This window comes from Rhinatrema bivittatum, chromosome 8 (genome assembly GCF_901001135.1).
Source record: "Rhinatrema bivittatum chromosome 8, aRhiBiv1.1, whole genome shotgun sequence".
Classification (NCBI taxonomy): domain Eukaryota; kingdom Metazoa; phylum Chordata; class Amphibia; order Gymnophiona; family Rhinatrematidae; genus Rhinatrema; species Rhinatrema bivittatum.
Genome location: NC_042622.1, coordinates 17067424 through 18036767, shown reverse-complemented (window position 1 = coordinate 18036767; position 969344 = coordinate 17067424). Strand labels below are relative to the sequence as shown.

At 45.9% G+C, this 969344-nt stretch overlaps 3 protein-coding genes and 1 long non-coding RNA gene across 14 annotated transcripts; 3 read left to right on the top strand and 1 right to left on the bottom strand.

Moving 5' to 3' along the window:
* Nucleotides 1-10697: 10697 nt before the first annotated feature.
* SYCP2 (synaptonemal complex protein 2) lies at nucleotides 10698-762721 on the bottom strand. Of its 8 annotated transcripts, none has more exons than XM_029611556.1 (46): nucleotides 762557-762721; nucleotides 762379-762481; nucleotides 761529-761577; nucleotides 758061-758124; nucleotides 743348-743488; nucleotides 732190-732318; nucleotides 716905-717012; nucleotides 700856-700880; nucleotides 674838-674923; nucleotides 643667-643755; nucleotides 629271-629305; nucleotides 612396-612538; nucleotides 601885-601937; nucleotides 598917-598962; nucleotides 588827-588925; nucleotides 561255-561315; nucleotides 536684-536832; nucleotides 525750-525824; nucleotides 512627-512785; nucleotides 500215-500314; nucleotides 423584-423753; nucleotides 398890-398965; nucleotides 398726-398783; nucleotides 325415-325554; nucleotides 324100-324563; nucleotides 313547-313677; nucleotides 312680-312707; nucleotides 270693-270766; nucleotides 270445-270502; nucleotides 234530-234585; nucleotides 186680-186728; nucleotides 182919-183093; nucleotides 182113-182174; nucleotides 180727-180912; nucleotides 164904-165102; nucleotides 127872-128113; nucleotides 105085-105255; nucleotides 91064-91154; nucleotides 65795-65971; nucleotides 61369-61502; nucleotides 46889-46983; nucleotides 46697-46796; nucleotides 45919-45977; nucleotides 44598-44676; nucleotides 43152-43208; nucleotides 10698-11077 (listed from the first exon to the last, which is right to left on the bottom strand). In XM_029611556.1, exons 4-46 carry the CDS (start codon nucleotides 758082-758084, stop codon nucleotides 10964-10966), a joined length of 4767 nt encoding a protein of 1588 aa, XP_029467416.1. In that variant the 5' UTR covers nucleotides 758085-758124; nucleotides 761529-761577; nucleotides 762379-762481; nucleotides 762557-762721; the 3' UTR covers nucleotides 10698-10963. The 8 variants fall into 8 exon arrangements, with proteins under 8 accessions (XP_029467416.1, XP_029467415.1, XP_029467421.1 ...); XM_029611555.1 differs by having other exon boundaries at nucleotides 762379-762459; XM_029611561.1 differs by having other exon boundaries at nucleotides 180754-180912; nucleotides 762379-762459.
* On the top strand, nucleotides 163830-275920 carry LOC115096642. Its single transcript, XR_003858121.1, has 3 exons — nucleotides 163830-163932; nucleotides 272825-272944; nucleotides 275761-275920. It is a non-coding gene; the product is annotated as an uncharacterized LOC115096642 (long non-coding RNA).
* A 91-nt stretch (nucleotides 762722-762812) lies between the features above and the next one.
* On the top strand, nucleotides 762813-787813 carry FAM217B (family with sequence similarity 217 member B). Of its 4 annotated transcripts, none has more exons than XM_029614069.1 (5): nucleotides 762813-762864; nucleotides 772393-772569; nucleotides 780646-780742; nucleotides 780849-780934; nucleotides 785245-787813. In XM_029614069.1, exons 2-5 carry the CDS (start codon nucleotides 772475-772477, stop codon nucleotides 786431-786433), a joined length of 1467 nt encoding a protein of 488 aa, XP_029469929.1. In that variant the 5' UTR covers nucleotides 762813-762864; nucleotides 772393-772474; the 3' UTR covers nucleotides 786434-787813. The 4 variants fall into 4 exon arrangements, with proteins under 4 accessions (XP_029469929.1, XP_029469930.1, XP_029469928.1 ...); XM_029614070.1 differs by lacking the exon at nucleotides 762813-762864 and adding an exon at nucleotides 771849-771984 and having other exon boundaries at nucleotides 785275-787813; XM_029614068.1 differs by lacking the exon at nucleotides 762813-762864 and adding an exon at nucleotides 771849-771984.
* Nucleotides 787814-837685: 49872 nt separating this feature from the next.
* LOC115097866 (cadherin-like protein 26) lies at nucleotides 837686-959168 on the top strand. Its single transcript, XM_029613997.1, is given in 19 exon segments — nucleotides 837686-837805; nucleotides 908148-908270; nucleotides 909273-909356; nucleotides 909358-909432; nucleotides 910442-910589; nucleotides 927539-927705; nucleotides 929329-929457; nucleotides 930413-930598; nucleotides 932337-932608; nucleotides 934868-935010; nucleotides 936279-936500; nucleotides 937945-938166; nucleotides 942119-942249; nucleotides 942633-942698; nucleotides 943367-943432; nucleotides 946675-946734; nucleotides 947116-947169; nucleotides 952535-952621; nucleotides 957418-959168. Coding segments are annotated over 19 exon segments (2469 nt in total). The 5' UTR covers nucleotides 837686-837763; the 3' UTR covers nucleotides 957610-959168.
* The last annotated feature ends 10176 nt before the right edge of the window (nucleotides 959169-969344 follow it).

Below are 969344 nucleotides of genomic sequence, written 5' to 3'. Positions count from 1 at the left end.
TGGAAACAGGATATTGGGCTTGATGGACTCAGTATGGGTCGGACCAAGTTCTTATGTAAAGATCCCTGGCTTAAGATTATAAGGGCAGGGGTGGCTCAGGGTAATCTGCTGTCTGAGGTGAGGGATGAGATTGGGCTCTCTTGTCCCAAAGGCATGGAGTTGATCAAATCACTGAGAGCGCCAAGATGTGTGCGGGTGCCCCCAATCAGTCTGGACTTTGTGCTTATTTGAAATGCTCGGGAAGCGGGAAGACAGGGGTGAGGATTCCCAGAGGAGTGGCAGATGGAGTGTCACTGATAATATTTCTGGAAGCTGGCAACACTGCCATACTCCCAGAAAAAACCTATGACCTGCCTCCACCTTTCCCCAGCATCTGCCCTGGAGATGTGGGAAATGGTGAATGGTGGGGTCTGTGTGTGGTGTATTCACTCAGGGCTGGTGTAAAAGGTGCTATTAGGTGCTTAGGGTGGAATCTTGCAGCCCTGAGCTGGCCACCCTCCCCGTGCTGCCGGCCCTCTTCATAACACAATTAAAAATTAAGGGGTACATTTTAAAAGACAGCACGCGTGGGTACTTTTGTAGCCGCGCGTATCTTATAAAATCCGGGGGTCTGCGCGCGCAAGGGGGTGCACATTTGTGCAACTTGCGCGCGCCGAGCCCTGCACGCGCTGCCCGTTCCCTCCGAGGCCGCTCCGAAATCGGAGGCGGCCTCGGAGGGAACTTTCCTTCCACCCCCCCCGTACCTTCCCTTCCCTCCCTACCCACCCTCCCGGCCCTATCTAGACCCCCCCCCCCTACCTTTATCTGAAAAAGTTACTACTGCCTCCGGGCAGTAGTAACTTACGCACGCCGGCGCAGCAGGTCCCAACACAAGCTGCTGTGTCGGGGCACTCGGCCACGCCCCAGACGCGCCCCACATGCCCCCGATCTGAACCACAACCCCCTGGCCACACCCTCCGACCGCCCCTTTTTGCAAGCCCCAGGACTTACGTGCGTTTCCGGGGCTAGTGCGCGCCGCCGACCCTATGCAAAATAGGCTCGGCGCGACGCAGGGGGGTTTTTTAAAAGGGTTACGCGTGTAACCTATGTGCGTAACCCTTTTAAAATCCGGCCCTAAGCATTTATTTAAAAATTTAGTATTAACCACTTCCCTGAATCAAAAAAGGGAGGTTTTACATGAAAAAGGACATAGAAACATAGAAATGACGGCAGAAGAAGATCAATAGGCTCATCCAGTCTGCCCAGCAAGCTTTCACACATTTTCTCATACTTATCTGTTACTCTGACCGCTGAGTTCAGGGTCCTTATTGGTAACATTTTTTATTCTAATTTCCTTTCACCCCTGCCATTGATGCAGAAAGCAGTGTTGGAGCTGCATCAAAGTGAAGTATAAAGCTTAATGTTTGAGGGTAGTAACTGTCGTATCGAGCAAGTTACCCCAATGTTTGTATACTCATACTGCTCAGATCAATGCCTTGTTTGATGTTGTCTGGATGTAAATCCTATTTCTTCATTCCTCCCTGCTGTTGAATCAGTGAGCTGCGCTGGATATGTATTCAAAGTAAAGTATCAGGGTTAATTTGTTTTGGGTAGTAACCGCCGCAATAAGCAAGCTACTCCCATGCTTATTTGTTTACCCAGACAGTGCAATTCAGTACTTGTTGGTTGTTGTCTGAATACAAATCATCTTTTCTTCATTCCCCCTGCCGTTGAAGCAGTGAGCTGCGCTGGATATGCATTCAAACTGAAGTAACACACTTAATTGGTTCGGGGTAGTAACCGCCCGCAACAAGCAAGATACTCCACGCTTATTTGTTTACCCAGCACTGTGCAATTCAGTCCTTGTTGGTTGTTGTCTGAATGTAAATCCTCTTATCTTCACTCCCCCTGCTGTTGAAGCATAGAATCTACGCTGGATATGCATTGAAAGTGAAGTATCAGGCTTAATTGGTTTTGGGGTAGTATCCGCCACCCACAAGCAAGCTACTCCCACGCTTATTTGTTTACCCAGACTGTGCTACCTTGTTGGTTGTTGCTGAATGCAAATCCTCTTTTCCACATTTCCTCTGCTGTTGAAGCATAGAGCAATGTTGGAGTAGCAATAACCGTGTGAATGTTTATTGAATAAGGATATTAATCACCAGGTAGTAGCCGTCATTCCCGCAAGCCACCCCATACCTCTTCTCTTCATTCCCATCCTCCAGACTTTATGGATCCACAGTGTTTATCCCACCCCCTTTGAAATCCTTCACAGTTTTGGTCTTCACTACTTCCTCCGGAAGGGCGTTCCAGGCATCCACCACCCTCTCCGTGAAGAAATACTTCCTGACATTGGTTCTGAGTCTTCCTCCCTGGAGTTTTAAATTATGACCCCTGGTTCTGCTGATTGTTTTCCAACGGAAAAGGTTTGTCGTTGACTTTGGATCGTTAAAACCTTTCAAGTATTTGAACGTCTGTATCATATCACCCCTGCTCCTCCTTTCCTCCAGGGTATACATATTTAGATTCTTCAGTCTCCCCTCATAAGTCATTCGATGAAGACCATCCACCTTTTTGGTCACCCGTCTCTGGACCGCCTCCATCCTGTCTCTATCCCTTCAGAGATACGGTCTCCAGAACTGAGCACAGTACTCCAGGTGAGGCCTGACCAAGGACGTGTACAAGGGGATAATTACTTCCCTTTTCTTACTCGATATTCCTCTCTCTATGCAGCCCAGCATTCTTTCTGGCTTTAGCTATCGCCTTGTCACATTGTTTCAACACCAACTTCAGATCTTTAGACACTATCACCCCAAGGTCTCTCTCCTACTTCCGTACACATCAGCCCTTTCACCCCCCATCGAATACATTTCTTTTGGATTTTCCACACCCCATATGAATGACTCTGCACTTTCTTGGCATTGAATCTCAGCTGCCATAACTTCGACCAGTACTTCCAGCTTCCTTAAATCCCGTTCTCATTCTCTCCACTCCTTCCGGCGTGTCCACTCTGTTGCAGATCTTAGTATCATCTGCAAACAGCCAAACCTTACCTTCTATTCCGTCCGCGATGTTGCTCACAAAGATATTGAACAGGACCGGTCCCAACACTGACCCTTGAGGCACTCCGCTCAACACAGCTCTCTCTTTAGAGTAAGTTCCATTTACCATCACACATTGTCTTCTGTCCTTCAACCAGTTTACTATCTAGGCCACCACCTTGGCACTCACACCCAAGCTTCTCGTTTTATTCACAAGCCTCCTGTGCGGGACCCGTATCAAAAGCTTTGCTGAATCCAAGTAGATGACATCGAGCGCTCTTCCTCGATCCAATTCCTTAGTCACCCAATCAAAAAAGCTGATCAGATTTGTCTGACAGGAACCTTCCCTTGGTGAAACATGCTGCCTCTGTTCCATCAATTCTGCTGCTTAAGAACATAAGAACATAAGAAAATGCCATACTGGGTCAGACCAAGGGTCCATCAAGCCCAGCATCTTACAACTTCCACATGTAAAATGTTATTACTAATGTAAAATACCTATACCTAATGTTATTCTCTCCCTTTTCTTCTCTCCTCCCAGTTCTTTTACCTTGTTATTTGTAACTGCTTCCTTCTACACAAATAGGTTATTGAATTGTTCACTGTATACCCCTGTTATATGTAAACCCGGCATGATGTGTTTGCAACATGAATGCCGGTATATAAAATTTTAAATAAATAAATAAATAAAATAAATCCTGTTTCCAACAGTGGCCAATCCAGGCCATAAGAACCTGCAAGTACCCAAAAACTAGTTCTATTCCATGTTACCATTGCTAATGGCAGTGGCTATTCTCTAAGTGAACTTAATAGAAGGTAATGGACACTAAGAAGATCCCATGCTACTAATGCTAAACTTGATTAATAGCCGTTAATGGACTTCTCCTCCAAGAACTATCCAATCCTTTTTTAAACACAGCTATACTAACTGCACTAACCACATCCTCTGGCAACAAATTCCAGAGTTTAATTGTGCGTTGAGTAAAAAGAACTTTCTCTGATTAGTTTTAAATGTGCCCCATGCTAACTTCATGGAGTGCCCCCTAGTCTTTCTACTATCCGAAAGAGTAAATAACCGATTCACATCTACCCGTTCTAGACCTCTGATGATTTTAAACATCTCTATCATATACCCCCTCAGCCGTCTCTTCTCCAAGCTGAAAAGTCCTAACCCCTTTAGTCTTTCCTCATAGGGGAGCTGTTCCATTCCCCTTATCATTTTGGTAGCCCTTCTCTGTACCTTCTCCATCGCAATTATATCTTTTTTGAGATGTGGTGACCAGAATTGTACACAGTATTCAAGGTGCGGTCTCACCATGGAGCGATACAGAGGCATTATGACATTTTCCATTTTATTCACCATTCCCTTTCTAATAATTCCCAACATTCTGTTTGCTTTTTTGACTGCCACAGCACACTGAACCGACGATTTCAATGTGTTATCCACTATGACACCTAGATCTCTTTCTTGGGTTGTAGCACCTAATATGGAACCCAAAATTGTGTAATTATAGCATGGTTTATTTTTCCCCTATATGCATCACCTTGCACTTATCCACATTAAATCTCATCTGCCATTTAGATGCCCAATTTTCCAGTCTCACAAGGTCTTCCTGCAATTTATCACAATCTGCTTGTGATTTAACTACTCTGAACAATTTTGTGTCATCTGCAAATTTGATTATCTCACTCGTCGTCGTTGTAGATAGGTCACTATTCTTTCCTTCAGCAGCGACTCCAATACTTTTCCCACCTCCGAGGTGAGGCTAATCGGCCTGTAGTTTCCAGCCTCCTCTCTGCTCCCACTCTTGTGAAGCGGGACCACCATCGCTCTTCTCCAATCACTCTGCACCACTCCCGTTCCAGGGATCTATAGAACAGGTCACACAGCGGAGCCACCACCACATCTCTGAGCTCCCTCAGTATACTGGGATGACCCTCATCAGGCCCAATGGCTTTGTCCACCTTCAGTTTTCCTAGCTCTTCCCATACATTTTTTTCCATAAATGGAGTTTCATCCATTCCACTCCCCTCTAGTTTCTTGTTAACTAGCGACAGTCCTTCTCCGGGGTCTTCATTAGTGAACACCACACTGAAGTATTCGTTAAATATTTCTGCCATTTCTTCATCTGTCTCCACCCATTGATCCTTTTCACCTTTCAATTTCAGTATACCACTTTGGACTTTTCTCCTTTCACTGATTGTATCTGAAAAATATTTTGTCACCTCGCTTTACCTCTTTGGCAATCCTTTCTTCCGCTTGACTTTTCGCTTTCTTGATTACTTTCTTCGTTTCCCTCAGTTCCACCAGATATTCTTCCGTATGACCCTCCCTTTGGGATCCTTTATATTTCTTAAACACTGTTCTTTTATCTTTATTTTATCAGCCACCTCCTTTGTGAACCAGATAGGTTTCATTCTTTTTCATGCAAAGTATGATCTTCTGAGATAAAAATGCCACAATAACATGTATATTATATTTTGCTGTGGTGCAAAAAAGAATTTGGAAACCCCTATGGTAGCAAGCCTATTGTAAAATGAATTAGATGTAGGCTTGGTCTTCAGAAAGTTATGAGTAAACAGAATATAATTACAATATAGTAAACCTCCCATACCGAAACAGAACTAACTGCAGCACTCAAACAGTAACAACCCTACCTATGAAAGGCATTATGCAAATATTACACCAAGCCCTAAATACCAATATACCTCCTATTAGGAAAACAAAGTCAGGCTGCTATAGATCCCTACACAGAAACTATAAGACAGTAACTTTAAGACAGACGTGCCTGTGCACTTGTGCGCACATTTGCCGGCTATTTTATAACATACATGCGTTTATGCACGCAGTTTATAAATAGGATGACCGCATGCACATGCGCGCACAATTTTAAGTGGGTGCGTACAGAGCAGAGTTGCTTACCTGTAACAGGTGTTCTCCCAGGACAGCAAGATGTTAGTCCTCACATATGGGTTGACATCATCAGGAAGGAGCCCAATCACAGAACACTTTTGACAAAGTTTCTAGAACTTTGACTGGCACACTGAGCATGCCCTGCATGCCACTAAGCCTGCATCCAGCAGGGTCCCCCTTCAGTCTCGTGTGTAGCAAAGTACGAGTGAAAAATTAAATAATGAAACGTAAGCAAACCCAACTCTGAGGGGTGGCGGGCGGGGTTTCGTGAGAACTAACATCCTGCTGTCCTGGGAGAACACCTGTTACAGGTAAGCAACTCTGCTTTCTTCCAGGACAAGCAGGATGGTAGTCCTCACATATGGGTGAATAGCGAGCTACAGGATGCCCGAGTAAGTGAACCAAAAGCACCCAATGACGTGCAACAGGCACAACAACAGGGGTGGTTTGGGTAGGAGGGCAGCCTGAGATTCACTGTGGGTTGCAGGAAGGAAGTTGGGTTATTAAACTGGAAACAAATTACACAGGACAGACTGGCCAAAGATGGAATCTTGCCTGCCAGCCTTGTCGAGACAATAATGAGCTGCAAAGGTGTGGAGAGAGCTCCATGTGGCAGCTCTGCAGATGTCAGCAAAAGGTACAGAACAGAGGTGCACTACTGACTTTGCCATGGCTCTTACTGTATGCGCTTTCACGCGTACATGTTGCGGAAGGCCTGCTTGTTGGTAGCAGAAGGTAATACAGTCCGCCAGCCAGAAGGACAGTGTCTGCTGGCCCAATGGAACTCCCATTTTGGTTTTATCGAAGGAGACAAATAGTTGGGTGGACTTCCTATGGGCTGCAGTGCGGTCCAAATAAAAGGCGAGCGCACATTTACAGTCCAAGGAATGCGGGGCCCACTCACCTGGGTGTGAGTGGGGTTTTGGAAAAAATATGGGTAGTATTATGGATTGATTTAAGTGGAAATCAGACACTATCTTTGACAAAAATTTGGGGTGAGTGCAGAGTACCACACGATCGTGGAGACATTTTGTGTAAAGTGGGTATGTTACCAGCGCTTGTAGCTCATTGACTCTGCGAGCTGATGTTAAAGCAAGTAGAAAGAGCACGTTAACCCCTGACATGGCCTGCTGGCAAAGCTCCTAATTCCCCACACTTTCCAAGTGAGATGACGTAGCTCGCAGGAGTGCAGGGGCTCGAACGGCGGTCGCATGAGCCGTGCTAGTACCACATTGAGGTCCCATGCCGGAACCGGAGGACGCAGTGGAGGCTTCAGTTGTAACAAGCCTCTCATAAAGCGCCCTACAAGGGGTTGTGCCGAGATCGGAGCATCTCCTATACTTTTGTGGTAAGCGGCTATGGTGCTGACATGCACTAGGATGGAGGAAGTTTGTAGGCCAGACTCCGAGAGGTACCAGAGATAGTCCAGGAACCAAATTGTGGGGCAGGAAAAGGGCTCTATTTGTTGTGCACCACAAGGAGAATCTTTTCCATTTAGAATGATAAGATTTCCTAGTAGAAAGCTTTCATGAAGCTATGAGGACCGGGGACACATTGTCGGAAAGGTTAAGGGATTGCAGTATCAACCTGTTCTGCGTTATCTGAGTTGGATCTGTGCCCAGGCGAATTGGTTGCTGGACTGAGAGGTCGCAAAGGATGGGAAACCAAACCTGACGCGGCCAGTAAGGGGCTATGAGGATCATTGAGCCTTGGTCGTGTCGTAACTTCCATGAGAGTCTTGCTGATGAGTGAAAGTGGAGGTTAGGCATACAGAAGACCCTTTGTCCACAAGTGGGTGAAGGCATCCCTTGGAGGTGTCTTGTGGCTGTGGTATAGAGAGTAGAAGTTGTCCACTTTGCGGTTGTGAATTGAAGCAAAGAGGTCTTTGTGTGGGTGGCCCCACTGGTGGAAAATTCTGTTTGCTATAGTGGAATCCAGGGACCATTCGTGGGGATGAAGGTCCGGTTGAGATTATCCGCCATCACATTGTCCATGCCCACCAGGTAGGTTGCTCTCAGTAGCATGGAGTGTGAGAGAGCCCAACTCCAGATCTGCGCTGCCTCCTGGCATAACAGGTAAGAGACTGTGCCCCCCTGCTTGTTGAGGTACTACATCGCTACCTGGTTGCCTGTTTGAATTAGGATTACCTTGTTGGACAAGCAATCCTGGAAAGCAAATAGGGCGCATCGTATTGCTCTGAGCTCCAGAAAATGTATCTGGTGCTTTGATTCAGCTGTGGTCCAGGTTCCCTGGGTTTGCAGGATGTTGAGATGGACTCCCCAACCGAGGTTGGAGGCATCTGTTGTCAGTATAATCTGAGGTTCTGGGGATTGAAAGGGTAGTCCTATCAGAAGATTGGACTCATGTATCCACCAAGCTCCTTAGGGAGCGAGGCCATGAGTGGCCCTCCCATATAGATATAAATACCTATCTAGTGTGAGGGCATTATGGCTAGTCTGTCTCCTCTCTCTCTCTCTCTCCCCCTCTCTCCAGTGGGTGTAGGAGGGCTCCAATAGCTAGGCTGGCTCTCCAGGAGCTTAAAACATCACACCATACAATAAAGCCCTATCACATGGCCTTACACAAATTAAAAGGTGTAGTTAAAATTCACATTAAAGGCCATGTGATACAGCTTTGCCAAACTGTGAGCCCAGCCCACTTGGCCAAAATATCCTCCCCTTTTTCTCATTTGCATCGCACCAAGCGTTATGGTTCTTTTGCACGCATTAATGGCATTTTCGCATGCGTTACAGGCATTTTTTGCAAGCGAAAACGCCATATAGCACTTTGATAAATGACCCCCTTAGTGATACGAGCTTATCTGCACCATCTGCCAGAAATACGGTTTTAGTTCAACTGTCATATCATGTGATTCCTATCTGGGCACATACTTCTTCAACATCATGTAAACAACTTTATTTATTTATTTAAACATTTATACTCTGCTTGTGGCAAAATTCTACTTGAAGCAGATTCCAATATTCATACATAGAACATTAGTTCATAAGACATAAAACCATAAAAATTCATATAAAGCAGAGCTGCTTACCTGTAACAGGTGTTCTCCAAGGACAAGCAGGGTGGCAGTCCTCACACATGAGTGATATCATCAGAAGGAGTCCCGGCATGGAACTTTGATCTCAAAGATTCTAGAGTTCGTATGCTCTACTGAGCATGTGCAGCTGTAGTCCCCCCCCCCCTGTCTCTCAGACAGAGTCCTCAGTTCCATGATATAGCAAATGTTGCTTACCTGAACAGGTGTTCTCACAGGACAGCAGGATGTTAGTCTTCACATATGGGTGACATCACAGGATGGAGCCCTGTACGGAAAACTTTTCTGTCAAAGTTTCTATAAAGCTTTGACTGACACTGGCACACTGAGTGCACTGAGCATGCTCAGCCTGCAATTATCCCTGTGAACCACAGGTGTCTCTCTCAGTCTTCTTTTTTCCGCTCTGCAGTAAGCATAGCGGTTAGGAGCTCTGTGAGAAATTCTAACACTTTTTCCACACGGAAACACTTAAACGTTTACTTCACAAACACTTTTCCCTGCACGGGTCTCCCTTCGCGTATGTTTATTCGATGCTCGGTGAGTACTATGCCCTGTTTTTTCGGTCGGTTCCTGTCACCTCCCTGGCCTGCCAACCGACTGCGGCCTTCCCTCTCCCTAAGTTTTCAGTTAGCCACACATAGCCTGCAAATGTCCCTCTGTGACACTCTGCCTGGTTATTAGTGCTAGTGGGACAGGGACTTCCACAGTTTCCGTTGCCGCCAGGGTCCCTGCATCGTTTCTAACAATGCCATCCATGTTTTTCATCCATGGCACTGATTTTTCCTTGGGTTTCATCGGTGCCATCATTGCCCAGATGGATGCCATCGACCCACACCTTTGTCTTAACCACTTCCCTCAACCCCAAGTCACCTCCTGAAAACCCACTCCAATCAAAGTATTCCTTTACAATGTTCCATATATTGAGTATCAGCTGAGCCTTATAAAGAGTCTCTCTCTTTGTAAAGCTGCAGACATTAGCGCATATCAATGCGCACGTGCAATCCTTTTAAAATTTACTTGTTAATTCCTTTGAAAATGACCTCCTTATTGTTTTAAGCTAAGAGTCAATTTTAGAAGATAAGCAATTTAAAAGTTAATAAGAAAATCCTTAACTTCCAGGCCAGCTCTATCTACTCTATGTAAATTAATGGCATGTAGGAGAGCACAACATTTTTAAAATAAATTATGATATGCTGACAATGAGAACATGAGGTCAGTACTATGAGATAGAACATTCAAGTGTATTTCTTAGGAGATATTTAGTACATAGAAAATAACTGTTTTCCCTCCCCTTAATCAAGCCCCAAATTAACTCACATAAACATGGCACAATAAAACAATTTTAATACATATCACAGTGAACTGAAATTATACAAACAATTATGTAATTTTAAAAAACATAGATTACACAAAAATTTCACAAATACACAATATCTGAAGTGCACCAAATATGGTGAATAATTGAATATGCTTGTAACTGTTTCTTTCCTGAACATGGCCACTAGTGTTTTAATAAAACCCTTTATTTTACAAATCTCCCAAAAAAATGTAATTGATTTCAGTTTTTATTTATTTTCCCTGGGAATTTATCAATGTTTTTTATAATGAACAAAAATGGAAGCAAATCAGTGCAAAAATAATTAGTCATTTTCTACTGCTTTTCTCCATTGTCGTTCATATAATAAACACTGATAAATTCCTAGGAAAAATAACATAAAACCTGAAAACAAAACTCTGTACTAATAAACTTCAAAAATGTATATATTTTCTGTAACCTTTTTTTAATAAAAGCAAAACAGCTGACATCTACGGAACAGATTTGGATATGGCATACCCATCTTATTTTTGTACAGTCTTACCAAAGAAAAATACTATTTTAAAAAGCACTAGTTGCATTAGTTTTCAAGAAACATACTGTGACAAGCAAATAGTAAACATTTAGAATCTTACATTGTACAAGAAAAGTTTCAAAAATATTTATTTCACAAACCCATTAGTGGTATTGGAAATGGCTATCATTACATTTTTCTGTTTCCAGACATAAAAAGCGACTGCAAACTCTTGCGAACATTGAGGCAGCTCCTCTTCTTGCTGTGATAAAAGGTATCATTTATCAGACATCATCATGCAAACTTTAAAAAAATATGAATCATAAAACTATAGCCAGAAATCTTTCAAGAGTTACTGCCTTCTTTTCTTTCCTATCATCCAAGAAGGTTAGCACAGGAACTAACACATTAGAAAAGTGCAGAATATATTCATTTGCTTCAACAATATTTTGGGCATGTTCACAAGCATATTCTGTTTAGACTTTAAACTGTACTACATCCTGTACCCAAGCACTAATATTATGTTAACAGAGGATACACAGTCAGTTCACCAAATAGTGATTACGATAATATTTTGTATTTCATAGTAATACAATTGATGGGCTTAAGAACCCTGCCTATAGTGAAAAGATGGTCTTACATTCTTTTGCTGTTCAAATAATTTCAAAGACAGCAAATAAGCTCTCTTTGTCAGGAAAGCATGGCTTACTTATCTTACCCTCATCAATATGCCATATCTCATGGAAGGAAGGAAATACACATAAGTAACATGGGGCAGGGTTGAACCTTGCTCCCTCCCAACCAGGTTAATAACACATAGGACACAAGCGAATTGGATAGTATGGCTGTGACTTTATTAGATACCTGACAGAGGAATCTAACTGGGTGTTTGAGACTTGCTATTCTACCCTCCCCCCCCCCCCCCCCCGACCCATCCCCCTTTTGTTTATTCCTTAAAAAATGGGGGTTGGGGGTGTGATAAAGCCATCAGGGATTGGTATTCTGTGGACCACACAGAGTATGCCAGGGCCTGCTGCAAATAGCAAAGCCCCCAACATCACACTACAGGGGCCACTGGACATCACACAGATATGTGAGGCTACCAGTCCTATCACGGCAGGTTTCGGCCTGCCTGGCAGGTACAAGGCCCAGACCTGTAACCCACTGAACCTAGTCCTTGTCCAGGGCCTGCAAGCAATTTAACACGGCCTGATAACCCAATCCCTTCAAGTTCTCCCAATTCCTTAACCCTCAAGCTCAAATACCCTGCAGTGACATTTATGAGATACAATAACCCCTGACTTCCCATGCTTATGACACAATTCAGCATATTGAAATTATTACATATAATTGGTTACACCTTACAATATGCTGAACTAAACCAATGTATGCAGCTACAATGTACACAGATAAGAACATAAGAACATAAGAAAATGCCATACTGGGTCAGACCAAGGGTCCATCAAGCCCAGCATCCTGTTTCCAACAGTGGCCAATCCAGGCCATAAGAACCTGGCAAGTACCCAAAAACTAAGTCTAGTCCATGTTACCATTGCTAATGGAGTGGCTATTTTCTAAGTGAACTTAATAGCAGGTAATGGACTTCTCCTCCAAGAACTATCCAATCCTTTTTTAAACACAGCTATACTAACTGCACTAACCACATCCTCTGGCAACAAATTCCAGAGTTAATTGTGCGTTGAGTAAAAAAAGAACTTTCTCCGATTAGTTTTAAATGTGCCCCATGCTAACTTCATGGAGTGCCCCCTAGTCTTTCTACTATCCGAAAGAGTAAATAACTGATTCACTTCTACCCGTTCTAGACCTCTCATAATTTTAAACATCTCTATTATATCCCCCTTCAGCCGTCTCTTCTCCAAGCTGAAAAGTCCTAACCTCTTTAGTCTTTCCTCATAGGGGAGCTGTTCCATTCCCCTTATCATTTTGGTAGCCCTTCTCTGTACCTTCCCCATCGCTGGGTGGGGAAGCAGCTTCCTGGGGTGGGTAGGATGAGGTGGAAGGTTTGTCCTTCCCCTTTCAATCTCCCTGCTGCCCCACCTATGAACCCAAAATGTCACACACAGCATGCCAAGCGTAGGTGACATTTGGACAGGTCATGGATGTCAATCCCCAAGGGACTCACAACGGCCTGCCGGATAGACTAGAAGTGGCTGGACAGCCAGGTGGGCAAGGACTCCATGTGGCTTTGGGGAATAAAGGAATCCTCTTGTGGTCAAATTCTGCTGAAGGAGTGGGGACATGGGAAATGGATAGCCCATGTCCCAAAAACTGGATCCACAGATGGGGATAAGAGGCAGCAACCCCCACCCTTCTCTTTGTAGTACCAGTGAGTTGATGGGTGTGTGTGTGTGAAGGAGTGAGTTATCTGGTGGCCCATCCCATTTCTGGCAGTAAACTGTGCTTGGGGGAGTCAATGGTGTCACTCAATTTCAGAGCGCAAAATGAATAGTCCCAACTGTAACATCATTATTAATTACAGTTGTTAGGAAATTAAAGAGCTTAATGTAGAATCTACTCAAGAAGGGGGAGGAGCTAAGATGGCTGCCTGTTGAGACGCATGAAAGACTACTCGGCGTTTTCCTAAAAATGACTTTTACCTGATAAAAATGCCTCACACAAAGCGCAAAGCCAAGGTAAGGGAGATAGCAACTAGTTCTCCTTTGCCTGGCCCAGCACAACCATGGATTTCGGAGTTTTTTGTGACGCCAGATTTAACTCCCGTTGAGACGGCCGCAGCGACGGTGGACGTGGAGCAGAAGTCCCCCGAGCAGGCCTAAGAGATCTCCTTAAGCCCGGGAGCGCTGGCTACACCATCTCCGCCCCAGTATGGCCCCGCGGTTGCGGTGGAGCAAATGGAGGGAATGCACAGAGTCTTAAGTGATTTGGGGGACCCCGGGATGTCACTGAGACTTCTGAACTGAATGATATGGTAAAGGAAACTTTAAATGGGGTACATATTCTCCCCACAAGTGAAGAGATTTCTGTTTCAGTTGCATTAGCTTCAGCCCAAACCAGGGTGGGATCCGAAACACCGACTAAAACTGTGCTTGGTAGAGAGCCTGTTAAGGCCTTGGTTGGGAAAATTTGTTTGCCTAAACCTGCAGTCATAACTCTGGACATTTTGTGGAATGCCTTGGTAAAACTGGAATCATCGATTGTGGGGCTAACTACAGCTGTTATGGATACAAATAAATCCCTTCAGGATAACGCTAGTAAAATAATGTCCCAAGAAAGCAAGATAAATAATTTAGAGTCTCAAGTGGAGATGCTGGATCAAGTTCAGAAACAACTGGTACAATCAGATATAATATTTACTAAAAAGATAGAAAATATAGAAAATGAGATATGATCTCTTAATCTGAGAGTTCTTAATTTTCCCATTGTACAGAAGATCGCCCCGATAGAATTATTTCTGAATTATGTGATCCAAAACCTCAAGGTTCCATCTGCTGCAGTGCCTATTCTAACTAAGGCCTACTATCTTCCCCAAGCTCAGAATGCAGAGGTTACTAGAGAAGATATACCCTTGGAATTATCTCTGGATTTAATTAACTTGTTACAAGATTCTCTTACAATGGAAATTAAACATTGTGGGACTTTATTGGTGACGTTTGCTTTTCCCACAGATCGAGATACCACTTTGCATTTTTTTCTCCGTATCTGTACCATGCTGTTGTATGGTCAGAAGATCTGGATGTATCCAGATATAACTAGGGTTACACAACTTCGTTGTAAGAAGTTTCTTGTTATGCATTCAGTTGTGGCTAAAGGGGGTCATTTTTTGCTTCATTATCCTTGTAAATGTTCTGTCAAAATTAATAATGCAAATTAATTATTTTTTGAACCATCGCAACTAAGGGCCTTCCTTGACTCTCTACCTTGATTAACCGGCAAGCAAAAGTAAAGTAACTGGCTGTTCTCAGTATTACTTTTTCCTTCTATTTCCTTTATCCACTCCATTGTCTCCCCACCTTCCTTTTTTCCTTTTAATGTATGGGGTAAAAATACTTTGGAGTAAATTATTGCCGCATCTTGATGGCATGCAATTTTTCTGTATACTTCATTATTCAATGGAAGGAATTCTTGTATGTATAATTAAAACTGCATAAATAAAAAACAAAAAGAATCTACTCAAGTAATCTGATTGGCCAAATAATTCATGATCCTTACAGTAACTAATTATAACTGCTGATATTTTAGTATAGAAATTAATTTTGTAACTAAAAGAAGTAAAACAATTTGGGTAAAGCAGAGTTGCTTACCTGTAACAGGTGTTCTCCCAGGACAGCAGGATGTAGTCCTCATATATGGGTGACATCTCTGGACGGAGCCCTATTACGGAAAACTTTTCTGTCAAAGTTTCTAGAACTTTTGACTGGCACACTGAGCATACCCAGCATGCCATAATCCCTGTAGCCACAGGGGTCTTGCTTCAGTCTCGTTTGTAGCAAAACATACGAGCGAAAAAACCCCCAAAACGTTTCGGACCCAACTCCGCGGCGTGGCGGGTGGGTTTCGTGAGGACTAAATCCTGCTGTCCTGGGCGAACACCTGTTACAGGTAAGCAAATCTGCTTTCTCCCAGGACAAGCAGGATGGTAGTCCTCACATGTGGGTGATTAGCAAGCTACAGGCTGACTCATATTTGTTTGGACCAACAGCGTACAACTTGTGCAACAGGCACAACAACTGGCGTACTGTTGGGAAAAATGAGGCAGCCTGAAAATTACAGCAGATTGGATGTGGAAGGAGTTGGGATTATACTGGAAATAAGTTCTTCAAGATGGATTGGCCAAAGGCAGAGTCTTGATGTCCTTCCTTGTTCAGGCAGAAATGTGCTGCAAATGTGTGAAGAGAGCTCCATGTTGCAGCTTTGCAGATGTCAGCAATCGGTACTGAACGATAGTGTGCTACTGAGGTTGCCATGGCTCTCACTGAGTGAGGAAGGCCTGCTTTCTAATAGCAGAATTCAATACAGTCTGCTAGCCAATTGCAGAGAGTTTGTTTGCCCACTGCAACTCTCGGTTTGTTTTTATCGAAAGAAACAAAGAGTTGGGTGGATTTCCTATGGACTGCAGTGCAGTCTAGGTAAAATGCAAGTGCACGTTTACAGTCCAAAGTGTGTAAAACCCTCTCGCCCTGATGAGAGTGGGGCCTTGGGAAAAATGTGGGCAAAACTATGGACTGATTCAAGTGGACGTCAGTAACCATCTTGGAAAGGAATTTAGGATGAATACGGAATACCACTTGGTCATGTAGGAACCTTGTCTAGGGTGAGTATGTGACTGCTTGTAATTCACTAACCCTTCGAGCAGATGTAATGGCTACTAGGAAGTATCATATTAGATACTGAATTCTCTATGAAGAAACACATTCTAATAAACTAAAGGATGGCTACTTCAAATTATTGACTTTAAGAAAATTAAAGCCTTTTTTAGAGCAATATGATTTTGGAACGGTTTTATAAACCTTGATTTTTGCAAATATAGATTACTGCAATTCATTGCTTTTAGGACTTCCAGCTTCCACACTTAGGCTGCTTCAGGTATTGCAGAACGCGGCCGCAAGGATTTTAACTGGTCAACGAAAATGTGATCACATAACACCTACTTTGATCTCACTGCATTGGCTCCCGATATCCCATTGTATTCAATACAAAACTGCATGTCTAATCCATAATATCATTTATGGAGAACGTACTGAATGGCTGAACACAACCATGCGTTTGTACGTTCCTCAAAGAGACTTGAGATCAGCTAATAAGGGACTGCTAGCAACTATTAAATATGCTAAGCTCAGCCAAGTAAGAGAACGTATATTCTCAATAGTAGGAACAAAAGTATGGAACTCATTACCTACCCCATTGAGATTGAAGGCAGACAAGAAAAATTTTAAGGCAGAGTTAAAAACATGGTTGTTTAAGCTCGATTATACCGAATTTGAGCACTAGAAACATATGGACTTGTTTAATCTTTTAATGCTAACAACTATTGGAAGGTTTATTCATTTATTTTAGCATCTATTTTATGAATTTTAAGGTAACTTTTTCGTTTAAAATGTAATAGTATAGTGATGTCTTTTAACAGCTAATTATTTTCTGTGCTTCATCTTTTTAGTATTTTTAGCTGTTATTCTCTTTTATCAGTTTATTGTATTTCCATGTTAAGATATAATTGTATACCGTTGTGAAGGCTCCGGCTGATGTGATGGTTTAGAAAAACAATAAACTATAAACTATAAGAGGACTTTCCATGTAAGAAATCTACCATCGCAGGAGTGCAAAGGCTCAAATGGGGAGCGCATGAGCCTTATAAGTACTACGTTTAGGTCCCATTCGGTAACTGGTGGCCTTAGAGGGGGCTTGAGTTGTAGTAGGCCTCTCATAAACCTACTCACAAGGGGTTGCGCTATTACTGAGGCATCCCCAACTCCCTTGTGGTACGCTGAGATGGCACTCAGGTGAACCCTCACTGAAGACATCTGGAGACCAGAGTCTGAAAGGTGCCAGAGATAGTCTAATAGAGATGAAGTTGGGTAGGAAAAGGGGTCGATACCTTTTTGCATGCACCATATGGTAAATCTATTCCACTTAGAACGATAAGATTTACTTCTGGAAGGCTTTCGTGAGGCTACAAGCACTTGAGAGACATCAGTTTATTTATTTTATTTATTTTAAATCTTTTCTATACCGTCGTTAAGCGGGTGCCATCACAACGGTTCACAATAAGGCACAAAAACTATGTTGCATAAAGTGTCTGGAATTCTAACTCTTAAACAGGTGCCATCAAAAATACTGTAACATTATATCATAATAAGTACTATTTGGTGAGTGTTATAAGTTATATCTAGTTTTTTCTAACTCTGCTAAAAGTTTGGTGATACTTAACTTTAGTTCTTTGAAGTTTAAGATAAAGGTGGAGATTAGAATATAGGAGAGAAGACACACTTTAAGAAGGAAGGAGTGTGTTTGTGTGGGTGTTTGCTTGACCGCAACTAACAGTTCCCTGGGTTCTACTCTTGATTCTCTTTGTGGTATGCTTGCTTAAATAGCCATGTTTTTAAATTTTTTCTGAATGTTTTGATGTCTCTTTCTAATCTGATTTCTACCGGCATGGTGTTCCATATTATCAGTCTTGCTAGGGATAGTGCCCTGTCCCTTACTTGTGTTAATCTGGCTGTTTTGACTGATGGTATAGTTAGCAGTGCTTTGTTTGCTGACCTTAGGTTTCTGTGTGGGGTATGTAAGCGGAGGGCTGTGTTCAGCCACTCTGCTTTTTTGTCGTGTATTAGTTTATGAATGGTGCATAAAGTTTGTATTGTATTCTTTGTTCAATGGGTAACCAATGTAATTCTATTAAGGTTTCAGTGATATGTTCTCTTTTACTTTTCCCAGTTAGAATTCTAGCCACTGAGTTTTGTAAAATCTGTAATGGTCTTATTGTGGTATATGGCAGTCCCAGTAGGAGGGCATTGCAATAGTCGGTACTGGAAAAGATTAAGGCTTGTAAGACTGATCGGAAGTTGGTGGGCATTAGTAGTGGTTTTAATCTTCTGAGAGTCATAAGTTTGGTGTATCCTTCTTTTACTTTTTGAGATATATGTTGTTTCATACTTAGTTCTGGGTCGATTATCACTCCCAGGTTTCTTACTTTCTCAGCTAGATGTATTTTTTGGTTGTTGTTGAGTGTAATTGGGTTCTGGATGATCGTTATGTTTTTTCGTTCTAGGTGTAAGAAATCGGTTTTCTCTATATTGATTACTAGTTCCATTTGGTTTAGAAGTTGTTTTATTATATCTAGGTACATGTTTGCTATTTTTAGTGTTTTTTCAATTGTGTCGTCAATTGGGAGTATTAACTGAATATCATCGGCGTAGATGTAGTGCGAAATTCCTAAACCTGCTAGTAGGTGACATAACGGCAGCATGTATATGTTGAACAATGTGGCGGATAGGGCAGATCCCTGTGGAACTCCTGTTTGAAGGTTTATTTTTTCTAACATTACTTCTTTGATTTGTACTTGGAAGTATCTGTTATGTAGGTATGATTTAAACCATCTGATTGTCAAGTTGCTTAGTCCTATTTCTTCTAATCTATTTATCAATATGTCATGGTTAACTGTATCGAATGCCGCTGAAAGATCAAGCATTACAAAAATGTACTGTTTACCGCTGTTGAATCCTCTCATGATGTTGTCTGTTAGTGCAAGTAGTAGTGTTTCAGTTCTGAAGTTTTTGCGGAAGCCATGTTGTGATGGGTATAGTATATTGTTGCTCTCTAAGGGGTAGATTTTCAGAGCCCTGCTCGCCTAAATCCGCCCAAAACCGGGCGGATTTAGGCGAGCAGGGCCCTGCGCGCCGGGAAGCCTATTTTACATAGGCCTCCCGGCGCGCGCAGAGCCCCGGGACTCGCGTAAGTCCCGGGGTTCTCGGAGGGGGGCGTGTCGGGGGGCGGGGCCGGATTGCGCGGCGTTCCGGGGGCGTGTCGGCAGCGTTTTGGGGGCGGGTACGGGGCGTGGCTACGCCCCGGGGCGGTCCGGGGGCGTGGCCTCGCCCTCCGTACCCGCCCCCAGGTCGCGGCCCGGCGCGCAGGGGTCCCGCTCGCGCGCGGGGATTTACGCCTCCCTCTGGGAGGCGTAAATCCCCCGACAAAGGTAGGATCGGGGTTTAGACAGGGCCGGGCGGGTGGGTTAGGTAGGGGAAGGGAGGGGAAGGTGAGGGGAGGGCAAAGGAAAGTTCCCTTCTAGGCCGCTCCGATTTCGGAGCGGCCTAGGAGGGAACGGGGGTAGGCTGCGCGGCTCGGCGCGCGCAGGCTATACGAAATCGATAGCCTTGCGCGCGCCGATCCAGGATTTTAGCCGATACGCGCGACTATGCGCGTATCTACTAAAATCCAGAGTACTTTTGTTTGCGCCTGGAGCGCAAACAAAAGTAGGCTGTTCGCGCTCGTTTGAAAATCTACCCCTAAGTGTTCTGTTAATTGTTTTTGTATGGCTTTTTCTATTAACTTTGCAATTAGTGGCAGGTTTGATACTGGTCTATAATTGCTCATGACTAGATGATCGCTGTTTTTTTTTCTTTAGAATTGGTTTTACTATTGCTCCTTTTAGTGAGTCTGGCATGTTTCCTTCTTTTAGTGACAGGTTAATGATTTTTGTTAGAGTTGGAGAGACTACATTGGCTACTTTTTTTAAATCTGTGGTTGGAATTGTGTCTAATGCATGTGGGGCTGGGTTTAGTTTTTTTATCATTGATTCAACTTCAATTTCTGATATTTCGTCGAATTCTTCCCAATGTTTAACATCTCTTTTTTGCATGTTAATTTTCTGCTTATTTGTTCTAGGGATTTTTGCTTTTCGATTCGTGATTTTGTCGTTAAAGAAGGTAGCTATTTCATTATATTTGGTTATTGGTAGTTTCTGTGAATTGTCATTTTTGTCAGTTGTGAGATTTTTTACTATGGTGAACAGGGTTCGTGGATTGTTTGCGTGTTTCTCTATCTTAGTGCTTTAATATTGCTTTTTAGCGTTAAGAATTACTTGTTTATAGTAGGCTAGCTGTTTTCTGTATTTAGTCAGGTTGTCTGTTGTTTTATTATTTTTCCAGTCCTTCTCTTTTTTCCTAAGGTTTCTTTTGATTATCTTTATTTTTTCATTATGCCATGGGTTTGTTTCTTTGGGTTCTTTTATGTCAATCCTTTTTATTGGGTTGATCTCGTTGGCTAAGTTTTTGGTTGTTTGTGACCACGCTGTAATGGCGAAGTCACAGTCGGTGCAGTCTATTTCGGTTAGTTTTTCTGCTAGTTTGTCTTTCAGGGAGTCTATGTTGAATGGAGGGCGGTATTCAAAATTGATGGGGTCTCTGTTCTGTATCGTTTGTTTTTCTGTAAATTTGATCGAGGATTTTATTAGGAAGTGGTCTGACCATGGTATCGGAGTGCATTCTGATTTGCTATGTTCTAAGTGGTCGTGATTGATAAATGTTAAGTCAAGAGAGTGTCCTGCTTTGTGGGTGGGTTTATCAGTTGTCAGGATGAAGCCTAGCGCTGTCATGAAATCTAATAGTGTTTGACATGTGTGAGATAAGGGGTGTTTGTCCATATGTATGTTGAAATCGCCTAGTACAATTGTGGGTTTGGAGGTGTTTAGTTGCGTTATTAGGAATTCAATTAGTGGGGAGATGTTTAGTTCTAGGAGGGTGGGGGGCAGTATATAAGACAAATTTGTAGTCTATTAGTTTCAAACAGGGCGATTTCATGATTCTTTGGAGGCAGTGTCGGTATTAGTTTACATTTTAGACTTTTTTCGATTATTAGTAGTAGTCCCCCTCCTCTCTTATTTGTTCTTGGGATAGAGAAGATATCGTAGTTTTTATGTGCGATTTGGTTTTTTAACACAGTGTCTGATTTTTTTAACCAAGATACGGTGATTGCTATGAAGCTTGGTTTTTTGTCATACAACATGTCCATGATTATAGGGAATTTCTTTGTAATAGATTGCGCATTTACTAGTAGAAAGCTTAACATTAGTAGTTTGCTTGTGGTGGTGTTAGTTGTTTTGGTCTTTATTTGTATGAGGTTGGTGGATGGGTTTTTTTTAGTATTGTTTGTTTTGTATCTGGTTTTGTTGAAAGATTGAGCAGTTGCAGGATCAAGCTGTCAACATCCAGGATGTGAGGGATAGGGTCTGAAGGTTCGGATGGCGTAACATGCCTTGGTTCTGAGTTATGAGAGTGGGTACTGTGCCCAGGCGAATGGGTTCTCTGATCGAGAGGTCGAGAAGTATGGGAAACCATACTTGTCAAGGCCAATACGGGGCTATGAGTATCATTGACCCTTTGTCCTGTTGTAGCTTCACTAGAGTTTTGGCTATCAGCGGTATCGGGGGATACGTGTATAGGAGGCCTGTGTACCAGGGGCGCGTGAAGGTGTCCATGGTTAACTTGTTTTGTTGCCTGTGCAGGGAGCAGAATCTGTCCACTTTGTGATTCAATTCGGATGCAAAGAGGTCTATTGTTGGTAGACCCCAGCGTTGGAAGATTCTGGTCGTTACAACAGGATCCAGAGACCACTGATGGGGATGGAACTGTCGGCTGAGGTGATCTACTACTACGTTCTGTATGCTTGCCAGATAAGTGGCCCGGAGATACATGGAGTGTGCAAGGGCCAGGCCCAGATCTGCACGGCTTCTTGGCAGAGGAGATAAGGGCCTGTGCTGCCCTGCTTGTTCAAGTACCATATTGCAACTTTGTTGTCCGTTTGTATGAGAACAGTCTTGTGTGAAAGGCAGTCCTTGAACGCATATAGGGCATAATGTATAGCTCGAAGCTCTAGGAAGTTGATCTGAAATGTTGCTTTGAGTTTCGTCCAATTACCTTGAGTTTGAAGATTGTTCATGTGAGCTCCCCAACCCAAGTTGAAGGCATCCGTGGTTAAGGTCACTTGTGTAACTGGTTGCTGGAAGTGTAGACCCGTTAGTAAGTTGGCTTTGTTTGTCCACCAGAGAAGTGACTGACGGAGCTGGTGGGTTACATAAATCTGGGTTGACAGAGGTTGAGTGGCTTGGAGCCACTGAGATTTCAAAGTCCATTGAGTTATTCTCATGGCCAATCTGGCCAAAGGAGTGACGTGGACCGTTGAAGCCATGTGGCCCAGCAATGTGAGGAATTGATGGGCTGAAGCTGCGTGTTTTGTGCGCAGAGACGTAGCTAACTTGGAAAGTGTGTCTGTGCGGCCATTGGGCAGGAAGGCCTTTGCCACTATGGTGTCCAAATCTGCTCTGATGAAAGTCAGGAGGTGAGATGGAGTCAGGTGGTATTTTTGGTAATTGATGAGAAATCCCATCGAGTGTAGCAGATTGATAGTGAGCTTGAGAGCGTCGAGAGCTCCTTGCTTGGATTGGCTGTTGATGAGCCAGTCATCCAGGTAAGGAAAGAGTGTGTTTTTCTTGCGTAGATGGGCCGCAGCCACTGCTAGGCACTTGTAAATACACGGGGTGCCGAGGCAAGTCCGAAAGGCAGGTCCCGGTACTGAAAGTGTTGATGTCCCACTAGGAAACGCAGGTACTTGCGGTGATGTGGGAATATTGGAATGTGAGCATAAGCATCTTCAAGATCCAGAGAACAGAGCCAATCTCCTTTTTGTAGAAGGGGAAGCATGGTGCCGAGGGACACCATCCTGAATTTTTCTTTTTGTAGAAATTTGTTGAGATTGCGGAGGTCTAAGATGGGGGCGGAGGCCGCCTGATTTCTTTGGAATGAAAAAATAGTGGGAATAGAACCCTCTGCCCTGCTGTGCCTGGGGAACAGGTTCCACAGCCCTGGCACCCAGAAGGGTGGACATTTCTGACTCTAGAAGACTTGTGTGATCTTTTTGCCTCCACAGAAGATTGGGTGGTGAGTCGAGGGGTACCATGAGGACATTTAGATGGTATCCCTGGGTTATGATGGATATAACCCATTGGTCTATGTTGAGCCAGTTGGTTATGAAGTGAATTCGATCTCCTACTGGCAAATCCGGATCTGGATTTGTGGAGTGGCTGCTGTTCTCTGGATAGATCTCAAAATCCAGAGGCTTGGCCTGTTTGCGGTGGTGGCTTAAGCTGTCGAGTATGTGCTCTCTGAGACGGCCTGGTTGGCCTCACGTGAGATGTAGGTGGGTAGTATCTGCTTGGGCGATAAAATGGTTTTCTAGGGTCCCTTCTGGTGGATCTCCTTGGAGAGGACGGGGCCTCGGTGGTAACTGTAGATAATTGCTGCAGGGTCTCATTGTGGTCTTTTAGTTGAGCCACTGCATCTTGTATCTTGTCTCCGAATAGGTTTTCACCGTTACATGGCAAATTAGCAAGTTTGGCTTGGACTTCAGGTCTCAAGTCAGATGCTTTCAGCCAGGCCCACCTCCTGGCGCTGATTCTCGTTGCCGACAAGCGAGAAGCTGTTTCAAAGGAGTCGTAAGCAGCATGAACCTCATGTTTCCCAGCCTCAAGGCCTTTCTTTAGTATGGCGTTGAGACTATATTGCTGTTGTTGGGGAAGAGAGTCGGCTATTCCCTGACAGTAGCATAGAGCCCTGAAACATCTTGCGACCCAAAATATCAAGGAATTTTTGGTCTTTGCCAGGAGGTGTTGAAGAGTGAGGTCGCAGTCTTCTGGCCTTCTTCTGTGCAGACTCAACCACCACTGACTGATGGGGAGTTGTGGCTTTTGGAATCCAGGAATATGTTGGACCAGATAAGTTGCATCTTGCCTCTTATTCACTGGCTGGACAGTACAATGATGCTCCCAGAGACGATGCTGGAGATCCACTAGCACTTCGTGGACAGGGATAGCCATTTTTTTCGGAGCATCAACAAATTAGAGAACTTCCAATGTTTTGTGGCATGTGTCCTCCTCTGTAATCAGGTCAAAGGGGATTGTCTCTGACATCTCACTTACAAAATTAGCAAAGGAAAGATCTTCTGGGGAGATTTTCTCCTTTCTTCTGGAGGAGACGGTTCTGATAAGATGTCCTCCGTGGATGTGTTGGTGTCAACATCTTCCCATGTGTCAGAAAAGGTCTCTAGTCGAGATCCTGAGGAAGGGAAGAAGGTTGGTACTGTTGGACATGTTGGCAATAATGGATCCTTTGATGGCCTCAATGAAAGATGCGGTGTGGGTTTCGGCGGTACCGAAGGCATTGAGGGGAAACATGGGCTTCTCGGTCCCGAGAGCCCTGATGGACCAGGCATTGGTTCCGGCCTCGGTGGAATCGGTGTTGAAAGGGGACTGGAGTCCGTGCCTTCGTCCTCTGAAGATTCCGGAATGGGAATCGGGACTTTCAGAGACTTTGCGGGTTGCTTTGGCATCGGTGGCCCGGGCTGTGTCGGAAGGGCACTGATGAGTGCATTCAGTCTGGTTAGCAACGGTGTAAATATTGATGGCTCCGGTGTCGGTATGGAGGCTGGCATCGATGGTTATAAATCTCAGAGAGCATCAAGCACTGCCTGGTGGATGAAACCGTCCAGTTCCTCCCCTAAAGCTGGTGTAGATATCGCGGCTACAGGGGAAGGCAGGCTAGGCGCTACTGGCACCTCCACAGGGACTTGTGGGGGCTCAGTCCCCAGCACCAATATCAGTGGGGATTGCATTGGTTTTTCAGGCGGAGAGGGTATTAAAGGCTCCTCTACCCGTGTCCTCTTCGCAAGCGGCTCGATAGCCATCGAGGCCAATGGGATGTCGGTGCCGGCACCGGGAGTAGACTCATGTCGGTGCCGGTGTTTCCCTCGGTGCTTGGTCTGGTCTTTCTTCAGCACCGAGGAAGATGATACAGATGCCTTAGACAGAGTCGGTGACGGACGGTCACCACTGCCCTGGTGCTCCCGGCGAGGTTTGATGACTAATTTCTTTGATGCTCCTGCTGGTGACGATTGGGTGGACATCGATGGAGTCAGCTTGATTTTAAACAGGGTCTCCATCTTGTCGAGGCGAGCCTGCATACCCTTCGGAATCATCTGGGCACAACTTGGGCAGTGAGAAACGTCGTGTGATGAGCCGAGGCACAGCACACAGACATCATGTGGGTCGGTAATCAACATGGTATGGGGGCATTCCGGACATTTTCAGAAACCTGTTGCCATGATGGCAGAGGTTGAGACCCAAAAATGGTCGATGGCCTGCGGACACCGAAAAAGGTAGGGGCAGGAACCAACCGAGGACTGTGAACTTTACTCACCGAGCGATGAAAAAAAATATCGCGATGGGAGATCCCTATGAGGGAACCGTTTAATGAAGTGATATTCAAGTTTTTTCCATGAGGAAAATTGTGTGAGAGAATTCTCACAGAGCTCCTAACCACGAGGCAAACTGCAGCGCGGAAAAAAAGAGACTGAAGGGAGGCCCCTGTGGCTACAGGGATTATGGCATGCTGGGCATGCTCCATGTGCCAGTCAAAAGTTCCAGCTGCGATATCTACACCAGTTTAGGGGAGGAACTGGAAGGTTTCCGTGATAGGGCTCCGTCCAGTGATGTCACCCACATGTGAGGACTACCATCCTGCTTGTCCTGGGAGAAAACTAAATTCTCTGCCTGTTTTAATTCAAGTTTATTTATGTATTTAAAAATTTCTTTGCATTATTCAATATTCTAAGCAGCATACAAGGCATATTCATAAATAAAACAAATAAAGCATATACATAATAAAAGTAACAGCTACACCTTCTCAACCTGCTAAGTTGGTAAAGAGCACACATTGAAAACCAATCTGTCAATGAAAGGCTAAGGCTCAGGAGTGTGGCATTGTGGCAATGAAGACATTTTTACCTGTTAATGTTCTTTCTATAAGCTGCATCCTTCTTAGCAAAAACATCCAACTTGTAATGCCTCACAAGTGAATGTAAGGATAACCAGATCGCAGCTTGGAAAATGTTCACTGGTGCAACAGCAACTACTTCCACTCATGGAGACAACTGCGCTCTAGTAGAATGAGTGCAAAGAATCTCCTGGGCCATAATCATGTCCTTGAGTAGCTTTAGAGGCCACTTCACCTTACATGGCCCTCCAAATAGCCTATTTGTCCTATGAAAGGAATCAGTTACCTCTAAATCTAAAGATCACCTGACAGACTTCCAGGTATCTCAAAGGCTTATCACCATGACGCTCTTCCTTCAAAAAGGCCAGCAGGGAGACAAATTGATTTATATGGACCACCGATAACACCTGTGGTAGGAAGGAGCTTCAGGTTGGAAGGAGACCAAATTGGACAGAGTGATCAGGAAAGGATGTCTTCAAGACAAAGCCTGAATCTCTAAAAAATGGCAAGCTAAACAGATCGCTATCAAAAAAGCCCACCCCGATTCTTTATAATCACGTTATCTTCTACATATCATTTTTTGCAATCTTTGTAGATATGTTCATATCCCTCCACTCCCCCCCCCCCCCTCTTTCTTTCCTAGCTTGTTATCTGGCTCCTCCTCATAGCCTCTTCGCTGTTGTTTATTGTTCTCTTGTTACCCCCCCTCCCTGTTTAATGTAATTTCTACCTTCGTTATGATGTAAACCGATATGATGTGTATTTTAATGTCGGTATAAAAAAGCTATTAAATAAATAAATAAAAGCCATCTTCATGAAAACATCTTTAGTAACATCTGTTTCAGAGGCTCATAGGGAGGCAAAACTAATGCATTGAGAATTAGATTACGGTCCCACTGAGGAACCAAAGGCCTGAAAGTTTGTAATCTTTTAACTCCCTGAAGGAACCAGGACACATCCAGATGACCAGCTACTGAAACTGCACGAATCTGACCTCTGTAATGATAGACGGGTGCATCCTGAACCTTCAGGGGCGGATTTTAAGAGCCCTGCTCGCCTAAATCCGCCCCAAACCGGGTGGATTTAGGCGAGCAGGGCCTTGCGCGCCGGTGAGCCTATTTTACATAGGCTCACCGGCGCGTGCAGACCCCGGGACTCGTGTAAGTCCCGGGGTTCTTCGAGGGGGGCGTGTCGGGGGGGGCGGGGCCCGGTCGTCGCGGCGTTTAGGGGGCGTGCCGGGAGCGTTTCGGGGGCGGGCCCGGGGGTGTGGTTACGGCCCGGGGCGGCCCAGGGGCGTGGCCGTGCCCTCCGGACCCGCCCCCAGGTCGCGTTCCGGCGCGCTAGCGGCCCACTAGCGGCCCACTGGCGCTAGCCTACCCCCGTCCCCCTCCGAGGCCGCTCCGATTTCGGAGCGGCCTCGGAGGGGACGGGGGTAGGCTGCGCGGCTTGGCGCGCGCCGGCTATACAGAATTCATAGCCTTGCGCGCGTCGATCCAGGATTTTAGCGGATACGAGCGGCTCCGTGCGTATCTACTAAAATCCAGCGTACTTTTGCTGGCGCCTGATGCACCAGCAAAAGTACGCCTATTCGCGTTTTTTGAAAATCTACCCCTCAGAGAATTCAAGGCCAACTTCTCTGAAGAAAGGTCAAAATGCAAGGGATATCAGAATGCCAGGAAGAAATTGACCAAGCCTTAATGAATGCCTGAAATATGCGCCAAACCTGAATGTAAGCCAGAGAAGCTGACGTCTTACAGGCTTTCAGTAGGGTGGAAACAACCGAAGAAAAGTAGCCTGTCTTCAGCAAGTGTGTCCTCTCAATTTTTATATTTATTGAATTTATATTCTGCTTATTCCATAGTGGATAAAACACACAATATAAAAATAAAAACAATAAGACACTAAAAATGGCAACCTAAAAAAAATAAAAATCATATGAACAGCAACTTAAAAGACCATATCTACCATAACCCTGCAGATTAAAAGCCACCTGCCACAATTTGAGGGGGAAATCAAATCTCCAGAATCTCAACCATCTCCAAATGCTGTCTCAAATAGGAATGTTTTCAATGTTTTCTTAGTTTGAAACTTTTTTATTAAGAAAGAAAATCATATATATCAACCCTCAGAGTGCAGTGGCTCTTATACAATCCAAAGGCAATTCAACAAAATAATCAAACATTTCTATCAGCACCTTCATGTTTCCACTCCCTCCCTCCCTTAACAACTAAGATCAACCCCCCCTGAACCCCCAAACCACCCTCCCTCGATCCCATCCTGATCCAATAGTTATAATTTCACAGATGACACATGACACAAGGCATCAATCTCAAATGAATAATGATATATCTCCCACCCATATGGCCCTCCTCTACATAAGCAGAAATCAGGGAGTACTGGAGGGTGGCCAATGTAACCCCAATATTTAAAAAAGGCTCCAGGGGTGATCCTGGTAACTATAGACCAGTGAGCCTAACTTCAGTGCCGGGAAAAATAGTGGAAACTATCCTCAAGATCAAAATTGTAGAGCATATAGAAAGACATGATTTAATGGGACACAGTCAACATGGATTTACCCAAGGGAAGTCTTGCCTAACAAACCTGCTTCATTTTTTTGAAGGGGTTAATAAACATGTGGATAAAGGTGAACCGGTAGATGTAGTGTATTTGGATTTTCAGAAGGCGTTTGACAAAGTCCCTCATGAGAGGCTTCTACGAAAACTAAAAAGTCATGGGATAGGAGGCGATGTCCTTTCGTGGATTACAAACTGGTTAAAAGACAGGAAACAGAGAGTAGGACTAAATGGTCAATTTTCTCAGTGGAAAAGGGTAAACAGTGGAGTGCCTCAGGGATCTGTACTTGGACCGGTGCTTTTCAATATATATATCAATGATCTGGAAAGGAATACGATGAGTGACGTTATCAAATTTGCGGATGATACAAAATTATTCAGAGTAGTTAAATCACAAGCAGACTGTGATACATTACAGGAGGACCTTGCAAGACTGGAAGATTGGGCATCCAAATGGCAGATGAAATTTAATGTGGACAAGTGCAAGGTGTTGCATATAGGGAAAAATAACCCTAGCTGTAGTTACACGATGTTAGGTTCCATATTAGGAGCTACCACCCAAGAAAGAGATCTAGGCGTCATAGTAGATAATACATTGAAATCGTCAGCTCAGTGTGCTGCAGCAGTCAAAAAAGCAAATAAAATGTTAGGAATTATTAGGAAGGGAATGGTTAATAAAACGGAAAATGTCATAATGCCTCTATATCGCTCCATGGTGAGACCACACCTTGAATACTGTGTACAATTCTGGTCGCCGTATCTCAAAAAAGATATAGTTGCAATGGAGAAGGTACAGAGAAGGGCAACCAAAATGATAAAGGGGATGGAACAGCTCCCCTATGAGGAAAGGCTGAAGAGGTTAGGGCTGTTCAGCTTGGAGAAGAGACGGCTGAGGGGGGATATCATAGAGGTTTTTAAGATCATGAGAGGTCTTGAACGAGTAGATGTGACTCGGTTATTTACACTTTCGAATAATAGAAGGACTAGGGGGCATTCCATGAAGTTAGCAAGTAGCACATTTAAGACTAATCGGAGAAAATTCTTTTTCACTCAACGCACAATAAATCTCTGGAATTTGTTGCCAGAGGATGTGGTTAGTGCAGTTAGTGTAGCTGGGTTCAAAAAAGGTTTGGATAAGTTCTTGGAAGAGAAGTCCATTAACTGCTATTAATCAAGTTACTTAGGGAATAGTCACTGCTATTAATTGCATCAGTAGCATGGGAACTTCTAGGTGTTTGGGTAATTGCCAGGTTCTTGTGGCCTGGTTTGGCCTCTGTTGGAAACAGGATGCTGGGCTTGATGGACCCTTGGTCTGACCCAGCATGGCAATTTCTTATGTTCTTATGTTCTTATTCAGTATTAAGCTTCTCACTCTAAGAGCAAGATTCTGAATATATTTCTCCCAAGTCTCAAAAATAATTGTTGACATTTAAAGGTGACAGCGGATGCTCTATTATTCATTTGCCTCATATCATGCAAAAAGTTATGCCATTGCCAAAAAGATGGACCACTTTCCTCTCTCCAAGTCATCAAAATAGTCTATTTGCCTAGCACATAGGCCTTCCTGATGAATAAAACATCCCTCTTATTCTTAAATTGTAGAGGAAAATGCTCAAAAAGTATAGTCATAGGAAACATTGGTATCCTATACTCCAGCACCTGTGGTCACCTTGGTCAAAAAAATCTGAGACTGTGAGAATGATTAAAAAATATGAGATAAGGTATCATTATCTGTCTTGCATTTACTGCACATCTCTGTGTTAGATATTCCCACTTTAAATGCCTCGGCTTGGGATATGTTAGCTCGACTTAAAAATCTGAGCTGTAAAAATTTGTCAGAAAGGTCCTTAATGTGCTTAAAGCAAAATTTCAAAATTCAGTCTGTAATTGCAAACCCATTCTCGTGAGTCCAATGATTCACCATAGATCACAGACTCATCACAGACATACATTTCCACACTGCTTTCTGAAGCGTGGACATCGATTATTTATTTATTTATTAATTTATTTAAAAACATTTACTACCCGCCCTTCCTATGTTCAGAGCAAGGTACAATATAAACATACACAGACAAATGAGAGGAGGGAACAGGACAACGCATAAATCTTAGGAGAAGGGGAAAAAACAAGCACCTGGGGAGTAAGTAAGTTCATTCGCGATTGGGGCCAGAGGTGAGGGGAATAGAAGACATGTTGGGAGTAGTCCATTGTCATTTACGTTTGGGAACGCTTTCTTGAAGAGGAAAATTTTTAGGGCTTTTTAAAAGAAAGTTCTTTCTCAGAGACATCTTACTCCCTTAGGTAGACTGTTCCATAGGAGTGGTCCTGCAGGGAAAAATGCACATTCTCTAGTTTCCTCAAAGTGGGTGAGCTTTGGAGGTGGAGCATCTAGTAGCATTAGGTTCAACGATCTGAGTGGTCAGGAAGGGGCAAAGATTTTTATTGTTGATGAGAACCATGGGGAGTTTAAGTTGTGGATTGATGAGTGAATAATCATAGCAAGCTTATATTGAATTTGGTAGGAAATAGGGAGCCAGTGAAGAAATTTGAGTACAGGAGAGATGTGATCGCACATGGGAGTGCTGGTAAGGAGTCTTGCTCATGAATTTTGTATGATCTGTAGTGGACGGGTAGCGTGTAAAGGTCAGGAGGGAGTTGCAGAAATCTATCCCAGAGAATAGTAGAGACTGAAGGACTGACCTGAAGTCTGAATGTTCGAGAAGGGTCTTAAGTTGACGAAGCAAGCGTAGTTTGTAGAAGGAGGAGTTGGTAATAGTTCTTATATGGTTATGCATGGAGAGAGAGAGGTCAATTTTGTACACTTTGGGAGATGGAGATGGAATGGGAATCAAAAGAGATATGCTTGGGAGTGTCAATGACTGGATGGTGTGATAACACAATGATTTCCATTTTAGATATGTTGAGGGCTCAGAGGTGTCAAGGAGGAAGTAAAAGAGTCAATTTGGACTTGGGTCCTGTTGTTAAGGTATGAAGAGAACCAGGTCAGTACCGAACCAGTTATTCTAAAGGAGCACAGTTTTGAGAGTAGAATGGAGTGACTGACCATGTCAAACGCAGCAGAGATGTCAAGTATATATAGGAGGAACGAGGAGCTGTGGTCAAAACCCCATCTCACAGTATCAAAGCTGGATAGCAGCAGCAATTCAGTGCTGTGGTGCTTCCTGAACACAAACTAGTTGAAGATATTAGTAGTATCAATGAAGTTGCAGAGTTAGTGGAGAACTGCAGTTTCTAATCCTTTGGCCATGAAAGATAGGGCGGAGATTGAGTGGTAATGGTCGGATCAGCTATTGGTTTTTTGATTATGGGTGGGACTGAAGCTTGATTTAGATCAGGGATGACGCCATGTTGTGGTGATGAGTTAATTAATTTAGTGATAAACAGTGCAATATCCATTTATATCAATTTAAGTAAAGATGTATGGCATGGGTTAAGGGGATTAGATGAAGGTTTTAGGTTACTGATAATCTTAGTGGTGTCCAATGCTGTAATGTTGTCAAAGCGTTCCCAGGTTGGACCTTGAATGTTCAGATAATTGTCGGATTCTTCAGAATAGGAGTTATTGAAGGTGCTATTGACAGTTGCTGTCTTGTTGGTAAAGTAAGAGGCGAATGTCTCCACAATGTTCATCCCCGGGATGATAGAGGGGGTTAAGCTGAAGTTAATTATATTTTTTACGGAGGTATATAGTTCTCTGGGGTTGTTTTGTGTGGCTGACAGTTTCTTGTAGATAGCAAGTGTTGCTTACCTGTAACAGGTGTTCTTACAGGACAGCAGGATGTTAGTCCTCACATATGGGTGACATCATCAGGATGGAGCCCAATCACGGAAAACTTCTGTCAAAGTTTCCAGAACTTTGACTGGCCCCTACTGGGCATGCCCAGCATGGCACTAACCCTGCAGCCAGCAGGGGGTCCCCCTTCAATCTTATTTGATAGCTACAGGCAGTGCCGAAAAAATAAAACAACAAAACGTTACGAACCCAACACTGAGGGGCGGCAGGCGGGTTTCGTGAGGACTAACATCCTGCTGTCCTGTGAGAACACCTGTTACAGGTAAGCAACACTTGCTTTCTCACAGGACAAGCAGGATGGTAGTCCTCACATATAGGTGAGTACCGAGCTGAGGATGTCCGAACATGCACCAAAGATACCCAACGGCATGCAACAGGCACAACAACTGGGGTGGAATTTGGTAGAGGGCATCCTGAACCCCACCCCACGTTGGAAATAGGTTACGCAGGACAGATTGGCCAAAGATGGAATCCTGTCTTCCGGCTTTGTCCAAGCAATAGTGGGCTGCGAAAGTGTGGAGAGAACTCCAGGTGGCAGCCCTGCAAATGTCAGGAAGCGGCACCGATCTTAGGTGTGCTACTGAAGTCGCCAAGGCCCTTACAGAGTGTGCTTTAACATGGTCTTGGAAAGGAATGCCTGCTTGCTGGTAGCAAAAAGATATGCAGTCTGGCAACCAGGAGGAGAGAGTCTGCTCACCCACAGGTTGCCCTAATTTGTTAGGATGGAAAGAAACGAATAACTGAGTGCTCTTCCTGTGGGCAACTGTACGGTCTAGATGGAACGCTAGAGCCTGTTTACAGTCAAGGGTATGCAGAGCCTGTTCCCCTGGGTTGGAGTGGGGCCTGGGAAAGAAGATAGGTAGTATGATGGATTGATTAATGTGAAACTCCGAAACTACCTTAGGCAAAAACTTAGGGTGAGTGCGGAGTACCGCCCGGTCCTGCAGGAGTTTAGTGTAAGGCGGATAGGTAACTAGGGCCTGTAACTCACTAACCCTGCGAGCTGAAGTGATAGCCAAAAGGAAAATCACTTTCCATGTGAGATATTTTAGGTCACAGGAGTGAAGAGGTTCAAATGGTGGTTTCATGAGCCGCCCGAGAACCAGATTAAGGTCCCAAGAAGGGGCCAGAGGACGTAAAGGTGGCTTGATATGGAGCAAGCCTTTAAGAAAACTTGTTACGAGGGGTTGTACCGATATAGGGACATCCCCGACACCTTTATGGAAGGTGGCTACCGCACTGACATGCATTCTGATGGAAGAGGTCTTTAGACCTGACTCCGATAAGTGCCAGAGATAGTCCAAAAACCTTGGGATTGGACAGGAAAAGGGATCAAGGGATTGCGAAGAACACCATGATGTATACCTTTTCCATTTATAGGAATAAGATTTTCTCGTGGAAGGCTTCCATGAAGCAATCAGGACACGAGAAACCGAATCTGAAAGGTTAAGTGGTTGAAGGATTAACCTTTCAACATCCATGCCGTCAGGGACAAGGCCTGAAGATTGGGATGGCGTAGACATCCGTCGTTCTGAGTGATCAGAAGCGGGTGCATTCCCAAGGGAATGTGCCTGCGGATGGAGAGATCCTGGAGTATGGGAAACCACACTTGGTGTGGCCAGTGAGGTGCTATCAGGATCATTGTTCCCTTGTCCTGATGGAGCTTCACGAGAGTCTTCGAGAGAAGAGGAAGTGGAGGGAATGCATAAAGCAGACCGGTTGCCGACGAGAGGGAGAATGCATTTCTGGGCTGAGAGCGCAGTAGTTGTCCACTTTGTGGTTCTGAGGGGACGCAAAGAGGTCTATTTGGGGATGACCCCATTGCTGGAAGAGAGAGGTCGCTACCGAGGGATTGAGAGACCACTCGTGCGGTTGGAAGACATGACTCAGTTTGTCTGCCAAGACATTGTGCACTCCCGGCAAATAGGTGGCTCTGAGGTACATCGAGTGGGAGAGCGCTTCCGCCCAAATCTGCGCAGCTTCCTGACACAGAAGAAGGAGCCTGTGCCTCCCTGCTTGTTGATGTACCACATGGCCACCTGGTTGTCCGTCTGAATCAGGATGACGTGATTTGATAGGCAATCCTGAAAAGCTCTGAGAGCATATCGCATTGCTCGAAGCTCCAGGAAATTTATCTGGTATTTGGCTTCCTCTGGAGACCAAAATCCTTGTGACTGTAGATCGTTCACATGAGCTCCTCACCTGAGGTTGGAAGCGTCAGTGGTGAGAATGAGTTGAGGGTCTGGCACTTGAAAGGGCAGTCCCTGGAGGAGATTGTTCTGATCTTTCCACCAGGTGAGAGACAGACAGAGTGCTTCAGTGATGTGGACAATGGTTGACAGAGGCTGAGTCGCTTGAATCCATTGTGATATCAGTGTCCAATGCATGACTTTCATGGTCAGGCGGGCCACTGGTGTGAGATGGACTGAGGACGCCATGTGTCCGAGAAGGACAAGGAATTGCCGAGCTGTTGCTGTATACTGAGACTGCAACTGGTGAGCGAGGGACACGAGGGTTTGCACTTGTTGTTGAGGTAGAAAGGCTTTTGCCTGTAAGGTGTCCAAGTCTGCCCCAATGAACGACAAGGTTTGAGATGGGACTAAATAGGATTTCTCGTAATTGACGAGAAATCCTAGAGAAATTAGAGTGTGTAGGGTCAAATCCAGGGACGATCAAGCGGCTTGCTGGGTTGGGGCCCTGACTAACTAGTTGTTTAGATAGGGGTAGACGTGAACACCTTCTTTTCTGAGAAAGGCTGCGACAACTATGAGACATTTGGTAAAGACTCGTGGTGCCGATGCTAGGCCGAATGGAAGCACCCGGTATTGATAGTGCCTTGGGCCTACTAAAAATCTGAGGTACTTGCAATGAGTTGGAGCTATCGCAATGTGGGTGTATGCGTCCTGGAGGTCCAGAGAGCAGAGCCAGTCTCCTCTTTGTAGAAGAGGTAGAAGCGAGCCCAAGGTTACCATCTTGAACTTTTCCCGGTGAAGGTACTTGTTGAGGGCACTTAGGTCCAGAATTGGATGAAGCCCCCCGGATTTTTTGGGGATCAAAAAGTACCGGGAATAGAACCCTAGGCCTTTTTGCGAAAGAGGAACGGGTTCTATTGCCCTTAACTGGAGAAGAAGGGAAACCTCCTGCTCCAGAAGGACAGAGTGGTCGGTTACTCTCCACACTTGTAGTGATTCCAGTGGAAGAGCAAGAAAGTTCAGGTGGTAACCCTGAGCAATGATTGTTTGCACCCATTGGTCGGTAGTGATTGATTGCCACATGCCGTGAAAGTGGCACAATCGACCTCCCACTGGTAAGCCAGGCAGAGGAATCAGGCTGCTGCTCTCCAAGGGGAAAGTCAAAAACCTGAAGCAGGCCCCGGCTGGGGAGCTGCTTGTGGCTTTTGCTTCCGGGGCTGGCGAGGCTGAGATTTTTGATAAGGCCTCGTAACTCGGGACCTTGTTGGTGGAGGATAGTACTTCCTTGGGCGGAAGAATGACTTCTTAGATTCCTTCTTGAAGGGCTGTCTAGAAGGGAAGTCAGAAGGTATCGATGAGAGCTGTTTGAGGGTCTCATGATGGTCCTTTAATTCAGCCACTATTTGCTGAATCTGTTCACCGAACAGATTATCTCCTATACAGGGCAGGTCAGAGAGCCTGTCTTGTACAACAATAACATACTCTACCCATCACAACATGGGTTCAGAAAACACTATAGCACCGAAACATTACTAATCTCTCTTACAGATAATGTACTACGCGGATTTGATAGCGGAAAACACTACATCTTGATATTACTAGACCTGTCCGCAGCATTCGACACCGTAAACCATAACATACTATTAAAAAGACTGGAAGAGATTGGATTACAAAAAACAACACTTGATTGGTTCACATCCTACCTGACAAATAGATCCTATCAGGTACAGATAAAAAACACAACATCAGTCAAAATCGACCTAAAAACAGGAGTCCCCCAGGGTTCAGCACTCTCAGCAACCCTGTTTAACATCTACATTCTCCCCCTATGTCACCTGCTGGCAGGGCTAGGTATCATACACTTCATATATGCAGATGACATTCAACTGATTCTATCAGTAGAGGAATCAATTGAGAAAACACTGAATTTTGCAATGATGTACATAGACATAATAAAACAGCTTTTAAACCAAATGGAACTAGTAATAAACATAGAAAAAACCAAATTTATACACCTTGAACGAAAAAACATTGTAAGAATCGAAAATCCCATCAAAATTAAAAATGACAAGACAATCGAGCTAACTAATAAGGCTAGAAACCTAGGAGTAATTATAGACACCAAATTCAGCCTTAAGCAACACATATCAATAAAAGTGAGAGAAGGCTATGCCAAATTAATGATCCTTAGAAGACTAAAACCCTTATTAACTCAAGATCACTTTCGCACAGTACTACAAGCACTAATATTTGCTAGCACAGACTACTGTAACACACTTTTCCTAGATTTACCATACACCACAATCAGGCCACTACAAATACTACAGAACTCAGCTGCACGAATACTAACTGGAAAAGGAAGAAGAGATCACATCACCCAAACACTTGCTGATTTGCACTGGCTCCCAATAGAACAAAGAGTCCAATTCAAAACACTTTGCACAGTTCATAAACTAATAAACGACGAAAAGGCCGACTGGCTAAACACTGCCCTATGATTACATGTCCCTCAAAGAAATCTCAGATCAGCGAATAAAGCACTACTAACCATACCCTCAGTCAAAACAGCAAAATTGACCCAAGTTAGAGAGAGAGCGCTATCCTTGGCAGGACCGTTATTATGGAACACATTACCACTTGAGCTTAGACTTATGAAAGAACTAAAACTCTTCAAAAAGAGCTTAAAAACTTGGCTATTCAAAAAAGCATTTCACAGTGAGGTCGCTGAATAACAACAAATTCCTACAGCTGAAAGCCACCTATAAAAAGCAGAATGTTACTTTTTTGTTTTAATCATAATTAAATTTTAAATTAAAACAGTTATCACATATGATTACCACAGTATCATATAAACAGTATCTCAAACACACTTCTCATTTAGAGTATATTATGAACTATGTAACCGTAAAATATTGGCACCCCATGGATAACTTAGAAAGCAAACCAAACCTATTTTGTGCCTAAATGTAAACCGTTGTGATGGTGCATCACTAAACAACGGTATAGAAAAGTTTTTAAATAAAATAAATAAATAAATACTTCTGGGCGAAGGTCAGAAGACTTGAGCCAGGCCCAGCGTCTTGCCGAAATGGCAGTTGCAGACACTCTAGTGGAGGTGTCGAAAATTTTGTAAGCTGTTCTTATCTCATGCTTTCCTGCCTCAAACCCCTTGTTGACAAGGACTGAAGATGTTCTTGGAATTGGTCAGGCAGGGTTTCGGAGAAGTCCTGTATTTGCTTGAAAATGACCCTGTTGTATTGGGTCATGTACAGCTGGTAAGAAGCAATTCTGGAGATGAGCATGGCCCCTTGGAACACTCGTCGACCAATATTGTCTAGGAACTTGTGTTCCTTGACAGGAGGGGTAGAGGAGAGAGGCTTCGTCCTTTTTGCTTTCTTTTGAGCTGATTCTACCACAACTGAGTGGTGGTCGAGCTGAGATTTTTGAAAGCCAGGTGCTGACTGTACTAGATAGGTAGTGTCAGCCTTTCTGTGTACTGGGGCATTGGATCCAGGGTTTTTCCAGTTCTTTTTGAGGAGGTCAAGAAGAACTTGATGAATGGGAATAGAAGTAATAACTTTAGGGGCATCAAGGAACTGGAGAAGCTCCATCATTTATTATTTATTTATTTATTTATTTATTTATTTAAAGCTTTTCTATACCGGCATTCATGATACAATCATATCAAGCCGGTTTACAAATAACAGGGGGGTGCAATAACTTTGTTCTTTTTAACCAGTGCAGAGGAAGCAAAAAGTTACAATATAACAAGGTTGTTGAAACTGGGGCAGGAAGAAGACATTCTGCCCTGGGGGTTTGAAGTACCTGAAGGTCCTGGCAAGGCTGAAATGGATCCCAACACCATCTTCTCCCTGCACTGCTAATATGGGCCACACAGTCCTAAAATACATTTAAAAAACTCTGAGACTCACCCGTACTGTCCTTGAAAGAAGCCCCCAAATCTCCAATATTTGTGCCTGTCACTGCACAGCAAGCTCAGCCACTGCACAGTTTGCACAAAGGAAAAAATAACAACTCTTAAAAGGAGAAGGCAGATCAAGACCAAAGGGGGAGGGGAAAAGGACCAATCCTGACCCCCCAATCCTGGACACGCTGTCCTGAGGGAGGGAGCCTAAGGCTTTCTCCTCAGGAGCGCTCCTCTTTTTTTAATTAAAAAAAAAAATCTCAGATCTCAAGGACCCTGATCAACTGAGGGAGTGAAAGCTAGTCTTTCACCTCAGGAGCCTCTCCAACCTTTTTATTTTCGACACAGGCCTGCCATCTGCAGGAGACAGAGAATACGTCCAGGCTGGTGTCAACATGGATGCATATAAGGAGTGACATCAGTGAGCTGTTGATTTCTGTCTCCATCTGCTGGATTGTCCTGATTGTAAGAAGATGATACTGAATTATCATAGTACAGGGTTATAATAATCAGAGCCTGAAGTACTGTACGGAAATTACCTAGCCCTAAATATGGCTTAATTTTTCAGAGCATCCAAAACATGAAAAAGGAACTCTGCACCACAACTTTCACTTGAGTCTATGTAGCATGCGCGCAGAGATGTGTAGGAATTTGACAGGATGTCTGCGCGGTTGTTGGGCAGGAAGTTCATTGTGACTGTAGTGCCCAGAACTGCTCCATATGGGATTTATGGTAGTTAAACAGAAATCCCAGGGAAATGTAGTAGATTTATAGTGAGTCTTGGAGAATTTAGAGCTCCTTGCTTGGATTGACTCCTATTAGGCAGTTGTCCAAGCAAGGAAAAGCGTGAATGATGTTTTGCTCCATAGAGAAACAGCAGTCACTGCTAGGCATTTAGTGACTTACACAAGTTGTCGAAGCTAGTGCGAATGGCAGAACTTGGCATTGGAATGCTGTTGACTCACTGTGAAGCACATAGAAAGACTAGAGGAGAGAGGCAACCTACTTATTGCGGTAAGGGAAGCACGGTGACGAGAGATACCATTTTACCTGTCCCTTCTGAAGAAAGTTGTTGACATTTCTGAGGTCCAGGATGGGCAGACAGCATCTACTTTCTGTTGAAAGAAGGAATAGTGGGATTAACCCCCCCCCCCCCCCGCCTTGTAGCGTCCGGGGGACTGTACCCCGAGCCCTGGTACTAAGAGGGATGGCCGCTCTGATATCCGGCAAGGTTGAGAGACCAGGAGGCTGTCCAACTGGCGGAGCTGATGTAATCTGGATATCAGCTGGTCTCACGCAGGAGCGTGAGCGGTAAAAGTCTTACCTGCATCTCTGTCTGCTGTGCAAGAAAACGTCGAGAGCTGTTGCTAGGTCTCGAGGTGGGCTTGCAATTGAGGCAGTGACTGCTGGATCTTGTGTCTAGCAGATCAGCTAATGTATCTGGGACTTTGGGCCGTGATTAGGAACCACAAGCCAGAGTATTATCGAGTACGGAGTCCCGTTGCTGGCAACGGGAGGATATCTCGATGCAATCCCAAATTATTGGTAGAGAGGTTCTCTTGGTGTTGTGTCAAACATAGCTGGCATTAGCGATATGTGACACCAATAAGGTTCTTGGAGAATACGACCTAGAACCTTCCGAAACCATGTGGTCCGATTTAGTGATCAGGTCTCGATGGGATTGTTGCTGAAGTGGGATTAGAGTACTTACCGTCCTTTGTGGTGGATCGCAGAAGGACAAGTCGGTGAATATCGATGGCTCCGTGGATTTCAGGAGGCATCGAGGACAGCCTGAGGGATGTAAACGTCCGACTCAACTCTGTAAGCTGGTAAGGTAGCATAGCTACAGAGGAGAGAGGCTAGGTGTTACTGGCGCTTCCACATTATTTTGTGATGACTCAGTACCCGGCACCGGTGTTGGTGGGGAACGTCTCGGCGCCTTGGGTGCAGAGGAGCACAGGCCTCATGAACCTTGGCCCGCTTCGCAACTGGCTCAATGGACATTGACGCCGCTGCAGAATAAGTATCCCTAGGAGCTTGGTCCGGTCATTCCCCAGCACTGAGAAACTGCCACCGATGTGTGGAACAGTGCGGTGGCAGTAGCAATGTCTCCCTCGGTGCTCAGCCCGGTCATTCTCCAGCACCGAGTAAGATGCCACCGATGTCCTGGATTGTTTTGGTGGGCGGACGGTCACCGTGCCAGTGACGATGATTGCCATGGTGCTCGGCCCGGTCTTTCCCCAGTGCCGAGGTGGATGCCCTCACTGTCTTGGATGGCGAGTGGTGACGGACTGTCACCATGCCTGCACTGCTCCTGGCACTGTCTAGTGCCCTAGGATTATACGGGGCTTTGGTTAAGAACCCGAAGTATGGAGCGTTTTGTTTAGTCAAGGGCATTGCGTTTAGGTGCGCCAGTAGTATTGATGGTATCGATGGTGGCATTGAAGGCGGCATCGAGGGTATCGTCGAAGGCATCGATGGCACAAGCAGAGCACTGATAACATCGACGGAAGCACCGATGGTATCGATGTAGGTATTGATGGATTCGATGTGGCATCGATGAATCGATGAGTCATTGATGGCATCGGTGGAATCGACGTCGGCATCAATGGAATCGATGGTGGCATCGACGAAGGCATCGATGGTAGCAATGGAATCGACGAAAGCATCGATGGTATCGACGAAGGCATCGATAGAATCAATGATGGCACCGATGGAAACAACTTGGTCGTCGATGGCATGGACACGGGCATCAATGGCATGGATGAAATCGACACTGCCATCGATGGCATCGACATGGGCATCGATGGCATCAACATAGGCATCGATGGCATCAACATTGGCATCGATGGCTTCGATATGGGCATCGATGGCATTGATGGAATCGACCTGGGCATCGATGGAATCGATGTGGGCACTGATGGAATTCATGGAGGGATCAGTGGCATCGATGTAAACACTGATGGCACTGACAGAATCGATGCGGGCATCGATGGCATCAATGAAAGCATTGATGGCATCAATGGAGGCAGAATGGCATGGATGGAGACACCGACGGTATCGATGGGGGCATCGACCACAACGAAGGCACCGAGGGAATCGATGGAGGCATGGATGGAATAGATGAGAGCATCGATGGCCTTGACAGTGGCCATCGATGCTCTCATCTATCCCTATCCCTCTAGCCCCAATAATCCAATGGAGGATCGCAGGAGGACACTCGCAGGCTTTGTGGGGCTAACTGAGGATGAAAATATAGGGAGAAGGGAGGCTGCAATTCGGTTGGTAAGCCAGGGAAACTGTTAGTGAGGTGACAGGAACCTACCGAAAAACAGGGCATAGAACTTACCAAGCATCAATTAAATATACGTGAAGGGAGACCCGTGTAGGTAAAAATTATTTGTGAAGTAAAACGTCAAGTATTTCCGTGAGGAAAAGTTGTGAGAAATCTCTCACAGAGCTCCTGAATGTGAGGCAAACTGCAGCACGGAAAAAAAGAGACTGAAGGGAGACCTCTGTGGACACAGGGATAATGGCATCCTGGGCATGCTCAGTGCACTCAGGGGCGGATTTTCAGAGCCCTGCTCGCGTAAATCCGCCCAAAACCGGGCGGATTTACGCGAGCAGGGCCCTGCGCGCCGGTGAGCCTATTTTACATAGGCTCACCGGCGCAGAACCCCGGGACTCGCGTAAGTCCCGGGGTTTTCAGAGTGGGCGTGTCGGGAGGCGTGTCGGGGGGCGGGGCCGGAGCGCGCGGTGTTGCGGGGGCGTGTCGGCAGCGTTTTGGGGGCGGGTACGGGGGCGTGGCTACGGCCCGGGGGCGTGGCCGCGCCCTCCGTACCCGCCCCCAGGTCGCGGCCCGGCGCGCAGGAGGCCCGCTGGCGCGCGGGGATTTACGCCTCCCTCCGGGAGGCGTAAATCCCCCAACAAAGGTAGGATGGGGGTTTAGACAGGGCCGGGCGGGTGGGTTAGGTAGGGGAAGGGAGGGGAAGGTGAGGGGAGGGCAAAGGAAAGTTCCCTTCTAGGCCGCTCCGATTTCGGAGCGGCCTAGGAGGGAACGGGGGTAGGCAGCGCGGCTCGGCGCGCGCAGGCTATACGAAATCGATAGCCTTGCGCGCGCCGATCCAGGATTTTAGCCGATACGCGCGACTACGCGCGTATCTACTAAAATCCAGCGTACTTTTGTTTGCGCCTGGAGCGCAAACAAAAGTAGGCTGTTCGCGCTCGTCTGAAAATCTACCCCTCAATGTGCCAGTCAAAGCTTTCTAGAAATTTTGACAGAAAGTTTTCCATGATAGGGCTCCGTCCAGTGATGTCACCCATATGTGAGGACTACCATCCTGCTTGTCCTGGGAAAAAGTAAATTCTCCATCAGTTCAATCGAAACAAAACTATTTTAGTACTCTGAATACTTCACATATCCAAATAACTTAATTCAGCCAAAATCAGTCTATCAAAACTGTTTAGACTTGGAGTGGGTCTTTTAAGAGCATAAAGAACAAATGCAGGTTTAGGAAAAATAGATTCATTTACCATTTCTTTGAGAAGTCTCTCTTGAACTACTTTCATATCTTCCCGCATCAGATGCATCTAGAAACATATATCCATAAGAAACTAATGTTTGTTTTGTATCTGATATGAAACATGTTTTATAATGAACAAAACTGCAATATGAAATCAGATTTAGCACTGAAAATGAGACAAATCTTTAAGTCACAGAATGGGATATGCTCATGCCACCCAACTTTTGATATATGGGGTCCATATTCAAATGCTACTTAGCCGAATAAGTAAGACTTACCCAGCTAAATGGTGGCCGCTGAATATCCAGCTATATCACATAGCCAGAAAAGTCACTTATCCAGTTAAGTGGTTAGCCAGATAGTCACTGGGCGGACAGTGGATTTAACTGGACAGTGCTACTTATCTGCTAATTTACCCCAGATTCATCAAAATGCTATAATAACACATGGATAACACCTGCAGTAAGAAAAAGGGGCATGTTTATGGTAATTTTTGAATTACCACTAGACAGAGAGAGAGACAGAGACAAAGAGACTGAGACTATTTATAAGACCTTCATCGTACTCAACTATTTATATCTCTATAGAAGGGCCAGCTAATAGCTCGAGGTGAGGTGTTGGTGGTGGTTTAGAGTTTAGGGGCCAATTTTACATGCAGAGTGAGACGTACGAACAGCACAGTACACTTCAGTGAAGATTTGACGTCATTTGGAGTGAGGAAAGTCTCACAATGTTCTCTCACCTTGGCTTGATGGACCTTATGACAGGGTACCATCAAGCTAGGGCGAGAAAACATAGTAGAAATTTCAACTTTGTGAGACTTTCCTCACTCCAAATGACGTCAAATCTTCACTGAGGTGTACTGCGCTGTTCGTACGTCTCACTCTACATTTTTTTGTTCTATCTACCTTGCATACTATTTCAAAGAGAAATACTTAAATAGGATTTCTGTAGCTTAATCAGAGTGGCTGTAATCCAGTGTTATCTTTATTAACATTTAGGAATCACCTTTAAACACGGCGATGTACAAAATAAAACAAGAATATATCTAGATTTGGTAGATATACAGAGACTTCTTGAGAACTGAAGACATAAAACTGCATACCTTATGGTATCTGTGTATATACCATGTACCAAGACACCCTATCAGGTGTTATTGCTCAACAAATGTCCAAAATGAAAAATCTTCAACAAAATCCTAGTAAGTCCACCACAATGAATAACAGTCCAACAAAAGCACCATGGATTAATGCCATTGATCCCTGGTGATTTTGCTCAACAAACATCCAGCTAGAGGTTACTAGGCTTAGTGTAGAAATCCCTTGTGTAAGTGACCCAGGACTTATACTGACAGGGTCCTGTTTGGTTGGACTATACCATACAAATACCAACCCTTAACAGCTACCTTCAAACAACAACTACACTTAAGTACAAAGATAAAAAATAAAAGGCATACCTCTGATGTAAAAATATTTTCCTCATAGTCAATGCAGTTGAAGATATTATTTTCAAATGATGATTTAAGATGATGAATCCTAATATAATAAAATATTTACAAAGAACTTTCACTGATAGAAATGCATAATTTCTATCTGAGCTATTATGATAAACTGATTTATAGGTTTCTTTAAGGAAACATACATGAAGGGGGAAAGACTATCATAAACGCTAAAATCACTTCTCACAGATGCCAGTACTAGTCAGTTTCTGCAAAATATTTGTCTGTTTAATGGCTCTATTGCTTCCACTTTTGGTCTTATTCTCATGTTTTCTTTAAATTTTGCCTGCTTAGGATGATGATGGGGATCATCAGAGCTACCTGATTTATTTAGATTCATGACAAGGATAATTATGTAGGAGGCATTTTTGGAAAACATTACACACTAAGAAGAAGCATTATCAATTTTTACTCCAAAATGTTTCTATATTTATCAATGGAGCTATCTTAGTATTTCCAATGTAAAAAGAGCCAGGCAAAACTGAAGCAACGTTTGCATGGGAGAAAACCAGAGCAAATACCTGATAAATTTGCCCACAGATTTGCTCAACAGTACTTAAATAAAAATCAGAAAGAAAAAGTGGCATCTTAAATTGTTTGGTCTATAAACTAAACTATCTAAACCAGTGGTTTCCAAACCTATCCTGGAGGAACCCCATCCAGTCAGGTTTTCAGGATATCCACAAAGACTATGCATGAAATGCCAAATTAGCCACCAACGGTTGGTTCTCTCCCAAATACTTTTCTACACAAAACGCTGTGTTCTTCTCAGCATAGAATGCCTATCACTTCTCAGCCCGACACAGGACCGTGTTCATTCAAAATATCATATTTTGAATAAAGCACCCTGATGAAGAACGGTTGTTCGAAACATGGTCCCATGTCGGGCTGAGAAGTGATGGGCATTCTACGCTGAGAAGAATATAGCGTTTTGTGAAGAAAAGTATTCGGGAGAGAACAGACCATTGGTGGCTAATTTGGCATTATTCAGATAAGTCATGGTGTTATAATTATGAGACTGAAAAAAATCAATATTTATTAGTTATAATTTTTTAAGTGCCTAACAAAAGAAGAAAAAAAATATTGGGACATTTTCAGAGAACTATAATTAAATGTAAGGCCAAAGATTTTATGATTGTCTATGTTATAATGCAGTAAAAAATTGTTGGTGAGGTGGAGTATTGAGGTATTAATTTTATTTTCCACCCACATTAGATTATTCTGGGACAATGTTGTTGGTCTAATTAATAATTTATAGATACTAACAAACCATACTGACCTCTGTTGTTCATTCCTCTGATAAGCACAAAATGTATTTATTTGTTGTTTCATAAAATTCTAAAAATAGCAAACAAAATTATCTATAATAAACACTAAAAATATGCAGTAGTTCTTAAAAACAAAAATTAAATGACCCCAATCTTTGTGCGACTGATAGACATAGCTTTTTATATTATGTCATACCGGTACTGGCTAGTCTTATTACAATAAAGAGAAAAAGTTATAATGCAATAAAAATAAGAACAATAACTGAAGGGTTAGAAATGATCCTTTTTACTATAAAATTAAGACACTGTTAGGGTGGTCTTTATTGTACAATCTAGACATCAGTTTTGTGTCTTGGAATAAAGTCAAGCTACGTTACAATGGTTTGTAAAATGGATACCAAAAGGCTGTGGAGAACCTGTCAATATCCCCTATCTACTTTTAAAAAAATGTCTTTATTCAAGAAAGCTCAGCTCATTAGAGTATTTATGTTTTCCATCAGGCTGCTCTTTCTCACATCTACAGCTTGATCAACAGGACCAAACAAAAAACAAGAGATGGGCTCAAAATCATGCAACAAGTCAGTGATGGACTCGACTTTCATAGGACTAGAAAGACACTTAACATATCTCCAAGCAGAATTCACAAGGCTGTAAAATCTATCACCTATACATTTCAAGAAAAATCCTGATAGAAAAGCAACACTAACCTATGATAAAAAGGCAATATAAAAAGTCAGATGACATGTTTAAAAATAAGTTATGTTGCAATATATAATTTTAGGAACATACTGAAAATTCTTTCTCCATATTTTTTAAAAACTGTGAATCTTTTTCAAAGCTTTCAAGCTCATCCAAGATGGTAATTTGGAAGTTGTCCAGCCGTTTTATCCTGTTATAAAAACAAACAGATAACCTGTTTAAGAAAAGCAGATGGTATATAATATTAAAGGGAATATGTCTCTGAGGTTCTCTCCTACTAACCTACTTTCGTGGATCTGAATGCTCATTGAAGCCAAATGCTGCTGAGCTGATTTTAAAGATTGCTTGGTAAAACAGTCCAGTTTTCTCGAGCGATTCTATAAAGAAGTGTTTATATTATTTGTTGAACTATTCATTTAGTTGAATCTCACTAAAATGTTACACAAAGCAAGTTTTCAACTATGTATGCATGTGCTACAATCCATTCATGTGCTACAGCTGAAAAGAGACAGAAAACCAGAGACAATCCACTAAACAATGTATAAATGCCGCACCAAGAATTAGCTATTTTATTTACTAATGGGGGTAATTTTCAAAAGGAGTTATGCCTGTAAATATAACTGCTATTGTAGAAATTTTCAAAAGCCATTTACTTGAGTAAAGTGCACTTACTCAAGTAAATCCTATGGACAATTCAATGGCATATATTGTAGCAATTTTCAAAAGCCAACTTACTCAAATAAAGCAGAGTTGCTTACCTGGACAGCAGGATGTAGTCCTCACATATGGGTGATGTCACCGGACGGAGCCCTATCAAGGAAAACTTTCTGTCAAAGTTTCTAGAAACTTCTGACTGGCACACTGAGCCTACTGAGCATGCCCAGCATGCCATTATCCCTCGAGCAACAGGGGTCTCCCTTCAGTCTCGTTTGTAGCAATAAGTGTGAGCGAAAAATAAATAATAAAACGTTTCGGATCTAACTCCGTGGAGTGGCAGGTGGGTTTCGTGAGGACTACATCCTGTTACAGGTAAGCAACTCTGCTTTATCCCAGGACAAGTAGGATGGTAGCCCTCACATATGGGTGATTAGCAAGCTGAGTCATATATGTTTGGACCAACAGCGTTCAACTTGTGCAACAGGCACAACAACTGGTGTACTGTTGGAAAAATGAGGCAGCCTGAAATCACGGCAGGTTGGATGTGGAAGGAGTTGGGATTATACTGGAAATAAGTTCTTTAAGACAGATTGTCCGAAGGCTGAATCTTGTTGTCCTTCCTTGTCCAAGCAGTAATGGGCTGCAAATGTGTGAAGAGAGCTCCACGTTGCAGCTTTACAGATGTCAGCAATCTGTACTGAATGATAGTGTGCTACTGAGGTTGCCATGGCTTTTACTGAGTGCGCCTTTACTCATTTCTTGAGAGGAAGGCCTGCTTTGTCGTAGCAGAATTTAATACAGTCTGCTAGCCAATTGGAAAGAGTTTGTTTTCCCACTGCAACTCCTGGTTTGTTTTTATCAAAAGAAACAAAGAGTTGGGTGGATTTCCTCTGGACTGCAGTGCAGTCTAGGTAAAATGTAAATGCATGTTTACAGTCCAAAGTGTGTAAAATCTTCTAACCTTCGTGAGTGAGGCCTTGGGAAAAATGTGGGCAAAACTAGAGACTGATTCAAGTGGAAGTCAGTAACCACCTTGGGAAGGAATTTAGGGTGAGTACGTAGAACCACTCAGTCATGTAGGAACCTTGTATAGGGTGAGTATGATACAAGTGCTTGTAGCTCACTAACTCTTCTAGCAGATGTAATGGCTACTAGGAAGAGAACCTTCCATGTAAGAAATTTAACATCGCAGGAATCTATAGGCTCAAACGGGGAACGCATGAGCCTTGTTAGTACTACATTTAGATCCCATTCAGTGACTGGTGGCTGTAAAGGGGGCTTAAGTTGTAATAGACCCCTCATAAATCGACTGATAAGGCGTTGCGCTGTTACTGGGGCATCCCCTACTCCCTTATGGTACGCTGAGATAGCACTCAGGTGTACTCTCACTGAAGAGGTCTGGAGGCCAGAGTCTGAAAGATGCCAGAGGTAGTCTAATAGAGATGGAGTGGGGCAGGAAAAAGGGTCCATACCTTTTTACGTGCACCATATGGTGAATTTATTCCACTTAGAACGATAGGATTTTCATGTGGAGGGTTTTCGTGAAGCTATAAGCACTTGAGAGACATGAGTTGAAAGGTTGAGCAGTTGGAGGATCAAGCTTTCAACATCCAAACTGTGATGGATAAGTTCTGGAGGTTCGGATGGCGTAACATGCCTTGGTTCTGAGTTATGAGAGTGGGCACTGTGCCCAGGCGAATGGGTTCTCTGAGCGAGAGGTTGAAAAGTATGGGAAACCATACTTGTCGAGGCCAATACGGGGCTATGAGTATCATTGACCCTTTGTCCTGTTGTAGCTTCACTAGAGTTTTGGCTATGAGCGGTATCGGGGGATACGCGTATAAGAGGCCTGAGTTCCAGGGACGAGCAAAGGCGTCCATGGCTAACTTGTTTCTCTGTCTGTGCACGGTGCAGAATCTGTCCACTTTGTGATTCAATTTGGACTCAAAGAGGTCTATTGTTGGTTGACCCCATTGTTGAAAGATTCTGGTCTTTACTGCCAGATCCAGGGACCACTCGTGGGGATGGAACTGACGGCTAAGGTGATCTGCAACTACATTGTATATGCCTGCTAGATAAGTGGCCCGGAGAAACATGGAATGTGTTAGGGCCCAGTCCCAGATCTGCGTGACTTCTTGGCAGAGGAGATAAGAGCCCATGCCTCCCTGTTTATTCAGGTACCACATGGCAACTGTGTTGTCTATTTGTATTAGAACAGTCTTGTGAGAAAGGCAGTCCTTGAATGCATAAAGAGCATAACGTATAGCTCGAAGCTCTAGGAAGTTGATCTGAAATGTTGCTTCGAGCTTTGTCCAAGTACTTTGAGTTTGAAGATTGTCCACATGAGCTCCCCAACCTAAGGTGGATGCATCTGTGGTTAAGGTTACTTGCGGAACTGGTTGCTGGAAGTGTAGACCTGTTAGCAAGTTGTTCGTGTTCGTCCACCAGAGAAGAGATAAACATAATTGGTGGGTTATTTAAATTGGAGATGACAGTGTTTGAATGGCTTGGAGCCACTGCAATCTCAAAGTCCATTGCGTTATCCTCATGGCTAATCTGGTCATAGGAGTGACGTGGACCATGGAAGCCATGTGTCTCAGTAGTGTTAGGAATTGATGGGCTGAGGCTGTTTTCTTTGTGCGCAGAGATACAGCTAGTCTGGAGAATGTGTCTGCGCGGTCGAGGGGCAGGAAGGCCTTTGCCACTGTGGTATCCAACTCTGCTCTGATGAAATGCAGGAGGCGAGATGGAATCAGGTGGGATTTTTGTAGTTGATGAGAAATCCCAACGAGTGAAGCAATTTAGAGTGTCGAGAGCTTCTTGCTTGGATTGGCTCTTGATGAGCCAGTCGTCCAGGTAAGGAAAGACGTGTATGTGATTCTTGCATAGATGGGCCACAGCTACTGCTAGGCACTTTGTAAATACAAGGGGTGCCGAGGCAAGTCCGAAAGGCAGGACCCGGTATTGAAAATGTTGATTTCCCACTAGGAAACGTAGTTACTTGCGATGAGGAGGGAAAACTGGAATGTGAGCGTTTCCCACTAGGAAACGTAGTTACTTGCGATGAGGAGGGAAAACTGGAATGTGAGCGTAAGCGTCTTGCAGATCCAGAGAACAGAGCCAATCTCCTGTTTGTAGAAGGGGAAGTATGGTGCTTAAGGACACCATCCTGAACTTTTCTTTTCATAGAAATTTGTTGAGATTGCGGAGGTCTAAGATGGGGCGGAGGCCTCCTGTTTTCTCTGAAATGAGAAAATTGCAGGAGTAGAATCCTCTGCCCTGCTGAGGTCGGGGAACAGCTTCCACGGCTCTGGCGTCCAGAAGGTTGGATATTTCTGACTCTAGAAGAGTTGTGTGATCTTTGTGTATCCACAGTGAGTTGGGTGGGGAATTTTCCTGTATCGTGAGAAAATTTTGATGGTAACCATGAGTTATAATAGAAATTATCCATTGATCTGTGGTGATGTTCATCCAATTGGGTATAAAGTGATGAACTCGACCTCCTACAGGTAAATTTGGATTTGGATTTTTGGAGGGGCTGCTGTTCTCTGGAATCTCTTCAAAATCCAGATGCCTGGCCTATTTGTGGTGGAGGCTGGGGTCTGGATGCTTTAGGCTGTCTAGGATGTCCTCTCTGAGGTGGCTTAGTTGTTCTTTCTCGAGAAGCAGGTGGGTAATACCTGCGAGGGTGGTAGAATGGATTTTTAGCATCTTTCCTAGATGAGCATCTGGCAGAAGATGGGGGTTCTGTAGTGATCATTGGTAGTTGACGCAGAGTTTCATTATGATCTTTAAGTTGTGCAACGGCATCTTGTACTTTATCACCAAACAAGTTTTCGCCAGTGCAAGGCAAGTTAGCTAGCCTATCTTGAACTTCAAGCCTGAGGTCTGATGCTTTCAACCATGCCCATCTCCTGGCACTAATGCCCGTTGCTGACATTCGAGAGGCTGTTTCGAATGAATCGTAAGCTGCATGGACCTCGTGCTTTCCAGCCTCAAGGCCCTTATGTGTAATGGTATTAAAGGTGTCCTGATGTTGCTGTGGCAGAGTTTCTGCTGCTTCTTGAACCTGTTTCCACAGGTTTCTTTGGTACTGTATCATGTATAGCTGATATGAGGCAATTTTTGACAACAGCATGGAGCCCTGGAACATTTTGCATCCTAAAATGTCCAGAAACATTTGATCTTTGCCAGGAGGTGTTGAGGAATGCTGATGAAACCTCCTTGATTTCTTTTGTGCTGATTCTACAACTACCAACTGATGTGGGAATTGTGGTTTCTGGAAACGGGGTATGTGCTGCACCAAGTAAGTAGCATCTGCTCTTCTGTTCACTGGAGGAACAGTGCAGGGATACTCCCAAAGTCGATGCTGCAGGTCTACTAGTACTTCGTGTACTGGAATAGCCACGATTTCCTTTGGAGCATCAATAAATTGGAATACCTCCAATGTCTTGTCTTATATCCTCCTCTGTTTTTAGATCAAATGGGATTGTTTCTGACATTTCCCTTATGAAATTTGCAAAGGAGAGGTCTTCAGGTGGAGATTTTCTCCTTTCCTCTGGAGGAGAGGGTTCTGACAATATATCTTCTGTAGAAGAGTCAGTGTCCATATCTTCCCAGGTGTCTGAGAAGGTTTCTGGTCGAGGTCCTGGACGAGGAAGGAAGATTGGTGTTGAAGGACGTAAAGGCATTGATGGATCCGTCAATGGTTTCAATGTATGCTTCGGTGGCATCGATGGAAATGGTTGTGGCACCGATGGCATTAGAAGGAAATCTCGGACGTCTCGGTCCCAAGAGTCCTGAAGGTCCAGGCATCGATTGAGGTATCGGTGACTGTGGACCATCGTCGGTGCCTTCTTCATCCGATGACCCAGGAATAGGAATCGGGTCCTTTGGAGGCTGCACCTGTTGTTTGGGTATCGGTGGCACAGGCTGTGTTGGTAAGGCACCGATCAATGTATCTAGTCTGGTAAGCAATGGTGCGAACATCAATGGCTCCTGAGTCAGTGCTGGTATGTGGACCGGCACTGGTGATGTATTTCCCGGAGGGCATCGATGACTGCCTGGAGGATAAATCTGTCCAGTTCCTCCCGTATAGCTGATGAGGACAGAGTAGCTACAGGGGGTGGCAGATTAGGCGGAACTGGCTCTTCCACAGATCCCTGTGGGGGCGCAATACCCGGCACCGATATCGGTGGGGATCGCCTTGGATGTTCTGGTATAGAGAGCATACTCGGCTCCTCTAACCTTGTCCTCTTTGTGAGCAGTTCGATGGCCATCGAAGTCGCTCCGGCATCAGTACCGGCACCGGGCATGCAGTCCCATCGGTACCGTTGTTGATGTTTTTCACGGTTCTTGGCCCGGTCTTTCTCCAGCGCCGAGGTAGATTTTGTCGATGACTTTGATGGAGTCGGTGAAGGGCGGTCACCACTGCCTTCATGTACCCGGCAGGTTTTTATTATCACCTTTTTGGATACCCCTGCCGGTGAGGACTGTGTAGATGTCGATGGAATCAATTGGAGTTTAAACAGAGTTTCCATTTTTTCCAGGCAAGCCCGCTTACCCTTCGGTGTCATTTCGGCACATTTAGAATAAGAGAAGACGTTGTGTGTAGAGCCGAGGCATAAGACACACACGTCATAAGGGTCGGTTATCGACATAGTGCGAGGGCACTCTGGGCATTTTCTGAATCCTGTTGCCATAATGGCAAAAGGTTGAGGCCTGACAGCTGTCGATGACATGCGGACACCGAGGGATGGTGAGATCGGTATCGACCGCAAAATTTGACTATTTTACTCACCAAATCGAAGAAAAAGGTTTTTAAATGGGAGACCCCTATGAGGGGATATTTTTCTGAGGAATCCTTAATATTTTTTCCATGAGGAAAATTGTGTGAGGATTCACACAGAGCTCCTAACCGTGAGGCAAACTGCAGCGCGGAAAAAAAGAGACTGAAGGGAAACCCCTGTGGCTTGAGGGATAATGGCATGCTGGGCATGCTCAGTAGGCTCAGTGTGCCAGTCAAAAGTTTCTAGAAACTTTGACAGAAAGTTTTCCGTGATAGGGCTCCATCCGGTTATGTCACCCATATGTGAGGACTACCACCCTGCTTGTCCTGGGATAAAATGTATTTACTCGAGTAAATGCTTTTTAAAATCAGGCCCTAATCTGTTTATGTTTTTCTTGAATTCTGAAAACTAATATTTTAATAAAATGTCACAACTCTGAATAAAACAGCAGATTACAACCAAGTATAAAGGCTGAGGTTTAATAAAATTAGTCCTCAAAAGCAATATCTAACTGATATTTTCAGTTTCTCGGGAGGCATAAGTTATCACAACTTTATTGGCTTCAACCATTTCCTTAATAAATGAAATTCCTAAAGTCTCTTTTGTCCTGTATGTTTGTCTTAACTAGATTGCAAGCTCTATGGCGCAGAGACTGTCTCTTTTGTGTATTTTTACAGTGCTGTGTACAAATATAGTAGTGACATGGTGTCTAGGTCCCTGTACCTCAAAAACACAGAAGTATGAAAATCAGTAACCTCTGAGCCATTCTGAATCTCTGAAATGACCTGTGCTATACTGCTGTTTCTAGTTCTATTTTATTTTTTTTTTCTTCTGTACTTATCTTTTCCATCGACCACCTGCAGCTGTCAGAACTGTGAAGACAGCTGAGCTTTGTTAAGATAAGGAACAGAGAATGACCTTTATGACTGATGTATTGTACTTGGAAATGCTCTCAGAGTTTGTCTTAATTAGCATCAAACTCTAGATAAATGATGATGCCTTTTGACTTTTACAATTAGTATAGACATATACCTATTGCATGCAGAATTTCACATATTTAGTTATTAGGAATTTTAGATGCTTGCTGCCTATGTTATTTTGATACTTCTTTACTTTGTATTGAAGTTAGTAATATGTAATCAGGAGCTCTTCTATCAATTAAATAGATTGATGGAAGCAAGATCAAAGCACCCAGCTAAATTCTCCTGGCCATGTAACCTGACTTACATATGTAATTACAATACATTAGGCCAAGTGATTCTGAGATAGTTTAACTTGACTTATATTGAAATAAAAAAATAGTATTTAACTTCTTCTGTCATAAGCCCATGAATGATCAATCAGAAAAAGAGTATATATACCGTGTGGTCCAGAAGATTGGGGCTGCTGTGCTATCCAGAATATGGCATGCCCGAGATCCAGGCAGATTTAACTCATGGGTAAGAACCATTTTTATTTTTCTGAATCTATTATATGACTTCATCAATTAAATACTTTCCTCATGTAAAATAAAAATCATATTCTTTTTTAAGAATATATCTCTGACTGAGTTATTGAGTGCCTCTGATCTAATAAATAATTAACTGAGTTCAAAATGATGAATCATTTCTAAGGAGCACTGTATTCTAAGGTAAAGAGAGTAATCTTTAAGGGAACCCCTTACTAATGTCTGTCTTACTTAGAATTAACTATCATAGCAGAACCGAGACAGTAGCACTATAGAAATAAGTATTATCAGTTGTAGCAAATCCAGTCCACTTCCTAAACTATCTTGGTTATGATATTTTAGGAACTTAATACATTTGCCCATAAATGTAAACCTTTCTTTGTAATTCCACACAGAATGTTTGTTTCAATTTGAGTTGGTTTCTATTAGACAGTAACTTTCAAATGGTCGCGCGGGTGCACATATATGCACGTGCATCGGTACACACCCAGATATGCAGCCATTTTATATGCATGCACATATGTTATAAAATAGGCCCAGAATGCATATCTGTGTTCCTAATTTTGCAAATTGGTGCGTACATCTCTTGGCCCTGTCCTGAAATGCCAACGCCCTTTTTTGCTTTGACATGAAATATTCACGCATGGGCATTTGTGTGTGTATGTGGACACCTTTTAAAATCAGGTGGACACGCTCATATGCATGTGTAAATTGCGATGCATAAATATCTCACATTGGAGAAAAAAGAGGCATGTGTGGGTGGGGCATGGGCATTCCAGCCAGTGTTATAAGATGTGCCCATAAGTACATATGTGTCAGGGCATGCGCACAGGTCTAGTGCTGCATAACTTTACTTCTGCTAAGGAGGAAATGCAAGTCTAAATAAAACTGTTAGGCATCTCTCGGTATTTGAGGGGTCTGGGTCAACTGGAGGGGATACAAGCTAATGAACCAGAGTGTTTAGAGGATCTAACTGTAGACTGGGCAAACAGGTGGATGAACTGGTGAAACTGGTCAGTGCATGGACGCATGCCTGTTATAAAATTACCCCACTTGAGCTGCTCTAACCCAACTTTACGTGACTGTGAGTGCCCATTGTAAAATTGGGCGCAAATACACGCATGCCAGGGCTAATGTATAAAATATAAGGCAAATTTTAAAAACCCTGCATGTGCCAAAACCGGGAGATATGCGCACAAGTCGGGTTGGTGCATGCCGAGCAGATTTTAAAAGCCACCCATGGATGCACGTACCTCCCTCTGCATGCACAAATAAAAAGTTTCTAAAAAGGAGCAAAGCATGGGCATGATCGTGTTGGGAATTGACCTTCTGCTTGACAGTCAGCCAGAAATCTGTGCTATAACAGAAACATGGTTCAAACATTCAGACATAGTCCTCCTGAACCAACTCCCTACACATCTTTACGATATCTTCTCCCTACCCAGACACAAAAAAAGAGCGGAGGTCTCTTATTAGCTGCCAAGAAAGAACTCAAATTAATCTCCCAGATAGTTAACACCGCCCCCAAATACGAAATCGTCCTTTTCAAATTGTCCCAATTACAAATCTGCCTCGTCTACACTCCCCCAGGTCTCCTTGATAACAACACCTCTCCCCTCATACTTCACGCATACTCCCCTCATACTCCCCTCATACTCCCCTCATACTCCCCTGATACTTCACGCATATCCAGCATAGCTCTCTGCTTCAACGGCAGGGGAGAAGAAAAAAGGATTCGCACTCACAAAGCGGGGAGTAGCTGGCTTGTTACGGCGGTTACTACCCCAAACCAAATAAGCCTGATACTTCACTTTCAATGCATATCCTGCTTCAACCGCAGGGGAGAAGAAAAACTGATACTTCACGCATATCCAGCATAGCTCTCTACTTCAACGGCAGGGGAGAAGAAAAACTGATACTACACGCATATCCAGCATAGCTCCCTGCTTCAACGGCAGGGGAGAAGAAAAACAACCAATAAGGGCTGAATAACACAGTCTGGGTAAAACAAACATGGGTGTAGCTTGCTTATTGCGGCGGTTACTACCCCTACTACCCCTAACTAATCAAGCTTGATATTTCACTTGGTTGCAGCTCCATCACTGCTCTCTACATTAATGGTGGGGGTGGAAGGGAAATAGAACCAAAGAGCTAAGAGAAACAGATAAGTATGAGAGAAAAATGTGAAGCTTGCTGGGCAGACTGGATGGGCCGTTTGGTCTTCTTCTGCCGTCATTTCTATGTTTCTATGTTTCTATGTTTCTCATTGAATTTATTGCCGACCACATAGATATGGACATCCCCGCCATTATCCTTGGGGATTTCAACCTCCACATAGATTCTATTCCCCCTCCCCCCTCCTGCGAAGCCTTTCTATCTTCCATGTCAGCGATGGGCTTTAAACAAATTATAACAAGTCCCACCCACAAAGCAGGCCATACTCTAGATCTGATATTTATAAATTCCCACCTCCTCCCCACTGACTCGCCTGCCTGCACCCCTGTTCCCTGGTCAGACCACTCACTTATAAAAACCAAGCTCACCATAAAGACGATCTTATCTCCCCCTCACCAAAGCCCTCAATAATTTAGACGTCTCTAACTCCGACACAGCTCTCTCCTCCTGGAACAAGATAACCAATATTATCACTGACAAATTTTGCCCACTTGTGACTAAAGAACTAAACCCTGCATCTAATACAAAAAAACCTTGGTATTCCCCTGACCTTAAGATACTCAAACAAGAATTAGGAGCCAGAGAAAAGAAATGGCGCAAGGATCCTTCCCCTACCTTACTAGCCACATATAAATCCGCCCTCCACTCCTACAGAACTACCATCCTCAAAACCAAAAAAGACTATTACTCCCTTAAAATCCATAATTTCCAATACAACGCCAAAGCCCTCTTCTCATATGTCTCAGAGCTCACAAAAACGGCTCCACCCCCATCTCAGATAATGAAGCCAAAAGCAAATGTAATGAACTAGCAGACTTTTTCCACAACAAAATTGCCAAGCTTATGTCACGATTCCAACCATCCCCCCCATCCCCCCCAAGGTCATTCCTAAAAATCCTAATATCACTCTGGATTCCTTTGAAACCACCTCCTCCTCTGAAATATTATCACTGCTAAAGAAAATGAAACCATCCTCACACCCCTCTGACACCATCCCTACAAAATCCCTTCTGACCATCCCAGATATTATAGCTAAACCACTAGCAGAAATTATCAACTGCTCCCTCTCCCTTGGATATGTCCCCACTGCTTTGAAACAAGCCATTCTCAAACCCATTTTAAAGAAACCTAACCTTGACCCATCAGACCCGTCAAACTTCCGGCCAATCTCTAACCTTCCGTTCCTAGCTAAACTTATGGAAAAGATAGTTAACCTGCAACTTACTGATCACCTGGAAAAACATAACATCTTATTCCCATCCCAATTCGGCTTCTGTAAATTCTTTAATACTGAAACACTGTGAAAATCCCTCACAGACACCCTCCTCAAAGGACTTGACAAAGGCCAATCCTACATTCTAGCTATGTTAGACATTTCATCAGCCTTTGACACCATCAGTCACAACATTTTAATAGATTGTTTATCTTCTGCCCCTTTGCCAACTCCTTGCTGACCTAGGTCTTACACATTATATCTACGCGGACGATATCCAAATCCTGATCCCCGTCACAGAATCTATACCTAAAGCCCTCAAGACCTGGGACAACTACCTCACTTCGATCGACCACCTTCTCTCAAACTTCAACCTTGCCCTCAACACATCTAAAACAGAGCTACTTATCATCTCCCCAGATCACTACAACCCCTCCCCCTTGGACCACTCCTTCACATTCTCCCAGCATGTAAGAGATCTAGGTGTCATTCTTGACAGCCAACTCAATTTAAAAAAAATGATCAATAACACCACCAAAGAGTGCTTTTACAAACTGCAGGTTCATAGACCCCTCCTTCATTATAATGACTTTTGGACAGTCCTCCAAGCCACATTATTTACAAAAATTGATTATTGTAACACACTACTCTTAGGCCTACCCACAACTACCATCAAACCTCTCCAAATGCTGCAAAACGCAGCAGCCAGAATCCTCACCAATACCCGCAGAAAAGAACATATCACGCCAATTCTTAAAGACCTCCATTGGCCTCCGATCCACTCCAGAATCATCCATAAGAGCCTCACAATCTATATAAATAAAAATGTAAAATAGTTTGGACGTAATCGATAATCTCAGAAACTATTGCACCAATTGCTTTCAAATTTGGACACAACCATGCTTTCACTTTCGGCAAGGTTCTTCTCTATCTAGATTACATAGATGTCACATGGTTACAGAGAAAAACATGTTTTTACATGTGTGTGGGGAAAACAGCGACATCTGTTGGACAGACATGCAATACACGCTATCTACCTTGGGAAATGAAGCTGCTGTACTGCGCATGCGCGGGCGGGAGCGCACGTCGGGCACAGCAGGACCAACATGGCGCTGGGAGGAGCAGCAGCGGTGGACCGTCGGCGATATTGGGCGTGGTGGTGTCGGCCAGCCGAATTTCGACACCTGGGAGGAGCTGCGGTGGCGATCTGGTATGGCTCACGTGCACGACAGGGAGGGATCCTCGCTGACCTCGCGTCTTCGGGAGCGGGCCTCGTAGAACCGCACAAGAGGGAGAGGGACGGGGGGGGGGGGATCAGCTGGGAGGGCACTGCGAGCGGGAGGGGATCTGAGTCAGGGAAGGAGATTCAGAGAGGGTGTGCTGTCTCTGACGAAAGGGTAGGGATTAGGCGGGGAGAGGTGACAGTGAGGGGAGGGAGAATGAAGGGGGCGGTGAGTGTCAGGGGAGAGATACAGAGGGGAGAGGTGAGTGTGAGGAGTGAGAGTTGGAGTGGGGACAGGGGAGGAAAGGGGGGGTGAGTGACCAAGGGGAAGGACGATGTGTGACTGAGGTATATGAGCAAGGGGAAGGGGGAGGGGGGGGGAAAAACCTGACTCTGCCACTCCAACGCGTGGTGGGCCACCACGACACAGAGGGGAGAGGTGAGTGTGAGGGGTGAGAGTTGGAGTGGGGATAGGGGAGTGAAGGGGGGGTTAGTGACCAAAGGGGGAGGGGTGAGTGTGAGGGGACAGAGTTGGAGTGGGGACAGGGGAGGAAAGGGTGGTGAGTGACCAAGGGGGAGGACAAAGTGTGACTGAGGTATATGAGCAAGGGGAAGGGGGGGGGGGGGGAAAGAACCTGACTCTGCCACTGCAACTCGTGGCGGGCCACCGCGACACAGAGGGGAGAGGTGACTGTGAGGGGTGAGAGTTGGAGTGGGGACAGGGGAGTGAAAGGGGGGGTTAGTGACCAAAGGGGGAGGGGTGAGTGTGAGGGGAGAGAGTTGGAGTGGGGACAGGGGAGGAAAGGGGGGGAGTGACCAAGGGAGAGGACAATGTGTGACTGAGGTATATGAGCAAGGGGAAGAGGGAGGGGGGGAAAAGAACTTGACTCTGCCACTGCAACGCGTGGCGGGCCACTGCTAGTTATTCATAAAACTCTTCACAACCAGAATGTTCACTGGCTTAATGACTCTTTACACTACCATATCTCTAACAGACCCACCAAATCCGTCTACAAAGGATCCCTTGCAATACCCTTGCCCAAACTTATCCAACATATTTCCACCAAAGAACGAGCGCTATCCATAGCTGGATCATCAATATGGAATTCTATGCCCCCGGACTTATGCCAAGAACACTGCACAAGGACTTTTAAGAAAAAATTAAAAACTTGACTATTCAAACTGGAATTTACATAATCTCGACTCTCTCACCTCGCCTCCCTCCTCCTTCTGTTCTAGCCCCCCAGTACTCACCCTCCCCCCTCCCCCCCTTACCCTACAACATAATGGTTTATTTATTTATGCCTTCAAGTTCAGTTATAAATGCCTGTCCTTGGTCCTCCTGACCCTCCTTTTTATCTTCCCTTTTCTTCCCCACCTTGTTCCTTTATCTCCTTGTTACATGTAACTTTTACTTTCCTTTCCAAAGTTAAATTTACCATTCTTTGTAAACCGATGTGATATGCAAATGAATGTCAGTATATAAAAGTCTTAAACAAATAAATAAATAGGCCAAGAAATGTATGCGTAAATACGTGTTCTTGCAAGTGCTGGGGTCACCTGCCGTGTAAATTTACTTCGGCTATGGATGGTGTGTAAGTATTAAACCAAACAAATCTATGAAAGTCAATGGGTTTTAAGGGTCAGGGCTAACCGGGGGTGGGGGTGGGGAAGGAGGTTATTAAATTAGGGGGTTTGGAAGTCCTATCCCTTAACTGGGCAAAATGGGAAAACTAGCTATGGCATCGGCGCGCATTCCTTGTAAAATTCCCCCCACTTACTCGATAGATGCGGGATTTGCGCATACATGCGCACATGCATTTAAAATTGAGTGCACATGTATGCATGTACAGGCTGTTTTATAACATGTGCCAATATAAGCACATATGTTATAAAATGGATGCGTCTCTGGATACGAGTTCATGAATGCGCGCACATGTGTGCCCGTGAGCCTGTTTAAAAGTTAGCATACCAGCGTGTATGTGTGTGCATATTACAAAATGGCCAAGTATCCGGGCGCATGTTGACACACATGCGTATATATGCACCCATTTGAAAGTTACCGTCCCTGTGCACACTAAATCTAAAGTGGACAGTAAAAAAAAAATGTAGTATGCACTAAAAATGAACATAATAAAAATGGAAAAAAACAAACAAAAATGAAACAAAATGACTGCACACCCCATAGTCCAGAAAATTGTTTTTTCTATTAAGAACAGAGAAATATGAAAATGACTTGATCTTTAAAGAATAAGTTACCTGAATTTTTCTTGTAAACTCTTCACTGATTTTTTGACACATCATTCCTACATCTGAGCTACTTGCCTCCCAGACATCCCCTTCAGCAAGACAGATGTCATTTACAGACACAGTGGATAAACTCTCCGATACCACTACAAATTAAAAGATAACATAGCATGACATGTCTTTGCATAAAATTCCCCAGTCATATAACATTTCATATACAGCTGGAGAGAGTATACTATAGTAATGACAGTAGAAAAAGACCAAATGGTCCATCTAGTCTACCCAGCAATTTGTTTATGATAGTAACTGCTGCTCCTTCCAGATTAACCCCACACATTCTGTTAACTCACCCATGCATACATACACCCCTACACACTTATACTTACTTTCTTTTGAACCAATGTTTAAACATGTTTTTTTTTTCAATTTAAAGTTTATTGAATGTTGTAACAGAACAGATGCATAATAAAGGCATAACAGACAATCAATTTCAGTTTTAAAGATTTAGAATTACCATCCTTCCAACCCCCCCATCCTTAAGGGTAGATATTCAAAACCTATGTGTGCGCGCGCTACCTGGCATGCACACATGGATGCGCAATTTTATAACATGCGTGCGCTGGCGCGTGCATGTTATAAAATGCCGGATCGGCGCACGCAAGGGAGGGTCAACTTTAGTAATTATGTGTGGCGACACATCAGGGCCTTTCCCAGTTCCCTCCCAGTCCGCTCCAATTAGCTTAACCTCCCTTCCCCTATCCTGCCCTCTCCCTATCCCTATCCTAACTTGCCTGAATTTTAATATTTCACCTTTTTCTCCTGCCTTGGAGCAGGGGCAAGTTGCGCGTGCTGACACCCTGCTGGCAAGTGATTCCCTGGCACAGAAGCAAATGAACGCTGTGCCAGGAGCCTCTAGCCCCACTCTGCCCCCAGACCGCACCGCCCCTGGACCGCCCCGCCCCTTTATCAAGCCCCGGGACTTACACACATCTCGGGGTTTACACATGTGGCCAGGCCATTTGAAAATTGGCCTGGCACGCGTAAATCCCTGGATTTACATGCGATAGGGTTTGAAAATCTACCCCATAGGGCCGGATTTTAAGACGTACACCCAATTTTATAACATGCGCGTGCAGCTGTACGCATGTTATAAAATCCAGGGGGGGCACGCGCAAGGGGGTGCACAATTGTGCAACTTGCACGTGCCGAACTGCGCAGCTTTCTTCCGTTCCCTCCAAAGCCGCTCCGAAATCGGAGCAGCCTCGGAAGGAACTTTCCTTCTGCCCCCCACCTTCCCCTCCCTTACCCGCCCCCCAGCCCTACCTAAATCCTCCCCTACCTTTGTTTTGTTATTTACGCTTGCCTCTGGGCAGGTATAGGTTGCATGTGCCAGCCAAGTGCCGGCGCGCATTCCCCAGGACCAGCAGCAGTGGAGAGGTCTCTGGCCACATGCACTCCCTGCCCCCGGACCGCCCCGCCCATTTTTTCAAGCCCCAGGACTTACACACGTCCCGGAGCTTGTGCACGTCGCTGGGCCTATGCAAAATAGGCTTTGAAAATCTACCCCTTAATGTTTAACCCAAGCATATATAGAGAGGCAGATAGATCATCATTTATACCACTTTCCAGTTCGTGCGGTACAGGATCTAGTAGCGGAATACACAATTCAAATGAGAAAAAAGAATAAGAGAGAGCACAATATTCCAGAATACCCAGCCCAGTTTTACATCATTCAAGTGTACAGTATACAACCAAAACGGATATGTGTTGATACAGAGAGGTGTCACAGCAAATACAAAAATAGATCCTGATTTGGGATTCTAAGTTGACGACTGGGATGCCCTCCATCTCATATAAGGCTTCCAAATCTTCCTGAATGAAGGTAACAGATTATGCAAAGAGGCCGTGATGAAAGCCATTCAGTAATGAGTATGTAGTCTAAGAGGAACGTCCGAAATAGAAGGAATGCTTACTTGTTTCCAAAAAGCTGCCAGTTCGCAGCTGGCCGTTATGAAGACCTGGAGACAAAAACTTTGTTGAAATTTGTTGAGTCTCACTGGGAATATTGAGCAAAATATGGCGGGCATCCAAGTCAACTCTTTCCCCCAAAACCTGAGAAATCCAGTCAATGATTTTTCCAAAAATCTGTGACTGATGCACATGTCCACCAAATGTGGATGAAGTTGCCAACTTGCCCACACTTTCTCCAATAATTTACCTCTCCACTGGGGTACATAGCATGCAGTCATACTGGGGTTAAGTATCAGCAAAACAGTAATTTATAGCAGTTCTCTTGCAATGTGGATAGGAAGAGGGGGAGAAGGTGGAGAATGCAATGGGGAAAGTGCCCATGCACCACACACCACTCACACCCCCATACCAACCCAACAACACCTACACCACCACATGCATGCACCCCATCCATCACCTTCACACAGCCTCTGCAAACCTTCTGACTTACACCTTCCTTACTGAATGATCCTCCCCCCCATGCATCTACCTCCTTTCCGAACACCCAGCAGAACAAGTACAAGATACCAATAATGTACACATCCAGCTGATGGAGTCATAAAACCCGCTTTTTGATGTTAGCATGTAATTATTACTCTTTTTTGGGTGTTCCCTTAACACCCACATGCTTTCAGTCAAAGGGGAAAAAGGAAGCGCGAGGTCAAATATTCTGTAACTCTTTCTCTGCCCTTCCTTAGAAACACCTGCCCCATCCAGCCATTCCTTGCATTGTCCACCTAGGCACAAACATGAGTGGAGAGCTCACTGGCAGGGTTGGCGATCAAAGCAAGCAGGAGCACAGCACCTAGTAATAATATAGTATAATAGGCAAAGTATACATTCCTTACTGACGTTGTATAAGGGCCCAAGGAATTGTTCTGCTCTGCCACTTCTGGAAGTCTGGAATGTGAAGATATCTAACCTCTTACAGGTGTGATCATTTTTATGCAGTTCTGTGTTGCACGCAAAATAGCTGAAGCCCAGCAGTAGAAACATTCCTCTCCCTTTCACTTAGCTCAGCCTAACCACAATTTGTCTAACTTCTTAGGCCTTTACAGGCTCAGACACATCTGTTGGTTCTTCCCTCTTAGCTTGTCTACTGCTTTCAGGATTCACAAGACTTGCAATTTCGCAATATTTTTATGAAAATCTCAGCAAATATATCTTATGATTTCAGGGTCAGTGCCTGGTCCTTCTGAAGCCCACAGGCTTCACTAACTTTATTTGACATGAGTTGATCAAGCTCAGAACAATCCCATAACATGGACATAAAAAACAGTGATGTACAGACCAGAGTTGGGCTTCTAACATTCTGTGGTGACCTCCCCATATGCCCTGGACAAGATCTGCAGAAACTAAAATAATTTTTATTTTGTAGAATTTACTATTTCCCTGCACTGCTTGGGTCTGCATTTATTTATTTATTTATTCTTAATTAACTGTTTCCCAAACTCTCAGTATAGAATTGCTCCAATATTCAGAGTTAGCCGGATATCTTATTCGGCTAACTCTGATTGTTCCGTAGACCTGTCCTAAAGTTAACCAGATAAACTTATCTGGCTAACTTAAAATATCTGGATATATTCAGTGGTGCTGCCAAATTTATCCAGCTAACTAGCCGAGCTGCACAGTGGCTGAATATGGACCTCCTAATCAATGCATGGACCACAGTTTTAAAGGCCCCCTTTTCCAAGAATGGTCGTAATCTTTTCATCATATATCGCAAAGCTCTGAAATCGGCTTTCCCACTCTCAAAACCTTAGACTTGTTAACATTCTAAACTAATTTGCTCTCCAAAAATCAATTATAAATAATTTTAAAATTATCATTCAATTGGGAAATAGCCACCACTGCACCTACTCCTAAAGAAACAACAATTTGGATATCATTCACATACAAATATGTTCTTAGACCAAGTTCACAACATAACCTACAACCAATGGTTGTGAAATAAAATCTGAGCAACAATGACTCTTGAGGCATCCCACAACTTAGTTCCTGCAGAAAAGAAAGTTTATTTTTAACCATGACCTTAGTACTTCTTTCTTACAAATAAATCAGTAATCCAAGCTAACACATATCCATCTAAACCTATATTTTTACACCAGGACATCAAAATAGTATGATCATTTGCCTTTTCTTTCATAAACAAACGGAGGTGTCTATTGAAAAGAGTGGTGCTTTATTACTGTTGGGACAGAGTAAGGAAGCCTGCATTGCCACTACCAATGCTATTGTTCTTGTATGGAAGTCTTCAGTATTCAGTGCTTTCAATCTGGCACTGTTCATCAAGACTAAAATAAGTATAATATTTATGCATTCTATATATTTTACCAAAATTCCATTCGAATATCAACATCTGTATTTATTTCTTGTCTTTGATAATGAGTGAAGATTTACAGTGGATGTAGCCATGCTTTCAATTCACCTCTGTATGTGACATTCTCCTTAGCTGCTTTAAACAATTTTCGTGGATGCAGTTTAGCTTTTCTGTCTACTGCTTCATTTTGTTCCTCTTTCTCAAAGTCATTTTCTTCAGAATCACTTTCATTAACATTGCTGTACATGCGCTTAAGTTTAGTATCTCTTACGCACAGTGAAGGCCCTTGAAATTTAACAGAAAAGATTAAAGTTACTACTGCAAACAAAAGCACTTCATAGCCACAATTTCAGTTGATCTCCTTAGTTGCTAACATGGAATTAAGTGGGATAGGTAGCTATAAGTTATTATTAATTCTCAAGTGTTGCATATTACAATATTTTAGCACTCGAAGTATTAGTATTAGGCACAAAGTATTTTAATACCAATACCATTTTAGTTACGATCATCTAACAAAAACAGTATTCAATACCTGCTCTTAGATAACAAAAACAGTGTTTGACATCTGCTCTTAGATACCTATTTATAATGTTCAAAAAATTGTAGATATACATATGAAAAACTAGTTTAACAGGACCACATTCTATATAACCCATGAGGGAGGAGAAGGTCATCATTTCTTGAATCTGACAGCAAAAGCAGTTTTCCACCATTACTGTACTAGATAATACCATTAAACCTGATTCTGCTTTTACAGATATAAGATTAATGATTTAAGAATAACAGTTTTAAACCTGCTCATGTTAGCCTGAGGAAAAGTAGTAGATGACAGATCTGCTTATTAGTTTGATGTCTTTTTACATGTAAATATGATGGAATATGCAATTAGATACTGCATTAAAGGCCCAGGAGACACACAAAAGAAGCCATCTTTTAAAATAAAGACAATATTTAAATATTATTATGCTATTGCCAATAAAGAAAGTATCTATGATGACAAATTAATTTTATATTAGTTTGTAGTAAAAGCGGTACAATACATGTTGAAGAACTATTAAAAACGGGCTTGGTTCATCAAAATTCTATACTTGGAAAACTTTCTAGTAAAAAGATATTCAGTGACTTCAATAAATAAAACAATCAAGTAATCGCGAAACTATTGAACTATGCCCAGAAGGCTATAATCTGGAGAGCATACCGCGGCAAGCGGGAAATCAGTTATAAAACGCACAAAATAAGGATTTTTCAAGATTATTCGATCCGGGTCTCGGAACAGCGAAAACAATTCTCCACAGTCTGCAACCGATATTTCACAAAGCAGATCAAGTTTTCGTTGCAATTTCCGGCGAAAATGAAAATTTGGCATCAGAACGCTCAACATACTTTTCTCACTCCGGAAGCAGCGCAGGCCTACCTCGACTCTATCCCGGGCTGAGGAGCGGCTGGTATAGCTTTGGAAATGCAGGAGACCTGAACTATACAGGATACGCATCGGAGGAATGAATATCTATTGCCTCATCTTACAATGGACCCCTGCCTAATTGTGAAGCTCCAGCTTCATTGTTTTTCCCCGTTTACACATTCTCATTTCGATGGCTTCGAGGGGGACTATGGAGACTCTGCATTCATCAAGAGCGAGGGCATGCTGGAGTTCAATGGGATTTCATCTTCCACCATTACTCGCTCTTGGACCCATAGTAATGTGAACTGGTAATATGGGGTGGAAAGGGGGGCTGGCGCTTGAGCACAGGTTACGTGATCTCACATTGCCTAATTGGCGGTTTGTTTGGGAAAGTGGGGGGGAAATGGGGGGGGGGTACAGGGGGAGGGTGGAGAGGGGGAGGGAGGGGGGAGAGGGAGAGGGGTTCAGGTTTTGTTTTTTAAGCAATTTAGTGTCCAAATGTCGGTTCTCCACTTTACATTGTTGATAAATCATATATTATGGACTTATTCTTTATGGATTGTTTTGTACCTGAATGGGCTACTGGGTTCCCGATGGGTTCTCTGCCATCCCAGACTCTGGAATGCATTTCAACGGGGGAGGGACAGGGCTGGGGTCCCCCCTTATCTTACGGGCAGACTGGCATCATTGACCCTGTCACTTCTATGACAATCTGACGAAATTAATATCTTGGAATGTCAACGGTCTGGGGACGCCTATCAAACGAAAAAAGGTTTTGTCTTATCTTAAACGCCTCTGCGCAGAGGTAGCATGCATTCAGGAAACGCACCTTTCAGCGGCAGAGAGCCAGAAACTCAGACGTGAATGGGTGGGTAATTGCATATACTCTGCTGCAGCTCGCCGAAAAGGGGGAGTCGCTATCTTAATTAGCAAAACTGCGAATCTACAGGTATTAAATACTATTTCTGATTCAGAGGGCCATTATATTATACTTATAGGCATATGGAACTCTATCCCTGTAACTATATGTAATGTATATGCCCCTAATGCATATAGTCACACATTTATTACCCATCTCTGTAATGAACTGCATAAAAGTACACAAGGCAATCTTTATCTAGCTGGAGATTTTAATTGTGTTCACGATCCATCCATGGATAAACATCCCCCACAACAATTGGTGACTGGTTCCAACCTCAAAGGCATAAGATATCTTTGTCACCACTTGGGTTTATTGGACACCTGGCGTACCCTGCATCCGACTGAGAGGGACTTTTCTCATGTTTCTAGATCTCATGGAACGATGTCACGGATTGACTACATATTAGCTCCTATAAATAACTTTTTCGATATAGCCTCTGCGGCAATCGAACCTCAAGCTATATCAGACCACTGTTCAATCTCCATACAACTTATGCCTAGAACGCCTGCTCATAAAGCTCGCATTTGGCGATTCCCCAATTTTTTAAGTAAGGATACTCACTTTCATACATTTCTACGGAATAAATGGCAAGATTATGCCTGCAACAATCAACAACATAGGGATCAGCCCCACCTATTTTGGGACACAGGGAAAGTAGTCTTAAGAGGGGAAATAATTTCTTATGTCCACTCTCGCACTAAACAACTAAACCAACACATCTTACAATTGGAGGCTGACTTGGGCAGGGCGAAAGAGGCGCTTATCCAGCTCAATTCGGAACATAATCGAACATGCTTTCATGGCATCCTCGGTCGCTTGAACACTATGTTGCACACTAGGGCTCAAACTTACTTACAGGTGGGTCAGCGCAACTTTTTTAAATTTGGGAACAAACCTGGTCGCTTACTAGCAAATCTCACCAAACCATACAAACCAAAGACGTTTATTACAAACCTGAGGACGGGTTCAGGGGCCCTTACCTCACAAGAGCCGGAAATATGTGCCATTTTCAAACAATTTTACGCTTTGCTATATGCTGGGGAGCAGGACAGTGGACGGCTCCTCGAGGACGAATTCTTTCAGGGCCTTCAGTTACCGAATCTGACTGCTAACCAACGGGATTTTTTAAATCGCCCTATTCAGACATATGAAGTTTCCCAGGTAATCATGGCTGCGCCAACAGGGAAATCCCCTGGACCCGATGGGTTTTCATACGATTTTTATAAAACACTCTGTCAAAATATAACCCATTAGCCAATTATTTTCAAGCTGGATTGCAGCAAACATCCTTCCCGACTAGGTTCAATGAAGCCCATATTACCGTGCTTTTAAAACCGGGTAAAGACCCATTATGCCCTTCCTCCTACAGACCCATATCTTTACTCAATTGCGATTACAAAATACTCACAAAAATTTTGGCTACGAGGTTGAGTGTGGTACTACCTCGTTTGGTTTTAAGTTCCCAGACAGGCTTTGTTAGTGGACGGAAGCCCACTGCGAATATTATAAAAATTCTCACCGCTATGCAAATATGCCAGCAACAAAATATACCGGCTTTGGCTGTTGCGATCCTGCCCGCGAGGAGCGTGGGCAGGCTCTTACCTTCTCACAGCCAGTTGGGCTGCTGACGCTGCTGCTTCTCTATCTCCCTGAATCAGCTGGGGCTGTCCCCGCAGCTGTTGCCATGCGGGCCGGCTCCTCTGCTCCTGTTTCTGCCTTCCCCCGACGTACTGCTGCGATCCCGGGACCTTTCAGCCAGCAGGGAGGCCGTCCTTGCCGGTGCCTGCTTCAGCCCGGGTCCTTGCCCAGCAGGGAAGCCGTCCCCTGCTGGTGCCTGCAGCCTGCTACAGCTCTCTACTCTGCCTGCAGTCTCTCTGTTCTCCCTGCAGCCAGCTTACCTCGCTTCTGCCTTCCTGCTTCAGCCTTGCAGTGTGGAACGGTGCCTGCAGCCTGCTACAGCCCCCTGCTTCCCCTGCAGCCAGCCTTACCTCTCTCTGCTTCTTCCTGCTTCAGTCCTTGCGGATGGGAGCTGCTCCAGCGACCTGCCTTCACCCAGCTCCAGCCCAGGGCTGCTTCACTGCTTCCCTGGGCCTTCCACATGGCTGAGGACGCCACCAGCTTCCAGCTTTTCTCTCCAGCCTCCTAGGGCGCGAGCGCGCGCCTCTCTGCTCCTCTTCAAGGGCCAGCCAGGTGTGGCCCCCTGCTGACCCCTCCCTGGGCGTTGTCCACCTCAGCTCTACTAAAGGGCTCAGCGTTCAGTCTGTGTTTGCCTTCGCAAGGAGTTGGTCACTCCTGAGATCCTTCGCTCCAGGAAGTCGTCCGTGTTCCAGCACTTCTGCAAGGTCCTGTGTTTCTTGTTCCCTGTCGGAGCTCCTCGTCCAGTCCTGATGTCTGCCTGCCTGCCGTTCCAGTCCCAAGGTCTGTCTCTTCATCCAGTACTTGTGTTCCAGTCCTGATGTTCCTGCTGTTCCAGATGTCCATGTTCCAGCCCTGAGGTGTGTCTCCTGTTCCAGTATCCGTGTTCCAGTCCTGATGTTCCTGCTGTTCCAGATGTCCTTGTTCCAGCCCTGAGGTCTGTCTTAATCCTTGTTCCTGATCCTGATGCTTTAACCTGCCTTGACCTGCCAGGAGTGCAGCGTATCCTTGCCTTGAGCTGCCAGGAGTGCAGCAAACCTGCTTCCTCTTTCCTGTGCTCTCCCGCTCTCAGCGTGGTCCGCGACCAGCCTTCCAGGGCTGAGTAGGGCGCGCATGAGGCAGGGTGGTCCGCGACTCAGTCCCGCGGGTGGTCTGAGTAGGGCGCCCTGAGGGACGGTGCCCATGTCTTTCTTCAGCCCTCGTTCCTGATTCCACCTCTGTGCATCCAGTCCTGAGTCCACGCCTGTGCCTGTCCACGTCTATGCATCCTACACCTCGTTCCTGAGTCCACGTCTTTGCCTGAGTCCAAGTCTAAGGATCCTGCATCTATGCCTGAGTCCACGTCTATGGATCCTGCACCTCGTTCCTGAGTCCACGTCTATGCCTGAGTCTCGTCTGAATCCATGTTCCAGTCTTCGCTGCCCTGGCCTCCATCTGGCCTGCCGCTTCGTGCCGTACCCTGCGGCAGGTCCGAAAGGGCTGGGAACGGTCGGAGGACTGTTCACAAGACCAACATTGCGTTGTTGGGTCTTCCGAAGCGTGCAGGTCCGGAGGAGGGCCTGTCTGCCAGTCTTCACTCCAGCTTGCCTCCGTCCAGCCCATGCTCGGGCATGCCACGCCTCCCGCGGCACCTCTCCAAACCCCTCTGGCGTCGAGCCGTGGCCCAAGGGCACACACATCTCCCAGGAGTGGGATCGTTCTCCTAGCGCTCCCCAACATTGGCGGTGGCATTAGACTCGGAAAAGGCCTTTGACCGAGTAGCCTGGTCCTACCTTTTTTCTATCTTACAACGGTTTGGGATACGAGGGGAATTTTTACAATATCTCACGTTACTATACGATAACCCCACCTCACGCATATTAGCTAATGACTGCCTGTCTGGGGTGTTAGAGATTAAAAGGGGGGTCCGTCAGGGTTGTCCCCTTTCCCCCCTCTTATATATTTTATCTTTGGACCCATTGCTTCGGAAAATCGAGGCTAGCACTCAAGTGAAGGGATTTGGAGGGCCTAATCACATTTTCAAAATTGCTGCTTTTGCAGACGACCTGTTGCTATTTCTCACTAAACCCCTCCAATCCCTTTCTGCTGCAATGGACATCCAAAACTGTTTTGGCGCTTTTGCAAGCCTTAAAATTAACTATTCTAAATCAGAGGCTATAGATGTTACAGGGCAGCTTCGTGGCAATTGGCAGGGGGAATTTCCACTCCGTTGGGTGACGGACTCCTTGAAATATTTGGGAATCCTACTTCCCACGTGCATAACTAAATTATACAAGACAAATATACAACCCCTTATTGTACAAACCCTTGAATCATTGGACAGGTGGACACTGCTTCCGCTATCCCTGTTCGGACGAATACATTTGTTTAAGATGATACTATTGCCTAATTGGCTGTATACTTTTCAAATGGTACTTCTTTACCTCTCAAAGTCCGATCACACTCTGGTTAAAAGAGCTCTCCGGAAGTTTATATGGGGTGGCAATAAAGCTCGGTTAACGATGGACACACTAACTAGTTCAATTGAAAGGGGAGGGGGTGAAGTGCCCCAATTTACTATTGTACAACTTGGCGTGCAACACTCGCTATGTGAGAGACTGGCTCTCCTCCACCTCCACTTATACCCCCCTAGCGCACCTTTTGGAGTGGTATGGGGTGCATTCTCTAAACCCCCTATTGCAAATAGAAACCCAACTAATACCTAACCATCTTAAGGTTCATGAGTTACTGCGCACATGCCGCCAGACCTGGTTGATGTTATGTAGAATGGGGCACGTGCCAACTCGTCTGACTTCCTTGCTTCAGATAACTGGACACGCCTTGTTTCCCCCGGGAAGGGAGACAGAGGTATTTTTTAGATGGCAAACGGTTGGCCTTAATTATATTTATGATATGTATGATGAGGCGACGGGATCTCTCCTTTCTTTTGGAACCCTACAACAAAGATATAACTTACCAAACACGGATTCCTTCGCATATCTCCAGTTAGTGCACTTTATAAATGCCATGAAACCGAGGATGCAGGAAAATCCGCATACACGGCAGATCCGCGACATGGTTCACATTAGCGGCATGAGAAAGCCATCTCTTTCCTTTTTTTATAAAGAAATACAGAAATTGGATACCATTTCTAAATTGATTCCTGTCTACACCAAATGGGTTGATTGGACACTCTTCTCATTAACACTAGCGGAATTTACGCAGTGCTTTAAGGAATTATATGCCATTACAGAGAATGTTATATTACGAGAAGTCCAATACAAGTTTCTTTGGCAGTATTATATTACTCCAACAAGCGTCTCAAATGAAAATTACCACTTCTGCAGCATGCCCTAAATGTGCGACTATGGAAAGTCATTATTTTCATTGTTTCTGGGAATGTGGGAAAATTATTCAATTTTGGCAGCAGATAAAACGCCTCTGTTCTGCACTACTACATAAGGTACTACCTTTAGACCCTAGCCTATGGCTGTTTGGTGTACAGTCCTCGCCTCACTTGCACTTATCCATGTCACAGATCCTATTCCTTAGGAAGGCGGGAGTGCTGGGGAAACAAATCATATTAACCCATTGGTTGGCCTCTCAGGGTCCCCCATTTGAACATTGGTTTAGAAAAATGATAAGATTGTGTGCATTAGAGTACTCCATGATAGACCAAGCTGTCTCACAAAAGCGGGTACGTACTTCTCAGATATGGGCGGGATTTACAGCCTATTTAACCCCCACTACTGGACTTGTCTGTGACCCTTGGAATGAGACTCCGCATCTTACGTCATTTGTGGACCCTTCCGATGATGGTAGCTTATCATAATAAGGACAAACACAATCCGGAACTTTAAAGCTTTATTATTGCCGACTTGGACATAATCAAGGACATTGGTTAAGGAGGGAGGGGGGGGGGGGGGGGCAATTCTTCTTATAGAAAAATATTGTTCACTTCGCTGTTTCTGATTGTTATGGTTGTTTATTGTTCATATATAAATAAAGTTTCAAAAAAATAAAAAATAAAAAATAAAACAATCATTTCCTATTTCAAAAAGACCTAGGCAAAAGGTCTTGTGTAGATGGGAAAAAACACTTTCCTGCATATTTTTACACCACTTCCTGATTGTACTTGCATAATACATTAATATCTTCATTACAATACCCATGACTCTCATCCCTTTTCAGATATGTGAAGTTGCTCTCCTAACATCAAGATCAAGAACTGGGCAGAGGAAGGCCAGAAATCAAGCTTCCTCTGATGCCAGCTCAAACTTATGGCAAGCTGTTAAAAATTCTCTCTCATACTTCAGTCACCACACTGCCTCATGTAAATATACTCAAAAATATATACGCAGCCTAACTCAGTGGGAATAAAGGAAAAAAAATAACTTCATTCTTGTGGAAAAATTACTGTTATGAATAGAAGGAAGTTAAAGAAAATGCTATATAGAAGCTAGAGAAGGCTCACATGTATGAGCACCAGTGATCATCAAACAGTATGGTTTGATATCGCAAATAATATACAGAGAAATCACACGAAAACCCGAGTTTTGAATTTCAAAAATGGGGATGTACCTGGAGGAAGAACTAAAAGACTGGGAGAAAATACGCAAGGTGGAACAACAGTGGACCGAATTAAAAGGAGTTATTACAAAGGCAACACATCTATATGTAAAACAAATATACAAGGAAAAAGAAACTGATTTGGTTCTCAAAGGAGGTGGCTGAAAAACTAAAGGCAAAAAGAAGAGCATTCAGGAAGTATAAAGGATCTCAAAAAGAGGAACACAGGGAAGAATAACTGGTAAAAATGAGGGAAACAAAGAAAGAAATCAGGAAAGCAAAAGGTCAAGCGGAAGAAAGGATTGCCCAGGAGATAAAGAGAGGTAACAAAACATTTGTTCAGATATATAAGAGAAAGAAGGAAAGCCTGAAGTAGTATAGTGAAATTGAAAGGTGACAAGAAGAAATGTGTAGAACAGATGAAGAAATGGCAGAAATATTAAATAAATACTTCAATTCACTACCCCCTACCCCCCCCTCCTCTTACCCCCTTACCCCCCTCCCACCCTCCTCTTACCTCCCTCCATTCAAACCTGATACCTAAATTATTTTTATCAACAAGTCATAATGTATATATGTTATATGCTATAATTTTATTGCTCCATGTATTTCTGTTATAATTGTTACCATGTTATAATTGTTATCATGTTATAATGTAAAATAGGGCAGAACTCGCCCTATTCTCTTAGTTACCTGGAAACCGATGTGATATCTCGATTGAATGTCGGTATATAAAATAAATAAATAAATAAATAAAATAAAGAAGAAACTGGAGAAGGACAGTTACTGGTTAATAAGACCATAGATGGGAATGGGGTAGACACAACTTTTACAGAAGAGATGTATGGGAAGAGCTAGGAAAACTGATAGAGGACAAGGCCATGGGGCCAGATGAGGTACATCTCAGGATACTACATGGGTCCGCTGAAAGATCTGTTTAATAGATCCCCAGAAACAGGATTGGTGCCATGAGACTAGAGAAAGCAGAGTTGCTTACCTGTAACAGGTGTTCTCACAGGATATCAGGATGTTAGTCCTCACATATGGGTGACATCATCAGGATGGAGCCCAATCACAGAACACTTTTGTCAAAGTTTCTAGATCTTTGACTGGCACCTACTGGGCATGCCCAACATATCACCAACCCTACATCCAGCAGGGGTCCCCCTTCAATCTCGTATTATAGCAAACAGTACGTGCGAAAAATAAAATAAGAAAACGTAAACGAACCCAACACCGCGGAGTGGCGGGTGGGTTTCGTGAGGACTAACATCCTGCTGTCCTGTGAGAACACCTGTTACAGGTAAGCAACTCTGCTTTCTCACAGGACAAGCACGATGGGAGTCCTCACATATGGGTGAGTACCGAGCTGAGGATGCCCGAGTAATTCACCAAATGCACCCAAAGACGTGCAACAGGTACAACAGGGGTGGCATTCTGGTTAGGAGGGCATCCTGAACCCTAAATGGGTCGGTGGAAAGCTGTTGGGTAATTAAACTGAAAACAAGTTGCATAGAACAGACTGGCCAAAGATGGAAACAATAATGGGCTGCGAATGTGTGTAGAGAACTCCAGGTCGTAGCCTTACAAATGTCAGCAAGCGGCACCGAATGGAAGTGTGCTACTGACATCGCCATGGCCCTGATAGAGTGTGCTTTCACACGGTCTTGTAACGGAATGCCTGCTTGCTCGTAGCAAAAAGAAATGCAATCCGACAACCAAGAGGAGAGGGTTTGCTTTCTCACAGGATTTCCAAGTTTGATGGCATCAAAAGAAACGAACAATTGAGTGGACCTCCTGTGGGCTGATGTGCGCTCTAGATAGAAAGCTAGGGCACGCTTACAATCCAAAGAATGCAAAGCCTGTTCTCCTGAGTTTGTATGGGGCCTGGGAAAAATAGGTAGGTAGGATAATAGATTGGTTAATATGAAATTCCGACACTACCTTCGGTAAAAAGTTAGGGTGAGTGCGGAGCACTACCCTGTCATGCAGAATTTTAGTGTAAGGCGGGTAGGTAACTAATGCCTGCAACTCACTAACTCTGCGAGCGGACGTGATCGCAAGAAGAAAAACTACCTTCCAGGTAAGATAGCGTAGATCACAGGAGTGGAGAGGCTCAAACGGAGGTTTCATGAGCCGTCCCAAAACCACATTAAGGTCCCAAGCAGGGGCAGGAGGGTGCAGTGAAGGTTTTAAATGGAGCAAGCCTCTCATGAAATGTGATACTAAGGGTTGTGTTGAGATGGAGACATCTCCTACACCCTTATGGTATGCATACATTGCACTAACATGCACCCTGATAGAGGAAGTTTTTAGGCCTAACTCTGACAGGTGCCAGAGATAGTCTAGGAACCTCGCAGTGGAATAAGTGAAGGGGTCTATGGACATGGAAGTGCACCAGACCTTAAACCTCTTCTATTTAGAGTGATAAGACCTTCTTGTTGAAGGCTTTCGTGAAGCCACCAGGACTCGTGATACCAACTCTGAAAGGTTAAGAGGTTGGAGTATTAACCTTTCAATATCCAGGCTGTCAGAAACAGAGCCTGGAGGTTGGGGTGATGCAGGTACCCTTCGTTCTGAGTTATTAGAAGGGGATCCTTCCCCAGAGGAATGTGCCGGCATACTGAAAGGTCCTGGAGGATTGGAAACCACACCTGGCATGGCCAGTGGGGAGCTATCAGGATCATTAATCCCTTGTCCTGCTGGAGCTTCACGAGAGTCTTTGAAATGAGAGGAAGTGGAGAGTATGCATAAAGGAGACTGCTGGCTCAGGAGAGGGCGAAGGCATCTCTTGGTTGCGAGTGGTGAGTGAGAACGAGAGAGCAGAAGTTGTCAACTTTGTGAGAGGGGGCACTGGCTCTATTGCTCGTGATTTGAGGAGGGATGAGACCTCTTATTTGAGCAAGGGAGAGTGGTCGGACGTCTTCCATGTCAGCCGAGGTGGAGAGTCCGCTGGAACAGTCAGGAAATTTAAGTGGTAACCTTTAGTGACTACTGCGCGTACCCATTGGTCTGTGGTGACTGACTGCCAAGCGCTGTTGAAGTGGCAGAGTCGACCGCCCACCGGTATGGATGGAAGAAGAGGATGGCTTACACTCTCTAGAAAGGAGTCAAAATCCTGACGCTGGTCCAGGTTGAGAAGCTGGCTGAGACTTTTGAGGCCGAGACTGCCTGAATTGACCTTTTTGGTAAGGTCTGGAAGGGCGTCCTCTAGAAGCTGGAGGATAAAATTTTCTTGGCTTGTAGGCAGGCCGCTTAGAGTCACGTCTGACAGTTCTCTTAGGGACAGAAGGGAACTCAGACGGCACAGAGGAAAGCTGGCGCAGAGTCTCTTAGTGATCCTTCAACTGCGCCATGGTCTCTCGGATCTTTTCCCCGAAGAGATTATCCCCCACATAGGGTAGATCTGCTAACCTGTCTTGGACTTCTGGTCTTAAGTCTGAGGATGTTAGCCAGGCCCATCTTCTTGCACTGATCCCTGCTGCAGATACTCTAGAGGCTGTGTCGAAGAAATCATACGCAGCGCGAACTTCGTGCTTTCCAGCATCCAGACCTTTTTTGAGCGAGAGCATAAAGTTGAGACTGGAGTTGCTCTGGTAAAGAATCAGAGAAATCCTGGATCCTCTTAAATAGGTTTCTGTTATACTGGGTCATGTATAACTGGTAGGAGGCAATGCGAGATATGAGCATTGAGCCGTGGAAGACACGCCTGCCAAAAGCATCCAGGGATTTTTGTTCCTTCCCTGGAGGTATGGCAGAATGAAGTTTTGAACGTCGTGCCTTCTTCTGGGCTGATTCAACAACCACAGAGTGATGATCCAACTGTGACTTCTGGAACCCAGGAGCTGACTGCACAAGATAGGTGGCATCTGTCTTGCGGTTGACAGGTGGGACGGAACATTGGTGTTCCCAGTTTCTCTTCAGGAGATCAAGCAGGATTTCATGAATAGGTATAGACATGATTTCCTTAGGAGCATCAAGAAACTGGAGTACCTCCAGCATCTTGTGCCTAGAGTCCTCTTCTGTCTGAAGTTGGAAAGGAATGGTTTCAGACATTTCCTTGATGAAATTAATAAAAGACAGATCCTCTGGTGGAGAACATCGTCTTTCGTCTGGGGGAGAGGGCTCTGATGGTAGATCATCTGTATCCTGGGACGTATCATCTGTCCAAGGATCATAGGGTTGATCTCTAGCACTTAGCGGGTCTCTAGCAGGGAGAAAAGGTGCTAATCCTGAGGGACCAGGCCTAGGCATCAGTGGCATCGGAGGTGGCACTGACAGCATCGGAAGTGACACCAACGGCATCGATGGAGAAACCGACGGCATTGATGGAGGCACCGAAGGGTCCGGTGACATCGATGGACAAGTCGGTGGTAAAATCCCAGATGGTGGAATGGGTATCGGTGATTCCTCCTCATCCGATGATAATGGAATCAGTGTAGAAGGCATTGGAGGTACTGGTGCTCTCGGTTCCATCGATCAACGCATCCAGTCTTCCACTAGCGGTGCAAGGGTTATGGGAATCGGATCGGTGACCGGCTCGGGGACCGGTACCGGTATCGAGGCTGGAAGTCCTGAAGTGCTTTACTGATGGCCTCTTGGATCATCTGATCCAATTCCTCGTGGAAGCCTGGGGCGTGGAACCCCGGTTCCGGAGTAGGAGGCAGCACTGGCGTAGCCGGAGGGTCCACCGGTGAAGGTGGAATCGCGGATCCCTGCACCACTGAAGGTGGGGAAGGCCTCGGTGACCCGGTCACAGAAGAGGATGGGGCCTTTTCTGTATGGGGCTTCTTTGTCGGTGGCTCTGTCGACGCCGATGCCAAGGACTTGCCTGGATCGGCGGACTGAGCCTTCCAATGGCGGTGTCGACACTTTTCACGATGATCCCCTCGGTCCTTTTCTTGAGGAGGCAAGGAGGGAATCGACACCTTTGGAATTGTTGATGCCGGTCGGGCACCAGCGGTGTCCCGGTGCTGATGAGAGGTCGATGGTACCGGCTCGGACGAAGTCGAAGCTATCGATGGAGTCAGGGTTTTTACCTGGAAGAGAAACTCCATTTTCCCTAAATGAGCCTTACGACCCTTAGGTGTCATTTAGGCACATTTGGTGCAAGTAAGGACATCGTAGTTCGACCCCAGACACATAACACAGACCCCGTGCGGGTCAGTGATGGACACTGTTCGAGTACAGTCGGAGCACCGACGAAAACCCGACGCCATGACTCCGACAAAAATTTAGCCGCGGTGCGGTTGATGGCCACTAGGCCCCGAAGGGAAAACTCGACGGGAATTGACCGCAATTAGGGTAAAGCCTTAGCTTTCGACCACTGAGTACGGATATCGATGGGACCCCTATGGGGGTAAAAAGTTTTTGAAAATTTTGAAAAAGTTCCGTGAGGAAAATTCCTTCAGGAATCTCTAAAGAGCTCCTTAACCCGAGTGGCTACTGCTGCGTGGAAAAAAGAAGAGTGAAAGGGGACCCCTGCTGGATGCAGGGTTCATGCTATGCTGGGTATGCCCAGTTGGTGCCAGTCAAAGTTCTAGAAACTTTGACAAAAGTGTTCCGTGATTGGGCTCCATCCTGATAATGTCACCCATATGTGAGGACTACCATCCTGCTTGTCCTGTGAGAAGAATGGTTGTGGTCCTGCTTCACATGAGTGGTAACAGAGGAGGCTGGAAATTTACAGGCTGGTTAGCCTCACCTCTGTGGTGGGAAAATTAAGAACATGCCATACTGGGTCAGACCAAGGGTCCATCAAGACCAGCATCCTGTTTCCAACAGTGGCCAATCCAGGCCATAAGAACCTGGCAAGTACCCATAAACTAAGTCTATTCCATGTTACAGTTGCTAGTAATAGCAGTGGCTATTTTCTAAGTCAACTTAATTAATAGCAGGTAATGGACTTCTCCTCCAAGAACTTATCCAATCCTTTTTTAAACACAGCTATACTAACTGTACTAACCACATCCTCTGGCAACAAATTCCAGAGTTTAATTGTGCATTGAGTGAAAAACAACTTTCTCCGATTAGTTTTAAATGTGCCACATGCTAACTTCATGGAGTGCCCCCTAGTCTTTCTATTATCTGAAAGAGTAAATAACCGAAAGAATAATGAATTATCTACAATCCAGTAAGTTGCTAGATCCAAGGCAGCGTGGATTCACCAGGGGAAAGCCATGTCAGACAAATCTGATTGATTTTTTTGATTCTGTTATTAATCTGTGATTACTTGGATTTCAACAAAGCTTTTGATATGGCCCCACATTAAGAGGCTTGTGAATAAAATGAAAAGCTTGTGAATTGGCGCCAAGTTGGTGGAATGGATTACAAACTTGTTGACTGACAGGACAAAGTGGATCACAGTAAATGGAGAGAAAATAGAATTAAGTGGAATGCCCCAGATTGGTTTTGGGACCAGCTCTGTTCAACATCTTTGTTAGCGATATTATGGAAGGGATAGAAGGTAAAGTTTGTCTATTTGCAGATGATACTAAGGTTGGCAACAGAGTGAACACGCCTGAAGGAGTAAACAGAATGAAAAGTGATTTAAGAAAGCTTGAAGAGTGGTCAAAGATTTGGCAGTTGGGATTCAAAGCCAAGAAGTTCAGAATCTTACATCTGGGAGGCGGTATTCCAAAAGAGCTGTATGTGATAGGGGGTGAAAAACTGATGTGCACTGACCAAGAGAGGAATCTTGGAGGACAGTATCTGGCATCCTGAAGTCGGTGAAGCAATGTGATAAGGCGATAGCTAAAGCCAGAAGAATGCTGGGCTACATAGAGAGAGGAATAACCAGTAAAAAAAGAAAAAAAGGGAGGTAATTGTTATTTATTTATTTATTTATTTATTTATTTAACGGCTTTTTTATACCGACATTAAAATACACATCATATCGGTTTACATAATAACAAAAAGGTGGAAAATACAAATAACAGGGGGAGGGGAGAACTGGGAGCGGGGGGGGGGGGGGGTCGGAGAGGAGGACCCCAAAACTAAAGAGAAGGAGAGAGGCGAAAGGAGCGGAAACAAAAGTTAACTAAAATGCAAATATACAAAATATACAAGAGTTACGGGATAGCAGGGGGACATGGGGGAAAGTTGTAAGTGTACAGGATATTCAAGGGTTACAGAATACAGGGGTACAGGGAGGTCATAGGAGTTAGTCCGGGAATGCTTGATGGAAAAGCCAGGTCTTTAGCAATTTTCTAAATTTAGAGGAGCAGGGTTCCATACGAAGATTGGGAGGTAGATTATTCCAGTGCATGGGGCCGGCAATTGAGAAGGCACGGTTCCTTGTGGCTGAGAGGCGGGCTTTTTTAAGAGAGGGAACTAGCAGTGTACATTTTTGAATTGTCCTAGTGGGGCGGGAGGGATGTGCGGGTTGGAGGGGTTCATTGAGCCATGTAGAGTTGTGGTTGTAGTTAGCTTTGTGTATAATGGTGAGGGTTTTGAACAGGATACGGAAGGAAATGGGGAGCCAGTGTAGGTTTTTAAGGATGGGGGTGATATGGTCTGATTTGCATGTGTTACTAATCAGCCTTGCTGTGGCATTTTGAAGTATTTGGAGAGGTCTGATGGAGGAGGCAGGAAGGCCAAGGTACAAGCAGTTGCAATAATCTAATTTGGATGATAAGGTGGCTTGGATAACGGTTTTGAGGTCGTGGGTATGGAGGAGGGACTTGAGCTTTTTCAAGACCGTGAGTTTGTAAAAACCTCCCTTTATAACGGAGGTGATGTGGTTTTTGAGGCTCAGGTGTGGGTCAATTAGGACACCTAAGTTCCGTACAGAGGGTTGTGAGAGGAGAGAAGTGGTCAGAGGGTCTGTAGGTGTGTCTAGCTTGAAGGTTTGGTGGTTATGGATGAGGAGGAGCTCAGTTTTAGCAGAATTGAGTGCAAGTTGCATGGATGTGAGTAGGGTGTTAATAGAAGTAAGGCATTTCTCCCAAAAGCTTAGGGTGGAAGCTAATGACTCATGGACAGGGATGATGATTTGGACATCATCTGCATAGATGTAGAATTTGAGTCCAAGATCCGTTAGATGATGACAGAGGGGGAGGAGGTATATGTTAAATAGGGTGGAGGAGATGGAGGAGCCTTGGGGTACTCCTTGGGGGAGAGTGAAGCGTGAGGATTCTGAGGTGCCCAATTTTCAGAGAAGCATCTGTTGGTTAGGTAGGATCTGAACCATAGGAGTGCAGTGTCTGCGATGCCGATGTCAGTTAGGCGGGCAATGAGAAGGTCATGGCTTATCGTGTCGAATGCCGCGGAGATGTCAAGGAAGGCAATAAGGAAGTTTTGGCCTTGGTCGAGGCCGGTGAGGAGGAGGTCTGTGAGGGAACGGGTCTCCCCGCGAGCAGGCTGCACTCACCTTCCCTTCATGCTGCCTTTTGCCTGAAGCGGCTGGTGCCACTGGAGTCGGGCCTCCGGTGCGGCTGGAGCCACCGACTTGCCTTCCCCTGCGGCCTGGAGGCTGTCCATCGGGTCTCCTCTTCACCGCGGCTGGAGCTGCGGACTTTCTGCTCCTCTTCGCGGCACAGGAGCCGCCGCCGACGTCCACGTCATCTTCGCGGCACGGAGGCCGCAAACCCCGGGTTCGATTGGCGGCTGGAGCCGCCCCCGAAGTCTCCTGCAGCGGCTGCCTTCTTCGGGGCCTACCTTCCAGGCCAGCCCTGCGTCTGCGACGTCGACGCTGTGCAGGTCGCTGTCCATGGTCCTGCACAGCCAGCTTCCTGCTTCCCTTAGGCGTCGGCGCGCACCTCTCTACTGAATTTAAAGGGCCAGACACAGGAAGTGTGCTGGCCCCACCTTTGATTGGACTTCCTGCTCCAGCCCTATGAAGGGCTGCTCCGTCACTTCCTGTGCTCCTGAGCCGTCATGTCCTGCCAGCCTTTGTGGAGCTCCGGATGACATCTGGCTTCATCGTCGGAGTCCAACCTTGACTGGATTCTTCCCTGCGCTCATCCCGTTCTCAGCGTGGTCTGTGACTAGCCTCCTCGGGCTGTGTAGGGCGCTCAGTGGGACAGGGTGGTCCGCAACTAGTCCCGCGGATGGACTGTGTAGGGCGCCCTGAGAGACAGTCCCAATGTTCACCCTCCCAGTTCTCGTCTTGTCTGGACTTGTCAAGTTCCTCATGTTGTTCTGGATGCCGTTGCATCAGTCTTGGTATCATGTCAACATCTTGTTCCTGATGTCGTCGCATCGACCATTGGTCCGTGATGTCTTCGCATCAGCCTTGGTGTCATGTCTTCAACTACACTGGTGTCATGTCTTGTTTCAGCCCTCGTCTCTGATGCCGTCTGCATTAGCCTTGGTGTCATGTCTTCGTCTGTGATGCCGTAGCATCGACCTTGGTGTTATGTCTTCATGTCAAGGCTGGCCTGCCCACATCCTCAGGCCAGGCCTGCTGCTCCATGCCGATCCAAGCGGCAGGTCTGAAATGGTCGGAGGACCATTCACATTCCAACATCATCATGTTGTTGGCCTTGGGAGCTTGCAGGCCTGGCAGAGGGTAAGCCCGTCAGCCATGCTGGAACACGCCGTCAACCCTCAGTTCAGTCCTGGATCCATCTGGGGTCAGGCTGAGGCCCAAGGGCACACTAAAACACTCCTCTTCTAACAGAATGCAAGGCCTTCCGAGGCCGTTTGCCATCATGACAGTAATAATGCCCTTGTACAGGTTCTTGGTGAGGACTCACCTGGAGTAATCTGTTCAGTTCTGGAGCCCGTATCTCAAAAAGGATAGAGACAGGATGGAGGTGGTCCACAGAAAGGCAACCAAACTGGTGTGGGGTCGGTATCAGAAGACTTATGAGGAAAGGCTGAAGGATCTAAATATGTATACCCAGGAATAGTGGAGGTACAGGGGAGATATGTATCTGAAATGTTTTAATAATGCACAAACTTCAAACCTTTTCCATTGGAAAGAAATCAGTAGAACTAGAGGTCATGAAATGAAACTCCAGGGGGGACAACTCATAACCAACACCAGGAAGTATTTCTTCATGGAGAGGGTAGTAGATGCCTGAATGCCCTTTCCTCAGAGGCAGTGAAGACGAAAACAGTCAAAGAATTCAAAGAGGCATGGGATAAACACTGTGGATCCCGAAAGGTTAGAGGATGGGAATGAAGAAAAGGATGCATGGGGGTAACTTCCTGATGCGATGTTTACTACCCTTAACCAATAAGCCTTGACACTTTTGTTGCAACTGCAACATTGCTCTCCACTTCAACAGCAGGGGGAAAAGGGGAGTTGGATTCAGACAACAACCAATAAGGGCCCCAACTTTTATAGTCTAGGGAACTGATAAGCATGGGGTAACCTGCACGAAGCAGCAATTTCTATCCTTAGCAGAAGGCAAGGGATTATTACCCTTAACCAATAAGCCTTGATGCTTTTGACACAACTACAACATCGCTCTTCACTTTGACAGCAGTAGGGGGTAGAAGAGGAATTGGATTCAGACGACAATCAATGAGGGCCCTGAATTTTTTGGTCAAGGGTACTGATATGCAGCCATAAGTGAAAAAGCACAGGACTGTTTCTATGGCCAAGTCCATAAGCAAAACATGTCACACTGTCTAAATTTTCAAGAAGGCTCATCACACAGTAAAAACATTGCTAGCAGTATATTTTTTAAAGGGCTATCATTATTTTATGACTGTTTTTATTGTAATCCATGCCGAACTGATCTCTGGAGGCAGCAGAATATAAGTATTTTAAAATAAATAAAATAAAAAAATAAGGCCTGGGAATAACTGCAGGAGCGGCAGTTGCTACCCTTAAGAGAAACATGGGGGTACCTGCATAGTGCAGCAGATACTACCATAAAGAAGCTTGCTGGGTAGACTAGATAGATCAGTTGATCCTTTTCTGCCATCATTAATATGTTGTTATGAAAATGTCTCATCCCCTCATTTCCTTATCAGTAGCATTACAAATAAAACACTAATAATCCCTCAAAAATAACACATCTGAAGCCTCTTTCTCCACTCCACCTAGAACAGGATGATTTGACAATTTAGAACTTTCACAGTGTGCACAGCGCAATCTAATACAGAAAGGATAGGTGGATGGGAAAAAAGATGCTCATCTACTTTACACAAAGTCATCCTCAATCTTCACATTCCATAACTTGAAACAAACTTGAATGCTGTTACTTATTATGAGGGTAGCAACAACTGCAAGCTCTCATGTCAAAATCAAATTGGCCAGCAGCAGGTGCTATGAGAGCAAGTTATGCAATAAAACATGGAATTGGCTTAGGCTATGCAGAACACCATAACCAGGCCACTTCTCTTGTCATCAATAGTAATTAAGATGGCCTTGGGAGAAGACCCTGATTGTTTCCTGAAGAACTTTGAATGGACAGCTCGATTGGCAGGATGGGCAGAAAATCAATGGACTGGGAAAACAACTTACAGGGAGTAGCCAATTTGCTTTTCAAACCACCAACCCATAAGAAAGGGCCACATATGCTGAAATTGAAAAAGCCATCCTAGGAGGGCAGGACTTATCCTGGAAGCCTACTGACAGCGATTTCAGCGAGTTCTTCAACTAGAGGAAACCCCATGGAATTTTTTCCACAAACTTAAGAATGCAGCTTGGAAGTGTCTGTGCCCGGAAGGGAAGCCCAGGGGTCAAGGTAGCCAAAATGATTTTGCTTGAACAAGTCCTAGATGGCCTATTTATTATATATCGGGGACCCATGCTAGGCAGATTACAGGCAAATAAACAGTTTAAAATTGACATAATAAAAAGTTAATATACAATATTTTAATACAACATCTTTACAATATAATGTCATTCCATGCTGATAGTAAGCAAAGACAGTACTGACATCCAGTATCTACTGTTTATTAAACATGAAAATTTCAGCTGCCTGGAATGCCCTATGCTGCAGTGGGTGTGCTGACACCTGAACCTATTGCTAGAAACAGCGTTGGAAATGGCAGAAGCCTAGTCTTTGTCTGAATCACCACAGTCTCAGGGGAGACCACCTAACTTGGGTAGAGGACACTGGAGCCCTAAGGGCAGAAGGCCCCAACAGCCAGGAGAGCAGGACCACAAGGACTTTTCGCCTCATCTGCAAACCCCAATGGGACCTCCATGTTTCAGCTGTGGAGGAAAGGGACATTTTGTACAAGACTACCCCCGCAGGAAAGATGAGTCAATTGTCGTTAATACCATAGCACCATACTTTTGTAATTTTGTGGATGTCCCCAGCCAAGAAGATTCTACTTTTATGACTGCTGTTGAGGTAGATGGTGTTCACCCCAGGAATTAGTGGTTTATTTGAAGAGAGTTAGTGAAGCGGTCCAGATTGACTATGACAGGACCATGACCCTGTCCTACATCCACAGGGTCCAACAGCAGTATCCAACAAGCCATGTACAACTGAAGACTCTGGTTGGCCAAGACAGGTTAAAAGTGGAAATTCTTCCTTGGCTTCTATATTGAGTAGTGTTAGGATGTGGAAATCCTGTGGAACCAACTCACTTCGGTTCATCCATACCCAGCAATGAAGAACTGGCATTTCTAGAGCTCCTCCCTTTAGAAGATCCAGACCTGTTTTGTAAAGACTCTAAAATCCCTAAATCCCAGAGACAACGGCAACAGTAAAAGAACAGTTATGCTACTAATTCCAGGGCAACCGGGGAGGATGGGTCAGTCAGAGGAAGGGCAACTACCTACCCAGAATAGCATACCTAACCCCTTTGAGTGGGATAATGGGCATGACCTAGAGGATTTCAGATGGTCCCAAAGGGAGGATGAGACCTTTAATTCTGCACGGGAGCATATCCAGAGAGTAGATGGGAAGCTAGTCCCTGCAGCAAAAGATAAGGATCCTACTGCCCCTTATTGTGCATTGAAGGGAGACCTACTTTACCAGGTAACAAAAGGAAATCTGGAGGGAGAAGCAATAGAATAACTCCTAATTCCCAAACCATATCACCAACAGGTCCTCCAATTAGCACATAGCTAACGTTTTGGGAGCCACCTGGGTGAGGAAAAAAACAGAGAGAGAATATTAGTGCAGTTCTATTGGCCTGGCACACACCAACAGGTCAAGTTATTTTGCCAATCCTGCTCAACGTGCCAATTTACTAAGTCTGCCGGGATGTGGCCGGTGGTCCCTTATTACCCTGTTTGAAATGGTGGGCATGGACCTAGTGAGGCCTTTAGAGATATCTGCCTGGGGAAATAAATACATCTTGGTTATCCTTGACTATGCCACCAGATTTCCGAAACTCCCTTCTAAAAGGGGGTTTCTACAAACTCCAAACCCTGAAGCCCCTCCTCCACGCCCATGACTTCCGCACTGTTATGCAAACCACCTTACTATCAAAACTTGACTATTGCAACTCCCTTCTCTTAGGTCTCCCAGCCTCCACTATTAAACCCCTTCAAATCCTTCAAAACGCTATGGCTAGAATCTTAACAAACACTAGAAAAACTGATCATATCACTCCCATACTACAAGATCTCCACTGGCTCCCCATTACCTTCCATTCCCAATACAAAACACTCACCATTCTCCATAACACATTATACAAAAACAACTCCCCCTGGCTTGAAGATATGCCACAATTCCGTCAGACCAATCGCCCCACTAGAAACTCCCTTGCTGGCATCCTCCAAACCCCCTCACTCAAAATTGGTCACCTTACTACCACCAGAGGTAGAGCCTTCTCCATTGCTGGTCCCACCCTCTGGAACTCCCTTCCCGCCAAACTCCACTTAGAACCATCCCTGAGCCATTTCAAAAAAGGAATCAAGACATGGCTCTTTAAACAGGCATACCCCAACTCCTCTCAATCCTAGTCTTTTACCTCCCCTGAACCACCTCAGCTCCCGCCTGGCCCACTTTCCTTCTCCTTGACCACTCCCTTACCACCCTGTACCCTTCCTGCCCCATCCCCTCCCTGCCCCTTCCCCTACTCCCCCTTCCCCCGCAATGTTAAGACCCTCCCTGCCCCTTCCCCTACACCCTCTCCAGCACTCTCCCCCCCACCCCGCCCTCTCACCCCCTAGCAACTTTTCCTTGAAAGTACCCTGCTCTAAAAGTACCCTTGTTCCCCTTGCCCCACTTTCGTCCCCCGCACCTTTCCCCCCCACCCCCCCCCCTGCTTTTCTCCTTCCTCACTCCCTCCCCCCCTGCCTCCCCCTGCCCCTGCTTTTAATCGTACATAGGTGCACTTGCTTCCTTTATATTGTTTATAAGTTCATTGCTAAATTCATAAGTGCACATGCCTCCTTAATATTGTTTATAAGTTCATATGCCTATCTAATCTTGATATGGATAATCAAAATCCACTTTGTTCAACAAAGTTGTATTTCTGCTCGTTGACTCTCTCTCACTGTACTTTCGTATATTATCTAGTTAGCCTACTATCATCGTTCATTGTAATTTCCTTTCACAGTTACCTGTAAACCGACATGATGTGTCCTACGAATGCCGGTATATAAAAAGCGTTAAATAAATAAATAAATAAATTTATGGAACATAAAGACCCAGACAGTGGCATCCGCCTTAATGGAGGTTCTTTCCCCCAACTTGGGCTGCCCAAGAAAAATCTAACTGATCAAGGAACCTTGTTCATTTCCAAGGTAATGAAACCGTGTTCAGCGTAAAAACTCTGCATACCTCTGTTTATCATCAAAGACAGAGGGATGGTCTTGAATTGGGAGCACTGAGAGGAAAGGATCACCTTCCTGGTGGCTGAAAGGAATCAGTAAATTTTGCTTGAGAAATTTATTTTTTTTTAAAGTATTGGGGGAGAAGTAAACTATTGGGGTATATTATTTAGTGTGTTTGTGCTTTTAATAGTCAGTAAGGCAACTAATAAACAGAAGTTAGAGTGTTTATTTTTAAATAGTGAGTAAGTTAGTGTGTTTGTATTGCCCAACCCTCACACCCCTCACCCACCCACCCTAATTCATCCTTTAATTTATAGGCAGGTGTCACTTTCACACTAAAAAAAATAAATCTGCCTTTTAACTTCATTTCACAAATTCCCCACACCTTATTGAGAGTTTGATCATTCTCCTGTAGGCCACTACCAGACATATAGTGAATTCACTAATACATTTATAGGACGCTAATTAGACACATTCCTACTCCCATAGCAACCTAAAACTTAACTAGGAACAGAACAAATTAGAGATGAAGGCAGCAGTCCAGTAGTAAGAGGGGGGCCTCCCAGTCTTTTGCATCGAGTGTCACATGACTTGGCTGAGTTAAAGTGCTGTGACCCTCTAAAGCACCCCAGGAAGAGCCGATACGGATCCACCCACCTACTATCCCCAAGGGTCCTACCTCGTCGAGGTCTGGCTGCAAGATGGCTAGATCTCCTCCTTGGCTACCAACCTTGCTAGGAACAGAGGCGAAGAGACTGGCTCATGGTCCCAAAAAAACAATATAAACCCTGGCTTTCTTGGTTCGTAGCCTACCCCTTTAACCATTGTGCTACTCCTTGTTTCTTCTTTGCTGCTGTCTCTCTCTTTTTTTTTTGCCAATTAGCGAAACTGCAGGTAACTAATTATTAGGCAGCAGCAGCAGTTTCCCCAAGCAAAGCAAAACGTACAGAAGTCAGAAGGAAAAAGTGACCTGGGCACTGCACCCCGTTCGGATACCTTCCCCCACCCAATGTGATGGCCCAGGGCCAGAGTTGGCCAATGAGCCATCTCTAAATCATTCACACACTCCCTTTGACTGAGCCCTCCTCCGAGCCACTTTCACCCCCCCAGCCCATAACCCGAGGGTCCTGTGGCTGGGACCGGGCAAGCTCTCATTGGCAGGGGAGGGGGGGGTGACATCGGCATGCATGGGCCATGTCATCAGCCCGTTCCGACACCGCACAGCCGTGTCTCCCGCCCCCTCTTCAGTGTTCCTGGCATGTGCAGCGCTAGGTTATTGGCGGCATCCGCGCATGCTGCAGCGCCACATTTTTATTGGAGTCCCCAGCCCATTAATATTCCAAGAGATGAGTCTTATTATGTCACTCATTTATACTGTAAATAGAAATGGTATAGTGCTGGAGAATCACAGATCCTTGTAGTGAGTTAGTCAAAAAATGAAAACTTAAGGCATGCGTTTCCACCTTTTATTCATACATTTTGGAGTGTTGCTCACAGGTTTTATATGGTCACTCATAGGTTATTTTCTTTGTACTATATACAAAAATGCAACGCTAATACTCGTGCTCAAAAATTGTTGGTTTAAAAATATTGTGCTCACACGAAAAAAAATTTGCACACATCTCATCACTCCTTGTAGGGAACATTGGAGTTAACTGGGTTCCTAGAGAGATTGGAAGCAGACCAGCATGTACTGGTACTATGGTTATTACTTGTGTACTTGAACCTGATAGATTGGTTATTTAAGATGTTCTTGAAAGCTAAGGACGATTTGTTTTTGAATTGTGGAGTTTGAATGTTCCCTGATGTTTCTAAGGAAACTCAGAAAAGGAGGCATTTCTTCTTCTAAAGTCCAGTTTTACAACTTGGGAGGAAGGGTTGTTTTTTCTGCATTATCCTTGCAAATGTTTAATTACATTTTAGGGAGTTAGATGTGTTCTTTTTTTTACCTTCTCAACTCACCTCTCCTCAGCAAAAAGTCCAGATTAACTATTAATAGTTTTGGCCATGGTACAATTTGCTTATTTTCTTGCTTTAAATTTTCTTTGTATTGTGAACTGGATCCCCCCTTCTAATTTTGTGGACTTGTAGAATTTCTGAGTTTTTGTTTCTTTCAAAATTAAATTTCTTGTTCTTCTCAGAAGTTGATTTCATCTTACAAGTATATAACTTGTTATTTGATAATTGCTAAATAAAAAGATTTAAAAAAGGTAAAATTTTATAACATACCAGAAACATGTACAGAACCATCAGGTATTTTAATCCATGGTTGTTCTTTATTCTCACTAGACATGGATGCAGGGGAAGGAGGAGAAATTTTCTAAAGAAAACGAAAGTACATATAAATTTATAAGATATTTCTTTTTCTTTTTTTTTTTTACAAAAGTCAGTATAATTGATCTGTGTTATCAAAGTTTTAAAAATCCAATCTTTTCACCAGAGTACACCCAGGATTCTACTCACTAGACCCTGCTGCAAGTTATTAGACAGAAAATTAAGAACAAGCTCACAAATTTCTTTTACTAATTTGAAATGATGGTGAAATTACTTCTTACCTGAAAATTTCCTTTCCTTAAATATAGTTAGACCAGTCCACCCAAATGGGTTATGCACACCGACCAGCAAATGGAGATCAACAGGCTTGCTGTCACTCCTTATGAGCATCTGTGCTGACAGCCTGCCAGTATTTCTGTAACAAGCTAAACCACCTTAATGTAGCTAGTCAAATTAATCCACTGTAATATTACATGTTTTTTAACCAGTGGACTTCCAGAATAATAAGGAGATTAAGATACAAAAGTTAGGTAGTTATAGAAGATCTTCAACTTTAAAGAATATAAAGATGTTCAATCTTCTGTTCACGTTATGTCCTGGACTGGTTGGATTGTATTCAGGGAAAGGAAATTATCAGGTAAGAAGTAATTTCACTTTCATCTTCATCCAATAAGATCAGTCCAGACAGATGGGATGTACTCAAACTACTCTCAAATAGGGCGTAGCTTAGAAAAACTTTGCAAGGAAGACCATGTACCACCTTACAGATCTCCAAGGGAGATAACAAACGCAATTCTGTCCAAGAGGTAGCTTGAGCTCTAGTGGAATGAGCTCGTACCTGTTTAGACAATGGAGTACCAGAATCCACATAGGCTGCTATAATTACCTCTTTAATCCACTGAAACAGTGAAGCCTTTGAGGCTGCTTCACCTTTCTGTACTCCACCATACAGAACAAAAAGATGATCTTAGTCTAAGATACCTCAAAAGGAGTTTCCTGACAACCAGGGCTCAAAGAATTTTGCTCTCTCCTCACCAGTCTGAATGAGGGCAAAGAAACAGTCTAATACAGATGAAAATCCGAAACCACATTTGACAAAAAGGATGGAAGTGTACAAATCTGGACCACTTCCTTTGATATCAAAAGAAAGGGCTCTCTGCAAGATCTGCATGTACTTATGGGATCTGAAGGTACTTGTGACCTGGATTGGCCACTGTCAGACACAAGATGCAGGGCTTGAAGGACCTTGGTCTGACCCAGCATGGCAATTCTTATGTTCTTAAGTGCTTGCAACTCCAAATCCTCTGAGCAGAACAGATCACCACCAGAAAGATGGTCTTTTGTTACTGTTATGTACATTGCTTTGATTTAATTAATTAATTTGTCGTGTTTTGTATACCGTCATTCGGTTTCACCATCAGAACAGTTTACAGTGATCGGGATGTGTGTTAGATAGACATCATCACAACATATTGCTATCAAGTTGGTTTACAGCTTCGGTATTTGTGTGTTAGTTAATACAACAGGTTCTAATACACATGGGAAGGGGGAGGTTATATGGTAGAGGAGAAGGGGAGATCTGTAACTGGGATGAGTTATTTGGGTAGGGTAGTAAAACAGTTTTTCTCGGTTTAGGATATAATTGAAATATGGTTGTTTATATATTTGCGGTTAGTTGAAATTAATGATATAACGCTTCGAATGGTAGTAGGTTAATTTTAAGAAATTTAAATTGAATAATTCAATTTAAGCAACCTCACAGAAAGACCCTTAAGGGGAAGAAATTGAGGCCCTCCTAGGAAAGACAGAACAAAATTCAAGTCCCAAGATGGAATTGGGAACTGCAGTGGAGACCTAATAAGTTTAACTCCTCTCAAAAATCGAGAGACATTGGGATGTGAAAACAAGGGCTCTACTTGAATATGTCCTCTCTAACAGAAGAGAGAGCTGAAACTTGTACCTTTAAGCTATTAAGGGTCAAACCCTTAGTCAAACCTTCTTGCAAGAAATCTAGGGTCAAGGGGATTGAGGCCATCCAAGGAATGCACTGACGTCCTGTTTACCAACCCTAAAAGACTCTCCAGACTCATAAATATGTTTTTGTATGCATATATCAACCAACAAGAAACCTTAGATCCCAAGAAAGAGGAATTCTTGAGATACCATAGAAACACAGAATATAGAAATGATGGCAGAAAAAGACCAAACGGTCCATCCAGTCTGCCCAGCAAGCTTATGGAAGTATCTGCTGTGCCGCACAGGTCACCCCATACTTACCAGTTTCCCGGACTGTAAAAATCAGGGTCCTTGTTTATTGATGTCTGAGTCCAATTCCCTGTTACCTCTTGCCGTTGAAGCAGAGAACAATGTTGGAGTTGTATCAAAAGTATCAGGCTTATTGGTTAAGAGTAGTATCAGCAGCATCAGCAAGTTACCCCCATGCTTACTTGTTTTCCCAAACCGTAAAAGTCAGGGTCCTTGTTGGTTGCTATCTGAATCCAATTCCCCTTTTTCTCCTGCCATTGAAGCAGACAGCAATGATGGAGTTGCATCAACAGTATGAAGGCTTATTGGTTAAGGGTAATAACCGCCACACCAGCAAGTTACCTCCATGCACTCTTTTCTTCATTTCTATCCACCAGCCTTTAGGGATCCACAGTTTTTATCCAATGCCTCTTTTAATTCTTTCACTATTTTTGTCTTCACCATCACTATCAGTGAAAGGAAACTGCGATCTATCTGTGGCTGTTCCTGCTATTTGGAACACAATATCTGAAGTACTAAGACTGATGGAATGTACTAAAAAGTTTAAAACACTCCTAAAGTCCTTTCTGATGGGACTAGCTTTTAACTAATATGACACATTCTGGCAATGATTGATCTTGCTCCATTACGTTAATTGTCTTAGTTGTATTATTTTGATTTGCTTTGGATTTTGCAACTAATGTGTACGTTTTGTATGTAAATATCTTTGGGTCTTGGCATACGTGATTAATACATTTTAATAAATACAAATGAAAATTTTAATAAATACAAATAGAAAATTTTCTTGCCTTCGGTAGAGTACTACCACTGCTTGAGAATATCTTTCTTCACCAAATGTGCCCCCTCAAGGGTCAGGCTGTAAGAGAAAACTGATGTGGATCTTTGTGAAGAATCGGATTCTGCAAAAGCAACTTCCTGTGTAACAGAAGCTTTAGAAACCTGCTGCACTTCAGTTGCATCAAATCCGCATACCATGGGCGCTGTGGCCAGTCCAGTGACACCAAAGTTACCAGCCCTATATGACTCAATTGTTGTGGAAGTGGACCCTTAGACTGAAGTGGAGTTGGCGCAACTCACAGGGAGAAGCCCTGTAGGTCCCCACAGTCAGCAGGCAGAGCTGGTTGGAGCAAAGGCCCATCAGGAGCTTCACCAATACCAGCCCTCATTCCCCTTAAGTTGAGCCCTTGAGTGCTGGGGCCAGCTGGACTTAGGCACAGGCCTCTGTGGAGATGTAGATTCATCACGTAGAGTGTTACAGGCCAGCACGGAGAGAAGCGAAGGCAGTACAAACAATGGCCATGGCAGGTGGCAGGCAGCAGAAACTGGTGCAGGCTGTGGTCAGGGCAGGAGGAGTTCGTGCAGTGTCGTGGTCCGGGCAGAGTTCTGGGGAGGCAGAGTTCAAGCAAGTCAATGAGCAGGCAGAGGTTGAAAGGCAGGCGGAAGTCAAGCAGCATCAAAGTCCAATCCAAAGTCAAATCCGGGAGTCCAATCCAAAGTCAAAGTTAGGTGTCCAATCTGAAGTCAAGAAACAATAGTGTGTTGCAAATAGGCTCCAAAGGGTAGGCAGGCTTGCCTCAACAAGATGGAGACTCTATTCAAAACCAAGTTGACTCCATCGATGTCCACCCAATCGTCACTGGCAGGAGCATCAAAGAAGTTAGTTATCAAACCTCGCCAGGAGCACCAGGGCAGCGGTGACCGTCCGTCACCGACACCGTCTAAGGCATCCACATCATCTACCTCGGTGCTGGGAAAAGACCGGACCGAGAACCGAGGGAAGCACCGGCACCAACGCGAGTCGACTCCTGGTGCCAACACTGCATCGGCCTCGATGGCTATCGAGCCGCTTGCGAAGAAGACATGAGTAGAGGAGCCCTTAACACTCTCTCCACCCGAAAAACCAAGGCGATCCCCATTGATATTGGTGCTGGGTACTGAGCCCCCACAAATCCCTGTGGAGGTGCCAGTAACACCTAGCCTGTTACCCCCTGTAGCTGCGATATCTACACCAGCTTTCAGGGAGGAACTGGACGGTTTCATCCGCCAGGCAGTGCTCGATGCTCTCCGAGACCTACAGCCATTCATGCCGGCCCCCATACCGGCACCGACACCGGAGCCATCGATATTTGCACCGTTGCTAACCAGGCTGGATACACTCATCAGTGCCCTACCAACACAACTGGGGCCACTGATGCCAAAGCAACCGACAAAGCCTCTCAAATCCCCAATTCCCATTTCAGGGTCCTCAGATGATGCCGGCACGGATTCCAGTCCTCTGTAACCGATGCCTGAACCGATGCCTGGTCCATCAGGGCTCTTGGGACCGATAGGCCCTCGTTTTCTATCAATGCCTCCGGTGCCATCGAAACCCGCATCGGTGCCACCACATCTTCCTTTGAGACCATTGAAAGATCCATTGGTGCCAACCCGTCCTACCGTTCCAATCTTCTTCCCCCCTTCAAGATCTCGACAAGAGACCTTTTCTGACACATGGGAAGATGTTGACACCGACACATCCACGGAGGATATCTTATCAGAACCATCTTCTGCAGAAGAAAGGAGAAAATCTCCCCCAGAAGATCTCTCCTTTGTCAATTTTATTAGGGAGATGTCAGAGACATCTTTGAACTTATCACAGAGGATGACACACGCCACAAAACATTAGAGGTTCTCCAATTTGTGGATGCACCAAAAGAAGTGATGACTATACCGGTACACGAAGTGCTAGTAGATCTACAACATCGTCTCTGGGAGCATCCTTGTGCTGTTCAGCCTGTGAATAAGAGGACAGATGCAACCTATCTTGTCCAACATATTCCTGGGTTCCAAAAACCACAACTGCCCCATCAGTCAGTGGTAGTTGAGTTTGCACTAAAGAAGACCAGAAGACGACGACCACACTCTTCAACACCTCCTGGCAAAGACCAAAAATTCCTTGATATCTTAGGTCGCAAGATGTTTCAAGGTTCTATGCTAGTGTCACGAATAGCTGCATACCAACTTTATATGACACAGTATCAAAGGAATCTCTGGAAGCAGGTTCAGGGAATAGCCGACTCTATTCCTCAACAGCAACGCCATAAAAGTCTTTACTATATAAAGGCCTTGAGGCTGGCAAATATGAAGTTCGTGCTGCTTACGACTGGCGCCAGGAGGTGGGCCTGGCTAAAATCCTCTGATCTCAGACCTGAAGTCCAAGACAAACTTGCCGATCTACCATGAATGGTGAAAACCTATTTGGAGACAAGATACAAGACACAGTGGCTTAAAAGACCATAATGAGACCCTGCGGCAATTGTCAACAGTGACTACCGAGGCCTCTTCTTCTGCAAGACGATCCACTTGAAGGGACCCCAGAAAACCATTTTATCGCCCACGCAGATACTCCCCACCTGCATCTCGCTTGAGGCCAACCAGGCCGTCTCAGAGAGCACATCCTCAACAGCCCAAGACATCCAGGCCTCAGCCACCATCACAAACAGGCTAAGCCTCTGGATTTTGAAAACTATCCAGAGAACAGCAGCCGCTTCACAAATCCAGATCCACATCTGCCATTAGGAGGTCAAATTCACCATTTCATAACCAACTGGCTCAATATTACCACAGATCAATGGGTGATATCCATCATAACCCAGGGATACCATCTAAACTTCCTCATGGTATCCCCGGACTCACCACCCAATCCATTGTGGATGCAAAAAGATCACACAAATCTTCTAGAGTCAGAACTGTCCACCCTTCTGGGTGCCAGGGCTGTGGAACCTGTGCCCCGGGCACAGCAGGGCAGAGGGTCTACTCCCGCTATTAACTCATTCCAAAGAAATCAGGTGGCCTCTGCCCCATGTTAGACCTCCACAATCTCAACAAATTTCTACGAAAAGAAAAATTCAGGATGGTGTCCCTGGGCACCATGCTTCCCCTTCTACAAACAGGAGATTGGTTCTGTTCTCTGGATCTTCAAGATGCTTATGCTCACATTCCAATATTCCCACATTACCGCAAGTACCTGCATTTCCTAGTGGGACATCAACACTTTCAATACTGGGTCCTGCCTTTCGGACTTGCCTCGGCACCCCGTGTATTTACAAAGTGCCTAGCAGTGGCTGCGCCCATCTACGCAAGAAAAACATACACGTCTTTCCTTACCTGGATAACTGGCTCATCAAGAGCCAATCCAAGCAAGGAGCTCTCGACTCTCTCAAACTCACTATCAATCTGCTACACTCGTTGGGATTTCTCATCAACTACCAAAAATCCCACCTGACTCCATCTCACCTCCTTACTTTCATCGGAGCAGAACTGGACACCACAGTGGCAAAGGCCTTCCTGTCCAACAACCGCACAGTCACTCTCTCAAAGCTAGCTTTGACCCTGCGCACAAACAGAACAGCCTCAGCCCATCAATTTTTAACATTGCTGGGCCACATGGCTTCCACGGTCCATGTCACTCCTATGGCCAAGCTAGCCATGAGACTAACTCAATGGACTTTGAAATCTCAATGGCTCCAAGCCAGTCAACTGTTTATCCCAGATTCAAGTAATCCACCAGCTGCGTTTATCACTTCTCTGGTGGACAAAAAAAGCCAACTTGCTAACAGGTCTACCATTTCAGCAACCAGTTCTGCAAGTCACTTTAACCACAGACGCATCCAACTTGGGTTGGGGAGCTCATGTGAACAACCTACAAACTCAAGGTACTTGGACACAGCTCGAAGCAACATTTCAGATCAACTTCCTAGAGCTTTGAGCTATACGCTATGCTCTATATGCGTTCAAGGTCTGCCTTTCACACAAGACTGTTCTCATACAAACAGACAACACCGTTGCAATGTGGTACTTGAACAAACAGGGAGGCACAGGCTCTTATCTCCTCTGCCAAGAAGCCACGCAGATCAAGGCCTGGGCCCTTGCACACTCCATGTACCTCTGGGCCACTTATCTGGCAGGCATACAGAATGTACTAGCAGATTGCCTCAGCCGACAGTTCCATCCCGACAAGTGGTCTCTGGATCCTGTGGTAACAACCAGAATCTTCCAATGCTGGGGTCAACCAACAATAGACCTCTTTGCATCCGAACTGAATCACAAAGTGGACAGATTCTGCTCCCTGCACAGGCAACCCAACAAATTAGCCATGGACGCCTTCGCTCGCCCCTGGAACACAGGCCTCCTATACGCGTATCCCCCGATACTGCTGATAGCCAAAACTCTAGTGAAGCTACAACAAGACAAAGGGTCAATGATACTCATAACCCCGTATGGGCCTCGACAAGTGTGGTTTCCCAGGCTTCTCGACCTCTCGATCAGAGAACTCATTCTCCTGGGCACAGCACCCACTCTCATAACTCAGAACCAAGGCATGTTATGCCATCTGAACCTTCAGACCCTATTCCTCACAGCCTGGATGGTAAAAGCTCGATCCTGCAATCTCTCAACCTTTTGTCATTTTTCAAAATGCGGTAAGGTGTTTTAGCATGCGTTAAGGGCTTATCGCATGCGATCGCACCATATCATATGGTGCGATGCAAATTCCAAAAATGGGAGGAGTTAGGGGTGGAGAGTGGGCTGGGTTAGCCTCTCTGCGAAGAGCTATTGCACAGCCATAATGCAGATTTTAACTACACCTCTTTGAAATGTGTTAGGCAGTGTGATAGTGGCCGTGACCATGTGGTAAGGTTTTATCACCATTTGTGATGTGTCCTGTAAGGCTTATTTCAGATGATTTGAAGGCTCCAGAGCTCTCCAGGTAGAGAGCTCCAGAGCTCTCCAGGTAGAGAGTCCATCAAGCTAGGTTGAGAGAACCTTGCCCAAATCTCATCTTGGAGTGAGTTTCCTCACTCCGAAGGCCAGCAAATCTTCACAAGTGACCACTGTTCTGTTCGTAGGTGTCACGTAGCATGTCAAAGTGGCCCCTAACCCCCTACACACTTACCTAATCCCCACCTCGAGTTACTAGGTGGGCCTACCCTAGGGATACAAATATCTGCCTATGGGCCATGATATTATGGCCAGGCACTCACTCACTCTCTCTCTCTCTCTCATTGAAAAACTGGTCCCCCAGTGGTTGAATGCAGGAAATACATCAGGTTTGGCACTTATTGCAGAATCTGAAATGGTATCACAATGTGCACTAACTTAGTTCTTTGCACAGGTAATTATCACAAATTGTGATAAATACTATATTAGCATAAAACATGCCCCTTTTGCTATCGCTTACCGCATTTTGATAAATCCAGGCCAATGTCTCTCAAGTGCTTGTAGCTTCACAAAAACCTTCCTCACGAAAATCCTATCTTTCTAAATGGAATAGATTTACTATACGGTGCAAGCAAAAATATATCGACCCTTTTTCCTGTCCCACTCCTTCTCTATTAGACTATCTGGCACCTTTCAGACTCTGGTCTCCAGACTTCTTCGATGAGGGTACACCTGAGTGCCATCTCAGCGTACCACAAGGGAGTTGGGGATGCCCCGGTAACAGCGCAACACCTTGTGAGTATGTTTATGAGGGGCCTATTACAACTTAAGCCCCCTCTACGGCCACCAGTCACTGAATGGGACCTAATTGTAGTACTTACAAGGCTCATGCGCTCCCCGTTTGAGCCTTTGCACTCCTGCGATGTTAAATTTCTTACATGGAAAGTTCTCTTCCTAGTAGCCATTACATCCGCTCGAAGGGTAGTGAGTTACAAGCACTTGTCACATACTCACCCTACTCCAGGTTCCTACATGACCGAGTGGTCCTATGTACTCACCCAAAATTCCTTCCCAAGGTGGTTACTGACTTCCTCTTGAATCAATCTATAGTCTTGCCCACTTTTTCCCAAGGCCTCACTCTCACCAAGGTGAGAGGGTTTTACACACCTTGGACTGTAAGTGTGCACTTGCATTTTACCTAGACAGCACTGCATTCCATAGAAAATCCAACCAACTCTTTGTTTCTTTCAATAAAAACAAACCGGGAGTTGCAGTGGGCAAACAAACTCTCTCTAACTGGCTAGCAGACTGTATTGAATTCTGCCTTGAGAAAGCAGGCCTTCCTCTCCAGGGCAAGTGAAGGTGCACTCAGTGAGAGCCATGGCAACCTCAGTAGCACACTATTGTTCAGAACCGATTGCTGAGATTTGTAAAGCTGCAACATGGAGCTCTCTTCACAAATTTGCAGCACATTACTGTCTGGACAAGGAAGGACGTCAAGACTCTGCCTTTGGCCAATCCATCTTGAAGAACTTATTTCCAGTATAATTCCATCTCCTTCCACATCCAATCTGCTGTGATTTTCAAGCTGCCTCATTTTTCCCAGCAGTACACCAGTTGTTGTGCCTGTTGCACAAGTTGCACACTGTTGGTCCAAACAAATATGAGTCAGCCTGTAGCTTGCTAATCACCCATATGTGAGGACTATCATCCTGCTTGTCCTGGGAGAAAGCAGAGTTGCTTACCTGTAACAGTTGTTGACCTGGGAGAAAGCAGAGTTGCTTACCTGTAACAGTTGTTCTCCCAGGACAGCAGGATGTAGTCCTCACGAAACTCACCCGCCACCCTGCGGAGTTGGGTCCGAAACGTTTTATTTTATTTTTTAGCTCACACTTTTGTTACAAACGAGACTGAAGGGAGACCCCTGTGGCTTCAGGGATTATGGCATGTGGGCATGCTCAGTGTGTCAGTCAAAAGTTCTAGAAACTTTGACAGAAAAGTTTTCCATGATAGGGCTCTGTCCAGTGACTTCACCCACATGTGAGGACTACATTCTGCTGTCCTGGGAGAACATCTGTTACAGGTAAGCAACTCTGCTTTCTCCACAATCTAAAAAGATTAAGAACTAATTAATCACCTAAATATATATCAATTTATACTCTCACCAAGTATCAAAACTAACTTACCCCTGAAAATATGTGAAGGCTTGTAAATAATGTCCATATTCTATAATTCAACAGCCTGGAATCAATCACATCTACAAAAGAATAACCATCCATAAAAATCATCTAAACATCTAAACAAATATAATAACCTGCATGACAATGTATAAATTGGCAAAATACCAACCTTATACACACTTCAGAGGATACAACCGACCTGGGATCTTGCCACCGTATGGTCACAAAAACACTGTGCATGCGCAGAGTCACATACCGGTTATAAACTAAAACAACTGGAAGTTGCAATTTCTCATTACACCTGATGGCGTCTATCCAAAATCTGAAATAAGCACAATACTTCCAAACTCAAGATTTTTTAAACAAACTAAATCTCTCTGTGTCTCCCGACTACATTAAAAAACCACGCAAAACATTTTCAACCTCTTCGTTAACAAAGAGCAAAGGTAACTCGCTCCACAAACTGACCAGATAGAGAGCTAACAATTAAATAGTCCTGCATTAATCTATCTATGTCAACCAAAAAGAGGACTATATAATTGCACAATGATGTGCTATTCTATCTGAACTGAACGAACTGAGAACTCCCTCACAATGAGCTATTCCATTCAACCTCAGTATTTCCCGACCGCATTAAGCAACCCTACAAAACATTTTTAACCTCTTCATTAACAAGCAAAGATAACTCACACCTCAAACCAACCAAATAAAAGACTAACAATGGAGTAGCTATGCAGTAGTCTATCAGAGCTGACCAAAAAGAAGAATATGTAATCACATAATGTTACCAAATATCTATACATAATTCTTTTTTTTATCCCTTAAAATTCTCTCTCTAAATTGCTTTATAAATACCCCGACAATGGGCCCTGCTGTTTCGCCAGCTTGGCTTCCTCAGTGGAACTGATGTATTGTCAGGGCATTCATAAAGCAATTTAGAGAAATATTTTTAAGGGATATAATAAGGAATTACAAATAAGAACATAAGAACATAAGAAAATGCCATACTGGGTCAGACCAAGGGTCCATCAAGCCCAGCATCCTGTTTCCAACAGTGGCCAATCCAGGCCAAAAGAACCTGGCAAGTACCCAAAAACTAAGTCTATTCCATGTTACCATTGCTAATGGCAGTGGCTATTCTCTAAGTGAACTTAATAGCAGGTAATGGACTTCTCCTCCAAGAACTTATCCAATCCTTTTTTAAACACAGCTATACTAACTGCACTAACCACATCTTCTGGCAACAAATTCCAGAGTTTAATTGTGCGTTGAGTAAAAAAGAACTTTCTCCGATTAGTTTTAAATGTGCCCCATGCTAATTTCATGCAGTGCCCCCTAGTTTTTCTACTATCCGAAAGAGTAAATAACCGATTCACATCTACCCGTTCTAGACCTCTCATGATTTTAAACACCTCTATCATATCCCCCTTCAGTCGTCTCTTCTCCAAGCTAAAAAGTCCTAACTTCTTTATTCTTTCCTCATACGGGAGTTGTTCCATTCCCCTTATCATTTTGGTAGCCCTTCTCTGTACCTTCTCCATCGCAATTATATCTTTTTTGAGATGCGGCGATCAGAATTGTACACAGTATTCAAGGTGCGGTGTCACCATGGAGCGATGCAGTGTCATAAGTTGGATATGTTTTTATAAATGAGTATGGATAGTTGTGAGTGATAGCGGGTATGGAGAGTATGGCTGTTTAGGAATTTCACTGTTAAGAGGAAATGTTTTGGTATAATATTGTATTTTTACAAAGCTGTGTATATACACTAAGATGTGATTTTTGATATTTTTTCTGAACTTGTAAATCTTAATAAAGTAACTTTGTTTTTTTAAATCTAGTTCACAGTATGAAATCCTATAATTAGTTAGTTACAGCTTCCTAAGATTGACCATAATAGGATCCTCAGTGGAACTTAAAAGCCTCTTTCCTCAAATCCTCTACAATAACAAGAGACAATACGCAGGGATTGTGTATAAGGGATGATAACTCTTCCTTATGAAAGAGGTGCAGCATTGAGAATTCCTCCGGCTCTGAAGGGCATTCCCTATTCTCTAAGGCCTTCTCACCAGGCCCCTGGGGTAGCCCATCAAGACCATCCAGGGAATCCTCAGGAGATGTCCTCCTCTAACCGTTTGCCCTCCTTTGCCCTAGGTTTCTTCCTAGCCTGAGTCCTTGCAGGAGCCAAAGGCACTGAAAGCATAGAGACATGTCCTTGCATTCCCTATCTCATACAAAAGGCCTGTAGGTCTTAAAAAAAATATTTTGAGACTGCAAGCCAGGGCAAAGAGGAAACATCAAAATTAGGTCAAGTCTGCACTAAAGCTGCTGAAACCGCCAATTTGGAGACCATCGGTTATTCCCTACACATCCCTTGGGACTAAGAGCAGAAGGCCAGAATTCCCCTTGCTTCTCCGTGACTCCAAAATGGCTTCCGAAGCTCCTTCCAAATCCAGTACACCCAAGGAGGAAACATGCTGTCCGAATCAGCGGCTGTGTAACCACCTATAGGCATGAAATGGCTACTTCAGAGTTCACCTCGAGCTTTATAACAATCGGGGCACATTTACTGCTTCCCTATACTTGTGCATACAAGCCTCACTCAGCTTGGTTCATTTCCTGTGCTCCACCACCATTACCAGCGCCTGTGTGCATCATCCCAGCTCTGCCAACTCTGCTGCAATCCCATTGCAGCTGCATTCTCCTAGAGCTGACTTAGTCCCGTTGCAGTCTTTCTTTTTTTTTTTTTTTACTTTATTGGTGATGAACAGCCAATAATGGAATGAGCAGCACTGGAAAGAAAGAAATGAGCCAAAAGCCTGAAGAGACAGCAGGGAAGGGGAAACAACAAGGTGGAAAAAGATGGAAAAGGGGAGGAAAAAGTTCCAACCTTTCCTCCTGGAAGTTCCCTGGTCCTGCTACGCTCTACTGAGGAAGGGAGCCAGGCAATCTTCCCAGGAAATGAAATGTTCTATTTCTTTCCTGATTTTCTTTTTTTTTTTTTTTTAAATTACGAAGGACCTTGCTCAACTGAAGGAGGGAGCACAAAACTTTCACCTCAGAAGCCTTCCTTAGTTGTCGTCTTCAGCCTATTAGTCTGCAGTCCACAGCATGGGATGCTTGCCAATCATCTGCTAGAGACAGAGAATACTGGCAGGCTGGTGGCCGTACAGATGCATATAAGGACATCAATAAGTCTGTTGATCTCTTTCTCCATCTGCTGGTCGATATGCATAACCCATCTGTCTGACTGGTCTTATTGGATGAAAAGGAAATCATTTTTAAATCAAAAAATCTATGCTATAAGGCAGCTACATAGATTCAGAGCCTGACTATTACCATACAGTCTTTTTGAAATTGTTTTACGCTTGTGATTTTTTATGAAGTACCCAGCTATACATAGTACATACTTCAATCCAGTTTTTCATTTATGATGTGCAAAATTTATGCAAATACTTGAAATAATATAAAGAAGCTTATCAGGTATATTTTCAAAGGAGTTACGCATGTAAATACAACATTTTTATTTATTTATTTAAAACTTTTATATACCGACGTTCAAATGGATATCACATCGGTTTACATTATAACAGGGGTAACATGCACCTAAAACGGGTAAAACCTATGACAATTCAATGGAATATATTATACCAATATTCAAAAGCCCATTTACACAGGCAAAATGCATTCATACATGTAAAACTCAGTTTTAAGCATGTACATGCTTTTGAAAATTAGGTCCTATGCTTTTTGTAGTTGCTATTAGCAAATAAAACATGAAACATACACTAAATATTTTTTTTAAGGAAAGTTTGATAGTCTATAAGCCCATACCTCTGTTTTCTTTCCTCTTACATTTTTCCATTCTATTTCAACTGATTGTTTTCCTGAGAGGTAATCGCTAAGGTCCCCTTCAGTTTCTTGCATATAAAATGGAGGTACAGTAAGGTCCAAATCTTTTCCACTCATGATAGATTTATCCATGTTTACAGGAGATAGCGAAGGCTACAAATGAAACCAGAATACAACCATTTATTTATAAGGTAACAAATGACAGAGTGCTTTGGTACATGGGGTTGATTCAAACCGTTTATGGAGTCCAGTATCTGAATGCTCATCAAAAATGTCAAATTTTTGGATCTGAATTCTACAACTACTATTATTTACCATTTCTATAGTATTACTAGATGTATGCAGTACTTTTAGACTGCCCTGAAAAAATGGAGCCAGTTGGCAACCCTATCATTGTATGGAGTACTCACATAAAACAATAATACCAGAGAGACCCTCTTATGCTGGCATGTAAACTTGTGAAACAAAGTTGAGGGATTCTGATATGGTGAGGACAATTTTCAAAAAGCATTTAACCAGGTAAAATAGCCTGTCTTAAAAAACTGCTCTCCTCAAATGCAGCACACCTTCCATCGTGCTCAAGCTTTTAGCCACCTTAAAAAAAACATCCTTTGGTTCTGTTTAGGTCAAGGGTGTAAAATAGCACACTTACAGTTTATTTTAAACAGTACATGTGCTATTCTGTCCCACCTGAACAAATAACAGGTGCAAAATATGCAGACTCTTTAGGCATATACCTTACACGTACTAATTTTTAAAGGGAAATAACATGAGTTTATCTGCCTTTCAAAATTAGTGTAAAATATGCAGGTTAAAAGAGCCTGTATACTTAGGGCCAGATTTTAAAAGGGTTATGCGCGCTGGGCCTATTTTCAAAAGGTCCAGCGACACGCATAAAGCCCCGGGACGCGTGTAAATCCCGGGTCTTTACTAAAGGGGTGGGAAGGGGGCGGGGAGGTCTGGGGGCAGGGCCAGAGGATCGCCTGTCGGTGCGCACAACTTGCACCTGCCCAGAGGCAGGCGCAAAAGGTAAAATAAAAATTTTTTTGGGGGGGGGGGGGGGGTTAGAGTAGGGCTAGAAAGGGGAAAGGTTAGGGAAAGGGGTGGAAAGGTCAGATTAAGAGGAAGGGAATGGGGGAAGGCAGCATGGCTTGGCGCACGGAAGGTGCACAATTGTGTATCCCCTTGCGCGCGCCGACCCCCAATTTTATAACGTGCGCACGCATGTTATAAAATCGGGCGTACATGTGTGCGTGCGCTGCATAGCGCGCGCACATGAAGGCCGCACATGCTACCCCTTAGCATCTATGTGGGTTATTTGAAAATTGCCCATAGACTATTTCGACCACCATGATTAATTGCATTGGTTTGCAGTTAGGTATATAGTTCAATTCCTCTGCATTCAGGCAGGCCAATATCCACTAGTGGGTTGTGCACTTCTACCAGCAGATGGAGACGGAGTATAAGCTGACGTAACAGACATATAGCCCTGCCCCATCAAGCCACCAGTATTCCCCATCTCCAGCAGATGGTGGACATGCATTTCCCTAATGGGAATTATTTGCAATAAAAAAAAAAAAGAAGGAAAATTCAGAAGAAAGGATAAGTTTAATAGCACTACTTGAACTCCTGAGGTGATATCGGTGGGTTCCTCCCTCAGTTGAGTGCCTTTAGTCCGGCAGTCTTTCAGTTGGGGACATAAAAAACAAAAAAGGCAAAATGGTTGAAGGACGAGGGAGGCTCGGCAGTGAAGGCTTTAGCCCTCTCCCCCCGTAGCCGGAGACTTGGTTGAGCTCTCAGCAAGGGAGGGCTGAGCTCAGGTAATATAAAAAAAAAGAGAGTAGGGAGGTTTCTTTTCCCCTATTCCTTCCTTACTGGGTCTTCTGCCCTTGGCATAAGTGATCGGTGTCTTTCCCTTCTCCCACTCACATCTCTGGGCAGTTTCAGTGAGGTGCAGAGGCGGCACAGCCTCGGCAGGCTGAGCAGCATTTGGACTAGGCCCCGCTCTTAGGCTTGAGTTTATCAAGCTGTGTGGTAGGCCACAGCGGTGTTTTTATGCGCTTTTGATGTGTCCTTTCGCCGTGCGTCGGTTTAGAGAAGTCAATGTATACTGAGCAGTTACCTGAGCTCCTACCAGAGTGCGTACTGAGCGCCTGCTTGAGTGTGGTCTGAGCGCTTGCTTGAGTACATACTGGGCGCTGGCTTGAGCGCATACTGGCTTGAGCGCATACTGGCTTGAGTACATACTGGGTGCTGGCTGGAGTGCATACTGAGTGCCGACTTGAGTGCGTACTGAGTGCAAGCATCCTTAAGATCGTACTGAGCACACATCTTATTTCGGTGCACATGAAAGTCGAGGTAGTTTGGCACCAGTAGCAAATAAATCTAAGCGCTTAGCGATTTGTGCTGCTTGTCATGTATGGTCAATACAGCCAGGAAATTTTGTGAGTCTGTGTCAGCGCTGCCTGGATGATCGAGGTAATTTGCCTCCAACTGATTTTGCTGCCACTGGTCCATCCCCTTGGTCAGGGGGAACTGGAACCTAGGGCGACACAACAAGGGTGTCCCCTTCTTCAGTTAACCCTATGAGAGAGATCTCTTCAAGGAATGTTTGGTCAGAGGACATCAAATTGAGGCCTATGGGGCCTGGTATGGACCCATCCGCCTTTTACTGGGTGGAATTCTTCCAGGGACTAGAGAGCATTCTGCAGGGTCATCCAATGTAAAGATAATATAACCTCCGTCACAGTATCAAAAAAGTTATCTTGTAAACCGACATGATACCCATGGGTAAATATCAGAATATAAAAACAAATAAATAAATAAAAAATAAATCCTAGAGCAGAACTTCCCAAACTGTGGGTCAGGACCCCAAATGGGGTCCCAAAACCTCCAGCTGGGGTCACAAATGCCTGAAAGGGCAGTCCTCTTCACACATCACCAGCAGCAGAAGTAGTGGAAATCAGCATGGGATCTTTAACCAGCATGCACTCTCAGGTCCTGCAATGGTCTCACCCTCACTTGAGTTTCCACACTAACAAGAAGCCATGTGTGAGGAGGGACTGGGACCACTGCAGGGCCTGTGAGTTTTTACTGGCTCACAGATCCTGTGTTGACTTTCATTACTAATGATGCTGCCAGTTGCACATAAACATCAGGCATTGGACCAGCCATTGGGGAAGAGTGGGCAGAGTGTGCACAGTTCTGTGTAGGTTGTCACTTCATCTCTATGTTCTCCCATCATTGAACTTACCTAAGAGAAAAATGTTGCCCCTGTCATCAGCCTGCCCTCTCTTCCCACTAGCTGTCATCCACTTATTGTCTGAGGCCCAAAGGAAAACGTTGCTGCTGATCCTAGTCAAGGGGGTGTTTGGATGGGGGCTGTTTGAAGGGAAGGATCAGATACAGGAAGGGTTTGAGGGTTGGATCAGTGGGAGAGGGAATGGCCGTGGAAGGTGAGAGGGGGATGCAAGAGAGGAGCTAGGGGTGAGAGTATCAACTGGGAGGGTATGTGAGAAAAGACAGAAGAAAGGATGACATGATCAACTGGGATTACAAAACTGGCTTGGAGGTGAGAGAGATTCAGTGGGGAGGATGTAATAAACTGGAGTGGGTGAGAGAGAGGCTAGGCTGGGAAGGGGAGAGGAACTGAAGGATGTAAGAAGGGATCCGCTGGAGGGGCAGAGCTTGAGAGGCCCTCTGGAGAGGGATGGAGGTTGAGAGACGGGATCAGTTGGAGTGCAGGAATGGTGAGTGGAGGGATTGTTGAAGCAAACTACACCCCCACTAATTAGGTTTGGTTGTTCTCTGGAGTCGTGTGAATTTTCAAGTGCTAAAATGGGGTCAACATTGGCTAAAGGTTTGGGAAGCCCTGTCCTAGAGAGACTGCAATACCTTCAAAATCAATGTCACATACTCAGGGTTCCCAGTTGTCTGTCACCTGTGCAAGAGTGGCAGTGCAGTGGTCCCTAAGGATGTTCAGAAGGAAGTAGATAAGCTTGACTGATGAAGATTTGGGTTTCTCCCTTCTGGAAGAGCCTCACAGAACTCTACTCTGTTTCTTTCATAGAGATGAGTTATGAGCCTCATATAATAGACCTGAAGATGCTTGGTGTAGCTGGAGGTGACTCTACGAGTGCACAAAAGAAGGTTCCTCTTTTGGTTACCCTATGCAAAGCGTCATTCTTCTTTCCCCTCCTGGATGTAATTCAAGAATTGATTGACCTTGAATGGAGTGCTCCCGAAGAAAACTATAAAGGGGGATGTGCTTTGGCGGGTCTGTACCCCCTTGGATCCCTCGGCAAGAGAACAGTTGCTTTTCCTGAAGGTAGATGTGCTGGTCTGTTCTGTGACAAAATGAACCACCATTCTGGTGGAAGGAGGGAAAGCTCTAAATGATGCTCAGGATAACTGAAGCTATTCTTAAGCAGGCCTATGAGCCTATCACAATGAATTTGCAAATTGCCTCTTGTTGCTCCCTGATGGCTCAGGCTAGTCTGTGTCTCTCTCAGGACACTTATGGAGCAGGGTCGAATAGCAGAGCAGTAATGGAACTGGAAGCCACCTTCTTGGCTGATGCGGGCTGTGACTTTGTTTGCACTGCTGCCAGAGGGGTGGCATCTGTAATAGCAGTTAGACATCAGCTGTGGATGCGAAATTGGTTGGCAAACACGATTCTAAGTCCAATCTCACGAGATTACCCTTGAAGGATTCTCTTTTATTTGGCAATGAGTTGAAGAAACTGACAAATAGATAGGGGGAACCCCAGGTCCCTTGTTTATCAGAGGATAAAAAGCCGGCATCGCATCCTTTTGAGGCAATGGGCCAGACTAGAAACTACAGGCATTTTCGTCACCATAGGGGAACAACTACTCAGAAGTCTTGACTTTTCGGTAGGACTCAGTCCTTTTGGCCCAGAAAGACTTGGAGGAATGCAGGCTTCGGAAGAGTAACACCTCGATCTTCACCATGAAGCACCTCCCATGGTTTAATGAGACACAGCCAGAATGGATTTACCCAAGGGAAGTCTTGACTCACAAATCTCCTATATTTTTAAGAAGGGGTGAATAAACATGTGGACAAAGGTGAATCGATAGATGTGGTGTATTTGGATTTTCAGAAGGTGTTCGACAAAGTCCCTCATGAAAGGTTTCTAAGAAAAATAAAAAGTCATGGGATAGGAGGCGATGTCCTTTTGTGGATTGCAAACTGGTTAAAAGACAGGAAACAGAGAGTAAGATTAAATGGTCTGTTTTCACAGTGGAAAAAGGTAAACAGTGGAGTGCCTCAGGGATCTGTACTTGGACCTGTGCTTTTTAATATATTTATAAATGATCTGGAAAGGGGCATGATGAGTGAGGAGCTTAAATTTGCGGATGACACAAAATTATGCAGAGTAGTTAAATCTCAAGCGGTTTGTGATAAATTGCAGGAGGTCCTTATGAGACTGGAAGATTGGGCGTCCAAATGGCAGATGAGATTTAACGTGGACAAGGGCAAGGTGATGCTTATAGGGCAAAAAAACCCTTGCTGTGGTTCCACGATGTTAGGTTCCCACATTAGGAGTTACAAACCAGGAAAGAGATCTAGGCGTCATAGTGGATAATACATTGAAATTGTCAGCTCAATGTGCTGTGGCGGACAAAAAAGCAAACAGAATGTTAGGAATTATTAGGAAGGTGTTATGATTTGTGGGTATGTGGGCCCTTGGCCCAAGATGCAAGTTGTTACTACCTGTGGGAAGGACCCCCACAGGTCTGCACTGTCGGGAGGTGAGGTCAGAGACAGTGGAGAGCTCTGGGTGAGGCAATGGAGAGGTCCTGCGGTACCAGGAGGGGACCCCCATGGACAGTAGACTGGAGGCAATACCTGGGCAGGGACCCCGAGGTGAGGAGTTCCAGACAGACTGCAGAGTGGGGGGCGTGAGGTTTGGCCAATCAGGAGGAACTCCAGAGGGCAACTCCGAGGGGAGGAGCTGCACAGCATAGGATGATGATGCAACGCCATAGGCCAACCCACAGGACAGGGAAGCCTGAGCTGAGCCTCTGGTGATGACATAGCACTGCCCCGAGGAGCGGGGAAATATTGGCAGTCTCGATATAGTACGTAGGCGCAACCCCGAGGAGCGGGTAAATGTGCAAAGTCCCAGAGAAGCCAGAGGGTGCTACCTCGAGGAGTGGGGAAGCTCTGGTAGTCACTGTAAAACGTAAGCGTGGTCCCGAGGAGCTGGGAGGCACTGACAGACTTGTTCAGGTTGCGGGCGCAACCCCGAGGAGCGGGGAAGCCCCCCTGTAGAACTCACGGACAGCTGAGATGTCCCAGAGGTAGTCCTGAGGAACGGGAGGCCTTGCAGGTTAGAACCCAGGAGACGCAGAGCCAGCCTGAAGAGCAGAGTAGGCGAGGAGAGCGAGTCCCCAATGCATGCACTGGCCCCTGAGGAGCGGGTACTAGACAGGGTCCAAGTCCAAGGCTTGAAGCGTAGTCTTAGGAACACGTAGGCAGTAGTCGAAGACATACGGAACTTGTTGCCAAGTCGCTAGCTGAGGGCGAAGGTGGAGTTTAAATACACCGGTCTGATAATGTCATCAACCGGAAACGCCCCAAGGTTCCCGCCAATGAGGCTTCAAAGGAGGGCCCGGTGGAGTGCGCTCGCACCTAGAAAGGCCCAAAGTCGCAGAGGGTGATGGTGGCATCCAGACCCCATGAGGAGTCCCGGGGAATACAGCGGTGAAAGCTGGCCTGAGCCATGAGCAGCCCCGGGAAGGGCAGGAGAGCAGTGCAGGAAGTAAGTACACGCGGTCGCAGCCGTCTGCGACCGACGGGCATAACAGAAGGGAATGGCAAATAAAATGGTGGATGTTATAATGCCTCTGTATCACTCCATGGTGAGACTGCACCTTGAATACTGTATGCAGTTCTGATCATTGCATCTCAAAAAAGATGTAGCCGCACTGTAGAAAGTATAGAATGATAAAGGGGATGGAACGGCTCCCCTAAGAGAAAAGGCTAAAGAGGTTAGGGTTGTTCAGCTTGGAGAAGAGACAACTGAGGGGGGATATGATAGAGGTCTACAAAATCATGAAAGGACTTGAAAGAATAAATGTGAATCAGTTATTTACTCTTTCGGATAAATCAAGGACTAGGGGGCACTCCATGAAGTTAGCAAGTAGCTCATCTAAAACAAACTGGAGAAAATTCTTTTTCACTCAACGCTCTGGAATTCATTGTCAGAGGATGTGGTTATGGCAGTTAGTATAACTGGGTTTAAAAAAGGTTTGGATAGGTTCCTAGAGCAGAAGTCCATAAATTGCTATTAATCAATAAGGATTAGTAGCTGTTTTGTCCGTCGGTCTCAGACGGCTTCGTCCGACATGCCTCACCTCTATTTCAGCCTTCTCCACCAGCCTCGGGAGAATGGCGTCCATAGTGTCTCCTTGCCGCACCCTCCGGCTTCCCCGGAGCGGCTCTGGCATGGCGTCCCGCCATGTTGACCTGAGGCCTCCTAGGGCATGCGCACACCTCACGTCTTATAGCAGTGCTGGCGCGAACCTCGGGGGCTTCCCCCTCGACTGATGTCACTGCTTCCTTCTTCAAAAGGTTGCCCATTTGCTGACTCTTACCGAGTTAGCAACAGATTGAATTCGTTCCGGTCTGAAGTTGCTCTGCCGCTTCTACTGCTGCTGGAAGCTACCTTCATCCTCCGGGGTTCTACTAACCTGGGTACCCGCTCCTCGGGGGCCCTTTTGCTTATTTCCAGGTACCTATCCTATTTATAGGTACTCACTCCTCGAAGGCCTGTGTGTCTAACCTGGTGCCTTCTACCAGTTCTTCAACCTGCTGGAACACTACCTATCAGCTACAGAGAGTGAGTACTACTTCTCCCAGTCTGGCCATTACAGCTCCTTGCTGTCCATCTGCATCGGACCCTACACCACCATTGTGGAACGGGTCTCCTCTGCCGAGGATCACAGACTGTTGATACCCATCCTCTTTCTACTGCTCATTGGGAACTCTATCTACTCAGCTACAAGGGAGTGGGTTATAACATCTGCCTGTCTGTCTCTCCTACAGTGCCTTACTGGATATCTGCATCGGGGCCTTACACCACCATTGTGGGATGGGTCTCCTACGCCGAAGATCACAGACTGTTGTATCTAATCCACTCTCTACTGCCACCTCTGGTGAACCAGACAAGCTGTATAATAAAGATATATTCTCTGTGTTTGTGCATCTGAGTCTAGCCCGGTGCTACTGTTCCCTAAGGGGCTCCTCCCCGCGGGAGATACCATCAACGTTGCCTGTGAGAATCCACCAAACACCTCGAGATCATAACAGTAGCTTGGGATCTATTCATTTAATGTTTGGGTATTTGCCAGGTACTTGTGACTTAGTTAGCCACTGTTGGACAGAGGATACTGGACTTGATGGACCCTTGGTCTGACCCAATATGGCATATCTTATGTTCTTTTGTTGACCACTGGTGCAGGAGATAAGCGGGCATCTTTTTCACTTTTATCAGAGGTGGTATCCAGATCATGTCAGACCAATGGGTCCTGGAAGTGATACAAGAAGGCTATGCTCTACAGCAGTGACTCTCAACCTTTTTCCCATCGTGACACACTTGACAGCCCATTCTCACATCTATGACACACTGCTCATTATAATTCATGATAAAAATAAAAAATAAAGGCCGAGTTTTATTTTTATTGTTATGACACAAGGGAAAGATAAGAACTCTGTCTGAACAGGAATTGCATAAATAGTAAACATCCCATTACAAAACAGCACCAAACAATAACCACCTTACACGGAAAAACCGAAAATATTAACCAGGCCTTAAAACTCCAATACTCCTCCAATTAGGAAAACGGAATAAGCCAGGCTGCTATAGAGCCCTACACAGAAACTACATGCCAGCAGAATACCTCACCTCAGTCACATGAGCAGACCCTCACCAAACAAAGAATAAAGAGTTCATAAAGCATAAATATAAATATGCACACAAAAACTGAACTGGAAACCGCAACAAGCAGTTTAACAAAGAAAAAAGAGAAACATCACCAGTCCTCATAAAACAAATCAAGAAATATAAAATCAATAGCAGTAAAACTACAATAATAAAAAGAACAGATTATTTTGAAACAGCAGATGAATGGAATATCCAATAATTAAAAACTCATACTAAAAATTTCTAGAGACCAATAAAATATTTCAAAATAGCAAGCACAAAGACCCAATAATGAAAAATAAGGATAAAAATGCTTGGCTCTGCATACCTGGGAACGTTTGATATCCAGGTGCCCTGAGATTGTTTTGAATTGCAACTTTCTCCTCTCTCTCAGTCACACACAATCTCTCTCTCTTTCACACTGGCTCTCAGTCACAAACTTATACATATGCTCGCTCTCTCACTTACATAGGCTCTCAATCACACACATATACAAATGCTTTTACTCTCTCACTTATATACTCTCTTAACACACATTTACACACATGCTGTCCTTTCACACATACACATATACAGGCTTTCAATCACACACTTACATACATGCTGTGTCTTTCATTCACACAATTACACATGCACTCTCTCTTTCTCTCGCTTACACACTTGCTCTCAATCACATACTCTCTCACCTACACCGGCTCTCTATCACACACAGACACACATGCTTTTAATTACACATACACATGATCTCTCTCATTTACACATACAGGGTCTCAGTCACACACTACATTCATGCTACCTCTCTCACACACAAAGGATCTCAATCACGCACAGGCTCTCAATCACACACACATATTCTCTTTCACACAAACAGGTTTTCAATCACACACTTACACATACAGGCTCTCAATCACTCACTTACATACATGCTGTCTCTCTCTCTCTCTCTCTCACACACACCCACACAGGATCTCAAACATATGCATGCTTGCCCATTCACTCTCTCTCTCTCCCTCCACTGAACTAGTGACAGCAGCAGCCTTCTTCATTTCCTGCTTTAGCAGAAGCAGCAGCCTCCTCCACTTCCAGCCTTCGCGGCCTTGAGAAAGGACTCACATAGGCAGCGGGGACTGACATGCTCCACGCTGCTCATTCTTCAGGCTGTACCTCTCTTCTTCGGGCTGATGCTGCCCGCACTGGCATGGTTTCTTCTTCCCACACGTGCAACTGTTGCATTCCACTTCCTCTTCCAGGCTGTGAAGAAATCATGCTGGTGCTGCTGACTCCAGCTCTCCTGTTGCGTTCCGCCCGGGCTATCAGCATTTTAAGCCCAGGCGGAAGATAAGTTCCTATTTTGCTGGGGGAGCTCTGGGCCATCAGGGAACTGGGAAGTGTGTGACACACTTGCGTGTGCTTGGCGACACACCGGTTGAGAACTGCTGGTCTAGAGTTTCTTCGCATTTCTCTGGATGCCTTTATGGTCTCTCCCTGCAGCTCTCTGTGGAAGAGGGTGGCAGTGAAGACTACCTTAAGGAGGCTGTTAGACTTAAAGGCTGTAATACCTGTTCCCGAATTGTAAGAAATATGTGTCGCTATTCCATTAATTTTGTCGTACCCAAAAAGGAGGGATCCTTTTGGCCCATCATGGATCTTAAAGAAGTCATTCAGCATTTGCTGGTGACTCATTTCCATATAGAAACTCTGCGCTCAGTAATAATGGCAGTCCAATCAGGGGAATTTCTCACATCTCTAGATCTGACGGAAGCATATCTGCATGTTCCCATTCGCCGGGAACATCAACTGTTCCTGTGGTTTGCCATTCTGGGACATCATTAACAGTTTCATGCACTGCCCTTCAGACTGGTCACTGCACCCAGGACCTTCTACTAAGTAATGGTGGTGCTAGTGTTGTCCTTGCACAAGGACAGAATCCTGGTTCATCCGTATCTGGACGATTGATTGATTTGGGCCAAAAACGTGGAAGAGAGTCACCTGGCAACGTGATCTCATTACTGCAAGAAGTAGGCTGGATGGTGCACTTGGCCAAGAGCAGCTTACCGCTGTCTCAGACACTGGAGTATCTTGGCGTTCATTTCTACACTTGAACTATCTCTCTCCACCATGCCACACTCCCCTTCTAACTCCTCCTCCCCCTGAAGTCTACAAGCAATTGTATTATAGTTATTGTTTTATCTCTTGAAAAATCCTCTCCTAGGTCACTTGACCCTTTATTTTCTCCTACTCTCCCAAGTTCTTCTATATCCCTGTTACGTGTAACTTTATCTTTCCCTCTCGGTTCAAAATATTATTCCCCTGTTACCTGTAAACCGATGTGATATGTCTATGAACGTTGGTATATGAAAGTTTTAAATAAATAAAAATAAATAGATATGAAGCAGGGCAGAATGTTTCTGCCGGAGAGTCGCATTCAGAAGTTGATTGCTTAAGTTCAATCTCTGAGAAGGGCTATTTGCCCAACAGTGTGGTCGTATATTCAGCTGCTGGGTTTGATGGCAGCCACCTTGGAGGTTGTCCTTGGGCAAGAGTGCATATGCAGTCTTTTCAGCGCCTGTTGCTTTTCTGGTGGAGTCTGTAATCTCAGTACTACATGGTAAGGCTTCACTTGCCATTAGAGGTGGGCATCCACTTACAGTGGTGGTTGCAGGTGGATCATCTCATGAAGGGAGTTTCCTTAGAGATGCTGGAATGGTTCATGACAGATGTGAGTCTTCAGGGTTGGGGGAGGGGGCTCACTGTCAGGAGTTGCTGGTGCAAGGTTGCTTGAGTGCCGAGGAATGTCAGTGGAGCATCAATTGATTGGAAACAAGTGCAGTTTGGCTAGTGTGCTTGATGTTCGCCAACTGTCTACAGGCTCGGGCGGTCAGGATAATGTTGGACAATGCAACAATGGTAGATAGCAAAATGTTGCTTACCTGTAACAGGTGTTCTCACAGGTCAGCAGAATGTTAGTCCTCACATATGGGTGACATCACAGGATGGAGCCCAATCACTGAACACTTTTGTCAGAGTTTCTAGAACTTTGACTGGCACCTACTGGGCATGTCCAGGATGGCACTAACCCTGCAACCAGCAGGGGTCCCCCTTCAGTCTTGTTTGAAAGCTAAAGTAAGTGCCAAAAATAAAAATAAGAAAAGGTAACGAACCCAACACCGCGGGGTGGCGGGTGGATTTCGTGAGGACTAACATCCTGCTGACCTGTGAGAACACCTGTTACAGGTAAGCAACATTTTGCTTTCTCACAGGTCAAGCAGGGGAGAGGAAAAACTGATACTTCACGCATATCCAGCATAGCTCTCTGCTTCAACGGCAGGGGAGAAGAAAAACTGATACTTCACGCATATCCAGCATAGCTCCCTGCTTCAACGGCAGGGGAGAAGAAAAACAACCAATAAGGGCTGAATAACATAGTCTGGGTAAAACAAATAAGCATGGGTGTAGCTTGCTTATTGCGGCGGTTACTTCCCCTACTACCCCTAACTAATCAAGCTTGATATTTCACTTGGATGCAGCTCCATCACTGCTCTCTACATTAATGGTGGGGGTGGAAGGGAAATAGAACCAAAGAGCTAAGAGAAACAGATAAGTATGAGAAAAAATGTGTGAAGCTTGCTGGGCAGACTGGATGGGCCGTTTGGTCTTCTTCTGCCGTCATTTCTATGTTTCTATGTTTCTATAAGCAGGATGGTAGTCCTCACATATGGGTGAGTATCGAGCTGAGGATGTCCGAATATGCACCAAATGTACCCAAAGACGTGAAACAGGCACAACAACTGGGGTGGAATATGGTAGAGGGCATCCTGAACCCTAACGGGCAGGCGGAAGGGTGTTGGTACATCAAGTTGTAAAAAGGTTGCGCAAGGCAGATTGGCCAAAGATGGAATCTTGTCTTCCAGCCTTGTCTAGACAATAATGGCCTGTAAAGGTATGGAGAGAACTCCAGGTAGCAGCCCTACAAATATCAGGAAGTGGCACCAAGCGAAGGTGCGCTACAGACGTTGCCATGGCCCTGACCGAATGTGCTTTAATACGGTCCTGAAGTGGAATGCCTGCTTGCTGATAGCAAAAAGAAATGCAGTCTGCTAGCCAGGAGGAGAGTCTGCTTACCCACAGGTTGACCTAATCTGATGGAAGCAAAGGAAACAAACAATTGAGTACTTTGCCTGTGGGCAGCTGTACGGTCTAGGTAGAATGCTAGAGCCCATTTGCAGTTGAGGGTATGCAGAGCCTGCTCCCCTGGATTGGAATGGGGCCTGGGAAAGAAGGTGGTAGTATGATGGATTGATTAATGTGAAACTCCGATACTACCTTAGGCAAGAACTTAGGGTGAGTGCGGAGTACCGCCCGGTCCTGCAGAAGTTTAGTGAAAGGCGGAGAGGTAACTAGGGCCTGTAACTCACTAACTCTGCAGGCAGATGTTATTGCCAACAGAAATAACACTTTCCATGTGAGAAAGCAAAGATGACAGGATTGGAGAGGCTCGAAAAGTGGTTTCATGAGCCGACCCAAAACCAGATTGAGGTCCCAAGAAGGGGCCGGAGGACACAGTAGAGGCTTGAGGTGAAGCAAGCCCTTCAGAAAATGTGTTACAAGGGGTTGTACCGAAATAGGAACGTCCCTGACACCTTTATGGAAGGCAGCCACCGCACTGACATGCATTCTGATGGAGGAAGTTTAGACCTGATTCTGACAAGTGCCAGAGATAGTCTAGAAACTTCGTGGTGGAACAGGTAAAGGGATCAAGGGACTGAGAAGAACACCATGAATTAAACCTGTTCCATTTGTAAAGATAAGATTTTCTCGTGGAAGGCTTCCGTGAAGCAAGCAGGACACAGGAAACTGGCTCCGAAAGGTTGAGAGGCTGCAGGATTAACCTTTCAACATCCAGGCCGTCAGGGATAAGGCCTGAAGATTGGGGTGGCATAGGCTGGATTAGCAAATGTTGCTTACCTGTAACAGGTGTTTTCACAGGACAGCAGGATGTTAGTCCTCACATATGGTTCATTGTAACCATATGTTCATATATGTTCATTGTAAGACATTTACTTGTAAATGTGATTGTTCTGTTATAATGTAAACCGAGTTGATCAGTAATTCTGTTATTGGAAAGTCGGTATATAAAAATGCTAAATAAATAAATAAATATGGTTAAGTGTTTGAAGGATTAACCTTTTAACATCTATGCCGTCAGAGACAAGGCCTGAAGATTGGGATGGCGTAGGAATCCGTTGTTTTGAGTGATCAGATGCGGGTCCTTCCCCAGGGGAATGTGCCTGTGAATGGAGAGGTCCTGAAGAATCGGAAATCACACTTGACGTGGCCAGTGAGGTGCTATCAGGATCATGTTTCCCCTGACCTGACGTAGCTTCACGAGAGTCTTCGAGAGAAGTGGAAGTGGAGGAAATGCATAGAGGAGACCAGTGGCCCATGAGAGGGAGAACGCATCTCTGGGCTGTGAGTGTTGGCTGCGAGTGAGAGAGCAATAGTTCTCTACTTTGCGGTTTTGAGGTGACGCAAAGAGGTCTATGTGAGGGTAACCCCAACGTTGGAATATCGAGACTGCTACTGTGGGGTTGAAAGACCACTCGTGTGCTCGAAAGGTGCGACTCAGCTTGTCTAACAACACATTGTCCACTCCCGGCAAGTAGGTGGCCCTGAGGTACATTGAGTGGGAGAGGGCCTCCACCCATATCTGCACAGCCTCCTGACACAGGAGGCGGGAGCCTGTTCCTCCTTGTTTGTTGACGTACCACATGGCCACCTGGTTGTCCGTCTGGATCAGGATGACTTGATTGGAGAGACGATCCTGAAAAACCCTGAGAGCATATCTGATTGCTCGAAGCTCCAGGAAATGTATTTGGTGTTTGGCTTCCTCTGGAGACCAAGACCCTTGAGTTTGTAAATTGGCAATGTGTGCTCCCCAACCAATGATGGAGGCATCTGTTGTAAGGGTTATTTGAGAGTCTGGAGCTTGAAAAGGCAGGCCTTGAAGGAGATTGGCCTGATTCCTCCACCAAGCTAGAGATAGACGAAGTGGGTTGGTTATGTGGACAATAGCTGATAGTGGTTGAGATGACTGAATCCACTGTGACCTTAGAGTCCACTGTAGGATCCTCATGGCGAGACAAGCCATGGGAGTGACGTGTACTGAGGACGCCATGTGTCCTAGCAAGACCAGAACATAACGTGCAGTGGAGTGCTGTCGAGACTGCAGCTGGTGGGCAAGAGAGGAGATGATGAGAGCTCGTTCTCGAGGAAGAAATGCCTTTGCCTTGACGGTGTCCAAGTCTGCTCCTATGAACGACAGGTTTTGCGATGGGAACAAGTTGGACTTTTGATAATTGATGAGACACCCCGGAGAGATCCGGGTGTGCAAGGTGAGACATAGGGACGTCAAAACAGCTTGCTGTGTGGAGCCCTGATCAACCAATCGTCAAGATAGGGGTAGACGTGGACACCTTGAGTTCTGAGGAACGCTGTTACTACAACGAGGCACTTGGTGAAGACTCGTGGAGCAGAGGCTAGGCCGAATGGTAGTACTCGATATTGGTAGTGCTTTGGGCCTACGAGAAATCGCAGAAATCTGCGATGAGACGGAGTTATTGCGATATATGTGTAAGCGTCCTGGAGGTCTAGAGAGCAGAGCCAGTCTCCCCTTTGTAGAAGGGGGAGGAAGGAACCCAAGGTCTCCATCTTGAACCTTTCTCTTTGGAGGAACTTTTTTAAGGCCTGAAGATCTAGTATCGGGCGAACGCCACCTGACTTTTTTGGGATTAGAAAATACCAAGAGTAGAATCCGAGGCCCTGTTGGGAGTAGGGCACTGGCTCTATCGCTCTGGACTGGAGGAGGAGGGAAATCTCCTGTTCCAGGAGCGGTGAATGGTCTGATGTTCCTCACATCAGTCGAGGTGGGGAGTCCGGTGGAACGGCAAGAAAGTTAAGATGATAACCTTGAGTTATTATGGTGAGCACCCACTGGTCTGTGGTGACTGAGTGCCAGATGTGGCTGAAGTGGCACAATTGGCCTCCCACTGGTACATGCTTTAGTGGAGTCTGAATGCTGCTCTCTAGGAAAAAGTAAAAAACCAGATGCTGGACCTGGTTGAGGAGTTGTTTGCAGCTTTTGCCTGCGAGGTTGCCTGGACTGGCCGTTCTGATAAGGCTTAGTAGAGCGACCTTTGGATGGAGGAGGATAAGATTTCCTTTGGCGGTAAAAGGATTTCTTGGGCTCCTTTCTGAATGTTTGCTTAGTAGGATATTCAGAAGGTAGCAAGGAGAGTTGGCGAAGAGTCTCATGGTTATCCTTGAGTTGCGCCACTGTCTTTTGTATTTGCTCACCAAAAAGATTATCTCCAGTGCAAGCAAATCAGATAGTCTATCCTGTACCTCAGGCCGTAGGTCGGATGACTTTAGCCAGGCCCATCGCCTTGCAGGAAGGGCTGTTGCTGAAACCCTGGAAGCGGTGTCAAAAACGTCATAGGCATATCTTATCTCATGCTTTCCCGCTTCTAAACCCTTTTGAGCTAGGGCATGTAATTGGTCTTGAGACTGTTGAGGTAGGGATTCAGCAAAGTCCTGTATTTGTTTAAAGAGGACCCTGTTGTACTGGGTCATATAAAGTTGATAAGAGGTGATGCGGGATATAAGCATAGCCCCTTGAAAGATACGACCACCTATAGCATCCAGGAATTTTTGTTCCTTTCCTGGAGGATAGGAAGAATGAGGCTTGGATCTTCGGGATTTCCTTTGGGCTGACTCAACAACCACTGAATGGTAGCCCAATTGGGACTTCTGGAAACCAGGAGTTGATTGGACTAGGTATGTAATGTCAGCTTTCCGATTGACTGGTGCCACAGAACCAGGATGTTCCCAATTTCTTTTGAGAAGATCCAGGAGGACATCATGGATGGGAATAGATTTTAGTTCTTTAGGAGCATCTAAAAATTGAAGAAGCTCCATCATCTATCATCTTGTTTTGTCTGAAGTTGAAAAGGAACCACTTCAGCAATTTCCTTCACAAAATTAATGAAGGACAATCCTCTGGCGGAGATGATGGTGTGATGTAGACGGTGTCGGTTCAGACGACGTCGATGCTATGGACGGCTTTGGGGTTTTTGACCAAAAGAGAAATTCCATTCTCCATTCTAGCCTTGCGACCTTTAGGTGTCATAAGGCTACATTTGGTGCAAGTAAGGACATCATGCTCGCTACCCAGACACATTACACATACCTGGTGAGGGTCAGTAATGGGCATTGTGCGAGTGAAGTCCGGGCATCGACGGAACCCCGAGGCCATGGCCTGTGAAAAAATTTAGCCGTGGTGCAGTCGACGGCCAGTAGGCCATGAAGGCCAAACTCGAAGGGAATTGACCGGAATCGGGTAAAAAACTTACTGGACCACCGCGGATGTAAAAATGAAAGCGGGAGACCCCTGTGGGGTAGAAAGTTGTATAGTAATTCCGTGAGGAAAATTCCTGTCAGGAATCTCTGTGGAGCTCCTTAAGCCGCGTGGCTACTGCTGCGCTGAAAAAAGAAGACTGAAGGGGGACCCCTGCTGGTTGCAGGGTTAGTGCCATCCTGGGCATGCTCAGTAGGTGCCAGTCAAAGTTCTAGAAACTTTGACAAAAGTGTTCCATGATTGGGCTCCATCCTGTGATGTCACCCATATGTGAAGACTACCATCCTGCTTTACCTGTGAGAATACATCAATCATCAGGGTGGAACCAAGAGCCAATAAGTGTCGGAGGAGATAGATGTGGTCATGGAATGGGCAGAGCAACATCTCTTAGACATATCCACCTCCCACATTGCTGGAAAGGATAATATAAGGGCAGACTTTCTCAGCAGACAGGCTTGGATCCAGGAGAGTGGGAGTTGTCGGATAAAGCCTTTCAATTCATAGTGGTGCGCTGGGGTCGCTTGCCTCTGGATTTGCTGATGACCTCATTCAATGTGAAATTTCCATGCTTCTTTAGTCACAGAAAAGATCAGAGAGCTCTGGGTATCAATGCTCTTGGTCAGGTGTGGCCGTGGGGCGGGGTGCTATATGCCTTCCCGCTATGGCCGCTGATAGGCAGGATCACTCAAAAGATTGCAAGCCAAGCCGAAATTGTGCTTTTGGTGGTTCCAGATTGGCCCCGAAGGTTCAAGAAGCAACTCTCGCTTGTTATAGGGGGCAAGTCAATGGTGGGCCTTTGTCTTTCCATCTGGATATGTCCTGGTTCTTGAAGTGAGTTAAGCATTTTCGTCCTGCCTTGCAGCTACGTGTGCCTTTGTGGTACCTTAATCTTGTCTTGGATTTCTTGGCGGGGCCTACTTTTCGACCGCTATGTAGCCTGTCCTTGAAGCTACTTACCATGAAGTTTTTCTAGTGGCAATTTGCTCTGCACTTTGAGTTTCTGAGTTGCAGGCTCTTTCTTGCCTTAAGTCGTTTCTGCATGTGACTACTGGAACGTACAGCTTTGGACTGTGCCTTCCTTTTTACCAAAAGTGGTTTTGGAGTTTCATTTGAATCAATCTATTTCTTTGCCCACGATGGACAGGATGAGAAATGAGAATGAATATTGTCTCTTGCATGCCTTGGATGTCAAGTGGCATCTGATGCAGTACTTGGAGGTTACTAAACCTGTCAGGAAGTCTGATCGACTGTTTGTGCTCCATGGTGGATGCAAACAGGGTGAACCAATGACACGGAAACTCTAGCCCATTGGGTTAATGAAATGATTACAGCAGCCTATGAGGATGCTGGGATTCCTTTGTTGAAACAGATCCGAATGCATTCCACAAGGGCCCAGACAGTATTATTTATTTATTTATTTATTTATTTAGTGTTTTTATTATACAGACATTCAAGACAAGTGTCACATCATGCCGGTTTACATTTAACAAGGGGGCGAGAAACCAAAGTGAAAATACAATAAACTTTAACAGGTGCGCGGTTAGAAAATTGCAGTTACAATAAAACAGGGAGGTGCACAACTGGGAGCAGAAAAGAAAAAGGCAATAGGAATTTAACAGAGAGAGCAATTATTTACAATGTTGTAGAATTTAAGTTGTGATGGTAATTGTTAACAGTTTACTGGTGAAGTCTGCTAGTAAAATGTCAGTGAGATAAGGATCAGTTGGGGTCTGGGAAGGCTTTTTTAAAAAGCCATGTTTTGAGCTTTTTCCTGAATGTTGGTAGGCAGGGTTCCTGACGCAGGTCCGATGGGATGGAGTTCCATAGTGGTAGTCCTGCTGTTGAGAAAGCTCGGTCTCTGAAGGATTTGTGTTGAAAGGTTTTGGCGTGTGGAACATGAAGTGATTGTCTATATGACTCTCTGATGGGTCTGGTGGAGGTATGTTTTTTGAAAGGGATTTGTAAGTTGAGTGGGGCATGGAGATGGATGACTTTGTATATGGTAGTAATGGATTTGTAAATGATTCGGTAGTGAATTGGTAGCCAATGTAGGTCTTTTAGGATTGGGGAAATGTGGTCAATTCTCCTTGAATTAGTCAGAATTCTGGCTGCGGTAAAGGTTTGGTATGAGATGCTGGGAGACCTAATAAGATAGAGTTACAATAATCTAATTTAGAGAATATTATTGCTTGCAGGACTGTTCTGAAGTCATGAGAGTGGAAGAGTGGTTTAATTCTTTTGAGGACATGTAATTTGTGGAAGCAATCTTTAGTTGTTTGGTTGATGAATGATTTTAGGTTGAGACGGTTATCAATGATAGCTCCCAGGTTTCTTACATGAGAAATCTGTAGGTTGGCCGATGGGATAGAGGTAAGGTTATTGTTTTCAGGAGATATAAGAAGGAGTTCACTTTTTGAAGAATTGAGAATTAAATTTAGACTGGTGAGGAGGTAGTTGATCTCTAGCAGGCATTTTTCCCAGAATTCTAAGGTTTTATTAATGGATTCTTTTACAGGGATCACAATCTGTACATCGTCTGCATATAAGAAATGTTTCAGGTTCAGTTTGGTTAGCAGCTGGCAGAGAGGGAGAAGGTAAATATTGAAGAGTGTGGGTGAGAGGGAGGAGCCCTGAGGAATGATAGCTGTAAGATTCTTTGTTGTGTATTTTGACCTTGTATCCTCTGTTCCCGAGGAATGTCGTGAACCAGGCCAGTGCTGTGCCTGTAACGCCGATGTTCGCCAGTTGATTTAGGAGGATGGAGTGGTTGACTGTGTCGAATGCAGCCGAGAGGTCCAGGAGGATTAATAGATAGGCCTGGCCTTTGTCAAGGCCCAAGAGGAGGTAGTCTATGAGAGAAAGGAGTAGTGTTTCTGTACTTAATGCTTTACGGAATCCGTATTGATTAGGAGACAGAATTTGGTGGTCTTCAATGTAGTCTGATAATTGTGTGTTAGCTAGTTTTTCCATCACTTTGGCTAAGAATGGGAGGTTGGCGATCGGACGGAAACTGTTGAGGTCATTGGGATTTAGGTTCGGTTTTTTTTAGAAGCGGTTTGATGGAGGCCATTTTAAGGTCGTCTGGGTGGATTCCCTGGGATAAGGAACAATTTATAATATCAGCCAGGGATTAGCAGAAGCAGTTTGGTCGGGATTTGGTCAAAAGGGTGTGAAGATGGCTTCATTTTCTTCAAAACAGTTTGGAAGGAAGTGGAGATTCGATCATGGGTGGAGATTCGATTTTTCTCCTGTAGAGATTTGTCGAGTGGCGATGTGGTCTTCTTTGCATACCTTTTCCAAGCATTACCGCTTGGATGTACAAGCTCAGGAGGATGCAGCCTTCACAAGTGCAGGCAGCCTCCCGCCTTATTCGGGGGTAGCTTGTGGGGATTGGCCTCCCTGAATGCAGAGGAAAGAGAAACTACTACTTACCTGCTAATTTCCTTTGATCTAATGAAGGCAGGCCAATCCCCGACCCACTCTTGGCTGCCGACTTTTGCCTTTTGGTTCGCTCTTTGGGGGCGTATGATACAGAGTGTTATGTCTGCTACTCATTGGAGAACTGGTAAGTGTCTTAACTAGTCCCTCAGTTTAGTGAAAGTTAATTCTTTTGTCCGAGCTCAGTATTTCCTATTGGTTGGAAGCATGTGTGGATGAATGTTAATAGTCATGTTCAATTATAATCAAATTGTACACAGTCTGGCTTGTTCAGAGAATATTTGCAGGCTGATGTCCGGGCAGGGCTGTATGTCTGTGACATCAGCTTTTATTCTATCTTCATCTGCAGGTAGTGGTGCACAACCCACTTGTGGGGACCTACATGCCTTCAATAGAGGAAAGAAAATCATCAAGTAAGTGGTAATTTCTCCTTTAAGTATCTAAATATTATTTTCAAAGATTTTCATGGGTTTGGATATCTAAAAGAGACAGTTATGGTATTGGCCTTCTTGAACACAGATCTTTTCAGGCAGTACAATTAGTGATTCCTTTAAGGAAGTGAAACTAAAGCTGACAAACAAATGTGCATTTTCATTTGCTGCACCACATCTCTGAAATATGGATCCAAAGAAACTGTGGCTTATGAAAAATACACTATAGCTCAGATGGTTACTCAAGATCTGGCTCTTTACTCAGGCTAGTCTATTAGTAGTCATCATTCTCATAGTTGATTCCAACTTTGGGTTTTATTCATTAAATTTATTTACTAACTTACCACCCTTGAAGATGAGGTTAGAGGTGTCCTGTTTGGTATTTAGGGGATAATGGGGTTACAGGCGTGATAACACATTGTAGGGCTATGTGAAACCACAGCCAGGTTATGGCAGACTTGAGATCATAATCTGGGATACCTGTATTTTGAAGGATTTATATTTATTGATGTTTACAGGGTATTGTTTTGTTTGGGTTTACTTTGTGTTTGATGTATTTAAGTTGCGTTTTTTGAATCGAGTTATTGTATGTTTGTTATTACAGATGTACTATTCAGTGGTTTATGTGATCCCAGCACATTCCCCTTATGCCCAGTCATTATACCCACACATTCTGTTCTGCTAGGCCCAAGTGAGGACCCAATTTATCAATGGGTTGTTACATCCTGTGTGCTTTATTTTGAAATGTTTACCAACTTTCGGCACTGGAAGCTGGAACAGTGCATTGGAATTCTGAATGCCCCCTCCTCCATTGACAGGGTGTGCGAATTCCTGGTTACACGCAGCATCCGTGTACTGGGCACATCACCGCAAATTTAATTCCTCCTTTTTTATGTTACCTTTGCATTTAATTAAGAAATTTTAGGTTGTTTTTTGGCTGTTGTATCTCTTTATGAGATATCACTAGAATAGTGTGTAGCCAATGAGCTTAAATAAATAATTGCAATGACAGTAACATTTGCATAAGATGATGATCTGGCATAATATCTACAAGGCATATGATGATAATCTGTCATAATATCTACAAAATCTTAAATGGAGAATAGGAAGAATCAACTGATATCTTTTGCTGGAGATATAATGGGGTGGCTTTTAAAAGGCCTGCGCGCGTAAAGCCCCGGGACGTAACTTTGCCGACAAAGGTAAGGGGAGGTTTAGATAGGGCCGGGGGGGGTGGGTTAGGTAGGGGAAGGGAGGGAACGGAGGCAGGCTGTGCGGCTCGGCGCGCGCAGGCTGCCGATTTTGCGCAGCCTTGCGCGCCGACCCCGGATTTTATAAGATACGCGCGGCTACACGTGTATCTTATAAAATCCAGCGTACTTTTGTTCGCGCCTGCTGTGCGAACAAAAGTACGCGCTCGCATATCGTTTGAAGATCTACCTCAATGTGCATAACAGTACACCTGAAAATTAATGAAGGCACTAGATTAAGCTGAAACTTGATATTTAATGGAAAAATTGAATGAAAATACAATTCTTACTATCCGTGATCCTCTTAAGATTGGTGAAGAATTTTCTTTTAGAAACATTTTTCTCACAGAATTCTCTGTGAAATTTGCAAGCTGCATGCTCTGATTTTTTGCCATTGCTGAATAGAAATTTCCAGCTGAGATTCCACTCTTGATTTGGAAAGACGTGCTTTTTTCTGGTGATGAATCAGGCAGAGGAGAGGAGGTTCTTGACATGTCAACATGTTTGTAAGATTCCAAGGAATTTTCTGCAACTAACATTCAAATATTAATAAATATTTGCAACAACTGCTCCTGGGTCTTTCTGTAAACTAGAACAATGGTAGGAATATGGGGTATGTGTTCCCCATCAGAACTTAAAAGCAAATCGTACATTCCAACATTCATTTTGATAGTTAACTTGTATGGCTTTATAGTGCAGTGTTTAAATTGAATTTGTCTGATACAATTTCCTCCTTGTTTTTTTGCATACTATACAGTTTTGTCAACAGTGGTAGATTCATGGAAAAATTGGTTTCTTACCTGCTAATTTTCTTTCCTTGAGTCCTACCAGACCAGACCATTTGGTAGGGGTTTTTCTCTCCTACTAGCAGATGAAGACAGAGAATGAAAGATGTACTGCAACTGCCTAATTAAGGCACTGTGCCACCTGAAATTCCTCAGTATTTTCATATCAAAGCCAAAAACTTAATACTCCCCAACGAGCAGGGGTTAACAAACTCTTAGGTGAACCAAAACCTAGGCCTGACCCCTTTAACTGGGGGGACCTGAAAAATAGCAACACAAAATAAACATCCCCTTCTCTGAAAAATATACAGTATACATCACATAACAGCAGCCTATAAAATAATCGGCTGGGATTCTGGAATAGTTTGGCAGTGTTCAAGGAAAAAAAAATTAGCAGGAAAGAAAACAATTTTTCCTTTCTTATCATTTACCAGACCAGTCCAGATGGATGGGATTTACTCCAGCAACCCTCACTGGGATGGATTCTGAAAAACCTGCTCTCAACACATCTGCCCCAAAAGCAGCCATATTGGATGTTTGAACATCAAACTTGTAATGTTTGGAGAATGTATATAAAGAAAACCATTTTGCCACTCTACAAATGTTCTGTGGCAACATCAACTTACACTCAGCCCATGAGGCTGCTATGCCTCTGGCTGAATGAGCTCTAAGTCCTTCTGGCACTACCAGATCCCTAGAAATATAAGCTGGAGCAATAACAACATAAGAACATGCCATACTGGGTCAGACCAAGGGTCCACCAAGCCTAGCATCCTGTTTCCAACAGTGGCCAATCCAGGCCATAAGAACTTGGCAAGTACCCAAAAACTAAGTCTATTCCATGTTACCATTGCTAGTAATAGCAGTGGCTGTTTTCTAAGTCAACTTAATTAATAGCAGGTAATGGACTTCTCCTCCAAGAACTTATCCAATCCGTTTTTAAACACAGCTATACTAACTGCGCTAACCACATCCTCTGGCAACAAATTCCAGAGTTTAATTGTGCGCTGAGTGAAGAAAAACTTTCTCCGATTAGTTTTAAATGTGCCACATGCTAACTTCATGGAGTGCCTTTATTCATCTGGAAACAGAAGACTTAGACGCCTTTTCACCATTCTTAGAACCACTGAATAACACAGAGATGATATGATCTACGAATAACACAGAGATGATATGATCTACGAAACACATTCATTACCTTCAAATACCTTAAAAGTACTCTACACACATCTCAAAAAAGTTATAGTTGCACTGGAGAAGGTACAGAGAAGGGCGACCAAAATGATAAAGGGGATGGAACAGCTCCCCTATGAGGAAAAGTTAAAGAGGTTAGGGCTGTTTAGCTTGGAGAAGAGACGGCTGAGGCGGGATATGACAGAGGTCTTTAAAATCATGAAAGGTCTTGAACAAGTAAATGTGAATCAGTTATTTACACCCTTAGATAATAGAAGGACTAGGGGGCACTTCATGAAGTTAGCAAGTAGCACATTTAAGACTAATTGGAGACATTATTTTTTCACTCAATGTACAATTAAGCTCTGGAATTTGTTGCCAGAGGATGTGGTTAGCGCAGTTAGTGTAGCTGGGTTTAAAAAAGGTTTGCATAAGTTCTTGGAGGAGAAGTCCATTAACTGCCATTAATCAAGCTGACTTAGGGAATGACCTCTGCTATTACTGGCATCAGTAGCATGGGATCTTCTTAGTGTTTGAGTTCTTGCCAGGTTCATGTAGCCTGGTTTGGCTTCTGTTGGAAACAGGTTGCTGGGCTTGATGGACCCTTGGTCTAACCCAGCATGGTAATTTCATTATATTCTTATGTACTTATGTTTAAATGTATTAGACTAAGGAATTTTACTTCCTGCTCATTCTGTTTCATTGTAAACCGGTTTGATATGCATTTTATGCAGGAAAATCGGTATAAAAAAACTTAAAATAAATAAATAAATAAATACATGCAGCTCCCTAGACCAATCCCTAGAACCAGACTTTCTGAAGGATGGCAATTTGACCAGTTGATCCAAATGGAAAGACAAAACCATCCTAAACAAGAATGATAGAACTGTGCAAATAGAAATTCCTTCTTCTGAAATTTTGAGTACAGGGTTTCTGCATGTCAAAGCCTGCAAATCCAAGATATACCTGGCTGAACACATGGCAACCAGAAAAACTCTGCTGAGTAATATCCCTCAGAGAAGCCTCCCTAATGGCTCAACAGGACACGTACACAAAGCCTTCAATACTAAATTAAGATTCCATGGATGAAATAAGCTCCTAACAGGAGGCCATAACTACTTCACTCCAAAGAAAACAATATTAAATTCAGGTGAGAAGCCAAAGCCTGCCTCGTGCCTTCCCTCTATAACAAGAAAGTGCCCCTACCTGAATTTTAAGCAAATTCAAGGCCAAACTCTTTCACAAAAAGGAAAGAATTGGCACTGAAGCCTGAAATGGGGAAACTCTCCTTCCAGACACCAAGCCTCAAATAGCCTCTAGACCGGAACATGTGTGTTTTAACAATTTTTATTGCAAAATTGACAACAGCTCGGCTGGGAGAAAACTTCCCCCACCTATAAGTACAACATCCAACAGTGTACAATAGTTAATATGTGTAGGTTTCCAAATCCCCCCTCCCTACACCCTTTCCCATGCTCATGCAGTCCAATACTAATTCCAGCACCTCACAATAGTTAACAGTTCTGTAGAGCAAGACAATCATGCCTGTGGTACTAGAACCATGCTTCCCTAATACCTCCCTACTCTGCACACCATTCTTTCAGTAGCCAAGGGGGAAATACATACTAAAGACAATGCTGAGGCCATGGCTGAGAAGAGTGTTCAGCCCTTCTGACTCTGTTTCTCTTCTGCAACAGAAAAACCAAGGTTGCTTGGCATTTTTCCTTGACAAGTTCATCTGGGGCACCCTCATGGAGAGTGCCACATCTACAAGCTGCCATTCTCCGAGATCTAACATGTGCCTGCTGAGGAAATCCATCTGCACATTCTCCACTCCAACAATGTGCGATGCCAGCAGAGATGATCTTCTGCCCACCTGAACAGAAGACTTACTTCCAAGGACAATGCCTAGCTCTTGGTCCCACCTTGCTTGTTTATGTAAGTCGCTGCCACCGCATTGTCCAACAGCACTTTCAATGCTCTCCCTCTGACAATAGGAAGAAACTTTACCAAAGCTTTCCTGATTGCTTTTGTCTCCAAATGATTGATACACCATGCCACCTTCAATGGCCCCCAACAATCCTGAGTCATACACTTCTGGCACAGAGCTCCCCAACCATTCATACTGGCATCGGTAGTCACCACTATCCAAGGAGGCGTTCCTGCAACAACCGTGCCTTCTGCATCCGGATCCTCAGTGGTCGTTTGTCATCGAAGTGGACGCGTCCTCAGAAGGCGTGGGGGCCGTTCTGGGCCAAACTTCTGAAAGTCATAAGTTACGCCCTTGTGCCTTCCTCTCCCGCCAGTTCTCTCTGGCAGAGCGGAACTATGCCATAGGCGACAAGGAGCTCTTAGCTATTAAGGTAGCCTTAGAAGAGTGGCGCCCTTGGCTAGAGGGGGCACAACACCAATTTACAGTCTTCACAGACCATAAAAACCTAGAGTACCTGCATCGGGCATCAGATTCAATTGTATTCTCCGTTATAGACCCACCGGGGAAGAATATCAAGGCCGACACCCTATCACGTGTTTTTGAGTCTACGGAGAATTCAGATGAACCGCAGTTCATCATCGAGCCGTCACGCATCCTTTTGTCTGCCACCACGACCATCCTTCCCGGGAAAACTTTGGTCCCGCCGCACTTGCGGAAACAAGTCCTGGCGTGGGCTCATGATTCCCGCTGTTCTGGTCATCCAGGACAATCCCGGACCTTACAGACCCTGCACTGATACTACTGGTGGCCAAAGGTCAATAAAGATGTCCGGGCTTACGTAGAGTCCTGCCAGTCATGTGCTCGCCACAAGAGGATCCCCGGTTCGACCCCAGGCTTGCTTCAGCCTTTACCAGCGTCTTCGGAACCATGGACTCATGTGGCAACCGACTTCGTAGTTGATTTGCCACTATCCAGTGGCAAAATGGTCATATGGGTGGTCATGGACCGGTTTAGTAAAATGGCACACTTTGTGCCACTCCCAGGATTGCCGTCCGCACCACAGCTGGCCCAGCTGTTCGTCCAGCATATGTTCAGGCTACATGGCCTACCAAAAAATATCCTTTCAGACCGAGGGCCTCAATTTACTGCCAGGTTTTGGAGGGCCCTCTGCCAGAAGTTCGACGTTACCTTAGACTGTACGTCTGCTTACCACCCACAGACCAATGGCCTTGCAGAGAAAACGAACCAAACCTTAAAGCAGTTCCTCCGTATTTACGTCAATGAGAAACAGGATGACTGGGCGAGCCCGCTACCCTGGGTAGAATTTGCACTTAATTCTCATCTCTCCACGGCTACCAGATCCTCGCCATTTCAGATAGTGTATGGGAAGCAGCCACGCCCCCCGCTGCCAGTTCCTATTTCAGTTACGTTCCCGGTAGCCCAACTCTCTGCAGACGAGTTACACCGCCTGTGGGTCTCCACACAACGCGCACTGATCAAAGCCAGTCAGGCGGCAAAAAGGTATGCCGATCAACAAAGAAGACCATACCCGCCTCTCAGGCCGGGCCAAAAGGTATGGCTGAGCACACAGTTCTTCCGCCTGAAGCTGCCATCGGCACGACTAGCCCTGCGATTTATTGGGCCGTTTCCCAACATCCGACAGGTTGGTGCCGTTTCATATCAGCTTCGTCTTCTGCCTTCCCTCAAGATACACAACACGTTCCATGTTTCCCTCTTGAAGCCTCTGGTATTATCATGGCCTTCCAGCACGCCTCCGACTCCCCAATCTATTGCCTCCGAAGATGACCTCACCTATCAAGTCCGAGAAGTCTTGGACGTGAGGAAGCATAGAAAGAAATGGGAGTACCTGTTAGCATGGGAGGGGTTTGGCCCCGAAGAAAACACCTGGGAGCCGTTGGCCAACATCTTAGACCGGGGCTTGCTTGAGCAATTCCACAGAGACCATCCGTCTGAGCCCAGGCCTCCGGGGAGGCGCCCTAAAGAGGGGGGTACTGTTGTGTTCCTCGGTCGTGGAAGGCCACGACCGCAGTCCCCTACTGTGCCCGCGACGGCGACCCGCCACTGGAGCTACAGGGGAAGCCCCTGACCCTATGCCCTTCGCTCCGGCATGGGCTCCAGTGATGGTCGCTGGGTGGGGAGCCGTCCCTGCTCCTCCCTCGCGGCGTCCAGCAGCATTTCCTCCTCGGAGGAAATCCAAGATGGCCACCACCATCCTTAGGAGCGAGGCCGCGCCTCCTCATCAGATTTAAAGGGACCTGATCCCTTTAACTACACTCAGCTGTTCCCTATGAGCCAGAGCAGAGGAAGTATAAAAGGAGGCTTCCTCTGCTCATTCCTTGACTTGGCAACGTCTTCCTACGCTGTCTAAGTCTGCTTGCTTCGGTGAGTCTTCTAGTGTCTTGAATCCTTGTTCCTGGTTCTTGTTTCGTCTTTGTGTTCCTGGTTCCTGACTTCGGATTGGCTAGCGGTGATTCCTGGTGTGTGACTTCGGACTGGCAAGTGGTGATTCCTGGTGTGTGACTTCGGACTGGCAAGAGGTGATTCCTGGTGTGCGACTTCGGACTGGCAAGTGACGATCCCTTGGTGTGTGACCTTGGACTGGTAAGCGACGACCCTCTGGCACTTGACCTTGAACTCCTTCTTGACCATCGCTTCCAAGGGCCCACCTAAGTCCCAGCGGCCCGGGTCCCTACGGGCTTCTCCCGGGGGGACCGCAGGCTTCCAGGGGTGAAGCTCCAGTCAGCCCTTGCACCGAACGCTTGTCTCCTTGACCTCTCAAAGGTCCACTTAAGTCCCAGTGGTCCGGGTCCCTATGGGCTCCTCCTGGGGGGACCGCGGGCTTCCAGTGGCGAAGACACAGTTCCTCTCCTCGACGTCACGACTCTTCGTCTGCCTCCACAGTCGCCTCAGTCTTCAGTGCCGAGGGTCATTGGTCACATCTTCTGTTCTGCCTCGCCACCTGACGGGAGAACCTACAGATCCTCCTCCTAGGTATACCATCCTCCCGTCGGCCCAAGAGTTCACAAGCCTGAGCATAACACTTTATCCTCAGGCACCAGGCACTTTCTTCTCCTTTTTACCAAACTCCACTAGAGCCTGGGATATCATTGATGGCAATTAATCTCTTTTAAACAATTGAACTACCCTAGAGTCACTCCCTCAGCCACAGGGATTTAGCCTTCTTCCAAGGGATCCTTATCTAGCTCGCTTTCCAGAATGATCCTTCAGCGATTTCTTCCAAGACGTCCTCCCAACTCCTGCTCTAACCTTGCACATTTGTGCCGTGATGGAATAGATCCAGCTTCTGAGGATATCCTTGCTGGGTGGGAATACCAGAGAAAGCCCCCTTCTTATGCAAGAAGGCTTGATACATCACAACTACAAATTCCAGCAAAAAGGACTCCAAGGAGGAATGCCTGAAGGAATCCTCAAAACTAGAGCCTACCTCTGCACCTTCTCTCAGAGCCACTGGGAGGGGGAAAGCACTGATGGCTTTGGCTCACCCTCTTCTACCGCACTGACAGAAGAAGCAGGCAAAATGGCCACCGCTCCGCTATTCACCTGCCAGAAGGGAGAAAGCTAGGCAGCTCAGCCTGCCTGTTCCACTTGTGCATATATTAGGCTCATCAGAAAGGGAGTGCCTCGATCGGCCTTCCCCATCCCTGAAGCAGGCATGGCAGACCTCTGATGTGATAACAATCCCAAGCCACCTCCACAAGCCAGGTATTTTTTCCCATGCTCTGCAGGACTCACTATATTATCAGTGGTACGCAGCCACACTGAAGCACCGCATTCCTTCTCCTTCCTCACTGCATACCATAGAAAACACTGTCCTCACACTGCCAAAACTGTCCAAGACTCTTTACTTCTCTCTCTTTTCCTCTGATGAACTTCCTCTTTGTAACCAAAATGCCGGATCTATTCCTTCTTTGATATTTTTTGTAATTTTTTATTTTTTATAAGACTCCACAACACAAACCATATCAAATCACAACTACATATCAGAACTGATAATCAAACAAGGACTCGAGTATCCCGATTCCAAAGACAAACACATCCTTCCCACCCCTAGAGAGCCATACCCATTGTTACATATCTCAAATTTATCATCCTCCTTTAAGTATCTAGTCCTTCCCTTTGTCATGACCAATAAGGTCCCTAGATTGTTTCATATCTATCTGTCTGGTTCCGCAACACAGAAGTCAATTTCTCCATGATGATGATCTCAAGAACCTTCTTCTCCAAATCTCTCACATCAGGAACATGTTTCCAGCAATTTGCAATTGTCAGCTCGCAACATGTACGAGGTGACCAACCAGCTTCCTGCGACTCTTCATCAACCCACTATTGGGCCACCAACCCAGTAGATACAGTCTGCACTTTCCTCTAGCCGCTGGCCACTCACCTGGGAGATATGGCCAGTTACTTCAGTCCAAAAGACTTAAATCTCACTGCAACCCCAATCTGCCCCCATCCTCGCCAACAGTTATCATCAGCTTTACTAAATTTGAAAAAGAAGACTGGTGTGCGATACATTCTATACAACAATTTATACAATAATTCTTGCCCCTTATTAGATATTGAAATATTCCTGGATCATATCTATATAGAATTTCACATATTCTTGTCATAACCCCTCCCCAGATCTGAGTTCTAATGCTGGATCAAATCATTTGAGATAGCTTTCCCACATGCAACCACCTTAAATGATTTGTAAAGCATAGAAATCAAGTGACGTGCTCTTACCCTGCAGCTAAGCAACCCCTCAATCACCACACTCTCTTCCAGAGAATCTGCCATCTCAGTCAAATGGGACAGAACTTTACGCAGATGTATATACAAATATCTAGTATTTGTAGGAATTTGAAATTCACCCCTCAATTCTGTAAAGATTTTAAATCGCCTGTCAATCCATAATTGCCCTAAGAAACATAAATTATTAGTCTCCCAATAGCTAATATCCAGGGATAAGGTACATGGGGAAAGATATGGATTCTGCATCAGTGATATCAGAGATGTACCAAGTTTCTCCTCAGAGTACCACATATGCTGCACTTGTCTCATACCCTGAGCTTGTGTGCTATGATGGGATGGTCCTGAGTACCCTCCTCACTGTCAGGTAGATTTTAAAAGCATTGCTTGCGCAAAAACGGTCCCATACATGCGTATGTGGGCTGCGCACAAGCAACGCAAATTTTAAGAAGCAGCATATACCAAGATAAGGGGCGTGGCATGGGTGTGGCCAGCAGTTATGCGCCTAACTCCGAATTTTAGAAAAGCTGACCATGGTGCACATTGACATGTTATCCGCGTAACTTTACTGCTAGTCCTGATGAGAAGCAAGTCTGAAGACCTCGAGTTTTAGGGATTTCAGCACAGCATGAGGGTTCATGGTCAAATAGGTGGCTTACATGAAGAACCAGAGGGAGCTTGAAGACTGCTGAACTACTATATATACTTGTTGAGGGAGAGGGAGGGGGAGGGGGAGAGAGAGAGGGAGTGTTATGATTAATGTCCGCGGAGATTTCAAAAACAAATACAGCAAATGTATAGAAAATTGCATATGTTGCATACACAACATTTTGTATAAAACGTACATTTTCCCCCCCCCCGCCCACCCTCTACCGTTACAACGAGGTGTCTATTCATGAATGAAAAAATTGAAATATTAAGATTTTACATGGCCTAAACGGTTTTAAGACATCAATACATAAATATGAAGATATAGATTGACAGCATCCAAGTCAGTACAGAAATAAGAGATTAACTCCTTAACATAGCACCCAGTACTGGATTAATAATCGTTAACAACAAAACATAAGGCTAAGGTAATAATAAGAGTACTGGTATTCATGCTACCGCTCTCAGGGTGTTAATGTTCACATCTTACATCTTACTCTTGTTCTTTTAGCCAGTTATCATAAGGGCCCCACACCAAATTTATTATTTATTATTTTTATTAATAATTTTTATATACCGACTTTTCATGCAGGCATATCAAATCGGTTTACAGTAGTTAGCAAATATTCATTTAAAAATATTTACATTTCCAAAGAAGAAAGGAAGTAAATACATTGTTTTGTAATATAATAGTTAACATAGCAAACTAAATAGTAGGCTAAATAATCAAAATTTAAACACTTAGAGAGGTAGTATAGTTAGAGTACAGACAGTATAATAAAAATAAAAATATACATTACCTTGGTATAAAATAAAAAGTATAGGATAACTATGCTAACAGCTCTTGGTAGGCTTGTTTAAAAAGTCAAGTTTTAATCCCCTTTTTAAATGATTTGATGTCAGCTTCTAATCGTAATTCCTGCGGAATAGAGTTCCATAGTAGGGGTCCAGCAATAGAGATAGTTCTTTCTCTGACATTATTTAGATGCGCAGTTTTCAAGCTGTCTTGTCGTACAGCTGTCAAGCGCTCTAATTGATAATAGCCAAATAGTCTGTGAAGTACTCGAGATATATGGGGAACTTGACTCTGTTTCCAGTGAGTTGCTAACTCCATACGAGCAGCTATAAATGCTGTGATGATTTGTTCAAATTGGCCATAGGCAGATTTAGTAGAGTGTGACAAGGTTTCACACATCAAGGGACTTCTTAAGAATTAACATAGAAACATAGAAATGATGGCAGAAGAAGACCAAACGACCCAACCAGTCTGCCCAGCAAGCCATGTATTTTTTTTTCCTTTCCTCTCTCTCTCATACTTGTTACGCTTGGCTTCTAGTACTCTCTAGTTCTGTTTCCCCTCCACCCCACTATCAATGTAGAGAGCAGCGCTGGAACTGCATCAAGTGAATATCCGGCTCAATTAGGGGTAGTAACCACCGCAATAAGCAGGCCACACCCTTGCCCCTGTCCACCCAGACTATGCAATCCACATACAGATCCTCCCTTCCTCATTCCCCCTGCCGTTGAATCAGATAGCCACGCTGGACATGCATTGAAAGTAAAGTATCTGCCCAGCTACACCTCGCTTCCCTGTGAATACAAATTTTTTTTTTTTTTAATTTTACTTCCACATTACCTCTTGCCGTTGAAGCCCAGAGCAATGATGGAGTCACAACCGTGTGTATGTACATTGAACCAGGATATTATCTCCAGGTAATAGCCCCCATTTCCGCGAGCCACATTAACAAACAAATATTGAACAAGCCTAGTAATTGGCAATACCTATATCCTATGACCTCACCGGTAATTTTACATACTCTTACCCACCCATGGTTTTTTTTTTTAATTATTTGGGAGATGGCAGCCCTCCATCTTTCCGCTCCGTGAAGGTGGTATACCATTGGCATCCCGCTCCTTGAATGCCACTCCATCCTTCCGCTCCGTGAAGGTGGAACACCGACCATTGACCACTGATATCCCGCTCCGGGAATGCCTCTGTGGCTACTGCCGCTCCGTGCAGTGTTCTGCTGCCTCCTTCCACCCTAGGGCTTGCGGGCCCCGGTTGTTGATCCCTGTGTCTGCTACTTTTCGTGGCTGTGAAAACTCCCCCCCCCTTCCCCCACAACAAGACCTTTAATTAAGGCTTCAAGGGCTGCTGTTTCTCCCTTTCACTGCAACAGGTCTGATGCGATCTCTAGCTCAGCCTTTCTGCGCACTTCGGCGGCGGCTGTGGCAGCAGTGGCTTCCTGTTCTTCTATTCTGAGCACTTATATCTTGAGGGCAGGGGGAATGCTTGTTCAGCATTCTATATTCTCTTTATTCACGTCCTCTAGACTTGATGGATCCACAGTGTTTATCCCATGCCCCTTTGAAGTCCTTCACAGTTTTTTACTTCACCACTTCCTCCAGAAGGGTATTCCAGGCACCACTCTCTCTGTGAAGAAATACTTCCTGACATTGGTTCTTAGTCTTCCCCCCTGGAGCCTCAGCTCGTGACCTCTAGTTCTGCTGATATTTTTCTGATGGAAAAGGTTTGTCGTTGTCTTAGGATCGTTAAAGCCTTTCATGTATCTGAAAGTCTGAATCATATCACCCCTGCTCCTCCTTTCCTCCAGGGTGTACATATTTAGATTCTTCAATCTCTCCTCGTATGTCATTCGATGAAGACCCTCCACCTTTCTGGTCGCCCTTCTCTGTACCGCTTCCATCTTGTCTCTGTCTCTTTGTAGATACGGTCTCCAGAACTGAACACAGTACTCCAGGTGAGGCCTCACCAAGGCCCTGTACAAGGGCATAATCACTTCCCTTTTCCTACTCGATATTCCTCTCTCTATGCAGCCCAGCATTCTTCTGGCTTTTGCTATCGCCTTGTCGCATTGTTTCGCAGACTTCAGTTCATTCGGATTTCCACTCCCCATATGCATGACTTTGCACTTCTTGGCATTGAATCTCAGCTGCCATATCTTCGACCACTCTTCCAGTTTCCTTAAATCCCGTCTCATCCTCTCCACTCCTTCCGGCGTGTCCACTCTGTTGCAGATCTTAGTGTCGTCCGCAAAAAGACAAATCTTACCTTCTATCCCGTCCGCAATGTCGCTCACAAGGATATTGAACAGGACCGGTCCCAACACCGATCCTTGCGGTACACCGCTTAAAACCGCTCTCTCTTCAAAAAAAGTTCCATTTACCATCACACATTGTCTTCTGTCCGTCAACTAGTTTGCAATCCAGGCTACCACCTTGGCACTCACTCCTAAGCTTCTCGTTTTATTCACCAGTCTCCTGTGCGTAACCGTATCAAAAGCTTTGCTGAAATCCAAGTAGATGACATCGAGCGCTCTTCCTTGATCCAATTCCTTGGTTACCCAGTCAAAAAAATCAATCAGATTTGTCTGACAGGATCTTCCCCTGGTGAATCCATGCTGCCTCTAGTCCAGCAAATCTCCAGACTGTAGATAGTTCACAATTCTCTCTTTCAACAGTGACTCCATTACTTTTCCCACCACTGAAGTGAGGCTAACCAGTCTGTAGTTACCAGCCTCCTCTCTGTTCCCACTCTTGTGAAGCGGGACCACCACCGCTCTTCTCCAATCTCTTGGCACCACTCCCGTTTCTAGGGATCTATTGAACAGGACACAGCGGACCTGCCAGCACATCTCTGAGCTCTCTCAGTATCCTTGGATGAATCCCATTAGGCCCCATGGCTTTGTCCACTTTCAGAATCTTTAGCTCTTCCCATACATTTTCTACTGTAAAAGGATTTTCATCTATTCCACTCCCCTCCAGTTTCTTGTTGTGTAGAGATGGTCCTTCTCCAGGGTCTTCTTTAGTGAACACAGAACTGAAGTATTCGTTTAATATTTCTGCCATCTCTTCGTCTCTCTCCACACATTGATCATTTCCACCTTTCAATTTCACTATACCACTTTGAACTTTTCTCTTTTCACTGATGTATCTGAAAAATGATTTGTCACCATTCTTTATCTCCTTGGCAATCCTCTCTTCTGCTTGACTTTTTGCCGACTTGATTAATTTCTTTGTCTCCCTCTGTAATCTGTAATTGCCAGCCAAAAATACTTTAGTTTCTCGCACTGCCACCATATATGGATATAGCAAATGTGGCTTACCTGTAACAGGTGTTTACACAGGACAGCAGGATGTTAGTCCTCACATATGGGTGACATCACAGGATGGAGCCCAATCATGGAACACTTCTGTCAAAGTTTCCAGAACTTTGACTGGCCCCGACTGGGCATGCCCAGCATGGCACTAACCCTGCAGCCAGCAGGAGTCCCCCTTCAGTCTTGTTAAAAAGCTACAGGTAGTGCAGAAAATAAAATAAGAAAACATTACGAACCCAACACCGTGGGGCGGCGGGCGGGTTTTGTGAGGACTAACATCCTGCTGTCCTTTGAGAACACCTGTTACAGGTAACAACATTTGCTTTCTCACAGGACAAGCAGGATGGTAGTCCTCACATATGGGTGAGTACCGAGCTGAGGATGTCAGAGTATGCACCAAATGTACTCAGGCGTGCAAGGCACTAGGCCTGGGATGAAATTTGGCCGAGGGCATCCTGAATCCCACCGGGCAGGCGGGCGGGTGTTGGTACGTCACGTTGTAAGTAGGTTGCGCAAGACAGTCTGGCCGAAGATGGAATCTTGTCTTCCGGCCTTGTCTAAGCAATAATGGGCTGTAAAGGTATGGAGAGAACTCCAGGTGGCAGCCCTGCAAAAGTCAGGAAGCGGCAACAAGCGTAGGTGTGCTACTGAAGTTGCCATGGCCCTCACAGAATGTGCTTTAACACGGTCTTGAAGTGAAATGCCCGCTTGCTGATAGCAAAAGGATATGCAGTCCGCCAACCAGGAGGAGAGAGTCTGTTTACCCACAGGCTGCCCCAATTTGATAGGATGGAAAGAGACAAACAATTGAGTGCTTTTCCTGTGGGCAGCTGTACAGTCTAGGTAGAACGCTAGAGCCCGTTTGCAGTCAAGGGTATGCAGAGCCTGCTCTCCTGGATTGGAATGGGGTCTGGGAAAAAAGGTAGGTAATATAATGGATTGATTGAGATGAAACTCCAAAACTACCTTAGGCAAGAATTTAGGGTGAGTGCGGAGTACTGCCCAGTCCTTCAGAAGTTTAGTGTAAGGCGGATAGGTAACTAGAGCCTGTAGTTCACTAACTCTGCGAGCGGAGGTGATTGCCAAAAGGAAAATCACTTTCCATGTGAGATATCAAAGGTCACAGGATTGAAGAGGCTCGAATAGTAGTTTCATGAGCCAACACAAAACTAGGTTGAGGTCCCAAGAAGGGGCCGGAGGACGCAGAGGAGGCTTGAGGTGAAGCAAGCCCTTCAAAAAACGTGTTACAAGGGGTTGTACTGATATGGGAACATCCCCGACACCTTTATGGAAGGCGGCTACCGCACTGACATGCATCCTGATGGAGGAAGTTTTTAGACCTGACTCTGACAAGTGCCAGAGATAGTCCAGAAACTTCATGATTGGACAGGTAAAGGGGTCAAGGGACTGAGAAGAGCACCATGACGTAAACCTGCTCCATTTGTAAGAATACGATTTTCTCTAGGAAGGCTTCCGTGAAGCAATCAGGACATGGGAAACTGGTGCAGAACGGTTAAGTGGCTGAAGGATTAACCTTTCAACATCCATGCCGTCAGGGACAAGGCTTGAAGATTGGGGTGGCGTAGGCACCCGCCATTTTGAGTGATTAGAAGTGGGTCCTTTCCCAAGGGAATGTGCCTGCGAATGGAGAGATCCTAAAGTACTGGAAACCACACTTCGTGCGGCCAGTGAGGTGCTATCAGGATCATGGTTCCCTTGTCCTGACGGAACTTCACAAGAGTCTTTAAGAGAAGTGGAATTGGAGGGAATGCATATAGGAGACCGGTTGTCCATGAGAGGGAGAATGCATCTCTTGGCTGATAGTGTTGGCTGTGAGTGAGAGAGCAGAAGTTGTCTACTTTGCGATTTTGAGGTGACGAAAAGAGGTCTATTTGAGGATAACCCCATTGTTGGAAGATCGAGTTTGCCACTGAGGGGTTGAGAGACCACTCGTGCAGTTGAAAGGTGTGACTCAGCTTGTCTGCCAACACAGTGTCCACTCCCGGCAAGTAGGTGGCCCTGAGGTACATCGAGTGGGAGAGGGCCTCCCCATATCTGTGCAGTTTCCTGACACAGAAGGTAAGAACCCGTCCCTCCCTGTTTGTTGATGTACCACATGGCCACCTGGTTGTCCGTCTGGATCAGGAAGACTTGATTGGAGAGGCGATCCTGAAAAACCCTGAGAGCATATCTGATTGCTTGAAGCTCCAGGAAATTTATTTGGTGTTTGGCTTCCTCTGGAGACCAAGATCCTTGTGTCTGCAGATCGGCCACGTGGGCTCCCCAGCCGAGGTTGGAAGCATCGGTGGTGAGAGTTATTTGAGGGGCTGGAGCCTGGAAGGGCAAGCCTTGGAGGAGATTGACCTGATTTCTCCACCAGGCGAGAGACTGACGGAGTGAGTCGGTTACGTGGACAATGGGCGACAGGGGCTGAATGGATTGAGTCCATTGTGACCTTAGAGTCCACTGCATTACTCTCATGGCCAAGTGGGCCATTGGGGTGACCTGAATTGAGGACGCCATGTGTCCCAGGAGGATGAGAAAGTGGTGTGCAGTCGTGGAGTGCTGAGACTGCAGCTGGTGTGCAAGAGACACGAGAGTGAGAGCTCGCTGTCGAGGCAGAAAAGCCTTTGCCTGCAAGGTGTCCAAGTCTGCCCCAATGAATGATAAGGTTTGAGATGGGACTAAGTAGGATTTGTCGTAGTTGACGAGAAATCCGAGCGAAATTAGAGTATGTAAGGTAAGATGTAGGGATGACAGAGCAGCTTGCTGAGTGGGAGCCCTGATTAACCAATCATCTAGATAGGGGTAGACGTGAACACCTTGAGTCATGAGGAAGGCTGCAACTATGACGAGGCATTTTGTGAAGACTCTTGGTGCAGACGCGAGGCCGAATGGAAGCACTCGATACTGGTTGGGGCCTACTAGAAACCTCAGGTATTTGCGATGGGATGGAATTATCGCGATATGAGTGTATGCATCCTGGAGGTCTAGAGAGCAGAGCCAGTCTCCTCTTTGTAGAAGAGGAAGAAGAGTGCCCAAGGTTACCATTTTGAACTTCTCTTGCTGGAGGTACTTGTTGAGGGCATGTAGGTCCAGAATTGGACGAACACCCCCCAATTTTTGGGGGATTAGAAAGTACTGGGAATAGAACCCTAGGCCTTGCTGAGAGCAGGGTACTGGTTCTATTGCCTTGGACTGGAGGTGGGGAGTCCGGTGGAATGGAGGGAAAGTTCAGATGATAACCCTGAGCAATTATCGCCAGGACCCACTGGTCTAAGGTGATCGAGTGCCACCTGTTGTTGAAATGGCACAATCGACCTCCCACTGGTATGTGGGGCAATGGAAGCTGGCTGCTGCTCTCTATGCAGGAATCAAAAACTGGAAGCAGGACCTGGTTGAGGAGCTGCTTGCGGTTTTTGTTTTCGTGTCTGACGAGACTGGGTTTTTTGAAATGGTCTCGTAGAACGGGTTCTAGCTGGTGGTGGGTAGGATTTCTTCGGGCGGAAGAATGATTTCTTAGAGTCCTTTCGGAAGGGCTGTTTTGAAGAGTAGTCAGAAGGCATCAGAGAGAGCTGTCTTAGGGTCTCATGATGGTCCTTGACTTTCCCCACCGTTCGTTGAATCTGCTCGCCAAAAAGATTATCTTCTACACAAGGCAGGTCGGATAATCTGTCTTGTACTTCAGGGTGAAGGTCGGAAGACTTGAGCCAGGCCCATCGTCTTGCTGAGATAGCAGCTGCAGATACCCTGGTAGCAGTGTCAAAGATATCGTAAGATGATCTGATCTCATGCTTGCCTGCCTCAAAACCCTTGTTTACTGGGGTTTGGAGTTGATCTTGAAATTGCTGAGGCAGGGAGCCTGTCAAGTCTTGTATCTGCTTAAATAAGACCCTATTATATTGGGTCATATAGAGCTGATAAGAGGCAATTCTGGAGATGAGCATTGATCCCTGGAAAACACGGCGACCAATGGCATCTAGAAATTACTGTTCCTTGCCTGGGGGAAAGGAAGTGTGAGGTTTTGATCTCCTTACTCTTTTCTGGGCAGATTCTACAAGCACAGATTGGTGATCCAATTGAGGTTTGTGAAAGCCTGGAGCTGACTGTACGAGCTAGGTGGTGTCAGTTTTCCTGTTGACTGGAGCACAGAGCCAGGATGTTCCCAGTTCTTTTTGAGGAGATCCAGAAGAACCTGGTGGATAGGATGGAGGTTATTTCCTTGGGAGCATCCAGGAATTGTAGCAACTCCATCATTTGATGCCTATCGTCCTGTTCCGTCTGTAATTGGAAGGGAACCAATTCAGACATCTCCTTCACAAAACTTATAAAGGAAAGGTCCTCTGGAGGAGAACGCTTTCTGCTTTCAACAGGTGAAGGTGGTGAAGGCAAATCATCGGTGTCTGGTGACGAATCATCAGTCCAGGTATCATAGGGATCAGCACCTGCTCCTCTAGGGACTAGAGGAGGACGGGGCGGTGGGATCACTGAAGGTCCTGGTCTAGGCTCTGAAGGACTCGAAGGAATAACTGGAGGCACCGATGAAGGCATCGAAGGCATCGATGGATGGCTCGGTGGCACCGACGGACGTAACGGCACCGATGGCTGAGGCATAGGCAAAACTCCCGATGGAGGGATGCGGAACAGTGTTTCTCCTCCCGATGACAAAGTAAGCGGGGAGGGCACCAGAGCTATCGGTGACCCAGGGTCCATTGGTGGAAAAGCGGTCATGAGCGCTTCCATCCTCGAAAGCAGCAATGCCTACGCTGCTGGAATCGGGTCGGTGTTCGGTTATGCAATCGGTACTGGTGTCGGTGCCGGAGGAACTTGGAGTTGATGCATCACCTTGTCGATGGCCTCCTGAACTATCCGGTCGAGTTCTTCTCGGAGACCTGGAGCAAGCAGCCCCAGCTCCGGAACAGAAGAAGGAGGCAGAGGCATAGCCGGAGGGACCACCGTTAAAGACGGAGTCGCGGTTCCCGATCCCCTGTCGGGTGAGGGTTGCTTCGGTGACCCAGTCGCCGAAAAGGTCGGTGCCTTTTCTGGACGGTGTTTCTTCGACGGCGGCTCAGACGATGGCGAGGTCGATGATTTTGCTCCCTCAATGGCCCGAGACTTTTGATGCCGGTGGCGATGTTTATCTCTACGATCCCCACGGTCCTGAGGGGGAGTAGAGGATGTTAAAGGCCGAGAAGTCGTTGATGCCGGACGGTCACCGGCCGGAGGTCGATACTGGCGCGAAGTTGACAGTGCCGGTTCTGATGACGTCGATGCAATAGACGGCATCGGGTTTTGAGCACAGAAGTTAAGTTCCATCTTCTCCATTCTGGCCTTGCGACCTTTTGGTGTCATTAGGGCACCTTAGGACATTGTGCTCACATCCGAGACACATTACACAGACCTTGTGGGGGTGTGTGATGGACATGGTGCGATTACAGTCCGGGCACCGGCGGAACCCCGACGCCATGGCCATGAAAAAAAATTGAGTCCGGTACGGTCGACGGCCAGTAGGCCGCAAGGGCCAAACTCGATGGTAATCGACGGAAAACAGGTAAAAAACTTACCGGAGTACCACGGCTTGAAAAAGTTGAAGGAGGGACCCCTGTGGGGTAAATTAAATTTTAGTAATTCCGTGAGGAAAATTCCTGTCAGGAATCTCTGCAGAGCTCCTTAACCGCGTGGCTATTGCTGCGCGGAAAAAAGAAGACTGAAGGGGGACCCCTGCTGGCTGCAGGGTTAGTGCCATGCTGGGCATGCCCAGTAGGGGCCAGTCAAAGTTCTGGAAACTTTGACAGAAATGTTCCGTGATTGGGCTCCATCCTGTGATGTCACCCATATGTGAGGACTACCATCCTGTATGTCCTGTGAGAAAAGAGCCCACACTCCCACTCTCTCCAACAGGTGTCTGATACAGAAGGGATTAAGTGGTGCAAATAAACTGGGGTCAAGTGCCACCTGTAGAGCATTTTATAGCAATTTTCCTGCCAGCTGGCTGAGAAAGAACACTTGCCCGCAGTCAAAACCCAGATCCCATTCCTCAGTACTTAATAGTTGCCCTAAATCCTCTATCCATGCAGTCTGTTGTCTAAACAAACCAGGTAGTCTGCCATTCAACAGAGCATAAATTTTAGAAGTTAGCCCCCTCATGATACTTGCATTTAAACAATAGTTTTCAAATAATGATCTAGATAGACTTCCTTCCCGGTCAATATTTTGCTCATTCTTCCCATATACTGTTTCAACCCCTTTTCGTTTTACATCCAAGTTTTACTTCCTTGTTTAATGTAAAGTATCCAAGTTTTATTTCCTTGTTTAATGTAATGCAATTCTTTTGCAATGGTTGTCGTTATTATGTAAACCGAGGTGATTTGTAACTTGTTACATGAATATTGGTATATAAAATTGCTAAATAAATAATTAAATAGATAGACTGTTACGTTCGGTGTGCCTTGAACTAGTAGTGGGCCCTTGGGTTGTGGCGAGTGAAGACTCCGCCCACAGGGAGGAGCCTGTGGGCCCTTATCACAACAGGCAAGGTCTCAGCAGTGATGGACAACAGACGACACAACTTTATTATACAGCCAATGGTGATCCGAGGAGCGGATCAATAGAGTCAGTCCCGAGAGAGTGATCTGCAGCTGGTCGGTCCGAGTAGTAATCCTCAGTGTGGAGTAGTCCGGTGAATACCTTCTCTAGGCGTAGCTTGTGCTGGCAACTCCGATAATGGTCTGCAGAGTGGGGTAGGCTGGAAGCCGATGGGAAGTAGCACAAGACAGGAGGGATCCGGTAGTGGCCCGGAAGCAGGGTAACCCGAGGATCTGTGCCACAAAGGTAGAAGAGCAGATTCTGTACTCACGCCAGTACTGAAGAAGTAGATGGAGGATCAGGTACCGAGGAGGTCCGAACAAGAACAGCGAAGGTCGTCCGGGGACGATGCAGGAACAGAGAAACAGAAAGTAATGGCTCTCCGAGGAGCAGATAGCCCTGAGTGCGGCAAGGCCCCCAAGGAGCGGGTACCTAGGTCACCCAGTAGGAATACGAGATGGAGTCCCAGTGTGGCGGAAATAGCAGGACAGGAATCCTTGCTAACTCGTCTTGCAAGAAGTCAGCTGAGTTTAAGTATGGTAGGCGGATGAAGTCATGCGGTGGGGACGCCCCCGAGGTTCCCACCATGTCGTGTTTAAGAAGGGGGCAGGCGTGCGCGCATGTGCCTTAGGTAACCCTGGATGTAAATGGCTGCCGGGAGCGCCCACGCCATCCTGGGCACGCCATGAGGGTTGGCGTGTGGAAGCGGGTGTCGCCATTCTGCCTAGACTTGGAGCTGCATAGAGAAAGGAGGTGAGCAGCAAAGGTCACAGCCGCCTGCGACCGACAGGCGCAACATAAACGGAGGCTGTCATCTTTTAATGAGGATGTTACAAAATGTTTCAGTTGTGCATATGCCAGAAAGTCTACTTTATCCAGATTGTAATGGGATCTTAATTCCTCCGCAGACATAAGTGCTCCCTGAATACTTATGTGTTCAACACGCATAATGCCTGCTTTCAACCATAATGTAAAAGCCCTAGATAGAGCGGCTTGAGAAAAGATAGCATTTTGGAAAAGATGAGTTAATAAGGTATATTTTTCCTTGCCTACTAACACTGATTTCCATTGATGCCAGATCTTAAGTGTTGTTTGTAAAGAGAACGGAATGCAGTGAGTGGTTATCCAGGAGGATTTAGGTTGCCAGGGAACGGCAGATAGTGGCATAGTATTTATTTATTTATTTATAGACTTTTATATACCGGAGATCATGTACAAGTACATATCACTTCGGTTTACAGATAACCAGCATTAGAAATACCATATTCATGGTGTACATAGAACTGTAAACAATCAACAGAGCGCAGTTAATAAATAAGGTATACATTAAACAGAGAGTATTATGAATTAAACTTTAGATTTTTACAGAGAACAATTAATGAATGAGTATACTTTAAACATGGCGTAATATACAAGTGAAACATTGATATGTATGGTGTATTATAGGTAGTGTGGTGCTTTAATGGTAGCATGTGAATTTAAGTGAAGGCTTCGGTGAATAGTCAGGTTTTCAGATTCTTCTTGAATGTTCGTAGGCATGGTTCTAAGCGCAGTTCCGAAGGCAGATTGTTCCAGTGATAGGGACCAGCAATCGAGAAGGCACGTTTCTTCATTGAGGACTTAGCAGGGGGTACATAAAGGGTGCCTAAGTACATTGATCTAATGGGTCTGGAGTCTGAATGAGATCGGAGAGGGCAAGTTAATTCGAGTGTGGTTTGTGAGTGGATGGTTTTGTGTATTATAGTTAGCAGTTTGTATATAATTCTGAACTTAATGGGGAGCCAGTGAAGGCTCTTAAGTATAGGAGTGATGTGTTCACCTCTGCCGGTGTTGGTTAGAATCCTGGCTGCCGAGTTCTGTAGCATTTGTAGTGGCTTTGTCATGATTGCTGGAAGGCCGATTAGAATGGAGTTGCAGTAGTCAAGTTTCAGTTGTGTATATGCCAGAAAGTCTACTTTATCCAGATTGTAATGGGATCTTAATTCCTCCGCAGACATAAGTGCTCCCTGAATACTTATGTGTTCAACACGCATAATGCCTGCTTTCAACCATAATGTAAAAGCCCTAGATAGAGCGGCTTGAGAAAAGATAGCATTTTGGAAAAGATGAGTTAATAAGGTATATTTTTCCTTGCCTACTAACACTGATTTCCAATGATGCCAGATCTTAAGTGTTGTTTGTAAAGAGAACGGAATGCAGTGAGTGGTTATCCAGGAGGATTTAGGTTGCCAGGGAACGGCAGTTAGTGGCATAGTACCGAAAATGGCCTGTGCCAATAAGATCCATTGTTAGATATTCTTGGTATTGTGCAGTGTTACTAAAGCACGAAGTTGGAACGCACAAAAATACCAAGTTAAATTTGGGACCCCCAGATCCCCATGTGATTTTGGTTGGTATAAGGTTAACCTAGACAGTCTGGGTGGACGCTTCCTCCAGATGAAGTAAAAAATCTTTCTTTGGCAGCTACGAAGAATGGTTGCTGGCAAGTAAATAGGGAGAGTAGAAAAAAATAGAGGAAATGCGGGAGGATGTTCATTTTAATTATGGCTATATGCCCAAACCAGGAAAAAGTATCTCGAGACCATCTATTTAAGTCACGATCTATTGCTTTCAGTTAGGGTGAATAATGTTAATTCAAAGAGGTTCGCAATATTTGGATCAATATGCACCCTTTGATATTTAAGAGCTGTTTTGAAAGGAAAAAGGCGCTTAAGAGCCAGTACTTCATTTTCAGCAAGGTTTATATTTAAAATTTCAGATTTTTCGAAATGGTACTTTTAGGCCCGAAACTTCACTAAAGGAATTTAATCCTCGATAACTCCCTGCAATGTGTTAAAAGGATCTGTTAACGTAAGCATGATGTCATCTGCAAAAAGAGAGATTTTAAATTGATGGCCCCCTAAATGGACTCCTGTTATTTTGGAAGAAGAGTGTATTCGAGTAGTAAAGGGCTCTAAGAAAAATGCAAATAGCAGTGGAGACAAGGGGCATCCTTGCCTCGTGCCCCTCTCTATAGTGAAGGAGTCCCCTTAGCTGCCATTTATCTTTACTCGAGCTAAAGGATGTTCATTGAGCTTCATTAGCCACCGTAAAAGAAAGAGACCAAAACCCATTTTAGCAAGAGTTTTGACTAAAAAGGACCAGTGGACCAAATCAAATGCGTTCTCAGCGTCAATGGAAAATAGAACTGAAGGTATATGTTTGTGTTGAACCAACCAAACGATATCAATTATCTTTCAAACATTGTCCACTGCCATCCTACCAGAGACGAAACCCACTTGGGTCTGGGTGGACCAGATTTGGTAGGATCCCATTTAATCTCTTAGCTAAAACCCGTGCCAGAATTTTTAAATCCAGGTTTATCAGTGAGATTGGTCGATAGGAACTGCATAACATGGGGTCCCTCCCTGGTTTTGCTAATACTGAAATGCCAGTAATGTTAGAATTCTTAGCAAGTGAATAGTTTTCCTGAAGAGAATTAAACATTTCAGCCAGAGGAGCTGCTATTATATACAAGTAGTTTCTATAACTTGCGCTAGAAAAACCATCCAGTCCTGGAGCTTTCCCCACTTTCAGCTGTTTGATCGTATTAAGAACTTCTAATACAGTACTAGGACTGTCCAAATATTGCTGCTGTTCTGGGTAATCTCGGGTAAAATGATCTTTTCCAAGTATTCCTTTATCTTTGAATCCTGAATTGACACATCTTGTTTATAAAGGGTGCAGTAAAATTGTGTTAAGCTTTTCCGAATTCCCTCTGATGTGGTCTCGAGGATGCCCTGCTGATTACATAGAAACATAGACATGATGGCAGAAGAAGACCAAATGGCCCATCCAGTCTGCCCAGCAAGCTTTCACACTTATTTTTTTTTTCATACTTATCTGTTACTCTTGGCCCATATAAATAACTTTTTGGCTCTATTTCCCTTCCACCCCCACCATCGATGTAGATAGCAGTGCTAGAGCTGCATCTAAGTGAAGTATCTAGCTAATTGGTTAGGGGTAGTAACCGCCGTAATAAGCAAGCTACTCCCACGCTTGTTTACCCTGCCTGTGCAATTCAGTCCTTGTTAGTTGTCTGAATATAAATCATCTTTTATTCATCCCCCCCTGGCATTGAAGCAGTGAGTTGCGCTGGATATGTATTCCAAGTGAAGCATCAGGCTTAATTGATTCGGGGTAGTAACCGCCGTAACAAGCAAGCTACACCCATGCTTATTTGTTTACCCAGACTATGTAATTCAGTTCTTCTTGTTGTGGTCCTGGCCGCGAGCACCGCGGCCAGGCCCTTACCTCTTGATTCCCGGACCTGCTCCCGCCTCTGGAGTCCTGGCCTGCGGCCTGTTTGGTGGCGTCCCCGCTGGGGCAGCGCCACCGGGAAGGTTCCGGTGGGCGTCCTGTTCCTAGGCGCGGGCGCCTTTGTAGCCCGTTTCCCACCAGTACAGACTCCGCCCAATTCCTGACGTCAGACGCCGCGGCCTTGATAATCCGGCCGCGGTCATCCAGCCTTTGCCTTGCAACCGGTTAGCATTCTGGTTTCCTGTTGCGTTGCGCCCCGGAGTGACCCGCTTGGCTACATCGCTCCATTCCTGCTACAGTACCTGCTTGGTTCCTGCCTGCTTGCTACTGTACCTGCTTGGTTCCTGCCTGCCTGCTATAATTCCTGCCTGGTTCTAGTACCTGAGTCCTGCTACAGTTCCTGCCTGGTTCCAGTACCTGAGTAATCTTGGCCACAATGATTTGGGACTGGAAGGCCTTTAAATATGCGCAAGATAGTGCCCAGCTTTGTTTCCCCCCCTCATAGAAGCTTTGTTTGAGTAAATCCAGTTTATGGCTAAGGGAAGCATTATTGAGAGACTTTAAAGTATCTTTAACCCTCAGTAGGCGTTTATAAGCTCGTGGGGAGTGGTTAGATATATTTAACTAGAGAGGCGTGAAATTTCAGTTAATAAAAGATTCCTTTATTGCTCCAGCTATCTTTTACAAAAAGAAGCTCTGGAAATAAGTATTCCCCCCGGCTACTGATTTTGAGCATTCCCAGATCCCTGCCGGGGACATCCCTTCTGTTTGGTTAATTCAAAAATATTCCTGTAGATGTTTGCCCAGTGATTGGGAGAAGGATTTATATTTCAATAAATTGTCATTCAGCCTCCAAACGTGCAGGCCCGGGTCAATATCCTTAAATTGGACATCCACCCAGATGGGGCATGATCCGACCAAGTGATGTTATTTATTCCCAGATTTCACTATTTTGTAATGATTTGTCAAAAAAATAATCAATATGAGAATATGTGCCTTGTGGCAATGAGAAAAAAGTATACGTAAGGCCGCAAAGTGGGGAATCTTTGCATCCATATGTCTACCAAACTGTAGAAATAATAGCCAGGCTTTGCGCATCCCATGAAGTGTCGCTGACGAGGTTGAAGAATTGTCCAGCATGGGGTTTCTAGTGGTGTTAAATTCTCCTCCTATTATTATCACTCCTTCTGCATGGTTAAGCAATAAATTGTCCACTTTCTCTAAGAATAAAACCAGTGCAATATTAGGGAAGTACACATTTAAAATAGTGAATATGATTTTGCCCACTCTTATCTTGATTAACAAGTAGAGATGTGAATCGTGTGCCAGATCGTTTTAACGATCAGATTCGGCTGGGGGGAGGGAAAAATCTGATCGTTAAGATATGTGAATTGGAATCGTTTCCGATTCCAATTCACATCGCAAATTTTTTTTTTAGGGAGGCCCGCGCCGCTAAAAAAAAACAACCCACCCGACCCTTTAAATCGACCCCCCCCTCCCGACCCATAGGGCTGATGAGTAAAGATGGCGCCGGCCATCCAGTGCTCCTACCATATGACAGGGGCCGGCCAATGGCACGGATACCCTGTCACATGGTAAGGGCAAAGGGGCATCGGCGCCATATTTTTTTTAGAACAGCTGATGCCTGGGAACGGGAAATCTTTCCCCGAGGCCCCCCTGGATCTCTCCCCGAGGCCCCCCTGGACCGCCAGATAACTTTAAAAGATTTTGGGGGGTCGGGAGGGGGGGGGGGTCGATTTAAAGGGTCAGGTGGGTTGTTTTTTTTTAGCGGCGTGGGCCTCCCTAAAAATAAAATTAGCGATGGGTCAGGTCGGGAGGGTGGGGGGTCAATTTATGTTTAAACGTTTTTTATTGAGCAGTGAAAAAAAAAACCACATATCAGAGTGCATTCTGCCCGGGAGGCCATAGCCCTTAGCCCCCCGCTACAGTAACTTTAGAAAGAAGCTCTTTTACATATAATCATTTCCCCCCGAACAGTAATCCTCCATCCCGACCCCCCCCTCCCCGCACTATCCCTCTCCCCCCTAAGGAGTCCAAACAGAGTTGACATAGTGGTTGTTGAGGTCATGCGTCTCGTGGTCCATGCACGCCACCAACCGAATCAGTCCGTCAGCAAGGAACGAGGGTCTTCAGAAGCATTGAGGATATGACTCCGTATCCTATGTGGTAATGACTGAATATAAACCATCCATATCCGAACAAATCTGCGGCGAAGAAGAGGAGAAAGCCGCGATGCCAAAAGTTCCAGCTGTAGTAATTTATGAAAATTATTCCGCCACATCCAGTAGGTCGGCACTTCAGAACCCTTCCAATGTAACAAGAGAAGTTTTTTCCCCACATAGCACGCCTTCTGAATAAGAAGCCGTGTCTCCATTTTCTTAATCTGGTTGGGATTTGGCAACCCAAACAACAGAGTGGCCGAAGAAAGTGGAACAGCGACCGCCAACAATCTCTCCAGATAACGCACCACCGCTCTCCAAAAACAACGTACTCGTGGGCAATCCCAAAAGGCATGTGAGAGGGTACACTCCTCTGCGAAACACTTTGCACATTGACTGGTTTCTCGCAGGTTAGCCCGAAAAAGAAAACTGGGGGAAAAATATGCTCTCCACAGTATTTTATACTGCATTTCCCTGTAATAAAAATTGCTGGTCACCCTGGAAATTTGTTTAATGCACGAACAAAGCATGCTCGCGGACACCTGGAAGGTACCATCGCTGTTCCACCTCTCCGCCAGCCTCCCCAATCCCTAACAACTGTTACTTGAGTTAGCCCCCGATATGCTTCGGCAAGAGACAATTTACGTGCCTGCCTGAGTTTCAAAAGCTTAGTTAAAGCCTCAAAGTTAGCTAGGTTCGTACAGTTCTCCGGTAGAGAAGATATATAGTGCTTTAACTGTAGGTAGGGAAATGTCTGCTGCGGTCGCAGTGTATACATTTGAACAAGTTCAGCGAAAGGTAGTAACAAACAATCTCTGTCCAGAACATGACCCACTAAAGTAATACCTTTCTGAGCCCATAATCAAAAACCCATCGTGGTGGATCCAGGCAAAAACTGTGGATTCCCCTGCAGGGGCATTAAGCAGGCACAAATCGTCGGAATGCGCAAATATTTACATAGATATTTCCATGTTTGCCTTATAGGCTCCGTAAGTGGGTGTCCCCGCAGGGTATCAGGCAACTGGGAGCCCGTACATTGAAGCACAAACCGAAGATCAAAGGGTGCAACCAGTGTGCGGTCTGCCGGGAGATGGGTATAGTGGGCACTATCCAACAGCCATTCCCGAATTATACGCATGTTGCAGGACAAACTATACTTCAGCAAATCCGGGGCACCCATCCCTCCACACCCCCACTTTCCCTTTAAAGTCGTCAGGGCAATCCTGGGCTTCCTACCCTGCCAATAAAATTTGGTCAGCATGGAGTCCAAAAGTCTTATATCTCTTCGCCTCAAAAGGAGCACCATGTTCTGGAGAACATAAAGCCATTGGGGCAGCAGTATCATCTTAAAAATATTGATAAAGGCAAGTTACGCCAGCTGAAAAGTCTATCTTTGGTGCGTTGCAGGAGGCGAGGGATGTTCAAAGAGTAGAACTCACTAGGGTCCGTAGACAACCACACTCCCAAGTACCGAAAAGGGCCCTCCGCCCACCGCAGGGGAAAGGGCCCATCCCAGCCTGAGCGAACAGTATGTGGGTAACCCAGCGCTTCAGACTTAGTCCAATTGATCTGAAGTCCAGAGATTCGGCCATACAAGGAAAAAAGCCGCAAAAGCGCTGGCAATGAAACCGTGGGTCTCGTCAGAAACAAGAGTATGTCGTCCGCAAAAGCAGCGTACTTAAACACCTGAGTTTGCAACTTAATTCCCCGTATCGCCGGGGTATCCTGGATCGCACGCAGCAGGGGCTCCAAAGTTAGAAGAAATAATAAGGGGGAAAGAAGGCACCCCTGCCTTGTCCCCCGCGCCACTGGAAATGGCTGGGACTGACTGTTATTGGCGATGATTACGGCTACCGGGTTCCGATATAACAGCTGGAGGCTCCGGAGGAAAAACCCCTCAAAGCCCATGTGCTATAAAGTAGTGAACATATAACTCCAATCTACCCGGTCAAAGGCCTTCTCCGCGTCTAGACTGACCACTAAAAATGATTCTGCTACTCTTCTACACAGAGCCATGGCCGTGGTCACCCAGCGGATATTGGTAAAGGCATATCGCTCCTTCACGAACCCCACCTGCCCAGCCAGTATCAAAGTGGGCAAAATTTTACTCAAAATCTTGGGGGAACGTGGGCCATGTTGGTATGGGCTGGGTAAGATCCCCGTTGAACCAAAGTATTGAAAGTCAATGCTAGTAAATCCCCCAGTTCGACCGACAGAGCCTTGTAGAACTCCGCGCTGAACCTGTCCGGGCCGGGGGCTTTAAGCCTGGGAGCTGCCTGAATGGTGCGGACTACCTCCAAGGCTGTTATAGGGCCATTTAAATACTCCGATTGTTCCCTGGTCAAAGAAGGTAAGGGCACGGAGGACAAAATGCTCTCCACGTCCTGTGGTGACGCCGCCTCTGCGGTATAGAGAGCAGCATAATACCGCTGAAAAGCCGCTAAAATCGCATCCGTGTCAGTTAAAAGGGGGCCCCGAGGGGTCTCGCAGGGCCGCTATCCGACGGGATTGGCGATTAGACCGGAGCAAGTTGGCCATCAACTTCCCAGTCTTGTTCCCATATTGAAATAGTCGGAATTGGTAATATAGTAAGCTTTTTTTCCCCCTTTGATGTAGAAGGGTGTTTACCGCTGCCTGTGTAGTCAGCAATTTTTCCCTATTGGCCAGTGTAGGGGTCTGTATATAGTTCCTCTTGGCAGCCCGCAATTCCCCAGTCAGGGTCAGTAGCTGTTTATCTAGCATTTTGCGACGGTGCGCCACGTAAGAAATAATATCGCCCCTAAGAACCGCTTTCCCCGCGTACCAAAAAAGAGCGGGGTCAGTCGCATGCCCAGAATTAACCCTAGAGTACTCTGCCCACCGCTCCCTCAAAAAGTTCTGAAAGGATATGTCGTCTGCGAGATAATAGGGATAACGCCACACTCGAAAAGGTGGTGTCGGCGAGCCCCAACGAAAATCGAACCAAACTGGGGCATGGTCCGAGATACAGATATCACCTATCTGGGCCTCCTCCACCTTCCCGAGCGCAGAAGTGCTAAGAAAAAGGTAGTCTATACGGGAGAAGGATGCATGCGCACGAGACAAATGTGTGAAGTCCCTCTCAGTAGGGTGGAGGGTTCTCCATACATCTAAGAGATGGAGGGAGTTTTCCAGAAGTGCTATGCCCTTGCTCTGCGGGCGGTGTATCGCCGATCCCTGGGAGGCATCTAGACTGGGATCCCGCACAGCATTGAAGTCTCCCCCAAGGACCAGAATATTGTCCAAGAGTGGCAATAAGTGCCCATATACCTCTCGAAAAAAAGAAGGTGTATACTGGTTGGGCGCGTAGATATTACATAAAACCACCGGTGTTTGATACAGGTCAGCCACTAAGATCAGATACCGGCCCTGCAAGTCCTTGATCTCCCGATGAATACTCAGCGGAATCCCCTGCCGGACTAATATGGCCACCCCAGCAGATCTATTTGTGGCCGTCGCATACCGGACCTCCCCCACCCATCCCTTCTTCAGTTTTTCATGTTCGAGATCAGAGAGATGCATCTCCTGTAAAAGGACAATATCGGCTTTCTGGCGTTTCAGGGCTGAATAAATTTTGGTACGTTTTATGGGGGAGTGAATACCCCCCACATTCCAGGTAACTATTCTAGTGGTGTTGACACTCATTCTTAACTAACAGAAAGGCACATGATAAATCATTAACCTTTTGATGTACAGGAGACACCCTCCCAGCTGGAGCGTCTCCTATAACCCATCGGAACCACGGCAATGACCAAAATATTACACAAAATTCAACATTTCCCCAACAACCATAGCACAAAGACCCCGTCCCGTTTCCCCCCCTCCCACCCCTACCCCATCCCCCTCTCCCCCTACCTGCCCCCTCCCATCCCATCTCCAGAACCTAGCCTGCTGCGCTGCGCAGCAAGTGAGATCTAACGACACGTTCCAGGTCCCCCCTCCCCCCATCCAACCCCCAACCAAGGCCATGATAAAGAGTATTATACATATTCTGTCCAGATATGGCCCAAATGATAAAATGAACCGCCTGAATGGCACATAATAACAGCCAGAGCTTAGCCTATGTCTGTGTAGAAAGCTGGGTACCAGGTTCCCCATCTTGGCAATGGAAAAGAAAAGAGAAAAGAATAAAACAAACAAACAAAGAAAATCCAGGTACAAATCAATAGTCCAGCCCTTTTCTACATCGCAGAAGGCTCTGTAAAAAGAAAAGAAAAAAAATAAAGAAATAAAATTTGTAGAGAGTTCAACCTGCTAGCTCCAAAAAAAAACTTAGAAGTCTACGGCTCAAACTGAAATCCCTCGTTTCACCGCACTGTCCCCTGTAAAACGTCCAAAACAGGAAGGGGAGGAAGAAGAACCATTTATACAAAACAGTCCTGTAGGAACTCCTAGAACAACGCAGAAGAAAAACAATAGAAGCCCCAACTCGAATCCTTGCAACTGCAATATCGTCGAACCCGCCCTTACGGGCCGCCAAGGTCCATGTCGCTCCACACCGGCCTTATGGCTCTCCCTCTCGGGGGCTGCTCGCACCGGAACCCTGTGCGCTCCCTCGGGTTCGCAGGAATTGCTCCACTGCTGAGCCATCTGTGAACCAGTGCACTCCTGTCGACGTCTGTACTCGTATTTTCGCCGGGTAAATCATTACGGCTCTCATCCCTTTTTTAATCAGCTGAGAACAATATGGGGCCAAAACACGTCGCTGTGCGGACAATGACGCAGAAAAGTCCTGAAAAATTAAGATTTTCTGCCCAGAGTAGGTCAGGGGCTCACCTCTCCTTGCCGCTCGTTGGATCGCCGCCTTATGAGCAAAGTTTAAAATCTTTGCTATGATGACCCTTGGTCGCTCGTTCCCTTCCCGCCGAGGGCCGAGTTGATGAGCTCGCTCCACGCGGAGTGGGCCGGAGACCTCTAACAGCTTCAGATTCTCAGTCAGCCATTTTTCTAAAAACCGGGCTAGATTATTTTCTTCAATTTCCTCCGAGAAGCCGACAAACTGCAAATTCGAGCGGCGGGGAGCGATTTTCCAAATCTTCAAGCTTTACAGCCTGTTTTGCCACTGCCTCTTTAAGAGCCTGGATTTCCCCCTGGGCCACGAGGAGGCCATCTTGGTTAGCGGAGATACGCGCTTCTGCCTCAGTAAACCGGTTCTCAAACCCTGCCATACCTGCGGTAAGCTCAGCAAGCTGCGCCGAAATTTTTTTTAGTTCTGGGGTAAGGGCCGCCACAACCGCCGCGGTCATCTCCGCCGAGGTCGGCAAGGTAATTGCCGCGACGTCCGCCGGCCCAGCTTCATCTTCCGGCGGCGGGTCCTGCAGCCGCGTCTTCTCTCTGTCTTTGTCCTTTTTTGCGGTTCGCGTCGCCATCAGGGGCTATTTTCCTAGGAGACCAGGTCGTGCAGTGCAAAACAACCTCCCGCGGGCAAAAAAGAGGCGGCGAAACGGCGTGATGGGGTTGGATAGGTGGAAGTTATCCCCCGGGAAGGAAGAACACGTCTTCTTCCTTCAGCGTGTCATGTGATCTCCGGGTGGGGGGTCAATTTAAAGGGTCGGGTAGGTTTTTTTTTTATCGGGCCATCAGCGCCATTTTAATTAGTGGCAGCCAAAATGGCGCCGATGGCCCGAGAGAGGGAGATCGCGCCGGGACCCCCCCCCCCCCACTGGACCACCAGGTAACTTAACATTTTGGGGGGGTTCGGGAGGGTGGGGGAGGGTAAGGAATTGGTTTTAAAGGGTCGGGGTGGGTTTAGGGGTTGTTTTGGTGTGCCGGTTTTCCCGCCCTCCCCCAAATAATTCCTGTGCCCTTTTTAACGATACAATACAAATGCCCCTGACGATAAATAGGGGGCATTTGTATTGTATCGTGCACTCTAACGATTTAGGACGATTTTAAAATTATCTGACGATAATTTTAATCATTCAAAAACGATTCACATCCCTATTAACAATAGATTGGAAATTAATATTCCCACGCCAGCATATTGAGAGGTCTTATTACTGGCAGCCCAATATCTGTAGGGGAAGGAAGAAAAGGATAATAAATGCTCATGTCGTTTTTGTACATGAGTCTCCTGTATTAGAGCTATGACCACTTGTTGGAAGTTCAGCTCCTTATTTAATAAAAAGCGCTTTCGAGTGGTATCTTTACATTTAAAGATATTATGCGAAATGCCATTTATTATGTAAAAGGGATAACACAAGAGGATAATGTGAGGCTAATATAAATATAACACCAAGTGAGCTTGTAGCTAAAAGAAAAATCAAGTGCTGCAAAACATTTGAATACCTTCTTTCTTGGGAAGGTTTCGGCCCTGAAGAAAACTCTTGGGAGCTTCAGGCTAATACCCTTGATAAAGAGATGCTACATCAATGTCATCTTGCGCATCCTTTGAAGCCAAAACCTGGTACCCGCAGAGGAGACCGCCCTTTGAAGGGGGGTACTGTTACGACTGTCGCTGCCCGACGTCTCCACTCCGCCCACCTTACCTTTTTTGCGACTCCTCCCGCGGTTGATGGATGTCTGGCTGCCAAGGCGTCTGCCTGCAGTCCTCTCCGGCGTGTCCGGTCCGGCTTGGGCGCTGCATCCCGCCATGTTGTCCAAGTACCATAGGGCGCGCGCACTGCGTGGCCCTGCTTCTTATTCTCTCTTTGGCGCGAACCTCAGGGGCGTCCCCCTGTGATGACGTCATGCATCCTGGATACAAAAGCCTACACTTTTTGCTAGCTAATTGAGTTAGCAAGGGATCTCCTTACGGATACGATTCACTCTCCGTATCTAGGTACTCTGCCTCTCCAACTTTTGGACTTTATCCTAACGGGGTACCCGCTCCTCGGGGGCCTCTCTCATTTCTTTCAGGTCGCTATCAGGAACCGGTACTTGCTCCTTGAGGGCCCATGTTCCCTGATTCGCTGCCTGAACTTATCGCTTCTGCTTGGAAGAAACCGCTGTCTACATCATCAGTGAGATACCAACTTTATTTCCTCAGAGCTGTTCTCTGGAACCAGGTACTCGCTCCTCGAGGGCCTGCCTCTATTCCAGTTTCTGTGTCACCTTCCGGGAGAAACCGCTGTGTAAGTAACTTTACCAATGAGGTTCTATACCAGAACTCTGTGTATGCTCCACTGTACTCGCTATCTCAGTTTTCTCCATTACCGCACAGCTATAGAGGGAATCGCTGTTCCAGTATCCTGAGGAACCCTAGCCCAGCCGGGCTTCATATCTACTCACTACTGCCACCTCTGGTGGCTTCTCAACTCTGTCTAATAAAAGATATAACTCTGTGTTGTGTCCCAAAGCTGAGCCTGACCTGTGGCCCCTCACGGGACTTCCCTCCGTGGGCATGGTCAGCTGCCACAGTGTCCAAGGGTCCACCAAAAACCTTACAAACAATAACATTCTTCCTGCCCCTGTGGGCCAATCAGAAGCCTCCTCCCTTCTTCCTGCCAGTGGGAGGAGGAAGCCTCTGATTGGCCGGTGGGGCAGGAAGAAGGAGGGCATCTCATAGCCCGGGGGTGGGGTGGTTTGAAGGGGGCTGGGAGGAGTGGTAGTGTCCAGGCCCATGGCGGTGAAGAAACCCGACCCTGTGGCCGGGATTAGATGGGACTTTGGGTAGTTGATGGCCCTGTAAGCGCCGAGACTTCCTCCTTGGAGGAACTGGCGATGGGTATCGCCCAGGAGGGAGGAGGCAACGATGGCTGCAGGGGGACTGAAGAACCCCCGGGCACAGGCTGCATATGGAGGATGCACAGCAGGACATTAAGGTGCTCCAGCAGCGGTGCTAGGTTCGAGGGAGTAGGCTCCAGCATTGGCAGTGGCACCAAGGGGCTGGTGGTTCGATACCCCTGAGAGCTTGGAGCACTGCCAACTAAACCCTGCAATCCAGCTCCTCCTCGAAGGACACCGTGGATAAGGCGGGTGGAGGAGCAGGCGCCACTGAATCGCCCTTGAAACGAGGAGGATTGGTGCCCGGCACCAACATGGACATCGGTGGGGAGCGCCTTGGACTCCTGGGCTTGATTGAGGGCGAAGCCTTGTCTCCATGGAGCCGTTTCGGGGGCAACACAGCCGATGCCGGTGCCTTCCCGGAACTGGTGCCATGCGTCAATGGCGACCGGTGATGTTGCTTCTTCAGTCCCCCACAGTGCTCGGCCTGGTCTTTCCCTGGCACCAAGGAAGGCGAGCAATCTAACTTCCTGGAATGCGAAGACATAGACAACGGTCGATCCCCTGTACCCCTCTCTGGAGGGGGGTGGTGGACATCGATGGTTCGGTGTCCAAGGGCTTCCCCCAATCCCACGGCACTGACAGGGACGCCGGTGTAGACAGCCCTTACTTCCTGGAGCCAAAAAGCTTTTCCATTTTATCCAAATGTGTCTGACAACCTTTCGGGATCATCTGGTCACAGACCCGGCAAACCCGGACATCGTGCGATGCCCCAGGCAAAGAATACAAACATAATGTGGATCCATTAAGGACATGGTCCTCGGGCAGTAGGGGCACCAAAGAAAACCGGAGGAAGCCTTGCTTTGGGCTGGCAAGCGGTAAGTGTAGGGTGGACACCGATTCCAAAAAATCCCCGGAACCGACTGCAAAGAAGGTAGAAAAACTTATTGTGCCGCCCTACTGTCAAGGGGAGTTAGGGAAGAGGGAGCCCGGCGCAGATGTGAAGCGAAAAACTGCAAACAAAACTAGATGAAAATTCTGAAAAAACAGAGTAGAGCTCCATAACCGTGAGGCAACAGCACTATGGAAAGAAAGAGACTGAAGGGGGACCCCGCGTGGCGCGTGGATAGTGGCAAGCTGCGCAAGGTCAGGGTGCCGGGCTCCATCTGATGATGTCACCCACGTTTGAGGACTACCATCCTGCTTGTCCTAGGAGAATGTAAGTTTACTCCACCTTAGACCCAGAAGTTAAATTTCCAATGTGAGCTCTCTAAGGCAGGTACCAATCACAGGTTTTCCTTGTTATCCTGAACAGTTGGACAGTATGCACACAATACTAATGTATGTACTATTCAGCTGTTGATGCCCACTCAGACAGCCTATGCTTTGCTCATCTAGCTGTAGGTGCCTTCCTGGACAGCTTATGCTTTTATTTTACTTGTCATTCCTTGTCAAAATGGACTTGAATGAGAGAAGGTACCCACAAGTTACACATGCACCAATCTCACATGCAAAACCATTTTGGCAAAGCATGGCAAGACAAGTCAAAACATAAGCTCTCTTGAGTTGGCATCTTCAGCTGAACAGTATGAACTTTGGCACTAGGCATCCAACTTTGGCATCCTGTTTATCTGCAGGCATCTGTGTAATAGAAACAATCTTTTTAAAAATTAGGTGCACAGACTTCAGTTTTGAAAAACTGCCAAGCTGAATACACAGACAAATATCCAGAGATATTTAGGCAATAACATTCTTTCTCATACTGCAAAAGGGACATATTGGCTGGTCTAGGGGACATTCATCCCAGTGTGACGGGGTCACTATGCTAGACTAAGATAGGAACTATAAAGCTAGGAACCAAAGATTCAAGGAAAAGGGGGGAAGGAAAATACAGTAACACCAGGCAAGAGATGTCCCTTGGTTCCTTCCCCCGGATGTTACAAGGACAGAGGAACCACAGGTGTGGGGAATTAAGGGTGGGACCTTCCCAGAGCCAATCAGTGGGCAGAGGAGGAGGAGTTTCCACAAGATAAAAAAGACTCCTAGTAGAGCAGTCTCAGTCTCTGGGCGGGGACTGAGGAGGAAGGAACGGGCTGCTTGGCTGCTCGGGGAAACTTGGACACTGGATATCCCTGACGGTGTGAAGGCCTGCAACCACTATCACAAGGAAGGTGAGCGTGGGGACTTTTGTTGTTTGGACATACAACAAGGATACTTTGCCTGGAGAACTGCCGGTGGGTGGCTGTATCTCTGGGGAAGTGAGCTCCCAGAGGTACGGAGGGAGGCAGCAGTTAGGCCCAGTGGGGCCGGACTTTGAATTATGGACTTTGAGAAGGACTTCTGAAGCCAGTGGTTGGAACTTGAGTTGCTGGCTCAGTGGGGAAGGCATCTGCCTTCTATCCAGGTGGTGAGGGTTCAAATCCCACCTGAGGACTTGTAAGATAAATACAGCTAAATTGCTATTTTGAGTTTCCAAGCGACCAGCAAGCGGCAGTATACAGACCGGTGAGAGCATCACACCCAGTTTCAGATATTTACTCCTGTGCAAGATTCTTGTTACACCTCTGAATTGTGCAGATTTAGGGTCATACTGTTGTCAGCTGAGACTGACAACGCATGATACATTAAAATTAAAATTGCCCAACTGGATATCATGAGACAACGTGCATTCTCAGTGGCTGATCCTCAGCTCTGAAATTCCATCCCAGACAACATAAGACACCTTGACAACAGGAAAGAATTTAAAAAGAGTCTAAAAATGTATCTCTTCAAATGCGCATTCAACATCAATGACGCTACCTAAAACTTCGGCTCTACTTAGATAATGTCTCCGTTTTTAGTATGTTTTTTCCCTTCTCCTTTCCTCGTTATTTTTATACATTGTATTATTTTAGCTTTTTTACATCGTTTTTTAAATGTCCTTAGCTTCAGTATCTGTGAATTTTATTATGTATGTTATATTGTAAACCGTTTTGATTACACCCCAGTATAAAAAACGATGTATTAAAACATTTAATATAAATAAATAAACAATAGTTTTAAATGTAACTTTCTTGCTAAACATTGACATTCATAAGTTATTAATCCCTGTTTTTTCATTCTGACTAAAAATGCATTAACTAAGCTATAAAGACATACGTACATCTCATCTCCTCAATGGATTCTGAGGTCACAGGTGAGGGAACAGGAGATAACATTTTTTCCTCTTTTACAGGATCCCTTGGATCAGTGACCATTATTGGTGCCTTATTCTTTTTCCCCTTTTTTAGCTCCTTAGGAACAATGTGCTGAGCTCTCTTCTGTTTCTCCACTGATTTGGTACTGATAATTTTACATTCAGTCTGGAGACAAACAAAACTATATTATTTTTCTCAATGGATCTGTTTAAGAGATACAGTATAGGTTTATATTTTATCCTTCAGTATGTCCCATTCTTAAGTGCTGTTAACATACACAGTGGTATATGGTCACATACAATTTTGCCAGCACTTGTCTCAAGAACTTTATAATCTAAGACCTCTACTTTGAAAAATTATCAAGTCGAATAAGAGGGTAATTTTTAAAAGCATTTCTGCAGGTAAAATTTGCTTTACTTGTGGAAAGCAAGTTTGTTTACTGTAAACAGGGTTCTTCATCGGCATGACACATGGGTAACGTCATCTGACAATGCTGAATGGACCACTTTCTCTGGGCATCTGCAGAAGTTCCTGCATGAACAATTTCTCGTGAGCCCCTCAGTCTGTGTAGACCTCATATTTAGCTTTATAGTCGATTCTCCAAGGAGGAGGGTGTGTATTAAGCATGGCTAATTCATCCTTCCATTTATGGTAAGCAAACTCGCCTTTTCTGTCGACAAGCAGGGCTGAATTAAGAACATAAGAACATGCCATACTGGGTCAGACCAAGGGTCCATCAAGCCCAGCATCCTGTTTCCAACAGTGGCCAATCCAGGCCATAAGAACCTGGCAAGTACCCAAAAACGAAGTCTATTCCATGTTACCATTGCTAGTAATATCAGTGGCTGTTTTCTAAGTCAACTTAATTAATAGCAGGTAATGGACGTCTCCTCCAAGAACTTATCCAATCCTTTTTTAAACACAGCTATACTAACTGCACTAACCACATCTTCTGGCAACAAATTCCAGAGTTTAATTGTGCGTTGAGTGAAAGAACTTTCTCTGACTAGTTTTAAATGTGCCATATGCTAACTTCATGGAGTGCCCCCTAGTCTTTCTATTATCCGAAAGAGTAAAAAACAGATTCACATCTACCCGTTCTAGACCTCTCATGATTTTAAACACCTCTATCATATCCCCCCTCAGCCATCTCTTCTCCAAGCTGAAAAGTCCTAACCTCTTTAGTCTTTCCTCATAGGGGAACTGTTCCATTCCCTTTATCATTTTGGTCGCCCTTCTCTGTACCTTCTCCATCGCAATTATATCTTTTTTGAGATGCGGCAACCAGAATTGTACACAGTATTCAAGGTGCGGTCTCACCATGGAGCGATACAGAGGCACCACGACACTTTCCGTTTTATTCATCATTCCCTTTCTAATAATTCCCAACATTCTGTTTGCTTTTTTGACTGCCGCAGCACACTGAACCGACGATTTCAATGTGTTATCCACTATGACGCCTAGATCTCTTTCTTGGGTAGTAGCACCTAATATGGAACCTAACATTGTGTAAATACAGCATGGGTTACTTTTCCCTATATGCATCACCTTGCACTTGTCCACATTAAATTTCATCTGTCATTTTGATGCCCAATTTTCCAGCCTCACAAGGTCTTCCTGCAATTTATCACAATCTGCTTGTGATTTAACTACTCTGAACAATTTTGAATCATCTGCAAATTTGATTACCTCACTTGTCGTATTTCTTTCCAGATCATTTATAAATATATTGAAAAGTAAGGGTCCCAATACAGATCCCTGAGGCACTCCACTGCCCACACCCTTCCACTGAGAAAATTGTCCATTTAATCCTACTCTGTTTCCTGTCTATTAGCCAGTTTGTAATTCACGAAAGGACATCGCCATCTATCCCATGACTTTTTATTTTTCCTAGAAGCCTCTCATGAGGAACTTTGTCAAATGCCTCCTGAAAATCCAAGTACACTACATCTACCGGTTCACCTTTATCCACATATTTATTAACTCCTTCAAAAAAGTGAAGCAGATTTGTGAGGCAAGACTTGCCTTGGGTAAAGTCATGCTGACTTTGTTCCATTAAACCATGTCTTTAGCCATGGCATATGTGGAGTTCCAAGCTGAGGGTTGCACTGTGGAGTACCTGCTGGTTAAGCAATTCCCCTGTGGAGAGTGGACTACTGGGAGAATAGGTTACACAAAACTGCTTGTCCAAATTTACTGTTGCTCCTTGAAAGATTGTCCAGACAATAGTGAGATGTGATTGTGTGCAGAGATGACCAAATTGCAGCTTTGCAGATGTCTTCGTTAGATACAGTTTCGAGATGGGTCACAGGACCTGCCAATGCCTGTACCTACTGGGCCTTTACCAACTCTGCAATCTGGAGGTCAGCCAGGGTAGAGCAATGTGTAATGCTGTGTACTAACTCACAATGATGTATCTGAAAATCAAGAAGCAATTTCTCACGCAAATGAAACTGGTTCTAAATATCGACAAAACAGAAATCATTCTCTTACAGAGAAAAGTCTCACTTAGGAGTCCAAGAATGATAACACTAAAGATAATATCACTTTTACATTAGCTGAATACATACATGACCTAGGAGTTATTGATCCAGAACTATGTTTTAAGAAACATAATGAGTAAAATAAACAAAGGTTATGCCAAACTAATGATGTTGAAGCGACTAAAACCCTTATTATCTCAAAATGATTTTAGAACAGTCCTGCAATCATTGATTTTTGTGAGTACGGACTATTGTAACTCTTTATGCCTAGGTCTCCCAGCCTTCTCTATTCAACCGTTTCAGGTTCTGCAGAATGCAGTGGCTAGAATCTTAACTAGCAGTAGAAAAAGGGATCATATCACTTCTATTCTGATAGCTTTACATTGGTTACCTATTGAATCCCATATTAAATTTAAAACACTTTGCACCTTACATAAACTAAATGCTGTCATTAGGCTCCATGTGCCCCAAAGAAATTTAAAGTTCGCCAACAAAGGTTTACTGTCAATACCTGCTGTACACTCCGAACATTTGAACGGATTCCGAGAAAGAGCTGTGTCGCTTGTGGGGCCTAAACTATGGAACGCACTACTGATGAATGTGAGACTACAAACTGATTTTAAGAAGTTCAAATGGGATTTAAAAACCTGGCTGTTCGAAAAGGCATACACGGCTGGAAAATGAGACCGCATCTAACTTTAACTATCAACTTCTTTTAACCCTAGTACTTTTTTATTTCTTTTATCTTTACCTATTTATTCTTTTTATCTTTAGTCACTGTTTATTCTTATTTCTATTGTTATTTTAAATGCCAACTGTTTATTCACATTGTATGTTTTATCCTATGTATTTTACAATTTGTAAACAGTTGTGATGGCTCGTCTTAACAACGGTATAGAAAATTTAATATATAAATAAATAAACTAATTGGCCAGAATGGGTCAATATTCAAAGCGCGTTCAGCGCTATTTAGCTGGATAAGTGGGACTTGTGTGGCTAAGAAGCGGCTGCTAAATATGCATCTATGTTCAGCTTCCATTGCTTAGCCATTTAACAGGCCGATACAGTACAGTGCGCTCCTGCTCTTGGACGCGCGTTTTCCCTTACCCCTTATTCAGTAAGGGGAAGAAAATGCGCGTCCAACCCGCGGCACCTAATAGCGCCCTCAAAATGCAAATGCATGTTGATGGCCCTATTAGGTATTCGCGCGCGATTCACTAAGTAAAATGTGCAGCCAAGCCGCACATTTTACCTTCAGAAATTAGCGCCTAGCCAAAGGTAGGCGCTAATTTCTTCCGGCACCGGGAAAGTGCACAGAAAAGCAGTAAAAACTGCTTTTCTGTGCACCCTCCGACTTAATATCATGGCAATATTAAGTCGGAGGTCCTAAAGAGTAAAAAAAGTTAAAAAAAAAAAAAATTTGAATTCGACCCGCGGCTGTCGGGCCGAAAACAGGACACTCAATTTTGCCGGCGTCCGGTTTCCGAGTCCGTGGCTGTCAGCGGGCTCGAGAACCGACGCTGGCAAAATTGAGCGTTGGCTGTCAAACAGCTGACAGCCGCCGCTCCTGTCAAAAAGGAGGCACTAAGGAGGCGCTAGCGTCCCTAGCGCCTTCTTTTGCCCATTTTTACCACCGGGTCTAATTTAAATACTGAATCGCGTGCACCGGCGAGTGGCCGGTGCGCGTGCCGGGAGAGCGGGCAAACGCCCGCTCTCCCGCAGACTTTACTGTATCGGCCTATATGTTCCTTATATGGCCTATATGTTCCTTATATGGCAAAAAGTAGGTATGTACTGGGTGGATCAGGAGCAGAGTAAGTTACCCATATACTGTAACCTATACGGCTAATTATTTACGGCTTGTTATTTGTAACTGCTTCCTTCCACACCAATAGGTTATTCAATTGTTCATTGTACACCCTTGTTATATGTAAACCGGCATGATGTGTTTGTAACATGAATGCCGGTATATAAAAATTTTAAATAAATAAATAAATAAATAACTGATATTTGCAGTTAGTTGCATAATTATACATGTAAGTTTAGACGCCCCGTAGACCAGGTCTAAACTTAACTGGGTAGACTTACCGGCTAAGTGCGTGTGTGTATATATATATATATATATATATATATATATATATATATATATATATATATATATACATATACTCAATGGCTTTGCTCTGCCACTGACTATACATTGTAACATAGCTGGATAAGTTCTAATTGACTAAACAGGGCCAGCTTTGAATATCTACCCCAGTATGTTTAGATACTTAGCTTTCCCCATCCTGTTGGGGGTCATAGGAGACAAAAAGTTGGAAAGCCCGATGATGTGGCTGAATCCTTTGCAGGTAATAAACTATAGCCATCTTACAGTCCAATGTATGAAGGGATGTCTTATCCCATGGGAAAAAAGTTAGTAGATTATGTGAAAGGAAGACTCAGTCTTTTAGAAGAAATTTTGGGTAGATATGCAATACTAACCTAATGTGAAAAAATTGCAGGATTTGTTTCTTGCTGAAGTGATTGTTACTAGAAATATCAAATTCCAAATGAGGAATCTCAGTGGTACCAAATCTGATGGGCCAAGTGGATGTTTTATTAACTGTGCAAGGATCATATTGACATCCCACGAAACTGCCGATTTGGAGACTAAGGGGTTTGTATGCCATGATCCCTTTAAAACGTCAAGGCTAATGGGTGACCAAAGACTGGCTTTCTGTCTGTGCATTCAGGTGCACCCTCACCAAAAATGTACAAACACCTGAGGAAGGTAGGGAGAATAAGTATTAAAGAAGATCCCTTGAATGGCAAGCAGACGGATTTAAAGAAGATGACTGGTAGCAATTGAGAATCTGTTTTCACTTAAAAGCATATGATCTTCCCTGTTGATTGATGGTTTTCTTGCAAAAATCAAAATATCCTTGGGTAGTATCCACAGAGAGATTAATGAGCACTCAATCTCCATGCCACTAGATTGAGATGAAGTAGGTTTAGATGCTGTAGACAACCCTCCTCCTAGATTAACACAGATGGTGAGGTTTTCAACGGAATTGGATACACCAAAATTTGACTTAGGTAAGAGAACCACATCTGTCTAGGCTAGGTTGGGACAATGAGTATTATCTCCATTTAATTCTGACTAACCTTTTGAATCATTCTGGCTACCAAAGGTAGTGAGTGGGAAAGCATACAGAAGACCAACATCCCATTTGAGTAGAAAAGCATCTGGCACAAAGCTGAACTTGCTTGGAAGAATGGAACAGAACTCTCCACTTTCCAATTTATCTTCAACGCAAACAGGTCCATGGTCAGTCATTCCCATGAATGTTTACCATCTCTTGGTCCAATAATCACATGTGTGATTGAAAATCCAACTGAGGTGGTCTGCCAGAATGTTGGTCATTCCCAGGAGGTACATTATCTGAAGGTGAATTCTGTGACTAAGAGCTCGTGCCCAAATCTTTTGGGGCTCCTGACAAAAAATCCAAGAACTTGTTCTGCCTTGTTTGTTTACATAAAGTATTGTCACTAGATTGCTAGGATTAGAGTCCACTTGCCCTGCAGCAGGTGAGTGAATGCTCACAGAACGTAATGAATTGTTTCCTGTTCCAAGAGGGTTATCTGACAGTGGTGCTCCATCAAAGACCATGTCCCTTGAATGTAATATCGCCCTGTGTGCACCTCCCCAGCTCATGGTGGAGGTGTCTGTTGCCAGTGTTACTTGATGCGGGAGGATTCTCCAAGGGGACCCTAATGTGAGGACTTCTGGCCTTAACCACTTTCTAAGAGACTATCTCACACCCACTGGTAGCTTGTGACGCTGTAACAAAGGTTGTCATAGTTGGTCACTGTGACCGAAGGGCCCCCTAGAGAGGTTTCATATAAGACAAGCAAATTGTACCAAGTGAACAGTGGCTGCCATATGACTAATGACGATAAGTTGTTGATTGATACCGCAGTACAAAGCTTTGCAAAAGAGTAGATAGGCAGGTTGCCCTGTTCTTCAGAAAAATGCCTTCTCTCCTATTGAGTCTTTCCAGGCTCCTATGAACTGGATTCTCAGGGTTGGAACTAGATTTGATTTGCTGAAGTTGATGACAAACCCCAGAGACTGAAAAAACTGTATTGTTTGACCTGACTCCGGTTCTGGAGGGGCCTGTCATTAGCCAGTCATCCATTTAGGGGAAAAACTGATACACCCTGGCAATGAAGGAGGGCTGCTATAACTGCCAGGCACTTGGAGCTGCTGATAAGCCGAAGGGTAGAACCTGAAGTGACAGTATTGATCATTTACCCTCAATCTTAGGTATTACCAGTCAGTTAGGTAAGTTGAAATGTGTGTAAGCTTCCTTCAGGAATGCACATCCAGGTCTCTGCCTGGATACAGGGAAGATAGTTTGGAGGGAGTTTATTTTGAGTATCTCTTTCTTCAGGCACATATCCAACTGTCATAAATCCTGGATGGGTCTCAGAACTCCTGATATCTTGGGAAGAGGGATTAGTTCTACTACCCATTGGTGAAGGAACATGTCCACCTCGGAATGAAGTTGGGATGAATGAGACATATCTGGATTAAATGAACAATGATGGTGTCCTGGAAGATGGAGACAAATGTATAGGCGGTACCTATACATAATCCTGAGTACCCAGTGATCCTCTTCCACTCCTGGAGGAACAATTGAATTGGACCTCTCACTGAGGGAGATGGGGGCTTTGCTTGAGACTACTGGGCCCATCTCTGGAAGGAAGTGTTTGTTGCTGCTGTACTTAAGGGGCTTGGTAGTGCTGGTAGATGCAGAAGGGATGATGCTGGAAGTATGCTCATTTGTATGAGAAGTACAGGCGTCACTGTGTTGATGGCTGATCAGTGATGGTCGATAGAGACTGGAGAACCATTGTAGTTCCTTGATTTGTGTCATGGTCTCCCTGATTTTTTTTTCACCAAAAAGGTTGTTTCCTGAGCATGGAACATCCACCAGCTTGTCATGGACATCCTCCTGTAGCCCACTAGCTTGCAGCCATAACATTTGTTGAGCTGCAATAGCAGGGGCTGAACTCCTAGCCGCTAAAACAAGACACAGCTCGAGAGCAAGAGATGATGTTCACATTCCTTCGCTTCCAGAAAAGTCTGGTAATATGCCTCATGTTCTTCATCCAGGTAGTTCATGATAGGTCTCATCCTATTAATACAATCATGCGAGTTTTGCATCATATACAGCTGGTGGTCAGCTATGCATATGTTGAACTTTGAGCTTTGGAAATATTTCTTTCCTAATGAGTCAAGCAGTTTTGGGTCCTTTCCCAAAGGGTTATTCAAATGGCCATGAAGAAGACAAGATTCTGATTCCACCACCACCAACTGATGGGGAAGCTGGACTACCCAAACAACAGGCAATTGCTGCACCCTGTATTTCAGGTTCAGTTTCCTTGCTACTGGAGTACAAGAAGCCAGATCTTCCCACATTCTGGTCTGGAGGTCCTGAAGAATTTAATGAACCAGCAATGCTGCTGGCTTTGAATTCTCCAAGAAAAGGAGGATATCAAACATATCTTTGTGAGGAACTTAATCCCTCTGTATGTGACTGCTGAGGGTTTTTCCCTAGTTTGTCCGGGAATTTTGAGTATGATAAATCTTCTGGAGGCAAGAAATATTCCAGTAGCTTCAGTGGAAAGTCTGAAGGCATGCTTGTTGAATCCGCCTCTGAGTCAGATGCATTGCTCACCCACGATCCTGAAGAGGACCAAGATGACCAGGGACCTTGATGTTCCCAGGTGTGAAGCCTCCTGTGGGGCCTGGGAGTTAGGCCTTCTGTGTCCTTCCTCCTCTGAAAGGTACTGAAGGAGCTGACCCTTGGGGGCTGGGATAGTGAGTTGCTGCACTGGGATGGACATGGCTGGGACTCCTCCTTGAGGGAACAGATTGGCTGGAGTTAGAATTTCCTGGCTGCCGCTGGCATAAATTGATGTAAAAAAAGTTCTAAGCAACTCATTTGGTTCAGTAATTGGGTCCCCTGTGCCAGTGCTGGGGAAGCTTTATCTTTTTCTGTGACCATGATGAGTTCATCACTCTGGTAGGCATCCCCTGAACTTCAAGGAAGTGCCCCTGTCTGGATCTCCTGAACTTGCCCTGATACCGGAACTACCGGTCAAACAGTGCAGTTGGGATCTGGGGTTTCTAATTTTCAGGTCTGTGATCCATCTCCGATGCCACAGGAGGACCCATAGTGGCGGATCAGTATAAAACACATGAAAGGGAGCCATGGAAATCTTCCTGGCCAAAAAGAAAGTCACTACCCGGCTCTTGCCAAGACTCCTGCACCAATTATGTTGAGGCCTCTGACACCTGGCATCTTGAGTACTTCTCTGTTGAATGCTTTGACAGTGTCGACAGCATCTTATTCACCGATGGCACTGGATGCATCAGGGATGCTGAACTGTTCTGTGTTGATGGTACTAATCGAACCACAGCCTCATGCTTCAATAATGCCAGACCTTTTGAGCTCTAGTGTTTCAACAGTGCCGACCTATGGTGATTTGATGGCACTAACCACATGAGGCTGCTGGTGCTGATGGCTCCAGCCTAGCAACAGAAGACACTGGGTCTTTCACTGGTGCATCAGACCCTGTGCTGGTGGTGCCAAAGAACCTCGGGCCTGTTTCTCATGCCCTGACAAAGCCATGTCTGCTGATGCTTGGCGCATCTTGAAGCCCTTACTCGATTCATTATACATAGAGCTCACAGATGAGAAACAGCTGGATAGCCTGATTTATTTGTGATCTATGGGACATCCAGCCACAGTTGTAACAGTTAGAAGATTCATGCTATGACTCAAGCACTTATAACAGAGGTCATGTCCATCTGTCATATGTTTTGCTCGAGATTCAGTTCTTGAAGCCCAGGCATGTTCCTGTTCTTTATTTCTTCTTTTTCAGTAGCATTGAAAGGAAAATTAGGACTTACCTGATAATTTTCATTCCTGTAGTACCAAGGATCAGTCCAGACTGCTGGGTTATGCCTCCCGTCCAGCAGATGGAGTCAGAGAGAAACTGAAAAGGCACCACTGATATACCCTGGTGCGCCCCCTGCGATCCTCCAGTATAATCCATAACAAAGCAGTATGAAATTAGAAAACAATGGCAAATTCTGTGACTAGCTCAATATAAAGATGAAACGTATATGAACATGTGGAAAAAACGAGGAAACCATGAAAACAAGCAAGTGCCCGTAAAAAACGGAACCCGAAAAACACGAAAAAACAACAGTTGCGGGACTCTACACTCTTCACTGAAATGGGCGGGCGTCTGGACTGATCCTTGGTACTACAGGAATGAATTATCAGGTAAGTCCTAATTTTCCTTTCCCTGTACGTACCAGGATCAGTCCAGACTGCTGGGAAGTACCCAAGCTGCCCTAAACGGGGTGGGACCCTGACAGTCCCGCACGAAGCACACCACTGCCGAATGAGTCCACCGTCGGAGCGCGCACGTCCAAACGGTAATGTCTCGCAAAGGTGTGCAATGTCTTCCAAGTAGCCGCTCGGCAAATTTCCTGCGAGGAAATAAACCCACTCTCTGCCCACGACGCCGCCTGGGAGCGCAGAGAATGAGCCTTAAGACCCTCCGGAACGGCGCGACCTTGGGAAATGTAAGTAGACACAATCGCCTCTTTCAACCAGTGTGCGATCGTAGTTTTTGAAGCTTTATTTCCCTTCTTTGGACCACCCCACAAGACAAACAGATGATCAGACAACCGAAAGGGGTTGGTAACGTCCAGGTACCGCAAGAGTGTCCTTCGAACATCCAACTTGCGAAGTTCCGGTTGCCGCGACGCCTCAGCCCCGTCCACCGCAAATGCCGGTAGGTCCACCGTCTGGTTGACGTGAAAGGCGGAAACTACCTTAGGCAAAAACGAAGGAACGGTACGTAGAGAAACCCCCGAATTAGAAATACGGAGAAAAGGTTCCCTACAAGACAACGCCTGAAGTTCCGAGATTCGGCGAGCTGAACAAATAGCGACGAGAAAAACAGTTTTGAGAGTGAGATCCTTGAGAGTAGCCCTTCGTAGAGGCTCAAACGGAGAAGTACAAAGACCCTGGAGAACCAAATTTAAACTCCAAGAAGGACAGATAGGTCGCACCGGGGGTCGCAAATGTTTAACTCCCTTTAAAAATCGTGCAACGTCCGGATGCATGGCAATGGAAACTCCGTCAAGTTTACCGCGGTAACAGCCTAAGGCCGCTACCTGCACACGCAGAGAATTATAGGATAAACCCTTCTTTAGACCCTCTTGCAAAAAAGTCAGAATATGAGACACCGTAGCCTTCCGCGACGGCACTTCCAGACCCTGACACCAGGAGTCAAAAACCTTCCATACCCTGACATAAGCAACCGAGGTAGAGGGCTTACGAGCCTGCAGAAGAGTAGTAATGACCGACTCGGAATATCCTTTCCTTCTCAATTGCCGCCTCTCATAAGCCAAGCCGCTAGACAAAAGCGATCGGCCTGGTCGAAAAATACTGGACCCTGCCGAAGGAGTCGAGGCAGATGACCGAGCCGCAAGGGGCCGTCCACCGCTAGATTGATGAGGTCGGCGAACCACGGCCTCCTCGGACACTCCGGAGCTACGAGAATGACGGGTCCCGTGTGGGATTCTATGCGACGCAATATTTTCCCCACCAACGGCCACGGTGGAAACACATACAGAAGAACGTGCGCAGGCCAGGGAAGAGCTAGCGCGTCTACGCCCTCCGACCCGTGTTCCCTTCTGCGACTGAAGAAGCGAGCTGCCTTGGCATTCAAACGAGTTGCCATGAGGTCCAACCAGGGAGTTCCCCACCGGCGACAGATGAGTCTGAGTGCCTCGGGAGACAGTTCCCACTCTCCCGGGTCTAGTCGTTGCCGGCTGAGATAGTCTGCTTGAACGTTGTCGACTCCTGCGATGTGGGACGCCGCAATCCGAGACAGGTGCTGCTCTGCCCACACCATCAACTGGCTGGCTTCGGTTGCTACCGGTAGACTCCGTGTACCGCCTTGCCGATTTATATACGCTACCGTGGTTGCGTTGTCGGACAGAACCCGAACTGCTCTGTCCCGAATCAAAAGCAGAAAGTGCTGTAATGCTAGGCGAACCGCCCTTGTTTCCAAACGATTGATCGACCACTTGGTCTGAGGAGGCGTCCAACGTCCCTGAGCGGACTGAGACTGACAGACTGCTCCCCAGCCCGTCAGACTGGCATCGGTCGTGACAATGATCCATTGAGGCGGATCCAAATCGGTGCCTTGGAGCAAGTGGACCGGATCCAACCACCATTGTAGACTGGTCCTCGCTGGGGGTAAGAGTGGCAAAGGTATCTGAAACTCTTCCGATTTGGGGTCCCAACGAGACAGAAGCGCCCTCTGTAGCGGCCGCATATGCGCAAATGACCACGGAACCAAATCCAGTGTGGATGCCATATATCCAAGAACCTGTAAGTATTCCCATACCACAGGCAGGGGAAGGGCGAGGAGACGGCGAACGTGCGCCATCAGACGCTCCATCCTTGCCTGTGGGAGAGAAACCTTTCCCACTTTCGTATCGAACGAGGCGCCCAGAAATTCCAAATTCTGGGAGGGGATCAGATGGCTCTTGGTGTAATTGACCACCCTCCCCAAGGAGTGGAGCCGGTGAAGGACTGCCTGAATCGCATCTTCGCAGAGACGTCGCGATTTTGCTCGGATGAGCCAATCGTCCAAATACGGGTGTACCAACACTCCGTCTCTCCGAAGACTCGCCACCACCATTACCTTGGTGAACACCCTCGGAGCTGTCGCCAGACCGAACGGAAGAGCACAAAACTGGAAGTGAGATCCCAGGACCATAAAGCGCAGAAATCTTTGATGGAACTCTTGTATCCCTATGTGCAAGTAAGCCTCCGTGAGATCTAAGGAAGCCAAATACTCGCCTTTGTGTACCGCCGCTATGACCGAGCGCAGGGTCTCCATCCGAAACCGCGGTATGCGCAACGCCCTGTTGACTCGCTTGAGATCCAGAATCGGCCGAAATGTGCCCTCCTTCTTGGGAACGATGAAATAGATGGAATAACGGCCCGTGTGTTGCTCGGCGGGCGGCACAGGCACTATTGCACCCAGCGCCTGCAATCGCTCCAGGGTCTGAGCAATTCGCTGTTGCTTTACCTGAGAACCGCTGGGAGAGATAAGGAACAAATCGCGCAGGGGCCTTGCAAAATCTAGGGCGTAGCCGTGAGATATGTCGAGGACCCATTGGTCTGAGGTAATTGTGGCCCATTCCTCCCGAAAGTAAGAGAGTCGTCCTCCTACCTCCGGGATGGAGGAATGGACCGGCGTCCCTTCATTGAGCCGCCTTAGAGGTGGCGAAGGTATGAGACGCCCCTGCGCGTGCCGGCCTTCTACCACGAAAGGAAGGAGTCCATGACTGGGAACGCGGAGACGGCTGTCGGGTAGCAAAAGAGGACCCCCTTCCCGAGCGAAAACGGCGTTGCCCGCGAAACCGTCCGCGGAAGGTACCCGAAGGGCGAAAAAATCTAGGCTTGTCCTCTGGCAACTTAAACACTTTATTCTCCCCCAAAGATCGGATAAGGTCTTCTAACTCGGTGCCAAATAACAACTTGCCCCGAAAGGGAAAGGAACCGAGTTGGGCCTTGGAGGAAGAGTCCGCCACCCAATGACGCAGCCAGAGTAACCTCCGTGCCGACACAGCCGAAGACATAGACCGGGCCGAAGTGCGGAGGAGGTCATAAAAGGCATCCGCGGCGTAAGCCACCGCGGATTCTATACGGTTTGCTTGCTCTGCTTCATCCGGAGGCAGATCTTGAGATGTCAACATCTGTTGTACCCAACAAAGGGTAGCCCTTTGTACCATGCAGCTGCAAACGGCCGCCCGTACTCCCAAAGCCGAAACCTCAAAGATGCGCTTAAGCAACGTCTCCAGCTTCCGATCCTGAAGATCCTTAAGGGCCGTACCCCCTGTTATGGGAATGGTGGTATGTTTAGCCATGGCAGTGACCGCCGAATCCACCCTTGGCACCCTAAGGAGCTCCAAGGAATCCGCAGGGAGAGGGTAAAGCTTATCCATAGCGCGGCTGACCCTAAGAGTTGCCTCCGGATTATCCCATTCCCGGGATACAAGCTGAAACAGTTTATTATGAAAAGGAAAGGCATGCGCAGGCGTGCGGAGCCCGTCTAATTCAAAATCCCCTGGCTGGGAATTGGAGTCAACCTGGGGTACTGGAATCTTTAGTTCCCGAAGAACATGGGCAATCAAGGGATCCAGTTCTTCCTTATGAAATAAGCGGAGTATCTGAGGATCATCCCCCTCAACCGGGTCCGTACCCCCTACATCCATATCAGGATCCGGCATGGACGGATCCTGTGAAAGGGGGGCCGGAGCTACATGCTGAGGAGGTTTTGGAGGGGGAGCCGAAGGAGCTGGAGCAGCCTGCTGCGGAGGTTGAGGAGGAGCCGGGGCTGCATCCCCCAAGCCAAAGAGACCAGTAGAAAGTCTCCCCCGTTTATCTGGGGCAGGAGTACCCTGCTCCCATTCCGCTTCGGCCTCCATATAAGCCTTGTGGAGCAAAAGTACAAATTGTGAGGAAAAGGGATGAGGCCTCTTCAAAGAACCTCCTTTTGCTCCCACAGGTGGCAAATTAACAGGCCCTGGTAACCCGCGGGGGCTAAGATCCGGTGGGGACAGGGGGGGGGGGAGTCATCCCCTTCTTCCGACGAAACCGCATCGCGATCCGAGTCATTTAAAATGGCCGCCGAATTTTCTAAAATGGCCACCGCCCCCGGTATCGGCAGCGCGGACTGCCGAGATTTGGCCGACGCTGGCCGTGCCCCACGCCGCGGGGAAGGGGAGCTCCCGGCCGCGGCTGACCCCCGCGAGGAACCTTCATCCCCGGGAAGGCACCGGGAGCAAAGGCCCTCGCGGGAGAGCCGACGGCCCGGCTCCCCACATGCCGTACAAACAGTGCCTCAGGGCATGGTTTTTTTTTTTTTTTTTTTTAACACCAAAAAACGGCGCGAAAAACGGCGCGAGTAAGGGCTGGGTGACAAGCCACCCCTTCCGGAGACCACAGTGAGGAACGCAGGCAGTGGACACAATTACCTCGTTTTTAAATTTTTTTTTTTTTTTTTTTTTTTTAATAGCGCTGCCACCGGCAGCTAAAGTACCTCACAGACAAGTGGCTGGTGGAGCCTGCAGGGGGTGTAGCACACCCGACTAAACTTTCTTCTCCGAGGAATGAAACTTCTCAGGAGGCGGATAGGGAGAGTGACCGGCCCACCGATTAATCCTCCCCTCCTCTCACTGGGTAAGACTGAAAAAAAAACCCCGGGAAAAGGCTGTAGGGCAGTGCCCTGCCTGGCCTGCTATGGCTCCACTTATTACCAAATTAGGTACAAATCACTAATTGATCTAGTCACAGGATTTCTCCTCTATATTAAGTCAAACCTGATAGGGAAATCCCTTCACAATTCAATTTACAGGAGATCAGGACCGCAAGGTTATGCTCTCTCATCTGCTGGAGTCAGAGATATACTGGAGGATCGCAGGGGGCGCACCAGGGTATATCAGTGGTGCCTTTTCAGTTTCTCTCTGACTCCATCTGCTGGACGGGAGGCATAACCCAGCAGTCTGGACTGATCCTGGTACGTACAGGGAAAAGTGCTGTTGTGGTAGCTACTGAGGCAGTGAGGCATAAAAAGTTAGATGCAAACTAGAGAAAATTTAGAGAAATATTTTCAATGACAAACAAGAGATAAACATCTACACAGCAGTACAGTCAAAAATTGGCTGACAGGCACAAGAGTCAGTGCTCATGCAGGAACTCCTGCACATGCTCAGTACTGAGCTCGGAGAGAGTGGTCCGTTCGGCACTGCTGGATGACATTACCCATGCATCATGGCTAATTCAGCTTTGCTTGTCAATGGAGAAATGGCTTGTTATAAAATTGCCAGCCCAATCTGCATGTAAGTTTATGTGGATTCAGTGGAGGTGTTTCCAGGGATGGATCAGAGTAGGGGTTTAGACTTTGCACATATACTTTTGGTGTAATTTATGTGCGTTTTTGCCACCTCTCTTATGCAGATAGTTACAAAATTATCCCCTTAATGATTGAATACCTGGAAATATTTAGACAATAACATTTTATCTCATACTGCAAAAAAGATATTCGGAATAGCTCAAAGGAAATTTGTGTCTGTCATGTGAGGCCTAAGACTAAATGATATTCTTACTTGTAGGAAAGAGAAATAATTAGATTAGAAAATATAGTTGTGTACTTGTTCTATAACTGTCTCGTTCCTCACAGGTAAAGGTATTGCAGGTTGCTCCTCACTCTCTGCCTCAGAATTTGAGAGATCTTTGTAGCTTATGGCTTTTCTTGCTGCTCTTCGAGGATGTTTTGCTCTGTTTTGCTCCAAACTTTTTTCAGTGATAAAAGCCTTTGGACTTCTCTGGGCAGGTACCTTTGAACATTCAAGATTTATAAACCGTTCTAAATCATAATTATGCACATTAGTATAGACTAAACATAAGATGAAAGTTTTAGAACAAGAAAATTAAGAAATGCTAATTTGGAACTTGCAAACTAAGGGGGTCATTTTGTAAGCGTATCGCATGCGATTCCTAGATTGGGGCGAAGTCGAGGCAGCGTCGGCACCGGAAGAGGAGAAGTTGGGGCGGTGTTGGGGTGGACGCCGCGGAAACTTCACTGACAGCGAAAAGGTAAGACCCCTTATCGCCGCCAGTAGTGCGCCCAATAGCACCACCTTTCACAGTGGTGCTATTGGGTGCAAAAGCCGGCAGCGATAACATCGCGGTGGTGCGATCGCTGCCGGCTTTCACAGGCCCACCCCCACCCCCTGTTAGCACCGGGAATAGTGAAAGGTGGTGCTATTGGGCGCGCTACTGGCAACGATAAGGGGGTCTTACCTTTTCGTCGCCAGCAAAGTTTCCGCGGCATCCACCCCGACGCTGCCCCGACTCCTCCTCTTCCGGTGCTGACGCCACCCTGACTCCACCCCTATCTAGCTATTACGTGCGAAAAGTCCCTTTTCGCGTGCGATAGGGATAGAAAATGACCCCCTTAGAGCCTCATTTACTTAAGCTTTATCCCCATTCCATGTCTATGAGAAAAATGCTTAGTAAATAAGTTATTGTGACTTTTCTTCTTCCTTTATTAAAAAACCACAATTATATAGTTGAACTTGATTTACTTGTTTCTTCTTATAGCAACAAAATCAATAAAAATATCTTTACTTACTAAAGACATTTCATCTAATAAGGAATCTGCAAGATTTCATAACAATTCTATACTGTTTTGTGAAACATACCTATCTAATTTTACATACTGATTTTGTCAGCCATAATAACTTTATGCCAAATCACAAAGCATCTAAAGTAAGTGCAGAGCCGAAACATAACATGGTGCTGTACCTTGGGGACTGCACTTCTTTCCAATGCATGTCAGAAGGAAGGACTGCGATATTATATTTGTACCTTGTTGTGTAAGGAATAGGATATATACTGAATGCACTGCAAACCTCACACATCACTTTCTATGCATAGCTAACTGAATAATCAAACTCAAACAAAATTAGCAGCTTATAGAAAATGACAAACTCTTAAAATATAAATCTTAAAAATATATTTCAATTTGGTATTACCTTGTTTATTATTTTTCTTTCTTCGGATTTACCCTTTGGCAGACATGATTCAGGGAATTTAGCTGTAGTTAGAACAAACATTTTTAGATTGGAAACTGATTCTCTATAGTTACATAGAGTTCTTTAAATAAGAATTTCCACCATCTTTCCTTTTATTGAATATGTACTATAAATCGAAACCTAAAATACTGACCATCAATCAAAGGAATGTGAATATGTTTATACTTATACATGTAGATCATATGCAAATAAGAGGTGGCTAAAGCCACCATACTCTCGAAAGAGTTTTATAAAATGAACAAGAAGCAAATTGTCCTATTATCAAGTTCTACCACTAAGTTCAATGATTTCAAATACTCCTAAGCAAATATTACACTTTACCACATAGAAATCAAAGTCTGAGAAATCTTTCTGCATTATGAAGATTTATATTTTGAAAAAAACAGCCTCCCTCAAGCAAACTGCAATGACTGTTTTCACACCTTCTATAAATAATTTATGAATATTTCAGCTATAGCTCAGAGTAATGGCTTACAAATTGTAAAAATGAGAGCACTAGTGTTTTTCAGTAGTAGTTTATAAGGAATCATAAAAATGCAGGGAAGTTTGTGAAGGGGCCATTACTCCTCTATCAAAGATGGCAAGAATTATGGTATTTTTGTGTGTTATGCTTTTGGTAGTATTCTACTGTGGGATTTAGAAAATAAGCCACACAAGTGTTTTGACAGTCATCAGTAGAATAATACAGATTCAAAGCGGTGGGAAATTATTACTGTACATAGAAATGTCCTTAGATGGTTTATTACATTGTTCCACAATTGTAGATTTCTTCATTATCCTTTGTCTGCTGTAGCCGAACAATTTGGGCTTTTCTTTTTTGTTTGAGTCTTGTAGCCAGCTGATATCAGTCTTGCTGTCATCACATCTGTTATCTGTATCTGTGTCACTAAAGAGATGTTTCCTACTACTCTGTGCTTTAGGCTGTAAAAAAAAACACAACACAACCTATTCCTATTTTCCTTTCATAATGTGGTTTTGATATTTTTTTTTCGGTGAGGGGGTTGCTAAAGTGGTCAGTCAGATAGTGCCTTCTTTGTCACATTTTAAAGTGTCATTGTAATTTATTATTTATTATATCACAATTCATAATTACATCAAAGTGGTGTACACTTAAAAATTTGAAATAGTCTACAATCTCAGGAGCATTCTAACAATAAAACATAACACAAATAACAATAAAACCAACAAATTAAAATATATAACAACAAAATCATACATCAGGATCAATAAAAAGCAATTATTTTGAAATTAGTCGCAAAGCTAGTTTTATGAGGTTCTTTAATAAAAGGAGAAAATAATGCATGTTTTACTTATAAAATAAATTCATACTCAGTTTGACAATATAGAAAATTGAGGTATAAGAATCAGTAAATGCTGCCTATCATAAACCTTTTAGATCCTGCTCAATGAAGGAATTATTTCCTGATGCCCCTTTTTACATATCTTAGTTAACTAAGACCCAAATATGGTATAAATATGGTATAAAAAATTTTGAAGTAATTAAAAGTATATGAAAAAAATGTTCCACTTGAGGAATGTTGGTACCTAAAAGGTTAAAGGAAAGGTAACTCTCTGGGGATTCCTCTCCTACATTATGGGGCAGATTTTCAAAGGGTTATACGCGTAACCCCGAAAACCTGCTCCTGCGCGCGCCGAGCCTATTTGCATAGGCTTGGCGGCGCACGCAAGCCCCGGGACACGCATATGTTCCGGGGCTTTGAAAAAGGGGTGGGAAGTTGGCGGGGTCGTGATGCCGGTCTGGGGGCAGTCCGTGGGCAGGACCGAGGCCTCCGGCACAGCGGCTGTGCCGGGGGATGGCGCGCCAGCAGCTGGCCAGTGCGCAAAAGATACGCCTGCCAGAGGCAGGCGTAAAAAGTCAAACAAGGTAGAGGGGGGGAGATTTAGGTAGGGCTTGGGGGTGGGTTAGATAGGGGAAGGGAGAGGAAGGTGGGGGGAGAGGAAGAAAAGTTCCCTCCAAGGCCGCTCCGATTTCGGAGCGACCTTGGAGGGAACGGGGAAAGCAATCGGAGCTCCCCTAGGGCTTGGCACGTGCAAGGTGCACAAGTGCTCGCCGACCCCGGATTTTATAACATGCGTGCGCATGTTATAAAATCAGGTGTACATTTGTGCGCGCTGGGTAGCGCGCACAAATGTACCCCGTGCGCACTTTAAAAATCTACCCCATCTGTATAAGTTACTGACTGTTCAGTGAAATTTTCAGACTTATTTTGCAGCCTTGGCTGCAAGAATCAAATGGTTCAAATAGTCATTGATGCCATAAAAAGGGGAAGACCTAGGATGAATCAGGCCCCATCTCATTTCTATAATGTGCTGGTGCACTCAGAGCTCCTTTTTAGTACTGATGTGCAACAGAAAATTAAGAGAAATAGTTATAGTAAAAATATTTATTTATAGTCAATTAGGTAGTAAAGAAAGAGAATTATTTTGAGTTGTCACTATTCAAACCAGAGGGGATTCCTTGGCTTTGCATCTGCACAGGAACTATAGTACTAATATACATTTTATTTTTATTTTTTCTACACCACCGTTTGAGTCAAGAAAGCTGTCCATGTTATGGCTCATATCAGGAATAATGTAAGCTCCTGAACAAAGAAACACATCACAAAATATATGAAAACAATTAACTGAACACTAATTAAATTATTTAGTCATTTTACACCAGGGGTCAGGAACCTTTTTGGCTGAGAGCCATGAACGCCACATATTTTAAAATGTAATTCCATGAGAGCCATACAATATGTTTAAAACTAAATACAAGTAAATGTGTGCATTTTATGTAAGATCACACTTTTAAAATACAATAAGTCTCTGAAAATATTACACCAGGCCTTAAGACACCAATACATCTCCTATTAGGAAAACTGACCAAGTCAGGCTGCTATAGAGTCCTACACAGAAACTACACGCCAGCAGAAAACCTCACCTGAATCACATGTGCTGACCCTCATCTAACATAGAATAAAGAGACCAAAACGCATAACTAGAAGCATGCAGAAAAAACTGAATTGGAAACTGCAGCAAGCCAGAGTCTCTGTATGCAGTGTAACAAAGGAAAAAAGAAACATCACCCATCCTTATAAAACAAATCAAGAAATATAAAATCATCAGCAGTAAAACTGTACTAACAAAAAGAACATATTTCGAAACAGCTGATGAGTGGAATATCCAATAATTAAAAACTCATAAATTTCCAGATACCAACAAAATATTTCAAAATAGCAGATACAAAGACCCAGTAATGAAAAATAATAAGGATACAAAAAATGTTTTGCTCTGCATACCTGAGAACGTTTGATATCCAGGTGTCCTGAGATTGTTCTGAATTAGCAGGAGGAGGGGTGGTTTGCTTGGAACTTTCTCCTCTCTGTCACATACCAGCACTCTCTCTCTCACTAGCTCTCAATTACACACCTATACACACATGCTCTCAGTCACTCACATATACACATGCTTTTTCTCTTTCACTTATATAGGCTCTTAATTACACATTTACACACATGCTGTCTATCTTTTCACGCTTACACACACAGGCTTTCAATCACATAAATACATGATGTATTTTTCTCTCACACACAGACTCTCATTCACATGCTTACAAACATGTCCTCTCTTTCTCTCATTTACACACAGGCTCTCAATCACATACTCACATGCTCCATCACCTAAACCAGCTCTCAATCACACACAGACACACATGCTCTCTCTTACTTATACACACAGGCTCTTAATCATACATACACATGATCTCTCTCACACACAAAGGATCTCAATCATACACACATACTCTTTCACACAAACAGGTTTTCAATCACAAACTTACACATACAGGTTCCCAATCGTAAACTTACATTCATGCTCTCTCTCTCACAGGCAGTCTCTCAATCACAGACATACTCTCTTTAACATATACAGGCTCTTAATCACACACATACATGCTATCTCACTCACACACAGGATCTCAAACACACATGCTTGCTCGCTCATTCACTCTCTCTCTCCCCCACCCCGGGAACTCGCAGCAGCAGCCTCCTCCCAACGCTAACCTCCTTCATTTTCAGCCCTCGTGGAGGAGGAGTCCCATCGGCCGCGGTTGAAGCTCTTCTTTATTTTCCTCCGAGCCGCGCTGCACAGTCTTCTTTTCGTCGGACCGACGCTGACCACACTAGCGTGGTCTCTTCTTCCCATGCACGCACCCGATGCTCACCACTTCCTCTTCCGGGCCGCGGGGGAGGGAAGAAGAGAGCATGCCGGTGCCGCTGACTCCAGCTATTCTGCAGCATTCCGCCCAGGCTGACAGCATTTTAAGCCCGGGCGGAGGAGGACTGGGGAGCAGCTGGGTCAGCAGGGGACTGGAAAGTGTGGCGACACACTGATTTAGATTTGTCTGCGAGCCAGAATCAGCCATCAAAAGAGCCATATCTGGCTCGCGAGCCATGGGTTCCCGACCCCTGTTTTACATTAATAGACCTCAGTTAAGGAAGCTTACCCTTTTCTCTTCTTTCTTTTTCACTTCAGATGTGTTTCCATCAGGTTTCCTTAAACAAAACAAAATGGGCGTTAAGTTAGTAAAAGATTTTTATGTACTAAGGAGTAGGTTCATCCTTCCCATCTGGCTGCATACCAGTTGTACACAGGGATTCTTCGTAGCAGAAATGCCAGAACCAGGAAATTTTAAAAGCACCCACAAATGTAGCAAATTCTATTACTGGTTTAGATATAGAGATGGTTCAGCAATCCAAATATGAATCAGTCAGCAATTCATATTTTACTTAAAAACTTTTTTATAGATTAGATCCATAAAAAAATTAAATTTTACTTTACAGTTTCAAAAGAATTATTCCTTACCTGCTAATTTTCATTCTTGTAGTACCAAGGATCAGTCCAGATAGTGGGTTATCTTCCCCTTCCAGCAGATGGAGACAATTAGAACGTTGAAGGATGCTTCCTTATAAGGTAGTGCACCCTCTACTAATCCTCAGTTTGGAGTATATCAAAGCAAAGAGGAAAATCAGGATGGATCAAGAACAATAGAATTAAGTAACAAATAACAGTGCGCAAAAGACACAAAACAGTGTCAAACAACAAACTTGCAGAATGAACTATTAACCAGCCAAAGGAAAAAAGGCACTGAAGAACAATTTGAGCAGAGAGGCACTCCCAAACCCAAGGACTGATCCTTGGTACTACAGGAACGAAAATTAGCAGGTAAGGAATAATTTTCTTTTCCCTATACATACCAGGATCAGTCCAGACAGTGGGATGTACCAAAGCTTCCCTACGTAGGGTGGGCCTCGGAAAGCCCTGCTCGAGTGACCCTAGAGCCAAAGGAGCCAAAAGTAGGCGACTGTATGTGTAGACGATAATAACAAGCAAAGGTATGTAACGATTTCCAAGTTGCCGCTCGACAAATCTCCTGGAACGAGACCGATTGCATCTCCGCCCAGGAAGCAGCCTGAGCTCGAAGAGAATGGGCCTTGACACCCGCCTGAGGTTGTCGACCCACTGCAGTGTAGGCCACCGAGATCGCCTCCTTCAGCCAGCGAGCAATGGTAGTTTTTGATGACTTCCTCGGACCATGCCAGAGAACAAAAAGATGGTCCGACAAGCGAAAATCATTAGTGACTTCCAGATAGCTTGCGCAGATCCGCCGATGCGTCCGCTGAGAAGGATGGAAGCTCTACTGTCTGATTCAAGTAGAACTCGGAAACCACCTTGGGCAGAAAAGCAGGCACAGTGCGCAAGGAAACTCCCGAATCCGTAAAACGAAGGTAGGGTTCTCTGCACGAGAGTGCTTGAAGCTCCGAGATTCTGCGGGCAGAACAGATAGCTACCAGGAAAACTGTCTTGAGAGTGATATCCTTGAGGGTTGCAGAATGCATGGGTTCAAAGGGTGGACCGACCAAGATTCGGAGAACGAGATTGAGACTCCACGAAGGATAAAGAGCGTGGACCGGGGGTTTCACGTGCTTCACCCCCCTGAGGAATCAGATGATATCCGGGTTAGAGGAGAGGGAAGTTCCCTCTCGTTGATGAAGTAGAGAGCCTAGGGCAAAGACTTGCATTCTCAGCGAGTTGTAGGCCAGACCCTTGTCCAGTCCCTGTTGAAGAAAAGATACGACCTGAGCCACTGAGGCAGTCCGTGGCGACACAGGTATGGAGGCACACCAGTTCTCAAACTTTCCATACCCTGATATAGGAGATGGAGGTAGACATCTTTCTAGCCTTGAGGAGGGTCGAGAGAACGGCCTCTGGGTATCCACGCCATCTCAGCGGGTGCCTCTCAAAAGCCAGGCCGCAAGACAGAAGCGATCGGCCTGTGTGAAAGATACCGGACCCTGATGCAGCAAGCGTGGAAGGTGACCCAGACGAAGTCGTCCACTGCGAGGTTGATCAAGTCTGCAAACCACAGACGAAAGGGCCATTCCGGCGCCACCAGCATTACCGGACCCTGGTGGGACTCTATTCTCCGGAGCACCTTGCCCACCAGAGGCCAAGGGGGAAACACAGAGGAGAACGTGACGGGGCCAGGGGAGGACTAAGGCATCTACTCCCTCTGCGCCATACTCTCTTCTGCGACTGAAGAACCGAGCTGCCTTGGCATTCCGGGAGATCGCCATTAGATCCAGATAGGGGGTCCCCCATCTGAGGAACAGGAGATTCACTGCCTCCTCTGAGAGTTCCCACTCTCTGGGATCTAGATGTTGATGACTGAGAAAGTCGGCTTGAACGTTGTCTACGCCTGCGATGTGGGAAGCCGCAAGGCGGAAGAGATGAGTCTCCACCCACGTCATCAACCTGTCTGTCTCCTGAGAGACATGCCGGCTCCTTGTTTCCCCTTGGCGATTGATGTAGGCCACAGTGGCCGCATTGTCTGAGAGTATTCGGACTGCGCAATGATGGACAAGAGGTAGGAAGCGTTTCAATGCCAGATGCACTACTCTGGTCTCCAAGCAATTGATCGGCCAAGTTGCTTGGGACGGCGTCCACTTCCCTTGCGCAGAACTCATCGGACTCACCGCTCCCCAGCCAGAGAGACTGGCGTCCGTCGTGACAATTACCTATTTCGGGATGTCCAAAGGAATACCCTGGAGAAAATGAGACAGATTGAACCACCACGAGAGACTGTCCTTGGCTCCCTGCGGGAGAGGAAGGATGGCGTGGAAGTCCCGAGACACCGGCTTCCAGCGAGAGAGCAAGGCGTGCTGTAAGGGACACATATGTGCAAATGCCCAGGGGACCAGATCGATGGTGGAAGCCATGGATCCCAGGACCTGGAGGTAATCCCATGCCGTTGGAAGCGAGAGACCAATGAATCGCTGTATCTGAGCTATGAGTGTATGAGCCCTGTCCGGGGGCAGACACCTTGCCCAGCGCTGTGAAAATGCACCCCCAGGAAGTCCAGAGACTGAGATGGAGAAAGGCTGCTCTTGGCGAAGTTGACCACCCAACCGAGGGAGTGAAGAAGCGTCAACACCTTGTCGACCGCCCGGTGGCACTGGGTTGAGGACTTTGCCCGAATGAGCCAGTCATCCAGGTATGGGTGCACCAAGACTCCCTCCCTCCGGAGAGCGGCAGCTATTACTATCATCACCTTCGTGAAGGTTCGAGGAGCAGTCGCAAGACCAAAGGGTAGAGCCTGGAACTGGAAATGCTGTCCCAGAATCTTGAATCGCAGAAAACACTGGTGCGCTTGGAGGATGGGAATGTGTAGATAAGCTTCCATCAGATCCAGGGAGGCCAAAGATTCTCCGGAGTGTACCGCTGCTATCATGGAGCGCAAGGTTTCCATTCGAAAGTGGGGAATCTTGAGGGCCCTGTTGACCAACTTGACATCCAAGATCGGGCGGAAGGAACCTTCCTTCTTGGACTACAAAGTATACCGAATAATGTCCCCGGCCTACTTCCAAGGGGGGATTGGACGAATTGCTCAGAGAACCAGAAGCCTGTCGAGTGTCTGCTGGACTATGAGTTGTTTCTGGGCTGGGCCACATGGAGAGAAGAGGAACCTGTCTCTTAGCGACCGAGCAAATTCTAACGCGTAGCCGTGTCTTAGAATATCCAGGACCCACTGATCTGACGTGATGTTGACCCACTCCTCAAAGAAAAGGGAGAGATCCCCTATCCTGGGGATCGGGGAGTGGGCCGGCATAGCTTCATTGTGAAGACTTGGAGGACGTCCCCTGGGCCGGACCAGAGCGGGGCTGTCTTCGGGCACGAAAGGACTGAGTCCAGGATTGAGATTGAGAGGACGGCTGTTGAGGAGCTGCAGTCCTTTCCTGGTGGAAACGACGTTGATTCCTGAATCAGCTTCTAGTGGAATTAAAAGACCTAGAAGAACGAGGGCGATCCTCTGGCAGTTTGTGTACCTTATTCTCTCCTAGGGTCTTGATAATCTGGTCCAGATCCTCCCCAAATAGTAGCTTGCCCTTGAAAGGAAGGGATCCCAGCTGCAACTTGGAAGAAGAATCTGCCGACCAGTTGTGCCAGAGGAGGCGTCTAGCCGAGAATGCTGAAACCATAGATCTGGCCAATACTCTCAGAATGTCATATAGAGCTTCTGCTCCATATGCTATGACGGCCTCCAGGTGGTCTGCCTGAAGTGCTTCCTCAGGAGGCAACTCCTGGGAGCTGAGCAGCTGTTGAAGCCAGTGGAGGCCTGCATGCTGAGCGAAGGAACTACAAATGGCTGCCCGGACCCCCAGGGCAGACACCTCAAACTCTCTTAAGATAAACTTCCAGCTTTCGATCTTGAAGATCTCGCAAGGCTGCACCACCTGTTACTGGAATGGTGGTTCTTTTCGTCACCGCTGAGACTGCAGAATCTACTTTAGGAACCTTAAACTCCAGGAAATCATCCGGGAGAGGATATAGCTTATCCATGGCTCTGCCGTCCTTGAGGGAGGTCTCCGGAGAATCCCATTCCCTGGATAACAGTTGAAGGAACGTGGGATGGGAAGGAAAGGACCTACACGGCGGACGTAGACCAGCCAGAAGGAGGTCCCCTTTATTCGCTGGTGGATTAGGCTCAGGCGGGTCCTGAGGGGCCTCAATGTCCAATTCCTGTAGGATATGTGGAATGAGGGGGTCCAGCTCATCCCTCTGGAAGATCCGCAGGACTCTAGGATCATCCCCTTCCAATTGAGCTGTAGTTGAAGGTTCATCGGGATCCTGGTCCTGCTGAGGAACAGACTCCCCCCGCAGAGGGGTGTACCAAATGGACCCTCGGAGCGCTTGAGGTCGTCGGAGGTACCCCTGGTCCCGGGACCGCTGACCCTTGGGCACTCCTCACGGTCTGGGCATTTCCCAAGACCTCAGTGGAATCAGCCATTCTGGGTACCTTAGGAGGAGGTCCCGCCAAAAATTCCTGGTGCTGGCCCATTCTGGCCAGGTAAGCATTGTGAAGCAGGAGAACAAAATCCGTGGAAAACGGAGGTGGCCCCGATGGAGGAAGAGTGGGAAGATCCCCTGACAGAGGAAAAGGCTCCAGAGGTGGAATGGGTGTCAAAACCGGCGGCTGAGATGATAAAGGAGCATCCTGCTCTTCTCCTGTTAGCGCTGGAGCAGCCGAGTCTGGAGACAAAATGGCTGCCGTTCCCGCGCCAGAAGACGAGAACCAGAGCGGCCCGGCAGTTGAGAGGGTCCCTCCCCACCAGGGAGGCAAGCTGTGCAAATCACCTCACGGGTGAGCCTCAACCCGGGCTCTCCACAAGCACAGCACCTGGACGAACGAGGCATGGGAAACCCCGACGGAGCCACGAGGGAACCAGCTGTTCTTAATGCGAGAAACAGGCGAGGTTTAAAGCTGCGGGAAGCGGGAAAAATCTCCGCTTCAGCCTGTTCTTCCTCACGCTCACCAGGTCCGTGGCCGTAAAAAGCGGGTAATAGCCTCCGCTTCAGTCCTGCTCTCTCTCTCTCTAACCCTCAGCAACCCACAGATAGAGGCACAGAGGAATAACGCCTCTCTGTGCCAGCTGCCCCGAAGAAAACGGCAGCTCAGAGGCAGCGGGTCGGATAGCAGCCACAGGGGGAGAGGTCGGCACCACCAACTTACACCCCGGAGAGAGGAAGAGAGGAAATAAAAACAAACTTACCCCGACAACAGAGATGGGAGGGGTGGGGAGAGCTGCAAATAGTACTGCCTGCAAGCAATAGAATGCTCCCACTAAAGCAGGAGCGGAGGCTACAGAAAAGCTCTCCAAATAATTCCCTCAGAAAATTCAAAGATTTTTTTTTTTTAATTAGACTTGATCCATCCAAAAGAAAGGAAAGCTGAGGAAAATAGAGAAAATTCCTAAATTAGCTTTCTAGTCATCTCAGCGGGGAACGAAAGCCACCACAGTCATCTGCTGGAGTCAAGACAATACTGAGGATTAGTAGAGGGTGCACTACCTTATAAGGAAGCATCCTTCAAAGTTCTAATTGACTCCATCTGCTGTGAACCTGGAAGATGTAGTAGGCCAGATTGACAAACTAAAGAGTAGCAAATCACCTGGACCGGATGGTATGCATCCTAGGGTTCTGAAGGAACTCAAAAATGAAATTTCTGATCTATTAGTTCAAATTTGTAACCTATCATTAAAATCATCCATTGTACCTGAAGACTGGAGGGTGGCCAATGTAACCCCAATATTTAAAAAAGGCTCCAGGGGCGATCCGGTGAGATCTGACTTCAGTGCCGGGAAAAATAGTGGAAACTATTCTCAAGATCAAAATTGTAGAGCATATAGAAAGACATGATTTAATGGGACACAGTCAACATGGATTTACTCAAGGGAAGTCTTGCCTAACAAATCTGCTTCATTTTTTTGAAGGGGTTAATAAACATGTGGATAAAGGTGAACCGGTAGATGTAGTGTATTTGGATTTTCAGAAGGCGTTTGACAAAGTCCCTCATGAGAGGCTTCTACGAAAACCAAAAAGTCATGGGATAGGAGGCGATGTCCTTTCGTGGATTACAAACTGGTTAAAAGACAGGAAACAGAGTAGGATTAAATGGTCAATATTCTCCGTGGAAAAGGGTAAAAAGTGGAGTACGTCAGGGATCTGTATTGGGACCGGTGCTTTTCAATATATATATAAATGATCTGGAAAGGAATACGACGAGTGAGGTTATCAAATTTGCGGATGATACAAAATTATTCAGAGTAGTTAAATCACAGGCAGACTGTGATACATTACAGGAGGACCTTGCAAGACTGGAAGATTGGGCATCCAAATGGCAGATGAAATTTAATGTGGACAAGTGCAAGGTGATGCACATAGGGAAAAATAACCCTTGCTGTAGTTACACGATGTTAGGTTCCATGTTAGGAGCTACCACCCAGGAAAAAGATCTAGGCATCATAGTGGATAATACTTTAAAATCGTCGGCTCAGTGTGCTGCAGCAGTCAAAAAAGCAAATAGAATGTTAGGAATTATTAGGAAGGGAATGGTTAATAGAACGGAAAATGTCATAATGCCTCTGTATCGCTCCATGGTGAGACCGCACCTTGAATACTGTGTACAATTCTGGTCGCCGCATCTCAAAAAAGATATAGTTGCGATGGAGAAGGTACAGAGAAGGGCAACCAAAATGATAAAGGGGATGGAACAGCTCCCCTATGAGGAAAGGCTGAAGAGGTTAGGGCTGTTCAGCTTGGAGAAGAGACGGCTGAGGGGGATATGATAGAGGTCTTTAAGATCATGAGAGGTCTTGAACGAGTAGATGTGCCTCGGTTATTTACACTTTCGAATAATAGAAGGACTAGGGGGCATTCCATTAAGTTAGCAAGTAACACATTTAAGACTAATCGGAGAAAATTCTTTTTCACTCAACACACAATAAAGCTCTGGAATTTGTTGCCAGAGAAGGTAGTTAGTGCAGTTAGTGTAGCTGGGTTCAAAAAAGGTTTGGATAAGTTCTTGGAGGAGAAGTCCATTAATGGCTATTAATCAATTATACTTAGGGAATAGTCACTGCTATTAATTGCATCAGTAGCATGGGTTCTTCTTAGTGTTTGGGTAATTGCCAGGTTCTTGTGGCCTGGTTTTTGGCCTCTGTTGGAAACAAGATGCTGGGCTTGATGGACCCTTGGTCTGTCCCAGCATGGCAATTTCTTATGTTCTTATGTACTTAAGGGGGAGATAACCCACTGTCTGGATTGATCCTGGTACGTACAGGGAACTATAAGTTAAAATCAATATTTTGAAACAATTATTTCTTATTTCATATTTTCATATATTTATTTATATACCATCATTCTGAGATTAACAATCATGGTGGTTTACAATAAAACAATACATAAAAACCTAAGATCTATACATTCAAATATATTAGAAAACATCTTTGTTGAAATAAGTGCACCTGTAATTAGTAGTATCCTAAATCTATGTTAATAAAATTTTTCTAAAGAGCACTTATTTGTTTTTAAACAAATTTTGCAATGAGCAGTGTATGTGAAACAACCTTTATTATTAAGATATACCGATTATCAAAACATGGTGAGGATAATTTTCAAAGCCATTTGTGTGAATAAAGCAAAATTGCTTACCTGTAATAGGTGTTATCCCAGGACAGCAGGATATAGTGCCCTAGAAAGGGAAGTTTGATTTGAATTGAGAGTTTTTGCTCTAATTTGGCTTGGGTACCAGTCAATACTAAGGGACTGCAGATTGCACTCTCGGTTATGTAGCAGTAGGAATGTGCAGAAGAATGCGGTTTTTGCTTCCTTGCTTTTTTCTGAGCCGATTCAACAAAGGAAAATTAGTTCTTACCTGTTAATTTTCGTTCCTGTAGTACCACGGATCAGTCCAGACAGTGGATTGAGCCTCCTTTCCAGCAGGTGGAGACAGACTAAAACTTGCAGGATGCCCTATATCAGGACAAAGCCTATCCTCTAACCCTTCAGTATAACGTATGTCAAAGCATAAAACAATAAACCCAAGAATAGGATCAAGCAAGTAACCAAAAAGCTCAATGGAGCAACCATAGATTAATGTAGAAGCATGGTATACCTATACGCTCTTGCATAAACTTGATATAAAATAACCACCAAGGCTTCCGGTGTAAATGCTCAGTAATCTTGCACCAAGGAAAATATGAAAATCTGCAGACCTGCAAGAAAACAAGCTTCGAGAGGACAGAAGACAGACAGGGAAGGGCGTCTGGACTGATCCGTGGTACTACAGGAATGAAAATTAACAGGTAAGAACTAATTTTCCTTTCCTGTACGTACCCGGATCAGTCCAGACAGTGGGATGTACCAAAGCTTCCCTAAACTGGGTGGGACCGAGACAGTCCCGCTCGAAGCACTTGCCGCCCAAAGGAACTGAACACTGGAGCATGTACATCCAGACGGTAGTGCCGAGGAAAAGTGTACAGAGATGTCCAAGTGGCGGCCCTGCAAATCTCCTGCAGAGAGACAGATTGACTCTCCGCCCACGAAGTAGCCTGAGAACGCAGAGAATGGGCCTTCAGACCCTCAGGAAGCGGACGACCTTGACAAAGATACGCCGAGGAAATGGCTTCCTTCAACCACCGCGCAATCGTGGTCTTAGAAGCCTGCTTACCGCGGTTGGGACCACTCCAAAGGACGAAGAGATGGTCCGATACCCGGAAGTCATTGGTGACCTGGAGATAGTGAAGCAAGACTCGTTTCACATCTAGCCGACGAAGGTCACCACCCGCCGTACCCGCAATCTCCTCCGGAGAGAACACTGGGAGTTCGACCGACTGGTTGACATGAAAAGTGGAGACAACCTTAGGCAAGAAGGAAGGAACCGTCCTGAGAGAAACCCCGGAATCGGAGAAACGCAAGAAGTGCTCCCGACAGGACAGCGCCTGAAGCTCGGAAATACGGCGAGCAGAGGAAATAGAGACCAGAAAGACAGTCTTTAGAGTAAGATCCTTGAGCGAAGCATGGCGAAGAGATTTGAAGGGAGCCGCACAGAGAGCACGAAGTACCAGGTTGACACTCCACGACGGACATGTGGCCTGAGAGGGGGGGGGGGGGGTGGAGGTGTCTAACGCCCCTCAGGAATCGAAACACGTCAGGGTGAGCTGCTAAGGCATGACCGTCCACCCGACCCAGGAGAGAGCCGAGCGCCGAGACTTGAATGCGTAGAGAACTGAAGGAGAGGCCCTTAGAGAGACCCTTCTGAAGAAAAGAAAGAATCAAAGGAATCGAGGCGGAGCGCGCAGGGACCCCTGCCTCCATACACGCGGACTCAAAAACTTTCCAGATGCGCACATAGGCCAGAGAAGTCGACTGCTTCCGGGCTCGCAGCAGGGTGGAGATGACCTCCTCCCTATAACCTTTGCGCCTCAGGCGACGCCATTCAAAAGCCAGGCCGCAAGACAGAAGTGATCGGCCTGGTCGCAAAATACAGGCCCCAGCTGGAGGAGACGAGGGAGATGACCGAGGTGCAGGGTCCCGTCCACTGCTAGATTGATGACATCCGCGAACCACGGCCTTCACGGCCACTCGGGAGCGACGAGAATCACAGGTCCCCGGTGGAGCTCGATTCTCCCGAGAAATTTCCCCACCAGTGGTCACGTGGGAAACACGTACAGAAGGACATCCGCTGGCCAAGGTAGAGCCAGAGCATCCACGCCCTCTGCGCTGTGCTCCCTCAGCGGCTGAAGAACCGATTGGCCTTGGCATTGCGCAGAGTCGCCATGAGGTCGAGGTGAGGAGGACCCCACCTGTCCACTATCAGAGCCATGGCCGCGTCCGAGAGCTCCCACTCTCCCGGATCGAGCGACTGCCGGCTGAGGAAGTCGGCTTGAACATTGTCTTTTCCGGCGATGTGAGAAGCCGCAAGGCACTGTAGGTGACGCTCCGCCCAAGCGAGGATACGGCTGGCTTCTATGGCTACCAGGGACTGCGAGTGCCCCCTTGGCGATTGATGTAGGCGACTGTGGTGGAGTTGTCGGACAGGACTCGTACCGCCTTGCCGCGGATCAGGGGAAGGAACTCCTGAAGGGCCAGGCGGACCGCCAAAGTTTCCAGTCGATTGATGTGCCAGCGTGACTGAGTCTGGGACCATGTCCCCTGGGTGGACTGAGGCAGACCGCACCCCAGCCCAACAGGCTGGCGTCCGTGGTTACTATCGTCCACTGTGGAGCTTGAAGAGGCATCCCTTGCAGGAGATGAGGAAGAGACAGGCACCACTGTAATTCGTTGGTAGTAGACTCCAAGAACGGAAGGACAACGTGGAACTGCTCCAACACTGGTTGCCAATGAGACAGCAAAGCTTTCTATAATGGACGCATATGAGCAAAGGCCCAGGGGACCAGATCGATGGTAGACCTGTTCATTGTAAGACATTTACTTGTCAATGTTACTGTTAAAATGTAAACCGAATTGATCAGTAATTCTGTTATTGGAAAGTCGGTATATAAAAATGCTAAATAAATAAATAAATAGAAGCCATGGAGCCCAGGACTTGCAGATAATCCCAGGCTGTCGGGGAGCACAATCAGATTCTGGACCTGATCGATCAGCTTGAGGGCTCGCGCCCGAGGTAAGAATACCTTGCCTACTTGGGTGTCGAAGCAAGCTGAAGCTTGCTCTTGGAAAAGTTCACTATCCACCCGAGAGAGGCAAGGAGCTCCAAGACGCGATCCACCGCCCGCCGGCAAGAGGTCTCCGACTTGACCCTGATGAGCCAATCGTCCAGATAGGGATGGACGAGAATCCCCTCCCGGCGCAAGGCCGCTGCCACTACTACCATGACCTTCGTGAAGGTGCGAGGAGCAGTCGCGAGGCCGAAGGGGAGAGCTCGAAACTGGAAGTCCTAGTTGAGAATGTGGAATTGGAGATACTTCTGGTAGACGCGGTGGATGGGAATATGAAAATATGCTTCTGCGAGATCGAGGGAAGCAAGGAACTCTCCGGGACGGACCACCGCAATGACCGCCCGTAGGGTTTCCATGCGGAAGTGGGGGATCTTGAGGGCCCGATTGATCCTCTTGAGGTCCAGGATTGGGCGAAAGGTCCCGTCCTTTTTTGGCATGGTGAAGTAAATAGAATACTGGCCGGCGCCAATTTCCCCTTTTGGGACTGGGACCACCGCCCCCAGATCCAGAAGCTAGGAGAGAGTCTGGACCACCGAGTCCCTCTTGGCCCGGCCGCAAGGGGAGAACAGAAAGAGATCTGGAAGTTCCCTGACGTGGTTGAAAGCGTACCCGTCTCTGATAATGTCGAGGACCCACTGATCCGACGTGATTTTGACCCATTCCTTGAAAAACAGGGAGAGGCATCCGCCGAGGTAAGGGACCGAGGAATAGGTCGGCTGAACTTCATTGCGCAGCAGGTTTAGCTGTGGTATGCACGGGCTGGCCCTCACGAAAAGGCCGCCTGCCATGAAAGGACTGCAACCAGGACTGCGCACGAGAAGACCCCCTCGCAGCACCACCCCGCCCGCGAGAAGCAGAGCGACGCTGACCCCTGAAGCGAAAGCGAGAGGCCGCGAAGGACCGGGAAGACTTAGGGTGGTCCTCTGGAAGCTTATGGACCTTGTTGTCAGCCAAGGAGTCCATAAGCTTGTCGAGGTCCTCGCCAAAGAGCATCTTACCTTTGAAGGGAAGCGTGCCCAGCCGGGTCTTCGAGGACTGATCAGCCGACCAGTGGCGTAGCCAAAGGAGCCTCTGGGCAGCCACTGCCAAAACCATCGCCTTCGCCTGCACACGGACCAAATCGTAGAGGGCGTCTGACACGTAAGCGATTACTGCCTCCAGACGTTCGGCTTGTTCTGCCTTACCTGGCGCAGAGTAACTGTTGGACCCACTGGAGGCCCGCCCGCATCATGAGACTGCTACAGCAAGACGCCCGAACCCCGAGAGCCAGGGCGTCAAAGATGCGCTTCAGGTGAGCATCCAGCTTACGATCTTGTGAATCCTTCAAGGCCGTGGAACCTTCCACCGGAATCGTGGTGTGCTTGGCCACTGCAGAAACATAAGAATCCACCGATGGATATCGCAACAGCTCCAAGCCCTCTTCCGGGAGGGGATAGAGCTTATCCATCGCACGCCCCACCCGGAGCGCACCCTCAGGAGCCTCCCATTCCCGCAGGATAAGGAGCTTAAGCATGAGGTGGAAGGGAAAGGCCGGAGCCCTCCCAAAACCAGGTTCATATCCTTAGGGAGTGAGGCCATGAGATTATCCACGGAGGGACTTTCCAGACCCAGCTCCTCCAAAACAAAAGGGAGGAGGGGCTCTAACTCCTCCTTACGAAAAAGACGAAGGGCTCTGGGGTCATCCCCCTCTAGGGGGGGGGGGCATCCGCCGAATCCGAGGAAGCAGCGAGGTCCAAGGACCTGGGAGACACCGGGGGGGGGGGGGGGGGGGGGGGCGAGGGAAGGTCAGGACCCCCCTCCTGGGGACCCACAGGGGCAAAATCGGGGGTTAAATAAAAAAAAATCCGGCCCCCCCAGCCCCAGGGAGCACTGAAATCTGCCCCGATGAAAATCAAAGATGGCGGCCATTCCTGGGCTCTGCCGACCCGGGAAAGGCCTAGCCATGCCGGGAGGAGTGGAGCCCCGGGCTAAATTTGCTTGTCCTGCCGAGGAGGGACCTTCCCCACCCGGCAGGCAAGCAGTGCAGAGGCCCTGACACGAAAAACGCGAAGAGGACAGCCCACAAGAAAGACAGGCTATCAGCCGGGACATAGCTAAACCTCGGCTGAAGAAAAAAAAGTTGAAATAAAGCTTGATTGACAGCCTGCACAGCAGGAGAGAGCAGGCGGGAAACCTGCTGCCTTCTGCTTCTCTGACTGCCAGTTCTAGCCCTACTCTGACCAGAAAAAAATAAAAACGCTGGTCAACTGCTGCAAATAAGTTAGAGGTAGGTGAGTACCTGCAATTTATTGAAAGTTTAACACCTTTTAACTCTTTTTTTTTTTTTTTTTTTTACTGAGCACAGCAGCAGGTTCAAAACCCTCTCGGCAGCCAGAGGGGGAACGAGGCCTAGAAAGCGTCGGTCCCCACACCTGGAAGCATCCACGGACTCAGGACTATGCAGGGAACCCCCTCCTGCAAAAGGGGACAAGCCCCCCTGAGCCGGACAAGAGCTGGGAGACGGACGTCTCCCACACAAAAAACAGAAAAGCACTAAAGAAGGCAGAAATTTCCTTCAGAGATCCTTTTTTTTTTTTTTTTTAAAACAAGAACCAAAAGAAGTACTTGCTTGAGCTTAAAGAGAAAGAAGAGGCTGACTAGCCTACAGCAGAGAACCGAAGGGGAGATGCTGCACCTGCTGGAGACAGACGAATACTGAAGGGTTAGAGGATAGGCTCTGTCCTGATATAGGGCATCCTGCAAGTTTTAGTCTGTCTCCACCTGCTGGAAAGGAGGCTCAACCCACTATCTGGACTGATCCGGGTACGTACAGGAACCACTGATTGGTGTGTCAATTGTGGCTTCTGAAAACCTGGAGTATGTTGAACCAGGTATGTCGCGTCTGTTCTTCTGTTGACAGCTGGTACAGAGCAAGGATGCTCCCATAAGCGATGCTGAAGTTCCAGAAGGACTTCATGAATGGGTATCGCCATTACTTTCTTTGATGCATCTACAAACTGTAGGACTTTAAGTGTCTTGTATCTTCTTCAGTGAGTAACTCAAAAGGAATGGTATCTGCCATTTCCTTTATAAAGTTTGCAAAGGACAGGTCCTCAGGAGGGGACTTCCTCCTTTCTTCTGGTGGAGAAGGTTCAGATACTATATCTTCAGCATCAGTATCAGTGTCCACATCCTCCCAAGGACTATAGTGAGGTTGGAAATGGGACCCAGAGGGATCCAAGGTGTCTTCTGTAAGAGGATGCTTTGTCTTAGAAGCAGACTTCGATTTATGTTTTGGAATCTGCTTTGGCATCGATGGAGGCAGAAAAGGCATCAATGGAGAATCGAAAGGCCTCGTTGGCATCGATGGCAATTGGTGGCCGGCATTGCCCAATGGACCTGGCTGTGACAGTATCGATGAACCCTGGTGTGGCATCGAAGGCACCGATGGTATGCGGGGTTTCTGAAGGCCCTGGTAAGGGATCAGAGTACCCTTCATCATCCTCTGATGAGCCTGGAATGGGAATTGAAGGGGTCATCAGTGGATGTTTTGGCATGGATGGTGTCTATGGCGGCTTTGGAAGATCCATCGATGGAATCTGTGCCGGTGCTGGAAAGGCATCGATTAAGGCATCGAGTCTGTTGAGAAGAGGCTGAAAAACCGACGGTTCCGGTGTCGGTGGTTGTACCGGTGCCGATGGAGGCTGGAATTTCTGAAAAGCCTCGATGATTGCCTGTTGAACCATGGAAGTCACTTCTTCCCTGGAGACTGGGACTGGGTCCACTGTCGCAGGAGAAGGTAAGATTGGTGCTACTGGCACTTCCACATCAGAGCGTGGTAGCACAGTCTCTAACACCAATCCTGGAGGAGAGCGCCTCGGTGTCTCGGGTATAGAGCGGCATGGCAGCTCTAATACCCGGACCCGCTTCGTCATCGGCTCAACGTCCTTCGATGCCGATGCGGAAACCAATTCTCCCGATGGAACAGAGTCAGACCGGTGACCATGGCTTCGTTTCTCTTGATGTTCTTTACTCGATATCGAGGAAGACGCTATTGAAGATCCGGATGGGGTAGGTGACAGACGGTCATCGAACTTTTTCTTTCCTCGATGTTTTTCAACAAAGGATGACGTTTTCTTCGGTGACGATGTTGAACATGACGATGGAGTTAACTACTTAAAAAGTTCCTCGATTTTATCAAGACGGGCACGCCTATCCTTCGGTGTCATCTGGGAGCAGGTAGAACATGCGTGGACATCATGGCCTGATCCCAGGCAGAGAACACAAATGTTATGCGGGTCTGTTATTGACATTGTTCGGGGACAACTTGGACATTGTTTTGAATCCGGTGGCCATGGTGAACGAAGGCCAAATAATGGTCAGTGGCTGCGGGTACTGGAACGAGGTAACTGGAATCAACCGAAAATTGATTTAAAGTACTCACCGAACGATACGTCGAAGGGAGACCTGAGTAGATTATTTTCTGACAGAAAAGTTATATTTTCCTTGAGGAAAATTTTGTGAGAAACTCACGGAGCTCCTAATACGCGAGGCTTACAGCAACGCGGAAAAAAAAAGACTGAAGGGAGACCTCTGTGGCTGCAGGGATCATGGCATGTTGGGCATGCTCAGTGGCCTCAGTGCCAGTCAAAGGTTTCTAGAAACTTTGACAGAAGTTTTTCCGTACCAGGGCTCCATCAATGATGTCACTCATATGTGAGGACTATTATCCTGCTTGTCCTGGGATAATGCCACTTGCTCTGCTTACGTTTTGTATTCAGCTGAGTTGTAGCCTTTAGCAGGACAGGAAAGGAGAAATTTGAGCTTTGTCTGGACAAGTCCCAAATTTAGCCTGGCAAACCCCTTTGAATATTGACCTTCATATTCTTATTTGTAAACAGTTTTCAGACATGTAAATCATTGTTTCCAGAGGTATGGCTTAAATTTACCCAGCTATGATGAATATCAGTGCTAGCCGGGTAAAGTTAGCTGGCTAACTTTGGTCGGGAAACAGATAAAGGAAAACTGGTTCTTACCTGTTAATTTTTGTTCCTGGAATACCAGATCAGACCAGACTAGTGGGTTTTGCATCTCTACCAGCAGATGGAGGCAGAGAATAAAAACGTTTCAGGCACTGCTACATAGGGATGTGCATTCGTTGTGAACGAATGCGCAATCCACAACGTATAGATCCTTATTCGTTGCATTCGTAGGTTCGCGAAACGCATGGCGAACCCCCACGAATGCAACGAATCCTGAACAATGAACCCCCCACCCTCCTGCCCCCCCAAGACTTGCCTAAAGTCCCTGGTAGTCCAGCGGGGGCCCTGGATCGATCTCCTACACTCGCACCGTCGGCTGCCGGTATTCAAAATGGCACCGATAGCCTTTGACCTTACTATGTCACAGGAGCTACCGTTGCCATTGGTCGGCCCCTGTCAAGTGGTAGGAGCAATGGTCGGCCGGCGCCATCTTGTGCTCCTACCATGTGACAGGGGCCGAGCAATGGCACCGGTAGCCCCTGTGACATAGTAAGGGCAAAGGCGCCATTTTGAATACCGGCAGCCAATGGCCTGAGTGCAAGAGAATGCTCCAGGACCCCCGCTGGACCACCAGGGACTTTTGGCAGGTCTTGGGGAGATCAGTAGGGTGCGGGGTTGTAGTTAATTACATTTAAAGGGTTGGGATGGGTTTTTTTTTTAACTTTAATGGGAAACGAATACCATACGTAACTAATGGACGAATCGGGGTCCCCTGAAAACGGATGTAATGGATTTGGGTCCCGATGAATACGAATCGAACCTTTCCGTCCCTGTTGCACATCCCTACTGCTACATAACAGAGAGTGCTACATGCAGTCCCTTAGTATTGACCGGTACCCAAGCCAAATTAGAGCGAAAACTCTCAACTCAAATCAAACTTCCCTTTCTAGGGTGAGTAGAGAACCCAGGTTGGAGCCCCCTGAACTGAAGCCCTAACATCTAACAAAGGAACCGAAAAACCTTCCAGCCCTATAGATTCTATATATATATATACACATAGTAATTTCTACAATAACAGGCAATCTCAGCCATATTGGTCTTTCGAAAATAAGGGGACAGGCTTCTAGACTCATCTGTGTTATTCCAGGAATTAAATTTAGCAGGGAATTTTCCTTTCCTGTTCATTCCCCAGATCAGTCCAGACAAGTGGGATGTGCCCAAGCTCCCCTATACAGGGTGACACCTGAAAGACCCGCTCACAACTGCCTCATCTGGAGCTTGTATACCTAACTGGTAAAGCCTGGTGAAAACGTGAAGCAAAGACCATGTCACAGCCCTACAGATCTCCTGTAAAAACACCAACTGACACTCAGCCCAGGAGGCTGCTTGTGTCCTAGTAGAATGCATCCACAACCTCTTGGGAACCTTTTGACCTTTACAGAGATAGGCTGAAAAAATAGCTTCCTGTAACTAACGAGCAATCATGATTTTAGACGCCTTACTTCCTTTCTTTGTTCCACCAAACAAGACAAACAGTCCGACCACTCAAACTGTTTGTGACCTTAAGACACTGCCACAGAATCTGACGAACATCCAACAAGTGCAGCTTCCTCCGAAGTACAATTTGGAAATACAGGAAGCTCCACTGTCTAGTTAAGGTGAAACGAGACTACCTTTGGTAAAAATGAGGGCATTGCGTATATATAAAGACACCCCATTGACTGTAAACCACAGGAAAGGCTCTCTTCAGAGCAAGGCTCGAAGCTCTGAAATCCACCTGGCTGAACAAATCGCCACCAGAAAAATCGCCTTCAAGGTGAGGTCGTTCAGTGACACACTCTGCAACAGCTCAAATGGATGTCCACAGAGGACTCTCAGAACCAAGTTAAGGCTCCATTATGGACACATCCTACACACTGGCAGTTGCAAGTGCTTGACCCTCTTCAGAAACCATACTACATCCAGATGTGAGACCAACAGCTTCCTCTGCAGCTTATCTCTAAGACATCCTAAGGCCACCACTTGTACCCGAAGAGAATAGTAGGCCAGTCCCTTTGCTAAGCCCTGCTGTAAAAAGGGCAAGATGTGAGGAATGTCCACACTCAAAACTTACAGACCTTCCTCCAAACACCAGGACTCAAACACTCTTCACACCCTGACATAAGCCACTGCTTCGGTGTTTACTGAAGAGGATGTTGGGGAGGTACCCGTAATGGAGAAGCTTTTCATGGGTAATGATTCAGATGGACTGAATCAAATCTCGGTGAACCTAGATGTGGTAGGCCTGATTGACAAACTGAAGAGTAGTAAATCACCCGGACCGGATGGTATACACCCCACAGTTCTGAAGGAACTAAAAAATGAAATTTCAGACCTATTAGTAAAAATTTGTAACTTATCATTAAAATCATCCATTGTACCTGAAGACTGGAGGATAGCAAATGTAACCCCAATATTTAAAAGGGCTCCAGGGCGATCCGGGAAACTAAAGACCGGTTAGCCTGACTTCAGTGCCAGGAAAAATAGTGGAAAGTGTTCTAAACATCAAAATCACAGAACATATAGAAAGACCTGGTTTAATGGAACAAAGTCAGCATGGCTTTACCCAGGGCAAGTCTTGCCTCACAAATCTGACTCACTTTTTTGAAGGAGTTAATAAACATGTGGATAAAGGTGAACTGGTAGATATAGTATACTTGGATTTTCAGAAGGCGTTTGATAAAGTTCCTCATGAGAGGCTTCTAGGAAAAGTAAAAAGTCATGGGATAGGTGGCGATGTCGTTTCGTGGATTGCAAACTGGCTAAAAGACAGGAAACAGAGTAGGATTAAATGGACAATTTTCTCAGTGGAAGGGAGTGGACAGTGGAGTGCCTCAGGGATCTGTATTGGGACCCTTACTTTTCAATATATTTATAAATGATCTGAAAAGAAATACGACGAGTGAGATAATCAAATTTGCAGATGACACAAAATTGTTCAGAGTAGTTAAATCACAAGCAGATTGTGATAAATTGCAGGAAGACCTTGTGAGACTGGAAAATTGGGCATCCAAATGGCAGATGAAATTTAATGTGGATAAGTGCAAGGTGATACATATAGGGAAAAATAACCCATGCTATAATTACACAATGTTGGGTTCCATATTAGGTGCTACAACCCAAGAAAGAGATCTTGGTGTCATAGTGGATAACACATTGAAATCGTCGGTTCAGTGTGCTGCGGCAGTCAAAAAAGCAAACAGAATGTTGGGAATTATTAGAAAGGGAATGGTGAATAAAACGGAAAATGTCATAATGCCTCTGTATCTGTTGTGAGACCCGATCGCGATTGCACACGATCGGGTCTCCCTACCTGTTCCCCGCAGGTCACCCGGGACTCCTCCACTAGCGGTCGGCAGGGCACGGGTCGCGGCGTAATGGCGTCCTGCAGCCCGAAGACAGCATCGAAGGAGCCGCGGCTGGCCCCGCCTCTTAAAGGGGCCGGGCCGCGGAAACGAGGTCGGCCCCGGAGATGACGTCGGAGGGGAGGGAGATTTAAACCTCCTCCGCGGTGATTCAGACGCCTTTTCAACAGGTCCCAGTGTTGTTCGGTCCGGTTTTCCTGCTGTCTCCTGCCTGGCCTTGATCTTGTTTTGCCTGCCGCCTGCCTGATACCTGGACTGCCTTGATCTTGTTGTGCCTGCCGCCTGCCTGATACCTGGACTGCCTTGATCTTGTTGTGCCTGCCGCCTGCCTGATACCTGGACTGCCTTGATCTTGTTTTGCCTGCCGCCTGCCTGATACCTGGACTGCCTTGATCTTGTTTTGCCTGCCGCCTGCCTGATACCTGGACTGCCTTTGATATTGTTTGCCTGCCGCCTGCCTGAACCTTGGATTGCCTTTGACCTTGTTTACCTGCTACCTGCCTGGACCTCAGACTGCCTTTTGACCTCGTTGCCTGCTGCCTGCCTGGACCTCGGACTGCTTCGGATTTACCTTGTCTGCTGGAATCCCAGATTGGAGTTTACAGTACTTCCTGGGAACTCCACTATACCCCTGCCTGGAACTTGGACTTACTTCTGACTCTTCTGGCCTGTACCCAGCCTGCCGAGGACTGCGACGGGTACTGAGGGGTAGCAGTACCGAGACGTCCACCATCCGGAGTCGTGGGGCACCTGGTTCCTCAGGTGGGTGTTTCTCTTTCTCCGGGGCAAGGGTCCACAGTATACCGAGCATAACAGTATCGCTCCATGGTGAGACCGCACCTTGAATACTGTGTACAATTCTGGTTGCCGCATCTCAAAAAAGATATAATTGCGATGGAGAAGGTACAGAGAAGGGCTACCAAAATGATAAGGGGAATGGAACAACTCCCCTATGAGGAAAGACTAAAGAGGTTAGGACTTTTCAGCTTGGAGAAGAGATGACTGAGGGGGGATATGATAGAGGTGTTTAAAATCATGAGAGGTCTAGAATGGGTAGATGTGAATCGGTTATTTACTCTTTCGGATAGTAGAAAGACTAGGAGGCACTCCATGAAGTTAGCATGGGGCACATTTAAAACTAATCGGAGAAAGTTCTTTTTTACTCAACGCACAATTAAACTCTGGAATTTGTTGCTAGAGGATGTGGTTAGAGCAGTTAGTATAGCTGTGTTTAAAAAAGGATTGGATAAGTTCTTGGAGGAGAAGTCCATTACCTGCAATTAATTTCACTTAGAGAATAGCCACTGCCATTAGCAATGGTAACATGGAATAGACTTAGTTTTTGGGTACTTGCCAGGTTCTTATGGCCTGGATTGGCCACTGTTGGAAACAGGATGCTGGGCTTGATGGACCCTTGGTCTGACTCAGTATGGCATTTTCTTATTTTCTTATGTCTCCTGGACTGAAGCAAAGAGGCAATAACTGGCTTTGAATACCCTTTCGGTATTAAACGTCTCTGAAAAGCCAAGCCACGAAACAAAAACAATCTGTCCAATCCTAGAGGATGGGCTCCTGCTGAAGTGGTGGTAAACCTTCTTTTACCACCTCCAACACCTAGTGATCAGAGGTGATCCTGGCCCATTCCTCGTAAATTTGGGACAACCTGCCCCCGATCATCCCGTCCGAGGAGTGGATGGGCCTTATTTCATTGGGCAGGCTTCCCAGTTCTGGTTCCCTGACCAAAACCACCTCTGGCAGGATGAATGGAGCCGCGAAAGGACTGTGTAGGGAAGAGGTCTGTCTGGAACCAGAGGGTGGAACACTCATTCTGTCCTCGATCCCGAAAACGGTATCGAGGACAGAATGATTTCCTGTAGGGCTTTCTATCTTCCGGCAGTTTATTGCCCTTGGAATCCCCAGAGATTTCATCAGCTGATCCAAATCCTCTCCAAACAGCAACTTCCCTCGAAAAGGCAGACTGCACAGTTGCAACTTGGAGGAAGCATCCGCTGCCCAATTGCAGAGCCATAGGAGTCGCCAAGCCGCCACCAAGGAGACCATACTCCGGGCCACTGAAAGCACCAAGTCATATACGGCATCCGCCACATATGCTACCGCCACCTCCAGACAAGCCGCCTGAGAAGCTGACAAAGTCCCAGAAGACAATGGGTCCTGCGGTTTTTGAATCCAACAAATCACGCTCTTTGCATCATGCTGGCACACATAGCCGCCCAAAGTCCTAAGGAGGAGACCTCAAACACCCGCTTCAGATGCAGCTCCAGCTAGTGGTCCTGCACAACTCTGAGAGCAGCCGCTCCCGCCACTGGAATGGTAGTCTTCTTGGTCACTGCTGATACAGCTGCATCCACCTTAGGTACCCTGAGGCGTTCTAAATGTTCCTCCATGAGCGGGTAGAGTTTTTGCATCGCCCGGCCGACCTTAAGCCCTGCCTCCGGGGATTCCCACTCCCGGCTGTGAATCTTCTTTGGGATGGGAAAAGCACTAGGTGGACCCCGGAGACCGTCCAGGACTGGGTTCACTCCCTCACTGTCGGAATCTTCCAGCGAGGGTCTTACTCCGAATTCCTCAAGCACTTGGGGAATAAGGGGGTGCAATTCCTCTCTCTTAAACAGCCGGACTACGCAGGGGTCGTCCCCTTCCATATTAGATACTACCGGATCCTGTTCATCGTCGCCCATATCTATGTCTGGAGGGACCTCACCCTGATCTGCAGCGGTGCCCCTCGGGGGCGGAGTGGAGTCGTTCCCCTGCTAGTCGACTGCACCCGCTAGATCCTCCCGAGCCAAAGTTGCCCGGGACGGACGACCATCAGTTCGCAGATGGGGACGCTTGGGAACTCCCATGCTCCCATCCTGGGCTCTGCGCTTTGCAAGCTTACGAGCCAGAAATGCTTCATGCATGAGCAGCACAAATTCTGGTGAAAATCGTATACTCGACTTAGTGCTCACTTAGTGCTCACTAATAGATATAATGTCTCTGATGTCCAGATGGGTGCCCACCTCAGCACCAGTGATCATCATACTGTATGGTTTATTATCACAAAAAGGATACAGAAAAGAAGCACAAAGACCCAAGTTTTGCAGTTCAAAAATATGGACTTTGATGAAATGGGGAGGTACCTGGAGGAAGAACTAAAAGGCTGGGAGAACGAGAGAGATGTGGATCAACAGTGGACCAAATTAAAAGGAGCAATTACCAAGGCAACTAATCTATATGTTAGAAAAGTAAAGAAAAGAAAAATAAAAATGAAACCTATCTGGTTCTCCGAGGAGGTGGCTGACAAAATAACTGCTACAAGAACAGCGTTCAAGAAATATAAAAGATCCCAAAGGGAGGAGCACAAAGAAGAATATCTGGTAGAACTGAGGGAGATGAAGAAATTAATCAAGATAACAAAAAGTCAAGCGGAAGAGAGGATTGCCAAGGAGGTAAAGAGAAGTGACAAAACATTTTTCAGATACATCAGTGAAAAGAGAAAAGTTCAAAGTGGTATAGTGAAATCGAAAGGTGGAAAGGATCAATGTGTGGAGAGACGAAGAAATGGCAGAAATATTAAACGAATACTTCAGTTCTGTGTTCACTAAAGAGGACCCTGGAGAAGGACCGTCGCTAATTAACAAGAAACTGGAGGGGAGTGGAGTAGATGTAACTCCATTTACAGTAGAAAATGTATGGGAAGAGCTGGAGAAACTGAAAGTGGACAAAGCCATGGGGACTGATGAAGTTCATCCCAGGATACTGAGGGAGCTCAGAGATGTGCTGGCGGGTCTGCTGTGTGACCTGTTCAATAGATCCCTAGAAACGGGAGTGGTGCCGAGTGATTGGAGAAGAGCGGTGGTGGTCCCGCTTCACAAGAGTGGGAACAGAGAAGAGGCTGATAACTACAGACCAGTTAGCCTCACTTCGGTGGTGGGAAAAGTAATGGAGTCACTGTTGAAAGAGAGAATAGTGAACTATCTACAGTCCGGAGAATTGCTGGACCAGAGGCAGCATGGATTCACCAGGGGAAGATCCTATCAGACAAATCTGATTGACTTTTTTGACTGGGTAACCAAGGAATTGGATCAAGGAAGAGCACTCGATGTCATCTACTTGAATTTCAGCAAAGCGTTTGATTCAGTCCCGCACAGGAGACTGGTGAATAAAATGAGAAGCTTAGGAGTGAGTGCCGAGGTGGTGGCCTGGATTGCAAACTGGTTGACGGACAGAAGACAATGTGTGATGGTAAATGGAACTCTCTCTGAAGAGAGAGCAGTTTTAAGCGATGTACTGCAAGGATCGGTGTTGGGACCAGTTCTGTTCAATATCTTTGTGAGAGACATTGCGGAAGGGATAGAAGGTAAGGTTTGTCTTTTTGTGGATGACACTAAGATCTGCAACAGAGTGGACACGGAGAGAATGAGACGGGATTTAAGGAAGCTGGAAGAGTGGTCGAAGATATGGCAGCTGAGATTCAATGCCAAGAAGTGCAGAGTCATGCATATGGGGAGTGGAATTCCGAATGAACTGTATTCGATGGGGGGAGAAAGGCTGATGTGCACGGAGCAGGAGAGAGACCTTGGGCTGATAGTGTCTAATGATTTGAAGTCGGCGAAACAATGTGACAAGGCAATAGCTAAAGCCAGAAGAATGCTGGGCTGCATAGAGAGAGGAATATCGAGTAAGAAAAGAGAATTAATTATCCCCTTGTACAGGTCCTTGGTGAGGCCTCACTTAGAGTACTGTGTTCAGTTCTGGAGACCGTATCTCCAAAGAGACAAAGACAAGATGGAGGCGGTCCAGAGAAGGGCGACCAAAAAGGTGGAAGGTCTTCATCGAATGACTTATGAGGAGAGATTGAAGAATCTAAATATGTACACCCTGGAGGAAAGGAGGAGCAGAGGTGATACGATACAGACTTTCAGATACTTGAAAGGTTTTAATGATCCAAAGACAACGACAAGCCTTTTCCGTCGGAAAAAAATCAGCAGAACCAGGGGTCACGATTTGAAGCTCCAGGGAGGAAGACTCAGAACCAATGTCAGGAAGTATTTCTTCACAGACAGGATGGTGGATGCCTGGAATGCCCTGCCGGAGGAAGTGGTGAAGACCAAAACTGTGAAGGACTTCAAAGGGGTGTGGGATAAACACTGTGGATCCATAAAGTCTAGAGGAAGTGAATGAAGAGTGGGTGGCTCGCAGGAATGACGGCTACTACCTGGAGATGCTTGTTATGGTGGTTACTACCCCAAACCAAATAAGCCTGATACTTCACTTTCAATGCATATCCAGCCTAGCTCTCTGCTTCAACGGCAGGGGAGAAAGACTGATACTTCACGCATATCCAGCATAGCTCTCTGCTTCAACGGCAGGGGAGAAAGACTGATACTTCACGCATATCCAGCATAGCTCTCTGCTTCAACGGCAGGGGAGAAAGTCTGATACTTCACGCATATCCAGCATAGCTCTCTGCTTCAACGGCAGGGGAGAAAGTCTGATACTTCACTTTCAATATATATCCAGCATAACTTTCTGCTTCAACGGCAGGGGGAATGAAGAAAAGTGGATCTATATACAGACAACAACCAACAAGGACTGAATTACATAGTCTGGGTAAACAAATAAGCATGGGTGTAGCTTGCTTATTGCGGCGGTTACTACCCCTAACTAATTAAGCTAGATATTTCACTTAGATTCAGTTCCAACACTGCTCTCTACATTAATGGTGGGGGTGAAAGGGAAATAGAACCAAAAGGTTACTATGAGCCAAGAGTACCAGATAAGTATGAGAAAAAAAAAAAGTGCAAAACTTGCTGGGCAGACTGGATGGGCCGTTTGGTCTTCTTCTGCTATCATTTCTATGTTTCTATGTGTCTCTCAATTCTCAGTCCGTGTCTCTAGTGTTTCAGAGTCCATGCAGTGGGGAAGGGTCATCCTGGGAGACCTTTTCCACAGGGTGTGCAGTGGGCGTTGGGCTCCTTCTGTTAGACCGAGCTGCCAAGCCTGACCTACATGCAGACTTTTTAGGTTTGGTCCTCTTGTCTGAGGCCCCTTCCCCAGGGGGTCTAAATAAGCTGACCATACCCCGCAAGCCTTACAGGATTCCACCAGAGGAGTTTCTGCCCTGCTCCTCCTGCAAAAAGGGGCATATAACTCCACACCCCAGAAGAAAATAGGTGCTGCAACCCAGCCCTGGTGACCCCCACCAAACGCTGTGAAAATTGGCCCCAGGAACGCTGGGGAGCCGTGTGGGAGGTCAAGAAAGAAAAAACAAAATGGCCACCACGGTAAAAATAGCTCCGAAGCCAGCAGTAAAAATGAGGCAGCGAGCCTAAAAACGTCCTCGGAGGTTCTTACCAGGGCTGAAACACTCTCCCCTCCTCTTCAGGGGTCTTCCTGGCTCAGCACCACCGAGCAGACTAATTTACCCCTGGAGCCGCGGTGAACAGGGAACTTGGAGCTGTTTTTTGTTTTTTTTACACAAAAACTTTAACTTCTAGTAACAGAAAAAAATTAAGCCTAAGCTAAGAATAATAGAAAAAAATCCACAAAGGGTCTACTTCCCTGTACCGCAGACACTGAGGGGGAGCCTTCGGGTCGCTGAGGGAGCCAGTCCCCTGGTTATCAGGGGACCCGGAACCACAGGGGCTAGCATTGCCTGGCTCTACCTGAGGGATGGCCCAGACACTGAACCTAGCACCTCAGGGAGCAAGAAAAATACATCTCGCACAGAGCTGCAGGTATACTCAACTACATCTGCTGGAGTCAGAGAAATACTGATGAGCTGCAGGTGCCACACTTGGGATACCAGTGCCTTGAAGCTTTGCTCTCTGACTCCACGGGAGTGCATAACCCACTGGTCTGGACTGATCTGGGTATGTACAGGAAAACCAATTTACATTAACCTGTTCAACTCCTTTCATGATTTTGTAGACCTCTATCATATTGCCCCCTCAGCCGTCTCTTCTCAAAAGCTGAACAGCTCTACTTTAGCCTTTCCATGCCCCTTGTCATTTTGGTTGCCCTTCTCTGCACTTTCTCCAGTGCAACTATATCTTTTATGAGATGCAGCGACCAGAATTACACATAGTATTCAAGAGGCATAGGACTCTACCCACCAGACTCTGGGTGTAGTATAATCAGTTGCTCAGCAAGTGGTAATCAAGCTAAGCACTACTAAGTTCTGTTACACATGGGGTAGATTTTAAAAAGAACACGCCGCATCTATGGTTAGCCCATAAAGAGAATTTTAATACACTTTACATATAGCTTATAATATTGAATCATGTATCTGAACAACTGCGGCACCCTCTGGTTAAAGTACAATCCATCTTGAATTTATTTATGTGCCTATTTGTAAACCGTTGTGATGGTATATCACTAAACGACGGTATAGAAAATTTTTTAAATAAAATAAATATAACATGTACGTGCCAGCGCGGACATGTTATAAAATCTGTTGGCCATTTATTGAATGGGATTTTGCCTCAACCATTGGGACACATGGCAGCCTGGGAAAAAGATATGGGGCTCTCGTGGACAGAAAGGGACTGGGATGTTTGTTTCTATGCGGTGAGCCGTTGTTCCATTTCAGCACAGATGGTGCAGCAAAGTTATAAAATTCTGTACCGTTGGTATTATACTCCATCTAAATTATGTAAAATGAAGGTCAAAAAAGATGCTTTATGTTGGAAAAAGTGTGGTTTAGAAGTAGACTTTAAGCATATGTGATGGCAGTGCCCTGTAATTCAACGGTTATGGGGTCAAGTGGAGAAATGGTATAATGGTTCTCTTCTAATAAAAATGACTTGGACAATGCAAGGGGCTCTACTACATACCCCAGTGGAAAATGTGACCACGCCACAACAACAATTCCTCAGAGCAGTGGCCCATGTGGTGCGCGGAGAAATCGCGAAACACTGGAAGGAAGATAGGGCTCCGACATGGTCAGAGGTTCTTCAGAGACTTAAATGGATACATCACATGGAATATATCACAGCGATCCGAAGAGACAGACTATCTAGATTCAATGACACTTGGCAGGCTTACAAGAGATGGTTACAGGTTCAGGATGCAACACAGACATAAGAACGGAATAGTAAAGGGGAGGGGGGAAGGGAGGGGATTAAGGGAGGAAGGGGGAATGAAGGCACATTATTCTCATTTTCATTGGAGATTGTCATGATAGAGTTTTGATCGCATTGTACGGTTCACACTGTATTATTATGAGACTGTGTTTTCTTTATGTATGTCATATGGTTGTTATTATTGCCTTAATAAAAAGATAATTACAAAAAAAAAATCTGTTGGCCACACACACATGCATGCCGTATTTTAAAATGAATGCGTGCATGTGCGGGTAGCGCATGCAGGGAGGAGGGTGAATTTTAGTAAACTACTAGCAACGACGCAATCGGGCCTTCCCCAGTTCCCTCCCAGTCCGCTCCAATTAAGGAGTGGGCTGGGAGGGTTTCCTATCCCTAGCCCTACTCTTTCTACCTCTTCCTCTCTCCACTCCGACCCCTAACCTAACCCTAACTATCCCCATTTTTTTTGTTTTTTACTTACTGCTCTGTTGGAGCAGAAGCAACTTCCACGCGCCTGCCGGCTGCTGGTGCGCACTTTCCCGGAACAGCAGCTAACGGCCAATGTCCTGGCCGGCCTCCATCCTACCTCACCCAGACCATGCCCTCCGGCCCGCCCTTTTCAGGGCCTGGCACTTGTGCGCGTATCAGGACTTACATGTATGGCTAATTCTGATTTTTACGTGCATGGCCCTTTAAAAATTCGCCCAATAATATTCTAGCACAGTGTGCCTGGTTCCAGCACTGCTTACCTGTTCCTGCTTTTGCCTAAGTTTAAAAGTCTAATTTAATCTAACTTTACTCTGTATTTTCCCAATATAATTTGCTTTTTCTCTGCTGTTTATTCCCTCCCACCCCTAAGAGTGTTTCCTTCTTAAATATTTTTTCTAAGGACCTAGGATAATTGAACAATATAGGCCTGAAATATTAATCTCTTAACTAGCTTATTCGTCTCTATTAGAAAAATGTATTTTATTCAGTGCAACAATTGTGGTGCTTATATCCCAAGACCTATTATTTGGAGAATTAAAGGTTGTCTAACTTATTTTCAGCTGTCTGCCATGAATAAGGAGCTAATGCACCTGAAGGAGATATTATGCAAGATTCAAATAACCTCCCCTTCCTTGCAGTATCCAGTATATGTCTCCTAACTCTCACAAATGATTCACAAACCCAGGTATAAATGGTTTACAGTGGGCTCTGGTAGAACAAGACCTGTGACTCTGAGACACCCAGTTTCCCCAACTTTGAAGCATCCTGAGTATTTACCCTCATTCCCACAGAGAAGCCAGTCATCAAGGATTCAGAATCCCAGGATAAATTGGATTACAAAGGGCTCGGGCAGAATAAGGCCTGTGACGAAGAGGCACACACTTTTCCTGCTGGTGTCCTTACATAATGCATTTTCTGCACTGGAAAATGAAGAAGTCCAAATAACAGAATATGAAATGATGCCTGAATGGGAAATTTTCATCCAATGCATCCAGAAATCCATCAATATGATTAAATGTCCTAAAAAAATATGTTTCTGCTGGAAGATTCAATCATCAAAAGAATCAATTTGGGGACTCATTATGATGGGGGTCACAATAGTTAATGCCTTCCAGGATCCTCAGCTAACAGAAATGCAAACAAGTTGGTCAATGCAATTATAGAAGAAAGTAAGAAATAGGATATCAACCTGGGGATTATAACATTGATATATTGCTAGAAACGATGCCCATAAAATACAGAAAGATTTCCAAAATCTAGGGAAAAAGATTAGACATATGGCAAAGACTATTGCCTTTTCAGAAGTATTACCTGTTCATGGAAAGAAAAAGAAAAGATCATGCCATATAGATAACTTCAATGTCTTGTCAAAACCTGGTGTAAAGAATGGCTTTGGATACACTGAAGGCTGGGGCCATGTATGGAACAATAAAAGATTATATGGTAATGATAGCCTACATTTGTCAATGGCAGGAAAGAGGAGCTAAATGAAAAATTCAGATTATACATTATCAGGCATTTAAACTAAAGAACAGGGATGGCAGGAGGAGGCCAGGGCACTTGGCATGTCACCCCCAAGCAAAACAGGAAGAGGGAAGAAAAAATAACAAAATCTTTCAGTTCAAAAATATAGAAAAGTTGACTAGGAAGAGCAGCTGGAAAGCTATGAATACAAATGCTCATAGTCTGGATAACAAAATCCCAGACTTGCAGGCCCTAATGGTGGAGGCGGACTTGGACATTGTTGCGGTTATGGAGACTTGATTCACTGAATCTCATGATTAGGATTTGGCCATCCTGGGCTATAATTTACTAAGAAAAGACAGAACAGGGGGAGGAGTAGCTCTTTATGTCAAAAATAATATCCAAGCAACTGATTTGCAAGGGACGTGGGGTAGAGAAGAAGCATTGTGGACTGTCCTAGAAAAAGAAGATAGTACTTCCATTTTTACTGGTGTGATCTACAGGTAGCCAACTCAAACAGAAGAAATTGACAGAGAACTCATAGAAGACTTCCAAAAGGTGAGAAAGAAGGGCGAAGCATTGCTCGTTGGAGATTTTAATCTGCCGGATGTGGATTAGAGTATTCCTTCTGTGAAATCTACGAGAAGTAGAGAGATAGTGGATGCTCTTCAAGGGGCTCTGCTCAAACAAATGGTAATGGAACCCATGAGACAGGTCTGATACTTGATCTAGTGCTTACTAATAGTGATAATGTCTTTAATGTTCAGGTAGGAGAGTTCACCTGAGCAACAATGATCATCAGCTGGTATGGTATGATTTTGCAAATAAGATACAGAGAAGACACATGAAGACCCGAGTTTTGAATTTACAAAATATAGACTTTGTTGAACTGGGGATGTACCTGGAAGAGGAACTGGTAGACTGGGAGAAATGGGTGAAGTGGAACAACAGTGGGCCAAGTTAATAGGAGCTATTACAAATGCAACAACTCTATATGTTAGAAAAGTAAATGAACAAGAGGAAAAAGAAACAGATATGGTTCTCTAAGGAAGTGGCTGAAAAAATAAAGGCAAAAAGAACAGCATTCAAGAAGTATAAAGGATCCCCAAAAAAGGAACACAGGGAAGAAAGGATGGCCAAAGAGGTAAAGCGAGGAGACAAAACATTTTTCAGATATATCAGTGAAAGAAGAGAGGTCAGAAGTGGTATAGTGGAAATGGAGAGTAACTAAGAAATGGCAGAAATATTAAACAAATACTTTAGTTTGGTATTCACTAAAGAAGTCAGGGATCTGCATTGGGACCCTTACTTTTCAATATATTTATAAATGATCTGTAAAGAAATACGAGTGAGGTAATCAAATTTGCAGATGATACAAAATTATTCAGAGTAGTTAAATCACAAGCAGATTGTGATAAATTGCAGGAAGACCTTGTCAGACTGGAAAATTGGGCATCAAAATGGCAGATGAAATTTAGTGTGGATAAATGCAAGGTGATGCACATAGGGAAAAATAACCCATGCTATAGTTACACAATGTTAGGTTCCATATTAGGTGCTACCACCCAAGAAAGAGATCTAGGCGTCATAGTGGATACACATTGAAATCGTCAGTTCAGTGTGCTGCGGCAGTCAAAAAAGCAAACAGAATGTTGGGAATTATTAGGAAGGGAATGGTGAATAAAACGGAAAATGTCATAATGCCACTGTATCGCTCCATGGTGAGACTGCACCTTGAATACTGTGTACAATTCTGGTCGCCACGATGGAGAAGATACAGAGAAGGGTGACCAAAATGATAAGGGGAATGGAAAAGCTCCCCTATGAGGAAAGACTAAAGAGGTTAGGACTTTTCAGTTTGGAGAAGAGATGGCTGAGGGGGGATATGATAGAGGTGTTTAAAATCATGAGAGGTCTAGAACGGGTAGATGTGAATCATTATTTAGTCTTTCAGATAATAGAAAAACTAGGGGGCACTCCATGAAGTTAGCGTGTGGCACATTTAAAACTAATCGGAGAACGTTCTTCTTCACTCAGCGCACGATTAAACTCTGGAATTTGTTGCCAGAGGATGTGGTTAGTTCAGTTAGTACAGCTGTGTTTAAAAAAGGATTGGATAAGTTCTTGGAGGAGAAGTCCATTACCTGTTATTAATTAAGTTGACTTAGAAAATAGCCACTGCTGGGAGATTCAAGATGGCTCCCTGAATGGTCACATATGAGGATGAAGGAGTCTGAACGCTTCAACCTGACAAAGGACTTCATGTACCAGAATTCCCTGCTTCATGACGGGTTTACTTACAGTCTGCAATACAGCTGTAATTAGGACATTGAGAAACTCTCTGTCAGCACATTGCACATTTTCATTTTTTTTGGCTTCGCTGTTCTTATTCTCTGATAAGCTTTCACTGCTGTAACCTAGATTAGAACAATGGATGTATTATGTGATGGGCTGTATTACTGCAGACTCGCGAATTCCTTTCCAGAACTGCAAGTCCCAGCAGCCTCTCCTGCAGAACATGGGAGAAGTTTCACGAAAGTTCCAGGGTGTCTAGGGAGGGGGTCAGTAGCCCCTTCAGCCGGAATATGCTTGCTCAGCAATGCTTAGAACGCATGTGTAAAAGATAAGAACTGTAAAGTGCATAAGAGTCTGCTCCTGAAGGGGAGGGGCATGCAGTTGTACTGAGCCTTTGTCTTAGCTGCATCTTGCTGGCAATAAAAGTCTATCTTTACGGATCAGTTGTCTGGGCCTCCTTACTGACTAAAAAGAGACGGTTACATTTGGCGAGCCAGCCAGGAGGTACCGGAGACGCTATTTTAGCTCTCCAGAAGGTCCGGTAGTTTGGTGGCGGAGCAGTCCCCCTGATACACCTGGTGAGTGGCCACCGCTGAGTTCAGCGATCAGGTTTCTGAGGGGATCGTTCCAAGGACGCCTCCGAGATTTCTCTTGTGAGGCATAATAATATCAAAGGTAATTATTTTCTGAAGAAATTATAAGAACATGCCATACTGGGTCAGACCAAGGGTCCATCAAGCCCAGCATCCTGTTTCCAACTGTGGCCAATCCAGGCCATAGGAACCTGGCAAGTACTCAAAAACTAAATCTATTCCAAGTTACCATTGCTAGTAATAGCAGTGGCTAATTTCTAAGTCAACTTAATTAATAGCAGGTAATGGACTTCTCCTCCAAGAACTTATCCAATCCTTTTTTAAACACAGCTATACTAACTGCACTAACCACATCTTCTGGCAACAAATTCCAGAGTTTAATTGTGCGTTGAGTGAAAAAGAACTTTCTCTGATTAGTTTTAAATGTGCCATATGCTAACTTCATGGAGTGCCCCCTAGTCTTTCTATAATCCGAAAGCGTAAATAACTGATTCACATCTACCCGTTCTAGACCTCTCATGATTTTAAACACCTCTATCATATCTCCCCTCACCCGTCTCTTCTCCAAGCTGAAAAGTCCTGACCTCTTTAGTCTTTCCTTATAGGGGAGCTGTTCCATTCCCCTTATCATTTTGGCAGCCTTTCTCTGTACCTTCTCCATTGCAATTATATCTTTTTTTGAGATGCAGCGACCAGAATTGTACACAGTATTCAAGGTGCGGTCTCACCATGGAGCGATACAGAGGCATTATGACATTTTCCGTTTTATTCACCATTCCCTTTTTAATAATTCCCAACATTCTGTTTGCTTTTTTGACTGCTGCAGCACACTGAACCGACGATTTCAATGTGTTATCCACTATGACTCCTAGATCTCTTTCTTGGGTAGTAGCACCATGGAGATATACAGAGGCATTATGACATCTACTGTTTTATTTGCCATTCCTTTCCTAATAATTCCTAACATTCAGTTTTCTGAGCCAACAATTTCAATGTATTATCCACTATGATGCCTAGATCTTTTTCTTGGTGGTAACTCCTAAGATGGAACCTAACATCATGTAACTACAGCAAGGATTATTTTTCCCTATCTGCATCACCTTGCACTTGTCCATATTAAATTTCATCTGCCATTTGAAAACCTAATCTTCCAGTCTCACAAGGTCCTCCTGCAATTTATCACAATCTACTTGAGATTTATGTACTCTGACAAATTTTGTATCATCCGCAAATTTCATCACCTCACTCGTCGTACCCCTTTCTAGATCATTTATAAATATATTAAAATGCACTGGTCCATCCCAGGCGTGACAACTCAGGCAGAGAGAGAAGAGTTACCATCGTTGGATATATTACCATCGTTGGATATATCCCAAGTATTGGAACTTTCGATAGAAACTGAAATAAAGGAAAGGAAATCAATGCTAATATCTTTTACGTTCTTATCTGAGCGTAATCATGTTTTGAAATTGTTTTTGCGAAATAGACAAGCTCTATTTTATGGAGCAAAGATTTGGGTGTACCCTGATCTTACTAGATCAACACAGCTACGCAGGAAGGAATTCCTTGCCTTAAAAGAAAGGGTCACAAGTATGGGGGCCCGTTTTGTATTAAAATTTCCCTGTAAAGGTTGTGTTCGGTACCAAAGTAATAATTATATCTTCTTTGACCCTAAACAACTGCGAGATTTCTTGGTGGGACATCCTAATATTACTCCAGAAGTGTAATTGGCAAAAAAAAAAAAAAAAAAAAGGGGGTACCTTCCTATCATTTTCCTAGTATTCTTTTATTGCAATTTATTTGCTCCTTTTGTTCTACTTGCCCCCAAATTTCCTATATTAAGGTATAATTTCCTTTGCTGCATATTGTATGTTTCAAAATGAAGAAAGGTGTGTAACCTTGTTGTCTTATTATATTACCGTATTTTCATTGTGCTTATTTCATATATTGTATGTGAAAAAATCTGAGAAATAAAAAATTAAAAAAAAAAATAATAATGCACTGGTCCAAGTACAGATCCCTGAGACACTTTAGGCCGGTTGGGGGTGCAGGGGTCTATCTGCTACAAGACCCTGCAGCTGCCTTCCCACCTTTCTTGCGATCCTAAGTCAGGCAAAAGAGAAAGTGTATGCTCCTCTGAAATAGACTTTTATTTATCAGATTTGGCAGGACGTAGCATTTAGATAATAACAATAATTCCTATCTTTAACATCCTGGCTACTAAGCACCAGTTTTCCCTAAAGAAAATTCTGTATCATGGGTGGTAACAAAACATGCCATAAACCTTAGCCTGATTTGATATAAATAATTGTGGCTAACTTACTTACCCCTGATTCCAACGTTCTGGAGATTCCTCTGTTCATCTCTGAAGCAGGTTCTGGATGGAGCGCTAGAGAGCATGAGCAAGGGAAAGACTTGCTTTCTGGCTTGGCTGGCAGAGTGGGCAGTGTTGGTTCTCACCCTTCTTAGGTAACCTGGTGACAAGGGAGATCTGGTCGGCTTTGGACCCTCCTTTTGCCCCACGGGACAACTCAGCACAGGGTTCTCGCTCTCAGGGTTTTCTCCCCGGGTTTGCGTTCAGGATTTGGTCCCCCTCTTCCTCCGTACCTGTTCCCTTTTTGGCTTCTGGGTCACTCTGCTAGGAGGTTCCTTCTTTCTTTTTCTGGAACCAAACCTCTTTTCTTTCTGAAACTGAGCCTCCCTCCAGCCTCCTGACTCCCTGTCTTATACTTCTCTGCTGATAAATATGCATAAGCTCATGTATACCCTCGTGGTGGGTGGAGGATCTCTTGCCACATTGCAGGTCTTTTCTCCCCCTTTACATTACTTTGTTAAGGGGGGGGTTACTGCTATGTTGGCAGGTCCCCCCCCCCAGTTTCTTTGGGGAAGAAACTGTTACGTAGTCATACCAAGCTGTGTCAGAGTATCAACATTGTCTCAGGCTGCTCTTTTGAATGTCCCTTTCACCTGCTTAGGATCTTAAGTCGTATTGTCTCTTCTGAATGGTTTCTTTATTTGCACACGAACTGCAAGTTGGAACATCTGATAAGGCCCCCAATACTGCTTGAAACAAGGACTCTAGTTTCCACTGATGCAAGGTGATTTAAAGTTCACCTGGTTAAAAGTCTTTCTTCAGCTATAGCAGAGTCTGGGCCTGTCAGAATTTATCCTGTGCATGGCTATTACAATTCATAACTGGTGCATCATTGGTAAACAGGAGATATCACCCTACAGCACTCCACTGTTTACCTTTTTCCACTGTGAAAACAGACCATTTAATCCTATTCTCTGTTTCCTGTCTTTTAACCAATTTGCAATTAAAGACATCACCTCCTATCCCATGACTTTTCAATTTTCTTAGAAGCCTCTTTTGAGGGACTTTGTCGAACACCTTCTGAAAATCCAAGTACATCACATCCACTGGTTCACCTTTGTCCATATGTTTATTCACTTCTTCAAAAAAATGTATGAGATTTGTGAGGCAAGACTTCCCTTGGCTAAATCCATGCTGGCTGTGTTCTATTAAACCATGTCTATCTAAATGTTTTGATTTTAATCTTTATAACACTTTCCAAGATTTTTCCAGGCACTGAAGTCAGGCTCACTGGTTTAGGGTTTTTGGGATCACTCCTGGAGCCCTTTTTAAATATTGGGGTTACATTGGCTACCTTCCAGTCTTCAGATGCAACGGATGATTTTAATGATAGGTTATAAATTAATTGTAATAGGTCTGAAATTTCATTTTTTAGTTCCTTCAGAAATCTGGGGTGAATACCATCTGGTCCAAGTGATTTACTACTCTTCAGTTTGTCAATCTGGCCTATTACATCTTCCAGGTTCACCATAATTTGCTTCAGTTCATCTGAATCGTCACCCTTGAAAACTGTCTCCAGAACCGGTATCTCCCCAGCATCCTCTTCAGTAAACACTGAAGCAAAAATTAGTTTAGTCTTTCTGCAATAGCCTTATCTTCCCTAAGTTCCCCTTTAACCCCCAAATAATCTAATGGCCCAACCGACTCTCTTGCAGGCTTTCTGTTTTGGATATATTTATAAAAGTTTTTATTGAGTTTTTGCCTTTATGGTCAACTTCTTTTCAAATTCTTTCTTAGCCTGTCTTATCAATGTTTTACATTTAACTTGGTCAAAAGTGTGAGAAATAGAACTAAAGTACTAAATAAATCCTTTTAGATAGTAGGTACTGATCAAGTAGTCAAGACTCTTGGTCTGTTCTAAACATTCCATCTTTATTTAATTATTTCATAATTCAAGAGGTAAGCTTATGAAATATCACTGGGGGACCATGTTGTGTAAAGTATGGACTTATCATAGTGAGTTTAATGGACTTGCCACAGTGAATTTCCAGAAGCTTGCCTCTTGTTTTGACAAATTTACATTTAACTTGCTAATGCTTATTCTTTATCCTATTTTCTTCTGATGGATCTTCTTCCAATTTTTGAATGAAGATCTTTTGGCTAAAATAGCCTCTTTCACCTCATTTTTTTAACCATTCCCAGCACTAATAACATAAGAACATAAGAAATTGCCATGCTGGGTCAGACCAAGGGTCCAACAAGCCCAGCATCCTGTTTCCAACAGAGGCCAAACCAAGCCAGAAGAACCTGGCAATTACCCAAAAACTATAGCTGGTGGATGTAATTAATAGTAGTGGCTATACCCTAAGGGGTAGATTTTCAAAGGAGTCCGTGCTTAGGATACGCACGTACCCCCCGAAAACCTACCCCAAACCCCCCCTGTGCGCGCCGAGCCTATTTTGCATAGGCTCGGCGGCACGCGCAAGCCCCGGGACGCACGTAAGTCCAGGGGCTTGCATGGAGAGGCGTGGCGCGGGTGACGCAATGTTTCGGGGGCGGCACCACGGGCATGGTTTCGGCCCGGGGGCATTCTGGGGGCGTGGCCGCGCCCTCCGGAACAGCCCCCGGGTCGGGTGATGGCACACCAGCGGCCCGCTGGCGTGCGCAGATTTACATCTGCCTCCAGCAGGCGTAAATCCGGCGATAAAGGTAGGGGGGGGGTTTAGATAGGGCCGGGGGTTTGGGTTAGGTATGGGAAGGGAAGGGAAGGTGAGGGGAGGGCGAAAGAAAGTTCCCTCCGAGGCCGCTCCGATTTCGGAGCGGCCTCGGAGGGAACGGAGGCAGGCTGTGCGGCTCGGCGCGTGCAGGCTGCCCAAAATCGGCAGCCTTGCGCGCGCTGATCCCGGATTTTAATGGATACGCACGGCTAGATCAGAAATTTCATTTTTGGGTTCCTTCATTTTTTAGTTCCTAGGATGCATGCCATCTGGTCCAGGGGATTTGCCACTCTTTAGTTTGTCAATCTGGCCTACTACATCTTCCAGGTTCACAGTGATTTCATTCAGTTCGTATGACTCATCACCCCTGAAAACCATCTCAGGAACTGGTATCTCCCCAACATCCTCATTAGTAAACATGGAAGCAAAGAATTAATTTAGTCTTTCTGCAATGGCCTTATCTTCCCTAAGAGCCCCTTTAACCCCTCGGTCATCTAATGCTCCAACCGACTCCCTCACAGGTTTCTTGTTTTGGATATATTTAAAAAAGTTTTTATTATGAGTTTTTGCCTCTATGGCCAACTTCATTTCAAATTCTCTCTTCGCCTGTCTTATCAATGTTTTACACTTAACTTGGCAATGCTTATGATTTATCCTATTTTCTTCAGATGGATCCTTCTTCCAATTTTTGAAGGATGTTTTTTTGGCTAAAATAGACTCTTTCACCTCACCTTTTAACCATGACTGTAATCGTTTTGCCTTCCTTCCACCTTCCTTAATGTGTGGAATACATATGGACTGCGCCTCTAGGATTGTATTTTTAAACAATGTCCATGCCTGTTGAACACTTTTAACTTTGCAGCTGCATCTTTCAGTTTTTTTCTAACTATTTTCCTCATTTTATCAAAGTTTCCCTTTTGAAAGTTTAGTGTTAGAGCTGCAGATTTACTTATTGTCCCCCTTCCAGTTATTAGTTTAAATTTGATCATGTTATGATCACTGTTGCCAAGTGGCCCCACCACTGTTACCTCTCTCACCAAATCCTGCGTTCTATTAAGAATTAAATCTAAAATAGCTCCCTCTCTTGTTGGTTCCTGAACCAATTGCTCCATGAAGCAGTCATTTATTACATCCAGGGACTTTATGTCTCTAGCAAATCCTGATGTTACATTTACCCAGTCAATATTGGGGTAATTGAAATCTATAGTACCTACAATGAAAGTGCAGACCTTCTGTATTGAGTCCCAATCAATCTGATTCAATAACAAATTTGAAAATCAAGTTCTTTTATTGTTTAGTACGGCAACTCCACTGACTTACAGTTCTCCAAAGTCTTGTGGACTTTAGGAAGAGTATAAAACACAGGTGTTATTGGAAATTCGCTTGTATATGTAAAATCTAGATGGACTCCACCCAGACCCATAGACCCGCTAATTTTAGCCTTTGAAAAATTGGTGAATCAAGATGTACATAGTCTGGTGTCTGACCACCATTACACACACTTTAACTTATCTAAAAACGAACATTTAGCTGTTACTAACCTTGAGAGGGATCGTTCTATTGTAATTAAACCCGCCGATAAAGGGGGCGGGATAGTTATTCAGGACAAAGACCAATATGAGGCAGAAGTGTATCGCCAATTAAATGACCCTTCCTTCTATCCCCCTTTACCCCGTGACCCCACCTCAGATCTTCTGCAGCAGATTAAAGTGGTGGTTCAACAGGCGTTAGAGGCTAGAATAGTTACGCCCCGGGAGGCTAAGTTTTTGTTGGCAGAATTTCTGATAACACCTGTGTTTTATACTCTTCCTAAAGTCCACAAGACTTTGGAGAACCCCCCGGGTCGGCCTATTGTGGCGGGGATCGGGTCACTTCTGGAGCCCCTTTCCCAATTTGTTGATCTATTTTTAAAACCATTTGTTCCAAACATATGGTCTTACATTCGGGATTCATCTCACCTCATTTCAATTTTGGAATCCACACCAATTCCAGTGGGGTCCTTCTTTTTTGTCACACTGGACATTGTCTCACTATACGAACATTCCTCAGTTGGAGGCATTAAAGATTGTAGAAGATGTTTTGAACTCACGTCCGGCTCCACAATGGGTTCCCACACCTTTCCTAGTGACACTAGCCGAATTGGCTTTAACAAAAAACTTTTTCCGTTTTAAAGACACCTTTTACCATCAGATCAAGGGCACCGCCATGGGGGCCACTATGGCCCCCAGTTTAGCATGTTTATTTGTGGCGAGATTTGAAGAATCATTTGTTTACCCGTCTGAATGGTTTCATTTCATTCCTTTATGATTGCGGTTTATCGACGATGTACTTCTTATTTGGCAAGGGACGGATGTACAGTTCTTGATGTTCCTAGACTGGCTTAACTCCTGTGATCATAATCTCCAGTTTAACTTTTGTATACATCCTTCGCGGATAGCCTTTTTGGATATTCTAATTTTGGTACATGATGGCCAATTTGTGACCACCATATACCGAAAAGAAACTGACAGAAATACCTTGCTATTATTTTATAGTTGTCACCCACGGGCCCTAAGGAATAATATTCCCACGGGCCAATTCTTAAGGCTCCGTAGACTTTGCTCGACTCGTGTTGAATTTTTGGAGCAGGCAAACTTGATGTCTACACGTTTTTTATCTAGAGGTTATCCCAGAAGGGTGGTGAGAAATGCTTTGAAGCGTGCATTATTTGTAAACCGTGACCTGCTTTTTCTTCCGCAGTCTCGTTCATCTGATATTGTAAATAACTGTATTTTACCTTTCTCTGTTCTAAGTCGGCAAGTCACAAATATCATTCGGAAGCATTGGCAATCCCTTTCTTTACACCGCTTGTTTCAGGGACCTTTACGTTTCACGTATCGAAGAGGGAGAAACTTGCGTGATAGGCTCATTCATGCGGACTCTAATTCAACCAGTGTGGTCCGCATATCTTCAGCTATACATAAACCTTGTGGTAATTGTTCTATGTGTAGTCATACGGCATCCCTCTCGTCATTCACACACCCGGTCACACAAAAATGTTTTCCTTAAGATCTGTTTCTGATTGTACCACACAGGGAGTTGTATATATTATTAAGTGTCCGTGTCCTCTGCTGATCGTTGGGAAAACGTCAAGAATGGTAAAAACGCGTATGATTGAGCATTGTTCCAACATTCGGAATGCCCGTGAAAATGAACCTCTGGTAGAGCACTGGGTCCAGCATTCACACACTATTTCTGATCTCTTCTTCTTTGTAATTGAAGTGGTTCCCCGTTCCCCCCGGGGTGGAAATTATGCTGCACAACTCGGTCGGAGAGAACAAAGGTGGAGCTTCTTATTAGACACGGTGGTCCCTAAAGGTTTAAAGCATGAGCTAGAATGGTATTTATTCACGTAATTATTGGGGTTTTGAGTGACACCCATTGATCTGACTGCTAGTTGCGCTTCAGGGATGAGGGCTCTTTTGATTGGCCCCCCGGAACCACATGACCGGTTCACCTGAATTCGCGCCAACTCTGTTGGGTTCAAATACCTGTCTGTTCTAAGGTTTCATGCACTCCCTGCCAAGTTTAAATAAATTCTGCATTCAGGTAGGCTGAACCTGTGTATATTTGATATGCTTGAAGTTTTGTCGGCATTAAGTCCATAGTTTTGTCCTGATCTCTTTGTCTTTTACAGCTTCACTTGTGAAATACGTGTTCCTTCCCGATGCAGCCCTATGCGAAACACGGGACCGTGTCGGGGGACACTTATAAGATATCTGTACTGTAAGTCAGTGGAGTTGCCGTACTAAACAATAAAAGAACTTGATTTTCAAATTTGTTATTGAATCAGATTGATTGGGACTCAATACAGAAGGTCTGCACTTTCACTGTGGATACTATTGGCTGAAGTGCAGCGGACGCTCTGTTGTGTTTTGGTAATTGAAATCTCCCATTATTATTGCACTGCCAAATTGGTTTGCTTCCCTGATTTCTCTTAACATTTCATCATCTGTCTGATCATTTTGTCCAGGTGGACGGTAGTATACTCCTATCACTATACTCTTACCCAACACACATGGGATTTCTACCCATATAGATTCTACTGAGCATTTAGTCTCTTGTATGATCTTTATCCTGTTGGACGCTATACCCTCCCGGACATAAAGTGCCATACCCCCGCCAAGTTGATCCTCCCTATCATTATGATATAATTTGTATCCTGATATAGCACTGTCCCATTGGTTATCCTCCTTCCACCAAGTCTCTGTGATGCCAATTATGTCAATCTCATCATTTGTTGCTATACACTGTAACTCTCTCGTCTTACTTCTTAGACTTCTGGCATTCGCATACAGACATTTCAAAGTGTGTTTTTTGTTTGTATTAATAACCTGCTTTTCAGTTGTTAGGGATAATTCGGAAAACATTAACTTTGGTGATTTTTTACATATATGCACATGGACTATCAAGTGCAACATGTACAAAATGCCTTCTCTGTATTAAATACTGAAGAAGTTCTTGAGAAAAAGATTGAAGTGTTGTCTGAAAAGAGAGAAGAAAACCAATGTATACAGAAATTCCAGATCAGTAACCAAAGGAAAAAGCTCATTGTGCTGGATGAATCTGACATCAGAGGCACTAATCTTGCGAAGGGAAAGGGTGAAGTGGATAACAAAACTCAACTAAAGTCACAAAAGGAGTCCAGGAACAACAGTAACCTGAATGATAAAATCTGGAAAGCTATGTGCACAAATGCTCGTAGTTTGGGCAAAAAAATCCCAGATCTGCAAGCCCTAATGGAGGAGGTGGACTTGGACGTTATTGCAGTCACAGAGACATGGTTCACGGAATCGCATGATTGGGATACGGCAATACTGGGCTATAACTTGTTAAGGAAGGACAGAGAGGATAGGAAAGGGGGAGGAGTGGCTCTTTATGTCAGAAACAATATCCAAGCATCTGAGCTGCAAGGAAGATGGGGCAATGAAGAGGCTTTATGGGCCAACCTAAAAAAAGATGGGGCATCCATTTTTATTGGAGTGGTTTACAGGCCTCCAAACCAAAAGGAAGAGCTGGACAGAGATCTGGTTGAAGACATCCAAAAGATGGGAAAGAAGGGAGAGGTGGTGATCGTTGGAGACTTTAATTTGCTGGATGTAGACTGGAGAATCCCATCTGCAGAATCTAACAATAGTAAAGAAATAGTGGATGCCCTGCACACATTTTCCTATGTCGTTGGTGCCCACATGTACCACGATAGCCAGCTCCTCCCCAGCACTGTCTATAATCCTATCTAGGTGATGCATGAGGGCTGCCACCTTCGCACCAGGCAGGCAAGCTACCAGGCGGTCCTCACGTCCACCAGCCACCCTGCTATCTACATTTTTAATAATCGAATCACCAACTATGATGGCCAGCCTAAACTTTCCCTCCTGAGCAGTAGCCCTGAGAGACTTGTTCTCAGTGCGAGAGGACAATACATCACCTGGAGAGCAGGTCCTTGCTACAGGATCACTTCCTGCTACACCAGGGTGATGTTCTCCTACTGGGAGACCTTTCTGATCCAAGGCAGCACTGGGGCTGCCAGACTTGATTAGGGACTTGGCTACTATGTCCCTGAAGGTCTCATCAATGTACCTCTCTGTCTGCCTCAGCTCCTGCAAGTCTGCTACTCTAGCCTCCAGAGACCGGACTCGTTCCCTGAGAGCCAGGAGCTCTTTGCACCGAGTGCACATATACAATCTCTCACCGGCGGGTAAAAAATCACTCAATGCAAAAGACTGGAAACCCCCCTCTAGCTGCTGGACTGCTGCCTTCATCTTAGTTTTATTGAATCCCTAATTAAGTTCAGGAGACTAAGGGAGTTGGAATGAGAGTACTTTAAATTTACAGGTGAATTTACTAATTAATCAGTTAGTGTCCTACAAGGGGATGATTAAACTTTCAATAAGGGCTGATATAATAGTATGATTTAGATAAGACCCTGATTGATTTTTTATGAGAAAGTGTGTCGTGCCTAAAAATCAAGGGTTGAGTGGGTGGGAAAGACAGACACTAGAATTAACTATCTCTGGCTTGCTTGTTACCTCAGACACACTCAAACTCTAAAGAAAATATCCCTTAATTTCACCAAACTTTTATAAGCCCAAAAATTTCTGAAAGCTATACTTACCAATCCTCTTTAACCACCGCTAAATTAATCTTCACTCAGTTAATGGAAGGGTTTGAGAATCGTGCGCCATTAGGTACGCGCTTCCGGTTCTCCTCTACTGCAAAGGGTGCGGGGGCCTCTGGAAGCTGGGGTTATGGAATTCAATCCCTGGATCGCTTGCGATGACCTCTGGACTCCTCTCCCGGGGGATGCTGGGAGCAGTATGCACATGAGCCTTCCAGTCCTCCTCTACTGCAAAGGGTGCGGGGCCTCTGGAAGCTGGGGCTGTGGAATTCAATCCCTGGATCGCTTGCGATGACCTCTGGACTCCTCTCCTGGGGGATGCTGGGAGCAGTATGCACATGAGCCTTCCGGTCCTCCTCTACTGCCTGTCGTCCAGATAAGTGTGGACATGAATCCCCTCCTTTCTCAGAACCGCCGCTACCACCATCGCTTTTGTGGAAGTCCGTGGTGCTGTTGCTAATCCAAAAGGAAGGGCCCAAAACTAGAAATGCTGCCCTAACACCATGAACCGAAGAAGCTTCTAGTACTCTGAGATTATGGGGATATACAGATAGGCCTCAGTCAGATCTAAAGACGCCAGAAACTCTCCTCTAGGGACCGCTGCTATCACCATCCACAACGTCTCCATACAAAACTTGGCACTCAGTGTCTTGTTGACTTTCTGGAGATCCAGAAGGGGCCAAAAAGTGCCTTCCTTCCTGGGAACCACGAAATAGATCAAGTACCTTCCTTGCCCCAGCTCCAATGGTGGAACCAGTACAATTGCATCCAATTTTTGTATACGGTGCAACTTATCCTGAACAGCCTCCCGCTTGCTTTGGGATGTGCAATGGGACACCATAAAGACTTCTTTGATTGGATGAAAAAATTCTAAAGCGTAACCATCTCTTATCATCTCTAGAACCTGCTGGTCAGACGTGATCTTGGTCCACTCCTCATAAAAGTGGGTTAACCTCCCACCTACAGCAGCTCCGGAGGAGTGGATCAGCATGACTTCATTGCAAGGACTTTTCTCCTCTGGTCCCCTGACTAGAACTATCCCTGGGAGTCCTGGGGGAGCCCTGAAAGGACTGCTGCCTTCCCGAGCCCTGCTTCTGCCCTGAGGCTGAGGCAGTCTTGCAAGAATGAAAGTGCCTCATATCCCGGAAATGGGAACGAGGCAGGAAAGTATTCTTGCCACTCTTTTTAACCTCCAGCAACTTATTCCCCTTTGACTCCTCTAAATGCTTCATTAGCTGCTCCAGGTCCTCTCCGAATAACTACTTCCCCAGTTGCAACTTGGACCACACATCCGCAGACCAATTATGCAACCACAGGAGTCTCCGAGCTGAAACTGCTGATACAGCGCATTTGTCACATAGGCCACACCCTGACTTCCAACCGGGCCGCCTGTTTAGACTTTTACGCCGGGACAGCTTCCTTCTCCTGAGCCTTCTGCACCCAGCACAAGCAAGCCCTTTCATCAGGCTACCTCAGACTGCCGCTTGGAGAGACAAGGCCGAGACCTCAAACATTCTTTTTTAACTGAAATTTTCAGCTTTCGATCCTGAACATCCTTCAGCGTGACTGACCCTGCCACTGGGATGGTTGTCTTTTTAGTCATCGCTGAGACCAACACATCTACCTTGGGAAGTCTCAACAGCTCCAAGGCTTCCTTTGTTAATGGGTACAATTTTGCAATTGGTGCTGACTTTCAAACTGGTCTCTGGAGTATCCCACTCCCAGTTCACCAACTTCACCTTCTTAGGCAACGGAAAAGCCTTCGGTGGTCCCCGCAGTCCATCCAGGACTGGTTCAACCCTGTCATTATCAGATTCTTCTTAGGTGATCTTGATAATCAGTTCTTCCAGCACCTGGGGACTAAGAGGTCTCAACTCCTTCTTCTGGAACAGATGGACAACCCTTGGGTAATCCCCTTCCATAACCGGAACCTCCTCCGGGTCAACCGTGTCCTTGCTCACCCATGGTGACATGGTTCTGGATATGCACCCTCAGGATCGTCCCCAGGATCACTCCCCAAATCCTCTAGTGGATCATCCAAATCCCTGAAACCACTTTCCTCCTCGCCTGAGAAGCATCCACATCCCAGGCGGAGTAAGCTCCCCGACCCCTGGATGGAGCCACCTTAGCCTCTTAGGGGTCACTGCGGCTTCCTGGCCAAGGGCTGCTTCTTCCACTTCCCCAGGCACCTTGTCTAGCTTGTCCTCATCAGGATCCCCTCCACTACCAAAGTCCTCTAATATTGCTTGAACCTTGGAAGATAACTGAGGAGAAGAATCCCTGGGCTTCCCGGAAGCTGCCTGCTTCCTCCCGCATGTATTAGCAATGGCTGATGTGCCCTTAGCACCCCAGGAGCATCTGTAAGAGGCCCTGCTGAGCCAGTGACTCTCTTAACACCTGATGCTTCTGTGGATGTTCCTCCCCCACTCTCCTCCCCAAGGCAGAGCTAAAACAGAGCGTGTTCGCATTGAGACGCATGAGTCTTGATCCATATGCCTGATAGCCCTTCCTGAGCTCTGATGCCAGTGCCATTAGAACCTCCCACTCGGAACCATCACGCTCCCGCCATGCTCCTTAAAATGCCTGCCAACAGTGCGAGTTACTAAATCAGACATGTACAGGACCCCCAGAGCTGTCGAGAACCCAGCAAATCTTCTCTCCGCTGTGCTTGCTGCCGCTTAACCCCACACCTAATCGGCCCTCTTTTTTTTTTTTTTTTTTTAAAGGAGCAGCGGCACTGAGAAGAACCCCAGAAGAAAACTTATTCTTTCCTGCTCCTGACTGTCAGCAGTGGGGAGAAGACCTCAGAGGGAGTAAGAGTACCAGGATCCCTGGCTTTCACTCCCTTCAGATGTTGCGGGATGAGCCAAACCAGGGATCGCCAACTCCCCACTCACCCGGCTCAACCTCAGGGATGGCCCACAAAGTTACCTAACACGTCAGGGTGTGCCTCTTCAAATTTCTTCCTGTCTCTTTTTTTTTTTTTTTTAATATCTAATTCTTCACAGACTGCAGGTTTGCAACTCCACCATCTGCTGAAGACAGAAAAATACTGAGGGATTGCAGGTGGCTTTCCCGGTTATGAGCAGTGCCTGAAAAGTTTTTATTCTCTGCCTCCATCTTCTGGTAGTGATGCAAAACCCACTTGTCTGGCCTGATCTGGGATATGAATGAACAGGAACATAAAAACCCTTCCAAAATAAACCAAAACGCCCTCCCTCTGCCCCTCCAATAAATGTTAAATTGTAGTTGGCTGAGTGGGCCCCTCTCCTGATCCCAATATTTATTTTATTTATTTATTTAATAATTTTTCTATACCGACGTTTGAAGCAAACATCACATAGGTTTACAAATTATCAAATGCCAAATTAAAACATTTGACTTTCCAAAAACAAATGAAATAAGAAATACATAAGTTATTTGATAAAAGATTTAAATTAAATTGAATAAATGCCTCTCAATACAATAAAAACATAGTTAAATCTTAGAAGAATAAAAATATCTAACAGTATCAAATAATAGAGTTTAAATCTTAAAAGGCATCTAAAAGTACATTAAAAGTAATAAAGAATTTTTGCAGGGGACTTAGGGATTATAGTTCAGGAAAAGCTGTAGCTGAGCAGTTCCACTTCTGCCCCCTAACCCAAATTCCCAAACTGCTAGCCCCCAAAAGTGTCTATGAAAGCCAGCAGGAGGTAGAGAGGCTGGTCTGATGCCAGTACAGCTCTCAGCTGTTCCGGCATTAATACTAATTTATTCAATTCATTCGCCACTAATTGGTCCCTGTGAGCAAAGTGAATAAATCAATATTAAATACCGGAACAGCTGAGCGTTGCACCAGCATTTCCTATTAAGACCAGCCTCTCCACCTCCCACTAGCTTTCATAAATATTTCTGCAAGCTACAATTTTATACAGATTGGGACTGGGAGGTGGGGTTTCATAGCTATTCGGCATTAGTTGGGTTTTTCTGAGAAATATTTAGTAAGCTGGTGAATAGCAAAGTTACTTGGAGACTTATCTCACTGAATATTCAGCTAAAGTTATTTGGTAACTTTACCCAGAAAGTTTTGCTGTTCATCTGCTTACTGAATATGGACCTAATGGGCTTTATGGTAACATTTTACATCTATACTTTTTAAGAAATACTGTAGAATATTTCAGAGGAGGATACAAAAATAACTGAAAAGAAATAACTATGTAACAATGCATTTAAATGTTCTCTTATCTCTTATGAGTTTTCAAAAATATTTACTTCTTCCAGAAATAAAGTATAACATGATACACCATCCTTACATTTTGCTTGTTAGTTCTGGACTAAATTTCTGTGTAGTAGTTGGCAATTCCTGAACCTACAATACACATAAGGAGACATTTTTACATGTTAAATTTTCTTTCCATGAATCCTGCTACTCTAGTCCAGTTCAGACAAGTGGAGACAGAGCACACAGTTTTCCTTTTGTGATATCATTGCCACTACATACGGGTGGTGCAGCACAGAGAAAAACCAGTATTACTATGAGAAAGCTCTGAACAGATCACAAACATTCAAACTGATAAAGCAAATGTTGCTTACCTGTAACAGGTGTTCTCACAGGACAGCAGGATGTTAGTCCTCACATATGGATAACATCACAGGATGGAGCCCAATCACGGAACACTTTTGTCAACGTTTCCAGAACTTTGACTGGCCCCTACTGGGCATGCCCAGCATGGCACTAACCCTGCAGCCAGCAGGGGTCCCCCTTCAGTCTTGTTTAAAAGCTACAGGTAGTGCCGAAAAATAAAATAAGAAATGTTACAAACCCAACACCGCGGGGCGGCGGGCGGGTTTCGTGAGGACTAACATCCTGCTGTCCTGTGAGAACACCTGTTACAGGTAAGCAACATTTGCTTTCTCACAGGAGAAGCAGGATGGTAGTCCTCACATATGGGTGAGTACCGAGCTGAGGATGTCCGAGAAATGCACCAAATGTACCCAGGTGTGCAAGGCACTAGGACTGGGATAAAATTTGGCCGAGGGCATCCTGAATCCTAATGGGCAGGCAGAAGGGTGTTGGTACATCACGTTGTAAATAGGTTACTAAGGACAGACTGGCCGAAGATGGAATCTTGTTTTCCGGCTTTATCTAAGCAATAGTGGGCTGCAAAGTTGTGGAGAGAACTCCAGGTGGCAGCTCTGCAAATGTCAGGAAGCGGCACTGATCGTAGGTGTGCTACTGAAGTTGCCATGGCCCTCACAGAGTGTGCTTTAACACGGTCTTGAAATGCAATGCCCGCTTGCTGAAAGCCAAAGGATATGCAGTCTGCCAACCAGGAGGAGAGAGTCTGCTTACCCACAGGCTTCCCTAACTTGTTAGGGTGGAAAGAGACAAACAATTGAGTGCTTTCCCTGTGGGCAGCTGTACGGTCTAGGTAGAATGCTAGAGCCCATTTACAGTCAAGGGTATGCAGAGCCTGTTCTCCTGGATTGGAATGGGGCCTGGAAAGAAGGTAGGTAGTATAATGGATTGATTAATGTGAAACTCCGATACTACCTTAGGCAAGAACTTAGGGTGAGTGCGGAGTACCGCCCAGTCCTGCAGAAGTTTAGTGTAAGGTGGATAGGTAACTAGGGCCTGTAATTCACTAACTCTGCAAGCAGAAGTGATTGCCAGAAGGAAAATCACTTTCCATGTGAGATAGCGAAGATCACAGGAGTGAAGAGGCTCGAATAGTGATTTCATGAGCCGACCCAAAACCAGATTGAGGTCCCAAGAAGGGGCCGGAGGACGTAGTGGAGGCTTGAGGTGAAGCAAGCCCTTCAGAAAATGTGTTACAAGGGGTTGTACTGATATGGGTACATCCCCGTCACCTTTATGGAAGGCGGCTACCGCACTGACATGCATTCTGATGGAAGATGTTTTTAGACCTGACTCTGATAAGTGCCAGAGATAGTCCAAAAACTTCATGATAGGACAGGTAAAGGGGTCAAGGGACTGAGAAGAGTACCATGACGTAAACCTGTTCCATTTGTAAAAGTAAGATTTTCTCGTGGAAGGCTTCCGTGAAGCAATCAGGACATGGGAAACTGGTGCAGAAAGGTTAAGTGACTGAAGGATTAACCTTTCAACATCCATGTTGTCAGGGACAAGGCTTGAAGATTGGGGTGGCGGAAGCACCCGTCGTTTGGAGTGATCAGAAGCGGGTCCTTTCCTAAGGGAATGTGCCTGCAAATGGAGAGATCCTGAAGTACTGGAAACCACACTTGGCGTGGCCAGTGAGGTGCTATCAGGATCATGATTCCCTTGTCCTGACGTAACTTCACGAGAGTCTTCGAGAGAAGAGGAATTGGAGGGAACACATAAAGTAGACCGGTTGCCCATGAGAGGGAGAATGCGTCTCTGGACTGAGAGTGTATGCTGCGAATGAGAGAGCAGAAGTTCTCTACTTTGCGGTTTTGAGGATATCTGAGGATATCCCCATTGTTGGAAGATGGAGTTCGCTACTGAGGGGTTGAGAGACCGCTTGTGCGGTTGAAAGATGCGACTCAGCTTGTCTGCCAATACATTGTCCATTCCTGGAAAGTAGGTGGCCCTGAGGTACATCGAATGGGAGAGAGCTTCTGCTCCTTCAAAGTATCATACAACAACAATACTTCGGATCTCTCTCCTCTCCCACTAGGCGTTCCTCAAGGTTCATCCCTTTCTCCCACCCTTTTCAACATTTACATGCTTCCATTATGTCACTATCTAAATAAATTAGGACTCTCATATTTCCTTTATGCGGATGATGTCCAAATTTTGTTACCCATCAAAGACAACATCCACAGTACATTGTCACAATGGGAACTATATCTCTATGATATCAATAATATCTTATCTCAAATGGCACTTTCACTCAATCATAACAAAACAGAGTTCCTTCTTCTCTCCAAAAAGTTAACGCCTCCACCTATAGATCCATCAGTACTCTCAAATTATAGATTATCCACGTCAGTTAAGGACCTTGGAATTACCTTAGATAAAGAACTTAATTTCAAAGCCCACATCAAAAATCTAATTAAAGAAGGTTTCTATAAACTTCAAGTTCTAAGAAAATTGAAACCGTTACTACATCCTCCTGACTTTAGAACAGTACTACAAGCCTTAATTTTTGCAAAATTAGACTATTGCAACTCCATCTTAACAGGATTGCCTGCTTCCACAATTAAGCCACTTCAACTGCTTCAAAATGCTGCCGCTAGATCCCTATCAAATTGCAGAAAATTTGAACACATCTCTCCAATTTTGCACCAATTACATTGGCTTCCCATCGCTTTTAGATCACAATATAAGATACTTATGCTTATTCATAAAGCATTGTATGATGATGACTCATCTTTGTTACAAAAACCACTTTATCACTGTATTTCTACTAGAAATCTTCGTTCTACAGACACTGGTTTACTCTCTATTCCCTACAGCAAAAAAATGCTCAAAACTGCTACTATAAATCGAGCTCCCTCTATAATTGGTCCTACTCTATGGAACTCACTTCCACCACCACTAAGGACTGAACCCTCCACATCCACCTTTAGAAAAAACCTTAAAACATGGCTTTTTATCAAAGCTTTCCCCCAATAAACTTGATAGATTTCTTCCCCTTATACACGGTTTTGTTCCTTTTGTTATTGATGAGATACTGAATTTTGATTTCATAATGTTAGCTTATTATCTTATATAGTTCTATGTTTAATTTATTGATAATTATTAGGGGGTTTTTTTCCCCCCTTATTCCACAAGCTGTTCAACTGTTATACTGTATCAGGTCTTCAATAATATTTGTTTCAATGTAAACCGGTGTGATATTTTGAATTGAATGTCGATATAAAAAAGCAAATAAATAAATAAATAAATATCTGTGCAGCATCCTGACACAGAAGGAAGGAGCCCGTGCCTCCCTGTTTGTTGATGTACTACATGGCCACCTGGTTGTCCGTCTGGATCAGGATAACTTGATTTGAGAGGTGATCCTGAAATGCCCTGAAAGCATATCTGATTGCTTGAAGCTCCAGGAAATTTATTCGGTGTCTGGCTTCCTCTGGAGACCAAGATCCTTGTGTCTGCAGATTGGCCACATGGGCTCCCCAGCCGAGGTTGGAAGCATCGGTGGTGAGTTAATTGAGGGTCTGGAGCCTGGAAGGACAAGCCTTGGAGGAGATTGATCTGATTTTTCCACCAGGCAAGAGACTGACGGAGTGAGTCGGTTACATGGACAATGGTCGATAGGGGCTGAATGCTTTGAGTCCATTGAGACCTTAGAGTCCACTGCATGAGTCTCATGGCCAAACGGGCCAATGGTGTGACTTGAACTGAGGACGCCATGTGTCCCAGGAGGATGAGAAAGTGGCGTGCAGTCGCGGAGTGCTGAGACTGCAGCTGGTGTGCAAGAGACACGAGGGTGAGAGCTCGCTGTCGAGGCAGAAAAGCCTTTGCCTGCAAGGTGACCAAGTCTGCCCCAATGAACGACAAGGTTTGAGATGGGACTAAGTAGGATTTGTCGTAGTTGACAAGAAATCCTAATGAAATTAGAGTGTGTAAGGTTAGATTGAGGGATGACAGAGCAGCTTGCTGAGTGGGAGCCCTGATTAACCAATCATCTAGATAGGGGTAGACATGAACACCTTGAGTCCTGAGGAAGGCTGCAACTACTATGAGGCATTTTGTGAAGTCTCGTGGTGCAGAAGCTAGGCCGAATGGAAGCACTCGGTGCTTGGGGCCTACTAGAAACCTCAGGTATTTGCGATGAGATGGAGTTATCGCAATATGAATGTATGCGTCCTGGAGGTCCAGAGAGCAGAGCAAATCTCCTCTTTGTAGAAGAGGAAGAAGCGAGCCTAAGGTTACCATTTTGAATTTCTCTCACTGGAGGTACTTGTTGAGGGCCCGTAGGTCCAGAATAGGACGAATGCCTCCTGATTTTTTGGGGATTAGAAAGAACCGGGAATAGAATCCTAGACCATGCTGAAAGTAGGGTATAGGTTCTATTGCCTTGGACTGGAGAAGGAGGGAGACCTCCTGATCCAGAAGGATGGAGTGATCGGATGTTCTCTACGTCGGTAGAGGTGGGGAGTCCGGTGACACGGAGAGAAAGTTCAAATGGTAACCCTGAGCAATTATCGCCAGTACCCATTGGTCTGAGGTGATTGAATGTCATATGTTGTTGAAGTGGCACAGTCGACCTCCCACTGGTATGTGAGGTAATGGAAGCTGGCTGCTGCTCTCTAGGTAGAAGTCAAAAACCTGAAGCAGGACCTTGTTGAGGAGCTGCTTGTGGTTTTTGTTTCCGTGTCTGACGAGACTGGGCTTTTTGAAAAGGTCTCGTGTAACGGGATCTGGTTCGTGGCGGGTAGGACTTCTTCGGGTAGAAGAATGACTTCTTTGAGTCCTTTCGGAAGGGCTGTTTTGAAGAGTAGTCAGAAGGCATCAGAGAGAGCTGTCTTAGGGTCTAATGATGGTCCTTAAGTTCCGCCACCGTCCGTTGAATCTGTTTGCCAAACAGATTATCTCCTACCCAGGGTAGGTCGGATAACCTGTCTTGTACCTCAGGGCGAAGGTCGGAAGATTTGAGCCAGGCCCATTTCCTTGCCGAAATAGCAGCTGCAGATAGCCTAGTAGCAGTGTCAAAGATATCGTAAGATGATCTGATCTCATGCTTGCCTGCCTCAAAACCCTTGTTTACTAGGGTTTGGAGCTGATCTTGAAATTGCTGAGGCAGGGAGTCTGTGAAATCTTGTATCTGCTTAAAAATGACCCTATTATATTGGGTCATATAGAGCTGATAAGCGGCAATTCGGGAGATGAGCATTGATCCTTGGAAGACACGGCGACCAATGGCATCTAGAAACTTCTGTTCCTTGCCAGGGGGAAAAGAAGTGTGAGGCTTTGATCTCTTTGCTCTTTTCTGTGCAGATTCTACCACTACAGATTGGTGATCCAATTGAGTTTTCTGAAAACCCAGAGCTGACTGCACCAAATAGGTAGTGTCAGCTTTTCTGTGGAGTGGAGCAATAGAGCCAAGAAGTTCCCAGTTCTTCTTGAGGAGATCCAGAAGAACCTGGTGGATAGGGATGGAGGTTATTTCCTTGGGAGCATCCAGGAATTGTAGTAACTCCATCATCTGATGTCTATCATCCTGTTCAGTCTGTAATTGGAAGGGAACCAATTCAGACATTTCTTTCACAAGATTTCTAAAGGAAAGGTCCTCTGGGGGAGAATGTTTTCTATTTTCAGTGGGTGAAGGTGGTGAAGGCAAATCATCAGTGTCTGGGGAGGAATCATCTGTCCAGGTATCGTAGGGATCAGCACCTGCCCCTCTAGGAACTAGAGGAGGACGGGGTGGTGGGATACCAGAGGGTCCTGGTGTAGGCTCCGAAGGAATCGAAGGAATAATTGGAGGCACCGATGAAGGCATCAAAGGCACCGGCGCAGGCATCAAGGGCATCGATGGATGGCTCGGTGGCGCCGAAGGGTGTATTGGCACCGATGGTTGGACCGGTGGCGATGGACGTATCGGCATCAATGGCTGAGGTAGAACTCCCGATGGAGGGATGTGGAACGGTGTTTCTCCTCCCGATGACATAGTAAGTGGGGAGGGCACCGGAGCCATCGGTGACCTGAGGTCCATCGGTGGAAAAGCGGCAATGAGTGCTTCCATCCTGGAGAGCAGCGGTGCCAATGTTGCCGGAATCAGGTCGGTGGGCGGTTCCCCAATCGGTACCTGTGTCGGTGCCGGAGGAACCTGGAGTCGTTGCATCACCTTGTCGATGGCCTCCTGAACCATCCAGTCCAGTTCTTCTCGGAGACCTGGAGCAAGCAGCCCCGACCCTGGAACAGAAGAAGGAGGCAGAGGCATAGCCGGAGGGACCACCGTTAAAAGCGGAGTCTCGGCTCCTGATACCCTGTCGGGTGAGGGTTGCCTCGGAGACCCGGTCACCGAAAAAGTCGGTGCCTTTTCTGGACGGGGTTTCTTCGATGGCGGCTCGGTCGATGATTTCGCTCCCTCGCTGGTCTGAAACTTTTGATGTCGATGGCGATGTTTGTCTCTACGATCCCCTCGGTCCTGAGGGGGAGTAGAGGGTGTCGAAGGCCGAGATGTCGTCGATGCCGGATGGTCACCGGCCGGTGGTCGATGCTGGCGCGAAGTTGATGGAGCCGGTTCTGATGACGTCGATGCAATGGAAGGAGTCGGGGTTTGAGCACAGAAGAGAAGTTACATCTTCTCCATTCTGCCTTGCGACCTTTTGGTGTCATTAGGGCACATTTGGTGCAGGTCAAGACATTGTGCTCTCGTCCAAGACACATAACACACTTTATGGGGATCTGTGATGGACATGGTGCGATTACAGTCCGGGCACCGACGGAACCCCGACGCCATGGAAAGAATTGAGCTGCAATACGGTTGACGGCCAGTAGGCTGTGAGGGCCAAACTCGACGGTAATCAACGGAGAACAGGTAAAAAGCTTACTGGAGTACCGCGGCTTGAAAAAGTTGAAGGAGGGACCCCTGTGGGGCAAATGATCTTTTAGTAATTCCGTGAGGAAAATTCCTGTCAGGAATCTCTGCAGAGCTCCTTAACCACGAGGCTACTGCTGCGCGGAAAAAACAGTGAAGGGGGACCCCTGCTGGCTGCAGGGTTAGTGCCATGCTAGGCATGCCCAGTAGGGGCCAGTCAAAGTTCTGGAAACTTTGACAAAAGTGTTCCGTGATTGGGCTCCATCCTGTGATGTCACCCATATGTGAGGACTACCATCCTGCTTGTCATGTGAGAAAAGAAAATTCAAAATTTTATATTGAGAATGTCCTCTAACAGCACACTACATGTCCGTTGCCTGTGGAAAAATAGCACTAATACATGACAAAAAGGGAGGATAAGACCAGAGGGTGAGAAGGAAGAATTACCCCTCTCTAATACATATGAACTTGGCAGTTACATGACAACAAGACATTCTCCTCCTTAATATGGCTCTTCCCGGTAGAGCCTTGTCCTGGTTTAGCAGCATTCATGGAAAGAAAATTAATAGGTAAACATTTCTCCTTCTCCTTCCATTCCATACTGCTACACCAGTTCAGTCCAGACAAGTGGGAAATACCAAAGCCCAACTAACTCAGGAGGGAGGAAATAAGGGCCACTTTGCAAGCTCCAAGGGCTGCATCCTTCTTAGCAAACATAGCCAATCTGCAATATTTAGTAAAAGATTACAAGGATGACCAAGTAGCTGCCTTACAAATGTTCTCCAGCACTATAGCAATTGCTTCCACCCAGAAAGAAGACTGTACTCTAGTAGAATGAGTATGAATAATCTCAGGGGCCTGATTGTTCTTCAGCATATATGATGAAGATATTGTGTCCTTGATTTATCTTGCCAGAGTAGCTTTATAGGATGCCTAACCCTTACACGATCCTCTAAATAAAACAAATAGTCTGTTTGTATAACAGAATGGAGCAGTAACTTCCAAATACTTAATGAGCACCCAATGGACATCCAAGAATCTCAAGGACTTGCTGCTGTCCTGAAACTCTTCCTTAAAGAAACTGAGATGAAAGAACGGCTTTACCTTTGATAGGAAGGAAGGTACAGGGCGAAGAGACACTGAATCTAGTGCAATGACCAAAAAAGGATCCCTATAGGAAAGAGCCTGAATCTTGGAAATACGTCAAGCAAACAGATTGTGACAAGGAGAACAGTCTTCAAGGATAGATCTTTAACGAAGCATGTTTCAAAGATTCAAAGGGAGGCGAAATTAGCACTTACAGAACCAAACTAAGATCCCACTGAGGAACCAGTGGCCTAAAAAGAGGACACAGCCTCTACACTCCATAAAGAAATTTGAACACATCTGGATGGAAGGCTACCAAGACCCCTGAACTGTACCCCTGAAGCAGACAATAGCTGCAGCCTGAACTCTCAAAGAGTTCCATGTTAAATCATTATCTAAGCCTAGCTGGAGGAAGGCTAAAATACAAGGGATATCTGAATGTCAAGGTGAGACCGACATTCCTTGCAGCACACTTCAAAAAGGCGCCAAACCCAAATTGAGGTCTTGCAGGCCTTCAATAGTGTAGAAATCACTGAAGAAGAGTAGCCTTTTTCCCTCAAGGGTGACCTTTGAGGAGCCAAGCCATAACATAAAATAGAGAGGGATCCTCCATGGTGACTGGACCCTGCACCAAGAGACCGCGAGAATCCAGAAGATGGTAGATCTGGAGTCTCATCAGATTGGCATAAAATGGCCTCCATGGCCAATCTGGAACTGCTAGGATCACATACGTGTTCTCCATCTCTTCCTGCATAGAACACTTCTTACCAACAGCCAATCTGGGAATATATATAGCAACTCCTCTCTTGGCCAAAGCTAAACCAGGGCGTCTATTCCTTAGGTCCCACCCTCCCTGCAACAACTGAAAAACTGATGAACCTTGGCATTCTCGTGAGCTGAAATCAGATCCATTTTCCATTTGGAAAATTATCTGCTGAAAGACATCTTGGCTGAGCTCCCATTCGCTTGAATCCAGAAGATTCCTGCTTGGGAAATTGGCCAAAGCATTCTCCTGACCTGCTGTCAAATGCTGTAAATTTTCCTCTGCTCAAGGGAAAAGAAGATTGGTCTGTTTCGACACCCCTAGGCTTATGATACCTCCTTGTCTGTTCACATATGCCATAGCTGTGGCATTGTCTGAGAGCATTCTGACTGCCTTTCCCCTTATTGCTCTGGTGTCCAATCACTCTCTTTGATGCTTTTAAAGCAACTGCAACATTTCTCCCTGTTTACACGGCAGGGAAAAAGAGGAATTGGATTCAGATGACAACCGAGGGTCCCGACTTCCATGGTCTGGGATACAGTAATGCAGACATAAGGGAAAAAGCAAAGGACTGCTTCTACAGCCAAGTCCTAAAGGAACTTTAGGACTTGCTGGTGCGATGGTTACTATCCTTAACCAATAAGCCTTGATACTTTTGATGCATCTCCAACATTGCTCTCTGCTTCAACGACAGAGAAAAAAGGGAATTGGATTTAGACAGCAACCAACGAGGGCCATGACTTTTATAGTCTGGGGAACTGATAAGCACTGGGGTAAGCTATACAGAGCAGCAGTTACTACCCTTAACAGAAGGCATTAGATTACTACCCTTAACCAATAAGCCTTGATGCTTTTGATGCAACTGTAACACTGCTCTCTGCTTCGAAGGAAGAGGGTGGTGGTGGAAGGAAAGAGGAATTTGGATTCAGAGACAACCAACACAAACCCTGACTTTTTTACAGTCTGGGGTACTGATGTGTAGACATTATGGAAAAAACACAGGACTGCTTCTACGGCCAAATCCATAAGCAAAGTTCATCAGGTAAAACTGACTGATACATAGCGGTTATCTGCACGGCATGGCAGAAACTACTATTGGGAAGCTTGTTGGCAGACTGGATGGACCATTGGTCCTTTTCTGCCATCATGACTATATTTCTGTGTTTCTATTGATGGACCAGGGGTCCTCTTCTTGAGACCAGAGCCCCTGGGCCACTTGATCTAGACCATGTGTTCCCCAATCTGATAGACACAATCTGTCATGATAGTATTTATGAGGTATCAATCTTACCCTCCTCAATATTTTATTATTTATTTATTTACGGATTTTTTTGTATACCGGGGCACGTAAGTAACATCACCTCGGTTTACATTCAAACATTAATTCAGCATAGTGCTTTACAATATAACATTATAACTGAAAGAGTACAAAACCATGTATAACTTTGTATAAAGAAAATAAATATCAAATATGAGTATCTGTGGAAATAAACTAGAAAGCAAAGAATAGGACTCAGTTCAAGAATAGTAGGCTTTTTTGTATAACCAGGTTTTTAAGTTTTGTTTAAATTTTTTGTGGCAAAATTCCTGGCGTAATTCCGATGGCATGGTGTTCCATATTGTGGATCCAGCAATGATGAATGAACGTTCTTTTGTAGTAGAAAGATTAGTCAGATTGGGTGCAGGGATCTTCAGTTTAGCTAAATGCTGGAATCTGGTTGGGCGGATTGATGTTTTGAATTGTAGATGATCGGTGAACCAGTGCATATCACTGTTGTGAATGGCTTTATTCTGGATGCCACGGGTAGCCAGTGTAATGATTGAAGTGCTGGAGTGATGTGCTCGTGGCGGCTTGTGTCGGTAATGATGCGGGCAGCTGCGTTTTGTAACATTTGCAAGGGTTGAATTGTAGTTTTAGGTAGACTTAGTAGCAATGCATTGCAGTAATCAATCTTCGATAAAATAGTCACCTGTAATACAGTGCGGAAGTCATATTGGTATAAGAGAGGTTTAATACGTTTTAGTGTATGTAGCTTAAAGAATCCACTTTTAACTGTATCCGCAATGAATTTTTTAAACGTGAGATTGCTGTCAATGATGATGCCAAGGCTGCATACTTGCTGTGTCATAGAAGAAATGTCTTGTGAAGGACCAGAATAGCTCGGGGTTGCATTTTTTTGGAGGTGAAATAATGATAAGCTCGGTTTTATTGGTGCTAATAGCCAATTGGTTGTCCATGAGAATTGTTTTAATTTCTAATAAGGCTGCATTCCAAGTGTTCAAGGCATTTGTGATTGTGGAATTCTTAGGAACCATCCAACAAAAAAGACTGCTCCCCATCATCAAGGCAAGGGAAAGCAGCGATCGTAATCCTGAGAATGAGGCATCCATCAAGACAGAAGTGAAGGAGACGTCTCATATGAGCCTTGGCCCATGGAACTAGATCCAAGGTGACCGCTACTGAACAGAGAAGCTGAAGGTAGTCCCAAGCTTTTGGGGCTCACAAAGCAGCAAACCTGCACCTGTTGCATGATCTTGGCCATTCTTTGCACTGCTAGGTATACTTGACCTGCCTTTGAGTTGAAAAGAGCCCCCAAATATTCCAAGGACCAAGTAGGAAGAAGTTTGCTCTTTGCAAAATTGATCTCCCAGCCTAAGCCTTCTAAAACCTGAACCACTCTGTCAGACGCTTGAAAACCTTTTTAGTAAGGCTTGGCTCTGATCAGCCAATCATCCAGATAAGAATGTACCATAATGTCCTCAGAAACATTGCCACAACCACCCACTGAGATGACGTCACTCTGCTCAAATATTTAAGCCTACCTCTTTTGCTAGTTAATCGAGTTAGCAACAACTCGGATTCTACGGATGGGATTCGCTCTCCGTACCGAAGCTACTCTGCCACTCCAGCATTATCTGGAACTCTTACTGCTAACGGGGTACCCGCTCCTCGGGGGCCTCTTCTGCTTCTTTCAGGTGTTATCAGGAAACCGGTACTCGCTCCTCGAGGGCCCATGTTCCCTGAGTCGCTGCCTGCATCTACAATCCTTTCTACTTGGAAGACTTCACTAACAGTATCCATCTGTGAGTACAACTACCATCTATTCCACAGTACTGCTTCCCTGGAACCAGGTACTCGCTCTTCAAGGGCCTGCCCTCTGTTCCAGTGCCAGACCTCTCGTCTAGTGGAACTGCTGTGTGAGTACAATACCACTGAGTCTCCCTGCTCTAAGGGATCAGGTACTCGCTCCTCGAGGGCCTGCTCTCCCTGTCTCGGAGCTTCTCCTATTCTACCTGGGACTTTGTATATTTCTCACTGTGTACTCATAACTCTCAGCCAAGCAGAGGATCCGCTGTAAGGGATGCAGAGATTTCTGGTACAGCCAAGCAGAGGATCCGCTGTTCCAGTGTCCAGTGGGATACTCGCCCAGCCGGGCTCAACATCTACTACTCACTACTGCCACCTCTAGTGGTTTCCAAAACTGTTTAAATAAAGATTCAATCTGTGTTTGTGTGTCCAGAGTCTCTCTAGCCTGACACCGTGGTCCCTCATGGGACTGCCCCCTGTGGGCGTGGTCAGCTGCCACAGTGTCCAAGGATCCACCCAATCACCAATAACCATAACAATAGGGTCCTTGAACTGCCAACCTCTTAGCAGCTGAGACACAGGAAGATACCATGAAAGTGTTGTGAATGGGAGGGGCAAATTCCAGGGCATATATAAGAAAATGCCATACTGGGTCAGACCAAGGGTCCATCAAGCCCAGCATCCTGTTTCCAGCAGTGGCCAATCCAGGCCATAAGAACCTGGCAAGTACCCAAAAACTAAGACTATTCCATGTAACCATTGCTAATGGCAGTGGCTATTCTCTAAGTGAACTTAATAGCAGGTAATGGACTTCTCCTCCAAGAACTTATCCAATCCTTTTTTAAACACAGCTATACTAACTGCACGAACCACATTCTCTGGCAACAAATTCCAGAGTTTAATTGTGCGTTGAGTAAAAAAGAACTTTCTCCGATTAGTTTTAAATGTGCCCCATGCTAACTTCATGGAGTGTCCCCTAGTCTTTCTACTATCCGAAAGAGTAAATAACCGATTCACATCTACCCGTTCTAGACCTCTCATGATTTTAAACACCTCTATCATATCCCCCCTCAGTCGTCTCTTCTCCAAGCTGAAAAGTCCTAACCTCTTTAGTCTTTCCTCATAGGGGAGTTGTTCCATTCCCCTTATCATTTTGGTAGCCCTTCTCTGTACCTTCTCCATCGCAATTATATCTTTTTTGAGATGCGGCGACCAGAATTGTACACAGTATTCAAGGTGCGGTCTCACCATGGAGCGATACAGAGGCATTATGACATTTTCCGTTTTATTCATCATTCCTTTTCTAATAATTCCCAACATTCTGTTTGCTTTTTTGACTGCCGCAGCACACTGAACCGACGATTTCAATGTGTTATCCACTATGACACCTAGATCTCTTTCCTGGGTTGTAGCACCTAATATGGAACCCAACATCGTGTAATTATAGCATGGGTTATTTTTCCCTATATGCATCACCTTGCACTTATCCACATTAAATTTCATCTGCCATTTGGATGCCCAATTTTCCAGTCTCACGAGGTCTTCCTGCAATTTATCACAATCTGCTTGTGATTTAACTACTCTGAACAATTTTGTGTCATCTGCAAATTTGATTATCTCACTCGTCGTATTTCTTTCCAGATCATTTATAAATATATTGAACAGTAAGGGTCCCAATACAGATCCCTGAGGCACTCCACTGTCCACTCCCTTCCACTGAGAAAATTGCCCATTTAATCCTACTCTCTGTTTCCTGTCTTTTAGCCAGTTTGCAATCCACGAAAGGACATCGCCACCTATCCCATGACTTTTTACTTTTCCTAGAAGCCTCTCATGAGGAACTTTGTCAAACGCCTTCTGAAAATCCAAGTATACTATATCTACCGGTTCACCTTTATCCACATGTTTATTAACTCCTTCAAAAAGTGAAGCAGATTTGTGAGGCAAGACTTGCCCTGGGTAAAGCCATGCTGACTTTGTTCCATTAAACCATGTCTTTCTATATGTTCTGTGATTTTGATGTTTAGAACACTTTCCACTATTTTTCCTGGCACTGAAGTCAGGCTAACCGGTCTGTAGTTTCCCGGATCGCCCCTGGAGCCCTTTTTAAATATTGGGGTTACATTTGCTATCCTCCAGTCTTCAGGTACAATAGATGATTTTAATGATAAGTTACAAATTTTTACTAATAGGTCTGAATTTTCATTTTTTAGTTCCTTCAGAACTCTGGGGTGTATACCATCCGGTCCAGGTGATTTACTACTCTTCAGTTTGTCAATCAGGCCTACCACATCTTCTAGGTTCACCGTGATTTGATTCAGTCCATCTGAATCATTACCCATGGAAACCTTCTCCATTACGGGTACCTCCCCAACATCCTCTTCAGTAAACACCGAAGCAAAGAAATCATTTAATCTTTCCGCGATGGCTTTATCGTCTCTAAGTGCCCCTTTAACCCCTCGATCATCTAACGGTCCAACTGACTCCCTCACAGGCTTTCTGCTTCGGATATATTTTAAAAAGTTTTTACTGTGAGTTTTTGCCTCTACAGCCAACTTCTTTTCAAATTCTCTCTTAGCCTGTCTTATCAATGTCTTACATTTAACTTGCCAATGTTTATGCTTTATCCTATTTTCTTCTGTTGGATCCTTCTTCCAATTTTTGAATGAAGATCTTTTGGCTAAAATAGCTTCTTTCACCTCCCCTTTTAACCATGCCGGTAATCGTTTTGCCTTCTTTCCACCTTTCTTAATATGTGGAATACATCTGGACTGTGCTTCTAGAATGGTATTTTTTAACAATGACCACGCCTCTTGGACATTTTTTACTTTTGTAGCTGCTCCTTTCAGTTTTTTTCTAACAATTTTTCTCATTTTATCAAAGTTTCCCTTTTGAAAGTTTAGCACGAGAGCCTTGGATTTGCACACTGTTCCTTTTCCAGTCATTAAATCAAATTTGATCATATTATGATCACTATTGCCAAGCGGCCCCACCACCATTACCTCTCTCACCAAGTCCTGTGCTCCACTGAGAATTAGATCTAAAATTGCTCCCTCTCTCGTCGGTTCCTGAACCAATTGCTCCATAAAGCTATCATTTATTCCATCCAGGAACGTTATCTCCCTAGCGTGACCCGATGATACATTTACCCAGTCTATATTGGGGTAATTGAAGTCTCCCATTATTACTGCACTACCAATTTGGTTAGCTTCCCTAATTTCTCTTAGCATTTCACTGTCCATCTCACCATCTTGACCAGGTGGACGGTAGTATACCCCTATCACTGTAGTCTTCCCTGATACACAAGGGATTTCTACCCATAAAGATTCAATTTTGTATTTAGTCTCATGCAGGATGTTTATCCTGTTGGACTCTATGCCATCCCGGACATAAAGCGCCACACCTCATAAAGCGCTCCTCTCTGTCATTGCGATATAATTTGTACCCCGGTATAGCACTGTCCCATTGGTTATCCTCTTTCCACCATGTCTCTGAGATGCCAATTAAGTCTATGTCATCATTTACTGCTATACATTCTAATTCTCCCATCTTACTTCTTAGACTTCTGGCATTAGCATACAAACATTTCAAAGTTTGTTTTTTGTTTGTATTTTTATTCTGCTTTTTAATTGATAGGGATAAGTTAGAATTTTTTAGCTCAGGTGAGTTTTTAGTTACAGGCACTTGGACTACTTTTCTAATTATTGGAACCTCACTGTCGGGATGCCCTAATTCTAATGCATCATTAGTATCCTTTAAAGATACATCTCTCCGAACCATGCGCTGCTGAGCGACTGTCGGCTTTCCCCTTTGTTTTAGTTTAAAAGCTGCTCTATCTCCTTTTTAAAGGTTAGCGCCAGCAGTCTGGTTCCACCCTGGTTAAGGTGGAGCCAATCCCTTCGGAAGAGACTCCCCCTTCCCCAAAAGGTTCCCCAGTTCCTAACAAAACTGAATCCCTCTTCCTTGCACCATCGTCTCATCCACGCATTGAGACTCCGGAGCTCTGCCTGCCTCTGGTGACCTGCGCGTGGAACAGGGAGCATTTCAGAGAATGCTACCCTGGAGGTTCTGGATTTAATCTTTCTACCTAAGAGCCTAAATTTGGCTTCCAGAACCTCCCTCCCACATTTTCCTATGTCGTTGGTGCCCACGTGTACCACGACAGCCAGCTCCTCCCCAGCACTGTCTAAAATCCTATCTAGGTGACGCGTGAGGTCTGCCACCTTCGCACCAGGTAGGCATGTTACCAGACGATCCTCACGCCCACCCGCCACCCAGCTATCTACATTCCTAATAATCGAATCACCAACTATGACGGCCGACCTAACCCTTCCCTCCTGGGCAGTAGGCCTTGGGGAGATATCCTCAGTGCGAAAGGACAATGCATCACCTAGAGAGCAGGTCCTTGCTACAGGATCCTTTCCTGCTACACCTGGTTGGTGCTCTCCCATTATAAGACCTTCTTCCTCCAAGGCAGCACCAGGGCTGCCAGTCTGAAGTTGGGACTGGACTACTATGTCCCTGAAGGTCTCATCTATATACCTCTCTGTCTCCCTCAGCTCCTCCAGGTCTGCCACTCTAGCCTCCAGAGATCGGACTCGTTCTCTGAGAGCCAGGAGCTCTTTGCATCGCATGCACATGTACAACTTCTCACCGGTGGGTAAAAAATCATACATGTGACACTCGATGCAAAAGACTGGGAAGCCCCCCTCTTGCTGCTGGACTGCTGCCTTCATCTCAATTTTGATCAGTTCCTAGTTAAGTTTTAGGTTGCTATGGGAGTAGGAATGTGTCTAAGTTCCTTTAAATGTATTAGTGAATTCACTATATGTCTGGTAGTGGCCTACTGGGGTCTGATCGAATTCTCAATAAAGTTTTTGTTGATGGGTTTTTTTTTTTTTTTTGTGCAAGTGGCACCTGCCTATAAATTAAGGGATGAGCTTGGGGTGGGTGGGCAAGGGGTGGGAGGGTTGGGAATTACAAACAGTCTAACTTTAGTTAATCAGCCTGAGTGACTCACAGCTCCCTTGATTAACAAATGTTGTTCCCTATTCAAACCTAATCACACTACCTCAACACCTTTCCAAGGTGAGTAACTGAGCTGAACTATTCAACTTTTTTACTTTGGTATATACTGCTCCTAGCTTATTTCTAGCTTCTGGCTACTTTTTTGTGGGGTTTTTTTTTGGTTTTTTTGTGGTATTTTGTTTTGTTTTTCAATACAAAAAAGCTGTTTAAAAAAGCTTTCCCGGACACCGATTAATTCTATTCAGCCAGATTCTACCACTTCCACATGTAAAAATGTTATTACTAATGTAAATACCTATACCTAATGTTATTCTCTTTCTTTTCTTCTCTCCTCCCAGTTCTATTACCTTGTTATTTGTAACTGCTTCCTTCTACACAAATAGGTTATTGAATTGTTTACTGTACACCCCTGTTATATGTAAACCGGCATGATGTGTTTGCAACATGAATGCCGGTATATAAAAATTTTAAATAAAATAAATAAATAAATAAATACAATGCACTCAGTTATTATTAAATAAAACACTTAGGTCTTTAAAAGTCTGGAGGACACTTTAATAGTCAGGCAGACTTTTAAAAAATAAACACATTACCTACTGCTACCTTATTGACTGACTAAAAATACAAACAGTCTAACTTGTGTATTCACTGCCTACCTACTGTTACCTTATTGACTGACTATTTAAAAATGCAAACAGTCTAACTTGTTTATTCACTGCCTGACTATTAAAGGCACAAACACACAAACACACTAAATAATATTCCCAAATAGTTAACTTTGCCCCAATACTTTTAAAAAAGTCAATGTCCCAAGCAAAAACTTACTGATTCCTTTCAGCCACCAGCAAGGTGATCCTCTCCTCTTAGTGTTTCCATTGGTCTGAGGTTATTTGGTCTGAGGTTATTTGGTCTGAGGTTATTTGGATCCACTCCTGCTAAAACGTTTGTAAGCCCACTATGGAAACCAAAGAGTGAATCTGCCATGCTTCATTATGCAGTCTGACTGACTCCTGAGGAACTTGGCTTTTTGGATCCCCAAAAGGACTGGTTCTTTCCCTTATTATTTATTTATTTTTTATTTAAAAGCTTTTTTTAGACCGGTATTCGTGGGTACATCATATCGGTTTACAGAGAACTTGAATATAGTACAAAGAACAGGGTGCGACCAAATTTGGAAATTGGAGGAAATAACACATTTGATTAACAATGAACTTGATAGGGGAGTAGGAGATAGAGAAGAAGAATTGTAGGAAGAGAACAAAATTTATAGGGGAGGAAGGGTAAGCTTGATACAGAATAGCGGGAATTAATGCAGGAGGAGAGAGAGAGAGGTCTGGGGGTATGAAGGGAGGAGGAGAGGGGGAAGGGTGTAGAGAGTAAGGGGGGAAGGCTGGGGAGGCAAGGAAGAGGAAGAAATACAATAAGGGAAGGGCAAGGGTAATAGGTGGAGTGGGTTGTTAGAGCATAAGGATGGCAGGGGAGGGTGCAATATATACGTTAATAGAGCATACAGGGGGTAGGATGAGAGGAAGAATATAATATACATTATTCAGGGTTGCAGATAGGGACAATAATGGGAGGGGATATATATACAGAACAATGTCAGAGCAAGTACAATACAAGGGCAAATAAAGAGTACTATTATAGTATATACAGCATATTATTATAGCATACGGGGATAGGATGAGAGGAAAAATATAATGTACATTATTCAGGGATGCGGATAGGGGCAATGATGGTAGGGGTTAATTATACAGCATATTATTATATCATACAGGGGGTAGGATGGGAGGAAAAATATAATGTACATTATTCAGGGAGACGGAGTGAGGCGAAGATGGTAGGGATATATATTCGGAAGTATATTAGAGCAAGTACATTACAATGGCGAATAAAGAGTATTATTATAGTATATACAGCATATTATATTATAGCATACAGAAGGTAGGAAAAGGGAGATTATATAATGCATATTATTCGGGATGCAGATTGAGGTGAAGCTGGGAGGGGGTATATATATATATCTTTAATAGAGCAAGTGTATTACTCGGGCATAACCATAGAGATAAAGCAGAGAGGGTGTATATGTACAGATCATTAATAGAGCAGGTGCATTACTCGGGCATAAACAGGGCATTAATAGAGGAGGTAAAGGACATTATTAGAGCTTATATGTTGGGCGAGGGAGGGGTGGGTGGCTAAGGTGGAGGGGGTGAGATGGTGTATGGGGAGTGCTTGTTTATGAAATTGGGTAGGTGTGAGTTATTTATTTATTTATTTAGTAATTTTTATATACCAACATTAGAAAGGCACATCATGTCGGTTCACATATTAACCAAAGCGAGGAGAATACATTATAACGGGTAAAGGGAAGATGACTGAATAGAATAACTAAAGCAGAGGCAAGAAAAATAGGAATGTAAACATTGGTTAAATAGATTCAACAACAAATGAAGAGCAACTATATATATATATATATATATATATATATATAAGTAACTATATCTAGAGGGATAAAATGAGTTCAAATGGCAAATGGTAAGTTACATAATCCAAGGGGGGCAGGGTTAATGCTATACAGGGGGAGTTACAGAAGGTAAGTTACATATTCCAAGGGGGAAAGCTTGCTTAAAGAGCCAGATGTTTAGCTTTTTTTTAAAGTTTTGGGTGGATGGCTCTAGTCGGAGGTCTGGGGGCATGGTGGTCCAGAGGGTGGGTCCTGCAATTGAGAGGGCCAGCTCTTTAGTTGAGTTAAGGCGGGCAGTTTTAGGAGAGGAAGTGTGCAGGGTTCCTAGGTATGCTGATCTAGTTGGGCGATTTGGAGTAGAGAAGCGAAGGTTGTTGTCAAGCCAATGTATTTACAGTTGTGTATGGTTTTGTGTATAATAGAAAGAGTCTTGTATAGGATTCGAAAGGATATAGGGAGCCAGTGGAGTTCTTTGAGGATAGGGGTTATGTCTTCTGTTTTGCGGGTATTAGTTAGTATTCTAGCGGTGGCGTTTTGCAGCATTTGGAGTGGTTTAAGGGTTGAAGCAGGGAGGCCTAGAAGCAGGGAGTTTCAGTAGTCGATTTTTGAGAAGATTGTGGCTTGAAGATCTGTGCGGAAATCATGGAGATGAAGGAGGGGTTTCATTTTTTTAAGGACATGGAGTTTGAAGAAGCAGTCTTTCAGGGTTGCGTTGATAAATTTTTTTATCAACGCATTTGATAAATTTGCGTGCATTTTGCTGGAAGGAGGTCGAGGGGGGGGAGAGGGCTGTTAATGGGTGAGTGTGCTGTGTTATTGTGTGCCGAGATTATGATGAGTTCGGTTTTTGCTGTGTTAAGGGCAAGGTGAAGGTTGGTGAGGAGGCGGTTTATTTCATTAAGGAGGTTTTCCCAAGTCTTGAGAGATTTGGAGAGAGATTCTTGGATGGGAATGAGGATTTGTACATCGTCTGCATAGATGGAGTGGGGGAGGTCTGAAAGAAGTTGGCAGAGGGGCAGGAGGTAAATGTTGAAGAGGGTGGATGAGAGGGAAGAACCTTGGGGAACGCCGTGGTTAAGTTGGGTGGGTGAGGATTCTGAGTTTCCAGTCTTCACTATTATTATTATTATTATTATTACTTTAACTCTTTTCTATACCGACATTCATGATACAGATCATATCATATCGGTTTACAAGGAACAAGGGGGTTATAACATTAACACTGAAGAAGAAGTAAAGTTACAATAAAACAAGGTCGTGGAAACTTGGGAGCTGAAGTAGCTAGAGGCAGAGGTTTAACGAGGGTATATTGGAAGTGCCTTGAGTCAGATAAAGAGTGCTCTGTATAGTGGCACTTATATACAAACCGTAAACTGGATACGAAAGATGCAGTGTCAATAAGGGGGATTGGCCGGAGAAGGGGGAGGCTTGCTGGGATTAAGGAGTGGAGGGGGGGGGGGGTGGGCTGGGTTAAGGGAAGGCTTGTTGAAACAGCCAGGTCTTGAGTTTCTTCCTAAATGTCAACAGGCAGGGTTCCTGTCTGAGATCTGGAGGAATGGTGTTCCAGATAGCTGGTCCCGCTGTCGAGAAGGACCGTTCTCTAGCGGCTGTACGAAGGGTGGATTTGGTTGTGGGGGCGTGCAGGGTTCCTTTGTAAGCTTCTCTGATAGGTCTTGTAGAGGTGTGGAGTAGGGATGTGAATCATTTTTGAACGATTAAAATTATCGTCAGATAATTTTAAAATCGTCCAAAATCGTTAGAGTGCACGATACAATACAAATGCCCACGATTTATCGTCAGGGGCATTTGTATTGTATCGTTAAATAGGGGGCGGGAAAACCGGCACACCAAAAAAACCCTAATTCCCACCCCGAACCTTTAAGACAAACCCCCACCATCCCGAACCCCCCCCCAAAATGTTTTAAATGACCTGGGGTCCAGTGGGAGGGTCCCGGCGCAATGTCCCGCTCCCTGGCCACATCAAAAAAACCCTAACACCCACCCCGAACCTTTAAAAAAAAAACCCCACCCTCCCGAACCCCCCCAAAATGTTTTAAATGACCTGGGATCCCATGGGAGGGTCCCGGTGCGATCCCGGCGCGATGTCCAGCTCTCTGCCCACGGCTGCTGTGAAGAGAAATGGCTCCAGTGGCCCTTTGCCCTTATCATGTGACAGGGCAAAGGTAGCGCCGGCGCCATTTTGATTCCTAGCTCCCGACGTCACACGTCCAGGAGATCGCTCCCGGACCCCCGCTGGCCCCCAGGGACTTTTGGCCAGCTTGGGGGGGGGCCTCCTGACCCCCACAAGACTTGCCAAAAGTCCAGCGGGGGTCCGGGAGCGACCTCCTGCACGCGGGCTGTATTGCCAATCTTCAAAATGGCGCCGGCGCCAGTGAGGGCGTAGTGAGGGCAAAGGTGGCGCCGGCGCCATTTTGAAGATTGGCAATACGGCCCGCGTGCAGGAGGTCGCTCCCGGACCCCCGCTGGACTTTTGGCAAGTCTTGTGGGGGTCAGGAGGCCCCCCCAAACTGGCCAAAAGTCCCTGGGGGTCCAGCGGGGGTCCGGGAGCGATCTCCTGGACGCGTGACGTCGGGAGCTAGGAATCAAAATGGCGCCGGCGCTACCTTTGCCCTGTCACATGATAAGGGCAAAGGGCCACTGGCGCCATTTCTCTTCACAGCAGCCGTGGGCAGAGAGCGGGACATCGCGCCGGGATCACACCGGGACCCTCCCACGGGACCCCAGGTCATTTAAAACATTTTGGGGGGGTTCGGGAGGGTGGGGGTTTGTTTTAAAGGTTCGGGGTGGGTGTTAGGGTTTTTTTGGTGTGGCCAGGGAGCGGGACATCGCGCCGGGATCGCACCGGGACCCTCCCACTGGACCCCAGGTCATTTAAAACATTTTGGGGGGGTTCGGGAGGGTGGGGGTTTGTTTTAAAGCTTTGGCGTGGGTTTTAGGGTTTTTTTGGTGTGCCCGTTTTCCCGCCCTCCCCCGATTTATGATTTTTAATGATTTCAAAGCAAAACAAAACACGACGATCCGATTTCCCTCCCCCCCAGCCAAAATCGATCATTAAGACTATCGATCACACGATTCTCACCTCTAGTGTGGAGTCTAAATGGGATCTGAAGGTCGAAAGGGAGCTGATTGTGAATGGTTTTGTGGATGATGGTGAGGGACTTGTGTAGGATTCTAAAACTTATTGGGAGCCAGTGCAGGTTCCTGAGGATGGGTGTGATGTGTTCTCCACGGTGTATTGTCTGTCTTCAAGACAGGACTTGAACCAATGTAGGGCTGGTCCTGAAATGCCGATTTCTGTGAGGTGGCCGAGTAGGATGTTGTGGTTAATGGTATCGAAGGTGGAGGAGATGTCAAGTAGGGTGAGTATGTAGGAGTGGCCATGGACTAGTCCTTTGAGTATGGTGTCTATGAGGGAGAGTAGGAGGGTTTCCATACTGAAGAACTTATGGAAACCAAACTGTGAGGTGAATAAGATGTTGTGGTTTTCTAGGTGTTCTGTGAGCTGGGTGTTGACGATTTTTTCCATTATTTTGGCAAAGAAGGGTAGGTTGGATATGAGCCGTTAATTGGAGGAGTCAGTGGGGTCGAGATTGGGTTTTTTTAGGATGGGTTTTACTACTGCCTGCTTTAAGGATTGAGGGACTTTGCCGCGGGAAAGGGAGCAGTTGATTATCTCAGCCAGGGGCTTGGCGATAGTACTTGGGATGGATAAGAGGGATTTGGTGGGGATGATTTCAGAAGGGTGTGAGGAGGGCTTTAGTTTCTTTAGAACGGATTCAATTTCTGAGGCAGATGTTGTGTCAAAAGAGTCTAGGATGATGATGTGATTCATAGGAGGAAAGTGTGGGAGGGGGGTGGGTGTAGGGAAGCGTATAAGAAAATTATTACTTACCTGCTAATTTTCGTTCCTGTAGTACCATGGATCAGTCCAGACAGTGGGTTATGTCCCCAATCCAGCAGATGGAGTCAGCACAAGCTTTGAGGGGGCGTATCCATATATACTACTACCCCCTCTGCAGGAGTTCAGTATCGAGTATATCAAAGCCAGAGTAGAAACCCCCGAAGGATCAAGTTTGTGGAAACAGATAATGAAAACAATTGTAACCGCAACAAGTAACTGCAAACATCCTACCAACTTGTAGGGAGCTGTGAAAAACAGCGAAAAGAAACGACTGTGAAGACACAGAACACTGCGAGCAAGAAGTAGCGCAGAGCTGAGCAGGATCAAGAACCCAAACGCGGTGGGCGTCTGGACTGATCCATGGTACTACAGGAACGAAAATTAGCAGGTAAGTAATAATTTTCTTTTCCCTGTACGTACCTGGATCAGTCCAGACAGTGGGATGTACCCAAGCTTCCCTAAATCGGGTGGGGTCCTGCGAGGCCTGCTCGGAGAACCTGCTCGCCAAAGTGTCCAGAGACCGAAGAGGCGAGGTGCAGACGATAGTGCCTCGAGAACGTGTGTAACGATTTCCAGGTGGCTGCCCTACAAATTTCCTGCGAGGATACCGAGCGAACCTCCGCCCAGGAAGCCGCCTGAGAACGTGTAGAATGCGCTACGATTCCGGGTGGGGGAGTCCGACCCGCCCCAATGTAGGAAGCAGCAATGCCGGCATTCAGCCATCTGGCAATGGTAGTCTTCGAGGCCTGAGACCCCTTCTTAGGACCGGCCCAGAGTACGAAGAGATGGTCAGAGGTCAGGAACTCATTTGTAGCCTCCAGATAGAGGCGCAGAGTGCGCTTGACATTCAAGAGACGGAGAGACTTCGGCTCTGAGGAAGAGAAGGATGGCAACTCCACCGTCTGGTTCACATGGAATGCAGAAACCACCTTCGGAAGGAAGGAGGGAACGGTGCGAAGCGAAACTCCAGAGTCGGAGAAACGGAGATAGGGCTCTCTACACGACAGAGCCTGCAGCTCCGAGATGCGTCGAGCGGAACAGATGGCCACAAGAAATACAGTCTTGAGAGTGAGATCCTTTATCGTTGCGCTGCGCAGCGGCTCGAACGGTGATCCCGACAGGGAGCGAAGCACAAGGTTAAGACTCCAGGAGGGACAAGGGTCCCGTAACGGAGGACGCATATGCTTGACACCCTTGAGAAAACGAGCAATGTCAGGATACTGTAGAAGAGAGCCCCCATCGCTCAACAGCGAACCAAGGGCGGCCACCTGAACCCGTAGTGAATTATAGGCGAGCCCTTTTTCCACCCCCGCCTGTAGAAACTGAAGGATCTGAGGTACAGAAGCCTTAGCGGGTCTCGTGGCCTGGCTGGTACACCACAGCTCGAACACCTTCCAGATTCGAACATAGGCCGCCGCCGTCGATGTCTTTCGTGCCCGCAATAGCGTGGATACTACCGCCTCCGGGTAGCCCCAACGCCGGAGGCGGCACCTCTCAAAAGCCAGGCCACAAGACAGAAGAGTTCTGCCTGCTCGAAAATACCGGGCCCTGATGTAGGAGCTGGGGGAGGTGCCCCAGCCTGATTGGCCCGTCGATCACCAGCTGTAGCAGGTCCGCAAACCAGGGTCGCCTGGGCCATTCTGGGGCGACGAAAACCACGGTCCCCTGATGGCTTTCTATTCTGCGGAGCATCCTGCCCACCAGGGGCCATGGTGGAAAAGCGTAGAGCAGAAGATGTGGCGGCCACGGGAGGACCAGGGCATCCACTCCCTCCGCGCCGCGCTCTCTCCGGCGACTGAAGAAGCGTGGAGCCTTGGCGTTGAGAGCGGACGCCATCAGATCCAAGTGGGGGGCCCCCCACCGATGGACGAGAAGTTGCATCGCTTTGTCGGAGAGAGACCACTCTCCGGGGTCCAGCAGTTGCCGACTGAGGAAGTCCGCCTGGACGTTGTCCACACCGGCGATATGCGAGGCTGCTAGCCGGACGAGATGACACTCCGCCCATTGCATCAGCGGCGCCGCTTCGAGCGCGACCTGCGGGCTGCGCGTGCCTCCTTGTCAGTTGATGTAGGCCACGGTGGTAGCGTTGTCCGATAGGATTCTGACTTCCCGGTTCCGAAGAAGCGGGAGGAAATGTCGCAGAGCTAGCCGGACCGCTCTGGTTTCCAGAGGGTTGATTGACCACTTCGCCTCCACCGTGGACCACATCCCCTGCGTGGCGCTTCGATCGCAGACTGCACCCCAACCTGCTAGACTGGCATCGGTGGTCACCACCACCCAATTTGGCAGATCGAGGGACACGCCACGGGCCAGGTTCGGCGGATCCAACCACCAGCCCAGACTGTCCCTGGCATTCTGCGGGAGCGGGAGAATCATCTGGTAGTCCTGCGATACTGGTTTCCAACGGGAGAGGAGCGCCCACTGTAAGGTCCTGAGGTGCGCGAAAGCCCAAGGTACAAGGTCGATGGTGGACCCCATCACTCCCAGGAGTTGCAGGTAGTCCCAGGAGGTGGGCTCTGGTAACGCAGAGAACCGTCGTGTGTGATCCCGCAAGGATTGAGCTTTGTCCTGGCGCAGAAAAACCTTGCCCAGTAGGGTGTCGAAGGTCGCCCCCCAAAAAAACCCAAGCGTTGCGAGGGCATGAGGGAGCTCTTGGAGAAGTTCACTACCCATCCCAGGGAATGTAGAAACCGTACTACTCGAGTCACCGCTGAGCGTCCATGATCGAATGACTTCGCCCGGAGGAGCCAATCGTCCAGATAAGGATGAACCAGGATGCCCTCCTTCCGGAGAGCTGCCGCCACGACTACCATGATCTTGGTGAAGGTGCGCGGCGCCGTCGCCAATCCGAACGGGAGAGCCGTGAACTAAAAATGCTGGTCCAGAATTTTGAAACGAAGGAAACGGTGGTGGTCCGGGCGGATGGGAATGTGCAGGTAGGCCTCCGTTAAGTCCAGGGAGACGAGGAACTCCCCCCGATGCACCGCCGCAATCACTGACCGGAGCGTTTCCATGCGGAACCGAACGACTCGAAGGGATTTGTTGACTTCCTTGAGGTCTAGGATAGGCCGGAAGGAACCGTCCTTCTTTGGTACGACGAAATAGATGGAATAGTGGCCCGAGCCCACATCTCCGAAGGGCACGGGCGCAATAGCGCCTATCTCCCGGAGTCTGTCCAGAGTCAGCTGCACCGCTCCTCTCTTGAGGTCCGAGCCACAGGGGGAAAAGATGAACCTTCCCTGCGGGGGGCGGACAAATTCCAATGCGTAGCCATGTTTTATGGTATCCAGGACCCACTGGTCCGAGGTGATCCGTGCCCACTCCGCGTAGAAATACGTTAGTCGGTCCCCAATCCTGGGGACAGGGGAGTAGGCGAGACTGGCATCATTGTGAAGACTTGGTATAGGGGTTCCCGGTTCCGGGAGTAGTGTGTGCGGGCCGACGCCCGCGAAAGGAGCGCGACCAGGAGCCCGCCAGCTCTGGCTCTGGTCCGAGAAGAAGAAAATGCTCTGGATGGTCGAAACCTATCCTCCGGCAGCCGATGAACAGCGTTCTCCCCCAGGGACTTGATGATCTGGTCCAAATCCTCCCCGAAGAGGAACTTGCCCCTGAAGGGAAGAGAGCCCAGACTCGACTTAGAGGACGTATCAGCCGCCCAATTGCGTAGCCACAGTAGTCGTCGTGCTGCCACTACCGAAACCATGGATCTTGCGAGGACCCGAAAAAGGTCGTACGAGGCGTCCGCTCCATACGCCACTGCGGCTTCAAACCAATCTGCCTGGGCAGCCTCATCGGACGGCAGGTTCTGAGACGTGAGGAGTTGTTGTACCCAAAGGAGACTAGCCCGCTGGGCAAGCGAACTGCACATCACCGCCCGCATACCCAGAGCGGAGACCTCGAAAACCCGCTTAAGGAAAACTTCCAACTTACGATCCTGTGTGTCCGCAACGCCGCACCTCCCGTCACTGGGATAGTCGTCCTCTTCGTGACCGCCGACACTGCGGAGTCCACCTTTGGGACCTTGATGAGGTCCAGAAAATCTTCGGGGAGCGGGTACAGCTTTTCCATAGCCCGGCTGCTCTTCAGGGAGGCCTCCGGGGTGTCCCATTCCCTGGTGAGAAGTTGTAAAAACGAGTCATGAATGGGAAAAGCCCGAGCCCTCGGCCGGAGTGCCGCCAGGACAGGATCTCCCTTCCTTGAAGAAGTGACGACAGTGGGAGCTACTGGGGCAGGCGGGTCTGGTGGCGGGTCCAAATCTAATTCTTGGATGATCTGCGGGATGAGGTCGTCCAGCTCTTCCCTCTGGAAGAGGCGTAGGGTACGCGGATCACCCCCCTCCTGCGTGCCGTCCCCTTGTCCCCCGTCCGGGAGGTCAAGTCCATGTCCCGCTGGGTCTGGCACCGCCCCCACTGGCGCAGGCGTGGATCGGACCCGGGTAGGAAGGCGGGAGGCCCCCACTCCTGAAGGGTCGGGGGGGGCCGGCGTTGAGGGCGACATCCGAGGGATCTTAGGAGGGGGGGATTCCACAGGTACTTCCACCCCCTGCAGATAAGCGATATGCATGAGCAGGATAAACTCCGGAGAGAACCCCGGCCTGCTCGGGTGCGCTTCGGGGGCAGCGTGGTTCCTGCTCCCTGGCCCTGGGTGCTTGGTTCCTGCACCAAAATCGGGGGAACACCCCCGCTGGTAGAGTCCTCCAGGGCTCCGTTCTCCCTCGTGGCCTCCAGGGATCCGTTCCCCCTCGTGGCCTGCGCCTCAGGGCGCTCAGAATGTAAAATGGCCGCCGTTCCCGCCAAAAATGGCGGAGTGGCCGGCCCGCGCCGCCCGGGCAAAAAAAGAGAAATCAGTCAGGGACTGTGAGGTACCTTCCCCCCCCGGGAAGGCATCGTGCACAGATGCCCTCCCGGGAAATCCGGGACCCCGGGTCTCCGCAGGCCGCACAGCGGGACGGCCGCGGCATCGGGATCGCTGTAGGAGAAAAGAAAAAGCCACGGGGGGGGCCACGCGCACAAAAAGCGCCGCTGCGGGGGGGCCCGGTCGGCCCGCACTGCCCGCTGTCCGAAAATAGAGGAGGGTGCCGCGGGGGGGCCTTCCCGGCCACACGACCCGCCCCAGACATCTTTCCCTAAATGGCTCAGCAGCCCATGAGAAGCTGTAAAATGGCCGCGGGTGAGGGAGTAAAGAGCGAAGAGGCCGGCTCCACCAGCTTTCGCGGGCACCGGGGGCTGAGCTGTGAAGGAAAAAACTACAAAGGAAAAACAAACTTACCCCTGGCTGCAATGAGAAATAAACAGCAAGGCCGCAGAGAAGAGACAAGGAAGATAAGCCACTCCCCAGAAGTTGAAAGAACTCTGCCTTTTTTTTTTTTTTTTTTTAAACTTAATACAAACTTGATACAAACTTGATCCACAGAAAAAGACAACAACAAGCCATAATCAAGCAAGAAAGTGAAGAAAAAGGAAAAGGAGGGGAAGCCTGATTCCCCTACTCGCATCTGCTGGAGTCAGAAGATACTGGACTCCTGCAGAGGGGGTAGTAGTATATATGGATACGCCCCCTCAAAGCTTGTGCTGACTCCATCTGCTGGATTGGGGACATAACCCACTGTCTGGACTGATCCAGGTACGTACAGGGAACAGTATTTTTGTGATTTTTGTCATTTATTTTATTTATTTCGAGATTTTTTATATACCGCGGCACGTTAATAACATCACCTCGGTTTACAATAAACAATAAATCAGCAACAAGCTTTACAGTCAATAAGAATTCAGGTGTACATAAAAAATATCAATTAAGAATAAATTAAGAACCAATTAAGAACAATTAACAAATAAACTAATGATAAACATATTCCATAGTTAATGGCGAGTCTAATAACTGGGAGGAAAGAGCCCGATCAAGTAAAATTTAGCAGCGGGGAATAAATAAATTGGCGTGTGGCATTGGATCAGAGAAACATAAGCAATAACTGGCATTTCAGGAAAAGAGATGGTCATTGAGTGTAAGCTTGTTTGAACAGCCAGGTTTTGAGGTTCTGCTTGAATTTCTTATGGCAGGGTTCTAGACGCAGGTATGTGTGGGCATTTTGTTCCAGAGGTTTGTTCCCACAATCGTGAAGGAGCGGTCTCTTGTAGTAATGTGTCTGATGTGTTTAAGGGAAGAAGAAACGAGTTTGGCTTGGTGCATTTTTCTTATTGGTCTCTTTGATGTGCGGAAGATAAAATGATCGGAGAGCCACTGCATATCTTGGTTATAAATCGACTTATGAATGAGGGAGAGAACTTTGAATAAAATCCTAGATGCTACAGGCAGCCAGTGAAGGAACATGAGCACTGGTGTGATGTGTTCATGGCGGTGAGTATTAGTAAGTAAGCGTGCTGCAGCATTTTGTAGCATCTGTAATGGTTGTATGGTGTTTTTAGGGAGACCTAGTAGTATGGCATTGCAGTAATCCAATTTTGACAATATTGTAGCTTGTAGCACTGTCCGGAAGTCATGTGGATGTAGAAGCGGTTTGTCATGGAAGAACCAGGCGAGTTCTTCACATTTAATTTTGGAGTCCTCATCGGTGGTGGGGTGGGTGATGTTTTGGTGAGGGCAGCTACATATGTGAATAGGGTTTGGGGGTTGTATTGGTAGTTATGGATTTTAGCTGCATAGTGGTTGCGCTTTGTTTTGAGAATGGTGGTTCTATAATTGTGTAGTGCAGATTTGTATAAGAACAACCGAGTGGGAGAGGGGTCTTTGCGCCATTGTCTTTCTTTTAATCTAAGGTCTTGTTTAACTTTTTTTAATTCGGGGGTGTACCAGGGTTTTTTGTTGTGGTGTGAGTGATTAATCTTTTTGGATGAGAGGGGGCAGAGATTATTGGCAATATTGTTTGTGAGGCTGATCCAGGTGGAAAGTGCTGAGTCGGGGTTTGATAAACCTAGGTGGTGGAGGGAGTTAGTGATTGCGGTGATTAAATCGTCTTTGTCGCAGGGTTTCCTAAAATGAAAAATATTGCTGTGTTTGAAAGGAGGTGGAGGGGACTGATTGATGGATAAGAGAGTTTTTATGAGTGAGTGGTCTGACCATGGGACTGATGTGCAGGAGGGAGGGTAGGGGGAGTGTATGCTATCATTTATGAAGATCAGATCAAGTGAGTGTCCTGCTTTGTGTGTGGGAGAGGTGATAAGTTGTTTGAAACCTATTGCAGTGAGGGATTTTAGTATGGATTCGCAGGAAGCGGAGTGGGGAGTGGCGTTCACATGGAGATTGAAGTCTCCTAGAATGATAGCTGGGATGTCGATGTTCAGGTTGACTGTTATAAATTCTATGAGGGGTGAGGGATTGTGTTCTAGTAGGCCGGGGGGGTGCTTATATTAAGCAGATTTGCAGGTCTTGAGACTTAAATAGACCAATTTCCAGTCTGGGTGGGGTGCCAGTGTTAATGAGTCTTAATTTAAGTTCTTTTTTGGCCGCAAGTAGGAGGCCTCCGCCTCTTTTTTTGGGTCTTGGGATAGAGAAGAGGTTGTATGAGTGGGTGGGGAGCTGGTTTAGGAAGACTGTGTCTGAGTGTTTAATCCAGGTTTCTGTGATTGCACATATGTCCGGTTTGCAATCTAGGAGGAGGTCATTGAGTATGGGGGCCTTTTTACCCAGGGATTGTGCATTGAAGAGAATGATGGATAGGGCAGAAAGGCCAAGGAATTGCGTGAGCGGGGAGATCATGATTGGTATGAGGGATTTGCGGTGTGCTGTGGGATGGTTGAGGATGTGTGAGGTGTGTCGATGAGTGAGGTGTTTGAGGGTGGGGATGGAGTAAGCTGACATGGTTGGTTGGGTGGAGGGAGTGGTGGGTGGTGGGATGCTGGGAGGAAGGGGGGAAGGGGGGAGTGGAATAAATTAGTGACTTGTTGCAGCGAGGGCGGGGGGCTGTTTAGGAAGATTTTTTTGGTAAGGGGTCTGAGGACTGTTCAGGGTGGTTTTACTATAGGGGGGTAGCGCCAATGGTGTTGTTAGATAGGGTTAGGTGTGGGGGATAGAAAATGCGGCTGGAAGACAGTTTATGTAATTAGGATGGTGGAAAAGTGTCATGGGATGGAGTAAAAGTAAGGAGTAAGTTATGGTTCGAGGGTAATGTGTGCTGGAGGAGGGGTTATTGCAATTGAGGGGAGCGTGCAGTCAGTGGGTGGTCAAAGAGGGTAGAGGGGAGGGAGGTGATTTGAGGGCGACATGAAGGGGCACACAAAGAGGCACGCTCCTTTGTCGCACACCTTTGGTGCGCGACACCAGGCCTTAGCCCTTAAGGAATAAACATATGATTGCTTGCCAGTTCTATAACATCTGGAGTCTCAAAACTGACCACGACCACTGCCAGATTCATAAAAGGACTGACCTCTGTCCTCAGGGAGCCACTGTGACTTTGGATATCGGAGATTCTTAACTAGTTGCTCCAGATCTTCTCCAAACAAAAACTTTCCCTTGAATAAAAGTGTTATGTTTAAGGAAGGATGTGAACCCAGGGCTGAGATGAGAGATGTCTTCTCCCACAGGGAGGAGCCCTGTGAGCCTCACTATCCGCAGGCGCAGTCTCAGTGCGTGGGACACAGCTAGAAATGGAGACTTTTATTAAGTAGGAAGGAAAAGTAATGTCCACAGAATTGGAGATATAGTAGTACAGTCCAGGGCAATGGGAATTACCTACAGTGAGACACAGCTGAGAAGATCCGGTAATGGCCCGCGGAGCCCCTCTGACGCGCGTAGGAACCTCAGGAAGACAGATATGCTAGTGGCCTGTGGAGCGGGGTATGCTGAGGATGTCTGTACAGTAGATGTTGAAGAACTGGTAGCGATGCTGGAACCCGGAAGTGGCTCCTGTAGATGGTGTGTAGGTATTCTGTAGAGCAGGAAAGCTGAATGACGTCCACTGAAGAAAGGCGGTAGTGGCCTGAGGGTCGGGGTACGCCGCTATGCAGTCTGTATAGTAGAAGTCTGTATAGTAGAAGTCTGTATAGTAGAAGTCAGTAGAGGTATTCACAGTAGATGGCTCCTGGAGAAGGATAGAAACCTGAGAAGCAGATCCAGTAGCAGGCAGGCAGGAAGGCCCTCCAAGGAGCGGATAGCCAAGAACGCAGGGGAGCCCCCGAGGAGCGGGTACTCAGAGCGTCCGGATGCCAAGACCGAGTCAGGAACAGGAAGCCCTTGAATGTGGAGAATTCAGCAAGACAGAACTCCTTGCTAACTCGAGGAAGGCAAGGGCTGGTCAGATTAAATACACTAGTGGGTTGACATCATCGGGTGGGGACACCCCCGAGGTTCCCGCCATGACGTGTTCAAATGAGGCCCTTGCGCGTGCGTCTAAGTAACTCCGGGTCCAAGATGGCAGTCGGCAGCACCCACACTGTCCCGGGAACACCGGAGAGGTCAGTGGGGACTGGCAGAGACTGCCACTCTTCCCAGACTTGATGGAGCGGGGAAAAAAGAGGTAAGCATGAGAGGTCGCAGCCGTCTGCGACCGACAGGCGTAACAAGAAGCTTGCTCAGCTGAGACTTCGACCAAGAATCTGCTGCTCAGTTGCGGAGCCAGAGAAGTTTTCTGGCTGCTATGGCTGAAGCAACTGATCTGGAAGAAATTCTGAGAAGACTGTAGAGGGCATCAGCTAAAAACACCACTGCTGGTTCCATTCAAGCTGCTTCTTCATCTTCTACTAGCTGCTGAATCCATTGCAATAGCATCCATATCATCAAACCTCCACAAAAAGAAATTTGGACTGCAAGAGATGCAGAAAAGCATGTGTGTTTTTAAACATTTTTTTTATTTATGCTCTTTTGATTAATATTACAAGAAACATATTGGTTAAGAAAAGGAAAAGAAAAGTGATTTATATAATATTACAAGTGGGAGATCAAACCTCCCGTCCTGAGGATCTTTAAGAGAAGTACTTCTTTCGATAGGGATAGTGGTTTATCTAGTAACCACTTTGACCAGAGCATCTACCTAAAGCATCTGGAATAAATGCTGAACTGCTTCCTGAGAAAGGGGATACAGCTTGATAAAATTCTTCTCTTCAAGTCGTTCTCCGAGGACTCCCATTCCAAAAGTGCCATATCCTCCACATCTGAGTGAAGCAAAAATGCCTTAGTGTACTTGCGGACATCCTTAATGATGAAGCCAATTGATGAATTAATGCCAGAATTTCATCTTGTCTCATCCTCTCTATCTGAAGTTACCTCTCCCTCCTCCATGGAAACACAGCTGGCCAATTCTTACAGATCTTCAGGCTCCTCCTGTGCTTACTCTAGGATAGGAAAGGAAAAATCTGCTACTACTTTGGGTCACTTACTGGGAACCTGGTCTCTAGAGGCAGTGACCTGTGCTGAATCCCAGGCCAGCAGAAAGTCTCCTCTTGCCATCAGGGTTCTGAATAGTACAGAAAGTCTGATGTAAAAATCTAAAGAATTCTGAAGTAAACTCCTTTGAATTCCTTGGCAGGCTTGAAGGAATCTTTTAAACAGAATTTCCCATGGGATCCAGGATTATAGGGGGGGGGGGGGAGGTTGTCTCTGAAATCCCCCATGGCATCAGCAGAATGCTGTTGAGACTCAAGAGTCTCCCGCAGTGGAAGAAATCAACATAGCTGCCTTTGCCCCCGAAAAGGCTGTTTCAAGTGCCTCCCCCAACAAGCACTCTGCTCATGAAGCAGACAAGGATTTTTTAATTGCTGCAAGGTAAATGGAGCTGACTGCTCAAAAGCCTTGGAAGGCTCCCCGAGGATCTTCCCCGACCGGATATATGGGGCACAAAGAGGTCCCATGGCTGTGGTAGCCTATTTGCAACTGCAGGTCCCAGAGCAGTGGCCATAAAGAAACGTACCTATATGTGGGCTGAAAACACTCCCCCCAAATAGCGTGGTAGAGAAACACCAGAGATAGCTAACAAAACACAACTCTCCAAAGGCACTTACCTAAAGGTCAGAATCCTAGCCCCTTTGCTTCTCTCTGCCCCGATTCTGAAAACATGTTTCTATTTATTTTTTTCCCCTGAAACTTAACAATGGCTCTGGGAGCATGGGAGTGTGGGCCAGGAAGTTTTTGCCTTTCCTTTTTTTTGTCAAGGGAATCCCCTACCCCCCCCCCCCCCCCCTCAGGCTCTACTAAGTTCCCTCTGGGACCAGGAACCCATACAGCAGACTCACTCTCCTGGTGTACTATGGGCTTGGCACAATACTCTATCAGCACCTGTAAACAAAATCTTGCTGTGCCACCAATGAGTCCTATCATCTGCTAAAGACAGAGAATATTGGTTTTTCTCTGTGCTGCACCCCCTCCCCCAGCTAGTGGTGATGATATCACAAAGAAAAACTGTGTGCTCTGCCTCCATCTGCTTGAAGGTAGACATAACCCACATGTCTGGACTAGACTGGTATAACAGGATAAAATGAAAACATATTATCCATATGCAAATTAGATATAACAGTATCCTAAACAGCGTGATATGTGACAAAAGACAAAAATGCAGAAAATATTGCACCTTTACTGTAATTTTGTTATAAAAAAATTCAGAGCTCATAATCTAACACAGATTCTTGTATTTTATCAATTATTATTTGGGTTTAAATTACAATCTGGACATTATTACTGAGTCTGATGTTCTGACACAGGAAAGTGCTATTCTGTCATGAGAACAAGAAGAAATACAAAATAAACATCCAAGAACTATTTATACTGGCTATCATTTTCTACAATTATCTGAAACCATTCCCAATCTGTGGAATATTTTAATACTGATATTCCACAAAGAGCCCCATGTATGAAAATACAACCTGTTAAATGCTTCAGGTTCATTAACCTATTCAAGTGCTGGCCCAGTGAAGTGCATCTAAGAACAGAGAGGTTCATGGCCACTACAATTCTTTTGTACAATCCTGTCAAAACCTAATTAGTACAAAACTAGTTGAATGTCACAGGTGGTGCAATTGTATCTTGCCAGCAATGATAATTACTGCCAGACATCAGGGTAACAAGGTAGCTGATATGACCCTTATAAAGTTTAACAATTCAGCTTACTGTGCACCGAAGCCTCTTCTTTATAAGGGCTTGGTACAAAAGACCTCCCCAGCTTCCCCCGTCTCATTAAACTAAGCAGGAAGTGCATATGCTACACTGTAGCGATGTCTACCACAAGGAGAATAAAATGTGATCTTCTTACAAGTGCCAAACAATTTTCTGTGCTTCAGGTTCCAGGTTGTACAAAAATATCATTAGAAAACTAGCACATGAGAATAAAAGACATTTAATGGCACCTCATGTCCAAAATGGATTTAGAACAGTTATATGCTAAAATCGACATACCTCATTATACAGTCACACAAATATTATCTACAGTTAAAAATCTTACTCCAAGCTTTATAGTAGGCTCCTCCATTCCACTTAAATTAAAGCTGTAAACATCATCCCTGTAAAAAAATGAAACCCTGCATCACTGACTTGTTTCTCAGCAGCTATATTCATCAATATATTACCATACTGCCAGTTAAGAGTCCTTTTCTGAGAAAGAAATAACCATACCGTAGTACCTGAAAGTAATCTGCTTTGAAGTGGTTAAAGGCTGGAATATAAATACAATAAATAAATAAAAATACTTACATAAATGCTGTTTCGGTTGTATGAGTATCTAATGTTGTTTTTAGATGGCTTAAGCTTCTAATCTGGTCCTTCTCCTAAACCAAAATGTAGAAATGTATGTAACACTTTTACACTGTACTTGTTTAGTTTTGTCTATGCATACACACACACACACATACGTGTGCGAATATGTGTGAATGTGTCAGTTAGCTATAATCCTGATTTCATTTTCTTATCCGACATTTAAAGTGCTTTCTTGACAAAATCATTTTAAGTTTCCAGAACTTAAACTTCTTCTTGCTTCTTGGGGCTAGTCAGCAGGGTTTTAAGGGTTGATGCTAACAGGGTAAATGAGAAACTATTACTTACCTGATAATTTCCCTTTCTTTATGACAGTCCGATGAATCCAGAACAAGTGGGTTATGCACCTCTACCAGCAGATGGAGACGGAGCAAACTGATATCACAGTATTATATAGTCCTGCAGTGACATCAGCCTGCCAGTATTCTCTTCAAAAGCAACTGTGGACAGACTAGCAAAACTTGATTAAACAGATAACCATGTCAATACTCAGCCAACAGACAACACTGAGCTCAGCCAAGCATGTATTAACACTAGTCTAGGGACTGAAGGAACACTTACCAGTAATCCCTGTAACATGTAGCTATGGAGGAGGACCATAATACAACCATTCGGCAGCCAAGGAAGGGAGGCTGGATTCATCTGACTGTTCTAAGAAAAAGGAAATTATCACGTAAGCAGTAATTTCTCATTTCTTAGCGTCCAGTCAGATGAATCTAGAACGAATGGGATGAACCCAAGCTACTCCCGAATAGGGCAGGATGTTGCCTGCGGTCCAGTCAAAACCAGATGTGCAAAGGCTGTGTCCTCCTGTGCTTGCACATCCAGATAATAATACCTGGAAAGTTTAATGAGGACCATGTTGCAGCTCGGCAAATGTTGACGGGAAACAACAATTTCACTTCCACCCATGACACTGCCTGAGGCCTAGTGGAATGAGCCCTGACCTGACTAGATAAAGGCTTCCCAGCATCAACGTATGCAGCTGTGACTACTTCCTTAATCCAGCAAGCTATGGTAGCCTGCGAGGCTTGCTTTCCCTGCCTAATACCGCTGTGAAGAACAAACAGGCGACCAATCTTCCGTAAAGGCTCAGTAGCCTCCAGATACTGGACATTATGACTCTTGACATCCAAGGTTCGCAACAGACTATACTCCTCTTCATCTCTTTCTCTGTCCAGAGATGGCAGGGAGATGGACTGATTCAAGTGAAAGTCAGTGACCACCTTAGGTAGAAAAGAAGGAACAGTTCGCAGTTGTACTGCCCCTGGAGTCACCCGGAGGAAGGGCTTCCTGCAAGACAAGGCCTGCAGTTCGGAAACTCTACGTGCAGAACAAATTGCCACAAGAAACACCATTTTCAAGGTCAGAAACCGCAAGGTCAGGCTATGCATCGGTCTAAATGTAGGGCCCGCTAAGAAATCCAATACCAAATTAAGACTACATAAGGGTACCGGAAACCACAAAGGAGGACGAAGATGTTTCACTCCTTTCAGGAAATGGGCCACATCAGGCTGAGCCGACAAGAATTCACTATTCAACTGACCTCTGAAACAGGCGAGAGCCGCTACTTGTACCTTTAAGGAATTAAGTACCAAGTCTTTATTCAAGCCATCCTGCAAAAATTCCAAAATGAGCGGGATCTTATTTTTTTGTCATTTAAAGTTTTATTATTAAAAATATCAACAATACATGTCAGTAACAGATGAACCGAAACATGAACATAAGCATAAGGCATCCACAATACAGAATGCACATCATTGCAAACCAGTACTATAACCTGCTCTTAGGAACCTACATGACATGACAAAAGATACCCCCCCCCACCCAAGCCCCTCTGGGTGTACTATTTCACTATTATCAGTATAAATGAAAAGGATAGATGATTAATGATTTGATGAGCCACAGACCCACTAGTTGATGTGCTTTGAAATAAACCATGGTTCCCCAATCAGGGAGAGGAGTTGCAGGCCACCCATTGTTCATAGGGCGCCCACAACTTCTGTTCCAAGCGGTCTTGACGAAGAGCGGTTAACTTGCTCAGATAATAAACACTCGACATTCTTTTCCAGACAGTCGAACTCTGTGGACTATTCGCTTGTTTCCAAGAGGCCGCTATGGTCATCCGTGTGGCCAAAACCACCTGGGCAATTATCAGACCATGCGTCCTACCAGAATCCGGGTAAAGAAATGTAAGTAAACAACATTTTACATCTTTTAGCACTGTCTTTCCCAATATTTCAGATAATGTATGGAATACCAAGGTCCACAATTCACTGATTCCGGGACATTCCCACCACATATGCAAAAATGTTCCAACCTGTTTGCAGTTTCGCCAACATTGATTAGAAAATTAAGGTACATCCTTTGCATTTTATAGGGAGTCAAATACCAGCGATATAACATTTTGTATCCATTTTCCACCAACATAGCAGATATAGAACTTTTACCAATATTTTGGTAGCAGATATCCCAGTCCTTCTTATCTATGTCCACCCCTAAGTCGATGGCCCATGCCTGGGCATGTTTAGGAATGTCCCGCATATCTCCCAAAAGAAGCAAATAGATCTTAGAAATCACTTTTTTGACTTTCCCCTCTGCACCACATATGCCTTCAAAAAGTAATTTATCTGGGGGAAATGGTTGCCTAGATTTGGCTTGCATTAAGTAGTGTTTCAGTTGTGAGTACATAAAGATATCAGTGGAAGGTAAGTTGTATTTCGCTTGCAATGTGGCAAAATCCATGAGTTCTTTATTATTAGTATGAATAAGCTGTCCCACCACCCTTAGGCCCAAAGTATGCCAATGTATAAAATATCCACGTTGTAGTCCCGGAGGGAAATCCCTGTTATCACATATGGGAGTATTTCTATGTAATGAGTGTGGGCCTATCAATGCTCGTTTATGTTTATCCCATAGACATAAAGTATGGTTCGCATAGGGAGATAGTATCGGCCCACCACCCTGTGTGTGCGTAATAGCCAACTCTGCCTTGCTAGGCGCAGACAGTTATCAGAGGCTTCCTCAATGGCCACTCACTGCTTTTTCGGACGCTCTAAATGCCAATCCACAACTGCCTTCAACTGAGCAGCTAAATAATATTTTTTAAGATTGGGCATGCCCACCCCTCCATTTATTTTTGGGTGGTACAATATCTGTCTGGCAATCCGTGGTGGTCACCTGCGCCAGATATAATAAAAAATTCACCTCCGCAGTGACTTAAAGTAGCTATCGGGGACTTCAATGGGCAATGTTTGAAAAAGGTATAAGAGATGAGGGAGAATGTCCATTTTAACCGTTGCAATTTTACCCAGCCAGGATAAATTTAACGAATTCCAGGCCACAAAATCCAGATAAATCTTTTTTGCTAAGGGATCATAATTGAGCTTAAATAAATCCGTTCCAGTACCTGTCAGATTGATACCTAGATAGCGAATACTATGTTTCACCCATTTAAAAGGATATTGTGATTGTAATTGGTTACGTACGGAGTCATCCAGGTGAATCGGCAGCAGCTCAGTCTTATCATAGTTCATTTTAAAGCCCGATACCCTACTGTATTTTCCTAATTCCGCCACTAGAGCTGGAAATGTGGTTGTGGGCTGGCTTAATGTGAATAAAATGTCATCTGCGAACATTGAAATTTTATACGAAATTCCCCCTACCTCTATGCCCCGAATCATGTCCTTTTGGCGTATTGTAGTGGCAAAGGGTTCCAGCACTAAAGCAAATAATAACGGTGAAAGAGGTCACCCTTGTCTGGTACCCCGCTCCACCAAGAAACTGACTGAGTATCCCTCATTGACTTTGATAAATGCTTCTGGGGAGGTATAAAGTTGTTGAATCCACTGAATAAAGCGATTCCCCAATTGAAACTTTTCTAAAACTTGAAATAGAAAAGGCCAATGTACTCTATCGAAAGCCTTTTCGGCGTCAACAGACATAAATATTGATGTTGACCGTCGACTTTTTGCCAAATGAACTAAATTCAATACCTGACGAACATTGTCGGACGCCATTCTCCCAGGGATAAAGCCAGATTGGTCTGCATGTACCAAATCCGGCAAGAGGACACCCAATCCAGTAGCTAAAATTTTTTGCAAGAATTTTCAGATCAATATTCAGTACTGAGATTGGGTGATAAGAACCACATTGTGTAATATCCTTGCCTGATTTAGGCAAAATTGTTATCCCTGCTGTGTTAGTGTGGGGACCCAATGGAGATCCCTCCATGAACAAATTGAAAGCCTTCATGAGGAGGGGTGTTATTTGCTCCGAATATGATTTATAGAATTTCCCTGTGAAACCGTCTAGCCCTGGGGCCTTGCCAGATTTCAAGTCGCCGATTGCCCTAGTAATTTCCATTAAAGTTACTTCCTTATTCAGTCGGTCCCGTTGTTAATGGCTATTAATCAATTATACTTAGGGAATAGCCACTGCTATTAATTGCATCAGTAGCATGGGTTCTTCCTAGTGTTTGGGTAATTGCCAGGTTCTTGTGGCCTGGTTTTGGCCTCTGTTGGAAACAGGATGCTGGGCTTGATGGACCCTTGGTCTGACCCAGCATGGCAATTTCTTATGTTCTTATGTTCTTATGATGGGGAGAGTGACTGATGACAGATAGTCCGAAAGGTCATCGTGCTGTATCGTTTTATCCAACGAATACAATTCTTTATAGAATTGTATGAAGCATTCCCTGATGTGATTAGATTGATAAAGAAACTTACCCAGAGCATCCCTAATTTTCAAAATCTGGGCCTGTAACTGCCGTTTCTTTAGGGCATGGGCTAATAACCTACCGGCTTTATTACCACCTTTAAAATATTTTTGTTTGAGGAGATTCAAATGATGAGCGGTTTTAGATATATTTAATTGCTGTAACTGCTGCCGAACCTGATAAAGCTGATGAAGGTCATCTATTCTACCATATTTTTTATGCTCTACCTCTAATGATCTAATTTGGCCTTCCAAGGATTGTCTATTTTGATTGTTGAATTTTTTCTTGTAGGATGCCTGTGTAATCAAGTGTCCATGAGTTACTGCCTTGAGACCCTCCCACACTGTCATCGGGGACATCTCACCTGTATCATTTAGTTCTATGTATTCATTTATTACTTCTCATATTTTTTGTAAAATTGTCTTGTCCTCAAATAAAGAATCATTACATCTCCAAAAGCGCTTTCTTGTGTTTCCCTGTAAAGCATTTAAATCACAGGTAATTGGTGCATGGTCCGACCATGTAATAACATCTATAGAAGTATGCAAGGTGTCCAAAATGAGTGATTTATCTATAAGGAACATATCAATTCTAGAATATGAGCAATGGGCCGCTGAATAAAAAGTAAAATCTTTAACATTGGTGTGCATAAAGCGCCAGATGTCTATAAGCTCAAAGTGTGACAGTTCCCTGCACTGTGTTGATGGTACAGAGCTCTTTCCCTTAGAGGTATCCATGATGGGATGTAATGTAATATTGAAATCACCCGCCACTATAAGGTGATCCCCCGGAAACCAATTCAGCTGATAATATAGGTTCCGATAAAAGGAATCCTGATCATGTGTAGGGCTATATATGTTTGCCAGGATATAGGTCCCTTGTGGGGTGGTCATTTGTAATATCAACAACCTCCCTTCTGGATCTTGGTGCAGAACCTTAAAATCCGCACAGACCGTACTGGCTATCAATATACCCACCCCACCATATTTATTATTAGCCCTACTGGGAGTCAAGAAGACTTGGGGATAGTGCCTATTGCCCCGTAAAAGCTTGCCATCCCTGCCTCTTAAATGCGTTTCCTGCACAAAGAGAATATCTGCTTGTAGACGTCGAGCCTCCTTGAATAGCATATTCCTTTTAAATGGGGAATTTAATCCCTTTGTATTCAAGGAGGCTAGTCTGAACATACCCATTGGGATTCCTTATCCATGGCAACACTTGATGCGTACCTTGCATCCCATTATATCGAGTAAGCCCAATGGTAGGGAAAGAAATGAACCAGAAAAACATGCTATTCCCCTGTGGAAAACGAACACTCAAATTAGTGTAAAAGTAATAACCTAATGCCCAAAAAGCAAGAATGTGATACATCAAATCCAATTTTAGTACAACCCAGAACTCTCCCCCAATCCCCTTTGTCATAGAAGGCTGATACATGAACAGCCTGTAGTAGTGGCAGGAGGAAAGGAAACACCTGCACAACCTGCCCCGGTTCCCCCAGCGTAGTAAAATTGGTGTTCAATAAGCAAACAACAGGCGAAGCCCAACTTAACTCGGTAACATTACAACATGTGAGAGCACTTGGTCCCACGACACTCAAACCCAGATTAGCTCATCAGCATGATAGCTCTACACTGATGGGAACCCACCAAAATAGGGGGCCCATTTGAATGCAAGCTATTATGCATCCTTAGCCCCTATAGGGACCAGTGCTGGTATAAGGCATATCCAAAGTTAGCATAAAAGTTGTCAGAAGCCAAAAGAGAGCTATTGTGAAGCTATTAGTCGGACTGTGATGATCCTCGCTGTCCTGTAAGCCAACCAGAATGTTTCGCTGAGTGGACCAAGAGCGCCTTCAAGAAGGTGCAGTTTTAGATGAGGTCATGCTCCCTGAATGCCTCCGCAACCGTCATCTTCCTGAGGAAGCTCTCTGCCATCTGGGTGTTTCTTTTGTAGGGTCCGAGGCTCGCTCATGGTGTTCTGGCGACGTTTCTACCTGCATGCCGGCGTCAGTAAGGATATTTGCAGCTTCCTGTACCGTCTTCACCCGAGAAGTAGTACCTCCCATTGTGAATGCGAGCTCAAAAGGGAACAGCCATTTATATCTTATGCCCTCACGTAGTACTTCAGTGATACCATGAAAGCTCTTCCTTTTCTGTAAAGTCAGTGGGGACAAGTCTGTAAACACAGAAATGTTGTGGCCTTCCCATTGCAATTGATTTTCTCTCCAAGCCGCTTGGTATATCTCTTCCTTCTGGCGAAATTCCCGGTAGCAAACAATTATGTCCCGGGGAGAGTTGTTCCTCCTGGCCCCCAGGGCCCGATGCGCCCTTTCTAGATGTATAGAGTCCAGGTCATAACTCTCCCTATCTTTAAGTAGGAGGTAGCTGCTGATTTTTTTGACCACTAGCGCAGCATCTTTATATTCCTCCAATTCTGGGATCCCCCTGAAACGTAGATTGCAGCGGCGATACCTGTTCTCCAAATCTTCAAGTTTTTCTTCTGTCAGGTCATGTACGGACTCCAGCTCTGTGATTTTTTTTGTAAGCTTGTCCACGGATACAAATTGCTCCTCCATCTGTGTCTCCACATCGTCCACCCTTTGCCCGAGAGCCCCCATGTCCTGACGAAGCTCTGCAACTATCTGAGACAATTCAGTCTTAATGCCACCAATGTTTTTATTCAATTCTTCAAACCAATGTATAAAGTCTGCCTTAGAAATATGCTCATAAGTGGCCGGAGTTGAGAGCGGGGCCTGAGACTCACCAGCCTGAGCGAATTTTTCCAGTGCTGCTCCGGACGCCATTTTGTCCTGAGAGCTGGTGAGTTTTTTTTGGGTCTGCTGCCTCGTGAGAATACTGCCGAAGGTCCACTGAGCGGCACGATTTAGACATCAGAGGAAGGGGGGCTATATCTGCTCCAATGCACCGTCCGAAAGAGCCGCGATGACCCTCCGGTTTTTGGTGGGTTTTTTTGGCTTTTGTTTTTTAAGGCTGCTTACCCTTTGTGTGCCCTAGTTGGGAGCCAGGGGCCACATGTCCTGTGGTCTACAGTGCTAGTGGCTGCAATTAGCGTATATCCGACCACACGCCTAGTCTGCCTGTGCTGTAGATTGCCGTCAGGGGAGCAGCTCTGCTTCTGCCCCCGAAGCCTAATCCGTTGCGCTGCTGGAATCGCCGCTGAAATCACCGTGAGGTTAATTTTTCTGAGCGTGAGGGGCGGGTTGTTCACTGTATGCGGCCTCAATTGAGAGAGCTGCCGTTCCCGGGCAACCACCGCTGTGCAGTATATTTAACGGAGCACCCCGCAATTTTGATATCGGGTCGCCGGGAATTGTGCTCTGTCTCAGCCACCGGTTCAGGCTCGTTTTCGCCGCGTTTTCACCTGTTGAAGAAAGGTTTTTCGCCGGGGGACCGGGAGTTCCTCGATCATGCGGCCATTATGCAGGTGACGTCACTTCCTCCTCCAAAATGAGCGGGATCTTGACTGAACAAGGAAGAGTACCTTGATCCTCACACCAGGCCTCAAACACTCGCTAAACATGCACATAGGCCTAGGAAGTGTTTTATGTCCGGGATGGCATAGAGTCCAACAGGATAAGCATCCTGCATGAGACTAAATGCACAATTGAATCTTTATGGGTAGAAATCCCTTGTGTGTCGGGGAAGACTATAGTGATAGGAGTATACTACTGTCCACCTGGTCAAGATAGTGAGACTGACAGTGAAATGCTAAGAGAAATTAGGGAAGCTAACCAAATTGGTAGTGCGGTAATAATAGGAGACTTCAATTACCCCAATATTGACTGGGTAAATGTATCATCGGGACATGCTAGAGAGATAAAGTTCCTGGATGGAATAAATGATAGCTTTATGGAGCAATTGGTTCAGGAACCGATGAGAGAGGGAGCAATTTTAGATCTAATTCTCAGTGGAGAACAGGATTTGGTGAGAGAGGTAACGGTGGTGGGGCCACTTGGCAATAGTGATCATAATATGATCAAATTTGATTTAATGACTGGAAGGGGGACAGTAAGCAAATCCACAGCTCTCATGCTAAACTTTCAAAAGGGAAACTTTGATAAAATGAGAAAAATAGAAAAAAACTGAAAGGAGCAGCTACAAAAGTAAAAAGTGTGCAAGAGGTGTGGTCATTGTTAAAAAAATACCATCCTAGAAGCACAATCCAGATGTATTCCACACATTAAGAAAGGTGGAAAAAAGGCAAAACGATTACCAGCATGGTTAAAAGGGGAGGTGAAAGAAGCTATTTTAGCCAAAAGATCTTCATTCAAAAACTGGAAGAAGGATCCAACAGAAGAAAATAGGATAATGCATAAATGTTGGCAAGTTAAATGTAAGACATTGATAAGACAGGCTAAGAGAGAATTTGAAAAGAAGTTGGCCATAGAGGCAAAAACTCACAATAAAACCTTTTTAAAAGATATCCGAAGCAGAAAGCCTGGGAGTGAGTCAGTTGGACCGTTAGATGATCGAGGGGTTAAAGGGGCACTTAGAGAAGATAAGGCCATTACGGAAAGATTAAATGATTTCTTTTCTTCGGTGTTTACTGAAGAGGATGTTGGGGAGGTACCCGTACTGGAGAAGGTTTTCATGGGTAATGATTCAGATGGATTGAACCAAATCACGGTGAACCTAGAAAATGTGGTAGACCTGACTGACAAACTTAAGAGTAGTAAATCATCTGGACCGGATGGTATACAACCCAGAGCTCTGAAGGAACTAAAAAATGAAAATTCAGACCTATTAGTAAAAATTTGTAACCTGTCATTAAAATCATCCATTGTACCGGAAGACTGGAGGATAGCTAATGTAACCCCCATATTTAAAAAGGTCTCCAGGGGCGATCCGGGAAACTACAGACCGGTTAGCCTGACTTCAGTGCCAGGAAAAATAGTGGAAAGTATTCTAAAACATCAAAATCACAGAACATATAGAAAGACATGGTTTAATGGAACAAAGTCGGCATGGCTTTACCCAAGGCAAGTCTTGCCTCACAAATCTGCTTCACTTTTTTGAAGGAGTTAATAAACATGTGGATAAAGGAGAACCTGTAGATGTAGTGTACTTGGATTTTCAGAAGGCATTTGACAAAGTTCCTCATGAGAGGCTTCTAGGAAAAATAAAAAGTCATGGGATAGGTGGCGATGTCCTTTCGTGGATTACAAACTGGCTAAAAGACAGGAAACAGAGAGTAGGATTAAATGGACAATTTTCTCAGTGGAAGGGAGTGGACAGTGGAGTGCCTCAGGGATCTATATTGGGACCCTTACTTTTCAATATATTTATAAATGATCTAGAAAGAAATATGACAAGTGAGGTAATCAAATTTGCAGATGATACAAAATTGTTCAGAGTAGTTAAATCACAAGCAGATTGTGATAAATTGCAGGAAGACCTTGTGAGGCTGGAAAATTGGGCATCAAAATGGCAGATGAAATTTAATGTGGACAAGTGTAAAGTGATGCATATAGGGAAAAATAACCCATGCTATAGTTATACAATGTTAGGTTCCATATTAGGTGCTACTACCCAAGAAAGAGATCTAGGCGTCATAGTGGATAACACATTGAAATCTTCGGTTCAGTGTGCTGAACAGCTCCCCTATGAGGAAAGGCTAAAGAGGTTAGGACTTTTCAGCTTGGAGAAGAGATGGCTGAGGGGGGATATGATAGAGGTGTTTAAAATCATGAGAGGTCTAGAACGGGTATATGTGAATCTGTTATTTACTCTTTCGGATAATAGAAAGACTAGGGGGCACTCCATGAAGTTAGCATGTGGCACATTTAAACTAATCGGAGAAAGTTCTTTTTCACTCAACGCACAATTAAACTCTGGAATTTGTTGCCAGAAGATGTGGTTAGTGCAGTTAATATAGCTGTGTTTAAAAAAGGATTGGATAAGTTCTTAGAGGAGAAGTCCATTACCTGCTATTAATTAAGTTGACTTAGATAATAACCACCACTATTACTAGCAATGGTAACAAGGAATAGACTTAGTTTTTGGGTTCTTGCCAGGTTCTTATGGCCTGGATTGGCCACTGTTAGATTCAGGATGCTGGGCTTGATGGACCCTTGGTCTGACCCAATATGGCATGTTCTTATGTTCTTATGAAGTGGAGAACTTTCTAGCTCTTAGCAAAGTGGAAATCACTGCTGCAGAGTATCCACTTTTCAGCAAGCGAGCCCTTTCAAGGGCCATACTGTAAGACAAAATCGAGTTAGATATTCGTGAATAGGACTCTGCCACAACAGATCCCTGTGTGCTGGAAGCTGAAGGGATGATTTTGCCAGGAGCCGCCGCTGATCCGCATACCACAGTCTCCTGGGCCAATCTGGAGCAATCAAGAGCATCATCCCTCTGTGGCGCTCAATCCTTTGGACTAATCTGCCTAACAAGGGCCATGGAGGGAAAGCATACAGCGATTTGTCTTTCGGACACTCCTACACCAAGGCATCGATCCCCAACAACTTTGGATCCCTCCTGCGACTGAAGAATCATGAAACGTTTGCATCATGAGAAGTTTCCAGAAGGTTTAGAAATGGGAGGACCTAGTGATCCAGAATCAGCTGAAATGCCTCGTTTGATAGTGTCCATTCTCCTGGGTCCAGATTTTCCCTGCTGAGAAAGTCTGCTCTTACATTGTCTTTTCCTGCTATATGTGAGGCTAAAATCATCTAGAGATGTAGTTCGGCCCATTCCATAAGTTGTTCTATCTCCTGCGTCACTTGTTGGCCTTTGGTTCCTTCCTGCCAATTTATGTAAGCCACAGTCGTTACGTTGCCAACATTATCTGGACCACTTGACTGCCCTGGATTCCAAATTATTGATGTTCCAGAGACACTTCTGCATCCTAGTGCCCTTATGCTGTCGGCTCCTGACATTGAATTCCCCAACCATAGAAGCTTGCATCTGTCGTCAGTACTAGCCAGTCGGTGGTGCTAGGGAAATTCCCTTCCTTAGATGATCCAGCTGTAGCCGCCACTGCAGTCGGGAGGAGACCTCCATCGGCAGGTGGAACCAAATCAAATAGTCCAGAGACAGCAGAGTTGCTTACCTGTAACAGGTGTTCTTCCGGGACAGCAGGATGTTAGTCATCACATATGGGTGACATCATCAGATGGAGCCCTGTCACGGAATACTTTTGTCAAAGTTTCTAGAACTTTGACTGGCACATTGAGCATGCCCAGCATGCCACTAACCCTGTGGCCACCAGGGTTCCCCCTTCAGTCTCGTTTGTAGCAAAAAGTACGAGCGAAAAATAAAATAAGAAAACGTTATCGAACCCAACTTCGCGGAGTGGCAAGTGGGTTTTGTGAGGACTAACATCCTGCTGTCCTGGAAGAACACCTGTTACAGGTAAGCAACTCTAATTTCTCCCAGGACAAGCAGGATGGTAGTCCTCACATATGAGTGAATAGCAAGCTACAGGCTGAGTCATACGAATCAGGCCAACCAGCACACAACATGTGCAACAGGCACAACAACTGGGGTGCTGTTGGCAAGGATGAGACAGCCTGAAATTCACAGCGGGTCGAGGAAGGATGAGTTGGGTGTCTACACTGGGAATAAATTCCTTAGGACAGACTGGCCAAAGACAGAGTCTTGTCGTCCAGCCTTGTCTAGACAATAGTGAGCTGCGAAGGTGTGGAGAAAGCTCCATGTCGCAGCCCTGCAGATGTCGGTAATCGGTACTGAACGGTAGTGTACTACTGACGTTGTCAGTGCCCTGACTGAGTGCGCTTTCCCTCGTCCCTGAAGTGGAAGGCCTGCTTGTTGGTAGCAGAATTCAATACAATCTGCCAACCAGTTGGAGAGAGTTTGCTTGCCCACCGCAACTCCAAGTTTGTTTTTATCAAAAGAAACAGAGTTGGGTGGACTTCCTGGGGGTGGTAGTGCGGTCTAAATAAAATGCTAGCGCACGCTTACAGTCCAAGGTGTGTAGAGCTTGCTCACTTGGATGAGCGTGAGGCCTTGGAAAGAAAGTGGGCAAGACTATGGACTGATTTAAGTGAAAATCTGTTATCAACTTAGGAAGGAATTTAGGGTGAGTTCAGAGAACCACCTGGTCATGGAGGAACCTTGTGTAAGGTGAGTAGGTCACAAGGGCCTGTAACTCACTTACCCTGCGAGCAGATGTGATTGCTACTAGGAAAATTACTTTCCATGTATATTCAGTTTTATGATTGTTTTATGTAAACCGTGATATAGTGTGAACGACGGTATACAACCTTTTAAATAAATAAATAAATAAATATAAGATATCGGAGTTTGCACGAGTGCAGTGGCTCAAAAGGAGAACGCATGAGCCGTGCAAGTACCACGTTCAGGTCCCATGCGACAACCAGTGGTCATAGAGGTGGCTTAAGCTGTATTAAGCCTCTCATAAATCGACTCACCAGGGGTTGAGCCGTTATCGGTGCATCCCCTACTCCCTGAAGGTAAGCAGAAATAGCACTGAGGTGTACTTGTATGAAGGAAGTCTGTAGTCCAGATTCCGAGAGGTGCCAGAGATAAACCAAGAGTGCGGGTGTGGGGCAAGAAAAGGGGTTAAGGTCCTTTTGGGTGCACCACCCTGTAAACCTTTTCCATTTAGAGCGGTAAGATTTCCGCGTGAAAGGCTTACGTGAAGCTACAAGGTCTTGAGAGACGCTAGTAGAGAGGTTGAGGGGTTGTAGTATCGAACTTTCAACATCCAGGCCGTCAGAGATAGGGTCTGGAGGTTCGGATGATATAACATGCCGTGATTCTGTGTTATGAGGTTGGGTGCTGTGCCCCGGCGAATGGGTTCCTGGACAGAGATGTTGAGAAGTATGGGAACGCTGCACAGCTAACAAATATCAGAGATGACCATCATACTAGGCTTCCTCGTAAGGGCTTTCGCCTATTCAACTCGGCCTTATAAATAATCATAGGTCATATTGATGAAACTAATTTTTTAAATATTTTTTCTTATGCAATTAAAACTCGCAAAATCATAGGCTGTGTTCAGCCCAAAATCATATTATGCTTTGTGCAAATCCATCATTAGAAATTTCAACTTATCTTGAACACTTCGATATGTGAATGGAAATTATCAGTCTTAAGCCATAACGATAATCGCAGTGCTGATGACCCGACACGGAGCCGTGTTTCGGACTGCTTTCACCATCTGCCAGTCCTTCTTCAAGGGTAGTAATTACAGTTGTTGAACCTCTTCAAAAATGGCGCTTCAGCGTTTTTTTAGACCCCTCCGTGTCGGGTCATCAGCACTGCGATTATCGTTATGGCTTAAGACTGATAATTTTCATTCACATATCGAAGTGTTCAAGATAAGTTGAAATTTCTAATGATGGATTTGCACAAAGCATAATATGATTTCGGGCTGAACACAGCCTATGATTTTGCGAGTTTTAATTGCATAAGAAAAAATATTTAAAAAATTAGTTTCATCAATATGACCTATGATTATTTATAAGGCCGAGATGAATAGGCGAAAGCCCTTACGAGGAAGCCTAGTATGATGGTCATCTCTGATATTTGTTAGCTGTGCAGCGTCTATAATATTCTGTTTAAGGTGAAGAGCACTGGGTTATTTTTCACTACTGGTTCATTCCCAATACTTTTCGTCCATAATTCTAAGTCCTACTCTATTGAATCTGAGAAGTATGGGAAACCAGACTTGCTGTGGCCAATACGGGGCTATGAGTATCATTAAGCTTCGGTCCTGTTGTAGCTTCACGAGAGTCTTGCTGATTAGCGGAATCGGAGAATATGCAGGCCTGTGTTCTAGGGGCGGGCAAAGGCATCCATGGTTGGTGCTCTTCAGTCCCTGTGTAGGGAGCAGTAGCGTTCCACTTTGCAGTTCTGTTCAGATGCAAAGAGGTCGATGGTCGGTTGACCCCATCGGTGGAAGATTCTGCTCGCAACAGAGGGATCCAGAGACTACTCGTGGGGCTGGAAACTTCGGCTGAGTCGGTCCGCTATTGCATTCTGTGTGCCTGCCAGATAAGTGGCTCGCAATTGTATTGAGTGCGACAGGATTCAGGCCCAAATCTGCACCACCTCTTGGCAGAGCAGATAAGAGCCCATGCCCCCATGTTTGTTCAGGTACCACATTGCTTCTCGATTGTCTGAATCAAGACTATCTTGTTGGATAGGCAGTCCCTGAATGCATAAAGGGCGTACTACATCGCACGAAGCTCCAGGAAGTTGATCTGACAGATCGCTTTGTTTTTTGTCCAAGTCCCTTGGGTTTGAAGGTCTTCGACATGGGCTCCCCAACCTAGGTTGAAGGCATTCGTGGTTTAGGTCACCTGAGGAGCTGGTTGCTGGAAGAGTAGACCTGTTTGTAAGTTGGCCTTGTGCGTCCACCAAGTAAGGGACAAATGAAATTGACTGGTTATGTGGACAAGGGACGTACGCGGCTGAGTGGCTTGATGCCACTGAGACTTTAAAGTCCATTGTGTCAGTCTCATGGCTAAGCGTGCCATTGGGGTGACATGGACCGTTGATACCTTTGGCCATGCAACTTGAGAAGTTGGCGAGCCGAGGCTGTTTTTCGAGTGCGGATAGAGCTGGAGAGACTGGACAGCGTGGCTGCACTGTCGTCGGGTAAGAACCCTTTGGCTACAGTGGTGTCTAGGTCTGCTCCTATGAAGGAGAGATGGTGAGATGGTGTCAAGTGGGATTTCAGATAGTTGATCAGAAATCCCAGTGAGTGCAGTAGCCTTATAGTGAGACCGAGGGAGTCGAGGGCCCCTAGTCTGGACTGGCTTTTTAAGAGCCAGTCATCCAGATATGGAAAGACGTGTACGCCCTTGCGGCATTAATGTGCAGCCACTACTGCCAGGCACTTCATGAACACTATGGGCACTGAGGCGAGGACGAATGGCAGTACTCTGTATTGATAATGCCTGTGACCCACCACAAATCGCAGGTACTTGCGATGAGGAGGGAAGATTGAAATATGAGACACCATCCTGAACCGTTCCTTGTAAAGAAATGTGTTTAAGGCACGGAGGTCCAGTATAGGCCGGAGGCCGCCGGTCTTTTTTGGAATTAGGAAATACCTGGAGTAGAATACTTTCCCCTGCTGGGTCAAGGGAACCGGTTGTACGGCCTTGGCATCAGAAAGGTTGAGAGTTCTGACTAGAGAAGTGTTGTGTGATCGTCCCGGCTCCACGCTAGACTGGGTGGGGAGTCCAGGGGTATAGCTGAAAAATTTAGATGGTAGCCATGGGTTATGATGGACCCTACCCACTGGTCTGTGGTAATTGGGTGCCAATTGGTTGCAAAGTGGCAAAGGTGGCCTCCCACTGAGATTAAGGGGAGATGGCTGCTGCTCTGGAAAGGAGTCAAAATCCAGTCGCAGGACCAGCTTGTGGAGCTGGCTGCGCTCTAGGTGTCCTCTCTTGGCATATATGTCCTCTCTGAGGGGCTCGAGCTGGTCGAGAACGGGATGTGGGAGGATAATACCTACGCGGTCTATAAAATTGTTTCCTGGTGTCCCTGTGCATAGCCCTGCAGACTACGGAGGGTGCCTCTGAGGTGACAGTTGAAAGTTGATGCAGGGTCACATGATGGTCCTTTAACTGGGCCACTGCGTCTTGGATCTTATCCCCAAATAGATTTTCTCCTGTACAGGGGAGATCTGCAAGTTTATCCTGCACCTCCAGGCATAAGTCTGAGGCCTTGAGCCAGGCCCGAAGCCTAGCACTAATGCCCGCTGCTGAGACTCTGGTTGCTGTCTCAAAAGAGTCGTAAGCAGATCTGACTTTGTGTTTACCTGCTTCCAATCCTTTTTGTAGGATGGAGGTCAAGGTCTGTTGCTGTTGTTGTGGTAAGGTCTCTGCAAATTCCTGGACTTGTTTCCAGAGATTTCTGTTATATTGGGTCATGTATAAATGATATGCTGCTATTCGCGCTATCAACATGGACCCTTGAAAGACTCTACATCCTAATCCATCTAATGCCTTCTGTTCCTTACCAGGAGGAGCAGAGGAGTGTGGACAGGATCTTTTAGCCTTCTTTGGGCTGATTCCACCACTACAGAATGGTGGGGAAGCTGGCTCTTTTGAAAGCCAGGGGCTTGTTGAACCAGGTACTGGCATCTGTCTTTCGGTTGACTGGAGGTACAGTACTTGGATTGTCCCACAAGCAGTGCAAGAGGTCAAGCAGTACTTCATGTACTGGTATCGCCATTACCTCTTTTGGAGCATCTACAAATTGTAAGACCTCCAGCATCTTGTGGCAAGTATCCTCCTCTGTCACCAATGGAAATGGGATAGTTTCAGACATCTCCTTGACAAAGCTGACAAAGGAGAGGTCTTCAGGAGGAGATCGACGCCTTTCTTCCAGGGGTGAAGGCTCTGAGAGCAATTCCTTGGATGAGGAATCATCCGAGGATGCATCCTCCCAAGGATCATACGGAATTTCTTCCTCACCTGCTGGTAATTCTGAGGGAGGAAGAATACCAGAGCCTAGAAGGCGAGAAGGCATCGATGGATATCAAGGTGGCATCGATGGATGCGGCACTGGCATCGAAGGAGTCTGTGCCGGTCTCAAGGGCACCAAAGTGGATGAGGTATGCTTAGGCACTGACAGCCCCGATGGCCCTGGAACGGGCTCCGGCATCGGTGGATCCCATGCCAGGATCGAGCTGGAAGTCCCTTCTTCTTCCTCCGAGGAACCCGGTATGGGAATCGGGACCTGCGGAGGCCTCAATGGTTGACGCAGTGCTAGCGTGTCCGATGGCACGGGTTGATACGGCAGGGCACCGATGAGGGTGTCCAGGCACTCAAGGAGCAGTGCGAACATTGAGAGCGCCGGTTCCGGTGCCGGTGGTGACTTAAAGCCCCGAAGGGCATTGAACACTGCCTCTTGGACCAATTTGTCCAATTCTTCTCTGAAGGCTGGCTTTGATAGCACTGCGCCTGGGGTAGGAGGCAGGCTAAGTGTTACTGGATGCTCCACAGCGATCTGTGGAGGCTCAGTACCCGGCACCGATATCAGTGGGGAACGCCTCAGGGTCCCGGGTCCAGAGGAGTATGGGGGCTCCTCTCCCTGGGCCCTCTTTGCAGGTGGCTCGGTAGGAATCGATGCTGCTGCGGTATCGGTGCCGGCACCGGGCGGGGATGCACATCAGTGCTGGTGACGATGTTCCCCTTGGTGCTCGGTCTGGTCTTTCACCAGCACCAAGGACGATGATGCCGATGCCTTTGAGGGTGTAAGTGATGGATGGTCACCCACTCCGCAATGTTCCTGGTGAGGCATCTCCGAGGTCGATGGACCCTCTCCGGTCGGAGCCTCTTGAGCTGGAGTCGATAGAGCAGAGTGTTTCGATGCAAACAAATGCTCCATCTTGTCCAGTCGAGCGCGACGGCCTTTGGGGGTCATTTGTGTGCAACTGGGGCATCGATGGACGTCGTGCGAGGGGCCTAAGCACAAAACGCAAACATTATGCGGGTCCGTTATGGACATGGTCCTTGGACACTCGGGGCATTTCCTAAACCTGGTCGCCATGCCGAAAAATGGTGGGCGTGTGGTTGGTGACCGTCAGGCATCGAGGTGGTAAGCTGCCAGGAACCAACCGCACAGTACGGGAAAAACACTTACCAAGCATCGGACGGAATGGAGCGCGATGGGGGACCCCGGTGAGGGATTTTTTAAGAAGTTAAATTTCAAATATTTCCGTGAGGAAAGTTGTGAGAAATTTCTCACAGAGCTCCTAAACCGCGAGGCAACTACTGCGCAAAAAAAAAAGAGACTGAAGGGGGACCCCTGGTGGCCACAGGGTTAGTGGCATGTTGGGCATGCTCAGTATGCCAGTCAAAGTTCTAGAAACTTTGACAAAAGTATTCCGTGACAGGGCTCCATCTGATGATGTCACCCATATGTGAGGACTACCATCCTGCTTATCCTGAGAGAATGCAGGTTCCATTGAGACAACAGGGAGTGCTGAAGAGGACACATATGCGCTCTCGCCCACAGTACCACTTCCAGGGTTGCTGCAATTAAACCAAGTACCTGCAGGTAAGACCATACAGTCAGGCGCAGAGTGTTCATCAACAGACGTAACTGTGCCATCAACTGAATATGCGATTCTGGCAGGAAAACCTTGCCCTGCTTCACGTAGAACCAAACTCCAAGGTATTCCAATGACTGAGCAGGCTGAAAACTGCTCTTGGCCAGGTTCACCACCCAGCTGAGCTCCTGCAATAGGGAGATTACCTTGCGGGTCACCATGCAGCTCTCTTCCAGCGACTTGGCTCGAATCAGCCAGTCACCCAAATACGAATGTACTAGGATCCCATCCTTTCTCAATTCTGCCGCAACTACCACCATTACCTTGGAAAATGTCATTGAAGTGGTGGCCAGACCAAAAGCCAGTACCCAAAACTGATAATGGCATCCCAGAACTGCGAACCGCAGAAAGCGTTGATGCTCTAATCGAATGGGAATGTGAAGATATGCTTCAGACAAGTCCAAAGAGGTTAGAAATTCTCCCAACTGTACGGCCATTCTCACCAAGCGCAAGGTCTCCATGTGAAAATGCATCACCCGCAGATGACGGTCGACACCTTGAGATCCAGGATGGAACGACAGGATCCCTCTTTCTTGGGCACAATGAAATAAATTGAATATCGCCCCGTATTTTCTTGAAACGTGGGCCCCGGGATCATAGCCCTCAGACTGAGGAGCCTTGCCAATGTATCCTCCACTACCTACTTCTTCTGCACAGAGTGGCAGGGAGAGGCCATGAACACGTCCCGAGGAATACTGCGGAACAACAGCGCATTTCCTCGTATCACAGGACACTTTGATCAGATGTGATCTCGACCCACCTCTGATAGGAGAGAGGTGATCCCCTATCTCCTGTTCCTGGGGGAGGGGGGGTCGGCAAACTTTCACTGGAAGCCTCGGAAGGATCCACTACCCGAGCTCGCGCCCCTTCTGGGCTCTCTGGGACGAAAGAACTGAGACCTACCAAAAGATTGACTCTTCTGAAAGGTTGAAAATGCTTGGATCCCCTGGCACGACCTCTCATGCTAAAGGAGCATGGCATCTGCTTCTTATCTTCCGGTATTGAGGAACAGGTGATTTGCCCCACTTACTGGCCAGTTTCTCTAACTCGTGCCCAAACAAAAGCGAGCCTTTAAAGGGCAATTTCATGAGGATAGCCCTGGAGGTTGCATCAGCCAACCAATTTCTGAGCCATAACTGATGCCTGGCCGCTATTACCGAAACCACCCCCTGGCTGAGGTGCGGACAAAATCACAGCCTGCATCTGCCAAGAAGGCAGCTGCTGGCTTCATAACTGCCCTGGAATTCACCCTAGAGTCATCAACCTCTTGAGAGAGAAGCAAACAGGCGAGAGCCACCAGGGAAAGTAGAGTTGCTTACCTGTAACAGGTGTTCTCCCAGGACAGCAGGATGTAGTTCTCACATGTGGGTGACATCACTAGATGGAGCCCTATCACATAAAACTTTTTTATCAGTTTCTAGAACTTTTGACTGGCACACGGAGCATGCCCAACATGCCACGCTCCCTCGAGCCAAAGGGGTCTCCCTTAAGTCTCATTTGTAGCAAAAGATGCGAGCGAAAAAATAAAATAATAAAATGTTTCAGACCCAACTCTGCGGGGTGGCGGGTGGGTTTTGTGAGGACTACATCCTGCTGTCCTGGGAGAACACCTGTTACAGGTAAGCAACTCTGTTTTCTCCCAGGACAAGCAGGATGGTAGTCCTCACATGATTAGCAAGCTACAGGCTGACTCATATTTAACTTGGACCAACAGTGTACAACTTGTGCAACAGACACAACAACTGGCGTACTGTTGGGAAAAATGAGGCAGCCTGAAAATCACAGCAGATTGGATGTGGAAGGAGCTGAGATTATATTGGAAATAAGTTCTTCAAGACGGATTGGCCAAAGGCTGAGTTTTGATGTCCTTCTTTGTCCAGACAGTAATGTGCTGCAAATGTGTGAAGAGAGCTCCATGTTGCAGCTTTACAGATGTCAGCAATCGGTACTAAACGATAGTGTGCTATTGAGGTTGCCATGGCTCTTACTGAGTGCGCCTTCACTCTTCCCTGGAGAGGAAGGCCTACTTTGTCATAGCCGAATTCAATACAGTCTGCTAGCCAGTTGGAGAGAGTTTGTTTGCCCACTGCAACTCCTAGACTGTTTTTATCAAAAGAAACAAAGAGTTGGGTGGATTTCCTATGCACTGCAGTGCGGTCTAGGTAAAATGCAAGTGCACGTTTACAGTCCAAGGTGTGTAAAACTCTCTCGCCCTGGTGAGAGTAGGGCCTTGGGAAAAATGTGGGCAAAACTATGCACTGATTCAAGTGGACGTCAGTAACCACCTTGGGAAGGAATTTAGGGTGAGTACGCAGGACCACTCGGTCATGTAGGAACCTTGTATAGGGTGAGTATGTGACAAATGCTTGTAACTCACTAACCCTTCGAGCAGAGGTAATGGCTACTTGGAAGAGAACTTTCCATGTAAGAAATTTAACCTCGCAGGAGTGCAAAGGCTCAAACGGGGAGCGCATGAGCCTTGTAAGTACTACATTCAGGTCCCATTCAATAACTCAATAATTGGCAGCCATAGAGTGGGCTTAAGTTGTACTAGGCCCTTCATAAACCTATTCACAAGGGGTTGCGCTGTTACAGGAGCATCCCCGACTCCCTTGTGGTTCGCTGAGATAGTACTCAGGTGTACTCTCACCGAAGAAGTCTGGAGACCAGAGTCTGAAAGGTGCCAGAGATAGTCTAAAAGAGATGGAGTGGGGCAGGAAAAAGGTTTGATACCTTTTTGCGTGCAACATATGGTAAATCCATTCCACTTAGAAAGATAGGATGTTCGTGTGGAAGGCTTTCGTGAAGCTACAAGCACTTGAGAGACATCAGTTGAAAGGTTGAGGGGTTGCAGGATCAAGCTTTCAAGATCTAGGCTGTGAGGGATAGGGTCTGATGGTTTGGATGGAGTAACATGCCTTGGTTCTGAGTTATAAGAGTGGGTGCTGTGCCCAGGCGAATGGGTTCTCTGATCGAGAGGTCGAGATGCATGGGAAACCATACTTGTCGAGGCCAATACGGGGCTATGAGTAGCATTGACCCTTTGTCCTGTTGTAGCTTCACTAGAGTTTTGGCTATCAGTGGTATCGGGGGATATGCTATAGGAGGCCTGTGTTCCAGGGGCAAGAGAAGGTGTCCATGGCTGATGGGTTCTGTTGCCTGTGCAGGGAGCAGAATCTGTCCACTTTGTGATTCAGTTCGGATGCAAAGAGGTCTATTGTTGGTTGACACCAGAGTTGGAAGAGTCTGGTCATTACTACAGGATCTAGAGACCACTCGTGGGGATGGAACTGTCGGCTGAGGCGATCTGCCACTACGTTCTGTATGCCTGCCAGATAAGTAGTCCGTAGATACATGGAGTGTGCAAGGGCCCAGTCCCAGATCTGTGTGGCTTCTTGGCAGAGGAGATAAGAGCCTGTGCCGCCCTGCTTGTTCAAATACCACATTGCAACTGTGTTGTCTGTTTATATGAGAACAGCTTTGTGTGAAAGGTAGTCCTTGAATGCATACAGAGCTTAGGGGCGGATTTTAAGAGCCCTGCTCACGTAAATCCGCCCGGATTTACGCGAGCAGGGCCCTGCGCGCCGGTAAGCCTATTTTACATAGGCCTACCGGCGCGCGCAGACCCCGGGACTCGCGTACGTCCCGGGGTTTTCGGAGGGGGGCGGGCCCGGTCCTCGCAGCGTTTCGGGGGCGTGTCGGGAGCGTTTTGGGGGCGGGTACGGAGGCGTGGCTACGGCCCGGGGCGGTCCGGGGGCGTGGCCGCGCCCTCCGTACCCGCCCCCAGGTCGCGGCCCGGCGCGCAGGAGGCCCGCTGGCGCGCGGGGATTTACGTCTCCCTCCGGGAGGCGTAAATCCCCCGACAAAGGTAAGGGGGGGGTTTAGACAGGGCCGGGCGGGTGGGTTAGGTAGGGGAAGGGAGGGGAAGGTGAGGGGAGGGCAAAGGAAAGTTCCCTCCGAGGCCGCTCCGATTTCGGAGCGGCCTTGGAGGGAACGGGTTAGGCAGCGCGGCTCGGCGCGCGCCGGCTATACAAAATCAATAGCCTTGCGCGCGCCGATCCAGGGATTTTAGTGGATACGCGCGGCTCCGCGCGTATCTACTAAAATCCAGCGTACTTTTGCTTGAGTCTGATGCGCAAGCAAAAGTAGGCTGATCGCGCTTCTTTTAAAATCTACCCCATAATGAATAGCTCCAAGTTCTAGGAAGTTGATCTGAAATGTCGCTTCGAGTTGTGTCCAAGTACCTTCATTTTGCAGATTGTTCACATGAGCTCCCAAACCCAAGGTGTTTGCGTCTGTGGTCAAAGTTATCTGTGGAAGTGGTTATTGAAAAAGTAGACCTTTTAGCAAGTTGTCTTTGTTCGTCCACCAGAGAAGCGATAAATGTAACTGGTGGGTTACTTGGATCTGGGATGAGAGCGGTTGAGTGGCTTGGAGTCACTAAGTTTTCAAAGTCCATTGAGTTATTCTCATGGCCAACCTGGACATAGGAGTGACGTGGACCATGGAAGCCATGTGGCCCAGCAACGTCAGGAATTGATGGGCTGAGGCTGTTTCTTTGTGCACAGAGATACAGCTAGTCTGGAGAGTGTGTCTGCGCAGTCGTTGGGCAGGAAGGCCTTTACTACTGTGGTGTCCAAATCTGCTCCGATGAACATCAGGAGGTGAGATAGAGTTAGGTGGGATTTTTGGTAGTCGATAAGAAATCCCAACGAGTGCAGTAGAGTGATAGTGAGCTTGAGAGCGTCGAGAGCTCCTTGCTTGGCTTGGCTCTTGATGAGCCAGTTGTCCAGGTAAGGAAAGACATGTACCTGTTTCTTGCGTAGATGGGCCACAGCCACTGCCAGGCACTTTGTAAATACACGGGGAGCCACGGCAAGTCCAAACGGCAGGACCCAGTATTTAAAGGGTCGATGTCCCACTAAGAAGCTCAGGTATTTGCGGTTATGTGGGAATATGGGAATGTGAACATAAGCGTCTTGAAGATCCAGAGAACAGAGCCAATCTCTGTTTTGCAGAAGTGGAAGCATGGTGCCCAAGGACACATCCTGAATTTTTCTTTTCGTATGAAGTTGTTGAGATTGTGGAGGTCTAAGATGAGGCGGAGGTCTAAGATGGGGTGGAGGCCGTCATAGTAGTGGTAGGGATCCGCAAATGTTTCAAAATGAAATTTCCCCCTGCCCCAGAGTCTACTAAGGCAAGGGTCTGATATTCCAAAGGCCCGCAGATTAACAATACTGGAAGAGAGAGTGGAGGAGAGGGTGCAGTTAGACCTAAGAAGAGTCCTCCCACAGGACTTAGGTCTGCCAGTTTCCCAGACATATAGGGCATGTTTGTACAGCATGACCAGCTTGTCCACAATACATGCATAGCCCCGTCCTCTTTCGGACTGTGGCCCAATTGCTTTGGTTCTTCTTCGCCAACAGCAGGCCCTGGGAGTGTAGGCCTGGGTACAGACTTGACACGAATCTCTCCCTGGAGTGGTCTTCTGGGACTCTTGACCTCTTGAACTTTGGCGTGAATTCAGCGGTCAATCTTTGCTGCCAACTTCATAACTTCCGCTAAGGTCTCAGGCATCTCACGAGTCACCAGTTCATCTTTCAACTGGAAGTTCAGACCCTCAAAAAATAGGGTTTTCAGGCACCTAGGGTCCCAATGTAATTCAGAAGGCAATGTCTTGAATTCAATGGCGAAGTCTGGAAAAGGTTTGTTATCTTGTTTTAGATGAACCAAAGCTGATCCTGCTATCGAGTACCGGGCAGGGTCATCAAATACTGACTTAAACAGTTCAAGAAACCCGGCAAGATCATTCAGGATAGGGTCATTGCATTCCCACAGCAGTGAGGCCCAAGCCAGCACTCTTCCGTCCAGATACGAAAGGATATAGGTGGTCTTGGCATACGCTGTAGGGAAATGGTTAGGTTGCAGAGAAAAGTGCATGCAACATTGATTAATAAATCCTCTACACTTCCAAACTTCACCCACGAAGCGTGTTGGAGCAGATAGAGGCACTGTAGACATGCCCGTCACTTCTGGCGGTATAACTTCTTTACCTGCGGCAGTCGGTGCATTCATCTGTGCGTGTAACTGGTTAAAGGCAACAGTCAAATTGTCTAATGAATCCTGTTGTTCGGAGATTTGCTGGGCCAGGCCCGGAATGGCCTGCAAAGCAGTGAGCTGAGCCGAATCCATGGAGCTAGCAATCTGTTATGGTTATGAGGTGTTGCAGTGGATTGTTGGGTACTGTGGTGATGGCCACTCCCACGGGGAGGAGCCCAGTGAGGAACCGCAGTACTAGGCTAGATTCTATACACGCAGACACAGAGAAGTTGTATTTATTGTACAGTTTGATAGTACTGCCCGGGAAGCGGGAGGCAGTGGAGGTAACCCAGTGAAGTAGTCCAGGGGTCCTCAGCAGAGGAAACCAGTCTCACACTTGAGTAGGTGATAGGCAGTGCGGCGTAGTAGGGACAGGTCTTGAGTGTAGACACAGAGCGCTGAAGCTGAAGATGAGACAGACTGAAAGAGTTAGTACTCACTGAAACAGAAGCTGTATAGCTGAAGGTCCAGGCAGGCAGAAGTAGTTCAGTGGCAGGCACCAGATTAGGGAGAGCAGGCCCTCAAGAAGCGAGTACCCGTTATCCCAAGATAGGTACCTGAAATAGAGCAGAAGGGCCCCCGAGGAGCGGGTACCCAAGTTAATGAAGAATTACCCCGAAGGGCAGAGAGAGCTTCCTGCGGCAGCTAGGAAGCGGCAGAGCAGCTTAGACTGGAGGCATTCCAATCCAATCCAATCCAATCCAGTCCTTGCTAACTCAGTTTGTTAGCAAACGAAGGGCAAGCTAAATACCAGGATGTGATGACTTCACTCGGAGGGGACGCCCCAGAGGTTCTCGCCATGACGTGGATATAGATGTGGGTGGTGTGCACGCGCGCACCCTAGCAGGCCCTCAGGAAAATCATGGCGAACACCGTCGCCGTTGCTGATCTGGGGACACCGGAGAGAGTGGCACGAAGACGTGGCAGCAGCCATCTTCCCAAGGCTTGAGGAGAGAGAAGGAAGAAAGGTGAGACACAGAGGTTGAAGCCATCAGAGACCGATGGACGCAACAAGCAGGAGTAGAACCCTCTGCCCTACTGTGCCCAGGGCACAGGTTCCACAGCCCTGGCGCCCAGAAGGGTGGTCAGTTCTGACTCTAGAAGAGTTGTGTGATCTTTTTACATCCACAGTGGATTGCGCGGAGAGTCCGGGGGTAGTGTGAGGAAGTTTAGACGGTATCCCTGGATTATGATGGATATAACCCATTAGTCTGTGGTAATGTTGAGCCAATTGGTTATGAAATGATGAATTCGACCTCCTACTGGTAAATCTGGTTTTGGATTTATGGAGAGGCTGTTCTCTGGAAAGGTTTCAAAATCCAGATGCTTGGCCTGTTTGTGATGGTGGCTGAGGCCTGGATGTCTTGGGCTGTTGAGGATGTGTTCTCTGAGACGGCCTAGCTGTCCGCACGCGAGATGTAGGTGGGTAATATCTGCATGGGCAATAAAATGTTTTTTTAGGGTCCCTCCTGGTGGATCTTCTTGCAGAAGAAGGAGCCTCAGTAGTCACTGTTGATAATTGACGCAGGGTTTCATTGTGGTCTTTCAATTGAGCCACTGCATCCTGTCTCTTGTCACCGAATAGATTGTCACCAGTGCATGGTATATTGGCAAGTTGTCCTGGATTTCATGTCTCAAATCAGATGCTTTCAGCCAGGCCCACATCCTGGCGCTGATACCTGTCACTGACATTTGAGAAGCTGTCTCAAAGGAGTCATAAGCAGCACGAACTTTATGTTTACCTGCCTCTAGGCCTTTATGTATTATGGCATTGAGGAGTCTTGCTGCTGTTGAGGAAGAGAGTCAGCTACTTCCTGAACCTGCTTCCAGAGATTCCTTTGGTATTGTGTTATGTACAGTTGGTATGCAGCTATTCGTGACACTAGCATAGAACCTTGAAACATTTTGCGACCTAATATGTCCAGGAATTTTTGCTCCTTACCAGGAGGTGTGGCAGAGTGTGGTCGAAGTCTTCTGGATTTCTTTTGTGAAGATTCAACTACCACTGACTGATGGGGCAGTTGTGGTTTTTGGCATCCAGCGATGTGTTGAACCAGATAAGTTGCATCTGTTCTTTTATTCACTGGCTGAACAGCAGAAGGATGTTTCCAGAGATGGCTAAAACTTCCTTTGGAGCATCAACAAATTGGAGAACTTCCAATGTTTTGTGCCTTATGTCCTCCTCTGTAATAAGATCAAAGAACATAAGAGCATAAGAAATTGTCATGCTGGGTCAGACCAAGGGTCCATAAAGCCCAGCATTCTGTTTCCAACAGAGGCCAAACCAGGCCACAAGAACCTGGCAATTACCCAAACACTAAGAAGATCCCAATGCTACTGATGCAATTAATAGCAGTGGATATTCCCCAAGTAAACTTGATTAATAGCCGTTAATGGACTTCTCTAAGAATTTATCCAAACCTTTTTTGAACCCAGTTACACTAACTGCACTAACCACATCCTCTGGCAACAAATTCCAGAGCGTTATTGTGCGTTGAGTGAAAAAGAATTTTCTCTGATTAGTCTTAAATGTGCTACTTGCTAACTTCATGGAATGCCCCCTAGTCCTTCTATTATTCGAAAGTGTAAATAAACGATTCACATCTACTCGTTCAAGACCTCTTATGATCTTAAAGACCTCTATTACATCCCCCCTCAGCCGTCTCTTCTCCAAGCTGAACAGCCCTAACCTCTTCAGCCTTTCCTCATAGGGGAGCTGTTCCATACCCTTTATCATTCTGGTTGCCCTTCTCTGTACCTTCTCCATTGCAACTATATCTTTTTTGAGATGCAGCGACCAGAATTGTACACAGTATTCAAGGTGTGGTCTCACCATGGAGCGATATAGAGGCATTATGACATTTTCCGTTTTATTAACCATTCCCTTCCTAATAATTCCTAAGTTTCTGTTTGCTTTTTTGACTGCTGCAGCACACTGAGCCAACAACTTTAAAGTATAGCAAAATTGCTTACCTTGTAATAGGTGTTATCCCAGGGCAGCAGGATGTAGTCCTCACATATGGGTGACATCAGTAATGGAGCCCTATGTACGGAAAAACTTCTCTCAAAGTTTCTATAAAACTTTTGACTGGCACCAGAGTGCCCACTGAGCATGCCCAGCATGCCATGATATTCCCTGCCACAGGAGTCTCCCTTCAGTCTGTTTTGTAGCAAGTAGTGTTAGCCAAAAATAAAATAATAAAACTAATCGGACCCAACTCTGCGGGGTGGCGGGTGGGTTTCGTGAGGACTACATCCTGCTGTCCTGGGATAACACCTATTACAAGGTAAGCAATTTTGCTTTATCCCAGGACAAGCAGGATGCTAGTCCTCACATATGGGTGATTAGCAAGCTAGAGGCTGAGTCATTTGGAATTGAGGCAACAGTGAAGTATTGTTGTTGAAATGAATCAGCCAAAGATCACAGCAGGTTGGCTGTAGGAGGAGTTGGGATTAAACTGGAAACAAGTTCTTTAAGACAGATTGTCCGTAGGCTGAATCTTGTCTTCCTTCTTTGTCTAAACAGTAGTGAGCTGCAAAGGTGTGAAGAGAACTCCATGTTACTGCTTTACAAATGTCCAGAATAGGCACAGAGCGAAGGTGTGCTACTGAGGTTGACATCGCTCTGACTGAATGTACTTTTACTCGCCCTTGAAGAGTAAGGCCTGCTTTCTCATAACAAAACTGTATGCAATCTGCTAGCCAGTTTGATAAAGTATGTTTTCCCACTGCTTTACCTGGTTTGTTTAGATCATAAGATACAAATAGCTGACTGGATTTCCTTTGGACTGTAGTGCGGTTTAAGTACAATGATAGCGCACGTTTACAGTCCAAGGTATGTAAGGCTCTTTCTCCCTGGTGAGAGTGAGGCCTTGGAAAGAATGTTGGTAAAACAATAGATTGATTCAGGTGGAATTCCGTGACTACTTTTGGAAGGAATTTGGGATGAGTACCGAGGACCACCTTGTCATGTAGGAACTTTGTAAAGGGTTCGTATGTGACAAGAGCTTGTAGTTCACTGACTCTTCTAGCTGATGTAATGGCTATGAGGAATACAGTTTTCCATGTAAGATATTTAACATCACAGGTATCTATGGGTTCAAATGGAGAACGCATGAGCCTGGATAATACTATGTTTAGGTCCCATTGTATGCTTGGGGAATGAAGTGGAGGTTTAAGGTGAGTTAAACCTTTCATAAACCTGCTGACAAGAGGTTGTGTAGAAATTGGTGCATCTCCCATCTTGTTATGGTAAGCTGAGATTGCACTCAAATGTACTCTTACAGATGAAGTCCGAAGACCAGAGTCTGAAAGATGGTATAGGTAATCTAGTAGTGAGGTAGTGGGGCAAGTGAAAGGATCTATAGATTTCTGAGTGCACCACAAAGTAAACCGTTTCCATTTGTAGGAATAATTCTTTCTAGTGGAAGGTTTACGTGAAGCTATCAGCACTTGAGATATAGTGGTTGGAAGGTTGAGTGGTTGTAAGATCAAGCTTTCAACATCCATGCTGTCAGGGACAGGGATTGAAGGTTGGGATGGCGCAACCGACCCTGATCCTGAGTTATGAGATTGGGAGCTACTCCCAGGCGAACTGGATCCCTGACTGAGAGGTCTAGCAGTGTGGGAAACCATACCTGCCGAGGCCAGTAGGGGGCTATGAGTATCATGGTCCCTTTGTCCTGTTGTAGCTTCACTAGAGTTTTGGTTATGAGTAGTATCGGTGGATACGCATATAACAGGCCTGAGTTCCAATGGCGAGCAAAGGCATCCTTTGGTAGGTTGTTCTCCTGTTGTAACAGGGAGCAGTAATTGTTCACTTTGTAGTTCAGATGGGATGCAAAGAGATCTATTGTTGGTTGACCCCAGCGATGGAAGATCTTGGTTGCTATCGTTGGATCCAAGGACCATCCGTGTGGTTGGACTGACGACTGAGGCGATCGGCTATTATGTTGCGGATGCCTGCTAGATAAGTGGCCCGTAGAAGAATTGAGTGTGCTAGGGCCCAGTCCCAAATCTGTGCTGCTTCTTGGCAAAGGAGGTAGGAACCTGTTCCCCCTTGTTTGTTGATGTTCCACATGGCTACTGTGTTGTCCGTTTGAATCAGCACAGTCTTGTGTGAGAGGCAGTCTTTCAACGCATGTAGCGCATAACGTATAGCTCGAAGCTCTAGGAAGTTTATTTGAAAGGAGGCTTCAGCTTTTGTCCACGTCCCTTGGGTCTGGAGATGACCAATGTGTGCTCCCCAGCCTAAGGTGGACGCATCTGTAGTTAATGTTAGTTGTGGAACTGGTTGCTGGAAGGGCAGACCTTTGAGCAAATTGTTCATTGATGTCCACCAGAGGAGAGTGGAACGCAGATCCTGCGTTATCTGAATGGGAGTGGACAATGGTTGAATGGCTTGAATCCACTGAGATTTGAATGTCCATTGCATTAGTCGCATGGTCAGTCTGGCCATGGGAGTGACATGAACTGTGGAGGCCATGTGATCGAGTAGGGTGAGGCACTGATGAGCTGTAACTTGAGATTGATTTCGGAGAAAGTGTGCCAGGAGAACGAGTGTTTGAGCACGGTCTCTTGGAAGAAAAGCCTTTGCTATGGTGATGTTTAGATCTGCACCTATGAATTGTAACAAGTGAAATGGTGTGAAGTGGGATTTCTGGTAGTTGATGAGAAATCCCAAGGAGTGAAGCAAGTTGATTGTGAGCTTGAGGGAATTGAGAGCTCCTTCTTGAGTCTGACTTCTGATGAGCCAGTTGTCCAGATAAGGGAATACATGCACCTTTTGTTTGTGAAGATGTGCCACCGCTACTGCCAGACACTTTGTGAAGACTCGAGGTGCTGAGGCTAGGCCGAATGGTAGCACTCGGTATTGAAAATGTTGACCTTTTACCAGAAATCGCAAGTACTGGCGATGTGGAGGAAAGATGGGAATGTGAGCGTAGGCGTCTTGAAGATCCAGAGAGCAGAGCCAATCCCCTCTTTGAAGGAGAGGTAGCACGGTGCCTAACGACACCATCCTGAATTTTTCTTTTTTGAGAAATTTGTTGAGATTTCTGAGGTCTAGGATGGGACGAAGGCCTCCTGTTTTCTCTGGAATGAGGAAATAGCGGGAGTAGAATCCTCTGCCCTGCTGAGGGCCGGGGACTGGCTCTATGGCCCTGGCTCTCAGAAGGGTGGATAATTCTGCTTGTAGAATTTTGGAATGTTGATTCACTGTCCAAGATGAGAGTGGTGGAGAGTCTTTTGGTACAGTGAGAAAATCCAATCGGTAACTGTGAGCTGTTATGGAGAGTACCCATTGGTCTGTGGTTATGGAGGTCCAGGTGTGATGGAAAAAGGTTACACGACCTCCTACCGGTAGGTGTGGAGTGGGTTGGTGGGTTGGCTGCTGCTCTCTGACTTTCTTTCAAAAACCTGATGTTGAGGCAGTTTGAGGAGGAGGTTGAGGCCTTGCAGGCCTTTGCCTAGCCTGTGGATGCTGAACTGGGCGAGATGGTCTTGCCCGGTTTGATGGGGGATAATAGCGGCGTTGGCGGTAGTAAGGGTGCCTTATATTCCTTCTAGGAGGTCTTCTGACCGGGGGTTGAGGCTCCTGAGGCAGTAAGGAAAGTTGCTTAAGTGTCTCAGTATGATCTTTAATAGTCGCAACCGCTTCTTTAACCTTGTCGCCAAACAGGTTATCCCCCAAAGAGGGAAGGTCTGCTAGTCTTTCCTGTACCTCCGGCCGGAGATCTGATGCCTTAAGCCAGGCCCATCTACGTGCTGTTATTCCTGAAGCTGAGAGACGTGCTGCAGTTTCAAAACTGTCGTAGGTAGCTCTGACTTCATGTTTGCCTGCCTCTAGGCCTTTATGCACCAGCTGATGGAAGGGTTCCTGATATTAATCAGGAAGTGTGAGTACCAGGTCCTGGACTTGTTTCCAAAGATTTCTTTGGTATTGGTTCATAAAGAGTTGGTAAGATGCAATTCGAGAAACCAACATAGAACCTTGGAAAACTTTTCGGCCTAAGTTGTCCATGAATCTGTTGTCCCTCCCAGGTGGTGTGGAGGCATGAGACTTTAATCTTTTAGCCTTTTTAAGGGCCGACTCTATGACCACTGACTGGTGAGGTAGCTGGGTTTTTTGAAATCCAGGTATTGGTTGGATTAAGTAGGTGGCATCTGACCTCTTATTGACCGCTGCCAGTGAACCTGGGTGTTCCCATATTCGGTACATGAGTTCTTGTAATACCTCATGTACTGGCACTGCCAAAATCTCCTTGGGAGGGTCTACAAATTGTAGGACCTCCAGTGTCTTTTGTCTGGCATCTACCTCTGCATGCAACTGGAAGGGGATGGTGTCCGCCATGTCCTTCACAAAGTTTGAGAAAGATAAATCTTCCGGAGGAGACTTCCTACGGTCCTCAGGAGGAGATGGTTCAGACAGCAGGTCTTCTTCTGAGGAGTACTCTGTCTCTATGTCTGTGCCTGTCTTTCTTGGTGACCTCAGTGGCTGTGGTGTAATTGGCACCAGTGGTGGCTCTCTGGGCATCGGTGGAAGTAAGGGAGAACGAGGCTGATGAGGCCTGGGAACTCCTGAGGGTCCTGGAACAGGTTCTTCTTGGATGTCTCTGGGCTTCCTCGAGAAAGCATCGAGTAGAGTGTCCAGTTTAGTCATCAGTGGTTGAAGAACCGTGAAATCTGAAGATGGCACCGATGGAGTCACCGGTGGAATCGGTGAAGGCATCGGGCGAGGCATCGCGGGCATCGGCTGCGGGATCGAAGGCCGTACCGGTATCGATAGCGATGGGTCGGAAGGCATCGGAGCTGGTGTCGATGGCGACATCGGTGTTGATGGCTGGCATGGTACCGCACCGAGGTGCGCTTGTTGCACCGCTTGACGGATGTACTCGTCAAGTTCCGCCCGCATAGCTGATGGTATCAGAGCAGATATGGGGGAAGGTGGCGATGGCGATACCGATACCTCCTCAGAGCCCTGAGGAGGTATGGTGCCCGGCACCGATATCGGTGGGGATCGCCCCAGTACCGTAGGCCTCGGAGCCTCCGCGCTCGGCCGAGCTTTCTTAGCGGAGGAGGCCGCATCCTTCAATGGCTCCGTGGGTACCGGCTCGATGGCGTGCTGGCATCGATGCCGATGCCGATGCTTCTCTTTATGTTTTTCGCTGCCGGAGGTGGACGCCTTCAACAATGGCGAGGGGGAGGGAGTAGAAGCGTCTCCAGCCTCACCTGGATGTCGTCGTTTCAGCACAACTTGCCGTATCGATCCCGATGGCGATGACTGGGCTGACGTCGAAGTTGTTGGGAGCAGTTGAATTTTGAAGAGATGCTCCATTTTCTCCATCCGGAACCGACGTCCCTTCAATGTCATTTCGGCACATAAAGGACAAGACTTTACATCGTGTTTTTCGCCAAGGCAAAGAACACATTCTTGGTGCAGGTCCGTAATAAACATATTTCTTGCACAAGTCGGGCATTTTTTAAAACCCGAGGCCATTTTTGCCGGACAGCCGTCGACGGCAATGTGAGAGAAAGAAACGGTATGGAACCAACTAAAACTCAGGGAAAAAACTGAAACCGTGATGGAACGGAAGGGAGACCCGTGCGGTGGAAAGTTTTTCCTGAACTTTTATAAACTTTTCTAAAGGTTTGTGAGTGGTGAAAATCACCATAGGACTCCAGATTAACCGTGAGGCTAACGGCTCCGCGGAAAAAAGAAGACTGAAGGGAGACCCCTGTGGCAGGGAATATCATGGCATGCTGGGCATGCTCAGTGGGCACTCTGGTGCCAGCCAAAAGTTTCATAGAAACTTTGAGAGAAGTTTTTCCGTACATAGGGCTCCATTACTGATGTCACCCATATGTGAGGACTAGCATCCTGCTTGTCCTGGGATAATATCCACTATGATGCCTAGATCTTTTTCCTGGGTGGTAGCTCCTAATATGGAACATAATATCATGTAACTACAGTAAGGGTTATTTTTCCCTATATGCAACACCTTGCACTTGTCCACATTAAATTTCATCTGCCATTTGGATGCCCAATCTTCCAGTCTTGCAAGGTCCTCCTGTAATGTATCACAATCCGCTTGTGATTTAACTACTCTGAATAATTTTGTATCATCCGCAAATTTGATAACCTCAGTCGTCGTATTCCTTTCCAGATCATTTATATATACATTGAAAAGCACTGGTCCAAGTACAGATCCCTGAGGGCACTCCACTGTTTACCCTTTTCCACTGAGAAAGCTGACCATTTAATCCTACTCTCTGTTTCCTGTCTTTTAACCAGTTTGTAATCCACGAAAGGACACCGCCTCCTATCCCATTACTTTTTAGCTTCCTTAGAAGCCTCTCATGAGGGACTTTGTCAAACGCCTGTTGAAAATCCAAATACACTACATCTACCGATTCACATTTATCCACGTTTATTAACCCCTTCAAAAAAATGAAGCAGATTTGTTAGGCAAAACTTCCCTTGGGTAAATACATGTTGACTGTTATCCATTAAACCATGTCTTTCTATATGTTCTACGAGTTTGATCTTGAGAATAGTTTCCACTATTTTTCCCGGCACTGAAGTCAATATAGTTACCGGATTGCCCCTGGAGCCTTTTTTAAATATTGGGGTTACATTGGCCACCCTCCAGCTTCAGGTACAATGGATGATTTTAATGATAGGTTACAAATTTTAACTAATAGATCAGAAATTTCATTTTTGAGTTCTTTCAGTACCCTAGGATGCGTACCATTCAGTCCAGGTGATTTGCTACTCTTTAGTTTGTCAATCTGGCCTATTACGTCTTCCAGTTTCACAGTGATTTCGTTCAGTTTGTCTGACTCATCACCCCTGAAAACCATCTCCGGAACTGATATCTCCCCAACATCTTCATTAGTAAACACGGAAGCAAAGAATTCATTTAGTCTTTCTGCAATGGCCTTATCTTCCCTAAGAGCCCCTTTAACCCCTCGGTCATCTAATGGTCCAACTGACTCCCTCACAGGTTTCTTGCTTCGGATATATTTTAAAAAGTTTTTATTATGAGTTTTTGCCTCAATGGCCAACTTCATTTCAAATTCTCTCTTCTCCTGTCTTATCAATGTTTTACACATAACTTGACAATGCTTATGTTTTATCCTATGTTCTTCAGATGGATCCGTCTTCCAATTTTTGTAGGATTTTTTTTGGCTAAAATAGGCTCTTTCACCTCACCTTTTAACCATGACGGTAATCGTTTTGCCTTCCTTCCATCTTTCTTAATGTGTGGAATACATATGGACTTCGCCTCTAGGATAAACAATGTCCATGCCTGTTGAACACATTTAACCTTTGCAGCTGCACCTTTCAGTTTTTTTCTATTTTCTGCATTTTATAAGAAAATTATTATTTACCTGCTAATTTTCGTTCCTGTAGTACCATGGATCAGTCCAGACCGTGGGTTATGTCCCCAATCCAGCAGATGGAGTCAGCCAAAACTTTGAGGGGGCGTCACCATAAGTAGAACTACCCCCTCTGCAGGAGTTCAGTATCGAGTATATCAAAGCCCGAGTAGAAAAACCCGAACCCCCTCATGGAATCAAGTTTATAGAAAATTGGCAACAAACAGCCATGTAACTGTAATAACAAACTAACAGTGGGCGTCCTACAACCGGTAGGAGGCAACACAGACAACACGTCAACTTGTGAGGCGCTGACGCTGGGGCAACAGTGAAAAATTGACAAGTGGTGAAGTATAGATACCCTTACCTTTCCCACGAGCAAGATGAAGCAGGAGTAGAAAACCCAAAAGCGGTGGGCGTCTGGACTGATCCATGGTACTACAGGAACGAAAATTAGCAGGTAAATAATAATTTTCTTTTCCCTGTACGTACCTGGATCAGTCCAGACCGTGGGATGTACCCAAGCTTCCCTAAATAGGGTGGGGTCCTGCGAGGCCTGCTCGGAGAACCTGTTCACCAAAATGTCCCGTGACTGAAGAGGCGAGGTGTAGGCGGTAATGCCTCGCGAACGTGTGCAACGACTTCCAGGTAGCCGCCCGACAGATCTCCTGGGATGAGACCGAGCGCGCCTCCGCCCAGGAGGCCGCCTGAGACCTTGTAGAATGCGCTACAATGCCAGGCGGAGGCGTCCGCCCCGCCCCAACATAGGAAGCGGCAATACCCGCCTTCAGCCATCTCGCAATGGTCGTCTTGGAGGCTTGGGAGCCTTTCTTCGGCCCGGACCAAAGGACAAATAGATGGTCGGAAGTCCGGAACTCGTTGGTAACCCCCAGGTATATACGCAGTGTGCGTTGAACATCCAGGAGACGGAGAGACTTCGGCTCGGAGGCGGAGAAGGACGGCAACTCCACCGTCTGGTTCACATGAAAAGCCGAGACCACCTTCGGTAGGAAGGAAGGAACGGTGCGGATCGAGACTCCCGAGTCGGAGAACCGGAGGTATGGTTCCCTGCACGATAGCGCTTGTAACTCTGATATACGCCGAGCGGAGCAGATTGCCACCAGAAATACCGCCTTGAAGGTGAGATCCTTGAGTGTCGCGGAGCGCAGAGGCTCGAACGGAGGCCCCGACAGGGCTCGGAGCACCAGGTTGAGACTCCAGGAGGGACAGGGATCCCGTAGCGGAGGCCGGAGGTGCTTGACGCCCTTGAGAAACCGAGCAATGTCCGTGTGCTGCGAGAGAGAACCCCCCTCCCGCAACAACGAACCAAGAGCGGCAACTTGGACTCTCACCGAGTTGTAGGCTAATCCCTTGTCAACCCCGTCTTGCAGGAACTGAAGGATCTGAGGGACCGAAGCCGTTGTGGGGCTAGTGTCCTGGCTGGCACACCACCGCTCGAACACCTTCCAGACGCGAACGTAGGCCACCGACGTGGACGTCTTGCGCGCCCGCAACAGCGTAGATATTACCGCCTCCGGGTACCCCCTGCGCCGGAGGCGTCGCCTCTCAAAAGCCAGGCCGCAAGACAGAAGAGTTCTGCCTGCTCGAAAAATACCGGGCCCTGGTGTAGGAGGAAGGGGAGATGCCCCAGCCTGATCGGGCCGTCGACCACCAGCTGCAGCAGGTCCGCGAACCAGGGTCGCCTGGGCCATTCCGGGGCGACGAAGATCACCGTCCCCGAATGTCCTTCTATTCTGCGGAGCATCCGGCCGACTAGGGGCCACGGTGGAAAAGCGTAGAGCAGCAGATGTGCCGGCCATGGAAGTGCCAGGGCGTCCACCCCCTCGGCACCGCGCTCTCTTCGCCGGCTGAAGAAGCGGGGAGCTTTGGCGTTTAGAGCGGATGCCATCAGGTCTAGGTGGGGAGCCCCCCACCGATGAACGAGAAGCTGCGTCGCCTCGTCGGACAGAGACCACTCCCCGGGATCCAGCCGTTGACGGCTGAGGAAGTCCGCCTGAACATTGTCCACCCCGGCGATGTGTGACGCAGCCAGCCGGACGAGATGACGCTCCGCCCATTGCATGAGCAGCGCTGCTTCCAGCGCGACTTGTGGACTGCGCGTGCCTCCTTGGCGATTGATGTAGGCCACGGTGGTCGCATTGTCCGATAGCACTCTGACCTCGCGGTTTCGGAGGAGCGGGAGAAAATGCCGCAGGGCGAGCCTGACCGCCCTGGTCTCCAGACGGTTGATGGACCACGTTGCCTCCACCGCCGACCACGTTCCTTGCGTGGCGCTGCGATCGCAGACAGCGCCCCAGCCCGCTAGACTGGCATCGGTGGTTACCACCACCCAATCCGGTAAGTCGAGGGACACGCCTCGGGCTAGGTTCGCCGGATCCAACCACCAGCCCAGACTGTCCCTGGCCTTCTGAGGAAGTGGCAGAATCACCTGGTAGTCCTGCGAGACCGGTTTCCAACGGGAGAGGAGCGCCCACTGCAAGGGCCGGAAATGTGCAAACGCCCAGGGGACCATATCTATGGTGGATCCCATCACCCCCAGGAGTTGCAGGTAATCCCATGAGGTGGGTTCCGGTAACACAGAGAAACGTCGTATGTGCTCCCGCAAAGAGAGTGCCTTGTCCTGTCGCAAGAAGACTTTGCCCAGCCGGGTGTCGAAGGTCGCCCCCAAGAAATCCAAGCGCTGTGAGGGTACGAGGGAGCTCTTGGAGAAGTTCACCACCCATCCCAGGGAATGCAGAAACTGTAGCACCCTGGACACGGCCGCCTGGCCAAGGGTGAACGACTTCGCGCGAATGAGCCAATCGTCCAGATAGGGATGAACCAGGATCCCCTCCCTCCGGAGAGCCGCAGCCACGACTACCATAATCTTGGTGAAGGTGCGTGGAGCCGTCGCCAGTCCGAACGGGAGAGCTATGAACTGGAAGTGCTGGTCCAGTATCTTGAATCGCAGAAGGCGGTGCTGATCCGGCCGAATGGGGATGTGTAAGTAAGCCTCCGTGAGGTCCAAGGAGGCAAGGAACTCCCCCCGATGCACCGCTGCGATCACCGACCGCAGCGTTTCCATGCGAAAGCGGAGCACTCGGAGGGACTTGTTGACCTCCTTGAGATCCAGAATGGGCCGAAACGATCCGTCCTTCTTTGGCACCACGAAGTAGATTGAATAGTGGCCCAAGCCCACCTCTCCGAAGGGCACGGGCGCAATAGCGCCTATCTCCTGAAGCCTGTTCAGCGTGGACTGCACCGCCTGCCGCTTGAGGGCCGAGCCACAAGGGGAAAATACGAAACGACTCTTCGGTGGCCGGACAAATTCCAAAGCGTAACCCAACTTTACGGTGTCTAAAACCCACTGGTCTGAGGTAATCCGTGCCCACTCCCTGTAGAAAAACTTCAGCCGCCCCCCGATCCTGGGGACGGTGGAGTGGGCGACTCTGGCATCATTGTGAAGACTTGGAGGAGGGGTTACCTGTCCCGAGAGCGGGGCGCTTGGGCCTGCGGCCGCGAAAGGAGCGCGACCAGGGCTGGGACCGGGAAGCAGGCGGCCTGGAGCCCCCCGGCCTGTAGTTCCTGTAACGCCGCTGCGCCCTGGCTCTAGTCCGGGACGAAGCAAACGCCCGGGAAGGGCGATATCTATCCTCCGGGAGGCGGTGAACCGCATTTTCCCCCAGCGACTTGATGAGCTGGTCCAGGTCCTCTCCAAAGAGGAACTTACCCTTGAAGGGTAGGGAGCCCAGGCTCGACTTGGAAGACGTATCTGCCGCCCAATTGCGAAGCCACAGCAGCCGCCTGGCCGCCACCACCGAGACCATAGTTCTCGCCTGGACGCGGAACAGGTCATACGAGGCATCTGCCCCGTACGCCACTGCAGCTTCTAACCTGTCCGCCTGGGCGGCCTCCGCCGCTGGCAGATCCTGGGAGGTGAGAAGTTGTTGAACCCACAGGAGGCTTGCCCGCTGGGCGAGTGAACTGCACATCGCTGCTCTCATACCCAGCGCGGAGACCTCGAAGACTCTTTTCAGGAAGATCTCCAATTTGCGATCTTGCGTATCCCGCAGAGCCGTGCCCCCTGTCACCGGGATTGTCGTCCTCTTCGTGACTGCCGAGACTGCAGAGTCAACTCTCGGAACCTTGATGAGATCCAGGAAATCTTGAGGTAGCGGGTAGAGCCGTTCCATGGCACGACTCACTTTCAGAGTCGATTCAGGGGTATCCCATTCCCTCGTGAGGAGCTGCAGGAACGAGTCGTGAATGGGGAAAGCCCTCGCCCTCGGGCGCAGGGCCGCCAGGACCGGATCTCCTTTCTTTGAGGATGTGACCACCGCCGGCGCTACTGGGGCAGGCGGGTCAGGCGGCGGATCCAGGTCCAGCTCCTGAATGATGCGTGGGATGAGCTCGTCCAGCTCTTCCCTCTGGAAAAGGCGCAGCGTACGCGGATCGTCCCCCTCCGTCGTGGCGTCCCCTTGCCCCAGGTCGATGAAGTCCGGGTCAGGGTCCACTGGGTCCGGCGCCGCTCCCCCTGTCGCTGGCGAAACCCGAGCACGTGCGGGGAGGCGAGGGGCCCCCACTCCCGCCGCAACGGGGGGGGCCTGAGCCGCAGGCGAGGTTCGGCATATCTTGGCAGGGGGGGGTCCACCGGTGTATCCAGACCCTGCAGGTATGCCGTGTGCATAAGTAGAACGAACTCCGGGGAAAACCCGGGTCGCGCCGCGGAGGCTCTGGAGGGGGGCACGTCCGCGCTCTCCTGCCCCTGCGGGCCCTGCTCCGGCAGCAAGGTCGGGGGCGAGTCTGGCTCCGACTCTCTGTCATTCGCTCTCTCCTGAGGTGCCTCGGGGCGGCGAGCGCTCAAGATGGCCGCCGTTCCCGCCAGACCTGTGGGAGGGGCCCGCCCCCGGCGTCCGGGCAGAGGCGCGAGAAAAGAGAAATCTGCAACGGGATGTGAGGTGCCTTCCCCCCCGGGAAGACACCGGGCACAGATGCCCTCCCTGGAGATGCGGGACCCCGGTTCGCCGCAAGCCGCGCAGCGCGTCGGCCGCGGCATCGCAGTGCCGAAAAAAAACCGCGAAAAACGAAAATGCTCAAAAATGATAAAAAAATGAGCCTCGGGGTCCCGCGAGCCGAAACGCCGCCGCCGCGGGGGGGCCCGATGGCCTGCACTGCCCGCCGACGTGAAGAATCCGAAGGCGCGGGGGGGCCCTCCTGGCCACACTACCCGCCAAGAAGAAAAACCTGCCTGCCTGCCTAGCCGAGCCGCCCACGAGGCGCTCAAGATGGCCGCTGACAGTGTGGCAAGCGCGCAGAGGCCGGTGCTGTCGGCCTCCGCGAGGTACCAGAGGGGTTTGGGGAGCTGAAAAGTCAAAGAAACAGCAACTTACCCCGTCAGTAGTGCATAGAAAACAAGGGAGACACAGACAGAGGGTAAGCCACGCCTCCCCAAAGTTGAACCCCTCACTAAATTAATTAACTCAATCAGAGCTTTCCTTTTTTTTTTTTTTTTTTTTTTTTTTAACAAACTTGATTCAAACTTGATTCCCAAGAAAAAAGGCAATAGCCCAAGTCAAGGCAGCCAAGTACAAAGTGAAAAGCTTATGCTGAATTGGGAGCACTCCAAATTCCCTACTCGCATCTGCTGGAGTCAGAAGATACTGAACTCCTGCAGAGGGGGTAGTTCTACTTATGGTGACGCCCCCTCAAAGTTTTGGCTGACTCCATCTGCTGGATTGGGGACATAACCCACGGTCTGGACTGATCCAGGTACGTACAGGGAACAAAGTTTCCCTTTTGAAAGCTTAGTGTTAGAGCTGCAGATTTACTTATTGTCCCCCTTCCAGTTATTAGTTTAAATTTGATCGTGTTATGATCACTGTTGCCAAGTGGCCCCACCACCGTTACCTCTCTCACCAAATCCTGCGTTTCACTAAGAATGAAATCTAAAATAGCTCCCTCTCTTGTTGGTTCCTGAACCAATTGCTCCATGAAGCAGTCACTTATTACATCCAGGAACTTTATGTCTCTAGCAAGTCCTGATGTTACATTTACCCAGTCAATATTGGGGTAATTGAAATCTCCCATTATTATTGCACTACCAAATTGGTTAGCTTCCTGGATTTCTCTTAGCATTTCATCATCTGTCTGACCATTTTGTCCAGGTGGACGGTAGTATACTCCTATCATTATACTCTTACCTAACACAAGTACCCAAACATTAGATAGATCACAAGCTACAATTGATTATTAATTATCATCATAGCAGTTTATGGATTTATCCTCTAGGAACTTATCCAAATCTTTTTTAAACCCAGTTACACTAATTGCTGTAACCACATCCTCTGGCTATGAATTCCACAGCTTAACTATGCACTGAGTGAAAAATAATTTTCTTTGATTTGTTTTAAATAAGCTACTTGCTAATTTCTTGGAGTGCCCCCTGGTCCTTCTGCTATCTGAGAGGAAAAATAACCAATTTACATTAACTTGTTCAAGTCCTTTCATGATTTTGTAGACTTCTATCATATCCCCCTCAGCCATCTCTTCTCCAACCTGAACAGCCCTAACTTCTTTAGCCTTTCCGCATAGGGCAGCTGTACCTTCATAAAGTAACGCACTAAAAAATAAGTACATGAAAACTTACCTTATTTGCAAACTTGTTTGAATATGATCTGGAAAGAAATTACAATATGTAAAGCCCAATTTAAATCTAGGAAGAGAAAGAAAGCACACTTTGGATATTTGTCAACTCCGTGCCACCCTGTATGCATGCACGGAAGGATGACGTGGAGCAAAACAAATAGTGGGGAGTCCAGACCCTAATAGCACAGGAGACTGTGGTTCTATAGTAAGGGCACCATACTGCTAGCAGGGGGGACAAGCCTTGCCAGCAGTAGAGACAACAGCCCTGTATTAACATGACTGCAAGGCTGGTAGGCAAGCCAGGTTTTGACAGTAGAGACTGGGCAGTATCCTGCTCTACCAGCTGAAGAACATATGCCCCTGTTGTCACTGAGCAGCATAGCTGGCTTGAAACCCAGGCTGACCAGTAAATAGAGTGCTGCAGGTGCAGCTGCTGGGCTAGTGAAGAGGAAGGGAAGGGGCGGAGGGGGCAAGGAAGGCTGACACTGGAAAGTGAAAGCAGGAAAGTAGGCCTTTGCATCCCCCCAACTCACTCACACATACTCATACCCCCTCCCATATAGCACTCCCCCATACACACACACAAGCCACTTACACCCCTCTGAACCACTCACATACATGTACTACCCCCCACCCCTCTCACCCACTTATACACACATACTCCCAGCCCACTCACACAATCCAGTCACACCCCCTCCATTTACTCACAACCCCACTTTCAAACCCACCACCTGTAGACATATCTGTCCACCCCTACCCCCATCCCATGACGCCACTTTCCAAGTTTTCAGTCTTTCACCTAGGTTTCCCATCATTTCATGACAGGTTGATCTATTAATAATACAAGAAAATACAACAGAAACTGTACCTGTCCATAGTCAACGAGGCCCTGGACTGTCTAGTAGATTTAACATCATTTTTTCCTGTATACATTTTACCAATTTTGCTTATCATTGTTTCTCCTGGATCTAAATGTTCTTTTTCTTTACACTTTGCTTGCTGCAACAAAACAAAATTTAAGTTACTTTCAAATTTAATTCAAGTAATGTGTGATCATTTCCTGTATAAACATTTTTTTTGTTTATTCAATAAAAAATATCAATACCACTAAAGTATGTAACTAGATCTGAAACCAGTTTCATATCAATATTTAAATCTTTCCCCCAGCTGTTGTCTAAGGTGGTCAAAGTTTAATAGAATTATTGACAACAGCAAAAACACTACATAGAATTCTCTAAATGTCATCACTCCCAGAAGGTGCATTATACCTCCCTGTAACCTGCTTTAAGACAGTAATTTTCAGCAGTCTGCATGGGGCTATTTTCAACACCAACTTATGCACATAAGTTGGCATTGAAAATTCCTGGGTAGTGCTGATATGTAAGTGGACATCTGAGCAGGTGTAACATTCTGTATATATAATTATATGTTGCTATCCCGGTCGCCAGGCTAGCGACCGGGCGCTTACCTCCGTGCCGAGGTCCCCATTCGTGCCGCGCTCCACCGGGGTTTCGGGCCTGTGCAGCCGCATGGCAGCGGCGTCTCCCTCGTGGAGACGCTGTCGAGGCCGAGTCTGACTCCTCCCCTTGCCGGGGTACGCGCGCGCGCACGAAGGGACGGCACTTGTAGGTCCAGCACCCGGAAGTGCTGAACCGCCCCTTTCCTGACGTCATGAAGACCTTCCACCTTTTTGGTCGCCCTTCTCTGGACTGCCTCCATCTTGTCTCTGTCTCTTCGGAGATACGGTCTCCAAAACTGAACACAGTATTCCAGGTGAGGCCTCACCAAGGACCTGTACAAGGGGATAATCACTTCCCTTTTCTTACTCGATATTCCTCTTTCTATGCAGCCCAGCATTCTTCTGGCTTTATCTATCACCTTGTCAAATTGTTTCGCCGACTTCAGATCATTAGACACTATCACCCAAAGGTCTCTCTCCTGTTCCGTGCACATCAGCCCTTCTCCCCCCATCGAATACAGTTCATTCGGATTTCACTCCCCATATGCATGACTCTGCACTTCTTGGCATTGAATCTCAGCTGCCATATCTTCGACCACTCTTCCAGCTTCCTTAAATCCTGTCTCATTCTCTCCACTCCTTCCGGCGTGTCCACTCTGTTGCAGATCTTAGTGTCATCCGCAAAAAGACAAAACTTACCTTCTATCCCATCTGCAATGTCGCTCACAAAGATATTGAACAGGACCGGTCCCAACACCGATCCTTGCGGTACATTGCTTAAAACCGCTCTCTCTTCAGAGAGAGTTCCATTTACCCTCACACATTGTCTTCTGTCCGTCAACCAGTTTGCAATCCAGGCCACCACCTCGGCACTCACTAAGCTTCTCATTTTATTCACCAGTCTCCTGTGCGGGACCGTATCAAAAGCTTTGCTGAAATACAAGTAGATGAAATTGAGTGCTCTTCCTTGATCCAATTCCTTGGTTACCCAGTCAAAAAAGTAAATCAGATTTGTCTGACAGGATCTTTCCCTGGTGAATCCATGCTGCCTCTGGTCCATCAATTCTCTCGACTGTAGTTCACTATTCTCTCTTTCAACAGTGACTCCATTACTTTTCCCACCACCGAAGTGAGGCTAACCGGTATGTAGTTATCAGCCTCTTCTCTGTTCCCACTCTTGTGAAGCGGGACCACCACCGCTCTTCTCCAATCACTCGGCACCATCCCGTTTCTAGGGATCTATTGAACAGGTCACACAGCGGACCCGCCAGCATATCTCTGAGCTCCTTCAGTATCCTGGGATGAACCTCATCAGGCCCCATGGCTTTGTCCACTTTCAGTTTCTCCAGCTCTTCCCATACATTTTCTACTGTAAATGGAGTTACATCTACTTCACTCCCCTCCAGTTTCTTGTTAACTAGCGACGGTCCTTCTCCAGGGTCCTCCTTAGTGAACACAGAACAGAAGTATTCGTTTAATATTTCTGCATTTCTTCGTCTCTTTTCACACATTGATCCTTTCCACCTTTCAATTTCACTATGTCACTCTGAACTTTTCTCTTTTCACTGATGCATCTGAAAAATGTTTTGTCACCTCTCTTTACCTCCTTGGCAATCCTCTCTTCCGCTTGACTTTTTGCCGTCTTCATTAATTTCTTCGTCTCCCTCAGTTCTACCAGATATTCTTCTTTGTGCTCCTCCCTTTGGGATCTTTTATATTTCTTGAACGCTGTTCTTTTAGCCTTTTGTTTTGTCAGCTACCTCCTTTGAGAACCATAAGAACATAAGAAAATGCCATACTGGGTCAGACCAAGGGTCCATCAAGCCCAGCAACAAATTCCAGAGTTTAATTGTGTGTTGAGTAAAAAAGAACTTTCTCCGATTAGTTTTAAATGTGCCCCATGCTAACTTCATGAAGTGCCCCCTAGTCTTTCTACTATCCGAAAGAGTAAATAACCGATTCACATCTACCCGTTCTAGACCTCTCATGATTTTAAACACCTCTATCATATCCCTCCTCAGTCGTCTCTTCTCCAAGCTGAAAAGTCCTAACCTCTTTAGTCTTTCCTCATAGGGGAGTTGTTCCATTCCCCTTATCATTTTGGTAGCCCTTCTCTGTACCTTCTCCATCGCAATTATATCTTTTTGAGATGCGGCGACCAGAATTGTACACAGTATTCAAGGTGCGGTCTCACCATGGAGCGATACAGAGGCATTATGATATTTTCCGTTTTATTCACCATTCCCTTTCTAATAATTCCCAACATTCTGTTTGCTTTTTTGACTGCCGCAGTACACTATGACACCTAGATCTCTTTCTTGGGTTGTAGCACCAGATAGGTTTCATTTTTCTTTTGCTTTTCTTTACTTTTCTAACTTTTCTAACATATAGATTAGTTGCCTTGGTAATTGCTCCTTTTAGATTGGTCCACTGTTGATCCACATCTCTCTCGTTCTCCCAGCCTTTTAGTTCTTCCTCCAGGTACTTCCCCATTTCATTAAAGTCCGTGTTTTTGAACTGCAAAACTTGGGTCTTTGTGCTTCTTTTCCGTATCCTTTTGGTTGGCAGTGCGTAAGAAAAAGGACCGAGGAGAAGATGGCACTCAATCGTGTGGGAAGACGTACCTAGCCACACAGAGCAAAGCTCTGAGATTTCTAGGGGAAGATCTGACTCAAAGGCCACCGGAGGACAGCATGGCTAATTCAGCCCTCCTATCGACGGGGAAAAGAACGCTCGTTTGTGTGCTCGCAAACTCGTGTGCATACCTGTGTGTGCTCGTACAAAACATTTTCTAGGCTGTGGTCTCACCATATGCATGAGCACCCAGGAAACACCAAGCAACGGCCTACTACGAGATTCATCTGCACTTTTTCTCACTGCGAAGTTCCTTTCCCTAACAGGATCAGCAGCGTGTGAAATCAAAAGCTCGCCCTTCTCCTACTGGACAACAAACACCCCAGCAGCTCCACACCTCTCCTCCACTGATCCTGAATGGTAGTGGCTAGAAGGGTACTGCTGTGTGTGTGTGTGGGGGGGGGGGATGGCTCGAGAAGAACAAAATTGTTTTACCCAAGACCAACCTTTGGTTGGCTGGAAGCACAATCGGACCTGCAGCTATGGGGGGAGAGGGCGCAAGCCTTCACCCCCAAGCTCCCTCTTCTTCTATGTTTCTTCTTTGTTTTTCTGAGTCAAAACCCAGCAAAAAGGCTTGACTCAAATGCTCATCTGAGGAAGAGCACTAAACTGTGTTCACCTCGGGAGCACTGTTCCTTCTTCTTTTAAACAAGCTATTACCATGAGGTGCTATGCATGCCTACCATCTGTTGGAGACGGAGAATACTTGCACTGATGTCAGGGCAGGGCTTTATGTCGGTAACTTCAGTGAGTCAGTTTTCTCTGTCTCTATCTGCTGATAGGATTGCACAACCCACTGGTGTGGATTGGCCTGCCTGAGTGCAGAGGAAAGGAAAATTAGTTTCTTACCTGATAATTTTCGTTCCTGTAGTACCAAGGATCAGTCCAGGACACCTGGGTTGTGACTCCGCACCAGTAGATGGAGACAGATTAAAACTTGTGGGCGGAGCCATATATAGGCCCCTGTGCCAGTCACAGCCCCTCAGTCATACGTAATGTCAAAGTAGAAAAATCCAAAAGCCAACATAGCTAACCATAGAAACTTACTAAGAAAAATAACTCCAACACCCCTACAGGAAAAACAGACTCCCCAACCGGGAGAGCGAACAAAACAAGGGGTCAGCGTATTAAAAAACAACAATGAGCGGACTCTCCATTACTATAGCGCCACACTGCGGGCGGGATCCTGGACTGATCCTTGGTACTACAGGAACGAAAATTATCAGGTAAGAAACTAATTTTCCTTTCCCTGTACGTACCAGGATCAGTCCAGGACACCTGGGATGTACCAGAGCTAAGTTATCGAGGGTGGGAAGCAGAGAGTCCCGCTCGGAGTACCCTCTCTCCAAATCCCCCAGCATCAGTAGCTTGAACATCCAATCGGTAATGTTTAATGAAGGTATGCAACGATTTCCAGGTAGCCGCCCTGCAAATCTCTTGAGGCGACACCTGAGAAGATTCCGCCCAAGACGCAGCATGAGATCTCGTCGAATGAGCTCGAAGACCCACTGGCGGTGTTTTACCGCGCAGAATGTACGCGGAACCAATGGCCTCCTTGAGCCAACGGGCGATCGTTGTGCGGGACGCCGCAGAACCTTTCTTCGGACCCGACGTCAACACAAACAGATGATCCGATAATCGAAAAGAATTTGTGACCTCTAGATAGCGAAGAAGAGACCTCCGCACATCTAGTTTTCTCAAATCCCTCAACTTCGGGTCGGAAGAATCCCCAACCGCGAAAGCGGGAAGTTCAACCGATTGATTCAAATGAAAAGGTGATACAACCTTAGGCAAGAAAGAGGGAACGGTCCGCAAGGAAACCCCTGAATCGGAAAAGCGCAAGAAGGGCTCTCTGCAGGACAGAGCTTGCAACTCAGAAACCCGGCGAGCCGAAGCAATGGCTACCAGGAATACAGTCTTTAACGTGAGATCTTTGATCGTAGAACGCTTCAGAGGCTCAAAAGGAGCTGAGCATAAGGACGAGAGCACCCAGTTGAGGTTCCAAGAAGGACAAGGGAGCCGCAAAGGAGGACGGAGGTGTTTCGCCCCCCGAAGGAAACGGGAGATATCCGGGTGGAGAGCCAGGGAGACTCCCTGAATCTTACCACGCAAACAACCAAGCGCCGCGACTTGGACCCGTAGGGAACTGCACGCTAAGCCTTTGGCCAGCCCAGCCTGGAGAAAAGCCAAAATATCGGGAATAGCAGCGGAAGTGGGATTAAGACCCCGCTCCACGCACCATTCCTCAAAGACTACCCAGACTCGAACATAAGCCAGAGACGTAGACTGTTTCCTGGATCTCAGCAACGTGGCAACTACCGCGTCCGAGTAACCTTTTGCTTCAACCGATACCTCTCAAAAGCCATGCCGCGAGACAGAAGTGATCCGCATCCTCCAAACAGACGGGACCCTGACGAAGGAGCCCCGGAAACCCCTGTAGACGAAGGGGTGCCGCCACCGACAACTGGACCAGGTCCGCAAACCACGGACGGCGCGGCCACTCCGGCGCCACCATGATCACGTTGGACGGGTGCAATTCTATGCGCCGCAGTATCTTGCCGATCATGGGCCACGGTGGGAACACATACAGTAGCACCTCCGCCGGCCAGGGAAGTGCTAACGCGTCGACCCCTTCTGCTCCTCTTTCTCGGCGTTGACTGAAAAATCTCGGAGCCTTTGAGTTGTTCCACGTGGCCATCAGGTCCATGTGGGGCGTTCCCCAAGTCCTGCAAATGAGAAGAAACGCTTCTTCCGCTAGCTCCCACTCTCCGGGATCCAGGTGGTGTCGGCTGAGGAAATCCGCCTGGACATTGTCGGCTCCTGCTATGTGAGACGCAGTGAGATCGCTGAGATGCCGCTCTGCCCAGGCCATCAAGGAACGCGCTTCCTCCGCTACTTGAGGGCTTTTCGTCCCGCCCTGGTGATTGATCTAAGCCACGGTGGTAGCGTTGTCCGACAATACTCGGATTGCCTTTCCTCGTAGAAGGGGTAGAAAAGCTTGCAATGCCAGACGGACCGCCCTGAACTCTAGGCGGTTGATAGACCACCGGGTCTGATCTTCTGACCACAGACCCTGAACCGATTTCCCTTGGCAAACTGCACCCCAACCGGAAAGACTGGCATCCGTGGTCACCACTGTCCAGTTGGGAAGAAGAAGAGATACTCCGCAGGAGAGATGTTTGGAATCCAGCCACCAGCCCAGGCTGGAGCGCACCTGACTCTCGAGAGGCAGTGGAAGATAATATTCCTCTGAAATCGGTTTCCAGCGGGACAACAATGAAGACTGCAGTGGCCGCAGGTGAGCGAACGCCCAAGGGACTAACGCTAGCGTGGAGGCCATAGATCCAAGAACTGTTAGGTAATCGCAGACTCGCGGACGGTGCTGAGACAAAAGACGTCGCACCTGAGACTGTAGTTTGCATATCCGATCCTGAGAGAGAATCACTCTGCCCCGTTTTGTGTCGAAAACGGCTCCAAGGTACTCCAAGGACTGAGTGGGTTCCAGATGACTCTTGTTGTAGTTGACCACCCAGCCCAGGGACTGCAAGAATTGTAGCACCCTGGCTACCGCTTGCCGACACAGGCTCTCTGACTTCGCCCGAATCAGCCAATCGTCGAGGTAAGGGTGAACCAGGAGGCCTTCCCGACGTAAGTGCGCCGCCACTACCACCATCACTTTCGTGAATGTCCGAGGTGCTGTCGCCAGGCCGAACGGAAGAGCCCGGAACTGGAAGTGTCTTCCCAGAATGCAAAACCGCAGGAACCGCTGGAATGCTGGTTGGATGCCCACATGAAGGTATGCTTCTGTGAGATCTAGTGACGCAAGGAATTCGCCTGGCCGCACTGACGCGATCACCGAACGAATGGTTTCCATCTTGAAGTGAGGGACCCGAAGGCATCTGTTGACTCCTTTCAGATCCAGTATGGGTCGGAAAGTGCCGTCCTTCTTGGGAACTATGAAGTAAATGGAGTACCGGCCTTTGCCGTACTGATCGGCCGGAACTGGAGAGATGGCCCCCAAGCTTTCTAGTCTTCGGATGATGTCTAGCACCACCGCCTTCTTCCTGGGATCCTTGCAAGGCGAGACCAGGAACTTGTCCGCTGGGATGCGAGCAAAATCTAACTCGTAGCCGTGTCTTATCACGTCGAGGACCCACTGATCCGACGTCATGCTGGCCCATTCCTCGAGAAATAAGGATAGATGCGCCCCCACGTTTGGAACAGCGTGCTGAGGGCGCGACGAGGGATGGGCCGGCCGAACTTCATTGCGAAGGCTTGGAACCCGCACCCGACGGGGCTCCTACTTGCCTGCCAAAGCGTTTGCCCCGAAAGGACTGCTGCCAGTGAGTGTTTCGAGAAGAGGCCGGCCTATACGAGGGTGCGATGGATCTTTACGGCCTGGACTTCCGGGGACCCCGGAAACGGGCTCTGCCGGAAAACGAAGAGCGCGAACGGGACCTATCCTCTGGCAGCCTAAACGCTCGGTTCTCACCCAGGGAAACCATCAAGTCATCTAACTCCTTACCAAACAGCAATTTCCCTTTGAAGGGCAATGTCCCGAGGTGAGCCTTGGACAAACCATCCGCCGCCCAGTTGCGCAGCCAAAGGAGACGGCGAGCCGACACCGCTGCCACCATGGACCTAGCTGAAGTGCGTAAAAGATCATGGAGCGCATCGGCCCCATATGCGATAGCTGCTTCCAACCTGTCTGCTTGGGAAGCCTCCTCCGGAGAGAGACCCGCATTCGCCTGCAGAACCTGGGCCCAGCGCAGACTAGCTCGCATAGCGAAGTTCGTGCAAATGGCGGCCCGCACTCCCAGGGCGGAAACCTCAAAAATCTTTTTGAGCTGTACCTCCAACTTTCGGTCTTGAATATCCCGGAGGGCCGTCGCTCCCGTGACAGGGATGGTAGACCTCTTCGTGACAGCGGACACCGCCGAATCCACCTTTGGGAGTCGGAGGAGCTCCAGCGCCTCCTCCGGTAAAGGATAGAGTTTATCCATGGCCTTGCTGACTTTCAAACCTAACTCCGGAGTATCCCATTCCTTGAAAAGGATATCCGTGGATGAGAAATGAAAAGGGAAGGCGACCGCTGGTCCTGTGAGGCCGAGCAGAACAGGATCCATATTCGCCTCCTGGCGGACCACCACCGGAGGAGCTTCAATTCCCAATTCTTGGAGAATGGCCGGGATGAGAGGTGCCAGTTCCTCTCTGCGGAATAGCCGCACCACCTTGGGGTCGTCCCCTTCTGCAGCCTGTGCAGCTTTCTCTGCAATGGGCTGTGCAGTACCATCCACTGCTGCCTTCCTGGCCCCCGTCAGGGGCTCCTCGGAGGACTCCGTATCATCCCCAGGGGAATCCTCGGGATCCGATTCTTGCGGCACCCCCCTGGGAGGCCGCTTCCCCCGGGACGCACCGTGGGCGATCTCCGCGCCCTTCCTGGCTTTCTTTTTCCGTAGAGGGGACCCGTGGTCGGCCGCACGCGAGCCATTCCCCCGGGTGCGTCTGCTGCGCTTGTATCTGAGGACTTTGCGCAGTAACAGCGCAAAATCCTCCGAAAATTCACCAGAATCCGAAGAATCACTCTCGGAAGCCCCCCGGGACCGAAGCCCCTCCGAGGGAACCTTCCCCGCCGTGACACGCTGCGGGGAAAGCGCGGGAGGAAAGGAAGAGGCCCCCACCGTTTCCCGTGAAATTTCCCGGCCGGTGGCCAAGATGGCCGCCACTCCCGCACTAACCGGGAAAAGTTCCTGAGGCCTGTCAGCGGAGCTACCACCGCGCGACGGCGAACGCGCGACCCGGGAACGAGCCCCCCGCGGCGCTACCGAGGGTCCCTCATCACCCGGGACGCAGGCTGAACAAAGGCTGTCCCTTGAGAGACGCGCGCCAAGCCGCAGGCCCGGCACTGTGCAGCACGTGGCATGCCGGCGAAAACGCGGGAAGAAAAAACGGGGCCGCGCCGAAAAAATTACCTCAAAAATCAAAAAATTCAAAATAAGCAAACGGCGCAATTCGGCGACCTCCCCCCTGCCAACAACGCCCCCCACCGACTAAAACGGAGCGGCGACGCCAGGCAATAGAGAGCCGCAAAAACAAAAGTAAAACTTTTTTTTTTTTTTTTTTACAAACAAAAAAACGCTGTCCCTGGTTCTGAAAAGCCCTTATTCCTGCAGGGGTGAGTGAACCAGGCTCCCTGGTGTCACCCCTGACGCTGCCACTAGCTCAGCCGGGTCCTCAACCCTGGCAGCGGCCTCAACCGGGGGAGGGTAGTCCCCTCAGGACCTCTCAACTCCCCTGGGAGGCAGGGCAACCAGGAAAGAATTAAAAAGAAAGCCCAATTTAGCTCAAAAAATCAGACCTAACCAAAAACTAACTCAAAAAATCAAACCTGACAAACAACCAGAATCAGGTCAGGCAGGGCTGTGACTGGACCTGCACCATCTACTGGAGACAGAGTAAGACTGAGGGGCTGTGACTGGCACAGGGGCTTATATATGGCTCCGCCCACAAGTTTTAATCTGTCTCCATCTACTGGTGCGGAGTCACAACCCAGGTGTCCTGGACTGATCCTGGTACGTACAGGGAAATTGGTGTTTCCTAACCAGTGTGCAATAGCATACTGGTGTGCTTTCAGACCTGATCAAGTATGCCATGGAAAAGTCACTACTACCTAATGCTTAGATCCAGACCTGGGCTCTGCTCTCAGCACCTCACAGCAACAAGTCACCAGTGGTGGCTCTAAACATGTAGGAGATCCTTTCTGAAAGCATGTGTATTCATGAATACTTCTTCTATCTACAACATGAGCCCTGGAGTGTGGTAATCAATGGTCAGATTGCAGAGAATGAATAGCCAGCCCTTGCTTTGTTTCGGGCACACAGTGTACAGCACCTCTTCATCTCCCCCTGCATTGAGTTTTTCCAGCCTCTCTTTTATCCTCAGGTTACATAAGGCAGTGAGAGTGTCCAATACTATTTGTGACTCATTCTAATTGCTGGAAGATGCAGCAGTGGAGGAGCTCTGTAGCTAAAGTAACCAAGCTAGTTACCTGTATCACAATGACTTCTTCTTTCTCCCTTTATATATAAAGGGAACTGGCCCATTGTGACAGGTTCATATATTTCTCTGCCTCTGTTGGGGCTTTCAGTGTTTCCCCTACATGACTCATGGAGGTTGGTCTGCCTCACATTTGTGTTAATGTAGGTGTGACTTGGGCTTGAAAAAGTTGGGCAACACTGGTTAAAATCCCTTTGAAAATTACCCATGTGTCAAGATATTTAAACAGAAAGGTATTACTGCTATTGAAATATAAATGTGATAAATTTTACCAATTTTTTAGTTTCAGGGCCAGTCAATAGAAATTCAGACACCACAGTCTTCTGAGATCTCTTACGGCTACTATTGTTCCCCCTTCTGCAAGGTGTGACATTATCACCACATTCATGAATAATGTCTTTGTCCAATGCTGACATTTTGGAACCCAGTATAGATTTTTCAATGGCTGCAGTCTGGTGAATGGCTGTAGACGGCAACTCAGGTTCTGTGGGTAAACCTATTACTTTGCTACTGTTTAATATCTGTTTCTCAGTGTTTATCATCTCCAAAGGTTTGCATGGTCGTTTTCTAGTGCATGTTTTCACTTCTTGATTTTTTTCAGTTGTTTCCAATTGCTGATGCTTTTCTGTTCTACTTTTCTTATTCTGTAGCTTTTTCACTTGTTCTGGAGAGCAATTGCCTTCAAATATTGAATAGAAAGCTTGCTGCTTCACAATTCTATCGCTGAAAACACGATCTAAATAAAGGAAATATTTTGTTAAAAATGTTTCCATATGTAAAAGGGCATATCTATTAGTAAAAACAATTTACATTTTTTTTTAATTTTATTTTTAAAAGTTTGTATCCTGCACATATCTATGATTTCATAAGAACATAAGAAATTGCCACACTGGGTCAGACCAAAGGTCCATCAAGCCCAGTACCCTGTTTCCAATCCAGGATACAAGTGCCTGGCAAGTACCCAAACACTAGATCCCATGCTACTGATGCCAGTAATAGCAGCGGCTAATCACTATGTCAACTTGATTAATAGCAGTTAATGGACTTCTTCTCCAAGAACTTATCCAAACCTTTTTTAAATCCAGTTATACTAACTGCACTAACCACATCCTCTGGCAACAAATTGCAGAGCTTAATTGTGCATTGAGTGAAAAAAAAATTTCTCCAATTAGTTTTAAATGTGCTACTTGCTAACTTCATGGAGCGCCCCCTAGTCCTTCAATTATCCACAAGTGTAAATAACCGATTCACATTTACCCGTTCTAGAACTCTCATGATTTTAAAGATCTCTATCATATCCTTCCTCAGCCATCTCTTCTCCAAGTTGAACAATCCTAACCTCTTTAGTCTTTCTTCATAGGGTCGCTGTTCCATCCCCTTTATCATTTTGGTCGCCCTTCTCTGTACCTTCTCCAGGGCAACTATATCTTTTTTGAGATGCGGTGACCAGAACTGTACATAGTACTCAAGGTGCGGTCTCACCATGGTGCGATACAGAGGCATTATAACATTTTCCATTTTCATCGGCGGCTTACACAAGTGTACATAATATTCTTGTATATACTGTATGCTCTATGACTTGCTTACTTGTTTTAAATGTGAGTCCTGATGATACACTACTAACTTTTTGCTTGACATAACTTGATGTAAGTTTCTCAGACACCAGGTTTGTCTGTTTCATATAAGCTTTTTGCTCATCAAAAGAACTTTCCATGAGTCCAGGTAATCTATTGATAAAATTATTACAGTAAGTTTCACATACAGAAATATGATCAACACAGACTTATAATAAGAACATAAGAAATTGCTATACTGGGTCAGACCAAGGGTCCATCAAGCCCAGCATCCTGTTTCCAACAGTGGCCAATCCAGGCTACAAGTACCTGGCAGGTATCCAAAAACTAAGTATATCCCATGCTACTGATGCTAGTAATAGCAGTGGCTATTTTCTAAGTCAACTTGATTAAAAGCAGGTAATGGACTTCTCCTCCAAGAACTTGTCCAAACCTTTTTTAAACCCAGCTACAGTAACTGCACTAACCATATCCCCTGGCAACAAATTCCAGTGTTTAATTATGCGCTGAGTGAAAAATAATTTTCTCCGATTAGTTTTAAATGTGCTACATGCTAACTTCATGGAGTGCCCCCTAGTCTTTCTATTATCCACAAGTGTAAATAACCGATTCACATTTACCCGTTCTAGACCTCTCATGATTTTAAAGACTTCTATCATATCCCCCCTCAGCAGTCTCTTCTCCAAGCTGAACAACCCTAACCTCTTTATCTTTCCTCATAGGGGAACAGTTCCATCCCCATTATCATTTTCGTCGCCCTTATCTGTATCTTCTCCATCCCAACTATATCTTTCTTGAGATGCAGCGACCAGAAATGTACACAGTATTCAAGGTGTGGTCTCACCATGGAGCGATACAGAGGCATTATGATATCCTCCATTTTATTCACCATTCCCTTCCTAATAATTCCTAATATTGTTTGCTTTTTTGACTGCCACAACACACTGAGCTGACGATTTCAAAGTATTGTCCGCTATGACACCTAGATCTCTTTCTTGGGCAGTAGCTCCTAATATGGAACCTAACATCGTGTAACTACAGCATGTGTTATTTTTCCCTATATGCATCACACCTTGCACATAGGGAAAAATAATCCATGCTGTAGTTACACAAAATATGTAGAAAATGCCTAGAGTAATACAGAAATAGGGGACCCGATGTAATAATACAGGCATAAAAAATGTGCGCTGTATTTCAGCACACATTTTAATGCACTTGCTAAAAAACAAGTTCCTGTTCATACCCCAGATCAGTCCAGACAAGTGGGTTTATGCATTCCTACTAGCAGATGGAGGCAGAGAACAAACCTCTGAGGCACTGCTACATATCCGAGAGTGCCACTTGCAGTCCTTCAGTATTCCTCTGTCTCCAGCAGATGGTAGAGATACAAACCTGCAGTCTGTTAGTTAAAGTAAAATAAGATTAGTTTAAGATTAGAGAGAAGATAAAAGACTGAAGACAGAGCTCCCAGAGAGATTTATTTATTTAATTTAAATTCTTTTAATATACCGATGCTCAAGACCAGGTCTTATCGTACCGGTTTACAATGAACAAGGGGGGAAACCAGTTAACACGGAAAGCGAAAGTTTCATTAAAACAGGAAAGTAAAACAAGGCCGTTTGAAGATAAGGGATAGATTAACAATAACTATTCTAACTGTAGAGAAGAGCAGGTAAGCAGAGAGCAGTAGCTTATATGGTAAACTTAAATACAATTTACATCGTGTAATCGATTTGAAATGTTATATGAGAGAGCAGTTCTAGTATAGCAGTTCCTAAGAGAGGCTGAAAGGAGGACGCAACCGAGGGGTGGTGGTCCGTGCAGGATACCATAGGTTTCTTCAGCGATAAGCTTGGGCAATAAGATTCCTTCCTGGGCCATCTCTCTGGTTGAGCAGGGCGAGCAGGGGGTTGGAAATCCCTGATCAGACTTGACCCTTGATTCCTGGGGGAGGTTAAGACAGGGGTCCTGGTTCTCTCGCCTCCCCTGAGGTCCTGTCACCCAGGCTGACCGGCTGCAGTGTCCTGGAGCTTCCAGAAACAGGAAAGAAGTATTTTTATTTGCTTTTACTGTTCTGTGTAGCTCAACAGTTTGTTTAAGAGTTTAACTTAAAAAAAAAAAAAAGCTTAGAAGCTGTGAGGCCTGTTTATTTTTTCTTTGCTGGTGCACCTGAGGTTTGAGTCATTTCGGCATTGGGGTGAGGAGGAAACCTCGTGGCTGGGGCTGTTTTTCAGCACCTGAATCTGTCCAGGACAGCGGCGGTAGTGGCGGCTTTATTTTCTGGATGTGTGTTGTGTCTGGTTCTCCTCAGATATCTCAAGGTGACCAATGGATTTTGGTGCTGGATCATCTTTTTGTGTTATTAGTGGACCAAAGAAGGTTTGTAAAGCGACTAAGAGTATGGTTGCTCGTTGGTTGAGGGAGGCAAGAGTTTCGGCTTATTTAATTAAAGGTCTCGATCCCTGAGGGATTGCGTGAACATTTTACTAGGGCACAGGCAGCCTCCTGGGCGGGATGTCAGTGTCGCCGCAGGAGATTTGTCGGGTGGTAACTTGGTCCTTTTTGCAGACTTGGACGTTGTTGCTGTCACGGAGACATGGTTACAGATTCTCATGATTGGGATATGGCCATACCATGCTATAACTTGTTAAGGAATGACAGAAAGAACAAAAAAGGGGGAGGAGTAGCACTTTATATCAAAAATAATATCCAAGCAACTGAACTGCAAGGAAAGTGGGGTAGAGAGGAAGCATTATGGGCCGTCCTAAAAAGATATGACGGTACATCCATTTTTACTGGAGTGGTGTACAGGCCTCCGACTCAAACGGAAGAACTAGACAGAGATCTGATCAAAGACATTATAAAGGTGGGAAAGAAGGTGGAAGTGTTGATTGCTGGTGACATTAATCTGCCGGATGTGGACTGGAGAATCCCTTCTGCAGAATCTAACAGAAGTACAGAGATAGTGGATGCCCTGCAAGGAGCTCTGTTCAAACAAATGGTAATGGAACCTACAAGGGAGAGAGTTATATTTGACCTAGTGCTCACTATTGGGGATAATGTCTCTAATGTCTGGGTGGGTGCCCACCTCATCACCAGTGATCATCAAACAGTATGGTTTGATATTGCAAATAGGATCTGGAGAAGTCACACAAAGACCCGAGTTTTGAACTTCAAAGAAACAGACTTTGTAGAAATGGGGAAATATCTGGAGGCAAAATTTGAAGACTGGGAGAAAATGGGAGATGTTGAACAACAGTGGGCCAAACTAAAAGGAGCAATTACAAAAGCAACAAATCTATATGTTAGAAAAGTAAACAAAAGTAAGAGAAATAAGAATCCAATCTATTTCACAAAGGAGGTGGCTGATGTAATAAAAGCAAAAAAGAAGCTTTTAAGAAATATAAAAGATCCCAAAAAGTGGAACACAGGGAGGATTATCTGGCGAAATTGAGGGAGATGAAAAAAGTAATCAACAAAAGCAAAAGGTCAGGCCGAGGAAAGGACTGCCAAGGAGATAAAGCAGAGCTGCTTACCTGTAACAGGTGTTCTCACAGGACAGCAGGATGTTAGTCCTCACATATGGGTGACATCATCAGGATGGAGCCCAATCAAGGAAAACGTTTGTCAAAGTTTCTAGAACTTTGACTGGCACCTACTGGGCATGCCCAGCATAGCACCAACCCTGCATCCAGCAGGGGTCCCCCTTCAGTCTTGTCTTATAGTACAAGTACATGCGAAAAATAAAATAAGAAAACGTAACGAACCCAACACCGCGGGGTGGCAGGCAAGTTTTGTGAGGATTGACATCCTGCTGTCCTGTGAGAACACCTGTTACAGGTAAGCAACTCTGCTTTCTCACAGGACAAGCAGGATGGTAGTCCTCACATATGGGTGAGTATCGAGCTGAGGATGCCCGAGCAATGCACCAAATATACCCAAAGACGTGCAACAGGCACAATAACTGGGGTGAGAATTTGTTTAAAAGGACATCCTGAAGCCTGATGGGTCGGTGGAAGGCTGTTGGTACATTAATTGGCAAATAAGTTGCATAGGACAGACTGGCCAAAGATGGAATCTTGTCTGTCAGCCTTGTCTAAGCAATAATGGGCTGCAAAGGTATGGAGAGAACTCCAGGTAGCAGCCCTGCAAATGTCAGGAAGCGGCACTGAGCGTAGGTGCGCTACTGAAGTCGCCATGGCCCTCACAAGTGTGCTTTGACACGGTCTTGGAGCGGAATGCCTGCCTGCTGTTAGCAAAAGGAAATACAGTCCGCTAACCAGGAGGAGAGGGACTGCTTTCCCACAGGTTTACCCAATTTGATGGTATCAAAAGAGACAAACAATTGAGTGGACTTTCTGTGGGCAGTTGTACGGTCTAGGTAGAAGGCTAGAGCACATTTACAGTCGAGAATATGCAGAGCCTGATCTCCTGGATTTCAATGGGGCCTGGGAAAGAAAGTGGGTAGTATAATGGATTAAAATGAAACTCCGATACTACCTTAGGCAAAAACTTAGGGTGAGTGCAGAGTACTACACCCTGTCATGCAGAAGTTTAGTTTAAGGCGGGTAGGTTACTAATGCCTGTAACTCACTAACTGCGAGCGGATGTGATCGCCAGAAGAAAAATCACCTTCCAGGTGAGATAGCGGAGATCACAGGATTGGAGAGGTTCAAACAGCGGTTTCATGAACCGCCCCAAAACCACGTTAAGGTCCCAGGAAGGGGCTGGAGGGTGCAATGGAGGTTTTAAGTGCAGCAAGCCCCTCAAAAAGCATGTTACCAGGGGTTATACCAATATGGAGACATCCCCGACACCTTTATGGAAGGTGGCCACCACACTGACATGCACCCTGATAGAGGACGTTTTCAGGCCTGACTCTGACAGGTGCCAGAGATAGTAAAGAAACTTCGCTGTGGAACAAGTGAAGGGGTTGATGGACATGGAAGTACACCATACAGTAAAACTGTTCCATTTATAGCGATAAGACTTTATTGTGGAAGGCTTTCGAGAAGCTACCAGGACACAGAAAACCGGCTCTGAAAGGTTAAGAGGTTGAAGGATTAACCTTTCAACATCCAGGCAGTCAGAGATAGGGCCTGGAGGTTGGGGTGATGTAGGCATCCATCGTTCTGAGTGATCAGAAGCGGATCCTTTCCCAGAGGAATATGCCGGCGAATTGATAGGTCCTGAAGTATTGGAAACCACACCTGGCATGGCCAATGAAGGGCTCTCAGAATCATCAATCCCCTGTCCTTTCGCAACTTCACAAGAGTCTTTGAAATGAGTGGAAGTGGAGGGTATGCATAAAGGAGACTGCTGGTCCATGAGAGAAAGAAAGCGTCTCTTGGATGCAAGTGTTGGCTGCAAGTGAGAGAGCAGAAGTTTTCTACTTTGCAGTTGTGGATTGACGCAAAGAGGTCGATATGAGGGTAACCCCAGCGTTGGAATATTGAATCCGCTACTGTGGGGTTGAGGCACCACTTGTGCGGTTGAAAAGTGCGACTCAGCTTGTCTGCCAACACATTGTCCACTCCCGGCAAGTAGGTGGCCCTGAGGCACATCGAGTGGGAAAGGGCCTCCGCCCATATCTGTGCAGCTTCCTGACACAGGAGGTAGGAGCCCGTTCCCCCTTGCTTGTTGATGTACCACATGGCCATCTAGTTGTCGTTTTGAATCAGGATGACCTTGTTGATGAGGTAATCCCTAAAAACCCTGAGAGCATATCTGATTGCCTGAAGCTCTAGGAAATTTATCTGGTGTTTGGCTTCCTCTGGAGACCAGATGCCCTGAGTTTGCAGGTTTGCAACATGTGCACCCCAGCCGAGGTTGGAGGCATCTGTTGTCAAGGTTATTTGAGGTTCTGCAACCTGAAATGGGAGGCCTTGAAGAAGACTGGATTGGTTTATCCATCAAGCCAGCGAGAAGCGGAGCTGGTTGGTGATGTGGACAATATAGAAACATAGAAACATAGAAATGACGGCAGAAGAAGACCAAACGGCCCATCCAGTCTGCCCAGCAAGCTTCACACATTTTTCCTCTCATACTTATCTGTTTCTCTTAGCTCTTGGTTCTATTTCCCTTCCACCCCCACCATTGAAATATCTAGCTTGATTAGTTAGGGGTAGTAGGGGTAGTAACCGCCACAATAAGCAAGCTACACCCATGCTTATTTGTTTTACCCAGACTATGTTATACAGTCCTTATTGGTTGTTTTTCTTCTCCCCTGCTGTTGAAGCAGGGAGCTATGCTGGAAATGCGTGATGTATCAGTCTTCTCCCATGCCGTTGAAGCAGAGAGCCATGCTGGATATGCATCGAAAGTGAAGTATCAGACACATTTGGTTTGGGGTAGTAACCGCCGTAACAAGCCAGCTACTCCCCGCTTTGTGAGTGCGAACCCTTTTTTCTTCTCCCCTGCCGTTGAAGCAGAGAACTATGCTATATATGCATTGAAAGTGAAGTATCAGGCTTATTTGGTTTGGGGTAGTAACCGCCGTAACAAGCCAGCTACTCCCCTCCTTGTGAGTGTAAATCCATTTTTCCACATTTCCTCTTGCTGTTGAAGCTTAGAGCGATGTTGGAGTCACAGTAAGCATGTGTATGTTTATTGAATAAGGGTATTGTCTCCAGGCAGAAGCCGTCATTCTGGTGAGTCACCCACTCTTCATTGGCGGCCTCTTGACTTTATGGATCCACAGTGTTTATCCCACGCCCCTTTGAAGTCCTTCACAGTTCTGGTCTTCACCACATCCTCCGGAAGGGCATTCCAGGCGTCCACCACCCTCTCCGTAAAGAAATACTTCCTGACATTGGTTCTGAATCTTCCTCCCTGGAGCTTCAAATCGTGACCCCTGGTTCTGCTGATTTTTTTCCTACGGAAAAGGTTTGTCGTTGTCTTTGGATCATTAAAACCTTTCAAGTATCTGAAAGTCTGTATTATATCACCTCTGCTCCTCCTTTCCTCCAGGGTGTACATATTTAGATTCCTCAATCTCTCCTCGTATGTCATGCGATGAATATCCTCCACCTTCCTGGTCGCCCTTCTCTGTACCGCTTCCATCTTGTCTTTGTCTTTTTGTAGATACGGTCTCCAGAACTGAACACAGTACTCCAGGTGAGGCCTCACCAAGGACCTGTACAAGGGAATAATCACTTCCCTTTTCTTACTCGATATTCCTCTTTCTATGCAGCCCAGCATTCTTCTGGCTTTTGCTATCGCCTTGTCGCATTGTTTCGCAGACTTCATATCATTAGACACTATCACCCCAAGGTCCCTCTCCTGCTCCGTGCACATCAGCCTTCCCCCCCCCATCGAATACAGTTCATTCGGATTTCCACTCCCCATATGCATGACTTTGCACTTCTTGGCATTGAATCTGAGCTGCCATATCTTCGACCACTCTTCCAGTTTCCTTAGATCCCGTCTCATTCTCTCCACTTCTTCCGGCGTGTCCACTCTGTTGCTGATCTTCGTGTCAACCGCAAAAAGACAAACCTTACCTTCTATCCCGTCCGCAATGTCGCTCACAAAGATATTGAACAGGACCGGTCCCAACACCGATCCTTGCGGTACACCACTTAAAACCGCTCTCTCTTCAGAGAAGGTTCCATTTACCATCACACATTGTCTTCTGTCCGTCAGCCAATTTGCAATCCAGGTCACCACCTCGGCCCTCACTCCTAAGCTTCTCGTTTTATTCACCAGTCTCCTGTGCGGAACCGTATCAAAAGCTTTGCTGAAATCCAAGTATATGATATCGAATGCTCTTCCTCGATCCAATTCCTTGGTTACCCAGTCAAAAAAGTTAATCAGATTTGTCTGACAGGATCTTCCCCTGGTGAATCCATGTTGCCTCTGGTCCATCAATTCTCTGGACTGTAGATAGTTCACTATTCTCTCTTTCAGCAGTGACTCCATTACTTTTCCCACCACTGAAGTGAGGCTAACCGGTCTGTAGTTGCCAGCCTCCTCCCTGTTTCCACTCTTGTGAAGCGGGACCACCACCACTCTTCTCCAATCACTCGGCACCACTTCCGTTTCTAGGGATCTATTGAACAGGTCACACAGCGGAGCTGCCAGAACATCTCTGAGCTCCCTCAATATCCTTGGATGAATCCCATCAGGCCCCATGGCTTTGTCCACTTTCAGGTTCTTTAGCTCTTCCCACACATTTTCTACTGTAAAAGGATTTTCATCCATTCCACTTCCCTCCAGTTTCTTGTTGTGTAGAGATGGTCCTTCTCCAGGGTCTTCTTTAGTGAACACAGAGCTGAAGTATTCGTTTAATATTTCTGCCATTTCTTCGTCTCTCTCCACACATTGATCATTACCACCTTTCAATTTCACTATACCACTTTGGACCTTTCTCTTTTCGCTGATGTATCTGAAAAATGTTTTGTCACCATTTTTTATCTCCTTGGCAATCCTCTCTTCCGCTTGACTTTTTGCCAACTTGATTAATTTCTTTGTCTCCCTCAGTTGATACAAATATTCTTCTTTGTGCTCCTCCCTTTGGGATCTTTTATATTTCTTGAATGCTGTTCTTTTAGCTTTAATTTTGTCAGCCACCTCCTTTGAGAACCAGATAGGTTTCAATTTTCTTTTGCTTTTCTTTACATTTCTAACATATAGAGCAGTTGCCTTGGTGATTGCTCCTTTTAGATTGGTCCACTGTTGATCCACATCTCTCTCGTTCTCCCATCCTTTAAGTTCTTCCTCCAGGTACTTCCCCATTTCCTCAAAGTCTGTGTTTTTGAACTGTAAAACTCGGGTCTTTGTGGTTCTTTTCCCTATTCTTTTAGTGATATTAAACCATACCGTTTGATGATCACTACTGCTGAGGTGGGTGCCCACCTGGACATCTGAGACATTATCTGCATTAGTGAGCACTAAGTCGAGTATAGCTCCTTCTCTCGTGGGTTCCAACACCATTTGTTTGAACAAAGATACTTGCATGGCATCCACTATCGCTCTACTATTTTTAGTTTCTGCAGATGGGATTTTCCAGTCTACATCTGGCATATTAAAGTCACCCACGATCACCACTTCTCCCTTCTTACCTATCTTATGGATGTCTTCAACCAGATCTCTGTCCAGCTCTTCCTTTTGGTTTGGAGGCCTGTAAACCACTCCAATATAAATGGACGCTCCATCATCTTTTTTTAGGTCGAGCCATAGAGCTTCTTCCTTACCCCAACTTCCTTGTAGCTCAGATGCTTGGATGTTGTCTCTGACTTAAAGAGCCACACCTCCCCCTTTTCTATCCTCTCTGTCCTTCCTTAACAAGTTATAGCCTGGTATTGTTGTATCCCATTCATGAGATTCTGTGAACCATGTTTCTGTGATAGCAACAATGTCCAATTCTGCCTCAGCCATTAGGGCCTGCAGATCTGGGATTTTATTTCCCAAACTATGAGCATTTGTGGTCATAGCCTTCCAGGTACTCTCTTTAAGATTATTGCTTTTCCTGGACTCCTTATAAGATATTAGTTGAGATTTGTTATTCACTTCACTCTTTCTTTTTGTAGTTGTGCCACTGTTGACAGAGTTATTCATCTCAATTAGATTTTTCTTTTGGTTATGGATCTTGAAATACTGCATGCATTGGACATTGGCTGAGAAGACTGAATCCACTGCGATTTTAGGGTCCACTGCATTACTCTCATGGCAAGGCGGGCCATCGGAGTGACATGCACCGAGGAGGCCATATGACCCAGTAAGACCAGAAAGTAACATGCAGTTGAGTGTTGTCGAGACTGCAGTTGGTGGGCCAGAGAAGCGAGAGTGACAGCCCGATCCTGGGGTAGGAAGGCTTTCGCTTTTAAAGTTTTCAAGTTGGCCCCTATGGACGATAGGGTTTGAGATGGAACTAGCCTGGATTTCGGATAGTTTATGAGGAACCCTAGGGAGATCAGGGTAAGCAAAGTGAGACATAGGGATGTCAGCGCAGTTTGATGAGTGGGAGCCCTGATCAACCAATCGTCGAGATAGGGGTAGACGTGAGATAAGCTGCTACCACGACGAGACACTTGGTGAAGACTCATGGGGCAGATGCCAGGCCGAATGGCAACATTCAATACTGGAAGTGCTTTGGGCCTACTAGGAACCGCAGGAATCTGCGATGTGACGGAGTGATTGAGATGTGCATGTAGGCGTCCTGGAGGTCTAGAGAGCAGAGCCAGTTTTCCCTTTGCAGAAGGGGAAGTAGAGAGCCCAAGGTCACCATCTTGAACTTCTCTCTTTGTAGGTATTTGTTTAAGGCGTGAAGGTCCAGTATTGGGCGAATGCCACCTGACTTTTTTCAGATTAGGAAATACCGGGAATAGAATCCCTGGCCCTGCTGGGAGAAGGGTACTGGTTCTATTGCTCGGGACTCGAAGAGGATGGAAACTTCCTGATCAAGAAGGTGAGAGTGGTCGGATGTTCCCCACTTCAGCCAAGATGGGGAATCCGGTGGAACGGTGAGGAAGTTGAGGTGATAACCTTGAGTCACTACAGCTAGTACCCACTGATCTGTCATGATCGTGTGCCACATGCTGGTGAAGTAGAACAATCGACCTCCTATGGGTATGGAAGGAAGAGGAGGCTGGGCACTGCTCTCCAGGAAGGAGTCAAAATCCAGACACTGGGCCCGGCTGAGGGGCTGGCTGTGTCTTTTGGGTCCGAAGTTGTCTGGATTGGCCTTTTTGGTAGGGCCTGGAGGGACGACCTCTGGAAGCCGGAGGGTAATACCTCCTTGGTTTGTACGCAGGCCTCTTGGAGTCTCTTCTGAAAGATCTCTTGGAAGAAGAGTAATCAGAAGGTACTAAGGAAAGTTGGTGGAGAGTCTCATGTGGTCCTTGAGCTGCGCCACTGTTTCTTGAATCTTTTCCCCGAAAAGATTATCACCAGCACAGGGTAAGTCAGCTAACCTATCCTGTACATCTGGTCTGAGGTCTGAAAACTTGAGCCAGGCCCATCTTCTTAGAAGCAGTGTCGAAGATGTCGTATGCAGCATGGACCTCATGCTTGTCAGCATCTAGACCTTTTTGAGCAAGGGTATGAAGCTGGTCTTGAAACTGTTCCAGAGGAGATTTAGAAAAATCTTGGATCTTTTTGAACAGGTCCCTATCTGTCATGTACAATTGGTAGGAGGCAATGCGAGAAATTAGCATTGAACCATGAAAAACATGTCTGCCCAATGCATCCAGGGACTTTTGTTCTTTTCCTGGAGGTACAGAAGAATGAGGTTTGGACCGTCTTGCTCTTTTCTGGGCTGACTCCACAACCACTGAGGGATGATCTAGCTGAGATCGATGAAAACCAGGAGCAGACTGTACTAAGTAAGTAGCATCTGTCTTGCGATTGACAGGTGGTATAGAACCTGGATGCTCCCAATTTCTTTTCAATAGATCAATAAGGATCTCATGTACTGGGATAGACATTATTTCCTTAGGGGCATCAATGAACTGGAGTACTTCCAGCATCTTGTGCCTGGAGTCCTCTTCTGTCGAAGCTGAAATGGAATTGTTTCAGACATCTCCTTTATAAAATTAATGAAAGACAAGTGCTCTGTAGGAGAACGTCTTCTTTCATCAGGAGGAGAGGGCTGTAAAAGTAGATAATCAGTGTCCTGAGACGTGTCATTCGTCCAGGTATCATAAGGCTCATCACCAGCTCCCATGGGATCATCAGATGGGAGAAACGGTGTTAATCCTGAAGGTCCAGGCCTAGGCACTGAAGGCATCGATGGTATCGGAGATGGCATTGAAGGTATCGGAGGTGGCACCGAAGGCATCGATGGAGGCATCATAGGCATCGACGGAAGCACCGATGGAATCGGTGACATCAATGGACGTGTCGGTGGCAGCACTCCGGAAGGCGGAATGGAGATCGGTGTTTCTTCTTCATCTGATGATAAGGGTATCGGTGTAGAAGGAATCGGGGCCACCTGTTCCCTCGGATCCACCAATGGAAAGGCACCGAATAAAGCGTCCATTCTGGCCAGTAGTGGTGCAAGAGCCATTGGTATCGGGTCGGTGACCTGCTCAGGAACCGGCACCGGTGTCGGTGGAGGTTTGAACATCTGGAGTGCTTACCCGATGGCCTCTTGGATCATCCGATCCAATTCCTCACAGAAACCTGGAGTGTGGAGCCCCGGTTCCAGAGTAGGAGGCAGCAATGGCATAGCCGGAGGGTCCACCGGTGACAGTGGAGTCACGGCTCCGGACACCTGTCCAGGGCTCAGATGACGTCGATGCCAAGGGCTTGCCTGTATTGGTGGCCTGATCTTTTCGATAGCGATGTCGAAGTTTTTCACGGTGCTCTCCCCAGTCCTTTTCCCGCAGAGAGACAGAAGGAGTCAACAACCGCAGAGTGGTCGAAGCCGGTCGGGCAACAGCGATTTCACGGTGCTGGCGCGAAGTAGACAGCACTGGTTCGGACGACGTCGAAGTTATCAATGGAGTCAGGGTTTTAGACCGAAAGAGAAGTTCCATCTTCTCCAGCCAAGCCATGCGATCTTTTGGTGTCATTTGGGGACATTTGGTGCAAGTTAGGACATCATGGTCGGACCCCACATCACGCAGACCATATGAGGGTCAGTGATGGACATTGTTCGAGTGCAGTCGGGGTACCGACGGAAACCCGATGCCATGGTCTCGACAAAATTTAGACACAGTGCGGTCGATGGCCGGTAGGCCGCGAGGGAAAAACTCGACAGGAATCGACCGCAAGCAGGTAAAAAACTTACCATTCGACCGCGAAGTAAAGTTATCAATAAGGGGACCTCTGTGGGGTAAATATTTTGAAATTTTCTTGAAGAAGTTCCGTGAGGAAAATTCCTGTCAGGAATATCTGAAGAGCTCCTTAGCCCACATGGCTACTACTGCACGGAAAAAAGAAGACTGAAGGGGGACCCCTGCTGGAAGCAGGGTTGGTGTTATGCTGGGCATGCCCAGTAGGTGCCAGTCAAAGTTCTAGAAACTTTGATAAAAGTTTTCCGTGATTGGGCTCCATCCTGATGATGTCACCCATATGTGAGGACTACCATCCTGCTTGTCCTGTGAGAAAGTGAGGTGACAAAACATTTTTCAGATATATCAGAGAAAGGTCCACAGTGGTATAGTGAAATTGAAAGGGAATAAGGATCAATGGGTGGAGAGAGATGAAGAATTAGCAGAAATATTAAACAAATACTTCAGTTCAGTGTTCACTAAGGAAGACCCTGGAGAAGGACCGTCACTTGTTATCAAGACTGTAGAAGGGGGTAGAATAGTGTGAGAAATATAAGCTTTGCCAGCAAGCCATTTCATCAGGGTTTAAACACTTAACTTCCCTTCTCCCTGACATTTGCCTGAATAAAAGCATCACTTGTGCTTAAGTCTCTGCCAAGGAGAGGATACCTGACTTCATGTATTTCTCTAGTTTATAATTAATCCTGATAGCCTGAAAGTAGGGCTGGGTGTTCCCTAGTCAGAGGCAGGACAAAGTCAGGAGGTATAGATTTCAGCAGCCAATGAGATGATCCGTGCACACCCCCTGAGCCAAAGCCAATAGTGTAGGGACTCGTCTATTGCTATGGGGAAAGTAGCCAATCATGTAATGACACATCATCTGCCTTTGTATGAATGTACAATAAAGGAGAGCGCCAAAGCGTGCTCCAGTCCTTTTGCTGCCTGCGATGAAAGCTGCCTCAAGTGTGTTCTATGCCTCCATATTCAACATCTGGTGAGCCCGACAGTGATGATAAACTCCATGCTCATTTCGGCTGGTCATAGCTTTAGGTACGTACCTTTCAACAGATTTGCAATCGTAAGTATTTTTAAGGTATTTTTTAGTATCTTTAAAGTATTTCTCAGCAAGTTTGTTCCCCACACTCGTGAGCATGGGCAGTGATTTGACTGTACAGCAGAGGCTACATGCCAGAGAGCTGCAGCAAATCATCAATAATCATTATTTCATCACCAGAAGAAAAGAAATAGCGCAAGTCAGCCTGGGGGACTTAGAAAAATTAATAAGTGAAATAGCTTGCCGTTGCCCTTGGTATTCAATGGAGGCGGGAACTCTAAATACCCAAGACTGGATTTTAATCGGCAATTGTCTTCATACGGCTCCCAGAGCTCCCATAAAGCAAAGATTAATCTGGCAAAAATGTACAGAGGCCATCGAACACATAGAAAAAAAAAGTTTAAAGACAGCAGTTTCAAACCATGTGCTTTTAGAAGCAGGCAGACTCAATCAGAATACCCTTCCCCCATCTTATGCTCAGTCTTCCTCAGAGACAGCAAATTCTTTGTATCAGCTCTCCATACCCACACCCAAGCCCATTCACACCTTCCCCACTTCTTTAGAAAAGCAACCCTTGAGAACAATTGAGCCACAACCTGGCCTGGGTGGGGCGATTAGCATTGAATTTCAGCAGAAACCGCAGAAAGAAAACTTTACAGAAGAAGAATTATTAGAAGGACTTCAAGCCTTCCCCATCACAGAAAAGAACCATGAACAAAGGGGGACAGAAAATGAAACAGAACATCTGGGGACACACACTCACATGGCTCCTGTGGCTTCCTCTGCGTCCACCTCAGAGAAAAGGCCCCAGGAAACTGAAAACACTGAGGTCAGAAAAACTAGCCTTCCTCCATCTTGCCTGCAACCCCCCTTCCCCCACCAACCACTCCCTGTACCCTCATTTGCCATTGCCTGAGACAGTCATTAATTCTGCATCATCAATTTGTCCAGGTAAATTATCATCTCAAACCACTGCTCCCGGTAACAATTTATGTGCCGCGGTCAGCATGGGATTTCACCTAGAACATGGAAATCTCACAAGGGAGGAATTATTGAAAAGGATTCAAGCTTCTCCCATTACAAAGGGGATTAAAGAGCTGGGTGTGGCAGCAAATGCCATGAGCAGTGGCAATGCCCACAGGTCTTCAAAGAAATCAGCGTATAAGACCTTGGGCCAGGCAGCTGCTCTCCTGCGTTACAAGCAAAGAAAATATCAATATGAAAAAAAGGATTTAATTAGACTCCTGCGTTACAAGCAAAGAAAATATCACTATGAAAAAAAAAATGGTTTCTCTTAACAAACAGTACAGATTTGGAAAAAAATGGTTTCTATTAGTCTTTGAATTCAGTTACAAAAAAAAATCTGCATACTTTGAGAGTATTTTCCCCCACAAAGTGTATGCAGAACCTTATGTTAAAACGGTACTGAAATTTGAACAATTGCTGTGTGAATTTCATGTGAAATGTTCACTTTTTGCAAAGTTTACTTGGCTCACATTTAAAATGACTCCATTTCTCTGAGATTTAAGTTTATAGTTTGAATTGCTAGCACACAGAACCTGTAATTCTCCCTTTCAGGACAAAAGTAAATTAAAATAGAATCTGTCTGCAAGGAATCAGCAAATCCTCGCCAAGCCATTGTCTGTGGTTGATGTTATCTAAATTGCTAAACAATGCTATCTTTAAGTTCCTATTGACTGAAGGATTAATTCCTTGGGTGCAGTTCTTTTCTTTTGAGAAACACTGCTCCTCCCCCCCTTTACTGTCTTTCTGTTAACTCTTGCTTGCCACTCATGGGGGAGGGAGGGAGAACTTTTGAAAAAAAAAACCCAAAAAAACTGGACTTAGTCCTGCAGTTTCTCTCTCTAGTTTCTATATGCTATTTAATCTTTTAATACTTTCAAACTTCGTTCATACTGAACTGAGATTACTGTACAGCGTGTTTAATTTCCTATTCTAATAATTATATGAAGAAATTCTATTCTGATATTCCACATTGAAAGTAAGCTCAGAGTATTATTGATTGCAACCTGGAACAATAGTTGCAATCTATAAAGTAATGATGGGGTCTCCACTAGGAGGCGCTATGTTATTCTACAAGTTATATTATATTATTGTTCTAATAATTCTGTTGTATAATAGTTTTTATTTTTCAGGCCTACAGACCTTCTGTATTAAGGAAACTTCAGTTTTATTTTCTTTTTCACAAATTTTTACAGAATTCTGAACCTTATAATTTTTACTGACAGAGGTTGCTACATATAAAGCAATCCCTCCCAAACCTTTTCTTGCAAATCCAAATTGATTTTATTAAATTGAATGATAGAATTTATTCTCCAAGGTTAAAAATGTAAGAATTTCACTTTAATCCTTACCTTAGTAATTTTTTGCTGTATGCCAGTTTTTTATATTTTCCAGATTTACAGCCTTCCTGCCATGAGGAGATGTGAAGGTGAACACTTTGCAGTTTATTTTAACATTTTTCTAACACCTTTTGACTTTTGATCCTTGATCTAATTTTGTTTTTGATAACTTTTTGATAAGATTTTTAGCTCATATTATGTGTTATCTGTTGTCTGTCTTGATGCCAAGAAGACTATGAATGAATATTTGCAGAATGAATATGAATATGTGTCAGTTTTGTGTAAATTAATATTTGCAGGATGAATGAATATATGTCAGTCTTGTGTAACATATGTTTAATGTAATGTCTAATATACTTGTCATTTGATTCAGCTTACAGCAAATGACTTTTCTTTTAAACGATTAATTTACACTTAATGCTATTTTACTGAATGAAAATTGATCACTGCATAAAAACTTTCTTGATAATGGGGTTACCCTCTGTTCTCAAAACTAATAATGGCTCTGCTTACTGCAGCCATTCCTTTGCATGAATTTTGTCTATAATTGAACATTAAATACTTATTTGGCATCCCCTACAACACCACAGGGCAAGCCATTGTGGAGAGAGCAAATCATACCCTTAAGAGCTCTGGACCAAACAAAAAGAAAAAGGAGGGATTGCCCCTGGATTTTCCCCTAAGAAGGACTGGCTGAACAAGAACAAAGTATTGTTTTAAATCACTTTAAATCATCCAAACATATCAAATTTAAGACCACAGCCATGAGTAATCATTATGGGACTAGGGTTAGTCACCCACAGCCATCAGTTTTGTATAGAATATTTAATGTCTGGTACGGTCCCGTTCCCTTAAAATGGGGAACGAGGATATGTTTCTCTGCTTGCTTCCACAGGTATATCAAGCCGTGGAACGATGGAAAGGTGTCCGGGTCTACAGGACCCGATCCCCAACTTCTCCATGAGCCTCCACAGCCCTCAGAAGGACAGAGACCGGACTCCTTGCAAAAAGCAGCACCACATGACCTGGGGACAGATCAAGGCCCTATCCAACCAATCTGCACAACTCTTAGAACAGCAAGGCCTTGAGAAAACTCCAGAGAACTTATTAGCCGCCTTTTCTTGCCTGAATGCCAACTCATTAACAATTGTGTTCTGCATCCTCCTCCTTTGCCTTATTTCTCCAGCTATGGCGAATTCAGAACAAGGACTCTGACAGAACAACATATACATCCTCAATGCACAGAACTTTTCACACCTGTTGAATCGAACAGACTGTTGGATCTGCACACACATGCCAACCCAAGCCTGCGGAGAACGACTGATGCATGCTGTACCATTTAACCTTACAGTATGGACTAATTATCCTTTACAGAGAGGTGTTTTCATTAACTCTCCAGTTAATAATACCATACTACACATTGGTAGCTGTATTCAAGAGACTGCCGCTCTTTGTTGGGACTATGATACAGGGGATGGGAAGGGGATTCAGGTGGGAAATATCTATATTGTAACCGAACATTTGTATTAATCACTGAACACTTACATAATTATATCACACATATGTATGCAATTGGCAGATTTCAGGATGTGCAGTGGGAGACCCAAGCAAGTACAGAAAGTATAGAGGGGATGAAGGATTTACCTTTTGTAGTTATATAACCCACATGATATGAATTACAGAGACTTACACATCCTAGCTAACTGGACGGCTGCCATACTTAATCAGACAGTCCATGCATTAAAACTACTTACAAAAAAAGTCTCTCAGATTAGAGAAGTAGCATTACAGAACAGCTATACCTTAGAAACCATTTTAGCTTTAAAGGGTGGTGTTTGTGCATTAATTGGATCTCATTGCTGTGTGTACATATCAGACTATAAAGCAAACCTCACACATACCATAGAGCAGATAGAAACCATGGTTGCTGATGCACCACTTTCAGACAGAATACCAACTTCTCCATGGGACTGGCTATGGTCCTGGCTCCCTGATATTTCTGGTCTCAAAGGGGTGATTTCTATTATAATGACCATAATTGTCTTAATTATTTGCCTGTGATGCTGTATTCAGTGCATACCCAAACCTCATATCCATATTGAAACCTTGCTCTCAGCCCGGATACAAAGATGTCTTGTAAGATGCCTAATAGGGAATCCTGAGCCCTGCAGCGTTGGCACACCAACTGCACCAGCTCTGGGTGATATGGAGATTCAGGAGCTCATCGGCAGCTGGCACACCACGTCGAATCAGCTTTCTTCTCTCCATAATCCCCCTTCCCCTATTTCCAGCCCATACCAAGACATAACAGATTTCAGTAAGGGTCTAAAGCTTTATTGAGCTGCCTAAACAAAAACAGAAAGGGTGAGATGTGGGAAATATAAGCTTTGCCAGCAAGCCATTTCATCAGGGTTTAAACACTTAACTTCCCTTCTCTCTGACATTTGCCTGAATAAAAGCATCACTTGTGCTGAAGTCTCTGCCAAGGAGAGGATACCTGACTTCATGTATTTCTCTAGTTTATAATTAATCCTGATAGCCTGAAAGTAGGGCTGGGTGTTCCCTAGTCAGAGGCAGGACAAAGTCAGGAGGTATAGATTTCAGCAGCCAATGAGATGATCCGTGCACACCCCCTGAGCCAAAGCCAATAGTGTAGGGACTCGTCTGTTGCTATGGGGAAAGTAGCCAATCATGTAATGACACATCATCTGCCTTTGTATGAATGTACTTTAAAGGAGAGCGCCAAAGCGTGCTCCAGTCCTTTTGCTGCCTGCGATGAAAGCTGCCTCAAGTGTGTTCTATGCCTCCATATTCAACAGAATAGATGAAACTCCATTTATGGAAGATAATGTATGGGAAGAGCTAAGAAAACTTAAAGTGGACAAAGCCGTGGGGCCTGATGAGTTTCACCCCAGAATACTGAGGGAACTCAGAGATGTGCTGGCAGGTCTACTGTGTGACCTGTTCAATAGATCCCTGAAAAAGGGTGTAGTGCCTAGTGACTGGAGAAGAGCGGTGGTGGTCCCACTTCACAAAAGTGGGAGAAGAAAAGAGGCTGGAAACTACAGGCCGGTTAGCATCACCTCGGTGGTGGGGAAATTAATGGAGACTCTGCTGAAAGAAAGGAAAGTGAACTATCTACAATCTGGTGGGTTGTTCATTCAGAAGCAGCATGGATTCACCAGGGAAAGTTCCTGTCAGACAAATCTAATTGATTTCTTTGACTGGGTGACTAGAGAACTGGATCAGGGAAGAGCGCTCAATGTAATTTACTTAAAGCTTTTGATTCAGTTCCACATAGAAGACTCATCAACAAAATGAGAAGCTTGGAAGTCAGCTCCAAGTTGATGGCATGGATTACAAACTAGTTGATGGATTGAAGACAATGGGTGATGGCAAATGGAACCTACTCTGAAGAGAGAATGGTGTTAAATGGAGTGCCACAGGGATCGGTGTTGGGACCGGTTCTGATCAACATCTTCGTGAGCGACATTGCGGAAGGGATAGAAGGTAAAGTTTGTCTATTTGCGGATGATACTAAGATCTGCAACAAAGTGGACATGCCAGAAGGAGTAGAGAGATTGAGACAGGATTTAAGGAAGCTGGAAGAGTGGTTGAAGATATGGCAGCTGGGATTCAATGCCAAGAAGTGCAGAGTCATGCATCTGGTGTGTGGTAATCCAAAAGAACTGTATGCATTGGGGGGTGAAGGGCTGATCTGCACGGAGCAGCAGAGAGACCTTGGATTGATAGTGTCTAACGACCTGAAGTCGACGAAGCAGTGTGACACGGCGATAGCCAAAGCCAGAAGAATGCTAGGCTGCATAGAGAGAGGAATATCTAGTAAGAAAATGGAAGTGATAATCTCCTTGTACAGGTCCTTGGTGAGGCCTCACCTGAGTACTATGTTCAGTTCTGGAGATCTTATCTCAAAGGAGACAGAGACAGGATGGAGGTGGTCCAGAGAAGGGCGACCAAAACAGTGGGTGGCCTCCATCAAATCACTTATGAGGAGAGGATGAAGAACCTGAATATGTATACCCTGGAGGAGAGGAGGAGCAGGGGTGATATGATACAGACCTTCAGATACTTGAAAGGTTTTAATGATCCATGGTCAACAAATCTTTTCCATTGGAAACAATTTAGTAGAACTAGGGGTCACGATTTGAAACTCCAGGGAGGAAGACTTATAACCAATGTCAGGAAGCAGAGTTGCTTACCTGAAACAGGTGTTCTCCCAGGACAGCAGGATGTTAGTCCTCACATATGGGTGACATCATCAGGATGGAGCCTTATCATGGAACACTTATCAAAGTTTCTAGAATTTTGACTGGCACACTGAGCATGCCCAGCATGCCACAACCCTGCATCTAGCAGGGGTCCCCCTTCAGTCTTGTTTGTAGCAAAATGTACGAGCGAAAAATAAAATAAGAAAACGTAAGCGAACCCAACTCCGTGGGCTGGCGGGCGGGTTTCGTGAGGACTAACATCCTGCTGTCCTGGGAGAACATCGGTAAGCAACTCTGCTTTCTCCCAGGACAAGCAGGATGGTAGTCCTCACATATGGGTGAATAGCGAGCTACAGGATGCCCAAGTAAAGTGAACCAAAAGACCCCAACGACGTGCAACAGGTACAACAACAGGGGTGGTTTTGGGTTTCAGGGCAGCCTGAGTTTCACAGTGGGTCGCAGGAAGGTAGTTGGGTTTTTAAACTGGAAACAAATTACGCAGGACTGGCCAAAGATGGAATCCTGTTTGCCAGCCTTGTTGAGACAATAATGAGCTGCAAAGGTGTGGAGAGAGCTCCATGTGGCAGCTTTGCAGATGTCAGCAAGAGGAACGAACGGAGGTGCGCTACTGACGTTGCCATGGCTCTTACTGAATGCGCTTTCACGTGTCCCTGTAGCAGAAGGCCTGCTTGTTGGTAGCAGAAGGTAATACAGTCCGCCAGTCAGGTGGACAGGGTCTGCTTGCCCACCAGATCTCCCAGTTTGGTTTTATCGAAGGAGAGAAACAGTTGGGTGGACTTCTTATGGGCTGCAGTGCGGTCTAAGCAAAAGGCGAGCGCACGTTTACAGTCCAAGGAATGCAGAGCCCGCTCACCTGGGTGAGAGTGAGGTTTCGGAAAAAATGTGGGTAGTGTTATGGATTAATTTAATTGGAAATCAGACACTACCTTTGGCAAAAATTTAAGGTGAGTGCGGAGTACCACACGATCATGGAGACATTTTGTGTAAGGTGGGTACATTACAAGCGCCTGTAGCTCACTGACTTTGCGAGCCGATGTTAAAGCAAGTAGAAAGAGTACTTTCTAAGTGAGATGACGTAGCTCGCAGGAGGGCAGAGGCTTGAACGGAGGTTGCATGAGCCGTGCTAGTACCACATTGAGGTCCCATGCCGGAACCGGAGGACGCATTGGAGGCTTCAGTTGTAACAAGCCTCTCATAAAGTGCCCTACAAGGGGTTGCGCCAAGATCGGGGCATCTCCTATACCTTTGTGGTAAGCGGCTATGGCGCTGACATGCACTCGGGATGGAGGAAGTTTGTAGGCCAGACTCCGAGAGGTACCAGAGGTAGTCCAGGAACCTTGTTGTGGGGCAGGAAAAGGGATCTACCATATTTTTCGCTCCATAAGACGCACCTGACCATAAGACGCACCTAGGATTTAGAGCAGGAACATTTAAAAAAATAAATAATGGTGTGCTAAACTGACTCTGTTCCCGGAGTAAATTAGGGGAGGGCATAAAATATTTTTTTTTGTCCCCATTTTGTTTTCGGGTCTGGGGAGGGCCATTTCTGTCCACTCCCCGGATCAGAAAACTTTTATCATTCTCTTTGTTGGAAAAACAAAAAATCCCCATCCCATCCCATCCCAACCCAACTACAACCCCCCACCCTCTTGACCCCCCCAAGACTTGCCAACAGTCCCTGGTGGTCCAGCGGGGGTCCGGGAGCGATCTCCTGCACTTGGGCCGTCAGCTGCCAGTATTCAAAATGGTGCCGATAGCCTTTGCTGTTACTATGTCACAGGGGCTACCGGTGCCATTGGTCGGCCCCTGTCACATGGTAGGAGTACAAGATGGTGCCGGCCGTCCATTGCTCCTACCATGTGACAGGGGCCGACCAATGGCAACGGTAGCCCCTGTGACATAGTAAGGGCAAAGGCTATCGGCGTCATTTTGAATACTGGCAGCCGACGACCCAAGTGCAGGAGATCGCTCCCGGACCCCCGCTGGACCACCAGGGACTTTTGGCAGGTCTTGGGGAGGTCAGGAGGGTAGGGGTTTGTAGTTAGTTTTTTTATATTCGCTCCATAAGACGCACAGACATTTTCCCCCCGCTTTTGGGGGGAAAAAAGTGCTTCTTATGGAGCAAAAAATATGACATTTCTTTTGTCGTGCACCACAAGGAGAATCTTTTCCATTTGGAACGATAAGATTTTCTAGTAGAAGGCTTTCGTGAAGCTACGAGGACCTGGAACACATTGTCAGAAAGGTTAAGGGATTGTAGTATCAACCTTTCAACATCCATGCTGTCAGAGACAGGGAGTGGAGGTTCGGATGATGCAACAATCTGTTGTTCTGCATTATTAGAGTTGGATCGGTGCCCAGGCAAATTGGTTGCTGAACTGAGAGGTTGCGCAGGATAGGAAACCAAACCTGTCACGGCCAGTGAGGGGCTATGAGGATCATTGTGCCCTGGTCCTGCCGCAACTTCACGAGAGTCTTTCTGATGAGTGGAATTGGAGGGTAGGCATATAGAAGACCCGTTGTCCACGAGTGGGCGAAGGCATCCCTTGGTGGTGTCTTGTGGCTGTGGTGTAGGGAGTAGAAATTGTCCACTTTGCGACTGTGAATTGACGCAAAGAGATCTATGTGTGGGCGGCCCCACTGGTGGAAAATTCGATTTGCTACAGTGGGATCTAGGGACCATTCTTGGGGATGAAAGGTCTGGCTGAGATTGTCTGCCATCACATTGTCCACACCCGCCAAATAGGTTGTTCTGAGTAACATGGAATGGGAGAGAGCCCAGGCCCAGATCTGCGCCGCCTCCTGGCATAGCAGGTAAGAGCCTGTACCCCCTTGCTTGTTGAGATACCACATGGCCACCTGGTTGTCTGTTTTTATTAGGATTACCTTGTTGGACAGGTAATCCTGAAAAGTGAATAGGGCATACCATATCACCCGGAGCTCCAGAAAATTTATCTGGTGCTTTGCTTCTGTTGAGGTCCAGGTTCCCTGGGTTTGCAGTTTGTTGACATGGGCTCCCCAACCGAGGTTGGAGGCATCCATTGTCAATGTAATCTGAGTTCTGGAGATTGAAAAGGTAGTCCTATCTGAAGATTGGACTTCTGTATCCACCAAGCTAGTGAGAGACCAAGCTGGCTGGTGACATGGACAATGTGGGACATATGTTGATATGATTGGGACCACTGGGACTTTAAAGTCCATTGTGTTATTCTCATGGCTAGACGAGCCATTGGGGTAATGTAAACCATGGACTCCATGTGACTTATTAAGGTTAGTAGTTGATGAGCTGTTGTGGTTCGGCGTGTCTGTACTGCTTTGGCCAACGTTGATATTGTGTGTGCTCGGTCCTTTGGGAGGAACGCTTTGGCTTGAATGGTGTTTAAATCCGCTCCGATGAAGGAGAGAGTATGTGATGGAGTCAGATTTGACTTGGGATAGTTTATGAGAAACCCCAAGGACTGTAGTAGTTGTATAGTGAGATAGAAGGATTGAAGTACTACCTCCTTGGATGGACCTCTGAGCAGTCAATCGTCTAGATACGGATAGATGTGGATGCTGTGTTGTCGTAGGTAAGCGGCTACTACAGAGAGGCATTTTGTAAACACGCGGGGTGCTGACGCTAGGTCGAACAGTAGCACTCGGTATTGGAAATGCCGGTGACCGACTAAGAATCTGAGGTATTTTCGATGAGGAGGGGTTATGGATATATGGGCATACGCCTCCTGAAGATCTAGCGAGCAGAGTCAATCTCCCTTTTGTAGGAGAGGGAGCATGGTACCCAAGGTGACCATCCTGAACTTTTCCTTGCGGAGATGTTTGTTTAGGGCACGAAGGTCCAATATAGATCGAATGCCACCTGACTTTTTTGGAATTAGAAAATATTGGGAGTAGAACCCTTTTCCACGCTGCAGTCGGGGAACCACTTCTACGGCATTGGACTGCAGAAGGATTGAGAGTTCCGCCTCGAGAAGTGAAGTATGGTCGGTTAAACTCCATGCCGGACGAAGTGGAGAGTCCGATGGTAGTGCAGGAAGTTTAGATGGTAACCATGGGCAACCACAGAAAGGACCCATTGGTCCATCGTGATTGTGTGCCATATGTTGACAAAGTGGCACAAGCGGCCTCCCATAGGAAATATTGTTGGAGGCGGAGGTTGACTGCTGCTCTCTAGAAGGGAGTCAAAAACCAGATACAGGACCAGCCTGTGGGGCTGGTTGGGCTTTCGGAGGCCTGTGTTGACGAGGTTGACCTTTTTGATAGGGTCTGGTTGGTCGAGTCTGGGATGGAGGAGGGTAATACCTACAGGTTTTATAGGTTAGCTTCCTGGGATCCCTTCTGAACGGTCTTTTGGTGGTAGATGAAAAGTCAGAGGGAACAGTAGATAGTTGGCGCAATGTCTCATGATGGTCTTTGAGTTGTGCAACTGCTTCCTGGATTTTCTCTCCAAACAAATTGTCCCCTCTGCAGGGAAGGTCTGCTAACCTGTCCTAGACTTCTTGACGCAAGTCTGAAGATTTCAACCATGCCCATCGTCTAGCACTTATGCATGCTGCTGACACTCTGGAGGCAGTCTCAAAGATATCATAGGCAGCTCTGACCTCATGTTTTCCAGCATCAAGGCCCTTCTGGAGGATGGAATTCAATCCCTCTTGAAACTCCTCTGGCAGGGATTCGGAAAAATCTTGAACCTGCTTCCAAAGGTTTCTAGAGTATTGTGTCATGTATAGCTGGTAGGCTGCTAAACGTGCCATCAACATAAAACCCTAGAACACCCTGCACCCAAAGGCGTCGAAGGATTTCTGCTCCTTGCCAGGAAGGGCAGAAGAATGAGGCCAGGACCTCTTAGCCTTCTTTTGAGTGGATTCGACCACTACAGAGTGGTGAGGGAGCTGGCTTTTCTGGAATCCTGGAGCTGATTGAACCAGGTAGGTAGCATCAGTTTTCCTGTTCACCGGTGGAACTGTACCTGGGTGCTCCCAGGTATGATGCAACAGGTCAATCAGAACTTTGTGGACTGGATTTGCCATTACTTCCTTGGGAGCATCCACGAATTGCAGAACTTCCAGCATTCTGTGCCTGGCATCCTCTTCAGTTTGCAGTTTAAAAGGGATGGTTTCAGACATTTTCTTTATAAAACTGGCAAATGAGAGGTCCTCTGGAGAAGAGTGGCATCTTTCTTCCGGAGGTGAAGGTTCCGATAGGATGTCCTCAGAATCCTGGAGTCAGAAGAATCATCACCCCAGGGATCGTATGGCTGGCCTCCTCCACTCTGTGGTTCTTCCGATGGAGGGAGAAGCCCTAATCCAGCCAGATCAAGAGGTGGCACCGAAATAGGTGGAGGCGGCACCGAGGCTGGTGGAAGCACTGATGGTATCTGTGTTTTCAATGGGCATTGGGGTGGTAATATACTCGACGACCCTGGAATCGGGTCCGACATAGACGGATCACAGTCTTCATCGTTCGATGATAGAGGAATTGGGGTCGATGCCGGTGGAGGAACTGATGGTCTTGGAGGCATCGTCGATCCGGAAGGTATGGACACGGATGGAAGTGCACCAATAAAGGTGTCTAGACTTTCGAGTAGCGGAGCCAGCATCATAGGCACCGGGACAGGCTTGGCATGGAAGTCAGTGCCGGTGGTGACTGAAATCCTCAAAGCATTTGGAGGACTGCCTCTTGGACCATCCGGTCCAATTCCTCCCGGAAGGCTGGTGTTGGTAACACAGCTGCTGGGGTTGGAGGCTCCAAGGGCATTGCCAGAGGGTCCACAGGAATATGTGGTGTCTCGGCTCCCGGCACTGTTACTGGTGGGAAACGCCTCGGTGTCCCGGGTCCAGAGGAAAATGGTCGGTGGTTCCATTGATGTCGATAATTTGTCGGTGCCTGTTCTAGAACATGATTCTCGTCGATGTCGATGACGGTGCTTTTCTCGGTGCTCGGCCCTGTCCTTCTCCGGTGCCGAGGATGATGACTGGAGGCCTTTGAACGAGATGATGCCGGTGACGGCCGTTCACCGGTGTCCCGATGCTTAGATGTCACTGGAGATGGAGTCGATGACGACGACGGCTTTTGGCTCGGTGCACTTTTGGCCGGCGTAGAGGGGGACGAGCGCTTAGTTTTGAAAAGGTGTTCCATTTTTTCTAAGTAGGCAGAACTGGTACACAGTTGGATGTCATGGGAAGGCCCCAAGCATAAGATGGAGATGTCATGGTGGTCCGTAATGGACATAGTCCTCGAACACTCGGGGCACTTCTGAAAACCGGTCACCATTTTTTGAAAAATAAACGTGGCGCACAGTCGGTGGACATCGGGCACTGATAGGAGCACTGTCGGGAACCGACCACAAAGAATGAGGTAAAAAATCTTACCAGCGATAGCGGTGGTCGATGGGGGACCCGGCAATGGGGAAAAAAGTTTTAAAATTTTAAAGAAAATTCCATGAGGAAAAAAGTTGTGAGAAATTCTCACAGAGCTCCTGAGAACCATGAGGCAATTGCTGCAGAGAAAAAAAGAGACTGAAGGGGGACCCTGCTGGATGCAGGGTTGGTGGCATGCTGGCATGCTCAGTGTGCCAGTCAAAGTTCTAGAAACTTTGACAAAAGTGTTCTGTGATAGGGCTCCATCCTGATGATGTCACCCATATGTGAGAATTACCATCCTGCTTGTCCTGTGAGAAAGCAAATGTTGCTTACCTGTAACAAGTGTTCTCACAGGACAGCAGGATGTTAGTCCTCACATATGGGTGACATCACAGGATGGAGCCCAATCACGGAACACTTTTGTCAAAGTTTCTAGAACTTTGACTGGCACCTACTGGGCATGCCCAGCATGGCACTAAACCTGCAGCCAGCAGGGGTCCCTTTTCAGTCTTGTTTAAAGCTACAGGAAGTGCTGAAAAATATAATAAGAAAACGTAATGAACCTAACACCGCGGGGCGGCGGGCGGTTTCGTGAGGACTAACATCCTGCTGTCCTGTGAGAACACTTGTTACAGGTAAGCAACATTTGCTTTCTCACAGGACAAGCAGGATGGTAGTCCTCATATATGGGTAAGTACCGAGCTGAGGATGTCGGAGAAATGCACCAAATGTACCCAGATGTGCAACAGGCACTAGGACTGGGGTGAAATTTGGTAGAGGGCATCCTGAACCCTAATGGGCAGGCGGAAGGGTGTTGGTACATCAAGTTGTAAAAAGTTTTCGCAAGACAGACTGGCCAAAGATGGAATCTTGTCTTCCAGCCTTGTCTAAGCAATAATGGGCTGTAAAGGTATGGAGAGAACTCCAGGTAGCAGCCCTGCAAATGTCAGGAAGCGGCACTGAGCGTAGGTGCGCTACTGAAGTCGCCATGGCCCTTACAGAGTGTGCTTTAACACGGTCTTGAAGCGGAATGCCTGCTTGCTGATAGCAAAAGGATATGGAGTCTGCTAACCAGGAGGAGAGAGTCTGCTTACCCACAGGCTGCCCCAATTTGATGGAATGGAAAGAGAGAAACAATTGAGTGCTTTTCCTGTAGGCAGCTGTACGGTCTAGATAGAAGGCTAGAGCCTGTTTGCAGTCAAGGGTATGAAGAGCCTGTTCTCCTGGATTGGAGTGAGGCCTGGGAAAGAAGGTAGGTAGTATAATGGATTGATTAATGTGAAACTCCGATACTACCTTAGGTAAGAACTTAGGGTGAGTGCGGAGTACTGCCTGGTCCTGCAGAAGTTTAGTGTAAGGCAGATAGGTAACTAGGGCCTGTAACTCACTAACTCTGCGAGCAGATGTGACTGCCAAAAGAAAAATTCTTTTCCATGTGAGGTAGCGAAGATCACAGGATTGGAGAGGCTCGAATGGTGGTTTCATGAGCCGACCCAAAACTAGATTGAGGTCCCAAGAAGTGGCCGGAGGGCGTAGTGGAGGCTTGAGGTGAAGCAAGCCTTTCAGAAAACGGGTTAGGAGGGGTTGTACTGAAATAGGAACATCCCCGACACTTTTATGGAAGGCAGCCACCGCACTGACATGCATTCTGATGGAGGAAGTTTTTAGACTTGATTCTAACAAGTGACAGAGATAGTCTAGAAACTTCGTGGTGGAACAGGTAAAGGGATCAAGGGATTGAGGAGAACACCATGATTTAAACCTGTTCCATTTGTAGAGGTAAGACTTTCTCGTGGAAGGCTTCTGTGAAGCAATCAGGACATGGGAAATTGGCTCTGAAAGGTTAAGTGGTTGAAGAATTAACCTTTCAACATCCAGGCCGTCAGGGATAAAGCTTAAAGATTGGGGTGGCACCGGCTCTCGTCATTCTGAGTGATCAGAAGCAGGTCTGTTCCCAAGGGAATGTGCCTGCGAATGGAGAGATCCTGAAGTATTGGAAACCATACTTGGCAAGGCCAGGGAGGTGCTATCAGGATCATGCGTCCCTTGTACTGACGTAACTTCACGAGAGTCTTCGAGAGAAGTAGAAGTGGAGGGAATGCATATAGGAGACCGGTTGCCCATGAGAGGGAGAATGCATCTCTTGGCTGTGAGTGTTGGCTGCGAGTGAGAGAGCAAAAGTTCTCTACCTTGCAGTTTTGAGGTGACGCAAAGAGGTCTATGCGAGGATGACCCCAACGTTGGAATATTGCGTCCGATACTGAGGGGTTGAGGGACAACTCATGCGGATGGAAAGCGCGACTTAGGTTGTCCGCCAACACATTGTCCACTCCCGGCAAATAGGTGGCCCTGAGATACATCGAGTGGGAGAGGGCCTCTGCCCATATCTGCACAGCTTCCTGACACAGTAGGAAGGAGCCCGTCCCTCCCTGTTTGTTGATGTACCATATGGCCACCTGGTTGTCCATCTGAGTCAGGATGACCTGATTGAAAAGGCGATCCTGAAATACCCTGAGAGCATATCTGATTGCTTGAAGCTCCAGGAAATTGATTTGGTATTTGGCTTCCTCTGGAGACCAAGTTCCTTGTGTTTGCAAATCAGCCACATGGGCTCCCCAGCTGAGGTTGGAAGCATCGGTGGTGAGAATTATTTGAGGGCCTGGAGCCTGGAAGGGCAGGTCTTGGAGAAGATTGATCTGATTTTTCCACCAGGCTAGAGATTGACGGAGTGAGTCGGTGATGTGGACAGTGGTTATTAGAGGTTGGATGGACTGAGTCCATTGTGACCTTAGAGTCCACTGCATGACTCTCATGGCCAAGCGGGCCATTGGGGTAACCTGTCTGAGGACGCCATGTGTCCCAGTAGGATAAGGAAGTGGTGTGCAGTCGTGCATTGCTGAGACTGTAGATGGTGTGTGAGGGAGATGAGAGTGAGAGCTCGCTGTCGAGACAGAAATGCCTTTGCCTGCAAGGTGTTCAAGTCAGCCCCTATGAATGATAAATTTTGAGATGGCACTAAGCAGGATTTTGCGTAGTTGACAAGAAATCCTAGCGAAATCAGAGTGTGTAAAGTAAGACGTAGGGACAACAGAGCAGCTTGCTGAGTGGGAGCCCTGATCAACCAATCGTCTAGATAGGGGTAGACGTGAACACCTTGAGTCGTGAGAAAGGCTGCTGCTGCTACTACTATGAGGCACTTGGTGAAGACTCGTGGTGCAGATGCCAGGCCAAATGGGAGTACTCGGTACTGATAGTGCTTGGTGCCTACTAGAAATCTCAGGAACCTGCGATGAGATGGATTTATCGCAATGTGCGTGTACGCATCTTGGAGATTGAGAGAGCAGAGCCAGTCTCCTCTTTGCAGAAGAGGAAGGAGGGAACCCAAGGTTACCATCTTGAACTTTTCTCGTTGGAGGTACTTGAGGGCACGGAGGTCCAGAATTGGACGAATGCCTCCCCATTTTTTGGGGATTATAAAATACCGGGAATAGAATCCTAGGCCTTGTTGAGAGTAAGGTATTGGTTCTATTGCTCTGGACTGGACTGGAGGAGGAGGGAGACCTCCTGCTCCAGGAGTAGTAAGTGGTTGGATGTTCTCCACGCCGGTAGAGGTGGGGGGTCTGGTGGAATGGATAGAAAGTTCAGGTGATAACCTCGCGAGATTATGGTAAGGACCCACTGGTCTGAGGTGATTGTGTGCCACCTGTTGTTGAAATGGCATAATCAACCTCCCACTGGGATGTGAGGCAGTGGAAACTGGCTGCTGCTCTCTATGCAGGAGTCAAAAACCAGAAGCAGGGCCCAGCTGAGGAGCTGCTTGCGGCTTTTGTTTACGAGGTTTGGAGGTTGGGCCTTTTGGAAAGGTCTCGTGGAATGAGTCCTAAACTGTGGTGGATAGGACTTTTTTGGACGGAAGAATGATTTTTTAGTATCCTTCCTGAAAGGCTGTTTGGAGGAGTACTCAGAGGGCATCAGAGAGAGCTGGCGAAGGGTCTCATGATGGTCCTTGAGTTCCGCCACCATCCGCTGAATCTGTTCCCCAAACAGATTGTCTCCTATGCAGGGTAGATCAGATAATCTGTCTTGTACTTCAGGGCGCAAGTCCGAAGACTTAAGCCAGGCCCATCGTCTTGCCGAAATAGCCGTTGCAGATATCCTGGAAGCGGTGTCAAAGATATCATAAGAAGATCTTATTTCATGCTTCCCTGCCTCAATACCCTTGTGTACTAGGGTTAGAAGTTGTTCTTGGAATTGCTGAGGCAGGGACTCTGCAAAGTCCTGTATCTGCTTGAATAAGACCCTGTTGTACTGGATCATATATAGCTGGTAGGAGGCGATCCGAGAGATAAGCATCGATCCCTGGAAGACACGCTGGCCGATGGCATCCAGGAATTTCTGTTCCTTACTGGGGGAAAGGAAGAGAGGGGTTTTGATCTTTTTGCCCTTTTTGGGGTAGATTCTACCACCACAGATTGGTGATCCAGCTGAGGTTTCTGGAATCCTGGGGCTGACTGGACCAAATAAGTGGTATCAGCTTTTCTGTTGACTAGAGCAACAGAACCAGGGTGTTCCCAGTTCTTTTTGAGGAAATTCAAAAGAACCTGGTGAATAGGGATTGAGGTTATTTCCTTGGGAGTATCCAGGAATTGTAACAGCTCCATCATTTGATGCCTGTCATCTTGTTCAGTCTGCAATTGGAAGGGAACCAATTCAGAATTTCCTTCACAAAATTTATGAAGGATAGGTCCTCTGGAGGAGAGCACTTTCTGCTTTCAGTAGGAGAAGGTGGCGATTTATTTATTTATTTATTTATTTGTGTGTTTGTTTTTATATACTGACATTCGATCAAGATATCACATCGGTTTACAGATAACTGAACAAATAAGGCAAAATCTGCTTATTTTACATAATAACAAGGAACTGGTATAGTAGGAACATTAGAGCCTGGTGACTGGTATAGTAGAAAATTGGAACAATTTATAATATACAATACAATATAATATTTCAACTTGGGAATATAAATGAAAGATTTTGATCTTGATGGGGTCTTAGCAGGGTGGAGACCTAGGGGGAGGGTTTTTAAAGGCAGGTAGGGGGGCAAAGGGAAGGGAATGGGAGGGGGAGGGGGTATGTTTGGCTGTGGGGGGAGGCGTAGGGTGGGCTGTGGGTGGGATTTTTGGGTTTGATAACTGCAGTGTCGGTTTCGTGTTTGGGGCAAGGGATGAGCCTGTGGGGAGGCTAGGTATCTGGCGGGAAGACTTTTCTGAAAAGTCAGGTTTTGAGTTGTTTTTTGAATACTTGTGTGGAGGGTTCATTTCTGAGTAGTGGCGGGAGGGAGTTCCAGAGTGTGGGGCCAGCCACGGAGAAGGCTCGTTTACGGGTTGAAGTGAAGTGCGTGGCTTTGGAGTTTGGAACAGTGAGGAGGCCAGAGTCTGAAGATCTGAGGTTTCTTTGTGTGGAATATGGGAGTATGGTGGTGTTTAACCGGTTCATTTCTTTGTTGTTTATTTTTTTGTGGATGAGGGTGAGGGTTTTGTATTGAATTCTTTGGTTGATAGGAAGCCAGTGAAGTTCTTTTAGTATGGGTGTGATGTGGTTGCATTTTTTTATGTTTGTGATAGACCTGGCGGCGGCGTTTTGTAGAACCTGAAGAGGTCTGATGGTGGTATCAGGGAGACCAAGTAGTAATGAGTTACAGTAGTCGAGCTTTGAAAAGATTATTGTTTGAAGGACTGTTCGAAAGTCTTGGGCGTGGAGAAGGGGTTTGAGCTTTTTTAGTGTTTGCAGCTTGAGGAATCCATCTTTGATCAAGTTGGAGATGTATTGCTTGAGGTTGAGTTCATTGTCAATAGTCACTCCCAGATTTCTTGTAGATGGTGTAAGTTGCACCTCTGTGTTATTATGGGTGTTGATTTTGAGGGGGGCCGAGGGACGCTGATTGGAGATATGTAGGAATTCCGTCTTGTTTTGGTTGAGGCAGAGGGATAATTGAGATAGCAGTGGTGTAATTTTTGTGTTGAGTTGGTTCCATCTGTCTAGGGTGTTTTTGATGGTTTCGTTTATGGGGAGTAATATTTGAATGTCGTCTGCGTATACAAAATAAGTGAGGTGCGATTCTGAGAGGAGTTTGCAGAGTGGGAGGAGGTATATGTTGAATAGGGTGGAGGAAAGTGAAGATCCTTGTGGGACGCAGTGTGAGAGGTATTTGGGATGATTCTGAAGTGTTTATCTTTACGTTGTAGGATCTGTTTGTGAGATAGGATTCGAACCATTTGATTGTAGTGTCTCGTACTCCGATTTCTTTGAGTCTTGTAAGGAGTGTTCCGTGGTTGATGGTGTCGAAGGTGGCGGATATGTCGAGGAGTATTAGGAGGTATGATTGGCCATGGTCAAGCCCTCTGAGGATGGTATCGGTGAGTGTAAGAAGGAGGATTTCAGTGCTGAAGAGTTTTCTGAAGCCATGCTGTGCAGGTTGTAAGATGTTGTAGGTTTCGAGGTGTTCTGTGAGTTACTGTTCACCGGTTTTTCAAGGATTTTCGCTATGAAGGGGAGGTTAGATACTGGTCTGTAGTTTGTTGGATCTGATTTGTCGAGCTGTGGTTTTTTGATGATTGGTTTGACTATGGCGTTTTTGAGTTTGTCAGGGAATATTCCTTGCTCGAGTGATAAGTTGATGATATCAGTTATGTGTTTGGTGATGGTCTTGCTGATGAGTTTTAGGGTTTTGATGGGGATGGGGTCTAAGGGGTGGGAGGCTGGATTGTTTTTTTTTGATAATGGGTTCTATTTCTGTCGAAGCCACAGGGATGAATTGTGACCACATGGAGTTGAGCGGGGGAATTTCTATTGCGTCAGGGTGGACTGGGGGGATCTTGGCGATGATGGTGTTGACCTTGTCTCTGAAGAAGTGTGCTAGTTTTTCGCTGGAGATGCTGTGGGTGTCCAGGGTTGAGTCGTTCTGGATTGGGTTGGTTAGGTCGTTAACGTAGGAGAAAAGGGTCCTGGGGTTGAACTGGTATTCGTGTATCTTTGTAGTATAGAAGTTTCGCTTTGCTGTGTTGATATCCATTGTGTATTTTTGAAGTAGAGTTCTGAATTTGTCTTTCAGTTCTGGCGTTGGGCTTCTTCTCCATAGTTTTTCCTTATGTCTTAAGGTTTGCTTTGAGTTTTTTAGTTCTGAGGTGTATCATGGGGATTTGTGTTTCGTGGATTCTTTGATTACTTTTCTTACTTTGGGGCATAATGATTTGGCTAAATCCGTGTTGATGGAGATCCAGGAGTTCGTGGCAGTGTTGGCGTCATTTTTGTTAAGGGTCTTTAAGGCTTCAGGTAGTAGATTGGCGAGGACGTTGCTGAAGCACGGTTTGGTGAATTCGATGATGTGCTTGTTTGGTTTCATTGGGGTGCGTTGGAATTGAAGCATGACTTGAATGAGGCTGTGGTCTGACCATGGGGTTGGGGTGGCTGTGGGTAGGCCTAGGGTGGAGATTTTGTTGTTAATGAATAGTAGGTCAAGGGTGTTACCTGATTTTTGAGTTGGGTGAATCCAATGGCGGACATGGTGGAGAGGAGGAGTTGGCTAGTGGGGGAGGGGGGGTTGGTGTCTATGTGGAGATTGAAGTCCCCCAGAATGATGGCTGGCTCCTGTAGGTTGATGTGGATTGTTATGGTTTTGATTAGGGAGGAAAGATTGTTTTGGAGGAGACCGGGGGGTGCACAGAGGAGGAGTATTTGGAGGTTTTTAAATTTGAATAGGTTTGTCTCAAATGGTGGGGGGGGGGGGGGGGGGGGGAGAAGGTTTAGTGTGTGGGATGAGAATTTGTGCTTTTTGTGTGCTAAGCATAGAAGGCCACCTCCTTTTCTTTTGGGTCTGGAGAATATGTTGCAGTTGTTTCTGGGCAGTTGATTTAGTGGTAGTGTGTCGGTACTTTTCAGCCAGGATTCTGTGATGCAGATGGTCAAGGATTAGGTCATTTATGATGGGGATTTTTTTGGTGATTGATTGGGCATTAATGAGGAAAAGGATGAGAATAGTGATTGCAGACCTGAGGATGCTTGTGTTGATAGGGATGTTGGTGAGGCGTCTGATGGGAATGGTTTTCAAGGTGGTGGGATGGCGGTTGTTGCGGTGGGGGAGTATGGGAATGTGGCAAGGTGTTGTCATTGCGGGTGATTGTTGTGTGCAAGTGCCTTTGTGCCTTGTTGGTATGGATTATGGTAAGGGGATTGCGTGGGTATAGATGGGTGGGAGGATCTCAATGGGGGTCACAGGGGGTGTTGCTAAATGGGCGTGAAATGGTAGGTCCCTTGGTTGCGGTCCTTCAGAGTGGGGTTAGCATGAAGCTTTAAGGGCCTTATCTTGCTCCCTGCTTCCCGGGGGGGGGGGGGGGGGTGTTAGTTTAAGGGTCGGATCGGTGGCATGTACGGCTGTGAGCGGTCGGCTCGAGAGAGGCCTTACCCTCGATGGGATGGCGCCGATCGCGCGGCCTGGGGTTCCTCTGCTGGTCTTTCCTCAGGTCCTTTTTCCGGTGAAGCCGCGGTTTTTCTTTGGCGTCTCTCCATGGGTTGGGTCCAGCGAGTAGACTCGAGTTCACTGATGGTGGTTTTTGGTTTCCAGGTTGAGTGTCTTTGACTGCTGGTTGTGTGCGGTTCAGACTCTGATCCAGGTGGACTTCTCTTGCCAGGCGATGGCAAGTCATCGGTGTCTTGAGATGAATCGTCGGTCCAGGTGTCATAGGGATCAGGACCTGCCCCTCTAGGAGCCTGAGAAGGACGGGATGAAGGTATTCCTGAAGGTCCTGGTCTAGGTTCCAAAGGCATCGAGGGAAGTGCTGGGGGCACCGATGAGGGCATCAAGGGCACCGGTGCAGGCATCGAGGGCATCGATGGATGGATCAGCAGCGCTGATGGGCATATCGGCATCGATGGTTGAAGCATCAGAAGCATTCCCGATGGAGGAATGTGGAACGGTGTTTCCCTTCCCGATGACAGGGTAAGCGTGGAAGGCACCGGAGCCATCGGTGACCCAGGATCCATCGGTGGAAAAGTGGCTATAAGCACTTCCATCTTCGAGAGCAGCAGTGCCAGTGCTGCCGGAATCAGATCGGTGGTCGGTTCCACAATCGGTACCGGTTTCGGTGGCGGAGGAACTTGAAATCTGTGCATCGCCTTATCAATGACCTCCTGAACCATCCAGTCCAGTTCTTCATGGAGACCTGGATCAAGCAGCCCCGGCTCCGGAAGGGAAGAAGGAGGCAGAGGCATAGCCAGAGGGACCACCGTTAAATGCGGAGTCATGGCTCCCGATACCCATCCGGGTGAGGGTTGCCTCGGTGACCCGGTCGCAGAAAGGATCAGTGCCTTTTCTGGATGCGGTTTCTTCGATGGCGGCTCGGATGATGGCGAGGTGGAAGATTTTCCTTCCTCGATGGTCCAAGACTTGCGGTGTCGATGCTGATGTTTCTCTCTACGATCCCCTCGGTCCTGACGGGGGGTAGAGGTAGTTGAAGGCCAAGAAGTCGTCGACGCCGGACGGTCACCGGCTGGTGGCCGATACTGGCGCAAAGTGGATGGTGCCGGTTCAGACGATGTCGATGCAATAGACAGCGTCGGAGTTTGAGAACGGAAGAGAAGTTCCATTTTTTCCATTCTGGCCTTGTGACCTATTGGTGTCATTAAGGCACATTTGGTGCAAGTCAGGACATCATGCTCGCACCCGATTCACATTACTCAGACTTTATGCGGGTCTGTAACGGACATGGTACGAGCACAGTCCGGGCACCGATGGAACCCCGACGCCATGGCCTTTGAAAAATTTAGCCGCGGTATGGTCGACGGCCAGTAGGCCGCGAGAGCCAAACTCGACAGGAATCGACTGAAAATGGGTAAAAACTTACCGGAGTACCGCGGAGTCAAAAATTCGAAGGAGGGACCCCTGTGAGATATGAAAGTTTTTAGTAATTCCTTGAGGAAAATTACTGTCAGGAATCTCTGTGGAGCTCCTTAACCCGCGTGGATACTGCTACGTGGAAAAAAGAAGACTGAAGAGGAACCGCTGCTGGCTGCAGGTTTAGTGCCATGCTGGGCATGCCTAGTAGGTGCCAGTCAAAGTTCTAGAAACTCTGACAAAAGTGTTCTGTGACTGGGCTCCATCCTGTGATGTCACCCATATGTGAGAACTACCATCCTGCTTGTCCTGTGAGAAATATTTCTTCACTGAGAGGGAGTGGATGCCTGGAATACCCTTCCGGAGGAAGTGGTGAAGACTAAAACTGTGAAGGATTTCAAAGGGACATGGAATAAACACTGTGGATCCCTAAAGGATAGAGGATGGGAATAAATAAAAAAGCTTGGGGGTAACCTGCATGGAGCGGCAGTTACTATCCTTAACAGAAACGTGGGGGTAACCTGCACGGAGCGGCAGTTACTACCTTGGGAAGCTTGCTGGGCAGACTAGATGGACTATTTTGGTCTTTTTCTGCCGTCATTACTATGTTACTATATTATCATTTGGATGTCAGGACCCCAGAGGAGGGCTCCTTTGGTGAGAGTGTACTGCGTGCAGGTCTTTCGGGATACCACCTAGGTGGGAGGGGCTTGGGTACATCTCACTTGTCTGGACTGATCTGGGGTATGAACAGGAAAGGAAAATTGGTTCTTACCTGCTAATTTTTGTTCCTGGAATACCCCAGATCAGTCCAGAATCCTGCCCATTATAATGCTTTCAAAAGTCCTCTCCTGATTCTGGATGCTCCTGGTGATGCAGTCTTGAGTTGTGTGCTGCAGAATAATATTGTATACAGTTCTCACTTATTTGAGACTCAAAATTCTCTTGCCCCTAGTTCAAGGGTCAGTTTGTTTGGGAGTTTACAACTTGTGCCCCAGCTTTTTAGAGGAAGAGATCCTGGAGGTTGGGGTTAGACATCTTGGCTTGGGTACAGGTCATTACTGAGGACTGTGAGTGGCACTCTCGGATATGTGGCAGTGCCTCAAGGTTTTGTTCTTTGCCTCCATTTGCTGGTAGGGATGCATAAATACACTTGTCTGGACTGATCTGTGGTATTCCAGGAACGAAAATTAGCTGGTAAGAACCAATTTTCCTTTAATTCCCAATGCAGTAAGCTAATAGTATGCAAATACATTTGAGTTAAAGCACAGAAACCTAAAAATATGTACAAAAAAATGAATAATGTACATTAATACCCAACCTATGGAGGTAATTTTCAAAGGAGTTATACATGTAAATGTAACATACTATCATAGCAATTTTCAAAAGCCATTTATTTGAGTAAAGTGCACATTTGCGAGTATATCCTATGGACAATTCAATGGCATATATTGTACAATTTTTACAAGCCCACTTACTTGTATAAAATTCAATTTTAAACATGTAAGTGCTTTTAAAAATCAAGCCCTTAATGTTTGATTGGCCTGTGTTTTTTCTGTTGAATGATTTGTGACATTTCTGTGAGCATTGATTGTTCCCTGGAAAGTAGAGGAATTTCAGAGATGCTGCTTAAATTTTTTAAAAATAACAACTTTCAATTTCAGGTAAGGTGAGCATCAATATTCATTCTCTTAAATATAATAAGGGTAAATAAAGCCTTCCATTAGCAGTCAAATATTTTATCTCAGAATTCAGATTAGATTAAAGCATTTTAGCTCTTGTGGTTTGTCATGTCATGATCACCAGAAACTGTGATCAATTTATAAGAGACAATACAAGGTGAGAAATAAGCTTTTAAACACATCAATGTTCAGGTGGCACCCAACTGAACTATTAACTGAGGATATCTATATAGTCTCTATTTACATTTATATAAAGAGAGAATATGTACATAGAAGTATGCGCAAAAGCGACTGTGTGTACTTTTACGTGCACTACAAAGAGGCATTCCAGAAGGAGGAGTTGGAGCGAGGGACATGATTTACATAATTTTGTGCACGTATGTCACCACTGGTTCCATGCATACACAAATTTTGTGCGCATAAAGTCAATTGGTAAAAAGTACACATAGACTTTGCCTATGGGACTGTTTGAAAACAACCCTCATACAGTACACAACAACACTATATAAAATGAGGATGGTAGAGAGAGGTTTTACTATTTTCATTACTTGAGTACTCAGTCTTGGAAATACATTTCCTTTTCATCATTTGAATAAATGGCTCAAAGCCTGTATGAAAGTATAATACCAGCAATCAATTCTTCAAAGCCAAGTTTTCCATAGGAAATTGACCCAGTCTTCAAACAGCTGGCCACTGTACACACCAGAGCAGTAGCATGCCTATGGCCAAGGCTATAAGCTCCACTACCAAAAGGCGCCAAGGAAAGCTGTGCAGACAGCGGGTCCGCAGCAGAATAAAAAGCAGCGTGACCCAATCGAAATCAACAGCATGGTCGGCGTGGCTCCGCTGGCTGGTGGGGCCGCGCTGCTTTTCCACTTACGAAGGCAGTGCTTATGACGCTGTTGATTTCAGCGGGGCTGTGCTGCTTCGTCGAAGGAGGAGCGCCTGTTGGAAGTAGTCCAATTCCCCATGGTTGGAAGTCGTTTCCTTGGCCACAGGGGCTGAAGAAGGAGACTGCTGCTGCCTGCTAAGTCAAGGGAAATGAGTGAGAGACAGCATGTGTGCTTGTGTGTGGGACAGTGAGAGAGCATGTGTGTGGGACAGTGAGAGAAAGCATGCATGCTTGTGTGTGGGAAAGTGAGAGACTGCATTGTGCTTATGTGTGGGAGCGTGAAAGACAGCATTTGTATTTGTATATGGGGGAGAGAAAGCATGTGTGTGTATGAGCGGGAGCATATGTGTGCACAACTACCCCAGTTACTCTCTGCCTGCTAATCCATGACAATTTCAGGACATATGGAAATCAAAAGTTCCAAAGCATGGATAACAGGGAATCTTTTTAAATCCTTATTTTAATTGTTGGGTGTTATTTGATGTGTCTGTTTTGAAATATTTTATTGATGTTTGGAAGATTTTTATATGAATTTTTAATTATTGAATGTTATTCTACTCATTAATTGTTCTGAATTATTCTTTTTATTGGTATGGTTTTACTAATTTTGTTTTTTGAGGAATGGTAATGTTTCTGTTTTTTACATTGTTGCAGTGCATACATAAGAACATAAGAAATTGCCATGCTGGGTCAGACCAAGGGTCCATCATCCCAGCATCCTGTTTCCAACAGAGGCCAAACCAGGCCACAAGAACCTAGCAATTACCCAAACACTAAGAAACACATGCTACTGATGCAATTAATAGCAGTGGCTATTCCCTAAGTAAACTTGATTAATAGCCGTTAATGGACTTCTCCTACAAGAACTTATCCAAACCTTTTTTGAACCCAGCTACACTAACTGCACTAACCACATCCTCTGGCAACAAATTCCAGAGTTTAATTGTGCGTTGAGTGAAAAAGCAAAATTGCTTACCTTGTAATAGGGTTATCCCAGGACAGCAGGATGTAGTCCTCACATATGGGTGACGTCACTGACGGAGCCCTATTGCGGGAAAACTTTCTGTCAAAGTTTCTAAGAACTTTTGACTGGCACTGTGAGGCCACTGAGCATGCCCAGCATGCCATGATATTCTCTGCCACAGGGGTCTCACTCTAGTCTTGTATGTAGCAATAAGCTTTAGCAAAAAATAAAATAAGAAAACGTATCGGACCCAACTCCGCGGGGTGGCGGGTGGGTTTCGTGAGGGCTACATCCTGCTGTCCTGGGATAACACCTATTACAAGATAAGCAATTTTGCTTTATCCCAGGACAAGCAGGATGCTAGTCCTCACATATGGGTGATTAGCAAGCTAGAGGCTGAGTTATTTCATAGTGAAGAAACAGTGAAGTATTGTTGTTGAAAATGAGTCAGCCGAAGATGACAGCAGGATGGATGTAGAAGGAGTTGGGGTTAAACTGGAAACAAGTTCTTTAAGACAGATTGTCCGTAGGCTGAATCTTGTCGTCCTTCTTTGTCCAAACAGTAATGGGCTGCAAAGGTGTGAAGAGAACTCCATGTTGCTGCTTTACATATGTCAAGGATTGGCACTGAACGATAGTGTGCTACTGAGGTTGACATTGCCCTTACTGAATGTGCCTTTACTTGCCCTTGCAGAGGAAGTCCTGCTTTTTCATAGCAAAACTGTATACAATCTGCTGACCAGTTGGATAGAGTATGTTTACCCACTGCTTTACCCGGTTTGTTTGGATCATAAGAAACAAAAAGTTGATTGGATTTCCTGTGGACTGCAGTGCTGTTTAAGTAAAAAGCTAGCACACGCTTACAGTCCAAGGTATGTAAGGCCCGTTCTCCTTGGTGAGAATGAGGCCTTGGAAAAAATGTGGGTAAAACTATGGATTGGTTCAAGTGGAATTCCGTAACTACCTTAGGGAGGAATTTTGGATGTGTACGTAGAACCACTCTGTCATGTAGGAACTTTGTATAGGGTGAGTACGTGACAAGTGCTTGTAACTTACTAACCCTTCTAGCTGATGTAATGGTTATGAGGAAGATAGTCTTCCATGTGAGAAACTTAAGATCACAGGAATCTATGGGTTCGAAAGGAGAACGCATGAGTCTTGTTAAAACCAGATTCAGGTCCCATTCTGTGACTGGCGGCCGAATTGGTGCTTTAAGTTGAGTTAAACCTCTCATAAACCTGCTGACAAGAGGTTGTATGGATATTGGTGCATCTCCCATCTTGTTATGGTAAGTGGAGATTGCACTTAAGTGTACTCTTACTGATGAAGTCTGGAGTCCAGATTCTGAAAGATGGTATAAGTAGTCTAGAAGAGAAGTAGTGGGGCAAGTGAAAGGATCAATTCTATTTTGCCTGCACCACAAAGTACATTTTTTTCCATTTGGAAGAATAATTCTTTCGTGTGGAAGGTTTACGTGAAGCTATAAGCACTTGAGATACATTGGTTGAAAGATTGAGTAGTTGTAAAATCAAGCTTTCAACATCCATGCTGTCAGGGATAGGGACTGAAGGTTTGGATGTCGCAGCCGACCCTGATCCTGAGTTATGAGAGTGGGAGCCATTCCCAGGCGAATTGGATCCCTGACTGACAGGTCGAGTAGTGTGGAGAACCATACTTGTTGAGGCCAATATGGGGCAATGAGTATCATGGATCCCCTGTCTTGTTGTAGCTTCACTAGAGTTTTGGTTATGAGCGGTATTGGAGGATACGCGTATAGTAGGCCTGAGTTCCAAGGGCGAGCAAAGGCTTCCTTGGCTGGCTGGTTCTTCTGTTTGTGTAGAGAACAGAATTTGTCCACTTTGTGATTCAGATGTGATGCAAAGAGGTCTATCGTTGGTTGTCCCCAACGTTGAAATATCCTGTTGCTATTGCAGGATCCAGGGACCATTCGTGTGGTTGGAACTGGCGACTGAGTCGATCCGCTAGTACATTGTGAATGCCTGCCAGATAAGTGGCCCGGAGAAACATTGAGTGTGTTAGGGCTCAGCCCCAAATCTGTGCAGCTTCTTGACAAAGGAGATACGAGCCCGTACCTCCCTGTTTGTTGATGTTCTACATGGCTACTGTGTTGTCCGTTTGGATGAGAACAGTCTTGTGTGAGAGGCAGTCCTTGAACGCATGCAGCGCATAACTTATAGCTCGTAGCTCTAGGAAATTGATTTGAAACGTTGCTTCGAGCTTTGTCCAAGTACCTTGGGTTTGGAGAGTGTCTATGTGTGCTCCTCATCCCAAGGTGTATGCATCTGTAGTTAACGTTATCTGTGGGACTGGTTGTTGGAAGAGTAGGCCCTTGCGCAAGTTGTCCTTGTTCACCCACCAAAGAAGAAAAGAACGGAGCTGGTGGGTTATTTGAATTGGATCCATTGTGATCTTAAAGTCCATTGGGTTACTCTCATGGCTAACCTTGCCATAGGAGTGACATGAACTGTGGAGGCCCTGTGGCCTAGTAAGGTTAGAAACTGATGAGCTGTTGCTTGTTTCTTTGAATAAATCGAGTTTGCCAAAAGGGTAAGTGTCTCTGCCCGATCCTGCCCGATCCTCGGGTAGAAAAGCCCTTGAGAGGATGGTGTTCAATTCTGCTCCTATGAATTGAAGGAGATGAGATGGAGTAAGATGGGATTTTTGATAATTGATAAGAAATCCCATTGAATGGAGAACAGTAATTTTTGATTGAGAGAAGTTAGAGCTCCTTGTAGAGATGGACTTCTGATGAGCCAGTCGTCTAGATATGGAAACACATGGACACTTTGTTTGTGCAAGTGTGCTGCTATTACTGCCAGACATTTTGTGAATACTCTGGGAGCAGAGGCAAGTCCGAATGGCAGAACTCTGTACTGGAAATGTTGATGACCCACTATGAAGGGCAGGTACTTGCGACGAGGAGGGAATATTGGAATGTGAGCGTAAGCGTCTTGAAGATCCAGAGAACCAAGCCAATCTCCTGTTTGAAGAAGTGGAAGCATGGTGCCTAGAGTAACCATCCTGAACTTTTCTTTCTTCAGAAATTTGTTGAGATTTCTGAGGTCTAGGATGGGACGAAGGCCTCCGGTTTTCTTTGGAATGAGGAAATAACGGGAATAGAATCCTCTGCCTTTCTGAGACCGGGGCACCAGCTCTATTGCCCTGGCTTTCAGAAGGGTGGATAATTCTACTTGTAACCGAAGCATGTGATTTTCGTTGAGATGAAAATGACGTGGAGGAAAATCTGTGGGAATTGAGAGAAAATTGAGAAGGTATCCTCGAGATATGATTGACAGAACCCATTGGTCTGATGTGATTGGTATCCAATTTTTGTAAAACTTGGATATCCAGCTTCCCACTGGAAGTTCTGGCTCAGGACTGGAGAAAAGGCTGAGTTCTCTGGAGGTGGTTTCAAAAACCAGCAGCAGGTCCTGTCTGTGGGGCAAGTTGAGGCCTCGCTGCCCTCTGCTGTTTTGGTTGCGGCCTTTGTTGAGTTCTAGGAGGCCAGGGTCGAGATGCAGGAGGGTAATACCTCCGCTGTCGGTAAAAAGGTCTTCTAGTGTCTTTCCGTTGAGGCCTACGCCCAGTGTGCATAGGGGGATCTTGTGGGAGGGAAGAAAGCTGCCTCAATGTCTCCGTGTGCTCTTTTAGTTGAGACACAGCATCTTGGACCTTAGATCCGAAAAGGTTTTCTCCCAGTCAAGGGAGATCCACCAGTTTCTCCTGAACCTCTGGCCTAAGGTCTGAGGCCTTTAGTCATGCCCATCTCCTGGTGCTGATTCCTGATGCAGCTACCCTTGAAGCTGTTTCGAATCTTTCATAGGCCGCACGAACTTCATGTTTTCCGGCCTCCAGGCCCTTGTGGATGATGGCCTGGGCTGCTTCCTGATACTGAGTTGGGAGAGATGGGACAAATTATTGGATTTGTTTCCACAAATTTCTCTGGTATTGGGTCATGTAGAGCCCCTTGATACACCTTACGACCCAGGGAATCCAAAAAACAGTGGTCTTTACCTGGGGGATTCGATGAATGTGTTCTTATTCTTTTTGATCGTTTTTGTGCTGATTCCACCACCACTGAGTGGTGGGGAAGCTGAGACCTTTGATATCCAGCAGTAGATTGTCCATTCTTTTGTTTACTGCTGGAACAGAGCAGGGATGTTCCCAGAGTCGATGCTGTAATTCTAAGAGAACATCATGCACTGGAATGGCTACAACCTGTTTTGGAGGGTCTACAAACTGAAGTACCTCCAAGGTTTGTTGTTTGGTGACCTGTTCTGTTACCAGGTTGAAAGGAATGGAGTCCGCCATTTCTTGGACAAAGGTAGTGAAAGTAAAATCTTCTGGTGGAGATTTCTTTCGGGGATCTGGTGGTGATGGCTCAGACATAAAATCCTCAGATGAGGTTTCTGAGCTAGTGTCACTCCAAGTGTCATATTCTTCGATTTGTTGTGAAGGTGCTGAAGTCCTAGGTGGAGGAGGAATGCCAGAAGGTCCTGGTAATGGATCTTCAGGAGATGGGTCCTCAGGGTTGTCTTCCCTTGGATTAGAGGGAAGAGAATCCAGTAAATCTTGATACCTTTTCATGATTATTTGATGCAGAGCTGACACTGAGTGTCCTGGAGCCCCAGGAAGGAGTGGTACCGTTGGTGAAGGCTTTGTCATTGAAGGTGTGAATAAAGTATTCGATGAACCCTTCAAGGTCAACGTTGTTGTCTTGTCTTGTTTGCCATGCATCAGTGCCGTTGTGAAGATTGGCATCGGTGCCGGGATCGATAGAGTCATCGGCATCGGCCTGGCGTCTGGTAAGACTGAAGGTACCGACGCTTGTATCGATATTGGCATCGAAGTCGTCAGTGGAATCAAAGTTTGCACTGGCATTGGGGTTGCCCCGGCATCGAGATTGGTCCCGGCATCGGTGATGTCACCGGTATCAATAATCCCATCGTCATCGGTAATGTTACCGGCATCGGTGATGACGTCACCGGCATCGGCGGTATCGCCGGCATCGGCATGGTCGCCGGAATCTGTTCCTTTAGGGCTTGTATTACTGCTTGTTTGATTAGCAGAGACAAGTCCTGCGGCACCGTTGGAATGGTCAGCGCCGATGGAGGAGTAGCCGATACCTCTTGCAAAGATTGTATAGGCTCCATCGATGTACGCCCTGGCGGTGGCAGTGTTTCCTTTTGTTTTTGCCGCTTCGCGATCGGTTCTCCCTGGAAGGGAGTTAACGGTGACGCTGGGGCATGTCGGTGTCGATGCTTATGTTTAGGCCATGATTCGGTTACCGACCTTGTCGACGCCGTCGACGGTGTTGGCGATGTCCCATCATCTGATCCCTCTGGGCGACGTTTCTTCAGCAGGACTTTTTTGGTAACTCCTGCTGGTGATGATTTTGTCGACATCGAAGGGGAAGGAAGGAGTTGGAGGTGAAAAAGGTGTTCCATTTTTTCTTGCCGAAGTTTCCTTCCTTTAGGAGTCATCTCCCCACACTGTTGGCAGGAGGAAATATCATGTTTTTCTCCTAAACAGACCACAAATTCAAGGTGTGGGTCTGTGATAGACATGGTTCGGTTGCAAATCGGACATTTTTTAAACCCCGAAGCCATGTTTCTATTGACGGCCGTCGATGAAAAAACGGGGACATTTTCCTGAGAGGAAAATTTTGTTTTTACTTACTGTAAGAACGATCGAAGTATCACCGGCTGGTGAAAAAAGTGAGAGTGAGATCCCTTATGGGAGTAATTTCTTGAAAATAATGACTTTTTCAGTCAAAAAGGTGAGTAAAACTCACAGGGCTCCTATCTCCGCGATGCTAACAGCAGCGCAGAAAAACGAAGACTAGAGTGAGACCCCTGTGGCAGAGAATATCATGGCATGGTGGGCATGCTCAGTGGCCTCACAGTGCCAGTCAAAAGTTCCTAGAAACTTTGACAGAAAGTTTTCCCGCAATAGGGCTCCGTCAGTGACGTCACCCATATGCGAGGTCTAGCATCCTGCTTGTCCCGGGATAAAGAATTTTCTCAGATTAGTCTAAAATGTGTTACTTGCTAACTTCATGTAATGCCCTCTAGTCCTATTATTCGAAAGTGTAAATAACCGATTCACATCTACTCGTTCAAGACCGCTCATGATGTTAAAGACCTCTATCATATCCCCCCTCAGCCGTCTCTTCTCCAAGCTGAACATCCCTAACCTCTTCAGCCTTTCCTCATAGGGGAGCTGTTCCATCCCCTTTATCAATTTGGTTTCCCTTCTCTGTACCTTCTCCATCACAACTATATCTTTTTTGAGATGTGGCGACAAGAATTGTACACAGTATTCAAGGTGTGGTCTCACCATGGAGCGAAATAGAGGCATTATGACATTTTCTGTTTTATTAACCATTCCCTTCCTAATAATTCCTAACATTCTGTTTGCTTTTTTGACTGCTGCAGCACACTGAGCTGACGATTTTAAAGTATTATCGACTATGATGCCTAGATCTTTTTCCTGGGTGGTAGTTCCTAATATGGAACCTAAAATCATGTAACTACAGCAAGGATTATTTTTCCCTATATGAAACACCTTGCACTTGTCCACATTAAATTTCATCTGCCATTTGGATGCCCAATATTCCAGTCTTGCAAGGTCCTCCTGTAATGTATCACAATCCACTTGTGATTTAACTACTCTGAATAATTTTGTATCATCTGCAAATTTGATAACCTCACTCGTCGTATTCCTTTCCAGATCATTTATATATATATATATATATATATATATATATATATATATATATTGAAAAGCACCGGTCCAAGTACAGATCCCTAAGGCACTCCACTGTTTACCCTTTTCCACTGAGAAAATTGACCATTTAATCCTACTCTCTGCTTCCTGTCTTTTAACCAGTTTGTAATCCAAGAAAGGACATCGTCTCCTATTCCATGACTTTTTAGTTTTCTTAGAAGCCTCTCATGAGGGACTTTGTCAAACGCCTTCTGAAAATCCAAATACACTACATCTATCAATTCACCTTTATCCACATGTTTGTTTACCCCTTCAAAAAAATGAAGCAGATTTGTTAGGCAAGACTTCCCTTGGGTAAATAGATGTTGACTGTCTTCCATTAAACCATGTCTTTCTATATGCTCTACGATTTTGATCTTGAGAATAGTTTCCACTATTTTTCCCAGCACTGAAGTCAGGCTCACTGGTCTATAGTTACCCGAATCGCCCCTGGTGCCTTTTTTAAATATTGGGCCACCAGTCTTCTGGTACAATGGATGATTTTAATGATAGGTTACAAATTTTAACTAATAGATCAGAAATTTCATTTTTTAGTTCCTTCAGTACCCTAGGATGCATACCATCCGGTCCAGGTAATTTGCCACACTTTAGTTTGTCAATCTGGCCTACTACATCTTCCAGGTTCACAGTGATTTCGTTCAGTTCATCTGACACATCATCCCTGAAAACCATCTCAGGAACTGGTAACTCCCCAACATCCTCATTAGTAAACACGGAAGCATAGGATTCATTTAGTTTTTCTGCAATGACCTTATCTTCCCTAAGAGCCCCTTTAACGCCTCGGTCATGTAATGGTCCATCCGACTCCCTCACAGATTTCTTGCTTCGGATATATTTTAAAAAGTTTTTATTATGAGTTTTTGCCTCTATGGCCATCTTCATTTCAAATTCTCTCTTCGCCTGTCTTATCAATGTTTTACACTTAACTTGGCAATGCTTATGTTTTATCCTATTTTTTTCAGATGGATTCTTCTTCCAATTTTTGAAGGATGTTTTTTTGGCTCAAACAGCCTCTTTCACCTCACCTTTTAACCATGACGTTAATCGTTTTGCCTTCCTTCCACCTTTCTTAATGTTTGGAATACATATGGATGGCGCCTCTAGGATTGTATTTTTAAACAATGTCCATGCCTGTTCAACACTTTTAACCTTTGCAGCTGCACCTTTCAGTTTTTTTCTATTTTCCTCATTTTATCAAAGTTTCCCTTTTGAAAGTTTAGTGTTAGAGCTGCAGATTTACTTATTGTCCCCCTTTCAGTTATTAGTTTAAATTTGATCATGTTATGATCACCGTTGCCAAGTGGCCCCACCACCGTTACCTCTCTCACCAAATCCTGCATTCCACCAAGAATTAAATCTAAAATAGCTCCCTCTCTTGTTGGTTCCTGAACCAATTGCTCCATGAAGCAGTCATTTATTACATCCAGGAACTTTATGTCTCTAGCAAGTCCTGATGTTACATTTACCCAGTCAATATTGGGGTAATTGAAATCTAAAAACCATTAGATCACAAAGAGACTGCTGGTTATACTTCTCTCATGGGTTTGAGTGGGTTATAAAGACTTTTAACAAAAAGATAAAAAAACATGACTAAAAATAGCAAAATTGCTTACCTTGTAATAGGTGTTATCCCAGGACAGCAGGATGTAGTCCTCACATATGGATGACATCATCAGATGGAGCCCTGGTACAGAAAACGTCTGTCAAACGTTTCTAGAAACTTTTGGCTGGCACTCTGGGCCTACTGAACATGCCCAGCATGCCATGATATTCTCAGCCACAGGGGTCTCCCTTCAGTCTCGTTTGTAGCAATATGCGTGAGCTAAAAAAATAAAATAATAAAACGTATAGGACCCAAATCCGCGGGAATGTGGGTGGGTTCTGTGAGGACTACATCCTGCTGTCCTGGGAAAACACCTATTACAAGGTAAGCAATTTTGCTTTATCCCAGGACAAGCGGGATGATAGTCCTCACATATGGGTGATTAGCAAGCTACAGGCTGAGTCATTCTTATATTATACCAACAGCATACAACTTGTGCAACAAGCACAACTGGTGTACTGCTGGAAAAAATGAGGCAGCCTGAATTACAGCAGGATGGATGTAGAAGGAGTTGGAGTTATACTGGAAATAAGTTCTTTAAGACAGATTGTCCAAAGGCCGAATCTTGTCTTCCTTCTTTGTCCAGACAATAATGAGCTAGAAAGGTGTGAAGGGAACTCCATGTTGCAGCTTTACATATGTCAAGAATGGGCACTGAACGATAGTGCACTACTGATGTGGACATAGCCCTTACTGAATGTGCTTTTACTCGCCCCTGGAGAGGAATCTTTGCTTTTTCATAACAGAATTCAATACAGTCTGCTAGCCAATTGGAGCGAGTCTGTTTTCCTACCGCAACTCCTGGTTTATTTTTGTCGAAAGAAACAAAGAGTTGGGTGGATTTCCTATGGACTGCCATGCGGTTCAGGTGAAAAGCTAGTGCACGTTTACAGTCTAAGGTGTGTAAGATTCTCTCTCCCTGGTGAGAGTGAGGTCTTGGAAAGAAAGTAGGTAAGACTATTGACTGATTGATATGAAAATCTGTTACCACTTTTGGTAAGAATTTGGGGTGAGTGCGAAGGACTACTCTGTCATGTAGGAACCTTGTGTAGGGTGAGTATGTGACGAGAGCTTGCAACTCACTGACCCTCCTAGCCGATGTAATGGCTACTAAGAAAAGCACTTTCCATGTAAGGAATTTTTCTTCACAAGAGTGTAGAGGCTCGAACGGTGAGCGCATGAGCCTTGTTAGTACTAAATTCAGGTCACATTCAGTGACCAGTGGTCGAATGGGAGGCTTGAGGTGAAGTAAGCCTCTCATGAACCTACTTACTAGGGGTTGTGCTGTTATTGGCGCATCCCCTATTCCTTTGTGGTATGCCACTATGGTGCTTAGGTGTACCCTTACAGAGGATGTCTGGAGACCAGAATCCGACAGGTGATATAGGTAATCTAGCAAAGAAGAAGTGGGGCAGGAGAAAGGGTCTATTCCTTTTTGTGTGCACCATTTTGTAAATCTAGTCCACTTAAAGTGGTAGGATTTACGTGTAGAAGGCTTTTGTGAAGCTACTAGAACTTGAGAGACCTGTGTTGAAAGATTAAGTGGTTGCAGAACTAAGCTTTCAACATCCAAGTTGTTAGGGCAAGAGTTGCCAAATTGGGATGACGCAACTTGCCTAGATTCTGAGTTATAAGAGTGGGCTCTGTGCCCAGGCGGATTGGTTGTGAGATCGAGAAGTCGAGGAGTATGGGAAACCATGCTTGTTGAGGCCAGTACAGGGCTATGAGGATCATTGTCCCTCTGTCCTGTTGTAGCTTCACGAGAGTTTTGGCTATGAGCGGAATTGGAGGATACGCATATAGAAGGCAAGCAAAGGCGTCCCTGGGGACTGTTTGTCAACGTCCGTGGAGGGAGCAGAACCTTTCCACTTTGTGGTTCAGTGTGGACGCAAAGAGGTCTATGGTTGGGCGACCCCAGCGTTGAAAGATTTTGCTCACTACACGTGGGTCCAGCGACCATTCGTTGGGATTGAAATGTCAACTGAGATCGTCCGCTAGGATGTTTTTGATGCCTGCCAGATAAGTTGCTCGGAGATGTATGGAATGCTCTAGAGCCCAAGCCCAAATCTGTACTGCTTCCTGGCATAGCAGATAAGAGCCTGTGCCTCCTTGTTTGTTTATGTACCACATTGCTACTGTATTGTCTGTTTGTATCAGCACAGTCTTGTTTGAGAGGCAGTCTTTGAAGGCATAAAGGACATATCGCATCGCTCGAAGTTCCAAGAAGTTTATCTGAATCTGCTTTTCGAGCGTAGTCCATGTCCCTTGTGTTTGAAGTTTGTTGACATGAGCTCCCCATCCCAGGTTGGAGGCATCTGTAGTTAGGATGGCTTGCGGATTTGCCTGTTGGAATGGGAGACCAGCTTTCAATGCTGATTGATTTGTCCACCAGTGAAGCGATAGGCGTGGCTGGTGGGTGGTTTGAACTGTGCACGACAGTGGTTGGAAAGGTTGCAGCCATTGAGATTTCAAAGTCCATTGAATTCTTCTCATGGCTAACTTTGCCATAGGAGTGACATGTACTGTCGAGGCCATGTGTCCTAGGAGAACCAGAATTTGATGGGCGGATGCGAACTGGTAATGAATTATAATGTTTGCCAAGCGTGCCAGATTGTCGGCACAGTCGCTTGGAAGGGAAGCTTTCGCCACTGTGGTGTCGAGGTCTGCTCCGATGAATGTGAGGAGTTGAGACGGCTCGATGTGGGATTTTGGATAATTGATGAGAAATCCCAAGAGGTGCAATAGTGTTATTGTGGTTTCCAAGGCAGAGAGAGCTCCCTGCCTGGATGGACTTCTGATCAACCAATCGTCTAGGTATGGAATTTATTTATTTATTTAAGGTTTTTTTATACCGGCATTCATGAAAAACTCACATCATGTCGGTTTACATAAAAAACAGGGGTGCGATGAATACAACAACGAACATAAATAAATAAACGTGATGAAGAGATGCAGTTACAATTAACAAGGGCTATTGAACTGGGGTGGAGGAATTAAAGAGATACAGAAGAAGTTAATTATATACAGATGTACAATATATACAGTGTACAAAATATACAGCTACTATGTCGAGTGTTTGCCGGTGAGGCAAATTAGTTGGGGTTCGGGAAGGCTTGCCTGAATAGCCATGTCTTGAGTCTTTTCCTAAAGGTTAGGAGGAATGGCTTGTTTCTGAGATCTGGGGGGATGGAGTTCCATAAAGGTGGGCCAGCTGTGAAGAAGGCTTGGTCTCTTAAGGTGCTGTGATTAGTGGTTTTGGTAGGTGGAACATGGAGGCATCCTCTGTAAGCTTCTCTGGTCGGTCTTGTGGATTTGTGTAAGCGGAGGGGAATTTGTAGGTCGATTGTGGTATGTTGGTGAATAATTTTATATATCAGGGTGATGGATTTGTAGATGACTCTGAAATGAATTGGTAACCAGTGAAGGTCTTTTAGGACTGGGGAGATGTGGTCTCTTTTCCTGGAGTTTGTTAGTAGGCGGGCTGCAGCGTTTTGAACCATTTGGAGCGGTTTGGTGTATGAAGAAGGGAGACCAAGTAAAGTAGAGTTGCAGTAGTCTAATTTAGAGAAAATGAGAGCTTGGAGGATGGTTCTGAAGTCTTTGGCATGGAAGAGGGGTCTTATCCTTTTTAAAACTTGCAGTTTGTAGAAGCAGTCTTTGGTAGTTTTGTTGATGGAGGCTTGAAGTTCAGCTTATTGTCGATTAGCATCTCTAGATCCCTCACTTGAGTGGTTTGTGGGTTGGTTGGATGACAGGCGGTGAGATTGTTGTTGTCAGGAGTTATGAGTAATATTTCAGTTTTGGAGGAGTTTAGTACAAGATTTAGGCTGTTGAGGAGGCGTTTGATTTCTAGGTGACAGGACTCCCAGTAGTCGAGGGTTTTTGAGTATGAATCTTTGATGGGGATCAGGATCTGGATATCGTCTGCGTAGAGAAAGTGTTTTAAGTTGAGGTTGGTGAGGAGTTGGCAAAGTGGTAGGAGGTAAATATTAAAGAGTGTAGGGGATAAAGAGGAGCCTTGTGGGACTCCAATAGTTGCGTCGTGGCGAGATGATTCTTTGTTTTGGATTTTGACTTTATAACCTCTGTTGGTGAGAAACGATTTGAACCTGGAGAGAGCCGATCCAGAGATTCCTATCGCAGCTAACTGGTTGATGAGGATGGAGTGATTTACGGTATCAAAGGCTGCCGAAAGATCCAGAAGGACTAATAAAAAGGATTGGCCTTTGTCGAGACCTAGGATAAGGAGGTCTGTAAGGGAAGTAAGGAGTGATTCTGTGCCTAGATTTTTGCGGAATCCATGTTGCGAGGCGGAGAGAAGTTTGTTATCTTCAATGTAGTCTGATAGTTGAGAGTTCACAAGCCTTTCCATAATCTTAGCGATGAAGGGGAGATTAGCTATTGGGCGGTAATTGTTGGGGTCTTTTGGTTCCAAATTGGGTTTTTTTAGGAGAGGTTTGAGTGAGGACTGTTTGAGGTCTTCTGGGAAGGAACCGTGGGAGAGCGAGCAGTTGATGATGTCCGCCAGTGTTTTGGAGATGGTGTCTGGGATTGAGAGGAGAAGTTTGGTGGGAATATGGTCTGCCAGGTGGGAACATGGTTTCATTTTTCTAAGGATGGTTTGAATTTCGGAGGAAGAGGTGGGTTCAAAGGTTTCAAGTTGAGTGTTTCTGATGGGAGGCAGCAGAGCCGATGGTAGGGGGGATCTTAGAGGGTAGTTGAGTGAGAAGATTTGTGGTTTTGTTTTGAAAAAAGAGAGCGAGTTCTTCTGCTTTAGATTGAGCTTGATAACTGGGGCATTCTGGAGAGGGTACTTGAGTGAGGGAGGAAACATAGGCGAATAGAGCTTTAGCGTCAAAGACTATGTTGTGTATTTTAGATGCATAAAAATCCCTTTTTGACTTAGAGGTGGAGGCCTTGTACAGGTGTAGCATGAGTTTGTAGGCAGAGAGTGTACTGTCGCTTGGAGTTTTCCGCCAGTTATCCTCCTTTTGTCTTAAATTTTGTTTGAGCCTTCTAAGTTCGTTGGTAAACCAGGGTTGTCTTTTGGAGGCATTAGGGTGGGATTGTTTTATTGTTAGAGGACAGAGCTTGTTGGCTATAGTTTCTGTGATTGTATTCCAGGAGCGGAGAGCAGTGTTGGGGTCGGTGAGATCTATAGTGGGAAGGTGTTGGGCCAAATGATTGTTGAGGTCATCAGGGGGGCAAGATTTCCTGTAGGGGAAGGAAGGTGAAGGTATATGAGGGGCACTGGATTTTTCCAGCAAGAATCAAGGAGTGATCTGACCAAGGAACCTTCATACTTTTTGGAGGGGAGGACGATTTTATGCCTTTGTTGATAAAGATCAAGTCCAGCGTATGACCTGCTTTATGTGTAGGATTATTAGCTATTTGGGTAAAGCTCATCGCTGAGAAGGCTAGGAGAAGTGTTTGGCAGCTGGTGGAGAGAGAAGGGTTGTCTATGTGTGGATTGAAGTCTCCTAAAATTATTGCTGGGGTGTCCAGATTGAGTAGTGTTGTGGTTAGTTCTATGATGGGTGAGACATCAGATTCTAAGAGGCCCGGGGGGGCATAGACGAGTAGGATTTGAAGTTGATGTGATGTGAAGAAGCCAATTTCAAGTTTGGTATCGGAGTGGACCAGGTGGTGTGAGAACCTGAGGTCTTTTTTAGTTGCAAGGAGAATTCCCCCTCCCCTCTTTTTCAGTCTAGGAAGGGAGAAGATGTCGTAAGTTAGCGTCGGTAACTGGTTTATTATTGCAGTATCTGAGGGTTTCAGCCAGGTTTCAGTTATTGCGCAAATATCCGGATTAACATCGGTGAGGTAGTCATTGAGGATTAGGGATTTTTTGGTCAGAGATTGTGCATTGAATAGTGATAGGGTAAATAGGGTGAGGCCTAGTAGTTGGGTTATCGGAGCAACTAGGATTGGTGTAATTGTTTTTAGGTTGCGGTAGTGTGCTTGTCTGGTTGGAATTCTTTTCTGTGATAAGCAGTGATGTAGAATTGGGGTTGGGAAGGTTGGATACATTTTAGATGCTTGATCTATTTTTGTTGTTGGAGTCGTCTGAGCGGGTGCTGGGGTTGTCTGAGTCAGGATTCGTCTGAGTGGTCTGATTTGTCTGAGTCAGGAGATGTTTGAGTGGTTGCTGGAGTCCTGGTGCTTTGTCTGAGTCTGGAATTGTCTGAGTCTGGAGATGTTTGAGTGGTTGCTGGAGTCCTGGTGCTTTGTCTGAGTCTGGAATCGTCTGAGTCTGGAGATGTTTGAGTGGTTGCTGGAGTCCTGGTGCTTTGTCTGAGTCTGGAATCGTCTGAGTCTGGAGATGTTTCAGTGGTTGCTGGAGTCCTGGTGCTTTGTCTGAGTCTGGAATCGTCTGAGTCGTCGGTTGTTTGAGGGGTGCACTTCTGGGGCACACTTCTGGGGCGAACAAAGGGGCCTGCCCCTTTGTCGCGCTCCTTCGGTGCGTGACACCCGGCGCATGGCGCCGGAGTTCTGATCTCGGCCTTAAGAGGCCTGTTTGTTGCTGGGGAAGGTAGTCACCGGGGCGCCTGGTCCCCGATTGGCTGCTGCGGTACGGGGCGTGGGTTAGGTCATGGCCGTCGGCGGTCATGTGGTCGGAGCAGGCCCGGAGGTAGGGGCGAGTGTAAAAGAGCCTTACCCCGATGGGCCAAGCGCCGGCTGCGAGGCTCTCCCTCCCAGCTCCCTTTGAATCGCCACGTGGGAGGCCGGTGGACGAGACGGAGGTAAGAGGGCGCCGGAGTTCTGATCTCGGCCTTAAGAGGCCTGTTTGTTGCTGGGGAAGGTAGTCACCGGGGCACCTGGTCCCCGATTGGCTGCTGCGGTACGGGGCGTGGGTTAGGCCGGTCTCTGTGGCCATCGGCGGTCACGTGGTTGGAGCGGGCCTGTCGGAGGTAGGGGCGAGTGTAAAAGAGCCTTACCCCAATGGGCCTAGCGCCAGCTGCGAGGCTCTCCCTCCCAGCTCCCTTTGAATCACCGCGTGGAAGGCCGGTGGACGAGACGGAGGTAAGAGGGCGCCGGAGTTCTGATCTCGGCCTTAAGAGGCCTGTTTGTCGCTGGGGAAGGTGGTCACCAGGGCACCTGGTCCCCGATTGGCTGCTGCGGTACGGGGCGTGGGTTAGGCCGGTCTCTGTGGCCGTCGGCGGTCACGTGGTCGGAGCGGGCCTGTCGGAGGTAGGGGCGAGTGTAAAAGAGCCTTACCCCGATGGGCCTAGCGCCGGCTGCGAGGCTCTCCCTCCCAGCTCCCTTTGAATCGCCGCGTGGGAGGCCGGTGGACGAGACGGAGGTAAGAGGGCGCCGGAGTTCTGATCTCGGCCTTAAGAGGCCTGTTTGTCGCTGGGGAAGGTGGTCACCGGGGCGCCTGGTCCCCGATTGGCTGCTGCGGTAAGGGGCGTGGGTTAGGCCGGTCTCTGTGGCCGTCGGCGGTCACGTGGTCAGAGCGGGCCCGTCGGAGGTAGGGGCGAGTGTAAAAAGAGCCTTATCCCGATGGGCCTAGCGCCGGCTGCGAGGCTCTCCCTCCCAGCTCCCTTTGAATCGCCGCGTGGGAGGCCGGTGGACAAGTACTGTTTTTTCTTAGATGTGTGGCCACCCCTGCTGGGCATTTTGTGAATACTCAAGGGGCAGAGGCCAGTCCGAATGGTAGGACTCGATACTGGTAATGATTCTTTCCCACAACGAATTGTAGGTACTTGTGATGTTGTGTGGAAATTGGTATGTGTGCATAAGCGTCTTGAAGATCCAGAGAACAGAGCCAATCTCCCCATTGAAGCAATGGAAGGATGGTTCCCAGGGATACCATCTGAAATTTTTCTTTGTGAAGAAATTTGTTGAGATTGCGGAGGTCTAAGATAGAGCGAAGGCCGCCTGTTTTCTTTGGAATGTGGAAATAGCGGGAATAGAACCCTTTCCCTTGTTGAGACCAGGGAACTGGTTCGATGGCCCTGGCAGTCAGCAAAGTAGAGAGTTCTACTTGGAGTTGAGGTGTGTTGACTATGTTTGTCCAAAGTGGAATGGGAGGAGAATGCGGGGGTATTGTTTTGAATTTTAGGCGATATCCCCAATTTAGTAAGAGACTCCATTGGTGCTGGAAATAATGAAGTCGACCTCCGACCTCCAACTGGTAGGAAGGGCATAGGGTTTAGAAAAAGGCTGCTGTTCTCTTGATCAAAAACCTGCTGCTGGTCCAGTTTGGGGTGGTGGCTGGGTTTTTTGTTGTTTTGGCTGACGTGGACGGCCTCTTTGTGATGGACGGTACTGACGTGCTGAAGAGGCAGGTGGGTAATACCTTCTAGGTCTATAGAAGGGTCGCCTCGTGTCCCTGCGAGTAGGTCGTCTTAGGAAAGATGGCTGATCTGCTGGCAATTTGGAGAGCTGTCGGAGTGTCTCATGATGGTCTTTCAACTGAGATACTGTAGCTTGGATCTTTTCTCCGAAAAGACTGTCTCCAACACAAGGGAGATCTGCTAGCCATTCTTGGACTTCCTGCCTGAGGTCCAAGGCCTTGAACCAGGCCTTGAGCCAGGCCCATCTTCTTGCATTTATTGCAGAGGCTGATAGATGAGTTGATGTTTCAAACACGTCATAAGCTGCTCTCACCTCGTGTCTTCCAGATTCCAATCCTTTTTCAACCAATGTAGCCAAGGCTAGTTGTTGTTGTGGAAGGTTATCCACAATACCCTGTACTTGTTTCCACAAGTTTCTTTGGTATTGTGTCATATACAGCTGGTATGCTGCAATGCGTGCTACCAGCATGGAACCTTGATAGACTTTCTTTCCTAAGGTATCTAAGAACAGATGAGTGAGGTTTTTGGTTTTGGGCTTTCTTTTGAGCCGATTCTACAACTACCGAATGGTGAGGTAGTTGGGGTTTCTGGTACCCTGGAGCATGTTGCACTAAATAAGTGGCATCTGTTCTCCAATTTACTGCTGGGACTGAGCAGGGATGTTCCCACATTCGTTGTTGCAGTTCCAAAAGGACTTCATGGATTGGGATAGCCATTATTTCCTTCGGTGCATCCACGAACAGTAGGACTTCTAGGGCCTTATGTCTGGTATCCTCCTCTATGATCAATTCAAAAGGAATTGTATCTGCCATTTCTTTCTTTTTTTTTTTTTTTAATTTACTATTTATTAACAATTTATAACCGTATAAACTGAATATATGTGTATACAGATACCGTAAACATATAATCCACAATGCAAACATTCAAGTATGACATGTAGAAAAATGGGAAATGTAACAATAAGAAGCGATGTATTAAAGAATAAAGAGAATTAAATAAAGAGAAATAAGTGTACAGGGTGTCCTCTCGATCGTCCTCTTGATTAATCGGGAAGGTCCAAGATGAGACTAAAAGGCTATCAAATAAATCATATAAAAGTCACAGTGAAGACACAGGCACAGTCTTTGGAGAAAGAGCTCTATTCTGCCCATCGAGATATGGGTGCCAGATCTGGTCATAGCTAGGTAGATGGTGGTGTTTTTGAGCTGTTATCTTGTACATGATGCTCATAGTGTCCAACTTATGAAGTAAAGCTTCTTTTGATGGAACTATCAATTGTTTCCAGGTAGCAGCTAGAAGACAACGCACCCTGATGCAGAAATGATTAATCAACAAGCTTTCATATATAGGTCCTTCAACCGGCACATTCAAAAGGCCTTGAGCTGGGGATAAATCAATCCTCCGGTGTAGAGTACTGTGTATAATATCGGACATATCTTGCCAGAGTCTCCTTACTTTAGCACGGTTCCACCAGAGATGGAGGAAAGTTCCTATGTGACCACAGCCTTTCCAACATAATGCATCTATACTAAGCTGAGCTCTGTGTAGCCGGTGAGGCGTAAGGTGCCATCGGAACAAACTTTTATAGCCATTTTCAGTTAATGAAGTAGATACAGAACATCGTTTAGTACAAGAGTATATCTGATCCCAATCCTCATCCGTAAATGGTTGTCCCAGCTCCTCTTCCCATTTATAAGTGTAAGTAGGTCTCCCCTGCAATGATCCCTGGAGCATATTATAAATCTTGGAGAGCCCCCCCTTAATTCTATCAGCATAAGCACACCATCCTTCAAATTGAGACCGCCCCTTACATAATTCATCTGGAATGTGTTGTGCTTCGCAAAGTGGCAAAGTTGTAAATAGGAAGGCCGGTATCTGGTAGGCTTCCCGTAATTTGGCAAATGGGATCATGCCATCCCGATCCCAAATCTGGCCCCAAGTGTGTACCCCTCCATCTCTCCAAATATGAAACATAGAAAAATCCCAACCCGATGGAAATCCTGTATTGTAAAAAAGATGCGTATTAAGAAAGTATTTTCTTGACCCTATGAGTAGGTGTTTCCACTTGTCCCATGTTTCTAAAGTGGTAAGTAAGGGAAGAATAAGCGTCCCTCCCATTTTCAATGTTGCCTTGGGTTGCCAAATAAGAGCTCGAATAGGCAACGATCCTAATAAGGCTTGCTCAATATCCACCCATCTAGGCTTTTCACCCTGTCTATGCCAGGATAAAATAGTACTAAGCTGTGCCGCTGCATAGTACCATTGGAGCTTAGGGACCCCCATCCCATCCCTCAACTTGTGTCTGTGTAGCACATTTTGAGAGACCCGGGGAGGCCTCCTCTTCCAGAGAAAGGCAAAGAAGCGTTGCTGCCACTTCTTCATCAATGTGGTGGGAACATGTATCGGCAATGACTGAAACAAATAATTAAATTTTGGCAGGACCGACATCTTTAGAATCGCTATTCTTCCAGTCCAGGAGACAGGTAAGTTTGCCCATTGATCTAAATCCTGAAATACTTTGGCTGCCAGTGGTATATAATTCAGTTTAAAAAGTTCCTGTAGTTTAGTTCCTATCATGATGCCTAAATATGTTAGTTTAGTGCCAGCCCATTTTAAAGGGTATTGTTGCTTCAACTGGTCAGCAAGGTCGCCAGGTAGGGAGAGATTGAGCACTTCCGATTTATCAAGATTCAAGCGGAATCCGGATACTGAACTATAGTCCCGGAGCTGAGCAACTACTCCGGCTAATGATTGCTGTGGATGGGATAAAGTAAAGAGTATGTCGTCCGCGAACAGCGATAATTTATAATCCATCCCCCCTACTTGTATACCCTTGATACCCTGCTCGCTTATAATTTTAGTAGTGAAGGGTTCCAGGAACAGTGCAAACAAGAGCGGGGATAAGGGGCATCCTTGCCTGGTGCCCCTGCCAATGGGGAATGGGTCTGAGTATGTCCCATTTACCTTTACCATAGCCCTCGGGCGGTCGTACAATTTAAGGAGCCAATTCAAAAATTTCAGGCCAAAATTCATCTTCTCTAACGTTTTGAACAAAAACTGCCAGTGGACCATGTCAAACGCTTTTTCGGCATCGACTGCAATTAAAATTGCCGGGATTTTGGTCTGTTGTACATACCCCATTAAATCAATAATTTTCCTAACATTGTCCGCCGCTTTCCTGCCAGGTATAAAACCAGCCTGATCAGAATGGGTCAATTTAGTCATTACTCTATTTAATCGGGTAGCTAAAATTTTAGCTAATATTTTCAGATCTATATTTATCACGGAGATCAGTCTATATGACCCGCAATCGGTGGGGTCACTCCCTGGTTTTGCCAAAACAGTAATCCCAGCCACATTGGCTTCAGGCGGCAATGAAGCATCTTCTTGGAGTGCATTATAAGCTTCCAATAAATACGGGGTTAACTGTTCAGTAAATTTTTTATAAAATAATCCGGTATACCCATCCAATCCCGGGGTCTTATTTGCTTTCAGTGCTTTTATAGCCTGAAATATTTCCGTGGGGGTAATGAGGCTTTCAAAAAACTGTTTTTCAACCTCGGATAGCTGGGGTAGCGTAATATTGTTAAGATACTCATCAATCTGTGCTGACTGAATGCTGGAATCAGCCGCATACAACGTCCCATAAAATTGCTGAAACCTATGCTGTATTGCAGCCGCCGAGTCCAGCATGGAGCCGTCCAGCGCTTTTATCCTGGTGATCTGACTCTGCGCTATCTGGCGTTTCAATTTACGGGCTAACAGCCGCCCAGTCTTATTTCCCCATTCAAAGTATTCTTGCTTTACCAATTGCAGTTGATGAGCTAAGTCATGTGCCCTTAATGTTCGTAAATCGTTTCGGGCCTTCTGGAGCTGGGAATACACTCTTGGTGACAAAGAGACCTTATGCTGCCATTCTAAAAAAGAGATAGTGGATAGTAGTGCATCAATCTTGGAGGTTTTTACTTTTTCTTGATACGAGGCTTGAGAAATGAATCTACCACGAAGTACTACTTTCAAGCACTCCCACAGAAGTGGTTTAGTGTGAGTATGCATCCCATTGAACTGTTGATTTTCTGCTATCGCTAACCTGATCTGCTGACAAAAAGCGTCATCCTCCAAGAGGGAATCATTTAATTTCCAGGAGCGTAGCCCGGATTTTATGCTCTGCAAGTGAATGGTTAACCAGATCGGAGCATGGTCCGACCATGTAATAGATCCTATGTCTGACTGACTAACCCACAATCCAAGAAGTCTGTCCAAGAGAAAGTAATCAATTCGGGAATAGGATTTATGTGGATGAGAGAAAAACGTGTAATCCTGAACTGCCATATGCCGATGGTGCCAAATGTCCAGTAAATCCCTATAACGAATGAATTGTTTTAAGAACATAAGAACATAAGAAAATGCCATACTGGGTCAGACCAAGGGTCCATCAAGCCCAGCATCCTGTTTCCAACAGTGGCCAATCCAGGCCATAAGAACCTGGCAAGTACCCAAAAACTAAGTCTATTCCATGTAACCATTGCCAATGGCAGTGGCTATTCTCCAAGTGAACTTAATAGCAGGTAATGGACTTCTCCTCCAAGAACTTATCCAATCCTTTTTTAAACACAGCTACACTAACTGCACGAACCACATTCTCTGGCAACAAATTCCAGAGTTCAACTGTGCGCCGAGCAAAAAAGAACTCTCTCCGATTAGCCCTAAATGTGCCCCATGCTAACCTCATGGAGCGTCCCCCAGTCCCTCCACCATCCGAAAGAGCAAACAACCGATCCACATCTACCCGCTCTAGACCTCCCATGATTCCAAACACCTCCATCATATCCCACCTCAGTCATCTCCTCTCCAAGCCGAAAAGTCCCAACCTCTCTAGTCTTTCCTCATAGGGGAGTTGTGCCACTCCCCTTATCATTTTGGCAGCCCTTCTCTGTACCCTCTCCATCGCAACCACATCTCTTTTGAGATGCGGCGACCAGAATTGCACACAGCATTCAAGGTGCGGTCTCACCATGGAGCGATACAGAGGCATTATGACATTTTCCGTTTTATTCATCATTCCTTTTCTAATAATTCCCAACATTCTGTTTGCTTCCCTGACTGCCGCAGCACACTGAACCGACGATTTCAATGTGTTATCCACTATGACACCTAGATCTCTCTCTTGGGTTGTAGCACCTAATATGGAACCCAACATCGTGTAATTATAGCATGGGTTATTTTTCCCTATATGCATCACCTTGCACTTATCCACATTAAATTTCATCTGCCATTTGGATGCCCAATTTTCCAGTCTCACAAGGTCTTCCTGCAATTTATCACAATCTGCTTGTGATTTAACTACTCTGCACAATTTTGTGTCATCTGCAAATTTGATTATCTCACTCGTCGTATTTCTTTCCAGATCATTTATAAATATATTGAACAGTAAGGGTCCCAACACAGAACCCTGAGGTACTCCACTGTCCACTCCCTTCCACTGAGAAAATTGCCCATTTAATCCTACTCTCTGTTTCCTGTCTTTTAGCCAGTTTGCAATCCACGAAAGGACATCGCCACCTATCCCATGACTTTTTACTTTTCCTAGAAGCCTCTCATGAGGAACTTTGTCAAACGCCTTCTGAAAATCCAAGTATACTATATCTACCGGTTCACCTTTATCCACATGTTTATTAACTCCTTCAAAAAAGTGAAGCAGATTTGTGAGGCAAGACTTGCCCTGGGTAAAGCCATGCTGACTTTGTTCCATTAAACCATGTCTTTCTATATGTTCTGTGATTTTGATGTTTAGAACACTTTCCACTATTTTTCCTGGCACTGAAGTCAGGCTAACCGGTCTGTAGTTTCCCGGATCGCCCCTGGAGCCCTTTTTAAGGGCTCCAGGGGTTTTAAATACCTACGGTCTTCTGATGTCCCGTCCCCCCCCCCCCCCCCCACTTCCACTAGAGGAGTTATCTCTGTGGGGTTGTATGGTGAGATTAAAATCACCAGCAATTATCAGGTATCCCTCATCAATGGTGTCTAAAGTGGCGCTCAAATTTGCCATAAAACCTCGCTGATCAGTGTTAGGGGCATAAACATTGATTAGGGTATAAATTTCCTTATCTACTTCCAGTTGTAGCAACAAATACCTCCCCTTCGGATCTGCGATTGTTTTATGAATAATACCTTGTAGATGTTTATGTAATAGAATGCTCACCCCTGCATATTTTGCCTGTATGGACGCCGCCGCATGATATTGGCGGGAATATAGAGGCCACTGTAGGAAGTGTTCATACCTTCTTTTCAAGTGTGTTTCCTGGAGAAACAATATATCCACCCTAGATGACTGGGCGTCAGATCTAAGTGTCTGCCATTTCTGGGGGCTGTTCAGACCCTTTACATTAAGAGACCAAAGTTTTAGTGCCATCATGTAACCAGACATTACTCCTATTCGCCCCTCCCCCATACTCAAGCTTTCCGCTCCTATCAGACTCCTCGACCCATACATCCCCGTTATACATCACAGTCCCCAAATTACATAATTTCGTAGTGCTCAAATTCTGAGTTAGCATGGTGCTACATGTCAAAATGATCCGTATACATAACCATAGTAAACTACATATGTCTTCCCTTCCCCCCTCTTCCCCCCCCCCCCCCCCCGCCAGAATGCCTGTTGCGTTCCACAGTCCTGTGCTTTGCGCACCACTGTGTAGACTATGGAGGACGTGATCACCTTCGGAGCCCGTTCCGCCCTCCCTGAGCCTCTCCCCCTCCCAGACAAAGTATATAAAACATTATAAAGTAGAACAATAAACCTCAAAAATCCTGGATAAGATGAACATAAAGAGCAATATGGAACTCCCATAATGCTGCTTGGCTGCCCAACACTATTTAAGGAACATGTAACCAGTGATATACCTGGACTGTTCATCCCTTCCCTTTCTCCTGGTCAGATGTGTGCCTCCAGAGTGCCTGCGCAGCCTTTTACCACCATTGCGAACTCTTTGCCAACATGGAGTATCCATTGGAGTAGTTGATGAGTGCTTGTCAGGAGCTACGACCTTCACGGAGTGGCCTGCATTCTTCAAAATGGCCACAGCCTCTGCAACAGTCGCAGCTTTAGAGGTGGTGCCTTCAATGGTTATTGCGATACCAAAAGGAAATAACCAGTGATACCGAAGGCCTTCTTTCCTGAGCACTGTTGTTATCTCCCTGAAATCCATTCTCTTTTTTAAGGTCAGGGGAGATAAATCTGTATAGATTTGAAGATTATGATTCTCCCAATTCCACTTGTGTTGCTTTCTTGCAATCTGATATATTTTTTCTTTCACAGCATATTTAGTACAGCATACTATTTTATCCCTGGATTTTCCATTAATCCTGGGTCCCAGAGAGCGGTGGGCACGGTCCAGTTCTATGATATTGTTAGACTCACCCTCCGTCGCTGCACCATCTTGTTGCAGCAGGAACTTGCAAAATCTCTGAACAGAGTCCCCACAATCAGCATATGCTTCTGTTTCAGGTAAACCCTGAAATCTCAAATTGCTGCGGCGATTACGATTCTCTAAATCTTCTAATTTGGCCAGAATAGTTGCTGATTCAGTAGTTGCTTGTGCTGACGTCTTTTGCAGAGCTTCAATCTTCTGATCTTGTATTTCTAAGCGAATATCGCAATCATCCACCCTTCTCCCAATTTCAGCCATTTCTTCCCTCATTTCTTCCATGGCCGTCAGCAGGTCCTGTTTATTATCCTTAATCTCCTTTCGAAGGTCTCCAAACCAGCGCCGGAACTTGTCCCACGTGGGGAGGTCGGGTGCCGACGTCCCGGCTCCCCCCAGCTCGTATTCTTCGCTGGCTGCTGACTTACTCAAGTCTGGGGCTTCCGTAGTTCCATTAGGCCCGCCCTCTTCACCGGCATTTTTCGTGAAGGCGAACTGCTTGAAATCTGGCCCCTTCTTTTTCTGAGCTATCTTAAAATGTTTGCCCGTAATTCGCTGCGATCCGTGCTAGTTTTGCTAGGTCTAATGCCTGTTTATAGCTGTCCGGAGGCTCGGGGAAGGCAGGAGCTCAGAGTCACGTGGCCATCTTGCTCCGCGGCAAGAGCACCCCCCATCTGCCATTTCTTTAATAAAATTTGTAAATGACAAATCTTCAGGAGGGGATTTCTTTCTCTCCTCTGGTGGAGAGGGCTCTGATTGCAGTTCCTCTGACTCCGTGTCTATATCAACAGCCTTCCAAGGAGTATATTGAGGATGATAAGGGGAGTCAGGGTCCTCTGGCTGTATATGATGCTTTGATTTAAACACAGCTTTTGTTGGTATGTGTTTTGGCATCGTTGGTAATAAGGGCATCGATGGGGAATCGATGGGCCTCGATGGCATCGGTAGAAATCGATTCCGGGTATCCCCCGATGGACCTGGATGTATTGGCATCGATGGATCCTTGAATGGCATCGAGGGTTTCTTCAGAACTTGATGCCGATGAAGCCCCGATGGTCCTGGGGCAGAATCGGATTCCTCACTGTCCTCATCCGATGATCCGGGAATTGGGATGGCTGGAGCCACCGTTGGGTGTATCGGCATCGATGGCGTCAATGGTTGCATTGATGGAATCGGTGCCATCTGTGTCGGAGGAAAAGCTCCTATCAAGGCATCGAGTCTATTCAAAGGCTGAAAAATTTACTGGTCCAATGCCGATGCCGGTGCCGGTACCGATGGTACTGTCGGAGGCTGTAGAGTACGTAAAGCCTCGACGACGGCTTGTTGGACTAAATTAGTCACCTCCTCCCTTGAAACTGGGGCAGTGTTAACTGCCACTGGGGAAGGTACTGCTGGCGCTATAGGCACTTCCACGATGATTCGTGGTGGCACATCCTCTGACACCGAGCCCGGTGGAGAGCGCCGCGGTTCCTCGTGTACAGCTGGTGGAGTTGGCTCTAGGACACAGACCTTCTTTGGCATCGGTTTGATGGATTTCGATGCTGACGTCGATGCCTTGCTATCCGATGGGTCGATGGATCGGTGACAATGCCGCTTCTTTTCTCGATGACCCTTCGATGATGAAGAAGATGCTATCGAGGATATCGACGGTGACGGACGGTAATCGGTTCTTTTTTCAACTCGATGTTTAGTTACCGAGGGAGGTGTTACCCTTGGGGAAGACGTCGACGATGATGATGGAATCTTTTTAAACAATTCTTCCATCTTCCCCCTGAAGCCAACTCCCCCCTCCCACCGCAATCCCTGCACGCCCCCTTGGATTAATCTTTATCATGCTGCCTGAAATTGCTCTGACGTAAGTTAATTGTATTCGCACACTGCTGTAAACAAGCTACTATGTATAGAATGTATAATGTAAATAAGTTATAATGTATAACCCTATCTAAGTTATCACACCTCTGCAGTCCTTTCTGCTGTAAATACATCCTCCTGTAATTACCTCCACCATATCTATGGCTACGTTCCTATACTTTCTCAGCTGCTATCCTTTCCTCCTCTTTCTTCACCCCCCACTCCCGCCCCTCGTTTCTAGCCTGCTCCCACACCCGCGCCCTGTTTTTTGTAACTTTCCTCCTTTCGCAAGTTATACTGTAAACCGGCGTGATGTGCCCGAACGAACACCGGTATATTAAAAGCTGTTAAATAAATAAATAAATAAATAAATAAATAAACGGACACACCTGCCCTTCGGTGTCATCTGGGCACAGGTTGAGCAAGCCCGGAACACATACATAATGTGGGTCAGTAATAGACATAGTTCGGTTATAATCCGGACATTTTTTGAAGTTGGAGGCCATGATAAAGTTGTGGCCTAATAACGGTCCTTGACGGCGGGAATCGATAGTGAGGTGACCGGAATCGACCAAAAGCTAACCAAAAAATGTACTCACCAAGACTATCGAAAGGAGACCCATTATGAAGAAAATGTGACTGAAAAAGTTTTCTTCCCTTAAGAGATATGAGGGAATTATTTTTTCCAGAGCTCCTGATCTGCTTTGCTTACAGCAAGGCGGAAAAAAAGAGACTGAAGGGAGACCCCCTGTGGCTGAGAATATAATGGCATGCCGGGCATTCTCAATAGGCCCAGAGTGCCAGCCAAAAGTTTCTAGAAACTTTTGACAGAAGTTTTCCGTACCAGGACTCCATCTGATGATGTCACCCATTTGTGAGGACTATCATCCTGCATGTCCTGGGATAAATTTTTTGAGTTTTAATAAAAAAGATTTTTCCTTTTGAAAGGGATGGTGAATGATTAGAAGACCGGTTGGGTTCTTTTTTAGAAATCCCACGTCAGGCTTGCTGACACTGTCACTTAGGCTATTTTCCATATAAATTTTTGGTTTCCCTCATTGCTTATAGGTAATTGAAATCTCCCATTATTATTGCACTGCCAAATTGGTTAGCTTCCTTGATTTCTCTTAGCATTTCATCATCTGTCTGACCATTTTGACCAGGTGGACGGTAGTATACTCCTATCACTATATTCTTACCCAACACACATGGGATTTCTACCCATATAGATTCTACTGAGCATTTAGTCTCTTGTATGATCTTTATCCTGTTGGACTCTATACCTTCCTGGACATAAAGTGCCACACCCCCACCAAGCTGATCCTCCCTATCATTGCGATATAATTTGTACCCTGATATAGCACTGTCCCATTGGTTATCCTCCTTCCACCAAGTCTCTGTGATGCCAATTATGTCAATCTCATCATTTGCTGCTATACACTCTAACTCTCCCATCTTACTTCTTAGACTTCTGGCATTGGCATACAGACATTTCAAAGTGTGTTTTTTGTTTGTATTAACAACCTGCTTTTCAGTTGTTAGGGATAATTCGGAAATCATTAGCTTTGGTGATTTTTTACACATACGCACATGGACTATGTTTGCTTTTATTGGAACCTCTCTGTTGGGATGCCCTAACTCTCTTGTTTCATTAGAATCCTTCAAGGATACATTTCTCCGAACCATGCACTGCTGAGTGACTGTCGGCTTTCCCCCTTGTTCTAGTTTAAAAGCTGCTCTATCTCCTTTTTGAAAGTTAGTGCCAGCAGCTTGGTTCCACTCTGGTTATGGTGGAGCCCATCCTTTCGGAAAAGTCTCCCCTTTCCCCAAAGGTTTCCCCAGTTCCTTACAAAGCTGAATCCCTCTTCCCTGCACCATCATCTCATCCACGCATTGAAACTCTGGAGCTTTGCCTGCCTCTGGGGACCTGTACGTGGAACAGGAAGCATTTCAGAGACTGCCACCCTGGAGGTTCTGGATTTCAGCTTCCTACCTAAAACCTAAATTTGGCTTCCAGAACCTCTCTCCAACATTTTCCTATGTTGTTGGTGCCCACATGTACCACGACAGCCGGCTCCTCCCCAGCACTGTCTATAATCCTATCTAGGTGATGCGTGAGGTCTGCCACCTTCGCACCAGGCAGGCAAGTTACCAGGCGGTCCTCACATCCACCAGCCACCCTGCTATCTACTTTCTAATAATCGAATCACCAACTATGATGGACGGCCTAACCCTTCCCTCCTGGGCAGTAGCCCTGGGAGACTTGTCCTCAGTGCGAGAGGACAATACATCACCTGGAGAGCAGGTCCTTGCTACAGGATCACTTCCTGCTACACCAAGTTGATGTTCTCCTACTGGGAGACCTTTCTGATCCAAGGCAGCACTGGGGCTGCCAACTGGATTTGGGACTAAGCTACTATGTCCCTGAAGGTCTCATCAATGTACCTCTCTGTCTGCCTCAGCTCCTCCAAGTCTGCTACTCTAGTCTCCAGAGATCAGACTCGTTCCCTGAGAGCCAGGAGCTCTGTGCACCAAGTGCACACATACAATCTCTCACCGTCGGGTAAAAAATCATACATGTGACACTCAATGTAAAAGATGGAAATCCCCCCTCTTGCTGCTGGACTGCTGCCTTCATCTCACTTTTATTGAGTTCCTAGTTAAGTTTAGGAGACTAAGGGAGTTGGAATGAGAGTACTTTAAATTTACAGGTGAATTTACTAATTAATCAGCTAGTGTCCTACAAGGGAATGATTAAACTTTAAACAAGGGCTGGTACAATAGTATGATTTAGATAAGACCCTGATTGATTTTTAATGAGAAAGTGTCTTGTGCCTAAAAATGAAGGGTTGAGTGGGTGGGAAAGACAGACACTAGAATTAACTATCTCTGGCTTGCTTATTACCTCAGACACACACAAACTCTAAAGAATATATCCCTTAATTTCACCTTTCACCAAACTTTTATAAGCCAAAAATTTCTGAAAGCTATACTTACCAATCCTCTTTAACCACCGCTAAATTAATCTTCACTCAGGGGCGGATTTTCAGAGCCCTGCTCGCCGGGAAGCCTATTTTACATAGGCCTCCCGGCGCGCGCAGAACCCCGGGACTCGCGTAAGTCCCGGGGTTCTCCGAGGGGGGCGTGTCGGGGGCGTGTCAGGGGGCGGGCCCGGTCGTCGCGGCGTTTCAGGGGCGTGTCGGCAGCGTTTTGGGGGCGGGTACGGGGGCATGGCTACGGCCCGGGGGCGTGGCCGCGCCCTCCGTACCCGCCCCCAGGTCGCGGCCCGGCACGCAGGAGGCCCGCTGGCGCGCGGGGATTTACGCCTCCCTCTGGGAGGCGTAAATCCCCCGACAAAGGTAAGGGGGGGGGTTTAGACAGGGCCGGGTGGGTGGGTTAGGTAGGGGAAGGGAGGGGAAGGTGAGGGGAGGGCAAAGGAAAGTTCCCTCCGAGGCTGCTCCGATTTCGGAGTGGCCTTGGAGGGAATGGGGTTAGGCTGCGCGGCTTGGCGCGCGCCGGCTATACAAAATCCATAGCCTTGTGCGCGCCGATCCAGGATTTTAGTGGATACGCGCGGCTCCGCGCGTATCTACTAAAATCCAGCGTACTTTTGTTTGCGCCTGGAGCGCAAACAAAAGTAGGCTATTCGCGCGCCTTTTAAAATCCGCCCCTCAGTTAATAGAAGGGTTTCAGATTCAGGCGCCATTAGGCGCGCATTTCCGGTCTTCCTCTACTGCAAAGGGTGCAGGGCCTCTGGAAGTTGGAGCTGTGGAATTCAATCCCTGGATCGCTTGCGGTGACCTCTGGACTCCTCTCCCGGGGGATGATGGGAGCAGTATGCAGATGAGCCTTCTGGTCCTCCTCTACTGCAAAGAGTGCGGGGCCTCTGGAATTTCGCTTGCTGCGGTTACCAGTTTAGTTTTTGTCTGTACATTTCTGTTTATACTGTATGATCTCTTTATTCTGTATTTGAGAGCCTATCTGTGTTTTGCACGTGTGACTAAAGAGAGTTTTTCTGTTAGTGTGTAGTTTCTATTGTAGGGGTCTATAGCAGCTTGGATTGTTCTGTTTTCCTAATAGGAAAATTAGTTTCTTACCTGATAATTTTCGTTCCTGTAGTACCAAGGATCAGTCCAGGACACCTGGGTTGTGACTCCGCACCAGTAGATGGAGACAGACTAAAACTTGTGGGCGGAGCCATATATGCCCCTGTGCCAGTCACAGCCCCTCAGTCATACGTAATGTCAAAGTAGAAAAATCCATAAGACAACATAGCTAACCATAGAAACTTGCTAAGTAAACAAAATAACTCCAACACCCCTACAGGAAAAACAGACTCCCCAACAAGGAGAGCGAACAAAACAAGGGGTCAGCATACTAAAAAACAACAATGAGCGGACTCTCCATTACTATAGCGCAGCACTGCGGGTGGGATCCTGGACTGATCCTTGGTACTACAGGAACGAAAATTATCAGGTAAGAAACTAATTTTCCTTTCCCTGTACGTACCAGGATCAGTCCAAGACACCTGGGATGTACCAGAGCTAAGTTACCGAGGGCGGGAAGCAGAGAGTCCCGCTCAGAGTACTCTCTCTCCGAATCCCCCAGCATCAGTAGCCTGAACATCCAAACGGTAATGTTTAATGAAGGTATGCAACGATTTCCAGGTAGCCGCCCTGCAAATCTCTTGAGGCGACACCTGAGAAGATTCCGCCCAAGACGCAGCATGAGACCTCGTTGAATGAGCACGAAGACCCACCGGCGGTGATTTACCGCGCAAAATGTACGAGGAACCAATGGCCTCCTTGAGCCAACGGGCGATCGTCGTGCGGGACGCAGCAGAACCTTTCTTCGGACCCGACGTCAACACAAACAGATGATCCGTCAACCGAAAAGAATTTGTGACCTCTAGATAGCGAAGAAGAGACCTCCGCACATCTAGCTTTCTCAAGTCCCTCGATTTTGGGTCAGAAGACTCCCCTACCGCAAAAGCGGGAAGTTCAACTGATTGATTCAAATGAAAAGCCGATACGACCTTAGGCAGAAATGAGGGAACGGTCCGCAAGGAAACCCCCGAATCGGAAATGCGCAAGAAGGGCTCCCTACAGGACAAAGCCTGCAACTCGGAAACTCGACGAGCCGACGCAATGGCTACCAGGAATACAGTCTTCAATGTGAGATCTTTGATCGTAGAACGCTTCAGAGGCTCAAACGGAGCTGAGCATAAGGCCGAGAGCACCCAGTTGAGGTTCCAAGACGGACAAGGGAACCGCAAAGGAGGACGGAGGTGTTTCGCTCCCCTAAGAAAACGGGAGATATCAGGGTGGAGAGCCAGGGAGACACCCCGGACTTTACCACGCAAACAACCAAGCGCCGCTACTTGGACCCGTAGGGAACTGCATGCTAAACCTTTGGCCAGCCCAGCCTGGAGAAAAGCCAAAATATCAGGAATAGTAGCGGAAGTGGGAATCAGACCCCGCTCTACGCACCACTCTTCAAAAACTACCCAGACTCTAACATAAGCCAGAGATGTAGACTGCTTCCTGGATCTCAGCAACGTGGCAACTACTGCATCTGAGTAACCTTTGCGCTTCAATCGATTCCTCTCAAAAGCCATGCCGCGAGACAGAAGTGATCCGCATCCTCTAAACAGACGGGGCCCTGACGAAGGAGCCCCGGAAACCCGTGTAGACGAAGGGGCGGTGCCACCGACAATTGGATCAGATCCGCAAACCACGGACGGCGCGGCCATTCCGGCGCCACCATGATCACGTTGGACGGGTGCAATTCTATGCGCCGCAAGATTTTGCCGATCATGGGCCACGGTGGGAACACATACAGTAGCACCTCCGCTGGCCAGGGAAGAGCTAACGCGTCGACCCCTTCTGCTCCTCTTTCTCGGCGTCGACTGAAAAATCTTGGAGCCTTTGAGTTGTTCCACGTGGCCATCAGGTCCATGTGGGGCGTTCCCCAAGTCCTGCAAATGAGAAGAAACGCTTCTTCCGCCAGCTCCCACTCTCCAGGATCCAGGTGGTGCCGGCTGAGGAAGTCCGCCTGGACATTGTCGACTCCTGCTATGTGAGACGCAGCGAGATCGCTGAGATGCCGCTCTGCCCAGGCCATCAAGGAACGCGCTTCCTCCGCTACTTGAGGGCTTTTCGTCCCGCCCTGGCGATTGATGTAAGCCACGGTGGTAGCGTTGTCCGACAATACTCGGATCGCCTTTCCTCGTACGAGGGGTAGAAAAGCTTGCAATGCCAGACGGACCGCCCTGGACTCTAGGCGGTTGATAGACCACCGGGTCTGATCTTCTGACCACAGACCCTGAACCGATTTCCCTTAAAATCCAATTTAGCACAGAAACAATTTAACCTAAGAAAAACTAACTCAAAATCAAACCTGACTAAACACCAGAATCAGGTCAGGCAGAGGCTGTGACTGGACCTGCACCATCTACTGGAGACAGAGTAAGACTGAGGGGCTGTGACTGGCACAGGGGCATATATGGCTCCGCCCACAAGTTTTAGTCTGTCTCCATCTACTGGTGTGGAGTCACAACCCAGGTGTCCTGGACTGATCCTGGTACGTACAGGGAAATGGGGTTTATTACTATTTTAGGCCTGGTGTAATATTTATAGAATTAACTTTCATAGGTAGGGTTGTTGCTGTTTGAGTGGCTCTCTGAGGGTCATACATTGCCCAAGATGCATTACAGTAGGCCTAATACCATATAGGTTCCAAGTATCTCTTGTTTTTTGCAAGGTTTTCTGGTTGGCACCTCAGCAGTGCATGTCAATATAATATATATATTGTAAGTGATATTTTTACCTCAGAAGACTGTGCTTTGAATGTGCTTTTTCATGTAAAATCTGTTATTATAAATGCATAATTTTTAATTGTGTGAGAGGAGGATGTGATGGGGTGGGGGGTGCAAGGCTGAAATGTTTTCTAGGGCACCTAATACCCTTGCACTGGCCTTGGGCATTGCTGTACAAACACTGAACAGAGTCTCCCCAACTCGTGGAGGCATGTGTTGTGTAATGGGTGAGGGCGCAGTTTTTCACTTGGCCCTAGGAGCCAAATTGCCTGGCTACAGCTCTGGTACACACTATTATAGGTAACGAAAAGATGAAAGATCATAGGTAGTAATATTTTTAACAATGTACATACAAAGGTTTTTCTTTGCTCCCTACAAGCTGCGAGTCAGGTACAACATTTTCTTGTTCATCTAAGAGAAATTAAAGAAATCAATTATTAAAAAATAAATTCTGTCATTCTAACTGTATTTAAAACAAAAGAGATAGGAAAACTTTACCAAAATGGAGATTACTAACCAAGATATTCTTTTGGGCTGTTCTTGACATTTTCCTCATTTTGCACCATTTCTGCAACTTCAGCAGCTGACATCTGCTATAAATACAATAAGAATGTATATAACTCAGGCAAACTTTCTGTTCCTTAACTGCGGTTTAGCTTTTAAAATAAAACAATTCTAGTAATGTAATCTGTTTCTAACTATCTTCTAAAATAGTTGTGTTTCATTTCTGGATATTGGTTTGCAAAATGTCTGGTATGTTTCACAGGATGTACTATTCCTGATAGCATCCCATCTACCCTAAAGAGCATAAAGTATAATATTAACATAAAATAATAGGAAAATTAATAGATACCACTGCACTTTACAAGTATCTTTTAGCAATGAAAGCTCAATAGAAATTGTATGTTACAAATTTATATGCACTTGATTGACACTATATAGTTCTGATTCTTTTTTCACTTTCTGCTTGTGGCACTGTGATTCTTCTATCTCTTGAAAACAAGCATCAGTTTTTGCCTGGACAACTCAACAATACTGTCCTTTGGCACATGGAGAAAATTCCCCTGCCTGTTAATTTCCTTTCCATTAGTCCTGCTACATTAGTCCAGGTAGCACTTGTTAGTTGTTTCTCCCTACCAGCAGATGGAAGTAAAGAACACTGTTTTTTTTTCCCAGCGTAACATTATCACCACTACTTAGCGATGGTGCAGCCCTGGAAAAATCCAGTACACAACTATCAAACCTCCAAAGTCAGACCCAATGTTAGACCTCCTTTCCTGTTTTGTTTTTTTTACAATCAATAGGATAACTGGATAAGCAAAACCTCCTGGTCCTCATATCCCCTAAACATAACAGAATAAAATAGAGGTTAGAAAGAAAACATAAAACAAGACAGTATCATACAGTTGAAGAGAAGAGCAAACCAGCTGAGAAAGGTCTTGCTCTCAGGTGGGTCCTGGACTGGTGTAGCAGGACTAATGAAAAGGAAATTAACAGGTAAGGGAAATGTCTCCTTCCATGAAGTCCGGCTACACTAATCCAGACCGCACTTGTGAAAATTACCAGAGTTCCCCTATTCAAGCTAGGATGAAGCAAGAGCTCCGAAAGCTGTATCCTCCTTGGCCAAAACTTCCAGACGATAATGCTTCACAAAAGTATGTATGGAAGATCAGGTAGCTGTCCTGCAAATTTCTGCAGGAAAGACCTCATTGACTTCCGTCCACAAGGAAGACTGTGATCTCGTAGAGTGTGCTCGGAAGCCCTCAGGAGGCTTCCTTCTAACTACAATGTAAGCAGAAATGATGAGCCAGAGTGGCTTTGGATGCAGCCTCCCCCTTCCTTGGACAACTGAACAAGATGAACAAACCTGTCGGATCTATGAAATTCATTCATCACCTCCAAATAATGAATCAGCCACCAGTGGACATCCAAATATCTCAGAAATATGAATTAATTCCTACATTCCTCCAGAGAAAAAGCAGGGAGGAAAACCTCTTGAGTGATATGAAAAGAGGAATTAACTTTCAGGAGAAAGAAAGGAACAGGCTGAAAAATAATCACACACGAGGAAATAAAGAGAAAAGAGCCACGGCAAGAAAAGGTCTGTAGCTCCAATATCCACCTAGCAGAACAAATGGCAACCAAGAAGACAGCTTTTAGAGTGAGGTCCTTAAGAGAAACTTGCTTCAATGGCTCAAAAGGAGGTGAGCCAGTGCCATGAACACCAATGAAAGATATCATTGAGGAAAAAAGGGGTGAAAGGGCAGACACAATCTCTTAACACCCCTGAAAAAATGGGCAGCATCATAGAAACACAGAAACGATGGCACAAAAGGACCAGATGGTCCAACTAGTGTGCCCATCAAGCTTATGGTAGTATCTGCTGCACCATGTAGGTTACCCACATTCTTATCAGTTTCCCAGACTATAAATGTTAGGGCTCTCGTTTGTTGTTTGAATCCAATTCCCCGTTACCACATCATATCAATTTCCCAGATCGTAAAAGTCAGGGCCTTCATTGGTTGCTGTCTGAATCCAGTTCCCCATTACCCCTTGCCATTGAAGCAAACAGCAATGTTGGAGTTGCATCAAAGTATCAGACTCATTGGTTAAGGGTAGTAACCACTGCATCAGCAAATTACCCCGATGCTTTTTTGTTGCTGACCGTAAAAGTTGGGGCCCTCATTGGTTGCTTTTTGAATCCAATTACCCTTTTACCCCTGCTGTTGAAGCAGAGAGCCAAGATGGAGTTGCATCAACAGTGAAGGCTTATTGGTTAAGGGAAGTAACTGCCGCAGCAGCAAGTTACCCCATGCATTCTTTTTTTCATGTTTATCCCATGCCCATCTAAATTCTTTTACTGTTTTCAACTTCACCACTTCCACCAGAAGGGCATGCCAGGCATCCACCACCCTCTCCATGAACAAAATATTTCCTAACGTTGGTTCTGAGTCATCCTCCATGAAGTTTCATTTTGTGACCCCTAGTTCTACTGATTTTTTCCAATAGAAAAGGTTTGTCAAATGTGCATCTTTAAAACCTTTCAGTTATCTGAAGGTCTGTATCATATCTCCCCTGCACCTCCTCTCTTTCAGGGTATATATATTCAGATCCTTCTGCCTCTCCTCATAAGTCTTCTCATTCAGACCCCCAAACCATTTTGGTCGCTCTTCTTTGAACCACCTTCATTCAGTCTTTGTCTCTTTTGATATATGGACTCCAGAACTGAACACAATACTCCAAGTGAGGCCTCACCAAGAACCTGTACAAGGGAATTATCACCTCCTTTTTCTTACTGGTTATTCCTCTCTCTATGCAGTCCAGCATTTTTCTGGCTTTAGCTATCAACATGTCACATTGCTTCTACTACTAATCCAAGATCCCTCCTCTTATTTTGAGCACATCAATCTTTCACCCCCCATCATATACACCTCTTTTGAATTACAGCACCCCAGATGCATGACTCTACACTTCTTGGCACTGAATCCAAGCTACCAAATATTTAACCACTCTTCCAGTTTTCTTAAATCTCTTTTCATTCTCTCTACTCCTTCCGGAGTGTCCACTCTATTACAGATCTTAGTATCATTTGCAAATAAAGAAATTTTACCTTCTATCTCTTCCACAATGTCGCTGACAGAGATATTGAACAGAACCGGTCCCAAAACCAAACCCTGTAGCACTCCACTTAACATGGTTTTCTCTTCAGAGTAGCTTCCATTTACCATTACAAAATGTCTCCTATCAACCAACCACACCATCACCTTGGCGCTCGCTCCCAAGCTTCTCATTTTATTCACAAGCCTCCTATGTGGGACCATATCAAAATCTTTGCTGAAATCCAAGTAGATCACATCGAGCACTCGTCCTCGATCCAATTCTCTAGTCACCCAATCAAAAAAATCAATCACAGGACCTTCCCCTGGTGAACCCATGCTGCCTCGGGTCCTGCAACCCACCAGATTGTAGATAGTTCACTATCATTTCCTTCAGCAGAATCTCCATTAATTTTTCCACCACTGAGGTGAGGCTAACCGACCTGTAGTTTACTTACTCCTCTATGCTACCATTCTTGTGAAGCAGGACCACCACTGCTCTTCTCCAATCCCGTGGCAGCACTCCTGTTTCCAGGGATCTATTGAACGGGTCAATAGAGCTCTCTCAGTATCCTGGGGTGTATCTAATCCGACCCCAAGGTCTTGTTCATGTTCAGTTTGCCTAGCTCCTCCCATTTATTCTCTTCTGTAAACAGAGTTTCGTCTATTTCATCACCATCTAAGGGCTTGTTAACCAGCAACGGTTCCTTCTCCAGGGTCTTCTTTGGTGAATACTGAACTGAAGTATTTGTTTAATATTTCTGCCATGTCTTTGTTACTCTCTATACATTGTTCCTTGTCATCTTTCCATTTCACTATACCACTTCTGGCCTCCCTTCTTTCCCCGATATATCTGAAAAATGTTTTGTCTCGTTGATTTACCTCTTTGGCCATCCTTTCTTCCGCGTATCCTTTTGCTTTCCTTATTTCTTTCTTTGTCTCCCTCAGTTTTAACATATATTCTTCCCCGTGTTCCTTTTTTTGGGATCCTTTATACTTCTTGAATGCAATTTTCTTTCCTTTATTTTATTAGCCAAATTCTTAGAGAACCAGATCGGTTTCTTTTTCCTCTTACTCTTGTTTACTTTTCTAATATATAGATTTGTTGCCTTTGTAATATTTCTTTTTAACTTGACCCACTGTTATACCTCATCCATTTTCTCTCAGTTTTCCAGTTTTTCCTCCAGGTACGCCCTCATTTTGACAAAGTCTGTATTTTTGAAATTCAAAACTCGGGTCTTCATGTGACTTCTCTATGTCCTATTTCCAAAATCGAACCATACTATTTGATGATCACTGGTGCTCAGGTGAGCTCCTACCTGAACATTAGAGAAATTATCACCATTAGTGGGCACCAAATCAAGTATTACACCTTCTCTCGAGGGTTCCATTATCATTTCTTTAAGCAGAGCCCCTTGAAAGGCATCCATCATCTCTCTACTTCTCGAAAGAACATAAGAGCATAAGAAATTGCCATGCTGGGTCAGACCAAGAGTCCGTCAAGCCCAGCATCCTGTTTCCAACAGAGGCCAAACCAGGCTACAAGAACCTGGCAAGTACCCAAACACTAAGAAGATCCCAAGCTACTGATGCCAGTAATAGCAGAGACCATTCCCTAAGCCAACTCCTCTCTCCGGACGGCAGCAGCGCAGCCTGAGCACACCGTCCATTCCACACGATCGGCGCTGACCCACCGAGGTCCGGAGCAGCATCAACGGTCTCTTGCGCCCTCCAGTCGACGACCGAAGATCCACCCAACTCCTCGACGACAGCGCCTAAGATGGCCTGTACCTGAGACAACCTATCCCCAACCCTCCGAAAGCAACCAAGGTTTCTCACCATGCTTCACCCTAACAAACCAAATATTACACCCTCCACAGTCAAACCACCCCACATGAGACACCGTAGACTGATTGATATACCCATCAAAGAAACACTAAAAAACATGATCTTCCTAACATTCATGCTCGTCAATGCTCAGTCAATAACAAAAAAATTCATACTTATCTCAGACATTCTACACGAACAACAACCCGACTTTCTTGCAGTTACTGAAACCTGGCTTAAAAAAACCGGCCATGTCCTACAAATCAAATAGCAAACAACCTATATGACCTCTTCTCCATTCCAGAACTAAACGTAGGGGAGGAAGAATAATGTTAATCATCAAAAAAACCTTTGTAATGAAACAAGTACATCATTCTCTCCCACCCCACTACGAGGTTGCACTATTTGAATCTCTCGAGTTTCAGATCTGCCTAATCTACTGCCCTCCTGGTCTTCTGGATCGAAACATTTCACCCCTTTAGCTAACCTCAACCACAAAAAACCCATAATGATCCTAGTAGACTTCAATCTCCACAATAATAAAACACCTTTGCCACACTCATCACAAACCCTCTTCGATGCACTGTCTGCTCTCCACTTCTCACAAAATATTAGAGATCCAACTCACAAAGCTGGCCACACACTAGACTTGATTTTCACTAATGAAAAATTCCCTAAGAACTGCGAAGTAACCTGCTCCCCAATTCCTTGGTCTGACCACTTCATTCTACGCGGTCAGACCGAACTATGCACAAAAATCACACCAAAAGACATGAATACCACATGCTTCAACTTCAGATCTGCTACAGCAGGAACTCTCACAACAATTAACAAACATCAACATGGACAATATTTACAGCGCCACCCATTCCTAGCTCCAAATTACAGAACAAATTGCAAACACCATCAACCCCGAAAAAACTAAACTTATTAACAACCCAAAAAAACCCACCAATCCATGGTACAACAAGCAATTGAGAGAAACCAAAACAAACCTCAGAAAAAACGAAAAGGCCTGGCGCAATAACAAATCCACCCTAACTTTAACAATCTACCGCAACTACCTAGCCCACTACAAAAACTTGATTAACACAACCAAATGAGAATATTATAGCAAGAGAATACAAGACATCACTCAAAACCCGAAAACACTTTTCAACATAGTGAACAACCTCATCTCTGACACGAATCCAGCAACCTCCCACACAAACATGAATCTATGCCATGATTTAGCCAAATTCTTTAAAACAAAATCAATAAAATAACCAACACCATTAATAATATCCCCCTCCATATCTCAACTCTAGACAAAAGAGACATATCCCTGTGGTCTTCCTTCGAATATGTCTCAACCACAGAAATCGAAAGACTGATTAAAACCCTAAACCCTGCAAAACACGATATCGACAAAATACCAATACACCCCCTAAAAGAAATATCCCATATCATCACACCAATAATCACCAACATCATAAACAAATCTTTGGAAGAAGGAGCTCTACCCGACAGCCTGAAAACGGCTATAATCAAACCCATATTAAAAAAAAAGAATCTAGATCCTTCAGACCTTAATAAATACAGACCCATATCTAATTTATCCCTCCTCGCCAAACTAACCGAAAAGGCAGTCTTCAAACAACTCAATGATCACCTAGAACAAAACAACATACCTTACCCAACACAGCAAGGTTTCAAAAAACACCACAGCACAGAGACCCTACTTCTCACCCTTTCTGATACAATTATATGAATCTTTGATAAAGGAAACAGCCATATACTCATATTACTCGACCTAAGCGCAGCCTTCGACACGGTCAACCACAAATGCCTGATACACAGACTAATGGAAATCGGCCTGGCAGGGACAACGCTAGACTGGTTCAAATCCTTTCTACACAACCTATCTTTCCAAGTAAGGATCAATAATTCCAAATCTGAATCATTCCCTCGAGACCGGAGTCCCACAAGGATCAACACTATCAGCCACACTATTTAATATCTACCTTATCCCACTATGTCAACTCCTTACTAGTCTCGGCATCACTTATCTTATTTACGCCGATGACATACAACTTCTCATACCGGTAACTGACACTCTCTATAAAGCCATCAATCTCGCTGCCTCATACCTTAATAACATAAAAAATCTCCTAAACCAATTGAAACTCTGTCTCAACATGGACAAGATGGAATACATAGAAACATAGAAATGATGGCAGAAGAAGACCAAACGGCCCATCCAGTCTGCCCAGCAAGCTTCACACTTTTTTTTCTCATACTTATCTGTTTCTCTTGGCTCTTAGTAACCTTTGGTTCAATTTCCCTTCCACCCCCACCATTAATGTAGAGAGCAGTGATGGAGCTGCATCCAAGTGAACTATCAAGCTTGATTAGTTAGGGGGGTAGTAACTGCTGCAATAAGCAAGCTACACCCATACTTATATGTTTACCCAAACTATGTTATTCAGCCCTTATTGGTTATTTTTCTTCTCCCCTGCCGTTGAAGCAGGGAGCTATGCTGGATATGCGTGAAGTATCAGTTTTTCTTCTCCTCTGCTGTTGAAGCAGAGGGCTATGCTGGATATGTGTGAAGTATCAGTTTTTCTTCTCCCTTGCCATTGAAGCAGAGATCTATGCTGGATAAGTTTGAAGTATTAGTTTTACTTCTCCCCTGCCGTTGAAGCAGAGAGCTATGCTGGATAAGCATTGAAAGTGAAGTATGCATTGAAAGCCACATTAACAATCAACAATTATTGAACAAGCCTAATAATTGGTAATACCTATAGCCTATGAATTCACCGTTAATTTTATATACTCTTACCCACCCCTGGTTTTTTTTTGTTTTGTTTTTTTTATAATTTGGAGATGGCAGCCCTCCATCCTTCCGCTCCATGAAGGTGGAACACCAACCACTGGCCACCCACTCCGTGAATGCCTCTGTGGCTACTGCCGCTCCGTGCAGTGTTTTGCTGCCTCCTCTTTATACACGTCCTCTAGACCTGATGGATCCAAAGTGTTTATCCCACGCCCCTTTGAAGTCCTTCACAGTTTTGGACTTCACCACTTCCTCCGGAAGGGCATTCCAGGCATCCACCACTCTCTCTATGAAGAAATACTTCCTGACATTGGTTCTTAGTCTTCCTCCCTGGAGCCTCGGCTCGTGACCTCTGGTTCTGTTGATTTTTTTCTGACGGAAAAGATTTGTCGTTGTCTTTGGATCGTTAAAGTTTTTCAAGTATCTGAAAGTCTGAATCATATCGCCCCTGCTCCTCCTTTCCTCCAGGGTGTACATATTTAGATTCTTCAATCTCTCCTCGTATGACATCCGATGAAGACCCTCCACCTTTCTGGTCGCTCTTCTCTGTACCGCTTCAATCTTGTCTTTGTCTCTTTGTAGATACGGTCTCCAGAACTGAACACAGTACTCCAGGTGAGGCCTCACCAAGGACCTGTACAAGGGGATAATAACTTCCCTTTTCTTACTCGATATTCCTCTTTCTATGCAGCCCAGCATTCTTCTGGCTTTTGCTATCGCCTTGTCGCATTGTTTCGCAGACTTCATATCATTAGACACTATCACCCCAAGGTTTCTCTCCTGCTCCGTGCACATCAGCCTTTCTCCCCCCATCGAATACAGTTCATTCGGATTTCCACTCCCCATATGCATGACTTTGCACTTCTTGGCATTGAATCTCAGCTGCCATATCTTCGACCACTCTTCCAGTTTCCTTAAATCCCGTCTCATTCTCTCCACTCCTTCTGGCGTGTACACTCTGTTGCAGATCTTAGTGTCATCTGCAAAGAGACAAATCTTACCTTCTATCCCATCTGCAATGTCGCTCACAAAGATATTGAACAGGACGGGTCCCAACACCGATCCTTGTGGCACACCACTTAAAACCACTCTCTCTTCAGAGAAAGTTCCATTTACCATCACACATTGTCTTCTGTCCGTCAACTAGTTTGCAATCCAGGTCACCACCTCGGCACTCACTCCTAAGCTTCTCGTTTTATTCACCAGTCTCCTGTGCGGAACCGTATCAAAAGCTTTGCTGAAATCTAAGTAGATGACATCGAGCGCTCTTCCTCGATCCAATTCCTTGGTTACCCAGTCAAAAAAAATACATACTCATCCAAAGAAAAACTCCCACAAATATCTCAAACAACTCCATTCAAATAAATAATACTAACATCAAACTCAATGACAAAGTGAAGGACCTAGGAATCTGGATAGACACAGAACTGAATCTAAAAAAAAACACTTATTGGCAAAGGTCAAAGAAGGCTTTAACAAATTAATGATACTGAAACGCCTAAAACCACTGCTAAATCATTCTGACTTCTGAACCATTCTACAATCCTTGATCTTCTCAAGCTTCGACTATTGTAACTCTCTGATGTAAGGTCTACCCAAATCTACCACCTGACCTCTCCAAATCCTTTAGAATGCAGCAGCTAGAGTTCTAACCGGAAAAAAGAAAACAGACCACATCACACCTGTCTTAAAATCACTTCACTGGTTAACCATAGACAGAATTAAAAACACTATCCATACTCCACAACACCATACACGGAAATGAAGTCAAATGGATCAACGACAATATACACACACAAATATCACGGTGCAAACCAAGATCTACAAATAAGGCATTATTAGAAATTCCCACAGTTGCAGCAGCCAAACTTACTACAGTACGCGAAAGAGCATTCTCAATAGCAGAGCTGACCCTCTGGAATACATTCCCTGAAAATCTAAGACTACAAAGTAGCATCAAAATGTTCAAAGAACTCCTCAAAACCTGGTTATTCCAACAAACCTTCAAAGAAGGCATCGGATAAGCTAAACAAACTGATACCACACATCACACCCTTAATCACTATCCCTTTAAATAAGCCTATCCAACATTACATATAGTTAACCAATGCTTGTTAAATCTCCTGTAAACTGCTTCTAATTCTTAATATTTCTCTAAATATTTTATAATTCTCTATTACTTCTTCCAAACTTTGTAATCCCACAATGCATCTGACATGTATACTATTGTTTTTACTCACAATTTATATCCTATTTACGTTCAATCACAAATTGTACCCTATTTACGTTTGTTTCATTGTACCTGTTTGCTGTTCCATGTACTGTTGTTTCTCTTGTAAACCGTTGTGAAGGCCAGCTCCAAACAATGGTATATAAAAACACTTAAATAAAAAATAAAAATAAATAAATATCAGTTAATGGACTCCTCCAAGAGCTTATCCAAACTTTTTTAAACACAGCTACACTAACTGCACTAACCACAACCTCTGGCAACAAATTCCAGAGCTTAATTGTGCCTTGAGTGAAAAAGAATTTTCTCCGATTAGTCTTAAATATGCTACTTGCTAACTTCATGGAGTGCCCACTAGTCCTTCTATTATCCAAAAGTGTAAATAACCAATTCACATCTACTCATTCAAGACCTCTCATGATTTTAAAGATCTCTATCATATCCCCCCTCAGCCATCTCTTCTCCAAGCGGAACAGCCCTAACTTCTTTAGCCTTTCCTCATAGGGGAGCTGTTCCATCCCCTTTATCATTTTGGTCGCCCTTCTCTGTACCGTCTCCAGTGCAACTAAATCTTTTTTGAGATGCGGCGATCAGAACTGTACACAGTACTCAAGGTGCAGTCTCACCATGGACCAATAGAGGCATTATGACATTTTCCGTTTTATTCACCATTCCCTTCCTAACAATTCCTAACATTCTGCTTGCTTTTTTGACTGCTATTGCATACTGAGCCGACGATTTCAATGTATTATCTACCATGATACCTATATCTTTTTCCTGGGTGGTAGCTCCTAATATGGAACCTAACTTCGTGTAACTACTGCATGAGTTATTTTTCCCTATATGCATCACCTTGCACTTGTCCACATTAAATTTCATCTGCCATTTGGATGCCCAATCTCCCAAGGTCCTCCTACAATTTATCACAATCTGCTTGTGATTTAACTACTCTGAATAATTTTGTATCATCTGCAAATTTGATTATCTCACTTGTCGTATTCCTTTCTAGATCATTTATAAATATATTGAAAAGCACTGGTCCAAGTACAGATCCATGAGGCACTCCACTGTTTATCCCTTTCTACTGAGAAAATTGACCATTTAGTCCTACTCTCTGTTTCCTGTCTTTTAACCAGTTTGTAATCCACGAAAGGACATCGCCTCCTATTCCATGACTTTTTAGTTTTCTTAGAAGCCTCTCATGAGGGACTTTGCCAAACGCCTTCTGAAAATCCAAATACACTACATCTACCGGTTCACCTTTATCCACATGTTTATTAACCGCTTGAAAAAAATGAAGCAGATTTGTAAGGCAAGGCTTCCTTTGGGTAAATCCACGTTGACTGTGTTATATTAAATCTTGTCTTTCTATATGCTCTATGATTTTTTTCTTTATAATAGTTTCCACGATTTTTCCCGGCACTGAAGTCAGGCTCACAGGTCTATAGTTTCCCGGATCACCCCTGGATCCCTTTTTAAATATAGGGGTACACTGGCCATCTTCCAATCTTCAGGTACATTGGATGATTTTATTGATAGCTTACAAATTTTTACTAATAGTTCTTAAATTTCATTTTTTAGTTCTTTCAGAATACTGGGGTGTATACCATCTGGTCCAGGTGATTTACTACTCTTCAGTTTGCAATCAGGCCTACCACATCTTCCAGATTCACTGTGATTTGGTTCAGAATCATCACCCATGAAAATCGTCTATGGAACGAGTATCTCTCCAACATACTCTTCAGTAAACACCCAAGCAAAGAAATTGTTTAATCTCTCTGCAATGGCCTTATCTTCTGTAAGTGCCCCTTTAACCCCTTGATCATCCAACAGTCTGACTCCCTTGCAGGCTTTCTGCTTTGGATATATTTTAAAAAGTTTCTATTGTGAGTTTTTGCCTCTATGGCCAACTTCTTTTCAAATTTTCTCTTAGCCTGTCTTATCAATATCTTACATTTAACTTGCCAATGCTTATGCTATTTTCTTCTAGGATCCTTCTTCTAATTTTTAAATGAATATCTTTTGGCTAAAATAGCCTCTTTCACCTCATCTTTTAACCATGCCGGTAATCATTTTGCCTTCCTTCCACCTTTTTTAATGCAATTAAGTTGCTTGGATATTGTTTTTGACATAAAGAGCTACTCCTCCCCTTTTTCTGTCCTCTCTGTCTTTTCTTAGCGAGTTATAGTTGAGATGGCTGTATCCCAGTCATGAGAATCAGTAAACCAGGTCTCTGAAACAGCAAAAATGTCCAAGTCCGCCTCCACTATTAGGGCCTGCAGGTCTGGGATTTTGTTGCTCAGACTACGAGCATTTGTAGTCATGGCTTTCTAGCTGCTCTTTGTATTCACCTTTTCTGCTTTTTTGAACTGACTGATTTTGTTGCTTATTCTTCCCACTTTCTGTTTTAGCTTGGGGTGACATGCCAAATTCACTGGCCACCTTCTGCCACTCCCACTCCCTAGTTTAAATGCCTGATAATGAATGATTTGAATTTTTCACTTAGCATCCTCTTTCCAGCCATTGACAAATGTAGGCCATCCTACGATATAATCTTTTATTGCTCCATACATTTATTTTATTTAGGCGTTTTATATACCAGTGTTCCAAAATAAGTTCACAACAGTTTACAAAATCAGCTTTCAGTTACTGGGTGTACAATCCCATTCTGTTTCAATGTTCATATTCTAGGACAATATAACAACAAAGACATTTTCTAGGCCATATTTATACATAATCTAATTCATCTAATAGCAAATGCATATTCTGAGTTGAGTCATCAACATCAAGTACAAGGTAATTAGGGTGCTTTTATGTAGAATTATAACCTATGATTTCCTTTACATTATCCTTCATGTTATACTCAGTATAAGTTCAATACTTATTGCTCACTCTGTTAGCATAGTCTAAGGTTCTGACAGTGATGTTATCGGCATATTGGAGTTTTATGTTAGTTCATATGCATTTCTCTAAGAGCCATGTTTTCAGTTCTCTTTTGAAACCCTTTCTGTTGTCTGGCACAGAGACACTGGAAGTGAGTTCCATAGTTTAGAGCCCGCTATGGAAAACATTCTCTCTCTTATTTGTGTTAGGTGTGTGTTCTGTGTTGTAGGCACTGTTAAAAGTCTTTTGTTTTGTGATCTTAGGGCTCTCTGTGGGGTGTATGGTTGAAGAGTCATGGCTATGAAAAGTAAGCTTATTGCAATCATAGAGATAAGAATAAAGAAAAGGTATTATACAAGAATACTTTCCTCATAGGTCCTGCCTGCTATGGAATTGTGTTTTCTCGAACGAAGGACTCTTTAACGCCAGAAACTCCACATATAGAAGCTATTCGCTCTCCTGTTCATGGCTCATTCAACGATTCATCATTGCACACAGCTTTATATATCTTATTCTCTCTGGGGTAGATTTTAAAAAGCATTTACTCGAGCAAAACTGGTTTTTGCTCGAGTAAATACACTTTACTCAAGTAAGTGGGCTTTTCAAAATTGCTACAATATATGCCATTGAATTGTCCATAGGATTTACTCAAGTAAGTGCACTTTACTCGAGTAAATAGCTTTTCAAAATTGCTACGATAATATGTCACATTTACATGCGTAACTCCTTTGAAAATGACCCCCTCTGACTTTAGATCGGCATACCAGTTTACTGCCTTGATCTATAAATTCAGCTTATACAAGATAAGTCGATTTTTTAAAAGGTTTTATTTGCAATTAAAAAAACATACAAAAATTGAGTTAGGTCACATTAATCTATGTGGGATTCATACTGTGACCAATGATTATATTTTAGCACAGTTGCTGTCCATCGTGCCTGTCAACTGCTATATGAAGGTCATCTTTATTACAAATATTTATACTGGGTTCTTGTCAAGATATGGAATATTACTGAGTGAGATTATTTTTGTGGACATCCATATCTAAGGGATCCACAGTGGAAGATGAAGTAAGTTTTGGAGGGTAGCCTTCAGGTGAGGGTACAGTTTCTGTAACAGTGCCACCCCTCAGAATGCCAAATACGGAGCTTCCCATTCAACCAACACCAACCCTTCTACTTCAGGATGAAGAGGAAATGCTTGGGTAATCTTAAGAACCCTCTTAATAATGGAGTCCCAGAGTGGAGGTTAAGACAGGCATTCACTTGGTCAATCAGACCCTCAATCTCATCCCGACGGAAGAGTCTAATGACTGAATCCTTCTCCGAACCAAACAGAAGTTTACCCTTCTCCAGGGATGCAGAATTCTCTGCATTCGGATGACTATCAGCCCTCTTCTGGGGCTCCTCCCAAGGCAACCCTGGAATATCAAGGGAACTCCTAATCCTCTTAGAAGGGACCTCCAAGGCCAGGGGTGGAGGCAAAGCCTCTCTAGAATTAGAGGGTACTATGGACATGGGGGCCTTCCCAGGACTTTCAATTGCGCAGAAAGTCTGGTGAAGAAAATGAAACAATTCTGCGAAAAATTCCACATGCCCTCTTAAGGTGAGGAAACTATTGACACCAACATGAGACTGCGGGCTCCAAGCTCAGAAGGAGGTCTGCATTCGGGGGTGCAGAGGGGGTCAGAGCCAAGGTAACCAAGGAATTGGATCAAGGAAGAGCACTCAATGTCATCTACTTGGATTTCAGCAAAGCTTTTGATATGGTCCCACACAGGAGACTGGTGAATAAAATGAGAAGCTTAGGAATGAGTGCCGAGGTGGTGGCCTGGATTGCAAACTGGTTGACGGGCAGAAGACAATGTGCGATGGTAAATGGAACTCTCTCTGAAGAGAGAGCGGTTTTAAGCGGTGTACCGCAAGGATCGGTGTTGGGACCGGTCCTGTTCAATATCTTTGTGAGCGACATTGCGGACAGGATAGAAGGTAAGATCTGTCTTTTTGCGGACGACACTAAGATCTGCAACAGAATGGACACGCCGGAAGGCGTGGAGAGAATGAGACAGGATTTAAGGAAGCTGGAAGAGTGGTCGAAGATATGGCAGCTGAGATTCAGTGCCTAGAAGTGCAGAGTCATGCATATGGGGAGTGGAAATCCGAATTAACTGTATTTGATTGGGGGGGGGAGGGGGAAAGGCTGATGTGCACGGAGCAGGAGAGAGACCTTGGGGTGATAGTGTCTAATGATCTGAAGTCGGCGAAACAATGTGACAAGGCGATAGCTAAAGCCAGAAGAATGCTGGGCTGCATAGAGAGAGGAATATCGAGTAAGAAAAGAGAAGTAATTATCCCCTTGTACAGGTCCTTGGTGAGGCCTCACCTGGAGTGCTGTGTTCAGTTCTGGAGACCGTATCTCCAAAGAGACAGAGACAAGATGGAGGCGGTCCAGAGAAGGGCGACCAGAAAGGTGGATGGTCTTAATCGAATGACTTATGAGGAGAGATTGAAGAATCTAAATATGTACACCCTGGAGGAAAGGAGGAGCAGAGGTGATATGATACAGACTTTCAGATATTTGAAAGGTTTTAATGATCCAAAGACAACGACAAACCTTTTCCATTGGAAAAAAATCAGCAGAACCAGGGTTCACGATTTGTAGCTCCAGGGAGGAAGACTCAGAACCAATGTCAGGAAGTATTACTTCACGGAGAGGGTGGTGGATACTTGGAATGCCCTTCCGGAAGAAGCGGTGAAGACCAGAACTGTGAAGAACTTCAAAGGGGCATGGGATAAACACTATGGATCCATAAAGTCTAGAGGACGTGAATGAAAAGTGGGTGGCTCGCGGGAATGACGGCTACTACCTGGAGAGAAAACCCTTAATTCAATAAACATACACACGGTTAATCTAACTCCAACATTGCTCTAAGACTCCAACATTGCTCTAAGCTTCAACGGCAAGAGGAAATGTAAAAAAAAGGATTTGCATTCACAAAAAAAGTGGGGAGTAGCTTGCTTGATACGGCGGTTACTACCCCAAACCAAATAAGCCTGATACTTCACTTTCAATGCACATCCAGCATAGCTCTCTGCTTCAACGGCAGGGGAGAAAGACTGATACTTCACACGTTTCCAGCATAGCTCTCTACTTCACGCATTTCCAGCATAACTCTCTGCTTCAATGGCAGGGGGAATGAAGAAAAGTGGATCTATATACAGACAACAACCAACAAGAACTGAATTACATAGTCTGGATAAACAAATAAGCATGGGTGTAGCTACCCCTAACTAATTAGGCTAGATATTTCACTAAGATGCAGTTCCAACACTGCTCTCTACATTGATGGTGGGGGTGGAAGGGAAATAGAACCAAAGGGTTGCTAAGAGCCAGGAGTAACAGATAAGTATGAGAGAAAAAAAAAAACTGCGAAACTTGCTGGGCAGACTGCATGGGCTGTTTGGTCTTCTTCTGCCGTCATTTCTATGTTTCTATGTAACTGTAAACATGGGGGCCTCCTCGTCAATCCCTGCTGAATCACAATCAGTCAAACTGCAGGCATCTTTTGTACTCAGCCGTGGTGAACTGGCGGCCAACACAATCTCAGAGCCAACAAACATCCCCCCACTTGTAAAATCTCCCCAGGGATCTTTCCTGATCGCACGCAGGCCAGCCACAATGGCCCCTTCTCACATGCCGCATCTGTGGACTCTCCTGGATCTCTCCATGTGTGACGGGAATCACACAGCAGTCCCCTATTACTTGGCATTATGCAAAACAAACATGCCCAACTGTTGCCATAGCATCTGCATATCCCCCAGAGAGCAGCAAACCCAACCTTGTCCCCAGTGGCACTTAACTCCAAGGGAACATCCGCTGCCCAACCTTGGAGCCCCAAGAATCTCCTAGCCAAGACCGCTGAGACCATGGTTCTGGACGAAGTGAGAAGAAGGTCAAACAAGGCGTCAGCTCCATAAGCTACGGTGGCCTCCAATCAGTCCACCTGCTTTGCTTCCTGGAGCGAGAGATCCTTGGCGCTCTGCAACTGCTGCACCCATCGTAAGCTCGCCCACAGCATATAACTGCTGCAGACTGCCGCCCGTATGCCGAGAGCTGAACCTCAAATATCCTTTTGAGGTTTACCTCCAGTTTACGATCTTGAAGATCTTTCAAAGCTGCCACTCCAGCAACCGGAATGGTAGTTCTCTTCGTGACAGCTGACACCGACGCGTCCACTTTAGGAACCTTCAACAGCTCTAGAGAATCTTCCAGCAATGGGTACAGTCTGTCCATTGCCCATCACCCTGCCGACTTTGAGACCCATCTCAGGAGTATCCCACTCCCGGATCATCAACTGCTTCATCATCTCATGAAAGGGGAAGGTTGAAGCAGGACCCTGTAAGCCCGCCATGACAGGGTCCACCATGTCCGGGCTTGGCTCCGCTAGCATGGGTACAGTGCTCAACTCTGCCAGGACATGAGGGATTAGTGGGACCAACACGTCGCGCTGAAACAAGTGAACCAGCTTAGGATCATCACCTTCCACAGGAGCACCTTGGCCACTCTCATCCCGTGTCAGGACCTACTGTTGGAGGAGGAGCCTCACCAAGGCCATCCTCAGGGTCTGAGCCCTCCAAGGATACCTGCAGAGCCACCTCCCACAGCACGGGAGCTTGAACATTGCGGACCCGAATAGTAGCGGACGCCTTCGGTTTCCAGAGTAGCCTCTTAGGTGGGCCTGCAAGCTTCCTGGGTCCTGAGGCACCCCTCTTCCAGGCACTGGTGACGTTGGATGGCCCCTCCCCTCCAGGGAGCCAATGAGAGCATAGGCCCGCCGTTCTCCACACGCCAAGCATCGGCTCCCGCGAGGCCCAACTCGGCAGCGGCGAGCCTCGTGAAAGTGCCAATAGAAACGGGGGGAGGAGGGAGGAAACTACTAAAAACAGGAAACTTGCAGTTCTTAGTGTGATCCCTCGCACGGAGAAGCAGCCCCTGCTCCGCTCTCCACAGTAAATGTAGAGGAGCCCGGTATCTAAACTTTTCTTTCTTTTTTTCTTTAAAGCTGTATCTGACACAGACAAGGAAAGAGACCAAAAGATACTTCCGGCAAAGGTTGCAGGCTGAAAGGGGAGGGAGCTGGTCCCCCAGCTATCACCTCCAGCGCACAGAGGAGCACATTTTTGGGGTCCCCAACCCCTGCTCGTTCTTTACTTACACCAGGGGGAATGGTCCCATCAGGACCTAACAACCCCCTGGGATGATAGACTGGTGTCCTTTTCTCCTGTTTTGATTTTTTTTTCCTCAGACTCGGGTACAGAACCACAGGTTTTGCACCACCTCCATCTGCTGGAGACAGATAAATACTGAAGAGTAGCAGGTGGCACACCAGGATATAAGGCAGTGCCTGCGAAACTTTCTCTGTCTCCATCTGCTGGAAGGGAGGCAAAACCCAGAAGTCTGGACTGATTTGAGTACAGACAGGGAATGTACTCTTCTGGAACCCAATAGGTATCTCTATGGGGCGGCCAGTAAAATGACTTGGCAGGACCTTGGGAGTGCAAGAAATTGACCAAGACATCATGTTCCTCAATTGAGACTTCCCAAATATGGCCAATCCACTAGACTTTATCACAGATTCAAACTAAATACTGATCAGTTTGAAAGCTGGATACTTGAAGGGCAGGAAAATATTCACGTTCATGCTCTAGAACCCTTACAATGAATGAGATGACATCATTCAAAATTTTGCTAATGCAAATTTTAGTTGCATCAATGGGCTTGAATTGATAATTTTCCCTTGTGCCAGCAACTGTGTGACCTTTGCTAAACTTCTCATCCTGAACAGGTCTCATTGCTTCAATGTCCTCCTTTGGGGCAAAAAAGAATGTGATACCCGGGACACAAAGAGCACAATGATGTCACAGGCCAGGGCATGCTGCCAAGATCTCTGCCACAACACACTGCTAACATAGCATTACCATAGTTCCTTGTGAAGATGATTCTTTTTCATGTTCAGGTTTGCATGCAGTAAATAACACAGCACAATAAAATGTCCATTTTGAGGGGTCATTTATAAAAGTATCGAAGCAAGATGTGTGAAAAGCAACAAGCATTGAAAGCACAATAAGCTTCACCGCACTTTAAACATTTCACATCTCTAGCTCATTTGTATGTTACAAAGCAGGGCGCCAAAGATGCCTCATTTTAACATAGCACCCATGCATGCAAATGATGCATATCGTTGGGGCCTTAATTCTGACCAAAGCAAGTATGGGTTCAAAATGAAACAGGGCAACGTTTGAAGAAAAAAAGATGTTCTTTCAAATGACATAAAAAAGAAAAAATTAAAAACTACACAGTAGAGATATTTACACCTGAAAATTGGCAAACATTTGCATAAAAAAGTGACATCATGTCTTTATGTAATTATATATTTGCTCACAACCTTCTACCCGTATACAACTGTACTCCAGTGTACCTTCAATGTATCTCACAACAATCAACCCAATCGTATCACTGGTAAAACTATCAACATTTACTGGTCACTGCCAAGTGTTATATGTAGGCCTCTCACTCACAGGGTCTGCATAGCATATCAGACTCCTACTTAGGTACAAGGCCACCTTACTTTAATTGTAATATTTTTGTTAGAATTTTTTAAATTTTTTTGCACATTAAAACTGCCTCGTATCAGTTCTTCAGTAGAATTTTCATATATTATATTCCAAAGGTACGGGAGAAACAATAACTACTTATCTCGCCAATTTTGGTTAGTCACCCGACACGCGCGTGTTTCGAACCAACGGTTCTGCTTCAGGGGAATTTTTCTTCCGTATCCTGTCTCAAAGACGAACTTCTGGGTTTCCATTCCGCAAGTTTGAGGCGTCCATCTCTCTTTTCTTGGCTCGATTACCACGATTTTAAATATTGCCGCGGCTTCCTTGCGCCGCGTCCATCTTTGAAAGGCACACCGACTCGAGTGATCCTATTATAGCCCAGACCGGAACCTACGTCATTCCAAACAGTCTCCTTTCACGTCCGGTCCTCTCGTTTACTTTTCTATTTCAAGATACACAGACCCCACGGAAGTCACGGCTATTTCCATTCTGTATAATTGGCACAATATTAAAAGGCAGATCGCCATGTTCATTCTCATATTCTTTATTATTTCTTTATTTTTTATTTGTGTTTGTATTCGCTGCTATTGCTATCTCAACCAAGCGGCATTCTCTATCACGTCCGCATTAGCGACACTGGATACTTAATCACATGGTGTACATCCCATCCACTTCAGCGTCCCTAGCAACTTGATCGTTTTGTCACGTCTACTGCAGAGTTACTGACAACTTACTCGCGTCATCTTCTGAACATGCATTAACAATTTCTTCATCCTTTCAAACGTCATCGAAAATGACATTTCAACACCTGGTTCCCTGTCCTTGAAAAAGCTCCACTCTGTGCTCAGAAGAACTCTTACCACCTTACATATCGGGAGACAATAGCCAATGTCACCTCCGATATTGTAGTTAGCCTTAACCACCAGCGAACACGGGGGATTCTAAATCAAGGAGTACCAGTTTATTTTCTCATTTAGTCCACCCGGGTCCATTGTGTTCAGCCAATAAATCCAAAACTGCTCACGCATGTTGAGACGCATTTGAATGTCACCGCCACGCGGGCTACTCTGCACTTGTTCCAAAATCAGCCATTTCAGATCTGTAAACACATGTTGACAAGTAATGCAGTGCTGTACTAAAGGTGCTGTAACCTTCTCAGTCCTGATACAGCTTCTGTGCTCTATGAGCCTGGTTCTGATCTTACGTTTGGTACGCCCAATGTACAGAAGGTTGCATGGACAGAAGATGGCATAAATGACTTTTTCTGATTCACAATTTGTGAGTCCAGTTAGTCTTAGAACTTTTCCTGAGTTTGGTACTTGCCACTGTTCCCCTGTAACTGTCAGGGCACACATATCACAGTGTCCGCACTCATGGTGACCACCTGACAATTTGGGCACACTTGTACCTAAGTAGGAGTCTGATATGCTATGCAGACCCTGTGAGTGAGAGGCCTACATTTATTTATTTTATTTATTTTTAGATTTTTATATACCGGTGTTCCTATATGAAATAAAGATCACATCGGTTTACATTGAAACAGAACATGAAAATTGCCAAAAGGCATTACATAGAACAAGGTTATGAAACTTGGAACAGTGTACATAAGTTCAAAATTTAACAATAACGTTGTTATAACATATAACACTTGGCAGTGACCAGTAAATGTTGATAGTTTTACCAGTGATACGATTGGGTTGATTATTATATATTTGCTTCCAGTTGCCTGTAAAGCTTCTTAGTGCAAATCTTAGTGCAAATCTTATATGTATATGCCATGGGCCATGACTACTGATCCAATCAGGAGGAGTCAAAGTAGGCCTTATATTTCTTTTGTAACATTTTTCATATACTTTGCTGGCCCATAAAATGAGAGGCAAGCTCATGTTGTTTCAAACTTTGCATTGGGACTTACATACTACCAGGAGTTATACTAATCCACAAATTTCAGGCCCCTAGGGGGTGTTGTCAGGCTGCAGCACTTGGACAAAATGGCCATTTTAGGTTGCTTACAGCAGCGGTTCTCAACCGGTGTGTCGCGACACACCAGTGTGTCGCCAAGCACACGCAGGTGTGTCGCCACACTTCCCAGTCCCCTGCTAACCCAGCTGCTCCCCCTACCCAAGCAAGACAGGTCCTACACCCGGGCTTAAAACGCTGAAAGCCCGGGTGGAACGCGGCAGGATAGCTGGAGTCAATGGCACCGGCATGCTCTCTTCTTCCTGCTCCCCCTCCCCACAGCCTGGAAGAGGAAGTGCTGAGCAGCGGCTGCATGCGCGGGAAGAAGAGACCTCGCTAGTGCGCTCGGCATCGGCCCGTAGAAAAGAAGAGAGGCGCGGTCTGAAGAATGAGCAGCGCGGCTCAGAGAAAAACGAAGAATGTCGTCAACCTCCCCAGCCAATGGAACTCCTTGCTCCATGAGGGCTGAAAATGAAGTAGATTGCTGCTGCCTTTAGGGTTAGTAGAGGAGGCTGCTGCTGCCGCTAGTTCGGGAGAGGGGGGGAGCGTGAGTGAATGAGCAAGCATGTGCGTTTGAGATCCTGTGTGTGTGTGAGTGAGATAGCATGTAAGTGAATGATTGAGAGCTTGTACATTTGAAAGAGAGTATGTGTGTGATTGAGAGCTGGTTTAGGTGAGGGAGCATGTGAGTATGTGATTGACAGCCTGTGTGTAAATGAGAGAAAGAGAGAGAGCATGTGTGTCTGTGTGTGACTGAAAGCTGGTTTAGGTGAGAGAGCATGTGAGTATGTGATTGAGAGCATGTGTGAAAGTGAGAGAAAGACAGCATGTGTGTCTGTGTGTGACTGAGAGCTGGTTTAGGTGAGGGAGCATGTGAGTATGTGATTGACAGCATGTGTGAAAGTGAGAGAAAGACAGCATGTGTGTCTGTGTGTGATTGAGAGCTGGTTTAGGTGAGAAAGCATGTGAGTATGTGATTGAGAGCATGTGTGAAAGTGAGAGGAAGACAGCATTTGTGTCTGTGTGTGATTGAGAGATGGTTTAGGTGAGGGAGCATGTGATTGAGAGCCTGTGTGTAAATGATACAAAGAGAGAGAGCATGTGTGTCTGTGTGTGATTGAGAGCTGGTTTAGGTGAGGGAGCATGTGAGTGATAGCCTGTGTGTAAATGAGAGAAAGAGAGAACATGTTTGTAAGCATGTGAATGAGAGTCTGTGTGTGAGAGAAAAGGACAGCATGTATGTGTGTGATTGAAAGCCTGTGTGTGTAAGCCTGAAAAGATAGACAGCATGTGTGTAAATGTATAATTAAGAGCCTATATAAGTGAGAGAGAAAAAGCATGTGTATATATGAGTGACTGAGAGCCAGTGTGAGAGAGAGAGAGAGAGAGAGAGAGGAGAAAGATGCAAGCAAACCATCCCTCCTCCTGCTAATTCAAAACAATCTCAGAGCACCTGGATATCAAATGTTCCCAGGTATGCAGAGCAAAACATTTTTTGTATCCTTATTATTTTTCATTACTGGGTCTTTGTGTCTGCTATTTAAAATATTTTATTGGTATCTAGAAATTTCTGATATGAGTTTTTAATTATTGGATATTCCATTCATCCGCTGTTTTGAAATAATCTGTTCTTTTTGTTAGTATGGTTTTACTGCTACATATTTTATATTTCTTGATTTGTTTTATAAGGATAAGAACATAAGAACATAAGAATTGCCATGCTGGGTCAGACCAAGGGTCCATCAAGCCCAGTATCCTGTTTCCAACAGTGGCCAATCCAAGTCACAGTACCTGGTAAGTACCCAAACATTAAATAAATCTCAAGCCACTATTGCTTAATAATTAATAGCAGTTTATGGATTTTTCTGCTAGGAACTTATCCAAACCTTTTTTAAATTTTTAATTTACTTAAAACTACAGAGATTCAGAGTGCACAATATTTAAAGTAAAGCATAAAAAACAAAGTGCTCAAAACCAGACATAAAAACTTTACTTCAGTTTTAATGTCAGTTGATAAGAGGTAAAAGTTAAATTTAACTCACACCTTTTAACTATTAAATAAAAAACATGATCTAATCCCAAGTCCGACCTCTTCTGTCAGAGGATCTCTGATCCCAGATTCTCCACCCTGGGACCCCTGAACTAGAGAGATTCTCTTTCAGGATTCCTGGGCCAGAGATACTTGATCTGGGGACCAAAAAACTTCAAACACACCAACTACTAAGCCACTCCCAGCCATTCCCTACTAAAGCCACCCACTCATCTCCCCTTCACCCACTCACTAACTACCCCTACTTATCTAACCCCATTCACTCATCCATTCTATCTACCTATTCCCTCATGAGAGATGATGTTTCTTTTTTTTCCTTTGTTGCACAGCATACAGAGACTCTGGCTTGTTGCGGTTTCCAATTCAGTTTTTGTCTGCATGCTTCTAGTTATGCGTTTTGGTCTCTTTATTCTTTGTTAGGTGAGGGTCAGCACATATGATTCAGGTGAGGTTCTCTGCTGGGGGTGTAGTTTCTGTGTAGGGCTCTATAGCAGCCTGACTTGGTCCGTTTTCCTAATAGGAGATGTATTGTCTTAAAGCCTGGCGTAATATTTTCAGTGTTGCCTTTTCTTAGGTAAGGTGGTTACTGTTAAGTGTTGGAAATTGGTGCTGTTTTGTGTGGGATGTTTACCATTTTGCAATTTCTGTTCAGATACAATATGTATCTTTTCCTTGTGTCATTCTTAACAATAAAAATAATACTGGACCTTTATTTTTTATTTCCGCCGTAAATTGTAATGAGCAGTGTGTCACATATGTGAACGTAGTCTGTCAGATGTGTCACGATGGGAAAAACGTTGAGAACCACTGGCTTAGAGCATAGTACTCAGAGGAGACCTCCATTCAACTGCATCTAGCTCTCCAACCAATGGAGATCCAGGTGAAAAATGTAGTATGATTTTGCTTGAAAGCCCTGAGAATATCCATGAAAAATGTAGTTTGATTTGGAGAAGGTTAGGCGTGGACCCCTTGTCCACTTGAGATGGAATGACTCAAATGTTTATGAGGCAGAGCAGAACAGAGAATGAAGGAGAAACATGTTTCAAAGGTGTCTAATGGATTGGCCATCACAATGTGCGCACTGTAACCGCCAGCAACTTCAGATGCCTACTGTATGGTTTCTATTTGATAAATGTGATTCATGTTACCTCTACATGAATAAGGCCAATGAAAGATAAACCATATGTACATATGAAAAAAAGCACAGATCAGTAAACAAAAAGATACACTGCAGACCTTGTTCTGAGGTGCAAGGTTATTCTTCTTGGCTGTTCCTACATCACTTAGTATCTGGATGGCATCCTTTACTTCTGAAGTCTTCATCCTAGTAGTTACAGGTATGACAGTACGTTCTGCAGAATTTACCATTTCCAAAGGTGGTTTAATTCGTCCCTTCCGTGGAGTTGCTAAAAACAAAAACACTATTAACAACTTTCTTTCTCTTACGGCCTGATTTACAAAGGCTTTACTCCCATTCTGTGTTTATGGGAAAGGTTTAGTGAATCAGTCTCTTAATTAGAATTATTGCAAAGTTGGCTTTTTTATTTAAAATCTAATTGTAAGAGATTTATATTTCCTACCTAAGAATGAAAAAGCAGGAGAATGGACTTAAAATATAATGAACATTTATCTTCAAGGTCACCTATCAAAGGGAATGTGGCTACTAAACACATGTACCAAATAAATTACAGTAATCCAGTTTATTTGATTTAACAGTTTTGACAGTTGGGTAATGCAGCTGATATGCAAATAATGGGAAACAATGAAAACAATGAAATGAGTCTTGTGCTTCACAGTTCAATCTGGATCATAATGAACGTGACTGATAAGGAGAAAATGTTTATCTGTTAATTTTCTGGCCATGAACACTGCTACACCAGTCCAGTCAAGATAAGTGGGTTATGTCCCCCTACCAGCTGACAGAGACACAGTGTTATAGATGGGAGGTCTTAGGAAGGCCTTGCATTCTGTTATTTATTTTTATTTAACACTTTTTTATACCGACCTTCATAGTAATAACCATATTGTTATAGAATAACCATATTGTTATAGAAGGGAATGCTAGGAGAGCGATCCCAACTTGAGGGGATTGTGTGCCCTTGGGCCTCGGCACGACCCCAGACGAATCCAAGACAGCACTGAGGGTTGGCGAGGCATGTCCCAGCATGAGCGAAGACAAAGTCTGACCATCTGCCGGACCTGCATGCTTCTGGAAGCCAACATTATGTTGATATATGAACAGTCCTCCGACTGTTCCCAGCCCTTTTGGACCTGCCGCTGAGTATCAGCAAGAAGCAGCAAGCCGGACTGAGGATGAGGGCAGACGGAGGCCTTGTGACACAGAAGACTCGAGACGAGATGAGAAGACTCTGGATGTGGACCAGGAACCTGGAAGACTCTAGACGAGACGAGGAACTTGGAAGAGTCTGGATGAGAGCGAGAAGCTTGGAAGGTTCGGACATAGGCACTGTCTCTCAGGGCGCCCTACACAGCCCACCTACACAGGCGGACCCAATGGGCTGGTCGCGGACCACCCTGTCCCACTGCGCGCCCTACACAACCTGAAGGCTGGTCAAGGACCACGCGGAGAGCGGGACAAGCGCAGGAAGGGAATCCAGCTGAGACGAAACTCCAATGATGAGTCTAGGTGTCATCTGGAGAACCACAGGAGCTGGAGGGTCAAGAGGACTCAGAAGCACAAGAAGGGAATCCAGCTGGGACAAGACTCCAATGACGAGGCAAGCTGTCATCTGGAGAACCACAGGAGCTGGAGGGTCCAGAGGACTCGAAATAAGTGAAGGAGGAGCGAAACCTCGGAATATCAGGAAATGAAACATCAGGAAGCCTGGAACATCAGGAAGCAAAACATCAGGAAGCCTGGACTGGGAACCTCGAAACATAAAGACATGGAACATCAGGAAACCACAAGAAGCAACGAAGACTCAGGAAGCAAGATGAGACATGGAGCTCCAACAAAGAGCGAAGAATGAAGACCTGATGGAGCGCTGGAAGACGAGACTTCCAGAGACAGGAAACTCCAATGCAAGGCAACACAGGAGTGCAGGAGAAGCCCTTAAATAGGGCTGAACCAGGAAACAGTCATTAGGTGGTGCCCAGGCATATCCAGCCGCGGGCCCTTTAAATCTTGTGAAGAGGCGTGCGCCGGCGCCTAGAAGCAGAAAACAGGAAGATGTGCAGGATCATGGCCAGCGGCCCTGCACAGACGCCGACAACGAAGGTGCAGGCATCAGCTGGGACGGCCTCCTGCCGTCCAGAGAAAACCCCGGCAATGGCGGCTTGGCTCCAGGCCGCAAGAGTGATGATTTGGCGGCAGCTAGGCCGCGAAGAAGATGGCGTCAGCGGCGATCCGGGCTGCACGAGCATGGCAGTGGCCTCCTGGCCGCATGGGTGGAGTCTGGCGGTGTCGGAGCTTCAGTGGCTTACAAGCCGCATCGGGGAAAGCCGCAGCAGAACGGAGGTGAGAGGCCTGCTTGCGGAGAATAGCTCTGCAGGCAGGAATCATAACAGTACCTCCTTTTCAAAGACCCCTCCTCAAGCCTCATATCAACAGCTAGAGGGAAAAAGGTATCAGTCCATACTGACAGAGGGAAATCAAGGGTCCAAAAAAAAAGTGGAAGCTGGTAATTCCGGGGACTGAAATGAAACAAGAGCAAGAAAGTGCAGAAACACAAGAAGAGACAAGCCACAAGAAACAAGCAACACAAAAAGGACAAGAAAGCCAACAAACCATACAAGAAAGGCAACAAGCCACACAAAAAGGCAACAAGCCACACAAAAAGGCAAAAAGCCACTCAAAAAGGCAAAAAGCCACTCAAAAAGGCAAAAAGGCCTTCGTTCTTCGTTGGAGCTCCATGTCTTGTCTTGCTTCCCGAGTCTTCGTTGCTTCCTGTAGTTTCCTGATGTTCCATGTCTTTATGTTTCGAGGTTCCCAGTCCAGGCTTCCTGATGTTCCAGGCTTCCTGATGTTTCATTTCCTGATGTTCCGAGGTTTTGCTCCTCCTTCGCTTGTTTCGAGTCCTCTGGACCCTCCAGCTCCTGTGGTTCTCCAGATGACACCTTGCCTCGTCATTGGAGTCTCGTCCCAGCTGGATTCCCTTCTTGTGCTTCCGAGTCCTCTTGACCCTCCAGTAATGTCAGGAAGTATTTCTTTACGGAGATGGTGGTGGATGCCTGGAATGAACTTTTGAAGGAAGTGGTGAAGACCAAAACTGTGAAGGACTTGTTAAGCTCAGGCTGGTGAACCCTTGGGCCGACAGGAGGATGGTGTACCTTGCGGAAGATCCGTAGGTTCTCTCGTTGGGTGGCGAGGCAGAGCAGAAGACGAGACCAGCTGACCCTTGGCACTGGAGACTGAGGCGACTGCAGAGGCAGATGAAGAGACGAGAAGAGGACCTGTATCTTCGCCACTGGAAGTCTGCGATCCCCCCAGGAGGAGCCCGTAGGGACCCAGACCGCTGGGACTTAGGTGGACCTTTGGGAGGTCAAGATATCGGTGCAAGGGCTGACTGGAGCTTCACCCTGGAAGCCCGCAGTCCCCCCGGGAGGAGCCCGTAGGGACCCGGACCGCTGGGACTGAGGCAGGCCCTTGGAGACGGTAGTCCGGAAGAAGTCCAAGGTCAAGTACCAGAGGGTCGTCGCTTACCAGTCCGAAGTCACGCACCGAGGGATCACCACTTGCCAGTCCGAAGTCACACACCAGAGAATCACCGCTTGCCAATTGAAGTCACACACCAGAGAATCACCGTAATGCAATCCGAAGTCGGGAATCGGGAACACCAAGCCGTAACAGGAACAAGGATCCAAAGCACAAGGAACTCACCGAAGCAAGCAGATTAGACAATGCTGGAGAACGTTGCCAAGTCAGGAAATGAGCAGAGGAAGCCTCCCTTTATACTTCCCCTGCTCAGGCTGATCAGGAACAGGTGAAGCTGGTTAAAGGGATCGGGTCCCTTTAAATCTGTGAAGGAGGCACAGCCTCGTGCCTAAAGATGGCGGCAGCCGTCTTTGATTTCCCCCGCGGAGGTGAAACGCTGCTGGATGCTGCGAGGGGGAAGCAGAGACGGCTCCCGCTGCAGCGAGTAGCACCAAGGCCCGTGCCGGAGCGACGGGCCTGAAGTCAGGGCCCTCCCCTAGGGCTCCCGCGGCGGCGGACTGCCGCAGGCAAGGTAGGGGACCACGGTTGTGGCCTGCCACGGCCGTGGAACACAACAGTACCCCCCTCTTTAGGGCGCCTCCCCGGAGGCCTGGGTTTAGCCAGGTGGTCTTTGTGGAACTGCTCTAACAGATTCCAGTCCAGGATGTTAGCCAATGGCTCCCAGGAGTTTTCTTCGGGACCGAAGCCTTCCCACGCCAACAGATACTCCCACTTCTTTCGATGTTTCCTCACATCTAAGACCTCCCGGACCTGATAGGTGAGGTCATCTTCGGAGGCAACAGGTTGAGGAGTCGGAGGCGTGCTGGAAGGCCACAACAATACTAGAGGCTTCAGGAGGGAGGCATGGAACGTGTTGTGTATCTTGAGGGACGGAGACTTGAAGTTAGCATGTGGCACATTTAAAACTAATCGGAGAAAGTTCTTTTTCATGTGGTTAGTGCAGTTAGTATAGCTGTGTTTAAAAAACGATTGGCTAAGTTCTTGGAGGAGAAGTCAATTACCTGCTATTAATTAAGTTGACTTAGAAAATAGCCACTGCTATTACTAGCAACAGTAACATGGAAAAGATTTAGTTTTGGGTACTTGCCAGGTTCTTATGACCTGGATTGGCCACTGTTGGAAACAGGATGCTGGGCTTGATGGACCCTTGGTCTGACCCAGCATGGCATGTTCTTATGTTCCCATAACCTTCCAGTTCAGTGACTACCCTACACAACGATTTGTCAGGGTCAGATAGAGTAAATAATATGTCATCAGCATATAGGGAAATTTTGTACTTCTTCTCTCCTACCTGAATACCTTTAACAGCCGGGTTTTGTTTAATTTTTTCTGCTGGCGGTTCAACACATATTCAAATAATAAAGGTGACAGCGGGCAGCCTTGTATCGTGCCCCTTTGCACTGGAAATTAACTTTGATGCATGCTTCTGGGCCATGATATAATACTTTCACTCATTTTAGGAAACATCCATCGAATCCCATCTTTTCCATTACATGAAAAAGGAATGATCAGTGAACCCGGTCGAAAGCTTTTTCGGCATCTACCCCAAGCAGCACTGAGGGTTCCATGTGCCGCCTTGCAAAGTAGGTAAGATTAATGACTTTTCGAATGTTATCTCCTGCCAAACGCCCTGGCATAAAGTTGCCCTGATCTTCATGAATCAATAAGTGGATGACTAAGTTCAATCGGTTTGCCAGTATTTTGACTAATATCTTTACATTGATATTGATAAGCGATATTGGACGGTAGGAGCTGCACAACATCCAATCTTTCCCCGGTTTGGGAAGTACAGTTATACCGGCTATATTAGAGTTGGGAAGCAAATGCCCTTGTCCTTAAAAAGTTAAACATCTCAACCAGAGGTTTTACTAAAATTTCTTTAAACTTCTTATAGAAAAAAAGGGTGTAACCATCTATATATAGCGCTTTCCCTGCTTTCAATTCTGTGATGGCCTCCAAGACTTTAGCAGAAGTGATAGGTTGTCCTAATTTCTCCCCCAAATCTACATCTAAATGTTCAAGAAGCTGTGGCTAATCCAAAGCGAAGTACTCTGAACTGAAAATGCTATAGAATGCAGAAACAAAGGTAACTTTTGTTTTACAGCCTGATGGGAATATGAAAATATGCTTCCAACAGGTCCAGAGACAATAGAAACTCGTCCTCCCATACTGCCACTAGCATGGAACGAAGAGTTTTGTTTCTGAAGTGAGAAATGTGGAGGTTGCTGTTCACTCCTTTTTAGATCAAGAATAGGCCTGTAAGCCCCATCTTTTTTGGGAACCACAAAATAAATTGAACATAAGAACATAAGAAATTGCCATGCTGGGTCAGACCAAGGGTCCATCAAGCCCAGCATCCTGTTTCCAACAGAGGCCAAAACCAGGCCACAAGAACCTGGCAATTACCCAAACACTAAGAAGATCCCATGCTACTGATGCAATTAATAGTAGTGGCTATTCCCTAAGTAAAATGGATTAATAGCCATTAATGGACTTCTCTTCCAATAACTTATCCAAACCTTTTTTGAACCCAGCTACACTAACTGCACTAACCACATCTTCTGGCAACAAATTCCAGAGCTTTATTGTGCGTTGAGTGAAAACTAATTTTCTCCAATTAGTCTTAAATGTGCTACTTGCTAACTTCATGGAATGCCCCCTAGTCCTTCTATTATTCGAAAGTGAAAATAACCGAGTCACATCTACTCGTTCAAGACCTCTCATGATCTTAAAGACCTCTATCATATCCCTCCTCAGCTGTCTCTTCTCCAAGCTGAACAGCCCTAACCTTTTCAGCCTTTCCTCATAGGGAAGCTGTTCCATCCCTTTTATCATTTTGGTTGCCTTTCTTTGTACCTTCTCCATCGCAACTATATCTTTTTTGAAATGCGGCGACCAGAATTGTACACAGTACTCAAGGTCTAGTCTCACCATGGAGCGATATAGAGGCATTATGACATTTTCCGTTCTATTAACCATTCCCTTCTTAATAATTCCTAACATTCTATTTGCTTTTTTGACTGCTGCAGCACACTGAGCCGACGATTTTAAAGTATTATCCACTATGATGCCTAGATCTTTCTCCTGGGTGGTAGCTCCTAATATGGAACCTAACATTGGGGTAGATTTTCAAATAGCGCGAATTGGCCTACTTTTGCTGGCGCATCAGGCGCAAGCAAAAGTAAGCTGGATTTTAGTAGATACGCGCGGAACCGAGCCGCGCAGCCTACCCCCGTTCCCTCCGAGGCCGCTCCGAAATCGGAGCGGCCTCGGAGGGAACTTCCTTTTGCCCTCCCCTCACCTTCCCCTCCCTAACCCACCCACCCGGCCCTGTCTAAGCCCCCCCCTTACCTTTGTCGGGGGATTTACGCCTCCCGGAGGCGTAAATCCCCGCGCGCCAGCGGGCCTCTTGCGTGCCGGGACGCGACCTGGGGACGGGTACGGAGGGCACGGCAACGCCCCCGGACCGTCCCGGGCCGTAGCCACGCCCCCGTACCCACCCCCAAAACGCTGCCGACACGCCCCCTAAACGCCGCAACGACCGGGCCCGCCCCCCGACACGCCCCCCCCGGAGAACCCCGGGACTTACGCGAGTCCCGGGGCTCTGCGCGCGCCGGTAGGCCTATGTAAAATAGGCTCACCGGCGCGCAGGGCCCTGCTCGCCTAAATCCGCCCGGATTTGGGCGGATTTAGGCGAGCAGGGCTCTGAAAATCCGCCCCTTTGTGTAACTACAGCAATGGTTATTTTTCCCTATATGCAGCACCTTGCACTTGTCCACATTAAATTTCATCTGCCATTTGGATGCCCAATCTTCAAGTCTTGCAAGGTCCTCCTGTAATGTATCACAGTCTGCTTGTGATTTAACTACTCTGAATAATTTTGTATCATCCGCAAATTTGATAACCTCACTCGTCGTATTCCTTTCCAGATCATTTATATATATATTGAAAAGCACCGGTCCAAGTACAGATCCCTGAGGCACTCCACTGTTTACCCTTTTCCACTGAGAAAATTGACCATTTAATCCTACTCTCTGTTTCCTGTCTTTTAACCAGCTTGTAATCCATGAAATGACATCACCTCCTATCCCATGAATTTTTAGTTTTCATAGAAGCCTCTCATGAGGGACTTTGTCAAATCCAAATACACTACATCTACCAATCCTGAACCTGCTTGGAGAAAAGGACTGGCGCCACTGCCCAAGGCAGCTGAAGCCTGGAAAGAGTATCCCGAACTTCCAATTTTGTTGTGACTGAGGCACAGGGTGACACCAAGAAGGCACTGGGAATAAGTAGTGAGCTCTAGGGTGCAGCTGAAGCAGAAGACATCCAACACAGTAACACAGTAATGACAGCAGATAAAGACCAGATGGTCTATCCAGTCTGCCCAGCAATTTGCTCATGATAGTAACTGCCACTCCGTGCAGGTTAGCCCCATGTGCTCTGTTAAGGATAGTAACTGCTGATCTGTGCAGGCTACCCACATGTGTTGTTCCAAGGTTATTCAGATCCGTTTCTGGTACAACTGTTATAAGCGAACACCTACCACCAGCACCATAGTAAATAACAGCAGATAAAGACCAAATAGTCTATCCAGTCTGCCCAGGAAGTTGCTTATGCTAGCAATTGCCACTCCATACAGGTTACCTCATGCCTTCTGTTAAAGGCTAAAGGTAGCAAGTTACTCCCATGCCTTCTGTTAAAGCTAGTAGCTGTAACTCATACAGAAATGTTACACCTAAAATTAAGCAAAATTGCTTACCTTGTAATAGGTGTTATCCCAGGACAGCAGGATGTAGTCCTCACATATGGGTGACATCGGTAATGGAGCCCTATGTACGGAAAAACTTCTTTAAAAGTTTCCATGAAACTTTTGACTGGCACCAGAGTGCCTACTGAGCATGCCCAGCATGCCATGATATTCCCTGCCACAGGGGTCTCCCTTCAGTCTTGTTTTGTAGCAATAAGCGTTAGCCCAAAAATAAAATAATAAAATGTAACGGACCCAACTCCGCGGGGTGGCGGGTGGGTTTCGTGAGGACTACATCCTGCTGTCCTGGGATAACACCTATTACAAGGTAAGCAATTTTGCTTTATCCCAGGACAAGCAGGATGCTAGTCCTCACATATTGGTGATTAGCAAGCTAGAGGCTGAGTCATTTTGTAGTGAAGCAACAGTGAAGTATTGTTGTTGAAATGAATCAGCCGAAGATCACAGCAGGTTGGATGTGGAAGGAGTTGGGATTACACTGGAAACAAGTTCTTTAAGACGGATTGTCCATAGGCTGAATCTTGTCTTCCTTCTTTGTCTAAACAGTAGTGAGCTGCAAAAGTGTGAAGAGAACTCCATGTTGCTGCTTTACAAATGTCCAGAATAGGTACAGAGCGAAGGTGCGCTACTGAGGTTGACATCGCTCTGACTGAATGTACTTTTACTCGCCCTTGAAGAGTAAGGCCTGCTTTTTCATAACAAAATTGTATGCAATCTGCTAACCAGTTTGACAGAGTATGCTTACCCACTGCTTTACCTGGTTTGTTTGGATCATAGGATACAAACAGCTGACTGGATTTTCTTTGGACTGTTGTGCAGTTTAAATAGAAGGATAACGCACGCTTACAGTCCAAAGTGTGTAAGGCTCTTTCACCCTGGTGGGAATGAGGCCTAGGAAAGAATGTTGGTAAAACTATTGATTGGTTCAAGTGAAATTCCGTGACAACCTTAGGAAGGAATTTTGGATGTGTATGGAGGACTACCCTGTCATGTAGGAACTTTGTAAAAGGTTCGTATGTGACTAGAGCTTGTAGTTCACTGACCCTTCTAGCTGATGTAATGGCTAAGAGGAATACCATTTTCCAAGTAAGGTATTTAAGGTCACAGGTATGTATGGGCTCAAATGGAGAACGCATAAGCCTGGTTAATACTACGTTCAGGTCCCATTGTATGCTTGGGGAATGAACTGGAGGTTTAATGTGAGTTAGGCCTCTCATGAATTTACTGACTAGAGGCTGTGTGGAGATAGGTGCATCTCCCAGCTTGTTATGATAAGCTGAGATTGCACTTAAGTGTACCCTTACAGATGATGTCTTAAGACCAGAGTCTGAGAGATGGTAAAGGTAATCTAGTAGTGAGGTAGTGGGGCAAGTGAAAGGATCTAAAGCTTTCTGAGTGCACCTCAAAGTAAACCGTTTCCATTTGTAGGAATAATTCTTTCTAGTGGAAGGTTTACGTGAAGCTATAAGTACTTGAGATATAGAGGTTGGAAGGTTGAGAGGTTGTAAGATCAAGCTTTCAACATCCATGCTGTCAGGGACAGGGATTGAAGGTTGGGATGGCGCAACTGACCCTGTTCCTGAGTTATAAGATTGGGAGGTACTCCCAGACGAATTGGATCCCTGACTGAGAGATCTAGAAGTGTGGGAAACCATACTTGTCGAGGCCAATATGGGGCTATGAGTATCATAGTCCCCTTGTCCTGTTGTAGCTTCACTAGCGTTTTGGTTATGAGTGGTATCGGTGGATACGCCTCATAACCAAATGAGGCCTGAATTCCAATGGCGAGCAAATGCGTCCTTTGGTAGGCTGTTCCGCTGTCGGAGTAGAGAGCAGTAATTGTTCACTTTGTAGTTGAGATGGGATGCAAAGAGATCTATCGTCAGTTGACCCCAGCGTTGGAAGATCTTGGATGCTATCGCTGGATCCAAGGACCATTCGTGCGGTTGGAACTGACGACTGAGGAGATCGGCTACTACGTTGAGGATGCCTGCTAGGTAAGTGGCCAGTAGAAGAATTGAGTGTGTCAGGGCCCAGTCCCAAATTTGTGCTGCTTCTTGACAAAGGAGGTAAGAACCTGTCCCCCCTTGTTTGTTGATGTACCACATGGCTACTGTGTTGTCCATTTGGATCAGAACAGTCTTGTGTGAAAGGCAGTCCTTGAACGCATGCAGCGCATAGCGTATAGCTCGAAGCTCCAGGAAGTTTATTTGAAAAGAGGCTTCGAGCTTTGTCCACTTGCCCTGTATCTTTAGATGACCAATGTGTGCTCCCCACGCTAAGGTGGATGCATCTGTAGTCAACGTTACTTGTGGAACTGGTTGCTGGAAAGGTAGGCCTTTGAGCAGGTTGTGCATCGATGTCCACCAGATCAGTGCAGAACTGAGCTCTGGTGTTATATGAATGGAAGTGGACATTGGTTGAGTGGCTTGTATCCACTGTGCTTTGAGCGTCCATTGCATTAGTCGCATGGTCAATCTGGCCATGGGAGTTACGTGAACTGTGGATGCCATGTGCCCGAGAAGAATGAGGCACTGGTGAGCTGTTACTTGGAATTGATTCCGAAGAGTATGAGTCAGGAAGACAAGTGTTTGAGCATGGTCTCTTGAAAGAAAAGCTTTTGCTATTATGGTATTTAGATCTGCACCTATGAACTATATAAGGTGAGATGGTGAAAGGTGGGATTTTTGGTAGTTGATGAGAAATCCCAAGGAGTGAAATAAGTGGATAGTGAGCTTGAGAGAAGTGAGGATTCCTTCTTTTGATTGACTCTTGATGAGCCAATCGTCCAGATAAGGGAACACGTGCACTCTCTCTTTGTGGAGGTGTGCCACTGCTACAGCCAAGCACTTTGTGAATACTCGAGGGGCTGATGCAAGGCCGAATGGCAGCACTCTGTATTGAAATTGTTGATCTTTTACCAGCAATCGCAAATACTGGCGATGAGGAGGAAAGATGGGAATGTGAGCGTAGGCATCTTGAAGATCCAGAGAGCAGAGCCAATCTCCCCTTTGAAGAAGAGATAGAATGGTGCCTAAGGACACCATCCTGAATTTTTCTTTTTTGAGAAATTTGTTGAGATTTCTGAGGTCTAGAATGGGTCTAAGGCCTCCTATTTTCTTTGGAATGAGGAAATAGCGGGAATAGAATCCTCTGCCCTTTTGAGGTCCAGGAACTGGTTCTATGGCCCTGGATCTCAGAAGGGTGGGTAATTCTGTTTGAAGAATTATGGAATCTTGATTTACTGTCCAAGATGGAAGTGGTGGGTTTTCTTTTGGAACAGTAAGAAAATCTAGTCTGTAACCGTGAGTTGTGATCGATAATACCCACTGGTCGGTGGTTATGGAGGTCCAAGTACTTTGGAAGTGACAACCTTAGGAATTGGTATGTTTGGGAATGGGTTGATGAGGCTGCTGCTCTCTGAGTTGTTTCAAAAACCAGATGTAGTGGCAGTTTGTGGTGGTGGTTGTGCCCTTGCAGGCCTCTGCCTAGGTTGTTGGCGTTGAGGTGGGCGGGATGTTCTGGGTCTACTTGTTGGGGGATAATACCTGCGTGGACGGTAATATGGACATCTGGCGTCACGCTTTGGTATTCTCCTAGTAGGAGGTTGAGTATCCTGAGGTATTAATGATAATTGTTTTAATGTTTCTGTGTGGTCTTTTCTAGTAGCCACAGCTTCTTTGACCTTTTCTCCAAAAAGGTTGTCCCCCAAGCAAGGAAGATCAGCCAATCGTTCTTGGACCTCTGGATGGAGATCAGAGGCCTTTAGCCAGGCCCATCTGCGTGCAGCTATGCCTGAAGCAGAAAGTCGTGCTGCAGTCTCAAAGCAGTCGTAGGTAGCTCTTACCTCGTGTTTTCCTGCTTCAAGGGCTTTATGGATGATAGTCTGTAAAGGTTCTTGATACTGTTCAGGGAGAGACAGGGCTAGGTCTTGAACCTGCTTCCAAAGGTCCCTTTGGTATTGATTCATATATAGCTGGTATGATGTTATTTTGGATACCAGCATGGAACCCTGAAAAACCTTTCGGCCTAAATTATCAAGAAATCTGTTGTCCTTTCCAGGCGGTGTAGATGAGTGAGATTTCACTCGTTTTGCCTTCTTTTGGGCAGACTCTACCACGACTGACTGATGAGGCAATTGTGATTTTTGAAAACCTGGTATAGGTTGGACCAAATAAGTTGCCTCTGATCTTTTATTGACTGCTGAGACAGATCCTGGGTGTTCCCATATCCTGTACTGAAGGTCTTGCAGAACTTCATGGACTGGTACTGCTAATATTTCTTTAGGAGGTTCTACAAATTGCAGAACCTCCAGTGTTTTCTGTCGTGCATCCACTTCCGTCTGTAGTTGAAAGGGGATGGTATCAGCCATATCTTTTACAAAGTTTGTAAAGGAAAGGTCTTCAGGAGGTGACTTCCTGTGGTCATCAGGTGGAGAGGGTTCAGAAAAAATATCCTCATCTGAAGAGTATTCAGAGCTTGTGTCAGTTCCCATGTCCTTTGGAGATTGGTGAGTGACTGGCACTAGTAGAGGCTCCCTAGGCCTTGATGGTATTAGAGGAGAATGAGGCCTTGGAGGTTTTGGAATTCAAGAGGGTCCTGGAATTGGCTCTTCTGGTGTTCTGTTTGATAAAAGATCCAGGAGAGAGTCTAATTTTGTCATGAATGGATGTAAAATGGAGACATTCTCTGTTGGCACCGATACAGTCACTGGAACCGGTGAGGGTATCGGGGTAGGCATCGATGGTCCCGGATGTGGCATCGAAGGCCGTTCCCGTGGCATCGTTGATGCCAGCGGATCTCTCGGTATCGGAATCGGCATTGGTGTAGATGTCGATGGCTGAGGCGGAATCACATCGCGCAGAGCCTGGTGCACCGCTTGACTAATATATAAGTCAAGTTCCGCTCTCATAGCTGGTGATACCAGAGCAGCTATGGGGGGAGGCGGTGATGGCGATGCTGATACCTCCTCAGAGCCCTGAGGAGGTATGGCGCCCGGCACCGATACCGGTGGGGATCGCCCTGGATCAGTAGGCCTCGAAGCCTCCGCACTCGTCCGAGGTATCTTTGCGGGTGAGGCCGTACCTGTCGATGGGTCTTCGGTCATCGGTGCAAGGTGTCCTCGATGCCGGTGACGGTGTTTCTCCTTGTGTGTTTCACTTCCAGAGGTGGACGTCTTAGACGATACTGATGGTGATGGTGTAGAAGCGTCTCCAGCCTCCGGACGCTGTTTCTTTAGTAATACTTGCCGGACGGATCCGGATGGCGATGACTGAACCGAAGTCGATGCCTTCGGGAGCAATTGTATCTTAAATAGTTGCTCCATTTTTTCGATGCGGAGACAACGGCCTTTTGAAGTCATCTCTGCACAAAATGTACACGATTTTACATCGTGTTCTTTGCCTAGGCAAAGAACGCATTCTAAGTGCGGGTCTGTGATAGACATATTCCTCGCACAGTTGGGGCATTTTTTGAACCCGGAGGCCATTTTGCCGGACAGCCGTCGATGGCGATGACCAAAAAATATCGGTACCGGCCGGAAACCGAAGGGAAAAAAAAGTTACCGCGGTGTTATCGAAGGGAAACCCTTGCGGTGGGATTAATTTTTTTCCGAAAAAGTTAAACTTTTTTAAGGTGGTGAATTCACCACAGGACTCCAATTGTACCGCGATGCTAACTGCTTCGCGGAAAAAAAGAAGACTGAAGGGAGACCCCTGTGGCAGGGAATATCATGGCATGCTGGGCATGCTCAGTAGGCACTCTGGTGCCAGTCAAAAGTTTCATGGAAACTTTTAAAGAAGTTTTTTCGTACATAGGGCTCCATTACCGATGTCACCCATATGTGAGGACTAGCATCCTGCTTGTCCTGGGATAAACATAGGTTACTCCATTTTTTCATTTCCATCCTCTATCCTCTAAGGATATGCAGCGTTTAACCTATACTCTTTTGAATTTCATTACTTTTCTCGACTTCATCACTCTTCAGGGAGGGCATTCTAGGCATCCACAACCCTCTCCACGAAGAAAGACTTCCCTGTAACACAGTAACATAGTAACGATGGCAGAAAAAGACCAAATTGTCCATCCAGTCTGCCCACAAGTTTCTTATGGTAGTAACTGCCATTCTATGCAGGTTTCCCCCATTTTTCTTTTAAGGGTAGTAGCTGTCGCTCTGTGCAGTTATCCCCAAGCCTTATGATAACCCATAAAACATTACTCCTAGCAATATTTACTTGGTGATGAACCTTCTTGAAATTTCAGACAGTGCTGCTTGACATGCTTGCTTATGGACTTAGCTGTAGAAGCAGTGTTGGTTCCGAGTCACCCCCGCTCTTCCCCTGGAATTTCATGTCATGACTCCTGGTTCTACAGTTTCCTTTCCAATGGAAAAGATAAGATGTTTGCACATCATTAATACCTTTCAAGAATCTGAAGGTCTGTATCATATCTCCCCTGCACCTCCTTTCCTCCAGAATATATATATTTTGATCCTTCAGCCTTTTTTCATAGGTCTTTTAATATAGACCCCACACTATTTTGTTAGCCTTTCTCTTCCATCCTGTTTCTATCTTTTTTAAGATATGATCTACAAAACTGAACATGGTACTCCAGTTGAGGCCTCACCAACAATCTTTACAGTTTTCTGCTAGTTATTTCTTTCCCTATGCAGCCCAGCATCTCTCTGGCTTTAGCCACTGCCTTGGCACATTACTTTGTTGCCTTCAAATCGCCAGACTCCAAGGTCCTTCTCCATTACATTAGTCTTTTACCCCTATTACATACAGTTCTTTTGGAGTACTGCACTCCAAATGCATGACTCTGCACTTGGCTTTGAATCCAAGCTGTCAAATATTTGATCACTCCTCAAATTTTCTTAAATTGCTTTTCATTCTCTCTACTCCTTCAGGTGTGTCCACTCTGTTGCAGATCCAGTATCATCCACAAAAAGACAAACTTTTATTTCTAACTGCTCCGCAATGTCACTCACTGTTCCGAGCGCGTCCACCACACCACTGATGGGCCAAGGGTTTGGAGACCTTCGGGCTCTGTTGCAGGCGCGAGGAGCGCGGTCGCCTCTAGAGCAGGTAGAGTGAGCCCTTGAGCCACGGCAAGACCCAGGGAGGAGCCCCAAGCCACACCGTGGGAGGTGAGCCGATGCAAGCTTGGAGAGCCAGGCAGGTACTGAAGCAGGAATAAGGAACAGAGTCTGACCCTCAACCGGACCTGCACGCCCATGGCAACCAACAACGCAATGTTGATTGATGAACGGTCCTCCGACTGTTCCAAGCTCTTTCGGACCTGCCGCTGGGTAACGGATTAGGGCGGCAGGCCGGACAGAGGACGAGGGCAGACAGAGTCCTTAGTACACAGAAGACATCATAGATGAGGGCTGAAGCGAAGACATCATAGACGAGGGCTGAAGCAAGACATCATAGACGAGGGCTGAAGCAGAGACATTGGCACTGTCCCTCAGGGTGCCCTACTCAGCCCACCGACACGGGCGGACCCCATGGGCTGGTCGCGGACCACCCTGTCCCATACGCGCCCTACTCAGCTCAGGGAGGCTGGTCGCGGACCACGCTGAGAATGGGAGAGCGCAGGGAAGAAGCAGGGTACTGCACTCCTGGCAGTCGAGGCGGGATACTGCACTCCTGGCAGTCTGAAGCAAGCAGGAACATCAGGAACATCAGGAACCGGAACAGGAACAAACATCAAGGCAACATCGGGAGCCAATATCAGGGAAACAGGCAGAAACATCAGAGACGAGGGCTGGTAAGGAAGACGATGGCACTGTCCCTCAGGGCGCCCTACTCAGCCCACCGACACGGGCGAACCCAATGGGCTGGTCGCGGACCACCCTGTCCTACAGCCGCAGGAGCGGGACCAGAGCAGGAAGAGGAGGGTTGCTGCACTCCTGGCAGCCTAAAGCAAGCAGGAACATCCGGAACTGGATCAGGTACAAACATCAGGAACATCTGGAACCACATCAAGGCAACAGGCAGAGACAGGACCGGGAGCCGTCAAGACAAGCAAGACCACGGAGGACCTGGACCGAGGAAGCAGCACAGACAACTGTGGAACTCAATCCGAAGGCAAACAGGAACTGAAGAGAAAGCCCTTTAAACTGCTGTATGCGGGCAACTCCCTGGGAGGAGTTCACCTGGACCGCCCCTCGCTGGCCCTATAACTGAGGTGGAGAGCTGCAGGCCAGCCCCTAGGGAGAAGGGCGTGGCCGAACCAGGAAGTCCAAACACAGCCAAGCAAGCCACAGGCAGGCCTCAGGAACAGCTAGGCCTCCCAGGCCCTGGAGCAAATCCTGGATGGTACACAGGCTTTGAAGCGGCCTCCCGTGGAAAGGTGAGATACCTCCTGTAGCGCAGCAACAGGGGGATCATAACACTCACAAAGATATTGATCAGAACCAGTCCCAAAACTGATCCTTGATGCGCTCCACTTAACACTGTTCTCTTTTAAGATTAGGTACCATTTATAGTCATTATATTCTGTCTCATGTCAGTCAACCGATTTATAATCCATTCCACCACCTTGGCCCCCATTCTGAGGCTTCTCATTGTATTCATGAGCCTCCTATGTGGGACCATATCAAAAGCTTTGTTGAAATCCAAGTAAATCACATCAGATGCTCTTCCTTGATTTCATTCTCTAATCACTCAATCAAAAAAGAACCATCAGAGTCAGTTGACAGGACTTTTCTCAGGTCCAGCAACCCACCAGATTGTAGATATTTCACTTTCCTTTCCTTCAACAGATTCCATTGACCAGCAGAGTCTCCATTCACCAGAAAGTGAAACTGCCGCGCTTCATTTAAGATAGGTGGGTATAATCAGCAGTGCTTCTGCGCCAAATTAAGTTAGCCAGCTTGGAGTTCCTTCTTTTCGTCCTGAAGGAATAATCCTGAAGTCCTGAAGGAATAATCCTGAAGTCCTGAAGGAATAATCTGCATCGATGAAATGAGTGACCTCTATCCTCAGGAAGTCTTTGTGAGCTTTGGATCACCAAGTTTTTAACTAGCTGCTCCAGTTCTGCTTTACAGGGAAGCTTGCCCAGGAAAGACTTAGGCCAAGAATATGTCACCCACTTGGAGAGCCAGAGAAGCCTCCTGGCTGCTACAGCTGAAGTCACTGATCTAGAGGAAATCTGGAGATAGTACAGGGCATCAGCCAAGAATGTGACAGCTGATTCCCTTCTAGCTGCTTCTTCATCCTCTGAGCGCTGCTGAATTCAGCGCAAGAACATTCGTGCCACTGGATCTCCACAAATGGAAATCCAGATGTCTACAGCTGTTGAACTAAACACAGGCTTTAAAGGCAGCTCAATTCTTCTGTCCTGAGGATCTTTAAGAGAAATACCACCTTCTGCTGGGATCATGGTTCACTTAGTAACAGCCATGACGAGGTTGTTCACCCAAGGCATTTGAAATAAGTGTTAGACCACTTCCTGAGAAAGGGAATACAGCTTATTAAAATTCTTCACTCCCCTCAGGCTGCCCTCTGGGGATTCCCATTCAGACAGCACTATGTCCTCCAAAGTTAAAAGGAAAAGCTTCAGTGGACTTGTAGACCACTTTAATAATGGAGTCCCAGGCAGGCGCCACTTCAACCTTAGAATCCACTAAACGTACAAAAGAAATCACTTTATTGATGAGTACTGAAATTTTGTCCCGATGAAACAAGTGAATAATGGAGTTGTCCCCTTTATCTGAAGTAAGTCATCCTCCTTTAATGAGGTACAGCTTGCAGAATCTGGCAAAACTTCTATTTCTTCATGGGTCTCCTTCAGGACCAGAGGTGGCCAACTCTGGTCTTCAAGAGCCCCAAAGAAGCCTGGTTTTCAGGATATCCACAATGCATATGCTTGAGACAGATTTGCATGCACTGCCTCCATTATACGCAAATCTATCTTATACATATTCACTGTGGATAGCCTGAAAACCTGGCCTGTTTGTGGTTCTCAAGGATTGGAATTGGCCACCCCTGCCCTAGACCTTTTACTGGGGAGATGATCACTAGGCTGAGATCTAGAAATAAGCCCACTGAAAGCCTCCTCCTACCTTCTGAAAAGCACAGAAGACCTGATGTAAGAATCTGAAAAATGTTGGAGAAAAATCTTCTGCCTAATGGAGCCTGCTTAAATAGACCTCCCATGGGAGCTAAAACCAAAGCAATTCTGAAGTCCTCCATGGCACCTAAAGGCGGATGCATAGAAGAAGAAGAGGCACCCACAGAGCAGGGATTCAAAATGGCGGCCATTCCTGCCAAAAATGCCACTTTGGTAGTCTTCCAGAAATTTATTTTATTTATTTATTTAAAGGCTTTTATATACCGGAGTTCATGCACTTGTGCATACCACTTCGGTTTACACAGAACAAGGAACAGAAAATTACATCAAACAGATTGAACAATTAAACAAATATACAATTACATCCAACAATTGGGTATAAATAACATGGCTAACTTAGTAGGAACTTAGAGTTTGAGGTAAAGGAGAGAAATAGTACCAAGTGGTAACAGAACAATGTTAATAGCTAAATAATAAATATAAATAGTAAATACAAATTCTTATAATAAATACAGGTGTTTACAGATTACAGTCTTCATGAAAAGTTTACGTCTACAGAATAGGGTTAAGTAAATAAGAACTGGCGGTTATTTCTATAGGAGTGAAGACTTCAAAAACTGAGGTTACATCTGGATTAAGAGGTATTGGTGTAGCATGCTCAAATATTTAATGATTTGGAAATGTGAGACCAAGGATAAAAATTAGGAGTTGTTTGATATGATTATAAAAGCGAGAATGATTCAAGTTCTGGGATGTGGTTCTGAGCTAGACCTTTAAGTGTAGGCTTTTGTAAAGAGCCAGGTCTTGAGTTTCTTTTTGAATGTTCGAGTACACGTTTCGAGGCGAATGTCCGTGGGGAGGGCATTCCAATGAAGGGGGCTGGCAGTCGAGAATGCACGTTTCTTGAGTGAGGACTTGGCTGAAGGTACGTGTAAGGTGCCTAAGTATCTGTTTCTGATTGGTCTTGAAGACTCGTGTAGGCGAAGTGGAAGGCTTAGATCTAGCGACGTTTGTGAATGGATGTTCTTGTGTGTTATAGTTAGCACTTTGAAAATGATTCTGGATCTGATGGGGAGCCAGTGTAAGTGTTTTAGTATGGGTGTTATGTGTTCACTTCTGCTGGTGTTAGTGAGAATCCTTGCGGCGGAGTTCTGCAACATTTGTAGAGGTTTTGTGGTTATGGTTGGAAGGTCTATAAGCAGAGAGTTGCAGTAATCGATCTTGGAAAATAGTATTGTTTGGAGGACTGTTCTGAAGTCCTGAAAATGCAGGAGAGGTTTCAGCTTTTTCAGAATATGTAGTTTATAGTAGCATTCTTTTGTTGTGTTCTTGACAAATTCTTTGAGGTTCAGCCTTTTGTCTAAGGTGACCCCCAGGTCTCTTACTTGAGTGGAATTGATCATTGGTGGTGAGGTTAGGTTGTTGGTAGGCTGAAGGTTCTCATCTGGAGTGATAAGCAAAAGTTCTGTTTTTGACGTATTAAGTACTAGGTTAAGGCTAGATAGGAGTGAGTTTATGGACTGTAGACAATTGTTCCAGAAGTTGATGGTGCTGGAGATGAAGTCAGTGATTGGCAGCAGAATCTGAACATCGTCTGCGTATATGAAGTGTGTGACCTTAAGACTTGAGAGTAGATGACATAGGGGGAGAAGATAGATGTTAAAGAGGGTGGGGGAGAGAGAGGATCCTTGGGGAACTCCGAAAGAGGATTTGACCGGGAGGGAATCCTTGTTGCTGATTCTGACCTTGAAAGTCCTATTGTGTAGGAAGGATCTGAACCATTCCAGGGCTGATCCTGAGATGCCTATGTCTGAGAGCCGGTCTATCAGGATAGAGTGTTTTACGGTATCAAACGCAGCTGATAGGTCGAGGAGAATCAGGAGGTATGAGGTCTTTTTCTCCAGACCTACGAGGACTCTGTCAGTTAGAGAGGTTAGGAGGGATTCCGTACTAAGGGATTTGCGGAATCCGAATTGGGCTGTTGTGAGTATTTTATGCTCTTCTAGGTATTCAGATAACTGTTTGTTGACTATCCTCTCCATAAGTTTGGCTACAAATGGAAGGTTAGCTATGGGGCGAAAATTAGCTGGGTCTGTAGGGTCCAAGTTGGGTTTTTTGAGGAGAGGTTTGAGGGTGGCTAGTTTCAGGATGTCTGGTACTAGTCCTTGGGTTAGCGAGCTATTAATTATCTCTGCTAAGGGCTTCGCTATGATGTTCGGAATGGTGAGTAGGAGTTTAGAAGGGATGGAATCTGTCGGGTGAGTGGAGGGTTTCATCTTTTTGAGAGTCATTTCGATTTCAAGTGAGGAGATAGGTTCGAATGAATCTAGGTTTATGTTCTGGTTGCGTGAAGGAGTGATGATAGAAGGAGGTACTGTGTTACTGGTTGCCAGAGGGGCCATTAGCTTGAGAATTTTGTTTTCAAAAAATTGAGCAAGCTCTGTGCATCTTGATTGTGCTTGATCATCTGGGATAGTTGGTGAGGTGGGTTTTGTGAGCTCTGAGACATATGTGAACAGTGCTTTGGGATCAAAGGAAAAATTGTGAATTTTGTGGGCATAAAAATCTCTCTTTGTGCGAAGGATGTTGTTTCTGTAGTTGTGCATGAGGGTTTTGTACTCATTCAGTGTAGTGTTGGAAGGATTCCTCCGCCATGCGTGTTCTTTTTTTCTCAATTCTAATTTGATGGTTTTTAGTTCCTGCGTGAACCATGGTTTTTTGGTTTTGCAGGCTGGGTTGATCTCTTTGGTTTTTTTTTTTTTTTCAATATATATTTATTAACTTTTTAACAAAAGCACTCATACAGTATTGGTGATAACAGAGACAAGCAGTAACAATATTACAGGGTGAATAACACCAGACAACACCATGCAAGTTTAACAACAGCCGTTATAGGCGAATTATCTCTGTGATCAGTACAGTGAATCCCCTTTAATTCCCTATCCCCCCCTCTCTCTTCCATTTCCCCCAATCCCCCCAACCCCCCCCAATTCCCCAATTCCATTCCCCCCCACCCTCTACCTGCCGGGGATGCTAAGCTGTGCAGAAAGGCGCTAAGGAACTTCAGGTACAACTGGCTCACTTGTCCAATGATCCCGAACACCCAAGAGGCGTCGGGGACTTATGCGTTGAGGTGTAAGGCGGACTCCGTGAAGGAAAACATCCCAGTGCCAAGACGATGCCAGAAACCTGTAAGCACCACTATACCTCGGGATCTGCAGTGGAACTTGTGAAGATGGTCTAGGGGTCCGGGGCAGAGTGAACTGTAGGCTTTAAGTAGGTGAACAAGGGTTCCCAAATGTCTGTTATGAGCTTGAGCTTCTTAAAAGAGGTATTCCGAGCCGCAGCCACTTCAAGACTGCTCAAAGAGATCAGCCGAGAAAACCATGAGTCCACCGAAGGTGGTGTGTCGGAGAGCCAGTGTAAAAGGATCTGTTTCTTACCAATCAGTCCCGCCCTGTGTAAATAGTAAATGGATGTTAACGAAGGGTCCCAGTTCAACGAGGCTGGAGAACCAAAAAGCCATAAATTAGGGTCCACTGGTAGATCATGGCCTAATATCAAAGAACAGAGGTGGGCCAAGTCTGTCCAAAAGGCACGTATGCATAAACAGTCCCAAAAGCTGTGAACATAGGTGCCATCCTGCGTTTGACACTTAGGACAGAGAGCTGTAGACGCTATGTGTAGCTTATTAGCCTTGGTGGGAGAGATAAAAAACCGCCAGAGGAATTTATAGTGTGTTTCTTGTAGTAGAACATTGTCGCTTATAGTCCTGGTCAGCGTAAAGAGTTGTTGAAAATCAGCAAATGGTAAATTAAAAGATGACCATTGGGACCATTTGCTATAGAGCTGTCGGATGGGTTCCGTGGTGCCTAGCTTGGAGAGGGCCGTATAGTACCATGTGATGTTCAGTTTCTGCACAGGGCTTTCTGGAAAGAGCTCCCGAAGCTTAAAGAAAGAAGGGTGAAGCGTGAAACAGTCCCGTCGACTATGGATATAATGTTGGATTTGTAGAAAGGCAAAGTAGTTTTCAGTAGATAATCCAAATCGGCTTTGCAAGGTGGAAAAAGAACTGAGTTGGGAGGTAGTGTCATCAAAAAGTTGGTAAATATAGCGCAACCCTTGCCGATGCCAAGTGTGAAAAAGGGAGGCTTGAGCCCCTGGCTTAAAATCTGGGTTGTGAGCTATGGTTAAAAAAGGCGTCATACGAGAAGATGACTCAAAAAGACGAAGGAGATGGCTCCACGCTCTACGACAAGTGTGCATCAAAAGGCTGGATTTGAGATCCCGTGGTAGGCGATTGGGATCTAGCTGTAAGTGGGAATTAAGTCCTGAGATGTTATACCAGGCAGTAAGCAGGTGGATGGGAACATAGGTTGATGTGGAGAAAAGCATGTCCCTAACTAAGCGTAAATTACAGGCCATGTTATACCATAAAAGGTTCGGGCAACCCAACCCCCTATCTCTTTCTGGTCTGTACAGAACGGCCATTGAAATACGGGGTTTCTTCGCTCTCCATAGAAAGATGCGGATAGCTTTGGTGAGGCAATTCAGGTCCAACTTGGTGATCCAGAGAGGTACCATTTGAAGGATGTATAGCCATTTAGGTAGGATTATCATTTTAAAAAGCTGTATCCTGCCTTTCAGTGACAACGGCAGGGGACACCAGCGGGCAAGCGTCGTGGAAGTGTATGTAAGTAGGGGTTGTATATTAGCTTTGTATAAATCATCAATGTTAGTGGGAACCCGAATCCCCAGATACTTGAGTGCATGGGTGACCCATCTTAAGGGGAAAGGGCCTGGCCAGGTAGAACGAACCGTGCCTATTACGTCAACGGCCTCCGGTTTTTCATGGTTAATTTTTAAACCGGCAAAAGAGCCAAAAAGTTCCTGTAAGCGCAGGACTTCCGGTAGAGATGCCTCAGGATTCAGAATGAAAATCAAGATATCATCCGCGAAGGCCGCAACCTTGAATGGGTGCTCGGGGTCCCCAAACCCTGTGACCTTAGGGTTGGCCGCTATCCTCCGGAGCAGTGGATCGATGGCTATGATATATAAGAGGGGTGATAGAGGACAGCCTTGCCGTACCCCTCTACAAATAGGCACATTTAGGGATACCAGACCATTAGCCACTATTCTAGAAATTGGTGATCTATACAAGAGCTGGATATACTGTAAAAACGCGCCGTCAAAGCCCAATGATCGCAAAGCAAAAAACATATACTTCCAGGAGACTCGATCAAAAGCTTTTTCGGAGTCGAATCCAATTGCTAACGCTGGTGTTCTCGTGGTCCGGCAGATCTTCATAGCTGTAATCAGTTTAAGCATATTAGCATTACTCTTGCGTCCCTTGACAAAGCCCACTTGATGATGGGAGATCAGCTGAGGTAGAATCATGTTGAGACGTTCCGCTAGTACCTTTGCTAGGATTTTAAGATCACAGTTCAGTAAAGAGATCGGGCGGTATGAACCCGGCAGTTGGGGATCTTTACCTGGTTTGGGTAAGATGGTAATGTGAGCGAGATTAAAATCAGAGGGAAACAAATACTTATGAAGGCCGTCAGTGTAAAAGGAAGTCAATGTATCCGTCAGCTGCTGCCTCAGTATTTTATAAAAGTCATATGAGAAGCCGTCCGGGCCAGGAGACTTCCCTGATTGTACCACGGCGATAGCATTGGAGACTTCTATAGGTTGAATGGGACGATTTAAAAATTCTAAATGTGAGGAGGAGAGATGGGGAGTATCAAGATCCTGAAAAAACTCCGCTTCCGCCGAACGACTTTCATTTTGCTCAGCTGTGTATAATTGGGTATAGAATTCTCTGAACACTTCACAAACGTCATCTTTTTTCGTAACCAAATGTCCTCTGGCATCTTTCATGTGAGAGATGAAGGTTTTCGGGCGCTCAGTCTGCACCAAGTTAGCCAATAGCCGTCCCGCCTTATTACCGAATCGGAATAGATTTTGTTCCCCTCTATCCAATTGTTGTTGGGCCCTAGAGTGTAACAGGGTATTTAATTGGCTCAATATCTGATAGTAGGCCTTCTTCGGGTGACCTGGCGTGGAAATCATGGTGAGTTTATGAAGACGGAGCTGCTGTTCCAGTGATAATATGTCAGAGTTTAAGCGTTTGCGAAGGGAGTGGGTGTATGATATTATTTCTCCGCGGAGAACAGCTTTGGAGGTCTCCCACAATAATTGGGGGTTATCCGCATGTTGTTGATTATGCTGAAGAAAGTCATTCCATTTATCTTGCAAGAAGGTTTGAAATTGGGTATTCTGTTTGAGATGAGCTGGAAACCGCCACATACGTGGCCCGTCTGAACCGCAGGCCGTATGGATCTGCAAGATTACTGGAGAATGGTCAGAGATGACCTGTGTGCTGATGGAAGCAGTCTCTATGCGGGCGAAACAACTGCGGGAGACCAGAATGTAGTCTATACGTGAGAGTGAGGCGTGTGCCCTGGAGATATGTGTGTAATCTTTCTCGGTGGGGTGCAGCACCCTCCAAATATCCACAAGACTCAGCTGAGAGCAAAGGTATGCAATGCCTTTCAGTTTTTTGGATGGGGTTTTTAACACAGGGGGGCTACGGTCCATGCTGGCATCATGCACACAATTGAAGTCTCCCATTAATAACAAAGTGCCTTGCATATGAGTCAGTAACAGATTTCCCAAATTTTCAAAAAAGCTGTGTTGATACTCGTTAGGAGCATATACATTGCAAATTGTAACTGTCGTGTCATTCCAAAGACCGGTGATCAAAACATAACGGCCTTCTGAGTCAAGGATGTGGTTGGTGATGTGAAAGTTGAGATTTTTACGGATTAACACCGCAACTCCTCCCTTCTTCCCCAATGCTGCTGATGAAATACATGTGCCCACCCAGTCTCTGCGTAGTTTTGCACTTTCGTGGGTTGATAGGTGCGTTTCCTGGAGGCAAGCTATATCTATCTGCAGTTGCTTTAAATGGTTAAGGATTTTCTTACGTTTAATAGGGGAACCTAGACCATTCACGTTCCATGTAACTATTTTATCCATTGTCCAGGATTGCCCAAAACCTCTGGGACCAAGGTCCCTGATAGCATAGCCAAATTAAAAGCAGGAAGGCCCCCAGCCTAGCCTCCCCACTTCCCGGCTTAAAGAAAGTCCCAGCGCCTTGAAAGAGATAGAAGAATTGTCTGCATCCCCGGCAGGTCCCCTCCCCTCCCCTTCCCCTATTCCCCACCCAGCCCCCCATCCCACCCACAATCAACTACTACCAAAACCACTGGTACAGTGGTAGGAAGATCACGAGGTACATGTGTACGTGTGTCACACTCCCATTACAATGAAATCATAATTGTCCTGAACATAACAAATGTAACAGTACTCCCCATGATTTGGTGCTAACCGATAACCAAGCCCATTCAAAATGAGACCCCAGAAGCATAAAAAAGACTGGTGGCGTAGTATCATATATTGAGAAAGGAGGAGATAGAAGAGAAAACACAGTTAAACAAATATTTCGGTTTGTACTGTGGGATAGGTAGCTGCTATACTGCAACCGCAACTCAGGACACCCTGGGCATAGCAACTAGAACTGAGATACAGCGGCTGTCTGTCAGGGGCATAGCCTTCACGTAGCCCTCCAAATCCTGGCGATTGAGTGCCTGTAAAATAAAATATGCTCCCAATCAGGCAGATAGTCTAAAGTAATCGGCCGGCTACTCGCTGGTGATGTCGAACAGGAAGTACAAGATCATAGTCCCTTGTGAAAGACAGATCCGAATATGCCAAAGTGCTGCCCAGGCTGAACCGGTCTGTGTTCTCCTTCCCAAGAGGGCTGGCTTCCCACCAAAGGGTCCAGGAAACTTGGGGAGTGTTGTCTCTATCTGGGAGACATCCAAACTTCTGAGCCGTCCCGCACGTGGCTATGGCGACTGGAGGTATTTTTTCGCCGCATCGGGAGTATCAAAGAGGTGAATTTTGTCAGCACCCCATATTTTTAACTTCGCTGGATAAAGAAGGGAAAAGCGTACCTGCCGATTGTAAAGCTCCGTGCAAATCGGGGAAAACGCTTTTCTCAATTCAGAGACCCGCAGGGAGTAATCCTGGAAGACTCTAATTTTTGCCCCGTTGTACGCTACCTCTTTCTTCACGCGGTAGGCCTGCCAGATGTCTTGCTTATGGCGGTAGTTTAATACTTTAGCGATCACTATACGGGGTCGCGTTGCAGCATCTTTCTGTGGGCCTAGCCGGTGGGCCCGTTCAACCACCAAACTACCCTGCAGCGCTGTCAGCCCGAGTTCCTCCTGCAGCCATTTTTCAAGGAGGGGACACAGGTCACTATCTGCTACGCTCTCTGGAAAACCCAGGAAACGCAAGTTAGCCCTGCGGTCTCGGTTTTCCAGGTCATCCAGTTTTTGTTCGAGTGCCTGGATTTTAGCTGTCTGCGCCGATAAAGTCGTAGGGATCGCTGAGCAGTCATCTTCTAATGTCGACACGCGGCTTTCCACAAGTTCTATACGGGGGGTAAGTTCAGTGAGAGCGGAACACACCTCAGTTAGACGCTCCTCGATCCCTGCTATCTTCTCTCCGAATTTTTCATCAAGCGCTGCTTTAACTGTCTCTTTGATATCAGCCAGGGTTATACCGGGGTGGGTGCCCTCCTCCATCGATCCGGCCTCCGCCGCCATTTTGGGGTCGGCACCTCGCAGTTTTTCTTTATCTTTTTTAGTGCTCCTTGCAGCCATAGCCGAGGGCGATTTCTGCATATACCGAACGATGGACATATGCTCTTGCCCCACCAGGAATTTGGTGAGTTTTAATCGCGGGTTGTAAGCAGATGAGAGGCGATTAGGGGAGCGGACACCCGGAGCTCGAGAAAAGACCTCTTCCCGGCTCACCACATCACGTGATCTCCCTCTTTGGTTTTTTGAGGGCAAAGTTTTTCTGCCACCTTGTTCGTAATGTTGTGCCATGACGAGGTGGCTGTTTCTGCGTCTGAAAGGTCAAGATTGGCACTCCAATTGCGAGAAGGGAAAGAACCCTCCTTTGCAGTGAGAGAGACCATGGCAATTTCTTATGTTCTTAAATCAAAGAAAATTCTTTTTCACTCAGTGCATAGTTAAACTCTGGAATTCATTGCCAGAGGATGTGGTTACAGAATTTAGTGTAACTGGGTTTAAAAAAGGTTTGTGTTGCACTGGAGGTGGTCCCTTGGCCTGGTGCAGGATTGGTAAGGCCCTCTGGTCGGACCCAGAGAGCACCTGCCACCAGGAGGCAGAGCACACGAGGAGACAAAGGCTAGCTGAAGCTTCGCCAATAGCAGTCCGGGGTTTCCACAGGTTGAGCCCTTGGGTACCCAGACTGCCTGGTCTTAGGTGGGCCTCGGATGGTCTCCCGGAGAAGTAGCGGAGGGGTGTGCCCACCACGAGCAAGGGTGCGTGGCTGATGCAGCGAGGATGGACCAGGCCCGAACTGGAAACTCCGGAGACCTCAGGGAGGTAACAGTTCAAGAAGGTTCTCTGGGTGAGGCAGGCAGTGCCTGCAGGCCTAGTCAGGTGAAGGCCATGGTTGGAATCCAAGCAGGTCGGTCTGGTAGTCACGGTAGGCCAGAAGAGAGTAGGCCAGAAGAGAGTGAAGCGCATGGGTCACAGCCAGAGTATCCATCCAGAAGTGGTCAGCCAAAGCACGGGTCAATACCAATGTCAGTCCAAGTGTAGTCAAAGCAAGCGAGGGTCAGTTCTAGGCAGCAGACGAAGAGAGTAGTCAGGCAGGCAGTGGTCAGTTCCAGGCAGCAGACAAAGAGAGTAGTCAGGCAGGCAGTGGTCAGTTCCAGGAGGCAGACAAAGAGAGTAGTCACTCAGGCCGAGGTCAGTACCAGAGATCAGTCCGAGAAGGTACTACTTGAGTAAAGACACAGGAAGGAACACACGGAGACGCTGGAACAAGGAGATACTGGAGCAGAGAATTAGGCAAACTAGTACACCACGGTGTCGACCCGATTCCCAAGGCAAGGTCCTGGGGACAGGGCCTCGCTATTTATAGGGCTGCTATGTGATATCATCATTCTGCATCCGAATCAGCCCTTTAAATCTGAGGACGTTGGCCACGCCCACGTGCCTAGGGGTGGGGCCAAGGCGGCCGAAGACGCGGAGCCCCGACGGGAACTCCCGCTATGAGGCCTGCGGTGTGGAGGAAGCCTGAGAGGAGATTGGAGAAGAGCGGTGGTGGTCCCGCAATGGTGGTCCCGGTTCACAAGAGTGGGAACAGAGAGGAGGCTGGTAACTACAGACCGGTTAGCCTCACTTCGGTGGTGGGAAAAGTAATGGAGTCACTGTTGAAAGAGAGAATAGTGAACTATATACAGTCCAGAGAATTGATGGACCAGAGGCAGCATGGATTCACCAGGGGAAGATCCTGTCAGACAAATCTGATTGACTTTTTTGACTGGGTAACCAAGGAATTGGATCAAGGAAGAGCACTCGATGTCATCTACTTGGATTTCAGCAAAGCTTTTGATACGGTTCCGCACAGGAGACTGGTGAATAAAACGAGAAGCTTAGGAGTGAGTGCCGAGGTGGTGACCTGGATTGCAAACTGGCTGACGGACAGAAGACAATGTGTGATGATAAATGGAACTTTCTCTGAAGAGAGAGCGATTTTAAGTGGTGTACCTCAAGGATCGGTGTTGGGACCAGTCCTGTTCAATATCTTTGTGAGCGACATTGCGGATGGGATAGAAGGTAAGGTTTGTCTTTTTGCGGATGACACTAAGATCTGCAACAGAGTGGACATGCCAGAAGGAGTGGAGAGAATGAGACGGGATTTAAGGAAACTGGAAGAGTGGTCGAAGATATGGCAGCTGAGATTCAATGCCAAGAAGTGCAAAGTCATGCATATGGGGAGTGGAAATCTGAATGAACTGTATTCGATGGGGGGAGAAAGGCTGATGTGCATGGAGCAGGAGAGAGACCTTGGGGTGATAGTGTCTAATGATATGAAGTCTGCGAAACAATGCGACAAGGCGATAGCAAAAGCCAGAAGAATGCTGGGCTGCATAGAGAGAGGAATATCGAGTAAGAAAAGGGAAGTGATTATCCCCTTGTACAGGTCCTTGGTGAGGCCTCACCTGGAGTACTGTGTTCAGTTCTGGAGACCGTATCTACAAAGAGACAAAGACAAGATGGAAGCGGTACAGAGAAGGGCGACCAGGAAGATGGAGGGTCTTCATCGGATGACATACGAGGAGAGATTGAAGAATCTAAATATGTACTCCCTGGAGGAAAGGAGGAGCAGGGGTGATATGATTCAGACTTTCAGATACTTGAAAAACTTTAATGATCCAAAGACAACGACAAACCTTTTCCATCAGAAAAAAATCAGCAGAACCAGAGGTCACGAGCTGAGGCTCCAGGGAGGAAGACTAAGAACCAATGTCAGGTGGATGCCTAGAATGCCCTTCCGGAGGAAGTGGTGAAGTCTAAAACTGTGAAGGACTTCAAAGGGGCGTGGGATAAACACTGTGGATCGATCAAGTCTAGAGGGCGTGAATAAAGAGGAGGCAGCAAAACACTGCACGGAGCGGCAGTAGTCACATAGGCATTCACGGAGCGGGATGCCAGTGGTTGGTGTTCCACCTTCACGGAGCGGAAGGATGGAGGGCTGCCATCTCCAAAAAAAAAAAAAACAACAAAAAAAACCAAACAAACAAACATAAAAATGGATAAAGTGCGTAGCTTGCTGGGCAGACTGGATGGGCCGTTTGGTCTTCTTCTGCCGTCATTTCTATGTTTCTAGGGCTGCGGTGAGTGTCAGGGACGCCGGGAGCTGGCAGCAGTGGCAAGACCGGAGCTAGTGGAGGGCAGCGGGAGGTGAGCAGGCCCGGTCGCGGTACCCACGCAGCCGGGATGCGCAACAGTTTGGATACGTTCCTAGAGGAAAAATCCATAAATTGCTATTACAGTAATTAATAAGCAAAAGTAGCTTGTGATTTATCTAATGTTTGGGTACTTGCCAGGTACTTGTGACTTGGATTCGCCACTGTTGGAAACAGGATACTGGGCTTGATGGACTTTTGGTATGACCCAGTATGGCATATCTTATGTTTTTAAGATCTTTATTTATTTATTTATTTAGACATTCCATGTATAGACATTCCATGTATAGATCACAACGGTTTACAAAGTGACATTCATAGTTATAACTCAACAAATAAACAATGATTGGTTACAGAAGTGGTATTCATGGATAGGCATTAATATCTATCAAGTGAGATTATCTAGTATGTATTAATAATTCATCTAGTACTTAAGGCAATGAGTAGGGAAAAATTAAAATGAAATGATAGTTTTCACATCTTTGTCAGAGGGTTGTTTTGAGAATCTTACATTCTCTCATTTGGTTTATTCTTCATGATTTGATTATTATATTTTGTCCTTCTTGTCTTGTTGTTCTGTATATTCTGATGTTTTTAAGTTAGTTTATATGCGTTTTGAATAGCCATGTTTTTAACTCACATTTAAATCTCTTTCTATCTGGTAAAATACGTAGCATCTCAGGCAGATAATTCCAGAGTTTTGGACTTGCTACGGAAAACACACAATCTCTTATTTGCGTCAGATGTGTGCTCCATATTGTGGGAATAGTTAATAGTCCTTTATTTTGAGATCTTAGTGTTCACTGTGGATTGTATGGTTGTAGTGTCACTCCTAACAGGCCGGTGTTATTGGAATGAATTATGTTGAATATCATCCCTAATACTTTATAGTAGATTCTGGCTTATACTGGTAACCAATGCAGTGACATCAGTGAGGGTGTAATGTGATATTTCCTAGATCCTAATAAGAGTCTTTCTGCAGCATTTTGAAATGGTTTTAGTGATTTTAAGTAATATGGTGGAAGACTTAGCAGTAAGGAGTTACAGTAGTCTAGGTTTGAGAAGAATAGCATTTACAATATAGTATGGAAGTCCTCAAACGTTAATGATTTCAACCGATGTAGAATACACAACTTGGAATAACCTGTCTTGAATATTTACTGATGTGCATTTTCATTCTAAGGTTCTTACCTAGCTCTATACCTAAATCCTGTTGTTGCGTCTGTCGGTGCTAGACAGCTTCGCCCTCACCTTGTTCACGGCTCCTCCCGCTTCCCTTGGGAAAATGACTGCCGCCGCGTCTACAAGCCGACCTCTCCGGCGTCCCTGGAATGGCTATGGTGCTGCCTCCCGCCACGCTCCTCCCAAGGGCCTACTAGGGTGCACGCGCGCACGCAACCCACGTCTTTATTTCAGCATTAGCGCGAACCTCGGAGGCGTTCCCCTCTACTGATGTCACGCCATCCGGGTATATAGCCTGTACTATTTTGCTAGCTCGTTGAGATAGCAAAGGGTTGGTTTCGGCCGGTCTAAGCTACTCTGCCGCTTCCATGCTGCCGCTGGAAGCTCTCTCTCTCTCTGCCCTTCAGGGTACTAACTAACCTGGGTACCTGCTCCTCGGGGGCCCTCTGCTTTATTTCAGGTGCCTTACAAGGATCAGGTACTCACTCCTCGAGGTCCTGCTCTCCCTGCCTTGGTGTCTGTACCATCTTCTTCAACCTGGTGGAATCGCATAACTACAGCAACAATCTATTGAGTAATCTAACTCTCAGTCTATCTCATCCACAGTACTGCCTTGCTAGGAAACCTACACCGGAATCCCCCTATACCAACGGGGTGAGAAGGGTCCCCTCTGCCGAGGGTCCTGAGACTGCTACATCCAGACTACCTCACTTCTGCCACCTCTGGTGGTATACTTCAAGCTGTACAAATAAAGAACTAACTCTGTGCTTGTGCTTCCTGCGTTTAGCCTAGTACTGTGGCGCCTCACGGGTCTCCTCCCCGTGGGCGTGGTCATCTGCCACAGTACCCAAGAATCCACGCAAACACCGCTTAACCATAACAGATTGCTAACTCCATGGATTTGGCTCAGCTCTCCGCATTGCAGGCCATTCCAGGCCTGGCCCAGCGAATCTCCGAACAGCAGAGTGCGCTGGAGAGTTTGACTACTGCATTCAACTCACTGCACACACAGATGAATTTACCCACCACCACAGGTAAAGAAGCTACACCACCAGAAGTGACGGTCAAGACTATTGTACCTCTATCTGCTCCTACACGCTTCGCGAGGGAAGTTTGGAGATACAGAGGTTTTATTAATCGGTGTTGCATGCACTTTTCCCTGCAACCTAGCAATTTCCCCACAGCTTATGCCAATACCACCTATATCTTGTCTTATCTGGAAGGAAGAGCGTTGACTTGGGCCTCTTCACTGTGGGAACACGAGGATCCTATTCTACATGACATTGAAGGATTCCTTGAGCTGCTCAAATCAGTTTTTGATGACCCTGCCCAGTATACCACTGCAGGATCTTCTTTGGTTCACCTGAAGCAAGGTAATAAACCTTTGGCTGACTTTGCTATCGAATTCAAGACACTGGCGTCTGAATTATATTGGGACCCTAAATGCCTGAGGACCCTCTTCTTTGAAAGACTGAACTCTCGTCTCCGTCTTTGCAGCCCTGCCTAGGCTGCTGCCGAAACGCCATCCGTATGCGGCCTGGAGGCCACGCCCACCTGCATCTCTCTGTGGCCTAGAGCCGCCGCCGACCTGTCTTGCTGCAGGGAGCCGCCACCGAGGTCTTTCTGAGCGACAGCAGGAGGCCGCTGCTGCTCCGACGTCATCCTGCGGCCTGGAGGCCGCCCCGAAGCCTGCCTGTTCCTCTCTGTCCTGCGTGGTGTAAGACACCGCTGTCCATGGTCCTGTCTTCCCCCAGGGCCCTCCTCTAGGTGCCGGCGCACATCTCTTCTATGTATTTAAAGGACCATAGAAGGAAGTGCTCCTGGCCCCATCGGAATCCACCTGGTCTTCATTTCCAGCTTCAGCCCTATAAAGGGATTCTTCTTCAGTCACTCCGTGTCTTCGGATCGGGTTCCACAGTTTGCTGTGTCTTCTCTCCGGTCCAGGTCCTCCGTGGTCTTCTCCTGCTTTAACGGCTTCATGTTCCTGATGTCCTTCGTCCAAGTCTTCAGTCGTCTTCATGTTCCTGATGTCCTTCGTCCGGGCTTCCAGATGTCTTCAGGTTCCTGATGTCCTTCGTCTATGTCTTCAGGTGTCTTCATGTTCCTGATGTTCTTCGTTCTTACCTCCTGATGTCCGATGTCCTTCCTGATGCCTTTGTCTTTGCCTCTGCCTCCTGCCTTGGTTTCCTGATGTCCACTTTCCTGGCGTGCCGTTGTTGTGGTCTGTGACCAGTCCTGCGGGTGGGCTGTGTAGGGCACCTCACAGTACAAAGGCCATCCTCATCTCCACACTGCAACCCTCCGGAAGACTTCTGCTTCAGTCCTAAGTTTTTAATCCTTGAGAATCGAATCCTGTGCTTGAGTCTTGTCCTGTTCTTCGGAGCCTATTGCAATTCGCGTCCGTCCATGTCAAGACTCTGTTCGACCCTGCTCTGCCCTAGCGTGGTCCGCGACCAGTCCCGCAGGTGGACTGTGTAGGGCGCGCCCCGGTGCAGGCCTCTTCAGTATCTTCATCATGTTCCGGTATCAACTTCCATTATCTCTCCTAGAGTCTGCTACGAGCACAGCGTGGTCCGCAACCAGTCCTGCGGGTGGACTGTGTAGGGCACGCTGCGTCACAGTCTTGACCCAGCATCTTGATCCTTCCTTTGTCTACAGTGCCTTCATCCTCGCCTTCGTCTACAGTGTCTTCGCTTCAGCCTTCGTCTATAGTGTCCTCACCTGAGTCTTCGTCTACAGTGTCCTCACCTGAGTCTTCGTCTACAGTGTCTTCGCCTGAGTCTTCGTCCAAAGTCTTCTGTGTTCTAAGGACTCCGTCTGCCCTCGTCCTCTGTCCAGCCTGCCGCATTTTGCCGTACCCAGCAGCAGGTCCGAAAGGGCTTGGAATGGTGGGAGGACTGTTCATCGATCAACATTGCGTTGTTGGTCATCCTGGGGCATGCAGGTCCGGTAGAGGGTCAGACCTTGTCTACTTGTCTTCGCTTCAGCCTTCTCCTGCTCTTCGTTACCTGAGCTGGCACCAGCTCACCTCCCGCAGTGTGTCTTGGGGTTCCTCCCCGAGTCATGCCGTGGCCCAAGGGCTCACATCACCTGCTTTAGAAACGACCGCGCCTCTGCGTCCGTAACAATAGCCGAAGGCCTCCAAGCCCTAGGTTTGTAACAGCTGCCGGAGGCCGCGCTCGTAACACTGTGAACAAGCTGGCCATGCTGTTCAAACATGCCCTATATGTCCGGGAAACTGGCAGACCTAAGTCCTGTGAGAGGACTCTTCTTAGGTCTTACTGCCCCCTCTCCTCCGCTCTCTCTTCCTGTATCCTTGTTCTACAGACCCTTAGATTATCAGATTCTTGCCCTAGTGGACTCAGGGGCAGGAGGTAATTTCATTCTTCAACGATTTTCCCACTACCACTATGAAGTCTCCACTACTCGTATCCTCAATTCATGGAGAGCCCTTGCCGGGAAAAGTAACCCAGCTCACTGAACCAGTATGTGTGCAGACTTGTGCTTTCCATTCTGAAACTATCTCCTTCTTTGTTTTAGAGAAGGCCATGCACCCTATAGTACTGGGGCTACTGTTGTTGCAGCAGCATATGCCTCAATTCAATTAGGCTACTCTGGAGCTTTCACGTTGGGGCCCACAGACTGTCATGGTAAATGCCTGATGGAGGTCGCTCTTATACCCTGCATGCCAACTACCCCAGTGATGCCGGGGTTGCCGCCTCAATATGCATCGTTCCAAGATGTTTTTTCTAAAGAAGCTGCAGACGTACTACCGCCTCATAGATCCTATGACTGCACTATTAATCTGAAGCCGAACACTGAACCACCCAAGGGACGGGTGTACCCTCTCTCCGTGGCAGAGAATAAAGCCATGTCTGAATATATTCAGGAAAAACTTCAAAAAGGCTTCATAAGACCCTCCAAGTCTCCTGCTGGCACAGGCTTCTTCTTTGTGGGGAAGAAGGACGGAACATTATGTCCATGTATAGATTACAGAGGTCTCAACGAGATAACTGTGAAAGATCGTTACCCGCTACCTCTCATCTCAGAGCTATTTGACAGACTTCAAGGAGCCAAGATCTTCTCCAAGCTTGATCTTAAAGGAGCCTACAACCTACTGCGCATTCGCTCAGGCAATAAATGAAAGACGGCCTTCAACACCCGGGACGGTCACTTTGAATATTTAGTGATGCCCTTTGGCCTGTGCAACGCCCCGGCTGTCTTCCAAAATTTAATGAACGACATTTTCAGGGATCTCCTCTACAAATGTGTCGTCATATACTTAGATGACATCTTGATATTATCCCAAGACATGACCACTCATCTGGAGGATGTCAAAAGAGTGCTGCAAAGACTCCGTGAGAATCATCTATACGCTAAGTTTTCTAAGTGCGATTTCCACAAGGAATCAGTACCTTTCTTGGGCTACATCATTTCCAACCAAGGTTTCCAAATGGATCCACAGAAGCTGTAGCATCAAGAATTGGGCTCAACCCACTGGTCTGAAGGCTCTCAGACGTTTCTTAGGTTTCACCAACTATTACATGACTTTCATCAAGAACTATTCCTCGCTCACTGTTCCGCCTACAGCGATGATGAAGAAAGGTGCCAATGTTGCTAATTGGTCCATGGAGGCAATATCTGCATCCAGAAACTAAAAGACGCCTTCTCGAGCAAGCCATGTCTCCGACACCCGGACCCCACCAAGCCCTTCATCGTTGAGGTCGATGCCTCAGACGTTGGCATAGGGGCCGTGCTAAGCCAGGCCAGTGATTCCAAGGCCTTACATCCATGCTCATTCTTCTCACGTCGCTTCTATCCAGCAGAGAAAAATTACGGAATAGGAGATAAAGAGCTCCTGAGAATAAAGATGGCAATTGAGGAGTGGCGCCCTTGGCTCCAAGGAGCGCAACCACAAGTCACAGTCTTTACAGACCATAAGAATTTGGAGTACCTCCGCCACACACAGCGCCTAAACCATAGGCAAGCGAGATGGTCTCTGTTTTTCAACAGATCTGATTTTGTGCGGAAATACCGCCCTGGAGATAAAATCATCAGGTGACGTTCTGCCCAGACGAGCAGCTTGCTGGCTTCCAGGGCCATCAGACGATGTCTGGTGCCTCCCTGCTGATTGATATAGGCTACCATGGTGGCATTGTCAGAGAGGACTTGCATCGCTTTGCGACGAATCAGGGGCAGAAAGACCTTGAGTGCCAGATGAACTGCCTGGGCCTCCAGACGATTATGTGCCAGCGGGATTGCACTGGGGACCAGCATCCCTGCGTAGATTGAGCTTGACACACCACTCCCCAGCCAGAGAGGCTGGCGTCCGTTGTCACAATGATCCACTGAGGAGTTTCCAGGGGCATCCCCTTCAAAAGGTGGGCGGGAGAAAGCCACCACTCTATGTCGGCGATGGTAGCATCAGAGAGCGGTAGGGGCATTTGAAACTCCTCCGAGACTGGCTTCCAGCGGGACAGCAAGGCTTTCTGTAAAGGACGAATATGCGCAAAGGCCCAAGGAATCAAGTGTATAGTTGAAGCCATAGAGCCCAGCACCTGGAGATAGTCCCAGGCCGTGGGAACTGAGAGAGACTTCAGATGTTGCACTTGATGCAGAGCTTGAGCGCCCGAGCCTCGGGTAACAGCACTTTGCCCACACGGGTTTCAAATCGGGCTCCCAGGAATTCAAGAACCTGGGAGGGCTTGAGGCAGCTCTTGGAGAAGTTTATTTATTTATTTATTTATTTGAAAGTTTTTGTATACCGACATTCGTTAAGAAAACATCACATCGGTTTCCATAGAACAATAATTAGCCAACAGGGCTTTACAATGAACTTGATAAGATAAACTGGGGAGGGGGAGAGCAGGGAAGGAGCGGGGAGGAGGGGGTGGGATTAGGGTGTAAGGGAGAAGACGGTTAGGCTGTACAAATAGGTTAACATAAAACATAGTTAAATACAATTATAAATAGCGTACAAGATAATATATATACGAATATAGATAATGTACAAGAATTGATAAAGTACAACGAGTACTTGGAGGAGAGTGTAAGGAGAGAGGAAATTGGTAGGGGACCTAGTAAGGGTGAAGGGAGGGGAAGGGAGCCTAGGGGTGGGGAGAAGGAGGGGGAGGGGTAAAGGAAAGAAGGTGAGGTGGGAATAGTGGGCTCATGAGTAGGATCGGGCGAACATGAGTAGGGTAGGGCTCATGAAAAGGATTGTGTTTATGAGTAGGATCGGGCGAACAACCAGGTCTTGAGGTTCTGTCTGAATTTCTTTGTGCAGGTTTCAAGGCGAAGGTGAGTGGGCATAGAATTCCATAGGGAGGGTCCAGCTAGGGATAACGCACGTTGTTTGATGGTTGTTAGATGGTAGAGTTTGGGAGAAGGTGTGTTAATGTTTGCTGTGTAGGGTGCTCTGGTAGGTCTGGAAGAGGAGCGTATATGTAAATGTTCTGAGAACCAGAGCATGTCTGGATTGTGGATGGCTTTGTGAATAAGTGTGAGTGTTTTGAATTGAATTCTGGCTGTGATGGGGAGCCAGTGGAGTTGTTTGAGTATAGGTGAAATGTGTTCTTTCCTGTAGGTGCCTATCAATATTCTTGCCGCAGCATTTTGAAGTAGCTGCAGGGGGGGCAAGGCTGTTCTTTGGGAGGCCTAAGAGTAGAGCGTTTGCATAGTCTATTTTAGATAAAATGAGAGCTTATACGGCTGTTCTGAAGTCATTGTGGTGCAGAATAGGTTTGAGTTTTTTGAGGGTGTGTAATTTGAAGTAACAGTCTTTGATGGTTGAGGAAATAAATTTCTGTAGGTTGAATTGTGGATCAAGTGTGACACCTAGGTCTCTTACAAGTTGCGAAAGGTCTGGAAGAGAAGGGGGGGGGGGGTTGGTTGAGGGTATGGGTGCTTGGTTGATGGGTTGCGGTGAGATGATCATGAGTTCAGTCTTGTTGGGATTAAGGGCTAGATTGAGTTGGGTGAGTAGAAAATTGATGGAAGAGAGGGCACAGTCCCATCTTTTTAGGGCGTTGGAGATGGAGTCCGTGATGGGGATGAGCACTTGCACATCGTCGGCATAGACGAAGTGCGGGAGGCCGAGATTTGAGAGTAGCTGGCAGAGGGGAAGGAGGTATATGTTGAACAGTGTGGATGATAAGGAGGAGCCCTGGTGTACGCCCCTTGTGATGTCAATTGGCTCAGATTCATGGTTTTCAATTTTTACCTTGTATTGTCTATCCCTTATATATGAATTAAACCAGCGAAGTGGGGTCCCAGAGATGCCAATGTCAGCTAGCCTGTCGAGTAGTATGGAATGGTTGATAGTGTCGAAGGCTGTAGAGATGTCTAAAAGAGCAAGGATAAATGTGTGACCTTTGTCAAAGCCTTTGATGACGAGGTCGGTGAGGGAGAGTAATAAAGTTTCGGTACTGAATCGCTTTCTGAAGCCGTGTTGTGAAGGAAAGAGAATCTGGTGCTGGTCTAAGTAATTTGACAGCTGAGTATTGACTGTTTTTTCAAGGACTTTAGCAACGAAGGGGAGGTTGGAGATGGGTCGGTAGTTGGATAAATCGGAGGGGTCAAGTTTAGGTTTCTTTAGGATGGGTTTAACTATGGCAACTTTGAGCTGGGTAGGAACATCTCCGATGGACATGGAGGTGTTGATAATATCAGCTAGCGGTTTGGAAATGCTATCTGGGATGGTCAGCAATATTTTGGAAGGGATCATGTCAGAAGGGTGTGTAGCGGGTCGCATTTTCTTAAGTATAGCAGATATTTCAGAGGGGGAGGTGCTTTCGAATGCATCCATTTTGTAGTCTATTTCTTTGCGGGTGGATTTGTTAGGTGAGGGGGCAAGGGGAAAGCGGGAGGCAAGGGTAGCGATCTTGTTGTGGAAATATTGAGCAAGCTGGTTGCATTTAGTGCCAGGGTCAACACAAGTGGATGTCTTGGGAGCTGTTTTGGTAAGGTTAGAAATTATGGAAAAGAGAGCTTTCGGGTTGAATTGATAGTTGTGAATTTTGGTGGCATAGTAGTTGCGTTTGGATTTGAGAGTGTTGGCTCTGTAGTCATGCAGTAGGGTCTTGTATATGGCAAGTTGCTTGGTAGAAGGATCTTTGCGCCATGTTTTTTCTTGTATTCTGAGATTGTGTTTTTGTAGTTTTAGTTCGGGGGTGTACCATGGTTGCTTTGTTTTTGTGGGGGGATGGATCTCTTTTGTTATTAGGGGGCAAAGTTTCTCGGCTGTGTCTTTAGTGATGTGATTCCATGAGGTGATGGCTGTTTGGGAGTCCGAGAGGTCTAGATTTTTTAGGTTGTCAGTGAGGGAGTCAATAAGGTCATCTCTGGGGCAGGATTTCCTGAATTGTATGGTGGTTTTTGTGTTGGGTTGCTTGGGGATGTTCTTGGTTGTGCATGAGGTTTTGATAAGGAAGTGGTCTGACCAGGGAACGGGAGTGTAGATGGTGTGTTGTGGGAGGAGGAGGGAGTTCATAAAGATGAAGTCGAGGGAGTGGCCAGCTTTGTGCGTGGGGCTTGTTATGATTTGATGTAGGTCCATTGCATTGAGGGCGGAGAGGAAGGCTTCGCAACTGTGAGAGAGGGGGAGTGAGTCGATGTGGAGGTTGAAGTCTCCAAGGATTATGGCAGGTATGTCTCTGGAGATATTTGCTGCAATGCATTCAATGATGGGTGAGGTGTCAGAATCTAGTATGCCTGGTGGTGTGTATATTAGGCATATTTGGAGGGTAGGAGACTTGAATAATCCCACTTCGTACTTGCTAGGGAGGGTGATTGGAATTTGTTTAAGCTTAAGGTGTTTTTTTGCAGCAAGTAGTATACCCCCACCTCTTTTTTTGGGTCTGGGGATTGAGTGAATGTCATATTCAGCGATGGGCAGTTGATTGAGAAGGACGGAGTCAGTGTCCTTTAACCATGTCTCTGTGATAGCGCAGAGATCAGGTTTTTCATCAAGGAGGAGATCATTTAAGATGAGGGTTTTTTTGGTTAGGGATTGTGCGTTGATCAAGAGCATTGCGAGAGTGGAAATACCTAGGAGTTGTGTGAGTGGAGTGATCATGATTGGGAGGAGTGAATTGTGATGACGGTGTATTATAGAGTGGTGGGGAATTGTGTTTCTGTGGGGATTATATCGAAGTTTGTATATGGGAAAGGTAGCCATATTGGGGGGGGGGGATTGGGGGAGCAGAGCAGGGAAAGGGTGCTGATGCGGAAACACTATATACAGTGTTTAGCCAGGCCTGGGAAGGTGCACTGCTCGTAAAGGGTCAAAAGTTGCAGGAGGGTTTAGGCTAGTGAAGGTTTGAGAAGAGCTGAGAATGTCCAGGGGGTAATGCTAGTATGTACAACAGCGAAATGAATAAGCTTGAGGGGAGATAGGGGTCTTTGAGGCAGGATTAGTCTGTTTGAAGGGCAGGTGTTAAGAGATAAGGTTAGTGGGAGAGCAAGATTTAATGACAATTTTTTAATCCTGGTGAGAAGAGTCCTTGGTATGCACTTCGGGTTTGCACGAAGGGGCGCACAAAGGGGCACGGCGCTGAGGCAGTTCTGTAATTTAAAGCCCCACTAGGGCCTCGTGGGATTGGCCGGCCGAGGGGGAGACCGCTGTGATAGGCTGGTCTCGGAGGGCGGGCTCTTAGGCAGCTCGGACGTCGGGCGGACGGCGCTGGACCCTCGTGGTCGGCGGCAGATCGGCCGTGGGTAAGTGCGGGATTTTAAAGGGCCTTACCCCGGCGGGTCTATGGCGCCGACTGCGCAGGCCTACCCAGCAGCGTTCCGTTCCGGAGGAGAAAGAATTGACTATCCACCCGAGGGAGGAGAGAACCGACAAAACTCAGTTGACCACTGTCACGCACAGGTCCTCTGACTTCGCTCGAACAAGCCAGTTGTCCAAGTACGGATGGACCAGGACTCCTTCCTACCAGAGGAAGACTGCCACCACCATGATCACTTTGGTAAACGTGTGGGGCACGATGACGAGACCGAACGGGAGCACCCGAAACTGATAGTGTCTGTCCAGAATGCTGAAATGAAGGAACCTTTGGTGTTCTTGCCGAATTGGGATGTGAAGGTAGGCCTCCGTGAGATCCAGAGAAGCGAGGGATTCGCCCGTGTGAACTGCCGCTATGACCACCCTCAAGGTCTCCATGCGAAAGTGGGGAACCTTGAGGGCCCTGTTGACCCTCTTGAGATCCAGGATTGGCTGGAAGGATCCGTCCCTTTTGGGGACGACGAAGTAGATGGAATACTGGCCGGATCCCTGTTCTTGTTGGGGAACCGGGACTATGGCTCCGAGAGATAGAAGTCTGTCGAGCGTCTGGCACACAGCCGGACGCTTCCGCGGTCCGCAGGGAGAGGTTAAGTAGAGGTCCGGGAGATCTCGAGCAAACTCTAAAGCGTAACCTCTTTCGATCACCTCGAGGACCCACTGATCCGAAGTAATCGACCCATTCCTCGAGAAATAGGGACAGCCGACCACCTAAGTCTGGAACAGAGGAATGGGCCGGCCTCATCTCATTGCGAGGGCTTGGAGGCGGAGCTTTGGTGGGTGGTGTCACAGAAGGGTCACCAGCCTCGAAAGGACTAGGGCCATGCTTGAACACTAGTGGCGGTATTGCGCTGAAAAGCTTCCCGGGGTCTAGTATATCTGCGCTGGCCCCGGAAGCGAAAGCGCGACAGAACAAATGACCTGGACTGTTTGAGGCGGTCCTCCGGCAGCTTATGCACCTTTTTGTCACCCAAGGATTTAATAAGCTGTTCCAGGGTGCTTTAGAAAAGGAGTCCGCAGCCCAATTCCTCAGCCAGAGAAGGCATCTAGCAGATACCGCGGAAACCATGGCTCTGGCTTGCACCCAGAGAAGACCATAAAGGGTATCAGCCCCATACGCAATCATGCCTTCCAGTCATTCTGCCTGTTCTGCCTCTGCAGATGGGAGTTCCTGAGTGCTGAGTAATTGTTGAACCCACCTGAGGCTTGCCCGCTGCATGAGACTGCTACAGACTGTCGCCCTAACTCCAAAAGCCAGAACTTCGAAGATCCTTTTGAGGTGGAGCTCCAGCTTCCGATCCTGCAAATCCTTCAATGCCGTGGACCCTACCTCGGGTTGGTGGTACGCTTGGTGACAGCAGACACTGAAGCATCAACCTTAGGCACTTTAAGCATCTACAGGCACTGGTCTGGCAGGGGGTAAAGTTTATCCATCACCCTGCCCACCCAGAGACCTGACTCGGGGGATTCCCACTCCCATAGCAGGAGCTGCATAAGTATGGAGTGGAATGGAAAAGTGCGCGGTGGAGCTCTCAGTCCCGCCAGGACCGGGTCCACTGTGCGAGAAGACAAAGGAGTGGGGGGCTCCTCTTGGGGAACATTAATTACCAGTTTGCCGGCCCCGACAGATATATGCCAACACAATCACCTCCTTTAGCCAGTGAGCAATCGTGGCTTTAGAAGCCTTGTTTCCCTTATTTGGACCACTCCATAATACAAAGAGATGATCAGAAACTCGAAACTCATTTGTAACCTGTAAATATTGCAGTAGTATTCATTTTACGTCAAGGCGCCGCAGGTCACCACCAGAGGTACTCGCAACTTCCTCTGCGGAAAACCAGGGAGTTCCACCAACTGATTGACGTGAAAGGAAGACACGACCTTCGGCAAAAAGGATGGGACCGACTTGAGGAAGACACCAGAATCAGAGAAGCGAAGAAAAGGCTTCCCCTCTGGGGGAACATTAATTCCCAATTCGTCCAGGACAAAGGGAATGAGCGGTTCCAGCTCCTCCCATTGGAACAGTCGCAGGATCATACCCGTCGACTGGCGGGCCTGGAGAAACCAGGTCAGAATCAGGATCCGTATCTGGCGTGGGAGACGGCTGAGGGGGGTCAGGGGGATTCGGAATGCCTGGTACAGTCCTGACCCTAGTAGCAGCCTGTGAATCTGGGGCCCTAGGGCCCTGTCTCGCGCCCACCCAAGGGACCTTAGCCAGGGGGGGCCCAGGGAGGGATCATTGTCTTCCTCCAGACTAGCCAGAAAGGACTTATTCAATAATAAAACAAATTCAGGGGGGCAGCCGAGCCTGAGCACAGAGGAGAGTCAATTGGTGAGACGCTCGAAAATCTGCTTTTCCCGCCCTACTGACGTCACTACTGGGGACTCTGCGCCTACAAAAGCGGCGCCTGGTGATTCTCAGGCCGCAGCCGAGCCTGAGCACAGAGGAGAGTCAATTGGTGAGACGCTCGAAAATCTGCTTTTCCCGCCCTACTGACGTCACTACTGGGGACTCTGCGCCTACAAAAGCGGCGCCTGGTGATTCTCAGACCGCAGCCGAGCCTGAGCACAGAGGAGAGTCAATTGGTGAGACGCTCGAAAATCTGCTTTTCCCGCCCTACTGACGTCACTATTGGGGACTCTGCGCCTACAAAAGCGGCGCCTGGTGATTCTCAGGCCGCAGCCGAGCCTGAGCACAGAGGAGAGTCAATTGGTGAGACGCTCGAAAATCTGCTTTTCCCGCCCTACTGACGTTACTACTGGGGACTCTGCGCCTACAAAAGCGGCGCCTGGTGATTCTCAGGCCGCAGCCGAGCCTGAGCACAGAGGAGAGTCAATTGGTGAGACGCTCGAAAATCTGCTTTTCCCGCCCTACTGACGTCACTACTGGGGACTCTGCGCCTACAAAAGCGGCGCCTGGTGATTCTCAGGCCGCAGCCGAGCCTGAGCACAGAGGAGAGTCAATTGGTGAGACGCTCGAAAATCTGCTTTTCCCGCCCTACTGACGTCACTACTGGGGACTCTGCGCCTACAAAAGCGGCGCCTGGTGATTCTGAGGCCGCAGCCGAGCCTGAGCACAGAGGAGAGTCAATTGGTGAGACGCTCGAAAATCTGCTTTTCCCGCCCTACTGACGTCACTACTGGGGACTCTGCGCCTACAAAAGCGGCGCCTGGTGATTCTCAGGCCGCAGCCGAGCCTGAGCACAGAGGAGAGTCAATTGGTGAGACGCTCGAAAATCTGCTTTTCCCGCCCTACTGACGTCACTACTGGGGACTCTGCGCCTACAAAAGCGGCGCCTTCCCGGCGCACCGCAGCCACCGGCGCGCCGCCTAAGGGGCGCGCGCGGCTTTGTCCGGCTTAGTCCGGTGCAGGTCAGTGAGGCCGGACCCTCTGCTCCACTCAGGCTGTCATAGAGGCTCTAAAAACCACAGTGTTTGGTACATTTAGCGAATCCTGTGATGACTGTAATTAAGCTTTATGCCTCCAAAACGGAAGGGGAGGGTAAGGGTTTACCCCCCGGCACCTCTCCCATCTCCTATTCAACAGGAGATAATTCGCTACATGTCCAATGCAGCTCTGACCTATCCAGCAACCAAGGATACTGCAGACTCAGTGCAAATGGGAGAAAACACTGAGACAATAGAGGAGGCGTCGCTGAGCCCAAATCTGAGGCCACCACCGCAGAGAGGAAGTGAGACCTCCCCGGGAGATGTAGCAGCGCAGATGACAACTACCGGGACCAGGTTAGACTTGGTGAACCAAGGTGAGACTCCTCCAGTAGCGGAAGGAATTGATCTTGAGCCAACAGTTAGTCTGGACGCTCGATCAATCCAGGCAGCCGAGACTGTGGGATTAAGCACTGCAACCGGAGGTGAGGTAATTGAGATCGTAACACCTCCTCAAGTGGTAACACTAGATCTATTGTGGGACTTGATGACTAAAATGAATACTAATATGAAGGGGTTAGAGAAAAAGATTGATGGTATTGCAGGGAATTATTCTCAGGAGGTTAAAGATATTCGTGAGGAGGTTAAAAAATCCACTGGAAGAATCCAGAAATTAGAAGAATTAGAGAAAAAGAATCAAGAGTTTCATGCTGTGGTAGCAAAAGACAGAGAATATTTGTCCAGAAGACTTGAAACTTATGAAAATAACTCCAAAAGACTAAATTTAAGGATATTAAATTTTCCTAGGATAGTAGGACAAACGCCAATGGAGACATTACATCAATTGTTTCGAGAAGTATTTTTATTTCCTATAGAAGAATTACCTATAATTAATTTATGTTATTTTTTACCAAAGAAAAATCCAGCGGTGAATATTTTGGAGTTACCTTTTCAAGGTAACCTTTCCAATTTTCTGGAAAATTCTGAGAGAATAATAGATAGGGGGGTACTATTAATTGCCTTTCAAAAACTATCAGACCTGAATAAGGTAATGAAAAAATATTTTTCTGCCTATCCCATATCATTTTGTGACAATGTGGTAAAAATTTTCCCAGATCTGTCTTATGCTACCCAGCAGAAAAGAAAAGAATTTTTGGTTTTCAGGCAGGAGGTAATCTCCCTGGGTTATTCCTATACTCTTAGATTCCCTTGCAAATGTATGTTAAAAAAGGAACAGGATCTTTTTGTGTTTTTCTCACCAGATCAATTAAAGAGTTTCATAGAGCAAAGGAGAGTAGTCACATCTTCCCCTCTTTCTAGTGAATAGTAAAATGTAATCAGAACTCACTGTGGATGATGTTAATATAAGAAATTGTCTTTTGTTTCCTAATATACTCCCTTTATTTTCTGAGCCTCTATTTACAAGTAGATGTTTGGGTAATTATTTCTGTTTTTGTTAAAAAATAGGTTGAATTATTGCATTATCATTATTGTTCAGGCTGAATTATAATGAGATTATAATGAGATTATTAATTGTTTCATGTACTAATTTTGAAAACTTAATAAAGATATAAATTAAAAAAAAAAAACAAATTCAGGGGAAAAACGATGCTGAATTTTGCTAGGTAAGGGGGGAGGGGAAGGACCGTGGGGGGGGGGGGGGGGGGTGTCAAAACCAGGCCCGGAGAACCTGCAAGGCTGAGATTGGGTGGCGAAGAGTTAAAATGCGGCTCTGGAAAGTCAGCATAGCTTGTATCAGCAGGCAGCTCCGACGACAAAATGGCCGCGGTTCCCGCGGTTTTTCACGTGGGAACCGGCCTCGGAGTGTGTCTCAAGGCCCGACCCTGAGCCGGAGAATTAGTTACTACCCTGGAGGTCCCTCCCCTCCGGGGAGACATGCAGAACAAAGCCCGTCATGGGAGAGACGAGAGGCAGGCTCCCCGCAGGCAAGGCAGGCTGACGAACGCTCAGTGGGGGGGGGGGGGGCACCACGCTGGAACCGTGACGAGAAAACGGCAGTGCCTGCCTGACTACGAGCTGAAGCAAGGGAACGAACCCTGCTTCGCTCCTTCCCCAGAAGCTGAAATTAAAACGCTGCCGATCACCTGTGAGTCTGCTTCTCTTTTTTTTTTTTTTTGCTGTAGAACTTTAGGCAAGCAGAGGAGAGCAAACACCTCCTTGCAATGGGACCCGAGGCAGGGACCTCAAAGGGTGCAGACTAGGCAGAGAAAGGGGAAGTGACTGGACCACCAGTATCACCCCTGCAGCCAGGCTCCAAGTCACCGGGAAAGTAGGTCCCAGGCTGAATAATCAAGGGGACAAGTCCCCCCTGGGACCCAGTAAGAGCAAGGAGACAAACAAGTCTCACTTTACAACTTTACCTTTTTTTTTTTTTAAATTGGAAATAACAATACTTGCTTGATCCGGAATCAACCCAGTGGGAAGAAGAAGAGAAAAAAATCTCGAAGGAACAGAAAGAGAGAAAACTAGGGAACCACTGGTTCTCCTGTATGAATCTGCTGGAGACAGAGAAATACTGAAGGGACGCAGGGTAGACTCTGTCCTGATACAGGATACCCTTTCAGTTTTTCTCTGTCTCCATCTGCTGGACAGGAGGCTCAACCCACTGACTGGACTGATCGGGGTACGTACAGGGAAACAGTTATATTAATTTAGACTTTATCCTAGCAGGAGCAGGAGTTAGGCAAAATGCTCAGCCTCTCAACCAGGTTACCATGTGCTTTGAAATTCAGCCTCTAAGTAGATTCTGCTACCTCCAGCTATGCTACCATGTGCTTTGAAATTCAGCCTCTAAGTAGATTCTGCTACCTCCAGCTATGCTACAGTTTCTACCCCCCACCCCAAATATCTAGTAGGTACTACTGCTCTCAGTTCCTCACTTAAATGACAGACTTAACATAGATTCAATGTCCCTCTCCGCTTGTGATGAGAAATCAAAAATATATAAATGTCTTCCCAAAATCCCGTGCTCTCATCAACCAAAAATATTCTAAATGAACTATCTTTTTAATTTAAAAAATATTAGTATTTTAAAAAATATATATATTGGAGAAAGAGGTAAGTTTCATATTTCTAGTGCATGCCTCCACGGCCTTGCGCTTGTTCGTATGATATAATCATTAACTTGCCTCCTTCCCCCTTTTTTTTGTGTTATATTATTTGTCGTGTGAAAAATATTTTTTAAATATAATAATTTTTTATCAAACACTTTTGTTATAAAAAATCATGCTCTCCACTATGCATAGATAAGATATTGTCACTTATGTTTTTTCTTTCAATTTTGTTTATATCCCTATGCTCGTGGGAAGTTATGTGTCAATTTCCATTCTATTTATACGCCCTCTGTCTTAATCAACCCTAAAAAGGATTGTATGAACGCCAAGTTCTCAATATTAGACTGCCATTATCCCGATGTAACTGCTAACGACTTATCTCCCAAATATTTTTTAAATAGAAGCCTTGGTCTATAAATTTGCTTTCTCTCAGTAGCAGAAAGAGATGAACGACGAAAGTTGGCCTGATTTAAGATAACAGGATACTACATTAGGAAATAACCTAAGAAGCACCAATACTCGGAGCTTGTAAGCCTGAGAGAGAGAACGGACAGCCGGAATAGAGAGCCATGACTGTTGGATTAACGGAGGAATAAATGAAAATAGGAATGGACATACTCCCCTGACGAAGGAAGAACGAAACGCAGCTGTGTCGGGAGATAAGTCGTTAGCAGTTACATCGGGATAATGGCAGTCTAATATTGAGAACTTGGCGTTCATACAATCCTTTTTAGGGTTGATTAAGACAGAGGGCGTATAAATAGAATGGAAATTGACACATAACTTCCCACGAGCATAGGGATATAAACAAAATTGAAAGAAAAAACATAAGTGACAATATCTTATCTATGCATAGTGGAGAGCATGATTTTTTATAACAAAAGTGTTTGATAAAAAATTATTATATTTAAAAAATATTTGGGAGATAAGTCGTTAGCAGTTACATCGGGATAATGGCAGTCTAATATTGAGAACTTGGCGTTCATACAATCCTTTTTAGGGTTGATTAAGACAGAGGGCGTATAAATAGAATGGAAATTGACACATAACTTCCCACGAGCATAGGGATATAAACAAAATTGAAAGAAAAAACATAAGTGACAATATCTTATCTATGCATAGTGGAGAGCATGATTTTTTATAACAAAAGTGTTTGATAAAAAATTATTATATTTAAAAAATATTTTTCACACGACAAATAATATAACACAAAAAAAAGGGGGAAGGAGGCAAGTTAATGATTATATCATACGAACAAGCGCAAGGCCGTGGAGGCATGCACTAGAAATATGAAACTTACCTCTTTCTCCAATATATATATTTTTTAAAATACTAATATTTTTTAAATTAAAAAGATAGTTCATTTAGAATATTTTTGGTTGATGAGAGCACGGGATTTTGGGAAGACTTAACATAGAAACATAGAAATTACGGCAGAAGAAGACCAAACGGCCCATCCAGTCTGCTCAGCAAATTTTCACACTTGTTTTTTTCTCATACGTATCTGTTACTCTTGGCCCTTAGTAACCTTTTGGTTCTATTTCCCTTCCACCCCCGCCATTAATGTAGAGAGCAGTGTTGGAACTGCATCTAAGTGAAATATCTAGCTTAATTAGTTAGGGGTAGTAACCGCCGCAATAAGCAAGCTACTCCCACGCTTATTTGTTTACCCAGCCTGTGCAATTCAATACTTGTTGGTTGTCTGAATATAAATCCAATTAAAATTAATCCAATTAAAATTAAAATAATAACTGGCAAATATATTTCCACCTAGAAAGTAACTGTAAGATTCCAGCAACCCCTAAGACAGCAGAAATAAAACGCTGTCTATTGGAGATTTCTTTTTTCTTTTAGCACACCAGACAGATATTAACAGAGCACAAATCTACAATCTCTACTGAGAATTCTAAGATCCAGCCACACACAAGACCAGATCCGAAACAGTGAGAAAAACAATATATCCTGGGAAAATATAGAAGACAGACTTTTAAACTTAGTAGAAGCAGAACTCAGGTAAATCACCCAGCCTCTCAGTCAGGTCCCCATGAGCTTTGAAATTCAGCCTCTAACTAGATTCTGGCTACCTGGAATGCAGGATAGACAATCCTGGATTGACTCAACTACTTCAAAGATCAAAGAATTTGAGGATCTTATACAAGATCTAGGAACATTAAGGAATAAATTTCTCCAGCATTGTTACCATCATTACCTATGCCAGTTGAACACACATTGAGTGGTGATCTCTTAAGGGGACATTTCAAATGTGGCACTTGCTCGGTATGTGCAAATACATATCAAAGTTTTATTAATCCGGCAGATGATCGTACATAAGAATTAAACCATTTTACCACTTGTTCATCAGATCATGTAGTCTAGGGAATTTTTAAAAAATGCAATTTATTGTATACAGGCAAAACCACGAGACCACTTAAAAGGCATGCATTAGAACATAAGAGCTGCATAAAAATACAAATGAAGGAGGCACCATTTGTTTCCCATTGTTTAGAGAGGAATCATGAATTTTCTTCATTACGTTTCTTTGACATTGATAAAATTAAATGTGACATCAGAGAAGGAGACAGAGATCGTTTTTTTAACCCAACTTGAACAAAAATGGATGTTCCTTTTAAACACTATTCAACCACATGTATTAAATGCAATCATAGAATGGAGCTCATTTTTTGGCTGAAGACTGTATGAATATATTGTCTATTTTTTACATTTCAAGCAACATTTATTTGCATTTTAAGAAATCCATGAGTTTTTCTGTTCCATGATTAATGATTTAAGTGATCATGAATATCTAAAATGGTTGAAAGCCATTTTGGTTCATGTAAGATAATCGCAAATTAATTGTGGTTTACCTTTGTAGACCACTGGGTTTGAGTAATGAGATTAAATTTGATTAAGAATATAAACTAGACTCTTTGGGGTAGATTTTTTTAAAAAGCGCGTTTGCGTACTTTTGTTTGCGCACCAGGCGCCTCCCTCTGGGAGGCGTAAATCCGTGGATAAAGGTAAGGGGGGGGGGGTTTAGATAGGGCCGGGGGGGTGGGTTAGGTAGAGGAAGGGAGGGGGAAGGTGAGGGGAGGGTGAAAGAGAGTTCCCTCCGAGGCCGCTCCGATTTCGGAGCGGCCTTGGAGGGAATGGAGGCAGGCTGCGCGGCTCGGCACGCGCCGGCTGCCCAAAATCGGCAGCCTTGCGCGCGCCGATCCAGGATTTTAGAAGATACGCGCAGCTACGCGCGTATCTTATAAAATCCAGCATACTTTTGTTTGTGTCTGCTGCGCAAACAAAAGTACGCGAACGCACTTTTTTTTAAAATCCACCCCAGTATATAAAGGAAAATTAGTTCTTACCTGATAATTTTCGTTCCTGTAGTACCACGGATCAGTCCAGACACCTGGGTTGTGACTCCGCACCAGCAGGTGGAGACAGAGCAAAACTTGCCGGGCTTCCCTACATATAGTAAGGTGCCACCCACAGCCCCTCAGTCTTACGTAATGTCAAAGCAAAAACTGCTAAGTATACTAACTAACTGTACCGCCCTAACAAGGGCCGATGCAATCAAACCCCCCACTGGAACAGAACAGCCAGAACCAGAGGGTAACCAAACGAAACAAAACAACTGAATTCCCCCGAGCGGACTCTCCGTTCGACAGAACTCAACCGAAACACTGCATAAGCGGGCGGGATCCTGGACTGATCCGTGGTACTACAGGAACGAAAATTATCAGGTAAGAACTAATTTTCCTTTCCCTGTACGTACCCGGATCAGTCCAGACACCTGGGATGTACCAGAGCCACACAATCACGGGTGGGAGCCAGAGAGTCCCGCTCGGAGAACTCTCTCGCCAAACCCCCCCGAGGCAGGAGCCTGGACATCTGGTGAACGTGTGCAGCGACTTCCAAGTCGCTGCTCCGCAAATTTCTTGAGGTGAGACTTGAGAGGACTCCGCCCACGAAGCTGCGTGAGACCGCGTGGAATGAGCCCGAAGCCCCACCGGAACTGGTTTGCCCCGCAGAAGGTACGCCGAAGCAATAGCCTCCTTGATCCATCGGGCAATTGTAACTCTAGAAGCCGCACCACCCCGCTTGCGACCCGCGTGTAAAACAAACAGGTGATCCGAGACCCGGAAAGGATTCGTAACCGCCAGCTAACGGAGAAGAAGCCGACGAACGTCCAGCTTCCGTAACTCCGGCGAAGCACGAGCCTCCGGAAAGGCCGGAAGCTCCACCGATTGATTCAAATGAAAAAACCACCTTCGGCCAGAAGGAGGGAACCGTCCTTATGGACACTCCAGAATCGGAAATCCGCAAGAACGGCTCCCTACAGGACAACGCCTATAACTCCGAAACTCGTCTCGCCGAAGCTATCGCGACAAGGAAGACCGTCTTAAGGGTAAGATCCTTCAACGTGATGCGCTTTATGTTCAAACGGAGGTGAACACAACGCGGACAGGACCCAATTGAGGTTCCAGGACGGACAGGGGTGCCGCAACGGCGGACGCAAATGCTTGGCACCCCGAAGAAAACGGGCTATATCCGGGTGCAGGGCCAGAGAAACCCCCTGTACCCTGCCCCGGAGACACCCGAGAGCTGCCACCTGGACCCGAAGGGTACTGCAAGACAAACCGCTGGAGAGCCCCGCCTGCAGAAAAGCAAGCACCACGGACACCGGTGCCAGCATAGTGTCAACCTTGCGATCCCTGCACCAAGCCTCAAAGACTGACCACACTCGCACATAGGTCAAGGACGTGGACTGCTTCCTGGATCTCAACAAGGTGGCCACCACCGCATCTGAGTAGCCCTTTCTCAACAAGCGGCGCCTCTCAAACGCCATGCCGCGAGACACAAGTGATCCGCGTCCTCCAAACAAACGGGGCCCTGCCGGAGGAGAGCTGTGGATCCCCGAAGACGCAGCGGAGGATCGGCCGTTAGGAACAGAAGATCCGCAAACCAAGGCCGCCGAGGACATTCCGGCGCCACCAGAATCACGTCCGACGGGTGCAACTCGATCCGTCGAAGAACCTTGCCGATTAGAGGCCACGGAGGGAACACGTACAACAACACGTTTGTCGGCCACGGCAACACCAGCGCGTCGACTCCTTCAGCTCCTCTCTCTCGCCGTCGGCTGTAAAACCGCGGAGCCTTCGCGTTCTGAGCGGTGGCCATCAGATCCATGTGGGGCTGGCCCCATCTCCTGCAGATGAGGCGAAAAGCTTCCTCCGACAACTCCCATTCTCCTGGATCCAGATGATGGCGACTGAGGAAGTCCGCCTGGACATTGTCCACTCCGGCAATGTGTGACGCCGCTATGCTGCTGAGGTGCTGTTCTGCCCAGCACATTAAGTGTTGAGCCTCCACCGCCACCGGTTGGCTCCTGGTTCCTCCCTGGCGGTTGAAGCACGCCACCGTTGTTGCGTTGTCCGACAACACCCTGACCGCCTGGCCGCGAATCAGGGGAAGGAAGGCGTGAAGTGCCAGCGTTACCGCCCTGGTCTCCAGGCGATTGATGGACCACTGCGACTGCTCCCTGGACCATAGGCCCTGTACTGAGCGTCCCAGACAGACTGCTCCCCATCCGGAGAGGCTGGCATCCATCGTAACCACTGTCCACTCGGGCATGAGCAGAGAAACTCCACGACGGAGATGGTTGGGGTGGAGCCACCAGTGAAGACTGTCCCTCGCTGTGTCCGTGAGCGGGAGTGGGAGCTGAGACTCTTCCGACACCGGCTTCCAGCGGGAAAGTAACGCCGACTGTAAAGGACGCAGATGCGCAAACGCCCAAGGGACCAACGCTAGCGTGGATGCCATAGAGCCCAAGACCATCAGGTAATCGCGCACCAGAGGCATTCGGAGGGCCAGTACCCGTCTCACCTGGCTCTGTAACTTGCAGACTCTCTCCTCGGAGAGAGAGACACGGCCCTGTTTCGTGTGGAACAGCGCCCCCAGATCCTCCAGGGACTGAGAGGGCACCAAGCGACTCTTGGCTAGGTTGACTACCCAGCCGAGGGAGCGTAAGAGCTGAAGGACTCGGTCGACGGCTCGTTGGCATTGATCCGCGGACTTCGCCCGAATGAGCCAGTCGTCCAGGTAGGGATGCACCAAACACCCCTCCCTCCGAAGCTGGGCCGCCATCACCACCATCACTTTGGTAAACGTGCGAGGAGCGGTAGCCAGGCCGAAGGGCAGTGCTCGGAACTGGTAATGCCTACCCAGCACGCAAAATCTGAGGAACCTCTGATAAGATGGCTGAATGCCGATATGTAGATACGCCTCGGTTAGATCTAAGGATGCGAGGAACTCTCCTGGGCGCACCGCGGCCACCACCGACCGGATCATCTCCATTTTGAACCAGGGAATGCGTAGGCACCTGTTTACCCCTTTCAAGTCCAAGATTGGCCGGTATGTGCCCTCTTTTTTGGGTACAATGAAGTACATGGAGTACCGACCCTGTCGTTGCTGACCTCGCGGCATGGGAACTACGGCCCCCAAGGCTTTCAGGCGCCCGATAGTCTCCCGTACCGCCGCGCGTTTGACTAGCCCTTTGCACGGGGACACGAGAAACTTGTCGGCTGGCCCCCATGCAAAGTCTAAACCGTAACCGTGACTTATCACGCTGAGGACCCATTGGTCCGACGTTATCTTGGCCCATTCCCCGGCAAACAACCTGAGCCGGGCCCCCACCACCGGGACGCCCAGCTGCTGCCGTCCCGAGGAATGGGCCGACCTCGTTTCATTGTGAGCCTTTGGACCCTGCTCCTGCCGCGGGGCCACCCTGCCTGCCAAACCGCTTCCCCCGAAAGGACGGAGCCCAAGAGGAAGACCTGGCGGAAGAGGCAGGGCGATAGGACGATCCAGCCGATCTCTGCGGTCGCGATCTCCTAGGCCCCCGAAAACGAGACCGATTGGAAAAGGACGAACGAGCTCTAGGCCGGTCTTCCGGAAGCTGGAAGGCTTTGTTCTCGCCGATGGATTGCATCAGATCGTCCAATTGCTTGCCAAACAGCAGCTTTCCCTTAAAAAGCAAGGCACCCAGGTGAGCTTTAGACGAGCCATCCGCCGCCCAATTTCGCAGCCAGAGGAGACGGCGCACCGAGACCGCCGAAAACATGGCCCTGGCCGACGTGCGTAAAAGATCATACAGGGCGTCCGCCCCATAAGCAATCACCGCCTCCAACTGATCCGCCTGTGCCGATTCCTCATCCGAGAGACAGGCATTAGCCTGAAGCACCTGAGCCTAGCGTAACCCCGCTCGAAGCGCAAAGTTAGTACAGATCGCTGCCTGAACTCCCAGAGCGGAGACTTCAAACACCTTTTTAAGCTGCATCTCCAGCTTTCTATCCTGGATATCTCGCAGCGCCGTGGCCCCTGTGACCGGGATCGTGGATCTCTTCGTCACCGCCGACACCGCCGCGTCCACCTTGGGGAGGCAGAGGAGCTCCAGTGCGGCTTCCGGGAGTGGGTACAACTTGTCCATGGTTTTACTCACCTTCAGCCCCAATTCCGGGGTATCCCACTCCCTAAAAAGAATATCCGTGGCCGAAAAATGGAAAGGAAAAGCCACACTGGCCCCGAGAGTCCCAGCAGGACCGGGTCCATATTGGCTTCCTGTCTGGTCTCAACCGGCGGCGCCTCCACCCCCAGCTCCTTCCGGATCGCCGGGATAAGCGGAGCCAATTCCTCTTTCTGGAACAAGCAGATTACCGTCGGGTCATCACCATCCCCCGCCGGTTGTCCTTTGGCCGCCGCCGGAGCCGCCGGGCCCGCGGGGTCCGTCTCATCCTGCCCCCCTAGGGGCTCAGCCGCCTGGTCCCCATCCTCTGAGTCCGTGGACTCCGAATCCGTGTCCTGAGGGAAGCCCCGCCCCGGGCGTTTCCCTTTCGGGGTTCCAGCAGGCCGTTTGGACTCCTCCGCAGGCTTCCTCTTCCGGGCACCCGGCCTCTGTGCCGGGCCCCCCACCGCCTTCTCCTTTTTTCGGGCCCTCTTGCACTTCAGGACTTTGCGCAGCGCAAAATCCGCCGAAAAGGACGCCTCGGACCCCGATGACGTCATGGCCGCGCTATCCTCGTCTGGAGATGCCCCTCCCTCCGGGGGGGCCCCCTCCGACAACCGCTGCTGAGGAGACAGTGTAGGAGGCCGGCCGCCATTAGCTAGAGCCCGCCGCGTGGCCTCCTGCACTGTCTCCAAAATGGCCGCTGTTCCCGCGCTGAGCGGGAACGGGTCAGAACGCCGTCCGGACGCTGGCTTTCCCGCGGCGGCGATCGCGCCGGCCGGGATCGGCTTCCCCGAACGATCCAGGACGACACCTCGCCCCCGGGAACGCAGGAAGAGCACACTCCATCGCGGGACAATCGCGCGCGCACAGAGCCGCACGCTCGGCACGACGAGGCCCTCGGCATCCCCAACGCGCTCCGAGCATGAAGAAAGCAGACAAAAAACAAAGAAAACACCCGGAATCGGAGCCCCTGTCGCCCCGAGAACGTGCCTGACTAACGGAGAGCCGGCCCCAGAAAATAAAAGCAAAACACAATTTTTTTATTTTTTTTTTTAATACTTGCGCGCCGGCCGCGCTGTCCCAGGTCCTGACGAGCTGCTCCAGCGGGGGTGAGTGAACCTGGCTCCCCGGTGTCACCCCCGACGCTGCTGCCTGTGACCGGCTGGGCCCTCGACCCACAGCAGCGGCCTCAACCAGGGGGGGATGGTCCCCTCAGGACTTTACAACCCCCCTGGGAGGCTGTCGGAGAATGGAGCCTGAAGTTCCTTTCTCCTTCTTCTTTGGTTTTTATTTTATTTATTTATTTATTTTATTTTTTTAACTGGCTAACCCAAGACAAAGGAAAACCTGATCCCTGACTACAGACAAAAATTGGAAACCCAGGGATCCCAGAGGCTGTGAGTGACCCTGCACCACCTGCTGGAGACAGAGTAAGACTGAGGGGCTGTGGGTGGCACCTTACTATATGTAGGGAAGCCCGGCAAGTTTTGCTCTGTCTCCACCTGCTGGTGCGGAGTCACAACCCAGGTGTCTGGACTGATCCGGGTACGTACAGGGAAAATAGATTGTTCATATGCTGCGTATGTGAGGGCATTTCTTTTACTAAGTTGAATTGAGAGGAGAGGCTCCATTTTTAAATTGCTGACTTTATCAAAAAATGTGAGTATGTTATTTTTGGTATTATAATTTTATAGTATATCTATCACATCACAATGATTTGGTTTAGTTGTAGCCCTGATGTAGCTCATAAACGAAACACTGGCCAACGTCGGTGGCTCATTTTAACTGAATATCAGATGATTATTACTGAGCTTTGATCAAGCTGAATCTTTTATTCAGAAAATCGTGACCAGGCTAGTGTTTAATCTACAATAGAAATTCAGTAAACTTTGGCTCAAGAAGTACATTTATCCAAAAAGCTTGTGCATAATCCTTGTGGATTCAAGAACTTATACATAACCTTGGGAAGTTCAAGTTAAAGAATGTGAATTTTGTTTGTCTTCACAATTGAGAAACAAAGAAAGTAACCATGCTTAGACTGTAGTAGAGAAAGTAACAAAATTCATATGGACACCGAGTTTCAATTTGAACAACGATTTTAATTACTAAGTATATAGGTTTGTACAAAATAAATAGTTTATAATTCTAATAAATAAAGGGGTAGATTTTCAAACAAGGCGCGTTGGCGTACTTTTGTTGGCGCTCCAGGCGCCAACAAAAGTACGCGGGATTTTAGTAGATACGCTCTGAGCCTGCTATTGTGCTTGGCGACTTTCCTACCTCCAGCCCCGACCCATGCTTGGGCTCTGTTGACACCACGGCAGGCCTCCCAGTAGCCCATGCACGCCGCATGAAGACGCTGCCCACTCCAGTAGTGGCTGCCCTTAGGCACATGCGCACCTGAGCAACCCCAATTTATAGGGCCTGAGGTGGGACATTCCCTACGGTGCCTCCTAATAATGTTGGGAGCCCATGCCTATTTAAGGCCACCTTGGCAGCACCTCCTTGCTTCAGCAATAGGTCAACTTCCCTGGAAGTAGTGCTTTGCAACAGTGTTTCCTGTGTTCCAGTTCTTGGTTCCGTGTTCCTGATTCCTATACCTGGGTCTTGTCTTGGGGTCTGGTCTGTGCTTCTGAGTCCTGTCCTCTAATGCCCAATCTGGACAAAGTGGTCAGACAGGTGATGAAATGCTAAGAGAAATCAGGGAAGCTAACCAATTTGGCAGTGCAATAATAATGGGAGATTTCAATTACCCCAATATTGACCGGGTAAATGTAACATCAGGCCTTGCTAGAGACATAAAGTTCCTGGATGTAATAAATGTCTGCTTCATGGAGCAATTGGTTCAGGAACAAGAGAGGGAGCTATTTTAGATTTAATTATTAGTGGAACGCAGGATTTGGTAAGAGAGGTAACAGTGGTGGGGCCACTTGGCAATCGTGATCATAACATGAACAAATTTAAACTAATAACTGGAAGGGAGACAATAAATAAATCTACAGCTCTAACACTAAACTTTCAAAAGGGAAACTTTGATAAAATGAGGAAAATAGTTAGAAAAAAACTGAAAGGTGCAGCTGCAAAGGTTAAAAGTGTTCAACAGGCATGGACATTATTTAAAAATACCATCCTAGATGCGCAGTCCAGATGTATTCCACGCATTAAGAAAGGTGGAAGGAAGGCAAAACGATTATCAGTATGGTTATAACATGAGGTGAAAGAGGCTATTTTAGCCAAAAAAACATCCTTCAAAAATTGGAAGAAGGATCCATCTGAAGAAAATAGGATAAATCATAAGCATTGACAAGTTAAGTGTAAAACATTGATAAGACAGGAGAAGAGAGAATTTGAAATGAAGTTAGCCATAGAGGCAAAAACTCATAATAAAAACTTTTTAAAATATATCCAAAGCAAGAAACCTGTGAGGGAGTCAGTTGGACCGTTAGATGACCGAGGGGGTTAAAGGGGCTCTTAGGGAAGATAAGGCCATTGCAGAAAGACTAAATTAATTCTTTGCTTCCATGTTTGCTAATGAGGATGCTGGGGAGATACCAGTTCCAGAAATGGTTTTCAAGAGAGATGAGTCAGACGAACTGAACCAAATCACGGTGAACCAGGAAGATGTAGTAGGCCAGATTGACAAACTAAAGAGTAGCAAATCACCTGGACTGGATGGTATGCATCCTAGGATACTGAAGGAACTAAAAAATGAAATTTCTTATCTATTAGTTAAAATTTGTAACCTGTCATTAAAATCATCCATTGTACCTGAAGACTGGAGGGTAGCTAGTGTAACCCCAATATTTAGAAAGGGCGCCAAGGGCGATCTGGGAAACTATAGACCAGTGAGCCTGACTTCAGTGCCGGGAAAAATAGTGGAAACTATTCTAAAGATCAAAATTGTAGAGCATATAGAAAAACATGGTTTAATAGAACACAGTCAACATAGATTTACCCAAGAGGAATCTTGCCTAACAAATCTGCTTCATTTTTTTGAAAGGGTTAATAAACATGTGGATAAAGGTGAACCGGTAGATGTAGTGTATTTGGATTTTCAGAAGGCGTTTCAGTCCCTCATGAGAGGCTTCTAAGAAAACTAAAAAGTTATGGGATAGGGGTTGCGTAGGAGGTGGACCCTTGGGATGAGGTGGGGTTGGCGCAACCAGTAGGCAAGGACCTACGGGTCTCCACCGTCAGCAGGTGGAGTAGGCTGAAGCTAGAGGCTGCTGGAGCTTAACCTATACCAGCCCTTCTTCCCCTCGGGTTGAGCCTTTGGGTGCCGGGGCCGACAGAACTTAGGTGGGCCTCAAGGTTAGCTAAAGATGAATAGTAATTCAGCCCAGACACAGTAGTCTGTAGATGGTGTAGTTCTTTCCTGGACTGGATTCAGTATGGAGGCTCAGGTGCCAAAGGAACAATGGGGAACTGGAGGCACCCAAGCAAAGGAAGGCTGAAGCCTTGAAAGTCCACATCCAGAGGATAGGTGAGGAGAGGTCTCACTGACAGGCTAGGTTCAGAGCCGGTGGTGAGTGGAAGTTGTGGCAAGCAACGTAGAACTCTGGACACAGGAAAGTCTGTAGTGTAGTCGTGCAAAGCAAGGGTCAGGGCACAGAGAAGGCAGGAGTAGTCAATCCAGGCAGTAGTCAAGGTACGGAGAAGGCAAGCATAGTCAATCAAGGCAATGGTCAGGGCGCGGAGAAGGCAGACGTGGTCAGAAGTAGTGGAGGTCCAGGGCTGGAGAGAAGCTGAAGAGTAGTCAGGCGTAGCGGAGGTCCAGGGCTAGAGAGAAGCTGAAGAGTAGTCAGGCACAGCGGAGGTCCGGGTCTGGAGAGAAGCTGAAAAGTACTCAGGCATAGCGGAGATCCGGGGCTGCAGAGAAGCTGAAGCGTAGTCAGGCATAGCGGTGGTCAAATCCAGAGAGCCAATCCAAAACACAGACGAACAGGAACTAGGAAAACAGGAACCAGGAACACAGCGATGAGAAGATTCTAGGAATAGCAACAAGTACTCGGAGTACAAGGAGACCTGTTGCAAAGGCAACGCTATGGAGCGAGGACTGAGCTTTTATACACTGAAGAGTCTGACGTCAGCATTCGGGTCCACGGCCAGATTCATGCCGCGGGCCCTTTAAAAGAATCAGTGATGCGTGCGCGCGTACCTAGGAAGGGGCACGGCGCTGATGGCGGCGTCTCTCTGCGGGCCACATAGAGAGGCCCGACGAACAGGGACATCTTGGCTAGCAACACTGGGTAGCGTGGCAGGGCCGGAGGCACCGGAGGGAACCCGAGTCGGAGCTGGTGGCCCACCGCCGCCAGAGAGGAGGAGCCAGCAGCTAGAGTCCGTCTGGAAAGGTGAGAGGACCGCACCACGATGTCCTTTCGTGCATTACAAACTGGTTAAAAGACAGGAAACAGAGAGTAGGATTAAATGGTCAATTTTCTCAGTGGAAAAGGGTAAACAGTGGAAGCCTCAGGGATCAGTACTTGGACCAGTGCTTTTCAATATATATATATAAATGATCTGGAAAGGAATACGACGAGTGAGGTTATCAAATTTGCAGATGATACAAAATTATTCAGAGTAGTTAATTCACAAGCGGATTGTGATACATTATAGGAGGACCTTGCAAAACTGGAAAATTGGGCATCCAAATGGCAGATGAAATTTAATGTGGACAAGTGCAAGGTGTTGCATATTGGGAAAAATAACCCTTGCTATAGTTACACAATGTTAGGTTCCATATTAGGAGCTACCACCCAGGAAAAAGATCTAGGCATCATAGTGGATAATATTTTGAAATCATCAGCTCAGTGTGTTTGCAGCAGTCAAGAAAGCAAACAGATGTTAGGAATTATTAGGAAGGGAATGGTTAATAAAACAGAAAATGTCATAATGTCTCTATCGCTCCATGGTGAGACCGCACCTTGAATACTGTGTACAATTCTGGTTGCCGCATCTCAAAAAAGATATAGTTGCAATGGAGAAGGTACAGAGAAGGGCAATGAAAATGATAAAGGGGGTGGAACAGCTCCCCTATGAGGAAAGGCTGAAGAGGTTAGGGCTGTTCAGCTTGGAGAAGAGACGGCTGAGGGGGCATATGATAGAGGTCTTTAAGATCATGAGAGGTCTTGCATGAGTAGATGTGAATCGGTTATTTACACTTTTGGATAATAGAAGGACTAGGGGGCATTCCATGAAGTTAGAAAGTAGCAAATTTAAGACTAATCGGAGAAAATTCTTGCACTCAATGCACAATTAAGCTCTGGAAATTTGTTGCAGAGGATGTGGTTACTGCAGTTAGTGTAGCTGAGTTCAAAAGAGGTTTGGATAAGTTCTTGGAGGAGAAGTCCATTAACTGCTATTAATCAAGTTTACTTAGGGAATAGCCACTACTATTAACTGCCTCAGTAGCATGGGATCTTCTTGGTGTCAAGGTACTTGCCAGGTTCTTGTGGCCTGGTTTGGCCTCTGTTGGAAACAGGATGCTGGGCTTGATGGACCCAGGGTCTGACCCAGCATGGCAACTTCTTATGTTCTTATCTTTGTTGCTTTGTCTCCTGTCTTCAGTGTCTTTATTCCTGCTTGTACTCGTCCTCGCCTTCTCTGTCTCTCTGTTTCTCCTAGTTCCTCGAATGGATCTCTGGCTTGACCCTGCTTGAACTCCGACACCGATTGTTTCTGCCTGCTGAGCTTCCAACTCTCGCTGGAATTACTTTAGCGACCGACAAAAAAAACACCTCACGGCACCGCTCACCACCTCTTCTGTCCCCTGAGCAGCCGCCTGCAATGTCTTAGGCTGGCAGGACTTAGGCTGCAGACACCCTTCCTTGCTGTTTCTTTTTTTTTTTTTTTAAAGAAACAGACAGGTACAAATTTATTCCCTGCTGTTGTCTGTCACTGGAAGACACGAGGAAAAAGACCTCAGAGAAGGAGGGAACCAGGACCCCTGGGCTTTCCAACCCCTGGATACTGCGGGCTAAAGCTGAACAGGAATTGCCAATCTCCTGTTCACCTGGCTTGACCTACGAGATGGTCCACGAAGGAACCTGCTACCTGAAGGAGCATCTCCTGTAATCTTCTTGTAAATTCTTCCCTTTCACTACTCCTTATTTCTATTAACTTTGCTAGACTGCAGGTTTGCATCTCTATCATCTACTAGAGACAGAGAAATACTGAGGAACTGCAGGTGTTACTCTCAGTTAAGTAACAGTGTCTGAAATCTTTTTAGTTCTCTGCCTCCATCTGCTGGTAGGGATGCAAAATTCACTTGTCTGGACTGATCTGGGGTATGAACAGGAACTGTGTTCTCTGCCTCCATCTGCTCGTAGAGGGACATAACCCACTTGTCTTGACTGGTCTGGTGTAGCAGGATGAAAAGGAAACCAATATAGATCATATGAAAATTGGTTCTTACCTGCTAATTTTTGTTCCTGTAATACCACAGATCAGTCCAGAAAAGTGGGTTGTGTATCCCTACCAGCAGGTGGAGTCAGAGAACAATTAGAACTTTGGGCACTGCTACATAACGAGAGTGCCACCTGCAGTCACTCAGTATTGACCTGTAGCCAAGCCCATGCTAACAGAACTAAATAACGAAGGGTAGCACCCAACCAAATTTCCGGACTACCACTTCGTCGCTGGCAAACAACCAGACCAAACAACTGCTAAAAACTGCTCCATGAATCATGTCTGCAAAAAAGGAGCTTCGACAATAAAAAACTTAAGCAGGTTCTGACCAAGACAGTCTTTCGGTATCTGAAGAAAGGGGTGGGCCTCTGGACTGATCTGTGGTATTACAGGAACGAAAATTAGCAGGTAAGAACCAATTTTCATTTCCTGAACATACCCAGACCAGTCCAGAAAAGTGGGATGAACCCAAGCCACCCTACACTGAGCGGGAACCCGAAAGACCCGCATGAAGCACACTCTCCCCGAAGGACGGTTCATCAGAAGCCTTAACGTCCAATTGGTAATGTTTTGTAAAAGTGTGAACAGACGACCACACCACCGCCCTACAGATCTCCTGAGGCGACAGTAACTGACACTCTGCCCAGGAGGTAGCCTGAGCCCTAGTGGAATGAGCTCTGAGACCCAAAGGCACCTGATGCCCTTGGGCTATGTATGCTGTGCAAATGGCTTCCTTAATCCACCGAGATATGGTCGCCTTTGACACTTTGTCCCCCTTCTTTGGACCACCAAAGAAAACGAACAAATGATCAGAACGTCTGAAGTCAATGGTAACCTCCAGATAACGCAATAAGGCACGCCGCACATCCAAAAGATGAAGGTATCTGTTCTGAGAAGACTCCCGGGACCAGTTAGGGAACCCCGGAAGCTCCACAGTTTGATTGACGTGAAAGGCTGAAACCACCTTAGGAACAAAGGACGGAACCGTATATAATGATATCCGATCGTCGTAAATCCGAAGAAAAGGTTCCCGACAAGATAGCGCCTGCAACTCTGAGATCCGACGGGCCGAGCAAATGGCCACCAAAAACACCGTTTTCAAAGTCAGATATTTCAGGGAAACTCCACGAAGAGGCTCAAAATGAGTGCCATATAGAACTCACAGGACTAAATTCAAACTCCAATCCGGACACACCGAACGGATGGGAGGGTGCAAATGTTTGACCCCCTTAAGAAACCAAGCAATATCCGGATGCGCTGCCAGCGAACAGCCGTCAAAGTTTCCTCGCAAGGCACCTAGAGCTGCAACTTGTACATGAAGGGAATTGAACGCCAAGCCCTTAGTTAGGCCCTGTTGCAGAAAGTCAAGAACCCGAGGAACATGCACCGCTAAAGGGTCACAGGAATGCTGATGACACCATGTCTCAAAAAGCTTCCAAACTCTCACATAGGCCATAGAGGTGGCTGGACGTTTCACCTGTAGGAGGGTGGAAATGACTTGTTCTGAATAACCCCTCAAGTGTAAACGTCGCCTCTCAAAAGCCAAGCCGCGAGAGAGACGTGATTCTCCCGATCCGAAAATATGGGCCCCTGACAGAGCAGATGCGTTAGATGAGCCAGCTGAAGTGGACCCTCTAGAGCCAAGCGTACCAGATCCGCGAACTACGGACGATGTGGCCACTCCGGCGCCCCCAGAATCACTCTTCCCGGGTGCCGCTCTATGCGACGGAGAAGCCGACCTATGAGGGGCCAGGGCAGGAAGGCATACAGCAGAATCCCCGTGGGCCAAGGACACACTAGAGCGTCTATGCCCACCGAGCCGTGTTCTTGGCGACGGCTGAAAAAACGACTGTTTTTGCGTTCACCTGCGTTGCCATCAGATCCAGCTGAGGAGTTCCCCATCTGGAGCAAATGAGATTCCACGCCTCAAGAGATAGTTCCCATTCCCCTGGGTCTAGTTGCTGACGGCTGACATAATCGGCTTGCACATTCTCTACTCCCGTGACATGGGATGTGGCAATGCCCTCGAGATGGTGCTCCGCCCAGGTGAACAGAAGATGTGCCTCCAGTGCTACAGCGGGACTTCAAGTCCCGCCTTGCCGATTGATGTACGCCACCGTTGTTGCATTGTCCGAGAAGACTCGCACCATTCTGCCCTGGATCCAGGGAGGAAACGCCCGCAGGGCCAGACATACAGCCCTGGTCTCGAGCCGGTTTATGGACCAGGATCTTTCCATCGCCGACAAGAGCCCTTGGGTGGACCTGTCTGCACACACCGCCCCCCAACCTGAGAGGCTGGCATCGGTGGAGATTATCAGACAATTCAGAGTGTCCAAATCCACCCCCTGTTCCAGATTGTCCAGTGACAGCCACCATGACAGACTGGCTCTGGATTCCGGAAGTAGAGGCATTGATAGATGGAATTGCTCCGACACCGGGCTCCAGTACGACAAAAGCGCACGCTGTAAAGGTCTTAAGTGAGTGAACGCCCAAGGAACCAAATCCAAGGTTAAAGCCATGGAGCCCAGGACCTGAAGATGATGCCACACTGTGAGATTGCTCCTTCGAAGAAGGGAATGTATTTGTTCCTGCAACTTCCCTATTCGGTCCGCCGCTAGAAACACTTTGCCCAGCAAGGTATCGAATTGTGCTCCGAGATAAATCAACTTCTGAGTAGGTTCCAAGTGACTCTTCTCCACATTGATTACCCAACCTAGGGATCGAAATATGAACATCACCATATCACTGATCTCTCGCAGTCATAAGAACATAAGAACATAAGAAATTGCCATGCTGGGTCAGTCCAAGGGTCCATCAAGCCCAGCATCCTGTTTCCAACAGAGGACAAAACCAGGCCACAAGAACCTGGCAATTACCCAAACACTAAGAAGATCCTATGCTACTGATGCAATTAATAGCAGTGGCTATTCCCTAAGTAAAATTGATTAATAGCAGTTAATGGACTTCTCCTCCAAGAACTTATCCAAACCTTTTTTGAACCCAGCTACACTAACTGCACTAACCACATCCTCTGGCAACAAATTCCAGAGCTTTATTGTGCGTTGAGTGAAAAAGAATTTTCTCCGATTAGTCTTAAATGTGCTACTTGCTAACTTCATGGAGTGCCCCCTATTCTATTATTCGAAAGTGTAAATAACCGAGTCACATCTACTCGTTCAAGACCTCTCATGATCTTAAAGACGCGAAGTCCACCCGAGACTTCACGCAAATCAACCAGTCGTCCAGGTATGGGTGGACCAAGATTCCCTCCTGACCTTGGTGAACGTGCGAGGAGCTGTTGCAGGACCAAATGGGAGGGCTCGAAATTGGAAGTGTCGTCCCAAAATCTTGAACTGGAGAAACCTCTGGTGATTCAGCCGGATCGGAATGTGTAAATACGCCTCTGTGAGGTCCAGAGAAGCGAGAAACTCCCCTTTTTGAACTGCGGCCATCACTGTCCTCAGGGTTTCCATACGAAAAAGAGGAACCTGAAGGCAATGGTTCACCTTCTGCGGATCGAGGATGGGCCAAAACGTGCCCTCCTTCTTGGGGACCACAAAGTACACGGAGTACCGCCTCGTACCTTTTGAGCCTCCGGAACTGGGACAATAGCTTTGAGCTCGAGAAGTCGCTGTAGAGTCACCCGGACTGCCTCTCGCTTGACACTTGAGGCTACTCGGGACTCCACAAAAACCTCCCGGACCGGGCGCGAGAACTCTAGTGCATACCCGTATTTGATCACTTCTAAGACCCAGAGGTCTGATGTAATTCTTGCCCATTCCGTGTAAAAGTTGGATAATCTGCCTCCGACAGCTTCGACGATGGAATGGGTGCTCGTGGCTGCATTGGGGTTTTTTATTACTTCCTGCACCAAGATGTCCCGAATCTCTTATGGACCGGCAACCCCCTCGAAAGGACTGCTGGCGCCCCGAAGCAGGTTTAGAAACAGGAGGTGCGGAGTATCTACCCACTCTGAAGTGGCGAGAGTCCCGAAACCTAGCTCGAGGAGGGAAGACTTTCTTAGAAGATCTTTTATCTTCCGGCAACCGATTGCCTTTGGATTCGGCAAGCAGCTTTACTAGCTGATCCAGATCCTCCCCAAACAGGAGCTTGCCCTTAAAGGGTAGATTACAAAGCTGGGACTTGGAGGACAAATCCGCAGCCCAATTTCGCAGCCAGAGGAGACGCCGCGCTGACACCAAGGACACCATACCTCTCGCCGAGGTACTCACCAGATCATACAAAGCACCTGCAACATAAGTGATGCCTGCTTCTAGGCGGGCAGACTGCAGAGCCCCACTGTTGCCCGTACCGGCCCCAGCAGCCAATTCCTGGACCCAACACAGACAGGCCCTTTGCATGAGGCTAGCGCAAACCGCCGCCCAAAGGTTTAGCGAGGCAACTTCAAATGCTCGCTTCAACTGGATCTTCAGCTTGCGGTCCTGCATATCCTTAAGGGCAGCCACCCCAGCAACCGGGATAGTGGTCTTTTTCGTGACTGCCGAGACCGCGGTGTCCACCTTTGGAATCTTCAGTAAATCCAAAACATCAGATGATAACGGGTACAGTTTCGCCATAGCTCTGCTCACCTTCAAGCCGGAATCCGGAGTCTCCCACTCCTAGGTCACTAGTTTGCAAACCTTCTTAGGCAGAGGAAAAGATGTTGTGGGACCCCTAATGTCATCGAGGACTGGTTTGACGCCCTCGTTGTCAGACTCTTCTTGAGAAACCTTAAGTCCCAGAACTTCAAGGACCTGGGGAATAAGGGGTCTTAACTCATTCCGCTTGAACAAATGCACCATGCTGGGGTCATCTCCATCCGCATGAGGGTCATCAGGCTCATCCGGATCATCAGTATCCACATCAACTGGATCTGGCCGCGGATCCGGGTCTGCTGCACCTACTACCCCAGAAGCCGGCGTTGCCCCAGACCCCGGGAACGGATCTCGCATACCCTGGGGAGAATCCCCTGTGGGGTGAGCCTGATCAGAGAGGCGCTGACGAGGATCCATACCCCAACCTCTTTTCTCAGGCGGGTCCGAACCTGCCCTCAGGAGACCAGGCCGCTTGCCAGGAAAGCCTGGTGCATAAGGAGGACAAATTCTAGGGAAAACCCCTCCGGATCCCCCTTCCCCACTGGAGAGTCAGCTGGGGTGATATCATCAGTTCCCCCGGTGAGGTCTTCCCTCACCAGGGCTAGAAAAGACAGAGAATCCTCTTCTCACGAAGCCAAAGGCGAGACAGACGTTCCCTCCCCGAGGGAGGAGGCAAGAAGCCCTGAAGAGCCCTCTAACCCCGGGGAACACGCTGCGCATAAGGAGGCCCCATCTAACACCTGGCCGCATGACCCATATGCGCGGCAGGCCTGCGATTCTGTTTTCGGTCCCATCCGCAGCAGCATGCCGATAGTCTGAAGTGAAATAGAAAAGGGTGCGAATGAAAAAAGAAATGCTCGGAGCCACGATGCGGAGAAAATTTCAGTCAGGCAGGACCAGAAAAACAAACTTTTCGTGCTGCGGGCTACGAGACTACCGGCTGAGGAGAAAAAAACGTGCGCAGCCATGCTGCGAGAAAGGAGCCTGTCTATAGTGAAATTGCAAGGCCCCCAGCAGGGAAGCGGCGAGTAAACGAGGCACACGAAGAAAAACTCACCCTTGCCCTCAGAAAACGACCTGGAGCCCCGGGAGCTGAGGGGAACACTGCTGACAGCTTCCCCAGCCGGCCTTAAAAGACCCGGTCCCTCCGGCACCTCTCCTTACCTCAGCACTGAAGACTGTCAGTCAGCCGCAGTGAAAACAGCTCTTTTTTTTTTTTTTTAAATTAAACTTTACCAAGATACAGAGAAAAGCTGTTGCAGGAGACAAGGGGACAGCTGTAGCAGAGACGATGGTGAGTAGCCAGGAGCCCCTGGTCGTCAGACACCGAACTGTGGCAGGCGAAACCCTGACAGGAATATCCAATTCTCCGGAAGCCCGGCTTCTACTGAGGGATGGCCCACGAAGGCGCCTAACACCTCAGGAAGCGACCATAAACCAAAAAATTAAATTCAAACTAACTACATAAAAAATATAACTAAAGACTGCAGGTGTGCATCTGTACCACCCGCTGGAGTCAAAGAAATACTGAGTGATGTAAGAGTGCCCAAAGTTCTAATTGTTCGCTGACGCCACCTGCTGGCAGGGATACACAACCCACTTTTCTGGACTGATCTGGGTATGTTCAGGAAAAAGAAGTTAAAACAAATACATCAGGGCTTCCCAAACCTTACCTGGGGACTCCACAGCCAGTTGGGTTTTCAGGATATCCACAATGAATATGCAGGAGATAAATCTGCATACATTGGAGCCCCAATTTATAAAAATGTATCTCCTGCATTTTCATTGAGGGTATCTTGAAAAGGAAAATTAGTTTCTTACCTGATAATTTTCGTTCCTGTAGTACCAAGGATCAGTCCAGACACCTGGGTTGTGACTCCGCACCAGCAGATGGAGACAGAGCAAAACTTGTCGGGCACCCTACATATAGTAAGGCGCCACCCACAGTCCCTCAGTCTTACGTAATGTCAAAGCAAACTGGAAAAACTCCAACTAACTAGCTATATACCGCCCGAAACCGGGCCGATTCATAGACCCCCAGCTGGATTAGAACTCCCAGAACCAGAGGCCCAACGACTTAAAGGGGAACACAGAGCGCCAAACGAGCGGACTCTCCCCAAAAGAATGCCAAAAAACAACAACGGCAACCCAGAAAAAAACACAGACCACGTGGGCGGGATCCTGGACTGATCCTTGGTACTACAGGAACGAAAATTATCAGGTAAGAAACTAATTTTCCTTTCCCTGTACGTACCAGGATCAGTCCAGACACCTGGGATGTACCAGAGCTGACTTACCGAGGGTGGGATCCAGAGAGTCCCGCTCGCAGAACCCTCTCACCGAACCCCCCGGAATCCAGGCCCTGCACATCCAACCGGTAGTGTCGAGCAAAAGTGTGCAAAGACTTCCAAGTCGCCGCCCTGCAGATTTCCTGTGGGGACACGAGCGAAGCCTCCGCCCAGGAGGTGGCTTGCGCATGCGTCGAGTGAGCTCGAAGGCCCCCAGGAACTGTCTTCCCTTTCAGCATATAAGCCGAGGCAATGGCTTCCTTGAGCCAACGCGCAATTGTGGTACGGGAAGCAGCCCCACCGCGTTTAGGGCCCGAGCACAAGACAAAAAGATGGTCCGAAACACGAAAAGGATTCGTGACCTCTAGATACCTGAGCAGAACTCTGCGGACATCCAGCTTCTTCAGCATCCTAGCCTTCGGATCAGAACGCTCACCTTCTGGAAAAGCGGGCAGCTCTACGGACTGGTTCAGATGAAAAGCTGAAACCACCTTCGGAAGGAAGGAGGGAACCGTCCTCAACGAGACCCCCGCCTCAGAGAAGCGTAAGAAAGGTTCCCTGCAAGATAACGCCTGCAATTCTGAAATTCGTCTTGCCGATGCAATAGCCACGAGAAACACCGTCTTAAGAGTAAGATCCTTCAGCGTCACCCGCTTGATAGGCTCAAAAGGCGACGTACCCAGAGCGGACAAAACGCAATTGAGATTCCAGGAAGGACAAGGCTGACGGACGGGAGGCCGCAGATGCTTCGCCCCCCGAAGAAAACGCGCCACATCCGGATGATGCGCAAGGGACCTACCTCTCACCATACCTCTGAGGCAACCCAGCGCCGCTACCTGGACCTTAAGCGTACTGCAAGACAGACCTCTCGCAAGTCCTGCCTGAAGAAACGCTAGAACATCCGGCACGGAAGGCAGCACCGGATTCACCGCACGAGCTCTACACCAGTCCTCAAACACCGTCCAAACCCGAACGTAGGCGAAGGACGTAGAACGTTTTCTAGAACTCAGCAATGTGGCTACCACCGCATCCGAATACCCTTTATTCTTCAAGCGTTTCCTCTCAAAAGCCAGGCCGCGAGACAGAAGTGATCCGCGTCCTCCAAACAGACGGGTCCTTGACGTAGAAGCGCCGCCTCCCCTCGGAACCGGAGAGGGGGCTCCCGTGCCAACTGCAGGAGGTCCGCGAACCAAGGACGTCGTGGCCACTCGGGCGCCACCATGATTACCTCCGCGGGATGCATCTCTATGCGCCGCAGAACCTTGCCTATCAGAGGCCAAGGAGGAAACACGTACAGCAGAACGTTGGTGGGCCAGGGGAGGACCAGGGCATCCACCCCCTCGGCTCCCCTTTCTCTCCTTCGACTGAAGAACCTCAGGGCTTTGGCGTTCTGGGCGGTGGCCATCAGATCCATGCGTGGCGTTCCCCACCTCTCGCAGAGGAGGTGGTAAGCGCCCTCCGGCAGCTCCCATTCCCCCGGGTCCAAGCGATGGCGGCTGAGAAAATCCGCTTGGACGTTGTCTACTCCGGCGATATGGGACGCCGCGATGTTGCTGAGATTCCTTTCCGCCCAGATCATCAGTTGCCGCGTCTGCTCCGCGACGGCTCGGCTCCTTGTCCCTCCTTGGCGACTGCTGTACGCTACTGTGGTCGCATTGTCCGACAAGACTCTGACCGCTTTCCCGCGAATCAACGGGAGAAAAGCCTGCAGTGCCAGTAAGACCGCTCTGGTCTCCAAGCAATTGATGGACCACTGAGACTGAGTCTTGGACCACTGTCCTTGCACCGAGTGTCCCAGGCACACCGCCCCCCAGCCGGAGAGACTGGCATCCGTCGTGACCACCGTCCAGGCGGGCATGACCAGGGACACTCCACGTGTCAAGTTGTCGGAACTGAGCCACCACTGTAGGCTGGACCTCGCCTGATCCGATAGTGGAAGTGGCATGTGAAAATCCTCCGACACCGGCCTCCAGCGGGAGAGCAATGCAGATTGCAATGGCCGTAGATGAGCAAAAGCCCAGGGAACCAACGCCAGCATCGACGCCATCGATCCCAGCACCATGAGATGATCGCAGACCAGCGGGCACCGCAGGGACAGTAACCTGCACACCTGGCCCTGAAGCTTGGACACCCGTTCCTCGGACAGAAACACTCTGCCCTGCTTTGTGTCGAACCGCGCTCCCAGGTACTGTAGTGTCTGGGTGGGGACGAGGCGGCTTTTGGCTAGATTGACCACCCAGCCGAGTGTGCGCAAGAGTTGCAGGACCCTGTTGACTGCCTGTCGGCAGTCGCGCTCCGATTTGGCCCGGATGAGCCAGTCGTCCAAGTAAGGATGTACCAGGAATCCCTCTTTGCGAAGCTCGGCCGCCACCACCACCATTACCTTTGTGAACGTTCGCGGAGCGGTGGCGAGGCCGAAGGGAAGCGCCTTGAACTGATAATGCCTGCCCAGGATACAGAAGCACAGAAACCGCCGATGGTCCGGCTGAATGCCGATATGGAGGTAAGCCTCCGTGAGGTCCAAGGAGGCCAGGAATTCGCCCGGCCGTACCGAGGCTATCACCGATCGAATCGTCTCCATCTTGAAGCGTGGAACCCGCAGACACCTGTTGACCCCTTTCAAATCCAGGATGGGCCTGAAGGTACCTTCCTTCTTTGGGACGATGAAGTAGATGGAGTACCTTCCTCGACGGTGCTGCCCCGGTGGTACGGGCATTATCGCGCCCAGGTCTTGCAGCCGGCCCAAGGTATCCTGGACGGCCTTTTGCTTGCCGTGACCCTTGCAAGGGAAGACCAGGAACTTGTCCGCCGGAATCCGTGCAAAATCTAATGCGTAGCCGTGTCTTATCACGTTGAGGACCCACTGGTCCGAAGTTATACTGGTCCATTCCCCGTAGAAACGCATCAATCTGGCTCCTACATAGGGCACGACCGTAGGAGCCAGCTGTAGGGAATGGACCGGCCATATTTCATTGAGAGGCTTTAGGACCCGACCCCGACGAGGGACCGTCTCGCCTCCCAAACTTTCGCCCACGAAAGGACTGAGACCACGACGGTGTCCTGGAAGATCCAGAGCCAGGCCGGTAGGAGGGCCCCGAAGATCTCTGCGGCCGCGATTTCCGTGGTCCTCGAAAACGGGCCCTACCGGAGAAAGACGCCCTGCTCCTGTGCCGATCCTCAGGCAGCTTGAAAGCCCTGTTCTCACCCAGCGACTGCATCAGGTCGTCCAACTCCTTACCGAACAGCAGCTTTCCTTTGAACGGAAGCGAACCGAGATGAGCCTTAGAGGACCCATCCGCCGCCCAATTTCTGAGCCACAGCAACCGGCGTGCCGAAACTGCCGAAACCATGGCCCTGGCCGAAGTCCGCAGGAGGTCATGCATGGCATCCGCGCTGTACGCTATGACCGCCTCCAAGCGGTCCGCCTGCGCCGCCTCTTCTCCCGAAAGGCCAGCATTGGCCTGAAGAACCTGAGCCCAGCGCAGACCTGCCCGCAGCGCGAAGTTACTGCAAATAGCCGCGCGGACTCCCAGGGCCGAAGCCTCGAACACCTTCTTCAGCTGCCCCTCAAGCTTCCTATCCTGAATATCTTTAAGGGCAGTGGCACCGGTAACCGGAATGGTGGACTGCTTCGTCACCGCCGACACCGCGGCATCCACCCTGGGAAAACGAAGAATGTCCAACGCATCCTCCGGCAACGGGTACAGCTTGTCCATCGCTTTACTTACCTTCAGGCCTAACTCCGGAGTATCCCATTCCCGGAAAAGGATATCGGTCGCCGAGAAGTGGAACGGAAAAGCTACCGCCGGCCCCGTAAGGCCCAGCAACATCGGATCCATCTTAGCATCTGTACGAGACCCACCGGAGGGGCATCCACACCTACCTCCCGAAGGATAGCTGGGATCAGCGGTGGCAGCTCCTCCTTCCGAAACAGACGTACGACTTTTGGATCATCCCCGTCCACGGCTGGCGCCCCTTTGGCGGTTCCTGGAGGTGGCACGTCCGGCCCGTCGGGTGCCCCGGCGTCCCCCGAGGGCTCATCGTCCGGTTCCTCCGCTGCGGACCACGCCGAATCAGACTCGGTATTCTGAGGGACTCCCCGCAAGGGCCGTCGTTCTCTGGGCGGGTCCGCGGGCCTTCGAGGCCCCTCCCCCGCCCTCTTCTTCCTGGGTTCTGACCGTTTGTCAGAGCCCCCTCTGTCCGGCCTTCTTCTTCTTTTCCGGGACCTTTTATACTTCAATAATTTGTGGAGTAAGCCTGCGAAATCCAGCGAAAGAGAGGCCTCAGAATCGGAAGAGGCCTCCTCCCGGCTCATGGCATCCGGCGAATCGGGCCCCCCCGGGGGGTCCCCCCGGCGGCCCGCCGCTGCGGAGAAAGCATGGGAGGCAAAATGGCCGCTCCCGTAGCTTTCCTCGTGGCCTCTCGCACTGTGTCTAAAATGGCCGCCGTTCCCGCGCTCAGCGGGAACGGATCGGCAGAGCCTCCTGCATCGAGCTCCTCGCGCTGCGGCGATCGCGGTGGCCTGGGCCGGGTTCCCCGACCTCCCTCGGACGTCCCCTCGCCACCCGCAGCACAGGTAGCACACATGCCCGATTGCGACACCCGCGAGCGCGGCACGGAGCCCCTGTCGGCATACGGCGCGCTGAGTCAGGCCGCGGCCGGGAGCGAACTAAAATTTCAATTAAAGTAATGAAAAACGAATTCGGACGCTGAGCGCAGTCAACGGCGAACCCCCCCCCCCCCTTTCTGCCGAACACACCGAGAGGGAACGGTACGCCGCACAAGAAAACAAAATACAATTTCTTTTTTTTTTTTTTTTCCTTAAACTTCGCCGCTGGCCCTGGTCCTGATCTTTCTCCTCCAGCGAGGGTGAGTGAACCTGGCTCCCCGGTGTCACCCCCGACGCTGCTGCCAGAAAGGCCGGGTCCTCAACCCCAGCAGCGGCCTCAACCAGGGGGGGGTGGTCCCCTCAGAACCTCGCAACCCCCCTGGGAGACTTCAAGGACCCGGGAGCCAGCTACGAACAACTACCCTTTTTTTTTTTTTTCAATTCAATTCAATTCAATTCAATTTTTTTCAATTCCCCTGACTAGCTAACCACTAACCAGGATCACCAGAGACTGTGGGTGGACCTGCCCCATCTGCTGGAGACAGAGTAAGACTGAGGGACTGTGGGTGGCGCCTTACTATATGTAGGGTGCCCGACAAGTTTTGCTCTGTCTCCATCTGCTGGTGCGGAGTCACAACCCAGGTGTCTGGACTGATCCTGGTTCGTACAGGGAAACATGGATTATTTTTTCTAGAAGACAAAAGGGTTATAGATCTTTGACTAAATGTTTTAAATACTTCTAAAAAGAACACAATTCAAAAATCACTGTTCCCTCTAAGCTGGGTGTGTGTGTGTGGCTGCGCACAGTTTTTACTACCCCGTGCAGGGATAAACCAAGCCCTGCCCGATCTGATCAGTGGCATCACACCTCTTTCTAGGCAGGAGGCGTTTCATTTATTCAAATATCATCTCCTGCTGCTGCAGGGTCAATCTCGCAGCTCTTATTGTGAGATCAGCCCCACAGCAGCAGGAGATGACATTCGGATAAATATTACTCCTGTTGCCACCCACCACTCAACTCAGCTCTGCAGTGGTTGAAGAAAGAGGATGCAGTGGCTGCCAGCAGACCCCATCCTGCTGGCTGCCAAAAACAGGAAGAAGATGCAATGACCACCAGTGGACCCCATCCTATTTGCGGCTGAAGACGAGGCCCAGGCCCTGTGTGTGTGTGTGTGTGTGTGTGTGTGTGTCTGTGTGTGTATGGCTGGGAGAGAATCTGGGTAGTGGGGTGGTGAACGCCTGTGTGTGTGAGTGACTGCTTGTGTGTGTATGGGTGGATGAGTACCTGGGTATGGGGGTAAGAGCCAAGCTGTGTGTGTGTGTGTGGACGGAGGTGACTGCCTGCGTGTAAGTATGGATGACTACCTGGGTAGGTGAGATCGTATGTATGTGTGGTGAGAGGTTGCGTGGATGTGTGTGTGTGAGAGAGGCGGAGTGGGTGGGTGAGAAGCTGTGTGTGTGTGTGTGGTGGGGTGTACATGTGACTGCCTGTGTGTATGTGCCTGGAGCAGGGTATGAGCCTGTGGGTGGGTGAGAGTAAGAGTCTGTGGGTGGGTAAGAGCCTGGGTTTGTTTGTGGGCAAGTGAGAGGCTGTGTGTAGAGGTGGGATTTGAGAGTCTGTGTATGTGTGGGAGTGGGTGGCTGAATGACAGCCTTTGTGTGTGAATGCCAATGTGTGCATGTGGTTGGAGAGAGGAAGGGAAGAAGACAGGTGGAGAAAGAAAAAACAGAATGAAAAAAGGGACCCTGTAAAATGAACTGGGAAAAGACCAAGAAAGGAAACATGGAAACAAAATCAGGACCAACCAATTAGAAAAATATGATCAGACAATAAAGGTAAAAAAATATATATTTTGAATTTTTAGTGATTGGCATATGTTATCTTTGGGAATGTGCAATATATATTTGTATTTTGCTCTTTCTTTCAATATGACACTGTTCAGAGTCTGGTTTCTCGGACTTTCCATTTTATTTTTTGTCTGCAGGTTGCTGTTTCTAATTTGTAGTCCCTTATTTTGTATTACGTAAGGGTCTGTCTGTGTTCTACATGTGTAACTGAGGAGCAGTATTTCTGCTGGCATGTGGTTTTGCTGTAGGATTTTGTTCTATTGATCCCAGTAGGTGGTGTATTAGTGTTTTAGGGCATGGTATAATATTTGCATTGCTCTCATATCATAGATAAGGCTGCTGCTGTTTGAGTCCTGAGGGGTTTGTGTTACTTCTCAAAGTGTTTTGTAGTGAAGGGTTTGCGGTTATTGAGATGAGTGTGTGAAAGAGGAGAACTGAGTGAGTGTGCATGTGTATGAAAGTCTGGGAAGTGAATGAGAGGAATGAGAGTGAGTGTGTATGTTTGTGAGAATGAGCATGTAATGCATGTGAAAGAGTATGAGAGCGAATATGCAAGTGTGTTAGTGGGTATGTGTACGTGAGAAAGTTTCTGTGCATGCTACTCCAATTTTCCTTCTAAGCAGTGGGTTGCTGTGAGCATAAAATTGATAGGCTTTTTGCATCAAAGAAAGTAGTGCTCATAGAGAATTGAAACCAAAAACCTTTGCTCAGGAGTAAAAAGTTTGGCATATAGCACCCAATCCTTACAGGGAACATTGTCAAAATATAACAATACATTGAAATAAGTTTCAAATATAACTTACATGTCCTAGCTGTGAGAACAGGGCTCCTCATAATCAAACCACCTGAACCAGGAATAACCATTGATGCTTCTGACATTTTTGTTTTACTTGGAGTAACCATCTTGAAGGGCAAAACAGAATTGCTAATGATATAGTAAATACCAATCAAGTAACATATTATATCATGTGACATAAATACCACAGTTTAGAAATATTCTCAGTTATTAGAAATCAATCTTCTACACATTCTCAAGAAAAGAAGTCTGATGATAAAAGGAGAAATTTGTTCTTACCTGATAATTTCCTTTTCTTAAATCCAGCCAGACTAGTCGAGAAGCATGGGTTATATCCACTAACCAGCAGATTGAGACAGAGACTAACAGGCTTGCTGCCATCACCCCATATAGGCTCCTATGCTGACTTCTTTGTGCTAGTATCTTCTGTAACAAGCTAAAAATAACACACCAAATTCTTTCTCCTCTCAACCAGAGGGATTCCAGGAAAGAAAACTATTAAAGACAAAACAGCAGGAAAGAAGTCAGCTGCCGTAAAGGAAAATTGGTTCTTACCTGCTAATTTTCGTTCCTGTAGTACCACAGATCAGTCCAGACTGCTGGGTTTTGCCTACCGTCCAGCAGATGGAGACAGAGAAACTTTCAGAGGCACTGCCTTATAACCCAGTGTGCCACCTGCCACTCTTCAGTATTTAGAAGTACCCAAGCAGATGAACAACTTAATAATCAAACAATCCTGAACATGTAACTTTATCTCCAGACCCCACAACGAGCAGAGGATAAAGAACAAAAAACTAATTAATTTTGCCATAAAGGTCACAGAAGGGCATGCCATAGATCAAGCAAGTAAGATGCAATACCATATAAGCGGGCTCTCCTTAGTTAAACCCTTACCCAAAAAAGCTGAATCTCTGCAGTGGGCAGACGACTGGACTGATCTGTGGTACTACAAGAACGAACATAAGAAATTGCCATGCTGGGTCAGACCAACGGTCCTTCAAGCCCAGCATCCTGTTTCCAACAGAGGCCAAACCAGGCCACAAGAACCTGGCAATTACCCAACACTAAGAAGATCCCATGCTACTGATGCAATTAATAGCAGTGGCTATTCCCTAAGTAAACTTGATTAATAGCCGTTAATGGACTTCTCCTCCAAGAACTTATCCAAACCTTTTTTGAACCCAGCTACACTAACTGTAGATAAGAACCAATTTTCCTTTTCCTGTATGTACCCAGATCAGTCCAGACTGCTGGAATGTACCAAAGCTTCCTTATGTAGGGTGAGACTGAGAGAGTCCCGCTCGAACAACACGTTCTCCGAAATTGCCAACATCCGTGGCTTGAATATCCAGGTGGTAGTGTCTGGCGAATGTATGTAAAGACTTCCAAATAACCACCCTGCAAATCTCCTGAGGGGAAACCAGTTGACATTCCGTCTATGAAGTCGCCTGCAAATGCGTAGAATGAGCCCTCAAATCCTCCGGGAAGGGGCGACCTTGACAGATATAAGTAGAGCTGATAGCCTCCTTTAACCAACGCGCTATTATAGCTTTTGAAGCCTTCTGCTCTTTCCCAGCTCCATGCCACAACACAAAAAGATGGTCGGACAACCGGAAACTATTCGTTACTTACAAATAGCGCAATAGAGCACTCCTGACGTCCAGGCGTCTCAAATCCCTGGCATGAGGAGAACTGAGATCCAGATCCGAAAAAGCTGGAATTTCCACAGAATGACTAAGATGAATGGAGGAGACTACCTTCGGTAGAAAAGACGGGACCGTTCATAAAGAAATTCCCGAGTTTGAAATTCTCAAAAATGGTTCCCTACAGGACAAGGCCTGAAGCTCAGAGACTCACCTGGCAGAGCAAATAGCTACCAAGAATACCACCTTTAAAGTCAGATCTTTCAAAGTGGCTTTCTTAAGCGGCTCGAGAGGTGGTTCACACAATCCCTTGAGGACCAGATTTAAGCTCCATGTGGGACACACCTTACTGACAGAAGGACGCAAATGTTTCACTCTAAGGAAGCATATCACATCCAGATGAGCCGCAAGGGAAGAACTGTGAACGTTGCTTCTTAGGCATCCTAGGGCTGCCACTTGAACCCTGAAAGAGTTGAGAGATAAACCCTTTGAAAGACCATTCTGTAAGAAAGATAGGATCATGGTCACCGAGGCTCAGTGGGGATAAGGACTCTGCGACTTGCACCAAGACTCAAAAACTCTCCAAAACCAGATAAACGCCATGGAAGTGGAGGGTTTCCGAGTTCTCAACAGCATAGAAATGACATCCTCCAGATAATCCTTCTTCCTCAACTGCCTCCTCTCAAAAGCCAGGCTGCAAGACAAAAGCGATCCGCTTGATAGAAAAATATAGGACTTTGGGCAGGAGGTTTGGGAGATGTCTGAGCCAAAGGGGTCCGTCCATTGCCAGGCTGACCAGATCCACAAACCACAGTCGACGTGGCCACTCCGGAGCCACCAAGATCGCCTGGCCCGGATGGACTTCTATCCTTCTAATCACCTTGCCGATTAGAGGCCAGGGAGGAAACACCTTAAGGAGAACGTCCTGAAGCCAAGGGGCTACGAGTGCATCTATGACTTCCACTCCATGCTCCCACCTGCGGCTGAGGAATCGCTCTGCCTTGGTTTTCCCCAGGGTTGTCATTAAGTCTACAAGTGACTGGCCCCACTTGCGGGAGATTAAGGTCATGGCACTCTTCGATAACTCTCATTCTCCGGGATCTAACTGCTGACAGCTGAGAAAATCTGCCTGAACATTGGAGGTTCCCGCTATATGGGATACCGTCAGCATGGTCAAATGACATTCTGCCCAGGATATCAGTATTTCCACTTCCAGAGCTACCACATAGCTCTTGGTTCCTCCCTGCCAGTTGATATAAGCCACTGTCGTTGCAATGTCTGACAGGACCCTGAACCCCCGGTTGCGCAGAAGGGGGAGAAAGCTCTCCCGAGCCAGTCTCACTGCTCTTGTCTCCAGGCGAATGATTCACCAAGTCGCTTCTTCCGTGGACCATTGGCTCTGCGCTACTTGAGTCTTGCATTCAGCTCCCCAACCAGAGAGGCTGGCATCAGTAGACATCACCATTCATTGAGGTACCTCAAAGTCCACTCTGCGCTTCAAATGGGCTAGAGCTAGCCGCCACCATGAGAGGCTGAACATGACGACCTTCATAAGCGGAAGCTGGAGTTGAAATTGCTCCGACAATGGGTTCCAACGGGAGAGCAACGCACTCTGTAGAGGTTTCAAGTGTGTGAACGCCCACGGAACCAGCTCTAAGGTCAATGCCATGGATCCCAGATCCTGCAAATAGTCCCAGATCCTGGGCACTCGAATATGCAACAGGTTTAGGACCTGGGCTCGCAGTTTGAGAATCCTCCCCTCCGAGAGGAAAATGTTGCCGAGGCAAGTATCGAATCAGGCCCCAAGAAACTCCAGGATTTGAGAAGGAGCAAGGTGATTCTTGGCTAGGTTGACCACCCAGCCCAGAGAGCAGAGGTGGAGCAACACTGACCACTGCCTGCGTGCACAGTTCCTCTGACTTTGCTCGAATCAGCCAGTCGTCCAGATAGGGATGGACCAAAATGCCCTCTCTCCGCAAGGTCGCTGCCATGACGACCATCACCTTGATGAAGGTTCAGGGAGCCGAGGCTAGGCCGAACAGCATGGCAAAAAATTGGAATTGTTACCCGAGAATCATAAACCTGAGGTATCTCTGATTATCCCTGTGTATCCCAATGTGCAAGTTGGCCTCCATCAGATCCAAGGAGGCCAGAAACTCTCCCTTGTGCACTGCCACATTACTGATCATAGAGTCTCCATCCGAAAACGGGGTACCTTAAGGGCTACGTTGACCTTCTTCAAGTCCAAAATCGGTCAGAAGGTTCCCTCCTTTCTGGGCACTATGAAGTAAATAGAATATATTCCCTGACCCTGTTCTTCGCGGGGAACAGGAATAATGGCCCCGAGCTCCTGGAGCCGGAGGAGGGTCTGTTGGACAACCTGCTTCTTTGCCGGAGAGCCACAGGGAGGGGGACACAAGAAACAGACTGTGGAGTGGGCGAGCAAATTCTAATGTGTAATCATGTTCTATCACGCTTAGAACCCATTGGTCTGACATGATCTTGGCCCACTCCTGGAAAAAAAGGAGTCAGTTGACCCCCAATGAGCGGAATGGAGGAGTGGGCCAACTGCATCTCATTGTGAGGATTTGGCGCCACTGGTTGCGATAGAGGGCATGTCTCTGTTAGTTCTACGGCCATGAAAGGACTGGGACCAAGCCTGAGACCTCCCTGAGGTCCGCCTTTGGCCTGATCCTGGGGCTCTGCTCTGACAGAACCTCTGCTGGCCTCTAAACCAGGAACGAGCCAGGAAACCCTTTGAACCTTTTGGCTTGTCCTCCGGAAGCCTGTGTACCTTATTCTCTCCCAGTTGCTTTATCGGCTGTTCGAGGTCCTCACCAAAGAGGAGCTTTCCCTTGAAAGGTAATGCCCTGAGCTGCAATTGGGAGGAGATGTCCGCCGCCCAATTACGCAGCCACAACAGCCTCCGTGCCGAGACAGCCGGCACCGTGGTTCTGGATGAAGTACACAGAAGGTCATACAAGGCATCCACTCCATATGCTACCGCAGCCTCCAAGAGCTCCGCCTGCTTTGCTTCCTGAGGTGGCAGGTCTCTGGCGCTCTGCAACTGTTGGACCTATCGCACTGGCCCTCAGTATGTAACTGCTGCAGACTGCCGCTCTGATGCCAAGTGCGGAGAGACTATCCACCTTTAAAAATTGGCTTCAGGAGAATTCCATTCCAAATCAATCTAGTCCTTGACTGGTCTGTGTAGTGGAAATGATTTTGAGGACTTCCATATACTAGTCATATTAGGGTTTTCTGAAGAACTGTAACTCTCCTCTTTTTCTTCAGCTATATTCAGCACTTACAATGATTGAGAAATCAAGACAGAGAGCTCTTTCTTGTGAAGCAATCTAACCATAACCGAACTATCTTCTTCCTCAGGGGGCTATTCCCCTTTTGCCAGTTCTCCCTTACTATCAATATCCTTTAGAAACCTAAGGTCTTAGAAGGATTATCTGATATGGAGGACTTCCCATCTCTCACATCCTCTCCTTCTCATTCTCTTGTACCCTGAACCCCCATAAATAATACCCTGGAGGGAAGGCACCACTGGAGAAGGTTCTGAGCAGAACTCTGCTCCACACAAAATGCCTGGTGCAACCACTTAAAAAAATTCCACAAATATGAAAGCCCAGGCCAAGGAGGGAAATGATTCAGAAAAAAAGAGGAAGCTGCTCCTTTAAATGCAATAGTAAATGCATCCTTGGAGGAATTGGCTGCAGGCTCCTGCAATACAGGAACCAAGGAGGGAGGCCCCAGATCAGATTCTACTTGCTGCAGTTCCTGCTATGGCAGCAAGCATGCCAGCTAGAACTGGCTGAGCCAATGACCCTGCCAATGTGGTCCCTCCCCCAGGGGAAGTAATTTCCATTCTCTTTCTGCTCCCCACATATATGACAGAGAGATCCTCCTCCCACCATCTACAGATGCATTTCATATACTGAGCAGAGTGTGGGTCTCTTCCCGCGCTCAAAACAGCTCTACTTTCCTGCCCTTTCGCTATACTACAGCTCCAATCAGAGAAAAAGAAAAGACTTCTTCACTCACTGTGGTGCCACTGAAATGAATGTAGCTTGCCTACCTCCTTCAGTCACAGCGATTCTTGTCTCCCTTTTTTTAAAAACTTTAATGAACAAAAAACGTAATAATCCTCACCCCCCTACCCACCCTGCACTAACATCCTAAGATTTTATTATTTTATATTTTTTTAATATTTATTTTTTCTTTCTTAATATTTTTTTTTTCTTAATATTTATTTTTTCTTTGGGTGTGTAATTGTAATCTATTTTTATTATGTTATTGTATTTTACTTTTATTAAGGACTGTTTTATTTGTATAGAATTTGTTAACCGTTATGATGGCTACACCGAATGACAGTATACAAAAACCGATAAATAAACAAATAAATAAATAAGCTAAGGAAGGAAAAGCAGACAAAAGAAGAAAACCTACATCTACGCCTTAAAGGAAAATTAGTTTCTTACCTGATAATTTTCGTTCCTGTAGTACCACGGTTCAGTCCAGCACACCTGGGTTGTGACTCCGCACCAGTAGATGGAGACAGAGCAAGATCTGTCGGACTTAGCCATATATAGCCACGTGCCTGACACAGCCCCTCAGTCTTACGTAATGTCAAAGTAGAGAAAGGACAAGTAAACTATCTAGATAACCTATCCTCAACGGGGCCCAATTCAAAAACCCCCAACTGGAACAGAACTCCCCAACCGGAGGAGCGAACCAAGTAATCAGATTAGATAAACAAAACAACGAGCGGACTCTCCGTTACTTCAGAGCAGCAAACACGGGCGGGATCCTGGACTGATCCGTGGTACTACAGGAACTAAAATTATCAGGTAAGAAACTAATTTTCATTTCCCTGTACGTACCAGGATCAGTCCAGCACACCTGGGATGTACCAGAGCCAACTTACCGAGGGTGGGAACCAGAGAGTCCCGCTCGGAGTACCCTCTCTCCAAAACCCCCGGAATTAGCAGCCTGAACGTCCAACCGGTAATGTCTAGTGAAAGTATGCAACGACTTCCAGGTGGCCGCCCTGCAAATCTCCTGAGGGGACACCTGTGATGATTCCGCCCACGAAGCCGCGTGCGATCGTGTCGAGTGAGCCCTGAGACCCACGGGAACAGGCTTTCCCCGTACTACATACGCTGAGCCAATGGCCTCCTTAAGCCAACGGGCGATTGTAGTCCGGGAAGCCGCACCACCTCTTTTCGGACCGGAAAACAGAACAAAGAGGTGATCTGTCATCCTGAAAGGGTTAGTGACCTCTAGATAGTGGAGGAGGACCCTCCGCACATCTAGCTTCCGTAATTCCCTCGCTTTCGGCTCCGACGGCTCTGCAACCGGAAAAGCGGGAAGCTCGATCGATTGATTCAAATGAAACGCCGACACCACTTTTGGCAAGAAGGAGGGGACCGTCCGTAAGGAAACTCCCGAATCCGAGATCCTCAGCAACGGTTCCCTACATGACAGCGCCTGCAACTCTGAAACACGCCTCACTGAGGCAATCGCGACGAGGAAAACTGTCTTCAACGTAAGGTCCTTGAGCGTCGACCGCTTTATTGGCTCGAAAGGCGACGAACACAAAACGGAAAGTACCCAATTGAGATTCCAGGACGGAAAAGGATGACGCAATGGAGGACGTAGATACTTAGCCCCCCTAAGAAAACGCGCTATATCCGGGTGAAGCGCCAGAGACACCCCATGCACCTTGCCCCTCAGGCAGCCAAGTGCCGCCACCTGGACCCGAAGGGTACTACACGAGAGACCCTTGGCAAGACCAGCCTGAAGAAAAGCTAGGATATCGAAGACGGAAGCCGAGATAGGATTCACGTTGCGCTCCGTACAACAGTCCTCAAAAACCACCCAGACTCGGACATAAGCCAAGGATGTAGACTGCTTCCTAGCCCGCAACAACGTGGAGACCACCACATCCGAATAACCCTTTCTCTTCAGACGCTGCCTCTCAAAAGTCATGCCACGAGACAAAAGTGATCCGCGTCCTCCAAACAAACGGGGCCTTGACGGAGGAGCCCCGCAAATCCCTGAAGACGAAGGGGAGCATCCACTGATAGTTGGATGAGGTCTGCGAACCACGGGCGCCGTGGCCTCTCCGGTGCCACCATGATCACATTGGACGAGTGCAGCTCTATGCGCCGAAGTATCTTGCCTATCAGCGGCCAAGGAGGGAACACATACAGCAACACGTCCGTCGGCCAGGGCAGAACCAACGCATCGACGCCCTCGGCCCCTCTCTCTCGCCTTCGGCTGTAAAACCGTGGAGCCTTCGTGTTCTGGAACGTGGCCATCAGGTCCATGTGTAGCGTTCCCCCACCTTTCGCAGATGAGGCGAAAAGCGTCCTCCGCCAGTTCCCATTCTCCGGGATCCAGATGATGACGGCTGAGGAAGTCCGCCTGAACATTGTCGACTCCGGCGATGTGAGACGCAGCAATGTTGCTGAGATGTTGCTCCGCCCAGCTCATCAAGCGCTGCGCCTCCTCTGCCACCAGTGGACTTCTCGTCCTGCCCTGGCGATTGATGTAGGCCACGGTGATAGAATTGTCCGACAACACCCGGACCGCCTTTCCCCGAACCAGCGGAAGAAAGGATTGCAGCGCCAGGCTTACCGCCCTGGTCTCCAGTCGATTGATGGACCACTGAGATTGAGCTATGGACCACCGACCCTGCACTGACCTGCCAAGGCAGACTGGTCCCCAACCTGAGAGACTGGCATCCGTAGTAACTACCGTCCAGTCGGGCAGCAACAGGGATACTCCACAAGTCAGGTGGTGCGTCTCTAGCTACCAGTGAAGACTGGCCCTCGCCTGGGCCGTGAGTGGAAGCGGGAGGTGGAACTCTTCCAACACCGGCTTCCAGCGGGAGAGCAACGCTGATTGTAACGGACGTAGGTGAGCAAACGCCCAGGGGACCAAAGCTAGCGTTGATGCCATAAAACCTAAAACCATGAGATAATCGCAAACCTGCGGGATCCGGAGAGACAATAACCGCCGCACCTGACTCTGAAGCTTGCGCACCTGCTCCCGGGAAAGAAACACCTTGCCCTGTTTTGTGTCGAACAGGGCTCCCAGGTACTCCAACGACTGGGTGGGAACCAGATGACTCTTGTTGAGGTTGGCCACCCATCCCAGGGACTGCAAGAGATGAAGGACTCTGTCGACCGCCTGACGACACTGAAAGACTTGGCCCGAATCAACCAATCGTCCAAGTAGGGGTGTACCAGAAACCCTAGTTGTCGGAGCTGAGCCGCCACCACTACCATCACCTTCGTGAACGTGCGGGGGGCCGTGGCAAGGCCGAATGGAAGAGCCCTGAACTGATAGTGCCTGCCCAGAATGCAAAACCGGAGGAACCGCTGATGAAGCAGCTGAATGCCTATATGGAGGTACGCTTCCATGAGATCCAGGGAGGCCAGGAATTCACCTGGATGGACCGAGGCAATCACCGACCGAATAGTCTCCATTTTGAAGTGTGGAATGCGACGGCACCTGTTTACCCCCTTCAGATCTAAAATCGGTCTTGACGTGCCGTCCTTCTTTGGCACGATGAAGTAAATGGAGTAACGGCCCTCGCCTCGCTGCCCGGGAGGCATGGGGGAAATCGCCCCCAAGCCTTCCAGGCGCCGAAGGGTTTCCCTTACTGCTCTGCGCTTCTCTGGACACTTACAAGGTGACACGAGAAACTTGTCTGCCGGAGTTCGTGCAAAATCTAATGTGTAACCTTGCCTTATCACGCTGAGGACCCACTGGTCTGACGTTATTTTGGCCCATTCCTCGGAAAACCCCGCCAATCTGGCCCCTACGTTTGGAACGACCGACTGGGGCTGTCGCGAGGGATGGACCGTCCGCGTCTCATTGGAAGGCCTTGGACCCCGTTCCCGCCGGGGCTCACCTTTGTCTCCCGAACCTTTTCCCACGAAAGGACTGAGGATATGAGGATGAGTGGGAGGTACCCGAACGGTAGGAGGGACCGGAGGACTTCTGAGGACGCGACCTCCTGTTTCCTCGGAAACGGGACTTACCGGAGAAAGAGGACCGAGTTCTAGACCTGTCTTCAGGCAGTTTAAATGCCCTGTTTTCTCCGAGGGACAACATCAAATCATCTAACTGTTTGCCAAACAATAATTTGCCCTTAAACGGCAGCGCCCCGAGGTGAGCCTTGGATGACCCGTCCGCCGCCCAATTGCGTAGCCAAAGGAGACAACGCGCAGAAACCGCCGACACCATGGATCTGGCTGGGGTACGCAGGAGGTCGTAGAGAGCGTCTGCACTGTACGCTATTGCCGCCTCCAACCGATCTGCCTGAGTGGCCTCCTCCTCAGAGAGATCTGCATTGGCCTGGAGAACTTGGGCCCAGCGCAGGCTAGCCCGCAAGGCGAAATTACTACAGATGGCTGCACGGACCCCCAACGCCGAAACTTCAAAAATCTTCTTAAGTTGTAACTCCAGCTTCCTATCCTGTATGTCCTTGAGAGCCGTGGCTCCTGTGACCGGAATCGTCGACTGCTTCGTAACTGCCAACACCGCCGCGTCCACTTTTGGCAGCCGGAGGAGCTCCAACGCGTCCTCTGGTAGCGGGTAGCGGGTAGAGCTTACCCATGGCTTTGCTTACCTTCAGGCCTAACTCCGGAGTATCCCACTCGCGGAACAGAATATCCGATGCCGAGAAGTGGAATGGAAAAGCCACTGCTGGACCAGAGAGACCCAATAGCACCGGATCCATTTTGGCCCCCGGCCGAGACACCACCGGCGGCGCCTCCACCCCTAGCTCCTGGAGGATAGCTGGAATAAGCGGGGGCAGCTCATCCCTCCGAAACAGGCGGACCACCTTCGGGTCATCACCGTTGGCGGCCGGCGTTCCCTTGCCGGCACCCGGCTGGGTGGGACCCTCTCCCGTCGCCCCATCGGCCCCCCCCCGGGGGCTCTCCGGACGGATCTGCCTCGTCCGGCGACGTGGACTCGGTGTCCGTGTCCTGAGGGATACCCCGCGACAGACGCTTCTCTTTAGGTGGGGCTGGGGTACTACGCGACCCATCCCTGGACTTCCTCTTCCTGGATCCGGGGCAACGGTCAGAGCCCTTTGCGGGAAATGCCTTCCCCGCTCTCCTTCTGTGGCTCTTATGTTTGAGAACTTTGCGCAATAAAAGCGCAAAGTCCGAAGAATAAGAGGACTCAGAGTCGGAAGACGCCTCGACCACGCTGACCTCCACCGGGGACTCAGCCCCCCCCGGGGGCGCCCCCCCCCGAAGGCCGTTGCTGCGGCGAAAGCGCGGGAGGCATGCCGCCATCCCCAGCAGCCTCCCGCGTGACTTCCCGGCCTGAATTCAAGATGGCTGCCACTCCCGCGCTAAGCGGGAACAGCTCTACAGGCCTCTCAGAGTTCTTTTCTTCGCGCGGCGGCGATCGCACCGGCCGGGACCGGCCCCCCCAACCGGACCCGGATGGTCCCTCGCCGCCGGAGACACAAGTCGAGCATATCCCCTCGCGCGAGAGGCGCGCATGCGACCGACCCCCTCGGCATCCGGAGCGACCTTGCACCACAGAAAGAACGCCACAACTAAATTAACTTACTAAATTAAAATAATTAAAACTAGAACAAGCACCTGCCCCCCCAAGCGAAGGAACGGAGAGCCGGCGCTGCAGAAAACAAAACGCACGGTTTGTTAACTTTTTTTTTTTTTAAACCTGTCGCTGTCCCCGGTCCTGAGGCTTCTGCTCCAGCGGGGGTGAGTGAACTGGGCTCCCCGGTGTCACCCCCGACGCTGCTACTGGGACAAGCCGGGTCCTTGACACTAGCAGCGGCCTCAACCAGGGGGGATGGTCCCCTCAGAACCTTCCAAACCCCCTGGGAGGCAGGACGGACGGGGACCTTCTTTCTTCAATCTTCTTTCTTATTATTATTATTATTAATTTTTTTTTTTTTATTTTTTTTTTAAAACACTAAACAACCCTGACTACCTACAAAGCACCCAGGAAAGCCAGAGGCTGTGACTGCACCTGCACCATCTACTGGAGACAGAGTAAGACTGAGGGGCTGTGTCAGGCACGTGGCTATATATGGCTAAGTCCGACAGATCTTGCTCTGTCTCCATCTACTGGTGCGGAGTCACAACACAGGTGTGCTGGACTGATCCTGGTACGTACAGGGAACCTCATTTATTTTTTTCTGGGGAGGAGAACTTGCAAGGAGAGGAGGAGAATTGGTGGTGGGGGGGGAGACTACAGACCAACAGTCCAGCAATCTGGAAACCCCTGGGACCAGGGCTGCGCTCAACCGAGGGAGGGTGTACAAGACTTATACCTCTAGAGCTGCCCATCCAAATTTCTGTCTTCTTCCCCTGCCTAACCAGACCTCAGCTCACAGCACTGGATGTTCACTTACCAACTGTTGCAGACAGAGAGTATTGTCAGGCTGAGGTCAGCACAGGAGCATATAGGGTGATGCAGCAAGCCTGCTAGTCTCTGTTGCCATCTGCTGGTTGGTGGACATAACCCATGCACCTGGACTGGTCTGGTTGGATAAAGAGGAAAATGATTTTGACGATTCCAAAATATTTCTTCCTTACATTCCACTGTAATACCATTGGCAAAAGTGAGAAATTCAGAGAGCACATGGATTTTCATTAAACCCTTTCTTGAGTCCAATAAACTAGCACTGTCATAAATTTGTCTGTTAAAATTTAATCATATTACCTTAAAGTTTAATCAGATTACCTTGTTGAAACCGGTACTTGCCTTGGACTGAATATCTTTGACTTCTAGTTGAACAGTGGTATAATTTTGATCCATGGTGGTAACAGGGGACTGATTTTTCATGCTCAATTTCTCTCCATTTTCACTTATACTCTTTTCTTGTATAGAAGGAGATATGACTTGGCTTTCTGGGACAAAGATCTAAGCAAAATAATGTGGAAATATGAGATCATCCCAATTGGTTTTGTTTGGGCTTTATATTTTTCTTTTCTACAAATGATATACATTACTGTGAAATTTAAGTAATATATATGGGCATAAGAACTGGTCTCACTTTATCTGGCATTCAAATACATGATAATACTGTACTATGAATATAAAACAGCAAAATAATATCAGGATAGCAATAATACCAGTGCTTTTGATTAACAGATGAGTTCTGCATTTCCTCTCCCACTGTTTAATGAGCTATCTAATGATTAATATTCCAGACTCCTGGAAAGCAGAGTTGCTTACCTGTAACAGGTGTTCTCACAGGACAGCAGGATGTTAGTCCTCACATTTGGGTGACATCATCAGGATGGAGCCCAATCACGGAACACTTTTGTCAAAGTTTCTAGAACTTTGACTGGCACCTACTGGGCATGCCCAGCATGGCACCAACCCTGCATCCAGTAGGGGTCCCCCTTCAGTCTCGTGTATAGCAAGAAGTACGTGCGAAAAATAAAATAACAAATTGCAAGCGAACCCAGCTCCGCGGGGTGGTGGGCAGGTTTCGTGAGGAATAACATCCTGCTGTCCTGTGAGAACACCTGTTACAGGTAAGCAACTCTGCTTTCTCACAGGACAAGCAGAATGGTAGTCCTCACATATGGGTGAGTAGCAAGGTGATGTTGCGGTTCCGACCGCTTCCCCTCTGATCGGGCTCAGAACTGCCTACCTCCGTGCCAGCAACCGCAGGTTCCCGCATGGCCCAGGTGCCGGAGCTCTCCCTGCTCGCCCATCTTCCACGTGGTGGACGCCATTGCTGACTCGTCCTTCACCGGCCTCGCACGCGCGCAGGGACGCCCGTCTTGAGCGTCCTGCTCCCGGAAGCCCAGCTCCGCCTACTCTGATGAGCTCACACCCAGCTCCCAATATAACCGGTGCCCAGCCGTTACTCAAGCGCCTTGCAACGAGGTTCCCAACTGCTTAGTTGTTGCCAGTTGCGCTTCCTGATCGTCTCTCCGCGTCTGAAGACCCCGGTTTGCCTCTGACTACGCTTCTGCCTGCCTGCCCGCCAAGACTCCGGTTTGCCTCTGACTACGTTCTGCCTGCCTGCCCGCCAAGACTCCGGTTTGCCTCTGACTACGCTTCTGCCTGCCTGCTCGCCAAGACTCCGGTTTGCCTCTGACTACGCTTCTGCCTGCTACCTGCCAAGACTCCGGTTTGCCTCTGACTACGCTTCTGCCTGCTGCCCGCCAAGACTCCGGTTTGCCTCTGACTATGCTTCTGCCCACTGCCCGCCAAGACCCCGGTTTGCCTCTGACTACGTCTCTGCCCGCCTAGACCCCGGCTTGCCTCGTACTACTCTCCAGCCTGCCAGCCCTTTAACCAGGCTATCCGGGTCGCAATCCATTTCAGGCCTTTCTTCTGTGACTCTCAGACTTTCCTGGTAGGCTTCCGGCCTGTTACTGGACTTTTGTCTCTACTTCTCACTGCAGCCCCTAAGTCCCAAGGGCTCGGGCCCCTACGGGCTCCTCCCGGGGGGGGGTCCCGGGCTCCGGGTAAAACCTAGCCTGCTACTGTCTCCGCCTCCCGGCCTGCTCAGCCATTGGTAGGCCGGACCAAGGGTCCACCTCCTGCCTTCCGAACTGCCTAAACCAGAACAGTTTGCAAGGCCATGGACTCGGCGGAGAATCCAGGGCTCCAGGCCATCCCGGGGTTGACACAACGCATCCAGCAGCAACAACAGTGCATTGATACCTTGGCCGCCACTGTAGAGCAACTGCTCGGCCGCTTGGACACCGCTCCCTCGGTCCCGCTTCCAGCTCCGCCTCCTGCTTCAGTATCCAGCTCGGCCTCGACAACCCAATTACCTGCCCCAACACGTTATGCAGGGGACATCAAGATATGTCGAGGCTTCTTGAACCAGTGCTATGTACGCTTCACCCTTCTGCCCGCGCAGTTCCCTTCAGATGCAGTCAAGGTGGCCTACATCTTTTCCTTGCTGGATGGCAGGGCACTGGACTGGGTTTCGCCCATGTGGGAGCGTCAGAATCCCTTGTTGCAGAACCTTCAAGAGTTTGTACCGAACTTCCGCCTTGCCTTTGACGATCCCGCACACCAGACCACGGCTACCTCGGAGCTCTTGCACCTTAGGCAGGGGACTCGCTCCTTGGCCGATTATACGATAGACTTTCGAACATTGGCCATGGAGGTTGGCTGGCGGGACAATTGCCTGAGGGGGATCTTTCTGGAGGGCCTAGCTAGCCGTATCAAGTACGAGCTCGCAGGCCGAGATCTCCCGGATGACCTCAATGACCTGATTGATGTTGCTGGGAGGGTGGATCGTCGTCTACAGCAGAGAGATAAGGAGAATCGCTCCATTCGCAGAACACCACCACCAACTCCTAGTTCCGCACGGCTTCCAAGCCCCAGGGCACCATCTGCTTCCGCCACGCCCGGAGAACCCATGCAGCTGGGGAGGTCTCCCCTGATCCCTGAGGAGAGAAAGAGACGCCGCTCCTTGGGCCTGTGCCTCTACTGTGGGGGCAAGGGTCATTTTCTCGCCAATTGCTCTGAACGTCCGGGAAATGACCGAGCCTAGGTCATCATGAGGAGCTACTCCTAGGCTTTGCAGGCTCAGCTCCTCATTGCACCCTTCCAGTGACTTTCAAATATCCCGGTGGGGAACTTCAGACTTGCGCCTTTATAGACTCTGGGGCAGAGGGCAACTTCATCGTCGCCGACCTGATTGACCAACTTCTACTTCCCACGCAACCCCAGCTTCCACCACTGCGCATTTCTTCCATTCGTGGCACTTTGCTCCCAGGGACCGTTACCCGCTGCACTGGTCCTCTGACCCTCCAGACCGGACTGCTTCACTCTGAGGAGATCTCTCTCCTAATCCTCGAACGGGCGGTACACCCTCTGGTCCTGGGCCTGCCCTGGTTTCGGCACCATTCACCAGTCATCCAGTGGGACACCTTCCAGCTCACCCAATGGAGCCCCCACTGCTTCACTCATTGCCTACAGGTTCCTCATCCCAGGAGGCCAATACAACTCTGTTCCTCGCTCCTCCTGCCAGAAACATACCAGGCCTTTGCTAACATCTTCTCCAAAGAAATGTCAGAGATTCTTCCGCAGCACCAGTCTTTCGATTGCCCCATTGATCTACTACCGGGCACCACGCCTCCTCGAGGCCGAGTGTACCCACTGTCCTTACCAGAGACCGCAGCCATGTCTCAATATATTACCGAGAACCTGGCCAAAGGCTTCATTCGACCGTCTCGTTCCCCCGCAAGAGCGGGCTTCTTCTTTGTGGCTAAGAAATACGGCTCACTCCGCCCCTGTATTGACTATCGTGGGTTGAATGCCATAACTAAGCGTGATCGCTACCCTTTGCCTCTGATCCCTGAGCTTCTGGACCGCATGCAGGGGGCACGCATTTTCACCAAACTAGATCTCCGAGGGGCCTACAATCTCATCCGTATCCGGCCTGGGGATGAATGGAAGATGGCCTTCAACACGAGAGATGGGCATTACGAGTATCTGGTAATGCCCTTCGGACTCTGCAATGCGCCGGCCGTCTTCCAAAACCTCATGAACGAGGTCCTACGTGAAATGCTACACTCCCACGTGATAGTGTACTTGGATGATGTACTCATCTTCTCCAAGGATCTGGAGTCTCATCGCCAACACGTCCGACAAGTTCGGCAAGCTCTCCAAGATAACCACCTCTATGCCAAGCTAGAAAAATGTATCTTCGAAGCCGAGTCACTGCCCTTCTTAGGATACATTATCTCCTCCACTGGCTTTAGGATGGATCCTGAGAAAGTCTTGGCCATAACCAAGTGGCCCCAGCCTCGAGGCCTCAAAGCCCTCCAAAGGTTTATAGGGTTTGCCAACTTTTATAGACATTTTATTCCTCGCTACTCTCACCGAGTCGCTCCTCTCACCGCCTTAACCCTAAGGGAGCTGACCCTAGGAACTGGCCTAACGCCGCTGTGAAGGCATTCTCGGACCTAAAAGAGGCGTTCCTGGCGGATACTTGCCTTCGTCACCCTGATCCAGCTAAACCCTTCATCGTGGAGGTCGACGCCTCCAGTGTGGCCGTAGGGGCAGTCCTCAGCCAACACTCCTCCTCTGGACAACTACTGCCCTGCTCCTACTTCTCAAAGAAATTCTCCCCGGCTGAGGTGAATTATTCAATTGGGGACAAGGAACTCTTTGCAATCAAGCTTGCCTTGGGAGAGTGGAGGCAGTGGCTCAAGGGCGCAAGACACCCCATTACTGTATTCACAGATCACAAGAACCTGGAATTTCTATCCAAAGCTCAACGATTGAACCCTCGCCAAGCCCGATGGTCCATGTTCTTCAGCCGATTTGATTTTACCGTTCAGTATCGCCCGGCAGCGAAGAACCTACGAGCTGACGCCCTGTCCAGGACCTCCATGGCAGAGGAAGAGATGGATCCTCCTTAATACATCCTGGATCCTGGTAAGGTTCTCCACTCTGCATTAACGGTCCTATCCCAAGATAGGACTGTAGTTCCCCAGCGAGATTGGCTAAAGGTCCTACGTTGGGCCCATGACTCCCTCACGGGAGGACATTCCGGACGAGAACGGACCTTGGAGCTCCTCAACCAGTTCTACTGGTGGCCTAGCTTGCGACAGGATGTACGCACCTATGTGAGTTCATGCCCCACATGTGCTCAACAAAAACCCAGTTCGGGTCCTCCCTGTGGCCTGTTGCAGCCGTTCCCGGTGCCTGCAGAACCATGGACCCACTTGGCCATGGACTTTATGGTCGACCTGCCCTTATCCCAGGGGAAGACGGTCATTTGGGTCACAGTCGACCGTTTCTCAAAGATGGCACATTTCGTCCCATTGCCAAAGCTACCATCAGCACCAGAATTGGCCCTCTTGTTTGCCCAACATATTTTTCGTATACATGGACTTCCTGTGGACATTGTTTCAGATCGTGGGCCCCAATTCACCGCACGATACTGGAAGGACCTCTGCAAGTGTTTCAAGGTACAACTCAGTTTTTCCACCGCGTTTCATCCCCAAAGTAATGGTCAGTCTGAGAGGATGAACTGCTCTCTAAAAACCTTCCTATGGGCTTTCATTAATGAAAGACAGGATAATTGGACTGAGCTTCTGCCTTGGGCTGAGTTCGCCTACAACAATCAGGTCCATGCTGCCACTGGACTCTCTCCCTTCCAGGTGGTTTATGGGAAGCAACATAGGCGTCCACTTCCCAGTCATACGTCCAGTGTCTCCCCGGCCGCCCAGATGACGGCACAACATCTACAGACTCTCTGGCAAACTACTCAGGACAAGCTTAACCGCGCAGCTGCCGCTACCAAGCGCACAGCTGACCGCCACTGACACCCGGCACCCACGTACTTGCCAGGAGACCGGGTATGGTTGAGCACGAAGAATATCCATCTTCGGCTTCCCTCGAGACGCTTCGCCCCCAGATTCTGTGGTCCCTTCCGGATTGCAGAGCGAGTAGGTCTCGTGTCCTACCGATTGAGGTTGCCATCCTCACTCCGGATCCATAACGTCTTCCACGTCTCGCTGTTGAAACCTCTGGTTCTCTCCAGTTATCATCGCAAGCCTCCGGATCCTTCGACTACCCCTGTCGCCGAGGATCCCACGTTCCAAGTACGAGAGGTACTCGACGTACGATTCCACAATCGCAGATGGGAGTATCTCCTATCCTGGGAGGGTTGCGGTGCCGAGGATAACACTTGGGAACCCAGCCGGAACATCCTGGACAAGTCCCTTCTCCGCCAATTTCATCTGGAGCATCCGGATAAACCTGGTCCACTTAACAGGGGCCGTAAAGGGGGGGGGGTACTGTTGTGGTTCCGACCGCTTCCCCTCTGATCGGGCTCAGAACTGCCTACCTCCGTGCCAGCAACCGCAGGTTCCCGCATGGCCCAGGTGCCGGAGCTCTCCCTGCTCGCCCATCTTCCACGTGGTGGACGCCATTGCTGACTCGTCCTTCACCGGCCTCGCGCGCGCACAGGGACGCCCGTCTTCAGCATCCTGCTCCCAGAAGCCCGGCTCCGCCTCCTCTGATGAGCTCACGCCCAGCTCCCAATATAACCGGCGCCCAGCTGTTACTCAAGCGCCTTGCAACGAGGTTCCCAACTGCTTAGTTGTTGCCAGTTGCGCTTCCTGATCGTCTCTCCGCATCTGAAGACCCCGGTTTGCCTCTGACTACATTTCTGCCTGCCTGCCCGCCAAGACTCCGGATTGCCTCTGACTACGCTTCTGCCTGCCTGCCCGCCAAGACTCCGGTTTGCCTCTGACTACGCTTCTGCCTGCCTGCCCGCCAAGACTCCGGTTTGCCTCTTACTACACTTCTGCCTGCTGCCCGCCAAGACTCCGGTTTGCCTCTGACTACGCTTCTGCCTGCTACCCGCCAAGACTCTGGTTTGCCTCTGACTACGCTTCTGCCTGCTGCCCGCCAAGACTCCGGTTTGCCTCTGACTACGCTTCTGCCCGCTGCCCGCCAAGACCCCGGTTTGCCTCTGACTACGTCTCTGCCCGCTGCCCGCCTAGACCCCGGCTTGCCTCGTACTACTCTCCAGCCTGCCAGCCCTTTAACCAGGCTACCCGGGTCACAATCCATTTCAGGCCTTTCTTCTGTGACTCTCAGACTTTCCTGGTAGGCTTCCGGCCTGTTACTGGACTTTTGTCTCTACTTCTCACTGCAGCCCCTAAGTCCCAAGGGCTCGGGCCCCTACGGGCTCCTCCCGGGGGGGTCCCGGGCTCCGGGTGAAACCTAGCCTGCTACAGTCTCCGCCTCCCGGCCTGCCCAGCCATTGGTAGGCTGGCCCAAGGGTCCACCTCCTGCCTTCCGACCTGCCTAAACCAGAACAGGTGAGGATGCCCAAGCAATGCACCAAATGCACCCAAAGACGTGCAACAGGCACAACAACAGGGGTGGATTTGGGTAGGGGGGCATCCTGAAAACCCTGAACGGGTCGCTGGTAGGATGTTGGGTAGTTAAGCTGAGAATAAGTTGCGTAGAACAGACTGGCCAAAAATGGAATCTTGCCTGCCAGCCTTATCTAAGCAATAATGGGCTGCGAAGGTATAGAGAGAGCTCCAGGTCGCAGTCTTACAAATATCATAAGTGGCACCGAACGAAGGTGTGCCACTGAGGTTGCCACGGCCCTAACAGAGTGTACTTTTACACAGTGTTGAGGCGGAATGCCTGCTTGCTGGTAGCAAAAGGAGATACAGTCCGCTAACCAGGAGGAAAGGGTCTGTTTTCCCACTGGATTTCCCAATTTGATGTTATCGAAAGAAACAAATAATTGAGTGGATTTCCTGTGGGCTGACGTGCGCTGTAGATAAAAGGCTAGGGCACGTTTGCAGTCAAGGGAATGTAGAGCCTTTTCTCCTGAGTCTGAATGGGGCCTTGGAAAGAAAGTAGGTAAGATGATGAATTGATTAAGATGAAAATCCAACACTACCTTTGGTAAAAACTTAGGGTGTGTACGGAGGACCACTCTGTCATGCAGAATTTTAGTAACTAATGCCTGTAATTCACTAACTCTGCGAGCGGATGTGATAGTGAGAAGGAAAATCACTTTCCAAGTAAGATAGCAGAGATCGCAGGAGTGAAGAGGCTCAAACGGAGATTTCATGAGCCGTGCAAAGACTATGTTAAGGTCCCAAGCAGGGGCCGGAGGGCGCAATGGAGGTTTCAAGTGGAGCAAACCTGTTATGATATTGAGGTGTTTGGTGGATTCTTAGAAGCAACAGTGATAGAGACTCCCATGGGGAGTAACCAGGCTAGACTCAGATGCACAAACACAGAGCATATATTTTTATTATGCAGCTTGTATGGTTCACCAGAGGTGGCAGTAGAGAGTGGATTAGATAACAACAGTCTGTGATCCTCGGCAGAGTAGTCCCGTTCCACAATGATGGTGTAGGGCCCGATGCAGATAGACAACGAGGAGCTGTAGATGAACAGACTGGGAGAAGTAGTACTCACTCTCTGTAGCTGATAGGTAGTGTTCCAGCAGGTAGAAGTATTGGTAGCAGGCACCAGGATAGATACACAGGCCCTCGAGAGCGAGTACCTAGATTCAGGATAGGCACCTGGAAATAAGCAAAGGGCCCCCGAAGAGCGGGTACCCAAGTTAGTAGAACCCCGGAGTGTGAAGATAGCTTCCAGCAGCAGCAGAAGCGGCAGAGCAGCTTCAGACCGGAACGAATACAATCCGTTGCTAACTCGGAGAGAGTCAGCAAATGGGCAACCTTTTGTAGTTGGAAGCAGTGACGTTACTCGAGGGGGACGCCCCCGAGGTTCGCGCCAACACTGCTATAAGATGTGAGGCGCGCGCACGTCCTAGGAGGACGTGCGCGCGCCTCACATCAGGACAACATGGCGGAATGCCGCGCCAAAGCCGCTCTGGGGACGGAGGAGGGTGCGGCATGGAAACACTACGGACGCCATTCTCCCAAGGCTGGCGGAGAAGGCTGAAATAGAGGTGAGGCATGTCGGGCAAAGCCGTCTGAGACAGACAGACGCAAAAGCACCCCCCCCCCCCTTCAAAGGACCTCCTCCAGACCCCCTACCTAGTCTTGGTTTCCGAGGATGTTAACGATGATACTGGTTCAGCATCTCTTTGTCCAGAATGTTAGACATAGGTTCCCACGAGTTATTTTCTGGTCCATAGCCCTCCCATGACAGGAGGTATTCCCATACGCTGCCTCTCTTCCTTACATCAAGTATAGCGTCTACTTTGTACTCAATGTCCTCTTCTGCATCAATAGGAGGGGGATCTGGTGTCTTGGTGCTGAATTTGTTAAGAATGAGAGGTTTCAGTAAGGAGACGTGAAACGCGTTATGGATCTTCATTGCTGGGGGAAGTTTGAGACTGTAGGAGAGATTGCCCAGAAGTCGGAGGATGGGGAATGGTCCGACATAGCGTGGAGCGAACTGAGCAGATGGCAACTTCAATCTAAGGTGCTTTGTAGACAACCTGACCTTATCACCAGGCTTCAGTTCAGGACCCTTGCCATGATGAATGTCATAATCTCGTTTTGCTCGAATTCCAGCTTTGATGAGCATCTCCATTGTCTTCTTCCAAAGTTGTTGAATCTCATCGGCAGTGGCTTGTGCTACTGGGGATGACTCTGAAAGCAGAAGTGGCAAAGGTGGTGAAGGTAGTCGTCCATATACCACTTCGAATGGTGTTGATCCAGTAGATGTTGCTGGATGAGAGTTGATGGAAAACTCGACCCACGGTAGAAGTTCAGCCCAGTCATTCTGGCGTGAAGAGATGTAGGCTCTGAGGAACTGTTTGAGGGTACGAGTCATCCTCACAGTTATGCCGTTGGATTGCAGATGGTAAGATGAAGTGAAGTCGAGAGTGATATCAAACTTCTTGCACAGAGCCTTCCAGAATGTGGCTGTGAATTGTACGCCTCTGTCTGAGACAATGTGCTTCGGTAATCCGTGCAGGTGGAATATGTGGCTGATGAAAAGCTTTGCAAGTTCACTGGCAGATGGTAAACCAGGAAGCGCCACAAAGTGAGCCATCTTTGAGAATCTGTACGGCGGTTACTACCCCAAACCAAATAAGCCTGATACTTCACTTTCAATGCATATCCAGCATAGCTCTCTGCTTCAACGGCAGGGGAGAAGAAAAACTAATACTTCATGCATATCCAGCATAGCTCTCTGCTTCAACGGCAGGGGAGAAGAAAAACTGATACTTCACGCATATCCAGCATAGCTCTCTGCTTCAACGGCAGGGGAGAAGAAAAACTGATACTTCACGCATATCCAGCATAGCTCTCTGCTTCAATGGCAGGGGAGAAGAAAAACTGATACTTCACGCATATCCAGCATAGCTCTCTGCTTCAACGGCAGGGGAGAAGAAAAACTGAAACTTCACGCATAACCAGCATAGCTCTCTGCTTCAACGGCAGGGGAGAAGAAAAACTGATACTTCACGCATAACCAGCATAGCTCTCTGCTTCAACGGCAGGGGAGAAGAAAAAGGGTTCGCACTCACAAAGCGAGGAGTAGCTGGCTTGTTACGGCGGTTACTACCCCAAACCAAATGTGCCTGATACTTCACTTTCGATGCATATCCAGCATGGCTCTCTGCTTCAACAGCATGGGAGAAGAATAAACTGATACTTCTAGCATATCCAGCATAGCTCCCTGCTTCAACGGCAGGGGAGAAGAAAAACAACCAATAAGGGCTTTATAACATAGTCTGAGTAAAACAAATAAGTATGGGTGTAGCTTGCTTATTGCGGCGGTTACTACCCCTACTACCCCTAACTTATCAAGCTAGATATTTCACTTGGATGCAGCTCCATCACTGCTTTCTACATTAATGGTGGGGGTGGAAGGGAAATAGAACCAAGAGCTAAGAGAAACAGATAAGTATGAGAGAAAAAAGTGTGTGAAGCTTGCTGGGCAGACTGGATGGGCCGTTTGGTCTTCTTCTGCCGTCATTTCTATGTTTCTATGTTTCTATAAGCAAACCGTCCCTGAGGCCTCAAGGAGCCCTCCCTGCCGGGGAGGCACTGCAAACAGAGGCTGACCCGGGACAGCCAGGAGCCGGGCTCCCCACAAGCCTGACATCGCGATGTACGCGGCATGGAGGCAAAACAGATCAAAGAATGCCTCCGAAAGCTGCCAGCAGCGGGAAAACTCAGAGAAAATCAAAATCAGTGCTGCTACTTGTGAGAAAACGACCCACTCTTCCAAGGAAATTCTTTTTTTTTTTTTCAGTCAGAGGAATGGTGCGTCTCTGCAACTTTAAGGCTTCCCCGAGGAAGAAACGGCATCTCAGGGCAGCAAGGGGTCGTGGGGGAGAGGGTGGACCACCAACATTCAGCCCTAAGGTAGCTGAGATATTGGCTGTAAAGAAAAAACTGAACACGTACCCCAAACAGAACAAGACAAGAAGAAATGTACAAGACAGATCTGTCACTGAAAACAAGTTCTGCCTGCAAGTCTCCAGAGGAGCTGAATGGGTATTTTTTGGGTTTTTTTTAAACTTTACAACTATGATCCATCCAAGGAAGAATTAGAGGAAAACAATGAATAAAGAAACTCTGTAACTATCCTCTAAATGAACTGGGGAACCGAAGGTGCAACTGCCATCTGCTGGAGTCAGAGAAATACTGAAGGTTTACAGAGGGCGCACCAGTTATGAGGGACCGCCGTCTCAGTTTTTGCTCTGACTCCATCTGCTGGAAGGGGGGAACAACCCATGGTCTGGACTGATCCTGGTACGTACAGGGAACAACAAAGTTCAACTCTTTTTTTTTAAAAACAACAGCTTAAAGCCGCAAAACAGGGTACTTCCCTGACAAAACAGTGAATCTCCAGGAGACCTCAGAAGTCCCGAGGGAGCCAATCCCCTGGCTATCCAGAACTCTGGCCAGCCAAGGACGAGCACCAGCCAGGGGCTTCTAAACCCCCCCTCCCCCCATTCCACCTGAGGGATGGTCCATGAAGGAGCTTAACACCTCAGGGAGCCAAACTTTGCAGAACTGTCTCTCAATTTCTCTTTTTTTTTTTCTTCAGACTGCAGGTTTGCACCTCTACCATCTGCTGGAGACAGAGAAATAGTGAGGGACTGCAGGTGGCACTCTCGGTTATGTAGCTGTGCCTCAAAGTTTTGTTCTCTGCCTCCATCTGTTGGTAGGGATGCAGAATCCACTTGTCTGGACTGATCTGGGTGTGTACAGGAACTGCCTTTCCTCCCCCAGAGAAACACCTATCACACGGGTCGATACAGTAAGGCCGCGTTAGAAAGAGTGTGGCAGTGCCGGGCGCACCCTCGTTTGCCCCATGCACTGTTCTGATCACATAGCGCTCGATACTCTATTTAAATTGCTTGCAAATGCAAGCCGCGTCTGCAAAGCGTTAGGCGAAGCGTTAGGCCCGCGCAACCCATTTTACTGTATAGGCGCTGTATGGTGCCTGTCATTTGAAATGACATTTGAAATGACAGGCACCATGAAGTGGATCCCAACTTTAACCCAGGAAAACCTAAAAACCGAAAATCCCCTCCTCCCGAAGCGGCTCGACACGTGCCAACTTACCTTTTGTTGCTTTTCAGCCCCTTCCCTTCTCTGCCGCCCTCCAGAGGGGGCAGCCGGCGGCGAAAGCGGCTCGCAGCGGTCCCCCCCGCGCAGGTCCCGGTTCTCCTGGCTCGGCAACAGCAGTACAACAGCTAGGGCTCCATCCACCCCGGGCGCTCCGGCCAATGAAAGCACGCCCATCTATGTGCTTTCATTGGCCGCATTGTTAGTAAAGCTTTTATTCTCTGCCTCCATCTTCTAGTAAGTATGAAAAACCCATGCGTCTGGATTGATCTGGGATATGAACAGGACCCATTGTTATCCATCTAAATTGCAAACTGGCATATTCAGCCACTTATCCGGCTAATGCTGCTCCTCCCCAGAACATCCCCCACTTATCCAGCTAATACCAATAGTCTGTATTAGATAGATAACTTATTTGGCTAACCCTGGTCAGGCCACAGACCTGTCCTAAAGATAGCCAGATAAACTTATTCAGCTATCTTTAAGATTGCCAGGTATCTTCAGCGGCGTGACTGAACCACTGAATATACCCTGCTAGTTAGCCAGATAAAGTTACCGGGCTAATTAGCCACGCCACACAGCAGCTGAAAATGAACCCCCAAATGTCAGGCTTAAGAGGTGTCTTCTCACATTTATTTTAGAGCTATGCACCACTGCCACTTCAAAAGGGCACTACTGTGGCACTCTGGCCAAACAGCCCTTCCCTGCTTTGCAGTCTCTGGTGGTAAAATCCCCACTGTCTAAGCTCCTGGCGGGGAGGTGCCCTGCTCTTGCTTTACAGTGGTGCCTATGGGCACCAAGATCCTAAATCCAGTCTTGGATACTGTCTGTATAGAATTAAAGTAAAGTACCTGGGATCCACTTTCATCAAAAATGATATGGACTGCTGTTTTGGCAACTGAAATGGCATGCTTCTTGGTGAATGCCTAAAAAATGAAATGTCCATTTATAATACTAATCTCTTCAACACTGGCTCATTGCCCTCAAGGCTGTGTCCTGCTGAAGTTGAAACACTGACACTCTGCATTGTGTAGGTCTTTGCATTTTAATTCATATTCAATAGCTGAATTATTTTATAAGAAGGTAAGCTTTTCAGATTGATTGTTAAAACAAGTTAAAAAGAAGAATGTGTATAGCTTTTAAATACCATATTTCTTTATTTTAAAATATTTGCTGCTATAAGAAAGACCTGGGTTTGATTCTCATTTTTTGGTTATATATTGGATTGGTAGGTCTGCAAAGAGCAAGTGGAACCCATAGTCCATTTGGGATAGACAAGAATATTGCTTTTATAAATGAAACTAGTCTAGCTGAAGCAGCTTTCCTAATGTCTGAGGAAGTGCAAAAGCTATTTTGGTTCTTGGAGACCTCTCCGTTACTTTACTTACATATGATAGGTGGCTATCAGAGAAAACCTTTACCTGGGTAAAAGGCCACCCTATATATGGGTAGAAGTATGGAAATTGTGCTACAATTAACATACCTTTACCCACTGAGATGCATTCCCGGGGGTGGGAACAGCAACAAGGTACCTAGATTTGCATTTTCCAAACTAAAGGAAAATTAGTTCTTACCTGTTAATTTTCGTTCCTGTGGTACCACGGATCAGTCCAGACCGTGAGGTTGAGCCTCCTGTCCAGCAGATGGAGACAGACCAAAACTGAAAGGGTATCCTATATCAGGACAGAGCCTACCCTGCAGCCCTTCAGTATAACCATTGTCAAAGCAGATAAGATAACAGTAAAAGATCAAGCAAGTAAACAGAGAACTCAAGCAAGTAACGAGAGAACTCACAAGAACTAAACAATTGCAACAACATTGAATGGACTCTGTATACGAACGCTCTTGCATATCCATTGTCATCAATAACAGATGCTTCCGGTGCCTTTAAGGATTATCACCGATGAAAAACATCCAGTAACCTGCAAAAAGAGCTTCGAGTGGACGACAGAAAATACAGGGAAGGGTGTCTGGACTGATCCGTGGTACTACAGGAACGAAAATTAACAGATAAGAACTAATTTTCCATTCCCTGTACATACCCGGATCAGTCCAGACCGTGGAATGTACCAAAGCTTCCCTACAAAGGGTAGGACCGAGACAGTCCCGCTGGAAGCACCTGCCGACCGAAGGAACCAAACACTGGCGCCTGTACGTCAAGACAGTAATGTCGAGCAAAGGTATGCAGGGATTTCCATGTAGCTGCCCTGCATATTTCCTGCAGAGAGACCGATTGACTCTCCGCCCAAGAAGTAGCCTGAGAACGCAAAGAATGAGCCTTTAGGCCCTCTGGAACTGCCCGGCCTTGGCAGATATAGGCCGAGGAAATAGCCTCCTTCAACCACCGAGCGATTATAGTCTTAGAAGCTTGGTTGCCCCTATTTGGACCACTCCACAGAACAAAAAGATGATCTGAGACCCAGAAGTCATTGGTAACTTGAAGGTAATGCAGTAAAATGCATTTTACATTAAGGTGGCGAAGATCACTCCCAACTGGACCCGCTATATCCTCAGGAGAGAACACGGGAAGCTCCACTGACTGATTGACATGAAAGGAAGAAATAACCTTCAGCAAGAAAGAAGGTACGGTCTTGAGAGAAACTCCCGAATCAGAAAACCGCAGAAAAGGCTCACAACAGGACAACTCTTGAATCTCCGACACCCTTCTGGTGGAGCAGATAGAAACCAGGAAGACGGTTTTCAGCGTCAAATCCTTAAGGGTAGCCTGACGGAGAGGTTCGAAAGGTGCTTCACAAAGAGCCCGAAGGACTAAATTAAGACTCCACGAAGGACAAGTGGCCCAGACGGGCGGCTTCAAATGCTTAGCGCCCTTGAGGAAACAGACAACATCCAGGTGAGACGCTACCGCGTAACCCTCAATGGTGTCTAAGAGGGAGTCGAGAGCAGACACTTGGATGCGCAACGAGCTGAAGGAAAGACCCTTGGAGAGGCCCTTCTGAAGGAAGGAAAGAATCATAGAAACCGGAGCTGAACGAGCCGAGACACCAATTTCTGCACAGACATTTTCGAAAACTTTCCAAACGCGGACATAAGCCAGAGAAGTAGATGGCTTACGGGCTCGAAGCAGAGTGGATATAACTTCCTCTTTATATCTCTTCTTTCTTAGTCTTCGCCGTTCAAAATCCAGACCGCTAGACAGAAGCGATCCGCTTGGTCGAAAAATACGGGACCTTGCCAGAGCAGGCGGGGAAGATGGCCGAGGCGAAGAGGACCATCCGTCGCCAGGTTTACCAGATCCTCGAACCACGGTCTGCGGGGCCATTCGGGAGCCACGAGGATGACTGGACCCCTGTGAAGTTCTATTCTTCGTAGGACCTTTCCCACTAGAGGCCAAGGAGGAAACACGTATAGAAGGACATCATGGGACCAGGGAAGGACAAGAGCATCCACTCCCTCCGAACAGTGCTCCCTCCAGCGACTGAAGAACCTGGGAACTTTGGCATTGCTCAAGGTTGCCATCAGGTCCAGGTGAGGTGGACCCGACCTGCTGACGATCAGATCCATCACTCCATCTGATAACTCCCACTTGCCTGGATCGAGACATTGATGACTCAGGAAATCGGCTTGTACATTCTCCTTGCCCGCTATATGGAAGGCTGCTAGGTGCTCCAAGTGACACTCCACCCAGGCAAAGAGCTTGCTGGCTTCTAGGGCCACCAGGCGACTCCGGGTGCCCCCCTGTCGATTTATATAAGCCACCATGGAGTTGTCCGAGAGTACTTGCACCGCCTTGCGGCGAATCAGAGGCAGAAAAAACTGTAGAGCCACGGGCCTCCAGGCGATTGATGTGCCAGCGGGATTGGACTGGGGACCAGTATCCCTGCATAGCTTGAGACTGGCAGACTGCTCCCCACCTGGAGAGACTGGCATCTGTCGTGACTACAATCCACTGTGGAGTCTGTAGGGACATTCCCCTCAGGAGGTGTGTCAGCGATAGCCACCATTGTATGTCGGCAATAGTAGATTCGGAGAGTGGGAGGATCGCCGAAATTATTCCGACACCGGCTTCCAGCGGGATAGCAAAGCTTTCTGTAGGGGTCGCATATGCGCAAAAGCCCAGGGGACCAGGTCTATAGTGGAAGCCATGGTTCCCAGCACATGAAGGTAGTCCCACGCAGTAGGAAGCGGAAGTGAGGGGAGATTTCGCACTTGGTCCATCAGTTTGAACGCCCAAGCGTCCGGCAGGAATACCTTGCCGACTCGAGTATCGAAGCGCATCTTCAGAAATTCTAAGACCTGGGAGGGCTGCAAATTGCTCTTGGGAAAATTGACTATCCACCCGAGAGAGGTGAGGAGAGCAAGGACCCGGTCGACTGCCAGCCTGCAGAAGGTCTCCGACTTGGCCTGTACGAGCCAATCGTCCAGGTAAGGATGGACTAGGACTCCTTCTCGCCGGAGAGCAGCCGCCACCACCACCATGACCTTGGTAAAAGTGCGCGGCGCAGTGGCTAGACCGAAGGACAGAGCCTGGAACTGAAAATGCCTGCCTAGGATGTTGAATCGGAGATACCTCTGATGCTCGCGTCGAATCGGTATGTGTAAGTAAGCCTCCGTCAACTCAAGAGAGGTCAGATATTCGCCGGAGCGAACAGCCGCTCTTACCGCCCTCAGGGTCTCCATTCAAAAGTGCGGTACCATGAGGGCCCGGTTGACTCTTTTGAGGTCCAAGGTTGGACAGAAGGAACTGTCCTTTTTTGGCACCACGAAGTAGACTGAATACTGGCCGGCGCCTTGTTCCTCCACCGGGACTGGGACTATGGCCCCTAGCTCCTGGAGCCTGGCAAGAGTCCAACATACGGCAGAACGCTTTCGGTGGCCACAAGGAGAGACTAGGTACAGATCCGGCAGGTCTCGAGCAAATTCCAACACGTAACCTTTCTCTATTATTTCGAGAACCCACTGGTCCTACGTGATTTTGGCCCATTCCTCGAAGAACAATGAGAGACGACCACCTAAGTTTGGAACGGAGGAATGGACTGGCTGGATCTCATTGGGAGGCGGGCTTTGCGGTGGAGTGTTGTGGATTACCATCTCGAAAGGCACGATGGCCCCAAAAGGAGTGAGACCAGGACTGAGACCTGAAGGAATTTCTTCTAGAGAATGCACCACACGCCCGATTATTATACCTTCGCTGACCCCGGAAGCGGGAACGGGTAGGGAAAAAGGACCTCGAGAGTTTCGGGCGGTCCTCTGGCAGTTTATGGACCTTGTTCTCCCCCAAGGACTTAATAAGCTGTTCCAGGTCCTCGCCAAAAAGCAACTTACCCTTGAAAGGAAGTGTGCTCAACTGAGACTTGGAGGAAGAATCCGCCGACCAATTGCGAAGCCAAAGGAGACATCTGGCCGACACCACTGAAACCATCGCCTTGGCCTGTATGTGAAGTAAGTCGTAGAGAGCATCTGCCCCATATGCCACAGCGCCTTCCAACCATTCAGCCTGCTCCGCCTCTGCAGACGGGAGGTCCTGGGTGCTGAGCAATTGTTGAACCCACCTAAGGCTTGCCTGCTGCATGAGACTGCTGCATATCGTCGCCCGGACTCCTAAGGCCAAGACTTCGAAGATACGCTTGAGATAGAATTCAAGCTTGCGATCCTGCACATCTTTTAAAGCAATGGCTCCGACCACCGGAATAGTGGTGTGTTTGGTGACCGCAGACACAGAAGAATCCACCTTGGGAATTTTAAGCATTTTCAGGCAATCCTCGGGGAGAGGATAGAGCTTGTCCACAGCTGTCCCCACTCGCAGGCCCATCTCGAGAGCCTCCCGTTCCCGGAGGAGCAGCAGCTTGTGCATAGGATGGAAGGGGAAAGTGCGTGTAGGAGCCCTGAGTCCCACCAGGACCTGGTCCACGTAAGCCGGCATCATGACTGTGATCGTATCCTCTGGAGGAATCTCAATTCCCAGCTCCTGAAGTGTGAAGGGAATGAGCAGCTCCAGCTCTTCCTCTGAAACAAACGGAGCACTCGGGGGTCATCCCCCTCCAGAGGGGGGGGGCAGGCCCTGCCAAATCCGCATCCGGATCCTGATCTGGTGCCACAGGTGGAGCCGGAGGATCCGGGGGTGGGGGAACCCCCGGTACCACTCGAACCCAAACGGACCCCTGCACATCCTGCGCCGCGGGAGCGAGCAGAGAGGGCATCCGTGGAATTTTAGTGGGGAGAGGACCCGGAGGAGGTTCCTATTCCTCTTGTAAACTAGCCAAATAAGATTTGTGCATTAATAGCACAAATTCCGAAGAAAAACATGGCCTGGATTTCCCAGAGAGGGGGCGGAGGGGAGGGAGGGTCAGGGGCCTCGCCCTGAGCCCGCTCGGGGCTCAAATCGGGTGGAGAAAACTGAAAATCAGGCTCCTCTGTCTCCTGCACCTCCGAATCGGGAGCTGCAGAGATCCCCAAGATGGCCGCCGTTCTCGCAGTTTGCCAACTCGGGAACGGCCTGGCCATGTGGTGAGAGGACCTCCCCCGGGTCGTCGGCTTGATCACTGCCGGAGAGGGTCCCTCCCCACCCGGCAGGCACCCCAAGCAAAGCCCTTCGCGGGAGAGCCGCAAAGCAGGCTCCACGCAGGCCAGGCACTGATTAGAACGCGGCATGACTATCGTGTTTCCCCGAAAATAAGACATTCCCCGAAAATAAGACCTCGTAGAGGTTTTGCCAAATTGCTAAATATAAGACCTCCCCCGAAAGTAAGACCTAGCACATATTACATGTAAACGATCGAATTACCGTAGCTACGGTATTCCCTCCCATACAGTAACGCGCGCCCCTGCCGTTTTGCCGCGTGTTTAACCTGCTAACTTACCGCCTACCCTTACCCCTGCGTTAGAGGCAGGGGTAAGGGTAGGCGGCAAACTTTCCCCCAGTCCCCGCTCACCTGCCCTGGCCGCGTCCATGGGTGCTGGTCTCCGGGGCAGCCCCAGTCCTCTCCCCTCCTCCTGAAGCAATGAAAGCACAAAAAAATCGAAAAAGCGAAAAAAAAAAGTTGCAAGAGAGAGAGGGGAGAGAGGACGGGCAATCCTACGCTCGGGATTGCCAGTCCTCTCCCCTCCTCCCGAAGCAAGGCGCGAAAAGCAGCCTTGCTCCGGGAGGAAGGGAGAGGACTGGCAGTGTAAAGCAACGAAGTGACTTACTTTTTTCACAGCCCTCCTCCGGAGACGGACATCGACGGATCGCGGCTCCCCTGCCTCCCGGCGAAGATGGATGCCTGCAAGGGGCGAAAGCGGCCCCTGTACGTACGATTGGGCCGCTCAATGCGTGATGTTACATGCCGTGACGCCAAACGTCGTGACGTCATGCATTGAGCGGTCCAATCGCACGCACGGGGGCCGCTTTCGCCCGTGCAGGCATCCATCTTCGCCGGGAGGCAGGGGAGCCGCGATCCGTCGATGTCCGTCTCTGGAGGAGGGCTGTGAAAAAAGTAAGTCACTTCGTTGCTTTACCGTACACTGCCAGTCCTCTCCCCTCCTCCCGGAGCAAGGCTGCTTTTCGTGCCTTGCTTCGGGAGGAGGAGAGAGGACTGGCAATCCCGAGCATACCGTAGGATTGCCTGTCCTCTCTCCCCTCTCTCTCGTGCAACTTTTATTTTTTTCACTTTTTTTTTTTCCCGCTTTCGTTGCTTGCTTCGGGAGGAGAGGAGAGAGGACTGGCAATCCCAAGCGTAGGAGAACCGTCCACTTCCTGGTACCTGTCATTTCAAATGTCATTTGAAATGACATTTGAAATGACAGATACCGGTACCAGCGTGTCCGTGAAGCGTTAGGCCAGCGCACCCAGGATACTGTATAGCACTCTATACAGTAAAATGGGTTGCGCAGGCCTAACGCTTCACAGACGCTTCTTACCGTAGACGCAGCTTGCATTTTTTAAAATTACTGTATAAAGAGCGTCACTCTTCTTTTTCAGTCAATCTGTGATTCTGTGAGCTCGCAAGCCCAAAAGGGAAGAGAATGCAAGCTTTGTTTTGTTTTGTTCAGCAACTGCCCTATATATTGGTGATATAATTGGACATCTAGATTAATAAAATCTCATACAAATTGCTATAAGAAGGAAGGAATCAAATTAATCAGATTAGTCTGAGTTTCCTTTCTTCTGCATTCTCTCAAAGATCAACAACTGAATGGAGAAGAATGGATGGAAATGGACAATGTGCTCAACGCCCCGTTGTCTCAGGATTCAGTAACATCAGTGGTCATTTTCTAGGTTTGAGTCAGCAGCAGCCTCCACCTTTCAGTTTTTCCCAATGGAGAAAAGGAAGCAAGTTAAAAATGATCCCAGCAGGCAGAAGTAGTTGAATACAGGCACCGAGGCAGGGAGAGCAGGCCCTCGAGGAGCGAGTTCATTATTTTGTTCAACAATATACCGGTATGTGAATTCTTCTTCATGGAAAAATAAGACATCCCCTGAAAATAAGGCCTAGTGCATCTTTGGTAGCAAAAATGAATATAAGACACTGTCTTATTTTCGGGGAAACAGGGTACAGAGAAAAAAAGTCACGAGGAGAGCTAAAAATAGCTGAGCAGTCCGGTGCTGAGGAGCGGGTGCAGGAGAATGAACCCTGCTCGCTCTCTAGTTAAATAACAAAAGCTCCGAGTGAAAACAGTCAGCCCTTAAGCTGAAAAGCCCCAATCCTCTTTATTTTATTTTTTTTTTACTTTAAAAATGCAGGGGAATGAGCTTCCCTGCTGGCACAGCCGGGGGAATTGAGCATCCCAGGAGATAGTAAGGCAAATGGCAGCTAAATAGGGAGAGGGACTGGACCACCAGTATCACCCCCACAGAAGGTTCACCGGGAAGGGAGCCTAGACTGCATAAAACAAGGGGTTAAAACCCCCCTAAGCCCCCCAAGAGCGAGGAGACAGCGCTATCTCCTGAGATAGACAGAACCTGTTAGTCTGACAAAACTGTCACCTTTTTTTTTTTTTTTTAATTTAAAGAGAATAAGAATACTTGCTTGATCTGACAGAAATAAAATAAAAGAAACCCAACAGGGCAAAAGGCTAAGGAATTAAGCCAGGGAACCGCAGGGTGAGCTGCCGGCATTGGCTAGAGACAAACAAATACTGAAGGGCTGCAGGGTAGGCTCTGTCCTGATATAGCAGGGGTCGGGAACCTTTTTGGCTGAGAGAGCCATGAACGCCACACATTTTAAAATATAATTCCGTGAGAGCCATACAAGACCTACCAAATTAATTTACTACAACCCCCTACTCTCCTGACGCCCCCCAAGACCTGCCAAATTAATTTACTACAACCCCCCACCCTCCTGACCCCCCCAAGACCTGCCAAAAGTCCCTGGTGGTCCAGCGGGGGTCCAGAGCTCACAGACAAATCTTTAATAAAAAAGTAAAAATCTAACAAAACCCCCCACCCTCCTGACGCCCCCCCAAGACCTCCAAAATTAATTTACTACAACCCCCCAACCTCCTGACCCCCCCAAGACCTGCCAAAAGTCCCTGGTGGTCCAGCGGGGGTCCAGAACCGGTCCGGGAGCGATCTCCTGGACTTGGGCTGTCGGCTGCCAATAGTCAAAATGGCGCCGACGGCCCTTTGCCCTCACTATGTCACTGGGATCGACCAATGGCGGCGGTAGCCCCTGTGACATAGTAAGGGCAAAGGGCCGTCAACGCCATTTTGATTACTGGCAGCCGACGGCCCTTTGCCGTTACTATGTCACAGGGGCTACCGCCGCCATTGGTTGACCCCAGTGACATAGTGAGGGCAAAGGGCGGTCGGCGCCATTTTGACTACTGGCAGCCGACAGCCCAAGTCCAGGAGATCGCTCCCGGACCGGTTCTGGACCCCCGCTGGACCACCAGGGACTTTTGGCAGGTCTTGGGGGGGGGGGCGCGTCAGGAGGGTGGGGGGTTTTATTAGATTTTTACTTTTTTATTAAAGATTTGTCTGCGAGCCAGATGCAGCCATCAAAAGAGCCACATCTGGCTCGCGAGCCATTGGTTCCCGACCCCTGTGATATAGGATACCCTTTCAGTTTTGGTCTGTCTCCATCTGCTGGACATGAGGCTCAACCCCACGGTCTGGACTGATCCAGGTACGTACAGGGAACAAGGTCATTTATCAAATTGCGTTATGGCATTTTCGCATGCGTTAAGGCATTTTCGCATGCGAAAAATGTCTTAATGCACGCGATAAGCACCACAACATATGGTGCGATGCAAAATTTTAAAAGGGGAGGGATTGGGAAGGAGTCAGGGATGGGATTTCAGAAAAAGTGGGCTGACTTCACACTTTGCGAAGCCATAATGCACTATATATTGCATAATTTTAATGCTGAAAATAACTACACCTTTTTCAATTGCATTAAACTGTGCAATATTGTGTGTTATGCCCATAATGAACTTTGTGTCCCTTTTTAGAATGGGGAAGGGCCTGAGATATGAAAGGTGAGTGGCAGAAGAGCCTTAAATGAGAGAGAGAGAGAGAGAGAGAAGGAGAGAGAGAGAACACCTCTAGAGGTGGCACCATAGTAAGCAGCTATTTATGCTACTATAGGAGGCCCACCTAGTAACTTGAGGTGAGGTTTAAGTAGTAGTGTAGGGGTTAGCGGCCACTTTTACGTGCAGAGTAAGATGTATGAACAGAACAGTGCACTCTCGTGAAGATTTGATGTCCTTCAGCGTGAGGAAACTCACAGAATGATAAGATTTGCACAGTGTTCTCTCAACCTAGCATGATGTTACCCAGGTAGAGTCCATCAAGCTAGGTTGAGAGAACATTGTACAGATCTCATCGTTGTGTGAGTTTCCACACTCCGAAAGACATCAAATCTTCACAAGAGTGCCCTGTTCTGTTCGTACGTCTCACTCTGCACATCAAAGTGACCCCTAACCCCTACACTACTACCTAAACTTCACCTCGAGTTATTAGGTGGGCCTCCTATAGAGAAATAAATAGCTTACTTCTACAAGGCTCTTGTACATTCTCTCTCTCTCTCTCTCACCTATACAAAGTGCTAATGTAGCAGACATTATGATAATTAGGTTATTACCATAAAACACACCCCTTTTTCTATCGTATGCAATATTTGATAAATCTAGGCTTAGGTTTGTTTTTGCCAGAAAAAGCAGATACAGATCTATGTACTTTTCTTTGGCCAATTTCCAAAGGGAAAATAGATGTAAACATTCTTTTTGAGAACTTGTACAAAATCCATGGGGTAAAGTTCCCACAGACTTTGCACCTTCCTACACAGTTTTGAAAATTGTCCCCAATATGACTTGAACAATATTGGAATGACAGAAACATCAACAAAAAAAATCCAGAAAAACTATATTAAATGTATATGCTGTAATTTATGAGGGCAATTATTAAAAGTATTTCCGTGTGCAAATCAAAGTTTATCTCCAGGAAGAAAAGCTTTAAAAAATTGCCCATGCCCTCATGTGGAAAAAAGGAGTAGGGCCAGGGTCAGAATTAGAGTGGACCAGGTGAGCTACACATAGGCATTTCATTTTGAAATTCTCACCTATTGTTGACCCTGCATACTTTGCATCTGCATCTGCAAGAAAATCTCTGCAGCACCTGCCATTAGTATATTTTCAAAAGGAAACCTCTGCAGAGTGTTGCAGGCCTATGAGTACTTTTGCTGGCAAGTTACTTGGGAGGGTGGGAAATACCCTGTCCTCCCCTGTCCACTGTGTTAAAATTATCCCTCAGCATGACGATGTACTGTAAGAAATAAAGATACCCAAATACAACAAGAGACATTCTTCCTTGTAGCTACAAATATGAAAAACATTTAGAAGTTACCTTATACTTCTTTTTATCATATACTTTTCTAGCCACTTCCAGGATGTCCAATGATGAATCAAAATATATTAATATTTTTTTCCCTTCTTTACAACCCACAGTCACTGGATTTCCCAGTATGACTGTAAGCAACTGCTTCGTATCTAGTGCTGCAGAAAAAATGATGAGAACCATGGATAGCATATTATTTTATTTTATTTTAATTTATTTAAAAGAATTTATATACCGCAAATTAGACAGGATCTGTCTGGCTAAGCGGTTTACAAAGAAGATAAACATACATAATAAAATACGCAATTAAAACAAGGCAATGTACATCAATAAACAATACATCCAAAAAAACATTAAAAATATTATCAGAAAGCAAACTGGAGTTCAGGTAGCTACCGGTAATTAGAATCCAAAAAGTGGCTTGTTCCTTTCAAAATAATATTCTTAACAGTTTGAGGTCTATATACCTACATAACCTATTGCTATTGCCTTTTGTTTATTTGTTGCATATACTACTGCAATTGGTATGTTACTGTATTTGATGCAAATATTTTCATGTTATGTTGTAAATCACTTAGGGCCTTTTGTTGGAGTATAATGTAATGGATACTAAAAGCTTTCTCCCATTTTGGGTGAATTTTCAGTGCATGTATGCATATAAAACACGGCTTCATGCACATAAAAGGAAAATTGGTTCTTACCTGCTAATTTTCGTTCCTGTAGTACCATGGATCAGCCCAAACTGCTGGGTTATGCCTCCCTTCCAGCAGATGGAGACAGAGAAAAACTTGAAGGACACCCCTTTAAGTAGGATGCGCCACCTGCAGCCCCTTCAGTATAAACAATATCAAAGCAGAATTAAAGTGGTAACAGGAATCCAAAAATTGAAATGGTTAAACCAAATTTAGGAGACTCAACTATGTACAAAATGTGAAATCTTCATCCTGCTATAGTATGACAGAAAAAAAAAAGATAATCTGTCAAGCAGAATCAAAAAACTGGGCAGGTGTCTGGGCTGAGCCATGGTACTACAGGAATGAAAATTAGCAGGTAAGAACCAATTCTCCTTTCCCTGTAAGTACCTGGATCAGCCCAGACTGCTGGGATGTACCCAAGCCGCCTTACATGGGGTGGGACCTAGAAAGCCCCGCTCGAAGCACACCACTGCCAAAACTCCGAGTCGGGAGCCCGAACATCCAAACGGTAATGCCGAACAAGGTCTGCAAAGATTTCCAGGTTGCCGCCCTACAGATCTCCTGAGGGGAAATCAACTGACTTTCTGCCCAGGACACCACCTGAGAATGGAGCGAATGAGCCTTAAGACCCTCTGGAACTACTCGCCTGTGACATATGTATGCTGAAGCAATAGCATCCTTCAACCACCGGGCAATAGTAGCCTTGGAAGCTTTATGCCCTTTCCTGGGACCACTCCACAAGACAAAAAGGTGATCCGACAGGCGAAAATCATTAGTGACCTCCAAGTAACGCATCAGCGTCCACCTGACATCCAAACGCTTCAATTCACGAGCATGTGGAGAATTCTGATCCAAATCCGGGAATGCAGGCAACTCAACGGACTGGTTCACATGAAAAGCCGATACAACCTTAGGCAGAAAGGACGGCACGGTTCTAAGAGAAACGCCAAAATCGGAAAACCTAAGAAAAGGTTCGCGACTAGATAGGGCCTGAATTTCCAAAATTCTCCGAGCCGAGCAGATAGCTACCAAAAACACCGGTTTTTTTTTTAATATAAATTTTTATTGACCCAAAGAAACACAGTTATAGATACAGTAAGACATTGAGGTCAAAACAATTTCCATTGAGAGAACTTCAGTAATCAAATAGCATATTCAAGTTACATATCAACGTCTCTTATAACCCCCCCCCCCACCCCTCCTGTCTCTTCTTATCGTTATCCAAAGTCTATGACCTAAGCAGAAGGTTGTTCAGTATACTGATGATGTTGTATTGTCCGGGTCAGCGGATCATTAACAGCACAGCGATAATCTGTTGGAGCTCTATGAAAAATAAATCTCATAAAAACGCATTGTTGGCTCTTGGTGTTTACTTCTTCATGTTTTTACATGTTTTTACCTTTGGGGCTGCGGCGAAAGCTGGATAATGTAGGGCCAGTTTACTGGCCGCTATCAGCTGATTTAGCTGTAATCCACTTGATAAAGGGTTCCCACGTCCGTTGAAAATCGGGTGTCTTTGTCTCGTCATACTGCAGTGAGGTAAGCCATCCGATAGCATAAATTAAGTCTATGAATCACAGCAGGTAGAGATGGTGTAGTAGGTAGTTTCCAAGCCCTAGCTAGTTCACAGCGAGCCGCTATAAATACATGAGAAACAAAGGCTTGCATTGGTTTATCCAGATCAACGCAGGGGAGATTCAGTAAAACCTGGGCTGGGTGTAGAGTGATGTCCAAAGCAGTCAATTCCCTCAGCCAACCTCATATGCTATCCCAGAAAGGGATCACTACAGGACATCACCACCATATGTGTATATACGATCCCACTTGCCCACATTGCCACCAGCATTTATCAGTGACATGAGGATACATAGTGTGCAATCGTACTGGGGTTAAGTGCCACCTATAGAGTAATTTTAACAATGCTCTTGAATGGCTGCAGAGACAGAACATTTTGCTGTCCTCTGAAAGACAATGTCCCAGTCATCCTCCGTTAATGCATCCCCCAACTCACCCACCCAAGCCCGTATATGCGAACATACATAGGGAGAATGTGTATTTAAGAGTGAGTACAGTTTAGAGATAACCCCCTTGATCTTGTCAGCGTGGTCACAATAGGACTCAAACAAGGATTTAGTAGGGCGGCAAAAACACCGTTTTGAGCGTAAGGTCCTTCAGAGTGACGCACCTGAGTGGTTCAAAAGGTTCACACAACGTCCTAAGGACCAAATTCAAACTCCAGGATGGACAAACAGCTTGACATGGTGGATGCAAACGCTTAGCACCCCGAAGGAAATGAACCACAACCGATGAGCCGCTATGGATGCACCATCCACCTTTCCACTTAAACATCCTAATGCTGCCAATTGAACCCGGAGAGAACTGAAAGCTAGCCCTTTTGCCAAACCCTCTTGCAAGAAGGCTAGAATGTGGACTATCGAGGCCCGCCTAGGGGAAACATTCGACCTACTACACCAAGAATCAAAAACCTTCCAGACTCAGACATACGTAAGAGACGTGGAAGTTTTGCGAGCCCGTAAAAAAGTGGAAATCACCGAATCTGGATACCCCTTCTTTCTCAACTGCCGCCTCTCATAAGCCAAGCCGCTGTACAAAAGCGATCCACCTGGTCGAAAAATACTGGACCCTGCTACAGGAGATTCAGAAGATGACCCAGACGGAGCAGCCCATCCACTGCAAGGTTGAGGAGATCCGCGAACCACGGCCTTCGTGGCCATTCCAGAGCCACCAGCACCATTGCTCCCGGATGGGCTTCTATCCTTCTCAAGACCTTGCCTACCAGAGATGAAGGAGGGAATGCGTAGAGCAGAATGTCGCGAGGCCATGGGAGGACAAGAGCGTCCACCCCTTCCGCTCCGTGCTCTCTTTTGCGACTGAAGAAGCGCGGCACCTTGGCATTCCCTTGAGTCGCTAGTAGATCCAAACAGGGAATCCCCCAGCGATGAGATATCAATGTTAATGCCTCGTCAGACAGCTCCCATTCTCCGGGATCCAATCTCTGACGGCTCAGAAAATCCGCCTGTACGTTGTCTACCCCGGCAATGTGTGAAGCCGCTATCCTGAGCAGATGAGTTTCTGCCCAGGCCATGAGCTCGTCCGCCTCCGCCGCTACGGGTCGGCTCTTTGTGCCTCCCTGCCAGTTGATATATGCTACTGTCGTTGTGTTGTCGGAGAGCACTCTCACCAACTGACAATGAACCAGAGGCAAGAACGTCTGCAGGGCCAAGCGGACTGCCCTGCTCTCAAGAAGATTTATGGACCAGTGCGCTTCCTGCCTCGTCCATTGGCCTTGGGCTGCTTGAGATTGGCAAAATGCCCCCCAGCCGGAAAGACTGGCATCCGTCGTCACAATAGTCCACTGAGGGACCTCCAGATCCAGCCCCCCGGACAAGTGTTCGTGGGTCAGCCACCAAGCTAGGCTGGACTTGGCCGGTTCCTGGTGGGGTAAGGGAACTTGAAATGCTTCTGATTTGGGGTCCCAACGTGAGAGCAAAGCCCTTTGCAACAGCCTCATGTGAGCAAAAGCCCACGGGAACTAGCAGGGACAAGAGACGCTGAACTTGTGACATGATTTTGTCTATCCGATCCTGCATCAGGAAGACTTTCCCAATCCGAGTATTGAATCTCACCCCCAAAAAAATGCAGGACCTCGGGGGGGGGGGGGGGGGGGGGGGGAACAACTGGCTCTTGTCCGCATTGATGATCCAACCCAGAGCGTGAAGTGTCTGCACCACCCTGACGATTGCCGCCTCGCATAGTTCCTTTGACTTCACTCGAATGAGCCAGTCGTCCAAGAAGGGATGGACCAGGATCCCCTGGCGATGGAGAGCTGCCGCCACAACCACCATCACCTTGGTAAATGTGTGCAGAGCGGTTGCCAGACCAAAGGGAAGTGCCTGAAACTGGTAATGCTTGCCGAGGACCATAAACCGGAGATACCGCTGATGGTCCTTCTGAACTGCAATGTGTAGGTATGCTTCCGTCAAATCGAGGGACGCTAAAAACTCTCCTGCTCTGACGGAGGCGATTATGGAATATAGAGTCCATACAAAAACGGGGCACTCTGAGAGCTCTGTTAACCTTTTTCAGATCTAAAATCGGACGGAAGGACCCTTCCTTCTTCGGAACCAGAAAATAAATTGAATACCTGCCGGTTCGAAGTTCATTCACAGGAACTGGAACGACCGCCCTGAGGTCCAACAATTGGCGAAGCGTGAGAGACACTTGGTGCCTTTTCTCCAGAGTCCCGCAGGGTGACACCAGAAATAGATCGCGTAAGGGGCGAGTAAAATCTAAGGCGTAGCCGTGTTCTATAATGTTTAGAACCCAATGGTATTTTGACCCACTCCTTGTAAAACAGGAACAGCCGCCCCCCAGCGATCAGAACAGGGGAATGGGCCGGTGCTATTTCATTGGGAGGACTTGACTCCCGTCGCCCCTGTGGCACCGCCATCTCAAGCGGCTCTACGGCCACAAAAGGAATGAGACCAGGTCTGCGACCTGCCAGACGAATGTCTTTGGCCAAACGGAGCCGGCTTAGACTGGCAAAAAAACGGCGCTACCCAAAAACGCAACTGGGAAGGGCCGAAACCTCTGGAAGCTTTTGGCTTATCCTCCAGGAGCTTGTTCACTTTATTGTCCCCAAGGACTTAATGAGCTGCTCCAAATCATTTCCAAAATGTAATTTCCCCCAAAACGGAAAAGCACCCAGCTGCGACTTGGAGGAAACAACTAATTATGGAGCCATAAAAGCCTGCGGGCTGACACCGCAGAAGCCATAGAACGCGAAGACGTACGAAGGAGATCGTACAAGGCATCCGCCCCATATATTACTGCCGCCTCCAAATGATCAGCGTGCTCCGACTCCTCTGGGGAGAGCTCTCTGGCACTCAGGAGTTGTTATACCCACCGGAGACTCGCACGCTGCATTAAACAACTGCAAACGGCTGCTCGAACCCCCAGAGCCGACACTTCTAAAATACGCCTGAGAAGCACCTCCAGCTTACGATCCTGAGGGTCCTTAAGGGCAGCCAACCACAGGAATAGTCATACGCTTGGTGACAGCGGATACGGCCGCATCAGCCTTGGAAATCTTAAGGAGGTCAAGAGAGTCATCCGGCAGCGGATACAATTTTTCCATAGCTCTGCCTATGCGAAGGCTAGCTTCCGGAGTATCCTACTCCCAAAACATTAACTAGAGCAACATAGGATGAAAAGGAAAAGTCCTAGATGGGGGACGAAAAACAGACAGCACCGGATCCACCATGCCCTGATCCTGAGGCATCGGCGTCTGACCTGAGGGAATGCCCAACTACGCTAGGACATGTGGAATCATTGGCTCCAACACATCTCTACGAAAGAGCCCAAGGACCCGAGGATCATCCCATTCCACTGGGGCCACACGCTCAGAATCCTCATCCATGTCCGCCTGAAGCGAATCCGCCAGCGGCACCGCCCCCTGGTTCCCGGAACCGGACCCTTCCTGGACGACCCTAATCTAGGAGACCTCAGGAAGATTTGGCCTAGGAACCTGCATGGGAGGAGAGGGCACATCCCCAGGCCGCCCCGGAGGGAGCTCAGGATCTCCCATGGGCATAAGGCTAGCTAAATAAACCTTATGTAATATTAAAATAAAATCAGCTGAAAAAGGATGCTGGCCCTTTAAATTTTCCCAAGGGGGGTTACCCAAAGGAGCATGGAAAACAGGAAATAAATCATGAGGAGACCCGGGGCAAAAATCCTGCGGAAATAACTGAAGAGAGAGATCCCCTCCCCCTGTTGATCTGTCTGCATCAGCATCTAAAGCTCCTAAAATGGCCGCCGTTCCCACATTCCACGGGAGCGGGGCAGGCTGAGTACCATGAGGCTGCATCGGGGCGCCCGCACCATGGGACTAATTGCCTGCCTCCCTCTGCCACCAGCTACCCCCGCTGACGGGCCCTCGACCCTGGGAAGACACCGGAAGCAGAGGCTATCTCTGAAGAGCCGTGCTGCCGGCTCCCCACAGGATTTGCAGGCCAAAGCAGGCAGCATTGCTGTGCTGAACAAGGAGCAGAGGCCGCGAAATAAACCCCGGAGCCCGGGAGGCCGAATAAGAGCAGCACAGCTGCAAAAAACAACGCGTTCTGATTCTTTTTTTTTTTTTTAAATTCGCGTTGGCCTCACTAGCGCACAACCCGTGGTTGTCTCTGGGCCGGGGGGGAGGGACCGGCCCACCGGCTGCTGCTCCTGGTACACTGGAGTGAAGGGCAAAGCACATGGCAAGCCTACCACCGAAGAGAAAGCAAAATTGCTTACCTTGTAATAGGTGTTATCCCAGGACAGCAGGATGTAGTCCTCACATATGGGTGACGTCACTGACGGAGCCCTAAAGCGGGAAAGCTTTCTGTCAAAGTTTCTAGAAACTTTTGACTGGCCCTGTGAGGGCACTGAGCATGCCCAGCATGCTATGATATTCTTTGCCACAGGTGTCTCTCTTCAGTCTCGTATGTAGCAAATGCGTTAGCAAAAATAAAATAATAAAAGTATGAGGCCCAACTCCACGGGGAGGCGGGTGGGTTCTGTGAGGACTACATCCTGCTGTCCTGGGATAACACCTATTACAAGGTAAGCAATTTTGTTTTATCCCAGGACAAGCAGGATGCTAGTCCTCACATATGGGTGCAAGTAGCTTTGTTCAAACAAATGGTAATGGAACCCACGAGAGAAGGAGCTATACTCGACTTAGTGCTCACTAATGGAGATAATGTCTCAGACGTCCAGGTGGGTGCCCACCTCAGCACCAGTGATCATCAAACGGTATGGTTTAATATCACAAAAAGGACATGGAAAAGAAGCACAAAAACCCAAGTTTTGATGTTCAAAAACACAGACTTTGATGAAATGGGGAAGTACCTGGAGGAAGAACTAAAAGGCTGGGAAAATGAGAGAGATGTGGATCAACAGTGGACCAATCTAAAAGGAGCAGTTACCAAGGCAACTAATCTATATGTTAGAAAAGTAAAGAAAAGCAAAAGAAAAATGAAACCTATCTGGTTCTCAAAGGAGGTGGCTGACAAAATAAAGGCTAAAAGAACAGCATTCAAGAAATATAAAAGATCCCAAAAGGAGGAGCACAAAGAAGAATATCTGGTAGAACTGAGGGAGACGAAGAAATTAATCAAGATGGCAAAAAGTCAAGCGGAAGAGAGGATTGCCAAAGAGGTAAAGAGTGGTAACAAAACATTTTTCAGATACATCAGTGAAAAGAAAAAAGTTCAAAGTGGTATAGTGAAATTGAAAGGTGGAAAGGATCAATGTGTGGAGAGAGACGAAGAAATGGCAGAAATATTAAATGAATACTTCAGTTCTGTGTTCACTAAAGAGGACCCTGGAGAAGGACCGTCACTAGTTAACAAGAAACTGGAGGGGAATGGAGTAGATGTAACTCCATTTACAGTAGAAAATGTATGGGAAGAGCTGGTGAAACTGAAAGTGGACAAAGCCATGGGGGCCTGATGAAGTTCATCCCAGAATACTGAGGGAGCTCAGAGATGTGCTGGCGGGTCCGCTGTGTGACCTGTTCAATAGATCCCTAGAAACGGGAGTGGTGCCGAATGATTGGAGGAGAGCAGTGGTGGTCCCGCTTCACAAGAGTGGGAACAGAGAAGAGGCTGGTAACTACAGACCGGTTAGCCTCACTTCGGTGGTGGGAAAAGTAATGGAGTCACTGTTGAAAGAGAGAATAGTGAACTATCTACAGTCGGGAGAATTGCTGGACCAGAGGCAGCATGGATTCACCATTGGAAGATCCTGTCAGACAAATCTGATTGACTTTTTTGACTGGGTAACCAAGGAATTGGATCAAGGAAGAGCACTTGGATTTCAGCAAAGCTTTTGACACTGTCCCGCACAGGAGACTGGCGAATAAAATGAGAAGCTTAGGAGTGAGTGCCGAGGTGGTGGCCTGGATTGCAAACTGGTTGACGGACAGAAGACAATGTGTGATGGTAAATGGAACTCTCTCTGAAGAGAGAGCGGTTTTAAGCGGTGTACCGCAGGGATCGGTGTTGGGACCGGTCCTTTTCAATATCTTTGTGAGCGCCATTGCGGAAGGGATAGAAGGTAAGGTATGTTTTTTTGCGGATGACACTACGATCTGTAACAGAGTGGACACGCCGGAAGGAGTGAAGAGAATGAGACAGGATTTAAGGAAGATGGAAGAGTGGTCGAAGATATGGCAGCTGACATTCAATGCCAAGAAGTGCAGAGTCATGCATATGGGGAGTGGAAATCCGAATGAACTGTATTCGATGGGGGGAGAAAGGCTGATGTGCACGGAGCAGGAGAGAGACCTTGGGGTGATGGTGTCTAATGATCTGAAGTCGGCAAAACAATTGACAAGGCGATAGCTAAAGCCAGAAGAATGCTGGGCTGCATAGAGAGAGGAATATCGAGTAAGAAAAGGGAAGTGATTATCCCCTTGTACAGGTCCTTGGTGAGACTTCACCTGGAGTATTGTGTTCAGTTCTGGAGACCGTATCTCCGAAGAGACAGAGACAAGATGGAGGCGGTCCAGAGAAGGGCGACCAAAAAGGTGGAAGGTCTTCATCAAATGACTTATGAGGAGAGATTGAAGAATCTAAATATGTACACCCTGGAGGAAAGGAGGAGCAGAGGTGATATGATACAGACTTTCATACTTGAAAGGTTTTAATGATCCAAAGACAACGACAAACCTTTTCCGTAGGAAAAAAATCAGCAGAACCAGGGGTCACGATTTGAAGCTCCAGGGAGGAAGATTCAGAACCAATGTCAGGAAGTATTTCTTCACGGAGAGGGTGGTGGATGCCTGGAATGCCCTTCCGAAGGAAGTGGTGAAGACCAGAACTGTGAAGGACTTCAAAGGGGAGTGGGATAAACACTGTGGATCCATAAAATCAAGAGGCCGTCAATAAAGAGTGGGTGGCTCGCCAGAATGATGGCTACTGCCTGGAGATAATACCCTTATTCAATAAACATACACATGGTTACTGTGACTCCAACATCGCTCTAAGCTACAACAGCAAGAGGAAATGTGGAAAAAAGGATTCACACTCACAAAGCGGGGAGTAGCTGGCTTGTTACGGCGGTTACTAACCCAAACCAAATAAGCCTGATACTTCACTTTCAATGCATATCCAGCATAGCTCTCTGCTTCAACGGCAGGGGAGAAGAAAAACTGATACTTCACGCATATCCAGCTTAGCTCTCTGCTTCAACGGCAGGGGAGAAGAAAAACTGATACTTCACGCATATCCAGCATAGCTCTCTGCTTCAACGGCAGGGGAGAAGAAAAACTGATACTTCACGCATATCAAGCATAGCTCTCTGCTTCAACGGCAGGGGAGAAGAAAAACAACCAATAAGGGCTGAATAACATAGTCTGGGTAAAACAAATAAGCATAGGTGTAGCTTGCTTATTGCGGCGGTTACTTCCCCTACTTCCCCTAACTAATCAAGCTTGATATTTCACTTGGATGCAGCTCCATCACTGCTCTCTACATTAATGGTGGGGGTGGAAGGGAAATAGAACCAAAGAGCTAAGAGAAACAGATAAGTATGAGAAAAAAATGTGTGAAGCTTGCTGGGCAGACTGGATGGGCCGTTTGGTCTTCTTCTGCCGTCATTTCTATGTTTCTTTGTTTCTATAATAGCGAGCTAGAGGCTGAGTCATGTTGTATTGAGGCAACAGTGAAATATTGTTGTTGAATGAGTCAGCCAAAGATCACAGCAGTTTGGTTGTAGAAGGAGTTGGGATTAAACTGGAAACAAGTTCTTTAAGACAGATTGTCCATAGGCTGAATCTTGTCTTCCTTCTTTGTCCAAACAGTAATGAGCTGCAAAGGTGTGAAGAGAACTCCATGTTGCTGCTTTACATATGTCAAGGATTGGTACTGAACGAAAGTGTGCTACTGAAGCTGACATTGCTCTTACTGAATGTGCTTTTACTTGCCCTTGGAGAGGAAGGCCTGCTTGTTCATAACAAAATTGTATGCAATCTGCTAGCCAGTTGGATAGAGTATGTTTTCCCACTGGTTTTTCCAGCTTGTTTAGGTCATAGGAAACAAAAAGCTGATTGGATTGTCTGTGGGCTGCAGTGCGGTTAAGATAAAAGGATAAAGCACGCTTACAGTCCAAGGTATGCAAGGCCCTTTCTCCTTGATGAGAGTGAGGCCTTGGAAAGAATGTGGGTAAAACTATGGATTGGTTCAAGTGGAATTCCATGACTATCTTGGGAAGGAATTTTGGATGTGTACGGAGAACTACTCTGTCATGTTAGAACTTAGTATAAGGTTCATATGTGACAAGTGCTTGCAACTCACTAACTCTTCTAGCTGATGTAATGGCTATGAGGAAAATAGTCTTCCATGTAAGAAATTTTAGGTCAGTGGAATGTATGGGTTCAAAGGGAGAACGCATAAGTCTTGATAGAATCAAATTGAGATCCCATGGTGTGGCTGGGTGTCTAATTGGTGGTTTGAGGTGAGTTAAACCTCTCATAAACCTACTGACGAGAGGTTGTGTGGAAATAGGTGCATCCGCTACCTGGTTATGGTAAGCAGAGATTGCACTTAAATGTACTCTTACAGATGAAGTCTGGAGACCAGATTCTGAAAGATGGTATAAATAGTCTAGTAAAGAATTTGTAGTGCAAGTGAAAGGATTTATGTTGTTTTGCGTGCACCACAAAGTGAATCTTTCCCATTTGGAAGCATAGTTCTTCCATGTGGAAGGTTTACGTGAAGCTATAAGTACTTGAGATATATTGGATGAAAGATTGAGTGGTTGTAAGATCAAGCTTTCAACATCCATGCTGTCAGGGATAGGGATTGGAGGTTGGGATGGCGCAACTGACCCTGATCTTGAGTTATGAGAGTGGGATCTACTCCCAGACGAATTGGATCCCTGACTGAGAGGTTGAGGAGTGTGGGAAACCATACTTGTCGAGGCCAATATGGGGCTATGAGTATCATGGTCCCCTTGTCCTGTTGCAGCTTCACTAGAGTTTTGGTTATGAGCGGTATTGGAGGATACGCGTAGAGTAGGCCTGAGTTCCGACCACTTAGCGGGAGAAGGCCAAGATGGCGGCGTGAGCAGTTGTGTGGTTTGCCGCTCCTGAATTTAGTTCTAACTTCGAATAGGATGCCGGCGAAAAGGAAGGGCAAGGTTCGAGTTTTCCTCCCCGAGCCGTACCTACCTGCTGCTCAGACGCGGATTACAAGCTTCACAACCGCCTTAGTGGCGAAAACGGGCGACGAAATCTCCGCTTCGGTAGCTGGAGAGGGAGCTCCAGCACCGCTTGGGGAAGTCACTCTCAGTCCCCCGGATTGTCGACCTCCAGCGGCGCCCGTGTTGCGAGCAGACCTCCAGCAAGCGGCGCCTTCCGATGACATCATTCATTCCCCGGATGGGGGACGCCGAGACCGGGAGGCAGTACTGCCCTCGAGACTTTCCTCAAGCCTGCTAGGAACAGCAGTGACGCCGGGCTTGGAAGACTTGGAGCCCTCCTTGTCTCCTGTTGACCCGAGTGAGGAAGGACAGAGGCTGCTGGAAGTTTTGACGGTGGATTCTTCAGGGTCGTCGAGGGAACGGGAAAGGGGTGAGTTTTTTATCCCCCCTAAACCAGCAACGGTGACTCTGGATGTTTTGTGGGAACTAATGGCCATCATTGGTCAATTTGTGAAAGAAGCAGACACCAGATATAAGAAAGTGGAAGCTGAAATGCATTCCCTGACTCTTAAAACGGAAGGTCATATTAAAGATGTTGGAAAAAGGCTATCAGACATTGAGAAAACATCTATACAAGTTCAAACTGTGAATGTTAAGATGATTAAAGATCTGGGATATCAGTCAAAGAGACTGGAATCATTGGAGAACTATAGTAGACATTTGAACTTGAGATTTCTGAACTTTCCGCTTGCTTTAGGGGAGGATGTACAAAGCACATTAAAAAAGTTTTTCCTTGAGAATTTAAAATTTGGAGAATCTAATCTACCAATAGTCAACAAAGCCTATTTTCTCACTAAGATTGAAAGGAAAATCACAGAAAACCAATTAGGTCTTTTAGATAATCTTACACAATTCATAGAAAGTTCTGCCATTGAGATAATGGGCAGGGGTACTTTTTTAGTATCATTTGTCATGGAAAAGGATATCAGTAACGTAATGAAGGCATACTTTCAAAATGCTGCAGAAAATTTCTATGGTCAATTGGTCAAGATTTTCCCTGACTTTTCTAGACCTACTCAATTAAGAAGGCAGGAATTTATCAAACTAAGACCACAAGTAGTGGCTTTAGGGTATACGTTTCTATTGAGATATCCTTGCAGGTGTCTCATTAAAGGTAAAGGTGAAAATTTCGCATTTACAGCAGTAGAACAACTTAAATCTTTCTTAAATGCAAGAAATGTGGCTTTATTTCCACGGCAAGAAACTTAGGCAATCATTAAAGTTATACACCACTAAAAAAACGTTAAGCCAGTTTCTACTTGTTAGATATTGTTAGAATCTCCCTTTAAAGTTTCTGGTCATGCTCTCAATTTTTGTTTCCTGAGATAGCATATATGTTGAGATTGGGAAAATATGAGAATGAATGTTTAATTTCTTTAATTTCTATATGCTTATCTGTATTTTTATTTTCCTGTAAAGTATTTTCCTGTAAAGTATAATAATACTGTAAAGTATACTTTGAAAATCTAATAAAGTGTGAATAAAAAAAAAAAAAAAAAAAGAGTAGGCCTGAGTTCCAAGGGCGAGCAAAGGCGTCCTTGGTTGGCCTGTTGTTCAAGTTGTATAGGAAACAGTAGTTGTCCACTTTGTGATTCAGATGTGATGCAAAGAGGTCTATTGTTGGCTGTCCCCAACGTTGAAATATCCTGGTCACTACTGAGGGATCCAGGGACCATTCGTGTGGTTGGAATTGACGACTGAGTCTGTCCGCCACTACATTGTGAATGCCTGCCAGATAAGTGGCCCTGAGAAACATGGAGTTGTTCAGGGCCCAACCCCATATCTGAGTTGCCTCTTGACAAAGGAGGTACGAGCCTGTCCCTCCTTGTTTGTTGATGTACCACATGGCTACTGTGTTGTCCGTTTGGATCAGAACAGTCTTGTGTGTAAGGCAGTCCTTGAAGGCATGTAGAGCATAACGTATAGCTCGAAGTTCCAGGAAATTGATTTGAAATGTTGCTTCGAGCTTTGTCCAAGTTCCTTGTGTTTGGAGATTGTCTATATGAGCTCCCCAACCCAAGGTGGATGCATCTGTAGTTACAGTTACTTGTGGAACTGGTTGTTGAAAGGGTAGGCCTTTGCGCAAATTGTCCTTTTTCATCCACCATAGTAGAGAAGAACGTAGTTGGTGGGTTACTTGAATTTGAGTATGCAGTGGTTGAATGGCTTGGATCCATTGTGATCTTAAAGTCCATTGTGTTATTCTCATGGCTAGACATGCCATGGGTGTGACGTGAACTGTAGAGGCCATGTGGCCTAGTAAAGTTAGAAACTGGTGAGCTGTTGCTTGTGTTTGTGAGCTGAGCCACGTTGCTAGCAGTGAGATTGTGTCTGCACGATCTTCTGGTAGAAAAGCTCTTGCAAGGTTGGTGTTCAATTCTGCTCCTATGAATTGAAGCAGTTGTAATGGTGTGAGATGGGATTTTTGATAATTGATCAGGAATCCCACTGAATGTAGTGTTGTAATTGTTTGATTGAGAGAATCTAGAGCTCCTTGTAGCGACTGACTTCTGATGAGCCAGTCGTCTAGGTATGGGAACACATAAGCACCTTGTTTGCGTAGATGTGCTGCTATGACTGCTAGACATTTTGTGAACACTCTGGGTGCAGATGCGAGTCCGAAAGGGAGTACTCTGTATTGGAAGTGCTCATGACCCACTATGAAGCGCAGGTATTTGCGATGAGGAGGGTATATTGGGATGTGAGTATAAGCATCCTGAAGATCCAGAGAACAAAGCCAATCTCCTTGTTGAAGAAGAGGAAGCATGGTGCCTAGGGAAACCATCCTGAATTTTTCTTTCTTTAGAAATTTGTTGAGATTTCTTAGGTCTAGGATGGGCCTTAGGCCTCCTGTTTTCTTTGGAATGAGGAAGTAACGGGAGTAGAATCCTCTTCCCTTCTGAGATTGGGGCACTAACTGTATTGCCCTGATTTTCAGAAGGGTGGATAATTCTGTTTGTAAAGGAATTAGTTGAGACTCTTGTTGTGGGAAGGCTCTCAGTGGAAATTCTGGTGGAATTGACAGGAAATTTAGCTTGTATCCTTGAGCAACTATAGAGAGCACCCATTGGTCTGTTGTTATTGTTTTCCAGTGAGTGTAAAAGTGGGATACTCTTCCTCCCACTGGAAGTTGTGTGTGAGGGTTTAAAGGAGTGTCTTGTTCTCTGGGAATTGTATCTCAAAACCCAGACACAGGGCCTGTCTGAGGTGGAGGTTGAGTACGAGGTGCCCTGGGTTGTCTAGTTTGGGCACGTTGCTGTTGAGGTCTAGTGGATCTACCCCTAGATGTTTGGGAGTAGTATCTGCATGGCCTATGGTAAAGCCTCCTTGTTTCTCTGCGGGGAAGTCGACGAGGAGGCTGTGTGGAAGGATCCTGGCTGGTGGGCTGGTGGGCGTGAGGATCGCCTGGTAACATGCCTACCTGGTGCGGAGGTGGCGGACCTCACGCGTCACCTAGATAGGATTTTAGACAGTGCTGGGAGGAGCCGGCTGTCGTGGTACATATGGGCACCAACGACATAGGAAAATGTGGGAGGGAGGTTCTGGAAACCAAATTTAGGCTCTTAGGTAGAAAGATTAAATCCAGAACCTCCAGGGTAGCATTCTCTGAAATGCTCCCTGTTCCACGTGCAGGTCACCAGAGGCAGGCAGAGCTCCGGAGTCTCAATGCGTGGATGAGACGATGGTGCAAGGAAGAGGGATTCAGTTTTGTTAGGAACTGGGGAACCTTTTGGGGAAGGGGGAGTCTCTTCCGAAGGGATGGGTTCCACCTTAGCCAGGGTGGAACCAGACTGCTGGCGCTAACCTTTAAAAAGGAGATAGAGCAGCTTTTAAACTAGAACAAAGGGGAAAGCCGACAGTCGCTCAGCAGCGCATGGTTCGGAGAGAGGTATCTTTAAAGGATACTAATGATGCATTACAATTAGGGCATCCCGACAGTGAGGTTCCAATAATTAGAAAAGTAGTCCAAGTGCCTGTAACTAAAAACTCACCTGAGCTAAAAAATTCTAACTTATCGATATCAATTAAAAAGCAGAATGAAAATACAAACAAAAAACAAACTTTGAAATGTTTGTATGCTAATACCAGAAGTCTAAGAAGTAAGATGGGAGAATTAGAATGTATAGCAGTAAATGATGACACAGACTTAATTGGCATCTCAGAGACATGGTGGAAAGAGGATAACCAATGGGACAGTGCTATGCCAGGGTACAAATTATATCGCAATGACAGAGAGGAGCACTCGGGAGGAGGTGTGGCACTTTATGTCCAGGATGGCATAGAGTCCAACAGGATAAACATCCTGCATGAGACTAAATACAAAATTGAATCTTTATGGGTAGAAATCCCTTGTGTGTCGGGGAAGCCTATAATGATAGGGGTATACTACCGTCCACCTGGTCAAGATGGTGAGATGGACAGTGAAATGCTAAGAGAAATTAGGGAAGCTAACCAAATTGGTAGTGCAGTAATAATGGGAGACTTCAATTACCCCAATATAGATGGGTAAATGTATCATCGGGTGACGCTAGAGAGATAACGTTCCTGGATGGAATAAATGATAGCTTTATGGAGCAATTGGTTCAGGAACAGACGAGAGAGGGAGCAATTTTAGATCTAATTCTCAGTGGAGCACAGGACTTGGTGAGAGAGGTAACGGTGGTGGGGCCACTTGGCAATAGTGATCATAATATGATCAAATTTGATTTAATGACTGGAAAAGGAACAGTGTGCAAATCCAAGGCTCTCGTGCTAAACTTTCAAAAGGGAAACTTTGATAAAATGAGAAAAATAGTTAGAAAAAAACTGAAAGGAGCAGCTACAGAAGTAAAAAATGTCCAAGAGGCATGGTCATTGTTAAAAAATACCATTCTAGAAGCACAGTCCAGATGTATTCCACACATTAAGAAAGGTGGAAAGAAGGCAAAACAATTACCAGCATGGTTAAAAGGGGAGGTGAAAGAATCTATTTTAGCCAAAAGATCTTCATTCAAAAATTGGAAGAAGGATCCAACAGAAGAAAATAGGATAAAGCATAAACATTGGCAAGTTAAATGTAAGACATTGATAAGACAGGCTAAGAGAAAATTTGAAAAGAAGTTGGCTATAGAGATAAAAACTCACAGTAAAAACTTTTTTAAATATATCCGAAGCAGAAAGCCTATGAGGGAGTCAGTTGGACCGTTAGATGATCGAGGGGTTAAAGGGGCACTTAGAGAAGATAAGGCCATCGCGGAAAGATTAAATGATTTCTTTGCTTCGGTGTTTACTGAAGAGGATGTTGGGGAGGTACCCGTAATGGAGAAGGTTTTCATGGGTAATGATTCAGATGGACTGAATCAAATCACAGTGAACCTAGAAGATGTGGTAGGCCTGATTGACAAACTGAAGAGTAGTAAATCACCTGGACCGGATGGTATACACTCCAGAGTTCTGAAGGAACTAAAAAATGAAATTTCAGACCTATTAGTAAACATTTGTAACTTATCATTAAAATCATCCATTGTACCTGAAGACTGGAGGATAGCAAATATAACCCCAATATTTAAAAAGGGCTCCAGGGGCAATCCGGGAAACTACAGACCGGTTAGCCTGACTTCAGTGCCAGGAAAAATAGTGGAAAGTGTTCTAAAATCACAGAACATATAGAAAGACATGGTTTAATGGAACAAAGTCAGCATGGCTTTACCCAGGGCAAGTCTTGCCTCACAAATCTGCTTCACTTTTTTGAAGGAGTTAATAAACATGTGGATAAAGGTGAACCGGTAGATATAGTATACTTGGATTTTCAGAAGGCGTTTGACAATGTTCCTCATGAGAGGCTTCTAGGAAAAGTGAAAAGTCATGGGATAGGTGGCGATGTCCTTTCGTGGATTGCAAACTGGCTAAAAGACAGGAATCAGAGAGTAGGATTAAATGGGCAATTTTCTCAGTGGAAGGGAGTGGACAGTGGAGTGCCTCAGGGATCTGTATTGGGACCCTTACTTTTCAATATATTTACAAATGATCTGGAAAGAAATACGACAAGTGAGATAATCAAATTTGCAGATGACACAAAATTGTTCAGAGTAATTAAATCACAAGCAGATTGTGATAAATTGCAGGAAGACCTTGTGAGACTGGAAAATTGGGCATCCAAATGGCAGATGAAATTTAATGTGGATAAGTGCAAGGTGATGCATATAGGGAAAAATAACCCATGCTATAATTACACAATGTTGGGTTCCATAATAGGTGCTACAACCCAAGAAAGAGATCTAGGTGTCATAGTGGATAATACATTGAAATCGTCGGTACAGTGTGCTGCGGCAGTCAAAAAAGCAAACAGAATGTTGGGAATTATTAGAAAAGGAATGGTGAATAAAACGGAAAATGTCATAATGCCTCTGTATCGCTCCATGGTGAGACCGCACCTTGAATACTGTGTACAATTCTGGTCGCCGCATCTCAAAAAAGATATAATTGCGATGGAGAAGGTACAGAGAAGGGCTACCAAAATGATAAGGGGAATGGAACAACTCCCCTATGAGGAAAGACTAAAGAGGTTAGGACTTTTCAGCTTGGAGAAGAGACGACTGAGGGGGGATATGATAGAGGTGTTTAAAATCATGAGAGGTCTAGAACAGGTAGATGTGAATCGGTTATTTACTCTTTCGGATAGTAGAAAGACTAGGGGGCACTCCATGAAGTTAGCATGGGGCACATTTAAAACTAATCGGAGAAAGTTCTTTTTTACTCAACGCACAATTAGACTCTGGAATTTGTTGCCGGAGGATGTGGTTAGTGCAGTTAATATAGCTGTGTTTAAAAAAGGATTGGATAAGTTCTTGGAGGAGAAGTCCATTACCTGCAATTAATTTCACTTAGAGAATAGCCACTGCCATTAGCAATGGTAACATGGAATAGACTTAGTTTTTGGGTACTTGCCAGGTTCTTATGGCCTGGATTGGCCACTGTTGGATATGCTGGGCTTGATGGACCCTTGGTCTGACCCAGTATGGCATTTTCTTATGTTCTTATGTTCTTATATCCTGAGATATCTGGGACAATTGACGCAAAGTCTCTGTGTGATCCTTCAGTTGTTGGACTGCCTCTTGAACTTTCTCTCCAAATAGGTTATCTCCCTTGCATGGAAGATCAACAAGTTTTTCTTGGACCTCAGGCCTGAGGTCAGAGGCCTTGAGCCATGCATATCTGCATGCAGCGATACCCACAGCTGCAGTCCTGGAGGCAGTATCGAAACTGTCGTAGGCCGCCCTCACTTCATGTTTACCTGCTTCCAGGCCTTTATGTATAATGGCTTGTGCAGGTTCTTGAAGCTGTTCAGGTAAAGATTTTGTAAAGTCCTCCATCTGTTTCCATAAATTTCTCTGATACTGTGTCATGTACAGCTGGTATGCAGAGATTCTGGAATTCAGCATTGAAGATTGATAGATCTTTCTTCCCAAAGTATCAAGGAAACGATGATCCTTGCCAGGTGGGGTGGAAGAATGAGGGCGGATCCTTTTTGATTTATTTTTTTTTGGGCAGATTCAACTACCACAGATTGATGTGGCAGTTGTGCTTTTTGGTACCCTGGAGCTGATTGAACCAAATAAGATGAATCCACCCTTTTGTTTACAGCTGACACTGTGGATGGATGCTCCCAGATACGGTGTTGCAGGTCTAAGAGCACCTCATGTATTGGGATGGCCAAAACTTGTTTTGGGGGATCCACAAACTGTAGGACTTCTAAAGTATGTTGTCTTGAGTCCTGTTCTGCTTCCAACTTAAAAGGAATGGTGTCTGCCATATCCTGTATGAAATTAGAGAAAGACAGGTCTTCAGGTGGGGACTTCTTTCTCGGCTCTGGAGGTGAGGGATCCGACATGAAGTCCTCTGAAGAGGATTCTGTATCTTGGCTGTCCCAGGATTCCTCTTCTTCCTGTCTATGAGAGTGTTTTGTTGTGGATCTTGGTGGAAAATGTAGTCCTGATGGGCCTGGTAATGGGTCATCAGTGGGAGTAGGTGGAAAAACGTGTTCCCCAGTTTTTTTGGGTAAGGTGTCGATGACATCTTGGTATCTCTGACGTAGACGTTGAAAGGATGAACCTCATCATCATCCATCGGTGCAGGCCTTGATGGCACTGATGTTGGCCTCGAAGTCGACGTCGAGAGCGGCCTTTTCCCCGATGGAGGCAGCAACATGGGCATCGATGCGGTAGTCGTCGATGGTAGTTGCGCATATATCGACGTCGATGTTGTTATTATTCTTGGTGTCGACGTCGACTCTTCTAGTGTTCTCGGCGTCACTGTGGACACCGGCATCGGTGATCCCACCGGCATCGGCAAAGTTGCCGGCATCGATGCTGGAAGCATCGGCATCGACGAGCCCGTCGGAATTAACTGTTCCCTCAAAGCCTGTGATATCGCTTGTCTGATGATATCAGACAATTCCGGCGTTACAACTGATGGTACCAGAGTAGTTGTAAGCGGTGGCGAAGGCTGAGTCGTTGGATCCGCTGCAGAGCCCTGCAGGGGGATCAGGTGTCGAGATGGGAGGATGAGGCCCAGGGCCCGAGGTTTCCTCCGAGCGTGGCCGCTTTACCGTCGACGGATCCTGGGACGTGAATTCGGTCGTCGATGACCTTCGATGTCGATGCGTATGTTTCGACTTTTGCCGGTCAACGGATTTCGTTGATGTGGATGAGGACGATGATTGATCCCCCGCCGGTCCCGGGGTGGATTTTTTAAGCAGCAAGCGCTTTGTCGCTCCGGCCGGAGACGATTTTGATGACGTCGAAGGCAATGGTATTAACTGAAGATGGAACAAATGTTCCATCTTTTCCAGTCAAGACTTTCTTGTTTTCGGCGTCATCTCGGCACATTGCGGGCAATTTTGTACGTCGTGATTTTCACCGAGACATATCACGCACTCGAGATGCGGATCGGTTAGCGACATCTTACGGGCGCATACCGGGCATTTTTTTAAAACCGGTAGCCATATTGCTATCGACGGCCGTCGAGGCAAATAGCGAAAGTTATGAGAAAAAATTTTCTCCTGAGGAGAATAAATTTGAGACCGAGGTACTCACCAGCCGGTGAAGAAGAACCCCTTGAGAGAATTGTGAGAGAGAATATCTAATAATATGACTTTTTTCAGTCACAAAGTATTGAGAAATTTCTCAATGGCTCCTATCCCACGATGCTAACTGCTGCGCGGAAAGACGAAGACTGAAGAGAGACACCTGTGGCAGAGAATATCATAGCATGCTGGGCATGCTCAGTGCCCTCACAGGGCCAGTCAAAAGTTTCTAGAAACTTTGACAGAAAGCTTTCCCGCTTTAGGGCTCTGTCAGTGGCGTCACCCATATGTGAGGACTAGCATCCTGCTTGTCCTGGGATAAATGACTCTGCTCCTCGGGAGGCTCGGCTCTTTTTTTTTTTTTTGAAACTTTGTTCCAGCCAAACAAATTTAAAGAACTCCTGTCACTGCAACTCTCCTTTTTTTTTCTTGTTTAATTAGCCAGGACTACAGGTTCTTCCACCTTCATCTGCTGGAGACAGAGAAATACTGAAGGAGCTGATTCTCGAGAAATACTGAAGGAGCTGATTCTCGGTATTATGTGTGTAACTTACGCACGTAACCCTTTGAAAATCCGCCCCAAAATGTATGTACATTATCCAATTTAGCAAAAAAAAGAGGCACTCTGGGAGACGCTGTTTGGATTTGCGCACTCACTTTGAGGTGAGTTTCTCTGTATTATTTTGCATAATTTTCAAAGCAAATGTATGCGTATAAGTTTGCTTTGAAAATTAATGTGTGATGTGTGTACCTGCCACAGACGTTACCTAAGATGTTATAAAGTTACTCGATTGACTGTAACAAAAGGTAATTAATCAAATCAAATAAACTATACTCCCTGCAGAGAAAATGATCAGTACATAGAGCCTTTTATGTGATTTAACATGAAATGTTCAAATCTTAAGAGCTTATGTGCCATGTTTAGCGGTTTGTGGGACAGTCCTGCAAGCCGCTGTACTTACCCTAGTCATTGCCCCATGCTACCGGTCCAGTCTGCAGCAGAATGCTGCCGCCATGAAGCCACTCCCTCCTTCCTGCAGGTCCTCCCTAGGCGTGCATGTGCGGCATTGTTGCATCCGTCGGTCTCAAACAGCTTCGACCCTTGTGCCTCAACTTTTTCTCAGCTCTCCCCGCTAGCCTTGGGAAGATGGCTACCACCGCGTCTGCAAGCCACTCTCTCCGGCGTCCCCCGAACGGCTATGGCGTTGCCTCCCGCCATATTTCTCCTAAGGGCTTCCTAGAGTGCCAACCCTCAGCTATCATTTAGTCAGTAATCTAACTCTCAATCTGTCTCGTCTACAGCATTGCCTTGCCTGGGAAACCTACACCGGAATCCCCTATACCAACGTGGTGAGACGGGTTCCCTCTGCCATGGGTCCCGGGACTGCTACCTCTGGATCACCTCACTACTGCCACCTCTGGTGGTACACATCAAGTTGTACAATAAAAGAGCTTTATTTTAGGTGCCTTACTGGGATCAGGTACTCGCTCCTCGAGGGCTTGCTCTCCCTGCCTCGGTACCTGTGCCATCTACTTCAGCCTGGTAGAATCGCCAACCTACAGATACCATCTAGTGCGTAATCTCTCAGTCAGTCTCATCTACAGCATTGCCTTGCCTGAGAAACCTACACTGGAATCCCCTAAACCAATGTAGTGAGACTGGTTCCCTCTGCCGAGGGTCCCGGGACTGCTACCTCTGGATCACCTCACTACTGCCACCTCTGGTGGTACACATCAAGCTGTACAATAAAAGAGCTAATTCTGTGTTTGTGCATCCTGAGTCTAGCCCAGTACTGTGGCTCCCCACAGGGCTCCTCCCTGTGGGTATGGTCATCTGCCACAGTACCCAAGAATGCACCCAAACACCGCTAAACCATAACAGGCATGCCACCATTTAAAGGCCCCACAGCAGGAAGCTGATCTGCTGGTGCCTCCTGATGACATCTTGCGGCTGGGTATATAAGGCCCAGCTGCGTGCCTTAACCTTGCCTCAGCAACAGGTATCCTGACTAGAGCACTGTATGTTGCTCCTGTGTTCCTGTAATCCAGCCTTGCCTTGCCCAGCCTGCCTTATCCAGCCTTGCCTTGCACAGTCTGCCTCATCCAGCCTTGCCTTGCCCATCTTGTCTCATCCAGCCTTGTCCTGCCTAACTGTCTCATCCAGTGTCTCTTGTGTGTCTTCATCCATCCTTCGCCTGATCTCCTGGACCTGACTTCTTGATTTGGACCTGACCACAACTGCAACCTGCCTGGACCTGACCTCTTGCCTGGATCTGACCTCTTGCCTTGTACCAGACTACACTTGCTTGCTTGCTGTCTGCCCTGACCATTGGCCTGTTCCCAGTACCTCCAGACTGCTGCCTGTGCTGACCCTGGCGTGCCTTTGGACTCTTGTTCTCTCCACTGCCCTAGGGATCCACCTAGGTCCAGCTGGCAGAACCCAAGGACTCCACTTGCAGGGGAGGTGGCAAGTATAGGCGAAGCTCCAGTATATTCCGCTTCAGGGCTTGTGCGCCAGCTGTTGGTGTAGGTTCACCTATGAGGCTGTGTCAACTACATCACAGCATCAAGGGCTCACTTTCAAGCCACTCATCACATTATGTGATAGGAAAAGATGAGCTGTCCAACCTTTTGCTGATATGCAAATCCTATGTATGTTGGATAGATATGTCTCCTTCAGTTTGATGCAATCACTCTGTAGTTTTAGGTCTTTTCCCAGAGACATCCAACGTCACAAGGAAAAATAAGTATTTCCTGACTAATTATACATGAAGGAGAAAAAGATCATGTCCATTCATAATCCAGAACCAATAATAGTACTGTAAATCAGAAATATCCGCAAGATTCCTTATTATATTCGTGAAGTTCCCATTTTTCTTTAATCTTCAGTGATCTTATTATTGTGATTGTAATACTACCACCCATGGAAAAATTCTGGATTATAGACTTTGAAGATTGTAATAATGAATCTCTAACCTTTCAAATAGTCTGCCAATAATGATGCGTGATTCTTGTTCAAGCATTTTAACTAAGTCCTTTTAATTTTTATAATATAAATTACTTTAAATCCATAGGGTCCAATTCAAGCTTTATCTAAGGGCATTCAGAGTAATACCTGCAGAACAAAGTTCACACATTTTTGGGCTACCTCTGTGCAACCGGTTCTTAAAATCTTTTGCATTGCTGGTGTTTAATTTACTTCTTAACTATATTTATATATATGTAATTTATACTCAGTATATCCACTTTCTTATTCCTACCTAATGTTCCCTACTTCTTATCTATTTACTTGCAATCTACTTCATATATGTATATATTATTACTTAGGTACTCAATGCCTTGTTATTTTATGTAATCCGCCCTGGTCCTATCTTTAGGAAAAGGCAGCATATCAATTGATTTAGTCTCGTCTGGTGCTCATCTCTTGTCTATATGAAAGATATATGTCTGAAGGATAATTTGAAACAGATCCATTACAGCTAAGTATATGCCATAGTAAGAGAATACATGAATAAATACAGGCTTAATAATATACACTCCTGTGTTCTTATACCTTCTACGCTGTAAATGTCTACTTCCTCATCTGGCATGCTGACTGTTTCCCATTGATGATCCTAAAAATAAATATTTTAAAGACTAAAAGCTCAAGGAACACATTACAGAGATTTAAATTCCATCTTTGTGAATATAAATTAACACCTTTTTCACTGTTAATAATTCCTTTTTCATTTCCAAATTTTATACTTCTACTGGCCAAGGAACAAACTGGGTCATAAGCATGCCAGGAGTCAGGATTCTGCACAGTCAAAAGTCAGAACATAAGACCAGAACCTACAAGTTCCAAGGTGTTACTATAGTGCTATCTCTACCACAACTTGCAGTCTGTTTACCCTTTTCTCAGTGAGGTTATCAAATTTGCGGATGATACAAAATTATTCAGAGTAGTTAAATCACAAGCAGATTGTAATACATTACAGGAGGACCTTGCGAGACTGGAAGATTGGGCATCCAAATGGCAGATGAAATTTAATGTGGACAAGTGCAAGTTGATGCATATAGGGAAAAATAACCCATGCTATATAGTTACACAATGTTAGGTTCCATATTAGGAGCTACCACCCAAGAAAGAGATCTAGGCATCATAGTGGATAATACTTTGAAATCGTCAGCTCAGTGTGCTGAGGCAGTCAAAAAAGCAAACAGAATGTTAGGAATTATTAGGAAGGGAATTGTTAATAAAATTGAAAATGTGATAATGCCTCTGTATCGCTCCATGGTGAGACCGCACCTTGAATACTGTGTATAATTCTGGTCACTGCATCTCAAAAAGGATATTGTTGCGATGGAGAAGGTAAAGAGAAGGGCAACCAAAATGATAAAGGGGGTGGAACAGCTCCCCTATGAGGAAAGGCTGAAGAGGTTAGGGCTGTTCAGCTTGGAGAAGAGACATCTGAGGGGGGATATGATAGAGGTCTTTGAAATCATGAGAGGTCTAGAACGAGTAGATGTGAATAGGAAAATTGGTCTTACCTACTAATTTTACATCCTTCATTATAATTGGTCAACCACAAAAAGACATTATATGTAATGCTCTCAAGCAAGTTCAATTGTTCAATGTAAACCGATTTGATTTGCATCCAGTGCAAGAAGATCGGTATATAAAAAAACCCCAAAAATAAATAAATAAATAAATATATTTTCGTTCCGGTAGTACCACGGATCAGTACAGACTCCTGGGTTTTGCCTCCCCAGCAGCAGATGGAGACAGAGAAGTTTTGACCAACTCTGCCCTATACCCTGAGGTGCCACCTACAGTCCATCAGTATTTTGTTGTATTAAAGCAGAACTTCTTAAAACCAATTAACCGGAACATTGTGAACTCTATACCGTCTATGACCGGTAATACAAAACCTGCTCACTAAACCCAAGTAGGAGCCGTTAAGAACTTTGAAAAACTTTGGAGAACTTGTTTGCAGAGAATATAAGGTAGTACTAAACGAGCGGACTCTCCATTATCTTCGTGCTGAAAAAGGGTGGGCCTCTGGACTGATCCATGGTACTACAGGAATGAAAATTCGCAGGTAAAAACCAATTGTCCTTTCCCTGTACGTACCCAGATCAGCCCAGCTCCTGGGATGTACCAGAGCTCCATTACATGGGGTGGGACCCTGAGAGTCCCGCTCGAATTACACCTTCACCAAACCCCCCAGATGCTGGGGCCTGAACATCCAATCTGTAATGCCTAGCAAAGGGTGTAAAGACTTCCAAGTAGCAGCTCTACAAATCTCCTGCTGCGAAATTTGCTGACACTCTGCCCACGAGGCTGCCTGCGAACGCTTAGAATGCACTTTAAGACCGACCAGAAGCAGCTGACCGTGAAGCAAATAGGCTGAACTAATAGCCTCCTTCAACCAGCAGGCAATCGTAGCCCTAGATGCCTTGTATCCTTTTTTGGGACCACTCCAAAGGACAAAAAGATGATCCAACATACCTCCAAATAACGTAACAGAACATGGCGTACATCCAGTTTCCTCAGATCTCTATCTTTGGGATCATGGTGGTTCAAGTCTGGAAAAGACGGGAGTTCGATCGACTGATTCAAGTGAAAGGCTGTTACCACTTTTGGAAGAAAGGGATGAACAGTTCGTAAAGAGACCCCCATATCCATAATTCTTAGGAAAGGTTCCCTGTAAGACAAAGTCTGGAGCTCATTCACTCAGCTAGCTGAGGAAATAGCCACGAGAAAAACCACCTTTAACATAAGATCCTTTAGCATCGCCCATTTTAAAGGTTCAAAAGGTGCCACACATAGAACTCAGAGGACCAAATTTAAACTCCATGATGGACAAGGATCCCTGACCGGAAGACGGAGGTGTTTTGCCCAGCGGAGAAATCGAGCCACGTCTGGATGCGTAGCCAAAGGTAATCCTTGTATTTTACCACGGAAACAACCGAGAGCCGATACTTGTACCCATAACGAGCTACACAAGAGGCCTTCAACTAGGCTGGCCTGCAGGAAAGATAATATATCGGGCACAAGAGCCCAAGTAGGATCCACATTGCGGTCTACACACCAAGACTCAAAGACCTTCCACACCCTGACATAAGATAAGGAAATGGAGGTCTTCCTGGAACGCAAAAGGGTAGCGACAACCGTATCCGAATAACCTTTGCTCTTCAATCTTTGCATCTCAAAAGGCGATCTGCCTCTTCCAAACAATTGGGGCTCTGACGCAGAAGATTTGGAAGATTCCGAAACCTCAGGGGCCCTTCCACTGACAGATTTACGAGATCTGCAAACCATGGTTGCCTCGGCCATTCCTGTGCTACTAAGATCACTCGAATGGGTGAGCTTCAATGCGCCTCAGCACTTTGCCGATGAGAGGCCATGGCGGGAACACATACAAAAGGACATGCCTTGGCCATGCGATCACCAAAGCATCCACCCCTTCTGCCATTGGCTCCCGGTGCCAACTGAAGAAACGAGGGGCCTTGGCATTCCGAAAGGTCGCCATCAGATCGACACTCAGTCTGGACCACTTGCTGCAAATGAGATGGAATGCTTCCTTGGAGAGCTCCCACTCCCCGGGATCGAGACGGTGATGACTGAGACAACAGCTTGGACGTTGTTTACCTCTGCGATCTGAGAGGCTGCGATGCTGGCTAGATGCTGCTCCGCCCAGCTTATTAATTGTTGGGCCTCGATCGCTACCTGTTGACTCTTGGTTCCCCCTTGGCGATCGATATAGGCCACGGCTATTGCATTGTCCGATATATCCCTGACGGACTTGCCCTGCAGCAGCTGGAGAAGGGCTTGAAGCGCTAACCGAACTGCCCTGGACGCTGGCAAAATTGCCCCGGACGCTGGCAAAATTGCCCTGGACGCTGGCAAAACTGCCCCGGACGCTGGCAAAATTGAGCATCCGGTTTTCAACCCGCGAGCAGCGGGCCAATTTCAAATTTTTATTTTTTTGTTTTTAACTTTTTTTAACTTTCAGGACCTCCAACTTAATATTGCCATGATATTAAGACGGAGGGTGCACAGAAAAGCAGTCTCCCAGCGGTCGTGTCCCTACGGGCTCCTCCCGGGGGGACCACAGGCTTCCAGTGGCGAAGACCCAGTTGGCTTCTCCGATGTCTCGACTCTTCGCCTTCTCCACAGTCGCCTCAGTCTTCAGTGCCGAGGGTCAGCTGGTCACATCTTCTGTTCCGCCTCGCCTCCCGACGGGGGAACCTCAAGATCCACCTCCTAAGGTATACCATCCTCCCGTCGGTCCAAGGGTTCACAAGCCTGATCATAACAGGCATAACAGGTTATGATCCTCAGTGTCGAAGGTGGCCCTTAAGTCAATCAGCACAAGACAATACGATTCATCTGTGTCAAGCCCTTGTAAAACTGGGTCCATTAATGAGAGGAGTAGTGTCTCAGTTGAGTGATGTTTCCTGAATCCAAATTGATTTGGGGATAGAATATTTTGATCTTCCAGGTGATTTACAAACCGGGATAACACTGCTTTCTCAAGAACTTTTGCGAGAAAGGACAAGTTGGATATTGGGCGATAGTTGTCTCAATCGTCAGTTCTCCCATTCTTATTTTTTTAGTATCGGCTTTATCACAGCTTGTTTTAACCCATTTGGCACAGTTCCTTCTGAGAGAGACAGGTTAATTAATGTTGTAATTGTCTGAGTGACAACCCCGTATACTTGTTTCAAGGAAATGGCTGGAATTGGGTCACGTGGATGAATTGTGGGTTTAATTTTAGTAATGATTTAACAGATTTCCAGTTTCAATACTCTGTCGAACGTGGACCACTGAACCATGCCATTAGAATCTTCAGGTGCTTTTGTTGTGATACAGATAGGGAACTGTATTTTCAACTTATTGATTTTGTGGCATATTCATTGCAATCAGCCTTTGTGAGGCTGTAGTTTCTTGAGATGGAAGATGTCAAGTCTTTAATTAAATTTTTAACAACTTCAAAGAGCAGTTTTTTAACAACTTCAAAGAGCAGTTTAGCATAGTTTAGCAGTTTAGCATAATAATCTTTTTTTGCTTTATTAGTTAGTATATGTTTTTTTTGTAAGGAAAGATTTATATTTTCCTAGGGATTCAGCGGAGGGCATTTCTTCCATTGTTTCTCTAATTTTCTAAGATTCTTTTTAGTGTTTTTTAATTCTTCATTGTACCAGGGATTCTTATTTTTGGAGTTATTCCTTTCTTTGTTAATAGTTTTTGTCTGGACAGGACTAAGGTTATCTGCTACGTCATTTACAATTTTATCCCAGGAATCAAATGTTGGGCTGGACTCAATTACTGAAATGCGCTCTTACTTGGTCTACACCAGTGGTCCCCAACCTTTTTTGCACCAGGGACCGGCTTCAAGCAAGACCATTTTTCCATGGCCCGGCAGGGCAGGGGTGGGGATGGGGCAGGGGCGGGGCTTTGGTCATATGGGGGCGGGGTTATGGATGGGGTTGGATTTTAGTGCATACTTATCATTTAATTATGACATTTATAATGTGAATGTGACAATATGTAAAAAATCTTCCTACAACTAATTCTATATGGCTATGAGAGTGAAGTCTGGAATATATAGGAAGGAACAGAATACCAATATAAATCCTGCACCTCTAGTTCTCTAACTCTGTGCATCCACTGAAATTACCCCAAAAATGGAGCTTGGATGTTTCCCTTACAGCTCATCATACTAAAAGATATTTTCAAATTCTGGTGTCACCTCACAGTAACAGCAGCACAAACACCTTCCACTGCCAGACACATTGTGAACAAACACAAACCCCCACAAAAAAGACACTCAAAATCTATACTGCAATCCCATCGTAACATAACAGTAATAACACCAAGGACTCAAACAACAATAACCCTTCTTGTGAATAAGCAAGGGTAAATATTACACTGGGTCCTAGGATAGCAATACACCACCTACTGAGGAAACAAAACAAACCCGATTGCTATAGATCCCTATACAGACACTACATGCTAGCAGAATCTCTCATCATGGTCTCACACACACAGAGCACCAAATACAGAATACAAAATAAAGGAGCACAAATTAGAAAAAACTGAAATGGAAACCCCAAGAAGCCAGACTCTGTGTATTAACAATGGAAAAACAGAACCACCATTCCTCATAAAACAATAAAATCAAGAAACATAAAGCATCAGTTATAATAGTAAAACCATACTAATAAAAGAATATTTTAAAACTACTGATAAATAGAATTTCTATTAATTAAAATCATATACATTTTTTACAATTTCCCAAACACCAATAAAATATTTCAAAACAGCACATATATCAAATAACACACAATAATTAAAACTAATAAGGATTTTAAAAAGCCCCTGCTGTCCATACGTGGGAGCTCTTGATTTCCAGTCACCCTGATATTGTCGAGAATTAGGAGGTTATCCTCTCTCTCTCACACATACTCACATGTCCATTCTCTCTCACACATACAGTCACATACATGCTCTTATACCCACCTTAACCTCTCGCTCTCACAGACACTGACATACTCTCAGGCTGTAAGACACTCTCTCCCCCTCCACACACACACCCCCACACACACTCTTACTCCCCTGGATTTTCTCATACACACTCATGTTCTCACTTTCACTGGCTCCCTCACAACTTCAGAGCCTCTCTCATTCCTCTGCTGCCACTGTCACTGCTGCCGCATGGCTATTGGGAAGGCGCTGATTGCTGCTACTGACACTGAAGCCCATTCTGCTGCCTCCTCTGTGCAGGCCCCGTGGGCTTCCAGTTCCTCCATGCTGATCTCGTACATTGTGAGATCCACATAGAGAAAGTGCTACTCTTGCACATTCCCAAAGATTACATGTGCCAATCAGTAAAAAGTAATTTATTTATTTTTTCATCTGCTGTCTGATCTTAGTTTTCTAATTGGTTGGTCACAGGCTTTTTTTTGCCCACCTTCCCTTTTTTATTTTTTTGCCAATTCCTTTTATATTGCCTTTTTTTCTATTTCTTTTCTCTCCATCTGTCTTCTTCCCTCAAACACACAGTCAGGTTCTCATTCTCACATGCTTTCTCTCTCCCTCTCTCTCTCTCACACACACACAGGCTCTCACTGGCACATGCTGTCTCTCTCACACACACAGAGGCTCTCACATGCTGTCTCTGCGAACACACACAGTCTCTCCCACACACAGTCTCTCCCACACACAGTCTCTCAACTCACTCTCACACACAGTCTCTCAACTCATCTCATACACGCACACAATCACACTCTACAGGCCCTCAGCCTCTCTCTCACCTCTGGGCCTCTTCCTTATGGGTCGCCACAGGATGAACTCTGCTGCGGCTGAAGCTTCTCCTCCTTCCTGCCCGCGCTGCTCCAGCACCATTTTCTTCTGGGGCCGTGCGGGAAGGAAGGAGAAGGAGCACCTGCACGTTTAGGCTCGACCTTTTTCTTTCTTGCTGTGTGTATCCGGCACACAGCACAGCAGTAGTTTACCGCTCAGCCACGACGTGCTAATTGGCTTTTCGGGTCGTGCCTCCTCCCTTTTGGGGTTGGAGGAGGCGGGTCTCCAGCCTCGCCCTGCCTCCCCGCAGCAGCGGCAGCCAATGAACGGCAGCCGGGGAGAGCGGTGCCATGGACCGGCAAAAAACCCCCAACAGCCCGGTCCTGGTCCGCGGACCGGTGGTTGGGGACCTCTGGTCTACACGAGAATGCCCTTCATTCTCTAAACCTAATTCAGAACTCCGCTGCCCGAATCTTGACTGGTACCTCTTGAAAAGAATTCTCCAATCTTATACTCTTTACATTGGCTCCCAATTCAATATAGAATACAATACAAAAGTCTCTCGATTATACACAATTTGATATATAACGATTCATCTACATGGTTATGCACTCAACTTCACATCTATCAACCTAGCAGAAACTTATGATCTCTGCACAAAAACCTATTGCAAATACCAATGGTTCAATTAGCCAGGCTTGATATCACCAGGAGGCGTGTCTTTTCAGTCGCTGGCCCTTTAATTTGGAATTCCATCCTTGATGACTTAAGGCAGATATCTTCTCATAAAGAATTTTTAAAAAACCTTAAAACATTCCTATTCTTAATAGCCTTTAAATCATTCGCTGCTACTTAATACTGTCATCTAAGCATTCCCTTAGCGCTTATATAGCACTAACCCACATCCATATTGATAACTCTCTGATCTTCTGGCACGATATCTATATGTTTATGTTACTATTATGTTGCGAGTGCGGCGGCGCGGTTGCTTCTGATGGGAGATGTGAACCCTTGGATTGCCACGTCACTCAGGGAGGAGGCCCGAGAGCATAGCGAGAGGTGAGCTGATGCAAGCACGGGCAGACAAGGAACAGAAGAAGGCTGGAGCGAAGACGAGGAGACTGAAGGTCTAACCCTCCACCGGACCTGCGTGCCCCAAGAAGACCAGCAACGCAATGTTGGTCAATGAACAGTCCTCCGACCGTTCCAAGCCCTTTCGGACCTGCAGCTGGGTAACGGCAACAGGCGGCAGGCCGGACAGAGGACGAGGGCAGACAGAGGCCTTGGAACATGGAAAACTCTTGGACGTAGACATAGGCGAAGACTCTTGGACGAAGACATAGGCGAAGACTCTTGGACGTAGACATAGGCGAAGACTCTTGGGCGAAGACATAGGCGAAGACTCTTGGGTGAAGACTTTTGGACAAAGGTTCAGGAGCAAGGTACTGCAGGCAAAAATATACAGGAGCAAGATCAAGTACTGGGTTGAGACTGCGATGCAGCGTGTCCTACACAGCCAACCCGCGGGGCTGGTCACAGACCACGCTGGGCTCGAAGCAGACTCTAGATGAGGTGTGGAGTAGATGACTGGAACATGGCGAAGATCCGGAAGAGGCCTGCACTGGGACACGCCCTACACAGCCGCCTGAGGCTGGTCGCGGACCACGCTGATGTGGAGCAGGTTCAAACAGAGTCTTAGACATGGACGGCTGCAATGCAAGGAGCTCCGAAGACAAGGACAGGATACAAGCTCAGGATTCAAGATACAGGATTCTCTGACACCTCGAGATTCAAGAGACAGGGGAAAAGCAGAAGTCTTCCGGAGGCTAGCACTGCGGAGATGAAGTTGGCAATGTGCCATGAGGCACCCTATACAGCCCACCCGTGGGCTGCTCACGGACCATGACAATGGCACACCGGGAAAGTGGAAATCCAGGAACCAAGGAACTGGAGGCAGAGGTGAAGAAAAGGGCATCAGGAGGTACGGACAAAGGACATCAGGAACATGGAGACATCTAGAGGCACGGACAAAGGACATCAGGAATATGAAGATGAAACCGTCAAAGCAGGAGAAGACCACGGAGGACCTGGACCAAAGAAGAGGACACAGATGATTGTGGAACCCAATCCGAAGGCCCCGACTGAAGGCAAGCAGGGCCCTTAAATAGGGCTAAACCAGGAAATGATGATCAGCTGGGTTCCGGTGGGGCCAGGAGCACTTCCTGCTACTGGCCCTTTAAATACACTGAAGAGGCGCGCGCCAGTGCCTAAGAGCAGGCCCAGGAAGAGAGCACAGGACCACGGACAGTGGTGTTCTCCCTGCATGCAGAGGCAAAAGAGCAGGCAGGCTTCGGGGCGGCCTCCAGGCCGCAAGATGATGTCGGGGCAGCGGCGGCTTCCCCTGCCGTTCAAAGAAGATCTCGGCAGCGTCGGGCAGGACAGCAACGCTGGTGGCCCAAAAGGAACTCTGCGGCAGCACCAGGCTGCAAGGGCGGAGTTCCGCCGGCGGCATGCTGCGAGTCTCGGCGGCAATTTAAGTCGTGAAGGAGCGGCAGTTTCAGCGGGTCCCTGCCACAGGACCAAGGAAACGGCGGCGTGGCTGTGGTCAGGGGAGCAGCAGCAACATGGCCTCCTAGTCGCATGGTGGAAGGTGGACAGTCCGAGGAGCACTCAGTGGGGGCTTCCAGCCACGTTGGGAGAGGCAGCCCAGGGAAAAAGGTTAGAGACCTGCTCGCGGAATGGCACTGCGGGCAGGATTCGTAACATATTATTTCGCTGCCTATAAGTCTTATGTTTTTCTTTTTATGTTTTTATGTCATTTTTAATTATGTATGTTATTTTAACCTGTAAACCATTTCGACTGTCGTGCATTGTAAAAGCGGTAGGTATAAAAACATTTATAAATAAAATAAATGATGTTGAATTGATTTGATTTAGTTCATGGAGTTTATTTTTTAAAGTTTCAGCTAGAACTTCCATCTCTAACTTTTTCCTGTAGGTAAAAGTATGCTTATTTATTTATTTATTTAGACTCTTTTTTTATACCGAAGTATAGCGAGTTGCCTTCACTCCGGTTTACAGATTAAACAACTTAATACATAAAACGCATTCGTTAGATAAATATTAACATTAATACATTAAACAAACAACTAGTACATTTCAGAGCAACAGTGTATGAACAGGTATAATGGAATACAACCTAAATCGGTCTAATTGTGAGAGGTCATGAAAGGTTAGCAATTTAAAGATAAAAACTTAGATGGCAGCTTTACGCATGAGGTGAGTTAAAGAGATAATTTCACAAGTGATATGAGTTGGAGGGACTGAGGGGTATTTGGGAAATATTATCTATACTATTATGTTTTTGTTTGCTGATGTATACAGTCCACAGGGAGTGCAAAGAGGATACAGGTCCAATGGTTTCATCATCAGAAGGTTTATTTTAAACGTTCAAATAGGCCACTCCTATTTTCATAACATGCACAGGTAAATGACTGCTTCAGGGTCCCCCGACACGGACCCCATGTTTCGCCCGAAGGCTGCGTCGGGAGGGACAATCTATAAATTTAACAATGGCTTAAAGTAAGAGCTTACTTTAAGCCATTTAAATTTAACAATGGCTTAAAGTAAGAGCTTACTTTAAGCCATTTAAATTTAACAATGGCTTAAAGTAAGAGCTTACTTTAAGCCATTGTTAAATTTATAGATTGTCCCTCCCGACGCAGCCTTCGGGCGAAACACGGGGTCCGTGTCGGGGGACCCTGAAGCAGTCATTTACCTGTGCATGTTATGAAAATAGGAGTGGCCTATTTGAACGTTTAAAATAAACCTTCTGATGATAAAACCATTGGACCTGTATCCTCTTTGCACTCCCTGTGGACTGTATATTGAAATTTGGAGTGCTGCTCTGCTCCTCCTTCATATTTGTTTGCTGATGGCAATTCCTGCCTTTATTAATTGGTGATCAGACCAGGGCAATATCCTGTGTGAAGTATTGAATAAGCAATTATTTGTATTTGCGAATATTAGGTCTAGAGTGTGACCCACTTTGTGTGGCTTTTGACACAAATTGTGACCATCCCAGGGCTTCCATTGTTTCTAAGAACATTTCACAGGCTAAGGTTCTTGGTATCTTGTCTACATGGAGGTTAAAGTCTCCTACACTTAATGTAGGTACTGGTTATGGAAACACCTTGGCAAATAATTCAATCAGTGGTGAGCAATCTTTTTGTAATATTTCTGGAGGAAGGTAGACTAGATCTATGTTTAATTGTGGCTTCTTAAGAATTTCCACCTCATAAGGGGGGATCAGTCTCTACTTTGATTGGTATAAGTTTAAGTTCTTTTTTACTAATTAATAAGCCTCCACCTTTTCGTTTCGCTCTAGGGAAATGAAATACATCATAGTTAGGATGGTAAATTTGGTTTAGGAGAACATTATCTCTTTCGTTCAGCCAGGTTCCAGTAATATAGAAAATGGAGGGATTTAAATCTTCAAGCAGGTCATTAATCAGAGGGATTATTTTTTTTGGCAGTCACTGGGCATTTAGCAGTAGCAGAATAACCATTAAGTAGGAAGAGACAGTGGAAGAAATTTTAGTTCTCATAGGGTTGACCAACTTTGCGTTCCTTCTGTGTTTATTTCTTTGGACACTCCATAGATCTCGTTATCGACCTTGACCATGCATGGGTTCAATGTAGCCTTTTAGATCCATGGTTATGGTAGTTGATTACTGGGATGCACAATGCAGGCATGCATAAAGGGGTGCACAAAGGGGCAGGCTCCTTTGTTGTGCTCCTTCGTGCGCACGCCAAGGGCGTGCATACTGCAGCCCAGGGGCCTTCGTATTCGCCGCCGCATGGATCAGGACACCGGGGTGGTGGGCGGGCAGGGGATCGGACGATCCACCTGGCGCCGACAAGTTGCCTGTCTCCCTCCTTGATTCGGGGTGGAGGGGTGCCTTCACGTTGCTCCTCATTGCCGGTAGATAATAAGCTTGTACAAAATTTCAGAACTGGATCCTCTGATTGAGCCATCTCTCCATAATAGGAGGTAAATATAAACAAAACTTAAAACATGCCTTGTAAAATTTCTTTGACTAGGCATTTCTTATCATCCATCTGACCTGGAAGAAGCATGTCCTCCACCATACAATGGCCCAACTTCCAGGGAAGATCCTGAACTGTTGTAATAGGACTAAAAGAAAAGAAATTTAACAGGTAAGACATTTCTCCTTCCTCTTCACTCTGCTACAAACCCCAACTAATCTGGGAGGGAGAAAGTAAGGGCCGCCTTAAGGATATTAGCTCTGAAAGCTGTATCCTCCCTAACCTTAACATCCAAATGGTAATGCTTGATAAAAGAATTCAAAGAGGACCAAGAGGCCATTTTACAAATGTCCTCTGGCACAATAACTATATCTTAGGCCCAGAAAGAGGCCTGAGCCTTAGCAGAATGAATTCAGAGAGGTTGAAATTCAAAACCAATATTAAATGCAATATTAAAAGCTGTATGTGGCTAAATTCTAGCCGCACAAGTTATACGACTAGAATTTAGCCACATAAATCAGGAGCAGGCTGGAGGTGTTTCAGGGAGGAGCGGAGTTAGCCGTTAAACCCACCTCCCAAGGGAGATGGAGGTTAAAGAGCATGCTATCATTTAAGTGAACTACAGCAGAAAAAAAAGAGGACAATGCAGCAATTTAACACCAGCCGCTAGCCTAGGAAACCCAGAATGAGATTGAAAAGATTGCCAGACCCCTTACTGTGAAGGTGCTTAAAAGACCATTAAATAGATGAGTCAGAGACTCGGTAGGGGATTTGCATGTCACAGACCCCTGGACTATTGTTTGTAACTTGCAGTGAAATATCACTTTAAATCAAAGGATAGCAAAATCCTAAATTACAGAACTATGACTGGAAAAGTCCTACATTGGAGAATTCTGAATGAGGGATTTATGAGAGAAATGTACTGAAAAAACAGTTCTAGGAAGCAAACAGATTCTCAACCTGACTAACAAGGGGCGTCAGGCACTTGGGTACCCAGTTCTCAGGCAACAGAAAAAGAAGGCTAGGCAGGATGGAAGGATGTGCACACATTCTCTTTCCATGTTCCTGCCTGGGTCTTGGCCTTTTGGCTGAGAGAAGGTGACCCATTCAGGATGGGCAACAGCGAATGATTGGCCATGTGTATAGCAGAGCTAAATTCACTGAATATTGAGACTGTGCGGCCAGAACCTAGTGGAGCTCTAAACCCAAGCCAGGAAAAGTCCTTCTACTTAGGGAGAAGAACTGAAAGATAGCAGCAGATCTGGAGGTGGAGCGGTCCCGCAGGAGGAAGGGGGCCCTAGGTGCAGATCGGGAGGTGACCCTGGATCCCCTTGAGCAAAGGGACCCCAGCAGCAGATCGAGTGGTTTGCCCAAGAGGGTCTAGCCCCAGTGGCAGATTAAGATGTCCCCCAGGAGGGTTTATCCGGCTAACTAGCTGAGCTGCTCTGCGGCTGAGAATAGACAGAGCCTGACAACTCTTGAGTATGTATGCTGAAGAGCTAGTGTCCTTAATCCATCTGGCCAATTTAGCTTTGGAAGCTGCCTCGCCCTTGCTAGGACCTCTAAACAGTACAAAAAGCCTATCCAACTGCCAAAAGAGATTAGTAACTTCCAAATATCTTAGGCGAACCCCACAGGCATTCAAAAATCACAAAGATTTGCTCACATCCTGACACTCATCCTTGGAAAAATCAGACCAATGGACTGATTCAGATGACATACCAAAAGCACTCTGGGTATGAAAGAACGCACCAGCCGAATAGTCACCAAACTGGCAGAAAATACTAGGAAAGGATCCTTACAGGATAAGGCTTGTAGCTCTGAAATATGCTGGGCCGTACAAATCACCATCAAAAACACCAGTTTTAGAGACAAATCCTGGTCAGACACCTACTTCAGAGGCTCAAGTGGGGAGGGGCAGGAAAGGAAAGATAAGGCTCTGAGAACCAAGTTAAGGTTCCACAGAGAAACCACTGGTCTCAAAGGAGGTTGAACTCTCTTAATCCCACTAAAGAAAGTTAACAATGTCAAGATGGGAAACCAACTAGATGTTACGAGCGCGACCTCCGACTGCCGTTACTCTCTGAGGCACGGAGACGCGGTCGTCTCTCAAACAGGGTTGTGAGCCCTTGGGCCACGGCATGACTCAGGGAGGAGCCCCAAGCCACACTGCGGGAGGTAAGCTGGTGCGAGCATGGGTAACGGGAGCAGGACAAGGCTGAAGCAAGGACTAGGGAACAAGGTCTGACCCTCAACCAGACCTGCACACCCCAGACAACCAACAACGCAATGTTGATTGATGAACAGTCCTCCGACTGTTCCAAGCCCTTTCGGACCTGCCGCTGGGTAAGGCAACGGGTGGCAGGCCAGAACGAGGACGAGGACAGACGGAGTCCTTGGAACACAGAAGGCTTGGGACTATGACTGAGACGAAGACATCACAGACGAGGGCTGATGCGAAGACATCACAGACAAGGCGAGAAGCGAAGACATCGCAGACAAGGCGAGAAGCGAAGACATCGCAGACGAGGGCTGAAGTGAAGACGTCACAAATGAGGCGAGAAGCTGGGAATGTAGACATTGGCACTGTCTCTCAGGGTGCCCTACACAGCCCACCTTCACGGGCGGACCCAATGGGCTGGTTGCGGACCACCCTGTCCCACTGCGCGCCCTACATAGCCTGAGGAGGCTGGTCATGGACCACGAGGAGAGCGGGACGAGTGCAGGAAAGGAATCCAGCCGAGGTGAGACTCCAATGATGGAGCCGATGTCATCCGGAGAACCACAGGGGCTGGCAGGACAGGAAGGTTCAAGAGCGCAGGACATAAGTCCACTGCAGGCAACTCCCATGATGGAGATGCGTCACCCGGAGAACCAAAGAGCCGAAAGAACAGAAGGCTCAAGAGCACAGGAAACAAAACATCAAGAAAAGCTGGAACAAGGAACATGAAGACACTGAACACAAAACCATCAAAGCAAGGGGCGACCAAGGAGGACCTGGATCGATGAAGGAGCACAGACGACTGTGAGACTCAATCCAAAGGCCATCAGGACTGTGAACAAGGAACATGAAGACACTGAACACGAAGCCATCAAAGCAAGGAAAGGCCACGGAGGACCTGGACCAGTCTGAAGACACAGACGACTGTGGAACCCAATCCGAAGGCAAACAAGAACTGAAGTGAAGATCCTTTTATACTGCTGTAGACAGGCAACTCCCTGGGAGGAGTTTGGATGGGCCACACCTAGCTGGTCCTATAACTGAGGAGAAGTGCTGCGGGCCGGCCCCTAGGGAAAAGGGCATGGCCCAAACCAGGAAGTCCATACAGACCCAAGCAAGCCTCAGGCAGGCCCCAAGGACCTCGAAGGCCTCCCAGGCCCTGGAGCAAATCCTGGATAGTTCGTAGGTGAGACCCTGGCTTCGGAGCGGCCTCCAGAAAAGGTGAGATGCCTCCTGTGGCGCAGCTACTGGAGGAATCGTAACACTAGAGACCTCGCGTCTTACCTCTATAAAAGGAAATAGATGTAACCTGGACCTTCAGTGAATTCAACGTCAAACCTTTAACCAGACTCTGATATATGCCACAGAAGAAGACCTCGTACAGGCTTTCAACAGAGTAGAAAATACAGAGGAGGAGTAGCCTTTCCATCTCAAATGTGACCTCTCAAGAGCCAAGCCATTAACTAAAAGGGAGAAGGGTCAACTATGAAGACTGGACCCTGAGACAGGAGACCTCTGAAAACCATAGTGGTAGGTCTGTAGATCTGTGTACCCTGGCTTCCTCAGCCAATCCACAGCCACCAAGACCATCTGGACAAGTTCCTTCTTTAATGTTCTCCTGGGCCATGGAGGGAACACATACAGCAAAACTCCTCTAGGCCAAGGTTGGACTACCACATCTATGCCTTCGTATCCCACTTTCCTGCATAGACTAAAGAATCGTCACATCTAGGCATTCCTGCCATGAGATCCACTTGAGGAAGATCCCAATGGTCCACAATCATCTAAAATGCAGCATGACTGAGTTCCCATTCTAAAAATAATTTCTAGTCCACTCCCTCCAAAGTTTAGGATGTGGTACATAAAAACATAATATCCATTACAAACCTAAGCATTAAAATAAATAAATGAAATTTCTATTCAACAAGAAATCTGATAGCACTACGTTCTTTCTTTTTTTTAAATTTTTTATTTATCAGCTTTTATAATACAAAGATTCCTTTGCTTTGAAATAATAAAGAGTTACAAAAAGGAAAACTATTAATAATTACAATAATAGTAATTACTACATAAACTTATAAGCAGTATTAATACCCTCATTCTTTCTTGGAAAATTGAAGGGGGGTGGAAAAAGGAAACAAGAGGAGTATATTTAAGAAATCAAACTTAAACAAAAACTCTCCTGAAAATATCCATCTTATTTTTTACAACGCGGTCCAGATCTTATCTAAGTTGTAGGGACATCCCTTCTAGCATTTAAGAACCCCCTTAATTGTTCGGAACTGTAAAATACAAATGTATTTCCAGAGTACTTTATTACGCATCTTGCAGGGTAGCATAATAGGAAATTTGCCCCCACCGCCACAGCTTCTGGGCGCATAAGTAAGAAAGCTTTCCTATGCAATTGCGTAACCCTAGACAAATCAGGAAATATACAGATTAATCCTCCCAGATAAGTAACATTCATAGCTTTAAAATAAAATTTCATAATTAGAGCTCTGTCATATTCTGCACCACGCGGCCGCCATTGCTTGCCCTCAGCGCCGGACCCGACCTCCGATAGCTGGACCGCTCCGAGGCCCCGAGGACCACTGGACCGATGAACCCGATCCCAGAAAGACGCTCCGAGGCTCGCGCGTTCGGCGCACACCTACTAGGGTAAGAGCCGCGGCCTAGCTAGGAACTCTTACAAATTACTCAGAACTCTTCCTGGCCCTCCTCCCAACATGGAATCTTACCCTATTCCTATACTTAACCACCCACCCTATAGCCAAAAAAGGTTATACCCACTTACACCTCCTTCTACCTTGAGAGCCCTAGTACTATTATGATCTCCCCCCTAACACAATTCCTCTGTCTAGCCACACTATCACTCCTCCTCTTCAACTCCCAATCACTAACAAAAAAAACCCCGATCCTTAATGACCATTTACTAGATACTCAGCCAGACATCTGTGCTATTACAAAAACAAGGCTCAAACAAACGGACATAGTCCTTCTGAATCAACTCCCCACAGATCTATACAACATTCACTCCCTTCCCCGACTTAAAAAAAGAGGAGGAGTCCTTCTTCTGGCCTCAAAGAAAGAATTGAAACTAATCCCTCAGGTTGTTTCCCCTCCCCCTAATTATGAAATTGGATTCTTCAAATCCCCACAGCTTCAAATTTGTCTTATTTACACTCCTCCCAGTCTCCTCAACAGGAACCCCTCCCCACTCATTGAATTTATTGCAGAGAAGATTGACATCGATACTCCAGCCATTATCCTGGGTGATTTCAATCTCCATGTGGACTGCATGTCCCATTCTCCCGCTTGTGAATCCTTCTTATCCGCTATCACGGTCTTAGGATTTACCCAAACCGTATCTAGCCCCACACATAAAGCCGGACATACATTAGACTTAATATTTACTAACTCCCACATCATCACCACAGAAGCCCCCACTTGCACCCCAGTTCCCTGGTCGGACCACTCTCTCTTAACCTCCAAGCTCACATTAATTAAAAATCCATGTCCTAACAAAAAACAAAGCAACCTCATTCACTACAGGAAAACATGCTATCAAGAAGATTTAATCCTTTCCCTCACATCCGAACTCGACAAATTAGACCTCACCAACATGGACTCAGCCCACCGCTCTTGGAGCAGAATAACCAAAGATGTTGCAGACAAAGTCTGTCCTATCACATCCAAAGAAATAAAGCCACATAATTCAAAAAAACCTTGGTTCACAACAGAACTCAAGGCCCTTAAACTACAGCTAAGAACCAAAGAATGGAAATGGCGCAAGAATCCTTTCCCTTCTTTCCTAGCAGACTACAAAAACACTCTCAACACCTACAGAACCTCAATCCTACAAACAAAAAAAGACTACTACTCTCAAAAAATCCATCACTACCAATATGACGCCAAAGCCCTCTTTGCCTATGTCTCGCTGCTCACAAAACCAACCTCCACCCCATTCTCACATAATGAGGCAAAAAACAAATGCAATGAACTAGCAACCTTTTTCCATACCAAAATAAGCAACCTAATTGCATCTTCAATCAGACCCCTTCAAATGCTGCAAAACGCGGCGGCAAGAATCCTAACTCATGTAGGTCTGAACACATCACCCCAATCCTCAAGGACCTTCATTGGCTCCCGATCTCTTCGAGAATCCTTTATAAGAGCCTCACACTTATTCACAAAACATTAAACAATCAAAGCACTACCTGGCTAAATAACGCCTTCCAATACCGCACCTCCAATAGACCCTCCAGAACCGCATACGAAGGATCCTTAGCCATCCCCGCCCACAAAACCACCCAACTCATATCTACAAAAAAAACGGGGCACTAACTGTAGCAGGTCCATCTTTATGGAAATCTATACCTCCAGATCACCGCCTAGAACACTGCACGGCCACCTTCAAAAAAACAGCTTAAGAAGTGGCTGTTCCAATAAGCCTACACTTGAATTAGCTCCCCACTGCTACACTTGAATTAGCAACCCATTGCTCCATCCCTCTTTTCCACCCACCTCCAGAATTATACAAACAATGTTATTATAGTTATTGTTCTATCTACTTAACCCCTCCTGCCTAGGTCACCTGACCATTTCTCTCCAAACTCTTCCAAGTTTTTATACTCCCTGTTACATGTAACTTTATATTTCATTCTTCCCTCTCAGTTTCAATATATTTATTCCCCTGTTAAATGTAAACCGATATGATATGTCTATGAACACCGGTATATAAAAGTTTTTAAATAAATAAATAATAATAAAAAAAGGACGGTTCTCTCCACAACCTCAAGCCCAGAGCTCTCCAGATATTCAGACAGATTTTCAAAGTCTCCTATGTCCCCTACTGGGGATATCTGCATCTGGCTCTGTCTTTGTTTTAAATACAGAATCAGTTTTAAATACAGAATCTTTTTAATTGCTGGAATCTGATCTTCCAGGATCTTTAGAATTTCTTTCAAGTACCTTTTAAAAGTTATTAGTAGTATTTCACCAACTACTTTAGGGAAGTTCAAAACCCTCAGATTAAGTTGACTTAGGTAATTCTCTACCGACTCCAGCCTGCGCATCGAAATAGCCTGATCTCTCACACAACGGCGTTTGCATCAGATACTTGTTTTAAATCATCTTTAACCTGCAATAAGACTCTTGTTTGTTCCTCGTCCCTCATCTTACATTGATTTTCGACAGAGTCCATTTTTTGGGAAATTTCTTCTGTTTTCTGGGTCTGTTCATTAAAGGCCTTGGTCATCCCCACAATCACATCCCATAGGGACTCCATTGTGATTATCTCAATGGGTTTTTTTTATAAGGCTTCCCATTACCTCTCTTTCTCCTACCACCGATGTTATTGTCAGCGGGGATTCCTCCTTTCTCTCCTCACTCCTCGCCAAGTTCTCTAGAGACGTAAAGGAATCTGGTAGCCTCTCCCACTCCGCTGCATTGCCCTGCCGTCCACTCGATAGAGTCACTCCTGTGATGTCTCTCACCGGCGACTCTCCAGGCTCAGTTCCGCTCGGAGGAGTTGCTCTCGGCTGTTCCCGTGGGTCTGGTGGGGTCAACGATATCTCCCCTAGCACTACATTCTTAATGTCGCTACTTTCTGAACACACAAGAGATCATATTTGGACAAGGAAGAAGTTGACATTAAGAGGCTATGAAGCTACTGGTTAATAAGATCTCTGAAAACGATGTTGAAAAGGAAGGTTGAAAGCCCTTTTTAAAAATTCCTTGGGGTCATTAATACCATAGATGTGCACTGATAGCATGTTCCAGAGAGTCAGGCCATCTATTAAAAATGCTCTTTCTCTTATGAAACCCAAGCTAGCATAGTATGAAGGAACCTGTAGTAGTTGTTGGCTGGAGGAACGCTGGTGAAGGAGGCTATGAGTCACTGAGGCAATTTTGTATTGAATGTGTGATTGTATTGGTAGCCAGTGTAATGAAAACAATACAGGTGTGATATGGTCTTTGATATATGCTCAAGTTAGGATTCTAGCTGCAGAATTTTGGATAAACTTAATGAGCTAAGTATAGACTATGGAAAACCAATATGCAAGGTGTTACAATAGTCAAAGGAAGAGAAATATGAACACTTCCAGTATGGTTCTGAAGTATATGGAATTTAATACTAATGCAATGTGTGGCTTCATAGTAGTGGGTCAAAGATGCCTCCTAAATTTCAAACCTTTTTTGAAATTTGAATCAATTGAATCTCAAAAGTGATATTATCTACTAAGTTATTGTGGAGTAGTCATGATTTATAACTAGAGAGGCAAAGAATAGGAAAATCTTGTGTAGCAGTGGATATGTGTAGCAGGTGGATATGTTGACGGCATTTAGCCTATATAACAATCCTAAAGTAAAACGAAGAAGATAAAGTGGCGCCAAATAAATACTGAACAGTGCTGAAGATAATGAGGATCCTCCAGCATACCAGAAATAGGAATCCAGGCTGAGGTGGAATTGGCTATTCTAACTTGCTGCAATCTATTTGAGAGGTAAGAAGAAAACAAGCATGGACAGTGCCACCAGTACAGGCTTTGGTCAGACATAGTAACAGAATCTTATGATTTAACATGTTGCATGCAGAAGTAATGTCTAATAAAACTAACAAATATGAAGTACCTGATTCAAATCCTCTTAGAATAGTGAGTATACTTGAAAACAAAAGAGATTTGATGTTATATCTTCTAAATCCAAACTGATATTGATCCAGTATGTTCTAAGTGTCAACAAAATTAGTTAGTTGTTTCAAAACTAATGCCTATATTATCTTGGTTAGGAATGGGAGTGAAGAGATTGTATGGAAGTTTGCAAGACTGGTTGAATCTGCAGATGGGTATTTTAATAGTGGATGGATTAATGTTCTCTTAAGTTTTGAAGGAAGGTTGTTTGAAGAAAGAGAGAGATTTCTGATTCTGGAAATTGAGTCAATGATGATGTAAAACTTTTAGTAAGGGAGCAGATCATGGATTTATCGCTGAAGAGGCTGTGCTCAGTTATTAGTTTCTAAAAGATTTGACTGTGGTACAGGCTCAAATTGAGATCATAAGCTAAGTTTGGTAGAAGTAATTGACAGAGTGTAATCCGGAAATGACATACTAATATTGGCAATTTTGTCAGAAAAGAAGGTGGTAAAAGATTTCCTTCTGCCCCGCTAAATAGGGGAGTTGTTTCTTCTGACACCCCTAGGCTCCAAGGGCTCCCTTGTTTGAGGACATCCGCAACTACAGTTGCATTGTTAGAGAGCACTCTTACTGCCTTTCCCTTTACTAAGTAAAGAAACTTCTACAGAGCTAGTCTTATTGCCCTGGTTTCTAGCCTAGTGATGGACCAGGAGGCTTCTTTTTGAGACCAGAGTTCTTGAGCTATCTGATCCATAAGTGTGCTCCCCAACTTGATAAGCTTGCATCCATGGTGAGTTATATTCTTGAGGGAGGTTCTAGAGCCATGCCCTTTAACAAATTCTGAGGCGAGGTCAACTGCAGCAATGAGAGGAAGACCATGCTTGAAATCTTGAGATTGGGGTGACCAACGGAAGAGTAGGGATGCACATGAGCTCTGACCCATGGAATGAAATTCAAGGTGGCAGTCATCAAACTGAGTAGCTGCAGGTAATCCCAGATTCTGGGAGCATTCAGAAGGGAAAATCTCAGCAGATCTACAATCTTGTTAACTCTCTTGTGAGTCCAGAAAACATGATTTTTGTTTATATCGAATAAAGCTCCCAGAAATTCTAGAGATTGAGAGAGGAAAAGGTTGCTGTTTGCAAAACTAATCATCCAGCCCAAATTTTCTAACAGCTGGACAACTCTGTTGGAGACTCTGATACCTTCCTGAAAAGATCTGGACTTATGAGCCAATCTTCCAGATAAGAGTGAATCGCAATTCCTTCTTTCCTCAGACTAGCAGCTACAAATTCTGTTACCTTGGTAAAATTCCTTGCAAGAGCTCTGAATTGAAAGTACTGGTTCAGAAATCTCTGATGGTCCTTCCTTATCGGGATTTGTAAGTATGCTAATGACAGATCCAGAAAAGCATATATTTGCCTTCCTATACCGCAACAAGAACCAACCAGAGTCTCCATCCTGAAATGGGAATTGTGAAGACTGTTGTTTACTCCCTTCAGAAGGAGAATTGGTCTATAAAAGCTGTCTTTGGAACTACAAAATAGATGGAATAGTATCCTATATCTCAAGCTTCTAGAAATGGAACCACTACCTTTAACAGCTGTAACTTCTAGAGCATGGTCTGCACTGCCACTCTTTTGACAGCCTAGGTGCAAGAGGACCTGAGCAGCTAACTTTAGATCATAGCCATGCTGAATTACCTCCAAGACCCATTCCTGGTATAAATATTGCAAGCGACTGCCTACAGGCAACACCAGAGAGTGAACCCTCCTGACTTCACTGGGAAGCTCTACCAGCTCCAGAGGAGGCTGTAGAGTCCAGTCACAACTTCCTTGAGCCATGAAAGGATTGGTTCTTGCCCTTAAATTGAAAGGTCTGAGAAGCAGACTGTTTGCCTAGACCAGGGGTCAGGAACCTATGGCTCGGGAGCCAGATATGGCTCTTTTGATGGCTGCATCTGGCTCGCAGACAAATCTTTAATAAAAAAGTAAAAATCTAACAAAATCCCCCACCCTCCTGACGCCCCCCAAGACCTCCAAAATTAATTTACTACAACCCCCACCCTCCTGACCCCCCCAAGACCTGCCAAAAGTCCCTGGTGGTCCAGCGGGGGTCCAGGAGCGGTCCGGGAGTGATCTCCTTGACTTGGGCTGTCGGCTACCAGTAGTCAAAATGGCGCCGATGGCCCTTTGCCCTCACTATGTCACTGGGGTCGACCAATGGCGGCGGTAGCCCCTGTGACATAGTAAGGGCAAAGGGCCGTCGGCTGCCAGGAATCAAAATGGCGTCCACAGCCCTTGGCCCTTACTATGTCACAGGGGCTACCGCCGCCTTTGGTCAACCCCAGTGACATAGTGAGGGCAAAGGGCCATCGGCGCCATTTTGACTACTGGCAGCCGACAGCCCAAGTCCAGGAGATCGCTCCCGGACCCCCGCTGGACCACCAGGGACTTTTGACAGGTCTTGGTGGGGTCAGGAGGGTGGGGGTTGTAGTAAATTAATTTTGGAGGTCTTGGGGGTGTCAGGAGAGTAGGGGGTTGTAGTAAATTAATTTGGTAGGTCTTGGGGGAGTCAGGAGGGTGGGGGGTTGTAGTTAGTATGGCTCTCACGGAATTACATTTTAAAATATGTGGCATTCATGGCTCTCTCAGCCAAAAAGGTTCCCGACCCCTGGCCTAGACTATACCTCTGGTATCATGATACGGAGCCCAGCCTCTGCTAGGTCGATATAAGGCATGACTCTTATTTTCCACCACTGGTCTCGCATTCCACAACAAAAAGCCCCAAGGGAAAAATATCTTTACAAAAACTCCCTATTCTACTGACTCGATGACTTCAAAGGATTGTCTTTAATTTTTTGCTGTGGAATGTGACCCCAGTGATGGCTTGTCATAATCTCTGATCAGGTTAGTTGGTTCGGTGTTTTCCATTTGGGATGTGGAGGGTAAGCTTTGACTGATTGATTCTGAAGGATGTTTTTGAAGCTATTTGATTAGTATATTTGAATATCAAAGGATGGCACATAGGAGGAGAAGCTGGCATAATTTGACGTTTTGACGCAATGTCCATTGAAATAGTGAGAACTCTTTCGTTGAGCGTGTTGTTGAGAGAGTTCATTAATGTAAATTTGGCTTTGTTAAAGTATATTGAAAATAAGGATGGTTATTTGGGTAGTATTTTTAAAAATTGTATATTTGTCTTCTTCTTTTCTATAGTTTCCTTCAGTTTTCCGACGTGTTTGTGCCTTGTTTTACTATTCCAAAATGGATGGTAATTGCTGGAGATTTATGTTACGTTTTTTGTTGTTTGATTGTTTCTCTTATGTTTTCTTTATATACTGTTTATTATTTTAGTTTCCCTGAAGCAGCCTCAATATTGAGGTGAAACACGGGCCTGTGTCAGGATAAGATATGAAGCTAGATGATTAATTTTTGGAGAGATGTGAAGCGGCAAGATTTAAAGTGTTATTTACCTTATGGTTATTGTTTGAAGTTCTATCGCTGAATATAAATAAAAGCGTTTTCAATTTTGAAGAGATGTGAACTGGGACATAATCAGAAGTTTTATTATCTTCAAGGTTTGGCATCAGAATATAGTTTGAAAATCTTGTATGAGACTTTGATATTTAGACTGTTTGAGTTTTAGAGTTTCTGTTGAGCTGTACAGTTCATGTGAGTGTGCTTTCTATGGTAGAGTTGTTTATGTTTATTAATGGCGGTGGGTGATTATTATTTTGGTTTATTATTATGTTTTGTGGATAAAATTTTCTGAATATGTATGTTTATTATTTCTTATGAAAAAAATTCCATTGAATATATTTGAATTTGTTGAATTTTGGTGATTTTTATGATTGTGATTTAATTATTAACCCCTTTCTGGTCCACCCCGAATATATTCGTCAGTGAGCCTATTGTATTGTGTTTTCTTGTCCTGAAAGGGGTTAATTTAATTCATTTTGACATATTTTAAAAGCCTTGCACACACAAAAATGGCCACTTACGCGTACAAGTGGCCCGAGCAGGAGCTATGCGAATTTTAAATAGCCGGGAAGGGCACGCAAACATCGATATACGCGTGCCCAGAAAAAGTGGTGTGTGTTCCAGAGGCAGAGCCAGCAATGGCGTGTAGCCTCTAATTTTCCTCAGCTGGTGCAGATAACATATGTGTACCACTGCTCCTTGTTAGGCGCACGAGTCTGGTGAACATTGAGAGAGAGAGAGACAGAGAGATTACCACTTTTTAGGGCTCAGCCTGATATGCTATGTATGGACCATTGTAAGGGTGCACTTTGGAATCGGGGTGAGTTTTCAGGAGGTGGGTTAGGGGAGTGTTGTTAAAGACACATTCAGAGGTATCCATTGTAAAACTGACCTCATTAAAGAATTTTTGACCTTATAAGTCATGAAAAGGAGTTGATTTGTACACTACAGTCTCTGATAGCTGAATTGTTATAGGTAAGTTATAAAATAGTGCTTATTTTTGTGCGTGGCGATTTACGTATGTTTATGGGCACGAGCGGCCATTTTACAATCTACCTTTATATTGTGTTAATTTTGTTTAATTTAAATATATAAAATTGTATGATTGTTAGTTTCTTAAATAAATATAATTTTCTTCATATTTTTACTCTTTTCTTGTAATAGATTATTCTATTTAGGTAAGTGATATTTTTAGCCAAGTCTATTATAACATAACTTCTGAGTTAGCCAACTAAATGCTTTTGAATATGGACTTCTGTATTTTTTGAAAGAGTAAATAACTGATTTACATTACCTCTCCTATTCCACTCTTGATTTTATAGAAATCTATCAAATTCCCCCCTCAGCCATCTTTTCTCCAAACTGAAAATCCTAACCTTTTGCCTTTCCTCACAGGGGAGCTGTTCCATCCCCTTTATAATTTTGGTCGCCCTTAGCTGTACTTTTTCTAATGCAGATATATTTATTTTGAGATGCAGGCCACCAGAACTGTATACAGTACTCCAGGACATTCTCCGTTTTATTCTCCTTTCTTTTCCTAATAATTCCTAACATTGTTTGCTTTTTTGACCGCAGTCACCCACTGAGCTGAGGATTTCAAAAATTGTCCACTATGACGTTTAGATCCTTTTCTTGGATGCTAACTACTAACATGTAACCTAACAGTGTAAATACAGTATAGGTTAATTTTCTCCATGTGCATCACTTTGCACTTGTCCACAATAAATTTCATCTACCATCTGAACTGCCCAGTCTTCCAGTCACGCAAGGTCCTCCTGCAATTTTTCACAGTCTGCTTGTGATTTAACAACTCAGAATAATTTTGTGTTGTCTGCAAATTCGATCACCTCACTTGTTATTCCTCTTTCCAGATCATTTATAAATATATTAAAAAGTGCCAGTCTCAGTACAAATCCCTGGGGCACTCCAATCTTTACTCTTCTCCACTGAGAAAACTGACCATTGAGTCCTACTCTCTGTTTCCTATCTTTTAACCAGTTTACAATCCACAATTGTAAAGGATCTGGCTTTTATGCTGCCATCCTGCCAACAAGGGCCCTCAGTGGGTAATGTTCACACTGCCTCAGTCCTCTAAACTTTGCAGTATGATGCAATTCCACTCTCTTATATGCTGGCCTCCCGTAAGCTCTTTGCCTCAGCCTGAAGTCTCTTACATTCCATGTTGTAGTCATTTTGACTCTTGCATCAGACCTTAGACTTACCTATTGCTTGGTCTTCTGTTCTTTGTGTGGCCCGAGTATCTCTCTTTTTGATTTGTTTGTTGGACTTGTCATTGTATTCTGTTTTGTGGCGCATTCTGTGTCCTGTCTTTGTTTGTGGGCACTTTTCTGTTCTCTCCCTTGTTTCTGCAGGCTTGTCCTGCTCTAGTGGGAGCCCTCCTGTTCCTCTATCGCCATTTGAAGTCCTGTTGGCTACCAGAATGCAAAGGCTCAATCTGAGGGGGCAGGTGGCTGGTATAGGTGAAGATTCTATTCCTAGCCAGTCCTGTCCTGCACACCTGCTCTTCCCTTGGTCCTGCCTGCTCTTGTTCTAGGAGTTACCTAAATAACTGATACCCATGCCCTGATAGCAACAGGGCATTAAAAATTTTCTCAGGATTCTCTAAAATACCGAAGAAACCCCTGCTTTAATCCAACCTCAAGGGTTAGGCAGGCCTTGACAGAAAAAGGTCCTGCTGCACTACCAGTACATCTTACCATCTGCTGGAGGGAGATAGTGCGTGGGGATTTTTTGGAATGCAGCACATGTAAGTAGCTGTAATGATGTCAAAGAAAAAGATGTGCTCTCTATCCCCATCTGCTGAAAGGGAGGAACAACCCAATTTGCTGATAGAAACAACCCACTTGTCTGGACTGATGTAGCAGAATGAGGAGGAAATTGCCACGTCCCAACTCCATGCTTTCCATTTTATTGCACCATATGCCTGGCAGACTTCCTGAATTGGTGTGTCATGCCCCCTCTCTGGCCTAAAATCTCATTTTTTTAGATTGATTTTATATCTTGAACCTGGCACTCCCTAATAATGGACCCAAAAAGCAAATCGGAAGCCGATCCAGTTGGCTGTGATACAGTAAAGACAATGAGAATCGGACGATCAGAAGAAGCCCTTTATTTCAATGCCCTAAGGGCTTCTTCTGATCGTCCGATTCTCATTGTCTTTACTGTATCACTCCCTAATAATGTACAGTTTAAACATGTTTTTAATAATAAATACATTTTCAGAAGCCTTTTATTTGTCCTGTCTGTGCATCTTGACTAGATTGCAATCCCCATGGAGAAAGGACTATCTTACATGTATTTGTACAGTGCATGGCATGTCTAGCAGCATTAGAGAAATAATAAAGTAGCAGTAGCAATTGGTTAATAAAAATCCAATATAAACAAATATTTTAATCTAATACAAAAATCAGAATAATAGTGACTTACATCACCATCATCTGCTGCAACATAGAAGGAAATACTTTGGCTACCAATGTTAAAGTCAATCCAGAATTCTTCCAGCTTTTCATCTGATGGTATCTGCAGCTATCATATAGTTAAATAATAAAATCAACTCATCAGAAACAATTTCTCCAAAATATTTTCCAGTATTAAAGCTCATTGAAAATTCCAACTAACCAAACTAAGAGGTCTATTTACTAAGTTGTGTTAGGCATTTACCATGCAGTAAATGGCTTAATACAGTGATAATGTGCGATATTTAATTACCACATGCCATTCTGCCCCTAGCACCATGAATATGCTAATGAGCTGATCAGCATGCAAATGAATGCTAATAAGCACATTACTAGCCTAATCTATGCTATCTAGAGTTGTACTTAACTTCCCCCAGGAGCTCAGGATGCCAACACACATCCAGATACTCATGGGGCTGAAGAGTAACACCCCCTCAAGTATGGCAAAGACCTCAAGGCTCTCTGAAGATTTTCATTCCCAACCCCACCGCTGCCCCTGGAAATAGCTGAAGTTCCCCAAAGAAAGTTTTAAACTTTAGAATTTGTGATTGTAAGACCTGTCCAATCCCTCCCCTTTAGCAAAAAATCACCTCCCCACAAAAAATGGTCCCCCCTTCCCCCATACTCCCAACCTCCTCTAGGACTTATCAAACTTGCCCTGGTATTCTAGTGGGGGCAACAGAGTGCCCCTTAGGCTCTAGACCCAGCAGCAACCATTTTCCAAAATAGTGGCAGCCAACCAATAACTTGTCTTCGCTGGCGTCACTTTAGAAAATGGCTGCTGCTAGTTTAACAACCTAGCAGCAACCATCAGGTCAAGTTTGTTAAATCTGGGTAGGTTGGAAGGGCAGAGGGGGCAATATTTTGACAAAGAGGAGGGTGTTAGGATAAATAAGTTAGGAGGGTGTTAGGATAAATATCCTAACACCCAGGGGGAGGAGACCCGCTGGGTCTCACTGTCGGAGGCGGAGCCTCGGCTGCAGGATGGGAATACAGCAGACATAGAGGTGGAGGTGTAGAGAGTAACCCCTGGAGGTGGGCCACGGAATGGCAGCACATAGCTGACATCAATCTTGCTTGAAACAAGAGTCAAAGGAGGAATCGGCACTACCCGAGGAGCGGGGGTGCCGGGAATTACAGTCACAGTAGCACACTGAATCAGTAATGGAGAAATGCAGGGAGGTTCCTTGATATCAGTCCGCAGAGCGGGGTACACCGGCGAGGGTTCCTCAGATGATACACGGCTCAGGTCCATAGAGCAGGGGGAACCCCGGAAGTGAGTCCTCATGGCAATGGTCCGCAGAGCGGGGTACACCAGCAAGGGTTCCTCAGATGATACACGACTCGGGTCCATAGTGCAAGGGGGAACCCGGAAGTAAGCCCTCACGGCAATGTTCTGCAGAGCGGGGTACACCAGCGAGGATTCCCACGAAGCAATCAGAATAGTGATTCAGGAGTGGTACTCACAGCGACAGGTAGTAAGCAGAAGTCCCACAGAAAGCCTTGGAAGAAAGGCAAGCTGAGGCCCTCTGAGGAGCAGATAGCCAAGAGACGAGGGGGGCCCCCAAGGAGCAGGTACCCAGTAGTCTCACACCATGGAAGCAAGCTGGAACTAATAGAGTAGAAGCTGGAACAATAGAAGTGAACTCGTTGCCAAGTCGCCGGCTGTCTAGGCAGGCCGGATTAAGTATTAGAGCAGAGTGACGTCATCTGTGGGGATGCCCCCGAGGTTCTCGCCATGATGTGGTTAAAGCTGGTCGGGAGGTGCACGCGTGCGCCAAGGAACCCCATGGGTAAGATGGCGGTCAGAGGCTTCCATACTGTTCAGATAGGCCCGGGAACGAAGGCCAGAAAGCTGGTGGTAGCTGGCGAGTTCGCCCAATGGAGCCAAGACTGTGAAAAGGGAGGTGAGCAATGGCAGCCGAAGCCGTCTGTGGCCGCGGAGCGTAACAGTACCCCCCTTCTTAGGAGGCCTCCCCGGGGGTTTGGGTTTTCCAGGATGAGACATGTGAAACTGTCTGATCAATTCTTTGTCGAGAATGTTCGCTGCTGGCTCCCAACTGTTTTCTTCTGGCCCAAAGCCCTCCCAAGATAACAAGTATTCCCATCGTCTTCCTCTTTTCTGTATATTCAAGATGTCTTGTACTTAATAAGTAATATCCTCCTGAGAGGCTAGAGGTTGCGGTTCAGGCAGTCTCTTGGAAAACTCGGAGAGAACAAGAGGTTTAAGTAAGGAGACGTGGAAGGCGTTACGTATCTTGAGTGAGATTGGCAGGCGTAGACTGTATGTAACTGGGCCCAGTTGACGGAGTACGGGGAATGTCCCAATATATCTAGGAGCAAAGCGGACTGATGGTAGTTTCAGATGGATGAATCGAGTACTAAGCCATACTTTATCTCCCAGACTGAATTGTGGCGCTGCCCGATGATGCATATCGTAGCATTTCTTGGACCTCTGGGCGGCTTGTTGTATGAGCTGCTTCGTGTCTTTCCAGACTTTATGCAACTCTTGAGCAATGGCTTGCGCCGCAGGAGAGGTCAGTGACAGAGGTAACAGAAGTGGAGGCAGGGGTTGTAAACCGACACGATGTGCAAACGGTTGTCGGTATATAAAAACCTATAAATAAATAAATAAATAAATAAATAAATATACCATTTGGAAGGGTGAAGATCCCGTGGACACAGAAAGGTGAGAGTTGAGGGCAAATTCAGCCCAAGGCAACAATTCAGACCAATCATTTTGTCGTGAGTTGACATAAGCCTGGAGAAACTGCTTCAAAGTTCGATTTGTTCACTCCGTCTGTCCATTAGCCTGTGGGTGATACGCCGACGTAAGATCCAATGCATGTTACACTTCTTGCATAAAGCCCTCCAAAACCTGGCCGTAAATTGTACACCCCGATCGGAAAGGATCTGCCTTGGGAGCCCGTGGAGTCGGAATATGTGGCGGATGAAAAATCTCGCCTGCTCCGGAGCAGAGGGGAGGCCAGGTAGAGCCACAAAGTGAGCCATTTCTGAAAACCAGTCCACTGTAACCCAGATGGTATTATTGTCATTGGAAATGGGAAGATCCACTATGAAATCAGTGATGATATGTGTCCATGGTTCGCTGGGAGCGGGCAGTGGTTGCAACAGACCCCAGGGTTGGCCCGTCAATGGCTTCTGGCGTGCGCAAGTGGGACACAACTCCACGTACGCCTGAGCGTCTTTTCTCATGGTTGGCCACCAGTAAAATCTCTGGAGTGACGACAGGGTCCTAGCCTGGCCTGGGTGGCCTGCCAACAGGGAATCGTGTGCCCATTGGAGAATCTTTTTACGCAAGTGGGACAGTGAAGGTGGGACAGTGAAGGTGGCTGAGAGAAGAACTTTGTCTGGATTGATGATGTGAAGTGGGACATCCGGCACGTCCTCGGTGGTGAAGGACCAAGAAAGAGCGACAGCTCGGGTAGTCTTGTCGGCTGGCTGGTATTTTAGCAAGAAATTGAACTGAGTGAAAAAAAAGAGATCAGCGGGCCTGCCGATGGTTAAGACGCTATGCGTGGTGCAGGTATTCAAGGTTCTTGTGGTCTGTATATACTGTGATCTGGTGCTGAGCCCCTCGAGCCAGCGGCGCCATTCTTCGAAGGCGAGCTTAATTGTCAATAGCTCTTTGTTCCCGATTCCATAATTGTGCTCAGCTGGGGAGAAGCAGCGAGAGAAGAATGAGCAGGGATGTAGAGTGTGATTGGCTGAATGCTGGCTCAGAACTGCACCAACGCCGACATCGTAAGCATCGACCTCGACGATGAAGGGCCATCTGGGGTCCGGATGGTGTAAGCATGGTTCTCTGAGGAAACATAGAAACATATAGAAACATACATATAGAAATGACGGCAGAAGAAGACCAACAGGCCCATTCAGTCTGCCCAGCAAGCTCTCACACTTATTTCCCATACATTTCTGTTACCCCAACCGCTAAGTTCAGGGCCCTTATTGGTAACTTTTTTATTCCAATTTCCTTCAGGGCCCTTATTGGTAACATTTTGATTCCAATTTCCTTCCACCCCCCGCCACTGATGTAGAGAGCAGTGTTGGAGCTACATCAAGTGAAGTATAAGGCTTAATGTTTGAGGGTAGTAACCTTCATATCGATGTTACCCCGATGTTTGTATACTCATACTGCTCAGATCAATGCCTTGTTAGACGTTGTCTGGATGTAAATCCTCTTTTCCTCATTCCCCCCTGCCGTTGAAGCAGTGAGCTGCGCTGGATATGCATTCCAAGTGAAGTATCAGGCTTAACTGGTTCGGGGTAGTAACCGCCGCAACAGGCAAGCTACTCCCATACTTATTTGTTTACCCAGACTGTGCAATTCAGTCCTTGTTGGTTGTTGTTGAATGTAAATCCTCTTATCTTCATCCCCCCCTGCCATTGAAGCAGAGATCTACGCTGGATATGCATTGAAGTGAAGTATCAGGCTTAATTGATTAGGGGTAGTAACCGCCGCAATAAGCAAACTACTCCCACGCTTATTTGTTTACCCAAAGTGTGCAATTCATTCCTTGTTGGTTGTTGTCTGAATATAAATACTCTTTTCTTCATTCCCCCCTGCCGTTGAAGCAGTGAGCTGCGCTGGATATGCATTCCAAGTGAAGTATCAGGCTTAACTAGTTTGGGGTAGTAACCGCCGCAACAAACAAGCTACGCCCACACTTATTTGTTTACCCAGACTGTGCAATTCAGTCCTTGTTGGTTGTTGTTTGAATGTAAATCCTCTTATCTTCATCCCCCCCCTGCCGTTGAAGCAGAGATGTACGCTGGATTTGCACTGAAGTGAAGTATCAGGCTTAATTGGTTTGGGGTAGTAACCGCCGCAACAAGCAAGCTACTCCCACGTTTATTTGTTTACCCAGACTGTGAATGCGTCTTTAAGTTCCTGAAAAGCTTGTACAGCCTAGGATGACCATTGCGAGGGGTTGGCTCCCTTGCGGGTCATGGCGGTGAGAGGGGTGATCAGAGTGGAATAATGTGGAATGAATGACCGGTAATAATTTGTAAATCCCAAAAATCTATGAAATGCCTTGAGGTCCATAGGCTGGGGCCTATCCTAGATGCTCTTGGTCTTCTGAGGGTCCATTTGAAAGCCTTGACTTGAAACCACATAACCAAGGAAAGGAACGATTTCTTGTTCAAAGGAACATTTCTCCAGTTTGGCGTACACACGGTTGTCCCATAAGCGCTGGAGAACCTTGCAAACATCTTGGTGATGACTCTGGAGGACCTTTGAGAATACTAGAATGTCATCCAGATAGACTACTACGCACTGATAGAGCATGTCTCTGAATACCTCATTCATCATGTTCTGGAACACCACTGGAGCGTTATAAAGTTGAAAAGGCATTACCAGGTATTCGAAATGGCCGTCACGGGTGTTAAAAGCGGTCTTCCATTCGTCTCCCTGACGTATCCGGACCAAATTGTAAGCCCCTCTTAGGTCCAATTTGGAGAATATTTTGGCCCCTTGGAGCCTGTCAAACAGTTCAGAGATTAGCGGCAAGGAGTATCGGTCCTTCTGGGTAATTTCGTTTAAACCATGGTAATCTATACACGGTCAGAAGGAACCGTCCTTTTTCCCGACGAAAAAGAATCCCGCTCCAGCGGGAAACTTAGAAGGTCGAATGAACCCTTTAGCCAAGCTCTCTTGTATGTAGTCAGACATAGCCTTGGTTTCAGTCAGCGAAAGTGGGTACACCCTTCCGTGAGAAGGCTCGGAATTTGGAAGTAAATTAATCGCACAGTCAAAGGACCGGTGTGGTGGTAATGTATCTGCAGCTTATTTAGAGAACACATCAGCATACATGGAGTACTGCAGCGGGAGACCAGGAAGAGACATAATGGTGGTTAAACAAGGTAGCGGTGACACGACTTCCAAGCAACCCTTATGACAACCCTTATGACAGGAGTTGCCCCATTGGGAAAGTTGTAAGGTGTCCCAGTCGAATTGTGGCGTATGGAGTTTCAACCATGGAAGTCCTAGAGTACGAGGAGAGAAATGGTCTCTGTGTGCATGTATCCGGTACGCAGTTGGATAGGAACTGTGGAGCAAGTAACTTCGCCAGGTAGCGGCTCACCGTGGATTGAGGAGAGCAAAGGTGGCATAGGAGTGTGGACCATGGGGATCCGGAGATGCTCCACCAGCTGTTGTAGAAAAAAATTACCACCAGCCCCGGAATCCACTAAGGCTAGCGTATGAAACTCCAAAGTTCCTGAGTTAATGGAGACTGGTAAGGTTAATGGAGGAGAGGGCAATGTCAGATCTAGGAGGAGTCCTCCGGCAGAACCTAGGCCTGAGAGTTTCCCGGAATGAGTGGGCATGAGGTACCGCATGTCCGGGTTGACCACAGTACATACATAGCCCTGAACGTAGACGGTGACGTTTCTCCTTCAAAGATAAGTGTCTGCGGCCCATCTGCGGAGTAGCGATCTTCGTAGAAGGGGCAGGATGTGTGCGGGGCATACCCGCAGCCACCCTCTTGGGTGCTCGGATCTCTTGTGAGCGTCCGGAGAGATCTATGAGGGTATCCAGGGTATCTGGAAGTTCTCAAGCTGCCAGCTCATCTTTGATACGCGAACTCAGCCCTTCAAGGAAAATCACACACAGGCAGCCTAAATCCCAGTGTAGTTCAGGCGCAAGGGTGACATAATTGGAAAGGGATCTGGAACCTTGATGTAGGTGCAGTAACATGGAGACGGCGATGGTCTTGTGAGCAGGCCATCAAAGACAGAGCAGAAAAGGGTGAGGAAGCCTGTCAGATCCTAGAGCATCGTGTCTGCTCGTTCCCACAAGGGTGAGGCCCAGGCCAATGCCCTTCCTTCCAGTAAGGAGAGAATGTATGTCGTTTTAGTAGCCACGTGAAGAAAGTATGTGGGTTGTAAGGAAAGTGCATGTTGCACTGATTCATGAAGCCCCTACAGCACAAGGGGTCACCTGAAAACCGAAGAGGTGCCAGCAGGGGCACGGGTGGCTGGAACGGTGGCATCTGTGGAGTAGCACCCAATTTGGCAGAGCGGGGTACACCAGCGTTTGACAAAGTTCCTCATGAGAGGCTTCTAGGAAAAGTAAAAAGTCATGGGATAGGTGGCGATGTCCTTTCGTGGATTGCAAACTGGCTAAAAGACAGGAAACAGACAGCAGGATTAAATGGACAATTTTCTCAGTGGAAGGGAGTGGACAGTGGAGTGCCTCAGGGATCTGTATTGGGACCCTTACTTTTCAATATATTTATAAATGATCTGGAAAGAAATACGAGTGAGATAATCAAATTTGGAGATGACACAAAATTGTTCAGAGTAGTTAAATCACAAGCAGATTGTGATAAATTGCAGGTAGACCTTGTGAGACTGGAAAATTGGGCATCCAAATGGCAGATGAAATTTAATGTGGATAAGTGTAAGGTGATGCATATAGGGAAAAATAACCCATGCTATAATTACACAATGTTGGGTTCCATATTAGGAACCCAAGAAAGAGTCTAGGTGTCATAGTGGATAACACATTGAAATCATCGGTTCTGTGTGCTGTGGCAGTCAAAAAAGCAAACAGAATGGTGGGAATTATTAGAAAGGGAATGGTGAACAAAACGGAAAATGTAATAATGCCTCTGTATCGCTCCATGGTGAGACTGCACCTTGAATACTGTGTACAATTCTGGTTGCCGCATCTCAAAAAAGATATAATTGCGATGGAGAAGGTACAGAGAAGGGCTACCAAAATGATAAGGGGAATGGAACAGCTCCCCTATGAGGAAAGACTAAAGAGGTTAGGACTTTACAGCTTGGAGAAGAGACGGCTGAGGGGGGATATGATAGAGATGTTTAAAATTATGAGAGGTCTAGAACGGGTAGATATGAATCGGTTATTTACTCTTTCAGATAGTAGAAAGACTAGGGGGCACTCCATGAAGTTAGCATGGGGCACATTTAAAACTAATCAGAGAAAGTTCTTTTTTACTCAATGCACAATTAAACTCTGGAATTTGTTGCCAGAGGATGTGGTTAGTGCAGTTAGTATAGCTGTGTTTAAAAAAAAGACTTAGTTTTTGGGTACTTGCCAGGTTCTTATGGCCTGGATTGGCCACTGTTGGAAACAGGATGCTGGGCTTGATGGACCCTTGGTCTGACCCAGTATGGCATTTACTTATGTTCTTCTTATGTTCTTAAATGCAGGAAGGTTCCTTGATATTAGTCTGCAGAGCGGGGTACACCAGCGAGGGTGTTAGGATAAATATCCTAACACCCAGGGGGAGGAGACCCGCTGGGTCTCACTGTCGGAGGCGGAGCCTCGGCTGCAGGATGGGAATACAGCAGACATAGAGGTGGAGGTGTAGAGAGTAACCCCTGGAGGTGGGCCACGGAATGGCAGCACATAGCTGACATCAATCTTGCTTGAAACAAGAGTCAAAGGAGGAATCGGCACTACCCGAGGAGCGGGGGTGCCGGGAATTACAGTCACAGTAGCACACTGAATCAGTAATGGAGAAATGCAGGGAGGTTCCTTGATATCAGTCCGCAGAGCGGGGTACACCGGCGAGGGTTCCTCAGATGATACACGGCTCAGGTCCATAGAGCAGGGGGAATCCCAGAAGGGAGTCCTCATGGCAATGGTCCGCAGATCGGGGTACACCAGCAAGGGTTCCTCAGATGATACATGACTCAGGTCCGTAGTGCAGGGGGAAACCCGGAAGTGAGTCCTCACGGCAATGGTCCGCAGAGCAGGGTACACCAGCGAGGGTTCCTCAGATGATACACAACTCGGGTCCGTAGTGTAGGGGGAAACCCGGAAGTGAGTCCTCACGGCAATGGTCCGCAGAGCGGGGTATACCAGCGAGGGTTCCTCAGATGATACATGACTCGGGTCTGAGTGCAGGGGGAAACACGGAAGTGAGTCCTCTTGGCAATGGTTCTCAGAGCGGGGTACACCAGCGAGGATTCCTCAGATGATACACGACTCGGGTCCGTAGTGCAGGGGGGAACCCGGAAGTGAGCCCTCATGGCAATGGTCCGCAGAGCGGGGTACACCAGCGAGGATTCCCACGAAGCAATCAGAATAGTGATTCACGAGTGGTACTCACAGCGACAGGTAGTAAGCAGAAATCTCCTAGAAAGCCTTGGAAGAAAGGCAAGCTGGAGACCGGGTGTGAGGCCCTCCGAGGAGCGGATAGCCAAGAGACAAGGGGGGGCCCCCGAGGAGCGGGTACCCAGTAGTCTCACACCACAGAAGCAAGCTGGAACTAGTAGAGTAGAAGCTGGAACAACAGCAAGTGAACTCGTTGCCAGGTCGCCGGCTGTTTGGGCAGGCCGGCTTAAGTATTAGAGTAGAGTGACGTCATCTGGTGGGGACGCCCCCGAGATTCCCGTCATGACGTGGTTAAAGCTGTTTCGGAGGCGCGAGCACTAAGGAACCCAACAGGTAAGATGGCGGTCGGGAGTTTCTATGCTGTTCAGATAGGCCCGGGAATGAAGGACAGTGGTAGGTGGCCGAAGCTGCGACTTAGCCCAAAGGAGCCAGGACTGTGAAAAGGGAGGTGAGCAATGGCGGCCGCAGCCGGCTGTGGCTGTGGAGCGTAACAGATGGGTTGTGCAGGGCCTATGCCCAGGGGTTCTGCTATAATAAAATCATTGGCTTCAAGCTTGAACTCGCAATGTGAGATTATCTATAGTATGTATATGAATACAAACATATACCAATTCTTTCATAAAATAAGTCAATGCATGCATATTCTCCATCTACTATATTTTAATGGATGTAGCAGAATATAAATGCATTAAATAAAGCCCATTCACACGTATTCTTTTAGCATATTCTAGAACACAAAACAATGCATTTGTATTTTCTCAGACCCACACTCTCCTATTCATTGGGTTGAATTTTTAGAAGCCGATCACAATACAAAACTACATAATATGTAGCAAAAATAATCAAAAGGTTTATACACAAAAGAGATCCTACTAGCTTTTACTTCTATTATTTGTTTGCTTTTCACAGTTTTTATTAACTGAAAAAAAAAAAAACAATTTCTTACCTCACATTTTTCAAGAAACACTGATAGGCAAGGATATGTAAAAACTCTGGAAGGGGAAAACAAAAACTTTCTTGGTGCAAATCATGTAAAATGGTTCATATTAGCTTTTCTTTACACAATTAGGGGTAGCTTTTCAAAACGTATGTGCGCACATCCATGTGCATGCGCTACCCGGCGCACACACACATGGACGTGTGATTTTATAACATACGCGCTATACTGGGCGCCTCTAGCCCCACCCTGCCCCACCCCCAAATTGCCCCGCCCAGAAAACGCCCTCTGGCCTGCCCTTTTCAGGAAGGCCCGCGCTTACGCATGTACCAGCCTTTACGTGCGTGGCTGGGTCTTTTTGAAAATAGGCTTGGCATGCGCTAGGCCTGGCCACGTGCTTAAAGACCGGATTTTATGCGTGTGGCCTTCTAAAAATCCGCTCTTTATAGTGCTACAAAATGTATATGTACAGTGACCTCAGGTCCAAGTTTAGGCATAGGTAACTGTCTAGGGCAGTGGTTCTCAACCTTTTTCCCTTCGTGACACACCTGACAGACCACGCTCACATGAGTGACCATCTTACCTAAGAAAAGGCAACACTGAAAATAATTCACCAGGCCTTAAGACACCAATACATTTCCTATTAGCAAAATGGACCACGTCAGGCTGCTATAGAGCCCTACACAGAAACTACACGCCAGCAGAAAACCTCACCTGAAACACATGTGCTGACCCTCACCTAACAAAGAATAAAGAGACCATAAAGCGTAACTAGAAACATGCAGACAAAAACTGAACTGGAAACTACAACAAGCCAGAGTCTATGTATTCAGTGTAACAAAGGAAAAAAAGAAACATCACCCATCCTTATAAAACAAATCAAGTAATTTATTTATTTATTTATTTATTTATTTATTTAAAAGTCTTCTATACCGATGTTAGTCGAAACATCACCTCGGTTTACATGGAACAAAAGCAATGGAAATTACAAGTTACAGGGGAAGGATAAGGGGTACAAAAACCATAAGGAGAGCAGAGAAGCATAGGAACAAACAACAAGTGAACTATAATGTCATAAGAACAAGGTCATAGTCAAATTCAGGTCATGATCCATCACAATTCAATATTCATCAAGGGTGTTGGGGAAAGGCTTGTTTGAATAGCCAGGTTTTGAGCTGGGATCTGAATCTGGTGATGCAAGGTTCAAGTCTGAGGTGGGTTGGGAGTGAGTTCCAGTGCATAGGTCCAGCAATGGAGAGCGCCCGATCCCTTGTAGCTGTGAGGTGCGCTTTCTTTAGGGATGGCACATGGAGGGACCCTTTGTTAGTGGTCCTTGTCGGTCGATTCGAGCAGGCAAATTGGAGGGGATCTGCCAGCCAGTTGGAGTGATGGGAATATAAGGCTTTATGTATAATGGTCAGGGATTTAAAGAGGATGCGGGAGGGAATAGGGAGCCAGTGTAGGTCCTTCAGTATAGGGGAAATATGGTCGTATTTGTGAGCGATGGAGAGGGTTCTGGCTACAGTGTTCTGTAGCATTTGGAGGGGCTTTAAGGAGAAGTAGGGTAGGCCAAGAAAGAGGGAGTTACAGTAATCCATCTTGGATGCCAGTGTAGCCTGGACGACAGTGCGGAAGTCACTAGCGTGAAGGAGAGGTTTCAGGTTTTTTAAGACTTTAAGTTTGAAGAAACCCTCTTTGAGTATGGCACTGATATAAATATAAATATATATATATATATATATATATATATATATATATAAATATAAAATCAGTAGCAGTAAAACCATACTAACAAAAAGAACAGATTATTTCAAAACAGCTGATAATTAATAATTAAAAACTCATATAAAAATTTCTAGATACCAATAAAATATTTAAAAATAGCAGACACAATGACCCAGTAATGAAAAATAATAAGGATACACAAAATGTTTTCTCTGCATACCTGGGAACGTTTGATATCCAGGTGTCCTGAGATTGTTTTGAATTAGTAGGAGGAGGGATGGTTTGCTTGCAACTTTCTCCTCTCTCTCACATTGGCTCTCAATCGCTCACATATACACGTGCTTTTTCTCTCTCACTTATATATGCTCTCTCTCTTTCTCTCATTTACATACAGGCTTTCAATCACATACTCACATGCTCCCTCACCTAAACCAGCTCTCAATCACATGCATACTCTCTTTCACATATACAGGCTCTCAATCATTCACATACATGCTATCTCACTCATACGCACACATACAAACAGGATCTCAAACACACGCTTGCTCATTCACTCACTCTCCCCCTCCCCCGAACTAGCGGTAGCAGCAGCAGCCTCCTCCCAACCCTAAAGGCAGCAGCAACCTCCTTCATTTTCAGCCCTCGCGGAGAAAGGAGTCCCATCAGCCACGAGGGTTGACTTTGTTCCTCATTTTACTCCGAGCTGCGCTGCTCATCCTTCAGGCCGCGCCTATCTTCTTTTCTTCGGGCCGATGCTGCCCGCACTAGCATGGTCTCTTCTTCCCGCGCACGACCTGCTGCTCACCACTTCCTCTTCCAGGGCATGGGAAGAAGAGAGCATACTGGTGCCGCTTTCCAGCTCTCCTGCCGTGTTCCGCCCAGGCTATCAGCATTTTAAGCCCAGGCGGAGGACCTATTTTGCTTGGGTAGGGGGAGCAGCTGGGCCAGCAGGGTACCGGGAAGTGTGGTGATACACCTGCATGTTCTTGGCGACACACCAGTTGAGAACCGCTGGTCTAGGGCACCAGATTTCAAAAGCATTAAATATTCAGGCTAAAGAGCATCCGCTTTCTATTTGCTTTAGGGCCATGTGCAAGCTCTCTGCCTATGGGCACCAAATTCTTAAATCCAGCCTGGGTGACCTAATGTTGCACAGGTTTGCAAGGGGAAATATGCTCAGCTCTTATTTTCCAAATACTATATTTGGAAAATTGTATTATACAGCTCCACAATACTAGACTCAACCACTTACCTTCTTTTTTCCCCAAGCATGCCATTCACTTGGTTAAGAAACTTTCTGCAGTCCTATTAAGAAAGTGAAAAAATAGTCAAAGTCAAGATGCCTGGTGCAGTTTTAAAGTAGCAGTGTATCTCAGGAGCCACAGACAAGATTCCAGACTTCTGTCTATCGGTTTCAGGAGGTTTGGGATCATTGCTGACCAATTCAGGTCCCAGCAAAAGGATGGCAGTTAAATACAGTAAGTAACACTCCTGATTTGATTTATTAAACTTATTACCACCAATGCTTGTTATATAAGATAAGCACAGTATATACACTCAATTAAAAATACAGTTTTAATACCATCATTAAAATACAATACATGTAGAATAGGATATGCAACTCAATTTATCTTGGACTTCCTGATTTTGTGCCTAAAGCTCTACAGATAATAGAAAACTCAGCTGCAAGAATAAACTCTATGGGCTGCTTGCTGTCTCTTGGATGTACCATCCAAAAGAACAATCTGCTTAGCAGAATATCGCAAGACAATCTTTGCAGTAGCTGGATCTTTGCTGTGGAATTCATTGCCTGAGGACCTCAGAAAGAAGCAATGTTTATCTTCTTTTGAAAAGCAATTAAAAACTTTTCTCTTTAGGGAACTGATTGGAAAACCTTCACTAATCAGGTTTTCCAATCAGCTCTTGAAGTTTGCAAATCGTATCTAGAACAATTTCCTTTTGTTATCTAAGCCAGAGTTTCTCAATCTTTTTTAATATCAGGGCATGCTTTTAAGTTTGCTTGATCCTCGTTGTACAACAAACCAAATTTTACAATGTCACATATTTTCATGTGAGTGTGAAAATACCTGGAAATGTATTTTTAACTAAACTGAACAGCACTACCTTCCCTCCCCAACAATACTCTTTTTCTCTCTAAACCCAACCCTGCTCAAGATCCATTCCCAATTTCCTTCTCGCCAATGCCAAGTGTTCCCTGTAAGAATTGGTTTGCTGTGTGCAAACATTTTTGCAACTGAGCAAACATTTTTGGTTATATTACATTGTGAGCACTACTTTTCTGATGCAGAAAGCCTATCACTTTTATGCTCAGAGCAACCCAATCCTTAGAGGGAACATTAGCTAAGTCCATCCCTTGCTTAAAATAATCCCTAGTATCTACTAACAGCAGTGAAAATAAAATGTTTATGAAAAAATATTTTCAGCAATAACTTTCAAAACCACTTTCTGCATGCAGGTGAAATTAATAAAGAGTAAACTTTTGTTAAAATAGAAATGAAGAAGGAATGGCCATAATATGGTAAAAGCCAGTGATAACAAGTACCATCATTTTCACAGCAAGAATTAAAGTTACACAAGACAGACCCTCACCAAAACAAAATAGAAAGGCCATAAAGTGTAAATAGTAGGGTTGTGAATCGTTTTTTGACGATTTAAAACAATTGTCAGATATATTTTAAATCGTCAAAAATCGTTAGAGCCGCGATACAATAACAATTCCCCCGATTTATCGTCAAAAAAATCGTAAATCGGGGGAGGGCGGGAAAACCGGCACCCTAAAACCCACCCTGACCCTTTAAAATAAATCCCCCACCCTCCCGAAGCCTCACAAAATGTTTTAAATTACCTGGGGACCAGTGGGGGGGTCCCGGCGCGATCTCCCGCTCTCGGGCCACGGCTGCGTTAAAAGAAATGGCGCCAGTGGCCCTTTACCCTTACCATATGACAGGGCAAAGATAGCGCCGGCGCCATTTTGGTTCCTGTCACCCGACGTCACGAGTGCAGGAGATCGCTCCCAGACCTCCGCTGGACCCCCAGGGACTTTTGGCCAGCTTGGGGGGACCTCCTGACCCCCACAGCGGGGGTCCGGGAGCGACCTCCTGCACGCGGGCCGTATTGCCAATATTCAATATTCAAAATACTTTTGCAAAAGTCAAAGTAGCGCCGGCGCCATTTTGAATATTGGCAATACGGCCCACGTGCAGGAGGTCGCTCCCGGACCCCCGCTGGACTTTTGGCAAGTCTTGTGGGGGTCAGGAGGCCCCCCCAAGCTGGCCAAAAGTCCCTGGGGGTCCAGCGGGGGTCCGGGAGCGATCTCCTGCACTCGTGACGTCGGGTGACAGGAACCAAAATGGCGCCGACGCTACCTTTGCCCTGTCATATGGTAAGGCCAAAGGGCCACCGGCGCCATTTCTTTTAACGCAGCCGTGGCCCGAGAGCGGGAGATCTTGCCGGGACCCCCCCCCCCACTGGACCCCAGGTAATTTAAAACATTTTGGGGGGCTTCGGGAGGGTGGGGGATTTATTTTAAAGGGTCGGGATGGGTTTTAGGGTGCCGGTTTTCCCGCCCTCCCCCGATTTACGATTTTTTATGATTTAAAAAAACAAAAACCATGACGATCAGATTTCCCTCCCCCCCCAGCCAAAATCGATCGTTAAAACGATCGATCACCCGATTCACATCCCTAGTAAATAGAAATGCACCAACAATAACTGAGCTGGAAGCCACAAGCCTGATATTATGCAGTGCAGCAATGGAAAAACAGAATTATCATTCCTCACAAAACATAAAGCAATAAAATCAAGACATAAAACATTCATAATATTAAAATCATACTAAAAAAAAAAATGAACAGCCAACAAATATCCAACAGTTTAAAAACTTGTTATAAATTTCCCAAAACACCAATAAAGTATTTCAAAACAGCAGAAAGGAAAATTGGTTCTTACCTGCTAATTTTCATTCCTGTAGTACCACGGATCAGTCCAGGACAGCTGAGTTTTGCCTCCCCTCCAGCAGATGGAGATAGAGAAGAATTTTGCGGATTCTGTCCCATACCACTGAGGCGCCACCTAGAGTCTGCCAGTATTATAGTGTACCAAGCAGAAATCAACCAGAACTATAACTTTTAGTCAACTACAACCTCCCCCCTAAGAGCAGAGGGAGCAAAGAAAACATGAAACTGTATGAACGCAATCATGCCCAAATCCTGACCTTGAAATAGAGGGCAGTTAAGATACTTTCAGCAAATAAAGAACTACCGGCCCAGCAGACTCTCCGTTTCCTCCTGGGCGGGCATCTGGACTGAGGAACAAAATTAGCAGGTAAGAACCAATTTTCCTTTCCCTGTATGTACCTGGATCAGTCCAGGACAGCTGGGATGTACCAAAGCTTACCTAACCAGGATGGGACTGAGAGAGTCCGGACATCAACTCGATAATGCCTCGTGAAAGTATGCGGAGGCTTCCAGGTAGCCGCCCTACAAATCTCCTGTGGCGACACCTGTTGACATTCCGCCCATGAAGCCGCTTGTGAGCAAGTAGAATGCGGCTTAAGACCAGACGGAATCGGACGGCCCTGAACCAGGTATGCCAAAACAATCGTCGAGCGATCGTAGCTCTGGAAGCCTTCTGATCCCTCCTGGGTCCACTCCATAGAACAAAGAGATGGTCCGAGAGATGGAAGCTGTTCGTAACCTCCAGGTAACGCAACAGTACCCTCTTGACATCCAACCTGCGTAACTCCCTAGCCTCTGGAGAAGAGAAACCTAGATCCGCAAAGGAAGGGAGCTCCACAACTGATTCAAGTGAAAAGAGGATACCACCTTTGGGAGAAAGGAGGGAACCATTCTCAAGGAAACTCCTGCCTCGAAATCCATAAGAAAGGCTCCCTGCAAGACAAGGCCTGAAGCTCGGACACCCATCGCGCAGACGAAATCGCTACAAGGAAAACAACCTTTAAGGTCAAGTCCTTCAGGGTCGCCCGTTTTAGTGGCTTGAAGGGAGCCCCACAAAGGGCGTGGAGGACAAAATTCAGCCTCCACGAAGGGCAAGGACTCCGCAGATGTTTAGCTCTTCTCAGAAACCGAGCCTCGTCCGGATGAGAGGCTAGTGCAACTCCCTGCACATTTCCGCAGAAACAGCCAAGAGCTGCTACCTGAACCCACAGGGAATTGAACGCCAACCCCTTGGCCAGCCCTGCCTGTACAAATTCTAGAACCTCCGGGATGGAAGCCCTCGCCGGCTGGACCCTGTGAGCAAGACACCAAGACTCAAACACTCCCCAAACTATAACGTACGCCCTGGAGGTAGAAGTTTTACAGGAATGCAAGAGCATGGTTACCACCGCATGCGAGTAACCCTTACTACTCAACCTATGCCGCTCAAAAGCTATGCCGCTAGACAAAAGTGTTCTGCCTCTCCAAAACAAATGGGACCCTGGCGTAGCAGAGTCAGAGACGCTGGAAACCGCAGCGGGCCGTCCATTGTCAAATTCAAGAGGTCCGCAAACCACGGGCATCTCGGCCACTCCGGTGCCTCAAGAATTACTCTGCCCAGGTGGACCTCGATGCGGCGTAGGATCTTGCCTACCAACGGCCATGGTGGAAAAACGTATAATAGAATGTCCTTTGGCCATGGAAGGACCAGAGCATCTATCCCTTCTGCCCCTGGCTCCCTCCGATGGCTGTAGAACCGATGAGCCTTGGCATTACGAAACGTCGCCATCAGGTCCATGGCTGGACGGGACCAGCAGTCGCACAGGAGTTGAAACGCGTCGTCGGCTAACTCCCACTCTCCCGGATCTAACTGGTGGCGGCTGAGAAAATCCGCTTGAACATTGTCCATCCCGGCAATGTGAGAGGCCGCTATCATGTACAGGTGCCTCTCCGCCCAGGTGATTATGAGCCGAGCCTCCGTCACCAGCGGACGGCTCCGAGTTCCTCCCTGGCAATTGATGTAAGCCACCATTGTTGCATTGTCGGAGAGTATTCTCACAGACCTGCCCTCTACCACTGGGAGGAGGGTTTGGAGCACTAACAGAACCGCCCTGGTTTACAAACGATTGATCGACCAGGTGGCCTCTGTGCTGGTCAATAGTCCCTGGACTGCCTTCCCCCGACACACCACTCCCCAGCCGGAGAGACTGGCATCGGTGGTCACCACTATCCAACAGGGAATTTCTAAATCTACCCCCTGGCGCAAATTGTGCGGTGAGAGCCACCAAGGAAGACTGGAACGCGCCTCATCCATCAGGGGCAGATGAAATTTCTGTGAGAGGGGATTCCATTGGGAGACCAAGGCTGATTGAAGAGGAAGCATATGTGCAAAGGCCCACGGAACGAGTTCGAGCGTCAAAGCCATGGACCCCAGGTCCTGTAAGTAATCCCAGACTTTGGGTCAAGAGAGAGAGAGCGCAATGACTTCACCCTCAACGTGAGCTAGGAGATCCTCTCTTCCGTCAGAAAAACCTTTCCCATGGCCGTGTCGAAACGAGCCCCCAGGAACTCTAAAGTTTGGGAGGGAACCAGTTGACTCTTCTCGGGGTTGACCACCCACCCCAACAAGTCCAACGTCCAGAGTACCCTCGCGACTGCATCTCTGCAAAGGCTTTCTGATTTTGCTCAAATTAGCCAATCGTCCAGATAAGGATGTACCAGTATCCCCTCCCATCGTAAGGTGGCTGCTACCACCATCACCTTGGTGAAGACTCTGGGCGCCGTCGCAAGCCCAAATGGGAGGGCGCAGAATTGAAAATGGCGGCCGAGGATTGCAAACCGTAGATATTGTTGATGATGCAAACGAATCGGAATGTGCAGGTATGCCTCCATCAGGTCCAAAGATGCCAGGAACTCTCCCTTGTGCACTGACGCTATCAGGGAGTGAAGAGTTTCCATTCGAAACCGAGGCACCTTCAAGGCGTGATTCACCCTTTTTAAATCGAGGATGGGACGGAAGGTGCCCTCCTTCTTTGGTACCACGAAGTAGATGGAGTAGCGTCCTCGCCGTAGCTGCCCTTCGGATACTGGAACTATGGCTCCCAGATCCTGTAAGCGCTGTAGAGTGTCTCGCACTGCCCGGCACTTTTGGTGGTACGCACAAGGGGACACTATGTAATGCTCTTTGATCGGATGAGCAAAATCTAAAGTGTAGCCGTGTTCTATGATGATTAGGACCTACTAGTCGGAGGTCACTTTGGTCCACTCCTCCCGGAAAAGGGATAACCTTCCCCCGATCCTTGGAAAGGAAGGGTGGACCGGCCTTGCTTCAATGTGAGGTTTTGGAGCCCCCATGGGACTGCTGAGCTCCATCTCTGGCAGGCCGGCGGCCCCGAAAGGACTGGTTCCAAGAAGATTGGCGACCGGTACCCTGGCAAAACGACGAACTGGCAGACCGTGAGGAGTGGAAACGATTTCCCCGAAATCTTGCCCGCTGAGGAAAGGACCCTCTGGATCTAGGCCTATCCTCCAGCAACCTGTGGACCTTGTTCTCTCCCAGAGACTTTATCATGCCCTCCAGCTGTTGCCCAAAAAGCAGCTTTCCTTTGAACGGTAAAGAACTCAGCTGTGCTTTAGATGAAACATCTGCCGACCAGTGTCTGAGCCAGAGGAGCCAGCAAGCCGAAACCACTGCAACCATTGTCCTGCCCAATGTTTTCAAAAGATCATACAGGGCATCCGCACTATACGCTACCACCGCCTCCACACGACTAGCCCGCAACGCCGCTGCGTCCGAGAAGGAAGCCTCGGCCTGCCAATCCTGCACTCAACGGAGACAAGCCCGCTGCACGAAACTGCTGCAAATAGCAGCCCGGACCCCTAGAGCCAAAACTTCAAAAATCTTCTTGAGCTGCAGCTTCAACTTGCAGTCCTGCAAATCCTTCAGCGCAGTGGCCCCATGACAGGAATGGTGGTCTTTTTAGTGACCACTGAGACCAAGGCATCCACCTTAGGGACCTTGAGGAGATCAAAAGCCTCCTCTGGAAGCAGGTACAATTTGTCCATAGCTCTACCCACTTTTGCTGCCTCCTCTCTATTTATGCCCATCAAGTCTAGTGGGCATAAATAGAGAGGAGGCAGCAAACACTGCACGGAGCGGCAGTAGCCACTGAGGCATTCACGGAGCGGGATGCCAATGGCCAGTAGTTGGTGTTCCACCTTCAGGCAGCAAAACACTGCACGGAGCGGCAGTAGCCACTGAGGCATTCACGGAGCGGGATGCCAGTGGCCAGTAGTTGGTGTTCCACCTTCAGGCAGCAAAACACTGCACAAAGCGGCAGTAGCCACTGAGGCATTCACGGAGCGGGATGCCAGTGGCCAGTGGTTGGTGTTCCACCTTCACGGAGCGGAAGGATGGAGGGCTGCCATCTCAAAAAAATAAAAAAACAAATAAACAAGCAAACAAAACAGGGGTGGGTAAGGGGCAGGGGTGTGGCCTGCTGGTTGCGGCGGTTGCTACCCCTGATTGAGCTGGATGTTCACTAGGATGGCGCTGCTCTCTGCATTGGTGGAGGGGTGGAAGGGAATTGGGGCCGGAGGGTGCTGGAAGCCAATAGAGACAGGTGGGAGGGAGAAAAAAGGGGGGGGAAAAAATGGATAAACTGCGTAGCTTGCTGGGCAGACTGGATGGGCCGTTGGTCTTCTTCTGCCGTCACTTCTATGTTTCTATGTTTTAAACCAAGATCCGGAGTATCCCACTCCTTAAACAAGAGATCCGTGACTAACAGATGAAATGGAAAAGACCACCCCGGACCTCGGACCCCCACCATAACCGGATCCATAGCCCCGAACCTGGAATCCTCCGGAGGCACTTCAATAATGAGCTCATCCAGAATGGCAGGTATCAGAGGGCCCAGTTCATCCTTCCGGAACAGCCATACTACCCTGGGATCAACGCCTTCCACCATTGGCAAGCCATCTGGCCGGCTGTAGCTGAGGATCCGGATCCGCATCCTGCCCCTCTCCTGGAACTTGCCGAGGTGAATGATCTCCATCGGACATGACCGTCTCTGAAGTATCCACCGGACGGGACCTCCAGAAGATTTGGGGCATTTGCGAAGAGGAACCCCTACCCACCCCTGTGGGCTCAGAGGATGAACGGGGCAGCTTAGCCCGCAAGCCTTTCGCTGTCTTACGAGCTTTGAAGAACTTGTGCAACATCATCACAAATTCGGAGGAGAACGAGGAGGAAGACCCATCCTAGTCCTTGTTCTGCTCCTCCTTCGAGAAATCACCTTGATCCTCTTGAATCTCACCCCCCCCAGAGGCAGGTGGTCTCAGGGAAAGTGGTGGTGGAGAGGACCCCTCCCCCAGCACTGCTTTTTCCTAATTCCGCCAGGTGCTTAGTAAGGCCTCAGACCCTGCACTAAGTCGAAAAGGATCTGAGGTTTGCCGCAGCCAATCGGGCCTCCCAGGCTCCCGGCGCGGCCAAGAACTGTCCCTGTCAGCCTTGTGCTAAATCACCGAACGGGACGGGCCTTCACCCCAACAGGCAGCCTATACAAATCCCAGCGTGGGAAAGACGCGCATCCGCACTGTCACACACCAAGCACGCCGAGCCATGAGGCATAATCCCCTGCCTCGATTTTACAGCAATCCGAAAAAAGAACCACAGCGAAACAGAGAGTTCCTGGCCCTAAAAAAGCCCGCGAAAACAGTGAAATTGCGGCAGAACGGAGCGATCGCTAGGCCGGAGCAAGAAAACAGCTGTGTGAAAACAAATCCTTTTTTTTTTTTTTTACCTGTCGTGTGCGGTCCTGCTGAGGGTGAGCCGGGACCCCCAGTATTACCCTCAGCCGCTGCAGTTTCAGGGTTTCCAACCCTCTGCTCCCAAGCCTCGAATACCAGGGGGATGGTCCCACCAGGACCTGCCAACCCCCTGGGAGGCTAACAACAGCTATCCCTAATTTCAACTTTTTTTTTTTAAACTTAAACTTAAAGGGACCCTTCACCTAAATCCCTTACTGGCCTGACTGGAAAATCACAACTAGCAAGAAAACCACAAGTCAAACCAAATTACCACTAAACTGACACCAGACCCTAGGTTTTGCACCTCCATGATCTGCTGGAGACAGAGAAATACTGGCAGACTCTAGGTGGCACCTCAGGGGTATAGGACGGAGTCCGCAAAGTTCTTCTCTGTCTCCATCTGCTGGAGGGGAGGCAAAACCCAGCTGTCCTGGACTGATCCGGGTACGTACAGGGAAATGTCAAACACCACCTCAAAATTAAAATAAAAAAGATTTTCTCCTGCTCTCCATATCTGGGATCTTTTGATTTCTAGTCTTCCTGAGTTTGTCGTGGATTGGAAGAGGGAGGGCTGCACAAATTTTTTCTTCTCTCTCACACACACAACAACACATTCATTCTCTCACACACTTCCTCGCTCATACACTTGCCTAAGTTCTTACACACACACACTGCCTCTCTCTCACATACACAGGCTCTCTCTCCTTCACAAAGATAAAGAGTATATGTGCCTGTAATACATAGGCTTTCACAGGCACGCATGCTCACACAGGCACACACACATGCAGACTCCCAATCTCTCTCTGACAGGCACACACACAAATAGGCTCCCAATCTCTCTCTCTCAGGCACACGCACAAGCAGACTCCCAATCTCTCTTTCTCTCCAGCAGCAACCTGCAGCAGGTTCTCTTTTTTTTTTTCATTTCATCCCTGCTCACGCCCTCAATAGGATCTCTCTTATTTTTTTCATTTCGTCCCCATTGGCAGCCTGCAGCGGGATTTCTATTTTTTTCCATTTCTGTCCCACCGACCTGGGCTCAGCAGCTGCCTCCAGAGGAATCTCTCCTTTTTTTCATTTCGTTCTTGCCAGCCTGGGCTCCAGCAATGGTCTGCAGCCGATTCTTTTTTTTTTTTTTTTACTTCATCTTTGGCAGTGTCCTGCAGCCAGGTCTGTCGTCTTTCACTTGCTTCACCACAGCTGTGAGTGCCCATCGGAAAAGTTGTGCGCAGACACGCAGCTTAGAGGGAACATTGCTTGCCACCAACGAGGCTGTCCTGCATGTGCAAAGGGTGCCCACTGAACAACCAGCCTATTGGAAGGCAGGCTGCTGCGGTGGCAGGAAGACATTGGCTGGTGGATTATCACAAGCAAGGTAGGCTGGTAGGGACTTGTGGAAGATCACACTACTGTGGGAGAAAGGAGGAGGAAAGGGACTTGTGGAAGAACACTACTGTGGGAGAAAGGAGGAGGAAAGGGAGACCACTGCAGCATAGTAGAGATCTTGCTGCGGGATACCAGTGTCCCGTGGCACAATTTATTTTATTTATTTATTTAACATGTTTTGTATACCATCATTCGGTTTCGCCATCATAACGGTTTACAGTAATCATAATAGGTAGACAAAGTAACATCAGGGTTTCTACAGTGAGTATAATAGTTGAACAAGTTAGGTAACAATGGTAGAATCAACAGGAAGGGTGTTAGTTATTATATATTAGAAAAGTTCTTGAGCGGCGTGCTCTGATTTAAGTTATACTATCAGATTAATTTAGATTTACTATACTGCTTTATATAAATATGTATGTTTTTATGTAAGCCATGGCATAAAATATTTAAAATAAATAATGAAGAATTCAGCTACAAACTTTCCCTTTCAGTGCATGGCCAATAAAAGATATCAGTTTACCTACAAGTTGGTGAAATAAAGTATAAAATTATATTGAAAAGGAGCAAAATTGTTTTCTATCTTTGGGTTGTGTTCTATACATTGATTTACCGTTTCAAAGTCAGAGTCTTTAATTCCTTTAAAAGCATTTGTCACAAATTCCATGGGAAACCACTGACTTGCTAGCTCTCCTCTTTGCTTTTCTGATGTCATTCTGCATAAGGCTTCCGTAATGGCTACCTGCAAGTCATAATCTATAAAATAAATGTTAACAAGTATAGTAAAACCAAGATGACTGTTCATTATAAAAATTACATTTCATGAGCCTATCAAAACTGGATATTAAAAGGTCTTAAAGCTAAAAAGTCAAATTTGAGTCAAAAGTTTGCACTGAAGGAGGCACTGCACTAATGCTTTCAGAGGTATTAACTCATATTAAAAGTGTTATTAGTACATGCAATCTAGGTTACACAAGTTAATAGTGAGGTCAATATTCAAAAGCCATTTAGATAGATAACGTAATAATTATCCGTCTAAATGGCTTGCTCAATTATAAGTGGTCCTTATTTGGTTAAATCTTGCCGGATAAGAAGGGGGCATTCCGGGGCAAGTGGATATTCGATATTCTGAGTTAGCCGCTTAATCAATGTGGCTAACTCTGGGCAGCCCATAGGGCTGGCTAACTTTAGCATACCCTGCTAAAGTTTATCCAACTAACTAGCCAAGCCGCACAGCAGATTAAAATGGACCTCAGTGTTTTTAACATGCATGAATTAGCTCATGAGAATATTAATGCAAAATCTATGCTAATAAGTAACTGAGATGCTCATTAGCACATAGAAAAGTAACACATTAAAGCGCACAAAAGTGGACATTAAAGTAAAACTCATGGAAGTGTAGCTAATATTTAGTGATAACATCCACATTAATGTAATAACTAACTTTAGCACATTAATGCTCATGTCATTAACATGAGCAGTTAATGTGAACTGTAAACGGTCATAGTGATCATAACATGATCAAATTTAAACTAATAACTGGAAGGGGGACAATAAGTAAATCTACAGCTCTAACACTAAATTTTCAAAAGGGAAACTGATAAAATGAGGAAAATAGTTAGAAAAAAACTGAAAGGTGCAGCTGCAAAGGTTAAAAGTGTTGAACAGGCATGGACATTGTTTAAAAATACAATCCTAGAGGCTCAGTCCAGATGTATTCCACACATTAAGAAAGGTGGAAGGAAGGCAAAACTATTACCGTCATGGTTAAAAGGTGAGGTGAAAGAGGCTATTTTAGCCAAAAAAAAATCCTTCAAAAATTGGAAAAAGGATCCATCTGAAGAAAATAGGATAAAGCATAAGCATTGTCAAGTTAAGTGTAAAACACTGATAAGACAGGCGAGGAGAGAATTTGAACTGAAGTTGGCCATAGAGGCAAAAACTCATAATAAAAACTTTTTAAAATATATCCGAAGCAAGAAACCTGTGTTGCGTCCGTCGCTGCTCGACGCTCTCACTCCGCCCTCTTTACCTCTGTGGCAACTCCCTCCGGATCTGATGGATGGTTAGCTCCCGCGGCGTCTTCTTGCCGTCTCCCTCCAGCGTCCCCGGACCGGCACGACGCTGCGGATCAGCCATGTTGCCTGATGACGTAGGGCGCGCGCTCCAATTGATGTACCAGCAAGGGCGCGCATCTCGAAGGCGTCCCCCTGGGATGACGTCATACGCTTCCAATATAAAAGGTCTCAGTATTCGCTAACAAATCGAGTTAGCAAGGGGATTGCTTCGGCTTTACTCCCAAGCTACTCTGCTTCCTCGGACTTACCAGGGGTACCCGCTCTTCGGGGGCCTCGCTCTCTTTTCTTTATTTCAGATTGCAGATAGGAACCGGTACTCGCTCCTCGGGGGCCCATGTTCCTGAACACTCTGAAGATTCTCTACTGCCTGGAAACTATCGCAGATACAGACATTTGTGAGTTACCATCGCTCTCTCAGAGCTTTCCCTGGAACCAGGTACTCACTCCTCGAGGACCTAACCCTTTCCAGCTACTAAGCTTCCTTAATACCTTAAGTGAGTTTGTCATCCAGTTCTGGCTATGAACACAGCATACCCTGTCTACTCACTATCTATAGTTTCTCTATAGCTCAGCAAACCTGGGATCGCTGTTCCAGTACCTGAGGGACTTCAGCCCTGCCGGGCATATCACCTCACTACTGCCACCTCTGGTGGTTCTACTAACCTGTCTAATAAAAGAATTATCTGTGTCTGTCTCCATACCCAAGCCTAGTCGGTGGTCCCTCTCAGGATATCCTCCTGGGGGCGCATTCATCTGCCATCGGCCCAAAGATCCGCCTATCTACATTCCTCTATAGCTGAGTGCCTTCTCCATCCTGCTGTCCTGTGAGAACACCTGTTACAGGTAAGCAACTCTGCTTTCTCACAGGACAAGCAGGATGGTAGTCCTCACATATGGGTGAGTACCGAGCTGAGGATGCCCAAGCAAGGCACCAAATGAACCCAAAGACGTGCAACAGGCACAAGAACTGGGGTGGAATTTGGTAGAGGGCATCCTGAACCCTACCGGGTTGGTGGAAGGATGTTGGTAACTCAGTTCGCAAATAAGTTGCGTAGCACAGACTGGCCGAAGATGGAATCTTGTCTGCCAGCCTTGTGTAAACAATAATGGGCTGCGAAGGTGTGGAGAGAGCTCCATGTAGCAGCATTACAGATGTCAGCAAGCGGTACCGAGCGTAGGTGTGGTACTGATGTTGCCATGACCCTGACAGAATGTGCTTTAACACGGTCTTGAAGCAGACCTGTTGGTAACAAAAGGAAATACAGTCCGCTAACCAGGAGGAGAGAGTCTGCTTACCCACAGGTTTGCCCAATTTGATGGGATCGAAGGAAACAAACAATTGAGTGCCCTTCCTGTGGGCAGCTGTATGGTCTAGATAAAAAGCTAGAGCAAAAAAAAATGATCTTACTAAACTGGCTCTCTGATAAACCGCCTTTGGTGGACTCCTGGTTTTCTAGAATGATTTCCTTGTGCAGTCTTGAATATGCCACAGCTCGGAACACCTCCTTCAAGAAGTTCAAGGCCATCAAAGTTATTTGGGAACCCTTGATTACCTACTTAAATCCTACCATTCACTCTGGACCATAAAAGTGAATGAATACGAAGTTGCTTTTATTGTTCCTTGCTGCCTTTTAGTTTGCTATCCTCGGCAGGCGGGGGGGGGGGGGGGGATTGGGGGGAATAAGGGGTTAAGGGAGGGAGGGAGGGAGGATGGGGGACTCAATGGTATTGTACAGGTCATAGAGACAACTTGCTTATAACAGATGCTTACATGTCAGGATGTTCTCTTGTTCCTGACGGAATGTTTTGTTTGGTTACACTAAACTTCTCTTGTCGTTTGTGACCGTTTCTGTTTACTTCCAACCATGTATGAGAGTATATGTTAAAATGTTAATAAACATATGTGAAAAAAAAAAAAAAAAAAGCTAGAGCACGTTTACAGTCAAAGTTATGCAGAGCCCATTCTCTTGGGTTTGAGTGGGGCCCGGGAAAGAAAGTGGGTAGTATAATGGATTGATTGATATGAAACTCTGATACTACCTTAGGCAAAAATGTGGGGTGAGTGCGGAGTACTACCCTGTCATGCAGAAGTTTAGTGTAAGGCGGGTAGGTGACTAAGGCCTGTAACTCACTAATTCTGCGGGCCGATGTGATCGCCAACAGAAAAATCACTTTCCAAGTGAGATAGCGGAGATCACAGGATTGGAGAGGCTCAAACAGCGGTTTCATGTGCCTTCCCAAAACCATGTTGAGGTCCCAAGAAGGGGCCGGAGGGTGCAGTGGAGGTTTAAGGTGAAGCAAGTCCTTCAAAAAGTGTGTGACAAGGGGTTGTACTAAAATGGGTACATCCCCCACACCTTTATGGAAGGCGGCTACTGCACTGACATGTACCCTAATAGAAGAAGTTTTGAGGCCTGACCCTGACAGGTGCCAGAGATAGTCCAGAAACTTCGGTGTGGGACAAGTGAAGGGATGAATGGACATGGAAGTACACCATCCTGTAAACCTGTTCCATTTATAACGATAAGACTGCCTTGTGGAAGGCTTTCGTGAAGCTACTAGGACACGGGAAACCGGCTCTGAAAGGTTAAGAGGTTGAACTATTAACCTTTCAACATCCAGGCAGTCAGGGAGGTTGGGGTGACAAAGGCAATCGTTGTTCTGAGTGATCAGAAGCGGGTCCTTCCCTAGAGGAATGTGCCAGTGTACCGATAGGTGGTGGAGAATTGGAAACCAGACCTGGCATGGCCAATGAGGGGTTATGAGAATCATTAGACCCCTGTCTCTTCGCAACTTCACAAGAGTCTTTGAAATGAGTGGAAGTGGAGGGTACGCATAAAGGAGATTGCTGGCCCACGAGAGGGAGAAAGCATCCCTGGGCTGGCGGTGTTGGCTGTGAGTGAGAGAGCAGAAGTTCCCTGCTTTGCGGTTGTGAATTGATACAAAGAGGTCTATGTGAGGATAACCCCAACGTTGGAATATTGAGTCCGCTGCAGTGGGGTTGAGGGACCACTCGTGTGGTTGAAAAGTGCGACTCAGCTTGTCCGCCAACACATTATCCACTCCCAGCAAGTAGGCGGCCCTGAGGTACATCGAGTGGGAAAGGGCCTCCGCCCATATCTGTGCAGCTTCCTGACACAGGAGGTAGGAGCCCGTTCTCCCTTTGCTTGTTGATGTACCACATGGACACCTGGTTGTCGGTTTGAATCAGGATGACCTGGTTGGAGAGGTGATCCTGAAAAGCCCTGAGAGCATATCTGATTGCATGAAGCTCCAGGAAATTTATCTGGTGTTTGGCTTCCTCTGGAGACCAGATGCCCTGAGTTTTCAGGTTTCCAACATGTGCTCCCCTGCAAAGGTTGGAGCTATCTGTTGTCAAGGTTATTTGAGGTTCTGGAATCTGAAATGGGAGGCCTTGTACCAGATTGGATTGGTTTGTCCACCAAGCTAGCGATAAGACGGAGCTGTTTGGTGATGCGGATTGTGGAGGACATTGGCTGAGAAGACTGAGTCCACTGCGATCTTAGAGTCCACTGCATGACTCTCATGGCGAGGCGAGCCATGGGCGTGACTTGCACTGTGGAGGCGATATGACCCAATACTATCAGGAAATGACGTGCTTACTACATTAATAGAAAAAGCAGTACAAAAGCAACTAGCGGAACATCTAGATAACAATAACATACTCTACCCCTCGCAACATGGCTTCAGAAAACACTATAGCACCGAAACATTACTAATCTCTCTAACAGATAATGTACTATGCGGATTTGACAGCAGAAAACACTACATTACGATACTATTAGATCTGTCAGCAGCATTTGACACAGTAAACCATAGCATACTACTGAAAAGACTAGAAGAAATAGGATTACAAAACAAAACAATTGAATGGTTCACTTCCTATCTTAACAATAGATCTTTTCAGGTACAGATAAAAAACACAATATCAGACAAAATCGAACTAAAGACAGGGGTCCCCCAAGGTTCAGCACTTTCGGCGACTCTATTTAACATTTACATGCTCCCCCTTTGCCACCTACGGGCAGGACTAGGTATCATACATTACATATATGCCGACGACATTCAGCTAATTCTACCGGTAGAAGAAACAATTGAAAAAACACTAAACTTTGCAATGTTGTACCTAGATATAATAAAACAACTAATAACCAAATGGAACTAGTAATTAACATTGAAAAAACAGAATTTATACATCTTGAACGAAAAAACATTGAAATAATTCAGAATCCCATCAAATTTAAAAATGACAAAACAGTGGAGTTAACTGAGAAAGCTCGAGACCTAGGAGTAATAATAGACACGGAACTCAATCTTAAGCAACACATATCACTGAAAGTTAGAGAAGGCTACACCAAATTATTGGTCCTTAGGAGACTAAAACCCTTATTAACTCAAGCACACTTTCGAACAGTACTACAAGCACTAATATTCGCTAGCACAGACTATTATAACACACTTTTCCTAGGATTACCATATACAACAATCAGACCACTGCAAATACTACAGAACTCGGATGCCAGAATACTTACTGGAAAAGGCAGAAGAGATCATATCACCCAAACTCTTGCCGATTTACACTGGCTGCCAATAGAACAAAGAGTGCAATTTAAAATGCTTTGCACAATTTGTAAACTAATCAATGACGAAAATGCCAATTGGTTAAACACTGCACTACGATTGCATGTCCCCCAGAGAAATCTCAGATCGGCCAATAAAGCTCTACTAACCATACCCTCAGTCAAAACAGCAAAACTGACCCAAGTTAGAGAGAGAGCACTATCTTTAGCGGGGCCAATATTATGGAACGCATTACCACTCGAATTAAGACTAATGAAAGATTTAAAACTCTTCAAAAAAAGATTATAAACATGGCTCTTCAAAAAAGCCTTTCTCAGTGAGGTCGACGAATAAGAACACCTACACACAGCTGAAAGTCACCCAAAAGCATAACTGCTTACTTTATTATTTTCATCATAATTAAGTATTAAATTAAGAGAAGGACAGTATAGAATGTATATGATTATCCTATTAATCATATAAATGGAAATCCCAATCCACTTTCCATATAGAGTATATTATTGAAACAGGTAAACCATTGTGATGGTGCATTACTAAACGACGGTATAGAAACATTTTTAAATAAATAAATAAAATAAATAAATGTTGCCAAGACTGCAGTCGAAAGGCCAGAGAAGCAAGAGTGAGAGCTCGATCCTGAGGTAGGAAAGCTTTCACTCTTAGAGTGTCCAAGTCGTCCCCTATGAACAATAGAGTTTGCGAAGGAACTAGTCTGGATTTTTGATAGTTTATGAGAAAACCCAGGGAGATCAGGGAATGCAAAGTGAGGCGAAGGGACATCAGTGCACCTTGCCGAGAGGGAGCCCTTATCAACCAATCGTTCAGATAGGGGTAGACGTGAACACTCTGACTCCTAAGGTAGGCCGCTACCACCACGAGGCACTTGGTGAAGACGGGTGGGGCAGATGCTAGGCCGAAAGGTAACACTCGATATTGGAAGTGTTTTGGGCCTACTAGAAATCGCAGGAATTCTGCGATGTGACGGAGTGATTAAAATGTGCATGTAGGTGTCCTGAAGGTCTAGAGAGCAGAGCCAGTCTCCCCTTTGAAGAAGGGGAAGTAGAGAACCCAAAGTCACCATCTTGAACTTTTCTCTTTGTAGGTATTTGTTCAGAGTGCGAAGATCCAATATTGGGCGCACCCCACCTGACTTTTTTGGTATCAGGAAATACCTGGAATAGAACCCTTGCCCATGTTCTGAGAGGGGCACTGGTTCTATTGCTCGGGACTGGAGGAGGAGGGAGACCTCCTGCTCCAAGAGTGGTGAATGATCAGATGTTCCCCACGTCAGCCGAGGCGGGGAATCCGGTGGGACAGATAGAAAGTTGAGGTGGTAATCTTTGGACACTACTGCAAGTACCCACTGATCTGTCGTGACTGTGTGCCATAGGCTGGAGAAGTGGCACAACCGGCCGCTGACCAGAATGGTCGGAAGTAGAAGCTGGGTACTGCTCTCTTGAAACGAGTCAAAAAGCTGCCGCTGGACCTGGTTGAGTGGCTGGCTGTGACTTCTGCCCTCTAGGCTGCCTAGTTTAGCCTTTTCGGTAAGACTTAGAAGGCCGACCCCTGGACGCTGGGGGATAGTATCTCCTCTGCCGGTAGAATTGTCTCTTAGAATCCCTCTTAAAAGATCTTTTGGATGAAGAAGAGGGATCAAAAAGCAGTAAGGAGAGCTGGCACAGAGTCTCTTGGTGGTCCACTGCTTCTTGAATCTTTTCACCGAAAAGATTATCTCCCACACAGGGCAAATCAGCCAATCTGTCTTGTACCTCTGGTCTGAGGTCTGAAGATTTTAGCTAGGTCCATCTCCTTGCACTGATACTGGCTGCCGACAGCCTGGAAGCAGTGTCAAAGATGCCATATGCTGATCGTACTTCATGTTTGCCAGCATCTAAGCCCTCTTGTGTAGGGCATGAAGTTGGTCCTGGAACTGCAGAGGTAAGGCCTCAGCAAAGTCTTGAATCTTCGTGAACAAGGCCCTATCATATTGGGTCATGTAGAGTTGGTAGGATGCAATGCGAGAGATGAGCATTGATCCATGGAATACCCGTCTTCCAAATGCATCCAGGAACTTCTGATCTTTCGCTGGGGGAATGGATGAATGAGGTTTGGAGCATCTGGCTCTCTTCTGGGCTGACTCTACAACCACCGAGTGATGATCCAATTGAGTTCTTTGGAAGCCAGGGGCTGACTGAACTAAGTAGGTGGCATCTGCTTTTCGGTTAACAGATGCCACTGAGCCAGGGTGCTCCCAGTTTCTCTTCAAAAGGTCCAATAGGATGTCATGAATAGGGATGGACATGATTTCCTTTGGAGCATTGAGAAATTGTAGAAGCTCTAGCAGCTTGTGTCTAGAGTCCTCTTCTGTCTGAAGCTGGAATGGAACTGTTTCAGACATCCATAACGAAAAAAATCTCAATTCTTTTAGGACCTCCTACTGGACCAACGCCCTGACATATTCTGCCTAACTGAATCCTGGCTCAAAAGCTCTGACACTGCCCTCATCAGTCAACTTCCCAAAGATACCTATGACATTTACTCCATCCCCAGACCAAAAAAGAAAGGAGGCGGACTCCTTTTCCTGGCCCGAAAAAAACTCAGATTTGCTATCCAACCACTCAAAGTTTCACCCCCTCTCAAGCTTTGTCTATTCAAATCAAAGAATCTTCAAATTCTCCTGCTATATGCCCCCTCAGGCGCCCTAGACCACAACTTATTCCCCCTAATCGAAGCCATCACCAATCACACAAACTAAGCCACCCCCTCAATCATTCTTGGTGACTTCAACCTTCACTTTGACAAAACACCCCCCTCACCCGCCTGTGAGCTCCTCATCAACACCATGACGGCCATCGGCTTCAATCAAATCATCAACTCCTCCACTCAGAAGGTAGGCCACACCCTGGACCTAATCTTCATTAATCAACACGTCTCAAGCATAAACCCTCCCATAACCTCAGCCATCCCCTGGTCCGATCACATGCTCATCCAGTCCGAGCTATTTCTAAAAAAAACCCCAACAGTTGCCGACCCCCCCTAAAAATACATACATTTCACCAAGCCTTACAAGTCTGAGGATATCATCGAATCCCTTCCAAAAGCTCTAAACTCTCTAAAAATGAACGATGCAAACACTGCAGCTAACTCTTGGATCTCAATAACCGCTGAAACAGCAAAGAGCATATGCCCTACCATAACTAAAGAAATCAAAACCCCCAGCAAAACCAAAACCCCATGGTACCGGCATTCGTGATATGGATCGCATCATGCTGGTTTACATTTTAACAGGGGGTGAAAAATGAAGATACAATAAAAACTTTAACAGGTGCGGAGCAACACTGAAATTACAATAAAACAGGGATATTCAAAACTAGGAGTAGAAGAAAAAGGCGACAGGAATTTAACAGAGAGAGCAGTAAGTTACACTGGTCTAGTAATGTCTGACTGTGATTGTTGGATAATTATGGTTTAGTTAGGGTCCGGAAAGGCTTGCTTAAACAACTACGTTTTGAGCCTTTTTCTGAAAGTTAGAAGGCAAGGTTCCTGTCGCAATTCCGGTGGGATGGAGTTCCATAGCAGTGGTCCTGCTGTGGAGAAGGCCCGGTCTCTCAGGGTTATATGTTGGGAGGTTTTGGAGTGTGGTACATGTAGAGATTCTCTGTAAGCCTCTCTTATGGGTCTGGAGGAGGAATGTTTTCTGAGTGGTATTTGAAGGTTGAGGGGAGCAAGGCAATGGATAGCTTTGTAGATGGTGGTGATGGACTTATAAATGATTCTGTAGTGAACTGGCAACCAATGTAAGTCTTTCAGGATGGGAGATATGTGGTCTCTTCTCCTCGTGTTTGTCAGTATTCTGGCTGCAGTGTTTTGGACCATCTGAAGAGGTTTGGTGTGAGATGAGGGAGACCTAATAAGATAGAGTTACAGTAGTCTATCTTAGAGAAGATTATTGCTTGTAGAACTGTTCTATAATCATGAAAGTGAAAGAGTGGTTTTATTCTTTTTAGGACATGTAGTTTATGAAAACAGTCTTTAGTTGTTTGGTTAATAAATGATTTTAGGTTAAGCCGATTATCTATAATAACTCCTAAGTCTCTTACTTGTGAAATTTGCAGGTTGGCTGGTGGGTTCGTAGTGATATTACTGTTTTCTGGGAAAATGAGAAGGTATTTGCTTTTTGAAGAATTTAGTATTAAGTTTAGGCTGGTGAGGAGGCAGTTGATTTCTTGAAAACAGTGTTCCCAAAATTCTAGTGTTTTTGTGATGGATTCTTTAAGGGGGATCACGATCTGGATGTCGTCGGCGTATAAGAAGTGTTTTAGGTTCAATTTGGTTAACAACTGGCAAAGTGGAAGAAGGTAAATGTTGAAGAGTGTGGGTGAAAGGGAGGAGCCCTGAGGAACTCCTAGTGAGGAAGGGTAACGGTGAGATTCTTTGTTGTGGATTTTGACCTTGAAGCCTCTGTTCCCTAGGAATGTTTTGAACCAGGCCAGAGCAGTTCCTGTAATGCCGATGTTTGTCATCTGATTTAGTAGTATGGAGTGGTTAACGGTATCAAATGCTGCTGACAGGTCCAGTAGGATCAATAAGAAGGCCTGACCTTTATCGAGGCCCATGATGAGGTAGTCTGTCAGGGAGATGAGTAGGGATTCAGTACTTAATGCTTTTCGGAATCCATATTGAGTAGGGAACATCCACCAAACTAAAAAACAAATACAAAAACCTCCTCCACACCTACAACACTGATATTAATAACACCAAACGCCTCTTCTACGCAGAAAGGATCCACAACTATCAATACAATTTATTTTATTTATTTATTTATTTGTCTATTTATTTATTTATTTATTTAAAGTTTTTATATACCGGTATTAGTGGGAACATCATATCGGTTTACATGTAACTCAAGAACAAGACAGAAGGTACATTGAATAGGGGAATACAACATGGAGAGGGGGAAGCAGAGTCAATCCCAAAACGCTATTCGCCTATGTATCCGACCTAACCAGCCCCACCCACAACCCACCCGCAAACAAAAACCAGGACAAAATATGAGAAGATTTAGCACAATTCTTCAGCAACAAAACCACCAGCCTGATTGCAAACATTCCTAACACCAACGTGAAACCTCCCAAACCACCCAACATATCCATCCCCTCCTGGGCTCATTTCAATCACATTGCATCAACGGAAGTGGAGCCAATCATACGAAGAACAAATCCCGCCACACACCCCCTTGACCATATTCCAACAAAGTTCCTAAAACAAGTCTCAAACATCATCGCCAAGCCAATAGCCGACATCATTAACCTCTCTCTGGAACAGGGCATTTTCCCAGACAGTCTCAAATCTGCAATCATCAAACCTATCCCCAAAAAAACGACCCTAGACATCTCAGACTCTGCCAACTACAGACCAATCTCCAACCTGCCCTTCATTGCCAAGATCCTGGAAAAAACTGTCAACAAACAGCTCTCCGAACATCTAGAACACCACAACATTCTAAACCCGGTTCAACACGGTTTCAGAAAACTCCTCAGCACAGAGACAATCCTTCTATCCCTCACCGACTCCATTCTCAGAGGCCTGGAAAAGAACACATCATACCTCCTGATATTCCTTGATATCTCCGCCGCATTTGATACCATCAACCACAATACCCTGCTGACCAGACTAAAAGAAATTGGCTTATTTATTTATTTATCACTTTTATATACCGAGGTTCAGGTAACAAAGTTACTAATCACTTCGGTTTACATTCCAACAACTCAAATGGTTTGCCTCATATCTCTCTGGCAGGTCCTACTCAGTAAAAATAGAATCATCTCAATCCAAACAATTCCCCCTACTACACGGCGTACCCCAAGGATCATCCCTCTCCTCCACACTTTTCAACATCTACATGCTCCCCCTCTGCAACCTTCTTTCCAAAAAAGGGCTTACATTTTACATATACGCAGATGACGTACAGATTCTGCTCCCCCTCAAATCTTCCCTCGAAAGCACACTAAAAACCTGGGACACCCACCTGTCAGACATAACTCAACTCCTCGCTCAGCTCTCACTCTCCCTCAACCACAAAAAACCTGAAATCCTTCACATCTCCAACACCCCCAACCGCTATCTCAAACATCAAAGTCCAACAACCCTCCCGAACCATCAACTAGCCCTTACAGCAAGAAACCTCGGAATCACTCTTGATACAGAAATCAACCTCAAAAAGCACATCAACACCATCATCAAAGACAGATTCTTCAAGCTCCAGACCCTCAAAAGACTCAAACTGCTGCTCTTTCCACACGACTACAGACCCGTCCTCCAGACCATACTATTCTCAAAGCTTGACTACTGTAACTCCCTTCTGCTCAGCCTCCCAGCAGCCACAATCAGACCCCTGCAGCTACTACAAAATGCAGCAGCCAGATCCCTCGCAAACCAAAAGAAATCAGACCACATCACTCCCATCCTCAAGAACCTCCACTGGCTACCCATCGCCTTCCGGACACAACACAAAGTTCTATCCCTCATTCACAAGTCACTCCACAACGACAAATTGGACTAGTTAAGCACGCCCCTACGATACCACACACTGCAACGAACCCTCCGATCCTCTAAAACTGGTCTTCTCCACATCCCCACCCCAAAAGAAGCACATCTAACCATGACAAGGGAACGTGCACTCTCCATAGCCGGACCTTCCCTCTGGAACAGCCTTCCAGCACAACTAAGATCCGAACCCTCAACACAGCTCTTCAAAAAACACCTAAAAACCTGGCTTTTCTGGCTAGCCTTCCCCCAATGATCATACCCCCACCACCCTACCCTTCCTTGTTAGCCCTGTCCCGTTATCATTTTGTCCGACCCCCTGTCCCTGGTCGCATGCCGCTCAATTTCACCACGTGTCATTTTAAGGCTAACCAATCCCTTTAAGTTGCATTAGAAGATTTTGCGTATCAACGTTCATTCTTTTTATATTCCTGTATTGTATCTTGTTGCTAAACTTCAAGTTCATTTTGTTGCATTGTTAAAGATATGTTTCACTGTAAGAAATAAGTACCCCTCCCGCTTATTTCCTTTTCGTTATCTATAAAACCGATGTGATATCATTGATCTAATGTCGGTATATAAAAATGTATAAATAAATAAATCTCCTTTACAAAATTAATAAAGGACAGGTCCTCTGGAGGAGAAACCTTCCTTTCATCAGGAGGAGAGGGCTGGGAAGGTAGATCATCAGAATCCTGGGACGAATCGTCTGTCCAAGGATTATAAGGGTCATCACCAGCTCCCAAATGTTCTTCAGAAGGAAGTAACGGGGTTATTCCTGAAGGCCCTGGCATGGGCATTGATGCTCCTGAAGGAGGAATCGAAGGCATCGATGGAGACATTGAGGGCATCGATGGCGGTATGGCTGGCATCGAGGGAGGCATCGACAGAGGCACCGATGGAATCGGTGACATCGATGGATGTGTCAGTGGCAGCACTCCTGATGGTGGAATGAAGAGGGGAGTTTCTTCATCTTCCTCCGATGACAAGGGAATTGGCGAGGAAGGAGTCGGGTCCCTTGGTTCCAGGGGTGGAAGGGCACCGATTAACTTGTCCATTCTAGCCAATAGCGGTGCCAGCGCCATGGGCATCGGATCGGTGACCGGAGGAGGAACCGGTACCGGTATTGATGGAAGTTGAAAGCCCTGGAGTGCTTTGCTGATGGCCTCTTGGATCATCCGATCCAATTCCTCACGGAAACCTGGGGCATGAATACCCGGTTCCGGAGTGGGAGGTAGCACTGGCATAGCCGGAGGGTCCACCGGTGAAGGTGGAATGGCGGATCCCGGCACCTGTCCAGGTGGGGAACGCCTCGGTGATCCAGAGACAGAAGAGGACAAAGCCTTTTCTGTAAGGGGCTTCTTTGTCGGAGGCTCAGACGACGTCGATGTCGAGGGTCTACCGGTATCGATGGCCTGAGCTTTAAAATGATGGTGTTGATGCTTTTCTCGATGTTCACCCCGGTGTTTTTCCAGAGGAGGAACAGAGGGGGGTCGACACCCGTGGAGTTGTAGAGGCCGGTCGGATAGCAGCAGATTCCTGGTGCTGGCACAACATAGAAGCTATCGATTGAGTCGGGGGTTTTGGCCGAAAGAGAAGACCCATTTTATCGAGTCAAGCCTTGTGACCTTTTGGTGTCATTTGAGCACATTTGGTGCAAGTAAGGACATCATGGCAGGACCCCAAGCACATCACACAGACCGTGTGAGGGTCAGTGATGGACATTGTTCTAGTGCAGTCGGAGCACGGATGGAAACCCAACGCCATGGCTTTGCCAAAATTTAGTCGCGGTGCGGTCAATGGCCGGTAGGCCGTGAGGGAAAACTCGACTGGAATCAACTGAAAACGGGCAAAAAACGTACAGTTCGACCGTGGACCAAAGAAATTGATAAGGGGTACAAGTTTTTGAAATTTTTTAAACAAAGTTCCGTGAGAAAAACTCCTATCAGGAAGAGCTCCTTAACCCGCGTGGCTACTGCTGCACGGAAAAAAGAAGACTGAAGGGGGACCCCTGCTGGCTGCAGGGTTGATGCTATGCTGGGCATGCCCAATAGGTGCCAGTCAAAGTTCTGGAAACTTTGACAAAAGTGTTCCGTGATTGGGCTCCATCCTGATGATTTCACCCGTATGTGAGGACTAACATCCTGCTTGTCCTGTGAGAAACTATAGACCAGTGAGCCTGACTTCAGTGCCAGGAAAAATAGTGGAAACTATTCTAAAGATCAAAATCGTAGAGCATATAGAAAGACATGGTTTAATGGAACACAGTCAACATTGATTTACTTATGGTAAGTCTTGCCTAACAAATCTGCTTCATTTTTTTGAAGGGGTTAATAAGCATATGGATAAAGGTGAACCAGTAGATGTGGTGTATTTGGATTTTCAGAAGGCGTGTGACAAAGTCCCTCATGAGAGGCTTCTAAGAAAACTAAAAAGTCATGGGATAGGAGGCGATGTCCTTTTGTGGATTACAAACCGGTTAAAAGACAGGAAATAGAGAGTAGGATTAAATGGTCAATTTTCTCAGTGGAAAAGGGTAAACAGTGGAGTGCCTCAGGGATATGTACTTGGCCAGGTGCTTTTCAATATATTTATAAATGATCTGGAAAGGAATACAACGAGGGGGTTATCAAATTTGTGGATGATACAAAATTATTCAGAGAAGTTAAATCACAAGTGGATTGTGATACATTACAGGGGGACCTTGCAAGACTGGAAGACTGGGCATCCAAATTGCAGATGAAATTTAATGTGGACAAGTGCAAGGTATTGCATATAGGGAAAAATAACCCTTGCTGTAGTTACATGATGTTAGGTTCCATATTAGGAGCTACCACCCAGGAAAAGGATTTCGGCATCATAGTGGATAATACTTTGAAATCGTCGGCTCAGTGTGCTGCAGCAGTCAAAAAAGCAAACAGAATGTTAGGAATTATTAGGAAGGGAATGGTTAATAAAACGAAAAATGTCATAATGATGCCTCTGTATTGCTCAATGGCGAGACCGCACCTTGAATACTGTGTACAATTCTGGTCGCCGCATCTCAAAAAAGATATAGTTGCGATGGAGAAAATACAGAGAAGGGCAACCAATATGATTAAGGGAATAGAACAGCTCCCCTATGAGGGAAGGCTGAAGAAGTTGGGGCTGTTCAGCTTGGAGAAGAGACGGCTGAGGGGGGATATAATAGAGGTCTTTAAGAACATGAAAGGTCTTGAACAAGTAGATGTGAATCGGTTATTTACACTTTCAGATAATAGAAGGACCAGGGGGCATGCCATGAAATTAGCAAGTAGCATATTTAAGACTAATCGGAGAAAATTCTTTTTCACTCAACGCACAATTAAGCTCTGGAATTTGTTGCCAGAAGACATGGTTGTGCAGTTAGTGTAGCTGGGTTCAAAAAAGGTTTGGATAAGTTCTTGCAGGAGAAATCAATTAACTGCTATTAATCAAGTTTACTTAGCTAATAGCCACTGCTATTAATTGCATCAGTAGAATGGGATCTTCTTGGTATTTGGGTACTTGCCAGGTTCTTGTGACCTGGTTTGTCCTCTGTTGGAAACAGGATGCTGGGCTTGATGGACCCTTGGTCTGACCCAGCATGGCAATTTCTTCTGTTCTTAATGTTAGCTCACTTTAGTACATTGGCCTCTGTTAGCTGTTTCTCCAATTTCATGGAATATAATTAAAACTATAGAAAGCAAAAATAACTGGAACAAAGACAACAGTAAATAATTCTGAAGTAGTTTTAAAGTTCAAATAAAAGAATATAAACAAAGAATTTAGTAAATATAGTTAGGAAGTAAAAATGGAGATGTATGTTTCATTCATAGCCAGGTCCTTTCAGTCTACCTGTATCTCAGTCCACCTATATACAATGCTAGAGTTAAAACACTGTTTTAAAAGAATATTTAACACAACAATTAGAAAACTGAACGCTATATGGCAGATAGATCCTTATGAATTACAAATAGCCATATATGTAAGGAACATGTTTACTTGCATTTAAAGAGATATCATATAGAATAAGGGGAAGAACTGAATTCATTATTTGTGGTTTATATTTTTGAACCACTTCGAGTGATCAACTGCCCATACGATATTTATAATCACAGGTCTTTTAAGTCAGATTTTAGAGTTTGTTAATTTTTGTTAAAATCTTGCTGTTATTTAAGAAATATGTTTTAGAGAATGTAAACCAAAGACACTTATCTTAACATTGTGAAAGAGTGCACCGCCCAATTTAAAAGAATATTTACCTCCAGCATTTAAAATTCTCTTTCCCATATCATTCCTGTGAAATAAAAAAATAGTGAGCATTTATGACCAAATTAAAAACAAATGGATGGCTCAGTCAAGCTATATGCCAGTAACACTATATGCCAAACTAGGATGAGTGTAGAACACTGATAGGTATCAAATACAGAAAATGTATACTGCTACTTTTGCTGTTTTGCCATGTTTGTTGTTGAGTATAGTACATAGGCAATGAGATAGAAAAAACTGTGTACATTGCCACCTACCAGTAAATTTTATCTACATAACTCAGCCAGATGATAATTAGTTCAATAAGACTCAAATCATAAGTTGTATAATGTGATTATTATTGAACTGATTATCATCTGATATATGTAGATGAAATGTACTAAATATATGAGAACTCAATTTTACATGTTTTAAATGGAAAGCAAATACAGAAAAAGAGAAGAAAAGGAAAATTGGTTCTTACCTGCTAATTTTCGTTCCTGTAGTACCAGAGATCAGTCCAGACTCCTGGGTTTTGCCTCCCTTTCACAGACACTGTCACAGAACCTGTGCCACCTGCAGTCCCTCAGTATTGAAAAGTACCCAAGCCAAGATAGCAACAATACCAATACCAATAACGAATAAATATCCCCCTGAACGAGCAGTGGGAAGTGGAAACTTATAGAAGATAGCCATGCCCATATTTAAAACGTGCAGGACTAAACAAAACCTTTGCTATTTTTTAGGTTAATTACAATAACAGATTGAGCAGACTCTCCAAATCTCCCTACCTCAACTGGGCAGGACTCTGGACTGATCTGTGGTACTACAAGAACGAAAATTAGCAGGTAAGAACCAATTTTTCTTTCCCTGTACGTACCCAGATCAGTCCAGTCTTCTGGGATGTACCAAAGCTTCCCTAAATGGGGTGGGACCTCGAAAGTCCCACTCGAAGTACACTCTCACCAAAACCCATGACCTCTGGGACCTGGACAACTAAACAATAATGTCTGGTGAAAGTGTGCAATGACTTCCAAGTAGCCATCCTATAAATCTCTTGCGGTGAAACTTGCTGACATTCGGCCAAGGGGGATGCCTGGGATCGGGTAGAGTGAGCCCTTAACCCCTGCAGAATAGGACAACCCTGACAGATGTATGCAGAGCCTATGGCTTCCTTCAACCACCTTGCAATAGTGGCTTTTGATGCCTTATGACCTTTTTTTGCACCACTCCATAGCACAAAAAGGTGATCCGACAACCTGAAGCTGTTAGTGTTTTTAAGATAGCTCATTAATGCATGTTTGACATCCAAGAGTCGCAACTCTCTCACATGAAGCGTCGTAGCATCCAAACTTGGAAAAGACGGGAGCACTACCGACTAAGTGGAACAACGATATCACATTCAATAGAAAAGAAGGAACCGCCATCTGGAGACTCCAGAATCTGTAATCCTCAAAAAAGGATCCGTACATGACAAGGCTTGAAGTTCCGAGATCCTTCTGGTGGAATAAAGTGCTACCAAGAAAACCACCTTTAAAGTGAGATCTTTCATAGCAGTCCTTCTAAGAAACTCGAACAGAGCCGCACACATGCTGTTAAGGACTAAATTAAGGCTCCAAGAAGGCACAACTTCAAACCGGAGGATACAAATGCTTTGTCTCTCGGAGAAAACGCACCACATCCAGATGTGCAGACAAAGCTGCTCCATGCACCTTGCCTCAAAGACAACCAAAGCTGCCACCTGAACTCTGAGGGAGTTAAAGGACAAACATTTTACCAACCCTCTTTGCAAGAAGGTCAGAATATGTGCTTAAAAAAAAAAAAAAAAAATTAAACATGCTCACCTCACCCATTCCCACCATACGCTACCATAGGAGAATCACAACAGCAAAACTGGTCAACTCAACCTCCCAGCAACAACAGCAACAAAAAAGACTTATTCCCATCATGCTCTCCCCTCTCAACCAGCTCCTGGGTCTCACCCTATTCTCACTAACTCTACTAAATGCTCAGTCAATTGTAAAAAAAAACCCACCTCCTATATGATTACCTTATAGATGAGCAGCCAGACCTGTGCGCCATCACAGAAACATGGCTTAAACCCGAAGACACGGTCCTCATCAACCAACTCCCCACACAAACCTTCGACATTTTCTCCGTCCCCAGATTAAAAAAAAAAGGAGGCGGCCTTTTACTCGCTGCCAAAAAAGAGCTAGGTCTATCATTACACTCATCTATCTCCTCACCTTCCTTAGAATTCTCAATTTTCAAATCCTCACAGTTACAAATAGGCCTTATTTACGCCCCCCCTGGACGTCTCGAGGCAGACCCATCTCCATTAATAGAATACATCGTGAATCACATTAACACTGATTCTCCTACCATTCTTTTAGGAGACTTCAATCTCCACGTGGACTCCACTCCTCGCTCCTCTAACTGCGAATCCTTCCTCAGCTCCCTCAGCTGTATGGGATTCAAACAGCTCATCAACGAACCCACCCATAAAGCAGGACACACACTAGATCTTATCTTCAGCAACCAAAGCTTCACTCTAGCGTCACACATCGACTGTCGGCCAATTCCTTGGTCAGACCACAAGCTTATCTCGACTTCCTTCCAATACCTAAACTCAACTCCCTCTGTAAAACAGAAGTCCACAATCCAATTCAGAAAGCTATGCAACCAGGAAACCCTCATCTCTCATTTATCCTCCGAGCTAACCCAAATAGACCTTTCAGATGCTGATACTGCTCTGACCTCTTGGATAAAAATCACAAACAAAGTGGCAAATGCAACCTGCCCTCTTACAACCAAAATCATCAATGCCAATAATGACAACAAAAAACCATGGTTCACCCTACAATTAACATCTTTGAAACGTGATCTAAGAAAAAAGGAACAGATCTGGCGAAGGAACCCCTCTTCATCCAATTTAGCAGCCTTTAAATCACTCATGCACAGATACAGGATCGACATCCTTCAGACAAAAAGAGACTTCTATTCTCAGAAAATCAATCACTTCATCCACGACCCAAAAGCTCTATTTTCCCTGGTCTCATCGCTCGCAAAACCACCTACCTCAACTATTCCAGACAATAAAGTGGCTTCTAAAGCCACCGAACTTGCCACATACTTTAAAAATAAAATAACAAATCTACTCGCCTCCCGTACAGGCAGCAATGCTCCAACCCAGCATCATACATGCTCTCCTGACCTGCTACTCAGCCCAAACCATGCTCAACCATCCTCAGCTTCCTCGCAACAACTTTACGCAGCCTCCTCGCAACAAACGGCCTGCTTAGAAGATTTTGATCTTACATCAGCCTTAGAGATAAAATCCTGCTAAAGAAAATCAAGCCATCATCCCACCCTCTCGACGCAATTCCAGCTAACCTGCTCATAGCTTGCGCTAAAGACGTTGCTAAGCCTATCTCCCAGATCATCAATGCCTCGCTATCACAGGGCCTAGTCCCGGACCTCCTCAAACTTGCTATCTTAAAACCACTATTAAAAAAACCTAATCTCTCTACAGATAACCCAGCAAATTTCCGTCCCATTGCTAATCTTCCGGTCATTGCCAAAATACTGGAAAGAATTGTCAACAAACAGCTCTCGGAATTCCTCGACAATAACGAAATCCTCTCCCCAGCTCAATTCGGCTTTCGCAAACTCCGTAGTACTGAAACTCTTCTTTTATCTCTGTCAGATAACATTCTCATGAATCTAGAAAACAAACATCCCTGTTTACTCATCCTCCTTGATCTCTCGGCCGCATTTGACACGGTCAACCATGATTTTCTCATCGAAAGATTATCAGAGATCGGCATCAAAAACAAAGCCCTAAACTGGTTCAAATCCTTCCTCCAAAACAGAAACTACAAAGTCAAGATCAATAGCAAAGAGTCTCCACCGTTTAGTTCCACATTAGGGGTCCCTCAAGGCTCTTCGCTATCCCCTACGTTATTCAATATCTATCTTCTCCCGCTTTGTCAGCTACTCTCAAATCTAAAGTTAACCCATCACTTATATGCCGATGACGTCCAAATCCTTATCCCTATCACCGAAACACTACAAAAGACCTTACTTTTTTGGAACTCCTGCCTCCTCTCCATCAACAAGCTACTGTCAAATCTCAACCTAATTCTCAACACCGACAAGACAGAACTCCTCCTGATCAATCAAGATGGCATCCTTCCATTGAACAGCTCTCACCTCACACCGCTCCCAGTCTTCTCCACACAAGTCAGAAACCTTGGGGTGGTCATGGATAACCAACTAAGTCTCTCTGGATTCATCAACACTACGATCAAAGAGTGCTACTACAAACTTCAAGTTCTAAAAAGGCTGCGTCCCCTCCTCCATTTCCGTGATTTCAGAGCAGTGTTACAATCCATCATTTTTTCAAAAATAGACTACTGTAAATCACTTCTACACGGTCTCCCAGCCTACTCCCTAAAACCCCTCCAACTGTTACAGAACGCAACAGCAAGATGTCTCACCAAATCCAGCAAAAGAGACCATATAACACCAATTCTAAAACAGCTCCACTGGCTCCCAGTCAAATTTCGAATCCTCTTCAAACTTCTATCAATCACCCACAAAGTCATTTTCAACAACACCCCACTGGACCTCAGAACCCCTCTCCAACTTCACACATCTTCCCGACCAATAAGATTAGCACAAAGAGGAACTCTACACGCGCCTCCCATGAAAACATCATTAAGTAAAAGAGCTCTATCTACAGCAGGCCCCAAACAGTGGAATTTTCTACCTCCGGAACTAAGGTTGATACACTGCCACAGCACATTCAAAAAAAGACTCAAGACATGGCTATTCGGTCAAGCATTCCCATAACTTACCAAGTACTCTTCAACTCCCACAGACTGTAGACACCAATAGCTAATCTCCCTCTCCATGGGCTTGTTTCGTATTAATAGTTTGTAATGTTCTTGTTCCCAGTTCATGTTATCCTAGTTGTTCTTTCCCTGTTCTCTGTAAGACACTTGTTGTCATTGTTTAATATTTATATCTGTTGCAATGTAAACCGGAGTGATAAGTAACTCTGTTACCTGAACTTCGGTATAGAAAAAGTTATAAATAAAATAAATAAGCACACATAGGGACAACCCCCTGCTCCACACATCAATCCTAAAAAACTCTCCAGACCCTCATATATGCCAAGGAGGTGGAAGACTTTCTAGCCAGCAATCAAGTAGAAATGACATCCTCAGACTATCCTTTCTCTCTTAAGAGTTTCCTCTCAAAAGCCAAGCCGTGAGACAGAAGTGAGCCACCATATCTGAAAATATGGGAACTTGATGCAGAAGCTTTGGCAGATGAGCGAGCCTCAACGGGCCGTCCACCACTAGATTCATCAGATCTGCAAACCAAGGCCTCCAAGTCCACTCCAGAGCCACCAGAATGACGTCTCCCAGATGAATCTCTACACACCGCAAAATCTTGCCCACCAGCAGCCAAGGTGGAAACACATACAGCAGAATGACCTGCAGCCAAGGAAGAACCAAGGTGTCAACCGCTTCTGCCCTGTGCTCTCTTCTGCGACTGAAGAAGTGGGGCGCGCCCTGGCATTTCGCTGAGTTGCCATTAAATCAATGCGGGGTCTGTACCATCCTCAACGGATGAGGCACATTGCTTCCTCCAACAACTCCCATTCTCCAGGATCTAGCTGATGTTGGCTGAGATAATCTGCTTGCACATTGTTCGTCCAAGCTATATGAGAAACCGCTATCAATGCCAGATGCTGCTCTGCCCAGCGGATCAGCTTCCCAGGTTCCTGAGCCACCGCTTGACTCTCGATACCATCCTTTCGGTTGATGTAAGCCACCGTCGTTGCATTGTCTGACAAGATCCTGACTGGACAGCTGCGCAAGAGTGGTAGAAACGCATACAGCGCCAACCGCATCGTTCTCACCTCTAAGTGCTGATGGACCATGATGCTTCCTTCGCCGACCACTGGCCCTACACAGACTGAGCTTGGCAGACAGCTCCCCAACCAGAGAGACTGGCACTGATGGTAACCACCAGCCACTCCAGAATCTCCAAGTCCACCCCGCGACACAACTGGTCCTAACCAAGCCACCACAAGAGACTGGACCTGGCTAGCTCCTTAAGAGGTAGTGGAAGTTGAAATTGTTCTGATAATGGATCCCACTGGGAAAGCAACATCGCCTGCAGAGGCCTCATATGAGCAAACACCCAAGGAACGAGCTCTAAAGTGGACGCCATAGAACTGAGAACTTGCAAGAAATCCTAGACCCTGGGTACTTGTTCTCCAACATCCTGAGAACTTGTGACTACAATTTGACAATGCGCTTCTCCATGACAAAACCATTCCTGACCCTGGTATTGAAACCCATCCCCAGAAACTGCAACACCTGAGAAGGGGAGCAATGACTTTTGGACAAATTTGCTATCCATCCCAGGGATCTCAAGCGCTGCAGCAGCAAGTCTACTGCCTGTATGCAAACAGCCTCTGACTTTGCTCAAATAAGCCAGTCATCCAGATATGGGTGAACCAGCAGACCCTCCTTCCTGAGAGCTGCCGCAACCACCATCATCACCTTAGTAAAAGTCCTTGGAGCCGTTGCCAGACTGAACAGAAGGGCGCAAAATTTAAAATGCATCCTGAGGATCATGAGCCAGAGAAACCTCTTGATAGTCCAGCCGTATCCCTATGTGCAAGTACGCCTCGGTCAAATCCAGGGACATCAAGAACTCTCCCTTGCACACTGCTGCAGTGACAGAGCACAGAGTCTCCATCCGAAAACGAGGAACCTTGAGAGCCATGTTTCCTCAAAAATTGGGCGAAAATTCCCCTCCTTATTTGGAACCACAAAATAAATGGAATAGCTTCCTATCCCTCGTTCCTCTAGGGGGACAGGAACAATGGCTCCCAGCATCTGTAGGCAGCTGATAGTTTGCTGCACCACCCACCTCTTTTCTGTGGAGGTGCAAGGGGAGACTACATCCTTAGTGGATGAGCAAATTCTAAAGCGTAACCTTGACTTTTCACGCTTAAGACCCACTAGTTCGATGTGATCTTGGCCCACTCCTCATAAAAAAGAGTCAACCAATCCCCTATGACCAGAATTGAGGAGTGGGCTGGCCTCGCTTCATTGTGCGGATTTTGCTCCAGTACTACCCTGGCCCGATCCATCCCTGTTCAGCTTTTGGCCTTGAAAGGAATGCTTCCAGAACTGCTGCCTCCCTGAGGACTGCCTTTGGGCTCCTCCCAAAGCCCTCCCTTGCTGAAAACACCTATTCCCTCAAAACCGAGAACACAAAGGAAAGGAACCTTTTGCCCCTTTAGGCTTATCCTAAGGTAACTAGTGCACTTTACTGTTTCCCAGATGATTTATCAGCTCCTCCAAGTCTTCTCCAAAAAGCAGTTTTACCTTGAAGGGCAACGCTCCTAGCTGAGACCTGGATGAAACATCCGCCGACCAGTTCCTCAACCAAAAATGCCTGCTGGCTGAGATCGCCAAAATCATCATCCTAGAGGACGTCCTAATGAGGTCATACAGTACATCCGCTCCATAGGCGACTACAGCTTCCAGCCGCTCCACCTGCTTAGCCTCCGGGGAAGACATGGACTTGTCAGCCTGCAACTGCTGCACCCATCGCAGCCCAGCCCGAGGCATAAAACTGATGCATAAAATCTTTTTCAGATAGACCTCGAGTTTCCTATCCTGCTCAACTTTGCAGCACTGGCCACTGGAATACTCGCCTTCTGAGTAACAGCTGACACTAAGGCATCCACCTTCGGGATTCGCAAGAGATCCAGCATGCCTCAGGCAAAGGATATAACTTATCCATTGCTCTACCAACCTACATGCCAGTATCTGGAGTATCCCACTCCTTGATCATCAACTTTTTAATGGACTTATGGAAAAGAAAAGCCTTTTCCATCCATCAATGACTGGATCCACGTCCTCCTGATCGGACTTCTCCTGCGGAACCTTTATCCCTAACTCCACAAGGACATAGGGGATCAGGGGGCCCAACTCTTCCCTGTGAAACAGACAAACCAACTTTGGATTGTCCCCCTCCACAGTTGGACCTTCTCCTGACCCCATCCCCCCCCCCCCCCCCCCCCGGGGAAGGATCCGCATCAGGAGGCCCCCGCTCCAGAGGGAACCCCAACTTCGGAACCATCCAAGAGGTCATCCACCACTGTTTCCTGCGAAGGCATCCTAAGGACTCACCGAACCCTGGTAACCCCAGAAGCCCCTGAAACCCTGGACTTCTTCTTGGGGTGTGGACCTACTGATGCCTCCTGCTTGGACCCATTCCGTCCCGTAGCGTTCCAGGTCAAGTAAGCCTTGTGCAACAATAAAACAAAATCAGCTGAGAAGGTGGAAGATCATCCAAAGCCTCCCCCAGGAGTTCTTCTGTCTTGACTGACCCCACCTCCGGCCTCTACGGGGCTCAGATAAGCCGGGAACAGTGGTGGTGGGAGATCCCCTTCCCCCCCACAACTTCCGTAGCAACTGCAAAGGTAGCCAAGATGGCCGCCATTCCCGCACTAACCAGGAACTGATCCGCTGCTTCCTGCGACTCAGCCAAGGGCCTGCCTGACCCGTATTGCCGCTCTGAAGCCACCGCGATCGATCCCGAATTGTCCTCTCCCCCAGAGAGGCAGTGGGAACATAGGCCGGTCCAGGAGAGTCGCACATGCACAACTCACCACACATGGAGCATCTGGACTGATCCTTGGTACTACAGGAACGAAAATTAGCAGGTAAGAACCAATTTTCCTTTATGTCTATCATAGTACTTAGGATCAGTCCAGACTGCTGGGATGTACCCAAGCTGCCCTAAAAGTGGTGGGACCCGGAGAGTCCCGCTTGAAGCACACTGCTGCCAAAGGAATCCACTTGCGGGTCCCGGACATCCAAACGGTAATGCTTAGCAAATGTGTGCAAAGATTTCTAAGTGGCTGCCCGGCAAATCTCTTGAGGTGATACACATTGGCTTTCTGCCCAGGAAGCCGCTTGCGACCTGATGGAATGAGCCTTGAGACCATCTGGTACTTGCCGCCCGTGACAGATGTAAGCCGAGGTGATAGCCTCTTTCAACCAGCGGGCAATCGTCGTCTTAGAAGCCTTACATCCCTGTTTTGGACTGCTCCATAAGACAAACAGATGGTCAGATAATCGAAAGGGATTAGTCACCTCCAAATACCTCAAAAGAATCCAGCGGACATCCAATCTCCGCAGATCCCGGGCCTGAGGAGAATTCCGATCTATGTCCGGAAAGGCCGGCAACTCAACTGTCTGGTTGACATGAAAAGCCGAAACCACCTTCGGCAAAAAAGAGGGCACCGTCCAAAGCGAAACCCCAGAGTCTGAAATTCGCAAGATTGGCTCCCTACAAGACAAAGCTTGAAATTCAGATAGCCGTCTGGCCAAACAAATAGCCACAAGAAAAATCGTCTTGAGTGTTAAATCTTTCAACGTAGCCCATTTGAGAGGCTCAAAGGGGGAACTGCAAAGCCCACGGAGAACCAAATTCAAACTCCACGAGGGACATATCTCGCGTACTGGCGGGTGTAAGTGCTTAGCCCCCTTCAAAAAACGGACTACATCCAGATGGCCTGCTATAGGAGAACCATCAATCTTACCTCTCAAACAGCCTAACGCCGACACCTGGACCCGGAGTGAACTGTACGCCAAACTCTTCTTTAAGCCTTCCTGCAAAAAGGCAAGGATGTGGACGATAGAGGCCTGCTGCGGGGACACCTTCAACCTGCTGCACCAAGAATCAAAGACCTTCCAAACCCGAACATAAGTGAGGGAAGTAGAAGTCTTTCGCGCCCAAAGTAGAGTGGTAATCACAGCCTCCGGATAGCCTTTCTTTCTCAATTGCTTCCTCTCATAAGCCAAGCCGGGACCCTGGCGCAGTAACTTCAGTAGATGACCCAGATGTAAGGGGCCCTCTACCGTGAGGTTGATCAGATCTGCGAACCACGGCCTCCGCAGCCACTCCGGAGTCACGAGGATGACCGGCCCCCGGTGGGACTCTATTCATCTTAAAACCTTTCCCACCAACGGCCAAGGAGGAAACACATACAATAGAATTTCGGGGGGCCATGGGAGGACAAGGGCATCCACCCCTTCCGATCCGTGCTCCTGTCTGCGGCTGAAAAAACGAGCCGCTTTGGTGTTCAGACGAGTCGCCATCAAATCCAGCCGAGGAATCCCCCAACGGCACCGCACGAGCTGCATCGCCTCCTCGGACAGTTCCCATTCGCCGGGATCTAGTTGTTGACAACTGAGAAAATCCACCTGGACATTGTCCACGCCGACTATGTGAGATGCCACTATGCGGCCCAGATGACGTTCTGCCCAGGACATTAGCTTGTCTGCCTCGGAGGCTACCGGTCGACTCCTTGTTCCTCCTTGCCGGTTTATGTAAGCCACGGTGGTCGCGTTGTTGGAGAGAATCCGTACCACCCATTGCCGAACTATCGGAAGAAAGTGTCATAGCGTTAAACGAACTGCTCTGGTTTCCAACCAATTGATGGACCGCTTGGACTGCAGAGGTGTCCACTGGCCCTGTGCCACTCGCAATTGACAGACTGCCCCCCACCCGGAGAGGCTGGCATCCATTGTCACGATTAGCCACTGTGGAGTTTCCAGGTCCATACCCCAAAGTAAGTGATCCGATATCAACCACCAATCCAGGCTGGTCCGGGCAGGCTCCTGTAATGGCAAGGGTAGGTGGAACTCCTCCGATTTGGGATCCCAACAGGAAAGCAACGCTCTCTGCAACGGTCTCATATGAGCAAAGGCCCAAGGCTCCATCTCCAGGGTAGACGCCATAGAATCAAAAACTTGCAAATAATCCCACACCGTGGGCAATGGGAGGGCCAATAGACAGCAAACTTGAGCCATGAGCTTCTCCATCCTCAACAGAGGCAGGGAAACCTTGCCCGCAGCCGTGTCAAAACAAGCTCCCAGAAACTCCCATACTTGAGAGGGGACCAGTCAGCTCCTGTCGTGATTGACTACCCAGCCTAGCGACTGTAGCGAGTGTAAAACAGACTGCACTGCCGCCTTGCAAAGCTCCGCTGATTTCACTCGAATGAGCCAGTCGTCCAGGTATGGATGCACTAGTATCCCCTCGCACTGAAGGCAGGATTCAACAACTACCATCACCTTGGTGAAGACTCGGGGAGCCATCGCCAGTCCGAACGGAAGAGCGCAAAACTGGAAGTGCTCCCCCAGAACCATGAATCTCAGGGACTGCTGATGATGCGCTTGGATTCCTATGTGAAGATAAGCTTCCATCAGATCCAAAAAGGCCAAACATTCGCCTTTGTGCGTGGCCGCAATGACCGATCTCAGCGTCTCCATTCGAAAACGGGGAACTCGCAACGCCTTATTGACTTCCTTTAAATCCAAGATGGGGCGGAACAAGCCCTCCTTTTTGGGGACTACGAAGTAAATGGAGTACTGACCGGTCCGACATTCGTCTGGTGGGACTGGGACAATCGCTCCCAGGGCCTTTAACTGAGACAGGGTTTGAAGAATCACCTGACGTTTTGCAGGCGCCCCACCGGGAGACACAAGTAACAGATCCCGAAGAGGTCGAGCAAAATCCAAAGCGTAACCACGATTTATAATATCTAGTACCCATTGGTCCGACGTGATTTTGACCCATTCCTCGCGAAACAGGGAGAGCCGGCCCCCTATCCTCGGTACGGAGGAACGGGTCGGCGCACCTTCATTGGGAAGGCTTGTTAGTGGTGAAACCCTGAGAGAAACCACTGTGTGGAGGCTGCCTGCCTCGAAAGGAATGCGCCCATGTCTGTGACCGTACTGATGTCTGCCGAGGGACATAAGAGGCACCTCTGCCAGAACGGAAGCGACGTTGACCTCGGAAACGACCTTGGGAGGCACTAAAGGGCCGAGACGAACTGGGCTTGTCCTCAGGCAGCTTGTAAATCTTGTTGTCCCCCAAGACCTTAATAAGTTGTTCAAGATCTTCTCCAAACAACAGCTTCCCCTTGAAAGGAAAGGAACCTAGCTGAGACTTGGATGAGGCATCAGCCGACCAATTACGGAGCCACAGCAGCCTCCTCGCGGAAACCGAGGATGACATGGTACGTGCAGAGGTACGGAGAAGATCGTATAATGCATCCGCCATATAGGCAACCGCCGATTCCATGAGGTTCGCATGCTCCTCTCCCCTGGGGGGAGTTCCTGGGATGTGAACAGCTGCTGAATCCAGCGGAGGGTAGCCTTCTGCATAAGGCTGCTACAGACAGCGGCCCGCACTCCCAGTGCAGAGACCTAAAAAATCCGCTTGAGCAAATTTCCAGCTTTCGATCCTGAAGATCCTTAAGAGCCGCTCCTCCCGTGACAGGAATCATGGTATGCTTAGCTATGGTTGTGACAGCCGAGTCCACCTTCGGAACCTTAAGAAGATCCAAGGTTTCCCATGGAAGCAGATAAATCTTTTCCATGGCCCTGCTGACTCGTAAGGTGGCATCAGGCACATCCCATTCCCGGGACAAAATTTGGAAAAGCTTTGGATATAAAGGAAAAATCTGAGGTGGATGCGAAGTCCTGATAACACCGAATCCCCCGGCAAAGAATCAGACACTGCCTGCGGAGCCGGGATCTCCAGCTCCTGAAGAACATATGGGATTAACTGATCCAGTTCCTCCTTACGGAACAGGTGGAGCACCTGTGGATCATCTCCCTCCAGTGGGGCGGAACTATCCACATCATCGCCCGTGTCCAAGGTGGAGGGGTCCTGCTGCGCTGGACTTAAGGGAGTGGAGAGCCCAGAAAGACCTCCAAACGGAGCTGAGGGAGGAAACCGAGATCCAACCCCCCCCCACCCCCGGGTCTGCAGCCGGTCTAAATTGCTTTGCTGGGACCGGATACTGCGCATCCCAGTCAGCCTCTGCTTCCAGATATGCCCTATGGAGGAGCAACACAAATTGGGACGAAAATGAGTGCTGTCGCTTTAAACCCCCCCCCCCGAGGTAGAGGTGGGGGGAGGGTCTGTGTCTGCCTGCCGATCGCGAGTTTGTTGAGGGCTCAAAGCCGGCGGGGATTGAGGAGGGAGATCTTCTCCCTCTGAATCTAGCACAGCATCTGAAATCGGAGCAGGCAAGATGGCCGCCGCTCCCGAGTCGCGGGGGGAGGAGACAGACCTCTGCCTGTGAGCCACTGAATCGCTCCCCGAACCGCGCGATCGCGGCAGGGAGCCCCCCCGCTCCGAATTTGATCTCCGTGAAGGTCCCTTGCCCCAGGGAATACACCAGGAGCACAGACCTTCGCGTGAGAGCCGAGACGCCGGCTCCATACAAGCTCCGCAGCACGAACCACGCGGCATGATTAGCGCACGAAAAAAGGAGAAGGCAGCCGGGTGAAGGATTCCACCCCTTCTGGAGGCCCGGGAGAGATGGCAGGCTAGTGCTGAACAACCGCCGGTAAAAGTAAGGGCTGGTAGATTTATCACCGTAATCTTTTTTTTTTTTTAACTCAACCAGCCAGCAGGGGCAAAGAGAAAACTTCCCTGCATGAAAACAGCACCCTCCAGAGGAAAAGGTATCGTCTCTGGGATGAAGGGGGGGGAAGAGTGACCGGCCCACCAATTAATACTCCTCCCCAACTCAACGGGCAGTAGCACTATCTCCGGGAAAGAATGGCATTAGGGCACTGCCCTGCCTTGCCTGCCCTTCAAACTGCTCACAAGTAGCTGACAGGATTTTTTTTTTTTAACTTTTTGAAATCAGATTGATCTAGTCAAAGGAATATCTCAAAAATCAAACCTGTCAACCCAGTTAGCTACCAATTTGCCAAGGATCAGGACCGTAGATTATGTCTCTCTTTCATCTGCTGGAGTCAGAGATATACTGAAGGATCGTAGGTAGCACACCAGGTTATCTAGGGGGTGCTTTTCAGTTTTTTCTCTGACTCCATCTGCTGGAAGGGAGGCATAACCCAGCAGTCTGGACTGATCCTGGTATGTACAAGGAACGTCTCTTTTTTTTTTTTAAGTAGGGTCAGACTGCAGGTTTAGTATCTCTACCATCTGCTGGAGACAGAGAAATACTGAGGGACTGCAGGTGGGACACCAGGTTGTGTGGCAGTGTCTGCGAAACCTTCTCTGTCTCCATCTGATGGGAGGCATAACCCAGGAGTCTGGACTGATCTGGGTACATACAGGAACAATACTTTTAAACCTAAACTCTCATAGTAATCTGGAAGCAAAGTATTATATGGCAGTATATATTTACACAAAAAACTTTGATCATGGAAATATTATTGCTTCCTGTAAATGTGCTACTTGATATTTTTTCCCTCCTTCCTCAGCTTCAATGCACTATAAAACAGTTTGGTTAAAGAGAACATTAAATGGTAAGGTTTACATCATGGACAGTATTTCCTTTGTGCAGAGAATTTTTTTTCTGGCTTCACGAGGCATGCTATCAAGCATTACATTCAGCTTCCGAATGGCCTGTAAGCAAATTAAACATTTCTTTTGTTTAATAAATATTAAATGTAAACATAATAATTTTAAATAACCATGCTATAATAACAAATCAGCAAAATAAACCTCATGCATGTATTCTATATATTTAAATTATTTTCACATACTGAAATATCATCTTGTGCATAAAACATGAAGTCATCTCAATATGCCTATATACATACATATCTAGTACCAAAGAATATTCCTACAAAAATACGCTATAAATTTGTATGCAATTTTCAGACTGTCCACACTGGGGTAAAAGTGTTAATTTACTTTCTTTAGTTCTGCTAGACCAGCCCAGACTAGAAGGTTATGCTCCCCTGCCAGCAGACAGACACAGAGAAAAAGCACAAAGCCATCTTTACTCCCCCTATAAAGGTCTGCTGTTGCTTTCAGCTCTTCAATATTCTCTGTCAAAGCTAAGACAATCAAAGGCAATTGTTATTTAGGTTTCAAAATCACCACTACACCAAAACCTGATGCAATGAAGAGTACTTGCCAGGTTTTTATGGCCTGGATTGGCACTGTTGGAAACAGGATGCTGGGCTTGATGGACCCTTGGTCTGACCCAGTATGGCATTTTCTTATGTTCTTATGTTCTAATATGCCATACTGGGTCAGACCAAGGGTCCCATCAAGCCCAGCATCCTGTTTCCAACAGTGGCCAATCCAGGCCACAAGAACCTGGCAAGTACCCAAAAACTAAGTCTATTCCATGTTACTGTTGCTAAATAAATAAATAAATAAATAAATAAATAAAACAAACAAACAAACAAACAAAAAAAACCCACCACGTATAAAGTTCTCCTCAACCGTTACTATGTACATTTACTGTCCCTACGTCCCACTTTGTTTCATTGTTAAACTGTTAACCTATGTTGCTTTGTTAAACTGTTCCTACGCATGTTTTAATGTTTCAATGTAAAAATGGTACGACTTCTGTCATGCTATTATCCTGTTACAATGTGAACCGATGTGATGTACCCCAACGAATGTCGGTATATAAAAGCAAATAAATAAATAAGTAAATAAATAATAATAGTGGTGGGTATTATATGTCAACTTAATTAATAGCAGGTAATGGACTTCTCGTCCAAGAACTTATCCAATCCTTTTTTAAACACAGCTATACTAACTGCACTAACCACATCCTCTGGCAACAAATTCCAGAGTTTAATTGTGCGTTGAGTGAAAAAGAACTTTCTCCAATTAGTTTTAAATGTGCCACATGCTAACTTCATGGAGTGCCCCCTATTCTTTCTATTATCCGAAGGAGTAAATAACCGATTCACATCTACCCGTTCTAGACCTCTCATGATTTTAAACACCTCTATCATATCCCCCCTCAGCCGTCTCTTCTCCAAGCTTAAAAGTCCTAACCTCTTTAGTCTTTCCTCATAGGGGAGCTGTTCCATTCCCTTTATCATTTTGGTAGCCCTTCTCTGTACCTTCTCCATCGCAATTATATCTTTTTTGAGATGCGGCGACCAGAATTGTACACAATATTCAAGGTGCGGTCTCACATGGAGCGATACAGAGGCATTATGACATTTTCCGTTTTATTCACCATTCCCTTTCTAATAGTTCCCAACATTTTGTTTGCTTTTTTGACTGCCGCAGCACACTGCGGTTCCAGATACAGTTTTCAAGGTTGATGATTCGGATGAAATGAACCAAATCATGGTGAACCAGGAAGATGTAGTAGGCCAGATAGACAAACTAAAGAGTAGCAAATCACCTGGAAAGAATTCAAACATGAAATTTCAGATCTATTAGTAAAATTAATAATCTATCATTAAAACCATCCATTGTACTTGAATACTGGAGGGTGGCCAATGTAACCCCGACATTTAAAAAGGGCTCCAGGGTTGATTCGGGAAACTATAGACCGGTGAGCCTGACTTCAGTGCTGGGAAAAGTAGTGGAAACTATTCTAAAGAACAAAAGCACAGAACATATAGAAAGATATGGTTTAATGGCACACAGCCATAATGGATTTACCCAAAGTAAGTCTTATCTCACAAATCTGCTACATTTTTTTGAAGGGGTTAATAAACAGGTAGATAAAGGTAAACTAGTAGATGTGGTGTATTTGGATTTTCAGAAGGTATTTCACAAAATCCCTCAAAGAGGCTTCTAAGAAAACTAAAAAGTCATGGGATAGGAGGCGATGTCCTTTCATGGATTGCAAACTGGTTAAAAGACAGGAAACAGAGAGTAGGATTAAATGGTCAATTTTCTCAGTGGAAAAAGGTAAACAGTGGAGTGCCTCAGGGATCTCTACCTGGACTGGCCCTTATCAATATATTTATAAATGATCTGGAAAGGGATACGATGAGTGAGGTGATCAAATTTACAGATGATACAAACTTATTCAGAGGAGTTAAATCACATACGGATTGTGATAAATTGCAGGAGGATCTTGCTTGACTGGAAGATTGGCCATCCAAATGACAGGAAAATTAGTTCTTACCTGATAATTTTCGTTCCTGTAGTACCACGGATCAGTCCAGACCATGGGTTAAGCCCCCGTTCCAGCAGGTGGAGACAGACCAGAATTCTGAGGCTGCCCATATAAGGACAGAACCTACCCAGGAACCCTCAGTATAACTATTGTCAAAGCAGAAAAGGAATAAGATCAAGGAAGTACCAGGATAAATAACAAATATAATTTAAAAAACAAGATAACAATTGAATGAACTGTGTGATTAAACGCTCTTGTACAACTACCCCTGATCATCACAAAGATGCTTCCGGTGCCTAAATAGTAAATCCCAGAAAAATGATGCAGGAGACAAAATAGAGAAAAAAACCTGTAAGAAGGCAAAAAAAACAAGACAAAAAATTTGAGTGGACAGAATAAGAACGGGCGGGTGTCTGGACTGATCCGTGGTACTACAGGAACGAAAATTATCGGGTAAGAACAATTTTCCTTTCCCTGTACGTACCCGGATCAGTCCAGACCATGGGATGTCCCAAAGCTTCCCTATAGAGGGTGGGACCCAGACTGTCCCGCTCGAAGAACCTGTCGACCAAATGAACCAAAGGCTGGAGCCTGAACATCGAGTCGGTAGAGACGAGCAAAAGTATGAAGAGGTTTCCATGTAGCCACCCTACATATTTCTTGCGGCGACACCGATTGAGACTCCGCCCAAGAAGTCGCTTGAGAACGTAAGGAATGAGCTTTAAGGCCTTCAGGAACCGGTCGGCCCTTGCAAATGTAGGCTGAAGAAATCGCCTCCTTCAACCAGCGAGCAATCGTAGCCTTAGAAGCTTGCTTCCCCCTGTTGGGACTCCACTCCACAGAAACGAAAAGATGATCAGAAACTCGAAAATCATTAGTGACCTCAAGATAATGCAACAAGACTCGCTTGAGTTCAAGACGACGGAGATCACTATTACCAGAAGCCGCTAGATCCTCTGGTGAAAAAAGCAGGGAGTTCGATGGACTGGTTAACATAAAAAGATGAGACAACCTTAGGTAAGAAAGAGGGTACGGTCCTTAGGTAAAAACCCGAGTCCAAAAAAGTAAGAAGGGGTCCTAACCAGAAAGAGTTTGAAGCTCAGACACTCTCCTGGCAGAAGAGATAGCAACCAGGAAAAGAGTCTTGAGAGTAAAGTCTTTGAGAGTGGCATGACAAAGAGGCACAAACGGAGCTGTACAGAGAGCTCGAAGCACTAAATTCAAATTCCACTAAGGACAAATAGACCGAACAGGAAGGCATTAAAGCTTAGCGCCTCTGAGAAAACGCACGACATCCGGATGATAGGTGACTGGCCGACCCTCAATGGTGCCCAGGAGAGAACCAAGGGCAGAGACCTGAACGAGTAGAGAGCTAAACTGAAAAACCTTTGGAGAGACCACGCTAAAGAAAAGAAAGTAAAACCACAACAGAAGGTGAGCGAGCCGAAACACCCAACTCTTCACAAATATTCTCAAAAACTTTCCAGACTTTCACATAAGTAAGGGAAGTTGATTGTTGCGGGCCCTGAGAAGGGAGGCAATAACTTCATCTTTATAATCTCTGCGTCTTAAACGTCTCCGTTGAAAAGCCATGCCGCTAGACAGAAGCGATCCGCCTGGTCGGAAAATACGGGACCCTGCCGCAGGAGATGGGGCAGATGACCGAGACGAAGAGGTCCGTCCGCCGAGAGATTCACCAGATCCGCGAACCACAGCCGTCGGGGCCACTCGGGAGCCACGAGAAAGACCGGACCGCGATGGAGTTCTATTCTCCAAAGAAGCTTCCCCACTAATCGCCACAGTGGGAACACATAGAGAAGAACGATGGAGGGCCAGGGAAGAACCAGTGTGTCCACACCTTCTGAACAATGCTCCCTCCACCGGCTGAAGAACCGGGGAGCCTTAGCGTTGGCTAGCGTCGCCATGAGGTCCAGATGAGGGGGACCCCACCTGTGCACGAATAAGTCCATCATCTCGAGTGACAGCTCCCACTCGCCGGGGTCGAGATGTTGACGACTGAAAAAGTCAGCTTGAATATTCTCCTTGCCCGCTATGTGAGAAGCTGCCAGGCGATCCAAGCGCTTTTCTGCCCAAAGAAAAAGCTTGCTGGTCTCTAATGCCATTAGACGACTTCGAGTTCCCCCATGTCGAATTATGTAAGCTACCATGGGGGAATTGTCTGATAGAACACGGACAGCTTTGTGATGGATCAGAGGAAGGAAGAACTTGAGGGCTAGGAAAACCACTCGGGCTTCTAGACGAATGATGTGCCATCGAGATTGGGACAGTGACCAGAACCCTTGCATCGTTTGAGATTGACAGACAGCTTCCCATCCAGAGAGACTGGCATCTGTCGTTACTATGACCCAAGAGGGAGTCAAAAGAGGCATTCCCCTGAGAAGATGGGCCGGGGAAAACCACCATTGAATGCTGGCGATGGTAGAGTTGGAGAGAGGGAGAATCTCCTGACACTGCTCGGATATTGACTTCCAACGGGATAGCGATGCCTTCTGTAAAGGACACATATGAGCAAAGGCCCAAGGGACGAGGCCGATCGTGGAAGCCATGGTCCCCAGAACCTGGAGGTAATCCCACACCGTTGGAAGCGGTAGAGAGATGAAAGCGTTTAACTGATCGATCAAGTTGAGTGTTCGCGAGTCCGAAAGAAAAACTTTCCCGACCCGAGAGTTGAAAAGAGCGCCCAGGAAATCTAGCTCTTGGGAGGGCTGAAGAGTGCTTTTGGAGTAGTTGACTATCTAGCCGAGTGATGTGAGAAGGGCCAAACTCTGTCTACCGCGATAGAGCAGAGAGCAGCAGACTTGGCCTTTATCAACCAATCGTCCAGATAAGGATGGACCAAAAACCCTTCCCGACGAAGAGCTGCTGCAACGACTACCATAATCTTGGTAAAGGTGCGGGGAGCAGTGGCGAGACCGAACGGGAGAGCCCGAAAATGAAAAAGCTGACCTAGGATCTGAAAACGAAGGAATTTTTTTTTTTTTTTAAATATTCTTGAGGGATGGGGATGTGAAAATGAGCCTCCTTCAGATCCAGAGAAGCGAGAAATTCCCCGGGACAAACCGGTGCAATTACCGCCCGCAGGGTTTCCATTTTGAAACGGGGAAGCTTGAGGGCCTGATTGACCCTTTTTTTTTTGATCCAGAAAGGGACAGAAGAACCGTCCTTTTTGGGAACAACGAAGTAAATTGAATAATGGCCGGCACCCCTTTCGTGTATCGGAACTGGAAGGATTGCCCCCAATTCCTGAAGAGTCAACAAGGTGTTGCAAACCGCAGGCCGCTTGGAATGGCCGCAAGGGGAAAACGATGAAAAAGTCCAGAAAGGCGTTTGGCAAAATCTAACAAGTAGCCGTGCTCTGAGACATCGAGAACCCAGAGATCGGAAGTGATTTTGGACCACTCCTCGAGAAACATAGAAAGATGACCACCTAAGCTTCTTGTGGAGGGATGGACCGGCCACATCAAATTGGGGGGCGATTCCCCCTGAAGCGAGAACGAGTCGGGAAAAAAGATTTGGACTGTTTGGGTCGGTCCTCCGGCAGCTTATGTACCTTGTTTTCACCCAAGGACTGAATAAGCTGTTCCAGGTCCTCACCAAAAGCAACTTACCTTTGAAAGGTAGATTGGCCAACCCAGCCTTAAAAGAAGCATCAGCAGACCAATCGCGCAACCAGAGAAGAGGCCTAGCAGAAACCGCTGAAACCATAGCCTTAGCTTGGGCTCGAAGCAAATCATATAGTGCATCCGCACTATAGGCTATAGCACCCTCCAAACGTTCAGCCTGCTCAGCCTCTGCAGAGGGGAGGTCCCGGGTGCTGAGCAACTGCTGCATCCACCTGAGGCTTGCCCTCTGCATGAGACCGCTGCAAATTGTCGCCCGGACACCAAGAGCTAAAATCTCAAAAATGTGTTTTAAATGAAAATCAAGTTTGCGGTCCTGTACATCCCGTTAAGCTGTGGAACCCACCACTGGGATGGAAGTGCGCTTAGTCACAGCGGTGACAGAAGAGTCCACTTTGGGAATCTATAACATATTCAGGCAGTCCTCAGGGAGCGGGTAGAAATTATCCATAGCTCTCCCAACGCTAAGACCCATCTCAGGAGACTCTCATTCCCGTAGGAGGAGCAAGCGATGCATGGGATGGAAGGAAAAAGTACGCGGTAAAGCCCTAAGTCCCCGCCAGGACCGAGTCCGCGTTCGGAGTCATTGCTGCTGCTACAGAGTCCTCTGGGGGGGCATCAATTCCCAGTTCCTGAAGAACGAAGGGAATAAGAGGCTCCAACTGATCCCGCCGAAATAAATGCAGAAACATGCGGATCGTCACCCTCTAAAGGGAAGGGGTTATCCACATCATCATCCCCAATAATAAGAGGGTCCAGAGGAGGCGGGGGAGGTGGGTCCGTAGCGGGAGGGGGTGCTCAGGGGACTACGCGAACCCTAACAGGGCCCTGAGGATCCAGACCCACCTCAGAAGAAGGCCTAGGGAAAATAGGAGGGAATGGAGGGGGGGAGCAACAGGAGGGGGTCCACCTCCCTTTGCAGATTGGCCAGATAAGATTCATCTATTAAAAGAACAAACTCAGAGGAAAAAAAGGGCTAGAGCCGAAGTTTTCGAGGGGGATGGAGGGGAGAAGAGAGGGAGGGTTAGAACCAGCACCCTGAGAGCAAACCGGGCTCATCTCGGAGAAGCAGTAAAAGAAAAGACAGAAAATTCAAAATGGCCGCCGCAGCCGCGCGATTCCGGGACGGAAACGGTTTGGCAGCACGGCGGGGAGTCCTTCCCCGAGGCTTAAATAATGGCGACTGGAGAGAGGGACCCTCAGCCCCCGAAAGACACCGAAAAAAATACCCCCTCACGGGAGAGTCGGGAGGCCGACTCTCCACAAGCAGTGCAGCAAAATGGCCGCGGCATGAAGCAGGAGCCGCAATAAAATCAAAAACAGCTGAGCTGGGAGCCCCAGAGGAGCTAGGCGGGAGATCGAACCCCACTCTGTTCTCAAATGAAAGTGCTGCCTTGTTTCTTAAATACCTTTTGTATTGTTTCTTTTTTTTTTTTTTTTACCAGAACTGTATAAAAGAAAAATTCCAATAAAAAATCTCTGTGGAATATAAGTAATAAAAAAGTTTTATTTTCTTCACAGAGTCAGGGGAATGTACATCATCCCTGAAAGGCACATCCGAGGAATGGGCATCTCGGGGCACGGCAGCAGTGGGGAGAGGGACTGGCACCACCAGTATCACCCACACAGGTCACCGGGAAGGGAACCTAGGCTGATAATAATCAAAGGGCAAAGCCCCCCTAGGAACCCCAAGAGCGAGGGAGACAGAAGTGTCTGCCCTAAACACAGTCAGTGAGAAAAGTTCGCAAAACAAATTTTTTTTTTTATTAATAAGTAGACAAAAAAGGTACTTGCGTGAGCTTGCCCCAAAGAAAAGAGAAGACAGAGAGGGCAAGCTAAACAGGGAACCGAGAGAGTGAGATGTTCCACCTGCTGGAGACAGACGAATACTGAGGGTTCCTGGGTAGGTTCTGTCCTTATATGGGCAGCCTCAGAATTCTTGTCTGTCTCCACCTGCTGGAACGGGGGCTTAACCTATGGTCTGGACTGATCTGGGTACGTTCAGGGAAAGATGAAATTTAATGTGGACAAGTGCAAGGTGATGCATATAGGGAAAAATAACTCATGCTGTAGATACATGATGTTAGGTTCCATGGATAATATATTGAAATCTTCAGCTCAGTGTGTTGCAGCGGTCGAAAAAGCAAACAGAATGTTAGGAATTATTAGGAAGGGAATGGTGAATAAAACAAAGAATGTCACAATGTCTCTGTATTGCTCCAAGGTGAGACTGAACATTGAGTACTGTGTGCAATTCTGGTTGCCACATCTCAAAAAAGATATAATTGCATTGAAGAAGGTACAGAGAAGGGAGACCAAAATGATAAAGGGGATGGAATGGCTCCCCTATGAGGAAAGGCTAAAGAGGCTAGGGCTGTTCAGCTTGGAGAAGAGACGGGTGAGGGGGGGATATGACAGAGGTCTAGAAAATCATGAGAGGACTAGAATGGGTACATGTGAATGTTATTTACTCTTTCAGATAATAGAAGGACTACAGGGCACTCCGTGAAGTTCGAAAATAGCACATTTAAAACAAATCTAAGAAAATTCTTTTTCACTCAACTCACAATTAAGCTCCAGAATTAGTTGCTGGAAGATGTGGTCAGGATGTGGTCAGGTTAATCAGTGTAGCTGTGTTTAACAAAAGTTTGGATAAGTTTCTGTAGAAGTCCATAAACTGCTATTAATCCAGTTGACTGAAAGGTGAATTTTAAAAGGCCAGCGCACACATCAGTTAGGGGATGCACGAATATGCTGGGCTGGCGCATGACGAGTGAATTTTAAAAGCCACCTGGATATGCGCATCTCTCCCGCTACACTCACAAAGGAGAATTTACCACTTACCAGATAATTTCCTTTCCTCTAATGAAAGCAGGTCAATCCCACCAGTGGGTTATTCACCTCTGCCAGCAGATGGAGACGGAACAAAAGCTGACGTCATGGATATATAGTCCCGTCCTGACATCAGCCTGCCAGTATTCTCAGGAAAAGCCAAACTGTGGACAAACTGATTAAGAACCAATTACTCATGCTTCCAACCTAACGAAAACAGTGAGTTCAGACAAAAGAAGCAACATATGCACTATACTAAGGGCTAGAAAAGCCACTTACTAATCTTCAGCGAAGAGCAGGAATCACATTCTGCAATGTTCACCCTGAAAAAGCTAACCATCATTTAAACATCAGCAGCCTAGGGTAGGTCTGGGATTGGCCTGCCCTCATTGGACGAAAGGAAATTATCAGGTAAGTAGTAATTTCTCCTTTCTCTGCATTCTGGAAGGTCAATCCCACCAGTGAAATATACCAAAGCTAATCCTGAACAGGGCGGGATGCTGCCAGCAGTCCAGTCAATACCGCCCGCGTGAACACAGTGTCCTCCGTAGCCCGAACAACCAAGCGGTAATACTTGAATAAGCTGTGCAAAGATGAGCACTTCGCTGCTCGGCAAAGCTTGGCATGCAACACCAAACTAAATTCCGCCCACGATACTGCCTGAGCCTCCACGGAATGCGGTATAATTCGTTTCTGCAAAGCAACCTAAGCTGCCACATAGGCAGCCGTAATGCATTCTTTAATCCAACAGCCTATCATTACTCAGGTCGCTATTGCTCCCTGTTCTTCACCACCAGGGAGTACGAACAGGTGCTCTGACTTCCGGATGGCTTTAGTCACCTCCAAGTAACGCAGCAAATATTGTTTGACGTCCAAGAAATGCAAAAGATGATACTCACTTTCATCTCTGTCCCTGCCCAAGAAGAATAGACGCCCGATGTCCGATCAGAATCTTTATTCTATAGAGACGTAATCCATAATATATCGGGCTTGGTAGTGTGTCCGTCAGTGCTCGCGCATGTTCCTCAGCCCACTGATAGATGGCGCAGGTGGCTCCCTGGCCGCCTTGGAGCTCAAACACACCGAACAGCAGCCAAGTCACACCACCAGCTACAAGAGGTACTCCTGGGGGAATTCAGCGCACATTTCCTCTCTCACCTTGCCGATTTCCTCCCTTGCCATAAGACTATTCAAAACCAGAAGGACAGCGATTGGCGGGCCCGGGCCTTCATCTTTGCCGCGACGGAGCATGTGCCTCGGGACGCGCTCTGTTCGCGGCATGCCGGGGTCTCCGCTGCTATTTTCTGCTCAAGGCGAAAATGGAAGGCCCCCATGTGCCGCGAACGGCGCACCGGGCCTTCATCTTCGCCGCAAACGGCGCACTGGGCCTTCATCTTCGCTGCGAACGGTGCAGATCCTGCGGCATGCTGGTGAGAGAGAATGTGTGTCGGGGAGGGGAGGATGAGAGAGAGCAGGAGGGTGTGAGAGAAAGCATGGGGCGGGATGCCGGTGAGAGAGAATGTGTGTGTGAGAGAGGGGGGGTGACAGAGAGCATGGTTGGTAAGAGGGGGGTGGGGAGGGTGTGAGAGAGAGCATGGGAGGTAAGAGAGGGTGGGTGGGGGGATGCTTGAGTGTAGGTTTCAGAGAGAGGGAGCCTATATGAGGGGAGAGGGATGCAGGTGAGAGAGAATTTGTGTGTGAGAGAGGAGAGAGGGTGTGGGGGAGTGTGAGAGACAGATTGGTAAATAAACTTTGCCAGCCCTGGCTTTAGCAAATGTGCCTCCATGTCCCTTGCCCTGGGTGAAAACAATTTAGTTTTTCCTTTTCAGCTAACACTTCCATGCAAGACCATATGTGCCAATAAAAAGACTCGCCGCCCGGGCGTAGAACGGGTACAGTTGCTAGTATTAAAATAAGCCCGACTCTGGCCGAGTTTCGTCCCTTGCATTGGGGCTGCCTCAGGGGCTAAAATACACAAAAAAATAAATGTAACGCAATAATAATACAAAACTACAATAATATTTGAAAACATAATAAAAACATAGGGGCGGATTTTAAAACGAGCGCGAATAGCCTACTTTTGTTTGCGCTCCAGGCGCAAACAAAAGTACGCTGGATTTTAGTAGATACGCGCGGAGCCGCGCGTATCCGCTAAAATCCTGGATCGGCGCGCGCAAGGCTATCGATTTCGTATAGCCGGCGCGCGCCGAGCCGCGCAGCCTACCCCCGTTCCCTCCAAGGCCGCTCCGAAATCGGAGCGGCCTTGGAGGGAACTTTCCTTTGCCCTCCCCTCACCTTCCCCTCCCTTCCCCTACCTAACCCACCCGCCCGGCCCTGTCTAAACCCCCCCCTTACCTTTGTCGGGGGATTTACGCCTCCCAGAGGGAGGCGTAAATCCCCGCGCGTCAGCGGGCCTCCTGCGCGCCGGGACGCGACCTGGGGGCGGGTCCGGAGGGCGCGGCCACGCCCCCGGGCCGCCCCGGGCCGTAGCCACGCCCCCGGGCCCGCCCCCGGAACGCTCCCGACACGCCCCGAAAACGCCGCGCGGTTCGGGCCCGCCCCCCGACACGCCCCCTCCGAAAACCCCGGGACTTACGCGAGTCCCGGGGCTCTGCGCGCGCCGCCGGTAGGCCTATGTAAAATAGGCTTCCCGGCGCGCAGGGCCCTGCTCGCGTAAATCCGCCCAAATCCGCCCCATGACGTATAAGAAGACATATAAAATGGCAACATATACACTTGTGTGTAGATCACATTGAACATAGGGTGATAACACGTTACTAATGAGTGAAAGGAAATGAAATTACTAGATAGCGTAAACAATATTTGATATTAATCTAACGAGAGAACAGAATTTTGTTTTTACCTGCGTGCAGTCAAAAGCGTATTGAACTCAAGGTGCAGTACAATGAGTGCTATGGTCTGTAAGAACATATGGATCTAAAATATATAATCAAAAAATGTAAAATATATTTAAAAAAATTAAAATTAATTAAAATATGAGGTTCATAAATAATATATGCAGTGTGCAAATAAACAATTTTGTGTGGACAAACAATATTTTTTATATAGTTCATTTCCTCTCTAGTATATATACTATGGATTTGTTTAGCTCCACAGTTATCACATATAGCACTAAATTATGTCACCACGGTGTTACTTTTAATTATTTTAGTACATTTTTAATCAACTATTTTTAACACCCCCATGTTTTTAGCTACCGTTTATGAAATTAATATAATTGAAATTGTTTATTTGCGCACTGCATATATTATTTATGAACCTCATATTTTAATTAATTTTAATTTTTTTAAATATATTTTACATTTTTTGATTATATTATTTTAGATCCATATGTTCTTACAGACCATAGTACTCATTGTACTGCACCTTGAGTTCAATTTGACTGCACGCAGGTAAAAACAAAATTCTGTCTTTCATTAGATTAATATCAAATATTGTTTATGCTATCTAGTAATTTCATTTCCTTTCACTCATTAGTAACGTATAAGACTATCACCCTATGTTCAATGTGATCTACACACAAGTATATATGTTGCCATTTTATATGTCATCTTATACGTCATGTTTTTATTATGTTTTCAAATATTATTGTAGTTTTGTATTGTTATTGAGCTACATTTATTTGTTTGTGTATTTTAGCCCCTGAGGCAGCCCTAATGCAAGGGGCGAAACTCGGCTAGAGTCGGGTTTATTTTAATATCATGTCTCTATAGAATAAAGATTCTAATCAGACATCGGGCGTCTATTCTACTTTGTTTCCCTCACAGCGATTATAGATAGCCTTCCTTGTTGTTTTCCTGCCCAAGAAGGGCAGGGAAATGGACTGATTCAAACGAAACCTCTTTTGCCAAACAAAAAGAGGGCACAGCCCAAGGCTGTACTGCTCCTGAGGCATACGCAGCTCCAAATATGCCTTATTTATGCTCCGCCCGGAAAATTAGAGGCAGACCCATCTGCCTTCATAGAATATATATCCAAGCACATCAACTATGACTCCCCTGCACTAATAATGGGAGACTTTAATTTACATGTTGACTCGAACAAACGCTCCCCTAACTGCGAACTTTCCTATCTTCACTTAAGCACATGGGTTTCAAACAGATCATAGACAACCCAACTCACAAAGCAGGCCACACTTTGGACCTGATTTTCGTGAACGAAGGCATCTCTCCCTCATCCCCTCCAACCTGTACGCCCGTATCCTGGTCGGACCACTTTATCATCACAACAGTCCTTAAGACAGCAGACTCTCCTCCCCCATCCTTCCCCAAAACCACAATTCACTTCAGGAAACCCTGCTCCTCAGAAGTCATTACCAATCATCTTGATAAGGAACTGCCACAGCTCGACCTCTCCAACATGAACACAGCCATCACATCATGGCATGCTATCACCAACAAAGTCGCAGACCAAACCTGCCCACTAACCACCAAGGTGCTTCACAAGGCCCAGGACAACAGAAAACCCGGATTCACACCCAAACTGAAGGCCATCAAATTAGACCTCAGAAACAAAGAACATATCTGGCGCAGAAATCCCTCTACCACAACTCAAGCAATCTACAAATCCACACTCAATAAGTACAGGAACACCATCTTTAAAACAAAGAAAGACTTCTACGCAAAAAAAATTCACCATTTCATCTTTGACTCTAAAGCTCTTTTTTCATACGTCTCCGCTCTCACCAAACCCCCTCCTCCATCCATTCCAGACGACCAAGCTCTCTCCAAAGCTACAGAACTCGCCTCCTTCTTCGAGGAAAAAATTATCAATCTCACCAAACAGTTTTACACCTCCATTGCAACTTCCCCCCTCTCGCAGACCTCAGTATCACATCAGAACGCTAGGTTAGAATCCTTCGAGACCACCTCATCATTCGAATCGTTCGAGACCACCTCATCACTTGAAGTTAAGAATATTCTAAAGAAACTCAAACCCTCTTCACATCCTCTAGATACCATCCCATCAAACCTTCTCATTTCAATACCAAACACCATAGCGAAACCCATCGCAGAAATCATTAACTGTTCATTAACTCAAGGTCAAGTTCCCGACTCTCTCAAGCAAGCCATCTTAAAACCTCTCCTAAAAAAACCTAATCTGTCAACAGTTGAACCAGCTAACTTTCGTCCCATAGCCAATTTACCCTTCATTGCTAAGATCATGGAAAAAATAGTCAATAAACAGCTCACAGACTACCTGGAAGAACATAAGATTCTGGATCCATCACAATATGGATTTCGGAAATCCCTAAACACAGAATCCCTTCTGATTTCTCTCATGGACTCCATTTTCTTGAGCTCGGAAAAAAAGACAACCTCACCTACTCATTCTCCTCGACTTCTCTGCGGCCTTTGATACGGTCAACCATACAATCCTTCTTGACCGACTGGCTGACATTGGTATCTCAGGCACTGTCCTCGACTGGTTCCGTTCATTTCTCAGCAACAGATCATTCAAGGTCAAAATCAATAACAAAGAATCACAGCCAATCAGCTCGAACCTGGGAGTCCCGCAAGGTTCCTCCCTCTCCCTAACCCTCTTCAACATTTATCTTCTACCTCTCTGCTTCCTCCTATCTAAGCTAAAAATCAAACATCTTGTATACGCGGATGACGTACAAATTCTCATCCCGATTAGGAAGTCCCTACAAAAATCTTTAATCTTCTGAGAATATTGCTTTCAGGAAAACAGCTCTCTCCTCACCAAACTTAAATTAGTCATCAACAAGGACAAGACTGAATACCTCATCATCTCCCAGGAAGACAACTTCATTCCTAGAGAGACATCCTCCCTTATAATTGGTCAACCACAAAAAGGCATCAACTCTATCCCCAATCTCCCTACAACTATCCTGGACAACCTCAAAAACACATCCTACGTAAGAGATCTAGGCGTGCTTCTGGACAATCAGCTGAACCTCAAAAGATTTGTAAATAACACGACTAAAGAGTGCTTTTTCAAATTACAAGTTCTGGAAAAGCTAAAACCCCTATTGCACTCACACGATTTCCGCCTTGTTCTTCAATCAATCATCCTTACCACAGTTGACTACTGTAACGCTTTGCTGCTCGGTCTACCAGCTACCACCATTAAGCCTTTACAGATGTTACAGAACTCTGCGGCCAGGATCTTGACTAACTCTAATAAGAGAGACCACATCACGCCCATCCTCTACAAACTCCACTGGCTTCCGATCAAATACAGAGTCCTCTACAAAGTCCTGACCATCATGCACAAATCCTTAAACAACTTAGCTCCAATTGATCTTACCTATCAGCTGCGCACCAACAAATCAACGAGACCGATTAGAAAAGCTTACCAAGGCACCCTTTTTGTCCCTCAAGCCAAAACCCCGCTAAGGAATAGGGCTCTTTCCACTGCAGGTCCTTCTCATTGGAACACACTCCCACCAGACCTCAGACAAGACCCCAGCCAGCAGTCCTTCAAGAAAAAACTGAAAACTTGGCTATTCAGCCTAGCGTTTCCCTGATTGCTCACAGTCTACTTCCCTTGGCAACTATGATTTGTTTTTGCTCTTATGGTATAAATCCACCCTCTAACCCTCCTTTTAAATCCACCATTTTTTGGATCCTCTGTTTCCCCTTCCTTCATCCCCGCGTTCTCCCTCTGCTTGTCCTCCCCTTGCACTCTAGCCCAATTTCATTCGATGCAGTCATCTGTTAGTTAATTTTTAATGTTAATTTTCATTGGCTTTTTGCAAGGCATCTGTATAAGATGATTACTTCAATTACCATGTTATTTTAATGTTCTTATATGTTCTTAGTTCTATGTAATGCTCTCAGGCAAGTTTAATTGTTCAATGTAAACCGATTTGATTTGTATCCAATGCAAGAAGATCGGTATATAAAAACCCAAAAATAAATAAATATGCCTCATCTACGCCCCCCCTGGCCTTCTGGAACAGAACCCCTCCCCCTCAAAGAATTTATCACTGATAACATTAACAGTGACACCCAGCAGGCGCCCACGCGAACGGCGGGAAGCTGAAGAGGGGCAGTAACACGCCCCGAGGAGAAACGAACCAGCCCTAACTCCATGGGCTGGGAGGCCCGCCCATCTGGTGACATCACAAGGAAGCGCCCGACCTTCCTGCAAAGGAAGGCGCGCTCCCCGGTTGTCCATCCGGCCACAGCAGCCCCCGAGAGCAGGAGCAAGAACAGCAGGCGCCCACGCGAACGGCGGGAAGCTGAAGAGGGGCAGTAAGACGCCCCGAGGAGAAATGGACCAGCCCTGACTCGCCAGCCGAGAGGCCCGCCCACCCGCTGACATCACAAGGAAGCGTCTGACCTTCCTGCAAAGGAAAGCACGCTCCCCAGGAGTCGCGCGCTGTGCGTCGCGAGCCGAAGGAGCGCAACAAAGCGGCACTCCCCTTTGTGCACCCCTTCGTGCAAACCTTTGCGCAAACCCCAAACCCTGAAAATTTCAGTATTACACTCCACAAGAAAAGGAAAATTTACAAATCCTTGATCACATCCACCGAAAGACCCACAGAAAAGATCAAAGAACAGATTACCCATGAAAGAAACTAGAAATGATCAAAGCACGGAAAGAACAAAGAAGGAAACAAGAAAAAAATCTAAGACATACTGTAAGAACCAACACTCAAACAACACTCACATCAGCACTAACAACTATAGCAGTTACATAGCACTATCATTCCTTCTATTCAATGCACAATCCATAGTGAAGAAAATACCAGTCATCTCCGACCTACTTGACGATCACAACATAAGAACATAAGAACATGCCATACTGGGTCAGACCAAGGGTCCATCAAGCCCAGCATCCTGTTTCCAATAGTTGCCAATCCAGGCCATAAGAACCTAGCAAGTACCCAAAAACTAAATCTATTCCATGTTACCGTTGCTAGTAATAGCAGTGGCTATTTTCTAAGTCAACATAATTAATAGCAGGTAATGGACTTCTCCAAGAACTTATCCAATCCTTTTTTAAACACAGCTATACTAACTGCTCTAACCACATCCTCTGGCAACAAATTCCAGAGTTTAATTGTGCGTTGAGTAAAAAAGAACTTTCTCCGATTAGTTTTAAATGTGCCACATGCTAACTTCATGGAGTGCCCCCTAGTCTTTCTATTATCCGAAAGAGTAAATAACCGATTCACATCTACCCGTTCTAGACCTCTCATGATTTTAAACACCTCTATCATATCCCCACCTCAGCCGTCTCTTCTCCAAGCTGAAAAGTCCTAACCTCTTTAGTCTTTCCTCATAGGGGAGCTGTTCCATTCCCCTTATCATTTTGGTAGCCCTTCTTTGTACCTTCTCCATCGCAATTATATCTTTTTTAAGATGCAGCGACCAGAATTGTACATAGTATTCAAGGTGCAGTCTCACCATGGAGCGATACAGAGGCATTATGACATTTTGGGGTAGATTTTCAAAAAACGCGAATAGGCGTACTTTTGCTGGCGCATCAGGCGCCAGCAAAAGTACGCTGGATTTTAGTAGATACGCGAGGAGCCGCGCGTATCCACTAACATCCTGGATCGGCGCACGCAAGGCTATGAATTCTGTATAGCCGGCGCGCGCCGAGCCGCGCAGCCTACCCCCGTTCCCTCCAAGGCCGCTCCGAAATCGGAGCGGCCTTGGAGGGAATCCTCTAACGCCCTCCCCTCACCTTCCCCTCCCTTCCTCTACCTAACCCACCCGCCCGGCCCTGTCTACACCCCCCCCTTACCTTTCTCCGGGGATTTACGCCTCCCGAAGGGAGAAGTAAATCCCCGCGCGCCAGCGGGCCTGTTGCGCGCCGGGACGCAACCTGGGGGCGGGTACGGAGGGCGCGGCCACGCCCCCGGACCGCCCCGGGCCGTAGCCACGCCCCCGTACCCGCCCCCAAAACGCTGCCGACACACCCCCTAAACGCCGCGACGACCGGGCCCGCCCCCGACACGCCCCCCTCGGAGAACCCCGGGACTTACGCGAGTCCCGGGGCTCTGCGCGCGCCGGTAGTCCTATGTAAAATAGGCCTACCGGCGAGCAGGGCTCTGAAAATCCGCCCCTGTCTGTTTTGTTCACCATTCCCTTTCTAATAATTCCCAACATTCTGTTTGCTTTTTTGACTGCCGCAACATACTGAACCGACGATTTCAATGTGTTATCCACTATGACACCTAGATCTCTTTCTTGGGTTGTAGCACCTAATATGGAACCTAGCATTGTGTAACTATAGCATGGGTTATTTTTCCCTGAATGCATCTCTTTGCACTTATCCACATTAAATTTCATCTGCCATTTTGATGCCCAATTTTCCAGTCTCACAAGGTTTTCCTGCAATATATCACAATCTGCTTTTGATTTAAGTACTCTGAACAATTTTGTATCATCTGCAAATTTGATTATCTCACTCGTCGTATTTCTTTCCAGATCATTTATAAATATATTGAAAAGTAAGGGTCCCAATACAGATCCCTGAAGCACTCCACTGCCCACTCCCTTCCACTGAGAAAATTGTCCATTTAATCCTACTCTCTGTTTCCTGCTTTTAGCCAGTTTGCAATCCACGAAAGGACATCACCACCTATCCCATGACTTTTTACTTTTCCTAGAAGCCTCTAATGAGAAACTTTGTCAAACGTCTTCTGAAAATCCAAGTACACTACATCTACCGGTTCACCTTTATCCACATGTTTATTAACTCCTTCAAAAAAGTGAAGCAGATTTGTGAGGCAAGACCTACCTTGGGTAAAGCCATGCTGACTTTGTTCCATTAAACCATGTCTTTCTATATGTTCTGTGATTTTGATGTTTAGAACACTTTCCACTGTTTTTCCTGGCACTGAAGTCAGGCTAACCGGTCTGTAGTTTCCCGGATCGCCCCTGGAGACCTTTTTAAATATGGGGGGTACATTAGCTATCCTCCAGTCTTCAGGTACAATGGATGATTTTAATGATAAGTTACAAATTTTTACTAATAGGTCTGAAATTTCATTTTTTAGTTCCTTCAGAACTCTGAGGTGTATACCATCCGGTCCAGGTGATTTACTACTATTAAGTTTGTCAATCAGGTCTACCACATCTTCTAGGTTCAGATTTGGTTCAGTCCATCTGAATCATTACCCATGTAAACCTTCTCCAGTACAGGTACCGCCCCAACATCCTCTTCAGTAAACACCGAAGAAAAGAAATCATTTAATCTTTCCGCGATGGCCTTTTCTCCTCTAAGTGCCCCTTTATCCCCTCGATCATGTAACGGTCCAACTGACTCCCTCACAGGTTTTCCGCTTCGGATATATTTTTAAAAGTTTTTACTGTGAGTTTTTGCCTCTATGGCCAACTTCTTTTCAAATTATCTCTTAGCCTGTCTTATCAATGTCTTACATTTAACTTGCCAACATTAATGCATTATCCTATTTTCTTATGTTGGATCCTTCTTCCAATTTTTGAATGAAAATCTTTTGGCTAAAATAGCTTCTTTCACCTCCCCTTTTAACCATGCCGGTAATCGTTTTGCCTTCTTTCCACCTTTCTTAATGTGTGGAATACATCTGGATTGTGCTTCTAGGATGGTATTTTTAACAATGACCACGCCTCTTGCACACTTTTTACTTTTGTAGCTGCTCCTTTCAGTTTTTTTCTAACTATTTTTCTCATTTTACCAAAGTTTCCCTTTTGAAAGTTTAACACGAGAGACGTGGATTTTCTTACTGTCCCCCTTCCAGTCATTAATTCAAATTTGATCATATTATGATCACTATTGCCAAGCGGCCCCACCACCATTACTTCTCTCACCAATCCTGTGCTCCACTGAGAATTAGATCTAAAATTGCTCCTTCTCTCCACTGCTATTAATTGCATCAGTAGCATGGGATCTTCTTGGTGTTTGGGTACCTGCCAGATTCTTGTGGACTGGTTTGGCCTCTGTTGGAAACAGGATGCTGAGCTTGATGGACCCTTGGGCTGACCCAGCATGGCAATTTCTTATGTTCTTATGCTGTAGCTAGTCCTAGAGATTCGTCAAGGATAATCTAAAGTTCCTCCATGCGGGCACATGGATAACAGATAGGAAGGGATCAAGGAAGAATCTAAAGCACTGCCCAATCTGGGACTTTTTCTGAAGTAAATTTTTGTTTTAAAACTATTCAAAAACAATCTGTTATGAAACCAATACATGAAATGATTGTGCTGAGTAGAGATCTACTGCCTCCTGCCTGCTATGGGCTTCAAGCAGGTTTTGGACAACAGCACTACTATTCAAATCATTTACTGAATACTTTATTCAAATTGTATGTCAAGAAATCAAAGATAAATATTCACCAACATGTTGCGGTCCCGGTCGCGGCACTCGCGACTGGGGCCTTACCTCTTGGCTCCTGGCATCGGGTCCAGTCTCGCTGGAGGGCTTCGCCGGGTTCCGGGCCTGTTCGGCGGCGTCCCCGTGGGAGCGACGCCATCGGGACGCCCAAGCCAGCCGCCCTTCTCCTAGGCGCGCGCGCGCACAAAGAGGCCAAAGATATAGGCCCTTTCCCGCCACTCAATGCTCCACCCGCTCCCGTGACGTCAGACGCCGGCAGGTATGTAAGGTCAGCGCCTGCCTCTATCAGACTCCTTGCAACGAAGTTACCTTGCAGTTCCTAGTTGCTGTGTGCCTCGAAGTTCGCTAACTTCTCGCTTGTAGCCTGCTTCAGTTCCAGCCTGGTTCCTGATACTGTGTCTTGCTTCAGTTCCAGCCTGGTTCCTGCTTCTGTGTCTTGCTTCAGTTCCAGCCTGGTTCCCACATCTGTGTCTTGCTTCAGTTCCAGCCTGGTTCCTGCTTCTGTGCTGGCTTCAGTTCCAGCCAGGTCCCTGCCTCAGTATCCTGCTTCAGTCCCAGCCTGGTTCCTGCTTCTGTGCCTTGCCTCAGTTCCAGCCAAGATACCTGCTTGATCCTGGTTCATCTTCACAGAGCCCTCACTCGCCTAAGTCCCAGCGGCCGGGCTCTTACGGGCTCCTCCCGGGGGAGTCTCGGCTTCCAGGGTGAAGACATCACCACTGATCTCCTACGTCCCAGCGGCCGGGCTCCTACGGGCCCCTCCTGGGGGAGTCTCGGCTTCCAGGGTGAAGACACCTCTTCTGTTCTCCTAGCCCTATCCCTCGACTCCCACAGGCTCCTCCTGGGAAGTACGGGCTCCCTGTGTGAAGGCCAGCTCCTTCACCTGGCCTGGTGTCCGCCTCCCGGCCTGCTCCCTCTCATACAGAGACAATAGCCCACCTTACCCTAGTCTCCGGCAGGCCGGCCCAAAGGTCCACTAAACAGTTAAAACACAACACAACAGGCTTATTCTCCATCAGGAACCTGGGCCTAAAGCCTTCTTGGAAGCAACTTACTCCTTACTGCTGAACCAGACCACATGTCTGCACCATGTTCTGGAAACAGAGAAATACTCAAGAGCTGAAGGCAACACCAGATCTTTATAGTGGGAGTGAAGACATCTTTGAGCATTTTACTCTGTCTCGATCTGCTGGCTGGTGGGCATAATTCACTTGTCTGAACTAGTCTGACATAGATGATAAGTAATTTTACTTGCAAACTTTACACAATGAAAAGCCATTTAGATGGATATCTCACAAGTTATCCATAGCCTCTTTGCTATTTGTTGATGGGGGGTTGGGAGGAAATAGATCTTGTACTTGTACTTGTTTTGTTTTTTTAACTTTCTTGGCGCTATTTACCTTAATATCTTTTAAAGATATCCGGATAAGTAGCAAGTTATCCAGCCATAGAAGGCCAGATAACTTAAAAAACTAACCAGCTAAATTCAAGCAAAGCAGGTTAGGTTTTTAAGTTATCTGGCTACAAGTATTTGGATAACTTTAAGCAGGACATTTACCCTGCTGAGTATACGGATAACTTTTCAACTAATGAAGAAATTACTTACCTGATAATTTCGTTTTCCTTAGTGTAGACAGATGGACTCAGGACCAATCGGTATAATGTACTCCTGATAACAGTTGGAGACGGAGTCAGATTTCAATCTGACGTCAGCACTACATATACCCGTGCAGGAAGCTCTGTTCTTCAGTATTCTCCTCGAAAAGCAATTGTGGATATATGTGTTTGAATAACTTGATTAACTTAAACTGGTTGATGTGATTTCTAGCTGGAGACCGCCGGTGCACTCAACCGAAAAACGCCGACACCCGGCAACTATGGGTGTCTTAACTAGGGGTAAAGTCTGACTTACCCATGCTTGTCTTACTCTCGGGGACTGTGATTGTCCCCCAAGGTTTCCGTATTTTAGGGCAGCCGTGGGCGGGATGCTGAGTCCATCCGTCTACACTAAGGAAAACGAAATTATCAGGTAAGTAATTTCTCCATTTCCTAGTGTGTAGCAGATGGACTCAGGACCAAAAGGATGTACAAAAGCTACTCCCGAACCGGGTGGGAGGCTGCTTGTGGCCCACTTAGTACTGCCCTTGCGGTACTTAGTTCTACCCTTGCGGTACTTAGTTCTACCGGGCCTCCACATCCAGGCGGTAGAACCTCGAGAAAGTGTGAATGGAGGACCACTTCGCCGCCTGAAAGATCTCGGCAGGTGACAGCATCTTGGTTTCTGCCCAGGACACTGCCTGGGCCCTTGTGGAATGGGCCTTGACTTGTAGAGGTGGAGGCTTTCCTGCCTCTATGTAGGCCGCCTTGAATACTTCTTTGATCCAGCGGGCTATGGTTGCCCGCGAAACCGCTTCTCCTTGTTTCTTCCCACTGTGAAGGACAAATAGGTGGTCAGTCTTTCGTACGGATTCCGATCTATCCAGGTATCGGACTAGGAGTCTGCCGACGCTCAGATGGCGAAGAAGGCGAGAGACTTCAGAGTCCTTATGCTCATCTAGAGATGGCAATGAGATGGTTTGTTTTAGATGGAAATGAGAAACCACCTTTGGAAGGAAGGAAGGGACAGTGCGGAGCTGTAAGGATCCCGGTGTGAATCTAAAGAACGGTTCCCGAAGGATAGTGCTTGAGGTTCAGAGATGTGATGGGCTGAACATATTGCCACTAGGAATGCAGTCTTCAAGATCAGGAGCCGTAGTGACAGACCACGAGTAGGTCTGAAGGAAGCTCCTGCCAGGAAGTCTAGTACTAGATTGAGATTCCATAGGGGCACCGGCCACTTAAGTGCTGGTCGGATTTGTTTGACCCCTCTCAGGAAACAGAATATGTCTGGATGGGATGATAGTGTGATGCCGTCCACTTTGGCTCTGAAGCAGGCCAACGCGGCCACCTGAACCTTGATAAGAGTTGAGAGACAACCCCTTCTTCAAGCCGTCCTGCAGAAATTCCAGGATCATGGGGATTTTGACTGTCCGCGGGAGGATGTTGCAGTCCTCACACCAGGCTTCGAATATTCTCCATATTCGTATGTCATAAGAACATAAGAAATTGCCATGCTGGGTCAGACCAAGGGTCCATCAAGCCCAGCATCCTGTTTCCACAGAGGCCAAACCAGGCCACAAGAACCTGGCAATTACCCAAATACTAAAAAGATGGCATGCTACTGATGCAATTAATAGCAGTGGCTATTCCATCCTCCAAGAACTTATCCAAACCTTTTTTGAACCCAGCTGCACTAACTGCACTAACCACATCCTCTGGCAACAAATTCCAGAGCTTTATTGTGCGTTGAGTGAAAAAGAATTTTCTCCGATAAGTTTTAAATGTGCTACTTGCTAACTTCATGGTTTGCCCCCTAGTCCTTCTATTATTCAAAAGTGTAAATAACCGAGTCACATCTACTCATTCAAGACCTCTCATGATCTTAAAGACCTCTATCATATCCCCCCTCAGCTGTCACTTCTCCAAGCTGAACAGCCCTAACCTCTTCAGCCTCTCCTCATAGGGGAGCTGTTCCATCCCCTTTATCATTTTGGTTGCCCTTCTGTACCTTCTCCATCGCAATTATATCTTTTCTGAGATGCGGCGACCAGAATTGTACACAGTATTCAAGGTGCGGTCTCATCATGGAGTGATATAGAGGCATTATGACATTTTCCGTTTTATTAACCATTCCCTTCCTAGTAATTCCTAATATTCTGTTTGCTTTTTTGACTGCTGCAGCACACTGAGCTGACAATTTTAAAGTATTATCCACTATGATGCCTAGATCTTTTTCCTGGGTGGTAGCTCCTAATATGGAATCTATCATCGTGTAACTACAGCAAGGGTTATTTTTCCCTATATGCAACACCTTGCACTTGTCCACATTAAATTTAAGTTGCCATTTGGATGCCCAATCTTCAAATCTTACAAGATCCCCCTGTAATGTATCACAATCCGCTTGTGATTTAACTACTCTGAATAATTTTGTATCATCCGCAAATTTGATAACCTCACTTGTCGTATTCCTTTCAGATCATTTATATATATACTGAAAAGCACCGGTCCAAGTACAGATCCCCGAGGCACTCCACTGTTTACCCTTTTCCACTGAGAAAACTGACCATTTAATCCTACTCTCTGTTTCCTGTCTTTTAACCAGTTTGTAATCCACGAAAGGACATCCCCTCCTATCCCTTCACTTTTTAGTTTTCCTAGAAGCCTTTCATGAGGGACTTTGTCAAACGCTTTCTGAAAATCCAAATACACATTCAAGTCACACATTCAAGTCACACCAACACCCTGGTCAGCCAAGCAAGAGACCTCGGAGTTATACTAGATAACCAGCTAAATCTAAAAAAGTTCATCACCAACACAACCAAAGACTGCTTCTTCAAACTTCAGGTACTAAAAAGACTCAAACCGCTACTGTACTTTCAAGACTTCAGATCGGTACTCCAGGCCATTATTTTCTCCAAATTAGATTACTGCAATTCCATTCTGCTTGGCCTTCCCGCCTCTTCCACCAAACCGCTTCAGTTGCTACAAAATTTGGCCGCTAGAATTCTAACAAACTCCAACAGAAGAGACCACATCACACCCATCCTGAAAAACCTGCATTGGCTCCCAGTAAACTTTGGAATTCTACACAAGTGTCTCACCATCATCCATAAAGCTATTTACAACAGAACACCCATCGATATACACTACCCACTCATGCTGCACTTCTCTTCCAAACCCATCAGAGAAGCATACAAGGGCTCACTACACACCGCCCCAGCCAAATCCACACTTCCCTCATCCACCAAAGATCGAGCCTTCTCAACGGCGGCGCCAGCCATCTGGAACACCATGCCCCCAGACCTTAGACAAGAACCTTGCATGCTGACATTCAGAAAGAAACTCAAGACATGGCTATTTCTGCAAGCCTTCCCTGATCTATGACCTCCCCAACTAAAATAACTCGCCATGGTCTTCCAGTCGACGTACCCCATCCCTGACATGGCTTCTGACTCTATATTAATTAGTTCCGAGTTTTATGAACAGATACTATTTAGTCAAGAACATATGATATCACTACAGCCCTGATTATATGGTATTATTTATATATTTGATAGTATTCAGTCCTGAGTACATGTTATTATTATAGTCCTGAGTAAATGACCTGATATTATTTTCTGAGTTAGCCATGTCTCTGGCTCTTCCTCCTCCCAGTTCAAGTGCGCCTATTTTATGTAACTTTTGCTCACTTTGCTCTCTCTTCGCCTATTGTTCATGTTGATGTTAATGTTATTGCACCATTGTTTCTTGTAAACCGATATGATATGATTGGTTTCATGAATGTCGGTATAAAAAAGCCCTAAATAAATAAATAAAAATAAATACACTACATCTATCGGTTCACCTTTATCCACATGTTTATTAACCCCTTCAAAAAAATGAAGCAGATTTGTTAGGCTTGACTAACAGATTTGTCTGCGTACCATGGCCTTCTTGGCCAGTCCGGGGCGATTATAAGTACTAGCCCCCTGTGGTGTTCTATCTTGCGGATGATCCCGCCCAGTAGTGGCCATGGGGGGGAATGCGTACAGCAGGTCTTCCTGTGGCCAATTCTGGATGAGAGCGTTGATTCCCTGGGATTGTGGTTCTCGTCTGCGACTGAAGAACTTGGGAACTTGGGCGTTGGACCGGGTTGCCAGAAGATCCATGGCTGGTGTTCCTCAGCGGTTTATTTATTTATTTGTTTGTTTGTTGAGTTTTATATACCGTCATTCGGTGAAGCATCTTAACAGTTTACAAGATTCAAAAGGTATTTCTTTACAAATGTGAATTAAGCATATGACAGGATACAAATATAAGTGTAAAGTTATTCTTTTATAGTCCAGAATGAAATCATTTTAAAATGAGAAGGGTTTGCTTGGTGCTATTTGATGACTTGTTTTTGCGTGATTCCGGTTGGTAATTCTGTTGGGTGTTTGGATGTTGAGATGCTTGATTGTCAATGTAGACTTTGTAAAATAGCCACGTTTTTAGATCCGTTTTGAATGTTTTGAGGTTAGGTTAGGTTCTTAAATCTTTACTATCAACTGGATAGCTGTGGTCAACAGCCTTCATTCCCCTGGGTCTAGACTCTCTCTGCTGAGGTAATCCGCAGTAACGTTGTCTTTTCCCGCGATGTGGGCAGCTGAGATAACCTTGTAGGTTTGCCTCCGCCCATGCCAGTAGGGGGTCTATTTCCAGGGACACCAGTTGGCTTCTGGTTCCTCCCTGGCGGTTGATGTAGGCAACTGTTGTGACATTGTCCAACATGACTCTGACCGATTCGCCCCGGAGTCTGTGTCTGAATTGAAGGCAGGCTAGTCTGACTGCCTGGACTTCCAGTCGGTTGATGTTCCATTCCGACTCTTCCTTGTCCCATTGCCCCTGGGCCGTCAGTTCCTGGCAGTGGGCTCCCCATCCTCGTAGGCTCGCATCCGTGGTGAGCAAAACCCAGGTCGGTGGGGATAGCCTTACTTCCTTGCTCAGATGGTCTTCTTGTAGCCACCATTGGAGCTGGGTCCGCACCTCTGCCAGTAGCTGGAGGCGAACATAGTAGTTCTGAGACATCGGGCTCCATCGCAACAGTAGGGAACGTTGTAGTGATCGCATGTGGACCCTTGCCCATGGGACAACTTCTAGTGTTGATGTCATGAAGCCGAGGACCTGGAGGTAGTCCCATACCTTGGGGCGGAAACAGGTCAACAGGTTTCTCAACTGGTCCATCAGTTTCCTTCTCCTTGTAGGGGGAAGAACAACCTTGTCTTGTTTGGTGTCGAACCAGACTCCCAGGTATTCTAGTGATTGGGAGGGCTGCAGGCAGCTCTTGGTTGTGTTGACGACCCACCAGAGAATCTGCAGTAGATTCTTGACTCTGGTAGTCGCCTGGTAACGTTCCTCTGGAGATTTTGCCCTGATGAGCCAATCGACAAGATATGGATGTACAAGGATTCCTTCTTTCCTCAGTGTCGCCGCCACTACAACCATGATTTTGGTGAACGTCCGAGGGGCAGTAGCTAGTCCGAAGGGTAGCGCCCGGAACTGGTAGTGATGATCCAGTATCGCAAATCGTAGAAAGCGCTGATGGTTGTGATGGACCGGGATGTGGAAATAGGCTTCTGACAGATCCAGAGAGGTCAGGAATTTTCCCGGCTGTCCTGCCCTTATGACCGAGCGTAGGGTTTCCATGCAGAAGTGAGGAACCCTCAGGTAGCGATTGACAGACTTGAGATCCAGGATGGGCCGGAACGTTCCCTCTTTCTTGGGGACGATAAAATAGATGGAATAGTGTCCAGTATTTTGTTGGTGCGTGGGCACCGGTGTTATCGCCCTTAGAGTGAGTAGTTTTGTCAGTGTGGTTTCCACCGCCGTCCTCTTGGAGGGGGCATGGCACAGTAATTTCACAAATTTGTTTGGAGGGGTACTGTGGAAGTCCAGGTAGTATCCCTCTTGAATGATGGTTAGAACCCACTTGTCTGACGTTATCTCGACCCATCTTTGGTAGAATAGGGCAAGCCTGCCCCCTATGGCTTCTGCTTGTGGATGGGTCTATTGATTCTCATTGTGGGGTGCTGCTGGGGCCTGGACCTGAGCCGGCTCCTCTCTTGTTGTGTCTGTTCCGAACGTTCTGGCCCCTGCCTGCGGGGTGAGGTGTTTGGTATGTGTTTTTGTACGGTCTGAAACGCTGGGATCCTCTGCCCTTGGATCTTCGGGGAGAAGGGCGTTGGTTACTGGAGGACAGGAACAAAAGAAACCAAAGTACTAGGGATTCGCCCCATTTGTCGGCTAACTTCTCCAGTTCGCTTCTGAACAGGAGGGCACCTTTAAAAGGTTTCCTCATGAGTTTCGTCTTGGAAGTCGCATTGGCTGACCAACTTCGGAGCCAGAGTTGCCTTCTGGCTGCCACTATGGATGAGACGCCCCTAGCTGAGGTGCGCACCAGGTCGGAGGTCGCATCCGTGAGGAAAGATATCGCCGGTTCTAATGTTTCGATGAATGTGGTTGCGTCCCTGGACAGTGACAGGCAGGCACTTGTCACCACGGTGCAGCAGGCAGCGATCTGCAGGGACATAGCTGCGACATCAAATGACTTTTAAGGAAGGATTCCTGACGTCTAACCTGGACATCCTTGAGTGCAGCTCCTTCTTCGACTGGAATGGTGTTGCGCTTTGAGACCGCACAGACCATGGCGTCCACTTTGGGGAACCCCAGGAGGGTTCCAGAGGGTATAGGGCTTCTAGGGCCCATCCTCCTTTGAAGCTGACCTCCGAGGCATTCCATTCCAGGTCAATCAGTTGTTGTACAGCCTGCAGCATTGGAAAATGGCATGAGGCCTGATGAAGCCCGACCAAAACCGGGTTCGTCTTTGGCTCCGCTGCGGAGCTTGTGCCTGGGATGGCCAGCGTCTTCAGGCTCAGAGACATGAGGTCTTTGGAGAAGAAACGCATCATGGTTCGGTATGGTTCTGTCCCTGAAGGGATTTCCCCTTCTCCAGGGAGTCCGGCTCTTCCTCCGATGTGTCTGTGTCCCCTAAGGGGAAACTTTTGCCCGGAGGAGGCACGTCTCGGGGCGGAGGCACATCTCGGGGAGGATGAGAGGGGCCTGGAAGGTTTTGTTCTTCTGGTGGAAACTGAGGCTGTGTCACAGGTGGCACCGATTGTGCCTGGACGAAGGTTTTCAGCCCTTTGAAGAATTCCACCCAGGAAAAGGTCCCTAGGTCCATATTGAATTCAGCGGTGTTCCCGAGGAGCCCATCGGAGGAGGCTGGAGCCGGGGGATAGAGGTCCGATGTACTGTCATTGGTGGAGCTGGATTCCTCTACTGGATGAGGGGGGCCTTGTCTCGGTTCCCTCAAAGCCTCTTCACACTCTAGGCACAGGGCAGAGGCCACTTCATGTTGTGCAGCTCTCAGGTGGCAGGCTGGGCAGAGGGCTTGTCCCTTGGCTTTCTTGGCCGGCGGTGCCATGATTTGTGCACGTGGAGTGGTTCAAACTCATCTATGCACGTATGTACGTGCGCCGGGAGGCTTATTTGTGCGTTCCCGGGTGCGCCGACACTGTGCGTGCAAGATGTGCGTGCAGACCTGCGCTTGGCGATATGCGCGCACTGCTGTGTGCACAGGCTAATTTGTGCGCCCGGCACCGTTGTGCATGTCGCTGTGAGCAAGGCACAGATGCGTACGCACGGCACAGATGCGTACGCCCGGCTCGCCGCTGTGTGCACGGCTCAGTTGTGCGGACAAGACGGCGATCAAGGGGGGAAATGGCACCGACGACCACGCAGGCAAGATGGCGAAAAAACCCCCCCCCCCAGAGGGTCTCCACGTGGAAGGACCCTCGTGCCAGATCGGGGCCTAGCCTGGACGGGGCTGCTCAACCCGATGGGACAGATGCCAGATTGCGATCTGTGCGGTTCACCGAGCCTTGGAGACCTAAATAAAGTTTTCTACCTTACCTTGTCTCGGCGCTTCCCGGTTTCGTGCCGGGCGGTCTCCGGCTGCGGGAGGAGAGGGGAATACCTTCACCGCCGCGCTTGGTATTGCACCCGCTGCCTCTCAGCCACTCCCGTTCCTGGGGGCTAAGTCCACGCCGGGAACCGGCTACCAGATCGAGGCTTACCTCTGAGGGATCTCGGAAATCACCTCAGGAATTCTCGACTGGGGGAGGGACCCTTAGGTATCATCGCAGGAGAGTGGGCTCATCTCTGTAGAGGTAAGATTTTCTTTCTTCTTTGATTGGATTTCGTCTAACGCTGTGCAAGCGTGTGTAGAGTCCCAAAACTGCTAAGTAGACGGAGAAATACTAAAGAGCAGAGCTTCCTGCACAGGTATATGTAGTGCTGACGTCAGATTGAAATCTGACTCTATCTCCAATTGCTATCAGGATTATACTGTGTAGCAGATGGTCCTGAGTCCATCTGCTACACACTAGGAAAATGGCTATTAATATTGGCCTCAACATTTCAAAGAAAAAATACATGCATACTTTCCATTTTAAACTTGCACCTGTAGACTTTTACACCTGCTTTTTGTATGGATAGATTTTGCAAGGAAAATAATGTACGCAAACGCGAAGATACAATCTATGCATATTATTTTCTGATCCTGGGAACAATGTTCTCTTTTACTCAGACTGAGGGAAGGTAATTTTCAGTCATCCAATTTACCCCTAAATTCATCAAATTGCCATATATACAGTGGAAATAGAGTCAATGTGAAATGCTATATATATAGCACTGTAAGAGGAGATACTTTCAACTCGGGGCGGGTTTGGGGAGGTGGGGTGAGTGGGGTGAATGGTTTTACATACAGTCAGAGGAATTAACTGCAAATTTGATATGACTGATGAATTTCTATCATTTGAATCAATGAAAGGTACCAACAAGAAGAACTGATTACTACAAAGTAGTCTCTACTGCACTGTACAAATCAAACCCATCCCACGCTGAAAGTGTCCCCTCTTACAGTAGTATATATATAGCATAGCATGTCACATTGACTCTTCTCTCTCACACACACGTTTTCCCCGCTAACGCAGATGTAGCATGCTAGCAGACATCATTTCCATTAACTCCCCTACATACTAAATGTAAAATTTGCATACTAACACGCATTTCAATATTTATCGCATGAGTTAGAGCCCTAATGCATTTTGATGAATGACCCGCCTAACCAGGTAAACCACTATTTATTGCCCTTGATATGTAACTATTGGGGGAAAATAAGAAAGGCAAATCACCTCTTGCTGAATAAATATATTCATTCTTAGGTCAGCAACTAAGAAACATGTTCTCAAAATAAAGTTTTCCAAAATTTGCATTTTACCTAAAAAAGGAAAATTGAAATATTAAAATATTATACACAGCCTCAATGGGTAGAAAATGTGTGAACTGTGAATCCCTCTATAAACTATTATCATTATTATTTTATTAGTATTTCTTTTACTTACAATTGGTTTCTTTTATTCTAAGAGAAAACCAAAGTAATTTTTTTGTTAGCTACAAGTCCTTTGTCCTCCTTTTCAAAGTAAAATACACTTACATACTCTCTTTTCATATCTGGGTTAGATACTATGAGAATCTACTGTGGCTTGCTGCTTTGAGAACTGCTTTCACAGTTGCTCTTGATAAATCAATACATGCCTTGTCAGGAGGGAATGTGAGTGCTATTTTAGCAGCTGACCAAGTTCCATTTGACCATAAAACATGAATCTGTGCTCTTATCTGGAATTTCAAGTGACATTCGATCATTAACCCAATCCTGTTTTATTCAGCTCACCTCCATAAACAATATTATACTTTTTAAACTAATATCTCTGTCCAGGCTCTTTTAGTATACTAAGTCCTCATAAGAAAGGCTGTTCTTATTCTATATTTAAAAAAAAACTAAAGGACTGGCAGTAGCTTATCTATCTAGCCAATCTTATTCAATTCAAATAATTTCCTCAGTTTTTAAAGGCTCATTTCCATCTTGTAACATCATTGTTGGACTGTGTAGGACCTAGTACCCCAAAAAAAAGGATGGCCACTGTATAATTAGTTCAGTGCAAATAGCCCAGCAACATCTAAAAGGCTAATGCCAACCTAATTTTGACTTATAAAATATTTCTCTTTACCACTATGTTAAAAAAACTGCTGTATGGTTATAAATTGAATTTGAAATGAGAAATTACTACTTACCTGATAATTTCCATTTCCTTAATCCAGACAGATGGATTCAGGACCAGTGGGTTATGCATCTCTATCAGCAGATGGAGATGGAGCAAACTGACGTCACAGTATCTATACTCCTGCAGTGACATCAGCCTACCAGTATTCTCTTCAAAAGCAACAGAGGAGAGACTAGCAAAAACTTGATTAAAAACAGACAACCATTTCAATAATCAGCCAACAGGAAACACTGAACTCAGGCAAAGAATGTATTAACCCTAGTCTAGGGACTGAATTAACACTTACCAGTAACCCCTGGAAGACGTAGCTACTCAGGAGGACCATAACACAATCATTCGGCAGCCAAGGGCAGGAAGCTGAATTAATCTGTCTGGATTAAAGAAAAGGAAATTATCAGGTAAGTAGTAATTTCTCATTTCCTAGCACCCAGACAGATGGATTCAGGCCCAGTGAGATGTATCCAAGCTACTTCCGAATAGGGTTGGAGGCTGCCCACAGTCCAGTCAAAGCAGCATGTGTAAAGGCTGTGCCCTCTCAAGAGAAGGAACAGTACACAGCTGTATCGCCCCTGGAGTCACCTGAAGGAATGGCTCCCAGCAAGACAAGGCCTGCAGCTCAAGACTCCACAAGGCTACCGATAACCGCAAGGGAGGACAAAGATGTTTCACTCCTCTCAGGAAACGGGCCACATCTGGATGAGCCAATAAAGATTCACCATTCACTTGTCCCCTGAAACAGGTAAGAACCACTACATGTATCTTCAAGGAATTAAGGTGGAAGGAAGCACTCCTTGATCTTCACCCAAGCCTCAAACACTCGTCAAACCCGCACATAGGCTAAGGAAGTGAAGAACTTTCTTGCTTGAAGTAAGGTGGAAATCACTGCAGAAGAATATCCACGCTTCAGCAAGCGAGTCCACTCAAGGGTCATACTGTAAGACAAAATCGAGTCGGATCTTCATAAAGAACAAGTCCCTGCCACAACAGATTCCTGTGTACCAGCAGTCGGAGGGGGGAGTCCACCAGGAGCTGCCACAGATCCGCATACCATGGTTTCCTGGGCCAATCTGATGCCACCAGAAGTACCATTCCTCTGTGACGCTTGACTCTCCAAATTAATCTGCCCAGCATGGGCCATAGAGGAAAGGCATACATCAACTTGTCTTCCAGCCATGCCTGCACGAGAGCATCGATGCCCAATAACTTTGGATCTCTCCTGTACTGAGGAATTGAGGAACCTTTGCACTGCAAGAAGTTGCCAGCAGGTCTAGAAACGGAAGGCCCCAGTGATCTACTATCAGCTGAAATGCCTCATCTGATTACACCCATTCTCCTGGGTCTAGGCTCTCCCTGCTGAGAAATTCCTCTGTGTCATTTCCTGCTATGTGTGAGGCTGAGATCAACTGTACTTCCGCCCATTCCATAAGTTGATCTATCTCCTTTGACATTTGCTGGCTCTTGGTTCCTCCCTGCTGAGTATTGTCGTCGCACTGTCCAACATTATCCAGACCGCTTGACCCTGCAGTCTACCTTCAAACTGCAAACATGCCAATCACACCACCCTGGCCTCCAGTCGATTGATATTCCAGAGAGATTCTTCTGCATTCCAGTGCCCTTGCGCTGTCAGCTCCTGACAGTGAGCTCCCCAACTGTGAAGGCTGGCATCTGTCATGAGTACTAGCTAGTCCTGTGAAGTTGAGGAAACTCCCTTCCTTAGATGATCCATTTGTAGCCACCACTGCAGATGGAAGGAGATTTCCATTGGCAGAGGAACCAAATCGACACTGTGGATTCCACCGAGACAGCAGGAAACGTTGGAGAGGACACATATGCACCCTTGCCCACGGCACTACTTCCAGGGTTGCCGCCATTAAACCAAGCACTTGTAGATATGACCTCACGGTTGGGCAAATAGTGTCCATCAACAGATGCAGTTGTGCCATCAACTTCTGACTACGAACCTCTGGCAGGAAAACCTTGTCCTGCTTCATGTCAAATTGAACTTAGAAATACTCCAGCGACTGAACAGGCTGAATTCTGCTCTTGGCTAGGTTCACCACCCAGCCGAGCTCCTGCAACAGTGAGATCACCTTGCAGGTCACCAGCGGCTCTCTTCCAGAGACTTGGCACAAATTAGCCAATCGTCCAGATTCAGGTGTACTAGGATCCCATCCTCCCTCAACTCTGCTGCAACCATAACCATTACCATTCTCACAGCGGTGGCCAGATGAAAAGGCAGCCCTCGAAACTAATAATGGCATCCCAAAACCGCAAATCGTAGAAAATGTTGGTGCTCTAGTCGGAAGGGAATATGTCGATATGCCCCAGATAGATCCAGGGAGATCAGAAATTCCCCCAACTGTACGACCATTATCACTGAGCGCAATGTTTCCACGCGAAAATGAGATCCAGCATGGGATGAAAGGAGCACTCCCTCTTCAGCACAATGAAATAGATGGGAATATCGACCATATTTTCTTGAGTCATGGGCACCGGAACCACAGCCTTCAGACTGAGAAACCTTGATAATGTACACTACACCGTCTGCTTTTTCTGTGGGGAGTGGCAAGGCGACACCATGAACATGTCCCAAAGAACACTGTGAAACTTCAGTGCATATCCTTCTCGTATCATTTCTAGGACCCACTGATCCATTGGGATTTCGACCCACTTCTGATTAAAGAGAGACGGCCCCCTATCTTCTGTTCCTGAGGGTGGGTCAGCACACCTTCATTGGGAGACTCGGGAGGTTCCACTACCCAAGCCCACATCCCGTCTGGGCTGTCTGGGATGAAAGGACTGAGACCTACTGAAAGGCTGAGTCCTCTGAAAGGTCGCTCCTCTATAAGGTTGAAAATGCTTGGATCCTCTAGCTCAATCTCTCATGCTAAAGGAGTGCGGTGTCTGCTTGTTATCCTCCGGCAACCGAGGAACTGGTGATTCGCCCTACTTACACTCCAGTTTCTCCAACTCGCTTCCAAACAACACCGAGCCTTCAAAGGGCAATTTCGTAAGATTAGCCTTAAAGGTTGCATTGGCCGACCAATTTCTCAGCCATAACTGACGCCTGGCCACTATTATCGAAGCCACCCATCTGGATGAGGTGTGGACCAAATTGCAGCCCGCCTTTGCCAAAAAGGCAGCTGCTGGTTCCATAACTGCCTTGGCATTCACTCTAGAGTCATCAACCTCGTGAGAGAGAAGTAAACAAGAGCGAACCACCATGGAACAACAAGAAGCTATCTGCCAAGTCATTGCTAATGCTTCAAATGTTTGTTTAAGGATGGTCTCAATCCTTCTATAGTGTACATCTTTCAAGGCCACTCCTCCCCCTACGCAGATAGTCGTCCACTTAGAGACTGCACAGACCAGTGCATCCACTTTCGGAAAACTCAGATGCTCTCTCACCACTTGACCCCCTTTGAAATTAGCTTCTGGAGCGTCCCACTCAAGATCAATCAATTCTTGAATGGCCTCCATCACAGGGAAAAAACAAGAGACTTACGCAAGGAAAACGAAAGGAAAATTGGTTCTTACCTGCCAATTTTCATTTCTGAAGTACTACAGATCAGTCCAGACAAGTGGGTTTTGCATCCCTGCCAGCAGATGGAAGCAGAGAACTAAAAGCTTTGAGGCACTGCTACATAACCAAGAGTACCATCTACAGTCCCTCAGTACTGACCTGTACCCAAGCCAACTATAGAGTATCAATTCCTCAACAACTCAACAACCCCCTAAATGAATGCCAAACCCAAAAGCTGAAGCCCCCCAAACAGAAAAACCACAAACCAATCCAAAGGGTTAATCACAAACATTTTTAGGATCTATATATATATATATACATTCTGACAGTTCTTTCCAGTAAGCATGCCAGAGCATGGATTTGCCGCAACAGTCTTGAGAACATTAAGGGGCAGGGTCTCTGGACTGATCTGTGGTACTTCAGGAACGAAAATTAGCAGGTAAGAACCAATTCACCTTTCCTATTCATACCACAAATCAGTCCAGACAAGTAGAATGTACCAAAGCACCCCTGGGTGGGCCCATGAAAGACCCCCTCTCATCACACTTTCACCAAAGGCTGGCTCTCCTGGAGCCTGAACATCTAAACGGTAATGGCAAGATAAAGTGTGAAGGGAAGACCATGTCACCACTCTCCAAATCTCCTGCGTTGACACTAACTGACACTTGGCCCCCACGACGCAGCCTGCGCTCTAGTACAGTAAACACGCAACCCCTCTGGAATTCTTCTCCCCTTACAAAGATAGGCCAAAACAATAGCTTTCTTTAGCCAACGCATTATCGTCCCATTGGAGGCCTTAGATCCATTTCTGGCATCTCCCAACAATATAAACAAATGATCTGACCACCGAAAACTGTTTGTGACTTTTGCCTCTGGCTACTCAGCAGATCAGTTTGGAAAAGTAGAAGCTCCACAGTCTGACTCAGGTGAAACAAAGATACCACCTTAGTTAGGAATGAGCATACCATGCACAAAGATAACCCCTTGTCCGAAATCTTCAGAAATAGTTCCCTACCGGACAAAGTCTGCAGCTCTGAGATCCTTCTGAACAAATGAATCGCCACCAAAAATATCACCTTCAACATGAGGTCCTTTAAAGACGTCTTCCTCAATGGCTCAAAATGGAGACCCACAAAACACCCACAAAACCAGATTTAAACTCAACGCAGGACCCAATCTATCCACCGGCGGTCGCAGATGCTCGACCCCCTTCAAAAAACTCAAAACATCCGGATGTGAGGCCAATGACTTCTGAGACTCCCCAAGGCTGCCACCTGAACCCACAAGGAATTGTAAACTAAGCCCTTGAAAATCACGTGCTCAGGGTATCCTTTTTGTTGCAAGTGCCTGCTCTCACAAGTGAAGTTACGAGACAAAAATGATTCGCCCAATCCGAGAAAATAGGACCTTGCCTTAACAGCCCCTGCAACTGAGCCAATCTCAGGTAACCAAGAAGTGCAGTCATGCATATGGGGTGTGGAAATCCGAAGGAAATGTATTCGATGGAGGGTGAAAGGCTGAAGTGCACGGAGCAGGAGAGAGACCTTGGGGTGATAGTGTCTAATGATCTGAAGTCGGCGAAACAATGTGACAAGGTGATAGCTAAACCAGAAGAATGCTGGGCTGCATAGAGAGAGGAATATCGAGTAAGAAAAGGGAAGTGATTATCCCCTTGTACAGGTCCTCGTTGAGGCCTCACCTGGAGTACTGTGCTCAGTTCTGGAGATCGTATCTCCAAGGGACAGAGACAGGATGGAGGTGGTCCAGAGAAGGGCGACCAAAAAGGTGGTCTTCAGCAAATGACTTATGAGGAGAGATTGAAGAATTTAAACATGTATACCCTGGAGGAAAGGAGGAGCACGGGTGATATGATACAGACTTTCAAATATTTGAAAGGTTTTAATGATCCAAAGTCAACAACAAACCTTTTCCATCAGAAAAAATTCAGCAGAACCAGGGGTCACGATTTAAAACTCCAGGGAGGAAAACTCAGAACCAATGTCAGGAAGTATTTCTTCACAAAGAGGGTGGTAGACTCCTGGAACGCCCTTCCGGAGGAAGTGGTGAACACCAAAACTGTGAAGGATTTCAAAGGGGCATGGGATAAACATTGTGGATCCATAAAATCTAGAGGATGTGAAAGAGGAGAAGAGGCATGGGGGTGGCTTGCGGGAATGACGGCTACTACCTGGTGATTAATAACCTTATTCAATAAACACACACACGGTTAATGCGACTCCAACATTGCTCTATGCTTCAACGGCAAGAGAAAATGTGGAAAAAAGTATTTGCATTTACAAATAAGCGGGGGAGTAGCTTGCTTGTTGCGGCAGTTACTACCCCAAACCAAATAAGCCTGATACTTCACTTGGAATACATATCCAGCGCAGCTCACTGCTTCAACAGCAGGGGGGATGAAAAAAGAGGATTTATATTCAGACAACAACCAAGGACTGAATTGCACAGGCTGGGTAAACAAAAAAGAGTGGGAGTAGCTTGCTTATTGCTGCAGTTACTACCCCAAATCAATTAAGCCTCATACTTCACTTGGAATACATATCCAGTGCAGCTCACTGCTTCAACGGCAGGGGAGAATGAAAAAAAGAGAATTTATATTCAGACAACAACCAACAAGGACTAAATTGCACAGGCTGGGTAAACAAATAAGAATGGGAGTAACTTGCTTATTGCGGCGGTTACTACCCTTAACCAATTAAGTTAGATACTTTACTTCAATGCGGCTCCAGCACTACTCTGTGCATCAATGGCAGGGGGGAAGGATATTGGAACCAAAAAGTTACCAATAAGGGCCAAGAGTAACAGATAAGTATTAGAAAAATAAGTGTAAAAGCTTGCTGGGCAGACTGGATGGGCCATTTGGTCTTCTTCTGCCATCATTTCTATGTTTCTATAAGTGCATGCCGAACCAGATCCAGGAACCACGGACGACGCAGCCTCTCTGACACCACCAGTACCACCTGGCCCGGATGCCTCTCAGTGCACCTAAACACTTGACCTATTAACAGTCACGGAGGGAACACATACAGCAGGATCCATGGCAGCCATGGAAGAACCCAAGCATTTATGCCATCGTCTGCGACCTATCGTCTGTGGCTGAAGAAACTTGCTGCCTTGGCATTGCTCCTTGATGCCAGCAGATCCAGATGGGGACTGCCCCAATGAGACTGGATAAGACCGAAGGCCTCCTTCAATAGCTCCCATCCTCCTGGGTCCAACTGTTGCCTGCTGAGATAGTTTGCTTGCACATTGTCCACTCCCACAACATGTGAAGCGGCTATCCCCTGCAAATGTCACTCCACCAAGGCAAAAAGGTCCTGGGCTCCTTAGGCAACTGCACAACTCTTCATTCCCCCTTGCCAATTGATATAAGCCACCATTGTCACATTGTCCGAGAACACTCTGACCATTTGACCTCGGACTTGCGGAAGGAATTCCACCAACACCCTGCATACTGCTCTTGTTTTCAAGCGATTGATAGACCAGTATGCTTCCATTGACGACCATAGTTCTTGTGCCTTCTGTTCTTGGCAAATCACCCCTCAATCCTTGAGGTTGGCATCCGTGATCCTTATAACCTAGTCCAGAACCTCGAGGTTAATCCCTTTCTCCAAATTGGGCAGACACAGCCACCATGAGAGACTTTCAAGTACCTTGCAGCAGTAAAGGCCGATGAAACTCCTCCAACAATGGATTCCAGCGTGACAGCAACACCCCCTGTAGAGGGCGCATGTGGGCAAAAGCTCATAGCACCAAATTCAACATAGATGCCATTAAACCCAGATCTGAAGATAATCAGAAGCCCTGGGCACTGGCATCCGCAAAATCTGCACCACTTGGGATTGTAATTTCCAAAACCTCTCAGAGGTGAGAAAGACTCTGCCAAGCTGAGTATTGAACTTTGCCCCCGAGTATTCCAGCATCTGGGTAGGGCTCAGGTGACTCTTCTTCAAATTCACCACCCAGCTCAGGGACCGAAACATATCCATCATCGTGCACACAGACTGCCGGCATACCTCCTCCGATTTCCCTTGGATAAGCCACTCGTCCAGATAAGTATGAACTAGGATCTCCTCCCTACAGAAAGCCTCTGCCACTATCTGTGAACGTACGAGGTGCAGTCGCCAAACCAAATAGGAGGGCCCGAAACTAGAAAAGTTACCCCAGAACCATACCATGAAGAAACTTTGATGTTCTTCCCGAATGGGAATGTGCAGATAGGCTTCTGTCAATTCCAGCGATGCCCGAAAAACTCCACATGACAAATTGCTACTATTCACCGTCTGCAACGTTTCTAAATGGAAAAACAGGGAACCCTCAGTATCACATTTCACCTTTTGTAGATTGAGGATGAGACAAAAGGTTCCTTCCTTTTTTGGCATGACACAATAAATCGAGGTCCTCCCACGACCGTGCTTCCTGGCTGCCACCGATACAATCATGGCAGCAACTGAAGGTGACACAACATGTCCTGAATCACAACTTGCTTGCCTCAGACACTGCAATGAGACACCACGAAAGCTTCTGTGATGGGACAAAAAAATTCTAAAGCATAGCTGTCCCTTATTACCTCTAGGACCCATTGGTCTGAGGTAATCCTGGTCCACTCTTCATAAAACGGCCTTCCACCGCCATCTCTCGAGAGTGGCCCAGCCAGGCTTCATTGTGAAGCTTACCGCCACCAGCCCCCTAGTCAGAGCCCTCTCAAAGAAGTCTACAGGTGCCTCAAAAGGACTGCTGCCTACTGGACCCCTGATTCTTCCCTGAATACAGTGCAGAACCGTTATTGGGACGAAAACTGCCACACCTCCCAAAACCAAGAGCGAGGCAGAAAAAACTTCCAAACTGTCAACTTATCCTCTGGCAGCTTAATCCCTTTAAACTCTGGCAAAATCTTCATCAATTGTTTCAGGTCCTCCCCGAAAAACAATTTTCCTTCCTATCAGGCCGATACAGTACAGTGCGCTCCGGCTCTGCCAGAGCGCACTGTTAGCCCGCGTTTGGCCGTGCGTTTTCAACGCGCTATTTTTACCCCTTATACAGTAAGGGGTAATAGCGTGTCGAAAACACGCGGCCAACCCCCCCGAAACTAATAGCACCCGCAACATGCAAAGGCATGTTGAAGGTCCTATTAGTTATTCCCGTGTGATACAGAAAGTAAAATGTGCAGCCAAGCCGCACATTTTACTTTCAGAAATTAACGCCTGCCCAAAGGCTGGCGCTAATTTCGGCCGGCACTGGGAAAGTGTACAGAAAAACAGTAAAAACTGCTTTTCTGTACACCCTCCAACTTAATATCATAGAGATATTAAGTCGAAGGCCCCAAAGATAAAAAAAGGTAAAAATTTAAATTTAAAAAATTAAAAATCTGCCCATGGCCCACAGGTCAGAAGACGGACGCTCAATTTTGCCGGCGTCCGTTTTCCGAACCCGTAGCTGTCAACGGGTTCAAGAACCGACGCCGGTAAAATTGAGCGTCGTCTGTCAAACCCACTGACAGCCGCCGCGTCTGTCAAAAAGGAGGCGCTAGGGACTCGCTAGTGTCCCTAACACCTCCTTTTACCACAGGCCCTCATTTGCATGTGGTTCCCTCCTTAATCGCGTGCACAGGAGAGTGGCCTGTGCGTGCGTCGGGAGAGTGTGTGCTCGCCGGCTCTCCCGCAACTTTTACTGAATCGGCCTGTTTAAAAGTAAGATTACAGAGTTGAGACTTGGACCAAATATTATCTGACCAATTCCGCAACCACAACAGATGTCACACCAAGACGCCATGACCATATTTCTGGCTGAAGTCCAGCTCAAGTCATAAAGCACATCAGCCTCATATGCAATCCCGGCAATGCCAGCGTCTGCTGAAGACTTCTCCTGAGACTTCCGGACCCAGCGTAAACAGGCCCTCTGCATCAGATTTCCACAGATCGCTGCTCACAAGCTCATGGCCAAATCCACAACCAGAATGGTCATCTTTTTAGTGACCAAGACCGAAGCATGCTCCTTCAGCAATACCAGTAGCAGCAGGATATCCTCCATGAGGGGATACAACTTTGCTACAGCTCTAGCCACCTTGAGGCTCGCCTCCGGGAAGTCCCATTCCTGATTCACCAGCTTCTTGATCGTTTTATGGAGAAGAAAAGCTTTCAGTGGGCCCATTCCTGGTTCTTGATCCTTTTAGGGAGAGGAAAGGCTTTCAGTGGGCCCCGGAGTCCAACCAACATCGGAACCACCCCTTCATTGCCCAACTCCTCCTGGATCACCTTAATACCCAGTTCTTTCTGATATTGGGAAATAAGGGACCTCAACTCCTCCTTATGGAACAGACGAACCACCAGCGGGTCATCTCTCTTCGTTATCAAGACCTCTTCCGGATCAGCCATGTCCTTATCCCCGTCCTGACTGACATCACTGTGAGATCTGCTGGGTCATCCTGCTCCACCCTTGGACCAACCCCCAAGTCCATTTTCCAAGTCATCCAGGTCCGAATCATCCGAGTCGCTAGGCTCCTTAAGATGGTCCAGGCCCAGCTGGCAAACGAGGTCCCCTGATTCCCTGGCCAAGGAGTCCCTCGGCCTCTTTGCAGCAGGATGAGACAGCTGACAGAAATGCCCTTTTATAACTAACCAGTGCTTTTCCTGGTTAAAAAGGCTTTATGTATAAGCAAGACAAATTCTGAGGAAAACCCCGCCTCATCCTCTCCCGTCCGGCCCAGAGCTTGCATCCCCCACCCCCCCCCCCGACAGAATCACCAGAGACAATGGGGGAGGGGAATCCCTGAGCTCCCGGGAGTCCGTCACCTTCTGAGCTGTAGCCCTTCTCCTGTCTGACACGCTGTTTAGGCTCCCAGAACTGATCCTGACAGGGCCTTGGGAACCTGTGGCTCTCCCTACCAGCCTCGTTCCCCCCTGGAGGGACCCTCCCCTCCAGAAATGTATCATGGCATGGCGCCACTGCATTCAGCTGTCCCCAAGCCAGGCCGCTGGCCCGACAAGCTTTTCAGTTCTGGGAAACTGCTGTTGGTGCGATCTTGTCTCCACGCGGCTGGGCCTGCTGCAGAGGAACAGAAGCCGCGTGATTGTGGCACACGGGAGGAATGGAACATGGCCCAAAGCAGCCTCCAGCAACCTGAGCAGCCTGAAGCTTTCCTGCACTGGGAAATCACTGTCAGAGCCATCTTGTCTCCATGCAGTCGGACCTGCTACAAAGGAACAGAAGCCATGTGATCGCAGCTCGCAGGAGAAGAGGGGAACATGGCCCAACGCAACCTTCAGCTCCCCAAGCAGCCCAAAGCAGCGGACAGAGGAGATACCTCTGTCCGCTGTCAGCAGACAGAAAAACGTCAACACCCATCTCTGACCCCACAACTCTGTCCAAATACAACATGCTCTCCACAGTTAGTTGGAGTCCCCCTGGACCAGGAATTGAACTTCAAATATCATATCAAGACACTGATAAAAGAAGGATTCTACAAACTCCAAATCCTTAAGAAACTCCAACCTCTACTCCACCCCCCAGACTACCGGACGGTACTGCAATCCCTCCTTTTCGCCAAGATAGACTATTGCAACGCCCTCCTAACAGGCCTTCCCGCATCCATCCTCAAACCCCTCCAGCTTCTTCAAAATGCAGCCGCACGCTCACTAACAAATAAAAAAAAAACAGATCACATTACACCCACACTCAAACAACTCCACTGGCTGCCCGTCCCGTTCAGATCTCAATACAAAACCCTCATGCTCATACACAAAGCAATCCATAATGACAAAGCCAGCTGGTTACAAGGACCTCTGACCCCTTGCAACCCCACCAGAAATCTCCGCTCAACCAATACAGGCTTACTCCCCACTCTCCCCATCAAGGAAGTACATCGAGTCTCCACAAGAGAATGCGCTGCATCCATAGCAGGCCCTCACCTCTGGAACAACCTTCCATCCTCTCTCAGAACTGACTCCTCTACACCCACCTTCCGAAAGAACCTCAAAACCTGGTTCTTCCAGAAAGCATTCCCACCAGATAAATAATTCCGCCATTGCCATCCTTTCCCACCAAATAACAATCCCTACCACCCCGCTCACTCACCCCCCTAGCCCCGCCAGTTCCCTCTCTGCCACTGTACATAGTTAATTTAAGTCAGAACTTATCTCTGTTAAAAAGTTATTCTGTTAAGCAAATTATATTTGTAATACTATTTTGTAAAACAGTTATATGTACTTAGCTAGTTATGCAGTTAATCTGTTACATTCAGGCCAATACAGTACAGTGCACTCCGACGGAGCGCACTGTTAGCCTGCTATTGGACGCGCGTTTTCCCTTACCCCTTATTCAGTAAGGGGAGGAAAACGCGCGTCCAACCCGCAGCACCTAATAGCGCCCTCAACATGCAAATTTATTTATTTTATTTATTTATTTAACACTTTTCTATACCGACCTTCATGAAAAATTTCATATCAGATCGGTTTACATGTAACAGAGGGTATAACTTAAACAAGAACAATTCACTAGAAGCGGAAGTTACATATAACAAGGGTAGTTAACTTGGAGGCTAGGCTAGTCAGAGGTATAGGACAGTGTAACTGAAGAGAACTAGAAAAGGCAATGAACCAAAAGAAACGGCGGCTTAATTATAATGTCTAAACATAGCGGGGCGTTAGCCGGTAAAGCAGAGTCCTGTCCGGTTGACAATTAATGGCTTAGAAAGTTAGGGGAAGGCCTGGAGGAAGAGCCAGGTCTTAAGTTTTTTGCGGAAAGTTCGAAGGCAAGGTTCTAGTCTGAGGTCAGTGGGCATATTGTTCCAGATAGTTGGACCTGCTGTAGAGAATGCTCGTTCTTTGGTGTATGATAGTCGCGTGGCTTTTGTTGGGGGAACTTGCAGGGTACCTTTGTACGCTTCTCTTATAGGTCTTGAGGATGAATATAATTTGAGAGGAATCTGGAGGTCTAGTTGTTGCTGATTGTATATGGTTTTATGAATTGTGGTGAGGGCCTTGTGCATTATTCTATATTTTATTGGCAGCCAGTGAAGGTTCCGTAGTATGGGAGTGATGTGTGAACCTCTGTTGGTGTTGGTTAGGATTCTGGCTGCCGAATTCTGGAGCATCTGTAATGGTTTGATGGAGGAGAAAGGGAGTCCGAGAAGGAGAGCGTTGCAGTAATCTGTTTTGGAAAAGAGCGTGGTTTGGAGGACGGTCCTAAAGTCCTGGAAATGGAGGAGAGGTTTGAGCCTTTTCATAACTTGGAGTCTATAGAAACAATCCTTGGCGGTGTTGTTGATGGATTTCTTTAGATTCAGGTGGTTATCGAGGATGATTCCTAGGTCCCTTACTTGTGAGATCTGTGTGTTGGATGATGTTGGATGGGTTAGGGCTGAGTGGTCGGGGGAAATGAGAAGTAGTTCTGTCTTAGATGCATTGAGGACTAGGTTAAGACCGGAGAGTAGGCAGTTAATAGCTTGAAAGCAGCTTTCCCAGTATGAGAGCGTTTTAGAGAGTGATTCTGTTATGGGGATCAGAATCTGTACGTCGTCTGCATAGAGACGTACAGATTCTGATCCCCATAACAGAATTCTGTTATGGGGATCAGAATCAGGATCATAACAGATTCTGATCAAATGCATGTTGATGGCCCTATTAGGTATGCGCGCGGGATACAGAAAGTAAAATGTACAGCCAAGCCGCATATTTTACTTTCAGAAATTAGCGCCGACCCAAAGGTTGGCGCTAATTTCTTCCGGCGCCGGGAAAGTGCACAGAAAAGCAGTAAAAACTGCTTTTCTGTGCACCCTCCAACTTAATATCGGAGGTCCCGAAGAGTAAAAAAAGTAAAAAAATTAAAACTGGAATTCGGCCCGCGGCTGTCGGGCCAAAAACCGGACGCTCAATTTTGCCGGCGTCCGGTTTCCGAGTCCGTGGCTGTCAGTGGGCTCTAGAACCGACGCCAGCAAAATTGAGTGTCGGCTGTCAAACCTGCTGACAGCCACCGCTCCTGTCAAAAAGGAGGCGCTAGGGACGCGATAGTGTCCCTAGCGCCTCCTTTTCCCCGTTTCTACCGCGCCGCCTAATTTGTATAGTGAATTGCGCGCACCGGCAAGGGGCCGGTGCGCACGCCGGGAGAGCGGGCGTTCGTCCGCTCTCCTGCGGACTTTACTGTATCGGCCCGATTGTATCATGTCATTATAAGGCTGGCCTTAGACATCATGTTATATGTAAACCGATGTGATATGTCAAATCGAATGTCGGTATAGAAAAGTAAATAAATAAAATAAACAAATAAATACCCTGCTTCCTTCCCCAGCCCTGCCCTGATGATCAAACCAGGAACAGCCCGAGCTGTTGCTGCTGAAAAAAAATGTTACACTTTTTTTTTTAAAGAAACAGCAGCCACAGCAAAGGAAGAAATTCAAGCAAAAAAAAGGAATACTTTCCTGCTGCTGGCAGCACCTCTGGGAAGCAGCCTTCAGGGGATAAGAGGGAACCAGGACCCCTGGCTGTCAGACCCCTGGATCTGCTGTAGGCTAAAGCTGATCAGGGATTACCAACCCCCCGCTCACCCAGCTCAACCTGAGGGATGGTCCACGAAGGAACCTAACACCTCAGGGAGCATCTTCTAACTTCTCTTCTTCTATCCCTTGTTTCTTTCTTCTTAACTGCAGATTTGCACTTCTACCATCTGCTAGAGGCAGAGAAATACTGAGGGACTGCAGGTGGCACTCTTGGTTATGTAGCAGTGCCTCAAAGCTTTTAGTTCTCTGCCTCCGTCTGCTGATAGGGATGCAAAACCCACTTGTCTGGACTGATCTGTGGTATGAACAGGAAATGGGATTTTTCTCTGGCTCAGAGTTGGAATCTGCCCCAGGTACTCTCAGCATTTTCAAAGTCTGGGAAATCAGAGCCAGCAGCTCATCTCTATGAAAGAACCGCAACACTGTCCTACACAGTTCTAGTCCCAGAGGAATTTCCCCATCCTCCAGGGAGTCAGGATTGGCCTCGTCATCCATGTCATCAGATCCTTATCGGGAAGGCATACTGCTATCTAGGTATACTTTGGCTCTTAACAGCAGTACCAGACTATAGCTCTGCCCTGGCAGGATTGGACTGGGCTAAGGACTGTACCTGAAGAAAAGATTGCAATCCTTGAAAAAATTCTACTCAAGAAAAGGTAGAAGGATCCATGCCAAAACCAGGAGGCTCCTGTGCTGTGCCCACTGAGCTATCTTCCCCCACTGACGAACCAGTTAAGGGAATCCAAATATCAGGGGTCCCTCCTGACACATCTTTACCCAGACCCTCATCAGGCTGGGAAGAACCAAGCTTAGTAAAATCAGAGGAAGATAATTCTCCCTGAGCCTCCAAACAGCACTGGTACAAGTTAGAGAGCACGACACGCTGAGATGCCTGAATATGACAGGGAGAGGTGCTTAGGTTTCTTAGCTATAGGCATCATCAATTTTTTTTTTATTTATGCATCCAAAATTTAGGCGTCCCAAGACTAGGCGTCCCAAACTTAGGCACACAACTAATGCGCCCAATTTGTGACACAGGTCAGCATGCATCTAAACCGGATGCCGCTATAACTTGGACGCCAAAACCAACGCCCGATTAAGCATCCAAAACCTGGATGCACTGCCAGACACACAGACTGAACCAACTGTCCTGTAAAGGGCAGCCAAACGCGCAGGCAAAAGCGCGCGAAAACACTTCTGCAGCCTACCTCGTGGCGCGAAGTGAAAAACCTCAAAGCGGGGCCTAACTGATAGAGGCTGCTCAACCTGCCACACTGCCTATGTCCCTGAACCTCCCTCGGGGAGGGATGAACGTCAGAACAGCGCACAGAGCCCGGGGAAGGAGGATGCCCTACACAAAACCCTCCTTCTCTCTCTGTATTTTTTTTTTTTAATTTACCTGAGCTCAACCCTTCCCGGCTGAGTACAGAGATGGTCTCTGGCTGCGGGAGGAGAGGGCATACGTCATCACTACCACGATCAGCTTCCTGCACCCACTGCCTTTCAGCTGTACAAACAGTTAAGTCCATGCCGGCTAAAAAAAACAGCTACTGGACCAAGGCACTCATCTGAGGAACCACAGAAATCACCTCAGGAATTCTCAACTGGGGGAGAGACCATTTGTTTTCGGTGCAGGAGAGCGAGGTGATTCATTTTCCTTTTATTTCTCCTTCTAAAATCTGAAGCAATTCTCAGTAGGGAGGTGCACATCCACCATCTGCTGGAGGAGAAGTATATTGGCAGGCTGATGTCACTGCAGGAGTATATATATACTTTGACATCAGCTTTGCTCCATCTTCATCTGCTGGTGGAGGTGAATATCCCACTGGTTCTGAATCCATCTGGGTGCTAGAAAAAAGCAAGTGTTGCTTACCTGTAACAGGTGTTCTCACAGGACAGCAGGATGTTAGTCCTCACATATGGGTGACATCACAGGATGGAGCCCTGTACGGAAAACTTTTCTGTCAAAGATTCTACAAAGCTTTGACTGACACTAGCAAACTGAGTGCACTGAGCATGCTCAGCCTGCAATTATCCCTGTGAACCACAGGTGTCTCCTTCAGTCTCGCCTTATAGCTAAAAGCGCAAGCGAAACTAAAATAAAAGTAAAAACGTATACAGACCCAACTCCGCAGGGTGGCAGGTGGGTTTCGTGAGGACTAACATCCTGCTGTCCTGTGAGAACACCTGTTACAGGTAAGCCACACTTGCTTTCTCACAGGACAAGCAGGATGGTAGTTCTCACATATGGGTGAGAACCGAGCTGAGGATGCCCGAGAGTGCACCAAATGCACCCAAGACGCGCAAAAGGCGCAATGACGGGGGTGGAATTTGGAACGGAGGGCATCCTGAAACCCGTAACAGTTGCTGGAAGGATGTTGGGTAGTTAAACCGAAAAGAATAAGAGTAGATGGACTGGCCAAACATGGAGCATGCCAGCTAGTTGCATCTAAGCAATAATGGGCTGCGAAGGTATGGAGAGAGCTCCAGGTTGCAGCCTGATAAATATGTACAAGCAACAGCGGCCAAGGGGAAGCTATTGAGGCTGGGACGGACGCAACAGAGTGTGGTTACACACAATGTTGTAGTGAAATGCCTGCTTGTTGGTAGAAAAGAGATATAGACAGTCAATTAGGAGGAATAGGTCTGTTTGCCCAGTGGAACTCGCAGCTTGACTCTTGCCACAGAAGGAAAGAGTTAGGTGGAATTCCTATGGAGTGTAGTGTGATCTAGATAGAATGCAAGTACACTATTACTGTCCAAGGAGTGGAAAAACCCTCTCGCTTTGGTGAGAGAGAGGTGTTGGGAAAAATGGGCAGAGTATATTCTGAGTAAGGTGAGATGCAACGTCTACCTTAAGAAGGATATGAAGTCTTCACTCCTAAAGAAATAACCGCCAGTTCTTATTTACTTAACCCTATTCTGTAGACGTAAACTTTTCATGAAGACTGTAATCTGTAAGCATCTGTATTTATTATAAGAATTTGTATTTACTATTTATATTTATTATTTAGCTAAACATTGTTCTGTTACCACTTGGTACTATTTCTCTCCTTTACCTCAAACTCTAAGTTCCTACTAAGTTAGCCATGTTATTTATACCCAATCGTTGGATGTAATTGTATATTTGTTTAATTGTTCAATCTGTTTAATGTAATTTTCTGTTCCTTGTTCTGTGTAAACCGAAGTGGTATGCACTAGTGCATGAACTCCGGTATATAAAAGCCTTTAAATAAATAAATAAATAATAAATGAAGTTGAATACGTTGGTCACGGAGGAACGCAGGGTCGGATGAGTATGTAACAAGGTGTGTCACTCACTGACCCTGTTGGCCGAAATGACATTTATGAGGGAAAGAATTTCCCATGCCATACTGTGAAATGAGAGGAACGGAAAGGCTCGAACAGAGAACATATGAGACTTATAAGCATGAAATATAGGTTCCATTCTGTGACTAGTGAAAATAGAGGCGGCTTGATCAGTGGATAATCCATGGTAAGCTGACTCAGAAGGGGTTTACCGTTAATCGGGTATCCCCACTCTCAAACGATACACCAACTGGAACAGAGGTGTACCTATGTGGAGGATGTCTGGGGAGCAGAATCCGAGAGAGCAAGAGAAAAGAGTGGTATAGAAAAAAGAAAAAGGGTAATATCCTTTTGTATGTGTCATGTGGTAAATCATGCCATTTTGAATGGTAGGATTTATGTGTGGAAGGTTTTGTGATGCTACCAGTACTTGAGAACATCAGTGAGTCTACGATTTGTGACTGACTGGTGAGAAGGCGAATTGGTTACTGGTGTGATAGATTGAGAAGTATGGGAAGCTTACTGGTCTCGGCCAGGACGTGGGTCTGAGGAACAGTGAACCCCGTCCCTGTTCAGCATTAGAAGAGTGCCGGCTATGAGAGTCAGCGGAAGAGACACATTTAAGAGGCCCTTGATGGAAGAAAGGCGTCTACGGGAACGCATTGGAAACATGTGTAGGGAGTAGAATCTGTGTCCAAATCGAACCGTATGGTTCAAAGCGGACACAGAGGGCAAGTTCGGTTGACCTTAGCGCCAGAAGATTTTTCTTGCCCCACATGTAGTCCGAGACCATTCGAGAGGATGGAACCTATATGGAGAATGTCTGTTAGTGCTTTCAGTAAGTCTCTTAGATAAGTGGCCTGAGGATGCGTAGAGTGAGCAAGGGCCAAGGGAAGAGCTGCGCAGCTTCCTTGCAGAGCAGCTAAGATGTTGTGCATGCTTGTGTGTTGGAAAGCACATTGTCCCTATGCTGTCTGTCTGTATGCACAAAGATTTGTTGCAGAGGCAGTATTGGAAGGCATAAGGGTATAACTCATAGCTACAAGCTCCAGGAAGTTTATGTGAAACTGTGCCTGGAGCGGAATAAATGCATATTGGGTTGAGAAGATTTTAGGTCAAACTTACAACCCTGAGTAAATGCGAGCATGGGCAAGATCACACTAGGATTTTGGTTCTAGATCTGCAATATAGATGAGAGACGAAAGCGGTTGAACAGCTTAGACCCACTGATAATGGAATTTCACTGAATCTAACCCATAGCAGTTTTGGATCTATGAGGAAATTGCATAGTGAAAACACCCCTTAGCCCGACAATGAAAAATTGAGAGCCTGAGGTTATGGAATATGCGCGCAGGGACATGTAGAAATTTATTAGAATGTCTGTGCGGTTGCTGGACAGGAAGGTCATTGTGACAGTGGTGTCCAGAAGTGTTGTATAATGGATTTATGGCAGTGACAGTAATCCCAGATAATAAATTTATAGTGAGTCATGAAGAAGTTAGAACTCCTTGTGTGGACTGACTGTGGTTATGCAGTTGTCTATGCAAGGAAAGCGTGAATGATGCTGCACTCCGTAGAGAAACAGCAGTCTAAGGCAAAATGATTACCGGCATGGTTAAAAGGGGAGGTGAAAGAAGCTATTTTAGCCAAAAGATCTTCATTCAAAAATTGGAAGAAGGATCCAACAGAAGAAAATAGGATAATGCATAAACGTTGGAAAGTTAAATGTAAGACATTGATAAGACAGGCTAAGAGAGAATTTGAAAAGAAATTGGCCGTAGAGGCAAAAACTCACAGTAAAAACTTTTTAAAATATATCCGAAGCAGAAAGCCTGTGAGGGAGTCAGTTGGACCGTGAGATGATCGAGGGGTTAAAGGGGCACTTAGAGAAGATAAGGCCATCGCAAAGAGATTAAATGATTTCTTTGCTTCGGTGTTTACTGAAGAGGATGTTGGGGAGGTACCCGTACTGGAGAAGGTTTTCATGGGCAATGATTCAGATGGACGGAATCAAATCATGGTGAACTAGAAGATGTGGTAGACCTGATTGACAAACTGAAGAGTAGTAAATCACCTGGACCGGATGGTATACACCCCAAAGTTCTGAAGGAACTAAAAAATGAAATTTCAGACCTATTAGTAAAAATTTGTAACTTAGCATTAAAATCGTCCATTGTACCTGAAGACTGGAGGATAGCTAATGTAACCCCAATATTTAAAAAGGGCCCCAGGGGCGATCCGGGAAACTACAGACCGATTAGCCTGACTTCAGTGCCAGGAAAAATAGTGGAACGTGTTCTAAACATCAAAATCACAGAACATATAGAAAGACATGGTTTAATGGAACAAAGTCAGCATGGCTTTACCCAAGGCAAGTCTTGCCTCACAAATCTGCTTCACTTTTTTGAAGGAGTTAATAAACATGTGGATAAAGGTGAACTGGTAGAAGTAGTATACTTGGATTTTTAGAAGGCGTTTGACAAAGTTCCTCATGAGAGGCTTCTAGGAAAAGTAAAAAGTCATGGGATTGGTGGTGACGTCCTTCGTGGATTGCAAACTGGCTAAAAGACAGGAAACATAGAGTAGGTTTAAACGGACAATTTTCTCAGTGGAAGGGAGTGGGCAGATGATACAAAATTGTTCAGAGTAGTTAAATCACAAGCAGATTGTGATAAATTGTGATAAATTGCTGGAAGACCTTGTGAGACTGGAAAATTGGGCATCAAAATGGCAGATGAAATTTAATGTGGATAAGTGCAAGGTGATGCATATAGGGAAAAATAACCCATGCTATAGTTACACAATGTTAGGTTCCATATTAGGTGCTACAACCCAAGAAAGAGATCTAGGCGTCATAGTGGATAACACATTGAAATCGTCGGTTCAGTGTGCTGTGGCAGTCAAAAAAGCAAACAGAATGTGGGGAATTATTAGAAAGGGAATGGTGAATAAAACGGAAAATGTCATAATGCCTCTGTATCGCTCCATGGTGAGACCGCACCTTGAATACTGTGTACAATTCTGGTCGCCGCATCTCAAAAAAGATATAATTGCAATGGAGAAGGTACAGAGAAGGGCTACCAAAATGATAAGGGGAATGGAAAGGCTCCCCTATGAGGAAAGACTAAAGAGGTTAGGACTTTTCAGCTTGGAGAAGAGACGGCTGAGGGGGGATATGATAGAGGTGTTTAAAATCATGAGAGGTCTAGAATGGGTAGATGTGAATCGGTTATTTACTCTTTCGGATAATAGAAAGACTAGGGGGCACTCCATGAAGTTAGCATGGGGAACATTTAAAACTAATCGGAGAAAGTTCTTTTTCACTCAATGCACAATTAAACTCTGGAATTTGTTTGCAGAGGATGTGGTTAGTGCAGTTAGTATAGGTGTGTTTAAAAAAGGATTGGATAAGTTCTTGGAGGAGAAGTCCATTACCTGCTATTAATCAAGTTGACTTAGAAAATAGCCACTGCTATTACTAGCAACGGTAACATGGAATAGACTTAGTTTTTGGGTACTTGCCAGGTTCTTATGGCCTGGATTGGCCACTGTTGGAAACAGGATGCTGGGCTTGATGGACCCTTGGTCTGACCCAGTATGGCATGTTCTTATGTTCTTAGTCACCGATAGTGATTCAATGAAATACCCCAGTTGCCGAAGCTGGTGCAACCGGCAGAGCTTGGGATTGTAATATTGTTGACTCACCATGAAGCACATATAAAGATTAGAGGTAATGTACTTACTGCAATATGGAAGCATGGTGACGAGAGATACAATTTTACCTGTACCTTCTGAAGAAAGTTGGTATTTCTGATGTTATGAATCCTCCTGTAGCTGCTACAGGAGGCCTCTTACCTCTTTCCTAGAGGCCGCTCCGAAGCCAGGGTCTCGCCTACAATCTATCCAGGATTTGCTCCAGGGCCTGGGAGGCCTTTGATGTCTGCATGGACTTCCTGGTTTGGGCCACGTCCTTCTCCCTAGGGGCCAGCCCGCAGCACTTCTCCTCAGTTATAGGGCCAGCTAGGTGTGGCCCAGCCAAATTCCTCCCAGGGAGTTGCCTGTCTTCAGTCCTATAAAAGGACTTCAACTTCCAGTCAGCTTTGCCTTTGCAATGAGCCAGTCGTCTGATGAGCTTCTTCTTCCCCTTGGACTCCATGTTCCTGCTCTTGCTTGGTGTTGCAGTATTCCAAGGGATCTCTCTTCATTTCGTCTCTGCTGTTCCTGATCCTGGTCTCTGCCCTCCTGATGTTCCTGACGGCCTCCTGATGTTCCAGAAGGCCTGACGTCCTCAATGGCTAGAGGTCCTTACATACCTGATCTTCCTGATGTCTGTCCCTGCAATGTTCCAGCTCCCCAAGTGCTCCAGATGGCCACCCCGAGGGTAAATCCGTTCCGTTGGTTCCTGTTTCCGGTCATTGGAGCCTCTGCCAGTTGGATTCCTTTCCTGAGCCTGCCCCGCTCCCGCGTGGTCCGTGACCATCCTTCTTAGGCTGTGTAGGGCACTTAGAGGACAGGGTAGTCCGTGACCAGCCCATTGGGTCCGCCCTGAGTAGTGGGCTGTGTAGGGCGCCCTGAGGAACAATGCCCATTTGTCTTCGTCTAAGTCTTCCAAGTCCTTTTCGTCTAGTCTGGATTTCCCAAGGTCCGTAAGAGTTATCCTTGACTCGGATGTTCCTGATGCACTGAGCTTCCATCTACTCTAGTTCCAGATGCCTTCCATGGGAGAGCTTCCACCCGCTCGCCCTTCCGGAAGTCTTTCGTTCCTGTTGTTGATGCCTTGTGTTCTTCTCCTGAGTCCTGAAGCCTTCTTCTGAACCTTCAAGCTTCAGCTCTTGTCCGCCCTCGTCTCTTGTCCAACCTGCCGCCTGTGCTGCTCCCTGCAGCAGGTCTGAAAGGGCTGGGAGTAGTCGGAGGACCACTCAGAGACCAACCTTGCGTGGTTGGCCTCATTCAGGCATGCAGGTCGGCAGGGGCCTGGTCACCTCCAACCCTAGATGAGGTTCGTCTTACCACAAGGGGCACACATCTCACCCCTAGTGCTCCCAGCCACCGGAGCGCAACATCTGAGGTCCAGGATGGGCAGAGAGTAACTACTTTCTGTTGAAAGAAAGAATAGTGTAATTAAAGCTCCCCAACCCCCCTCCCCCACCTGCGCTTTGTAGCGTCTGGGGGAGTGTACCGGGAACCTTGGTACAAAGTGGGGTGGCCGCTCTGATATCCGGCCAGTTGGGAGACCAGGAAGTGTCCAACTGGAGGGGCTGATGTAATCTGGATATCATGTAACTTCCCACGGGAGCGTGAGCGGTAAAGTCTTACCTGCATTTCTGTGTGCTGTACAAGGAGACATCGAGACCTGTCGTCAGGCTTCAAGGTGGACTTGCACTTGAGGTAGTATTTGCTGGATCTTGTGTTTAGCAGATCAGCGAATGCATTTGGAACTTTGGTTCTGAATTAGGAACCAGAAGCCAGAGTATTAATCAGTACAGAGCACCGTTGCTAGAAACGGGAGGATGTCCTGATGCAATCCCAAAGAAATGATAGAGAGGTTCTCTTGGTATTGTGGCTGACATAGCTGGCACTGCGAAATGTGACACTATTACGGTTCTCGAAAGGTACATGACCTAGAACTTTTCGAACCATGTGGCCCGAATTAGAGAACACATCTCAATGGGAATGCCGCAGAAGCGGGTATTTAGCATCCGACGTAGATCGCCGAAGGACAAGCCGGTGAAGATTGTTGGCTCCGTGGATTTCAGGAGTCATCGAGGGGTAGCCTGTCGGACGTAGACGCCCGTCTCAACTCTGATGCCTGGTATGGTGGTGCAGGTATAGAGGAGACAGGCTGAGCGTGGCTGGCACTACCACAGTAATTTTGTGGAGGGCCACAATCCCGCACCGATGTCGGTGGGGCACGCCTCGGGAACAGGGGAGACAATTAACAGCTCGTGAACCTGGCCCTCGTCGCAGTGGCTCGATGTTTCGTGACGCCAGTGCAGAATTCTTCGGAACTTGTTCCGGTGTTTCTGGAGCACCAAGGACTGCCAGCACTGTGCGGAACAGTGATGATGGCAGTAGTGATGTTGCTCGGCCCGGGCATTCTCCAACACCGAGAAGGATAGCACTGATGTGCTGGATGGCGTCTGTGGCAGACGGTCACCGTGTCGGTGATGATGCGTGCCACAGTGCTCGGCCCGGTCTTTCCCCAGCGCCGAGATGGATGCCCTTGCTGTCTTGGATAGCAACTGATGACGGACTGTCAGCATGCCTGCACTGCTCCTGGCACTATGTAGTGTCGTAAGCTAATACGGGGCTTTAATAAGAACCCAAAGCATGGAGCACTGTGTTTAGGTGAGGGCATTACGTGGAGGTGCTATGTCGGTATTGACGGTGCCGATGGCGGCCGAAGTGGCCTCGAGGGTATCTTCAACAATATATATGAAAAAACATTGATGACCTGGGCAGAGCACTGATGACAGTGACGGCATCGGCGTAGGTATCTATGGAAACGATGTGGCATCGAATAATCAAAAAAACATCGTTGGCATCAGAAAAATGATATTGGCATCGGAGTCGATGACCGCATCAATAGGAAAGTCGAAGACACCGATGGAAACGACGTGGGCGTCGAGGGCATCAATGTATGGAGGCGGGCACTGACGGCATCGGCGGCATGGCCACAGGCGTCGGAGGCATCGATTGGATCAACTCGGACACCAATAGTGTCGATGGCATCGATGCCACTGACATGGGCACCGATGGAATCTATGTTGGCATCGATGCCATCGATGGAATCCACTTTGGCATCGATGGAATCGACATTTGCATCGATGCCATCGGTGGCATCGACCCGGGCATGGATGGCACTGACAAGACAAAGGTGTGCGTCGATGGCATCCATCTGGGCAATGATGGCACTGATGAAACCCAAGGAAAAATCAGTGCCATGGATGAAAAACATGGATGGCACTGATAGAAACAATGCAGGGATCGATGGCATCAGTGTACCGCGGGGGGAGGAGCACCGATGGCATCAAAGAATCCAGGACGGTCTAAAGGGGGTACCGACGGTAGCGATGGGGGCATCGACTGCGCGAGGTGTACCGAGGAAATCGAAGGACCTGAAATCGACAGGGTCCCTGGTGGCAACAAAAACCGTGGAAGTCCCTGTCCCACTAGCGCTAATAACCAGGCAGAGTGTCACAGAGGGACACTCACAGGCTATGTGTGGCTAACTGAAAACATAGGGAGAGGGAAGGCCGCAGTCAGTTGGCAGGCCAGGGAGGTGACAGGAACCGACCGAAAAAACAGGGCATAGTACTCACCGAGCATCGAATAAATGTACGCAAAGGGAAACCCGTGCAGGGAAAAGTGTTTGTGAAGTAAAAGTTTGAGTGTTTCCGTGTGGAAAAAGTATTAGAATTTCTCACAGAGCTCCTAACCACTATGCTTACTGCAGAGCGGAAAAAAGAAGACTGAGGGAGACACCTGTGGTTCACAGGGATAATTGCAGGCTGAGCATGCTCAGTGCACTCAGTGTGCCAGGGTCAGTCAAAGCTTTGTAGAAACTTTGACAGAAAAGTTTTCCGTACAGGGTTCCATCCTATGATGTTACCCATATGTGAGGACTATCATCCTGCTTGTCCTGTGAGAACATATTTTTCTTTGTTAAAAAATGTATTAGTTACTCCTTATTTGTTTAAGGAAAGACAATGAAAAACAGTGCCCCAAATCTGTTTCTTAACGTACCATCATTGTTGACATCATGTACAACCTGAAAAAAATGAAATGCAGACAATTCTTGAAATGCATTACAGATCAAAATACATTAATTTTATCTACATACTATCATATGCAAACTATAGATGACAGCATTTCATATAAGTTATTATAATATCTGTTCTTATTAAACAATGTAACACTGCAAGGTGTACCATAATGTGTAAAATCTGCCCTTTAGAATTTACCATTTAAAGTAACACGATAGAGGATTTATTATTATTATTATTATTAATCTTTCATAAAGTACATATCAGATGTATATATTGCAGTTCAGGGACACATAATGGATAATCTCTACTTCTTGGGGCTTACAGATGTCAAAGACACATGTCAAAAACAAATAAAAGCATTTGTGTTAAGACAACGAGGCCATAACTGAGAGGAGTACAAGAAGGTGGTTATTGAGGATGATAATTATCATGAGATATGATGTTGGGGTTTTAACAATTTAAGGAAAACTCTGGTTATATATATTGTTACTAGTGAAACTTTTCCTTATTAGAGAAAAGAACAACACTTTTTGGTGGTGTTTTAGATGTGCACAAAAAAGGAAAGGATACTGAGGAAGGATAGTAGTATTATTTACGTCCATTTGGACGTGCTTATATGTGCAGTTAAGCTAGGCGCAAGCCTTCCTCAGTCTGCAAGCTTACATCATGGTTCCCATGGTGAAAAAAACTAAGCGTTTACCTATCTGTGCTGATGCCACATCAGCGCCATTCAGCCGGAGCTTTCTTTAAGCCTGTGTCAGCGCTGTCTGGATGCTCGGGGAGATTTGCCTCTTTCTGATTTTGCCGGTAATGGTCCATCTCCTAGGTCTGAGGAGAGTGCGACTGAGGGAGACACGGCAGGGATGTCCCCTCCCTTGATTGATTCATGGGTGAGTGTACGGTTCACCTTGGGTCGAAACTTGGGACGTGAAGGCGTCTCTCTTTGGGTCCCAATTTAACCCAAGACTTCGTTGAGGAGAAGGTGTGTCCACTCTCGGGTTCGAGTTCTCTGAGACTTCAACATGACCATCTGAAGAAATTGCTCTCATTACTTCAGGACTGTCGGAGGCTATTTTGTGGAGTCTTAGATTTGCGTTTGCCAGCGTTGCCTCCTCTGCAGTAGGTAAGGACCTTAGTCCGTCATCTACATAGAAGTCCCTTCCCAGAAGGTGTCTGGCATCTGCGTCGTACTCTTTTTCTCCTTCTTGGGCTGTCCTTCTAAGCCCGTATGTGGTCACTGCAGGCGATGGACTATTATTCTCTACCGAAAAGGTAGGTTTGTCATCAACCCCGGTGACTTGAAGCACTGGGTCCCCAAATGTTCCTCTACATCCGATGGGGGGGTGATCCGACTGGTAGCTGAATTGAGATTCGGTTCTTCGCAGCTTAGGATCTCCTTGGTGCTTAGGTGATTAGGACATGGTTCAAACAGGGTAGGATTTCCATTCTCTAAGACACTCGTGGCGTATGTCTGAACGCATGGTCTCCTTGCTCGATTCAAGCCGACTTCGCCGACTATCACCCATCCCAAGGTGAGTCAATAAGCGTAGGGACCGGCTGTTGGGCCATCACGTGTCTCTGCCCAATAGCAGCAGGATTTCTGCTTCCGGATCTAGTGGTGGGAGCTGGTGCATTATGGACTTTAGATGAGAATAGTACCGAGTGACTTCTGGTGTGGGAATCTCATCTCTGTTGTCAGGCATCTGGTTGCACTCGACTAGTGTGGGCAAGTTAGACTTGTTGCTGCCATCCATCGCTTCTATCACATATCACATATGAGCTAGCAATCCCTGTCACATGGGTGACCCCTGAACAGGTTTGGAGGTTGTAAGGAGAGTAGTGGTGACGGATACCAAACAAGTCGAAGAATTCCGGCCTTGCCAGGGATCTGTTGCTCTGCTCATCTATGATGACATACATTTTGACTGCCTTCTCAAGTGACTCTTCGGGATACACTCTGGCCAAGCATATTTTTGTGCAGGATTTCCCGTCGCTGTTTCTCCCATACACTTGTGTGTATTTGGGGATCACTTCAGGTTCTGGCGATTGCTCGTCCTTCTCCTCCCCGCCGTGGTTTGGACTGGGGTGTAAGGTTCCCGAAGGGTGAAATCTTGCTTCGTCAGGGTATAGGGCGCTGTCGTGTTGGTCACTCCCACACTCTGAACACTTAATGGCTCTTTCACAGTCCTTAGCCATGTGGTTAAATGAAGAACAGCACCGGTAGCAAATTCTGTACTTTTTCAATAGTTCTTTGTGCTCTTTCAAAGGTTTCCCTTTGAATCCTCAGCACTTTCTGAGTGGGTGAGGTTTTTCGTGTATTGGGCACTGCTGGTTTGGGTCCTCTGCCCTATCCATATCGGGAAGTTGGTCTGATGTAGATGCTGCAGGCGACACTTCCGTTTTGTGCACAGAAATGGACTTCCTGCTGCCGCCGTACTCCTTGGTTGGCCTTTTGCCCACTTGGTGGTGTTAACGACCTTGCTAGGGAGTTAGCAATCTGTTACGCTCTCCTTCTCCAAAGGGGAAGAGCTAGCAATCGGTTACGCTCGCCTCCTCCAGAGGGGAGGAGTTAGTAATCTGCTGTCGCTCACTCCGCCAGGAGGGCGGAGTTGGCAAGCTGTTCTGCTGTGCTCCTGAAAGGGGAAGGAGTAGCGATATGACATGACCTGCTCCTCCAGAGGTGAGGAGTTAGCTATCTGTAATTCTGTTAGCGAATTGCTGTAGATGCTCCTGTAAGGAAAGGAAGTAGCAAGCTGTAGCAATCTACTAAGGAGTAGCAATCTGTTATGAATCAACTCTCCAAGGAGGAGAAGTTGGCAATAGGTATATAGTACTTCGCTATTGAGATAGCAATCTATCATGCCCCCTGCTACGGAGTAGCAATCTGTATATATATATATATATATATAAGCTGCTGGCAAGCCTCATAGGGGAGTAGCTGTCTATATAATACTTCCGTGAGTGGAGTCAGTGGTCTGTAGTGGTGACAATAGTGAAAAGGAATGACAATAGTGACAATAGTGAAAGGAATGACCACTTGGAGGATATGGTGAATCCCTGGGCCGATGGCAGATGACAGCGCCCCTAGGAGGAGATCCTGAGAGGAACCACAGGCTAGGCTAGAATATGAGATAAACACAATAGTTCTTTATTAGACTGGAAGCTGGACCACCAGAGGTGGCAGTAGTGAGTCGCTGTGTCCGGCAAGGCTGGAGTCCTTCTGATACTGGAATATAATCTCTGGGTCGCTGAGCTGTAGAGACTAGAAGTAGTGAGTAGACAGGGTATACTGGATACAAGATGGTACACTCACAATAGATGTCTGCAATGGTCTCTATGCCACAGAGAGTCTTCAGTACATTTAGGAACAGGAGCCATAGGCGAGCACTGGTTCCCAGAGTCTGTAATAAGAGCTCATAATTGCTGTAAATGAAATGTCTTCTAGAGTAGAAGAGAGTCTGTATAAAATTCTAGGAACATGGGCCCTCGTGGAGCGAGTACCGGTTCCTATCTGTAATCTTGCCAATGTAACTCTTGATCACTGTATCTGCGATAACGTCTTGGACGGAAGGGAGTCTTCAGAGCAATAGGAATGTAGGCCCTCATGGAGCGAGTACCGATTCCTATATAATAGAACTCACTGTGTTCACGTCCGTGATCGCTTCCAGGAAATGAGGAGTCTTCCGAGTGTTCTGGCAATCTGAAATCAAGAAGAGAGAGCGGAGCCCCCATGGAGCAGGCACTCCTGGTAAGTTTGAAAAGGCCGAGCAGTGGGGATGGGTTCCCCGACTGAGTCAGATCGTTGTTACAAGTATCGTGGACTGCCAAAGCAAATCTTGTTGGAGTTCCTTGCTAACTCGTTAGAGGTTAGCAAACAAAGACCTTTTAAAGTGCAAATGAATGACGTCACTATGGGGGGACGCCCCCGAGGTTCGCGCCCTTGCTGGTACAAAGTCTGAAGCGTGCGTGCCCTTATGTCATCAGGAACATGGCGGATCCGTGGCATCAGGCCAGCCCGGGGGAACCAGGACCATGGAGGTGGAGAGAAGCCGCGGCTGCACTGTCCGTCAGAGCCGAAGGGAGTCGCATCCCAGGTAGAGAGGGTGGAGCGAGGGGCGAGAAGAGGCACGAACGCAACAGGTGGCTGATTCTGTGTGTCTCATGTGTGCTGAATGAGAAGCTGGGGTCGTTCCTGCACCTTGCTAAGCCCCATATGAACTTTGCGAAGACATGGAAAGGTGGGTACTCTTTGTTGTCTTCTTTGTACTGTGCACCTTGAGATGCCCATTTATCTTGTGTATCACTTGGCAATTTATTTATGATGGCGTTCGTGCTTCGTGATGTGTCCAAAAGGTTGAGACCCGGATAAATTAGTTTAGACTTCGCTGTCTCCACCTCTTGGAGGAGATCTCCCAATTCTTGTAACTTTCGGTTATCCTTTCTGGATAATTCTGGAAAGTTTTCCATTTCTTCGAACTACACATTCTCTATGGCGACTGGGTCCCCATAGTATCGCTCAAGTCTCTCCCACACCTCTTTTAGTGCTGTAGGAAGATCATCGAGGTGGACGTCTTTTAATCTTATCACGTGTTCGGTCGATTCACGTCCCAACCATTTCGTCATCAAGTTCATCACTTCCTTCGGGGTCAGTCTCAGATCTTTCACAGCATCTTGGAAGTTAGATGTCCATGCCCTGTAACTCTTAGGGTGGTCGTTGAACCCATAGAGCCCTGCGGTTATGAATTCTCGGCGGGTCATGTGTTGCGGTCCTGACCGCCTCCACCCCCGTCGGGCTCGGGGCCTCTTATCTTCCTGGGGACCGTGGAGGGGGACACCCTGCTTCCAGACCACCGGACCGCATGGCTCCTGTGTTTCCCCGTGAGGATTCCCCACGCGGCTCTGGCCTCGCTCCACTTAAGCCTGGGCTCTCTTGCCTTCTTCCTGTCCACGGAGAAGGACACCATGGCCCGCCCGGGTCCAGCCACATGGCTCCGGCCTTGCCTCACGAAAACGCCGCCGAAGCCTCTCCAGACTCCGCGCACGCGAGGGCTGGGTACTTCAGCCCAGGTACCCGGAAGTGCTGCTCCGCCCCTGAGGTGAGGTCACACATCAGCTAGAGTATATAAGCAGACGCCAGACTTCCTCACTTTGCCTTGCAACGAGGTTCACACAGTTCCTCTGTGCCTTGAGTTGCTGCTTGTACTCCAGTCTCGCTCTTGATCCCTGGTTCTCGACCCTGGCTTGTTCCAGATGCTCCCGCTTGCCGCCTGCCCCGACCTCGGTTTGGCTACCGACTTTGGATTCCAGTTCTCTCACTGACTCTTGGCCTTTTGACTCCAGCTTGTTCCTGACGCTCCTGGTTTCTGCCTGCTTCGACCCCGGCCTGTCTTCTGACCTTGGACTCCTGTCTTGCTGCTGACCCCTGGGGTTCGACCTCGGATTGCTCCCGATTTTCCTGCTGGCCTTCGGCCCCTACCCTGGCCCTGCTTGGACCTTGACCGCTAGGCTTGGCACGTGCACCTACCTCTGTTGCCAGCCAGGGCCCGACTCTCTATCCGGCCTCTCGCCCTTCCCAGGGATTATCATAGACTTTGAACTCCTGTTGCTGGTTCTCCTTTGCTCTTGTTCCAGTTTATACCAGCTACCTCCGAACGTCTCTCGCCTGAGTCCCCGCGGTCGGTCCCTACGGGCGCCTCCTGGGGGGGTACCGCACCGCGCGGGTGAAGACTTCTGCTATTCCTCACCAACTCCGCCTACCGGCCTTCCTTATACCAACCTCCAGGCCGGCCCAAGGGTCCACGACTCCGCCTGAGCGTAACATCATGTAGCTTGCTAAGTCTTCGCTTTCTGAAGACTCATCCTGAAAAGTAGTAGGCCTTGCTGGGCAGATGTCCTGTGGTTTACTATGCACATCACTCCTGTTGTGCATTGGCTTGGGTTGTGGTTGGTCAACTGTCTCCTGTTTAGGCTCGGGGTGTTCAGCTGGGGCCCTTCCTGAGTGTGGCTGCCCAGTTTTTTCTCGTTGCCGATACCCACGGGACGTTGGGATTGGTTGCACGGAAGTGTCTGCCTTGGGGCGTGTGCTTGGCGCATGAGTTAACTGCCATGCGTCCATGCGATTTAGAGCCGATGGGTCACTGCCATGGCGTTCAGTTTTCATGGCATTTTGCGTTTCAGGTTTGATTTCTTTGTTCGAGGCCGATATTTGTGAAGAGAGGCGTGCTTCTCCCCGGTGCGAAGGTTGCTCTGGGGGAGGTGGCGTTTTGGTGAGCCATGACGTAGTTCAGCGTTCGCTGGGCTGTGTCCTGCTGGGCCATGAAGTTGAGTGGGTCCCCCTCATTGCCGTGGTTCTGGGCCGCGTCAAATACCTTAATTTGGGCTTTGAGGGCTGCTGTTTCTCCTTGCTGCCGCAACAAGTCCAGGTTGATATTTAATTCAGCCTTTCTGCGTACCTGGGCGGCAGTGACTTTCTGTTGTTCTTCTTCTATTCTGAGCTCTTCTTTTTTAAGGGCTGCTTCTTTTTCAACGTACTGCATGCGTGTCATAGCTGCTTGGGACTCTGTTCCCTTTGGAGAATGATAGAGGCGAGTTGAGAGTGGCTCGAGTGCCTTGACCCGCATGACTTTTCGGACCTTGATGTACCCTTAGAGGCGAGAGAGTACTGAGAGCCTGTCTCACTCATTGGGTAATCTACTTCTGCACTGTTAATGGTGTCCATTACCATTTCCTGGCATATTTGGTACAAGTTCTGTTGGCAGCCCTTTTCTTCAAGGCTTTCTGCATTGTTAGCTCATGTCAAGAACTCGAGATACTCTTTTATGAAGAGCTGATAAGTTTGAAAACAAAGCTGCAGCTGTTCTACGTGGTGCTTAAGATGGGTGGGACTTCCTAAGATCTTCTCTCTTTCTTGCTTAATTTTATGCCATTCACTTTCCATACTATTTTCATGCCCCTGTTTGCTTTTCTCATACATCTACACAGTTTTATTCTGTTGGCATGCGTAGTCTTTTTGATTTACTGTCTTCATCTCTCCCTTCACCTTTCTCCCCTATTTGCTGTGTGTCATTTTTTAATTCAGTGGCTTTGGCTGGCTGTTCTGAGGTGCTCTGCTGCCCTGCCGTTTCAGCCATAATTCTTTCTGTGATTAGGTCTGCCCAGGCTGAGCTCCTGGTAATTAACACTTCAGAAGTTTGTCCTTTGGTGAATGCTCGCTGCTTCCCGCTTTGAGAGTCAGCAGACCTGGTTACTATGACAACTGATTGCTCTTTGCTTCCTGCCTGCTGAAGCCTGGCAGGGGGAGGGGAGGGCTTCTGCCCTTTTTTGGCATCAAGGTGTGTAACAAAGGGATGGGGGAGGAGCAGAGCAGCTTTCACTCAGTCCTTTCAATCTTGATCTCCCAAGTGATGTGTGCTCAGTTGAATTCAGTCTTTTTTATTCAGTTTGATACTACACACTCACCAATGTTTTGCTTCAGAAACCTTTAATAATTCTTAATGAAATCTTCATAATTATTCAGTTCTTTGTTGTTAGTTTTTGCTGCTCAGTCAGTAAAGTCAGCAGAGCTCCGGTTACTAAGACAACTGATTGCTCTCTGCCTGTAGCAGTGGTGGAGGGGAGATTTGAAAGGCTTAAGTACTGTCGTTAAGTCTTTTGTTCCCAGCCTGGACACCCCCCCCCCCCCCCAAGAGCTCAAATTACACAAAGCCAAATGCTTCTTTACTGCTCCTAGAATTCTTTGCTTACAGCATAGGCTGACTTTTAAATCTGCTTTCGCTTCTTAAATGCTTTGCAGACTCAGAGTTAGTTCCGAAGAGTAAATCTTTACAATCTATGGTTTTTATGCTTGGTTCTTCCCACAGCTGAGGGAATGAGAGGGCCATTCAAATGCAAGGCAGTCTTTAACAATTTCCATTCAAAGCAAGCCTTTCTGTAGCACCGCTGTATTGAAATCCCTGTTTCATTGTACTGCATACAGTTCTTTTAAATGTTTTCAGTCCAAACAAGTTTCACAGACTGTACAAACGAATTTTACTGAGTTTCTACTTGCTGGTTTCTCACTTGTTATTATCTTCTGTATGATTTGAGCTTTTGCTTTCAAACTACTGGCGAGCTTTTCTGCAACTTTATGTACAATACAGCATTTTTACTTGCTATTATCTAATTAGCTTTTTTACAGTGCTGGCTCAGTAAGAAACACCTGGGTTTCCCTCTTCCACACAGCTAACTTTTCTTCCCAATCAGTCTTCAGGCAAAGATCTTTAAGTTTGAAATTATTTATTGTACAGATAATTTTCCATTACTTACAATTGTTGCTTCCAAATGTGAATATGCCCCAGGCAGAGATCTTTGTAGCTGGAAATAGGCAGGAGAAGGGAGATGGAGTTTTTTGGGATTCAGGGTGAGAAGACAAAGGGTTCTGAAGCTGATTAATCTTTAGAATTAAAGCGGTAAGAAGAAATGTAAAAAAGCTAATTGTATTAGAGGTCGCAGGCACTTCTAGCTTTGAAGCAGCATGGCTTAGACTGACTAACAGTCTTGGAGAGTGATTACAGGAAATGTCCCTACAAGCTGGGGCTAGAGGGCGAGATCCAATGGTAGCGAGCCTAGGATCCATGTTACGCAGGGAGGAGCATGAAGGGCAGCCCCTTGAGCCAATAAGGCACTCAAGAAGACTCAAGTTAGATCGAGAGGGCATACAAGCTCTTCCCAGAGAGAGAAGGCAAAGGGGGAGGGAACTTCTCTTAAGGGCAAAGTTCCCCTTAAAGGCAAGGCTCACAGGCTTTTATCATGGGTTACAAGGTAAGAACTGCACTAGACACAGTTAAACTGCAACGTATATACAGATGCCAACATGTACCCAACTGCTGGGGACAGAACAACAATGTCATTAAAAATATAACAAAACATGTATTTATTTATTTATTTATTTAACAGTTTTCTATACCAATATTAGTAGATACATCATTTCGGTTTACATCAAACAAAAGATGGAAAATACATCGAACGGGGCAGGGAATAACAAGTGGCAAGAGGGGAGCTGCAGACAAAGAGGAAGGCTGTAAGGGAGCTTGAGGAAGAGAGAAGCTGGGAAAGGAACTGGGGAGAAACAAATTAACGTAATTTAAAATAACATTGTAAATATTAAACATATTAAATTATACATAATCAATACATAATAAATCTCTCCATGTACTAGCTATGGGTGTGGGAAACAGCATTTAAGGGTAAAGTATTGGGGTGAGGGCTTATAGGGGAAGGGATTAGTAGCAGGGAATGTACTACAAGGGTCTAGTCTGGAAATGCCAGGTGGAAGAACCATGATTTTAACTTTTTTTTTTAATTTGAAGGGGCAAGGTTCAAGGCGGAGGTTTGTGGGTAGCGTGTTCCAGCGCATGGGGCCAGCAATTGATAGGGTGCGCTCTCTTGCTGAGGTGAGACGGGCATTCTTGAGAGATGGGATGTGCAAGGTGCCTTTAAGGTTTGCTCTGGTTGGGTGGGAGGAGTGAGTGGTTTGGAAAGGCTCATTAAGCCAATTGGAATTGTTTTTGTAGATGGATTTATGAATTATAGTGAGGGTTTTGAATAGGATGCGAGAGGGAATGGGGAGCCAATGAAGGTCTTTGAGGAGGGGGGGTTATGTGGTCGAATTTGCGGGCATTCATGATGGTTCTAGCGGTGGCGTTTTGTAGCATTTGGAGGGGTTTGATTGAGGAGAACGGAAGGCCTAAGTAGAGGGAATTATAGTAGTCCAGTTTGGACGAGAGGGCAGCTTGGATGACTGTTCCGAGATCATGAATGTGGAGTAAAGGTTTGAGTTTTTTTATAACATTGAGCTTATAGAAGCCTTCTTTTAGGACAGAATTGATGTGTTTTTTTAGGTTCAAGTGTTGATCTATTAGAACGCCTAGATTTCGTACAGGTTGCTGCGACGCAAAGGGTCTAGGGACTGGGTCGTTGGCTGTAGTAAGCTTGCATGTTTGGTGGTTGTGGATGAGGAGCAGTTCAGTCTTTGAAGTGTTAAGGGCAAGGTGGAGGTTGGTGAGTAGGTAGTTGATGGAGTTGAGGCATTTCTCCCAAACTTTTAGCGTTGTGGGGATGGATTCTTGTATAATGATTTGCACATCACCTGTGTAGATGAAGAATTTGAGGCCTAGTTCAGATAGTAGCTGGCAGAGGGGCAGGGGGTATATGTTAAATAGGGTTGAGGAGAGGGAGGAGCCATGTGTATGTTTATTCAATAAACATACACATGGTTACTGTGACTCCAACATCGCTCTAAGCTACAACAGCAAGAGGAAATGTGGAAAAAAGGATTCGCACTCACAAAGTGGGGAGTAGCTGGCTTGTTACGGCGGTTACTACCCCAAACCAAATAAGCCTGATACTTCACTTTCAATGCATATCCAGCATAGCTCTCTGCTTCAACGGCAGGGGAGAAGAAAAACTGATACTTCACGCATATCCAGCATAGCTCTCTGCTTCAACGGCAGGGGAGAAGAAAAACTGATACTTCACGCATATCCAGCATAGCTCTCTGCTTCAACGGCAGGGGAGAAGAAAAACTGATACTTCACGCATATCCAGCATAGCTCTCTGCTTCAACAGCAGGGGAGAAGAAAAAAGGATTCGCACTCACAAAGCGGGGAGTAGCTGGCTTGTTACGGCGGTTACTACCCCAAACCAAATAAGCCTGATACTTCACTTTCAATGCATTTCCAGCATAGCTCTCTGCTTTAACAGCAGGGGAGAAGAAAAACTGATACTTCACGCATATCCAGCATAGCTTTCTGCTTCAACGGCAGGGGAGAAGAAAAACTGATACTACACACATATCCAGCATAGCTCCCTGCTTCAACGGCAGGGGAGAAGAAAAACAACCAATAAGGGCTGAATAACACAGTCTGGGTAAAACAAATAAGCATGGGTGTAGCTTGCTTATTGCGGCGGTTACTTCCCCTACTACCCCTAACTAATCAAGCTAGATATTTCACTTGGTTGCAGCTCCATCACTGCTCTCTACATTAATGGTGGGGGTGGAAGGGAAATAGAACCAAAGAGCTAAGAGAAACAGATAAGTATGAGAAAAGATGTGAAGCTTGCTGGGCAGACTGGATGGGCCGTTTGGTCTTCTTCTGCCGTCATTTCTATGTTTCATTTCATTTCTATGCCTTGGGGAACACCTTGGGTGAGACAGAAGAGTGTGGATTCAGCATTGCCTAGTTTGACAGAGAATTGTCTGTGTGCCAGATAGGATTGGAACCAGAGGAGGGCAGTGCCTGTGATGCCAATGTCAGTTAGGCGGGAAAGGAGTTGTTTGTGGCTTATCATGTCGAAGGCTGTGGAAATGTCAAGGAAGGCAATGATGTAGCTATGACCTCGGTCGAGACCAATGAGGAGAGTGTCGGTGAGGTAGAGTAGGAGTGTTTCAGTGCTTAGGTTTTTACGAAAGCCGAATTGCGAGGGGTGGAGAATGTTGCTGTCTTCAAGGAAGTCCACGAGTTGGGAGTTTACCACCTTTTCCAAGATTTTGGCGATGAAGGGAAGGTTAGAAATGGGACGGTAGTTGGCAGGGTCTGCGGGGTCTAGGGATGGTTTTTTGAGAAGGGGTTTGACAACAGCATACTTTAGAGAGTTGAGGACTGAATCATTGGAGAGGGAGCAGTTGATGATGTCTGCTAGGGGTTTAGCAATGGTGTTGGGAATGGTTAAGAGGGTAGACATAAGTAATTCCAGCCTCCCTGCAAACTTATCCTCCCACAGCAAGCTAAGCAAATTATTAAAACATTGATAGGGTATCTGTAATTGGAATGAAGTTTCAAGTTCTGTAAAACAGCAACATTTAATTATCAGCAGACAAAAACCGTCTTTAGCTTTTTCAGAAATTTTGCTATATTTACTTCCTCTTCCAATGAAAGACTATTCCACAAACCTGGAATAAATTCATAAGATGCCAACCAGTTTATAGCATTCCCTCATGCCTTCCTCCCTCTTAAGGCCCTTTCCAAGAGCTTTCACGCCTATGCTCTTCCTCTTGTCATCTCCTCCCTGTGACTCCTTTTCTGCTCCTTTCTTAGTGCTGATGTCACTATGACCACTTCCCTCCTGCCTTCCGACTTTCATGGCCATACTAGTACCTCAAAGCAGCTTCTTTCCTTCACTATCATGCTAGTAGGTCAGCCAAGGTACATGCAGCATTGGCCAGACATGCTCCTTGGGGTTATCACCCTCTTACTGCTGCATCTGGTCAAGTACAGCAGCAGCTGTGGAAGGTGCTGGTAGCAGCATGCTTCCCCTCCTCTCCGTGCAGCTTCAGACTCCCTGTGGTGGCAATCAACTACACCCTTCCCTGCCTCCTCTTGCAGTTTGGGCTTAAGGCTATGATCTTCCTCTCCTTCGCATGGGATCAGGCAGTGGGATTAGCCAGCTTGCTCTAATTCTCAGCAGTTGCATTTCAGTGGCCTCCCTTCTGGCGGACCCTCTATGATGGTCTCCCAGACCCCTAGGTATCCAGGGACCCCAGGTTGGGAACCACTGCTCTAGATAATTGATGGGCCACGACTTTTCCACTGCATTCAAGAAACCATGTGCCATCCACCCCTAGCAATGGGCTTCCCAACCACTGAGACTTGCATCCATCGTAATCACTGTCCACTCAAGAACATCCAGCACCATTCCTATGGACAAACTGCTTACCGAAATGCCACTAGGTCAGACTGTGCTTGGCCTCTGATTAAAGCAGTAAGTGGACCTCGTAATTCTGAGACTGAAGATTCCAACATGAAAGAAGAGCCTTCTGAAATGGGTGCATGTGAGTTTCTGCCCATCAGAATTGAGTCCAGAGTCGATGCCATTGAACCCAGAGCCTGCAGATAATCCCACATCTGAGCATTGACAAATGAAAAAAAACAGCACATCTGAGACTGAAGCTTGCCTATCTTGTTTGCTCTAATAAACACCTTCCCCTCCAGAGTGTCGAATCGAGCTCACAGATATTTCAGGTCCTGAGAGGGCCAGCACTTGCTTTTGGGAAAATTGATCACCCAACCCAGCCTCTGCAAAACCTGGATAACCTCCGAGGTAACCAAGTGGCTTTCATCTACCAACTTTGCTCAAGTCAACCAGCATCCCTTCCTTCCGAAGCACCACTGCTACCACCACCATTACCTTGAAAAAAGACTAGGAGACATCACGAGGCCAAAAGGTAAAGCCTGAAATTGAAGGTGTTTTCCTAGAGCCACAATTCAGAGGAACCTTTGATGATCCTTTCATATCGGAATATGAAGGTATGCTCAGAGAGATCTAGAAATGTAAGGTACTCTCCTTTGCGTTGCCCCACAATCAATGACCGGAGGATCTCCAGAAGAAAAGGAGGAATTCTCAAACACTGCGTACACCACCTTTAGATCTAGACTAGGCCAAAATACACCTTCTTTCTCTGGTACCATGAGATAAATGAAATAAAGACCCTGACCCCATTCTTCCCTTGGCACCAGTACCACTTCCACCAGTACCACTGCCACCAACTGAAGAAAACAGGACAGAGTGTCCCGTAGGGCATCCTTCTTCCTTAACAAAACACAAGGGGAAACAATGAAAGCATCCGACACCGCACGAGCAAAATCAAAGTTGTAACTGTCTCTTTTTACAGACAGAATCCATTGATCTGTTTTAATGCAAGTCCACTCTTCATAAAATTGGGTCAACTATCCCCCTATTTTCTGACATGGAACCCCCTTGACCTTCATTGCAAGGACTTGCCCTCCCCCCAAACCTCCACCAACATGAAAGGACTAAGACCTGCTTCTGCGAGAAAGAGCAAGTTGTAGCCTTCCCTGGACTATAGTGCCATATGTTTATTTATTTATTGATTGACTGATTGATTGAGAGTTTTTTTATACCGGCATTCGTGATTAAAAATCACATCATGCTGGTTTACAAATAACAGGGGGGTGTGAAAACGAAAAAAACGGAACATTAACAAGTGCAAAGAGGTCATAAAGTTACATTACAACAAGGTTGATATAACTGGGGAAAGAATTAGAGCAAGATAACTGAGCAGTTAAGGATTAAATATTTACATTGTATTGTGAAGTCTCTTAAAAGATGTTGCTGTCATTCAATTGGAGTCTGGGAAGGCTTGCTTAAATAGCCAAGTCTTAAGCCTTTTTCTGAATGTAGGTAGGCATGGTTCTTGTCTCAGAACCAGGGGAATAGAATTCCATAGTGATGGTCCGGCTGTGGAGAAGGCTCTATGTTCTTAAATCTGTTCTTAAATCTGTTCTTAAATCTGGTCTGCTGAGATATGTTCTTAAATCTGGTCTGCTGAGAAGCCCTTTCTGAGAAAGCTTTCTCTTGAAGGGTAACTTCCCCAAGCGAGACTTCGACCAACATCCACTGACCAGTTATGCAAGCACAAAAGGTGCCTGGTGGACATTAAAGCAACCATTCCTCTAGCTGAAGTCTGGATGAGATCATAAATATTAGCAAGAAAGACGAGACTGGACTCCAAACTTTCTGCCTCCCTATTCGTGAGACATTCCTCAGAACCCCCCACTGGTACATGTTGCATCCGGGCCAAGCAAGCCCTAGCCATATAGCTACTACACACCTCCACTCGAAGAGCCAAGGCAGATACCTCAAAACGTCTACCTTCCTATCCTGCCCATCTTCAAAGGCCATCTCACCCTTGACAGGAATGGTCGTCTTTTTAGTAACCACCAAAATCACAGCATTCACCTTAGGAAAATTTTCAAAAGCTACAAGGCCTCGTCAAGCAGAGGATACAGCTTAAGCATAGCTCAGCTCACTCTAAGACCTGCCTCTGGAGTATTCCAGGAACACTCCACTTCATTAAGTAAGCCTGGTGCACTGACAAGACAAATTCTGGGGGAAATGGCTCCTCAGGAGAGGAATCCCCTTCTCCCCAAGCTGCCAACTCTCTCCCAGGCCCTTCCACTCAATAAAGGTCCTGTGCTACTGGAGGACCTCTGGAGGCCTCCCTGATCTCTGGAACCACCATCTGAGTAAAAAGCAAAAAGGAACTGCCAGAGGTATGCACATGCCCACTCCTTACCCAATGCTACTACTGCAGAGTTCAATTTAGCACTCTTCTTTCCAGTTCCTGCGGACTCACTGGAGAGACTCTCATCTAATTCGATATAGGCTCAGCAGAACCCAGAACCAGACACACCACATTGAAGGTCCCCACATACAGAACATTTTTTTCCGTGTTCCAAAGCAGTCATCATTTTGTGTCGCTCTCCCTGAGGCCTCCCACTGCAATTCAAGCTAATAATGCCCTGCTGCGAGTGTAAAACACTGGTTTGATTCACTTCCCCGCACCACAAGGCTTCCAGGTCTCTAAAAACTCCTCCCCAGTGCTCCAAAGCTGCCGACGCAGGCCCACACCGACGGCTAAACAAGCACTGCCTCTTGCTGTCCTTCCTTTTTATTTTTATAGGCGAAAGCAATCAATTAAAGAAAACCAGAGCTAGGAATAGAACTGAAAAGACAAACTGAGATACTTCCCTGACAAAGTCTTCATACAGAGATCCTGGGGCAAGAGACAAGGAGGGGGTAAAAGGGCTTTCAGACCCCCCTCCAGTACCAGGGCTCATCCAGAAAAAAAGGTCACTGACCCCCTGTTCACCCTCTTTCTCAATCAAAGTGAAGAGGGGGTGGGAACAAAACACCCTCACATGCTACCCCTTTGAGAGACTGTCCACAAAATCCACCAACTACAGGGTTGGCACCACTACCATCTTCTGAAAACAGACAAAAACAGAGAGGTTGCAAGTGACACAGTTCCTTATAAGGCTGTTACCAGCAAAGCTTTTATTCTCTGTCTCTATTTGCTGATAGGGGAGAAAAACCCATGCGACTGGACTGGCCTGGTGAGGACAATCAGGAATGTGAAAATACTTGTCACATTTGAGATTGAGATTATTTGCTGGCAATCATGAAAATAAGAAATTAATTTGCAAAATGACACACATTACATTCAGTAGTTAAGCAAAAATATTTTACCATTAAGACATCAAAGAAATCTTCAACAAGATTAATAAGAGTTTCATTTTTTTCATTTCCTCGTCCAATTAGCAGAATCTCTCTGATTTTTTCAAACCACGTAACCATGTAAATAAAAGACAAATACATATTACTTTAGTTTGGTTCACTGAACAGTATTTAGAGGAGATATTAGACTACCAAACTGCTCCTCTTCCAGAGCCCAGAAATAAGACATTAGTTCTGGAAATCAAAATAACTCATGGAGTGGATATCACCCAGTTTTCATAAGAAGTAAAGGCATTTAAACCCATTTTCTTCCCATTTGTATCCCTTCATGGCTGAACAAAAATCACCCAATAGTAGACAGGATAAGTCAACCTCTGTTGGATTTTCCATCAATGCCAATCAATAGCACATTATTTAATATTTTAAAGAAAGCTTGGAAATGTGTTCTGTATCCTTTTCCCACAAGAAGAGAACATCTAATCTACAATGATTCAGGAGCTAATGATCTAAAAAGTGAAAAGTTTTACTTAACGTAATCAACTTCTTTAAGAGGATTGTGAATGGCTCAGTGCATAGCACATCAGCCCCAAACCAAGCAGACCCTGATTCAGGACCAGGAAATACACCTTTAATTGAATGGATGGGCTATATGGGCTTTTTCTGCTGTCATGTTTCAATAACATCAGTTTAAAGAGTTGTGGTCACTGAAAAATCAGCATGTGAGAGTTTATATACAATAGACTATTTTTTGTTTCCAGATTGTTTTGATCAGTATCATCAATACACTAGTTATGATGACTGAGCACTGCCTGGTTCTACCTTTATTGGATTCATGAATGTGGAAATTGGGTGGTCTAGTAATGTACAGTTTGGGATGTTCTAAATATCTAGGAAATAATAATTAATGCATAAAATAATTTCATTACAAGTATATATAGGTAGCTGAAGGACACATTTACTTCACACTCTTAATAATCATGTATTGAAACAATGTACTGTAATGATTTCAACTGCAGAAGAATTTCTAAGTTCTACGCAAATATCAAATGAAACAGAATTTGTCTACTTCATACTTTACAGCTCTCATCCTAAGATCTTATCCTAAGATACTATGATAGACATAAAGGAAAATTAGTTCTTACCTGTTAATTTTCGTTCCTGTAGTACCACGGATCAGTCCAGACCGTGGGTTGAGCCTCCTGTCCAGCAGATGGAGACAGACCAAAACTGAAAGGGTATCCTATATCAGGACAGAGCCTACCCTGCAGCCCTTCAGTAAAACCATTGTCAAAGCAGAAAACAACAAACATAAGTAGGATCAAGCAAGTAACCAAAAAGCTCAATTGAGCAACTCAATAACCTTGTAAAGAACATAGTACAACTAAGCGCTCTTGCATATACTTGGTTCTCAACAACCAAGGCTTCCGGTGTAATCGTCCAGTGTTCTGTAGAATGAAGTATCGACTTCCAAAAATCTGCAATAACAAGCTTTGAGTGGACAGTAAGAGAAGAAAACTGGGAAGGGCATCTGGACTGAACCGTGGTACTACAGGAACGAAAATTAACAGGTAAGAACTAATTTTCCTTTCCCTGTACGTACCCGGATCAGTCCAGACCGTGGGATGTACCAAAGCTTCCCTAAACCAGGTGGGACCGAGACAGTCCCGTTCGAAGCACTTGCCGCCCAAAGGAACCAAAAACCGGTGCTTGCACATCCAGACAGTAGTGTTGAGCAAAAGTATGCAGGGACGTCCATGTGGCGGCCCTGCAAATCTCTTGCGGAGAAACCGACTGGCTCTCCGCCCAGGAAGTAGCTTGAGAACGCAACAAGTGAGCCTTTAAGCCCTCAGGAACCGCCCGACCATGGCAAAGATAGGCCGAGGAAATCGCCTCTTTCAACCACCGCGCAATAGTAGTCTTAGAAGCAGGTTTGCCCCGATTGGGACCACTCCAGAGCACAAAAAGATGATCCGAGACCCGAAAGTCATTGGTGACATGGAGATACCGAAGTAGAACTTGTTTGACATCAAGTCTACGAAGATCGCCCCCAGCATACCCGCAATCTCTTCTGGGGAGAATGCAGGAAGCTCCACAGACTGGTTGACATGAAAAGTGGAGAAAACCTTCAGCAAGAAAGAAGGCACTGTCTTGAGAGAAACTCCTGAATCGGAAAAATGCAAAAAAGGTTCCCGACAGGACAATGCTTGAATCTCGGACACATGCCGAGCGGAAGAGATAGAGACTAGAAAAACTGTCTTGAGCATGAAATCCTTTACCGTAGCCCGACGGAGAGGCTCGAATGAGGCCACACAGAGAGCCCGGAGGACAAGATTAAGACTCCACGATGGGCAAATAGAACGAGCGGGCGGTCGTAGGTGCTTGACTCCCTTCAAGAACCGAACCACGTCCGGGTGGCCCGCTAAGGGATGACCCTTGACCCGTCCAAGGAGTGAGCCGAGAGCGGAAACTTGCACGCGCAGGGAACTGAAGGAAAGACCCTTGGAGAGACCCTTCTGTAGAAAAGAAAGGACCAACAAGACCGGAGCAGAGCGTGCTGAGACGCCCGACTCCGCACAGTCTCAAAGACCTTCCAAACTCGCACATAAGCTAGAGAAGTAGACTGCTTCCGAGCTCGCAGTAAAGTGGAAATAACCTCCTCCTTATAGCCTTTACGCCTCAGGCGTCTCCATTCAAAAGCCAGGCCACTAGACAAAAGCGATCGGCCTGGTCAAAAAATACGGGTCCCTGCCGGAGCAGACGAGGAAGATGGCCTAGCCGGAGAGGTCCGTCTGTCGCCAGGTTGATAAGATCCGCGAACCATGGTCTGCGAGGCCATTCGGGTGCTACCAGAACCACTGGCCCTCGGTGGAGTTCTATTCTTCGGAGAACTTTTCCCACCAGAGGCCATGGAGGGAACACATCTAGAAGGACATCCGCGGGCCAAGGAAGAGCCAGAGCATCCACTCCCTCTGAGCTGTGCTCCCCCTATCGGCTGAAGAAGCGGTTGGCCTTGGCATTGCGCAAGGTCGCCATGAGGTCCAGGTGAGGGGGACTCCACCTGTCATCGATCAGATCCATGGCTTCTTCCGAGAGTTCCCACTCTCCCGGATCGAGAGACTGACAACTGAGGAAATCGGCCTGTACATTCTCCTTGCCCGCTATGTGGGAGGCCGCTAGGCATTCCAGATGTCACTCTGCCCATTCGAAGAGACGGCTGGCTTCTAGAGCTACCAGGCGACTGCGAGTGCCTCCCTGACGGTTGATATAAGCCACGGTGGTGGAGTTGTCAGAAAGAACCCTCACCGCTTTGCCGCATTTCAGGGGAAGAAACTCCTGCAGCGCCAGACGCACCGCCCGTGCCTCCAACCGACTGATGTGCCAATGAGACTGAACCAGATACCAGATCCCCTGAGTGGACTGGGACTGGCAGACTGCGCCCCAGCCTGAGAGACTGGCGTCCGTGGTCACTATCATCCACTGTGGCGATTGAAGAGGCATTCCCTGGAGAAGATGAGGGAGCAAAAGCCACCACTGCAAGGCGGCGGCGGTAGAGGCCGAAAGCGGGAGAACTATGTGAAACTATTCCGACACAGGCTGCCAACGGGATACCAAAGCTTTCTGTAACGGTCGCATATGAGCAAATGCCCAAGGGACGAGGTCGATGGTGGAAGCCATCGAGCCCAAGACCTGTAGGTAGTCCCAGGCTGTCGGAAGAGGCAGCGAGAGCAGATTCCGAACCTGATCGATCAACTTGAGAGCCCGTGCACGAGGAAGGAACACCTTGCCGATCCAAGTATCGAAGTGGGCCCCCAGGCACTCTAACACCTGGGAAGGCTGAAGATTGCTTTTAGGAAAATTCACTATCCAGCCGAGCGACGCGAGGAGAGTTAGAACCCGATCCACCGCCTATCTGCAGAGACTTTCCGACTTGGCTCTCACGAGCAAGTCGTCCAGATAGGGGTGGACTAGGACTTCTTCGCGGTGGAGGGCCGCCGCCACCACACCATGACCTTGGTGAAGGTGCGTGGTGCGGTAGCAAGGCCGAAAGGCAGCGCCCGAAACTGATAATCCCGGTTGAGGATGTGAAAGCGAAGATACCTCTGGTATCTCGGTGAATCGGAATGTGGAAGTAGGCCTCTGTCAAATCGAGAGAGGTGAGGAACTCTCTGGGCTGAACCGTCGCTATGACCGCTCTCAAGGTTTCCATGCGAAAATGTGGGATCTTGACGGCCCAGTTGACCCTCTTGAGGTCTAAGATCGGCTGAAAGGCACCATCCTTCTTGGAAACCACGAAGTAAATAGAATACTGGCCTGTGCCGAGCTCCTCCTTCCGGCCCGGGACCACTGCACCCACACTCAGAAGCCTGGTGAGGGTTTGCTCCACCGTCTCCCGCTTGAGACAGCTGAATGGGGAGAATACAAAGAGGTCCGGTAGATCTCGAACAAATTCTAAGGCGTAACCATCTTGACAATGTCGAGGACCCACTGGTCCAACGTAATCTTGACCCATTCCTCAAAGAAAAGGGAGAGACAACCACCCAGAAAAGGTACATAAGAACATAAGAAATTGCCATGCTGGGACAGACCAAGGGTCCATCAAGCCCAGCATCCTGTTTCCAACAGAGGCCAAAACCAGGCCACAAGAACCTGGCAATTACTCAAACACTAAGAAGATCCCATGCTACTGATGCAATTAATAGCAGTGGCTATTCCCTAAGTAAAATTGATTAATAGCCATTAATGGACTTCTCCTCCAAGAACTTATCCAAACCTTTTTTGAACCCAGCTACACTAACTGCACTAACCACTTCCTCTGGCAACAAATTCCAGAGCTTTATTGTGCGTTGAGTGAAAAAGAATTTTCTCCGATTAGTCTTAAATGTGTTACTTGCTAACTTCATGGAATGCCCCCTAGTCCTTCTATTATTCGAAAGTGTAAATAACAGAGTCACATCTACTCGTTCAAGACCTCTCATGATCTTAAAGACCTCTATCATATCCCCCCTCAGCCGTCTCTTCTCCAAGCTGAACAGCCCTAACCTCTTCAGCCTTTCCTCATAGGGGAGCTGTTCCATCCCCTTTATCATTCTGGTTGCCCTTCTCTGTACCTTCTCCATCGCAACTATATCTTTTTTGAGATGCGGCGACCAGAATTGTACACAGGATTCAAGGTGCGGTCTCACCATGGAGCGATACAGAGGCATTATGACATTTTCCGTTCTATTAACCATTCCCTTCCTAATAATTCCTAACATTCTATTTGCTTTTTTGACTGCTGCAGCACACTGAGCCGACGATTTTAAAGTATTATCCACTATGATGCCTAGATCTTTTTCCTGGGTGGTAGCTCCTAACATGGAACCTAACATCGTGTAACTACAGCAAGGGTTATTTTTCCCTATGTGCATCACCTTGCACTTGTCCACATTAAATTTCATCTGCCATTTGGATGCCCAATCTTCCAGTCTTGCAAGGTCCTCCTGTAATGTATCACAGTCTGCCTGTGATTTAACTACTCTGAATAATTTTGTATCATCCGCAAATTTGATAACCTCACTCGTCGTATTCCTTTCCAGAGCATTTATATATATATTGAAAAGCACTGGTCCCAATACAGATCCCTGAGGTACTCCACTGTTTACCCTTTTCCACTGTGAATATTGACCATTTAATCCTACTCTCTGTTTCCTGTCTTTTAACCAGTTTGTAATCCACGAAAGGACATCGCCTCCTATCCCATGACTTTTTAGTTTTCGTACAAGCCTCTCATGAGGGACTTTGTCAAACGCCTTCTGAAAATCCAAATACACTACATCTACTGGTTCACCTTTATCCACATGTTTATTAACCCCTTCAAAAAAAATGAAGCAGATTTGTTAGGCAAGACTTCCCTTGGGTAAATCCATGTTGACTGTGTCCCATTAAATCATGTCTTTCTATATGCTCTACAATTTTGATCTTGAGAATAGTTTCCACTATTTTTCCCGGCACTGAAGTCAGGCTCACTGGTCTATAATTACCCGGATCGCCCCTGGAGCCTTTTTTAAATATTGGGGTTACATTGGCCACCCTCCAGTCTTCAGGTACAATGGATAATTTTAATGATAGGTTACAAATTTTAACTAATAGATCCGAAATTTCATTTTTTAGTTCCATCAGAACCCTAGGATGCATACCATCCGGTCCAGGTGATTTGCTACTCTTTAGTTTGTCAATCTGGCCTACTACATCTTCCAGGTTCACAGTGATTTCGTTCAGTTCGTCTGAGTCATCACCCCTGAAAACCATCTCCGGAACTGGTATCTCCCCAACATCCTCATTAGTAAACACAGAGGCAAAAAATTCATTTAGTCTTTCTGCAATGGCCTTATCTTCCCTAAGAGCCCCTTTAACCCCTTTGTCATCTAATGGTCCAACCGACTCCCTCACAGGTTTCTTGCTTTGGATATATTTAAAAAAGTTTTTATTATGAGTTTTTGCCTCTATGGCCAACTTCATTTCAAATGCTCTCTTCGCCTGTCTTATCAATGTTTTACACTTACTTTGACAATGCTTATGTTTTATCCTATTTTCTTCAGATGGATCCTTCTTCCAATTTTTGAAGGATTTTTTTTGGCTAAAATAGCCAAATAGGTCGTAGAGCGCATCAGCCCCATATGCTATAACTCCTTCCAAACGTTCAGCCTGCTCCGTCTCTGCAGATGGGAGGTCCTGGGTGCCGAATAATTGTTGAACCCACCTGAGACCTGCCCGCTGCATGAAACTGCTGCAGATAGTCGCTCAGACTCCCAGGGCCAGGACCTCAAAGATCCGCTTCAGATGGACTTCGAGCTTACAATCCTGTCCGTCCTTCAGAGCCGTCGCTCCCACCACGGGGATAGTGGTGTGCTTGGTGACCGCCAAAACAGAAGACTCAACAGTGGGAATCTTCAGTATGTCCAAGCACTTCTCCGGGAAGGGATAGAGCTTGTCCATAGCTCTCCCGACCCGGAGTCCCGCTTCAGGAGCCTCCCATTCCTGTAGGAGCAGAAACTTATTCATGGGGTGAAAGGGGAAGGCGCTTGCCGGAGCCCTGAGTCCCGCCAGGACCGGATCCATATCTTTGGGTAAAGAAGCCGTAAGGGTGTCCGCCAGGGGCCCCTCCAGCCCTAGCTCCTGAAGGACAAAGGGATGAGGGTCTCTAACTCCTCCCTTTGAAACATACGGAGGACCCTGGAATCATCCCCCTCCAGGGGTGGGAGTGCGCTTGCCAAGTCTGCAGCGGGATCCGGAGAAGCTAGGGGCCACCCCTGGGACCACCCGCACCCTAACAGACCTCTGGGGCTCCGGGACAGGGAGAACGGGCAGCGGGGTTGGACGCGGGATTTTTGGAGGGAGGGGGCCTGGGGAGGGATCCCACTCCTCCTCCTGCAAGCTGGCCAAATAGGATTTATGCAGGAGGAGAACAAAATCCGAAGAAAAACGGGACCTGGATCTACCGGAAGGAGGGGCAGAGGGGGAGGGGAGGGGGGGTCGGGGACCACATCCTGGGGCAGCTCGGGGCTTAAATCGGGGGGGGGGGGGGGGGGATCCGGTAAATTCTGCTCCCCAGCCCCTGGCAGCTCCGAATAGGGAGCTGACGAAATCCCCAAGATGGCCGCCGTTCCCGTGGTTTGCCGATCCAGGAACAGCCTGGCCATGCGTGGGGGATTTCATCCCTGAGTTAAATTTGCCTGCCCTGCCGAGGAGGGACCTTCCTCACCCAGCAGGCAGGCAGAGCTGAAACCTTCGTGCAATAGGCGCGACGAGGGCTCTCCACAGGCTAGGCAGGTGTTTGGCCGCGGCATCCGCAGTGAAGAAGAGCCACGAGCTAAGTAAAAAAAATCAGCTGTTGATGTAGATGATTGACAGCACTGCTGGCAGGAGCGGAGGCAGGGGAGTGAAGCCTGCACGCTCCTCTATGTCTGGCTGCCCAATAAAAGAAACCTGAAGCTTATTTATTATTTATTTTACTTTCCTCCTCTTTTTTTTTTTTTTAAATGAAGCCCCACTGAGGGAAAAAGAAGCAGGCAATGGAGCCCTGAGCTCCCTAGGCAGCCAGAGGGGGGCGACGAATGACTGGACCACCAGCCTCGGTCCCCACACCAGGGAAGCAGCCGCGGACTTAGGCTATGCCCAGCACAAGGGGCAAAGCCCCCCTAAGTCCGGCAAGAGCCAGGAGACGGGACCGTCTCCTGCAAAAGCAACTAAACCTAACAAATCACTCTGACTTTTTTTTTTTTTTTTAAATCCTAATAGAATCCCGAAGGAAGTAAGTACTTGCTTGATCCAAAAGGAAGAAAGGGAAAAAAGGCTGACTAGCCCAAATCAGGAGACCGCAGGGTGAGCTGATCCATCTGCTAGAGACAGACAAATACTAAAGGGCTGCAGGGTAGGCTCTGTCCTGTATAGGATACCCTTTCAGTTTTGGTCTGTCTCCAATTGCTGGACAGGAGGCTCAACCCACGGTCTGGACTGATCCGGGTACGTACAGGGAAAGACATATTTTAAATGCCTGGCGTGCGTAAATTCCGGCCTTACACACACTGGGTGAATCTTCCAAGAGGCCCAGCCACATGCATAAAGGCCGGTGTGTGCTCAAGTGCCAGGCCTCTTGGAAGGGGCGGGCTGGAAGGCATGTTTTGGGTGGGAAGGGGCGGGGCAGACCAGGACAGCATCATTGTTCGCTATCCCGGTGCGTGCAACTTACTTAAGCTTGGGAGCTGAAATAAGTTGCCCCAAAAAGGTAAAAAAAAAGAAAATTATTCTTTTCCTGCTAATTTTCGTTCCTGTAGTACCATGGATCATTCCAGACTGTGGGTTATGTTCCCTGTCCAGCAGATGGAGTTAGAACCAAAAATTCCCAGGGGAGGACCTATATAGCCACGCCTCCCTCGCCTCAATCCTCAGTAACTGGACTAGCAAAGCCAAGACAAGAAGAGACAGAACCAGAGGAATCAATTAATCTCAAAAATATAGAGAAAAAATAACAGCTGTAAGTGACAGCAACTAACTTGTACTCAAAAAACTGTAACTGAGAACTTGCAAACAGCACTGTGTTCAAAGACACAGCTCGCAATAACTAGAGATACAGAGTGAAAATATTGTGAAGACAGGAAAGCAGGGATGGCCCACAAAGAACCCCCAAAACCAGGGAGGGGTCTGGAATGATCCATGGTACTACAGGAACGAAAATTAGCAGGTAAGGAATAATTTTCTTTTCCCTGTACGTACCAGGATCATTCCAGACTGTGGGATGTACCAAAGCTTCCCCATTATGGGTGGGTCGCGGACAGCCCTGCCCATATGACCCTGTCTCCAAGCTGACCGTGAGACGGCGCGCAAATGTCTAGACAATAATGTCTTGCGAAAGTGTGGAGAGACTTCCATGTGGCCGCCCTACAGATTTCCTGAGAAGAAACTGCAGAACTTTCCGCCCACGACGTCGCTTGAGCGCGGAGAGAATGCGCCTTAACAGCTAAAGGTGGAGACTTACCCACTCCGATGTATGCAGCTATAATCGCTCCTTTCAGCCAGCGAGCGATTGATTGTTTGGATGCCATGCAACCCTTCCTGGGTCCCGACCAAAGGACAAACAAATGATCGGAGAGTCGAAATTCATTAGTGACCTCCAAATAATGTATCAAAGAACGTCGGACATCCAACCGACGCAGGTCAGAAGAATCAGAGGATAAAAATGACGGAAGCTCTATCGATTGGTTGAGATGGAAAGTCGAGACCACCTTCGGCAGAAAAGATGGAACTGTCCGCAGGGATACTCCCCCTGGCGTGAAACGAAGGTATGGCTCCCTACATGATAGAGCTTGTAGTTCAGAGATCCGACGTGCTGAGCTGATCGCCACCAGGAAGATGGTCTTAAGGGTGACATCCTTGAGTGTGGCCGAAGTCAGAGGCTCAAAAGGCGGTGCACATAGAGCCCGGAGTACCAAATTGAGATTCCAAGAAGGACAAGGTGGTCTAATTGGAGGCTTCAAGTGTTTTACCCCCTTTAGAAAACGTAGGATATCTGGATGTGAGGCCAGAAGCTCCCTGTCATTACTACATAGGAAGGCTCCCAACGCCGCCACCTGCGCACGAAGAGAATTATAGGCAAGGCCCAAATCCAGACCAGCCTGTAGGAAGGAAAGCACATGTGTCACCGAGGCCTGCATTGGTAGAATCGATTTTGACTCGCACCATTCCTCAAAAACCTTCCATACTCTGACATAAGTAACCGACGTGGATGTCTTCCTAGCTTTCAGGAGCGTGGAGATGACAGATTCTGGATATCCGCGCCGTCTCAATTGACGCCTCTCAAAAGCCAAGCCGCAAGACAGAAGCGATCTGCCTCCTTGAAAAATATTGGTCCTTGGCGAAGAAGACGTGGCAGATGACTGAGCCGAAGAGGGCCGTCTACTGCCAGATTGAGAAGATCTGCAAACCATGGTCGACGAGGCCACTCTGGTGCAACTAGGATCACCGGACCTTGATGCGTCTCTATCCGTCGGATAACCTTGCCCACTAGAGGCCACGGAGGAAAGACATACAGGAGACACTGTCGAGGCCAGGGAAGAACCAGCGCGTCGACTCCTTCCGCGCCGCGCTCTCACCTGCGGCTGAAGAACCGGGCGGCCTTTGCATTTGTCGCGGTTGCCATTAGATCCACATGGGATCTCCCCCAACGCTGTACTATCCTTCGCTTTGCGTCCTCCGAGAGTTCCCACTCTCCAGGATCCAGGTGTTGTCGACTGAGAAAATCTGCCTGAACGTTGTCCATGCCCGCTATGTGCGAAGCCGCTAGCCGCTGTAAGTGTAGCTCCGCCCATGTCATCAACTCGTCGGTCTCCAACGAGACTAGATGGCTTCTGGTGCCCCCCTGGCGATTGATGTACGCCACTGTGGTTGCATTGTCCGAAAGAATCCGAACCGCTCGACTGCGTACCAGTGGGTAGAACCCCTGCAGCGCTAGACGGACTGCTCTGGTCTCCAGCCGATTGATGGGCCAAGTGGACTGTTCCATCGTCCATCAGCCTTGGAGAGACCTGTCCTGACAGACCGCCCCCCAGCCGGTGAGACTGGCACCCGTGGTGACGACCACCCAATCCGGGTTCTGTAGAGACACTCCCTGAGCTAATTGTTGAGGGTCCAGCCACCACTGTAAGCTGAGCAAGACAACATCCAGGATGAGTAGTACTGCTTGAAAATCTCTCTACACTGGGTTCCATCGCGAAAGCAGAGACCTCTGGAGAGGCCTGAGATGAGCGAAGGCCCACAGAACCAAATCGATTGTTGAGGCCATGGTTCCCAGTACCTGGAGATAATCCCACGCCGTGGGAGCAACTAGTGCCATGAACCGTGTTACCTGAGCACGCAGAGCCCGAGCTCTGTCCGGGTGCAGAAATACCTTGGCTTGGCTGGTGTCGAAGCGTGCTCCCAGAAAATCCAGCGATTGGGACGGTATCAGTTTGCTCTTTGAGAAATTGACGATCCATCCCAGAGACTGAAGAAGCTCTACTACCCTGTCTACAGCACGGTAACCCTGCGTCCTCGACTTCGCCCAAATGAGCCAGTCGTCTAGATAGGGATGTACAAGGATACCCTCCTTGCGGAGCGCCGCCGCCACCACTACCATGATCTTGGTGAAGACACGCGGAGCCGTCGCCAGACCAAAAGGGAGAGCACGAAAATGAAAATGCTATCCCAAAATCTTGAAGCGTAAGAAGCGCTGATGATGGATCGGGATGTGAAGGTATGCCTCTGTAAGGTCCAAAGAGGCCAAGAATTCTCCCGGATGCACGGCTGCTAACACTGAACGGAGCGTTTCCATACGAAAACGAGGAACTCTGAGACACTTGTTGACTGTCTTGAGATTTAAGATAGGTCGAAAAGTGCCCTCTTTCTTGGGAACCACGAAGTAGATTGAATAATGACCTTTTCCCAGTTCAGAGGCCGCTACCGGTACTATCGCCCCCAGCTGTAGCAGACGATCGAGAGTCTGTCGGACTGCTAATTGTTTGAGATGGGAACCGCAAGGAGAAAACAGAAAACGATCTCGGGGTTCGTGTACAAAATCTAATACGTAGCCTTGTCTTAAGATGTCCAGCACCCATTGATCCGACGTAATTTGGGCCCACTCCTTGTAAAAGAGAGTAAGGCGACCCCCCCAGGTGGGGGATCCCCTCTTGGGTCCTTCTGGCATCATTGTGAAGCCTTCGAGGAAGGACCTGCCCCTTGAGTATCCTTACCGTGGCGGCGCCCTCGAAAGGACCGGTTCCAGGTGTGTGATCGTGTAGAAGGAGCCCGAGGTGTCTGCTGTCTAGTAGGACGCGACCTCCGTTGATTCCGGTACCTATTTCTGGAGGAATAAAAAGATCTAGAAGAACGTGGACGATGTTCTGGTAGCTTGTGCACCGCATTCTCATTAAGAGATTTGATGATCTGATCCAAATCTTCCCCAAATAGGCACCTACCCTTGAAAGGAAGGGAACTCAGGCGCGTCTTAGACGAAGTATCTGCCGCCCAGTTGCGTAGCCACAAAAGACGACGAGCGGACACCGCTGCCACCATGGAACGAGCGAGGACCCTTAACAGATCATAAAAAGCATCAGCTCCATAGGCAACCACCACTTCAAGTCTATCAGCCTGAATAGTCTCTGCCTGTGGCAAAGATTGGGAAGTGAGAAGCTGTTGTACCCAACGCAGAGCTGCTCGCTGTGCTAGGGAACTGCAGATAGCAGCCCTCATCCCCAACGCTGAGACTTCGAAGAATCGCTTGAGGTAAACCTCGAGCTTGCGATCCTGGACATCCTTCATCGCCGTCCCGCCCGTGACCGGGATGGTAGTATGATTCGTGACCGCGGATACCGCTGAATCAACAGCAGGAACCTTAAGAATCTCCAAGAAATCAGTGGGGAGAGGGTATAATTTTTCCATGGCTCGACCGACTCGAAGATTGGCCTCAGGAGTATCCCACTCCCTTGAAATCAATTGCAAGATGTTGTGATGCGTGGGAAAAGCTTTCGCTAGAGGTTGTAAGCCCGCTAGGAGAGGATCCCCTTTCTTAATCTTCGGATCCTGAGCCACAGGATCCGGAGGAGGGTCAATGTCCATTTCCTGGAGGATGTGGGGGATGAGATCATCCAATTCCGCTGCTTGAAAAATACGGAGGACCCTCAGGTCGTCACCTTCTACCTGGGCCACCAGGGAGGGATCATCCACATCTGGATCTTGCCATGGATCCCCCGACGGTTGTTGCAGCGGTATAGGAATCACGGGGGGGGCTGAGTGGACCCCGCACCCCCTGTGGGCAAAGAAGCCCTCCCTAAGGGAGGGTCTGCCGTCGAAAGCTGTGTCAAGCAGGCCAGTTTGGGGGGAGGGGAACCCCAAATTCCAAGATTCGGATCCCTGCTCTGTAAAAATGCCTTGTGCATTAAAACAATGAATTCTGGCAAAAAAGCGGGAAGTGCTGATGAGGGGCCCCCCGAGACGTCGTCCCCTTGCCTGCCCTGGTCTGTTGCGCTCCGAAACTCCATAATGTTAGAGGAAACCTGGAGAGAAGCGTCGACGTCCTCCTCAGAGAGAGCTGCCTCCGAGTCAGCTGAGAAAATGGCCGCCGTTCCCGCGCTGAGGGGAAACGGGGCATGCCGCTTCCTGCCAGCGCGGTCCGACTCCCAGATAAGCCATACTCCCCCTCAGGAAAAGCTGAAGAAAATCCCTCTGAGGTCTGCTGAAGCCCGTGCCGAGCTCCGAAGCCGTTCGGCGATTTTTGCATCGCGGCGGGAGGGAGGGGGAGGGGCGGCTGCGGCGCGAGGCAACAACTGAAGCGGCGAATTAATAAAACTCTTTGGCCTCCGGACCCCTCACCGTCCCCAAGAGACCGTCGGGGAAAACGCCGTCCCGACGGTGAGCAGCTCCGGGGAATGGGTCGTCGCAGAGCTGCAGGGCGGGAACTCCAATCACTCCCTGAAAGGGAGGAGGGGAAAAGGAAAACTCCGGGGCTAGGGGGAGTGGTCGGCACTACAGACTTTCACCCCTCATAAATTCCTGTTCCTACCAACGACTGTAAATGAAATAAAAATAACACTTACCACACTCTAGCCAGGCAAGGAAGAGGAAAAAAAACAAAGAGATAGGAAGAGAGAAATAAAGTGACAGGCAAAAAACACAGCCTGTCAGCAAGTTCCTGACTGGAAAATAGTGTCTCTCTTTGAACGGAGTGGTCCTGTCAGAACACTACAGAACCTATCCCTTAGAAGAAAAACCTTTATCTAATATTATTTAATTGATTCCTCAAAGAGAAAATAAAACTAGAAAAGTGCTGGGGACCACCGTGTCCCTTGCTCAATCTGCTGGAGTTAGAACTATACTGAGGATTGAGGCGAGGGAGGTGTGGCTATATAGGTCCTCCCCTGGGAATTTCTGGTTCTAACTCCATCTGCTGGACAGGGAACATAACCCACAGTCTGGAATGATCCTGGTACGTACAGGGAATAAAATTTTAATTTAGGGGGTTGGGGAGGAGAGGGGAAGGGGTAGGGAGGGTAAGGTAGGGGATAGGGAAGTTCCCTCCCATTCTGCTCCTTAATTGGGGAAGCCCGCGAGGCGGCGCCATGCAAATTTGCACAATTTTACCCCCCTTGCCCACAGCCTGCCAATTTTATAACATGCACGCGCTGGCGCACAAGCGCAACTTACAAAAACTACCAGATAGTACTTATGAACAATTATCCTCCTTGTTATCTATATGATTCTAATGAACTACAGGTAGACCCAGAAGATGACAGGAAAAATCTAACACAATCAACTTTCTACATGATCTATGTTTAGCTTTCTTTTCCTTATCTTTCTGTTCTATAGAATTGATCTCTTATTCAGCACATGGAACCTGTGTATCTAAACATATTTGGCATAAATATAGTGTTGATACTTACTGTTTCACATACCTAAAGACAGAATGTATAGCTTGACTGTATCAATATACAAAGTCAGATTTAAGAATTTGGCACCCATAGGCAGAGTGCCATGGCAGTGCCCCTTTCAAGCTGTACTGGCACACGGCTCTAAAGCAAGCAGAAGCAGGTGTCTCTTTGGCCTGGAAATTTGGTGCCTTCAAAATATGACACCCTAGGCTGCCTATGTTGTCTTTTCCTAAATCCAGGTCTGCCAATATAGATTGTGCAGTTTAGTACATTTTGCACTACTTACTTATCAATCTCTTACTATTTTTGTTCATGTGTACTCACTCTGGTAATGTAATAGTTTGTATTTTTTAATACTTATCTTTAGAACAAGACCTTGCTTTATCATTACTGTCAATCCATCTTCACCATGCATACTAATATTTTTACCAAATTTCTGCAGAGAATTCATCAAAATTGACACATTTCTGATTTCATTTTTGTCAAGTTCCTGTAATAATTGAAATAAATAGAATTGGTGCATTGCAAACTATACAGTTTAACACAGTAAAAGAAAGTGGAGATAGATTACCAAATTGATGCCTGAATTTTGTACAATATACATATACGCACTTCATAGAAATAGCTGAATTCCAATGGACCAGTTTTCATACCACTTTTTCATAAAATAACTAAACACTCAGAAAATGTTAATCAAGATTGTCAAATAATGATTGACAAATAAATGGTAATGATGCCCTGAAATGGCTATTCTCTGAAGATGTAATTCTAATTCAATGGTCTTTAACATTTTTCACTCAGAAAGCCACATTAGCGGTGAGCCAAGTCTCATTCCAATGTTATTTTAACACATAAGGAAAAAATCCACTTAATTCAGTGCTGTTTTAATATAATTCAGGAATGTAAAAGCAAGTTTGCTTACTCTACAGTGTTTTCTGTAGATAGCAGGATGAATTAGCCAGAATCTGTGGGTGATTTCATCCGGCAGCACTGAATGGAACAGTCTCTCCAAGATAGTAGAGCTTTGAGCATAGTGGGAGTTACCGCATGGGCGTTGGCTCAGAATCTCCTCAGTCTGTTCCAAAGCCAGTTTGAAGATAGTCTGCTGTTCAGGGAGGAGAGCAGACATCTCATGGCTAATTCATCCTGCTATCTACAGAAAACACCGTTTATGGTAAGCAAACTTGCTTTTTTCTGTCAATAAGCAGGGATGAATTAGCCATGATCTGTGGGGAGTTGTGGGATAGCCGAGTAAACTATTTAGGCTGGAGACATATGGCAAACTGACACCAGCCTTCTTTCTTAAAGATTTCAACTTTATTTACAACATAATCGGCATTTACAACATGTAAACTGCTTACCTCCATCAGTATGACTCACAGAGCATTCACTTTAGGGCAGCGATATGTCAGGAGCTGCCTTTTTCTGGAGACATGGGACCTGTCTGTTCCTAACTGGGCTGAGTCTGTCCACCATTGTGTTCACAAATAAGTAAGTAGCTTGAAGCATGGCCTTGTTCTGTATCACTCACTGCCATATATGCAGAGTTTCTTGCCAGAAGAACCATGATCCGGTTCCCCCATACTTGTTATGCAGAACTTCGGTACTTGATTGTCCGTCTGGATCATTATGTTCTTCTCTCTGATGACGTGACTTAATATTCATAGAGCATAATGCATCGCTATGAGTTCCAGTAAGTTGATTTGGAAATGTCATTCTCAAATAGACCATACTCCTTGTGTTTTGTAGAAATCGGTGAGAGCTACACAGCCCACAGTGGAGGCATCTGTCACTAATATAACTTGATATGGATGAAGGGGAGCATCCTTCCAAAACACAGTTGGTTGTAACCACCATCTCATTTTCTTTTCTCATTTTCTTTGTATGAAGTAGCTGAAGTACCTGATTCCACTGAGATTTTAGTCCCCAGTGTAGACAATACATGTGCAAGCATATTAAACTACATGAATTGCAGCTGCCAAGTGACCTGAGAGTACAATGATGTGATGAGCTGCTACAGGTGTAGATTTCAGAAGCATCTTGACAACCTTGCAGAGTGCTGCTACTCCGTCTTGAGATAGGAATGCTTTTACTTATATAGTATATATCATGGCTCCAATGACTTGCAATCACAAACTAGAATCTAGAGTCGATTTTTCGAAGTTGATCATGAATCCGAGGGATTGAAGAAAGGTTATCGATGTTCTGAATTGTGATTGCAGGGTGTCCCTTGATGGGGCTACTAACAGCCAGTCATCCCAGTAGGGGAATATTCAAATTCTTTGATGGTCCAAGTGTGCCACTACCATGCAAGGCAAATGGAAGAACTTTCTATTGATAGTGATGAGAGCCCACTCTGAAGCATAGGTAATGCTTGAGATCTTGGGATGTGTACATTCGTATCTTTGAGATCCAGAGAATACATCCAATGGTCCTACTGAATGAAAGGAAGAATCAAGCTTAGAGAAGTCATTTTGAATTTCTCTTGGCAGAGGTATTGATTGAGATTTTAAAGATCTAAAATGGGATGAAGTCCCCCAGTCTTCTTTGCAACTAGAAAGTAGTGGGAGTAAAATCTCTGGTTGTAAAATGAGGAAGGTACTTCCTGAATTGCATAAACAACTTGAGTGCAATACAGTGAACTCAAGCTAGCGCACAAGTTAACCCGGGGTTGGACACGTGTTTTGGAACTGCGTCCATAACTCCTTATGAAAACAGGGGATTAGCGCATCCAAAACATGCATCCAAACCACTGCATAGCTAACAGCGCTCATTACATGTAAATTCCATGTTGATGAGGTTATTAGCTAGTACCCCCAGAGCTGGCATTGTCTTGAGGAGCCCGAAAATTTATAGAAAAGCATTTTCCTAACCCGTGGCTGTGCATTGATTAGGAAAATTGACGCTCATAAAACTGAGCATCCGTTTCCTAACCGTGCATAGCCACTTCCCTGGGCGCCCGATGCCATGCATGCGCTAGGGACGCACAATTTATCCCTAGTGCATCCTTTTTAGCACGGCGGCTCATTTGCTTATTGCAGGAAGCGCCCAGGAGAGGTGATTGTGCGCGCACTTAAAAAAAAATGCTTCCAGTTTGGATGCACATTTTAAAATACGTCGGTACTGCATCAGCCTATATATTGTAAAAGCTGTGGTACCTCGCATTGTAGAAGTGGGAGATCGAGGGGTCAGATGGTGGTATAACAGTATGTGGGATTTAAAACTGAACCAGTAGCCCTGTTGTACTATCTTCAAAATTCATCGATCCTTGGATATTTGGTTCCAGATTGTTAAAAATAGCTAGATTCTGTCCCTCACCTGCTAGCTTAATAATAGTTCCTGGTTGATCAAAAATTTTGCCCCAGTTTTGAAAGTTGTTGTTGCAGTGGCTTCTGCTGACTAGGTCCCCTTTGATGTCCCTTGCTGGAGTTAGCTGAGTTAGTCTGTGATGCATATGCAGAGGAGTTAATCAATACTGATGACAACATTTGAACAATCTCCTCATATAATATGGACGTTATAAGACAAAAAAAGTCTTCTGCTAGAAAGATGCAGATCAGCGGATGCGGATAGTGATTGCATCGCCATATTTTGCTCCTTGATTTGAGATACAGTTGCTTGCAGCTTTTCCCCAAAGAGGATGTCTCACAGACATGATAGGTCGGCTAGCTTTTCATGGACATCCTCCTCTCTACTACTGGCTCTTAGCATGCCATGCAATGTGCTCCAATTGATGGTGCAGGTGCTCATGCTATGGAATCGAAGGTTTCATACACAGAATAAAGAAAGTGCCAGATAGCCTCCTCCAGGTCATAGAGAGGAGCTGGGGAAACTTGTTCACCTGTTTCTGAACAATTGAAAGGCTTTAAATTCTGAACACATTCATAAATATATTAAATCATATAAAACTGATGTAATGTTATTTTTGCTGTAAGCATTGTGCCTTGAAAAACCTTCTTTCCAAAGTCATCCAGGATACTCCCTTAGCTGGAATAAAGACGGGTCTTTATTTGCCTTTTTCATGGCAGATTCCAAAACTATATAACTATGAATGTCACTTTGTAAACCGTTGTGATCTATACATGGAACAATGGTATATAAAATGTCTAAATAAATAAATATCCTGAGGATTTCTTCATTCTAAATTTCAGGTCTAATTTTCGAGCAGCCATAGTGCTTAAATAAGGAGTTTCCAACATTTTCACGAGGATAGTAGATGTAGTGTATTTGGATTTTCAGAAGGCGTTTGACAAAGTCCCTCATGAGAAGCTTCTAAGGAAACTAAAAAGTCATGGGATAAGAGGCGGTGTCCTTTCATGGATTACAAACTGGTTGAAAGACAGGAAACAGAGAGTAGGATTAAATGGTCAATTTTCTCAGTGGAAAAGGATAAACAGTGGAGTGCCTCAGCGATCTGTACTTGGACCGGTGCTTTTCAATATATTTATAAATGATCTGGTAAGGAATACGAGTGAGGTAATCAAATTTGCAGATGATATAAAATTATTCAGAGTAGTTAAATCACAAGTAGATTGTGAGAAATTGCAGGAGGACCTTGTGAGACTGGAAGACTGGGCATCCAAATGGCAGATGAAATTTAATGTGGACAAGTGCAAGGTGATACATATAGGGAAAAATAATCCATGCTGTAGTTACATGATGTTAGGTTCCATATTAGGAGCTATCATCCAGGAAAAAGATCTAGGCATCATAGTGGATAATACATTGAAATCGTCAGCTCAGTGTGCTGCAGCATTCAAAAAAGCAAACAGAATGTTAGGAATTATTAGAAAAGGAAAAGTGAATAAAACGGAAAATGTCATAATGCCTCTGTATCGCTCCATAGTGAGAGCACACCTTGAATACTGTGTATAATTCTGGTCGCTGCATCTCACATATATAGTTGCGATGGAGAAGGTACAGCGAAGGGCGATCAAAATGATAAAGGGGATGGAACAGCTCCCCTATGAGGAAAGGCTAAAGAGGTTAGGGCTGTTCAGCTTGGAGAAAAGGCTGATGGGGATAGGATAGAGGTCTTTAAAATCATGAGAGGTCTAGAACGGGTAAATGTGAATCGGTCATTTACTCTTTCGGATAATAGAAGGACTAAGGGGCACTCCATGAAGTTAGCATGTAGCACATTTAAAACTAACTGGAGAAAATTCTTTTTCACTCAACACACAATTAAGCTCTGGAATTTGTTACCAGAAGATGTGGTTAGTGCAGTTAGTGTGGCTGGGTTTAAAAAAGGTTTGGATATGTTCATGGAAGAGAAGACCATTAACTGCTATTAATAAACAACATCCAATACTGCATGCATTGGTAAGGCAGAAGGTTTTGTGGGAGTGTCCAAGATCTTCAATATTCCCATGATTTCTAATCTGGAATATTGATCTTTACGCACTATGTTTAATGCTGTTCCCATCTCCTGGATGGACTGGCAGAACTGGAAAATGATGACCTTTGTCTTTTGACCTTTAAGATGTTGTGGAGCAATGAGATAATGAAGAGAGGTTTGGACCTTTGTCTGAATTGATATGGAGTGTCTCCATTTTTGAACGTCGGTTGCATTACATCAAATGCATCAACCTCTTTGATGCAGCATGTGGCATAAGTTATTTTGACTGTTTCACTTCATGTTTTGATGTCTTTGGTACATCGCTCTGTTACGCCTGTTGGTCGCAGATGGCTGCGACTTCTTATGCTCACCTCTTCTTTCCCTGAATGGCGGTCTCTACTAATCCCCGCCGACCTCTCCGGCGTTCCCGGGTCAGAGTGGGCACTGCCGACCGCCATCTTGGACCCGGAATTACTCAGGCGAGCGCGCACAAGGGCCTCCTTTGAACACATCATGGCGGGAACCTCAGGGGCGTCCCCTCCCGATGACATCAACCCACTGGTGTATTTAATCAGACCAGCCCTTGCCTACCTCGAGTTAGCAAGGAGTTCCATCTTGCTGAATCCACCTCATTCAAGGACTTCCTGTTCCTGACTTTGGTCTTGGCATCTAAGTACCCACTCCTTGGGGGCTCCCCTGCGTTCCCGGCTATCCGCTCCTCGGAGGGCCTACCTGCCTGACTGCAACTAGACCTGCTTCTCAGGTCTCTCTCTCTCTCTCTATCCAGGAACCATCCATTGTGAGTACCTCTACTGACATCTACTATACGAACTGTATTGAGGATTTCACGTGGTGTACCCTGAGCCTCAGGCATCTATTGCCTTTCTTCAGTAGAAGCTATTCAGCACTGCAGAATATCGACACACCAACTACGGGAGCCACTTCCAGGTTCCGACATCTCTACCAGTTCTTCAAGATCTACTGTACAGACATCCTCGGCATACCCCGCTCTGCGGGCCACTACCGGACCTATATTCCTGAGGTGCCTATACTTGTCAGAGGGGATCCCCGGCATACCCTGCTCTGCGGGACACTACCGGATCTTCTCATCTGTGGCCTCGATCTGGGTATTCCCCAGTGCTCAGGACTGTACTACTACATCTCCACCTCTGTGGACATTACTTTTTTTTTCCTTCATAATAAAGTCTCTACTTCTAGCTGTGTCCCAAGCCACTGAGATTATGCCTGCTGACGGTGAGGCTCACAGGGCTCCTCCCTGTGGGCGGAGACACCTCTCATCTCAGCCCAGGGTTCATATTCTTACAAAAACATAACATGCTCTTCTTCGACACACTGTGCGTCGATTTTACCAACGCAGGGAGAGTTTGATGCATCAATGCATTGTGCTTTGATCACACTGAAGAGTTGTGTATTGAGCATATCGATGTTTTTTGCGTCATGCTTGTTGATGCACCGTGCATTGAGTAAACTGTTTCATGCATCTAGTGGTCTGATGCAGCCTTGGTCAACTCATCACTCCGCTTCGAGTATACCAATGCTTTCTGCATTGAGTGCTTTAAAGCAGTAGTTCTCAACCCTGTCCTGGGGACTCCCCAACCAGTCAGGTTTTCAGGATATCCACAATGAATATGCATGAGAGAAAATTTGCATGCACTGCCTCCATAACATGCAAATTTTTCTCTCATGCATATTCATTGTGGATATCCTAAAAACCCGACTGGCTGAGGGATCCCCAGGACAGGGTTGGAAACCACTGCTTTAAAGGTTCATTTGCACCTGATTTCTCATGTACCTTTTCTTGATGATGCATCGATGGTTTTTTCTTTGTGGATTGCACTGGGGCTGACTGCACCAAGTGCATCAAGGAGTCACAGTAATTTGACATGGGAGGCACTGTGACTAAATCCCAGGACTTAGGACGACTAGGGTGCAATGTGCCTCAGGCTGACCAGTCCAGGTCATCATGGTGCGATGAAGCCTCGCTTGAAGATCTGCTTCAGCTGCTTTTTGAAGAAGAACAGCGATGACTTCTGGAAGCCGACCTGCACTTCCTTTTGGCCTTCAAACTGGCTTTCTTGTTCTTGAAAAATCCATATCTACTTTGGTTGAAGTTACATCAACATTTTCTGCTCGTATCAATCTGTTGAAATTGAGTTTGCTTCTCATCCCAGAAAACGAATGTTTTGGAACAACAAGTCTCTTCTTCTCAACAAGTTCAAGAGACTTTAGTTAAATCTGATATCCTCCACTCTAGAAAACTGGAGAACACTGAAAACTCTCGTTATTTAAATCTTAGGATACTGAATTTTCCTCAATCTATCTTGATTTCTACTATCGATTTGTTTAAAAAATATACATCTGAGGTTTTAAAAATACCTATTGAAGCTACACCTACTATTGCTAAAGCTTATGGGGCAGATTTTTAAAGTTACGCATGCGGGATTCATTTGTGCACGCTACCCGGTGCACACAAATGTACAGCCGATTTTATAACATGCGCGCGCTCCTGCATGCACGTTATAAAATCCGGGGTCGGCGCATGCAAGGGGATGCACACATTTGCACCTTGTGCGCGCTGAGCCCAAGGGGAGCCCGATGGCTTCCCCGTTCCCTCCAAGGCTGCTCCGAAATCGGAGCAGCCTTGGAGGGAACTTTTTTTCGGCCCCCCACCTTCCCCTCCCTTCCCCTATCTAACACACCCCCCAGCCTTAACTAAATCCCCCCCCTACCTTTGTTCCAAAAGTTACGCCTGCCGCAGCCGGCACACCATGCCCCGGCACAGGCTGCTGTGCCGGAGCACTCGGCCTCGCCCATGGACCGCCACCACGCCCCCGGACCGCCCATTTTGGAAAGCCCTGGAACATATGCGTGTCCCAGGGCTTGCAGGCGCCGCCGAGCCTATGCAAAATAGGCTTGGCACGCGCAGGGGTAGGTTTTCGGGGGTTACACGCGTAACCCTGTGAAAATTTACCCCAAAATGACAAAGTCCTTAGATTTTAATTTAATTGATCATCCTCAAGAACTGGATTTGAATGTGACCCAATTCCTGGAATCTTCAATGGACGTGGTTATTTCCAAATGTGGGAATATTTTTATTACTTTTGTTTTTTCTCAAGATAGAGACCCGGTCTTAAGATCTTTTTTCCGCAATAGATCGACATTTTGTTTTGGCCAGCGAGTCTGGGTATATCCAGATATTACATGCTCCACTCAAGAACGTCATAAAAGATTTCTGTCGATGTGTTCAGAAGTCTTGGCACTTGGTGCAAAATTTATTTTGAGATTTCCGTGTCAATGTGTTATTACTTACCTTGGATCTAAATATGTATATCTTGACTCTGTTCATCTTCGTAATTATTTAGATACTCATCCCCCAGCCAGCTCTTCTTAGTTTTATTTTTAGTCGGAAGTTTATTAATCAAGCGCTGCCTCTTTTCTACTTTTTCTTTAGTGGTTTACTGTATATAATACATACCGCTTTTTTCATCTTGAATCTCCCTGTTTCCTCAATATTGTATGGGATATGGTTGATATTATATACTGATTGTAATTTTCAATTTACCTTATAACTGTATTACTGTTTACTTCTCATGTATACTGCTACAGGTTATATGCTTGTTTATACATTTGAAATTTCAATAAGCATAAAGTTAAAAGAAAAACCTGGCTATCTTCAACGCCCTGGACCGTTGGGATCTAGGGACATCCTGCAGGGTACTTTGGCTGGTCATGGTCTTGACTCAAGCACAAATAACATAGCTCGTGGTCATCAGTTATGGACATTATCTGTCCACAAGAGCAGGTCTTAAAGCCACTTATGGTCTTTTTGGTGGCCACTATGAAGGTTCCAGGAATTAGCTTTTTTTTTTTAACTTCTCTTTTTTCTTCCTCTTCTTCCTGTTTTTATTTTTGAAGTGGCACTAAAAAGTGCTTTTGTGGGTTGCTAAATTCAGCAAGGTTTATCTAAAAAGACTAAAGGGAAAATTCTTGTGAGAGAAAGATATGATGCCCGTGCAAAGGGCGGAAAAAATCAGACTGAGGAGATTCTGAGGAAACGACCACACAGGAATGCCCACACATGCTCAGTAGAGCTCTAAGCTCAACTAGTTTAGAAAGACAATTCAGCCGTAATTACTGATTGTTCAAAGAGCCACACTGAGAGTCTCAGACTCAAAAGCAACAAGTAAGTAAGTATTAGGTGCATTTCTCCAATAGTAATCCATATTTACACCAAAACAAAAGGAATGAAAGTCAATATTGCAGTTATGTTCTTATAGCTTGTTATTAGCTTTCATATCTCATTAATTACCTTTTCCCATGTTAGAGTCTTGAATTTTCACTATTCACCGGGTCAGTAAAAGTGAAAAAAAATTAATAAAATCTATGATGGTAAATTTTAAACAGCCGCTTAGTCATACATGTACGCACATATGCCGGCTTGCGCAAATGGATCCAGCTATTTTATTGAACTGTCAATATTCCTCCTCACCTCGAATAAAGCACATATATAGACACAGATGCAATGCTAGTTAATTGACTATCATACTAGGCTTCATCGACTTGAATGAACACTTTATGGCTCAGCATTCTTTATAATCTCGGTCAATAGTGCTATAAGAGTGCAACTTAATTCCTGGTGACCATCACAAATCTATTTTTTATTTTTATATTGCAATAAAATATTCCACAATAGCCAAGGAAAAATGTCAAACGATCATTTTGCTTATCTCTAATCCACTGTGATGTCGAATGCCAACTAATCCCAACACAGGACCGTTTCAAGCTCCTCTCTTGCTCTTCTTCAAAGGACAAAATGTTCAGTTTTTTTAGATTGAGCATTCATCAAAGCAGGCATTCTTTTACGTTTGATGGCATAATTAAGTTGCACTCTTATAGCACTATTGACAGATGATTATAAAGAAGGCTGGGCCATAAGGGGTACACTCAAGTCAATGCAGCCTAGTATGATAGTCAATTAATTAGCATTGCATCTGTGTCTGTATATGTGTTTATTCTAGGGGAGGAGGAATATTGAGAGTTCAGTTTGGTACTATTATCCACTCTACCTCAATACTGCAGTCGTGGTGGTGTACTTATTGATTTTTGTAGCTATTTTATTTATTTATTTTATTTTATTTATTTAGGTTTTTTATATACCGGCATTCATGAACAAGTCACATCATGCTGGTTTACATAGAAACAAGGGGTGCACAGAACTAAACTGGTGCAAGGGGAAGCAGTTACAAAAAACAGGGGTTAGATAACTGGGAGAGAGAAAAAAAAAGAGGTATTTTATGGTATTTTATATCATCTACGTGTATATGCGTCCATATTATAAAATAGGCTGTACATGCATATATGTGCTTGTAATTTTGTATGGAGACGCGCTTCTGCACACAAATGGCAGCTCTACCAATTAAGTGGGGGAATTTTATTAGATACATGCACCATCGCAATTACCAGTTTCCCCAGTTGGTTCCCAGTTCACTCAGGTAAAGGCCTGAGTGAACTATTTTACCCTATTACCCTATTATTATTATTATTTACCCTTTTACCCTATTAGCCCCTACTCCTCAAATCCCGCTGACTAGTCCTGAATTTTTTATTTTAAAACTTCACGCCATCTACAGCAGAAGTAAAGTTACGCGGTAGGGGACCCCGGTGCATGCTTGTGCGCGTTACAGACCCGGAATACCCTTGCCCTGGCCAGGCTCCGCCCATACCCCGCCCATTTTTTTACTTCCAAATTTGTATGCATACTAGGAGATATGCACATATTCGGGCATCTCTTAAAATTCGCACGGCGCACGCTGGCCTAAGATACTTGCCTATCTCCCAGCTTTTGCGCGCGTAGGGCTTTTAAAATCCGTCTGTAAAGTGGTTCAATTTCTCAGTGAAATCAAGTTATAACATGGCGGAAGCTGATGTTCAACAAGACTATTTTATGCCAAAACATACATTGTTATACCAGTTTCTTATCATGATTCCCAATTCCCCTGTTCCATACTATTTTAACAATATTGCAGGCCTTTCCTTACCACACTGAACGCTTTCATATGCAAAGTTATAGCCCCAATTTTTCTCAAATTATCTTTTTAAATCATGAAATGGATGCAATATTACTAAACTAGAAACTTCTAAATCATAAGCAAGTTATTACCCTACATATCAGTTTGTGTAACTTATTGAAAAATTGCTTGCTGCATTTTTGAGACACATTATCACAGTTTTCATTCTGCAGAAAATCTTCCAATAGCTGAAATTCTTTTTTTCTTGTCGCTTCATCAACATATTTTTCCAGCTGCCAAAACAAAAAATAAATGTATATATATAAAACTATATTTCACACTTTCAAACACAAGCAACTTAACAGTAATTTATTAGAAGTAGTCTGAGGTATCAAGCAGGAAGAAAAAATAGGTAGATCAGAAACCTTAATCAGGTCCTACATGTGTTCTGTGGTCTTTATCTGCCATCATATTACCTATTTCTGTGTTCTATCATACTTATTTTCTCTCTCCTACAAACTAAAATCTAGTGGAGGTATTTCTCGTATATAAAGATACAAGCATAGAGAGCATGTCTCCTTGCTATTATGGGAGCTCTACTGGCTCCTTGTGGAAGCACGGATCAGTGTCAGCCTTTAGTACTTTACATTACATAGGGCCTGAAGAATATATCGATGATATGCTACCCAAATCAGCCATTTCACTCTCAAAATGAGGGTCAATTGTGTGAGTCATCAATTAAGGATGAGAAGTTAGCTTGTTCTAGGATTCAATACTTTTCCTTTCCAATCCTTAAGGTATGTTAACTTTTTCTGAAAGATGTTCAGTTTATTAATGGCCTGGTATCTTTTAAATATGCAGTAAGAACATGACTGTTATGAAGGACTGCATGAATGGTTATAGGATATAGGGAATTAGTAAACCTTGTCTGATGAGAATCTTGAAAAGTGGTTTAGAGGGAAAGCCTACTTGAAATGTTGTCTGTGTTCGAGATGTGTTATTTTATGTTATTATAATCTTTATTAACTTTGCATTACTGTAAATCACATTGAGCGCTCTGTAAACCAAGAAAGTGGTTAAGAAATTGGAATAAACTAAACTAACATGATGTCCATAGAAAACCTTATTAGCATCAAGTTACCATCCCTACAGGCCGATATAATAAAGTGCGGCCGCAGTTACCCTGCTTCTAACCCACTTTCTACTCACAATTTGGCCGCGTTAGTCCAACCCGTGATTCACTATCCCTTTTAACCCATCCTTACCGCTTCTTTAAATCAACGGGAAACCCTTTCCGCTGCGGCATGTATATGAGATGTAAACGATCGGATTAGCTATTCCCTCCCATACAGTAACGTGCGCCCCGATTATCGCTTTTTTAACCTGCAGTTTTGCCGCATGTTTAAAGGAAAATTAGTTCTTACCTGTTAATTTTTGTTCCTGTAGTACCACGGATCAGTCCAAACTGTGGGTTGAGCCTCCTTTCCAGCAGGTGGAGACAGACTAAAACTGAAAGGATATCCTATATGAGGACAGAGCCTATCCTGTAACCCTTCAGTATAACCAATGTCAAAGCAGAAAAAACAATAAACCCAGAATAGGATCAAGCAAGTAACCATAAAGCTCAAAGAAGCAACTGTAGAACAATAGAATAAACATGGTATAGCTATACGCTCTTGCATATACTTGGTGTTTAGAACGACCAAGGCTTCCGGTGTAATTGCTCAGTATTCTTGCACAAAAACCTGAAATATTAGAATCTGCAAACCTGCAAGAAAACAAGCTTCGAGAGGACAGAAAGAAGACAGACAGGGAAGGGCATCTGGTCTTATCCGTGGTACTACAGGAACGAAAATTAACAGGTAAGAACTAATTTTCCTTTCCCTGTACGTACCGGGATCAGTCCAGACTGTGGGATGTACCAAAGCTTCCCTAAACTGGGTGGGACCGAGACAGTCCCGCTCGAAGCGCCGCCCAAAAGATCCAACAACCGGAGCTTGCACATTCAGACGGTAGTATCGAGAAAAGGTATGCAAGGGCGTCCATGTGGCGGCCCTGCAAATTTCCTGTGGAGAAACGAGTTGACTCTCCACCCAAAAGGTGGCTTGAGAGCGTAGAGAATGAGCCTTGAGGCCCTCGGGTATAGGTCGACCTTGGCAAAGATAGGCTGAGGAGATGGCTTCCTTCAACCCCCGCGCAATAGTGGTCTTAGAAGCTGGCTTATCCCAATTGGGACCACTCCAGAGAAAGAAAAGATGGTCCGAGACCCGAAAGTCTTTAGTAACCTGGAGGTAGCGAAGCAGGACTCGCTTGACGTCCAGCCGACGGAGATCACCGCCAGTCGTACACGCAACCTCCTCTGGGGAGAATGCTGGGAGTTCCACTGACTGGTTGACATGAAAGCTAGAAACGACCTTAGGTAAGAAGGAAGGGACCGTCTTGAGAGAGACCCCGGAATCGGAGAAGCGTAAGAAGGGCTCCCGACAGGACAACGCTTGGATTTCAGAGATCCGCCAAGCGGAAGAAATGGAGACCCAAAAGACAGTCTTTAGCGTAAGGTCTTTTAGCATTGTGCGACAGAGAGGTTCGAATGGGGCCGCACAGAGGGCCCGAAGGACCAGATTAAGTCTCCACGACGGACAAGTGGCACAAGAAGGGGGGCGAAGATGCTTAACGCCCCTCAGAAAACGAATCATGTCCAGATGAGCTGCTAGGGAATGACCTTCCACCCGACCCAAGAGAGAGCTGAGCGCAGAAACTTGAACTCGAAGAGAACTGAGGGAGAGGCCCTTAGAAAGACCCTTCTGAAGAAAGGATAAGACCACCGAGACCGGGGCGGAATGCGCTGGGATACCGGATTCCGCACAAACAGCCTCAAAAACCTTCCAGATACACACGTAGGCCAGGGAAGTTGACTGTTTTTGGGCCCGAAGCAAGGTGGAGATGACCTCCTCCTTATAGCCCTTACGCCTCAGGCGTCGCCATTCAAAAGCCAGGCCGCTAGACAGAAGCGATCGGCCTGGTCGAAAAATACAGGACCCTGCCGAAGCAGGCGAGGGAGATGACAGAGGCAGAGGGGTCCATCCGTCGCCAGATTGACGAGATCTGCCAACCACGGCCTCCGCAGCCACTTGGGTGCTACTAGAACCACGGGTCCCCGGTGGAGTTCGATTCTTCTGAGGACTTTTCCCACCAAGGGCCACGGGGGGAACACGTACAGCAGGACGTCCGCTGGCCAAGGAAGAGCCAGAGCGTCCACGCCCTCTGAACCGTGCTCCTTCCAGCGGCTGAAAAACAGATTGGCCCTGGAGTTGCGCAGGGTCGCCATGACGTCTAGGTGGGGAGGACCCCACCTGTCCACTATCAGATCCATGGCCACCTCCGAGAGCTCCCACTCCCCCGGATCGAGAGCTTGACGGCTGAGGAAATCGGCTTGAATATTTTCCTTGCCCACAATGTGGGAGGCCGCCAGACACTGTAGATGCCGTTCCGCCCAAGAGAAGAGATGGCTGGCTTCCAAGGCCACCAGGGGACTGCGGGTGCCCCCTTGACGATTGATGTAAGCCACTGTGATAGAGTTGTCGGACAGGATTCTTACCGCTTTGCCGCGGAGCAGGGGGGAGAAACTCCTGGAGGGCCAGGCGCACCGCCAGGGTCTCCAACCGATTGATATGCCAACGAGATTGACTCTACGACCAGGTTCCCTGGGTGGATTGGGAGAGACAAACCGCACCCCAGCCCGACAGACTGGCATCCGTGGTCACTATCGTCCATTGTGGCGCTTGGAGGGGCATCCCCTGGAGGAGATGAGGAAGCGACAGCCACCACTGCAAGTCGTCGACTGTAGAGTCCAAAAACGGAAGGACTATGTGAAACTGTTCCGACACCGGCTGCCAACGGGACAGCAAAGCTTTCTGTAACGGACGCATATGAGCAAAGGCCCAGAGCACAAGGTCGATGGTGGAAGCCATGGATCCCAGAACCTGCAGGTAGTCCCGAGCCATCGGGAAGGGTAGCGCAATCAGGTTCTGGATTTGCTCGATCAGCTTGAGGGCGCGTGCACACAGTAAGAAGACCCTGCCTGCTCGGGTGTCGAAGTGGGCTCCCAGGAATTCTAACTCCTGGGAGGGCTGAAGATTGCTCAAGGAGAAGTTCACTATCCACCCGAGAGAAGCAAGGAGGGACAACACGCGATCCACCACTAGTTGACACGAGGCCGCCGACTTGGCCCGGATGAGCCAGTCGTCCAGGTAGGGATGAACAAGGATTCCCTCCCGGCGAAGAGCCGCCGCAACCACCACCATGCCCTTGGTGAAGGTGCAAGGCGCGGTTGCAAGACCGAAAGGAAGCGCCCGGAACTAGAAGTCCTGGTTGAGAACATGGAAGCATAGGTATTTCTGGTAGTCGCGGTTAATCGGAATATGGAAGTAAGCCTCGGCGAGGTCGGGAGAAGCGAGAAACTCTCCAGGGCGGACCGCCGCGATAACCGCTCGCAGAGTTTCCATGCGGAAGTGAGGAATTTTGAGGGCCCTATTGACTCTCTTGAGGTCCAGGATCGGACGATAGGAGCCGTCCTTCTTGGGAACGACGAAGTAAATAGAATACTGGCCGGCGCCATGCTCCCTCTCTGGGACCGGGACCACCACGCCCAGAGCCAAGAGTCTGGTGAGGGTTTGTTCCACTGCGTCACTCTTGGACCATCCGCATGGGGAAAAGAGAAAGCGATCCGGTAGGTCGCGAACAATTTCGAAGGCATACCCATCTCTGATAACGTCGAGAACCCACTGATCTGACGTGATCTTGACCCATTCCTCAAAAAACAAGGAGAGGCGGCCACCTAGGGGAGGGACCGAGGAACGAGTCAGCTGAACTTCACTGTGTGGCAGGCTTGGGGGTGGAGCATGCGGTCTGGCCCTCACGAAAGGGCTGCCGACCACGAAAGGGCTGCGACCAAGACTGAGACCGGGAAGAATAACCCCCCGAGGAACCACCCCGCCCGCACGGAGTAAAACGACGCTGGCCCCGGAAGCGAGAACGGGAGGGGGTGTAGGACCGGGTGGATTTAGGACGGTCCTCCGGAAGCTTATGGACCTTGTTGTCCCCCAAGAAGTCCATAGGTTTCTCAAGGTCCTCACCAAAAAGCAGCTTACCTTTGAAGGGCAACATGCCTAGCCGGGCTTTGGAGGACTGATCAGCTGACCAACTGCATAGCCAGAGGAGTCTGCAGGCAGACACCGCCGAAGCCATTGCCTTCGCCTGAATACGCACGAGGTCGTAGAACGCGTCGGCACTGTAAGTGATGACAGCTTCCAGACGCTCAGCCTGTTCCGCCTCGGACGGCGGAAGGTCCTGGGAGGAGAGTAGTTGCTGAACCCAACTAAGGCCTGTCCTCAGCATGAGGCTGCTGCAGCAAGATGCCCGGACTCCGAGAGCCAAGACCTCGAAGATGCGCTTCATGTGTGCCTCCAGCTTACGATCCTGCCCGTCCTTAAGTGCCGTCGATCCCTCTACCGAGATCGTGGTATGTTTAGTGACCGCCGAGACGGAGGAGTCCACCGAGGGATTTTTCAACAATTCCAAACATTCCTCCGGGAGGGGGTAGAGATTGTCCATGGCCCGTCCCACCCGGAGTGCCCAGGGCGGATCGTGAGGCGGCTTCCAGCAGCCCCCGCCAGCGAGGGTGCATGAACACACGCCATGACCTGAGCGCCCGGCTGGACATCCGAGGTCACAGCGTGCGCTCATGGCAGCGAAGGTGCATGAACGCATGCCCGCCGTCACCTGAGCGCCCGGCTGGATGTCAGAGGTCACGGCGTGCGCCCATTCACCATCGCCGGCGAGGGCTGCTGGAAGCCGCCTCGCCGGCTGCCCCTGGGAAGATGGGAGAGAGGACTGGGGCTGCCCCGGAGACCGGCACCCATGGACGTGGCCAGGGCAGGTGAGTGGGGGCTGGAGGATGGGATTAGTAGCGATCTGAAGAGTGGCTTTTCCGGTGCGTTGGATTTTAGGTTTTTAGGTTTTCTTTTGCTTAAAGTTGGGATCCACTTCCTGGTACCTGTCATCATATTTGAAATGACAGGTACCAGCGCACCCAGGATACTGTATAGGCGCTGTATAGCGCCTATACAGTAAAATGGATTGCGCTTCATGGATGCGCGTTGGATATGCGTTGGACGCGGCTTGCATTTGCATGCCATTTAAATACAGTATCGAGCGGTATTTATTTATTTATTTATTTGGAGATTTTTATATACCGCGGTACGTAAAGGTCTACATCACCTCGGTTTACAGAAAACAATAACATAGCACAATGCTTTACAAGTAACAAGTTATACAGTAAGAAAACAATAAATAGCAACAGATTTTGCATACAACTGTTAATAGGAATGTGAACAATTAACTTCAACAGTAGTTGACAACTTTATACAGAAAAACTGATTTTCAATTAAAACTAATTTTCAAGTTAAACATTGATCATCTATGGTATGCTTGTTCAAACAACCATGTTTTGAGGTTTTGTTTGAACGTTTTGTGGCAGGGTTCACAACGTAAGTCCAATGGCATATTGTTCCATAAGTTGATCCCAGCAATAGACAAGGAACGTTCTCTTGTGGATACGTGCTTGATGTGTTTGAGTGGATGAGCAGCTAATTTGGCTTTGTGGATATTCCTAATTGGTCTATTAGATGTGTGGAAAATAAACTGATCAGAGAACCATAGCATCTCTTGGTTGTGTATTGATTTATGGATGAGAGAGAGCACTTTAAAAGTGATCCTGAACGATACAGGAAGCCAATGTAGAAACATTAGGGCCGGGGTGATGTGTTCGTGTCTTCGGGTATTAGTTAGTATGCGAGCAGCTGCATTTTGTAGCATCTGCAAAGGTTGAATTATGTTTTTTGGGAGACCCAGCAGAAGTGCGTTACAATAGTCTAGTTTTGGTAAGATTGTGGCTTGCAACACTGTCCGGAAGTCCTGAGCATGTAAAAGAGGTCTAATTCTTTTCAGCGTAAGTAACTTAAAAGAAGCCACTTTTAATAGTAGATGAGATAAAATTTTTAAAGGAGAAGTGATTGAAAATCATGACCCCCAGGCTGCGGACGTGCTTTAAATGGAGGCTGTCAGCTGTAAGGATAGATGATGTGTTAGTAGTGTTGTTCTTGTTCGGTGTGATGATGAGGAGTTCCGTCTTGTTAGTGTTTATTGCAAGACATTTTTCCATGAGTAGCTCTTTTATTTCAGCAAGGGCCGAATCCCAAGTTTTCAGCACTTTGTCCAGTGAATCATTGATGGGAATGAGGATCTGCACGTCGTCGGTGTATATAAAATGGCGGAGATCCAATTTAACCAGCAGTTTACATAGCGGAGATAGATAAACATTGAATAGAGTTGATGACAGTGAGGACCCTTGTGGGACACCTTGTGCTAGATTTCTGGGTTTAGAGGTTTGGTGTCCTATCTTGACACTGGTATGTGATCCAGACTGTGCGTACGGCAAACACGGGTGCGCCCGGCACTAACGCACCTCTTTCTACCGCACCTTACTGTATCGGCTTTGCAATAATGCAAAAGAATGTTAACATAGTAGGGCTTGAAAGATTCCTCCAAGATTTGCTCACAAGGGATGAAATCCACTAGCCATATACTCCTACTCTCCACACCTGTAAATGTGTTGGGGGGGTTTTTTTGGGGGGGAGGGGAGTGGCAGCAGGAATATAATGGTGAGAACATTTCTTCCCAGGAGATTACACTCCCCCCCATCCTATCTTAATACAATTCTCTCTCTTACTCCAGTTTTCCCACCCACTTTCTCCACAGCCCCCTTTCAGTCCTCCCAGGCCCTAATCTGACCCAAGAAAATTCTTTGGCTCCTTTTCTCTGGGGAAGGGAGTCCTGATTCTACATCTACTGCTCCTTTTCTACAGCAGGGGGGGTTGACATTTGCTGCAATTTAAGTTTCTGGCATTCATCCTGATCCTTTTCCAAGATTGGGCATTACACTGCTGCTGAGACCTGCTCTTGTTACCCTTCTTATCAGGTAAATAGTAATTTCTCATTTCTTAGCATTCAGACAGGTCAATCCACGACCAGTGGGATGGATGAAAGCTACTCCCGAACAGAACGGGAGGCTGCCCGCAGTCCAATAAACCCGTGACCCCGGCTCACCCTGTTTACCCCCACCTTGGAGTATAAACAGCCAGTCCATCTTCCTGAGAGGTTTAGAAACCTCCAAATAACTCATGATATGTCGCTTGACATCCAAGGTCCGTAACAGTCAATATTCATCCACATTCTCCTGGATCCAGACTCTGTCTGCTGAGAAAGTTGGCTCTTACATTGCCTTTTCTTCCAATGTGTGAGGTTGAGATCTTCTGAAGATGTACTTCCACCCATTTCATGAGTTGGGCTATTTCCTGCAACACTTCCTGGTTCCTCCCTGGTGTTAGATGTAAGCCACCGACATCGCAATATCTGACATGATTCAGACCGCTCACCCCTGTAAGAGATCAACAAATCGCAAGAATGCCAACCGAATGGCACAGGCTTCCGGCCAATTGATGCTCCAGAGAGACTCCTCTGTACTCCAGTGCCCCTGCACTGTCAACTCCCATCCCTGGAGGCTCACATCCATCATGAGTACTGTTATGACCGCATCTACTCACTTCGTGTGCTGCTACCCTCTCTCCTTTGGGAAGACTCGCGGCTGTGGCTAGCCACTTCCGACACAAACGGCTCCGTTCCAGAACCGCCCAGGGCGGCGAGGACGCCGCCAACCGCCATGTTTCTCCCGGGCTTTCCTAGGCACGTGCACACACTCCATGGCCCTCCTTTAAGGACGCCAGGGCGGGAACCTCAGGAGCATCTCCTCTTGATGACATCACTAGCCCTGGACTCTTAAGCACCATCGGGGCCTGGTTCTAACCGACTTGGCAACGAGTTTCTTCCTTGCTGGATCCTGCTGACCTCTCTACGGACGCTGGTTCCTGGTTCCTGCTCCTTCTGGCATGAGACAATCTCGGGTACCCACTCCTCGAGGGCCCTGCTCCTGTCTCTGGCTATCTGCTCCTCGGAGGGCCCTGCGCCTTGGACGTTGTCTACCAGTTTCCCCGCTTCTCGGGGTTGCTCCCGGAACTACTCTACTTGTGGAGACTCAACATTTGTGTACCCCGCTCTGCGGGCCATTGCTGTTCTACTCTATCTCGTGGAGATTCAGCGTGGTGTACCCCGCCCTGCGGACCATTGCCTTACAACTCTGCTTCGTGGCGATCCAACATAGGTGTACCCCGCCCTGCGGGCCATGGCCTTACTACTCTGCTTCGTGGAGACTTAGTGCTGGTGTACCCCGCTCTGCGGGCCGTGCCTGTACTTGTGAACTGAGCCACGCCCCCCGCTCCTCGGGGTAGCGCGTTGTGTACCTTGACTGTGCCGCGCTTCCCCGCTCCTCAGGGCAGCGCCTATTACTTTATTATCTGAACAGGATAAAGATCTGATCCTTAGACAGTACTTTAAATTTAAAAATGCTGTCTTTTGTGGACATATTGTCCAAACCTTTCCTGATGTATCATGAGAGACACAGTTCCGCAGAAAAGAACATAAGAACATAATATAAGAAATGCCATACTGGGGCAGACCAAGGGTCCATCAAGCCCAGTATCCTGTTTCCAACAGTAGCCAATCCAAGTCACAAGCACCTGGCAAGTGCCCAAACATTAGATAGATCACAAGCTACTATTGCTTATTAACTACATCATAGCAGTTTGTGGATTTATCCTCTAGGAACTTATCCAATCCTTTTATAAACCCAGTTTCACTAACTGCTGTAACCACATCCTCTGGCAATAAATTCCAGAGCTTAACTATGTGCTGAGTGAAAAAGAATTTTCTTCAATTTGTTTTAAATGAGCTACTTGCTAACTTCTTGGTCCTTCTATTAACGGTGAGTAAATAACCAATTTACATTAACTTGTTCAAGTCCTTTCATGATTTTGTAGACTTCTATCATATCCCCCCCCTCAGTCGTCTCTTCTCCAAACTGAACAGCCCTAACTTCTTTAGCCTTTTACAACTAAAAATAAATGTTATTGCATTGGGTGCCTCTTACTTTTTAAAATTTCCTTGCAAATGTACTGTAACTTTATTGGGATCAGTATGTTTTCACAGATCCATTGTATTTGGAGACTTTTATTGCTGACAAGTCTGTTGATAAAAAATAGGGGGAGTCAAATTGGGGTACTTTCAATATATGAAATAAAAGCCTTAGAACAAGTGTCATAGTTTTTCCCTTTCTTTTTTTCTTTGAATGTTTTCTTTCTTTTTGTGCTCCTTAGATGAGGACTTGGATTGTTGCATATAGATATTTCTTTTTTTCTTAAAAAAAAAACCAAATGAAAGAACCCCAACATGGTTCGATACGGTTCCAACCCTGAAGGAATTTCCCCATCTTCCAGGGAATCAGGATCAACCTCATCATCACTGCCATCTGGATTCCTGTCGAGAACACCCGCAGGGAGCCGAGGTGAGTCCCGGCACTTAAGCATAGGACTGGAAGAGGGAGGAGCTACTGCTGAGGGTCTATCCGTACTGAAATGTGGGAAGCAGAGGACTACGCCTGAAGAAAGGCTTGCAAGCCTTCAAAAATTTCCACCCAAGAAAACGCAGCCGGATCCAGACCAAGCCCAGAAGGAAATGGAGCTGGTCCCACTAAACTGCCCTTGCCAGTGAAGGACCCAGTCACGGGAGAACCAGGATCTGGCATCCCCCCAGTCAAGGCCATGACCAACCCATCATCAGAATGGGAAGAGCCAAGCTTAGCAAAATCCGAGGAAGACAACTCTCCCTGAGCGTCTGGGCAGCACTGACACAGGTTAGACACCAGGTCAGGCTGAGAAGCTCTAATATGACAGGCAACACAAATAGGAAGACATTTAGGGGCCGATGCAATACAGTGCGCTCAGCTGAGCGCACTGTATAACCCGCAGTTGGACGCAGGTTAAATAAGCAATAATCCACCCCCTAATGCAATAGGGGGATTAGCACCTATTTAACAAGCATCCAATGTGGAGTGAATAAGATAGTCCTCATCACATGCAAATGCATGTGAATGAGGCTATTACTCATTCACTCCAAATGCAAAAAAATAAATGTGCGTCTCAGACGCACATTTATCGCCCAGCTATTAACGCCTGCCTGGAGCAGGCGTTAATAGCTGACCGCATTGAAAAAAAGTACAGAAAAGCAGAAAAAAATGCTTTTCTGTACTTCTTTAAAAGTAAAGAAAAAAGAAAAAAAATAACTTCAGCCGGCCGCATTTGGTTTTCATAACTGGCTGACTGCAGTTATGAAAACCGATGCCGAGTTTTTTGGCGTCGGTGTTCATAACCGGCAGACCGCCGGTAACAGTGGGGTCGCGTTAGCACGGAGGCGCTAAAGTCGTGCAAGCGACCCTAGCACCTCCTTGCTAGCGCGACCCCCTAATTTGTTTATTGCATGGCGCCCCCCTTGCGGGCGCTATGCAATAAACAAATTGCTTAACTTGGTGCACACACCTGTGCACCAAGTTAAGCGTGTAAAAAAATATGTGCACATAAAGCAAGTTTTCTTACCGTAAACGGTGTTTCCGTAGATAGCAGGATGAATTAGCCATGCTGTTGATGGGACTGCCTATCAAGACCCAGGAGGCGGAGCTTTATCAAAGCTTAGTGCAGAGCTTTGCTCTGCGGCTGCACGTGTGTTCCTGCGCAGGAAGACAGATTCTCCTCAGTCAGTAATTAAGCTATATATGTACATGTAATATTGACTGTCCAGGGAGGGAGAGGCCGCATGGCTAATTCATCCTGCTATCTACGGAAACACAGTTTATGGTAAGCTAACTTGCTTTTCCCGTCGATAGCAGGGCTGAATTTACCATGTTGTTGATGGGAGTCCCAAGCTCCTAGTCACGCCTTGGTTGACTGTTTATGTAGCTCTCATAATAGAATAAACAAGTGCCTAGAAGAAAGCGCAGCAAGGAGCACGCACCTGTGCACCAAGTTAAGCGCGTAAAAAAGTATGTGCACATAAAGAGCACACCCAAAAACCGAGCACACAACGCATGTGCAGAGCCGGCACACTGTGGACACCAACGGCTTATAGAGAAAAGAAAAAGATGCACAAGAGCGCACGAAAATGGCTGTTGAGGCCTCCATGCGGCGTTCAAGAAAAAAGCCTAAGTTCAGGGCCTAGCCCACCGGAGGCTGCTCAACCCGCCAGGCAACCCAGCTGCACAACCCCAACAGGAGCGGGAACGAACATCGGCGCATCAAGAACGGAGACTGGAGGAAGTCCTGAAACTCCTCTGTCTCTGATTCAGGTAAAACTTTCTTTTTTTAAACCTTACCTGAGCTCAGCACTTACCGGCTGAGTACAGAGACAATCTCTGGCTGCTGGGGGAGAGAGCATCTGCCGTCACTGCCACGCTCGGCCTCCTGCACCCGCTGCCTTAACAGCTGAACTAGCAGCTAAGTCCACGTGGGAAACCCAGCTACCGGACCAAGGTCCACCTCTGAGGGATCACGAAATCGCCTCAGGAATTCTCCATGGCGGGAGGGACCTTTAGGTATTACCGCAGGAGAGTGGGGCTTTCTTTTCCTGAATTTAGAATTTCAAATTTTTCCTTTCAAAAAACTCAAAGCAATTTCCATAGGGAGCTGCATGTCCACCACAGGCTGGGGTCACTGCAGGGTCATATATACTGTGATGTCAGCTTGCTCCATCTCCATCTGCTAGTAGGGGAGTATAAACCACTGGTCCTGAGTCCATCTGTCTACATGCTAGGAAAGAGGATAATCTTCAAAACTGCTCATGTGTGCCCATATATGCATATATATAGGTGCAAGCAAAGTTGCTACAGTATTTTATAACATGTGTGCAAATGATATGTGCACACATAAATATGAGTACATATGCATACAAACATTCTCATGTATGTAAAAGCACAAGGATAAGTCTGAAAAATGCTACTTGCCCATTTAAGTAGCACTTTTCAAACTTATTTGGCTATGTAAGACAGCCAGATAAATTTAAAAGAAGTGCTACTTAGTCAGCTAAGTCTAAAAGTGTTATTTATCTGATTTAGGGGGTCATTTTCCAAGGAGTTACCGCAGGAGATAATTCCACAAATCGTGCTAACAGCCGTTAACGCGATTTGTGAATATTTAATTTTGTATTCAGGGGGCGGAGTTTATGTAAAGTACGAAAGAGTTATCGTGTGCTGCGAAATAGCTACACCTCTTTCATTTGCAGTACGTTGTGCGCTAGAGGCCCCCCTAGACAGGTATTTGTATCCCTATGGTAGGCCCACCTAGTAACTCGAGGTGGGGATTAGGTATTAGTGTAGGGGGTTGGGGGCCACTTTCACATTCAACATGAGATGTACGAACAGAACAGTGGTCTCTTGTGAAGATTTGATGGCCTTCGGAGTGAGGAAACTCACTCCAAGATGAGATTTGGGGAATGTTCTCTCCACCTAGCTTGATGGACACTCTACCTGGGCAACAACAAGCTAGATTTTACACTTATTATTAGAAGCATTTACCCCCATAAGTCGGTTTTTACATGTACAAGTTGGGGAATTTACTAACATGTGAACGACAATAAACTAACCAATTTTACCAATTAATCTATCAATTCGCTCAATTCATCTGCAGCTCGTGAAGACCCTCCTGGCTCTTCAGCATGAAGTCCCATTTCACCCAGATGAATCACCTCTCATTTTTTCACTTTTAAAATGTTAACAATCACTTATTCCAGATATTGAGCAGCAGTAATATAGTCAAGAAAGGCACCAAATTTACATGAATAAATTGCTTATAAAATAGTAACTTACTCATGTAAATGTTGGCCCCCTTCCTGGAAGGCCCCTAGCCCACCACTTTTATACATAGACAAATTTACTCACGGATCTTGATTTACATGTGTATGATGAAGTTTCTAAAATAGCATGTGCTTTCATATATGCTATTTTATATGCGTGCTATTTTTTACAGGCAACTTTTGAAAATTCACCTATAACTACTAATTAACATTTCTATAGTGCTAATCGATGTATGCCCTAAGTCTGCCCCAGGAACACCGCTTCCAAGTATGTGTAAAAGTGTGCATGAAATTGTTTTCGTGCATACATTGATATATATAATACCAAGGGTAATTTTAAAAAGGTCTAAATAAGCATTAAAATAGAATCTTACACACATATATGCTTTTGAAAATTCGGTCCTAAATGTACAAAATGCTAACTAAAATAATAAGCGACAGAAACATAATTATGCAAATTAAGGCTTTTTAAAACTTTGTAACAGTTCCAAAACATGATAATATTTTTTACTTTGGATAGAATGATATACTGCTAGTAAACTGATTATTTTTACACATCACAACTTTTTATTTATTTATTAATACATTTATAAACCCCTGTTCTGGCCCTTGATAGAAGAAGACATCCAAAGCAGTGTACAGAATTTAAAAAAAACACTAAACATATCACACTCCATCAGGTAAAGATGGACAAAAACCCTGAAGGCACACCAAATCTTCTCACTGTATCAAAACATCTAGTTTTTGCCGACTAAACTATCACAGCTAGAAAACAACCTAGAACCCACATGCTTTCCAATTTCACCCACAACCGACTTCCACACATTACAGTCCATTAATATAAAAGCAAAATTTAGTTGACTTAACCAAAACTCAGGGTTTAAAATTATTCTCTCAAATTAAGAAAAAGGCATATTTGCAAATTAAAGGGAACATGAGTAAAAAGCTTACTAATTAATCTTTAAAACTAAAATAAATAATTGTATTCCCCCAAACCCATACAAAATGAATTACCTGCAATTCCTGTCTAACAGGCATCTTGCAATTGTATTTATGCAGTTGAACCACAATAAAATATCTAGAGATAAAACAAATAATTACTATAAATAACCTTGCAATATATTTGACAGATGTTAATAAGAGTTAAATATCTACTCTATTGGGACTTTTTACCTTGGTACAGTCCCTAAGAACATAAATGCCATGAATGGACAGCCATCAAGCCCAGCATCCTGTCTCAGACAGAGGCCATTCCAGGTCTCAAGTACCCGATAGGCTACTAAAGAAAAGGTTCAATATTTCTTGCTCATAACAGGATAAGCAGTGGCTTTTCTAAGTCTACATGGCTTATAGTGTTTATGGACGTTTCCATCAGGAAAGCTAACTGCTTTCACCACATAATATGGCAACAAATTCCACAATTTAATTGTGCACCAAGTGAAAAAATACTTTGATTTGTTTTAAAAGTGTTACCTGCTAGCTTCATGGAAAGTCCCCTAGTAATAATACTGTTGGAAAGGGTAAATAACCATTCCTCTCTATTAATCCATTCCACCCCACTCTTGATTTTCTAGACCTCTATCATAACTCCTCTGAACTGTCTCTTCTTCTGGTTGAAGTGCCCTAACCTGTTCAGCCTTTCCTCACAAGGGAGGCATTTCACCCCCTTTATTATGATGGTCATTCTTCTCTGTACATTTTCAAGTTCTGATATATCTTTTTTGAGATGGGGCAACCAGAACTGCACACAGGCCTGGTTGCCCCACTGCACACTGGCCTGGATTGGCCCCACTGCACACTGGCCTGGATTGGCCCCACTGCACACTGGCCTGGATTGGCCACTGTTGGAAACAGGATGCTGGGCTTGATGGACCCTTGGTCTGACCCAGTATGGCATTTTCTTATGTTCTTAATATTCAAAATGCAGTTGCACCATTGTTCAATATAGACACATTATGATATTTTACGTTTTATTTTCCATTCCTTTCCTTATATACCTAACATTCTATTTGCTATTTTGACTGGTGCAACATACTGAGCCAAGGATTTCAAAGTTTTTTCCAAAGTGACTCCAAGATCCTTTTCCTGCATGGTATGGTGATGGCTAATACAGAATATAGCATCAAATAATTATACTTTGGATTATTCTTCCTTATATGACTCACTTTGCACTTATCCAATTAAATTTCCTCTGCCATTTAGATACCCAATCCCCCAATCTCAATACAATATGATTTCTGTTCATTTGAAGTTACTTCTAAAAAGAAAATGCCTACATCTAATAATATAGGGGTAGATTTTCAAACACCGGCATGCGTAAAAGCCCGGGGTTTATGTGTATGGCCAGACCTTTCGCGTACTGGGCCAATTTTCAAACGGCCCCGGCCACACACATAAACCCCGGGACGCGTGTAAGTCCCGGGGTTTGAAAAAGGGGCGGTCTGGGGGTGGGGCGGGACTAGAGGCTCCCGGCACAGCAGCCATTTGCCGCTGTGCCGGTGCACACAATTTGCTCTTGCTCCGAGGCAGGAGCAACAGGTGAAATAAAAAAATTCGAGCTAGTTAGAATAGGGCTAGGGAGAGGGCAGGATAGGGGAAGGGAGGGCAGGGGGTTGGGTAGCACGTGTACGTTTTGAAAATCTTCCCCATAGCGAAGTAAAAATCACTCCATCTATTCATGATTTACTCTTACAATAGTTTGGTAATAGGGTTCAAATTATACGTTACATACTAGCATTTCAGTAAAATATTTATAGATATTACATCGATTGATCAATATGCAAATGTATATCAGACTGTCTTCAATTCCTCACAATGTGTGATTTATCTACTTTGAATAATTTTGTGTCATCTGTAAATTTGATAATCTCACTCGGCACTCCCTTTTTCAAAAAATGTATAAATATATTAAAAAGCACTAGTCCCAATACAGATTCCTGAGGGATGCCATAGTTTACCTTTTTCCAATGATAGAAATGGCTATTCAGTCGTACTCTGTTTCCTATCTTTCAGCCAGTAACCAATTCACAACAGGATGTTGCCTCCTATCCCATGACTAATATTCTCATGAGGGGCTTTATCGAATGCTTTTTGAAAATCCAGATAGACTATATCAACTGACTCACCCTTGTCCAAATGTTCATTAACTACTTCAAAAAAAAAAATCTAAGATTTTCAAGACAAGAATTATCTTTACTAAATACATGTTGGCTTTTCCCCATTAATCTATGTCTATCTAAATGGTTAGTAATTTTGTTCTTCAGAATAACTTTTATCATTTTGCCTAGTACCAATGTCAATTTCCCAGATCAGCCCTAAAACCTTTTTTAAAAATGGGCATTATGTTGGTCACCCTCCAATCCTCACGTACCGTAACTGATCTGAAAGAGAACTTAGAGATTACTAGTAATAAAGTCTGCAATTTCATTGTTTTGTTCTTTCAGAACTCTGGGGTGATTGTTACATAGAAACATAGAAGTGACGGCAGAAGAAGACCATATGGCCCATCCAGTCTGCCCAGCAAGCTTTCACACTTATTTTTCTCATACTTAACTGTTACTCTGACCACTGAGGTCAGGTCCCTTATTAGTAACTTTTTGGTTCTAATTTTCCTTCCACCCCTGCCACTGATGTAGAGAGCAGTGCTGGAGCTGCATAAAATTGAAGTATCAAGCCTAATTGGTTAGGGGTAGTAACTGCCGCAATAAGCAAGCTACGCCCACGCTTATTTGTTTACCCAGCCTGTGCAATTTAGTCCTTGTTGGTTGTCTTAATATAAATAATCTTTTCTTCATTCCCCCTGCCATTGAAGCAGTGAGCTGTGCTGTATATGTATTCAAAGTGAAGTATTGGTTCGGGGTAATAACCGCAGCAACAAGCAAGCTACCCCCACGCTTGTTTTCCCAGACTATGCAATTCAATCCTAGTTAGTAGTTGTCTGAATGTAAATCCACTTATCTTCATTTCCCCCTGCCGTTGAAGCAGTGAGCTGCGCTGTATATGTATTCAACGTGAAGTATCAGGCTTAATTGGTTCGGGGTAGTACCCGCCGCAACAAGCAAGCTACTCCCACGCTTGTTTGTTTACCCAGACTATGCAATTCAATCCTAGTTGGAAGTTGTCTAACTGTAAATCCTCTTATCTTCATTCCCCCTGCCATTTAATTTGTCCATTTTCTCTATTGCAGTTTTACACTTATACTATATTTCTGAGATTCAAGGAATCTCCCCCAGAGCTTTGAAAAATTATTTAAGTGCAGAATGCAGCATTTAAAAAATGTTTAGGTATTTACCTAAAAATCACACATCATATGTAGAAATGTAAGAAAGGGTGAGTGAAGTACTGATTTGCATCAAACAGTACAGAGATCTTGAGATGACCAAATCTGAGGACATCAAGGCAGAAAATAGCATGCAAGAAAGTACAAGCTGGAAGAATACTAGTGTGCATATTGCGTGATATTACAAGTAGTAAAAAGCTCACCCCTGTACAGGTCATTGGTAAAACATCATCTCTAGTATGGTGTGCATTTCTGTAAAATATAGTAAGAGGAAGTCCCAGTGTAAGGCTAAAGTAACATAAATAAAAACAAATGTCTTCACAGAAAGGGTGGATATGGAACTTTCCAATGGAGGTTAAAACAATAATAGAAATCAGTAAAGCCTGGGATAAACAGAGGATTCTTAGATGTGAGGGAAAACCCAGAGATTGGGTAAATTACATGGTACTGCATCAGGAATAAGCAGACTATATCCGCCTTATAAATTTTACCTGATATCAATTGTTCTATTTCAATAAACAATGCTTTCTTTAACAAACCTCCCAAATCCTCATTCATCTGTACTTGGGCTGGATTTAAAATTGGGTAGGGTAGGGGGATTTTCCCCTGGAAATCAGAGAGCAATGGGGAGTTGGGGGGAGTCTGTTTTTAGATTCCTTCAGAATGTGGTAGGCATCTGCCAGTCTAAATCCAAATCTGGATTTACAGAATAAAGATGCCCAAAACATTTGCTCTTCTAATCCATAAGTGCCATGATGGTTGACAGGAAAGGTCCATGAAGCCCAACATCCTGTCTCTAACAGTGACCAATCTGGGTAAATTCAGAAAACACCTGGCAGATCTTAATGGGGGATGCATTCCTTGTTGTTCTCTTGCAGATGCTGATCCCTAAATTTGCCTGGCTAATAATTGTTAATGGACCTGTCCTCCACCCTTGTCAAAACCTTTTTTAAGTTTAGCTATATTAATAGTCTTGACCATGTTTTCTGACAACTACAGAAAGGGGCAAACGCATTCTCATTCACAAATTCCAAACTTGTGCAAATGTAACACCTCTTTGAAGAGCTGGATGCAAAGTAACGGGGAATTTTCAGTCAGTTGCTGATGTGGAAGGAGCTGTAACATCAAATCCCCCTACAAGACAACAAAACAGTCACTGAGGGCGCGGGTATAAAAACAACAAACAGTACGGAGCCGACGAAATCCGTGAGGTGAAAAGTGAACAAACTACCTCAAAGACACCGGAAAAAAAACAAAGCAAAAGAAAAAAACGGAGTGAGGGAGGCATATGGGGGTCTTCGACGGTTTCCAAGAGACTTCCTGCCTTCGCGCACGCGCCCCTGCGTGCGTTACGGCCAGCGGAAAGGCGCGCGAGGAAAAGACCTGGACAGGAGGCGGGCGGGGGGGGGACGGGAGCAATGCGCATGCGCTCTCCGTCCGGATGGGGGGGGTGCATGTCGCTTGCGCCTGCGCAGAGCCCTTCACCAGTCCCGCGAGCGCTTGCAGCTGGGCAAAGCGGACGCGCGGTCTGAGTCTTCGGTAGGCGTTTTGCAGGGTTGCGTGATAGACTAGCTAGCGCGGGGAGTTGCGGAAAGAGCTGCTTTCTCTTGCCTTAAAAAAAAAAAGGTTTTGGCTTTCTCTGCTAGCATGCCTGGGGATGCAGTGAGGCGGGTTTTTTTTTCTCTAGTCAAGGGGAGGGGGGGGAGAGATAGTGTACCACTATATATCTCCCACTATAAAAGGACCACTTTCAACTCTGGGTGGGGTTTGTTTGGGTTTTTTTTTGGGGGGGGGGTTACATTGGTCTGCCTAGGGAACAAGGGTCTGTAGACACTTGTAACACTCCTCTCCCAAACCCAATCTGAGTTGAAAGTGCCCTTCTTACAGTGGGAGATACATAGAGTGTCAGATTGTCCCCATGGTCACTTATGTGTATGTGCATAAAAGCTCCACACGTACGCACAGTAGAGTGTATTTTAAATGATAGGCATGTACTTGCATGCACAATATAAAAAGTGTGTCCAATATGCGTGTTTATGAGCGCACGCGTGCTCCTTTTAAAATGTACCTGTAACGTAATAAAAATGAAATAAACTCATACAAATAGCAGTACGTAACCAGAGGAACAATTATATAGGATTCCAACACAACAGAATAAATATACCAATATCATGCAGTCATAAATTATTATTTTAGGAAGTTAGTTAATTAGTTTCCCTGGAAGATTATTGTATGTGAAGGTGGGGTTGATAGTGGATCAAGACAATCACTAATAATTGATAAATGTGGCTTATATATATACCCAAAATTCAGGCAATATACCTATGGGTATGGGTGAAGTGTCAGATTGGTATTATATATTTATTTATTTTATTTATTTACCGATTTTTATATACCGGGGCACGTAGGTAACATCACCTCGGTTTACATTCAAACATTAATTCAGCAAAGCGCTTTACAATATAACGTAATAACTGAAATAATACAATATATATATAGTGGACAGCTAGCATAATGATTGTTAAGACATTTTTAAACATGATACTACTGTATACTTTTTCCCCCTTTTTCTCTTGCTCAGTAACAGGCACTGAGATAAGAGCAAGGAACACATTTGTTTTTCTAAGAGATAAGGCCAGTGCTTAGGCAGTACCAGGATCTTTAATTAACCATCGCTTAATAAGCTACAGCTTAACATCTTGAGGGTTATGAGTGCAAGTCAGAACACCTAACACTTGCAGTCCTTGGATTAAAGCCAGAGAAAGTGAGACTATAAGAGACTGCAAATTACAGTGTTCTTTTGGATGTTAGGACAAAGAGCGTGTAGCTAGTTTGTGGGATCCCCGAGCTTGTCTTTCATTTTCAAGAATATAATATTTCATAGAAAGGAAAACCTATGGGGAAAGAATTTCCTGTATAAACTCTTTTCTTTATTTTTATCTTTGTTATTATAAACTTATCTGCCTTGATTAATATATGTAATGCTTACTGTGATACTGTTTGCTTTTACTGATATTCTCAAGCTAGTTTTGAGTACTCCAGCCAGTCTGGTTTTTGTGATATCCACTATAAATATGCTTATGATAGATTTGGGTGCATTGCCTCCATTAGTAGATTCAGGAATAACGTGAAAAAAATGTATCTTCACAGAATGGGATGTGGCTGCATGGAATGGATTCCCAGTGGAGATGGCAAAGGCAAAAACAGGCACAACAAAGCACTCTAAATATAATTCCACACCCAAGTGAGTGCTAAGAACCGGTTGTACAGTCCCAATAAGCTTAAGAACGATTGTAAGTCAAAATTTGACTTACAATCGTTCTTAAGCTTATTGGGACTGTACAACCGGTTCTTAGCACTCACTTGGGTGTGGAAAAGGCAAAAACAGGAACAGAATTCAAGATATCCTTGGAAAAGCAAAGAGGATCCATAATTGTGATCAACTGTAATTTATGGAATTAGAAAAGGAAGCAGATTTGGCAGACTAGATGGGCCTTATAGTCATAAGAACATAAGATATGCCATACTGGGTCAGACCCATGGTCCATCAAGCCCAAAATCCCGTTTCCAACAGTGGCTAATCCAAGTCACAAGTCCATGTCAAATACCCAAACATTAAATAGATCTCAAGCTACTATTCCATATTGATTAATAGCAGTTTTTTTATTTTTCCTCTAGCAACTTATCCAAACCTTTTTTAAACCCAGTAACACTAACTGCTGTAACCACATCCTTTGCCACTGAATTCCAGAGCTTAACTATGCACCGAGTGAGAGAGAATTGTCTTTGATTTGTTTTAAATGTACTACTTGCTAACTTCATGGAATGCCCCTAGTCCTTCTATTATCTGAGAGTAAATAACTGATTTACATTAACCAGTTCAAGTCCTTTCATGATTTTGTAGACCTCTATCATATCTCCCACTCAGTCTTCTCTTCTCCAAACTGAACAGCTTGAATGTCCTTAGCCTTTCCTCATAGGGCAGCCATTCTGTGCCCCTTATCATTTTGGTCGCTCTTCTCTACACTTTCTCCATTGCAACTATATCTTTTTTGAAATGTGGCAACCAGAATTGTACACAGTATTCAAAGTGCGGTCTCACCATGGAGCAATATAGAGGTATTATGACATCCTCTGTTTTATTTGCCATTCCCTTCCTAATAATTCCTAATATTCTGTTTGCTTTTTTGACCACCACAGCACACTAAGCCGACGATTTCAATGCATTATCTACTATGACGCCTAGATCTCTTTACTGGATGGTAACTCCTAATATGGAACCTAACATTGTGTAACTACTGCAAGGGTTATTTTTCCACTTTGCACTTGTCCATGTAAAATTTCATCTGTCATTTGGAAGCCCAATTTTCCAGTTTCACATGGTCCGCCTGCAATTTATCGCAATCTGCTTGAGATTTAATTACTCTGCCATCATATTTGGTGTTTCTGTATTTTGTTTCTTTGCTAATTCCTACCCTGTGCTTTCCACTTTTACTTCTGGCTGAATTCTGTGTCAAAAATGTAAAATTCTGCACAGAAAAATTTAAAATTCTGCACACAAACTCTGAAAATTTTTTGCCAAAATAACAATATTTTTGCAATCATCATCTTTCATTTCAGTCAAATTCCAACATTTTCATTTAAATTATAGTACAGAAAACAAAGAAAGTATCAGATGGCAGAAAGTATCAAATTATACAGTGAAAAACATTTTTCACATAGATAAGCAGCTGAATTAGCCATGCTGTCTGGGTACGTCTTCCGTGCCACTAGGTGGCGGAGCTCTCTAAGTCTAGTAAAGTCTTTCAGCTAGGTGCTCCCTCTTGTATATTCCTGGGCTTGCCTGAGGCTTCTCAGTCACACGCAGCCGTATGTCCGCAGCGCAGCGCCAGCAGGCAGCTCAAATACAGCAACTTAAGGCTGCACCATCGGGCTCCTATGCCTCTACTAGATCATCTCTGGGCCCTGAACGAAAAAGAAGGAAGCAGCTCATAGAAGGGCTTCTTCTGCTGACGCCCCCTAGGGCAAAATACCCACAGCCTACGCCCCTTCAAGAACCAGGGCAGAGCACGGGGGATGCGTCGATGGCGTCACGGCCACACACCTTACTGACGCCAATGGCTTCCCGAAGCAAAGAACAGGAACCGTGTCCGAAGCACCGACGCGCCTCGGGAGCATCCATGCACCAAAAGAACATTGAAGCACCGACGCACAGAGCAGAGTGCATTGCAGCTGCGTCGAGTTGAAGCACCACAGACGCACATTGACGCAGGATCTCAAAGGCAAAAACAGCCGATGCACGTCGACGCAGGATCTCAAAGGCAAAAACGGCCGATGCAACCGACTCACTCGAAGCACCCTGGTCCCAAGAAACATACTTCGGGTCATAAAAGGCCTAGGGAGCCTTCTCCATTACTTGTGGTCAACTCTGACAGAGACATGTCTCCACCACATCTCTCCAACAGCCAATCATCCTCTCCTGGACGGATATCGGATCCACCAGTGCATCCCAAAAGCCTGATGACCACTGTACCTCCTACTGCTCTATCGCCAGTAGAGCCTTCACCGCTTCCTCCAGTGGAAGTTCTATCTGTGCCGGAAGACCCATCTATTCCAGGGTCATCACCGAAGGAGCAGCCACAGGGGCCATCAACACCCGTGGAAGAATTTATTCTAACATCTTCTTCAGATGATTCTTCAACAGGGTACCCCTCCAACCCAGCTGAGGTCCCACCTGAACCGGCATCTCCACCTGAGGATTTAACCTATTCTCAGTTTCTAGAGAAAGTAGGTCTACTACTAAATGTGGAGACAAGAAAGCTTCATGATCCTCGACGAGATGATGGGCATTTTAAAAATATTTGACACCCCAAGCGAACCAGTTGCACTGCCTCAACACCAAGTGCTAAATGCCCTCATGGAGAAGTCCTGGGACACACCTCTGACCACTCCATCTACTTCACGTAAAACTGATATTAAATATCGCAAGAGGGACTCCCCTTATTATTCTACCGTACAACTACCACATCAGTCAGTTGTTGTAGAATCGGCAATGCAAAAGGCAAATAAAGTCTAGGTTGCATTCAAATACACCACCGTCCCGAGATGCCAAATTACTGGACGACTTTGCGAAGCGATCGTATCAATCGAGCATGCTTAATGCAAAAATTCAAAACCATCAATTTTTTATCACCCAGTACCTTTTTCAAAAAGATATTCTGGAATGAGGGGTCATAGGATGAGCATGAAAGGGGGTAAACTCTGAACATAAGAAGTTGCCATACTGAGTCAGACTGAGGGTCCATCAAGCCCAGCATCCTGTGTCCAACAGTAGCCAATCTAGGATGCAAGTACCTGGCAAGTAGTCAAACAGTAAATAAATCCCATGCTACTAATGCCAGTAGTGGCTATTTCTTAAGTCAGCCTGATTAATAGTTTATGGGCTTCTCCTTTAGGAACTGGTTCAAACTTTTTTTAAACCCAGCTACACTAACTGCCTTTACCACATCCTCTGGCAATGAATTCCAGAGCTTAACTGTGTGCCACTTCCTAACTTCATGGAGTACCCTCTAGTCCTTGTATTATCTGAAAGAGTAACTGATTCACGTTTACCTGTTCTAGTCTTCTCATGATTTTATGGACGGCTATCATATCCAGCCTCAGCCGTCTCTTCCCCAAGTTGAACAGCCCTAACCTCTTTAGCCTTTCCTCATAGGGGAGATGTTGTATCCCCTTTATCATTTTGGTCTCCCTTCTGTGGACCTTTTCCAAAATAAGGAAATATTCCTTTACAGAAAGAATGGTGTATGCATGGAATAACCTTCCAATGGAGGTGGTGGAGATGGGGCAGTATCTGAATTCAAGAAAGCACCGGGATCTCTGAAGGAGTGGTGGTGATTATAGATTGAACAATTGGGGTTTATGGGCAGACTATTTTATTTATTTATTTATTTAAAACTTTTTTTTATGCCGCCATTAGTGGGTACATCATACCGGTTCGCATCTGAACAGAAGCTGGGAAGTACATAAAACAGGGATAGGGGTTGGATCAGCGAGAGAGTGAAGGCGGAAAGATAGCGCACCAGGCAACAGATAAAATATAAGTAACAGGGACTGTCAAAGATAACGATATAAATAACTGTCAAAAATAACGATATAAATAACTGTCATGTTACTACATTTCAACAAGTATCTACTAGAAACCAATCCAACTGAAACTTTCAAGCACCAAAATTCTAGTGTAATGGTGCCTTCATATTAAGGACACGAGTTTGAAACAAGTAATCTCTGCTCTTACCCACATTTTAATCATAGGCACTTACATTTTTTGCATGACACTTTTTTTGAAAATTCTGAGCAACTTGCATACGTATCGTACAGCCTGCTTAAGATAAGTAGTTAATTTTTAGCCTTCTGATTCTTTGATCTTATTGTATAAATAGGGACTTTTTATTTTATTTTGCCTGGGGATTAAATGTTAGAATAAAAAAGAAATCCATAGAAAAATGACTTTTCCACTGAATTTTCTCTTGGGTGTTATAGCAAAATAATTTTCCCACTGACATCTTTTGTTATAACATTGACATTCCCAGGAAAAATAAAATAAAAACTGAAAAAGAAGGTCCTTGTATATAAAAAAAAAAAAAAATGAGCTGCACAATACATATGCAAGTTTCATTTCATTTATTTATTTATTTATTTATAACTTTTATATACCGACATTCAAATGAATATCACATCGGTTCACATATAACTGGGGAGCCAAAAAGCTAGTTGGAAGAAAGGAAGGATAAAGTTACAATTAACAGGGATTCATAAGGAACTGGGAGAGAATGTGGAACGGTCTAAGGGATCAAGTGAGTGTAATCGCAGGAGGATACAGCAAACTTAAACAACTTTATAGAGAGAGAGATATCAACTATATTACATATTATATTTACATAACTGTATGACAGTCAAAGGAATAGAATCTGCAGCAAATTGTATTAGCAATGGGTAATAGTTGTGGGTTACCGGGGATGGTTATAGGAGGTTAGGTGGAAGGGATACGTGGAGAAGGGTTAAAGGTACCTGGGGGTGAGGACAGAGACTAGGTAGGGGTTAAGTGAATGCTTTTTTGAACAACCAGGTTTTTAACTTTTTTTTAAAGGTGTTTGAACAGTGTTCCAAGCGTAGGTCTGGGGGCATTGAGTTCCATAATGTAGGACCTGCGATGGAAAGAGCACGTTCTCGTGTGGAGGTGAGCTGGGTAGATTCGTATGAGGGGGTAGTTAGAGTTCCTAGGTAGGCAGATCTAGTAGGTCTGTTGGGGGTATGAAACTGGAGAGAGTCATTAAGCCAGTGGATCTCTTTGTTGTGTAGGGTTTTGTGGATGATGGTAAGACTTTTATGAAGGATTCTAGCTGAGATAGGAAGCCAGTGGAGGTCTCTGAGGATTGGAGTAATATGGTCTGATCTCCGGGAATTGGTAAGAATTCTAGCTGCTGCATTTTGCAGCATCTGCAGAGGTCTGGTGGTGGACGCAGGCAATCCTAGAAGTAGGGTATTGCAGTAGTCGATTTTTGAGAACAATGTGGTTTGGAGGACAGTTCGGAAATCGTTGTGGTGTAAAAGGGGTCTTAATTTCTTCAAAATGTGTAATTTATAAAAGCAGTCTCTTGTGATATTGGAAATGTGTTTTTGTCTGAAAATTGGCCAGCCTGCATGTTCCTGAAAGTCAGCGCATTGTTGTATGCACATACTTTTAGTTGCATTAAGAGAAGGTGTTCCTGGAAGCATTTAGGCCATGGAGGAAAAGTATGCATGTAGATGGCATTTTGAACTCAAGTGCATTTTGAAAGGGGTTATGCATGGAAAATTAGCATATATGTGCATAAGTAGCCTGCATTCACCTACATGTTATTTTATAAACAGCAAAAGTGTGCACTTATTACTGGTTTCATGCGCACATTTACCAGTGCAAAAAAGGGGTGGGTGAGGACATTCCTGAGATGGGTCAAGAGGTACACGTGGAAGTGGTTTTATAAATTATTTTGTGCAGTTTTACACCTACTAATTGACTTGTGCTATTGAAATCGGACCTGTCTGTAATTTCTGGATGGGAGGCATGGGAGAACTGGTGGGGAATTCAGGGGAGTAGAGGGTCTAGGTGAACTGGCAGAGGTATCGGCAAACTGGTAATTTCAAATACGCATACAAGTAAGCATTTCCATGTGCATTCATTATAAAATATTTTTTGTGTGTTATTTTTTTATGCACCTAAAATATACTTGTGTATGTTTATGAAATAAGCGCTTTCATTGCATTGGAAACATATGTACGCTCTCAAACATACATTCATAGTTTTGGAGCATAAGCACGTGGTATTATTTAAACTGTGCAGCTCCGGCTATGCAGTTTATAGAATCGTAAGATACATTTCTGCACATCCACTTAGGTTCGCATGTGCTGTAATGTGAATAATTTTGGATTATCCTCCCTGTGTGTATTTTTCAAGCAAAATTATACCTGTAGAAAAAGCAATTGCAGGTGACAGTGAATTCTTCATTCCTACTAGAGTGTGCACAAACATTGTTTTCATTTTGTTTTAGTTTATTTAAAACAAACCCATAACAAATTAAATTTAAAAAATGAAATGAAAAAAACCCAAATGTCAGGTGCCATCAGGTTTTCCTCTTCGTTTAAACCCTCTTGCCATATTTTCATTTCTTCATGGGGCACACATGATCCCCAGTTGCTCCTGCCTTGCCTGTGGTATGCTTAGTAGTAATGTGGGCAGACCCTGAGGCTAGCACCATTCTAATGTCCTCCTTTATAAAAATGGAGCAGGCCTGGGTGTGGGCTTGACCTCCGCCATATGGTACAGGAGAATTTAATAATGGCGCTGTCCTGAATCTGCTGGCGACATTTACAAGCCACCAAAAAAGGCAGGAGCAACTCGGGATGGTTTCTGTCCCGCGAAGAAACTAAAATATGGCAAAAGGGTCGGTGGCAACAACAGTGAAACATTTTTTTAAATTATTTTAAGTGCAATCAAAAAGTGAAACATACTTTCTAGACGGTGGCCCCATGATTAAAATTTCGCGCTATCACAGTAGAGAATTCTACAACGGCAACATTTATGCCTGTTCTTTAATTTTTGCCTATTTAATAAAAGCAGCAGCGGTGGATCTTTAGTTTATTTCTAAGCACTTAACATGTTTTCCCTGGGGTAGCTGGATACGTTTCAGGAAGATGAAGCACACCGTTCAGGCTTAAATACGGAGACAAACCATGTACCTGTCAGATGACACGTGGTCCTAGTTTGACCCTGGCAACGGCTAAACCATTTTAACCCGCAGTGGTCCCAATGTGGTAACGAGAAATATGCTAAGCGTATATATTTGCCGCCTTCTGTTAATTATTAAAGATATTGGTCTCTTTAGTCCAGGTGCTAATTCGATGCTTTGTTTAAGTATTTTGTGTTGTGGTAAGTCCTTGTTCTCTCAATCTGCCCCCCCCCCCCCCGGATCAGCAGACTTGGAGCAGCCTCGCAGCAGCTTTCTGCTTGAGGCTGCCTTGCTTGTTAACCCTTTTTTTGTCTGTTTGAAAGAGAGAGGGGTAATAAAGGTGAATGTTTTTCACGATGGAATGGCAACGTCTCCTTTATAAGCCCCGAAGGTAAGTGTCGCCAGCGAGTGGGAAAGGAAAAATACAGAAACGAGCAGAATGAGAGGAAAGAGTTTGCAGAATGGGAAAATGCGGCTCGGAAAGGCTGACAGTGCAGTCAGGAGGCAGCGCGTGTGCGCATCGCGCCTGCTGCGCCGGAGCCAGAATGCATTTTAAAGCCCAAAGCAATGGCCCCGGCGGATGGAGGGGAGGGGGTGGAGCTCTGCCTTCATTCAATGGCCGCGGTGCTGCTTCAGACCAGAATGCACAGCAGGGTCTACGGTCTGGAGTCGGGGACTTGCAAGGCGGCGGGGTTTGCCGACTGTCTAGATCTCACGTCGCAAGTGAACTAGAAAATGTGGTTTGCGCAGAGCAGAGCGCACCTTTCCAGACGTAACCGTTGCTTGCTTTTTGATGCAGTGCGCGTAAAGGGTCGGAGGCCTTTGTTAAAAAATAAGATGAGGCGGTTGTGGGACGGCAGAATCCACCTCAGCCAGCTACTATGGGACCAGGCGTTCACGACTACCCCTCATTGCTGGACAGAGCAATAAAGAAGAGAGAAGGCTACAGCCCAGGAAGCCACAGACGAACGGTAACGTAAGAAAAATGGTTTCGTATTCAAGCTGTATGTTTACATCAAGGCTGACCTGACCAGCAGGCCTTAAAGTTACAGAGGAAGAAGGCTCAGGGCCAGGTATAAATTAGGCGAGCTTTGATTTTATTGTTTTGTAAGTCATCGAAATGACAGCGCCAGTCTTTAGCCATGTGAACTAGTATAATTTAAAATGTTCTGCAAATTAAACAGTGTTATAGAAACTGGGTTCTGTGCTATGCTATTTATTGATGTAACTTTTAACAATTTCATAATTTGAATGCGGCACCATTTATACTTCCTTTATTAATTGCAACATTTTTGTCATTCTCGTATTAAGGTAGAAAGTAGCTCTGACCAAAAAAAAAAAAATTGCACTTGTCTACATCTTTGGAAGATGTAAGCTCTCCAAGTTTGGGACAGGTGGAAAGAAGAGTTCATGGTGGGAGGACAGGTTTGTGGATTATAGTACTATGCCAAGGATGAGCCATCGCTTTCCAGAGTGGCAGAGCATCACGGGGCAGCACTATCCAAGCATTGTGCTTTGCATACTCGGCAATCTCATGCTTCATGGTTCTGTTAGTACCGTTACTTGGGGATGGTTTAACCCTCCTGCATTACTGAGTAGTAAATAGACCTGATCTTACAGATTCTCGGGGGAAAAAAAAATTTCTTCTGGCGTGAGAAGGGGGGGGGGGGGTTAGAAGAAAGGCCTTCAGACGCTGTAGCAGTGCTGGCTAGCTGGCAGAAAGTATAAAATAAAGTGCCCTCAAGGTATTCATATCTTTACATGTGTAACTTTTTCTGAGAAATTTTGAAAGAGTCAAATATTTCTAAGACAGAATTTAGTAAATAATATCTAACCAGAGATGTGCCACAGATATGACAGTCCCTTATTCTCACCAGTCCACTCCTTTGAGGTGACTCATGAAGCGTAGCACATATAAGGAAAAGCGAAGCACCCTTTACATTATGAACAGAACAGCAGAGCCCAGATTTACGTACAGCTGCAAAGGGTGAGAAACTCTGAGACGTGGCTTTTAGAAACCAGAAGTGGTCGGTGCCTGTTTGCATCCGTTTCAAGAGGCTAACTTGGATGCTGAAAAGATCTTTTTCTGAAAAATTTTGTGAGAACAGTGATTAATTCATTTTGTGATGCGCTTGCGAAGTTACAGCAATGGAAAATGGTGCTGTGTTATTAGTAAGGGTATCGGTGATCCAGCATTTAATTAATTATTTATTTTTTATATGCCAGTGTTCGATTTTACATATCACATCGGTTTACATTTGCGTTACAACCATAATGTTCCTCTAACAAAAGCTTTTGTGTTGCTATAGTACAAACCAAGTAAACGCAGCCTTTTCTGGGGGAAATGCCAACATGCTTTTCACATTATTTTTTCATGGCTGGCAACTGGATTTATGAGCAGATACCATTTTGGCCATTTTCACTTCTGGGATGAACTTTTCAATATCCTGGCTTTTGTGCAAGGCATGTGGGCTATTTTAAACCCGGGTCCATTGCATCAGTTCTCCAAACGGGGAAACCACCTGAGTTGTTTCCCCTCTTGAGGTGCAGGTGGGACATGTTAAAAGCACCTGTGTGGGGATGGTGAAGCAGGGGCAACATAGCACACACCCTCTTAGAAATCCCCCACATGCACACACACTGTTTTCCATTCGGGAATGCCTCCTGTTTTTACAGTCTGACGTACGCTGCGTTGGAGGAGTGCTGTTTTTATCTGGGTACATACCTTTTTAACTAGGGGACTGCCCTTGTAAATTTGTCCTCTTATGATCTACATGATAGTCTAAAGCGTACTTCCTGTTCCTACCCCAGATCAGTCCAGACGCAGGGGTTTTTCATCCCTGCCAGCAGATGAAGGCAAAGAATAAAAGCTTTTCTAACACTGCTACATAACAGTGTGTCACCTATGCAGTCCCTCAGTATTTCTCTGTCTCCAGCAGATGGTTGGGAGGTACAAAACCTGCAGTCTGGAGAATGAAAAAAATAAAATAAAATGAAGATGATTGAAGACAAAATGGCTTCCATAGGCTTTGGAGTCTGGCAGGACCATCCCTCTGGTAGGGCAGGGTGAACAAAGGGGTTTGGTGACCCTGAGGTGGCTCAGCCCAGAGTCGGTTGGAGACTGAAAGCCAGTGGTCCGGCTCCCTTGTCTTCCTCGTAGACCTCTCTCCTTTCTTAGGAAAAGTCAGGGCAGGTTAATGGAAGTCTTATTTGTTTTGTTTCTTTCTGAGATTGCTGGCTGGGACTGCTTAAGAAGTCTGCCCCGTTTTATATTAAAAAAAAAAAAAAAAAAGTCAGGCCCACGAGGCTCGGTTGAGCCATCAAGGGGAGGAGAGGTCCTGCGGCTGCTACAGGGGACAGCCCAGAATCGGTGCTGAGGCTCAGGTGAATCTTTTGAGGCAGCACATTCAGCAGAAGCCCGTGTGAGGCTGCGGCCCGGCATGGCAGGATCTGCAGAACGCAGGAAAAACTGCCGGGCATGCGGGGACAGACGTTCGCAGCTCAGCGGGTCAGGGCTGTCCGGCAGGTATGCCTCTAGGGGGGAGAGGCATTTCCACATTGGCCAGTGCCTTGCAGGAGAGCAACCCGGTCATCTGGGGCCTCTCTGAAGATGTGGGCCTGGCGGCCATTTTGCCTGCATGTGTGCAAGAGCAGGTTGAGTCAGGGGAGGGAAGAGACTCCTCTCCTCCTTTACTCCCGGAAGATGGAGGCACCGTTTGCATCCAGGAGAGCACAGAAACAGCTGAGGAATCCTTGGACGAGGGGTCGGATGATTCGGAGGCCTTTTCCTCTGACTTTGTACTTCTTCTGAAAAGGGTGGAGGAGGCAAGCTATCCCATCCACAGGTGGCCCAAGTATCTTCTTTGCAGGGTTTTTCACTTGGTATCACAGCAGTACATGTAAATATAAGAGACGTGTTCCTATAAGTAGAATTTTTACGTCAAAAGACTACTTTGTCCTTTTTCATGTAAAATCATCTGTTATAAATGCACAGATAGTAACTTTGAAACGAGTGCGCGCACCCATACATGTGCACATCGCCGCACGAGCAACGCCATGCTGTAAATTTAAAATTGTGCATGTACGTTTTAAAATAAACCAACCGCGTGTAAGTATGCTCCTGATTTTAAGAGGCTACTTGAGCAAAGCTAGTGCCCTTGTCTCCCATAGGAATTGTCGGCTCTTATGTGCATATTTTATGCAAATTGTAAAACAGGCTCCCAGTTTTCCAAATAGTCCACCAGTTTGTCCAGTTAATATCATGGTCTTTTTCGACTCCTCTGGTTCTTCATCCTGCACGCTGCCCAGTTGACCTGGACCCCTTACCCTGTCCTATAAGCCCTAAAACTTGAGAGCTACAGACTTGCGTCTCATCAGGAGCAGCAATAAAGTTGTGCAGCTATCTAGCCTACGTGTGTTGCAGTTTTTGGTTTTTAAATATGGAGATAACGCTTAAGTTTTGACCCTGCTCTGACCATTTTCCACTCCCTTATTTTTTACTTGTGCACGGGTACCTCCGCATGTAATTTGCAACTTTTTAAAATCTGTGCTGCTTACGTGCCGCCCGCATATGCGGGCATTTTTGCACGAGCAGCGCTTTTAAAATCAACCTTATAATTTTTTAATTCCGTGTTTGGGGAGAGTGAGACCAAGGCGGGGAGCTGTCGGGCTGTAAGGTTCACTTAGGGCGCCTAACACCCTTGCACCCACCCTGGGCGGGAGTGGCCTATGTGGTGATTCATATGTCCACCAGGATTATAGTCTCGGCAGTGTTGGCCTGCAGACTCCTGTGGCTGCAGAACCGGTCAGCAGATGTTTGGTCCAAGTCACAGCTGGGGAATCTCCCTTTTTTTTTAAGGCAAAGTTGTTGTTATTTGGAGAAGACCTACAACAGCTGGTGAAACACTTGGGAGAGTCGGGGGCAAGTGGAACTTCCCACCTCAGTCTCTGTTTCGAGAGACAAGAAGATATCATCCCAGTAAGGGCTGCTCCTGGTCTCAGAGGTAAAAGCTCTGGCAAGACACAGTGCTTTCGGGGGCCCTCACAGACCTGCACATGAAAACTCTGGTCAAGGGGCTGGAGGAAGCAACTCGCTGGTTCACTCTTCACTGGAAGCCATCGGAGAGGGAGATTCGACCTGTTTTAGGTCCAGACCGATCACTCACTTTTTTAGATCAGTATCTGACAAAGCTTACCTTTAATATTAAACACCTCAGTGCCAGATAAAAGTAATAATGGATTTATTATTAGCTTATAGAATAATTTACACTTTAGGAGGGCAGATAAACACAAGAGATGGCAGGCGAAATTAAGACAAGCCCTCTTCTGCAAAGAGTGGACCAAGATTACTCTGGATCAGTGGATGCAGGAAGTGATTACAGACGTCTGTGTGTTAGAATTTGGTTGTCCAATCCGAAAGACCTGTATGATTTCCCCTTGGGCAGCCCATTTCCAACATGGCCAAACTGCCTTTCTTTTGAAGTGGGCCACGGCATCTGGAAACAATAGTTCCTGTTCCCCCAGGGGAACAGGAAAGCGGAAGATATTCCATCTATTTCGTGGTGCCCAAGAATAAAGGAACCTATTGGCCCATTCTAGATCTGAAAAAGGTGAATGCAGCTCTCAGGGTGCCATGGTTTTGGATGGAAACTTTGTGGTCAGTGATAGCGGCAGTGCGCAAGGGGGAGTTCTTGGCTTCGTTGGATTTGACAGACTCTTATTGGCACATATCTATCAGGATGGAACAACAGACGTTCCTGCAGTTCATCCTCTTGGGAAATCCTTTTCAGTATTGATCACTCTTGTTTAGTCAGCTAAGGCACCACAAACTTTCACCAAGATGATGGTGGTGGTAGCTACAGCCTTGAAGGTGTCCTAGTCCACCCTTGTCCGGATGACTGACTCATTCGAGCAAAGTCAGTATGTCAGTGTCGACGGTTGGTACAGTGAGTTATGCAGAAGTTGCATTCTCTGTGCTGGGTGGTGAATCTGGCAAAGAGCATTCTGGTACCAACTCAGTCATTGGAGTATTTGGAAGTCCGCTTCGACAACAAAGTAAGCATGGTGTTTCTAACAGCAGACAGGGTAGGGTGATAATTTCAGATACAGGTCTGTCGCATATTGCAACTTTAGTGGGAATCCAGGTTCAGTCTCTCTTGGTGGCTTTTTTTGGGCCAATTTTGGAGTGAGGGGTTGATCTGGAAGTCCCAGATTGGGTGGTGGTGACCACTGGTGCCAGTCTGAAGGATTGGGAGGCCATTTGCCAAGAGCAAATGGGTCAGTGGTCTGGACCATCAATCAGAAACGAGGATGGTTTGCATGGCGTTGCTTTCCTTTCTGCCGTGGTTGTGCAGTTGGGTGGTTTGGGTCTTATCAGACAATGCCACAGTGGTGGCTTAAATCCATCACCAGGGGGTTGGTTCCCCCCTGGTGATGGGTATTTCAAGAGGCTCAGAAACTGTTCAGTTCAAGAGGCTCAGAAACTGTTCAGTTGAGCAGAATGACACCTGGTGACTCTTGCAGCATGCCATGTGGCCAGGGTAGGCAATGTTCAGGCAGACTATCTCAGTCAGTGAGGGTTAGACCCTGGGGAATGGGAGCTGTCTTTCAAATTCATGGCTCTTATTCAGACCAGGTGGGTCAGCCTTCAGCTGCACTTTATGGCATTTAGACAGAATGCCAAGGCGCACCGCTTCTTTGATTGCAGGTGAGAGTTTGGATCAGAAGGTCTAGACTCCCCGTTTCTACTATGGCTGGCTGGGATAATGTTGTGTTATATCTTCCCTCCATGGTGAGTGAAGAGGCATCCAGGGAAGGTGACTGTCTTGGCTCCAGAGTGGCTGTGTCTGCTGTGATTTGCAGATCTGGTAAATCTTGTGGTGGATGGTCCCTTAAAGCTGGGGCATCTATCAATGGTCTTTGAATAGCTGGAATGCTTTTGTCTTAGCTTGGCTTTTGAGCGGCAACGTTTAAGGATGAAGGGATATTCAGAAGAGGCCATTGCCACTTTGCTAGGAGACCTTGTACTTCCCTGGCTTACGTCAGAGTATGGAAAGTGTTCGAGTCGTGGTGTCTCGAGAAGTCAGTTGAGCTTACCCTAGCTTCAGTGTTGCATATTTTGGCATTTTTGCAGAATGGTCTGCAGAAAGGCCTTGTTTATAATTCCCTTAGAGTTCAGATAACAGCCTTTGAGGTAAAGTGCATGGGGTATCCCTAGTTTCGCATCCAGATGTGGTCTGTTTCCTTAGAGGAGTAAAGCATTTGTGTTGTCCTGCACAAAAAATGTCTCTCCTGGATCCTTAACTTAGTCCTACGGGTACTCTGTTGTTTGCCATTCAAGTCATTGAGATAGTTGTCACTGTGAAGGTTATAATTTTGGTAGAGATTTGCTCTACCAGGGGGATTTTGGAACTTCAGTCTTGTTGTGTCGAGATCCCTTTCTTCAGTTTATGGAGGACAGGGTGTCGTTACGTATGATACCTTCCTTTTTACCGAAGGTGGTGTTAGACAGCGGAACTCCTGTATTCCAGAATCTGGATTCACTGGATCTGCATGCGAGGGAACTTCCATTTGTTGGACATCAGTAAGAGCCTTGTTGCATTATTTCAAGATTACCAGTGGTTTCCAGAGATCAGATCCCATCACCTCTTTATTCTGTTTAGTGAAGCGAATAAAGGCTGTAAGGCTTCCAAGGCTATAACTGTAAAGTGGCTGAAAGAGGCAATTGCGTCGGCGTATATTTGTAAAGGTAATCCGATTCCCGAGGGGTTGCGTGCATATTAGGGAGCAGGCAGCACCTCGGGCTGAGTGTCACTTGGTTTCCCCACAGGAGACATGGTCTTCGCTTCCCAATTTCTTCAGACATCATTGGCTGTTTGGGCGTTTTGGAGAGAGTAATGCGAGCCAGTCTGTCTCTTTCCTGCCCAGTTTAGGGGAGCTTGGGTGCATCCCATGTGTCTGGACTGATCTGGAGTACGAGCAGGAAAGGAAAATTTGGTTCTTATTTGCCAATTTTTGTTTCTGGAATACCAGGGATCTGTCCAGAGCCCTGCCCTATCTGGAAAGACTGATCTCTATTCTGTGTGTAAATAGCGGAAAGCGTGTTTTATACTTTGTGGTTCGAGAGTTTTCAATCCCCATTATTGATGAAAGGGCTCCAGTTTAGAGGCTCCGACTTTCCCCTGCTCCGTTTAGAGTGGGGGTGAAGATATGTTTAAATTTTATCTTGGCTTGAGTGCAGGTCCATACTCAGGGGCTGCAGGTGGCTCACTGTTGTGTAGAAGTCTCAGTAAAGCTTTTCTTCTCTGCCTCCACCTGCTAGTAGGGATGATACCCCCCCCCCCCCCCTGTGTTTTCAGATAAGTCTCACAGGGTTACCCGTGTGTGATAATTCACTGTTTTGGCTGTGACAATCACAGCAAACATAGATATAAAGAAAGAAGATGAAGGTATTTCAGTTTAATACAAAGTGTCTTTGCAGTTAAGGAGTTGATGTCATGTAATTTGTAAGGACATGGTCTTCAGGAGCCCAGCAATACTACTGTTCATGTTTAAAAAAGAAAAAGAAGCTAATGCTTTTTTAGGAGGGGTAAATACTTTTGGGGCTTTCAGACTGCAAGCACATTTTCAGAAGAAAACTCCACATGGCATTTCTGGGACCAGCGTTAACGGTCATACGTAGCCCGCATAGGATTATAGAATCGTTCGGGCTGGAAGTATTTTAAATGAATAGTCCTCAGCTCTGTGAAATTCTTGCCCTGCTGAAATGACTGAATCTTTTATAGGGAGATGTACGACCTACACGCTTTTCTCATGGCGCAAACAAAACATTAGGACCGGTTCAGGAAATCTGACTCTGTACCACAGAGGCTTGCACTTTGCACACCTCCCAAATTTTGCAGCGAAAAGGCCATGGGGCATAAGCGATGGTGGTGTGGCGTGTGGGTGCCTAGGGGCCGTGCGCTCGCTTTTATGCAGACTTGCAGTGCTAAGGGTCGAGCGTCTGAAAAGGATTGCTGTTCCAAGACGTCTAACCTTATCTAATCTCTGCTAGCTTCGAAAGAGGAAAGGGACCTTACAGTACCAACCGGTCAAGGCTAAGATCTGCTCCCAGCAAAAGAGGCGATAATGCGTCAAACAGCACAAGAAAGGTAACGCTTCCTTCCTACGTCGGCGAGCGGCGCTCGATCTGCTTTCATCCGACAGCCCGTTTCTTGACGATGCCGTGTTCCCCCTTTTTTTTTTTTTTTTTTTTAGATTTTCCAAAGCTCTTTCAGCCATGTTCAACGAAGTTATGCGAAAAAGGAGAGAAATGGGGTAAACAGATCTCATCAGCAAATCAGGTAAGGCAACAAACGTCGTTCCATTTCCCCAGAAGTAAAATACACGGAAGGTGGAGTCCTGGTTCTAAGGAATTTTATTATGGTTAATAAGAGCTATCAGGCCGATGTAATACAGGCACACGATAAACTCCTAACTCTCCTCGATGCACCTCTCCCGGGCGCCCGGTTTTTATATTTAAACGGGCTGCTGCGTTAAAAAGGAGGTGCTAGGGATAAACTGTGCACCCCTAGCGCTTCCTCGGCAGCAGGTGCCCAGGAGAGGTGGCTGTCAGTGGGTTAGGAAAATGGTCACTCAGTTTTTCGAGCGTCCCTTTTCCTAACCTGACTGCTGGCACCCTATTTTTGTTTATTTATTTTTGTAATTTTAAGTTTTTCCTCTTTCAGTTCCTCCAGCTTAATATTGCCATAGTATTAAATCGGAGGAACGATAGAAAAAGCAGTGTGTTTTTTTTCTGCTTAACTGTAAGTTTTTTGGGCTCATCAAGACTTAACACCTGCTCCAGGGCCGGCATTTAATTTTTGAGGGTAAAAACGTGGGCATCGAAAGTGCGCGTCCAGTCATGCGTTGAGCCATGCGCTGCGGCCAGCGCACAGTATTGCATCGTCCTGTCTGAGTGGTCTCTTATAGTATAAGAGATTCATCTCATTCTGATTGGGTAAGAGGCCTGTGGCACAAAGAATAGCTGTTGCTATGGTACTGTTTACCTAGTGCAAATGTGAATACGCACACTACTGAAGAACTGGTAGGGATGTGCAGGCCAAAGAGATTTGTTTGTGTTTTGTTTTTTCGTTTCAGGGTTTTATTTTATTTTATTTTTCATTTTTTGGTTTGTTTAGTTCATTTTCCCTAACAGAAACTAACTCCCCTCCCTAGAAAACAGAGCCTCCCCGAGGCCCTCCAGTTTTCCTTCTGTCCCCAAAAGAAAGCTGTAGGGCCAGGCCTACCTGACTGGTTGAACTGAGCCCAGCCCTGGTCTGTCGGGGCCCCTCTGATCCCCTTCCCATTTCCAGAACTGACATCTGCTTACCACTTCCAAGAGGGTCCCAGAGATAGAAAGGGGGCAGGAGTGATGACCATGTGCGCCTGCCCTGCCACCATACTTTAAAAAATGTCGCCAGCGGCTCTGAGGCTGACGTTCAAGTGATGTCACTTTGGCGCCAGTCTGAGGGGGCCAGCTGGTGCAGTTCTGCTGTGTGGAGAGGCCCAGGGACCTTGCCGCAGCTCAGCCAGGTAGGCCGTCTTTCTGTAGGCAGTGGGTGGGAGATTGGAGGGCCCCGGGAACCAGCAGCATGTGTCCAGCTTCCTGCGAGGCAAGAACAGGCAGAATTTTACATTGGCAAAAAGCGATGCACCGTGGGAACGTCTAGAAAAGCAGCAGTTTTAAATAAGCTTTCATTTAATTTTATAAATATTTTAATACAATCAGCACTGTTAGGGAATAACTTTGCCGAATCACTGGTAAATAATTTGGGTCATTTTTCTGCACCTGAAAAAGTTCCTGCTTAGTAAAGAAATTATCTGCAAGCAGGCGGGTACCTAGTATTGTCCCGGAATATTGACCGCATCAAGTCACTTCACCCTCCAGGCCCTCAAATACAAATGTATATTGTAAGCCCTCTGGGGCAGGGACCTACCTGCAGTGAGCTTGAATTTGGAAAGGCAAGTAATAAAGCCTAAAACTCCATATTAGGTGTGAGATTAGAAACTTAACGGGCAGTGTTTAAAAAGACCAGGATGACATATTTTCATTGTCTGGTAACCATGGCAATACTCTTCAGCAGCTCAGCCTGCCCTAATTATGGTGGTGGCAGGCGGCGTGACGTTCCCACGGTGCATCGCGCTTGCCAGTGTAAAACTCTTGCCTGTTCTTGCCTTGCAGGAAGCTGGCACCGCATTAAACGGCAGTCTCCTCATATTCCGTAGGTGCACGCGGGATTGAAAAGAGCTGGCCGTGGGCAGCCGGTCTTTCAGGCTGCCGCAGCACCAGCCTCTGGGGCTCCCCGACTTGCCGCTGACCACTGCTGCCGCTTTACATCCCAGCCCCTCATGCTGTACCCCAAAACAGGATTTAGCATTCTGCTTAGGCAAGAAAAAACAAAACCTGTACCTTAGGAGGAAAGGGAGACCTTTCTCTGCATGAATAAAACCCTTTTTTTTTTGTTTAGTTCTTGGTGCAGCGGACGTACGCACGTCGAAGGCGTGCCGCCATCATGCCTAACCTTGCCCCCCCCCCCCCAAACGTACTCGCATGTGTTTAGCCAAGTGACTTGATGGACGGCGGGTGCCCTGTGTTTGCACAATGGCTCCGCTCCGTGCGGGGCGTCTGGTACACGCGCGCCTCTTGCAGTTAGGCACCTGCTTGAGATCAGTCGTGCACGGTTCCGGTATTAATTTTATCTGTTTATTTTATATTCCGCTTTTCAGCCCTTCAGAGCGGATGTTGCATGTATTTCACGCTGCTTTGCCTCTCCTGTTGGAACTCTGACAGTAATTTTCACCCCCGGGTCTCCTCTAACTTAATGCAAAGGCATTGGATTTGTGTCTCAGTCTACGATGTAAAGTATGGCAGAGGAGAGCCGTCCGTGGAATGCATGGTCCTGCCAGGGAATAGTTTTGGACCCAAACGCTTGCGGAGAGCTCACTGCTACATAAGTGGAATGTCAAAGCTGCACTGTGATTGTTCTTTCACTCTTGAAAATATTGCCACTTTGGCCCTGTTTTACTGTTTTGTCGTCGTCTTCTCTCACCTACCTTTTTAGTCTTTCCCTTCCTAGCCCCCACCTCTCTCTCTCACCTGTTTATTTCCCTGTCTACAAAGCCTCTGACCTTCCCCTTCATCTTTCTTCCCCCTACAACCGCACTTTTCCTTCTCTCTCTCCCCTCCATAGCCGCCGTCTTTCCGCTGTCTTTCACCCTCAGCAATTTTTTTTTTTTTATCCCGTGGCTAGGCATTTACAGTTTTACATTTTTGTTGTTTCATTTTGTTTTGTGGTTTATTTTGTTCATTTGAAACAAAATACACAACAGTACGAATGAAAACAAAGAACCAAACTAAACGGGGTCCCCTTTCCTCCACCAAAAAAGTTAAATTCAAGGTGCCCCGGGCACCTCTTTCCCCATCGCTGGTCTTTAGAGTACCAATGGGGCAGGCGTGACGCGGCCACCCAGCCTGCCTACCGCGTGCACTTTTGTAACCGTGAGCTGTGGAGCTACCTGAGAACTGGTGCAAAGTACATGCCGGAGAGTCAGCGAGACTGAAATCTCCACCTGCACTTCCCCCCCTGACCTATAACGGCCCCTTTTTTTCATAAGCGGGAGGCAATTTTCAAACTGCGTCTCTGGGTGAATGGGGCTAGCCCCAGTTTGCACGGCAAAAAATTTCCAATGGCTGCAGCCATTTCCATTAACGGAAGCAATTGGGCAGAGGTAAGAGATTAGGCATAATTGGTATTTAGGATGATGTGTATATATATTCCATGTAAATTGCTTAGATATGAAGTATAAATAAAGTAAAACAGCCAAGGATCAATCGCTCCTGCTGCAGGCAAAAATCTCAACTACAACGTAAGAACGTCCGAGAGTGGGAGGGGCCTGGCAGTTGCAACAAATCACATTTTTTGTTTATTTTTCTTTCATTGGGTTTTAAAATCAAATCGGGGGATTTTTGTTTCAAATGCATGCACATCCCTTGTGAGAAATTCCCTTTTCCCATGCAGAAATATTTCTTATGGGATGACTCCAGAAATCTCTCTCTCTAGTGTTCAGCCTTACCTTTTCCCCGTATTCCAGTCCTTTTGAGAGAATGAAAGTAGAGAGGGAGTCGCATTTCTTTTACGCCATCCTGGAGTAACTAGGAAAAAAATGTGGCCACTGCGTTCTCAAAGTGTTAAGCTCTGGTCCAAAATGGCGGTGGCATATGCCACGCACGGACGCTTTCGAATTGACCTGGCTACTGGAAGGAACGTTTATGAGTCACCGTTTTCTCGTATGTAAGAAAGTGATGGTGGCACCGGCCTCAGTCTGCCGGGTCGCTCCTGTCCCATGTACAAAGGAGAGTTGAGGAAGGGGGGGGGTGGGGAATTGGGGGAGGGCCCTGGAGACGTTCGGAATGTTTATTTATTTATTTTCCTGGTGGGGTGAGCTGTTGAGGTAACAAATGAAAATCGCATTTTTTTTTTTTTTAATCAAATTTCATTTTATTTTAAAAGTGAAACAGGAAATTGTTAAAACTTCCTGTTTTTGTTTCCAGATAGCTTGCAGCTCCATAAGAAAGCAGTTCTGGCAGTAATTGCTGTTTTTGTTTCTACAGAATTATGAATGTTTATTCATCTGCACACAGGATACAAGGATCCAAGAAGGAAGCCTCAGAGAAAAAGCTAAGTGAGTCTGGGTCACACAGAAAGCTCCCCCCCAGCTCAAGGAGTAGCTCGTTGGATGACGCTGGAAGGGCAGGAGACTCTTTGTTGCAGAATTCTTATTTTAACAAAAAGGCTGGCTCTGAAATTCTGGGGAATGTGACGGAAGTTCATTGCTACTCTTCGAAAGGACCAAGGCGCTCTGCTGAGCAGATGTTCCTTGACTTTGAATCCATCAGGATTATCAAAGAGGAGGTAGATGAGGACAGCGCCAGTGACCTTTCTGACTCTGAAAGGATTCCTTTTCCACCTTCCCCTTTCACACCCCCGGAATTAAACCTCCGAGCTGAGAAAATCGATCCGGGATGTTTCGATCATCTTTTTGATCTGGGGTACAAGGAATCAGAATACTATTACCCAGACTTCCTGCCACCACCGTTTAACTCTTGGGACCTGCATCATTTGGCTGTTTTTGTTAACACCGATGGGAAACACGCACCTCGGCCTCAGCCAGCAGGGTTTCTTGAGAGGTACGTTGAACGACTCCTGCAATTAGAGTGGCTGCAAGTGCAAACCATACAAAATGAGAACGCAAAGGTTGTCAGGTCTAGGCCTCAAACAGCCAACTGCTCCAACCGTGGTGTGAAAAGCCCCGGAAAAATCAGGTCCTGGCACAGTCAGGTACCCAACAAGCAACCAGCTCACCTGGAACACTTATCCAGGTTTCCCCCTGGCCAAACCAGCAACCACCTCAGGAAAGATTTCCACGGCGAAGTGGAGCCCAGTCCATTCCATGCATGCCAGAGCCACTCAAGGGTTGTTAATGCAAGCAGTGACACGTCGTCACCTCAGAAATCTGTGAACTCTGTGGTCAAGAAGAAAGCAGAAAACAAGAAGCCACAGCGCTCGGAGATGGAGGCCTGCAAATGCAGCCCCAAGCTTCAGAGTGCTTCTGCCATCAGATCCCCCACGTTCCATAGCCCAGCAGAACCCCTCAAGGGCCTTAAAACATATGTCTATGTCAATCCGAAAAAGAACGCAGCTGCTAATAACTGTTATACACCCACCAAAAAGACAACGGCCGAACGAAAGCTAAAAGCAAATGGCGTTAAACAAACCTCATGTAAATATAAACAGATGTAAAGAATTATCCAATAATTAGGGAGCTTGTTTCAGCAAGGACACAGTAACACATAGTAGGGTGATGGCACATTAAGACCTATTGGCCATCCAGTCAGCCCAGTTATTTTGGTCTTGGCTGCTAAGTTCAGGTCAACTAAATAGGCCGATCCAAGCCCGGACCATCGGCCATCTTTACTGTGCAGAAACCTTCCGCATGAAGAGGCAGAAAGTGATACAGTCACTCGATTTTCTAGGCATCTGAATTGCTTGGCATCACATTCAAACCGCAGAAAGGGTCCCTCATGCTGGTTGAAATCTTTGGGGTTTTTTTCTGAAAAGCACAGAACCTGTGATACTACTCAGTGACAGCAGAAATAGAAAAAAAAAGTGTTTTGTGGTCCTCTGTAAATAGCACATTGGATTATTATTTATAAGATTACTGTAGATTATAATGGATTAAGGGTTTGTTGTTTTTTCCAGATTTCATTAACAGGAAAGCACTTTACTACTGCTAAAACCATTTATTTTGTTCTTAAACCACTGAACTAACTGCCATTTTCATCTCTAACATGACGTCTTCCAGCGGTCTACACTCCTATCCATAAAGAGCACCGGGATAATTGGAATAGTTTGGTGTATCGGCATGATGTCATTGGAATTAACATTATTTCCCATTATTTAGTAAGGTCATTTTAAAAAATAAGGCAGACAAAATACCAAATGCTGTTAGTAAGCTCTTACTTTCAAATCTGAAATGGTTAAGTAGTTGAGTTGCAAAATTCTTTGCAGTAGGCACCTACCTGTAAGCATCTTTATCAACTTTTATAGACCAATGAAAGCTGACACTATTTTGATGTAAAAGGGCTCAACAGATGGAACATACAATCCCAGATAATCCATATTCAACATACATTGTTTAGATTTTAAATGTTTTAGTAATTTTAAAAAGGCACCGTTCGCATATTCGCTAACAAGTGGTTTTTACGCACATACTGTTAAGAGTTGACTGTCGTGGGTACTGGGTCTCAGGAGATGTTTTCATGTAAGTATGGAAGAACAACGTATAAAGTAATAATTTATTATATCTTGGATGTACGTCTATTGAGCACTTTGTACTCTGTCTGTACAAACTGACCTCACCTCATGGAATTTAAGGAAGCATTAGGTTACCATTAGCCGTTTTTATAATATATACCAGGCTAGGCAGCTCCTGTACTGGAGTGCCACAAAGAGGTCTGGCTTTCAGGATATCCACAGTGAATGTACGTGAGAGATTTGCATACAGTAGAGGCAGTACTTGCAAATATATCTCATGCATATTCGTTGTGGATGTCCCAAAAGCTAGACTTGTTTGTGTGGACTCCAGGACCAGAATTGCCAACTCCATTTTTCCTAGCATGTGGCTAGATGGATTCAGGACCAGTGGATTAATGCACCTCTACCAGCAGATGGAGACGGCGCAAACTGACGTTACAGTATGTATAGTCCTGCAGTGACATCAGCCTGCCAATATTCTCAGTCTCCAGCAGATGGTGGTCAATCATCTCCCTACTGGGGATTGCTTCAGATTTTGCAAGGATAAATAAAAGGAAAATTAATTTGCCCTGCTCTCCTGCGATGTTACCAAATGGTCCCTCCCCCAGTTAAAAATTCCTAAGGTGACCTGTGGTCCCTCAGATGAGTGCCTTGTTAAAGTAGCTGGTTTTTCAGCCAGCATGGACTTAACTGATTGTATAGCTTAAAGGCAGTGGGTGCAAGAAGCCGAGCGTGACAGTGACAGCAGATGCCCTTCTCCCTCGGAGCCAGAGATCGTCTCTGTATTCAGCCGGGAAGGGCTGAGCTCAGGTAAGTTTTAATAATAAAAAAAAAAATTTGTTTAGGGATTCCCCTTCCCCAGTCTCCGAGCTTGGCATGCTATTCTGACATTCGTCCTGCCCCGAAGGAAGTTTCAGGGGCGGGGGCAGCCTGGAGGGTTGAGCAGCCCCGCTCCAAGGCTTTTCCACTGCACACCACGTGGTAGGCCGCAACTGTGTGTTTGCATGTTTTTCACTACACGTTTGGCTGCCCTCTATCAGACATCTGGTCAGCGGTGTGTCTCTGTGTGCATCCAGGTCATGCGCCCAGGTTTTGGATGCTTAGTTGAGCGTCAACTTGGCCATCCAGGTTAAGCGGCGTCTGGCTTGGCGCACACTTATCCTTTGCGCACAAATTGGGTGTACGTTTGTGTGCGCTTAAGTTGGGATGCCTAGTCTTGGGCTGCCTAGCTCTTGGATGTATATTAAAGAAAAAAAAATAGAATGGTGCCTATAGCTAAGAAGCCTAAGCACCTTGCCTTGTATGCCACCTGTCATATTCTTTATATCCCAAAGAAAATCCCACCCTGTGATATATTCAATAAATATTGTCATAAATCTAAACCAATTCTATTTAGAAAAAAAAAGGTTAATGGGATGTGGTAAGTTTCATACGTATTCTGATGCATGCCTCCATGGCCTTGCTTCAGTTTTCATGTAAATGTAATCATGAACTTACCACCCTCCCACTCCCTTCTTTATTAAATTAATTCTTCTATTTTTTATAGTTTTATATGTATTATAAAAAAAGTTTTTAAAGTGTAACCCTTTTTGCTGAATTCCTTGTGTCTTTATTAAATGTTCTCCTTGATCAACAATGTTTCAATCAGTATGGCAGGTCCGATCGTTTAGACTCATAAATAAATAAATAGTCCAATGAGATTTACTTGCAATTCACTTAGGCATATAATTGATGATACAAGAACCTCTCCTCGTATCCTCTTTTTAAATGTCCAAAGCAATTTCCCTCTTTAAGTATTTCATGGACCAATCCAATACCCGTTGACCCTTGGTCTACAGCCAGTTATATTTTTGTTGTGCACTTCAACTATTTGCGGGATCCCTCAATTGTTTGCTGTTCAAATTACACACGTCTGTACTAAGGTATTCAACTCCTCTTAAACAATAGGGTTACAATTTAGAAGTCCTCCAAACACTTCTCTTATGTTTTATATAACGCCAACCAATTTTCTACACCTTTAGGTTCTATTTGGACACTTCCTTTATCCCGAAAAACACTTATCTTTCATGTTCTCCCTAAATAGGACCTAAAGTCATTGATTATATGCCTAAGTGAATTGCAAGTAAATCTCATTGGACTATTTATTTAGGAGTCTAAACGATCGGACCAGCCATACTGATTGAAACATTGTTGATCAAGGAGAACATTTAATAAAGACACAAGGAATTCAGCAAAAAGGGTTACACTTTAAAAACTTTTTTTATAATACATATAAAAATATAAAAAATAGAAGAATTAATTTAATAAAGAAGGGAGTGGGAGGGTGGTAAGTTCATGATTACATTTACATGAAAACTGAAGCAAGGCCATGGAGGCATGCATCAGAATACGTATGAAACTTACCACATCCCATTAACATTTTTTTTCTAAAGAGAATTGGTTTAGTTTTATGACAATATTTATTGAATATATCACAGGGTGGGATTTTCTTTGGGATGCCTATCATATTCTGGCATCTCAGCCTGGCGTGCCCTCTAACTTGTGCCAGTGCTGTTTTAGAGGCTCGGGGAGAATTATTTTCCTCTGATTTTACTAAACCTGGTTCTTCCCAGCCTGATGAGGTTATGGGTAAAGATGTGTCAGGAGAAACACCTGATACTGGAACTCCCTTGACTGCTTTCTCAGCAGGGGATAGCAGCTTAGTGGGCACTGCACAACTGCCTCCTGGTTTTGTCATGGATCCTTCTGCCTTTTCTTGGGTAGAATTCTTTCAGGGATTGCAATCCTTTCTTCAGGAACAGTCCTCAGCTCCGTCCAATCCTGGCAGGTCAGTTCTTCAGGCGATGGCCTCTCCCTCTTCTGGTACCAAGTTTAAGCACCGAAATACTCCTCGAGCTGCAGGAGCCCCTGACAGGAATCCGGAGGGCACTGATGATGAGGTAGATCTGGAGGATGGAGAAATTCCTCCAGGATTAGAACCGTATAAGACTATGTTGTGGTTCTTTCATAGAGATGAATTGCCGGCCCTAATTTCCCAGACACTGAATATGCTTGGAGTTCCTGGAGCAGATTCCATGTCTGAGCCAAAGAAGAATTCCATTTTGGTCTCTTTGCATAAAGCTTCTTGTTTTTTCCTGGTTATGGAGGCCATTCAAGAATTGATTGATCTTGAATGGGACGCCCCGGAGGCAAATTTTAAAGGGGGTTGGACCTTGGAAGGTCTGGATCCAGTGGCGAGAAAGCATCTGCGTTTCCTGAAAGTGGGATGCGTTGGTATGTGCTGTCACTAAGCGGATGACTATCCCTGTGGAGGGAGGAGCGTCTTTGAAGGATGTGCATGATAGAATTGAGGCCATGCTTAAGCAAGCATTTGAAGCAGTGGTAATGACTTTGCAGATTGCTTCTTGTTCCCTGGTGGCTCGCTCTTGTTTGTTTCTCTCTCAGGAAGTTGATGACTCTGGAGTGTCCTCCAGGGCAGTTATAGAACCTGCCACTGCTTTAACAGATGCGGGCTGCGATTTTGGTCCACACCTCGGCCAGAGGAATGGCTTCGGTAATAGCAGCCAGATGCCAGTTACGGCTGAGGAATTGCTCAGCCGACGCAGCCTCTAAGGCTAAACTTATGAAATTGCCTTTTAAAGGCCCACTCTTGTTTGGGAGCAAGTTGGAGAAGGTGGCCAGTAAGTGGGGCAAAACTCTGGTTCTTCAGTTGCCGGAGGATAAAAAGCAGTTGCTGTGCCCCTTTGGTATGAGGGGTCATCTCAGAGGTTCCAAGCGTTTTCATCCCTACAAGAGGGATGACCTTTCAAAGGACTCGGCCTTTTGGCAGGTCTCAGTCCTTTCGTCCCATCAGCCCAGGTGAGACAGGGGCTCAAGTAGTGCAACCTCCCGATCCTCCCAATGAAAGTTTGTCGACCCACCCCTGGGAACAGGAAATAGGGGGACACCTCTCTCTTTTATCGGAAATGGATCAAGATCACATCGGATCAGTGGGTCCTGGAAGTGATACAAGAAGGATGTGCACTGGAATTTTGCAGTGTTCCTTGGGATGTGTTCAGAAGAAGCAGCGGTTGGAGTGTAAGAACATGCCATGCTGGGTCAGACCAAGGGTCCATGAAGCCCAGCATCCTGTTTCCAACAGTGGCCAATCCAGACCATAAGAACCTGGCAAGTACCCAAAAACTAAGTCTATTCCATGTTACTGTTGCTAGTAATAGCTGTGGCTATTTTCTAAGTCAACTTAATTAATAGCAGTTAATGGACTTCTCCTCCAAGAACTTATCCAATCCTTTTTTAAACACTGCTATACTATACTGTCAAGACTCCTCAGTCTGAGGACTGAGGTTCCAGTACCTTCATATCAAGAAAATTTGGGTAGATATTCTATAACTGCCAAATTTCCAACAACCAATACAAACAATACCGTCCTTCCAAACCACCTTGATTCCATCCTAGACTCCTTCGACACCACTTCCTCCTCAGAAGTTAAAAAAAATCATAAAAAAATAAATCCTGCAACGCACCCCACCAAAATCCATACCAAATATAGTAGCCAAACCCCTATCAGATATTAACACATCACTTACTCAAGGAATCGTCCCAGCCGCAATAAAACAAGCCATGGTTAAACCTATCCTAAAAAAAACTTATCTAAACCTTGCCGAACCAGCCAACTTCAGACCTATATCCACTCTCCCCTTCGTAGCTAAACTACTTGACTACATTTTCAACACCCAACTAATGGAACACCTAGAAAAACACAACATCCTTCACCATTCACAATTCGGTTTTTGCAAATTCTTCAGCACGGAAACACTTCTAATATCTCTCACCCATACTGTTCTCAAAGGAATAGACAAAGGCCAATCCTATATTCTAGCCATGCTAGACATCTCAGCAGCTTTTGACACTATCAGTAATAAAATCCTTAGACAGACTCAATGAAATCGGCATAACCGGCACTGCCTTACTCTGGTTCCAATCCTATCCTGAAAACAGACAATACAAGGTCAAAATAGGCAATCACGAGTCCGAACCGATCAGGCTTACCTGCGGCGTACCCCAAGGTTCCTCATTATCGTCCTCAATCTTCAATATCTATATGCTGCCCATATGCAAACTCCTCTCCGACCTTGGACTCGCACACTTTATATACTCTGACGACGTCCACATTCTAATACCCATCTCCGAATCCATTCACAAATTCCTCCAACTTTGGGAAACCTATCTCACGGCCATCAACCAACTACTCACCCAGCTAAATCTTGCCCTGAACACCTCAAAAACTGAACTACTATTAATAAGCCACAAACTAAACGAAAAGACCCTAAACCACATCCAACCCATCTTTCCCAAACACCCAATTACATAACCCGTAAGAGACCTAGGCATCATCCTAGACAGTGAATTGAACCTTAAAATATTTATAAGTACAACCATGAAAGACTGTTATTATAAACTCCATGTTCTAAAGAAATTAAGACCCCTTCTTCGCCAACATGACTTCCGAACCGTCCTGCAAGCAATAATCTTCTCAAAGATCGACTACTGCAACGCCATACTACTAGGTCTCCCCGCCTCAACTCTCAAACCTCTCCAAATGTTACAAAATGCCACCGCCTGTTATGTTTTTGAGGTGTTGGAGTGGATTCTTGGGTATTGCGGTGATGGCCACTCCCATGGGGAGGAGCCCTGTGAGGAACCGCAGTACTAGGCTAGACTCTATACACGCAGACACAGAATTTGTATTTATTATATAGCTTGCTGGTACTGCCCAGGGAGCGTCAGCGGTGAGGTAACCCAATAGATGTAGTCCAGAGTCCTCAGCAGAGGAGACCAGTCCCCTACTTGAGTAGATGGTAGGCAGCGCAGGGTAGTAGAGGAAAGTCCCGGATGCAGATGCCAAGCGCTGAAGGTGAGACAGACTGATAAGGTTAGTTACTCACTGAAGTAGATTGTTGTATTGATGAAGATCCTGGCAGGGAGAAGTAGATCAGTAAGGCACCAGAGTAGGAAGAGCAGGCCCTTGAGGAGCGAGTACCCAATATCCCAGATAGGTACCTGTAAGAGAGCATAAGGCCCCCGAGGGGCGGGTACCCAGGTTAGCGATGAATTACCCCGAAGGGCAGAGAGAGAGAGAACTTCCTGCGGCAGCTAGGAAGCAGCAGAGCAGCTTAGACTGGAGGCAGTCCAATCCTTGCTAACTCAGTTTGTTAGCAAATGAAGGGCAGGCTAAATACCAGGATGTGATGAGGTCACTTGTAGGGGAAGCACCCGAGGTTCCTGCCTTGACCAGGATAAAGACGGTGGCATGTGCGCGCGCACCCTAGGAGGCCCTCAGGGAATCATGGCAAACACCGTCGCCTTTGCCATTCCGGGGTCGCCGGAGAGAGTGGCATGAAGACGCGGCAGCAGTCATCCTCCCAAGGCTTGAGGAGAGAGAAGGAAGAAAGGTGAGGCACAGAGGTCGAAGCCGTCTGAGACCACCGGACGCAACACCGCCAGAGTCCTCACATTGTGTAACGATAACATGTGTTATTTTTCCCTATATGCATCACCTTGCACTTGTCCACATTAAATTCGTCTGCCATTTTGATGCCCAATTTTCCAGCCTCACAAGGTCTTCCTGCAATTTATCACAATCTGATTGTGATTTAACTACTCTGAACAATTTTGTATCATCTGCAAATTTGATTACCTCACTTGTCGAGCCCTTTCACTAGCTGGCCCCACCATATGGAACTCTGTGCCTCCAGACCTAAGACTAGAACACAACACACAAACCTTCAAAAAAAAAATTGAAAACCTGGCTGATCACAAAGGCCTTTACATAGCTCCCACCCTCTCCAAACAATCAAGCACCCCTACCCAGGCATCATAAGTTACTTACTCCTTTACAAAGTCGTTCTCCCATATCTTCCTAATGTTAAGAGACGATATATATAAAAATTGCATTGTTATACTACTCGCACCCTGTGCCTTTTAACTTTCCTCCTCTGAAAAGTTGTTTCTCCTAAAATGTTAATATGTAACTTTCCTAAATCTCTTATTTCCTTTTCTCTTCTCAAATCTTCGTTGAACTATCTGTTTCACGGTAAACCGATGTGATATGCAATTGAATGTCAGTATATAATAGAATTAAATAATAAGAATTAAATATATTTATTTCATTGTGCCCAAGAAGGAGGGCTCCTCTTATCCCATCCTGGATTTCAAAGGGGTCAACAGTCATTTGCAGGTGGACTCATTTTCGCATGGAAACATTGTGTTCAGTGATAATGGTCATGCAGTCAGGGGAATTTCTGGCTTCCTTGAATCTGTCTGAGGCTTACCTCCCATATTCCTATTTGATTGGAGCACCAACGTTTTCTGCATTTTGTGGTGTTGGGGTGCCATTATTGGTTTCAGGCACTGTCTTTTGGCCTAGCCACCGCTCCCAGAACTTTTTCCAAGATTATGTTGGTGGTGGTGGTAGAACTGAGAGAGGATGGAAATCTAGTATACCCGTATTTAGACGACTGGTTGATTCAGGCAAGACCCTGGAAGAGAGCCGTCTGGTGACCGGCAAGATGATCTCCTTGTTACAGGAACTCGGGTGGTGAACCTAGCCAAGAGCACTCTTCAGCCATCCCTGTCATTGGAATATCTGGGTGTACCATTTGACCCAACGCAGGTCAAAGTTTTTTTTGGTTTTTTTTTCTGCCAGAAGCCATATTCAAAAGTTGATGTCTCAGGTGTGTTTCTTAGTAAGCACTATACGCCCATCCATGTGGTCTTATCTACAGTACTCGGGTTGATGGTGGCAATTCTGGAAGTGGTGTTGTGGGCAAGGGCACATATGTGTCCACTTCAGTGCTCCCTGCTGTCTCGTGGGAACCTGCAGTCTCGGGACTATTTGATTTGGCTCCACCTGCCAATGGAAGTCTGCTCTCGCCTCCAGTGATGGCTGCAAGTGGATCATCTGAGAAAGGGAGTTTCCCTGACATTGCTGGACTGATTTGTACTCATGACAGATGCGAGCCTCCAAGGTTGAGGATCTCACTGTCAGGAATTAACAGCACAAGGACACTGAAATACAGAGGAGTCTCTCTGGGGCATCAATCGGCTGGAAGCCCAGGCAGTCCGGTTGGCGTGCTTGCAGTTCAGCAGCAGACTGCAGGGTCAAGCAGTCTGAATAATGTCTGACAACTTAACAACAGTGGCTGACATCAATCGGCAGAAAGAAACCAAGAGCCAGCAATTATCACAGGAGATAGACCAACTTATGGAATAGTGAAAATGCATCTTCAAGTGATTTTGGCATCGCAAATTGCAGGAAGAGACAATGTAAGGGAGAGTTTGGACCCAGGAGAATGTATATTTTCAGACGAGGAGCTCCAACTGATAGTGGATCGCTGGGGCTTTCCATTTATAGACCTGCTGGTGACTTCTCGCAATGTGAAAGTTCCTCTTCTTCAGTCGCAGGAGAGATCTGAAGTCCTTGGACATCGACGCTGTCACGCAGGTCTGGCCGGAAGACAAGCTGTTGTATGCCTTTCCCCCTGTGGCCTATGTTAGGCAGAATAATTCGAAGGCCACAGGGAGATGGTACTCCTAGTGGCACCGGATTGGCCCAGAAGACCATAATATAAGACTCCTGGTAGAAACCCACCTTCGACTTCCACCGCACAGGAATCTGTTGTAGCAGGGGCCTGTCCTTCATGAAGATCTGACTGTTTTGTTTTACGGTATGGCCCTTGAGAGGGCTTGCTTGTTGGAGCGTGGATATTCTTCTGTGGTGATTCAAGCTTGTAGCAAGGTGGCAAAGTTTTTTCCACTTCCTTAGCCTATATGTGGGCTTGGTGTGAAGATCGAGGTGTTCTTCCTCGTTCAGTTAAGATCCCGCTCATTTTGGAATTTTTGCAGGATGGTTAAATAAAGGATTGGCCCTTAATTTCTTGAAGGTATAGTTATCGACTCTTGCCTGTTTCAGGGGCCAGGTAAATGGTGAATCTTTATCGTCTCATCCTGATGTGGCCCGTTTCTTGAAGGGAGTGAAACATCTTCGTCCTCCCTTCGGTTACTGGTTCATTTGTGGAGTCTTAACCGGATATTGGATTTCTTGGCAGGCCCTACTTTTTGACCACTGTATAGCCTTTCCTGCAGTTACTGACCTTGAAAACAGGGTTTCTGGTGGCAATTTGTTCTCCATGTCAAATTTCCGAGCTGCAGGCCTTTTCTTGCCGGGAGCCGTTCCTTCATGCTTACCTAGAGTAGTCTGATTTTCACTTGAATCAGTCTATTTCCTTGCCATCCTTTGGATAAGGAAAGAGATGCAGAAGAATATCGCCTGTTGCATCCCTTATTTATTTATTTATGTATGTATTTATTTTATTTGCTCTTATATACTGAGATTCAGCAAATGCCACCATGTCTGTGAAAAAAATAAACGAGGATACAATGTAACAAAATATAACAAATGAAGTAACAAAATGAGATGTGTATTACAAGATATATATGTCATATTAATTTGTTGTTTGTTTTTTATTTAGTGACATTTGATCTGAGATATCACATCGGTTTACATTCAGGTATTTCCCTATCCCCACTGGGCTTACAATCTGTTTTGTACCTGAGGAAATGGAGGGTAAGGTGACTTGCCCAATGTCACAAGGAGCAACAGTGGGACTTGAACCCTGGTCTCCTGGTTTGTAGCCCAGTGCTCTAACCTCTAGGCTATTCCTCCTCCCTATCTATGTTAAGAATAGGAATGTGGTTAAGGAATGAAGGTGGGTTGAAAAGCAGGAGAGTCATGAAAGGGATGAGTTATAGAATAATGACATGTCATGAGGTATCTGGAGGTTTCTAAGCCTTCCTGAAAGACAGATTGCCTCTTTGTACTTCATGGTGGAGGAAAACAGGGCGAACCAGCTTCGTGGGCTACAATAGCTTGCTGGATTAAGGAGGTGGTCATGACTGCGTATGTGGCTGCTGAAAAGCCGTTGCCTACTCAGGTTAGGGCTCATTGCATTGGGACTCAGGCAGTGTCATGGGCAGAAGGTAGGTTGCTGTCTCCAGTCTACATTTGCTGAGCTGTGACTTATTTATTTATTTATAATATGCCAACATTCAATCTCGATCAAGATATCACACCAGTTTACATTCAGGTACAATCTAAGTTTTTGTACCTGGGGCAATGGAGGGTAAAGTGACTTGCCCAAGGTCACAAGAAGCAACAGCAGGACTCGAACGCTGGTCTTCTGGTTCATAGTCCACTGCTCTAACCACTAGACTATTCCTCCTCCCTTAGGCCTCCTTATTTGGGCCTCTTTGCACACCTTTTCCAGGTATTATCGTCTGGATGTGCAGGCCCGGGAGGACACAGTCTTTGTGTGGTGTTGACTGAACCATGGGCAGCCTTCCACCCTATTCGGAAGTAGCTTGGGTACATCCCACTGGTCCTGAATCCATCTATCCACATGCTAGGAAATGAGAAATTACTACTTACCTGATAATTTCCTTTACCTTAAGGTGGATACATGGATTCAGCTTCCCGCCCTGGGCTGCCGAATGATTGTGTTAATGGTCCTTCTGTGTGGCTATGTGTTCTAGGGGATTACTGATAAGGGTTCATCCAGTCCCTAGACTAGTGTGCATACCTTCTTGCCCGAGTTCAGTGTTTCCTGTTGGTTGAGTACAGAAATGGTTGTCTGTTTTTAATCAGGTTTTTTGCTAGTCTGTCCACAGTTGGCTTTTGAAGATAATACTGGCAGGCTGATGTCACGGCAGGAGTATAGATACTGTGACATCAGTTTGCTCTGTCTCCATCTGCTGGTAGAGGTGCATAACCCGCTGGTCCTGAATCCATCTATCCGCCTTAAAGAAAAGGAAATTATCAAGTAAGTAGTAATTTCTCAGTTTGTTATAGTGCTTTGTGGTAGAATGAAATGCAAAGCTGTACCACACTGGTTTACTTTTTTGTTTTCAGGTCAAGATCAAATTCTGTCAATGCAAATTTTATGTTTACTGCAGAAATTTGTTTTAAATAGAACTATAGATAATTCTCATGAATGAAAACTGCATCGTTTGCACCATTTTTTGCACAGGAGGGGAAAAAATATAATTGTTATTCATAAATCTAGTTGTTGGACTGAATTCTTCCAACAAGTCAGTTGTGTGTGAGAGATTTCAGACCAAGAGCCCTATTGACTAAGCATTTTTCCCTTGAGCACATGGGAGAAAACCTTTAGTAACTAGGCCCCTAAATTTGTTAAATTTTGATGCATTCAGATTTGGCTGTAAACATTCCAGAAATCTCTGCACGTATTGCCAGGTCTATCACAAGATCAATTATAAAGCTCTGTACATTGAAATAGAGGAGATGACTAGAATGGACCAGCCATTTTTTTTAATGGATTACAAGGTCGAGTTTTGTTTCTAAATTGCGCAGTCCTTTTACTGTACTAATTTAACCCTCTCTACACTCTCATCCTTTAAATCAAAGATTGTATCACTGTGAATCATGTTTTGCATATTCAGCTATGTGGCAGAATGAGTCCTTGGTGCCCAGACGTCTGTCACTTTTGTTATATTTACTGCTGTTTTGAGTGCTGCGTTTGGGTTTTCTTTTAGGTGGGTAAGAATCGCTGGTGGCACATGAGGTAAAGGCTTGTTGTAATGTTTTGAAGAGAACTTGCAAAGTGACTTTGCATCCAGGCGATTTTCAGACTCCTGAAGAAAAATCTTGTTTGGAATCCCCCTCTCGATTTTTAGCCTTTAAGTCTTTTGTAAAGTCGACCCCTCAGTGCGCTATAGGAACTGAATGTAGATAGTTTTGTACATATTTCTTACCCAGGTTAGTCAATATAACCACAAAACAGCAGCTGAAGCCTGAAATAATGGCAGTTGGTGTGGTTTTATATTCTTGGTGCGTTTTATAAGCCAGAGTGGTTGTAGTGGGTTTTTTTGCAGTATAAAAATCTCAGGAGGTAATTTTCGAAAGTTACATGCAGAAATGTAACTTACTATCGTAGCAATCTTCAAAAGCCCATCTATGGGCATAAAACCCTGTTTTAAGTGTGTTAATCCTTTCGAAAATTACCCCCTTAGTCAATAAGTAATGTAATAATTGTCTTATACTCATCAGCTGGAAGAATGTAAAATGGGCACTGATGCCGCAGAGTGATGCTCAACTACGCAGTGGCCTGCAACGGTGAACCAGATCTTCTCTGAAATACAAGCTTCACTGCTTAAATAAACTTTCCTCTGATACCACATTTTATAGTAATAATTTTCTCTCTCTGTCAGAATAAGTCAAATAAGAAACCGCGGTCGGGGGAGAGGCTTCCAGTTTGTAGCAGACCAGATACAGGGTTTTTAATAGTGAAAATTTGTAAAACAATTATAATGCATTTTTAGTATTAATAGAATTAGAATGTGAATGTTTGAAACAATTCTTAGAGTATTATATGTTGTTTAGTGATCATTATGTCTCTCTGCATGTTTACATTTATATTTTGTATGAAAAGAAAAGTATACCGTGGCTATAATTAAAATGCTTACTACTGTAGCTGTCTGGTTTTATCCAGCAATGTAACCCAGTACAGTGAATATATAATAACTGCAGATAATCTACTCCAGATAAGTGTCATCATCCAGGCCTTACTTGGACGGTAGAAGAGATTCAGATATGATTAAAAGCATCCATATGGGGTTTTAGTTTTTTTTTTTTTTGGTTTTTTTTTTTACTTAATAATGAAATTTGTGGAAAACGAATGTCAGCATTGAATAACCCCAACACAAGCTTCTGCGAGCACATACCAGCATTGCAATGCGATCCGAATCCCTCTGCTACTTGGCTAATAGAGTCCTATTTCTGCTTTGGAAAAATGTGTGATCCTTTCTTTAGGAAGGCAGCTGGGCACAGTGCAGGTGTAGACGCTCCCTCCTCCCTATCAGAGCCGGTACCTAAGCTAGGAGCTCCCTTGGTAGCCAGTGCCAGCTGTTTGCTATTCCACCTTTTTCCTAGGAAAGGTGTAAGGCACATTTCAAAAGAAAGATGTGAATTGCAGTGCATAGGCCTAGGGCTGGGTGAGGGAATTCTGAGAACTGAACAATGCAAAACTGTAGAGGTAGCAATACATGGGGTATAGAGAGAGCTGGAGGCACCGTAATAGACCCTTTTCCCTCCGTAAATAATGTATTTACTAAATCTAGCAAGACTGCATTGAGCCCCATTTATTTCTTGTCATGGGCTTCACTGAAATAATTTTATTTTTTTGCCAAATGACTTTATGATTTTGGAGGCTTTTTGACTATCTTGTGTGAATAAAGTTAGTGATTCCTCAAATTGTAACCTTCTAAATATAGTAACCCTCGGCAGACACTTTTCCACAGTCAACAAAAGCATAATGAGATGCGTATCTCTTGGGGAGTGGTTAGAACAAAAGAGACCTCCTCAGCATACAATCTTCTTTAGCACAACAAGATTGTATTTGCTAGCAGTCAGCATGACTTCACCATGGTTGCCCCATTTTTGATGGTGTGCATTATCAGAGTCTACTAATGTACTTCTGTAAATGATTGAGATGATGCAAACTATTACTACAGTGGCAGCTGCTTTCATGTGCAGTTCCCACTACAGCCAGGGGAAAGGGGCTAGGGAATCACTACATTACGTTTTGACACTTGTTAAGCTATTGCAGCGATGGGAAATCTCTTCCAGGCCTGTTCTACCACCACTCGAGCCGCCCAAAACCCCACCTGAAAATGAGTTACGTTTTGAGGTTTTGGTATCAACATAGTCATTCCAGATGTTTGGCACTTTGTAGGCATCTGCACTGAAAAGGATTTGCCATCCCCAATGGGATTTGTTGGGTTAAAATTCAGTAAAGTTGATATAAGATTAAGTCAAAGTGCTCCTCCCACAGGATGGAGGGTTCATTTCTTGACTCGGTCGTGCAAGTCCATAAATCTTTCTATACTAATCATAGTACATGCCAAGTTACTAATAAATCATTCAGCAAGGGCTAGGGCATCCCCTTTATTTAAAAAATGACTCAGAGGCTGGTAGCACCTTATTGACAAACAGATTTATTGAGGCATGAGCTTTCCAGGACAAGAATCTGCTGCATCCGAGGCAGCTCTTGTCCTCAGAAGCCTATGATCTGCCTCTAAGGTGCCACCAGCATCTGAATTAAGATGGCTGCCCTCTTGCCAGTCTGTATTTTAAAGTTGGTGTTGCTCTGGTTAGCTCAGCACGGATTTGCATGAATCATGTCACATGCAGCCATCTTGGGGTTTTTGTTTTTTCCCCACAGCCCTTTCCTGGCAGCTGTTCTGGGCCAAGCAAGATACCTTTCTGACTGAATGTAAGGGGCTGGAGACAGTTTGTTTTTGGTTTTCTTCCTTGCATTTTGTTTATTATTTATTCTGTTCCTTTTCATGTATTTAAAAGAATAAAATGAAATAAGCAACAAAATAACTGAAAGGGGGGGGAAAAAAAGGCTTTGTTAGATTTTCTTTTTTGAAAACTCTGTTTGGGCTTCTCTCCCCACCCTCCATATTTTCTTTGTCTTCTCCTGCCCCACCAGTGGTTTGCTTAGAATTGGTTTTAATTATGAATGCCTTTTGTAACTCTGACCGAATGGCGGAGTCCGTGAGGAATACATCTCTTTTCCTAATCCTCCTGCTTTAGGGTATTTCTCCTCTCTGCAGCTGTAGGACGCATCCCCCCCCCTTTACTTTCTCGTGCACCCTCACATGCAGTATAAGGGATGTGCGATTCCAGGCCTCCGCCGCCAGTAGTCTCTGGCTTCAGCAGGCTGTGGACTGTTGAGAAATACTCCAGATATTTCTTCATTCAGGACTAGATCTGGTTAAGGTCTGGGGCCCTGGGGCAATGGTCTTTTCGGGCTGCTTTCTCTATTGGCAACCCAGCTCCCAGGGGAGGGGGGGGGAGTGAAATTTTATAGGAATTAAAAATAATAATAATCCGCTCTGGCCTGCTCCCTCGGATGTACTCCCAGTTCCCCGCAGGGTCAGGTGTGGCCACCCTGGAAGGGGGTTTCTTCCTCTCTGAGGGGAGCTACCCTCCCCCATCTCCACTCCTTTGGCCGACGCCACCTCAGTAAGTGAAGTGGGTGTGGGCTGTTGCAGAACTGTGTGGCTGCGAGCAGGGCTTTCCCTGGGGGGGGGGGGAACCCACTTTGAAAGAGGGAGGAGATTTTGCAAGCGGTGCCGATAGATGCCCCTGCTTCAGGGCCTGGAGGGCTGAAGCTGCGAGAGCGTTAAGCATGCATAGCAAAAAAAAAAAGATGGGAGCTGCATTCCCATCAAACTTCAGCAGTGTCAGCATGGACGGAGGAAGAAGTTGCCTGGCATGTGGGATGAAAAAGGTCCCCCACAGTGGCTGGGGTGCATCTGGCCAGTGAGTGATACCGACCTAGGCCTTCAGGAGCCAGTGGCCCAAGCTTCCCTTCCCCTGGGGGAAGAAGTGGAAGTACATTCCCTTGGGAAAGGGGAAGGGCGTTCCTGTTGATTACAAACAAATTGGGATCGCTGACCATGGGGGCCAATGCCAAGTGAAAGTGATTTTTCAGTCAGAGAAGAGAGCCTGGCTTCAGTGGGATAGATGACCTGATCTGACCTTGGCCGGCAATGGGGCCCTATCTACATGTTCTCCCCCCCCCCCCCCCCCCCCTTTGGCCTCTAATAGGAAGAACATTAAAAACAGAAAATCTTTGAATACTGGCAAGCCTGGTTGCTCTGGATTGGCCAAACAGGCCATGATATGCAGACCTCTCAAGGCTGCTGACGGATATACCATTGCACCTTCCTGATGAACAAGGACCGCCTACGTTTGCGGCCCTGTACTGCTGGAAGACCCAGCTCCATTCTGTCTTACCGCATGGCCTTTGAAAGGGCGTAACTGCGCAGGAAAGGTTATTCGCCCATAGTCATATCGAGCATGCTGAAAGCTTGAAAAACCTTAACGTCACTGGCATATATTTGAGTGTGGCGCCTGTTCGAACACGTCTGCCACTCCCAACACAAATTCTCCTTGGAGGGCAGACACTGCACTCATCCTAAAAATTATCTTATTGAACAAGGGCTGGACAAATGACTAACATTTAGCAGTACATCCAGACATTTGCTTTCTCACAGGAATAAAGCGTACAAGACCTCCTTTTCGACCTCTGGTCTCTACATAGGTCCTCAATTTGGTGTTCAAGGCTTTGATTGGGATACCATTTGAACTATTAAAGCAGACCTCTCTGTCTTTTTAGTGGCCATCTACTGGGCTAGATAAATTTCTGAGATACAGGTGATCTCCTGCAGAGATCCATACCTATCATTCTCCAGAGATACAATCACTTTTAGGCCCGACCCTTCGTTCTTACCCAAGGTAATGACACCATTAAATCTGAATCAAATGATCACTCTACCAGCTTTCAGGGAGAACAGACCAGGAAAGAAAAACTCAAGAATTACACCGCCTGGATGTCAAGCGGGTACTACTGAGGATATCTTAGTCATAAACATGTTCAGAAGCTCGGACAGGCTGATTGTGTTGCATGGCGATCCATGCAAAGGAGAAGCAGCTTTCAAGCCAACATTAGCCAAGTGGATTAAGGAGGCAATAGGTTCAGTGTATATCCTGGAAGGGAAGGAAGTGCTTCTGGGCCTATGAGTGCACTAGACCAGGGCCCAGGCAACATCATGGGCGGAGGTGTCAAAGGTTAACACCAGAGGAAATTTGCAGGGCTACCACATTTAGCCAACAACATAGGCTGGATATACTAGCCAATTCAGATGCAGCCTTTGGGACCAGCATCTTGGGAACTCTTCTGTCTTCCTCCTGCCCAAGGTAGTAGTAGCTTTGGTACAGCTCTAGAGAAAGGACTGGTCTAGCAGGAGGATAATGAAAGTGAAATTATAACTCGCCTGATAATTTTCTCTCCTTAACCCCTGGATAAATTCTTGGTGGAGAAGTCCATTACCTGCTATTAATTAAGTTGACTTAGAAAATAGCCACTGCTATTACTAACATCAGTAGCATGGGATAGACTTAGTTTTTGGGTACTTGCCAGATACGTGTGACTTGGATTGGCCACTGTTGGAAACAGGATGCTGGGCTTGATGGACCTTGGTCTGACCCAGTATGGCATTTTCTTATGTTCTTATGACCAGTCTGATTCCCACCCAGGAAAAACAGAAAGATCTGGGATAAGGCAGGAAGAGAGGCATCTCCCTATGTGTTGCTCCAGTCCTACCCCAGGGAATGGGTGGAACTTAAGTTCTCTTCTTATCTTTCCTTTTCTTATAATCAAAAGAAAAGAATCCAAACTGGTGCGGTTGATTTTGATGTGGCAACCCAAGTAAATTCTCTTGTATAGAGCTCAACAAGGAGGAAGAGAAAGACACCAGTTTAAATTGTCTTAAGTTCACGCATGGCCCGATTGCCATGGTTGGGAGAGTTGAGCAGGACCTCTCTTAAGTTGAATTCCTCTTACCTCTCCTTTTTTTTTTTCTTTTTGTTTATTGTTGTGTTAGCTAACTTTATGATGGTCAAGAATCGGCTTTGGCAGAAGGCTACCCTCCCCGCTTCTAGTGCATGTGATGGTCCATGAAAAAGTAAGGGTGTGTGTGTGTGTATCCTGTGTCTCCAACAGCTGCAGACTGGTCTAGCAGGGGCCAAAGAAAGAGAAGATGATCAGGAATAAGATATTTAATCTCACCTTATTCTTGTTTTCATACAAAATAAGTCTAGTTTAACCTCTGAAACCTGCCCATTAGCAATGCACAGTAGGGGTGTGCATGGGCAAAATTTTCATTGGGTTATTTCTTTTTTTTTTTTTTTTTTTATCATGTTCTTTTGTTTCATTTCCAGTTGTTTTTGTTATTTTTTGTGCATAAAACCAAATTACACACACAAAGTTGTAACTTTTGAAGGTAATTTTCAAAGGAGTTACACATGTAAACGTAGCTACTATCCTAGCAAATTTTAAAAGCCCACTTACATAGGCAAAGTGCATTTACATGCGTAAAACCCAGTTTTATGTGTGTAAAAAAAAAAAAGTTATGCGCACTTAGCGAATGAAATCCCTAATGTGCAGCCTCAGGACAAGATTTTAAGGGCATTCTTTTTAGACAGTCTGAATATTCTGCAGGAGACCTCAGATGAGAGAGTCCTCGTGTGTGCGCACCTATGAGCTGATCTCATCCACTGGAGTTGAGTGCAGAGCCACCAGCATTACAAAGATGACAGGAAGCTGTAATGTAGCAATCATCCATGCCAGGCCAGTGAAGCATTTACTTGATGTACACACAAAACTCATCTAAGCTTGTATATTGAGAGTGTGGTTGCTGGTCCCAGCAATATACTCCAATCTTTTGCATGTATTGTTACTTCTGTATTACAGAAGTCTGAATAATGAACACTAAGCATGCAAATTGGGTATGGAAGACCATATTTATATTACAAAATGACAAACCGATTAAGAGTGACAGTATAATGCCAGTGTAAAACCTGTCAATGTTGCCAGCAAACAAGATAAGTGTCCCTGAAGGAACATGTTGACATTTATGCAGTTAACAAAAAAGTGTCTCTTTGTGTCTTTCAAGATATTTTTGTATTAATATAAAATGGAAAAAGTTACAAATTATTATGTCTAATATGATTCCCAATTTCTGATACAGATCTTCCTATTCAAGAATAAAATGTGTGGTCCCTTTGCTGTCTGTAATACTCAGGATACATTGTATTCCACTTAGCATTAGAATGCACAGGAAAAGAAACGTGTTTTTAATATCCTGACCCATAAATTACAACAGGTAAGATCTGCCAGTCTATCAAATAAGGACAATAGTACACGTTAGCTATGTTATTTCTCATTTGTGGACATCGCTATTTTTGCCACAGCTATAAATGCCTTCTGGGGCAAGATCCATTTTTTTGGATCAAACGAGATTATTTGTACAAAGCCTTCAAGCATTTTGCAAGGACTTTTGCATGAGAGTGGTTTGCAAGGTCCAGTGTTGCCATATCTTGTCATGAGTACTTAACATGCCTATGCCCAGGGAAAAAAAAAAAACATAGTTGGTCAATGTGTCTAGAAAGAGCTCTAACGTGCCTTGCAATTACCCCTTCTCATTTTTCCAGTGGCACCAGGCATACACAGCAGTTGCAGGTGTCGTGTGTGCATCATGCTCTCATTTGTTGGAAAGACTCTGTACTCACTATTGTGTTTTTTCAGTATCTCCTGTTTGCTATTTGTGCCAGAGATGACCAACAATATAAACTTATTTTACTCAGAATTTTGCCTTTGGCTTTGCTGGGGGGGGGGGGGGGGGTGTTCAGTGCCCACCGAATGGCAACCCATCTTGCATGCCTTACTGCAGGGGTCAGGAACCTATGGCTCGTGAGCCAGATGTGGCTCTTTTGATGGCTGCATCTGGCTCGCAGACAAATCTTTAATAAAAAAGTAAAAATCTAACAAACCCCCCCCCCCAACCTCCTGATGCCCCCCAAGACCTCCAAAATTAATTTACTACAAACCCCCCCCCCCCCCCCCCCCCCCAAGACCTGAGAAGGTGTGCAAACTGGTGAACCAGGAGTGGGAGGCTCCGGATGCCGGTATGAAAGTGGGCAGAGCGATGGCTAAACTATATCCCCTTTCGTCGGATGTTTTAGACCTGTTGAAGATCCCTAAGGTGGATGCTGCGGTCTCAGCGGTCACTAAAAAGACCACTATCTCGACCACTGGGGTGGCCGCCCTGAAAGACTTGCAGGATTGAAAGCTGGAAATCCAGTTGAAACAGGCGTTCAAGGAAAGGAAGTCGTGGGACCCCTAATGCCGTCGAGAACTGGATTAACCTCCTCATTATCCGACTCTTCCTGAGACACCTTAAGGCCCAGGAGCTCCAGGACCTGTGGAATGAGGGGATGCAGTTCATCCCTTTTAAATAATCGGACCACACTGGGGTCGTCACCCTCCGCCGGCGGTGTCTCTGGGTCATCTGTATCCATATCCACATACGTTTGATTCGGGTCCGCCTCTGCTCCTGCGGGGGGGGGGGGGGCCCAACCCTGAACCCAGCAGTGGGCCCTGAATGCCCCCCCCTGACTTGGAGGCAATGGATCCATAGGGTGCTGCCCAGGATCTGCAGCCCTATTTTATTTCTCAGGGGGATGACCAATATCCTCCTGGATTCTGGGTCTCTTCTCCGCCACGCGTTTGCGAGCTAAGAAGGCTTCATGCATGAGGAGGACAAACTCCGGGGAAAACCCCTTCGGAGCCCCCTCCCCTTCCAGGGAAATCACGGAGGTGAAATGCCCACTCCCTCTGCGGGGTCTTCTCCTACGGGTGCTAAAACGGGGGGGGGGGGGGGGCCTCCAGTCCTGATAACTCTTCCACCTCCTGAGCATAATCGGGGCACAAAATATCCGTGTCCAGAACCTGGGCGCGAATGCCACACACGCGGCAGGCCAGCGATTTCGAGCGCGGCTCCATCTATGAGTCGCAGCATCTCGTGGAGCAAGGAGGAAGAAGGCTGCGATTGCCACACCACCGCGCGCAGCCGCGATGCGGGAAAAAACTCAGGCAGTGAGGCGAAAAAATGCCGGTCCTAAAAATAGAGAAAAAACTGGCGCACAGACGGGCCACAGTAAAAAAAAAAAAAAAAAAGTCTGCCTCTGAGCGAAAAAGCTGCCGCGGGTAATAAAACAACAGCTGGTCTAAAAGAGAAACTTACCCCATCTCTGTCCCAGCAGCCCGGAGCTCTGGGAGAGAAGGGAACCAGGAGCTGACAGCCTCCCCTCATGGCCACCAAAGGTCCGATCCCACCACATCGACTCCTTACCTCAGAGTCGACTGCATCCGGCCAGACGCACAAAGTAAGACACTTTGCTAAAATCGTTTTTTTGCTTTTTTTTTACACAAACTACTGAGGCCAAAACTGAGAATGCCCTAGCAGGATCAAGGGAGCAGCTGCAGCAGTGTCTGTGTTGAGTAACCAGGAGCCCCTGACCTTCACACACGGGCTCTGAGCGGACGAGACCCTGACGGGGATATCCAATCCCCCGGACGCCCGGCTTCCACTGAGGGATGGCCCATGAAGGTGGCTAACACCTCAGGAAGCGACCGCAAGAAAAAGAAAAAAATTACTAATTAATTACTGAAAAATGCCAATAAAAAAAACTGCAGGAGTGCATCTCTGCCATCTGCTGGAGTCAAGGAAATACTGAGGGACTGCAGGTGGCGCTCTTGTATATATGGCAGTGCCCAAAGCTTTGATCTCTGGCTCCATCTGCTGGTAGGGATATACAACCCACTTCTCTGGACTGATCCTGGCACGTACTGGGAACATCCATTAATTAAAAACTTATGAATACATTTTTTTAAATTTCCTAAACATAAAATATTTCAGAAGAGCAGACACATCAGATAACACAGGCAATTTTTAAATCGCCCGCACTTAAAATACGGGGATTATGCACGCGGCCGGGCCTTGCGCGCACAGTTTGGACGGGGCCCGGCCGCGTGCATAACCGTCGCTACACGCACAAGAGCCAGGCCAAAGAAAAAGGGCGGTCCAGGGGGCGGGGCCCGAGGCACCAGTACAGCGGCCATTTCCTGCTGTGCTGGGGAAGCTCGCGGCATGCTGGTGCACGCAACTTCCAACTGCTCCTTTGGAGGAGCCACAGGTAAAATTAAAAAAAACAGGGGTAGATAGGATAGGGATAGGAGGAGGGGAGAAGAAGGGAAGGGGAAGGAAGGTTAGGGTAGAGGGTAGGGAACTGGGGAAGGCCATGATTCATCGCCGCATGAAACTTGCAAAAATCTACCCCCCCCCCCCCTTGCGCGCGCAGACCGCCAATTTTATAACATGCGTGCGAGCAAGTACTAAAATCTACCCCTTAATAATTAAAGCTAACAAGGATTTAAAAAGATCCCCTGCTCTCCATATTTGCCACCCTGAAATTGTCATAGACTGGATGAGTGCACACACAATGAGGTAGATCTTCAAAAGATATGCGAGCGCGAACGTTTGTTCGAGCAGCAGGCGCGAACAAAAGTACACTGGATTTTATAAGAGACGCGCATCTTATAAAATCCGGGGTTGGCGTGCGCAATGGGGTGCACATTTGTGCAACCTGCGCGTGCTGCCTTTTCCCTCCGAGGCCGCTCCGATTTCGGAGCGGCCTCGGAGGGAACTTTTCTTCGCCCTCCCCCTCCCCTACCTAACCCACCCCCCCGGCCCTATCTAAAACCCCCCTTAACTTTGCGCGCGTCGCCGGCAGCCCCGCTCCATCCTCCGGTCCCGGGGGCTGGTCCGGAGGCCTCGACCACGCCCCCGGGCCGGCGCCACGCCCCCGGGCCCGCCCCCGAAACGCCGCGGCACGTCCCCGAAATGCCCCCTCCCGCCCCTTTTCGAAAGCCCCGGGACTTATGCGCGTCCCGGGGCTATAGGAGCGCCGGCACGCGAAAATCCTTCCGGATTTACGCGCGTGGCCCTTTTAAAATCCGCCCCAATATGCTCCCTGTGTTTCACAGACGTATCTGCTTGGTGGGTTGGTGTGTGTATGTGTGTGTGTGTGAGAGAAAGAGAGAGTCATGCTTTCTCTGATTCTTTTATACACACACACACATGCTACCTCTGCTTCTCTCTCTCTCACACACACACACATACATGCTTCCTCTGGCTCCACACACAGTCAATGTATCAAAAACAGAACCTGTGTATCTGTAATATTTTAAATTTTATTTTAACTATCAAAAAAAGACAATTTGTTAAAAATTCTTTGTTAATATGTCATACAAAATACAAAACCCACAAATCATTCACTGACCATTCAAAAAAAACATTACAAAAAACACATTTTACAGATAACAAACCAATTAAAACACAATCTCTAATTATCCACTTCTTCTTTTATGGTAGTGTAATCCTTTCAATGCACTATCTTCAAATACATCTATTTCATTTATTTAATTAAATTTTCTTTCCCATTGAAATCTTCTTCCTGACAAGAGACTCCTGTTTCACCACATGGTTTCATCAGGGGATGTAACATCGGATTACTTCACACCAGACCACCACTAACGTTCCAAGAGATTACTCATTCCAAATATTCATATCTGAACAACAGACTTTTTCAACAGTTGTCACCAAGAATCAACAACAAGTAACCTGGGATATTTCACAACACGATACCAGTGAATTTTCTCAGCCTTAACTCCACATTTCCACAACTAGGAACAAATCGCCAATGATTTTTTTCTACCCTCTTATTTCAAAATCACCAGTTCCAATTACCATCAATTGAAATGATTTGAAAACGCCGCGGAACTGGTGATTTTTGCAAGCCCCGGGACTTTCACACGTCCCAGGGCTTTACGCGCATCACTGGGCCTTTTTTAAATAGGCCCGGCACGCGTAGACCCGGTTACATGCAACAATGGGAAAGAAGCAGCATCAGCATTCCTCATAACAATACAATCAAGGAATATTAAATCAATCACAATTGTAAAATCATAATATTAAAAATATATATTTCAAAAAGAATAAGCTCCAGTAAACTCATACAATTTTTTTTAAAATTCCTAAATATTAATAAAATATTTCAAGATAGCAGACCCAAATAACACCCAATAATTAAAACCAATGGACTTCTCCTCCAAGAACTTATCCAATCCTTTTTAAACACAGCTATACTAACTGCACTAACCACATCCTCTGGCAACAAATTCCAGAGTTTAATTGTGCGTTGGGTAAAAAAGAACTTTCTCTGATTAATCTGCCACATGCTAACTTCATGGAGTGCCCCTTTGTCTTTTTATTATCCGAAAGAGTAAATAACCGATTCACATCTACCCGTTCTAGACCTCTCATGATTTTAAACACCTCTATCATATCCCCCCTCAGCCGTCTCTTCTCCAAGCTGAAAAGTCCTAACCTCTTTAGTCTTTCCTCATAGGGGAGCTGTTCCATTCCCCTTATCATTTTGGTAGCCCTTCTCTGTACCTTCTCCATCGCAATTATATATTTTTTGAGATGTGGCGACCAGAATTGTACACAGTATTCAAGGTGCGGTCTCGCCATGGAGCGATACAGAGGCATTATGATATTTTCCGTTTTATTCACCATTCCCTTTCTAATAATTCCCAACATTCTGTTTGCTTTTTTGACTGCCGCAGCACACTGAACCGACGATTTCAATGTGTTATCCACTATGACGCCTAGATCTCTTTCTTGGGTTGTAGCACCTAATATGGAACCCAACATTGTGTAATTATAGCATGGTTTATTTTTCCCTATATGCATCACCTTGCACTTATCCACATTAAATTTCATCTGCCATTTGGATGCCCAATTTTCCAGTCTCACAAGGTCTTCCTGCAATTTATCACAATCTGTTTGTAATTTAACTACTCTGAACAATTTTGTGTCATCTGCAAATTTGATTATCCCACTCGTCTTATTTCTTTCCAGATCATTTATAAATATATTGAAAAGTACATTGGCTCCCCATAATGTCCCGTATACACTACAAAACTCTGACCATAATTCACAAGTCCATTTACACCCACAACTCCAACTGGCTCGACCTCCCTTTCACTGCCCCCCTGTCCACCCGAGCCACCAGATCTACCAACAAAGGCACCCTACACGTTCAATCCTTGAAACAGGCACATCTCTCCTCCACCCGAGACCGTGCCATCTCTATTGCCGGGCCCGTTCTCTGGAATACACTACCTGTCCACATGCGACTTGAACCCTGTGCATTTAAATTCAAAAAGAAATTAAAAACTCTCCTGTTCAACCATGCTTACACAGAATAACTCCTTCCACTCCCCCTCGCAGTCCCCTTTCAGGTAACCTCCTTATTAAGGAGACTTTCATTGTAAATTGTTTTGGTTATTACCTTCTTGTTCTCCTATCCTTCCTACTGCCTTTCTGTTCTTCCCCCGCCCAGTTACATTCCCCTGTTGCAATGTATTTTCCAATCTTTCAGTTACTATGTGAACCGGTATGATGTCCCCACAAATACCGGTATATAAAAGTTTCTAAATAAATAAATAAATAAAGTAAGGGTCCCAATACAGATCCCTGAGGCACTCCACTGCCCACTCCCTTCCACTGAGAAAATTGACCATTTAATCCTACTCTCTGTTTCCTGTCTTTTAGCCAGAGACATTATGGAATTTCTGTTTTATTCACCATTCTCTTCCTAATAATTCCTAACATTCTGTTTGCTTTTTTGACTGCTGCAGCACACTGAGCTGACGATTTCAATGTATGATTCACTATGACCAGTAGATATTTTTCCTGGGTGGTAGCTCCTAATATGGAATCTAACATTGTGTAACTACAGCATGTGCATCACCTTGCACTTGTCCACATTAAAATTTCATCTGCCATTTGGATGCCCAATATTCCAGTCTCGCAGGGTCCTCCTGTAATTTATGACAATTCACTTGTGATTTAACTGCTCTGAATAATTTTGTATCATCTGCAAATTCGATTACCTCACTCAACTTATTCCTTTCCAGATCATTAATAAATATATTGAAAAGCACTGGTCCAAGTACAGATCCCTGAGGCACTGTCCACTCCCTTCCACTGAGAAAATTGCCCATTTAATCCTACTCTCTGTTTCCTGTCTTTTAGCCAGTTTGTAATCCACGAAAGGACATCACTACCTATCCCATGACTTTTTACTTTTCCTAGAAGCCTCTCATGAGGAACTTTGTCAAACGCCTTCTGAAAATCCAAGTATACTACATCTACCGGTTCACCTTTATCCACATGTTTATTAACCCCTTCAAAAAAGTGAAGCAGATTTGTGAGGCAAGACTTGCCCTGGGTAAAGCCATGCTGACCTTGTTCCATTAAACCATGACTTTCTATATGTTCTGTGATTTTGATGTTTAGAACACTTTCCACACCCCCAGTTAGCCCTGACCCTTAAAGACCTGCAGATCTGCCTAGTTTTCTTTATTTTATAACTTACACCTCCTCCATAGCAGACGTAAACTTTACACGGCAGGTGTTCTGGGTGTGCCTCCAGCTGCATTAAGTATTTTAGGCATATCTCTGGTTCATGCCCTGACCCTTTCTGAAAACTTTCAAAATGCGTGCACTGAGGAAGAAATGCTTTTAAAATCTGCCCAGCATGCGTGAGCCCAACCTGTGCCATCACCCCCTAATTGATACATGTGCCGTGCTTTTAAAATCCACTTTAAAGTGTGCAGTATCTGTGGGAAGTATCTAGTTAGCTGGATTCTGCAGAATCTGTGTACTTTTCTTTTCTTCTTTGGATTTACTAATTAGCACTTAGTTTGCCTATGAAGGTTATGTAGCTAGAACAGAGAGATTTTAATTCCCTATTGTACTTTAAACCACATGAAGTAATAAAAGTAATTGAATATGAAGTGCAGATAACTAGACTAGCAAAAAAAACCCCAAAACCTGAGCCACGCTTTGAGCGGGATTCTTAAACCTACGCGCGCGGGGTACATTTGTGCACGCTAGAGGCAAGCGTAAGTTGCGCACATTGGCCAAGTGCCGGAGCACAATCCCTAGGCCCAGCGGCCATGGAGAGGCCTCTGGCCACGCCCCCGCCCCACCCATTTTTTCAAGCCCCGGGACTTACGCGTGTCCCGGGGCTTTATGTGCGCTGCCGGGCCTTTTAAAATCTGCCCCTTTGAGTATAGTGTGACATTGTGACTTGATTTAAGATTTAATTAACCTCTTATCTTTTGTGAGAATTTGTTACTTACAGAAAGTTTCTCTATTAAAATGGCCTAAATGAAGAAGGCCCCCAACTCTTGTTTGAAGAAAGAGAACTAATCCAAGTATCCTTTTTTGCTGTTCTGAAGAAAAGTGTTTTGCTTTTGACTTTGTCATTTTTCTTCTTTGCAGTTTTGTTTTGAATTGGGGTTTTGTTGTTTTTTTTTCATCTTCCTTTTCATTTTTTATGGGTGCTTTATGTGATATCTTGTGTGTGAAGTCCTATATGTTCCCTAGTGTCCTGTAGAATTGGATTTGTGAAGGGGGCGGCATGAATACTTTAGGTTTTTCTTAATCCGTAAGGACATTACTCGCTGCCATTTGGAAGAAATCAATAGAAAGGTTATATATTATGCATCTGCTTTTGCTAAAATAGGAAGCAGCACTTGATAATTTACCAATGGAGAAATTATATTTATTTTTTGAAATTGATGAATCACTTTCCAGGTCTGATCTAGATTACCTAAAGCAGTATAGAAAATCATAAAATACAAATTATAACAAAATCAAGACCCAGTTCCAGCATGCATCAAACAGTATATCCAGCCTATCCACCACACACTTCAATAATCATCAGCCATGTCTAATTTCTTCTGGAACTTCATTAACTCATTTTCCACTCTAATCTCCAATGGCAGATCATTCCACATTTTGGATATATACATAGAAAAAGCCCTGTCCTGGAGTCTAATATGTCGATAAGCTTTAACAGAAGGCAATGGTAGTTGGAATAAGTGTTATGATCTTTGAGACCTATTAGATTGTTTCCAACACAGCCGGTTTTTCATGTGAGGAGAGCAATTCCCCTTCAAAATCTTAAATACCAGAACAAGTATCTTAAATTTACATTGTACTTTCACTGGAAGCCAATAAAGTTTCAATAGCTATTTCGTGGCTGGGACCCAGCACACGTGTCCCAAAATCAGCCTAGCAGCCTTGTTTTGAATCACTCAGAGATACTGAAGTAAAACACCTGATATCGCCCAGTAAATGGTTTCTATGTAAATAACTATACTTGATTTGCACATCACTCCTTGCAAGGATTTCACCATTTTCCTAGAATAAATGTAATGCATAGAATTCATTTTTCATTTACACTCTCTGCACGATTTGAATTCCCAGTGTGAGATCTGCCAACAAATAAAACAGGTAGCTCAGGCCTCCAGTGAAGGGTTTAGGACACCCAAGAGGTAAACATGCAGCACAGATCTGGCAGATCGATTACATAGGCCCTATGCTGTTATCACAGGGAAGTCAGTATGCAGTAATTCTGTTGGATACCTAGTCAGGTTACTTCTATGTTAATGAGCAATTGAGCAGTTGAAGAGGACCAGAAGGCTCATCTGCATACTGTTCCCAGCATCCCCTGGGAAAGGACTCCAGAGGTCACAGCGAGTAATCCAGGTTTTGAACTCCACAGCCCCAGTTTCCAGAGGCCGCACACCCTTTACAGTAGAAGAGAACCAGAAGCGCGCGCCTAATGGTGCGTGAATCTCAAATTTCTCAGTCCTTTGAGAGAAGATCAACTTAATGGTGGTTGAACAGGATTTGTAAGTATAGCTTTGGGAAATCTTAAGGCTTAAAGTTTGGAGAGAGATGAAATAGTGGGATATATATATTTTGTTAGAGTTTGTGTCTGAGATAATAAGCAAGCCAGAAGGAGTTCATTCTAGTGTCTGTCTTTCTCTCCCACCCACCCCTAGCTCATCCCTTGATTTATAGGCAAGAGAGTCTCTCTCATTAAACATCAATCAGGCTCTTAAGTAAATCATAGTATTGCATGAGTCCTTATTGAGAGTTTAATCATCCCCTTGTAGGTCACTATCAGATTAATTAATGAATACACCTATACATTTAAAGGACTCTAATTCCAACTCCCATAGCTATCTAAACTTAACTAGGAACTCAACAAAATTAAGATGAATTTATTTATTTATTTATTTATTTATTTATTTAACATTTTTCTATACCGACCTTCATGGTTAAATACCATATCAGGACGGTTTACATCGAACAGGGATAAAAATAATTAGGTAAAGGAAGAGACAAAGTTACATTAAACGAGGACCGTGAACTTGGAAGCTTAGGTAGCTGGAAGAAAAGAGATAAAGTTAAGTTAAAGAAAAGAGAAATAACAAATTCCGGACTAGAGATAGTTCAGAATAGAATTAGTCCACATGTTAGAGTTGGTATCCATGCTGTCCAGGAATCAGATGAGGGGAGGTATAATTGTTCGTATAATTGTTCATGAGTAGATAAAGTCTAATGTGTATCCCAGGGTTCTGGGAAGGCTAGGTGGAACAACCACGTTTTGAGTTTTTTTTTAAAAGTTAGCAGGCAAGGTTCCAACCTGAGTTCAGCAGGGAGGTTGTTCCAGATAGCTGGGGCTGCTGTTGAAAATGCTCGGTCCCTGGATGTAATGAGTCACGTGGCTTTGGTTGGAGGGGCTTGTAGTGTTCCTTTGGATATTTCTCTCATTGGCCTATTAGAAGTATGGAGTTTTAATGGAATTTCAAGGTCGAGATAAAGGAGATCGTAGATGGATTTATGTATTAATGATAATGATTTGTGAAGGACTCTGTGGTTGATTGGTAACCAGTGTAGATTTCGGAGGAAGGGTGTAATATGATCACTCCGGTTGGTGCTTGTTAGGATTCTGGCAGCAGCATTTTGTATCATCTGAAGTGGCTTAATGGTTGAGCTGGGTAGACCTGTGAGGAGAGCGCTGCAGTAGTCTATTTTGGCAAATATCAAGGATTGAAGAACTGTCCTAAAGTCGTGGAAATATAAGAGAGGTTTGAGTCTTTTTAATACCTGTAGTCTGAAGAAGCAGTCTTTGGTGATAGTGTTAATCATACTCTTTAGGTTAAGACGGTTATCGAGTATTACCCCCAGGTCTCTAACCTGAGTATGAGTGAGGGCATGGTTATGATGGGTCTGTGATTGGAAGTTGTCTTGGTTGGCGGAAATGAGAAGGAGTTCAGTCTTGTTAGCATTGAGGACCAAATTTAAACTGTTGAGGAGACTAGTGATAGATTGTAGACAGTTGTTCCAGATCGAGAGTGATTTGGTAATGGATTCCATTATGGGGATCAGGATCTGCACATCATCTGCGTAAATGTAGTGAATAAGGTTGAGACTTGTTAACAATTGGCACAAGGGGAGGAGGTAGATATTGAAAAGTGTGGGGGAAAGGGAGGATCCTTGGGGTACTCCAAGTGATGAATTTGTTGGTGGTGATTCTTTATTATTTATTCTGACCTTGAAGCTTCTATCACTAAGGAAAGACTTGAACCAGTTGTAGACTTGTCCTGAGATGCCTATGTCTAATAGACGATTCAGGAGAATGGCGTGGTTGACAGTATCGAACGCCGCTGATATGTCTAAGAGGATTAGCAGAAAAGAATGTCCTTTGTCAAGACCCATAATAATATGGTCAGTTAGGGAGATGAGCAGGGTTTCTGTACTGCGTGATTTGCAGAAACCATACTGTGAAGGATATAGTATATTGTAATCTTCTAAATACTCTGAGAGCTGGGTGTTAACCACCTTTTCTGTGATTTTGGCTAAGAATGGAAGATTCGATATAGGGCGAAAATTAGCTAGTTCACTAGGGTCTAAGTTGTGTTTCTTAAGGAGGGGTTTGAGAGAGGCGTTTTTTAGGATGTTTGGGTACAAACCTTGGGTTAAGCAGCAGTTTATGATGTTGGCCAGAGGTCCAGAAATTGTGTTTGGTATGAGTAGGAGTAACTTGGTTGGTAGGTTGTCTGAGGGGTGGCTGGATGGTTTCTGCTTCTTGAGAATGGATTCAATCTCTTTAGATGAAGTTAATTCGAAGTTGTCTAATTTGGCTCCCTTAAGCATATGGGTATTGGTAAATGAAGCGAGGGTGTTGTTATTGGGTGGGAGGAGTGAGAGCGTGTTTGATATCTTCTGCTGAAAGAAAAAAAAAGAAGATGAAGGCAGCAGTCCAGCAGCAAGAGGTGGGCTTTCCAGTCTTTTGCATCGAGTGTCATATGTATGACTTTCTAACTGCCAGTGAGAGATTGTATCTGTGCACCCAGTGCAAAGAGCTCCTGCCTCTCAGAGAATTGAGTCCAATCTCTGGAGGCTAGAGTGGTAGACTTGGAGGAGCCGAGGGAGACAGAGAGGTACACGTCCCGAATCCAGTCTGGCAGTCTTGGTGCTGCCTTGTATCAGAAATGTCTCCAGGTTGGAGAACATCACCCTGGTGTAGCAGGAAGTGAACCTGTAGCAAGGACATGCTCTCCACATGATGCGTTGTCCTCTTGCACTGAGGACGAGTCTCCCAGGGCTACTGCCCAGGAGGGAAGGGTTAGGATGGCCATCTTAGTTGGTGATTTGATTATTAGAAATGTAGATAGCAGGGTGGCTGGTGGACATGAGGACCACCTGGTTACTTGCCTACCTGGTGCAAAGGTGGTGGATCTCATGCATCACCTAGATAGGATTATAGACAGTGGTTGGAAAGAGCCGGCTGTCATGGTACATGTGGGCATCAATGACATAGGAAAATGTGGGAGGGATGATCTGGAAGCCAAATTTAGGATTTTAGGTAGAAAGCTGAAATCCAGAACCTCCAGGGTGGCATTCTCTGAAATGCTCCCTGTTCCACATGCAGGTCCCCAGAGGCAGGCAGAGCTCTGGAGTCTCAATTTGTTCATGAGACAATGGTGCAGGAAAGAGGGATTCAGTTTTCTTCGGAACTGAACAACCTTATGGGGAAGGGAGAGACTTTTCCAAAAGGAAGGGCTCCACTGTAACCAGAGTGGAACCAGGCTGCTGGTGCTAACTTTTTGAAAGGAGATAAAGCAAATTTTAAATCAGAACAAGGGGGAAAGCCGACAGTCATGCAGAAGTGCATGGTTCAGAGGAAAATATCTTCGAAGGATAATAATGAAATAGGAGAGCTAGGGAATCCCAAAGGAGAGGTTCCAATAAAAGAAAAAGTAATCCAAGTCCTATAAGTAGAGAATCACCTGAGCTAAAGGACTCTAAATTATCCCTATCAACTGAAAAGCAGGTTGTTAAGGCAAACAAAAAATGCACTTTGAAATGTCTGTATGCCAATGCCAGAAGTCTAAGAAGTAAGATAGGAGAGTTAGAGTGTATAGCAGCAAATAATGAGATAGACGTAATTGGCATCTCAGAGACTTGATGGAAGGAGGATAACCAATGGGACAATGCTTTATCAGGGTACAAATTATATTGCAATGATAGGAAGGATCAACTTGGTGGTGGTGTGGCACTTTATGACCAGAAGGGCATAGAGTCCAACAGGATAAAGATCTAAATACTAAATACTCAGTAGAATCTATATGAGTAGAAATCCCTTGTGTATTGGACAACAGTATAGTGATAGGAGTACTCTACTGTCCACCTCACCAAAATGATCAGGCAGTTCAGATGGTAAGAGATATCAGGGAAGCTAACCAATTTGGAAATGTAGTAATAATGGGAGATTTCAATTACCCAAAGTACAATAGAGCAAGTTACTGCACTTCACAGATATCCCAACAACAAGTGCAGAAAAGGAATTTAGTCCAAACCATGAAGATTCTTCAAAAGCTCTACAGAGCAGGTAAACTTTTATTCATTTTCAGGCGGCAACTCCACAAACTTATAATAGCAACAGAGTGCGTCCCCCGACACGGTCCCGTGTTTTGCCGAGGGCTGCATCGGGAGGGAGCAATGATTTTCACAATGCACTGTAAATAAACATATGCTGGTAAGGACATAGAATTGGAAATTGCCGACATAGAACATACAGTACAAATAGTTATGCACATACCTGAATGCTAAAGGATTTCAAAATTGGCAGGGAGCGCGTCCATCTTAGATGCAGACAGGCATTTAAACCTCACGGAGTTGGCGCGAAACCCAGGTTGACAGATCACATGGTCATGTGGGGCCAATCAAAGTTGCCCCCGTTCCTGAGGCGCAACTAGCAGTGCAAACAGCAAATAATCTAGGTGGCCCAAACAGGTTTTAGGTAAATATATGCCACTCTAGTTCCCAGTTAAGCCCTTTGGGAACAACTGTATCAAGTTGAAAGATCCATCTCTGTTCAATACGTCCCCCGTTCCCCTCGGGGTGGCAACTACAATGAGCAGTTAGGACGTATTGAACAGAGATGGATCTTTCAACTTGATACAGTTGTTCCCAAAGGGCTTAACCGGGAACTAGAGTGGCATTTATTTACCTAAAACCTGTTTGGGCCACCTAGATTATTTGCTGTTTGCACTGCTAGTTGCGCCTCAGGAACGGGGGCAACTTTGATTGGCCTCGCATGACCATGTGATCTGTCAACCTGGGTTTCGCGCCAACCCCCCCAGCCCTAACTAGACCCCCCCTACCTTTATCTGAAAAGTTACTACTGCTTCCGGGTAGTAGTAACTTACGCGTGCTGGCGCGACAGGCTCCGACACAGGCCGCTGTGTCAGGGCACTTGGCCACGCCCCTGGACCGCCCACACGCCCCCAAACATGCCCCCGATCCGAAACCGTGCCCCTGGCCACACCCCCGACCGCCCTTTTTGCAAGCCCTGGGACTTACGTGCGTCCCGGGGCTTGCGCGCGCCGCCGAGCCTATGCAAAATAAGCTTGGCGCGCGCAGGGGTTTTTTAAAAGGGTTACGCGTGTACCTTATGCGTGTAACCCTTTTAAAATCCAGCCCACAGTCAGCATGGATTTACTCTTGGGAAGGCTTGCCTCACAAATCTTCATTTTTTTTTTTGAAGGGGTTAATAAACGTGGATAAAGGTGAACCCGTAGATGTAGTATATTTGGATTTTTAGAAGACGTTTGACAAAGTCCCTCATGAGATGCTTCTAAGAAAACTAAAAAGTCATGGGATAGGAAGCAATGTCCTTTTGTGAATTACAAACTGGTTAAAAGACAGGAAACGGGGTAGGATTAAATGGTTAATTTTCTCAGTGGAAAAGGTAAACAGTGAAGTGCCTCAGGGATTTGTACTTGGACCGGTGCTTTTCAATATATTTATTAATGATCTGGAAAGGAATACGATGAGTGAGGTAATCAAATTTGCAGATGATACAAAATTATTCAGAGCAGTTAAATCACAAGTGAATTGTCATAAATTACAGGAGGACCCTGCGAGACTGGAATATTGGGCATCCAAATGGCAGATGAAATTTTTAATGTGGACAAGTGCAAGGTGATGTACATGCTGTAGTTACACAATGTTAGATTTCATATTAGGAGCTACCACCCAGGAAAAATATCTACTGGTCATAGTGAATCATACATTGAAATCATCAGCTCAGTGTGCTGCAGCAGTCAAAAAAGCAAACAGAATGTTAGGAATTATTAGGAAGAGAATGGTGAATAAAACAGAAATTCCATAATGTCTCTGTATCACTCCAGGGTGAGACCGCACCTTGAGTAATGGGTACAATTCTGGTCACCATATCTCAAAAAAAGAGAGTTGCAATGGAGAAGGTACAGAGAAGGGCGACCAAACTGATAAAGGGAATAGAATATTTCCCCTATGAGGAAAGGCTAAAGAGGTTAGGGCTGTTCAGCTTGGAGAAGAGACAGCTGAAAGGGGATATGATAGAGGTCTTTAACATCATTAAAGGTCTAGAATGGATAAATGTGAATTGGTATTTACTCTTTCAGATAATAGCAGGACTAGGGGGTACTCCATGAAATTAGCAAGTAGCACATCTAAAATTATTTGAGAAAATTATTTTTCACTCAATACACAATTAAGCTCTGGAATTTGTTGCCAGAGGATATGGTTAGTGTAGGTGGATTTAAAAAAAGGTTTGGATTAGTTCTTGGAGGAGAAGTCCATTAACTGCTATTAAACAAGTTGATTTAGGGATTAGCCTCTGCTATTACTAGCAGCCGTAGCATGGGATCTACTTAGTTTTTGGGTACTTGCCAGGTGCTTGTAGCCTGGATTGGCCACTGTTGGAAACAGGATGCTGGACTTGATGGACCCTTGGTCTGACCCAGTATGGCAATTTCTTATGTTCTTAGAATACTATAAAGGCTTTGGAGATTACGTTTCACATTATAGCATGCCAGTTGAGATTCAATCAAACATTTCATTGGTCATTTAGTAAAATATTATTTTGCAATACTGATACATATAATCTTGAATTCTGACAAATTTTTTTCTTGTACTTCATTGCCTTCCTTATGTTACTGGTTAAGTCAAAAGAAATGTTGACATCTGAATGTTGTTCCCTTTGTCACATGGTATTTGGATGTCAAGAGCAGAGGGGAGGGGGAGTAGTTGAGGGACAGAAGTAGTACACCTGAGTTTAACTGTTCCAGAAACATATTATATTTCCTATGAACAGCTAATGGGAAAATGGGACCTGAGACCACTGCAGCCTGGAGAGATACCTAAAGAACTGTAGATGTACTGCTTGGGAGAGAACTGTGAACTTTTAGTACTCTGGCCCTGATGAGCAAAGTGGGCCTGATCCTGAACTACCAATGAGAACTTGACCATAAACTGATGAGCCAGGCATCCCTTGAAAAGCAGATCAGCCAACTACATATACAAATACTGGCATGGCAATTGCAATAGATGACAGGAGGTGCTGAGAATTGCCAGAAACAGTGGTGGTCTGGCAGCATGGAGGCATTCCTTGCTAAAGATTTCAATTTGATCAGACTTCTGCAGCAGCTAAACTTCAGGTGAAATAAAAGTTAGAGGGTGTTATGTATTCCTATTTAAGTCTATTTGACCAACTGCACAGAGTGAGCAATGAACTAATGGAATTCACTTTTCTTGTAACTATGGTAGTAGCCCTGGTCTTCTGTTAGTACTTAAGGGGACAGTGTTTCAAGCAGGGGTAGGTAAACTTTCTAAAGTGGTGTACCAAGATTTAATTCAGGTTAGGTATCTCTGGTCCTTGACTACCACAAGCCAGTTGGCACCCTGATCCACCAGATTCCTTCCACAAAATTATAAAAAGGAGCAGAGAAAAATATCTCTCATTCCCTCCCCACGCCTTGCCAATCTGACTCTATTAGGAAAACCTAACAGGCCAGGTTGCTATAGGTCCCTACACAGAAACTAAACACTAGCAAGCAGAATACCTCACTTCAGTCACACATGCAGAACAATGACAGACTCTCACCAAATGCAGAATAAAGAGACCATAAAAAAGTATAAATGGAAATTTGCAGGCAAAAACTGAACTGGAAACTGCAACAAGCCAAACTCTGTAGACAGTGCAACAATGTAAATATCACCATGCTTTATAAAAAAAAATCAAACATTAAAATTAAGAAATATAGAACATCAATCATAATAGTAAATCCATACCAATATAACGAATAAATATTTCAAAACAGCTGAATAGAATAACATTCAATAATTGAAAACTCATGCACATTTTTTTTTAATTTTACAAATACCAATAAAATATTTCAAAACAGCACACACCTCAAATAACACCCAATAATTAAAATTATGATTAAAAAATGCTCTCCATACCTGGGAACTTTTGATTTCCAGTCACTCTGAGACTCTCCATAAATTATTTGGGGTGGGAGAAGGCGCCATGAACTTTCTCCACTCTCTCTCACACACACACGTACATGCTCTCTCTTCCATATGCAAACACACATACTCGCTTTCCTCCACATGCAATCACACATTCTCATTCTATCTCTTTCACAGGCAGTCACACATACTTTCTCTCTCTCTCTCTCTCCCACATGCAATCACACATGAGCTCTCTCGCAAATGCAATCACACACGTGCTCTTTTTCTTTCCCACATGCAATCACTCAGTTTCATTCGCTCTCTCCCACATGCAATCACACATGTATGCAATGGCAGGTGCTGGATGGCCCAGGAGACAAGCGTGAACATTGGTCACGTGGGGGTGAAGTGGAATTTTGGGCTCCTCCAGGATGGCGTTCTTTAAAATGCTTCCTGTTCCACATGCAGGTCCCCAGAGGCAGGCAGAGCTCCAGAGTTTCAATGCGTGGATGAGATGATGGTGCAAGGAAGAGGGATTCAACTTTGTAAGGAACTGGGGAAACTTTTGGGGAAGGGGGAGACTTTTCCGAAAGGTTGGGCTCCAACTTAACCAGAGTGAAACCAAGCTGCTGGCACTAACATTTAAAAAGGAGATAGAAAAATAATGCGAACAGTAAGGGTGACAACGGGCAACCCTGCCGGGTTCCTTACAGTCTCGAGTACATAGCATGTATACGTTGGGGAAAATAACAGCATATAAATGCAAAACCATGATACACTTTCATAGGACTTGGTCAGGGTATGTAAACCTGATGTCCTCAGTGAAACTGTGAAATATAACAATAGGGTCTTAAGGAGAGGTAGTCTCTTGGGTAGCGGCTGCCCTCATTTACAATCGCACTCTTTACTAACGTACAGTATATTCCACATGAGCTTTTATCGAAGCAGAGGGAAGGGACAGGAGAGAATGGGTCAAGGAGATCTACAAAATAAACTTATTGAAGAGTTAACAGAGTCTGGTCCAGACGTTGTAAAGTTGTTTCAGTTAGTTTATTATTGACCATGTTAGACTAGAAAGTTGACTGTGACACAAGTCAACATTATGTTTAATTGTAAAAATCACATAATTTGTATTCCTGTATAATGACTTATTACATTATGTACATGGAATTTTTGCAGATTGTTCTGGATATTGATGCTGGTTTCCAATAAAACTTTATATATAAAAAAATAAATAAAAAGGAGATACAGCAGCTTTTAAACTAGAACAAGGGGGAAAGGTGACAGTAACTCAGCAGTGCATGGTTCGGACGAATGTATCCTTGAAGGATACTAATGAAACAGGAGAGTTAGCGCATCCCAACAGAGGTTCAATAAAAGCAAACGTAGTCCATGTGCCTATATGTAAAAAATCACCTGAGCTAAAGATTTCAAAATTATCCCTAACAACTGAAAAGCAGGTTGTTAATACAAACAAAAAACACCCTTTGAAATGTCTGTATGCCAATGCCAGAAGTGTAAGAAGTAAATTGAGAAAGTTAGAGTGTATAGCAGTAAATGACATATGTGACATAATCAGCATCACAGAGACCTGGTGGAAGAAGAATAACCAATGGTCAGAGATATATCAGGGTACAAATTATATCGCAATGATAGGGAGGATCAACTTGGTGGAGGTGTAGCACTTTATGTCCGGGAGGGTATAGAGTCCAACAGGATAAAGATCATACAAGAGACTAAATGCTCAGTAGAATCTATATGGGTAGAAATCCCATGTGTGTTGGGTAAGAGTATAGTAATAGGAGTATACTGCCGACAACCTGGACAAAATGGTCAGACAGATGATAAAATGCTAAGAGAAATCAGGGAAGATAACCAATTTGGCAGTGCAGTAATAATGTGAGATTTCAAAACATGATCAAGTTTAAACTAATAATTGGAAGGGGGACAATAAGTAAATTTACAGCTCTAATGCTGAACTTTCAAAAGGGAAACTTTGATAAAATGAGGAAATAGTTAGAAAAAAACTGAAAGGTACAGCTGCAAAGGTTAAAAGTGTTCAACAGGCATGGACATTGTTTAAAAATACAATACTAGATGCGCAGTCCAGATGTATTCTAAGCAGTAAGAATGGTGGAAGAAAGGCAAAACGATTACTGGCATGGTTAAAAGGTGAGGTGAAAGAGGCTATTTTAGCCAAAAAAATCCTTCAAAAATTGGAAGAAGGATCCATTTGAAGAAAATAAGAAAAAGCATAAGCATTGTCAAGTTAAGTGTAAAACATTAATAAGACAGGCGAAGAGAGAATTTGAAATTAAGTTGGCCGTAGAGGCAAAAGCTCATAATAAAAACTTTTTTATGAGGGAGTTGGTTGGATGTTAGATGACAGAGAGGTTAAATGGGCTCTTAGGGAAGATAAGGCCATTGCAGAAAGACTAAATAAATTCTTTGCTTCCGTTTTTACTAATGAGGATGTTGGGGAGATACCAGTTCCGGAGATGGTTTTCAAGGGTGATGAGTCAAATGAACTGAACCAAATTACTGTGAACCTGGAAGATGTAGTAGGCCAGATTGACAAACTAAAGAGTAGAAAATCACTTGGACCGGATGGTATGCATCCTAGGGTACTGAAGGAAGTCAATGTAACCCCAATATTTAAAAAGGGCTCCAGGGGCTATCCGGGAAATTACAGACCAGTGAGCCTGACTTCAATGCCAGGAAAAATAGAGGAAACTATTCTAAAGATTAAAATCATAGAGCATTTAGAAAGACATGGTTTAATGGAACACAGTCAACATGGATTTACCCAAGGGAAGTCTTGCCTAACAAATCTGCTTCATTTTTTTGAAGGGGTTAATAACATGTGGATAAAGGTGAACCGGTAGATGTAGTGTATTTGGATTTTCAGAAGCCATTTGACATGAAAGGCTTCTAAGAAAACTAAAAAGTCATGGAATAGGAGGTGATGTCCTTTTGTGGATTACAAACTGCTTAAAAGACAGGAATCAGAGCAGTATTAAATGGTCAGTTTTCTCAGTGGAAAAGGGTAAACAGTGGAGTGCCTCAGGCATCTGTACTTGGACCGCTGCTTTTCAATATATTTATAAATGATCTGGAAAGGAATATGACGAGTGAGGTTATCAAATTTGCGGATGGTACAAAATTATTCAGAGTAGTTAAATCACAAGCAGATTGTGATACATTATAGGAGGACCTTGTAAGACTGGAAGATTGGGCATCCAAATGGCAGATGAAATTTAATGTGGACAAGTGCAAGGTGTTGCATATAGGGAAAAATAATCCTTGCTATAGTTACAGAGAAGGGCTACCAAAATGATAAGGGGAATGGAACAGCTCCTCTATGAGGAAAGACTAGGGAGGTTGGGACTTTTCAGCTTGGAGAGGAGACGACTGAGGGGGGATGTGATGGAGATGTTTAAAATCATGAGAGGTCTAGAACGGGTGGATGTGAATCAGTTGTTTACTCTTTCGGATGGTAGAGGGACTGGGGGGCACTCCATGAAGTTAGCATGGGGCACATTTAAAACTGATCGGAGAAAGTTCTTTTTTACTCGGCGCACGATTGAACTCTGGAATTTGTTGCCAGAGGATGTGGTTGGTGCAGTTAGTATAGCTGTGTTTAAAAAAGGATTGGATGAGTTCTTGGAGGAGAAGTCCATTGCTTGCTATTAAGTTCACTTAGAAAATAGCCACTGCCATTAGCAATGGTAACGTGGAATAGACTTAGTTTTTGGGTACTTGCCAGGTTCTTAAGGCCTGGATTGGCCACTGTTGGAAACAGGATGCTGGGCTTGATGGACCCTTGGTCTGACCCAGTATGGCATGTTCTTATGTCAAGTTCCATATTAGGAGCTACCACCCAGGAAAAAGATCTAGGCATCATAGTGGATAATACTTTGAAATCGTCGGTTCAGTGTGCTGCAGCAATCAAAAAAGCAAACAGAATGTTAGGAATTATTAGGAAGGGAATGATTAATAAAACGGAAAATGTCATAATGCCTTTGTATTGCTCCATGGTGCGACTGCACCTTGAATACTGTGTACAATTCTGGTCGCCGCATCTCAAAAAAGATATAGTTGCAATGGAGAAGGTACAGAGAAGGGCAACCAAAATGATAAAGGGGATGGAACAGCTCCCCTATGAGGAAAGGCTAAAGAGGTTAGGGCTGTTCAGCTTGGAGAAGAGACGGCTGAGGGGGGATATGATAGAGGTCTTTAAAATCATGAGAGGTCTAGAACAAGTAGATGTGAATTGTTTATTTACACTTTCGGATAATAGAAGGACTAGGGGGCAGTCCATGAATTTAGCAAGTAGCACATTTAAGACTAATCGGAGAAAATTCTTTTTCACTCAACGCACAATTAAACTCTGGAATTAGTTGCCAGAGGATATGGTTAGTGCAGTTAGTGTAGCTGGGTTTAAAAAAAGGTTTGGATAAGTTCTTGGAGGAGAAGTCCATTAACTGTTATTAAAAAAGTTGACTTAGGGAACAGCCACTGCTATTAATTGCATCAGTAGTATGGGATCTTCTTAGTTTTTGGGTACTTGCCAGGTTCTTGTGGCCTGGTTTGGCCTCTGTTGGAAACAGGATGCTGGGCTTGATGGACCCTTGGTCTGACCCAGCCTGGCAGTTTCTTATGTTCTTAATTCTCCCCACCACACACCCCATGCACTTGAGAGAAATGTTACTGTTTGTTATAGGATAAGTGACATTTCTTGTAAGAATTCATTATTAATTAGCCATCATTCACTTGCAGAAAGATATTATTTTTCTCTTCTGTTTCTTCAGGAAATGTGCTGGATGAGAAGCATACGGTATGCCTTGGGCACAATTTTCAAATAGGCGGTGTAGTTGTAAACTATTTGACTGCTTTTAGTGTATGCACATTATGCAATTTTTCAAACAAATAACTCGGAGAGTTTTTCTTTGAACATTTTTTTTCAAGTACAGGAGTTAAAAGCAGTTTTATGCTGATGGCCATGGACAGTAAAGCAGTGTGGCTTCTTGTGAAAATGCCATCTGCATGCACTACTTTCCTCCCCCGGCCTAAACCTGCCCCCAGAAACACCTTCTCGCACTCTGGCTTGGAAGGCACTGCACATTTCTAGCTGGATTGGGAGCAATTTTCAACCAGGCCATTTTCACCCAGGTTTTGAAAATTGCCCTCTCTATGTCAACCACATAAACAGAATGAAAAAATGTGACAAATATGAGGCTAAATATTAAGAGCCACATGCGGCGCACATGTCCGCGTGTTTGCCAGTGTGTGCCAATGGCCTTGGCCATTTTATAACACGTGTGTATATGCATGCACATTATAAAATAGCCTGGACATGCATACGTGTGCACACGTGCATGCAAATGCCTCCTGGACCACGTAAGTGGGGGGGATTTTATTAGATACGCACACCAGTTCTAGAGCCCATTTTCCTAGTTCGTTCCCAGTTGGCCCAGTTAACCAATTGCCCTTCCTAATCCCCCCTGTTAGTTTGTCTACCGTTTACCCTGTCAGGCCAGACCCCCTAAACCTCATTAAGTAGCCTATATTTTTTTATTTTCTTATTTATACACCGTCCAAAGCAGAAGTAAAGTGGTAGGGGACCCCGGCGCGAGCTTGTGCATGGAAATGCCTACGGGCAGAATTCTTGCCGCAGCCTCGGCCCGCCCATGCCCCGCCTCTTTTCCAGAAAACATTTTTCTGCGCGTAACGGGAGATATGTGCATTGTCACAGGGCTTTTAAAATCCACGCAGCGCGCACGCGTCCAAAGACGCACATATCTCCCAGTTTCGGCGCATGCAAGACTTTTATGTTGAATATGTTTATTAAGTGATCCAACGAAACAACAGAACAGAATACAATAGGCAGCTAAACAAGGTAACATCCAATGAACTCCACCAAGCAACAATAGAGAATTCAACCCGATAAGGGTGACCTTGCAGCGAATTGTAAGGATCATCACTTAGTTTTATCTCCAGAAGTGGGCAGCCGCCCCCCGATGCAGAGCGGCAAGGGTCCCCTTTACTTCCCCCCCACCATGCGTGATCCCCGCCGCATCTGCACCGTGAGCGCCTGACCCCTCCCAGTATTTCCCTCCCCCCACCCCTCCCCCCACCCCGCAATCCATGACCTCCAAGCACACAGTTCAGGTTTCATGACGTCACAACAGCTGAGTCATTGAGCACCAGACTTCTAGCGCGAGGAGGCAGCTTCTGAATGTAAGGTTCCCAAGTCTGAAGAAATTTTCCTCGGGCTGCCGTGGACACTCTAGCGGCCAAACTGTCGTATTGCAGGAGCCGGTGAAAGTGTATCCGCCACGTCCAGAATGATGGTCCCGTCGGCTCCATCCAGTGAAGGAGGATAACTTTTTTCCCCACTAGTCCAGCTTTTTTTAGCATGATCCTAGAGCCCAAACTCGGGACCAAAAAGCGGGTTATGCAATGAAACAACCAAAGATAGGGAGAAAAAGGCAGACGCACCCCCAGCAACCCCTCTAAATAACCCCCAATTCGCTTCCAATACCGTTGGGTAGTGGGGCACGACCAAAAAACATGAGCCAAATTGCCAGTCCCCGTACCACACCGTGTACATTGAGCAGTCGGTGTTAACCCAGATTTAAAAGCAATATAAGGCGAGATGTATGCTCTATGCAGAAATTTTAAGTGCATCTCACGGAAATACATGTTACCCGTAATCGATAACACCCCCCTCACACTGCCCGCAAAGATGCGGGAAGTTAACCGAAAACTCCCATCTTTGTTCCACCTCTCCACTGGAGTTTCATAGTCATCCAGAGATACCCGCCGCATCAGTCCCCTATAATACCTGGAAAGGGAGGGCTCCCTAGGTCATGCAAGACTTTTAAAATCGACCCGACTGCCTTTTGTTTCATTTCATGTAAAAAAAAAAAAAAGTCCAAAAAGTGTATTTAAAAAAAAAATGTAAACGTATGAAAATAAACATTAAACAAACCGAAGCATGACTAAAAATAGCCATCCAAAACGGGAAAAATAAAACAAAAAAATAAACGTTTCCTTGCACACCCCTAACAGAGAACATTGATCTTTTCTGTAAACCATGGGATGTTTAAATGGTTTCTCCAGAGCTTTACTTCTAGTTTAAAGTTATTACTCCATTAACTATATTTTATTTTAGATTTGTTGGCCTCTCCCCTACCAAAGAGATCCGGTGCACTATTTTTTGACTCCCTGACATGCAAAGCACATGCCAGCTGGTACCTCAGTGGACCAGGGACGTGGCCTGTGATTTAGCTGGAGATTCAAGGTGAGAAACCACTTGATCCCCTCCCTTGAAGAAGGGACCCATGTAGTCTCCACAGCTCATGTTTTATGTCATCTCCTTTGCTGGCCAGTCCAATTATTACCCTAACGTTCCTTATATTTTAATTCTTGTCTCTTATGCTTTTAGGATTCTTTAATGTACATTTTATTGCTCATGATAGTTTGTATGTTTGAAATTGACAGTTTGTGATGTCATATCTTTCAACTGATTGTTTATATGTTATAATGTTAGCAGTATTATTTAAGTTTTAATTTGTCACGCGTGTCGGTAGAGGCTTTTATGTCATTATAATCCGCCTTGAGTGGTTTACTGCAGAGCCGGTGTGTAAATTGACAATTTAAATGAAATTATCTGCTTGACAGGAGAAGACTGGCAGTGCCTTCAGCAGCTTTCTGTTTTCAGCTGATCTAGCAGGTGCTCGAGGTTAATCCCTTCTTAACTCCTTCATGACCCCTTGTGGGGACAGGACCCACTGTTATCCCATTTTAATGTACAGCTCTGTACAGCTTTGAAAATAACACCACAGCCCCATCATTGTAATCCAACCTGCAATGTACTTACATATTCAGGTAACATCTTCCCAGTTACCAAGCGGTAATGCTCACAGGCATGCAAATGACCCAGTTACAACAAAGATAATGGCCTCATTAGACATTAAGGCTGGATGTAGGATCCAGTGTTAAAAGGGGCAGATTTTCAAAAGGTTACGCGCATAACCCCGAAAAGCTGCTCCTGCGCGCGCCGAGCCTATTTTGCATAGGCTGGGCGATGCACACAAGCCCCGGGACGGGTGTATGTCCCGGGGCTTTGAAAAAGGGGTGGGAAGGGGGCGGGGCCGTGGGCGGGGCTGTGGTCCCGAGGACTCCGGCACAGCGGCCGTGCCGGGGATGGCGCGCCAGAGGCAGACATAACTAATGAAATAAAGGTGGAGGGGGGGGGGGGGAGATTTAGGTAGGGCTGGGGGGGAGCGGAAGGAAAGTTCCCTCCGAGGGCGCTCCGATTTCGGGCAGCGCTCACAAATTTACCCCGCGCGGGCAGGTTATAAAATCTGCCCCTTAATGTGGCCCATCTAAGACTGAAAAATTAGGAGCTGTAGTTAATGATTTTGACATTAGATGGGCTTAACGTGGGGGTCTTCTGACCTCAAAACCCTCCATCTCCAGCCACTGATTAGATAGGGCCTTCTAGACCCAAACTTCCTTCTCCCATCCCCCAAACCAGACGTGGCCTTCGGGGCCCCAACTCACTACCCCAAAGTCTTCCTAGGCTTTTCACCAGCGAGAGACAAAGTGACGCTTTCCAAAATCGGAAAGTCCCCACCGACATCCTTACCTGAATGCCAAAGGGGAGCCGGCAGCCTGCTGCTGGCCAACTTCAACAAGACTTTGGAGGGCCAGCCAGGTCCACAGGTCCAGAACCAGAAGGTCCCTTCTGGTTCTGGGTGATAATTGGGATTTCCCTAGCTCTCAACCCAAACCTCAGGACACACTTAGCCAATCAGGTTTCCCGGATCCTTATTTACTTATTTCTATGGTCTGCGTGTCCTCGATTCTAAGAGGATTACATGAGGAACACCCGTAATAAAATAGAAACAAAAAAACTGAAACCACAGGGGTCGATTTTAAGACCCACGCGCGTGGATGCTCCAGTTTTGTAACACGCGCGTGCTGGCGTGTGCATGTTATAAAATCCAATGGCTGCGCGCACACGCGCGCCGGATTTTAAAATCCGTGCACGTGTGCGGGCGACCCGCAACTCGCGTGCACGCAGGGGAGAAGTTTTGTAATCTGCGCGCGGCAACACGATCGGGCCTTTGCCCAGTTCCCTCCCAGTCCGCTCCAATAAGGACCTTTCCTTTACCCCTATCTACTCTTCCTCCCTTTTCCCCCTCCTCCCTGACCCCTATACTAACTGTAATTAGGCTTTTTTTTTTTATTTTGTAACTTACCTGCTCCTTCAGAGCGGAAGTTAAGTTACACATGCCGGCCGGCTGCTGGCGCGCACTTCCCCGGGACAGGGCGGAATGGCCGCGGTCCCAGCCCAGACCACGCCCCCTGACCCACCCACTTTTTCAGGGCCCAGCACTTCTGCGCGTAACCCCCACTTTTTACGCGTGTGGCCTTTTTAAAATTGGCTCGATAATGAATATGCATGAGATAGATTTGCATACAGGTCTGTGTCCCGAGGAGCGGGTTAAGAATTCCTGTTCTAAGCTGCATGGGAGCCCAGCACAGTGCTCTGACCAGGAGGCCCACGCGAGAAAAGCTAGTCCTGTGGTCCACGCAGCATGGTTCAAGCCGCAGGAGGGCCGCAGTCTGCCTGTACTGACCATGCAGGCAGCAGGCCCTGGGCCTTGCCCATATTAAAGGGAAGATTGTACGACAGCGCTCCGATGGCCTTTCACGTGGCCAGGCTAGTCCTGCAGCATTCTGCGTCTCATTAATGTAGCACATCGGCCATTACATTCTCACGCACTGCTGGCTTAGAGTATAGGCCGCCTTGGTGTTTACATTTATTGTGCCAGAGAACATCCTTCTCTTTTGTTACAGAAGATAACACACAGGGAGATACTTTAAGGAGTTCTGAAGTATTAGGAGCTGATTTAATAAAACCTGCACTAAAACTGGAGATACAGTTCAGCACAGGTTTTACTTAATGTGTGTGTTAAAAAAAAAAGTGCTCTCCATGGGATGCAAATTGAGCAGGAGCAAAAAAAAAAGCATGTTAAATTAAAAAGGTGCGTTAAAATATGAGTTAACCTGAACAATCCACACTACTGCAGAAAAGTGCTTTAAAACCCAAGTAAGAAGGTAAGTGCTTGAAGTTGGAAGGAGCGTGACCAAAATGGCCTGGCATGCAAGACTGGCACTGGGCATCCTAACTTAGGCACAATCATGCATGTAAGGTCATTTGAACAAGGCACGTCAAGTGAAATCAAAGGGTAAGGTCACCAGGGAGGGCACCTAAGCTGAACAGTAAGCACCTTGGTGCTGTGCATCCCTAATGGCTGTAGTTGCCCATTCCAGAGACCTTGCCCTTTGATTTCATTGGCATGTCTTGTCCAAATGGTCTTGCATGTGAGATTGTGCCTAAGTTAGAAAGCCCAGGGCCAGTCTTTCATGCCAAGCCACTCCTTCCAACTTTATTTATTTATTTATTTATTTAAAGTCTCTTCTATACCGATGTCCGTTCGCACATCGCATCGGTTCACAATAAAACAAGAACTTTTAGGCAGAGCCCTTACATGAAACAGGATATATACAGATAAATTATAGGGAGGAGCCCTTACATATAACCAGGGGGAAACAAAAAAGGGTGAGGGACCAGGGTAGGAGGGTCAAGGTTGAGTAAGAAGAACAATGGAATAAAACTATAAATTGTATAAGATAAGTAAATAACATAACTTCAAACACGTACAATGTACAAGATAAGGGACATAGCTTTAAGCACTTACCTTCTCACTCCTGTCTTTTGTTATGTCCTTGGCTGGAGGTGGAGTGAAAATGAACTCACGTTTCTGGTGGCCATGATATTCTATTGCTGTGTCCATGTGGTAGTTTAGCTGTTTCTACCACACTGGGCACAGCGATAGAATGACTTTGGCCAACAGAAATGTGAGTTTACTGGACTTGAGAACAGAAAGGAGTTACATTTCCAGTGTAAGCTCTTTGGGGCTTGCACCTACAACTGAACAAAGCATAAGCTTTCTGGGGAAGTCTCCTTCAGCTAAATAGTATGCACTTTGGTGTTGTGCATCCCTACTTTGCATACCTCTTCAGCTGGAGGTGCCCTCCCCAGAGAGCTAACACATTGTTCAGTTGTAGGTTCAAGCCCCAGAGAACTTAAGTTAATGTGAATCAGTTACTTACTCTTTCAGATAATAGAAATATTAGGAGGGAATCCATGAAGTTAGCAAGTTAGCAAGTAGCCCAGTGAAATATAGAATCCTCCACAAATCACTCACTCTGATCCACAAATCCATCCACAATCACCTGCATCTGGACCTTGAATTCCCTCTTAATCTCCATTCCTCAAACAGACTGACCAGAGAAGTATATAAAGGAACCCTACAGGCCCCACCTACAAAAGCCACACGCCTTACCTCGACCAAAGATCGATCCTTTTCGACAGCAGGCCCAGCTATCTGGAACAACATCCCACCCGACCTTAGAATGGAACCATGCCTCTTTACATTTAAGAAAAAACTTAAGACCTGGCTTTTCCGCCAAGCCTTCTCAGATCCCCTCGACTCACACTAGACGACAGAACATCCGTTCATGAACAATAGATCTCCATACCCCCTTCAAACTCGGAATAAGAACTCAGAAATTGTCTATATTATTTAATTTCTAATTTCTTAGCCTTTCATTCCAGCAGTCTTTGCCTCCAAGTTTATTTTCCTTGTTGAATGTAACTTTGTTCTTCCTGTTCAAACTATGGTTTTTGTTCCAGTTCCCCAGTTCGATGTAAACCGATCTGATATGGTCCCTCAACCATGAAGGTCAGTATAGAAAAGTTTTAAATAAATAAATTAAATAAATAAAACTAATCGGAGAAAGTTCTTTTTCACTCAACGCACAATTAAACCCTGGAATTTGTTGCCAGAGGATGTGGTTAGTGCAGTTAGTATAGCTGTGTTTAAAAAAGGATTGGATAAGTTCTTGGAGGAGAAGTCCATTACCTGCTATTAATTGGGTTGACTTAGAGAATAGCCACTGCTATTACTTGCAAAGGTAACATGGAATAGACTTAGTTTTTGGGTAATTGCCGGGTTCTTATGGCCTGGATTGGCCACTGTTGGAAACAGGATGCTGGGCTTGATGGACCCTTGGTCTGACCCAGTATGGCATGTTCTTATGTCATTTTGGCAAAGAATGACAAGTAAAATAAAACATAAGCTCTCTTGGGCAAGCACCTTCAGCTGAATAGTATGCCCTTTGGCGCTGTGCATCCAACTTTGGCGTTCTGTTTAGCTGCAGATGCTCCCCCCCGCCCTTAGTTTTATGCTTTGTTAAGCTAGCTATTGGTGCCTTCCCCAAAGAGCTTATGCTTTGATTTTACTTGCCATTCCTTGCCAAAATGGCCTTGGATGCAACAATTTGCTCTCTGGAGTGAGCACTTACAGATAGCTGAACAAAGTCTAAGCTCTCTGGGGCAGGTATCTACAGCTGAGCAGTAGGCCAAAGTTGGGATGCACAGCTCTGGTGCATTGTTCAGCTGTAGGTGCCTGCCTCAAGAATTTACTGGAAATTAAGCTCCTGGGTCCGAGGTGGAGTAAACTCACATTCCTGGTGGCCAAAGTCATTTTATTTCTGTGTCCCATTTAGTAGAAGCAGCTAGACACCACCACACTGGGTACAGAAATAGTATAACATGGCCACCAGAAATGTGAGTTAACTTGTACCCCTGCTCTGACCCAGGAGTTAAATTTCCAGCATTCAGAAAATGTACTTCAAGCTGTCTGACCATTAACACATGTCCCTGCATTGGTGGGGAATAGCGGATGCATTCTTTTATCTAGGATTTGCATGCACCAGTGCTAAGCTTACCACAGGTTTTTTAACACTAAAACCTATATTACAAATCTGACGGGCCGATACAGTAAAAGCTGCGGGAGAGCGGGTGAGCGCCCGCTCTCCTGGCACGCACACAGGCCACTCTCCTGTGCGCTTGATTCAGTATTCAAATGAGGGCCCACGGTAAAAAGAGGCGTTAGGGACACTAGCGCGTCCCTAACGCCTCTTTTTTTGACAGGAGCGGCAGCTGTCAGCGGGTTTGACAGCCAACGCTCAATTTTGCCGGCGTCGGTTCTCAAACCCGCTGACAGCCACGGGTTTGGAAACTGGACGCCGGCAAAATTGAGCATCCAGTTTTCAAGCCACGGGCTGATTTTAAATTTGTATTTTTTTTAAATTCTTAATTATTTTTAACTTTTGGGACCTCCGACTTAATATCACCATGATATTAAGTCGGAGGGTGCACTGCTTTTCTGTGCACTTTCCCGGTGCCGGCAGAAATTAACGCCGGCACCGGCTGCACGTTTTACTTTCTGTATCCCGTGCGCGAATACCTAATAGGGCCATCAACATGCATTTGCATGTTGCGGGCGCTATTAGTTTCGGGGGGGGGGGGGGGGGTTTGACCACGCATTTTCAACGCGCTATTACCCCTTACTGAATAAGGGGTAAAGCTAGCGCGTCCAAAACGTGTACCGTACCGGCCCATGAGTAAGGTGAGAGCCGAATAACCCGCGCTGAAATATGCATAAAATCCCCTGGTAGTTCCAGTGCGGCTTATTACATCTGCCCCTTGGTGGGGGGGGGGGGGAGATGAGGGGGAACTTTCTTTGGCTGGGTGTCAAGATCCCAGCTGCAGGGAGCGTTTGTCCGTTTTCTTGCGTTAAATTGTTGAACGAAATGCACTCAGCTAATCCCTGTTTCTCTCTTTGCTCTTGTGCTATTCTCCGAGTCCCTGCTCAGAGCAGGCTTTATCAGAGGCAGTGGGGAGAAGGAATGGGTGGGTTTGGGGGATGGTGGGTGGCGTTAAGCATGGTTGAGGAATCCAGTCTGACTGGTCTGAAGAAGCTGCCTAGGGTGCTGGATCCACAGTGACTCCCTCTTGGCACACAAACGCGCAGGCAGTGGGCGGCCAGCGCTGCTTCAGGAGCGCAGACCCGATATCTCTCCCAGGGCATCCGAGGCCCGACCACCTTCAGTCTCCCGGAGATGGGATGTCCCACGGGCTTCTTGCTCTTACTGTTCCTTGTGGTGAGTACCGAATCCTCCGGAGAAAAACTTGTAAACGTAGCAAGGGGAAATCGTAAATAAAAAGAACGACGGTGGGGATGATTTCATACTTCTGTTGAAGGATTTCTGGTATCGATAATACTGAGGAGCTTAAAAATGGGCACCTCGCCTCATTGGTGCATTGGGCGCATTTGCACTTTCCAGTAGTGGTGGGGATATTCAAAACTGGCGACGTGTGGGTTGCGATCCATGGACACCCCCCCCCCACTACCAATTCATAGCCCATTTAGGTTTTTGCAACTCCACACATCGTGATTTGTGTTTCACAGTTCATAAATCACTATTCGTGCTCGGCAGCTCACGGTTCATCAACCTCTGTGATTTAATTCATTTCCGTGGCCAACCTTTCATGGACTTACTGTCTCGAGTCTAACTGGGCTCACCTTGGATTTCAGCCAATCAAAGTTTTGAGATGTGGAACATGACCCCTGAACCAGGTGGTCCTATCTTACCCCGTGGATTGTAAATTGGCTTTCTGTTCATCAGATTAGATTGTTTGAGCAGGTTCTGATAAACAGAGACTGACATAACCCTCTCCGTAGACCCAGAGGCTAATATATACAGTATATACATATATTGACAAGTTTTTTAGGAGAAAAACTGCTCTGTGACCAGTAACATTTTCTGGCACAGAGTTCAAACTGAGCTGATTTTAAAAAATCCAAATAATGCAGCTTCAGAGGCTTCTAATTGCAGTGGTGTTGTGGTGTTGACCTGATGTGTACGCTGGATTTAACCAAGACAATTCAGTAGCAAACTCTGGCAGCAAGGTGTAAAATACGGTCTTGGGTTGCCAATTCTACCGCTGTCATCAGTGTTACTAAATCGTAATATAAATTGGGAGTATCTTCGATTGATCCTTCGCAGCAATTCTACAGAAAAGTGTGAAAGCACACAGAAAAAGGCCTTCTGTTCTCTTGCAGCCTGCAATTCACTTTATTGCCATTATTGGTTAACATGCATTTTCTGATCACTAGTTTTCGACCCCTAAAGTAAAAATAGTAGCTTACAATGCCTCTGTCGGCAGGTTTATTGTATGATATTCAGTGAATGTAATGATGCAATTTTATGAGCATGAGGCCTGTGAAATTTAGGGTTGATTGCCTTTCACTGGAGGAATTCCGAGCCAAGGAAGGGAGTATTAGCTCTTGAAAGCTAGTCAAGCTATATATTTAGTCCAATCAGAAGACATCACCTTATATATATTTTGTATTTGTTAATCTTTATTGCTATGCTTTCCAGTAAAGTAATGCGGCAACCATATGAGTTTTCACTGAGGGCGCAGTCTCCATTATAAGGGGGAGAGGAATGAGGGTAGGGTGGCCAATGATCCCTGGAGGCACATTCTCACCTCATGGGATTTTTTTTTCCCACTTTGTGCTGGCAGGAGAGTTAATCAAATCCAGTGCTGTGCAGCAAAGCTTTTGGAGCGCCTGGGGCTCATCGCACGTAACACATCATTCGCAACAGCTTTTAAGCATGGCTGGTGCAAGGCAGACCAATGTAACCCTGCCAACCTCAAACCCACCCTGAGTTAAACGTGCCCTCTGACGGTGGTGGATAGAGTTATAGTCATCCTCTTTCAGTGCTCTCTCCCCCCAGTGCTCCATGACTGCTGTCGTCCCTTCTTCACATTTTTGAAAATGGCGCCTTGCCTAGCCCGGCCACACCCCGCCCACTGGCACCCCCCTAGGCAACCGTCTAGTCCCGCCTAATGGTCGTGCCGAGCTAGCCAGTCGTCAAACAGATTTTAATGCTTTCCTGTTTAATATTAGTTTATATGTAAAAAAAGGTTGTTGTATAATCTATATGGTACAGAGAAACTGTGGTAATGAAATGTGGCACCATGAGAAACCCAATCAATCCACAAGCAAATGGACGAATCAAAAAACAAGTATGGATCACCCAAAAACTATTTTTTTTTTTTTTTTTTTTTTTTTTAAATAAGGAGCGCTCATATATTTCTCAAATCTTCAAAAGTCAAAATGTATTGAGCGGTGTATACTTGTGACTCCTTCACCATCTTGTTTTTAATCTATTTTTTTATGTTTTTAATTTGCAATTAACAGTTCATTTATCACGGTTTGCAAGGAAAATCATTTGAATATCTCATGTGACCAACTTGTCCATCATGTCTTTCAATTCACAATTTTAGATTCAAAGCTTTAACATAAATTTCCAGGGAATGACATTCAACCTTCTCCTGTGACAAACTTTTTCAGCATTTCCCTTCGACATTGATTCATACATCCCAGCTTCCAGAAAGACATGAGCTAAAAAAAAGCTATCTTCTTACACAAGTGTACCCCACAGATGCTTATCCCCTACTGATGTAATTAGGTTATTTCAAAATAGCTCAATTCTCGAATTTTAAGTGATATCACATTGGTCTCTTATATCTCAGTCTCTATCAGGCCGATACAGTAAAGTGCACTCTGGCGGAGCGCACCGTTAGCCCGGGTTTGGATGCGCGTTTTTGATACGCTAGCTTTACCCCTTATACAGTAAGGGGTAATAGCGCGTGTTGATGGCCCTATTAGCATTCCCGCACAATACAGAAAGCAAAATGTACAGCGAAGCCACACATTTTACTTTCAAAGGCAGGCGCTAATTTCGACCAGCACCGGGTAAGAGTACAGAAAAGCAGAAAAAACTGCTTTTCTGTACACCCTCCAACTTAATATCATAGCGATATTAAGTCGGAGGCCCCAAAAATAAAAAATAAAAAAAAATATGTAAATGTGCCCGCGGACCGCGGGCCAGAAGATGGACGCTCAATTATGCTGGTGTTGATTTCCGAACCTGTGGCTGTCAGCGGGCTCGAGAACCGATGCTGGTAAAATTGAGTGTCGGCAAACCTGCTGACAGCCGCCGCTTCTGTCAAAAAGGAGGTGCTAGCGACACGCTAGTGTCCCTAGCGCCTCCTTTTACCGCGGGCCCTCATTTGAATATTTATTTTTTACTAAATCGCGCGCCCAGAAGAGTGGCCTGTGTGCGCATCGGCCTGTATATAATGCAAATCCTATGGACACTTACCATGGGATCCTGACCCAGCTAAGTTTCAGCACTCAAATAGTGCCCATCTCTGGGAAACAAAATCTTTGGCAAATGAACTTATCACCACGATCCTCATTAAGAATGAAATTTCAGTGTGTATAATCAAATCACACTTTTTAACCAGCTGAAAGAAACTAAGCCATTGGTGTGCAGGTTTGGAAGAGGTGATGCTTTGCTTCTGATTTTAGGTTTTAATCCTGCTAAAACATCCCGACATGAAAAAAAATGAAATAGGTGTTTATTATTTAAACACCGAAGAAACACCACTTCCCTTAGTATTCTCTCATCTCTCCTTTGTCCACCCTGGATCTTCTGCTTTATTTGTGTGCCTTTTCCACGCTAACAACTCTTCAGCTGCACAAATTATGCATTTGATTTAACCAGCAAAAATACCAACAATAGTACCCGTGCTACAAAAATACCGATTTTTGGTAGCTGAAAAATTAAAACCTGAATTTACAATTTATAAACACCTAAAATCTGAAGCCTATATATATAACCTATTGCACAGCTTCAGATCTCTTTGCTGATGGGGACAGCATGCGGTGCTTACTCCAGCAGCAGGAAGAACCTACAAAAGGATCAGCTCACCATCCTGGCAGAAGATACTTCAAATTATCCAAAAGGGCTCATACAAATGTATGCTCGCCTGGCAATGCATGAGATAGGTCGAGTGCTCACCGGATAACAATGAAACGTGTCAGAGAGTGTAACGTACAGCCGAGAACCTCTCATGAACTGCACGTTTATGACAACTCATTCGTATCTGAGGCTGCAACACACGAAACGCATAGAAACACTGGCCCAGCTTTCCTCCGAGTCTTCCAGATACCAGTGATTGATCCTTGCATTCAGACATCCTTCTACCATGTGTTCTCAGCTGCCAGGGAAGTGTTCAGGTTATTCCTGGAAAACCCTACCAACGGTGTCTCATTTCAATCTATTGGGGGCCTTATCGGTTGAGTTCTCAGCTGCTTTCCTGTCAGCTGGACATTCTGCGTTAGTTCTGTTTATACCCGTTACATGCACGGATGCGCGGTCTTATTTTTCATAGAAAAAACTGAAACAAAGATGCAGTGGGGGGGGGGGGGGGTTAAAACCAGAGCTGACTCAGCTTATCTAGATGACCTGGGGCCGGTTGATAACAAATGCGCCCCTTAAATTTATGAACTGAACTTATCCTTGATCATTTTCAAGGAGCCTTCCTATGTACTCCTCAAAATTGTTATTTCTTGTAGTATTGTTAAGAAATGTCCTCCAAGTCACTGTTTTTCCAAACTGAGGGGCCAACTCCCTGACGAAGGCTTTTCTCCCATTCTATCTCTATGGGAAGAGACCTTGAGGACTCAGGCCCATAACGTTCTGAGTTCATTTACTTCTTCTGGATATCTGCTTATACATTATACATTATATTGTATAGTTGCACAATTCCAACTGGCTTGAAGAGTCACCGCGTTTCACCCTCCACAACCGCCCCACTAGAACAACCCACAGAGCTACCCTCCACCCCCCCTCCCTCAGGAATGCTCACCTCACCTCCACCAGGGCGCGAGCTCTCTCAGTCGTGGGACCCACCCATTGGAATGCCCTTCCCACTGATCTCCACACTGAGCCCTGCCGGTACAAATTTAGGAAAAAGCTAAAGACTTGGCTCTTTAAGCAGGCATTCCCAGCATAGTCTTCCAGCTTCTCCCCTGATTACTCTTCCACGTTATTATTATTAAGCTAATTTATTTTATGTTATTTCGTTGTTATCTTCCATGTGATTATTAATATGCTAATGTTGTTTATTATTATACCTTACATTATATAATATTATTTCTATTGTTAGTTGCATCCATTACACTTTTCTGTTATGCCTTTTACCCTGTTATACCCCCGCTTCTTCCACTCCCCTCCCCCCTCTGTTCGCTGTATTTCTCTTAGTTCCATGTAAACGGATATGATGTACCCACGAATGTCGGTATAAAAAAGTTGTTAAATAAAATAAATAAATTAATTTGCTGGGGTTTTTTTTTTTTTTTAGTCTGTTTGATCTCACCATTATTTTTCCAGGAACACGAAGGCCAACAACATAGGCTAATGAAACAAACTGGCAAAACCAAGGACCTAATAATCAGGACTCAGCATATAGCGAATACAGACAGTGTCAGCATCTAAGATTTTATTTATTTTTAATTTTTAGACCACCTTTCCAAAGTTTAGATCAAGGTGATTAACAGCAAAAAACAATCCCAAGAATACATTGATTTTATACAAAAATGCATTCATAATAGAACATGGTCAGGCAGGCTGGATTCAGGGATTTCCCCTTCAGGAGCAGGTCAGGACTTCAGGACAGAGCAGGACAAGATCTTCTGCCTAACCAGCTGCCTCCGCCTTGGGTTGAGCCTGCAGGTTCAGGGGGCCCACAGGACTTTCCTGCCATGTGCAGCATAGTGGAGTGGCGGGATGGGAACTGGAAACAAGGCTGGAATGGAAGGCAGGGCTGGAACTGGAGACAGGCAGGAGCTGGAGACACTGGCTGGAACAGGAGACAAGGTCTGGAATTGGACACAGGGACTGGACCTGGAGGCAAGGCAGTAGTGGGAGAGGAGGGCTGGAACTGAAGGCAAGGGCTGGAATTGGACAGGGACTGGACAGGACCACAGGAACAGGGTAAGGAAATTACCAACATAGAAGCCAGGAACTAAAGCACAGCAAGATACAAATAAGAAAAGACAAGGAAGAAACAGATAAGGAGGCCCGAGGAGGCTACAAGGCAAGGCAAAGTGAGACTAGAAGGCCTGAAGACCACTAAAGCAGACAAGAAGTCTGATATATATTACTACTGATATATTGTTATGAACGCCTTATGTCCGCTGATTTTGTACTGTGCACTTTTATGTATATAGTTATAGTTACAGTTCATTTTCATTGCATCTACTCATTGATTTTTGTTATACGTAAGGGCTCCTCCCAAAAGTTAATTGTATTTTTCCTAGTTCACTAATTATCTGTTATATGTAAGGGCCCTGCCCAAAAGTTTCTGTTTTTTGTGAACCGATGCGATGTGCGAAAGGATATCGGTATAAAAGAGATGTTAAATAAATAAAATAAATAAATAAATAAGAAGTGAGGCCAAGGAACCTGCAGGACAAAGCTGGAAGGCTGAGGAGGCTACAGGGCAAGGCTAGAAGGCCAAGGCAGGCCACAAAGTAAGGAGAACCAAGAAGCCAGAGGGGCCATGCAAAAGCGAAGAAAATCAATGAAAGGAGCCAAGGTGACTCAATAAAGAGGCACAGAGTAGTGGGAGAGGGATGGCTAAATAGAACTGGCCTTGCAGCATCATGGGATCATCAGGGATGTGGCTAGAGCAGGCAAGAGTGTGGCTCCATGAAGGCCTCTGCAGGCAAGAAGGCTGCCTAGCAGCCCAGACCATTAGAGGACCCTCCCTTTTAAGATCTCCTTCTCCTGGGTCCCATTTGCCAAGTAGACAGTAAGTTGGGTCTTCTTCAAGGCAAAGGCAGGAGCATTGGCTGTAACATCAGCAGGTTTTGGGGCAGTCATTGATTGCATAGTCCATGGCTTGGAGACTGCAAATGCAGCTATGATGGGGATCTTGGGCAGTGCAGCATGAGCAGCAAAACTGGAGTTGCTGGAACAGGGTCCGCCTGGCATGAATTTGCTGAAACAGGGTCTCCTTGGTGTGAGGTATCTGTCAGAATCCATCAGGGGCAGAGTTCTTGTATCAGGGTCCGCCCGGAGTGGAATTGTAGGATAAGAATTCCTTAGGAACAGAATTACGGAATCAGAGTCCACCTAGAGTGGAAATGCCAGTTTGGGGTCCTTCTGAGATGGAGTTGCTGGACCGGGGTCTCTCTCAAGCAGACTGGATGAAGCAGAGTCTCTTTGGAATGGGCTGGTTGGAGCAGAGTCCCTCTGGAGCCCACCTGGAGCAGAGTTGTGGAACCAGAGTGCTTCTGGAGGATACTGGTTGGACTGGAGTCCCTCTTGAGCAGAGTCAGTGGACCGGTGTCCCTCTGGAGTGGAGTTATTGGACTGGATTCTGTCTGGAGTGGACTGGCAGGACCGGATTCCACCTGGAGTGGACTTGCTGCAGGGACTGACTCTGCTTGCTGTAGGGATTGGTCCATCTGGCTGGGGAGACAAGGCAGGAAGAGCTGTGGTCAAAGGTGTTGCAGGTTTCTCTAGTGGCAGGAAGCAGGTGACTAGGGTCACTAGGGATGGAGTGAAGTCTGTGGACACCGCAGCCTGAAGCAAGGTTCCCAATGTGGCAGCGCAGGAAGCAGCCCAGAGCATAGCACTGAGTGCAGAGATGGGCACAGCCTGGGATAAAGACCTGGCTGTTATGGACATCGTCTGCAGAAAGGTCCTTGATGCTGTTCCTGGAGAACCAGTGGACTCTGCCTGGTCTAAGGTCACAATAGATGCAGGCGAAGCTTGAAGCAGGCTCCTAGAAAGACTTGCAGGGATCACTTGGACCAGAATAAAATTCAGATCCTGGTCTAATCAAGAGGGATCCTGAAAGATCAGCTGTGGGAAAGGCATACCCCACCTTCCTTGAAGTTAGTGCAGACCTTGTTAAGGCTTTGCTAAAAACAGCTGGTTGAGCCTCAGTCCCAATGACTGACCTAAGAATAGCTCTCTGATTAGAAACCCCTGCAACCTGACATAGAGGCATAGGAGCAACAGCAGCACTGGAATCCGAAGCAGGATTTATTTTTGCAGGTAATGGTTTCCGATTACTTTGGTTGATTTTGACAATGTTTGAATTAACTGTGGATTTAAGGGGAAGCCGGTATACAAACTGCCTTAGCTGTCATGACCTCCGATCTGTTTTTGTTTAACATAGACTGTTCCTTTGGTTGTGATTTACTGGTCTTTTCCATTGCAAAGGTTTGCTGTGCTGAGAAAGCCTCTGAGCGGAGCAGAGATTTCTGAAAGGCAGTCTCAAACTGGTGTTTGATTTACAGGACCAGGACTCATGTTGTCAGGAACTGGAAACTGTGGCTGAGAAACTGGTTTGGAGCAATGCAGACAAAGCAGGTCTCTGCAAAGTGACTATTTTCTACATGACACTTGATACATGCTAAGAAGGAAATTGCAGGGTTAGGGAGACTACAGAAGTGACATACTGGTCCCAAAGGTGGGCCCATTTCAATAGAACAGAACAGCTGCTTAACTGGAACCCCACATAGCTGAACTGGATTCTACAGCCAGAATCCTTCTAGCAGGTACAGCTTTTAAAGCCCTTTGGTTGGGCGTGGCTGTAGCTGGAATAGTTTCTGGCTGGGCTTGGGGTTTCTATGCAGCAGGTATCAGATTGTCAGGAACTGGAGTTTGTAGCTTGGGACCCATTTTCATGGCATCACAGCCAAGAGAGTTATTGGTGAATAAAGGGTTTGCAAACTGGCACTCCTTACTCACCCACAAGCCAGAGTTACATTTGAAACATTTTGGGAATGGTGGCAGGTTGCAAATTTGGTAACCAGGGCATACCCAATAAAGGGTAGTAGGGATTACATCAGGAGCAGAGGCTGGAGAACTAGTGGCTACATTATAGAACAGATACATGTTTTCTGGCCTCATTAGGCTTAAAGGGAGTCCTGGACCCACTCCTGTGAGGTCGGTATGGCCTCTTCATTCTGTCACGGTCAGGTAGGCTGGATTCAGGGTGTTGCGCCCGGTCACAGACGGATGCTCACCTTTTTTCTGCCTGACTCTGTCCATTTCGGGAAGATGGCTGCCTCCACTTCTCCACACCAAACCCTCCGGCGTCCCTGGTCCGGCATGGGTGATTGCGTTCACCATCTTTCTCCAGGACTCACCTAGGGCACATGCACGTGCGCAGCCCCGTCCTTTACGTGCGTCATGACGGGAACCTCGGGAGCATCCCCACCGCATGACGTCACTAGCTCTGGTATTTAAACTCCATTCACAAATCCTCCTACGAGTTAGCAAGGAATCCTCCATGCTGATCTCTCCACGTTACTAGACGCTCCCGCTCTCTGTACGCTCACTCCAGGACGACTTAGGTACCCGCTCCAAGGGGGCCTTGCCTCGCTCCTCTTTACCCTCTGAGGTTATCTGCTACCAACAAGGATGCCTAAGGTACCCGCTCCTCGGGGGCATTGCCTTGCTCCTATCTACCCTTCGGGGTTGCCTACCTATTACCAGGTTGCCTACGGTACCCGCTCCTCGGGGGCCTTGTTCATCCGAGACCTCCGCTCCTCGGGGGTTCTCTCCTACAACAACTACCAGCATCAGAGTGAGTACTGCCGCTCCAGTTCTGCCTTTGCATTGTCTCATCTCTCTCTCCATAGATCCTCGGCCTACCCCGCACCACTACCGGATCTATTGCATTCTACATCTGAGCTTGGGTTCTCGGCCTACCCTGCTTCGCGGACCACTGCTGGACCCATCTCCCTCTTGGGACCTGGTGAGACTGTGGCACTGCCTTTTCCACCCTGCAACCTACATTGCCATCTGGTTTCTCCTCTCCTAGCTGGACTCATCACCCGTTCCTCGGGTTACCATCTATGTTGCAGTACAATAAAGCTATTTCTCTGTGTCCATCTCTGCCATGAGTTAGCCTATCGCTGCAAGTCCCCACAGGGCTCCACCCTGAGGGAGGTGCCATGTCTTACAGCGACCAAGGGCCTACGCTTCAATGTCCAAAACACAACACAAGGATTCTGCCTGCAGGAGGGGTATAGGACTTCAGGACAAAGTAGGACAACTGTTCTGCTTAACCAGCCCTCTCCCCCTAGACTGAGCCTGCAGGTTCTGGGGGCTGGCAGGACTTTCCTGGCATAGTGCATCTTCGTGGAATGGCAGGACAGGAATTGGAGACAAAGCTGGAATTGAAGGCAGGGTAGGAGTTGGAGACAAGGGACTGGATCTGGAGGCAAGGAAGTAGTGGGAAACAAGGGCTGTGATTGAAGGTAAGGTCTGAACTGGATACAGGGACTGGCCAAGACGAGACTGGGACTAGATGGGACCACAGGCACAGGGCAAGGAACGTGCCAACACAGGAACCTGGAATTAAAGCACAGCAAGGTATAAATAAGACAAGACAAGAAAGAAATATAAGGAGGCCTAAGCAGGCCATAAGACAAGGCAGAGTGAGACTAGGAGGGCCAAAGGCCACTAGGCCAGGAAAGAAGGCCGAGGAGGTCATAAACGAGGCAGAGGAGGCCACAGGAAAAAGCTGGAGTCCGAAGAAGCCACAAAGCAAGACTGGAAGGCTGAGGAGGCCACAGGGCAAGGAGACCCAAGAAGGCAACAGGAGCCACACAGAAGCAAGGAGAAGGCGTTTGACAAAGTCCCTCATGAGAGGCTTCTAAGAAAACTAAAAAGTCATGGGATAGGAGGCGATGTCCTTTTGTGGATTGCAAGTTGGTTAAAAGACAGGAAACAGAGAGTAGGATTAAATGGTCAATTTTCTCAGTGGAAAAGGGTAAACAGTGGAGTGCCTCAGGGATCTGTACTTGGACAGGTGCTTTTCAATATATTTATAAATGGTCTGGAAAGGAATACGATGAGTGAGGTTATCAAATTTGCAGATGATACAAAATTATTCAGAGTAGTTAAATCACAAGAGGATTGTGATACATTACAGGAGGACCTTGCAAGACTGGAAGATTGGGCATCCAAATGGCAGATGAAATTTAATGTGGACAAGTGCAAGGTGTTGCATATAGGGAAAAATAACCGTTGCTGTAGTTACACGATGTTAGGTTCCATATTAGGAGCTACCACCCAGGAAAAAGATCTAGGCATCATAGTGGATAATACTTTGAAATCATCGGCTCAGTGTGCTGCAGCAGTCAAAAAAGCAAACAGAATGTTAGGAATTATTAGGAAGGGAATGGTGAATAAAATGGAAAATGTCATAATGCCTCTGTATCGCTCCATGGTGAGACCGCACCTGGAATACTGTGTACAATTCTGGTCGCCACATCTCAAAAAAGATATAGTTGCGATAGAGAAGGTACAGAGAAGGGCAACCAAAATGATAAAGGGGATGGAACAGCTTCCCTATGAGGAAAGGCTGAAGAGGTTAGGGCTGTTCAGCTTGGAGAAGAGACGGCTGAGGGGGGAAATGATAGAAGTCTTTAAGATCATGAGAGGTCTTGAATGAGTAGATGTGACTCAGTTATTTTCACTTTCGAATAATAGAAGGACTAGGGGGCATTCCATGAAGTTAGCAAGTAGCACATTTAAGACTAATCGGAGAAAATTCTTTTTCACTCAACGCACAATAAAGCTCTGGAATTTGTTGCCAGAGGATGTGGTTAGTTCAGTTAGTGTAGCTGGGTTCAAAAAAGGTTTGGATAAGTTCTTGGAGGAGAAGTCCATTAATGGCTATTAATCAATTTTACTTAGGGAATAGCCACTGCTATTAATTGCATCAGTAGCATGGGATCTTCTTAGTGTTTGGGTAATTGCCAGGTTCTTGTGGCCTGGTTTTGGCCTCTGTTGTAAACAGGATGCTGGGCTTGAGGGACCCTTGGTCTGACCCAGCATGGCAATTTCTTATGTTCTTAAGGTGACTCAGTGAAGAGGCACCGGGGTGTGGGAGAAGCAGGGCAAAACAGGGGTGGCCTTGCTGAGTCATGAGTCAATGAGGTGGCTAGAGCGGGCGAAATCAAGGCTCCATGAGGACCTCTGCTGGTGAGGAGGCTTCCTAGCAGCCCAGATCATTATATAATATAAATTTATTTGCTAGTAAAAAATTAAAAATAAAGCAAAATTCATAAGAACCTATTTAAGATCATGTGTAGGAACTCCGTTTTACCCCAGTTACACCATGTGGAGAAAAAAAGAAAACAAGAAGAAAAATATTTAAATATAAATTTGAAAGACAGGCATACCAGCGATGAATGAGTAAATTCACGGTTGTTTTTCTAGCCTCAGCTTTACTTCCGTTGATCCTAATTGTGATTGTTTGCCTGAAGGACACTTTGTCCAAGAAGAGCTTGTCATCAAAAATCTGTGCATTTCCCTATTGAAAATAAAATATAATTCTATGCTCCTGCCATTCCTGAATGTCACTGGCCTTGAGTATCCAATGAAAAGGTGAGAAAATAAAATATAATTCTATGCTCCCGCCGTTCCTGAATGTCACTGGCCTTCAGCTTCCAATGAAAAGGAGAGAAAATAAAATATAATTCTATGCTCCCGCCGTTCCTGAATGTCACTGGCCTTCAGCTTCCAATGAAAAGGCGAGAAAATAAAATATAATTCTATGCTCCCGCCGTTCCTGAATATCACTGGCCTTCAGCTTCCAATGAAAAGGCGAGAAAATAAAATATAATTCTATGCTCCCGCCGTTCCTGAATGTCACTGGCCTTCAGCTTCCAATGAAAAGGCGAGAAAATAAAATATAATTCTATGCTCCCGCCGTTCCTGAATGTCACTGGCCTTCAGCTTCCAATGAAAAGGCGAGAAAATAAAATATAATTCTATGCTCCCGCCGTTCCTGAATATCACTGGCCTTCAGCTTCCAATGAAAAGGCGAGAAAATAAAATATAATTCTATGCTCCCGCCGTTCCTGAATGTCACTGGCCTTCAGCTTCCAATGGTAAGGCGAGAAAATAAAATATAATTCTATGCTCCCGCCGTTCCTGAATGTCACTGGCCTTCAGCTTCCAATGAAAAGGCGAGAAAATAAAATATAATTCTATGCTCCCGCTGTTCCTGAATGTCACTGGCCTTCAGCTTCCAATGATAAGGCGAGAAAATAAAATATAATTCTATGCTCCCGCCGTTCCTGAATGTCACTGGCCTTCAGCTTCCAATGATAAGGCGAGAAAATAAAATATAATTCTATGCTCCCGCCGTTCCTGAATGTCACTGGCCTTGAGTATCCAATGAAAAGGTGAGAAAATAAAATATAATTCTATGCTCCCGCCGTTCCTGAATGTCACTGGCCTTCAGCTTCCAATGAAAAGGCGAGAAAATAAAATATAATTCTATGCTCCCGCTGTTCCTGAATGTCACTGGCCTTCAGCTTCCAATGATAAGGCGAGAAAATAAAATATAATTCTATGCTCCCGCTGTTCCTGAATGTCACTGGCCTTCAGCTTCCAATGAAAAGGCGAGAAAATAAAATATAATTCTATGCTCCCGCCGTTCCTGAATGTCACTGGCCTTCAGCTTCCAATGATAAGGCGAGAAAGCGGAGAAAATCCTGCACCTGCTGATATATTTTCGATTCTCTCATTCCAAAATTCAAGTCAGGTCCTTGCGCCATGGTTTCCAGCAACTGCCAGTGATGCCTCGGTGATGGCATGTCTTCATTTTAGGAGGAAGTGTGAGGAATAACTGGTGTTTAGTATTAAAGTTCACTGCCAAGCACAAATCTATAATCTAGAACGCTTTAAAAAAAAAAAAAAGTTATTGCCTACACAAGGGTTGCTCGTCTATAGTCTGCTCTCATGGAAGTACGCTGACAAAATTCATTATGGGTTCAAACGAATTGTGCAGTATATTAAATTCATTTGTTATTATCATTACTTGCTTTGAAATGCTTAAGAGGAGACTGGATTAGTGGACTTCCTAGAAAACGTGCGGCCTGAATAGGTGTCCCGAAGATAGTCCCAGGGTCCCAAAAGCTCCCCCTGTGCAAATACTCTTATTTTTAGGTCCCGGTCTCCCTGTGTGAGCTGCCACGCCAGACCTCTCATCAGGGAAAAAGGGGCGTCGAGCCATCAGTTTTTTTCCCTGTGCCACAGCATTTGCTGGAATGAAGATTTCATGGGTTTTAAAAAAACAAAAGTTCCCAGGCCAAAGCTTTTTCAAGCCTTGTTCCTCAGTTTATAACTCTCCCTGGTTAATTTGAACAGAAGATCTCTGAAAATCACCATTTGAATGAAGTGATGTGCATGTGTCTGGTTTTTCATAGAGAGTAAAAGTTCTAATTCTCCCCCACCCCCAGCTGCTCAGAAGCCAGCGATGTACTGAGACGGGAGCTGGCCAGAGCCATGCTCTGAGCTGAGCTGACCTCGGGCTGCACTGAAGTTACACTTTGCAGTTTCCCTGCAAGAAACAGCGAACACCTGAGATCACGGCACTGAGCAGCAGCAGCATACAATTAGCAAACGACCATGTTTTTCTATAGAAAAAAAAATAGCATATGCTGGGGTGAAGATATCCCTGTTAAAGATAATTTGTTTTTGTTTTAATTGTAATTGTTGGGGTTTGTTTTTTTTGTAAATGATGCATCTGTTGTAACAGAGATGGCGAACTCTAGTTCTAGAAGGCTGTAAATATGCCTGATTTTCACTTGTCAGGATCACCAAATGAAGAAAATAAATGGCATAATAAATCAGAGCCATTATTTGAAATGAATACGATATTTGCTCATTGAAGGGATTGTAAAAGCCACTTGAGCAGCAGCATTTACCACGTCTGCTGTTGCTGATGAGGTTACCAGAAAGCTGCAGGCCGTCAGGGAAAGGCTGAGCCGTTCCTGGTTTTCTCCCCATTCAGGGCTGGGTTTGGGGTATGGCGAGTTGAGCAGTTGCCTGGGGCTGCATTATATGAGGAGTGCCTTGCGTGCGGCTTCTATGGACTTTTTTTTTCTAGATTTTCATATGGGTATCTCGTTTTTTGAAAGAAATTAATTAATCTTTACTACATTGATTGATCTCAGTTTGTTTTCGTGATCCAAGGGTCACCTGGAAACAGCAGCAGCATTCTTATAGCATTCTGTGGTTTCTGGTTTTAAAAAAAAAAAGCATTTATTTAAATATCCAGTGTGCCGTTAATTTGTGTACATATTTTTTTCCAGTTCTTTACTTTTCCTTTTGTGTAACTCAGACCTGCTGACCCAGACCCACTCTTGCTGGAGAAACCTTAGAATCGAGTGACCATCCGGTCTACAATGGTGATTCATTGTTTTCTTGGATGAGGGTCAGCATAATGTCCCCACCAAACCCCACTACTTCCTTTCTCGCTAGCAGCTCTCAGACACTTGCAGACTTTTAATCTGTAGAACTTGTAACAGCAATGCAGTTCATCTTGTACACGGCACATCTTACATTTGCAAGGATTAAAATATGCATTTCTTCTCCAGCTACGTTGCACCTTCCATCCCAACAGGAGGTGCTTCCTCCTCTCTCATTCTTCTTCCAGCTCAGGCAGAACCAGTGGTGGGATCAGGCCCAGAGCTACTGAGTGTGCAAACTGTGCAATTGTATGCAGCGGCACACCCAGGAGGGTGGCGCTCACCGGGAACGGCCAAAGGCCCATGCAGCCACCAGTGGACCCTCTCCCAGCGGTGCCAGAAGAAGAGGGAGATCATTTTGTGGCTCCTCTTTGTGGGCCGGCCGGCCCCGCGATAAACCCTTGCGGTGGTAGCACTTCCTGTATGCTCGTCCCGCGATGAGCTAACGGCAGGGGCGGCTCAAGACAACCTGCTGCCTGAGCTGAGGAACGAGATGGCACCCCCCCCCCCCCCCCCCCCGACACCCAAAAAGCATACACTCGCAAAAAGATTTATTTATTCTTGGATTTATTAAACTGCTTTTCATTTTCCTCAAGAACGCCGGGCCAATAAATGACATGAAATATCCTTACTGGCTGGGAATGTCCTGAGATTGGGGTTGAAAAGCCTGCGCTAGAGAACACCAATACACGTTGTATTGCAAAGTGCAAACTGGAAAACAGAGCAAGTTGCATGATTACAGATCCCAAGTATTTGAACAGAAAACTTCACTGTCAAAAGCAAGTGAAACCATGATCATCATCTGACAGTGAATTTTGCTATTGAGAAATACAAATGCTATTTCACCCTGCCTTCCCCCTCACCCAGCACCAGTTCATCACTCTGCCCCTGCCACAGTTCCCATCCCATCAACCAAAGTGCACAGCTACATCTACTGCCCCCTGCCCCTGGTCAAAATATCCACAATGTTTTGCCTTCAAGCAGGGCAACAGTGCTCCAAGGACTCTCACTCACTGGGCTGGCTCATTCCCCACCCCAATTGATCCCTGTTCCTCAGGAGGGGTGGGGGGCCAAAATGTAAGGAAGTCAGACGGGTGGAGGAAGAAAGGCCACCAACTCCTCTAGACTGACATGGATTAGCAGTGCTGGGCACCCGTTCTCTCTCTCCCTGACCTCTGCACTCTCTCCATTCCCTTCCCCAATACTCCACTGCTGGCCCTTGAAATACAGAAACATGCATTCTCTGAATATAGAAATGCATCTATAGAATAGAAACGATTATTCATTTTCTGTCAATCATGTATCCCGTGATCACACATCGCCAGCAGAACTGAGCCAAAAAAAATCTCCAAACACAAATTTCAAATTTTGTCTACATAACCAAGAAGCAGAACATACCCTAGGACCAGCGATTCTCAACCGGTGTGTCTCAACACACCAGTGTGTGGCCAAGCACCGGAAGGTGTGTTGCAGCTCCTGGTGTCCCACTGGCCCGGTTGTGCTTCCCAGTTCCCTGCCCCCGCGGGCCAATGAGAAGCTTCCTCCATTCTTCCTGCCCCCACGCAGGCCAATCGGAAGCCTCTTCCCTTCTACCTGCCAGTGGGAGTAGGGAGGAAGCCTCTGATTGGCCAGTGAGGCAGGAAGCAGGGGTATAGCATAGGCTGGGGGGGAGGCTGGGAGAAGTGGCAGCCACGGGAGCTTATCCCCATGGCGACAAATCGGAAACCCCGACCCTGACCAAGCAAGGCCGCCATGGGAGCTCTTCCCCGTGGCAGAGAAGGAGCCTGACCTCAACGAATCAAGGCCGCCACGAGAGCTTATCCCCGTGGCAGCAAAAAAAGAAGGCCCGCTGGAGTAAAGCCACGGCGGAACTGGAGCCCATCCCTGCAGCGAAGGAAGAAGAGGTTTGGGGGTGAGGCCCAGTGCATGCACGTGAGAAAGGGAGCTTGGGTGAGTGCTGGTGTGAACTGGGTGCAAGAGCATTTTTGTGTGATTTTGAGCTTATTTATAAGAGAAAACATGTGTGTGATTGAGAGACTGGTCAGGAAGATGGTGTGTGTGTGAGTGAGTGTCTGGTTGTGGGCCCTAAGGAAGAGGACTGTGAGGACAGAGCTTCAGCAGCCCTTGCTGCTTCTGGTGAGTGCTATTGGCCTGGAAGGGAAAGGAGTAGGAGAGTTGCTGGAGAGGGTAAGTAAAGGTGGCTTTTTAAGTTTATTTTTCTTGATTGACTGTCATTTTAACTACTGGGTATTATGTGATGTCTGCTGTTTTGAAATATTTTATTCGTATTTGGACAATTTTTAATAATTTTTAATTGTTGGATGTTATTCTGATCATCAGCTGTTTTGAAACATTTATTAATATAGTTATATAATTATTTCTGTGTGGGGCTCTATAGCAACTTGGCTTATTCTGTTTTCCTACTAGGAGGTATACTGGTGTTTAGGGCCTGGTTTAATGGTTGTATTTCTTAGATAGGGTTGTTACTGGTTGAGTGTGTTCCATAATGCAGGTGTAACTTTGTGCAGCTTAGTTTGTGTGCATTATTACAGATCCTGGGACTATGTTAGGTGCTATATTTCTCTTTCCATTTCTCTAGGTTCGCACTGCATGCAGAGTGGCTTTTTTGGTTTTCCATTCCAGTTTCTGTCTCCATATTTATATTTTGTGGTCTTTCTGTACTTGGTGGAGGTCAGTTCTGTGTGTGTGACCGAGGTGAGGTATTTTACTAGCATGTAGGCATTTGTATCAGTCTTATTTGTTGTGTTTTCTCAATAGGAACTGCATTGGTGGTATATTACTATCTTTTCATAAGGAGGGGTATTGTGCCTGGTAGTAAAAGGAGTTTGTTTTGCTCTTACTGAGATGTCGACAGAACCAGAATATCTTTTTTTGTATGGTGAGTTGTACGGGTTATGCCCTAGTTCTGCTCTGACCCATTGTTGGGGGGTCGAATGGGTTCCTGTGGATGCAGAATATATGTTTACATTTAGCCCCGTGGCAGTCACATGTCCAGTGTGTCACGCATGTGAGAACCATCTGTTAGGTGTGACCCAGCCAAAAAAAGGTTGAGAACCACTGCTCTAGACTCTTATGCCTTGGCCTGACATTAACTATCTGGCAACTTGGCTTTAAGACATTGCAAGAGAAACTCCTAAGGGCCTTACATGCAATAAAAGTACACCCTCTTACACACACAGACACCCGCACACCCTCTTACACACACAGACACCCGCACACGGGAACAATTATTTGCATATTTTTTAAAATTCAACAGTGTGCGAGTAAGTATGGAGCCTTCCCCCAATCCCACTCCCAGGAATGCTTCCTCTCACTGCAGGAGAAAGTACACACACAGAGACCTCAGGCACATACTCTGATCCACATATAGGGTGGGCAATCGTTAAAAGCCCATTGACTGGTGGAAATGCCTTTTAAAATTACTCTTATAGCAGCTTTCGAACATCTGTACCTCAAACTTTTATAAACCCAGTTTAAAAATTGCACACGTGGAAACTAACACATTTTAAGGGGCCTCGGTTCTCTGATTTTCCGTAGCGCCCTATTTGATCTCCCATGCTCGAGGCAGGCGTAACTTTGCGCACGCCGGGCCGGCTGCCGCGTGCCGTATTCCGGTCCACGGGCTGGTCCGGAGGCCGCGGTCACGCCCCTGGAACGCCCCCGGGCCGAAACCACGCCTGCTGCCCCGCCCCCGGATGACACGCTGGCCGCGTCATGCCCCCGACACGCCCCCCCAGGAAAGCCCCGAGACTTACACCCATCCCGGGGCTTTGCGCGTGCCGGAAGCCTATGCAAGATAGGCTTGGCGCGCGCAGGGGAGGTTTGGGATAGGTTTTCGGGGGTTACGCGTGTAACCCTCTGAAAATCTACCCCTTAGTTTTTGGGTACTTGCCAGGTTCTTAAGGCTTGGATTGGCCACTGTAGGAGACAGGATGCTGGGCTTGATGGACCTTAGCCTGACCCAGTATGGCATTTTCTTATGCAACAGACTTCCGTACCGTTCTTCAAGCTTTGATTTTAACTGGACTAGATTATTGCAATTCACTCTACTTAGGTCTTCCTGATGTTGCACTTCGCCCACTTCAATTAGCCCAAAATACTGCTGCCCGTCTCATTTTTAACTCAGATCGCAGAGATCATATTACCCCAATACTTCAAACTTTACATTGGCTCCCAGTTAAACAGTGTATTCAATTCAAAGTTTTGTCAATGATGCATAACTTAATTTACAATCCTTCCAACATATGGCTCTGTTCCTCACTAAGATTACACCAATCACCACGGCAATTGCATTCGCAGGACAAATGTCTTTTAGAAGTTCCCACTGTGAAGATGGCTGGACTTGACTTAACGAGAAAATGTGCCTTCTCAGTGGCAGGCCCCCAATTAAGGAACTCACTCCCAGACTGTCTCCGACCACTATCACATTTAAAAGAGTTCAAAAAGGCGCTAAAAACGCATTTATATTCTTCCGTTTTTAGCAAATTTCATGCAAACATATGATCCCCACGCATACTATCTCACCTTTTCTACCTTTTTCAGTTTTATTTACTATTTTAACTATAACCTAAATTTGTATTCCTTAGTTTTTAACTGATTGTGCTCTTTTTATACTACCCTCGCATAAATTGTTTGTGTATTTTCTAATTTTCTTATTATTGTATTTTCTTATCTTATTGTAAACCGCTTAGATCTTAAACATTTTTTTTATAAGCGGTATATAAATGATATTAAATAAATAAATATGACTATATTGCTGTCATTCAGTTTACTCAAGGCTGTCCAAGGGCCAAACCCAAACACGCGTTACAATAGGCCGAATGCTATGGGGTTCCAAGTGTCACTTTTTTAGCAGGGTTTTTGGGTGGCACCACAGCAGTGCATGTTTTTCTGTACCACAAACTGGTGCCAGATACAGGGCCCAGCCAGCACCGATTTTATGTACCGGTAGGTGGGGCAGGAGCACCCGGGGATCCTTCCTGCACAATATAGAAATCTCGGACCTGTAGACGGGGTAAAACAGGTTCATGGGAGTGGGTCAGTTTTGACAGTTCAGATTGTCGGAGGGAGTAGGGCTTTTTTGTGGCAGTGACAGGGGGACTGGGACAGAGTGTGAGTCTGACACATTTCTATAATGTGTTCTTTTTGGGGAAGACAGCAAAATGTTTGTGTTAAGAAAACACAAAACAGAGCTGAGGGGGAGGGGGAGGGGGGCAGCAGAGCACTTTCTCACACAGGACGGCGAAAATGTTAGCACCAGCCCTGGGTGGGATTCTGGTGCCGTTAAGTCTTCATTCATAACTACCTGGAGATCCTTCCCCCTGCCTTCCTCCCAGTGCTCTGAGGCTGGAGGCCAGGCAGTAGGGCTACATCCGGCTCCCTGCATCCTGAGCCCTAAGTCTGGCCACCAGGTGTGACCCTAACTGAGGACCACGATGTCCTCTCTCCTAGGGACTAGGAGCGCTGCCTTTGCGGCGTAACCAGCCCCAGCTGCTCCGGGGATGAGACCAGAGACCCTCTGTATCCTGCCCAGGAGTTAGTGGCTTGAGTGAGATCTGCAAGTCTCTTAACTCATAGGTTTTTCCCTCTGATCTCTCATCTACATCTCAAGTTTCCCCCATAAACTTTTGCTGATATTGAAAATCAATGGTAGACTTTTCCTCTGCTTGCCTAGCTCCAGTATCAGCTACCCACTTACTTTTTCCTGGCAAGAAAGAAGACCTTCGAGGAATAAAAAGCTGGTGTGATTATCTACTTTTGAAAGTGTAAAGACATCTTTTCATTGCTGAACACCCTGAAGGCACGGTAAAAGGCAGTAAAAAGAACATCATAATTATACAAATATGTAATTATGCTGTCATCAGCTTTGTCATCCTGCAGAGAAAGAAATCTCAGTGGTGCAGAGGTGAATATCCACCCAAGTAAACCGGGTCATTTCGGATGCTTTAAAAAAAAACCAACCCAAAAAAACCATTACTGTATTCAGCCATACCCAAACCTCAGGAATTCTTTCTGGAGGCTGTCGAGTGGATAAACGTCTCGATCATCGCTACAACAATGGCAGCGCTGAGTTAAGATGCAAGCTTGATGGGATGGGGTTTGGGCTGGGAACAGGGGTGGCTGCCTGAGGTGAGGGAGGAGATGGCGCAGATCAGATCGAGAGAGCCAAGGGGGCATCCTCTTGGCCTCTAGCCCCATTGGTGATTTGAAACATTGCAGGAGGGAGAAAGCAGGGATCAGCGTTCCCAGAGCAGTGGCAAGCAGTGTCAGTGTTAATACGTCCAGAAAGCAGGCAACCCCGGCGCACTCCTGGGAGTCCTGCAACCTGCTTTCCCATGTTTCCCCAGCATTTGACCCCTGGAGAAGTGGGAGATGGATGAATGGTGGAGGTCTGTGTATGGCAGACTCTCCAGGTGCCCTAGGCGAACCTATAGCCTTGCATCCCCTCCCTCCCAGCCCTCTCCACACACAGTTAAACATTATGCATTTAAAATAAGGTTTTACATGAAAAAGGAAATTCATGGTCTTCTGATGTACAATTATCACAACTACATGTATGTGTATTATTTTTGCATGCAGTGCTGTGGTGCCAACCAGAAACGCCTGCATAAAAAGACACTAGGAATCCATTTGATGTGTGCTAGTCCTCAGAAAGCCATGAGTCATCTGAATTATAATTGCAACATAATAAACCTACTCTACCAAACCAGCAATAGCTGCCAGCACTCAAACAGTAACGATGCCACCCAGGGCAGGTGAAGACTGGAGGGTGGCCAGTGTAACCCCAATATTTAAAAAGGGCTCCAGGGGCAATCCGGGTAACTATAGACCAGTGAGCCTGACTTCAGTGCCAGGAAAAATAGTGGAAACTATTCTCAAGATCAAAATCGTAGAGCATATAGAAAGACATGATTTAATGGGACACAGTCAGCATGGATTTACCCAAGGGAAGTCTTGCCTAACAAATCTGCTTCATTTTTTTGAAGGGGTTAATAAACATATGGATAAAGGTAGATGTAGTGTATTTGGATTTTCAGAAGGCGTTTGATATTGTCCCTCATGACTTCTAAGAAAACTAAAAAGTCATGGGATAGGAGGCGATGTCCTTTCGTGGATTGCAAACTGGTTAAAAGACAGGAAACAGAGAATAGGATTAAATGGTCAATTTTCTCAGTGGAAAAGAGTAAACAGTGGAATGCTTCAGGATCTGTATTTGGGCCGGTGCTTTTCAATATATATATATTCCTGGAAAGGAATACGACAAGTGAGTTTGTCAAATTTGTGGAAGATTCAAAATTATTCAGAGTAGTTAAATCACAAGTGGATTGTGATACATTACAAGAAGACCTTGCAAGACTGGAAGATTGGGCATCCAAATGGCAGATGAAATTTAATGTGGACACGTGCAAGGTGTTGCATATAGGGAAAAATAACCCATGCTATAATGTTAGGTTCCATATTAGGAACTACCACCCAGGAAAAAGATCTAGGTATCATAGTGGATAATACTTTAAAATCATCGGCTCAGTGTGCTGCACCAGTCAAAAAAGCAAATGAAACAGAAAATGTCATAATGCCTCTGTATTGCTCCATGGTGAGACCACACCTTGAATACTGTGTACAATTCTGGTCGCCGCATCTTAAAAAAGATATAGTTGCCATGGAGAAGGTACAGAGTAGGGCAACCAAAATGATAAGGGGAATGGAACAGCTCCCCTATGAGGAAAGGCTGAAGAGGTTAGGCCTATTCAGCTTGGAGAAGAGACGGCTGAGGGGAGATATGATAGAGGTCTTTAAGATCATGAGAGGTCTTGAATGAGTAGATGTGAATTGGTTATTTACACTTTCAAATAATAGAAGGACTAGGGGGCATTCCATGAAGATAGAAAGTAGCACATTTAAGACTAATCGGAGAAAATTCTTTTTCATTCAACGCACAATTAAGATCTGGAATTTGTTGCCAGGGGATGTGGTTAGTGCAGTAGCTGGATTCAAAAAAGGTTTGGATAAGTTCTTGGAGGAGAAGTCCATTAACTACTATTAATCAAATTTACTTAGGGAATAGCCACTGCTATTAATTGCATCAGTAGCATGGGATCTTCTTAGTGTTTGGATAATTGCCAGGTTCTTGTGGCCTGGTTTGGCCTCTGTTGGAAACAGGATGCTGGGCTTGATGGACCCTTGGTCTGACCCAGCATGGCAATTTCTTATGTTCTTAAGAGTATTTGGTACCCTAGGTGAACCTTCAGTAATGCACCTCTTCCCGTATTTACCAATTGGCCGCATTTCCAGCACAGCACTCCCTCCTACCTGTATCAGTGGCTCCAGCACAGAGCTTTCTTTTTTGGCAGTATTGGCTCTGGCACAGCACCCTTTGGGCTGCTGATAGCATTTTGCCACCCCCAAAAATGTTGGCGCTCTAGGCAATCACCTAGTTTACCTAATGGAAGCACCATCCCTGACCCAACCTATAAAAAGGCAACACTGCAAATATTATACCAGGCCCTAAAACACCAATTCAATTCCTATTAGGAAAAGTGAACAAACTAGCCTACTGTAGATCTTTAAACAGAAACTACATGCCAGCAGAATATCTCACTTGGGTCACACTGGCAGAATATAGACATACACTCCCTAAAGACAGAGTAAAGACACCATAAAGTATAAAAAGAAATGTGCAGGCAGACAAAAACTGAGCTGGAAACTCACATATACATACAGATCTCTCACAGGCACTCATACAGTCACATAGGCTTTCTTATACACCTTTTCTCTCTCACGCAGTAACACATGCACACAGGCTCTTCCACACAGTTTCTACACACACATTCACAGGCACTTACTCCATACCCTCTCACTCACACGCACACAGGCTCTCACTCACACGCCCTCTCTCACACATATGCACACAGGCTCTCACTCACACACCCTCTCTTTCACACATATGCACACAGGTTCTCACTCACACACCCTCTCTTTCACACATATGCACACAGGTTCTCACTCACACGCCCTCTCTCACACATATGCACACAGGTCCTCACTCACACGCCCTCTCTCACACATATGCACACAGGTTCTCACTCACATGCCCTCTCTCTCACACATATGCACACAGGTTCTCACTCACACGCCCTCTCTCACACATATGCACACAGGCTCTCACTCACACGCCCTCTCTCACACATATGCACACAGGCTCTCACTCACACGCCCTCTCTCACACACATATGCACACAGGCTCTCTTACTCTCATGCTCTCACATGCACCACTCAGGGCCACCCCCCTCTTCCTTGGGTCATGGCAGGATGGGCTTCACAATGGCCATGCTGCTCTTCTAGGCATCATGTCTGTGGCGAAGTGAAGCAGCCACCAGATGTAGTTTTGGGGGGGGGGGGTTCCCACAAAGCAGACCGGAAGACGATCTGTCGAAGCCAGAAGGCAAACAGAAGCAAGATAGAGCAGTCGCCTTAGCTTGAAGATATTTATTGGCACAAATATTTAAACAGATCCCAACTCTGGCCGAGTTTCACACAGCGGCTGCGTCCGGGGCTTGTATTTTAGAAAATGTTGTACCTTTTTTTTAAAAACATAGGTATGAATCAATTTTGATACTGTAGATGCAATTTCTGATCTTATTTGCACAACAGATTGTATCTCCAGCATAGCTTGTACTCTGTTTCTGTCCACAGTTGGATCTTGCCGGAAACCTAGTACAAGTTCACGATTTTCCAATTCCATATACACATCTCCCTGCACGTTTCTATAGTAATTCAATGTCGGGTGACACACGTGGTTTTCCTAGCTGTCAGTCACAAGTCTTGACCCAGTACTATTTAAATAGCTTCCGGTTCATGGCTCTTTTTAGTCCACAGAAATAAGCTATGGTGGAGCTGCTTTCTGTGGTGCAAATAAAACAATGAAACGATAAAATAATTAGTTTTTCATCTAACAGCTTTTGAACGGCAGAGTTGAAAAAAGCACAATATTTGGAGTTGAATCTTGCCAGAAACCTATCTAGTGATAAAAAAAAAGATCAGAAATTGCATCTAGCAAAATTGATTCGTACCGATTTAAAAAAAAAAAAAAAAAAAAAGCCCCAGATGCAGCCGCTGTGTGAAACTCAGCCAGAGTTGGGCTCTGTTTACATATTTGTGCCAATAAATATCTTCAAGCTAAGGCGACTGCTCTGTCTTGCTTCTGTTTGCCTTTGTTTTTTTTGGGGGGGGGGGGGGGGGCGGACATTTTTTTGCTACTGCCTACGTCTTTCTGTCTGAGGCCGCTGCCTCACTTTGTCTCATGGTAGAACCGCCCCTGGATAGGAGTCTTATGTACAAAATATCTGCGTCTTTTCTCATTTTTTAATGTCTTCGGCCCCCGCCGGAGACCAAGAGGGCCCAAGACATTAAAATCGAGGCCGGCGGGGGCCGAAGACATTAAAATCGAGGCCGGCGGGGGCCGAAGAAGTGAACACCGGTCTGCTAACCGCCACCGGAGACCAGCTGTTCAACCTTGGATCGGAAGGGTGCTTCTGTGTGTATGTGAGAAAGGAGCGGTGTGTGTATGAGAAAGGAATGGTGCTTCTGTATGTGTATATACGGTATGTATGTGAGAGAGGAATCTGCCAGTTTAAAAAAAAAATTTGTGCTGGTAGTGCAACTTTTGAAAAGTTGGATGAAAGATTAAATTACTGAATGTTAAGCATCCCTCTTCTAGAAAATAAAATTTAGCATAGTGGGTAGAGACAAATACTAAAGCAAAAAAAATTAAACTATTTAAAATGTTCATCTCAGCAAAATCACAAATTTAAGATACTGATGCCAGGTTTTGTTTTGTTTTTTAGCATAATTTAAGCATTGAAGACTATAATAGTTCCAATCTGAAATGGTTTTGCTATTTTTTTTAAGCCTTTAGAAAATGTATATTTTTAAATGACTAAGACTGGAATCTTCCCATTTAAAAGGGAAGTTGACTAAGGATGTCTTTCGGTTCCATATCTCCCACATGAATAATCATACGACTGATAGTTTGAAGAAAGACACTTGCTTTATTGCCTGGAAGCGTAAAACAAGAGAAGCTGTACTGTGTGGTTGGCTGTCCCGTGGGAGGACAGAACCTGAAGGAAGGGTGTCATTTCGCCTTCTGATAGGAATGTGGTTTTCTTATTTAATGGTTGGGATTATCACTTTCACTTTTAGTAAAAGTGAAAAATGCTGCAAGTCTGAAAGCAAGGTGCTTCTGTGAGTGTAATGTGTGTGAGACAGGGAGGGTGCTTCTGTGTGTGTGCAAGAGAGATGGAGCATGTTTTTGGCTCGCTTGTGGCTGTGAGATAGAACATGTGTGTAATTGAGAGCTTGTGTGTAAGTGAAATAGAGAGAGCATGTGTGTGATTGAAAGCCTTTGTGTAAGTAAGAGAGAGCGAGAGCATTGTGTGATTGAGAGAGACTGGCCAGAGAGGTGACATGTGTATGTGTGAGACTGATCAGGGAGATGACTGGTATGTGTGTGCTTGTGTGTGTGTGTGTGTGTGTGTGTGTGTGTGAGAGAGAGAGAGAGAGAGACTGGTTGGGGAGATGATTGGTGTGTGAGAGACAGAAACTGGTCTTGAGGGTATGACTGGTGTGTGTGTGTGTGAGAGAGAGAGAGAGAGAAGAGATTGGTTGTGGTCCCTAAGGAAGAGGACCATGAGGACAGCTTCAGCAGCTACTGCTGCTTCTGGCGTCGCCTGCAAGGGAAAGGAGTAGGAGAACTGCTGGAGAGGGTAAGTAAAGGTGGCTTTTTAAGTTCATTTTTCTTGATTACCATTTTAATTATTGGGTAGTATGTGATGTGTCTGCTGTTTGAAATATTTTATTGGTGTTTGGTAAAGGTTTCAAAATTTCCTTGAGTCTTTAATTATTGGATATTCTATTCATTAGCTGTTTTGAAATTATTTTATTAGTATGATTTTATAATTATGATTCATGATTTATATATCTTGATTTTATTGATTGTTTCATGAAGAATGGTGACATTTTTGTTTTTCATTGTTGCACTGTATAGAGTCTGGCATGATATGTTTTACAGTTTAGTTTTTGTCTGTACATTTCTATTTATACTTTATGTGGTTTTATTCTGTTTTTGGTGAGAGTTTGTGTTCTGCATGCAAAGACTGAGAGGAAGCATTCTTTTAGCAAGTGGTTTCTCTGTAGGGATCTGTAGTAGCTTGGCCTGTTCTGTTTTCCTGATAGGAGGTGTATTGATATTTTAGATTCTGGTGTAATATTTGTGGTATTCTTTTTCATAGGTGGAGTTGTTATTCTTTGAGTTTTGGCAAATAGTACTGTGTTGATACGGGAGGACCATGCTGAAATATAGGGGTGTGTACATATATATGTAAATTATATTGTATATGTAATTGGTTACCCATGGGCCAGTATGGAGAAAAATCCCCCGGGCCACTATTTTCCCTCAATCCACCCCTGGTAATGGTAATTCAATGTACTTAGGGGCGCCTGTGCTCTAGCCCACGCCCAATCCATGTTCCACTTAGCAAGCATGAAACTTAGGAAAACAAGGGGTAGGAGCAGCCCTGACCCTATTTCAGGTTGCAGGGTGGTCGGTAGAAAAATCGGTTTTCTGTTACTTAAGCCTCAGCCGACCCAAAACCAGGGATCCATCGCACCCGGTCCACCAGTTTTACAAAGGAATATAAAAAGGAGAGTGGATCGGTTCCCTAAATCAGGCATCACATACTAGAAGGCGGACCAGAGCGAATCAATGTTACCATCAATTTTTACGCAAGATGCAAATCATTGATGGAGGGAGGGGGCACCGAAGAAGTCTCTTGCCCTGGGCGCCAAATTGTCTAGCTACGCCACTGCCTCCGCATGGTTAGGTCTCCCCCGTTTTTCTTGTTTGCCCTTTCTCTTCCATGGGTGGTGGAGGGAGGGGCCTCGCTGCTCCTCTCCGATGAACTGTTTTTGGACAGACTGTGTTTTCTGCTCTTAGGGATAAAGCTGTTTTTAGTAGCTGCCCTGGTTGTCCTAGGGCTCCTTATTTTTTATTTAGAAAGTAGCTTATAGTTTAAGAAGGTGATCTGATAAGCTGGGTAGCATTGTTAGGCTGGTCAAAGTTCTTATCTTGGTTCTCTCTGCCGAGACAGTGTTTCTTTACTGGAACGTACATGTCAGCATCCATCTTTTAAAGTCTGGGTCCCTCTGAGACCCGTAAATCATATTTTGTTGCATTATAGGGGTAGAACATTTGGTATCTCCCTTACATAGCGTGGTTGGTTCTCTTTTCCTAATAAGAGGGGTATTGGTGTTTAAGGGCCTGGTATACTGTTTGAAATGTTGCCTTTTCATAGGCAGGGTTATTTCTGTTTGAGTGCCTGGCAGATAGTGCTGTTTTGGTAGGGAGATTTATATTGTAAATGTAATTGTTTACTCATTTCTTTCTGACTGCCAAGCTACACCTGACATGCATTGCAATTAGACCTAACAGCATTTGGTTTCCAAGTATTTTTTTTTTTTTTTTTGCAGTTTTGCAGTTTTCTGGTTGGCACCAAAGTAGAACGTGTACATATACTATACATGTGATTAGTATTTTTACATCAGAAGACTGTCCTTTTTCAACAAAAATGTGTTATAAATGCATAATCTTTAATTGTGTGTGGGAAGGCTGGGGAGATGGGGGTCCCAATGCCTGTAAGGCTCACCTAGGGTGCCTAAGACCCTTGCACTGGCCCTGAGCTCAGGCCATCATGAAGCAATGTTTGACTTGCTGTTGTGAGAACAGATTACTCAGTAACAGTAGAGGTGACATTTTGAAACAAGATAATGGATTTTTAAGGCTGAAAAATGAATCAGCAGATTTGATGACAAATCTGCTTATTACTGAGCAGATGCCACACAGTTGTAGAAGCCAACATTAAATTAATCACGGTGACGTTTGCATGGCTCGATGTGCACGCCAGAGCAGCCACACAAAAAAATCAGTTCTTTAAATGGGTGTGAATTATTTGTCTGGGAGGAGGACGAGTCTTACAATTTGCTCTGTAGGGATTTTATGTTCTTTGCTCCTGACTCTAAATCAGCTTCAAAATGTGCAAAAGTAAATGTGCAGTAAAGCCCGGATTTTCAAAGGCCCCGCGCGCGTAAAAACTGGGGTTTATGTGCATGGCCAGGCCTTGCACACGCCGCACGCATTTTAAAATGTGCCCGACCACGCATGTAAATCCCGGTACGCGTGCAAGCGCCGGACCCTGAAAAAGGGGAGGGGCGGGGCAGGACGGAGGCCATTAGCCGCTGTCCTGGGGAAGCGCACGGAAACTACTTCTGCCGTGGAAGAGCAGTAAGTAGTGAAATAAAAAAAAATTTAAGGTAGGGGGTGGAGAGGGGAAAGGGAAGGAAGGTTAGGCGGGGGGTAGGGAAGTTCCCTCCCGGTCCGCTTCTTAATTGGAGCGGACCGGGAGAGAACTGCGGGAGACCCAATTGCGTCGCTGTGCATATTTACCGAAAACTCGTCCCCCTTGCGCGCCGCCTGCACACGTGCGCGCGTGGCCATCGGATTTTATAACATGCGTGTGCCGGCGCGCGCATGTTATAAAATCAGCACATAGACGGTAATGTGCTTCTTTTAAAATTGACCCCAAACCCTTTGTCCAGTGCTCTAATCACTGGCTGCTCCTGTTAAGTCGTGATCACGGAAAGTGTTATGATGATCACCTAAGGGATGTGCTGCCATTTTTTTCAGTGACAGGGAAATTGCAAGGTTGTTCATTTAAAACTAATCGGAGAAAGTTCTTTTTTACTCAACGCACAATTAAACTCTGGAATTTGTTGCCAGAGAATGTGGTTCGTGCAGTTAGTATAGCTGTGTTTAAAAAAGGATTGGATAAGTTCTTGGAGGAGAAGTCCATTACCTGCTATTAAGTTCACTTAGAGAATAGCCACTGCCATTAGCAATGGTTACATGGAATAGACTTAGTTTTTGGGTACTTGCCAGGTTCTTATGGCCTGGATTGGCCACTGTTGGAAACAGGATGCTGGGCTTGATGGACCCTTGGTCTGACCCAGTATGGCATTTTCTTATGTTCTTATGTTCTTATGTTCGTTATCTTTTGTGACATTTCCCATCTAAAACAACACACAGATCACAGTGATTGTTTCTGCATTTTAATGAGCATTAAAGCAATTCAGTGTGCGCTAAAACGCCGAAACGAAATGGAAAGAAATGAAACAAAAAGCAAACGAAGCAAAAGATTTTCCCATGTGGACCCCTACGGCTCGCTCCATTCGCAGCTGTTGCCCAAGTGAGTAAAGGGCTACCTAAAAAGCACGAGTTAACTTAGAAGCTAGACACTTCCAATACAGCCACACAATCTGTCCTTTTTTTTACCCTTCTCTGTCCCTCAATATAACTTTCATGCTTTGAAAGGCTGCTTTCTGGTGTAGCCCCAGTGACAATGTCACCCTTTCTCGTCTTTTCTAGAAGATATTGAGCAGTGGTTATTCCAGTTCTACTCAGGTGCTAGTGAAATACAATAAGACCGGTTGGCCCAGTTTCAAGTGCAGAACGTAGTAGAATGATTATGGTATAATTTATTACATATCAGCAAATCTTATCTATGAAAGATCAGTTTTTGTCTACAAACACTAGCCCAGCTTAATTAAAATCTGTTTGAGCTAGCGATGCTAACATAAACAGGATTTTCAGCCTGGAGACATTTCCCCTATCGAAACGAGATATTTCTAACTTTTTGGATTAACCCTGTGCAACCCAGCATGAAGTATTGGAGATCGGATTAGAATCTATCCTTCAGTTATATTCTATTCTAATTCATTTGGGTCATGCCTTTTTTTTTAATGGGAAGCCCATACTCTGCATGCATAACAGCCATCAGAAATACAAAATATACATCATTATAAAATACAGTGCATATACATCCTAAAATACAAGAAATATGTCATAATCATTAGTCACAATAACAATACAGAAAATACCCTGTGATCCAACCCTCCCCCTCCCCCCCCCCCCCCAACTCACTAGGTGGAAAAGGCTGCAGTTCATTTACAAATAATTCATTCATTAAACAATGACCCAATATCACTCTTTCCCCTCTGATCTACAATGTATTTCTTCCATCACGGAACAAGGTAAATATGGAACACTATTCCCAAAGAATCGTCATCACAATAATAGTTATAGACAATGTGTCATCTTAAATCTAGCCATGCAAAATACTGTTTTACTGTCATGTTTACTATTTTCAATTTTTCTAATTAGTGCTCAGTTCGTTGTTATGAAAATTCCTCTGATGAACGATGTATTCTCTGATAAAAGTCCCCCCATCTTCTGTTTGACAGAATCCGATAACATGCTAATTAAACAGATTGCTCCACCTGAATACACGGTTCATTCACTTTCTAGCCTGGCAGGAGGGGAAGAGGACTGCGGATGATCGGTAAAAATCCTTAGGTTTAAATCCTGTCAACATCTTAATAGCATCTCCGTTCGAGGTAATGTTGCTTAAGTCCCAGTATTAAACCTCTGTTTTCTATACTCTCCTCCCGGTCTTTTAGAACACAATAGCTCCCCATTAATTGAAATGTTGGCTAGTGTGAGTTTTGACCCTGGCTTGACACCAGTATTAGGAGATTTCAATTCACATTCAGATATCTCTTCTCGGTGAGCCGAATGCGAACTATTCCTTGATTCTATGGAAGAATTGAGATGGGACTGGATCATTCAGGCCCCAACCCATAAAGCTGGTCATACACTCGACCTACTGTTTATTAATAAAAGATCTGTGGAGTATACATCAGATATTAGCATATCTAGTGTATTTGCATCATGGAAACTACGTCATACCAGCTCTACCTTGTCAAACACCAAAAAGACGTTTCAGTTCTGGATGAATATTAATATTGAAGAGTTAAGGACTAGACTAGCTGCAAAACTTGACACAGTCCATTTAAATAATATTTTGTTTTCCATTGCACACTGGAACATTGCTGAGAAACGAACTCCCATTCAAAATAAAGCGATTGCAGAAAAAAGCAGGAAGCACGGCCCTTGGTACACAAATGCACTTTATGCAAGCTAGAACAGAAATGGAGAAAGCCCTCCACAGAAAATCTATCCCGATATAAGACACAATTAAGCAAATATCCTAAACAACTCAACCAAACAAAAAGACTATACTATTCTAGTAAAATACATGATATTTAATTTACAGTAGAAAACAGCAATTTAGTATTAAGCTATTTAACCAATTTCCACTCCACGAAACTGGATAAAGAGATTAGCTGTCAAGTCCCAACCAAATGCAATGACCACTAACTTAGTTACTGAAAAAATTGAAAACTGCATAAAAAATTTCCAAATGTCTCTGATCTACATCTTACACTCAATGTCCAGCTATCAGCTCTTGGGAGACTTTCACACCAGTATCCAACATGAAAATCCAAAAAATGATTTCAAAACTCAACCCAGAAAAATGCCCTCTTGATCCTATTTCAGTCAATGAACTTAAAGTGATTCCTGAGGATAGTTTCCCATTTCTACAAGAAGATTTCCCTGACTCACTAAAAAAAAAGCCTCCATACATCCAATACTTTAAAAATCCCCTTTGCTTCAGTGTTTACTGAAGAGGATATTGGAGAGAGATCCGTACCGGAGAAGGTTTTCATGGGTGATGATTCATATCAACTGAACCAAATTACAGTGAACCCATAAGATGCGGTAGGCCTGATTGACAAATTGAAAAGTAGTAAATCACCTGGACCGGATGGTATACACCCCAGGGTTCTGAAAAAAACAAAAAATGAAATTTCAGATCTATTAGTAAAAATTTGTAATCTATCATTAAAATCATCTGATGTACCTGAAGAATGGAAGATGGCCAATGTAACCCCAATATTTAAAAAGGGATCCGGGAAACTATAGACTGATGAGCCTGACTTCATTGCCAGGAAAAATCATGGAGATTGTTATAAAGAATAAAATCACAAAACATTTAGATAGACATGGTTTGGGTTTACCCAAGAAAAGTCTTGCTCACAAATCTATATTTTTTGAAGGGGTGAATAAACATGTGGACAAAGGTGAACTGGTAGATGTGGTGTATTTGGATTTTCAGAAGGTGTTCAACAAAGTCCTGTGTGAGAGGCTTCTAAGAAAACTAAAAAGTCATGGGATAGGAGGCGATGTCCTTTTGTGGATTACAAGTCGGTTAAAAGATAGGAAACAGAGAAGGAGTAAATGGTCAGTTTTTATAGTGGAAAAAGGTAAACAGTGGAGTGCCTCAGAGATCTGTACTTGAACCAGTGCTTTTTAATATATTTATAAATGATCTAGAAAGGGGTACAACGAGTGAGGTGATCAAAGTTGTGGATTACACAAAATTATGCAGAGTAGTTAGATCTCAAGTGGATTGTGATGAATTGCAGGAAGACCTTGCGAGACTGAAAGATTGGGCTTCCAAACGGCAGATGAAATTTAACGTGGACAAGTGCAGAGTGATGCATATAGGGAAAAATAACCCATGCTATAGTTACACAATGTTAGGAAAGAGATCTAGGTATTATAGTGGATAATACATTGAAATCGGCCCAGTGTGCTGTGGCGATCAAAAAAGCAAACAAAATGTTAAAAATTATTAAGAAGGGAATGGAAAATAAAACTGAGGATGTCATCATGCCTCTGTATCGCTCCATGGTGAGACCGCACCTTGAATACTGTGTGCAGTTCTGGTCACCACATCTCAAAAAGGATAAGCTGCACTGGATAAAGTGCAGAGAAGGGCAACCAAAATAAGGGGCATGGAACGGCTGCCCTATGAGGAAAGGCTAAAGAAGTTTAGAGAAGAGATGACTGAGGGAGATATGATAGAAGTCTACAAAATCATGAAAGGATGTGAACAAGTTAATGTAAATCAATTATTTACTCTCTCAGATAATAGAAGGGCCAGGGGGCACTCCATGAAGTTAGCAAGTAGCTCATTTAAAACAAAGTGTAGAAAATTCTTTTTCACCTGGTACATAGTTAAGTTCTGGAATTCATTGCCAGAAGATGTGGTTAAAGAAGATAGTGTTACTGGGTTTAAAAAAGTTTTGGATTAGAGGTTAAATCCATAAACTGCTATGATTGTAATTAATAAGCAATAATAGCTTATGATCTGTCTAATGTATGGGTACTTGCCAGGTGCTTGTGACTTGGATTGGCCACTGTTGGAAACAGGATGCTGGGCTTGATGGACCCTTGGTCTGACCCAGTATGGCAGATCTTTTGTTGTTATGTTCTTATGTAGAAACTAGCAAGCTACAGACCTATCTTTTCACTTCCGTTTTTGGCTAAGATAATGGAGAAGGCTGTGCTGAAACAACTAGATGAGTAACTGAAAGAACAATTTTGTCTGTCCACATCAATTTGGTTTTAGAAAAAAATCAAAGAACTAAAACTTTACTGCTTTCTATCTCTGGTATTATCTGGCGGGAATTACATAGTGGGCATAACTACCTATTGGTGCTGTTGGACATTTTTGCAGCTTTTGACATTATAGACCACATTATTCTCATAAAAAGACTGGAGGAAATCAGTATCTCTGGACAAGTCCTAAGTTGTATAAAATCATTTTTACATAAGAGATCACAACAAATAAGAATTGAAAATGAGACCTCAGCATGGAGAACTATCAAAACTGGTGGGACCATAAGGATCCGCTTTGTCTGCGACTCTTTTCAATGTCTAATACCACTGTGTTAATTACTGGCAGGCCCTGGCCTTAACTATTGGATTTATTTATTTAAACATTTTATATACCATCATTCTATATAAAGATCACAACAGTTTACAAAGTAAGATTCATAGCTCTGGGTCAACAATTAAAGATAGACAATGTATAATTCCCATTGACAGCTCAATATTTCACACACTTTATTTTCTAGAAATTTACCTATATGCAATAAAGTGCTGGTTATTTCATAATAGATGGACCATAGATAAAACAGAAATAGTTTACATCACTCAGAAAACGCTACCAGAGCAATTTCCAGTTCTTTAATTCAGTTCACATGAAATTCCAATTTCCAGTCTCGCCTGTGATCTTGGTGTACTTCTGGACAGTAGGCTTTCAATGCAACCTCATTCAAGCAGTAATCAAAGCAGGTTACAGTAAACTCCAGTTGCTAAGCATTTGAAACCATTATTAGAGTTTGAAGACTTCAGAGCCGTATTAGAGACACTTATTTTCTTAAATATAGACAACTCTAATTCCTTTTTCCTGGGCCTTCCGCAGAACCCTAAGCTCATGACAGATGTTACAGAACTCAGCAGCATGAGTATTAACCGGCAAAAGAAAATCCAATCACATCACACCCATCCTTTCCTCCTTACGTTGGCCCCCTCTTCAATATCAAATCGCATTTAAAATATTGACTTTCATTCATAAGATCCTTATGAATCCTGACACTGTTTGGCTAGGTGCATTCTTCATATGTATGTTCCTCAAACGAGCTTGAGATCCACAGACAAAGGGCTATTAGAAGTCCCTTCAATTCATTGCGTTCACTTGGGAGAGGTAAGAGACGGAGCACTATCCATCGCCGGGCCAAGACTCCGGAATTCTATGTCAGTCTTTAAGATTCATGACAGATTTTAAGATGGTAAAAAAGAGCCTGAAGACTTGGTTTTTTATTTAGGCGTTTGTATACTGTCGTTCCAAAAGCAGATCACTATGGTTTACAGTATTAGCATTCCTAGCCATGGTCAACGGTCATATGCTTTGTGTTAATGTTCACTCATCTAATTCAATGCCACAAAGAATACATATTTTCTTCATAATTATACTTCTTCAGGGAAATCAAGGTGGCCTTTGATATCAAACGATCTTGTGCTCATTTTATATGATCTAGAGTACTCAAGATGTACTGTTTTATGTTTGGTTCTTTGAGGAGGAATTATGTATGTTTTAATTGTAAACCACCCCGATCTTCTTTGTTTGGAGGTGAAATAAATAAATATCATAGTATTGTGGGCAGGCTGGCTCGGCTTAAATCCAGGCCCAGTAGGAACCAGGGGTGAGAGGTTCAGGAGATCCTTTTTCTGTAGCACACAGGAACCCCAAGGACAGAGCATCTGGTGAAAGGGAGAATTTTGTTGCACTCTAGCGTCTCCCCCAGTCGTTGTTCCCCCCCCCCCCCAATCCCTGGTCTTTGTAGTAAAAACCCTTGAAACTCACTTTTACACACAGACATATGTAAGTCTTGCTTATATGGGAAGCTGCTCCCCCCCTCCCCCTCCCACCACCTTCATCTCCTCTTCTCGCACTCCTGCCACCTTTGTTGCTCTTTTCCTCCAGTCTCCTCCTCATGGTTTTTTTTTTATTTTATATTGCATTTTAGTTCACCATTACCTATTTGTTGCCAATAAGAAAGTTTTCATTTGTAAACCTCTTGGGTTAAACCTGCTTTGACAGGCGCCATCTTAAATTCAATAAAAAAAATAAATAAATAGCTCTTCTCCTCCACTCCCTCCTTCCCTCTTTCATCTCTCTTCTGCTTCACCCTCATCCTTCCCTTCCTCATTTTAACCTTCTCAGCTCCTGCCCCTTCATCTCTCCTCCCCCTCCCTTCCCTATTCTTTCTTTTCCACCGGGCCTCGAGCCAGCAGCAGTGCAGGGGCTGCTGGGACTGTGGACCCCTACGCGGGGGCTACCCATCCCTGTCCAAAGGGAGGAGGGGTCTGCAGGGACAGGCAGTGGTGCACGTGCTTGGGGTACCTGTGTCTCGCATAGGGCTGGCCCGTGCAAATGATCTCCGTGCTACTCCCCCCTCCATCCCAGGTGAGCAAGGGGGAAAGTCTACTGTGGCTGAACAGCAGGGAGGGAGGGGGGGGGCATCCCTCGTGCTTCAGGAGTCTCCCCCCAGCTGCAATCCAGTTACCCTGGTGGCAGCAGGGCCTGCATAGCCAGCAAGCCTTGGGTTTAGCTATCAGTTTTCCCTGTTATCCATGAGCTGCACCAGGGTCTGAGGGTGGAGTAACCCGCCTGTCCCAGCCTCCCGCCTGGTCCTGGTCTCTTCTCCTGGCGACATGGTCTGTGCATGGATTTGCTTGGGATCTGGTACGAGAGCTGGAATCTCAGCTGGGATCTCCGTCCAACCTCCTTCCGCACACACCCACAGAGGCGCCATGATCCAGGCATATGGCCAGACTGGGGGAATGCGGTAGGCATGTTTACATCGATGAAGCACGTCTTAGAATAAAAAATAAATAAGAAAGCAATAAGGGACTTGTAAGGGGACTCACAATAGTAAAAATATTCTCCTGTCATCTCATTAACAGCTTTACAAACTGCTTCTCTAACAGGCACACTGTTATGCAACACAAAACCCTACCAGAACGACTCTCTGAATCAAACAGACCAGAACAGCACCAGCTGCCAGGAATCAAACAGCAACAGCCTTTCCTAGGAAAAGGAGGGTGTGGAGCCCCAACATTTCACTTTTTCCTGGTTCATTTGTTTTTTTCCCCATTCGTTTCATTGTTTGTTTTTTCATTTTTGTTTCTATTTAGTGCACATGAAATTGAAATGGTGTGCAGTAAATCCAAATAGTGGGCAATAATTAAAAAAAAACAAAACAAAAACAAATATACGTCCTTAATGAAAAGACAGCATTGAAAAATTACAGCAGGTCCTAGAATACCAATACACCTTGTAATGGGGAAAAAAGAACAAGCTGGACTGCACATAAACTACATGCTAGCAGAATACCTCATCCTAGCATAGTAACATAGAAATGGCAGCAGAAAAGGACCAAAATGGCCGATCCAGACTGCCCAGCAAGCTTCTTATGTAGTATCTGCCGTGTTTATCTTAAGGGTGACAACTGCTCCGTGCAGTTATCCTCAAGCATTATGATAACCCATAAACATTACTGCTAGCAACAATTTTACTGGGTGATGAGCCTTCTTGAAAATTTAGACGGCTGTTTGATGTGCTTAGTTTATGAACCTGGCTGTAGAAGCAGCCTTGTGTTTTTTTCCTTATGTCTGTGCATCTGTTCCCCAGACCATAAAAGTCGGGGCTATCGTGGTTTCTTGTCTGAATCCAAATTCCCCTTTGCCCCCTGCCATTGAAACAGAGCAATGCTGGAGTTGCATAAAAAGTATGAAGGCTTATTGGATAAGGGTGGTAACCGCTGCAGCAGCAAGTTACCCCCATGCTCTCTTTTCTTCATTTCCATCCTGTAGCCTTCAGGGATCCACAGTGTTTATCCCATGCCCCTTTGAATTCCTCCACTGTTTTGGATTTCACCACCTCCTCTGGAAGGGCATTCCAGGCATCCACCACCCTCTCCATGAAGAAATATTTTCTGACGTTGGTTCTGTGACGTCCTCCCTGGAGCTTCATTTTGTGACCCCTAATTCTATTTCTTTCCAACAGAAAAAGTTTGACATTTGCACATCATTAAAACCTTTTAGGTATCTGAAGGTCTGTATCCTATCTCCCCTGCACCTCCTGTATTCTAGGGTATACATATTCATATCCTTCAGGCTCTCCTCATAGGTTTTCTGATACTGATCCCACACCATTTTGGTCGCCCTTCTCTGGACCGCCTCCATCCTGTCTCTGTCCCTTTTGAGGTAAGGGCTCCAGAACTGGATGCAGTGCTCCAGGTGAGGCCTCACCAAGGACCTGTACAAGGGCATCACCAGCTCCATTATCTTACTGGTTATTCCTCTCTCTATGCAGCCCAGCATCCTTCTGGCTTTAGCTATTGCCTTGTCACATTGCTTCGCTGTCTTCAGATCCCAGACACTATCACCCCAAGGTCCCGCTCTTGGTCTGTGCACAACAGCATGTCACCCCTCTTCACATACAGCTCTTTCGGATTGAATCCCAGCTGTCAAATATTCAACCACTTTTAAAGTTTTTGTAAATCACATTTCATTCTCTTTACTCCTTCCGGCCTGTCCACTCTGCTGCAGATCTTAGTATCATCTGCAAATAGACAAACTTTACCTTCTATCCCTTCCGCAATGTCACTCATAAAGATATTGAACAGAACCGGTCCCAAAACTGATCCCGTTCTCTTTTCAGAGCAGGTTCCATTTACTATTACCTGCTATCTCCTGACAGTCAGCCAGTTTATAATCCAGGACACCACCTCGGCACCCACTCCTAAGCTTCTCATTTTATTCACAAGCCTCTTATGCGGGACCGTATCAAAAGCTTTGCTGAACTCTAAGTAAATCACATTAAGCACTCTTCCCTGATCCTATTCTTTAGTCACCCAATCAAAATCAATCGGATTTGTCCGACAGGACCTTCCTCCAGTGAATCCATGCTGCCTTGGATCGAGCAACCCACCGGATTGTAGATAGTTCACTATCATTTCCTTCAGCAGCGTCTCCATTACTTTTCCCACCACCAAGGTGATGCTAACCGGCCTGTAGTTTCCAGCCTCCTCTCTGCTCCCACTCTTGTGAAGCGGGACCACCACCGCTCTTCTCCAATCCCGCGGCACCGCTCCCGTTTCCAGGGATCTATTGAACAGGTCCAGCAGGGGACCCGCCAGCACATCTCTGAGCTCCCTCAGTATCCTGGGATGAACCTCATCCGGCCCTAATCCTGATCAAACATACAGTATGTGGAAAGACCCTCACCAATTACAAAACAAGGGACCGCAAATTTAAAACTTGCAGACAAACAAATTGTGCTGGAAACCAGACTTTGAATCCAGTGCAAAACTGCAAAATTGAAACAAATGTATTTCCTCCCATTTTGATCAAAATTGAAAGATATAAGATACACATGTTCCCAAAGCTGGCATATGCAGACCACTGACTAAACTACAAATGATTTCTCTTTCTACCTTGGCTGTCTGCACATCTTATTTTTCTAATTATGTTGATTCCACTTTCTCTCTTCCACTTTTGTTTTTCATTCATGGCAGCCAATTGCCCCCATAAATCCCCACTCATGCCACCCCACTCTGTTTCTAAGTTCCCAGTCTCCTTGCTCTCCCTCCATCCTTCCAAGCATGGAATCCCAGATCTCCTAACTCTTCCCCAAATCCCTCTTCTCCCTCCACCGTCCCCAGCCCCCGGCATCCCTGCGCTCTCCCCGTTCCAGTGCCCATCCCTGTGTATCCCTGATATCTAACTCTCGCTCACTGAGCGTCCACTCTCCACCAAGTCCCCCAGTCCCTGGCTCCCAGACTTCCTCTCTCCTCAAAGAGCTTCAAATCTGTTTTCTGGTCCTGCCTTCTTCCTCCTTATTTCCCGGGCCCTACAGCGTTGTTAACCAGGTCCTGGCTGTCCCTTTCTCCACCTCTTGTCTCATTCTCACCCACGCATTTCAAACAACCGCATGGGCAGTGGGTGGGAGGAAGGGAAGAGGCACAGGGCCCTACAGGAGGAGGAACAGCTAGGACCTGGTTAAAAGCCCTGGGGCGGGAGGCAGGAGCAGGGTGGGCAGAGCCCAGAGTGGCCCCATTCACAGTCGCTGCAGTGGGGGCTGGCTAGCTCTACCTCCTTTGGACCCCATGGGTCAAGTCCTGCTGCTGCTGGTTCACTGGGGTGGCAAAAGGCGATGCCAGTGTGCACTACCTGCACAATTTCTCCCTTTTTCCCCTCCTGCCTGCCTTAGTGCTTACGTGAGCCACTGAGAGGATTCAGAGCCTCATGGGAATCTAGTTTTCTCCAGGATAACATAGCCACTGGCTTTCTTCAGTACCTGTACAGTGAAACCCTGTTCCTGTTCAATGGTGGTACATACGGGGAGTCTTCACTGTCTCTGCCCATTGCTGTACCTGATCCAAGAACAAATGAAATAATTTACATAGAAACACAAAAACATGACGGCAGAAACCCCCCCCCCCCCCCCAATATGGCCCCTCTAGCCTGCCCATCCATCCAATTTATGCAGCCCTTACATTTCTCAGCTGTGAAGATCCTGGAGGCTGTGCTGTGCAGCCCTCCTGCCAGCAGGGGTCCTCAGCGGGCCATGCTCTGTGCTGCACAAGTCCCACCTCTTGGGCTCATGACTTAGTAGTTGCCTCACCTGCCACTCCCTGCCTCAGCCTGAGTCTCTCTTGCCCTCTTGCCGGGTTCCTAGCCTCTGGTTCTTAGTCTTGCCTCGCTTTGGGGCAGCTTTTTGGGGGTTACGCGCGTAACCCCCAAAAAGCTGCCCCTGCCTGCCCCTGCGCATGCTCCAGGATGCCCGTATGTCCCGGGGCTTTAAAAAATGGGCGGACCGGGGGTGGGGCCAGGGGCGTGTGGCGGTTCGGGGCGGTCTGGGGGCAGGGTCAAATCCCCCGGCACAGCAGCCTGTGCCGGGGGATGGCGAGCCGGCGCGCGCAAGTTACGCCTGCCTTGGGCAGGCGTAACATTTTCAACAAAGGTAGGGGGGGATTTAGTTAGGGCTGGGGGGTGGGTTAGATAGGGGAAGGGAGGTGAAGGTGGGGAGGGGGGCCGGAGAAAAAGTTCCCTCCAGGGAAAGCCATCTGGGCTCCCCTTGGGCTCGGCGCGTGCAGCGCGCGCATGTTATAAAATCGGGCGTAGATTTGTTTGCGCCGGGTTGCACGAACAAATCTACGCCCCCGCATAAGTTTAAAAATCTGGCCCTTTGTTCCTCGTTTCTGTGCTTGATCTTGTTGATGGCCCCATTATCGTGTCCTTTCTCGTCGTTTGTTTGTTTACGGCCTTAGTCTGTGACCTCCTGTTTCCTCCTTGTTTGTCTGTCTCTTGTGGGCCACCTCGTTCGGTCTCCTTTGCTCTGCAGTTAGCTCTGCTCTTGTGGGTGCCCTTACGTCGCTGCCCCTTGGACCATCCAAGTCCTGCCGGCCACCAGAACCCAAAGACTCAACCTGAGGGGGGGAGGTGGCCGGTACAGGCGAAGACTCCCTCCTGTCTGCCCTGTCCTCGGTCGTATTGCTGAATCCTGTCTTGGGGGGTTACTCCCCTTTACTGGCATACTAAGCCCTGACACCATCACTCCCTCCCTCGGAGGTCTCTGCATTTATCCCATGCTTTCTTGAATTCAGATACTGTGTTTTTTCCCTACCCACCTCCACTGGGAGGCTGTTCCATGCATCTGCCCCCCTCTCTGTGAAGAAACATTTCCTGGGATTACCCCCTTTCACCATTCTTCTAGCTCCTCCTTTCTGTTGAAAGATGCTCTCACCTCCTGTGCATGGACACCTCTGAGATAGCTGAATATCTCCCCTTTCCTCTGAGGTGTGCATGTTCAGATCTTTAAGTCTATCTCCGTATGCTTTAGAACAAAGACCACTGATCGTTTTAGTAGCCGCCTTTTGGACTGACTCCAGAGTGTGGCGACTTAAATGTATTCACAGTCCCCACTGCTATTATACTTAGAACATTTTTTTTTCTCGTTTCACCCTGACCTATGCGTTGAGTGAGTGACTGATGGCTGTTTTATAATAGGCTGGGCAAATAACTCTAGGATTATGAATTTAGTTGCACAACCAGGTGTTACAGTGAACCACTTGAATAACTTTTCTTTTGACTCCTTGTATTATCCTTTGAGTCAATACACAGCAATCCCGCAACCGCCAGTGAAGTGCTCTTTCCTTGAAATACTGGCGAGTCAGAAATTCCTTTACTGCAAACGTTTTCTTTCGCTGTATAGTTACAAATGTCTTTTTAGCCATTTCAGGAATCTTTTTTTTTTTTTTTTTTTCAGTTAGGCTGGAGATAAAACTTTGCATTTAGACCACGCTGCTTTCAATCATTCTGCTTGGAGATACAGAAAGCAAGAGGGGTGTTTTTTCAGGTGTACTGAACCTTTAGACAATCAATGATTGTGCAGCCTAGAGAATTCCGAGGCAGCCTCTCTAGGGTTCCTGATTTTTATTTCTGAAACCTAAAGCGAGGAGTGCAGACAATTAATAACCTTTGTGTCCAGGGCAGGAAGAGTGCTAGGTAGGGAGAGGTGAGGGATCATTCTGAAAGTACAATAGCATAGTATGCTAGAAAGCCACGACGTGGTATCTGAAGGCTCTCTACCCTATCTTCTGGCCAAGCATGCTCCATGTTACTGAAACATTGATTTAACAGACAGCCTGTTGCTGGCTTTTGAGTTTGTGTACACTGGGAGCGACTTTATTCTTTTTCTTTTAAACTTTTTATTTAATCAGTTTCTAAGCATAACAAATAATACCATCAACATATAAATTCCATTGGCATTACAGAAAAAAAACAACCCACAGGCCATACAGCATTCTGTTTCCACACTTTAAACAAAGATTGCTTAATAGGCTACATAGTGATACCCCACTAAAGCTTACAATATTCCACCTAAGGCCCACAAATGCGCTGAAACATGGAATGAGCATTCATTTGATCAAAATGCAAATGCTCAATGTCAGCAATATCTTGAACTTGGGCATGCCAGTAATCTAAATTCAGATTGCCTTTCCAAAATTTAGCAAACGTAAAATGAGCAGCTAACAACAGCTGCCCCACCAACAACCTGCTCTTTACAGGTATTGCAGAGCCATTCCACCTATCTAGGAGTCCAAAACCAGGCCCAATAAAAATAGGATGGCCTAGAATATCAGCCACGACCTGAGTGACCTGGGACCAGAAAAACTGGACACTTTGACAGCCCTACCACATGTGCTAAAAGGTGCCAATCTCCCCACAACCCCGCCAGCATAAGTTGCTAACCTCAGTATATATTGTAGAGTAAAATAAGGGCATCCGGTAAGTATGATGCAACAGTCGGAAGTTATGTTATGATATTTATTTATTTATTTATTTATTTATTTAGGGTTTTTATATACCGGCATTCGAGAACGCAGTCCCATCATGCTGGTTCACATAGAACGGGGGTGCATCGTAAACATAAACTAAAAACAGTGGTGCGGAAAATGCAGTTACATATAACAGGGAGATTGGAACTTGGCAGAGAAAGAAGAGAAAGGACAGGTTATTAATTCAAACATGTAAACAATAATGGAGATGGTTAATCATGGTGTAGTTGGAGATAAGGATTGGCGAGGATGAGATATATCAGTTTGATATGTCTGGTTATGTTATGCTGTCTCATTTACCTGTCCTAAGCGTGCTTCTAAAACACCTTCTTTGTTTCAAAATATGACGATAAGTTGAGTTATACGATAAGTTAAGTTATAGTTATGATTTGTTATGATATGCTACGATATGTTAAGCTATACGATATGACAAGACACAGTTTCGATATGTTTAATTTATAACTCGTTCCTTATTTAATCGCCTCACTGTTCTATGTAACGCTCCTTAGCGAATTTTTGTAGTTACATTGTAAACCGGTGTGATTTGTATTCTTACAGGAACATCGGTATAGAAAAATTAAAAATAAATAAATAAATAAAAATGATGAGCAGAGATCCAGATACCCCTCCAATCCCGGCTAGTTAAAACCACATCTATGTCATCATTCCAAGCGTCAATAAGAACGGGAGAGGTCACCGTACCATGTTTACTATTCAAAATACCATGATAGATAAGAGCATTGCCCTTCCGTCGTGCCTTAGGGTCACAGAAAAATAGTTCCATTCCATTCAGTGGCCCAAGGGGACTAGCCGGCTCGATATGCCCTCTCAAAGCCTGTCTCAGCTGGGTCTATTGGGCCTCTGAGTTAGTATCAATGCCAAAATCCTCAACCAGAATGGAGAAGGGTGCGGGAGGGAATTCATTTTGAATGTACAACATTGGTTCCCTCTGTATATTTTAGCACCTCAAACCTCCCTTCTTTACTCAGATAAGTGGTGAGAGTGAATTATTTGTAGGACTTTTTTCTTCTATCGTTTATTTGTCTTTAAATGTAAATGCCTCTTGTTCGTTATGTTGATATTTGATACAGGGCGTTCTATTTTGGTAGATCACAGGGTGGCACCCTGACTCTAGCATTCAGGGTGCAAGCCAGGACCTTTTCCTTCTGTAAGGGATCATGTCCTTATTAAAAAGCGATTCCCCCTGTAAACAGGTAATACATTCTCTGGTTCAGAGAGAGTGGTTCAGTCTTGTACATTCCTATTGGGATTACAGCGAGCGGTTTCCTCCAGGAGAGGAAGAAAGTTCCAGTTTTCTCCTGCCTATAGTGGAGAGGGGTGTCCTGGATCTCTCTGAGGGGAGTCGGGGGAGTGTACTGGACTGTTATTCAGGGTGCAGAATGTGGCCAAGCTCTTCCCTTGAGAAGTGCAGTCTGAGACATTCGCTTACTTCCATGTCTGTCTTTGGACTGAACAAAGTCTTGCTTTATCCAGTTCAAGAGCCCAGTGGACTTCCTGTGGGATACCACGTCCCAGCTATCCCAGTAATTCTATTTATGCATGAATGTTCCAGCGCTGACTTTCTCAAGTAATAGGAGAATTTGGGGGGGAACAAAAATCCAGTGTGTTTTGTTTTATTTACCTCGCACCTTTTCCTTGGTAGCTCAAGGTGAGTTACATGCAGGGTTTTACAAATCTAAGGGCCTCATTTACTAAGCTGCATTAGGCTGTTTATAGTATAATAAACGTCATCTTTTTGTATTTCAGCCCTCTGGGAAAAATAACACAGCTTAGTAAATGACCCTCTCTGTTTGTACCTGGAACAACAGTGGGCCAAACTAAAAGGAGCAATTACCAAGGCAACTAATCTATATTTTAGAAAAGTAAAGAAAAGCAAGAGAAAAATGAAACCTATCTGGTTTTCAAAGGAGGTGGCTGATAAAATAAAGGCTAAAAGAACAGCATTTAAGAAATATAAAGGATCCCAAAGGGAGGAACACAGGGAAGAACATCTGGTAGAACTGAGGGAGATGAAGAAAGTAATCAAGAAAGCAAAAAGTCAAGCGGAAGAAAGGATTGCCAGAGAGGTAAAGCGAGGTGACAAAACATTTTTCAGATACATCAGAAAAAGGAGAAAAGTCCAAAGTGGATTAGTGAAATTGAAAGGTGAAAAGGATCAATGTGTGGAGAAAGACGAAGAAATTGTTCAGTTCGGAGTTAGCAGTCTGCTAGGGAGTTAGCAATCTGTTGTTATTTAGGAGAGTTGTGGGTGGATCCTTGGACCAGTGGCAGATGACCACGCCCACGGGGGAAGAACCCGAGAGGGACCACCGGTCAGGCTCGGAGTATGGAGACAGACACACACTAGTTCTTTTATTAGGCAGTATACGGAACCACCAGAGGTGGCAGTAGTGAGCTGGAATGCCCGGCTGGGCTGTAGTCCCTCAGATACTGGAACAGAGATCCCTGGAGGCTGAGCTGTAGAGAAACTGAAATATAGAGAGTAGGCAGGGTATGCGGAGTTCATGTACCAAACCTGATAGTAACACTCACACAATGTCTCATAGAAGCCCAGGAGCTGGAATGTATAGGCCCTCGAGGAGCGAGTACCTGGTTCCAGGGAAAACTCTGAGAGAGCGATGGTAACTCACTGATGTAGTTGGCAGTGAAGACTTCCAGGCAGAAGAGAGTACGAAGTAAGTCTGGGAACGAGGGTCCTCGAGGAGCGAGTACCGGCTCTGTCTCCTGAAAAACAAAGGAGAGAGCAAGGCCCCCGAGGAGCGGGTACCCCGGTAAGTCCAATGAGGAAGAGTAGCTTAGGTAGAATAACCCTTGCTAACTCAATCTGTTAGCAAATTCTAAGACATTATATATCAGTCACGGGTGACGTCATCTTAGGGGGACACTCCTGAGGTTCGCGCCATCGCCGGTACTTCAGTCGGGGCCGCGCCGCGCCCCTACGCCTCCAGAAAACATGGTGGTTTGCAGCGTCTAGCCGGTCCGGGGACGCCGGCGGACTTCGACAGAAGAACGCCACAGCAGCCAATCTTCCCGCAGGCGAAGAGGGTGGAGAGAGGGCGTCGGGAACCGACGGACACAACAGAAATAGCAGAAATATTAAATGAATACTTCAGTTCGGTGTTCACTAAAGAGGACCCTGGAGAAGGACCGTCGCTAGTTAACAAGAAACTGGAGGGGAGTGGAGTAGATGAAACTCTGTTTACAGAAGAAAATGTATGGGAAGAATTTGGAAACCTGAAAGTGGACAAAGCCACGGGACATGATGAGGTTCATTCCAGGATATTGAAAGAGCTCAGAGATGTGCTGGCGGGTCCGCTGCGTAATCTGTTCAATAGATCCCTAGAAACGGGAGTGGTGCCGAGTGATTGGAGAAGAGCGGTGGTGGTCCTGCTTCACAAGAGTGGGAGCAGAGAGGAGGCTGGTAACTACAGGCCGGTTAGCCCCACCTCTGTGGTGGGAAAAGTAATGGAGTTTCTGCTGAAGAAAGAATAATGAATTATCTACAGTCAGAAGAATTGCTGGACTAGAGGCAGCATGGATTCACCAGGGGAAGGTCCTGTCGGACAAAACTGATTGACTTTTTTGATTGGGTGACTAGGGAATTGGATCGAGGAAGAGCGCTCAATGTCATCTACTTGGATTTCAGCAAAGCTTTAGATACGGTCCCACATAGGAGTCTTGTGAATAGAATGAGAAGCTTATGAGTGAGTGCCAAGGTGGTGGCCTGGATTACAAACTGGTTGACGGACAGAAGACAATGTGTGATAGTAAATGGAACTTACTCTGAAGAGAGAGCGGTGTTAAGCGGAGTGCCGCAAGGATCGGTGTTGGGACCAGTCCTGTTCAATATCTTTGTGAGCGACATTGCGGACGGGATAGAAGGTAAGGTTTGTCTTTTTGCGGATGATACTACGATCTGCAACAGAGTGGATGTGCCAGAAGGAGTGGAGAGAATGAGACGGGATTTAAGAAAACTGGAAGAGTGGAAGATATGGCAGCTGAGATTCAATACCAAGAAGTGTAGAGTCATGCATATGGGGCGTGGAAATCCGAAAGAACTGTATTTGATGGGGGGTGAAGGGCTGATGTGCATGGAGCAGGAGAGAGACCTTGGGATGATAGTGTCTAACGATCTGAAGTCAGAAAAACAATGTGGCAAGGTGATAGCTAAAGCCAGAAGAATGCGGGGCTTCATAGATAGAGGAATATCTAGTAAGAGAATGGAATTGATGATCCCCTTGTACAGGGCCTTGGAGAGGCCTCACCTAGAGTACTGTGTTCAGTTCTGGAGACCGTATCTCCAAAGGGACAGAGACAGGATGGAGGCGGTCCAGAGAAGGCCGACCAAAAAGGTAGATGGTCGTCATAAAATTACTTATGAGGAGAGATTAAAGAACCTAAATATGTATACCCTGGAGGAGAAGATACTTGAAAGGTTTTAATGATCCAATTTCAACAAACCTTTTCCACTGGAAAAAAATCAGTAGAACTAGGGGTCATGATTTGAAACTCCAGGAAGGAAGACTCAGAACCAATGTCAGGAAGTATTTATTCACGGAGAGATTGGTGGATGCCTGGAATGCCCTTCCAGAGGAAGTGGTAAAGACTAAAACTGTGAAGGATTTCAAAGGGGCATGGGATAAACACTGTGGATCCATAAAGGTTAGAGGAAGAGAAGAGCCATGGAGGTGGCTTGCTGGAATGGTGGCTACTACCTGGTGATTACTACCCTTACTCAATAAGCCTTCACATGGTTAATGCAACTCCAACATTGCTCTCTGCTTCAATGGCATGGGGAAATGTGGAAAAGAGGATTTACATTCAGACAACATCCAACAAGGCATTGATCTGTGCAGTCTGGGTAAACAAGCATCGGGGTAACTTGCTTGATGCGGCGGTTACTACCCTTAACCATTAAGCCTTATGCTTCACTTTTGATGCAACTCCAACATCACTCTCTGCATCAACGGCAGGGGTGGCAGGAAATTCAAATCAAACAGTTACCAACAAGGGCCCTGAACTTGGTGGTCGGTGAAACAGATAAGTATGGGAAAATAAGTGTGGGAGCTTGCTGGGCAGATTGGATGGGCTGTTTGGTCTTTTCTGCCATCATTTCTATGTTTCTATGTAATGGAGGCTGTAGCAACTTGCCCAAGTGCGATTTGAACATTTGCTTCTCTGGTTCCTAGAACCCACTGCGCTGACCACTAGGCTACTCCTCTGCTTAACTCTTGCATTTGATATCCTTGGGAGTTATCTTTGCCTGTTCCCACCACTGGTGGACCGTGGAGATTATTTCACTTTCCCAAGGACAAGAATGCCTATGCTTCTTTCATGTGAAACGGGACTACAGGTAGGACCTGTAGCCAGGCGGTCAGTCCCCAAGTGTACAGTATTTAGGAAGCTCTACAATACCAGGATAAACTCCTTGCTTATTTCTTTTTTCACACAACACTCTACATTGAACCCCTGCTCAAATTTAAGCGTGTACCTGAGGCAATATGAAGTAAAGAGACGTGCTCATAGTCGCAAGGAACATTAGGGGCAGGATTTGAACACTAGGCACTTGCTTGTTTTACCCTATGGGCTAGAAGCCAGCGTTACATAGTTGCTAGACACAAACCATATCAGTTCATAAGGATCTGAATTCCTCTTCTCTACCTCAAATTACAATGCAAGAAGCAAAATGAATCACGGATCACTGGTTGGAAATAGTTGCCCTCTCACCCTAGGCCAATTAAATAGACTTTGCCCCATTGCATAGTTACCTGGATTTGTAGCTCTGATTTTCTTAATCAATGGGAAAATCAGAAATAAAATCCATGGAGGTAATTTTAAAAAGGATTTCCACAGGTAAAACTGGGATTTACATGCATAAATGGGCTTTTGAAAATTGCTACTTTTCCGCACATAACTCCTTTGAAGATTCAATAGGGTTGAATTTTTTAAAAAGTTATACACGTGTAAATGGACTTTATGCATGTAAATGGGCTTTTGAAAATTGCAACTTTTATGCACGTAACTGCTTTGAACTTTCATTTATTTATTTGCATTTATCAATCACTTTACTGATCAGAACTGCTCAAAGCGATGTACACCATAAAATGAGACAATAAAATAGCAATAATACAATAATAAAATACAGTATCAGCACCTCCTTCCCTACCTCTTTCTCTTCTTTAGATGTAAGTATTAATGGCAGTTGACATTAGTCTTTACTCCCATGCATGCAATGGGGCATATCCAGGATTAGCTTAGTCTCTTTGGATGAACCAGGATTAAGTGGCGACCCTAGCTGGAAGATTCATGCACCACAACATGGTGCAAACTCCCTTCTATCCTGATGCTGGCAGTTGGCCCATGTTTGGATAACAATGACCCATGGTGCTGCTAGACTGGATTATTTTTTGATTTCCTGGTTCTATATGAGTCTAACATAGTGTAAAACTGCATTGACTTCACAGTGGATAGAGATTTTAAATGTGCTTGTTGTTATTTTAGAAAAAACCACCAAAGAAAAATTCTGATTGAAACACCCTGAAGAGTGGGTGGGTTTCTTTCTTTCTGTTTATAAGCTGCTTTTCCAAGCAATATGCTCAGAGCAGCCATAGAGAAGTAGATATCAAGTAGCAATCATAAAAAAAAAAAAAAACAACCCAAAAATTCAATGCAAAGCATCAGTCCTAGACATATGACCATAAACATTTAAAATCAACCCTGAGCTAAAAGAAAATTAAAATAATATTTCATATTGCTTCAAAGGCACAACATACCACTAAGAGATATGCACACAAACAATTAAAAACAGCCCTGGAGCAAATTTTTATCATATCAGAGACAAATGACAAGCCAACAACAGGAGTCACAGTACAGAGTAGCATCGTCTTAAGCCTCCAGCAAACTAGCCAAAGGTAGGCTGAAAACCCAGGTCTTCACAGATTCCCTAACTGTTGTCTAATCTTCTGTTCCTCTAAAGGCTTTAGGCAGGAAATTCCTGAGAACTGGATGTGCTTATTTTGAAGATTAATTTCTTTTGTTGAGGGAGGCTGGATGCACCCTTCATGAGCAGATCTCAGCACTCATTTTGGTCTATAGAAATGTAGTGGTTAGAAGCAGGCAAGCCAAGATTCAAATCCCATTGCTGCTCCTTGGGCAAGATACTTTACCTTCATTTGTCTCTTAGGCGTACATTTTATATGCATAAAAATGAGCGTATATGCATGAAAGTAGCCTGTGCTCGTGTATTCCATATTTTATAAAAGTCACCAATATATGTGCATTTTCACTTGTGTGCATACATATGCAAGTGTAAATAAGGGGTGGTCTGGCGTGTGTAAGCTGCTAATTTTATTTGCATATTTTTACACCTGCTAATTATCTGGCGTAAGTAATATTAAACATGTTTATTGTGTAGTGCTGACTGGGTGGGAGGTCTGGATGAACTGGGAGGAGTTCAGGCTGCAGAACCAGGAGAGCCTCAATGACCTGGGGAAGGACTGGGCAAACTGGTGGACTAATTGGTAAACTGGTAATTTGATTGATGCGCACATGTTTTTAAATTGGCCAACTTACATGCATAAATCGGGACTTATATAAGTACCACTTTACTTTTGCTTGTAAAGTATACGCACATATATTTTTAAATGTACGCACATTCAGTGCATTAATATACATGGTTTCAGTGCATTTCATGTATGTGTATGTTGTGGATTAGAGATACGTGTGTTTTATAAATAATGTGTATATTGTTTGTGCGGGTTATAAAATATACTTGTGTATTTCTGCTCACAGCTATATACGCATGTATAGGCTGCCACGTTCATTTCTTTGAAAGTTAACCTTCCTGATTGATACCCCTCTGTAGATTATGAAATGCCTACAGTATCTGAATGTAAATATTATGGAATAATAAATAAAATAAGTTTCTCTTTTAAGTGCTCTGGGCCCAGGTCATGAAGATGCTTGTGTATTAAGGATATGCAGGAAACAATAGGTTTTTTTCCCCATTACAAATAAGGGGAGTTTATTTGTTTTTTTTGGTTAGTTTTAATGTTGATTTTGTTTGCTGAACCGAAATAAATATTAAATTAAAACAAAAACTATTCTCCCAGCCCTGTGGGCGTCTCCAATGAGATAAAGGCCAGGAGCCAGCCCACGTCACTCCTGCCCCTCCGGCTCTGGGCGATAAAATGGCATCAGCAACGGAGTTGGCCTGGCTCCTATGCCCCTCATGGAAGGGGCAAGGTTTGGAGAAGGCAGTGGCAGCCTATCACGTCTTCATTTTTTTTTTTTTCATTTTATATTTGGTTTAAAAACGAATGCATTCCCCTGTTGTGTATCAAGGACAAAACTTAAGACTTGAGATGCCCAGCACCTGAAGTCTGTGCAAAGCCTTCCCTTCCAGATCTAAATATAAAGGAATTGTAATAATCAACCTTAGAGATGATTGTCAACTGCAGATCCTCCTTGGATAGATAAATAGGACCAGAGGTGGCACAGAAGGCATTGATGGGAAAAAGTGGATTTTACTACTGCCAGGCTCTGTTTATCCATTTTTAAACTGCACTTGTCAATCACCCAAGGATGCAAACTTGATTAGAAAGGGGCACAGAAGACCCTTCCAACTCAGTCACAGGCAGATTAAGAATTAGGAAGGCCTTTCTAACCCAGAAAAACCTTGTGTTTTTTAAGGGGTTAAGTTTAAATTTGGGCAGCTTCAGCCAGGAGGCCGTTTCTCTCAAACAAACATTGACCATCAGCATCTTCTGAACAATGAAATAAAGCAACTGAAGTTCATCTGCATATATAAATGGGATCACAGTAACATTTTGGATCAACTGCACCAAGGTTTAAACATACACATTAAATAAAAATGTGGGAACTGGATCATCCTCTGAGGGCCACCAGAGCTAAGAGGCCAGGAGGAGGAGGAGTCTCCTAAAATCAGCTTCTGCCTTTTTCAGTTAGGGCCTGACCTCCAATCCCAATGACGCATATCTGGCCTAATAAGATACAGTGATCAACCGTATCAAATGCAGTGGTGAGATCTACCACACCACTACCACTATCAAATCAATCTCTTTATCCTATAACCTTTAAATAGTATCTCATAAAAGCAATAAATTACTTTCAGTATCTTGTGATGGTCTGAATTTGAATTGTGCAACAGATAGAATCTGATAACTACAGGAAATGGTTGTGGTAGATCAGAAACTTTCTCAATCAGTTTACCAAGGAATGAAATATGGACAATAGTTAGTTCTGAGGTAAATCTTATCTCTAAAATGACATTAGATGGGAAAAGGGTATCAGATTTAAATGTGCTTGACAAAAGATTTTTTTAATCCTGCCCGCAACGGGCTTCAACCAGTATCATCAGACCAAGCACCTGAGATTATGTCATCTCTTTTCCTTGCCCTATTTCTACAAAGTTTTTGTTTCTTGAAACTTTTATTGTTCCTATCCCAAATATTATTTTACTTATCTTGCAAATGACCCACTCCTTCCATGCTCAAGTGCTCGAACACAATCCCAACATTGGCAATGTTTTGGCATCCTCTGTCGCCTTCATGAGGGGATTCATTCACAATCTCTACAAAACAAAGCACATCACACAAGCTATCAACTACTAATTTAAAAATGCATACCTACACTATTGATGTTAGAAGCTATCCAGAGAAATCCTACCGTCAGAGAACAGCCTGTCACAGCTCTACTTAGCTTTCCAAAAAATGACGGACGATTCACTCCACCGCGGCCAAACACACAAATTTAACGGGTAAGGCCACTCACACACTTGACCTATTAGAGCAGGGGTGGGCAATTCCAGTCCTCAAGGGCCACCAACCTGTCGAGGTTTTAGGATATCCTAATGAATATGCATGACATAGATTTGCATACAACTGAGGCAGAGTGCATGCACATCTCTCTCATGCATATTCATTAGGGATATCCTGAAAACCAGACTGGTTTGTGGCCCTCGAGGACCGGAACTGCCCACCCCTGTATTAGAGGCATCTATGTCGTCATGCACTCACAGGAACAACCCTACTCTTTCTACTATCCGAAAAAGCAAATAACCGATTCACATCTACCCGTTCTAGACCTCTCATGATTTTTTAACACCTCTATCATATCCCCCCTCAGCCGTCTCTTCTCCAAGCTGAAAAGTCCTAACCTCTTTAGTCTTTCCTCATAGTGGACCTATTCCATCCCCTTTATCATTTTGGTTGCCCTTCTCTATACCTTCTCCATCGCAACTAAATCTTTTTTGAGATGCGGTGACCAGAATTGTACACAGTATTCCAGGTGCGGTCTCACCATGGAGCGATATAGAGGCATTATGACATTTTCTGTTTTATTAACCATTCCCTTCCTAATAATTCCTAACATTCTGTTTGCTTTTTTGACTGCCGCAGCACACTGAACCGACGATTTCAATGTATTATCCACTATGATGCCTAGATCTTTTTCCTGGGTGCTAGCTCCTAATATGGAAACTAACATTGTGTAACTATAACATGGGTTGATCCTTCTAGTATTACTCTAGATTGGAGGTAAGAGTGGTCTGATTTTCTGATCCAAAATACTTCAATTTTTTGGGGGATAAGTTTTAGTTTGTTTCAGTGAAGCCAACTTGCAATCACTTTGAGGCAGATGTTTAGATTTGCAATATCTTGATTAGGATTGGTGCCTGTGGGGCACTGTAGTTGGATGTCATCTGCATAAGTATGAAATGTAATAAGGTGTTTCCTCATTAACTTATTAAATGGGGCCAGATAGATGTTGAACAAAGTAGGGGATAAAATGGAACCTTGTGGTATACCACAAAGGAGAAGATATGGGAGTGAAGTGGCTTGACCTAAGGAGATAGTTTGGGTGCAATCCTGAAGGAAGGAATTGAACCAAACTAGCTTAGTATCTGAGAGACCTAAGTCCAGAGGAGGTAGGGTTCTCATGATCTACTATGTCAAATGCCATAGACAAGTCTAAGAGCCCTGGAAGAGCCTGTTGCCCTCAATCAAGGTACAGATGTAGGTCTTCCATCAGGCATATTAAAGCCATTTCCATGCTGTGGTAAGGTCTGAAGTGGATTAGAAGGGGGTCAAAGAAGTTAGAAGCTTGCAAGAGCTCATTGAGTTGGCTCAGAATTGGTTTTTCAATAATTTTAGTGAGGAATGGAATGTTAGAGATGGGCTTGTAGCTACTAAGATTATTGGGGTCCAAGTTTGGTTTCTTCAAAGTGTGTTTTATGATGTTATGAAGGTGGGTGAAGAGATCAGATTTGGCCTGCTTGACACAGATGATTTGGACAACTTGAAAATTTGAGGACTGAGAGGAAGCAGCTGCTTCTTTCAGAGATAGAGGGCAAAAAGAGGCAAGGGGATGCGAGGGCATGGTTGGTTCCATATCCAGAGTAAGGTTTGCAGTGATGAGATTAAAATCTGATCTGATATAGATGATCCTTCTGGAAAAGAATTCAGCAAGTTTATTGCAGTGGGTGGCTGTGTCGAGAGATGGAAGTAGGTGTGTAGCAGCTCCTATGAGCTTGTTGATGGTGCGGAAGAGTTATCTAGATGAGTTTTTAGCTTGGGTGATCTTAGTGGAGATGTAATGTCTTTTGTTCGTGCGATTGTTTTGCAGTAGTATGTTTTGGTGCCTTCTGAGGTTACTGTATCTCTATCCACTTGGGATTTAGATTTTCGTCAATGGAATTCAAGTCTATCCAGTTTGCTTTAACTCTCTCAGCTATAGGGTGTACTAGAATGTGGGATTGGAGTTTTTTTTTTACAGTGGTAACTTTCACAGGAGCAAGCTTATCCAGGGCTTTCTTGAGGTCAGAGTTCTGCAGGTCAGTTAAGGCAGATGAAGAGCTTACTGATTCAGTGGCAGGCTTTGAAAAGCTAGACCACTTATCAGTTGCCTCCATGAAGCTCTTGGGATGGGTCTAATGAACTTTGAAGGAGCTTCCTTCATGGATAAATTGGTTGGGAGTACCCTGACCTTCAATGGATCAGGTAATGGTCTGACCAGAAAATACAGGTGGTTTGGGTGATTTTGATTGAAAGCTCATGAATGAGAGTTGATGGGGCAAGGTCTAGATCTAGGATGTGTCCTGTTTCATGGGTAGGTTCCTTAACTAGCTGAATTATTTTAGAGCTTCCAGAGAGCATAAGAAAGTTCCAGTGTTCGAGATGTTAAGGTGTAATAATATAAATGTGTGTGTGTATTTTGGTAAAAACAATGATTATAATAAATGCAACATAAGCAAAAGCAATATTCTAATAAGCATGTAATTACATAGGACAACTTAGGAGAATGGCCCTAAGAGAGAAACAAAATAAAGAGAAAGTATTTATAAGGATGTGTCTTCGGTGGTTGCTCTGCAAGCAATCAGATGAGGTGAGATGAGTTCAGGTGAATCGAGCCTCAGTCCCCTGAAAGATCCTCTTCAATCAGGTTTGGCAGCTCTAGGTCCCACTGAGAAGAGGAATGCAGTCTCTCTCTCGCTCCCAGTTCTTGAGGACACAGCACTGGAGAATAAATCAGTTCAGGTCTTGCTAATCATCTGATCCAACTTGCATTTTGACTAGCTTCCGTTTATAGGGTGTATTCACACAAGCACAGTCCCTTCCTCTTTGTCTTTTATAACTGAGCCAACTCCCCAAATTTGGAAGGTCAAGGGCCCCAGGGGTTACTTTTCTTTGCTTTATTAAAGCAAAATGTAGTTCTGTTAGTTCCTCATTTCTGGTATAAGAAATTTTCTGTTAAAAGCAGTTTTCTATTACATTTTTATCTTTGCTGCTTTCTAGCAAGACTTTTCTTATCTTTCTTCTATACTATCTCTCTCTTTCCCACTTTAAACAAGAAAGCCTTACACAATAATATTCAGCATTTCCATGGCTATTATGCTTAAGTAATTCATTTAACCATCTTTCTGCTGTGAATTTAAGCAAAAGTATTTCTTTATAGATAACTATATTTTGTTTACTATGTGTCTGAGGGGGGATATGATAGAGATGTTTAAAATCATGAGAGGTCTAGAACGGGTAGATGTGAATCAGTTATTTACTCTTTCGGATAGTAGAAAGACTAGGGGTCACTCCATGAAGTTAGCATTGGGCACATTTAAAACTAATCGGAGAAAGTTCTTTTTTACTCAACGCACAATTAAATTCTGGAATTTGTTGCCAGAGGATGTGGTTAGTGCAGTTAGTATAGCTGTGTTTAAAAAAGGATTGGATGAGTTCTTGGAGGAGAAGTCCATTGCCTGCTATTAAGCTCACTTAGAGAATAGCCACTGCCATTAGCAATGGTAACATGGAATAGACTTAGTTTTTGGGTACTTGCCAGGTTCTTATGGCCTGGATTGGCAACTGTTGGAAACAGGATGCTGGGCTTGATGGACCCTTGGTCTGACCCAGTATGGCATTTTCTTATGTTCTTATGTTCTTATGTCTAAGCAAAGCTGCTTTATTATGGCTAGCTATCATTTTCTTCACTATATACAAAGCATTGTTATCTTATGTATGCAATTATATCGTTCTCTTTTAAGCAGAGCAGATTCACATATATCAATGGACAGCATCCATTTTGCTTGAGCTTAATTTTTCCCTAATGTGTTACATCAAAGTGACTTCACATCCTCTGTCCCTTTATTCTAACACATAGGTCATCCACATGTATGCTGAAATCTCCCAGTCCTGGGGTGTTCAAGTGTAATATCACATTATCGTTAGGAGTGCTAGGTGGATGATACACCACAAACCCCCATTTTGGATGGGTGTTTGACTGGACTAGCAGGGTTTCAATACCATCTAAGTTCCTAATGGAAGAGATGGTTAGGCCAAGGAATTCTTTGAAAAGAATGACTAACCATCCACTGTGTTGTTGCTCAGATGGGGAGAGTGGACAAAGGAGTAACCTTGAGGACAGTTTTGAATAAACAGGGGAGCATCTGTTTCATGTGCCCATGTTTCAGTTAGGCACAGGATGTCAGCAGTGAGAAGGTCATGTAAAGCATTTACGTTTTTATGGATGGATCTAGTATTAAGGAGGAGAAGACTGTTAGGGATGCTCCAGCTAGATCCTTTGACTGCAAATGAAGATTCTCATGGAGGAAAAATAAGTATGGAATGTTCTCTTGTATATCTGTGGTAAGGACAATCGCCAGGGTGGTTCTTAGATTGTAAGCCCTCTGGGGATAGGGAAATACCTACAGTACTTTGAAACGCTGAAAAAAGTGCAAAAAGCGGAATATAAATAAAATAAATAAAATATTTACTCAGGCCATTAATTGTAGGAATGTGGGCTGGAGTGAGATACATGATGGAGCACTGAGAAGTAAAATTGAAGGAGTGGGAAGAAGGGGAGGAGGAAGAAGAGGGAATAAACACTTAGCTAGGTGGATGCTTAGATAAGAGAGCATAAGACAACCCAGGGTCAAATGTATCACAGTAACAGGCATAAGTAAGAAGGCAAACAAAGAAAAAGGAAGACTGCAACCTAAGTTGTGCATGAAGGGCCGCACAAAGGCCTGGTACCAAAGGGACCAACACTGAGTTAGTGACATCAGGGGGGCAGGCCCAGGGGAGGCTCGAAAAAGGCCCCAAATCCTGTGGTAGCAAATACCAGCAGTGAGAAAGAAAGGGAAGTGTTATGTTTGCTGGTGGCAGCAGATGGCCATGACCAGCTACACTTGCCCTGACACTGCCGCAGGCCCCTTAATATCATGGCAGAACACAACCATCGCTGCACATTCAGACATTGGCATCAAGGGATCTGCACTCAGCTGGTCCAGATCCTTTTTGTCCAACAGGCCCTTTAAAGTTAGGATCAACAATAAAGAATCCCCCACTGTCCTCTCCAATCTGGGCGTTCCCCAGGGTTCCTCCCTATCACCCACCCTCTTCAACATTTACCTTCTCCTGCTCTGCCACCTCCTTTCAAAGCTAAACCTATCTCACTATTTGTACGCAGATGACGTACAAATACTCATTCCAATCACAGAATCCTTACAAAAAACTCTAAACTACTGGAACTACTGTCTCCAATCAATTAACCACCTACTCTCCACCCTTAATCTGGTTTTGAATACCAACAAGACGGAGATTCTTATCATCTCGAGAGAGAACACCGCCTCCAACCCCTCTCTACCATCCCCATCACAAGCAGCCAATTTATCTATTAAACATTCTCCTTTTGTCAGAGACTTAGGCGTCACTCTGGATAACCAGTTCAACCTCAAGAAGTTCGTGAACACCACCACCAAGGAGTGCTTCTTCAAACTCCAAGTCCTCAGAAACCTTAAACTGCTTCTTCACTTCCATGATTTTAGACTGGTACTTCAATCACTAATCCTGTCGAAACTAGACTATTGCAACTCCCTGCTACTTGGCCTACCAGCCAACTCCCTGAAACCCCTTCAGATGGTTCAGAACTCCACTGCCAGACTTCTCACCAACACCAAGAAAAGGGATCACATTACCCCTACTCTTCAGAACCTACATTGGCTGCCCATCAAATACAGGATCCTCTTCAAGGTACTCACGATTATTCATAAAGCTATCCACAACCTCACTACCCTTCACACATCCACTCAACTAAAACCGCACACCTCCTCCAGACCTATCAGGAGTGCCTATAAAGACACCTTGTATGCCCCCCAAGCCAAAACTTCCCTTAGAAAACGCGCCATATCGACAGCAGGACCTCATCATTGGAATGCACTACATCCTGACCTCAGACAAGAACCCTGTCATTCCACTTTCAAAAAGAGACTGAAAACATGGCTGTTTAGCCAAGCCTTTCTGGACACCTAATTTCTCTCTCCTGTATCTGCACCCTCCCAATTAATATTCACATTCAGACTCCTCAGTCCACCTCTCAGTTTCTTCTCTTTGCTCTGTTTGCTCTAACTACCATCTCTTCTGTTTCAGAGATGATACTAGAGGTCTGCATTGCATTTCTATTATAGTTCACTTTATCTTATGATATATCGAGAAGAGTTATATTATTATATATTATATTTTATTTTACAATATGTTTTGAGGAGTTTTGGACCGTTTTTCTTTTGTTAACTATAACCTATGTTCCTTGTACCGCCACCGAGCGATTGTTGACGTTACACTGTAAACCGATATGATTTGTATATTTTACAGGAATGTCGGTATAGAAAAAAAATAATAAATAAATAAACATTCCAGATGCTGCTGATACTCCCAGACCACCCTTGGCCTGACTTCCGGATCTTGACCTCTTGCCTGGACCTGTCCATGATTGTTTGCCACCTGGACCTGACCTCTTGCTTGCATCTGACCATATCTGTCCACAGCCTGCCCCAACCTTTGACTCCTCAGGTCTGCTGCCTTCCCTGACCCTGGCATGCCCTTGGACTCTTGCATACCTTTTTCATTTTTCATTTCATTTTATTAAAATTTATTAATCACTTAACACAGATTGGACTAAGCGATTTACAGTAAAACATTCACAAAAAGTAATAACATCATGTACAAAATAACAAATTGACACTACAAAAAATTACAAATCAAATTGACCACAAGGAACATAAAGAGAGCCCTTTTCTCTTTTTGGAGGGAATTAAGATTATATAATAGTTATCAAGAAGTAGAACATCATATAACCATTAGCTACATTTTAACATCAGCCACCTTCTGTTATACCTTTTATGAGAGACTATCCTAGGGACCCACCTGAGGTCTGCTGGCCTCCAGAACCCAAGGGCTCAACCTGTCGGGGAGGTGGCTGGTATAGGTGAAGTTACAGCCTGTCCCGCTTCAGGGCGCATTCACCAGCTGCATCAACTACATCACAGGGTGGATCATCTTTTTTGGTACTGGCTGATCTTTATTAGTGCTTTTGATCTTATAGCTCATTCTATTTTACTACATTGTTGTGAACTTCTAGGGGTCAGGGTTCAGGTTTTACAGTGGCTTTCTAATTTCCTTCGGGATAGGGAACAATGTGTGAGTTTTCAAGGCAACCTCTCTTCTTCTTGTAATTTGAATTTGGGAGTTCCTCAAGGTTCTACTTTATCTCCATTGCTGTTTAATATGTTTCTTATCCCATTGGGTAATTTGATTTGATCATTTGGCTTTACTCCATTCATTCTGTTAATTCTGGCTAGCTTTCCCTCTTCTCCCAGTTTAACTAGCCTTGTTTTATTGTAACTTCTCGCTTGCTGTGCACTCCTTCCATGTTCTTGTTTCTCCCACTCCCCCTGTTAATTGTAAACCAGCATGATGTGATTCTATCATGAATGCCGGAATATAAAAACCATAAATAAATAAATAAATACATTTATGCAGATGGTATATGGATTTTGGCTCATTTCAGAAAATCCTCTGAGGAGTTTGTATGTAGATTAAATTCATATCTACATGCCATTTCTCAATGATTTGTTGAAAATAAGTTGGTTCTTAATGCTGAGAAAACTGAGTTGTTGAAAATAGGGCCGGGGAATATTCCTGTTACCCCTAGTTTGCTTGATTTAGAATTGGTTACCAAAGATCAGGTAAGGTCTCTGAATTTTCTTTGGAAAAACATGTTTCGCAAGTAGCAAGAAATACTTATTCTAGAATGAAACTATTGCGACATCTGAAACCGTACCTGGAGCTGCCTACACTTAAGGTGGTAGGCTATATCTTGGTTCTTTCATATCTTGATTATTGCAATGCCATGTATTTGGGATTACAGGGAAAAGTGATTCGAAAATTACAACTCATTGGAAATACGACTGCTCGATTGGTTTTGGGAAAATCTTGAAGAATTTTGGCCAGACCACTGTTGGAACTGTATTGGTTATCCATAGCGGATAGATCTGCGTTCAAGAATTTGGTGCTGGCATTCAAAATTCTAAATGGTTTTAGTTTTCCCTCATTGAGGGGAACTTTGCAATGGCAAAAGCCAAAAGAAATTTACAGTCTGCAGGAAGGCGCTATTTGGATCTTCCATCGGTAAAAAAAAAATGTACTCATTCTTGATTGGGTGAAAGAACATTTTCAAATGTAATCCTGAATCTATGGACTAGTTTACCTCAGGTGGTGAAGGAAGAGTTAAATCTGTCTAGATTTTGGAAAAAATCAAAGACTTGGTTTACTTCTGCAAACAATTAATATCTGCTAATAATGCTCATGAATTATCAGCTGTCTTGGATTGGTAGGTGGAACTAGGCTTGTACAAGAAAAGGGATGTGGCTGGAAAATGCTGGAAATATTGTTTATGTCTTATGTTTTTATTTTTATGTTTTATTAAGTTAATTTGATTTTATTTGTACATCACTTTGGGCAATAATATTTATATGGAAAGTGATTAATAAATGCTAATAAATAAATAAATAAATAACTTTAGGACCGCTGAATATCCTGACAAGTTACCTGGATATATTTATCTGGCTAACTTTCCTGGCCAGACAGCAACTGAAAATGGACCCTATATTTCCTACCCTCTGGTATAGTACTGTAAACTCTATTGTAAATATTTTCCAACTTACACTGGTATACAAATATTTAGAAGTTGTCTGCTTCAGAGATAAAATGTGCCATTTATGATTGATGTCTGTGCTGATTTCAAATTTGACAGTTAAACCAGCTGATTGGCTACTGTTTCCATGATATTTAACTTTTTTTTACATTTTTCACCTGTCTATTGTGTACAAGGTGCATAGATAGCAGAGTTTTAATCATAAATTGTAAACTTAGGTCTTTTTGTGTATTTATGTTTGCATATTTCACCTGTCCTGTTTATGTAACACTTCAGAAATTAACAGGCTAATTTTAAAACCAGCACGCGTGCACAGGTGGAGATACGCTTGAATTTTAAATCAGTGCACACTTGCGCACATATGATTTTAAATATTCCTACCACACATAAGTTTGCTCCTAATATTAAGAGGTTACTCGAGCAAACCTACTTTGTGTATCTTCCGCAGGACTTTACCGGCTTTAGCGCGCGTATGTAAGCGAATTTTAAAACCTGCTCACGTGAGGGACATTACCAGTTTTTCCATTTTAGTTCACCAGTTTGTCCAGTCAATCTCTAAGTCATCCAGACCCCTCTGGCTCTTCATCCTGCACTCCTCCCAGTTGACTTGGACCAATCAGCCCTAAAATGTGAGATCTGCAGACCTGCTCCTCATCAGGAGCAGCAGTAAATATATGCGGCTAACAAGCTGCCATTCTCTGCAGCTTCTGGTTTTAAAATACAGAGTTATGCGCATCACAGTTGGCCCCGCCCCGGAATGTCCAGGCCCCGCTCCTTTCCCACCCCATTATTTTTTGCTTGTGCACGTGCATATACGCACATAAATTGTGACTTTTTAGAATCCACGTTGCTCAGGTGCAGCCCACATACTCTCGTACATGGACAGTTTTGCGTGAGCAACGCTTTTAAAATTGACCTTGAAGTCGGCAAACGAATTATAAAATATAATTTGCTATGAAACAAAAGGCCCCAAACTATTATGTATATATAAGTAGATAGCTGACTCTTCATTCAGTGGCTGCTCAGCTCTTCTTGGCTTGTCTCTTGTATTCATTAAGGGGTAGATTTTCAGACGAGCGCGAACAGCCTACTTTTGTTTGCGCTCCAGGCGCAAACAAAAGTACGCTGGATTTTAGTAGATACGCGCGTAGTCGCGCGTATCTACTAAAATCCTGGATCGGCGCGCGCAAGGCTATCGATTTTGTATAGCCTGCGCGCGCCGAGCCGCGCTGCCTCCCCCCGTTCCCTCCAAGGCCGCTCCGAAATCGGAGCGGCCTTGGAGGGAACTTTCCTTTGCCCTCCCCTCACCTTCCCCTCCCTTCCCCTACCTAACCCACCCGCCCGGCCCTGTCTACACCCCCCCCTTACCTTTGTCGGGGGATTTACGCCTCCCGGAGGGAGACGTAAATCCCCGCGCGCCAGCGGGCCTGCTGCGCGCCGGGCCGCGACCTGGGGGCGGGTACGGAGGGCGCGGCCACGCCCCCGGGCCGTAGCCACGCCCCGTACCCGCCCCCAAAACGCTGCCGACACGCCCCCGGACCGCCGCGACGACCGGGCCCGCCCCCCGACACGCCCCCGACACGCCCCCCTCCGAGAACCCCCCGGGACTTACGCGAGTCCCGGGGCTCTGCGCGCGCCGGGAGGCCTATGTAAAATAGGCTTCCCGGCGCGCAGGGCCCTGCTCGCCTAAATCCGCCCGGTTTTGGGCGGATTTAGGTGAGCAGGGCTCTGAAAATCTACCCCTAAGTGGAACATCTCTTGTCACCGTCCAGCAATAATCTGCAAGTATTGTTGGGCTCCATTTGCCCTAAAACCAGTTTTCCATTGCTGCAGTGTCCTGGGGAACTCTCTTTGTCTTCCTCATCACTCACTGCTTCACAGTTTGGTGAAAAAACCTAGATAAAAGTGCAAAAAAAAAAAAAATCTTTAGTGTCATGTTGCAGCCAAGGCTTTTGTATGCCTTGAGGAGCTTTTCCACCAATTCCCTATAGTTGGCTGTTTCGTTGTTTTCGAGAACATTTGTTACCAGTAACTGGAAGGCTTTCTATACCGTCTTTTCCTTGCCATGCAATGCACAATTAAATATATCTCGAAGAAGTTCACAAATCCGAGGGCCAAAAGACACCTTCCTTTACCTTAGTTTCACTTAACCTTAGAAATTTACCGTTCAGGTTCTTGAAGGCTGCTGTAGTTTTGTCCATGGCCTTGACGAAGTTTCAGACCCAGTTTGATGTGTGAGAGTGGTAACATAATCTTCCTTGATTCATCAGTCATTTCATTTGAGATCCTATCCCTTCTTAACTCACTTCGGGGCAAATCTTTAAACTTACGCGAGGGCGCAGATTTGTTCGCCCAACCCGGCACGAACAAATCTACGCTCGATTTTATAACATGCACGCGCTGCTGCGCGCGCATGTTATAAAATCCAGGGTTGGCGCGCGCAGTGGGGGGTGCACAATTGTGCAACCTGCGTGCGCCGAGCCAAGCAGCCTGCCTCCGTTCCCTCCGATTTCGGAGCGGCCACAAAGACAAAGAAAATCGGAGCGGCCTTGGAGGGAACTTTTTTTTTTTGGTCCCCCACCCCCCAGCCCTAACTAAATCCCCCCCTATCTTATTTCGTGGAGTTACGCCTGCCTCTGGAAGGGGTAATTTGCGTGCACCGCCGGCTCCCTGCCCTGGCACAGGCCGCTGTGCCGGAGCACTCGGCCCCGCCCCCGGCCCGCTGTCAGACCTACGGTCCCGTCCCCGGACACGCCGCCAGCCAGCCCCTTATTCGAAGCCCCAGGTCGTACGCTTGTCCCGAGGCTTGCGCTCGCTGCGAGCCTATGCAAGATAGGCTTGGCGCGCGCAGTGGGAGCTTGGGGCAGGTTTTTGGGGGTTACGCGCGTATCCCTTTGAAAATCTGCCCCTTATCGTCTGCAGTTCTCAAGTTATAGGTCATATATACTGGCCTTGTAGCATATCTTGAAAACCAAAGCCAATCAACAATTTTAAAAATCATTTTCATTCTCAGTGACCCAGAATTAGTAAAGTTTGGCCGCATTCCTTTCAGAAGCATTTTTTCTGCAGACCAGTGTTATCTATCTCAAGTAAAACAAAATGAAAAAAATTTAGGGGGTCATTTTTCAAATCGCGACGGGCTGTTATCGCGGGCATTAGGGTGTTATTGCACACGATAACTACCGCATCGCAATGTTAAAATGTAACTGAGGGAAAAGGGAGGAGTTTGGGCGGGATTTAGTAAAATGAGGGGCCGGTAGCACTGTGGGTGATAATGGTTTGCACATTATCGCTGGCAGTAGCGCCAGAAGCACCTACACCTTTTCTACTGGTGTGTGGTGGGGACGAAAGTGTTCAGTGAAGCTGTAACTGCGGCAAGCGATACCGCACCACCCCGATGTGGCCAGCTGCACACTTTCACCCCCCCCCCCCTGCTCCTTTTTTGGCCACGGGCAATCATTTCGCTATAATTATGGCGAAATGATAAATCTGGGCCTTAATTAGGCTTTTTGTTTTGTTTTGAAATGACAGAACATGAAACGGAGAGTTTTGTTGTGATTTTCATATTTCAGAACGAATGCACGCCCCCTAATAATTCATGTACCATGACAAGCACGCATGGGAATGAAGTTTCCTTATGTATCTTGCGGTGACTATCTATTTTTCTTTCATGGAATCCCTGTCAGGGAAGAGAGATGATTTTAATTAATGAATTGAGTGAAAAGTGTTATAATATATCAAATAGAAGCCATAGAGTATGTTGCTGCTATTGTATTCTAGGACTGAAGATTGTGTTACTTGACATGAATACCAGGTCCTGTATCTTCTGGTATTAATTTGCTGCTACAGTTTGGCAGTGATACACAGTGCCCTTGTAAATGGATCCACGCTAGAACGTTGCGAGCATGTAGAGATGATAATTTGTTTATGCATTTAATGTGTGGCGTGCTTCCTACCCTGCTGGGTAAGGCGTTAAGATCGCAAGTGAGGGCACACACACACTACAGTGAGGGGGTATTTAAGGACCCTTTCTCTTATTAATGAGTGTAAATTCCCTCTTTGCTAGAGAGAGTGGCTCAGCCTGGTACGCTCCCACTGGGACTATAGTAGGTGATTTCTAGCAGGAGGGAGAGAGCCTGGAGACTCATAAGGGTCTCAAGCTTCTCCCAGTAGGGAAGGGCTTTCCCTGCTTGGAGAGATGGAGAAGGAGAGGAGCAGTCAGGCCCTAGCTCCGAGTTCTCTTTAGAGAATGCAGTTTGCAATTTGGCTCATTCCCCTGAAAGGTACCAGAGGCCTGCGGCCCAGCTGCAGTGGAGGAGAGAAGAATACGTCAGTCCCTGTCAACATGTCTGAGGAATAACAGTTCAGTGCGTTGGATTTTACGCTGTGTGTTCCTGCACTGGAGGGGCTTGGAGACTATTCCTTCCTTCACTCCACCATGGAAAAGAACCCCTGGGTCCATCTCACGGGACACAGCGAGTCAGGGTGACATTTATTACTATAAAATCATTTAACAAATGTATTCCCCTTTCAGCACATCCCTGGAGTTTCTCAAATCTCTTCTGCAAAAGTCATCTGAATACCTGAATAAACCAACTAGAAACTGCAGAGAGTATGGAGAATAATTTTCAAAGGCATGTACCTGGGTGGGTTTCTGTTCCTGAGTAAAATGGCTTAGCTGGAAAATGCCTTCCTTTACCTGGATGCCAGCACATTCCAGCCAGGCATTCCCAGGAGTGTGTTTAGGTTGGGAGAGGACAATAGTTCATAGACTTGGGATTTTCAAAAGTGCCTGTGCAATTTTATGCTCTCCTCAGTGGCCCAAACAAATTGACAGCACACCCTGCATCTGCTTTTTAGCACACGCATTTTATACAAGATAATTCTGGTTCCGGTGTCATAAGCCCTGCATTAAGACTATGGGTTGGCCTTCTACTGCAGTGCTAAAAAATGTAACTCCCAATGCAGTAAGGAAATGGATTGCTAATGCACTGGGAGTTAATAGGTGTAAATGCAAAAATGCGCCCAGAAACGCAAGTTAAAATGTGCGATTAGCATAAGCCGATTGCACATTTTAATTCAAGTGGCGGGGGAGTCTCTTGGAAGGATTTATGCACACAAAAGTCTTGTTGTGTGCACATTAAAGACTTTTATATGCATAGAACATGGCTTGTGCTTTTCTGGTGCCACTCAAATATGATTTATCGTACAAGCATGCTTTCAATGCAGAAAACATTTTTATGTGCATACACAATATTTATGTGCAGAAAACATGCTTTGTGTGCACATAAATCCTAACTAGTCAGCTACAGGTCCCAGCACCAGAACTGCTGTTAACGCTTGAACTGGAAACTTTACCTCTGAACAGGAGTAAACTTTCTAGCGCTAAGAAAACCTGAGTTAAGTCAGCGCACTCCTCTGTATTGGGGTTAATAGTTAATGCTTTCTTTAGCATATGGTTTGCATGCAAGGGCGCTAAGCAATGCCCACAGTTATACGTGCATATTTTCTGTGTGCAAAACTCCTTCCTGCATCATTTTTTTTCTTAAACTTTGTTTTTATCTATTTAAAAGGCCAAAAACAAGCAAAATTTACACTTGCAGGAAAAATAGGAATAAACATACAGAACAACAAAAAAATCAGCAAATCTTCCACCGTAAATGTGTCGCTGGTATACCCGCTATCAGGTCCTCTAGTAAAGGAGGGGGGAGGAATCCAGCAGAAAAAGGGAGAAGTAGATTGCACATAACTAAAATCCCAAAATAAATCACAACAAACGCCACAATTAATGGGCAGGGAATGCAGTGTGTGCACCAGAAAGGTGTGCACAGCTGAGAGTAAAACTGTGCGCTCTGTTGAGCTCAGCTCATTCCACTGCCTCCTTTGAGAGGGAAACGGCAGCACCGTTCTCACATAGGTCTTTGGGAATGTTCTGGAAATCAGATCTGGGGGTTGTCTAGCCCCTTAAAAAGAGGATCCTTCCACTTGAGGGAAGGATTCGCAGGTCCAGTTTTCAATGGGCCTAGTTGCCCACAATGAATATTCGGCAGATGTGTTTGCATGCCCTCGGTCCATGAGCCAGATTAATCTGCATATTTCGATTACTCTGAAAATAAAGCATGCTTGAGGTCTGGAATGGAGAGCCTCGGTTCTCAGGTGTTTAGAGATGTAACCTATCTGTGATGCTTGTGTGCCCAATGCTGTTCCACTCAGCGCAGCTGTGGTGCAACAGAGCTATTCCCCATTTTCCACTTCTTTCATTGTTCCTGTAAGAAGCACCTCCAGGCGCTAAGTACGAAGGCCAGGTGGGGATGTAATTACCCTGAAAAAGCCATCTGTACTCCACCTGTAAAGCTGCTTGCAGGAGTGTTCTGTGTCAGAGGCCATGATAGAGGGGAGGAGTTGCGGATCTTGTTTCAGATATCACTCTCACAACCTTCCCTGTTAGAATGACTGCATCCTGGAGACTGAGAAATTAGCAGGAATGTGCATTTGTTTGAAACAAGATTTCCCATTTCATATCTATTTGTATTTAAAACAAAAGAAAAATGAACAATGTTTTGTTTTTGTTTATTTTCTTAAAAAACATTTTGCCACTGCTAAATGAAAAAAAAAAAATCCTCCAGATCCCTACATTCTGAACCCTCTTATCATATTTTCCATTTCTCAGTGTACCATGGGTGGGGTAGAAGTGACTGGAGCTCGCTCCTCTCCCATGAAGAAAGAAGAATATGGTGAGAGGTTTTGGGGTGAAAGGATATTTAAAGGGAGATATGGAGGGTTTATTTTTTTTCTTTGATGGTGTTTGACATTATTTTGTTTTGGTTTTCCTTTCATTATTTGTTGTTTTTAAAATTGTGTTTGTTTCATTTTTTTTTTTTTATTATAAATGAAATGAAACAAAATAATAAAATGAAAGGAAAAGCAAAGCAACATAAAAAACCAACATGAACTGAAGAAGATGTCTGTTCATTCATCTAAAAAGCAACGCGGAAGCCGATCCAGTTGGCTGTACAGTAGTAAAAACAAAGAGAATCGGTAGTTGGAACGCCCTTTATTTAATGATGCCCGACTCTGGCCGAGTTTCGCTCTCTTTCATAGAGCTGCCTCAGGGGCAATCAATTAGAACAGGACTGATATCTGTAGGGCAAATGCCACAAAGAATTGTAGGCTCATCAATTCCCTGCAGAATATACAAGTTGAATTATGTTAGCAGCCGTCAATAGCGATCCGATCGCAGTCTGAAACAGCACCGTCAACAAGCATTTGCCGTCATTGCTATGTTACTATAAGATAGTCGGTGTGCTTACTGCGAGTCACTGAATAGAAACTCTCATATATTTGACTGGTTTGAACTTTGCTGTGATGTGAACTGAAACGGATCTGATTTGCTGCAATATTTCTGCTGCTGTTAGACTCATTGTACCTGGTCCTTTTAGACACTAAGCAGAGAGAAACTCCTTAGTACAGGGTAGAGATGGAGACAAGAGTCACAAAGCGGTCCGGTTTTCTGACTGGGTTCTTATGCCAAATGTATAGAAATATATCTGACGTGAACAATGTGAGATTTCAGCTGTTGCTATACAAATGATTTGAAGGAATCCCCAATAGAATGACTTGCCATTAGTGACTTCCTATCTTACTGTGTCTAGAAACCAATAAAATCACTATTTAGTAATAGTTACACCCATGAATTCCTGGGCATTATATTCATTTGAATTTACATATACATTTCTCCCCATTTTCCAGACACGTCTCCATTAAGCTCATACAGTGAAACTCTTTGTGCTGTTATTGCTTTAACAGAAAAAAAAAAGGCTTTGCAGGAAATGTACTTGGCGCCCCTGAGAGAGAATGCGATGCCTTCTGTTGATCTTGGCAAACTGTTTGCCGTAAATATGCATTGAAGCCAGTATTTAGTGCCTCGGGGGTGGAGACTGTACAAGGACAGGTGAACCATGTGCACTTTGTCCCGGCAGGACCTGCCCTGCGGCCAGTCTGGCAGTCTCCAGCCTTTGCGGAGGTCCAAAAGGCGCTGGGTTCTCACGACTATCATGGTCCAAGAGGAAGACGCCGGGCCGTTCCCGAAGTTCGCTGGACAAGTAAGGACATTATGATGTTTCTAGTAAATGGATCTGTGGAAGGATCCTGACCCGGGGCGGAGCCGTGTGAGCCGAGCAGGGATTCCTGCACGGGACAAGCGCACAACGGCGCATCCATGGGACACGTGGCAAAGGAATGGTAGGGGATGTGCGCAGGGGGAGGGGTGGAATTTATTGCTTGATTCACTTTTTTCATTGGGGGGGGGGGTTTGGGGCGGGGGGGAATTTGTTTTGTTTAATGTTTATTTCGTTTAGGTTCATTTGTCGAACCAAAATAAAAATTACATTTAAAAGAAAAAAGAAATGGCCCTTACTCCCCCCATCTCCTACCTACCCTATCAGAGGTTTCCAAGAGAGAAAGGAACAGGAGCCAGTCCTAGTCACTCCCGCTCCACTGGCTACCATTTAAAAATAGCACTAGTCACAGGGCCAGCTGGCGTCGAGTTGGTTTGCGGCCGTATCACGTTATCACCATGAAACGGCTTGGCCCAGTTAGTCCCGAGACCAGTAGCCAGCGGCTCACTCCTGCCCTTTTCTGCCTTGGAAACCCCCGATAGTGTAAGTAAGAGCCTGGGGACGGGGACCAGAAACTGCCAGTAAATACCGTCTGCTATTTACTGAACGAAAAATGCAAATAATTTTCAGGGGTTTTTTTTGTTTTTTTTTAGGAATGAGTCCATCTTCGGTGTGTTCCACTTAGAACAAACCGAAGATGGACTCCTCTGTCATGTTTTACCTCTATTCCTCTAATGTTTGGCCTGAAAGCGTCAGTCTACTGTGGCTTTACCTGTTCACATTAAATTGTTCAGTGCTCCCGTGGCTGTGACGAGCAGCCTGTCAACCCCAGCCGGGCACACGTGTGGGACCCAAATGAGTGAACCCTCAAATCCAGGACCAGTAACGTTTTAGGTGCTATTAGCTCCTTGGAAGGGTTTTCAGTGCTGTAACTGAACCCTGCCACAAAAAAACATTGTAATAACTAGTTGGCTGTTTCCCTTTCAGCTCTTCAACGATCGATCAGCTAACATGAGCATAAGATTCCTCATTAGCGGCCCTGGGGTGGATGAGTTTCCAGAGTTTGGTCTGTTTCTCCGTTAACGAAACCAGTGGGGAAGTGTTTGTGCACCGTACCATTGATCGAGAGAAGACGGCCTTGTTTGTGGTGGGTAACGGGAAGCAGGATCCCTTTCCATGTACAGCAAAGTCGCAGCTTGCTCGCCTTCCTGCAGGAATTGTATTCTTCATTGTGTTTAACATTGAAATGTGACCATGCAGTCCGGACTGGAGTGCTGCCCTATGGGTCAATCAGTGAGTTTATTGCTATGGCTCAGGAGAACTTCTAGGAGGAAATTTCAAATATGTTTCTAGCACTAGCTCTTCGTTTGACCTCGGGGACATCACTTTATTTCTGTGTGCCTCAGCTTGCTCTCTTATAATTGGCAATAATGAATGCAAGAATTTATTTTCTAATATTAAACATAATTGCTTCTTCCCTGTCCCCTATTTACATCATCTAGCAAAATTGGTGGACAGACTTTCCACCTCAGACGTGGCTGTGTGCATGCTTCTGTGGCTTAGGTGACTGCACGAGATTCTAACGTGGATAGAAAGAACTGTATGGATACAAATCATTATCGGCTCTTCCTTTTGTTTCTCCTGTCCTCTTTCTGCCCATTTCTGGGTGTGGAAGGCCAGGTGATGGTTGTCCCAGCAGAGGACCTTGTTAGGCATTGCCCACAGCCTCTGGTCTTCCCTTGTCATAGCAACTAGCCAGGCCTGACTCTGCTTTGCTTCTGAGGCCTAGCAAGCCCAGGACCTCCCAGGCCAGAATTGGTGGGACTATTACTACTTACATATGAATTTCTGCTTCTGGCTCATTGATCTAAACTGTGCTCGTTGGCTAGAAGGGTTTAGCTAGAAAGAGCTTGAAATGTATTGTTTCCTGACATCTAAACCCTGCTGATTCCAGCTTTAGAGGTTATCAGAAGGCCTTCTGCTTAAACTATCTGCCTTTCTACTTATAAAACAAGCAATATCTGGATTTAGATATAGATAGCTAAAGGTAAGGAAACAAAACTAGATCTATTAATGTGGCTGCTTTAAGAGTCAAATAACCAGAATGAGGATGAGACCTTGAAGTAAAGTTGTATAGACTGTACTATTTATTACAGGTTCGCTTTGATGTTGCTGACAGACTCACAGGAAAAATAGTGGACAGGTCGTTAATTTTCAATGTAGAAGTGAAAGATGTGAATGACAACGCGCCTCAGTTCTTGAATCCTGAAACCAACATCAATGTGAAGGAGACCAACACCCTGAGTGAGTGCCCGCTGGCTGCTGTCTTTCCTGCTAGAGGCCTATTTGGTGCCAACTTCTACAGAGTGGCCCCGGTTATTTGGTTACGTAGACAGTACTCGTGCTATCTGACAGTGAGAAAAGAAGCCAGGCTTAGTTTAGAACTGGGACCAAGTGAAAATCTTGCACTTTATTTCAATGTGACTTCCTGAAAATGGGGAAAAAAATAACCATGTCACTGGTTGGTCTTCAACTTTCCAAATTTTGCGCTTACTGTGGAATCAGATAACTTGTACTGTACACTGATGGAGGTGCCAGTGATTGATGTAGCTCTTGAAAGTTAGTGATGTTGATGTATCCCCCAGGATGTATGGCACTAAGTGAGAGAGCTACTCTACCCCCTTTTGTGAAGAAATGGATTGAAAACCTCCAGCTGTTTGCTTTGTAATTAAGGAGTCTGCTGTGGGTGGTGCACCCCTCACTGTGGCCCAGCAGGCAGCAGCTCGTGTACTGCAGGGTTTCTGGGTTCCAGCAGGAGATGCTGGAGGAAGACAATAAATATTTCCAGTGTTCACCAGCCCCCAAATTATGATGACAACATTTTAAGAATATAAGAACATAAGAACATGCCTATACTGGGTCAGACCAAGGGTCCATCAAGCCCAGCATCCTGTTTCCAACAGTGGCCAATCCAGGCCAAAGGAACCTGGCAAGTACCCAAAAACTAAGTCTATTCCATGTTACTGTTGCTAGTAATAGCAGTGGCTATTTTCTAAGTCAACTTAATTAATAGCAGGTAATGGACTTCTCCTCCAAGAACTTATCCAAACCTTTTTTAAACACAGCTACACTAACTGCACTAACCACATCCTCTGGCAACAAATTCCAGGGCTTTATTGTGCATTGAGTGAAGAAGAACTTTCTCCGATTAGTTTTAAATATGCCACATGCTATCTTCATGGAGTGCCCCCTAGTCTTTCTATTATCCGAAGGAGTAAATAACCGATTCACATCTACCCATTCTAGACCTCTCATGATTTTAAAAATCTCTATCATATCCCCCCTCAGCCGTCTCCTCTCCAAGTTGAAAAGTCCTAACCTCTTTAGTCTTTCCTCATAGGGGAGCTGTTCCATTCCCCTTATCATTTTGGTCGCCCTTCTCTGTACCTTCTCCATCGCAATTATATCTTTTTTGAGATGCGGCGACCAGAATTATTCACAGTATTCAAGGTGCGATACAGAGGCATTATGACATTTTCTGTTTTATTCACCATTCCTTCCCTTTCTAATAATCACCAACATTCTGTTTACTTTTTTGACTGCCGCAGCACACTGAACTGACGATTTCAATGTGTTATCCACAAAGATGCCTAGATCTCTTTCTTGGGTTGTAGCACCTAATATGGAACCCAACATTGTGTAATTATAGCACGGGTTATTTTTCCCTATATGCATCACCTTGCACTTGTCCACATTAAATTTCATCTGCTATTTCGATGCCCAATTTTCCAGTCTCACAAGGTCTTCCTGCAATTTATCACAATCTGCTTTTGATTTAACTACTCTGAACAATTTTGTATCATCTGCAAATTTGATTACCTCACTCGTTGTATTTCTTTCCAGATAATTTCTAAATATATTGAAAAGTACGGGTCCCAATACAGATCCCTGAGACTTTAGCCAGTTTGTAATCCACGAAAGGACATCGCCACCTATCCCATGACTTTTTACTTTTCCTAGAAGCCTCTCATGAGGAACTTTGTCAAACGCCTTCTGAAAATCCAAGTACACTACATCTACCGGTTCACCTTTGTCCACATGTTTATTAACTCCTTCAAAAAAGTGAAGCAGATTTGTGAGGCAAGACTTGCCTTGGGTAAAGCCATGCTGACTTTGTTCCATTAAACCATGACTTTCTATATGTTCTTTGATTTTGATGTTTAGAACACTTTCCACTATTTTTCCTGGCACTGAAGTCAGGCTAATCGGTCTGTAGTTTCCCAGATCGCCCCTTGAGCCCTTTTTAAATATTGGGGTTAAATTAGCTATCCTCCAGTCTTCAGGTACAATGGATGATTTTAATGATAGGTTACAAATTTTTACTAATAGGTCTGAAATTTCATTTTTTAGTTCCTTCAGAACTCTGGGGTGTATACCATCCAGTCCAGGTGATTAACTACTCTTCAATTTGTCAATCAGGTCTACCACATCTTCTAGGTTCACCGTGATTTGGTTCAGTCCATCTGAATCATTACCCATGAAAACCTTCTCCAGTAAGGGTACCTCCCCAACATCCTCTTTAGTAAACACCGAAGCAAAGAAATCATTTAATCTTTCCGCGATGGCCTTATCTTCTCTAAGTGCCCCTATAACCTCTCGATCATCTAACGGTCCAACTGACTCCCTCACATGCTTTGTGCTTCGGATATATTTTTTAAAATTTTTACTGTGAGTTTTTGCCTCTACGGCCAACTTCTTTTCAAATTCTCTTTTAGACTGTCTTATCAATGTCTCACATTTAACTTGCCAACGTTTATGTATTATCCTATTTTCTTCTGTTGGCTCCTTCTTCCAATTTTTGAATGAAGATCTTTTGGCTAAAATAGCTTCTTTCACCTCCCCTTTTAACCATGCTGGTAATCGTTTTGCCTTCTTTCCACCTTTCTCAATGTGTGGAATACATCTGGACTGTGCTTCTAGGATGGTATTTTTTAACAATGACCATGCCTCTTGCACACTTTTTACTTTTGTAGCTGCTCCTTTCATTTTTTTTCTAACTATTTTCTCATTTTATCAAAGTTTCCCTTTTGAAAGTTTAGCACGAGAGCTGTGGATTAGCTTACTTTCCCCCTTCCAGTCATTAATTCAAATTTGATCGTATTATGATCACTATTGCCAAGTGGCCCCACCACAGTTACCTCTCTCATCAAATTCTATGCTCCACTGAGAATTAGATCTAAAATTGCTCCCTCTCTCGTCTGTTCCTGAACCAATTGCTCCATAAAGCTATAATTTATTCCATCTAGGAACTTTATCTCTCTAGCATGTCCCGATGATACATTTACCCAGTCAATATTGGGGTAATTGAAGTCTCCCATTATTTATTTATTTAAATTCTATTAGTATACCGGTTTACAATAGAACAAGGGGAAACCAATTTACAACTATGTAGAAGGTAAAGTTACATTAAACAGGGAGCGAAAACATGAGCGATGGAAGACAGGAAAGATATTAAACGATAACAACTGGAGAGTGATACAATAATCAACGAAAAAACAATAGGGTAGCGAGGCATAAACAGATTGTTGGGCTCGGCTGGATATTTATCCTAGGCGATTATTCACATAATATATCCTGTGGAGGGAGGAGACATGGGGAGGTAAGCAGGGGTGTGTGGTGTCAGGGCAGGGACTGGAGCCGGGGGTGGGGGGGGGGGGGGGAGGAATTAGGGAAGAGGTCGGAGGGTGAGAGTCAATGTTGGTTGATAGCGGTTACTTCAACGGTATTACCGCACTACCAATTTGGTTAGCTTCCCTAATTTCTCTTAGCATTTCACTGTCAGTCTCACCATCTTGACCAGGTGGACGGTAGTATACCCCTATCACTATAGTCTTCCCCAACACACAAGGGATTTCTTCACTTTCAATGCACATCCAGCATAGCTCTCTCCTTCAGCGGCAGGGAAAATGAAGAAAAGATGATTTATTCAGCATCAACCAACGGGGAATGGGTTGCATGGTCTGGGTAAACAAATAAGCATGGGAGTAGCTGGCTTGTTGCGGCAGTTACTACCCCAAATCAAATAAGCACACAAGGGATTTCTACCCATAAAGATTCAATTGTGCATTTAGTCTCATGCAGGATATTCATCCTGTTGAACTCTATGCCATTCCGGACATAAAGCGCCACACCGGCTCTCGGGTGCTCATCTCTGTCATTACGATATAATTTGTACCCAGGTATAGCACTGTCCCATTGGTTGTCCTCCTTCCACCATGTCTCTGAGATGTAATTTCAATGTAATTTTTCTTTTAAAGAATAGGATAGGACTTTACAACTCTGCCCTAGGGACCCCATACCTACTTGTTTTTTTAGGATATCCATAGTGAATATGCATGAGATAAATTTGCATATACCAGGTATCTAATGTATGCAAATTGTTTTATTCATATTCAGTGTGACTATCCTGAAAAACCCAACTGAGTGTGGGATCACAAGGACACATTTGGGAAGCCCTGAGGTAGGTTGACTATAGAGTTCTATGTCAGACAGACAGGCTGTCAGTCCTGCTTTTACCTGACTGAATGCCCAGAGGTGGAGTTCTCATTTCCCTAAGAGAGAAGTGATTCTATTTTAGACTGGATTGAACTGCTGCCACCTTGTGCTGGGACCAGGTATAAACATAAATTTAGTTCTTTCAAAAGGAAACTAAGATCAATCTTAGAAACATAGAAATGAAACATAGAAATGATGGCAGAAGAAGACCAAACGGCCCATCTAGTCTGCCCAGCAAGCTTTTGCACTTTTTTTTCTCTCACATACTTATGTTACTCTTGGTTCCTAGTAACCTTTTTTATTCTATTTCCCTTCCACCTCAGCCATTAATGTAGAGAGCAGTGTTGGAACTGCATCTAAGTGAAATAGCTTAATTAGTTAGGGGTATTAACCACCGCAATAAGCAAGCTACACCCATGCTTATCTGTTTATCCAGACTATGTAATTCAATCTTTGTTGGTTGTTGCCTGAATATATCATGTAGATCATAAGAGGACCCATTTACAAGGGCAGTCCCCTAGTTAAAAAGGTATGTACCCAGATAAAAACAGCCTGGCTGAAAACAACACTCCTCCAATTCACTCCTTGTTGATTGATGCCTGAATATAGATCCACCTTTATTCATCATTTCCCCCTGCCATTGAAGCAGAGAGCCATGCTGGATATGCATGAAGTGTCAAACTTCCTCCCCTGCCATTGAAGCAGAGAGCTATGCTGGATATGCATTGAATGTGAAGTATCATGCATTAAAAGTGAAGTCTCAGCTTATTTGGTTTGGGGTAGCAACCGCCATAACAAGCAAGCTACTCCCCGCTTTTTTGTGAATGCAAATCCTTTTTTTCACATTTCCTCATTGCCGCTGAAGCTTAGAGCAATGTTGGAGTCGCATTAACCGTGTGTATGTTTATTGAATAAGGATATTATCACAGGTAGTAGCCATTGTTCCTGTGAGCCACCCACTCTTCATTCACATCCTCTAGACTTTATGGATCCACAGTGTTTATCCCACGCCCCTTTGAAGTCCTTTACAGTTTTGGTCTTCACCAGTTCCTCCGGAAGGTCATTCCAGGCATCCACCACCCTCTCTGTGAAGAAATACTTCCTGACATTGGTTCTGAGTCTTCCTCCCTGGAGTTTTAAATCGTGACCCCTGGTTCTGCTGATTTATTTCCTACGGAAGAGGTTTGTCGTTGTCTTTGGATCATTAAAACCTTTCAAGTATCTGAAAGTCTGTATCATATCACCTCTGCTCCTCCTTTCCTCCAGGGTGTACATATTTAGATTCTTCAATCTCTCCTCATAAGTCATTCGATTAAGACCTTCCACCTTTTTGGTCTAACTGAAAATCAGATAAAACCCAGTAATAATCTGCCTGTAAAACAAAACCACAACAGAAAAACATTGCATGGGGATAAACCTAGATAGTTATAATCTGAAAGAGAATGGAGGGATGAACAAAGCAAGCCATTTATTGGCCACTGGTCGGTGAAAACATCACCCTAAGAGAAGCCAGACTGCAGTTCCCTGCAAGCCATAGGGTGAATCCAGGACTGGCTCAGTCTGTCTCTTTTCACACTCTACATTGCTGGCATGCACCTCAACACACAGTATGTTGGGCTAGCTCCCATATGCTGAAACAATACTGTTAGAATAAGACACACATGATAAAATTCCTTCACTTATATTTTTTTTTTTTTTTTTTTTGAAAATATGTTTATTAACATTTTATAAGGACAACAGCATAAAACAGAACTCATACGGCAACAGTAGCAACAGTGCCAAACAGAAATCCAGATAACTAGCCCAACAAATGTACCCCTCCCACCCCCCCCCCCCCCCCCCCATTCATCGCCGGCCCATGGGGCGCCCCAAAGGGCGATGAGGAGAGCTATGCTTACAGCAAATACCAAATACCAATGCTTACAGGTCGGCACCGACTCAATCGTCGTCAGTGTCCTTGCGCCAGGGGTCAGGCACCCGGCCAGTGTGCGGTCCTATATAAACAGTAAAGGCAGCCCAAACTTTTGAGGTAAGTACAAGCCTCTTTGGCGTAGCTGCTGTCAGCAGGACATGTTCCATGGAACATAAGTTTACCAGGCGTTTGAACCACATTTCATAACTGGGAGAGCTCGTCTGAAGCCAGGCAGCCAAAATTATCCTCTTCCCCACCAGACCAGCTTTAGCCACAAAAAGTTTCCGGGTAACGGAAAGCGACACCAAAGCCGGAGCATCCGACCCAAACAGCCAAAGATGCGGATGGAGTGGCAATTTGGTTTTTAAGATAGCGGAGCAGGTAGTACGCACCTGGCGCCAGAATCGGAGTACCACCCACAATCCCAAAAACAGTGAAAGTACGAGGCAGGACCCGCTGTGCATTTTGGGCATTGGGGGGATGTAGTAATGTTCATTTGGTAAGCCCGTTGGGGTGTGATATAACAGTGCCAAAGAAACTTGTACTGTGTCTCTCGCAATATAATATTATCTGATAGTACAGCTAAATCCATGAAGCATTGTTTAAATTCAGAGAGGGTGAGGGAAAAAAGAACCCACGGTGTCCACTTCGCATAGCAGGATTCTACAGTGTGCGGGTCGGCCAGGTGAATTGCTTCTTTATAGTAATAAGAGATAGCCGGTGGCCCCCTCCTTCCCACCTGAACAATGTCCCTGAGACGTCGAACCGCCGGGGTGTCTGCGAGCAGGGCCTTTTTAGACTTAAGGAAGTGGAATACTTGATGGTACGCGTAAAGGTCTGTGTCGGGCAGAGAGAAACGCTGTTTGAGGGAGGCAAAGGAAAGGAGATCCCCGGTCACTCCCTCATAGAGGTCAAAAATGTAGGTGAGCCCCAGGCGGTTCCAGCGAACGAAAGAGCTCCCTGTTTTCCCCGGGGGAAACAAGTCATGGCCCGCTATGGTGATGCATGAGGTGAGAGTACCCTGAATGCCTCCCAACTTGCAGAACAGTTTCCAGGTTTCCCGACATGTACTCAAAACCACCTGTGGCTTAAGACGGGTGGGGAGCAGACGCGCATCCAAGTGGATGAGCGGATTTAACGAAGAGACGCCAAACCACTCTAGGAGGCAGGGATGTGGGGTAAAAGTCGCCGTGGCAAAAAGCCAGTCTTTAACATATCGTAACCCACAAGCAAGGTTGTACAGCTCCAAATTCGGACAGCCCAAGCCCCCCTCCTCCCGAGGCCCCATGAGCACGGCCATGGGTAATCGCGCTCTCCTGCCTCGCCACAAAAACCTGCGCAATGTCTGAAGAAGTGTAGTGTGGTCCCGTTTTTTTATCCAAAGTGGGGCCATCTGAATAGTGTAGAGCCATTTGGGGAGGACAACCATTTTGAAAAGGTGTATGCGCCCCACCAAGGACAAAGGGAGGGAAGTCCACCCCCTCAGCGCGGCCGTAGTGTACTTCAACAGCGGTGTTATATTAACGCTGTAGAAGTTGTGCAACCGGACGGGGATCCGTATGCCCAAATATTTAAGGTGATCCGACACCCATCGCAGGGGAAAACCACCCACCCAGGTCGAACACATGGTCCCGGTAACGTCTAAAGCCTCCGACTTGTCTTGATTGATCCGCAAGCCCGCAAAACACCCAAAGTCCTGCAGAATATCTAAGATCACAGGTAAAGAACGTTGAGGCTGTGTAACAAACATCAAAAGATCATCTGCGAAAGCAGCTATTTTGAAAACATGACGGGGCCCACCAAAACCCTTCACTTGGGGACAAGCAGCGATCTTACGCAGTAAAGGATCAATCGATAAGATATACAGCAACGGGGAAAGAGGACACCCCTGACGAACCCCCCGCCGAACGTCCACTGCGTCCGAGAGGCAGCCGTTTGCTAAGATATAGGAGGTTGGGTTATCGTATAGAAGCAAAATATAAAGAAGAAAATCCCCGCGTATACCAAACCGCTGTAACACCGAAAACAAGTAAGGCCACGCCACCCGGTCAAAGGCCTTCTCCGAGTCGAAGCCGATAGCCAGGGCAGGGATCTCCTGTGTTTGACAGATAGTCATAGCGGTAAGTAATTTTATGATATTGACCTGAGGTTTGCGGCCACGGATAAATCCCGTCTGATGGGGCGAGATCAGATGAGAGAGAAAGATACCCAATCGGTTCGCCAAAATCTTGGCCAAGATTTTCTGATCGCAGTTCAAGAGAGAGATCGGCCGGAAGGAAGAAGGGCTAGTCATATCCCTGCCCGGCTTAGGAAGAACCACAATATGCGCTTCAGTAAAGCGAGAAGAGAAACCTTGGTTAGCCAGGCCATCAATGAAATACCGCGTCAAGGGTGTACCAATGAAAGAGATGAGAATCTTGTAGAAGTCGTAAGAGAGCCCGTCGGGCCCTGGGGATTTCCCGGCTGCGGCGGCCGAAATAACTTGGGTTATCTCGTAAGTCTGCAGGGGGCGATTCAAGAATTCACGCTGCGAAGCCGTCAGCGAAGGCAGGGGCAAGTCCTGAAAAAAGAGCTCCTCCTCCGCCTGTCCCTCCGGGGTGTCAGAAGCATATAGGGTAGCATAAAATTGCCTGAAAACCTCACAAATTTCCGATTCTGTATGGGCCGTTGCCCCAGAAGGGGTGGTCAGGGTAGGGATGATCGATCTAGGCTTCTGAGTCTTGACCAGGTTAGCCAGTAACCTACTAGGTTTGTTCCCAAACTGAAATAGTGTTTGTTGCCCCTTTTGGAGGTAATGTTTAGTTCGGAGGTCTAATAATGTATTCAGACGGCCCAATACCCCATAAAATCCCGACCGGTTTGCCGCCGTATTGTGTCGGTTTAACGCTGTTTTTGCCTGATTCAGTTGGGTTTCGAGGTGAAGGATATCCTGATTTAATTGTTTTTTTCGGCTGTGAACATACGCTATGATTTCGCCCCGAAGCACTGCCTTCCCAGCCTCCCAAAAGAGCTGGGGTTGACCGATGTGTTGCTGGTTATTGCGAGCATAGTCCGTCCATTTAGTTTTTAAGAAAGCTTGGAATCGGGTATCGTCCTTAAGATAAGCCGGGAACCTCCAAAGGCGTACTTTTGGCACAGACGAGTGAGAAGTAAGAGTGATGGACACCGGCGCGTGATCTGAAATAGCTTGAGTTTCTATGCCCGCAGCTGCGACCTGGAAAAATCGCTCCTGGGAGAGAAGAATGTAGTCAATACGCGCCATCGACCCGTGAGCCCTGGAGATATGAGTGTAGTCTCGTTCGGTAGAGTGTAATGTACGCCAGACATCGAGAAGCTGTAAGTGATGACACAAATAGGCGATCCCCTTCCGCCTCTTCCCCGGGGTAGACACAGGGGCTGGGCTTCTGTCTAAGGAGGGATCGTGTACACAGTTAAAGTCGCCCGCTACATATAATGTACCCCGGGTATGTGTATGCAGTTTGTTACTCAAGTCCTCAAAAAATGCGTGCGTGTAGTCATTGGGAGCATATACGTTGCAGATAGTAACCGGTGTCTGTCTCCAAAGTCCCTGCAAAATGATAAACCTGCCTTCTGGGTCAGTGATGGCATGAGAAACCACAAAGTGACAAGACTTGTGAATAAGGATAGCCACCCCCGCCTTCCTATGGACTGCGGGGGCATAGACACAGGTGCCCACCCAGTCCCTGCGAAGCTTGGCGCTCTCAGTGTCATTAAGGTGTGTTTCCTGGATACAGGCGATGTCCGCCTGAAGCCGTCTGAGATAGGACAGAACTTTCTTACGTTTTATCGGCGTCCCCAGGCCGTTTACATTCCAAGATACGAGTTTAACCATCTCTGATTATCCAAGAGAGTAAGGAATGATCAAGGCATACCTCACAACCAGTGAGGGGACCTCCCAGCTGAGCCCCCCCCCCCCGTGACGCCACCCAAAACAGATGGATCGGTACCTCCCCCAGGAACGTACAAGGGACATAAACAGCAAGCATAGCAACATCTGTGGAAAAGCCAAAACCACAATATACAGTAACCCCAACAGCCAAACAGTCGCTGCACCCTCCCCCTTTCCCCCTTGCATCCCCCTCAACCCACCCCCTCCCTACCCCAAAACTCCCTGCAGCCCCCCTCCCCACCCCCCCGCTACATCCACCCCCCCCAAACTAACCCCCCACACACTCCCTCCCCCATACCACCCACACATACACTCCAGTCACGTTCGCTCACTGTCTGCCCCCTGTCCCACCCCGATCCCCAACCCCCCAATCAAACAACAAGTCCTCCAACAATACTCCTCGCTCCTGGCGAAGAGTCGGGCCCGTATAGGATGTACGGGCACCCCGCCGCTCCAGTTGTTCCGTCCTCGGGTCCCGTCCGCTCGCCCATCCGGATAAGCACTCCCCGACCGAGCCGCTCCGCGTCCAGGGCACAGCACCCAGGGGCCCCAAGGGAGATCGCCGACGTGGAATCTCCGACATCAACATCAAGATCTTTCACGGTCCCCCAGGGCTCCCGCCGACGCCACCAGAGCTCGTACCCATTGTAACTCGCTCCGGCTGAGCCAACAACAGTCCCATAAAAATGAGTCCGTTAGGAATCCAGTAAACACCATCGAACCGGGAACTACATCGTTGAAACTTAGAAAAACAAAAATAAAAAATGTAGAACCACCACATTGAGGAAAGTCTCCCGCTTGCTTGGCCCTCCGGCCTGAGGCATGCGTTCCAGCTCCCTGTGAATCACTTGGGGAAGAGTGTCTGAGCTTCCTCCGGTGTGTTGAATGAGTAAATCTTCCCATCCTTCCATACTTTTAATATAGCCGGGAATTGCATAGCGAATTTGATATTCATGTCCACTAAGCGGGAACAAGTCGGAGAAAACTGGCGCCGCAATTGGGTCACCCGAGCCGAATAGTCCTGAGTGAGGCGAATCTTATGATTTTTATAAATCAGCTCCTTTTTAGCCCTAAAAGCCATCCAGATCTTTTGCTGATGCGCCGCATTGAGCACCTTAGCTATGGCTATTCTAGGGCGTTGTTCCGCGTTCCGTTTGGGGCCGATCCTGTGGGCCCGCTCGATATGGAACAGGCCCTGAAGGTCCGGAAGCCCCACTGCCGCTGGTAGCCATTCCTCAAGGAAGGGACCCAAGCCCTGTTCGTCAACCACTTCTGGGAGGCCCAGGAACCGCAAATTCGCCCGTCGCGATCGGTTTTCTAGATCGTCCAGTTTGTCTGTCAGAGCCTTTAGTTCCGCCTCGTGTTTCTGAATCGTCACCTGCGCCGCCGCCATTTCGTCCTCAGCGGCTGAGATCCGGCCTTCCGCCTGGTCGATCCGCGGCCCCAGCTCCAACATTGCAGCGCTCACCTCCGCCAGCTTAGAGTGAATGCCGGCTAGCTTTTCATCCAAGGTGCCGGCAATCGTTTCCCGCAGGAGCGCCACAGTAAGGGGGGTCGCCGGCTCCAAATCCGGGTCGCTGGGCGCCGCCGCCATTTTAGGGTCTCCCGGCTTGCTGCGCTCTTTATCCTTTTTTGTGCTCCTGGAAGCCATGGGAAGCGGAGATTTCTGCATATATCGCACAATCGACATAAGCTGGAAGCAGTGAGCGCCAAAAAGTGGTGGTTCTAGCCAGATAGTGCCGTTATTCCCAGTGTGTGAGCAGCGGGGTGGCCGGAGCTGGTGAGAAACACGTCCTCCTCAGCACATCACCCCACGTGACCTCTCACTTATATTTTTAAGCACTTGCAGAGCTTTGCAAAGGCCAAAGACACACAGTTAAAGAGCACAAGGAACTCATGCAGGGTTGGCTGCTTTCATGACCAATAAAACCCAATACAAAAAAAAAAAAGTCAATCATTCAATATTTTGTGTGCATGGGACTCAGAGGCAATGAAATAGGCTTAAAACTAATTAATGAAAACCTGTTGCATCATGTTATATTCCCCCTAAAGTGGGCTGATACACATTTTTACACTAATTGAGTCCTGCCTTTAAAAGGTAAGAATGCATTTTTCTATAAATTTGCTGCAATTGAAACTTGAAACCTTCTGAGTTTGTTGATTTTTTGCAGCTTAATGAGCTAGACTTGAAAATGCTGACAAGGGCGCACTCTAGTGGATAACTTAGGAATACGCCTTGGTAACTTTTTTACAAAGAGACCTCTGGTCTGAGTTTAATGGAGTTTACCGCTGCAGGTACCATTGCTACTCCTACTACACTTTTAGGGACCTTCGTTTTCAGTTTTTATTTTATTTTTCCTGGGAATTTCAATGTAATAACAAAAACCAAAATCAGTGAAAGAAGACTTTGTTCTAATAGACAGAAGAAAAAGCAAATGAAAAGTAATTTTTCCTCTGATTTTCTTTTGTTACAACATTGAGATTCCCAAGAAAAATAAAATAAACTGAAAGCAAAGGTCCCTTTCCAGAGTGGAACCCGCAAAATAAACTGGAGGCCAAAATGCATACTTGGAACTCTTTAGGGTTAAAAATAAGCACCATAGATTTTACCACCGCTTTCTGCTCTCCTTTGGAGGAGGTTTTACAACACTGTACAGCTGTGAAAACCCATATTGCACTTCCACTTCTATAAAGCGCGACAGTACCCACCCCTCTCCTGTCCCATTCTCTAGCGATCCATAGAACAGGTCCTTCAGCAGATGCACCATAACCATCCTGAGCTCCCTTCGGATCCTGCCAAAGCACATAGCTTCCCTCACTTTCCATTTTTCTCTCTTCTGTGAACAATGTGGCATCTACCGCTCCACCATAAGTACGACAATCAGTGACAAATGTATTCATTTAGCATATTATTTACTTATACCCCTTCTCCCCCTTCCACAATTTCCCCGTTTTACAATAAGAACATAAGAAATTGCCATACTGGGTCAGACCAAGGGTCCATCAAGCCCAACATCCTGTTTCCAACAGAAGCCAAAACCAGGCCATAAGAACCTGGCAATTACCCAAAAACTAAGTCAATTCCATGTTACCATTGCTAGTAATAGCAGTGGCTATTTTCTAAGTCAACTCAATTAATAGCAGGTAATAGACTTCTCCTCCAAGAACTTATCCAATCCTTTTTTAAACACAGCTACACTAACTGCACTAACCACATCCTCTGGCAATAAATTCCAGAATTTAATTGTGCATTGAGTGAAAAAGAACTTTCTCTGATTGGTTTTAAATGTGCTACATGCTAACTTCATGGCGTTCCCCCTAGTCTATTATCCGAAAGAGTAAATAACTGATTCACAGCTACCTGTTCTAGATCTCTCATGATTTTAAAGACCTCTACAATATCCCCCCTCAGCTGTCTCTTCTCCAAGCTGAACAGTCCTAACCTCTTCAGCCTTTCCTTATAGGGGAGCTGTTCCATCCACTTTATCATTTTGGTAGCTCTTCTCTGTACCTTCTCCATCGCAACTATATCTTTTTTGAGATGTGGCGGCCAGAATTGTACACAGTATTCAAGGTGCGGTCTCACCATGGAGCGATACAGAGGCATTATGACATTTTACGTTTTATTAACCATTCCCTTCCTAATAATTCCTAACATTCTGTTTGCTTTTTTGACTGCCGCAGCACACTGAGCCAACGATTTCAATGTGTTATCCACTATGACACCTAGATCTCTTTCTTGGGTTGTAGCACCTAATATGGAACCCAACATTGTGTAATTATAGCATGGGTTATTTTTCCCTATATGCATCACCTTGCACTTATCCACATTAAATTTCATCTGCCATTTGGATGCCCAATCTTCCAGTCTCACAAGGTCCTCCTGTCGCCTCGCTATACCACCTGGCTCTCTTTCCTTCCACCCGCCATCCTGACTGCTTTCCTCTCTTCCCTTCCACCTGCCATCCTGATTGCTTTCCTCTCTTCCCTTCCACCCGCCATCCTGGCTGCTTTCCTCTCTTCCCTTCCACCCGCCATCCTGGCTGCTTTCCTCTCTTCCCTTCCACCTGCCATCCTGATTGCTTTCCTCTCTTCCCTTCCACCCGCCATCCTGACTGCTTTCCTCTCTTCCCTTCCACCTGCCATCCTGACTGCTTTCCTCTCTTCCCTTCCACCTGCCATCCTGGCTGCTTTCTTCTCTTCCCTTCCACCCGCCATCCTGACTGCTTTCCTCTCTTCCCTTCCACCTGCCATCCTGGCTGCTTTCCTCTCTTCCCTTCCACCCGCCATCCTGGCTGCTTTCCTCTCTTCCCTTCCACCCGCCATCTTGGCTGCTTTCCTCTCTTCCCTTCCAGCTGCCATCCTGACTGCTTTCCTCTCTTTCCTTCCACCCGCCATCCTGGCTGCTTTCCTCTCTTCCCTTCCACCCGCCATCCTGACTGCTTTCCTCTCTTCCCTTCCACCCGCCATCCTGGCTGCTTTCCTCTCTTCCCTTCCACCCGCCATCCTGACTGCTTTCCTCTCTTCCCTTCCACCCGCCATCCTGGCTGCTTTCCTCTCTTCCCTTCCACCCGCCATCCTGATTGCTTTCCTCTCTTCCCTTCCACCCGCCATCCTGACTGCTTTCCTCTCTTCCCTTCCACCTGCCATCCTGACTGCTTTCCTCTCTTCCCTTCCACCCGCCATCCTGACTGCTTTCCTCTCTTCCCTTCCACCCGCCATCCTGACTGCTTTCCTCTCTTCCCTTCCACCTGCCATCCTGGCTGCTTTCCTCTCTTCCCTTCCACCCGCCATCCTGGCTGCTTTCCTCTCTTCCCTTCCACCCGCCATCTTGGCTGCTTTCCTCTCTTCCCTTCCAGCTGCCATCCTGACTGCTTTCCTCTCTTTCCTTCCACCCGCCATCCTGGCTGCTTTCCTCTCTTCCCTTCCACCCGCCATCCTGACTGCTTTCCTCTCTTCCCTTCCACCCGCCATCCTGGCTGCTTTCCTCTCTTCCCTTCCACCCGCCATCCTGGCTGCTTTCCTCTCTTCCCTTCCACCCGCCATCTTGGCTGCTTTCCTCTCTTCCCTTCCACCCACCATCTTGGCTGCTTTCCTCTCTTCCCTTCCAGCTGCCATCCTGACTGCTTTCCTCTCTTCCCTTCCACCCTCCATCCTGGCTGCTTTCCTCTCTTCCCTTCCACCCACCATCCTGGCTGCTTTCCTCTCTTTCCTTCCACCCGCCATCCTGACTGCTTTCCTCTCTTCCCTTCCACCCGCCATCCTGGCTGCTTTCCTCTCTTCCCTTCCACCCTCCATCCTGGCTGCTTTCCTCTCTTCCCTTCCACCTGCCATCCTGGCTGCTTTCCTCTCTTCCCTTCCACCTGCCATCCTGGCTGCTTTCCTCTCTTCCCTTCCACCCGCCATCCTGACTGCTTTCCTCTCTTCCCTTCCACCCGCCATCCTGGCTGCTTTCCTCTCTTCCCTTCCACCCACCATCCTGACTGCTTTCCTCTCTTGGCAATTACCCAAACACCAAGAAGATCCCATGCTACTGATGCAATTAATTCTCCAACTTACACCAATACAAGGGACACTTGTGCTGTGGTGTTGCTCATGTACGGTGGCTCTATTGAAGGACAACCAATTGTTGCTTCTGTCGTGGACGACGCCTACCTTCTGTAGGTAGGCGTCGTCCACGACAGAAGCATGGTCATCACAATATTGGAGACATAACAGCTACTGTGTACCTGGTAAGGACACAGGACTACCCCTCCCGTAGCCCCTGAAGCAGGCACGACTGTGCCGAAACATGGCCCATGTCGGGCAAGCAGACGCGATCCCGTGAGAGAAAGCTGAGACAGACGCCTTGATAAGTATTAATAAACAAACCGCGGGTCGCCTCAGAAAACGGGGAGATAAGGGTTTTTTTAAGAAAATAGCTTAAGTAACAGAAAAATCAAAAGAAAAATAGTTTCATTAAAACTTGGATAATAAAGAATAATAGACGGGGCGAAAGAAAAGGACACCCAACAATTGGTTGTCCTTCAATAGAGCCACCGTACATGAGCAACACCACAGCACAAGTGTCCCTTGTATTGGTGTAAGTTGGAGAATTATTATTGAAGGGAAGAGGTTGGTTGATGTACACTGATGCAATTAATAGCAGTGGCTATTCCCTAAGTAAAATTGATTAATAGCAGTTAATGGACTTCTCCTCCAAGAACTTATCCAAACCTTTTTTGAACCCAGCTACACTAACTGCACTAACCACATCCTCTGGCAACAAATTCCAGAGCTTTATTGTGCGTTGAGTGAAAAAGAATTTTCTCTGATTAGTCTTAAATGTGCTACTTGCTAATTTAATGTATGGGGTAAGATGGATCTAGGGTAGGTGGGAGGGAAGGGTGAGGTCTGGCTCGGGGGTGCAGGGGCTTTATTTTTAGAATTTTTGTGGCAGTACAGAATGAAAACAAAAAGTCTATAAATGGAACGAAAAAATAGTTAAATAAGTCAAAACAAAACCTGTCGGGTTAAGATCTTCCAGAAGCCCAGCCCCCCTCACAATAAGCCCTAATGCAGGGGTAGCCAGCGCCAGTCCTGGAGAAGTCATAATGAATATGCAGAAGCTAGATTTACCTACAATGGAGGCAGTGCATGGAAATTCACTGGGGAGATCCTGAAACCGAGGCTGGCGTTATCTACCCCTGCCTCAGTACAGGCTCAGGGGCTCAGTAACGTTCACGCCATCATCTTTGCACATCTGCCATTGGAGAAGCTGGTAACAGGGGTCCAGGGTGCTGAGCAACGAATGCAGACAGCAAGTATAAACCCGCAATGTTCATAATGAAGTGCCGTGACTGCTACTTTCCTTCTCTCTCCTTCTCCATCCTTCAGCTAACCCAGTCATCCAGATCTCGGCAACTGACAGAGATAAGCCAGACACCCCAAACTCTGAGGTGGTCTACTCTCTCGTTTCACAGTCCCCTTCCCCGTCTGATGTCACATTTAGCATCGATCCTAAAAACGGACTGATCCGTGGGAAGGGGTGCCTGAATTTTGAGGTAGGCATGATTTTCTTTCCGTGGATGAACCTTGCGGACCTGCCCCCTGACACGGGCTCCCACCCCTTGCAGCAAGGTCATTAAAAGCCACTGCTGTGGAACCCACACGGGATAGGAAAAGGGGTGGGGGGCAGGGCAGGGGAGGAGGTGCTGGCCATTATGCCCACCCGTGTTAAACTTGGGCTCCCCCAAAAGAATTCAGTTCTGGCTATGTCCCATCTGACACATGTCATGTGTGTGTATGGATGTGTATGTGTGTGGGGGTGTGCATGGTGATGTCTGGGGGTGTTTGTGCATGGGTGTATGTGTGCATGGTTGTGTGTGTGTGTGTATGTGCATGGTGATGTGTGTGTGTGTGTGTGCGCGCACATGAGGGATAAAACTGTTCATTGGCTCATGTCACTGCTTTAGCTCATCTGAAGATAAAAGGCCAGGTTGGCTATGGGAGACTAAAGTGCTTTTTTCAGAATTAGAGAATCCACAAGAATGATCTCCACGAGATACAAACAGTACACAATCACCCTGCTGGCATAAATATTCTCACTCTCTCTATATAAATATATATATATAGAGAGAGAAATCAAATGCTGTGTAGACCATTAAAAACATTCCCTCTTGGTGGTGGTTTGGGGTTCCTAACAATGAAAAAAATTAAAAGCCAGCAATCTGCCCCATCCTAATTTTCTCTTCCTCTCCTACAACCCTCCTCCTCATCTCCCCTTTGCCTGTGAACCTTTTCTTGTTGATTCAGGACTGACTCCCAGGCCTGATCATGGCAGCGATGCCAGCAGTCGCGTGTTTGTAATGACATGCAGGCTGTAGAGAGACCAGCTGGCTCCAGATTTTCAGGATAGGCCGATCCAGTCCTGGTTTAACCCCCATGCTGGGTCTGGTAGTTTTGATTTCCCTGTTGAGTTCCCTAAGAAAAGCAAAACTACAAGTCCATACATGCAGTGGGGTAAAGCCAGGATTAGATCAGTCTGTTCTGAAAAAGCTGGGGCCACTGGTAAACCTAGCATGCTGGGAAGTAAGTTAGTGTGTGCTCCACTTCCAGGCCCTATGGAAGCTTCACCCCCGCCTGGCTTCCAAATGGAATGGGAGACTCAATCCCTGGCCCATGTGACTTCCAATGAGTTGCTGCTGCTGTGATTGGGCCTCTGACTGGCCCCCGCTTCAACAAGGAAAGGCCCGCAGGGGAGAGAGAGGGGAGAGTATTTGCCAGTCTGGAGGCTGGCGGCCATCAGAAAACCTCCCAGCACCTACATTGGCTGGTTTAAAATTTCCGCCAGCTGCTGCTGGTTGCTGACAGTGATAACTAAACAAGTTGACCAAATACCTGACAGCTGGCAACTCTAGGCTGGCTTTCCTTGAGTATTTTGAGGAAGAGATACACTAAGACCCTGGAATGACTGAGGCTTCTCTACCAGTGTTTGGCCAGCAGGGTTTCATAAACACTTGAGTCTCCTGGAGAAATATCTTGGTCAAAGAGTTTGTGGAATGGGATGGTTGTGAGGCTGTAAACAATAGACAAGCACACAGATAGGCTGGAAGAGAGAGAGAGAGAGAAATGGCATTCTTCTGCCTTGTCTGAGTAGGGTGACATCCATGTTCTTTTGTTTGCAGACGACCAAACTGTTCAAACTTCTTATCAAAGCAAGAGATAATGGAACTCCACAGCTGTCCTCCACAGCTGTCCTTAATATAGCTGTAGAAGATGGCAACAACCACATGCCTACCATCATCAGCCAAACAGTAAGCCAAGATCCCCTGTTCCCCTAGCCCCCTACCCTACTCAACTCATATGGAGGGCTGGCTCTTCCAGCTCACTCTTGTTTCCAAAACAAGACTTGCCTCACATTCTCCCTCTGCAGATTAGAGCGGAATTAGAGCATCTTTCCTCTCTTTGAACCTCCGTCTAAAGAGTAGCACATCTTCCCTTTCCATTTGTTATCAATCACTTATCCGTCCTCATACTTTGTGGCCTAAGCACTAAGGCTTAACATGCACATTAAGACAGCATGAACGTGCGTGCTCTGGATTTTGCATGGGCCATGATTTGTGGCTTGCTCATGATTCACAGCTTGTGGCTTGTGAATCATGGTTCATGAGTTGAGGCCGGTGACACTTCCATCCCCAAGACTTATCTTTCCCTTTCCCCCTATGCCCAAGATCCTGTCTCCTCCTCCTCCTCCTTCCCATCTTATCTTATTATTTTACTGCTATATTGAATTGTTTTATGATGATGTATTGCATAATGATTATATTGTTACTTGATTATTTTAGAACTAATAATTCATGGCTTGTGGCTCATTGCTGGTGAGTGAGTCAAGGCTTGAAGGGAGTTCTGATCATTACAGTCTGATGTCGTCTATGTAAACCTCTGGTTATTTTTGCACTTTGGCTTGGCCATACCGATGGATTTTGATGGGGGTGTATTCTGCACCATTGTAACTGAAAACACAACAAATGGCAAACACGTTTCACTCGTTCCACTTTTGGTGCAACATTTTTTGCACACCTCTGTAAATTTATTTTTGGTTGCATTGTTTTTTTTCTCTTGCAGAAGCAAGGTAACCACTTTAAAGCCCTTTTGCAAAATAATTTTAGCAATGTCTAGCTGACTTTCAGGACAGGTGTTTGCAAAGTGTTTGAGTTCTTGAAACCCTAGCACATAAAGTGAAAATAAGAAGGATCATTTTTCTTTCAGTATGTAGGGCAAATCCATGAAGGTGAAATTGGTTCGAACGTACTCCGGATAAGAGTGGAGGACAAAGACACTCCACAAACACCGGCTTGGAGAGCAATATATAAGATCTTAAAAGGCAATGAAAATGGAATGTACAATATTACAACAGATCCCGAAACCAATGATGGAATACTAAGTGTCATTAAGGTAATGTCCGTTCTCTTATCAGTTGATATTTGCTTCGGTGAAGGCAAGTTGGGCGCAGCTGGTTTGGAGACCGGGCTTTCCTCCATCTCTCGCTCTCTAGGAAAGGATGACCTTTTACAGTCTTGCTCCAGATCCAGCACTTTCTTTTTTTTTATATATAAACAATTTTTATTGGTAACCATGATGGAACAGCATAACAGTCAAAACACAACCAAGCACAGCAGAACATGTCCACAAATAAGAGCACTCATTAAGAACAATGTGTAACATTACCCTTAGCTAAGGAGCGCCATAGGCGTACCAAATTTTTATCCCTCAAGAAAACACAACCCCCCTGTTCCCTCCCTCCCCCCATTCCTCCATGACCAGATCACAGGGCAACTTTCACCATATAGAGAAATCAGGCTACAATACCGATTAATGTTTGAAATAGTCTAGAAGCAGGAAATTAATAAGTAGCAGCACTTTCTAATAGCAATATTGACCTCCGTTCCTCGGTTTGACCCTTGTTGCATGTTACACAGTTCCTGTAGCATAATGAAAGCCTTTTGTAAAGACCAGTTGGGGCAGGTTGTACTTTGATGATTTAAAACCATTTGACTACTACATCTGAATGGAGTGGTGAAAGTAGGACACAGCTCAGGAAAACAGCAAATGAGCTACCTTCAGCTAATCATCACAGACTAGGGTTATGCACTTTAATTTTTTAATTTTGGTTTTATTACTTTTGGTTTTTGTTTTATTTGTGGTTTAAATTTATTTGAAACGAAATAAACTACAAAGCAAATGACAAAAAAATGAAATAAACTGGGTTCAGTCTCTCCTTCCCTGCCAAAAAAACCATATTGCTGCAAAAAATGCAAAACAAGCCTGCCCAACCCCCATTCATTCCTTCTGCCTCCTCCAGGTCACTGGCGTTCAAAGGGGTAGGAGTTTTCCACAGTTGCTCCTGTTTCACTGCATCAGTTTTTCAAATTAGCACTGACTGGCCATAAGACCAGCACTATTTTATTCTGCAGAGGTACAGAGGTGCACGGGTGTCTCTGTACAATAAAACAGGATGGCATTGGCCTCTGGACTGACCGGTTCCATTTTATTCTGCAGAGGTACAGAGGTGCAGGGGTATTTGTATACAATAAAACGGGATGGCATTGGCCTTTGGACTGGCTGGCAACATTTTGAAAAATTGACCGGATGGGACCAGAGCAGATAGGAATTGCTCCTGCTCCCTTTGGACTTCACTGACCCCAGGAAGGAGTAAGGAGCATCCAGACAGGTGGTGGTGGGGGGGGGGGGGGGTACAGACATCACCCACAGGGTGTTTTTGGTGGTGGGGATGGGTGGGGGTGGAGGGTTAAGGGGTATCAGCGAGCTCAGGCCAGGTCTAGCGATTGCTTAGTGAAGAACAAAACAAAATGAGGAACAAAAGAAATTTCATTTGTTTTTGATTTGTTTTGCAAACAAACTGAAACAAAACAGGAAATTTTGTTTCCAATAAAACCCCATCCCCTACCAAATTAAAGTACAATCACCGTGAATCATCGTGACAGGCAGGAAGTCTGAACGTGTTACTGCCAAAGCAGCCTTTTTCTTCATAATGTGGTGCCCTGGTTTTACCGACACCGGCCCCATTTTATTCTGCACAGGTACTTCCAGTGCTTGTGCTTTCAATCAACACTTCCGTACTTTCTCTTGAATGCCAAACGTTGATGTTGGCTCTTCTCGTTTGGATTTTCAGCCACTGAACTACGAAGAGAACCCTGTCAGGGACATCACCATTTCTGTGGAAAACGAAGAGCCTTTCTCTTCCTGTGAAAAGGGCAGGATGGTGAGCGACCCTGTCTCAGTCTCCAGTAACGTGTCCGTTAAGGTCAACGTGTTGGACACTAACGAACCTCCGAAATTTCATCCTGGGACTTACGTTGTCAGACAGAAGGAGGGTCTGCAGCCAGGGACCGTGCTGGTAACCTGTAATGCTACCGATCCGGATCATGCGTCCACTCAAATAAGGTAATTCTGAAATGAGGATGAACACAGGTTACAGATTGGAGCTACATGAATGTGTTTTTGGTGATTCATGTGCAATGCGACTTAAGTGTTAATCTACCCAATTAAAAGAATAAGTACAATACTTGGTCCAGGAGGATGCACTGCAGTCTTTTCCACCTGGCAACAGCCAGGGTTTCAACTGAAAGGCTTCTAGCTTCTTGCCACTGGCACACAAATATTTAATAATATTACAGGTACAGTAGGTAAATCAATCTTCATCAAATATCCTTATACATATTCCAAAATCATTTATTACATAATAATATTTACAGAAAAAATCTTTACAAAAATATGAAACATCGTACGAAAGAATGACACTATGAAATAAAGGTACTACATATTTAATAGGTGCACACCACCAAATACATATATTTTCCAAATACCTCTAATTATTACCTCACAAAGGGGTAGATTTTCAAAAAGCGCGATTTGGCGTACTTTTGTTGGCGCATCAGGTGCAAACAAAAGTACGCTGGATTTTAGTAGATATGTGCGTAGCCGCGCGTATCCGCTAAAATCCTGGATCGGCGCGCGCAAGGCTACCGATTCCGTATAGCCGGTGCGCGCCGAGCCGCACAGCCTACCTCCGTTCCCCCCCCGGCCCTGTCTAAACCCCCCCTTACCTTTGTCGGGGGATTTACGCCTCCCAGAGGGAGACGTAAATCCCCACGTGCCAGCGGGCCGGGACGCGACCTGGGGGCGGGTCCGGAGGGCGCGGCCATGCCCCCGGACCGCCCCGGGCCGTAACCACACCCCCGGCCCGCCCCCGAAACGCTACGTCCCGCCCCGAAAACGCCGCGCGGATCGGGCCCGCCCCCGACACGCCCCCCTCGGAAAACCCCGGGACTTACGCGAGTCCCAGGGCTCTGCGCGCGCCGGTGCGCCTATTGAACATAGGCGCACCGGCGCCCAGGGCCCTGCTCGTGTAAATCTGGACGGATTTACGCGAGCAGGGCTCTTAAAATCCGCCCCATAGATCCTGACACACTACATACCACGCCTACCCTCACATGCACATCCATAGGAGCAGATTTCAAAACCTGTGCGCGGGCGTAGATTTGTTCGTGCAACCCGGCACGAACAAATCTACGCTCGATTTTATAACATGCGTGCTTCGCCGTGAGCATGTTATATAATCCAGGGATGGCGCGCACAAGAGGGGGTGCACAATTGTGCAACTTGTGTGCGCCGAGCCGCGCAGCCTGCCTCCATTCCCTCCGAGGCCGCTCCGGAGGGAACTCCGGAGCGGCCTCGGAGGGAACTTTCCTTCCACCCCCCACGCCTTCCCCTCCCTTCCCCTACCTAACCCGCCCCCTAGCCCTACCTAACCCCCCCCCCTTACCTTTGTTGAAGAAGTTACGCGCGCCGGCCGCCAGCCAGCATGCGATCCTGGGCACAGCGGCAAATGGCCGCTGTGCCTGGAGGCTCAGGCCCCGCCCCTTCCTTGCCCAGGACCGCCCCGCCCCACCCCACCCCCTTTTGCAAGCCCCGGGACATATACACGTCCCGGGGCTTGCGTGCGCCGCCAAGCCTATGCAAGTTAGGCTCGGTGCGCGCCGGGGCAGCTTTTTGGATACGCGCGTAACCCTTTGAAAATCTACCCCAATATATATAAAGGCGTACCCTTCAGTTTCTTCATATCTTCCATACTGGATATTTATTAGCATCCCGTGGCTAAACTACTCCACCCTATAGGAGTCCTGATTTGGATTAATCTATTCACCATGGTGTGGAACAGGTTAATCCAAACCGGGACGCCTATGGGGTGGAGTAGATTATTATGTAAGAAATGTTTTTGGAATATTTATAAGGATATTCGATGAAGATTGATTTAGCTTCTGTACCTGTGATGTGATTATATTGATATTTACAGAGGGTGGACTGTTCTTTCCGTTTTTTTACACAAATATTTAACCCAGCAAGAGATACCCCCTCCTCCGTGTGAGATTACCTTAGACTCTGATTTCGGCAGAGCCCCTGCTCTGGAGTTGCAGCTTTCTCCCTCTTATCTGAGCAGAAGGCCTGTGATCCACCCATTTTTCCTGGAAGCTGCCTGCACTGCATTTCCCAGAAAGCATTTGGTTCTGTGCTCCTCTGCCCGAGTTACCGGACAGGGCACATTCACTCCTTCACAAGCCTGCGGTGCTGATGCTTCCACTGCCATTGTATGCTTCTTGGTCTTTCTGAAGTGACCATGTGATTTCTGCCTTGCTCCATCAGGTACAAAATAATTCAGGATCCAGCGGGCTGGGTTACCATTGATGAGAAAACAGGTGTTATTACATCTGTGAAGGAACTTGACCGGGAGTCCCCCTACGTTAACAATAGCGTCTACTCTATCATTGTTTATGCTGTGGATGATGGTGAGTAGTTGCCTGCACACATCTGAAGGATCAGAGGTCTCTGTTCATAGCGTCTTCTCTGATTCCTTTTTTTAACTACAGACCAGAGAGACTGATTCGGTGCTGGGCAAAATAGAGGAAGATATTCTCAAGAACAAAGTTACTGGCTATTTGGATAGACACAGATTAATGGGACAGAGCCAACATGGATTTAACAAAGGGAAGTCATGCCTTACAAATGTGCTAGATTTGTTTGAAGAGGTGAACCGGTTGATGTAGTGTATCTGGATTTTCAGAAAGCATTTGACAAAGTTCCTCATGAGAGGCTTCTCAGGAAATTAAAACGTCATGGGAGGGAGCAGTGTCCTATTATGGATTGTTAACTGGGTAAAGGATAGGAAATAAAGTGGGATTAGTCATTTATATTCATTGATGAAAGGTAAATAGTGGAATGCCCCAGTGATCTGTACCGGGACTGGTGCTTTTATAATATATTTATTAATGATCTGGAAAAGGGAGTGACGAGTGAGGTGATTACATTTATTCAAAGTTGTCAGATCTTAAACTGATTTGTGAGCAATTTCAAGCAGACTTGGTGTTTACATGGCAGATGAAATTCAGTGTGGACAAGTGCAAAGCGATGCGTATAGGGAAGAATAATCCAAACTACAGATACACAATGTTGGGTATGATCTATGGTGCAACCACACCTTGAATGTTGTATGCAGTTCTGGTTGCTGCATCTCAAAAGTGATATAGCACAACTAGTAAAGGTACAAAGAAGAGCGACCAAAATGATAAAGGGGATGAAGGCGAAACAGATTAGGGCTCTAGATGGCTGAGAAGAGAGATGATAGAGGTCTATAAAATCTTGAGTGAGGTGAAACTGGTAAATATAGATTGATTATTTACCCTTTAAATTAGAACTAGAGCAAGAGGACACTCCATGAAGCTAATGGATAGCACATTTAAAACAAATCAGATAATGTATTTTTTAGTCAGCTCACAACTGAACTGTGGAATTTGCTGCCAGAGTAGGTGGTAAAAGCAGTTAGCATAGTTGGGTTTAAAAGGGATTTGGACAAATTCCTGGAGGAAATGTCTGTAAACCATTATCAGCCCTGTGGACTTGAGAAAGCCACTACTTACCCTGGTTATACGTAAGAAGGGTTGGGTCAGGTTTTTGTGACCTGAGTTGGCCACTTTTGGAGACAGGATGCTGGGCTTGATGGACTTTTGGTCTGACCCAGTATGGCATTTATGTTCTTATGTAACCGTTTGTTTCCTAGGTGATCCTCCGCTGACAGGGACAGGCACCGTGCTACTGTATGTCACAGACACAAACGACAATACGCCATACCTGCTTTTGCCTTATATGGAGATGTGTGAGCATCTGGAGAATCCATCCCTGACTGTAAAAGCTGCAGACAAGGACTTGGATCCATTTGCAGGGCCATTCATCTTTGAACTGATGCAGAAGTCTAGCACCTGGGAATTAAGGAAAACAACAGGCAAGCATTGCCACTCTCTTACAGTGGCACTAATATTAGTAATATGCTTACAATATATACTGAGTCAGATGCCAGCAAGGCACGTCAACTACTGTACTCTGCAGCAGTGATTGCTAAGAATGGCACATGGCGTGGGCTGGCTACAACTCAAGTTGGTAGTCCAATTTGTTTAAAAGAAGCTTTCCACAGGATTCAGATCCCTGGGAATCAGGAGCATGGGCATCCAATAGTCTTCAAGTACCGTAAAAAAAATTGTGTTAATTTTACCACCCATTGCCTAAAATAAAAAAAAATCATAGACCTTAGTTCTAAAGCATATGGAGACAGACATAAAGATCTAGACATGCACACCTTAGAGGGAGAGGGGAGATCTGAAAGAGACATTCAGAGATCTCAAAGAACGAGGGGTCGTGGCATGAAGTTGAAAGGGGGTAGACTCAGGAGTGATTTAAGGAAATGTTTCTTTACAGAGAGGGTGGTGGCTGTGTGGGACGGCCTCCCACTGGAGATGGTGGAGAGAAGAACAGTGTCTGAATTCATGAAAGCATGGGATAAACACAGGGGATCTCTAATAAAGTGATGGGAATTATAATTGAGCGGCTGGGCAAACGAGATGGGCCATGTGGGCTTTTTCTGTGTTTAGTTCAGGGTGATTGTGATATCTCTTCTTCTGCAAGGTCACTGAACAGCAGCAATCCAGAAATTAACCATCGCACTAATGAACTCTTCTAGGCCAATGCACTAAACACTGGTTGTAAATAAGTGGGATTCATTGTGTGTTAACAGCCCACATTAATGACATGCAAATGAGTTTTGCATTCATTTACTAGCATTAGAGTTAGCACAAAACTTTGACTACCCCTGCCTGGAATGTGGTTAACCTTTTTGCATTAACAGGTCTCTGCTCACTATTGTGCAGTTTAATGTGCCTGTGCGTAGTGAGCTGTTTTGCATCTTGTTACCTCAGCATAAGTTTCTGCATGAAAACTGTCAAGAGCTAATTGATATGCATTAAATTAGGTTTTGATCCCTCCCTGCCCTTCTAGGGGGGGAAACGTATGCAGCAGGCTGGAGGCTGGCGGACAACGCATGCCTTTGTTCTCGTATAGAAGGTGGGGTAATAATCAATGGGTTAACCGTGTTTTAGCCATGGAAATGGCTTTGTGTGTTACCCTTTATAGACACTGTGCCTATGGGGAATCCCCTACAATGTCACAGAGCTGGTTCTGGTGCCTATTATTGCTCCTTTTTTTTTTTTTTAGCAAATAAACCAAAAGCAAGGAGCACAGGAACTGTGCACAGTTTCAAGAAAACCAACCCCTTTTTCTTTTTAAAGAAAAGAACTCTAGCCGAGGTTTCCATAGGTGCCCTATAGGGGAAAGGGGACGCTTTAAGACTGAACATGGGTTCTCTGTCTAATCAGGAACTGGGTCTTCATCCACAGATGATTCTGCTGAACTTTCATGCCTGGAAAAACTCCCCAAAGGCAATTACACTGTACCTTTAAGTATCATGGACCGGCAAGGGGCTTCCCAGAAGCAGATCCTGAACGTAAGGGTCTGCTCCTGTCCGGATGGGCTGACGTGTGAAAAGCTGATGCCCCCATCCCATAGCCTTGGAGGCGGGGCCATCGCAGCACTGCTTGGCTCTCTTCTGCTGTTGCTTCGTAAGTATGTGCCAGGCCTTCCGCCTGGCATTATCTGTCGTGGCTTATTAAAGGTCATTCAGTATAGGCTGGTCCAGTGGCGCAAGTGGTAAGTGCTGTGCGTGTTTTGTTGCCCGGCTGAGCTGCTGCTTCCTGGGCTGGCCAGCACCAGAGATGCTACGGAGGCAGCATTCACAGCCCCTGGGGAAGGGGGTGAGAGAGTCCCAGTCATTGCACACAGTGCCACGCAGGGAGCAGACTTAGGGTCTCCAGGACCCGGGTTCTTTAGGGGAGCTGTGGCTCTTGGCCAAGGACGGTCACCGTAAAACAAAATGGTGCTGGCTGGGGGGGGGGAGGGGAATTTTTTAAAGCAAATTATTTTGACTCTGCAAACAAAACAAACCAAAATAAACATTAAACAAATAACAACTTGAATAAATTCTCACTTCCTCTCCCTGAACTGAAAAACAATGAAACAAAAGCACATTTTCTCTCTGTGCCCATCACTATATTTTGGGGAAAATCCGAAAATTCCATCGGCCTCGATCCAGGCTGAAATCCGCCTGGTTCATCTGACCTTCAATGTTCTGCACATCTGTCTTCTTCTATCCCTAACCTAACGCCTCCATCTGGAGAATGAGACTTTGTAGGACAAAGAAGGAATTAGCCACTGAGGGAATGCATAAGCTAATTCCTGCGGTTTCCGGTGTTTGCTTACTAAAAGCAGAATTCACTTCACATAAGAACATAAGAACATGCCATACTGGGTCAGACCAAGGGTCCATCAAGCCCAGCATCCTGTTTCCAACAGTGGCCAATCCAGGCCATAAGAACCTGGCAAGTACCCAAAAACTAAGTCTATCCCATGTAACCATTGCTAATGGCGGTGGCTATTCTCTAAGTGAACTTAATAGCAGGTAATGGACTTCTCCTCCAAGAACTTATCCAATCCTTTTTTAAACACAGCTATACTAACTGCACTAACCACATCCTCTGGCAACAAATTCCAGAGTTTAATTGTGCGTTGAGTAAAAAAGAACTTTCTCCGATTAGTTTTAAATGTGCCCCATGCTAACTTCATGGAGTGTCCCCTAGTCCTTCTACTATCCGAAAGAGTAAATAACCGATTCACATCTACCCGTTCTAGACCTCTCATGATTTTAAACACCTCTATCATATCCCCCCTCAGTCGTCTCTTCTCCAAGCTGAAAAGTCCTAACCTCTTTAGTCTCTCCCCATAGGGGAGTTGTTCCATTCCCCTTATCATTTTGGTAGCCCTTCTCTGTACCTTCTCCATCACAATTATATCTTTTTTGAGATGCGGTGACCAGAATTGTGCACAGTATTCAAGGTGCGGTCTCACCATGGAGCGATACAGAGGCATTATGACATTTTCCGTTTTATTCATCATTCCTTTTCTAATAATTCCCAACATTCTGTTTGCTTTTTTGACTGCCGCAGCACACTGAGCCGATGATTTCAATGTGTTATCCACTATGACACCTAGATCTCTTTCTTGGGTTGTAGCACCTAATATGGAACCCAACATTGTGTAATTATAGCATGGGTTATTTTTCCCTATATGCATCACCTTGCACTTATCCACATTAAATTTCATCTGCCATTTGGATGCCCAATTTTCCAGTCTCACAAGGTCTTCCTGCAATTTATCACAATCTGCTTGTGATTTAACTACTCTGAACAATTTTGTGTCATCTGCAAATTTGATTATCTCACTCGTCGTATTTCTTTCCAGATCATTTATAAATATATTGAACAGTAAGGGTCCCAATACAGATCCCTGAGGCACTCCACTGTCCACTCCCTTCCACTGAGAAAATTGCCCATTCAATCCTACTCTCTGTTTCCTGTCTTTTAGCCAGTTTGCAATCCACGAAAGGACATCGCCACCTATCCCATGACTTTTTACTTTTCCTAGAAGCCTCTCATGAGGAACTTTGTCAAACGCCTTCTGAAAATCCAAGTATACTATATCTACCGGTTCACCTTTATCCACATGTTTATTAACTCCTTCAAAAAAGTGAAGCAGATTTGTGAGGCAAGACTTGCCCTGGGTAAAGCCATGCTGACTTTGTTCCATTAAACCATGTCTTTCTATATGTTCTGTGATTTTGATGTTTAGAACACTTTCCACTATTTTTCCTGGCACTGAAGTCAGGCTAACCAGTCTGTAGTTTCCCGGATCGCCCCTGGAGCCCTTTTTAAATATTGGGGTTACATTTGCTATCCTCCAGTCTTCAGGTACAATGGATGATTTTAATGATAAGTTATAAATTTTTACTAATAGGTCTGAAATTTCATTTTTTAGTTCCTTCAGAACTTTGGGGTGTATACCATCCAGTCCAGGTGATTTACTACTCTTCAGTTTGTCAATCAGGCCTACCACATCTTCTAGATTCACCATGATTTGATTCAGTCCATCTGAATCATTACCCATGAAAACCTTCTCCATTACGGGTACCTCCCCAACATCCTCTTCAGTAAACACCAAAGCAAAGAAATCATTTAATCTTTCCGCGATGGCCTTATCTTCTCTAAGTGCCCCTTTAACCCCTCGATCATCTAACGGTCCAACTGACTCCCTCACAGGCTTTCTGCTTCGGATATATTTAAAAAGGTTTTTACTGTGAGTTTTTGCCTCTACAGCCAACTTCTTTTCAAATTCTCTCTTAGCCTGTCTTATCAATGTCTTACATTTAATTTGCCAATGTTTATGCTTTATCCTATTTTCTTCTGTTGGATCCTTCTTCCAATTTTTGAATGAAGATCTTTTGGCTAAAATAGCTTCTTTCACCTCCCCTTTCAACCATGCCGGTAATCGTTTTGCCTTCTTTCCACCTTTCTTAATGTGTGGAATACATCTGGACTGTGCTTCTAGAATGGTATTTTTTAACAAGTTTTGGTTAAATTGATTTTTTATTTTTATTTGTAGATTTGTATATACCGTTGTTTGGTGCTAGCCTTCACAACAGTTTACTGGTAACATAAAAACATAAGAGGATTACAGTCAGTAAGATACAAACAGGTAACTTACTGAAATAAAATTCTTAATACATCGAACTGTAGAGAGATAAAACATAATAACATGAGAAAATGTAAAGCTTAAGATTAACGTGGTTGATAATAAATAAACATATTAACAGGAGGGTTCTTAGAACATAAGATTAAGCAGAGTTGAGGATTAGTTTGTCAGATGGTTAATTATTAGTTCAGAGATATTCGAACAATCAGACCTTCGGAGGTCATAATAACAATTTGTGCTTATAAGAGAGTAGTCATGGGAGGCAGGGTGATTTGATGAGGTGGGTGCTGAAGGTGTGGGGATGCAGCTTAGCCAATGCCATCTCTATATGCTTGTTCGAATAGCCATGTTTTGAGGAGTTTTCTGAATAGTTTTAAGTTGCTTTGTGTCCTCAGGTTTTCAGGTAAGGTGTTCCACAGGTTTGGGCGAGCCAGCGAAATCGCTCTCTCCCATACTGTAGTAAGTCTGGGGGATGCGACTGGGGGTATTTATAACAAGGCCTTATTCGCTGAACTCTGGTGTGTGGATATGGATTACTGCATTTAGCCTTTCGATTTCCTTGCCATATATTAAATGGTCATCTCTTAGCTTCTACCTCACTGTCATTTACCAACTTCATTCCCAATGTGTGCTTTCACCTAGGTATTTGTATTGCTCTGTTGAAGGTATACAATATTTTGTGTTATGGCAGTATAGGGAGTAGATCACTGAGCAAAGGGAACTGGTGGAAGGGCTTATTCACAAACCGATGAACCAGGGGGTGATATAGCTCGGGAAGATCAGTTACGAGCCAGAAGAAAATCCTTGTATCTCAAAGTTGACTCCAATGATGTCATTCATTTAAAACAATAATTATTAATCCTGTGGAATGAGGTAGGACAGGAGAGATTAAGAGCGACCTCAACACCTTCATCTTTCTCTCTGTTCCAGTGTGTTTGTGTTTTCTCATACACTGTGTCTGTGGGTCAGCCAGCGCAAAACAGAATGGATTCATCCCCAATGATGAAGGAAACCAGACATTAATCAAATACAATGAAGAAGGCGGCAGCTCTCTGTGTCAGGTAAGCAGTCGAGCAGATGGCAACGCTGGCTCTTGTTTGGTGGGAAGATTCCCTGGAGTAGTGCGTCAGCTCTCATCGGCCAAGGTGCCAAAGAAGAAGATTTCATCTAGACCACCTCCTCCAATCCACTCTCAAAGCTGCCACCTTCCTTTGCTCCCCAAGCTTCAGCGTGTCACCTCCACAGTGCGCTGAGCCCTGTTGGCCCAGCTGGGCAGGAGACTGGATTGTGAGTCTCCGTGGTCTGAGCCACGGGGCTGCCGCGTATTTCCTTTTGAACATTGCTCCAAGTAAGTGCAAGATTTGGACAGTGCAGGATATAGGGCAAGAAAGGCAATTGTCGATAATCTCATTGTTCATGAAGGTGCCTGTATTTTTCTCTTCAGACTAGTCCATCCCTCGTTCCTTCCAGTGCTCAAACGAGAAACGAAGTGACAAAGATCAATAATCAGGTGATACAAAATATCTTTATCTTACTTATTATTATCCTTTGAAATGATATTTTCATCATTCGGGCTTTATCTATTGTGAATATGTCTTGCCTTCCATTTCCTTTTGTAGTCCCTCTAATGGTGTTGTCCAAGCACTATAGTCACCAAGTTTACAATATTAAAAAATCCTCCTTTTTCAATATTTAGACTTCTATTATTTTATTGTAATGTAGCGCTGTCAGTGTAAAGAGCGCAATATACGTTACTAGGACTGAGGAACTAAAATCGAACCCTATAGGGTTAAAAAACCACATTTCACTGCACCAGGGTCTGGACAGCCCCTGTGACAGACAGACTGCCAGAAACCCACATCTAAAGGAATGGCGCTTTGTACATTTCGGCTAATAAGTGTCTTGCCTATTGGAATGGAGCCGATAGCGTATGACTTGCCTGTGCATATGGGCTGGTCTCAGGTGGCAAGAAAAAGAGGTGTAGGGACTTCTCTGAGATATGGTGGGCCACTGAGTCCTGCACATTGTTGGCCTTAGAAACATTTTAGCCAGAAGTTATGTCTATTTTGGCAAATGAAAGTAATCACCTCCTAACTCTTAATTTGCGTTGAAGCAAGCCCTTAAAGTGTAAGCATTACTTGTGACCTTCCGTCTGTTGCTTATTGACCATTTTTAAAGGGTTCCTTGGGAATGTCGCCTTCTACTCTATCTGCTGGGACAAAACTGAATGGAAGCGCGTCACAGGTAAGTTTATGTGCTGTGCTTTCATATGTGTGGCCTCGGATCATTTTCTTTTCTGGTTCTTCTATTTGATGTTTATATATTGTTTTATTACATTGCAAACCACCTTGAGCTAAGAACAGATACATAAAGCGGGGATCACTTTCCGAAGACCTGTGCTGTTCAGGTCATTTCTATTTCCAGGAACCCCCACACACATAGAAACACAGAATCATAGAAATGACGGCAGAAAAGGACCAATTGGTCCATCCATTCTGCCCAGCAGGCTTATGGTAGTATCTGCCATGCCGTGCAGGTTACCCCCATACTTATCAATTTCCCAGGCTGTTAAAGTCAGGGCCCTTGCTGGTTGCTGTCTGAGTCCAATTCCCTGTTACCTCTTGCCATTGAAGCAGAGAGCAATGCTGGTGTTGCATCAACAGTATGAAGGCTTATTGGTTAAGGGTAGTAACCGCCGCATCAGCAGGTTACCCCCATGTTTATTTGTTTCCTCAGACTGTAAAAGTCAGGGTCCTTGTTGGTTACTGTCTGAATCCAATTCTCCTTTCCCTCTTTTCTCTCTGCCGTTGAAGCAGAGAGCAATGATGGAGTTGCATCAACAGCATGAAGGCTTATTGGATAAGGGTAGTAAGGCATCAGCAAGTTACCCCCATATTTATTTGTTTCCCAGACTGTACAATTCAATGTCCTTGTTGGTTGCTGTCTGAATCCAATTCCCCTTTTCCTCTTTTCCCCCTGGCATTGACGCAGAGAGCAATGGTGGAGTTGCATCAACAGCATGAAGGCTTATTGGTTAAGGGTAGTAACCGCCGCACCAGCAAGTTACACAGAATGGCACCAGAACATTACACAATGTGCCAGCAGAGCCACACATGGCACCACAGCCAAAGGATGGGAGGGCATTTGCCCAAGGAACAAAAGTATCCAGAATGAAGTGAATGGGGGGGGGGGGTCTTTTGTAATCCAAGTGACATTTTATTCAATGGCAAACGGCCTATGCCTCTATCAAAATAGCAGTTACCCAGCACTCATGGTCTGTGACTGGGCAGGGGGCTTTGTAACAGGTGACTACTATCATAGCAAACTTAAAAAGCCATTTATTTTGCTTTTATTTACTTATTTACAGTACCTATAATCTGCATATAATGAATCATGCTAAGCGGCATGTTAGGCTAGAGTTAGTGCACTGTGGAAGACTTTACTATGCTTGTTAGACTACAAGTAGCTAATTCCTGAGTTCAGTTTCTCTTATTCATCTGCCGAAAATATTTAGGCTAATTTTAAAACGAGCATGCGTGAGCCCATACACCCACACACATTGGCGTGCAAGCAGAGATACTCTGGAATTTTAAATCATGTGGGCACATTCCCTGCTTTCCAGTTAGCCCACTAGTTTGCCAGCCAGACTGATTCTTCAAGCAACATGCACCCCAGTTGACCTGGGACCCCTCGACCTGTCGCGTAAGCCCAAAAGCATGAGCTCTGCAGACTTCCTCCTCATCAGGAGCGGCAGTAAACATGTGCGGCTGACAAGCCGCCGTGCTCTGTGGCCTCTGGTTTTAAAATACAGAGTTATGCGCGTAACTGTTGGCTCTACCCCAGAACGCCCACGCCTCGTCCCTTTTCTGCCCCCTTATTTTTTGCTTGCGCACGTGCATGGCTTTTAAAATCAGTGTTGCTCATGCGTGGCCCACGTACGTGTGTTTTAGTGTGAGCAACACTTTTAAAATCGACCCCCTTTATATGCTTTTTTTTTTTTTTTTTGCTCTCATTCCCATTTTCCCTTGATGGAAGATCGCCTAATCAAATTTAAGACTCCCAGCTGGCAGAGACCAGGAGAGGGCACTGCCATCCAGGGCTGAATGATAGTGCCACTTGTAGGCCAGCAGGGCTCCCTCTTAGAGTGGAAATCACCTTTGCTCCACCTAGGGCCTACGCCCACATATCCCACAGGCCCTGAACCAGCTGTCTGACACACGCAAGGCTATGTTTCCAGTCACAGTCTGGCCCTACAAAGTTATATGCATAAACTTATCTAGCTAATTTTGGTGGGATGTTCAGTGGCGCAGCCAGATAAGTTTATCCAACTAACTTTAAAACTGCTTTATCGTCTGACCAGAGCTAGCTGGATTATTTATCTGGCTAACATAATTCTACCCTGGAACAGTCCTACGTTATTCAGCTACATTTTAGTTGAATAATGATTTATTTGGTTAAAATTTAGCTGGATAAGTGGCAGAAATATTCAGAAGTCAGATAACTTGCAAGTAATCCAACTAAATGAGTTGAATATGGACCTCACTGAGTTTATGGCCAAAACACAGGGCCAAATGCATATTATTTACAAAATTAACATATATTTACTTATTGGAAGCTTTTATATGCCATCATATCTAAAATCCATGGTGGCTCACAGAATCACAGTCATAAAATACGTCACAACAAACTGACTGATTTAGGCTTTAAAATAAACAAACTGCAGTAAAATTTATAAAAATACAGAATAAAACATAAAAAAATAAAACTAATAACTACCAGCAGCAGAATAGAGAGTAAAAAATAAAAAATAAATAAAAGTAATATATATAGCATTAACATAAATATGTCCTGAAAACTCCTCATTCAGCATTACTTCCTAACATTAATAAATCCACATAAAACCACTTTAAAACTTATTTTGAACCAGATGGACTGAAAGTGAAACCCTGCTCTATAACTGAATTGTCCAACATGGAGATAAATGGCTTGCTGAAAAAGTGAAGCCTTCTCTGCCTTTCTGTACTGCCCATAATTCTCCAGGGAGACAGACAGAGAGACACACACACACACACACACATACTCTCTCTCACAGACAGAGAGAGACACACACACACACACACACTCACTCTCTCTCTCTCACAGACACAGAGACAGACACACACACACACACATACACACACATACTCTCACAGAGACAGACACACACACACACACACATACTTTCTCTCACAGAGACAGACACACACACACACACACACACACACATACTCTCTCTCACAGACAGAGACAGACACACACACACACACACACATACTCTCTCTCACAGACAGAGATAGACACACACACACACACACATACTCTCTCTCACAGACAGACACATGTATACAACTGGAATACAATATTTATATTTTGGTATATGTTAATTGTTGTATATTTCATGTCTTTGGACTTCTACTAACCATGTGGACCATGTTGGTATTTTTAAGGGACTTGTGATGCCTACATTTGCTGCAGCAGGCCTCACCCAAAATGGTACCTGGACTCAGGTAAGTATTGCACAGACACTGGATTGGGAGGGCTCCATTTTTGGCATACGAATGGTATTCTCTGATAAGCATGAACATTGTTAGGGGGCGACCTTGCAATGAGCCCACAAGTTGAGTATGTTGGCTAATGTATTGAAAAATATACAAAGACACAATGTGTCCCTTAGATGAAGTGAAACACAGGAATTCTCGGGGGATGAAATCTCTGGCACTGACTTGTGATTTTTGTACACTTTCATTGTATTTCACAGCGTTACGATATGTATCCTTATCGATGCACGACATGGAGCACCCATAAGTTTTACATTGGAATTTGCTGTTGTGCCCGTAAGGTGGTTTCCGTAGAACTGCTGCTGATATGAGCTGTGCTTCATTTTGCAGGCTGCAGCTGGAATGGCCTCTTCTGGACGTTATCTTAAAGAAAATGTCCCTCCTGTAAGTCTGTCCTCTTTAGCTGCAAAAGTCTAAGGAATAAGGGTCAACAAACAAGTTGTAGGAGAAACCCATGCTTGTTGATCTAGGCATTGAAAGTGGAAGAATAGGTAATGGAAGAGAAATCCATTAAACCATAGTAAGAAGCTGAAAGTCTGCGAAGCTTCAGGAATTGTATGTAGAACATGTGTAGATGACAGAAGCTAAAGACCAGTTGGCCCTTCCACTCTGCCCAGTTATTCTTGTCTACATTGCTAAGGAGATATCTCAGCTGCCAGCCGGAGAAACTTGACCATTTGACTCAGTTTTTATTTCATCTTTGCTTCTGCACCATCCTGAGGAGCATCTGGGTTCCCGTTCTTCATGCAATACGCTTGTTTTAATTAATTATTTATTTATTTAGCATTTTTCTATACCGACTTTCCAATAACAGAATTATTGATCAATTCGGTTTACATTCTCAACAATAACAATGACAAGTAAATGTCTTACAATGAACAGGTCGAATTAACTTGGATTAAGATATATGGGGTTAATAACATAATTAAAAGGTACGGTGCCTAATGTAGTCTAGCTAAACAGGTGGTATTATAATGTTACTAGATAATTAGACTGCCAAAGAATATGTGATTTCTAGAGAAGGTCTATATAGTTCTCTAGCGTGTTCCCACGGAGGGGATCATTGGCAGGGATATTCCGCAAGTTGATGTTAAGGGAAAGCTTGGTTGAATAACCAAGTCTTGAGTCGTTTTTTAAATGTAGTGGAGCATTGCACTGATCTGAGATCTGACGGGAGAGTGTTCCAGATTTTAGGACCTGCTGTGGAGAAAGCTCTTTTGCTTAATGCTGACTTCATCGGTGGGATTTGAAGGTTGTTTTTGTAGGCTTGTCTCACTGGTCTGGTAGAGGTGTGGAGTTGGAGAGGGAATTTGAGCTCGAGTGGTGCCAGGTTGTGTAGTGCCTTGTGGGTTACTGAGAGCACTTTGAAAAGTATTCTGAATTTGACGGGAAGCCAGTGTAGGCTTTTTAAGATGGGTGAGATGTGGTCTCTTTTGTTGGACTTGGTTAAGATCCTCGCTGCAGCGTTTTGCAGCATCTGTAGCGGTTTTATGGCGTTTGCAGGGAGACCCAGTAGAAGTGAGTTGCAGTAGTCTATTTTCGTGAGAATGATTGCTTGTAGAACTAATCGGAAGTCTTTAAAATGTAGGAGAGGTCTCAGTCTTTTTAGGACTTGTAATTTGAAGAATCCGTCCTTTACGATGTTATTTATGAGTGATCTGTAATTCATTTGATTGTCCAGTATAATTCCTAGATTTCTGACTTGTGGGGTCATTGTTAATTGAGTAGACATGATGGTACTTGGAAGTGTGTTGGTTCCGTTTTGGGAGATGAGGAGATATTCTGTTTTGTTTTGATTAAGGATCAGGTTGAGGCTAGTAAGTAAGTTGTTGATGGCTTGTTGGCAAGAGTTCCAGAAGTCCAGAGTTTTTTGGAGAGATTCCGTAATTGGAATCAGTATCTGAACATCGTCTGCGTATAAGTAGTGGATGAGATTTAGGTTGATGAGGAGCTGGCAGAGTGGTAGGAGGTAAATATTGAATAATGTTGGAGAGAGTGACGATCCTTGTGGGACTCCTAAGTTGCAGGTGACTGGTTGAGATTCTTCCTTGTTGACCTTGACCTTATACTGTCTGTTCTGTAGGAACGATTTGAACCAGTTGAGGGCCTCATCTCTAATACCTATGTCTGACAGACGATCTATTAATGTGTTATGATTGACCGTGTCAAATGCTGCTGTTAGATCTAGGAGGATGAGGAGACATGGATGTCTGTTTTCAAGATTCAGTAAAATAGAGTCCGTTAGTGAGATTAGTAGAGTTTCAGTGCTTCGAGATTGGCGGAAGCCGAACTGCGATGGGGAAAGAATGTTGTGGTCGTTTAGGTATTCTGTTAGTTGTTTATTTGCAACTCGTTCCAAGATTTTTGCGATGAACGGTAGATTAGCTATTGGACGAAAATTAGCCGGGTTTTCTGGAGAAAGATTAGGTTTTTTTATTAGTGGTTTTATGATTGCCATTTTTAGTGGGTCAGGTACAAGCCCTTGAGAGAAGGAGCAATTGATGATTTGTGCGATGGGTTTGGAAATGGTTTCAGCACAAGAGATGAGGAGATTGGTGGGTATGGTATCCTGAGGGTGTGAAGAAGGTTGAAGCTTTTTTAGGATATTTTCGACCTCTAAGGATGAGGTCGGTTCGAATTCCCTAAGGCTAGCCTTTTGTGATGGGACAGCAGCTCGAGGAATTATTGGCGTAGTATAATTAATATTATTCTTATTATTGGATTGCGTTAGTAGGTTTGGGATCTTGTTTTTGAAGTAGGTTGCCAGTTCTTCTGCTTTGCTTGCTGCTTTATCGTCTGGTATGGATGTCGATGGGGGTTTAGTGAGGGATGAGACCAAGGAAAAAAGCGCTCTCGGGTCGAAAATGAAGTGGTGGATTTTTTGTGAGTAAAAGTCTCTTTTTGCTTGGAGGATGGATATTCTGTAATGGTGCATCGTGGTTTTGAATGCCGTGATGTTGGCATATGTTGGGTTTTTGCGCCAATGTTGTTCTTTTTTTCTGAGATCCTGTTTTATGGATTTTAGTTTTGGGGTGTACCAAGGTTTTCTGTTGTCCTTGTTTGCTTGATGGGCTTTGGTGATAGTTGGGCATGTAGTATCGGCCACTTTTTTGGTAATGTTGTTCCAGGACGATATGGCTGAGTCCGCGTTCGTGAGGTCCAGTTGGTTAAGTTCATCTGATAGGCTGTTGCTGAGAATTTCCTGGCTGCACATTTTCTTGAATTGGATTGTGTTATTCTGCTTTTCAAGGGGGGTAGGAAGATTTATCTTTAGTGCGGTGTTAATCAGCTTATGGTCTGACCAAGGAACTGGAAGGCATGTAGGGTGGGAGGAAGGAGTAAGTTCCTGGTTAATGAAAATGAGGTCCAGCGTATGACCAGCTTTGTGGGTGGGTTCCTTAATTATTTGTTTGAAACCCATGAAGTTTAGTGTGTTTAGGAAAGTTTCACAACTGTGAGAAAGGGGAGATACATCCACATGGAGGTTGAAGTCCCCCAAGAGTATCGCTGGTGTGTCGGCGTTGATGTGCTTTACTATATTTTCAATCAAAGGTGATGGATCGGTTTCAAGGTATCCTGGGGTGGCGTATGTAAGCCCGATTTGAAGGTGAGAGGATTTAAATACGGCGAATTCTAGAGAATGTGAAGATATTGATGTTTGTAGTGACATTCCTAATGTTTTTTTTGCTGCAAGAAGAAGACCTCCTCCTCGTTTTTTGAGTCTGGGGATAGAGAATATGTTGTACGAGTGAGTGGGGAGTTGGTTGATTGTAGCGATGTCTTCTGGTTTTAACCAGGTTTCTGTGATTGCGAATAAGTCTGTGTTTGTTTCCAGCAGATAGTCATGGAGCAGATGAGTTTTCTTAGTCAAAGACTGTGCGTTCAGCAGTGATAAGGTGAACAGTGAGAGGCCCAGTAGTTGGTTTAAAGGTGAGATGACGATAGGGATGAGTCTTTTTTGTAAAGAGTGTTGTAAGGCTTGTTTTTTTGCTGAGGGTCTCTTGAAGTTGTGGATGATGGGGATGGATGAGATCGCCATGATTGGTTTTGTAAGTGGGTTGAAGCTGGGATGAAGTTGACCCGGTCTGTCTGTGGTGGTCTTCCCTTGGGTCTACACGAAGGGGCGCACAAAGGGGCCAGCCCCTTTGACGCGCTCCTTCGACGCGCGGCGTCTGGGTGGTCTATCAGATTTCAAGGGTGGCTGGTCCTTAGCCGATTGGCTGCCTTGCAGCCGTCTGTTGAGTGGCTGACTGGCTTTCGGGGGCGGACTTGGCTAGCTCTGATAGGCTGTATGTTGTATTGTGGGCGGGCCTTGTCGCGTTTATTTTCTTTCTTTTTTTTTTTTTTTTTATATTCTTCACAGGGGCTGTGAATAATTTAAAGGCCAATCGGGGCTGTCCCCCGATTGGCTGGTCGGCGTGGGCGTCGGATCGCTGGGTTGGCTGCAGGCGCTGGAGGCGCTGTGGTTGGCTGGCAGCGAAGGGAGGAGGAAAGACCGGCTTGGCGGCGTCTGCGGCGAATGGCAGGGGGGCTGCCTCGTGGTCGGCGTCGGAGGCGGTCGTGGTAGGTGAAATTTTATCAGGCCTTACCCCGGCGGGTCTCCGGCGCCGATCTCGCAGGCCCTGCACCTCTCAATGCTCTTCCTCCTGCCGTGCCGGATCGTGAAAGGGCTCTCTCCTGGAGCCGCGAATAATTTAAAGGCCAATCGGGGCTGTCCCCCGATTGGCTGGTCGGCGTGGGCGTCGGATCGCTGGGTTGGCTGCAGGCGCTGGAGGCGCTGTGGTTGGCTGGCAGCGAAGGGAGGAGGAAAGACCGGCTCGGCGGTGTCTGCGGCGAACGGCAGGGGGGCTGCCTCGTGGTCGGCGTCGGAGGCGGTCGTGGTAGGTGAAATTTTATCAGGCCTTACCCCGGCGGGTCTCCTGCGCCGATCGCGCAGGCCCTGCACCTCTCAATGCGCTTCCTCCTGCCGTGCCGGATCGTGATTTAATGCCATGCTTTGCAGTAATCTAAGACTTGTCCGGCTAACTTACATGGGATATTTAGCATCATGGCTGCTGAATATCCCATAAGAAATTGCTACTTAACCAGATAATTTATTCCTAAATTAGAGCTCCTCTATGACAGGTATAGCTTATATGGTTAACTTAATCGAATATGTCGGAATATCAGCACTTATCTGATAAGTAGTCCCACCCTGATCCACCCATTGCCCGCCCTCAGGATATCTGGCTAATTACTAGTCTGTTAAATACTTATCTGGCTAAGTGGCAGCTACTGAACTTAGCCAGATATTGAGCAGCCGCTGCTCAGCCAGCGAAATCACTACTTATCGGCTATATAGCACTAAATATTGGCCTGCAATAATCTAAAGCTGTGCTCTGTGTCAAAGTGCCTGCATGTTGAATGCAGAAGCCACTCCCTGCTTTTTTTTTTTTCTGCAAAAGGGATGAAACCCCTGCCGGGCTAATCACCCACAGTGCTTGACTAATTCTGCTGACAGCATAAACCTCTGCGTTTACCTCCATTTTCACAGGCTTTGTGTATATTGCAAAATAAAGGCTGTTTAATAGTTTAAAATACTTTATATGCATGAATTTACTGGATTTTTAAAAAATCCTTTTATCCTTGATCTTAGACATTTTTACAGTAACTTGAATGTAGTTTTTCTCAGAATTTATAATACTAAAATTATAACCCTGATAACCATCAGATAAACTGCCCTAATTATGTCTTTTTTTTTTTTTCTTAGCAGACTACAGTATACGCCAGAAACAATACATCCAGAAACAGATCGTTAGATATCTTCATGGAAAGAGTTGGGGAGCTGTTAAATCAAGTATGTATTCATTTTTTAAACTCCTTAACATTTTATAAATCTTCATTATGGGGCAAGAGACTGGAGCAACTTCAGGAGGAACCATTGAGTAGATGTTTTCCCTAAATGTATGAGAAGAAATCCAAAAATAAGCTAAAAATAATGAAGTCAGTTTTCAGTAAGCCAGCAAGTGGCTAAAATAGCTAGCGGAAGTTCCGTGGCACTACTTCTCTTGGATATTCAGTGGGACGTAAGCTCACAGGTCTGCCACGGAATAGACTCAGATAAAGTTACGTGCATGTATGGTTAGAATACCTATTTGTGGCGACCAGGCTTCTACACACAACGTCACTGCCCAAAGTTTCGCTCCACCCATGGGCTGCCTCCCTTGATGTCTCTTTTTCACCCGGATAATTTTTCTGTGCACACAAAATCCCTGTGGTCAGCAACTCAGCTTTGGTTCGCATAACTCAAAAATTTTCAAAACAGACGCACGATTTTATAACAGCGCGTGCATGTTATAAAATTTCGGGTCGGCGTGCGCAAGAGAAGGGTATAAATTTGCAAATACGCGCGGCGACGCATCGAGGCCTTCCCCAGTTCCCTCCCAGTCCGCTCCAGTTAAGGAGTGGACTGGGAGGGAACTTCCCAACCCCCCTACCCTAACCTCCCTTCCCCTTCCCCTATCCTAACTACCCTTAATTTCTTTTAACTAACCTTTTGCTCCTGCAAAGGAGCAGGAGCAAGTTGTGCACACCGGTACAGCGGTAAATGGCCGCTGTACCGGGTGCTTCTAGCTCAGCCCCGCCCCCTGATCTGCCCCTTTCAGAAAGGCCCGCACTCATGCACGTACCTGCCTTTTTGAAAATAGGCTCGGCGCGCGCTAGGCCTGGCCACGCACGTAAAGGCCGGTTTTCCGTGCATGGCCTTCTGAAAATCCACCCTAAGGGCTACATTCATCAAAATATTGCATGTGATAAGAAGAGGGATGTGTTTTATGTGTGTAAGTGCCTGCAACCACTGAGGGGGGGGGGGGAGAGAAAGAGAGCGAGAGAGACACTGACTATCTACAAAGCCCTTCCAGTAGTTAGCTATTTATGCTACTGAAGGAGGCCCACCTAGCAACTCGAGGTGAGGTTTATGTAGAGTGTAGGGGTTAGCAGCCGCTTTGACATGCAGAGTGAGACGTACAAACAGAACAGGGCACTCTTGTGAAGACTTGATGTTACCCAGGTAGAGAATCCATCAAGCTAGGTTGAGAGAACATTGCACAAATCTCATCGTTGTGTGAGGTTCCTCACTCTGAAGGAGTGATGAGCTTATTTCCTTTTTCTTAGCAGAAATTAGTTGAACATTTTGAAAGGAAAATATACAGACGTCTGTCTTTAAGAGTATTTCTCCTCTCCTGACTATAGAAGAACTATCTGGAAAATATCATAGCGCCCGAAATATGAACTTTTATGAGGCTGGACTTCATGTGCACTTTAATTTTTTGATAGGAAAGCTTAGAGCACCTTAAGTCTGCGTACCACAGTGCCTACAATTTGCTTAAGACCAATAGTGGATTTGTCTGAAAAACTGGGTAATGCACAGGGATAAACAGGAAACGTTTTTCTTTCACAGAAATATATGAATACATTTATATAGAAGAGGCTGCTTCTAAAAATTATTTTTGGTGCTCATAAATGGTATTCCAGACCCACAACTGAACCTCGAAACGGACAGCAGGTTCTTCTAACCATAGCACCAAAGAGTCGTCTCTTCCTTTTTTTCATCGAGAGTAACGGGTCATTGCACTCAAATTATTTGCTCTTGCATAGCTACCCATGTGCCCCTCTGTATGAAAATGCCATGTTCAGATTAAACAGCGAACAATATTCTTCCATAGTACAAGCTGAAAACTCTATCACATTAGCTGTAACCTATGCCGCTTCTCTGTGAAGCTCATGCAGACTTGCAGCTCCGGTTTTCTGCTCCCTAGTTGTGGTAATTCCAGTACCGGCACTCCCGTCAAGAAGATAAATAAATCTAATGTCTTCTGAGGTGCTGGGACTGCTGGGATTACAGCTACAGACCAGAAAATGTAGGCTTGAAAAACCGGAGCTACAAGTCTGCATGATCATCTCAGATAAGTGACATACGCGAAGGGTGATGCGGTGCAGTTTGTTACTTTTACTGCGGAACACCAGCAGGCGAGTTTTTTAAAAGCCCTACGTGCGCCAGAGCCTGGAGATACGCGCCCACGTTGGGCCGGCCCACGTGCGCCCACATACACGTGTATCTCTCGCCACGCGTACAAATCAAAAGTCTAGAAACAGGGGTGGGGCTGGGGGCGTGGTCTGGGCAGGGCATGGGCGTGTCGGGGAAGGCCAAGGTGTGCACTGGGGTCGCATGCCGCGTAACTTTACTACTGCTAGGGATGGCGTGCAAGTAAAAAAACAAAAAAAATCTAGGCTAGCCAGCGGGGTTTTATAGGGCGGGGCTAATAGGGGGAAAAGAAGGAATTGGGGAGAGGTTTGGAAGTCCTAGCCCTAAACTGAACAAACTGGGAACAAACTGGGAACACTAGCTATGGCGTCGGCACGTGTACGCGGTAGGTGCGGCATTTGCATGCGCGAGCCCACTTAAAATTGCACACACACGTACGTGCGTTCAGCCTATTTTATACCGTGCGCCCATTAACGCATGTATGTTATAAAATGGCCACATCTTGGGACGCGAGTTGGCAGACACGCGTACATGTGAGCTCACAAGGCTGTTTCAAAGTTACTGTCTAGGACTGAAGAAAAACTAGAAAAAAAAAGATGGTGCCATGGTTAGAAGAACCTGCTGTCTGCCTCGGGTTTGGGTTGTAGGTTTGGCGTAGCATTTATGAGCACCAAAAATAACTTTTTAGGAAACACTTCCTGTACATAAATTTCTTTATAATATTTTTATAAAAAAATATTTTTCCTGTTTACCCCCTATGCATCACCCAGTTTTTTTTGGACAAGTCCACCCTTGGTCTTAGAATATCTTCTGTCTGTGGATTGATTGGGGGTTATTTTTGTATCTTTTCTGTTTAAATCATAACCTGGCAACACAGAAATGCAAACTAAGCATCAGAAACTCTGTGACAGGATTCACATTTTACCAATCTCGATGAAGTGTTTGTAAGGCTGGTTCTATCACCTAAAAGTGGACTTGGTTAAATAGGAATTTCTGTGAGCAAAAGCGGATGTATAATATTTTTAAGGTGGCCTGAAGCAAATATATTGTACTAAGCGAAAAACATGGTTCTCATGGTCCATTCAGTCCATCCTCAATCCAACTCCCCCAATCTAACTTCCAAGTTCACCTTTCCCAGCTGGCACTCCCCTGTCACGCTCTAATATTACGGTCACCCCATCCACCATCTTGGTTTGCTCTGGGACTACACTTGAGCTCTTCTACCATTGATCACTGGTTTTGTTAAAAGTGTTATGTACATTTGCAGTAACATTAAAATAAATCCTAAATTAACTTCACTGGAAACAGAAATCAAATATGGCCTTCGATGCGGCACTCTAATGTCACAGAACATCACCTGCATTGGTGCAAGGTGGCTACCGGTTGCATCTGGCATGTCCTCCTCTTCAGCCAAAGTATTTTATTGTCAGGAAAAGCAAAATTGACATCGATAAAGCGTAATCAATTTGCATAGCCAATCCAAACCAAAGTGATTCAGTGGAACAAAAGACCAAAATAATGGTTCCAAGTCGTATCTGATCACAGCAGAAAGATGACGCTTTCCTCAGGCACTCGCTAGTTTTACTACACGAGATTCTGCGAGCATCAGTGTTGGATAGGTTTTCAAATCTCAGCCACCTTGGCTCAACAATTGCCAAGCAACTATTATTTACTTTGAGAGAAAAAAACAACAAAAAAATTGAAAAACTGAAGAGAAATATGAGAGAGGGAAAACCAGCGATCTGAAGACCCGCCCCCCCCCCCCGACGTCACGATGACCAGCCAGCGGCGACCCGATTAACGGCGCTATTACACCAGGCGTCGCACGCCGGGCGTCGCACGCCGAAGGGGCGCGACAAAGGGGTTTTCCCCTTTGTGCTCCCCTTCGTGCTAACCTTTGTGCTCCTTATATCATAACTGTATGTATATGTTTTGGTTAACAATTTAATCTTTATTATTATATTTTTTGCATTGTTTAAAAAAAAAAAAAAAATTTCGTTACAGATGTTTAAATGTACTAGACTAAGGAATTTCACTTCCTGCTTATTCAGTTTTATTGTAAACCGGTTTGATATGCATTTTATGCAGGAAAATCGGTATAGAAAAACTAAAAATAAATAAATAAATAAATTTAGTTGGCCCAGCACAAGTAACTGATGTAAATGTGAAGAAAGTCATTTTAATAAAAAGGTTGGCAAAATGTGTAATTTTTCATTGGCAAAAGCATCAAATAAAAAATGCATTTTCACGGGAAGTATTAATGCCTGCACAGTGGCCGCGTTAGTAAGTGGTGAAAGGTCTGGAAGAGCTCAAACCTTCCAGTGCAGCGTTCCATCATCATGATTGTCATCATGATGATGGTCCCCCAATTCGATGTAAACCGATCTGATATGGTCTCTACCATGAAGGTCGGTATAGAAAAGTGTTAAATAAATAAAATAAATAAATCATCTGCCCGATTCAGGTTGCTCCAGTGATCAGAAACCTTGTCCTTATGTTCTTGGGATACATGGTGGTCCCTTGCAACACACAAGGTTTGAGTTGAGCTTGTGATGTCTGACTTTGCTGTCTGAATTTTGATCTGCTGACTCTGTCATTCCTTCCTACAGAGGGTCCACGGCTTCGGTACTCTGGAAGACAGCGTGGTCACCGATAGGATTCAGATTTATGCCTACGAGGGAGAGATTGGAAGGGCAGACTCCTTTGACACCTTGTCCTTTGCTGACAATGACATTAACATGGATTTTGTTGCTAAATTGGGTTCGAAGTTTGCCACTCTCGAGGAGATCTGTCGGAAATGAGTCGATTCCTCGAGGTCTTTTATTCTTGCATTTTAGATCTTTTCCAAAGTTTGCAGACACCTTTACAAAGCAAAGGGGCTGCATGTGCAGGAATCATTTAAAGAATAAAACAATACTTGTAACTGATTAAGAAGAGAGGGGGGAAATGTGTGACAACTATGCTCTGAATGTACAAAGGCTCTCCATTCATCAGGGACTGGATAGAGTGCAAATTACTACAATAAATTGAAAGCCTCCTTTGCCTTTAGCAGGTCTGTGGATAACTGGAGACTTCCTTGCCAGAGTTTTGCCACAGGCATGAGGATATATTAGGTTATTTTATCCTCTTTAAAGGGTGCCTTGCATTATATCTTTGTGCTACACACCCACAGAGGCAGCCTTGGCTTTTTAACTTGTCCTACTTTTAGGGAGGGAAGGTACATGAGTCCCGTCTGCACCACTTCAAGCCTTTGTGTTAACAAAAAGTCTTGATTTCCCGTTCTTTGCCCAGGCCAACATTTTTTTGATTGAGAGCACTGCATGTTTTTTTTGCACAGAAAGTGAATGTATTTTTTTTACTGGGTTTGTATGTTTTGTTTTGGGTTTTTTTAAATTTGGGAATCTTGGAAAGAGATTAGTTTTAGAAAATGTCTATTAGGCCTTTAGACGTCAGTGCTTTTCATTAGCCCACAGGGCGTTTGCTTCCTCTTTGTACATTTGCCTTCTCTAAAACACCTCAATATAACACTTTGATGTTAGCTGGGAATCTTTTTGCTCCCCATATCTTAAATATTGTAAACAGGTAATATTCTTTTTAGATTTAATGGGGTTTGCATTATCTAATTGCTTTTGCATTTCAGATTCGGTTTCTATGCTTATTGTCTACACTGAATGCAGCAAGCCTTCACCTGTCTTGTTTTCTCTGGTCTTTGATCTGATTTAGGCAGCCAAATAACAACAGTGGCGCAATCACAATAACAGCAGCACATAAACAAACCTGCAGTAAATAAAGGCACTGAAGGAAATAACAAATACAAAGATCATATAAAAGAATAAATAAATACAAATCAATCTAAAATATAGAAATGTTAATAATAAAATCTTCAGAAAACTGCACGTTCACAGAAGCAGGGTGAAAACTGTGAATGGTACCGTTGAGCAATAACGCGCGTGAATTCCCCCGCTTTCTGTGCACTCTCGCGCCCCTGGCTTATGCACATGCACTTGTGCACGTAACAGATTGTTGCAGGGTAGGAAGGAAAGAAGAAAGATGCTTGCATTGCTCGTCTGTGCACTGCTCGTAGAGTCCCAGAAGGTTGCTGGGGTCAGGCTCAGCCTGCAGTCCTGCTTCTGACGTGCTCTCAGGTACAGGCTCGCAGGTTTCATTTTCTTCTTAGAGAGTCAGAATTCATGTCCTGACACGGGGGTGGAAGAAATCCCTGCGCTAGCGCTGCACACCCTGGAGCCATCTACTAACACATTTGCAAATGTGTGAATCAAGTCTTCCACTGTATGCCCCGATGCACCATACCTGTGTTCCTCAAAATGTCTGTCTCTTAGCTCAGGTTTTTCATGTTGGAGTTACTCATTTTCTCCTCTTTTGTAAAAGAGTATTTTACTTTGTATGTTTTGAAAGGGGGTGGGGTGGGGGTGGGGGAAAGGTTTTGGAATAAAATGCTTACACAATTTTGGTTATGCCTCTTGTACTTTTAGTAGTCTTCTCCTTTTCAGGTCATTATTAGTAGTTTATAGAATGGGTGTACCAGTGGGTGCTGTGGGCTTGGAGTTCTGATGATGAACAGCACAGTGCCACATGGATTTACTGTGAGAGAGAGAGAGAGTTTGTGTGTCAAAGGAAGAGGTAGATAACTGGGAGATTTCAATTACCCCAGTGTATGAACTGGGGCAAGGAGTTATTGCAGTGGGACCGCTACGTAAGTGATAGCGCTCATTGACATAATCACTAGAGAAAGGATATTAAAGTAAAGCTATTGCAGTAGTGTATAGAACTTTAAAAAGGGAGACTATAATAGAATGATGAAATTAGAAAAATAGTAAAAGGAGCAGTTGCAAAGGTTAAAAGTTTGCATGAGGCATGGACGTTATTTAAAAATATCATCTTGGAAGGCCAGATAAAATATATTCCATGCATTAAAAAGATCAAAGGAAGACCAAACAACTGCCAACATGGATTAATACTGTGGTGAAAGAGGCAAATAGAGCCAAAAGAGAAATGTTTAAAAAAGATGGAAAGTAGGGCCAAAGTAAGAAAATTGTTAATATTATTAATAAAAATGTATTGCTGACACACTGGCAAATTACATGAATATCATTCACAGTTCCAAATCAATCAGCGCCAAAATGACAAGTACCATGATCAGATCACTATCCACTAAAAATATTAGAATAAAGCATTAGTCAAATGCCTGTGTGAATAGAAATGCCTTCCGTTGCTTTCTGAAAGGTCTTATGCCATGTGATAACCGGAAGCCGTATGGGCAACAGGCTCCAATAGACAGGATCTGCCACAGAAGAAGGCCTCTCCAACGCCTCCGAGAGATCTACCAGCCGTGGAGAGGGAAGATCAGGAGGAGCTAAACCACTGAACTGAAGAGCTTGTGATGGCCTATATCATTTCAATGCTTAGTGGGGCTTGATCATTCAGAGCTGTCTTAAACTTTATCCGCCAACCTACTGGCCACCAATGCAATAATTTCAACACAGGGGTAATGCGATCATAAAGCCTGAGACCTGATAGAACATGAGCCACAGCTTTCTGCAGAACCTGCAATAATCTGATAGTAGAATCCGAAATCCCGATATCCACAGAGCTGCAATAATCCCGACCCAACAAGCCAGGGACTGGAGGGCAGTGCCGAAATCCACTGATAAGGCCATAATCCACACAAGATTTGTAATTTATAAAAGGAATTTGTCGCTACCAGTCTAAAATGAGCTTGAAAAGAAAGGTCTGAGTGATATATAACACCCAGATTATTTAGTTGATGCATAAGCACTGGCAAGTTAGATGAAAAGCAATATTAGACGTTTAAAAAAGAGTCTGAGAAGAAGGCTGCCAGAGAGGCAAAACTAATAACAATTTTTTCAAGTACATTTGAAGCAAAAAGCCTGTGAGGGGCTCAGTAGGGCTGCTAGATATCTGAAGGGTAAAAGGGTACTCAGGAAGCAAAAGGAAATAGCTGAAAAAATTAATGAATTCTTTGCTGAGGAAGATGTTGGGAACATACACAAACCTGAAACGTTCTTTGATGGTGATAATTTCGAGCAACTAACACAAAGGTCAAATTGACAAGTAAAGAGTAACAAATCTCCAGAACTGGATGGCATCCACCCCAGAGTCCTAAAAGAACTCTTAACATGAAGATGCAAACCTATTACACAATATCTGAAGACTGGAGGGTGGCCAGTATAACACTTGTTTTTAAAAAGGGTTCCAGGGATGATCCAGGAAACTATAGACTTGATGTCGGCGCTGGGCAAAATGGTAGAAACTATTTTTTAAAAACACAATCACTAGCCATATAAATAAACATGGCTTATTGAGGAAGAATCAACACATGTTTTTAGCAAAGGGAAGTCTTGCTTTACCAATCTTTTAGATTGGAAGATGTAAATAACATGCTGAGAAAGGTAGGCCAATTGATATAACACATTTGGATTTTCAGAAGATAGTTGACAAAGATTCCCATTAAGAGACTCCTCAGGAAATAAATAAAAGTCACGGGGATAGGAGGCAGTGTCCTCTTGGGAACTGGTTAAAAGACAAAAAGCAGAGAGTAGGACCACATGATCAGTTTTTCAAATGGAGAAAGGTTGTTAGTGGAGAACCACAGGGACCTGCACTGTTTAACATATTCATACATGATCTGGAAAAGGAAATGAGAAATGAGGTGAACAAATCTGCAGATGACATGAAATTATTCAAAACTGTTAAAATAGCAGTGGATTGCAAGAAACTGCAGAAGGACCTTGTGAGACTAGGAGATTGGGCATCTGAATGGCAGACGAAATTTCATACGGAAAAGTGCAAAGTGATGCACATAGGGGGGTAGATTTACAAAAAATGCGCGTTCGCGTACTTTTGTTGGCACACCAGTCGCAAACAAAAGTACGCTGGATTTTAGTAGATATGCGCGTAGCCGCGTGTATCTGCTAAAATCCTGGATCGGCGCGCACAAGGCTGCTGATTTTGTGCAGCTGGCGCGCGCCAAGCCGCGCAGCCTGCCTCCGTTCCCTCCAAGGCCGCTCCGAAATCGGAGCGGCCTCGGATGGAACTCGCTTTCGCCCTCCCCTCACCTTCCCCTCCCTTCCTCTATCTAACCCACCCTCCCGGCCCTATCTAAACCCCCCCCTACCTTTGTCCGGGGATTTACGCCTCCCGGAGTGAGAAGTAAATCCCCGCGCGCCAGCAGGCCGCTAGCGCGCCGAGACGTGACCCGGGGGCGGTTCCGGAGGGCACGGCCACGCCCATGAACCGCCCCGGCCCGAAACCACGCCCCCGGGCCCGCCCCCGAAACACCGCGTCCCGCCCCCAAAACGCCGCACCGATCTGCCCCGCCCCCGACACGCCCCCGACTGAAAACCCCGGGACTTATGCGAGTCCCGGGGATCTGCGCGCGCCGGCGGCCTATCGAAAATAGGCGCGCCGGCGCACAAGGCCCTGCTCGCGTAAATCCGGGCGGATTTACGCGAGCAGGGCTTTAAAAATCCGCCCCAGGGAGTATAATCCTCGCCGCAGGTACATAAGGCTGGTTTCTGTATTGGGAGGCACCACCCAAGAAAAGGATCTTGGAGTCCTCATGAACAATATATTGAAATCCTCAGCTCAGTGTGCAGCAATCAAAAGAACAAGTAGAAATAATAGAAAAATGGAGAATAAAATGGAATGCATGATATTGCATCTGAGTACTGTGTGCAGTTCTGGTCGCCCCCATCTCAAGAAAGACACAGCAGAAGTAGAAAAGGTGCAGAGGAGGGCGACAAAGATGATAAAAGAGGATGGAACAGTTCTTCTATGAGAGGCTACGCAGGCTGGGGCTTTTCAGCTTGGATAAGAGAGAAATGAGAGGTTAATGAAATCATGAGTGAGGTGGATCAGGTAAAGAAAGGAGGGTTATTTACCCTTTCAAATAAAACTAAAACAAGGGGACGCTCCGTGAAACTGACACCCAGCAGACGTAAAACAGATCATGGAAAGTAGTTTATCACTCAGCGCACGATCAAGCTGTGGGCTCTGTTGCCAGAGGACGTGGTCGAGGCGATGAGCACAGCGGGGTTTAAAAGAGGTTTGGTCAAGTTCCTGGAGGGAAAGTCCTTAACATGGTATTAGCCAGGCAGACTAAAAGGCAGCTAATGTAATCCCTGGGTGAGACAAACAAGAAATAGATCTACTCTTTGAGATCTGCTGGGTACTTGTGACCCAGGCTGGACACTATCGCAGACAGTACTCTGGGCTCAGTGGACCGAGGTCTGACACAGCGTGGAAATTCTTAAGTTCATATATAATTCATAGAAAATATATAGGGGGAGGGCAATTTTGAAAAGCTATTTACCCAGGTAAGTTGACTGCTTGGAAATTGCCTCCTCTTAGCCAGGCTCCATTAATGCATTGAGCGAAGGCATTCCCAAAGGTAGGGTAAGGGTGGGGATTGTATCAAGGTGCATAGTTTTCCTTGGAAAAATTACTCACAGATAAAGCAGGGTATTAATGTCTTTGCAACTTTGTGGACTGTTTTGAAAAATTCCCCTGCAGAGAAAGGCTGAGTCAGTCCAGGTTTTTTTTACTCATTGCCTGTATGGACTTGTGGAATCAATTTCATGAGAAACAGCAAATACGCTTCCATGTGATGATCATAAAACCAAGACCGGCTCAATCTTTCCTGACAAATATGGAGCTGTATGGTAAAACAGGATCCCAAGGTGTCCCTACCGGGACAGGCAATTGAGGTTTGATGGTAGACACCTACAGAGATGGCAGGAGATAAAACAAAGACCGAATTCATGTGTGCCTGGTGCCATAGGACCACAGTAGTAGGGGAAGGGAGAAGGAAGGCCACAGAATAAGACCTCTTCCAGGGAAGAAACCCTGGTGAATTGTCTTGAATCCACCCCACCACTAATTTGATGGAAGCCCACCCCAATAAACTTCTCCTTGTTTATCTCAAGGCCCCACCTTACACAACCTTATACAACAAAAGTAAATCACACTCGGGCTGATACAGTACAGTGTGCTCCGATGGAGCGCACTGTTAGCCGGCATTTGGACGCGCGTTTTGGATGCGCTAGCTTTACCCCTTATTCAGTAAGGGGTAATAGCGCGTCCAAAACGCGCGTCCAACCCCCCCGAACCTAATAGTGCCCGCAAGATGCAAATGCATGTTGATAGCCCTATTAGGTATTCCCGCACAATTCAGAAAGCAAAATGTGCAGTTGAGCCGCACATTTTGCTTTCAGAAATTAGCGTCCACCCAAAGGTAGGCACTAATTTCTCCGGGCACCGGGAAAGTGCACAGAAAAGCAATAAAAACTGCTTTTCTGTGCACCTTCCGACTTAATATCATAGCGATATTAAGTCAGAGGTCCTGAAAGTTTAAAAAAGTAAAAAATTAAAAAAAAAATAAATTTAAAATGGGCCCGCGGCTGTCGGGTCGAAAACCAGACGCTCAATTTTGCTGACGTCCGGTTTCCGAGTCCGTGGCTGTCAGCGGATTTGAGAACCGACGCCAGCAAAATTGAGCGTCGGCTGTCAAACCCGTGACAGCTGCCGCTTCCATCAAAAAGAAGCCCTAGGGACACGCTAGTGTCCCTAGCACCTCTTTTTACCGCCAGGCCTAATTTAAATTAATTAAGATACTGTATCGTGCGCACAGGAGAGTGGCCTGTGCGTTCACCCGCTCTCCCGCATTTTTACTGTATCGGCCCGACTGTTAGGCAGAAAGAAGATAAGAGCTCACCCAGATTTATTAACAAAGCTTCCTGACAATAAACAACATATATTTCATAATAGCAGACAAGATATATCATCACATCTTTATAACAAATTCACTGACCCTCAGTCTGATTTAAGCCTGCCACTGGACAGCAACAATTCACTGTACTATAATCTCAGCGACCCCCCAGTCTAAATCAAAACTAGCCCTGAAAACATAAGCTAGCTCTTAGGAGCCCGTTACCTTAAACTCCTTGTGATCACCCTTTAAATGTGTGATCAGCTCTGTTTTAAAATAGGAAAACAACACTTACAAATCCCACCCTTCATGGAAATTTCTCACCCACCAGCTGTAACTGGGAATTGCCAGTGGCCATTTATCTATTCCCAGATGTGCTCCGGTTCTCTCATGCGGGTCTCTCTGCTTCCGATGATGATGAGGCTGCTACGGATGCTGCAGCAGTTGTGTGTGGACGTGGCTATCGGTCTTGTCACGTGCTGTGAATCTCTTGTTACTTGTTGCTGCAGTTATGCACAGCTGTGCATGTATAGGTGACCTGGTTAGTAAGTAAATTCCTTCAAGAGTGAGTTTTTTTCAAGAGCCAGTTCTTTCAACAACTTTCTTGTAGTTGCTTAAACTCTTACAGATCAGTCAGTGGAAATATTGCCGTGACATCATACCAGAACTGTTCATGCAAGATACCAAAAATAGTTTTTCCAATTCATGCCATTTGATAGCTGGTGCTTCTGATCTGAGGATTTGACACAGTTCATTTACCAAATTCACAAACACCAACAGTTTTTTTTTTTGCAGTGTTTGGAGTTTCAAATGTCCATCTCAGATGAGTTGATGACCACTGACGTATACTTCTGACAGTTTCACAGCCCTTGGGTAATTAACAGTTCAGCGTTTGATTGGTATCTAACCCACCATGTGCCTTAAGAAAACTGGTCTTTCCCTCCTTCCTTATCGCAGAGAGCAGAAAAGTAGTAGGAAACTTAAGATAATAGACAATAAAAGTGAAAGGTCAGCTGGAGAGTGGAAACCAGGACTTCTGCTAGAAGTCAGCAGAATTTAAAGAAAGATTAGATGATCTACAAAAAAAAATTAACTACTAATGTGTATTTTAAAAGGAATATATGCTGGTCTTTAACTATACTAACTTACACTAATACAACAGACAGGCCCAAACAGGCTGATAGGCTGAGCCATGTGGTCCTTATCTACTGACATTTTCTCAGTTTTTATACTTTTCTTGCTTGTACATGTCTAGATCACAGAGGAGATATGTACGCTGGAGAAGGCTTAGTGAGCCTGATTGACTAAGGAGATCTTTCTGACATGAAGATCTTGAGGTAGGGGGCATGCACTGGCCCAGCAGGTTTGGATCAATCTCTCAAAAAGTTGCCACCCAGACCATGCTAGCACAGTCTAAGCACTTCCATTTTTCTCTCTTTTGATCACTTTCCCTGTAAGTGGCCACAGGGCTTCTTCCGGCAGAAAGTGCCAGAAGAAGAGTCTGTATCTCGCCAGAGTTCTGTGAGTTATCTGCAGAGGGCGCCATTGCCACAATCCCTGTCACTGAGGAGCATAGTCCTTCGCTTACACCTGTCTTAGGCCATCTCTAATCCCATCTCTAACTTTCTTTGCCCATCACTTATCACTTGATTTCTTACTGCACATCTGAGAAGCCAAGACGTCTGTTGACATGAGCTGCTTCAGGAGCATTGCACTGGAAGGATTTTTGCTGTACACAAGATAAAGATGCTAGTATCTATCTATTTATTTATTTATTTGGCCATTGTATATACCATTGTTCCAAATGAAGATCACAACAGGTTACAACATACAGATACATTGACTAATGTAATCAGGGGTGATATAGATCTACAGGGATGTTCTCATACCTTTTAACTCAAGGTGCAGTTTTATTTATTTGGATATTGTTGGGATGTGATGAGGTATTTAGTTCTGACTTAGGCCAACAAAATATCTTATTTAAATGAGCCTTTCCTGGGCTCTCAGACCTGAGGTGGGGTGCATCTCACCAACAGATAATTACTTGTGACGTGATATTGGTGTACAGCTGGGCCACAGGCTATTCCTTCTGTTTTCTACTTGCAGACAGATTCTCTTTCTCTCTTTCTTTACTCCCTCGCTCTTTCTCTCCCCTCTATTTATTTTTTCTCACCATGGAAAAAGAAAAAAGTCCTCTGGACAGAGATGAGGAGGTCTGCTCATCGGTAGAAGGAATTGCTCACTAGTATTTATTTATTTATTTATTTTTATATTCCGACCTTCATGACTGGTGTCATATCAAATAGGTTGGATACCAAATATCAAAAAGCACCCAAAACAATTTTTGGGGGAATCACACTGTAAAATCCAATTCACATTCAAAAAACCCCCTTTTTGAATTATTTTTAATAAGATATTTGAACGTTTAATAGCTCACAATCTGTGAATCTTGTCAATAAACCAGCGTTGTTCATGCAGGAGGTCGGCGGATCTAGTGTCTGACCCAAACCAACCTCACTGCTGAAGGCTGAAAAAAAATTTTTAAGAGACGGAGGGCAGGTTTCATATATATGAGTTTCAAGCCCCAGCCAGGGTGTACTCAATTCTGTATATATAATCATAAACCAAACCACCACCGTCCAATTTTTTAGAAAACTCTGTGCAACCAATTCAAATTAAATCTTCATGTCCCGATGTGATGTTTTTATATTCTTCTTTTAAAAAATATCCAAACACAGTTGACTTGACAAAATATTTTTAAAAAGTCCCGACTTATCTGATGATGATTGACAAGTCCCGACTTATCTGATGATTATTGACAAGATTCACAGATTGTGAGCTATTAAACGTTCAAATATCTTATTAAAAATAATTCAAAAAGGGGGTTTTTTGAATGTGAATTGGATATCAAATAGGTTTACATGGAACTAGGGGTAAACAATCTTATCAACCGTTTAACAGTAAAAACATTCAGAGGAGGCAAAAAGTTACATTTAACAAGGAGATCAAACTTGGGAATAGAAGAAAGAGCAGGACAGAGAGATAACCAATATAATTAAAAGGGTTTTGCTACGTATGTTGCCATGTAGGCTTGAGATGTAGACGGTAGTAGACGGTGTCCTCTCTGAAACACTTCCCATCTTTGAGCAGGAGCTAGGCTGGGCACTGGGAAACGCAGATGTCTGTGGGGTTTATCAGAAGTCCTCAGTCACTGAGAAGGCCATGAATGTTCTCCTTCAGGAAATAAATGAATCTATGGTCCCGTTTTTTTAACTTCTCCTTCTTCCCTCAGGTAGGAGGAAGGTCAACTCTACTGTATAGCGTATGCATAACCTGTCTAATGTAGTTTTTACCTACTAGTTCTACATATTTTACTGGTCTGCCTGCATTTTTCTACTAGTTTTTGGCTGCCCCTTGGATCTGTGTTACTTGTAAGCTTAAGTGAGTTTCTTGCATGCTTCAGTCATGCTGATTACATGAGTCTAGAGCCCCTGGTTGGTGAGTTGCCCCTACATTATATTACAATTTATAGCTCACTTTACTGGTGGCCAACTTGCAGAAGGTTTTCCATGGATAAACGGGTATTCATCTATGGAAAAATGCCTCCTAAGAATTTCCCGTCCCCCCGTGTGCAGAGAAAAGCATGCGCACGGTCCACGGTGGATAGGGAGCGGTGCAGGGGTGGGATTAGGGTGCACTGTTTCATTTTTAAATCCCCACATGCACTTTACCTGCAAGGGACAGGGGGTAAAAAAAATCCCAGGGCACCTGATTTTCAAAGGGGAGTTTTGTTTTGAAAACTGGCTTGCAGGCTTCAGGATACTTAAAATGCTCTTTCCTTCCCCTCATGCATGCACTCCGGGGGCCGATGCAATACTGTGCACTGCAGCTAGCGCACGGCTTAACACGTGATTGGATGTGCATTTTGGACATAAGAACATGTATGCAATAAAGAGATTAGCAAATCCACAACTTGTGTTGCTAATAGCGCTCATCACATGTAAATTCCATGTAGAAGAGGCTATTAGCGCCCATGATGCAAACAATTTCCCACGTGGCCAATGGGCCCATTGTGACGCAGCAAAAGTCTGCCATGCTCATGGGCTCATTGATAAAAAACAAAAAATCCTGTTTTCTGTGATTCCTCCTATTAGTATCGTCACGATACTAAGTAGTAGGAAGGCAGAAAGCAGACTCCGGTAAAAAAACAAAAAGGACTCAGGTAAAGAAAATAATAATTCTAGGCACCCAATATAAACACACAAGATACTCGGTCCAGGCTGTGTATCTTGTGCGTGTATACTGTGCCAGTAGTGGGAGAAAGCGGACACTCGAAATGAGCATCCGTTTTCCCAACCCGCACTGACAGCCACCTCTCCTGTGCGACCGATGCCGAGAAGGCACCAGGGACGCACAATTTTCCCTACCGCCTCCTTTTTAGCATGATCCTTTATTTAAATATTGCATCGTGTGCTCAGGATAGGTGGCTGGGAGCGCGTTAGGAAATCGGGCGCTCAACATTAAACGCCCGTTTTCTACGCACAAATATTGCATCAGCCCTCTATTTGCGTGGCTATACCCTGCCTTGTGGTCACCTGGGTATGGAGACAGAGGGAGAAGGAGCTATGGGCATCATGGAGACACGCAGAAACGGAAGGGTAAGGGTCACAGTCTACAGGGGCTTATAACGTCCAAAAAGCAGCAATAGCAAATCCAACGGAAGAGAGAAGAAGCACAAAAAACAGTGCAAAGTGCGAGAGAGAGATTGTAAGTGTGGGATTCCACCGC

Coding starts and splice junctions, on each gene's coding strand:
- SYCP2 (XM_029611557.1), bottom strand. CDS start 758,084: ATGCCTGTTAGACAGGAATTGCAG. Junction 500,315..512,626: donor TCAAAGATATTCAGTCCAAG/GCAAGTACCGGT, acceptor TTGCCCTTCAAG/ATGGTTACTCCAAGTAAAAC. Junction 105,256..127,871: donor TCTTAAGAGGATCACGGATA/GTAAGAATTGTA, acceptor TTTCATTTGTAG/CCTTCGCTATCTCCTGTAAA.
- FAM217B (XM_029614069.1), top strand. CDS start 772,475: ATGGGACCAGGCGTTCACGACTACCCCTCATTGCTGGACAGAGCAATA. Junction 780,743..780,848: donor CGTCAAACAGCACAAGAAAG/GTAACGCTTCCT, acceptor TTTTTTTTTTAG/ATTTTCCAAAGCTCTTTCAG. Junction 780,935..785,244: donor AGATCTCATCAGCAAATCAG/GTAAGGCAACAA, acceptor TTGTTTCTACAG/AATTATGAATGTTTATTCAT.